The 1,153,433-nt window shown below is 43.5% G+C and overlaps 4 protein-coding genes, 2 long non-coding RNA genes and 1 pseudogene across 7 annotated transcripts in view; 4 read left to right on the top strand and 3 right to left on the bottom strand.

Annotated features, from left to right (window-relative positions):
• The window catches only part of zgc:63972 (protein CutA homolog), a gene marked incomplete at its 5' end in the record, with an annotated part of 90,347 nt that extends 57,189 nt beyond the window's left edge, over positions 1-33,158 (bottom strand). The window contains 2 exons of the mRNA XM_060912625.1: positions 9,528-9,676; positions 33,006-33,158. Coding sequence (XP_060768608.1) covers positions 9,528-9,676; positions 33,006-33,158 — 302 coding nt within the window. The remainder of the gene's footprint in view (positions 1-9,527; positions 9,677-33,005) is intronic.
• A 78,180-nt stretch (positions 33,159-111,338) lies between these two features.
• Positions 111,339-111,447, top strand: LOC132876180 (5S ribosomal RNA; annotated as a pseudogene).
• Positions 111,448-202,291: 90,844 nt separating this feature from the next.
• Positions 202,292-203,800, bottom strand: LOC132875674 (protein FAM200A-like). Its single transcript, XM_060912624.1, has one exon. The coding sequence runs from the start codon at positions 203,798-203,800 to the stop codon at positions 202,292-202,294; it is 1,509 nt and encodes a 502-aa protein (XP_060768607.1).
• Positions 203,801-541,872: 338,072 nt separating this feature from the next.
• Positions 541,873-1,138,283, bottom strand: fibcd1b (fibrinogen C domain containing 1b). Of its 2 annotated transcripts, XM_060912640.1 has the most exons (8): positions 1,138,022-1,138,283; positions 833,088-833,171; positions 794,235-794,714; positions 742,647-742,806; positions 736,945-737,081; positions 691,013-691,109; positions 550,512-550,691; positions 541,873-542,860 (listed from the first exon to the last, which is right to left on the bottom strand). In XM_060912640.1, exons 1-8 carry the CDS (start codon positions 1,138,100-1,138,102, stop codon positions 542,592-542,594), a joined length of 1,488 nt encoding a protein of 495 aa, XP_060768623.1. In that variant the 5' UTR covers positions 1,138,103-1,138,283; the 3' UTR covers positions 541,873-542,591. The 2 variants fall into 2 exon arrangements, with proteins under 2 accessions (XP_060768623.1, XP_060768622.1); XM_060912639.1 differs by lacking the exons at positions 541,873-542,860; positions 550,512-550,691; positions 691,013-691,109; ... (2 more) ...; positions 833,088-833,171; positions 1,138,022-1,138,283 and adding an exon at positions 731,097-735,848 and having other exon boundaries at positions 736,945-737,027.
• Positions 671,284-672,865, top strand: LOC132875695 (uncharacterized). The gene is made up of 3 exons (XR_009651869.1): positions 671,284-671,369; positions 672,021-672,188; positions 672,290-672,865. It is a non-coding gene; the product is annotated as an uncharacterized LOC132875695 (long non-coding RNA).
• On the top strand, positions 983,651-985,245 carry LOC132875572 (uncharacterized). Its single transcript, XR_009651844.1, has 5 exons — positions 983,651-983,792; positions 983,863-983,947; positions 984,307-984,710; positions 984,833-984,944; positions 985,122-985,245. It is a non-coding gene; the product is annotated as an uncharacterized LOC132875572 (long non-coding RNA).
• Positions 1,126,064-1,127,280, top strand: LOC132875393 (E3 SUMO-protein ligase ZBED1-like). The gene is made up of 2 exons (XM_060912166.1): positions 1,126,064-1,126,692; positions 1,126,873-1,127,280. The coding sequence occupies exons 1-2, from the start codon at positions 1,126,069-1,126,071 to the stop codon at positions 1,127,278-1,127,280; spliced, it is 1,032 nt and encodes a 343-aa protein (XP_060768149.1). The 5' UTR covers positions 1,126,064-1,126,068.
• Positions 1,138,284-1,153,433: the final 15,150 nt, after the last annotated feature.

Genomic DNA, 1,153,433 nt, shown 5'->3' with positions numbered 1-1,153,433 from the left:
TTAAAGCACTAAATGGTTTCGCACCACAGTACCTGAGTGAACTTCTGCTCCTCTATGACCCGCCACGCCTACTTAGATCAAAAGGTGCAGGCTATCTGCTGGTACCTCGTATAGTGAAGGCTACATCAGGGGGCAGAGCCTTTTCTTACAAAGCCCCAAAGTTATGGAACAGCCTTCCAAGTAATGTTCGGGAATCAGACACAGTCTCAGCATTTAAGTCTAGGCTGAAAACATATCTGTTTAGTCAAGCCTTTTGTTAATGGTGTTTATGAGGTAAAGGAGTAGATCTGGAGGGTCCTCAGACATAGAGTGTTTTGGTAAACTGGGATGTATGGATGCTGTCAGTCCCCACTCGCTTGCTCACTCGAGTTTGTTGACGGTGTAGTGGCTGGCTGCTTTATGTCCCGGGGCTCCCTCATGCCTGTGTTACCTTCTGGCTCTCTCCTTTTAGTTATGCTGTCATAGTTAGTTGCCGGAGTCCCTGCTTGTACTCGGTGCAATATGTATACTGCTCCTACTTATTCAGGTGACATTGGGCATACCCAACAACCTGTTTTTTCTTTCCCTCCCCCCCACACCCCAAATCTGTCCCTCTGAGTTACATGGAGTCAACAGGAAATCTTTTGGTGGAGAGGGTGGAGACCTCGACTGGCTATCGTAGCCTGCAGGGAATCGGCCGTCAGACATTCTGTCGCATGTCCCAGACCCGGTGAAATGTAACTGAATTGTCTTGGCCAGCCCTAAGGGTCCCATCTGCATCTCATCATTGCTGAGGAGTGTGCTCCCATCACCCAATCAAGCATCCAGCCAGAGCAGGTCATGATATATTTTACCATATTAACATGCCATTGTTGTGTGTTATGCCTGATGTAAAGACTCTCGTCTCTGCGAGCCTACCACACAGATTTAATACTTGTCATTTTTAGGGCATACCTAACAACCTGTGTTTTCTTTCTCTCCCCCCAATCTGTCCCTCTGAATTACATGTTGATCCTGGGATTGAGATGCTGGCCTCTTCTGCCCCTCGGACCTGCTTGATCCATCCTGGTGCCCTGTGTCTGGTCGGAGTTTTATCGCACCGCTCCTGTGAAGGACGGCCCCATGAGGACAGTTGAGGGTTATACCTGTTAAAAATGTTAATATTATAGTCAGGCTGTCTGTTGTTGCCCAAATGAGGATGGGTTCCCTTTTGAGTCTGGTTCCTCTCGAGGTTTCTTCCTCATGTCGTCTGAGGGAGTTTTTCCTTGCCACCGTCGCCACAGGCTTGCTCATTGGGGATAGATTAGGGATAAAATTAGCTCATGTTTTAAGTCGTTCAAATTCTGTAAAGCTGCTTTGCGGCAATGTTTATTGTTAAAAGCGCTATACAAATAAACTTGATTTGATTTGATTTGATGTCTCAAAAAAAAATCCTAAACGGTGCATCGTCTTGCCTTATTAAAATAATCAAAAACTAAAGACCCAGAACACCAATAATACAAAGGAATAGCATGCACAAATCATATACCCTCATATAACACCCTGATGTTTACATCTGTATGCACTGTTGCATGTGGCACAGCCTGTACTAATGAGATTTTCCACTGAAACAATGCCAGTCTCGGCCAGTCATTCCTGAGAATGAACACGATGCAATATAAATTGGATAATGGTTTAAAATGCAATTTCTGTTCCTGTGGTCACATTACTGTTTTCAGTCCAAGTTGTGTGGGTTGCTTCAAGCCGATGGCAACTCGTATTCATAATTAGATTCTTACTGGTATCAATAGATGCAGCGTTGATTTTGTCACCAAAAATTAACATTATTGTTGTTGTTATGTCATTTAAGAATTTTTTCTGACATTTTTTTCCTCTTGCTACGTAAATCAAGTTCTGCAGGAAAATATTTGGTACAGGTGATGGTCAAGGCTATCAAAGTTCCAATCCAAAACCAATAATTTGCCATGTGCTTATATCAGATTTCCTTTTACCCCCACAGAAACTGAAGTGACTTATTTCCTGCTCACTTGGCCTTTTTGTGCTTGAGAGTTTGCAAAACTGCATTTAGTTAGAATTATTACCATTTTAGTGTTTGTGTGGAAACTGTGAATAATGTTTGATGGTGAAAGGAATCAGAAGTAGCAAAAAATGAAGATTCACCAACATTGAGAGAATCACGATCTATACCTTGTTCTGCAACAATAAATAAAAAGTAGGCAATATAATTTTATCATGCACATTACTTACACATAGACACATTTGAAAAGCTACATGACCTGAAAATGTATTTTGTGTTTCTATAATAAAATCTCACTATGTTATAACTAGAATAATTACAACAGTTAATGTGATCTTGTCAAACTTCAGCGGAAAAAAGTCATAACCCTATATGACTAATAAGGTGCTTGGCATTACATGAGAAGGTAGCAAAACTCATTTTAGTGCAAAATGTGCATTGCTTTTGTACGCTTGGGCTATGGTCATACTACAGTTTGTGAAGCTTTGTAATGGGTAATCGATGAAAATGAGGCGTTTGGTGGCGATGCTTCCCCGAGCTTCAGGAAGTATTCCCAAACCCATCTGCGAGTATTTTCTGCTTAGTTTGCTGATGAAAACATCACCAAATTTCAGTACATGCACTGAAATTTTTCGAAACGTTTTTGGCCACTCATGAGGCGGAGGCACAACAAAAAAACAACTCATGAATCTCAGAGAATATTCGCCGTGCATTGCACAATTGGTGGCATTGTTACTAATTTTTCATCACCAAGTATTCGCAAACCCATTGTGAGCTGTGGTGTGATCGTAGCCTTAAATGCCATGCTCTTCAATTAATGTAGCTTTTCAAACTTTTTAAGCTAGCTAGTGCAAACATGTGCTGCCAAAAATACCCTGACACACCACTCAACATTGTTGGCATGTCTCACATGTAAAAAATAATTGCACTGTGAAACCCCCAAGCTGTTGCTCCTATAGTACCATCACTGTAACACTTCTCAAGTTCTTTATATTTTCTGGTAGGCACCACTGTCAATCATGATGCAATCTGACATGTTCATGTGATTCTGATCAGGTTTTTGTAACTTTTATAAGGTTCTGAGTTCAATGTTTCTTTATTATTACCAGCATGTACATGTACACAGTGAGATGAGACAGCGCTTCTCCGTGTACCACAACGAAACACATAGCAACATACAATAAAGTAGAACATGCAGAAAAACAATGTGCAAATAGTGCAACTGAATATTGCAGTTAGGGATAATTAAATTAGAGTTAGGGATTTAGATTTACCATTGCAAATACTTATTTAATTACAGACTGCTAGTCTTATAATGTTTTGCTGCTGTTTACATGTTAAACATTTGAAATTGCTTTATCAAACCATAAGGCAATATGAATTTTGTTGCCAAATTAAGTTTCTTTTGTAAGTAACTTAAGTTTCTTAAACTGCTGGTGTACCGTACATGAACATTAAAATGGCTGACAGGACTTTTGAACAATATTAATGAAAATCAGTGCTACTTTTAATTTTTACTTGAAGATTTAACTCTAAAGAGTTATAAAGAAAATAAAGAATATGTTTTGCGTTTTACAACAGCATAAAAAGCAACAACTACAGTACTGTGCAAATGTCTTAGCCACATGTGGAAAAAAAAATGCTGTAGACCAAAAATGGCTTAAAAATAATCAAATTAAATGTTTCAACATTAATAATAATAATAATAATAATAATAATAATAAACAGCAGTAAGCAATGATAAATGAAACAAAGTCAATATTTGGTGTGAGACGACCCTTTGCTTTAAAAACATAGTAGTTTCAGGTACAATTAGTGCAGTTTTATAAGGAAATGACCTGTAGGTTTTACTGAGTATCTTGGAGAACTAGCCACAGTTCTTCTGGACACTTTGACTGTCACACTTACTTCTTAAATTTGCAGCAAAACCCAGTAGCCTTCATTATGTTTTCTTTTTTAATTTGAAAAGTAGTCTCTTATTTAATATGCTGCTCAGAGACATGTTTTTCTGTAACATATAATTTTGTGCTGGAAAATGAATGTTTGGAACTCTAAAATGCTTTTGTACTGATTCGATAATGTAGAAGTTACAAAATAGAAATCTATAATAATGTTTGTATGAAAAAAAATAGGGTGCCGAAGACTTTTGCACAGTACTGTATACAGTGTCTTGCAAAAGTATTCATCCCTCTTGGTGTTTGTCCTGTTTTGTTGCATTACAAGCGAGAATTAAAAAAGATTTTCAGGGGGTTAGCACCATTTGATTTACACAACACGCACGCTACTTTAAAGGTGCAAATTGTTGTTTTATTGTGACACAAACAATAATTAAGATGTAAAAACAGAAATCTGGAGTGTGCATAGGTATTCACCCCCCAAAAAAGTCAATACATTGTAGAGCCACCTTTTGCTGCAAGTCTCTTGGGGTATATCTCTATTAGCTTAGCACATCTAGCTACTGGGAGTTTTGCCCATTCCTCAAGGCTAAACTGCTCCAACTCCTTCAAGTTAGATGGGTTGCGTTGGTGGACAGCAATCTTTAAGTTATGCCACAGATTCTCAACTGGATTGAGGTCTGGGTTTTGATTAGGCCATTCTAAGACATTGAAATGTTTCCCTTTAAACCACCCCAGTGTAGCTTTAGCAGTATGTTTAGGGTCATTGTCCTGTTGGAATGCAAACCTTCGTCCCAGTCTCAAACCTCTGGCAGACTCAAACAGGTTTTCCTCCAGAATTGCCTTGTATAAAGTGCCATCCATCTTTCCTTCAGTCCTGACCAGCTTTCCTGTCCCTGCAGATAAAAAAAAATATCCTCACAGCTAGGGATGGCGAAAACTAAAAAAAATCTTGACCGACCACCGAGCCTCATTAGACGGTTAAAGTCGGTTAACCTATGAGTTTAAACAGGGATGCAAACGGCGTGCCTTTTTCACGGCTCGTGCAGATCCGATTTTTTTTTTTAGGGGGGGGCCGTTGGAGTGTCTGAATAATTTCATCAGAGTAAATTCTGTATTAAAATTACTACATAAGCAAATGCCGTTACAGTCCATGAAAAAGCCGTGAAAAAGTCGGCATCTGCGCCTTTAGTTTGTGTGGAGAGATATGATCTGCAATAACATGCATTGTTGGCTACAGACCGAAACATACTTTCAGAATGCACTGGCCAAGGCAGGACTAAACTCGATGTGCCTTCTAATAATAATAATAAAAAAAAAACAGAATAGTAATTTGTAAGCTAAAAAGCCTGTGTCTACACTTATCTTTCGCCGAGTGGCAGCGGGAGGGCGGGACATGACTGAATGGGTGTTTCTGATTTGTCAGCTGTCTTTAACTGGGGCGGGAGGGCGGGACATGACTGAATGGGTGTTTCTGATTTGTCAGCTGTCTTTAACTGGGGCGGGAGGGCGGGACATGACTGAATGGGTGTTTCTGATTTGTCAGCTGTCGTCCTTACACCGCATGGCATGCCCAAGCGTTTACAACACAGAATTCCAGGTTCTCCGCTCCAAAATCGGCAGCTTCAAAACGATTGATTTTTTTTTTTTCACCGACAACCAAAAAAAATTAACCGGTTGACGTTGATTCGGTCAACCACCGGTCAAACGGTCATCGGTTAACATCCCTACTCACAGCATGATGCTGCCACCACCATGCTTCACTGTAGGAATGGTGTTCTCAGGGTGTTGGGTTTGTGCCACACATGGCATTTCCCTTGATGACCAAAAAGATCAATTTTAGTCTCATTTGACCAGAGAATGTTCTTCCATGTGTTTTGGGGAGTCTGCCACATGCTATTGGGCAAACTCCAAATGCGTTTTCTTAAGCAATTACTTTTTTCTGGCCACTCTTCCATAAAGCCCCACTCTGTGGCGTGTATGACTTAAAGTAGTCCTATGGACAGATACTCCCATCTCCGCTGTGGATCTTTGCAGTTCCTTCAGTGTTATCTTAGGTGTCTTTGTCGGATCTCTGATTAATGCCCTCCTTACCCAGTCTGTGAGTTTAGGGCTAGAATTTCGTGAAAACTTGCAGGAATCTGTTTGGATTCTCGCAAAACCGTTTTGCGAGAATCCAATAAAATAATTTCAACAACTTTTGTGTTTGTTGTGACTGTGTGTACGAGTTTGAATTCTTTTCACAGGCAGTCAGTTGGCCTCCAACTCAGCCCTCAAACCACAAATACAGTACCAGTTACATTAATTAAAATACACATATTTATACACACTATCAAACTCTATCACTTTATTTCACTCCTTAATCATCAAGTCAACAACTGAAGAATGGAGCCGAGGACAACATCTTCAAAAGCCTGCCGCAAATACAGTAACTGTTACAGTAAACGTTACAATACACAGAGTTATTCACAGTAACAAACTCATCACTCTATTTCAATCCTTAATCATCAAAAACTGAACAACAGAGAACATCTGAATGTCAGAAACCTAACTGCACCAATGTGTCAGGGTCATGCCAAACTATCATTTAGTTTACTCTGCCTCATCACTGACAGCTGAGTCTGAATCATCATCATCACTACTAGCAACCACACTAGAGTCAGGGTCAGGATGCACAACGGTATACAAGTCAGTACTGGCAGAAGTAGAGCCTGCACTGTCTGAGTGACATTCTGGGGTCAAGCCATGGAGGATCTTGTTTATATCTTTTCTCATATCAGTAACCTGTATTTTTGTGTGTTTATTATTCATTTCATTGGTCTTGTCTTTCTGATTCCGAATGACTGCACTAGTGTGTGTGTGTGTGTGTGTGTGTGTGTCAGACTCCTGTATAGGCTATATATCATTATGCGTGACGATCATCGACCGTGAAACAGAATGCCCACTGTGCTTTGATTCTGTCATAGTGCAGGCTGCATGTCTTACACCTCGCCTTGACCGTGAAATCGTCTTCAAAGTCGAAGTCATAATTGTCTAGTAGGTCATCGCCCCATGCCTGTAAACCGCGCCGCGATATTCTTTTCGTTTTTTCAACGGATTTCGAGGTGTTTGGCTGACTATCACTTGAGCTGGAGTACGCCATCTTGTTATTCTTGACAACAAAAGCCACCTGGCGAGTACTCGGCGGACTAGGTGCAAGCGACCCCAAGCGAGTGAAACACACTTTGCACATGCGCAGAACGTTTGTTTATCGAAACCGAAACCGTTTGTGGAATTTTTGTGTGGAAGTGATTAATATTTTACGATAAAATTATGATATTTCTTGAATATTTTGCATGAATCCGTTGAGATTCGCCTGGGGAACAATTTACGCGAATACTCACATGAATCGATTCGCGGATTCACGCCAAAATTCTAGCCCTGCTTCTCGTCAGGTTTGTAGTGGTACCATATTCTTTCCATTTTGCTGTAATGGATTTAATGGTGCTCCCTAGGATATTCAAAGTTTGGAATATTTTTTATAACCCAACCCTGATCTATACTTCTTCAGAACTTTGTCTCTGACCTGTTTGGAGTGCTCCTTGGTTTTCATGTTGCTTGCTTAGTAGTGTAGCAGAGTCAGGGTCCCTCCAGAACAGGTTAATTTATACAGTACAGACATCATACAGTGGTGCTTGAAAGTTTGTGAACCCTTTAGAATTTTATTTCTGCATAAAAATGACCTAAAACATCAGATTTTCACACAAGTCCTAAAAGTAGATAAAGAGAACCCAGTTAAACAAATTAGACAAAATATTATACTTGGTCATTTATTTATTGTGGAAAATGATCCAATATTACATATCTGAGTGGCAAAAGTATGTGAACCTTTGCTTTCAGTATCTGGTGTGACTCCCTTGTGCATCAATAACTGCAACTAAACGTTTCCAGTAACTGTTGATCAGTCCTGCACACCGGCTTGGAGGAATTTTAGCCCATTCCTCCATACAGAACAGCTTCAACTCTGGGATGTTGGTGGGTTTCCTCACATGAACTGCTCGCTTCTGGTCCTTCCACAACATTTCGATTGGATTAAGGTCAGGACTTTGACTTGGCCATTCCAAAACATTATTCTTGTTTAACCATTCTTTGGTAGAACGACTTGTGTGTTTAGGGTCATTGTCTTGCTGCATGACCCACCTTCTCTTGAGATTCAGTTCATGGACAGATGTCCTGACATTTTCCTTTAGAATCCGCTGGTATAATTCAGAATTCATTGTTCCATCAATGATGGCAAGCCGTCCTGGCCCAGATGCAGCAAAACAGGCTCAAACCATGATACTACCACCACCATGTTTCACAGATGGGATAAGGTTCTCATGCTGGAATGCAGTGTTTTCCTTTCTCCAAACATAACACTTCTCATTTAAACCAAAAAGTTCTATTTTGGTCTCATCCGTCCACAAAACATTTTTCCAATAGCCTTCTGGCTTATCCACGTGATCTTTAGCAAACTGCAGACGAGCAGCAATGTTCTTTTTGGAGAGCAGTGGCTTTCTCCTTGCAACCCTGCCATGCACACCATTGTTGTTCAGTGTTCTCCTGATGGTGGACTCATGAATATTAACTAATGTGAGAGAGGCCTTGCTTAGAAGTTACCCTGGGGTCCTTTGTGACCTCACTGACTATTACATGCCTTGCTCTTGGAGTGATCTTTGTTGGTCGACCACTCCTTGGGAGGGTAACAATGGTCTTGAATTTCCATCATTTGTACACAATCTGTCTGACTGTGAGTTGGTGGAGTCCAAAATCTTTCGAAGTGGTTTTGTAACCTTTTCCAGCCTGATGAGCATCAAAAACGCTTTTTCTGAGGTCCTCAGAAATCTCCTTTGTTTGTGCCACGATACACTTCCACAAACATACGTTGTGAAGATCAGACTTTGATAGATCCCTGTTCGTAAAATAAAACAGGGTGCCCACTCATACCTGATTGTCATCCCATTGATTGAAAACACCTGACTCTAATGTCACCTTCAAATTAACTGCTAATCCTAGAGGTTCACATACTTTTGCCACTCACAGATATGTAATATTGGATCATTTCCCTCAAATAAGTAAATGACCAAGTATAATATTTTTGTCTCATTTATTTAACTGGGTTCTCTTTATCTACTTTTAGGACTTGTGTGAAAATCTGATGTTTTAGGTCATATTTATGCAGACATATAGAAAATTCTAAAGGGTTCACAAACTTTCAAACACCACTGTATGACAGATCATGTGACACCCTGATTGCACACAGGTGGATCTTAATCAACTAATTATGTGACTTATGAAGTGAATTGGTTGGACCAGCTCTTATTTAGGGGTTTCATATGAAAGGGGGTGAATACTGATTCACCCACCCTCCAGATTTCTGTTTTTTTCATCTTAATTATTGTTTGTGTCACAATCAAAAAACAATTTGCACCTGTAAAGTGGTAGGCATGTTCTGTAAATCAAATGGTGCTAACCGCCCCAAAATCCATTTTAATTCCAGCTTGTAATGCGACAAAACAGGACAAACACCAAGGGGGATGAATACTTTTGCAAGACACTGTATATTATAACATGGTCTCAGTATTTGATAATGCTCATTTGTGTGAATGTATGTGTACCTGCCAATATCTTTAGCAGTTTGCTCAGTAGGACAGTTGATGAGCAATACAGAATGATGTCCAGCAGCGTAACTGCCACTCAGGGCTGTGTACATCTGAATAGCTAACATTGACATCACTGGGTACAGGATCATGGTCAGGATCAGTGTCTAAAACGAATTATAGCAAAAGGTTACCAATGACTTTGTTCAGGACATAGAAATTCAAAAAAGAGCATTATTTAATAATTGATTAAAACATCCGACTTTAGTTGCAGCAACCAGTTTTTATTGTGTTTATGGCTTTGTTTATAGTAACAGTTCTTATGTACACAGGGGTTATTTCTTTCTTGTTTCCTGCAATTTTGTTTGATATGGGGTACTATAGTCCACAACACAAAGTTACTTCTTGAATGACAAATGAACATGGATTGTTCACACATAGTAATGTAAAAATTAATTTGTTTCTGACATTAAATATTGTAATAATAGTGAATTTTCTACTTATGGGTATATTTTCATGAAGAAATTTCTTCATGGTTTGCAGTTTTCACATGAATGTTTACATCTACGATCAGGTCCACTGATATTTGGGCATTGACAAAAGGATTGTAATTTTAACTGTCTTCCACATATTAGAGTGAATATGAGTTTTGTAATGAATATACAGTGGGGTAAAAAAGTATTTAGTCAGTCACCAATTGTGCAAGTTCTCCCACTTAAAAAGATGAGAGAGGCCTGTAATTTTCATCATAGGTATACGTCAACTATGAGAGACAAAATGAGAAAAAAAAAATCCAGAAAATCACGTCTGATTTTTAAAGAATTTATTTGCAAATTATGGTGGAAAATAAGTATTTGGTCAATAACAAAAGTTCATCTCAATACTTTGTTATATACCCTTTGTTGGCAATGACAGAGGTCAAACGTTTTCTGTAAGTCTTCACAAGGTTTTCACACACTGTTGCTGGTATTTTGGCCCATTCCTCCATGCAGATCTCCTCTAGAGCAGTGATGTTTTGGGGCTGTCGCTGGGCAACATGGACTTTCAACTCCCTCCAAAGATTTTCTATGGGGTTGAGATTTGGAGACTGGCTAGGCCACACCAGGACCTTGAAATGCTTCTTACGAAGCCACTCCTTCGTTGCCCGGGCGGTGTGTTTGGGATCACTGTCATGCTGAAAGACCCAGCCACGTTTCATCTTCAATGCCCTTGCTGATGGAAGGAGGTTTTCACTCAAAATCTCACGATACATGGCCCCATTCATTCTTTCCTTTACACGGATTAGTCGTCCTGGTCCCTTTGCAGAAAAACAGCCCCAAAGCATGATGTTTCCACCCCCATGCTTCACAGTAGGTATGGTGTTCTTTGGATGCAACTCAGCATTCTTTCTCCTCCAAATACGACAAGTTGAGTTTTTACCAAAAAGTTCTATTTTGGTTTCATCTGACCATATGACATTCTCCCAATCCTCTTCTGGATCATCCAAATGCCCTCTCGCAAACTTCAGACGGGCCTGGACATGTACTGGCTTAAGCAGGGGGACACGTCTGGCACTGCAGGATTTGAGTCCCTGGCGGCGTAGTGTGTTACTGATGGTAGCCTTTGTTACTTTGGTCCCAGCTCTCTGCAGGTCATTCACTAGGTCCCCCCGTGTGGTTCTGGGATTTCTGCTCACCGTTCTTGTGATCATTTTGACCCCACGGGGTGAGATCTTTTGTGGAGCCCCAGATCGAGGGAGATTATCAGTGGTCTTGTATGTCTTCCATTTTCTAATAATTGCTCCCACAGTTGATTTCTTCACACCAAGCTGCTTACCTATTGTAGATTCAGTCTTCCCAGCCTGGTGCAGGTCTACAATTTTGTTTCTGGTGTCCTTTGACAGCTCTTTGGTCTTGGCCATAGTGGAGTTTGGAGTGTGACTGTTTGAGGTTGTGGACAGGGTGTCTTTTATACTGATAACAAGTTCAAACAAGTGCCATTAATACAGGTAATGAGTGGAGGACAGAGGAGCCTCTTAAAGAAGAAGTTACAGGTCTGTGAGAGCCAGAAATCTTGCTTGTTTGTAGGTGACCAAATACTTATTTTACTGAGGAATTTACCAATTAATTCATGAAAAATCCTACAATGTGATTTCCTGGATTCTTTCCCCCATTCTGTCTCTCATAGTTGAAGTGTACCTATGATGAAAATTACAGGCCTCTCTCATCTTTTTAAGTGGGAGAACTTGCACAGTTGGTGGCTGACTAAATACTTTTTTGCCCCACTGTAAGTCAGGTTTTGAGATTAAATTTCCAAATTGGGTGAACGGTGAAGGAATTACAGCTTTTTCATATGTGATCCCCCAATTTGAGGGACCAAACGGAATTAGACAATTGTCTACCAAGCTGTTTCATGGCCAGGTGTACATATTTCCTCATTATTCCATGTACACATTAACAGTCTAGGCCTTTTATCTGCTTAAGGTAAACTACCTTTTACAGTTGCGGTCAGAAGTTTATATACAGTGACATGAATGTCATCTTGGATATGAATGTCATGGCAATATTTGGGCGTTCAATAATTTCTTTGAACTGTTCTTTTTCTGTGGCAGAATGTACAGCATACATCTTTAATTAAAAAAACGACAATTTGGTGCACAAGTTTTAATTTTCTTTGGGTTTTCTGAAATCAACACGGTCAGAATTATACATACAGGGTCAAAAATTTACATACGCTCACTTAGGCTACGTTTACATTACGTCGAATCAGCGGATCATCAGATTAACGTTCTTAAAACGATTCGCGTTTACACTAAAACCGTTAGCCGTGCACACAGCAACGCCAATACGCGGATACGCTAATCACATGACTTTAGACGGCGCATAACATGATCCCAGTGCATTTCAGACGGCGCGTAACATGATCCCAGTGCATTTAGGGCATGCGCAAGACTCACCACTTGCAAGTAGAAGGATGGCAAGCCGCGCAAGGCTCACCACTTGCAAGTAGAAGGATGGCAAGCCTAATACACGGATACGCTCGGCTCCGCAGGCATCCTGCGCTCCAAATCACTCCGCCCTGAACAGCGAGTGCCCTCTGGAGGGTGCGCACTCCGGCCCTGCGCAGCTCACACAGCGCGCGAGTGAAGTGCACAAGCCACGATTCGGGACTGAGCCGCTGTGTGTGTGATCCCAGCGCATATCACTTACTACTTGCAAGTGGAAGGATGGCAAGCCTAAAGACAATCATAACTACACAATGGGCAGTATTTGCATCAGTATTTGCAGCACACACGGACTGGCCAGCGGGAGTTTTCCCGGTGGGCCGGTGGTTCAGTGTGGGCCGGCGGAGAAAAAAAAAAAAAAACAGTTGCGCGCTGGCCTTTAATATGATAAGCAATGTTAACAGTTTCTTTAAGAAACTGTTAACATTGCTTATCATATTAAAGGCCAGCGCGCAACTGTAATAAGCAATGTTAACAGTTTCTTAAAGAAACTGTTAACATTGCTTATCATATTAAAGGCCAGCGCGCAACTGTAATAAGCAATTTTAACTGTAATAAGCAATGTTAACAGTTTCTTAAAGAAACTGTTAACATTGCTTATCAAATTAAAGGCCAGCGCGCAACTGTTTTTTTTTTCTCTGCCGGCCCACACTGAACCACCAGGAAAACTCCCGCTACTCCCGATGGCCAGTCCGTGTGTGATTTGCAGTATTTTCATACTTTTATACTCTTTAATGAAAGGTGATACAAGGCGGAAGTCCGCGCCGTTTTTCAGCAGTCGCCTCACATGACCAACGCCAGCGAATCAGGAAGGTGGATGTCACAGTGACGTTGTCCAATGAGACGCCAGCTAGAGCTCAGCGCAGCGTATTCGCGTATTCTGAATGTTTACACAGCACCGGAGCTGACACGATCTGGATTTAATACGTGGACGCTGGCGGATTCCCGTTTCCTGGCTTTTCCAGGGGGTTTAATGTAAACGGACAGTGCATCCGCGAAGAAAATGAGACAGATACGGTCTAATGTAAACGTAGCCTTAGATTATTAATTCAGAGGTGCTGAAACTTCCAAAATGTCTCTGAGGCTACGTTTACATTAGACCGTATCTGTCTCATTTTCTTCGCGGATGCACTGTCCGTTTACATTAAACCCCCTGGAAAAGCCAGGAAACGGGAATCCGCCAGCGTCCACGTATTCAATCCAGATCGTGTCAGCTCCGGTGCTGTGTAAACATTCAGAATACGCGAATACGCTGCGCTGAGCTCTAGCTGGCGTCTCATTGGACAACGTCACTGTGACATCCACCTTCCTGATTCGCTGGCGTTGGTCATGTGAGGCGACTGCTGAAAAACGGTGCGGACTTCCGTCTTGTATCACCTTTCATTAAAGAGTATAAAAGTATGAAAATACTGCAAATCACACACGGACTGGCCATCGGGAGTAGCGGGAGTTTTCCCGGTGGTTCAGTGTGGGCCGGCGGAGAAAAAAAAAAAAAAAACCAGTTGCACGCTGGCCTTTAATATGATAAGCAATGTTAACAGTTTCTTTAAGAAACTGATAACATTGCTTATTACAGTTAAAATTGCTTATTACAGTTGCGCGCTGGCCTTTAATATGATAAGCGATGTTAACAGTTTCTTTAAGAAACTGTTAACATTGCTTATTACAGTTGCGCGCTGGCCTTTAATATGATAAGCAATGTTAACAGTTTCTTAAAGAAACTGTTAACATTGCTTATCATATTAAAGGCCAGCGCGCAACTGTTTTTTTTTTTTTTCTCCGCCGGCCCACACTGAACCACCGGCCCACCGGGAAAACTCCCGCTGGCCAGTCCGTGTGTGCTGCAAATACTGATGCAAATACTGCCCATTGTGTAGTTATGATTGTCTTTAGGCTTGCCATCCTTCCACTTGCAAGTAGTAAGTGATATGCGCTGGGATCACACACACAGCGGCTCAGTCCCGAATCGTGGCTTGTGCACTTCACTCACGCGCTGTTTGAGCTGCGCAGGGCCGGAGTGCGCACCCTCCAGAGGGCACTTGCTGTTCAGGGCGGAGTGATTTGGAGCGCAGGATGCCTGCGGAGCCGAGCGTATCCGTGTATTAGGCTTGCCATCCTTCTACTTGCAAGTGGTGAGCCTTGCGCGGCTTGCCATCCTTCTACTTGCAAGTGGTGAGCCTTGCGCATGCCCTAAATGCACTGGGATCATGTTACGCGCCGTCTGAAATGCACTGGGATCATGTTACGCGCCGTCTAAAGTCATGTGATTAGCGTATCCGCGTATTGGCGTTGCTGTGTGCACGGCTAACGGTTTTAGTGTAAACGCGAATCGTTTTAAGAACGTTAATCTGATGATCCGCTGATTCGACGTAATGTAAACGTAGCCTTAGTTTGCCAAGACCAAGGTCTCTTAACTTCCTGTTAGTCATCATGATTGACTACAGCTGGTAGCTTCTCTGTGCCTTCATAAAAAGGGTTTGTTGACAGCACTCATTGGATTGACTAACACACAGTAAAATGGGAAAGTCCAAGGAGCTCAGTGCAGATCTGAGAAAGAGGATCGCACATATACACAACTTGGAATGTCTCTTGGAACCATGTCTGTGAAGATTCTCAGTCATCCAGGTCATAGTAAACTATGGGTGGTAAAAGAGAGCAACTGGGCTTGCTTGAAGATTCTTGAAGACGTTTCACCTCTCATCCAAAAGGCTTCTTCAGTTCTGTCTGACAAATAGGGAGTATCAGGTATTTATCCTCTCATGGATGAAAAGCAATCCTGAGGTGTCGTTGAGTCATCCTGTTGGTGTGGGTCACTGGGGGCTGGGTGTGAACGGCCTAGAGAGTCGTTGGGGTGATCAGTGGTTGTTGGTTCTCTCTGTCCTCCTATGAGTCACTGAAAACAGCTGGGTTTTGGTGTGCATTCAGTTGTCTGGGAAGTGTGCCAAGGACTGCATTGTAGGTGGCTGATAAATGATGTCTTAGACCACCACCTCTGTTCAGTGATTGCTGTTCCAGGTTGACAAAAATGGCTTCTTTAACTCCTTGCTCATACCAACGATCCTCTCTGGCTAAAATGCGTACAACTGAATCCCAGACAACTGAATGCACACGAAAACCCAGCTGTTTTCAGTGACTCGCAAGAGGATAGAGAGAACCAACAACCATTGATCACCCCAACGACTCTCTAGGCCATTCACACCCAGCCCCCAGTGACCCACACCAACAGGATGACTCAACGACACCTTAGGATTGCTTTTCATCCATGAGAGGATAAATACCTGATACTCCCTACTAGTCAGACAGAACTGAAGAAGCCTTTCGGATGAGAGGTGAAATGTCTTCAAGAATCTTCAAGCAAGTCCAGTTGCTCTCTTTTACCACCCACAGTCTCTTGGAACCATTTTTAAACAACTGCAAATTCCAAGATCAGTTCAAACAATTGTATCCAAGTTATTGTGAGGTGTAGTCACTTTGCCAAGCCACTTTGCTTCAAGAAAACCCAAATTGTCACCCTCAGCTAAATGGAAATTGGTTTGGATGGTCAGGAACAACCTGGGAACCACCATGGCACAGCCCTGCCATGAACTGAAAACTGATGGATCACTGTCTACAGTTCAGATCATCATGGACTAAGAGCCTGCTATCCAAGAAATAACCCCCTGATCCAAAATTGAAACTTTCAAGCTTAACTAAAGTTTGAAGCTGACCACACGGACAAAGGAAAAGCCTTCTGGAGGATAGCTGTATGGTCAGATGAGACAAAGATTGAGTCGTTTGGCCACAATGACCACCATGTACAGAGGGACACTGTACCAGCTGGTGGTGGTGGTAGGATCATCATGCTCTGGGGCAGTTTTGCTTCCAGTGGAACTGGTTCACTGCACAAAGTGGACGGAATAATGGAAAAGGAGGACTACCTCAGAATTCTTCGGCATAAACCATCAGAAACTTGAATACGACTTGGGACTTGGGCGTTACAACAGGACAATGAACCCAAACACACATCAGAGCTGGTTGTGGAGGATAAAGCAGGTTAACAGTAACCTTAAAAAAAACCTGACTTCAACTCTATTGAAAATATATGGACCATGCTTATAAGTTGAGTCCATGGCAAGAAAAAAAAAATTTAATTGAACTCTACCAATTCTACCATGAAGATTCATGAAATATCCAACCAGAATTCTGCCAGAAGCTTGTTTATGGTAAACAAAAATATTTGGTCAAGGTGAATCTTGCAAAGAGAAATTTTACCCATATATTAGGTGTGCTGAATGCATATTTTTGACCCAGTATGTATAATTCTGACCCTGTATTGATTTCAGAAAATCCAAGGAAAATTAAAACTTGTGCACCAAATTCGAGTGTTTTTTTTATTAAAGATGTATGCTGTACATTCTGCCACAGAAAAAGAACAGTTCAAAGCAATTACTGAAAGCCCAAATATTGCCATGACATTCATATCCAATATGACATTCATGTCACTGTATGTAAACTTCTGACCAAAATTGTAGATTTTTCAAGTGTAGGTCATAAAAAGAATTTTCCCAATTATTTTTGTTTAGTGGACTGAAAGCTACTGAATTTGAACCACAGACTTCCAATTTTATTAGGTTTTTTAAATAGAACAATTAATGAATTTAGGACCATGTGGCCCCAAATTCTCCACTATTTTTTCCTGTTTCAACACGACCCAATTCAAGATACTATGTCATGTATCACGTGGTGGGCTTTCCCTGTTCGTGCAAGGCATTGTGGGATACAAATTTGAAACAGGAGAGAAAAATGGAGGATGTGAGTATGCGAATGAAACATGAAAAAACCGATAACAGTAATAGAAAGCAAGAAGAAAAGATGTTATGTTGCGAAGGAAAGGAAACGCAGGACCAAACTAATAAATATTGGCGGTTAGTGAGCACCTTGGTGTGATCAGCTTTTCATTTAGCGACAAAATGATGTAACTGTCAGTGCACGGTCAAAGGTAAACCTGCGCATGCGCACACAGACTTCCTCTGTCTGCTTGACTGTGTGAAGCAAGTGATTTCACGCACATTATTTGCTAGGAAATCCCTTCAAATTACATAACTTTCCAGCCACAGAATGGCCTGATATTTTGTGAGATATTACAGAAATAAACATCCATTCATCCATTATCTGTAGCCACTTACTGCTGGGCTCGAACCCAGGAACTTCTTGCTGTGAGGCGACAGTGCTAACCACTACACCACCGTGCCGCCCCCAGAAATAAACATGCATCACAATAACCAGATTTCAAAGGGAACTAAATTTCACCGATTTTATGAAATTGAAAGGCAGTCTCACTTTAACTGCTGACTGCTAACTCTCCATATGAAGTCTAAAGAGCTATCACTGCTAGTGAAGCAAACCAGCATTAGGCTGAAAAAGCTAAACAAATCCATCGAAGAGATAGCAAAACACCATTAGATGTGGCCAAATCAACTATTTGGCACATTCTTGAAAAGAGAGAATGTATTGGTGATTTCAGCAACATCAAAAGACCTGGATTACCATGGAAATCAACTATGGCTGGGCTGCCAACTCTCACGCAATGAGCGTGAGACACATGCATTTGATTGTCTTCACACGCTCACACGCCATACCTCCGATTTCTCACGCTAGAAAAAAATCTAGTTTATCTATCTGATCTAGGCTACCCATTGTGTCGCGCCAACCACTTGCGATTGATCCTTATGCACGGCTAAACAGGCAGAGAGGTGTTCCCTTCTGTACACACTCCCCTATGGTAGGTGGCGCATCTAATGATGCTGCACTCGCCGGAAGTTGGATAATTGCCTACCGTCAATTTAGAGGAAGAGGAGAGAGAAGAAGGTATCCGAGTTGAAGACGGGTGTCTCAGACAGGTTTGTACATATGCACGCCAATGTGTGGTGTTACTGGCATAATTATGAACTTATATAAAGTTTCTGAATCGTTTTAGCTTATAAGTGTTGTGAGAATATTTAATGCCATATCGAGAGCTGTGTACTAGGCATGCTAAATCATTATAGGCCTACTGCCGTGCCACAGCCTCTATCTTCCCCAACAAGCAGCACGGGAGAGCACCTCCTTAGCACACGTTTATTAAGGCGCATTTTTAGTTTGTTTACTGTATGTTATCATACTTTATGACTTTATTTGAAGCCATACTGGAAATGTTGTAAAATAAAGCAAGTAAGAGATTATATTACAAATGCAAGAAGAGCCATTAGCCACCATACCTATTGTTTATTTACAGGGTATTTCTTTTTAATTATTTATGATGGATGTAATTGCTCAGTTAAAGTAAATAAAGCATGGTCACCTGTAATATCAAAGAACTTGAACTTGTGAATAATTAAAAAAAAAAAAGACAGAGAACAATATACTGAGGAGACAGGGTTTCAAAGAGGGCAAGACAGGTAGAGAATATTTGTCAGATAACAGGCCCTGACAAATGCTCTATTACGAATAAGAAACATAGATAAGAAATAAATTAATAAGAAATATATTAATATAGCTTATTTAAGTATGACCAAAATTTTTAAGCCCAACTTTGTGTGCACATTCCCACCTATGGCCAAGGTTCAGCTTTTTGTGTTTCAATACTGTTCAAACTTAATCATTTTAATGTTTCTTGTAGCACATGCACATTTTGCTTACTGTTTAAGTATTTGTTCTTTTGCTGTTGATATTTTTCCCCATGCCAATCTTCTGCTGAACCCAGTGGTGGGGAAAGCCCTTAAATGCATAATGAATAGTCAGTGAGGGACAATCTTATTTTTTGCAACAGTTATTAAAAACTTAACATTTAGTTTCAATTCAGAAGGTGTTTAGGCTTAGCTGATGAAATATTTTCAAACATGAACTTGCCTTTAAATCTGAAACACAGGTCTATAGAGCTACAGGAACATTGGCAGTCATCTGTAGTTTTCTAGTGTGGGGGCTTTTAAGCCAAAACTTGGTGCTTTTGTTGGCCACAAGCTGAAGGCCTGGCAAGTCAGGGTGTGTAAGAATGTAGGTATGGCACAGCAGGCCACTCCAAAAATCCACCAGAATGCAGGAACATCTACTAAATCCAAAATTCCCCCCCCCCCCCCCCCCCAATTGTCCATCTCCAGCTGGACGACCCACAAACAAAACACCAGAATGCAGGGGGACAAGTGAATATCAAACTGAATACAAAATTCCCACTTACTGCATGGTGTGTGGAAAAATTTTGCCGTCGAACCCCCCCCCCCCAAAAAAAAAAAATCTCACTCCAAGGAATTTTGAAAAGTTGGCAGCCCTGATATGGTGGATGACAAAAGAATTCTGTCCATGGTGAAAAAGGAAGAAAAAAAAAAACCTCTGACCAAATCAAGAAGATCCTACAGGAGTTAGGCACATGGGTGTCAAAGTCAACAACCAAAATAAGATTTTATCACAATAAATACAGAGGGTATACCACAAGCTGAAATTCTCAAAAAACAGGAAGACCAGCTTAGAGTTTGCAAAATTCTGAAGTGGAATGTTTTGCAATGCCCCGAGAATAATTAGGAACTGAAGATGCTAGAGTGAAGCCCTGGCAGAGCATTAGTCCAGCAGCCAGTACACCATACTTTGAATTCGCTTCCATACAGTGTTTTTTAGTGAATTCTTGTCAAAAACGTTTGCCAATAAAAATCAAATTGATGACAGCTTGGCAGCTTTGGGCATCTAGAGTAATGGGGGTACTACTAGATGACATCACTTTGGTAGAATTCACAAAGTCAGTATCTTTAACTTTTGTTCTATTAACAATGTTTTATGGAAATTGTTGATGAATAAAAGTGTTTTTTCATCAATATAAACTTAATTTGGTACTTTTGAATTTTTACATTGTAATGGGAGTATTTGATGACATCACATAAGTACATTTTTCTACAATACATCTTTACAGCTGATGTAATAATATCTCTGATATCATACTGGGGCGGCATGGTGGTGTAGTGGTTAGCACTGTTGCCTCACAGCAAGAAGGTCCTGGGTTTGAGCCCAGTGGCTGGCGAGGGCCTTTCTGTGTGGAGTTTGCATGTTCTCCCTGTGTCTGTATAGGTTTCCTCCGGGTGCTCTGGTTTCCTCCACAGTCCAAAGGCATGCAGGTTAGGTTAATTAGTGGCTCTAAATTGACCGTGAGTGTGAGTGGTTGTTTGTCTCTGTGTTAGCCCTGCAATAACCTGGCGACTTGTCTAGGGTGTACCTCGCCTCTCACCCATAGTCAGCTGGGATAGGCTCCAGCTTGCCTGTGACCCTGTAGAACAGGATAAGCGGCTACAGATAACGGATGGATGGATATCATTTTGATCGTCAGTCTACAACATAGTGTTCTGATCCTCTTATTTCATACTTTCTGCAACTGTCTTGGGGAGTTTATTTAAGCATTCGTAGCATCACAATTACAAAACAAAGTGCAAGGCAATTTTGGCCAGCTACAGCTGCACCTCATTGTTTTGCAAGGACCATCACCACTACAATTGCATTTTATTAATTTCATAATGCTCTCTGGGGCCAATGGAATGCCATCTGGTACTGTAATTGGAAGTAGTGTCTTTAAGGATTCGTCTCGGACATAGCCATACTCTTGAGGATCAAGAAGTGGTGGATCAAGTGAGGTAGCAGATTTCCATATCAATGTTTGCAGATGTGCTCGCTTCACATTTTCAACAAACGCTTCTGTTGATGGCGGAAGTGTTTGGATTTTGGGAGCAGTAGTGGCCAATTTCCAAATTTTGTAGCCCAAAGTTTGTAACAGATGGCGGACATGGTGTTTTCTTTGACCTTACTACCATAGCAGGCACCAATGAATTTTGTTGACTGGGCAATAGCATCACTCATTGGTGAATCTAGGCAACCCATCAAGGACAAAGAGTTAGGAAAAGCAATGAGATTCTTCAATACAGTTCCTTTCCCGATTCCAAAGTAACTTCCAGCAATATCACAGCCAGATAGAGCATGTGCAGCGGGCAAACTGGGGATGATTGGTTGGTGAGCTAGCACAGTGGCTTTGATGTCAATGACTGATCTTTGCTGAATTGGAGAAGTCATAAACAAAGGGCAAGTAAGTTTTTCTTGTAGGTAATGATAAAGGAGTAGAATGAAAACATCTGTCATCTGCAACAACCATAATGGTATCAGATTTCTCCTTTGCACACATGACAGGTTGCTGCACAATGATGTTGTCAGCTTCTTCGTGAGTGGTGAGGCAATATCCCGCCTTTCGTTGACAACTCCCTTGTAGATCTCAATAGGGGTATTACTGCTGGCAGTGATTACTAGCTTGTTTCTTGATGTATGCTTGAAGTGGAAAGATATGTCATTAATTATATTACAACCCCGATTCCAAAAAAGTTGGGACAAAGTACAAATTGTAAATAAAAACGGAATGCAATGATGTGGAAGTTTCAAAATTCCATATTTTATTCAGAATAGGACATAGATGACATATCAAATGTTTAAACTGAGAAAATGTATCATTTAAAGAGAAAAATTAGGTGATTTTAAATTTCATGACAACAACACATCTCAAAAAAGTTGGGACAAGGCCATGTTTACCACTGTGAGACATCCCCTTTTCTCTTTACAACAGTCTGTAAACGTCTGGGGACTGAGGAGACAAGTTGCTCAAGTTTAGGGATAGGAATGTGTAAAGCTCTTTGAAGTGTGGGTGGAGCACAGAGGACGGCAGGACAACGCTTCAGATATAACAAGGCTTTTTATTCCCAGACTTTTCAGTATTTTTGCCAGTTCTTAATCTGCTCGTGTTAGACACACACACTGTGTTCTTGTACCGGGATGAGCTCTCCTCTGCTCTCCCTCTGCCTCCTTAAATAGGGCGCGGTTACTGGGAAAACACACAAAACACAGGTTGATTACCATCAGGTGAAGTGATTCTGCCACTCACCTTCCCTGGCTCTGCCCTCCTGTCACAGACCGGCGCTTGACCACGCCCCCGCTGCCACAGAATGTTAATCCATTCTTGTCTAATGTAGGATTCTAGTTGCTCAACTGTCTTAGGTCTTTTTTGTCGTATCTTCCGTTTTATGATGCGCCAAATGTTTTCTATGGGTGAAAGATCTGGACTGCAGGCTGGCCAGTTCAGTACCTGGACCCTTCTTCTACGCAGCCATGATGCTGTAATTGATGCAGTATGTGGTTTGGCATTTGTCATGTTGGAAAATGCAAGGTCTTCCCTGAAAGACACGTCGTCTGGATGGGAGCATATGTTGCTCTAGAACCTGGATATACCTTTCAGCATTGATGGTGTCTTTCCAGATGTGTAAGCTGCCCATGCCACACGCACTAATACAACCCCATACCATCAAAGATGCAGGCTTCTGAACTGAGCGCTGATAACAACTTGGGTCGTCCTTTTCCTCTTTAGTCCAAACGACACGGCATCCCTGATTTCCATAAAGAGCTTCAGATTTTGATTCGTCTGACCACAGAACAGTTTTCCACTTTGCCACAATCCATTTTAAATGAGCCTTGGCCCAGAGAAGACACCGACGTTTCTGGATCATGTTTAGATACGGCTTCTTCTTTGAACTATAGAGTTTTAGCTGGCAACAGTGGATGGTATGGTGAATTGTGTTCACAGATAATGTTCTCTGGAAATATTCCTGAGCCCATTTTGTGATTTCCAATACAGAAGCATGCCTGTATGTGATGCAGTGCCGTCTAAGGGCCTGAAGATCACGGGCACCCAGTATGGTTTTCCGGCCTTGACCCTTACGCACAGAGATTCTTCCAGATTCTCTGAATCTTTTGATGATATTATGCACTGTAGATGATGATATGTTCAAACTCTTTGCAATTTTACACTGTCGAACTCCTTTCTGATATTGCGCCACTATTTGTCGGCGTAGAATTAGGGGGATTGGTGATCCTCTTCCCATCTTTACTTCTGAGAGCCGCTGCCACTCCAAGATGCTCTTTTTATACCCAGTCATGTTAATGACCTATTGCCAATTGACCTAATGAGTTGCACTTTGGTCCTCCAGCTGTTCCGTTTTTGTACCTTTAACTTTTCCAGCCTCTTATTGCCCCTGTCCCAACTTTTTTGAGATGTCATGCTGTCATGAAATTTCAAATGAGCCAATATTTGGCATGAAATTTCAAAATGTCTCACTTTCGACATTTGATATATTGTCTATGTTCTATTGTGAATACAATATCAGTTTTTGAGATCTGTAAATTATTGCATTCCATTTTTATTTACAATTTGTACTTTGTCCCAACTTTTTTGGAATCGGGGTTGTATTACAAACTAGAAAAGCACTCGGAGAGCGCAGACCTCAGCCAAGAATCCTTTAAAAAAATCCAGGATCCAGAAGGTGATCTGGATCACCGCCAAAATTTAATGGATTGTTACTTGTGCCCAGTCACACCTCTGGAAAAAATTTCAGTGCAATCCATTCATTACTTTTTCCGTAATGTTGCAAACAAACAAACAAACAAACAAACAAACAAACTAACAAACCAACGCTACCGAAAACATAACCTCTTTGGCGGAGGTAATAATAATAGCTAGAATGCATTTCCGGAGAAAATGCGAAAGTGTGCTTGCTCAGGTGCGCCGCCATGGCGACCCGGCAAGAGAGGTGACCGCATGCCCACACAACAAGTTTTGTGTCAACACGCGAAAGTTTGGCCAAGACACAAGGCAGATTCTCATACAGAGATGACAGGCTGGCAAGGTTCTTTACAGGGACATCCCAGAGCATCACTAACATGAAAATGTAGATGTAATTCTAAATCTGTAAAGAGATATGACCCAAAACACGTTTTTGCTCATTGTGGCGCCCCCTAGTGGCCAAATGACACCAAATTTGATGAGGATACATGAATTGGTGCCGAAAGTCATCTCAACAAATATGGTCTTGATATGTCAAAGCGTTTCTGAAATATGAGCCAAAATACGTTTTTGCTAATTGTGACGCCCCCTAGTGGCCAAATGACACCATATTTGATGAGGTTAGTTTGGATGGTGTTCAAAGTCATGCCCCTAAATATGGTCTTGATACATCAAAACATTTACGTGACGTGAGCTCACTTCCTGTTTGGTGGCTTCGCCATCGAATTTGATTGGCTGCCATGGGCGAACACTTCGACATATGAGAGCGAAACGAATATCATTCATTAGGCATGGACTGGAGATCATGTGTGCCAAGTTTCGTGATGATCGGACAAAACATGCGGCCAGGGTCACTCTACCTTCACTTTGGACAAAATTCAAAATGGCGGAAAATCTAATTAGGCGGAGAATGACGTCATAGGGTGCCGTTGGAATCGTCTAGCTCCAAGGATTCCAACGGCACCAGACTTATGAAAATTGGACATACGGATCAAAAGTTACGTGCATGAACGCATGTAAGACTGTGATCAGTTGGTGGCGCTACAGCGTGAGACGTACCAACATGAAACTTGATGAAATCAATCAGGGTCCACTCCTCTATCAGTGTACCAAGTTTCATGACTTTACACCTTATGGTTTGGCCTACAGAAGGAAAAATCTGTTTTTTGCGTTTCGCGCCCATTCATTTCAATGGGGAAAAAATTAATCCTTTAAAAAAATCCAGGATCCAGAAGGTGATCCGGATCACCGCCAAAATTTAATGGATTGTTACTTGTGCCCAGTCACACCTCTGGAAAAAATTTCAGAGCAATCCGTTCATTACTTTTTCCGTAATGTTGCTAACAGACAAACAAACCAACCAACCAAACAAACAAACGCTACCGAAAACATAACCTCCTTGGCGGAGGTAATTATGGACATCAGCTGTTGTTTATTGGCCATTACTATGAGGACTACTTTCTGTGAAGGAAGTGGCATGCTCTCGATCAACTAATATGGTTTACTGGCTTCACATTCTCTCGCTTGTCTGGTTACGCTCTTTGTGCTGCAATCTCGGAATCTGTCAAAAACTAGATAGATATCACCTTCTTGTAGCTTTCTTTCTAGGTACTTTTTAAAATTCTCAAAAAAAAATCTAAAATAACACCTCCATCATCAAGGAAGAAACCCAGGATTTGGTGATATCTGTGGATTCCAGAAACTTTAGGCAGTTATTAACTAATGGCATATTAAAAGCAACCATTTAATTTATGGATTTATGATTAGTTTAGTTTGCACAATTACTTTTGGTCCATTAAAAAGAGGGGGGCACAAAATATATTCATTATTTAATTTTAACTCCAGTGTACTGTGGTAGACAGCTAAAATAACCATATCTTTATCAATGTCCATATATTTATGGAGCTGACTATAGACATCAGGTTTTCAAATTGTTTATTGTAAGAGAAAACAGAGAGACATGTAGCATTGCACTACAGCATATACAACCTTGTTATTTATAAACAAGCTAATATTAGCTAGCTCATAAACACAGTACAAAGAACTAAATGACACCATTTTGGGGGTTCATGACTATAGCAATAATGTAATGGTTAAAAAAAAGTTACCATAAGTCTATGTTTTTATCTATAGATCTATCTAGCTGAAAAAGACAACCTATATGGCTCTCTGTTTAGTTTACAGTCAGGATAATGACATAAAATTCAAGAAGACTGGACCCATATAACCAATACACAGTATTGTGTGTGCCAACAAGTAAATGTGGGTTACAATGTAGCAGTAGCAGATTGCACAATAGCCCAACAGTTGCACTTTAGGAACGATTTGTGTCTGTATTAAATGTTCATGACAAAGATGGTCTGCGGGAGACAGACAGACAGACAAACAAATAAATAACTGTTCCTGTGTGTCACTGTTTTGCTACAGAGAGTGCACTGTAGTGCTTACAAAGACATCCTACCCCCAGTAAGCTATAATATTACAATTTCCCGTCACTGTCTGGAACTAAGGCTACGTTCAGACTGTCAGTCAAAATCTGATTTATGTACATATCCAGCTAGAATAGGATCGTATGTAGCAAAAAAATCATACGAACATAATCCATCAGTGACAAAGAGAAAATTAGAAGAAGAAACCTTTATTTGTCACATGCACACTTCAAGCACAGTGAAATTCATCCTCTGCATTTAACCCGTCTGAAGCAGTGAACACACACACACACACACACACACACACAGAGCAGTGGGAAGCCACACTAGAGTGCCCGGGGAGCAGTCAGGGGTTAAGTACCTTGCTCAAGGGCACTTCAGCCCAAGGCCGCCCCACGTTAACCTGACTGTTAGTAGTTAGGTACTGTAGTCTTTGAACTGTGGGGGAAACTGGAGCACCTGGAGAAAACCCACGCAGACACGGGGAGAACATGCAAACTCCACACAGAAAGGCCCTCGCCGGCCGCTGGGTTCGAACCCAGAACCTTTTTGCTGTGAGGCGACTGTGCTAACGACTGTGCTAGTAGTGGTTACTAGCAGTCGTCACAGTGACGAATGTATTTGTCATCTTTATCAGAAGTCGTCTTTTCTCTAAATCCCTCCACAGATCTCTCCGTTTGCCAAAATTCAACCCCAGTGAAGAGATGACGGGAAGCCAGAGTGTAAACAATGAGCACGTGCTTGTGACCAATAAAAACTGTCTACATTCAAGATTCAAGATTAATTTATTGTCATTCCTTATGCACTAGAGTACACAAAAGAGTGAAATAATGTCCCCCCAACTTGGTCAATACCACACATAAGTCACAAATAATCTAAGATTAAAAGAAGTTATACACAATAAATAACAATTAAAAACACAAGGACAAATAGGGTTAAAATATATGGTTAAAATATATGGTACATTTTAATATAGGGTTAAAATGTAATGGGCAAATCCAGTGCCGTGCCAGAATAAAGTGCAGGTGTAATCAGTCCATAATAATAAATAGAACATGTATAGTATGTTTTCAAAGTGGCAATGGAAGGGGGCATAAACCATTCACTATTGTCAATGCTTGAGGGAAAAAAAAAACTGTTGAGCATCCTACTGGTTCTAGAGGGGAGGCTCTTATACCTTTTCCCAGATGGCAAAAGAGTAGAGGTGATGGGAAGGGTGATGGAGGTCTCTGATGATACTGGTGGCCCTCCGGGCACACCGCAGCTTGTAGGTCTCTAGCAAAGAGGGAAGAGGGGCATTGATGATTTTACTTGCCGTCTTCACAATCCTGCTCAACTGTTTTTTTTTCCCTGAGCCTTACAGCTGCCAAACCATGAAATAAGGCCGTATGACAGGACAGATTCTACTGTACCTCTGTAGAAAGTAATAAGATGGGTGGTAGAAAGGCCTGCCTTTTTCAGACGGCGGAGAGAATGGAGCCGCTGGTAGACCTTTTTAATGATGGCAGAGGTGTTGGTTGAGAAGGTCAGGTCATCTGCCAGGTGAACACCCAGGAACCTCATCTTCTCAACTCTTTCCACAACACCACCATCAATGATCAGAGGTGTGTGGTGATGTGACGTCCTCCTGAAGTCTATCACCATCTCCCGTGTTTTACTGACATTCAAATGTAGATTATGTGAGCTGCACCATGATGTTAATTCCTCCACCTCCTTCCTATATGCAGACTCATCATCGCCTCTGACCAGGCCTACCACGGTCATGTCATCGGCAAACTTGATGATGTGGTTAGTATCTAAAAGCGCAGCACAGTCATGGATGAGCAGGCTGAACAACAGGGGGCTCAAGACACAGCCTTGGGGGAGCCTGTGCTCACATTGATGGTTTTTGAGATGTAGCTGCCCACCCTGACTCTCTGCTGTCTCTGCGAAAGGAAGTTGAGAACCCAATTACATATGCCAGAAACTAACCCCAGTGACCTCAGCTTCTCCACCAACTGTTGGGGGATGATAGTATTAAATGCAGAGCTGAAGTCAATGAAGAGTAGCCTGGCATATGAGTTTCTCTCCTCAAGGTGCGACAAGGTGAGGTGGAGAGCCATAGAAATAGCATCTTCTGTTGAGCGATTAGCCCTATACGCAAACTGCAAGGGATCTAAGTCTGCTGGCAGATGGTGTTTAATGTGCTGTAGGATGAGCCGCTCAAAACATTTCATAACTAATGGTGTCAGCGCCACAGGACGGTAGTCATTTAGACAGACTGGATTTAACTTTTTAGGCACAGGGATGATGATGGCACTCTTGAGGCAGGTGGGTACAACCCCTTGGCTCAGGGAAATGTTAAAAATGTCTGTAAAGACATCTTTAAGCTGCTCAGCGCATCCCTTCACCACCCGCCCAGATATGTTATCAGGCCCTACCGCCTTATGTGGGTTAACGCGGGCGAAGACCTTTTCTACCTGGGTAGCTGTCATCTGGAGTGCTTGCTCATTGACAGTTGGTAGCTGGTAGTTCTGTAACTTGCTACTATTCACCTCAAAGCGTGCATAAAAATTGTTAAGTCTGTCTGGTAATGATGGATCATCATGATCAATTTGTGGGGGCGTAGAGTAGTAGTCAGTGATTGTATTAAACCCTTGCCACAAACATCGTACATCCTTATTGTCCGTAAAGTGACTACTGAGCCTCTGCCCATACAGCCTCTTCGCCTCCCTTATGCCCCGGGACAAATTTTGTCTTGCCTGTCTAGATGCAGTTTCATCCCCAGACTTATAGGCAGCGTTTCGGGCCCACAATAGTGAACGGATGTCACCAGTCAACCAAGGTTTTTGGTTAACATGCTGCCTGATGAGTTTCGTTTCTGTAACATCATCTGTACATTTATTTATATAGCCAATTACAGAGTCTGTGTATTCTTGTAAATCAACTGTGTCATCCTTCGTTGCTGCCTCCCTGAATATCTCCCACTGTGTGCTCTCAAAACAGTCCTGCAGAGCAGATATTACCTCTGCAGGCCACACTCTGACTTCTCTTACCACAGGTTTATTCTGTTTAACCTTTGGCCTGTATGCAGGAATAAGCATGACCACTAGGTGGTCAGAGTTGCCGATGTGGGGGAGAGCCACTGCTTTGTTAGCCTGGGCCTGCCCATCCTAAGCGTGACGCAACACGAGGGCCTGTTGCGAGCTTAGTCTGGCCAGGCAGGCTATCTACAGCTCTTCCAAGCTCCCGAAAAATCGGGAGCCAATCAACTTTGAGCATCTCCAACGGCCCTGGGTAGAGGCGTGTTCAAGGCAGTGACGTAGTAGAACTGCGACCGGAAGCCATAGGTTGTTTACAGAATCTATGTCGGAAGCGCTTCATTCACTAGGAACATTACGAACATGGAGCAAGTTCTCATTAAAAACGGAGCAAAGAGCAGCCCTGGAGGTATTTATTGAAAGGAAGGACGTTTTCGCCTTGCTCCCGACCGGCTTTGGTAAGAGTTTAATCTACCAGTTAGCCCCGTCGCGTCGCATACGTCAGAGGAAAGAGTGATGTGATTGGTTTAAGCTTCGTCACAGCCTTTTCTGGCTTCGACCAGTAGCAAACTGAGGCATTTCAGGGAGGCGGGTCAACCACGCGCTCTGGGAAACGGTTGGGCTTAATATCTTGGCCAGACCAATAGCTCGGAGAGCTTTGCAGTCGCGTTAGCCAGACTACTGCTTTGTAGCAATTCTTAATGTTTGTGTACACATGGTCTAATGTGTTGTTCTCTCTAGTTACACAATCCACAATGCTGATAGAACTTTGGTAACACACCTTTAAGACTTGCTTGGTTGAAATCGCCGGCAACAGCAATGAGAGAGTCAGGATAGACTGTCTGGAGCTTACTGATGTTGTGATATAGCTCATTCATAGCTTCCTTTACATTAGCACTCGGTGCAACATAAGTTACATGTAATGATGAAATGAGTGACAAGCTTTTGACCAATCACAGTGCGTCTTAATCAGCCTGGTGTGGTGGTGTAATTATCTCTGCATGAACCAAACAGTGGCACAGTCTAAATTGGTGAAGTTTTTTGGGCAGGCTTCTTCAAGCCGTGAAGATGATTTAAGGGCTGAAACAGCCAGAGGGGAGGCACATTGAGAACCTCAACCACATTGGGCAGTGTCAGTAATACAGGGGTTGGTTAAAAAAAAAAAGAAAACCCCGCTAAAGCGAAAGTGCTGTCAGCCCGGCAAGTGACTGAAGGGACGAGCAGTGTTTCAGGCAATGCGGCGTGCTGAGGTCCTGTGGATAACGCAGTCACGTCGTCAGGCCCCATCACTTGAAGCCCTTGGGGTATTTTTGCCCTAAAAAAAAAAAAAAACTGAGAGATTAATAGAAAACAACTGACTTGGAGGTCATCTGGGATTTTGAATGTTGTAATATAATAATGTAGCTTAGAACTGGTGTCTTTGTTGTCCTAAAGGAGAGATATGTGAGTGAGAAATGAGATGTTTTTATGAAACTGATGATAAATTTTACTAGAGCGGCAGCTACAATTATCAACAGTCCATAATTATCAACACCTTTTCAGATTTCTCATCTCATCTCATTATCTCTAGCCGCTTTATCCTTCTTCAGGGTCGCAGGCAAGCTGGAGCCTATCCCAGCTGACTACGGGCAAAAGGTGGGGTACACCCTGGACAAGTCGCCAGGTCATCACAGGGCTGACACATAGACACAGACAACCATTCACACTCACATTCACACCTACGGTCAATTTAGAGTCACCAGTTAACCTAAGCTGCATGTCTTTGGACTGTGGGGGAAACCGGAGCACCTGGAGGAAACCCACGCGGACACGGGGAGAACATGCAAACTCCACACAGAAAGGCCCTCGCCGGCCACGGGGCTTGAACCCGGACCTTCTTGCTGTGAGGCGACAGCACTAACCACTACACCACCGTGCCGCCCCCCTTTTCAGATTTACCAATAAAAAATAAAATTTTACAAAAGGTAAGTTTCAGTTACAACAGTTATTATTGGTTAATTAATCAACCGGAAGACCCACCTTGCCCTTTGATCTTGTCGTCTGATGACAGAGTTCGTTACCCGAGAAGGAATTTTTTTTTTAGCACAATCAGCAATTTGAAGAAAACCTGGACGTTATCATCGCAGGTAAGCATGGTGTAAAGATCATGGACATGTTTTTACTTATCAAATTCACAGATATTTCATGATATCCTTGTCAAAACCTACTTTGTTTCTTACGCTTTTGTTTGACAGTTGCCATTTTGCCATTATCGACACCCTGTGAAATTAAGTGACATTTACAACTGTTATGTATCAATCTTTGTGTAACATTGTTGAAATAGATGAAGTACTTAAAAAAAAATAAAATTGCTGTGATTTATAATATTTTTTTCTGATTCATAACAGAATGGAATGTTTATAGAGTATTTTGAATCCTACTGCAATAAATATAATTGGACTAGAATTTAATTCCTAGTATATAAAAATTACATGCTTGAAATATTCAGATTTTTCTATTCCATTCAAAATATATAATATACATTGCAGTTTGCTGTAAATATCTACCACATATTACAATATCAATGGACATTTTATATTTTGCTTCGAGGAATGACCTGCAACCTCTGACCTGGATTTTCATGCAGTTACAATGTCAACTGCCTGTTGACATTTATTGGTAAACTACAAAACTAGAAATTAATACAAACAACAACGAATGATTAACAAAATGTGATCTATGAAAATACTTAGAAAGTAGGTAGAAAGTGGAACAAAAAGATTTTCTGACCCAGGTTAAACATTATCAGTTCATTTGTTTACAAACATTAGAATAACTTCCTCATTTACGTAAACACCGACATCCATATATTTATATAAAATATATTTTATACTGGGCGGCACGGTGGTGTAGTGGTTAGCGCTGTCGCCTCATAGCAAGAAGGTCCGGGTTCAAGCCCCGTGGCCAGTGAGGGCCTTTCTGTGCGGAGTTTGCATGTTCTCCCCGTGTCCGCGTGGGTTTCCTCCGGGTGCTCCGATTTCCCCCACAGTCCAAAGACATGCAGGTTAGGTTAACTGGTGACTCTAAATTGACCGTAGGTGTGAATGTGAGTGTGAATGGTTGTCTGTGTCTATGTGTCAGCCCTGTGATGACCTGGCGACTTGTCCAGGGTGTACCCCGCCTTTCGCCCGTAGTCAGCTGGGATAGGCTCCAGCTTGCCTGCGACCCTGTAGAACAGGATAAAGCGGCTAGAGATAATGAGATGGAATGAGATATTTTATACTGAATAAGTCTGTGTAAAACTAATTTTAAATAAAAAGTGTTTTGTTAACTTAATACCACATACAGATTTTTTTTTTAAATAAATAATCATCTGGGTGTCGATAATTGTGGACAAAGGTGTCTAATTGTGGAAGGGTGTCACGTGATCTGATACGCTAAGTAATCGGAAATCAAATAATTTTTTTTTTTCCAGTGGAAGTTTGAGTAATATCTGCATGATTTTATGCATTGCACTGCTGTCACAGGATTGGCTGATTAGATAACGGCATAAAACAGCAGGTGTATTGGTGTTCTTAATAAAGCAACCGGTGAGTATATATTGGCCCAGTATGTCGACCCGGTGTCAATATATCGGGCCTGACATCTCATCTCGTCTATCAATAATTTTTTTTTTCAACTACTGAGCATTTAAATAAAAAAGGTAAAAATGTTTACCTCCAATCTTCTCCTTTTTGCTTGAGTGTTGCTGGTCCGTTTCTTCTCTGACTGCTTGATTTTGTGCTCGAATTTTGTCGGAACAGCGTCAGGTTTGAGCTTCTCTGTCCGACACGGACACCTCAACTCTCTAACAGATGGGGATTCTTCAAAAATGAATCGTCGTCAAAGTGATCGGAGCACAGAGTGGCATATTTACCCGGCTGCCAACCCTCTCGCTTCTCTGCCTCTTCCGGAAAAAGGCAACCCTCTCGCTTCACGCGCACAATCCACTCTCTCCGCCTCTTCCGGAAAAAGCCAACCCTCTCGCTTCATGCGCACAATCCACTCTCTCCGCCTCTTCTCCTCTCTCGGAAAAAGGTAAAAACTTCTTCCTGAACTGGTCCCGTTGTTACAGTTCACTGCACAACAATAAGGCATGTTTTTTCTTTGAAAATTCCTGAACGGCAATGCAAGTAAACGGAAGTTGACTCAACTTTTTTTTTTTAATAACATGGAGTATACACACAAATGAGTACAGTAAGTATATAGTATAAGTGTATACAACATTAATACAGAAACATACATTCATCATAAACATAAACACGCCGGGGATCACAGCAAAACAGAAAGGATAAAAAGAAAAAACTCTTATTCAATGAATATTTTGTAAAGCTTACAAAGATCGTATGTTTTAACAGCTTTTTTTTATTTTCACAATCAGATATTGAGGAGACATATTGTTTAGAAGTTGACTCAACTCAAGCGGTTTGTTTGTCTTGAATGATGTCACGCGCCGAGTGGTCACGAAAATCGCCGAACAGAAATTCGCTGTGATCCGCGCTAACTTATTTTAATTATTACTTATTAATAGGGCTGTCGAAGTTAACGCGTTATTAGTGCGTTAACGCAATTTAATTTGATCGCGATTATAAAAAATGACGGCGTTATCACAGGGTATTTAAACAACAGTGAATTGGGCTCATCTTGGTAAGGAACAATGCAGGTGACTAGCATGCAAAATAAAGCTAGTTATAACATTAACTTTGTGGTAAAACGTAGCTCTACAACTTGTCAAATAAACCCACAACATGGTCAGTTAAATTGTAGTCTGCATATGTGATGCGGTGCGAGTTCCGTTTACTTTCACTTTACCGGGTGAAATGTGTTGATATCTGATGGGCTACGATCGGGAATGCGCACATTCCCTTATCTCCACCTGTAGATTGTAGGTATCCTAGCGATTTCCAAATAGCCTACTGCTTCACTTGAATGAACTTGCAGGAGTCAAACTACTTCCTCTTTGCTCTTCAAAGTGTAGCTTGCAGCCATTACAGTTGAGAAAAAAAATATATATACTCTGTTATTTCTCCAAATCGTATTTTGCACATAGCCTATGCCCAACAGGTGTCTGACAGACTACATTGGAAAGAATATGCTGCATGCCTAGATCTAATACCAAAACCCGAATGCCAAATATTTGTGCATTAGGCCTATATATTGTCTATCATAGAGAAGATGAGCCTTATAATTGACATGGAGCATCAGAGCATATATTCAAATGTTTGCTCTGATGTAGAAATGTATTTGAGTACATTTTAAACAGATGTTTAAAGATTTTTTTTCACGATTAATCGCGATTAACTACATAATTTTATGAGATTAATCGCGATTAAAAATTTTAATCGTTTGACAGCCCTACTTATTAACAATACTTCTCGGGACCAGAAGAAAATTACATAGGGTTTTTTAACATATAAAGTTTCAAATGTGCATAAATTGAAAACCGTTGCCTATGATCTTTAAAAGTTAAAATAATAATAATAATTAAAAAAAAACATTAAATAAAAATGCTGTTCTGGTGAGCTTAAAGCCCAGGGAATGTTTTAAAAGTGGTTAAAAAAATCTACACACATGTACAGGACAGGACAGTTCTCCCAAACAGTGACTCTAAAGAGCAGGGCAGAAAATACACCATCGATTATTGTTGATGCTGCATTAATAAGAAATGGAAAGCAATGCAAATATTCAGTATTGTCAAAAATTAAACTTCCATTTGTCAATTTCGAGGCATCGTGTCAAATGTCTGTAAGTTACTTACCCAGAAAATGACAAGAAATCGACTTCTGGTCATGTTGTGAGAAATTTGATCTGGGTGATACCGCGGACAAAACCAGTCCATTCCGTGTCCTTAAGCGACAGGACCTGTTCACTTCCCGTGCTGGATAAAATAAAGAGTCTAGCACATCCGTTCACATGGCATTTCCGCGAAAAGCAGTTAACTACAGCACCGACAGTTTCTTCACTGACAGATGCACGACAGGCGAGTCGAAGCTGATTGGCTTGTTCAAGAAACCGGAAGTGAAAGCGTAATACAATGGAGATATTATTTCAGCGCTGTGAATCTAACCTTTATCAGTGCGGACAAAACAAGTGTTTCTGAGGCACTCTGGAGTGTTCAATGAAATTATAATCTTAGGACAGAGGTTTTAGTGTAAACTGTGTCGTCACTGCATCATATTAGGCGCATTCACTCGATACATTCACACTTCTTTATGCACTCACCCGCCAGTTTATTAGGAACACGTGTCCACGTACCCTGCTCATTCAAGCAGCTGTGCAGTCATTCATGCAAATCCTGTATCTGCAGTGCAATGCATAAAATCATGCAGACACAGCTCAAGCGCTATAGTTAATCTTCACATCAGAAAGAGAAATGTGATCTCAGTGACTTTGACCTGGTGTGGCCATTGGTGAGGTGGAGTTTTTTGTGATCAAATACAACCCTGATTCCAAAAAAGTTGGGACAAAGTACAAATTGTAAATAAAAACGGAATACAATAATTTACAAATCTCAAAACCTGATATCGTATTCACAATAGAACATAGACTACATATCAAATGTCGAAAGTGAGACATTTCGAAATTTCATGCCAAATATCGGCTCATTTGAAATTTCATGACAGCAACACATCTCAAAAAAGTTGGGACAGGGGCAATAAGAGGCTGGAAAAGTTAAAGGTACAAGAAAGGAACAGCTGGAGGACCAAACTGCAACTCATTAGGTCAACTGGCAATAGGTCATTAATATGACTGGGTATAAAAAGAGCATCTTGGAGTGGCAGCGGCTCTCAGAAGTAAAGATGGGAAGAGAATCACCAATCCCCCTAATTCTGCGCCGACAAATAGTGGAGCAATATCAGAAAGGAGTTCGACAGTGTAAAATTGCAAAGAGTTTGAACATCCCAGATAGCAAAAGGGCGTTGATTCGACGGGGAATCATCGGCATGTTCTTCGACCATACGCCGTCGAATCATCGTGGATCACCGGCGTTGATTCAACACCGCTTTGCTCATACGAGTTTGCGTTGAAACGACGTTGAAAAGTGGATGGTGGCCGACAGAGAATAGACCCCCTTTCACCCTTTATTCAACTACGGATTTCGGTCGATTTATAGTTTAATTTTCGGCGATGATTCATCCAACTTTAGTTCCTGTTTTATGTACAACAGGAAGGCTACAAATTAAGCAAAACAGGCTAAATTAAACTAGCTAACAATAAAGCATCGGGGCTCTTGCCTAGGATGAACACACACACATGCATACTTCAACCATGAAAGTGAAACTTGATTTATATCAATGTGCGTAGGCTACGTCCTGTTTAATGTACAACAGGATATAAAAATGCATGCAACAATGCACCTCTCCTAATGTTTGTCAAGCTATCTAATGAGGCATAACTTTTAACATTTATAAGGAACAGAACACACTTGAACAAGTTCTTAGAAACATTTTATGATTTATTTATAATTTATAATTGTGGCTTCCTCCTGCGGCGCAGACACCTGTACATGGAAACAGAAAAACATAACCAAAATTAATTTGATGCAGCATTGATAAAGAAAGTGTTGACATATGTAATGTGAATGTGTATGACTGACAGATGTATTCTGTACAAATGTTTTGGTTCCACTCCACAAGGGGGAGCTATCGATTTTTCAATAAGAGGTCAAGTGTATTGGTGACGTCACTCCCAATATAAAAGACGGTTCCCTCTTGTGATCATTCTCTTCTCTTCTCTTGAACTCTTGGCTCTGTGCCTGATCTAGAGGACATGCAAGAAAGAGCAATGTTTAGTTTGCCAATTTAATAAATATGCCTCAACGGCTGAAGATGGACATTCGACTCGCCTACTTTTCTAACTTGCACTATTGATTCCTGCTGTGTGTTGGTATACTCTGCCAACAGGTTATGGGCCCAGTAACGACGAAATAGTTGCAACGGAAGGAAGTCCGGCGTCGAGCACGTTAGCTAGTAAGCTAAAAGTGTGGTAGCTAGTTAAGCGCGGTGAAACCGGGGAAGCTCAACTAAGCAAAGAAGATGGCAAACAACAAGACAAAGTGGCCAACGTTCGACGGCAGAGCCGAGGAATATGAACTCTGGGAGGAACGGATGCTGTGTTGCATGCACCGTGTCGGATTAAAAGAGATTATTCTGAACGAGCCAGGTGGACCACTGACTGTGGAGGAACAGGCCGAGTACGACAGGCTAAATGCTGATGCATACTGCGCGTTAGCTCCACTGCTGGACAACGTGAGTTTGGGGCTAATATTTCGAGAGACTAAAAACAAGGGACGCGAGAGTCTGGAAGTGCTGAGAGAGCACTACATTGGCAAAGGTAGGCCGAGAATTGTTTCCATGTACATAACTTTGACATCGCTAAAGAAAGCGGACACAGAGACTGTAACCGAGTACATTATACGGGCAGAGCAAATCATTACGGCACTGAAGGCAGCAGGTGAAGCGCCTAGTGAGGGACTAATGATGGCCATGATTATGAGAGGACTTCCAGAAAAATACAAGCCGTTTACGCTGATGGTAACGCATGGTTCAGCGGACGTGAAACTGGCGGAGTTTAAGGCAAAACTGTGCAACTTCGAGGCTTCGGAGGATGCAGAGCCAGTAGCCGAAGAGGCGGGAGAAAGGGTGCTAAAAGCCCGCGCGGCACCGAAGAAAAAGAACAGTGGATTTCCGAGCGACATGGCGTGTTGGCGATGCGGAGAAAGGGGACATCGAAAAGACGAATGCACAAGGAACGCTTGGTGCAATTCCTGCAAAAGCTCAAGTCACACGGACAAAGCATGCAGAAAGAAAGAGCGTGCACAAGGCTCCAGGTGCGCTCGCGCTCAAGATGGCAGCGGCGGCGGTCGTGCAGCCAGTCGTGGAGGACGGATCGAAGCGCGGGGACCAGTGAGAAGCGATGCGACGTTCTGGGTAGAGGCGGAGGACACCTGCGAACCGGCGCAGGTGCACCAGATCGACAGAGGAGGGCTGATCGTGGACACGGGCGCCTCATCCCACATCCTGAACGACAGGAGTAGGTTCAAGACATTCGACAGCGCATTCAAACCGGAGAGGCACAGCATGGAGCTGGCCGACGGGAAGCGAACTTTCGGGTTGGCGCAAGGCAGAGGAGACGCACAAGTGTGTCTCATTGACAGCGAAGGATGCCGACGTACAGTGACTCTTAAGAACGCCCTGTACATCCCTTCATTCCCTCAAGAGCTGTTCTCAGTAAAATGTGCCACTGCACATGGTGCCATGGTATTCTTCGAGGAAGGTAACAATGTTATTGTACAAAATGGGTTAAGGTTTAACATTGAAGTGTGTAACAGAATGTACTACTTACAAGTGGAACGTAATGACAATGATGTGTGCAATGTTAGCCATGATATCCAAACCTGGCACGAGATTATGGGTCATTGCAATTACGATGACATACTAAAACTACAGGATGTAACAACAGGCATGCACATTAAAGGTGCAAAGCGGAAGCCTGAGAAAGAGTGTCATGTGTGCATAGAAGGAAAGTTTACTCAGACGAGAAACAGAAATGCAACTGACAAGGTGAAAAAGCCACTTGAGATGGTAAATACCGATCTAGCGGGTCCAGTGACAAATGAGTCAATTGATGGTTACAAGTACATGCAGTCTTTTACAGATGTGTGCACAGGAGTAGTCTTCACTTACTTTCTCAAAGCAAAAAGCGATGCAGTACAAGCTACTGAAAAGTTTCTGGCTGATGTAGCGCCTTATGGCACTGTGAAGTGTATCAGGTCGGATAACGGGACCGAGTTTACTAACAGAGAATTTCTGACACTACTGAGGAAGAACAAAATCAGACACGAGACGTCCTGTCCTTACTCACCGCACCAGAACGGGATAGCTGAGAGGGAAGGGCGCACTCTCTTCGAGATGGCTAGGTGTAAACTCATTGACAGCAACTTGCCAAAGAGTCTATGGCATTATGCGGTTCAGGAAGCAGCCTACACTAGGAACAGATGCTTTAACAAGCACATTGGTACAACACTGTACACAGCACTGACAGGGAAGAAGTGTGATCTAGCCAAAATGCACAAATTCGGGTCAGAATGTTACGCATACTTGCAAGACAAGGGTAAACTGGATCCTAGGTGTGAGAAGGGGCTCTTTGTAGGGCATGACAAGGGCAGCCCAGCTTTCCTAGTTTACTATCCCAGTAAGGAAAAAGTGCAGAAGCACAGGTTAGTCAAGTTCATCACAAAGACCACAACTGAGAGCGAGACTCAGACACAGGGAGTAGGATTTAACCCCAGTGTAAATGACAAGACTGACGCATCACAACTCAGTGCTACTACTAGCACAGACGTAGCGACTGACCGTCCACAATCTCCTAGAGATGATGATGGCGAGGAGCACCACATGGTGATGCCACAGGCCCAAAGCAGTGGGAGATACCCCACGAGAGAGCGTAAGCCCCCGAGTTATCTTAACGACTATAATCAGGAAGACAGTGGTGAAGATGACAGCACGCTCACTACTGTAGACTATTGCTATCGAGCAGTGTGTGGAATGCCACTTACCTTTAAGGATGCGATGGCATCACCACAGTCCAGTAGATGGAAGAGGGCAATGGACGAAGAGATGCAGTCACTAGAGGAAAACCGGACATTTACCTTGACCAAATTGCCAGAAGGCAGAAAGACAGTGGGAGGTAGGTGGGTATACTCCATTAAGGAGGATAGTGATGGACAAGAACAGTACAAGGCCAGATTTGTGGCAAAAGGATATAGCTAGAGGGCGGGGATAGACTATGGTGAGACATTTTCTCCCACGGCCAATCTAACCAGTGTTCGCATAGTCATGCAGAAAGCAGCTCAGGAGAATTTGGTACTACACCAAATGGATGTAAAGACGGCGTATCTACACGCACCCATAGACAGAGACATCTATATGGATCAACCTGAGGGTTATGAAAAAGATGGAGAGAACTTAGTGTGTAAACTAGAGAAATCTCTCTATGGCCTGAAGCAGTCTGGACGAAATTGGAATGACATGCTACACCAATGTTTGATAAATGATGACTTTACACAGAACCCAGCGGACCATTGTGTCTACACGAAAGAGTCTAAGCAGGCAGGGAAAGTGATTATTGTGATTTGGGTGGATGATCTTATCATCGCAGCAAATAACATGACGAGTCTAAAGCAAGTGAAAGCAATGCTTTCAACAAGGTTTAAAATGAAGGACCTAGGCAGATTGAAAAATTTTCTAGGCATAGACTTCAGTCAACCTGATGAGTGTGTGACAATGTCACAAAAGAGGTATGTGGAGAAGATCCTCAACCGTTATGATATGCAGGAGTGCAGAACACGTGAGACACCATGTGAACAGAAGTTAGATTACTCTGAAGATGCACCAAAGATGACTGATGTGAGGAAGTACAGAGAAGCAGTAGGTAGCCTTATCTATTTAGCTACTTGTACTAGACCTGACTTATGTTTTGTAGTAGGCAAGCTATCACAACATTTTGCGAACCCCACAGATGAAAACTGGATGACAGTGAAACATGTATTGCGTTATTTAAGAGGTACTACAGACAAGCAGCTGACTTTTAGGAAAAGCAGCCATGGTTTAGGCCTACGGGCATACAGTGACGCAGATTGGGGGTCAGACACCAGCGACAGGCGGAGCACGTCTGGTTACTGTGTGAGCCTGAGCGAAAACAGCTCACTGGTATCTTGGAGGAGTAAAAAGCAACCAACGGTAGCTTTATCCACATGTGAAGCCGAATACATGGCTTTAGCTCTAACAATACAGGAGGGTATCTATTTGGAGCAGTTACTGAAGGGTATTGACAACTGTGAATATATTAAAACTGTTGTCTATGAGGATAACCAAGGAACGATTGCACTTGTTAAAAACCCGGTGTGCAGACAACGATGTAAACATGTGGATATCAAGTATCATTTCATCAGGTCAACCATTAAAGAAGGAAAAATGACACTTATGTACTGTCCGACAGATGAGATGATTGCAGATGCTATGACCAAACCTGTTACAAAGGTTAAACTGATGAGATTTTCAGGAAAGATGTTTGGTGTAAGTGTCTGATCGTCAAGTGTATATATGTTAGTACATAGGGATGTACTGAAATGTTTGACATCTGTCATTTACTTTTGAAGTTGTTTATTTTGATTGTTAAAAGCTGTACAGAATATAGTCATTCATAAGTGGGAGTGTTGACATATGTAATGTGAATGTGTATGACTGACAGATGTATTCTGTACAAATGTTTTGGTTCCACTCCACAAGGGGGAGCTATCGATTTTTCAATAAGAGGTCAAGTGTATTGGTGACGTCACTCCCAATATAAAAGACGGTTCCCTCTTGTGATCATTCTCTTCTCTTCTCTTGAACTCTTGGCTCTGTGCCTGATCTAGAGGACATGCAAGAAAGAGCAATGTTTAGTTTGCCAATTTAATAAATATGCCTCAACGGCTGAAGATGGACATTCGACTCGCCTACTTTTCTAACTTGCACTATTGATTCCTGCTGTGTGTTGGTATACTCTGCCAACAGAAAGTCAGCAGTAGGCTATGGGTTTCTAAATGCCACCCTACCTCATTATTTGGACATGGACAAACTATATTTAAAATCCAAAGAGGGATGGAGGGAGGAAAATTAAAACAAAAGAAAGAAATGAAATATAGAGTAGAGAATATCTGATAAAATTAAGGATGTTTTTATTCAGTAAACATTTAAAAAAATGTTCTACAACACTCTAGCCTAGTGACTTACCAGTAACAAAATAGACTTGAAGTATTCAGATCTGCTCTGCATAAAGCAGCTAAATCCTCTCTCTGTCTCCCGGCAGAAAGCTCCTTGGTTTGCTTGTTGTCTCAGTCACAGCTGGTATTCTGTAGAAAGACTTCTTTTCACCTTTCCCATCAGCTTTGTTAGAACCCTAACACAGCACAAAAGTTTACCATTGTAGGTTTTTGATGAACCAAGTGCCTCGTGGGTTCACATACCGCACGCTGCCGTTATTTCCCCCTAATCACGAGTTTGTTGGTCTTCCAATGTGGCGCAGGGTTTGTTTACTTCCGGTTTCGGGTGACGTCAGTGAAACGGGTCTAATGGGGGCATTACCGCCACCCACTGGATTGGGGTGTAAAGCAGTCTGAACAAAACGTGTAAACATAAACATAGGAGAAATGAACCCGTTTTTCTAACTCGTCCTCACTTAGTCTACTTTTCTTTTTTGATTAGTCTGGATTTGATATTGTAAATTTAAATGTGAATCAATGTATATTTATCGGACATGAACAAATGAATAAATCTTGAGTAATCTTGAGGGGCGTGTGTGTCCGGGGCGCGGTGTCGCGGGGGGGGGATCAAACGAGCCTGGCTACGGGCCAGAATTAGTTGCTCATCCTACCAATGTTGAAAACTGGCCGGCAGTTTTCGAAGTGACGATGGTTCAACATCGTATATTCGACCTTCTCTGACGGTCGACAGATCAACCTTTACCCACGGTGATTCAACATTGATAAATCGACCTTCTCCGACGGCGGAGAAATCGACGTTTCACGGCGCCGTTTCAGCGTTGATTTTCTGACTTACAACGGAAACCGACCATTCTGACCAAGAATCGGCGCCGTTTCAACGTCCCTCTGCTATCTGGGATATCATCATCTACAGTGCATAATATCATCAAAAGATTCAGAGAATCTGGAAGAATCTCTGTGCGTAAGGGTCAAGGCCGGAAAACCATACTGGGTGCCCGTGATCTTCGGGCCCTTAGACAGCACTGCATCACATACAGGCATGCTTCTCTATTGGAAATCACAAAATGGGCTCAGGAATATTTCCAGGGAACATTATCTGTGAACACAATTCACCGTGCCATCCGTCGTTGCCAGCTAAAACTCTATAGTTCAAAGAAGAAGCCGTATCTAAACATGATCCAGAGGCGCAGACGTCTTCTCTGGGCCAAGGCTCATTTAAAATGGACTGTGGCAAAGTGGAAAACTGTTCTGTGGTCAGACGAATCAAAATTTGAAGTTCTTTATGGAAATCAGGGACGCCGTGTCATTCGGACAAAAGATGAGAAGGACGACCCAAGTTGTTATCAGCGCTCAGTTCAGAAGCCTGCATCTCTGATGGTATGGGGTTGCATTAGTGCGTGTGGCATGGGCAGCTTACACATCTGGAAAGACACCATCAATGCTGAAAGGTATATCCAGGTTCTAGAGCAACATATGCTCCCATCCAGACAACGTCTCTTTCAGGGAAGACCTTGCATTTTCCAACATGACAATGCCAAACCACATACTGCATCAATTACAGCATCATGGCTGCGTAGAAGAAGGGTCCGGGTACTGAACTGGCCAGCTTGCAGTGCAGATCTTTCACCCATAGAAAACATTTGGCGCATCATAAAATGGAAGATACGACAAAAAAGACCTAAGACAGTTGAGCAAGTTGAATCCTACATTAGACAAGAATGGGTTAACATTCCTATCCCTAAACTTGAGCAACTTGTCTCCTCAGTCCCCAGACGTTTACAGACTGTTGTAAAGAGAAAAGGGGATGTCTCACAGTGGTAAACATGGCCTTGTCCCAACTTTTTTGAGATGTGTTGTTGTCATGAAATTTAAAATCACCTAATTTTTCTCTTTAAATGATACATCTTCTCAGTTTAAACATTTGATATGTCATCTATGTTCTATTCTGAATAAAATATGGAATTTTGAAACTTCCACATCATTGCATTCTGTTTTTATTTACAATTTGTACTTTGTCCCAACTTTTTTGGAATCAGGGTTGTATTTATTGTAAATGAGCAACCATTATGTAACAAAGATATGCTAAGATTTTACATATTAAAGGTCAAGAAACTAGTGTTGTAGTATTTGAGACCAGTCTTGGTCTCAAGACCACTTTCTGAAGGTCTCGGTTTTGTCTTGGACAAACTGCATTTTTACTGTCTTGTCTCAGAGTCGGGATTTTATTTCAAGGCTGGTCAAGACCACAACAGCGGGGGTTTCACTAAATTGCCGATGCATTGTCTGATTTATTTGTTAACATCATTACTGTGATTGGATGCAAAAGTTCCTGCTTCAAATGCAACCAATAATGTTGCAAATTCAAAATTTTCATTAACTGTTAACGGTGGTCACCCCTCCCCACCTCCCTTCACACACCCCGGTCTGGTCTTGATCTTGACTCGGTCTTGCCCTGCCTTGGTCTTGACTTGGTCTCAGCCCCTCAAAGTCTTGGTCTTGTCTCAGTCTTGACATACTCTGGTCTCGGTCATGACTTGGTCTCAGTTTAGGTGGCCTTGACTACAACACTACAAGGAACAAACAAAAAGAACTTAGAGACTGTGTACATGCATGCATGAAGAAAATATGAAGTCACTAATACACATCAAAACATTCCAATTTTTTTCTTGACACAAAACATCCATCCATTATCTGTAGCCTTCTAGCCCTGTTTTACAGGGTCACAGGCAAGCTGGAACCTATCCCAGCTGACTATGGGCAAGAGGCAGAGTACACCCTGGACAATTCACCAGGTCATCGCAGGGCTAACAAATAGACACAAACAACCATTCACACTCAATTTAGAGCCACCAATTAGCCTAACCTGCATGCCTTTGTACTGGGGGGGGGGGAACCGGAGCACCCGGAGGAAACCCACACGAACATGGGGAGAGCATGCAAACTCCACACAGAAAGGCCCTCGGCGGCGTCTGGGCTTGAACCCAGGACCGCCTTGCTGTGAGGCGACAGTGCTAACCACTACACCACCATGCCGCCACAAAACTTTATACCCAAACAGATATCCATACAAACATACACAAAATGCCATGGTTCAAAATGCATGATCAAATGCTGATGGTGGGGAAGGGGCAGATCTAAATAATTACAAAAGTCTCTTTTAGGCTTTTGTCTAACTACAAAAGTAGTTTTGTACTATAGCTGTTTAGTGACGATTGTCAGATGATTGCATATAGCAAAACACCCCCTCGATTTTGTACACATTTGGGCTGATATTTTTCACCCTGCTTTACTTACATATTATACCAATCAGCACGGATTGAAAATCTGCATGTGAAATACAGTGATGGGTGTAATAAACTGGAACAAAGTAGATATTTTTACTCTATCATTTATTAGCCAAAATGCCTTTGGAGGCAAAACAAAAATTAAATTGACTAACCTCACATTGTTCAATCAAATTACACAAAAAGACAGTTGTTGGAAAGGGTTTTTTTCTTTGCTTTTTTTAATGAAAGGGTTGTAGAATTTCTGTTAACCACAGTTATACAGGGGGCTGCAAAATTAGGTATACAGTAATGAAAAACATATTCTAGTATTAAATGAAACCTAGCACCACTATTATAATACTGGTAATACTGGAATAATCCTTACTGTATACCTAATTTTGCAGCCCTCTGTGTATAACACAGCATTAACTCAGTTGGGCTTTGTCTGCATACATGTGCAAACACTGACTGATGTTGGGTTTGAATGGCCAAGCACAATCCATTCAAGATGCTCCAGCTTATGGAACCAGTGTGAAGGGAAAGACAATAACACTAGTCCCTTTTCTGATGCTCTTCCAGTGCACCCAGGAGGTTCTTCAATCTCTCTCTTTTTTTAATGGACACAAACAGTGGATGCAGACTGTTCCCTGATGTATTTACAGCCAGTTCCATCCTGACAAGTGTGCCACATTCAAAGGAGGTCATGGCACCCACCTGCTGCTTTTGGTTGCTATGATCTTCTCTGGAGTCTGGACTGTCATTACACATGTCTCATCCTTATTCCAGACATACTGTACCATGCCTCTAGGCCATGCCCTAGAACTGTCACCACGTTGTCAAAAAGGTAGGAACAGGCAATGTCTATTAAAGCTGCTGAGACTGGTGGCCTAGGGACACCTGATGGCAAAATGTCTATTCAGGCCACTTGGGTCCTCCTCCAGGACTCCAAAACTGCAAGATGGAAAGACAGCTCCTAAACATTTTATGACAAAGTGATTTAAAAAAAAAAGTTACTTAGGTGACTTTTGTATCCTGTCTTCACAATTTAATCACTTCCTTTCTCTTTCAGAGATTTCCTTGATGAATAAAATCTATGTTATCTGGCATATGACATAGTCTTGGCAACACCACAGACTGATGTCCCCTGCCTTGAAATTATATTTAGAGCTTTCTTCAAGAACTCCACTGGCATGAAGCCTCTCTTTCATTCTGTATATCTTGGAATATATTATCTGAATAAAAGACCATTTTGAATTTTTCTCTTTTTTTATTTTGTTTATATCATCGTAACCATGGCAAAACTATGGTTTTAAACCATACAAACTGGTGCAACAGAAAAGCATTCCCTATAGGCCAAAGATTGTGAGTTTAATTTCTGATGATGGCACAGCCATCTGAGAGAGAAACATTGGCTGTGCTTTCATGGTGGGAGGGATGACATATACGGTCCAGGGGTGTCCAAACTGATCCATAAAGGGCCGTGTGGCTGCAGGTTTTCATTCCAGCCATGCAGCAGCACACCTGACTTGGCTCATTCAATCAACTGAACTGTCTTCACACAGTCAAATACTTGCAGCCACACCCACCCTTGATTAAAGGGTGGGTGTGTCAGTTGATTGAATGAGCCAAATCAGGTGTGCTGCTGCATGGCTGGAATGAAAACCTGCAGCCACACGGCCCTTTATGGATCAGTTTGGACACCCCTGCTATACTCTCTCCCCTTTCAATTGCAATGACACTAGCCAGTTGGGGGAGTCTGTGAGCTTGTGCATGCAGAAGTGCATATATAGCGTTTTCCTCTAAAAATCTTGCGTGAGCAACAGTAGGTCTTCTGATTGTAAGTTGCATGAGCAACAAGTGGCGTCTGTGTGATAAGGGAGAGTCGACTGAAAAATTGGAAAAAAAAAAGTTAGAATATCCATGTTTACCATAGGTGTGTGATGACATGAAAAGAAAAAAAATGGATAACATCATTATTATGTCTGCATCAATTCATCCTTGCATGCACAAAAATCAGTACACATCTTTTTTTTTTTGGCCCAGTGCCACCACCTTTTGCTAGTCTTAACAGTCTGAGATGCATTGGAATTTATTTAATCATAAATACAAAAGTAAAAGACGCAAATGGAACCCACAATTTCTTCTGATTTAGCTAAAGCTCTGAAAGCTATGATAGCAATTAATGTAGGCCAAAGTGTGTTCACTTTGTGAGTTTAATTTCTGATGATGGCACAGCCATCTGAGAGAGAAACATTGGCTGTGCTTTCATAGTGGGAGGGATGACATATACTCTCTGCATAAATTTTAGTTTTTAAACATGCAAAGGAAAAAAAAAACCCTTTTGTTCTATACTTGGTGTAATGTTTTAAACTCCTTCAAACTAATAATCATACTCTGCTTGGACAGTCATCACCATGCTTTTATTCCTGTTTTCGCGCTCACATACAATCACGTACTCCTGACGTCATTACGCATACACAACGTGTGTTGCCAGACACTACATCCCTCTCCTTCTAGATAATGACTTACATTATAATAATTCATTACACAACCATTAACACTAGTTAATTTGTTGACAACGTATCAACCTGTAACAACATATCAACGTATCAACCTGTAACACTGTTCTCTTAACATATCACACTCATAACAGACTCAATTATAACTTTACTGCAACACATCTTTGTGTTCAATACACTTGCATAGAAAACATAAATTCCACTTCATTTACAACCCCGATTCCAAAAAAGTTGGGACAAAGTACAAATTGTAAATAAAAACAGAATGCAATGATGTGGAAGTTTCAAAATTCCATATTTTATTCAGAATAGAACATAGATGACATATCAAATGTTTAAACTGAGAAAATGTATCATTTAAAGAGAAAAATTAGGTGATTTTAAATTTCATGACAACAACACATCTCAAAAAAGTTGGGACAAGGCCATGTTTACCACTGTGAGACATCCCCTTTTCTCTTTACAACAGTCTGTAAACGTCTGGGGACTGAGGAGACAAGTTGCTCAAGTTTAGGGATAGGAATGTTAACCCATTCTTGTCTAATGTAGGATTCTAGTTGCTCAACTGTCTTAGGTCTTTTTTGTCGTATCTTCCGTTTTATGATGCGCCAAATGTTTTCTATGGGTGAAAGATCTGGACTGCAGGCTGGCCAGTTCAGTACCCGGACCCTTCTTCTATGCAGCCATGATGCTGTAATTGATGCAGTATGTGGTTTGGCATTGTCATGTTGGAAAATGCAAGGTCTTCCCTGAAAGAGACGTTGTCTGGATGGGAGCATATGTTGCTCTAGAACCTGGATATACCTTTCAGCATTGATGGTGTCTTTCCAGATGTTTAAGGTGCCCATGCCACACGCACTAATGCAACCCCATACCATCAGAGATGCAGGCTTCTGAACTGAGCACTGATAACAACTCGGGTCGTCCTTCTCCTATTTAGTCCGAATGACACGGCGTCCCTGATTTCCATAAAGAACTTCAAATTGATTCGTCTGACCACAGAACAGTTTTCCACTTTGCCACAGTCCATTTTAAATGAGCCTTTGCCCAGAGAAGACGTCTGCGCTTCTGGATCATGTTTAGATATGGCTTCTTCTTTGAACTATAGAGTTTTAGCTGGCAATGGCGGGTAGCACGGTGAATTGTGTTCACAGAAAATGTTCTCTGGAAATATTCCTGAGCCAATTTTGTGATTTCCAATACAGAAGCATGCCTGTATGTGATGCAGTGCCATCTAAGGGCCCGAAGATCATGGGCACCCAGTATGGTTTTCCGGCCTTGACCCTTACGCACAGAGATTCTTCCAGATTCTCTGAATCTTTTGATGATATTATGCACTGTAGATGATGATATGTTCAAACTCTTTGCAATTTTACACTGTCAAACTCCTTTCTGATACTGCTCCACTATTTGTTGGCGCAGAATTAGGGGGATTGGTGATCCTCTTCCCATCTTTACTTCTGAGAGCCGCTGCCACTCCAAGATGCTCTTTTTATACCCAGTCATGTTAATGACCTATTGCCAGTTGACCTAATGAGTTGCAATTTGGTCCTCCAGCTGTTCCTTTTTTGTACCTTTAACTTTTCCAGCCTCTTATTGCCCCTGTCCCAACTTTTTTGAGATGTGTTGCTGTCATGAAATTTCAAATGAGCCAATATTTGGCATGAAATTTCAAAATGTCTCACTTTCGACATTTGATATGTTGTCTATGTTCTATTGTGAATACAATATCAGTTTTTGAGATTTGTAAATTATTGCATTCCATTTTTATTTACAATTTGTACTTTGTCCCAACTTTTTTGGAATCAGGGTTGTATAATGTAACCAAAATACTTTTGTTAAGGTTAGGGATGTATTCAAAAACTTATTAATTTAAACTACAGCCTTATTAAAACTATAAATTCAGTTTCACCAAAACTTCTTCAGCTTACTCAAAATATACCAAATATATCGACAAATTTTCTATTTAAAAACTTAAACTTCTTCCATTTACACACAAAATATATCAAAACAATAATCTTTAGCTTAGAATTCTTACTTTTCCAACTTTGCTTCAGATAGTGTATTTCAGTTTTTTTTCTTTTTTTCATGTTATAACAACCTGAATGGCGAGGGGTGGACTACCCTGCCATTAAAACATATGCCGGGGATTATTTTGCCCCTTTATGGCACTGTCTGTCTAAGTGACAAAGTGTGTGAGATAAGTTGGCAACCTCCTGGTTCTTTGAGGTCTACCATCCTGGTGGGGGATGTCATCAGGCACTATCTCAGCAGGTCCAGTTATACAATTCGGCTCAGCAGTGTCTTGTTCAGGCTCTACCCACAGCTTCACAAATGATATATGACGCATCATCTTCTTGCCATCCTTCTCAAGAATGACTGATTGACCTTTTCGATTTATCACTGTGTAGGGGTCACGTTCATATGGTGTTGAAAGTTTGTTTTGCTTCTGCTGCCGTAACAGTACTTTGTCACCCTGTTTCACCGTGCTTCCTTTTGCTCTTCTGACTCTATCTGCATTTACACATCCCTTCTCCTTTCTCACAGCATCAGCTGTATGAACAACAGCATCCTGTCTTGTAGGTTGCAGCTGGGATTCTGACAGTTCAGGAAGTTTGGTTCTGATCTGGTAGCTCGGCTGGACTGCGATCTGTGACACAGTGAGGAGTGCTGCGATAGGCCAGAAGAAAGACATCCAGCTCAGTGCGCCAGTCCTTCCCTTCAGCATGAGCTGCACGTATGGCCTTACAAAGTGTTCTGTTCTGCCTTTCAACTTCACCATTTGCCTGAGGCCAGTATGGCGTGACACGGTGATGTGTGATTCCATGTTCTTGTAGATATGTTTTGAATTCCTTTGACAGAAATGGAGTGCCATTGTCTGTCACTATGCATTCTGGGAGCCTGTGTGTTGCAAATAAGTGTCTCAGACGATTTATTATGTTCACAGAGGTGGGGTTCTGAAGGATATCAACACTCACCCACCTGGAGTAATAGTCAGTCAGTACCAGCAGATGGTGTCCTGACGGAAATGGCACACAAGTCCATAGCAAGCATCTGCCATGGTTTTGCTGGGAGCTCTGTCCAAGTGGTAGGGACCTCCTGTGAAGTTGAATTATTGATTTGGCATGCATGACATGACCTCACTAGCTCCTCTGCTTCTCGGTCAATTCCAGGCCACCACACTTTTGTTCTCAGTCTCTGCTTCATTTTTACTATTCCTTGATGACCTTCATGTGCTAACATCAGTGTTTGTTGTCGTGCAGCCTGAGGAATTACAATTCTGGAACCTCTCAACACTATTTTCCCCTCAGTGGAGAGCTCAGATTTAACCGTCTGATAAACAGGTTCACATTTACTCCAGTCACCAGTTTTGATACAGCTCCGTAAAGTAACTAGAGTAGGGTCTGTTGCTGACAATTCCTCCATTTATCGTGGTGTGAAAGCATGCGGCACTGCATGTTGAGCCACCCAGTAAACGTGGTCCTCCAAAGTTCCCTTCTGTACTGGCTGGTTGACTGTGAGGTGTGACAGCGAATCAGCTGCATTCTGTGGGCCTGGCTTATACACAACTTTAAAATGATAGGGCTGCAGCTGCAACGCCCACCTTTCGATCCTGGCTGGCGGTTTGGACTTTGGTGAATAGATCGTTTCCAGCGGTTTATGGTCAGTGACCAACACAAAGTCTTTTCCATAGAGAAATACATGAAATTTCTCACACGCCCACACAATAGTTAAAACTTCTCTTTCAGTTCGGGAATAGCGACGCTCTACATCAGACAAACTCGGCTAGCATAGTAAACAGGCTTGTGTGTTCCATCACTTTGTTTTTGGCTCAGTATTGCTCCTAATCTCACTGGACTAGCATCCACAACCACATGTGTCTCTGCATCTTGTTTGAAATATGCCATTACATGTGAACTGGCCAGCTGTCTCTTTAACTCTACAAATGCTGTTTCCTTCCTTGATCCCCATGTCCATTTACAGGATTGCCTTGTGAGCCTCCTAAGTGGTTCTGATGTTGTGGCTAAATTAGGGATGAACCTGCCACAATAGTTCACAAGTCCCAAAAAACTCCTCACCTCAGCAGCATTCATTGGTCGACATGTATTCTCCACCGCCTCAATCTTAGACTGAGCTGCTCCTATTCCATTTTTGGATAACACGTGCCCCATAAATTCCAGTTGTGGCATTCGGAATTGGCACTTTTTGCTATTGACTGTCAGTTGCCTCTCTTGCAGTCATTGCATGACTTGGTGTAGCCTCTCATCATGTTGCTGTATGGTTTCTCCTGATACAATGATGTCATCTGATATGTTGTGCACTCCAGGAATGCCTTGTAGTACTTGTCCGATGATGTGTTGACATATCTCAGGTGCAGATGAGATACCAAACATCAGTCTCTTATAATGCTATAGCCCTGTGTGTGTTACAAAAGTGGTGAGCGACCTGGACTCTGGTTCTAGCTCTATTTGATGGTATCCCCACTTCAGATCGAGCTTTGAGAATACTGTGGCTCCTGTCATGTCCTCCAGTATTTCGTCTATGACGGGGATCGGGTGCCTTTCTTGCACTATGGCCTCATTTGCTCTGCGCATGTCCACACACAGTCTTGGCTCTTTCTTACCATGCACCACAACTAGAGGTGATGCCCATGGTGTTGGTCCGTTTACTCTCTCAATGACATCAGCTTCCTCAAGTTGTTTCAATTTCTCCTCCACTTGTTTTCTCACGCTAAAAGGTATTCTGCAAACAGGCTGTGCAACTGGCTGTACACTGTCATCCGCATGCAGCTTCAGCTGAAAGTCTTTTAGTTTTCCTAAGCCTTGAAAACAGTCCTTGTACTTGTCCTCTAGCTCAGCTGTGAAAGCTGTTATGTCTTGTGGCTGGACTGTGTTCACTTGTTCAATAGGGCTAATATGTAGAAGTCCCAATTTAACAGCAGTGCGTCTGCCGAACACACAGATTTGTGCCTCTTCAATAACTTGGATTGTTGCTGTGACTGTTTCTGATGTTTCATTAGCTTTGAATTCAGCAATGAAAACACCTATTACATGGAGAGGTGTTGTAGAGCTGAATGGATAGACTCTCTTCTCTGAACACTATAGCTTGATGTCACTCTTTGACTTCAACTGTTTAAACTTGGATTCTGTCACAATATTACATAAAGCCCCTGAATCTATCAACATCTCTACTGGTTGGTCATTTATTAATATGGACAGTGTTCCCTCAGCAGCACAATCATTAACTGTAAATACATGGTCATCTTCACTGTCGCTGGGTCCTTGGTGTGTTGCTGTGGTCGTGACTCTGTTTACTTTATGTTCTCTTCATTTTACATATCTTTGCGAAATGTCCTTCTTTTCCACAGTTATTACACTTTTTGTTCTTTGTCACTGTGCACTCACGGCTCATGTCCTGCACGCCCATATCTGTAACACTTGATGCTGTGCTCATCACGTGGTGACTGACTTTGACTTTGAGTTGTGGAGAATCTGGATCTTACAGATTTATTTCTACTTTTGTCGTGTTTCTTTTCCACAGCATTAACTGTTATTTTTTCCATCCTTTCAGCCCGATAATCTGCTGTCTCCATCACTCTTGCAATTTCTTGTAGCCCTGGGAGTTTTAAATCTTTTTCTCGCAGCAACCGTTTGCTCAATCAGTACGTTTACATGCACATCCAAATCGAGCTACTGTCGGTAATCGAGCAAAGGGTCCCAGCAGGGGTGCCAGAGAAATCCAATCCTACATGCACAAGTGAAATCGGGCTATTGTGCAAGGTGCATTGTGCACCCGAGCCACACGTGGCGCTACACGCCCCATCGTGTTGGTACACTTCCGGTTGTCGTCATGAAGAAGAGCTATAGTGTTGCCAGATACTGCTGACGTATTCCAGCTCAAAACATGTTCAAATCCCCCAAAATGCACTTAACCCCCCCCCCCCCCCCCCCAATCTGGCAACACTGGTAGTTCCGTGTTCAAGCTGTTAGGCTTGCTCTAACAGACTGTATGGCTACAAACTGTCCGGCGCAGACCACTGTTTTGTAAGACAACTTATTTTGCACAATAATATTTTTCTAAAGTCCATTTTTTGCTTACCAAAATTTTTTTTTTTGCTTACAATTTAACTTATGTCTTAATAAACACACAAAAAGTTCAATTGTTTTGTTTTTATTGACATTCTTCAGATGTTGGACATTATATATATATACACACACACACACACACACACACACACACACACACATATATTGAAATACAATGACTTGTTTATGTACACAATTCACAGCTATGCAACAGCTGTACAGATGTATTTGGTGATACAGTAAGTGAGCTAAATTTTAACAGTGCAAACAATGCCACAAAAAGAAAAGATTCATGCCGTTGTCATGCCGACTGAGGCTGTTGTTTTTCCCGCTTTTGGTCTCGTCACTCGTCACTTCCGGAAGGGGCAGCGTTGAAGTAAGCGGCTCGACTACGTAGCTCGATAGGGTTTACATGCACTAAGTAGCTCGGCTACAATCGCATAATCTAGGTCGCGTAGCTCGATTGCGAGAAATCAAGTTCGGTTCAATTTCAGCCTAGCTAAGGTGTTTACATGCCATTTAGAGCTTCGATTTCAGTCGAGCAACGGCAGAAATTCGATTTTCTCTATGTGCATGTAAACGCACTGAATGTGTTTGATGAGCACTTGTCAATCACTTGATCACGTATGAAATCATCTCTGTTGTCCCTGAACTCACATGTAGCTGCTAGCTTCTTTAATCTACACACAAAATTGTCTATGGACTCTCCTTGTATTTGTTCTGCTTGTCTAAACACATCTCTCATAGGGGATATTTTTCTGCAGTGTAAAATAGGCATTCAGCTTGTTTACTGCACCATCATAGTTACCGTCATTTGCAGTTTCATCCAAAGTAAAGATGATGTCTTGGACTTCAGCTCCTGCTAAGTGTAGCAGTAAAGCCCTTTTCCATGCATCGTCGTGGATTCCCAATGCAACTAAATAGAGTTGAAAACTATTTAGCCATTTTTGCCAGCGGACGCCGACATTAGCCGAGTCACTTGACACATCAAAAGGAGTTACCGTCGGTAGTGCCATGCCCACTCCGTTAACGTCTCTTCTTCCTCCTCGTCAGATTCAACTTCATGCAGTAACTTTTTTTTCTTTCTCCGCGTACCGTTTTAGATCCTTGTCGCCATTTGTAATGTTTTAAACTCCTTCTTAACACTAATAACCATATTCCGCTTGGACAGTCATCACCATGCTTTTATTCCCGTTTTCGCGCTCACATACAATCATGTACTCCTGACGTCATTACGCATACACAACATGTGTTGCTAGACACTACACTTGGCTCCAGAAAATGTTAAAGAAAATACTTCTGAAATAATGTATCAAGGGACTGAGATGTTCATGTTATTACAGATGCCAAGATAAAGGTGGGTTGACAAACAAGCTGAGTTTATTAAATGTAAAATAATAATAATAATAATAATAATAATAATAATAATCTTTTTCTTCTTTTGGCTGCTCCCGATTAGGGGTCGCCACAGCGAATCTTTCGTCTCCATTGCTTCCTGTCTTCCGCATCCTTCTTTACCACACCTGCCACTTTCATGTCCTCTCTCACCACATCCATGTATCTCCTCTTTGGCCTTCCTCGTTTTCATGTGCCTGGCATCTCCATCCTCAACGTTCTCCTTCCAACATGCTCTGCATCTCTTCTCAGGATGTGCCTATACCATCTCAGTCTCATCTCTCTTAGCTTAATTCCCAAGCTCTCCACATGTGCTGTCCCTCTGATGTGCTCGTTCCTTATCCTGTCCAACCTTGTCACTTCCATCGCAAACCTTAACATCCTCAACTTCGCCACCTCCAACTCCTGTCTCTTCATTAAGGGTACGGTCTCCAATCCATACATCACAGCTGGTCTCACTACTGTCTTATACATCTTACCTTTCACTTTTGCTGGGACTCTCCTATCACAAATGACTCCTGAAATCCTTCTCTAACTGCTCCACCCTGCCTGCAGTCTCTCACCTCACTATCGCAGCCCCCATTTTCCTGCACCCTTGACCCCAGGTACTTGAATTCACCAACTTTCTTTACGTCTGCTCCTTGCATCTTCACTACACTCTCATCCCCATTCTCATTGATGCACATGTATTCTGTTTTGCTACTGCTCACCTTCATTCCTCTTCGTTCCAATGCATACCGCCATCTCTCCAAACCCAACTCAACCTCCTTTCTACTTTCACCACATACCACAATATCATCCGCAAACATCATGTTCCATGGTGACTCTTGCCTCACTTCGTCCGTCAAGCCATCCATCACTATGGCAAACAAGAAAGGACTCAAAGCAGATCCTTGATGGAGTCCCACCTTCACCTTGAACCATTCAGTTGTTCCAACTGCACACCTCACTACTGTTTCACTATTCTCATACATGTCTTGCACCACTCTAATATACTTCTCATTCATTCCACTCTTTCTCATACAATACCATAACTCATCTCTCGGCACTCTATCATATGCCTTCTCCAGGTCTACAAACACACAATGTAGCTTTCTCTGGCCTTCTCTCTACTTCTCCATTAATATTCTTAAAGCAAAAATTGCATCTGACATGCTCTTCCTTGGCATAAACCTGTACTGCTGTTCACAGATTGCTACCGCTCTTCTCAATCTCGCCTCCAATACCCTTTCCCATAGGTTCATGGTGTGGCTCATCAATTTTATTCCTCTGTAATTACTGCAGCTCTGTACATCTCCCTTATTCTTGTATATTGGGATTAGCACACTCTCCCTTCATTTGGCATTTTCTCATTCTCTAGGATCTTATTAAACAATCTCATTAGGAACTCCACAGCCGTCTCACCCAAACATCTCCAAGCCTCAATCGGGATACCATCTGGTCCGACTGCTTTCCCAGTCTTCATTCTTTTCATGGCTGCCCTCACCTCATCCTTACTAACCAATTCTGCTTCCTGATTTGCTGTCTCCAATGAATCTGACCTTTTCTCTCTTGGATTCTCCTCATTTGATAAATCCTCAAAGTACTCTTTCCACCTTCTTAATACACTCTCTTTGTTTGTCAGCACATTTCCATTTCCATCTTTCATCACTCTTACCTGCTGTACTTCCCTCACTTCCCTGTTTCTCTGCCTAGCTAGTCTGTACAGGTCTTTCTCTCCTTCTTTGGTCTCCAGTCTTTCGTACAACTCCTGGTATGCATCTGCTTTCGCCTTCGCTACCACTCTTTTTGCCTTCTGTCTCATCTCTTTGAATAACCACCTGCTTTCTTCATTTCTCTGATCGTCCCAATTCTTCTTTGCTAGCCTCTTCTCTTTTATAATTTCTGGCACTTCTTTGTTCCACCACCATGTCTCCTTGTCTTCTTTCCTCCTTCCCGATGCCCACCCTAGCACCTTCCTTGCTGCCTCTCTTACTAGTACAGCAGTAGTATTCCAATCTTCTGGCAGACTTCCATGACCACTCAATACTTGTCTCATTTCTTTCCTAAACTCCTTCTGATGTTCAACCTCCTTTTAGTTTCCACCACTTAATCTTCAGCTCCACTATTTCACACTTCCTCTTTTTCACTTTCAAGCTCATCCTGCACACGACCACTTGGTGTTGTCTAGCTACACTCTCCCCTGCCATCACTTTACAGTCTCCAATCTCCTTCAGGTTACCCCTTCTGCAGAGTATGTAGTTCACCTGTGTAGCTCTTCCTCCACTCTTAAACGTCACCCTGCGCTGCTCTTTCTTCTCAAAGTATGTATGGACTATTACCAAATTCATCCTCTTTGAAAAATCAACCACCATTTGCCCTTCCACATTTCTCTCTCTTATACCATATCTGCCCATCATGTCCTCATCTTCTCTGTTTCCCTCACCAACATGTCTGTTGAAACCTGCTCCTATCAGCACGCGCTCCTCCCTCGGTATACTTTCTACCACTTCATCCATCTTTTCCCAGAAAAACTCTTTCTCTTCATTCTCACATCCAACCTGTGGGGCGTACGCACACACAACACTGATTACCACTCCTTGAATCTCCAACTTCATGCCTATCACTCTATCTAACACCCTCTTCACAGCAATCACACTGTTGACCAACTCTCCCCTCAAAACAGTACCAACACCATTTCTCTTTCCATCGACTCCATAATAAAACAACTTGCATCCATCTCCAATGTTCTTGGCCTTGCTTCCTTTCTACCTTGTCTCCTGCACACACAAAATGTCCAACTTCCTTCTTTCCGTCATACCTGCTAACTCTTTCGCTCTGCCAGTCAATGTTCCCACATTCAGTGTTCCTACCCTCAATTCTAAGCTCCTTCCCTTCCATCTTTCATGCTCTCTCCTAACACGCCTTTCCCCTTTTGTTAATGGTGCTTATGAGGTAAAGGTGTAGATCTGGAAGGTCCTCAAACATAGAGTGTTTTGGTAAACTGGGATGTATGGATGCTGTCAGTCCCCCACTTGCTTGCTCACTCGAGTTTGTTGACAATGTAGTGGCTGGCTGCTTTCTGTCCCAGGGCGCTCTCATGCCTGTGTTACCTTCTAGCTCTCCCCTTTTAGTTATGATGTCATAGTTAGTTTTGCCAGAGTCATTACTTGTACTCAGCGCAAAATGTATACTGTACCTACTTATTCAGGTGACATTGGGCATACCTAACAACCTGTATTTTTTTCTCTCTTCTCTCCCCCCCAATCTGTCCCTCTGAGTTACATGTCAATCCTGGGATCAAGGTGCTGACCTCTTCTGCTCCTTGAACCTGCCTGATCCATCCTGATGCCCTATGTCTGGTTGGAGTCTCATCACATCACTCCTGTGGAAGACGGCCCCATACAGATAATTCAAAGTCACACTTGGAAGACACTCTGGACACTTAAAGTAATGCTTTTGTGGCTGAGGACTACAGCTGGATTGCTAACTTTGGGACTGCAGTTGTCATGAACAGTTTTGCACTCAAGTTTCCATTAATGAAGAGTTATAACATCAACAAAACTGACTTCATGTTAAAACTGTTAATGTTATAGTCATGTTGTCTGTTGTTGTCCGGGTGAGGATTGGTTCCCTTTTGGGTCTGGTTCCTCTCGAGGTTTCTTCCTCGTGTCGTCTGGGGGAGTTTTTCCTTGCCACCGTCCCCATGAGCTTGCTCATTGGGGATAGAGTAGGGATAAAATTGACTCATGTCTTGGGTCATTCAGATTCTGTAAAGCTGCTTTGGGACAATGTCAATCGTTAAAAGCACTATACAAACAAACTTGACTTGATATTAAATGCAGGGGTGCCAATAATAGTAGCACGTGTTTTTGTTGAAAATAATTATTTATTGATGAGGAATTTGTTTTTCTCTGAATAAATGTATTTCAATTAAAGGTTGGATTATTCTCATTTTTTCAGTGTAAGATGAAGCTACTTCACCAAAAGGTGGATTTTTTTGGTGGATTGATTTCCAAAAAGAATTTCAAATTTCAATTAATCATACCACAAGACAGCTTTCCACTTCACCTCAGTCCATTGTAAATGACCTCTGGCCAGAGAAGGCAGTGATGTTTTTGGATATTGTTTATATATGGTTTTAACTTCGTGGCACGGTGGTGTAGTGGTTAGCACTGTCGCCTCACAGCAAGAAGGTCCTGGGTTTGAACCCAGCAGCCGACGTGGGCTTTTCTGTGTGGAGTTTGCATTTTCTCCCTGTGTCTGCATGGGTTTCCTCTGGGTGCTCCAGTTTCCCAGTCCAAAGACATGCAGGTTAGGCTAATTGGTGGCTCTAAATTGACCATAGGTGTGAATGGTTGTTTGTCTCTATGTGTTAGTCCTGCAATGACCTGGCGACTTGTCCAGGGTGTATCCTGCCTCTCGCCCATAGTCAGCTGGGATAGTCGCCAGCTTGCCTGTGACCCTGCACAGGATAAGCTGTTAGGGTTTTGCTGGGATTCAAACCTGGGTCGCTGATGTGATAATCCAGCAAACCCCCACTAAGCCACCAGGGGGATGACTCAAGTGCAGAGGTGTGAGGCGAAAGTAGAGTATCAAAACCAGTTTATTTACAATATGTACAATCCAAGGGAAAAAACAAAAAGAATAACCCAAAGCTCAGAAGATAAACAAAAATAAAATATCCCAAGGTTCAAAGTCCAAAATCCAAATAAGAAAAGAAGAGGCAAAAACTCAAACGCTCAGAAGATAAAAAGGTCAAAACAAAATCCACAAAGTCCAAAAGAAAGAAGCAGAAAACCAAGAATACAAAGACACAGGCAAGGTACATAGGACAGAGGGAACTAGCACTAACAGCATAGCAAAGGAAAAAGACTCCGTGACAAGGGAACAAACAGAGGGGTATTTATACACACACTAATTAAGGAACAGGGCGGGGCAGGAAACAGGCAATGAAGACAAACACAAAAAACATAGTGGCGGCCTCTAGAGGCCAAAACAAACATGACAAGATGGAAATAACAGCGGCCTCTAGAGGCCAAAACAGTCCCAGTCCTAACAGGACCCCCTCCTCTAGGAGCGTCTCCTGACGTTCCCAGGGCGATCCGGATGGGCCGAATGGAAGTCCCGGCATAGTCCTTTATCTAGAATGTCCCGGGCAGGGACCCAACAGCATTCCTCAGGGCCATAGCCCTCCCAATCAACTAGATATTGAAGCCCGCCGCGGACCCGGCAGGAGTCAAGCAGGCGATGCACGGTGAACACAGTCTGAACCTGGAAGATGCAGGGGGGTGGGGGGTTCCTAGGGGCAGGGGCATACGTGGACGTCAGTACGGGCCACAACAGGGAAACATGGAATGTGGGGTTGATCCTCAGAGTCCGGGGCAACTGGAGCTGGTAGGCGACAGGGTTCACCCTGTGCACCACCTTGAAGGGGCCAATGTAGTGAGGAGCAAGCTTGCAGTTCTCCACCTGCAGTGGAAGGTCCTTAGTGGACAGCCAAACCCGCTGCCCAGGGCGGAAAGCGTGGGCAGGTCTTCTATGGCGGTTGGCCTGAGTCTGGTTGGTTCTGGAGGTCTGGATGAGGGTCTTCCTGACCTTGCTCCAGGTCTTGCGACACCATCTCACATATTGGTTGACTGAGGGCACCCCAGCATCCTCCTCCTGGTCCGGGAACAGAGGTGGCTGGAACCCGAATTGGCACTGGAATGGCGACAGCTTGGTGGCTGATGACTGCAGGGTGTTGTGGGCGTACTCTGCCCATGGCAGGCAGGTGCTCCACGATGTCGGGTTATCCATAGCCAGGCCTCGCAGGGTGGTTTCCAGGTCCTGGTTGAGCCTCTCCGTCTGGCCATTGGACTGTGGGTGAAACCCAGAGGAGAGGCTGGCAGTGGCTCCGATGACCTTGCAGAACCCGTGCCACACTCGGGAGGAGAACTGGGGCCCTCGGTCTGAGACGATGTCCTGCGGGAGACCAAAAACTCGGAAGACATGAGTGAATAATAGTTTAGCAGTTTCAAGAGCAGAAGGGAGCTTGCACAGTGGTAAAAAGCGGCAGGCCTTGGAGAATCTGTCAACTATGACCAATATGACAGTGTTACCTTGTGACTCAGGGAGACCCGTGATGAAGTCGACTGCCACGTGGGACCAGGGACGCCGGGGAATGGTCAGAGGATGCAGGAGACCCTGGGGACGCTGTCGCGGGTTCTTGGTTCTGGTGCAGACCTCACAGGACAGGACAAATGACCTTACTTCCTTCTCCATGTTAGGCCACCAGAAGCGTCTTTTCAGGAAGTCCAGGGTCCTCCGAGCTCCCGGGTGGGCGGTGAGAGGGGAAGAGTGACCCCACTGGAGAACCTTGGCCCGGGCTTGATGTGGGACGTACAAGAGGCCCGGTGGCCCCGTCCCAGGACCAGGGTCCTGGCGTTGGGCTCGTCGGACGGCCTCCTCAATACCCCAGCGGACAGGGGCCACAATCCGGGACACAGGGATAATAGGCCCGACTTCACTCTCCCTGTTAGTGGCAGAGAACAGCCTGGACAGTGCGTCAGGTTTGGTGTTCTTGGAGCCAGGGCGGTACGAGAGGGTGAAGTCAAACCGACTGAAAAACAGGGCCCGCCTAGCCTGTCGTGGGTTCAGTCTCTTGGCTTGCTGGAGGTACTCCAGGTTCTTGTGGTCCGTCCAAACCAGGAATGGATGTTGCGCTCCCTCCAGCCAGTGCCTCCACTCCTCAAGGGCCAGTTTGACCGCTAGCAGTTCTCGATCCCCCACATCGTACCGGGACTCCGCAGGACTCAGGCGGTGGGAGAAGTAAGCGCAGGGGTGCAGCTTTCCTTCCGAACGCTGAGAGAGCACCGCACCGACACCACTGTCTGAGGCGTCCACCTCCACTATGAATGGTTGGGAGGTGTCCAGGAGGACCAGAATGGGTGCCATGCAGAAGCGGTGCTTGAGGTCTTTGAACGCCTTTTCCGCCTGAGGAGACCAGACATAAGATCCACCTGTCCCTTTGGTGAGGTCCGACATGGGTGCTGCTACAGAACTAAAGTTCCTGATAAACTTGCGGTAGAAGTTAGCAAATCCTAAGAACCGCTGAACCTCTTTGACGGACTTGGGAGTGGGCCAGTCCCGGACGGCCAGGGTCTTGGCTGGGTCCATTTGGAGTTGGCCTGTCCGTACAATAAAACCCAGAAAGGAGACCTCGGGAACATGAAATTCGCATTTCTGGGCCTTGGCGAACAGATTGTTCTGTAGCAGCCTCTGGAGAACCTGGCGGACATGGTGGCAGTGCTCCTGCACGGTCTTGGAAAAGATAAGGATGTCGTCGAGGTAGACAAAAACGTACAGGTTAATCATGTCCCTCAAGACGTTGTTGATTAGGGCCTGAAAAACAGCTGGTGCGTTGGTGAGTCCGAAGGTCATCACCTGGTATTCGTAGTGCCCAGACGGGGTGTTAAAGGCAGTCTTCCACTCATCTCCCTGTCGGATACGGATGAAGTGGTATGCGTTCCGTAGGTCCAACTTGGTGAAGACGGTGGCGCCTTGGAGCAGGTCGAATGCTGTGGACATCAGCGGAAGGGGATATCGGTTGCACACAGTGATCTTGTTCAGGCCCCTGTAGTCAATACATGGTCGGAGCCCCCCATCCTTCTTGCCGACAAAGAAGAAGCCGGCACCAGCAGGTGAGGTGGAGGTTCGAATAAACCCAGAGACCAGGGCATCTTTGAGGTATTCCTCCATGGCCTTGCGTTCTGGCTGAGAGAGGGAAAACAGTCTGCCACGAGGAGGGGTAGTCCCAGGGAGCAAGTCGATGGCACAGTCGTAGGCCCGGTGCGGAGGAAGAACGGCGGCCCTGCTCTTGCTGAATACCTCCTTCAAATCCCAGTACTCTGTGGGAACTTGAGATAGCTCGGTGAGATCAGGGGGCTTGGCAGGAGACACAGGAGGGCTAGAGAGCAGACAAGAGGCATGGCATGCAGGACCCCATTCCACAACCTGGCTTGTTACCCAGTCTATATGAGGGTTGTGGTGGGGAAGCCAAGGAAGACCTAGAATAACTGGGAACTCAGGTGAAGGAATCAGGTGCAGGGATATTTCTTCCTTGTGACCTTGAGACTGGAGGAAGACTGGAGAAGTAACTTGGATGACTCTTCAATCACCTAACGCTTGGCCATCGAGGGCAGACACAGACAGTGGGACTTCAAGAGGCGCAGTCGGGACATTGATGCTTTGGGCGAAGTGGATATCCATAAAGTTTCCAGCCGCCCCTGAGTCTAACAAGGCTTGACAAGAGTGGACGGACTCACCCCAGGAGATGGAGACCGGGATGTAGATTCCTTGGCCAGAGAGTCCGGGAGAGAGGGTAGGCCCCGTCACAACCCTCCCTCAGCTGGACGGGGTGGTCCTTTTCCCAAGAGCTCGGGACATGATGCTTGGAAGTGACCAGGCTTGCCACAGTAGATGCAGCACTTGTCCCTCCTTCTGCGCTCCCTCTCGGCTATGGAGAGACGAGTACGGCCAACTTGCATGGGCTCTGGACAGTCCCTGGAGGAGGTAGACGGGCTCCAGGTAGAGGCAGGGAGGCCGGGGAGGCTCAGGACTTGGCGGCGTTCTCTAATCCTGTTGTCAAGGCGAGTAGAATGTGAGATCAGAGTTTCAAGGTCACTTGGGCATCCGATAGAAGCCAGACCATCTTTGATGGGGTCAGACAGACCATGGTGGAAGGCTGACACCAGGGCAGTCTCGTTCCATCCACTTACTGCTGCGAGGGTCCGGAACGAGATGGCGTAGTCTACAACGCTTCCCTCCTGTCGGACAGACATGAGCTTCCTGGCTGCATCTTTACTGATGTCTGCCTGATCGAAGACCCAAAGCATCTCCTCCGTAAATAGCTTGAAGTCAGAACACTCGGGTCCCTGTCTTTGCCAGATAGCTGTTGCCCAAGCTCGTGCCTTACCAGCTAACAAGGTTATCACAAAGGCGATCTTACGGCAATCCGTAGTGTAGGTGGTAGGCTGGAGCTCAAAGGTGAGTTGGCACTGAGTAAGGAACTCCCGGCACTCACCGTGCTTGCCGTCATACCTCTGTGGTGCAGGAAGGCTGGGTTCGCGAGGTGAAGGAGACAGTGTGGCAGGATCAGGAGATGCAGGCAGAGGTGTCAGCTGTGCCAGGGTTTTCCCAATTTGCTGAAGCAGTACCTCGTGGCGAGCAAGGGCCTCACGTTGGCTTGTGAGCGTTCGTCCATGGTCGCTCCGAAGCGTAATTCCCTGAAGGTTGGCCAGGTAGACAGTTGAAGCAGCCTCTGCTGAGTCGGTCATGACGGAGTCTTTCTGTTAGGGTTTTGCTGGGATTCGAACCCGGGTCGCTGGTGTGATAATCCAGCAAACCCCCACTAGGCCACCAGGTGCAGAGGTGTGAGGCGAAAGTAGAGTATCAAAAACAGTTTATTTACAATATGTACAATCCAAGGGAAAAAAACAAAAAGAATAATCCAAAGCTCAGAAGATAAACAAAAATAAAATATCCCAAGGTTCAAAGTCCAAAATCCAAATAAGAAAAAAAAGAGGCAAAAACTCAAACGCTCAGAAGATAAAAAGGTCAAAACAAAATCCACAAAGTCCAAAAGAAAGAAGCAAAAAACCAAGAATACAAAGACAGGCAAGGTACATGGGACAGAGGGAACTAGCACTAACAGCATAGCAAAGGAAAAAGACTCCGTGACAAGGGAACAAACAGAGGGGTATTTATACACACACTAATTAAGGAACAGGGCGGGGCAGGAAACAGGCAATGAAGACAAACACAAAAAACACAGTGGCGGCCTCTAGAGGCCAAAACAAACATGACAAGATGGAAATAACAGTGGCCTCTAGAGGCCAAAACAGTCCCAGTCCTAACATAAGCGGCTACAGATAATGGATGGATGGTTTTAACTTGCATTTGTGGATGCAGTAATAAACTGTTTTCACAGATGACGCTTTTCAAAGTGTTCCTGAGCCCATACAAGTGATTTCCACTACAGAATCATGTCTGTTTTTAATGCAGTGTTTCCTGAGGGTGTGAAGATCACATGCACCCAGTGTTGGTTTTCAGCCCTGTCCCTTGTGTACAGAGATTCTCTGAATATTTTAATGATATTATGTACCACAGGTGATGTCTCATTCATCTCATTATCTCTAGCCGCTTTATCCTTCTACAGGGTCGCAGGCAAACTGGAGCCTATCCCAGCTGACTACAGGCGAAAGGCGGGGTACACCCTGGACAAGTCGCCAGGTCATCACAGGGCTGACACATAGACACAGACAACCATTCACACTCACATTCACACCTACGGTCAATTTAGAGTCACTAGTTAACCTAACCTGCATGTCTTTGGACTGTGGGGGAAACTGGAGCACCCGGAGGAAACCCACATGGACACTGGGAGAACATGCAAACTCCGCACAGAAAGGCCCTCGTCGGCCACGGGGCTCGAACCCGGACCTTCTTACTGTGAGGCGACAGCGCTAACCACTACACCACCGTGCCGCCCCCACAGGTGATGTGATCCACAAATTCTTTGCAATTTTACATTGAGGGGTGTTATTCTTAAATTGTTGCACTATTTGCCCATGCAGTCTTTCACAAAGTGGTGAACTCCTTCCCATCTTTGCTTCTGAGAGACTCAGCCTCTCTGGGATGCTTTTTTTTATACACATTCATGTTACTGACCTGTTGCCAATTAACCTAATTAGTGTTTTTTTTTTTTAAATAAGCATTACACAACTTTTTTTTTAATGTGTTGCTGGTTTCAAATTGTCAGAGAAGGTTGGAGATGAATGTATGTGCAGAAGGTGTTTATTATAAAAACAGGAATTAGGCAAACAATCCAAAACGGCAGACAAAATCGTAAACGGTGAAACAAGCAAGGTCGGGCGAGGCACAAACAGAGCATCACAGGCAAGAGGAGAATCGAAGACAAGGGACAGGAATCAGGGATCAGGAAACCAGGAAAACAATATACAAGCACAACTCGGTAATGTGTGAACAACTCAGTACTTCGCAAACTGTGAGTGCATTCAAAGTCCTTATATAGGCACGCTGATTGCGCCTTAATCCCGTGCAGGTGTGATTCATTAGCAGCGCACGCATGTAAATCAGTTTGCAGCATGCGTCCAGAGTGCGTACGAGAGTCAGCCAATGCGCGCGGGTGTGACACAAATTCAGAATGAGCATATATTTTTCAAAAGCAATAAAATTTCTCAGTTTCAACATTTGATATATCTTTTTACTATTTTCAATAAAATATAGGGTTTCCATGATTTACAAATTAACACATTCTATTTTTATTTACAATTTCCACGGCGTTCCAATGTTTTTATCCCCTGCTGGCCGAAAGGCCCGAAGGGGGATTATGTCATGGTGATTTTCTGTCCGTCTGTCCGTCCCAGGAATGGTGCTCACCTTCTGAAATCAACTCCTCTCTCAATTTTTGGAGTAATTTCATGAAACTTGGCAGGATTATTTGTGATATGTCGGTAGTATGCATATTGTAATTTTGTTAAATTCGGTCACATTTTACCAGAGTTACAGCCCTTGATTAACAAAATTATAATTTGACAATTTCATGAGAGTATGTGAAAGGTTATTTCACCTCCTGGTTACCCTCTCGAGATCAATGCCCTCGTGCCACCTGCAGAATTCTGGGGTGAAGAACCGCGAAAGCAGACAGGGACCCAGGGATTGGTTTCACCGTCATTTATTCACAGTTATTCGCCAAAGATGAAACATCCACAAAAAACTTTTTATACTTTTTGTTTATCTGTGTCTGCACTGGACCTTGGACTGTGTGTGTGCGCAGAAATGTGGGTGTGTGTTTGACGTCAGTGCGTAGAAATGTGTATGTGTAGGTGTGTGTATGCTATGTGTGTGCATAAAGAGGGGTGTGTGTGTGTGTGATGTGTGTGTGTGTTATGTGTGTGTGTGTTGCGTGCGTAATGTGGCGTGGGAATGTGTGTGCCTGTGTGGGATATCAGACTATGATGTCAGACATGTCTGTCTCCTCACTTGTGTGCAATTGAGGGGACCTTGATCTGGGGCAGGTCACACAATCTCCATCAGTGTGTGTGTGTGTGTGTGTGTGTGTGTGTGTGTGTGTGTCAATCTTGAATCAATCATAAACAGATATAAAATAAACAATATTTCTGATGATATGACATGATAGCAAGGTACAGACAGATTGTAAAGGCCATTGTTTACGCACACTCTTAGGTCACAGGGCAATATGTACTTACGACAGCAATAGAATGTCTAAACACAGAATGTTTATTCTACGAAGTCTAGTCTAGAAAGGTCAACTGCATCAGAAATTAATGCCAAGTTACACAGAAATAGTTTAAAATAATAAAAGGATCTAAAACTAATGAAAATGAAAAGCTAAAATATTAAAATAATAAATTATTAACAAATGATTCCTTGTGCAGTAATAAGGCTAACATAAATCACATTCTGCAGCTATAAAACTAACATGAATCACTTAATGCAGCTTTAAATCTAACATTAAATCGAACAATTCAACACTGAAGAGACTGATTAAATCTAACAGTATGTTTTCCTTCTGAAATCAACTCCTTTCACAATTTTGGGAGGAATTTCATGAAACTTGACAAGAGGGATTGTTATATGTCACACTGAAAAAAATGGCCTGTTAAATTAACACAAAAAAAATCTTGTACATTGGTTGCACTTATTAAAATCATATCCACTAAGACCAATTAAGTCATGTTCAGTCAAACAGAACATGACTTAATTGGTCTTAGTGGATATGATTTTAATAAGTGCAACCGATGTACAAGATTTTTTTGTGTTAATTTAACAGGCCATTTTTTTCAGTGCAGTAGTATGCATATTGTTATTTTGTTCAATTCAGCTGCATTTTACCAGAGTTACAGCCCTTGATTAACAAAATTATACTTTGACAATTTCATGAGTGTGTTTTTTCCTTCTGACATCAACTCCTCTCATAATTTTTTGGACGAATTTCTTGAAGCTTGGCAAAAGGCCTTGTTATATGACGGTAATACACATTGAGATTTAATTTTGTTTGTGAACATTTTACCAGAGTTTTGACCCTTGATTAAATAACTTGTACTTTGACAATTTCATGAGGGTGTATGTTCTTCTGAAATCAACTCCTCTCACAATTTGAGGAGGAATTTCACCAAACTTGGCAGAAGGCTTTATTATATGACAATTATACGCATATTGAAATTTAATTTAATTTGGACAAATTTTCCCAGAGTTATGCCCTTGATTATTAACAAACTTGTACTTTGGCAATTTCATCAAGGTGTGCTTGCTTTCTGAAATCAACTTCCCTCACAATTTTTATTATCCCTCGCTGGCTGAAAGGCCCGAAGGGGGATTATGTTGTGGCGATGTCCGCCCGTCCATCTGTCCCAAGAAGGGTACTCACCTTCTGAAATCAACTCCTCTCACAATTTTTGGAGGAATTTCATGAAACTTGACAGGATTCTTTGTCAGTAATATGCATATTGCAATTTTGTTCAATTCAGTCACATTTTACCAGAGTTATGGCATAGTTGCCAGCAGGGGATATTGTGCTCTCAGAGCACTCTTGTTTGGAATTGGGGTTGTAAAAAACTACTGTATTTACTATTCCCAAAACAGTGCTGAGAATCTCAAACATATTCTTAAAAGAAAGTTGGGACTAGATCTGTAGAGGGCAAGAGGGGAGTTTCATTAAAACCACGAAAGTATGAAGTGGGTAACAGACCATTAAATGAAGCAGAGCACAAGTGGGAGGTTGGACACTTTATCTAATGCTAAGTAATTAGTTTTGGAGGCAGATCCATTAGTAGTTACTGAAAGGGGGTTTAAAAAATGATAGTTTCTATAGATTTATAATTTTAAAAATAATTCTAGGATTATTTGCATTGTAATAATGCTGCATTCTTTCAGATTCTTTCACCTTTATTATAAATTGATGTACAGTTCTTCAGAATTTCAGTATTAACTAAAACATGAGGCAGGTTTGTTTAGTAGCCATCTGGTTGTTAAGTAGCCATCTGGTTAAACTGTTTCAGAATATAATCACTTTTAATAAGTATAACTACAGATGAATAATAATGTGTTTTATATCATATATTGTTTGGATGATGCTTGCTTTACTACAACTTAATGTTGGCCACTATTTCTATAACAGCAGTAAATATAACCATAATAACCACTTTTTCATGAATCCCTCTCCTGGGAACATTGGCAGAAATACACTGTGGATGGAATGTCTTATTTATTTATTTATTTATTTATTTATAATAATAATAATAATAATAATAATAATAATAGGTTCAATTTATATAGTGCCTTTCTAAAAACCCAAGGTCGCTTTACAATTATAGACAGAAGAAAAAAAAAAGTCCACCAAATAGGGGTCAGGATGTCATTCCAGTGGTGTAGCAGCCACAGTCCCACCAAAAGGTGCATGAAAACAAGTCCCACACCACCAGCACAGCCACCTTGACGCCGCCAGCAACATCGTTCGAACAATACGCCATGGATCCACAAAGCAAGCACAGAAGCACCACCACGCAGAGCGCTGGTATGTCCCAAACCACCTGCACAGCCGTGCGATGCCACCGAGCAACATCGCTCAGAACATCACGCCAAGCATTAAAGCACAGAGCGCTGGACAACCATGATGTTAAAATGAGCAACGAGCTCACTGCAGTCCATAGCTGGGAGCGCAGGCATCACCCACGGCGAACCAAGGCCTGTAGGGAACTGACGCCCAAAACTGGGTCCGGAGCTACACCACAACCGGCGGACAAAAACACTCAAATAAACATCAAACTACACAAACACACAGAAAAAAAATAAATAAATAAAAAGTAAAAATTAAAAAGAAGAGAAAAAAACAGCTTATTTATTTAATAATAAATAATTTATTTATTTAAATTACGTGATCTAAAACAGTGTTTTCAAACCAAAGCCTTGGGAGTCTTGGGGATGGTCTTAATCTGTACTAGTGTTCTCACTTGCTGGATTTGGGTATATTAACTGTCCAGAACAGAAAACCTGGAATGGACTGATTTAGGAAAGACTGATCTAAAGAGTGGATGTTTGTGTATGCAAGGGTACCAGTCTTATAAAGAATTTGTCTGCCATCTGGCCTGAAAAATGAAGTAGCACATTCGAAAGACTTTTGAATGACCTAACAGGTTAAAAAATAAATAAAAATGCCTTGTTCACATTATCATGTACTCGGAAAAGGCCAAACACCACTTCAGCCAGCTGCACTGAACATTCCAAAAGTTCCAAACCACAGGCTCCGTCCTAGATTTGCAAAAATGGAACCTCATACCTCAACATGTTGCCTTTTGAGAATGTGTCATCTCCTGTCAGGAAATCTTCTGCTAGCATCCAATCAGTAAAAAGTGAAGATGTTCTCAATTTCCCTGTAAGAAGAACAGTAAAATGTACATAGATGTGGGCATGGCAAGCTGGTATCATTGATTCATCCCACACTTATCTTAATGTGTGGCGCTACTGAGTGCACTTTAGTAGTGGGATGCAATGGGGGATTACACCATTGAGAGTCAGTCAGCACTTAAGGATCTTAAGGATGCATTACAGAAAGCTGCTGTAATGCTTCTTCCTGACATTAGTCACCATTTCAGCAAAATGCCAGTAAAATAGAATTGGGAGTTCTCACACTAATGAGCTACATACTGAATCTATCTGCGACACAGAACTGAGGACATAATGCTTAGTTATAGGAAATTGATAGTTTAAGCATTTTAACCAACAATGCAGTTCTAACTTAGAATGTTTCCAATAATATTTGCAGATGATGAAATGGATAATTAGACTATAAAGTTAAGATTTTTTAAAAAAAATCAGTTCAATTCCATTTTTATGTGTACAGTGCTTTTAACACAGTGCTTTACACAAATACAAAGGTAGGTTTAGATCTCTAATGAGTGAGTCAGAAGTGACAATTGCAAGGAAAAGCATGCTGAGATGACACGAGGAAGAAACCTTGAGAGGAAGCAAACTCAAACAGGGGACTATTCTTGGTGATATATCATTGCTCTTCACAACTGTATACTATAAAATCATCTGAATAAGTTTTTGAGAGGACGTTCAATATAGCATCGCAGTCTTTATAATAACAGCAGCAGCTCTTGGGTACAAGTCTACAGTATCTACAGTGGTGCTTGAAAGTTTGTGAACCCTATAAAATTTTCTATATTTCTGCATAAATATGACCTAAAACATCATCAGATTTTCACACAAGTCCGAAAAGTAGATAAAGAGAACCCAGTTAAACAAATGAGACAAAAATATTGTACTTGGTCATTTATTTATTGAGGAAAATGATCCAATATGACATATCTGTGAGTGTCAAAAGTATGTGAACCTTTGCATTCAGTATCTGGTGTGACCCCCTTGTGCAGCAATAACTGCAACTAAACGTTTCCGGTAACTGTTGATCAGTCTTGCACACCAGCTTGGAGGAATTTTAGCCCATTCCTCTGTACAGAACAGCTTCAACTCTGTTGGTGGATTTCCTCACATGAACTGCTTGCTTCAGGTCCTTCCACAACATTTTGATTGGATTAGGGTCAGGACTTTGACTTGGCCATTACAAAACATTAACTTTATTCTTCTTTAACCATTCTTTGGTAGAACAACTTGTGTGCTTAGGGTCGCTGTCCTGCTGCATGACCCACCTTCTCTTGAGATTCAGTTCATGGACAGATGTCCTGATATTTTCTTTCAGAATTCGCTGGTATAATTCAGAATTCATTGTTCCATCAATGATGGCAAGCTGTCCTGGCCCAGATGCAGCAAAACAGGCCCAAACCATGATACTACCACCACCACCACGTTTCATAGATGGGATACAGTTCTTATGCTGGAATGCAGTGTTTTCCTTTCTCCAAACATAACACTTCTCATTTAAACCAAAAAGTTCTATTTTGGTCTCATCCGTCCACAAAACATTTTTCTAATAGCCTTCTGGCTCGTCCATGTGATCTTTAGCAAACTGCAGACAAGCAGCAATGCTCTTTTTGGAGAGCAGTGGCTTTCTCCTTGCAACCCTGCCATGCACACCATTGTTGTTCAGTGTTCTCCTGATGGTGGACTCATGAACATTAGCCAATGTGAGAGAGGCCTTCAGTTGCTTAGAAGTTACCCTGGGGTCCTTTGTGACCTCGCCAACTATTACACGCCTTGCTCTTGGAGTGATCTTTGTTGGTCGACCACTCCTGGGGAGGGTAACAATGGTCTTGAATTTCCTCCATTTGTACACAATCTGTCTGACTGTGGATTGGTAGAGTCCAAACTCTTTAGAGATGGTTTTATAACCTTTTCCAGCCTGATGAGCATCAACAATACTTTTCCTGAGTTCCTCAGAAATCTCCCTTGTTCATGCCATGATACACTTCCACAAACATGTGTTGTGAAGATCAGACATTGATTGATAGATCCCTGTTCTTTAAATAAAACAGGGTGCCCACTCACACCTGATTGTCATCCCACTGATTGAAAACACTTGACTCTAATTTCACCTTCAAATTAACTGCTAATCCTAGAGGTTCACATACTTTTGCCACTCACAGATATGTAATATTGGATCATTTTCCTCAATAAATAAATGACCAAATATAATATTTGTCTCATTTGTTTAACTGGGTTCTCTTTATCTACTTGTAGGACTTGTGTGAAAATCTGATGATGTTTTAGGTCATATTTATGCAGAAATATATAACATTTTAAAGGGTTCACAAACTTTTGAGCACCACTTTTGGTGACATTAGGTTCGAAATAAAGGGTGAAATCTGGGCATGACCTTTTTGGAAAGTGCAATCAATTGTGGCATGGGCTATCTCAAAGGCCAGTGCAAAGCACTGTATGATGCTGTAGACCAGTAAAGCAAAGAAACAGATACTAGCTACTGTATACTGACATGCAGTCTACACAGGTATTGAGTATTCTTTGGGCTTCATACATATTCTTTCTTGCCGCAACATTAATTATATATCAGTTTTCCACTTTCAATAGCCTTCACAAAGGTCAGTGAAGTATGCAAGTAACCAAAATCTGACAAAGTCTGCATACTGACTTTAAAAATTAAATGTGACTTAAATTAAATTGAATTAAATGTGACTTTAAAATTTACTATGTGGGTAAAATGGCAGCTTATATTGTCTGTGATGGTATTTTCCATTAATACTTATTTAACCTGATAGGAGTCATAGTTCCAGCTATGTAGTCCAAACATTTCCATCCTTATTTTTTTGTTTGTTGGTTTATATACTTTTAAATAATACAATTTTATTTAAACATTTCATTTTAATGCACCAGCGAAACATCCATCCATTATCTGTAGCCGCTTATCCTGTCCTAGAGGGTTGCAGGCAAGCTGGAGCCTATCCCAGCTGACTATGGGCAAGAGGCAGGGTACACCCTGGACAAGTCGCCAGGTCATCACAAGGCTGACACATATGGCCCTTTTCCACTGCCCTTTTTCAGCTCACTTCAGCCCGACACGGCTCGCGTTTCGACGACCTCAGAACAGCACGACTCAGCTCGCTTCAGCCCTGCTTAGCACCCAAAACTCGTACGGTTTTGGAGTGGGGCTGAAGCGAGCCAAACCGAGCTGAGTGAGGCTGGGGGCGTGAGGAGACACTCCCCTGTGCACTGATTGGTGAGGAGGAGTGTCCTCACATGCCCACACACGCCCCGCGAGCACGCTGGGATCTGTAAACACCGTAATCCCGGAAGAAGAAGAATTACGAGAATTTCTGAAGCCTTATGCGGCTCGCCTCATCTATACGCTCTTGCCAGTATCTGTTGGCGTTGTTGGTGACAACAAGCCACAGCACCAAGATCAGCAACACTAACGACTCCATGTCCTCCATGTTTATTGTTTACTATCCGGGTCGTGAGACTACCGCTTAAAAGATCACTGATGTCACTGTTTGCGCCGCTTAACGACATCACGTGACGTCCACCCACTTTCGCTAACTCCACCCAATGTGTCCACCCACTTCCAGCCAGCACGGTTCAGCGCAGTTGTAGTCGAAATGCAACTCCAATAGCCCTGCTCAGCTCGACTCAGCCCAACTCGGCACGGCACGGCTCAGCCGCGTTTGTAGTGGAAAAGCGACAATAGACACAGACAACCATTCACACTCACATTCACACCTATGGTCAATTTAGAGCCACCAATTAGCCTAACCTGCATGCCTTTGGACTGTGGGGGAAACCGGAGCACCCGGAGGAAACCCATGCGGACATGGGGAGAACATGCAAACTCCACACAGAAAGGCCCTTGCCGGCTGCTGGGCTCGAACCTTCTTGCTGTGAGGCGATAGTGCTAACCACTACACCACCATGCCGCCCCCCAGTGAAACGTTTCCATATTAAATGTTTATATTTTTCAATGTTTTATCAAATCAAATTATACAAAAACTCACTAAAATATTGCATTATTTGTTCATTGTTCATACACTACCGTTCAAAAGTTTGGGGTCACTTTGAAATTTCCTTATTTTTGAAAGAAAAGCACTGTTCTTTTCAATGAAGATCACTTTAAACTAATCAGAAATACACTCTATACATTGCTAATGTGGTAAATGACTATTCTAGCTAAATTCTACTAAATGTCTGGTTTTTGGTGCAATATCTACATAGGTGTATAGAGGCCCATTTCCAGCAACTATCACTCCAGTGTTCTAATGGTACAATGTGTTTGCTCATTGCCTCAGAAGGCTAATGGATGATTAGAAACCCCTTGTACAATCATGTTAGCACAGCTGAAAACAGTTTAGCTCTTTAGAGAAGCTATAAAACTGACCTTCCTTTGAGCAGATTGAGTTTCTGGAGCATCACATTTGTGGGGTCGATTAAATGCTCAAAATGGCCAGAAAAATGTCTTGACTATATTTTCTATTCATTTTACAACTTATGGTGGTAAATAAAAGTGTGACTTTTCATGGAAAACACAAAATTGTCTGGGTGACCCCAAACTTTTGAACGGTAGTGTATATTGCATCAACTCCAATAGAAACACAGTGTTGCATGGCTTCTATTGCAGATTTAAGTATACTCTATTTTAGTGGGAACAAAGTTTATCACTCACTGGAGAGCTAAATTTAATGTGTCATTCTGGGTCTGGCCCTCTGGTCTGGATGCACAATTCCTCTGGCAGTGCTGTGCAATGTTTATTGGGCAGTGCATTCTTTGCTTGTCTTGTCCAGATGCACAACTTCTGAAGATGATGGGTGGGAACTCTCTCATAGGGGTTGAACCTTGTGCCCAACTGCTAATTATTGAAATGGTAATGAACATGACTGACATCTCAAACTTAAACACATCAGTACCAGTCAGACTCGCAGAGTGCATGGAGCTGTAGCAGTAAGTCCGTATAGTCCAGTATCCAAATCCATAACAGTTTAACACAACTATCATATCTTGTTAGTTTGTCATTGTAATTGGTAAACATTATTGTAGCAAGCGTTCTAGGTGGGTGGAGCACAGAAGCACAGCAGGACAGTACTGAGTTCTCAATAACGCCTTTATTGTCAGCTTTTCAGCTTCTATACGTTTATTCATATACAGACACACACGCGACACACACGTGTTCTGGTCGGGAGAGAGCCCGCTCTGCTCTCGCTCTCTTCCTTAAATAGGGCGTGGCTGCTGGGAAGACACACAAACACAGGTTAATTCACATCAGGTGTAGTGATTCTGCCACTTACCTTCGCTGACTCCGTCCCCCCAGTCACAGACTGATGCTTGACCACGCCCCAACTGCCCGACTCAGGCCGGGCAGCTGTCCGGCCAACAGCCGACTCCCCCCCCCCCCCGACAGGAGAGGAAGTCCGCCACGACCATCTGCGCCCCCGGCCTGTGGACCACCTTGAAGTTAAAGGGTTGGAGTGCCAGATACCAACGGGTGATCTGCGCTTTGGCATCCTTCATGCGGTGGAGCCACTGGAGGGGCGCGTGGTCCGAACAGAGGGTGAAAGGGCGTCCCAGCAGGTAGTAATGGAGGGCGAGGACCGCCCACTTGATGGCCAGGCACTCCTTCTCTATGGTGTTGTAGCACCCCTCATGCACTGACAGCTTCCGACTTATATACAGCACTGGGCGATCCTCCCCCTCCACCTCCTTGGACAAAACAGCCCCCAGCCCTCTGTCCGACACATCTGTCTGCAATAGAAAAGGGAGAGAAAAGTCAGGGGAGTGTAACAGTGGCCCCCCACACAGTGCAGCCTTTACCTCAGAAAAAGCCCGCTGGCATTGCTCCGTCCACTGGACCGGATCTGGTGCCCCCTTTTTAGTCAGATCAGTCAGCGGGCTGGTGACGTCCGAATAATTAGGTATAAACCTACGATAATAGCCAGCCAGCCCTAGGAACTGTCTCACCCCCTTTTTGGTCTTGGGCCTCAGGCAGGCTGCAATTGCCACTGTCTTGTTAATTTGGGGACGCACCTGCCCATTGCCCAAGTGGAAGCGCAGATACCATACTTCCACCCACCCAATCGCACACTTCTTCGGGTTGGCTGTGAGACCCGCCCGCCTCAGCGACCTAAGGACGGCCCTCAGATGTTGGAGGTGCCTCGGCCAGTCATTACTATAGATAATGATATCGTCGAGATAGGCGGCCGCATAGGTGGCGTGGGGGCGAAGGACCCTATCCATCAGCCGCTGAAATGTCACGGGCGCCCCAAACAGCCCAAAAGGAAGTGTGACAAACTGGTGTAAGCTGAACGGTGTGGAAAAGGCCGGTTTTTCTCGGGATAATGGAGTCAAGGGGATCTGCCAATAACCCTTTGTTAAATCCAGTGTCAAGTAAAAGCGAGCCGTGCCTAGTCAATCGAGCAACTCATCAATATGAGGCATTGGGTACGCGTCGAATTTAGACACCATGTTGACTTTTCTATAGTCCACACAGAACCGGACCGACCCGTCGGCCTTGGGTACCAAGACCACCGGGCTGCTCCAGTCACTGTGGGACTCCTCGACGATGCCCATTTCGAGCATGGCCTCGAGTTCTTCCCGAACCACTTTTTTCTTGTGTTCAGGTAGCCTGTAAGGGCGGCTACGCACTACCACCCCCGGGGGCATCTCAATGTGGTGTTCTATGAGGTTGGTGCGGCCGGGCAGAGGCGAGAATAGGTCTGAAAACTCGGTCTGCAACTGGGCAACCTCCGCGAGTTGGGTCGGGGAGAGGTGGTCTCCACAGGGGACCGGAGAGGTACGCGATGCCAATGTTCCCTTTTGAATCTCCGGCCCCAGCTCCACCTTCTCTGGAACCACCGACACCAACACCACGGGGACCTCCTCGTTCCAGAGTTTGAGCAGGTTGAGGTGGTAAACTTGTAACGCCCCACCCCTGTCCGTTCGCCTCACCTCATAGTCAACGTCCCCGACTCGCCGTGTGACCTCAAAGGGTCCTTGCCACTTGGTGACTAATTTAGAGCTCGATGTGGGCAACAGTACGAGAACTTTATCTCTCAGTGCGAACTCCCTGAGGTGCGTACCCTTGTCATACAGGCGGGTTTGTCATTCTTGGGCCTGCCGCAAATTCTCCTGAGTTAGGTCGGTGAGTGTGTGGAGTTTTGCACGCAGGTCAATAACGTATTGGATTTCATTTTTACTTTGTGAAGGTCCCTCCTCCCAATTTTCTAGAATGCCGCGTGGCTGTCGCCCATATAACAATTCAAATGGGGAGAACCCTGTGGAGGCTTGGGGGACCTCTCGCACTGAAAACAACAAGGGTTCGAGCCACTTATCCCAATTACGTGCGTCCTCACTTATTAATTTTTTAATTATGTTTTTGAGGGTGCGATTGAACTGTTCAACGAAACCGTCCGTTTGTGGGTGATACACGCTGGTGCGGATCAGCTTAATACCTAATAACCCATACAGTTCCTTTAGTGTACATGACATAAACGCTGTACCTTGATCAGTCAGAATCTTTCGGGATTCCAACTCGGGAGATAACGCGGAAGAGTGCCTCTGCAATACTGCGTGCTGAGATATTGCGAAGAGGCACTGCTTCCAGGTATCGCGTTGCATAGTCCACCAGAACTAATATAAAGCGGTACCCTCGTGCTGACCGATCTAATGGCCCGATGAGATCCATCCCAATTCTTTCAAACGGGGTCTCGATTAATGGGAGAGGGCGCAAAGGCGCTTTTGGAATGGCCGCTGGGTTTACTAACTTGCATTCGCAGCACGCCGTACACCACCTACGGACATTGCCGCGAATCCCCGGCCAATAGAATTGGGCCATTATTCGGGCTAGTGTTTTATCCTGCCCTAAGTGTCCAGTCATGGAATTAAAGTGAGCCGCCTGGAATACCAATTCCCGGCGGCTTTTCGGAATCAAAAGCTGCGTGACTCGCTCTTTAGTTTGAGTGTCCTGCGTCACTCTGTATAATTATCCTTCATAATCGCGAAGTAAGGGAAGGATGGGGTGCCGTTTGGCTGGAGCGTTTGACCATCGATTACTCTCACTTGGTCAAACGCATGCCGCAGAGTCTCGTCTTGCGACTGCTCTAACGGGAAATCCGTGAGGGATTCCCCAATAGAGAAAGGAGGAGCCGGCGGCTCCTCACTCTGTTGCGGAGCTGATGTAGACGGCTCTGTGACAGCTGCTCCCGCCAATGCGACACCGGGACCTCCCCTTATTAAACTATGGCAGGACCCACTCTTTACTAGGTGCCTCATTAATTCCCCAAATTCCGGCCAATTAGTCCCCAAAATTATAGAGTGGGTAAGGAAAGGATTAACCGCCGCCTTTACTATAAATTTTTCCCCTCGGAAAAAAATGTGGACCGACACTAAAGGGTAGCTGTGAACATCCCCGTGCACACACAACACCTTCACCAATTGTGCTCCCCCCAATGCCTCGTCTTGCACCAGGTTTTGGTGGATTGAGGTCTGATTACAACCAGAATCCACCAACGCCTGATATGTATCCCCTTGGATACTTACCAGTATACGATACGCTCCAGCCCGATCGAGGGCGGCTCCTGGCACATCGGGGATCCGAACCACCGCGCCCACTTCCATCACCAAGCACTGCTGTTGGAGGTGGCCCGGCTCCCCGCAGCGCCAGCAAACCGGCCCGGGCTTCCTCTCTGCACTGGTGCTCTGGGGCTCACTCACCTGAGGGGGGAGAGAGACAGACACAGAAGGGAGAAACGGGAGGGCACCACGGGTGCGGCGGGCCGGCTGGGGTGGGGCCGGCCCCCGCCTCCACGGTGGGGGAACGGGGCGAGGACGAGACATGGGAGGAGAGGGAGAGAGAGAGGAGAGGGGAGAAGAGGTTGTCTGCTGTCCTGCCGTCGGGACAGCCACCAAATGGTCCTCCGCCAGCTCGATTGCCTGATCCAGCGACGCCGGTCGGTGGCACTGGACCCACTCTGCAGCTCCGGCTGGTAGACGTGTGATGAACAGCTCCAGCGCCACCTGGTCGATGATCTCCTCGGCGTCGCGGTTGTCGGCCCTCAACCACCGCCCGCAGGCGTCCCGGAGTTGCTGGCCAAATGCAAACGGCCGACCGACTTCCTCCAAGTGCAAAGTGCGGAAGCGCTGCCGTTGTTGCTCAGGGGTGCGCCCCACACGCTGGAGGACGGCCCGGCGAAGGTCTGCGTAGGCCAGCTGGCGGTCGGCGGGGAGCTGTAGCGTGGCCAGCTGTGCCTCTCCCGTTAGCAGGGGGAGGAGGCGCGCCGCACGCTATTCCATCAGCCACCCCGAGGTCTCTGCCACCTGCTCAAAGAATGTGAGGAAGGCCTCGGGGTTGTCCTGTGGGCCCATCTTCATCAGGGTGAAGGGGGACGGCCCCACGGCGGTGGACCCCGCCGATGCGAGGAGGTGGCGGAACGCCTGTCGTTCTTCCTGCTGAGCCAGCACCAGGGCCTCGAACCGCTGTTCTTGTTCCTTCCGGAGGGCGACTAGTGCCTGGTGCTGGCTTTGCTGGGCTGTGGCGATGGCGTGGACCAGCTCGGCGAAAGGGGAGGACTCCATGGGGCTGTTCTGCTTTGGCGCTCCAATCCCGGGTTTCGGCACCACTGTAGCAAGCGTTCTAGGTGGGTGGAGCACAGAAGCACGGCAGGACAGTACTGAGTTCTCAATGACTCCTTTATTGTCAGCTTTTCAGCTTCTATACGTTTATGTATACAGACACACACACACCACACACACGTGTTCTGGTCGGGAGAGAGCCCGCTCTGCTCTCGCTCTCTTCCTTAAATAGGGTGCGGCTGCTGGGAAGCAGACATGTGGACTCGAGTCATGTGACTTGGACTCGAGTCAGACTCGAGTCACCATTTTGATGACTTGAGACTTGAAATCCCTAGATGAGGAATGACTTGCAACTCGACTCGGACTTGCAGGCTGTTGACTCGAGACTTGACTTGGACTTGACAGTTTTAGCTTGCAATGACTTGGCGTATCAGGTATAAATATTCTCCCCCCCCCGATTTTGAATCCACGTACACTCGTTATTATTTGAATGCGGTGTAGCTCCTTGTCCTAGGCTACGGCAGCTCAATCCACTAGCACTAGGTGTCACTCAAGCACAATGCCGGGGTGGCCCTATATTTAGCCGGGACCATCCCCGGCCCAAACCATCAATGGTGGCCTGCTTGGAGCATGGGGAAAATAATTTTCACTAATTTTGGTCACTGATCTTATTCTTGCATTAATCATCAATTCAACTGCACTCTGCATTTTCACATGGCAGCCCAGATGCCGACAGCATCGCAGCAGATTAAATAGGCGCTACCAAATAAGGAAATTCTCCCCTCCCCTCTATTGCAGTTGGTTTGGTCCAAGACTCCTCCTCTGTATTGCGGGGAACTTAAACAACATTGGCGCGAAACAGCGCGCGTCAGTGATGGAGGGCAGAAAGAGGCCAGGTGGAACCGAAAGGGCGAAGCTTAAAAAAGGTGGCAGCAAAATGTGCCAAATTGACAGATATGTTCTCAAGACCAGCTGGTAGGTTACGAAAGATATGGAGTATGATAACCCTGTTTGTCGATTTTATCAGTCTATGCTAGGCCTATAATGTGTCGATAGTTTGCGATGTCAATTCAGCTTTTTGATGTCATGTGAAATCTTGCAATTTACACGGTATAGACCTGGTGTATGTCTTAATTCTAAGAAGAACCGGACATTGCTTTACATCCCAGTTATTAACAATTTTAGATGAACAGGTCCCAAATGTGCTGTTGCGCGTTATTTCCTCATCCAGCCTATTTCATCTCGCTGTCACACCGTGCATTTCCACAGGCGTGCGCACATTGTGGTTATGAACACATAGGCCTAGAAGTCATAAATTTGATGTTAAATAATTGTTGTTAAATATATAACTTAGAAGAGGTGTATGCCAATATTCTAAGCAGAATCGAACACTTGCTTTAGCCTACATTTCATTTAACCATTTTTGAGTTGCCTAATGTGCCCTCACGCTTTATCTGCCGGTTGCTGAGCATTGTTGATTTGCCATTATTTTCGAGGCGTATGCGGCATGTAATGCACAAGCATTGGTTCAAATGCACGCGAGATGGGTGCTTTCGTTATTTTAAGACTATGTGACTAAAATGTGTTGTGTAATTCGTCTTAAATAACGCGAAACAATCAGCCATACTCGCTGCTTTGCTATTTGGAGTGGCAGTCAGCTGGATTTCGCCCCCGACGTAAAAGTTCATTCCCACACCCGGGCCGAAGATGCGGATTTCTGAAGATGCATGTCCTTTGGATGTGTTTTCAAATATTTTCACTAAGGAACTTTGGGACATGTTGATGGTGACACAGATAAATGTATATGCGGATTAGACACGCGGCCACACACCATCCAATTTTAAGTGGAGCCCCGTCTCATACTAGATGAAATCGTTTGTCGGTCTCTGCATTACGTTTGTGGTCATTAAACTACCGCGTAATGGAAGTTTTATTAACCCTAAAGTAATGCAGAGAACGACGAACAACATACATTGTCACTACCTGAATTTAAACCAAATAAAAAGCATTGTGAAAGAACAGTTATTTGTTTTATCTTTTTTAATGTACTCAAATTCTTCCTCCATTTCAAAGTGGCCTGAATGTGAATTAAACTCCCGGAGTGAAAACAGGGCCTACTCCAGCCCTGCTCAAGCACTTCAACTGGTTCAAATGAAAAACCAAACGGTGATGGGCAACGAGGACGCTGAATGATGAACGGACGGATAAAAACATGATTCCCCGCGTAATTTCCTTTGGATTTAAAGAATACTCCAATACAGATGGCAAACGCATTGCTACGTGCAGAACATGTGGAGCCACAATTTCGGACAGCCAGTCAACCACATCAAACTTCGCTTGTCACCTGAGGCTGCATAAGGACAAGTAAGTAACAAAGCCAGGTAGCAAGAATCTGTACAGGCTAGTTGGTGGCTAGAAGTGGAATGTGTTAATGTATTAACACTGTCAAGGATTTGTTTTGCTTTGCTGAATATAAAATAGTGAAGTAGATTTTTTTTTTTATTGGATTGCTTTTGTGTTCAGTCTAGTGTTAGATTATGTGGGCTAGACTACCAGTTAACACACATTGGGAAGGCATAGCCAGAAGGTGGTGATTTGGTCAGAGCAGAGAACGTTTACAAGATTGTTATAAAGGCTCTGGTCAGAACGACACAGACTTATGATAAGAACCGGACAGCAAAGGATAAAACTTAAATCAAATAAACAGTTACCCAGGCTGCAAACTAAGTATGTAAAACAGAAGTTCGCTCTTTGCAATGGGAAAGTCAGTGCTTGTCATGAAAGGCATTTAAACCACTGAGACGAGATGACTAGCAATGCAAGTTAAACCAGGCGTTTAACTGTTTGCTACGTACTGCACCAAGTCATGGACGCTGTGCGATGTGTGTTATTAGTGCTGGGATTACGCATCATCAGAGACATTCAATTCTATTCTCTTCCTCTCTCTGGTGTCATGTAGGCAATGTGAATAATGGGCCATTTGGGCTATGTAAAATGTAAGCTCAGCTGACGTTTTATAGCGCAGTACATCCCGACAGATTGGAGTGTAGCCTACTCTGACGCGAAGCATTATCCCACAGTCTTACCCAAACGACAGGGCACACAATGCCTCTACATAGCGTGGCTTTACCAGTGCATTTATTAGTCTCTGGCGAGAAACCAAATTCGCCAAAAGCACGCAACTTGGATCTGGAGGATTCCGCTGAACATTCTGAAATTCACAACAACTGTTTATTCTACTTTATTATACGGCTCTCTAGAATGTTGCCAGGGCTTCATTCTCACATTCTGGCCAGAGCCCTAGAGGACTCTGATTCTGGCTACATCGTCACAACGTTCTGTGTTTACTGAGGCTACCGGTATTTTAGCGAGTGTTTAGTGAATGCATTGTGGTCTAGCTAAACTGCTTAAGGGAACATCCTGGCTGGCTTGTATTAAACATTATACTGTGTATAAACAAATATGTTCGGATTAAATGAACTCAGACTTTGATATTGAAAATGATAAAAACATGTTAATGTCTACATGATTAAAAACAGAAAACAAGTAGGCCTACTAATTTTACTTTTTTTTTCCTTGTTTAGATTTGCAGAATATCTGAAGAACAAGATCATCCCAAGTGAGACAGAGCAGCCGTCCATTTCTGGATTCCTTACTGCAAAAGATACACAGTACAATGCTACCCACCCACAACAAAAAGCCATCACAAATTCAATACTAACAGATTTGGTCATTGGATGCAACATCCCTCTCTCAGTAGTGGAGAACAGATATTTCCGGAATTTTTTGTCAGTTAGTTGGTCTCTCTCACACACACAAACGTACTCAAGTCACGTTGTATTGTGTTAAAGGCACGTCATGTTGTATGTTGGGACAGTGCCTAACTTCAGAAGGAAAACCATTCTTTGATTCTAAAAGTACACAGATCATCTGTTAGCTTGGACTTTGAATTTCATGTCTTAAAATGCACATGAAAAGCATTTTTATGTGAAAAATGACATGAATGAAATGAAAAGAAAATGATTTTTGTTACACAGTACCAGTACTAGTTTTGTTTAGAATTTTGTTTTAATTTCTCACTAATTTTCCAATAAAAAATTTAAGGAAATGGTCATACTTTCACTCATTCTCACACCCTTAGCCTCAGATGTACACTGACTCACTCAAACTAAACTCACTGAAAATTTAGGATGCTTTACTAACGTTAACTAACTAATCATTGTCTCCTCTGAGATTCTTTGATTGTCTTGGGGCACAAGCTCTAAAACATTTTAAAATGGAAAAGAATGGGTGTACTGTAGTTACTTGTGCTGCCTCTATGAATCATTGACATTACATTACATTTAGCAGACATTTTTATCCAAGGTGACTGGCAAAGGAGGACATACACTGCAGTGTGGAGAGGTAATACATTTGTGATAAAAAATGTGTTGATTGCCTGTAGAATAAATGGTGACTTGTTAGGGACTTGGAAAAAAATGAGACTTGGACTTGGACTCGACTTGGCTTGGGTAGGACTTGGACTTGGACTTGACTTGGTCAAAAGTGCCTTGACTTGTGACTTGACTCGGACTTGAGTGGTAGGACTTGAGACTTACTTGTGACTTGCACATTAGTGACTTTGTCCCACCTCTGCTGGGAAGACACACAAACACAGGTTAATTCACATCAGGTGTAGTGATTCTGCCACTTACCTTCCCTGACTCCGCCCTCCGGTCACAGACCGACGCTTGACCACGCCCCCACTAACACAATTATATTAAAAAAGAGACATATTTGACACTACTAATTTTGTTGACCTGATTTTGGGTCTTACTTAAGAGGAGAGACTGTGAAATAAACAGGAATCTCAACTAACAGATGAAACACATAATAAAAGAACACAAACAGTTGTTATACACATTCACCGGCCACTTTATTAGGTACGCCCAAACACCTGCTGTTTTATGCTGTTGTCTAATCAGCCATTCCCTTGGCAGCAGCACAATGCATAAAATCATGCAGATACAAATCAAGAGCTTCAGTTAATGTTAACTTCAAACATTAGAATGGGAAAAATTGTGATCTCTGTGACTTTGATTGTGGCATGGGTGTTGGTGTCAGATGGACTGGTTTGAGTATTTCAGAAGCTGCTGATCTCCTGGGGTTTTCACACACAACAGTCTCTAGACTTTACACAGAATGGTGTGAAAAAACAACACTGATTGACAGTTCTGTGGGTGGAAATGCCTTGTTGATAAGAGAGGTCAGAGGAAAATGGCCAGATTTGTTTGAGCTGCCTGGGAGGATATAGCAACTCATAGCAACTTTTTACAACCATGGTGAGCAGCAAAGCATCTCAGCATGCAACAGCAGAAGACTACATTGGGTTCCACTCCTGTCAGCCAAGAACAGGAATCTTAGAATCAAGAACAAGTTCCTATTAACGTGGCTGGTGAGTGTAGGTGTTGAAATGTGTAGTTAACAGGTTGACCACATGATGGCACTGTGGCATCAGTACCATCAAAAAAAGGGAGGGGGGGCAAACAAAAAAAAAAAAACCCTTCAAATATTTCCTGTCTCGGGGCCACCACCCTCCAATACACAAGAAAGCTCTGTTTTAGTTGTCTGATGTTTATCCTTTCCATGGAAATAAACAATTGAGAGTGGAAAACTTGCTTGTCCAGATGGAGTACACTGAAAATGAGTGGTCACTCAGACTGAACTTCCCAGACATTTTGAACAGAATCCATAAGCACACTATTCTTAAGCTCAGACCATTGCCAGAGCACCGTAGCTGTTTAGGAAGCTGTTTAAGAAACACATCCTTTATTATCATTCTCTTCTTTCTACATATTATATGTCTGCTATGTGAAAGAAAATAGCCAGAGTAAAGGATATATAAACTCTAGAATGTAATGGAAAAGAAAGAAAATTAAATAGAAACAGACCGATAGAGACAGAAAGAGGTGGGATTTTAAACCACCTTCTAACAAACTTTACAAGTTGGAAGATTTAAAAGTGCATTTCTGAGGGTCAGCAACCTTAGAAAGGAAAGGTGCATTCATTTTCAGTTCAGGTATAAATCATTTCTTTTTATTTCCCCTTGTTCTTTTAAAAAATTCTGGAACATAGGGAGCATGTGTAAAATAGTGGAGTCAGAGAAAGGGCAAAAAGAAAGAAGTGCCAGAGGAGATGGTTATTAGGAGAAGAGATTCTTATTAGAGATAATCAGAGTGCAGGAGAGGTTTGTTGATATATTTGATTCCATAGCTGTGTTTGACACTTAAAGTGTTCGTTTAATGAACAGCCATTATAATGTTAAAATGTGCATATTTGAAAATACTTCTTAAAAATGACAGATATGCTAGTATATTTAACCTGAGTCACATTTACTGAATGAAACTCACAGTGCTTGAAAGAAAGAAAGACAGAAAAGGATGATGGGAGAGAGAGAGAGAGGAGAAAGAGAAGGTGGCATTAGCAACAAAAGAATGTTGGAGAAACAGTTGATACAAGTACCAATGTCAATCCAAAGTATCAATATATTTCAGCAAGACAATCTCAAACTTTACACTTAAACCTATTTTAGAAGTAGAAATTATATGAAAACTAATAATAGATACCTTCAGCCTTGCTAAAAAAAGATTTTCAAAATGCATGTTAAGTGGTGCTGCTGTGCTTAGCGCTGTTGCCTCACAGCAAGAAGGTTCTGGGTTCAACCTTGTGGCCAACTGGAGCCTTTCTGTCTGGAGCTTGTATGTACTTTCCATGCCTGCATGGGTGTCCTCCCAAAGTCCAAAGACAAGCAGATTAGGTAAACTGCCTACTCTAAATAGGCAGTCACTGGGGACAGCCATGGCCCGAAGATTAGAGAAACAGCCTTGGGCCCAAAGGGTCGCTGGTTCGACTGGCAGGAAAAATATGAGGGGAGCACTTTCTCCTCCCTCTCTATAGAAGAAGAAGCCTTTATTTATCACACATACAATCAAGCACAGACTTCAGCACACAGTGAAATTTCTCCTCTGCATTTAACCCATCTGAAGCAGTGAACACACACAAGTGAGCAATGAGCACACACACATACCCAAAGCAGTGGGCAATTATGCAACAGTGCCCAGGGAACAGTTGGGGGTTAAGTGCCTTCCTCAAGAGCACTTCAGCCCAACCTCAGGCCATGGTTGCCCCCTAACTGCATGTCTTTGAACTGTGGGGGAAACTGGAGCACCCAGAGGAAACCCATGCAGACATGGGGAGAACATGCAAACTTCACACAGAAAGGCCCCAGTCGGCCGCTGGGCTGAAACCCAGAACCTTCTTGCTGTGAGGTGACAGTGCTAACCACTACACCACCATGCTGCCATGGATGTATCATGGATGAAGTGCCCTTGAGCAAGGCACCTAACCCCCACCAGCATACCTTATAGATGGATGGATGGATGGATGGATTTTACTCATCCCAAAGGGGAGATTTAAGGAAAAAATAATCATGGTCTACACAGTCTTGAACCCCTGACTTTGGCACTATAAGGCTGCAACCTTACTACTATACCATCTGTTTTGTGCTTAACTCTCACATATAGTATGTATGCCTAATAATGCATTTTGACATATGTGAAAAATAAGTTGTAGAGCATTAATGAGATCAGGCACAGCTGTTGAGTGAGGAAGTCTGAGGCACAATCAGCATTCTAATTCATCCCAAAGGTGTTCAGTGGAGTTGAGGACAGGGCTCTGTGCAGGCAACTCAAATTCTTTCACAACAACCTTGGCAAACCATGTCTTCATGGACATTTCTTTGTGCACAGGGACATTGTCATCCTGGAACATGTTTAGGCCTCTTAGTTCTAGTGAATGGAAATTGCAATACTACAGTATACAAAGACATTCCATACAATTGTGTGCTACAACTGTATGGCAATAGTTTGGGGAAGGCCTACTTATGGGTATGATGGTCATGTATCCACAAACTTTAGGCCATATAATGTATATACTAGGTACTAGGAGTACTAGATAGTAACAAGTGGTGGTGATTATCAGTGGTCAGTGTCAGAACTGAGTATTCTGGAGAGTTTGAGTGCAGCTATATAGATAGCTGGAAAACTATTTTATACTCAAACCATACTGACATGTCTGCCTATGCTGAGTTCCATTTGTCAAACAGGCATAGTCATTACGACTCTACATACAGCTGACACTATAGTGTTCATTAGGAAATGAGGGCACACGAAAGAACAGTGAAAATCACTATGTACCTACAAGTATGATTATTGACAAGCCACTGCTGAGTAAGAAACAAAGGAACACAAAGAACAAAATAATACAATCAAGGACCAAATTATGTCATCCTAATAACCCCACGACATCTTGACTCCTTTTTCTCTATACCACTTGAACCAACCAACATTAAATTCTTCTTCATGTCATCCAATGTCCACCCCTGCCCTTTATCTTCCAGACTAAGAAAGTCTTCTCGCCTTGCTCCTTGCCTGCCAGATATGTTATACAGCAAAGGGCAGCCAATGTGAAGTCAGTGTGAATATGAAGGAAATCATAACTTTGGGCTAATCTCCAATTATACCACTCTCATCTTTCAAAGTTCTTCTCTAAGGTGACTTCTCTCAGACATCCTACAACAGAAAGATGGAAAGATCTGAGCAACATTATTTCCATAACTTTTCTTTTCTTCACCTCTCAACATGTGCTCCTCCTTCACTCTCCTGAGTGCTGACTTTTTTCATTGATGAGTAGATTAACAAAATCTGCCAATCTTTCCTTCCTACCTATATGTGGACATTGCACAAGTCCTTTCCCCCGATCTCACTAACACATTTTCCTCTTCTTTTTACAGAAGAGATCCTGAATTCAACCCTTCCACAAAACTTCAGGCCATTTTGCAAGACCTTCTCCCCTTTATTACTCCCCTTTTACCTCCAAGATCCTAAACATTCTTCAAAGGTGCACAATCCACAGAAATTGCTGTCATAACTACAATCAGTCACCATCTTCCTTTTTACTCTTAGCAACGTTTGACATGGCCAATCACAAGGCTCTCTTGTCCTTCCCCAAAAACCGGAAAAAGGAAAGCGAAAGTGAAACTTTTCACTTTCGCTTTCCTTCTTTTTTTCGGAAGAACACCGAGACCGGAAGCTTTCTTTTTCTCTCCTCCTGTGTAAAGACCACAAGCGGAGGCCATCTACATCGGATCTGCTTTAATATCAACAGATCTTCGATTAAGGTACGTGAATCTTTTCATGATGGCACACCTTCAGTCTGTTCAGTGTGCTGAGTGCAGGATGTTTAGTCATTCTTCCTCCGTCGCTAGCGATAGCTTTATTAGCTTTATTTGTGATAAGTGCAGATTAGTTAGCTCTCTGACGGAGAAGATTACAGTGCTAGAAGCGCGTGTCCAGGCTTTAGAGAAGGTTAGTGAGCGTGAGAACAGTGTAGTTTCTGTAGGGGAAAGTCTGGATGCCCTAGGTGGAGTTAGTAATCCCCCAACTCCGGCATTAGAGCCCTTACAGCGGGGCGAAAGGGTGACGACTCGGCGGCATAAGCGTAGAGCAGGGCTATTCAAATAATTTGGAATTGGGGCCAATTCATGAATCCGAGGCAAAATAAGGGACCGGAGAATATAAGTAATCACAGTAACAAATAAAGAAATTACAACAATATACTGAAGGAGTTAATATATTTTATAAATGCAGAACAACATGTGCACATAAATCCACACATGGACTGCTACTGTAATAACTTTTGTCCATTTTGAACATAAATCAGACATCATAACAGTCTATCAGTCTAGGTCAGCCATATCACAGATACTTAAGATTGCACTCGTTTAAGTGAGAGGCACCATCGAATTTATCTCCACCAACAAAAATAAAACCAAAAGTGCATACTGTAGTATGGTACAGAAAAGAATTATAACAACATAACAGTGCGTGGTATTTTATCAAGGCAATAATTGCACCCAGTTTAGGTGAGCCATATCAGTCGTTTACATTTTCATTAATTTAACTGACAACTTAAACAACTTAAATTCCAAGTGTATCAACAAATAGCAAACCAAACTGCATAGTATGCTTCTAATTATAACAATGTAACAGTGCATGGCACTTTATCAAGGCAAAACATTTCAATGCTTTCAACAATAACCACCTCACCCATTTTAGCCCTGCTAACATGAGAAAAAAACACAGTCCCTTAGCTGACCTCTCTTTATTTTTTTTCTTATCTGCCTGTATTAAAATTGCATAAGACACCTCAATATTCAGTTCAGTACATAATATGAGGTGAATAACATGTTAACTGCATCATACTGTTCAAAAATCAATCCTCATTACTTGTTTGACTAACATGCCTGTATCTTGCATGTAGTTTGCCAGCATTTGCCATCTAATGAGAGAAATGGCATTTTTTTGACTTAGCAAGAGCAGTGAAGTCAGGTGTATATGTTGTCAGGGCAATGTGCAAGCAGTGTTGCAGATGCTGGTCAGTCAGGGATATATGATTGTGTGTTTTAATGGCATTCATGTGTGAGAATGATGACTCACAAGTGTATGTTGAGCCAAACATTGTCAGAAGAAAAAGTGCAAGAGCCCCTGAGTGTGGAAATTTCTCTCGACTGACTACATGGGTCCAGAATTTTTCAAAACCTGCCTGCCGCAATGACTGTCGCAAGTCATCTGATGACTGAATATCAATGAGTTCCAGCTGTAAAAAACCCTCATCCAATGATGGTACTAGCTCCTTTCCTTTCAATGCAAAGTCTGCCTCAACATTCACACAGAAAGGGTCCTTAACAAATCTCATCACTTCACTGGAGATGCTGAAATCATCAAACTTGGTGGCAAAGTTGTTTTTCAGTGAGTCAATAAAGCCTGACATCACCTCTGTAATTTGCAGGCCAGATTTCCTTAATGTGGGGAAGTGGAGCATTTTCCCAGGATCAGCAGAGAAGAGTGAGAGTTTTCTTTGAAAAGCATGAAGTTTCTCCACAAGTTCTGAAACTGTTTTATCTCTGCCCTGCAACGCCACGTTGAGCTGGTTCAAATGATGGAAAACGTCACTCAAAAAGCAAACAGTGGCATTAAACTCATCATTTTCCATCAGAGACAGAAACTTGCCAGCTTTTTTCAGTTTTGAAGACCGGAGAAACAGCAGAATCTCCTCTCTTAGTTCACAAAAACGTTTCAATGCGTTTCCTTTGCTAAGCCATCTAATGTCATTGTGAATGAGCAAATCTTTGTATTCAGCAGACATGTCAGTCAACAGCTTGCGGAAAAGCTGGTGCTGTAAACTGGAGGTGCAACGGATAAAGTTTATAGTTGCCATGACAGAGTCCATGGTCTCTTTTAACTCACCACTGAGTTTGGCACACAGGAGGCTTTGGTGGATAAGGCAATGTAGCGATCTCATCTGCAGAGCCGTGGCTGCTATCCTCGCGGCCAGCCCCTGATCCCTGCCCACCATGGAGGGTGCACCATCCGTCACCAGCATGTTGACGCGCGCCAAAACCAAGTTATTCTCCTCAAAGAATGCAGAAATTTTGGTGTATAAAATCTCATTGGTGATCTGCCCCTCCAGGGGAATTAAACCAAGCAGATCCTCGCAAAAACATTCTCCATCAAAAAATCGCACATAGAGACACAGCTGCGCAACATCACTGTTATCTGTCGACTCATCCACGGCCAAAGACATCACTTCAGCCTTCCTCAACTTGTCCAAAAGCGTCTCGAAAACATCCGATGCAAGGGACTCTCCTCTCCTTATATTTGAGGTGTCAGCTATTGGAATTTGCTTGATCGACTCTGTAACGCTTTTTCGTGTTTTCTCATCTGTTACCACCTCATCAATGGATGCCAGCATACACTCCTTGACTGTCTCCGAGTCTGTAAATGGCTTTTTCTTTTTTCCCAATATCCATGGCACTCGTAACGATGCCGCCGTTGCTCTCTCTTGATCCGTACAAGTCCAGAACAATAGCCGACGTCTTTGCTCATAACAAAATGTAAGCCCCGATATCTTCTGCTTCCGAGCGGCAGAGCACGACGGGAAAGTAGTGTTAAAGTTAGTATGCGTTGTGTTGAAATGTCTTCTCAAATTATACTCTTTACACACAGCGAGGCACTCGTTGCAGATTAAGCACATAGGCTTCGCATTGACAGCAATAAACACGTATTTCTCCGTCCATTCATTGTTGAAGTGCCTGTTCTCTGAGTCAATTTTTCTTTTCTTTGAGGTAGAGAGAGACATTTTGTCTCGTTAGCTTGTCATCTTGCTTGAAAGAAAGTCAGGGTGGTCAGAGCGTTGCACTAGACCGCGCCGCGAATGGCAATTTTTGATTGGTCATTTAAATGACCAATCAAAAATAGCCATTCGCGGAAGTCGTGAGGTCCCCCAAAATATATGTCCAGCTAAAACAGCTATATTTTACCTGTTTTTCCACCGTGACCTAAACGTGTGCGCATACCGCATGTGCTATATGAGACTATCCATTTAGATCATACTGACTGTACAGCTGCTGCTAGCACCTTTGATCTGAAGGTGGGGCTATTAAATATTAGATCTCTTACATCTAAAGCGCTAATGGTTAATGAACTCATTACTGATCAGGAGTTTAATGTACTTTGTTTAACTGAAACATGGATTAAACCAAATGAATATATAGCATTAAATGAAGTGAGTCCTCCTGGATACAGTTATATACACCAGCCTTGTCAAACTGGCAGAGGAGGAGGCATTGCGGTTATTTATAATGATTATCTAGGTGTAACACAAAAACCTGGTTATAATTTTAACACATTTGAAGTTCTTCATACTCATATAATGCATGTAGCCTCGAAAAGTAAGTCTACCCAGTTAATTCCATTGCTTATTATTTACAGGCCCCCGGGGCCATATTCTGAGTTTCTTTCTGAATTTGCAGATTTTATCTCAGATCTGGTTATTTCCTTAGACAAAGCTTTAATTGTTGGAGATTTTAATATTCACTTCGATAACCTAGAAGACCCTTTAAAAACAGCGTTTGTGTCCATTTTAGATTCAGTAGGGATTAATCAGAATGTTATAGGACCGACCCATAAATGGTGGTCACACCTTTGATCTAATACTAACATTCAGGTTAAACATAGACAATATAGTCATACTTCCACAGTCTGAAGTTATCTCAGATCATTATCTCATCTCATTCAAACTATGTCTGAGTAATAATATATGCACCTCACCACGCTACTGTATTAAATGTACATTCACGTCAACTACTGCACAGAGCTTTATAAATGATCTCCCAGAGTTATCAACTTTGATTGGGTCACTGTCAGCCCCTGCAGAACTTGATCAGGCAACTGAATGCTTAGAGTCAACATTCCACCATACCTTAGATAATGTAGCTCCTCTAAAAAGGAAAATGGTCAGAGACAAAAAATTAGCACCCTGGTATAATGATGACACTTGCACATTAAAACAGACCACTTGAAAATTGGAATGTAAATGGCGTCAAACAAAATTGGTAGTGTTCAAATTAGCGTGGAAGGAGAGCTTCCTGAAGTATAGAAAAGCTCTTAGTGCTGCGAGATCAACATATCTCTCCTCCCTAATAGAAGATAACAAAAATAATCCTAGATTCCTATTTAATACTGTAGCAAAATTAACCAGGAATAAGTCCACTATAGACACATGCACACCTGCAGTATATAATAGTAACGATTTCATGAATTTTTTAAATGACAAAATTGAGAATATCCGACAAAAAATTCAAACTACTAATTTAAGGTCAGACAATGAACGTGACCTTGTAGTTAACCATATAACTGTATCAGATCATCAATTAGAATGTTTTACTCCCCTTAAAGAAACTGAATTACTTTCATTAATCTCGGCATCAAAAGCCTCAACTTGCGTACTAGATCCCTTACCTACACGTCTATTCAAACAGATAATACCTGAAGTAATTGAACCGCTTCTAAAAATAATAAATTATTCTCTCACAATTGGCTATGTACCCAAATCCTTTAAACTAGCAGTTATCAAACCCCTGATTAAAAAACCTGACCTTGATCCCTGTCAGCTGTCCAATTATAGGCCAATATCAAACCTCCCCTTTATCTCCAAGATCCTTGAAAAAGCTGTGGCACAGCAGTTATGCTCATATTTACATAGGAATAACATCCATGAAATGTATCAGTCAGGATTTAGACCTAATCATAGCACAGAGACAGCTTTGGTTAAAGTAGTAAATGACCTACTGTTGGCGTCTGATTAGGGCTGTGTCTCGCTGCTTGTGTTGCTTGACCTTAGGCTGCTGGGCCATAGAAGGTTCACGCTGCACGCTAGGGTTGGGCGGTATTACGGTAAGAAGGTATCCCGAGGTATCCAAAAGTACCAACGGTATCGGTCTCATTACCGTCATTTTAAAAAAATATATAATATCTAAATAAATATGGAGTACATGAGGTCATAATATAAAATAATAAATTGAAGATCATCCCGAATAACTGTGTGATCGTATTTTCACTAATTCTATCAATTTCCTAAAGAAGTTTTCATCGCGTGCAGGGTTGTTTATGTCGTTACCATGGCAACCCTGCGTGACATTTTGGAGTCTGACAGAAAGCTTCGCAAGAGACTGAGACCGTGGGTGTCATGGCTCAGATGGCTAAGGCACCGTACCATAAATCCGGGGACCCGGGTAAGATTCCGACCCGAGGTTATTTCCCGATCCCGTCTCTCTCTCTCCCCCGCTCATTTCCTGTCTCTCTATACTGTCCTATCTAAAAAAAAAAAAAAAAAAAAAAAAAAAAAAAGAGACTGAGACCGCGGTTGAAAGATGGCAAGTCAAGATAACGAGTTAGTGGCAAAAAAAATACAACATCGGCAGTGTGGCAGTATTTTGGTTTCAAACCAAACGAAAAATCTAATATGTCCCCTAAGGCACACCATAGCCTGGGGTACTCCACTTCCACGAGATCTCTCCAATGAGTTGTGTTTTGAGTAGGTTACATGAGTAACAACAAGGTAAAATAATATAACGTATGACATTTGGGATGTGGGTAATAAACGTTTGAAATGTCATCTACTGAAGAAACGGAAGAAAACATCGTAGCGTAAACTGTTAGGTTTCTGGTGGGAATTAGCAATGCGCTTGCTATCTTTGTTGGGTGTGTTAAACCGTATGGATTTAAGTGGAATAATTGTAAGGAGTTATGTGATCAAGACAACGTTTTAAGCAAGGTAAGGCCATTTGATTATTAATTTCCCCGCCATGGCATGACGTGGGCCCATATGATTTTGCCTTGTGCAGCTATCACGCATTTGAATTAGGTTCGCCTCATTTGCGCTGAAGAATATGGTTTATCGCGCAGTCTAAACGGACTTGGGTGTTGGTTGATTCTTTTTCTTTTCTTTTTTTTATTTCCCATGCTTGAAAGGGTATGATCCTGCTCATCGTGTACTTTTTTTTGATGGAGTAGGTGAAATAGTGCTGCAAATGGCGTTTCAACGCAGACATGTGTAAACGACAGTTGAATGCTATTTTCAAGATGAAGGAAGATTTGCGTGATGCTTTGAAATATCTCTTAATGCTAGTGTTGCCACACGTCCAGGTTTTTCCGGGATTGTCCCGGATTTTTGTGGAAAATGGAAAATGTCCAGGAAAATGGAATAACCTTCCCGGGACACGTTTTGTCCCGGTTTTTTACTTCCTCACATTATCCCCATTGAAATAAACACAAATCATTAATGTTTCTCGCAGCCACTTAACATATTAATAGTTTTCACGTAAGCGGGCATATTGTAGGCAGCTACTTGTGTGGCCTCACCGAATGTTTGCGCACGCAGCCAGTCGCCGTTGCTAGGTGATCGTGGTCAATACAACGGCGGCTGCGCGAAATCAAAGATACTGGAATACCGTAATACCAAACAATAGGTGAGAGTTCCCTTGGTCGGTGCGCGAGTAGGCTGGCTGTCTACTTCCTATGTTCTGATTCTGATAAAGGCTGGTTCTAAAGCCTGGGCCAATTTCATCAATAAATGAATCATTAAATAAATCATTAAATATATCAAAAAAGAATGCCTGAACACTGGCGTGAGAAATGAATAAATCAGTTGTCCCAATAACATAGCACCTCTCTCTTGTGATTAAAACAAAGGATTAGGGCTATTTGGTATGATACGGTAGTTTAACTTTTAAAGTTCAGTTCTCCAGAGAAAAGGCTAAAACAACAACAAAGCAGACTGAGAGAAATTATATTGACTATATTTGTATTATTTTGATTTGGAAACGGAATGGGAGGAGAGACTCTTCAGAGGGCTGTTAGCCTACTATTAAATATTTGTTTTAAAAAAAATTGGCGTCCAAATAAGATCATTCCTATATGAATTTATTTTTTGTAATAATATTTGTGGTAGTGCCCATTTAAGGGTTAAGAAGACAAAATTAATTTTAACTAAACGCCTAACTGCACCAGTTGAACTGTTTTATTTTTAAACGTGAACATTCACATAAGGCATAAGGCATCGTAGATGTGCGTGTCCGCAGCCCTCAACCCCTGCGCTCGTACGTGCGCGCAGGCGCGACCGCCGACCGATGTGTCCCGGTTTTTTACAACTCAGATGTGGCAACCCTACTTAATGCACAAAATTCGCTTTGCTGCTTAATCCATACCACAGTGCACACAATTCGCTATGCTGCTTTTAAATAGTACATTTGAGGCATAGGCGCACGTTACACAGTAGGCCGAAACAAAATATTATTTTTTTCTCGGTAATACCGTATACCCCGGGAAAACACAGAGACGGTTTAAAGGTATCAAAATTTGGATACCGCCCAACCCTACTGCACGCTGCATGCTGCACGCTACACGTTCACGTGAAGAACCGGACCCTGGGCCATTAAACTTCATGCTTGGATGTTCACGTGTTGCGTCTGTTCTACTTTGACCGAGTAACCAACAATATGGACTCTTCGGATGACGACGATTGCCTCATTCTGCTTTTACTGAGACAGAGGAAGAGAAAAAGGAACAGAATTTGGAGCCGAGAACACTTCCTTCTGAGAGAAACCCGCGGTGAATTTCACCGAACATTCTATAATCTGCTTGACAATCCCGATGAAGAACTATTTTTCAATTATACCATTCAATTATATTTTTTCTGAAGTTTTCCCCTGAAAGCATAGAGTTATCTCCCTAGACCCGTTCTGATTGGCTGGCGCGGCGGTGACCGCATGCATTGACTGGAATTTCCATCTTCACGCCTAGAAAAAAGTGTGCATGTTCATTTCTCGCTTCACGCGTGAAGTGTGCAGCGTGCAACGTGAATGCCGTTCTATGGCCCAGAGCAAGTCATGCTACGTTTGTCCACTTTTCTTTACACGCGTGTAGCGTGCAGCGTGCAGCATGCAGCATGAACCTTCTATGGCCCAGCAGCCTTAGTGCAGCATTTGATACCATTGATCATTCCATTCTTCTGGATAGACTAGAAAATGTTGTGGGAGTTAAGGGAACGGCCCTCTCCTGGCTCAGCTCTTATTTAACTGATCGTTATCAGTATGTTGATATAAATGGTGATATTTCTAGATGTACTGAGGTAAAGTTTGGTGTTCCAAAAGGTTCTGTCTTGGGTCCACTGCTTTTTTCTCTATATATGTTACCTCTGGGTGATATTATTCTTAAATATTGTATAAGTTTCCACTGTTATGCTGATGACACAGTTGTATGTTTCTGCAAAACCTGATGAGAGACACCAGCTTTATAGAATTGAGGAATGTGTTAAGGACATTAGACACTGGATGCTTATTAATTTCCTTCTGCTTAACTCCGACAAGACTAAAGTATTTGTACTAAGACCACATACAGCTAGAAGTAAGTTTTCTGATTACACAGTGACTCTGGATGGCCTTTCTGTTTCTTCACGTGCAGCAGTAAAAGACATCGGGGTGATTATTGACCCCAGTCTTTCATTTGAAACTCACACTGATAACATTACCCAGATAGCTTTCTTTCATCTCAGAAATATTGCTAAGATAAGAAATTTAATGTCACTACATGATGCGGAAAAACTAGTTCATGCTTTCGTTACCTCCAGGTTTGATTATTGTAATGCCTTACTGTCTGGATGTTCCAATAAGTGCATAAACAAGCTCCAGTTAATTCAAAATGCAGAAGCAGGAGTCCTTACTAGAACTAGAAAATATGACCACATCATGCCTGTCTTATCCACACTGCATTGGCTCCCAATCACATTTCGTATTGATTATAAAATACTACTATTGACCTTTAAAGCACTAAATGGTCTCGCACAACAGTACCTGAGTGAACTTCTGGTCCTCTATGACCCGCCACGCCTACTTAGATCAAAAGGTGCAGGCTATCTGCTGGTACCCGTACCTCGTATAGTGAAGGCTACATCAGGGGGCAGAGCCTTTTCTTACAAAGCCCCACAGTTATGGAACAGCCTTCCAAGTAATGTTCGGGAATCAGACACAGTCTTAGCATTTAAGTCTAGGCTGAAAACATATCTGTTTAGTCAAGCCTTTTGTTAATGGTGTTTATGAGGTAAAGGTGTAGATCTGGAGGGTCCTCAGACATAGTGTTTTGGTAAACTGGGATGTATGGATGCTGTCAGTCCCCACTCGCTTGCTCACTCGAGTTTGCTGATGGTGTAGTGGCTGGCTGCTTTATGTCCCGGGGCTCCCTCATGCCTGTGTTACCTTCTGGCTCTCCCCTTTTAGTTATGCTGTCATAGTTAGTTGCCGGAGTCCCTGCTTGTACTCAGTGCAATATGTATACTGTTCCTACTTATTCAGGTGACATTGGGCATACCTAACAACCCGTGTTTTCTTTCCCTCTCTCTCTCCCCCCCTCCCCCCAAATCTGGCCCTCTGAGTTACATGGAGTCAACAGGAAATCTTTTGGTGGAGAGGGTGGAGACCTCGACTGGCTATCGTAGCCTGCAGGGAATCAGCCATCAGACATTCTGTCACATGTCCCAGACCCGGTGAAATGTAATTGAATTGTCTTGGCCAGCCCTAAGGGTCCTATCTGCATCCCATCATTGCTGAGGAGTGTGCTCCCATGACCCAATCAAGCATCCAGCCAGAGCAGGTCATGATATTTTTTAACCATATTAACATGCCATTGTTGTGTATTATGCCTGTCATCTGAAGGAGTTTTTCCTTGCCACCGTCGCCGCAGGCTTGCTCAATGGGGATAGATCTCGGTCCTGGGATCGAGATGCTGACCTCTTCTGCCCCTCGGACCTGCTTGATCCATCCTGGTGCTTTGTGTCTGGTTGGAGTCTTATTGCATTGCTCCTGTGGAGGATGGCCCCATGAGGACAGTTGAAAGTTACACCTGGAGGACGCTCTGGACTCTTACAGTAATGCTTTTATGGCTGAGGACTACACTTGACTTGCTAACTTTAGGACTGCAGTTGTCATGAACAGTTTTGCAGTCAAGTTTCCATCAATGAAGAGTTACAACATCAACGAAACTGTCTTCATGTTAAAACTGTTAATGTTATATGGTAGTCATGCTGTCTGTTGTTGCCCAAATGAGGATGGGTTCCTTTCTGAGTCTGGTTCCTCTCGAGGTTTCTTCCTCATGTCGTCTGAGGGAGTTTTTCCTTGCCACTGTCACCGCAGGCTTGCTCATTGGGGATAGATTAGGGATAAAATTAGCTCATGTTTTAAGTCGTTCAAATTCTGTAAAGCTGCTTTGCAACAATGTTTATTGTTAAAAGCGCTATACAAATAAACTTGACTTGACTTCCTCCCAATCCTTATAATTAGTGGCACAGCATGGTGGTGGCTTGCTTCTTACCTGGTGGGATGGTCCTAGCTGATATCCCACAAGACCCAGTGCTTAGTCCTCTTCTATATTCCCTCCATACTTGCTTTTTTCAGCGAGGTACAGTAATATTCTCACATAGGTTTTATTATTATTATTATTATTATTATTGCTATATGCTGATGATGCTCAACTTGCCTCTAGCATGGCTCAACTTGACCCACCATTACTTAATGTACAAGGAAGTCTTGTTTCAAGATTCTTCTTTGTAGTGGCACCCAGGTGATGGAATAAATTTCTTCTGGATGATTTCAAACAAAGACCAAAGGCCTACCTCTTTAGCAAACACTTAAATAAGCAGCAATGTAACTTTTAAAATAAAAAGATTCCTTGATTTATATGCTTTCTTGATGCACTTCTTTCTAACAGGATTTTATCTTGATGGTATCCTATTAAACTAGCATGGAGATATGTTGTTGATAGAGATTACAACGCATTGTAAGTCATTCTGAATAAAGGCATCTGCTAAACAATGTAATGTAAATTGATAAGCTATAGATAGATTACAGATGAAAGGAAATAAAAAATAAAATGCCATAGTAAGTGCCAGGGGTCAGTAACAACACTGAAAGTCATAGTTCGGCGCAGCATCCAAACATAGCCACTCTGGACTACATCTCCCAAATGCCACTGTACCCAGCCTCTCCTGAATATTAGAAACACCTGTGCTTCATTATACGCATGTGACAGTTCGTATGGGTGGGTGGAGCACAGAAGGACGGCAGGCCAGAACTGAGTTCACAAAACTATTTTTATTGTTACACTTTTCAGTGTTACACTCTCCCAGACACTCAGACACATGCACACACATCAGTCATCTGGTTGGGGAGAGAGCTCCCTCTGCTCTCGCTCTCTCTCCTTAAATAGGGCGCGGTCACTGGGGAAGACACAAACACATTAATTAACCTCAGGTGCAGTGATTCTGCCACTTACCTTCCCAGACTCCGCCCTCCGGTCACAGACCGACGCTTGACCACACCCCCACCGCCACATACCCCCACCGCCCGACTCAGGCTGGGCAGCCGTCCGGCCTGCAGCCGACTCCCCCCCCCCCCGACAGGAGAGGAAGTCCGCCACGACCATCTGCGCCCCCGGCCTGAGGATCACCTTGAAGTTAAAGGGTTGGAGTGCCAGATACCAATGGGTGATCCGTGCATTGGCATCCTTCATGCGGTGGAGCCACTGGAGGGGCGCGTGGTCCGAACAGAGGGTGAAAGGGCGTCCCAGCAGGTAGTAATGGAGGGCGAGGACCGCCCACTTGATGGCCAGGCACTCCTTCTCGATGTTGCTGTAGCGCCCCTCATGCACTGACAGCTTTCGACTTATATACAGCACTGGGCGATCCTCCCCCTCCACCTCCTGGGACAAAACAGCCCCCAGCCCTCTGTCCGATGCGTCCGTCTGCAATATAAAAGGGAGAGAAAAGTCAGGGGAGTGTAACAGTGGCCCCCCACACAGTGCAGCCTTTACCTCAGAAAAAGCCCGCTGGCATTGCTCCGTCCACTGGACCGGATCTGGTGCCCCCTTTTAAGTCAGATCAGTAAGCAGGCTGGTAACGTCCGAATAATTAGGTATAAACCTACGATAATAGCCAGCCAGCCCCAGGAACTGTCTCACCCCCTTTTTGGTCTTAGGCCTCGGGCAGGCTGCAATTGATGCTGTCTTGTTAATTTGGGGACGCACCTGCCCGTTGCCCAAGTGGAAGCCCAGATACCGTACTTCCACCCGCCCAATCACACACTTCTTCGGGTTGGCTGTGAGACCCGCTCGCCTCAGCGACCTAAGGATGGCCCTCAGATGTTCGAGGTGCCTCAGCCAGTCATTACTATAGATAATAATGTCATCGAGGTAGTCGGCCGCATAGGTGGCATGGAGGCGGAGGACCCTATTCATCAGCCGCTGAAATGTAGCGGGTGCCCCAAACAGCCCAAAAGGAAGTGTGACAAATTGGCGTAAGCCGAACAGTGTGGAAAAGGCCGTTTTTTCTCGGGATAATGGAGTCAAGGGGATCTACCAATAACCCTTTGTTAAATCCAGAAATCCAGTGTCGAGTAAAAATGAGCCGTGCCTAGCCAATCGAGCAACTCACCAATACGAGGCATTGGGTACGCGTCGAAGTTAGACACCATGTTGACTTTTCTATAGTCCACACAGAACCGGACCGACCCGTCGGCCTTGGGTACCAAGACCACCGGGCTGCTCCAGTCGCTGTGGGACTCCTCGACAATGCCCATTTCGAGCATGGCCTCAAGTTCTTCCCGAACCACTTTTTTCTTGTGCTCGGGTAACCTGTAAGGGCGGCTACGCACTACCACTCCCGGGGGCGTCTCAATGTGGTGCTCTATGAGGTTAGTGCGGCCGGGCAGGGGCGAGAACACATCCAAAAACTCGGTCTGCAACTGGGCAACCTCCGCGAGTTGGGTCAGGGAGAGGTGGTCTCCACAGGGGACCGGAGAGGTACGTGATGCCAATGTTCCCTTTTGAACCTCCGGCCCCAGCTCCGCCTTCTCCGGAACCACCGACACCAACGCCACGGGGACCTCCTCATTCCAGAGTTTGAGCAGATTGAGGTGGTAAATCTGTAGTGCCCCACCCCTATCCGTTTGCCTCACCTCATAGTCAACGTCCCCGACTCGCCGTGTGACCTCAAAGGGTCCTTGCCACTTGGCGACCAATTTGGAGCTCGATGTGGGCAACAGTACGAGTACTTTATCTCCCGGTGCGAACTCCCTAAGGCGCGTACCCTTGTCGTACAGGCGGGTTTGTCGTTCTTGGGCCTGCCGCAAATTCTCCTGAGTTAGGTGCGTGAGTGTGTGGAGTTTTGCGCGCAGATCAATAACGTATTGGATTTCATTTTTACTTGGTGAAGGTCCCTCCTCCCAATTTTTCCGCAGTACATCTAGAATGCCGCGCGGCTTACGCCCGTATAACAATTCAAACAGGGAGAACCCCGTGGAGGCTTGGGGGACCTCTCGCACTGCAAATAGCAAGGGTTCGAACCATTTATCCCAATTACATGAGTCCTCACTTACGAATTTTTTAATTATATTCTTGAGGGTGCGATTGAACCGTTCAGCTAAACTGTCCATTTGTGGGTGATACATGCTGGTGCGGATCAGCTTAATACCCAACAACCCATACAGTTCGTTTAGTGTATGTGACATAAACGAGGTGCCTTGGTCAGTCAGAATCTCTTTCGGGATTACAACTCGGGAGATAATGTGGAAGAGTGCTTCTGCAATACTGCATGCTGAGATATTGCGAATAGGCACTGCTTCCGGGTATCGCGTTGCATAGTCCACCAGAACTAATATAAAGTGGTACCCTCGTGCTGACTGATCTAATGGCCCGACGAGATCCATCCCAATTCTTTTGAATGGGGTCTCGATTAATGGCAGAGGGCGCAAAGGTGCTTTTGGAATGGCCGCTGGATTTACTAACTGGCATTCGCGGCACACCGTACACCACCTACGGACATCGCCGCGAATCCCTGGCCAATAGAACCGGGCCATTTTTCAGGCTAGTGTTTTATCCTGACCTAAGTGTCCAGCCATGGGATTAAAGTGAGCCGCCTGGAATACCAATTCCCGGCGGCTCTTCGGAATCAAAAGCTGCGTGACTCACTCTTTAGTCTGAGTGTCCTGCGTCACTCGGTATAATCTATCCTTCATAATCGCGAAGTAGGGGAAGGATGGGGTGGCGTTTGGCTGGAGCGTTTGACCATCGATTACTCTCACTTGGTCAAATGCATGCCGCAGAGTCTTGTCTCGTGACTGCTCTAATGGAAAATCCGTGAGGGATTCCCCAATAGAGAGAGGAGGAGCCGGCGGCTCCTCACTCTGACGCGGAGCTGACGTAGACAGCTCTGTGACAGCTGCTCCCACCAAAGCGACACCGGGACCTCCCCCTGTTAAACTATGGCAGGACCCACTCTTCACTAGATGACTCATTAATTCCCAAAATCCTGGCCAATCAGTCCCCAAAATTATCAAGTGGGTAAGGCGAGGATTAACCGCCGCCTTTACTATAAATTTTTCCCCTCGAAAAAGAATGTGGACCGACACTAGAGGGTAGTTGTGAATATCCCCGTGCACACACAACACCTTCACCAATTGTGCTCCCCCCAATGCCTCGTCTTGCACCAGGCTTTGGTGGATTGAGGTCTGATTACAACCAGAATCCACCAATGCCTGATATGTATCCCCTTGGACACTCACCGGTATGCGATACGCTCTGGCCCGATCGAGGGCGGCTCCTGGCACGTCGGGGATCCGAACCACCGCGCCCACCTCCATCACCGAGCACTGCTGTTGGAGGTGGCCCGGCTCCCCGCAGCGCCAGCAAACCGGCCCCGGCTTCCTCTCTGCACTAGTGCTCTGGGGCTCACTCACCTGAAGGGGGGGGGAGAGACAGACACAGAAGGGAGAAACGGGAGGGCACCACGGGTGCGGTGGGCTGGCTGAGGTGTCGCCGGCCCCCGCCTCCGCGGTGGGGGAATGGGGCGAGGAGGAGACACAGGAGGAGGGGAAGAGAGAGAGAGAAGAGGTTGTCTGCTGTCCTGCCATCGGGACTGCCGCCAAATGGTCCTCTGCCAGCTCGATTGCCTGATCCAACGACGCCGGGCGGTGGCACTGGACCCACTCTGCGGTTCCTGCTGGTAAACGCGTGATGAACTGCTCCAGTACCACCTGGTTGATGAGTCCCTCGGCATCGCGGTTGTCGGCCCTCAACCACTGCCAGCAGGCACCCCGGAGTTGCTGGCCGAACGCGAACGGTCGGCTGACTTCCTCCAAGCGCAAAGCGCGGAAGTGCTGACATTGTTGCTCAGGGGTGCGCCCCACACGCTGGAGGATGGCCCAGCAAAGGTCCGCGTAGGCCAGCCGGCGGTCGGCGGGGAGCTGTAGCGCAGCCAGCTGCGCCTCTCCCATTAGCAGGGGGAGGAGGCGCGCCGTGCGCTGTTCCACCGGCCACCCCGAGGTCTCGGCTAGCTGCTCAAAGAGAGTGAGGAAGGCCTCAGGGTCGTCCTGCGGGCCCATCTTCGTTAGGGTGAGGGGGAAATGGCTCGCGGCGGTGGAGTTGGTGGACCCCGCCGACACGAGGAGGTGCCGGAACGCCCGACGATCTTCCTGTTGCGCCAGCATCAGGGCCTTGAACCATTGTTCTTGCTCTTTTCGGAGTGTGAGCAGCGCCTGGCACTGGCTCTGTTGGGCCGTGGTGAGGGCGTGGATCAGGTCGGCGAAAGGGGAGGACTCCATGGGGCTGTTCTCTTCTGTGCTCATTTCCCGGGTTTCGGCACCACTGTGACAGTTCATATGGGTGGGTGTAGCACAGAAGGACGGCAGGCCAGAACTGAGTTCACAAAACTATTTTTATTGTTACACTTTTCAGCGTTACACTGTCCCAGACACTCAGACACACGCACACACATCAGTCGTCTGGTTGGGGAGAGAGCTCCCTCTGCTCTCGCTCTCTCTCCTTAAATAGGGCGTGGTCACTGGGGAAGACACAAACACATTAATTAACCTCAGGTGCAGTGATTCTGCCACTTACCTTCCCTGACTCCACCCTCCGGTCACAGGCCGATGCTTGACCACGTCCCCACTGCCACAACACCTAATCACCACTCTACATAAGCCCTTCATTCACACTCCTTCAGTGTGAAGGACTTCAGTTCTGTGTCCCCATGCCTAATCATACCGAGCCTTTCACAGCCTTTTCTGACTTATCGTGTTTCTGACTTTGTTTGCGTTTATTCCTGACCTCGGCTTCTCGCCCACTTTCTAACATTCAGTTTGTACATCGACTGACCCTAGCCTGAGCCTGACGACATACTCTGCCTCTCAATTTGGATTTGGTTTGCAGTTAGTGACACACCCACTCTCCCCTGTGCCTGCATTCAGTAAAGCCTGCATACTTTGCCACCTCAATGGATGCAGCAGAGGAGGTGAAACAAACTGTTCTCAATGCACAGGGATGTGTGTTAGAAGAACATCAACAGATGTTGAGTGAGTTGAATACCAGAATGTCTCAACTAACAGCTGTTGTCTCTCAGGCCCTCCTGAGAAGCCCCATGTCTTCCATGAATGCAGCCGTAATGGTACCATGACCAGAGAAATATTCCGGAGAAGTTTCTGAGTGCAAGGGCCTCCTTTTTCAGTGCTCTTTGTATTTCTTAACCCTCACCCATATCACTGAGGAACAGAAGGTGGCGCAATTCATCAGCATCCTCACCGGCAAGGCCATGAAATGGATGAGGGCCATTTGGGAACATGGTGGTGAGTATACTGCCTTCTATGATCATTTTGTTGAGATGTTTAAATGTGTGTTTGATCATCAGCCTGAGAGTGTTGAAGTTGGGGAAAAGTTGTTAACTATCTGACAGGGAGAAAGCAGAGTATGCGCTGGAATTCTGCACGCTAGGAGCAGGAAGCGAATGGAACGAGCCAGCATTAAAAGCAGCCTTCCGGCAGGGATTAAATCCTGAAGTACTCACTGAGTTAGCATGTCGAGATGAGCAGTTCACCCTCGACTCCCTCATCGACATGGCCATAAAAATTGGATCATCTGCTCTGGAACCAACCCTTTATTCGACACCCTTCAGCCATTGTTCAACCTTCACAGTCCCCGGCAGCAATAGAAATTTCCCATGCCCACACTCCATGTTCGGAGAGGGACAAAAGATGCAGAGAGGGTTTGTGTTTTTACTGTGGGGAGCAAGGTCACCTGCTTGCAGCATACCCAATCAGGCTGCCAAAGCCCAGACGGAAGGGTTCCCATCAGGATGAAGCCAGCTCCTCCAGCCTGATGAGTCATGAACCCACTCCCACTCATTCATTTAAGATACAAGTGTTGCTGAAACTTTGAGACTTGGCCCATGGTCTTTCTGCACTCATAGACTCAGGGGCAGAAAGCAATTTCAGCAGTCTTGAGATTGTCCAGAAACTTCATCTGCCCACAGAGGAGCTCCACCAACCTGTGAGACATCAGGCCATCAATGATGGTCCCACTGTGGAGGGGCTGATCACCACTCGCACTCTACCTCTGAACATTCAGGTCTGTGCCCTTCATGTAGAGAGTATTGCCCTGTTTGTCACTCATACAGCTAATCATGCCCTAGTTTTGGGATTTCCCTGGTTTCAAACCAAGACATTCTATAATGGTCACCATCTTGTTTTCAGCAGTGTCTTCAGTTCCCACACATTTCCCTGGCGTCTACATCTGTAGAGAGTCCTGCACTTGGTGGCATCAAACAAGTCCCTGCCTGCTACCATGACCTTATAGAGGTGTTCAGCAAAGGTAAAGCCAGTGGCCTCTGTTCTCACAGACCCTCTGATTGTGCAGTTGAGCTCCTCTCAGGCACCTCGCCTCCACGCAACCACATTTACCCTCTGTCCATTGCAGAACAAGCAACAATGAAGGAATATATTCAAGAAGCTCTCCAACAAGGCTACATTCATCCTTCCACCTCCCCAGCTTCAGCAAGCTTCTTCTTTGGGGGGCGGGGGCTCAGCCCTTGCATAGATTACAGGGGCTTAAACCAGATCACGGTTAAGTACCCTTTAGTACCCTCTGCCCTAGAACAACTCAGGTCTGCATGGGTATTCACAAAGCTAGACCAGTGCCTACAACCTGGTAAGGATCTGTGAAGGCAATGAATGGAAGACTGCATTTCGCAGAACGGCAGGTCACTTTGAGTACTGTGTAATGCCTTATGGCCTCTCTTGCACTCCAAGTGTCTTCCAGTGCCTAATTAATGACGTCCTGAGGGACATGCTGGGTCGATACATCATCACATATATAGATGATATTCTGATTTACTCCCCTAACCAAACCATTCACCATGACCATGTCCGAACAGTGCTAAAACTGCTCCTTGACAACCACTTATACGTCAAACCCAAAAAGTGTGAATTCCACACCAATCAGATTTCCTTTCTTGGTTACATGATTAGTGCAGAGGGAGTCAGTATGGATGAGAACAAGGTTTCTGCAGTTACCTCCTGGCCCACTCCCACAACAGTCAAAGAATTACAGCGTTTCCTAGGCTTCGCCAATTTCTATCATCGTTTCATCAGGAATTTCAGCACCATCTCTCACAACTCTACTAAAGAAAGGATCTAAGTGCCTACAGTGGAACCAGGCTGCTGAGGAAGCCTTTAACCATCTCAAAGCTGCCTTCACTTCAGCCCCATTCTCCAACATCTGGACCCAAGCATCCCTTTCATTGTAGAAGTTGATGCATCTGAAACAGGAGTAGGGGCAGTACTGTCTCAATGCTCAGGGGAAAAGCCCAAACTCCACCCTGTAGCCTTCTTCTCAAAGAAAATGACTTCCGCCAAACAAAGTTATGACATTGCCAACTGAGAACTCATTGCCATGAAGCTGGCACTGGAAGAATGGAGGCACTGGTTGGAGGGGGCTACAAATCCATTCACCATACTAACAGACCATAAGAACCAAAAATACCTGAAACCTGCTAAGAGACTTAATCCTCATCAGGTGAGGTGGGTGTTATTCTTTACCCATTTCCAGTTCACCATCTTGTACCGTCCTGGCTCCAAGAACTCCAAGGCTGATGCCCTTTCTCATATCCACACTACCTCCTATCCTAGTCCAGAACCAACTCCTATCCTGCCACAAGAATGTTTCATCCAGACTATCACATGGGAAGTGGACAAGGAGATAACCCAAACTCAGTCCTGTAACCCTCCTGCAGCCTGTCCTCCTGGTCTCATGCATGTTCCGGGCCAACTGCAAGGTAAACACTTGGGCACACGCTTCCCTGGCCACAGGACACCCCAGTAGTCAATGTATTTACTAGCTCCTTAAGAACAAGTACTGGTGGGAAAACATGGTCTCCAGGATCAATGACTTTGTGTCCTCCTGCTCCATTTGCACTCAAGCTAAGGTGCCTCAGGCCCTCTCAGCTGGCAAACTTTGTCCACTATGCACACCACAGTGACCCCAGACCCATTTGGTCATCGACTTCATAATGTATCTACCCAAATCACAAGGTAACACTGTCATCCTAGTGATCATCGACAGATTCTCTAAAGTGCTTAAACTCATTCCCCTGCCAGGCCTGCCTACAGCTTTCAAGACAGTAGAGCTTCTGTTCACACACATTTTTCACAACTATGGTCTTCCAGAGGACATCATCAGTGACCAGGATCCACAGTTCATCTCCAGAGTCTGGGCCAAGTTTATGGACATGTTGGGGGTATCAGTCAGCCTAACATCAGGGTCCCACCCTCAATCAAACGGTCAAGTTGAGCACGCCAAACAAGAGATCAGGTGTTTCCTCAGTGTTCTGAATGGAAAATCCCAAAGATTGGGCGTGATACCTTCCCTGGGCTGAATATGCATAGAATTCCCTCAAACACTCAGCTACTCAACTAACCCCCTTCCAATGTATCCTCAGATACCAGCCAACTCTGTTTTCCTGGGACGACACACCCTCTCAGATCCCAGCAGTAGACTCATGGTACAAGAGGAGTGAACAAGTATGGGAAGGGGTACACCAGCAACTAGAACAAGTAGCCCTCAAGTACAAACAGTACACAGACAGACCCATAGTAGAAACACCCATCTACTCTCCCGGTGACTGAGTCTGGGTCTCTACCAGGTCTCTACGAAACCCCAGCGTATGTTGCAAGCTCCATGCCAGACACACAGGCCCATTCAAAGTCCTCTGTAGAATTAACAAAGTCATCTACAAACTTGAACTCCTACCTCATTCCTGAAAGTCCTCCACATTTCATGTGTCCTGCCTGAAGCTGGCGATTAAAGGACCCCTGGTAGATAGTGCACCCACCAGTGAACCTTCCTCACATCTAGAAATGGAAGGGGACCCTAATACATCAAGCCCACAAAATCCTTAACTCCCGCCGCAGGCAGGGTCACTTGGAATATCTCGTGAACTGGGAGGGTTATGGTCCGGAAGAGTGCAGCTGGGTCAATCCCAAGGACATACCAGACCCCCTACTCACCCAGGAATTCCATGCTAAACATCCAGACAAGCCAGCACCCAGGGGTAGAATGCACCCCAGAAAGGAACCCACTCCCAGAGTGAGTGCCTCAGGGTGGGGGTTCTGTCAGTAACAATGCTGAAAGTTATAGTTTGGTGTGGCATCCAAACATGGCCTCTCCAGACTACATCTCTCAAATGCCACTGCGCCCATCCTCTCCTGAATATTAGAAATACTTGTGCCTCATTATCCACCTAATCATCGCTCTACATAAGCCCTGCATTCACACTTCTTCAGTGTGAGATATCGTTCTGTGTCCCCATGCCTAATCATACCGAGCCTTTCACATTACTGCCTGACTTATTGTGTTTCCGACTTTGTTTACGTTTATAACTGACCTCGACTTCTCGCCTGCTTTCCGACATTCAATTTGTATGTTGATCAACCCTAGCCTGACTCTGACTACATAGTCTGCCTCTCAATTTGGTTTGCAGTTTGCGATGCACCCACTCTCCCCTGTGCCTGCATTCAGTAAGTGCATGCACTCTGACAACTGGGCCACAATAACACCTTCAATGCAACTTTTCCATGGATGCTACAAGTTTCTGAAAATGTACTAAGAAACAAATTCCATTCTTTCAAAAGAAGTTTGAAAACCCTTCAGCAGGTGGTCTCAGTTTGGTTCACTTCAAATCCGTGTTGTGGTTTGCTTAACCTGTGTATTGTGAATGCAAAACACTCCAGGTTTACTTTGTCTTTTGCTATTGTATTTTATCCCTCGAGACATGTCATAGTCATACCACATGCTTTTGCACTGGAAAACTCATAAAAAAAAAACAAAAGTTGCACCCGACTTAATCCAGTGCTGCACAGCACTGACTTAATATGATGTATGCTGGACTTAAAACAATGCATGCTGGTAAGAGCTTTTGTCCAACTTTCACCAGGGCTGCAGAACATCATTATGTCAGATGACATTAAAACATCACAGGAGCAAGGTGGCTGCAGATGCTGCAGTTGCTCTCCATCCACTGCACCAGATAGAACACACCTTTGTGACATCAGAACATCACCATCAGTAACTGGAATCTCTGATAACAAACATGACGTATGTTTCCTAATTCTAGAACACACATGAGGTGTGTTTCCTCATGCTTACGGCCAAACCACTCTGACAACGTCTGATCTCAGAAGCTAAACAGAGTTGGGCCTGGTTAGTACTTGAGTGAGAGACTGCCTAGGAATACCAGGTACTGTAAGCACTTTTTTTAATTTCTCTGAGGGAACCCTCCCAAAGGGATCAATAAAGTTTTATCTAATCTAACCTAATCTAGAATACATGAATAGTTTTACATTTTAAGAAATATGTACCCGGATCTGATATGTGATTTCTGCAATAGTGGCTCTGAAAAACCATGTATTACTCTCTATTATTTGATGATATAGTGTAGGCTGGTGCTAAAAATGTGCAGAAAACACTCACCACTGAATTTATGTGAATGTATCCCAACAATGATTTATTAAATGATAATTTGATAATTTATTTAGTTAGTTGTCATGTTCAATTTAATGAAAAGGAAAGAGGAATTTCAACTCTAAAAACAACAATAAGGAACACAGATCTGCCATTAGTCATGTCATTTGCAAACTACAAAAAAAAAAAATGCACATTTTAATATTTCATTGGCCCGCCTTCCGCATTAATTATGGTGCGCATTCACTATGGCATTGTTTCAACAACCTTATGCAATGTCACAACATTTATTTCCATCTAGAGTTGCAAAAGGATTTTTTTTTTTTGCCAAGATCTTGTCTTGATGACAGGAGAGTCAAACCACTCTGTAAAGTCTTTTCCAGCACATCCCAAAGACGTTCATTTGGGTTAAGGTCAAGAATTCATGTGTAAAAATGGATTCCTTATGCTTTCTGAACCACTCTTTCACAATTTGAGCCCTAATTTTATGCTCATGCCATTAAGGAAAAAAAAATCCATTGATATGATAATCTGTTCATTCAATACATTCAGGTCATCAGCTGACTTCACTTTATTGCCCCATAATGCTGCTGAGCCTCGACCTGACCAACTGAAGCAGTCACAGATCATAACACTGCCTCCAGAGGCTGGTACAGTGGCCACTATGCTTGATGGGTGCATTGCTTCATGGGGTTCGTTTCTTACCCTGATGTGCCCATCACTCTTGAAGAGGGTAAATTTGGACTCATCAGGCCATACAACCTTTTTCCATTGCTCCAGGGACCGATCTTTATGCTCCCTAGCAAATTGAAGCCTTTTCCTCTGATTAGCCTCACAACCAAATGGTTTTCTTACAGCTACACATTTGCTTAGTTCCTATCCTTTGAATTCTCATCGCATTGTACATGTGCTCAATACTTTCAGTACTATTACTTTAACTACTAAACACAAACATGAGTTCTACTGTCAATTTTTTTATGATTCAACTTCACCAAGCATTTAAGTGATCTCTGATCATGGTCAGTCAAGATTTTTTTTCTGACTACATTTCTTCCGTGAAGCTAACAGTTCATCACTATCCTTTTAAGTTTTAATAATGTGTTGTCAGTTCTTAACCCAATTCCAGTAATTTCAGCAGTCTCCTTAGTTGTATTATTTGCTTGATGCAGGCCAATAATTTGACCCTTCTGAAACACAGTAACATCTTTTCCACGACCATGCGATACATCTTCCAAAATGGTTGTTTAAGAAATGAGAAGCTAATAGCAATTATCCAATCAAAGGCTCTTAAGTATTTGCTTATTTAAATCCATATGGTAACTTTATTTTGGCTGGGCAGTGTATGAAGCAAACATACTAATACAACACATGCACATCTCTGTTACCCCACCCTCCAATATGACCAGGTATAGATCATAAATGCCTCAGGTGAAAAGTCAGCTATGTCTTGAGCAGACAATGTGAGGTCATATCTGCTGTGAAACCCTGGTCATGGGAGCAGAAACTCCAGATAGACCTGTCTGCTTGGCAGATGTCACATCAAAGAATACCATGGAAACACAGATCCCAAGTAGTTCATCCAGCTTGTCCACAGCATATCAGTATGATTCAAGACAGAGAAAATGAAGGCAGTGGGAGGACCTTTATAATAACACATACAGTGGTGCTTGAAAGTTTGTGAACCCTTTAGAATTTTCTATATTTCTGCATAAATATGACCTAAAACAACATCAGATTTTCACACAAGTCCTAAAAGTAGATAAAGAGAACCCAGTTAAACAAATGAGACAAAAATATTAGACTTGGTCATTTATTTATTGAGGAAAATGATCCAATATTACATATCTGTGAGTGGCAAAAGTATGTGAACCTTTGCTTTCAGTATCTGGTCTGACCCCCTTGTACAGCAATAACTGTAACTAAACATTTCTGGTAACTGTTGATCAGTCCTGCACACTGGCTTGGAGGAATTTTAGCCCATTCCTCCATACAGAACAGCTTCAACTCTGGGATGTTGGTGGGTTTCCTCACATGAACTGCTGACTTCAGGTCCTTCCACAACATTTCGATTGGATGAAGGTCAGGACTTTGACTTGGCCATTCCAAAACATTAACTTTATTCTTCTTTAACCATTCTTTGGTAGAATGACTTGTGTGCTTAGGGTTGTTGTCTTGCTGCATGACCCACCTTCTTTTGAAATTCAGTTCATGGACAGATGTCCTGACATTTTCCTTTAGAATTCACTGGTATAATTCAGAATTCATTGTTCCATCAATGACGGCAAACCGTCCTGGCCCAGATGCAGCAAAACAGGCCCAAACCATGATGCTACCACCACCATGTTTCACAGACGGGATAAGGTTCTTATGCTGGAATGCACTGTTTTCCTTTCTCCAAACATAACACTTCTCATTTAAATAAAAAAGTTCTATTTTGGTCTCATCCATCCACAAAACATTTTTCCAATAGCCTTCTGGCTTGTCCACATGATCTTTAGCAAACTGCAGACGAGCAGCAATGTTCTTTTTGGAGAGCAGTGGCTTTCTCCTTGCAACCCTGCCAAGCACACTATTGTTGTTCAGTGTTCTCCTGATGGTGGACTCATGAACATTAACATGAGCCAACGTGAGAGAGGCCTTCAGTTGCTTAGAAGCAGTGGTGGGCCGTCAGGGCCTGCAAGGCCTTCTCTGCTGGCCTGAAAATACAACCCCAATTCCAAAAAAGTTGGGACAAAGTACAAATTGTAAATAAAAACGGAATGCAATGATGTGGAAGTTTCAAAATTCCATATTTTATTCAAAATAGAACATAGATGACATATCAAATGTTTAAACTGAGAAAATGTATCATTTAAAGAGAAAAATGAGGTGATTTTAAATTTCATGACAACAACACATCTCAAAAAAGTTGGGACAAGGCCATGTTTACCACTGTGAGACTTCCCCTTTTCTCTTTACAACAGTCTGTAAACGTCTGGGGACTGAGGAGACAAGTTGCTCAAGTTTAGGGATAGGAATGTTAACCCATTCTTGTCTAATGTAGGATTCTAGTTGCTCAACTGTCTTAGGTCTTTTTTGTCGTATCTTCCGTTTTATGATGCACCAAATGTTTTCTATGGATGAAAGATCTGGACTGCAGGCTGGCCAGTTCAGTACCCAGACCCTTCTTCTACGCAGCCATGATGCTGTAATTGATGCAGTATGTGGTTTGGCATTGTCATGTTGGAAAATGCAAGGTCTTCCCTGAAAGAGACGTCGTCTGGATGGGAGCATATGTTGCTCTAGAACCTGGATATACCTTTCAGCATTGATGGTGTCTTTCCAGATGTGTAAGCTGCCCATGCCACACGCACTAATGCAATCCCATACCATCAGAGATGCAGGCTTCTGAACTGAGCGCTGATAACAACTTGGGTCGTCCTTCTCCTCTTTAGTCCGAATGACACGGCGTCCCTGATTTCCATAAAGAACTTCAAATTTTGATTTGTCTGGCCACAGAACAGTTTTCCACTTTGCCACAGTCCATTTTAAATGAGCCTTGGCCCAGAGATGACGTCTGTGCTTCTGGATCATGTTTAGATATGGCTTCTTCTTTGAACTATAGAGTTTTAGCTGGCAACGGCGGATGGCACGGTGAATTGTGTTCACAGATAATGTTTTCTGGAAATATTCCTGAGCCCATTTTGTGATTTCCAATACAGAAGCATGCCTGTATGTGATGCAGTGCCGTCTAAGGGCCCGAAGATCACAGGCACCCAGTATGGTTTTCCAGCCTTGACCCTTACGCACAGAGATTCTTCCAGATTCTCTGAATCTTTTGATGATATTACGCAAGGTAGATGATGATATGTTCAAACTCTTTGCAATTTTACACTGTCGAACTCCTTTCTGATATTGCTCCACTATTTGTCGGCGCAGAATTAGGGGGATTGGTGATCCTCTTCCCATCTTTACTTCTGAGAGCCGCTGCCACTCCAAGATGCTCTTTTTATACCCAGTCATGTTAATGACCTATTGCCAATTGACGTAATGAGTTGCAATTTGGTCCTCCAGCTGTTCCTTTTTTGTACCTTTAACTTTTCCAGCCTCTTATTGCCCCTGTCCCAACTTTGAGATGTGTTGCTGTCATGAAATTTCAAATGAGCCAATATTTGGCACGGAATTTCAAAATGTCTCATTTTCGACATTTGATATGTTGTCTATGTTCTATTGTGAATACAACATCAGTTTTTGAGATTTGTAAATGATTGCATTCCGTTTTTATTTACAATTTGCACTTTGTCCCAACTTTTTTGGAATTGGGGTTGTATCTAAAAAAAAAAAAAAAAAAAATCACAGACAGACTGATTGATGTTAATTTTTTGTTTATTATTTTTATTTCATTTCATAACTATTAAATAATTCCAAATGGTCTGGCCGTTTCCTTTCCCATGGCTGCGCTGCTGCCAGACGTGTATTTTTCACGTTGAGGCATTTTTAACCAATCACATTTCAACCATCATTTGTTGCCAGGCAAATAAATCTGCCTGGAGGCCAGTACAATCAGTTCTGCTGGCCTGTCTGTGTCATAGACTGTAGATTCTAGTTAGCGAGCCCAGAACCAGTCGTATTAGGCCGTCTCTGATGAGCCCCAACAGCCCATTGCAGGCGTATATGCTCTGATTGGCTCAAAGCATGCATAAGGAAACGTCATTGTATTCTCACCATTTGATTGGGTAGATTTCCACTGGAGTTGCGATGACGCAAATGCTACAAAAAGTAATTGAGTGCTAGTCAAATTAGCAATTTTTAACTGCATTAACGAGCTTCAATTTTTAATAGTTAAATAATATAAATATCTGTTTTATCAACCCAAAATGGCCAAAGGAGGGGGAGAAGTTGATATGGTGGCAAATTTATTGTCACAACCATTTTCCCGGAGGACTTTTCCAGAAAAGCTGGACATCGTTCAGAAAGGGCGGTCAACGCCAAAGCTAGCCAACCTGACACAGCCTGGAAAAGGATTTGTTCACCACTTTCAGCCCGCTAATTATGAGCGGTACTCCTGGCTCACGGGCTCCGAGGAACACTGCAAACTGTATTGTTGGGAGTGTTTATTTGCTACTGATCGCCATGGTGTCTGGAGCCATAGTGGATTTGCTAATTTGGCTTGCCTAACCAAGGCGGCAGCGAGACACTAAAGCACATCTGGATGATTTTGAGTTTTGTTTCTTGCTTCACACCTTTAACGGCATTTTCGAGTATTCAGACATGCTCTTTTCAATACTGCAAGACAAAAAACTGGATGTACAGTTTTGTCTGGCAAGGGTGAAGGAGTTCTGTACCACCGTTGAGCGAGAGAGGAGCCGATACAATGACATTTACGAGGCCACTGAACACACCGCAGGTGCTCCGAGCGCACAAAGAGGCCCAGCGCAAGATCCTCGCGCGCACTACCACCAACTCCACGGCAGGATTCTGGATAACATTATTTGCCAGACACAGAGCAGATTTCAAGACCACGAAAAACTGTTGTTTGCCACTCTCCTCGACCCCTAGAAGTTTAAAGACTACCAGAAGGATTTCCCACATGCAGCCTTCTCCAGCTTGACACAGAGTCACGGAACACTTTTCGACCTTTACCGGTGAAGAACAGAACTGACCGTCATGTATGGCATGGATGATTTCGCCGGAAAATCCCCCACTGATCTGCTTGACTTTCTTCAGCAGAAACAGCTGAGTGAGAGCATGGGGCAGCTGTACAAACTGGTGTGTTTGGCTGTGACCATCCCCGTATCCACTGCTTCTGTCGAATGGACATTTTCAGCCCTCAAGAGAATCAAAACGTATGCGAGAAACATGACAGGACAGGCTCGACTGTCTGCATTGGCCTCGATGGCCATCAAATGGGACTTTTTGATGGGACTGAAAAGAACAAACGACTTCTACGACAGAGTTATTGACGTTGTCTTGAGGAAAGAAAGGAGGATGGATTTTCAGTTCAGATAATCTCCGTATTGGTGAGTGATGTCATCTACTTCGCCTATACTGACTGAACTCATTCGCATACATGCACACAAGGTCTCATAAGGCACATAAACACACACATCGACAAAATAAAATGTTGCTATTTTGCGAAATAACATTGCAATATGAGGTTGTTATTGATGTTTTTATGAACGTCGCAGCTGTAGCTGCAGTAGAAGTTTTATAGGCATTATTGAGGGGTGGATTTAATTCAGACAGAGCAGTACTAGGCCCATGTGTGAAATGCACGGCCCGCCACTGCTTAGAAGTTACCCTGGGGTCCTTTGTGACCTCGCCGACTATTACATGCCTTGATCTTGGAGTGATCTTTGTTGGTCGACCACTCCTGGGGAGGGTAACAATGGTCTTGAATTTCCTCCATTTGTATAAAGTCTGTCTGACTGTGGATTGATGGAGTCCAAACTCTTTAGAGATGGTTTTGTAACCATTTCCAGCCTGATGAGCATCAACAACGCTTTTTCTGAGGTCCTCATAAATCTCCTTTGTTCGTGCCATGATACACTTCCACAAACATGTGTTGTGAAGCTCAGACTTTGATAGATCCCTGTTATTTAAATAAAACAGGGTGCCCACTCTCACCTGATTGTCATCCCATTGAGTATAAACACCTGACTCAAATTTCATCTTCAAATTAACTGCTAATCCTAGAGGTTCACATACTTTTGCCACTCACAGAGTTGTAATATTGGATCATTTTCCTCAGTAAATAAATGACCAAGTCTAATATTTTTGTCTCATTTTTTTAACTGGGTTCTCTTTATCTACTTTTAGGACTTGTGTGAAAATCTGATGATATTTTAGGTCATATTTATGCAGAAATATAGAAAATTCTAAAAGGTTCACAAACTTTCAAGCACCACTGTATTCTTGGATCCAGATGGAATTTTAATTTAGACTTGGGCAATATGCTATGTTAATTTGCAGTGGAAAAGGGAATTCACTGTTAAAAATGAGTTACATCATGTATATGAAGCAAAACAATGGACGTTGTAATGTGAATGGAGTGTAAAGAAATGAAAAAATAGAAAGTTTCATTCTCACAATATAATATATGGAAAACAGCATTGCTCTATTGAGGTATTTCACCTGACATCACAGGGTCACGTGACGCCCCGGTGTCCGCCATTTTGGACGGCAAGCTAGCTAATGTCAACATCATAGTACCTAGTATGTTGCTGTAGCAACGTTTACGTTCAGTCATTTGGATGACTGTTAAAACCTTTCAGTCTCAAGTTTTTCCTTTACTGTATTTACTAGTTTACTGAGCCAGCCAGCCCCGGAGCACTAGCTAGCGCCGGCCAGCCCCGGAGCGCCGGCCAGCGTCGGAGCGCTAGCTAGCGCCGGCCAGCCCCGGAGCGCCAGCTAGCCCCGGAGCGCCAGCTAGCCCCGGCCAGCCCCGGAGCGCCAGCTAGCCCCGGCCAGCCCCGGAGCGCCAGCTAGCCCCGGCCAGCCCCGGAGCGCCAGCTAGCCCCGGAGCGCTAGCTAGCCCCGGCCAGCCCCGGAGCGCTAGCTAGCCCCGGCCAGCCCCGGAGCGCCAGCTAGCCCCGGCCAGCCCCGGAGCGCCAGCTAGCCCCGGAGCGCTAGCTAGCCCCGGCCAGCCCCGGAGCGCCAGCTAGCCCCGGAGCGCTAGCTAGCCCCGGCCAGCCCCGGAGCGCCAGCTAGCCCTGGCCAGCGCTAGCTAGCCCCGGCCAGCGCTAGCTAGCCCCGGCCAGCGCCGGAGCGCTAGCTAGCCCCGGCCAGCCCCGGAGCGCCAGCTAGCCCCGGAGCGCTAGCTAGCCCCGGCCAGCCCCGGAGCGCCAGCTAGCCCCGGAGCGCTAGCTAGCCCCGGCCAGCCCCGGAGCGCCAGCTAGCCCCGGAGCGCTAGCTAGCCCCGGCCAGCCCCGGAGCGCTAGCTAGCCCCGGCCAGCCCCGGAGCGCCAGCTAGCCCCGGCCAGCCCGGAGCGCCAGCTAGCCCCGGCCAGCGCTAGCTAGCCCCGGCCAGCGCCGGAGCGCTAGCTAGCCCCGGCCAGCCCCGGAGCGCTAGCTAGCCCCGGCCAGCCCCGGAGCGCTAGCTAGCCCCGGCCAGCCCCGGAGCGCTAGCTAGCCCCGGCCAGCCCCGGAGCGCTAGCTAGCCCCGGCCAGCTAGCTAGCCCCGGCCAGCCCCGGAGCGCTAGCTAGCCCCGGCCAGCTAGCTAGCCCCGGCCAGCCCCGGCCAGCTAGCTAGCCCCGGCCAGCCCCGGCCAGCTAGCTAGCCCCGGCCAGCCCCGGCCAGCTAGCTAGCCCCGGCCAGCCCCGGCCAGCTAGCTAGCCCCGGCCAGCCCCGGAGCGCTAGCTAGCCCCGGCCAGCCCCGGAGCGCTAGCTAGCCCCGGCCAGCCCCGGAGCGCTAGCTAGCCCCGGCCAGCCCCGGAGCGCTAGCTAGCCCCGGCCAGCCCCGGAGCGCTAGCTAGCCCCGGAGCGCTAGCTAGCCCCGGCCAGCCCCGGAGCGCCGGCCAGCCCCGGAGCGCTAGCTAGCACCAGCTAGCCCCGGAGCGCTAGCTAGCCCCGGCCAGCCCCGGAGCGCTAGCTAGCCGCGGCCAGCCCCGGAGCGCTAGCTAGCCCCGGCCAGCCCCGGAGCGCTAGCTAGCCCCGGCCAGCCCCGGAGCGCGCTCAGTAAACTAGTAAATACAGTAAAGGAAAAACTTATAACGGGCCATGTCTCAACAGACTAAGAAGTTATTTCAATGACATTTAATAACATTTTGTTTATCCTGAGGACCGAAAGTAAATGAAAATGTGAACAAATCTTAGCTGTCAGTGAACAGTCCTGGTGGAAGCAGGTAAACGTCATTCTCTAAGCCTGCTAACCTCAATTTTTGCAAATACCTCTCCCTCTGCTCGCCCTGTAAATGCCCTACGTCGCTGGATAGTGAAGGTGTTTTCTGCATCTCGCTCCTTTTTCTTTTATGTTTTTCGTTTGTCGCCTTCCTCGCATTCAAACTGATTCGAGCCGTGCCGTCCAAAATGGCAGCATCACATGACTTAGTCACGTGAGTGAAATACCTCAATAGGCTTGCATTGCACACACACACACACACACACACTTGCATACTCATTCACACCTATTTTGGGGGTGAATTTACATTTTGGGGATGAGGGAGAAATCCTGGAGGAAACCCAGACAGACAGGGGCTCAACTCAGCTATGAGGCAGCAATGATGACTCCTGTGCCCCCATTCTGCCCTCAGATAAAAACTCATTCTATCAAATCAACCAGACCAGTTTGCCAGTTATCTAAAATACATGATGTCCCAGCAGATAATGTGAGTATAAGCTGTTGTTTTTATCCTGAAAAAACAAAACAACAACTTTTAAATACAAACAGGTTACACATATGTGACCATATGGAATGAAACCATGTGAAATGGCACAAGAAATGCAATTAAAAATGAAAACTCCTTTCAGTTGTATAGGTAACCGACTGGTACATGAATTGGTAGTTTGCTTGGTCTACTTCTTATGGCCATATACTGTATTATAATCAGTGTCATGCTTCTATTGCCAGATGCATGGAAAATTGTCAGAGGTATGTCAGACATCTGATAATGTGGATGATATTAAACTTCTCATCTCTTTTACTAGGGTTGGGGATGGAGAATAAACTGAAAGAAAAAAACTTCATTTTTGGATAGGCTGCAAATAAATGTGCGACTGCACGAGGATGATGAAATTCCATGTTTTCCCATGCAATCTTAAATGTCTGTATGTTGGGTTGGTTTCTTACTTGTTTCCTTTCCTCAGTATTAAGCTTCCTTTCGAGGTCATGTAAAAGTAAAATGTGGTGTTCTGTATTTTATCAGTTGTGATTTTGCTGCTGATATTACTACTTGAATAGTGATGTTAGCCCTGATCAGGCTAAGAAGATTCCTACATCTCTGTCACTTCTTAATTTTTGATGGTAATTCTGTATTTGTCAATGCTATTTGCTATCTATTTGATATCAAAACTGTTGAGCATGGGGTGATGAATTTCAATGTAATCAAAATTTGAAATAAATAAAGAAATACACAGTTTGAAGTTGTGGTAGTAGTAGAGCTCAAGTGAGAAGTGAACAAGTGTTAACAGAATTAATTTTGGATTAAAGCAATGCAAGCAAATAAAAAAATAAATAAATAAGACGGCATGCTGGTGCGGCAGGTAGTGTCCAGCTTCAGGGTCCCTGTTTAAATAAAGAAGTAAGTAAATATATTCACACAGAGTTCTGCTGGGGGGGCATGGTGGTGTAGTGGTTAGCACTGTTGCCTCACAGCAAGAAGGTCCTGGGTTCGAGCCCAGTGGCTGAAGAGGGCCTTTCTGTGTGGAGTTTGCATGTTCTCCCCATGTCTGCATGGGTTTCCTGTGGTTGCTCCGTTTTCCCCCTCATTCCAAAGACATGCAGGTTAGGTTAATTAGTGGCTCTAAATTGACCGTAGGTGTGAATGTGAGTGCAAATGAATGATTGTCTGTGTGTGTATATAGGAACAGGGGCGTAGCACCAAATTCTGGGCCCTATGCACAAGCAGTGGCCATGGGCCCCCCCCCCAAAAAAAAAGCTCAGCAGTTAACAATGCTGAAAGTATCTAACAGCAAGGGCATACTACCAGTCCAGTCAGTTATGTAGCCACACATTAATCTAACAATTCTTAAATGAATAAAAAATCCTAATCACACAATACTTCACTGAATCTTTGTTTTATTTGCAGAATGATTAAAAGTTGTAACAGTAAATGCCACCAAAGGTCACCAAACATAATAGGCCTGCATGAAGTTTTGCCTCTGAATGGAAGATTTCTTGATGCTAAATGAAGGGTCACATCCAAAAGCCTCTCAAGAATCATTCTATTCTTTTCTATTTCTGTCTGTATTTGTTTCTGAATGTGGCTGTCAACTCCTGTTCCAGACAATAATGAATGCTGAAGACTTTTCCATTTCAAATAGCATTCCTTATGAGGCATGTTTGTCTCGTGTTCTGGTAATTTTCTGTACATTTTTTGCCATTTAATGTGTGATAATTTCACACCATCCAAGCTGTTGAGAGCACTTTTAGATGGCTTTTTCAGCTCATGAGGAAAAAGAAGGCATGGGATGCAATACAGAGCCTCTGCACTTTCGCTATAGATTAGCCAATCTCTTTTGATTTTCTCACAGCCATAGAGATCTTGCATGTGACGTCACAGCCGATCCAGATTGTGACAGACGCCATCGTGTCGGTCAAACGCCATATTCCGCCTTCTACTTCTGCTTTTACTTCTACCTTTTCTTCTGGAAAACCCTACTATATACAATTCTACTACAACGGCTGCGGCTACAAGCTCTCCCTACCTGTGCACGTTTTTTATGTTTTTTGTGTGTATTCCGCGTGTTGTTCGTCTGTACCGGACTTCAATATCCACTACAACCGCATGGACTTACTGGACATTGGTTTCCAGTAGAAAATGACGGTTTGTAGCGATTTCCATCGCATGCACAACATTCCGGACGAGAAAAAAAAAAAAACATTCCGGACGAGACCAGATTGTGAGACCAGCGGGGTCTCCGTGGATTGTTATCGGAAGCAAAGCGAAGGAGGCAGCGCCGGGACCCAAAGCAAAAGCGAGGCTACAGGCAGAGCCGGCCTGTTGACTAAGCTCAGAAAACTGCTACTCAAACCTCCACTGCCAAGCCTCTACCTCTCCAACGCCAGATCCATGTAAACAACACGGACGATTTGGAATTACCTTATTCTATAATCAGCTGGTCAGTGCTATACTCAATACTTAAGTGACTTACCCATCCAGTGAGGATCATTTTCTTGCTTACAAGATGCCACATCTGAGTCGCTGACAAATCCTGAATTTCTGTAAAGAAAACTGTCCAGAGATTTATAAGCACGCAGTGCTTCACCACTGAACAGCGAGGGAAAGTTGATGAGGTAATCATACACGTCCGGGTATTCCGCTGGCAGTTCAAAATCCGGTCGTGAAAACTCCGTCCGGAAAGCCATAAGGGTCACAAATCTGTAGCTCGTTTATTTTAGACATATATCTAGTTATCTGTTCATTAGAAAAATGAGCCGTGTAGTCCGTTGGTTGAAACTGATCCATTCTGTACACGAGTGCAGCAGTATTCAGCGGTGTTTTTGACCGACACGATGGCGGTTGTGTACTTTCCGGTCACGTGACTGCAAGATCTCTATTGGCCGACTTTGCAAATTGAAGGTAGTTAGGAAATGGTTTCCCTTCCTTGTCTTTTGCTGTAATTTGATTAATCTTTTCTTTGCTTGCCAATCGGCGTACTATTGTGTCTCTCCACTGGTCAACTTCTCTGGCCATAGTGCTGGATCTTCTGGCTTGCACTCCTTGGCACTACCCTGGCTACTCTCTTCATCCCTTTCACTTTTCTCAGAACCTTCTCTCCTTTCACTTCCTTCACTTGCATCATCCTCTATCACATCTCTGTCTACCTGGACAGATCCCTCTACAAGCATGAAGCATATGATACCGTATTAGCAGGCAATGTAGCCTAACTGATGTGATTGAACATGCTTAATATATTTTGTGTAAAACTTCCTCAAATTTGATATATTCATTTGCATCATAAAAAACTATGTGGCATTTTATTTTTCTTACGGATGTGACAAAAATGTAAACTTTTAGTCTCTTATTCTAATTAGGCTATAGCCAAACATAGGCTTCAGTAAAACACAGAGCATGACTTTAGTGTTACTTAACACATTACAGTAAAAATAGCTAAAATTATGTGCTTTCATTTTAAACTAAAGGCTCACCTTGTCTCAAATCCACAGTATCAGAGGATGAGGGGTCTGTTGCTGCATCACCCTCTGTAACAGTCTCTGAAACTGAGTACCATGCGTTTCACAAGTTAGCTTTGCTACTACTTTGACAGTCTACCCTTATGAACCTACAGTATGACATTGAGACTAAATTAGGCTATTAGCCTAATTATGTTATGGCCCAATAATAAATATTAATTTAATTTTTGATTAGTATACTATTGCAATGCAAACAAAAAAGGCATCATGTTATTTCGAATTTTGTGTTGTGCAGTTTTTAGCACTGACAATCGTGGTGGTATTGAAGCATTTATAACCACGGGTATTCATTTAATGTAGGCTATTTGCTTTCACATTTGGGCTCACCTTTCTTGGGAAAGAAGTTTGTGAGCAGTTGCTTTCCCTCATTTCTTGTCTCTTTCCTGCCTCTCTTTTCGTTTCTGAAAACCGGATTTTGTTTTCTTGTGCATCATCTTCGATAGCACAGATAGCCTACTGTACAATGTGCAGTGCTGCTTCAGCAGCATGAACGCTACGTTAAATGCGCCTAGTTAAAAAGCCTGGTGAAAGCTGACTAAACCATTTCGTGCAAAGGGTGGGGGGCTGTCCCCAGACACGAAATGTAGGCTAGGGGACACAATTAATCAAACGAATTATTTGCCCAAAACATTTACATTAGTTAGCAACATATATTGTGATCTTTAAATGGTATTGATATTTAAAGGAAAATAAAATTACAGACTCCTCAAGGGCCCTCCCCCCCACTTGGGGCCCTGGTAACTCAGTCCCCCTTCCCCCCCCCACTACGACACCCTTGTGTAGGAAACAACTAGAACCAAGAAGTAAAGTTGATCTACACATATGACCGCCTCTGAATTTGGACCATCTCTTATATTAGACCACAGATTTTCCCAAATTACAGTGGGACTTGTCGACGACAAGATTAATCCAATTTACACACACAGCTCTGAGGAATACTAATAGACCCAGCCAGAAGTTTACATGGAAACTTTATAAAAAAAAAATTATTCTAAACAAATTTAGAAGATGTACAAGATGTCCAAAGTTAAATTCATAGCAGAGCCGATCAACCTGGTAATGCATCGACCTGATTTTTGATGGCTTTTGCAACCAAAGAGAACCCAATTGTAAGTGTAACGCATTTACTGTCTCAAACACCTGACAACAAAATTTGTACCTTTATTTACATAAGATAGCTTTTTATCCAGCACTTGTTTTTTAATTTGCTCTTTTAAAAAAAAGCCATAACATAGGATTATTTACAAACATTTTACACACAGCGGTAGCACCACTTTTTGGCAGTACCTAAATACACAGCTCTGGAAAAAAAAAATTAACTGACCCCTGCAAAATGATCAGTTTACATTGTGTACTACTCAATTCCTCAATAATAAAATAAGTTGTTTTTTTTTGCTATCAGTGAAGGTTTTGAATACTCTAGTGTTGGAAACACAAGTATTCATTGCTCAAGCTGTGCTCCAGTTCAATATTCAACTCCTCTACCTGTCAGCTCCATCCCCACCTTCAATCTTAAAGCTTACTCTTCAGTTATGTTTTTCTCCATCACAAGGGGAGTTATGGCTGAGGCAAGTGTCTTGTGGGCCAAATGGATAAATGCAAGTAGCCACATTGAAAGGGAACATATTATGGAAAAACTCACTTTTCACTGCTTGTAGACAGACATTTAGGTATCTGGAGAGCTTACCAACCCACAAATTCTGAAATGAGACAACCCAGTCAGTTTCTTTTGGGCTGCCTATTTTAGAAAACGTGTTTCAACAAGTCATTCAGATTTGACTCCCCTTTTTATGTCACAAGGGCAGTTCATTAAACTTATGCTGCCCCATCATCTAAGTATCTACAACCCAGATTCCAAAAAAGTTGGGACAAAGTACAAATTGTAAATAAAAACGGAATGCAATGATGTGGAAGTTTCAAAATTCCATATTTTATTCAGAATAGAACATGACATATCAAATGTTTACACTGAGAAAATGTATCATTTAAATAAAAAAATGAGGTGATTTTAAATTTCATGACAACAACACATCTCAAAAAAGTTGGGACAAGGCCATGTTTACCACCGTGAGACATGCCCTTTTCTCTTTACAACAGTCTGTAAACGTCTGGGGACTGAGGAGACAAGTTGCTCAAGTTTAGGGATAGGAATGTTAACCCATTCTTGTCTAATGTAGGATTCAACTTGCTCAACTGTCTTGGGTCTTTTTTGTCGTATCTTCCATTTTATGATGCGCCAAATGTTTCTATGGGTGAAAGATCTGGACTGCAGGCTGGCCAGTTCAGTACCCGGACCCTTCTTCTATGCAGCCATGATGCTGTAATTGACGCAGTATGTGGTTTGGCATTGTCATGTTGGAAAATGCAAGGTCTTCCCTGAAAGAGATGTTGTCTGGATGGGAGCATATGTTGCTCTAGAACCTGGATATACCTTTCAGCATTGATGGTGTCTTTCCAGATGTGTAAACTGCCCATGCCACATGCACTAATGCAACCCCATACCATCAGAGATGCAGGCTTCTGAACTGAGCGCCGATAACAACTTGGGTCGTCCTTCTCCTCTTTAGTCCGAATGACACGGCGTCCCTGATTTCCATAAAGAACTTCAAATTTTGATTCGTCTGACCACAGAACAGTTTTCCACTTTGCCACAGTCCATTTTAAATGAGCCTTGGCCCAGAGAAGACATCTGCGCTTCTGGATCATGTTTAGATACGGCTTCTTCTTTGAACTATAGAGTTTTAGCTGGCAACGGCGGATGGCACGGTGAATTGTGTTCACAGATAATGTTCTCTGGAAATATTCCTGAGCCCATTTTGTGATTTCCAATACAGAAGCATGCCTGTATGTGATGCAGTGCTGTCTAAGGGCCCGAAGATCATGGGCACCCAGTATGGTTTTCCGGCCTTGACCCTTACGCACAGAGATTCTTCCAGATTCTCTGAATCTTTTGATGATATTATGCACTGTAGATGATGATATGTTCAAACTCTTTGCAATTTTACACTGTCAGACTCCTTTCTGATATTGATCCACTATTTGTCGGCGCAGAATTAGGGGGATTGGTGATCCTCTTCCCATCTTTACTTCTGGGAGCCGCTGCCACTCCAAGATGCTCTTTTTATACCCAGTCATGTTAATGACCTATTGCCAATTGACCTAATGAGTTGCAATTTGGTCCTCCAGCTGTTCCTTTTTTGTACCTTTAACTTTTCCAGCCTCTTATTGCCCCTGTCCCAACTTTTTTGAGATATGTTGTTGTCATGAAATTTCACATGAGCCAATATTTGGCATGAAATTTCAAAATGTCTCACTTTCGACATTTGATATGTTGTCTATGTTCTATTGTGAATACAATATCAGTTTTTGAGATTTGTAAATTATTGCATTCCGTTTTTATTTACAATTTGTACTTTGTCCCAACTTTTTTGGAATCGGGGTTGTACACTTCTGTCAGAACAACTTTCATCAAGGAACATTATTTACATTTCAGTATTTGCAATAAGTTGTATTTGGCAGGTGGCTCTGTTCTGGGACCTCCCTGCCCTTCCGTGTGCCTACATGGAAAGGCTAAGGAAGGGAGATCTACAGCAAACCCCCCCCCCCCCCCCCAACCACCATGCCAGGCAGACCTCCCTGGCTTTCCATGCTTTCATGGAAGAGCCAGCAGGAGGAACTCGCTGAACTATTAAGTCGGAAGCAAGTTAAACCAAGATGAAATATGGTGAGGTGAGTTGAAGCTTCACAGATTACTAGCTGGGGTAACATAGCTAATACGTTTATACAGAGAGCGTGAGCAGGTATGCAATAACATTTATTGTTTAATCTAGTGCAGTTTGAATGAACAGGGCAGGTCATGCTGGATGGCGCTGCCTCCAGGCACAGTTGGCGAAATTCTGAAATTCAAAGCAGAACAAGAATCGGCCATTGTTGTCCAAGCCTGGAATATGGGCTGTTCACATGATGAAATTATCCATTGCAGAGGACCATGTCAGGTGCATCATGAATCTATTAATAACGGAACTGAGGAGTGCCCTTGTTAATTATGTTTATAGCTGCTGCCTCATTGTCAAAAAAACAGGATTTGCTTCTTCACCAGTGTTTACACCACAGAAAACAAGCTACATGATTGGGTAGATTCTGTTAGAGCAGTGGAAGAAGTGTCAGCTGACAAGGATGACAATTCTTTTGGCCATGCATCAGCAAACCACTGATTATTGAAAACCCCCCCCCACCACCACCACCACCAATGGAAGGGGTTGCATCAGTGAACAACTTAATTGCTAATGGAGATTCCAGGATTTCATTATAGAAGAATGAGATACCGTACCATTCCATTTACCCAACAGAAAGAGACCTGAACCGGCATTCAGATCTGCAGCCTATATCCAAGCTCATCCTATCATGGAGTTTCTACAGATTTAGAGAGTTCAAAAGCCTGGATACAAAGGAGTGTCCCTGGGGAATAATACACATTAAGTAATTAAGATACCCAAACATAGAAATAATTCCCTTTTGAAATTGCTATTGCCTCCTGCGCCTCTAATGACCTCTCTGAAACGATTTGATTTTTCCGAGAGGCAGTGAAGCTTGCATCTGGTTGCTGTCTAAAGCTGGGCATACAATGTGCGATTTTTGGCCCGATTTTGACACGATTTTCACTCGTGCAACTATTTTGGAGATCGGGCCGAGTTTTGGCTCAATCATATCTGTGAAGATACTCAGTCATCCAGGTACATAGTAATCTGTGGTTGGTAGAAGAGAGCAACTGGACTTGCTTGAAAAGTCTTGAAGAACTGAGGATGCCTTTCGGACGAGAGGCGAAACGTCTTCAAGACTTTTCAAGCAAGTCCAGTTGCTCTCTTCTACCAACCACAGATTACTATGTACCTGGATGACTGAGTATCTTCACAGATATGTTTCTACGCACTTTGGGATGAGTTCCCTTCGACTGGTGTGGGAGTATGAGAGGACTTCCAGAAAACTGGCAGACATCTTAGCCAGAGAGGATCGTTCATTTTTGTCAACCTGGAACAACCATCACTGAACAGAGGTGGGTGTCTATGACATCTATCAGCAACCTACAATGCAGCCATCAGCATTCTGATTCGGATTCTATGATGATCCATGAGAGGATAAATACTTGATACTCCCTATTAGACAGACAGAACTGAGGATGCCTTTCGGACGAGAGGCGAAACATCTTCAAGACTTTTCAAGCAAGTCCAGTTGCTCTCTTCTACCAACCACAGATTACTATGTACCTGGATGACTGAGTATCTTCACAGATATGTTTCTACGCACTTTGGGATGAGTTCCCTTCGACTGGTGCAGGAGTATGAGAGGATTTTGGCTCAATCGTGCGTCTCGGATCGTGTAGTATACATGGGGTAACGACAAGTGATTAACACCTCACGACCTCCTCCCGATCGATCGGATGAAAATCAAACCTGTTTGAAATCCTAAGCATCGCATCCGAGCATCGCATCCGAGCATCGGATCGTATAGTGTGAGAACAGGAATCGTAAGCTGCGTGCTGTTTACCCCTGCGATTCACTCATGCAGTGTGAGCAGCAGCTGAATACCGTGATTGAAAAAATCGCACAGTGTATGCCCAGCTTAAGGTGATGCTTAAAATTTCTATAGACAAGTTTATTTGTATAGTGTTTTTAACAACAGACATCATCACAAAGCAGCTTTACATAAAATTAAAGGCTTTAAACATGAGCTAATTTTATCCCTAATTTTATCCCTAATTTATCTCTGATAAATGAGCCTATGGCGACGGTGACAAGGAAAAATTCTCTCAGACGACATGAGGAAGAAACCTTGAGAGGAACCAGACTCAAAAGGGAACCCATCCTCATTTGGGTGATAACAGATAGCATGATTATAAATAATTTGCTTCTATAATGGTGTCCTATATAATCACAAAGTATAACTACCGTACATTTCATGGATGTTATTCCTATGTAAATATGAGCATAACTGCTGTGCCACAGCTTTTTCAAGGATCTTGGAAATAAAGGGGAGGTTTGATATTGGCCTATAATTGGACAGCTGACAGGGATCAAGGTCAGGTTTTTTAATCAGGGGTTTGATAACTGCTAGTTTAAAGGATTTGGGTACATAGCCACGCATGAGAGACGAATTTATTATTTTTAGAAGCGGTTCAATTACTTCAGGTATTATCTGTTTGAATAGACGTGTAAGTAAGGGATCTAGTACACAAGTTGAGGCTTTTTATGCCGAGATTAATGAAAGTAATTCAGTTTTTTTAAGGGGAGTAAAACATACTAATTGATGATCTGATACAGTTATATGGTTAACTACAAGGTCACTTACATTGTCTGACCTTAAATTAGTAGTTTGAATTTTTAGTCGGATAGTCTCAATTTTGTCATTAAAAAAATTCATGAAATCATTACTATTATATACTGCAGGTGTGCATGTGTCTATAGTGGACTTATTCCTGGTTAATTTTGCTACAGTATTAAATAGGAATCTAGGATTATTTTTGTTATCTTCTATTAGGGAGGAGAGATATGTTGATCACTAAGAGCTTTTGGTTACATAGCCAATGCACTAAGATATGTTGAGCACTAAGAGCTTTTTTATACTTCAGGAAGCTCTCCTTCCACGCTAATTTGAACACTACCAATTTTGTTTGACGCCATTTACGTTCCAATTTTTGAGTGGTCTGTTTTAATGTGCGAGTATCATTATACCAGGGTGCTAATTTTTTGTCTCTGACCATTTTCCTTTTTAGAGGAGCTACATTATCTAAGGTATGGCGGAATGTTGACTCTAAGCATTCAGTTGCCTGATCAAGTTCTGCAGGGGCTGACAGTGACCCAGTCAAAGTTGATAACTCTGGGAGATCATTTATAAAGCTCTGTGCAGTAGTTGACGCTAATGTACGTTTAATACAGTAGCATGGTGAGGTGCATATATTATTACTCAGACATCGTTTGAATGAGATGAGATAATGATCTGATATAACTTCAGACTGTGGAAGTATGACTACATTGTCTACGTTTAACCTGAATGTTAGTATTAGATCAAGGGTGTGACCACCATTATGGGTCGGTCCTATGACATTCTGATTAATCCCTACTTAATCTAAAATGGACACAAATGCTGTTTTTAAAGGGTCTTCTGGGTTATCGAAGTGAATCTTAAAATTTCCGACAACTAAAGCTATGTCTAAGGAAATAACCAGATCTGAGATAAAATCTGCAAATTCAGAAAGAAACTCAGAATATGGCCTCGGGGGCCTGTAAATAATAAGCAATGGAATTAACTGGGTAGACTTATTTTTCGAGGCTACATACATGATATAAGTATAAAGAACTTCAAATGTATTAAGTTTATAACCAGGTTTTTGTGTTACACCTAGATAATCATTATAAATAACTGCAACGCCTCCTCCTCTGCCAGTTTGACGAGGCTGGTGTATATAACTATATCCAGGAGGACTCGCTTCATTTAATGCTATATATTCTTTTGGCTTAATCCATGTTTCAGTTAAACAAAGTACATTAAACTTCTGATCAGTAATGAGTTCATTAACCATTAGCGCTTTAGATGTAAGAGATCTAATATTTAATAGCCCCACCTTTAGATCAAAGGTGCTGGCAGCAGCTGTACAGTCAGTATGATCTAATTTGTATTTGTAAATTACTGCATTCCATTTTTATTTACAATTTGTACTTTGTCCCAACTTTTTTGGAATCGGGGTTGTAGATGGCCTCCGCTTGTGGTCTTTACACAGGAGAAGAGAAAAAAAAGAAAAAGAAAGCTTCCGGTCTCGGTGTTCTTCCGAAAAAAGAGAGAGAAAAAAACAGAAAAAGGAAAGCGAAAGTGGAAAGTACAAAAAGGAAAGCAACAGTACAATGTGTCTGTATTATAATAATAATAATAATAATAATAATAATAATAATGGCTTTTTTCATGGTATATCAAAAATATTCCATTCAGCTAACATGATATTAAATGAGTCAAAGACGAGTTCAATATCATGCTAGCTGAATGGAATATATCTGATATACCACTCAAAGCCAGCCAATCTTATTTAATTATGTCACTCAGATCCATAATGTATTTCATATGAAAAATGTGAGTTTTTCAACAGGAGAAGATAAACTTCACATATTCAAGCCAATGTATGATTTTCTTTTTATTATATAGGCACATTCACAAAGTACCCAAATTTATCAAAACAATTCCTCAATTTTCTCACGAGTGACATATAGAGATTTGTGTCATGGTTTTGAATCTCCATGTCCTGGATGTAGTTTGTATGAAAAATGCAAGTGGTATATTTCCCAGTAAAACACATGTCCATATAATCTATACAAATACATATTTTCATATTTACACAAACATATTTATGCTAGTGTTTGTATTCATGTTTGTGTTTTTGTTGGAATGGTGTTCGGTTTTGCAGTAGTATTTGTGAACACCGCATGGTGATACCAAACCCAAGTCAACATTCCTTTCAGCAGTTGAAAGACAAACTGCTCCAGTACCACTTGGTCGATGATGTAATCAGCGTTGCACTCTTCTGTCAGCAGCCACTATCTTGTGGCTATCAGTGTCTTGGAACTATTTGGTGAAGGTGAATGGGTGGCCGATCTCACTGTATGCCAGCAAGTGGAAGCATTAATGATGTTGTTGTGGGGTGCAGCTGACCCACTGCAAAATAGCCCACCTCAGGTCTGGATACTTCAGCAGGTTCAAGGCTCATCGCTGGGCTTCCCCCAACATAAGTGGAAATAGGAGGACTGCCCACTGTGAGGTTGGCCATGAGTTCACTTCAGTGACATGTTCAAACAGCTCCATGAAGGCCTCAGGGTCGTCCTGAGCAACAGAACTTGTGAGTTGGCCACAGCATCTACAGGAGTTGCTGCAGGAGTACCCACTAGCTGGACCAGGCTCTGGATCACCTACCAGTCCTCTGCCTAGGCCTGTGAGAACATCTCATCTCATTATCTCTAGCTGCTTTATCCTGTTCTACAGGGTCGTAGGCAAGCTGGAGCCTATTCCAGCTGACTATGGGCGAAAGGTGAGGTACACCCTGGACAAGTCGCCAGGTCATCACAGGGCTGACACATAGACACAAACAACCATTCACACTCACACCTACGGTCAATTTAGAGTCATCAGTTAACCTAACCTGCATGTCTTTGGACTGTGGGGGAAACTGGAGCACCCGGAGGAAACCCACGCAAACACGGGGAGAACATGCAAACTCCACACAGAAAGGCCCTCGCCAACCACGGGGCTCGAACCCAGACCTTCTTGCTGTGAGGTGACAGCGCTAACCACTACACCACCGTGTCGCCTGTGAGAACATGTGAGAAAATAATTGAAATGTTTAAAAACAATGTTCTTCAAAGAATGATAGGAAGACATTTGGATATTTCACCTTCTGCAGTGCATAATATCTTTAAATGATTCAAGGAATCTGGAGGAATTTCGGCATGTCAAGGGCAAGGGCACAAGCCTAAGCTGAACACCCGTGATGTCCAATCCCTCAGACGGTATTACATCAAGAACCATCATTCATCTATAGCTGATAGAACCACATGGGCTCAGGATTACTTTGGCAAACCTTTGTTAAGCTACAATATGGAGTTACAGCCACAAATGTCAGTTAAAACTTTACTGTGCAAAAAGGAAGCCTTATGTTAACTGTGTCCAGAAGTGCTGTCGACTTCTCTGGGCTCGGAGGCATCTGGGATGGACCATCACATAGTGGAAATGTGTATTGTGGTCAGAAGAATCAGTATTCCAGGTCTTTTTTGTAAGAAATGGATGCCATGAGCGCAGGGCCAAAGAGGAAAAGAACCATCCAGACTGTTACCAGGAACAAGTCCAAAAGCCAGTGTCTGTCATGGTATAGGGTTGTGCCAGTGCCCTTGGCAAAGGTAACTTACACATCTGTGATGAAGCATTCATGCAGAAAAGTACATTGAGACATTGAGGCATATTCTGCCTTCAAGACAACATCTTTTCCAGGGAGATTTCAACAAGACAATGCAAAACCACATTCTGCACACATTACAAAGGCATGGCTATGGAAGAAGGTGCATCCCCTCTGTCCTCAAGAAAGAATGCATGACAAATTCTAAAAGGAAAAATATCACAGTGATGACCCTGGACTGGTGCACGCCTTAAGACCTGTTTGCAGGAAGAATGGGACAAAATACGGGTAACACCTGAAACACTTTATCACTTGGTGTCTTCAGTCCCTAAACATCTTTTAAGTGTTGTGAAAAGGAACGGCAACAGTATAAAGTTGTAAATACTTCATGGTCCCAACTTTTTTGAAAAGTGTTGCAAGAATCAAAATTGAAATGTTTGAAAATTGAAAATTGAAATGAATTTTGAAAAAAGAATTCATCTCATCTCATCATCTCTAGCCGCTTTATCCTGTTCTACAGGGTCGCAGTCGGGCTGGAGCCTATCCCAGCTGACTACAGGCAAAAGGCGGGGTACACCCTGGACAAGTCGCCAGGTCATCACAGGACTGACACAGACACAGACAACCATTCACACCTACGGTCAATTTAGAGTCACCAGTTAACCTAACCTGCATGTCTTTGGACTGTGGGGGAAACCGGAGCACCCAGAGGAAACCCACGTGGACACGGGGAGAACATGCAAACTCCGCACAGAAAGGCCCTCGCCGGCCACGGGGCTCGAACCCGGACCTTCTTGCTGTGAGGCGACAGCGCTAACCACTACACCACCTTGCCACCCCGATTTTATATATACTAGTGCATCTCAAAAAATTAGAATACCATGAAAAAGTTCCTTTCTTTCATAATTTAATTCAAAAAGGTAAACTTTCATATCTTCTATATTCATTACATGTAAAGTGAAATATTTAAAGCCTTTTTTGTTTTAATTTTGATGATTATGGCTTATAGCTCATGAAAATCAGAAATCCAGTATCTCAAATTATTAGAATATTCCCTATGATCAATTAAAAAAAGGATTTACAAAACAGAAATGTCCAACTTCTGAAAAGTATATTCATTTATACACTCAATACTTGGTTGGGGCTCCTTTACCATGAATTACTGTATCAATTCGGTGTGGCATGGAGGTGATCAGTCTGTGGCACTGCTGAGGTGTTATTGAAGCCCAGGTTGCTTTGATAGCAACCTTCAGCGCATCTGTATTTTTGGGTTGGGTGTTTCTCATCTTCCTCTTGACAATACCCCATAGATTCTCTATGGGGTTCAGGTCAGGCAAGTTGGCTGGCCAATCAAACACAGTAATATCATGGTCAGTAAACCATTTGGTAGTAGTTTTGGCACTGTGGGTAGGTGCTAAGTCCTGCTGGAAAAGGAAATCAGCATCTCCAAAAAGCTCGTCAGCAGATGGAAGCATGAAGTGTTCTAAAATCTCCTGGTAGATGGCTGTGTTGACTTTGGACTTGATAAAATACAGTGGACCAACACCAGCAGATGACATGGCACCCCAAATCATCACAGACTGTGGAAACTTCACACTGGGCTTCAAACACCTTGGATTCTGTGCCTCTCCACTCTTCCTCCAGACTCTAGAACCGTGATTTCCAAATTAAATGCAAAATGTACTTTCATCTGAAAAGAGGACTTTGGACCACTGAGCAACAGTCCATTTCTTTCTCTCCTTAGGCCAGATAAGACACTTCTGACATTGTCTCTGGCTCAGGAGAAGCTTGATATTAGGAATGCAAAAGTTGTATCCCCTTTCTTGAAGATGTCTGTTCGTGATGGGTCTTGATACACTGACACCAGCCTCAGTCCACTCCTTGTGAAGCTCTCCCAAGTTCTTGAATCAACTTTTCTTGACAATCCTCTCAAGACTGTGGCCATCCCTGTTGCGTGTGCACCTTTTCCAGCCACCCTTTTCAGCAATGACCTTTTGTGGCTTACCCTCCTTGTGGAGGGCATCAGTGATCATCTTCTGGACAACAGTCAAGTCAGCAGTCTTCCTCATGATTGTGGTTGTGTGTACTGAACTAGACCGAGCGATACACTGTGTTCATACTGTTTTACTCAAACTCGAAATTAAATATTCTAATATTTTGAGATGGTGTTTTTTTATGTTTTTGTACTGTATGCCATACTGATTAAAATTAAAATAGAAAAATGCTTGAAACATTTTAGTCTATGTGTAACGAGTCTATAATATATAACATTTTCACTTTCTTAAATAACTGATGGAAAATATTCAACTTTTTCACAATATTCTAATTTTTTGAGATGCACTAGTATCTCATCTCATCTCATTATCTCTAGCTGCTTTATCCTGTTCTACAGGGTCGCAGGCAAGCTGGAGCCTATCCCAGCTGACTACAGGCGAAAGGCGAGGTACACCCTGGACAAGTTGCCAGGTCATCACAGGGCTGACATATAGACAACCATTCACACTCACAGTCAATTTAGAGTCACCAGTTAACCTAACCTGCATGTCTTTGGACTGTGGGGGAAACCGGAGCACCCGGAGGAAACCCATGCGGACACGGGGAGAACATGCAAACTCCGCACAGAAAGGCCCTCACCGGCCACGAACCCGGACCTTCTTACTGCGAGGCGGCAGCACTAACCATTACACCACTGTGCCGCCCAGATGCACTAATATATATATATATATATATATATATATATATATATATATATATATAGTGCTCAGCATAAATGAGTACACCCCCTTTGAAAAGTAACATTTTAACAATATCTCAATGAACACAAACAATTTCCAAAATATTGACAAGACAAAGTTTAATATAACATCTGTTTAACTTATAATGGGAAAGTATATAACTTAGATTACACATTTTTCAGTTTTACTCAAATTAGGGTGGTGCAAAAATGAGTACACCCCACAACAAAAACTACTACATCTAGTACTTTGTATGGCCTCCATGATTTTTAATGACAGCACCAAGTCTTCTAGGCATGGAATGAACAAGTTGGCGACATTTTGCAACATCAATCTTTTTCCATTCTTCAACAATGACCTCTTTTAGTGACTGGATGCTGGATGGAGAGTGATGCTCAACTTGTCTCTTCAGAATTCACCAAAGAAAATAATTTCTTTACACCACAAAGGTGAAGGCTACAAAAAGATCAGCAAAGCTTTACTTATCAGTCAGAATACTGTAGCAAAAGTGGTACAAAAATTTAAGAAAGATGGAACTGCAACCATCTCACAGGGACGTCCAGGTCATCCACGGAAGTTGACACCTCGACAGGAGCATCTTCTGATGAGAAGAGTTGAAGAAAATCAGCATGCAAGTTCACTGCAGTTATCTAAAGAAGTAGAAAGCCAAACTGGGGTGACTATTTCCCGTGACACAATACGGCGTACACTGCAGAGGAATGGCATGCATGGATGCCGTCCACAAAAGAAGCTCTCCTAAAGCCCAGGCACAAAAAAGCCCGCCTAGAGTTTGCCAGGGCCCATGCTGACAAAGATGAAGACTACTGGGACTTTATACTCTGGAGTGATGAGACCAAGATAAATGTTTTTGGAACTGATGGCTTCAAAACTATGGCATCGCAAAGGTGAGGAATACAAAGAAAAATGCATGGAGCCTACAGTGAAACATGGTGGTGGCAGTGTCCTTCTGTGGGGCTGCATGAGTGCTGCTGGTGTCGGGGAGCTGCATTTCATTGATGGCATCATGAATTCACAGATGTATTGCTCTATACTGAAAGAGAAGATGCTACCATCACCCTGTCCCCTTGGTCATTGTGCACTTTTCCAACATGACTAAACACACATCTAAGGCCACTGTTGGATTTCTGAAGAAGAACAGGGTGAAAGTGATTCAGTGGCCAAGTATGTCTTCTGATCTGACCCCAATCGAACACCTATGGGGAATTCTGAAGAGACAAGTTGAGCATCACTCTCCATCCAGCATCCAGTTGAGCATCAGAAATGTAATGATTTCTAAAATTTCTAAAATGATTTTACCTAACGAAATTTTCTGCTTTAATCCACATTTGCTGGTGTTGAGCGTTTTTTTTTTTTTGCAAAATCATCTCATCACAGATCACTCGCTGCTGGAGTGTGCGAGCTTCCCTGCCCCCTATTTGTTGAAAATCTTCTGTAGATGTTGGGGTTTTATATTGATTTATTATTATTATAATTGTTAATAATTAAACGTGATAAATCTGGTTATTAGGAACAAAGGAGGGCATAGTGGGAAATGATACAGTAACTGTCTCTTGTCGGTTCAAATACGATACTGTTTTGTGATTACACTGTACCGGTACATTTTAATAAAAATAGACAAATGGTATGAACCTCTCTACTGTCTCTTATTACAGTAAAGAAAGGGCCTGACCGAGTCATGGCGTATTACTGAAAAAAAGAAAGAACGAATGATACACAGATTGTGTATTATTTGTTCTTTCCAGTTTTAATTGGCAATCAAAAAATGACTTTCATTTGAATTTTAGGCTCATATAAAAAAAAAATATGAAAAACCAGTCATTTTTTCATTTTTTGTGTTAAAATAAAAACAAATAACAAAATAACCAGTCACTTTTTCATTGCCATTTTTGATCGCGGTGGCGGTTTGGGACACACCAGCGCTCTGCGTGGCAGAGCTTCTCTGCTCGCTGTGTGGATCCACGGCGTGGTGTTCGAGCGATGTTGCTGGCGGCGTCACGGCGGCGGTGCTGGAGATGTGGGACTTGTTTTCATGCGCCTTTTGGTGGGACTGTGGCTGCTACACCATGGGAATTACATCCTGACCCCTACTTGGTGGACTTTTTACTTTTTATTTTTTATTATATTTTTATTTATTTTTTCTTTCCTTGTCTATAATTGTAAAGCGTCCTTGGGTTTTTTGAAAGGCGCTATATAAATTTAACTTATTATTATTATTATTATTATTATTATTATTTGAAAATAGAAAGAACGAATGATACACTGATTCAAACAATTAAGCTATACGGTACTTTCATCACAAGCATGTTGTTTAGCGTGCCCTATAAGGCCTACTTCATGAAACAGTAATCAGTGGCTACATTCAACTTGTAATAGATTTCAGTAGTTGTAAAGTCTTATAAGCAAAAAAAAAAAAAGTCTGTTTTCGGTCATCTCAACATTGCCACTATTTAATATTGTCTAGCCTATTTGAAAGCAGGACCTACATGTAACACTAAAAAGTGCACAGTGCTTAATTGTAAGAGCCACTTTTTTAAAATATTTATTTTTGAGCGAGTTTGCCTTTGTTTAACAGTAGCTGGTATAGAGGTTGGCAGAAAACAGGAGTGAGGGTGAAAAACCCAAGGCAAGAATCGAACCATGTTTCAGGAGTTACCGGTACAAGACATGTGCAGTAACCACCAGACTACCAAAACCCGCAGTTTCGCCTGCTCCTGCACTGAAAAAAGTAACCTACCGTATAGAATTTACCCAATAAATCTGAGGTAACAATTTGCATTGACTTGTTTGGGGTAGATTTAATTACATATATTGAGTATAAAATAACTGAAATAAAAAGCTATGAAATACTTAAACTGGGTAAAATTTACCTCACATTTATGTATCTATTCAACAGCTACTTTCTCATTGAAATTGGGTAAAATTATCTCGTTTGCTAGTAGGTAATACCTGATAATTACTAATCAAAGGTAATTAATATCACTTACGGTAGTAACCATTACTTATTCGGAGAAGGTAAGATGTACCCCCCCCCCCCCCCAAAAAAAAAAAAAAGACTTTCAGATGGTTCATCATCTCAATGTTTTTAATCCATAAAATCATCAAAAAAAAAACCCCACAGAATAAAGTGCAGTACAACAGCTTCACACAACATTTCAAGTAATGAACCTGTTTTATAACTCACTAACTAACAGCTTCAAATGTTGTTTCTGGACTGACCAAATCTGCAGTCCAGGTGCATTTATACAACAAATAACTGAACCGCCTTGTTTATATGCAGCAATGATGCACCAAATGATCAAAAAACACAAAATAAAGTGCAGTACAACAGCTTCACACAACATTTCAAGTAATGAACCTGTTTTACGGTATACCGTAGCTCACTAAACTATCGTAACAGCCGGAGAGAGGAAGATGGCAGTCCGAGAGTTCCCTGGCTGACTGCAATAATTCCTAAATATTCCTTGGCTGACTGCAATAATCGAGTAAATTTTATCTGGTTTGCTTAGATTATATTTACCACTCTCCAAAATCACTTCTTACAGTGCACACTGAAAAAAGTAACCTACGGTATAGAATTTGCCCAATAAATCTGAGGTAACAATTTGCATTGACTTGTTTAGGGTAGATTTCATTCCATATATTGAGTATAAAATAACTGAAATAAAAAGCTATGAAATACTTAAATTGGGTAAAATTTACCTCACATTTATGTATCTATTCAACAGCTATTTTCTCACTGAAATTGGGTAAAGTTATCTCTTGTTTGTTAGTAGGTAATACCTGATAATTACTAATCAAAGGTAATTAAATTCACTTAGTAACCATTACTTATTCGGAGAAGGCAAGATGTACCCCCCAAAAAAAGACTTTCAGATGGCTCATCATCTCAATGTTTTTAATCCATAAGATCATAAAAAAACAGAATAAAGTGCAGTACAACAGCTTCACACATTTCAAGTAATGTTTTTTTTTAATGAGAGAAGCGCCATCTAATGGCGACACCGTGGAATCGAATGAATGGGCGTGTTTAGAATTAAAATAGGAGAAGGAGGGGGTCTGAGCCATCCATGGCAGCCTCTTGGCGTTCAGCTGGGAACTGCACGGCAGTCGCATGGCAGTCGCATGGCGTGCGGCTGGAACGGGAAAAATTCAATAGATGCTACCGTATGTAACCAGGAAAATCATAATAGTTTTAACATGAGGTCTGTTTTGTTAAAGTTATAAACTGTTCATTGATGCTTTGAGCTTCAACATTACGAAGAGCAGATAAATTGACTATTAGGCTATTTTTTCTCTCCCCCCAGAATATTTACAGGGAGCTATACCTAACGGGTTAACACAAGTTATCCGATTGAGTAGCTGGGTGGTGACGTCATCATTCTGTGATGCATGGAGGATGTCTGTTGCCGGGAAACACAAACTTGCAGAGGGAGCCGACCGGACTCCAGGGCTTGGATTCTGGAGTTCATGGTGGCAAGTGATGCTGGATGCTGGACAAGGCTGACAAGGAGTTATTCGGGTCTGCAGGTGCGGCTGCTTGGCTTAGACTTGCACCCTCTTTGGGCGGCAGAGCAGCCAGAGCTGGGACCGCACGGAGGTGCGGGCCATGTTTTCATTTCCAGTGGCTTCCCTAGGAGCAGAGGAGCTGAAAAGATCTGCAGCTGGGGGCTCGATGCAGATGTCCCCTGTGACAACGCAAACAGTTCCTCGAGGGAAGCTCCGATTGGAGCTGCAGTGCTATTTATTAACATGATTTCCAGGAGCCTAGGCCTGCCATTTGTTAATCTTGGGAGCAGAAGACTTCTACTTGCCAAACGAGAGCTCCAATGAATGGAAATGGTGCTCTCTTACAAAATGGCTTGCAGAGGAAGCAGCAAAGGTAGGCAGGTGAAAGCAGCTTAAATAAGGTGCTCGATGAGAGATTTGCCAATAGAATGCATAGAAGGGAATCAGCTGAGCTGATAGCTGATATGGGCTGGCTTGAGATCCGCTGCAGTGGGCTGTTGTACAGTGGTGCCTGAAAGTTTGTGAACCCTTTAGAATTTTCTATATTTCTGCATAAATATGACCTAAAACAGGGGTCATCAAACTACGGCCTGCGGGCCAACTACGGCCCGCCACCCCCCTTTGACCGGCCCCCCAGCCCCCCCCCACCACCACCACTTGAACCAGCCCTATGAGGCAATCCCCAAAAGTGGTCATGGCCTATTTTTTTAAATTGCTTTTTGGCAAATAATAACGTCTGCATCTTGTATTTTGTTGATTTTATCAATTAAAATTGATAGTTATAAAATGAACTATTTATTTTCCAAATTTTCGTCATATGCTCGCGATCAAGCAGTGACAGGCAGCGCATGCGCAGAGAACTGTCAGTGTTCAGGACAGCTAAATGGCTAGCAGTAAGTGAAAAGTTGACAGAGAGTGCAGAGTTTTTAAAGAACAGTGGACCATCGATTATTTTTTCGTTCAGTGTAAGGACCGTGCAGTTTGTCTTGTATGTAAAGAAAGTGTGTCGGTTTTCAAAGAATATAATCTGCGTCGTCACTACGAAACCCGCCACAAAGAGTATGCTAGTTTGCGAGGGCAAACAAGAGAAGACAGGATTCGGAGGATGCAATGCGGACTGGCTGCACAACAGAATGTATTCCTTCGCCAAACCCAGATCAACCAGGCTGCTGTCCGAGCTAGCAATAAGGTAGCTCACGTACTAGCTACCCATGGAAAGCCGTTTACTGATGGGGACTTTGTTAAAGTATGCATGCTTGCTGTGGCTGAGGAGGTGTGTCCCGACAAGAAGGATGCGCTCAACGCGGTGAGTCTCTCCGCACCTACTATGACCAGGCAAACCGAAGATTTGGGGGACAACGTGTATGACCAACTGAATGAGAAAGCGTCAGAATTCGAGTTTTTTGCTTTGGCCATGGATGAGAGCAATGACGTGCAGGACAGAGCACAACTGCTGTGATCTATTGATCATATTATTATAATTTCACTGTTTTTTTATGTATTTATTTTATAGGCCTATTTATTTGACCTTTATTAAGTGCTGCACAATAATTATTGATATTATTAATAATATCAACAGGCCTACCTACAATTTATAATTTTCCACTCACCTTTGCCAGTGTAAATCACCTCAACTAGGCAGATGTTTCTTACCTTGACAGCTTTGATGTTATTTTTATTAGAAAATAAATAAATGGAATATCTGTGGTATTTCAAATTAAAACAAAGTGTGAAGACTTGATTACTACTTTTGCAAACCACTAGTAAAGATAAACAAATATGTGCCAGGAATCAAGTGTTGATATAGTAGTGGGGATATAGTAGTGGGGATGGCTGTGCCAGGCTAGTAATCTCTACTACACAATGAGGCCTGCTGGTGGTCATATTTGTCCGGGTCATACAATTCTATGTTATATAGCTGACCCAACCCCGGCCCCCCATCCCAGTCAGGAACGACAATGTGGCCCCCAGAGAAAAAAGTTTGGTGACCCCTGACCTAAAACATCATCAGATTTTCACACAAGTCCTAAAAGTAGATAAAGAAAACCCAGTTAAACAAATGAGACAAAAATATTATACTTGGTCATTTATTTACTTAGGAAAATGATCCAATATTACATATCTGTGAGTGATAAAAGTATGTGAACCTCTAGGATTAGCAGTTAATTTGAAGGTGAAATTAGAGTCAGGCGTTTTCAATCAGTGGGATGACAATCAGGTGTGAGTGGGCACCCTGTTTTATTTAAAGAATAGGGATCTATCAAAGTCTGATCTTCACAACACATGTTTGTGGAAGTGTATCATGGCACTAACAAAGGAGACTTCTGAGGACCTCAGAAAAAGTGTTGTTGATGCTCATCAGGCAGGAAAAGGTTACAAAACCATCTCTAAAGAGTTTGGACTCCATCAATCCATAGTCAGACAGATTGTGTACAAATGGAGGAAATTCAAGACCATTGTTACCTTCCCCAGGAGTAGTCAACCAACAAAGATCACTCCAAGAGCAAGGCATGTAATAGTCGGCGAGGTCACAAAGGACCCCAGGGTAACTTCTAAGCAACTGAAGGCCTCTCTCACATTGGCTAATGTTATTGTTCATGAGTCCACCATCAGGAGAACACTGAACAACAATGGTGTGCATGGCAGGGTTGCAAGGAGAAAGCCACTGCTCTCCAAAAAGAACATTGCTGCTCGTCTGCAGTTTGCTAAAGATCACATGGACAAGCCAGAAGGCTATTGGAAAAATGTTTTGTGGATGGATGAGACCAAAATAGAACTTTTTGGCTTAAATGAGAAGCGTTATGTTTGGAGAAAGCAAAACACTGCATTCCAGCATAAGGACCTTATCCCATCTGTGAAACGTGGTGGTAGTGTCATGGTTTGGGCTTATTTTGCTGCATCTGGGCCAGGACAGCTCGCCATCATTGATGGAACAATGAATTCTGAATTATACCAGTGAATTCTAAAGGAAAATGTCAGGACATCTGTCCATGAACTGAATCTTAAGAGAAGGTGGGTCATGCAGCAAGACAATGACCCTAAGCACACAAGTCATTCTACCAAAGAATGGTTAAAGAAGAATAAAGTTAATGTTTTTGAATGGCCCAGTCAAAGTCCTGACCTTAATCCAATCAAAATGTTGTGGAAGGATGTGAAGCAAGCAGTTCATATGAGGAAACCCACCAACATCCCAGAGTTGAAGCTGTTCTGTATGGAGGAATGGGCTAAATTCCTCCAAGCCTGTGTGCAGGACTGATCAATAGTTACCGGAAACATTTAGTTGCAGTTATTGCTGCACAAGGGGGTCACACCAGATACTGAAAGCAAAGGTTCACATTAGGGTTGCCACCATTCAGAAATGAAAATAAGGGATGCCCACCACGGCTCCTTGGGGCCATGACCACCACAGGCACGACTCCCATGGGGTGGGGTGCCCGCAGCAGTGGTATGTTTTATTTTGTAGGTGTATTTAGTAAAGGGGTGATCAAGAAAGCAATTACTCATACTTAAAGCTTGAAATGCTTTATTGCCAATGCTGTAAAAATGTATAATGTGCCTCTTCCCACTCACGTCTGTATTTTTGTAAGCATTTACGCTTTTGAGGACGTGGTGGAGTCCTGGGTGCAGGAGACATTTTTAAAAGGCCCGGGTTTTTTGAGCAGCACTGGTGTGTGTTGTCTGTCTCTAGGCAACCGTGACAGCACCACACGCAGTGATGCAGGCAGCCAGGCACAGACGCACAGAGCGTGACACAGAGTGGAGGGGTTTGTGTCTTGGGTATATCCCACAACGTAGTATTTCCTGTTTTATTTTGTTCATTATTGTTAGATTTAGTGTTGATATGTGTGAGACAGACGTGTATTGGACATTTATGAAAATACGGAACAAATTGCGTCCCGTATCGGTTCAATACGGGACACAAGATTTAATTGCCAAATAAAGGATGATTCCGTATTTTACGGGACGGGTGGCAACCCTAGTTCACAGATACGTAATATTGGCTCATTTTCCTCAATAAATAAATGACCAAGTATAATAGTTTTGCCTCATTTGTTTAACTGGGTTCTCTTTATCTACTTTTAGGACTTGTGTGAAAATCTGATGTTGTTTTAGGTCATATTTATGCAGAAATATAGAACATTCTAAAGGATTCACAAACTTTCAAGCACCACTGTAGCTGGGATTGAGGGCTGAACTTGACTTCGTGGCCTGCCAGAACTACACTATGCTCGATTCATTGCTTGAAAACTGCTTTTGTGAATGAATATTCATGAGGAAAGTGCTACTTGATTGGCTGGCAAGAAGAGGGGGGTGCGTGAGCAGTGGTTCATTATCATATAAAGGAACAGGCACTCTAATCAGCAATTTTGAACAGTACTGTTTAGACAAGGTGAGTGCTGTGATGCTTTATCCTTGTGATATTTTGACCAAAGCATGTCACAGGCATTTCAATAAGGCCTCAGGAAACTGTGTAAACATGAGGAAAAGGATGACCATATGTCAACTTTAAGGGTATCATAGCATTTGTAATCTGGGTCAACTGATCAGCCATTAAAGTGCAACCAATACAGTCGTTTATCCATCATTTCAATTTTGGGCCAAAAGTGGCCAGGCTGTAAGATCTAATTCATATAATTACTTAAGCTCTACCAACCTAGCTTTCCTTACAATTTTATTTGTATGAAATCCATTGAAATTGGTCTAAATCTCCTATGGCTATTGTGAGATGAATTTCTGTTTGTCTGTCCTCCACTCTTAAATAACATTATTATTATCTCATCTCATCTCATTATCTCTAGCCGCTTTATCCTTCTACAGGGTCGCAGGCAAGCTGGAGCCTATCCCAGCTGACTACGGGCGAAAGGCGGGGTACACCCTGGACAAGTCGCCAGGTCATCACAGGACTGACACATAGACACAGACAACCATTCACACTCACATTCACACCTACGGTCAATTTAGAGTCACCAGTTAACCTAATCTGCATGTCTTTGGACTGTGGGGGAAACCGGAGCACCCGGAGGAAACCCACGCGGACACGGGGAGAACATGCAAACTCCACACAGAAAGGCCCTCGCCAGCCCCGGGGCTCGAACCCAGGACCTTCTTGCTGTGAGGCGACAGCACTAACCACTACACCACCGTGCCGCCTATTATTATTATTATGCAAAAGATAATTCACAGCAAGCTAAGAATAAACCGAGCAAGCTGGTGGTCTTATTAATAATAATAATAATAATAATAATAATAATAAAAACTATTACTACTACTAGTAATAGTAATATTGCAAAGACAGAGAGAGAAATGTGTTGATTCTCTACTAAAATGCCTCACTGCAACCATCCAGCATTCCACCTGTGAAGATGTGCTCAGGATGACTGCAATGGCTGAATTTAGCATCCACCTGGGGAACAGACAATCTCTCTCTCTCTCTCTCTCACACACACACACACACACACACACACACACACACACACACACACACAAATGTTTAATTAATGCCAATTTAAGCGTGAAAGTTAAATAGTATAATCATTAATTAATAGCAGATTTTTTAATACTTAATTATTTCATGTTTGTATTGAATATGTTAATAATTAATTAGCCACAATAGATAATTAAGCAATAAAATACAGTTTATACATGGTCACACAGGGTCTTTTGTGGCTAAGATTCCTTACCTGTCAGGATGTTAATGTTTGGTGGGAGTTGTATGTACAAAAACAAATCATTGTTGTCAAATCTTTAACATTTACCGTGAGATTTTAAGATAGCATACAGCCAATCTGCTATTGTCAGGTGAAAGCTGTTGTTGTTGGTTATTTAGAGAATGTCTGTGAAATTGATTTAGCTGATCCCAGGCATATATAGTTCACCTTCTCCCTACAGACAAATAGTCCTCAGAGAATTCTTCTTCTGATTCCATCTGCTGTGGCTAGCATAATTCCATGAACTAACAGATAAATCTCTGCAGTTCATGGTGACAAAGGTGGCAAAGATCATGAACACTCACCTCTGAGTGTGGAATCACTGCATGTTTAACAAACCAGCAAATGTGGTAAGAGAATGACAGACTTCTCACACCCTGTGCCTTGACGCACATGACTCATTCCAGCTGCTGCTCTCAGGTAGACGATTCAGATCACATGTATAAAAACCTCACAACTACACACAACTGATAATGCACAAATACCTCCTGACATATGAAATGTGTCCTGTATTATCTTATGACAATTATTCTTTTTCAACATATGCCTTTATTAATATGTGTGCTACCCATGGTTGTCATTAATTGTTGCTCGCCAGACAGTGGCAGACAAAACCTTTTCCTTGTTAAGTCCCTTTTAACATCAACATCAGAATTGACATCCAAGGCCCATGCAAAATTTGATAACTTGCAATCTGATGGGTGAGCCAAAATCCACTTACAGGCACTGGTTTCTGACAAGAAAAAACAAAACAAACAAGACAACATGGTCATCACTATCCCCTGCCATGAGCATCTTATGAAGACCTCTTAACACTTATACCCTTATAAGCCCATTGCTTTAATATAGACTTGTGATGTCGCAAGTGCTATGACAGCTTCATAAAACACTACCCAGCTTTATTCAGTAGTATGGGAATGCAATGTTTCATTGATGTAGCTTATGTAGTTTTTGAGAAAACTTGTCCAGATTGAGTCCACTTGTGCAAAGTCCAATAACAAAAATCAAGGGCCATAACTCTGAAAATAATAATTTCTTGTAAATAATTTTTCAAACTCAACTTAGATCATGAATAGTAATATGAGCACACAAAGTTTCAATGATGTAGCCTATGTAGTTTCTGAGAAAACTTGTCCAGATTGAAAAGGACGGACATACTCCATTCCTACCGTATATCCCCCTGCACACTTCGTGGCGGGGGATAATAATTTCTCATAAATGATTTTCGAAATCAACTTAGATCATGAATAGTAATATGAGCACACAAAGTTTCATTGATGTGTCTTATCTAGTTTCTGAGAAATCTTGTCCAGATTGAAATGGATGGACGGAGGGACGGACTCCATTCCTATAGCCCCCTGCACACTTCATGGCAGGGTAGGGGAAAAAAAAAAAACCTTAATGGAACATTTAAAAGCTAAAAAGTTTTGTCTAAAACTGAGATATTCAGAAATATCTGAACTAATTGTCTGAGTCAAGTTGCAAGAATTTAAATTTGAACTTGAGGTCAGAGTGACCTAATTAGGTATAGGCCTATTATTTCACATAAAAGCACTCTTTGAGAGGTTCAGTGAAAGATGGTACAGTGTACAGGCACAGTGTCTTGCAAAAGTATTCATCCCCCTTGGTGTTTGTCCTGTTTTGTTGCATGACAAGCTGGAATTAAAATAGATTTTTGGGGGGTTAGCACCATTTGATTTACACAACATGCCTACCACTTTAAAGATGCAAATTATTTTTATTTATTTTTTAAATTGTGATACAAGCAATAATTAAGATGAAAAAACAGAAATCTGGAGTATGCATAGGTATTCACTCCCCCCAAAGTCAATACTTCATAGAGAACTGTGGGTGGTAAAAGAGAGCAACTGGACTTGCTTGAAGATTCTTGAAGACGTTTCACCTCTCATCCAAAAGGCTTCTTCAGTTCTGTCTGACGGATAGGGAGTATCAGGTATTTATCCTCTCATGGATGAAAAGCAACCTCTGTTCAGTGATGGCCGTTCCAGGTTGACAAAAATGGCTTCTTTAACTCCTCTCTCATACCAACGATCCTCTCTGGTCTGAAATGTACCGGAATGTTGTGTTTGTAGAAGATCCTCCTGAGTTTCTCAGATAGACCAGAAATGTAGGGAATGACAATGTTCTGGGTTTTTACATTTCAGACCCAGTAACACCCTGAAGCAGAAACTAGTCCACCCTAAGGACAGAATACCCAGACACAAACAGGACAATGTAGTGTATGCAATTCAGTGCAGTGAGGAATGCCCAGACTCGTATATTGGGGAAACAAAACAACCACTTCACAGGCGCATGGCTCAACACAAGAGACTCTGCTGTCTATCTTCATCTTAACAGCAAAGGACACTCATTTCAGGATTGCAACGTACACATTTTAGCCAGAGAGGATCGTTGGTATGAGCGAGGAGTTAAAGAAGCCATTTTTGTTAACCTGGAACGGCCATCACTGAACAGAGGTGGTGGTCTAAGACACCATTTATCAGCCACTTGCAATGCAGTCCTTGGCACACTTCCTGGACAACTGAATGCACACCAAAACCCAGCTGTCTTCAGTGACTCACAGGAGGACAGAAAGAACCAACAACCCATTGATCACCCCAACAGCTCTCTAGGCCATTCACACCCAGCCCCCAGTGACCCACACCAACAGGATGACTCAACAACACCTTAGGATTGCTTTTCATCCATGAGAGGATAAATACCTGATACTCCCTATTAGTCAGACAGAACTGAAGAAGCCTTTTGGATGAGAGGTGAAACGTCTTCAAGAATCTTCAAGCAAGTCCAGTTGCTCTCTTTTACCACCCATAGTTTACTATGACCTGGATGACTGAGAATCTTCACAGACATACTTCATAGAGCTACCTTTTGATGCAATTACAGCTGCAAATCTCTTGGGATGTGTCTCTATTAGCTTAGCACATCTAGCCACTGGGATTTTTGCTCATTCCTCAAGGCAAAACTGCTCCAATTCCTTTCAGTTAGTTGGGTTGTGTTGGTATACAGCAATCTTCAAGTTATGCCACAGATTCTGAATTGGATTGGGGTGTGGGCTTTGATTAGGGCATTCCAAGACATTTAAATGTTTCCCTTTAAACCACTCCAGTGTAGCTTTAGCAGTATGTTTTGTCATTGTCCTGCTGGAATGTGAACTTTTGTCCCAGTCTCAAACCTCTGGCCGACTCAAACAGGTTTTCCTTCAGAATTGCCCTGTATTTAGTGCCATTCATCTTTCCTTCAATCCTGACCAGCTTTCTTGTCCCTGCAAATGAAAAATATCCCCACAGAATGATGCTGCCACCACCATACTTCACTGTAGGAATGGTGTTCTCAGGGTGATAGGAAGTGTTGAGTTTGCACCACACATGGCGTTTCCTGTGATAGCCAAAAAGTTCAGTTTTAGTCTCACCTGACCAGAGAATCATCATCTATGTGTTTGGACAGTCTGCCACATGCCACTGGGCAAGCTCAAAACATGTTTTCTTATTTTTTTTCTTTCAGCAATGTCTTTTTTCTGGCCAATCTTCCTTAAAGCCCCGCTCTGTGGAGTGTACAGCTTAAAGTGGTCCTATGCACAGATACTCCCATCTCCACTATGGATTTTTGCAGCTCCTTCAGTGTTATCTTTGGTGTCTTTGTTGCATCTCTGATTAATGCCCTCCTTGCCCGGTCTGTGAGTTTTGGTTCATATTCTTTACCTTTGGCTATAATGGATTTAATGGTGCTCAGTGGGATATTCAAAGTTTAGGATTTTTTTTTTTAATAACCCAAGCCTGATCAATACTTCTCCACAACTTTGACCTGTTTGGAATGCTCCTTGGTATTCATATTGCTTGCTTAGTAATGTTGCAGAGTCAAGGTCCTTCCACAACAGGTTGATTTATACAGACATTATGTGACAGATCATGTGACACTAAGATCCATCTGTGTGCAATCAAAATTAACCAATTATGTGACTTATGTTACACCTTGGCATTTGGGGAAACCTGAGTGTAGCATAAAAAATGACTTCCCCTTTCCCCACTCCCAAGGACGACCAGTGCCAGTCAATTGCAGTCCAAAATACAACTTGTTTATTTCAGTAAAGATAAATTAGTGTTAGGGTGAGCATGGTCCAAAATAACAAACTATGTTGAATGTCCTCTAACTCACCTGGACAACAAAGGAAAACAAAAGAAAATCCAGGGATCTTACCTGACCCCCTAAAATAAACAGGAGAAAAGTAGAGTGCAACCAAAAGGGCTTCTCACCCCTACAGTTACCTGGATTGCTTTAGGAAAGTAGTTACAATGTTTACAACTTAAGCACTGTAATCAGTTAATACACAAGGCATGGTCCTGTTGGGAATCAGGAGAAAGTGAAGTGCATCCATCCTCTCCAGAGAGCATTTTAAACCCAGTGCAATCAACCATGGTCGAATCAGCTGCCACCACCTATGAACAGCACCCCTCTCAGGCAAGGAGGGAAAACAGCAAAAAGTAAGCAAACAATAGTACACATTATGACCCATGGTCATAACAACCCCCCCCCCACACACACACCTACGGTAAAATCAAACATTTCTTCCCCCCAAGAAATGTTTGATACTTAAGAACCTGCACAGGACAATGCATCAGCCATAATATTCTCAGTTCCTTTTAGATGGTGAATCTCAATGTTGAAATCCTGCAGCGATAATGACCAGCGCATAAGATGCTGATTATGGCTACGCATGCGGGATAGGAAAACGAGAGGACTATGTTCTGAATATACAAGAACTGGGGTAGAGCTTGAACCAACATACACTTCAAAATGCTGTAAAGCCGAAAGCAATGCCAAGGCTTCCTCCTCAATGGTGCTATAATTAACTTGGTATTTATTGAATTTTTTTGAATAGTAACACATGGGATGATCAATTCCATGACCATCCTCCTGCAAAAGAACAGTGCCCGCACTGTAAGCACTAACATCTGCCTCTACCTTCAAGGGACGCGTAAAGTCAGATGCAGCCAACACAGGCACACTGCAAAGAAGAACCTTGACAGAATCAAAGGAGTCCTAGAAAAATCTTGTCCAGACAAATGGACTGGAAGGGCTCACCAAACCAGTCAGTATTGCAATTACACTCACACTCACACTCACTCACTATCCGGAAATTAGCGTCCGTGTATCCACTTCAGAGTGGGTCGGACGTCGCATGGAGAACAGCAGCATGCCATCGAGCTCTGTCTTGGGTGTCGCTGGCAGACAGACCAGCAGCCTTCAGATCATTTTTCACGCATTCCTGCCAGGACTTCTGGGGCCTGCCAGGACGTTTACGCCCGGCGACTTCGAGGTGGCATGCGCGATTGATGATGGAGTTGCTACGCAGCACGTGGCCAAACCAGCGAAGTCGCCGACGCCTGAGGGTAGACTCCAGGTCTGTCAGACCGAGCCTCCTTCTCAAGATAGATGTGCTCGATCTATCGTCAGGCTTGGTATGCAAAATCCAACGCAGCATGGCCCTCTCGTTTCTTCCTAATCTTCCGAGCTCACAACTTTTCAGGGGCCAACACTCGCTAGCATAAAGCATAGCACTCCTTACGCAGCTTTCGTACACTTTCCCACGTGTTGATAGAGACAAACACCTGCATGTCAGGACTGGGAGAAGTTCTCTGAACTTGCCCCATGCACATCTAGTTCTTGTAATAGTAGCAGCCTCACAGCCACCACCTGATGTGATGGTGTCACCCAGATAGCAAAAGGAGTCAACGACTCCAAGCGTCTGACCGTCAACAGTGACATGTTCGCATGGCCTGTTGTCAATTGGGCGGGCTGTTCCTAGACACCTTCTACATCTGAAGCATGGGTCAGCAGTGAGCCTTCCTTTGATGTCGCTACACCTTTTATGGATCCAATGAGAACAGCCTGTGCAGAAGATAGAGTTGCTACCCACGCCACTCCGGCAAACACCACACGGGAACTTTCCCGAGTCTTTTAGGGGGTTTAGATTGGGGCCAAGAAACATCACCTTTGTCTTGTCCACATTCACTCGCAGGCCCTTGGACTCGAGCCCTGCCTTCCAACGTTGGAATTTATTGAGCACATCCTCGAGAGATTCAGATATCAGAACCAGGTCGTCTGCATAGAGTAGCTCCCAGGGGCAGCCCGTACGGAAGTCTCTTGAAAGAGCCTCAAGGACGATGATGAACAGAAGAGGACTGAGGACAGAGCCTTGGTGAACTCCAACCCGAACATTAAACTCCTCGCTGTACGAGTTGTTAATACGTACTCTACTTCTGGCATGAGCATACATGGCCTGCACTGTTCCAACTAACCATTCAGGCAGTCCTAGCCACCTCATGGCCCACCACAATACCTCACGGGGGACACGGTCGAATGCCTTCTCGAGATCCACAAAGATGAGGTAAAGCCTTCGGTCTCTCGCAAGATATTTCTCTTGTAGCTGACGAACGACGACAACAGCATCAGTTGTACTTCTGCCACTCACAAATCCTAACTGCATTTCATTGATGTCAACAATGCCACGGCATATTTCCTCAATGACTCTTTCGATGACTTTAAGACAGTGTTCGGTGAGTTTAAGACCTCTATAACTACCTCTCTCTGCAGCATCGCCTTTCCCCTTATACAAGTTGACAATATAGCTATCATCCCAGTCAGCTGGTATTTTCCTTTCTGCTATGATCGAGTTGGCAAGATTACTTAACACTTGGCATGTAACTTCAGAAGAAGATTTTAGCATTTCAGTGGCAATGCCAGAAGGTCCGGGGGCTTTGCCAGTTTTCATCTTTGTCAGGCTCTCAGCTATCATTACAGGTGTCACCTGCACTGGAGGTCCTGCAACAGGCTCAGCAGTTGGTAAATCCTCTACAGACCATGGAAATTCTATGTTAAGGAGACGCTCATAGTGCTCCTTCCAGGCTTCCTTCTTAGCATCGTCATCTACTGCCAGACAGCCAAGGTCATTTCTCACAGCACTTTCACCAACAATATCCCGATTCACTCTTCTCATTTGCTTAGCAATGCGGTAGATGTCCATCTCATTTTTCTCCACATTCTGAAACCTTTGATTCTCGGCACGTTTCTTAGCGTCAACGACCACACGCCTAGCGTTACGCTTAGCTGCGAGATATTCCTCTTTACTGCCACCCTCTTTACGCCATCTTTTCCATAACCGCCTCTTTTCGTCCACTGCAGAGCTCACTGTCTCGTCCCACCACCATGTTTCCTTTCTCCAGCCACTGGCTTTCTTGGTCGAACCACATAGACTTTCCGCTACCTTCAACAGGCCACCTTTTAGGGCATGCCACGTTCCTTCCACTGACGGGGCCTCTGCAGATGAATTTAGTAATTCATGCAGCTCCTTCTCAACCTCCTCTTGATATTTCGCCTGGGTTTCAGGGTCACGAAGCTTCCAAACACGGAGCTTGGGTTTAAAGGTTGATCTTTTGCACTTAATTGGACTAACTGCCAAGTCACATAACAGAAGTCTGTGTTGTGGGGCACATTCCTCATTAGGTAGTATCTTTACATTAGTCACAAATCTGCGGTGACTATGCCTAGTCAAGATGTAATCCACCTGGGTAGAACACTCGCTAGACTTGTAGGTGACCAAATGAGTGCTTCTCTTCTTGAAAAGAGAGTTGCAGATAATAAGCTCATTTGCCACAGAGAACTCTAAGATCCTTTCACCTTCAAGATTGCGCTCCCCATAACCAAAACCACCATGTATCCCCTCGTACCCGGAGGATGAGGCCCCAATGTGACCGTTGAAGTCACCACAGATGAGGAGGGTTTCATTTGTGCCAATTTTGATGACTAAATTCTGAAGTTCGTCATAGAAGGCATCCTTTGCAGCTTCGCACAGCCCAACTTGGGGAGCATAGATTGTAAATATTGATAAGATATTTGACCCCACAATGATCTTAATAAGACAGATTCTGTCAGAGATCCGGTTGATATCCAACACATGCTCAACCCACTTTTCAGCCAGGAGAATACCCACTCCTCCTGTACCCTTATCATTGCCGACCCAAAAGAATTTATATTTTGAGTCCTTGCCCGTAATCATTCGAGCTGATCCACCTCGCCACCTTGTCTCTTGCAGACAACATAAATCAATCTTCCTTCTCGAAACAGTCTCTACAACCTCACTTCCTCTACCTCTCATAGTGCCCACATTCAAAGTTGCAAGTCGAAATTTCTGACATTTCTTGCATTTCTTGCGTGGTCGCAGGATGTCGATCTGGTGTTGCCCACGCATAACACCCACCCTACCATTCACGACACTCCTGGTACATCCAGGAGTCCCGTCTACTTCTAAACTACTACTGTGAACCTCCATGACTTGAATTGAAGCAAAATTTTACGGCTGGATGCCCTTCCTACCACCAACCTGGATCTACAGCAACCAGGAACTGGGTTCTAAGGGTTATCTAGAAATTAGGCATTATAGGAGATGAGTAGATGACATTAAACTCTAAAGGAACAGGAACAACTGGTTTTAAGGCGCCAGTGACCCGCCTTGCACCCCTTCTCCTGTTGGTTTTTAACAGTTCAGCCACGTGAAGGCCAGGAGCTGGACTTTGGTTGTCAGAGGCTATATTTTGCACTAAGCCATTGGGGCATTTTATAGGCTGAGAAGGCAAAACCTTGACAACCACCCCGGCGATAACAACCTTAGAACCAAAATCACACTGGCAAAATTTTTACAAAACCCATGGTAATAACCACACATTCCCAGAAACCAGTGGGGTTGCCGCTGAGTTTCTGGCACCAGAAAATCCAGAATGGCCTGGACCTTGGTCATCAGAGGACGCACCTTCCCCTGACCCACTTACTTTCCCAGGTATGTGACCACAGCCTTACCAAAATCACATTTAGCCAGATTCAAAGTCAAAGAATTTGGGGGGGGGGGGAAGAGAGAGAAAAAACACGGGTTGTTAGGTATGCCCAATGTCACCTGAATAAGTAGGAACAGTATACATATTGCACTGAGTACAAGCAGGGACTCCGGTAACTAACTATGACAGCATAACTAAAAGGGGAGAGCCAGAAGAAGGTAACACAGGCACGAGGGAGCCCCGGGACATAAAGCAGCCAGCCACTACACTGTCAACAAACTCGAGTGAGCAAGCGAGTGGGGACTGACAGCATCCATACATTCCAGTTTACCAAAACACTATGTCTGAGGACCCTCCAGATCTACACCTTTACCTCATAAAACACCATTAACAAAAGGCTTGACTAAACAGATATGTTTTCAGCCTAGACTTAAATGCTGAGACTGTGTCCGATTCCCGAACATTACTTAGAAGGCTGTTCCATAACTGTGGGGCTTTGTAAGAAAAGGCTCTGCCCCCTGATGTAGCCTTCACTATATGAGGTACCAGCAAGTAGCCTGCACCTTTTGATCCAAGTAGGCGTGGCGGGTCATAGAGGACCAGAATTTCACTCAGGTACTGTGGTGCGAGACCATTTAGTGCTTTAAAGGTCAATAGTAGTATTTTATAATCAATATGAAATTTGATTGGGAGCCAAAGCAGTTCCGAGTCAACTATGACATGCTCAAAGGGTTCACCATTTACTGGGATTGGGTGTAATGGAGCAGGAGGAATAACCTGGTTTGGTTTTCCAGTTATTTGGCAAACATGATGACCGACAAAACAACATTGGATTTTAACCCTGGTCAAAAAAAAGTACCGGAGGACCTGGTGGTATGTTTTTTTAATTCCTAAATGTCAGGGCAGACTGTGATCATGGGCTAAACTTAACACTTGGAAACAGAACTCCTTTGGTACAACTATGAGAAACCACATCACACTCCATCCCAGATACTGGGAACCATTTCCGCATCAAAAAACACTTTTTCTCTCTGTGCTTTCACGGAAGGCAGTCGCATTTTTCTCTGCTCTCCCTCTCCCTTTTTTCCCTGCTTTTGCTCCTTTGTCTCCTCTCGTCTGTCTATACTTTTGAGAGACTCTCTCCGCACTGCTCTCCAAACTAAAAAAAAAAAATCAATCATGGAATTGATAAACTGGTCTCATAACGAAATTGACAGTTTTCTCAACGAGAAGCCTGGGTTCGGGGGAACCCGCCTGTCCTGCCAGAACATTTTCTGTGGAGGACATTGAAGACATTTACCTATTTGGAACCATGATTACAGGACTCTTGCTGATTGGATTAGGCATTGCCCTGGTTTATCGAGGAAATCAGACAACGGTGACAGCTATTCAAAGCCCCATAAAGCTGCCCGATATGATTGAAGCAGTGGGCAGAGCTGTCGGCACTCAGACTGTGGCTATTCAGAACTTGAACCGCAACATGGATGACATCATGGAGAAGCTTTTGGCTTTGCAAAGAAAATGGATTGATTCGGAGACCAAATTGGACAAAATGGACAGACAGAGTGGACGTGCAAAAAATGCATCTGCTCGCCCCAAGACCAAACAATCCCAATCTTATCTGCTGTCAGCTCCCTGAGACAGCACCGGCCTCAGCCAAGGCCGTTGCTGGGACAACATCTCCCCCTGAAGGTCACTGCTGTGAGACGCTCTCGTATTCCTCGCATTCCTTCCCCCACTTCCCGTGGTCACCGCTTTCACCCCCAGTGTGACAAGCGGGTGCGTGACCAGCACCCTCATGGTTGCAGGAGTGGATGGCTGCTTGCTTGCGCTGGGTTACCTCTACCTCCTCACCTCCCCCTCCTTACCCCCCACCCCTGATCACCCCCCCTTCCCCCCAAGTCCCATGTTTTCATGTTGTAAAGTGTACTTGTGTTATTTTGTGCTTAGTGCTGAGGTGTTTTTTTTAATGTTCCCACACTGTACTCCTCACAGGAGCATAGTGTGGGGGTTGCTTTTTTTCTCCTCCCCTTTCCCCGTGTTACTCTGTATTTTTTTCTTTTCATCCCTGTCTTCCTGTCCTGTCTACTATGTAAGGACAGATTGATGGTCAATGTCGCTGGTACTTGCAACCATGGATAATAAAGGGTTCATTCATTCATAAGTAAATCACAGGCCATGTACCATTTCCCTGTTTCTGAGCAGCAGACAGACATGTGGCTATTGAGCTATCAGATTGCTGTGCCTTGATAAGCTGATCTTTATTTATTGCTAAGCACAAATCTGCTTCATATGGTAACACATCAACATAAACAGGCAAACTTTTTAATTCTTTTACTTCAGAAGAGAGGCTGTCTGAGTTCAGATGCAACAAAATAATCAGAAAGAGCTGCTAAATCACCAAGCTTACGAGCCTGGGCACATATCATGATGCATACCGGAAAAACAGGTGTAGGGACAGTCCCAGTCCCCATCTAGAACTACAAATCCCATCAACTAACTTCCGCGATGACCTACGTCACGGCGTCCATGATTACGTCACGTCATGTGATCAACCCTATAAGTGACCCGGTCATCCTCAACTCCTCCTCTCTCACTCTGGGACCGTCGTGTCATACAGACATAAAGAGATACCCACTTTCATCAGAACATCCAAAATCAAGACGTCTGCCTTGCAAGAAAAAGGACTCAGCGTGCTTTCGTATTTACTACTGGCCACGGTAAAAAGTACCTAAGTTGCGCCGTCTCACTCAATTGAGTTACAACCATTTTATTTGTTTATTATAAGTAACGTTACGACTGCAGCCCAAGCAGTTAATTAAAAGTTAGAAGCGACCGGATTCCTTCTGACTTAATCGCTGTGCACATTATTGATCAGAGACTTTTCCTCACGAACGACGGAGCTTCGGATCAAGAATTCTCTGCCCTTTACAGAAGCAAACCACGAGCTTTCTGTGAAACTCCGCGAAACTTTGGGACATCTCTGCATATCCTGCATAGAGACATCGATACTGGAAGTAAGGCTGGCATTTGGGCAAACTAGTCTTAGGAATTAGCTTTATGAAGTAGTGTGAATTTAAACTCAGAAACTGTTTAATTGTGCGCACTGTAGACAGAGTGTCGAGTTGATCATTGTGTTCTACAATTGTTCTCTCTCCGTTGTTTTAATAGATAGGCTGTTGCATGCTCTTTCTCTATCTTCACTAACATCCCTTAATTTCATTATTACACACATTTTGACCTCATCAAGATTTCAGTGGATTTGGTAATGTTATAGTGTAGTGGATTAGCAACCACGATGAATTCCTTTGTCTCAAGAAACCACGAGGTGATTTTCACCTCCCCCCAACACCTTAGATAACAGTCCAATCTCTGATTCATTCTACTGTGCACCTTCCGCGCGCATATTCAAACTCTCTTTGTCTCCTCCTCTCTGCCTCGCACCCCTCCCTCTCTCTCTCTCTCTCCCCTCGCTCACACACACACACACGCTCTCACACACATACACACCTCGCTGTTTTGTGCCTTGTCTATATATTGCTGCTGACCATATTGAATGTATTCAACTGCTATTACTCATTTAGTACCATTGTTATAATAAATGCAATTATTCTGTTAAACTGTGCTTGTCTGTTTGCTGCTGTATTCTTGAAGTCACACAATCTCAAAGAACTCCAAATTGCCTTCACCCAAGTGTATATGAGTGCTATTGGCTGTAGTGTCTATGTAATACAGTAATACATTATTGCTGCATCAGTAGTGATCATAATAATTTGGAATATAGCATAATTTAGCTGTTTGGTAATTTATTATTAAACACCAAAATGAATGGTATTATTAATGAGACTGATTTAATGAGACTGATTTAATGAGACTGATCACTTAAGACCAATTGCACCCACACAGGAGGCGAGGCAAGCGTAACAGGGGCAATGCATACCTGCACAATAAGATTTTCTATTACCTTGGAAATAGCAGGAAACACTTTCCCCAGCCAAGTCATTCCTGAGAATGAGATCAACACCCACAACAGGCAGCTGATCTCACACAGCCACTCGCACTGTGCCAGACATTAAAGGGGAGGAGAGTGTGAGTGTGTGAAGCGGCACACATAAAACACTTAGTTTAATTCCCCATACCAATAGGTCAGAACCACAGTACGACTGGGCAGAAAAAGGCACAATGCCATGTCGAGCCATGGAATACTTCGCACTGGTATCTCTCAGAATAATAGTATTTTTCGGACTATAAGTCGCACTTTTTTTTATAAGTCGCCTCTGATTTGATGAAATAAAATTCGACAAAAATGAAGAATGACACTCCTCGATGATGACTACAGCTTTAATAACAAAGATGAAAGAGCCATGGGGCGATAATAAGCCCTACCGGTAAAAATATTCTAAAAGCAAACTGATTAATGCATCAGTAATAGGCTACTAATATTAGCTATAATAATAATATAGGCAATTAGTAATACTATCACTATCGTTATTAAAGATAATAGTAGATATTTAAAATAATCAGACTAGGCTACTTACAGGGCAAAGGGCGCGTTATCACTGCTCAGCTGTTCGTTTATTAAATAAACAATGCAGTCGCTCAGTAACCACGCGCCGCTTATCAGATAGAATCACAGATTCTATGGATAGAATAACCCTTCAAAAAAGTGCGACTTGTAGTCCGGTGCAACGTATATATGTTTTTTTCGTCTTCATAATGCATTTTTTGGCTGATGCGACTTAAACTCTGGAGCGACGTATAGTCCGGAAAATACGGTAATTGGAACCCGGTCCGCCTCACTGCCAGTCAGAGGAAGGAAACTGTGTGAAATGAAAGGCTTAAACTTGTCATCAATTTTTCATTGTGGCAATTCATCCATCAAAATTTCCTGCTGGCTAGAGACTGACTCACACTAAATTAGTCCTATGACAGATGGATCTTTACTGTTTCTTTTTTAACACAGGGCAGGCCTCAGTGAGGCGACTAGGCTCACGACAGTAAAAACAAACATGGTTCTCACCAGCTGCAGAGGACATGTGCCAGGATAATTTAGGTGATGGAATTATTGTACTCTCAGCAGGTACCAGGAATCCATGATGTACAGAAGACAAAAATACAGTCTTGTGTGTTAAAGCAAACTCATCTACAAAAACAGCAGCTTCGGCAAGAGGTGCAACCTTTTGCTCATTCAAATAAACTACAATACATTCCGGCAGACACTTTTAAAATTCTTCCAAGACTACAAGCTCTCACAGTTGTGCAAAATCTATTACTTTACTGGCGTGACACCATTTATCAAAAAGCGCACTTTTTTCACATGCAAATTCCACATAAGTCTGGTTGACATTTTTTTCTCCAGTTTCTAAATTTCTGTTGATATGCTTCAGGCAGGCGGCACGGTGGTGTAGTGGTTAACACTGTCACCTCACAGCAAGAAGGTCCGGATTCGAGCCCTGTGGCTGGCGAGGGCCTTTCTGTGCAGAGTTTGCATGTTCTCCCCGTGTCCGCGTGGGTTTCCTCCAGGTGCTCCGGTTTCCCCCACAGTCCAAAGACATGCAAGTTAGATTAACTGGTGACTCTAAATTGACCGTAGGTGTGAATGTGAGTGTGAATGGTTGTCTGTGTCTATGTGTCAGCCCTGTGATGACCTGGTGACTTGTCCAGGGTGTACCCCGCCTTTCGCCCGTAGTCAGCTGGGATAGGCTCCAGCTTGCCTGCGACCCTGTAGAACAGGATAAACTGGCTAGAGATAATGAGATGAGATGCTTCAGGCACTAATTCATAAGCACATAACACAGTGACCTTAACAACATCATAGTCCCAACTCTGTTCAATTGTGAGGGTAGCACACACCTCCTGAGCCTTCCCCACCAATTTACACTGAAGCAATTAAGTCCAAATATCCTCTGGCCAGTTCAAAGTGGCTGCAATGAGCTCAAATGCATTAAAGTATGAATCCACCTCAGACTCCCTGAACAGTGGTACCAGTGTGATGTGCCTGCTCACATTGAAACTTTCTTGGGGAGAGTGCAGGGTTTGCGGTTTGACAGGTGAATGAGAAGCAACACTAGGCTGCTGTTCCACCTTGAAGGCTCTCACACTAAGTTGCATAGCTTCCACCTCTAATTCCTGATTTCTTACCTCCATTTCCTTAATGCGGAGTGTCAGCTGGAGCTCCTCAGCTGACATCCCCTGCTTAATGAGAGGATCTGTGAGAGTGGTTGTGACGGATACCACAGGATCTCGGAGCTCCACATCAACTTTCCTCACTCCTTCTGATGTAGCTTGGCCCACAAACAGACCCCTCTCCCCCACCTTCCCAACCAGGAGTTGTCTCAGATCTGCTTTCCTTATATTTAATGGGACTTGCACATCATGTAGGTTAGCAATGAGCATCAAATCTATTTTCTTACATTTGTTTATTTATTTGTTGTAATGTGGGATTTCTTGAAAAAAAAAAACCCTCTCCAAATCAAACTCCATAGTGCTACTGCAGAAAAACTGCCAACCAGATATGTAATAAATAAATAAATAAATAAATAAATAAACTTACTGCACTTACAAAACATGAAAAAAAGCAGATAAGCCCCCAATTTTATGTCACGCTTCAGCCTAGGGGAAACCTGAGCATAGCATAAAAAATTAAAACATTAAAAAAAAAAAAAAGACTTCCCCTTTCCCTACTCCCAAAGACGATCAATGCCACAGTCAATTGCAGTCCAAAATACAACTTATTTCAGTAAAGGTAAATTAGCATCAGGGTGAGCATGGCCTAAAATAACAAACAAAAACTGTTAACTGTCCTCTAATTCACCTGAACAACAAAGGAAAACAAAATAAAATACAGAAATCTTACCTGACTCCCTGACATAAACAGGAGAAAAAATAGAGTGCAACCAAAAGAACTTCTCACCCCTACAGTTACCTGGACTGCTTTAGGAAAGTCGTTACAATGTTTATTAAAACATTTAAAAACAAAGTTATTAAAACCAAGAAGTACACTCAGAAGAAGTGGATATAGAAACCACTCAATGGGATCGATCCTTACATGCTAACAAAGAAGGATTTTTCCTGTGAAAGAAAAATGTACTCGCTAAATTTGACATTAGTCGAATAAATTTTGATCCTATTGTAGTCATAATGAAATACAAAGACAATAGTTATGCATACTATTAATTAACTTGTGAAGATAATTAACAGATAATCAACAGATTTTAAGTTTTTTTTAAAGACTGTGTATATTTTTAGTATTTTGTCTTTGAAATTATTTATATCTGTACACAACTCCGCCAGCTCTGCTGATCAACTTCTCATCTCATTATCTCTAGCTGCTTTATCCTGTTCTACAGGGTCACAGGCAAGCTGGAGCCTATCCCAGCTGACTACGGGCGAAAGGCAGGGTACACCCTGGACAAGTCACCAGGTCATCACAGGGCTGACACATAGACACAGACAACCATTCATACTCACAATCAGTTTATAGTCACCAGTTAGCCTAACCTGCATGTTTTTGGACTGTGGGGGAAACCGGAGCACCCGGAGGAAACCCACGTGGACACGGGGAGAACATGCAAACTCCACACAGAAAGGCCCTCGCCGGCCACAGGGCTTGAACCTGGACCTTCTTGCTGTGAGGCGACAGCGCTAACCACTACACCACCGTGCCGCCGCTGATCAACTTATCGTGTTTAAATAAAGTCATTCAAAGTCATTCATTAACTTTAGTTTTTTAATGTTCAGTCTCAGTTCCCTTCTCACAGTTTCATATTTTGGACAGTAAATTATAACATGCCCCCCCCCCCCACATGGCGAAATTGCAAACAAACAAATTAGAAAGCTTGTGGCATATAGGCCTATTCAGGCTATATCTAACAAAAATTAGCTTTTAAGAACCTAGCCTTTGGATCTAGCCATGGCAAAATTGCAAACAAACAGAAGGCCTGCGGCATATAATCAGGCTATATTAGAACAGAACTTGCTCAAAGTTTTTTTTTTTTAATTATTATTATTTTATTTTATTTTTTTTTATAGGCCTACATAGCCTGTCTTTTCCATTCATTTTTATTATGTTCCAAATAGACACTAAACAACAACAACAAAAAAAATCCAGCAATCATGAATGATACACCCTCATTGTGTAAGCACGTCTTCAACTACAAAGCCAACACGGAAACCTGCATTTGTCATTAAAAAGGCATTCGACGCGCCTTGCGCTCCACAAAGTCATCGACTATTTGAGGGATGTTAAGCGCTCTTGCTCGCTCATTCTCAATTGATAAAATGGCCAATCCACAGAGACTCTCTTGACCCATTGCGCTCCTGAAATCATTTTTTATCAATTTTAATTTGGAGAAAGAGTGCTCTGCTGTCGCAACTGAGACGGGGAGAGTGCGAAAAAGCAAGAAGCCCGTGCACACCTCACTAAATGTAGAAGTTACTGCTGGATGATCTACTACCAGCAACCTGGCCAGGCTAAGCACAGATGTGTGTCTCGCTATCTGCTCCTTGAAACAAGCCCTAAATGACACTAGTTGACTAGGAAAGCTGGAGTCAATATCCCGACTATAGTGATCACAGTCGATGGGCCACTTCGTATAGCTCCTTGTCCTTGGCATGCTGGAGCGTATTTGGATGAATAGCCTCAAACAACTGAGCAGTCCAATTTAAACTGACAAACCTTTGTGACAGCTGCTGAATGATTACATCAAGGCATGCATAGAACACATTCACCCGAAAATAATGTTCTGCATCGGAAAGCCGACTGTCTTCGCTAAGGTGATCAAAGTGGCGCTTCACTTTTTTCAACCTGGTGGCTACAAATTGTGTTTGACTGCCCCATTTCACAGCCAATGCCAGAGTGGAAGCCCTTGCCTCATCAAACTGCTCCCTGTACTCCTGTAGAGTTCGTACAGCATTCTGCAATAATGCAGACGCTTTGAGGAGATCAATGGTCTTCTCCTGCAGTAACTTTGAGATGGCATTAGTGCACTCCAAAATCTTTGTCTGAAGGCTGATTAAAAATATGAACTGAAATTTAGTAATGGCCTTTTTAAGTGCATCTGCCTCATCTCGTTCATTCTTTTTCTCGCTTGTAAGTGAGAGCTTGTCGAGAGCTTTAATGACGTCTCCATATCTGTACTTTAACGCAACAAGCACATCGTAGTGGGAGGACCAGCGGGTTGGGCAGAGGCGTTTCAAGTTTATGTCCCTGCTCTCTGGGCTCAATAAGTCGCCAAGTAATGCCCATCTCTTAACACTGTTGGCAAATAAGTTGTACAGTTGTTCAACCACATCATAAAACTGTCTAATCTCTGGGATAGTTTTGACAGAATCATTCAGTACCAAATTCAGACAATGAGCCGCACAATGCACGTACAAAGCAAGGGGCTCCCGCTCCGCTATTCTCGCTTGAACACCAGAATAAATTCCGCTCATGTTCGCTGCGCCGTCATAACCCTGTCCATGGCATCTGGAGAGATCTAAGCCATTCCCTTCAATGCAGCTAATAATTCGGCCCTCCAGTTCAGAAGCGGATGCGTTCACAGTTATCTCGAATCCAAGAAAAGCCTCAACTATCCTGATATCTGTAGCAACACCCATTTCGTCTCGACCAATTAAAACATACCTGAAGACCTGGCTCAGATGATCGCGCTTTGCTACATCTTGAGTGGTGTCCATAATGATGAAATAAAATGGAAATGCATTTATTTCATGGACTATATTGCTCTTGACTCTCTGTGATTATATATAAATGATCTCATCCTGAATAGCATGGCTCAGATATTTAACTGATCCCTTGGGCCAGCTGATTAGTTCTTTCAGGACAGGGTCGTAGCGGGCCAACAGTTCAATGATGGACAAAAAGTTTCCTGTGTTCCCCTGCCCAATGGACTCTCGGTGTTCCCTAAACGCCATGTTACATGACGCTAAGGTCAGTGTGACATTCACAATGCGCTCTAACACTTGCCTCCAAAAGTTAGCCGCATTATGAACATCCCTCTCTATATCAGCATCTATTGTACCATGGAGTTTCCACTGCTCATAGACTACACACATACTGAGATGGATCTGGGTAGATTCATGCACTGCAATTTTGGAGGAGATATGTTTCCAATCTTTAACTCCGTTTACCCAGGCATTATTGTAGGAGGGGGCTTGACGATTGGCAAAAAGCCAGCAAGGCTCGCAATATGCACAACAAAGCTTGGGCAAGTAACATAACCAGCTTTGTGGAAGTTTAATACCAGCTTTAGTGACAGATGTGTAGTAATGGGTTGAAAAACTGCGATTGCCAGTGATGGGAAAGGGACCATTTGGCTTACATGGGCCAGTTTGAAGGATATACCTCTTCACATTAGCATCTGCAATGTTTTCAGGGAAATTACCACGGTCAGTTGGAAAATTAGCTGGGTTTGATGATTCCATGCTGGGAATCATGCTGCTCACTTCAGCTAACTCAGCTAACTCTCGACGTTCCCTACCCTCCTGATTCTGGTTGCTCATCTCAGCTAACCCCTCTCCACTTTCCCCACCCTCCTCTATATGACTTTGGCCGGAGCTACTGCTAAGCACCACCATGCTACTGCTGCTAGTGCTTACACAGGGCAATGCTTGTTCACTACTAGCAAATTCAGGGACAGGAGAAGGCAAAGTAAAAAAATGAATCCAACTTTGGAAGTTTAGAGTTTGCCTCCTCTTTATTTTTCTTTTCCTTCCTCTTTTGTGCCCCACTTTTAGTTTTAAACATGCTGAATTCGTTTCTAGTAGACAACCAACAACCGCAACCAGGCATGCACCTCTTGTTGTATGTCATCAGACGGATGAGGACGTGAGGCAGCCTTTAGATCCTACCCATCATGCATTGCAGTTGTTGTTTTTTACAAATTCCTCAAATGAAAAACAATTAAATACAAAAGGAACAGCTTAGTTTAGCTTGAAAACATTACAATTTATTATATTTTAAGTTTGTTTAGAGATTTTACAGGGTTTTTTAATTTAATTTTTTTTAACCATGATAAGAATGTGTAGCAAAAATGATAGGTATATAGGTCAACTCGTCTGTAATCATGTGAAAACTTGTAAGTGTCAAGGAATTTCCAATGAAATCGCGTAAGGCACATTTATTGGGAGGGCCTGAATGTCAAAGGGTGGGGCCCTGTATGACTAGGGGGAGGGCCCAAGGCCCAGGGGCAATGGCCCCGCCCACCCCCTTTAGCTCCGCCCCTGACTGTAGGACTCATGCTTAATTCTATTGTTTCTAGTTCTTTTGCTGTCTGCTCAACTGTCCATCCAATACTTTTTGTTTTTCTCCTCTCCTTTTCCCAACATGGTTTCAATGCACAGTTAGGTCCATAAATATTTGGACAGAGGCAACATTTTTCTAATTTTGGTTCTGTACATTACCACAATGAATTGTGAACAAAACAATTCAGATGCAGTTGAAGTTCAGACTTTCAGCTTTAATTCAGTGGGTTGAACAAATGATTGCATAAAAATGTGAGGAACTAAAGCATTTTTTTAAACACAATCCCTTCATTTCAAGGGCTCAAAAGTAATTGGACAAATTAAATAATTGTAAATAAAATGTTCATTTCTAATACTTGGTTGAAAACCCTTTGTTGGCAATGATTGCCTGAAGTCTTGAACTCATGGACATCACCAGACACCGTATTTCCTCCTTTTTAATGCTCTGCCAGGCCTTTACTGCAGCAGTTTTCAGTTGCTGTTTGTTTGTGGGCCTTTCTGTCTGAAGTTTAGTCTTTAACAAGTGAAATGCATGCTAAATTGGGTTGAGATCAGGTGACTGACTTGGCCATTCAAGAATATTCCACTTCTTTGCTTTAATAAACTCCTGGGTTGCTTTGGCTTTATGTTTTGGGTCATTGTCCATCTGTATTATGAAATGCCGACCAATCAGTTTGGCTGGATTTGAGCACACAGTATGTCTCTGAATACCTCAGAATTCATCCGGCTGCTTCTGTCCTGTGTCACATCATCAATAAACACTAGTGACCCAGTGCCACTGGCATCCATGCATGCCCAAGCCATCACACTGCCTCCGCCATGTTTTACAGATGATGTGGTATGCTTTGGATCATGAGCTGTACCACACCTTCACCATACTTTTTTCTTTCCATCATTCTGGTAGAGGTTGATCTTGGTTTCATCTGTCCAAAGAATGTTCTTCCAGAACTGTGCTGGCTTTTTTAGATGTTTTTTTAGCAAAGTCCAATCTAGCCTTTTTATTCTTGAGGCTTATAAGTGGCTTGCACCGTGCAATGAACCTTCTGTATTTACTTTCATGCAGTCTTCTCTTTATGGTAGATTTGGATATTGATACACCTACCTCCTGGAGAGTGTTGTTCACTTGGTTGGCTGTTGTGAAGGGGTTTCTCTTCACCATGGAAATTATTCTGTGATCATCCACTACTTTTGTCTTCTGTGAGTGTCAAGGTCTTTTTGCATTGATGAGTTCACCAGTGCTTTCTTTCTTTCTTTCTTTCTTTCTTTCTTTCTTTCTTTCTTTCTTTCTTTCTTTCTTTCTCAGGATGTACCAAGCTGTAGATTTTGCCACTCCTAATATTGTAGCAATTTCTCGGATGGTTTTTTTCTGTTTTCGCAGCTTAAGGATGGCTTGTTTCACCTGCATGGAGAGCTCCTTTGACCGCATGTTTTCTTCACAGCAAAATCTTCTAAATGCAAGCACCACACCTCAAATCAACTCCAGGCCTTTTATCTACTTAATTGAGAATGACATAACGAAGGAATTTCCCACACCTGCCCATGAAATAGCCTTTGAGTCAATTGTCCAATTACTTTTGGTCCCTTTAAAAACAGGGTGTCACATGTTAAGGAGCTGAAACTCCTAAACCCTTCATCCAATTTTAATGTGGATACCCTCAAATGAAAGCTGAAAGTCTGGACTTTATGTCCATGTCCATTATATAACTATAACTTGAATATGTTTCAGTAAACAGGTAAAAAAAAAAACAAAATTTGTGTCAGTGTCCAAATATATATGGACCTAACTAAGATGTTCTTCATTATGTCCTTTTAGATTAACCCAGTAACTTAAAGTCAGCTGTATTCATCTTAACTCCAGTGGCATTTCTCCCATTTCGACATGTGATGCTGATGTTGGGGTTGTTCTGATGGCACATAGTCTTAAAGCTTGATATTGAATCTTGTCTAACTTTTTTAGGGATGTATTTGCTGCAGAACCAAATGGTACACATCCGTAGGCTAATACTGATCTTATTAATCCTATGTAAATAGTTTTCAATGCCATTCTCTCTGCTCCCCATTCACTCCCTACCAAACATCTCATTATATTTAATGTTTTTTTAAACATTTGTCAATTATTTTCGGAATATGTACTGCCCATATTATTCTTTAATCTAACCATAATCCTAAAAACTTAAATTGTTTCACTTTCTCCAATTCTTGATTATATAATTTCAGTTTTAAATTACTGCCAACTCTTTTCCTTGTAAAGAACATTGTTTTTTTCTCATCTCATCTCATTATCTCTAGCTACTTTATCCTGTTCTACAGGGTCGCAGGCAAGCCGGAGCCTATCCCAGCTGACTATGGGCGAAAGGCGGGGTACACCCTGGACAAGTTGCCAGGTCATCACAGGGCCATTGTTTTTTTCAACTGAAAATTTAAATCCCCAGTTAAATGACCATTCTTCTATTTTAGCAATAGCTTCTTGTAGTTTCTTTACAATAAATTCCAGATTCTTACCCCCTTCCAGATTGCCCCATTATCCGCAAAAAGAGAGAATCCCATTCCTTTCTCTAAACTCAAAAAGCATAATTTATCATGATAGAAAATAGCAAAGGACTCACTATACTTCCTTGAGGCGTTCCATTTTTAACAATATACAGTGGTGCTTGAAAGTTTGTGAACCCTTTAGAAGTTTCTATATTTCTGCATAAATATGACCTAAAACATCATCAGATTTTCACACAAGTCCTAAAAGTACATAAAGAAAACCCAGTTAAACAAATGAGACAAAAATATTATACCTGGTCAATTATTTATTGAGGAAAATGATCCAGTATTACATATCTGTGAGTGGCAAAAGTATGTGAACCTTTGCTTTCAGTATCTGGTGTGACCCCCTTGTGCAGCAATAACTGCAACTAAATGTTTCCAGTAACTGTTGATCAGTCCTGCACACCGGCTTGGAGGAATTTTAGCTCATTCCTCTGGACAGAACAGCTTCAACTCTGGGATGTTGGTGCGTTTCCTCACATGAACTGCTCGCTTCAGGTCCTTCCACAACATTTCGATTGGATTAAGGTCAGGACTTTGACTTGGCCATTCCAAAACATTAACTTTATTCTTCTTTAACCATTCTTTGGTAGAACGACTTGTATGCTTAGGGTCGTCGTCTTGCTGCATGACCCACCTTCTCTTGAGATTCAGTTCATGAACAGATGTCCTGACATTTTCCTTTAGAATTTGCTGGTATAATTCAGAATTCATTGTTCCATCAATGATGGCAAGCCGTCCTGGCCCAGATGCAGCAAAACAGGCCCAAACCATGATACTACCACCACTATGTTTCACAGATGGGATAAGGTTCTTGTGCTGGAATGCAGTGTTTTCCTTTCTCCAAACATAACACTTCTCATTTAAACCAAAAAGTTCTATTTTGGTCTCATCCGTCCACAAAACATTTTCCAATAGCCTTCTGGCTTGTCCACGTGATCTTTAGCAAACTGCAGATGAACAGCAATGTTCTTTTTGGAGAGCAGTGGTTTTCTCCTTGCAACCCTGCCATGCACACCATTGTTGTTCAGTGTTGTCCTGATGGTGGACTCATGAACATTAACATTAGCCAATGTGAAAGAGGCCTTCAGTTGCTTAGAAGTTGCCCTGGGGTCCTTTCTAACCTCGCCGACTATTACACGCCTTGCTCTTGGAGTGATCTTTGTTGGTCGACCACTCCTGGGGAGGGTAACAATGGTCTTGAATTTCCTCCATGTGTATGCAATCTGCCTGACTATGGATTGGTGGAGTCCAAACTCTTTAGATATGGTTTTGTTACCTTTTCCAGTCGGATGAGCATCAACAACGCTTTTTCTGAGGTCCTCAGAAATCTCCTTTGTTCGTGCCATGATACATTTCCACAAACATGTGTTGTGAAGATCAGACTTTGATAGATCCCTGTTCTTTAAATAAAACAGGGTGCCCACTCACACCTGATTGTCATCCCATTGATTGAAAACACCTGACTCTAATTTCACCTTCAAATTAACTGCTAATCCTAGAGGTTCACATACTTTTGCCACTCACAGATATGTAATATTGGATCATTTTCCTCAATCAATAAATGACCAAGTATAATATTTTTGTCTCATTTGTTTAACTGGGTTCTCTTTATCTACTTTTAGGACTTGTGTGAAAATCTGATGATGTTTTAGGTCATATTTATACAGAAATATAGAAAATTCTAAAGGGTTCACAAACTTTCAAGCACCACTGTAATTTCCTGAGTAGCACCTGTAGGTTACACACCATCCTACTCTTACTTGAATTGATCTTCCATATAAAATTATTTTATCCATTGATACATTGGTTGTTTAATCCCTAATTTACTTAGTTTAATTAATAATCCTTCTCTCCACATCATTATTATAAGCCTTCTCTATATCGAAAAAGATGACCACCACCTATTAATCCGTGCTTTCCTTACTTCATGTTCTAAACATATAACTGGGTCCACAGTGTTTCTGCCTATTCTGAATCCACTTTGATAAATATCTTTTGTTCTCTACATAATATGTTAATCTTTTTGTGGCAGCAGGGGTGTGGCCAAGCATCAGTTTGTGAATGGAGGGTGAGGTCGGGGAAGGTGAGTGGTCAAGTCGTTACACCTGTTGTCAATTAATGTGTGTGTGTGTGTGTGTGTGTGTGTGTGTGTGTGTGTGTGTTTGTTGCAGTGATAGTGGAGCATAAAAGGAGGGGGAGCACAGAGAAGAGAATTGCATCCGACGTGCTCTTCCTTGGCATAAACCCGTACTGCTGTTCACAGATTGCTACCTCTCTTCTCAATCTCGCCTCCAATACCCTTTCCCATTGGTTCATGGTGTGGCTCATCAATTTTATTCCTCTGTAGTTACTGCAGCTCTGTACATCTCCCTTATTCTTGTATATTGGGACTAGCACACTCTTTCTCCATTCATTTGGCATTTTCTCATTCTCTAGGATCAACATCCTGACTAACATCCACTTTTTGCATTTCTTTATCACTAATCTGTTTGAATATTTCCCAATCAGCACTGTTGAAAATCCTCCTATCTAATCGTCCAGTATCATATTCTTATAGACTCAGGCCTACCTCAATTATTATATGATAATGGTCACTTCCTACTGTTGTTTCCTTTATAATTTCCCAAGTGCAAATACCTGCCATAGATTCTGATACTAAGGTAAGATCTATGGCAGACTCCTTACCACTTCTAACATCAATTCGTGCCATTTTCATCATACTAGGTTTTTGATATCCATTTGCTCTTCAATCACCTCTCCGTTACCATCATTATAACCATCCCATAATATACTATGTGCATTAAAATCTCCACAACATATACTTTTTCCATCTAGGTTTACAGATAGTTCCTGTAGTGATTCCAATGAAAGCTTCTTACAAGGGCTGTAAAAATTAAGTACTTTAATGATACCATCTTTTGTCCAAACTTCAATTGATATCATCATGTTTACCTTTCTTCAAAATGCTATACTGCATTTCTTGTTTATACAGCCACCTCCATTTCCCTCCACTCTATCTCTACGTATACTCATATACTGTATTTTAACTATAAAATCTAATTCTGGTTTAAGCCAAGTTTCCTGAATACATACAGTGCTCAGTGTAAATGAGTGCACCCCCTTTGAAAAGTAACATTTTAAATAATATCTCAATGAACACAATTTCCAAAATGTTGAAAAGACAAAGTTTAATATAACGTCTGTTTAACTTATAATGTGAAAGTAAGGTTAATAATATAACTTAGATTACACATTTTTCAGTTTTACTCAGATTAGGGTGGTGCAAAAATGAGTACAGCCCACAACAAAAACTACTACATATAGTACTTTGTATGGCCTCCATGATTTTTAATGACATCACCAAGTCTTCTAGGCATGGAATGAACAAGTTGGCGACATTTTGCAACATCAATCTTTTTCCATTCTTCAGCAATAACCTCTTTTAGTGACTGGATGCTGGATGGAGAGCGATGCTCAACTTGTCTCTTCAGAATTCCCCATAGGTGTTCGATTGGGTTCAGATCAGGAGACATACTTGGCCACTGAATCACTTTCACCCTGTTCTTCTTCAGAAATCCAACAGTGGCCTTAGATGTGTGTTTAGGATTATTATCATGTTGGAAAAGTGCACGATGACCAAGGGCACAGAGTGATGGTAGCCTCTTCTCTTTCAGTATAGAGCAATACATCTGTGAATTCATGATGCCATCAATGAAATGCAGCTCCCCGACACCAGCAGCACTCATGCAGCCCCACATAAGGACACTGCCACCACCATGTTTGACTATAGGCACCATGCATTTGTCTTTGTATTCCTCACCTTTGTGATGCCATACAGTTTTGAAGCCATCAGTTCCAAAAACATTTATCTTGGTCTCATCACTCCAGAGTATAGAGTCCCAGTAGTCTTCATCTTTGTCAGCATGGGCCCTGGCAAACTCTAGGTGGGCTTTTTTGTGCCTGGGCTTTAGGAGAGGCTTCTTTCGTGGACGGCATCCATGCATGCCATTCCTCTACAGTGTACGCCGTATCGTGTCACGGGAAATAGTCACCCCAGTTTGGCTTTCTATTTGTTTAGATAACTGCAGTGAACTTGCATGCCGATTTTCTTCAACCCTTCTCATCAGAAGACGTTCCTGTCGAGGTGTTAACTTCCGTGGACGACCTGGACGTCTCTGTGAGATGGTTGCAGTTCCATCTTTCTTAAATTTTTGTACCACTTTTGCTACAGTATTCTGACTGATAAATAAAGCTTTGCTGATCTTCTTGTAGCCTTCACCTTTGTGGTGTAAAGAAATTATTTTCTTTGGGGAATTCTGAAGAGACAAGTTGAGCATCACTCTCCATCCAGCATCCAGTCACTAAAAGAGGTTATTGTTGAAGAATGGAAAAAGATTGATGTTGCAAAATGTCGCCAACTTGTTCATTCCATGCCTAGAAGACTTGGTGCTGTCATTAAAAATCATGGAGGCCATACAAAGTACTAGATGCAGTAGTTTTTGTTGTGGGGTGTACTCATTTTTGCACCACCCTAATTTGAGTAAAACTGAAAAATGTGTAATCTAAATTTATATTATTAACCTTACTTTAATGTTATAAGTCAAACAGATGTTATATTAAACTTTGTCTTTTCAACATTTTAGAAATTGTTTGTGTTCATTGAGATATTGTTTAAAATGTTACTTTTCAAAGGGGGTGTACTCATTTACACTGAGCACTGTATAATCTCTGGTTTATTTCTGAAACTGTTAATAAAGCCTTTAAATTCCTGACCATTTGCTGTTAAACTCCTTGCATTCCACTGAAGAATAATCATCCAATCTTTTCTCCACAGGCTGCTGGTTTCCCATCTGCCTCACGTCTTCTGTTGATTTGTTCCCAGAATAGATCTTTCACATCCAAGAATTTTTCAGCTCCCTTCACAATTATCCTAATTTTCTCTGTTTTATATTTAACTTTGGGGCGGCACGGTGGTGTAGTGGTTAGCGCTGTCGCCTCACAGCAAGAAGGTCCGGGTTCGAGCCCCGGGGCCGGCGAGGGCCCTTCTGTGTGGAGTTTGCATGTTCTCCCCGTGTCCGCGTGGGTTTCCTCCGGGTGCTCCGGTTTCCCCCACAGTCCAAAGACATGCAGGTTAGGTTAACTGGTGACTCTAAATTGACCGTAGGTGTGAATGTGAGTGTGAATGGTTGTCTGTGTCTATGTGTCAGCCCTGTGATGACCTGGCGACTTGTCCAGGGTGTACCCCGCCTTTCGCCCGTAGTCAGCTGGGATAGGCTCCAGCTTGCCTGCGACCCTGTAGAAGGATAAAGCGGCTTGAGATAATGAGATGAGATGAGATATTTAACTTCATCTGTACAACTGATAACATAGGCAATTAACAAAATTAGCTTATTCATGTCCAGTTCTGCTGGCCTATTAGCTTCCTCTCTTTGTCATTCTCCTGATCTTCAACTTTTATCTGTTGCCTTCATTCCCTTTTGTCCTTGCACTCTCTTCACTGCTTCAGCATAACTAATGTTGTTAGCCATTTTTACTTGCTGAATCTCCACTGCTCTTTTCTTAACTTCACAACCCCCATATGTCACACTGTGATGGCCACCACAATTACAACATTTAGTCTGTGCATGTCCTTCACAATCCTCAAATCTATGTTCATCTCCGCATTTGGGACATCTTTGCTTTCCTTTGCAGGCCACTGCTATGTGCCCATACCTCTGGCATTTGTAACACTGCAACAGAGGAGGAATATAAGGCCTGACTGGGAAACTCATACAGCCTATCTTTACTTTATCCGGGAGTATCAAGTCCTGAAACTCTAGTAGCACTGACAGACTTTCCTCTCTCTCTCGCCATTCACCGTTCTCAACAATCTCTTCAATCTCCTCACCTCACCTCCTTGAATGCTTTGCTTTATTTCCTCCAGATCTTCATGAACGGGAATGCCAGTTATAACTCCATAGGTCACTTTATTCTCAGCCAGAACTCTTCTTTCACATTCTGCCTTTTTACAAATACTTTCAATATGCAATGCTTTATTTCTCTGTTCTTCATTTCTGCATTTTACCAACAGGTTCCCATCTCAAAGAATCTTGGCCATTTTCACTTTCCCTAGCCTTTTTTTTTCTGACTTAGTCACCTGTTCATCTTCCTTCTTGAATTTAAGTATTATTTTAAATTCCTCCCTCTCCACCTTCCTGTGAACAACCTGGTCACTTTCTTCTGAATCTCATCCAGGCTTCTTTTATAGCCCTGATTAGCAGACACCCTTACATCCCTACCCTGCCTTGCGTTTGTTTTACCTTGCCCCCTCCTACTAGGAACTGGTGTCCAGTCATTAAAGTCCATGTTGTCATCTTCATCTGCTGCCTATGTTGTCATCCCAATCCAGTCACAAACCAGTTTATGCCAACTGCCAGAGTCCGAAGAGCATTTTCCCTATCAACCCTCCGACCTCACCCGAGCATGTTCCATCACAATCCCTTTGCTAGCAACAAAAACAACAAGCTCAAAAGGGAACTTCCAACGGAAGCACATTCATCTTCTCAAGAGAGCATTTTAAAGCTGGTGCAATCAACCATGGTCCAATTAAATGCCGCCACTTACAACTGAAAATCCTTAAAGAAAAAAACACAGGAACATATGAACAGCATCCCCCTCAGACAGGGAGGGAAAACAGCAACAACAAAAAGCAATCAAACAATAGTACACATTATGACCTAGAGTCATAACTCTTATGAAGTTAATTGGTTGGACCAGCTCTTATTTAGGTGTTTAATATGAAAGAGGATGAATACCTATGCACACTCCAGATGTCTGTTTTTTCACCTTAATTACTGTTTGTGTCACAAAAATCAAACAAACAAAAAACAACAATTTGCACCTTTATAGTGGTTGGCATGTTATGTAAATCAAATGGTGCTACCCCCCTCAAAATCCACTTTAATTCAAGTCAAGTCAAGTTTATTTGTATAGCGCTTTTAACAATAAACATTGTCGCAAAGCAGCTTTACAGAATTTGAACGACTTGAAACATGAGCTAATTTTATCCATAATCTATCCCCAATGAGCAAGCCTGTGGCAATGATGGCAAGGAAAAACTCCCTCAGATGGCATGAGGAAGAAACCTTGAGAGGAACCAGACTCAAAAGGGAACCCATCCTCATTTGGGCAACAACAGACAACATGACTATAACATTAACATGAAGTCAGTTTCGTTGATGTTATAAACTCTTCATTGATGGAAACTTGAATACAAAACTGTTCATGACAACTGCAGTCCTAAAGTTAGCAAGTCAACTGTAGTCCTCAGCCATAAAAGCATGACTGTAAGTGTCCAGAGCGTCCTCTAAGTGTGACTTTCAACTGTCCACATGGGGCCATCCTCCACAGGAGCGATGTGATGAGACTCCAACCAGACACAGGGCACCAGGATGGATCAGGCAGGTCCGAGGAGCAGAGGTCAGCATCTCAATCCCAGGACTGACATATAACTCAGAGGGACAGATTTGGGTGGGTGGGGGGGGAGAAAACACAGGTTGTTAGGTATGCCCAATGTCACCTGAATAAGTAGGAACAGTATACATATTGCACTGAGTACAAGCAGGGACTCCGGCAAAACTAACTATGACAGCATAACTAAAAGGGGAGAGCCAGAAGGTAACACAGGCATGAGGGAGCCCCGAGACATAAAGCAACCAGCCACTACACCATCAACAAACTTGAGTGAGCAAGCGAGTGGGGGACTGACAGCATCCATACATCCCAGTTTACCAAAACACTCTATGTCTGAGGACCCTCCAGATCTACTCCTTTACCTCATAAACACCATTAACAAAAGGCTTGACTAAACAGATATGTTTTCAGCCTAGACTTAAACGCTGAGACTGTGTCTGATTCTCGAACATTACTAAACTGTGGGGCTTTGTAAGAAAAGGCTCTGCCCCCTGATGTAGCCCTCACTATACAAGGTACCAGCAGATAGCCTGCACCTTTTGATCTAAGTAGACCTTTAATTCCAGCTTGTAATGCGACAAAACAGGACAAACAATAAGGGGGATAAATACTTTTGCAAGACACTGTAAGTTGAATGGAGGCTGATGTAAATGCAGAATTATTTTATTCAAGAAACTGCACACAAAACAATCAATGTGGGAATGAGAAGCATGACCATGAACTGACCCAAAACACTACATGGGATAAATGCAACAATAGCTTGACCAAGAAACACACAAAAAATGGAACTTAAATAGTGTGACTGTAATTGTGCAATTGTCCAATGTACAGCAGGTGTGCATGATCAGGAATCTGATGAACATGAATGTGAGAGAGTTTGTGGTGCTAGGTGCTGGACAGTGGCGGCTGGTAGTCTTTCAAACAGGGGATGCTGGTCGGTTACGATATTTCCAGATTTTAAAAGAAAAAACATCAATTTTGCCCATACTCTTGCCTCTGATCTGGCTGATTGTTGGCAGCGTCACAAACTGTGAAATAACAGGTTCTTTTGGCCCATTAGCCTACTGTCCAATATACATGATGGTGGTGTTGGGGGGGGGGGTATATTTTAACATTTTATATTTCAAAATTGTGGCATGTTGTTTAAAAATTGATCATTATTGAAAGCAGCTCTTTGTCAGGAACCTCAGCAGTAGAGCTGGGTGCCACATATTTCATTCAATGACACTTTCCCTATATTTTACTTATTTTGACTGAGAAATATTTTATTGACAATTTTGATAACCCTTCACTTTTAATCCAGGTCTGTAGTGTGAAATGTTCTCGGCTGTGTTTTTGTTTAAAAATGTTTTCCAAATTGTAGCTGTGTTTAATTCATATCCAGAAAAATATATATTCCAATATAATATACTCAGCATAAACATTTTAAATAGATTCTATATTTTTGGTCCATCCATGACATATTACTAAAGTAGCCTATTTACTCTTGTTGATGTGGGTCACTTGCTGTTAGACAATTCACTTTCTCGTACCAGGAGAGCTGAAAGGAACAAGTATTATTCCCTACCTTTTTCACCAAGTCAATTTGAGGCATTGGTCTACCCTGTTCTTTAATTTTAATTTTTTCCTCGAAAGGAAGACTGGCAAATGGCTTCGCCAAAATTAAATCAGCAATGCTTGGCATCCGTGTGCAGCTTTCTTGCTAGCTGACTAGCCCCCTCAAGTTCAAGTTCAGTCACTCAAATAAACAAAATTTCTGGAACTAAGATAGCAAACTTGACAACACTATATTTACACTTTATTTACAATGAAAATATATACAAACTAAAAAAGCTGGTAGAAACCGTATGTAATGAATGAAATCGAAATGTAAGCTGATCTCTTACAATACACCACAGCACTTGCGAATCCGCATGGGACTGAACTGAAATTCACCGCTGCCTGTCTATATTTGAAAAGAGCTGTCAATCAAAGAAAATATCCGGTCGCTTTCACCAATCATCAGTCTCCTCGCGGAAAGTGCCATGTCCCTCCCATGTGAGGCTGGGAGTCCGTGGGCGGGCATTTTCGCAGTATTTGTCCAATAACCATCTTGCATTTTGAGATTGAAAAGCGCATCGCTCCCAAATGCCATTGAAGTCCACTGAGGCTGGGAGTCCGTGAGACTCCGTGAGCGGGCGTTTTCGCAGTATTTGTCCAATAATCGTCTTGCATTTTGAGATTGAAAAGCGCATCACTCCCAAATGCCATTGAAGTCCACTGAGGCTGGGAGTCCGTGAGACTCCGTGGGCGGGCGTTTTCGCAGTATTTGTCCAATAACCGTCTTGCATTTTGAGATTGAAAAGCGCAGAGCTCCCAAATGCCATTGAAGTCCACTGAGGCTGGGCTGCATCGCGCTGTCACGAGGGGGAAAAACTCACGCACACATTAGGCGAACTGGGGAAAGTTATAACGGAATGATTTTGCACTGTAGTTGGGTTAAGCACATATATTTCTATGATTCTGGATCTGAAATAGCAATGTTATAAGGTCCGCTATAACATAAGCCGAGTGCAATTCATCCTACACGATGTTCGTCATTTTTAGAGGAGGCTGAGCCTCCCTCGTTGTCTTAGAGCAATCGCCCATGGTGCTGGAGTCTACTGTGGCTGTGTTTGTAGGCTGTGGTGTGTTCTGTGAAGCATAGTTCGGAATGAGGACAATGGGCCAAGCAGGATGCAACACACAGCTATGACTGAATGAAAATGGGTAATGAGATAAAGAACTATCAGAAGTGTAGATGTGGATGGGAAAAGGTGACCACATTTAGGGGGCTAGGAATCCAGCAGGGTAGTGTGTGGCAAGTGTGCTAAGAGAGACCAAGAGCACCCATGCATTGCATAGCAGATCAGACCAGACAAGACAGATCCAAAGCCAGGGAGAAACCCACAGTGCTAAAGGACCTGATTATGCTGAAAGTAGCCAGATGGAAGCGATAAAGAGCTTGGTGCCAGTGAATACCCTCCCCCACCACGTGTGTACACGAAAAAACAAAACAAAACACTGGACAGCCTTCCAACAATGAAGCCACATGATCAGGCTGAAAGGAAGAAGGAGAAGCAATAACAAGTGGAAAAAAAGAGTGCAAATGAAGGGAGAACATGCTATCAGCAGGCCACCATACCAGGAGGTTGTTGTTGAAGCATGACCTCCAGAATTCTTCTGGAAAGAAGCAAAATGGTACGGTCTCTGAGAAAGAGAAAAGGCCATGGCATGAGAAGAGGTGTTCGACATAAGCCAGACTCCAGTTTTTCATCAAAGCACCTAGAACCCTCTGGCACCGGACCACTGCCCCCTCTGTCAGGATCCAAAATTGTGCTGGCCCAAATAATCTACAGATGGTGGCATGACCAAGTCTTGAAGACCGACAGAGATGGGGGAAAGTAAGTCAGCTTTCCACAGCAGGGAAACTCCAGTTGGTCAGGCCTTGAGGGGGAATTGAAAACACCTGTGCAAGTCCCCCCCAAAGACTACTCCCCCGCAGAGCATTGAACTCATTAGACAGCTGCAGTTCCCCACAGAGATTATTACCACGTCCCTCCATTCAAAAGTAATGTGGTGTGTGTGTGTCTCTCTCTCTCTCTCTCTCTCTCTCTCTCTCTCTCTCTCTATATATATATATATATATATATATATATATATATATATATATATGACACACACACACACACACACACACACAGAGAAACAGATTTTGGTTCGAAAACACTCTAAATCCCCTGGAATTAACTTGAGAAAAAAAAATTTCTTTACCAAAAAAATGGTAGCATGAAATCTACTACTTTCTGTTTGAAACTTTAATATAGCACTATGATGTTGTAATAAAATTACAAATGAAAAATCTGAATTTTGATTTTTAAAAATTTATTTTTAAAAACTGATTTTTTTTTAAAAACGTGATATATCCATAACATGTTTTTCCCCAAAATGCTATAAATCCACTACATCAATAAAAATGATTTTTCGTGTGTGTGTGTGTGTGTGTGTGTGTGTGTGTGTGTGTGTGTGTGAAATATAAATAGAAACAAGAAGTAAAGTTGATCGACACATAAGATAGCCTCTGTACTTGGACCATTTCTTATATTTGACCACAGATTTTCCCAAATTACATTAATCTTGTCATCTACAAGCCCTGATTTATTTTATAAACAAAGCTCTGAGAAATGTTGATCGACCCAGACAGATGTTCATATGGAAACTTAATTAAAAAAAAAAGTTTTATTATGAACAATAGATTTAGAAGTTTGGACATCTTGTACAGCATGCACAGTTAAATTCCTAAGTGGCATCACTAGAGCCCAGGAGGAATCTAATGCGCTCAAAGTGGAAAATAACATTGGACCAGATTCTCTATGATATCGAACATTAAGTAAATAAATGTTTGATTCCAGGCTGTATGGTGGTCTAGTGGTTAGCACTGTCACCTCACAGCAAGAAGGTCCTGGGTTTGATGAGGGCCTTTCTGTGCGGAGTTTGCATGTTCTCCCCGTGTCTGCGTGGGTTTCCTCCAGGTGCTTCGGTTTCCCCCACAGTCCAAGGACATGCAGGTTAGGTTAATTGGTGGCTCTAAATTGACCGTGTGAGTGTGAATGGCTGTTTGTCTCTATGTGTCAGCCCTGCGATGACCTGCCGACTTGTCCAGGGTGTACTCCGCCTCTCGCCCATAGTCAGCTGGGATAGGCTCCAGCTTGCCTGTGACCTTGTACAGGATAAGTGGCTACAGATAATGGATGGATATTTGATTCCATCAAAATTATTCATTTATTTCGTCCAAAATCTCACTAAAAGATGGGGATTCTCTGTGATGTTGACAGTCAGTGGGAGCTGCTATTACTGTTTACATATTTGAATGGTGTGCTGTGATTGGTCAAGAGGAGATATCAGCTTCTGCTGAAAATCAGTAGTAGACTGGTACCAAAATTCAAAAAAGTGCTTATTTAAGGAGTTAAAGGCATTTTTGAGACAAAGTCGGCAAACAGTCTTATTTTGTCAATTTGGGTGTGCCGAATTCAAATCTGCAATATGCCGAGCTCTATCTGACCTCTGTTGACCTCTAGAGGTCATTGAACTTTGGGCCTGTAAACGTCTCAGCTGAACCCAGTTTCTCAGCTTTCTAAGGAATGAAATGTACTAAAATGATTAATGAAGTTAGCAAATGGCCTTGTTTGTTAAATGTTTGGGTGCTGAATTCATTTTTCATTTGTAAAACGACATATGACCTCTGATAACCTCAAGGTCATTAAACTTGGCCTATAGGCCTATGCATTTAACGGCATTTTTAAACTGACTTTACTCCCCCAAAAAGAATATGAACAGGCAAAAAACAAATAGAAAGGAACAAATACAACATTAAATGCCAGTCCATGTACATGTGACTTACTTTTCACAATGAGAATGCCTAGGCGATCACCTTACATAACATTGCATTACATTTAGCGGTTATTGTTTATACAAAGCTACTGAAAAAAGGACAGATTCAGCAGCATACAAAATGTGGGGGCATACAGGGTATACAGGTTAATCAGGGTTAGTATATATGAGAGTTTTTTTCTTTGTTGTTTGTTTTTTGTAAAGGCTTTACCCCGTTTAAAACAAAACAAAAAACAAACAACAAAGAAAAAAACTCTCATATATACTAACCCTGATTAACCTGGATACCCTGTATGCCCCCACATTTTGTATGCTGCTGAATCTGTCCTTTTTTCAGTAGCTTTGTATAAACAATAACCGCTAAATGCAGTGTTATGTAAGGTGATCGCCTAGGCATTCTCATTGTGAAAAGTAAGTCACATGTACATGGACTGGCATTTAATGTTGTATTTGTTCCTTTCTATTTGTTTTTTGTCTGTTCATATTCTTTTTGGGGGAGTAAAGTCAGTTTAAAAATGCCGTTAAATGCATAGGCCTATAGGCCAAGTTTAATGACCTTGAGGTTATCAGAGGTCATATGTCGTTTTACAAATGAAAAATGAATTCAGCACCCAAACATTTAACAAACAAGGCCATTTGCTAACTTCATTAATCATTTTAGTACATTTCATTCCTTAGAAAGCTGAGAAACTGGGTTCAGCTGAGACATTTACAGGCCCAAAGTTCAATGACCTCTAGAGGTCAACAGAGGTCAGATAGAGCTTGGCATATTGCAGATTTGAATTCGGCACACCCAAATTGACAAAATAAGACTGTTTGCCGACTTTATCTCAAAAATGCCTTTGGGTGTCACAATTCTGGATTTTGGTACCAGTCTATAGTTGCATTTGTTGCATTTGAAAAAAAAAAAAATCCACCTTTTGCTGAAGTAGCTTTATCTCACATTGGAAAATAGAGAGAAATCCAACCTTTAACTGAAATAAATTTATTCAGAGAAACACAAATCCCTCATCAAGAAATAATTATTTTCAACAAAAACACATGTGCCACTATTGGCACCCCTGTATTTAATACTTAATACAACCTCCCTTTGCCAGTAAAACAGCACTGAGTCTTCTCCTACAACATTTTATAAGGTTGGAGATACAGAGCTGGGCATCTGAGACCATTCCTCTTTACAGAATCTCTCCAGATCATCCAGGGTCCAAGGCCCTCTCTTGTGCACTCTCTTCTTCAGCTCACCCCATAGGTTTTCAATGGGGTTCAGGTCAGAGGACTGAGATGGCTATGGCAGAAGCTTGATTCTGTACTCAGCAAACCATTTTTGTGTTGATTAGGACATATGCCTTGGATCATTGTCCTGCTGGAACATCCAGTGATGACCCAATCTTAATTTCCTGGCAGAGGCAGCCAGATTTTGATTTAAAATATCCTGGTATTTCATGGAGTTCATGATGCCATGGACCCTACCAAGGTTTGGATAAAAAAACCCTCCCAAAACATCACAGAATTTCCACCATATTTTCCAGTTCTGACCAGGTTTGTTTCATTATAGCAATCCTTCTTTTGACGCCACACCCACTTTGAGTGTTCTTTTTACGCCAAACCCACTTTGAGTGTTCATTGCCAAAAAAAAAAATTATTTTTTTTACACCAGACAATAAAACACAGTTCCAGTCAAAGTTGAAGTAACGTTTCACAAACTTCAGGCGCTTATGACTGTGGTTAACTAACAGAAAAGGCTTTTTTTTTCTTTTTCTGGCAGACCTTCCAAATAATCTGTTTGCATGGGGGTGGCATCTGATGGTGGTTTTGGAGACATGGAAACCCCAAGATTTCACTTTTTCTTGTAATTCACCAACAGTGATCCTTGGGGATTTTTTTTTATTGCCTCTCTTACCATCCTCCTCACTGTACATGGGGCAAAATAAACTTGGGTCCTCTTCCAGGCAAGTTTGTAACAGTTCCAGTTGGTGCCCACTTTTTTTTTTATTATTGTTTTAACAATAGAAATTGGCATTTTCAGATGAGTAGCTTTTTTATAACCATTCCACGAACACACTTCTCCCTCATTTGGTTTGTGTGCACTCTTATCTTTCCCATGTTGATAAATGACGAAGGGAATTTGGCCTCTGTGTCACCTCATATTTGTACCCTAGTTAATCAGGAAGTCATGAATTACAGATTGAAATGTCCTCCAATCAACTTATATGTGTGTTCACTATAATTTCCTGTGGTGCCAATAAGAGTGGCACATGTGTTTTTGTTGAAAATAATAATTTCTTGATGAGGGATTTGTTTTTCTCTGAATATGTTTTTTTTTTTTTCAATTAAAGTTTGGATTTCTGTCATTTTTTCAGAGTGAGATGAAGCTACGTCACCAAAAGGTGGATTTTTTTCTAAACCCTTTGACTTCTCTTTAGAAGGGATGCCAATAATCATATACAGTGTGTGTGTATATATATATATATATATATATATATATATATATATATATATATATATATATATATATAAACACGGCGGCATGGTGGTGTAGTGGTTAGCGCTGTCGCCTCACAGCAAGAAGGTCCGGCTTCGAGCCCCGTGGCCGGCGAGGGCCTTTCTGTGTGGAGTTTGCATGTTCTCCCCGTGTCCACGTGGGTTTCCTCTGGGTGCTCCGGTTTCCCCCACAGTCCAAAGACATGCAGGTTAGGTTAACTGGTGACTCTAAATTGACCGTAGGTGTGAGTGTGAATGGTTGTCTGTGTCTATTGCCGCTTTTCCACTACAAACGCGGCTGAGCCGTGCCGTGCCGAGTCGAGCTGAGTCGAGCTGAGCGGGGCTGTTGGAGTTGCATTTCGACTACAACCGCGCTGAACCGTGCTGGCTGGAAGTGGGTGGACACATTGGGTGGAGTTAGCGAAAGTGGGTGGACGTCATGTGATGTCGTTAAGCAGCGCAAACAGTGACATCAGTGACAGTGGCGGAACAAGTCAGAGCCGGGCCGGGGGCGGGGCAAATGACCGGGCCCTTTATTAAAGCTTATCATAACATCATTTTAGGCTACAAAATGTCCGCAACTGCGGTGTTTACCAATTTCAACACTACCGGGTGCAACTATGTTATTTAGTACATCAAGTCCTTCAAACGAACATGTAACTCAGAAACAAAAAACATTAGGATACTGTACATGGCTCATAATAAAACATCAATAGCCTATACTGCGCACATTATTTGAAGGGCATACGAATGAGCGCTCAGAGGTTGCAACGGTGACAGGAAGAGTCAGAAATAAAAGGAGGGCGGTGCAAACCTCACTGAATGCACTGTGTTTACCAATTTCAACACTACAGGGTGCAACTATGTTATTTTGTACATTAAGTCCTTCAAACGAACATGTAACTCAGAAACAAAAAAACATTAGGCGACATACTGTACATGGCTCATAATAAAACATCAATAGCCTACTGCGCGCATTATTTGAAGGGCATACGACGAGCCTTGCGCTCCGCGAACTCGTCCACGATGCTCTGTATGTCACTGATTCAGTGAGCTTTTAAGCGGTAGTCTCACGACCCGGATAGTAAACAATAAACATGGAGGACATGGAGTCGTTAGTGTTGCTGGTCTTGGTGCTGTGGCTTGTTGTCACCGACAACGCCAACAGATACTGGCAAGAGTGTATAGATGAGGCGAGGCGCATAAGGCTTCAGAAATTCTCGTAATTCGTAATTCTTCTCCTTCCGGGTTTGCGGTGTTTACAGATCCCAGCGTGCTCGCGGGGCGTGTGTGGGCATGTGAGGACACTCCTCCTCACCAATCAGTGCACAGGGGAGTGTCTGCTCACGCCCCCAACCTCACTCGGCACGGTTTGGCTCGCTTCAGCCCCACTCCAAAACGGTGCGAGTTTTAGGGGCTAAGCAGGGCTGAAGCGAGCTGAGTCGTGCTGGTTTTTGGTAGTCGAAACGCGAGCCGTGTCGGGCTGAAGTGAGCTGAAGCGAGCTGAAGTGAGCTGAAAAAGGGTAGTGGAAAAGGGCCATAAGTGTCAGCCCTGTGATGACCTGGCGACTTGTCCAGGGTGTACCCCGCCTTTCGCCCGTAGTCAGCTGGGATAGGCTCCAGCTTGCCTGCGACCCTGTAGAAGGATAAAGCGGCTAGAGATAATGAGATGAGATGAGATATAAAACAAACACACACACACACATTTCTCTCTCTTGTCATGCACACCTAGGGGCCATTCAACATTGCCAATCCACTTTTATTTGGACATTTTTTTGGGGGGGGGGGGGGGGGCAGGACAATATGGAGAATATGTAAACAAACATTGGAAGAATGTCTGACTTCAGGTGTGAATCAGTGACTGTACATCACTGATTACTAAGTGCAATCAAGTCAACCAAATCAAGCTCTTAACTCAAGTCCACCTCTCTGTTTAAAACAGGGTGAGTAACATGATTGTTAGTTAAATGCCTCTTCCTTCTGTGCCACAATAAGTGGTTTTTGACCACACCCAAGCTGTCCCCTCTGTATCATTGCAAACTTATGAATTACATTTGTGTAATGGAAACAGGATAGCATGACTTGTTACAGTACATTATTGACCTGCTTTCAAAATATCATGTCAACCTCTTGTCACTCGCTAAAGGTTTCATCTGTAAAAGGCATACATACACTCAGAATTCCTTTGGGGTTGTGTAACTAAATGATCACATAGACAATGTCTAATGAATCATTCAAAATGGAAATAGGCTGATCTTTAAAATAAGTTTAAATAGTAAAGAAAAATGACATTAGATATTGTCTCTAATAACAAAGAAGATTTACAATGAACTTGGAAAAATGGGCACCTAAATTAAACTAGGCAGTTACTTTTAATCCTGAAGACTGTAAGTATCTATGAGTGAAGAACAAAAAGGAACAGAAATATGCAGGGTTAATTATATACAACCCCATTTCCAAAAATGTTGGAATGCTGTGTAAGCTTTAAATAAAGACAGAATATGAAGATTTGTAAATCATGGAAACCCTATATTTCATTGAAAATAGTACAAAGACAACATATCAAATGTAGAAAATGGGAAATTTTTTTTATCGTTTTTTGAAAAAATATATAAGCTTGTTTTGAATTTGATGCCAGCAACATCAAAAAAGTTGGGACAGGGACATATTTACCACTGTGTTGCATCAACTTTATTTTAAACAACTCTGTAGATATTTGTGAACTGAGCAGACCAATTGCTGTAGTTTTGAAAGTGAAATGTTGTCCCATTCTTGCCTGATACAATTTCAGTTCCTCAACAGTTCGAGGTCTCCTTTATTGTATTATGTGTTTCACAATGTGCCCAATGTTTTCAATGAGAGACAGATCTGGACTGCAGGCAGGTCAGTTTAGCACCCAAACTCTTTTACTACAGAGCCGTGCAGTTGTAATACATGCAGAATTGTGATTTAGCATTGTCTTGCTGAAATAAGCAAGGCCTTCCCTGGAAAAGATGTCATCTGGATGGCAGCATGTTGCTCCAAAACCTGTATCATTCGGCATTAATGGTGCCTTCCTAGATCTGAAAGCTACCTATGCCATGTGCACTAATGCATCCCCATACCATCACAGATGCAGTCTTTTTAACTGTGTGCTGATAAGTTGGATGGGCTCCTCTTCTCTTTAGCCCGGAGGACACTGTGTCCATGATTTCCAAAAAGAATTTCAAATTTCAATTCATCAGAGCACAGGACAGTTTTCCACTTTGCCTCAGTCCATTTTAAATGAACTTGGGCCCAGAGAAGGTGGTGGTGTTTCTAGATATTGCTCATATGGTTTTAACTTGCATTTACTGTATGGATGCAATGATGAACTGTTTTCACAGATGATGACTTTTGGAAGTGTTCCTGAGCCCATGCAGTGATTTCCACTCCAGAATCATGTCTGTTTATAATACAGTGATGCCTGAGGGAACGAAGATCATGGGTTGGTTTTCAGCCTTGTCCCTTGCATACAGAGATTTCCCTGGATTCTGTGAATCTTTTAAGGATATTATGTACCATTGATGATGTGAGCCCCAACGTCTTTGCAATTTTACATTGAGGACCAGAACCCAATCTTTACTTCTGAGAGACTCTTTTTATACCTAATCATGTTACTGACCTGTTTCCAATGAACCTAGTTATTTTTTATTTTTTAAAAAAGCATTACACAATTTTCCTTGTGTAATTTCACCTCATTTCATTTCAACAGTTTTGAAATGTGTTGCTGGCATCAAATTCAAAATGAGCATATATTTTCAAAAACAATAAAATGTCTTAGTTTCAACATTTGATATGTTGTATTTTTATAATTTTAAATAAAATATAGGGTTTCCATGATTTGCAAATCACAGCATTCTGTTTTTATTTACAGTTTACACAGTGCCCCAACATTTTTGGAAATGGGGTTATAGATGAGAAATAAAGAACAAGCATTTTCTTAACACTTGTTTATTTACTATTGTCCCTTGTGTGTAGCATTGCACTACCAACATTTGCCCTTGGCCTTCGTCAACAGGTAATGAGGATTCTATTGTTATAAGCAACATCTGTATAACCTTCAAACTATGATGTGTGTTGGCCTGACAAAAACAGCCTAGAGGGAGTTTAAGCTTCATCCTGTCATTTTATCAAACTGTGCTCAAAGCATTCCAAAGTGTACAGATACTGTATTTCCAAGCTAATGAGAGGGAGAGAGAGAGAGGCAGTAAGTGAAAGATTAGTTGTGATTAATAAACTATAAATGGAATCTAAAGCTCTTGAAAAAACAAACAAACAAGAAGAAACCTGCTTAAAATGCTTCTAATTTTAATTTGAAAAACATCACTCCTCTGCAGTTTGTCTGAAAAAGGTATTTTGCTTGTAATCAGGATTCCTTTTACCGCCTTGCATAATAGACTCATTTTTGACTTACATAAACAAGAATCATCAAGAATCTGTCATCTATTACACGCATATCAGTAAAATTCTATCAACAGTTTCAGTCTCTCTCACTCACACCCACACACACCCATACACATGCAGACACAAACAAAAGCCACACTGCACATCTTTCTCATGGCCTCAGGGAAGAAATTGAGTTATTGGGCAACCTCTTGGTGACCATATGAATAGTTTTATGGACCCCTTCGCAGTAAACGTCATTCATACGTAAGAGGAAACTGCGCGCGCAGCCTGGACTCAAAAAAGACTCAGCGATGCCTAGTTGTTGTGTTGTCGGGTGTCAGAATCGTAGCAGTGATGGGGTTAAAATGTACAGAATTCCAGCAGAATCTCACCCATTCCAAAAAAATCGCCGACGTCTATGGCTACAAGCCATCAAACGTGTAGACTGGGATGAAAGCACCATCAAAAATGCGCGGGTTTGCAGCGCCCACTTCATCACAGGTAAGATCAGGCTATTTTATTAAATCTTTCTTTTTTATTCTTTCTAGTCTTCGTTTATTGATGTAGCAAAATACTTTGGTAACGTTTGTCTGATTAGCTGGGTCATAGTTACACAATGTAATGAATATTGTTAGCATGTTAACTTAGCTTTGCATGCAATTTTGTTTGTAGGAGAGGTCTCGCTTGAGTCAAGCAGTCCAGATTTTGTGCCATCATTATTTGTGTATGCCGAAAATCACAATTTTAAAGCAAGGATGGAAAGGTAAAATTGTGTGCCCTCACTCTAAATGCCAACTTACGTTGACTGCTCTAACCTAGCTCCCGCCCCGTTCAGTTTAATTTCTGGTTTCTGCCTCTCGCTTTTTACGCAGCTCTGATTTCTCTTAGCTGCACTCTTTACACTATCATTCCTTTCATGCCATTACCTCCTGCAAATTGCTGTTTAGTGTTGGTATTTGCTGTTGTAGCTAAAGCCACATTGCCATCACATCACTGGCATAATTTGATTAAAACAAAATGAATATGAATGTCCCATTGTTAATCAAGTTGTACATGCCCGCACATAACATAATCATATGCGTCTGAAGATTTGTAGGCACGAAGTTTTTCGTGGGTGTACACTGAAGTCTTGTCAATAAGGTACGAGTATATATCTGGGCCCTGTACTACGAACGGAGGTCAACCTACCCAGAAGTAACCCAGGGTTCCCCCGCTAAACCGGGGTTGACAAAACCTGGTTATCTTGTTTGGGGTTAAACGGTACTACGACGCCAGTTATGAAGTTGATTTGTTGAACCTGTGTTAACCTAATCAGGGTTAATGCGCGTTCACGTTAAAGGGGAGGTTATCAGCGCAAATCACCACTGTTCACAATGGCACGGTCGCCGTACTTCACGGAGGAAGAATGCGCTGTCATAATGCAAAGCTACGAGGAGTTCAAAACAACATTAAGCGCAAAATCTAACACAGCGACTGCCAATAAGGAGCGGCAAGCATGTTGGCAACGAATTGCCGATCGGGTAAATGCGTAAGTACATTCTCCCTTCTACATGTTCCAGAACAGAAGTATAGGATGAGAGAAAGCTTCATGATCAATCACAAGTCACAGAAAATGGTCCTTCGACGTGGCCCCAGTCATATATATCTTGTTTAATGTCCGAAAAATCCTGAATAAAATTTGGTATGGTAAATTCATGGAGTAGCCTACTTAAGCTGATATGTGCACAGAGTCACATGAATTAGGATGACTGACTGTTCAAATCAAATCAAATCAAATCAAATCAAATCAAATCAAGTTTATTTGTACAGCGCTTTTAACAATAAACATTGTCGCAAAGCAGCTTTACAGAATTTGAACGACTTAAAACATGAGCTAATTTTATCCCTAATCTATCCCCAATGAGCAAGCCTGTGGCGACGGTGGCAAGGAAAAACTCCCCCAGACGACATGAGGAAGAAACCTCGAGAGGAACCAGACTCAGTCCCTTTGACTAAGTTGGTGTATGTCCTTTGAACATTTCAGAGGCAACAGCAGTGCCAAACGCACCTGGCAACAGGTGAAAATGAAATATAAAAACATCATTCATAATGGTGTGTGTGTGTGTGTGTGTGTGTGTGTGCGTGCAAGCAAGCATTCATTTGCCTTTTATTTATTCAAGTTTTATCTGTTTGCCTAATAGTTCAAATTGTTTTGTATATAGTTTATAATGTTGTGTGATATTAATGATAATATTGTGGGAAAACTACTTTGTTTGGACGTTCATTTAATTTATTCTATCGTCATTTTGTTTGTTCTATTTTTGTGTATTTTATTTATTTATCTGTTTGTCTAGTTGTATCTATTTTTCTAATAATAATATATTTTTTGCATTAATAGTTTGTTTTTTCCTATTAAAATAATCTTGTGTTCTTGTTATAACTTTATTTATCTGACTGTTTAGTTGTATCTATTTTTGTTACAATTTCAATATTTTTAATATAGAAAGTTTTTTTCTATTAAAATGTTCTTGTGTGATAACTAATTCTCGTGTTATATTTATTGTAGTTGTATCTATTTTGTATCTCAGACTTAAATATTTTTGTAAAACAAGTGTTTTTCTATAAAATATTCTTGCGTTCTTGATAACTATGTTCTTGAGTGGGTTCTTTTTTTTTTTTACAGAAAAGCCGTTCTGCATGGACATTCATTGAAGCCCTCATTGTTTTTTAATGGTTATTTATGAGCGTTTAGGGGTTACAATAATGTAAGTCTAGGTTGCTTTATATAAAAGGTATTTCCAGAAATATTGATGTCACTGTCTAAGCAGAGGGATCTGGCTTCTTTAGACGCTGTCTTCTTAAAACTGAATAAATATTTAAAAAGAGCCAAATGAGCCAGTCTTTTGAACGGCTCTTTTCAAAGAACGGATCACAAGGATGCGGATCCCATCAAAGAGCCATAAATCCCATCTCTAATCTGCGCTCCGATATCGCACGGGTCATCCAGGTACTCTGGCATTGTCTCTAGAGGAAATGTCGGTGGAGAGGTGGTGTTTAAAAAGGGTGTGGTTAATCGGAAACCTCGGGTTAACCAAGAACATAACCTGAGATGAGCAGGTTTGAGATGCAGCGTAAGTTGCCATGGCAGCATACCTCGGTTTGAACATAGCCAACTTTCGTAGTATGGGTTAATCGGGAAGTTACGCTGCACGTGATCAAGTTACTCTCGAAGTTACCCTGGTAAGCCAGAAAACCCGCTTCGTAGTACAGGGCCCAGGTACGCTGGCATTGTCTCTAGAGGAAATGTCGGTGGAGAGGTGGTGTTTAAAAAGGGTGTGGTTAATCGGAAACCTCGGGTTAACCAAGAACATAACCTGAGACGAGCAGGTTTGAGATGCAGCGTAAGTTGCCATGGCAGCATACCTCGGTTTGAACATAGCCAACTTTTGTAGTATGGGTTAATCGGGAAGTTACGCTGCACGTGATCAAGTTACTCTCGAAGTGACCCTGGTAAGCCAGAAAACCCGCTTCTTAGTACAGGGCCCTGATATATGAGCCGTAAACATGATATAATGACATGCTTTCTCTCTTTCTTTCTCTCACACAGACAAGCACAACCTTTTTGGATTGCAGTCATCCAGGCAAAGGTGAGGATACAGTACATTCCTACACAATCCAATGTTTCTAATTAATGTAATTATTGCATCTATGTGGTGTAACTAATTTCATCTCATTTTTACATGCACTGTAACTGTCGCTTTTTATATTAACTGTCAATAAACCTCTGAACCCTTACATTCCAGTTTAAATATACTGGCTATATGAGGCAAATCTGATGAGATAAAATGAAGTGTGGGACAACAACAACAACAACAACAAAAAATAATAATTAAAGCCGCAAGCGGCCTCGACGGGCCCTCGCGCCAGCGGCCAGGGGGGGCGGGGGCATGCGTCCCCGCGAAATACCGTAAAGAGTTTGCTTGCCAAGTTTGACAAATCAGAAGCTGCAATATCATTTGTGCCATAACCAGCACCCCCAGGGGCGAAAGTGCACAAAATTTGGCGTATATGTCAGGTGAGCTATGAAGAGTTTGCGTATGAAGTTTGATGACAATTGAGTAAATAGAAGATGAGATATAGATTTTTGAAGAATAAATTTTTTGGTTTTTCCCATGTCAGTAGGTGGCGCTATGCTGTACATGAGCGATTATGAGTTGGAGAAATAAGTGTCTACAACAGCAACGCACTATCACAAGGTAGTGGTGTGAAGGAAAAGCATTTTGGAATTATTTACCAAAAATCCGTTTTGGAGCAATTGCGTCGGCCAAAAACAGCGCCCCCCATGGACGAAAATTCCCAAAATGTGGTATACATGACATGGGAGGTAGTAAGAGGGTGGCCGTGAAGCTTGACCAAATTTGCGGAAAGATTGGATTTTTTGCCCAAAAATAGCGCCCCCAGTGGCGAAATATCACAGAAATTGGGTAACATGTCCGAAGCCCAATGAGGGATTTGCGTGTGAAGTATGAGCAGTTTTGAGCAATTAGAAGATTTGTTACGAATTTTTTAGCATGTAAAATTTTGCATTGAAAATTGATTGACGTATAACTTCTGAACGGTTTACGCTACGTGAAACTTATTTAGGAGCTTTTGTCAGCCATGTCTGTAGATGATGTGGATCAATTTTGGTGACATTCCTATGAACGGTCTAGGAGGAGTTGCGCCGTAATCGTGGCCATGCATTTCGCACAAAAGTGAAATTACCTCACTTCCTGTTGGGCGTGGCTAATGCATTGGCATTACATTTTTGTCCGGCTTAGTGAGATACATATGCGTACCAAATGGCATGCCACTACTACAAACTACATGGCAACCAGGCACCTTAAAGCGGGAGGCCAAAATCACAACGAGTTAGGGGGCGCTATAGAGGCCCTGAGGCCCGCCTGGTTCTGGGCTTTTGGTTCTCAGTAGCGGTGGCAGTCTAAGAAAAAGGAGCCAAATTTCGTGCGTTGTCGACCATGGCAAGCGCCCCAATAAGGGTCTTGAAAAGAGTTTGTTTGCCAAGTTTGACAAATCAGAAGCTGCAATATCATTTCCGCCATAACCAGCACCCCCAGGGGCGAAAGTGCACAAAATTTGGCGTACATGTCAGGTGAGCTATGAAGAGTTTGCGTATGAAGTTTGATGACAATTGAGTAAATAGAAGATGAGATATAGATTTTTGAAGAATAAATTTTTTGGTTTTTCCCATGTCAGAAGGTGGCGCTATGCTGTACATGAGCGATTATGAGTTGGAAAAATAAGTGTCTACAACAGGAACGCACTATCACAAGGTAGTGGTGTGAAGGAAAAGCATTATGGAATTATTTACCAAAAACCCGTTTTGGAGCAATTGCGTCGGCCAAAAACAGCGCCCCCCATGGACGAAAATTCCCAAAATGCGGTATACATGACATGGGAGGTAGTAAGAGGGTGGCCGTGAAGTTTGACCAAATTTGAGGAAAGATTGGATTTTTTGCCCAAAAATAGCGCCCCCAGTGGCGAAATATCACAGAAATTGGGTAACATGTCAGAAGCCCAATGAGTGATTTGCTTGTGAAGTATGAGCAGTTTTGAGCAATTAGAAGATTTGTTATGAATTTTTTAGCATGTAAAATTTTGAAGTGAAAATTGATTGACGCATAACTTCTGAACGGTTTATCCTACGTGAAACGTATTTAGTAACTTTTGTCAGCCATGTCTGTAGATGATGTGTATCAATTTTGGTGACATTCCCATGAACGGTCTAGGAGGAGTTGCGCCGTCTTCGTGGCCATGCATTTCGCACAAAAGTGAAATTACCTCACTTCCTGTTGGGCGTGGCTAATGCATTGGCATTACATTTTTGTCCGGCTTAGTGAGATACATATGCATACCAAATGGCATGCCACTACTACAAACTATATGGCAACCAGGCACCTTAATGCGGGAGGCCAAAATCACAACGACTTAGGGGGCGCTATAGAGGCCCTGAGCCCCGGCCAAGTTTGGGCTTTTGGTTCTGAGTAGCGGTGGCAATTCTCGGAACTGGTGCCAAATTTCGTGCGTTTTCGCCCATGGCAAGCGCCCCGAAAATGGCCCAACAGCGGAGAAAAATAAAGAAGAAGAAGAAGAAGAAGAAGAAGACGGAATAATAATTAAAGCCGCAAGCGGCCTCGACGGGCCCTCGCGCCAGCGGCCAAGGGGGGCGGGGGCATGCGTCCCCGCGAAATACCTTCCACAGCTTCTTCCCACAATGGCGACAAAGCACAGAATTGGACACATGGCAACAATAGGGTCTCACACTGTACGGTGCTCGGGGGGCGCTATAGAGGCCCTGAGGTCCGCCTGGATCTGGGCTTCTGGTTCTCAGTAGCGGTGGCAGTCTAAGAAAAAGGAGCCAAATTTCGTGCGTTGTCGACCATGGCAAGCGCCCCAATAAGGGTCTTGTAAAGAGTTTGCTTGCCAAGGTTGACAAATCAGAAGCTGCAATATCATTTTTGCCATAACCAGCACCCCCAGGGGCGAAAGTGCACAAAATTTGGCGTATATGTCAGGTGAGCTATGAAGAGTTTGCGTATGAAGTTTGATGACAATTGAGTAAATAGAAGATGAGATATAGATTTTTGAAGAATAAATTTTTTGGTTTTTCCCATGTCAGTAGGTGGCGCTATGCTGTACATGAGCGATTATGAGTTGGAGAAATAAGTGTCTACAACAGCAACGCACTATCACAAGGTAGTGGTGTGAAGGAAAAGCATTTTGGAATTATTTACCAAAAATCCGTTTTGGAGCAATTGCGTCGGCCAAAAACAGCGCCCCCCATGGACGAAAATTCCCAAAATGTGGTATACATGACATGGGAGGTAGTAAGAGGGTGGCCGTGAAGCTTGACCAAATTTGCGGAAAGATTGGATTTTTTGCCCAAAAATAGCGCCCCCAGTGGCGAAATATCACAGAAATTGGGTAACATGTCCGAAGCCCAATGAGGGATTTGCGTGTGAAGTATGAGCAGTTTTGAGCAATTAGAAGATTTGTTACGAATTTTTTAGCATGTAAAATTTTGCATTGAAAATTGATTGACGTATAACTTCTGAACGGTTTACGCTACGTGAAACTTATTTAGGAGCTTTTGTCAGCCATGTCTGTAGATGATGTGGATCAATTTTGGTGACATTCCTATGAACGGTCTAGGAGGAGTTGCGCCGTAATCGTGGCCATGCATTTCGCACAAAAGTGAAATTACCTCACTTCCTGTTGGGCGTGGCTAATGCATTGGCATTACATTTTTGTCCGGCTTAGTGAGATACATATGCGTACCAAATGGCATGCCACTACTACAAACTACATGGCAACCAGGCACCTTAAAGCGGGAGGCCAAAATCACAACGAGTTAGGGGGCGCTATAGAGGCCCTGAGGCCCGCCTGGTTCTGGGCTTTTGGTTCTCAGTAGCGGTGGCAGTCTAAGAAAAAGGAGCCAAATTTCGTGCGTTGTCGACCATGGCAAGCGCCCCAATAAGGGTCTTGAAAAGAGTTTGTTTGCCAAGTTTGACAAATCAGAAGCTGCAATATCATTTCCGCCATAACCAGCACCCCCAGGGGCGAAAGTGCACAAAATTTGGCGTACATGTCAGGTGAGCTATGAAGAGTTTGCGTATGAAGTTTGATGACAATTGAGTAAATAGAAGATGAGATATAGATTTTTGAAGAATAAATTTTTTGGTTTTTCCCATGTCAGAAGGTGGCGCTATGCTGTACATGAGCGATTATGAGTTGGAAAAATAAGTGTCTACAACAGGAACGCACTATCACAAGGTAGTGGTGTGAAGGAAAAGCATTATGGAATTATTTACCAAAAACCCGTTTTGGAGCAATTGCGTCGGCCAAAAACAGCGCCCCCCATGGACGAAAATTCCCAAAATGCGGTATACATGACATGGGAGGTAGTAAGAGGGTGGCCGTGAAGTTTGACCAAATTTGAGGAAAGATTGGATTTTTTGCCCAAAAATAGCGCCCCCAGTGGCGAAATATCACAGAAATTGGGTAACATGTCAGAAGCCCAATGAGTGATTTGCTTGTGAAGTATGAGCAGTTTTGAGCAATTAGAAGATTTGTTATGAATTTTTTAGCATGTAAAATTTTGAAGTGAAAATTGATTGACGCATAACTTCTGAACGGTTTATCCTACGTGAAACGTATTTAGTAACTTTTGTCAGCCATGTCTGTAGATGATGTGTATCAATTTTGGTGACATTCCCATGAACGGTCTAGGAGGAGTTGCGCCGTCTTCGTGGCCATGCATTTCGCACAAAAGTGAAATTACCTCACTTCCTGTTGGGCGTGGCTAATGCATTGGCATTACATTTTTGTCCGGCTTAGTGAGATACATATGCATACCAAATGGCATGCCACTACTACAAACTATATGGCAACCAGGCACCTTAATGCGGGAGGCCAAAATCACAACGACTTAGGGGGCGCTATAGAGGCCCTGAGCCCCGGCCAAGTTTGGGCTTTTGGTTCTGAGTAGCGGTGGCAATTCTCGGAACTGGTGCCAAATTTCGTGCGTTTTCGCCCATGGCAAGCGCCCCGAAAATGGCCCAACAGCGGAGAAAAATAAAGAAGAAGAAGAAGAAGAAGAAGAAGACGGAATAATAATTAAAGCCGCAAGCGGCCTCGACGGGCCCTCGCGCCAGCGGCCAAGGGGGGCGGGGGCATGCGTCCCCGCGAAATACCTTCCACAGCTTCTTCCCACAATGGCGACAAAGCACAGAATTGGACACATGGCAACAATAGGGTCTCACACTGTACGGTGCTCGGGGGGCGCTATAGAGGCCCTGAGGTCCGCCTGGATCTGGGCTTCTGGTTCTCAGTAGCGGTGGCAGTCTAAGAAAAAGGAGCCAAATTTCGTGCGTTGTCGACCATGGCAAGCGCCCCAATAAGGGTCTTGTAAAGAGTTTGCTTGCCAAGGTTGACAAATCAGAAGCTGCAATATCATTTTTGCCATAACCAGCACCCCCAGGGGCGAAAGTGCACAAAATTTGGCGTATATGTCAGGTGAGCTATGAAGAGTTTGTGTATGAAGTTTGATGACAATTGAGTAAATAGAAGATGAGATATAGATTTTTGAAGAATAAATTTTTTGGTTTTTCCCATGTCAGTAGGTGGCGCTATGCTGTACATGAGCGATTATGAGTTGGAAAAATAAGTGTCTGCAACAGCAACGTACTATCACAAGGTAGTGGTGTGAAGGAAAAGCATTATGGAATTATTTACCAAAAACCCGTTTTGGAGCAATTGCGTCGGCCAAAAACAGCGCCCCCCATGGACGAAAATTCCCAAAATGTGGTATACATGACAGGGGAGGTGGTAAGAGGGTGGCCGTGGAGTTTGACCAAATTTGAGGAAAGATTGGATTTTTTGCCCAAAAATAGCGCCCCCAGTGGCGAAAGTGCACAAAATTTGGCGTAGATGTCAGGTGAGCTATGAAGAGTTTGCGTATGAAGTTTGATGACAATTGAGTAAATAGAAGATGAGATATAGATTTTTGAAGAATAAATTTTCTGGTTTTTCCCATGTCAGTAGGTGGCGCTATGCTGTACATGAGCGATTATGAGTTGGAAAAATAAGTGTCTACAACAGCAACCAACTACCGCAAGGTAGTGGTGTGAAGGAAAAGCATTATGGAATTATTTACCAAAAACCCGTTTTGGAGCAAATGCGTCGGCCAAAAACAGCGCCCCCCATGGACGAAAACTCCCAAAATGTGGTATACATGACATGGGAGGTAGTAAGAGGGTGGCCGTGAAGTTTGACCAAATTTGAGGAAAGATTGGATTTTTTGCCCAAAAATAGCGCCCCCAGTGGCGAAATATCACAGAAATTGGGTAACATGTCAGAAGCCCAAGGAGTGATTTGCGTGTGAAGTATGAGCAGTTTTGAGCAATCAGAAGATTTGTTATGAATTTTTAAGCATGTAAAATTTTGCATCGAAAATTGATTGACGTATAACTTCTGAACGGTTAATGCTACGTGAAACGTATCTAGTAACTTTTGTCAGCCATGTCTGTAGATGATGTGTATCAATTTTGGTGACATTCCTATGAACGGTCTAGGAGGAGTTGCGCCGTTTCCGTGGCCATGCATTTCGCACAAAAGTGAAAGTACCTCACTTCCTGTTGGGCGTGGCTAATGCATTGGCATTAAATTTTTGTCCGGCTTAGTGAGATACATATGCGTACCAAATGGCATGCCACTACTACAAACTACACGGCACCCAGGCACCTTAATGCGGGAGGCCAAAATCACAACGACTTAGGGGGCGCTATAGAGGCCCTGAGCCCCGGCCAAGTTTGGGCTTTTGGTTCTGAGTAGCGGTGGCAATTCTCGGAACTGCTGCCAAATTTGGTGCGTTTTCGCCCATGGCAAGCGCCCCGAAAATGGCCCAACAGCGGAGAAAAATAAAGAAGAAGAAGAAGAAGAAGACGGAAGAATAATAATAGTGAACTCTTACAAGAACAATAGGGCCTTCGCCCTATAGGGCTCGGGCCCTAATTAAAGCCGCAAGCGGCCTCGACGGGCCCTCGCGCCAGCGGCCAAGGGGGGCGGGGGCATGCGTCCCCGCGAAATACCTTCCACAGCTTCTTCGGCAAGAGACATTACTCCCACAATGGCGACAAAGCACAGAATTGGACAGAGAGTACATGGTGCGCTGAGATGTTCTCATGGACAGAACATTGTATGCCATGGCTTCCCAACCAAATTAATGTATTTACCTCATCAGTCACCAAGCTATTGCTACATAGGATTGTCTTCTGTTAGACATCTATTAGTCTGTATGTAACGCTACAACACTTGCTCCCGACTGCCTACCCATTCCCCACAAGTCATGTGTGTTTAAGGCAACCAAAACAACATACTCCGGGTGCCTCATGATTGTAAACACCTCTCCTGCAACTGCTACAGCGCAATGAGCGCCCCCAGTGGTGAAAGTTCACCAAATTTGGTAGACATGTCAAGGGACCTATGAAGAGTTGTTTTGTCAAGTTTGATCAAGGTTGAACAATCAGAAGCCGAGATATAAATTGTTGCCTGAAAACAGCGCCCCCAGGGGCAAAAGTTCACAAAATTTGGCACATATGTCAGGTGACCTGTTACGAGTGTGCGTATCAAGTTTGATCAAGATTGAGAAAATAGAAGATGAGATATTGATTTTTGAATAATAAATTTTTTGGTTTTTCCCATGTCAGTAGGTGGCGCTATGCTGTACATGAGCGATTATGAGTTGGAAAAATAAGTGTCTACAACAGCAACGTACTATCACAAGGTAGTGGTGTGAAGGAGAAGCATAATGGAATTATTTACCAAAAACCTGTTTTGGAGCAATTGCGTTGGCCAAAAACAGCGCCCCCCATGGACGAAAATTCCCAAAATGTGGTGTACATGACACGGGAGGTAGTAAGAGGGTGGCCGTGAAGTTTGACCAAATTTGAGGAAAGATTGGATTTTTTGCCCAAAAATAGCGCCCCCAGTGGCGAAATATCACAGAAATTGGGTAACATGTCAGATGACCAATGTGTGATTTGCGTGTGAAGTATGAGCAGTTTTGAGCAATTTGAAGATTTGTTATGAATTTTTAAGCATGTAAAATTTTGCATTGAAAATTGATTGACGTATAACTTCTGAACGGTTTATGCTACGTGAAACGTCTTTAGGAACTTTTGTCAGCCGTGTCTGTAGATGATGTGTATCAATTTTGGTGACATTCCTATGAACGGTCTAGGACAGTGGTCTCCAATTAGTTTTCATGGAGGGCCAAATTATGAACAGTAAGTGAGGCCAAGGGCCGCAGCCACCCCCCCACCCCAAACCCACCCACCCCACATGGCCATGCAAGACACAGAAGGTGGTACTAAAAAAATAGTAATTTTTATTAGGCCTACTCACAGTAGCAAACATTTTGCAATATGAAAAAAAAAACAAATATTAAGTGTCCAGAAGGGCTGTGTATTACAAAGTATGGACAACTAACAACCATCCTCCACACACACACACACACACACACACAGGGAGGGAGGGAGACAGTGCACAGAATTATCACTTTCTTTAAAAATGTAAAATAAAACATCAGCTTTCTTTACAAATGTAAAATAAAACATCAGCTTTCTTTAAAAATGTAAAATAAAACATCAGCTGCCACACAACTATATCTGCTGCCACACTAGTGCCAGGAAAAGCAGTATACATGGGCAATGGACAAACTATACACAACTAACCACCTTCCTAGCCGGGGAGAGAGAGAGAGAGAGAGAGAGGTGCAGGATTCTACAAGACCGCATCAGCCACATCAGTCACTGAAGAGAGATAGAGGATTCTGCAGGACAATATCAGCCACGTCAGTCACTGAAGAGAGAGATAGAGAGAGATAGAGAGAGAGCAAACAGACCAGATATTAAATGTCTGGGATAATAAAATGCTTACTGAGTAATAGGCCTACTACTGATAGACACAAATATTTTACTCACCAATCAGTGTGAGAGATGGCAGTGACTGGATGAGGAGGCAACCTTCATGAAGTCTGGTTTGTATTCTGTTGTGGCAATCTTCAAACAATCGCCAAGGTGTGCGTCAGACAATCTGTTTCTTGCGTCATTTTTGAGACAGTTCATTGCCGAAAATGAGGCTTCACATATGTATGTGGAGGGGAAACTTGTCAAAAGGAGCATTGCAACTGATCTGGTGTTTCTGAATCGATCACGGTCGACATTGATCCAGAATTCAGCCAACTCGCTCTCCTGGTGGTGCGCTTTAAGCGTGTCGGATGTTGCCATTTCCGAGACCTCCATCTGAAGCGATGCTTCATCTATAGAAGGCAGCAGTTTCTTGGCCTCCGATGTCCACTGGCCATCAGGCGTCACAGAGAACGGCTGTCTCAGAAAAAGGAGGATGTCACGGGAGAGCTTGCGGTTGCTTTCAAATCGCTCCTTGAAGTTCTCCGCCAGTTTGGTCACGAAGTGCACCATTGCTGGATCTTCGCGCATGCCGTTCTTTTCACAGTGCTGTTGCAAACGAGGAAAGTGCAACTTTCTCCCTCGAATGTCTCTCTCGAAAATGTTCAGCTTTCCCTGGAATGCTTCAATAGCTTCGTACATGTCTGCAACAGTGTGATTCTTGCCTTGTAGTTTAAGGTTAAGGTGATTCAGATGAGACATTATGTCGCTTAAAAAACACACGTATGCCATCTCCTTCCGATCGGTCAAAAAAGTCTGGAACTGTTGCGCTTTTTGACTCTGCAGGCTGGAGAGGAACGAAACAAGCTCGGCGTGCAGGTCACACACACGCTCCAACACACGGCCTTTGCTCAGCCAGCGCACGTCGTTCTGCAGCAAAAGGTCTCTGTGCTCAGCTGACATTTCTTCCAAGAAGGCTCGGAAAACCCGGTGTTGCAGACTTGAATTCGCTCGAATGAAATTCACTAGCCTGGTCACAAAATCCATGACATCTTTCATTTTGTTGTCGAGTTTCGTGCACAGCACTGACTGGTGAATGATGCAGTGAAATGTCAACATCTTTGGGTTAATTGCGGACAGCCTGCTCGCCAATCCCTGTCGAAGTCCCACCATGGACGGGGCTCCATCAGTGACAACTGACACAATTTTGTCCACGTCCAAGCCAGCCTTCTCAAAGAACCGTGTCAGCTCGTTAAAGATAATCTCCCCCGTTGAGCGCCCAGGTAGAGGAAGCAAACATAGCAGCTCTTCCCTGAATGCATTCCCATCAAAAAATCTGACAAAAACAGACAGTTGCTCCATATCCGTTCGGTCACACGACGAGTCTATTGCCAGGGACATGGCATCTGCTTTAACGAGATCCGCCTTCAGTTTGGATGTACAATCCTCGGCTAAAACTTCGACTCGTCTTGCGGTAGTGTTGGCTGACAACGGTACCTGCTTTAATAGCTCCACGACAGTTTGCTGGGTTTTCATATCGTGGCATAAAACCTCTTCCACCATACCAATCGCACACTCTTTAACCATGGCTGCGTCTGTGAAAGGTTTCTTTGCTTTTCCGAGACTCCACGAAACACGTAAAGACGCTGCTCTTGCCCTTTGATGTGCCGTGTTACACGTTTCAATTCTAAAAACTGAGCGCTTTAAAGAAGACTGCATGGTGGTTATTTTTTGTCTGCGTTGATCAGAATGTTCTGGGAAGTTGGAATTAAAGCTAGCATGCATAGTTCTGAAGTGCCTCTTGATGTTGTCAACCTTGCAGACTGCGACAGTTTGCATGCATATCAGGCATGTTGGCTTAGCGTTCTGATATGCCGGTAAAATGAAACAAAACTCATCCGTCCATTCCGGTTTAAACTGGCGATTTTCGCGGTCAACTTTACGTTTCTTTGAAGTGGTAGCCATTGTCTGTTGTTAGTATTTCATCTGTCAATGATATATTGTTTTACTCACTCTGTGATTAGCGGAAGGCACCCAGGGATGTGGAGGGATCGCATTGCGCATGCCTGACCTTTGTTTAGACGTCACTTGGCGGGCCATAAAGTCGCTGCCCGCGGGCCGTAGTTGGCTCGCGGGCCGTGGTTTGGAGACCACAGGTCTAGGAGGAGCTGCGCCGTCTTCGTGGCCATGCATTTCGCACAAAAGTGAAATTACCTCACTTCCTGTTGGGCGTGGCTAATGCATTGGCATTACATTTTTGTCCGGCTTAGTGAGATACATATGCGTACCAAATGGCATGACACTACTACAAACTACATGGCAACCAGGCACCTTAATGCGGGAGGCCAAAATCACAATGAGTTAGGGGGCGCTATAGAGGCCCTGAGGCCCGCCTGGATCTGGGCTTCTGGTTCTCAGTAGCGGTGGGAGTCTAAGAAAAAGGAGCCAAATTTCGTGCGATGTCGACCATGGCAAGCGCCCCAAAAAGGGTCTTGTAAAGAGTTTGCTTGCCAAGGTTGACAAATCAGAAGCTGCAATATCATTTCTGCCATAACCCGCACCCCCAGGGGCGAAAGTGCACAAAATTTGGCGTACATGTCAGGTGAGCTATGAAGAGTTTGCGTATGAAGTTTGATGACAATTGAGTAAACAGAAGATGAGATATAGATTTTTGAAGAATACATTTTTTGGTTTTTCCCATGTCAGTAGGTGGCGCTATGCTGTACATGAGTGATTATGAGATGGAAAAATAAGTGTCCACAACAGCAACGCACTATCACAAGGTAGTGGTGTGAAGGAAAAGCATTATGGAAAAATTTACCAAAAACCCGTTTTGGAGAAATTGCGTCGGCCAAAAACAGCGCCCCCCATGGACGAAAATTCCCAAAATGTGGTATACATGACATGGGAGGTAGTAAGAGGGTGGCCGTGAAGTTTGACAAAATTTGAGGAAAGATTGGATTTTTTGCCCAAAAATAGCGCCCCCAGTGGCGAAATATCACAGAAATTGGGTAACATGTCAGAAGCCCAATGAGTGATTAGCGTGTGAAGTATGAGCAGTGTTGAGCAATTAGAAGATTTGTTATGAATTTTTTAGCATGTAAAATTTTGAAGTGAAAATTGATTGACGTATAACTTCTGAACGGTTTATCCTACGTGAAACGTATTTAGTAAATTTTGTCAGCCATGTCTGTAGATGATGTGTATCAATTTTGGTGACATTCCAATGAACGGTCTAGGAGGAGTTGCGCCGTCTTCGTGGCCATGCATTTCACACAAAAGTGAAATTACCTCACTTCCTGTTGGGCGTGGCTAATGCATTGGCATTACATTTTTGTCCGGCTTAGTCAGATACATATGCATACCAAATGGCATGCCACTACTACAAACTACATGGCAACCAGGCACCTTAATGCGGGAGACCAAAATCACAACGACTTAGGGGGCGCTATAGAGGCCCTGAGCCCCGGCCAAGTTTGGGCTTTTGGTTCTGAGTAGCGGTGGCAATTCTCGGAACTGGTGCCAAATTTCGTGCGTTTTCGCCCATGGCAAGCGCCCCGAAAATGGCCCAACAGCGGAGAAAAATAAAGAAGAAGAAGAAGACGGAAGAATAATAATAGTGAACTCTTACAAGAACAATAGGGCCTTCGCCCATAGGGCTCGGGCCCTAATTAAAGCCGCAAGCGGCCTCGACGGGCCCTCGCGCCAGCGGCCAAGGGGGGCGGGGGCATGCGTCCCCGCGAAATACCTTCCACAGCTTCTTTGGCAAGAGACATTACTCCCACAATGGTGACAAAGCACAGAATTGGACACAGAGTACACGGTGCGCTGAGATGTTGTCATGGACAGAACATTTTATGCCATGGCTTCCCAACCAAATTAATGAATTTACCTCATCAGTCACCAAGCTATAGCTACATAGGATTGTCTTCTGTTAGACATCTATTAGTCTGTATGTAACGCTACAACACTTGCTCCCGACTGCCTACCCATTCCCCACAAGTCATGTGTGTTTAAGGCAACCAAAACAACATACTCCTGGTGCCTCATGATTGTAAACACCTCTCCTGCAACTGCTACAGCGCAATGAGCGCCCCCAGTGGTCCACAAGTCATGTGTGTTTAAGGCAACCAAAACAACATACTCCTGGTGCCTCATGATTGTAAACACCTCTCCTGCAACTGCTACAGCGCAATGAGCGCCCCCAGTGGTGAAAGTTCACCAAATTTGGTATACATGTCAAGGGACCTATGAAGAGTTGTTTTGTAAAGTTTGATCAAGTTTGACCAATCAGAAGCCGAGATAAAAATTGTTGCCTGAAAACAGCGCCCCCAGTGGCAAAAGTTCACAAAATTTGGCACATATGTCAGGTGACCTGTTAAGAGTGTGCGTATCAAGTTTGATCAAGATTGAGAAAATAGAAGATGAGATATTGATTTTTGAAGAATAAATTTTTTGGTTTCTCCCATGTCAGAAGGTGGCGCTATGCTGCACATGAGCGATTATGAGTTGGAAAAATAAGTGTCTACAACAGCAACGTACTATCAGAAGGTAGTGGTGTGAAGGAGAAGCATTATGGAATTATTTACCAAAAACCTGTTTCGGAGCAATTGCGTTGGCCCAAAACAGCGCCCCCCCATGGACGAAAATTCCCAAAAGTCTGTAGATGATGTGTATCAACTTTGGTGACATTCCTATGAACGGTCTAGGAGGAGTTGCGCCGTCTTCGTGGCCATGCATTTCGCACAAAAGTGAAATTACCTCACTTCCTGTTGGGCGTGGCTAATGCATTGGCATTACATTTTTGTCCGGCTTAGTGAGATACATATGCGTACCAAATGGCATGACACTACTACAAACTACATGGCAACCAGGCACCTTAATGCGGGAGGCCAAAATCACAATGAGTTAGGGGGCGCTATAGAGGCCCTGAGGCCCGCCTGGATCTGGGCTTCTGGTTCTCAGTAGCGGTGGGAGTCTAAGAAAAAGGAGCCAAATTTCGTGCGATGTCGACCATGGCAAGCGCCCCAAAAAGGGTCTTGTAAAGAGTTTGCTTGCCAAGGTTGACAAATCAGAAGCTGCAATATCATTTCTGCCATAACCCGCACCCCCAGGGGCGAAAGTGCACAAAATTTGGCGTACATGTCAGGTGAGCTATGAAGAGTTTGCGTATGAAGTTTGATGACAATTGAGTAAACAGAAGATGAGATATAGATTTTTGAAGAATACATTTTTTGGTTTTTCCCATGTCAGTAGGTGGCGCTATGCTGTACATGAGTGATTATGAGATGGAAAAATAAGTGTCCACAACAGCAACGCACTATCACAAGGTAGTGGTGTGAAGGAAAAGCATTATGGAAAAATTTACCAAAAACCCGTTTTGGAGAAATTGCGTCGGCCAAAAACAGCGCCCCCCATGGACGAAAATTCCCACAATGTGGTATACATGACATGGGAGGTAGTAAGAGGGTGGCCGTGAAGTTTGACAAAATTTGAGGAAAGATTGGATTTTTTGCCCAAAAATAGCGCCCCCAGTGGCGAAATATCACAGAAATTGGGTAACATGTCAGAAGCCCAATGAGTGATTAGCGTGTGAAGTATGAGCAGTGTTGAGCAATTAGAAGATTTGTTATGAATTTTTTAGCATGTAAAATTTTGAAGTGAAAATTGATTGACGTATAACTTCTGAACGGTTTATCCTACGTGAAACGTATTTAGTAAATTTTGTCAGCCATGTCTGTAGATGATGTGTATCAATTTTGGTGACATTCCAATGAACGGTCTAGGAGGAGTTGCGCCGTCTTCGTGGCCATGCATTTCACACAAAAGTGAAATTACCTCACTTCCTGTTGGGCGTGGCTAATGCATTGGCATTACATTTTTGTCCGGCTTAGTCAGATACATATGCATACCAAATGGCATGCCACTACTACAAACTACATGGCAACCAGGCACCTTAATGCGGGAGACCAAAATCACAACGACTTAGGGGGCGCTATAGAGGCCCTGAGCCCCGGCCAAGTTTGGGCTTTTGGTTCTGAGTAGCGGTGGCAATTCTCGGAACTGGTGCCAAATTTCGTGCGTTTTCGCCCATGGCAAGCGCCCCGAAAATGGCCCAACAGCGGAGAAAAATAAAGAAGAAGAAGAAGACGGAAGAATAATAATAGTGAACTCTTACAAGAACAATAGGGCCTTCGCCCATAGGGCTCGGGCCCTAATTAAAGCCGCAAGCGGCCTCGACGGGCCCTCGCGCCAGCGGCCAAGGGGGGCGGGGGCATGCGTCCCCGCGAAATACCTTCCACAGCTTCTTTGGCAAGAGACATTACTCCCACAATGGTGACAAAGCACAGAATTGGACACAGAGTACACGGTGCGCTGAGATGTTGTCATGGACAGAACATTTTATGCCATGGCTTCCCAACCAAATTAATGAATTTACCTCATCAGTCACCAAGCTATAGCTACATAGGATTGTCTTCTGTTAGACATCTATTAGTCTGTATGTAACGCTACAACACTTGCTCCCGACTGCCTACCCATTCCCCACAAGTCATGTGTGTTTAAGGCAACCAAAACAACATACTCCTGGTGCCTCATGATTGTAAACACCTCTCCTGCAACTGCTACAGCGCAATGAGCGCCCCCAGTGGTCCACAAGTCATGTGTGTTTAAGGCAACCAAAACAACATACTCCTGGTGCCTCATGATTGTAAACACCTCTCCTGCAACTGCTACAGCGCAATGAGCGCCCCCAGTGGTGAAAGTTCACCAAATTTGGTATACATGTCAAGGGACCTATGAAGAGTTGTTTTGTAAAGTTTGATCAAGTTTGACCAATCAGAAGCCGAGATAAAAATTGTTGCCTGAAAACAGCGCCCCCAGTGGCAAAAGTTCACAAAATTTGGCACATATGTCAGGTGACCTGTTAAGAGTGTGCGTATCAAGTTTGATCAAGATTGAGAAAATAGAAGATGAGATATTGATTTTTGAAGAATAAATTTTTTGGTTTCTCCCATGTCAGAAGGTGGCGCTATGCTGCACATGAGCGATTATGAGTTGGAAAAATAAGTGTCTACAACAGCAACGTACTATCAGAAGGTAGTGGTGTGAAGGAGAAGCATTATGGAATTATTTACCAAAAACCTGTTTCGGAGCAATTGCGTTGGCCCAAAACAGCGCCCCCCCATGGACGAAAATTCCCAAAAGTCTGTAGATGATGTGTATCAACTTTGGTGACATTCCTATGAACGGTCTAGGAGGAGTTGCGCCGTCTTCGTGGCCATGCATTTCGCACAAAAGTGAAATTACCTCACTTCCTGTTGGGCGTGGCTAATGCATTGGCATTACATTTTTGTCCGGCTTAGTGAGATACATATGCGTACCAAATGGCATGACACTACTACAAACTACATGGCAACCAGGCACCTTAATGCGGGAGGCCAAAATCACAATGAGTTAGGGGGCGCTATAGAGGCCCTGAGGCCCGCCTGGATCTGGGCTTCTGGTTCTCAGTAGCGGTGGGAGTCTAAGAAAAAGGAGCCAAATTTCGTGCGATGTCGACCATGGCAAGCGCCCCAAAAAGGGTCTTGTAAAGAGTTTGCTTGCCAAGGTTGACAAATCAGAAGCTGCAATATCATTTCTGCCATAACCCGCACCCCCAGGGGCGAAAGTGCACAAAATTTGGCGTACATGTCAGGTGAGCTATGAAGAGTTTGCGTATGAAGTTTGATGACAATTGAGTAAACAGAAGATGAGATATAGATTTTTGAAGAATACATTTTTTGGTTTTTCCCATGTCAGTAGGTGGCGCTATGCTGTACATGAGTGATTATGAGATGGAAAAATAAGTGTCCACAACAGCAACGCACTATCACAAGGTAGTGGTGTGAAGGAAAAGCATTATGGAAAAATTTACCAAAAACCCGTTTTGGAGAAATTGCGTCGGCCAAAAACAGCGCCCCCCATGGACGAAAATTCCCACAATGTGGTATACATGACATGGGAGGTAGTAAGAGGGTGGCCGTGAAGTTTGACAAAATTTGAGGAAAGATTGGATTTTTTGCCCAAAAATAGCGCCCCCAGTGGCGAAATATCACAGAAATTGGGTAACATGTCAGAAGCCCAATGAGTGATTAGCGTGTGAAGTATGAGCAGTGTTGAGCAATTAGAAGATTTGTTATGAATTTTTTAGCATGTAAAATTTTGAAGTGAAAATTGATTGACGTATAACTTCTGAACGGTTTATCCTACGTGAAACGTATTTAGTAAATTTTGTCAGCCATGTCTGTAGATGATGTGTATCAATTTTGGTGACATTCCAATGAACGGTCTAGGAGGAGTTGCGCCGTCTTCGTGGCCATGCATTTCACACAAAAGTGAAATTACCTCACTTCCTGTTGGGCGTGGCTAATGCATTGGCATTACATTTTTGTCCGGCTTAGTCAGATACATATGCATACCAAATGGCATGCCACTACTACAAACTATATGGCAACCAGGCACCTTAATGCGGGAGGCCAAAATCACAACGACTTAGGGGGCGCTATAGAGGCCCTGAGCCCCGGCCAAGTGTGGGCTTTTGGTTCTGAGTAGCGGTGGCAATTCTCGGAAGTGGCGCCAAATTTCGCGCGTTTTCGCCCATGGCAAGCGCCCCGAAAATGGCCCAACAGCGGAGAAAAATAAAGAAGAAGAATAATTAAAGACGCAAGCGGCCTCGACGGGCCCTCGCGCCAGCGGCCAAGGGGGGCGGGGGCATGCGTCCCCGCGAAATACCTTCCACAGCGTCCTCGGCAAGAGACATTACTCCCACAATGGCGACAAAGCACAGAATTGGACACATGGCAACAATAGGGTCTCGCACTGTACGGTGCTCGGGGCCTAATAATAATAGCGAAAGTGCACAAAATTTGGCGTAAATGTCAGGTGAGCTATGAAGAGTTTGCGTATGAAGTTTGATGACAATTGAGTAAATAGAAGATGAGATATAGATTTTTGAAGAATAAATTTTTTGGTTTTTCCCATGTCAGTAGGTGGCGCTATGCTGTACATGAGCGATAATGAGTTGGAGAAATAAGTGTCTACAACAGCAACGTACTATCACAAGGTAGTGGTGTGAAGGAAAAGCATTATGGAACTATTTCCCAAAAACCCGTTTTGGAGCAATTGCGTCGGCCAAAAACAGCGCCCCCAATGGACGAAAATTCCCAAAATGTGGTATACATGACATGGGAGGTAGTAAGAGGGTGGCCGTGAAGTTTGACCAAATTTGAGGAAAGATTGGATTTTTTGCCCAAAAAATAGCGCCCCCAGTGGCGAAAGTGCACAAAATTTGGCGTATATGTCAGGTGAGATATGAAGAGTTTGCGTATGAAGTTTGATGACAATTGAGTAAATAGAAGATGAGATATAGATTTTTGAAGAATAAATTTTTTGGTTTTTCCCATGTCAGTAGGTGGCGCTATGCTGTACATGAGCGATTATGAGTTGGAAAAGTAAGTGCCTACAACAGCAACGTACTATCACAAGGTAGTGGTGTGAAGGAAAAGCATCATGCAATTATTAACCAAAAACCCGTTCTGGAGCAATTGCGTCGGCCAAAAACAGCGCCCCCCATGGACGAAAATTTCCAAAATGTGGTATACATGACATGGGAGGTAGAAAGAGGGTGGCCATGAAGTTTGACCAAATTTGAGGAAAGATTGGAATTTTTGCCCAAAAATAGCGCCCCCAGTGGCGAAATATCACAGAAATTGGGTAACATGTCAGAAGCCCAATGAGTGATTTGCGTGTGAAGTATGAGCAGTTTTGAGCAATCAGAAGAATTGTTATGAATTTTTAAGCATGTAAAATTTTGCATCGAAAATTGACTGACGTATAACTTCTGAACGCTTTATCCTACATGAAACGTATTTAGTAACTTTTGTCAGCCATGTCTGTAGATGATGTGTATCAATTTTGGTGACATTCCTATGAACGGTCTAGGAGGAGTTGCGCCGTCTTCGTGGCCATGCATTTCGCACAAAAGTGAAATTACCTCACTTCCTGTTGGGCGTGGCTAATGCATTGGCATTACATTTTTGTCCGGCTTAGTGAGACACATATGCGTACCAAATGGCATGCCACTACTACAAACTACATGGCACCCAGGCACCTTAAAGCGGGAGGCCAAAATCACAACGACTTAGGGGGCGCTATAGAGGCCCTGAGCCCCGGCCAAGTTTGGGCTTCTGGTTCTGAGTAGCGGTGGCAATTCTCGGAAGTGGCGCCAAATTTCGTGCGTTTTCGCCCATGGCAAGTGCCCCGAAAATGGCCCAACAGCGGAGAAAAATAAAGAAGAAGAAGAAGAGGACGGAAGAATAATAATAGTGAACTCTTACAAGAACAATAGGGCCTTCGCCCATAGGGCTCGGGCCCTAATTAAAGCCGCAAGCGGCCTCGACGGGCCCTCGCGCCAGCGGCCAAGGGGGGCGGGGGCATGCGTCCCCGCGAAACACCTTCCACAGCTTCTTCGGCAAGAGACATAACTCCCACAATGGCGACAAAGCACAGAATTGGACACATGGCAACAATAGGGTCTCGCACTGTACGGTGCTCGGGGGGCGCTATAGAGGCCCTGAGGCCCGCCTGGATCTGGGCTTCTGGTTCTCAGTAGCGGTGGCAGTCTAAGAAGAAGGAGCCAAATTTCATGCGTTGTCGACCATGGCAAGCGCCCCAATAAGGGTCTTGTAAAGAGTTTGCTTGCCAAGTTTGACAAATCAGAAGCTGCAATATCATTTTTGCCATAACCAGCACCCCCAGCGGCGAAAGTGCACAAAATTTGGCGTATATGTCAGTTGAGCTATGAAGAGTTTTCGTATGAAGTTTGATGACAATTGAGTAAATAGAAGATGAGATATAGATTTTTGAAGAATAAATTTTTGGGTTTTCCCATGACAGTAGGTGGCGCTATGCTGTACATGAGCGATTATGAGTTGGAAAAATAAGTGTCTACAACAGCAACGTACTATCGCAAGGCAGTGGTGTGAAGGAAAAGCGTTATGGAATTATTTACCAAAAACCCGTTCTGGAGCAATTGCGTCGGCCAAGAACAGCGCCCCCCATGGACGAAAATTCCCAAAATGTGGTATACATGACATGGGAGGTAGTAAGAGGGTGGCCGTGAAGTTTGACCGAATTTGAGGAAAGATTGGAATTTTTGCCCAAAAATAGCGCCCCCAGTGGCAAAATATCACAGAAATTGGGTAACATGTCAGAAGCCCAATGAGTGATTTGCTTGTGAAGTATGAGCAGTTTTGAGCAATCAGAAGATTTGTTATGAATTTTTAAGAATGTAAAATTTTGCATTGAGAATTGATTGACGTATAACTTCTGAACGGTTTATCCTACGTGAAACAAATTCAGAAACTTTTGTCAGCCATGTCTGTAGATGATGTGTATCAATTTTGGTGACATTCCTATGAACGGGCTAGGAGGAGTTGCGCCGTCTTCGTGGCAATGCATTTCGCACAAAAGTGAAATTACCTCACTTCCTGTTGGGCGTGGCTAATGCATTGGCATTACATTTTTGTCCAGCTTAGTGAGATACATATGCGTACCAAATGGCATGCCACTACTACAAACTACACGGCACCCAGGCACCTTAATGCGGGAGGCCAAAATCACAACGACTTAGGGGGCGCTATAGAGGCCCTGAGGCCCGCCTGGATCTGGGCTTCTGGTTCTCAGTAGCGGTGGCAGTCTAAGGAAAAGGAGCCAAATTTCGTGCGTTGTCGACCATGGCAAGCGCCCCAATAAGGGTCTTGTAAAGAGTTTGCTTGCCAATTTTGACAAATCAGAAGCTGCAATATCTTTTTTGCCATAACCAGCACCCCCAGGGGCGAAAGTGCACAAAATTTGGCGTACATGTCAGGAGAGCTATGAAGAGTTTGGTATGAAGTTTGATGACAATTGAGTAAATAGAAGATGAGATATAGATTTTTGAAGAATAAATTTTTTGGTTTTTCCCATGTCAGTAGGTGGCGCTATGCTGTACATGAGCAATTATGAGTTGGAAAAGTAAGTGTCTACAACAGCAACGTACTATCACAAGGTAGTGGTGTGAAGGAAAAGCATTATGGAATAATTTACCAAAAACCCATTTTGGAGCAATTGCGTCGGCCAAAAACAGCGCCCCCCATGGACGAAAATACCCAAAACGTGGTATACATGACATGGGAGGTAGTAAGAGGGTGGCCGTGAAGTTTGACCAAATTTGAGGAAAGATTGGATTTTTTGCCCAAAAATAGCGCCCCCAGTGGCGAAATATCACAGAAATTGGGTAACATGTCAGAAGCCCAATGAGTGATTTGCGAGTGAAGTATGAGCAGTTTTGAGCAATCAGAAGATTTGTTATGAATTTTTAAGCATGTAAAATTTTGCATCGAAAATTGATTGACGTATAACTTCTGAACGGTTTATCCTACGTGAAACGTATTTAGTAACTTTTGTCAGCCATGTCTGTAGATGATGTGTATCAATTTTGGTGACATTCCTATGAACGGTCTAGGAGGAGTTGCGCCGTCTTCGTGACCATGCATGTCGCACAAAAGTGAAATTACCTCACTTCCTGTTGGGCGTGGCTAATGCATTGGCAATACATTTTTGTCCGGCTTAGTGAGATACATATGCGTACCAAATGGCATGCCACTACTACAAACTACACGGCACCCAGGCACCTTAAAGCGGGAGGCCAAAATCACAACGTCTTAGGGGGCGCTATAGAGGCCCTGAGCCCCGGCCAAGTTTGGGCTTTTGGTTCTGAGTAGCGGTGGCAATTCTCGGAACTGGTGCCAAATTTGGTGCGTTTTCGCCCATGGCAAGCGCCCCGAAAATGGCCCAACAGCGGAGAAAAATAAAGAAGAAGAAGAAGAAGACGGAAGAATAATAATAGTGAACTCTTACAAGAACAATAGGGCCTTCGCCCTATAGGGCTCGGGCCCTAATTAAAGCCGCAAGCGGCCTCGACGGGCCCTCGCGCCAGCGGCCAAGGGGGGCGGGGGCATGCGTCCCTGCGAAAAACCTGCCACAGCTTCTGCGGCAAGAGACATTACTCCCAAAATGGTGACAAAGCACAGAATTGGACACATGGCAACAAGAGGGTCTCGCACTTCGTGCGTTGTCGACCATGGCAAGCGCCTCAATAAGGGTCTTGAAAAGAGTTTGCTTGCCAAGTGTGACAAATCAGAAGCTGCAATATCATTTTTGCCATAATCAGCACCCCCAGGGGCGAAAGTGCACAAAATTTGGCGTATATGTCAGGTGAGCTATGAAGAGTTTGCGTATGAAGTTTGATGACAATTGAGTAAATAGAAGATGAGATATAGATTTTTGAAGAATAAATTTTTTGTTTTTTCCCATGTCAGTAGGTGGCGCTATGCTGTACATGAGCGATTATGAGTTGGAAAAATAAGTGTCTACAACAGCAACGTACAATCACGAGGTAGTGGTGTGAAGGAAAAGCATTATGGAATTATTTACCAAAAACCCGTTTTGGAGCAATTGCGTGGGCCAAAAACAGCGCCCCCCATGGACGAAAATTCCCAAAAAGTTGTATACATGACATGGGAGGTAGTAAGAGGGTGGCCGTGAAGCTTGACCAAATTTGAGGAAAGATTGGATTTTTTGCCCAAAAATAGCGCCCCCAGTGGCGAAACATCACAGAAATTGGGTCACATGTCAGAAGCCCAATGAGTGATTTGCGTGTGAAGTATGAGCAGTGATGAGCAATTAGAAGATTTGTTATGAATTTTTAAGCATGTAAAATTCTGCATTGAAAAATGATTGACGTATAACTTCTGAACGGTTAATCCTACGTGAAACGTATTTAGCAACTTTTGTCAGTCATGTCTGTAGATGATGTGTATCAATTTTGGTGACGTTCCCATGAACGGTCTAGGAGGAGTTGCGCCGTCTTCGTGGCCATGCATTTCGCACAAAAGTGAAATAACCTCACTTCCTGTAGGGCGTGGCTAATGCATTGGCATTACATTTTTGTCCGGCCTGGTGAGATACATATGCCTACCAAAGGGCATGCCACTACTACAAACTACATGGCAACCAGGCACCTTAATGCGAGAGGCAAAAATCACAACACGTTGGGGGGCGCTATAGAGGCCCTGAGGCCCGCCTGGATCTGGGCTTCAGGTTCTCAGTAGCGGTGGCAGTCTATGAAAAAGGAGCCAAATTTCGAGCATTGTCGACCATGGCAAGCGCCCCAATAAGGGTCTTGTAAAGAGTTTGCTTGCCAAGGTTGACAAATCAGAAGCTGCAATATCATTTCTGCCATAACCAGCACCCCCAGGGGCGAATGTGCACAAAATTTGGCGTATATGTCAGGTGAGCTATGAAGAGTTTGCGTATGAAGTGTGATGAAAATTGAGTAAATAGAAGATGAGATATAGATTTTTGAAGAATAAATTTTTTGGTTTTTCCCATGTCAGTAGGTGGCGCTATGCTGTACATGAGCGATTATGAGTTGGAAAAATAAGTGTCTACAACAGCAACGTACTATCACAAGGTAGTGGTGTGAAGAAAAAGCATTATGGAATTATTAACCAAAAACCCATTTTGGAGAAATTGCGTCGGCCAAAAACAGCGCCCCCCATGGACGAAAATTCCCAAAATGTGGTATACATGACATGGGAGGTAGTAAGAGGGTGGCCGTGAAGTTTGACCAAATTTGAGGAAAGATTGGATTTTTTGCCCAAAAATAGCGCCCCCAGTGGCGAAATGTCACAGAAACTGGGAAACATGTCAGAAGCCCAATGATTGATTAGCGTGTGAAGTATGAGCAGTTTTGAGCAATTAGAAGATTTGTTATGAATTTTTTAGCATGTAAAATTTTGAAGTGAAAATTGATTGACGTATAACTTCTGAACGGTTAATCCTACGTGAAACGTATTTAGTACCTTTTGTCAGCCATGTCTGTAGATGATGTGTATCAATTTTGGTGACATTCCTATGAACGGTCTAGGAGGAGTTGCGCCGTCTTCGTGGCCATGCATTTCGCACAAAAGTGAAATTACCTCACTTCCTGTTGGGCGTGGCTAATGCATTGGCAATAGATTTTTGTCCGGCTTAGTGAGATACATATGCATACCAAATGGCATGCCAGTACTACAAACTATATGGCAACCAGGCACCTTAATGCGGGAGGCCAAAATCACAACGACTTAGGGGGCGCTATAGAGGCCCTGAGCCCCGGCCAAGTTTGGGCTTTTGGTTCTGAGTAGCGGTGGCAATTCTCGGAAGTGGTGCCAAATTTCGTGCGTTTTCGCCCATGGCAAGCGCCCCGAAAATGGCCCAACAGCGGAGAAAAATAAAGAAGAAGAAGAAGAAGAAGACGGAAGAATAATAATAGTGAACTCTTACAAGAACAATAGGGCCTTCGCCCATAGGGCTCGGGCCCTAATTAAAGCCGCAAGCGGCCTCGACGGGCCCTCGCGCCAGCGGCCAAGGGGGGCGGGGGCATGCGTCCCCGCGAAATACCTTCCACAGCTTCTTCGGCAAGAGACATTACTCCCACAATGGCGACAAAGCACAGAATCGGACACAGAGTACACGGTGCGCTGAGATGCTGTCATGGACAGAAAATTTTATGCCATGGCTTCCCAACCAAATTAATGTATTTACCTCATCAGTCACCAAGCTATAGCTACATAGGATTGTCTTCTGTTAGACATCTATTAGTCTGTATGTAACGCTACAACACTTGCTCCCGACTGCCTACCCATTCCCCACAAGTCATGTGTGTTTAAGGCAACCAAAACAACATACTCCTGGTGCCTCATGATTGTAAACACCTCTCCTGCAACTGATACAGCGCAATGAGCGCCCCCAGTGGTGAAAGTTCACCAAATTTGGTATACATGTCAAGGGACCTATGAAGAGTTTTTATGTCAAGTTTGATCAAGTTTGACCAATCAGAAGCCGAGATATAAAATGTTGCCTGAAAACAGCGCCCCCAGTGGCAAAAGTTTACAAAATTTGGGAGATATGTCAGGTGACCTGTTAAGAGTGTGCGTATCAAGTTTGATCAAGAGTGAGTAAATAGAAGATGAGATATTGATTTTTGAAGAAAAAATGTTTTGGTTTCTCCCATGTCAGTAGGTGGCGCTATGCTGTACATGAGCGATTATGAGTTGGAAAAACAAGTGTCTACAACAGCAACGTACTATCACAAGGTAGTGGTGTGAAGGAAAAGCATTAAGGAATTATTTACCAAGAACCCGTTTTGGAGCAATTGCTTCGGCCAAAAACAGCGCCCCCCATGGACAAAAATTCCCAAAATGTGGTAGACATGACATGGGAGGTAGTAAGAGGGTGGCCGTGAAGTTTGACCAAATTTGAGGAAAGATTGGATTTTTTGCCCAAAAATAGCGCCCCCAGTGGCGAAATATCACAGAATTTGGGTAGCATGTCAGAAGCCCAATGAGTGATTCGGGTGTGAAGTATGAGCAGTTTTGAGCAATTAGAAGATTTGTTATGAATTTTTAAGCATGTAAAATTTTGCATTGAAAATTGATTGACGTATAACTTCTGAACGGCTTATCCTACGTGAAACGGATTTAGGACCTTTTGTCAGCCATGTCTGTAGATGATGTCTATCAATTTTGGTGATATTCCTATGAACGGCCTAGGAGGAGTTGTGCCGTCTTCGTGGCCATGCATTTCGCACAAAAGTGAAATTACCTCACTTCCTGTTGGGCGTGGCTAATGCATTGGCATTACATTTTTGTCCGGCTTAGTGAGATACATATGCCTACCAAAGGGCATGCCACTCCTACAAACTACATGGCAAACAGGCACCTTTATGCGGGAGGCCAAAATCACAATGACTTAGGGGGCGCTAAAGAGGCCCTGAGGCCCGCCTGGATGTGGGCTTCTGGTTCTCAGTAGCGGTGGCAGTCTAAGAAAAAGGAGCCAAATTTCGTGCATTTTCGCCCATGGCAAGTGCCCCAAAAAGGGTCTTGTAAAGAGTTTGCTTGCCAAGTTTGACAAATCAGAAGCTGCAATATCATTTGTGCCATAACCAGCACCCCCAGGGGCGAAAGTGCACAAAATTTGGCGTATATGTCAGGTGAGCTATGAAGAGTATGCGTATGAAGTTTGATGACAATTGAGTAAATAGAAGATGAGATATAGATTTTTGAAGAATAAATTTTTTGGTTTTTCCCATGTCAGTAGGTGGCGCTATGCTGTACATGAGCGATTATGAGTTGGAAAAATAAGGGTCTACAACAGCAACGTACTATCACAAGGTAGTGGTGTGAAGGAAAAGCATTATGGAATTATTTACCAAAAACCCGTTTTGGAGCAATTGCGTCGGCCAAAAACAGCGCCCCCCATGGACGAAAATACCCAAAACGTGGTATACATGACATGGGAGGTAGTAAGAGGGTGGCCGTGAAGTTTGACCAAATTTGAGGAAAGATTGGATTTTTTGCCGAAAAATAGCGCCCCCAGTGGCGAAATATCACAGAAATTGGGTACCATGTCAGAAGCCCAATGAGTGATTTGCGTGTGAAGTATGAGCAGTTTTGAGCAATCAGAAGATTTGTTATGAATTTTTAAGCATGTAAAATTTTGCATCGAAAATTGATTGACGTATAACTTCTGAAGGGTTTATCCTACGTGAAACGTATTTAGTAACTTTTGTCAGCCATGTCTGTAGATGATGTGTATCAATTTTGGTGACATTCCTATGAACGGTCTAGGAGGAGTTGCGCCGTCTTCGTGGCCATGCATTTCGCACAAAAGTGAAATTACCTCACTTCCTGTTGGGCGTGGCTAATGCATTGGCATTACATTTTTGTCCGGCTTAGTGAGATACATATGCGTACCAAATGGCATGCCACTACTACAAACTACACGGCACCCAGGCACCTTAATGCGGGAGGCCAAAATCACAACGACTTAGGGGGCGCTATAGAGGCCCTGAGCCCCGGCCAAGTTTGGGCTTTTGGTTCTGAGTAGCGGTGGCAATTCTCGGAACTGGTGCCAAATTTGGTGCGTTTTCGCCCATGGCAAGCGCCCCGAAAATGGCCCAACAGCGGAGAAAAATAAAGAAGAAGAAGAAGAAGACGGAAGAATAATAATAGTGAACTCTTACAAGAACAATAGGGCCTTCGCCCTATAGGGCTCGGGCCCTAATTAAAGCCGCAAGCGGCCTCGACGGGCCCTCGCGCCAGCGGCCAAGGGGGGCGGGGGCATGCGTCCCCGAGAAATACCTTCCACAGCTTCCTCGGCAAGAGACATTACTCCCACAATGGCGACAAAGCACAGAATTGGACACAGAGTACACGGTGCGCTGAGATGTTGTCATGGACAGAACATTATATGCCATGGCTTCCCAACCAAATTAATGTATTTACCTCATCAGTCACCAAGCTAAAGCTACATAGGATTGTCTTCTGTTAGACATCTATTAGTCTGTATGTAACGCTACAACACTTGCTCCCGACTGCCTACCCATTCCCCACAAGTCATGTGTGTTTAAGGCAACCAAAACAACATACTCCTGGTGCCTCATGATTGTGAACACCTCTCCTGCAACTGCTACAGCGCAATGAGCGCCCCCAGTGGTGAAAGTTCACCAAATTTGGAATACATGTCAAGGGACCTATGAAGAGTTGTTGTGTCAAGTTTGATCAAGTTTGACCAATCAGAAGCCGAGATATAAATTGTTGCCTGAAAACAGCGCCCCCAGTGGCAAAAGTTCACAAAATTTGGCAGATATGTCAGGTGACCTGTTAAGAGTGTGCGTATCAAGTTTGATCAAGATTGAGTAAATAGAAGATGAGATATTGATTTTTGAAGAAAAAATGTTTTGGTTTTTCCCATGTCAGTAGGTGGCGCTATGCTGTACATGAGCGATTATGAGTTGGAAAAATAAGAGTCTACAACAGCAACGTACTGTCACAAGGTAGTGGTGTGAAGGAAAAGCATTATGGAATTATTTACCAAAAACCCGTTGTGGAGCAATAGCGTCGGCCAAAAACAGCACCCCCCATGGACGAAAATTCCCAAAATGTGGTATACATGACATGGGAGGTAGTAAGAGGGTGGCCGTGAAGCTTGACCAAATTTGAGGAAAGACTGGATTTTTTGCCCAAAAATAGCGCCCCCAGTGGCGAAATATCACAGAAATTGGGTAGCATGTCAGAAGCCCAATGAGTGATTTGCGTGTGAAGTATGAGCAGTTTTGAGCAATGAGAAGATTTGTTATGAATTTTTAAGCATGTAAAATTTTGCATTGAAAATTGATTGACGTATAACTTCTGAACGGCTTATCCTATGTGAAACGTATTTAGGAACTTTTGTCAGCCATGTCTGTAGATGATGTCTATCAATTTTGGTGACATTCCTATGAACGGCCTAGGAGGAGTTGCGCCATCTTCGTGGCCATGCATTTCGCACAAAAGTGAAATTACCTCACTTCCTGTTGGGCGTGGCTAAAGCATTGGCATTACATTTTTGTCCGGCTTAGTGAGATACATATGCATACCAAATGGCATGCCACTACTACAAACTACATGGCAACCAGGCACCCTTATGCGGGAGGCCAAAATCACAACGACTTAGGGGGCGCTATAGAGGCCCTGAGGCCCGCCTGGATCCGGGCTTCTGGTTCTCAGTAGCGGTGGCAGTCTAAGAAAAAGGAGCCAAATTTCGTGCGTTGTCGACCATGGCAAGCGCCCCAATAAGGGTCTTGTAAAGAGTATGCTTGCAAAGTTTGACAAATCAGAAGCTGCAATATCATTTTTGCCATAACCAGTACTCCCAGGGGCGAAAGTGCACAAAATTTGGCCTATATGTCAGGTGAGCTATGAAGAGTTTGCGTATGAAGTTTGATGACAATTGAGAAAATAGAAGATGAGATATAGATTTTTGAAGAATAAATTTTCTGGTTTTTCCCATGTCAGTAGGTGGCGCTATGCTGTACATGAGCGATTATGAGTTGGAAAAATAACTGTCTTCAACAGCAACGTACTATCACAAGGCAGTGGTGTGAAGGGAAAGCATTATGGAATTATTTACCAAAAACCCGTTTTGGAGCAATTGCGTCGGCCAGAAACAGCGCCCCCCATGGACGAAAATTCACAAAATGTGGTATACATGACATGGGAGGTAGCAAGAGGGTGGCCGTGAAGTTTGACCAAATTTGAGGAAAGATTGGATTCTTTGCCCAAAAATAGCGCCCCCAGTGGCGAAATTTCACAGAAATTGGGTAACATGTCAGAAGCCCAATGACTGATTTGCGTGTGAAGTATGAGCAGTTTTGAGCAATCAGAAGATTTGTTATGAATTTTTAAGCATGTAAAATTTTGCATCGAAAATTGATTGACGTATAACTTCTGAACGGTTTATCCTACGTGAAAGGTATTTAGTAACTTTTGTCAGCCATGTCTGTAGATGATGTGTATCAATTTTGGTGACATTCCTATGAACGGTCTAGGAGGAGTTGCGCCATCTTCGTGGCCATGCATTTCGCACAAAAGTGAAATTACCTCACTTCCTGTTGGGCGTGGCTAATGCATTGGCATTACATTTTTGTCCGGCTTAGTGAGATACATGAGCGTACCAAATGGCATGCCACTACTACAAACTACATGGCACCCAGGCACCTTAATGCGGGAGGCCAAAATCACAACGACTTAGGGGGCGCTATAGAGGCCCTGAGCCCCGGCCAAGTTTGGGCTTTTGGTTCTGAGTAGCGGTGGCAATTCTCGGAACTGGCGCCAAATTTCGTGCGTTTTCGCCCATGGCAAGCGCCCCGAAAATGGCCCAACAGCGGAGAAAAATAAAGAAGAAGAAGAAGACGGAAGAATAATTAAAGCCGCAAGCGGCCTCGACGGGCCCTCGCGCCAGCGGCCAAGGGGGGCGGGGGCATGCGTCCCCGCGAAAGACCTTCCACAGCTTCCTCGGCAAGAGACATTACTCCCACAATGGCGACAAAGCACAGAATTGGACACATGGCAACAATAGGTTCTCACACTGTACGGTGCTCGGGGCCTAATAATAAAAATAATAATAATAATCCTTCAAAAACAATAGGGTCTTGCACTGGACGGTGCTCGGGCCCTAATAATAATAATAATAACTAGAAACTATATGCCAAGCAGGCACCTTAATGCGAGAGGCAAAAATCACAACACGTTAGGGGGCGCTATAGAGGCCCTGAGGCCCGCCTGGATCTGGGCTTCTGGTTCTCAGTAGCGGTGGCAGTCTAAGAAAAAGGAGCCAAATCTCGTGCTTTGTCGACCATGGCAAGCGCCCCAATAAGGGTCTTGTAAAGAGTTTGCATGCCAAGTTTGACAAATCAGAAGCTGCAATATCATTTTTGCCATAACCAGCACCCCCAGGGGCGAAAGTGCACAAAATTTGGCGTATATGTCAGGTGAGCTATGAAGAGTTTGCGTATGAAGTTTGATGACAAGTGAGTAAATAGAAGATGAGATATAGATTTTTCAAGAATAAATATTTTGGTTTTTCCCATGTCAGTAGGTGGCGCTATGCTGTACATGAGCGATTATGAGTTGGAAAAATAAGTGTCTACAACAGCAACGTACTATCACAAGGTAGTGGTGTGAAGGAAAAGAGGAAAGATTGGATTTTTTGCCCAAAAATAGCGCCCCCAGTGGCGAAATATCACAGAAATTGGGTAACATGTCAAAAGCCCAATGAGGGATTTGCGTGTGAAGTATGAGCAGTTTTGAGCAATTAGAAGATTTGTTATGAATTGTTAAGCATGTAAAATTTTGCATTGAAAATTGATTGACGTATAACTTCTGAACGGTTTATGCTACGTGAAACCTATTAAGTACCTTTTGGCAGCCATGTCTGTAGATGATGTGTATCAATTTTGGTGACATTCCTATGAACGGTCTAGGAGGAGTTGCGCCGTCTTCGTGGCCATGCATTTCGCACAAAAGTGAAATTACCTCACTTCCTGTTGGGCGTGGCTAATGCATTGGCATTACATTTTTGTCCGGCTTAGTGAGATACATAAGTGTACCAAATGGCATGCCACTACTACAAACTACATGGCAACCAGGCACCTTAATGCGGGAGGCCAAAATCACAACGAGTTAGGGGGTGCTATAGAGGCCCTGAGGCCCGCCTGGATCTGGGCTTCTGGTTCTCAGTAGCGGTGGCAGTCTAAGAAAAAGGAGCCAAATTTCGTGCGTTGTCGACCATGGCAAGCGCCCCAATAAGGGTCTTGTAAAGAGTTTGCTTGCCAAGTTTGACAAATCAGAAGCTGCAATATCATTTCTGCCATAACCAGCACCCCCAGGGGCGAAAGTGCACAAAATTTGGCGTACATGTCAGGTGACCTATGAAGAGTTTGCGTATGAAGTTTGATGACAATTGAGTAAATAGAAGATGAGATATAGACTTTTGAAGAATAAATGTTTTGGTTTTTCCCATGTCAGTAGGTGGCGCTATGCTGTACATGAGCGATTATGAGTTGGAAAAATAAGTGTCCACAACAGCAACGTACTATCACAAGGTAGTGGTGTGAAGGAAAAGCATTATGGAATTATTTACCAAAAACCCGTTTTGGAGCAATTGCGTCGGCCAAAAACAGCGCCCCCCATGGACGAAAATTCCCAAAATGTGGTATACATGAGATGGGAGGTAGTACGAGGGTGGCCGTGAAGTTTGACCAAATTTGAGGAAAGATTGGATTTTTTGCCCAAAAATAGCGCCCCCAGTGGCGAAATATCACAGAAATTGGGTAGCATGTCAGAAGCCCAATGAGTGATTTGCCTGTGAAGTATGAGCAGTTTTGAGCAATTAGAAGATTTGTTATGAATTTTTAAGCATGTAAAATTTTGCATTGAAAATTGATTGACGTATAACTTCTGAACGGCTAATCCTACGTGAAACGTGTTTAGGAACTTTTGTCAGCCATGTCTGTAGATGATGTCTATCAATTTTGGTGACATTCCTATGAACGGCCTAGGAGGAGTTGCGCCGTCTTCGTGGCCATGCATTTCGCACAAAAGTGAAATTACCTCACTTCCTGGTGGGCGTGGCTAATGCATTGGCATTACATTTTTGTCCGGATTAGTGAGATACATATGCGTACCAAATGGCATGCCACGACTACAAACTACATGGCAACCAGGCACCTTTATGCGGGAGGCCAAAATCACAACGACTTAGGGGGCGCTATAGAGGCCCTGAGGCCCGGCTGGATCTGGGCTTCTGGTTCTCAGTAGGGGTGGCAGTCGAAGAAAAAGGAGCCAAATTTCGTGCGTTGTCGACCATGGCAAGCGCCCCAATAAGGGTCTTGTAAAGAGTTTGCTTGCCAAGTTTGACAAATCAGAAGCTGCAATATCATTTTTGCCATAACCAGCACCCCCAGGGGCGAAAGTGCACAAAATTTGGCGTACTTGTCAGGTGAGCTATGAAGAGTTTGCGTATGAAGTTTGATGACAATTGAGTAAATAGAAGATGAGATATAGATTTTTGAAGAATAAATTTTCTGGTTTTTCCCATGTCAGTAGGTGGCGCTATGCTGTACATGAGTGATTATGAGTTGGAAAAATAAGTGTCTACAACAGCAACGTACTATCACAAGGTAGTGGTGTGAAGGGAAAGCATTATGGAATTATTTACCAAAAACCCGTTTTGGAGCAATTGCGTCGGCCAAAAACAGCGCCCCCCATGGACGAAAATACCCAAAACGTGGTATACATGACATGGGAGGTAGTAAGAGGGTGGACGTGAAGTTTGACCAAATTTGAGGAAAGATTGGATTTTTTGCCGAAAAAAAGCGCCCCCAGTGGCGAAATATCACAGAAATTGGGTAACATGTCAGAAGCCCAATGAGTGATTTGCGTGTGAAGTATGAGCAGTTTTGAGCAATCAGAAGATTTGTTATGAATTTTTAAGCATGTAAAATTTTGCATCGAAAATTGATTGACGTATAACTTCTGAACAGTTCATCCTACGTGAAACGTATTTAGTAACTTTTGTCAGCCATGTCTGTAGATGATGTGTATCAATTCTGGTGACATTCCTATGAACGGTCTAGGAGGAGTTGCGCCGTCTTCGTGGCCATGCATTTCGCACAAAAGTGAAATTACCTCACTTCCTGTTGGGCGTGGCTAATGCATTGGCATTACATTTTTGTCCGGCTTAGTGAGATACATATGCGTACCAAATAGCATGCCACTACTACAAACTACACGGCACCCAGGCACCTTAAAGCGGGAGGCCAAAATCACAACGACTTAGGGGGCGCTATAGAGGCCCTGAGCCCCGGCCAAGTTTGTGCTTTTGGTTCTGAGTAGCGGTGGCAATTCTCGGAACTGGTGCCAAATTTGGTGCGTTTTCGCCCATGGCAAGCGCCCCGAAAATGGCCCAACAGCGGAGAAAAATAAAGAAGAAGAAGAAGACGGAAGAATAATAATAGTGAACTCTTACAAGAACAATAGGGCCTTCGCCCTATAGGGCTCGGGCCCTAATTAAAGCCGCAAGCGGCCTCGACGGGCCCTCGCGCCAGTGGCCAGGGGGGGCGGGGGCATGCGTCCCCGCGAAATATCGTAAAGAGTTTGCTTGCCAAGTTTGACAAATCAGAAGCTGCAATATCATTTTTGCCATAACCAGCACCCCCAGGGGCGAAAGTGCACAAAATTTGGCGTATATGTCAGGTGACCTATGAAGAGTTTGCGTATGAAGTTTGATGACAATTGAGTAAATAGAAGATGAGATATAGACTTTTGAAGAATAAATTTTCTGGTTTTTCCCATGTCAGTAGGTGGCGCTATGCTGTACATGAGCGATTATGAGTTGGAGAAATAAGTGACTACAACAGCAACGCACTATCACAAGGTAGTGGTGTGAAGGAAAAGCATTATGGAATTATTTACCAAAAACCCGTTTTGGAGCAATTGCGTCGGCCAAAAACAGCGCCCCCCATGGACGAAAATTCCCAAAATGTGGTATACATGACATGGGAGGTAGGAAGAGGGTGGCCGTGAAGTTTGACCAAATTTGAGATAAGATTGGAGTTTTTGCCCAAAAATAGCGCCCCCAGTGGCGAAATATCACAGAAATTGGGTAACATGTCAGAAGCCCAATGAGTGATTTACGTGTGAAGTATGAGCAGTTTTGAGCAATTAGAAGATTTGTAATGAATTTTTAAGCATGTAAAATTTTGCATTGAAAATTGATTGACGTATAACTTCTGAACGGTTTACGCGACGTGAAACTTGTTTAGTAACTTTTGTCAGCCATGTCTGTAGATGATGTGTATCAATTTTCGTGACATTCCTCTGAACGGTTTAGGAGGAGTTGCGCCGTCTTCGTGGCCATGCATTTCGCACAAAAGTGAAATTAACTCACTTCCTGTTGGGCGTGGCTAATGCATTGGCATTACATTTTTGTCCGGCTTAGTGAGATACATAAGTGTACCAAATGGCATGCCACTACTACAAACTACATGGCAACCAGGCACCTTAATGCGGGAGGCCAAAATCACAACGAGTTAGGGGGCGCTATAGAGACCCTGAGGCCCGCCTGGATCTGGGCTTCTGGTTCTCAGTAGCGGTGGCAGTCTAAGAAAAAGGAGCCAAATTTCGTGCGTTGTCGACTATGGCAAGCGCCCCAATAAGAGTCTTGTAAAGAGTTTGCTTGCCAAGTCTGACAAATCAGAAGCTGCAATATCATTTCTGCCATAACCAGCACCCGCAGGGGCGAAAGTGCACAAAATTTGGCGTACATGTCAGGTGAACTATGAAGAGTTTGCGTCTGAAGTTTGATGACAATTGAGTAAATAGAAGATGAGATATAGATTTTTGAAGAATAAATTTTTTGGTTTTTCCCATGTCAGTAGGTGGCGCAATGCTGTACATGAGCGATTATGAGTTGGAAAAGTAAGTGTCTACAACAGCAACGCACTATCACAAGGTAGTGGTGTGAAGGAAAAGCATTATGGAATTATTTACCAAAAACCCGTTTTGGAGCAATTGCGTCGGCCAAAAACAGCGCCCCCCATGGACGAAAATTCCCAAAATGTGGTATACATGACATGGGAGGTAGTAAGAGGGTGGCCGTGAAGTTTGACCAAATTTGAGGAAAGATTGGATTTTTTGCCCAAAAATAGCGCCCCCAGTGGCGAAATATCACAGAAATTGGGTAGCATGTCAGAAGCCCAATGAGTGATTTGCCTGTGAAGTATGAGCAGTTTTGAGCAATTAGAAGATTTGTTATGAATTTTTAAGCATGTAAAATTTTGCATTGAAAATTGATTGACGTATAACTTCTGAACGGCTAATCCTACGTGAAACGTGTTTAGGAACTTTTGTCAGCCATGTCTGTAGATGATGTCTATCAATTTTGGTGACATTCCTATGAACGGCCTAGGAGGAGTTGCGCCGTCTTCGTGGCCATGCATTTCGCACAAAAGTGAAATTACCTCACTTCCTGGTGGGCGTGGCTAATGCATTGGCATTACATTTTTGTCCGGATTAGTGAGATACATATGCGTACCAAATGGCATGCCACGACTACAAACTACATGGCAACCAGGCACCTTTATGCGGGAGGCCAAAATCACAACGACTTAGGGGGCGCTATAGAGGCCCTGAGGCCCGGCTGGATCTGGGCTTCTGGTTCTCAGTAGGGGTGGCAGTCGAAGAAAAAGGAGCCAAATTTCGTGCGTTGTCGACCATGGCAAGCGCCCCAATAAGGGTCTTGTAAAGAGTTTGCTTGCCAAGTTTGACAAATCAGAAGCTGCAATATCATTTTTGCCATAACCAGCACCCCCAGGGGCGAAAGTGCACAAAATTTGGCGTACTTGTCAGGTGAGCTATGAAGAGTTTGCGTATGAAGTTTGATGACAATTGAGTAAATAGAAGATGAGATATAGATTTTTGAAGAATAAATTTTCTGGTTTTTCCCATGTCAGTAGGTGGCGCTATGCTGTACATGAGTGATTATGAGTTGGAAAAATAAGTGTCTACAACAGCAACGTACTATCACAAGGTAGTGGTGTGAAGGGAAAGCATTATGGAATTATTTACCAAAAACCCGTTTTGGAGCAATTGCGTCGGCCAAAAACAGCGCCCCCCATGGACGAAAATACCCAAAACGTGGTATACATGACATGGGAGGTAGTAAGAGGGTGGACGTGAAGTTTGACCAAATTTGAGGAAAGATTGGATTTTTTGCCGAAAAAAAGCGCCCCCAGTGGCGAAATATCACAGAAATTGGGTAACATGTCAGAAGCCCAATGAGTGATTTGCCTGTGAAGTATGAGCAGTTTTGAGCAATCAGAAGATTTGTTATGAATTTTTAAGCATGTAAAATTTTGCATCGAAAATTGATTGACGTATAACTTCTGAACAGTTCATCCTACGTGAAACGTATTTAGTAACTTTTGTCAGCCATGTCTGTAGATGATGTGTATCAATTCTGGTGACATTCCTATGAACGGTCTAGGAGGAGTTGCGCCGTCTTCGTGGCCATGCATTTCGCACAAAAGTGAAATTACCTCACTTCCTGTTGGGCGTGGCTAATGCATTGGCATTACATTTTTGTCCGGCTTAGTGAGATACATATGCGTAAAAAATAGCATGCCACTACTACAAACTACACGGCACCCAGGCACCTTAAAGCGGGAGGCCAAAATCACAACGACTTAGGGGGCGCTATAGAGGCCCTGAGCCCCGGCCAAGTTTGTGCTTTTGGTTCTGAGTAGCGGTGGCAATTCTCGGAACTGGTGCCAAATTTGGTGCGTTTTCGCCCATGGCAAGCGCCCCGAAAATGGCCCAACAGCGGAGAAAAATAAAGAAGAAGAAGAAGACGGAAGAATAATAATAGTGAACTCTTACAAGAACAATAGGGCCTTCGCCCTATAGGGCTCGGGCCCTAATTAAAGCCGCAAGCGGCCTCGACGGGCCCTCGCGCCAGTGGCCAGGGGGGGCGGGGGCATGCGTCCCCGCGAAATATCGTAAAGAGTTTGCTTGCCAAGTTTGACAAATCAGAAGCTGCAATATCATTTTTGCCATAACCAGCACCCCCAGGGGCGAAAGTGCACAAAATTTGGCGTATATGTCAGGTGAGCTATGAAGAGTTTGCGTATGAAGTTTGATGACAATTGAGTAAATAGAAGATGAGATATAGACTTTTGAAGAATAAATTTTCTGGTTTTTCCCATGTCAGTAGGTGGCGCTATGCTGTACATGAGCGATTATGAGTTGGAGAAATAAGTGACTACAACAGCAACGCACTATCACAAGGTAGTGGTGTGAAGGAAAAGCATTATGGAATTATTTACCAAAAACCCGTTTTGGAGCAATTGCGTCGGCCAAAAACAGTGCCCCCCATGGACGAAAATTCCCAAAATGTGGTATACATGACATGGGAGGTAGGAAGAGGGTGGCCGTGAAGTTTGACCAAATTTGAGATAAGATTGGAGTTTTTGCCCAAAAATAGCGCCCCCAGTGGCGAAATATCACAGAAATTGGGTAACATGTCAGAAGCCCAATGTGTGATTTACGTGTGAAGTATGAGCAGTTTTGAGCAATTAGAAGATTTGTAATGAATTTTTAAGCATGTAAAATTTTGCATTGAAAATTGATTGACGTATAACTTCTGAACGGTTTACGCGACGTGAAACTTGTTTAGTAACTTTTGTCAGCCATGTCTGTAGATGATGTGTATCAATTTTCGTGACATTCCTCTGAACGGTTTAGGAGGAGTTGCGCCGTCTTCGTGGCCATGCATTTCGCACAAAAGTGAAATTAACTCACTTCCTGTTGGGCGTGGCTAATGCATTGGCATTACATTTTTGTCCGGCTTAGTGAGATACATAAGTGTACCAAATGGCATGCCACTACTACAAACTACATGGCAACCAGGCACCTTAATGCGGGAGGCCAAAATCACAACGAGTTAGGGGGCGCTATAGAGACCCTGAGGCCCGCCTGGATCTGGGCTTCTGGTTCTCAGTAGCGGTGGCAGTCTAAGAAAAAGGAGCCAAATTTCGTGCGTTGTCGACTATGGCAAGCACCCCAATAAGAGTCTTGTAAAGAGTTTGCTTGCCAAGTCTGACAAATCAGAAGCTGCAATATCATTTCTGCCATAACCAGCACCCGCAGGGGCGAAAGTGCACAAAATTTGGCGTACATGTCAGGTGAACTATGAAGAGTTTGCGTCTGAAGTTTGATGACAATTGAGTAAATAGAAGATGAGATATAGATTTTTGAAGAATAAATTTTTTGGTTTTTCCCATGTCAGTAGGTGGCGCAATGCTGTACATGAGCGATTATGAGTTGGAAAAGTAAGTGTCTACAACAGCAACGCACTATCACAAGGTAGTGGTGTGAAGGAAAAGCATTATGGAATTATTTACCAAAAACCCGTTTTGGAGCAATTGCGTCGGCCAAAAACAGCGCCCCCCATGGACGAAAATTCCCAAAATGTGGTATACATGACATGGGAGGTAGTAAGAGGGTGGCCGTGAAGTTTGACCAAATTTGAGGAAAGATTGGATTTTTTGCCCAAAAATAGCGCCCCCAGTGGCGAAATATCACAGAAATTGGGTAACATGTCAGAAGCCCAAGGAGTGATTTGCGTGTGAAGTGTGAGCAGTTTTGAGCAATCAGAAGATTTGTTATGAATTTTTAAGCATGTAAAATTTTGCATCGAAAATTGATTGACGTATAACTTCTGAAAGGTTAATCCTACGTGAAACGTATTTAGTAACTTTTGTCAGCCATGTCTGTAGATGATGTATATCAATTTTGGTGACATTCCTATGAACAGTCTAGGAGGAGTTGCGCCGTCTTCGTGGCCATGCATTTCGCACAAAAGTGAAATTACCTCACTTCCTGTTGGGCGTGGCTAATGCATTGGCATTACATTTTTGTCCGGCTTACTGAGATACATATGCGTACCAAATGGCATGCCACTACTACAAACTACATGGCAACCAGGCACCTTAATGCGGGAGACCAAAATCACAACGACTTAGGGGGCGCTATAGAGGCCCTGAGCCCCGGCCAAGTTTGGGCTTTTGGGTCTGAGTAGCGGTGGCAATTCTCGGAACTGGTGCCAAATTTCGTGCGTTTTCGCCCATGGCAAGTGCCCCGAAAATGGCCCAACAGCGGAGAAAAATAAAGAAGAAGACGGAAGAATAATAATAGTGAACTCTTACAAGAACAATAGGGCCTTCGCCCATAGGGCTCGGGCCCTAATTAAAGCCGCAAGCGGCCTCGACGGGCCCTCGCGCCAGCGGCCAAGGGGGGCGGGGGCATGCGTCCCCGCGAAATACCTTCCACAGCTTCTTCGGCAAGAGACATTACTCCCACAATGGCGACAAAGCACAGAATCGGACACAGAGTACACGGTGCGCTGAGATGTTGTCATGGACAGAACATTTAATGCCATGGCTTCCCAACCAAAGTAATGTATTTACCTCATCAGTCACCAAGCTATAGCTACATAGGATTGTCTTCTGTTAGACATCTATTAGTCTGTATGTAACGCAACAACACTTGCTCCCGACTGCCTACCCATTCCCCACAAGTCATGTGTGTTTAAGGCAACCAAAAAACATACTCCTGGTGCCTCATGATTGTAAACACCTCTCCTGCAACTGATACAGCGCAATGAGCGCCCCCAGTGGTGAAAGTTCACCAAATTTGGTATACATGTCAAGGGACCTATGAAGAGTTGTTGTGTCAAGTTTGATCAAGTTTGACCAATCAGAAGCCGAGATATAAAATGTTGCCTGAAAACAGCGCCCCCAGTGGCAAAAGTTCACAAAATTTGGGAGATATGTCAGGTGACCTGTTAAGAGTGTGCGTATCAAGTTTGATCAAGATTGAGTAAATAGAAGATGAGATATTGATTTTTGAAGAAAAAATGTTTTGGTTTTTCCCATGTCAGTAGGTGGCGCTATCTACAACAGCAACGTACTATCACAAGGTAGTGGTGTGAAGGAAAAGCATTATGGAATTATTTACCAAAAACCCGGTTTGGAGCAATTGCGTCGGCCAAAAACAGCGCCCCCCATGGACAAAAATTCCCAAAATGTGGTATACATGACATGGGAGGTAGTAAGAGGGTGGCCGTGAAGTTTGACCAAATTTGAGGAAAGATTGGATTTTTTGCCCAAAAATAGCGCCCCCAGTGGCGAAATATAACAGAATTTGGGTAGCATGTCAGAAGCCCAATGAGTGATTTGCTTGTGAAGTATGAGCAGTTTTGAGCAATTAGAAGATTTGTTATGAATTTTTAAGCATGTAAAATTTTGCATCGAAAATTGATTGACGTATAACTTCTGAACGGCTTATCCTACGTGAAACGTATTTAGGAACTTTTGTCAGCCATGTCTCTAGATGATGTCTATCAATTTTGGTGACATTCCTATGAACGGCCTAGGAGGAGTTGCGCCGTCTTCGTGGCCATGCATTTCGCACAAAAGTGAAATTACCTCACTTCCTGTTGGGCGTGGCTAATGCATTGGCATTACATTTTTGTCCGGCTTAGAGAGATACATATGGGTACCAAATGGCATGCCACTACCACAAACTTCATGGAAACCAGGCACCTTTATGCTGGAGGCCAAAATCACAACGACTTAGGGGGCGCTAAAGAGGCCCTGAGGCCCGCCTGGATCTGGGCTTCTGGTTCTCAGTAGCGGTGGCAGTCTAAGAAAAAGGAGCCAAATTTCGTGCGTTGTCGACCATGGCAAGCGCCCCAAAAAGGGTCTTGTATAGAGTTTGCTTGCCAAGTTTGACAAATCAGAAGCTGCAAGATCATTTTTGCCATAACCAGCACCCCCAGTGGCGAAAGTGCACAAAATTTGGCATATATGTCAGGTGAGCTATGAAGAGTTTGCGTATGAAGTTTGATGACAATTGAGTAAATAGAAGATGAGATATAGATTTTTGAAGAATAAATTTTTTGGTTTTTCCCATGTCAGTAGGTGGCGCTATGCTGTACATGAGCGATTATGAGATGGAAAAATAAGTGTCCACAACAGCAATGTACTATCACAAGGTAGTGGTGTGAAGGAAAAGCATAATGGAATTATTTACCAAAAACCCGTTTTGGAGAAATTGCGTCGGCCAAAAACAGCGCCCCCCATGGACGAAAATTCCCAAAATGTGGTATACATGACATGGGAGGTAGTAAGAGGGTGGCCGTGAAGTTTGACCAAATTTGAGGAAAGATTGGATTTTTTGCCCAAAAATAGCGCCCCCAGTGGCGAAATATCACAGAATTTGGGTAACATGTCAGAAGCCCAATGAGTGATTTGCGTGTGAAGAATGAGCAGTTTTGAGCAATTAGAAGATTTGTTATGAATTTTTTAGCATGTAAAATTTTGAAGTGAAAATTGATTGACGTATAACTTCTGAACGGTTAATCCTACGTGAAACGTATTTAGTAACTTTTGTCAGCGATGTCCGTAGATGATGTGTATCAATTTTGGTGACATTCCTACGAACGGTCTAGGAGGAGTTGCGCCGTCTTCGTGGCCATGCATTTCGCACAAAAGTGAAATCACCTCACTTCCTGTTGGGCGTGGCTAATGCATTGGCATTACATTTTTGTCCGGCTTAGTGAGATACATATGCATACCAAATGGCATGGCACTACTACAAACTATATGGCAACCAGGCACCTTAATGCGGGAGGCCAAAATCACAACGACTTAGGGGGCGCTATAGAGGCCCTGAGCCCCAGCCAAGTTTGGGCTTTTGGTTCTGAGTAGCGGTGGCAATTCTCGGAACTGGTGCCAAATTTCGTGCATTTTCGCCCATGGCAAGCGCCCCGAAATTGGCCCAACAGCGGAGAAAAATAAAGAAGAAGAAGAAGACGGAAGAATAATAATAGTGAACTCTTACAAGAACAATAGGGCCTTCGCCCATAGGGCTCGGGCCCTAATTAAAGCCGCAAGCGGCCTCGACGGGCCCTCGCGACAGCGGCCAAGGGGGGCGGGGGCATGCGTCCCCGCGAAATACCTTCCACAGCTTCTTCGGCAAGAGACATTACTCCCACAATGGCGACAAAGCACAGAATTGGACACAGAGTACACGGTGCGCTGAGATGTTGTCATGGACAGAACATTTTATGCCATGGCTTCCCAACCAAATTAATGTATTTACCTCATCAGTCACCAAGCTATAGCTACATTGGATTGTCTTCTGTTAGACATCTATTAGTCTGTATGTAACGCTACAACACTTGCTCCCGACTGCCTACCCATTCCCCACAAGTCATGTGTGTTTAAGGCAACCAAAACAACATACTCCTGGTGCCTCATGATTGTAAACACCTCTCCTGGAACTGCTACAGCGCAATGAGCGCCCCCAGTGGTGAAAGTTCACCAAATTTGGTATACATGTCAAGGGACCTATGAAGAGTTGTTGTGTCAAGATTGATCAAGTTTGACCAATCAGAAGCCGAGATATAAATTGTTGCCTGAAAACAGCGCCCCCAGTGGCAAAAGTTCACAAAATTTGGGAGATATGTCAGGTGACCTGTTAAGAGTGTGCCTATCAAGTTTGATCAAGATTGAGTAAATAGAAGATGAGATATTGATTTTTGAAGAATAAATGTTTTGGTTTTTCCCATGTCAGTAGGTGGCGCTATGCTGTACATGAGCGATTATGAGTTGGAAAAATAAGTGTCCACAACAGCAACGTACTATCACAAGGTAGTGGTGTGAAGGAAAAGCATTATGGAATTATTTACCAAAAACCCGTTTTGGAGCAATTGCGTCGGCCAAAAACAGCGCCCCCCATGGACGAAAATTCCCAAAATGTGGTATACATGAGATGGGAGGTAGTAAGAGGGTGGCCGTGAAGTTTGACCAAATTTGAGGAAAGATTGGATTTTTTGCCCAAAAATAGCGCCCCCAGTGGCGAAATATCACAGAAATTGGGTAGCATGTCAGAAGCCCAATGAGTGATTTGCCTGTGAAGTATGAGCAGTTTTGAGCAATTAGAAGATTTGTTATGAATTTTTAAGCATGTAAAATTTTGCATTGAAAATTGATTGACGTATAACTTCTGAACGGCTAATCCTACGTGAAACGTGTTTAGGAACTTTTGTCAGCCATGTCTGTAGATGATGTCTATCAATTTTGGTGACATTCCTATGAACGGCCTAGGAGGAGTTGCGCCGTCTTCGTGGCCATGCATTTCGCACAAAAGTGAAATTACCTCACTTCCTGGTGGGCGTGGCTAATGCATTGGCATTACATTTTTGTCCGGATTAGTGAGATACATATGCGTACCAAATGGCATGCCACGACTACAAACTACATGGCAACCAGGCACCTTTATGCGGGAGGCCAAAATCACAACGACTTAGGGGGCGCTATAGAGGCCCTGAGGCCCGGCTGGATCTGGGCTTCTGGTTCTCAGTAGGGGTGGCAGTCGAAGAAAAAGGAGCCAAATTTCGTGCGTTGTCGACCATGGCAAGCGCCCCAATAAGGGTCTTGTAAAGAGTTTGCTTGCCAAGTTTGACAAATCAGAAGCTGCAATATCATTTTTGCCATAACCAGCACCCCCAGGGGCGAAAGTGCACAAAATTTGGCGTACTTGTCAGGTGAGCTATGAAGAGTTTGCGTATGAAGTTTGATGACAATTGAGTAAATAGAAGATGAGATATAGATTTTTGAAGAATAAATTTTCTGGTTTTTCCCATGTCAGTAGGTGGCGCTATGCTGTACATGAGTGATTATGAGTTGGAAAAATAAGTGTCTACAACAGCAACGTACTATCACAAGGTAGTGGTGTGAAGGGAAAGCATTATGGAATTATTTACCAAAAACCCGTTTTGGAGCAATTGCGTCGGCCAAAAACAGCGCCCCCCATGGACGAAAATACCCAAAACGTGGTATACATGACATGGGAGGTAGTAAGAGGGTGGACGTGAAGTTTGACCAAATTTGAGGAAAGATTGGATTTTTTGCCGAAAAAAAGCGCCCCCAGTGGCGAAATATCACAGAAATTGGGTAACATGTCAGAAGCCCAATGAGTGATTTGCGTGTGAAGTATGAGCAGTTTTGAGCAATCAGAAGATTTGTTATGAATTTTTAAGCATGTAAAATTTTGCATCGAAAATTGATTGACGTATAACTTCTGAACAGTTCATCCTACGTGAAACGTATTTAGTAACTTTTGTCAGCCATGTCTGTAGATGATGTGTATCAATTCTGGTGACATTCCTATGAACGGTCTAGGAGGAGTTGCGCCGTCTTCGTGGCCATGCATTTCGCACAAAAGTGAAATTACCTCACTTCCTGTTGGGCGTGGCTAATGCATTGGCATTACATTTTTGTCCGGCTTAGTGAGATACATATGCGTACCAAATAGCATGCCTCTACTACAAACTACACGGCACCCAGGCACCTTAAAGCGGGAGGCCAAAATCACAACGACTTAGGGGGCGCTATAGAGGCCCTGAGCCCCGGCCAAGTTTGTGCTTTTGGTTCTGAGTAGCGGTGGCAATTCTCGGAACTGCTGCCAAATTTGGTGCGTTTTCGCCCATGGCAAGCGCCCCGAAAATGGCCCAACAGCGGAGAAAAATAAAGAAGAAGAAGAAGACGGAAGAATAATAATAGTGAACTCTTACAAGAACAATAGGGCCTTCGCCCTATAGGGCTCGGGCCCTAATTAAAGCCGCAAGCGGCCTCGACGGGCCCTCGCGCCAGTGGCCAGGGGGGGCGGGGGCATGCGTCCCCGCGAAATATCGTAAAGAGTTTGCTTGCCAAGTTTGACAAATCAGAAGCTGCAATATCATTTTTGCCATAACCAGCACCCCCAGGGGCGAAAGTGCACAAAATTTGGCGTATATGTCAGGTGAGCTATGAAGAGTTTGCCTATGAAGTTTGATGACAATTGAGTAAATAGAAGATGAGATATAGACTTTTGAAGAATAAATTTTCTGGTTTTTCCCATGTCAGTAGGTGGCGCTATGCTGTACATGAGCGATTATGAGTTGGAGAAATAAGTGACTACAACAGCAACGCACTATCACAAGGTAGTGGTGTGAAGGAAAAGCATTATGGAATTATTTACCAAAAACCCGTTTTGGAGCAATTGCGTCGGCCAAAAACAGCGCCCCCCATGGACGAAAATTCCCAAAATGTGGTATACATGACATGGGAGGTAGGAAGAGGGTGGCCGTGAAGTTTGACCAAATTTGAGATAAGATTGGAGTTTTTGCCCAAAAATAGCGCCCCCAGTGGCGAAATATCACAGAAATTGGGTAACATGTCAGAAGCCCAAGGAGTGATTTGCGTGTGAAGTGTGAGCAGTTTTGAGCAATCAGAAGATTTGTTATGAATTTTTAAGCATGTAAAATTTTGCATCGAAAATTGATTGACGTATAACTTCTGAACGGTTAATCCTACGTGAAACGTATTTAGTAACTTTTGTCAGCCATGTCTGTAGATGATGTATATCAATTTTGGGGACATTCCTATGAACGGTCTAGGAGGAGTTGCGCCGTCTTCGTGGCCATGCATTTCGCACAAAAGTGAAATTACCTCACTTCCTGTTGGGCGTGGCTAATGCATTGGCATTACATTTTTGTCCGGCTTAGTGAGATACATATGCGTACCAAATGGCATGCCACTACTACAAACTACATGGCAACCAGGCACCTTAATGCGGGAGACCAAAATCACAACGACTTAGGGGGCGCTATAGAGGCCCTGAGCCCCGGCCAAGTTTGTGCTTTTGGTTCTGAGTAGCGGTGGCAATTCTCGGAACTGGTGCCAAATTTCGTGCGTTTTCGCCCATGGCAAGTGCCCCGAAAATGGCCCAACAGCGGAGAAAAATAAAGAAGAAGACGGAAGAATAATAATAGTGAACTCTTACAAGAACAATAGGGCCTTCGCCCATAGGGCTCGGGCCCTAATTAAAGCCGCAAGCGGCCTCGACGGGCCCTCGCGCCAGCGGCCAAGGGGGGCGGGGGCATGCGTCCCCGTGAAATACCTTCCACAGCTTCTGCGGCAAGAGACATTACTCCCACAATGGCGACAGTATGCCAAGCAGGCACCTTAATGCGAGAGGCAAAAATCACAACACGTTAGGGGGCGCTATAGAGGCCCTGAGGCCCGCCTGGATCTGGGCTTCTGGTTCTCAGTAGCGGTGGTAGTCTAAGAAAAAGGAGCCAAATTTCGTGCGATGTCGACCATGGCAAGCGCCCCAATAAGGGTCTTGTAAAGAGTTTGCTTGCCAAGATTGACAAATCAGAAGCTGCAATATCATTTTTGCCAAAACCAGCACCCCAGGGGCGAAAGTGCACAAAATTTGGCGTATATGTCAGGTGAGCTATGAAGAGTTTGCGTATGAAGTTTGATGACAATTGAGTAAATAGAAGATGAGATGTAGATTTTTGAAGAATAATTTTTTTGGTTTTTCCCATGTCAGTAGGTGGCGCTATGCTGTACATGAGCGATTATGAGGTGGAGAAATAAGTGTCTACAACAGCAGTGCACTATCACAAGGTAGTGGTGTGAAGGAAAAGCATTATGGAATTATTTACCAAAAACCCGTTTTGGAGCAATTGCGTCGGCCAAAAACAGCGCCCCCCATGGACGAAAATTCCCAAAATGTGGTATACATGACATGGGAGGTAGTAAGAGGGTGGGCGTGAAGTTTGACCAAATTTGAGGAAAGATTGGATTTTTTGCCCAAAAATAGCGCCCCCAGTGGCGAAACATCACAGAAATTGGGTAACATGTCAGAAGCCCAATGAGTGATTTGCATTTGAAGTATGAGCAGTTTTGAGCAATTAGAAGATTTGTTATGAATTTTTAAGCATGTAAAATTCTGCATTGAAAATTGATTGACGTATAACTTCTGAACGGTTTACCCTACGTGAAACGTTTTTAGCACCTTTTGTCAGCCATGTCTGTAGATGATGTGTATCAATTTTGGCGACGTTCCTATGAACGGTCTAGGAGGAGTTGCGCCGTCTTCGTGGCCATGCATTTCGCACAAAAGTGAAATTACCTCACTTCCTGTTGGGCGTGGCTAATGCATTGGCATTACATTTTTGTCCGGCTGAGTGAGATACATATGCTTACCAAAGGGCATGCCACTACTACAAACTACATGGCAACCAGGCACCTTAATGCGAGAGGCAAAAATCACAACACGTTAGGGGGCGCTATAGAGGCCCTGAAGCCCGCCTGGATCTGGGCTTCTGGTTCTCTGTCGCGGTGGCAGTCCAAGAAAAAGGGGCAAAATTTCGAGCGTTGTCGACCATGGCAAGCACCGCAATAAGGGTCTTGTAAAGAGTTTGCTTGCCAAGCTTGACAAATCAGAAGCTGCAATATCATTTCTGCCATAACCAGCACCCCCAGGGGCGAAAGTGCACAAAATTTGGCGTAAATGTCAGGTGAGCTACGAAGAGTTTTCGTATGAAGTTTGATGACAATTGAGTAAATAGAAGATGAGATATAGATTTTTGAAGAATAAATTTTTTGGTTTTTCCCATGTCAGTAGGTGGCGCTATGCTGTACATGAGCGATTATGAGATGGAAAAATAAGTGTCTACAACAGCAACGTACTATCACAAGGTAGTGGTGTGAAGGAAAAGCATTATGGAATTATTTACCAAAAACCCGTTTTGGAGAAATTGCGTCGGCCAAAAACAGCGCCCCCCATGGACGAAAATTCCCAAAATGTGGTATACATGACATGGGAGGTAGTAAGAGGGTGGCCGTGAAGTTTGACCAAATTTGAGGAAAGATTGGATTTTTTGCCCAAAAATAGCGCCCCCAGTGGCGGAATATCACAGAAATTGGGTAACATGTCAGATGCCCAATGAGTGATTTGCATGTGAAGTATGAGCAGTTTTGAGCAATTAGAAGATTTGTTATGAATTTTTTAGCATGTAAAATTTTGAAGTGAAAATTGATTGACGTATAACATCGGAACGGTTTATCCAACGTGAAACGTATTTAGTTACTTTTGTCAGCCATGTCTGTAGATGATGTCTATCAATTTTGGTGACATTCCTATGAACGGTCGAGGAGGAGTTGCGCCGTCTTCGTGGCCATGCATTTCGCACAAAAGTGAAATTACCTCACTTCCTGTTGGGCGTGGCTAATGCATTGGCATTACATTTTTGTCCGGCTTAGTGAGATACATATGCGTACCAAATGGCATGCCACTACTACAAACTATATGGCAACCAGGCACCTTAATGCGGGAGGCCAAAATCACAACGACTTAGGGGGCGCTATAGAGGCCCTGAGCCCCGGCCAAGTTTGGGCCTTTGGTTCTGAGTAGCGGTGGCAATTCTCGGAAGTGGCGCCAAATTTCGTGCGTTTTCGCCCATGGCAAGCGCCCCGAAAATGGCCCAACAGCGGAGAAAAATAAAGAAGAAGACGGAAGAATAATAATAATAGTGAACTCTTACAAGAACAATAGGGCCTTCGCCCAGTAGGGCTCGGGCCCTAATTAAAGCCGCAAGCGGCCTCGACGGGCCCTCGCGCCAGCGGCCAAGGGGGGCGGGGGCATGCGTCCCTGCGAAAAACCTTCCACAGCTTCTGCGGCAAGAGACATTACTCTCACAATGGCGACAAAGCACAGAATTGGACACATGGCAACAATAGGGTCTCGCACTTCGTGCGACGTCGACGATGGCAAGCACCTCAATAAGGGTCTTGAAAAGAGTTTGCTTGCCAAGTTTGACAAATCAGAAGCTGCAATATCATTTTTGCCATAATCAGCACCCCCAGGGGCGAAAGTGCACAAAATTTGGCGTATATGTCAGGTGAGCTATGAAGAGTTTGCGTATGAAGTTTGATGACAATTGAGTAAATAGAAGATGAGATATAGATTTTTGAAGAATAAATTTTTTGGTTTTTCCCATGTCAGTAGGTGGCGCTATGCTGTACATGAGCGATTATGAGTTGGAAAAATAAGTGTCTACAACAGCAACGTACAAACACAAGTTAGTGGTGTGAAGGAAAAGCATTATGGAATTATTTACCAAAAACCCGTTTTGGAGCAATTGCGTCGGCCAAAAACAGCGCCCCCCATGGACGAAAATTCCCAAAATGTGGTATACATGACATGGGAGGTAGTAAGAGGGTGGCCGTGAAGTTTGACCAAATTTGAGGAAAGATTGGAGTTTTAGCCCAAAAATAGCGCCCCCAGTGGCGAAACATCACAGAAATTGGGTCACATGTCAGAAGCCCAATGACTGATTAGTGTGTGAAGTTTGAGCAGTGTTGAGCAATTAGAAGATTTGTTATGAATTTTTAAGCATGTAAAATTCTGCATTGAAAAATGATAGACGTATAACGTCTGAACGGTTTACGCTACGTGAAACGTATTTAGCTGCTTTTGTCAGCCATGTCTGTAGATGATGTGTATCAATTTTGGTGACATTCCAATGAACGGTCTAGGAGGAGTTGCGCCGTCTTCGTGGCCATGCATTTCGCACAAAAGTGAAATTACCTCACTTCCTGTAGGGCGTGGCTAATGCATTGGCATTACATTTTTGTCCGGCTTGGTGAGATACATATGCGTACCAAAGGGCAGGCCACTACTACAAACTACATGGCAACCAGGCACCTTAATGCGAGAGGCAAAAATCACAACACGTTAGGGGGCGCTATAGAGGCCCTGAGGCCCGCCTGGATCTGGGCTTCTGGTTCTCAGAAGCGGTGGCAGTCTAAGAAAAAGGAGCCAAATTTCGAGCGTTGTCGACCAAGGCAAGCGCCCCAATAAGGGTCTTGTAAAGAGTTTGCTTGCCAAGGTTGACAAATCAGAAGCTGCAATATCATTTCTACCATAACCAGCACCCCCAGGGGCGAAAGTGCACAAAATTTGGCGTATATGTCAGGTGAGCTATGAAGAGTTTGCGTATGAAGTGTGATGAAAATTGAGTAAATAGAAGATGAGATATAGATTTTTGATGAATAAATTTTTTGGTTTTTCCCATGTCAGTAGGTGGCGCTATGCTGTACATGAGCGATTATGAGTTGGAAAAATAAGTGTCTACAACAGCAACGTACTTTCACAAGGTAGTGGTGTGAAGGAAAAGCATTATGGAATTATTAACCAAAAACCCATTTTGGAGAAATTGCGTCGGCCAAAAACAGCGCCCCCCATGTACAAAAATTCCCAAAATGTGGTATACATGACATGGGAGGTAGTAAGAGGGTGGCCATGAAGTTTGACCGAATTTGAGGAAAGATTGGATTTTTTGCCCAAAAATAGCGCCCCCAGTTGCGAAATATCACAGAAATTGGGTAACATGTCAGAAGCCCAATGAGTGATTTGCGTGTGAAGTATGAGCAGTTTTGATCAATCAGAAGAGTTGTTATGAATTTTTAAGCATGTAAAATTTTGCATCGAAAATTGATTGACGTATAACTTCTGAACGGTTAATCCTACGTGAAACGTATTTAGTAACTTTTGTCAGCCATGTCTGTAGACGATGTGTTTCAATTTTGGTGACATTCCTATGAACGGTCTAGGAGGAGTTGCGCCGTCTTCGTGGCCATGCATTTCGCACAAAAGCGAAATTACCTCACTTCCTGTTGGGCGTGGCTAATGCATTGGCAATAAATTTTTGTCCGGCTTAGTGAGATACATATGCGTACCAAATTGCATGCCACTACTACAAACTATGTGGCAATCAGGCACCTTAATGCGGGAGGCCAAAATCACAACGACTTAGGGTGCGCTATAGAGGCCCTGAGGCCCGCCTGGATCTGGGCTTCTGGTTCTCAGTAGCGGTGGCAGTCTAAGAAAAAGGAGCCAAATTTCGTGCGTTGTCGACCATGGCAAGTGCCCCAATAAGGGTCTTGTAAAGAGTTTGCTTGGCAAGTTTGACAAATCAGAAGCTGCAATATCATTTTTGCCATAACCAGCACCCCCAGGGGCGAAAGTGCACAAAATTTGGCGTAGACGTCAGGTGAGCTATGAAGAGTTTGCGTATGAAGTTTGATGACAATTGAGTAAATAGAAGATGAGATATAGATTTTTGAAGAATAAATTTTTTGGTTTTTCCCATGTCAGTAGGAGGCGCTATGCTGTACATGAGCGATTATGAGTTGGAAAAAGAAGTGTCTACAACAGCAACGTACTATCACAAGGAAGTGGTGTGAAGGAAAAGCATTATGGAATTATTTACCAAAAACCCGTTTTGGAGCAATTGCGTCGGCCAAAAACAGCGCCCCCCATGGACGAAAATTTCCAAAACGTGGTATACATGACATGGGAGGTAGTAAGAGGGTAGCCGTGAAGTTTGACCAGATTTGAGGAAAGATTGGATTTTTTGCCCAAAAATAGCGCCCCCAGTGGCGAAATATCACAGAAATTGGGTAGCATGTCAGAAGCCCAATGAGTGATTTGCCTGTGAAGTATGAGCAGTTTTGAGCAATTAGAAGATTTGTTATGAATTTTTAAGCATGTAAAATTTTGCACTGAAAATTGATTGACGTATAACTTCTGAACGGCTTATCCTACGTGAAACGTATTTAGGAACTTTTGTCAGCCATGTCTGTAGATGATGTCTATCAATTTTGGTGACATTCCTATGAACGGCCTAGGAGGAGTTGCGCCGTCTTCGTGGCCATGCATTTCGCACAAAAGTGAAATTACCTCACTTCCTGTTGGGCGTGGCTAATGCATTGGCATTACATTTTTGTCCGGCTTAGTGAGACACATATGCCTACCAAATGGCATGCCACTACTACAAACTACATGGCAACCAGGCACCTTTATGCGGGAGGCCAAAATCACAACGACTTAGGGGGCGCTATAGAGGCCTTGAGGCCCGCCTGGATCTGGGCTTCTGGTTCTCAGTAGCGGTGGCAGTCTAAGAAAAAGGAGCCAAATTTCGTGCGTTGTCGACCATGGCAAGCGCCCCAATAAGGGTCTTGTAAAGAGTTTACTTGCCAAGTTTGACAAATCAGAAGCTGCAATATCATTTGTGCCATAACCAGCACCCCCAGGGGCGAAAGTGCACAAAATTTGGCGTATATGTCAGGTGAGCTATGAAGAGTTTGCGTATGAAGTTTGATGACAATTGAGTAAATAGAAGATGAGATATAGATTTTTGAAGAATAAATTTTTTGGTTTTTCCCATGTCAGTAGGTGGCGCTATGCTGTACATGAGCGATTATGAGTTGGAAAAATAAGTGTCTACAACAGCAACGTACTATCACAAGGTAGTGGTGTGAAGGGAAAGCATTATGGAATTATTGACCAAAAACCCGTTTTGGAGCAATTGCGTCGGCCAAAAACAGCGCCCCCCCATGGACGAAAATTCCCAAAATGTGGTACACATGACATGGGGGGTAGTAAGAGGGTGGCCGTGAAGTTTGACCAAATTTGAGGAAAGATTGGATTTTTTGCCCAAAAATAGCGCCCCCAGAAGCCCAATGATTGATTTGCCTGTGAAGTATGAGCAGTTTTGAGCAATCAGAAGATTTGTTATGAATTTTTAAGCATGTAAAATTTTGCATCGAAAATTGATTGACGTATAACTTCTGAACGGTTTATCCTACGTGAAACGTATTTAGGAACTTTTGTCAGCCATGTCTGTAGATGATGTGTATCAATTTTGGTGACATTCCTATGAACGGTCTAGGAGGAGTTGCGCCGTCTTCGTCGCCATGCATTTCGCACAAAAGTGAAATTACCTCACTTCCTGTTGGGCGTGGCTAATGCATTGGCATTACATTTTTGTCCGGATTAGTGAGTTACATAAGCGTACCAAATGGCATGCCACTACTACAAACTACATGGCACCCAGGCACCTTAATGCGGGAGGCCAAAATCACAACGACTTAGGGGGCGCTATAGAGGCCCTGAGCCCCGGCCAAGTTTGGGCTTTTGGTTCTGAGTAGCGGTGGCAATTCTCGGAACTGGTGCCAAATTTCGTGCGTTTTCGCCCATGGCAAGTGCCCCGAAAATGGCCCAACAGCGGAGAAAAATAAAGAAGAAGACGGAAGAAGAATAATAATAGTGAACTCTTACAAGAACAATAGGGCCTTCGCCCTATAGGGCTCGGGCCCTAATTAAAGCCGCAAGCGGCCTCGACGGGCCCTCGCGCCAGCGGCCAAGGGGGGCGGGGGCATGCGTCCCCGCGAAATAACTTCCACAGCTTCTTCGGCAAGAGACATTACTCCCACAATGGCGACAAAGCACAGAATTGGACACATGGCAACAATAGGGTCTCGCACTGTACGGTGCTCGGGGGGCGCTATAGAGGCCCTGAGGCCCGCCTGGATCTGGGCTTCTGGTTCTCAGTAGCGGTGGCAGTCTAAGAAGAAGGAGCCAAATTTCGTGCGTTGTCGACCATGGCAAGCGCCCCAATAAGGGTCTTGTAAAGAGTTTGCTTGCCAAGTTTGACAAATCAGAAGCTGCAATATCATTTTTGCCATAACCAGCACCCCCAAGGGCGAAAGTGCACAAAATTTGGCGTATATGTCAGGTGAGCTATGAAGAGTTTGCGTATGAAGTTTGATGACAATTGAGTAAATAGAAGATGAGATATAGATTTTTGAAGAATAAATTTAAGGGTTTTCCCATGTCAGTAGGCGGCGCTATGCTGTACATGAGCGATTATGAGTTGGAAAAACAAGTGCCTACAACAACAATGCACTATCACAAGGTAGTGGTGTGAAGGAAAAGCATTATGGAATAATTTACCAAAAACCCGTTTTGGAGCAATTGCGTCGGCCAAAAACAGCGCCCCCCATGGACGAAAATTTCCAAAATGTGGTATACATGACAAGGGAGGTAGTAAGAGGGTGGCCCTGAAGTTTGCCCAAATTTGAGGAAAGATTGGATTTTTTGCCCAAAAATAGCGCCCCCAGTGGCGAAAAATCACAGAAATTGGGTAACATGTCAGAAGCCCAATGAGTGATTTGCGTGTGAAGAATGAGCAGTTTTGAGCAATCAGAAGATTTGTTATGAATTTTTAAGCATGTAAAATTTTGAAGTGAAAATTGATTGACGTATAACTTATGAATGGTTTAACCTACGTGAAACTTATTTAGCAACATTTGTCAGCCATGTCTGTAGATGATGTGTATCAATTTTGGTGATGTTCCTATGAACGGTCTAGGAGGAGTTGCGCCGTCTTCGTGGCCATGCATTTCGCACAAAAGTGAAATTACCTCACTTCCTGTTGGGCGTGGCTATTGCATTGGCATTACATTTTTGTCCGGCTTAGTGAGCTACATATGCGTACCAAAGGGCATGCCACTACTACAAACTACATGGCAACCAGGCACCTTAAAGCGAGAGGCAAAAATCACAACACGTTAGGGGGCGCTATAGAGGCCCCGAGGCCCGCCTGGATCTGGGCTTCTGGTTCTCAGTAGCGGTGGCAGTCCAAGAAAAAGGGGCAAAATTTCGAGCGTTGTCGACCATGGCAAGCGCCCCAATAAGGGTCTTGTAAAGAGTTTGCCTGCCAAGTTTGACAAATCAGAAGCTGCAATATCATTTTTGCCATAACCAGCACCCCCAGGGGCGAAAGTGCACAAAATTTGGCATATATGTCAGATGAGCTATGAAGAGTTTGCGTATGAAGTTTGATGACAATTGAGCAAATAGAAGATGAGATATAGATTTTTGAAGATTAAAATTTTTGGTTTTTCCCATGTCAGTAGGTGGCGCTATGCTGTACATGAGCGATTATGAGATGGAAAAATAAGTGTTCACAACAGCAACGTACTATCACAAGGTAGTGGTGTGAAGGAAAAGCATTATGGAATTATTTACCAAAAACCCGTTTTGGAGAAATAGCGTCGGCCAAAAACAGCGCCCCCCATGGACGAAAATTCCCAAAATGTGGTATACATGACATGGGAGGTAGTAAGATGGTGGCCGTGAAGTTTGACCAAATTTGAGGAAAGATTGGATTTTTTGCCCAAAAATAGCGCCCCCAGTGGCGAAATATCACAGAAATTGGGTAACATGTCAGAAGCCCAATGAGTGATTAGCGTATGAAGTATGAGCAGTGTTGAGCAATTAGAAGATTTGTTATGAATTTTTTAGCATGTAAAATTTTGAAGTGAAAATTGATTGACGTATAACTTCTGAACGGTTAATCCTACGTGAAACGTATTTAGTAACTTTTGTCAGCCATGTCTGTAGATGATGTGTATCAATTTTGGTGACATTCCCATGAACGGTCTAGGAGGAGTTGCGCCATCTTCGTGGCCATGCATTTCGCACAAAAGTGAAATTACCTCACTTCCTGTTGGGCGTGGCTAATGCATTGGCATTACATTTTTGTCCGGCTTAGTGAGATACATATGCCTACCAAAGGGCATGCCACTACTACAAACTATATGGCAACCAGGCACCTTAATGCGGGAGGCCAAAATCACAATGACTTAGGGGGCGCTATAGAGGCCCTGAGCCCCGGCCAAGTTTGGGCTTGTGGTTCTGAGTAGCGGTGGCAATTCTCGGAACTGGCACCAAATTTCGTGCGTTTTCGCCCATGGCAAGCGCCCCGAAAATGGCCCAACAGCGGAGAAAAATAAAGAAGAAGAAGAAGACGGAAGAATAATAATAGTGAACTCTTACAAGAACAATAGGGCCTTCGCCCTATAGGGCTCGGGCCCTAATTAAAGCCGCAAGCGGCCTCGACGGGCCCTCGCGACAGCGGCCAAGGGGGGCGGGGGCATGCGTCCCCGCGAAATACCTTCCACAGCTTCCTCGGCAAGAGACATTACTCCCACAATGGCGACAAAGCACAGAATTGGACACATGGCAACAATAGGGTCTCGCACTGTACGGTGCTCGGGCCCTAATAATAATAGTGCCCCAAAAAGGGTCTTGTGAAGAGTTTGCTTGCCAAGTTTGACAAATCAGAAGCTGCAATATCATTTCTGCCATAACCAGCACCCCCAGGGGCGAAAGTGCACAAAATTTGGCGTACATGTCAGGTGAGCTATGAAGAGTTTGCGTATGAAGTTTGATGACAATTGAGTAAATAGAAGTTGAGATACAGATTTTTGGAGAATAAAATTTTTGGTTTTTCCCATGTCAGTAGGTGGCGCTATGCTGTACATGAGCGATAATGAGTTGGAAAAATAAGTGTCTACAACAGCAACATACTATCACAAGGTAGTGGTGTGAAGGAAAAGCATTATGGAATTATTTAACAAAAACCCGTTTTGGAGCAATTGCGTCGGCCAAAAACTGCGCCCCCCATGGACGAAAATTCCCCAAATGTGGTATACATGACATGGGAGGTAGTAAGAGGGTGGCCGTGAAGTTTGACCAAATTTGAGGAAAGATTGGAATTTTTGCCCAAAAAATAGCGCCCCCAGTGGCAAAATATCACAGAAAGTGGGTAACATGTCAGAAGCCCAATGAGTGATCTGCGTGTGAAGTATGAGCAGTTTTGAGCAAGTAGAAGATTTGTTATGAATTTTTAAGCATGTAAAATCTTGCATTGAAAATTGATTGATGTATAACTTCTGAACGGTTTACGCTACATGAAACGTATGTAGTACCTTTTGTCAGCCATGTCTGTAGATGATGTGGATCAATTTTGGTGACATTCCTATGAACGGTCTAGGAGGAGTTGCGCCGTCTTCGTGGCCATGCATTTCGCACAAAAGTGAAATTACCTCACTTCCTGTTGGGCGTGGCTAATGCCTTGGCATTACATTTTTGTCCGGCTTAGTGAGATACATATGCCTACCAAATGGCATGCCACTACTACAAACTACATGGCAACCAGGCACCTTAATGCGGGAGGCCAAAATCACAACGAGTTAGGGGGCGCTATAGAGGCCCTGAGGCCCGCCTGGATCTGGGCTTCTGGTTCTCAGTAGCGGTGCCAGTCTAAGAAAAAGGAGCCAAATTTCGTGCGTTGTCGACCATGGCAAGCGCCCCAATAAGGGTCATGTAAAGAGTTTGCTTGGCAAGTTTGACAAATCAGAAGCTGCAATATCATTTCTGCCATAACCAGCACGCCCAGGGGCGAAAGTGCACAAAATTTGGCGTACATGCCAGGTGAGCTATGAAGAGTTTGCGTATGAAGTTTGATGACAATTGAGTAAATAGAAGATGAGATATAGATTTTTGAAGAATAAATTTTTTGGTTTTTCCCATGTCAGAAGGTGGCGCTATGCTGTACATGAGCGATTATGAGTTGGAAAAATAAGCGTCTACAACAGCAACATACTATCACAAGGTAGTGGTGTGAAGGAAAAGCATTATGGAATTATTTACCAAAAACCCGTTTTGGAACAATTGCGTCGGCCAAAAACAGCGCCCCCCATGGACGAAAATTCCCAAAATGTGGTATACATGACATGGGAGGTAGTAAGAGGGTGGCCCTGAAGTTTGACCAATTTTGAGGAAAGATTGGATTTTTTGCCCAAAAATAGCGCCCCCAGTGGCGAAATATCACAGAAATTGGGTAACATGTCAGAAGCCCAATGCGTGATTTGCGTGTGAAGTATGAGCAGTTTTGAGCAATCAGAAGATTTGTTATGAATTTTTAAGCATGTAAAATTTTGCATCGAAAATTGATTGACGTATAACTTCTGAACGGTTTATCCTACGTGAAACGTATTTAGTAACTTTTGTCAGCCATGTCTGTAGATGATGTGTATCCATTTTGGTGACATTCCTATGAACGGTCTAGGAGGAGTTGCGCCGTCTTCGTGGCCATGAATTTCGCACAAAAGTGAAATTGCCTCACTTCCTGTTGGGCGTGGCTAATGCATTGGCATTACATTTTTGTCCGGTTTAGTGAGATACATATGCGTACCAAATGGCATGCCACTACTACTAACTACATGGCAACCAGGCACCTTAATGCGGGAGACCAAAATCACAACGACTTAGGGGGCGCTATAGAGGCCCTGAGCCCCGCCCAAGTTTGGGCTTTTGGGTCTGAGTAGCGGTGGCAATTCTCGGAACTGGTGCCAAATTTCGTGCGTTTTCGCCCATGGCAAGTGCCCCGAAAATGGCCCAACAGCGGAGAAAAATAAAGAAGACGGAAGAATAATTAAAGCCGCAAGCGGCCTCGACGGGCCCTCGCGCCAGCGGCCAAGGGGGGCGGGGGCATGCGTCCCCGCGAAATACCTTCCACAGCTTCTTCGGCAAGAGACATTACTCCCACAATGGCGACAACCCACAGAAATGGACACATGGCAACAATAGGGTCTCGCACTGAACGGTGCTCGGGGGGCGCTATAGAGGCCCTGAGGCCGGCCAGGATCTGGGCTTCTGGTTCTCAGTAGCGGTGGCAGTCTAAGAAAAAGGAGCCAAATTTCGTGCGTTGTCGACCATGGCAAGCGCCCCAATAAGGGTCTTGTAAAGAGTTTGCTTGCCAAGTTTGACAAATCAGAAGCTGCAATATCATTTTTGCCATAACCAGCACCCCCAGGGGCGAAAGTGCACAAAATTTGGCGTATATGTCAGGTGAGCTATGAAGAGTTTGCGTATGAAGTTTGATGACAATTGAGTAAATAGAAGATGAGATATAGATTTTTGAAGAATAAATTTTTTGGTTTTTCCCATGTCAGTAGGTGGTGCTATGCTGTACATGAGTGATTATGAGTTGGAAAAATAAGTGTCTACAACAGCAACGTACTTTCACAAGGTAGTGGTGTGAAGGAAAAGCATTATGGAATTATTTACCAAAAACCCGTTTTGGAGCAATTGCGTCGGCCAAAAACAGCGCCCCCCATGGACGAAAATTCCCAAAATGTGGTATACATGACATGGGAGGTAGGAAGAGGGTGGCCGTGAAGTTTGACCAAATTTGAGGAAAGATTGGATTTTTTGCCCAAAAATAGCGCCCCCAGTGGCGAAAGTGCACAAAATTTGGCGTATAAGTCAGGTGAGCTATGAAGAGTATGCGTATGAAGTTTGATGACAATTGAGTGAATAGAAGATGAGATATAGATTTTTGAAGAATAAATTTTTTGGTTTTTCCCATGTCAGTAGGTGGCGCTATGCTGTACATGAGCGATGAGGAGTTGGAAAAATAAGTGTCTACAACAGCAACGTACTTTCACAAGGTAGTGGTGTGAAGGAAAAGCATTATGGAATTATTTACCAAAAACCCGTTTTGGAGCAATTGCGTCGGCCAAAAACAGCGCCCCCCATGGACGAAAATTTCCAAAACGTGGTATACATGACATGGGAGGTAGTAAGAGGGTGGCCGTGAAGTTTGACCAAATTTGAGGAAAGATTGGAATTTTTGCCCAAAAATAGCGCCCCCAGTGGCGAAATATCACAGAAATTGGGTAACATGCCAGAAGCCCAAAGAGTGATTTGCGTGTGAAGTCTGAGCAGTTTTGAGCAATCAGAAGATTTGTTATGAATTTTTAAGCATGTAAAAATTTGCATCGAAAATTGATTGACATATAACTTCTGAACGGTTTATCCTACGTGAAACGTATTTAGTAACTTTTGTCAGCCATGTCTGTAGATGATGTGTATCAATTTTGGTGACATTCCTATGAACGGTCTAGGAGGAGTTGCGCCGTCTTCGTGGCCATGCATTTTGCACAAAAGTGAAATTACCTCACTTCCTGTTGGGCGTGGCTAATGCATTGGCATTACATTTTTGTCCGGCTTAGTGAGATACATATGCGTACCAAATGGCATGCCACTACTACAAACTACATGGCACCCAGGCACCTTAATGCGGGAGGCCAAAATCACAACGACTTAGGGGGCGCTATAGAGGCCCTGAGCCCCGGCCAAGTTTGGGCTTCTGGTTCTGAGTAGCGGTGGCAATTCTCGGAACTGGTGCCAAATTTCGTGCGTTTTCGCCCATGGCAAGCGCCCCGAAAATGGCCCAACAGCGGAGAAAAATAAAGAAGAAGAAGAAGACGGAAGAAGAAGACGGAAGAAGAAGAAGAAGAAGAATAGTGAACTCTTACAAGAACAATAGGGCCTTCGCCCATAGGGCTCGGGCCCTAATAATACTGAACTCTTACAAGAACAATAGGGCCTTCGCCCATAGGGCTCGGGCCCTAATAATAGTGAACTCTTACAAGAACAATAGGGCCTTCGCCCTATAGGGCTCGGGCCCTAATAATAGTGAACTCTTACAAGAACAATAGGGCCTTCGCCCTATAGGGCTCGGGCCCTAATAATAGTGAACTCTTACAAGAACAATAGGGCCTTCGCCCTATAGGGCTCGGGCCCTAATAATAAATCAGATGGTTGCATAAACCTTGTTTTAAAGATTTTTTTATAAACAGATCTTGAATGACCAGAAGTGATAGTGTACACATGTATTTAGTCATGCGTGCTGGGGCACAATAAGCTGTTTTTGAAGGCAATATGCAAGCTTTAACTCTGGACCCCTTTACAATTTTTTCATCTGTATATGAAACATTATTTTATAAAGGTGCATAACAGTGATTTTAACATATGAGGTGAAACTATTATGTCTTTCTACTCCTGTAATAACCCATAGTCAATTGGTTTGTATTAATGTTCAGTACATGTATTTAATTTCTTATCCATATATGACAAACATTTCCAACAAAATTTTGCCAACAAATAGTGTTTCTTAGGTTTAAAAATAAGTTAATTTTACTTAACATAGTTATTGGTCTCTTCCTGCCATTGTGAATCCAGGAAAGGTCATCTATTTGTTTTTATAATCCCTCTAAATAGAATGTGCTGGAATGTGAATTACTGTTTTAATGTACTGAGAATGCTTTATGCATTTATCCATTGCATTGTCTGAGGATGTACTGTGTGTGTTGATGTATAGTATATGTGGATGTGCAGTAACACTGAATGCCAGCTTACACTTCTCACAGTCGGTGTGTGCCATGTACCTCAAAGCCCTTTGGGATGTGATCAGGGATATTTCTGACATTTGTATTGTGAATGGTATTTTCAATTTATCCACAGCAATCTATCATATTCAAATTCCAATCATGCAGGATGCTTAAATGCTTTAAATGTACATTAAGGCCAAAGGGAAAATAGCTTTATATTCACTAAATATGATATAATATACAGTATGACACTCTAGGACCTGTGAAGTGCACTAATGGCCCTTTTCCACTACCCTTTTTCAGCTCACTTCAGCTCGCTTCAGCTCACTTCAGCCCGACACGGCTCGCGTTTCGACTACCAAAAAACAGCACGACTCAGCTCGCTTCAGCCCTGCTTAGCCCCTAAAACTCGCACCGTTTTGGAGTGGGGCTGAAGCGAGCCAAAGCGAGCCAAGTGAGGCTGGGGGCGTGAGGAGACACTCCCCTGTGCACTGATTGGTGAGGAGGAGTGTCCTCACATGCCCACACACGCCCTGCGAGCATGCTGGGATCTGTAAACACCGTAAACCCGGAAGAAGAAGAATTACGAATTCCGAGAATTTCTGAAGCCTTATGCGCCTCGCCTCATCTATACGCTCTTGCCAGTATCTGTTGGCGTTGTCGGTGACAACAAGCCACAGAACCAAGACCAGCAACACTAACGACTCCATGTCCATGTTTATTGTTTACTATTCGGGTCGTGAGACTACCGCTTAAAAGCTCACTGATGTCACTGTTTGCGCTGCTTAACGACATCACGTGACGTCCACCCACTTTCGCTAACTCCACCCAAAGTGTCCACCCACTTCCAGCCAGCACGGTTCAGCACGGTTGTAGTCGAAATGCAACTCCAACAGCCCCACTCAGCTCGACTCAGCACGGCACGGCTCAGCCCGACTCAGCCGCGTTTGTAGTGGAAAAGCGGCATATCTATACTCAGCCAGCTTAATTACATTTATAATGCCAAACCAATATAATGTAAAGATTATTTATTCCCACTAGAAATCTAAAATCTGAATACTGCTATTACAAGTGCCATTTCTTTAAAAATCACTTTGTTGAATTTTCCTTTTACATTTACCAGATGATGTTTATAGCATAAAGACATAGTGGCTTACAAAACTGCTTTGGACTCTCTATGTCCTCATGCCATTTCAATAGGTCATGGTCTAAGAATATCATTTGGCTTAAACCATGTTAGAAGGAAGTTAATACAGAATGAAAAGAATAAAACGTCAAGAGATTTGTGTATAAATTAAATAAGTACTAATTTAAGTGCTTAGTGAAGAAGACAGTCAGTGAGTCAGCTCTTGGGACAGTCAACAGAAGTTCATTCCATCACCTGGGTTCCAGGATATGGTATGAAAAACCATTAACATTTATTAATGTATGAACATTTGTTAATATGATATCATTGTAGGGCGGCACAGTGGTGTAGTGGTTAGCGCTGTCGCCTCACAGCAAGAAGGTCCGGGTTCGAGCCTCGTGGCCGGCGAGGGCCTTTCTGTGTGGAGTTTGCATGTTCTCCCCGTGTCTGCGTGGGTTTCCTCCGGGTGCTCCGGTTTCCCCCACAGTCCAAAGACATGCAGGTTAGGTTAACTGGTGGCTCTAAATTGACCGTTGGTGTGAATGTGAGTGTGAATGGTTGTCTGTGTCTTTGTGTCAGCCCTGTGATGACCTGGCGACTTGTCCAGGGTGTACCCCGCCTTTCGCCCGTAGTCAGCTGGGATAGGCTCCAGCTTGCCTGCGACCCTGTAGAACAGGATAAAGCGGCTACAGATAATGAGATGAGATATCATTGTAGCTGAAAAGATGAGACTGCCATTTTTATGCGTTTCTAGTGACCACTTATGATTTCTTAATTAGGCCTGATACCACATGTCAAATGTTATCAGGCCTAATTAAGAAATCATAGGTGGTCACTAGAAACACATAAAATTAGCAGCCTTAGCTTTCCAGCTATAATGATATCATATTAACAAATGTTAATACAGGGACTGAACTAGGTCTTAGTTTTTTAACCCTAATATTGCTCACAATGCATTTGCTTAACCCTTTGATGCAAAACATGGGTCAAAAGTGACCCGGCTGAGTTTTTATCTATATCTTTGCAATAAATTAATTCCATCATTCAGTATTCAAGGTATTCCTCAATTAACTTGTTTTTGATCATCATACATCCTTATTTTATTTTTTCCTTTCTTACTTTTTGAATAAAAAACCCTTTTTGTATCACTACCCTTCTAATGTGCAACATGGGTCAAAAACGACCTGCATTCATTTTCCAGGTTATTTCATGTATGGCTGAGTGTTTCTATGATATACTTTTGAAATAAATTCATTTTGTCATTTACTTTTCCAAATATGCAGTAAATATCTTGTTTTTGTTTAGCACAAATCATCATTTTTATTTTTCCTTTCTTAAGTTATGAACAAGCACGGCTTTTGTAATTCTACATCAAGTTTACACACATGGGTCAGAAACGACCCGCATGCATTTACTACAGCGTTTGGTGGGAACTGTGAATTGTGCTTGTGTCAGACATTTCACAGCTCAGCACAGCACCCTTTGCCCATCTAATACATGTAAGTAATGTTTTTCAATTGTTCTAACATTGCCTTAGAAAAAAAAATTGATTATGTTTAGGTTACCCTGAGAGTGAGTAGATTACTTGTCAGAAAAAGTTACAAGTAATTACTATTAGCTACCTAGCTGTTGACATATTCTACTTTAGTTAGCTAATTTTATTGTAGTTGGCTTAGCTAACTACATAGTTAATAAATAAATAACTGGCCCCATTCACTGCTAAAGTAATTACTTGAAACAAATTATTATTATAGTATTAAGACATTTAATTTTAAATCACACTTGGATGACCCATGTGTAGTAATATAAAAAGTATTTTTGTTCATAAAGTAGGAAAGAAAAAAAATTAAATTAATGATTTGTGGTAATTAAAAACAAGATATTTAAAGAATACTTAGAATATTCAATCATAAAATAAATTGATTTCAAAAGATGGAGCAAAGAAAAACTCAGTCAGCATGAAATAACCTGGAAAATGAATGCGGGTCATTTTTGACCCATGTTGTGCATTAGAAGGGGTGTGCATATGTTTTGCATCAAAGGGTTAAATGTGTATAAAGCACAAACTTTATCCAAACAAGTTTTGGTTAAATACTAAATACTCTTCTCCACCGGGTGGATTCACAGCTGATAAAACCTTAATATACTGGCCTGCCTACAGGGCTTATGGTACATCTTTCTTATAGCTGGGCTTACTGTAAGTAATTTTTTACCTTTATCTCTGGCACCTGATCTTATCTGAGAATCAGTATATCAAGTCAGTAAAAACAGTAAACATGTAAATCAAGTAATTTACAATCCCCTCTGAAAGTATTGGAATGGCATGGCCATAAATCTCAGTAAAATTGTTAGTAAAACCATTTGGAATGTCCTGAGAAAGAAACAAGCCACTGGTCAGGCAAGGAAAACAACAGAGGTTGATGACAGAAACATTGTGAGATCTGTGAAAAAGCAAAAAACAAACAAACAAAAAAAGCAACAGTCGGTGACATCACTAACAACCTCCACAGGGCAGGGGTGAAGGTATCTTAATCCAACTTTCGAAGAAGATTTCAAGAACTTTCAAGCAAAAATATAGAGGCCATACCACAAGATGCAAACCATTCATCAGTAGTAAGAATCGTGAGGCCAGATTGGAATTTGCAAAGAAATACAGAGATGAGCCACAAAAAAAATACTGGAGCCAAGATGAACCTCTGCCAAAGTAATGGAAAATCCAAAGTCTGGAGAAAGAAAGGATCTACTCATGATCCAAAACATACAAGCTCATCAGTCAAGCATAGTGGAGGTCATGTCACGGCTTGGCCTTGCATGGATGCTTCGGGAATGGACTCACTAATCTTTATTGATGATGTAATTCATGATGGTAGCAGTAGAGTGAATTCAAAAGTCTACAGAAACATGAAACAACAACCGTCAATTTACAGAGAAATGTCTCCAATCTAATTAAGAGGAACTTCATCAAGCAGCAAGACAATGACCCAAAACACACTGCCAACATCCCAAATAACTTCCTCAGAGGGAAAAAAAAGTGGAAAGTTTTAGACTGGCCAAGTCAGTCACCAGACCAGCACCCAATTGAGAGCATGTATTTCACCTTCTGAAGAGAAAACTAAAGGGAGAACCCCCATCACCCCAAAAAACCCCACAAACAAACAAACAAACAAACAAAACCACAATAACAACTATAAAAAGCTGTAGTACAAGCCTGGAAAAGCATTGTGAAAAAAGAACACAACAGTGTGTTGATGTCAGTGGGTTGCTGACTTGATTCAGTTATTGTAAGCAAGTGATATGCAACCAAATATTAACTATTATTTACTTTAAGACTCTCTATTCCCATAACTTTGCTCACCTAAAAATTGGGTGGTCTGCCATCAAAGGTGCCATGTTCTAACTTGCTTAACACATCTTGATGCAAAAATCCAGAAATTAAAGCTGAAATTCTGATCTATTGTCTCATGTTCATCTTTTGATCTCAAGCCCAAATGTCTTTTGTGTACAGTAAAAACAATAGAATTGGTTTTGCCATTCCAATACTTGTGGAGGGAACTGTAAAGCACAGTACTACTTCTCAAATTGCTTGCATACAGCCACGAGGTTTATAACCTGCGATAAATATACTAATCATTGTGCTTTATATACAAAAGTAGGATGACCTTTCCTCAGTGTAGGAAAAGAGCTCCACTCAAACTTGTTTATTTATAAAGCCATTTTCCATAAACTGCCTTCATATATCACAACTCTATTACACTGGAAGGCCAGTAATGCCCATAATCCTCAAACAGTCCAATAGCTTGTGTCAATATACCACGATTTCATTTTGATCTTCAGGTATCCTTAGAAAAACCTAAACCTGAATGTGCTTACAGTATTCACTGAAGGATGAAATATGTCATCAATATCCATTTTTATATGACCAATTATTTTTAATAATTTTTGTCCCCTGTTTTATTTGAATAAATACCAATTCAAATGAGGTGAAGAAGAATCCATTTCTTGGATTTTTTGTGCCCTGAGAAATAAAACAATTAAAACATGTATCTGATGACACAGATCACAGACTAATGATTAGATTATATATAATGATTTTCATAAGTTTTCAGCAAATTTGTTTTAGTCAATGCATTTTTGAGCCACACAAGCTCATAAATATTAAAAGGTCTTTTATCGAAGAGGGTTTAGAAACAATAAAAAATGTCTGCTGCCGTATTTTAAAGGTAGACTAGAACAACAACTCAGAATAAAGGTGAACTTCATTAACCTGAAATGCAGTTTGCATGTATTTACTGACTCTGAACAACAAAATACCTGAGCAAATAAAAAACTTTGTTATGCCACTATATCTCAAGCTCAGGGGATGGGGATGTATTGTACTTGCATGTTATGATCTTATGTCAAATAACTTCACCATAATTAAATGCTTTAACAGTTCATTCTTCAGTCTACATGCACTCTATCTGTCTGTCTGTCTGTCTGTCTGTCTGTCTGTCTGTCTGTCTGTCTATCTATCTATTCAACTTCTTGAAAACATTTTCAATCTTTGCCTCTTTGCCGTCACAAGTTTTCTCCTGTTTCCTTTTTGTGTGAGATACCTGTAAGTCTTAGGCCCAATCCCAATTCTAATTTCTACCCCTCCCCCTCCCCCTTCCCCTTGGCCCTTCCCCTTGAAACTGAGCTACAAGGGATAGGGCTTGAAATTCAACCCCTACGTATTGGGATAGCCCTTCAACGATCGCATACGTCATCGCGTACCTCCGTCAGCGTTTACGTTAGCAAAACGCGGCCAAATGCGTCATTGGCTGTGACCAGCCGCTACAGTCAGAGCCAGAGGCAGAACCAGAAATCTCTGCTGGCAGGGTGTGATTTGTTAACTAACACCACTGAATGGGATATCTTTGGCGCTTCGTGCACCACATCCGACAGAATGAGGTGTCAGAACACTCATGTAAACAATAAAAGCGAGAATAACAGAACAAAACATACGCAGTCAAGCAACCGAAAACAATACTCACTCCCAAAGCTTTTTAGCAGCAGCTTGGATTTCAGAAATCGCTGCTCATTCTCAGCTCGAAAGCGAATCAAGCGGCGTGTTTCCTCTGGATAACAACTTAAAACACGTAAATAATGGAGAAAATACATTTATGACAATCTTTCGCCGCGGGAACCGCCATCTTTCTGAAATCCGCATGAAATCTCGCTGAAATCCGCATGGCATTGTGGGAAATCACTCAAACCCCTTCGTTCGGAGTCACCAAAATCTCCGTTTGGAGGGGTACAGAAGCCCTACCCCTCCCCCTACCCCTCCGCGTTAACTGGGATTGGGATACCCCTACCCCTTCACGTGAACGCGCAAAATGGAGGGGAAGGGCCAAGGGGTTGGTCCAAGGGGTGAAATGGGATTCGGCCTTAGTCAGTCTTAAATCTCTTGATACATTTTTCACATAATGACAGTATGCATGACAATGTTTTGATAAATCATGACATTTTTATGAGCTCATTTTTTTCTTTGCCTTCTTCCTCCATTTAATCCACTGTGCTTTTATATTAATTGTGCTTAATCTATTACGTAAAAAGCCTCCATATGGAACACAAAGGGGCTTGCCTAGATTTCCAAACAGTCTATTTCATCAGGCATAATTGGTTCAATTAGCAGTGTCCTTCACTACATCTTTCACTCCAGCTGTAAAGGAATCATGCTGAGAAGCAATTGTGTGACATGAGAATTAATCAAACCTCAGAAGTATACATTTAATTACTGTGCTAATGATTGTTAATTACTGTGCTGAAAGATTCACTCAGAAGACTGGAGTGCTTATAACATTGGGACAGACAAAAATAAAGGACTTGAATATAAAATGCCTTAGTCCCAAGATGTATACTGGACAGCTCATAACCCTCCCTGCAGCCGAATATAGGGATTTGGTGTATTGCATTTATAAATAGAAAATGCCATTGAGTGGGACAGTGGGGCTATTTTTATTTTTTTTTAGAGTGTACACACTCATCCCCACTAGGGGTGTGCAAAAATATCGATACGGCGATATATCGCGATACTTTGTCTTCCGATTCAATATCGATACTCAAAATTTGAATATCGATATTTTTTCAAATAATAAATCATGTTTCAGACGGGTTGTAAATCCAGTACGACTTCCGCACCTCTGCTCCGCGAGGTGTCGCTGTGCCGCTCCCTCACTGCAAGGCACTCTTCGTCTTCTCTTTTTTTCCCCGGCGGTTGCAGTGAGGAAAAAAAAAAACAAGCAAGCATGGCTGTTAACGTAAACCTAGAGACGCCGCCGAACTTTAAGGCAGATGTTTGGAGGCACTTTGGATTCCAAAGGAAAGGAGAAAAAACAGTGAGCTGGACAAAGAGTGCGCACTCTGCAAAACTTGTTTCACTCCAATTAGATATTCAGGGAACACAACAAACTTGCGAACTTACTTAGCACGACATCACCCTGACATATTAGCTCAGCCGGAGCCACTGAAACCTGACCCGAAGCAAACTACACTGGCCAGCGCCAAAGTCCTCCCGTCTACTTCAGTGATGTGTGACTTACTGTAACTGTGAACTTAATTTTGTCATTTAAGGCCAAAGGCAAGAAGCTGCACTTTATCTTGCATTTTCAATTTTAGTGTGTGTGAGACACTGCATTTTATTTTGAGTATTTACTCAAAGTTCAGAAGAAACGTGATTCACTGAGGTTTCAATTCAGTTTCAGTGTGTGGACACTGACCCACACTGCACTTTGTTTCATAATTGTGCTCAGGGAGACTAAGATGCCCACTGCACTTTTCAATGTGTTTCAGACAGTGTGTTGTTCCTGCAAAATAAGCACAAGTTAAATGTTCTCCGGTATATGTTCTCAAGTTTACAAAGAACAAATTGATATTAGTGTTAGCACTGAAATGTATGTGCAGTCTGCAGTGCAAGTTTTAAGTTTTCATAAAACAATTTGATTCTGCTTGTTAAGCAGCACTGATGTGTCCATGCTTACAGAAAAGTTGATAATACTAGCACAGAAATGGGAATTTTCTGTATGTTGTAGTGAAGCAACTCTTGGTTTTGCCAGCAGTAGAATAGAGACAAATATATGTCTGGCAAGAGTGTGTAGTTATGTATGTGAAATGTAATTTTACAGTGGTCAATAAATTCTGATTTTCTTCAGTGACACAGATATCGTGATGTGGTTGAAATTTCTTGCAATATATCGATTATCGCAGAATCGCTGTACCGTGATATTATCATTATCGTGGGCAAAATATCGCCATAGTATCGTATCGTGAGGTATCTGGTGATACCCAGCCCTAATCCCCACATGTGTTTATTACATGTTCTATTTGTCATGCTGAAAAATCTCTCCTTTTCCCTTGTATTATTTATTTATTTATTTGTTTGGTTGGTTTTCGTTTTTAACCAGAGATGCTTTTCTGTGTATAAATGTGATGTTCACAGTTATTTCCAATTCGGCTATCTCTGAACAATAATGACTATAGGTATTACCCCTTTCAGCACACTTTTGCACATTCAGTGTTAAGGTTAGACAATTTGCTGGTACAATTCTGGTTTGTGCCAAGTTGCTGTTGTCATGATCAGAAACACATCTTTGCTGACATGGGTAGAATGGTGTAAGATGAAGTGAGAGCCCAAAATTAGATGGTGCGGTGCTGTTTTACAAAAAGTTCAGTTATAGATACTAAATGTGAATCAGTCATCTTGTTTGCCATTACTCATAAAACAAAATGTAACAAATGGACAATATTTTCCAATCATTTCTTCAGGGATTATAACCTTAATTTTCTCAGTTTAACCTAAACAGAGCTTAAACAATATGATTTTAGTAGTAAAAATGAGTGCACTCCACCTGGGTATAGTTATACACACAACATTAATGCACACGGATGAGGTGGATATGTCAGCTTTTCTATTACTGTTCATTCACAATTCACACATACATACATATATATATATATATATATATATATATATATATATATATATATAATATACACATACACACAGTGGGGCAAAAAAGTATTTAGTCAGTCACCAATTGTGCAAGTTCTCCCACTTAAAAAGATAAGAGAGGCCTGTAATTTTCATCATAGGTACACTTCAACTATGAGAGACAAAATCAGAAAAAAAATCCAGAAAATCACATTGTCTGATTTTTAAAGAATTTATTTGCAAATTATGGTGGAAAATAAGTATTTGGTCAATAACAAAAGTTCATCTCAATACTTTGTTATATACCCTTTGTTGGCAGTGACAGAGGTCAAACGTTTTCTGTAAGTCTTCACAAGGTTTTCACACACTGTTGCTGGTATTTTGGCCCATTCCTCCATGCAGATCTTCTCTAGAGCAGTGATGTTTTGGGGCTGTTGCTGGGCAACACGGACTTTCAACTCCCTCCAAAGATTTTCTATGGGGTTGAGATCTGGAGACTGGCTAGGCCACTCCAGGACCTTGAAATGCTTCTTACGAAGCCACTCCTTCGTTGCCCGGGCGGTGTGTTTGGGATCATTGTCATGCTGAAAGACCCAGCCACGTTTCATCTTCAATGCCCTTGCTGATGGAAGGAGGTTTTCACTCAAAATCTCACGATACATGGTCCCATTCATTCTTTCCTTTACACGGATCAGTCGTCCTGGTCCCTTTGCAGAAAAACAGCCCCAAAGCATGATGTTTCCACCCCCATGCTTCACAGTAGGTATGGTGTTCTTTGGATGCAACTCAGCATTCTTTCTCCTCCAAACACGACAAGTTGAGTTTTTACCAAAAAGTTCTATTTTGGTTTCATCTGACCATATGACATTCTCCCAATCCTCTTCTGGATCATCCAAATGCTCTCTAGCAAACTTCAGACGGGCCTGGACATGTACTGGCTTAAGCAGGGGGACACGTCTGGCACTGCAGGATTTGAGTCCCTGGCGGTGTAGTGTGTTACTGATGGTAGCCTTTGTTACTTTGGTCCCAGCTCTCTGCAGGTCATTCACTAGGTCCCCCCCTGTGGTTCTGGGATTTTTGCTCACCGTTCTTGTGATCATTTTGACCCCACGGGGTGAGATCTTGCGTGGAGCCCCAGATCGAGGGAGATTATCAGTGGTCTTGTATGTCTTCCATTTTCTAATAATTGCTCCCACAGTTGATTTCTTCAGACCAAGCTGCTTACCTATTGCAGATTCAGTCTTCCCAGCCTGGTGCAGGTCTACAATTTTGTTTCTGGTGTCCTTTGACGGCTCTTTGGTCTTGGCCATAGTGGAGTTTGGAGTGTGACTGTTTGAGGTTGTGGACAGGTGTCTTTTATATTGATAACGAGTTCAAACAGGTGCCATTAATACAGGTAACGAGTGGAGGACAGAGGAGCCTCTTAAAGTTGTTGTTACAGGTCTGTGAGAGCCAGAAATCTTGCTTGTTTGTAGGTGACCAAATACTTATTTTACCGAGGAATTTACCAATTAATTCATTAAAAATCCTACAATGTGATTTCCTGGATTCTTTCCCCCCATTCTGTCTCTCATAGTTGAAGTGTACCTATGATGAAAATTACAGGCCTCTCTTATCTTTTTAAGTGGGAGAACTTGCACAATTGGTGGCTGACTAAATACTTTTTTGCCCCACTGTATATACAGTGGTGCTTGAAAGTTTGTGAACCCTTTAGAATTTTCTATATTTCTGCATAAATATGATCAAAAACATCATCAGATTTTCACACAAGTCCTAAAAGTAGATAAAGAGAACCCAGTTAAACAAATGATACCAAAATATTATACTTGGTCATTTATTTATTGAGAAAAATGATCCAATATTACATATCTGTGAGTGGCAAAAGTATGTGAACCTTTGCTTTCAGTGTCTGGTGTGACCCCCTTGTGCAGCAATAACTGCAACTCAACGTTCCCGGTAACTGTCGATCAGTCCTGCACACCGGCTTGGAGGAATTTTAGCCCATTCCTCTGTACAGAACAGCTTCAACTCTGGGATGTTGGTGGGTTTCCTCACATAAACTGCTCACTTCAGGTCCTTCCACAACATTTCGATTGGATTAGGGTCAGGACTTTGACTTGGCCATTCCAAAACATTACCTTTATTCTTCTTTAACCATTCTTTGGTAGAATGACTTGTGTGCTTTGGGTCATTGTCTTGCTGCATGACTCATCTTCTCTTGAGATTCAGTTCATGGACAGATGTCCTGACATTTTCCTTTAGAATTCACTGGTATAATTCAGAATTTATTGTTCCATCAATGATGGCAAGCCGTCCTGGCCCAGATGCAGCAAAACAGGCCCAAACCATGATACTACCACCACCATGTTTCACAGATGGGATAAGGTTCTTATGCTGGAATGCAGTGTTTTCCTTTCTCCAAATATAATGCTTCTCATTTAAACCAAAATTTTTTATTTTGATCTCATCCATCCACAAAACATTTTTCTAATAGCCTTCTGGCTTGTCCACATGATCTTTAGCAAACTGCAGATGAGCAACAATGTTCTTTTGGAGAGCAGTGGCTTTCTCCTTGCAACCCTGCCATGCACACCATTGTTGTTCAGTGTTCTCCTGATGATGGACTCATGAACATTAACCTTAGCCAATGTGAGAGAGGCCTTCAGTTGCTTAGAAGTTACCCTGGGGTCCTTTGTGACCTCGCTGACTATTACACACCTTGCTCTTGGAGTGATCTTTGTTGGTTGACCACTCCTGGGGAGGGTAACAGTGGTCTTTAATCTCCTCCATTTGTACACAATCTGTCTGACTGTGGATTGGTGGAGTCCAAACTCTTTAGAGATGGTTTTGTAACCTTTTCCAGCCTGATGAGCATCAACAATGCTTTTTCTGAGGTCCTCAGAAATCTCCTTTGTTCATGCCATGATACACTTCCACAAACATGTGTTGTGAAGATCATACTTTGATAGATCCCTGTTCTTTAAATAAAACAGGGTGCCCACTCACACCTGATTGTCATCCCATTGATTGAAAACACCGGACTCTAATTTCACCTTCAAATTAACGGCTAATCCTAGAGGTTCACATACTTTTGCCACTCACAGATATGTAATATTGGATCCTTTTCCTCAATAAATAAATGACCAAGTATAATATTTTTGTCTCATTTGTTTAACTGGGTTCTCTTTATCTACTTTTAGGACTTGTGTGAAAATCTGATATTGTTTTGGGTCATATTTATGTAGAAATATAGAAAATTCTAAAGGGTTCACAAACTTTCAAGCACCACTGTATATACATATATACACACACCTTCTCACCTATAAGTCACTCCTGGATACAGAGCTGCCAACTGGTATGAAACTTCTGTATTTGTTATGAAATTTAATCACAAAATATGGTGGTACGGAACTATTTAAAATGATACGAAAATAAACTGAAAACATGACCAAAAATAAAATGATGATGAATTCATAAAACTCATAAAAATTGTGATTACACACAATAAAATATTAAAAACAAAGCATTTTTTGTTGTTTATGGTTTAGTACTTACCGAGTTCAAACAACCAACTTCAAAATTAGCCTTGTGCTGTCATACTGCACATGCACTGATGATCAAAGTCATAATATTTTCTGATTCACGTGTTTGAAAACTCCAATCTCCATCCAAAACATAACCAGTGATTAGCATAATTTTAGGATTATCATTGTATTTTTACTGGATAATTCGTTTGTTTTACAAATGGCTGACGCTGAGCCAGCGTCTCATGATTCTGAAAAAAAAGAAGAAAATAAACCACAAACTAAAAAGACAAAATGCATGCAACTGTTTTTACCACAATATTCTCAAAAATGTCCATGTATTACCAAGTGTGACAAGGGACAGCAGTACACTCGCTGCACTGTGTGCTCATCAGAGTTCTCAGTTGCCACATCTGGCATTTATGACATTGCTACTCATGTTGAAGGGATCAGAGCCTAAAAATGAGCAAAAGTGAAATCTGAGTGCTCAGTTACGAGGTATTTCTCTACTACAACTACTGACCATCAAATCATCTCAGCCAAACTTTTATTTGCAAGATTGTTGGTTGAGCACAACATCCCAATATTTGTGCCATTAGTTGTATAACTCAGTATTTTCATTTTACAAGCCATTATGTTTTTCATGGCATTTATTTTAACACAGTTGAGTTCAGTTGAGTGACCTCAAGCTCCTTCCGGAAGCAAGATGGCACCAGTGTGTCTGTCGGCCTGCCGTCAGCTCCGTGAGCTGCTACCTGTCCGATTTGCACTATGTCTGTTTATGCTGCTACTCATGCTATGCTGCCACTGCTCTGCTGGCCCTATCTGGATTTATGATCGTCAGACTCTGCTACATCTTAGAAGCACACTGGTGACCACTGATGGGTCTCATATTCCATATATCGAATGTCATCCTCCATTTGTTTACCCCACCCTGGATTGTGTCCTTCACCTACCTTGTTGTAGCTCTCAATGGAAGAAGTGCCGCAGGCGCCGAGGCAAGCGTGGAAGCGTCCGAGTGGCAATGAGGAAAATCGCAAGTGTTTCTCTCGCCCAGCCTGGGCCTCGTCAGCTCTCTGCAGTCCATCTAGGCCAGACAGATCTCTTCATGGCCCGTCATTCGTGGGACCACTGGTACTCCTGCCATGTTCCCATCACTCTGGAGGACCAACCTCAAACACCTGTCTGCTCTGCTTGCCCGAGACTGCGGATACGTAGCGGTGGGGTGAATTCCTTGAACATTCGCCCTCTGGAATATTCCCCTTGCCCTCAGGCTATGGTCCACTCCACTGCAAAAGTCACCCTGGTCAACAGCAGGTCTGTGTTTAACAAAACATTTGTTCTAAATGACTTTTTCTCCCGTCACAATCTGGATTTCCTGTTTTTAACTAAGACCTGGATTAGCGCTGGAGTTGGCCAGTCTTCTGTCTTTAGTGAACTCTGCCCGCCTCAGTGCTCGTTCATTAGCACACCGAGGTGCGCTGGAAGAGGAGGCGGGGTAGCTCTCGTTTTTAAAAACAGTCTTAATTTACCGACACTCTCTGTGGGGAGTTTTGTCACATTTGAACTGCGTAATTGTAGAATGTGCTATGTCACCGTTGGTATGTGTACTCGTCTACAGGCCTCCTAAGCACAACAAAGACTTTATAACAGAATTCTCCGACCTTCTCTCCCACCTCCTGTTATCGCACGATCGACTTCTTATACTTGGCGACTTTAATATCCATGTCTGCTGTCCCGACAGACCTATGGTTAACGAATCCTGTGGTGTAATAGATGCCTTTGGTCTTACTCAACATATAAACAAAGGTACTCATATCCTGGGACATACACTCGACCTTGTTCTATCATATGTTTTTTCTGTGGATAACATTGTGATTGAGGATGCTATTTTCTCTGATCATAAACCTATTATGTTTAATGTTAGTCTATCAAATGCTCTGGGAACTGCCAAAATTCAAGGTCGTCACTCTCGCCACATTAACACTCAAACTGCATCTCAGTTTTCAGACAGTTTCATCAGTAATTCCGTTGCAGTTACCATTGCAACAGCGGCATCATCCTCTTCTGGGCCAGATGAATTAGTCAGCCTTTTTCAATCTTCTTGCTCTTCCATACTTAACTCTGTAGCTCCTCTCACGTTCACCCGTCCCAAGCTAAAGTCTCAATATTGGTTGGATGAGGCCACCCGCTCGCTCAGGCAAGCCTGCCATAAAGCCGAAAGGAAATGGAAAAAGGACCATCTCACTGTTTCCTTTGAAATTTTCCAATCGATTTTAGCTTCCTTCCAGACAGCGGCTAAAAAAGCTAGAACTAAGCACCTCTCTGACCTGATCAGTACACACTCCAACAGACCCAACATTCTGTTTAGCACTATTAATTCCTTTCTCAACCCTCCTAACTCTCCAGTTGCTGACGTATCTACTGAGACCTGTGAAAAATTCCTCAAGTTTTTCACTGATAAAATAGAGAACATCAGATCAGTGTTTACGCCCTCTTTATCAACTGTTCCACCTGTTCACTCTCGTGCACCAGCTATTTCTACTTTTAACCAATTTCAGCCTATTTCTCTCAGTGAATTGCGGGAACTAGTTTTACATATGAAACCTACTGGATCCCCCTATGATGCCATTCCTTCCTGTATTATAAAGGATGTTTTTGATGCTGTTGGGCCATCGATTCAAATAATTCTAAATTCATGTCTCACATCCGGCACTATCCCTACCTTTTTTAAGCAAGCATTTGTTCAACCCCTGCTTAAAAAACCCAACCTCGATGCCCAATGTTTGAAAAATTATCGCCCCATCTCCAAGCTCCCTTTTTTTTCAAAAGTTCTAGAAAAAGCTATACTGTCACAGCTGATTCCTTTTCTGACCACCCACAACATGCTTGAACCTTTTCAGTCAGGATTCAGATCCCTTCACAGCACCGAAACAGCCCTGCTTAAAGTAACCAATGATCTGCTCCTCACTTTAGATTCTGGTGACAATGCCATTTTGGTTTTACTCGACCTTAGCGCTGCATTTGATACTGTTGACCACAACATTCTTCTCAGCCGTCTAGACCAGCAGGTGGGCATCAGGGACACTGCTCTTCTCTGGTTCAGGTCCTACCTTAAACATAGGACCTTTTCTGTTTCCATTGGCCATTTCTCCTCATCAACTGCCTCTGTCTCCTATGGGGTCCCCCAGGGGTCCATCTTGGGTCCCATGCTTTTCAGTCTGTACATGCTCCCACTTGGTGACATCATTAGAAAGCACAACATTTCCTTTCACCTTTATGCAGATGACTCTCAATTGTATCTGCCCTTAAAATCTAGGGACTCCATCCAATCTCTCCTTGTCTGTCTTGAAGACATCAGAAATTGGATGGCTAACAACTTCCTCCAGCTAAATGGTGACAAGACTGAAGTAATTATTTTTGGTCCCTCCAAGGCAAGATGCACTATAGTGAACGATTTAGGTCACCTCACTCCTCATGTCACACCCTCTGCCAGAAACCTGGGTATCTTCCTTGACTCCGATCTCTGTTTTGACAAACAGATTAGCACTGTGGTCAAAAATAGTTTTTACCAACTCAGAGTGATCTCCCGCCTTAAATCCTTCCTATCTCATAACGACCTTGAAATAGTCATCCATGCTTTTATCTCATCACGACTGGATTACTGCAATTCCCTTTATCTTGGCCTCCCTCAAACCTCACTTAGACGTTTACAGCTGGTCCAAAACGCAGCTGCACATCTTTTAACTGGTACCAGGAGACATGAGCACATTACTCCCATTCTGGCCTCCTTGCACTGGCTCCCAGTTTTTTTTAGAATACAATTTAAAGTCTTATTATTTGTTTTTAAATCACTTAATGGGCTGGCCCCAGCCTACATCAATGACCTTTTACAGCCCCATTCAGTCCAAAGGTCCCTAAGATCCTCTAACGTAGGGCTTCTTTATGTACCTCGCTCGCGGCTGAAGCAGAGAGGTGACAGAGCTTTCTCTGTTACTGCTCCACGCCTCTGGAATCAGCTCCCACCGGACATCAGATCTGCCCCCTCCATCTCTGCCTTTAAATCTAGGCTAAAAACCCATCTCTACTCCTTGGCTTTTCTCTAACCATCAGCTTATTGTTATTGTTGTTATTATTATAGTTTTATTTTTTCTTTTTATTTGATCATTTGTCTTTTAATACTGACTCTGTACAGCACTTTGGTCAGTGCATGCTGTGTTTAAATGTGCTATACAAATTAAATTTACTTACTTACTTACAGTATTATTATTAATATATTTTTTCTAATTCATGATGACGATGTTATTACATTCGTAGATTACAAATAAAAGTTCAGTTAAAAAAATTGTCAGTGTTTAATTTAATTATTAATTATATAATAAGTATGCTTCTATTTCGACACGACCAAAAAACATTACACGTATATCATATTGATTATATCTATTGTCAATACATTAACAATATTTAGCCTTGCATTATTTTTATCTGTACATTCACATAATACCAATAGTAATAAAAACTTTATGCCAATAAGAAGGATTTTTCTACATCCGAGTACAAAACTTTCTGAATTAGGGTTGACAACTCTATGGATATATTATCGTTGATTGTACAGCCCTTACTAAACACAACAAATTTATTTTAGTCAATGCACTTTTGAGCCACACAAGCTCATAAATATTAAAAGTCTTTTATCGAAGAGGGTTTAGAAACAATAAAAAATGTCTGCTGCCATATTTTAAAGGTAGACTAGAACAACAACTCAGAATAAAGGTGAACTTCATTAACCTCGTGTTTTTTTTTTTTTTTAAAGACAGCGATTGTTAACAGACTCCTTAAGAAGCCACATCTTTACTCATCCAATCTCTTGAAACTATATCTAAGAGTTTGAAGAAACTGGTCAGAGTAGGATGATGTATTACATTTAGGTTTCTGGATGTAAATTAAAACAGGATCTCTGCTGGCTAAGTGATCAGTGACATACTGTTTGACTCAGGTTGTGAATATGTTTTTTTTTTAATTCTACTTTAATAGAGCCTTTGGCACAAATGACCGTATTTTAATGGACGGGCTTAAAAACGTAATCAGTTAGATAGAAAAGTGACAGATTTTTACCAGTTTGTAGATATTTCAGAGCCTACAAGAAGTACAATGCAATGCCCCAATGTTCTCTCTTTATATCCAGTTGCCTGGCTATATATTTCGCAAATGTGATGGTTTTCTTGTCTCGCCTGATATTTCTCATGTAGGCATGAGTCAGCAGCACAGTAACACAAAATGTAAGCCTATGTAAAAGATAAAGGAAGAAGGGGAAAAAAAGCCTTTATTTGTCATATGTACACTTGAGCACAGTAAAATTCCTCCTCTGCATTTAACCAATCTGAAGCAGTGAACATACATGTGCACACAAGTGAGCAATGAGCGCACACATATACCCAGAGCAGTGGGCAGCTATGCTACATCACCTGCAGTTGCATTTGGGAGTTAGGTGTCTTGCTCAAGGCTATGGATACAGAAGAAGGGGAAAGTGCTGTTCATTCACTTCCCCTACATTTTTTCTGCCGGGCCAGGGAATCGAATCAGCAACCCTTTGGGCTGAAGGCTGCTTCTCTAACCTTGAGGCCATAGTTGTCCCCATGATTGCATCTGCTTGCAGTAAGATTGATGATTTCTGACCTGCTCATACTCAAGGTACACCATGTATATAGATGACAAAATAAAGAAAATAAAAATTCAAGATTCAAGACTTTGTCATTGAGAAGTTGCCTGAACAATGAAATTTAGCCAGCATGGCCACAAAAGTGCAAGAGAACATATAAAAAAAAATCATAATAAATACAACATGAAAAGTAATACTAGTAATAATAATAAAATAAAGAAAGGGAAGAAGCTGTTCTTGAATCTGTTGGTTTTACATCTGAAGGAACTAAACCTTTTCCCAGAGGGCAGCATGCTAAACAGGTGATGGTTGGGATGAAAGTGGTCTTTTATGATCGCCTTAGCTCTGGTAAGACACCTGGAGCTGGCGATTGCGTCCAGGGAGGGGAGTGGACAGCCAATCACCCTCTCTGCAGTTCTGGTGACCCTCTGTAGCCTCTTTCTGTCGGCCACTGGGCAGCCAGCGTACCACACTGGGATGGCGTGCACCAGCACGCTCTCAATCGTCAATGTCAAAAATGCCAAAAAGTGTCTTAGTAAGGTGTTGGACTACAATTTGAACGCAGCTTGGCACAGATTCTACAAGTATCAGGAAGTGTACTGGAGATAAACACTGTGTATTTCAAAAGATATTCAATCAATTGCTGTTTAATGCTGGTGGAAAGTGTCTAACACGTCAGTCCAAAATCTTTTATATGCATTCAACTGGGTTGGTATCTGGTGAAACTGATGAGATCATTATGGGTAGACACCTGGATGAGACCACTCCCATCAGGACAGAAATTTATCATCATAGCATAAAGATGAGATCAATCTGAATAAATTAGTTGCAACCCTTCCTCTAAAAGTCTAAAAATGGACCCAAACCTTGCTAGTAAAATGCGTGGCTTTAATTGTACTGAAAGTGTATTATGGCATGGATAATCTACCCATCAGTGTCAAGTCTTTTTAAATAAAACAACTAATAGAATGACCAACTCAGCCCTCTCACTGCAGCAGGATGGAGCAAATAAAGGCATGTCTTGCTTGAAATTCCAATTATTTTAATACTAGTTGATGCTGGACATTTTATTAAAATCTCACTGCTTTGCTATTTACATATTCTATTCAACAGATAGCCTGCTGTTGAACATGTACTGTACATGTATATGTGTATATAAAGAAATACAGTACATGTCAGTATGGAGACTTAAGCACAAAGCAAAATCCCAGTGTACATGTGAGCACTGCAAAAGCCTAACATTGGTCACTTAGGTGTAAATGTGTCTATTTTAGCCTGTGTGGTTGTAGAGGTTGGCAGATGAAGTGGGTGAAAAACTGAATCCATGCAGGGCATCAAAAAGCAGTTTGCAGGTGAAAGAGCACAATGTGGATCAGTGAGCAAACTGGAGGAATTAAAGTGAAGGTGACAACCACGGTCCTCTTATCTTTACTTAGATTGGGCACATGCAGGGCACCATCTGCACAACACAATCACCACTTAAGCTGCACCTGAGTGTATCAGTTTTTCCAGTCATGGGGGAAAAAAACAAAACAGAACAAACAAACAAAGCAATTTCCCAATTGCTCTTTGTTATTCAGAATACCAACATCTAGTTTGTTCTTTGCTGGTCTGTTGAACATTTACTGCTAATGTGTAAATGCAGTTTGACAGAAACTTAGAAATTGTCTTTTTTTGTCTGTTTATTTTATATGTTTTTTTTTTCACATGCTGGTGCATATATTATACCTACACAGCTGGACCAGCTATTTAAAGAGAACAGCCAGAATATAGAAAGTTATTTTAAGGCTCAGCAATTTTACAATCTACCTTTCTGTACTGATCCCTTCTTCTATGTAGTCAAGGATTTAGATCTTGTGTCAAAGACCAGACAGGAGAGGAGATCAAATGCACCCAAACCACAGTTTATTAATAACAGGGGAAAAGGGAGTTGGGAGAATGTGTGTGTGTGAAGTTCAGTGGCAGGAGGACTGAGAGGCAGGGATGGCTGGTGGGAGCATGGTGGTGACGTCTGAAATCCCCCATCCAAGTACTGACCAGGCCCGACCCTGCTTAGCTTCTGAGATCAGACAGGATCAGGTGTAGTCAGAGAGGTGTGGCTGTAGGCTGACAGCTCTTGGGTTTCAGGCAGTCTCCCAGCAAGCAGTCCCTCAGCAGGCAGGAGATAGAGAGCAGGCTGGAACACAGAGTCACAAATCAGGTAGCAAGAAAGGGGACAGAAATGCAGGGTCAGGTTACCAGGGCAGAAGAGTAGGGCTCCAGGCAGGGCTGCTCACACCAGGCAGATGGAGAGGCAGGCGAGCAGCAGGGCTGGGCGAGCTGGAGATCAGGCGAAGGTACAGGAGAGGCAGGCAAGAGGCAGAGTCGACAGGACAGAAGGCAGATCAGGTTACCGGGGCTGGAGAGCAGACAGAGTCAGACGGAACAGAATATCTTCAGGAGTCAGAGTAGTAGGAACACAGAGCAGGTTATCACGCTGAGAGTTGCAGATGATCTGACAAAGAAGCTTGGGAGAACTGCAGTATAAATACACACAGGGGGAAAGCAGGTGATCGGCAACAGCCAATGACAGTCACTGAAAGTAAATAAGAGGAAGTGAGTGCGGGCGTAGCCGGTAATGCTGAGTGGAGATGTTACCTGAAGAGAGAAGCCTACAGGTAGGACCATGACAGAACCCCCCCCCCCCCAAGGGACGGCTCCAGAAGTCCCTAGCCACAGATCCACAAAGACGGGCAGGAGGAGGGGGAATACCGGTGGAGGGTCAGAACTCCTCTGACCGGTCAGTGTCCAAGGCCTCAGGATCTGGTTCAGAATCGGACTCGGGGACAGTAGCGGCTGGCGCATCGTCATTCTGATAAGGACCCTTCGGTCGACCCTTCCGGTTGGCCGGCTGGTCCGGATGCAGGCGATGAAAGGTGCTGATGAGGGTACGGTCTACGATTCTCCCAGCAGGGACCCACATCCTCTCCTCAGGACCATAGCCCTCCCAATCCACCAGGTATTGGAGGCCCCTGCCCCTGTGCCGTGACTTCAGCAGTCGCCGGACGGAGTAGACCGGGCCACCATCGATGAGACGAGGAGGAGGAGGAGAAGGTGCAGCTGGGACCAGCGGGCTTTCGTGCACTGGCTTAATCTTCGAGACGTGGAAGGTGGGGTGCAGTCTCATTGACTTGGGCAGTCGGAGCCGGACAGCAGACTGGCTGATTATCCTCTGGATCGGGAATGGTCCGACGAACCGAGGTGCCAGCTTACGAGACTCCACCTGGAGGGGCAGGTCCTTGGCTGATAACCACACCTTCTGGCCCACCCGGTAGGTGGGCGCAGGCGTCCTCCGCCGGTTGGCTCCAGTAGAGTAGCTGGTGACTGACTTGAGGAGTGCAGCGCGGGCTTGAGACCAGGTGCGGCGGCATCGGCGTGCATAGGTGAGGGCGGCCGGGCAGGTGACCTCTCCCTCCTGGCTGGGGAACAGGGGGGGTTGGTAGCCATACATGCAGTGGAATGGGGACAGCCCAGTGGCTGAGCTGGTGAGGGAGTTGAGAGAGTATTCCACCCACAGCAGGCGCTCGCACCAGGCCCTAGGGTTGCGTGACGCCATGCACCGAAGTGCCTTCTCCAACTCCTGGTTAGTCCGCTCTGACTGGCCATTGAACTGGGGTCGGAATCCGGAGGTGAGGCTGGCGGTGGCCCCGAGTAGGTGACAGAACTCCTTCCAGAAAGAGGAGGCGAATTGCGGCCCCCGGTCCGAAACAATGTCCTTGGGCAGCCCATGGATGTGGAAGACATGCTGCAGGACAATCTGGGCGGTCTCTTTGGCTGACGGTAGTTTTGGGAGGGGAACAAAGTGTGCCATCTTGCTAAAGCGGTCCACGATGGTGAGTATGACCGTTATCCCGTTAGAAGGGGGCAGACCCCTTAACAAAATTCAGGGAAATGTGGGACCAGGGTCGCATAGGCACGGGCAGAGGCTGGAGCAAACCGGCAGGAGGCCGGCTGGATGACTTATTTTGATTACAGGTAGGGCAGGCTCGGACGAAGTCTCGCACATCCCTGCTCATAGTAGGCCACCAGAACCGTTGGGCGAGCAGGTGGTAGGTGCGAGTGGAACCAGGGTGGCAGGCTAGACGGGAGTCGTGTCCCCATTGTATAACCTGGGATCGCAGTTCTTCAGGAACAAAGAGGCGACTAGCGGGGCATGCACTGGGGCTGGGTTGGTCACGGAGGGCCTGTCTGGGGTTGAGTCGTTTGGCGGTGCGGATGTATTCCAGATTCTTATGGTCTGTCCAGACCAGGAATGGGACTACGCACCCCTCCAGCCAGTGACACCATTCCTCCAGGGTGAGCTTGACCACCAGCAGTTCCCGGTTGCCTATGTCGTAATTGCGTTCGGCTGGCGATAGCCGGCGGGAGAAGAACACACGGGGTGGAGTTTGTTGTCATCTGCTGACCTCTGTGAGAGCACTGCCCAGACCCCCACATCCGAGGCGTCCACCTCTACAATGAATTGCCGCTCCACATCTGGCATCCGGAGGACGGGAGCAGTGGTGAACCGAGCCTTGAGGGTGGCAAAGGCTTCGTTGGCAGCCGGGGTCCAGGCGAAGGGCTGTTTGGTGCTGGTCAAGGCGGTGAGGGGTGATGCAATGGTGCTGTAATTACGAATGAATTTCCTGTAGAAATTTGCAAAGCCCAGGAACTGCTGAAGCTTCTTCCTGCTCTCTGGTACTGGCCATGAAGTCACTGCTGAGACTTTGGCAGGGTCCATCTGGATGCTCCCCTCTGCCATGATGTACCCCAGGAACCCCACAGACTTGGCATGAAACACATTTCTCCGCCTTGACGAAGAGGGAGTTTTCAAGGAGACGACGGAGCACTTGCTGGACATGCTGGGTGTGTTCGGACAGGGTTTGGGAGAAGATCAGGATGTCGTCGAGGAAAACAAACACGAACTTGTTCAACATATCTCGCAGGACATCATTCACCAGAGCCTGGAATACCGCTGGCGCGTTGGTAAGGCCAAACGGCATCACCCGGTATTCATAATGACCGGTGGGGGTGTTGAACGCGGTCTTCCACTCGTCTCCCTCCCTTATCCGAACCAGGTGGTAGACATTCCAGAGATCAAGTTTGGTGAAGACCGTGGCTCCCTGGAGCAGCTCGAAGGTGAAGGTGAGCAGTGGGAGAGGGTATCGGTTCTTGACAGTGATGTCGTTGAGACCCCTGTAATCGATGCAGGGGCGCAGGGATCCAGCCTTCTTTCCCACGAAGAAGAACCCAGCGCCGGCGGGAGAGGAGGATGGACAGATGAGGCTGGCAGCCAGAGAGTCACTGATGTAGTCCTCCATCGCCTTCCTTTCCAGGGCGGACAGAGAGTAGAGACGGCCCTTGGGTGGTGCAGTGCCTGGGAGAAGATCAGTGGCACAGTCGTAGGGCTGGTGAGGAGGCAGGGATGGCTGGTGGGAGCGTCTGAAGTCTCCCATCCAAGTACTGACCAGGCCAGACCCTGCTTAGCTTCTGAGATCAGACAGGATCAGGCGTAGTCAGAGAGGTGTGGCTGTAGGCTGACAGCTCTTGGGTTTCAGGCAGTCTCCCAGCAAGCAGTCCCTCAGCAGGCAGGAGATAGAAAGCAGGCTGGAACACAGAGTCACAAATCAGGTAGCAAGAAAGGGGACAGAAATGCAGGGTCAGGTTACCAGGGCAGAAGAGTAGGGCTCCAAGCAGGGCTGCTCACACCAGGCAGATGGAGAGGCAGGCGAGCAGCAGGGCTGGGCGAGCTGGAGATCAGGCAAAGGTACAGGAGAGGCAGGCAAGAGGCAGAGTCGATAGGACAGAAGGCAGATCAGGTTACCGGGGCTGGAGAGCAGACAGAGTCAGACAGAACAGAATATCTTCAGGAGTCAGAGTAGTAGGAACACAGAGCAGGTTATCACGCTGAGAGTTGCAGACGATCTGACAAAGAAGCTTGGGAGAACTGCAGTATAAATACACACAGGGGGAAAGCAGGTGATCGGCAACAGCCAATGACAGTCACTGAAAGTAAATAAGAGGAAGTGAGTGCGGGCGTGGCCGGTAATGCTGAGTGGAGATGTTACCTGAAGAGAGAAGCCCACAGGTAGGACCATGACATCTTGTAAAGAGAAGCAATTCCAGCTTTGAGATGATTAATTTAGTTAAATTAATTAAAATTAAACACAATGAGATGTTCATTGTGCTGCTCACTCTACCATTTAACGATTATCTTTTTGCTACAATGCTTTTGGGAAACTGCACTGTTTTGTCTAGTCAGGTTTTGGGTAAACTGACATTTTTCTACCATTGTATCAGCATTGTGTGTTCATACAGTTCATATGTTACAAGTTTTGATAATAAATAAAAATTAAACATGTAGGCCTAGGTATTTTATGAATGTGACACTACCATACATGTCAACCTTTGGTCAATCAAACCTGTATAACCAACCTCCAAACTCCTTATTTCCCTTATAAAATCCTTATAAGATGCAAATTAAAATAATTTACCTAAATCTTGAATGATAATTAACAATGATATATCCCAGTTACTTTTTATTCAATATTAATAACAATAAACCTTCAGAATGAATACAAAGCTCCAATGTTTGACAAAAACACAAAGTGTCACTCTAATGTTCTGAATTGTACTCCATGACAGCTTTTTTAGCATTCTGCACCAATACCTCACTAGGCTGCATGTCACAGCAAGTGTCTAGCTGTGTTGATCTTACACATCGTGTCAGTTTTGTTTGGTTATTTCTGTGCAATTTCCCCAACTTGAATAAAGGATTGTGGCATCTGGTGGAGGTTTAGGGTAACTGGACTTCGCTCAAAGGATTTGACAAGACAACTGTTTCTGTTTCCTCTTTTTATTAAAGTTCAAGGCACATCCATAAAATTGCAATGGCAGGTAGATGGTAGAAACAGTTAACAGGTCTTTAGCTCTTTAAGGGTGTATTCAGACCAGGATAGTTCGATAGTTCACTTGCTTTGGTCCGAACCAAATGTTTTTTTTATTTTTTCATTTTGGTGCAGTTCGCTTTCACATTGTACATTTTAGTAAGCGGACCAAAATCTGTCAACAAAGCCACGCGCCCTGAGGTCGTTCAGCTATTGGTCAGAGACGACACGCGCACAAAGCTTTAAGTTCAAAAGTAGTCATGGAGGCTTTCCGTGCTGTTATTCTTTTTAATGTCATCAAAGCTATATGTTTTTTCCAGTTTTTACTGTTTTCACAATTGTGCGATTACTATGCTGTTGTACAAGTAATTTATCAACGACGACGACAAAGGGCAAGGCGGCTATGGAGGATAGCGCTGATGAGCGCACATCATGTTGTGACAGTTCTGGCTCTTCACGCAATAGATGAATTTCTTTTTTGCGTCGCTAGTACTGCCACGTTTTGAAAGAATGTCCCTGATTTTAATGTAGGTCTGACGGAGTTTCTTCACTTTTAGCTGACATTGTTCTGGGGAGCGCGTGAACCCCTTGTCCTTCATTTGCTCACTGAATACAGCAAACACGTCGGCATTTTTGTGTGTTCTCTCCAAAAGCTCAGATATGTGGACATCTGCCCATATATCCACAAGGGTACGCGTTTCTTCCTCGGCCCATGTTTGCCCCCTACTCATTTTTTGTACTCACCTACCACTGGTGACTGAACGACCCTTGACAACCGAAACAGTGTTTGCACTTTGCGGTGGAGTGTCAAGACTCTGTTTCCCATAATGCTCGACAAACGACGGAAGCTCCCGAGGTACAAAAAAGCAAAACTGTCAGATTAGGTCCAGTCTGTTTTCACACCTCCAAAAGATCCGCACCAGGGTTCCTTTGGTCCGGACCAAGCCCGACCTTGCAGCTCGGTCCGCTTGTTTGGTCCGGACCAGAGTTCGGTGGTTTGTATTCAGACCAACCCAAAAGGTCCGGACCAAGGGAAATTTGGTTCGTTTGGTCGTTTGGTCCGGACCAAACAACATAGGTGTGAATACGCCCTGTCTTTAGTTCTCTCTTTAGCTCTTAACACTTTTCCTTTAGCTTTGTCTTTAATTTTCTCTTTAGGTGAAAAACCTTTGAAAATAGAAAAATAGAAAAACCACAACAATTATTAACAGTTAAAATGCAAAAATGCAATGCTTCTATGCAAAATACGCATGTAGAAATGTACTATGCAAATATGCCTTAAATACTTATGCAAAATAGACATATGAGAATAAATATTTTAAACTACAAACCAGATAACACTTAAATATGACTGTAGAAAAATAAGATTTAACTACTTAGTATACACATTAAAATCACAAGGAAATAAACTACCAGAAGAACCAATACAACCACACAAGCCATAGCAGTACGCTCAATTTGGCCATTCACAGCTGCTTTAAGTAGCCCACAAATCCACTGCAACTACCAATACCATATAATGCAGATAAATATTGCAATGGAGGAATCTGTGCCCAGGTTTATACTTAACCACACAAAAATAAGACACCAACAATGGAGTACAAACACTACACTGCGTGCATTCAAATAGAAAGCCCAACACCCAACACTGTTGCACGGCCACGCATTGTCAAAGCAAATACCAAACACAGAGATGCAGCACAATAAATTTCAACATTAAATAAAGCAGAACAAAATATAAATGCTTACCGGCTGCCTCTCCAGTTTCCCAAATGCCACATTTGCACAGTGTTAGCTCAAGTAGGTCAGAAGCACAACAGTTTTAAAGTAACTCTTACTAGTCACCCACCACCCCACAACTAATCAGCTGATTAACACACCTATGAGCCTTCAGTTTGCAGCTCACACTCAGCTGCAACGAGCCCAGCTGCAATTGATAATCAGCTAACTAGCAATGCTCGTTCCAGTCAATCAACTGAGTTGCAGTGATCTCACTTTCAAACACACTTTTTTTTTTCCAGTTTTCTAAACACATTTTTCCCCTGTGTTTCCCAAATGTAAACAAACACCATTAAAAACCAATTTGACTTTACACAGGGAGAAACCTACCACTGTATTATGTTTTGAATTTCTTTGCCAGAGTGCCCATTCAGAATCGTTTCAGTCGCTACTGAAAGTTGCTCAGGTGGAAATACGCTTTTCAAACAAAATGTTACTTCACGGTTGGCGGGATTCTCGCAATGCGGTGTGCGCATGATCAAAAGTGGAATGAAGTCTCACTACCACAAGATAACACGCGATTTCATAAGACTCTTTACTGGCTGTCTGTGCTTTCTGTGGTGTACAGTACATTTGTAAATGTTATGCGCTCTTTTATCATCATGGGAATTGATTATAGCTCTAAATAAATATTGAAGTTTTTTTAAAGAATCCGTATAACTTTATTTGTACGCCCGTATACTACGTTTATTGAATCAAATCCGTATAAAATACGGACATTCTGTATAGGTTGACATGTATGAGCTACCTGCAAAGAATTTCACACAATCTACAAAAGCTGGAAACTTGTCCCAAGACTCCCTGCTTTCCCCTATAGATACAGACTCCTCTATAGATTTTGATTACATGTTTATTTCAGCATTCACCTTCTTTTATGACATACATAAAGTATGTCATGCTCCGCCCCGGACTTCCACTCCAGAGATTACTTATCTCCCAGGTCAGCGTTAATCTGGATCCAGGATGGGAATTCCATCTAGCCTGCATTTCACTTCCTGGTTCTCTCTGCTGTGTATAAATAAGCCGTTCTCAGACCCTGACTTTGCCAGAACATCTCGTTTCGCTATTCTAGCCGTTTCTGTGCCTTCATTGCCTTTCATGGTTTTTGCTCAAGTTATTTTTCTAGTTCATGGTTTTTGCACTTAGGGTTTTTTCTTTTTTTTTTTTTGCTCTAGCGTTTTTGTCCTTGTCTGTCTCGTGTTTTTGTCAAGTTTTTGTCTCTTTTTACCTGGACTATTTTTGCCATTTGTTTTTGTCCTGTTTTTGCCATGCCCTTTTCCCTGGATTAAAGCACCTTATTTATTGGATTACTGTCTGTGTTCTGCTTGTGGATCCTTATCTCACCACACCTCCACCTCCGCTAACAGTACGTTCTGGCCAACATGGATCCAGCGGAACTCACCCGTCTGAGATCGGCCATCCAGCAGCAAGGGACTCTCCTCAGGACCCATCAACAAGACCTCCAGCAGATCACCCAGAACCTCGCCACCCTGTCCAACTCACTCAATCTCCTCACCACACAGATGCAGTGCTATCAAGCCGTGCCTACCCCTGCCCAGCCGTCTCCTACTTCAGCTCCTCTCTGGGAACCCAGACTTCCAGCGCCTCAGCCCTATGATGGAGAACTTGTAGATCGTTCCTATATCAATGCTCTTTGATCCTAGAGCTGCAACCTCTGGCCTTCCCCACAGAATGCTCCCGGGTAGCATATACAATCACGCTCCTCACCGGCAAGGCCAGAGAGTGGGGAACAGCGGTCTGGGACACCGATGCACCCTTTTGTTCTTGTTTCAAGGATTTCTCTGAGGAGATGAGGCGAACTTTTGACCGCTCTCTGTTAGGCTGGGAGGCGGCTAGAGAGCTCATGGAGCTGCAGCAGAGGTCCCGGTCTACCTCAGACTACACCATCGAGTTCCGGATGTTGGTGGCATCGTGCGGTTGGAACGAGAGCGCCCAGGTCGATGCATTCCTGAATGGCTTGTCCAACACCATTAAGGATGAACTGGTATTGCGGGAACTGCTGTCGGACCTTTCCAGTCTCATGGACCTCGCCAACTGTATCGACGCCCAGTTCCAGCAACGGAGAAGGGAGAAGACCCGCTCTAGCTTCACCTTCTCTCCACCTCCTGTCTCATCCATCGGACCCATGCAGGTAGACCGGGTATGGGTGTCAGCAGAGGAACGACAGCGCCGGCAGAGCACAGGGGCCTGTTTCTACTGCAGTCAACGAGGACACATCTGATAAGCCTGCCCGCTAAAGGGAACAAGACCACTAGTTAATCAATGGGCCCTGGTGGGCAACACTCGGAACCAGCCCCCCGCTGATCGACCGTTACTCCCTGTCATCATCATCCATGACAACCAGCATCACCATCTCCAGGCCCTCGTTGACTCGGGGCGGACAGGAACCTGATCTGCTCTGCCACTGCCAAGCGTCTGGGAATTCCGCTACTCGCCCTCGATGTCCCTCTCACAGTCCTGACACTCAATGACACCGGCTTGACCACCATCACCCACCTTACCGCTCACCCTGAGGATTTCCGGCAACCACTCTGAAACCATCCAACTCCCCGTCATGAACAACCCCCATGTACCCATCATCCTAGGATTACCCTGGTTAATGCAGCACAACCCCCACCTAAACTAGGCCAATAATACCATCCTAGGCTGGAGCCATTCCTGCCTAGCTTCCTGCCTGGACTCTGCTCTGCCTCCCGCCAAACCACTGCAGCCTTCAGCCAGCGAGTTTCCCGAGCTCTCTCATGTGCCTCTGGAATACCTGGACTTAAGACTTGTTTTCAGCAAGACCCAAGCAGTGTCCCTTCCTCCTCACAGACTCTATAACTGTGGAATCGACCTCCTGCCTGGGACAGCGCCACCCAAAGGGCGACTCTACTCTCTTTCTCCCATTGAAAGGCAAGCCATGGAGAAGTACATCTCTGAGTCTCTGGTAGCTGGGATCATCTGCCCTTCCTCCTCTCCAGCAGGGGCGGGATTTTTCTTCATGGAAAAGGACAAGTTGCTCCACCCCTGCATTGACTATCAAGGTTTCAACACCATCACAGTCAAGAACCAATACCCCCTAGTGCTCATGACTATGGCCTTTGAACTACTCCAGGGAGCCAAGATATTCACCAAGTTGGACTTATGCAATGCCTACCATCTCATCAGGATCAGGGAGGGGGATGAGTGGAAGATGGCCTTTAACACCACCACTGGCCACTACAAGTACCTTGTGGTCCCTTTCGGCCTGACCAACACACCCGCAGTCTTCCAGGCACTTGTCAACAATGTCCTAAGGGACTTTCTTAACATCTTCATTTTCATGTACCTGGATGACATCCTGATCTTCTCTCGCTCCCTGGAGGAACATCAGGGCCATGTCCGGCAGGTTCTCCATCACCTGCTAGAAAACAAGCTGTTTGTCAAGGTGGAAAAGAGCGAATTCCACCAGAGCTCTGTCTCATTTCTGGGTTCCTCATCTCCCCAGCTAGGATCCAGATGGACCCCCTCAAGCTTGAGGCAGTCACAGACTGGCCTATCCCATCCTCACGACAAGAGCTCCAGCGTTTCTTGGGATTTGCTAATTTTTACAGGCACTTCATCTGCGACTTCAGCATGGTTGCCAGACCTCTCTCATCCCTGACCTCGACCAAGACCTTGTTCAAGTGGGGGGAGGAAGCAGAGAAAGCCTTCTCCATGCTCAAGTGCAAGTTCACCACAGCACCCATTCTCACCATACCCGACCCGACCAAACAGTTCATTGTGGAGGTTGATGCTTCCGAGTCTGGGGTCGGAGCCATTCTCTCCCAGAGGGCCAGCGATAACAAGGTCCACCCCTGCTCCTTCTTCTCTTGCCGGCTGTCCCCTGCTGAACGTAATTACGACATCGGTGACAGAGTTGTTGGCCATCGAGCTAGCCTTGGAGGAGTGGAGGCACTGGCTTGAGGGGTCGGATCTCCCCTTCCTAGTCTGGACCAACCATAAAAACCTGGAGTACCTCAAGTCTGCCAAACGTCTCAATTCCCGTCAAGCCCATTGGTCTCTCTTCTTCTCCCGGTTCAACTTCACGCTCTTCTACCGCCCAGGCTCCAAGAACGGCAAACCCGATGCCCTGTCCAGGATGTTCTCCTCCCACCAAGAGGAGTCCAAGCCACCCGAGACCATCCTTCTTTCATGCTGCCTGATGGGAGCCGCCATTCTAGAGGTTGAGACAATCGTGCAGAAGGCCCTGGAGCAGGACCCGGGTGAAGGTAACTCAAGCAACATACCACCTAATCATCTGTTTGTTCCCTGTTCTGTGCAAACCCAGTTGCTGCAGTGGGGACATGGCTCCAAGTTGGCTTGTCACCCAGGAGCTGCTTGAACCCTGGCACTCATCCAGCAGCACTTTTGGTGGCCATCCATCAAGGAGAATGCCCAGGAGTTCGTGGCAGCCTGCGACACATGCTCCCGGAACAAGACAGCCAATTGACCCCCTGCCAGCTTGCTAAGACCCCTCCTGACTCCATATCGACCTTGGTCTCACATCGCCCTGGACTTCGTCATAAGACTCCCCAACTCAGGTGGCAACACATGCATCCTCACTGTTATTGACCATTTTTCTAAGACCGTTCATTTCATTCCTCTGCCCAAGCTCCCCTCAGCCAAAGAGACTATAGAACTACTCATCCACCACGTTTTCTGCCTACATGGTCTGCCTACCAACATAGTTTCTGACCACGGTCCTCAGTTCACTGCACAGTTCTGGAGAGCCTTCTGCTAACTTGGGGGTCGGCAACCCGCGGCTCCAGAGCCGCATGCGGCTCTTTAGCACTCCCCTAGTGGCTCCCTGGAGCTTTTTCAAAAATGTGTGAAAATGGAAAAAGAATGATTTTTTTTTAAAAATATGGTTTCTTAGGGAGAAAACCTGACGCAAACATTCTTATGCTGTAAAAATGTATGTAATATATTTAAAATACCGAATTTCAGAATTGCGCCAAATAGCAGAATTGCGTCATAGCCCTGCGACACACAGTGCAGCACGGTGACAGGCGAGTGGCTGTTGTAAACAAACGGTTGTGCCTGATGGGCAATGGATCCAAAAGGCAAAAAGAGAAACATTGCTGATGAGAACAGAGGATTTAAGGAAGAATGGACAGAAATGTTTGCTTTCATTGCCAATGCTGAAGGATTGCCTGCATGTTTGATTTGCAATGAGAAGTTGTCAAATAACAAGAAGAGCAATTTGGAGCGACATTTCCAGCTAAAACATGCTAAATTTGCTGCCGAGCACCCAGTTGGGACTGAGAGAAAAAGTGCAATTGTAGTGCTTGTGGAGAAATTAGAGGACCGCAAAAACAGTTTGAAGAAGTGGATTGCATCTCCAAACTCTACTACTGCTGCAAGTTTTGTTGCAGCCCGGGAGATAATAAAGCGCGGAAAACCATTCACCGATGGCGAGTACATGAAGGATTCATTCATGAAAATATCAGAGTGCCTATTTTCGGACTTCAAAAACAAAACCGAGATAATCCAGAAAATTAAAGACATGCCTCTCTCCGCAAAGGCAGTGAAGGAAAGGGCCATTAAAATGGCAAACAACATCACCGATCAGCAAATCAAGGACATCAGTTCAGCTCCAGCTTGCAGTCCTGCGTGAAGATTAACGTTACATCTTACATGCCCGATGTTGAGAAGCTGTCCAGTGATGTCCGAAAACAGAAGTCACATTGAACAGGTGAGAACACAATCCCGTCATAGGCGCATATTTAGTAACAAAGTGGCTGTTTTTATGAATGGATTTCTGATTTTTGTCAGTATATATTTGGAAAGACACAATTATTGTGTTTTATCACTCAGGTCACTCATTGTGCGTGTCTGTTGCTGAGATAAGAGGGGGAAAAGAGAAGAGGATGCTGCTGCGTTTGACCCTTGCACTGACTTAGGCTACTTGGCATTTGCAGTAAACGAAAGAGAAGAGGATAATGCACAGAAATTGAACTTTAACTGTCTTATTTTAATTTTATTAATTTCGCTGTTCTACTGTGTTGTATTTTTTAAGCACGCTGCCTTTTAATTGCAGGCTGTTTTATTACTCGTTTGCGATTGTAGCCTATGTATTTGTGTCTGACGCCGCGTAAGGGGGAGAATTAAAAAGGATTGTTTTATTTACTCATTTGCACTGACTTTGGCTACTTACTGTAACTTGGCATTTGCGGAAAACTAAAGAAAATAGGATAATGCACAGAAATTGAAATTAAACTGGCTTATTTTCATTTTATATAGTCTACTTACCTTTTCAAAAGACTGCTGTTTTATTTTTATAATTGCAGGCTGCGTTTTAACAGCAGGCTGCGTGTTATTGCACTCTGTTGCCCAGATAAGGGGGAAGAGAGGAGTTGTATTGAGGTTTGAAGAGGACTGCATTTCATTTCCATACTAAGGTCTGAAATTACAGGAGGCCTATGCACATCCCATTGTGTTTTTTTTTCTCGAATCCTCAAAATAAAAAAAAAGACACCAAAAATCTGTATTTCTATTTCTTGTATTTCTATAATTTAATCAATGCAACAAAAAAGCAGCGTAGTCACGTGGTGCGTCATTCTCTCCAGGATGCGCTGCAGGGAAAATAAACATTTAATCATGAATGCTCATTTTGTATTTGTAGCCTACTTAGTCATTTTAATAGTAGGCTTATATAGCTAATATACTGACAGCCTATGTTGCCTTCATATTAGGCTTAAGGCTTTTAATTTTTTGCGGCTCCAGACAGGTATGGTTTTTGTTTTCTTGGGCCAATATGGCTCTTTGAACATTTTGGGTTGCCGACCCCTGTGCTAACTCATCGGGACCACCTGTAGTCTCTCCTCAGGCTTCCACCCACAGACCAATGGCCAGGCAGAATGGGCTAACCAGGCTTTGGAGGTTGCACTCAGGTGCATGGCGTCCAGGGATGCCAGTTCTTGAAGCAAGTACCTACCTTGGATCGAATATGCACATAACACTCTCCCTTCCTCTGCCACAGGTCTCTCTCCATTCTAGTGCTCACTAGGGTACCAACCACCACCGTTCCCCAGCCAGGAGGAGGAGGTCACCGTACCCTCAGCCCAGATCTTCATACGCCGCTGCAGGAGGATGTGGGCAATGACCTGGAGAATACTCATTCACACCACCCTAGCATCCAAGAGGCAGGCCGACAAACGCCGCTCTAAGGCGCCCACCTACCAGGTGGGGCAACGAGTCATGCTCTCCACACGCTACCTGCCACTCAGAACCGTCTCTCGCAAGCTGGCTCCCAGGTACCTAGGCCCTTTCCTCATCAGCAAGGTAATCAATCCTCTCTGGGGGGGGGTAACAGGAGGACAGAGGACGGGAAGGAGCAGTAGCCTAGCCTAACAACAAGCAATACTGGACAATGTGCAATATAATGTGCAATATCTTTCCTGCTCCCCCCCACACACTTACCCTAACCCCACTTCTCTCCCCCTTTCTCCCCTCCCTCTCTTCCCCATATCTTATTCTTTTATATTTGTATACGTAAATACTTAATTTATTTTAATTAATTTATCTAGAAGTTTTTCTCTATTTCTTTTCTCTGTTTATCTGTAATGATGCTGCTGGAATCTTAATTTCCCTGAGGGAACCCTCCCAAAGGGATCAATAAAGTCTAATCTAATCTAATCTAATCTAACCCATGTTCCGTTAGACTGGCTTTACCACTCACCATGAGACATGTTCACCCCACCTTTCAGGTATCACAGTTTAAACCCCTGGTCTCCAGTTATACGGTTTCCCCGTATTTTGTATGGGAAAATGCAATTTTTGGGCTAATACGGCATACACTGGTTTTCATACAGGAAAATTACGCTTTGTATCAGATTTTTTTCCGTTATTCCGAGAATTTTCTTAGCATCCACCATTTATTTTTTCAAACATGCGTGCCCAATGAAACGGAACTATTTTCGATTTATGTGGTTTTATAGTTGCACGTGGTTTTCTCGGTCCTTTAAAGTTCATAGACAACAGTTTTAATTTTATGCACATTTGACACTATATGTTAAACCCTCTGTAATTTTCTTCTGGTCCCAATAAGTATTGTTAATAAGTAATAATTAAAATAAGTTAGTGCGGATCACGGCGAAATTCTGTTTGGCTATTTTTGGGACCACTCAGCAGGTGACGTCATTTAAGCCAAACAAACCGCTTGAGTTGAGTCCACTTCCGTTTACTTACCGTTTGGCTTGAGTGCAGACATGCGTTCAGGAATTTCCAAAGAAAAACCATGCCTTATTGTTGTGCAGTGAACTGTAACAACAGGACCGGTTCAGGAAGAAGTTTTTACCTTTTTCCGAGAGAGGAGAAGAGGCAGAGAGAGTGGATTGGCTTTTTCTGGAAGAGGAGAAGAGGCGGAGTTAGAGGATTGGCTTTTTCCAAAAGAGGAGACAAGGCGGAGAGAGTGGATTGTGTGCGTGAAGCCAGATGGTTGTTTTTTTCTGGAAAAGGAGATGAGGCAGAGAGAGAGTGGATCGTGCGCGTGAAGCCAGAGGGTTGTTTTTTTCCAGAAGAGGAGACGAGGCGGAGAGAATGGATTGTGCGTGTGAAGCCAGAGGGTTGGCCTTTTCTGGAAGAGGAGAAGAGGCGGAGAGAGTGGATTGTGCGCATGAAACAAAATCAAGCAGTCAAAGAAGAAATGGACCAGCAATGCTCAAGCAAAAAGGAGAAGATTGGAGGTAAACATGTTTCCTTTTGCTTCCAATTGACAAGTCAAGAATCCTGAGGGATCCTGTACAATCATGGTGGAAATGAGACAAAGGGATATTTCCTCGCTTAGAGTAGGCTATAAATAGTATAATACCATGGATGGCAGGCTAATGTGGCCTACCGGTGCACTGTCAAGTAATTGTTACCTATATCCACTAGGGAGGGCGATTTAATTATTCTTCAAAAGGGCTCTTATTTAGTATTACGGCGAAAGTAAGAATTTATCATAACTACCAGGATAAATCATTTGGGCGCGAGTCTTGTTGAGGTCCGGGGTCACCGTGATCAGAGCCAGCTGAGTCGCTGTCCGATTCCGAGGCTGCACAGTCAAACCAGTGAGCCACATTCACCGATTGCTTTGCAATGGCCATAGGTTCATACTTATATGGTTTCACCTCTTGATGTTTAATTTGGAGAGTTCCTACTTCAAAATTGCTATCGCTTTCAGACATTTTACACAACCTCTCATGACCAAAGTCTGTACACGTGTGCTTGGTTGAGGGTAAACACAGAGCTGCTCCCAGTCTGTTTGGCTTAAATGACATTACGACGACTGTCCACTGGCGGTGAAAGTGCGCATAAATGAGATGTAAACAAACCTTTGGAAATTGGGCAAAACAGTATATTTTAACCGTTTTATTCAATTTTAGGGTGCAAATTAAACACTAGGAAAATTGAATTCGCTTTTTGGGTCGTTCTTCTAGACAATAAAGTCGATATTCTATGGATCATTGCCTATGACCTTTAAGTACATCGGCTCAGACTGCCCAGACTTCTGTGACGCTGCAGAAGTTATGTTCTGCCAATTTCTCATGGAACACAACATCCCCCCCCCTGACTGTGGCAGACCATTTTTCGCAACTAGTGAAAGGAAAAAAAAAAGTTTCTCGATTCAAAGACTGCACAGGTAAGCATTTGTGGGTTTTTATTTTTTTAAAGTTTTTACCATTTGCATGTAGGAAAGCTTCCTCCATTATCATGATAATTAGGGAGGCAATACTGGGAGTCACCTTTTATACAACGGTAACTGTAGTTTCGGCGATTTTCTGGTTTCGCTTCCCTAAACATTTTAATTGCTGATAGACATTATATGTAGACACAGATGATCAACATTCGTTACTACCATCAATTGTCAGTAAACTGGAAAAGTATTGAATGAAGAGTTATGGTGGTAACGACCATTGGTAACCTGTCTCTAAAATGTGTAATCGGGGATAGAAGCAATTTAACACCATCTACATGTTTGCCGTGCATTTTATTGACCAGGAAAATAATAGATGTATATTGGGGAAAGGTCTTTAATGTAAAAACTGCTCTGGGTGTTGCCAGGTTTCCAATGCTGAAACAACTTTTTACTGCTTTGCTGTGCCTCCCATATAGCAATGCAGATAGTGAGAGGGCTTTTTCATTGGTTAGGAAAATTCATACTGACTACATAAAAAATGAACTGTGATGAGGAGTGCTACAACTGCTACCCAAGCAGTGATATTATAGCTAGTGCCAAATCTGCAACATCTTTGTACAACAAAGAACACTCCAAAAAGAAATAATATTTAAATTCTTGTTATAAATTACTGGGAAGATTTTCAATTAACTTCATAATTGATTAATATTTTCACTTATCCTTGTTTACATAAAATATTTGATGTGGTTCAGTCATCTTTAGTTGGATCTACCACTGCTTGTGGTGTCAACACTTTTTTCTCAAATGGAACTTTTTATTAACTTTCATTTACTGTTTGACATGATTATATATAATTTATTACATGTAACCTACTATTTTAATTAACATACCTACTTAGTACCGCTGTTATATTTCAAGTAATTTTCTTTGGTGGAATGTAATATTGTAGGTGATATCAACACTTGTCAAATAGAACTTTGTGTAATTTTTATTAACTATTTAATATTAATACATTTTATTTGCAAAATTTACATTAATAATTCTGGTATTACTGATACAATGTATATTAAATAAGTTTACAGTTCAGTCATTCTCTTTAGTAGATAATTGTTTATTTGACGATACATATAGTCCTTTTTAATTCAGTTGTTTTCTCTGGGATCTAAAATTTATTTTTATTCAGTACATGCTTATTTGATCCCTTTAACTTGATGCAATGTGATAATGCCTATTACAATAGGAGTGTATAATGTGGAATAAAACAATCGGTGCTTTGGATTATATATTGGAATTTTTTCTTATGTATAAGGGCTCATGGGTGTATGTAAGGGAAAAGTACAGATTAAGGGCATGGGTAACTAAAGGTTGACATGCAGTTGACCTAATATGCATGTCCTTGGGAGGAAACCAGAGCACTCAGAGGGTGCAGGGTTCCCTGCAGAGGAAACCAATGCTGCACAGGGAGAACATGCAAACTCCACACAGAAAGACCTTGGTCAACTGGCAGGTTCGAACTCAGGACCTTCTTGCTGTGAGGTGACAGCGCTAACCAGTACCTCCATGCTGCCTTTCATTTTTTAAAATGTATTTTCAATCTTGCATTTATGTTACATCATATTGTATTTGGTAGCAAAGAAAAAGCCCTGATGTCTGATTCTTCAGTCCACATTTTCTTTGATTTATTTTCCAGACTTAAATGCAAGAGCTTGCATTTAAATGTGGTGGTCTAGACACTATTAAAAAAAAAACAAACAAACACCTTAGACACCTTCACCAAAGAAAGATCTGACAAGACCTTCCCCATGTACATATCAACTTTTGGACTAAAGTCACCAACTAAAGTTTTCAAAACTGAACAGAAGATTTAGAAGATTAAATGTGCCATGGTAATGATACAGAAAAGAACCAATCCACAAAAATAAAGACCCAATAATGATTAATAGGTCAAGCTAAACAATGTTGCTTTAATATAGATTTAAAATACCTAATCTTTTTTGGAATATTATTCCAGAAATTACGAATGAAAACATCTTCCAACATTTTTATCTATATGCCAAAATTATCAATTTTACTGTTGTAGATCAGCAAAATATCCTTGAACTGAACCATTTCAAACTTTAAATTTTAAATATAATATGCAATACAGTATAGTCAAAGCCACAAAACATAGCTTGAATTAGAATAGTGTAATATTCTCTGACTTATTTTCCACATAAAAACACAGACTGATACTTTTCTGAACTAGCTGTAACTTATATAAACAGAAAGCAGGGAAGTGAGCCAGAGATTGGAAAAGTTTGTTGTAGCTCTCTGTATTATACAGTGTTAGAATATGTTTTATTTTGGCTACGTTTCTCGAATGATATTTCATTTTACAAATGTTATTTTCTAAAATCAAATTATAAACCAGGGTCGCAGGCAAGCTGGAGCCTATCCCAGCTGACTACGGGCGAAAGGCGGGGTACACCTTGGACACGTTGCCAGGTCATCACAGGGCTGACACATAGACACAGACAATCATTCACACTCACATTCACACCTGCCTGTGAGCCTGTAGAACAGGATAAAGCGGCTAGAGATGATGAGATGAGATGAGAAATTATAAACCAGCGTATAAACCAGGGTGTCAGTAAATCTGCTGAGAACACACAAACTACAAACATGGACACTCAGAACTACAATCCCCAAGAACCACAGTGCCCTCTGTCACCAGAGTATTAATTACAGCTGCCACGCATCTCCCTAATTAGCTCTCCCCCTACTGAAGCCACTCTCTCACACCACTCCAATGCGAAGTATAATTCTGTTTAATCCAGGCCATACCAAGCCTTGCATTTTCTGACCTTTGTCTTGCCTAGTCTACATTGTTTGCTGATCGCCTGACCCTCGCTTGTTTCCTGACCTCGCCTCCAGTTCCTTGTTTTGGCTTTGTCTATAGTCTCCTTCCCAACTCTCCCCTGCACATAATCTGTAAGTGCTTGCACTCTGACACAGGGTTACCCCAAGAGTTAAGGGTTTCCTTCCTCTGGTTATATGAAAATTCATATTTGATATGAATTTTATTGCACTAGCTGGCACTGTTTACACTGGTTCTGATGTAACTTCTATAATGAGCTTTTCTGGTGGTTTATAAAGGAAAAAGCTGACTCAAATAATTTACTGTCTCATCTCTTCCAATTCACATTATGGAAATTTTAAATACATGCACACCTCTGCTTGCAAAAAAAAAAAAAAACTTGTTTGGGGTACAATTTTTAAAACTTTCTTAGACTTTTATATATCGCTTTGAATACTTGACCTTGAATTTAAATAATTCTGGGTTTAATGGTATCAATTTTTCCACTGAAAAATATATGCTATGACAGGAACTGATATGGAATAGTAAGCACTACTCCAAGATGCAGTATCAAATATGTATATTTGGGGTTTTTTTTGATGAAATTATTAACTTTCAGTAGCAAAAAATGTGGTGTGGCAGTGGGGGCATAATGGAGTGTCAGCTGTGGGCGGCGAGGAATCAGGTAGAACTGGCAGGTAGTATAATGAGTTTTACCTGTGTCTGATTACTGGAAATGTATCTCTCTTGTGTTCTTGTAGAGAAGAAGCTGGTAACTAGAGAAAGAGAGAGAGAGTGAGCAACCCACCATTGTGTGTGCGTGTGTATGCCTAAAGAGCAGAGAGCAAAATAAAGTTGCTGAAAAGTGAACTTTAAACTAAAAATAAAATTCACCTTGAGTTTTCAAGCCTGTCTCCTACTTCCTCATTCTCTAAGCTGCTAGAGTGCTACACTGGTGCCAATAACTGGGAGTGAGGAGAAAGTACCATCATGGAATCCATGCCAGTCACCGATATCCTCCAGACCCTTGTCAGCAACCACCAAACCCAATATCAGGCCCTCCTTGTGTTGTGCGCAGAGCAGGAGCAGCACTTCCCAGCTCTGCTCCAGCCCTAGGTAGAGGACCAGCAAGGCTACGTTCACACTGCAGGCTGAAGTGACTCAAATCCGATCTTTTCGCCCATATGTGACCTGTATCCGATCTTTTATTGACAATATGAACAACACACATCCGATTTTTTCAAATCCGACCCAGGCCGTTTGGATATGTGGTCCTAATTCCGATTCATATCCGCTCTTTTCATATGCGACTTCAGTCTGAACCGCCAGGTCGCATTCATCCGACTTACACGTCATCAACAAGCCACAAACGTCACTATTCTGCGCTGAAGTAGTCGGCGGGTCTCTCAAAAAAAGTTACAACAACATGGCGCATAATCACGGGTGCAGATAGAGGGTGGGACTCGTCCCACCCAGATTTAAATTCACCTCGTTCGGTCCCCCCCACTTATAGGGAGGAAAAAATGTCTATGCTGTCTTTCTTTGCATAAGGCAAACCTCACGGAAAAATCAAAAGACTAATTACCATTCGGTTTATTGAGGTGCACAGCAGTGTATACATAGTTGCAACAACTCGCATAAAACAAAGACTGATATTCGGTTGGTTGAGCTGTGCAGACTGCACAGGTTGCGAGCTCGAGCTTGGTTGCTATGGTAACCCACAACAAGTTTGACAGGCATATCGGGGTTGGGGTTGGTTTGCTGGCAGCTTTGTCCCCCCCAGTTCAAAAAACGTATCTGTGCCCCTGTGCATGACATCAATGCGAGGGACGCTTCGGGCTGTGAAGGTTCTGAATCTTCTCAATGGAAGGACGCAGAGGTTAGGGAGCTGATTTCCATTTGGGGGGATACAGCTATTCAAGCTAGATTGGATGGGTCATACCGCAACCGGGCGGTTTTACTTCCGTAAACACTGGCCATGCTCACTGCATGTGACGTCGTCGTATCCTGCAATGCGCATGCGGAACACTTTTAGGTCGCTTTTCATTCATACTGAGGATCACATACAAGTCGCATATATTTGTTAATGTGAACGACCTCAGAAAAAAATCGGATTTCACAAAAAAATCGGAATTGAGCATTAAGCCTTGCAGTGTGAACATAGCGCAAGTCACCCAGAGCCTGGTCCAGCTAATGGGTATTCCAGCAGCTATACATAGTTTGCACATGACGTCACAGAGTCAGGGATTCCCTAGTGGCGGCCATCTTGTGGGTCAAGCTTACCGTACGGGTCACTGAGCACACATTGTAACGCGCGAGTACAACGTTTTCAAAAGAACCCAAGCAGGCTATTTAAAGCTAGCAATGGTGCACACCTGTTGTATTCACGGCTGTCGTAGGTCAGATGATGACGTCAAGCAGAGCTTTTATGGAATTCCCACTGTACGGGAGCACGAAGGCGAGCAAACAAAGAAACTCAGCATACAAAGGAGAAATCTATGGCTTGCAAGAATCAACCGCAAGGATTCAGCCTTCCAAACACAGCAAAGTCTGCTCCGATCATTTTATAAGTGGCAAGTTGTTTAAATAAACAATCGTGTTTAAGTTTTGTTTTTGGAAACCAAAACATCATGTAAACAATCTCTGGAGAATGCCTAACTGGAACCGCTGAGTGTACGTTTACATTGTAATGTACACTTAATATCGCTCGTTTGTCACGTTTCTATTTGACACTTGTCACTTCACTCATGCAAGGGTCATTTTTGAAAAACATTTTAGGTCTATTCTGTATGATTTGATTTGTGTTTAATCAACTTATTACGGTTGCATAACATTCAACAGTCTATTTAATGCTAGAATATATAAAGTTGTATATATCAGACAGCCTTTAAAGTTTGATGAAGTCAGTTTCAGGCTTTGGAGCAGGCTTTGGCAGTTTCAGGCTTTGGCAGCCCTGCATAGTCACTTGAAAATGCATCTTTGTCCACTTCGTAGGGGTCAATTCCCCCAATCAAGGCCAGTTTGGCTGCATACCGTTGTCGTGAGATGTCATCTAATGTATCTATATACTTCTGTTTGCTTGATTTTGCTGACATTGATCTTTATTTTAGAAAACTGACTATATAACTTCATAAATTCGTCCGAGATAACGTAGCCGGTAATGGCGATGGTCTGTTTTGTTTGACCCACAAGATGGTGGCTGGAGGGCTTTCCCCGGAATGCCGTGACATCAGTGAAAACTATGTATACTCCACCAAACCCCATGTTTTGCTGCTCAGGATGGGTCCACAGTACCCGTCATGGAGCTGTTTGAGTGTGGACAGTCCGTCTGTTGCTGCTCCTGTCTGGGGAAGCCCAGCTCTTAGCTTAACAGATCCCAGATGCCAACCTGCTGGAGTATCTAGGCCTGAAGCAGGCTATTCTGCAGCATGTTGGCTACACCCTGGAACAACATTGCCAATGCTTCTTCAGGCTAGCATACAATGAGATCACCACCTATTCATCTTTGCCCAGCGGGTCCAAGACATCTGCTGATGGTGGCCACTAACAGAAGAGTGTGATGCAGTTCATTAACTGAGTGGTACCGGAAGAATTCATAATTCAGCTGCTGGAAAGAACATTGGCCTGGGTTCAGTGCCACCGTGCAGCATCATTGGAGGAGGCGGTCCAACTAGCGGAGGGCCATCTGGCGGTGTTTCTGGGAGCAGGTGCTCCCCTTTTCTCTTTCTGCTCCTGTGTTTCCTTGCCCCTCCCCTATCCCTACACTGCATAAACAGGGCCCAATTCTGTCAAAGCCCACTCTGCCAAACCCATGTCCCTCCCTGATTTCCTTCACCCTTTCTTTGCCTCTGTGCCAATGGTGCCACTAACTTCCTCTCTCTCTCCACAGGTGGAATTGTCCATCCCCACCAGGATTGGGACAAAGCCTGGCCAGGTCTGCAGGTGTGGTGGGAAAGCCAGGCATTTCCAGGAATGCAGATCAGGTGGGAATTCTGATCCTCAGGCCTTCCTGATCAAGCAGGACCATACAGAGTGGCAGTGAATATTCAAAGGGAAGTGCATAAGGCCTTTGTGGACTCGGGGTGTAATCAAACCACAGTTATACCACTTCTTTTGTCTCTTACTAAATTCCTTTATTTTATCGTAACTGTACATGCACCAATCACCAAAGCAAATTCATTGTCTGTGAGCACAAACACGGCAATAAACTTGATTCTGATTCAGTTCATCAATGCCTGATTCAATAAGGGGCATTGGGTGAAGGTGAGGTGTGTACATGGGGATGTTCACAAGTATCCACTAGTGTTCGTCACTATCCAATTTAGGGAAAAAAAGCATAGCATGAAGGAGGCAGTTAGTCCTCACCTCACCTATCCACTAATTTTTGCAAGCAACTGGCCGGAGTTTCAAGTTATACGGTAGTTAAGCACTTATTTGTTAATGGGTCCTGTTGCAGCGAAACTAGGGTGGATTTCAGTGCAACATGACCTGTGGAGGCAGTCCCAGAACTGTGTGCATCAGTTCTACAAAAGGGGGATACAGAGGGTGGGGAGGGCTCCACCCCTCCACTCTCCACAGGGATTTCCCTTTGGGATTTTCCGTTGGAGGACTTTTGAGACAAAACCCTGAAGCATGCCTTTGACCAAGTGAGAGTAATGGATTGTCAAAACCTCCAGCCTAATTTTGCATTCTCCTACCGGTACCTGTATTTTTCTGGGATTAAAGATGGGTTATATCGAGTGATGCAGGACACTCTCACAGGAGAAGAAACAACCCAGTTGTTGGTCTGAAAGAACAATAATTAATGGTTAATGAACTCATTACTGATCAGGAGTTTAATGTACTTTGTTTAACTGAAACATGGATTAAGCCAAATGAATATATAGCATTAAATGAAGCGAGTCCTCCTGGATACAGTTATATACACCAGCCTCGTCTAACTGGCAGAGGAGGAGGCGTTGCGGTTATTTATAACGATTATCTAGGTGTAACACAAAAACCTGGTTATAAATTTTTAATACATTTGAAGTTCTTCATACTCATATAATGTATGTAGCCTCAGAAACTAAGTATACCCAGTTAATTCCATTGCTTATTATTTACGGGCCCCCGGGGCCGTATTCTGAGTTTCTTTCTGAATTTGCAGATTTTATCTCAGATCTGGTTATTTCCTTGGACAAAGCTTTAGTTGTCGGAGATTTTAATATCCACTTTGATAACCCAGAAGACCCTTTAAAAACAGCGTTTGTGTCCATCTTAGATATAGTCGGGATTAAGCAGAATGTCATAGGACCGACCCATAATGGTGGTCACACCCTTGATCTAATACTAACATTCAGGTTAAACATAGACAATATAGTCATACTTCCACAGTCTGAAGTTATCTCAGATCATTATCTCATCTCATTCAAACTATGTCTGAGTAATAATATATGCACCTCACCACGCTACTGTATTAAACGTACTTTCACGTCAACTACTGCACAGAGCTTTATAAATGATCTCCCAGAGTTGTCAACTTTGATTGGGTCACTGTCAGCCCCTGCAGAACTTGATCAGGCAACTGAATGCTTAGAGTCAACATTCCGCCATACTTTAGATAATGTAGCTCCTCTAAAAAGGAAAATGGTCAGAGACAAAAAATTAGCACCCTGGTATAATGACGACACTCGCACATTAAAACAGACCACTCAAAAATTGGAACGTAAATGGCGTCAAACAAAATTGGTAGTGTTCAAATTAGCTTGGAAGGAGAGCTTCCTGAAGTATAGAAAAGCTCTTAGTGCTGCAAGATCAACATGTATCTCCTCCCTAATAGAAGATAAAAATAATCCTAGATTCCTATTTAATACTGTAGCAAAATTAACCAGGAATAAGTCCACTATCGACACATGCACACCTGCAGTATGTAGTAGCAACGACTTCATGAATTTTTTTTTAATGACAAAATTGAGAATATCTGACAAAAAATTCAAACTACTAATTTAAGGTCAGACAATGAAAGTGACCTTGTAGTTAACTATATAACTGTATCAGATCATCAGTTAGAATGTTTTACTCCCCTTAGAGAAACTGAATTACTTTCATTAATTTCTACATCAAAAGCCTCAACTTGTGTACTAGATCCCTTACCTACACATCTATTCAAACAGATAATGCCTGGAGTAATTGAACTGCTTCTAAAAATAATAAATTCTTCTCTTACGATTGGCTATGTACCCAAATCCTTTAAACTAGCAGTTATCAAACCCCTGATTAAAAAACCTGACCTTGATCCCTGTCAGCTGTCCAATTATCGGCCAATATCAAACCTCCCCTTTATCTCCAAGATCCTTGAAAAAGCTGTGGCACAGCAGTTATGCTCATATTTACATAGGAATAACATCCATGAAATGTATCAGTCAGGATTTAGACCTCATCATAGCACAGAGACAGCACTGGTTAAAGTAGTAAACGACCTACTGTTGGCGTCTGATCAGGGCTGTGTCTCGCTAATTGTGTTGCTTGACCTTAGTGCAGCATTTGATACCATTGATCATTCCATTCTTCTGGATAGACTAGAAAATGTTGTGGGAGTTAAGGGAATGGCCCTCTCCTGGCTCAGCTCTTATTTAACTGATCGTTATCAATATGTTGATATAAATGGTGATATTTCTAGACGTACTGAGGTAAAGTTTGGTGTTCCACAAGGTTCTGTCTTGGGTCCACTGCTTTTTTCTCTATATATGTTACCTCTGGGTGATATTATTATTATTATTATTATTATTATTATTATTAAACATTGTATTAGTTTCCACTGTTATGCTGATGACACACAGTTGTATGTCTCTGCAAAACCTGATGAGAGACACCAGCTTAATCGAATTGAGGAATGTGTAAAGGACATTAGACACTGGATGCTTATTAATTTCCTTCTGCTTAACTCTGACAAGACTGAAGTACTTGTGCTAGGACCACATGCAGCTAGAAGTAAGTTTTCTGATTACACAGTGACTCTGGATGGCCTTTCTGTTTCTTCACGTGCAGCAGTAAAAGACCTTGGAGTGATTATTGACCCCAGTCTTTCATTTGAAACTCACATTGATAACATCACCCGGATAGCTTTCTTTCATCTCAGAAATATTGCAAAGATAAGAAATTTAATGTCATTGCATGACGCAGAAAAACTAGTCCATGCTTTCGTTACCTCCAGGTTGGATTATTGTAATGCCTTACTGTCTGGATGTTCCAATAAGTGCATAAATAAGCTCCAGTTAGTTCAAAATGCAGCAGCAAGAGTCCTTACTAGAACTAAAAAATATGACCACATCACACCTGTCTTATCCACACTGCATTGGCTCCCAATCAAATTTCGTATTGATTATAAAATACTACTATTGACCTCTAAAGCACTGAATGGTCTCGCACCACAGTACCTGAGTGAGCTTCTGCTCCTCTATGACCTGCCACGCCTACTTAGATCAAAAGGTGCAGGCTATCTGCTGGTACCTCGTATAGTGAAGGCTACATCAGGGGGCGGAGCCTTTTCTTACAAAGCCCCACAGTTATGGAACAGCCTTCCAAGTAATGTTCGGGAATCAGACACAGTCTCAGCATTTAAGTCTAGGCTGAAAACATATCTGTTTAGTCAAGCCTTTTGTTAATGGTGTTTATGAGGTAAAGGTGTAGATCTCGAGGGTCCTCAGACAGTGTTTTGGTAAACTGGGATGTATGGATGCTGTCAGTCCCCACTCGCTTGCTCACTCGAGTTTGTTGACGGTGTAGTGGCTGGCTGCTTTATGTCCCGCGGCTCCCTCATGCCTGTGTTACCTTCTGGCTCTCTCCTTTTAGTTATGCTGTCATAGTTAGTTGCCGGAGTCCCTGCTTGTACTCGGTGCAATATGTATACTGCTCCTACTTATTCAGGTGACATTGGGCATACCTAACAATCTGCGTTTTCTTCCCCCACCCCAAATCTGTCCCTCTGAGTTACATGGAGTCAACAGGAAATCTTTTGGTGGAGACCTCGACTGGCTATCGTAGCCTGCAGGGAATCGGCCGTCAGACTTCTGTCGCATGTCCCAGACCCGGTGAAATGTAACTGAATTGTCTTGGCCAGCCCTAAGGGTCCCATCTGCAACTCGTCATTGCTGAGGAGTGTGCTCTCATCACCCAATCAAGCATCCAGCCAGAGCAGGTCATGATATATTTTTTACCATGGTAACATGCCATTGTTGTGTGTTATGCCTGATGTCAAGACTCTCGTCTCTGTGAGCCTACCACACAGACTTAATACTTGTCATTTTTAGGGCATACCTAGCATGTGTTTTCTTTCTCTCCCCCCCCCCCCCCCCCCCCCCCCCAATCTGTCCCTCTGAGTTACATGTTGGTCCTGGGATTGAGATGCTGGCCTCTTCTGCCCCTCGGGCCTGCTTGGTCCATCCTGGTGCCCTGTGTCTGGTTGGAGTTTTATCGCATTGCTCCTGTGGAGAATGTCCCCATGTGGACAGTTGAAAGTCACACCTGGAGGACGCTCTGGACTCTTACAGTCATGCTTTTATGGCTGAGGACTACAGTTGACTTGCTAACTTTAGGACTGCAGTTATCATGAACAGTTTTGCACTCAAGTTTCCATCAATGAACAGCTATAACATCAACGAAATTGTCCTCATGTTAAAACTGTTAATATTATAGTCAGGCTGTCTGTTGTTGCCCAAATGAGGATGGGTTCCCTTTTGAGTCTGGTTCCTCTCAAGGTTTCTTCCTCATGTCGTCTGAGGGAGTTTTTCCTTGCCACCGTCGCCACAGGCTTGCTCATTGGGGATAGATTAGGGATAAAATTAGCTCATGTTTTAAGTTGTTAAAATTCTGTAAAGCCGCTTTGCGACAATGTTTATTGTTAAAAGCGCTATACAAATAAACTTGACTTGACAATAGGGTACTTTTATTCTCTGTGGCTCTTCATAATCCCATGGCAGGGCATTGAGGTCAGGATAAAACAGTGAACCAAATCATTTCCCATTCCTACTGGCTGGGCATTCATGGCGATGTTTGCAGCTGGTGTGTGGCATGTCACAAATGTCAGCTGGTGAATCCACTGGCCACCCCAAAAGTGCCATTGTGCCCCTTATTAGATTAGAATAGAATATCTTTGTCATTGTAACATGTACAACGAAACTGGAGTGCAATCCTCATCAGTGTAAAACAAACTAATAAAAGGATTTAAATTACGCTAAAAACTTAAACTATATAAAAATTATAAAAACAGTCAAACTCACAGAAACAACAGTAAACTAATGAATGAACAAACTAATATAAAAAAAAACTTAAACACTGTAAAAATTATAAAAACAGTCAAACACGCACACAACTACATTCAACCGGAAACATTGCACAGGTCCCTTATTGCACAGTATAAAAAGACATGGACACTAAGAGCAGGTTAGTGAACCCTGACCTGGGGCCTCATTTATAAACGATGCGTACGCACAAAAGAATGCGTACGCCACATTCTACGCAAGCTTCGGTATTTATAAAAAGTGAACTTGATGGTAAAATGTGCGCACCTCCACGCAAGCTCTGACCCATGCGTAAGCACACAAAAGGGGAAATGCGGAAAATGCAACCTCAGGAGGAAACGGGGAGAACGACCCGAAATTGGTTCAATAATCGAAGTTTAACACAAACATAACATCGCGCATCAAAGACGTGACTGACTTAACATTTTATAATCCTTTACTTTGTGCACTTGTCTGGGTGCGGGCGATTAATACGTAAATCCTGAAAGTATTTGTAACCATTCTTGGACCATTTCTAAATATTCAACCCTTTACTCATTGTTATGTTGTAGGTGACAGTGGGTATCCGCTGAAACGGTGGCTGCTCACGCCATTTATGAACCCCCAAACGCCTGAGGAGACCACTTACAACCTGCTCCCCAGCCAGGCGCGCGCTGTTGTGGAGCGCACCATCGGGCTCCTGAAGGGCAGATGGCGTTGTCTGGATGCCACAGGGGGAGCGCTATGTTACAGACCCGCAAAGGTCTGTAGGATTGTTAGGGCCTGTGCTGTGCTACACAATGTGGCACAGCTACAAAACGTGCCTTTGCAAGCTGAAGAGGTCAACCTTGATCTCGACCCCGATCCCTATCCCCAGGCATTCCACCCAAACGCAGGAGCCGTGCACCAGCGCGAGGAGGTGATGCGCCACTTGTAAATAATTCGGTATAGAAACAAATGGTTACTTTTTAAGAAATTCTTTAATCCTGGCATTTAATGCAGACAACTCATGTTTTATTTCTTTTAACTCCCGGGCGACCTCGCGGACGGCATCCACATGTTCCCGCTGCACCTGCAGCACTGCATCTGTTAGGACACGGGCGCTGGTGGCTGGTTTTGGCATGGATGCACATGCATCGGAGGCCGTGGATGTCCTTGGGACCTCCGCTGCCGCAGCCGACACACTGCTGGCCTCACTGGCACACCCAGCAACTGCGAGGGAATTTTTTTTGTTAATAAAATACTTTTTCTGGATGAACACTCATTTCAATTAATTTCACACCCATTTCAAATAAGGGGGCACACATGCAATGTGAGGTGGTTCCTTGATACACAACCAAAAAAAAAATTACATACCCGAGTCCTCGGCTGGTTCATGTGGCCCAGCATCGGTGTCACCCTCCTCACGCACAACTCCACTCAGGAGGGTTTCCCCTATAATGCCAGCCAGTTTTTGATCCAGTGGGGTGAGCTCCAGCTCCCCCTTCCCCCCGCCCATTGCACGAACGCTTTGGCAGTGTGCCGCGATCCTCTTCTTGGCGTCCACCTTTGTCGGACCATTTTTTTTTTTTTTAATACAACCTCTGCCATAGTACGGCCTTGTGAAGCTACAGAATTGACCGCATCGGCCACATGCTGCCATTCACACGTTTTTTTCGCATTTGTAACTCCCGTATTATAGCCTCCAAACAAAACAGCTCGACGCTGCTCCACTTCATCTACTAGCACTTCAACTTCACAGTTGGTGAAGTTGCGCTTCTTTGTCTTTCCTTCTGTTTTGGGCATGTTGTCCACAGATATCAATATTCATTAAGGGCGTTTCGCTGAATATAGGCAATTGTGGGTGCATCTTGAGGTACGCACAGGTGCCGCAAACTTAGTGGATTGTGATTTATAAAGGGAAATTGGCATGGAACGTGCATGCGCACGGTTTTATAAATCAGAATATTTCTGTGCGCACGCACATTCTGAGTTTCGTGCGCACGCCATCTTCTGGCGTAAATCCTGTGCAAAGTTTTATAAATGAGGCCCCTGATGTTTGGAATTTAGAGCTTGTATGACAGTTGGGTAGAAGCTGTTTTTGAGTCTTTGTTCTAGCTTTGATGGCCCTATACCTTCTGCCTGACAGTAGTAGCTCAGAGTGACAGGGGTGAGATGTGTCCATTAGGATGTTATCGACTCTCCTGAGGCAGCGGGAACTGTGTAGCTCCTCCAGAGTGGGTAGAGGGCACCCGATGATTTTCTTGGCCATTTGGATGACCCTCTGGAGCTCCCTCTTGTTTGCCACAGTGCAGCTGGCATACCTCACACAGAAGCGGTAAGTGAGGATGCTCTCTATGGTGGCGTGGGAGAAGGACACTAGCAGTCTCTGGTTGATGTTGTTCTTTGAGGACCCTCAGATAGTAGAGTCTCTGCTGTGCCTTCTTTACCAGCACTGTGGTATTCACACCTCAGGTCAGTTTCTCCTCAATGTGAACTCCCAGGAAGTGGAAGTCCATGACCCTTTCCACACAGACCCCACCAATGATTATGGGTTGTATGTCCGTTTTGTTCTTACTGAAGTTGATGACAATCTCCTTTTAGTAGTGTTTAAGAGCAGGTTGTTGTCTCTGCACCACACTGTCAGCCACGCCACCTCATCCCGGTAGGTGGACTCGTCTCCCCCTGAGATGCTCCCCACCACTGTGGTGTCATCGCCAAATTTGACTGTGTTGCTAGAGTGAACAGGAGTGCAGTCAGATATATAGTGTGTGTAAAGCAGAGGGCTCAGCACACAGCCCTGAGGGGAGCCAGTGCTGAGGCTGAGAGATGTGGGGGCCTACTCTGACCCTCTGTGTGTGCTCTGACAAGAAGTTCTTGATCCAGAGACAGATTGAGTTAGGTAGTCCCATGTTTAGCAGTTTGCACATTAGTCTATGGGGGAGGATGGTGTTAAACACTGAGCTGTAGTCCACAAAAAGAATTTGAGCGTAGCTCTCCTGCTGGTCCAGGTGGGTCAGCGCCGTGTGTAGAACTGTGGCTACAGCATCCTCTATAGACCTATTGGCCTTGTATGCATATTGATGTGGATCAGAGGTAGGTGTGGGGGGGTGTAGAAATGTCATAATGTGACTCCTTACCAGTTTTTTTTTTTCAAAACACTTCATCACCACCAGCATAAGTGCTACTGGCTGGTAGTCATTGAGGCTGGTGATGAAGGGTTTTTTGGGTAAAGGGACTATGGTGGAGGTCTTCAGGCAGGGTGGGACAGTAGATTGGGACATGAATTTATTGAAAATTTTAGTGAAGATCCCAGCACAGTCTGCAGTCTTTCAGCACGCACCCAGACATGCCATCAGGGCCTGCTGCCTTCCTTGAGTTAACCACCCTCAGCGTGTGCTTCACCTCATACTCTTCCACTGTGAGGGTTATGTTGCTGGTAGTGGCATGGCTGCTTCTGATGACTCCACCTCAAAATGAGCAAAGAAAAGATTCAGCTTCTCTGCCAGTGATGCATCACCCTCAGCAGCCCTGAGGCCTGGCCTATAATTGGTGGGGTCTAGGACTGCCTGCCACACTTGCTTGCTGTTGTTACTGTCCAGGTGGTTGTCAGTTCTCCTCCTGTAGTCCTCCTTGGCCTTCCTGATGCCTCTCTTCAGGTTGGCTCGGGCTGTGCTGTAGAGAGCTGTCTCCAGACCTGAAGCTGGTGTTTCTCTCCTTTAGCAGCTGCTGTACCTCCCTGGTCATCCAGGGTTTCTGATTGGGATAGACTCAGATGCGTTTGTCCACTGTGACCATGTCTACACAGTTCTTTATATAGCACAGGACAGTGTCTGTGAACACCTCCACTGTCTCAATTATTGATTGAGATTCCCTTTGAAAGAATTTGCATGAATGTTGCCGAACCATTAGATTAATCTGCATGAGGGTATCACTTTGTGTTAGTCTAGTGGACTATGTGATACCCAGAAGTAGTGCCTCTATGCAACATTTTTGCATGCAGTGTTGCAGAAACACTCTTCCATGTTTTCTCCCAAGTCAGGATTCCAAAAGAGATCCTGACTGATCAAGGCATTCATGTCATGCACACTTCACAAACTGTATGAAATACTGAGGATTAAATCTATTTGTACCAGCACATGTCATTCGCAAATGAATGGGCTGGTCGAATGATTTAATCAGACACTTAAACATGATTCATAAGTTCATTCATGAGGATGCTGGAAATTTGGGACAAGCTACAGGAATTTGCACCAGGATTTAAAGAGCTTGTTTTACTGCCAATGTTGAGCTCTAAATTACACGCAAAGTGACAAAGACCCTTTGAGGTCACACAGGGAGTCAGAGAAGTTGACAATGAGGTGAGCAAATAGAGGCAATGCATGTTAGATTTACTACCTCAGGGGGGTCACATGATGACGGCCTAGGAGACGGTCGGTTTCGCAGGAACTCCGCCAACACCCTTCATATATTTCGTATTCTCTCTTAAACTATGTTTTCTTTTTATAATGCCAGTGCAGTAGTATGACACTCGAACAATTCTGGACAAAACAATGCCAAAGGGAAAGACTAAGTCGCGACAGCCAACTGACAACACGGCTACGGAGCTAGCCCAACATGGCAGCAAGCATGATGAAGACGATGAGAAGGCAGAACTTGAACCTGGACTCGCCAAAGCACTGGATTTGATGACTAATAAGTTAATGATGGCTATTAACGACAAACTTGAGCCTTTGGCTAAAACAGTCCTCTCTCATACTACTGAGCTGAAGAGGGCTAATGACCGCTTGGATGAAGCAGAGGCTAGGATGCTACAGCTTGAGACTGTTAACGAGCTGCAAGCTAATCGTATAGCAGCCTTGGAAAGAAAAGTTGAATCCCTCCATGACCATATAGACGAACTGGAAAACGGAGGGCGGCGAAAAAATATCCGTATCTTCAACCTGCCTGAGAATATGGAGGGGAGAAATGCTTTGGACTTCTTTGAAAACTGGCTACCGGACATTCTCGGCATGGATACTAAAAGGGGCCAAGTTAAGCTAGAGCGGGCTCACCGCTCTCTAATGCCCAAGCCCGGGTCTGACCAGCGACCATGCCCTGTCATCATCCGGTTCCACATGTTCCCGGACAAGTGGAGAGTGATTGCAGCAGTACGGAGAAAAGCAGAGGACGGGAATATTACTCTGGAGGAAAGGAAAATATCGTTCTACCATGACCTGTCCACTGCAGTACTTCATAAAGAGTTTAATGAAGCTAAACAACATCTCAGACAAATCGGTGCTGATTACTCTATGCTCTTCCCTGCAAAGTTACAAGTATCACTGAATGGCACCAAGAAAACCTTCCTCTCCCCGACAGAGGCTCTGACCTTTGCAGCCAGTGCAGCACGTCAGGAATGACGGATTCTCCGACCATATGAGAGCTAAGTTTGGACACTCGTATACTGGTGATTTATACTCCTTATGATACATCTTATATACATGTGAATGATTACTCATCATAATATGTATTAAGGTGCCCTCCTTGCTTAATTATACACCAGTATTCATTCAGTGGAAGTCCAGCTGGTTTAAGAATAGATGACGATTCACATTTAGAGGCTTATAAGTTAAACTTTTATCATGTAATAATTGGGTGTTGCTGTGAGCCCCAGTCAACTGGGTTATGTCACTTGCTTTTTTTTTTTTTCTGTTTACATGGTGTGAGAAACACATTCGGCCCTAGTGGAGGTGCCTTATAGAACAGCAATCCCCCTGCAACCTGGGGAAGGACCCCCATTATCCATTTTCTTTTCTTTCAACATTTCCCTTTTTTGACATGCATACTTTTTTTTTCTGGTTTTTTTTTTTGGTTACTTGTAGTTCATGCTCAGTACTGGTCTCCCACATTTCAGTGTATCATGTCGACATATTTGGATAAACTGCCTAAATTATATTTGCCAATAGAATGATGCCACCTTATGAGTTAAAACTCTGTTCATGGAATATAAGGGGTTTAAGAGGTAATGTGAAGCGAAGAAAGGTCTATTCTTTGTTGAAAAGGGAGGGGGTAGATGTGTCTCTATTACAGGGGTCCCACTTAAAGGACAATGAGCATCTTAAATACAGTTGGGTTGGCCAGGTGTACTTTTCCTCTTTTACCACCAGTAGCAGAGGGGTTATTATATTGATGCACAAGAATCTACCATTCCAACTAATGTGTATAAAAGATAAGTATGGAAGATTTGTGATTATAAATGGTGTCTTACACGGCAAAGAAATTACTATTATGAATCTTTATTGCCCACCTAACTATTCCCTAGATTTATTAACTAAAGCATTCTCAGAATTTGCAGAAGTATCTTCGCCACTGGCCTTGGTGGGAGGTGACTTTAATTGTTTAATCCTCGACTTGATCGACATCCCCCACAAAATTCTCCTCTGTCAAACCAGGCTAAGGCCCTCTTGTCGACTTGTGGGGAAATCAACCTGGTTGATACATGGAGAGTATTGCATCCATCTGATAGAGAATTCACCTTTTACTCCCCTCCACACACTGATTATTTTTTCGTACCCCAGTCTGTGATGCAATTTGTGTCTTCCTGCTCAATAGACAATATTGTGGTTAGTGATCATGCAATTCTGCTCCTTGAATTGTCTCTTGACATAGAATCTGCAAAAAGTAAATGCTGGAGATTCGATACGCGTCTCCTGAAAGATGACACATTTATCTCTCATCTGAAAAGTGAATTTAGGATATTCCTGTCTATTAATTCACAATCTATTAGTAACCCATCCTTACTGTGGGAAACTGCCAAAGCATACGTCAGGGGTTTAATTATAGCCTACTAAGCCTTGAAAAAGAAAAAACAATTGGAACAGCAACTAAAAGTTGAAAAAGAACTGGCAGATATTAAAGGTGCACTTTGCTTAACATCAGACCTATTACTGTTGCAGATGTACGGTAGCACCTTTAGTCCTGACTTTGAGGTTAAAGAGATACATCACTCTAGGTCCGGTAGGAGTTGCACCAGGAAGTGACTCACAAAAAGGAGTGGGTGTTGGCATTTGAACAGGTGATATTTTAATATAAATGCAAAACAAATAATAAACATCAACAGCTTGGCTGTATTTTTATTTACCAAAATAAGGTGCCACAAAATAAAACAAACCAAAACAGAGTCCACAGAACTCAAACTCTCCTGCTCGATATTCTGGTAGGTTCAGTTCAAGAAGAAAGATCCAATGTATGTGTATATGTATCAATGTACATTCAGTTTCTATGCCCTCAATTCCTATAAACTACTACCCGGGTAGGCGAGGAGTGTGTGTCTCTCTTTCTGTTCTCAGAGTGTGAGATTCAGATGATCTGGAGTTGTCAAGGTAGGTTCTGCAGCTGGCCACACTGCATCTCCCACACTCTCTCTCAGGCTACAGCCACACGGCAACGAGATGTTATTTAAAAAAATATCGCGTCCACATGGGCAACGGATCAGTAAAATATCAGGTCCATATGGCAACACAACGCTTGCTGAAAACGATGCAATACACATGCCACACCTCTAGGGGTGCTGTAAGCTGGTCCCTTCAGAGACACCAGACCAATAGAAGTAAGGACGCATGCGCATAAACTATGCGCGAGCCTTCATATTAGCCACAAAGTCAGAAAAATCTGTTCGTAAAATGACATTATAATGACCAAATACAATAAGTATTTTTCCAGTCTCACCTGTGAAAGGTAATCCCATGTGATCTCGTTTGGACGGCAAACCTGTTGGTACAGTTAAACGCAGCACATGAATGAGGCATCTTTATTCTCTGCTTTGACCTATCCAATATGGCGGCGAGGATGACTTATGATTCTACACGGAAGGCGTCGTCTTTTAATGGTCCGGAATAAATTGAATGCTACACGTTGATGGATTAATTTGTTCTTCTACGCCCTTTTTGAGGAATGTATTGTAGGACTTAAACCAACATCTGAAGAGGTGAGATCGCTCCTTTTTTTTCCTTATTTTTGCTGGCGGGATTGACTCTGCCCTAAGGGCTATTCTCTCTCTCTCTCTCTCTCTCTCTCTCTCTCTCTCTCTCTCTCTCTCACACACACTTTGCACCATTACACAATATTCACAGTGAAAATATTTTGTAAGCGTGTTTCATGAACCAAGTTATAGGATTTGTTGACAACTCGCATCGAGTTTGTTACACTTCTACCCGGCGTGAAGCACTCAGTCATGTGGTTGTGACGTCATCGTAAACAAATCCGTTCTACTCATCCAGACGACTTCGCAACAGCAATGTTGCCAGATCTTTCCACTCTGGAACCCGTTCTCAAAAGATTGCGTTGTGGGGCACCCAAAACGCCGGTGCCGTGTGGACCACAGGCCGAAATGATAAACAATTGTATCGGATTTACCTGAATCCGTTGCAGTGTGGACAGGGCCTCAGAATCGCTGGGCTGGGCTCACCGTCTTAATCGTTTCTCTCTATTTCTTGGACAGTAGATAAGGGGCCGTATTCACAAAGAATTTTATCTTAACGTTAGGAGTACTCCTAAATCGCACTAAAAGTTATGTAGTAGTTTCTTAAAAGTAATTCACAAGGCCACTGAGACCTACTTTTAGTTAAGAAAACTGAACTCAAACTAAGTAACTCTTTGTTGCTATGGATGATGTCAATTCACATGCATGAGCTTACACAATGACAACGGTGATTGGTTGTTGAGTGACAGGGCGGCTCATTGGAAAGTCATATGTAATGCATCAAGTGAAAATAAGGAAATAGTCTTCAAAGCTGGATGAGAGAGAGCCTATGAAAAGATAATGGATAGAGAAATACAAGTATGGAGAGAATTAAGTGTAAACCCCAAAATGATGCTTTTGACAAATAAGATTGCGGTGCGTAAATTGTCAAGGGAATAAAAGCGCCTTTTGCCTTGTTAGTTGTTCACATAGGCCACTTATTCAATAGGACAATTATCCAATTTAGGACAATATGTTGCATACTTTTAAATGTCAGCACGCACGTAATCCAAATTTGTTTTCCGTAATGGATGAAACACCTAGACGGAAACGAAAGCCCAATTGGTCCCAGGACCAGTTGCTGCTCCTGGCCCAGTTGGTGCTTGAACTCAAAACAATAGTAAAAGGAAAATTTGGCTCCGGGGTAACAAGCAAAACTAAGAGGGATGCATGGGGAAAGTGTCTCGTTCAATATGAATGCTGCATTCCCCAGAGTCTCCCGCACAGCAGATGACTGTGAAAAGAGATGGTATTCGCTGCAATCTCATTCGAGGACTGAGATTGTAGCCTATAAACGAGCCATCAGTAAAACAAGTAGGAATTAACATTGCTTATTTAGCCTACCATGCAATTTACAAAAGCTAAAATGCAACATAAATATTATGTTTAGGTTCTTGGTAGACTCTTTTATCTAAAGTGCTATAGTGATATAAAGATGTTTGTGAGGTAGCCTGCTTTGCCTCGTCTCGTCTCGTCTTCTTCCGCTTATCCGGGACTGGGTCGCGGAGGCAGCAGTCTAAGCATGGAAGCCCAAACTTCCCTTTCCCCAGACACCTCGGCCAGCTCCTCGGGAAGAACACCGAGGCGTTCCCAGGCCAGCCGAGAGACATAGTCCCTCCAGCGTGTCCTGGGTCTTCCCCGGGGCCTCCTCCCGGGGGGACATGCCTGGAACACCTCCCCAGGGAGGCATCCAGGAGGCATCCGAAAAAGATGCCCGAGCCACCTCAGCTGGTTCCTCTCGATGTGGAGGAGCAGCGGCTCTACTCCGAGCTCCTCCCGAGTGACTGTGCTTCTCACCCTATCTCTAAGGGAGCGCCCAGCCACCCTGCGAAGGAAACTCATTTCAGCCGCTTGTATCCGCGATCTTGTTCTTTCTGTCATTACCCAAAGCTCATGACCATAGGTGAGAGTCGGAACGCAGATCGACCGGTAAATTGAGAGCTTCGCCTTTTGGCTCAGCTCCTTCTTCACCACGACAGACCGGTAAAGTGACCGCATCACTGCGGAGGCTGCACCGATCCGCCTGTCGATCTCACGCTCCATCCTTCCCTCACTCGTGAACAAGATCCCGAGATACTTAAACTCCTCCACTTGAGGCAGGATTTCTCCACCAACCTGGAGAGGGCAAGCCACCCTTTTCCGGTCAAGAACCATGGCCTCGGACTTGGAGGTGCTGATTCTCATCCCAGCCGCTTCACACTCGACTGCAAACCGCCCCAGTGCATGCTGAAGGTCCTGGTTTGAAGAAGCCAACAGGACAACATCATCCACAAAAAGCAGAGATGAAATCCTGTGGTTCCCAAACAGGATTCCTTCTGGCCCCTGGCTGCGCCTAGAAATTCTGTCCATAAAAATTATGAACAGAACCGGTGACAAAGGGCAGCCCTGCCGGAGTCCAACATGCACTGGGAACAGGTCTGACTTACTGCCGGCAATGCGAACCAGACTCCTGCTCCGTTCGTACAGGGACCGGACAGCCCTTAGCAAAGAGCCCCGAACCCCATACTCCCAAAGCACCCCCCACAGAATACCATGGGGGACACGGTCGAATGCCTTCTCCAGATCCGCAAAACACATGTGGACTGGTTGGGCAAACTCCCATGAACCCTCGAGCACCCTATGAAGGGTATAGAGCTGGTCCAGTGTTCTGCGACCAGGACGAAAACCGCATTGTTCCTCCTGGATCCGAGGTTCGACTATTGGTCGAATTCTCCTCTCCAGTACCCTGGAGTAAACTTTCCCTGGGAGGCTGAGAAGTGTGATTCCCCTATAATTGGAGCACACTCTCCGGTCCCCTTTCTTAAAAAGAGGGACCACCACCCCAGTCTGCCACTCCAGAGGCACTGTCCCCGACCGCCACGCGATGTTGCAGAGGCGTGTCAACCAAGACAGCCCCACAACATCCAGAGACTTCAGATACTCAGGGCGGATCTCATCCACCCCCGGTGCCTTGCCACCGAGGAGCTTGCAAACCACCTCAGTGACTTCGGCTTGGGTAATGGACGAGTCCACCTCTGAGTCATCAGCCTCAGTCTCCTCAGTGGAAGACATGACGGTGGGATTGAGGAGATCCTCAAAGTATTCCTTCCACCGCCTGACAATGTCCCCAGTCGAGGTCAACAGCTCCCCACCCGCACTGTAAACAGTGTTGGCAGAGTACTGCTTCCCCCTCCTGAGGCGCCGGACGGTTTGCCAGAATTTCTTCGAGGCCGACCGATAGTCCTTCTCCATGGCCTCCCCGAACTCCTCCCAGTTCCGAGTTTTTGCCTCCGCAACTGCCCGAGCTGCAGCACGCCTGGCCTGCCGATACCCGTCGGCTGCCTCAGGAGTCCCGGAGGTCAACATGGCCCGATAGGACTCCTTCTTCAGCTTGACGGCATCCCTTACTTCTGGTGTCCACCACCGGGTTCGGGGATTGCCGCCACGACAGGCACCGGAGACCTTGCGGCCACAGCTCCGAACAGCTGCGTCCACAATGGAGGTAGAGAACATGGTCCACTCAGACTCAATGTCCCCCACCTCCCTCGGAAGCTGGGAAAAGCTCTCCCGGAGGTGGGAGTTAAAGACCTCCCCGACAGAGTGCTCGGCCAGACGTTCCCAGCAGACCCTCACCATACGTTTAGGCCTGCCAGGTCTGTCCAGCTTCCTCCTCCGCCAGCGGATCCAACTCACCACCAGGTGGTGATCAGTTGACAGCTCAGCCCCTCTCTTCACCCGAGTGTCCAAGACATAGGGCCGGAGATCAGATGAAACGACTACAAAGTCGATCATCGACCTCCGACCTAAGGTGTCCTGGTGCCACGTGCACTTATGGACACCCCTATGCTCGAACATGGTGTTCGTTATGGACAAACCGTGACTAGCACAGAAGTCCAATAACAAAACACCACTCGGGTTCAGATCGGGGAGGCCGTTCCTCCCAACCACGCCCCTCCAGGTGTCACTGTCGTCGCCCACGTGAGCATTGAAGTCCCCCAGTAGCACAATGGAGTCCCCAGTCTGAGCACCCCTCAGTACCTCTCCCAGGGACTCCAAGAAGGCCGGATACTCTATACTGCTATTTGGCCCGTAGGCACAAACAACAGCAAGAGCCCTCTCCCCAATCCGAAGGCGCAGAGAGGTGACCCTCTCGTTCACTGGGGTAAACTCCAACACATGGCGGCTGAGCTGGGGAGCTATAAGCAAGCCCACACCAGCCCGCCGCCGCTCACCACGGGCGACTCCAGAGAAGTGGAAAGTCCAGCCCCTCTCGAGGAGCTGGGTTCCAGAGCCCAAGCTATGCGTGGAGGTGAGCCCGACTATCTTTAGCCGGTACCTCTCAACCTCCCGCACAAGCTCAGGCTCCTTCCCCCCCAGCGAAGTGACATTCCATGTCCCAACAGCCAGCCGCTGTGTCCGGGGATCAGGTCGTCGAGGCCCCTGCCTTCGACTGCCACCCAATCCACATTGCACCAAACCCCTACTGCTACCTCTGTGGGTGGTGAACCCACAGGAGGTCGGGCCCACGTCACCTCTTCGGGCTGAGCCCGGCCAGGCCCCATGGGCAAAGGCCCGGCCACCAAGCGCTCGCATACGAGCCCCAACCCCGGGCCTGGCTCCAGGGTGGGGCCCCGGCTGTGTCCTACCGGGCGATGTCACGGTCCTGGATTTTTTCTCCATAGGGGGTTTTTGGTGAACTGCTCTTGGTCTGGCCTGTCACCTAGGACCTGTCTGCCTTGGGAAACCCTACCAGGGGCATAATGCCCCCGACAACATAGCTCCTAGGATCATTCAAGCACACAAACCCCTCCACCACAATAAGGTGGCAGTTCTAGGAGCCTGCTTTGCATGTCATTGAAATATTCTATGCATATTTTAGGAGAAGGCTCAGCACCAAAGCCTCTGTCCCCAGTTACATCAGTGGTGTACAGCGTGCTGGGGTCAGATACAAGCAATCACTGGTATTGAGGGTGCTGCTGACCCAACAATGCAGTTATTGTTACAGATAGAGGCGTAAGCATTGTGCAATAATCAGACACTGAAATGCATGCATAGTGATATTTAATGAAAGAGTAAACACCCAGCTCCCAAAAATGTGCTCACAAAGTTATCCTAATAATATCTCCTTCCTAGGGCACAGGAGGATCAACACCCAGAAGATCCTCCTCTCCTATGACCTCCTCCTCGTCTCCCACGACCTCTTCCATCTCCTTCATGCACTCTTCCAGCTGCAGCGTCTCCCTCCAGTGGGCCTCTGTCTCCTCCTGCCACCCCTCTCCTTCCTGCTGCAGGTGCCAGTTCCTCACCCCTGATGGGAAAAAAAAATAAAGATGGAAATACGCGTGCTTAGAAGGCAAAAGAAGGTTTTGAAGGAAAAAGAGAGGCTCTTGAAATTAAAGAGTGAATATTACATTGTTAATAGACAAAATGAAAAATGACACCCAATAAATGACCCAGGATGAAATGTTTTGGGTTTTTTTTCTTACCAGTGTGTATTCACAAAGTGATCCCTGTATGCTAGTCTACTTTATTCTACTTTATTCTACTTCATCCAAGTTGATCACATTTTCATTGCCATCATCATCATTGTTGTCATCATCACTGTCCTCCGGCTGTGGGATATTCCTTTGCCGACAGAGGTTGTGAAGAATACCACACACAGTGATAACTCTGCTGGCTGTCTCTGGGCTGAGTCTTATTTCACTGTGTAGTACATGAAATCTGCGTTTCATTTGGCCTATTCCTCTCTCCACAACACTGCATGTCCTTTTGTGTGCTCTAACATACACCAAGAAAACAGTAAACATTTAACAATGTGTGTGCAGTCTTTAAGTCATGATATGGAATTGTATGAATTGTAAATAGCCTTAATACTGTACAGCCATGACAACCTTACCTGTTATAACTTAACTGTGGTCCTGGATGTGGATCGAGGTAAGGAGTCAGTAGCCACCTTTTTCATGGATATCCACTGTCCCCCAGCAAATGACATCCAGCTAGTATGTGGTGCCCCTTGAAAAGCTGCCTCAAACCACTCTCCATCCATATTCTTGAATCATATGTTGATCCGGGCCATTTCGCAACAATGTCCAGTATGGTGTAACATGAGTCAAAGACAATGTGTATTTATTGAATGGAATTTTTTGCGATTGACAAAGACATTCATCCTGAGAGGGCACAATTATTCTTATATGCGTCCCATCAATGGCACCGATCACACCAGGCATACCTGCGATCCCCATAAAGTTGCCTTTGATCCTTTGTTGATGACGATGGTTTAAAGGGAACCGGATAAACTGACTGATTATATGGGGTCTACAGAGCGCGTTGATGATTTGATTGATGGAACGGCTTACTGATGGCTGTGATAGTCCTAAATTGTCCACATTACAGAGCTGCATTTTCCCTGTAGCGTTGACAAACACTTCAACTCCGGCGTTATCGGGTTGTTTCGGTTGGTTGGGGACGCTATTGCATTCCTCACCAACTTCTATCCCTTCACAATACATTCGGTATCTTTTTAATAATTCTCTATCATCAAACATCTCAAACATTGCGTCATGGAATGACAGCAGCCATTTTAGGACTTTTTGTGAATAGGTCTTAGTGAGTTAGGAGTCCTCTGGACTACTTCTAAGCTCTCCCAGACTTAAGTGCTATTTTTAGGCCTAAAATGTTTTGTGAATAACTTATTTTTAAAAATTAGGAGTCGTAAAGTTATAACTGACATGCCCATTATTTTTAGGAGTTTCTCCTAAATTCACCTGTTAGGAGCTACTTTTAGCCTTAAGATTCTTTGTGAATATGGCGCCAGACTAGCAAAAAAAAAAAAACAACCTACACAGAAGGTGCATAGTTGTAAGGAACTTCATCTGATTCTGTCTCAGCTTCTTATCAGTTTCTTATGAAATCTCATTTTCTCAGTTCAAAGCATGAAATATACCACCAAAAATCAAGGAAATACATAAACAATAAATGAATTATGAATTAAAACTTAGTTTTAACCATAAATGTACTCAATTATTCATGAATTATCACAACAAAAATACTATTTAACAGACACAATGTATGCATCCTTTTTTAACACCTCTATCAATTTTTAACTATTTTAATTCACCTTTTTAATATTTAACTCTTTAACATTAGATGAATTAGTTTTATACACTAAAATGCAACTACTTAATCAAAAATGAAATATACCACACCTTAAATGGTACTGTTACCCATTGCAGTGGCTAATAACACAAAATGAGCAGTTCAAATGCCATAAAAAAATAAACTGCATCTTCCCAATGCAAAATGCATGTAACTTAGTTTTAGCTTAGCGGTTAGCATAGCGATTAGCATGAGTTAAGCATAAACAATAGAGAAATTAGCATTTTGGCCTAACGATTAGCATATTGTGGTCGCTATTAGCATTAACATTAGTGATCTTTTTTCAAACAAACTACTGTATAAAGTGCACAAAAGTCACAGAAAAAACATTGGAAAGCATCTTATGGCATATTTTAAGCACCATAGACCAACTTAAACCAAGTTACTGTAATAGCACAATAAATGCATTTTTTCCTTCTGAGCAGCTATTGAATGACCGGCTACTGTGTACTAACTCACTGGAGTCTCAAGCATTTACTCTCACAAAGGGGGTTTTTCTCCTTGGCTCACAGCTTATCAGGATGAAACCTGGATTCGCCTGTGACCACCGGGTCTGCCTGCGGACTTCTCTGCCTTTATCCACAGCTGTCTGCTACATTTTGCCTCGTGTTTTCTTTGGGGTTTTTTTTGTTTGTTTTTTTCTGCTACCGACTCTCTCGGTATGGTCTGGTCTGCTCTGCTGCTGTCTGCCTCGTGTCTGAGAGAAAAAAATGGTATCTGCTCGCAGGTGCAGACTACTACCTCTGTCGATTTATTGGCGGTTAACAATCGATGTGTATTACCGCCATCTACCGGGCTGAGGTGTGATCTCAAGGGATATTAATCGTTGCAAATGCTTGCATGAGAATAAATCAAAACTGAGCCTGTAGTCAGACCTTGAGCAGGTCACGTCCTGATAGAATGTTCAAAAAGATATCAATATTATGTCTCGAGCAATGTGTCATCACAACAATACAGTACACAGTGAGACACAAGGTCACAGAAGAATTCTAGCCTTCTCGCTGAAATAGTAAAAGAGAATGGAGTAGAATATTAACAATATTAAGAGATGTATGCTCGAGTTAATCCTTGCTCTTCTTGACGAGTATTGGTGCTCGGAGGACGGGCATGCCCTATCAGCCCTTGTCCCACCTCACCGGAGCTTAGAGAAACTCCAGCTAAATTGTCCCATGAACCAAACAAAATCTTCCCGTAAACCAATTACGAGGATAACCAAACAAAAATCTTCCCGTAAACCAATTACGAGGATAACCAAACAAAAATCTTCCCGTAAACCAATTACGAGGATAACCAAACAAAAATCTTCCCGTAAACCAATTACGAGACCAAACAAAATCTTCCCGTAAACCAATTACGAGGATAACCAAACAAAATCTTCCCGTAAACCAATTACGAGGATAACCAAACAAAATCTTCCCGTAAACCAATTACGAGGATAACCAAACAAAAAATCTTACCGTAAACCAATTATGAGGATAACCAAACAAAATCTTCCCGTAAACCAATTACGAGGATACTGATATATATATATATATATATATATATATATATATATATATATATATATATAAACTAAATTCTATTTGCTAGTTGAGTGTCCTTTAAATACTGTGTTAGAGCTGTTACTGCTGATTGTGTGAATGGCTGACTTAATAAGTTGTCTATAGTTACAGATTTTCTTAATGTTCTCCCCATCTTCTCTCTTTCACTGGAATACTGTGTACAGTGTATAAGAACATGCTGAACCTTTTCTACTTCTCCACAGTGTGCACAGGCCCCAGAATGATGTTTCCCTATTGTATACAACCCACTATTTAGACTTGCGTGTCCTACCCTCAGCCTCGTCAACCAAACCTCCTCCTGTCATTTCAGTTCACCACCCCTTCTAAACACCACCTCCTTTTGTAAATTATATAGATGCCTTCCTTTCTCCTCTGTATTCCATCTCTCCTGCCACTTTGTTGATGTTGTCTTTAATTATTACTTTAATTTCTGCCTTGCTTAATGGGACTTCTAACTCAACCTCATTTGCGTTGATGGCCTCTTTGGCCATTTTATCCACTTTCTCATTACTCTCAACCCCCTTATGAGCTGGAACCCATGTGAACTGAATAAAAGTTTTATGTTGATTAATCTTAAATACGAGATGGTTAATTTCATCTAAGAGATCTTGTCGGCATGTAGATTTCCCACTCTGGATACTATTTAAGGAAGACATAGAATCTGAGCAAATAACTGCTTTACTAGGCTTCACCTCCTCCACCCACTGCAGGGCCAGTATAATAGCCATCATTTCTGCTGAAAAAATTGACAAGTGATCTGACGTCCTTTTCCCAATACTTATATTGTAGCTGGGGATGAATACTGCTGCTCCTGTCTTACCAGTTTCGTCTTTAGAAGCATCTGTATATATCTGTGTCGTGTCATCATACATTACTTCTAAATACTGCTGTACATTCTGGTTTGCCATCTCCTTAGTTTTCAAATTTACAATAGGGAAATAAAATAACCAAGGGGGAATGATTGACCTTGTAATTGTTTTGCAAAGAGGAATGTCACTGATCCCCAATTGATCTGCCTGCTGATTACCATCCCACCCAAAACTGCGTACGGGTCGACCATACTCCCAGCATTCCCTTAGTACCTGTTTGGTTGGGTGATTGTCTTCATGACCCTGTAGGTTTAGCCAATATGATACTGATAATTTCAGTCGCCTGAGGTCCAGTGGCATCTCCCCTACTTCCACCTGAAGTGCTGGGACTGGAGAGGTCCTGAAGGCACCACAACATATACGGAGGGCTTTGGCTTGTATCTTGTTTAGCTCTAACAGGGAAGTCTTGGCTGCTGAATTATATGCTATACATCCATAATCCGGGCGGCACGGTGGTGTAGTGGTTAGCGCTGTCGCCTCACAGCAAGAAGGTCCTGGGTTCGAGCCCCGGGGCCGGCGAGGGCCTTTCTGTGTGGAGTTTGCATGTTCTCCCCGTGTCCGCGTGGGTTTCCTCCGGGTGCTCCGGTTTCCCCCACAGTCCAAAGACATGCAGGTTAGGTTAACTGGTGACTCTAAATCGACCGTAGGTGTGAATGTGAGTGTGAATGGTTGTCTGTGTCTATGTGTCAGCCCTGTGATGACCTGGCGACTTGTCCAGGGTGTACCCCGCCTTTCGCCCGTAGTCAGCTGGGATAGGCTCCAGCTTGCCTGCGACCCTGTAGAAGGATAAAGCGGCTAGAGATAATGAGATGAGATGAGACATCCATAATCCAATACTGGTCGGATTAGGGTACTATAAATTCTTTTCAAGGATGTGCTTGATGCCCCCCAGTCATTCCCTGCTAAGCATTTCAGAATATTAATTCCCTTTTTACATTTGTCTATAACCTTTTGAATATGATTTTTAAAAGAAAGTTTATCAAACCATACACCAAGGTATCTTAAATTATCCGTTTGCTTGAGTGGCTGCCCATACAACCTGAGGTCCACTGTAGGGTTAACCCTTTTTTTTGAGAAACATATAACTTGTGTCTTTTCAACAGATAAATGAAACCCCCACTCATGTGACCATCTTTCAACCTCGTTTATAGCTATTTGCATTCTGTTCCTTAGACTATCAGAATTTCGGCCTCTCACCCACAGTGCTCCATCATCTGCATAAAGTGCTCTACTGATTCTGGAATCAATATTGTTAAAAACATCATTAATCATTATATTAAATAGAATTGGGCTGCAGACGCTACCCTGTGGGGTACCATTTTCTATAGCGTAGATTTTTGAATGGCTCGCTCCAACTCTTACCTCTGTGGTTCTATTCCTTAAAAAATCTCTAATCCAATTGAACATTTTGCCTTCTATACCCATTTTATTCAATTTAAGTAAAAGACCCTCTTTCCAGAGCATATCATATGCTTTTTCAATATCAAAGAATGTTGCCAAGACTGACTCCTTATTTGCTTGAGCTTTCCTAATTTCATTTTCTAGGCAGATTATTGGATCCATAGTAGTACGGCCATTTCTAAACCCACTTTGATGTGGAGAGAAAAGACTTCTTTTTTCAATCTCGTATACTAACCTCTTAGTTATCATCCTTTCCATTAACTTACGAAGATTAGATGTTAGTGCTATAGGCCTATAGCTTTTGACCTCTGCTTTATCCTTACCTGGTTTAGCTATAGGTACCACTACTGAATGTTTCCAGCTAGAGGGCAGCTTACCTTGCTCCCAAATTTTATTATATAACTTTAAAATCACACTTTTAGCCACATCAGATAATTGTTCAATCATTTTGTAACAAATTCTATCTTTACCTGGAGACGTATTTTTAACATCCACTAATGCTCTTTTCAGTTCAAATAATGTAAAATTATTATCAAGTGCGCCCTCACATATCTTTCTTTCCTAATACGTTTCCATTATCTTCAATCATTTTTGTTCTCCATAATAACTCTTCATTTGTTAAGTTTTTAGAGCTATGCACTTTAACAAAGGCCCTAGCAAGCATCTCTGCTTTTTCATCATTATTTACTGCTTCACCATCACTATCTTTAATTACTGGTAAAGAGAAATCCCTTCTTATTCCTCCCATCTTTCTGATCATTCCCCATATCTCGGAGACCTTGACTTCTGATCCAATATTATTACAGAAACTCCTCCAGTAATTCCTCTTAGTTTCCCTTATTACTCTTTTAGCTTGAGACTGTGCCTTTTTATATAGAATTAAATTATTGAAGGAATGATTAGACTTCACCATTCTAAATGCTTTATTTCTGGCTTTGACCACTTTTTTACATTCATCTGACCACCATGGCACCATTTTCTTTTCCCTCATCTCAGAAGACTCACCCAGAACCTCCTCTGCTGACTCATATAATATATTTGTGATTATGGAATTTACTAATTCAACATCATTTAAGTTTGACATATTCTCCATAAGTTTGCCACTTGCCTTCATGCTATATAGCCCCCAGTTAGCCTCTCTCATTTTCCATCTTGGGTACCAGTTTTCTTCCAAATTAACATTCTGCTCTTGTATCTTGGTCCAAATTGGGTAATGATCACTTCCTAATGGGTTATTATTAAGAACTTCCCACTGACTGACTCCTGCTAATCGTTCTGAAAGTAAGGTAAGGTCAAGTGCTGATTCTGTTCCATGTACTAGATCAAACCTAGTGCCTGTTCCATCATTTAAACAGACTAGATTGTGGTCATCCATAAACTCCTCAACAGTACTCCCATTATCATCTGTTCTTTTGCTTCCCCATAATGTGTTATAAGCATTGAAGTCTCCACATAAAATATTTCTACAATTTCCCTCCACACAAAAACTATCTAAAAAATCTCTTCTAATCTTTTGACAAGGGTTAAAGAAGTTAATTATTTTAAACTTAGTTCTACCCACCCATACTTCCACTGATATTACTTCAATTTCTTCATTTATATTTTGTGCTTTATAATTAAGTCCCTGTTGAATAAATGTGGCTACTCCCCCACCTGTTCCTAGGCTTCTATCTTTGCGTACTGCTACATATCCATAGATTATAAAGTCAAGTGATGGCTTTAACCATGTTTCTTGAATACAAATGATATTAGGTTTAACCTGCTGTTCTTCAATAAACTGTTTAAATTCTTGCCCATTTGCAATTAGACTCCTGGCATTCCACTGTAATATGGACAGTAGGGGAGAGCGGGGTAAGATGAGCCAGGGGGTAAGATGAGCCACCCCCTGTTTCTAAGAAACAGTACACAAATGTGACCATGTGACCACATTCAAAGGGGGGCGGGACCATTTACTTACACTTGTGGAGAGGAGCACCACATGTCAAACTAGGTGAGGGAGATATTTATAAAAATGTGTTTTTGTGCTTTCTAAGTCAATTCCATGTTTGTCCACAGTGAAGATGATTTAGAGAAGACAAAAGTAGAATAATATTTAGACACATTAGGGTTAAGTTAGTGGCTTTCTAAGCTATGATATGAATGCTAATAAAAATAATTTTGATTAGCCTAATCCCCTTTATTAGCATTTTTCTACAAAATGGTGGCCACGGGGTAAGATGAGCCATTAGATGTGGGGCAAGTTGAGCCACTGGCTCAACTTACCCCATTGGTGGCTGAGCTTACCCAATATGGATGACACTTAAGTTTTCACATTTACTGGTCATATATGACAACATATATATATATATATATATATGTGTGTGTGTGTGTGTGTGTATATATATATATATATATATATATATATATATATACACACACACATATATATATATATATATATATATATATATATATATATATATATATATATATATATGACATCAGATGAGGAAGACCAGTTGTTAGATGTGGGGGATTATGTTGTGGCAAAATTCACAGGGAAGAAGAAAGTGCATTTCTTCATTGGCCAGATAATCAAATTGGATGTCTTCGAAATAGAGGCAAGATTTCTCAAAAGAAGCCGGTCATGCCATGGCTCTGCAAGAAAGCCAACCTTTGTCTTCAAAGAGAAAGATGAGGCTGTCCTGTCAAGACAGGATATTGTGAAAAAATTGCCCCGCCCCTTTACTGTTGGGGGGGACAGCACGGAGGGAGAGGCAAATGGTGTTCCCTTGCAATTTGAACGCTTGGAACATTGAATAATGATGAAATTATTATGGATGGAATGATTGCTGCATGTTTTAACTTACTGAAAGAAATAAGATTTTTTGGCACTGTTCTACTGTTTTAGTAATTTCTATAATATAGTACATCTCTCATTCCCTCTCTAACCATCCCTCTTTCTATCTATCTACGCATATCTCTCTCTCTATCCATCTATCTATCCCTCCCTATCCCATCTCGTTCTATCACCTCTCTCTTCATCTCCCCTTCTCTATGCAACGGCCCTATCCCCCACTTGATTGAATTGACTTGATTCACTGATTGCATTTCTAATAATAAAAGTTGTTTACTTTGTTAACCTAACATGTTTTGTGTTGGCTCAATTTACCCCACACAGTGGCTCATCTTACCCCGTGCATGGGGTAAGTTGAGCCACTTGACATTTTTTTTTTCAAGAGGTAATATCACTCTAACCATAAGAGCTTATCAATTATTTTTTGCTCAGATAGTAACAGTACACTTTGAAATTTGGTATGGTGTGTAGACTGGAAGCAAAAATGACTTTAACATGTAGTTATGATGAAAAATGTAAAAAGTGGCTCATCTTACCCCGCTCTCCCCTACCATTATAAAACACCACCACATGACTGCTGACTTTCAGACTCTCTGGTCGCTAATACTGCATTTACAGACTCAACGGATAATTCCCCTATATCCAGATACTTTTCTGCTGCTCTTGTGATAATCTTTATTCTCTCTGTTCTGCTATCTGTCTGAGCTGAGCAATTGATAACTTCCACTATGAAGGCAACAAACTTTTTCTTCTCCACAATCAAGGTGTCTTCAGAAACTTTATAATTCAAAGATTGTGCAGCTCTTTGAGTAGGAGGTTGAGACAGGTTGAGACACAGACACTGCTTTAGCATCAGATCGTACTTTGCTATCTATCTTTTTGATTGCATCAGCATAGGTAAGTTTCTCCTTCACCCTTATGTTTTGAATCTGTACTGCTCTTTTATGGGCCTCACATCCTTTAAAAGCAGCGCTGTGCTCCCCTCCACAGTTACAACACTTTATTTTAGTTCCTACAGCACACTTGCCATATTCATGTTCCCCCCCCACACTTGGCACACCTGGCTTTAGCCCTACAGGCTACAGCAATATGCCCAAACCTTTGGCATTTAAAGCACCTTGTTGGTGGAGGAATGTATGCTCGTACTGCATAACTGACATACCCAATCTTAACTCTTTCCGATAATCGCTCTTCGTCCAGAGCTATCATAACTGACAAACTAGGACTTGTAACTCCATCTCTTGTAATAGGCAAATGTTTCACCTTGGTTACTTTAACCCCTTTCATGTTAACTCGGATCTGTTCCTCTGTCAACTCAGTAGATACTCCAGATATCACACCCATACACTTCCCCTTTTCCTCCCACACTTGCGGCTTTATCACTTTCCCCAATAGTGTTTTACACTTCATTAACCCCTGCTGCTGGTCTCTATCTCTACACACAATCATCAAATTGCCATCTCTTAAAGTTTTGACTGTTTGTACTTCACCTACTAACTTGTATACTGCCTCACTAACTTTTAAAGGATTTAAAGTACACGGGGATTGGAATCTAAGGATAACTTTAATTTCATTTCTTTTACCTTCCTCTCTCCATCGGGTTCTAGTTCTTTCCTTTTCTTACTTCCTCGATTGACCCTCTGCCATTCTCCTGAGTATATATTTCTCTCATTGTAGTCGCTTGACGCTAGATCACCACCTTCATCTGCCTCTTCAATCCCCTCCATCTCACTCACTTCCTGCAAATCCCGGATCACACCTCCAGCCCCCCAAAAATCCACTCAGCCGAAATCTTGAAGATTTAAATTGGAAGGAGTTCCGTTCAATCACTGTTGAAGCAAGAACCTCTCCCCGTTCTTTCACAGTGAAACCTGCGCGTCCGCTCCTTACGGGCTCCCCCAGGTGCAGACTTCACGCGATACCGGACCTAGGTTCACTGGGAAAACAACACTAGCGGGGGAACACTGCCCCCTACTGGAGGTTTATTGTAACTGTCTAAATGACAAATATAGGATGAGTGACTTGATTTTTCATGCTGGTTACACAGAGGAAATGCGCAATACAGGCTGCTCTGGGGGGCGGCACGGTGGTGTAGTGGTTAGCGCTGTTGCCTCACAGCAAGAAGGTCCTGGGTTCGAGCCCCGGGGCCGGCGAGGGCCTTTCTGTGTGGAGTTTGCATGTTCTCCCTGTGTCCGCGTGGGTTTCCTCCGGGTGCTCCGGTTTCCCCCACAGTCCAAAGACATGCAGGTTAGGTTAACTGGTGACTCTAAATTGACCGTAGGTGTGAATGTGAGTGTGAATGGTTGTCTGTGTCTGTGTCAGCCCTGTGATGACCTGGCGACTTGTCCAGGGTGTACCCCGCCTTTCGCCCGTAGTCAGCTGGGATAGGCTCCAGCTTGCCTGCGACCCTGTAGAAGGATAAAGCGGCTAGAGATAATGAGATGAGATGAGGCTGCTCTGGACACTTTACTAACCCAACAGGCTAAGAGTGCTCTCCTCTTCTCAAAGCAAAGGCTATATGAGTATGGGGATAAGCTCAGTAAGTATTTATCTCATTTGACCAAAATTAAAAGGGACCCTCAAGTTATTCCTTCAATTTTAGATGGGAATAGCATCTACCACTTTAACAACAAAAACATTAACACTTTCAGGCAATTTTACACTAGGTTGTATGAATCGGATCAACCACAGGGAGTCTTGGATAGGATGGAATCCTTTTTAGGGAGACTAACCCTTCCAACCATCTCTGATTCTCAAAAACATGAATTAAATGCTCCCATCTCCAGGGACGAGGCCCTGTTAGCACTTAAAGGCCTGCAGTCAGGCAAGGCACCAGAGCCTCATGGCCTGAGCAGTGAATTTTATCGAGAATTTCAAGGTGTGCTTATAGACCCCTACTTAGAAATGTTGGAACATTCTTTCATCACTGGTAGCCTCCCCCAGTCACTAAAAGAAGCCGATATCACCTTAATTTAAAAAAAAGGAAAGTCCCCTGAGGACTGTTCAGGATACAGGCCTATTGCTCTTCGAAACCAGGACATCAAAATACTATCCAAAATATTTGCAGTATGTCTCGAGAAAGTTCTACCTTTTCTTATTAGAGAGGATCAGACAGGCTTTATCAAAGGTAGAAGTTCTAGTTACAATGTTAGGAGGCTCCTACATATTATCAATATTTGTCAGACTCAGGAAATTGATAGTATGGTCATTTCATTGGATGCAGAAAAAGCATTCGATCGTGTCGAATGGTCATACCTGTTTAATGTCCTACATAAATTTAACTTGGGAGACAATTTTATTAGATTGGTCAAATTATTATATAAAAATCCCATGGCCGCAGTCATCAGCATTGGCTATAGATCTGACAACTTCCCACTTCATTGCTCAACACGTCAGGGCTGCCCTCTTAGTCCTGCTCTTTTTGCCCTTGCAATAGAACCTCTCGCTGAGGCCATAAGGCAAAACTCTGACATAATTGGCATAAAGGTGGGTGGGATCCACCATAAAATTTCTCTTTACGCGGACGACGTTTTGCTTTATGTGCTGGCGCCTGAAACTTCTGTTTCATGTCTTGTTGATGTAATCACTTTGTTTGGATGTTTTTCGGGTTACAAAATCCATTTCTCAAAATCTTTAGCTATGCCAATGGGAAGTCTTAGAGGTAGAACTGACACACTACCCTCATTCCCATTTAAATGGTCCGTAACAGGTTTTGTCTACCTGGGTATTCATATCACACCTTTGTTTCATGGAATGTTTAGGGCCAATTTTAACCCCCTCCTAGACTCCATAAGGAAGGACATGGACAGATGGGCTCCACTCCCCTTGTCATTGCTTGGTAGAGTTTCTATTATTAAAATGAATATTTTGCCAAGATTGTTATACCCCCTACAGATGATCCCATTACTCTTGTCAGGCAAGGTACTGAAGCTGCTTAATGGCTGGCTGAGTGACTTAATTTGGAACAAGAGAAAGCCCAGGCTAAAAGTAGCAAAACTACAACTTCCCAGTTCGGAGGGTGGTCTAGAGCTTCCCAACATCAGATGGTATCAGCTGGCATCCCATTTACAACCCCAATTTCAAAAAAGTTGGGACAAAGAACAAACTGTAAATAAAAACGGAATGCAATGATGTGGAAGTTTCAAAATTCCATATTTTATTCAGAATAGAACATAGATGACATATCAAATGTTTAAACTGAGAAAATGTATCATTTAAAGAGAAAAATTAGGTGATTTTACATTTCATGACAACACATCTCAAAGAAGTTGGGACAAGGCCATGTTTACCACTGTGAGACATCCCCTTTTCTCTTTACAACAGTCTGTAAACGTCTGGGGACTGAGGAGACAAGTTGCTCAAGTTTAGGGATAGGAATGTTAACCCATTCTTGTCTAATGTAGGATTCTAGTTGCTCAACTGTCTTAGGTCTTTTTTTACATATTTTCCGTTTTATGACGCGCCAAATGTTTTCTATGGGTGAAAGAGCTCGAGTGCAGGCTGGCCAGTTCAGTACCCGGACCCTTCTTCTATGCAGCCATGATGCTGTAATTGATGCAGTATATGGTTTGGCATTGTCATGTTGGAAAATGCAAGGTCTTCCCTGAAAGAGACGTCGTCTGGATGGGAGCATATGTTGCTCTAGACCCTGGATATACCTTTCAGCATTGATGGTGTCTTTCCAGATGTGTAAGCTGCCCATGCCACACGCACTAATGCAACCCCATACCATCAGAGATGCAGGCTTCTGAACTGAGCGCTGATAACAACTTGGGTCGTCCTTCTCCTCTTTAGTCTGAATGACACGGCGTCCCTGATTTCCATAAAAAACTTCAAATTTTGATTCGTCTGACCACAGAACAGTTTTCCACCTTGCGACAGTCCATTTTAAATGAGCCTTGGCCCAGAGAAGACATCTGCACTTCTGGATCATGTTTAGATATGGCTTCTTCTTTGAACTATAGAGTTTTAGCTGGCAATGGTGGATGGCACGGTAAATTGTGTTCACAGATAATGTTCTCTGGAAATATTCCTGAGCCCATTTTGTGATTTCCAATACAGAAGCATGCCTGTATGTGATGCAGTGCCGTCTAAGGGCCCGAAGATCACGGGCACCCGGTATGGTTTTCCGGCCTTGCCCCTAACGCACAGAGATTCTTCCAGATTCTCTGAATCTTTTGATGATATTATGCACTGTAGATGATGATATGTTCAAACCCTTTGCAATTTTACACTGTCAAACTCCTTTCTGATATTGCTCCACTATTTGTCGGCGCAGAATTAGGGGGATTAATGATCCTCTTCCCATCTTTACTTCTGAGAGCCACTGCCACTCCAGGATGCTCTTTTTATACCCAGTCATGCTAATGACCTATTGCCAATTGACCTAATGAGTTACAATTTGGTCCTCCAGCTGTTCCTTTTTTGTACCTTTAACTTTTCCAGCCTCTTATTGCCCCTATCCCAACTTTTTTGAGATGTGTTGCTGTCATGAAATTTCAAATGAGCCAATACTTGGCATGAAATTTCAAAATGTCTCACTTTCGACATTTGATATGTTGTCTATGTTCTATTGTGAATACAATATCAGTTTTTGAGATTTATAAATTATTGCATTCCATTTTTATTTACAATTTGTACTTTGTCCCAACTTTTTTGGAATCAGGGTTGTAAGATTTATAGCAGAATGGGTCAAGGAGGAACCTATTTCTGATCTGCTGAGTTTAGAGAAGTCACAGACCTCAGGCTCCCTGTTAGGCCTTTTGGCCTTCAAAGACTTAAAGTCAGCCAGGAGCCATTATAAAAATAACTCTATAATCTCTAATACTTTAAAAGCATGGTTTATTACACAAAAGCTTGAAGGGAGGTCTGGTCTAACATCTTCATTGGTTCCAATTCAGGGCAATCCTAACTTCTTACCAGGCATGGTGGATGGTGGGTATAGCACTTGGACATCTCTAAGGATAAAAAGAATATGTGATTTATTTCAGGGTGCATCCATGCTATCATTTGCACAACTTCAAGAAAAGTATAATCTTCCCAGGCATCACTTTTTCAAATACCTGCAGATTCAGGACTTCATATACAGGGAAACTACTCTTAATATTGATGCCACTACGTCTGCAGTTGAACAAGTACTCCTCCTTGGCCCAGCTAAGAAATCCATTACTCGTTTTTACAATGTCTTAAGCCAGACTGATGTGATAAATGTACAGGATGTTCTGCAGATGTGGCAAGGTGAACTTGGTATAGATATTGATGGGGATAAATGGACTAAGATATGGACTCAAACAAAGAAAATATGTGTCTAACCATGCCAGATTGCTGCAATTTAAGATTGTGCACCGTTTATAAATCTCTCCCAACAAAAGACATAAAATGAACTCTCAACTCTCACCTGCATGTTTAAAATGTAAAATCTCAGTGGGCACCTATACTCATTGTATCTGGTCATGTCCTAAAATTCAAGCATATTGGATGGATGTTTTGCAAGATTTGGAAAATATATTTGGTGTTGTGTTGCACATGGACCCTCCTTCCTTAATCCTGGGTTACCCCAGTCAGGATACTATTGGGGATGCTAACTCTACCAGACTGTATAATATCCTCACATATGCAGCAAGGGAGAACATCTTTTTGTCTTGGATAAGTGACAACCCCCCCACTAAATCAAACTGGCATAAGATAATTATGGAATGTTTTCCCCTTGAATACCTGACCTGCAGGGGCGCAGATAGGATTTTTGAACTGGGGGGGACTGAGCTGTCAGCAAATGATTCCATCATTTTGTGTATATGTGTGTGTGTGTGTATATATATATATATATATATATATATATATATATATATATATATATACTACCGTTCAAAAGTTTGGGGTGACTTTGAAATGTCCTTATTTTTGAAAGAAAAGCACTGTTCTTTTCAATGAAGATCACTTTAAACTAATCAGAAATACACTCTATACATTGCTAATGTGGTAAATGATTATTCTAGCTGCAAATGTCTGGTTGTTGGTGCAATATCTCCATAGGTGTATAGAGGCCTATTTCCAGCAACTATCACCCCAGTGTTCTAATGGTACAATGTGTTTGCTCATTGCCTCAGAAGGCTAATGGATGATTAGAAAACCCTTGTACAATCATGTTAGCACAGCTGAAAACAGTTTAGCTCTTTAGAGAAGCTATAAAACTGACCTTCCTTTGAGCAGATTGAGTTTCTGGAGCATCACATTTGTGGGGTCGATTAAATGCTCAAAATGGCCAGAAAAATGTCTTGACTATATTTTCTATTCATTTTACAACTTATGGTGGTAAATAAAAGTGTGACTTTTCATGGAAAACACAAAATTGTCTGGGTGACCCCAAACTTTTGAACGGTAGTGTGTATACATGTTATTTCACCTCCCTCACTGCCATCACCACCCCGATAGCAGAGGGTCGTTGAAACGACGTAGAGTTTTGGTCAGAATGGTCGGTTTCTGTCGTACGTCAGAAAATCAACGTTGAAACGGCGCCGTGAAACGTCGATTTCTCCGCCGTCTGAGAGGGTCGATTTATCACCGTTGAATCAACGTGGGTAAAGGTTGATCTGTCGACCGTCAGAGAAGGTTGAATATACGACGTTGAACCATCGTCACTTTTGCCGGCCAGTTTTCAACATTGGTAGGATGAGCAACTGGCCCGTAGCCAGGGGGGATCGGAGGGTTCGTTCGATCCCCCCCCGCGACACCGCGCCCCGGACACACACGCCTCAAGATTACTCAAGATTTATTCATTTGTTCATGTCCGATGAATATACATTGATTCACATTTAAATTTACAATATCAAATCCAGACTAATCAAAAAAGAAAAGTAGACTAAGTGAGGACGAGTTAGAAAAACGGGTTCATTTCTCCTATGTTTATGTTTACACGTTTTGTTCAGACTGCTTTACACCCCAATCCAGTGGGTGGCGGTAATGCCCCCATTAGACCCGTTTCACTGACGTCACCCGAAACCGGAAGTAAACAAACCCTGCGCCACATTGGAAGACCAACAAACTCGTGATTAGGGGGAAATAAAGGCAGCGCGCGGTATGTGAACCCACGAGGCACTTAGTTCATCAAAAACCTACAATGGTAAACTTTTGTGCTGTGTTAGGGTTCTAACAAAGCTGATGGGAAAGGTGAAAAGAAGTCTTTCTACAGAATACCAGCTGTGATTGAGACACAAGCAAACCAAGGAGCTTTCTGCCGGGAGACAGAGAGCGGATTTAGCTGCTTTATGCAGAGCGGATCTGAATACTTCAAGTCTATTTTGTTACTGGTAAGTCACTAGGCTAGAGTGTTGTAGAACATTTTTTTAAATGTTTACTGAATAAAAACATCCTTAATTTTATCAAATATTCTCTAGTCTATATTTCATTTCTTTCTTTTGTTTTAATTTTCCTCCCTCCATCCCTCTTTGGATTTTAAATATAGTTTTTCCCCATGTCCAAATAATGAGGTAGGGTGGCATTTAGAAACCCATAGCCTACTGCTGACTTTCTTTATCAATGCTGCATCAAATTAATTTTGGTTATGTTTTTCTGTTTCCATGTACAGGTCTGCGCCGCAGGAGGAATAGGCCACAATTATAAATAAATCATAAAATGTTTTTAAGAACTTGTTCAAGTGTGTTCTGTTCCTTATAAATGTTAAAAGTTATGCCTCATTAGATAGCTTGACAAACATTAGGAGAGGTGCATTGTTGCATGCATTTTTATATCCTGTTGTACATTAAACAGGACGTAGCCTACGCACATTGATATAAATTAAGTTTCACTTTCATGGTTGAAGTATGCATGTGTGTGTTCATCCTAGGCAAGAGCCCCGATGCTTTATTGTTAGCTAGTTTAATTTAGCCTGTTTTGCTTAATTTGTAGCCTTCCTGTTGTACATAAAACAGGAAGTAAAGTTGGATGAATCATCGCCGAAAATTCAACTATAAATCGACCGAAATCCGTAGTTGAATAAAGGGTGAAAGGGGGTCTATTCTCCGTCGACCACCAGCCACTTTTCAACGTCGTTTCAATGGAAACTCGTATGAGCAAAGCGGTGTTGAATCAACGTCGGTGATCGACGGTGATTCGACGGCGTATAGGTCGAAGAACATGCCGATGATTCCACGTCGAATCAACGACCCTCTGCTATCTGGGCAGGAACTACCTGCAGGCCAGGACAATGATAACATTTTAACATAGCCTATGGAAATCCAAAGTTTACACATTATCATCACGCACAGAAATTGCAAAACTGCAAAACTAGTTTTAAAACCGCTAAGTTCCAACTGTTAAACATAGCAAGAGGCTGGCCTACGTGTGTGTGTGTAACGTGTAAACAAGTGCATCCTGACTTTCTAACTATGCCTGTGTGTTGCGTGAGTGGCAGTCAGTCAACAACTCTTCGCAAAGTTTCCTTATGAAACAATATGCTCGCTGAAATTATGGCAGGGAACGCCAGATTAAACATTAAAACTGCCTTCTGAGCACTGTATCTACAGGCTACCACCGAAAGAAGGAGGCTACCAGAAAGGCATCTCTACTCCGTACGATTTTACTTTCACTACGACATTACTTTGAACAGACTATCAAAAAATTGCAAGGTGATATGATAAAGTAAGGCACAGTTAACTTACAGTCGTTTTTTTTTTTTTGAAAAAATGATGCAATCGTTTTCTGCCTTTTGGCACCCTTCATCATGCCGTGTTGGGGTCCTGAACGAGGAGGAGCTGTCCCCGATATGCCTGTCAAACTTGTTGTGGGTAACCATAGCAACCAAGCTCGAGCTCGCAACCCGTGCAGTCTGCGCAGTTGCAACTATGTATGTACTGCTGTGCAGGGGCGCCGCTAGAAATCTTGGGCCCTATGAAAGATTACAATTTAGGGCCCCCCCGGTAAAATTTTCAAGCTCAAGCAACTGAATTTGAAGTCTGTTTTTGGCTGGCACTTTTACTTTACTATGCATGTGATCAGCTACCTAGCAAGTTTAAGTGATACAATTATTTGGTATATGAACATTTTAAATGCAGAACTGTCAGAATTAGACTGAATAGACTGTTGCCTTCAAATGAAAATTCCATGATATATATGGAAGATATATTTTTTTCTTTTATGAGCAACTATTATTAGGCCACTCAGTAGCCTATGGAGTTCATTCAATCCAAATGTTTGTGTTGAGAGAAATTGCATGCATCACTGTATCAGTATGGATTTATAACATTCTGTATGCATATTATGGATACTCCAGAGCCCTCCAGCAAACATCATCAATCATCAGGATTACAAAATGTATTCCTTTGTTTCCTCCATTTATTGACTTATTGTATGTGATCAAATGTATGCCTTGATGAATAACTACACTAGTTTTTTGATATAATTACATAGTGCACTGCAAGAAATCCACTAAGTGTTTTTGGTTTCTTTTAGGCATCACACATTTATTAGAAAACACAGCAAATGTTCAAATATTCAAGTTAAATACTTAGCAACGGTATCAATAAATCCACACATGAACAATAGCAATGATATCTATGACCACAGCTAATGTGCAAAATATTAAAGTTAAATACTTAACAATATCAACAAATCCACACATGAACAATGGCAAAACATCTAGACTTAATTATACAATAAAGATACCTATGAAAAAAAGTGATTTTTTTTTTCCACACACGGTGTGATATCCGGACTTCATAATTCATCACACCTGCTCCTGCTTAGCAACTTCTAGAATGTTCACCTCTGTTGCGCATATAGAAAAACTGCCAGCTGCTCTAAGCTGCGCTAATAGCTTTGCGCATGCACGGAACTACACATTTCACGTGTCCCGCGCCCAGAATCAGACTGTACCATTAGTAAAAAGGGTGGAGGGGTGAAATGACAATATCATAAATAATTCAAGAAAAATGTTATAGCAAATCATAACAATGTATAATTTGCATATTTTAACAGATGAAATGAAATATTTTATTTCAAAAACTTACACAAGGCAATACTATTAAAATAATATTAATATCCCTCACAGGCCCCCCTGTCAGTGCCAGGCCCTTAGAATCGTCCTAACTCCCCCCCCCCCCCCCCCCCCCCAGTGGCGCCCCTGCTGCTGTGCACCTCAATAAACCGAATGGTAATTAGCCTTTTGATTTTTCCGTGAGATTTGCCTTATGCAAAGAAAGACAGCATAGACGTTTTTTCCTCCCTATAAGTGGGGGGGGCCGAACGAGGTGAATTTAAATCTGGGTGGGACGAATCCCCCCTGTCCCCCCCTCTATCTGCGCCCGTGCTGACCTATCTGCTTCACTCTTCAGAGGGACGGTTTATGAATATTTGGACTCCATATCTTAACTTTTCCAACTCTACAGTGGCTTCAGTGCTCTAGAGTGTTGTCCTTGGCTAGCCTTTGGCTCTTTATCTGTGTCTTGTTGTCATTGCACTGCTTGGGTGCATGTGAGTTGTAAGTATGTATAGACTGTCTAGACCAATGTTGCACTGAGTGTTGTTGTTGTTTTGTTATGTTAATATATAGAAAGCTCAATAAACATATTGAAGAAAAAAAAGATTTACCACCTCAGTCTCTTGAAACTGTGGAGAAAAGAGGTTCCTGTGGTTCCAGAGAGGGAGGAGCTGGGACCAGAGGTATGTCTAAAAAGAGAAGCCCAATTCACCCCAGTCTCCTGTGGAGACCACCTCTCGCCATCTAAGAGAGCACAGGTTGTGAGGTTGCAGGAAGATTTCTCCATTGTGTTTTCACCTCTATCTGGGCACACTAATCTCATACAACACCACATTGAGATTCCTCCAGGGGTGGTGGTACATGGCTGCCTGTATTGGCTTCCTGAACACAAAAAACATAGTTTGGGATGAACTCAAGACGATGCTCGACATGGGGGTAATTGAAGAGTCACACAGCAATTGGAGCAGCCCAGTGGTTTTGGTTTCCAAAACTGATGGGTCAGTCCAGTTCTGTGTAGACTTTAGAAAAGTTAATGCGGTGTCTAAATTCGATGCATATTCAATGCCTCACATTGATGAACTGCTTGGTTGTTTAGGCGCAACTCACTTTTATTCCACACTCGATTTGATTAAGGTATATTGGCAGATACCCTTAACTCCAATAGCCTATATAAAATGGCTTTTTCCACTCTGGTTGGGTTACAACAGTTTGTTGTGCTTCCATTTGGGTTGTATGGAGCCCCAGCAACATTTCAATGACTCATGAACAGAATCCTCCACCCAAACAATGCATATGCCACTTATGTGTGTGGGGTCACTATATATGGACATGTCATTTTAATTGGAGCATATTTTTATGCCAGATGCCCATCCTGCTGCAACCCTCCCAATTCTGGGCTTGGGAAACAACCATTCACACCTATGGACAATTTAGAGTAGCCAGTTAACTAGGGCAAACCAGAGCACCCAGAAGAAACCCACACAGACACAGGGAGAACATGCAAACTCCACACAGAAAGGCCCCCGCCAACCACTGGGCTTGAACTCAGAACCTTGCTGTGAGGTGACAGTGCTAACCACTGCATCACCCCATCACCTTTCCTTTTAATAACACTTTTTAATTATATGCAAACTGAGGATCATAATTGTTGCAGTTTTGCAATTGGAATTTTTGTCCATTCTTGCTTGAAAAAAGACTTCAGCTAATCAACACTCCATGGTTGCTGTTGTCTGAGTCTCCTCTTCATGATGTGTCATACATTGTCAATAGGAGACAGATCTGGACTGACAGCAAGCCAGTCAAGCACACACACTCTGTGTCTATGAAGCTACGCTGTTGTAGCCCAAGCAGAGTGAGACCTGGCATTGTCCTGCTGAAATAAGCATGGACTTCCTGTGAAGAGATGTTGCCTTGATGGCAACACATAACAGAGTCCTTACTAGAACTAGAAAATATGATCACATCACCCCTGTCTTATCCACACTGCATTGACTCCCAATCAAATTTTGTATTGATTATAAAATACTACCATTTGACCTTTAAAGCACTGAATGGTCTCGCGCCACAGTATCTGAGCAAACTTTTGGTCCTTTATGACCCGTCATGCCTACTTGGGTCAAAAGGTGCAGGCTATATACTGGTACCTCGTATAGTGAAGGCTATATCATGGGGCATAACCTTTCTTACAAAGCCCCACAGTTATGGAACAGCTTATTTAAGGCTGTTCCAAATTAAGGATTTCACACCTTTAGCCTCCAAGAACAATGGTCATTCACAAATGGCCTCATGTGACTTCAGCAACTCTAAATGACCCCAATGACAGTCGTTACAACAGAATAGAGCACTAACGAAGTTGACTCCAAAGACTTTCTCACACCCTGGAGCACTAAAGAAACAATGACATCAGTGGCTTTGAGAATGACGCCACAGAGGTTAAATACCTGAGTGCTCACACCAGCTGGTCAAACAAGCTGATGAAGTGAATTGATGAAGCCTCTTAAATGAGAGGTGAAACATCTTCAAAGACTTAAAACCAAGTCCAGTTGCGTTCAATTCAATTTCCTTGAGATAATAAAATTTCCTAGTTTCAACATTTGATATGTTATCTGTACTATTTCAATGAAATACAGGGTTTCCATGATTTGCAAATCTTCACATTCTGTTATTTAAGTTTTACCCAGTGTCCCAACTTTTTTTGAATTGGGGTTGTACACTGCTTATTTATCAGGTTCCACTCTTCTGGGAAGGCTTTCCAATAGATTTTGGAGCATAGCTGTGGGGATTTGCTCATTCAGCCACAAGAGTGAGGCTGGACATTGAAGTTGGTTTAGTAGGCCTGGGGCATGTTGGCATTCCAGTTCATCCCAAAGGTGTTCAGTGTGGTTGAGTTCAGGGCTTTGTGCAGGCAGGGTGTGGTATATTTAAATATAATATACATGGCTGAATACTCAATACTGTCTCTTACATGTAATCAGTAACATATCCAGTTACATTACCTAAAAAGGGTAACTTACATTGGTGGCACAGGAGAATTGATTAACTTATTTAGACTACTTTTAGAATACATATTTTAAAGGCACAGTTGGAAGAACTATGATGTGTGTTAGGTAATCTTGGTTTTATTTTGCTTCTTATTGATCAGCATTTTGGGTTGGTTATTTGTGTATAAGTATTGAGTTTGTTAATTACTTGTTCATTGTATACAGATAAAACCAACAAAAATAGATTGACAACACCAGACAACCCTTTCACATCAGTTTGGTTAGCAATATCTATGGGAATAATCTGTCTATGTTCTGATGAGGCACATGGGAAGATGCTTGAAGCAAGGGGGATGCAAATTGAAAAAAACTGTAAAAGTGTGATTTCTTTCATTTATTTATTTATTTATTGCAGCATCCAGACAATCGGTCTTAAAACACTCCACTCATTCACTACATTTGCCCCCTTTCCCAAATGCATGTGCACACATGGGCACACACACATACACATGCAGGGACTGAAAGAAATAGCTTAAAATAGCACTACCTGCATGGCAGCAGTGTTATAATCTCATGCCTTACTTGAAATTACAGGGCACCAAATTATGACAAATTACTTCTGCTTTGACTAATCTGAAAATCTTTTTTGCTGCTTATTCACCATTTTTTTTGCCAAATGTATGGCTAACATTTTGGCTTTAGAGGTCTTAGCACATCCTTGATTGGCCATTAGGCGGTGCTCTGAAAGTAGTGTTTTCTAAATAGCAAAGAATTTCTTTCTTTCAGCTCTGCCTTTTTGTGTTCACGAGGAGAGATGTGTTCTTATAATCCTAACAATTTTTTTTATAAAGTAACTGTAATCTAAATATAGGTGTTTCAAAATGTAATAAGGGCTAAATTTGTACATTCATTACCCATCCCCCTGGGTCACAGGGGAAGCTGGAACAAACCCTAGGTGACTTTGGGTGACTTTGAGGTACTTTGAGGTACACTCTGGGTAGGTTGCCATGAACAATCATTCACATTCACACCTATAGGCAATTTAGAGTAGACAGTTCAGTACCTGATAGCCACCTAAGCTACATGTCTTTGGGCTGTGAGATGAAACTGGAGCACCTGGAGGAAACCCACACATAAAGACCCCGAGATTTGTTCCTAGAACCCTCTTGCTGTGAGGTGATAATGCTAACTACTGCACCACTGTGCTGCCCTACTTGCATTCCATTACAACCCAAATCTGTGCAGGTCACTTCAGTTCTTGCAATGAATAGCCAATAACTCAATGGCAGCAATGGGTGATTCACAATTACCATAAGCGTTCATAGTGAAGTACATATGAAGGACAAATGCCTTGTTGGTTTAATAAACTCCAGAACTGGTACAAAAGTAAGATTCTTAACAATGGTCATGAAAACTTCTAAATGATGGTCTTGAAAGCTCGTGAAAAGCAGATGTCCTTTTATCAGCAAATGGCTCTTGGTTGAGCTATTTTCCATTGGAGCCAACATTCTGTGGCTTGACTCCTTTGTACAGTGGAAGATGTCCAATAGTGAGATTTCTTAGGTGGTTGATCATTTCTAAATAAACTTTAATGAACCTTCTGTAATGTCCGGATAATTCAATGAACATTCTGAATTCTTTGACGTTTCAAAGCTTTGGCCAGATTTTAATGACTTATTAATTCAGGGTCAGTTTCAACTGCATGTTGGGAAATCACATGCCCCAACTAGTAGACAGATGACTGGAAATCAGTACACTTGTATAACTCCAGGCAATACTTTTTGAGACCCAGTAAGACCTTCATGAGGTAGCACAGTGCTACAGTGGTTAGCACTGTTGCCTCATAGCAAGAAGTTTCTGCGTTTGAGCCCAGTGGCTGATGGGGGCCTTTCTGTGTGGAGTTTGCATGTTTTCCCTGTATCTGCGTGGGTTTCCCCTGGGTGCTCTGGTTTTCCCCCACCATCCAAAGACATGCAGTTAGGCTAACTGGCTACTCTAAATTGTTCATTGATCAAGCTTGGAGAGGGATGTGCTCTGCCAAGTTTAAATGTCCGAGACACACCAGTGATAGACTGTTAATGTCATCAGTGGTGCCCCTCTAGCTCTTGCCGGCTATGGGACGAAGAAGACTTTCATGTGCTGTCAAGGAAAACTAGCATATCTTTCTAATTTAAATCTCACATACACTTTTGGAAAGTGTTTATTACATTCATGACAACTTGTACCGGCGGCACGGTGGTGTAGTGGTTAGCGCTGTCGCCTCACAGCAAGAAGGTCCTGGGTTCGAGCCCCGGGGCCGGCGAGGGCCTTTCTGTGCGGAGTTTGCATGTTCTCCCTGTGTCCGCGTGGGTTTCCTCCGGGTGCTCCGGTTTCCCCCACAGTCCAAAGACATGCAGGTTAGGTTAACTGGTGACTCTAAATTGACCGTAGGTGTGAATGTGAGTGTGAATGGTTGTCTGTGTCTATGTGTCAGCCCTGTGATGACCTGGCGACTTGTCCAGGGTGTACCCCGCCTTTCGCCCATAGTCAGCTGGGATAGGCTCCAGCTTGCCTGCAACCCTGTAGAAGGATAAAGCGGCTAGAGATAATGAGATGAGATGAACTTGTACCATCCTGTTAAATTTTCAGAAGCACAGTGGACAAACAAATGCAACTCTGTGCATCACACTCTGGTAGAGCCTCAATTTAAACTCAAGCACTGAGAACCACTTTGATCCATTTTGGGCAGAGGAAAGTTCAAACAAAAATTGTTTAAAAGCATATAAATATTTGACATTCTGGAGATTAAGCTTGGATAATCAATGCAGAGCCTCATAGTACCATCTTTGTTTAGTACCACAGCAATGGGAGAGGAAAAAGACAACTTATTCATTGGTCCCACCAAATGTTGTAGATGTGTTCCTAATGCTTCTATGTCTTGTTGTTGAGGTTGTATATGCAACCAAATTCTAGTCATTAAGCTTAGATATTCAGAGAGATACTTCACCTTGGACTATAAGTCATGGTACAGAGGTATAGAGTTAATTTTCAGTGATTCTCTCCTTCCATTCTGCAAGCATTGGGCACACTCCAAAAACAAAAAGTGAGGTTGGTCTAAAAACTGATTTCTGCTGAATTTACAGGACAAGTTGTTCTTTCTTGTGACTGCATCAACAGTGGTCTTGCAGAAATAACTGTTTATTACTTTCTACACAATCTCACCAGACCTAGAGAGCTCTTTGTCCTCTGCCTATGACTGAACTAAAGTGTTTTCAACACTGTACAAATATATATATAGGTAGGTGAATAATTCCTAGATGGTTGACTCTTCATACAATGCATCTAATTTATTTATCTCTACGCATGCCTGTGGTGTGCTGTTCAGGGAAAAAAAATCAGGAACAATAGTCTTGGTTGAAATATTTTTTTTCTTTTTAAGTTACGAGCTATGCTATTTCTTCCTCAGCTCTTTTTAGTTCCACTCTACTAGCTTGATATCGTATGTATTGCTGCACACAGTAGCAATGTGTCTATCTACTCCACACCTGAAATGATACCAGGGCCTTGGTTTACTCTTCATAGACACAAGACAGATAGAACTTTTGCAGGGGCTGAAAAATATTCTGCTTTGTTCTCAGCTTTTCTCTTTTGAATTTTGCTACATAGAAGCTACCTGGGGCGGCACGGTGGTGTAGTGGTTAGCGCTGTCACCTCACAGCAAGAAGGTCCTGGGTTCGAGCCCCGGGGCTGGCGAGGGCCTTTCTGTGTGGAGTTTGCATGTTCTCCCCGTGTCCGCGTGGGTTTCCTCCGGGTGCTCCGGTTTCCCCCACAGTCCAAAGACATGCAGGTTAGGTTAACTGGTGACTCTAAATTGACCGTAGGTGTGAATGTGAGTGTGAATGGTTGTCTGTGTCTATGTGTCAGCCCTGTGATGACCTGGCGATTTGTCCAGGGTGTACCCCGCCTTTCGCCCGTAGTCAGCTGGGATAGGCTCCAGCTTGCCTGCGACCCTGTAGAAGGATAAAGTGGCTAGAGATAATGAGATGAGATGAGAAGCTACCTGTGCTTTAAGCTTGGTGGTCTGTCAGAGAGTTAATTTGTGAATAAAAAAAGAGGAATCATATTGCCTCATCTTGAAATAAGACCCTACCTTGACATTAGATAAAGCTCTCTGCTTTGATAGCCCATGTTTTTCTTCTTTAATATGGAGCAACAGTAAATGCTCTGTGAATCTATTGGATTCTGATGAATGGATACCAGCTCTCCTGAAAATGTTCAATGTTCATATTCAATGTTCCTTGCCATCTATGTAAATAGCTGGACGGTTACTCACCTGCATTTTGGAAGGTGTTGTTAGATCATATGGTCTTGGTGTCATATGTAGATCTAATGTCTTGACTCATGTGATGACTGGGCTATGTTCATGCTACAAGGTTTAGAGGTCTGGAAAACTATAATGACCTCTATTTCTTGGTCAACCTACATTTCAGGATGAGAGCACTTTTCTTCCTCCTTGCTACATTTTCCACTCTGTTTTGGCAAAGTGTGAGTGATATGTGGCACAGCTTTTCCTGCAGAACTCTCCTCATTGTGTTATATACTTCAGCACTTTCAGGTGATTCAGGGCTCAACTACACAGGCCATATGAGTAGTATGTTAAATGCAATGAGAGCATTCACAAGTAGGATGGATAATGTGCCACCATAAAATGCCAGACTTGCCCTCAAAACTTGCCCAATAATTAACAAACCCCACAATATTTTCAGAGCGCCACTTGGCCATTTATCATGTCAGTACCCAGAACCTGCTGTTAAAGTGTGATAGCAATGCTTACATAACCATACCACATTGTGATGGAGCCAGAGCATATTAAAGCCTCACTCACAACCCTCTGTAAGTGTTTTGGACATGCATGGGTCACAGGGTTTGGTAGCTTGCAGCCATGCCGCAGGGTCACGGTGAACCCGGGGGAAAGTTTGGGGGAGGAGTATGGGCAAAGTACTTGTCAAGTACAGGTTGCACACCTGACTTCCTTGAGGCGTGGGAGAAATTGTGCTGTTTGCCTGTGGAAAGTGGATATCTGACGCACGTGATCAGTGTGTGTTCAGTGAGTGTGGAGGGTGTGAGACTTGCATTTTACCAGTTTCCTGCACCACGAGTTCAGGCTGCACTTGTGAAACATGTGTGACGCGTGTGATTAGCAGGTTACAATCACTCATAACTTGCGTGTGATGCAAGCCAGGAGTGGGTATAAAACCAGCATGTCTGCAGCATTCTGCATCTGTCTTTTGATGGAAGAACATTGGATATTTTGTGGGAAAAATTTTCAGTTTAAAGTTTAGAAAATGGGACCCAAGAAGACGCGAACAAAAGTGAAGTAACCCAGCCTGAAACAGCAGAAGGGGAGGAGGAGGAGGAGGAGGAGGAAGAATTTGATGATGATGGTAGCAGCACCGGCAAGCCCTGCATGCACAGGGAGAAGTATGCCTTCAAGCTGGCAGAAGGCACAGCACCCCGCCAGAGATATTTTCACAGGTAAATACACATGCTTTAAACATTAATTTCAGTATCTATATGCTTATGTAATTAATATTATATATGCTGATTTTCATGTACGTTTCAGCTAATGACACCCAGAAGTGAGGACATTGCAATCTCATCATCGCTGTCAGGCCATTGTGCCATGCTCAGTGCTAAGGACAAGGACATCCCGACACCCCGTCCCACCACTCAGCAGGAGCAGGACAGTAGCTCGGAGTCATAGTCAAAGTGTGTTTCAGTGCTCAAACTGTTGGGCTATTTAGTTGGGATTTTTTTACAATGTAATAAAATGTGTTATTCCCTTATACTCATGTTTTATTATTTGATGTTTGCATGGTAAATTAACATATACTCAAATAAAAGCAGCAAATGAGGTGGTCTTCTTCCCTTCTACAATGCTACATGCTACATAATCGGTTCCTTGGTTCCTCCCCAATATACAGCGGTGCGTGAAAGTTTGTGAACCCTGTAGAATTTTCTGTATTTCCGCATAAATATGACCTAAAACATCATCAGATTTTCACACAAGTCATAAAAGTAGATAAAGAGAACCCAGTTAATCAAATCAGACAAAAATATTATACTTGGTCATTTATTTATTGAGGAAAATGATCCAATATTACATATCTGTGAGTGGCAAAAGTATGTGAACATTTGCTTTCAGTATCTGTTGTGACTCCCTTGTGCAGCAATAACTGCAACTAAACGTTTCCGGTAACTGTTGATCAGTCCTGCACACCAGCTTGGAGGAATTTTAGCCCATTCCTCCATACAGAACAGTTTCAACTCTGGGATGTTGGTGGGTTTCCTCACATGAACTGCTCGCTTCAGGTCCTTCCACAACATTTGGATTGGATTAAGGTCAGGACTTTGACTTGGCCATTCCAAAACATTAACTTTATTCTTCTTTAACCATTCTCTAATAGAACAACTTGTGTGCTTAGGGTCATTGTCTTGCTGCATGACCCACCTTCTCTTGAGATCAGTACCAGTTCACCCAATATGCACACTACACATGTTGCGTAGGGCCCCGCAAACTCATAGAGGCCTCGTGGGAAAAAACAAAACAAAATGTGATGACATGACCGTCTGTCGCGCTGCTCGCGCACGTCAGATTCCCAGTGCATGTGCATCAACCTAGCAAGATGAAGCAGAGTTATCCCTCGGGGAGTGAAAAAAGGAAAAAGAAACTGCATGAAAATGAACAGTGGGAACAGCAGTCAGGTAACTCTCCTCTCCGGGTGGGAGGGATGGGGCTAGTCAGTGTTTGACCTACATAACAGGGCGGTGAGTCCTGGGTGAACCCCGGACGGTCTCCATGTGCGTCTTGCTGGCTTCTACAATTTAAGTGTTATATCAATCGTTCTGAGTGTAGTTACAACTGTACTTATACAAAATGGAAAATAATGGATAAATGTTTACTAAGATTGAATTTTGTTTGCTTGGATAGCCCACAGGCAAATATAGATGCAGATATATTAGTGAATAAATAAAACTCATGAAATATTATGACAATGGTGCTAAATAGGCTAAATAATAATCTAAATCACCTACAACTTTTAAGTACAGTATCTGAAGGTAAAACAAGTGCAGCCAATTTGATGGAGCTGAATTAATAGTAGCCTTATCTATATTTTACTTCTTCAACATTGTGGTTGACTCCACAATAGCATCCATTGATGAGCGATTTGAAATTCTGAACCAGGTGAAACAGAGCATTTTTTAACATAGTTACTGGGAGACCAAATGATTTACCTGACCTACCATCAGCTAATATGACTGCCTTTGAGCTGCTTTCTTTCCTTTGTGAGAAAAATCTGGAGGAACTCTATCCTAACCCTTGGACAGCCCTGAGAATTGCTGTCACTCTGCCTGTGACAGTTGCCTCAGCTGAGAGGAGCTTCACCAAATGGTCTCCCAGTGGCCAGATTTGGTCTCCTAGTCAATGCCAAACCAGCTTCACTGGGAGACCAAATTTTAAACCAAGTTATGTCTTATCATTTGGTTCAATCAGTTGCAATTAATTAACCAAGTACCATGTAAGTATACATTTAACAAGGAAAACGAAGATCTATGTTATAAGATATACAGTACACACAAGATCATGTTAGTTAAGAAAAACAAAACTAAAATTTGGTTACTGAGATGGGTGATGTCAGAATCCGATGTCATTACTGTGTAACTTTGAGTGTCTTTGACAGAACATTTGAGCTTGGTAATTGCTCTTGATAGCTGTGTAGTCACTGTAGTGTGTTTGTCTGTATGGTGATTGGTGAACCATTTTGCATCACAGAATATGCCGCAGCAGTGCAGCCGCATGGACTCTGGGGCCTGTGATTGTATTGCCCAGACTAGTTGGTCTCCTAGTGGAAAATCCTTAAAAAATGCTCTGAGGTGAAGACTAAATATGGAGTAGTGCTGAACTTCAGCACTGCATGTCAGGTGTCCAGTGACTCCTTAAAGGCTCAGTGTATGGAACTTGAGAAAACTCTGACCTTCAACCAAGACTGTGACATCAGTGGAGTTGATCTGGCAAACGAAATTAAGAATTTACCTGACCTACCATCAGCTAATATGACTGCCTTTGAGCTGCTTTCTTTCCTTTGTGAGAAAAATCTGGAGGAACTCTATCCTAACCCTTGGATAGCCCTGAGAATTGCTGTCACTCTGCCTGTGACAGTTGCCTCAGCTGAGAGGAGCTTCAGCAAGTTAAAAATTATCAAAAACTATCTGAGATCTTCCATGTCCCAGGAACGTCTGAGTGGTTTGGCCATCATGAGCATCAACCATGATGTGGGGAAGCAAATATCATATGATGACATTATTGATGATTTTGCATCCAGAAAGTGCAGAAAGGGACATTTTTAATGGTGAGTAATTTGTTACACATTTAGTTCGATTTGATTTGGTCTGATTTGGTCTGTATTTATTTGGAGTTAGACCAACAGGTGGTGACACTAGTGCAATATGTTTAAAGGGGGGATGAGTGGAAGCACTGGGTGTCAGGTGTGACTGTTGAACATTTTGGGGTTCAGTTAAGAGGGCCCCTTAGCAGAATTTTGCCTAGGGCCCCATGGAGGTCTGAACCGGCTCTGCTTGAGATTCAGTTTATGGATAGATGTCCTGACATTTTCCTTTAGGATTTGCTAGTATAATTCAGAATTCATTGTCCCATCAATGATGGCAAGCCGTCCTGGTCCAAATGCAGCAAAACAGGCCCAAACCATGATACTACCACCATCATGTTTCACAGATGGGATAAGGTTCTTATGCTGGAATGCAGTGTTTTCCTTTCTCCAAACATAACGCTTCTCATTGAAACCAAAATGTTCTATGTTGGTCTCATCCATCCACAAAACATTTTTCCAATAGCCACCTGGCTTGTCCATGTGCTTTTTTTCAAACTGCAGATGAGCAGCAATGTTGTTTTTGGAGAGCAGTGGCTTTCTCCTTGCAACCCTGCCATGCATACCATTGTTGTTCAGTGTTCTTCTGATGGTGGACTCATGAACATTAATATTAGCCAGTGTGAGAGAGGTCTTCAGTTGCTTAGAAGTTACCCTGGGGTCCTTTGTGACCTCGCCAACTATTACACGCCTTGCTCTTGGAGTGATTTTTGTTGGTTGACCACTCCTGGGGAGGGTAACAATGGTTTTGAATTTCCTCCATTTGTAAACAATCTGTCTGACTGTGGATTGGTGGAGTCCAAACTCTTTCGAGATGGTTTTGTAACCTTTTCCAGCCTGATGAGCATGAACAATGCTTTTTCTGAGGTCCTCAGAAATCTCCTTTGTTCATGCCATGATACACTTCCACAAACATGTGTTGTGAAGCTCAGACTTTGATAGATCCCTGTTCTTTAAATAAAACAGGGTGCCCACTCACACCTGATTGTATTGATTGAAAACACCTGACTCTAATTTCACCTTCAAATTAACTGCTAATCCTAGAGGTTCACATACTTTTGCCACTCACAAATATGTAATATTGGATCATTTTCCTCAATAAATAAATGACCAAGTCTAATATTTTTGTCTCATTTTTTTAAACTGGGTTCTCTTTATCTACTTTTAGGACTTGTGTGAAAATCTGATGATGTTTTTAGGTCATATTTATGTAGAAATATAGAAAATTCTAAAGGGTTCACAAACTTTCAAGCACCACTGTATGTACCCAGAGTCTTGCCCCTCGTGTTGCGTGCAGGTCGCATGTGCTGCATGTGGGTCGCGTGCACTGCATGCACACCACACATAGGGGTAGAAAGTGAGATGCACTTTTGTCTTGAGGGCTGCACAAATAGCAAGTGTGGAATACTTGTATAGCACTTCTGAGGCACGTCACTCATACAATGACCATGCATCACTCATGCGTCTTACTGTCATCGCAAAAAGCCCCTACTAGCCACACTGCTGACTTGGTTCAGGCATACAAAAGGAGTATAGGTATGTACGTAGTGTATGCGTTCTTGATTTGTTGCAAGACCCGTAGAATTTGCATGTGCAGGACCAAAAGTCTCCACAGGCAGTCTGTGACCTTCTCCAGCGCTGAACACACACAAGTGTCGCACAAGTCTCAAGCACGGTTTTGCCAAATTTTTTACCATAGACCGCCCATAGCAGCACATACAGCGGGTTGTGAGTGAGGCTTAAGGAATTAGCTATCATTTTCTTTAATTGATGATATGATGCTCGTGTCATTAATGCAGGCGACAGATGAATGTAAATATGGCAGCGAAATGATTAAAGCAAACTTGTAAACAAATCCAAATCATGAAGAAATGTCAGCATCAAATAACAGGCAACAGTCAGGCAAGGCAGAAACAGTATCAGAGGCACAGACAAAGAGCAAAAATCCAAAGTACAAAATAAAATCAGAAAACCAATGCAAGCAACAAACAGGGCAGGGTTTCCCAAAAGCCTCTTAACGCTAAGAACACCTTAACTAGTATTTAACGATGATCTTTGTGCTATGATGCTTTTGGAAAACCCACCCCAGCTTGGTAAGGTCAGATGCAAGGTACTGACTGAGCATATACATTGCACTGTGTGTGTATGTTGAGAATCCTTATATACTGTACAGTATTAAGGCTGTGATATGGAACAGGTGTGTGTGTGTGAGAGAGAGAGAGAGAGAGAGAGAGAGTGAATCAGTATTCCTGAGAATGAGAGTGGTGTGTGGTGGCCATGCTTGAAGGCCGCTGCAAACTCTGGACAACAGAGTTTTGAGTGCAAGCAGGTGCAGATGTGACAGCTAGTGCCAGATCCTGAAACAAATCACCTGCTGTGGCTCCTCCAAACCTCCAGGATTGCCTGATTCAATGGAGGCTAGAATAGTTCAATTAGAGTTACCATTACCTGGGACTGTTATATCACTTACAAGAGACAAGGTAGTCTGTTTATTAACAGTACTGCTTGCAAAGAATGAGCCTTTGGTGCATCTTCCTTTTAAACCCGATCATGATATCCTCACCTGTTACCAATTAACCTGCTTATTGTGGAATCTTCCAAAATGGTGTTTCTTGAATATCCCATAAACTGTTCAGTCTTATTTTGCCTCTGTCCCAACGGTTTTTTTTTTTTGAATGTGTTGCAGGCATCAAATTCTGCCTTCATTTATATTTACAAAATACAATTAAGCTGTCAGTAAAATTATGGAAAAGCTTTTCTTTGTATTTTTGTAGTTAAATAAAGGTTCACATGAATTAACAAAACATAGATTTTTGTTTTCACTGCATTCTGGAAAATATCCCAACTTTTCTAGAAATGGGGTTCATATTTAGAAGGGATTGATGAACTTGGCACTGAGCTTTTTGTAGGTTTGAGGATCTCGGAAGTCTTTGTAGACAGCCACACTCTGTTGCATGAGTTATACTGGAGGATTTCTCCTCTATGATGGTCAGCGAAGTGCTTATATATTTGCATCACTTTCTCTATGCACTGGTGTACACTCACCCACACCTGTTCACTGCATTTATACCAATCATTGACTGTGGATATGTCAGTGGGAGAGTCGTCAAATGGGAAGACGGAAGGTTGATAGCTAAGCATGCATTGGAATGGTGTGAGTTGGGTGGAAGAGTGTCTTAGTGAGTTCTGGGCATATTTGGTCCATGGCAGAAACTGAGTCAAGTCCTTCTGTTTCTCAAAGCACAACACACTGAGTAAGCATTCAATCTTCTGGTTGTCTCTTTCCACCTGGCCATTTGACTGAGGGTGGTAGCCTGAAGCTAAGCTCACTGACACTCTCAATTTGGCCCAGAATTGTGATGTGAACTGGGGCCCCTAATCCCTGACAGTGTCCTCAGGGATGCCAAAGTACCAGAACACATGAGTAAAGAGGAGTTCAGCTGTTTCAAAGGCTATGGGGAGACCTGGTAAGGGGATAAGTCTTAAGGATTTGGAGAAGTGGTTAATGATGACCATGATAACAGTGTTTGCGATTTGGGAAGGTCAATGATGTAGGACCATGGATTCTGGGGGTGTAGGTAATGGCATGAGCTTATCCACTGGGAGTGCTCGGGGCACTTTAGCCTGTGCACACACTGAACATGAGGAGATGAATTGGTTGATGTCCATGAGCATGTTAGGCCACTAGTACTTTGCTTTGAACAACTGGTAAGTTCTTTGGCAGTCTAAGTGTCCAGTCATGGGGGTAGTGTGTGTCCAAGTGATGTCAGCGTTGAAGATGTGAGGGAACCTATTTGAGATCAGGAGGGCAGCTTTCAGGAATAAGATATGGTAGGGTCTGGGAAAGCTCTTGATTTATGTATTTTTGGAGCCAGGTCTGTATGTGATGCTGAATTGGAATTGGGTGAAGAATAGTGCCCTGTGAGCTTGACAGGGTTTTAATCTTTTGGCTGCTTTGAGATATTCCAGGTTCTTCTGGTCAGTATATCTGGTGAATGGACAAGTAGCTCCTTCCAGTCAGTTTTACCAGTTTTCTAATGCCGACTCGACTGCCAAAATTTACAGTTACCAATGTCATAGTTCTGTTCTGTAGGTGTGTTTTTTTCAAAAATAATTCCATGGGGTATAACTTTAGTTTCTTGTCAAAAGATTGTGATAGTACTACACAGACATGTGGACTCGAGTCATGTGACTTGGACTCGAGTCAGACTCGAGTCACCATTTTGATGACTTGAGACTTGAAATCCCTAGATGAGGAATGACTTGCAACTTGACTCGGACTTGCACGCTGTTGACTCGAGACTTGACTTGGACTTGACAGTTTTAGCTTGCAATGACTTGGCGTATCAGGTATAAATATTCTTCCCCCCCGATTTTGAATCCAAGTACACTCGTTATTATTTGAATGCGGTGTAGCTCCTTGTCCTAGGCTACGGCAGCTCAATCCACTAGCACTAGGTGTCACTCAAGCACAATGCCGGGGTGGCCCTATATTTAGCCGGGACCATCCCCGGCCCAAACCATCAATGGTGGCCTGCTTGGAGCATGGGGAAAATAATTTTCACTAATTTTGGTCACTGATCTTATTCTTGCATTAATCATCAATTCAACTGCGCTCTGCATTTTCACATGGCAGCCCAGACGCCGACAGCATCGCAGCAGATTAAATAGGCGCTACCAAATAAGGAACTTCTCCCCTCCCCTCTATTGCAGTTGGTTTGGTCCAAGACTCCTCCTCTGTATTGCGGGGAACTTAAACAACATTGGCGCGAAACAGCGCGCGTCAGTGATGGAGGGCAGAAAGAGGCCAGGGGGAACCGAAAGGGCGAAGCTTAAAAAAGGTGGCAGCAAAATGTGCCAAACTGACAGATATGTTCTCAAGACCAGCTGGTAGGTTACGAAAGATATGGAGTATGATAACCCTGTTTGTCGATTTTATCAGTCTATGCTAGGCCTATAATGTGTCGATAGTTTGCGATGTCAATTCAGCTTTTTGATGTCATGTGAAATCTCGCAATTTACACGGTATAGATGTGGTGTATGTCTTAATTCTAAGAAGAACCGGACATTGCTTTACATCCCAGTTATTAACAATTTTAGATGAACAGGTCCCAAATGTGCTGTTGCGCGTTATTTCCTCATCCAGCCTATTTCATCTCGCTGTCACACCGTGCATTTCCACAGGCGTGCGCACATTGTGGTTATGAACACACAGGCCTAGAAGTCATAAATTTGATGTTAAATAATTGTTGTTAAATATATAACTTAGAAGAGGTGTATGCCAATATTCTAAGCAGAATCGAACACTTGCTTTAGCCTACATTTCATTTAACCATTTCTGAGTTGCCTAATGCGCCCTCGCGCTTTATCTGCCTGTTGCTGAGTACCCAGCATTGTTGATTTGCCATTATTTTCGAGGCGTATGCGGCATGTAATGCACAAGCATTGGTTCAAATGCACGCGAGATGGGTGCTTTCGTTGTTTTAAGACTATGTGACTAAAAATGTGTTGTGTAATTCGTCTTAAATAACGCGAAACAATCAGCCATACTCGCTGCTTTGCTATTTGGAGTGGCAGTCAGCTGGATTTCGCCCCCGACGTAAAAGTTCATTCCCACACCCGGGCCGAAGATGCCGATTTCTGAAGATGCATGTCCTTTGGATGTGTTTTCAAATATTTTCACTAAGGAACTTTGGGACATGTTGGTGACAGATAAATGTATCTGCGGATTAGACACGCGGCCACACACCATCCAATTTTAAGTGGAGCCCCGTCTCATACTAGATGAAATCGTTCGTCGGTCTCTGCATTACGTTTGTGGTCATTAAACTACCGCGTAATGGAAGTTTTATTAACCCTAAAGTAATGCAGAGAACGACGAACAACATACATTGTCACTACCTGAATTTAAACCAAATAAAAAGCATTGTGAAAGAACAGTTATTTGTTTTATCTTTTTTAATGTACTCAAATTCCTCCTCCATTTCAAAGTGGCCTGAATGTGAATTAAACTCCCGGAGTGAAAACAGGGCCCACTCCAGCCCTGCTCAAGCACTTCAACTGGTTCAAATGAAAAACCAAACGGTGATGGACAACGAGGACGCTGAATGATGAACGGACGGATAAAAACATGATTCCCCGCGTAATTTCCTTTGGATTTAAAGAATACTCCAATACAGAGGGCAAACGCATTGCTACGTGCAGAACATGTGGAGCCACAATTTCGGACAGCCAGTCAACCACATCAAACTTCGCTCGTCACCTGAGGCTGCATAAGGACAAGTAAGTAACAAAGCCAGGTAGCAAGAATCTGTACAGGCTAGTTGGTGGCTAGAAGTGGAATGTGTTAATGTATTAACGCTGTCAAGGATTTGTTTTGCTTTGCTGAATATAAAATAGTGAAGTAGATTTTTTTTTTTTTATTGGATTGCTTTTGTGTTCAGTCTAGTGTTAGATTATGTGGGCTAGGCTACCAGTTAACACACATTGGGAAGGCATAGCCAGAAGGTGGTGATTTGGTCAGAGCAGAGAACGTTTACAAGATTGTTATAAAGGCTCTGGTCAGAACGACACAGACTTATGATAAGAACCGGACAGCAAAGGATAAAACGTGAATCAAATAAACAGTTACCCAGGCTGCAAACTAAGTATGTAAAACAGAAGTTCGCTCTTTGCAGTGGGAAAGTCAGTGCTCGTCATGAAAGGCATTTAAACCACTGAGACGAGATGACTAGCAATGCAAGTTAAACCAGGCGTTTAACTGTTTGCTACATACTGCACCAAGTCATGGACGCTGTGCGATGTGTGTTATTAGTGCTGGGATTACGTGTCATCAGAGACATTCAATTCTATTCTCTTCCTCTCTCTGGTGTCATGTAGGCAATGTGAATAATGGGCCATTTGGGCTATGTAAAATGTAAGCTCAGCTGACGTTTTATAGCGCAGTACATCCCGACAGATTGGAGTGTAGCCTACTCCGACGCAAAGCATTATCCCACAGTCTTACCCAAACGACAGGACACACAATGCCTCTACATAGCGTGGCTTTACCAGTGCATTTATTAGTCTCTGGCGAGAAACCAAATTCGCCAAAAGCACGCAACTTGGATCTGGAGGATTCCGCTGAACGTTCTGAAATTCACAACAACTGTTTATTCTACTTTATTATACGGCTCTCTAGAATGTTGCCAGGGCTTCATTCTCACATTCTGGCCAGAGCCCTAGAGGACTCTGATTCTGGCTACATCGTCACAACGTTCTGTGTTTACTGAGGCTACCGGTATTTTAGCGAGTGTTTAGTGAATGCATTGTGATCTAGCTAAACTGCTTAAGGGAACATCCTGGCTGGCTTGTATTAAACATTATACTGTGTATAAACAAATATGTTCGGATTAAATGAACTCAGACTTTGATATTGAAAATGATAAAAACATGTTAATGTCTACATGATTAAAAACAGAAAACAAGTAGGCCTACTAATTTTACATTTTTTTTCTTGTTTAGATTTGCAGAATATCTGAAGAACAAGATCATCCCAAGTGAGACAGAGCAGCCGTCCATTTCTGGATTCCTTACTGCAAAAGATAGACAGTACAATGCTACCCACCCACAACAAAAAGCCATCACAAATTCAATACTAACAGATTTGGTCATTGGATGCAACATCCCTCTCTCAGTAGTGGAGAACAGATATTTCTGGAATTTTGTCAGTTAGTTGGTCTCTCTCACACACACAAACGTACTCAAGTCACATTGTATTGTGTTAAAGGCATGTCATGTTGTATGTTGGGACAGTGCCTAACTTCAGAAGGAAAACCATTCTTTGATTCTAAAAGTACACAGATCATCTGTTAGCTTGGACTTTGAGTTTCATGTCTTAAAATGCACATGAAAAGCATTTTTATGTGAAAAATGACATGAATGAAATGAAAAGAAAATGATTTTTGTTACACAGTACTAGTTTTGTTTAGAATTTTGTTTTAATTTCTCACTAATTTTCCAATAAAAAATTTAAGGAAATGGTCATACTTTCACTCATTCTCACACCCTTAGCCTCAGATGTACACTGACTCACTCAAACTAAACTCACTGAAAATTTAGGATGCTTTACTAACGTTAACTAACTAATCATTGTCTCCTCTGAGATTCTTTGATTGTCTTGGGGCACAAGCTCTAAAACATTTTAAAATGGAAAAGAATGGGTGTACTGTAGTTACTTGTGCTGCCTCTATGAATCATTGACATTACATTACATTTAGCAGACATTTTTATCCAAGGTGACTGGCAAAGGAGGACATACACTGCAGTGTGGAGAGGTAATACATTTGTGATAAAAAATGTGTTGATTGCCTGTAGAATAAATGGTGACTTGTTAGGGACTTGGAAAAAAATGAGACTTGGACTCGACTTGGCTTGGGTAGGACTTGGACTTGGACTTGACTTGGTCAAAAGTGCCTTGACTTGTGACTTGACTCGGACTTGAGTGGTAGGACTTGAGACTTACTTGTGACTTGCACATTAGTGACTTTGTCCCACCTCTGGTACTACACCTGCCCTCAACTCAGAGATGTCCACTTGAACAGTTAAGGGTTTCCTGGGATCAGTGTGTTTCAGGATGGGAGCAGAAGGCTGTTTTGAGCTGGCTACAAGTTTTGTCAGCTTCGGAGTTCCATTATGAGCATTTTGGGCCTTTTCTCAGTCGAGAGTGGGGAGGTAATGGAGCTGAAGCCTCTGTTGAATCGACAATAGAAATTGACAAATCCCATGAAACACTAGAGTTCCTTAACAGTGGTAGGGATTGGCCATGGAGTGACTTCTGTGATCTTGTCTTGGTCCATGGTGGCTCCTTGTGCACTGATGATGTAGCCCAGGAAAGAGATTTGAGTGATGTGAAACTCACACTTTTCTGCTTGACAAACAGGTGATTGTCCAATAGTTTGGCTAAGACCTCCTTGACATGGGCCTCATGACTTTCTAAGTCCAGAGAATAAATGAGGATATTGTTGATATATGTAATGACAAACTTGCTGAGCATATCCCTCAGCACATCATTGATTAGGCAGTGGAACATATTTGGCACACAAGATAGCCCACATAGCATGATGCAGTATTCATTGTGGCCAAAGGTGTTGCTAAATGATGTCTTCCAATCATTGCCCTCACATATGCGTACCAGGCAGTATATGCTACAAAGGTCCAACTTGGTGAATATCTTGGCAAAACAAAGTTGTTCTAAGGCTGATGGAACTAGAGGCAAGGAGTATGGGTATTTCACCATGATCTGATTAACAAACAAAGGGCAAAAATCCAAAGTAAAAAATAAAGTCTCAAAACCAGAAAAACAAGTGTTGGCAGGCAAAACAAACCTCACCCGGCAGCACTTATTTTGTACCTATATGTTGATAATGGTAACATTTCTCAATTATCAGCTGTCAGGTTATAGTCCTATGAAAACCCATGACCTTGAGATTGACATTTCAAAGTCATTCAAGGTCAAAGGTCATGGTGGCAACTGAAAGCCCATATGGGACTTCTTATATGTTGATAATGGCAAACATCTGGCTATCATGAACCATTTTAAAGTTATAACCCTTTGAAAATCTATGACCTTCAGTTTGACCTTTCAAGGTCAAAGATCATGGTGCCAAATGAAAGCCCATATGGCACTTCCTGTAAGTTGATAATGGTCAACTGTTTTCAAGTTACAGCCCTCTGAAAATCCGTGACTTTGAGTTTGACCTTTCAAATTCACTCAAGGTCAAAGATCATGGTGCCAAATGAAAGGCCATATGGGAGTTCCTATATGCTCATTATAGTAAACACCTGTCTATCGGCAATCGTTTTTGAGTTATAATGGAAAATATGTTATTTTGACCAAAAGGTTGACCTTTCCGGTTACCTTGATCTTCACCTTGACCCAATTACCCCCAGTCAGGTAATCTACAGTACAGACCCTGAAAATTTGAAGTCAATCGGTGCAACTGTCTAGATGCTAGATTGTTAAGACACACACACACACACACACACACACACACACACACACACACAAACAACCCGCAATGATTACAATACCTCACCCTGCTTTGTCGTGGGGGAGATAAGATTGCAAACAACATATGGCTTGGTAAGGTCAGATACAAGGTACTGAGTGTATACTTTGATCGGTGCGTCTGTATTGAGAGTCCTAATATACTGTACAGTAATGAAGCTGTGACGTGGAACAGTTGTGTCAGATAATTAGTACAACCCCGATTCAAAAAAAAAGTTGGGACAAAGTACAAATTGTAAATAAAAACGGAATTCAATAATTTACAAATCTCAAAAACTGATATTGTATTCACAATAGAACATAGACAACATATCAAATGTCAAAAGTGAGACATTTTGAAATTTCATGCCAAATATTGTCTCATTTGAAATTTCATGACAGCAACACATTTCAAAAAAGTTGGGACAGGGGCAATAAGAGGCTGGAAAAGTTAAAGGTACAAAAAAGGAACAGCTGGAGGACCAAATTGCAACTCATTAGGTCAATTGGCAATAGGTCATTAACATGACTGGGTATAAAAAGAGCATCTTGGAGTGGCAGCGGCTCTCAGAAGTAAAGATGGGAAGAGGATCACTAATCCCCCTAATTCTGCGCTGACAAATAGTGGAGCAATATCAGAAAGGAGTTCGACAGTGTAAAATTGCAAAGAGTTTGAACATCTACAGTGCATAATATCATCAAAAGATTCAGAGAATCTGGAAGAATCTCTGTGCGTAAGGGTCAAGGCCGGAAAACCATACTGGGTGCCCGTGGTCTTCGGGCCCTTAGACGGCATTGCATCACATACAGGCATGCTTCTGTATTGGAAATCACAAAATGGGCTCAGGAATATTTCCAAAGAACATTATCTGTGAACACAAGTCACCGTGCCATCCACCGTTGCCAGCTAAAACTCTATAGTTCAAAGAAGAAGCCGTATCTAAACATGATCCAGAAGCACAGATGTCTTCTCTGGGCCAAGGCTCATTTAAAATGGACTGTGGCAAAGTGGAAAACTGTTCTGTGGTCAGACGAATCAAAATTTGAAGTTCTTTATGGAAATCAGGGATGCCGTGTCATTCGGACTAAAGAGGAGAAGGACGACCCAAGTTGTTATCAGTGCTCAGTTCAGAAGCCTGCATCTCTGATGGTATGGGGTTGCATTAGTGCATGTGGCATGGGCAGCTTACACATCTGGAAAGACACCATCAATGCTGAAAGGTATATCCAGGTTCTAGAGCAACATATGCTCCCATCCAGACAACGTCTCTTTCAGGGAAGACCTTGCATTTTCCAACATGACAATGCCAAACCACATACTGCATCAATTACAGCCTCATGGCTGCATAGAAGAAGGGTCCAGGTACTGAACTGGCCAGCCTGCAGTCCAGATCTTTCACCCATAGAAAACATTTGGCGTATCATAAAACGGATGATACGACAAAAAAGACCTAAGACAGTTGAGCAACTAGAATCCTACATTAGACAAGAATGGGTTAACATTCCTATCCCTAAACTTGAGCAACTTGTCTCCTCAGTCCCCAGACATTTTCAGACTGTTGTAAAGAGAAAAGGGGATGTCTCACAGTGGTAAACATGGCCTTGTCCCAACTTTTTTGAGATGTGGTGTTGTCATGAAATTTAAAATCACCTAATTTTTCTCTTTAAATGATACATTTTCTCAGTTTAAACATTTGATATGCCATCTATGTTCTATTCTGAATAAAATATGGAATTTTGAAACTTCCACATCATTGCATTCTGTTTTTATTTACAATTTGTACTTTGTCCTAACTTTTTTGGAATCGGGGTTGTATGTCAGAGACTGACAGCAGTGTGTGGTGGCCATGCTTGAAGGCCGCTGTGAACTTTCGGAAGTGGAGTCTTGAGAGCAAACAGGTGCAGATGTGAGTGCTAGTGCCAGATCCTGAAACAAATCACCTGCTGTGACTCCTCCAAACCTCCAGTACTGCCTGATTCAGTCAAGGCTAGAATAGTTTACTTAGAGTTACCATTACCAAGGACTGTTATATCACTTATTCCAAGATGGCAGCGCGCACATGCAGCGGCTCCTCTCTGTCCCGACAGAATGGTGTTTTCGTGTTTTTTGTGTTTTAAAAGTGTGTATCTGTTCGTCTTTGTTGCATCCATCAGTCTCAAGGCGCACATAATCCCGTGAGTTTCTGCTTGACATCCGCAGAACTATATTCACGGATATAAATCCAGTGCTATGCAACTACGGTTTGCTCTGGAGGCCTGCTCAACCACCGACCCCCACTCCTGCATCCAGCCCACAGTGGAAGCGCCACAGGTGGAACATGCGGAAGCAGAAGAGGGGCAAGTGCGGAGGTATCCGAGCTAGGCTAGTGTCTAACCCTCACCGGCCGGCTATCCCTACCATCACTCTGGCCAACGTACGCTCGCTGGGCAACAAGCTGGATTATGTCCGCCTGCTCCGCTCATCTTTTAAGTCTCTGAGTGAGTGCTGTGTCCTTGTGTTTGTGGAAACATGGCTTAACAACAGCGTCCCGGACTGTACCATTCAGCTAGCCCGGCTAACATGCTACCGGTCAGACAGAGCGCTAGTCGAGGGGGGGAAGACTCACGGCAGAGGACTCTGTGTTTATATCAGTGATGCCTGGTGCCGTGATGCTGTTGTGGTCTGCAAACACTGCTCACCACTGGTGGAGTTTATAATTATTAAGTGCCGGCCATGCTATCTGCATGAATTTACAGCCATATTGCTGGTAGCATTATACATCCCTCCCGGCTCCAGTAACAACAGGAGTGAAGCACTGAATGAACTCTATCAGCACATCAGTGAGCAGCAGACAGCCCACCCAGATGCTTTCCTCATCCTGGCTGGGGATTTCAATCATGCAAACCCCAAGAGCGTGTTTCCAAAACTCTATGGACATATCAACTTTCCCACACGTGGAAACAATACTCTGGACAATGTTTACACCATGCATAAAGATGCCTACAAAGCCCTACTCCTCCCCCACCTTGGGGCCTCAGATCATTCCACTGTTATATTAATGCCAGCATACAGGCCACTGGTTAAAGTCACCAAACCAGCTACAAAACAGATACGTGTGTGGCCAGAGGGGTCCTCAGAGGCACTCCAGGACTGTTTTTCTACCACTGACTGGAGCATGTTGAGACAGGCGGCCACCTACAGCAACATCACAGATCTCCAGGAGTACACGGAGACCGTCACTGCCTACATGAGGAAGTGCATGGACGACGTTACAGTCACCAGAACCATTTCCATTCGGGCCAGTCAGAAGCCATGGCTGACAGGGGAAGTCCACAGGCTCCTGTGGGCTCGGAACACCGCCTTCAGAGCTGGGGACGAGGTGGGCCTGAGGACAGCTAGGGCCAATCTGTCACAAGGCATCAGGGTGGCCAAGAGACAGTATTCCAGGTACATTGCTGACCATTTCAACAACAGCAGAGACACCAGGAACCTGTGGCAGGGGATTCAGACTATCACAGACTACATGCCCTCGCCGCAGACCTGTAACAACTCCACGTCTCTGCTGAATCAGTTGAATGACTTCTTTGCTCGCTTTGAGGCAGACAACAGCACCACAGCACAGAAGACCCCACCACCTCCCAGCTACCAGGTGTTGACGCTGTCCCCAGGCAGTGTGAGGAGAGCTCTCAGGATGACAAATGCATGAAAAGCCTCCGGTCCTGATAACATTCCTGGTCGTGTCCTGAGAGACTGTGCTGAGGAGCTCACAGATGTCTTTACAGACATCTTCAACATCTCGTTGTGCCAGGCTGTTGTCCGCACGTGCCTCAAAACCACCACCATCATCCCGGTCCCAAAGAAGCCGTCTCCCTCCTGCTTCAATGACTACCGCCCTGTCGCACTCACTCCCATCCTCGTGAAGTGCTTCGAGCAGCTAGTCATGCGGCATATCAAGTCTGCCCTCCCCCCTGCCCTGGACCCTTTCCAGTTTGCATATCAGTCCAACCGTTCGACCGATGACGCCATCTCCACTGCCCTCCACTCAGCCCTCACCCACCTGTAGACAAAAGACTCGTATGTCAGAATGCTGTTCATAGACTTTAGCTCAGCATTCAACGCAATCATTCCTCAGCAGCTCATTCATAAACTGGACCAACTGGGACTCAACACCTCCCTGTGCAACTGGCTGCTGGACTTCCTGACAGGGAGACCACAGACTGTACGGGTCGGCAGCAACTCCTCCAGCACCATCACATTGAACACAGGGGCCCCCAAGGATGTGTGCTAAGCCCCCTCCTCTTCACTCTGCTGACCCACAACTGCACACCAACATCCAACTCTAATCTCTTCATTAAGTTTGCAGATGACACGACTGTGGTGGGTCTCATCAACAATGGTGATGAGACAATTTACAGGAGTGAGGCGAGCCACTTGGCCATGTGGTGCAAGGACAACAATCTCCGTCTGAATGTGGAGAAGACAAAGGAGATTGTTGTGAACTTCAGGAGAGAGCACACCCAGCATGCTCCACTATCTATTGACGGTGCTGCAGTGGAGAGGGTGAACAGCACCAAGTTTCTGGGTGTACACATCTCTGAAGACCTGTCCTGGAGCAACAACACCGCATCACTGGCCAAAAAAGCCCAACAGCGTCTGTACTTCCTCCGCAAACTGAGGAGAGCAAGCGCCCCGGCCCCCATCATGCACACTTTCTACAGAGGCACCATCGAGAACATCCTGACCAGCTGCATCACTGTGTGGTACGGCGCCTGCACCGTGTCCTGCTGCAAGACTCTGCAGCACATCGTGAGAGCAGCTGAGAGGATCATTGGTGTCTCTCTCCCTTCTCTAATGGATATTTATAACTCCCGCCTCACCCGCAAAGCCATCAGATTTGCAGGTGACCCCACCCACCCATCTCACAACCTCTACAGTCTGCTGCTATTGGGGAGGAGACTGCGGAGTCTCTGGGCCAAAACCAGCAGGCTCAAAAACAGTTTCTTTCACCAGGTGGTCAGGAGGCTCAACTCCCTCCCTGTTCTGCCCCTCCTCCCCCCTCTGCCCCCTGCCACAGATTCTGCCTGTACACCCCCCTGCCCCCCCTTCAGCATCTGACATGTCATCCTCACAGTCCCCCCCCAAACACACACACACACACACACACACACACACACAGTGGTGCTTGAAAGTTTGTGAACCCTTTAGAATTTTCTATATTTCTGCATAAATATGACCTAAAACATCATCAGATTTTCACACAAGTCCTAAAAGTAGATAAAGAGAACCCAGTTAAACAAATGAGACAAAAATATTATACTTTGGCATTTATTTATTGAGGAAAATGATCCAATATTACATATCTGTGAGTGGCAAAAGTATGTGAACCTCTAGGATTAGCAGTTAATTTGAAGGTGAAATTAGAGTCAGGTGTTTTCAATCAATGGGATGACAATCAGGTGAGTGGGCACCCTGTTTTATTTAAAGAACAGGGATCTATCAAAGTCTGATCTTCACAACACATGTTTGTGGAAGTGTATCATGGCACGAAAAAAGGAGATTTCTGAGGACCTCAGAAAAAGCATTGTTGCTGCTCATCAGGCTGGACAAGGTTACAAAACCATCTCTAAAGAGTTTGGACTCCACCAATCCACAGTCAGACAGATGGGTGTACAAATGGAGGAAATTCAAGACCATTGTTACCCTCCCTAGGAGTGGTCGACCAACAAAGATCACTCCAAGAGCAAGGTGTATAATAGTCGGCGAGGTCACAAAGGACCCCAGGGTAACTTCTAAGCAACTGAAGGCCTCTCTCACATTGGCTAATGTTAATGTTCATGAGTCCATCATCAGGAGAACACTGAACAACAATGGTGTGCATGGCAGGGTTGCAAGGAGAAAGCCACTGCTCTCCAAAAAGAACATTGCTGCTCTTCTGCAGTTTGCTAAAGATCACGTGGACAAGCCAGAAGGCTATTGGAAAAATGTTTTGTGGATGGATGAGACCAAAATAGAACATTTTGGTTTCAATGAGAAGCGTTATGTTTGGAGAAAGGAAAACTGCATTCCAGCATAAGAACCTTATCCCATCTGTGAAACATGGTGGTGGTAGTATCATGGTTTGGGCCTGTTTTGCTGCATCTGGGCCAGGATGGCTTGCCATCATTGATGGAACAATGAATTCTGAATTACACCAGCGAATTCTAAAGGAAAATGTCAGGACATCTGTCCATGAACTGAATCTCAAGAGAAGGTGGGTCATGCAGCAAGACAACAACCCTAAGCACACAAGTCGTTGTACCAAAGAATGGTTAAAGAAGAATAAAGTTAATGTTTTGGAATGGCCAAGTCAAAGCCCTGACCTTAATCCAATCGAAATGTTGTGGAAGGACCTGAAGCGAGCAGTTCATGTGAGGAAACCCACCAACATCCCAGGATTAAAGCTGTTCTGTATGGAAGAATGGGCTAAAATTCCTCCAAGCCGGTGTGCAGGACTGATCAACAGTTACCGGAAACGTTTAGTTGCAATTATTGCTGCACAAGGGGGTCACACCAGATACTGAAAGCAAAGGTTCACATACTTTTGCCACTCACAGATATGTAATATTGGATCATTTTCCTCAATAAATAAATGACCAAGTATAATATTTTTGTGTCATTTGTTTAACTGGGTTCTCTTTATCTACTTTTAGGACTCGTGTGAAAATCTGATGATGTTTTAGGTCATATTTATGCAGAAATATAGAAAATTCTAAAGGGTTCACAAACTTTCAAGCACCACTGTACATCTCATCGTTCATTAACACACTGAACTCAGGGATCGCACATCTCACTTTACCTCGCTCATTTGCACTATTCCGCACTACCTCACCTTAACAGCTGCTAGTTTGTTTATACTGCTTATTTCATATTTACCTGCTATACCTCAAGTGCCCTTGACTGTTTGTTTATTTGCACCAATTTGCATGTGTGTGTGTGTGTGTGTGTGTGTATGTATATATAAGTGTTTAGTCTATGTCTAGTTCTTATCTAGAGTGTTTATACTGTTTATATTGTTTGTTTGAGTGTTTAGTCTGTCTAGTTCTTATCTAGTGTTTATACTGTATGTTGTTTGTTTGAGTGTTTAGTCTATGTCTAGTTCTTATCTAGAGTGTTTATACTGTTCATATTGTTTGTTTTTTCAATTATTCTATTTTTATTTTTATTTATTGCATTGCCTGATTGCACTGTGGGTCAGAGAGGACTGAAATTTCATCTGTGCTGTATGTCGAGCATGTATAGCATATCTGACAATAAAGTTGACTTGACTTGACTTGACTTACAAGTGACAAGGTAGTCTATTTATTAATGGTATTGCTTAATATAGTTTAAGATGATAAAGGTGCCGAACATTTGTTGCACCAGATAAGTGAAGAAAAATATTTCTCAGAAGTAGATCTGAGGTTACTAGTCAGTCTGAGGTTACTAAGAGTAACTTTGTAGAGGTGTTTAAATTAGCGAAGGCAATGTCCGATGCTGTAGTATGCTCTGGCCCCATCCCAAGTCGGCGTGACGATGTAGCTTACAGCAGGTTATGGTCGCTGAACTGCTGGTTATCCAAGTGGTGCTCTGAAAACAGTGTGGGCTTTATAGATAATTGGGCTAATTTTGAGGGCACTGCTGGCCTGTTAGGGCGGGACGGTATCCATCCCACTCGGGAAGGTGCTGCTCTCATTTCCTGCAGCATAGGTCATAGTCTCAGAACAGGCCTAGTTAATTTCTGACAATCCAGAGCCAAGGCCAGGGAGCAGACGAACAGGTTAAACTGACTGTCTGCTAGCTGTACAGAGTCGTCACTCAGGGTCCACTACATCGAAACTGTGTCTGTTCCCCGAGCTCAACAAAAAAGTAGAAATATTCAGAGAGTTTGTTCCAGTAACCTAATCAATATAAAATTAGATCATACTGACTGTACAGCCACTGCCAGCACCTTTGATCTAAAGGTGGGGCTATTAAATATTAGATCTCTTACATCTAAAGCAGGGTGGCACGGTGGTGTAGTGGTTAGCGCTGTCGCCTCACAGCAAGAAGGTCCTGGGTTCGAGCCCCGGGGCCGGCGAGGGCCTCTCTGTGCGGAGTTTGCATGTTCTCCCCGTGTCCGCGTGGGTTTCCTCCGGGTGCTCCGGTTTCCCCCACAGTCCAAAGACATGCAGGTTAGGTTAACTGGTGACTCTAGATTGACCGTAGGTGTGAGTGTGAATGGTTGTCTGTGTCTATGTGTCAGCCCTGTGATGACCTGGCGACTTGTCCAGGGTGTACCCTGCCTTTCGCCCGTAGTCAGCTGGGATAGGCTCCAGCTTGCCTGTGACCCTGTAGAAGGATAAAGCGGCTAGAGATAATGAGATGAGACATCTAAAGCACTAATGGGTAATGAACTCATTACTGATCAGGAGTTTAATGGACTTTGTTTAACTGAAACATGGATGAAGCCAAATGAATATATAGCATTAAATGAAGCTAGTCCTCCTGGATACAGTTATATACACCAGCCTCATCTAACTGGCAGAGGAGGAGGCGTCGCGGTTATTTATCATGATTATGTAGGTGTAACACAAAAACCAGGGTTGGCACGGTGGTGTAGTGGTTAGCGCTGTCGCCTCACAGCAAGAAGGTCCTGGGTTCGAGCCCCGGGGCCGGCGAGGGCCTTTCTGTGCGGAGTTTGCATGTTCTCCCCGTGTCCGCGTGGGTTTCCTCCAGGTGCTCTGGTTTCCCCCACAGTCCAAAGACATGCAGGTTAGGTTAACTGGTGACTCTGAATTGACCGTAGGTGTGAATGGTTGTCTGTGTCAGCCCTGTGATGACCTTGCGGCTTGTCCAGGGTGTACCCTGCCTTTTGCCCGTAGTCAGCTGGGATAGGCTCCAGCTTGCCTGCGACCCTGTAGAACAGGATAAAGTGGCTACAGATAATGAGATGAGATGAGAACACAAAAACCTGGTTATAAATTTCATACATTTGAAGTTCTTCATACTCATATAATGTATGTAGCCTCGAAAAATAAGTCTGCCCAGTTAATTCCATTACTTGTTATTTACAGGCCCCCGGGGCCATATTCTGTGTTTCTTTCTGAATTTGCAGATTTTATCTCAGATCTGGTTATTTCCTTAGACCAGTGCTTCTCAATTATTTTCTGTTACGCCCCCCCCAGGAAGAAGAAAACATTTTGGGCCCCTCCACTCTCCGCTGCGACTATAAATAGTATAATTTTTCTATAAAATTGTTATAAGGCATAACAATGGTGTTAGGTGTACTTATAATATAAATACACCTCTGCATAACATTGTATCCTTATTAACATGAAAGAAAACAAAAAAGAAAAAATAAGGAAATATAAATCAACTTACAACAAATAATAACATTATTAACATTGTTTTTTAGTCTGTAACAGAAAATATTTAAAGTCCATCAAAGTGCTTGCAATTTGCAAAATTTAAAAAAAAAAAACTTATTTAAACTATAAACATTTTTTAACCGACTAATTCGGTCCTTTTGAAATAGTGGGGCACGCCCCATGTGATACTGAAAAATAAAATAAAATAAAATAAATAATAATAATAAATTCAAATTGATCAGCAACATTAACTCAGGAGCACAGTTTATAAAACACTTTAACCTCCAAAACTAAAATTAATAAAACTATTTGTGCTGATTTTTTTATCAAAATGAGGAAGTCAGGATTAATGGCTACAATGAGCACGTTTTGCAGTGCACAGTTTTTCGAAGCGGGGTTTGAAGCATGATACTGCAACTCTCAACTCCTGCTCAATGTTTAGCTGGGACCTGTACTTGGTCTTCAGTGCAGCAACAGCAGAGAAGCCAGTCTCACAAAGATAAGATGTTGCAAAGGGAAGAAGAATCATATTCTTCTTCGTCATATTTCCTCGTCTTAGCTTTCGGGAGACTGTCGTTTGTCTCATTATCTCTGTCTCTCTCCGCCTTTATTTTCATCCCTGTTAAATATTTTTCCATGGTGTCTCTTCACGGTTTGTTCACTGCACTTCATATCTCCTGTTTTGTGCTGTGTGTACGCAAAAAAAAAAACTACCCCATAGCGCTAATACTCCCCGCGCACACCCTGACAATGAGAGCACCACTGCCACCTACTGTAGTGGATGTGCAATTTCACTTTATTCTTGTACGGCAAAAGCATGTTCCCTGGGGTCACACGCGCCCCCCCGGCATCGTACCGTGCCCCCCCCAGGGGGCGCGCCCCACTATTTGAGAAGGACTGCGGCTTAGACAAAGCTTTAGTTGTCAGAGATTTTAATATTCACTTTGATAACCCAGAAGACCCTTTGAAAATAGTGTTTGTGTCCATTTTAGGTTCAGTAGGGATTAATCAGAATGTCATAGGACTGACCCATAATGGTGGTCACACCCTCGATGTAATACTAACACTCGGGTTAAACGTAGAAAATATAGTCATACTTCCACAGTCTGAAGTTATCTCAGATCTTTATGTCATCTCATTCAAAATATGTCTGAGTAATAATATATGCATCTCACTATGCTACTGTATTAAATGTACATTCACGTCAACTTCTGCACAGAGCTTTATAAATTATTTCCCAGAGTTGTCAACTTTGATTGGGTCACTGTCAGCCCCTGCAGAACTTGATCAGGCAACTGAATGCTTAGAGTCAATGTTCCACCATACTTTAAATAATGTAGCTCCTCTTAAATGGAAAATGGTCAGAGACAAAAAATTAGCACCCTGGTATAATGATGACACTCGCACTTTAAAACAGACCACTCGAAAATTGGAACATAAATGGCATCAAACAAAATTGGTAGTGTTCAAATTAGCATGGAAGGAGAGCTTCCTGAAGTATAGAAATGCTCTTAGTGTTGCTAGATCAACATATCTCTCCTCCCTAATAGAAGATAACAAAAATAATCCTAGATTCCTATTTAATGCTGTAGCAAAATTAACCAGGAATAAGTCCACTATAGATACATGCACACCTGCAGTATGTAGTAGCAACAACTTCATGATTTTTTTAATGACAAAATTGAGAATATCCGATAAAAAATTCAAATGACTAATTTAAGGTCAGACAATGTAAGTGACCCTGCAGTTAACAATATAACTGTATTAGATCAGCAATTAGAATGTTTTACTTCCCTTAGAGAAACTGAATTACTTTCATTAATCTTGGCATCAAAAGTCTCAACTTGTGTACCAGATCCCTTACCTACACGTCTATTCAAACAGATAATACCTGAAGTAATTGAACCGCTTCTAAAAATAATAAATTTTTCTCTTATGATTGGCTATGTACCCAAATCCTTTAAACTAGCAGTTATCAAACCCCTGATTAAAAAACCTGACTTTAATCCCTGTCAGCTGTCCAATTATCAGCCAATATCAAACCTTCCCTTTATCTCCAAGATCCTTGAAAAAGCTGTGGCATAGCAGTTATGCTTATATTTACATAGAAATAACATCCATGAAATGTATCAGTCAGGATTTAGACCTCATCATAGCACAGAGGCAGCTCTGGTTAAAGGAATAAATGACCTACTGTTGGTGTCTGATCAGGGCTGTGTCTCGTTGCTTGTGTTACTTGACCTTAGTGCAGCATTTGATACCATTGATCATTCCATTCTTCTGGATAGACTAGAAAATGTTGTGGGAGTTAAGGGAACATCCCTCATCTGGCTCAGGTCTTATTTAACTGATCGCTATCAGTATGTTGATGTAAATGGTGATTTTTCTAGACATACTGAGGCTACGTTTACATTACGTCGAATCAGCGGATCATCAGATTAATGTTCTTAAAATGATTCGCGTTTACACTAAAACCGTTAGCCGTGCACACAGCAACACCAATACGCGGATACGCTCAGCTCCGCAGGCATCCTGCGCTCCAAATCACTCCGCCCTGAACAGCGAGTGCCCTCTGGAGGGTGCGCACTCCAGCCCTGCGCAGCTCACAGAGCGCGCGAGTGAAGTGAACAAGCCACGATTCGGGACTGAGCCGCTGTGTGTGTGATCCCAGCGCATATCACTTATTACTTGCAAGTGGAAGGATGGCAAGCCTAAAGACAATCATAACTACACAATGGGCAGTATTTGCATCAGTATTTGCAGTATTTTCATACTTTTATACTCTTTAATGAAAGGTGATACAAGGCGGAAGTCTGCGCCGTTTTTCAGCAGTCGCGTCACATGACCAACGCCAGCGAATCAGGAAGGTGGATGTCACAGTGACGTTGTCCAATGAGACGCCAGCTAGAGCTCAGCACAGCGTATTCGCGTATTCTCAATGTTTACACAGCACCAGAGCTGATACGATCTAGATTGAATACGTGGACGCTGGCGGATTCCCGTTTCCCCGCTTTTTCAGGGGGGTTAATGTAAACGGACAGTGCATCCGCGAAGAAAACGAGACAGATACGGTCTAGTGTAAACGTAGCCTGAGGTAAAGTTTGGTGTTACACAAGGTTCTGTCTTGGGTCCACTGCTTTTTTTCTTTATCTGTGTTACCTCTGGGTGATATTATTCTGGGTGATACATTGTATTAGTTTCCACTGTTATGCTGATGACACACAGTTGTATGTTTCTGCAAAACCTAATAAAATACACCAGCTTAATAGAATTGAGGAATGTGTGAAGGACATTAGACACTGGATGCTTATTAACTTCCTTCTGCTTAACTCTGACAAGACTGAAGTACTTGTACTAGGACCACATGCAGCTAGAAGTAAGTTTTCTGATTACACAGTAACTCTGGATGGCCTTTCTGTTTCTTCATGTGCAGCAGTAAAAGACCTCAGAGTGATTATTGACCCCAGTCTTTCATTTGAAACTCACATTGATAACATCACCCAGATAGCTTTCTTTCATCTCAGAAATATTGCTAAGATAAGAAATTTAATGTAACTACATGATGCGGAAAAACAAGTTTATGCTTTCGTTACCTCCAGGTTGGATTATTGTAATGCCTTACTGTCTGGATGTTCCAATAAGTGCATAAACAAGCTCCAGTTAGTTCAAAATGCATCAGCAAGAGTCCTTACTAGAACAAGAAAATATGACCACATCACCCCTGTCTTATCCACACTGCATTGGCTCCCAATCAAACTTTGTATTGATTATAAAATACTACTATTGACCTTTAAAGCACTGAATGGTCTCGCACCACAGTACCTGAGTGAACTTCTGGTCCTCTATGACCTGCCATGTGTACTTAGATCAAAAGGTGCAGGCTATCTGCTTGTACCTCGTATAGTGAAGGCTATATCATGGGGCAGAGCCTTTTCTTACAAAGCCCCACAGTTATGGAACAGCCTTCCAAGTAATGTTCGGGAATCAGACACAGTCTCAGCATTTAAGTCTAGGCTGAAAACATATCTGTTTCATCAAGCCTTTTGTTAATGGTGTTTGAGGTAAAAGTGTAGATCTGGAGGGTCCTCAGACATAGTGTTTTGGTAAACTGGGATGTATGGATGCTGTCAGTCCCCCACTCACTTGCTCACTCGAGTTTGTTGAGGGTGTAGTAGCTGGCTGCTTTATGTCCCGGGGCTCCCTCATGCCTGTGTTACCTTCTGGCTCTCCCCTTTTAGTTATGCTGTCATAGTTAGTTGCCGGAGACCCTGCTTGTACTCAGTGAAATATGTATACTGTTCCTACTTATTCAGGTGACATTGGGCATACCTAACAACCTCTGTTCCTCCCCCCCCCCAAATCTGTCCCTCTGAGTTACATGTCGGTCCTGGGATCAAGATGCTGACCTCTTCTGCTCCTCGGACCTGCCTGATCCATCCTGGTGCCCTGTGTCTGGTTGGAGTCTCATTGCATCGCTCCTGTGGAGGACGGCCTCATGAGGACACTTGGAGGATGCTCTGGACTCTTACAGTAATGCTTTTATGGCTGAGGACTACAGTTGACTTGCTAACTTTAGGACTGCAGTTGTCATGAACAGTTTAGCACTCAAGTTTCCATCAATGAAGAGTTTATAACATCAATGAAACTGACTTCATGTTAAAACTGTTAATGTTATAATCATCTTGTCTGTTGTTGCCCAAATGAGGATGGGTTCCCTTATGAGTCTGGTTCCTCTTGAGGTTTCTTCCTCATGTCACCTGAGGGAGTGTTTCTGTGAGGGAATTTTTAATGGATGAACATTATTATTCTCTGTGTTTCTGTGTGTTGAGCTCAAGTGGCCTATACTGAGAAAGATGTTTTTTCCTATGTTGTAATCGCTTTTCTGTGGCCTTGGTGGTAATGAGCAGGGTGCTTGAGTTCATCCTAGCTTACATTTTCTCATGATGTAACCACCTTTCCTGACCTTGGTGGTGATAAGCGGGGTGCCTGAGTTCTCATAACTACGCATCCGCTCGCGCGCCAGGTGCACGCTCTAACAGAGCTTCATAGAAAATCTTGAGCCAATCACGTGAAGATGCAAGCAGTAAACAAATGCCTTTAGAGTATAATAGATAGCAGCCACTAAAACACAACTCAGAGAGCGCGCGCGTACTCTCACATCACTAGAGGTGATGTTCTGCTTTAATTTTCTTTCTTTCTTATATACCTTTGTATGATTTACTTTAATAAATGACTGAAAAGACGACTGTTAAGCGTTCTGAAGTGTTTATTAGAAATTTCCATTACAATTTGGCGTCCCCTGGGTGGGCCCTATGCGTCTGATCCTCGGACGACGGAACACTCCCAAGGCTACGGTGCGGAGCTGAGAACTCGGACGAGAGACCAGACCGTCAGGGCTCACCGAACCAGTAAATGATAACTTTGCATTCTTGTGTAAAGAAATTAGTGGAAACAGTATTTAAAGAATGATACAAGAAATGGACAGAGATTTGTCCTAGTATTTAAAGAATGATATAAGAGATGGACAGAGATTGTCCCAGTCAAGGAAGACTGATATAAGAGACGGACAGAAGTTTGTCCGAGCCCAGGAGGACTGCTAAGCTGTGGTACCATCAATATGTTTGCTGAAACGGATAAACACAATTTTGAGACAATAAACCGCGAGTAGTTTATTGGGTTGTGTAAGAGAATTATCCGCCCAAGTGATGACTGGGTAACGGCTCACCTACTTGAGCGAAGGAAGTACGGGTGTGTGTCTCGACGGACTCACATTCAGCGATTCGTAACTGGGAAAGAATTGAATCTTGCTCCCTTTGTTCTGTGTGAACAACTGGCCCGTCGGAGGAACGGGATAGAGAGGTTCAATCACGAAGTCGCAAAGACACACCGGTGTGCATGCAAAATATTGATGAATTAACAGAGTACTGTCCTCCTCCAAATTCTGAAACAGAGAAACAGCTTTTGTACACATGCGCGAGTTGTCTTTGAGGTTGTTGTGTTAAATGATACCTACTTTGGTTTAAGGCAAATGTCAGATAAATTGTTTACTAATAAGAACACACCTAAAGGATTATTGTGTCGCATTTTTGGACATTTTGGACTACACCAGACTGGAGCACGGCTGGCAATAGTGAGTATAGCGATACCATCACTGCTCTCTGTGCTCGTCTGGATAGTGCTTTTCCTTTGAACATAGACATGACTAAGATCAGTATGTGTAAGCAAGAAGATGGAGAAGGGGTGTCAGCATTTCTCACCCGTCTCACTGCCGTGCATGAGAAACACAGTGGCCTGACCAGACCCGCGACCCTGGCTGGAGTGGAAGGCACTCCTGAGGTCTGGGAAGCGCACCTGCGGAACAGTTTCATGAGCAGTATGGATCCAGCAGTGGCCAAGTTAGTAAAGCAGCTCTGTCTCCTGTGGGAAACCACCAGTCTCACCAAGATCGAGCAGTACGCTGTGCATGCAGAAAAGCTGCTGAAGGAGAAGGAGAAGACAAAGTCGACACAAAGAGACCAAGATCTACACGCCGCCACTCTCACTCTTTTCCAGACTGTTCAGCCTGGAGAAAAAGGAACAAGAAGAGGAAGAGGTCGAAGTAGGGGCCGAGACAGGACGACCTGGAGTAACTCGTCCTGGATAAAGGATGCAACCTGCTACAACTGCAATCAGAAGGGACACATTGCTCGAAATTGTCTCCACAGAAGCAGCCAGAAGCCCTGTGAGGAGTACAGCAAAGCAGACTGATGGGCGGACTCCGGGAACGGGCCCCACACAGAGAACAGGGGAGGTAACACACACACACACCTGATGATGCACATACACATAGACAGGAGCATTCACATAACGTTAAACACATTAGTAGCAGCACCTGCATGCAACAGCAAGACTACACAGAAACGCCCGATATACCAGTCCAAATAAATACACCTGAAGTTGCATTAAGTTTGTTAAAATACACAACTACTCCTTTTTCTAAACTCCCTTGTATGCCCTTCACTGTGTGTGGGCATGTGTTAACCTTTTTAGTAGATTCTGGAGCAGCACACTCAGTGATACAACATGGGGTACTTCCAGTAGACCCACCGCTCAGCTCAAATTCTATTCAGACGATGGGCATCTCAGGACGACCTATAACCGAAACTTTCTCAGTCAACCTCCCGTGTGAAAGCGAGGGAGGAATAGTTACGTCCCACTCATTTCTCATCTCACATACATGTCCAGTGAATTTGTTAGCACGTGATTTAATGTGCAAATTAGGAGTAAATCTCATGTCCACTCCAGATGGGCTAACCATTGAAGTAAGTGAAATGTGCGGTGTGCAGTATGGGTTTGGAAGCCCCCTGTATGTGTATGTCTGGCGGCTGTGCTCAGATCAGCTCACACAAACTCCAAAACACCTTGTACAGCTCTCATGCTTGAACACCTCATCAGTTGACACAGATTATATGAAAGAGGAAGATTTGCATTGTACAGCACATGTTCACCAAGGGCAAGATGTAGAGTTTGAAAAGACTTGGTTTGCAGACCCCCACACACGTGAAAGATTGACCCTCAAAACTACATATTGGTCTAAACATTATTGTGCTGTGCAGGTCCATTTTACTCGTTGTCCAAACAGCTGCATCAATGCTAATCGCAGTGTTCTCAAACATGTTATGCACGGCCTCAGAACAGAGGACTCTGAGGTTGACTGCTGCCAACATGATTTCTTTGACATCATTGATTCTATACCCCATGTCTCATTAGCAAAACCGCGAGCCGCCCATTGGAAAGACGTGGGGAAGTGGGTCAAGAAGTGTGCAGCCAATGACAATGAATGGTCCCGAACAGAGGACCTTAGTGTGTTGTTTTGTCAAAGGCTTGGGGTCTACAAGCAAAGTCAGGCTGTGTGTGTGCATGTTAAGCACAGCGTAATACTAGCCACTGATGACCAGGGTCCTGGGGACCCCAGCCATAGTGGCCTGTTTGTCTCTGTTTCCACAGGCATAACTCCAGCAGAGGTGCACCCCAAATTGGCGGGAGTTCCAAATTCTGTTTGGGCAAAGGGTAAACATGATGTGGGCCTAATAAAGAATGCTGAACCAGTGGTGATCACCCCCAAATCGGATTTCAGGCCTAGGCAGACCCAGTATCCACTCAAACCAGAAGCAATTGCAGGTATAAAACCAGTCTTTGATTCGTTGCTGAAGGCAGGTGTAATTGTCCCTTGCCCGGACTCTCCAGTGCGCACTCCTATTTTTCCAGTTAAGAAGGCAAGAAAATCGTCTCAGCCCGATGAGTGGAGGTTTGTCCAAGATCTGCAAGCAGTCAATGCTGCGGTTGTTCCGCGCGCACCTGACGTCCCTAACCTATACACCATTTTGGGCCAGGTGCCCACTGACAGTAAGTGGTTTTCAGTGGTGGATCTAGCAAATGCGTTCTTTTCTATTCCTATACATAAAGACAGCCAGTATTGGTTTGCCTTTATGTATGATGGTCGTCCATACACTTTCACTCGTTTGTGCCAGGGTTACTGTGAGTCCCCAACCATATACAACCAGTGCCTCAGAGACAGCCTCGCTTCGTTAACTTTGTCACCAAGATCAGCTTTGCTGCAGTATGTTGACGATTTAATGATTTGTGCCCCAACTAAAGCTCAATGTGAGGATGACACCATAACGCTACTGCGACACCTCACTAAGGAAGGTCATAAGGCTAGCCTCACAAAATTACAGTTTGCAAAACAGAAGGTGCATTTCTTGGGGCATGATATCACAGGGGAGGGAAAAGACGCTGTCTGCGGACAGAGTCTCAGCTATTCAGAAAATTCCCAAGCCGATCACTGTGAAACAAGTTTTGTCATTTTTGGGTATGTGTTCCTATTGCAGAGCATTCATTCCGAATTATTCCATCCTGGAAAGTCCAGTGAGGGAGCTCGTGCACGGTTCGTCCCTCACCACTTCATCACCTGTCGTATGGACACCAGAAGCTGAAGAAGCATTCCTGGCCCTAAAAGGCGCCCTGCAGACCACACCCACACTGGGACTGCCTGATCCCAATAAACCATTTGTTCAAACTGTAGATGAAAAGAAGGGTTTTATGACCTCTGTTCTTTTTCAGAAACACGGGGATAGATTGAGACCTGTAGCTTACTTCTCCAGCAGGCTGGATCCAGTGGCGGCTGGACTTCCTGTTTGCCTGCGTGCAGTTGCTGCAGCTGAAAAGGCGGTAACTGCCTCCAGAAATATTGTGGGGTATTCTAACCTCACCCTTTTGGTCCCACATGCTGTCTCCCTGCTTCTGTTGGAGAAAAAGACGTCACATTTGTCAGCACAGAGATGGTTGAAGTATAACACAGTCATACTTGATATGCCTAACATCACTGTGAAACGTTGTACTGTTCTGAATCCTGCCTCTCTTCTCCCTACAGAGGACGATGGAGAGCCACATAACTGTGTTGCTCTCACTAACGATTTTTGTTCCCCCGGGCAGATTTAAAGAGCGACCCTTTGGAAAATCCAGACATGATCCTCTATGTGGACGGTTCAGCCTCCAGAGACCCAGAGACGGGAAAGAACAAAGTAGGTTTTGCCGTAGTCTCAGATCACGAGGTCCTCAAGGCGTCACATCTGCCCTCAAACCTGTCGGCGCAGGCTGCAGAGCTCTGTGTCCTCATTGAGGCATGCAAATTGGCGGCAGGGCAATCTGTCAATATTTTTACGGACAGTAGGTATGCATTTGGTGTTGTGCACAATTTTGGCACCATTTGGAAACATAGAAATTTTCTCACTAGCACAGGATCTCCCATTGCACATCATAAACTGGTCTCTGAGTTGTTGGATGCTGTTCTACTCCCTAGAGCTATTGCTGTGTGTAAGTGTGCTGCCCATACTAACAATACTGATCTTGTGTCTCAAGGGAATGCCAGGGCGGACACGGCAGCTAAGTGTGCAGCCTCGGCTTCCAGATCACCCTCTAACCTTGCTTTTCCTCAGGTTTCTACCCCTTGTTTACAGCTAGCGGACCTTCAGAGCACTGCCACCCAGGACGAGAGACGAGTCTGGAAACAGGCAGGCTGTATCCTTGCAAACTCGGTCTGGGTTTGTCCCTCGGGCCGTCCCTGTCTACCAAAATACATGTTCTCTTTCTATGCAAAATTGGCACATGGGCTCACCCATGTGTCAAAAGGGGGGATGGTAGCAGAAGTAACAAAGAGATGGTTCACAAAGGGGTTTTCAAATTATGCTGCAAAATTTTGCAAGCAATGCTTAATATGTGCACAACATACTGTAATGCAGGTCAAGGTATCAGACTAACTCAAGCAGCACACCCAATACCAGACAAACCATTTGATCACCTCCAAATGGACTTTATTGAACTGAAACCTAGTGAAGGGAAAAGGTACTGCCTGGTAATAGTTGACATGTTTTCAAAATGGGTAGAAGTATTCCCCACAGCTAAACAAGACTCAGAGGCGGTAGTCAAAGCACTCCTGAGAGATGTAATTCCTAGGTGGGGTATACTTAGCAAAATCTCAAGTGACAATGGAACACCCTTTGTTAATGCAGCCCTAAAGAAAATAGGAGCATTCCTAGGGATAGACCTGAAACAGTATTGTGCCTATCATCCTGCCAGTGCGGGAGCAGTAGAGAGGGACAATGGGTCACTTAAAAATAAACTAAGCAAAGCTTGTGCAGAAACAGGGCTAGGATGGACAAAGGTCCTCCCTGTAGCACTCACACAAATGAGGATGCAAACTAGGCCTAAACATGGGTTAAGCCCATTTGAAATTCTGTTTGGACGAGTACCCAACACGGGGATAGGGCTAGCTCAAGGAACACTGCCGGACACCACACTGTGTGATGATGCAATGTTGAATTACTGTGCAACGTTGTCCTCTGCTTTGAAATCTATCCACAAACAGGTAAAAGAAGCACTTCCCAAACCCGCTGAGGGACCTCTGCACGATCTACAACCAGGGGATTGGATTGTGGTGAAGGACTTCCGACGAACCAAGTGGAACAAGCCACGGTGGAACGGCCCATTCCAGGTCCTGCTCACGACCCCAACGGCAGTGAAAGTCACAGGCAGAGTGACGTGGATCCACGCTAGCCACTGCAGGAGGGTTCCTGAACCGGCTGAGCAGGAGGGAAAAGAAGGCCTAAGTAAGTGACCCAGACGCTGACTAAAGCTCATGAGGAAGAAAGGCATCACTGCATGGAACAGTGCAAGTATCACATCAATCACGCACGCACCCTCAATAGGGAAGAGTATTTCAGTGTCTAGCTGATAGATAAGCCTTAGGGTCCCGAGTTTCTCCAAGCTCCGGTGAGGTGGGACGAGGGCTGATAGGGCATGCTCGCCCTCTGAGCACCAATACACGTCAAGAAGGGCAAGGGTTAACTCGGAGACCTAGTTAACACAAAATGAAGGGGGTAAATCATTATAAACTAGGTCCAGTCGTGGGCCTGAGCATCTTGATCCTAATGGGGCTCATGGGAGGATTCGTGTGGTGGTCGATACAGGGAACCCAGACTGACACAGAATCGAGACAAGGGAGACATCCAACTCATAATTTGTATTGGCAGTATGCTAATTTTACAGCTAAACAAGCTAACAGGTCAAATTGTCTAGTTTGCTCAACTCTGCCACACACCATTACACAACCATTCGTGTTCGAGATCGCCAACACAACGGATGAAGACACTGCGCAAGCATGGCGAGCTGTGATGGAAGCTGTCTGCAATGATGTAGAAGACTGTAGTGTCACGTATCAAGGTGGGGGAGACGACCCAAGGGTAGAAATTAGTGTAAATGAATTAGGAAAGGGGATAAATTATACCTTATGTGCAGGGCGAAAGGGTGATCCAAACTCAAACCTCGTAGGGAAGGTCAAGGAAACTAGGTGTTCAACCATTTGCACTGTGCAGGGTTCAGTCCCAAATCCAAATGTGACTTGCACGGGACGAAGTGGCACTCTGTACAAGCAAGGCAGAAAAGCGATAACAGGAAGTGACTTAGGACCAGGAGGGAATCTAACTCAGTTAGCGAGTCCAACCTTCTATTACCCAGGCTGGCAGTGGAAGTGTGGTCACTATGTGTATAACTTTCTTCTGGTAGATTGGAAAGGCATGTGTGCCCTGATCCAATTAGATGACCACCTAATAATAGCAACCCCTGAGACAAGTGGCAGACGACGCAGAAGTGTCGACGATGATTTTCCTCCTCCGGAACATCAGCTGCAACCCAAGATGAAGAAATTCTTTCAGGCACTGTTTCCACAGTACAGGATAACACAACTCTGGAATGAACTTGAGGTGGTGCATTATAGGCTGGCGCAGTTTGTGAATTCAACCATAGAGGCCATGGAGGGCGTGAGAACTGAATTGACCGCACTCAGATTAACGACGACACAGAATCGCATGGCCCTCGACATCCTTTTGGCAAAGGAAGGTTGAGTGTGTGTCATGATAGGAGAACACTGTTGTACGTACATTCCTGAAAACGACGGAAATCACGGTAACATCACTGAGGCACTGAACAAGATGCGCAAGGTTGCTGAACAATTACGAGCAGACGAACATGGAGGAGATAGAGACAGCTGGTGGCGTTGGTTTAGTGGATGGAAGACTCTAATTCTATCCACCATACCGGTCCTGGGCTTAGTGATTGTGATGTTATGTTTGCTCCCTGTTCTCTGTCAATGTTGTATGTCTGTGTTTCAGATGCAGCTGACAAATATCGGTTACCAGATGGTGAAAATAGACTCCGATGACTTGCCTGACTGGCCTCCAAACCCACACGAAGACTATAACCCACCGTTCCATGACATCAGCACAGTTGACATGAAATTAGTCCTGACTTAAAACACTTTCATTATGATTGTTTCCTGTTCTATTATTCCTGATCTATGTATATGGCTTGCTAGCATTTATTTAAGATGTCTATGTCTTATAAAAACAGCCTTAGCATTATCCCTGTACACTCAATGATGTGTTAAGTCGAATCTCTCTGAGAACTCTTATCACTGAAACTGTGTACAGTTCCTTTCTTTCCTTTTAGCAATTTATCCTATAGGATAAAAAGGGGGGAATGTGAGGGAATTTTTAATGGATGAACATTATTATTCTCTGTGTTTCTGTGTGTTGAGCTGAAGTGGCCTATACTGAGAAAGATGTTTTTTCCTATGTTGTAATCGCTTTTCTGTGGCCTTGGTGGTAATGAGCAGGGTGCTTGAGTTCATCCTAGCTTGCATTTTCTCATGATGTGACCACCTTTCCTGACCTTGGTGGTGATAAGCGGGGTGCCTGAGTTCTCATAACTACGCATCCGCCCGCGCGCCAGGTGCACGCTCTAACAGAGCTTCATAGAAAATCTTGAGCCAATCACGTGAAGATGCAAGCAGTAAACAAATGCCTTTAGAGTATAATAGATAGCAGCCACTAAAACACAACTCAGAGAGCGTGCGCGTACTCTCACATCACTAGAGGTGATGTTCTGCTTTAATTTTCTTTCTTTCTTATATACCTTTGTATGATTTACTTTAATAAATGACTGAAAAGATGACTGTTAAGCGTTCTGAAGTGTTTATTAGAAATTTCCATTACAGTTTCCTTGCCACCTTCACCACAGGCTTGCTCATTGGGGATAGATTAGGGATAAAATTGGCTCATGTTTTAAGTCATTCAAATTCTGTAAAGTTGGGGGCGCCGTGGCTCAGGTAGATAAGGCACCCTACCATGAATCCAGGGACCCGGGTTCGATTCCGATCTGAGGTTATTTCCCGATCCATCTCTCTCTCCTGCTCATTTCCTGTCTCTACACTGTCCTATCCAATAAAGGTGAAAAAAGCCCCAAAAATAAATAAAAATTCTGTAAAGCTGCTTTGCAACAATGTTTATTTTTAAAAGTGCTATACAACTAAACTTGACTTGATAACAGCAAATCTGTTTAAAGTTATTTTAGACAGTGTTTGATGTTCAATATAAAAATGTGTTCCTATAGATGTGTGCAACGAATCCTGATGTGGGTGGAGCACCGAAGCATGTCAGGTGGGAGTTGGTGTTCACACAGACTCTTTATTTCACTTATTTCTTTAGCTTTTCAGCTTTGCTCATTCACACAGTCACACACACACCACACATGTGTTCTGGTCGGGAGAGACTCTTCTCTGCTCTCCCCCTCCTTTTATGCTCCATCCCTGCAACACACACACACACACACACACACACACACACACACAGAAACAGACACACACACACACATACATACATGAATTGACACCAGGTGTAATAACTTAGCCACTTACCATCTCCGACCCCACTGTCCATTCACATATTGCCACTTGGCCACGCCCCTGCTGCCACATACCCCCACTGTCTGACTCAGGCTGGGGAGCCATCCGGCCTGAAGCAGACTCTCTCCCCCCCACCACCACCACCATCTGTGCCCCCGGCCTGTGGACCACCTTGAACTTAAACGGCTGGAGGGTGAGATACTAACAGGTGATCCGTGCACTGATGTCGTTCATGCAGTGGAGCCACTGGAGGGGTGCATGGTCCAAACAGAGGGTGAAAGGGCATCCTAGCAGGTAGTATCAGAGGGCGAGGACTGTCCACTTGATGGCAAGGCACTCTTTTTCGATGGTGCTGTACTTGCTTTCATGCATCGAGAGTTTACAGCTGATGTACAGCACGGGGCACTCCTCACCCTCCATCTTCTGGAACAAAATGGCCCCCAGCCCTCTGTCCGATGCATCAATCTGCAAAATAAAGGAGAGAGAGAAGTCAGGGGAATGCAAAAGTGGCCCCCACACAGTGCAGCTTTTACCTTAGAGAACGCCTGTTGGTACTCCTCTGTCCACTGGACCAGATCTGGAGCCCCCTTTTTAGTGAGATCGGTTAACGGGCTGGTGACATCCGAATAATTAGGTATAAACCTACGATAATAGCCAGCCAGCCCCAGGAAGTGTCTCACCCCCTTTTTGGTCTTGGGCCTCAGGCAGGCCACAATCGCTGCAGTCTTGTTAATTTGAGGACGCACCTGCCCATGGCCCAAGTGGAACCCCAGATACTGTACTTCCACCTGCCCAATTGCACACTTTTTTGGTTTAGCTGTGAGGCCCGCATGCCTCAGTGACTTTAGAACAGCCCTCAGATGTTCCAGGTGCCACGGCCAATCATTGCTATAGATAATGATATCATCGAAGTAGGTGGCAGCGTAGGCAGCGTGAGGGTGGAGGATCCTATCCATGAGCCACTGGAACGCAGCAGGAGCCCCAAACAACCCAAAAGGAAGTGTGACAAATTGGTGTAACCCAAACAGTGTGGAAAAGGCCATTTTTTTCTCAGGATAGAGGAGTCAAGGGGATCTGCCAATTTGTTAAATCCAGTGTCGAATAAAAGCGAGTAGAGCCTAACCAATCGAGCAACTCATTAATGTGAGGCATTGGATATGTGTCAAATTTAGACACTGTGTTGACCTTTCTATAGTCCACACAGAACTGAACTGACCCATCGGTCTTGGGAACCAGGACCACTGGGCTGCTCCAGTCACTGTGGGACTCCTCAATTATGCACATCTCGAGCATGGCCTTGAGTTTGTCCTGAACCACTTTTTTTTGTGTCCGGGCAGGTGGTAAGGGCTGCTACACACCACCACCCCCGGGGGTGTCTCAATGTGGTGTTCTATGAGGTGGGTGTGGCCGGGTAGGGGCGAGAACATGTTGGAAAATTCCTCCTGCAACTTGGGTACCTCTGTGAGTTGGGTCATTGAGAGGTGGTCTCCATAAGGGACCGGAGAGGTTCGAGATGTTACTTTGGTTACCTCCAGCCCCACCTCCGCCTTCTCCGGGACTACCAACACCAACGCCATGGGGACCCCCTCGTTCCAATGTTTTAACAGGTTGAGGTGGTAAATTTGCAATGCCCCACCCCATCCGTTTGCCTCACCTCATAGTCGATGTCCCTGACTCACCTTGTGACCTCGAAGGGCCCTTGCCACTTGGCGATTAATTTGGAGCTCGATGTGGGCAATAATACAAGTACTTTGTCTCCTGGTGTGAACTCTCTAAGGCGTGTGCCCTGTCATACAGCCGGACTTGATGTTCTTGTGCCTGCCATAAATTCTCTTGGGTTAAGTGTATGAGTGTGTGGAGTTTTGCACGCAGGTCGAGAACAGATTGAATTTCATTCTTGCTCTGCGAAGGTCCCTCCTCCCAATTTTCCCATAGCATGTCCAAGATGCCACGCGGCTTACACCTGTATAATAATTCAAATGATGAGAAACCTGTGGAGGAATGTGGGACCTCTCGTACTGGGGCTTGAGCCATTTATCCCAATTACATGCATCCTCACTTACAAATTTCTGAATTATGTTTTTGAGTGTTTGATTAAAACGCTCCACTAAACCATCTGTTTGTGGGTGATAGACACTGGTGCAGATAGACTTAATTCCCAATAATCCATACAGTTTGCACAGTGTGCGTGACATAAATGCAGTGCCTTGGTCTATCAGGATTTCTTTCAGAATCCCAACCTGGGAGATAATACGGAAGAGCGCTTCCACAATACTGCATGCAGAAATATTGCAGAGAGGCACTGCTTCTGGATATCGCATTGCATAGTCCACCAGCACTAAAATAAATTGATATCCCCATGCTGACCGATCTAATGGCCCGACGAGATCCATACCAATCCTCTCAAATGGGGTCTCGATTAGAGGGAGAGGGCACAAAGGCATTTTTGGAGTGCCCGTGGGATTTACTAATTGTCATTCGCGGCACGCTGCACACCACCGACGGACATCCCCGCAAATCCCTGGCCAATAGAACCGGGCCATTATTCGGGTGAGTGTTTTATCTTGCCCTAAGTGTCCAGGCATGGGATTTAAGTGAGCCACATGAACTACGAGTTCCCTACAGCTCTTTGGGATCAACAATTGAGTTATCTGTTCTCCGGTTTGAGTATCCTGTGTCACTCGGTACAATCTATCCTTAATGATAGCGAAATAATGGAAGGCCGGTGTTGCGCCTGGCTGGAGAGTTTGACCTTTGGTTACTCTCACTTGGTCAAACGCATGCCGCAGAGTCTCGTCTTACGATTGCTCTAATCGGGAATCCCCAAGGGAATCCCCAAGAGAGGGAGGAGAGGCGGGGTGCTCCTCACTCCTAGTAAAGCCCTGATGCATTACTGACATAGACAGCCCTGTGACAGCTTCCCCAGTGAATGCCACACTAGGATCTTCCCTTGACTTATTTATGCAGGACCCACCTTGCATTATGTGTTCCATCAATTCTTTAAACCCTGGCCAATCAGTTCCCAGAATTAACAAGTGGATGAGACAAGGGTTAACCGCCATCTTAATTCTATGCATTTGGCCTCAGAATAGAATATGGACAGACACTAGAGGGTAATTGTGAACATCCCCATGCATGCACAACACCTTCACTGCTTGTGCTCTCCCCAATCCCTCACCTTGCACCAGGCTTTGGTGGATTGAGGTCTGGTTACAACTGGAATCCACCAACGCGTGATATGTATCCCCTTGAAGACTTACTGGTATGCGATAAGTTCCAGCCCGATCTGGGGCAGTATCTGGTGCGTCGGGGATCTGGATCACAGCTCCTACCTCCCTTGCAGAGCTCCGACTCTTGAGATGCTCCAACTCCCCGCCGTGCCAGCACACCGGCCCAGGCTTTCCCTCTGCACCGGCATTATGGGAGTCACTCACCTGAGGAGGAGACAACACAGACACGGAAGAGGGAGATGGAAGAAGGTTTGAAGAAGGTTACTTGTGAATGCAACAGACTTAAAAATGGTCTAATTTAAATAATTGTCAAATAAATAAAAATTATAATGAATGTATATTTAATTATAGTTATACACTTTAATTATCCACCTGTTAGACTCATGCCATGACAGTTGTCAGATTAATGTTGTGGCCAACCACCACATGAATTCATAGTCAGTACCAGGAGGATGTTACAGTCTTATGTGGACCAAGATAACTTGGCGACAACAGTCAACAGTGCTGTTAAGCAGCATATAGCCAGATTTTTTTTTCATTCTATGCTGCTGTGTATGGAAAATCAGGGTCAAGAGTTTCAACAAAACACAGAAGAAACAAGTTAAAAAGAAGAAACTATAAAATGTCAGATTAAAAAGCAGCTTCTCATTGTGACTAACTTTCAGTTCTAAGAGTGGAATAACCATATCACAAAATATGTGTTGGATTTAAATAAATATATTCAATATTTCAGCCAAGTGAATGTAGTAACCTTCATGCAAGCATAACAGAGAGAGAAAAAAATATTACTGGACTTGTATAGAAACACAGCTTTCTTTCTTTAAGGTGAGCTAAGATTAGATTAGGGATAAAATTAACTCATGTTTAAAGTCTTTAATTTTCTGCAAAGCTGCTTTACGACAATGTCTAAAGTGCTATAAAAATAAACTTGACTGAGCATCAGGGCAATCAATGATGAAATGCCTGCTTAGTAACAGAAAAGAACTGACACTACAGTTCTTGCTTAGACTTCCAAGACCACCACAAAGGAAAAAAAAAGGGTTGGAGAGAGAGAGAGAGAATGAGTTAAAAAAGTGTTGAAATGTGAACCTGCAACTCTTTCCTTTTCCTGATTGCACCTGCTTATTGTTTGCCTCCACCACACCCACCCCTGGTATAACAACAACACTAATAGAAGTGAGAGAAAGGGGTATTAGTAAAACTGTTAAATAAATGCAGCAATTATAAATGAATATGCTAATAATATGAAAAGTCAACCACTATATATTGCATAATACATGAAGTTTAACATATCACAGGCTATAAGAGGCCCTGTAGGCCATAATTTATACTTGGTTTCCAGAGGTGGAAAGTAACGAATTACATTACTCGTGTTACTGTACTTGAGTAGCTTTTTTGTGTACTTATACTTTTTCAAGTAATTTTTAAAGAGTGTACTTTTACTTAAGTATGTTTTCTTTTAAGTAGTGTACTTCGGTACATTTTACATCACAACCGTTACTGAGTAAAAAAAAAATAAATAAAAAATAAAAAAAGGCTAAAATGGAGAAGGGGAAATGCATTCTGGAAATGAATCACGGGAAGGACAGTTGTCGCTCGCGCGAGTCTCACACAGACGATGGCGGACATGCACCGGCGCTTTAAGGGGGGGGGCTTCGGGGGGCTCACGCCCCTGGGCCACAGCCAATCAGGGGCCTTGTAATATTAATAAAATAATAAACTGTCGGAATCGTGGGCCTACATTAATGTACGGATAGAAATAAGGTTAGAAATAAATGAGCGCACAGTAGCCTGCTGTAAGAGACATGGTGGATGTGGTTCGCGAAACGAACACCCACAACTGTACCAGAATAAAATGTAACAAAATGTAATGTCACGCACAAAAGCACGCCAAAGACTGCAGACTACTGAGACACAAATTTAGAGGCTTTGAAAGATGAAGCGTTCACATGTTAGCGGGGCGCATAAAAGGAAAAAAAAAGAGAGATGCAGGTAATGATAGAATCGTTGCCTAAAGTCACAGACTTTTTTAAGGTAAGGATCACCAATCTGTTCAGAATATCAGCTACTTATCAGTTATCAGCCTACCAGCAGCTAGGCTATGTGCAGCTAGGCTAGATATGCTATGATCTGTCCAACAGTAAAATAAATCAGTTGTGATTTGAATACATGTCGTGTGATTTGAGTTATAATCCTGTTAGTATAATAGCATATTTCGATGGGGATAATAAAATGTCTAAAACGGCATCTACTGAAGAAATTGATGAAAAGATTGTAGCCTATAATGTTCACAGCTCGGGCAGCAGACAGAGTAAGCATACTGAGGGGAATAGCAATACAAAGGTAGCGCATATCCACATTTCTCACTAGCTGTGTTGGGTGTGTTGTTAACCCGTGTGGATTTAAGTGAAATACTTGAGAAGTTCTGTGGTCAAGACAATGTTTTAAGGTAAGGACGCTTGATTATTAATGTTTGCCCGCCGTGGCTTGTTGTTGACGAAAGACCCACATGATTTTGCCTTATGCAGCTACTGCTAGCGTCATGCTTTGAACTAGGTTAAGCTCATTTGCGCTAAAGGATGAGTTTATTGAAGGACTTTGATGTAGCTAGTTTCTTTTTAAAAAATCGTATGCTCAAAACAGTATGCCCGTGTTCATCATGTTTAACTTTTTTCTTGACGGAGTGCGTGAAATAGGGCTGTGCGATGTCCCCTTAATTGGCATCGACGATGTTTACAGTGCAAACATCATGATGGACGATCATATCGTGGGGGGGGATTTTAATACCACATTATTAAATATATTATTATTATTATTATTATTATTATTAAAAGTATTAGATACTCATCCAAGGCTTTGGCACGTTAAGAAAAAAAACCGCTAGGTGATGTGGAATATATGGCCTTGATAACGGATATGTGGTCCAGCTGCAACATGATGCCCTATATGTCAGCTACCGTACATTATGTGGACCGAGAGTGGGCAATGCAGTCCAAATGCCTGCAGAAGAGTTTCATGCCAGAGACACATTCAGTGGACAATTTAGAAGACGCATTGCGCGAGACACTTGCCGAATGGAAAATAGAGGAGAAAAAGATCGCCTGTACAGTATAACAACGGGGCGAATATTGTCACAGCCATCAGGCAATTGAAATGGCCGTGGTTAAGTTGTTTTGGGCACAATTTGAACCTGGCCACACTGTAAAAAAAGAATAGTTGAGAATACTTGAAATTTCAAGGCAACAGTCTGCATTAAGAATTTTATGTTTTGCCAATGATGTGCCCATGATAATCCAAACTATGATAAAACTGTTATCTTTATTAAGAATTCTTAATTAAGTCAATTTTCAATTCCTCATTCTGCCAACATAGATTTCTCTTTTTGCTGAACAGTGGCATTCACAGTAGTACAAAAAGGCAATTGAGGTTATCAGACTTTTTTGGGGGGCTTTTTTCACCTTTATTTGGATAGGACAGTGTAGAGACAGGAAATGAGCAGGACGGGGAGGGATCAGGAAATGACCTGCGGGTCGGAATCAAACCTGGGTCCCCGGATTTATGGTATGGCGCCTTATCCACCTGAGCCACACCCATGATGTGGGTTTTAAAAATTTTTGTAATTGTGTAGAACAATGAAAAAAGGCATGTATAGTTTAATAATAAATTGCAATAACCTCAGGGGCGTCGTGGCTCAGGTGGATAAGGCGCCATACCACAAATCCGGGGACCCGGGTTCGGTTCCGACCCGAGGTCATTTCCTGATCCCTCTCCCGCTCATTTCCTGTCTCTACACTGTCCTATCCAAATAGAGGTGAAAAAAGCCCCCCCAAAATTGTGATAACCTCAATTGCCTTTTTGCACTACTGTGAATGCCACTGTTCAGCAAAAAGAGAAATCTATGTTGGCAGAATGAGGAATTGAAAATTGACTTAATTAAGAATTCTTAATAAAGATAACAGTTTTATCATAGTTTGGATTATCATGGGCACATCGTTGGCAAAACATAAAATTCTTAATGCAGACTGTTGCCTTGAAATTTCAAGTATTCTCAACTATTTTTTTTTACAGTGCATAACCAACTCGCTTGCGCAACAGAGGGCCAGTACAGACCGAGCGTTTGGAGTTTGCCGAGCAGTCAACACTGCGTTTGCGCACAGCTGGCTTCGGAGAAATGAGCTGCGCAAAGCGCATGTGGAAATGAACCTCCCCGAGCACTCACTGATCACGGTAAGATATTAATCTGCTCTAACAATGAAAGACTAGTATTCAAACTATGAGAAGAAACTACACTTAAGCTATTACTCATTGTTTATTTACACCATATCAATTGAAGATGTGTTTCGGCCTTTAGTGTGCACTTGAACACGCTAATTTTTCCAATTTATTAGTGTTTGAATTATTGCACCAGCTTTTAAAATCATGATTTAATATTGGTTTTTTTTTTTTACTGTCTTTACATTTGTCAGAATCGCCTTCATTCTTCCATTTGGTTTGACATTATAGCTTAGAGTGGACCATTTTGTGTCTGAAAGTAGGCCTATTTACCAGATTAAAGTTATTTGACTTCTGCCGAAGTCTGCGCTTCACTGCCGTTTGATAAGGTGAAATATTTCCCGACTGTTAATAGTGGCTATTTGTTTGAACAACATGACAAATTTTACATTAAAAGTATAGTGTAGGCTAAAAAATGAAGTCAAAATTTATTATTAGTAGCATACTCTATTTGTGTAAACACATGTTATGTTCACTAGCACGTCCCTGCACCATAGCCTACGTGAACAAGCGGTAATAGGATATTACTTTATAATGATTTATAGAATTATGTATTTATAATATGTTATATTTATATATTAAACAAAACTAACTAACTAAACTAACAAAAAACTAACTTTTTAGGTTAAATAGGCCCAGATGATACCGTATATATGCATGATTATGACAGGAGGGGGCGTGGTATCACGATGGTGGCTCTCCATCGTGATGGATGACCACCATCGTCGATGGACGATGGCATCGTCTATCGGCACAGCCCTAGCGTGAAATATTGTTGCAAGTGGTATTTTGATGCAGTCATGTCAAAAAGGCAGTTGAATGCACGGTCTCATTCAAGGAGAAGGAAGACTTGCATGATGCTTGAACATAGATCGGTAAAATAGACCCTAATAGGACTTGGTTTCGTGTATTTCGGTCTGTAGAGTTATGAGTTTGGCCGCTGTCCATGGTGTTTACGTTTCATGTGGCCGCCGAGCCAAGTACCTTGACTTGCAGTGAATGTTTGTTTTCATGCCGCCGAGCTATTTTTATGTATTTTATTTTTTTAAAGGACTTGTCTGTGTGTGTGTTTTATGTTTACAACACATAGGTCTACATTATAGCGCACGCAGGCTTGTGTGGTTATCTCTGGCCATGCCCCTGCGTGAAAGTTATGCAGTATCACTGTCCTGTCCGTGGTAATAATCAGAACCGGCTCTGTAATGATAATGCGCGCGTTCTTCTCTCCCTCTGTGGTCGGATGTGTTGAGCGATGTGAGCGTGGGCCTTGCGCAGCTACGCTGAGCCAAACGTAACCTATCGTAGGCTTCTAGGCTAATTACGCACTTACACTGTAAATGCTTGACACGTATTGCAAATAAAATAAGAGTGTTTTCCTGGCCAACGGTAAGGGTAGGGTTGACAGGTAGCCTATGAGGGGCCTAGCCCCTGGGCCACGGGTGTTGATAAAGCGCCCCTGCGGACATGGAGGAGACCGAGGAACCTGTGGTGGACGACCCTGCAGAAAACGCAATTTCTTCCAGTAATGAAGTGCACCCCTGGCCCTACATACGTGATCACTTCAGCTTCGTAGAGAAAAGGGGTGACAGTTTCAGTATGCAATGCAGATTATGTGTGCCCAAGAAGACAACCATTGCGGCATACAAAAATTCGACGACTAATCTGCGCAAGCATGTTGAGGTAAGTATTGTCATTGGCATCATAATCACGGGCGCAGATAGAGGGTGGGACAGGTGGGATTCGTCCCACCCAGATTTAAATTCACCTCGTTCGGTCCCCCCCCACTTATAGGGAGGAAAAAACGTCTATGCTGTCTTTCTTTGCATAAGGCAAACCTCACGGAAAAATCAAAAGACTAATTACCATTCGGTTTATTGAGGTGCACAGCAGTGTATACATAGTTGCAACAACTCACATAAAACAAAACAAAGACTGATATTCGGTTGGTTGAGCTGCGCAGACTGCACAGGTTGCGAGCTCGAGCTTGGTTGCTATGGTTACCCACAGCAAGTTTGACAGGCATATCGGGGTTGGGGTTGGTTTGCTGGCAGCTTTGTCCCCCCCAGTTTTTTGTCCCCCCCAGTTTTTTGTCCCCCCCAGTTCAAAAAACGTATCTGCGCCCCTGATCATAATGTTTCCTTTCCATAGTAAAACCGACAATAGGCTGGTTATATTCCAAAAATAGTAGATGGCATTGCTAATGTTGAAGTAGCAACCTGTTGGTACTGTAACATAACAGTAACTAGTCTGTTATTTGGTTGGCTAATCATGCAAACAAGTTAGCTCGCCAACCTGACGTGATCAGTCCTCCTACCATTCTACATCCAACAGGCCAGAAAAGAATACTAAGCAAAACAAATAATGTTTGAATTGGATTGTTCAATAACACACAGTGCACACAGGCAAGCTACGAGATTTCGGTGCAACATTTCACTTTCATATTTCGTGTACAATGCTTTGTGTGTGGTCAGGGCGATGTAAACGACATGACTGTGTGTATTGACCTTTTTTGTTTGTCTCAGTTTTAATGCAGCATTATCCTAAGCATTCAATTTGATACACTTCCTTTAAATAAAACATCTGGGTTGAGATGTACATATATCCTTGTTTCCTCTTCTTTTTCATTTTTGCACAACACAGTGGAGGCAGAAAACACCCATTGTTAAAAGTAACGTTTTACTTTTACTCAAAGTACATTTTAAATGATCTACTTTTTACTTTTACTTGAGTAGATTTTTTTTGTCTGGTAACTTTACTTGTACTTAATTAAAATTTCATCAGAGTAACAGTACTTGTACTTGAGTATAATATTTTAGTACTCTTTCCACCTCTGTTGGTTTCACACATTACATCATAATTTCACATGTACACCAGTATACTTTTACACAAGCAAAACTATACCCTTTGATATACACACTATCATACTCTCATACACACATCATAGTTCTCTCTTGCACAGAGAACTATACTTATATTATGCTTGTACGGTTGTCTGTTTAACAGTGGATAATAAGTATGGTAGTATATACAAATGAGCTTAACAGAAAATGTGAAACAAAGGTCTAAAATAAATATGAGAGAATAATATATTTGAAACAGAACAAGTGTTGCCAGGCAAAAGAAACCTTGCCCGGCAGCACTTATTTTATACCTATATGTTGATAATGGTAATATTTCTCAATCATCAGCTGTCAGGTTATAGTCCTATGAAAATCCATGACCTTGAGTTTGACATTTCAAAATCATTCAAGGTCAAAGGTCATGGTGGCAACTGAAAGCCCATATGGGAATTCTTATATGTTGATAATGACAAACATCTGGCTATCATGAACCATTTTAAAGTTATAACCCTTTGAAAACCCATGACCTTCAGTTTGACCTTTCAAGCCCACTCAAGGTCAAAGATCATGGTGCCAAATGAAAGCCCATATGGCACTTCCTATAAGTTGATAATGGTAAATATCTATCTATCATCAACTGTTTTCAAGTTACAGCCCTCTGAAAATCTGTGACCTTGAGTTTGACCTTTCAAGGTCACTCAAGGTCAAAGATCATGGTGCCAAATGAAAGGCCATATGGGAGTTCCTATATATTCATAATAGTAAATATCTGTCTATTGGCAACCGTTTTTGAGTTATAATAGAAAATATGTTATTTTGACTGAAAGGTTGACCTTTCCAGTGACCTTGACCTTCACCTTGACCCGATTACCCCCAAAATTTAATCAGGTAATAAATGGATTATTGCCCATCTACCCTGCAAATTTGAAGTCAATCGGTGCAACCATCTAGATGCTAGATTGTTAACAGACAGACACACAAACAAACCAACAAACAAGCCGCAGTGATTACAATACCTCGCCCCACTTACTCCATCACGGGTGAGGTAATAATAGCATATGTAATAGAAATAAACAGTAGGCTACATGTGCATGAAAATAATAATGTTTAAGGAAAAAAATAAGAGTGAATGTAAGACAGAATGATAGGGTATGTGAATGAGAATAGTTGTTTGTGTGATAGTTTGACTGAAATGGAAACAAGTTTGACTGAAATAGAAATAGTTCTAAATTCTCAGGTCATGATGGGCTATCTTTGATGATGGGGATAGCTCGCCTTGCCAATTATGATCCATTTGAGAAGATGGTGGACTGGGACCAACTCACTGAAGCCATTGGCCTCTTAAATAACATTTTAAATGCTCCAACCTTTGTCACAACAATGTTGGAAATGTTAGATAAAAGTCGACAGGCATCCAAATGGGCCTCTTCTAATGTGGTAGTTGAGGTGGAAATGTGGTGGCTCTTCAGATCAGGTGCATCAGGAACCACCAGTGGCACTTCATGTGGAGCTAGCTTTAATGTGAGCCAAGTGATGCCCCCTCAATATTAAAGGGCTGATGACACGAACATGACTCTATGCAATTTCTTAAATAAACTATACAATTGTCATGGTCCTACCTGTGGGTTTCCTCTCTTCAGGTAACATCTCCACTCCTCTCCACTCAGCATTACCGGCCACGCCCACATACACTTCCTCTTATTAACTCTCAGTGGCTGTCATTGTCTGTTGCCTATCACCTGCTCCTCCTCTGTGTGTATTTAAGCTGCTGTCCTCCCAAGCTTCAGTGTCAGATCATCTTCTAGGTGTCGACTCTGTCAACTCTTCAGTCCTGGTAACCTGACCCTGCATTTCTGTCCCTTATCTTGCTACCTGATCTGTGACTCTGTGTTCCAGCCTGTTCCCCACTCCTGCCTGTTGTGCTGTCCTGTCTGTCTGCTGAGGGACTGCTCGCTGGGAGACTGCCTGAACACCTAGTGCCATCAGTTTACAGCCTCCCTACTCTGACAACACCTGATCCCATCTGATCTCTAAAGCTAAGCAGGGTCAAGCCTGGGCAGTGCTTGGATGGGAGACTGCAGACATCACCAGCCATCCCTGCCTCTCAGTCCTCCTGCCACTGAACTTCACACATGCACCAACTCCCTTTCCCCTGTTATCAATAAAACTCAACATTTAACTTGTGCTCTTGGGTCCTCGTCTGTTTCCCCTGACAACAACATGGCAAACATGTTAGATTTCTGTTATAATTACGTGAAAAGAAGCTGTTGTTACACGAATATCCAACTTTTAATTGCACAGCATAAGAAAACTGGGTCCGTGGCTCGCGGCCATGTTGTGACGTCAGCAGAAGAACACGCTGTGGTTCACTGGCTGTTCTACTCAATGGAAATGGTGCATGAAAACACCGGTGAACTCTCTAGCTCTTCCTCTTCTGGGAGTCTAGAATTGTGTTGTGAGTGGGATAGATCGGAAGAATCAAGTGATGACGAGCACGGGTGCATCCAACCGTACAGGTTTGAACCTGTTACTGTGCAATCTGAGAGCGACTCCGAGATAGACAGCGGACAGGCAGACAGCCCAGCATTGAACAGCAAGGTTGGATAACAAGGATTGGTAGGTCAACCCGTATTTGTTCAAAATGTTACGGAATCAATATTTTAATATTGTGTATTGTTGTCTTGCATGTGTAAACACTGCTTATATCATGTAAGCCATATGCTACACTGAATACATAGTTCCTAATGGAGCATGCAAATGGCTAACATAAGCTTACGACTATGCCTGATCCGTGATACATTTAGGGTAATATTGGCAGGCACGTCTTCTAGTTTATGGCTTCTTAGTTTTATCCTTGAATGAAGCAAAATATTTGATAACCTACATCAGCGTAAGCAAATGACAATCTGTAGCCTACTTGTCTGGCTAAGTTAGCTTTCCCTCAGTGTTTGCTTTGAGAAACAAATTCTTTCAACTTGGCAATAAGAGACCACAATGCAAAGGCAAAAGACTACAACTGCTACTACAAATCTGTCACATCAACAAACCAGCAAGTGAGGAGGAAGACTAGGCGATATGATGCCCATACCCATAGATCAGTTTTTTTTTGTATTAGTACTAAGAAGACGTAAACAAACCATCCAACACCATCGATGACAGTGCAAGCTTTCACAAGCAAATATATGACTGAAATCACGCCGACTTTATGATTACATTTATGATTATCATGAATGTGTACTCTATGATGTGTACTCTATGAGAGCTCTGGAGCGAGTTACTTCCAAGATGGCCGCGCAGACCGCATGGTTACTATTTTTAGCATCATGTCGGAGCACTCTATAGCTCTACGTACCTTTATCTTATGTCGTTTCTCAACACATGTTCTGACAGGAGGACTGCCTTTGGAGGAGTCGCCTTGTCCCAGGCGACTGCTGGATCCTGCATAACTACTAGTAGACCCCCTCTGGAATACTGTAGGCACTGCTGATGGTAGCAACACACGTTTGTGCTGAACTGAACACCCAAGAGATTCCTTTAAGCTGGGAAGGGTGTCAAAACAATCCAAATCAAAGTGTTCAGAGCACAGGACGGATGTTGGTGAGGGCTCCCACTTGTCACGAGTGCGCCTGACTTACTTCACCCACTTCGCATGCAGCTCGGGATCTCTGAGAAACTTGAATAAACTTACCCCATCCTTGTGGGTTTTGGAGCAAAAGCCGGCAACACAACGCGAAGGCATAATAACTATATAACTATATAACTATATATATATATATATATATATATATATATATATATATATATATATATATAATGTATAATAATGTATAATAATGATAAACTGAACATCTCTCGCATCAACAACAAACTGGTAAGTTAGGAGGAAGATTCTTTCGCTGCCGTCATATAGCCCCTCCTCCTCTTTCATCTCCTGGGTGCTGCAGCCCTGTCAAATTTGCCCAAATTGCTGCGTTTTTTATCATAACTTGTAAAATAGGCGCCTTCGTGAATTAATATATGGATCATCAGGAATTACTTTTTATGTTATAAAACATCGCCAAAGATGTCAAAAACGTGTCATCAGCCCTTTAAACTCAACATATATATTTCAGTGGATGGACTTTAAAGTCCAGGAAGAGGTGGGTTCATTGACTAAAGTTGAACGTAAGAAAAATGTGGTTCGGGATGAACTTCAGACTATGCTTAAAATGGGCATAATTGAGGAGTTGCACAGCAACTGGAGCAGCCCGGTGGTCTTGGCTCCCAAGTCCGACGGGTCAGTCCGGTTCTGTGTGGACTATAGAAAAGTCAACACGGTGTCTAAATTTGATGCATATCCAATGACCCACAATGTTGAACTGCTCGATTGGGTTAGCTGCGGCTTGCTTTTGCTCGACACTGGATTTGACAAAGGGATATTGGCAGATCCCCTTGACTCTATTATCCTGTGAGAAAACGGCTTTTTCCACTCCATTTGGTTTACACCAATTTGTCACCCTTCCTTTCAGGTTGCTTGGGGCTCTGGTGACATTTCAGTGTTTCATGGACCAAATCCTCCGCCCCCACAATGTGTATGCGGCTGCATACTTAGATGACACTCATTTACAGTAATGATTGGGAGCGTCACTGTGGCATCAGTTTAATAACGGAGGGCGGGGCTAGGGAAGGTGAGTGGCAAAGTCAATGCACCTGTGCTTAATTAATGTTGTGTGTCTGTGTTGCAGTGACAGAGGATAGAAAAGGAGGGAGAGAGAAGGAAGAGGGATGTTCTCCTGACCACAAAACGTGTGTGTGTGTTGCATGTGTGACTGTGTGAGTGAGTGAAGCTGAAAAGCTAAAAATAAGCAAAATAAAGAGTGTGTGTGAACATCAACTCCTGCCTGTTGTGCTTCTGTACTCCACCCACATCAGGGACTGTTACAGTGGTGCCGAAACCTGGGACAACATTGCCAGTGCTTCTGGATGCTGACGTTAGAGGAGGTTGGCCAGCCGTTCGCATTCAGCCAGCAACTCCAGGATGCCTGCTGGTGGTGGCTGAGGGCAGAAGACTGTGACCCCGACCGGATCATTGATCTGGTGGCATTGGAAAAAGTTCACCTCTTGACTTCCAGAAGGAATGGTGGAGTGGGTCCAGTGTCATCGCCTGGCCAAGTGCATAGAATTAAGGAGGCGGTTAATCCTCATCTCACCCACTCACTGATTTTGGGGACTGATTGGCCAGGGTTTCGGACCTTAATGGAATACATAGTAGGGAGTGGGTCCTGCCATAAAACGTCATGGGGGATCCTGGTGTGGCATTGACTGGAGAAGCTGTCACAGAGCCATCCACGTCATCACCACGTCAGAACAATATGAGGAATGAGGAATAGCCCTCCCCTCCTCCTGCTCTCGGGGATTCCTTCGAAGATTTCCCTTTAGAGCAGTCACGAGACGAGACTCTGCAGCATGCAATTGACCAAGTGAGAGTCATCGATGGTCAAACTTTCCAGCCAAATGTCTTCCTGTCTTCCCGTATTTCACAATTATTAAAGATAGACTGTATCGAGTGATGCAGGACACTCAAACCAGGGAACAAATAACCCAGTTGTTAATCCCTAAGAGCCGTAGGGAACTCGTATTCCATACAGCTCACTTTAATCCCATGGCTAGACACTTAGGGCAGAATTTCGAATGGGCTTAACCCATGTTTAGGCCTAGTTTGCATCCTCATTTGTGTGAGTACTACAGGGAGGACCTTTTGTCCATCCTAGCCCTGTTTCTGCACAAGCTTTGCTTAGTTTATTTTTTTAAGGGATCCATTTTCCCTCTCTACTGCTCCCACACTGGCAGGATGGTAGGCACAATGTTGTTTCAGGTCTATCCCTAGGAATGCTCCTATTTTCTTTAGGGCTGCATTAACAAAGGGTGTTCCATTGTCACTTGAGATTTTGCTAGGTATACCCCACCTAGGAATTATATCTCCCAGGAGTGCTTTGACTACCGCCTCTGAGTCCTGCTTAGCTGTGGGAAATACTTCAACCCATTTTGAAAACATTAACTATTACCAGGCAATACCGTTTCCCTTCACTCGGTGTCAGTTCAATGAAGTCCATTTGGAGATGATCAAATGGTTTGTCTGGTATTGGGTGTGCTGCTTGAGTTAGTCTGATACCTTGACCTGCATTATGTTGTGCACATATCAAGCATTGCTTGCAAAATTTCACAGCATAATTTGAAAACCCCTTTGTGAACCATCTCTTTGTTACTTCTGCTACCATCCCCCCTTTTGACACATGGGTGATCCCATGTGCCAATTTTGCATAGAAAGAGAACATGTATTTTGGTAGACAGGGACGGCCCGAGGGACAAACCTAGACCAAGTTTGCAAAGATACAGCCTGCCTGTTTCCAGACTCATCTCTCGTCCTGGGTGGCAGTGCTCTGAAGGTCTGCCAGCTGTAAACAGGGGGTAGAAACCTGAGGAAAAGCAAGGTTAGAGGGTGAACTGGAAGCTGAGGCTGCACACTTAGATGCCGCGTCTGCCCTGGCATTCCCTTGAGACACAAGATCAGTATTGTTAGTATGGGCAGCGCACTTACACACAGCAATGGCTCTAGGGAGTAGAATAGCATCCAACAACTCAGAGACCAGTTTGTGATGTGCAATGGGAGATCCTGTGCTAGTGAGAAAATTTCTGTTTCTCCAAATGGTGCCAAAATCGTGCACAACGCCAAATGCATACCTGCTGTCTGTAAAAATATTGACAGATTGCCCTGCAGCCAATTTGCATGCCTCAATGAGGGCACAGAGCTCTGTGGCCTGCGCCAACAGGTTCAAGGGCAGACACGATGCCTTGAGGACCTCATGATCTGAGACTATGGCAAAACCTAATTTCTTCTTTCCCGTCTCTGGGTCTCTGGAGGCTGAACCATCCACATAGAGGACCATGTCTGGATTTTCCAAAGGGTCGCTCTTTAAGTCTGCCCTGGGGGAACAAAAATCGTTAGTGAGAGCAACACAGTCATGTGGTTCTCCATCGTCCTCTGTAGGGAGAAGAGAGGCAGAATTCAGAACAGAACAATGTTTCACAATGATGTTAGGCATATCAAGTATGACAGTGTTATACTTCAACCATCTCTGTGGTGACAAATGTGACGTCTTTTTCTCCAACAGAAGCAGGGAGACAGCATGTGGGACCAAAAGGGTGAGGTTAGAATACCCCACAATATTTCTGGAGGCAGTTACCGCCTTTTCAGCTGCAGCAACTGCATGCAGGCAAACAGGAAGTCCAGCTGCCACTGGGTCCAGCCTGCTGGAGAAGTAGGCTACAGGTCTCAATCTATCCCTGTGTTTCTGCAAAAGAACAGAGGTCATTAAAACCCTTCTTTTCATCTACACTTTGAACAAAATGGTTTATTGGGGTCAGGCAGTCCCAGAGTGCTTGTGGTCTGCAGAGTGCTCTTTACGGACGTCAGGTGTGCGCGGGACAGCTGCAGCATTGACTGCTTGCAGATCTTGGACAAACCTCCACTCATTGGGCTGGGACAGTTTTCTTGCCTTCTTAACTGGAAAAAATAGGAGTGCACACTGGAAAGTCCTGGCAAGGGACAATTACATCTGCCTTCAGCAACGAATCAAAGACCGGTTTTATACCTGGGATTGCTTCTGGTTTGAGTGGGTACTGGGTCTGTCTAGGCCTGAAATCTGATTTGGGGGTGATCACCACTGGTTCAGAATTCTTTATTAGGCCTACATCATGTTTACCCTTCGCCCAAACGGAATTTGGAACTCCCGCCAATTTGGGGTGCACCTCTGCTGGAGTTATGCCTGTGGAAACAGAGACAAACAGGCCACTATGGCCGAAGTCCCCAGGATCTCGGTCATCAGTAGCTAATATTACGCTGCGCTTAACATACACACACGTAGCATGACTTTGTTTGTAGACCCCAAGCTTTGGCAAAACAACACACTAGGGTCCTCCGTTTGGGACCATTCATTGCCATTGACTGCACACTTCTTGACCCACTTCCCCATGTCTTTCCAATGGGCGGCTCATGGCCTTGCTAATGAGACATGGGATATAGAATTAATGATGTCAAAGAAATCATGTTGGCAGCAGCCGACCTCAGAGTCCTCTGACACTAGGCCGCGTATAACATGTTTTGAGAACACTGCGATGAACAATGATGCAGCTGTTTGGACAACGAGTAAAGTGGACCTGCACAGCGCAATAATGTTTAGACCAATACATAGTTTGAGGGTCAATCTTTCACATGCATGGGGGTCTGCAAACCAAGTCTTTTCAAACTCTACATCTTGCCCTTGGTGAACATGTGCTGTACAATGCAAATCTTCCTCTTTCATATAATCTGTGTCAACTGATGAGGTGTTCAAGTATGCAAGCTGTACAAGATGTTTGGGAGTTTGTGTGAGTTGATCTGAGCAGAGCCGCCAGACATACACATACAGGGGGCTTCCAAACCCATACTGCACACCGCACATTTCACTGACTTCAATAGTTAGTCCATCTGGAGTGGACGTGATATTTACTCCTAATTTGCACATTAAATCATCTCATCTCTCATCTCATTATCTCTAGCCGCTTTATCCTTCTACAGGGTCGCAGGCAAGCTGGAGCCTATCCCAGCTGACTATGGGCGAAAGGCGGGGTACACCCTGGACAAGTCGCCAGGTCATCACAGGGCTGACACATAGACACAGACAACCATTCACACTCACATTCACACCTACGGTCAATTTAGAGCCACCAGTTAACCTAACCTGCATGTCTTTGGACTGTGGGGGAAACCGGAGCACCCGGAGGAAACCCACGCGGACACGGGGAGAACATGCAAACTCCGCACAGAAAGGCCCTCGCCGGCCCCGGGGCTCGAACCCAGGACCTTCTTGCTGTGAGGCGACAGCGCTAACCACTACACCACCGTGCCGCCCACATTAAATCATGTGCTAACAAATTTATTGGACATGTATGTGAGATGAGAAATGAGTGGGACGTAACTATTCCTCCCTCGCTTTCACACGGGAGGTTGACTGAGAAAGTTTCGGTTAAAGGTCGTCCTGAGATGCACATTGTCTGAATAGAATTTGAGCTGAGTGGTGGGTCTACTGGAAGTACCCTATGTTGTATCACTGAGTGTCCTGCTCCAGAATCTACTAAAAAGGTTAACACATGCCCACACACAGTGAGGGGCATACAAGGGAGTTTGGAGAAGGGGGTAGTTGTGTATTTTAACAAACTTAATGCAACTTCAGGTGTATCTATCTGGACTGGTGTATCGGGCGTTTCTGTGTAGTCTTGCTGTTGCATGCAGGTGCTGCTACTAATGTGTTTAACGTTATGTGAATGCTCCTGTCTATGTGTATGTGTATCATCAGGTGTGTGTGTATTACCTCTCCTGTTCTCTGTGCGGGGCCCGTTCCCGGAGTCCGCCCATCAGTCTGCTTTGCTGTACTCCTCACAGGGCCTCTGGCTGCTACTGTGGAGACAATCTCGAGCAATGTGTCCCTTCTGATTGCAGTTGTAGCAGGTTGCACCTTTTATCCAGGACGAGTCACCCCAGGTTGTCCTGCCTCGGCCCCTACCTCGACCTCTTCCTCTAGGTCCAGGCTGAGTAGTCTGGAGAAGAGTGAGATTGGTGGTGTGTAGGTCTTGGTCTCTTTGTGTTGACTTTGTCTTCTCCTTTCCTTTCAGCAGCTTTTCTGCATGCACAGCGTACTGCTCGATCTTGGTGAGGCTCAGGAGTGCCCTCCACTGCAGCCAGGTTCACGGGTCTGGTCAGGCCACTGTGTTTTTTTTTTCATGCGCAGCGGTGAGACGGACGAGAAATGCTGACACACCTTCTCCATCTTCTTGCTTACACATACTGATCTTAGTAATATCTATGTTCAAGGGAAAAGCACTTTCCAGACAAGCACAGAGAGCAGTGATGGTATCTCTATACTCACCATTGCCAGCCACGTTCCAGTCTGGTATAGTCATTCGCTGGTCAGCTTCCGGCCACTCTTTGGAAACTTTGTTCCAATCTGTACTAGGGCTGTCAAACGATTAAAAAATTTAATCACAATTAATCTCAGGATTTCACATAGTTAATCGCGATTAATCGCATTTTAAAAAAAAATCTATGTAAATGAATAAGGCTTTTAAAGTTAAATGTTACAATTAAAATGGTGAACACATTTTATGCTAAAAGTACTTGTTAAACTGCTGGGACAAGAGAAAATGGTAAGGGAGTTTATTCACTCATATACTAGGCAGTACTGAACATAAAATCCAATTTTGTGTTTTGTGTGATGGATTAGGGAGCTGTAGTCTCAAATATAAAACATGTAGTCACATACTACTGTGTTTCAGTTCAGACATGTGTGACAAAAGAAAATAAGTGCTACCGCATACTGAAATCTCACTTTACAAAACTATTTTAGAACTGCAAAGTGCATACCAAAACCAACTCAATCACACTCTTCTTTTGAAATGAAACTTCCCGTTTAACAGACCTTTCTCCATAGACATATAAACATAGACACCGCATTGAGCTGGTGGCCCGTTGCTGGGATACGTCAGAGTCACGGACGTTTGCTCTAAGACAACGAGGGAGGCTCAGCCTCCTCTAAAAATGACGAACATCGTGTAGGATGAATTGCGCTAGGCTTATGTTATAGCCGACCTTATAACATTGCTATTACAGATCCAGAATCATAGAAATATATGTGCTCAACCCACTACAGTGCGAAATCATTCCGTTATAACTTTCCCCAGTTCGCCTAATGTGTGCGTGAGTTTTTCCCCCTCGTGACAGCGCGATGCAGCCCAGCCTCAGTGGATTGGGAGCTATGTGTTTGTCAATCTCAAAATGCAAGACGATTATTGGACAAATACTGCGAAAATGCACGCCCACGGACTCCGAGCCTCACATGGGAGGGACATGGCAGTTTCTGCGAGGAGACTGATGATTGGTGAAAGCGGCCGGATATTTTCTTTGATTGACAGCTCGTTTCAACTATAGACAGGCAGCGGACAGTGTTGCCAGATTGGGCGATTTACCGCCCAATTGGGTGGTTTTAAGTGCATGGTTTTGAACATATTTTGGGCTGGATAACATCAGCAGTATCTGGCAACATCAGTTCAGTCCCATGCGGATTCGCAAGTGCTGTGGTGTATTGTAAGAGATCGGCTTACATTTCAATTTCATTCATTACATACGGTTTCTACCAACTTTTTTAGTTTGTATATATTTTCATTGTAAATAAAGTGTAAATATAGTGTTGTCAAGTTTGCTATCTTAGTTCCAGAAATTTTGTTTATTTGAGTGACTGAACTTGAACTTGAGGGGGCTAGTCAGCTAGCGAGAAAGCTGCACACGGAGGCCAAGCATTGCTGATTTAATTTTGGCGAAGCCATTTGCCAGTCTTCCTTTCGAGGAAAAAATTAAAATTAAAGAGCAGGGTAGACCAACGCCTCAAATTGACTTGGTGAAAAAGGTAGGGAATAATACTCGTTCCTTTCAGCTCTCCTGGTACGAGAAAGTGAATTGGCTAACAGCAAGTGACCCACATCAACAACAGTAAATAGGCTACTTTAGTAATATGTCATGGATGGACCAAAAATATAGAATCTATTTAAAATGTTTATGCTGAGTATATTATATTGGAAAATATGTTTTTTCTGGATATGAATTAAACACCGCTACAATTTGGAAAACATTTTTAAACAAAAACACAGCCGAGGTCAATTTTTAAACAACACGTGACAATATTAAAATATAAAATGTTAAAATATACCCCCCCCAACACCACCATCATGTATATTGGACAGTAGGCTAATGGGCCAAAAGAACCTGTTATTTCACAGTTTGTGACGCTACCAACAATCAGCCAGATCAGAGGCAAGAGTATGGGCAAAATTGATGTGTTTTTTCTTTTAAAATCTGGAAATATCGTAACCGACCAGCCTCCCCTGTTTGAAAGACTACCAGCCGCCACTGGTCAGAGTGTCCGCCATATTTGATGTGGCAAATCTTCCCTGTAAACCAATGCAAGTAAATGGACTGAACTTCATAAAGCCCCTTTCTACAATAATATTTAACTCGATGCCTTTTATTCACCCATTAAGACACACGTATATATTTGGGAAACAAACAGGCATCAAAACAACTTTTAATGTGATGGTTATAAATAGTGTGCGAAATACCCTGTACACTGCAAACTAGTGACAGATAGGTGATAGATAGCTCAGGTAAGCTAATCAGTCAGCATACCATAGCAAGCTACCAAAACCTGAGGCCACAATAACCAATCTACAAGACTGAATGATAAATGATGGAAATAGTGGAAAAACTGGAAATAGTAAATGAAAATAAAAATTTACTGTTTTATTTACTGAGTCACCACACAGACCTACTCTAGTTGAATAAAGTGAGCTGAATGACCGCCAAACTGAGTTCGGCCAGGTCCTAACGTCATACCAAAACAAAATACATCACTGATTCCTTCACATTCAGAAAGGTTAAAAACATTCATCATACGTTCAAAAACGTTCATCATAGTGTGGCACTGTATTATCTAATTCTCACTGCTTATAACTATACACCTACCCGGTGGAGATGAGCTGGGAAACTGAAGACTGAAGGAACAGTATTGAAAAGTATTTTTCCAGTCTCACCTGTGAAAGGTAATCCCATGTGATCTCGTTTGAATGGTAAACCTGTTGGTACAGTTAAACGCAGCACATGAATGAGGCATCTTTATTCTCAGCTACTGTCCAGAGACAGTTGAAGAATCTCCACTTTGCCACATCCAATATGGCGGTGAGGATGACGTATGATTCTACGCAGAAGGCGGTGTCTATGTTTATATGTCTATGCCTTTCTCCATCACTCACACTTACTCTTATTGAAGCAGCACGCAACAAGCCTCAACAGGAACTATGGGTGACTCGCAGGGCCAAATTAGAATTTGCGTTAACGGCACTATTTTTTTTAATCTCGATAAATTGAGATCGTATTAACGCATTATTATCGCGTTAACTTCGACAGCCCTAATCTATACCCATCTTGATCATGAGTAGGCGGCGAAGTTCATGGGTGGTTGGTCAGAATTCTCTGCAAAATATCAACAGCTCATTACCAAATCTCTTTCCTACTACCTCTCTCACATTGGGAAGAGAAGCCATGCTTTCCTTCTTGTCAGCTGTTGTCCAGGGTCTGTGGACTAAAAGCACGCCGTCAGCTCCAGTCACTTCCATCATTGGAAGATGAAGGACTTCAGACTTTAGGTCACGGCCTTGTGGACCCACTGGTGAGCACGTGGTCAGGTCCAGGAGGGTGTCTTTGCCATCGCCATATGCAAGACCGGATCTCGTGTGTGATGGAGAAGCGCTGAGAGGCGCTGATGCTGGAGGCGGCTGGTAGGCTGGGAGAGATTCCAGAGGCTCAGTATTTTTTTTCTTCTTTGTCTCGGCTTCTTCCCCTTTCTGTGGGTGAAGCGCTTGTGGGAATGATGTTCCGCCTTGCTGAGGAGGCGGTGTGTGTCGGGGTGGTGGGGCAGACTCCAGGTCAGGGTCCATCTGAAATTTCAAACACTGAGAAGAGGGTGAGAGTCTTGCCTGTCGTTTCACTCTTTTGTACTCTCTCTTAAGTGTTTCTTCTTTCCATGCAGAAAACGCCCTCCAGTCCCCTAAGAACTTAACATTATCTGCAGACTCTTCTTTTTCCTTCCATTTCAACTTTTCTTCTAACTGTCCTATCTGCCTGGGACTAAAACTGCCCTTCTCAGGGAATCCTAAGTCCTTTACCCATATGTCAAACTGTGCCAAATAATCCTCGCCATATGAGGTTTTCATGAACTGGATGTTTGGGCTGTCATAGGAACACTCAATTCTTATTATAGCACATGTAGCCTCACACTTACTTGCTTTTCCTTTTCTTTCCCTAACTTACTGTTTCTGTTCCTCATTGTACACTGGTATATCAATAGGTTATGACAACAATGGCTGAGTTTTTTTTCAGGATCACAAGAAGAGCAAGTTGGACTATGTCCAAAAATGTGACACAATAATCCTTTAGGTGTGTTCTTATTAGTAAATAATTTATCTGACATTTGCCTTCTTAAACTAAAGTAGGTATCATTTAGCACAACAACCTCAAAGACAACTCACGCATGTATACAAAAGCTGTTTCTCTGTTTCAGAATTTGGAGGAGGACAGTACTCTGTTAATTCATCAATATTTTGCGTGCACACCGGTGTGTCTTTGCGTTTTCACGATCGAACCTCTCTATCCCATTCCTCTGACGGGCCAGTTGTTCACACAGAACAAAGGGAGCAAGATTCAATTCCTATGAATCGCTGAACGTGAATCCGTCAAAACACACACCTGTACTTCCCCTCCTCAAGTAGGCGAGCGATTACCCAGTCGTCACTTAGGCGGATAATTCTCTTACACAACCCAATAAACTACTCGCGGTTTATTGTCTCAAAATTGTGTTTTATCCATTGTCTGCAAACATATTGATGGTACCACAGCTTAGCAGTCCTCCTGGGCTCAGACAAACTTCTGTCCGTCTCTTATATCAGTCTTCCTTGACTGGGACAATCTCTGTCCATTTCTTATATCAGTCTTTATTGACTAGGACAAATCTCTGTCCGTCTCTCTTATATCATTTTTTAAATACTAGGACAAATCTCTGTCCATTTCTTGTATCATTCTTTAAATACTGTTTCCACTAATTTCTTTACACAAGAATGCAAAGTTATCATTTACTGGTTCGGTGAGCCCTGATGGCCTGGTCTCTCATCCGAGTTCTCAGCTCTGCACTGTAGCTTTGGGAGTGTTCCGTCGTCCGAGGATCAGACACATAGGGCCCACCTAGGGACACCAAATTGTAATGGAAATTTCTAATAAACACTTCAGAATGCTTAGCAGTCGTCTTTTCAGTTATTTATTATAGTAGATCATATAAACAGATATATAAAATAGGAAGGGAAAGAAGAAAAGAAGAGAAGACACCGCTTCTGATGCCAAGAGTACGCACACTCTGAGTTGTGTTTTAGTGGCTGTTATCTATTATACTCTAAAGGCATTCGCTTACTGCTTGCATCTTCACATGATTGGCTCAAGATTTTCTATGAAGCTTTGTTAAAGCATGCACCTGGCGTGCTCTGGTATGTGCAGGCGGATGCGTAGTTATGGAGAACTCAGGCACCCTGCTTATCACCAAGGCCACAGAAAGGCGATTACAACATGGGAAAAACATCTTTCTCAGTAACTAAGCCACTTTAGTTCAACATCCAGAAACACAGAGAATAATAATGTTCGTCCATTAAACTTCCCTCACACAGGATAAAACACTAGCCCAAATAATGGCCCAGTTCTATTGGCCAGGGATTCATGGGGATGTTCATCGGTGGTGTGCGGCGTGCCACAAATGCCAATTAGTAAATCCCGCGACCACTCCAAAAGTGCCTTTGTGCCCTCTCCCTCTAATCGAGACACCTTCGAAAGAATTTGTATGGATCTCATCGGGCCATTAGATCGGTCAGCATGAGGATATCACTTAATTTTAGTTCTGGTGGACTATGCAATGTAATATCCAGAAGCAGTGCCTCTCCGCAATATTTCAGCACACAGTATTGCGGAAGCACTCTTCCATTTTATCTCCTGGCTCGGGATTCTGAAAGAAATCCTGACAGACCAAGGCACTTCATTTATGTCACACACACTGCACAAGCTGCATGGGTTGTTTAGAATTAAATCCATCTGCACCAGCATTTATCACCCACAAACAGATGGTTTGGTAGAGAGGTTTAATCAAACTCTTAAAAATCTCATTAGGAAATTTGTAAGTGAAGACACATGTAATTGGGACAGATGGCTCGAGCATCTGTTATTTGCAGTACAAGAGGTCCCGCAAGCCTCCACGGGATTTTCCCCATTTGAATTATTATATGGGCGAAAGCCACGTGGCATCTTGGACGTGCTGTGGGAAAATTGGGAGGAGAGACCTTCATCTAGTAAGAACAAAATTCAATACATTCTTGATCTGCATGCAGAGCTCCACACCCTCATGTACTTAACCCAGGAGAATTTGTGGCAGGCACAAGAACATCAAGCCCAGCTATACGACAGGGGCATGCGCCTTAGAGAGTTCACTCTGGGAGACAAAGTACTTGCATTATTGCCCATGTCAAGTTCCAAATTAGTTGCCAAGTGGCAAGAGCCCTTCGAGGTCACACGGCGAGTCGGGGATGTTGACTATGAGGTGAGTTGAATGGATGGGGTGGGTCTTTACAAATATACCACCTCAACCTATTAAAGTATTGGAATGAGGGGGACCCTGTGGTGTTGGCGTCAGTAGTTCCGGAGAAGGAGGAACTGGGGCCGGAGATAAAAACAACCAAAACCACAACCCGAACCGCTCTGGTCCCTTATGGAGACCACCTCTCACTGGCCCAACTCACAGAGGTATCCAAGTTGCAGGGGGAAGTTCTGATGTGTTCTCACCCCTTCCCGGCCATACCCACCTCATAGAACACCACACTGAAATGCCCCCTGGGGGTGGTGGTGTGTAGCAGCCCTTACCGCTTGCCCGAACACAAAAAAAAGGTAGTTCAGGACAAACTCAAGGCCATGCTTGGCATGGGCATAATCGAGGAGTCACACAGTGACTGGAGCAACCTGGTGGTCCTAGTACCCAAGGCCAATGGGTCGGTCCGGTTCTGTGTGGACTATGGAAAAGTCAATGCGGTGTCTAAATTCAACACATACCCAATGCCTCGCATTGATGAGTTGCTCGATCAGTTAGGTGTTGCTCGCTTTTATTTGACACTGGATTTGATGAAGGGATATTGGCAGATCCCCTTGACTCCTCTATCCCAAGAGAAAATGGCTTTTTCCACACCGTTTGGATTACACCAGTTTTTCATGCTTCCTTTTGGGTTGTTTGGGGCTCCCGCTATGTTCCAGCAGCTCATGGACAAGATCCTCCACCCCCATGCCACCTATGCGGCAGCCTACTTAGATGATATAATTATATACAGCAGTGACTGGCCTCGGCACATAGAACACCTTAGGGCCATCCTAGAGTTGCTGAGGTGGGCGGGTCTCACAGCAAACCCAAAAAAAGTGTGCAATTGGGCAGGTGGAAGTATGGTATCTGGGTTTCCACTTGGGTCATGGGCAGGTGCGTCCCCAAATTGACAAGACAGCAGCGATTGCAGCCTGCCCATGGCCTAAGACCAAAAAGGGGGTGAGACAGTTCCTGGGGCTTGCTGGCTACTATTGTAGGTTTATACCTAATTATTCAGACATCACCAGCCCACTGACTGATCTCACTAAAAAGGGAGCACCAGATCCAGTCCAGTGGATGGAGCAGTGCCAACAGGCTTTCACCAGGGTAAAGGCTGCACTGTGTGTGTGGGGGCCACTCTTACACTCCCCTGACTTTTCTCTCCTCTTTATTTTGCAGACAGATGCATTGGACAGAGGGCTGGGGGCCGTTTTGTCCCAGAAGGTGGAGGGTGAGGAATGCCCTGTGCTATACATCAGCCGCAAGCTCTCAATGTGCTAGAGTAAGTACAGCACCACTGAGAAAGAGTGCTTGGCCATCAAGTAGGCGGTCCTCACCCTTGATTGTACCTCATTGGTACTACCTGCTGGGGCACCCTTTCACCCTCTGTCCGGACCATGCGCCCCTCCTGTGGCTCCACCGCATGAAAGATACCAATGTGCAGATCACCCATTGGTATCTCACCCTCCAGCCATTTAAATTCAAGATGGTCCACAGGCCGGGGGCACAGATGGTAGTGGCAGACTTCCTGTCCCATTAGGGGGGAGCCTGCTGCAGGCCGGACAGCTCCCCAGCCTGAGTCGGGTGATGGGGGTATGTGGCAGCGAGGGTGTGGCCTAGCATCAGTTTGTGAGTGGAGGGCAGGGCCAGGGAAGGTGAGTGGCAAAGTCAATGCACCTGTGCTTAATTAATGTTGTGTGTCTGTGTTACAGTGATAGAGGATAGAAAAGGAGGGAGAGAGCAGAAAGAGGGAAGCTCTCCCAACCACAGCATATATGTGTGTTGCATGTGTGACTGTGTGAGTGAGTGAAGCTGAAAAGCTAAAAATAAGTAAAATAAAGAGTGTGTTTGTGAACATCAACCCCCACCTGCTGTTCTTCTGTATGCCACCCACATCAGCGACTGTTACAGTCACCTACGACATCTGAGGGCAGTTCTGAGATTGCTAAGGCGTGCTGGGCTCACAGCAAACCCGAAGAAGTGTGCAATTGGTACAGGTGAAAGTATGGTATCTGGGCTTCCACTTGGGTCATGGGCAGGTGCGTCCCCAAATTGATAAGACTGCAGTGATTGCGGCCTGCCCACGACCTAAGTCCAAAAAAGGGGGTGAAGCAGTTCTGGGGGCTAGCTGGCTATTATAGGTGGTTTGTGCCTAACTTTTCAGACATCACCAGCCCACTGACTGACCTCACTAATAAGGGGGTGCCAGATCTGGTCTAGTGGACAGAGCCATGCGAATGGGCTTTTGCTCAGGTAAAGGCGGTTTTGTGTGGAGGCCCGTTGTTGCATTCTCCTGACTTTTCTCTCCCTTTTGTTTTACAGACTGATGTGTTTGACAGAGAACTGGGGGCCATTTTGTCCCAGGTGGTGGAGGAGGAGGAGTGTCCAGTGCTGTACATCAGCCACAAGCTCTCCATGTGAGAGTCAAATTATAGCACAATTAAGAAGGAGTGTCTGGCCATCAAGTGGGTGGTCCTCACTCTCTGCTACTACCTGCTAGGATGCCCATTCACCCTCTGTTCAGACCATGCCCCGTTCCAGTGGCTCCACTGCATGAAGGATGCCAACACTCAGATTACTCATTGGTATCTGGCCCTTCAGCCCTTTAAATTTGAAGTGGTCCACAGGCCAGGTGTGCAGATGGTGGTGGCGGATTACCTCTCCTGATGGGGGGGTGGTCAGCTGCAGGCCAGATGGCTCCCTGGCCTGAGTCAGGCGGTGGGGGTATGTGGTAGTAGAGGCGTGGTCGAGCGTTGGCTGTGAACAGTGAGGAGGCAGGTTGAACCAGGAGGTAACATGTGATGAGGTGCACCTGTATCAAATTACTGGCTGTCTATTAATCTGTGTCTCTGTGTGTCTTGCAGGCAGTCAGGAATGAGAGAGGGAGTTGTGCTACCCTGTCACGTGTGTGTCACTGAAAATATAAAAAAACTTACTTGTTTTGAAGGCTGCTTCCCTTTCTTGTGTTTCCTGCAATTAAAAAGTTGTTACAGAAACATTTAAATGTCTTGGAATGGCCAAGTCAAAGCCCAGACCTCAATCTAATTGAGAATCTGTGGCATATCTTGAAGATTGCTGTACACCAATGCAACCCATCTAACTTGAAGGAGTTGGAGCAGTTTTGCCTTGAGGAATGGACAAAAATCCCAGTGGCTAGATGTGCTAAATTAATAGAGAGATACCCCAAGAGACTTGCAGCTGTAATTGCAGCAACAGGTGGCTCTACAAAGTATTGACTTTGTGGGGGTGTTTGAATACCTATGCACACTCCATATTTATGTTTTTTCATCTTAATTATTGTTTGTCACTGTAAAACAACAATTTTCACCTTTAAAGTGGTAGGCATGTTGTGTAAATAAAATTTTGTTAACCCCCCAAAAATCCATTTTACTTCCAGCTTGTTGTCAGGTATGCTCTCTCTCTCTCTCTTTCATATATCATCAGATGGCCAACTCAGTGTCGTGCAGCCATGCCCTCATCTCTGGTCCTAAGTCGAATAGGCCAGCTTCTGAGGGTGGGCTGTATGGGGGCAGCTGATGATTATGTGCTTGACAGTCTGTTCAGGTTCGCCACACTCACATGCTGCACTGTCCGATAGGCCCCACTTCTTCAGTGATGACTTGAAGCGGCCAACCTCAGTGTGTAGATGGTTCAGCGAGGTCCACAGGTGGCGTGGCAGGTCTTCTCCTTTTACACCACCTCTTGGGTCCCTGATGTATCATTGGATGTGGGAGGGCCAAGCCGTCTCCCACGTCTGTTTCCAGGATGCTGCCAGCCAGGCATCTCTGGACAAGTCCTCAGGGATAGACTGTAGCATCTCTTGTGCTGGCTTGTTTTAGGAATGGTAAGACTTGAGCCTGCCTGGTGGAGCTGGTGTTATTGTGGCTTTGTGCAGGATGTGCCAGTCGTACTTCCGGGCTTTTCTTGCCAGGGTGAGGGTAGCTGCATCCCATCGGAGACTGGCCGGGGCGATTCCAGCAAGTCAAGTCAAGTTTATTTGTATAGTGCTTCTAACAATAAACATTGTTGCAAAGCAGCTTTACAGAATTTGAACGATTTAAAACATGAGCTAATTTTATCCCCAATAAGCAAGCCTGGGGCGACGTTGGCAAGGAAAAACTCCCTCAGACGACATGAGGAAGAAACCTCAAGAGGAACCAGATTCAAAAGGGAACCCATCCTCATTTGGACAACAACAGACAAGATGACTATAACGTTAACAGTTTTAACATGAAGTCAGTTTCATTGATGTTATAAACTCTTCATTGATGGAAACTTGAGTGCAAAACTGTTCATGACAACTGCAGTCCTAAAGTTAGCAGGTCAACTGTAGTCCTCAGCCATAAAAGCATTACTGTAAGAGTCCAGAGCGTCCTCCAGGTGTGACTTTCAGCTGTCCACATGGGGCCGTCCTCCACAGGAGCGATGCGATGAGACTCCAATCAGACACAGGGCACCAAGATGGATCAGGCAGGTCCGAGGAGCAGAAGAGGTCAGCATCTCGATCCCAGGACCGGCATGTAACTCAATGGGAAAGATTTGGGGGGGAGAGAGAAAACACAGGTTGTTAGGTATGCCCAATGTCACCTGAATAAGTAGGAACAGTATACATATTGCACTGAGTACAAGCAGGGACTCCGGCAACTAACTATGACAGCATAACTAAAAGGAGAGAGCCAGAAGGTAACACAGGCATGGGGGAGCTCCGGGACATAATGCAGCCAGCCACTACACCATCAACAAACTTGTGTGAGCAAGCGAGTGGGGGACTGACAGCATCCATACATCCCAGTTTACCAAAACACTCTATGTTTGAGGACCCTCCAGATCTACACCTTTACCTCATAAGCACCATTAACAAAAGGCTTGACTAAACAGATATGTCTTCAGCCTAGACTTAAATGCTGAGACTGTATCTGATTCCCGAACATTACTTGGAAGGCTGTTCCATAACTGTGGGGCTTTGTAAGAAAAAGCTCTGCCCCATGATGTAGCCTTCACTATACGAGGTACAAGCAGATAGCCTGCACCTTTTGATCTAAGTAAGCGTGGCAGGTCACAGAGGACCAGAAGTTCACTCATGTACTGTGGTGTGAGACCATTCAGTGCTTTAAAGGTCAATAGTAGTATTTTATAATCAATACGAAATTTTATTGGGAGCCAATGCATTGTGGATAAGACAGGAGTGATGTGGTCATATTTTCTTGTTCTAGTAAGGACTCTTGCTGCTGCATTTTGAACTAATTGGAGCTTGTTTATGCACTTATTGGAACATCCAGACAGTAAGGCATTACAATAATCCAACCTGGATGTAACGAAAGCATGAACTAGTTTTTCTGCGTCATGTAGTGACATTAAATTTCTTATCTTGGCAATATTTCTGAGATGAAAGAAAGCTATCCGGGTGATGTTATCAATGTGAGTTTCGAATGAAAGACCGGGGTCAATAATCACTCTGAGGTCTTTTACTGCTGCACATGAAGAAACAGAAAGGCCATCCAGAGTTACTGTGTAATCAGAAAACTTACTTCTAGCTGCATGTGGTCCTAGTACAAGTACTTCAGTCTTGTCAGAATTAAGCAGAAGGAAGTTAATAAGCATCCAGTGTCTAATGTCCTTCACACATTCCTCAATTCTATTAAGCTGGTGTCTTTCATCAGGTTTTGCAGAGACATATAACTGTGTGTCATCAGCATAACAGTGGAAACTAATACAATGTATCACCCAGAATAATATCACCCAGAGGTAACACGTATAAAGAAAAAAGCAGTGGACCCAAGACAGAACCTTTTGGAACACCAAACTTTATCTCAGTATGTCTAGAAAAATCGCCATTTACATCAACATACTGATAGCGATCAGTTAAATAAGACCTGAGTCAGGAGAGGGATGTTCCCTTAACTCCCACAACATTTTCTAGTCTATCTAGAATAATGGAATGATTAATGGTATCAAATGCTGTACTAAGGTCAAGCAACACAAGCAGCGAGACACAGCCCTGATCAGACGCCAACAGTGGGTCGTTTACTACTTTAACCAGAGCTGTCTCTGTGCTATGATGAGGTCTAAATTCTGACTGATACATTTCATGGATGTTATTCCTATGTAAATATAAGCATAACTGCTGTGCCATAGCTTTTTCAAGGATCTTGGAGATAAAGGGGAGTATTGTTAGTTTTTTCTTTTTTATCAGACATCTAATTTTTTAGGTTTGTTTACCTGACATGTTTCGACGTACGACTGTCGTCTTCCTCAGAGTGTCACCGGATGTTATTGGTGACGCATCTTTTATCAGCTGATGTTTCCGAAGGCGTGGCCTTCCTGTCTGGATTGACAGGTCGGTCACGCCTTCTACTGTCAGTTCGTCCCCTGCAAGATGGCACTCCAGGTATGGGAGAGCATGTATGCTCCCTCATCTCGGTTGATGGTCCTCGGACTTCGCTTACGGATCTCTATGGCCTCCCTGATCCAGCGCTGATGTTTATTATCTTCTGTGCAGATGACTCTGGCATTCCCCCAGTCCATAATATGATTTTCCCTTTTGCAATGATCTGTTATGGCTGACTTATAATTTTCCTGTTGTGCCTTTTCTTTTATTGTTCGGGTTTGTCTTGTAGCTGTCTCCTTTTCGCACTCTTTCTTATGTTCATTTTTTCTTGTGTTGAAACTCCTTCCTGTCTCCCCAATGTAAGTTTTATTGCATAATTGGCATGGAATCTCATATATGGTGTTGCATCTGTTGTCCGGATGTATTCTGTCTTTGGGATGAACCAGGATCTGATGGAGTGTTGTGTGTGGTTTGACAGGTGTGTTAATGTTGTATTTCCTCATTGCTCTTTGAATGCATTCCGTTATTCCTCTGATGTATAGCAATGTTACTTCTCCCCTGTGTTCTTGTTTGTTGGTTTGTTTTTTCTCTTTCTTCTGTCTTTTAGAAGGCGTGACTGACCTGTCAATCCAGACAGGAAGGCCACGCCTTCGGAAACATCAGCTGATAAAAGATGCGTCACCAATAACATCCGGTGACACTCTGAGGAAGACGACAGTCGTACGTCGAAACATGTCAGGTAAACAAACCTAAAAAATTAGATGTCTGATAAAAAAGAAAAAACTAACAATATTCAATATAAGACATAATGAATGTAATCAAAAGATTAAGAATAAGTTGTGGAGATAAAAGCATCAACGAGTTTCGCTGCCTTGAAAGATTGATGCGAAAACGGGCACGATACAGAAACCACCTGAGATTCAATCTGCGCTGCCGGGATGAAGAAGTCGTACCAGCCAGCCTGAACATCAAGAACCCGATTCCAACCAGAAACGCAGAGAAGATGATCAGGAAAGTGCGGATGACTCTGGTAAAAGAACGGATATGGTGCACAACTGACAAACTTAATAATATCAACAGCGAACTACTGTACATAGGGAGATGGAAACTTTCAAACGCCGGTTTCCCCAGAACAAGGAAATGGAATTAGCAATACACGGACACTTGGCAGACATACACGAGCAGGAATTTACCAAGACAAAAACCCGACAAATCCGAAAACTGGACAAACTCATTGCACAGAAAAAGAAGGCAGAACCGGAGCACGCACACATCAACAAAAAATGGATCCACAACATATCAAGGTACAAACTCTCACAAGCAGAATGCAGTATACTAGGAAAAGGACTCAACTACCCTGTCACACCACACAATATACCACACGATGAATTCATTCTGGCAACTGAATTAGCATGTGAGAAAATACAGGATCAGGCACAAAAAGCAGCACTAAGAAACGCAATAGCTGGTATACTGAAAACGGCCAAACCACCACCTAGCAACATCACCAAACAGGAAGCCAAAGCCATGAGAACATTAGCAAAAAATAAAGACATCACAATCCTCCCAGCAGATAAAGGCAGAACAGCAGTTATCATGGACACCGATGAATATGAACACAAAATGATGGAATTACTCAGTGACAATGCCTTCGAGATATTAAGGAAAGACCCAACAGAAGACAAGAAAAAGAAACTTAAAGCATTACTCAAACCGTTACTCGATGAAAATAAAATAGATAAACAGGCATATAATCATTTAGTACCCACAGCCAATGTCATCCCCAGGATTTACGGTACACCAAAAATACACAAACCAGGAACACCATTACGCCCCATAGTAGATAGCATTGGTTCAGTGACATACAACTTATCAAAAGCACTCACCGAAATAATTAAACCATTACTAGGACTCACAGACCAACACTGCAAAAACTCAAAACAACTGGCAGAAGAACTAAAAAACATAAAAATGCAACAAGACGAAGTTTTCATTTCACACGATGTCATATCTCTTTTCACCAGAACACCCACGGAAGCCACCATACAGGTAGTACAAGACAAATTAAAAACAGATAGGATGCTCAAGAAACGCACAAACCTCACTGTACAAGACATTACGCAACTCCTTCAATTCATCGCCACATCCACATACTTTCAGTTCAGGAACACAATTTACAGACAAAAGGAAGGTTTTGCCATGGGAGACCCACTATCAGCCATCATGTGCGGCTTTTTCATGGAAGACCTGGAGCAGAAAGCACTCACTACAATACCAGCGGAATACAGACCAACACTCTGGAAACGTTATGTGGACGACATATTGGAAAAAGTAAAGAGGGGATACACTCAACAATTACTGACCATCTCAACACCATAGACAATACTGGCAATATAAAATTCACACATGAAGAGGAAACGGAGCAGTCAATAGCATTTTTGGACTTAAAAATACATCACACAGAAGAGGGGGACATCAAAATACAAGTACACAGGAAACCCACACACACCGACCAATATTTAAACTGGACTTCCGAACACCCCATAATGCACAAAATATCTGTAGTTAGAACATTGCATGAACGCGCAGCAATAATTACAGATGCACAGGACAAAGAACAGGAAGAACAACATATACAACACGCACTGAAGGCATGTCAATATCCACAATGGGCAATATCCAAAGGGGCGGAACAGGTCAAAAACAATAAAACACAGAAGAAAGAGAAAAAACAAACCAACAGACTAGAACACAGGGGAGTAGTAACATTGCCATACATCAGAGGAATAACGGAATGCATTCAAAGAGCAATGAGGAAATACAACATTAACACACCTGTCAAACCACACACAACACTCCGTCAGATCCTGGTTCATCCCAAAGACAGAATACATCCGGACAACAGATGCAACACCATATACAGTATGAGATTCCATGCCAATTATGCAATAAAACTTACATTGGGGAGACAGGAAGGAGTTTCAACACAAGAAAAAATGAACATAAGAAAGAGTGCGAAAAGGAGACAGCTACAAGACAAACCCGAACAATAAAAGAAAAGGCACAACAGGAAAATTATAAGTCAGCCATAACAGATCATTGCAAAAGGGAAAATCATATTATGGACTGGGGGAATGCCAGAGTCATCCGCACAGAAGATAATAAACATCAGCGCTGGATCAGGGAGGCCATAGAGATCCGTAAGCGAAGTCCGAGGACCATCAACCGAGATGAGGGAGCATACATGCTCTCCCATACCTGGAGTGCCATCTTGCAGGGGACGAACTGACAGTAGAAGGCGTGACCGACCTGTCAATCCAGATAGGAAGGCCACGCCTTCGGAAACATCAGCTGATAAAAGATGCGTCACCAATAACATCCGGTGACACTCTGAGGAAGACGACAGTCGTACGTCGAAACATGTCAGGTAAACAAACCTAAAAAATTAGATGTCTGATAAAAAAGAAAAAACTAACAATATTCAATATAAGACATAATGAACGTAATCAAAAGATAAAGGGGAGGTTTGATATAGGCCGATAACTGGACAGCTGACAGGGATCAAGGTCAGTTTTTTTAATCAGGGGTTTGATAACTGCTAGTTTAAAGGATTTTAAACAAGCAAGGACTGGCAGGTGGGACACAGGGGTGGGTTTCAGACAACTTATTACTATCTGGAGGGCGCTGAGGAGCAGCACAAAGCAATATTGTTCTTCAGCCGAAAGGCAGATGCAGAATGCTGCAGACACATTGGTTTTATACTCACTCCTGGCTTGCGTCACACGCAAGTCATGAGTGATTGTCACGTGCTAATCACGTGCATCACACATGCTTCACAAGTGCTGCCCATACTCCTAACGCAGAAAACTGGTAAAATGCAAGGTCACATGCCCTCCGCACTCACTGAACCTGCACTGATCACGTGTGTCAGACATACACTTTCCACGGGCTAACAGCACAATTTTTCCCACGCCTCAAGGAAATCAGGCGTGCAACCTGTACTTGACAAGTACTTTGCCTGTACTCCTCCCCCAAACTTTCCCCCGGGTTCACCGCGACCCTGCGGCATGGCTGCGAGCTACCAAACCCTGTGACCCGTGCGTGTCCAAAACACTTATGGTGGGTTGTGAGTATGGCATTACTTAGTGACCAATATTTCACCCATCAACAACAAATAATGACACAATAATAATGACACAAGTCACTCATTGATAATGAGACCTAAGCAATGTGCAATAAACATAGATTTCCATAAAACACATTAATAAGTTGGCATTTAGCTCGATAGCTGGTAGGCATAGTTCGCTACTATTAGTGAGCTCACTGGATAGTTACATAAGCTAAGTCAATTCCTTAATTATTCCATAGCACTTTGTTCATTTTAGCTAGCTAGCTTTGTTCTTGGTCCACTTTTATTCGAGCTAACATGGATTCAAAGCAACACACTAAAGGTTGAACAGACTTCAGTAATGGCCCGGTCGCACAACACTGATAACTATACCTATACCTATAACTATACTGATACCTGAATTTAGTTCCAGTCCGGAGCAGTCACACCACAACTATAATCCCAACCCTCGGTTGTTGGTTTTCGTGGGAAAATGTAGTGGTTGTATGCTGTTTGTGTGCACACCCAGTGCACTCAGCAGCACACAATGGCTGACAGTGAGAGAGAGGAAGAGCTGCTTTTGATGCTCATTTTGCCTAGAAGGCAAAGCCAAAAGAAGAAGAAAAGGATAATCTGGGTGCATGAATTACTGCAGCACATAGATGACTCCTGGCACTCTTGCATGTAACAGACCCATTCGGACAGTCTGTGGCATGACAGACACAGCTATACACTGTGCATATATAAGACACATGCCTGTGTGTTTTGCATTGAGAGTGCTAATAAATGAACCTTTAACACAAACAGGTAGCCTAAACTGTGGCTGACATACTACAAATATGCCCAGGAAAAATAGAACATGCCCAGACAATGCCACATGAAAACAATTACCTGATTGGTCAGATGTTTTATCGGATCAGGTTCAGGTCTGGAAAAATCAGTCCAGAAGCAATTTCACCAATAAACCCAGGCCTGGGCTATAGGTATTGTTATCGATCTGGTGTGACCACCAACCACATAAACTGCAGGGGACTGATTTATTTATAGTTATAGTTATAGGTATAGTTCTTGGTGCTGTGGGAGTGGGCCCTGACACTGCAGTCATTTCAAGCACAGCTACAGTGGATATAAAAGTGTACACACCCCATTAAAATGATAGGTTTTTCTGATGTAAAAAAATGAGACCATGATAAATAATTTCAAAACTTTTCCTACCTTTAATGTGACCTATAACCTGTACAATTCAATTGAAAAACAAACAAATCTGTTAGGGAGAAAAACATCTCATCTCATTATCTCTAGCCGCTTCATCCTTCTACAGGGTCGCAAGCAAGCTGGAGCCTATCCCAGCTGACTACGGGTGAAAGGCGGGGTACACCCTGGACAAGTCGCCAGGTCATCACAGGGCTGACACATAGACACAGACAACCATTCACACTCACATTCACACCTACGGTCAATTTAGAGTCACCAGTTAACCTAACCTGCATGTCTTTGGACTGTGGGGGAAACCAGAGCACCCGAAGGAAACCCACGCAGACATGGGGAGAACATGCAAACTCCACACAGAAAGGCCCTCGCCGGCCACGGGGCTCGAGCCCTTGTTGTTCTCAGTGCGAGAGGTTCCCCAAGCCTCCACGGGGTTCTCCCCGTTCGAATTATTATATGGGCGTAAGCCGCGCGGCATCCTAGACGTGCTGCGGGAAAATTGGGAGGAGGGACCTTCACAAAGCAAGAACAAAATCCAATACGTTATGGACCTGCGCACAAAACTCCACACACTCCCAAAAGCATGTGGGAAAATGTGTTATGGCCTGATGAAACCAAGGTTGAACTTTCTGGCCACAATTCCAAAAGATATTGTAGCAGTTCGTATGGGTGGGTGGACCACAGAGAACGGCAGGACAGAGATTGGGTTCAAAAATAGCGTTTATTGCTCTACTTTTCAGTGTAACAATCTTTACTGTTATAGATGCACACACGACTGGCGTCTTGTTCGGGGATGAGCTCTCCTCTGCTCTCAGCTCTCCCTCTTTAAATAGGGCGCGGTCACTGGGAAGACACACACAAACACAGGTTAATTGATGTCAGGTGTAGTGATTCTGCCACTTACCTTCCCTGACTCTGCCCTCCTGTCACAGACCGACGCTTGACCACGCCCCCGCTGCCACATACCCCCACCGCCCAACTCAGGCCGGGCAGCCGTCCGGCCCGCAGCCGACTCCCCCCCCCCCCCCCCTTGACGGGAGAGGAAGTCCGCCACGACCATCTGCGCCCCCGGCCTGTGGACCACCTTAAAGTTGAAGGGTTGTAGTGCTAGATACCAATGGGTGATCCACGTGTTGGCATCCTTCATGCGGTGGAGCCACTGGAGGGGCGCGTGGTCCGAACAGAGGGTGAAAGGGCGCCCCAGCAGGTAGTAACGGAGGGCGAAGACCGCCCACTTGATCGCCAGACACTCCTTTTCAATGGTGCTGTAGCGCCCCTCACGCACTAACAGCTTCCTACTGATGTAGAGGACGGGCCGGTCCTCCCCCTCCACCTCCTGGGACAAAACTGCCCCCAGCCTTCTGTCCGACACATCGGTCTGCAACACAAAGGGGAGAGAAAAGTCAGGGGAGTGTAGGAGTGGCCCCCCACACAGTGCAGCCTTTACCTCTGAAAAAGCCCGCTGGCATTGCTCCGTCCACTGGACCGGATCTGGGGCCCCCTTTTTAGTGAGATCAGTCAGCGGGCTGGTGACGTCCGAATAATTAGGTATAAACCTACGGTAATAGCCAGCCAGCCCCAGGAACTGTCTCACCCCCTTTTTGGTCTTGAGCCTCGGGCAGGCCGCAATTGCTGCCGTCTTATTAATTTGGGGATGCACCTGCCCGTTGCCCAAGTGGAAGCCCAGATACCGTACTTCCACCTGCCCAATCGCACACTTCCTTGGGTTGGCTGTGCGCCCCGCTCGCCTCAGCGACCTAAGGACGGCCCTCAGATGTTCAAGGTGCCTCGGCCAGTCATTACTATAGATGATAATATCATCTAGATACTTGGCCGCATAAGTGGCGTGGGGGCGGAGGACTCTATCTTATCTGCAAACATAATCTTGATTTTTTGCTTCTAACTGAAACTTGGCTGGATCAAGCAAATAGTGCTACCACCTTTATTGAAGCAACTCCCCCAAATTTTAATTTTATGAATGTTACCCGACAGGGGAAAGGTGGAGGGATCGCAAATATATTCAAATTCTCTTTTCAATGTAAACAATCCTCACTTGGTGATTTTACATCCTTTGAACACTTATGTGCAATTGTTACATGCTCTCCTAACATATTATTATTAACTATTTACAGGCCTCTGAGACATTCAGCCAAAGTTTTTCTGGAAGAGTTTGGTGAACTGTTGTCAGTCATTTGCTTAGAGTTTGACTGTCTTATTATATCTGGGGATTTTAACTTGCATGTAGATGATCCTGAAAACACCTATGCCAATGAAGTACTTGCACTTATTGACAACTTCAACCTTGTACAACATGTACAGGGGCCGACCCACTCTCGTGGTCATACCCTTGACCTCGTCATCACAAAGGGTCTTACTGTTTCTACTACTGTTGTTGACCTGGCCTTATCTGATCATTTTTGTGTTTTCTCTGATGTTTCTATGTCTCCTCACATTCAGAACAGCTCAATGACTATGGGTAGGAGAGTCATAAACGACAACACGTGCTCTCTTTGAGCAAGCTCTCTCTCGGATCTCAACCAAAATGTCAGACTCTGTAGATGATTTACTGGAAATTTTTAATTTAAATATGACCCAAATTATGGATGATATTGCTCCATTCAAAATCAAAAGAGTCAATGATAAGCAGAAAGCACCATGGAAGCAATACCCAGCTGTTAAACTGTTAAAGAGAGAATGTAGAAAGACTGAAAGAAAATGGTGCAAAACTAAACTTCACATCCATTATCAAATCCATAAAGAGATGCTTTGTAAATATAATTATGAAATTCGTAAAGCAAGACAGTCTTTCTTCTCCAACATCATCAACAGGAATATGAACAATGCCCGTGTGCTATTTTCAACAGTAGAGAAGCTAACAAATCCCCCACCACAATTAGCACCTGAACTTCTCTCAGTTAATAAATGCAATGAGTTTGCATCCTTCTTTAAAGGTAAAATTGATAAAATATGACATAATATTGCTCATAATATATCTCAGTTGCAAATAATTGAAAAACTGCAATCACCAGTGACACAGACAGATAACTTCAACACAATGTCAGAATTTTGTTTAATTGATTATGAGACTCTTGAAAAAACTGTACAAAATCTCAGTTCCTCAACATCTGAATTGGACATTCTGCCCACCAACTTTTAAAACAAAAGAAATGGTTAAAAATCTTGGTGTTTTCATTGACAGCGAGCTAAACTTTGAGAGGCATATGAAAGCAATCACTAAAATGGCATTTTATCACCTAAAAAACATTTCCAAACTAAGAGGACTTATGTCAAAAAATGATCTGGAAAAACTTATACATGCCTTCATCTCTAGTAGGGTTGATTACTGCAATGGCCTTTTCACAGGCCTGCCAAAAAAAAACGTCAAACAACTTCAGCTGGTTCAAAATGCAGCAGCTAGGGTTCTCACACGAACAAAAAGAACAGAACACATTACTCCAATTCTAAGGTCCCTTCACTGGCTTCCAGTAAGCTACAGAATTGACTTTAAAGCATTGCTGCTGGTGTACAAATCTCTAAATGGTACAGGGCCCAATTATCTCTCTGATATGTTGCAGCGGCCTAACCCAATCAGATCTACCAGATCGCAGCAGAAAAATTTACTGTTAAAACCTGTTGTTAAAACAAAGTGTGGTGAAGCAGCTTTCAGCTACTATGCAGTACAGCTATGGAACCAACTCCCAGAGGACATCAAAAATGCTCCTGCTGTTGGCAGCTTCAAATCTAGACTAAAGACCAAGCTGTTTTCAGATGCTTTCTGCTAAATTATCAATATTGCCATCTCTACATGTTTTAAACTCTTTACTTTTATAGTCTCTCCATGTTTTAAATTTTACTTAACTTTTATTCTATTTTATTCTGCTGTTTTTTTTTTAAATTGAACTTTTATCTCATTTTATTATTTTATTTCTACTGTTTAATTCTTATTAATTTTCTTCCCCATTTATATTATGTAATTTTATTTTCTATTGTTTACTGTTTTGCTTTTACTTCTGTAAAGCACATTGAACTGCCACTGTGTATGAAATGTGCTATATAAATAAACTTGCCTTGCCTTGCCTTGCCTCTATCCATCAGCCGCTGAAACGTAGCGGGCGCCCCAAACAGCCCAAACAGAAGGGTGACGAATTGGTGTAAACCAAACGGTGTGGAAAAGGCCGTTTTTTCTCGGGATAGGGGAGTCAAGGGGATCTGCCAATATCCCTTCGTCAAATCCAGTGTCGAATAAAAGCGAGCCGTGCCGAGTCGATCGAGCAACTCATCAATACGAGGCATTGGGTACGCATCTAATTTAGACACCGCGTTGACTTTCCTGTAGTCCACACAGAACCGGACCAACCCGTCGGCCTTGGGTACCAAGACCACCGGGCTGCTCCAGTCACTGTGGGACTCCTCGACGATGCCCATTTCGAGCATGGTCTCAAGTTCCTCCCGAACCACTTTTTTTTGTGTTCGGGTAGTCTGTAAGGGCGGCTAAGCACTACTACCCCCGGGGGTGTCTCTATGTGGTGCTCTATGAGGTTAGTTCGACCGGGCAGGGGCGAGAACACATCCGAAAACTCAGTCTGCAACTGGGCGACCTCCGTGAGTTGGGTCAGGGAGAGGTGGTCTCCACAGGGGACCGGAGAGGTACGTGATGTCAATGCCCCTTTTTGAACCTCCGGCCCCAGCTCCGCCTTCTCCAGAACCACTGACACCAACGCCACGGGGACCTCCTCATTCCAGAGTTTAAGCAGATTGAGGTGGTAAATCTGTAGCGCCCCACCCCTGTCTGTTCGCCTTACCTCATAGTCGACATCCCCGACTCGCCGTGTGACCTCAAAGGGTCCTTGCCACTTGGCGATCAATTTGGAGCTCGACGTAGGCAACAGTATGAGTACCTTATCTCCGTGTGTGAACTCCCTAAGGCGCGTACCCTTGTTGTACAGGCGGGCTTGCCATTCCTGGGCCTGCCGCAAATTCTCCTGGGTTAGGTGGGGGAGCGTGTGGAGTTTTGTGCGCAGGTCCATAACGTATTGGATTTTGTTCTTGCTTTGTGAAGGTCCCTCCTCCCAATTTTCCCGCAGCACGTCTAGGATGCCGCGCGGCTTACGCCCATATAATAATTCGAATGGGGAGAACCCCGTGGAGGCTTGGGGAACCTCTCGCACTGAGAACAACAAGGGCTCGAGCCACTTATCCCAATTACGTGCGTCCTCACTTACAAATTTTTTAATGATATTTTTGAGGGTGTGGTTGAACCGTTCCACTAAACCGTCCGTTTGTGGGTGATACACACTGGTGCAGATCGGCTTAATCCCCAATAACCCATACAGTTCGCACAGTGTTCGTGACATAAATGTAGTGCCTTGATCAGTCAGAATCTCTTTTGGGATTCTGACTCGGGAGATGACGCGGAAGAGTGCCTCAGCAATACTGCGTGCTGAGATATTGCGCAGAGGCACTGCTTCCGGGTATCGCGTTGCATAGTCCACCAGAACTAATATAAAGCGGTACCCTCGTGCTGACCGATCTAATGGCCCGATGAGATCCATCCCAATTCTCTCAAACGGGGTCTCGATTAATGGAAGAGGGCGCAAAGGCGCTTTTGGAATGGCCACTGGATTTACTAACTGGCATTCGCGGCATGCCGTACACCACCTACGAACATCGCCGCGAATCCCCGGCCAATAGAATCGGGCTATTATTCAGGCTAGTGTCTTATCCTGCCCTAAGTGTCCATCCATGGGATTAAAGTGAGCCGCCTGGAATACCAATTCCCGGCGGCTCTTTGGAATTAAAAGCTGCGTGACTCACTCTTTAGTTTGAGTGTCCTGCGTCACTCTGTATAACCTATCCTTCATAATCATGAAGTAGGGGAAGGACAGGGTGGCGTTCGGCGTTTGACCATTGATTACTCTCACTTGGTCAAACGCATGTCGCAGAGTCTCGTCTCGCGATTGTTCTAATGGGAAATCCGCGAGGGATTCCCCAATAGAGAGAGGAGGAGCCGGCGGCTCCTCACTCTGGCGCGGAGATGACATAGACGGCTCTGTGACAGCTGCTCCCGCCAAAGCAACACCGGGACCTCCCCCTGTCAAATGGCAGGACCCACTCTTTCCTAAGCGTGTCATTAAATCCTGAAATCCCGGCCAATCAGTCCCCAAAATTATAGAGTAGGTAAGGCGAGGATTAACCGCCGCCTTCACTATAAATTTTTTCCCTTGGAAAAAAATGTGAACTGACACCAAAGGGTAGCTGTGAACATCCCCATGCACACACAACACCTTCACCCCCTGTGCTGCCCCCAATGCCTCATTTTGCACCAGGCTTTGGTGAATTGAGGTCTGGTTACAACCAGAATCCACCAACGCCTGATATGTATCCCCTTGGATACTCACCGGTATGCGATACGCTCCGGCCCGATCGAGGGCGGCCTCTGGCGCATCAGGGATCCGAACCACCGTGCCCACTTCCATCGCCGTGCACTGCTGTTGAATGTGGCCCGGCTCCCCGCAGCGCCAGCAAACCGGCCCGGGCTTTCCCTCTGCACCGGTGTTCTGGGGCTCACTCACCTGAGGTAGGGGAGAGACAGACACAGAAGGGAGAAATGGAAGGGCACCGCGGGTGCGGCGGGCCGGCTGGGGTGTGTCCCAGGCGCTGGAGGACGGCCCGGCGGAGGTCTGCGTAGGCCAGCCGGCGGTCGGTGGAGAGCTGTAGCGTGGCCAGCTGTGCCTCTCCCGTTAGCAGGAGGAGGAGGCGCGCCGCACGCTGCTCCATTGGCCACCCCGAGGCTTCGGCGACTTGCTCAAAGAGCGTGATGAATGCCTCGGGGTCGTCCTGTGGGCCCATCTTGGTGACGGTGAGGGGAGACAGGCCCGCGGTAGGAGCGCTGGTGGACCCCGCCGACGTGAGGAGGTGCCGGAACGCCTCGCGATCTTCTTGTTGGGCCAGCACCAGGGCCTCGAAGCACCGCTCTTGCTCCTTCCGGAGGGTGACGAGCGCCTGGTGCTGGCTTTGCTGGGCCGTGGCGAGGGCGTGGACCAGGTCGGCGAACGGGGAGGACTCCATGGGGCTGCCCGGCTGGTGCTCCACTGTCCCGGGTTTTGGCACCACTGTAGCAGTTCGTATGGGTGGGTGGAGCACAGAGGACAGCAGGACAGAGATCGGGTTCAAAAATAGCGTTTATTGCTCTACTTTTCAGTGTAACAATCTTTACTGCTATAGACGCACACACGACTAGCATCTTGTTCAGGGATGAGCTCTCCTCTGCTCTCAGCTCTCCCTCTTTAAATAGGGCGCGATCACTGGGAAGACACACACAAACACAGGTTAATTGATGTCAGGTGTAGTGATTCTGCCACTTACCTTCCCTGACTCCGCCCTCCTGTCACAGACTGGCTCTTGACCATGTCCCCGCTGCCACAGGTATGTTTGGTGCAAGAACAGCACTGTGCATCACCAAAAGACCACCATACCCATGGTGAAGCATGGTGGTGGCATCATCATGTTTTGGGGTTGTTTTTCTTTAGCTGGAACAGGGGCTTGAGTCAAGCTGGAGGGGATTATGAACAGTTCTAAATACCAGTCAAATTTGGCCCAAAACTTTCAGGTGTCTGCTAGAAAGCTGAAGATGAAGAGGAATTTCATCTTTCAGCATGACAATGACCCCAAGCATACATCAACAAAAGAATGGCTTCACCAGAAGAAAATTTAAGTTTTGGAATGGCCCAGCAAGAGCCCAGAACTAAATCCAATTGAAAATCTGTGGGGTGACCTTAAGAGGGCTGTGCACAAGAGATGCCCTCACAATCTGACAGATTTGGAGCACTTTTGCAAGGAAGAGTGGGCAAATATTGCCAAGTCTGGATGTGGCAGGCTGATAGACTCCTACCCCAAAAGACTGAATGCTGTAATTCAATCAAAAGGTGCTTCAACAAAGTATTATTTTAAGGGTGTGCACACTTATGCAACCAGCTTATTGTATGTTTTTAATTTGTATTTTTTATGTTTCCCCCCCATCAGATTTGTTTGTTTTTCAATTGAATTATACAGGTTATAGGTCACATTAAAGGTGGGAAAAGTTGTGAAATTATTTATTGTCGTCTCATTTTTTACATCAGAAAATCCTATCATTTTAATGGGGTGTGCACACTTTTTATATCCCCTGTACGTCAGCAATGACACTTCTAAGACCAGCTAGTCAGTTAACTTTCTGCCTAGAGTAACACGACTCCTGTTTGCTAGCAAGCCAAATAGTTATCTTGCTAGCCAAATTAACAATAGCAAACTTTTTTTTTTTGTTAATCAGTTCTCCAGTCTTGCTCTTAACTGAACCACTTGAGCAACCTCCTAATTCAGGTAGCTGAAATGTCCATCATGAATCTGTTATGATTTCTGAAGTCAGCACTCCTGATGTCATTGGACAATCACACCTGGTCGTCTTGCTGAAGATCCCCCCGGCATCTGCATAGTCTCTTGCAGTGATTCATTTTACTAATTTAATGTAACTGATGATCCCCCTAGACACATTCACCTGTGTTTTTGTGTGTGTGTGTGTGGGGGGGGGCATACTACATACTTGAAGTACTAATGGCAGATAGAAGATCTACTGTTATTCAGAGGCCACATCAAGATCATTGCCCAGTATGTTCAACATTGCTGTTTTTCTTGAAGAAAATGTAGTTACCGATAATTTAGGAGACTTCTCTGATGCCTTGATTATCATTTTTGGTTTGCTTAGGGTTTTCTAAGGTCCTTACAACATAAAAAGTGACATAAATTTAATCCACATGTCTCTATTATTCCGGTCTCCTACACTATGTTCACTAACAATCTAGTTTACTATGAATTGTGCAGTTTACCTAACCAAGATGTTTCACTTGCACTAACTTCTCAGTGAAAGATGTTTCATCTTTCATTAACTTCTCAAAAAGTGCACATTTCTGTAAAAAAAGGGAGAATGTTATTTAACTGTAGAATAATAATAAACAGTTGAATAGTAAGGTGTGACAGAATAATGATGAACAGTAGAAGAGAGAGGGACTGCCTGATAATGAAAAGTACACTAATAAGAATAATAATGAACAAATAGAATAATGAAAGGAACAAATATGAAGGTCTTTAATTATTCATAATATTTTATATTTCACACAGCTTTTATTAAGAAGTTGATCAAGCCAAAAGCTTAACAAGCTTTATTATTATTATTATTATTATTATTATTATTATTATTATTATTATTATTATTATTAACTGCCTGTTCCACCTAATGCCTAAATTTTGTACAATGAAGGCACATGTGACAATAATGGTTTTTATTATTATTATTACTACTACAGAGACATATACATAGTTAAAAATATTTTCAGAATCCGTTAGCAATAGTGTATATAATGGCTATTCATTATTTCCCAAGTGACTGTGCTTGGAGCTACAACCCCGATTCCAAAAAAGTTGGGACAAAGTACAAATTGTAAATAAAAATGGAATGCAATGATGTGGAAGTTTCAAAATTCCATATTTTATTCAGAATAGAACATAGATGACATATCAAATGCTTAAACTGAGAAAATGTATCATTTAAAGAGAAAAATTAGGTGATTTTAAATTTCATGACAACAACACATCTCAAAAAAGTTGGGACAAGGCCATGTTTACCACTGTGAGACATCCCCTTTTCTCTTTACAACAGTCTGTAAACGTCTGGGGACTGAGGAGACAAGTTGCTCAAGTTTAGGGATAGGAATGTTAACCCATTCTTGTCTAATGTAGGATTCTAGTTGCTCAACTGTTTTAGGTCTTTTTTGTCATATCTTCCATTTTATGATGCGCCAAATGTTTTCTATGGGTGAAAGACCTGGACTGCAGGCTGGCCAGTTCAGTACCTGGACCCTTCTTCTATGCAGCCATGATGCTGTAATTGATGCAGTATGTGGTTTGGCATTGTCATGTTGGAAAATGCAAGGTCTTCCCTGAAAGAGACGTCGTCTGGATGGGAGCATATGTTGCTCTAGAACCTGGATATACCTTTCAGCATTGATGGTGTCTTTCCAGATGTGTAAGCTGCCTGTTAGGTCAGAGATCAACCATCTCTCCCTCTTGCCCCCCAACTGGAGCAATTACCATCTTGCAGATCGGTCCCCCCATGTCACCCAGAGCCGCTCTGGGGTGAATCGCGAAGAAAGACAGGAACCCCTATAAGTTCACAATCTTTATTCACAAGTCCCCCAAAGATGAAAGGGTACAGAGATCTTTTATATGTCTGTGTGTGTGTATATGGGGGGTGTGAGTGAGTGTGACATTACTGTTTGATATCTGTGTCTATGTGTGTGTGTGAGTGAAGGTGTGTGTGAAGACCTTGGCGATGGTATGCAATAATATGTACAGCCTGTTCTTATGATATGATATGATATGATATGATATATGATATGATATGATATGATATATGATATGATATGATATGATATGATAGCAATGTTCAGACAGATATCAAAGGCCATTTCTTACGCACAACCTTAGGTCAGAGATAGCACAGGGCAATATGTTCTTATATGATAGTAATGGAATTTTAAGCAGAATACTGTTTCTAGCTGAGACAGAAGGTCACAGAATGAATTAATACATTCTTGGTCATTTTAAACAAAAATACTGAACAGAGGGTCACAGACTAAATCCTTTACAATTAAGAATAAATCCTTACAATTATTTATCCTTACAAAGGAATAAATGCTTACATTGCCCATGCCACATGCACTAATGCAACCCCACACCATCAGAGATGCAGGCTTCTGAACTGAGCGCCGATAACAACTTGGGTCGTCCTTCTCCTCTTTAGTCCGAATGACACGGCGTCCCTGATTTCCATAAAGAACTTCAAATTTTGATTCGTCTGACCACAGAACAGTTTTCCACTTTGTCACAGTCCATTTTAAATGAGCCTTGGCCCAGAGAAGACGTCTGCGCTTCTGGATCACGTTTAGATACGGCTTCTTCTTTGAACTATAGAGTTTTAGTTGGCAACGGTGGATGGCACGGTGAATTGTGTTCACAGATAATGTTCTCTGGAAATATTCCTGAGCCCATTTTGTGATTTCCAATACAGAAGCATGCCTGTATGTGATGCAGTGCCATCTAAGGGCCCGAAGATCACAGGCACCCACTATGGTTTTCCGGCCTTGACCCTTATGCACAGAGATTCTTACAGATTCTCTGAATCTTTTGATGATATTATGCACTGTAGATGATATGTTCAAACTCTTTGCAATTTTACACTGTCGAACTCCTTTCTGATATTGCTCCACTATTTGTCGGTGCAGAATTAGGGGGATTGGTGATCCTCTTCCCATCTTTACTTCTGAGAGCCGCTGCCACTCCAAGATGCTCTTTTTATACCCAGTCATGTAAATGACCTATTGCCAATTGACCTAATGAGTTGCAATTTGGTCCTCCAGCTGTTCCTTTTTTGTACCTTTAACTTTTCCAGCCTCTTATTGCCCCGTCCCAACTTTTTTGAGATGTGTTGCTGTCATGAAATTTCAAATGAGCCAATATTTGGCATGAAATTTCAAAATGTCTCACTTTCAACATTTGATATGTTGTCTATGTTCTATTGTGAATACAATATCAGTTTTTGAGATTTGTAAATTATTGCATTCCGTTTTTATTTACAATTTATACTTTGTCCCAACTTTTTTGGAATCGGGGTTGTAGAAGATAAGCATCAACAGAGGGCTACAATATTACTCTCCTCTCATTAGGTGTCAGTTTATTGTGCTAGGCAACTTATGACATACAATTACAAAGTACAACAATCCAGCACAACTATCCAGTGTCTAATTATTTTATCCAAGTACTCTTCTTGGTCCCCGCCGTTGGAATCATCACCTTATCGTGCTGGAGCGGTTTGCGTGCCCCAGTGACCCCTAGAGCTATGTCGGCTGGTGTCATGCACACCTGGTAGGGTCACCCATGCCAAACAGGTTGAAGGGTAGGGGCCAGACGAAAAGTGACTCCCTGGTCCTCCAGGTTGGGGGTTGGGCTGCAGGCTGATAACCCGCTCCCATAAGAAGCAGATTATTACAGAAACCAGAAATGGAATGATTTCACATAATGTGGGGGCTGCAGTGGTCACTCCTCACACCATGAGAGGTTCGATGATGCATGGGGGTGAAAGCCACACTGAAGCCCTTGAGCAGATGAGACAATTAGTCCACCCTAAGAACGTCATGAGGATAGGAAATTGGAACATAAGAACGCTGTACCAGAGTGGGAACATAGCACAGGCATCAAGAGAGATGAAGAAGAGAGGTATTGAAATCATGGGAATCAGTGAGACACATTGGACGGGACAAGGGAAGATAGTACTGGAAGAAGGAGAAACCATCATATACTCTGGCAGAGAAGATAATAACCACAGAGATGGAGTAGGAATACTGATGTCCAAATTTGCAACAGGAACACTCATAGATTGGACACCAGTAAATGAACAAATAATTGTAGCCAGGTTCTATTCCGAACATGTTAAACTGACCATCGTACATATATATATGCACCAACAGAGGATGTGGAGGAGTCGGTAAAGGACGAATTCTACAAGAGACTGCAGGATGTGTTGAATGCTAAGAAGGAGCATGATATGCTGGTTATCACAGGTGACATGAACGCAAAGGTCGGTGAGGAAAACTGGGGCTATGAGGGAATCATGGGTAGGCATGGAATTGGAAGACATAATGGCAATGGAGAGAGGCTTTGTGAATTCTGTGACATGAACGAGTTAGTCATAACAGGGACTTTGTTTCCACATAGAGATATACACAAAGCTACCTGGGTATCACCCAATGGGAAAACGAGAAATCAAATAGACCATGTGCTGATAAACAAGAAGTTCCACAACTCGGTAATTGATACCAGAGTTTATAGAGCTGCAGACAATGGAAGTAATCACTATCTTGTATGCGCGAAAGTGAAGCTAAGACTAAGAAAACAACCAAAAGAACAGGGAAGTATAAGAACCAAGTATGACACCAACAAGTTGAAACACGAAGCTGTTTTGAAAACATTTATTATCACCTTGCAGAATAGATATCAAGCATTGGAAGAAGAGACACCTAGTGTAGGAGAGGAGGACAAAATAGAAAGGGACTTCCAAGTAATGGAAGAGGCATACACAGGAGCAGCAGAAGAAGTATTAGGTCAGCCAAGGAAGAAAAGAAAGCCATGGATGACAGAAGAATCATGGGCGCTTGTAGATCAAAGAGAAGAGATAAATAAGAAGATTATAAGCACTCGCTCAGAGAGGGTCAAGAAACTGCTCAGAACAGAATATAAGGAAAAGAGTAGGGAGATGAAGAGGAGCATAAGGCGTGACAAAAGAAAGTGGATGGATAGCATCGCAAATAAGGCAGAGGAGGCTGCAAGGAAACAACACATGAGAACGTTATACAGGCTGACAAAAGGGCTATGCAACGAAAGAACTAGAAGCAGCAATCCTTGACAAGAGAGGTAATCTTATGAGTGGAAAGAAGGAAATACAGTCAAGGTGGACAGAGCACTTTAGGGAAGTACTGAACAGGGAAGAACTAACAGATCCAATAACAACGGAGGATGAATGCGAGTTTGAGCTCAGCGAAATAATTGAAGAAATTGCAGTCACTGAACCAACCCTGGGGGAAGTCAAAGCAGCAATTGAGTGATTGAAGAATGAGAAGTCTCCAGGAATTGACTCTATCACAGCTGAATTGTTGAAGGCACACAAAGAATTCTCAGCGGAGAAAGTGCATCAGCTACTGAAGAAAGTATGGAAACATGAAAAAATCCCTGACAAATGGAAAAAGGGGCTGATTATCAAATTGCCAAAGAAGGGAAACCTCAAAGAATGTAAGAACTGGAGAGGAATAACTCTGCTTTCAGTGGTAGGCAAGATACTTGGAAGGATTGTTATAGACTGCATTCGGAATGGAGTTGATAACAGGCTGAGAAGTGAGCAAGCAGGATATCAGAAGGGCAGAGGAACAACAGACCAGATTTTCATATTATGAAACATCATCGAGCAAGCCAATGAGTGGCAAGATAGCTTATATGTAAACTTCATAGACTTTGAGAAGGCATTCGATTCCATCCAACGTGAAAGCCTATGGTTAATCATGCAAAAATATGGAATCCCAGACAAGATTATAAGGATGGTGAGAGTGTTTTATGATGATTTTGAGTGTGCTGTAGAAGATCAGGCAGAAGCATGTGAGTGGTTCAACATCAAAACAGGCATCAAACAAGGGTGCAACATGTCGGGATTCTTGTTCTTGATAGTAATGGACTGGGTAATGAGAAGGACTGTGAGAAATGGAGAGAACGGAATAAGGTGGAGGTTTATATCTAAGCTCGATGATTTGGATTTCGCGGACGAAGTGGCGCTGCTCTCTTCAACTAAACAACATATCCAAAGCAAGACAACTAAAATGAATGAAGAGGCGAGACGGGTTGGGCTGAAAATCAACAAAGACAAGAACAAAGGTGGTGAGGATCAATGTGAAGAGTCAAGAAAGGGTTACAGTCGATGGGCAAGACATTGGTGAAGTTGAGGAGTTTAACTATCTGGGAGCTACCATTTGTAAAGAGGGAGTGTAACAGTTCATGTGGGCGGAGCACAGAAAGACGGCAGGCCAGAATTAAGTTCCACAAACTCTTTTATTGCTCTTTTCAGATGCAATATTTACTCTCTTCCAGGCACACACACACACACACACACACACACACACACACACACACACGTCGTCTGGTTCGGGGAAAGAGACCCCCTCCTCTGCTCTCTCTCTCCTCATATAGGGTGCAGTCACTTGGGAAGACACACAAACACAGATTAACCAACATCAGGTGCAGTGATTCTGCCACTTACCTTCCCTGACTCCACCCTCCGGTCACAGACCGATGCTTGACCACGCCCCTGCTGTCACATACCCCCGCCGCCCGACTAAGGCCGGGCAGCTGTCCGGCCTACAGCCGACCCCCCCCCCCCCTTGATGGGAGAGGAAGTCCGCCATGACCATCTGCGCCCCCGGCCTGTAGACCACCTTGAAATTAAAGGACTGGAGTGCCAGATACCAATGGGTGATCCGCACGTTGGCATCCTTCATGTGGTGGAGCCACTGGAGGGGTGCATGGTCCAAACAGAGGGTGAAAGAGCGCCCCAGGCGGTAGTAGCAGAGGACCGCCCACTTGATTGCCAGGCACTCCTTTTCGATGGTGCTGTAGCGCCCCTCACGCACTGACAGCTTCCTGCTTATGTACAGGATGGGGTGGTCCTCCCCCTCCACCTCCTGGGACAGAACGGCCCCCAGCCCTCTGTCTGATGCGTCCGTCTGCAACGTAAAGGGGAGAGAAAAGTCAGGGGAGTGTAACAGTGGCCCCCCGCAAAGTGCAGCCTTCACCTCAGAGAAAGCCTGCTGGCATTGCTCCATCCACTGGACCGGATCTGGTGCCCCCTTTTTAGTCAGATCAGTCAGCGGGCTGGTGCCATCCGAATAATTAGGTATAAACCTACAATAGTAGCCAGCCAGCCAGCCCCAGGAACTGTCTCACCCCCTTTTTGGTCTTGAGCCTCGGGCAGGCTGCAATCGCTGCTGTCTTATTGATTTGGGGACGCACCTGCCCATTGCCCAAGTGGAAGCCCAGATACTGTACTTCCACCCGCCCAATCGCACACTTCTTAGGGTTGGCTGTGAGACCCGCTCGCCTCAGCGATCTAAGGATGGCCCTCAGGTGTTGTAAATGCCACGGCCAGTCATTACTATAAATAATAATGTCGTCGAGGTATGCGGCCACGTAGGTGGCATGGGGGCGGAAGACCCTATCCATAAGCCGCTGGAATGTAGCGGGGGCCCCAAACAGCCCAAAAGGAAGTGTGACAAACTGGTGTAAGCCGAACGGTGTGGAAAAAGCCGTTTTTTCTCGGGATAATGGAGTCAAGGGGATCTGCCAATAACCCTTTGTCAAATCCAGTGTCGAGTAAAAGCAAGCCGTGCCTAGTCAATCGAGCAACTCATCAATACGAGGCATTGGGTACACATCGAATTTAGACACTGTGTTGACTTTTCTATAGTCTACACAGAACCGGACCGACCCGTCGGCCTTGGGTACCAAGACCACCGGGCTGCTCCAGTCACTGTGGGACTCCTCGACGATGCCCATTTCGAGCACGGCCTCAAATTCTTCCCGAACCACTTTTTTCTTGTGTTCGGGTAACCTGTAAGGGCGGCTGCGCACTACCACCCCCGGGGGCGTCTCAATGTGGTGCTCTATGAGGTCGGTGCAGCCGGGCAGGGGCAAGAACATGTCCGAAAACTAGGCCTGCAACTGGGCGACCTCCGTGAGTTGGGTCGGGGAGAGGTGGTCTCCACAGGGGACCGGAGAGGTATGCGATGCCAATGTTCCCTTTTGAACCTCCGGCCCCAGTTCCGCCTTCTCCAGAACCACCGACACCAATGCTATGGGCACCTCCTCATTCCAGAGTTTGCGCAGATTGAAGTGGTAAACCTGTAGCACCCCACCCCTATCCGTTCACCTCACTTCGTAGTCGACGTCCCCGACTCGCCGTGTGACCTCAAAGGGTCCTTGCCACTTGGCGATTAATTTGGATCTCGATGTGGGCAACAGTACGAGAACTTTATCTCCCGGTGCGAGCTCCCTAAGGCGCGTACCCCTGTCGTACAGGTGGGTTTGCCGTTCTTGGGCCTGACGCAAATTCTCCTGGGTTAGGTGTGTGAGTGTGTGGAGTTTTGCGTGCAGATCCATAATGTATTGAATTTGATTTTTACTGGGTGAAGGTCCCTCCTCCCAATTTTCTCGCAGCACATCTAGAATGCCGCATGGCTTACGCCCATATAACAATTCAAATGGGGAGAACCCCGTGGAGGCTTGGGGGACCTCTCACACTGCAAATAACAAGGGTTCGAGCCATTTATCCCAATTATGTGTGTCCTCACTTACGAATTTTTTAATTTTATTCTTGAGGGTGCGATTGAACCGTTCAACTAAACCGTCCATTTGTGGGTGATAAACGCTGGTGCGGATTGGTTTAATAGCCAATAACCCATACAGTTCGTTCAGTGTGCGTGACATAAACAAGGTGCCTTGGTCAGTCAGAATCTCTTTCGGGATTCCAACTTGGGAGATGATGCGGAAGAGCAGTTCCGCAATACTGCATGCTGAGATATTGCAAAGAGGCACTGCTTCCAGGTATCGCATTGCATAGTCCACCATAACTAAAATAAAGTGGTACCCTCATGTTGACCGATCTAATGGCCCGACGAGATCCATCCCAATTCTTTCGAACGGGGTCTCGATTAATGGGAGAGGGTGCAAAGGCGCTTTTGGAATGGCCGCTGGATTTACTAACTGGCATTCGCGGCATGCCGTACACCACGTACAGACATCGCTGCGAATCCCTGGTCAATAGAACTGGGCCATTATTTGGGCTAGTGTCTTATCCTGCCCTAAGTGTCCATCCATGGGATTAAAGTGAGCTGCCTGGAATACCAATTCCCGGCGGCTCTTTAGAATCAAAAGCTGCGTGACTTGCCCTTTAGTCTGAGTGTCCTGCGTCACTCGGTATAACCTATCTTTCATAATAGAAAAATAGGGGAAAGACGGGGTGGCGTTTGGCTGGAGCGTTGACCATCGATTACTCTCACTTGGTCAAACGCATGCCGCAGAGACTCATCTCACGATTGCTCTCATGGGAAATCCGCCAGGGATTCCCCAAGAGAGGGAGGAGGAGCCTGCTGCTCCTCACTCTGATGCAGAGATGACGTAGACAGCTCTGTGACAGCTGCTCCTGCCAAAGCAACACCGGGACCTCCCCTCGCTAAACTACGGCAGGACCCACTTTTCACTAGATGGCTCATTAACTCCTCGAATCCCGGCCAATCAGTCCCCAAAATTATTGAGTGGGTGAGGCAAGGATTAACTGCCGCCTTTACTCTAAATTTTTCCCCTCAAAAAAGAATGTGGACTGACACTAAAGGGTAGCTGTGAACATCCCCGTGCACACACAACACCTTCACCAATTGTGCTCCCCCCAATGCCTCGTCTTGCACCAGGCTTTGGTGAATTGAGGTCTGATTACAGCCAGAGTCCACCAAAGCCTGGTATGTATCCCCTTGGATACTCACCGGTATGCGATACGCTCCGGCCCGATCGAGGGCGGCTCCTGGCACGTCGGGGATCTGAACCACCGCGCCCACTTCCATTGCCGAGCACTGCTGTTGGAGGTGGCCCGGCTCCCCGCAGTGCCAGCAAACTGGCCCGGGCTTCCTCTCTGCACCGGCGCTCTGTGGCTCACTCACCTGAAGGGGGGGAGACACAGACATGGAAGCAGGAAATGGTAGGGCACCGTGGGTGCGGCGGGCCGGCTGGGGTGGAGCCGGCCCCCGCCTCTGCGGTGGGGGAATGGGGTGAGGACGAGAAACAGAAGAGGGGAAAGAGGGAGAAGAGGAGACACGCTGTCCTGCCATCGGAACAGCCGCCATATGGTCCTCCGCCAGCTTGATGGCCTGATCCAGCGACGCCAGGCGATGGCACTGGACCCACTCTGCTGCTCCTTCTGGAGGGTTACTAGCACCTGGTGCTGGCTCTGCTGGGCCGTGGCGAGGGCGTGGACCAGGTCCGTGAAGGGGAAGGACTCCATGGGGCTGTTCTTTTTCCTGTGCTCAATTCCCGGGTTTCAGCACCACTGTAACAGTTCGTGTGGGTGGAGCACAGAAAGACGGCAGGCCAGAATTAAGTTCCACAAACTCTTTTATTGCTCTTTTCAGATGCAATATTTACTCTCTTCCAGGCACACACACACACGTCGTCTGGTTCGGGGAGAGAGACCCCCTCCTCTGTTCTCTCTCTCCTCATATAGGGTGCGGTCACTGGGGAAGACACACAAACACAGATTAACTAACATCAGGTGCAGTGATTCTGCCACTTACCTTCCCTGACTCCACCCTCCGGTCACAGACCGACGCTTGACCACGCCCCCGCTGCCACAGGGAGGAGTGATGAAGGATCTGAAGAATAGGCCCTCCAAGGCAAGAGGCACATTTGCCAAACTCAAAAGAACATGGAACTCCAAGAGCATCACAAAGAGAACCAAGTTTAGATTGTTCAAAACCCTAGTGGTGCCAGTGCTACTCTACGGGTGTGAAACATGGAAAATTAACAAGGGAGATGACAAGCAGATCGATGTCTCTCATCTCATCTCATCTCATTATCTGTAGCCGCTTTATCCTGTTCTACAGGGTCGCAGGCAAGCTGGAGCCTATCCCAGCTGACTACAGGCGAAAGGCGGGGTACACCCTGGACAAGTCGCCAGGTCATCACAGGGCTGACACATAGACACAGACAACCATTCACACTCACATTCACACCTACGGTCAATTTAGAGTCACCAGTTAACCTAACCTGCATGTCTTTGGACTGTGGGGGAAACCGGAGCACCCGGAGGAAACCCACGCGGACACGGGGAGAACATGCAAACTCCGCACAGAAAGGCCCTCGCCGGCCACGGGGCTCGAACCCAGACGGAAGGATCATGTCACTACCAAAGAACTACTGGAGAAAGCAGACATGAAGCCTTTGAGCAAAGAGGTAAAGAGGCGCAGATGGAAGATGATCAGCCATATTCCACGGCAAGACAGAAGGAGAGATTCCAACACTGCCCTCACATGGATGCCTGAAGGAAAATAGAAGAGAGGGAGGCCTAAGACGACCTGGCGAAGAATGGTGGAAAGAGAGAGGAAAGAGGCAGGTTGGCAGTATGGGAAGAGGCAAGGGCTGCTGCAGCCAACAGGGAAAGGTGGAGGCATTCTGTGGAGGCCTTATGTGCCCCTAGGCATGAAGAAGATAGGTAACAGGTAACTCTTCTTGGTGTTTGCCAGAACAGGCATCAAACTCCTGCATCTCTTATGTGTGGGCTGTTAGCATTTTATCTAGATGTCAGTAACGGCACTGAAATCATGAGTTTGGAGCAGCATCCAAACATGGCTGCTCTGGACTACAATCCCCAAAAGTCACAGTGCCCTCTATCACCTGACTTCTAATTACATTACCTGTCACTCATTCACCAGTAATCACCTTGCCTATGTATACTCAGCTCTCACAGACAGCTGGCGTGAAGTATTGTTTGGTGGTCTGTGACTAACTTTGCTGAGCCGTTTGACTTCTGCCCAATTACCTGTGTTGACTAGTGTTTATGTTTCGTCCTGACTTCATCTTCCTGTTTCCCCTACATTGTACTGTTTGCTGATTGACTGACCTCCGCCCGTCCATGACGATGATTCATGCTCTTCATTTTGGCTCTGACTGCAATTTGCGAAGCCCCCATTCTCTCCTGTGCTTGCATTCATAAGTCATTCTGACACTAGATCTGTGATTTTGTCCACTAGACCATTCAACTGCTTGATAGCCAATTTCTAACACAATAGCAAATAGTTGGCGGTGTATGAGTTTATCTAGTATTAGATAATTTTGAAGGTGGTTCACCCCACACATAATCCACCCAGACCAATATGTGTCATATATCCCAAAAATGGATTAAATAGATCTTTTCAAATGGCTTGCAATTAACTGGGTAACAGTATTTGGTGTAAGGCTAATTTCTCTTTTATTCTGAGCTAGCCTACTTGCTAGGCTACTGGTGATATAAACTTAAGCAATTAAAAGCAATGGGTAAGCTAACTGATTTGCAAAATGATAATCTAGATGCTTATTCAGTCACCTATTTAAACCAGAGCTTTGGCAGTCATCAAATCTTGGCAATGGCACATCTGGCTCTGTTAGAGACCTCCACACATCTGTAAGATGCGAGAGAGGTTTTTCTTTGGGGAGCACAGGGAATATTTATGGAGAAAAATGAACTATTAAGTTGCTTTCATCTTCCAAGGCATCCTGGGTCATTCTGTGCCAGCATGTTTGGGAACTGAAGAGACCACTTGCTGTAGTTTTGAAAGTGAAATGTTGTCCCATTCTTTCTTTATATGTAGTTTTGGTTGCTCAACAATTCATATTTGGTGTCTTATAATGTGCCAAATGTCTTCAGTGGGAGACAGGTCTGGATTGTAGGCAGGCCAGTTTAGCACCTATACTCTTATTATGGAGCCAAGCAGTTGTAATATGTGTCAAATTCGGTTTGGCATTGTCTTGCTGAAATAAGCAAGGCTTCCCTGGGAAAAAAAAATGTCTGGATGGCAGCTGTTTGCTCCAAAACCTGTATATGTTTTCAGCAATTAATGGTGCCTTCCCAGATGTGAAAGTTACCCATGCCATCATAAATGCTGGCTTTTGAACTGTGCCCTGATAACAAGCCAGACGGTCCCTCTCCTCTTTCATCCTAAGGATGCAGTGTCCGTGATTTTGAAAAAGAATTTCGATTTGTCAGACCACAGGACAGTTTTCCACTTCCCCTCAGTCCACTGTAAGTGAGCTTGGGTTGAGGGAAGGTGGCGGTGTTTCTGGAAATTGGTTATAAAAGTTTTAACTTGCATTTGTGGATGCAGTGATAATGTGTTCACAGAAGATGTTTTTTGGAAGTGTTCCTGAGCCCATGCAGTGAGTTCCACTACAGAATCATGTCTATTTTTTAATGCAGTGCTATCTAAGGGCCCAAACATCACTGCCATCCAGTGTTGGTTTTCAGCCTTGTCCTTTCCATACACAGATTTTTTTTCCACATTTGCTGAATCTCTTAATGGTATTATGTACCATAGATGATGTGAGTTACAAATTCTTTGCAGTTTTACACTGAAGAATATTATTCTTAAATTGTTAAGAGAAGATAAGACCTTTATTATCCCACAATGGGGAAATTTCCTGTTTGCAGCAGCACAGTGGATAGCAGCAGAAGAGGACATATCAAGCCACACAAGTAAAAAAAAAAAAAAATGTGTGTGTATAAGAAAAAAAATATATACCTAAGATAAACACAATGCAACAAGTATTGATAGACATGCAGATGTGTGTCTACTGTGAGCAGTGCTGGTTGTAGAGTCTAACAGCTGCAGGAAGGAATGATCTGCGGTAATGCTCCTTCACACACTTTTAGGATGGAGCAACCTCCCGCTGAAGGAGCTCTGCAGTCCAGTGAATAAGTCCTGTAGGGTGTGGGAGTCGTTCTCCATCATAGATGACTCTTGCACTATTTGACCACACAGTCTTTCACAGAATAGTGAAACCCTCCTCATCTTTGCTTCTGAGAGACTCAGCCTCCCTGGGATCCTCTTTGTATACCCAATCGTGTTACTGACCTGTTGCCAATTTAACTTTATAGTTTTTTTTAACATTACACAATTTTACCAATCATTTGTTGCCCCTGTCCCAACTTTTTGGAAAAAAGTTGCTAGCACTAAATTAAAAATGGGCAAATATTTAAAAAAAATCTGTTTCAACATTAGATATGTTGTCCTTGTTCTATTTTCAATGAAACAGAGGGTTTATATAAATTGCAAATCATAACATTTTGTTTTCAGTGACATTTTACACAGCATCACAACTTTTTTTTGGAATTGGGCTTGTATTTTATACAATATATCAGCCATACATATCATAATGTAGAAAACAAGTATTCAAACATCACCTGGAGTTTGACTGTCGAAAGGCAATGCTGTTGACTGAATGCTGTTGATTTTGTTTCCATACTTCGTTTTTCTGACTACACATGATACCACTTTTCAGGGTGCCAAATAGAAATACTTCATTCAATTTGATTTGCAACATTAGAACTTCTATTTCTAGAAGTTTCTCTTCTTGGCTGTATTATGCATCTCCATCATGAAATTCAAGGGGCGTGGCATCTAAACCAAAAATACTTATGGGCATGATATTTCAATAACAATAATTTTCAGCCTCCACATTTATCAATGTGTGATTCATATGCCGTGATTGGCGAGATACAAATGTTTCATGAATCACATGTGAACCCTATTGTATGATGATTTATGTACTCTGATCTATGCTGGTTTCTACATTAGACTGAAAAAAAAAAGAAAAAAAAAAAAGATGGCCATTATAATTGCCCAAATGGAGATTTCCATTGACTGGTCCAGATATTAGTAGCAGGTATTGGCAGCTCTACTAAACTCTAAGTTTTGCACTTCACACCACTGCATTATTGCTAAAAACTCTTGCATTTGTCTCTTGCACTTGACCTGCTGCCAACTCATTCACTCTGCATTCCAATACAGCTGTTTGCTTTACTCCCTGTTGTGAAAAGGTACAATTATGGAATTGTGAAATTACTTATACTTGTCAAAAGGAAGAGGCTATGTTTCTATTCTAACAGTCAAACATGGTTAAAATAGTAATAAATCAAACACTAGAATGACCCCCACCCACTTCTTTGGTGCTCCAGAATAAGCAGTAACAAAATTAGTGTGGCAAGAAACCAAAGGTTTAGAAAGCTATATTTTAGCATTTTGAATATACTTCCTGAACTCCTGAGGAAAACTAGGATGGGAAATAGGATAAACATTACCTTAAATATACCTACCAGTCAGGTATGGCAAATATTGTTAATGAAAGTGAAGTTAACAAATGTTGCATCTGTTTGAAAATTTTCATTTGATAATACTGGAAGACTATCCATTTACTATTTCATAGTCAAATACGTACTTTAATTTTATTACTTCTTTTTAGCTAAGATGGTCTGGTTCCTGGGCAGCATGGTGGTGTAGTGGTTAGCACTGTCGCCTCACAGCAAGAAGGTCCTGGGTTCGAGCAGACATGTTCTCCCCGTGTCTGCGTGGGTTTCCTCTGGGTGCTCTGGTTTCCCCCACAGTCTAAAGACATGCAGATTAGGTTAACTGGTGGCTCTAAATTGACCGTAGGTGTGAGTGTGGATGGTTGTTTGTCTCTGTGTCAGCCCTGCGATAACCTGGCAAGTTGTCCAGGGTGTACCCCACCTCTCGTCCATAGTCAGCTGGGATAGGCTCCAGCTTGCCTACGACCCTGTAGAACAGGATAAGCGGCTATAGATGATGGATGGATGGATGGTCTTGTTCCCATCAATAGCACAAAACTTTGTGTTGCTGGGTAAGAAACAGGATTAGGACATTTAAAGAAAGATGATGGGGTTGCTTAGATAAGACAATATTCTTCATTTTAATTATATTTTGCAAGCTTAATCATTACTAAAAAAGATTAAAATGCTGCATACAATGCCTGCAAATTACAGCATTACTCATGCTAATGTAAGCATTCTTTGGCCAACTTACTTCAATAAAGTAGCATTTATACAACAGATAAACAACAGCTAAGAGTAAGTGTCTCTGTTACATTTCCACATGAGACTAAGTTCGAGGGTACAGTAGATATAAAAAGTGTACACACCCCGTTAAAATGATAGGTTGTTCTAATGTAAAAAAAAAAATGAGACCACTATAAATAATTTCAAAACTTTTCCAACCTTTAATGTGACCTATTACCTGTACAATTCAATTGAAAAACAAACAAATCTGTTGGGGGGAAATACATAAAAAATATGTACAATAAGCTGGTTGCATAAGTGTGCACACCCTGAAACTAATACTTTGTTGAAGCACCTTTTGATTTAATTACAGCATTCAGTCATTTTGGGTACACACTTGCCATCAATTAAAATGACTCTGATTAACCCCAAATAAAGTTCAGCTGTCCAAGTAGAATTTTCCTGACATTTACTCAGTTGCATCCTCCAGCAAAAGCCATGGTTTGCAGAGAGCTTACAATGCATCAAAGGGATCTCATTGTTGAAAGGTATCAGTCAGGAGAAGGGTACAAAAAAATTTCCACAGCATTACATATACCATGGAGCACAGTGAAGACAGACATCAAGAAGTGGAGAAAAAAATGGGACAACAGTGACATTACCGAGAACTGGATGTCCCTCCAAAATTGATGAAAAGACAAGACAAAAAACTGGTCAGGGAGGCTGCCAAGAGGACTACAGCAACACTGAAGGAGCTTCTGGAAAGTACTGGTTGTCATGGTCCTACCTGTGGGCTTCTCTCTTCAGGTAACATCTCCACTCAGCATTACCGGTCATGCCCACTCTCACTTCCTCTTATTAACTTTCAGTGACTGTCATTGGCTGTTGCCGATCACCTGCTTCCCCCCGTGTGCATTTAAGCTGCAGTTCTTCCTAGCCTCAGTGTCAGATCGTCTGCAACTTCCAGCGTGATAACCTGCTCTGTATTCCTACTACTCTGACTCCTGATGATATTCTGTTCCGTCTGACTCTGTCTGCTCTCCAGCCCTGGTAACCTGATCTGCCTTCTGTCCTGTCAACTCTGCCTCTCCTGTACCTTCACCTGATCTCCAGCTTGCCTAGCCCTGCTGCTCACTTGCCTCTCCATCAGCCAGGTGTGAGCAGCCCTGCCTGGAGCCCTACTCTTCAGCCCTGGTAACCTGACCCTGCATTTCTGTCCCCTATCTTGCTATCTGATCTGTGACTCTGTGTTCCAGCCTGCTCACTAACTCCAGCCTGCTGAGGGACAACTGCTGGAAGACTGCCTGAAACCCAAGTGCTATCAGCCTACAGCCACACCTCTCTGACAACGCCTGATCCTGTCTGATCTCAGCTGCTAAGCAGGGTCAGGCCTGGTCAGTACTTGGATGGGAGATGTCGCTCCCACCAGCCATCCCTGCCTCTCAGTCCTCCTGCCACTGAACTTCACACACGTACTCCCTTTTCCCCTGTTATTATTAAACTGTGGTTTGAGTGCATTTGATCTCCTCTCCTGTCTGGTCCTTGACACTGGTTGTGTACTACATGTGACAACAATCTCCTGTATTCTCCATATGTCTGGACTATGAGGTAGGGTTGCCTTTTCTTACAAAGAAAAACATCCAGGCCCAGCTAAATTTTGCAAAAAAAAAAAACTACATCAACTCTCCCAAAAGCATGTGGGAAAATGTGTTATGGTCTGATGAAACCAAGGTTGAACTTTCTGGCCACAATTCCAAAAGGTATGTTTGGTAGAAAAACACTGCACATCACCAAAAGAACACCATATCCACAGTGAAGCATGGCAATGGAAGCATCATGTTTTGGGGTTGTTTTTCTTCAGCTGGAACAGGGGCAAGGTGGAGGGAATTATGAACAGTTCTAAATACCAGTCAATTTTGGCTGAAAACCTTTAGGTGTCTACTAGAAAGCTGAAAATGAAGAATTTCATCTTTCAGCATGACAGTGACCCCAAGCATACATCAAAATCAACAAAAGAATGGCTTCATCAGAAGAAAATTAAAATTTTGAAATGGCCCAGCCAGAGCCCAGAACTAAATCCAATTGAAAATCTGTGGGGGGACCTGAAGAGGGCTGTGCACAAGAGATGCCCTCGCAAACTGACAGATTTGGAACGCTTTTGAAAGGAAGAGTGGGCAAATATTGCCAAGTCTGGATTTGGCAGGCTGATAGACTCCTACCCAAAAACACTGAATGCTATAATTAAATCAAAAGGTGCTTCAACAAAGTATTAGTTTAAGGGTGTGCACACTTATGCAACCAGCTTATTGTACATTTTTTTTTATGTATTTCCCCCTGACAGATTTGTTTGTTTTTCAATTGAATTATACAGGTTATAGGTCACATTAAAGGTGGGAAAAGTTTTGAAGTTATTTATTGTGGTCTCTTTTTTTTTTTTACATCAGAAAAGCCTGGGCGGCATGGTGGTGTAGTGGTTAGTGCTGTCGCCTCACAGCAAGGAGGTCTGGGCTCGAGCCCCGTGGCCAGTGAGGGCCTTTCTGTGTGGAGTTTGCATGTTCTCCCCATGTCCGTGTGGGTTTCCTCCGGGTGCTCCGGTTTCCCCCACAGTCCAAAGGCATGCAGGCTAGGTTAACTGGTGACTCTAAATTGACCATAGGTGTGAGTGTGAATGGTTGTCTGTGTCTATGTGTCAGCCCTGTGATGACCTGGCGACTTGTCCAGGGTGTACCCCGCCTTTCGCCCGTAGTCAGCTGGGATAGGCTCCAGCTTGCCTGTGACCCTGTAGAACAGGATAAAGTGGCTAGAGATGATGAGATGAGATCAGAAAAAACTATCATTTTAACAGGGCGTGTACACTTTTTATATCCACTGTAAGTGCAAGAACAGATGGATGGATGGTAGTGGTGATGGTGCAGGGTACAAAACAGACAGGAAGTTATAGATGAAGATTTTGTTACAGGAAGTAGCACTAAGTCTCACATTCACAGAAAACAAGACTTGGAGAATCATACGCAGACAACAGGAAAGCTTGTCTCAACTACCAATGAAAACATGGATGATGCCAAATAAATGAAAATAAGGAAAACAGGACTACACTCAGCTGTATTTTAAGTATGGTAACTAAGCTGTCTGAGACTAGGATAAAACTAACAAAATCTATATTTCCCAATACCTGTATGTTGATATTTAGATTTGCCCACAGCCTTACCTGTTCTCAATCCAGTAGTGCTGTTATGATAATCCAGTATGAAACCATACATCTGAAGCATGTTTTGAGTAGGTAGAGGAAATGAAGCTTCATATTGAGGCTTGTATCATTTTCAGAGAATCACATGATCAATTAAAAAAACCCCACAAGGCCATGATTTCTGCCCAATCACAAAACTACTTGGTTTTTCCATGTCAGAAGGTTCAAAATCCCACTTTACTTCATTTTGCTGAGCTGTACCAGTAGTTTTATTGAGCATTATTTGATTGAATCACATTGACAATAATATTGACACATCTTTGGTATTTATAGTCACACGTTAATAAGTAAATGAGATTATCAGATGATAGTCAACATATAGCATTGTAAAGCTTCTATCAGAAGCGGCTTAATTAATACTCATGAGGTTATTGTTGCTATCATTTTTGCACACCGCAAGGCGTCACAGTTTTTGATACTCTGAGTCATCAGTGCATTAGCTTGCACAATCAGGGAAAAGCCTCAAAGCACTGTGATGCTTCATCCACCTATCCCTACAAACTAGAAGAGCTAGTATAAAAAGGGAAGAAACTAGCACGCAGTTGCTAAACAAACTGGATCTCAAACAACCTTGTGGTAGTTTTAGTGAGAAAATTTGACAGAAACACCTTAGCAGAAAAAAAAAACCACACAAACACGTGGTGTCTTCCTTCCACTGACATATGACTCAGGAATCATATGATCACCTTGACAAGTCACTGTCATTCTGTCACTCATAGTCTCAGTGGACTCTATTTTTGTGATTTGCTGGCTAATGCCTATGTGTTGCACTGGATGGGTGCAAGTCAGCTGTTATGTTTACATACTGATGCTATTCTTGTGATATTCTTGTGTCATAAGTGGATGCTCTGTATTTAAGTAGGTGGAGTGGCACAAAAGGGGATGTGAAATTCAAAATGCACCATCTCATCTCATCTCATCTCATTATCTGTAGCCGCTTTATCCTTCTACAGGGTCGCAGGCAAGCTGGAGCCTATCCCAGCTGACTACGGGCGAAAGGCGGGGTACACCCTGGACAAGTCGCCAGGTCATCACAGGGCTGACACATAGACACAGACAACCATTCACACTCACATTCACACCTACGGTCAATTTAGAGTCACCAGTTAACCTAACCTGCATGTCTTTGGACGGTGGGAGAAACCGGAGCACCCGGAGGAAACCCACGCGGACACGGGGAGAACATGCAAACTCCGCACAGAAAGGCCCTCGCCGGCCCCGGGGCTCGAACCCAGGACCTTCTTGCTGTGAGGCGACAGCGCTAACCACTACACCACCGTGCCGCCCCAAAATGCACCAATGAAGCAGAATTTTAGAACTTGGTGCAGATGCAGGAATAAAACTGCAATTTTCTGACCTTGTTTCTTACAGCCTGCTTTTATGGATGTTCACGATTTATGCCATTTTGCTCTACCCAAATGCTAAGTAAATATGTAATTAATTATATTTTATCTATAACAAATAAGAATAAACTACTCAGGTGTCGCTATTGAAGGTCAAATCACAATGAAAGCATGTCGTTTAGTTGTGCTCAAGCTTGTACATGAACCAGCACTTAAATACACACCAGCTTTTTTTGTTTGCAAAAGTGGAAACTACACAAAAATACATTTCAAAATAACATCACTCATAAGTTTTTTTTAGGCGGCATGGTGGTGTAGTGGTTAGCACTATTGCCTCACAGCAAGAAGGTCTGGGTTCGAGCCCCGTGGCCGGTGAGGGCCTTTCTGTGTGGAGTTTGCATGTTCTCCCTGTGTCTCCGTGAGTTTCCTCTGGGTGCTCCAGTTTCCCCCACAGTCCAAAGACATGCAGGTTAGGTTAACTGGTGACTCTAAAGTGAGTGTGAATGGTTGTGTGTCTATATGTCAGCCCTGTGATGACCTGTGATTTTTTGCAAATTGTCTCGTTTTTGTCAGGACTGTAGCCTGCTGGGGTGTGTGGGTAAATTACCATATGGGCCATTCACATGATGATTTAAGTCATTTTTTTTTTCCGCGAATCAGCTGTATGATCCGAGTTGAGCGCATGGCTACTTAACTGCATACAGGCGTGTGATTTCACTATGGAATGAGTTACTAAACAGAGCACAGAGGAGGTGACACACCGCGAAGCAAACAGACACTCAGTATTTACATCGGAGATCACCATTTCTAGCAAAAAAACCTGCAACCTCATTTTCCAGATTGAATGGAATACTTGAATGATTGGATGAATCACGGACCGTTCTAGGATTACATTCCATCGGAGGCATTGGTGTGTGCAAGGCGACGTTTCTCTTTCTGATGGGGTAAGTTTATTAATCTAAGGCTGTGTGGTTATTTTTGCATGTAACGGAGAGTGTTGTGGTTTGGTTAAGCCTAGGTCACAACCGGACGTACGATTTTTTGGCCGTGTGATTTTTGGCGTTTCCCAAATCGCTGCGTTTTTTTTTTGTTCACGGAGAAAGACGCGCGTTGGCCGTAAGTTTGTCTTGCAACCTGAAAAAAACGTAAGCGCCCGTAGAGTTTGTTTGACATGACAAAGAACCTCTGCGGCCGGTCTGCGGCTCGAAAATCAGCACGTCACACGCGCGCTCTCATGCTTTTCACACGCGCACTCTCGTGCGTTTCATGGGCGCTCTCCATGTGTTTCTTGTGTTTTTTGCATGTAGACCAGCTGTAGGAGCACATACGGCCGGTTGTGACCGAGGCTTTACATGAAACTAGTGTTGTGTTAGTTGTGTCATCATCGTGCTATCTTTCTTTCTTACGGTGTGAGTAATTTTTCTACCACAAAACGTTAAAGCATACTTTAGGACTTATTTTTGTACTTCATAATTGTGTTGGGCATACTTTGCATGGAAGGAAAATTGACGTGGTGATCTTTGTTTACATGAAAGTAGTATCGTGCTAGCTCGTAGGGGGCAGGGCTTTCCTTAATGTCATGCAAATGAGCACCATTATGTGCCCGCCCTACACCCAGAGTAGCTGAGATGGAAAACTTTGAGGGCGATTTTCTCCCTTTTCTGTTTTAAGAAGTATACACTTTCAAAAGGCCACACATTCTTCAAATATTGTCAGATATCCACATGGAAGGCATCATTGGAAAGCTTAGAAACTGTACTTTCTGAATCTGTCAATAACTCAAAATGCCTCCGGGCTGACATGTGTCCCTGGATTCTGTGATCTGCCACATATAGTATATGCCCAACCCAGGCACTAATTCAGTTACACAAGGTTCTTGTGGGCCTTGTGGAAAGTCGCATTGTCAGATTTGTAGTAATATTCCTTCACAAACTTCAATCACTGTACAACTACTTCGGCGACTTTTGCCCTTGTCAGTAGTGGGGCCAACTGCGCCTCTACCAACTGTATCTACGTTATCACTTGTACCCTGTGTAAGGCCCAGTATATTGGCCAGACAAAAACTTTTAGACTTTGTGTGAATAATCATAAAAGTGCTATTAGAAACACTAGGGTAAATTTGGGTAACGATGGACATTCTCAATCTAATTTCTCCTTCACCATTGTACAGGTGTGTTCCAAAACCCAGGATTTACTGGAGGTAGAAAGAAATTGGATTTGGAAACTAAAAGCAGTGCACCCTTCAGGTCTAAATGTTAATGACTGTTTCTGTAGTCAGCTTAGAGGCCCACGTGCCACTCGTTCTTAATCCTTTTCTGATTTTGGCCTTTGGCTCGCTGTTCTTTTTTGGTCAGTTTCCCATTGTAAATTTTTTTTAGCTATTTTTAATTGGATGAATTTGAATTTTTCATAATTATTTGTTTAAAACCCTTTGGTGACTGACCCCTTGAAAATGGTTCCTCCAGGAACCATGACGTTTCAGTTGTCAAGACAACGGAAAAACTAAAATACAAATACAAGAGCATTTTGTTTTGTGCACAAGAGCATTGTGACGTATCTTTCTGTTTTTGTATTTTAGTTTTTCCGTTGTCTTGACAACTGAAATGTCATCGTTCCTGGAGGAACCATTTTCAAGGGGTCAGTCACCAAAGGGTTAATGTCATTCGTGCCACTTCGCTCATGTTTTGACACTGATGGCTTTCCATTATGTGTGTATATATACCCCTCATTTCCTGTCTTTTCTCATTCATTCCGTGTACTGCTGTTTGTATGTTTAAATACAGTGCCCGAAGATGATCCCCATGTGGGATGGAAAATTTGCTATCGGAAACCGGCTTTTTGTTAGTTTATATTTAGTGCCATTCCTGATGCCGTTTCAGTGTTATATTGTGTGCATCCACTGTATTTTAGCTTGTACAGCATGCCACATTTCTTTTTCACTCTTCTTGCTGCGGAGAAGTCTCTCCAACGTCTGCTTCACCATGAAAGCTTCCTCCGTTCTTGTAAGTATGAGGGGTTTTTTTGCTCATGGACTTTCTTTACATTGTGCTCCTAATGTTACTCCAGACTTTCAGTCGCCTAACTTCATATACGATTGGAATCGTGTTCTCTCAGATTCATCTAGTGCTCTACAGGACTTGCTTATCACTAACGCTTCTTTTGCCCAACGTAAAGCGCGTGAATGCATTGAGCATATTACTAACACAATTATTGATGCCGTGGGACTCCACGAGTATCTTAGGATTCGATTGGACGTGAGCCATGTTCTCGCCAAATTCACCACCTTGCTCGTTAGAACGGAAAAGAAGAAACTCCATGATCTTAAGGTGCAACGATCACTGTCACCACCAAAGCAATCTCCTGTGGACTACTGGAATTTTGACCTTCTGGTGTGGACTGGATGGACGTCTCCTCTAAGAAGGAACTTGGAGCCACGTCTTCCCATTCGTCCTCATCCACTAGTCCGCTCGGTACCTTCCAGCTGGATACCCGCTTTGTGACCTTTAGACCGCGCTCCATGAATTTCATGACAGAAGGCATTGAGTCTGTTGGATGTGACTATATGGACACTGCATCGGACTCTGACCCTTTGACACCTTTGTCACCATCGCTGTCTGTACATCATTCAACGCCACTGCGTACATTATCACCAACCATGGAGAATAGAGACATGGAGAACCTGCAACAACCTGGCTTTCTTGTACCGACAATGGACAATGTTCAGCTATGCACGGACCAGTATGCCTCGGTCATTAATCTGTCCTCGACTCCCCTTTCCAACAAGGAACTCGCTATTCTTGCTAAAGGACTGTCATTCTGTCTGGTCCCGAAGCAGATAAACAAACTTAAGGTTAAGTCAGATCTCTTTGCCTTTTTTCGTCATCTCCGGTTATGAGAATTCTTCCATCGTACCCCGTTTTCTACATCTCTGGCGGATGCTACACAAGAGGATATGGTTTTTAAACCGAAATCTACATTCATGCCGCCAGTTAACCGAGACAAATATTTGGAGTCCTTTATCAGCGTTGTTGAAAACGAGGTTCTGGAACAGGTGAGGTCAGTCACAAAGTTCCATCATAACCTTTCTAGGTTGGACTCGGTAGCTTTACGTGAACTAAAATCTAATTCAGAGATCATTATCAAGGATGCAGATAAAGGTTCGGGTGTAGTAGTCATGGATATGGCTTGCTATATTGCTGAAGGACTCCGTCAACTGTCAGACACTTCTACATATCGCCCATCTCTGACCCTATGCAAGAACTCGTAATACAACTTACGTCCCTACTCTGCAGGCTTCGTGAAAATGACACCATTACGGAAGATATGTACACGTTTGCTCTCCCAGAAGATCCGCATCCAGCTCGCTTCTATCTTCTGCCAAAAGTCCACAAAGCCGGAGTTCCAGGTCGTCCAGTGATTTCTGGCTGTGGCTTGTTTACGGAGAAAGCTTCCCAGCTTGTGGACTGGTTTTTGAAACCTCTTATGCCTTGTGTTACTACTTATCTCAAAGACTTCTTTGAATTTTTGAATAAGCTGAGAAACTTAGGTTCTGTACCACCCGGCTCACTTCTCGTCACTTTAGATGTTATAGCTCTGTACCTTAGGGGTCATCCATAATTTATCATTATCATGAGCATACAAACCGTATGCGGGGGAGGGGGTTAATGACCAGGCGTACACTTTTTTAAAAATGAAAAAAATGATGATCCCTCAATTTCGCGCCACATCGGTGTTGCCAGCTAGCTCTACAATTTCTTTCTTCAATACAACAGCAATGGCTGACCCAGATTTTGACCGCGTTTACAAATTTGCGAATAGCAGAAATACCGCTATTCACAAGACTCCTTCAAATGAGTATGAGCAGTTTTTAAATGTTTATTGTTTCCTGCATTCATCTGAGAAGCGGCAGGAGGCAGTTAGGGCAGGACAGGCTGCTTGGAAAGAAGCAAAAATGAACGTTTCAAAGCAAACTGAGCTGTGCCGGCAAGCAATCGTCTGGATGGAAAAAATCAAGTCGACTTTGACAATTCGGGATTATTTCTCTCGTAAAACGGTACGTAGTATATCATTTTTATTTTATTTCTTTTTTTTCTGTGTGTTTGTCTAGTTTGATGTTTGAGTGTTTTGTCCGCCAGTGGTGGTGTAGCAGCTCCGGGCCTAGTTTTAGCCGTTGGTTCCCTCCAGGCCTTGGTTCGCCATGGGCGATGCCTGCGCTTCCAGCTATGGACTGCAGTGAGCTCATTGCTAATTTTACAACGTGGTTGTCCAGCGCTCTGCACTTTAATGCTTGGTGTGATATTCCGAGCGATATTGCTCGGTGGTGTCGCGGTGGCTGTGCAGGCGGTTTGGACATACCAGCGCTCTGCGTGGCAGAGCTTCTCTGCTCGCTTTGTGGATCCATGGCGTGGTGTTTGAACAATGTTGCTGACGGTGGCGGTGCTGGAGATGTGGGACTTGTTTTCGTGCACCTTTTGGTGGGACTGTGGCTGCTACACCACGGGAATTACATCCTGACCCCTACTTGGTGGTCTTTTTACCTTTTTTTATTTATTTTTTTTTTATTTATTTATTTTTTCTTTCTTTGTCTATAATTGTAAAGTGTCCTTGGGTTTTTTGAAAGGCGCTATATAAATTTAACATTATTATTATTATTATTATTATTATTATACAGGCGGCACGGTGGTGTAGTGGTTAGTGCTGTCGCCTCACAGCAAGAAGGTCCTGGGTTCGAGCCCCAGGGCCGGTGAGGGCCTTTCTGTGCGGAGTTTGCATGTTCTCCCTGTGTCTGCGTAGGTTTCCTCTGGGTGCTCCAGTTTCCCCCACAGTCCAAAGACATGCAGGTTAGGTTAACTGGTGACCCTAAATTGACCGTAGGTGTGAATGGTTGTCTGTGTCTATGTGTCAGCCCTGTGATGACCTGGCGACTTGTCCAGGGTGTACCCTGCCTTTTGCCCGTAGTCAGCTGGGATAGGCTCCAGCTTGCCTGCGACCCTGTAGAAGGATAAAGCGGCTTGAGGAGATGAGATGAGATTATTATTATTATTATACAGTCAGTCTTCTTTTCTTCCATTTCAGAATGAAAGTCCTGCACGACCAGCCCCAGCCCCAGCTCCAAAACTGGTCAGTGTGTCTACCTTGGTTACAACACCAGAGGCCATGGCTGATGAACCTGCTAGAGAGAAGCATTTGACAGAAAACGAAGTAAACACCAGTTCACTTTTGTGCGCTGCATTGGGAATTTCGTGTGCAAAACTGCTGTCTGAAGATGTCAAGAGTCATCCAGAATTTATGAGGGCTTTATCGACAGTTTCCTCATCACACCTGAAATTCTCCACTTTGTTGAAGCAGTGGGAAGGATCTGGTTCATTTACAAAAGCTGGATCTAAAGTAAGCACTGCAGTGTCTGCAGCTAAAGTTGAGATAAACCAATTGAAACAGAAACTGATTGAACTCTCTGATTTGAAAGTGGTTACTACAAACCTTGCTGTCCAGCTTCAATCTTGTCAGCAAAAAATGACTAAAATGCTTTCAATGTTGCCTGTACTTTTCGAAGTGAAAGATGCGATGGAGACGGCTATTCCATTTCTGCAGGCATGTGTACGGGCTCAAAAGGCAAGGAAATTCAACAAGTTAACAGGCCAAACTTCATATAAACTGATAGCCTCAAATAGCCTTGGAATGTCTTGGGTTGATCCGATGGCAAAATTGATTGACACTGAGGAAAGTGGTGGGAAATTCTTTCCATTATCTGCAGCTCAAGTCAAGTTGTTCCCTTTTATCAAAGAGACCTGTCACCACCAGGGTATGTGCGGTATACCATCACAAGTATTATTGAGACACTATTCACTTGATGCAGACGTTGTGAAGGATGCTGTCTTTCAACTTTTAGAGTTTTTTTTCCTCTTCTCTGTGTTGTTAAAGGGAGGCAGTACGTTCTTGTGGATTACACGGAGATGGTTTTTTACCCTGGTTTGGTACATGACCTTCTGACTCTTGATCGGGATGTTGATAGCAGCAGCACTGAATGCCTTGAGGTAAAGCTTGAACCCAATGAGGGAAGTTTTATTTACAGAAAAACAGGCCCTGTACCCCTGCAGAAACAGTTCCCAGAACTTTTGACGGTCATGATGGAATTCATACGTCTTCACGGATTTGCTGCTCATGTTCGCAGGAGAGAGGGCACAGGTACATCTTGTGGAATCACCTTGGAAGATATTTGCAGTCATGTTGTGAAGCATGTTGAGGGACTGACCACTATATCATGTTCAAAAGTGTATAATCTTCTGAAACCATCCAGGCAGAATACTGCAGAAGCAGCTAGGCACACTGATTGCCTAGATGTCAGGGTAGGTGTAAAGTCATGCGACCTCAGCAATGAACATGAAAATGCCCATGAGTACTTTGCATCAGTCTGAAATGTGAGAGAGATGTGTGCCATGTATCCTGATGAATGTGCTTTGCTGTCTTGTGACAGCAAAGCCAAGATTCACATCGGTGGACAAGCTGTTTCTAGATACCATCAACTGCGCCGTTTCTTTCCAGATGAGGATCAAGCTCATTTTAAGGACCATGATTTCCCTATCAGTGGATATTGATAGAGCCAGATGGTTACTTGGTGGTGCAGCAACAGGCATCAGACTCCCAATTAGAGACAAGTATTAAAGACAAGTTTGGCAGAGAAACTTGCAAACTACCTGGGACAGGGCCTCTATTTGTGTATAATCGTTGTGTCAAAAACACATCCACTTCAATTGAGGATCATGTCAATAACATCAGTGACATCTTTCGGAAAAAAACCCATCTGAAAAAGCCTGTGTTAGCCTTCATAATAGATGGAGGTCCAGATTGGACCCCCAAGTCCAACATTAATGAGTTCTTTCTTGGCAGGCTGTGGAGAGACTTGAAATTGGACTTATTGGTGTGTGTTTGCAATGCTCCCGGACTTTCTCGATACAACCCGATTGAACATTTGTGGTCATCATGTTCCCGTTGGCTGGCCGGTGTATCTCTACCTGATCACTTGCCTGGTGAAAAGCCTCCTCCACAGCTTTTCCCCAATACACTAATCACTCATTTTGTTATGGTAATGAGGCTGTTAGTGGCAGTGTGTGGGGTGAGGAGGTCACATTTCACACACTTCACACTTCAGTGGTGAAGTCATGTTGGCTACTTCTGTGTGAATGTGAGAATGAGGAATAAAAACACATTCTATTCTAAAATGTGAACATGTGAATGTCCCATGTGACCATAACGACTCATGTGACTGCAACCAGACAATTGTTTGATGGATAAATACCTCAGTGCACATGGACTATCGCTTCAGTTCCCTCAAGAATTTTGTGGTGAAAGAAGCTCCTCTCCAAGGAACGAAGATGCAGAGATTCAACATTCAACAGCTTCTGTGTGAATGTGAGAATGAGGAATAAAAACACATTCTATTCTAAAATGTGAACATGTGAATGTCCCATGTGACCATAACGACTCATGTGACTGCAACCAGACAATTGTTTGATGGATAAATACCTCAGTGCACATGGACTATCGCTTCAGTTCCCTCAAGAATTTTGTGGTGAAAGAAGCTCCTCTCCAAGGAACGAAGATGCAGAGATTCAACATTCAACAGGCATTGTAAGATTTCATTTCTAAGCTGTAAGGTAACTAACAGCCACATTTCCATAACAAAATGAATGTCTACAGGGAGGACTTGGGGCCAATTGGCCCTCTTGTGGGTTTTCTAGGTAAAAAGGCCAAATGGCCCCTGTCTGGGACTTCTAGTGTTAAGTCAAGAAGAAAGGCTGGAAAAAGAACAGCAGGTATTTGACAATGCCCTGGACAGACTTGACATGTACTGGGAGAGCAAGTTACACGATGGCTTCAGAGTGACCTCAGTAGGAATGACGTCCAAACTGCCTGGATACGAAAAGACATACAGATTATGACATGGTGAAACAGATGTTTGACTCAAGCCTTTGCACGATTCAGAACTCTGATGATTTATCCAAGATTCGTGATGAATGGCGTCACATGGTGAAACACATGGATCGTCGGCATGGAGTTCTGGTGTTCAGGAAGCTTTCCTGTGAGGATGCTAGCTGTTCCTGCAGGTAATATTTTTCTCAAATATACTACAGGGTGGCCAAATAAGTGTCCCAAAAGATCAGTAATCAGTCACTGATAGTACATTATGGTGTTTACCACTTTTTTTAATAGCCCTCAAATTCTTTCCAATCTTTCAGTGACCAAGGTGTCATCACTGCCAGAAATGTGTGGAAGATCCCCAATTCCAAGGATTTTCTGTTGCCACTCATCACTCCTGATCCTAATAACCCAGGGCATTATATGACCATGCAACAACTCCTTACCAGTGACAAATTCAGCAAACCTGATGAGCATCTGTCTGGAGGAGGAAAGGAGCGCTGCTCAAAATGCAGGTACGGTAGGTATCAGGCTTCAGCCCATTCTTGGCTGATTATAACTACAAGATATATGGTCAAATTGAATTTTACTCCCAGCCCAAAGAATATATTACACTGAGTAATAAATAATAAGTCTCAAATTTTTCTTCCACAGATATGTCTACACTTTAAAGGTCGACAAAAATCGCCACATGCTTCAAGTACATGGAGGCAAGAGGGCACTGGCTCAGGAAGAGCAGGATAAAGACTTGCGCAAGAACTGTTGTAAAATATGTCACCAGAATTTCCCAACTCGTTACCAGCTTCAGCATCATCAGGATTCTACAGGACATAAGCTGAAAAAAGGAAGACCAACACAGTGATTGACAGTTATGTTGCATGTGAAACTGAGTCCTGTGTAGCATTCTGTTTTTGTTTTTTTTTATCTGGACATGTTTTAATAAAAAGTAATACAAGACATGGTTTTATTTTGAATTCCTATTCCATGTAGATCCATCATTTTTTTTTTTTTGTCCGCTAATGTACACTTTTTTTGGGGGGGAGGGGGTTGCTCAAAAGTCTACTTTTTGTAGACTCGTGATAATGATGAAAATTATGGATGACCCCTTAGCATCCCACATGAGGATGGCTTACAAGCTCTGTCTGACTTTTTAAATACGCATGGTTTTTCTGATACTAGACGCACTGACATTGTAGAACTTGCTTGTTTTGTTCTTACTAATATTTTTTTTAGTTTAACAACCAGTTATTTTTTACAGATTTTAGGTACTGCCATCAGTATGAGGATGGCACCCTCCTATGCTATTATCTTTATGCATGTAGGAGCCATTTCTTTAGGCTGCTGGGCCATAGAAGGTTCACGCTGCACGCTGCATGCTGCACGCTGCACGCTACACGTTCACATGAAGAACCGGACCCTGGGCCATTAAACTTCATGCTTGGATGTTCACGTGTTGCGTCTGTTCTACTTTGATCGAGTAACCAACAATATGGACTCTTCGGATGACGACGATTGCCTCATTCTGCTTTTACTGAGACAGAGGAAGAGAAAAAGGAACAGAATTTGGAGCCGAGAACACTTCCTTCTGAGAGAAACCCGTGGTGAATTTCACCGAACATTCTATAATCTGCTTGACAATCCCGATGAAGAACTATTTTTCAATTATACCATTCAATTATATTTTTTCTGAAGTTTTCCCCTGAAAGCATAGAGTTATCTCCCTAGACCCGTTCTGATTGGCTGGCGCAGTGGTGACCGCATGCATTGACTGGAATTTCCATCTTCACGCCTAGAAAAAAGTGTGCATGTTCATTTCTCGCTTCACGCGTGAAGTGTGCAGCGTGCAGCGTGCAACGTGAACGCCGTTCTATGGCCCAGAGCAAGTCATGCTACGTTTGTCCACTTTTCTTTACACGCGTGTAGCGTGCAGCATGCAGCGTGCAGCGTGAACCTTCTATGGCCCAGCAGCCTAACTTTCTGTTTTACACCTGCTGGCCAAAAGGTAGAATACATGTTGGAACTATGGCTTGGCCTTGATTAGATTAGATTAGATTCAACTTTATTGTCATTACTCAGTATAAATACAGGGTAACGAAATGCAGTTAGCATCTAATCAGAAGTGCAAATAGCAGAAGTGCAGTAAATACAGATAAATACAGTATGTACAGATAAGCAATATGTACAGATGAATGCAGTTATGTACAGCTAGTGCAAATGAGATGGTTATAGTGAGTAGAGAATGTACAGATAAATAAATAGGATGTTCAATATTTCTGTGCAGTATATGTACGGTAGTTAAAGGAGAAGTAACTACAGGTAGGGCTATAAAAAAGGGTGGTTATACAACCCCGATTCCAAAAAAGTTGGGACAAAGTACAAATTGTAAATAAAAATGGAATGCAATGATGTGGAAGTTTCAAAATTCCATATTTTATTCAGAATAGAACATAGATGACATATCAAATGTTTAAACTGAGAAAATGTATAATTTAAAGACAAAAATTAGGTGATTTTAAATTTCATGACAACAACACATCTCAAAAAAGTTGGGACAAGGCCATGTTTACCACTGTGAGACATCCCCTTTTCTCTTTACAACAGTCTGTAAATGTCTGGGGACTGAGGAGACAAGTTGCTCAAGTTTAGGGATAGGAATGTTAACCCATTCTTGTCTAATGTAGGATTCTAGTTGCTCAACTGTCTTAGGTCTCATTTGTCGTATCTTCCATTTTATGATGCGCCAAATGTTTTCTATGGGTGAAAGATCTGGACTGCAGGCTGGCCAGTTCAGTACCCGGACCCTTCTTCTATGCAGCCATGATGCTGTAATTGATGCAGTATGTGGTTTGGCATTGTCATGTTGGAAAATGCAAGGTCTTCCCTGAAAGAGACGTTGTCTGGATGGGAGCATATGTTGCTCTAGAACCTGGATATACCTTTCAGCATTGATGGTGTCTTTCCAGATGTGTAAGCTGCCCATGCCACACGCACTAATGCAACCCCATACCATCAGAGATGCAGGCTTCTGAACTGAGCACTGATAACAACTTGGGTCGTCCTTCTCCTCTTTAGTCCGAATGACACAGCGTCCCTGATTTCCATAAAGAACTTCACATTTTGATTTGTCTGACCACAGAACAGTTTTCCACTTTGCCACAGTCCATTTTAAATGAGCCTTGGCCCAGAGAAGGCGTCTGAGCTTCTGGATCGTGTTTAGATACAGCTTCTTCTTTGAACTATAGAGTTTTAGCTGGCAACGGCGGATGGCACGGTGAACTGTGTTCACAGATAATGTTCTCTGGAAATATTCCTGAGCCCATTTTGTGATTTCCAATACAGAAGCATGCCTGTATGTGATGCAGTGCCGTCTAAGGGCCCGAAGATCACGGGCACCCAGTATGGTTTTCCGGCCTTGACCCTTACGCACAGAGATTCTTCTAGATTCTCTGAATCTTTTGATGATATTATGCACTGTAGATAATGATATGTTCAAACTCTTTGCAATTTTACACTGTCAAACTCCTTTCTGATATTGCTCCACTATTTGTCGGCGCAGAATTAGGGGGATTGGTGATCCTCTTCCCATCTTTACTTCTGAGAGCCACTGCCACTCCAAGATCCTCTTTTTATACCCAGTCATGTTAATGACCTATTGCCAATTGACCTAATGAGTTACAATTTGGTCCTCCAGCTGTTCCTTTTTTGTACCTTTAACTTTACCAGCCTCTTATTGCCCCTGTCCCAACTTTTTTGAGATGTGTTGCTGTCATGAAATTTCAAATGAGCCAATATTTGGCATGAAATTTCAAAATGTCTCACTTTCGACATTTGATATGTTGTCTATGTTCTATTGTGAATACAATATCAGGTTTTGAGATTTGTAAATTTTTGCATTCCGTTTTTATTTACAATTTGTACTTTGTCCCAACTTTTTTGGAATTGGGGTTGTAATTATAATTATCCTTAAGGCTATATGCAGAAGTAGTTAACTTGCTATGCAGATGTCTTGTGAATATAAAAAAATAAGAGTTAAATAAGCATACAGAATATACACATATACATCTGTGCAGTATATGTACAAAGTTATGGAGAAGTATGTACAGGTAGGGCTATAAAAAAGGGGTGGTTATAATTATCCTTAAGGCTATATACAGAAGAACTAACTTGCAATACAGATGTCTAGTGAATATACAAACAATAAGAGTTAAATAGGCATTCAGAATATACACATATACATATATACACCTACACATGCACACCTAAACTCAAGTGTGGATGTAAGCATATACATATATACACACACATGCAAGACTGGCTATGTAAATAGATCCAACAGTAGAGAATATTGATGAATATGTACAGCTATGGAACCAGATGTGCAGTTATCAAATGCAACAAGAGGCAACACAGGTAGAAGGAGGATATGGGATCATCTGCTGGCAGAGTTCAGTAGGGTGACGGCTGTGGGGAAGAAGCTGTTCCTGTATCTGCTTGTTTTGGTCTGCAGACTCCTGAATCACCTCCTGGACGGGAGGAGCTGAAAGAGTCTGTTGGCTGGGTGGGAAGAGTCTCTGAGGATGCTACGTGCCCGGCGCACGCATCTCTTCTTGTAGACTCCCTCAATGTCCTGAAGTGGAGCACCTATAATGCGTTGGGCAGTTTTCACCACCCTCTGGAGTGCTTTGCGGTCAGCAGCAGAGCAGTTTCTATACCACACTGTAACACAGTTAGTCAGGATACTCTCTACTGCGCAGCGGTAGAAGTTGCCCAGGATGACAGCAGACAGGTGGTTTCTCTTCAGTATTCTTAGGAAGAAGAGACACTGATGGGCCTTCTTGGTGAGGTGGGAGGTGTTGGTAGACCAGGTCAGGTTCTCTGAGATGTGGATCCCCAGGAATTTGAAGCTGGAGACACGTTCCACCTCCATGCCATTGATGTGGAGGGGGTTGTGGGTGCCTCCCTTCTCCTTCCTGAAGTCCACAATGATTTCTTTTGTTTTACTGGTGTTAAGGAGCAGGTTGTTGTCCGCACACCAAGCAGCAAGGTGTTTAGCCTCTGACCTGTACGCCGACTCGTCGTTGTTGCTGATTTAGTCCAATCACTGTGGTGTCGTCTGCAAACTTTATGATGGAGTTGGATCCATACATAGGTCTGCAGTCGTGGGTGAAGAGGGAGTAGATGAAGGGGCTCATCACACATCCTTGTGGAGTTCCTGTGCTGAGTGTGAGGGTGGAGAATGTGATGTGGTCTGACCTAACATGCTGTGGTCTGTTGGTCAGAAAGTCCATGATCCAGTTGCAGAGGGAGGTGCTGATTCCAAGGTCTGTGAGTTTTGTGATTAGCTTGGCGGGGATGGCAGTATTGAATGCTGAGCTGAAATCCACAAACAGCATTCTTGCATAAGTGTTTTTATTGTCCAGGTGTGAGAGTACACAGTGCAGCGCTGTGGAGACTGCATCCTCTGTACTCCTGTTACTGCGGTAGGCGTATTGGTGTGGGTCGAGTGTGGGGGGCAGACAGTCTTTGAGGTGTGCCAGGACCAGTCGTTCGAAGCACTTCATCACTATAGGAGTAAGTGCCACTGGGCGGTAGTCATTTAGGCACTTTGGGGAGGAGTGTTTCGGCACTGGCACAATGGATGTTGATTTAAAGCACGCCGGTACTACTGCTTGGGCCAGGGAGAGGTTGAAGATGTCCGTGAATACTCCTGAAAGCTGCTCAGCACAAGCTCTGAGCACATGTCCTGGAATACCATCAGGGCCCGCAGCCTTGCGTGCGTTGATGCGACTCAGTGCGTTTTGGATGTCTGTGTGTGAAAGAATGAGTAGCTGAGGGTTAACAGAGGGTGTGATCTTTATGGCCTTTTTTTTGTTGTCCTTATCGAAACGGGCATAGAAATCATTGAGCTCGTTTAGGAAGGACACATCTATGGTGGCTGATGAAGTGTTGCTGTTCTTGTAATTTGTGTTGGCCTGGATGCCCTCCCACATGCACCAGGGGTCGTTGTTCGCAAAGTGTTCCTCCACCTTGAGCTTGTGTTCGTGCTTGGCCTTCTTGATGCCCCTCTTCAGTTCTGCTCTGGATGTACTGTAGGCGAGTGCATCTCCCGATCTGAATGCATTGTTATGTGCTTTCAGCAGGAGCCGCACTTCCCTGTTCATCCAAGGCTTCTGATTGGGGTATGTGGTGATCTGTTTTTCTGTGGTAACACTGTCAATAGAGATCTTGCAGTCACGTGACCGGAAAGTACACAGCCGCCATCTTGTCTGTAAAAAACACAGCTGAATACTGCTGCACTCGTGTACAGAATGGATCAATTTCAACCGACGGACTACACGGCTCATTTTTCTAATGAACAGATAACTAGATATATGTCTAAAATAAACGATCTACAGATTAGTGACCCTTATGGCTTACCGGACGTATTTTTCACGACTGTGTCAGTGGATGTTGAACTGCCAGCAGAATACCCAGACGTGTATAATTACCTCATTAACTTTCCCTCACTGTTCAGTGGTGAAGCACTGCGTGCTTATAAATCTCTGGACAGTTATCTTTACAGAAATTCAGGATTTGTCAGCGACTCAGATGTGGCATCTTGTAAACAAGAAAATAATCCTCATTGGACGGGTAAGTCACTTAAATATTGAGTATAGCACTGACCAGCCGATTATAGAATAGAATAAGGTAATTCCAGCTGTAATTTCAAATCGTCCGTCTTGTTTACCATGGATCTGGCATTGGAGAGGTAGAGGCTTGGCAGTGGAGATTTGAGTGGCTGTTTTCTGAGCTTAGTCAACAGGCCGGCTCTGCCTGCAGCCTCGCTTTTGCTTCCGCTCCCGGCGCCGCCTCCTTCGCTTTGCTTCTGATAACAATCCACGGAGACCCCGCTGGTCTCGCTATCTCGTCCGGAATGTTGTGCATGCGATGGAAATCGCTACAAACCATAATTTTCTGCTGGAAACCAATGTCCAGTAAGTCCATATGGTTGTAGTGGATATTGAAGTCCGGTACAGACGAACAACACGCAAAAATACACACAAAAAACATAAAAAACGTGCAGAGGTAGGGCGAGCTTGTAGCCGCAGCCGTTGTAGTAGAAGTGTATATAGTAGGGTTTTCCAGAAGAAAAGGTAGAAGCAGAAGTAGAACCAGAAGTAGAAGGCGGAAAATGGCGTTTGACCGACAAGATGGCGTCTGTCACAATCTGGATCGGCTGTGACGTCACATGCAAGTGCTCCATAGTGGTGTTGATATGCTCCACTACTGCGTGAGTGTAAGAGTCAATGTCTATCTGGGAGCCACAGGTAGCCTGGGAGGCAAACACACTCCAATCTGTGTTGTTAAACCTGTCCTGGAGTACCGAATCTACCCCCGCTGGCCATACCTTAATGGTCTTCACAGTTGGTTTCACACGTTTGATGAGTGGTGAATAGGTGGGGGTGAGGAACAAAGAGAGATGGTCAGACTGTCCGAGGTGGGGAAGGGGGGTAACCTTGTAGGCTCCAGGTATGTTGGTATACACATGATCCAAGGTTTTGTTGTCTCTGGTGTGGCATGAGACATGTTGATTAAATTTGGGAAGTACAGTCTTTAGATTGGTGTGGTTGAAATCGCCAGCTACGATTAATGCAGCCTCCGGGTGTGCAGTTTGTTGTTTACTGATGGCTGTGTGGAGTTCAGACATTGCTTGTTTGCCATCGGCATCCGGGGGTATATATGCAGCTGTAATGATAGTAGATGTAAACTCTCTCGGCAAATAAAAAGGTCTACATTTAACCAAGAGAAACTCTAGGTTCGCTGAGCAGTGGCTTTCAACAATGACAGAGTCTGTGCACCAAGCCTTGTTGACATAAATACACAATCCACCGCCTCTTGTCTTACCGGAGCCGTCAGCTGATCTATCTGCTTGGAGAGTGTGCCGCCCGATTAGCTGGATAGCATTGTCGGGTATCTCGCTGTGTAGCCACGTTTCCGTGAATATCATGACATTACAGTCCATAATCCGTCTATTGCTTGTAATCCGAAGTCGTAGTTCATCCATTTTGTTTGCCAGGGACTACACATTTGCAAGGAAAATGCTGGGTAAGGAGAGTCGATGTGGTGTTAGCTTTAGCTTAGCTTTCACCCCTCCGCATCTTCCCTGCCTTTGTTTACGGTCCCTGCGCCGCCTACAAATACTTCCTGTCGGCTTGGTAGTCCCCGGAGTGTCCGGTGATCTCCGTAGCTCAGGGAAGAGATGAAGATTGCTGATAAAACTGTCTGATGGTTGAAATCTGATGTCCAGAAGCTCTTGTCGGGTGTACGATGTTAGAGAGATGCTGTTCTGTACGAACAGACCCGAACAGAGTATGAGAAAAACTACTAATTTGCAGAATCTGAAGAGACGCTGAGCCTCGCTCTGCAATACGAGCGCCGCCATCTTGAGTGGAGCCCGGTGCAGGAAGGGTGTAATTAACGCACCTGTGCTTAATTAGGAGCACAGGTTTAGACAAGGCACTTGCTGGAAATGGTGGACTGTGGAACGTGGAGACGCCAGCAAGCACAAAGGTTTTTAAACCAGAAAGAGCAAAAATAACAACTTGATGGTTAATGTTTGTTTTGGTTATTCAAGGACTTATTATTTGACTTTATGTTGATTTGTGACAACGTTAAATGAAGAACTGCCTTTGTTTATGTTATTGGAATAAACCGTCAGCTTTATTTAAAAACACCTACGGTGTCAAAGAACTGTCTTATAAGAAGACAGTATAAAGTTAAAAACCTTGTCTGCAAAAGGTAAAACCCTTTCTGCAAGTTAAAATCGCCTGGAAAGAAAATCCGCCTGAGCCAGAAGCAAGCCTGAAGTCCGGAAAACACCTGCAAATTGGAAGATTGGAACACTTCGAAGTCGTGGAAGATTGGAACACTTCGAAGTCGTGGAAGATTGGGACACCTCGAAGTTGGGAAGCGACGCAAGTGCCATTGCGCATGGGAGCCTGGAAAGTTTGAAGCTCCGTCGTTGCTTGTTCGCGGACAGCCTACCTGTTGTGGATTAAGCTACCTGTTGGGAGTTTGTGGATTTACTGGACTTGCTTGTGGATTTACCCTCGTGTGGATTTACTGACTTCTTGGTTCGTGAGACTGAGTAACCTACTTCTGGTTCGTGAGTATGAGACTTATCTGTCATGGAGCCGCCGTGCTCACATTTGAATTGGAGCCGCCGTGCTCACGTTAGAAACTGAACTGAACTGTGCTAGTTTGGCCTTTCCTACTGCTGATACTGCATTGTGTTGAACTTTTATGTTAAGAGACGAACTTTGTGTTGAATATTTTTGAAATTAAGCGTGCAAAATGGCCGATGAAGGGACTGAAGATGATTTCTCAAACGAGCGAGAATTAAGTTGATTGCATCTCGCAGAGGAAAGCTTGGCATCCTAACGCGCAAATGAAATGAAATCAACAGCCTTATTGAATCTGGCCAGGACAAACGCATTGTTGATAATCAACTTCAGTTATTCGATAAGTGTTTAGTTGAATTCTGTAATATACATGCATCAGCGCAGAGTTTGATGACAGATGAATACGAAAAGGAGGCAGATCAGAGAGACTGGTACGAACCGAAATATCAGTTATATAAGGACTTTATTGATGGCATTTTAAAATGGATTAGGAGCGAGCAGTGTGAGGAGAATGAGGAAGAGGATGACGACGAGGACGAGAAACAGAGTGAATCCCCCAATGTTAAACCACAAGATAGCGTGTCACAAACAGCCAAAAGCGTTAAAGCAGGAAGTGCTGTCAGTCACGCGTCTTGGACCTCTAGCGCGCAATTGGAAGCCGAAGCTCAGTGTGCTGCTGAGAAAGCAAAGATGCAAGCGATGAGTCAAAAACTCGAACTTGACGTAGAGGAAGCCACTGTAATGGCAAAATTTAAAGCGCGCAGAGAAAAACTCGCTTTGGATTCCGAGCTCGCCGTTGCTGAAGCAAAGTTGCAAGTTCATAAAAATGCTGAAGAGCAGCGCTCATTGTCTGGATTACATAAATTCGCACGCCAACCGAATATAATGCTCCCGCTACAGTACAAAGACCAAAGAGGCCACAAGCCACTCCGCAAAGTCAAACTGTGCCACAAAATACTGCTCATAGAGCTCAAATAGCCAGAGTAGATAATGCATTTGCAAATGATAATGACACAAGTGTCACAGAAGTATTGAAGAGACATACAGAGATCACCACCTTGCTAGCGAAGCAACAAGCACTTGCTCTGCTGCCCGATAGACAAATTCCTGTATTCGATGGTGACCCTCTTCAGTACAGAACATTCATTAAAGCATTCGAGCAGTTCGTGGAGAGAAAGACTGACAGCATGGATGACCGACTGTACTACTTACAACAGTACACTAAAAATGAGCCCAGAAGTCTTGTCACCAGCTTTATGCACATGGACCCCACTGTCACATACAAACAAGCCAAAGAACAGTTGGAGTACAATTTTGGGAATGGATACAAAATAGCTGCAGCCTATATGAATAAGGCTTTGAGCTGGTCAGCTATCAAGCCAGAAAATGGCAATGACCTGCGGTCAAATGCGCTATTTTTGTGCAGCTGTTATAACACCATGTCAGACATTGCTGCACTAAAAGAGTTCGAAAACTCTAGCAATTTAAGGCTAATCATGTCAAAACTTCCATTTAAGCTCCGCGATAAATGGCGTGCAAATGTGTGCAACATGGAAGAAACCAAGAACCACAGGGCAACTTTCAAGGATTTGGTAGAGTTTATTGAAAGGCAAGCTAGGGCTCTGCTCGATCTAGTTTTCGGTGACATACAGAACCCTACTGACACCAAAGTAGCATCCAAATCTAAGCTACCAAGGAAAGCCAAGCCTAGTGGTAGCTCCAGCTTTGCCACCACAGTTACAGTACCTGTAGCTCAAGGGAATGGTCTGCAGCCTGCACATAAACAGAAACCATCTGCTAATGACAACTCCTGCATATTCTGCAAAGGCAATCACAAACTGGAAAATTGTGAAACATTTAAGACTAAGGCCAATGCAGAGAAGATACAATACCTGAAAGCCCAGGGTATGTGCTTTGGTTGCCTTATGAGGGGCCATATGGGAAAAACCTGCAAAACCAGATTGAAATGCGAGACCTGTTCTTTGCCTCATCCAACAGTCCTTCACATCCATACTGCAAAGGGCAAAGATGATGTTACAACTGACACCAGTTTGAGTAATGCCATGGTGTCTGTGAACGAGAGTGACCCAATGGGGGCAGGTGAATCAGGCCAATGTACTCTCGCTATTGTACCTGTGAAGGTAAAGATGTCAACTAGTGACCAAGTGATATCAACTCATGCATTCTTAGACCCCGGTAGCTCAGCTACATTTTGTACAGACTCGCTGAAAAGAAAGTTGAACATCCCTGGCAAAAACACCACGATCATGCTCTGTACAATGGGACAGGAGAAAAGAGTGCACAGCAGTGTAGTCTCTGGCCTGGAAGTAAGCAACATGGAAGGAGTGCAATACCACCAACTTCCACCGGTCTATACACAAACATAGTACCTACCTGTCGCAAAATACCACATACCAACACAAGAATCTCTGGACAAATGGACATACTTACGTGACGTGAAGATTCCACATTTGGATGCTGATATAGAGTTGCTAATAGGCACAAATGCTGCACAGCTAATGGAGCCCTGGGAGGTTATAAACAGTAGAGGCAATGGGCCATATGCTGTTAGAACACCCCTAGGGTGGGTCGTGAATGGCCTTATGCAAGAAGCAACTTGTCAAAGGCAAGGAACTCACTCATGTATATCAGCGAACCGCATATCCATAAGGGATGTGAATGACTTGTTAATAAAACAATATCACCTTGATTTCCCAGAACTGGCAGCTGAGGAGAGATCAGAAATGTCAGTTGAAGACAAACAGTTTATGGCAACAATGGAAAAGTCAAAGGAACTTAGAAATGGACATTATTACTTACCCTTGCCATTCAAAGAAAATGATGTAACAATGCCAAACAACTATGAACAGGCCCATCAGCGCGTTATGTCTCTGAAAAGAAAATTTGAAAAGAATGAACAATACCACATAGAATACACAGCCTTCTTGGAGGGGATGTTGGAAAAGAACCATGCAGAGGTGGTCCCAACCAACGAACTGGTTACCGAAAGTGGAAAGGTGTGGTATATTCCACACCATGGAGTACATCACCTGAAGGAAGGCTCCCTGAGGGTAGTATTTGACTGTTCAGCATCCTTCCAGGGAACATCCTTGAACAACAAGCTGATTCAAGGCCCAAACCTCACCAGTAACCTGGTAGGCGTCTTGTTGCACTTTCGACAAGAGCAAATTGCCTTTATGGCAGACATAGAAAGCATGTTTCACCAGGTGAAAGTAATGGAGAATCATGTGGACTTTCTGAGGTTCCTATGGTGGCCGAACGGTGACCTGAGCCAACCATTAAAGGAACACAGGATGACTGTGCATCTGTTTGGAGCATCATCTTCACCCAGGTGTGCATCATTTGCTCTCAGACAATGTGCTGAAGATTTCAAAGAACTCTTTATGCCTGAAACCGTTGACACAATCAAGTCTAACTACTACGTAGATGACTGCTTAAAATCGGTGCCTACAGAAGCTGATGCCGTGAAATTGTGCAAAGAGCTTGAAGTAGCTTGCTCAATGGGAGGCTTTCGATTGCATAAATGGATTAGTAACAATAGAGCAGTCCTGATGTCCATTCCACAAGCAGATAGGGCTAAAGAGGTCAAAGATCTGGACTTGGATTCCAGTGAGCTGCCAACGGAAAGAACTCTTGGCATACAGTGGCAAATTCAGAGTGACAAACTTACCTTCTCAGTTAGCCTGAAATATCAGCCATATACTCGCAGGGGAATACTCTCCATCATCTCTTCAGTGTACGACCCTCTTGGATTCATCTGTCCCTTCATTCTCACTGCCAAAAACATCCTTCAGGATCTTTGCAAGCATAACTATGCCTGGGACAAAGAATTGCCAGACTACTACATCCAATCATGGCAAGAATAGATGACCGGATTAAGCTCCATTGGAGAGCTCATTGTTGACAGGTGCCTCAAGCCCCAGAACTTTGGTGCACTAACATCTGCTCAGCTTCATCATTTTAGCGATGCTTCAGAAAGTGGCTATGGATGTGTCACATACCTCCGTCTCACTAATGCAAAACATGAAGTACACACCTCATTCGTGATGGCAAAGTCGAGAGTTGCACCTTTAAAACAAACCACAATGCCGAGAATGGATCTTACTGCAGCAGTCCTCGCAGTACGCATGGACAGACTGCTCAAAGCAGAACTGCAAATTCAACTGGAAAGTTCCACATTTTGGACTGATAGTACATCAACATTGAAGTACATTCAGAATGAGAACAAAAGGTTCAAAACATTCGTAGCCAACTGAGTGAACACAATCTGAGAGATGACTAGCATCAAACAATGGAGATATATAAACACAAAGCAGAATCCAGCAGGGGCGGCACGGTGGTGTAGTGGTTAGCGCTGTCACCTCACAGCAAGAAGGTCCTGGGTTCGAGCCCCGGGGCCGGCAAGGGCCTTTCTGTGTGGAGTTTGCATGTTCTCCCCGTGTCCACGTGGGTTTCCTCCGGGTGCTCCGGTTTCCCCCACAGTCCAAAGACATGCAGGTTAGGTTAACTGGTGACTCTAAATTGACCGTAGGTGTGAATGTGAGTGTGAATGGTTGTCTGTGTCTATGTGTCAGCCCTGTGATGACCTGGCGACTTGTCCAGGGTGTACCCCGCCTTTTGCCCGTAGTCAGCTGGGATAGGCTCCAGCTTGCCTGTGACCCTGTAGAAGGATAAAGCAGCTAGAGATAATGAGATGAGATGAGAATCCAGCAGATTGTGCATCTCGTGGTCTTAAGGCAAGTCCGAACTTGTCTTACAGAAAGAAGATGAAGAGGATGATGTGGAAGTGAAAAGGGATGTCCTGGTCATGAACACACTGGTGAAGGAGCAAACCAATCCTACTTGTGAATTCATTTACCATCATTCAAATTGGAACAAACTTACCAGAGCGGTGGCATGGCTTCTTAAGCTGAAAGACTTACTCCTAAACCTAAGTCAAAAAAGAAAAGAAATACTTACCAACCTCACCATGAAGAGCCCCGCACCTGAAAGGGAATATCTGTTGGAAAGGAAAATGAAAACGGCTAGGAAATGCATGACTGTACAACCTATAACACTGAATGACCTCAAAGGATCAGAAAAGGCAATTGTACATTATACCCAATTGGAAGCGTTTCCTGATGAAATGGAAACCCTACAAATGGAAAATGCTCATGTGAGTCGTCAAAGCCACATTCGCAAGCTAGATCCAATGCTGCAAGATGGGCTTCTTCTTACAGGGGGAAGGTTACACAGAATGGCCATGCCAGAGTGTCAGAAACACCCTGTGATCCTCCCAAAGAACCACCATGTGTCCAAGGTGTTGTTAAAACACATTCATGAACATTTAGGGCACTGTGGAAGAAACCACATGTTAGCCAAACTAAGACAGCAGTACTGGATACCATCAGCAAACTCTCTGGCCAGAAGGATCAGATCAGAATGTGTGTTCTGTAGACGACAACATTCACACCTAGGAGAGCAAAAGATGGCAGACCTGCCAAAGGAAAGGGTAACTCCAGATTCACCACCCTTTACCTATGCTGGAGTAGATTACTTCAGCCCAATAATAGTGAAAAAGGGATGCAGTGAAGTAAAAAGATACGGTGTTATTTTCACATGCCTCACAACCAGAGCAGTTCATTTAGAAATAGCCAATTCACTTGACACTGACTCATGTATCAATGCAGTCCGTAGGTTTGTGAGCAGAAGAGGTCAGGTGCAACAGATAAGGTCAGACAATGGAAGCAACCTGATTTCAGCTGACCGTGAACTTAAGACCGCCATAAAAGAATGGAACAAAAGTCACCAACTTCACGTCGCTCTACAGCAGAAGGGCATAGAATGGATTTATAACCCACCTGCTGCCTCACACCATGGAGGGGTCTGGGAAAGGTTAATAAAACAGGTGAAACAAACACTTCTAGCCTTGACCAAAGATCAAACACTAGATGATGAATCCCTTCACACATTCCTTTGTGAAGTAGAAGCCATCCTTAATAGTCATCCACTTACCACCGTCTCAGACAGTCATAATGACCTTGAACCTTTAACACCAAACCACCTCTTACTTCTCAAAGGTCAACCCACACTACCTCCTGGTGTGTTTCAGAAATCGGATACCTACAGTAAACGCAGATGGAAACAAGTACAATACTTGTCAGATATATTCTGGAAACGATGGGTTAGGGAATATCTTCCTACCTTACAAGAAAGGCAGAAATGGTTGAAAAAGAAACGCAATTACATGTGTGGTGATGTTGTGTTAGTTGCTGACCCTATTGCCCCTAGGGCATCTTGGATGTTGGGGAGGGTTATTGACACAAAGAAAGATTCAAAGGGGGTGGTACGTAGCATGACCCTGAAAACAAAAACAAAAGTCATTGAAAGACCTATCACAAAGATTTGTTTGTTGTTTGAGAATGACATGTAAACATGACTAATGTGACATGTGAATAACATGAATGTAAAATAATTGACCAAGTACTTGGAATCATTGTATGGACTGACACGTATACTGATGGCTCCAGTTTTCACAAGCGCACATGGACTGATCTGTGGATCTATTCGTGCACACATGAGTGTCGTATACATACACAGACACATGCAGAACATACACAATGGACTCTTGTTACCATGCCTCTTATGGCACATGAACTGTGTTCAAATGCTTTACAAGAAGTACTCTCATGTATATGAGCTCTTGAAAGGACATTGCAATCATGGACATTTGAAATGAATTTTTGTAAAAAAAAAAAAAAAAGGGGGGCACAAAAGGTGTTGTTGGAGAGAAACTGATGTTTGTTGTGCAATATGATGATTGAGTTGATGAATTCTTCTGTGGTATGGCTCCATGTTTTGTTTTGTTGTTATTGTACCTTTGCCCGGTACCAATAAGAGGGCCGGTATGTAGGAGCCATTTCTTTACTTTCTGTTTTACACCTGCTGGCCAAAAGGTAGAATACATGTTGGAACCATGGCTTGGCCTTGAGTGGAGCCCGGTGCAGGAAGGGTGTAATTAACGCACCTGTGCTTAATTAGGAGCACAGGTTTAGACAAGGCACTTGCTGGAAATGGTGGACTGTGGAACATGGAGACGCCAGCAGGCACAAAGGTTTTTAAACCAGAAAGAGCAAAAATAACAACTTGATGGTTAATGTTTGTTTTGGTTATTCAAGGACTTATTATTTGACTTTATGTTGATTTGTGACAACGGTAAATGAAGAACCGCCTTTATGTTATTGGAATAAACCGTCAGCTTTATTTAAAAACACCTACGGCATCAAATAACTGCCTTATAAGAAGACAGTATAATGCATGCAGTTGAGACACTTATTCTTCAGAATCCTGTTTCCCCATTAATTTGGTGGCATTTTATTGATTACATCTTTTGTGTTTGGACCCATGGTGAGGAGGCCCTTTTAGCCTTCCTTGATTTTGTAAATCAGATCCACCTATCTATCAGGTTTACTGTGGATTATTCTCCTGTTGGAGTTAATTTTCTGGATATTTATGTTAAACTTGATAGTGAAGGTATTTTCCATACTGATCTGTTCATCAAACCAACTGACACCTGACAATTTCTGCTGGCGTCATCTTGTCACCCTGGTCATGTCAAATGTAGTCTACTGTACAGCCAGGCTCTTTGTATTTTACGCATATGCTCGAATGCCTATACTGCGTTAGATCGTCTCTGCGAACTTGAGCAGTCTTTTTGTAGACGTGGTTATAGCAAACACAAATTTAAAACTCAGATTGTGTGATATAATATTTTTCTCAGATGATTCTCCTAAAATGAAGAAAAGTGAGAATCGTGTACTGTGCATTTTCGACTATCACCCTGGCCTTCCAGACGTTAATGGTATTTTGTCATGCTACCTCCCTATTCTCCATGGCTCCAGCAGCATGAAAGAGTGTGTACCTGAGAAGCCTTTGATCTGCTTCTGATGTCCCCATAATTTATGTAATTTGCTGGTATGGGCGAAGCTGCCCAACCCAGACACTAATTCAGTTACACAAGATTCTTGTGGGCCTTGTGGAAAGTCGCGTTGTCAGATTTGTAGTATTCTTCCTTCACAAACTTCAATCACTAGTACAACTACTTCGGCTACTTTTGCCCTTGTCAGTAGTGGGGCCAACTGCACCTCTACCAACTGTATCTACATTATCACTTGTACCCTGTGTAAGGCCCAGTATGTTGGTCAGACAAAAACTTTTAGACTTCATGTGAATAATCATAAAACTGCTATTAGAAACACTAGGGTAAAATTTGGGTAACAATTGTACGCAGTTATATGAACATTTTACTTAGGGTGACCAGATTTCCCTAGTCTGAAACCGGGATACTTTTGCATGTGACCATGCTCGTGCACGCACACCTTTTTTTTTAACGTAAACGTGACACTCAGAGAGGTGCTCTTATCATTTTGCTGAAGCTCACATTTATCAACATCTCACATGAAATAAAACAAACAGGCATTTTGTTATCTAGTAGCATGGTGGTATACAGATCAGTTAAATTATGGTCAGACAACAGATTTTGTAATGGCTGAGAATATGTCAGACTATGTCCATAGGCCAAATTTAAACTGATTTATTTCACCTGTTTGTGAGAACACCAAGAAGAATGCATATGCACATGTAGGCTATATCTCTAAAATTGTATGCACTATAGCATGAACTTAAAAAGTAGATATGTGACCTCAACATAGTCTAGGTCAGAATCAACCTTGCTAACCATTCCCCACAACTGAATGAATAAAGCAAGAAGATGTGTACAAAAATGAACACTTTAATGGAAGGTGCAACAAGCTGTTCAACACAGCAATAAACTCAGAATGGTATGTTAAACAGAAACAAAAAAGAGACAAGTGACTGGAGAATATATACTATGGAAGCCGAGAGAGGCCCTTCATATAATCCTTTTTTTTAATTCACCTTGTTATCCCGAGATAACGACATAATTAATTCAGGATCTCGAGAAAACAACACAACTAATTCGAGATCTCGAGAAAACAAAGCAATTATTTCATGATCTCGAGTAAACAGCTGAGAAATGGTTAATTCAGGTGCGCCAAGAGACTTGTGATAAGCTGACTTTGGGGCTATTTCTCATTCTGTATAGACGCAACTTTGGTCATTAGAATGTCTGGAATAATCAATCACCTAATAAGGCAATATTTTGATCAGGCGTTGACACAGGGAGAGATTGCATTAAGCCTTTTAATAAGGGATAATTTCAAAATTAGTCCACGGCACCTCCGCAGAAGACTGGCCCGGCTTCGTCTCTACCGACGGAGATACAGTGATCCAGCTGAGATCATGAAATAATTGTTTTGTTTTCTCGAGATCTCGAATTAATTATGTCGTTATCTCGGGATAACAAGGTGAATAAAAAAAAAAGATTATATGAAGGGCCTCTAGTGGCTTCCATAAATATACACTCAAACAAAACAGCAGTAAAGGAGAGGGACGACAGCCCAAGGAAAGCCCCCACAGGAGCGCACAGCATTTGCAGCATAGGCTACCCAACTCAGTACAAGAACAAAGCACAGGAACAAAGCTAAGGCGACTGTCAGTCCACCCACCCTAATCAAAATGCATTAGCCTACGTATATTTACAAGAAGAGTGAATCTTTTCCAGTAGGGTTTTAATGTGATCCTGTATATCGGCGTTACCACCGTGGGCTACGGAGAAGGAACACTTACAGTGTGTGCAATAGGCTTCGTGCGCATTGTTCTGCACCTCTCGGAGGAAGGAACATTTTCTTTTCGGCATAATTGCTGCGGCATTACTGCTGCTAGCTGCTAGACCAGTGGTTCTCAACCGGGGGGCGCGCCCCCCTGGTGGGGCGCGGAGGTACTCCAGGGGGGTCGCGAGTAGGCTTCATGTATGGAGGAAAAAAAAAATCTGGGGCTAACAGGCTATAGTAGCTAAGCAGATGCAACACATTTACCCATGTCAAAATGCAGGACATTGGACTATTACATACAAATCAATACTATTATAAAATCTATCATCAATCTATCATAAAATCTTGTGTGTAGGTTATTTTAAGCCCGTGACGCGAACATGACGCAACATCACGTGAGTGAGTCTGCATACCGTGGCCACCGTGTGAGTGCTTGCCACACACACACTAGTCTGGTTTCTTGCCGAGTTAACTCGTGCCGACTCTCGCTAGTCTACTATCATCAATCCATCGATACAGCGCAAAACCCAAACAGTCTTTTTAAAGACTACTACCCCACACTGTATTTTTGCTGTCCCCATTTCAGCTCTACCCAAATAATTTGTTGTTTTTGTTGTTTTCTTACTGCTAGTCTACTATGGATAATGCTACTACTGCTGCTACTGCTACTACTACTAATAATAATAATAATAATGATAATAATAATAATAATAATAATAATAATAATCTAGCCCAGGGCTATCTATCTATCTATCTATCTATCTATCTATCTATCTATCTATCTATCTATCGGTCAATATAAGGTGCTGTAGGTCGGGTGGCGTCACTGCGGGTGAGTGTGTTTGGGGGGGGATGGGGGCGGGGCGAGAAGAGGGGCCCCCAACTGCAATGAACCAGCTTTGGTGGGGCCCAGGTTGCAAAAGGTTGAGAACCCCTGTGCTAGACAAAGAACATTCGCGCCAGTTAATGTTTATTTTATTGTTGCATGGCAACCCATTCTGTTGTCTGGAATAATGTGGCTAAATAAACACCCATGCCACAGGGCCAGGGGGCAGTAACCAGGAGTTTTCGATTCCCATTCCTATACAAGACGGTGTTAGTGTGCTTGTGTTTGTGCGTAATAAACATCAGTAAAACGGAACCTCGACTTTGCCTGTTGACGGCATAGTAGAACACTTCTGCTTCGGTGAAGATGGGGACAAGGCGATTGTCTACACCTGCGGTCTGAAGTCGGCAAGAGACTTTTGTTTCGTGGGAAGTGGTGACTATTCGCGTTTTGAACTACTTTGCCCGAAGGACAGAAACAGCAAGTGGGTAATTACGGCGCCAACAAGCAAGCAAGTTGTATTCGCTTCTTTGAAGTGACGCGAGTATTTGATCTACTCCAAGGTAAAAACAAGGCCGTTTTTCTCTTCTTATGCACTTGGATAATCGTGGACATTTCATTAAACAACGCATACTGGATACAAAGGTGACTTTAAAGACAGACAAAGCAAACTAAAAGGAAATGAAACAATGGACATGCACTTTTCTTAAATGGTTTGATTGCTGAAGTTTCTTTGTTTGATATGATAATTACTTTGTATCAAATGCCTATATTTGCACAAAGAGTTTAAGGTCACCAAACAATGTTTTAAAGGTTGAATTTATTAACAATGTTTGAAAATTGATGATTTGATGTTTACTGTTGTTGCAAGCACTTCATTTTAAATGAATCTCTTTTACACTGAAAAAAAAAGTCATTGGATTTACTCTATTTTAATGCGTACATCGGTCCCACACAATCAAATTGTATAAGCTTAAAGTGATTTCATCCCCATGATTTTATTGTGCAAGTTTTAAGTGATTTTATCACCTAAATCAGACGTGAAGAAATCACTTCAACCTTACACAATGCATTTGAGTTCCAGTACATTTAAAATGTGTTGGAACAACGTGTTTTTTATAAGTAGTCCGAAAATGTTTACTTCACCTTAATCCTAGGTGATAAAATCACTTCAACCTTACACAATGCATTGATGTTCCAGTAACAATAAAACGTGTTGGAACTATGTGATTTTTATAGTCTGAAAGTGTTTATTTCACCTTAATCAAAGGTGATGAAACCACTTTAACTTTACTGAATTGGATTGTGTGGGACCGATGTACACATTAAAATGGAGTAAATTGAAGGTTATGGAATGACTTGAATTACATACATTTCAGTGACATTCAAATGTTCTCATACTCGTTCTAAACAAATGTGTTGTAGATTCCAATTAGATGTTGAAGCATGTGCAAACACAAAAGATAACAAAATGGCAGCCAGAATTCTGTAAGAAAATGTATTGTATTTCACAAAATGTAAAACTGTATTCAGTAACACAATTTCAAAAAAAAGGCATTTTTTTTTCCTTTTCCTTAAAAAAGTACACTTATATTTTCTCTTTATATATATAATCTTACCTTTTTTCTCAAATACTTACCAATTATCAAATTCTATATTAGTTTATTAGTTACTAAACATTAACCAAAAAAGATTGAATTTGGCAAGAGGCAGCATAGTTGCAAACTTACTCAAGCCACCATCATACCCAGTGCTTTGTGAGCAACATAAAACATAGACTGTGGAACACAACATGGGACTGGGACACCCAATGGGGAGAGACCCAAAAAGTCACAGTAATACAATCTGAGGCACTGAAAACCTGAGAGTTCTCTAATCCAGCTGGTACTGATGCCAACACTTCCAAGGTTCTATTGTTAATGGTACTGGAGCCTGCTCTTCAGAGCCTGGGCTTTCTTAGACAGTCTTCCAGGGTCCAATTCCATGAAAATCTTCTGGATAACCTCGAAGGTGTATCGCAGGTTAGCTGGGTAGCTCAAATTGATGGCATACATTAGGCCAAACAGCAGGGCTACAGCCAAAGCCACACTTTCCAGCCCTTCCACTGCCTTGTTTCCTTCGATCACAACTGCAACGTCAGATTGGGATGCCCGGTCTTCTTTTCGCACACAAATGCCAATTGTGATGCCCTCAATGGCTTCTTCCACTTCCAGTTCATCCATGCCCTATTCGAAACAAACACAAGTAAATAAACAAAACATGTTCAGAGCAAATACGCACACACCTCACACTCTGGAATGTGTGAACACCTCAAGTAATTCACACCAGCCCTGTGATCTTGTTAAAATCCTGCGGGCTGAACTGAATGTTTTTTTTTTTTTTAATTAAAAAAGGCTACTGTACATGCACACACTTAATACCCAAAAAGCAAATGTCCAACATTCATGACAGCTTAAATGTGCCTGAACATATTCTGTTGTATGAGTGGGAGTTACATTGGCCTCAGCCTAGGGGTGGGCGATATGGCAAAAATGTCATATCACGATTTTTTAACATGAAATCTTGATTTCGATTTTTAATCACGATCCATCCAATGGGGAAATAACATGCATTTTAGGGCTGTAAATGTCAACACACTGATAAAGTGCTCTATTGGAATAAAAAAATAAATAAATAAAAGTGAGGACAACAACAGTAGGTAAGTAGGTAAGTAAACATCACTCTGATAAACTAAGGATCTACATGATCTATACGATTTCTCCACTTAGGCAGATTGTCGTCAATCTTCTACAACCCCGATTCCAAAAAAGTTGGGACAAAGTACGAATTGTAAATAAAAACGGAATGCAATGATGTGGAAGTTTCAAAATTCCATATTTTATTCAGAATAGAACATAGATGACATATCAAATGTTTAAACTGAGAAAATGTATCATTTAAAGAGAAAAATTAGGTGATTTTAAATTTCATGACAACAACACATCTCAAAAAAGTTGGGACAAGGCCATGTTTACCACTGTGAGACATCCCCTTTTCTCTTTACAACAGTCTGCAAACGTCTGGGGACTGAGGAGACAAGTTGCTCAAGTTTAGGGATAGGAATGTTAACCCATTCTTGTCTAATGCAGGATTCTAGTTGCTCAACTGTCTTAGGTCTTTTTTGTCATATCTTCCGTTTTATGATGCGCCAAATGTTTTCTATGGGTGAAAGATCTGGACTGCAGGCTGGCCAGTTCAGTACCCGGACCCTTCTTCTACGCAGCCATGATGCTGTAATTGATGCAGTATGTGGTTTGGTATTGTCATGTTGGAAAATGCAAGGTCTTCCCTGAAAGAGACGTCGTCTGGATGGGAGCATATGTTGCTCTAGAACCTGGATATACCTTTCAGCATTGATGGTGTCTTTCCAGATGTGTAAGCTGCCCATGCCACATGCACTAATGCAACCCCATACCATCAGAGACGCAGGCTTCTGAACTGAGCGCTGATAACAACTTGGGTCGTCCTTCTCCTGTTTAGTCCAAATGACACGGCGTCCCTGATTTCCATAAAGAACTTCAAATTTTGATTCGTCTGACCACAGAACAGTTTTCCACTTTGCCACAGTCCATTTTAAATGAGCCTTGGCCCAGAGAAGACGTCTGCACTTCTGGATCATGTTTAGATACGGCTTCTTCTTTGAACTATAGAGTTTTAGCTGGCAACAGCGGATAGCACGGTGAATTGTGTTCACAGATAATGTTCTCTGGAAATATTCCTGAGCCCATTTTGTGATTTCCAATACAGAAGCATGCCTGTATGTGATGCAGTGCCGTCTAAGTGCCCGAAGATCACAGGCACCAAGTATGGTTTTCTGGCCTTGACCCTTACGCACAGAGATTCTTCCAGATTCTCTGAATCTTTTGATATTATGCACTGTAGATGATGATATGTTCAAACTCTTTGCAATTTTACACTGTCGAACTCCTTTCTGATATTGCTCCACTATTTGTCGGCGCAGAATTAGGGGGATTGGTGATCCTCTTCCCATCTTTACTTCTGAGAGCCGCTGCCACTCCAAGATGCTCTTTTTATACCCAGTCATGTTAATGACCTATTGCCAATTGACCTAATGAGTTGCAATTTGGTCCTCCAGCTGTTCCTTTTTTGTACCTTTAACTTTTCCAGCCTCTTATTGTCCCTGTCCCAACTTTTTTGAGATGTGTTGCTGTCATAAAATTTCAAATGAGCCAATATTTGGCATGAAATTTCAAATTGTCTCACTTTCGACATTTGATATGTTGTCTATGTTCTATTGTGAATACAATATCAGTTTTTGAGATTTGTAAATTATTGCATTCCGTTTTTATTTACAATTTGTACTTTGTCCCAACTTTTTTGGAATCGGGGTTGTACTTGTTCTTATTCTTCATGGTTTTATATCGTCATATCGCACACCCCTACCTCAGCCCATACTCGTAACACTGTTTAGCATAGTAACAAAATGTAGTAACACATGACAACATGACCCTCTTCCAGTATCCTGGTGTACTCAAACTGATCCATAATCCCTGGTATGCAGTTAACAGGACCAGCACAAAAAAATATTACGAAAAACATCCCCATATCTCAATGCTTACACCACCATGCTTAACTGTCTCAACTGTGTACTATGGCTTGAATTCTGTGTTTGCAGGATGACTGACAAACTGTCTGTGACCCTTAGAGCCAAAAAGACCAATTTTGCGTACACAATGGTGGTGCAAGCATCATGATATGTGGATGTTTTTCGTACCATTGTGTTGGTCCTACTTTCTGTTGGCTGTTGCCATGATGAGGAGCTCAGGAATCAGAAGCACTGTCACCGCACTACGTGCTTTATTGGCTTTGGCGAGTTTATAAAAAAAAATATTGAAGAATGACACATCGTCAAAACAGCTTTCGCAATGATATCGCAGACCATGTATATCACCCACCCCTAATTTGCACAAACTACTGTACTTTTATATTAATCAATGAATCATCTCTGCCCAGGTTATCAAATAAGAGAACAATAGAACAGTTGAAGATGAAAAAAATGAACACTGAATCAAGAACATACCATATATTCATGTATGAGGTTTTCTGGATCTTCACCCATGTAGATACAGAGTCCCTTGATGATGCACTCCCGTCCAGCATCGACATCATCACACTGAAAGACATTTTCTTGATTATTGCTTTTATTGAGTCATTGTACTTTACTTTAAAGCAATACCCCACCATGTCTGGAAATAAGCTCATTTTACACCTCCCCTTGAGTTAACTACTACTTTACTTTGTGCAACTGCACGTGGATCGTTTAGCTAGTCGTGCAAGCGTGTTTAATTAGGGAACACGTGGAAACGCTTGGTCACTTTTAACTTAAAAACAAAATGAACCCGTAGCCAAAGCTGAGCCCTGCTACTGCTAACGTTACGGCGCGCCTGACTGACCTGCGCACAGCCAGAAGACAACGCATCTCAGATCAGTGAAGAACATACTTTATTATGGAAACACTGTTCCTTTAAGAGGTGCACTGTGTAGGCCAGAGTAGGTATTGTTACTATGTTGCTCATTGAAACTGCGCTGCCTATTGCCAAATTTGATCTTTTCATGGATGTTCATGCATGGATGATGTCCATTTCTGGAAAGTCAAAATGGCATACATGGACAAGATCCATCGTTTCATGTATGAAAAGTGCAATTTTCCCAGTCATAATGAATACTTTGAATTTAGAATTTGATGGTTGTGGTAAGTACTCACGAAAAAGTCACATTTCTGAATGGCCAGTATGAATTCTGGACATAAACTACTAATAATATATTACACAGTCCACCTTTAAGTATGCATTGTTTCTTTAAATCTCACAATACTGTATACAATGACAATAAATGCTTTATATTTTATTCTAATGGCACATCTCTCGCTTTTAGCTCAGGAACCATCAAGACAGATACTTACATCAGCTAATTCAGCTATGATAGCCTTCAGCCTCTCCCCGAGCTGTCCTCCTCTTTTTTGGAACAGCTTCGCAAGGTTGCCCGAGTAGAAATCCAGCTGGGAGAAGAATTTTGATTGTAGCGGTACTGTTGTTATTCATTTGAATTCAGCATTGATCTGAAAACAAATAAAAAGCACAAAAGGATTGAAAATCAAATAAACATCAGAGGCAAATCCATCACACAAAGTCAACCAGAAGAGTCCATGAAGTAGATAAAAACTATTCATTGAATGCCTTACCTCACTGGCTTCAAACAGGGCAGGCCACCGTGCCATTAGAGTCTCTACGGAGGGGGCGTCTCGTACCACTTCGAGTCGTCTATGTGCGAATGTTCTGTCCATTTTCACTTTAACGTTCTCCTTGTTCCTCTTCTTTACGTCCAGGAGGAGTGCTGTCCCGCATAGCTTCCATGCTGTCCTCACTTTCTGTGGGTGGATAAACTGGGCAAAAGTTCACCTCGGCTCTCTTGGCTTTCTTGACCCCAAAAGCTGCGTTGCGCCTGTCTGCGGGTTTGTTGTGTAGTGAATTCACGGTAACTTCAGGACATCCCAGTTTCCTGAGGTGTGTACGGTAGTTGGACAATTTGTACTTCAAACTATTCTTCCAGCCAGCACATCCATTGGGGGATGCCTTCTCTGTTAGGCATGGATGCTTGTGGATGAGAGACCGGGCGACCTGTTCCACTTCTTTATCAGTGACGTACACTTTGTACTGTATGATTTCCTGCAGTAATCCTTCAAGGATGGTGGATTTCAATTTGGGATCTGGAAACAGCACAGTGCCATCCATTTGGTAAGCTAAGTTGGCCCGCTGAAGTTTTATTTCTGCGTCGTAGGAGAACTTTGGTACATGAAACATGGCAGGCCACAAGGACTTTGAGCTTGTAGACTCGGGGCTGGATGACAGTATATCTGTATCCACAGTAGAACCTGACAGGGACGATGAGTCGCTGTGGACTGAGAAGGGACTGAGTACTTGGGGGTCCAGTCCAACAGCAGAACTCCCTTCATACTGTGAAGTGGTGGGCCTGAGCAGCTCAGTGACTCTTAATGTTCCTTTGTCTTTCACCTCTGACATTGAAGTAAGGTTAAGGAATTCGTTTCCGAACAAGGAATCCATGAATTCAAGTTTAAAGTCACTCCGAAGTCCACACTGTTTCTTTACTTCAACCCTGAGATCATCGATTGATGCAGGGAGTCCGTAGGAGAGGGTTAACCTCTGAGAGCTGCCATCAGGCATGACGATTTTGAGAATCATAGGAGTCCCCATCTTCTGAACGGTTTACTCTACACAGGAAAAAAATACACAGAAAACAAGTGTGAATTTAATTTTTGAAATTGAGCTTTAAAACACTTGTAAAACAGTGTGATCTTAACAAGAGTTAATAATCTGATCTTAATACCAGTTAATAACTTAATATTACTGAATATAAGTTTGAAAAGATTATTAAAACATGCTTGTTTAAGTACATTAGTTTAGTACATCTTTCCCATATGAGACAGACCAACACTTCTCTCTTCTCAGATATTGTAGTGAGCGTCTCCACTTCCATGCCCACCACAGCTCACCACAATATCTGATAAGAGGACCCTGAGCAGACTGGACTCCATACTGGACAACGACAGTCACCACCTGCACCCGTTTTTTTGACAACCAGAGGAGCCTATTCAGCTACAGACTCTGTGCCATCCCATGCCGGACAGACAGACTACAAAAGTCATTTGTCCCCAGGGCAATCCAGCTCTTCAACACCACAAAGAAAGGTACAGAAAGATACACAAAAAGAGATCATCATTGGTGACTGCCCCACCCCACACCCTTCTGGACTGGACTGCATGAACCTACAACCCCTTACCCCTCTCAGTTGCATGAACCTACCACCCCCCACCCTTCTCAGATACACACTGATCTACCTGCAGCTGAAGGACTCCTTCAAATTAGAACAATCTCCCAGAATCTCTTCACGGAGTACAAGATATACAAGAATACAAGATAACAACTACCTCCACTACTAGTGTGTGTGTGTGTGTGTGTCTGTGTGCGCGCGCGCACGTGCGTGCATAGGTGTATGTCTCGGTGTATGTGTGTGTTTTACTATGGATGCTGCCTATACCTCTCTGTCTGTGTCACTATGGATGCTGACCCCAGCTCTACTATGGACCCTAGGTAGGGAACTTGCTTTTTGGACTAAGTTGAGTACACTACAATCACATTTTCAACCACGGGATAGTAAACCAGCAGGCAATTATTGGAAATGCTCAACGGGACCAAATGCCTCAATAGATTCATAATAAATGCTCAAAAATCAATAATATTGAGGAGATGGCATGCAAATGACGACAAGACTGTGACAACAGTGCGTATCCTTCCATTTTTGTTCTTTCACAGAGATGTTTTAATTCCGTCTGAATCGGTCATTTCTATTACCAACGTTCTGAGATGAAAATCACATTATCCTACATCTATACATGAAACTAGTCCCGTCCAAATAGGGCTTTAGAGTGTAAAGCAATAGTTTGGCGTTTTAACGTACCTTCTTTTACAATGTATCTTTTCAAAGTAACCATGCGGGCTGATCCAATCTCGTACGCAGCAAGTGGGTAAGTATCAAGGAGTTCACTGAGTGCTACAAGTGTGTGTGTTCTTGTGGGTGCTGGGCTGAGTTCAAATGCTCTATAATGTTCTCTGTACCATCCACAGAGCTCTTTGACAATGTAGAATACACTGTCACGTGCAATGCAGATTTGGTAAATTTCACTGAAATCAGGTAATCCACCAGATGTCCTGTGGGCCAGTATCATGCCCTTCTTATAGGTTATACCCGTGGTTGTGACACACTCTGCAAGGTGAACCTCTGAAATGTCTGCGAACCTTTGCCTGATAACTTGCGATATCTCCTCTTTAAGTAAGTCTACTGGTAGAGTCGATATAGTTGAAACCTCAAGATCAGACTTGCTCAGATGTGGAGAGCTCACATGGTAAGCAATCATCATCTGATGCTTTGAGGCTAATGAGAGAGGCAAATTCTTGAAGCAACTGGTATGTCTGACAACTTTCTTAAAAAAGCTATGCTTAGCTTCAAAACGCATGGTCCACTGCCCGACAAGTGGACCAAAACGCCTAATCATCTGGGGATAATGCTCCAAATAATGATGTTTTGGTCGCAGCTGAATATCAGGGAACAACTCTTTTAATCTCTGTCTGTGTTCGACGATTTTACTTTCTAAAAAAGCCAGTGACTCTTCACTATGCACAGGGGAAACTACAAGCTCTGTGATGTCCTTAAGGTCCATAAGAACGAGCCAAGCAGGCTCATTTTCAGGTACAAGAGATCCAATCAAAAAAGGTAAGAAACGGAGCAAGCTCCAATTCTCGTGAGCGTTTCCCCCCACTGTTCTCCTGGAAGCGAAATTTTGCACCACTACGTGTGGTTTGTTGGTCTTATCAGCCCATTTGTAAGGGAACTTCAGAATGGAATTGTTCAGATCCACCAATGTGAAGAACTTTCTTGAAATGAGAACTGACAGGCAAAGAGCTAGTTCTACTGGGATTATACCCTCTAAAACATCATGGACAAGATCAGGTGGATAGCCAAAAATGACATGAAAATGTGACAGATTTTTTGTGAAGATGCATTCCTTTTTCACTCCGCAACAAGCTGAACCTGTATCTTGGGCTTGTTTGACATGGGCCTTGTGAAGCTCCTTGTTTCTCAAACTGAAAGCACCAGATGCAACCGAATATAGCTGTATATTCCCTTTGTTTCCTGTGCAAAACCTGCAATAGTTTTCCCCTGAAAAACTCTCCAAAAATCGTGCAACACTATGTGCCCCCAGGTTATCAGCCACTACACTAAACACTGTACCCTTCACTGACTCACCCAACAATGGGACATAGACACCCTGGTCTTCCAAAGTTTTCAAATCCTGTACAAGAGGTTTAAAGATTTCATCAAACCCATAGGTTTTAACATCATTCGTTTTGCATAAAACTGATAGATAGATGGATGACAATGAGGAAGTAAGCCCCGGTGCCAAGTTAGCCAACACCCAATAAACTGCACAACGTTTATGTATCTTTCTTGATGTCCCAAGGGGGTTACATGTTTCAAAATCAACATAAAAGTTTAAAATGATCCTGGGCTTTTCGCCAACAAGGAAAGCATTGTCTTTAAAAAGAGAGCCATCTCTTAAGGATTGGTATGTGCCCTTGTGTGCTTGGTGGCTCTCTAACACTTGATCAAGGACATCTTTTCTATTCAACAATTGTTGCAAGGACTTCAGTATTGGGACATACTGGAAACTGTGGCGTTTTTTTGCATTAAGAATGTATTCAACTGGTTCTACAACACTGAAATTATCTTTATAATATTGCTTACGCAGATGCACAGTGCTAAGAGGGCCCCCTTTTTGTATGGATCTTTGCACCGGATTACCAGAGCAAATTGCAGCAACCGTTTCCCTAATTACAGATTCATGAACAGGGAGGTTTCTCTTTTGAAAAATGTCACTAACAACATCAAAGGACAAAGGGACAGGTGCATCAGAAATCAAGTGATGGAGTTCACCTAAAAACACATCTACAGCTGTGCTTGGTACATGAACCAAATGCTCCAGTTTGAGCAGAGCAGCTGCAAATCTCTGCTCTATGGATTTCTTCAAGTCCTCAGTATGGGAGTTACAATTGACAGGAATATGAGTGTCTAACTGCTCTTCAAACTCTGAACTAGCTTCACATTCACTCTGAAAAGATGTCTTGGTAGTTAAAACGACTCCAGGTTTAAAATCAAAGTGTGACTGCAATGTTTTCGATTTTTATGCGATTTAAATGTACAATAAATGTTGGTCTTAAAATTGCAGCCTAAAAACATACACGTGACAGTCTCATTTCTTTTGAGATGGGAATTAATATGCGAAAAATAATCCCTTTCTGATGTTAAAGAATTTACATTCACAAAGGTGGCAAGTGAATATCGCATTCTGTTTTTGAGTGATCCCTGTGGAGTGTACTTTACTCTGGTGAACAATAAGTGCGTTCCATGTCTTAAACGTGCATGGGCAGTGATCATATGTGCACGGAAATTTTGAAGTACGTCCAAAATGAGGATGTTTTAATTTATAGTGATTTAAAAGGTCAGACCTACTTCCTAACGATTTCTGGCACCCTTTACAGGTCCACATTCCCCGCAAAAAACCTGTAACAAACACAAAGTTTATCATTAATTACAGTATGAAAACTCCATACTGTAATCGACACAAGAGTAAATATTGAATCATCTTTAGAGGCACTACTACATAGACTTTAAAACAACCATCCATTAAGAAATGTATTCTGTTTAGTTCATCTAAAATAGCAGGTCTACATTCAATAAGGTAAGGTAAATGAAACCGCACTTACCTCTGTAATGTCTTTCAATGTTCTACAAGTAGGGTGATAGTTCTACATAAGAAAAAAAAAAAGTGTAGACTTAGTGAACATTTAAGTAGATTGTTTTAGCCATATACAAACACACATTCCCATCTTTTGAAAACGCTGAACACATGTATTCATATAATTGGGTAGTGTTAAAATCAGCTGGATATTTGGACGTCGTTAACACACACTGTACTTCACTAAATGAACACCCTCTGCAAGAAAATGAGATTATGTTACTCTAATCTTGAAGCAATAGTCACATCTGAATGGACAGATTGTTATAACAATCTATATTGTTATATATTTGGGCTTTTCAGCCCAAAGGGAGTGGAGGAGACGATGCAGCTCCATGACATTTAAAACACAGCAGAGAAAGCTGTTGGTTACTGTGGGAGACAGACCTGACAGCACCACTGCTTCATGGCTGCACATACACGTGGCTTCGTCATGGTAAACCCCCCCCCAAAAAAAAAAACGTTTTTTTAATCTCTCCTCTTCAGACGAAATTAACACTAGTCTCTGTGCCCGACTTTGCCAAGGCATGACTACTTCGGATTTATTTTTTTTCCTGAGAGGGTCTTTTTGTTGTTGGGTTGGCAAGGAGGTAACCCGTGTTTGCTGCCACCTAATAGCTACAATGCACTGCGATAAACACTTTTGACTAAGCTCCGGTATAAAAAAATAAAATAAAATAAAGCAAACGAAACGTGGATGTGTGCATTAAATACTTGAGGTGAGTCAGAAGTGAGCATTTGGCTTCATCAGCACACACAGAACTACGGAAAACGACACCATCCCACTGCGATGGAACCATTGTCAACGGATGGAACCCATGCAAGGCGTGCACTGTCTGGGCATGCCCCCCACCCCTTCCCCATAGCGAGGAAAGACCTTCCCGCCTTCACACAAAAAAGTTAGTTGTTGCTCTAACAGACATAAAGAACGGCTGGTATGGTATATAAACAGTATCTCTACTAAAACAAGCTAGCCAGCCGTCCGTTAGTAGGCTTACATGTGCAATTTTTCGAAATTCACCTGATACCCCTACCACGTTGTAACGGTCCTGATTGTTAGCGTTAACGTCAATGCAAGGGTAAAATGCAATGCGTTGTTAAATGTAGTGATAACGGGCCTAACTTCATATTTCACACAAATTTCCACACAATTAAGTCATACGTACAGTGCGCGCATGCCACCAAGAATAACATACTTGAATTACTTACTTAATTTCGTGTCAGTCTTCTCGTGAAATCCATGCGACGACAGAGTTGAGGAGAATGGCTTCAGGCAAAAGTCTCTATGGCTTCTTCTCGTCTTTTTAGTGGCGCACTAGCGCCACTAGAGGCCACCCTCAGACACGACTTAATCACATTCATTCAAGGCGTGAGAAACATGTAAATTCAGTGTTCTCCATGAACAAATTATCCTGATGTGATGAAATCACGTTTACTCAAGGAATGTTATTGAATTGTTTTGCATCTATTTACTTTTCACGGGTAAATTCAAAGACCCGCCATTTCCCATTTTTTCAGTGTAGAAGGTTAAATGCGTCTAGATTGCTAAAAAAGGTACCTTAGTATACTGCCATCACCTATTGTAGTCTATCTTGTCAGACTCAAATGAAAGTACATTGCTTTCCACAAGGGTTAGTAATACAAGTCCTAATACAGTAGAGCAAACTGAATTATATGAACAAGATGAGGGGGCTATACAAGGTCAACCTCAATCTCTAGTGGGTGCAAATATCCCAGCCATAAGAAGAAGTGGGCGCACACAAACTCTTACTGAAAAGGGGAAAGTGTTGCAAGATGCTAAGTTAAATCAATTGTTCAAAGCCTTTGAGCGAATTTACAGGCATTGGAAATATCATATGAATGGTCTAAAAAGGTCTCTCAAAAACAAAGAAGATGCAGATTTTATTAAATAAATTGTGAATGCCATAAATGCTAGTCAAGCAGATGTAAGCAACACTTATGAGAAAGTTAGGTCAATTGCAATTCCTGAACATGAGATATGCAAGAAAAATGATTTATGTCATGCAATCACTCAAACAGCTAACGAAAAAGCTCAATGCTTTATCAATTCAGGTGATATGGAAGCAGTGTTGTATAGTAACAAAGTAAAAATACTTCACTACTGTACTTAAGTACATTTTGGGAGATTTTGTACTTTACTTGAGTTTTCAAATTTTTGAGAACTTTTACTTCACTATATTTTTTAACTTAATTGCATACTTTTACTCCGATACATTTTCAATGAGCCGTTTAGGTACTCGTTACAAAAAAGAAAGGGAAAAAAAAAACATGTTTTAACCCCACTGACTGCAACGAAGTCAGGACGTGCCTGGGCTTGTTCACCACTTGCGCATGACAACCAATAGGCTACACCTGTTAGCTTCACGCAGTAAGCAGAAAGCTAGCTTCGCAATCAACAGCCCTGATGGAAGAGGAGATGGAGACAGCAGCTACTTCGGCTACAAATGAAGAGGAACCTGATGATGAGCACCCCTGGCCGTATTTGAACGCAATGTTCTCTTACGTTGATGTGAAGGATTCGTCCTATTGAATGAAGTGCCTCTTATGCCTTCCAAAAAACGTGGAAATTCTATCTTATAGAAACTCCCCGTCCAATCTAAAGAAACACATCGAGGTAAGTTCTAGGTTTATGAAATTGTTACAGTATATTCCCATTTCAGCAACCATAATATGAATATTCTAGACACAATTGTGAAACCTTGAGCATTCCTGTACAAACGAACTTTGTTCTTCGGTTCCACGCGGTTTTGGCATTTGTTGGCTGTAGCAGGCTACCTAGCTGCGAGCCTTTTCGGCTCAAGGAAAGGCATAGATATAAGTGTAAGAAGGACGAATAGGGAAAACTGGCATACAAGTTCAAAATGGAAAAAAAAAAAACATTAACACAATTGAAACGAGCTTTGTGTGTGCTTCTGCTATCTAAGTAACAAAGCAAGGGTTAGCAAAGCTTGCAATTCTGTCTTGGTGAACTGCTACACTGTCGAATTTCAGTGCTAGCTGGTGCAATGCCCATGGCGACATAACCTACAGTTTGGTTTTGAATATTTGACATTCAAATACATTTAAGCTGTGATGTAAATCACAGATTCTTCAAACAATTTTTACTGTCTTCATGATAATCCAGACTATACTGCAAGACAGTAAATTAAACAAAATCATACTATGATTTTCTCATCCCATTCTCATTATCTCTAGCCGCTTTATCCTTCTACAGGGTCGCAGGCAAGCTGGAGCCTATCCCAGCTGACTACGGGCGAAAGGCGGGGTACACCCTGGACAAGTCGCCAGGTCATCACAGGGCTGACACATAGACACAGACAACCATTCACACTCACATTCACACCTACGGTCAATTTAGAGTCACCAGTTAACCTAACCCGCATGTCTTTGGACTGTGGGGGAAACCGGAGCACCTGGAGGAAACCCACATGGACACGGGGAGAACATGCAAACTCCACACAGAAAGGCCCTCGCCGGCCACGGGGCTCGAACCCAGGACCTTCTTGCTGTGAGGCGACAGCACTAACCACTACACCACCATGCCGCATTATGATTTTCTACTATCCTAAATATTACTATATCACAAGTTAAATGCTCTTTTTAAATAAGTCCAATTTTAAATATTCAATTCCAACCAATTCATCATTGGTACTAAATGTAAGCCTATGTTTTATGTGTACAGCATGTTTTATTTAGCAGCTTAAGCAAATTGGCAAATGTGATGCACTGTTTGTAAGTAATGTGTGGGTGAGTTAATTTGTGTTCAGTTTGACTAAATATAAATGTGTCCTTTTTTTGTCTGTTTCAGAGAAAGCATCCGCACCATGTTCAAAAATACATCGAGCTGACCACAGCAAAGCGGAAAAGGGTCAGTGGAGCATCCACCACCAGCAAGCAGGCTACGTTAACACAGTCCTTGACCATGACACCTCAGAAGAGAATTGACAAGGCCGTCGTTAAATACGTTGTACATGGGCTTCGGCCATTTTCTGTAGTTGAGCAGGAACCTTTCAGAGAATTAGTTAAGGACCTTGTCCCTAATGCCAAAATGATGTCCTGGGTGACTCTCACCTCCATGATTGATGATGGCTTCAAACAAATGAAAACGGCTCTGACTGAGGCAATGAAGGGGGTCGACCACATTGCCACTACTACCGACTGTTGGTCTGTCAGAAGGCGAGGCTTCATCAGTGTTACTGCACACTGGATTGACCCTGAGACTCTTCAAAGATGTTCAGCAGCCTTAGCTTGCAGACAGTTGAGGGGTTCACACACATTTGACCTGCTAGCCAATGCTCTGAATGACATACACGCGGAATTTGAGATTCGAGGCAAGATTGTGAGGACGACCACTGATAATGGTTCGAACTTTATCAAGGCTTTCCGAGTGTTTGGGGAAGATGAGAACAACAATGCGGAGGGAGTTGAGGAAGCTGAAGAGTCTGCACAGTCTGAAGAGGAAGACGATGGTGGAGTGGATGAGGACAAAGATGTACAGTACGTTGATACGGCAGCTCTTCTAAATGAAGATGATGGCTTTGAATTTCAACTACCGAGACACCAACGCTGTGCTTGTCATATCTTAAATCTAATCGCTAGTGAAGATTCCACAAATGCAACCTCCAATGATGCATACAAAAAGCTGCACCATGCAACGTTTGGCAAGTGTTACAGCCTATGGAACAAATGTGGAAGATCCACACTTGCAGCTGAGATGATTGAAGATGTCTGTTCCATTCAGCTTCTAAGACCAAATAAAACAAGGTGGAATTCCTGGTTCATGGCCATGGAACGCCTACTCTGGATTAATAAAGAGAAGGGAGAGGGGGCCCTAAGAGCTATTGCCACCGACCTGAAGGTCCCAATGTAAGTAGACCTAAGAATTGTATGTTTTTTATTAAAGTAAATGTGGAATAAAACAGTGATTCTCAAACTGTGGTACGCAGGCTCCATTCTAGTAGTACGCCAAAGAATCTGTTAGGGTTTTGCTGGGATTCGGACCTGGTTCGTTGGTGTGATAATCCAGCAAACCCCCACTAGGCCACCAGGGAGATGACTCAAATGCAGAGGCATGAGGCAGAAGTAGAAAAAAGTATCAAAAGGTTTATTTACAATATATACACAAGAAAAATCCAAAAAGTAATAATCCAAAAACGCTCAGAAGATATAAGGGAAAAAATAAAAAATCCAAAAGTACAAAAACAAAAGCCAAAAAACCAGAAAAGAAAAGGCAAAAATACCAAAGCTCAGAAAATCCAAAAACACAGTAACTACTAGGTCCAAAAGAAAAGCAAAGTGCAAAACAAAGGACACGGTACAGAGGAAACTGGAGATAAACATAACAGCTCAAAGACTCCGTGACAAGAGGACTGAACTCAGGGGGTATAAATACACAAACTAAATTGAACACAGGTGAAGATAATCAGGACTAAACAGGCAATTAACACAAACACAAAACACAGGAACAGTGGCGGCCTCTAGAGGCCAAAATAAACATGACACGAAAAGGAAATAACAGCGGCCCCTAGAGGCCAAAACAGTCCTAGTCCTAACAGGACCCCCCCCCCCCAGGAGCGTCTCCTGACGTTCCCAGGGCGATCCAGATGGGCCGAATGGAAGTCCCGACACAGTTCTTTATCTAGGACATCCCGAGCAGGAACCCAGCAGCGCTCCTCAGGACCATAGCCCTCCCAGTCCACCAGATATTCCAACCCGCCGCGGACCCGGCGGGAGTCAAGCAGGCGATGCACAGTGAACACAGTCTGACCCTGGAAGATGCGGGGGGGTGGGGGGGTTCCTAGGGGCAGGGGCATACGTAGACGTCAGTACGGGCCGCAACAGGGAAACATGGAAAGTGGGGTTGATCCTCAGAGTCTGGGGCAACTGGAGCTGGTAGGAGACAGGGTTCACCCTGCGCACCACCTTGAAGGGGCCAATGTAGCGAGGAGCAAGTTTGCGGTTCTCCACCCGCAGCGGAAGGTCCTTAGTGGACAGCCAAACCCACTGCCCAGGGCGGAAAGCGTGTGCAGGTCTTCTATGGCGGTTGGCCTGAGTCTGGTTGGTTCTGGAAGTCTGTATGAGGGTCTTCCTGACCTTGCTCCAGGTCTTGCGACACTGTCTCACATATTGGTTGACCGAGGGCACCCCCGCGTCCTCCTCCTGGTCCGGGAACAGAGGTGGCTGGAACCCGAATTGGCACTGGGATGGCGACAGCTTGGTGGCCAATGACTGCAGGGTGTTGTGGGCGTACTCCGCCCATGGCAGCCAGGTGCTCCACGATGTCGGGTTATCCATAGCCAGGCCTCGCAGGGTGGTTTCCAGGTCCTGGTTGAGCCTCTCCATCTGACCATTGGACTGTGGGTGAAACCCAGAGGAGAGGCTGGCAGTGGCTCCGATGACCTTGCAGAACCCGTGCCACACTCGGGAGGAGAACTGGGGCCCTCGGTCTGAGACGATGTCCTGTGGAAGACCAAAGACTCGGAAGACATGATTAAACATAAGTTTCGCTGTTTCAAGAGCAGAGGGGAGTTTGCACAGTGGTATGAAGCGGCAGGCCTTGGAGAATCTGTCAACTATGACCAAAATGACCGTGTTACCTTGTGACTCAGGGAGACCCGTGATGAAGTCGACTGCCACGTGGGACCAGGGACGCCGGGGAATGGTCAGAGGATGCAGGAGACCCTGGGGACGCTGTCGTGGGTTCTTGGTTCTGGTGCAAACCTCACAGGACAGGACAAATGACCTTACTTCCTTCTCCATGTTAGGCCACCAGAAGCGTCTTTTCAGGAAGTCCAGGGTCCTCCGAGCTCCTGGGTGGGCGGTGAGAGGGGAAGAGTGACCCCACTGGAGAACCTTGGCCCGGGCTTGATGTGGGACGTACAAGAGGCCCGGTGGCCCCGTCCCAGGACCGGGGTCCTGGTGTTGGGCTCGTCGGACAGCCTCCTCAATACCCCAGCGGACAGGGGCCACAATCCGGGACACAGGGATAATAGGCCCGACTTCATTCTCCCTGTTAGTGGCAGAGAACAGCCTGGACAGTGCGTCAGGTTTGGTGTTCTTGGAGCCGGGGCGGTACGAGAGGGTGAAGTCAAACCGACTGAAAAACAGGGCCCACCTAGCCTGTCGAGGGTTCAGTCTCTTGGCTTGCTGGAAGTACTCCAGGTTCTTGTGGTCAGTCCAAACCAGGAATGGATGTTGCGCTCCCTCCAGCCAGCGCCTCCTCTCCTCAAGGGCCAGTTTGACCGCTAGCAGTTCTCGATCCCCCACATCGTACCGGGACTCCGCAGGACTCAGGCGGTGGGAGAAGTAAGCGCAGGGGTGCAGCTTTCCTTCCGAACGTTGAGAGAGCACCGCGCCGACACCACTGTCCGAGGCGTCCACCTCCACGATGAATGGTTGGGAGGTGTCCGGGAGGACCAGAATGGGTGCCGTGCAGAAGCGGTCCTTGAGGTCTTTGAACGCCTTTTCCGCCTGAGGAGACCAGACATAAGATCCACCTGTCCCTTTGGTGAGGTCCGACATGGGTGCTGCTACAGAACTGAAGTTCCTCATGAACTTGCGGTAGAAGTTAGCGAATCCTAAGAACCGCTGAACCTCCTTAACGGACTTGGGAGTAGGCCAGTCCCGGACGGCCAAGGTCTTGGCAGGGTCCATTTGGAGTTGGCCTGTCCGTACAATAAATCCCAGAAAGGAGACCTCGGGAACATGAAATTCGCATTTCTGGGCCTGGGCGAACAGATTGTTCTGTAGCAGCCTCTGGAGAACCTGGCGGACATGGTGGCAGTGCTCCTGCACGGTCTTGGAAAAAAGGATGTCGTCAAGGTAGACAAAAATGTACAGGTTAATCATGTTCCTTAAGACGTCGTTGATTAGGGCCTGAAAAACAGCTGGTGCGTTGGTGAGTCCGAAGGGCATCACCTGGTATTCGTAGTGCCCAGACGGGGTGTTAAAGGCAGTCTTCCACTCGTCTCCCTGTCGGATATGGATGAGGTGGTATGCGTTCCGTAGGTCCAACTTGGTGAAGACGGTGGCGCCTTGGAGCAGGTCGAAAGCAGTGGACATCAGCGGAAGGGGATATCGGTTGCGCACAGTGATCTTGTTCAGGCCCCTGTAGTCAATACATGGTCGGAGCCCCCCATCCTTCTTGCCGACAAAGAAGAAGCCGGCACCAGCAGGTGAGGTGGAGGGTCGAATGAACCTAGAGACCAGGGCATCTTTGAGGTATTCCTCCATGGCCTTGTGTTCTGGCTGAGAGAGGGAAAACAGTCTGCCACGAGGAGGGGTAGTCCCAGGGAGCAAGTCGATGGCACAGTCGTAGGCCCGGTGCGGAGGAAGAACGGCGGCCCTGCTCTTGCTGAATACCTCCTTGAGATCCCAGTACTCTGTGGGAACTTGAGATAACTTGGTGAGATCAGGGGGCTCGGCAGGAGACACAGGAGAGCTAGAGAGCAGACAAGAGGCATGGCATGCAGGGCCCCATTCCACAACCTGGCTTGTTACCCAGTCTATGCGAGGGTTGTGGTGAGTAAGCCAAGGAAGGCCTAGAATAACTGGGAACTCAGGTGCAGGGATATTTCTTCCTTGTGATCTTGAGACTGGAGGAAGACTGGAGAAGTGACTTGGGTGACTCTTCCATCACCTAACGCTTGGCCATCGAGGGCAGACAGACAGTGGGACTTCAAGAGGTGCAGTCGGAATATTGATGCTTTGGGTGAAGTGAATATCCATAAAGTTCCCAGCCGCCCCTGAGTCTAACAAAGCTTGACAAGAATGGACAGACTCACCCCAGGAGATGGAGACCGGGATGTAGATTCCTTGGCCAGGGAGTCCGGGAGAGAGGGTAGGCCCCGTCACAACCCTACCTCGGCTGGACGGGGCGGTCCTTTTCCCAAGAGTTCGGGACATGATGCTCGGAAGTGACCAGGCTTGCCACAGTAGATGCAACACTTGTTCCTCCTTCTGCGCTCCCTCTCAGATGCGGAGAGGCGAGTACGACCCACTTGCATGGGTTCTGGACAGTCACAGAAGGAGGTAGACGGTGTCCAGGTAGAGGTAGGGAGGCTGAGGGGGGGGGGCTCAAGGCTTGGTGGTGTTCTCTCATCCTGTTGTCCAGACGAATAGCATGTGAGATGAGGGTTTCGAGGTCACTTGGGCATCCAATAGAGGCCAGACCGTCCTTGATGGGGTCAGACAGACCATGGTGGAAGGCTGACACCAGGGCAGTCTCGTTCCATCCACTTACTGCTGCGAGCGTCTGGAACGAGTTGGCGTAATCTGCGATGCTTCCTCCTTGCCGGATGGACATGAGCTTTCGTGCTGCATCGGTACTGATGTCCGCCTGATCAAAGACCCGAAGCATCTCTTCAGAAAACAGCTCGAAATCAAGGCACTCAGGTCCCTGTTTTTGCCAGATAGCAGTAGCCCAGGCTCGTGCCTTACCAGCTAATAAGGTGATCACAAAGGCAATCTTGCGGCGACCCATAGTGTAGGTGGTAGGCTGAAGCTCAGAGGTGAGTTGACACTGGGTAAGGAACTCTCGGCACTCACTGTGCTTGCTGTCATACCTCTGTGGTGCAGGAAGGCTGGGTTCGCGAGGTGAAGAAGGCGGCATGGCAGGAGGCACAGGAGCGGGAGCTGGATCAGGATGAGGAGATGCAGGCAGAGATGTCAGCTGTGCCAGGGTTTTCCCAATTTGCTGAAGCAGTTCCTCGTGGCGAGCAAGGACCTCACGTTGGCTGGTGAGCGTACGTCCATGAGCGTCCATGGTCGCTCCGAAGCGTGTCAAAGCTGCCATAATTCCCTGAAGGTTGGCCGGGTAGACAGTTGAAGCAGCCTTTGCTGAGTCGGTCATGACGGAGTCTTTCTGTTAGGGTCTTGCTGGGATTCGAACCTGGTTCGTTGGTGTGATAATCCAGCAAACCCCCACTAGGCCACCAGGGGGATGATTCAAATGCAGAGGCGTGAGGCAGAAATAGAAAAAAAGTATCAAAAGGTTTATTTACAATATATACACAAGAAAAATCCAAAAAGTAATAATCCAAAAACGCTCAGAAGATATAAGGGAAAAAATAAAAAATCCAAAAGTACAAAAACAAAAGCCAAAAAACCAGAAAAGAAAAGGCAAAAATACCAAAGCTCAGAAGATCCAAAAACACAGTAACTACTAGGTCCAAAAGAAAAGCAAAGTGCAAAACAAAGAACACGGTACAGAGGAAACTGGAGATAAACATAACAGCACAAAGACTCCGTGACAAGAGGACTGAACTCAGGGAGTATAAATACACAAACTAAATTGAACACAGGTGAAGATAATCAGGACTAAACAGGCAATTAACACAAACACAAAACACAGGAACAGTGGCGGCCTCTAGAGGCCAAAATAAACATGACACGAAAAGGAAATAACAGCGGCCTCTAGAGGCCAAAACAGTCCTAGTCCTAACAGAATCACTTAATTAAATATAAATGAAATTTAAAAAATAAAATAAAACCTGAAATACTATCCATAATATCCGAATGGATGAAAATATCTTATCAACCGATGACAAGAAAATGAAAGGAGATACAAATTAAGTTAATAATTTTAAAAAGTTTGCAAGTGTTTCTGGGTAGCCATATGTAGCGTACGTACGCATTCCCGCCAGTTCCGCTGACAGACGGTTATCCGCCATTGGTAGACTAGGCTGTGATGGGAAAAGGTGGAGGTGGCTTTGCTAATTATGACGAGTACGACAAAATTACTGTTGTGGCTTAAATCTGCGAATGGGAGCGTGGATCAGGAGTGAGGGAGAACTGAAGAGGACGTGTGTGAGCCGAGTGCAGATGCTAACGACAGTGGCAAAACCAGCCCCAGAACTGCTAGCAAACGGCAGAAACCAGTGAAGAGGAAGTATGACGAAAAATACATAAAACTGGGATTCATTTGGAGCAGGACAGGAGCTGCCCAGGCCGCAGTGTGTTGTATGCGGGGACGTTCTGAGCAATGAGTCCATGAAACCATCACATCTCAAACGGCATCTTACAACCAAACACACAGCACTAAAGGACAAACCAATGGATTTTTTTTTTACGAAAATGTGATGAACTGAAGCAGTCCAAGTCCACCATTCTGTCCTATGGTACACCCGTAGCACACCCATCACATTAAGCTCAGTAAGTTGTCAATCAATAGTCAATAGTCTGTGTATATTTAACATTATAAGCTGTTATTCTTAATGCTTTTCCTCACTTTTGTTTTATTCTTAATCTTATTGTTCTTCCTCTGTTTGTGGGTGTGTGTTTCTGTTTCAGAAAGCAGTCACTGGAGTTAAGAAACGGCAAGAACTGCAGCTATGCATAGCCTGTTTTGATTTTTTTCAAGTACAGTACTTTTTTTTACTTAAGATTTAAGTACAGTACAGTTACTTAACTTTTAAGTACATTTTCATTTAATCTTTAAGAACTGTCTTTTAATATTTATTTTAGTACAATGTTTATTTCATTTTTATGTGCAATTAATTTTATTTGATTCATTATTTAAGTACAGTGTTTTATTTTCCTATATTTAAACAGTGTTACTGTTCAAAGTACTGTGCGTAATGTTACAGTGGCCAACAATATTAAATATACTTGTTAAATAAAACCTCCGCCTTGTTTTTAATGAACACTTAGGCCTACGACGCTACTGTATTTTAATGTTGGTCATTATAGTGGTACTTGTAGAGCCAAGTATTTTCTGAGGTGGTACTTGGTGAAAGAAGTTTGAGAACCACTGGAATAACAGATACAGATAAACAAAACAGATTTCCAGTGTTTTTTGTTTTTCATCATAGGTGCTATTTTTTTCACATTGTATCAGAACTGTGAAATTTCTATTTAGTGTTCATGTATAATTCTTGGTTCCATCTAACAAATATCCGGGTGTCGTGTGTGTTCTTTTTTTGTCAACACAGGTTCAACCCAGCGGAACTTGCATTTCTCACTGAATATGCTGCTGTAATGAGCCCTGTCGCCCAAGCAACCAACATACTGCAAGCAGAGACCAACGCACAAATGGGGTGGCTACTTCCTACAATCCACCTGCTGACGGTCTAACTCAACAAGGTCAAGTTGCAGCTGAAGTACTGCAGGCCTCTTGTTGATGCTCTACAGTCTGGAATTCAGAACCGTTTTGGGCACATGTTCAGGGATGCTGAGCTGGTTGCAGCTGCAATTCTTCTTCCCAAATTCCGAACGACATGGACGAAGGACGACGCTACCATCAAAATGGGTAAGGCATGCATATAGTTAAATGTGTGTTTGTGTCTTGAAACTTTGTAATATTAACAGTTTTGCATATTTGTTGTAGGTGCATGAAATTGGACAATGAATGAGTGCAAAAAAATAAATTAAAATACTTTAATGTGTCACTTCCTTAGGCTGATATCACAACATGGTAGAAGGTTGCATTGCATCATTTAAGTACTGTAACTTTCTATATTTCAGGAATGGATTACATCAAGCAGCATATAGAGGATCCCTCCCTCCAGCCGGGTGCGACCAGGTTGAGTTCATCAGATGAGGATGACTTCTTCTCGTCCCTGCAGGTGTCGAAGACCCAAGATGGTGCCAAACAGTTGGATGCCTACCTGTCCTGCTCAGCTGACCACATGGACTTGCTGAAGTCCTTCCCTTCTGTTTGCAAGCTGTCTGTCAAGCTCAACACGCCACTGCCAGCATCAGCAGCATGCGAAAGGCTGTTCAGTATAGCAGGGCTTGTTTTCAGCCCACGAAGAGTACGGCTAAATTCTAGGCATTTTGAAAGCCAGCTGCTTTTGAAGATGAACAGAAAGTTTTACAGTTTCAAGTGATGGCAGGGGTTATGTGCAAGGATGACCTCAAAGGAGGTTTAAGTTAGAGGGGAAGAATAAAAAGGTCAAGGGCAAAAGTGTGTATTGGGGATGGGGAAGTGGTAGCCTGGGCCCGCCCATCCTAAGCGTGACGCAACACGAGGGCCTGTTGCGAGCTTAGTCTGGCCAGGCAAGCTATCTACAGCTCTTCCAAGCTCCCGAAAAATCGGGAACCAATCAACTTTGAGCATCTCCAACGGCCCTGGGTAAAGGCGTGTTCAAGGCACTGATGTAGTAGAACTGCGACCGGAAGCCATAGATTGTTTACAGAATCTATGCCGGAAGCGCTTCATTCACGCTTCCACATCTATTATGCATAGATGCTGTATTGAAAGCATTCAACGGGAAGTTCTCATTGAAAACGGAGCAAAGAGCAGCCCTGGAGGTATTTATTGAAAGGAAGGACATTTTCGCCTTGCTCCCGACCGGCTTCGGTAAGAGTTTAATCTACCAGTTAGCCCCGTCGCGTCGCATGCATCAGAGGAAAGAGTGATGTGATTGGTTTAAGCTTCGTCACAGTCTTTTCTGGCTTCGACCAGTAGTAAACTGAGGCATTTCAGGGAGGCGGGTCAACCACGGGCTCTGGGAAACGGTTGGGCTTAATATCTTGGCCAGACCAATAGCTCGGAGAGCTTTGAAGTCGCGTTAGCCAGGCTAGGGAAGTGGGGCTTGAATGTGCAAAAAGAAAATCTGTTGGTGCTATGTTACATGTTAAGATTTAGTTTATAAAGTGCAATAACGGTAGCAGCTCTTTTTTGTTTTATATTTTGTCTTGATGGTGTGATGTACGCCTCATTTTCAGTACTATTTTATTTTTCAAAAAAAGGTTTCAAACTGTGGTCACCCTCTTCAGATGCCAGATAAGCTTCAGTTTTCTCCAAATTATTTTTTTCTTTTGATTATTATGACAGCAATTGGTCATGTATGCACCTCCATAGTTTATAAAGTGCAATATCAATAGCAGCTTTTTTTATGGTTTTTTTTTTTTAAATGGTGTGATATATGCCTAATTTTCAGTACTTTCTCTTAGTTTAAAAAAACAAAGGAAAAAAATGAGAAAAAAAGTGTCAAAACTGTGGTCTCCATCTTCAGATGCCAGATAGGCAGCTTCATTTTTCTCCCAATTTATTTTTTTCTTGTTTATAATGGTTGTGTGTGCACCTCTATTTTCAGCAGTGTAATTGTTTGTCATGAACCATTGGTGACAAATTACCTTCAGTTTACAAAAATATTAAAAATATTACAAATTCAGATTGCCTTTGCTTGTTTACTTTTACGTGTACTTTTAATTACATTACTTGAGTACATTTATTTTTGCATTACTTGTCATACTTAAGTGCAAGAAATGTCAGATACTTTAAGACTTTAACTCAAGTAACATTTCAGTCAGTGACTGACTTTTACCAAAGTCATTTTTTGGAAGGGTACCAATACTTTTACTTGAGTGTGATTTCCCAGTACTTTATACAACACTGTATGGAAGGCATCCTTTGGCCTGACTCAAATTTTGTGTTTGACGCTATTGAATCCAGTGTTGCCTCTGTGCCATCAATGTCTACTTCAAGGACATTAGGAAGATCGTCATGCAAGTCGTCACTGAGAAAACAACAAGCAGCAGCTGAAGTAGCGGCAACACAAGAAGTGCTCAAAATAATGAAGACACGGCATCAGTATGAGGAGGAGATACGAGAGCTTGAGGCAGAGGAGAAGAGAAAGACTGCTGAAAGAGAGGTTGAAGAAAAGGAACTGGAAGCAGAGATTGCAAGAAAAAGAGCTCAGTTTGTGTTAGGAAGTGCAGCAAGGAAAATTAAAATCCAGGAGAAAGAAAAGGAAGTGGAACAATTGGAGGGATTGAAAGAACATAATGCAGCACAAGCTAAGCTAAAAGTTTATAATAAGAGCATCAGTGGTGGTGAAGCTACTACCACTCCTCAAGAAAACCAAAGCAGTCATGATCCTCATTTAAGTTTCCCTATCTCTCTTACCCAGCCTTTAATTTACACTCAGGGCAAAGCCTCTTTAAACAGCTCTCCTTCCTCTCCTCAACAAATGCAGACTGTTCAAGCCAGTGTACCTCAAGTAGATGCAGCAATGTCTTCTTATGGAGCTGCTAACAATCTCATGAAAACTCTCGCTGAAGCAGTAACTGCCAATAGGATTCCAATCCCAGAGCCTGCTGTTTTCTTTGGAGATCCCCTGCAGTACACAGATTGGAAGTTGTCTTTTCAGACCTTGATTGACTGTAAGAATCTCCCAGTTCAAGAAGAACTTTTCTTTCTATGCAAATATGTACAGTAGGGGGCTCAGTGAAGAAGGCCATTGAAGGGTATTCTTTACTTGGAACTGAAAGTGCTTACTATGCTGCCTGGGAGATATTGGAAGACCGCTTTGGAAATGCCTTTGTTGTGGGCAAAGCATATCGTGACAAAATACAGTCATGGCACAAGATTGCTACCAAAGACAGCAAAGACCTCCATGAATTTGTGGACTTCCTGAGCAGTGTTGAGACAGCCATGCCACATGTGCAAGGCTTACAAGCTTTAAATGACTGCATTGAAAATGAAAGAATAGTGGCCAAGTTGCCAGAGTGGCTGAGTTCACGTTGGAACAGAGAAGTCACCATGTTCTAAGAAAAGCATAAGGCTTTCCCTGATTTTAAATATTTTGTTCAGTTTTTAAACAAGGAGGCTAGAATTGCCTGCAACCCTATCACATCACTCCAAGCAATAAAGCCAATAGAACATGAGCAATCCAAGCAGTATGACCACAGTCATAAGATCCAAAGAAGTCATAGCTCAACTGCCAAGATATTCACTACTAGCTCTAGTGAAAGTTCTACCAACACCTGTGCATTCTGTAAAAGGTATGGCCATACTCTTCATAAGTGCCGGAAGATTATGGAAAAGGCAGTTGAAGAAAGAGTGAAGTTTGTGCAGTCTGAGAAGTTGTGCTTTGGTTGCCTCAAGCCTGGCCATAATTCCAGAAATTGTAATCCTAGGAGTGTCTGCAATAAGTGTGGAAAACATCATCCAACTTGTTTGCATGCAGATCGTGCAAAGAAAGATCAAGGGTATAAAGGTAACCAAGTACAGCCACAGATCACACAAGTCGTTGACAAGTTGGCTCCATCCAAGACACGGCAAGAGGCAGCAGAGGTTACGTCTAATAGGGTCATCCAAGAAGGGAGAAGCAGTCGTACATCATCCATCCTTCCAGTGTTTGTCTCCACTCAAGCTAATCCGCATGAAGAGATTCTGGTGTATGCTTTACTTGACACTCAAAGCGACACCACTTTTATTTTAAAGGATATAGTGGATGGACTGCATATTAACCAAGAACCAGTCAGACTTAATCTCCACAATAACATCAAAAACAAAGGTCGTCTCCAGCTTCAAGTTGCAAGGTTTGCAAATAAGAGGTATGATGTCCAGAGAAAGAGTTAAACTCCCCATAACATACATCAGAGAGTACATACCTGCTAATAGATCTCATATACAGTGGTGCTTGAAAGTTTGTGAACCCTTTAGAATTTTCTATATTTCTGCATAAATATGACCTAAAACATCATCAGATTTTCACACAAGTCTGAAAAGTAGATAAAGAGAACCCAGTTAAACAAATGAGACAAAAATATTATATTTGGTCATTTATTTATTGAGGAAAATGACCCAATATTACATATCTGTGAGTGGCAAAAGTATGTGAACCTTTGCTTTCAGTATCTGGTGTGACCCCCTTGTGCAGCAATAACTGCAACTAAACGTTTCCGGTAACTGCTGATCAGTCCTGCACACCAGCCTGGAGGAATTTTAGCCCATTCCTCTGAACAAAACAGCTTCAGCTCTGGGATGTTGGTGGGTTTCCTAACATGAACTGCTCACTTCAGGTCCTTCCACAACATTTGGATTGGATTAAGGTCAGGACTTTGACTTGGCCATTCCAAAACATTAACTTTATTCTTCTTTAACCATTCTTTGGTAGAACAACTTGTGTGCTTAGGGTCGTTGTCTTGCTGCATGACCCACCTTCTCTTGAGATTCAGTTCATGGACAGATGTCCTGACATTTTCCTTTAGAATTCACTGGTATAATTCAGGATTCATTGTTCCATCAATGATGGCAAGCTGTCCTGGCCCAGATGCAGCAAAACAGGCCCAAACCATGATACTACCACCACCATGTTTCACAGCTGGGATAAGGTTCTTATGCTGTAATGCAGTGGTTTCCTTTCTGCAAACATAATGCTTATCATTTAAACCAAAATTCTATTTTGGTCTCATCCATCCACAGAACATTTTTCCAATAGCCTTCTGGCTTGTCCACATGATCTTTAGCAAACTACAGACAAGCAGCAATGTTCTTTTTGGAGAGCAGTGGCTTTCTCCTTGCAACTCTGCCATGCAGACCACTGTTGTTCAGTGTTCTCCTGATGGTGGACTCATAAACATTAACATTAGCCAATGTGAGAGAGGCCTTCAGTTGCTTAGAAGTTACCCTGGGGTCCTTTGTGACCTCGCCAACTATTACACGCCTTGCTCTTGGAGTGATCGTTGTTGGTTGACCACTCCTGGGGAGGGTAACAATGGTCTTGAATTTCCTCCATTTGTACACAATCTGTCTGACTGTGGATTGGTGGAGTCCAAACTCTTTACAGATGGTTTTGTAACCTTTTCCAGCCTGATGAGCATTAACAACGCTTTTTCTGAGGTCCTCAGAAACCTCCTTTGTTTGTGCCATGATACATTTCCACAAACATGTGTTGTGAAGATCAGACTTTGATCGATCCCTGTTCTTTAAATAAAACAGGGTGCCCACTCACACCTGATTGCCATCCCAATTGATTGAAAACACCTGACTCTAATTTCACCTTCAAATTAACTGCTAATCCGAGAGGTTCACATACTTTTGCCACTCAGAGATATGTAATATTGGATTATTTTCCTCAGTAGATAAATGACCAAGTATAATATTTTTGTCTCATTTGTTTAACTGGGTTCTCTTTATCTACTTTTAGGACTTGTGTGAAAATCTGATGATGTTTTAAGTCATATTTATTCAGAAATATAGAAAATTCTAAAGGGTTCACAAACTTTCAAGCACCACTGTACCTACCTGTGCAACTGCAAGGAATTGGCCTTATTTACAACACCTGGCTGATGAAATGCCTCCTCACTTAGACTGTGAAGTGGGATTGTTAATTGGCTATAACTGCCCTCAGGTTTTGCTCCCTAGAGATGTGCTGAGTGGTGAAGAAGGCCAGCCATTCGCGCAGAAGTCTGTCTTGGGTTGGCGCATCATTGGCTACAACAACCTTGCCATGGACTTTGAGGATGAGATTGGTGTTCGTCATCGCATCTTCACCAAGCAAGTGCTACCTGTCATTAAACCCACTCATGGTTCCCTGACCATGAATTTCAAGTCTGAACTCAAGTCTGAAGTCCACTATGTGCACAGGTGCAAGGTAAAGGAGATTCTTAGCCCGGTGGACATAGTGAAGGTGTTCGAGTCTGATTTTGCAGAGAGGACCGATGGAGAAGACCCTATGTCACAAGAAGATGTGATGTTTCTGATTAGGCTGAAGGAGGGCATCAAGCAAAACAAAGATGGACATTATGAGATGCCACTGCCATTCAAGGTGAAGAGGCCAATGCTGCCAGATAATAAGGCATGTGCAGAACATAGACTCAACTGTCTTAAGAAATGCTTTAAGAAAGATGAATGTTTATTACAAGGACTACATGACCTTTGAGTGATATTATTGAAAGAGGCAATGCAGTAAGGGTTCCTAAGCAAGATCTCAGCAAACAGCCAGCCTGGTATATCCCTCATCATAGGGTTTATCATCCCCACAAGCCCGGAAGGATCAGGGTAGTCTTTGATTGTTCTGCAAGATTCCAAGGAACTTACCTGAATGAACATCTCTTGACAGGACCCGACCTCACAAATACTCTTGTAGGTGTCTTGTGCCGGTTCCAGAAGGGTCAAGTAGCAATCATGTGTGATGTGGAGCGTATGTTCCATCAGTTTCATGTCGCACGGGAAGACCAAGACTACCTCCGCTTCTTGTGGTGGACAGATGGTGAATTGGACACTCCACCAGCTGTGTACTGAATGAGAGTCCATTTGTTTGGAGCTGCTTCCTCTCCAGGATGTGCAAACTTTGGCTTGAAACATCTGGCTGCCCAAGGTCAAGACAAGTTCAGTCAAGCTGCGGTAAACTTTGTTCAGCGCAACTTCTATGTAGACGATGGGTTGACGAGTGTGAAGACAGAAGCAGAAGCTATCAAGCTTGTGAGAGAGGCCAGAGACCTCTGCCTTTCTGGGAAGCTACACTTGCACAAGTTCATCTTGAACAATAAGAAGGTAGTTGCTACTATTCCAAAGACTGAATGTGCAGAAGGTGCAGCTGACTTTGACCTTGTGTTAGGAGAGCCGAAAATCGAACGTGCCCTGGGGATACAGTGGTGTATTATCTCTGATACGTTCCAATTCAGAATGATTGTGAAGCAGAATCTCTTTACCAGAAGAGGAATTTTGTCAACAGTGGCTTCAATTTTTGATCCTCTTGGGTTTGTGTCACCCTTCATCTTAGTTGGGAAGAAGATACTGCAAACGATTCACTTCCCGATGAACTCAGGCCACATTGGGAAGCTTGGCTTCGAGACCTCCCAGACCTGTCTGCCATGAAGGTACCCCGTTGCTATCTGCCATCATCATTTCAAGAGGTCCAGCAATATGAGCTGCACAATTTTTCTGATGCGAGCCTAACGGGCTATGGCGTATGCTCATACTTGAGAGCCATGTCCATGTCAGGTGAAGTACACTGCATTCTCATTATGGGAAAAGCTAGGGTTGCCCCGACTAAAGTCACAACAATTCCAAGATTGGAGCTCTCTACTGTGGTTGTGGCCACAAGAATTGGAAATCTGATGAAAAAAAGAGTTGGCGGTGGAAGAGATCTGTGAATACTATTGGACCAACTCCAAGGTTGTGCTTGGTTACATTAATAATGAAGCGAGATGGTTCCATGTATTCATGGCAAATCGAATTCAGCAGATAAAGTCAAGTACTCAGACTAATCAGTGGAGATATGTTGCGTCAGAGCACAACCCAGCTGATCATGCTTCTTGGGGGCTCACTGCAAAAGAGCTTGTAGAATCCAACTGGTTTGCAGGACCAAGTTTCTTATGGCAGCAAGAGCTTCCAGAAGAAGATGAAGTTATGGTGGGAGAAATTGACAAAGATCCAGAGGTCAGAAGGGCACAAGTCCACACAACCAAGGTCAAGGAGCAAAGATCTCTCTGAGACCGCTTGGAGAAGTTCTCTGATTGGAGCAGAGCTCTGCAGGCCATAGCAAGACTCAAACGTTGTGCAAGGACTGCCAAAGGTCTGGAGAAAACATCCAATGACTCTACAACACTTGAGGAGAGAAAGGATGTTGAGATGTTCATCGTTCAGAAGGTGCAGGAAGAAGTCTTCAAGGAGGAAATAAAGTCTCTAAAACAAAATAAAGAGGTTAAAGCCAAATGATCGTCCAGGTTATATAAGCTCAGTCCATTTGTTGATGCTCATAGTACCTTGAGGGTGGGAGGTAGACTCACACAAGCAACACTGCATCCTCATGTCAAATATCCTGCCATCCTTCCAAAGGGCCATCATGTATCTCGCTTACTTGTAAGGCACTTTCATGAAGGGGTGTGTCATCAAGGTCGAGGTATGACCATGAATGCAATTCGCTCTAATGGCTTTTGGATTGTAGGATGCAGTTCAGAAGTATCTTCCACCATCTACAGATGTGTCAAGTGCCGCAGGTGTCGTAAGAGTCCCCAAGACCAAAGAATGGCTGACCTACCACCTGAGAGACTAGAGGCCACACCCCCATTCATTTACGTCAGAATGGATTGTTTTGGCCCCTTCTATGTGAAGGAGGGATGGAAGGAGTTGAAGAAATATGGACTCTTGTTCACTTGCATGTGTTCACGGGCAGTTCATCTGGAAGCGTTGGATGATTTAAGCTCAGACGCCTTCATTAATGCACTGCGGTGCTTAATTGCAATTCGTGGTAATGTGAGACAGCTTTACAGCGACCAAGGTACCAACTTTGTTGGCGCAAAGAATGAGTTCGCAGAATTAGTGAAGGGGCTGGAGCCTGAATGTGTGAAGAAGTTAGGCTGCAACTTTGTGATGAATCCACCTGCTTCAAGTCACATGGGTGGGGTCTGGGAGAGGCAGATCCGAAGTGTACGGAATGTTCTGACATCAATTCTGGATCAGTCTGCGAAGAGGTTGGACAGTGCCTCTTTAAGGACATGCATGTATGAAGCAATGGCCATTGTCAACAGCAGGCCTCTGTCAGTTGAATATCTCAATGATCCAGTGGGGCCAGAACCATTAACACCCAGCCATATACTTACCATGAAATCGACCATCATTGCGCCTCCACCTGGTGAGTTTAGGCAAGATGACCTCTACCTGCAAAAGAGATGGAAAAGAGTTAAATTCCTGGTGAATGAGTTCTGGGCCAGATGGAAAAAGGAATATCTCATGAATCTGCAACAGAGGAGAAAGTGGAATAAGAACCGACGAGATGCCAAGATTAATGACATTGTATTACTCCAAGATGATCTGGCACCCTGTGGTCAGTGGAAGCTTGCCAAGGTGGTAGAAGTCTTCCCAGGAGCTGATGACAGAGTTAGAAAGGTCAAACTCTTGGTTAGTGATACAACACTGGACAGTAAAGGCACACGCACAAATAAGCCAGTTTTCCTAGAAAGACCCATACATAAGACGGTATTATTACTTGAAAGTGATTAAGTGATGAGAGTTTTAATTAAATAAATTAAGTGTAGGTTTTAATATGAAAGGATTTAAGTGTATCTTTAATGTGTGTGAATGAATGGGTATTGGAGATTACTATACTGTATGGATGAGATGTTTTGGGTTCATTAATCACACATTGTGTGATTGGTGGGAGTGTGTTTGTATTCACAAAGGGTTATGGTCAAAGCAGGTGAATAAAGTAAAACATTTATTTTGTACACTTAGTCATATTTAACATTTAATTGCATAAAGAGTTTATATTTTTGTACTGTATTTAATATTTATGTATACATTTCCTGTCACGACATTCATTGATCGTGCAATTATTTTGACATGGTCCTGTCTTTTGTGTTACGTCTTGTCATATGTCACTTCCTGTTTTGTAAGAAAAGTTTGTGAATGGAAGCGGTATTCTACAAGTGAGTTAGCCCACACGAGCTTACGAAGCGTTACGATTGTCACATTTCTAAGTATCCAGACTAAAGTTGGAAGGTTTTAGTTAAGACAACTATAACATTGTAACATTAAGACGGGTGACCTCAACCAAGTCAGCGAACCCTTCCTTAGTCAACAAGCGGGAAAAGTGGTATGTGTTATGTTTTTGTGGAATTATGATTTTGTTTACATTTTAAGATTTTTGTGTGTGAGAGTATATGATTTAGCCTATTGTTTCTTTATTTGTTTCTTTAGTTCTACGGTCTTTACGGTGTCTACATGACGGTGTTGGTGTGCTTGTGTTTGTGCGTAATAAACATCAGTAAAACGGAACCTCGACTTTGACTGGGGACGGCATACTCCTCATTTCCTGTCTTTTGTCGTTCACTCCATGTACTGCTGTTTGTATGTTTAAATATAGTGCCTGAAGATGATCCCCATGTGGGATGGAAAATTTGCTATCGGAAACCAGCTTTTTGTTAATTTATATTTAGTGCCATTCCTGATGCCGTTTTGGTGTTTATATATCTCATCTCATTATCTCTAGCCACTTTATCCTGTTCTACAGGGTCGCAGGCAAGCTGGAGCCTATCCCAGCTGACTACGGGCGAAAGGCAGGGTACACCCTGGACAAGTCGCCAGGTCATCACAGGGCTGACACATAAACACAGACAACCATTCACACTCACATTCACACCTACAGTCAATTTAGAGTCACCAGTTAACCTAACCTGCATGTCTTTGGACTGTGGGGGAAACCGGAGCACCCGGAGGAAACCCACACGTACACGGGGAGAACATGCAAACTCCACACAGAAAGGCCCTCACCGGCCACGGGGCTCGAACCCGGACCTTCTTGCTGTGAGGCGACAGTGCTAACCACTACACCACCGTGACGCCCCGTGTTTATATATATATCACATATATAAACATACATGTAATATTGGTTTAATGTCCCTTAGCAAGTTTCACCATGACCAGATGCTTTTGTTTTTTAGCAATAAACAAGCTTCTGCCAGAATTCTGGTTGGATATTTAACAACTCTTCTTGGCAGAATTGGTACTCTTCAATTCAATTAGTTGGTATCCTGGCACAGAACAACTTTTAAACACAGTCTGTATATTGTTGATAGGGTTGAGGTCAGGACTTTGGGAAGGCCATTCCTAAAGCTTAACAGTAGCCTGCTTTATCCATTCCACAACTGGTTTTGATGTGTATTTAGGAGCGTTGTCCTGCTGGAACACCCAACTGTGTCCAAAATAATGCTACCACTACCATGCTTAACAGTTAGTACAGTGTCCTGTTGGACTCTGGAGTGAGCATGGCACCAGAGGCCACACCATTGGCCTGTGGCACAAGCGCTTCATGGAGGCCACCCTGTCAGCCTCTGGGATAGGAACTTCATTGGAGACCACCCTGTTGGTCTCTGGCTTGAGCTTGGCTGGGGAGGCCGTCTCATAGGCCTCAGACTTGAACTTAACTGGAAAGGCCTCCTTGTGGGCCTCAGATTTGAGTTTGGCTGGGGTTCCTTGAGATATGCTATGGTGGGCGATGCGACGTCTTGGTCTACCAGAGTAGCTAATCAGTACAGTTCCGGCCATGTACACCAATGCTTCAAGTAGAGTCAGAGTCAACAACTCTTTCAGTGACAACTTCAAGGTTCAAGAAGGTGTTCATCAAGGCTCAGCATTGAGTCCCCTACTTTATCATCATGATGGAGGCTTTGTCATGTGAATTCTGCACTGGATGTCCATGGGAGCTGTTGTATGCTGACAACTTAGTTATCTCATCTGACTCGCTAGAAGAACTCCTGGAGAAGCTGTATAGATGGAAGTTTGGATTGGAGTCAAAAGATCTTCTTTTAAATGTGAGCAAGACTAAAATAATGATGCCTGGCCCCAACTTGGATTCGCTGAGAGACTCAGGCAAGCGTCCATGTGCCGTGTGTAGGAAAGGCGTTGGTAGTAATTCCATCTACTGCAGTGGGTGTTCGCACTGGGTTCATAAGAAATGTGAACCCAGGCTGATCTCTGACCCATTGTTCAGATGCAGCAGATGCCTAGGAACAGCTTGCCTCATCGATAGCAGGCCATGCGACCACATCATGGTTGGTGAACACTGTCTGGATGTGGTGGATTCCTTTTGCTATCTAGGAGATACTATCTGTGCTGGTGGTGGCTGTGAGGCTGCCACAATCACTAGGGTGAGAACCTCGGTGGAAAGCCCTCAACCTAATTCCCTTGACAACGTCCCTGAATGCTACCTGGACATCAAGGAAGTGTTTAGCAAGGGAAAAGCCTGTGGGTTACCATCTCATTGTCCATATGACTGCACAATCGACTTGCTGCCAGGTATGTCACCACTACGGGGCTGCATTTACCCACTCTCCCAGAAGGAACACACAGCTATGGAAGAATATATTCAGGAGGCTCTCAAACAAGGCTACATCTGACCTTCCAGATCTCCAGCCTTGGCAGGATTCTTCTTTGTGGAGAAACGGGGTAGCAGTCTCTGGCCCTGCATTGACTATAGAGGGCTTAATCAAGTCTCAGTAAAGTATCCATATCCTCTTCCACTGGTTCTGGCAGCTTTGGAACAACTCAGGTCTGCGAAAATCTTTTCCAAGCTCGACTTACACAGCACTTATTCTCATAAGAATCAAAAGGGGCGATGAGTGGAAGACTGCCTTCAGCATGACTGCCGGTCACTTTGAATACTGGGTAATGCTGTATGGCCTTTCTTCAGCGCTTAGCATGTTCCATTGTCTAATAAATGATGTTCTATGGGACATGCTAGGTAAATACGCCATCGCATATATTGATGATATTCTCATCTACTCTCCAGACGAAACAGCCCACAATGCAGTCCTTGGCACACTTCCCAGACAACTGAATGCACACCAAAACCCAGCTGTTTTCAGTGACTCACAGGAGGACAGAGAGAACCAATGATGCTTTGATCACCCCAATGACTCTCTAGGCCATTCACACCCAGTCCCCAGTGACCCACACCAACAGGATGACTTAACAACACCTTAGGATTACTTTTCATCCATGAAAGAATAAATACCTGATACTCCCTATTAGTCAGACAGAACTGAAGAAGCCTTTTGGATGAGAGGTGAAACATCTTCAAGAATCTTCAAGCAAGTCCAGTTGCTCTCTTTTACCACCCACAGTTTACTATGACCTGGATGACTGAGAATCTTCGCAGACAACCCACATGGATCACATTCGAGCTGTTCTCACTCGCCTGCTCAAGAACCACCTGTACATCAAAGTGGAGAAATGTGAATTCCATCTGAGACATATCTCTTTTTAGGATATGTCATCAGTGCTGAAGGGGTTAGCATGGACTCATCCAAGGTTTCAGTGGTCACATCCTGGCCCACTCCCAAGCACATCAAGGACCTCCAACATTTCCTGGGCTTCGCCAACTTCTATCGCTGCTTCATTAGGGGTTTCAGCATAGTCAGCACTCCCTTAATCACCTTGTTCAAGAAGGGTCCCAAGTGGCTCCAGTGGAACCCTGCAGCAGAAGAGGCCTTCAAACGTTTGAAGCAAGCTTTCACTCCGATATTGCAGCACCCCGACCCACCAAAACCTTTCATCCTTGAGGTTGACACATCAAATACTGGGGTAGATGCCATCTTATCTCAACATCTTGGGGAGAAATTGAGAACTCATCCTGTAGCCTTCTTTTCCAGGAAACTCTCATCTGCTGAAAGGAATTATGATGTGGGGAACAGAGAGTTGCTTGCCATAAAATTAGCCCTTGAAGAATGGCAACACTGGTTAGAGGGAGCTACTCCTCCATTTATCATCCTCACAGACCATAAAAACCTGGAATACCTCAGAAAAGCAAAGAGATTAAAACCGTGCCAGGCCAGGTGGGCCCTTTTTTTCACGCATTTTGATTTCACCATATCTTTCCGCCCAGGTGCCAAGAACACTAAGGCTGATGCACTATCTTGAGTCTTTGCCATGCCTCATCAGGACACTGTCATGCAGTCCATTCTTCCTCAGCAGTGCTTTGTACAGTCCATCACCTGGGACCTAGATAAGGAGATAAGGAACTCACAACCTCTCACCCTACCCCACAGCCTCCCCCCAGGACTATTGTATGTACCAAAGTGCCTCAGAGATAAACTTATCACCTGGGGTCATGCATCTCCCACCACTGGACACCCTGGCAGCCAATGCACCCACCAGTTGTTAAAGAACAATTATTGGTGGGAGAGCATGATCACTGATATCAACCACTTCATTGCTTCATGCTTCATGTGTGCTCAAGCCAAAGTTCCCAGAACTCCGCCAGCAGGCAAACTCTGTCCACTCCCTGCACCCCAGAGACCTTGGTCACACATAGCCATTGACTTCATCACCGACCCCCCCCCCCCCCCAGGGTAGCACCACCATAATGGTGATCATCGACTGCTTCTCAAAGGATCTAAAACTCATCCCATTACCTGACATCCCCAAAGCATGGCAAACCGCAGAACTACTATTTCAGCACATCTTCAGATACTATGGCCTACCTGAGGACATCATCAGTGATCGGGGCCCTCAGTTCATCTCTCACTTCTGGACATGTTTCATGGAGAGACTGGGGGTATTTGTGAGTCTCACATCCAGATATCATCTTCAATCTAACGGTCAAGTGGAAAGAGCCAATCAAGAAATTGGCTGCTTCTTAAGGATTTTCTGCATGTGTAACCAGGGGGACTGGGCATGAGTCCTCCCATGGGCTGAGTATGCATAAAATTGCCTTAAACACACTGCAATGCAATTGACTCCATTCCAGTGCATACTCGGCTACCAGCCACCTTTGTTCCCCTGGGATGACATGCCCAGCCAAGTACAATCACTAGAGGATTGGTTTTCTCACAGCCAGACAATATGAGAAGAGGTCCACCAACAAGGTACCTAAGGGAACCCAACACTTGTAGAAATCTCCAGCTATGATACATCAGACAATTCAAGGTCCTTCGTCTGGGTAATGAGGTCTCGTACCATTTGGAACTCCCCCCTCACAGCAGGTTTGCACCCACATTTCACGTCTCCAGTCTAAAACCTGCCATCCCAGGGCTCCTTGCTGAGAACACACTGGTTCAGGAGCACCCAGCTCTTGACATTGAGGGAGAACCCGTCTATCAGGTAAATAAGATCCTCAACTCCAGACGAAGAAAAAGACAAATTGAGTACCTGGTAGATTGGGAGGGCTACGGCCCTGAACAGAGCTAGATTGCCGCCAAAGACACCCTTGCTAGTCTCCGACCACAATTTCTGTCTCTCGTTTTGGCTTTGTTTACAGTTTGTTTCTCGTCATCTTCTGCACATACATCTGTAAGTGCCCGCATTCTGACAAAATTTAGAAGTTTGGACACCTTGTACAGCATATACAGTTAAATTCATAGTGGAGCCCAAAGTGAAGCTTCATATCAAGAGAATATGGTAAAGCATCTACCTGATTTTTTAATTTTCTTTTTTTAAAAATAACATGGGATTATTTACTAACACATTTTATACTCATCAGGGGCTTTGCTTTTAGGCAGTTTTATATATATTCAACCAATCACAGTGCACCATTCAAATATGGAAACAGTAATAGTAGCTCCCACTAACTGTTAATATCACAGAGAATCCCCATCTTTTAGTGAGATTTTATATACAAAATTTTATCTATAAAATCTCACTAAAAGCTGGAGATTCTCTGTGATGTTAGCAGTCAGTGGGAGCTGCTATTACTGTTTCCATATTTGAATGGTGCACTGTGATTGGTTGAGCGGAGAAATCACGCTTTGCGGAAAATCAGTAGTGGCATTTATTGCATTTAAGAAAGAAAGGGTATATACAATGCAGAGAAATGTGCTGGAAATCAGGTTTTGCATAAAATTGATTTTGGAACTTTGAATAGCGATCAAATGCCAAACTTCTTTTGGCAGGTACTTTGATTTTGAAAATAGCACTTATCGCATTTTGGAACCAAACTCTTCATATCGACTGTATATTAAGTATTATTTCGGCCACTGTTCTGGACATGTCAGTGAAAGCAGAAGATTGTTCCATGAAATCTGTCATCCATTTTAAACTCTCATCCTCTCAGTACTTTAACTCTTCCCATCTCAAGCAGTGCAAAAATTCCATTCCTCATCTTCAGCTTGTCAGGGTGCAGGCACTTATGCCCAGGTCAGATGGCAGGCTGCAACTACTTTATAACTACTTGTGTGTATTCGCAGTAACAAAATCTTAGGTAGATGGAAGACTGGTCTTGCGTCAACACACGACGATGCAGATAATGGCAGAGTGTTGCAGAGTGTCTTCAGCAGAGGCAGATTGACACAAGTGGATCATGATCTGTTCGTATTTCAGCTGCGATTCACTTCCAATCAGTGCAAATAGCAGGTTGATGTATGTAGAGGCAGGTGGTCATGCAACGCTTGAGCGACCAATCGCAGGTTGAAGCAGGTAGTGGCAGTTAGATGCAGGCTGATGCAAGGGAAGACAAGTCTTTAGAGATGGCTGCGATGCATCACAGATGCAGACTGCACCTGCAAATAGTTTACAACCTTTTGAGCAGTCTTATGGCCTTATTTTTTTTAAAGGTTTTCTGTGCGCTGCATCAACCTGCGTCTAGCTGTGTCTGCTTCCGACTGGTTGCATCCTGTCATAACAGCTTAAAAACTCTGCGTCTTGCAATGCATCTGACCACAATGAAGAATTTGACGCAAAACGCTTGCGTCCACCTGCGATCAGTCGCCACCTGACCGATCGCAGATCGCAGCATGCATCTTTCTGCTGTCTGACCTGGGCATTATGGATGCAGGCACAGGGGAGAGTGGGTGCGTCACAAACTGGAAACCAAATCCAAATCGGCAAACTAAAGATGCAGTCAGGGTCGGGCAACGGTTGGTCAATGTGCAAACGGTATTTCAGAGGTCAGGCGAGAATACAAAGTCAAATAAACAATGGAAAGCAGGGTCAAAATCACCGGGAGTCAGGATCAATAAACAAGGCTTGGTATGATCAGGCATGAGGACCCAGAACGATACTTCACAACTGGCTTGAGTGTTTCGTGAGCTTATATTTGCCCCTTTCACATATCCCACGATCCATTGCGTGGTTGGGAACTTACGGTGGCTAGACCCAGGCTGCTGATAATGGTACAAAAACCAATATTGGGCTATATAATCAGTTTCGATGTTCAAATATTGGATGTTCAAATATCATTACAGGTTTACATGGTCTCACCAATTTTTTCAAGATTAATACAACTCGAAATGATTGCACATTTACAATTTGTCATCACTGTAAATGTACAGTTAATGGTGTTGGCCAGAGTTTTAGTGCTGAGTAGTTGGAACATGTATTTCATTTAAAGAATGCAGAGAGCGAAAGTGAAAGGTCTGTATGGACGATAATATAAGGATGACCGATTAAAAGCTTCTGTGCTGACAAAAAATACCATGAAACCAGTAACTAGACATAAAAGCAATCTAATAACATCACATTTCAGCTTACATCTGATATTTGAACATCAAAACTGATTATATAGCCCAATATTGGTTTTTGTACTATTATCAGCAGCCTGGGCCTGGCAACCAGAAATTTCCAACCACACAGTGGATTGTGGGATATGTGAAAGTGGCGAATAGAGGGGTGATTTACTGAGGCGGTGTCCGAAATCACTCATTCACTACTCCCTATTCACTATATAGGGAATTCTACATAGAGAACTATATGGTAAAATGAAAAAAAAAAAATTATTTCGGACACTACTCCGCCATGCCATTATTTACGTCATTACTGCCGCACAATTAAAATGTGCCAGATCAGTCGGCTGGTGGGTTTTCAAAATAATAAATACATGCATGTATTTTTGTGATAAATACATATTATACTGAGCATATTTCCCACAGGCGGCACGGTGGTGTAGTGGTTAGCGCTGTCGCCTCACAGCAAGAAGGTCCGGGTTTGAGCCCCGTGGCCGGTGAGGACCTTTCTGTGTGGAGTTTGCATGTTCTCCCCGTGTCCGCGTGGGTTTCCTCCGGGTGCTCCAGTTTCCCCCACAGTCCAAAGACATGCAGGTTAGGTTAACTGGTGACTTTAAATTGACCGTAGGTGTGAATGGTTGTCTATGTGTCAGCCCTGTGATTACCTGGCAACTTGTCCAGGGTGTATCCCGCCTTTCGCCCGTAATCAGCTGGGATAGGTTCCAGCTTGCCTGTGACCCTGTAGGACAGGATAAAGTGGCTAGAGATAATGAGATGAGAGATGAGATATTTCCCACACGAATAAATACAAAGTACTTTGTGTCTGCTGCATCTTTTAAATCAAGGCTGAATACTTTCTTCTTTGCTGGGTGCCTTTTATTAAATCAAATTCAAGGCTTTTGATTAATTCCTCACTCTGCACTGTAACTTTTGTTCTTGTATTTTATATGTCTTATTCTACTTTAGCTTTTTCTATTCTCTTACTGTGTTAATTGTACTTGAATGTCCATTTATAATGTTTCTTCCTCTGTCCATTCACCCAGCATACTTTTTTTTTTCCAGCATGACAGCAATGCATGATGGTATATACTATTGCTTGGTTAGTGACCATCAGTTGTACACTACTTTTCATGGTGCATTGTGAAATATTATGAGTCCACTATATAGGGTGTAATAATTCTCACTATACATTTTGACAGCACTACAAAATGGCAAACTCACTCTGTAGTCCACTATATAGTGAGTGATTTCGGACACAGGGTGAGATAATGGGAAACAGGTGCACTTCCTAGTATTGCTGGGTTTCATGTGACGTTACATCCAAAAGTTATTTAAAACTTTAGCTGGTGGTCTACCAAAGCTCAGTTGACAAAGCGTTTGTACAGGGAAGCTGCATTGCTCGCATGAAAAATGCCTTACACTTGTGTTGTTTTAGGTTGTTTGAATTGATCAAACTGTGAAACTGATAAAAGTTTCTTCAGGGTTCCCCGTGAACTAATAAAAAAGGGTGAACAAACAGGGTTTTACAAAAAGATGTCAAGAAAGGTGGCTTTTGAATCTCTCACTGAAATCGAAGGGAGGCGAGTCGAAGCATGCTTGAGTTTGCAGCGATCACTTTGTGAAAGGTTTATATATCCCTCTCAGCTATGTTGTTAGTGTTTTCCAAATACTTTTCTTGCAATGTGCCATTATTTTACGGTACTTTCTTTAGTCACAAAGCGCTAAGGTCCCCAGCTGTTTCTTCATTTACTCCTCACAGAGTCTATATGCATGAAGGTCGCAACAAAATTCTTACCCAACCATACACTCACAATGCCCCATGATCACTTCTCTGTCTTGTTTAACTAAGATCCAGGTCTTTAAAGGGGTTTCTGATGATTTTTGTGAATGATTTACCTGAGAGATAATAGTGAACACAAGTCAGAATCAAGCAAACTGTTTACATTTCAACTTGCAGTGCTTTGTTGTAAAGACGCAAACAAAAAGCTTTAAAAATCATATTTACACAGGCAAAAACAATACAGGAATCATTCAGCAGTGACTTGATACCGAGGTCCTTTACCCAGCTACATACAAAAAAGTTGTAAGCCTCCATACTCTTTCATGCTTTCATCTATTTTGCGATGTAGAAGGATGCCTGAAACACTAGATAGTTTGAGATGTTGGGGAACTCGACTGAGGGGTAGTTTTTGAGATCATATGACAAATCCTTCACTCCCAGACTGTAGAGGTCTATTCCATTGCACATAGCAATCTTCTGAATATATCTAAAGCGAGCAGTGGCTTCTAGATTACGAGCATACTCTAAGTTAACGCTGGTTATATGCACTATGGCAGCCGCTTTGGTTTGCTAGACCACCAGCTGTTTTACCAGAAGTGAAATCGCTAAGAAAAGTCATGTGACTGAAACCCAAGAATTCGGGAGATGAGGGGGTGCTGTGGCACTTGGGAGATGTAGTCTGGAGCACCCATGTTTGGAGGTGGCTCCGAACTTGGATTTTCAGCACCATTACTAACACAGCTAATATGACAAATGCATTTCCAGTGAAAATAAAGAATTTTTCCAAAAAGTGAGCAAATGTTTGATTACATATAAAGTCAGCTATCTCTCTTTGTATTGCTAGTTGGTAGTTGTTGTTATGTGAGCAATTGAGTGAGAAAATGTAGACAGAGAGTTCATCTGCACTCTGAAATTTGTTTTGGTGTAACAGCTGTGGGTGCAATTGGTCTAAAGTGATCAGTCTCATTAAATCAGTCTCATAAATCAGTCTCATTAATAATACCATTAATTTTGGTGTTTAATAATAAATTACCAAACAGCTAAATTATGGTATATTCCAAATTATTATGATCACTACTGATGCAGCAATAATGTATTACTTACCGTATTACATAGACACTACAGCCAATAGCACTCATATACACTTGGGTGAAGGCAATTTGGAGTTCTTTGAGATTGTGTGACTTCAAGTACGTATATAGTAGCAAGACAGACAAGCACAGTTTAACAGAATAATTGAATTTATTATAACAATGATACTAAATGGGTAATAGCAGTTGAATACATTCAATATGGTCAGCAGCAAAACAGTGAGGTAGTATATGTGTGTGTGCGTGTGTGTGTGTGTGTGTGTGTGTGTGTGTGTGTGTGTGAGAGCAAGGGGAGAGAGAGAGGGAGGGGTGCGAGGGAGAGAGGAGAAGACAAAGAGAGTTTGAATGTGCGCACGGGAGGATGCGCTGTAAAGTTTCAATCAGAGATTGGAATGTTATCTAAGGTGTTGGGGGGAGGTGAAAATCACCTCATGGTTTCTTGAGACAAAGGAATTCGTCATGGTTGCTAATCCACTCCCTATAACATTACCAAATCCACTGAAATCTTGATGAGGTCAAAATGTGTGTAATAAGGAAATTAAAGGATGTTAGAGAAGATAGCAAAGAGCATGCAACAGCCTATCTATTAAACAATGGAGAGAGAACAGTTGTAGAACACAAGGATCAGTGTGCACAATTAAACAGTTTCTGAGTTTAAATTCACACTACTTCATAAAGCTAATTCCTTAGACTAGTTTGCCCAAATGCCAGCCTTACTTCCAGTATCGATGTCTCTATGCAGGATATGCAGAGATGTCCCGAAGTTTCGCGGAGTTTCACAGAAAGCTTGTGGAGGCTTCTGTAAAAGGACAGAGAATTCTTGAGCCGAAGCTTCGTCGTTCGTGAGGAAGAGTCTCTGATCAATAATGTGCACAGTGATTAAGTCAGAAGGAATCCGGTCGCTTCTAACTTTTAACTGCTTGGGCTGCAGTCGTAACATTACTTATAATAAACAAATAAAACCAGTTGTAACTCAATTGAGTGAGACAGCGCGACTTGGATACTATTTACTGTGGCCAGTGGTATATACGAAAGCGCGCTGAGTCCTTTTTCTTGCAAGGCAGACGTCTTGATTTTGGATGTTCTAATGAAAGTGGGTGTCTCTTTATGTCTGTATGATGCGACGGTCCACGACGAGAGAGGCAGTATGGAGTGTGATGGGGTCACTTATAGAGTCGGTCACGTGACGTGACGTAGGTCATCGCGGAAGTTAGTAGATGGGATTTGTAGTTCTAGACGGGGGACTGTGGCTGTCCCTACATTCCCCCTTTTGGTCTCAGGGGTATGACGGAGCTGTAGCACTGAGAACACAGTACGGTACAGTCCACATGTCCATAGTCCCTGATGTAGCATCCTCTGTACAGTCCATGGTGTCCTGTGAAACCTGTGTAAACTCATGAGTCCTAGTAAGACAGTTGGAGACATAGGCATTTGGGTCAATATCAGGCTGTAAGCATTTGGGCATATAATCACTATCTAACTAGGTCAAAATCACATCTATAAAAAAAAAAAACATTAAACACTACATAGTTACTTCATTTCCTATGCATAAAAACAAGAAAAGAGAAGGAATGAAGGAAAGAAAAGAAGTATTAGTGTTTGGGTTAGTAAGCCTAATCTTCTGGAAAGATAATAGCAGTGGGTGGTCTGGCCAGAAAGTGTGCGCTACTGCGGCTAAAGCTGTCAGGGACGCAGACCATCTTATCCAGCTTGGCGTGTAGTGTTCTATGTATTTGTGTAGCATGTATGTGATGCCAGTGGTTAAGACCCAGCCACTGAGGAGAAGTCCCAAAGCAATCAGACTTATAGTAGATCCTAGATCAGATGACTCTCTGACCTGGTATCGGGAGACCATAGTCGAAATTCCAGTCTGGCCTAAACTAAATTTCACCGTTTTGGTCCCTTCAACCAGTAGTTGCTGTTGGAGGGTGTTATTGATCTCAAGATCATAACCTTGAAATGTGTCTATCATTTCAATCTCATAATCATACCTGTCAGTACTAAGATGGCGTAGGGTGATATCACCTACGTGAATGGTGGCTCCCTGTGGTACACTAAGGAACACCATTTGGTTTGGGATTTTCATTCTGGTGGCTGTGTCGTGCTGATCGTATGACATCAAAACTTCAGTTTTTGGAGTGTTAACAACCCACCAATTACCAGCTCTCTCTACTCTAGTTTCCATATCCTCGTCCTTTGCGGACATTTGACCTACACACTTTTGTTTGGGTGCTTTTGCCCTCAAACCACACAGGCGATCTGTAGTGTCTCTAATGAATGGGTTGCTTGGGCAGACCCAGTGGATGTCTTTAGTGGAGGTGCACATCTCTAGGTTGGGAATAAAGTAGACAGAGGGGCTGTCATCATGGAATGCTACCATGGGTGGTGTTTGTATGAGTATACGGACATTGTTTTTCCAGAAACCCATGTTGAGGACAGACTTGAGTCTATATATGTTGCAGTGGCGGCTGGTAGTCTTTCAAACAGGGGAGGCTGGTCGGTTACGATATTTCCAGATTTTAAAAGAAAAAAGAAAAAAAACATCAATTTTGCCCATACTCTTGCCTCTGATCTGGCTGATTGTTGGCAGGGTCACAAACTGTGAAATAACAGGTTCGTTTGGCCCATTAGCCTACTGTCCAATATACATGATGGTGGTGTTGGGGGGTATATTTTAACATTTTATATTTTAAAATTGTGGCACATTGTTTAAAAATTGATCATTATTGAAAGCAGCTCTTTGTCAGGAACCTCAGCAGTAACAGCAGAGTGTTCTGGAATAGGCACAAGCACTGACCTTGGGGAGCCAAACATAGAGCTGGGTGCCACACATTTCATTCAATGACACTTTCCCTATATTTTACTTATTTTGACTGAGAAATGTTTTATTGACAATTTTGATAACCCTTCACTTTTAATCCAGGTCTGTAGTGTGAAATGTTCTTGGCTGTGTTTTTGTTTAAAAATGTTTTCCAAATTGTAGCTGTGTTTAATTCATATCCAGAGAAATATATATTCCAATATAATATACTCAGCATAAACATTTTAAATAGATTCTATATTTTTGGTCCATCCATGACATATTACTAAAGTAGCCTATTTACTGTTGTTGATGTGGGTCACTTGCTGTTAGCCAATTCAGTTTCTCATACCAGGAGTGCTGAAAGGAACGAGTATTATTCCCTACCCTTTTCACCAAGTCAATTTGAGGCGTTGGTCTACCCTGCTCTTTAATTTTAATTTTTTCCTCGAAAGGAAGACTGGCAAATGGCTTCGCCAAAATTAAATCAGCAATGCTTGCCATCCGTGTGCAGCTTTCTTGCTAGCTGACTAGCCCCCTCAAGTTCAGTCACTCAAATAAACAAAATTTCTGGAACTAAGATAGCAAACTTGACAACACTATATTTACACTTTATTTACAATGAAAATATATACAAACTAAAAAAGCTGGTAGAAACTGTATGTAATGAATGAAATCGAAATGTAAGCTGATCTTTTACAATACACCACAGCACTTGCGAATCCGCATGGGACTGAACTGAAATTCACCGCTGCCTGTCTATATTTGAAACGAGCTGTCAATCAAAGAAAATATCTGGCCGCTTTCACCAATCACCAGTCTCCTCGCGGAAAGCTTTGCCATGTCCCTCCCACTGTGAGGCTGGGAGTCCATGGGCGGGCATTTTCGGAGTATTTGTCCAATAATCGTCTTACATTTTGATATTGAAAAGCGCATAGCTCCCAAATGCCATTGAAGTCCACTGAGGCTGGGCTGCATCGCATTGTCACAAGGGGGAAAAACTCACACACACATTAGGCAAACTGGGGAAAGTTATAACGGAATGATTTCGCACTGTAGTTGGGTTGAGCACATATATTTCTATGATTCTGGATCTGAAATAGCAATGTTATAAGGTCGGCTATAACATAAGCCTAGCGCAATTCATCCTACACGATGCTCGTCATTTTTAGAGGAGGCTGAGCCTCCCTCGTTGTCTTAGAGCAATTGCCCGTGATATGTTGTTTTTCTCAATGATGGGTAGGTTCAGCATGAATCCTATCTGTAAGTCTTGTGGATTCACAAAAATGGGGATAGCACTGCCAAGACTATAGGCCAGGTGTATTTGCGATGAATACACATTAGTAGTAGTAGCGGATTTTAGTATTTTATCCACCATGCTAAGGGGTATCAGATACGGTGGGATTTTACCACTACTCAGGGTACTGATTGAGCTGCTAATTTCCCTAAGCAGGTCTTGCATCAAATCCCTGACTACCCGGACGTATTTGATCTCGCTCTTGATTATTTCGGCCAACTTGTCTACAGCATACACAGTGTTATTGTGGTAAATGTGACTGGGAATGTTAGTGTACGCTTATGGGTGAGTGAGGCATACAAGCTAGGTGGACAGGATGGGCCGAACTATCGTCCACCCCCTTTTTGGAGTGAGGACTGTTCAAAAGGCTTGATTTGATTGCTATGGACCCATCAATATGAGGGCGTTTGATTAGGCCTGGATGTCCTAATGCGATACGCGATGGGGAACAGTTTTCCCACGATCGAAAGGTCCCGACCAGTGTGGTAGGAACTTCTTTGAGACTCCTACCGGCTTGGTAAAGTTGAAGTATAGGACTTTGTTGCCTATTTGATATTCGTGATGGGAGGCTTTTCGGTCACAGTAGGCCTTTTGTCCTTTTACGCTCGTTTCGAGATTCTTTTGGGCCCATGCAAAGGTTGACTGTAGGTGGCGTTGTAGATCGGCGACATATTGATGTGTGGTGTATGCAGTTGCAATGCTCATGTCCTCTGGTCTGTACAGGAGATGCAGTGGGAGAACCATCTCCCTCCCAGTCATCATCTCAAAGGGTGTGACTCCAGTGGTGCGATGAGGGGTGGACCTAATGGCCATTAGCACCAAGGGATGTTTCACATCCCAATCTTTACCATGGTGGGTGACATACTTCTGCAGCATGCTCACAATGATTTGATTGGCTCATTCAACCTGACCAGAGGATTGAGGGTGGTAAGCGATATGGAATTTCGCCTCAACGCCTAACATGTTCCACAGCGCAGCCATTACACCAGCAGTTAAATGGGTGCCTTTGAGTCGATGGATAGAGGGAGGCTTTTCTGCACTAATAGGGGGCAGGAGTGGCTTTGACACAGTGTGTCAAACAAAGTCTGGCTGATGGCTGACTTCTCAGACCAAAGCGTCATAGCTGCATTGAGGACCGTGGTCCCATTGACTCGCACTTCACCTGATAGGATAGGGCAGTACATAGCTGAGGTTGAGTTACTCAAGGAACAAAGGAAAGAGGCGTGGTTTTCCAAAGAATTGTGGCCACTAGGGGGAATCGCGATGTCGGGTGTTTCGGCACCGGACTCGGTGTACAAAGACATGAACTGAAGTTCATCGGAAATTTGGTCTCCCGTGGTGCTTGGTTGGTCGGTGCCTGCACTAATCTCATCGCAACGGGCTTGTGCATGTTGTGTGGGATCCAACGGCTGTGGGGTCGTGATTTGGGCCCACAATTGACTGCGATGACAATCAATGAGTGGCGCCAACCTGTCGAGTAGGTCTTGGCCAATCAGTAGTTTTTCCGTACCCACAGAGTGGATGTAAGTGGGATGTATGATTGACATGCCTTGGAATGTGGGTTCCAACCATGCCATTTGTGTTACTGGGGCTTTGTTTTGCGTGAAGCTGACCAAGTTTATGTTGCAGGGCTTGGTTGGGATTGGGTCACCTTGTGAGAGCCATGTCTGACAGATGGTGGCGAAGACTTTAGCGCACATGAGCGTGATCTCCGATCCAGTATCTAGAAGGGCTTGGAGGGTGATTGTACCCTCGACCACCACAGGGGTGTAAATGCGCTTAGCATTGCCCCTTTTAACTAGATCGCCTAAGAACTGCATCAGAGGTGCGTTTTGTGTGTTTGCCTTCATCACCAGGGGGGGCCCTACATCCTGACCATCGCCTGCTGTTTCACAGGGATCTCCTCCCCATTTCACGAGATATACTCGTGGTTCCTGGCCTAGTCATGCCAGCGGGTGGCCTTTGTCATCTTTCTTGGGCTCTTTTGTTTTATCTGTTGAGGGGTCTGACCTCTTCTGTAACAGTCCTTTAACCTCAGCCAACTGGGCTTTCAAAGAATCCAGCTCTGAGCGGAACTTACCAGGTTGGTCTGAGTCACTGTGTCGGTCACCTCTACCCCTACGTGTAGAGCTACGGTCGGAGCGCTCCTGCCATCTCTGGCCAGAGCAGGGATGACGATCTTGCTGCCAACCGCCTTGTTCCTTAGGACCCTTTTCATATGATGAGCGGTTCCCATGATCACTGTGGCCTTGCCCACGGCCTTTCCTGGCCTCACCTTGCCGATTCTTCCACTCACCCTGGTGATGGCTCGGCAAGGGGCGGTTCAGACCGGGATTTCTCCAGGTGGGTCCCCCTTTTGGAACTTCACCTCCTTCTAAGGCCAGCGGGGGCCTGTCTGCACCCTGGAGACGAAGGACCCTGGGTTCATCATCGTTTCTGTCTGTGGTTTTGACAATGGTCTACCAGGTCTTTGGGCTAGTTGCCTAATTTCCCTCATCAAGTAGAAACCTTGTCGACACGTCAGTGTGACTTGAGTCCACATGCTTGGGTGGAGGTTATGTAAGAAGAGGTATTTGAAGCCTCTATTTTCTTCCAAGCCTGGTGCGCTACTACCGTGGAAATAGGCAGTACGTAGCCATCTATAATATTCACGAGGCGCCTCAGACCGTCTCTGTTTAATTTGTATTGGACACAATGTCGTTGAGGTTTCATCCGTGTATGGCGCATATTCTTCCCTCATGTAATTGCGAAGTTTCGAATAGCTATCGCGAACGTCTGGGGGTAGCGTCTCTAAAAAGACACGAACGCTGCTACTGGAGGTCTTCCAGATCAGTTTAAGTTTCTCTCGCGTTGTGGCTTTCGGCAGGTCCATCAGGCATCGGTCAATTTCTCACAAATAATCATTTACATTTGTTCTTTTATTGTCAGGATCGAATCGTTCAACATCTTTGGCAAGTAGGTCAATTTGCCGTATGCGAAGAGCTTGGTGCATGTCCTTGTGTGGCCTCCTTCGCTCTCCTGAGTACTCACTATCTGAGCTACTCTGGTATCGCTCCCATTTTGCACTAGATTCGTAGTCTGATTCATCCGAAGATGGATCAGGGATACTGTAGCGCACTGACCTGGGTGTGCTATGGGCCTGGGCTCGGAATGAGCGCAGTATGGCTCCACCCTGGCTAAACGACAAAGGAGTCATGTAGCGAGTTGATGGAGTTTGGCGGGATGTCTGGTCCTCGACCAGGTAATCCACGGTGTCCGGCTCAGACGCCTCTTCCCGCTCTGAGCTTCGGCGCATTACTGTGGGTCTTTCAAGCCCCTCGTGCCCTTCTTGGGGGGTCTGCTCCTTGGCAGCCCTCTTGGCAGCCTTTTCGGCTTTCTCTAGCCTTTTGGCACAATCATCAAGGGAGTTTTTCAAGAGCTCACGCTCCCTATATAAATCATTCTTATCGGCTGCCAGCTCGACGTTGCTGGTGGTCAGCCTGTCAACCTCTCCACGGAGGTATCTGATTTCCAAATCAGTATCTTGGAAGTGTAACAGGAATAGCCTACCTAGTACCTCTTGGACACTAATAGTTGTTCTTTTTGGATCTCTCATATGTTTTATTGAGTTATCTATGTTATTTTGACATTCACCCTTACTCATGTTCCTAATGTTTGCTCTTTCAGAGACAGAGCAGTGAATGAGGTCTGCGATGACATCAAAGAGAGAAACGTCTTGAACGTTGTCTTCAGCCTCTGAGACATGAGGGGATGCCATTTTACTTAGGTTGGATATTAGGTAATTAATTAATCAATGAGTTAATTAATTAATTAATTATTATTAATTAATATTAACTATGTAATTAATTAATCAATTAATAAAGTTTGTTTTTGTTTGGAAATGCTATCTCTTATCCTAAGTTATTAATAGGTTATTAGTATTTTGTGATATGGTTATCACGCTACTGTTAACCGTTTAACACACCATGGGGATATACCTTGGCAGTTGCTTAATCAAATTGATAATTTATCTGTTGTTGCAACAAGATTCAAGAAGTCAACAAACCAATCACCTCACACGGGGCACCAATAAATATGTGGGTGCAATTGGTCTTAAGTGATCAGTCTCATTAAATCAGTCTCATTAAATCAGTCTCATTAATAATACCATTAATTTTGGTGTTTAATAATAAATTACCAAACAGCTAAATTATGGTATATTCCAAATTATTATGATCACTACTGATGCAGCAATAATGTATTACTTACCGTATTACATAGACACTACAGCCAATAGCACTCATATACACTTGGGTGAAGGCAATTTGGAGTTCTTTGAGATTGTGTGACTTCAAGTACGTATATAGTAGCAAGACAGACAAGCACAGTTTAACAGAATAATTGAATTTATTATAACAATGATACTAAATGGGTAATAGCAGTTGAATACATTCAATATGGTCAGCAGCAAAACAGTGAGGTAGTATATGTGTGTGTGCGTGTGTGTATGTGTGTGTGTGTGTGTGTGTGTGTGTGTGTGTGTGTGTGTGTGAGAGCAAGGGGAGAGAGAGAGGGAGGGGTGCGAGGGAGAGAGGAGAGGACAAAGAGAGTTTGAATGTGCGCACGGGAGGATGCGCTGTAAAGTTTGAATCAGAGATTGGAATGTTATCTAAGGTGTTGGGGGGAGGTGAAAATCACCTCATGGTTTCTCGAGACAAAGGAATTCGTCGTGGCTGCTAATCCACTCCCTATAACATTACCAAATCCACTGAAATCTTGATGAGGTCAAAATGTGTGTAATAAGGAAATTAAAGGATGTTAGAGAAGATAGCAAAGAGCATGCAACAGCCTATCTATTAAACAATGGAGAGAGAACAGTTGTAGAACACAAGGATCAGTGTGCACAATTAAACAGTTTCTGAGTTTAAATTCACACTACTTTATAAAGCTAATTCCTAAGACTAGTTTGCCCAAATGCCAGCCTTACTTCCAGTATCGATGTCTCTATGCAGGATATGCAGAGATGTCCCGAAGTTTCGCGGAATTTCACAGAAAGCTTGTGGAGGCGTCTGTAAAAGGACAGAGAATTCTTGATCCGAAGCTTCGTCGTTCGTGAGGAAGAGTCTCTGATCAATAATGTGCACAGCGATTAAGTCAGAAGGAATCCGGTCGCTTCTAACTTTTAATTAACTGCTTGGGCTGCAGTCGTAACGTTACTTATAAACAAATAAAACCGGTTGTAACTCAATTGAGTGAGACGGCGCAACTTAGGTAATATTTACCGTGGCCAGTGGTATACCTGTATACAAAAGTGCGCCGAGTCCTTTTTCTTGCAAGGCAGACGTCTTGATTTTGGATGTTCTGATGAAAGTGGGTGTCTCTTTATGTCTGTATGATGCGACGGTCCACGACGAGAGAGGCAGTATGGAGTGTGACGGGGTCACTTATAGAGTCGGTCACTTGACGTGACGTAGGTGATCATGGCTGCCGTGACGTAGGTCATCGTGGAAGTTAATTGATGGGATTTGTAGTTCTACAGTAGATGGGGGACTGTGGCTGTCCCTACACAGCTATTGCATCATCAACCATTTTGAGTAAATTTAGACAATCTTCTTAGTACCGCATTTAGTGAATGAAGGCACAGTGACTACTGAAACATCTGCTAAATACACACATACACAAAATGGCAGTTGAAATGGGCTGTTCAGTCATTATGCCTAGTTGAGTTATAATTGCACTCATCATATCAACACAGATTGTGTGTAATGCCAAACAATCTTCATGTGTGTGTTAAACAGCAGTGTTTTCTAGGACAGTTCTTATTCAAATCAATTTTAACCAATGCACTTTTGTTGTTACCTTGTTTTTTTTTCCATGACATGGATTATGGACTATCTATTCAGACTGTAGTCCATCATAAAGACTATTCAATAGAAAACATCATGCAAACATTTTAGCCAGTTTAGTAGCTAGCTAATAGAATGCAAGCTAGAATAGTAGGCAGTGGGATCCTCACCCTTCAGTGAGTTTTATTTTCATTACCAAACCAGTAGCCTCTATGCTAATGTACTAACAGACTGTAACAAGTAATCTTGCTGCTGTCAGGTTCTGTGGACATTTTCAGCCTGCTGTTCATTTACCTGGCCACTAGAGGTCACCTGTCAGCAGGTTATTTTCTTTTTGTTTTTCTTGGGTTACACTTGGCTCCATGCTATTGGCTTATTGACTCATGGATGGCAAGTTGTTGATTGGTTGGCCTATATATAGGAGTCTGTTTTCTTTTCACTCTGCTGAGTTCTCCTGTGAGCCACCATAGGATTGGTTTGCTCTGGACTTTCTCAATTGGACATTAACTTTGAACTCTGTCTTATTTTTTGGACACTTAAAAGCCGGTGATTTTTTCTGTTGGATTTTGTAACCTGGGACTTGATCTTTAGATTCCACGGTCTGCTGATTATATATGATTTTTGAACTTTGAACTGTTGTGCCAAGTACTGTTTTGCTATTTTGATTTTCTAATTTTTTTTGTGCATTTTAATGACTGGCCTTTTGCCTATTTGGAACTGGAATATACATGCTAAAGATTTATTTTGATTTTTTTGATCTGTTGCTCTCAGACTTCCTTTTTTTGAAAACGCTAATTCTCTGCATCTCTGTCCTGAATCTCTGTCTCCTTCCGAGGGTGGCCTTGAGGTTTAAGATGTTTAATCCCCATCTCAACCCAAACCCTGACAGAAGAACTCAGCCAGCAATGGATAGAGCAGAGAATATACCACTTCCTGAACCCGATTCCGTGCCAGTGCCTAGCCCCTTACCTGCAACTGCCCCCGCATACGACCCGGCACTCACCCTCCAGCACCTGGTAGCAGCCGTCACCAGCCGAGAGGACACCATGCGTCATCATGAAGAGGTCTTAGCCCAGTGGGGGGCTGAAATGGGAAGACAAGCTGGCATGCTGACCAAGATCCACCAGGCCCTCCAACTTCGTCAACCTACACAACCTGCCCTTTCAGCCTTTTCAGCTCCTCCAGCCTCTACAGCCACGTCTTCCAACGAGCCAACAGCGTCTCTTCCTGTGCACAGCCGTGAGCCCCGCCTGCCTGCCCCAGAGAGGTACAGTGGAGACCCTAAAGGTTGCAGGGGCTTTCTAACCCAGTGCCATCTGTCCTTCGACCTCCAGCCTGCTGCCTACCCAACCGAGCATTCCCGAGTGGCCTACGTCATCACACTCTTGACTGGAAGAGCCCTGGCCTGGGCCACAGCCCTCTATGAAAGCAACAGCCCTGTTTGCACTTCATTCCTGTCCTTCTCCAAGGAGATGTTGAAGGTCTTCTCCCCAGAAGTCAGCGGTCGCACTGCAGCCAACAAACTTCTTCAGCTTTGCCAAGGCCGTCAGTCGGCAGCGGACTATGCCATTCAGTTCTGCACCCTAGCAGCGGAAAGCGGCTGGGGGGAGCAGGCCTTGCTCGCTACCCTCTACAGTGGATTGGCTGACCGCATCAAGGATGGGCTAGCTTTGTGGGAGGAGGCTGAAGACCTCGAGTCGTTGATCTCTCAAGTCATCTGGTTGGACAATCGGCTGCAGGAACGAAACAAAGCCCCGAAAAGCTCCGTTTACCAAGCAGTTCCAGTCCATAGCAGCCCAGCAGTCGACTCCTCTGATGGAGGACCGGAGCCCTGGCAGCGGGGGGGAACTCGACTGTCTCAGGCAGAACGTGATAGGCGAATGAGGGAGCGTTGCTGCATTTACTGCGGAAAGCCTGGGCATTTTCGCAGCACCTGCCCAGAACTCCCGGGAAAAGGCCAAACCCTGTCCAGCCCCAGGAGATCTGCGACGGGGGTGACATCGTCTCCTGATCTCCTGTCCACCGGCTTCTTCGTTCCTGTAACGCTCTCCTGGGATCACCAGCTACACTCTCTCCAGGCCTTCATTGACTCTGGTGCTGCCGGCAATTTCATGGACCTCTCTCTAGCACAGCATCTTGGGATTCCCACATCTAGCCTTGATCCCCGTCTGTCAGTGACTGCCTTAGATGGACAACCTTTGGCTGGGGGTCTTGTAGATCTAATGACCTCTACTGTTCATGTATGGATTGACAGTCACCAGGAGGAACTGTCATTCCATGTAATCCAGTCCCCAGAATTTCCCATAGTCCTTGGATTCCCCTGGCTGACTCGTCACAACCCTCATCTAGACTGGGGCTCACGCACGATCCTCCAGTGGAGCCCCACTTGCCATGCCAGCTGTCTTGTCTCAAGTACCTGTCCCGAGTTTCTCAAGCCTCTTGAGTTGTCCCAAGCCCCTCCCAAGTTGTCCCGAGTGCCTCCCGAGTATGCCTTGAGAGAAGTGTTCTGCAAAGGAAAAGCAGCGGCCCTACCACCTCACAGACCCTATGATTGTGCCATTGACCTGCTGCCCAGCACTTGTCCACCTAGGGGTCGCATCTTCTCACTCTCTGCGCCAGAACGCCTAGCCATGGAACAATATATCAAGGAGTCACTGTCCTCAGGCTTCATTCGACCCTCCTCTTCTCCAGCCGGAACTGGCTTCTTCTTTGTGGGCAAGAAGGATGGAGGCCTGAGGCCTTGCATCGATTACAGAGGACTCAACAAGATTACTATCCGTAACCGTTACCCCCTGCCACTAATGTCATCAGTTTTCGAACTCCTGCAAAACACCACCATCTTTACCAAATTGGACCTTCGCAACGCCTACCATCTGGTCCAAATTCGTGAAGGAGATGAGTGGAAGACTGCATTTAACACCCCAACTGGCCACTATGAATACCAGGTCATGCCCTTTGGGTTCACAAACGCCCCTGCTGTGTTCCAGGCCCTTATTAATGATGTCCTTCATGACATGCTGAACAGATTTGTTTTGTTTACTTAGATGATATTTTGATTTTTTCTAAGACCCCCTCCGAGCACATCCAGCAGGTCCGACAGGTTCTCAGTCGCCTCCTCAAGAACAACCTTTTTGTCAAAACTGAGAAATGTGAATTTCATGTTCCCAAGGTGTCCTTTCTTGGCTATGTCATCTCTGAGGGGAGGATTCTCATGGACCCTAAGAAGTTGAAAGCAGTACAGGATTGGCCTGTCCCCAACACAATCAAGGAGACGCAGAGATTCTTGGGCTTCGCAAATTTCTACCGGAGGTTCATCCGTAACTTCAGCTCCATTGCTGCCCCCATCTCTGCGCTCACTCAAAAATGTCACTCCCCCTTCTCATGGACTCTTGAGGCTGGCCAGGCATTCAGGGCTCTCAAGCAGCGCTTCACCTCCGCTCCCATCCTCCGTCATCCTGACCCCACTCGACCATTCATTGTGCAGGTGGATGCCTCTAATGTAGGGGTTGGAGCAGTCTTATCCCAGAGATCCTCTGATGGCAAAGTCCACCCTTGTGCCTTTTTCTCTTGCAAATTGTCCCAGTCAGAGGAGAACTATGACATTGGCAACCGGGAACTCCTGGCAGTTAAGCTGGCATTGGAAGAGTGGAGACAGTGGCTAGAGGGGGCTCATCATCCCTTCCTAGTGTGGACTGACCATAAGAATCTGCAATATATCCAGCAGGCTAAGTGGCTGAACCCTTGCCAGGCAAGATGGGCCCTCTTCTTCAACAGATTCGACTTCACGCTGTCCTACAGACCAGGCTCTAAGAATATCAAACCTGATGCACTTTCACGTCAATTCCAGCCAGGCAGTCTAGAGAGCCCCCCAGAGACAATCATCCCAAGTTCACGGCTCATTGCACCCGTCCGCTGGGGCATAACATCTATAGTTCAGCAAGCACTGCGCAATGACCCTGGCCCTGATAATGTTACTGCAGGTCTCTTGTTTGTTCCCAGGTCTGCACGTGGTCAAGTTCTCCAGTGGGGTCACTCCTCCCAACTGGCAGTCCATCCTGGGTCATCTTGAACACTGGAGTTCCTTCAGTGTCGCTTCTGGTGGCCAGATATGAAGGAGGATGTGCAGATCTTCGTGGCCAGCTGTCCCAACTGCGTCCAGGGAAAGGATCCATGCCAGAGGACCCAGGGCCTGCTCCACCCCTTGCCCATTCCTCGCAGACCATGGTCGCACATCTCCCTTGACTTTATCACTGGCCTGCCTACCTCTGAAGGTAACACCACCATTCTTGTTATTATTGATAGATTCTCTAAAGCCTGTCGCTTCTTGCCTTTGCCCAAATTGCCCTCTGCCTCTGAAACTGCCAGACTAATATGTGACCATGTGTTCTGAGTCTTTGGTCTTCCCCAAGATGTCGTCTCGGACCGTGGACCCCAGTTTACCTCCTGCTTCTGGCGAGCCTTCTGCAAGCTAATCGGGGTGACTGCGAGCCTCTCATCTGGCTTCCATCCCCAGTCTAATGGGCAGACAGAGAGACTGAATCAAGACCTTGAAGCCGCCTTGAGATGCATGGTCTCGACCAATCCCACCTCCTGGTGCTCCCAACTCCCATGGGCTGAATACGCTCACAACACGCTGAAGTGCTCAGCTATAGGTGTGTCGCCCTTTGAGTGTCAGTTTGGCTACCAACCGCCTTTGTTCCCTGAACAGGAGGTGGATGCTGGGGTCCTGTCTGCCCAGCAGTTTGTGCGGCGGTGTCAGCGTACGTGGGGTAGAGCCAGACTTGCCTTGCTGAAAGCCTCCCGACAGTACCAGCAGCAGTCCAATCGCCGTCGGAGGTTGGTCACCTTCCGATCTAGCCAGAGGGTCTGGCTTTCGGCTCGGGATCTTCCTCTGAGGGTGGAGAACCGGAAGCTGGTGCCGCGGTTCGTTGGTCCCTTCAAGGTGCTCTGCCGGGTCAACCCCGTGGCCTATACTCTACAGCTGCCCCACTCCATGAGGGTCCAACCGACTTTCCATGTTTCCCGTCTCCGCCCAGTGGTCACTTCACCGCTGTCTCCTGCTCCTCGGCCACCGCCTCCTCCTCGGCTCATCGATGGCCGGGCCACGTACACGGTCAACCGGCTCCTGGATTCCCGCCGTGTCCGTGGGTCTCTTCAGTATCTGGTGGACTGGGAGGGGTATGGGCCGGAGGAGCACTCCTGGGTGCCGTCCAGAGACATACTCGACCACTCCTTGGTTAGAGACTTCCATCGCTTACGTCCTGATCGGCCTGGGATCGTCAGGAGACGATCTTAGGGGGGAGGTTCTGTCAGGTTCTGTGGATATTTTCAGCCTGCTGTTCATTTACCTGGCCACTAGAGGTCACCTGTCAGCAGGTTATTTTCTTTTTGTTTTTCTTGGGTTACACTTGGCTCCATGCTATTGGCTTATTGACTCATGGATGGCAAGTTGTTGATTGGTTGGCCTATATATAGGAGTCTGTTTTCTTTTCACTCTGCTGAGTTCTCCTGTGAGCCACCATAGGATTGGTTTGCTCTGGACTTTCTCGATTGGACATTAACTTTGAACTCTGTCTTATTTTTTGGACACTTAAAAGCCGGTGATTTTTTCTGTTGGATTTTGTAACCTGGGACTTGATCTTTAGATTCCACGGTCTGCTGATTATATATGATTTTTGAACTTTGAACTGTTGTGCCAAGTACTGTTTTGCTATTTTGATTTTCTAATTTTTTTGTGCATTTTAATGACTGGCCTTTCGCCTATTTGGAACTGGAGTATACATGCTAAAGATTTATTTTGATTTTTTTGATCTGTTGCTCTCAGTAAAGACTTCCTTTTTTTGAAAACGCTAATTCTCTGCATCTCTGTCCTGAATCTCTGTCTCCTTCCAAGGGTGACCTTGAGGTTTAAGATGTTTAATCCCCATCTCAAACCAAACCCTGAGAGCTGCTTCATTATAAAAGCACTTCTTTTATTGGTTATTGCAAGCAAACACAGAATGGACTGAAATCTCTCAACTGATTCTCATAAAAATGTATTCCATTTCGCCCAGACCTCACCCTCAGTATAATTTGTTTATTGAGATGTCATTGATTTTAAATTCTTCAAGCATCATATATAGTCAAACTCATTCACAAAAACAAACAAAACAACAACTTACCTTTACACACATATTTGTTCCTCTCTCTCTCTCTCTCTCTCTCTCTCTCTCATTACATTATAAAACTATTTTGTGCCACAGAGTCTGGTAAATTTAATTGACAGATGATTTGGGACAAGAGAGGTGGCTTTAAAGCCAAAGATTATGCAAAGAAAAACAAACAATGGATATATAATCAGAGAGAGAGAGGAAAAGAGCAGAGAAACTCTTGCAGCCTCAGCAGCATGGAGACAAAGGCAACAAGCAGAAATAAAATATTTCTTGGAGATTTTACAGTCTGTGGTTACAATGTCCCATGAATGCAGCTCCCCTGTTTCTTTAAATCACTTAAATCAAGAAAAAAGAAACACTGGTGAAATATAGTTTGGGGAACGTTAGTGTGTTTCTGAATGTGTCTCATGCTCAAACTCTCCTTTGGTCCCAAATACTCTTAATCTGTACAATCCCATCGCAAGCAGCTCAGGTCTCAGGTTTCGCACAAAGTGACAGAATATGGGAGTATAAGTTTTACATATGTTCATCAAAATTGCTGTGCTTTTTGTGCTTTCATATGTACAAAAAGCATTGTACATGCATCAAAACTTTCTCAAATGCCATGTACAGAATATCTACACAATAAAGCTGTCAGTACATTAAAGAAGAGACTTGCTTCACGTCCCACAGTTGACCTTAAATCAAAATAAAAGGATTTAGCCCTACTTTGTAATTTTATTTCTCAGACATCAATTTCAGTGACTGACTGGTTAACTACAAGACCGACCTTAAAAAGCTACAGGGAACAGAACACATTTTTCAGCTCTCACTTTACTGATGCACATCTTGGGTATGGACTTGACATAGGCTATGTCAAAACTGACTTCATTGTGCTATCTACTAGAAGCCATATGTGAAATTTGAAATGTTTTCACATGGAAATTTATTATATAGACATCAGTGTTTTACTGGGAAATATGCCACTTGTATTTTTCATATGAACTACATCCAGGACATTGAGTAACATATTTTCCAATAGACTCACTTGTGAGGAAATCAATGACTTGTTTTGATAAATTTGGGTACTTTTTGTTTGTGAACGTGTCTCTATAATAAAGGAAAATGACATGTTAGCTTGATGTTATGAAGTTTATCTTCTCGTGTTGAAAAACTTGTATTTTTCATACAAAATACATCCTGGACTTGACTGACATATTTACCAATATTTTACTCTGATGACGTCACTTCCAGTGTTTTCCCACTGACTTGATGCACATTGTCAAAATGGCGAACTGGTTCAAAATTAAATTTCTTTTGATTAAGTTGCATATATTTTGTGGATGTGTCTATATAATACAAAAAAGAATATTACACTGTAGTGCAAAGATATGAAGTTTATCTTTTCATGTTGAAAAATATTTCACTTGTTTGCTCCTTCGTGAAATACATTCACCAATTGAAGATAAACTTCATATCTTTGCGCCACCGTGTAATATCCTCTATGAACATTGTATGGTTCCAACAATGTTCCATATCTCCATTGATATGAAAAGGCTAGATTTGATGGACTTAGTATGTTTTAAGTCGATAACTTTTCTGAAATTGAACAGCATTGCCCTTGTTGTTTTGAATTAGCGTGATATATATCTACACACACACACACACACACACACACACACACACACACACACACACACACACCAGTTTCACAGTACCAGTCAAAAGTTTGGACACACCAACTCATTCACAGGTTTTTCTGTATTTTGACTATTTTCTACATTGTAGATCAATACTGAACAGTGGAGGCTGGTAGTCTTTCAAACAGGGGAGGCTGGTCGGTTACGATATTTCCAGATTTTAAAAGAAAAAACACATCAATTTTGCCCATACTCTTGCCTCTGATCTGGCTGATTGTTGGCAGGGTCACAAACTGTGAAATAACAGGTTCTTTTGGCCCATTAGCCTACTGTCCAATATACATGATGGTGGTGTTGGGGGGGGGTTATATTTTAACATTTTATATTTTAAAATTGTGGCATGTTGTTTAAAAATTGACCTCGGTTGTGTTTTTGTTTAAAAATGTTTTCCAAATTGTAGCGGTGTTTAATTCATATCCAGAAAAACATATATTCCAATATAATATACTCAGCATAAACATTTTAAATAGATTCTATATTTTTGGTCCATCCATGACATATTACTAAAGTAGCCTATTTACTGTTGTTGATGTGGGTCACTTGCTGTTAGCCAATTCACTTTCTCGTACCAGGAGAGCTGAAAGGAACGAGTATTATTCCCTACCTTTTTCACCAAGTCAATTTGAGGCATTGGTCTACCCTGCTCTTTAATTTTAATTTTTTCCTCGAAAGGAAGACTGGCAAATGGCTTCGCCAAAATTAAATCAGCAATGCTTGGCATCCGTGCGCAGCTTTCTTGCTAGCTGACTAGCCCCCTCAAGTTCAAGTTCAGTCACTCAAATAAAGTAAATTTCTGGAACTAAGATAGCAAACTTGACAACACTATATTTACACTTTATTTACAATGAAAGTATATACAAACTAAAAATGCTGGTAGAAACCATATGTAATGAATGAAATCAAAATGTAAGCTGATCTCTTACAATACACCACAGCACTTGCGAATCCGCATGGGACTGAACTGATGTTGCCAGATACTGCTGACGTTATCCAGCCCAAAATATGTTCAAAACCCGCCAAAATGCACTTAAAACCGCCCAATTGGGCGGGAAACCGCCCAGTCTGGCAACACTGTACCGCTGCCTGTCTATACTTGAAACAAGCTGTCAATCAAAGAAAATATCCGGCCGCTTTCACCAATCACCAGTCTCCTCGCGGAAACTGCCATGTCCCTCCCATGTGAGGCTCGGAGCCCGTGGGCGGGCGTTTTCGCAGTATTTGTCTAATAACCGTCTTGCATTTTGAGATTGAAAAGCGCATAGCTCCCAAATGCCGTTGAAGTCCATTGAGGCTGGGAGTCCGTGAGACTCCGTGGGCGGGCATTTTCGCAGTATTTGTCCAATAATCGTCTTGCATTTTGAGATTGACAAACACATAGCTCCCAATCCACTGAGGCTGGGCTGCATCACGCTGTCACAAGGGGGAAAAACTCACGCACACATTAGGCAAACTGGGGAAAGTTATAACGGAATGATTTCGCACTGTAGTTGGGTTGAGCACATCTATTTCTATGATTCTGGATCTGAAATAGCAATGTTATAAGGTCGGCTATAACATAAGCCTAGCGCAATTCATCCTACACGATGTTCGTCATTTTTAGAGGAGGCTGAGCCTCCTTCGTTGTCTTAGAGCAATCGCTCATGATACTGAAGACATCAAAACTATGAAATGACATATAGAACATATATGGAATTATGTCTTTAAACAAAAAATGAGTTAGAGGTTCATAATTTAGATTCTTCAAAGTAGCCAATGTTTACCTTGATGACGCTTTGCACACTATTGGCATTATCTTAACCAGCTTCATAAGGTAGTCACCTGGAATGCTTTTCAATTAACAGGTCTGTCTCATTAAATGTTAATTAGTGGAATTTCTTGAGATTGATGAGACCTGCTGCAGGTCTCAAGACATTGAGAGGAAAACAGATAGAGACAAAGGGACAGCAGGACAGACAGGTGGTGTAGTGGAGAGTCACAATGCAATCTGAAATAGTCCTGCATTCTAATACTGATTTTAATATAGCCTCCACCCACTGAAGTCCACCCTCTCCCCACCCTCATGTGTCTGAGGAGCATTGTCATCTCAATAATATTTTGTTAGCGCAAGTGAAATGTGTCAGATAAGCACCTCTGGAAGGCTCAAGGGATTGAATCAGCATGAGTATAGCATTCCCTAAATGAATTAAAATCTGATGCAAGTTCCTTTCTCGACACAGTAAAAAAGTTCAAGAAAATAGCACAGGAAGGTATACACAGTACCGTGCAAAAGTCTTAAGGCTCATTTATGCTCAATTTTAAATATGTATATGCATACAGGCGGAGCCTTCTGTCTGTAGTCTGCCTTCATCTCATCCATATTTTTGTGCACATTTTCTGAAAGCTTACGGAAATGGACGACACACAGCAGTACCACCGGATATCATGGGGGCAATGTAGTCAATAGTTGAAGCAAGACATGACAAAGGAATTTTAAAAATGGCTGGACTTTTTGAGGAGAGGTTATGTGTTTTATAAGAAAATTTAAACATCTACTATGATCTACAAAGCTGCATTATTATGACCTCCTCTACATGTCGCCATGTAACCTTTGACTCTGGGGGCGTCATGGCTCAAGTGGATAAGGCGCCATACCATAAATCCGGGGACTCGGGTTCGATTCCGACCCGAGGTCGTTTCCCGATTCCTCCCCCTCTCTCTCTCCTGCTCATTTCCTGTCTCTACACTGTCCTATCCAATAAAAGGTGAAAAAAGCCCCAAAAAATCTAAAAAAAAAAGAAACATTTGACTCTGAACTGTCCTCTAGTGAATGTATTGCTTAATATCCATGCCAACATATAAAACACATGGAAGTATGTGAGCAGCGATGGTTCCATTATTTGATATGGGCATATTTATTTTCATACATAAATGGAGCATAAATGAGCTCTTACGTAGGTGCATGTAAAGGACTCTTATAAAGCTAACATGCCTTCTAAAATAATTAAATTAAACTTTTTTTTAAACCATTACAGTTAGTATAAACTGCAGCGGACAGCACTAAACTAAAGAAAGGGGTGTTTTTGATCTGGTGTGATCAAATTGTCTTTAAAAGTGTGTCAGTAGTCGAAGGTGCATTTTGTGCATTTTTATGAGGAAATTAGATGGTAAGTTTTTCTATGCATCTTGGAGAATTGGTCACAGTTCTTCTAGACACTTTGTCACATTAGCCTTTTATTCCCTTCAGGTAATCCCTGACAGCCAGCATTTTTTTTTCTTTTTTTTGTCTGAAAAGTGGTCCGTTACATATTTTTACTGATGATTTTCTTTATTGACATTTTCTGGAACATTTAACTTTGGTTGAAAATGTAATATTTGTAAATGTTATTTTTAGTTTAACAACCCAATAACACAGAAGTCATAACATAAATGTCTGAAACAATATTAATATAAAAATAGTATAAGACTTTTGCACAGTAATGTACAATAAAGTATTACAGGATACATTAATTAACCAACCAATCAAATCAATCCATTAAAAAGAAATTGTAATCACAACTATATACAGCAGCTTCTGTAACTTATGCATCTTCATGCTGATAACCCCCTAACCCACTACTTCGTTAGCAAGCCATATCTAGCATGTTCCACAGGTGATAGCTATCCAGTTATGAAGTTAATATTAATCTGTGCATTCCTGTTCTCAATTCCCTTTGTGTTACAAGTGGATAGTTGCATGAAGTTGCGATAATTGTTCCAATCAATATAGTAATATACATTTTAAAATCAATATCAGATTGATGTACTATGCTTATAAGATGTCTTGAGACATATGAAGTGACCTAAATTTGAATTTTACATTGTTATTTAACATCTTCCTTTGTTGATTGTGCTTGCTTCTATTTCTCTAACTCCCCTTCCCATACCCCCCCCCCCCCCCCCACATACTTTATCTTTGTGGGGACACTTACAACTGTATTCCCTCGCCCTTTACCCTAACCATCATAACTAAATGTCTAACCCCAACCCTTACCCTACTCTTAACCTGAACCCTAAAACTAAGTCTTAACCCTCAACTTCCCAAAAATGTTCTAACTCAGTTGTAGCAAGTACACACACACACACACACACACACACACACACACACACACACACTTACTTCTGTGGGGGAAGAAGGTGGAAATCTTGCTCATCATCAGTAGGTAATGTTGATAAGTAAACGTTCAATAATGCCCTGCCAAAGAGGATAACTCAATGTGCTTTAATATACCATCAACAATTTTCCAGTCTTCTTTTCCATATGTTCTTCCACTAATAATTAACTTTTGACAAATAGTTCAATTTTTGTGACATTCTTCATATTCTTCTTCTTGCTTTCTTGCAAGGAAAAACCAAAACACCTTCCCCTCACTAGAAAAGACTGCATTAGAAGCTATAAAAGAAGCTATAAAATGAACTGAGAAAAACATTAGAATTATTACAGAGTATTTTTAAGTTTCTCAAGGTTCACTGCACACTTCTGGATTCATCAAGATGCTCTGCATCTTTGAACGGTCAATCCAGTGGAGTTGACATTACACTCTAAATGGGACTTCTCTTCAAATGAGACAACAAACAGAACGAAACAAGAAAACAAATGTGACCAAAAGGATCTCTCCTTGTCACAATCACAGTCAGCAATGATAGGTAATTTCAGTGTCTTATACATTTTATGCATTATTTTCTATATGCTCCCAATATTTTCTCTTCAATTTCCATGATTGTTTCTGAAGAATCATTTGCTCTCCCTTTCCTCACGTGTAGGTCGTATCTTCATTTCAGTAAATTTAAGTGAATACTGCCAACCAGTCCAGGACGACCACTCAATTCCATCGGCATAAGAGGTGTGTTGGCCATGCAAGTACTGGCCATTCAAGTTGGACATGTGGCAGCTGTTATACCACCATGCGCCATGGTAGAATGACGCACAGTTGTTCTCGGAATGATCGTTGTCACGGTCCTTGGTTGTAAACTTCATACCGTTGTGTTTCAGCAAGGAGTCACCTGAGTGGGATAACACACACGGAGGAAAAGAGAAGGATGGTAAAACAAGGCATGTGGGAGAAAAAAAACAACACAACTGAGAGGATTTTCATCTGTCTTATGCTGACACACACACACACACACACACACACACACTTAGCAAACATATACAATATGTCACCTTTCTTATCAATTTAACCAAGTATCATGTGCCATTTGAAAGTGATTAATGTTGCATAAGTCAATAATATAAATGCAGAGGCCTAAGAGAAGCGATGACCTCAGTCTGTGTTCTTCCAGGGTTTAGGAAAGGATGGATCACTTTGTTAAGGATTTATTAAAAGCTCAAATGTGACCTTCTTATCTTTTCATACAAGCACCTTTCTCTGTCATACACATGCGCACACAATGTGATGACCAGACAAGCTCCAGTAATATAGACTGGAGCATAACGAATCAAGCGTTAAGATGTTTTGAAAACCAATGACTGCAAACAAGGTGGGAAAGGAAATGCCTTGCAACTCATTAAAATGTATTGCTTTCATTACCATCCAGTGTGTGATTAAAATAGCATTGTCAAAAATGGAAACCAATACAAACACAGATTCTTTATACAATTTTGGTAGCCAATTAACTAAATCATTAAATGCTGAAGTACCAACACATGCAGATACCAGGAGTACTTTTTTTTGGCCACTTTAATGGCCATTGATTTTTATTTGAAACATGGGTGTGACATTCCTGTGGTCTGGTTTAAAATGGGCTTACGAGGTGTTCCAAATTAAATGAAAGCTAATGAAATGTTCATATTATTATTATTATTATTATTTATTATTAATTTGCACTAGCAGTGGTAGCACAAATTGTTACTCTCACTCAGGATCTTACGACTTTATTATTAATTTGCGTTAGCAGCAGAAGTGCAAATTGTTACTCTCATTCAGGATCTTTCTTCTTCTTCTCATAATGATTTTTAGGACACTATTTCTCCCTCAGTTTTCAACCAATCATGACCAAATTTCACATCAAGAATACCTCTGTCTGGGCTGAATTAAGTTGCTCTGACTTTTGGTGCTGATCCAGATCACTGAACCAGAATGATCCATGAAAACCGGGGGGGGGGGGTGTTTCAATCACTTATTTCTCCCTCAGTTTTCAACCAATCATCACCAAATTTCTCATGAAGAATACTTCTGGACTGAAATAAGTTGCTATGACTTTTGGTGCTGATCCAAATCACCGAACCAGAATGATCCATGAAAAATGGGCTTTTTTCCTCACTAAGCATCATTCTCAATCTCTTACCGTTCCGTATCTATAGGGTATGGTGACCAGACGTCCTGGTTTGTAAGAGCTAGTGCAAATCACTGTGACTTTAGTCACAGTATCTATCTAGTTATCCTTATTATTATTATTATTGTCCTAACACTTTTAGGATCATATTTCTCCCTCGCTTTTCAACAAATCATCACCAAATTTTACAGGAAGAATACTTCTGGGCTGATTTACATTGCTATGACTCTTGGTGCTAATCTGGATCACTGATCCGGAATGAGCCATAAAAAAAATGGATTTTTTTCAATCACTTATAACTCTGTGAAGTTACATGATTCTTTTTCAATCAGATTAATTAATTTATTTATTTATTTATTTATACATACTTTGTTCAGGGTAAAACTTGTCCTTGACCTTCAATTGACAAAGGTCAGCTAGTGCAAATTACTGACTTTAGTGACATTTTCTATCTAGTTATTATTATTATTATTATTATTATTAGTAGTAGTAGTAGTAGTAGTAGTAGTAGTAGTAGTAATTATAATATAGTAACACTATTACTACTACTACTACTACTACTACTACTGATAATGATCTCACCATCTGATCAAATTATTATTAAATATTCCATAAATCAAGTCTATCGACATAGAACTACATTTTAAATAACAGTTTGTAAAAATTGGTGACCCCATCAACATCTCAGTAGTGCATGAGGTGAAACATTGTTCTGCTGCCTGTCCATGAATTTTGTGTTTCCATCTCATAAAGTAAGTGAGAACCACTACTATTTCAGGATTACTGGTAATGGTGATGTCTAAACTAGCATAATAATGTCTGTTGACTGAACAACAATATGTGGCCTGGCATACAATAATAAGCGCCAGAATATGACATCAATTATGGTTGTAATTTGAGTCCATACATCTAATTCTACTATATCAAAGATATCTTTGATTATTCCTTAATTCCTTAAATGTTGAGTTCTTTTTTGTGCAACTTTCTCTTTATTTGCTGCTGTATGGTCGACCCTACTGCTTTGAGATAAAAGCAGCAGGCACTAAAATTTCTCTCACTGGCTTTTGTAGAAGCTCTTCCAATCAATGTATCCCAAGGGCCACTGCAGTAATTTTGGCTTTCTGGGTCATAAGCACTGAAGAATTTATGGCAACCAGGGACCTGACATTTATTATAGCCATGTCTGCTGTGTGATCAAGACCTCTTCTGAGAGATGAGCAGCACCATTTATAACTGAATTTGCTCAACACCAATTATTCCTTTCCACTTGTTTCTCACATGGGATGAAAAAAAAATATATATATATTTATCTCATCTCATTATCTCTAGCTGCTTTATCCTGTTCTGCAGGGTTGCAGGCAAGCTGGAGCCTATCCCAGCTGACTACGGGCGAAAGGCGGGGTACACCCTGGACAAGTCGCCAGGTCATCACAGGGCTGACACATAGACACAGACAACCATTCACACTCACATTCACACCTACGGTCAATTTAGAGTCACCAGATAACCTAACCTGCATGTCTTTGGACTGTGGGGGAAACCGGAGCACCTGGAGGAAACCCACGCGAACACGGGGAGAACATCCAAACTTTGCACAGAAAGGCCCTCGCTGGCTATGGGGCTCGAACCCGGACCTTCTTGCTGTGAGGCTACCTGACTGGCTCACACTTGTGATTTCTTGTGTCATGTAGTGCTTTTTCATTGTGTTACTGTACCTTACAAATTAAGAATGAATGGATGGATGTGTTATATTAAGAGCATTTCTTGTCTTTGCTTGACCAGAAATTAGTTTTCAGAAAAACTGAAAGGCATTTAAAAAAAAACCCCACCAGTGTAATCCATTTTTCATTTAAGTTGTCCAAGAGCTTGTAAATGATTGTACTGGCTCCAGGAATTGTCTAGATATGCCAGGCTATGTAAGCATTCCTATGATTTTGACAATTTCTTCCATCAAGATCTGTTAAGACAACTTTTGTTATACATTTAATAATAAAAGCTAGCAATATCATAAACTGACGTTTCAACGTCACTGATATCATCATCAGAGTAAAGTGTTTAAAAACACTTAATTTTCCTCTGATGATGATGTCAGTGATGTTGAAACATCAGTTTATGATATCGTTAGCTTTTATTATTAGTTTGTTTGGTTTTTTATGTCACTGTTTGCTTCAGGTTTCTGTAGCAGAATATATTTGATTATCTCAGGACACGATTCCTGAATATTTTGGCTTGCTGAGTTGACTATTCTTTGTCACATTTTGGGAAAATTAATTTACCAGCACATGATTTTTCAGGGGTATCATTGTGGTGCAGTGGTTAGTACTAGGGGTCGACCGATAATCGGCCTGGCCGATATATCAGGCCGATATTCTGCATTTTTAGGGTTATCGGTATCAGCCATAATTTCCACCGATATGCCGATAACATGCCTTTTTGCAGCCATTTCGTTCCTAACATGACTGTCACTGCACGTCCTTTCCTGCACTCGCCTCTCTGAGTTCAAGAACACGGTCCCGCCCACCACAACATCTGATTTGTTTGGCACAAGAGATATAGCCAATCGACACATGTAGCTAAACGCTGTGAACTGTTTCAAGGCGGCCGTATGGGCACTCGGGCAGAAGCAGATCCCACTTCAAGGTAAGGACACACTGCTTTTGCCGCAATAAGTCACAAACACACAAGTTGCAAAAGCACAACATCATTATATGTTTACATTCTTCATCTACTACTTGTTAAAATTGTCCATTTGCATCTGTGTAGCCAGGCAAACTTAGCTTACGGAAGGAAGTACTTGAATTAGCCTACAACCAATTAGTCTCACTGAAACTACATGTAATGCTTCCTTCACTACAATATAATCCTCCTAAATTGGGAATATTAGGCTTGGGCATTAAAAGCATTAGAATGTAGATGGTTACTTGTTAAGTTGTTACATAATAGGGAGTGATAGCCTACTGTATGTTTGATTTTACTTTTTAAAAAATGCTGCAGGCAGCTCCCTACACTTGATTTGTTATTTAAAAACTATTTGAAGTTGGTAAGTCTTATTTAATTCTTAGTGTAAAAGAATCCAGAGTGTATTTTCATTTATTTTCCACTGAAAATGGTGAGCTGTAATATAGTAGGGAGTGATTTATTTTGTTTATTGGTGAATATTTATTTTATTATTATTTTATTTCTCATTTTATTCTAACTAATGTTTGACTTTATTGTACAAATGCTGCTGGCATCTCCCTGCACAAAATTTCATGTTCAATTTTACAATTAAACATACATTTCATGGATATGAAGGTCTGTGTCAGTGTGTGCTATGTTTAATTTCATGTGAATTATAATGTTTACATTTATCGGTTGCACATATCGGTTATCGGCATCCCAATTCCATAATAATCGGTATCAGTATCAGCCCTGAAAAAAAAAAAACATATCGGTCAATCCCTAGTTAGTACTGTCACCTCACAGCAAGAAGATTCTGATATTGAAATTTGCATTCTGCCTACATGGGTGTTAGGGTTTTGCTAGGATTTGAACCTGGTTCGTTGGTGTGATAATCCAGCAAACCCCCACTAGGCCACCAGGGGGATGACTCAAATGCAGAGGCGTGAGGCGGAAGTAGAATAAGTATCAAAAAACAGTTTATTTACACTATGTACAATATTTACAATCCGATGAAAAAACAAAAAAAAAAGAAAATCCAAAAGCTCAGAAGATAATAAAAATAAAAATATCCAAAGGTACAAAACAAAAGCCAAAAAAAACAAAAAAGAAAAGGCAAAAATACCAAAGCTCAGAAAATCCAAAAAAACACAGAAACTACTAGGTCCAAAAGAAAAGCAAAATGCAAAATAAAGAACACGGTACAGAGGAAACTGGAGATAAACATAACAGCACAAAGACTCCGTGATAAGAGGACTGAACTCAGGGGGTATAAATACACAAACTAAATAGAACACAGGTGAAGATAATCAGGACTAAACAGGCAATTAACACAAACACAAAACACAGGAACAGTGGCGGCCTCTAGAGGCCAAACTAAACATGACACGAAAAGGAAATAACAGCGGCCTCTAGAGGCCAAAACAGTCCTAGTCCTAACAGTGGGTTTCCTCAGGTTTCCTCCCACAGTCCAAAGCCATGCGGATTAGGTTAACTGGCTACTCTAAATTGCACATAGGTGTGAATGTGATTGTGAATGGCTGTTTGTCTCTGTGCTAGTCCTGTGATAGATTGGAAACTGCCCATGGTATACCTCAACACTCATCAAAAGTCAGCTGAGATTGGCTCCATCTCACCTGCGACCCTATTGGATAAGTGGTATAGCTTTGTGGATGGATGGTTTCTCAGGATCATCATGAAAGTTGAGCTTTCCAGAAGTCACCACTGCTTGATTAATAAATCCCACTACATCACCAGATTTCAAATATCGCACCATAAGCCTAGGTCACAACCGGACGTACGATTTTTTTGGCCGTGCGATTTTTGGCGTTTCCCAAATTGCTGCATTTTTTTTTGTTCATGGAGAAAGATGCACGTTGGCCGTAAGTTTGTCTTGCAACCTGAAAAAAATGTAAGCGCCTGTAGAGTTTGTTTGACATGACAAAGAACCTCTGCGGCCGGTCTGCTGGAGTCTAATGCCGCTTTTCCACTACAAACGCGGCTGAGCCGTGCCGTGCCGAGTCGAGCTGAGTCGAGCTGAGCGGGGCTGTTGGAGTTGCATTTCGACTACAACCGCGCTGAACCGTGCTGGCTGGAAGTGGGTGGACACATTGGGTGGAGTTAGCGAAAGTGGGTGGACGTCATGTGATGTCGTTAAGCAGCGCAAACAGTGACATCAGTGACAGTGGCGGAACAAGTCAGAGCCGGGCCGGGGGCGGGGCAAATGACCGGGCCCTTTATTAAAGCTTATCATAACATCATTTTAGGCTACAAAATGTCCGCAACTGCGGTGTTTACCAATTTCAACACTACCGGGTGCAACTATGTTATTTAGTACATCAAGTCCTTCAAACGAACATGTAACTCAGAAACAAAAAACATTAGGATACTGTACATGGCTCATAATAAAACATCAACAGCCTATACTGCGCACATTATTTGAAGGGCATACGAATGAGCGCTCAGAGGTTGCAACGGTGACAGGAAGAGTCAGAAATAAAAGGAGGGCGGTGCAAACCTCACTGAATGCACTGTGTTTACCAATTTCAACACTACGGGGTGCAACTATGTTATTTTGTACATTAAGTCCTTCAAACGAACATGTAACTCAGAAACAAAAAAACATTAGGCGACATACTGTACATGGCTCATAATAAAACATCAATAGCCTACTGCGCGCATTATTTGAAGGGCATACGGCGAGCCTTGCGCTCCGCGAACTCGTCCACGATGCTCTGTATGTCACTGATTCAGTGAGCTTTTAAGTGGTAGTCTCACGACCCGAATAGTAAACAATAAACATGGAGGACATGGAGTCGTTAGTGTTGCTGGTCTTGGTGCTGTGGCTTGTTGTCACCGACAACGCCAACAGATACTGGCAAGAGCGTATAGATGAGGCGAGGTGCATAAGGCTTCAGAAATTCTCGTAATTCGTAATTATTCTTCTTCCGGGTTTGCGGTGTTTACAGATCCCAGCGTGCTCGCGGGGCGTGTGTGGGCATGTGAGGACACTCCTCCTCACCAATCAGTGCACAGGGGAGTGTCTGCTCACGCCCCCAGCCTCAGTTGGCACGGCTTGGCTCGCTTCAGCCCCACTCCAAAACGGTGCGAGTTTTAGGGGCTAAGCAGGGCTGAAACGAGCTGAGTCGTGCTGGTTTTTGGTAGTCGAAATGCGAGCCGTGTCGGGCTGAAGTGAGCTGAAGTGAGCTGAAAAAGGGTAGTGGAAAAGGGCCATAAGGCTCGAAAATCAGCACGTTACACGCGCGCCCTCCGTGCGTTTCACGTGCGCCCCCCGTGCGTTTCTTGCGTTTTTCGCACGTAGACCGGCTGTAGGAGGACGTACGGCCGGTTGTGACCGAGGCTATAGTTTTATGTTGCTCCACCCATGTCAGTGCAGACAACTACAAACTGAAAATAGCACGCTACTACACTAATGTGAAATGTTTCTCTTTGTCTCCATCAGGAACCTCCTCAAAGTACATGTAGAGCAAGTATCCTCATGTGTCCACTATCTAAGAAATTTTAAATCATTCCAGTCAGGTGACTCTAATTAGACTTAATCACACTTTTAAATGCTTTTATTCCTTTTACATATCTGTTTATGTTTTCATGAGAATAAATTTTTATTACAGGAAAGTTAAGCAGTTTCCCCCCTATATTTTATTGGAAAATTTTAATCATGTGTTATGTTTATTGTACACAACCGTTTATAAATACATACCTGCAGTGCCAGTATAGTCACCAATGGTCAGTGGGTAGCCATCATCCTCAGGGTCTACAGAGAACAGTCCAACTCCAAACATGCTGTACTGAGCGAATGCTGTACTGTTCTCGAAATCTTCCAGATCTATCCTCAACTCATAATTCGCCTGGATAGACAAAGCGTGTATCTGCCTTAAACCTATAGAATGTAATAAAAGTAATGTCAGTCATTCAAGGCAATGATAAATGCGATCAAATACAAGTAAAATGGTATAGCCCAAACCCTCACATCCTTGGTACAGCCCAAAAAACTCACGTCCTGAATTAATTCTAATGTAGGGTGAACCTGCTTCTTAGAATTTTCATATATCTGTATTTTTATTTATTTATGCATTTATTTATTTTAATACACACTGATGGTCACAGATAGATTTCAGTTTGTGTGGCTTATTCATCTTGATTTCCAGTTACATTTGGATCTGCGGCATCCATGAGCTGACATCTAACTTTTCTTCTTCTGATGTAGGAGGACTTCTCCAGAAGTGTGAATGTGAATAACCTGAATATAATTGGCCTGCCTCTGTGCAGCTCAGTCAGATTTCCCTTTAATCATTTCCATACTGAAGCTTCAGCAAATCTCAAACCAATTCCATCCATAATTTGACAGAATTCTCAGTGACTCTGTTAAATGAGAAATAAGTCAGAAAAAATCTATACCTCTGACCCTACCCTATTTTTTTATTCTTACTGATTTTTATTCTTCACATTATTTCCCCAGGACTCAGTCATAATCAAAACTACAAGATACAGTGGTGCTTGAAAGTGTGTGAACCCTTTAGAATTTTCTATATTTCTGCATAAATATGACCTAAAACATCATCAGATTTTCACGCAAGCCCTAAAAGTAGATAAAAAGAACCCAGTTAAACAAATGAGACAAAAATATTTTACTTGGTCATTTATTTATTGTGGAAAAAGATCCAATATTACATATCTGTGAGTGGCAAAAGTATGTGAACCTCTAGGATTAGTAATTAATTTGAAGGTGAAATTAGAGCCAGGTGTTTTCAATCAATGGGATGACAATCAGGTGTGAGTGGGCACCCTGTTTTATTTAAAGAACAGGGATCTATCAAAGTCTGATCTTCACAACACGTTTGTGGAAGTGTATCATGCACGAACAAAGGAGAAAAGGTTGCAAAACCATCTTGAAAGAGTTTGGACTCCACCAATCCACAGTCAGACAGATTGTGCACAAATGGAGGAAATTCAAGACCATTGTTACCCTCCCCAGGAGGGGTTGACCAACAAAGATCACTGCAAAAGCAAGGTGTGTAATAGTCGGCGAGGTCACAAAGGACCCCAGGGTAACTTCTAAGCAACTGAAGGCCTCTCTTACATTGGCTAATGTTCATGAGTCCACCATCAGGAGAACACTGAACAACAATGGTGTGCATGGCAGGGTTGCAAGGAGAAAGCCACTGCTCTCCAAAAAGAGCATTGCTGCTCGTCTGCAGTTTGCTAAAGTGGACAAGCCAGAAAGCAATTGGAAAAATGTTTTGTGGATGGAGGAGACCAAAATAGAACTTTTGGGTTTCAATGAGAAGCGTTATGGTTGGAGAAAGGAAAACACTGCATTCCAGCATAAGAACCTTATCCCATCTGTGAAACATGGTTGTGGTAGTATCATGGTTTGGTCTGTTGTGTTGCATCTGGGCCAGGATGGCTTGCCATCATTGATGGAACAATGAATTCTGAATTATACCAGCAAATTCTAAAGGAAAAAGTCAGGACATCTGTCCATGAACTGAATCTCAAGAGAAGGTGGGTCATGTAGCAAGACAACGACCCTAAGCAGGGCTCGAAATTCACGGTGGTCCGGTCACCCGAGGCAACTTAATTTGTAATTTGGTGGGTAATTCCTGTCACTAGGCAGCCCGGCTGGCTAGTTGAAAATAAAAAATATATATGAAGCGAAGATTCAGACTAGGGCTGTGCGATATATCGAATATACTTGATATATCTCCGAAAATTCTGTGTGAGATACATAAAATTATTATATCGTAACTATTGAGTATTTTATGGTCATCTGCCGACTTGCGTTTGTTTCGTGTTTGTTGCGTTTGTTTAAAACATTTTCTGGTGGTTTTCTCCCTGTCCCTCAGGCAGTAACGTGAGAGGCTGCCTAAGGGTAAAAAAAAACAATGACGTCACACACTCGCCAACCAATCCCAGGCGACATCTCGGTGCTGAAAGGAGCTTGCGGGAAGATTTTCTAGTTTTGGTCAGTGTTGCCAGATTGGGCGGTTTTGAATTCTACTTTGCGGGCAAAAAATGGCTTGGGCTGGTTGACAAAAATTGGGCAAGTTTGACGTTAGTTCAGCGGGTTTTTATCAGATGTTTATATAGTTTCACTACCACTAGAAAGCAGAGATGGGAGAGAATGTAAACACCTAAGCCAAATGATGTTCTTGAATATGCGAAGGAAATCAGGAAAAACAGCTATCTTTGGTCAACTGAGGCAAGTCATAGACCTAGTTTACCCAGTACCCCTTAGGTATTTTAAACAACCAAAATCAAGCATTGGCCTAAATTAATCATTAACAATAAACATTAATCTCATTAAGTATTATTTAAACAAAAAAATGTCAATGTAACTGTAAGACTAATATGAATGTGTGTAATGTAGTGCAGAAACTGAACTCATAAACTAGTAAATAAGAATGATGCAATCCATCCTCCATTTTCTCTTCTCATGTTACATTCAGCCATGCATCGTAGCCTAACTTTTTTTTTTAAATTGAAGTATATAAAACAGGTACAATCTAACAAATCCACAAAAATCAGGATAACAGATGAAGAAAATACATGGATGTCGACAAAAATAAATTAAGCAGAATAACTAGGCTTATAAAATTAATAAAACAAACAGGATAAATAAAAAGATAAATAAATAAAAGACAAATAAAAAAATAAATAACCTCAGCAATGCAGATGTTAGATATGCATAGTAGCCTAACATAGCCTACATCAGGGGTGGCCAACCAGTTGGAGACCAAGAGCCACATTTTTTACTGTATTACCGCAAAGAGCCACATCATACACATGGGCACACAAACATCACCCATCTCTTCCTCTCTCTCTCTCTCTCACACACACACACACACACACACACACACACACCTCTGCTCAGCCAGATTAATAGTAAATGTCACACACCAACATATTTACTCCTACAGTACTAAGACCACAGGCTGAGGCCAGTCATTTTTAACAATGAACATTGTGTGCACTTACTATGCATGCTGCTTAGTGGGACTCATGGCATTACCAAAAAAAAGCCACACCATACACATGACCGCACATGAACATCGCCCCCCCTCGCTCTCTCTCTCTCTCTCACAGACACACACGCACATGCTCACGCACCTCTGCTCAGCCAGATTAATAGTAAATGTCATACGCCAACATGAGAGAAATTTACTCCTTCAGTCAGTACTAATACCACAGGCCAGTCATTTACAGCAATCAATATTGTGTGCACTTACTATGCATGTTGCTTAGTGGGACTTCTGACATTCCTTGCCTTGAACAATCCTCTTCAAATCTGGCTTGTATTCCGTCGTTGCCACTCGAAGCAGTTCTTTCACATGTGTGTCAGTCAGAACAGAACGATGCTTTGACTTCACATGTTTCATGGTAGAGAACACAGACTCGCAGACGTATGTTGACCCAAACATTGACAGTATCTTAAGCGCAGCCCGTTTCACATTCGGGTATTTTTCCAATGGCACACTTTTCCAAAACTCAATGGTGCCTTCCCTCAAAACAGGTTTCAGTTGGTCTTCCTCACGAAGATCGATCATCTCCAACTCAGCCGCAGCCTCATCTGTGACAAGCAGGGCTTTCAAACAGTCCATCTCTGCATTGAATGGGTCGACGAGGAACGTAACATGTGGCCTTTTCAGTTGTATATCACGGAACCGGGTTACAAAGCTTTCGTGCAGGTTTTCAATTAGTGTTGCATATCTGGCTCCTTGCTTATTCAGGGAGGCGGGAAGCTTTGAAATGAGCTAATGACAACTGACATATAAGGCAGAATGGCTTGCCATTATGTTCAACAAAAAAGTATAAACTCTCCCACTCTGTTAAAAATGTCCTATGTTCGTCTTCATATTTTCGTTTTGCTGTGCATTTTTTCATTGCCATTTTGAGAGGCTACTTGACACAAGATACACCTTGCCCAAAAACTTAACGATTATCTCACGCACATGCGCATTTGACATGACCTGAAAATACCGTAATATACCGAAGCAAAGCGAAGATGCATTTGATGAAAATACCATACTGAACTCAAGCAAAGCGCACACACATAAAAAAAAACCCACAAACACAAACTTCGATATGAACGTAAGAGCCGCATGACACCGGGCAAAGAGCCGCATGCGGCTCGCGAGCCGCGGGATGGCCACCCAAGGCCTACATAATATTATGCATGTGCATCACCTACTGGTGCATGTAGGATTCAGAACACAGCAGATGATTGCAAAGTTATAATCTGATTCAACCATACGTAGCCTAGTACCAGACAGCAGATTTTTCACCTCCAGCACTGATGGTCTCATGTTGCCATTTAGAAGTTGTTTGCATTGTTGTTCGATTTACAAAAAGTATACTGGTCTTTAGCTGCATATTTTTACTTTACAAGATAGGCATCAAGTACATTTTACATTTTGGGCGGTTTTAAGTGCGTTTTGGTGGGTTTTGAACATATTTTGGGCTGGAAAATGTCAGCAGTATCTGGCAACACTGGTTTCAGTTTACAGCGCTGACTCAGTTCGTGCAATTGCTGGTGTTGCATAGGCTACTGTGTAAGCTCTGTCAATTTCAGCGACAAATTAAAAATGGAAGCAGACGAATTGGTTCCTAAAAGAACGAGTAAGGGGTCAGTCATCTGGCATTTTTTGGATATCGCGAGGATGACATGGAACAGCAAATGCCAATTTGTAAAGTGTGCAAAAAAAAAACACGTATCAAAATACTCGGGTCTTGAAATAAATGCACATTAGTCATGAACAATGATAACTACTCTCTTTTGTGTTATTTTTGACAGAAGTAAAATTCATACATGAACAAATTTTGGCAAGTTGATTTTCTGTTTAGCTAGTTACTTTGGAAAGTAACTAGTCCGGCTGGCTGGTGAAAAAAATATATGAATTTCGAGCTCTGCTCAGCACACAAGTCATTCTACCAAAGAATGGTTAAAGAAGAATAAAGTTAATTTTTGGAATGGCCAAGTGGGAGGTGTGGTGGTGTAAGTGGTTAGCACGGTCGCCTCACAGCAAGAAGGTTCTGGGTTCAAGCCCAGTGACCAGCGGGGGCCTTTCTGTGTCGAGTTTGCATGTTCTCCCCATGTTTCCTCCAGGTGCTCCAGTTTCCCCCACAGTCCAAAGACATGCAGTTAGGTTAATATGGGATGGCCTTGGGCTGAGGTGCCCTTGAGCGAGGCACCTAACTCCCGGGTGCTGTTAGAATGGCTGCCCACTGCTCTGGGTAGATGTGTGTGTGCTCATTGCTCACATGTGTGTGCATGTGTTTGTTTACTGCTTCAGATGGGTTAAATGCAAAGAGGAATTTCACAAGTGTGTGATGAATAACATTGTGCTTTCTTTCTTTCAAAATCCTGACCTTAATCCAATCAAAATGTTGTGGAAGGACCTGAAGCGAGCAGTTCATGTGAGGAAATCAAACCAACATCCCAGAGTTGAAGCTGTTCTGTATGGAGGAATGGGCTAAATTTCGTCCAAGCCCGTGTGCAGGACTGATCAACAGTTACCGGAAACATTTAGTTGCAGTTATTGCTGCACAAGGGGGTCACACCAGATACTGTACTGAAAGCAAATGTTAACATACTTTTGCCACTCACAGATATGTAATATTGGATCATTTTCCTCAATAAATAAATGACCAAGTATAATATTTTTGTCTCATTTGTTTAACTGGGCTCTCTTTATCTACTTTTAGAACTTGTGTGAAAGTCTGATGATGTTTTAGGTCATATGGGCGCTGTGTGAGATGGCTGCCTCTCCAGTAGCTCTGTAGTTTTTAGCTCTTTAAACCTCTTTTTTCCACCTTTTTTACTTTTCTGCTCTTCTTACGAAGACATAGTGTGTTTTACTATATAACATGGATATATTTAAATTTAACACGCAACCAGGAGCCAGTTTTCTCACTTTTTCGAGAGAGGAGCTGCTGGCCCTGAAAACAATGGAACGAGCCAGGATACGACACCCCATCCTGGCCGAGCTGAGGAGGAAACCCAGGGGCTGCAAGGTTGGAGCTAAGCTCAAGGCTAGGCTAGCGGACAACCGGCGGCACTACAAACCATCTATTCCCTCCGTTATCATGGGGAATGTGAACTCACTGCCGAATAAAGTCGACAAGCTTTCTGCTCTGAACAACCAGCGGATTTACCAGGAGAGCAGCTTATTTATCTTTACGGAGACATGGCTAACACACCTTGTACTGGATGCTAACGTGGACCTGCGGGGATTCACTGCTGTGAGAGCTGACAGAGACACTAACACGTGGGAAAAGCAAAGGTGGGGAACTCATCATTGATGTTAACAACCGCTGGTGTAACCTGGGACATATCTCCGTAAAGACAGTTTTATATTGCCCGGACTTGGAGCTGCTAGCCCTTAGCCTGTGGCCATATTATCTGCCGAGGGAGTTCAGTCACGTGATCACCATCTGTGTTTACATCCCTCCGAGGGCAGACGCAGCCGCTGCATGTGAGAGGATTCACTTTGTCACAGCAAGGCTGCAGACACAGCACCCTGAGGCATTTATGATAATTTCTGGGGACTTTAATCATGCTACTTTGGACTCTACTTTGGCTGCTTTTTACGAGGCTGTGGATTGTCCAACAAGGAACAACAGGACAATTGACTTGCTGTATGCTAATGTGAGGGATGCATACAGAGTCACACCCGTCACACCCCTCCCCCCACTAGGGAAGTCTGACCACAACCTGGTTCTTCTACAGCCGAAGTACACCCCCCTGGTTCAAAGGCAGCCTGCAACAACTAGCTCCATTAGGAGGTGGTCCCCTGAAATAGAAGATGCCTTCAGGGACTGTTATGACATCACGGACTGGGATGTGCTGCTTAGCCCACACTGTGAGGACAGAGAGGGGCTGACACACTGTCTGACGGATTACCTCAACTTCTGTGCAGACGTGGTCTCCCTCGCTAAGACTGTACGGTGTTACCCTAATAACAAGCCATGGGTAACACAGGAAGTCAAAGCTGTCCTCAACAGGAAGAAGGCCGCCTTCAGGAGCAGGGATAGGGAGGCAATGAAAGCAGCACAGCAGGAGGTAAAACGCTGTGTGAGGGAAGCTAAGGAGAAAGGTGGAGCAGAAGCTGAAGGAGAACAGCATGAGGGAGGTCTGGGAAGGTGTGAAAACCATCACAGGCCACAATACAAAGACCAGAGTTGTTGAGGGGACAGTGGAGAGGGCGAATGAGTTGAATGACTTCTTCAATCGGTTCAGCCAGCCCACGTCCCCCCCACCCTCTCCCTCACTGCAGCCATCTCTCCTTCTTCCCTCAACACACCTCCCCCCAGTCATCACAGCAGCCCCCTCTTCCCCCATCTCAACACAGACTCCTCCATGCATTATTGCAGACCAGATCAGAGGTCAACTAAGGAAGCTTCACCCCAGGAAAGCAGCAGGCCCGGACAAGGTGTGTCCCTGACTACTGAAAACCTGTGGTGCTGAACTGGGTGAACCACTCCAACACATCTTCAACCTTAGCCTGCAGCTAGGGAGAGTGCCCACCCTCTGGAAGACATCATGTATTGTTCCAGTTCCCAAAATGAATCGGCCCAGTGAGCTGAATGACTTCCGACCAGTGGCACTCACTTCACATCTGATGAAGACGTTGGAGCGGCTCTTCCTCAGCCTCCTCAGACCCCAGGTGCAACATGCCCAGGAGTGTCTGCAGTTTGCGTACCAGGCAGGTGTTGGTGTGGAAGATGCTATCCTCTACCTGCGACACCGAGCCCACTCGCATCTGGATAAGGGAAATGGCACAGTGAGAATCCTCTTCTTGGACTTCTCAAGTGCTTTCAACACCATCCAGCCTCTATTGCTTCAGGACAAACTGAACAGGATGCGAGTGGACCCCTGCCTGGTCACTTGGATTTCCAGCTACCTCACTGACAGGCCACAGTATGTCAGGCTGAAGGACATCATGTCTGACACTGTGATTAGCAGCACCGGAGCACCCCAGGGCACGGTGCTGGCCCCTCTTCTCTTCACCCTGTACACCATGGACTTCTGCTACAACTCGGAGCTGTGTCACATTCAGAAGTTTGCCGATGACACAGCCATCGTTGGGTGTATCAGTGATGACAGAGAGGAGGAGTGTTGGAGCCTGGTGAGGGACTTTGCTGTGTGGTGCAACAGGAACCATCTGCAGCTCAACACCTCGAAGACCAAGGAGCTGGTCATTGACTTTGGGAGGTCCAGACCAAGGTCACGACCAGTTCTGATTGAGGGAGTTGAGGTGGAGGCTGTGGATTCCTACAATCAGAATCAGAATCAGAAGCACTTTATTGCTTACAATTACAAGTACCTTGGGCTGTGGCTGGACAGCAAGCTGGACTGGACTTGCAACACCAAACACTTATACAGGAACGGACAGAGCAGGCTATACTTCCTTAGGAGGCTGCGGTCCTTTAACATCTGCAGGAAACTCCTGTGGATGTTCTATCAGTCTGTGGTTGCCAATGTCCTGTTTTACACGGTGGTGTGCTGGGGGGGGGCAGCACATCCAAGAAGGACACATCCAGGCTGGACAAACTGATCAGGCAGGCCGGCTCTGTGGTCGGCATGAAGCTGGACTCTCTGGTGACAGTGGCAGAGAAGAGGTCTATGGACAAACTATTGAACATCATGGACGATGCCAGTCACCCTCTACACACCGTCATCAGCAACCAGAGGAGCCTGTTCAGTGACAGAATGCTCCTTCCCAAGTGCAGGATGAACATACTTAAAAACTCCTTTGTCCCTCATGCCATCAGACTGTGCAACTCCTCTCTGGGGGGGAGGAGGGGTAACAGGAGGACAGAGGATGGGAAGGAGCAGTAGCCTAGCCTAACAATAAGTAATACCGGACAATGTGCAATATAATGTGCAATATCTCTCCTGTCGCCGCCCCCCTCCCCACCTATTTTCCCCCCTTCCCTACCTCCCCCTTCCTCTCTTCCCCATATCTTATTCTTTTTATTTTTGTATATGTAAATACTTAATTTATTTTAATTTATCTAGAAGTTTTCTCTGTTTCTTTTCTCTGCTTATCTGTAATGATCCTGCTAGAATCTTAATTTCCCTGAGGGAACCCACCCAAAGGGATCAATAATGTTTTATCTAATCTAATCTAATCTAATCTAATCTAATCTAATATTTATGCAAAAATATAGAAAATTCTAAAGGGTTCACAAACTTTCAAGCACCACTGTAATTAACTGAACTGAGACACAAAAGACCCTATTTAAATATAATTTCCCCATTGTGCAAATGATTTTTTTTACAACAGTGTTTCTTCTCTGTGGGCAATTAAACTGTTAACAGTTTATTATCTGTGGGGCCAAAAGTCCAAAAGGTACAGTGCCTTGCAAAAGTATTCATCGTCCTTGGTGTTTGTCCTGTTTTGTTGCATTACAAACTGGAATTAAAAGGGGGGGGGGGGGGGGGGTTAGCACCATTTGAGTTACACAACATGCCTCCCACTTTCAAGATGCAAATTATTATTTTTTATTATTATTTTTAATTGTGACACAAACAATAATTGAGATGAAAAAAACAGAAATCTGGAGTGTGCATATGTATTTAACCCCCCCCCCCCCAATCAATACTTTATAGAGCCACCTTTTGCTACAATTACAGCTGTAAATCTCTTGGGATATGTCTCTCTTAGTTTAGCACATCTAGCCACTGGGATTTTTGCCCATTCCTTAAGGCAAAACTGCTCCAACTCCTTCAAGTTAGATGGGTTGTGTTGGTGTACAGCAATCTTCAAGTTATACCACAGATTCTCAATTGGATTGAGGTCTGGGCTTTGATTAGGCCATTCCAAGACATTTAAAATGTTTCCCTTTAAACCACTCCAGTGTAGCTTTAGCAGTATGTTTAGGGTAATTGTCCTGCTAGACCGTGAACCTTCATTCCAGTCTCAAACCTTTGGCTGAATCAAACAGTTTTTCCTCCAGAATTGCCCTGCATTTAGTGCCATCCATCTTTCCTTCAGTCATGACCAGCTCTCCTGTCCCTGCAGGTGATAACCATCTCGACAGCATGATACTGCCACCACCATGCTTCACTGTAGGGATAGTGTTCTCAGGGTGTTGGGTTTGCACCACACATGGCATTTCTCAAGATCAGGGCTTTGAACCGGTTCAAGGAACGAAAATGAAAACCGGGAACTTTTTCTATTTCACATGGAACAGAAACGAAACCAGAAACTTTATTATTTTTTATGTCACGGAACAGAAACGCTTATTAAAAATAATGGTAACCGGTTAATACCGGTTTTTATTTCGTTCCTCAAAGTTTCCGTAGCCTACAAATAAAAGTCATTCTTCTCCTGCGCAAGTTTCTATGACCCGCTGGGGTTCACTTCCTGTGTGACGTTCGCTGACTGAATGGAGAGAGCGGGAGGGTGGACTACTATCACGTCTCCACATCTTAAATAAGAGGTAAATATTGCAGTCTATCGTTATTCAAAAACATCAATTTCAAACACGATATCAATATATTTGTTCACGTTAATGAGAGGCTCGCGAACATTAAATGACGTTAACCTCTGTTAGCCTATCAATGCATAGGGCCTGACTAGCCTTTGGTAACACACTAAACGAATTATCTTTCATTTTTGGCACTTTTTCTGTTTGTGTAGATGGGAAGACATACTGAGAATCCAAATCGCCAACATTTGAAATAATAATTGTTTTGAATTATTTCTTGTCTTATTTAATGAAGGTTGTAATAGAATTAGCCTACATTTGGCTTAAGCTGGATGAGACAGAGACATAATTTTATAGCCATTTGTTAAACAGCTGACAGGGAACGTAATTAACCGTTCCGGGAACGAAATTTTTTTGTTCTAACCGGTTTGGGAACGTCTATTTAATGGTGGAACCCAAAACCAGAAACGTTAAAATTCTGTTTCTGTTCGGAACGAACCAATAGGAAAAAAATTCTGGTTCAAAGCCCTGCTCAAGATGGCCAAAAAGTTCAATTTTTGTCTCATTTGACCAGAGAATCTTCTTCACTGTGTTTGGGGAGTCTGCCACATGCTGTTGGGCAAACTCCAAACCTGATTTTTTTCAGCAATTACTTTTTTTCTGGTGACTCTTCCGTAAAGCCCCACTCTGTGGAGTGTATGACTTAAAGTGGTCCTATGGACAGATACTCCCATCTCCACTGTGGATCTTTGCAGCTCCCTCAGTGTTATTGTTGGTGTCTTTCTTGCATCTCTGATTAATGCCCTCATTGCCTGATCTGTGAGTTTTGGTAGGTGGCCTTCTCTTGTCAGGTTTATAGTGATGCCATATTCTTTCCATTTTTCTCTAATGGATTTAATGGTACTCTATGGGATATTCAAAGTTTGGGATTTTTTTATGACCCAACTATACTTCTCCACAACTTTGTCTCTGACCGGTTTGGAGTGCTCCTTGGTTTTCATGTTGCTTGCTTAGTAGTGTTGCAGAGTCAGGGTCCTTCCAGAACAGGTTGATTTATCCAGACGTCATGTGACAAATCATGTGACACTTTGATTGGACACAAGTGGATCTTAATCAACTAATTATGTGACTTATGAAGTGAATTGTTTGGACCAGCTCTTATTTAGGGGTTTCATATGAAAGGGTGTGAATACTTATGCACACTCCAGATTTCTGTTTTTTCATCTTAATTATTTTTTGTGTCACAATTAAAAAAAAAATTGTACCTTTAAAGTGGTAGGCATGTTATGTAAATCAAATGGTGCTTAACCCCCCCCCCCCCCCCCATCCATTTTAATTCCAGTTTGTAATGCAACAAAACAGGACAAACACCAAGGGGGATGAATACTTTTGAAAGGCACTGTATGTCAATATTTATGCAGAGAAATTTGAATGAATTCAGAAATACGTTGGACACCTTTTAAAGTTGCTTTACTGGGATCCCATTCAGATTATACAAATCAAATGTTGCTCAATTTTTCTTGAGTAGAAATATCCAAGGTGTGTTTTTTCACTGGCATTGAGCTCACTGCCTTCAAACACAAGTGCTTACATTTAAACTCCAAATAAATTAGCCTCAAGAAGGAAACAGCATTTTCTTTCTTTGCTTTCAGATGTAATATGATACAACATAAAAGCAAGAAATTTAAAGATGAAAATACAGTGATACATCACTGAGAAGATGGAAACCATTGAAAAAAAACATTGAACAGGAATCTGGGTTTGCTAGTATATTGCTACAAAAAATTGTCATGATCACATTTATCATGGTTAATTTGTTTTACTCTTAACTATGTAGCTTCCAGCCTCATTTTTCAGCAGCTTATAAAATAGAACTTGCACATACTTACACATCTTGCTTCAACCATTACAGTTTAGAATGCAATACAAGTAAGGTCGTGAAATCAGAATGTGTACATGGAAAATCATTTATTTTATGACACTTTTGATTATTTTATTTTTTGACAAATCAAAATAGCTAATGTCAGTTGTGGCAGCGGGGGAGTGGCCAAGTGTCATTTTGTGAATGGAGGCGGGGTCGGGGAAGGTGAGTGGCCAAGTCGTTACACTTGTTGTCAATTAATGTGTGTGTTTGTTGTAGTGTCAGAGGAGCATAAAAGGAGTAGGAGAGCAGAGAAAAGTGCCTGGGACCAGAGCACAACTGTGTGTATGTGTGTACATGTGCGTGTATATGTATGTGCATGTCCTAGAGTGAGCCGAGTGAAGCTGAAAAGCTGTCAGTAAACGTGTGTGAACATTATCTCCTGCCTGCCATACTTCTGCACTCCACCCACATCAGGGAAAGTATTACAGTGCTGCCAAAACCCGAGAGTACTGAAGGGAGCCATCTCGTGGAGTCCCCGCCGTTCAAGGACCTTATCCATGCCCTCGCTACCACTCAGCAGAACCAGCATCAAACACTGACTGCCCTCTAGAAGGAGCAGAAACAATGCTTTGAAACCTTGGTGCTGGCCCAGCAGGAAGATCACCAGGTGTTCTGGCACCTGCTCGCATCAGTGGGGTCCTTGGCCACCACCGCAGTGGACCCTCCCCACCTCACCCTAATGAAGATGGGCCCGTGTGACGATCCGGAAGCCTTCCTAGCATTCTTCGAGCAAGCAGCTGAAGCGTGGGGGTGGCTGGTCAAGCAGCGCGCCTACTTCCACTGTTGACTGGCAAGGTGCAGCTCACTCCGCTGCAGCTCCCAGCCTACAGCTGGCTAATATATGCCAACTTGAAGCAAGCCATCCTACAGTGTGTCGGCCACTCCCCGGAACAACAGTGTCAGCGCTTCCAGACACTGAAGTTGGAGGAGGTCGGCCGGCCGTTCGCATTTGGCCAACAGCTCCGGGATGCCTGTGGGCGGTGGCTAAGGGCAGATGACCATGATGCCGAGGGACTCATCGACCTGGTGACACTGGAGCAGTTCATTGCGCGACTTCTGGGAGGAATGGCAGAGTGGGTCCAGTGTCATCACCCGCTGTCACTGGAACAAGCCATCAAACTGGCAGAGGACCACCTGGCAGTGGTTCCGATGGCAAGAGGATGTGTCACCTCTTTTCCTTTTTTCTCTCCTTCCCCCTTCCTCTCTTCCCTGCCCTGTTCCTCCACCGCAGCAGCGTGGGCCGGCTCCCCCCCGGCCAGCCCGACGCACCCGTGGTGTCCTCCCATTTTCTCTTTCTGTATCTGTGTCGTCTCCCCCTCAGGTGAGCAATGCCCATAATACCAGTGCAGAGGGAGAGCCTGGGCTGGTGTGCTGGTGCTGCGGGGAGCCAGGACATCTTCAGAGTCAGCGCTCAGTGATGGAGGTGAGAGCTGTAGTCCGGCTCCTCGATGCGCCAGAGGCCACCCTCAATTGAGTGTATCGTATACCAGTAAGTGTCCAAGGGGATACATATCATGCCTTGGTGGATTCCGGCCGTAACCAGACCTCAAGCCACCAAAGCCTGGTGCAAGGTGAAGCATTGGGGAAAGCACAAGTGGTGAAGGTGCTGTGTGTGCACGGGGATGTTCACAACTACCCATTAGTGTCTATCCACATTCTGTTTTGGGGAGAAGAGCATAGAATAAAGGTGGGGGTTAATCCTCATCTCACCCACTCACTAATTTTGGGGACTGATTGGCCAGGGTTTAAAGAACTGATGGAACACATAGTAAGAGGTGAGTCCTGCATTAGTACGTCACGGGAAGATCCTGATGTGGCATTGACTGGGGAAACTGTTAGGGTGGGTGGAGGTATGGTGAAGTTAGGATCCACAAGCAGAACACAGACAGTAATCCAATAAATAATATAATTTAATTCAGAGAAAAAGGGCATGGCAAAAAGGTAAACAAACAGGACAAAAACAAATGGCAAAAATAGTCTGGACAAAATAAGACAAACAACTTGACAAAAACATGAGACAGGCAGAGACAAAAATGCTGGTGCAAAAAACCATGAACAAGAAAAGACCCTTAGTGCAAGAAACCATGAATCTGAAATAACCCTTAGTGAAAAAAAACACCATGAACCAGAAGAATGCTAGTGCAAAAACCACGAACAAGAAAAAGTCACTAGAGAGAATAACCATGAACAGTAAGAGAGACACAGAAATGGCTAAAGAAGCAAATGAGACGTTCTAGCAAAGTCTGAAAACAGCTTATTTATACACAGCAGTGAAAACCAGGAAGTGAATACGGGTGAGAGGGAATTCCTGTCCCAGATCCAGATCGGCGCTGGCGTGAGAGATCCGTAATCTCCGGAGTGGATATCTGGGGCAGAGCATGACAGAAGCTGTCACAGAGCCGTCTATGTCAGCACCATGTCAGGGTGATATGAGGAGTGAGGAGCAGCCCACCCCTCCTCCCTCTCTCAGGGATTCCCTTGAGGATTTCCTGTTCAAGCAGTCACGAGATGAGACTCTGCGTCATGTGTTTGACCAAGTGAGAGTAATCGATGGTCAAACTCTCCAGCCACGTGCGACACCTCCCTTCCCTTATTTCACTATCATTAAGGATAGGTTGTACCGAGTGATGCAGGACACTCAAACTGGTGAACAAATAACCCAGTTGTTAATCCCAAAGAGCCGTAGGGAACTCATATTCCATGCGGCTCACTTTAATCCCATGGCCGGACACTTAGGGCAGGATAAAACACTAGCCTGAATAATGGCCTGGTTCTATTGGCCAGCGATTCATGGGGATGTCCGTCGGTGGTGTGCCGCATGCCGCGAATGCCAATTAGTAAATTCTTCGGCCACTCCAAAAGCTCCTTTGCACCCTCTCCCTCTAACCAAGACCCCTTTTGAGAGAATTGATATGGATCTCGTTGGGCCATTAGATTGGTCAGCACGGGGATATTGCTTTATTTTAGTTCTGGTGGACTATGCAATGTGATATCCGTAAAAAATGCCTCTCAGCACACAGTATCGCGGAAGCACGCTTCCGTATTATCTCCCAGGTCAGGATTCCGAAAGAAATCCTGATGGACCAAGGCACTACATTTATGTCATGCACACTGCGCGAACTGTATGGGTCATTGGGAATTAAGTCTATCCGCACCAGTGTCTATCACCCACAAATTAATGGCTGAGTGGAACGGTTTAATTAAACACTCAAAAACTTAATTTGGAAATTTGTAAGTGAGGATGCATGTAACTGGAATAAATGGCTCGAGCCCCTGTTATTTGCAGAATGAGAGGTCCCACAAGCCTCCACAGGTTTTTCATTGTTTGAATTATTATATGGGTGTAAGCCACATGGCATTTTGGATGTGCTATGAGAAAATTGGGAGGAGGGACCTTCGCCGAGCAAGAACAAAATTCAATATATTCTCAACCTGCATGCAAAACTCCACACACTCACTCACTTAACCCAGGATAATTTATGGAAGGCACAAGAATATTAAGTCCGGCTGTACGACAGGGGCACGAGCCTTCGAGAGTTCACACTGGGAGACAAAATGCTCGTATTATTGCCCATGTTGAGCTCCAAATTAATCGGCAAGTGGCAAGGGCCCTTCGAGGTCACATGGCGAGTCGGGGATGTCGACTATGAGGTGAGGCGTACAGATAGGGGTGGGGCATTGCAAATTGACCACCTCAACCTGTTAAAATGTTGGAATGAGGGGGTCCCTGTGGCGTTGGCATTGGTAGTTCTGGAGAATGCGGAGCTGGGGTTGGAGGTCAAAAAAAAAAAAAAAAAACACCTCACAGTGGTGGCCAAGTTGCAGAAAGAATTTTCTGATGTGTTCTTGCCCTTGCCTGGACGCACCCACCTCATAGAACACCACACTGATATACCCCCGGGGTTGGTGGTGCGTAGCTGCCCTTACCGCTTGCCCGAACACAATAAAAAGGTGGTTTGGGATGAACTCAAGGCCATGCTCAAAATGGGCATAATCAAGGAGCCACACAATGACTGGATCAGCCTGGTGGTCCTGTTTCCCAAGACTGATGGGTCGGTCTGGTTCTGTGTGGACTATAAAAAGGTCAGCACAGTGTCCAAATTTGATGCATACCCAATGCCTTGCATTGATGAGATGCTTGATCGGTTAGGCACCGCTCGCTTTTATTCGACATTGGATCTAACAAAGGGATATTGGCAGATCCCCTTGACGCCTCTATCCCAGGAGAAAACAGCCTTTTCCACACCATTTGGGTTACACCAGCTTGTCACACTTCCGTTTAGGTTATTTGGGGCTCCTGCTATGTTCCAGTGGCTCATGGACAAGATCCTCTGCCCTCCCGCCACCTACGTGGCAGTGTACCTCAACGATATCATTATTTATAGCAATGATTGGCCGCGGCACCTGGAACACCTTAGGGCCATCCTAAAATCACTGAGGCATGCAGGTCTCACAGCTAACCTGAAAAATTGTGCAATTGGGTGGGTGGAAGTACAATATCTGGGTTTCCACTTGGGTCATGAGCAGGTGCATCCCCAAATTAACAAAACTGCAGCGATTGTGGCCTGCCCGAGGCCCAAGACCAAAAAGGGGGGTGAGACAGTTCCTGGGGCTGGCTGGGTATTATCATAGGTTCATACCTAATTATTCAGATGTCACCAGCCCACTAACTGATCTCACTAAAAAGGGAGCACCAGATCCAGTCCAGTGGATGGAGCAGTGCCAACAGGCTTTCTCTAAGGTAAAAGCTGCACTGTGTGGGGGGCCACTTTTACACTCCCCTGACTTCTCTCTTCCCTTTGTTTTACAGATGCATCAGACAGGGGGCTGGGGGCCATTCTGTCCCAGAAGATGGAGGGCGAGGAATGTCCTGTGCTGTACATCAGCCACAAGCTCTTGATGCGTGGAAGCAAGTACAGCACTATCGAAAAGGAGTGTCTGGGCATCAAGTGGGCAGTCCTCACCCTACGATACTACCTGTTGGGATGCCCTTTCATTCTCTGTTCGGACCATGCATCCCTCCAGTGACTCCACCGCATGAACAATGCCAACACGCAGATCACCTGTTGGTATCTCAGCCTCCAGCCATTTAAATTTGAGGTGGTCCACAGGCTGGGGGCACAGATGGTGGTGGCAGACTTCCTGTCCTGTTGGGGGGGGGGAGTGTCTGCTGCAGGCCGGGTGGCTCCCCGGCCTGAGTCGGGTGGTGGGGGTATATGGCAGCAGGGCTGTGGCCAAGCATCAGTTTGTGAATGGGGGTCGGGGAAGGTGAGTAGCCAAGTCATTACACCTGTTGTCAATTAATGTGTGTATGTGTGTGTCAGTATCAATACAGCGAAGACTGAAGTCATGAGTCAAAGAGCATCCCACACAGCCCCAACAAACTTCCAGATCAAGAACACCACACTAAAGAACATGCACTCCACCTACCTTGGATCAATGCTGAATGCCAACTGCGACATAACAGATGAGGTACAATGGCGTATAGAACTAGCATCTGCCTCCTTTGGTAAACTTGCAAGTAAAGTCTTCCTGAACAGAAACCTGACAATCAAGACCAAGGTTGCTGTCTACAGGGCGGTCTGCCTCTCAGTCTTCCTGTATGCCAGTGAAACGTGGACTCCATACAGACACCACATTTGCACCCTTGAACACTTCCATACCCGTTGCCTCCAGAGAATACTGGGCCTCAAGTGGTGGCACAAGGTCCCTCATATAGAGATACGACATAGGGCCAACATTGAGCTGCTAGAGACCATACACAGGCAGCTCAGATGGGTCGCACAGGCAGCTCAGATGGGTCGGACACACCATCTGCATGCCCTCCAATCATTTACCAAGACATGTGTTGTATGGTGAACTTTCCAAAGGTAAATGCTCTGTGGGAGGGCAACAGAAGAGGTACAAGGACCATCTAAAGGCCAACCTGAAGGACTGCGGCATTGAGCCACAAAAGCTGGAAGAATTAGCAGCAAACAGGTGCAGGTAGAGACAGCTGTGTTCGACAAAAACTGCCTCCTACACAACTAGCTACAACCAGAAGGCGGAGGCCAGAAGAGTAAAATGCCATCAGCCAGTCCAACCACAGGGCGAGCATGTATGTGACGTGTGTGGCCGAGTCCTTGCCGCCCGAATTGGACTGATCAGTCATCAAAGAACTCACCAAGAGAGAGACGGCATGGAGTGACGTCATCATCGATATCGATGGACAGCCTTAAGCAAGTAAGCAAGCAAAGTGTGTGTGTCTGTGTGTTGCAGTGATGGTGGAGCATAAAAGGAGTAGGAGAGCATAGAAGAGTGTCTGGGACCAGAGCACGACCGTGTGTGTGTACATGTGTGTCCTAGAGTGAGCCGAGTGAAGCTGAAAAGCTGTCAATAAACGTGTGTGTGAACATTATCTCCTGCCTGCCGTACTTCTCTACTCCACCCACATCAGGGAAAGTATTACATCAATATTTTTATATCTTTGATGCAAAAGAAAACACACTATCAGAGTATGGAGGTGGATACAGGTGTAGTTTAAAGTTTATTAACAAGCCAGCAAATAGTTCCAAAATCATGAAACAGGATTGTGGTGAAAACAACGAAGAACAGACAATGGCAAGGACATGTGTATAATTCAAACAAATAGTCAAAAAGTGGAATATCAAGATGTGAAACAAAACAGCTTGGTCATGGTAGACACGGGTGCACTAAACAAATACCTCAAACTTGAACTTGTGTGGATTGAGTACTTAAATACTGAGTGGCTGTGATATGAAACAGGTGTGCGTAGTTAAAAGTCCAGTGACTGTGAATGTGACTGTGGTGCTGGGTGCTCTAGTTCATGGCAGCCATGTTTATATGCCATAGTGCACTCTTTAAAATATAGTCCAGAAGGAGGATCCTCCACCAAATTTCACAGTGGGTGCAAGACACTGTGGCTTGTAGGCCTCTCCAGGTCTCTGTCTAACGATTAGATGACCAACTGATGGGAAAAGATGAATATTGAACTCATCAGAGAAAAATACCTTAAACCTTTGGTCCAGGTGAGCTAAAAATTAAAATTTTTCACATTTGTTAGTATCGAAAGGCACATATACATTACTTAAATCAACACATATACCAACTTTCAAGACCATACCACTCAAGTTTTCAAGTTCTGCTCCGGAAATAAAACCTACCCCTAAGACTAACCTGAGAGAATAAGTGTGAAATTGTTTCCATGGAAACATGAAAAATTAAAATTTTCAAAATTTCTTTGTATGAAAAGGCACATCTACATCACCTTGTTAACATGTATACCAAGTTTCAAATCTGTATCATGAATAGTTTTGGATATATGCTCTGGAAACGAACATTGCTCTTAGAAACTAAGTCAAAATCTATTTTTTATGTAAAAATTTGAAAAATACTTTTTTTCAAAAATCCAAAACGGTAAAAGGCAGCAGTTCACATGTTGCTTGATATGTTTACAAAGTTTCATGTAAATATTTTCAGTAGGTTTAAAGATATGGCCCGGAAATGAAAACATGACCGGACGGACAGCCAGATAGATGGACGGACAGCTGGCCGGCTGGCCGGAAACCATTTCTATATCCCCCGCCCAAACGAAGTTTGGCAGGGGATATAAAAAAGTAAACTTTACTGGTAACCCTTAGCATGGTTGCTTAGTAACCTAGTAACTATTCAAGAGGAAATCAGAAATGACTGCAGTACTTCTTTGATTTATTCCCATGCCCATCCTAGCAACCATTCACAGTTGCTATTACTTTTCTTTTCACAACACCTACATAAGTTCAGAATCCTTTCCCAGGTTGTTACATGTGTGTGTGCATGCGTGTGTGCATACACACACACACACAGAGAAAACACGTGTGCGCATACACACACTCTCTGTGTGTATATATATATATATATATATATATATATATATATATATATACACACACACACACACACACACACGTATATAATCATCTCTAATCTCTAGCCGCTTTATCCTTCTACAGGGACGCAGGCAAGCTGGAGCCTATCCCAGCTGACTACGGGCGAAAGGCGGGGTACACCCTGGACAAGTCATCACAGGGCTGACACATAGACACACACAACCATTCACACTTACGGTCAATTTAGAGTCACCAGTTAACCTAACCTGCATGTCTTTGGACTGTGGGGGAAACCAGAGCACCCGGAGGAAACCCACGCGGACACGGAGAGAACATGCAAACTCCGCACAGAAAGGCCCTCGCCAGCCACAGGGCTTGAACCTGGACCTTCTTGCTGTGAGGCAACAGCGCTAACCACTACACCACCGTGCCGCCCCATCTATCTATCTATCTATCTATCTATCTATCTATCTATCTATCTATCTATCTATCTATCTATCTATATATATGAAATGAGAGAGCGAGAGACAGAGGATATTATATGGTTGCACAAAGAAGTTTATCTTCGAGTGATGAATATATTCAGGAGTGAGTGAAGCAAATGAGTGAAAATATTTTTCATCACAAGAAGCTTAACTTCATGTCTTTACACAACCATATAATGTTCTTTTTATTATATAGAAACATCCACTAAAAAAATAAATTAAAAAAACCCTGCAAGTTAATCAAAATTATTTTAATTTTGAACTGTGTGTGTGGTCAAGCGTCAGTCTGTGACCAGAGGGCGGAGTCAGGGAAGGTAAGTGGCAGAATCACTACACCTGATGTCAATTAACCTGTGTTTGTGTGTCTTCCCAGCAACCACACCCTATGTAAGGAGAGAGAGAGCAGAGGAAGTGAGCTCTCTCCCACACCAGATGACTTGTGTGTGTATGCGTGTGTGGCTGAGATATTGTGCTTGGCAACTGAAAAGTGCAAATAAAAAGAGTTTTTAGAACTCAGTTCTGGCCTGCCGTGCTTCTGTGCTCCACCCACCCACTCTGATTACTACAAACTGGTTCACCATTTTGACAACGCACATCTAGTCAGTGCAAAAACACTGGGAGTGATGTTATCAGAGTGAAATATTGGAAAATGTGTCACTCAGTCTCAGAAGAGACGACTGTAAAATTCAGTTTCTCTGGTTTTACTATTTATAGGTATGTGTTTGATGAACATTTTTGTTTTATTCCATAAACTACTGACTACATTTCCCCTAAATTCCATGTAAAAAATATTGCTTTGAGCACTTAATTGCAGAAAATGACAAATGGTGGGCAGCACGGTGGTGTAGTGATTAGCGCTGTCGCCTCACAGCAAGAAGGTCCGGGTTCGAGCCCCGTGGCCGGCGAGGGCCTTTCTGTGTGGAGTTTGCATGTTCTCCCTGTGCCCGCGTGGGTTTCCTCCGGGTGCTCCGGTTTCCCCCACAGTCCAAAGACATGCAGGTTAGGTTAACTGGTGACTCTAAATTGACCGTAGGTGTGAATGTGAGTGTGAATGGTTGTCTGTGTCTATGTGTCAGCCCTGTGATGACCTGGTGACTTGTCCAGGGTGTACCCCGCCTTTCGCCTGTAGTCAGCTGGGATAGGCTCCAGCTTGCCTGCGGCCCTGTAGAAGGATAAAGCGGCTAGAGATAATGAGATGAGATGAGATGACAAATGGTCAAAATGACAAAAAGATGAAATGATTTCAGACCGGGGCGGCACGGTGGTGTAGTGGTTAGCGCTGTCGCCTCACAGCAAGAAGGTCCGGGTTCGAGCGCCGTGGCCGGCGAGGGCCTTTCTGTATGGAGTTTGCATGTTCTCCCTGTGTCCACATGGGTTTCCTCCGGGTGCTCTGGTTTCCCCCACAGTCCAAAGACATGCAGGTTAGGTTAACTGGTGACTCTAAATTGACCGTAGGTGTGAGTGTGAATGGTTGTCTGTGTCTATGTGTCAGCCCTGTGATGACCTGGCGACTTGTCCAGGGTGTACCCCGCCTTTCGCCCGTAATCAGCTGGGATAGGCTCCAGCTTGCCTGCGACCCTGTAGAACAGGATAAAGCGGCTAGAGATAATGAGATGAGATGAGATGAGATGAGACAATAGTAATGTTTGAACTTAGGATGAGTTCAGAAACCAATATTTGGTGGAATAACCCTGACAGTCAATCACAATTTTCATATGTCTTGGCATGCTCTCCACCAGTTTTTCACATTGCTCTTTGGTGATTTTATGCCACTCCTGGCATGACAATTCAATCAGCTCAGTTTTGTTTCATGGCTTGTGACCATCTATCTTCCTCTTGATCACATTCCAGAGGTTTTCAATGGAGTTCAGGTCCGGAGATTGGGCTGGCCATGACAGGGTCTTGATCTTGTGGTCCTCCATCCACACTTTGATTGCCCTGGCTGTGTGGCATGCAGCATTGTCCTGCTGGAAAACACAATCCTCAAAGTTAGGGAACATTGTCAGAGCAGAAGGAAGCAAGTTTTCTTCCAGGATAACCTTGTACATGGCTTGATTCATGTGTCCTTCACAAAGAAAAATCTGCCCCATTCCAGCCTTGCTGAAGAACCCCCAGATCATCCACAATCCTCCACCAAATTTCACAGTGGGTGCAAGACACTGTGGCTTGCAGGCCTCTCCAGGTCTCCGTCTAACCATTAGATGACCAAATGATGGGAAAAGATGAAAATTGAACTCATCAGAGAAGATGACCTTAATCCAATCCTCAACAGTTCGGTCATTATGGTCTTTAGCAAACCTCAGTCTTGCACTTCTTTGCTTCTCATAGATGAAGGGCTTTTCTTTCTAATTTTGCATGACTTCACCTCTGCCTGGAGGAGCCTGTTTCAAACCATCCTTGCTGTGTACTTAACCCCAGCTGCCATTTGCCATTCTTTTTGGAGGTCACTTGATGTCATCCTACGGTTGTTGAGTGACATTCAAAGGAGCTGACGATCATCCCAGTCAGTCAAAAGTCATTTTTGCTTTCTGCCAGTCTGTACTTTTGTTGTTCCCAATGTCTGCCGCTTGACCTTGTTCTTATGCACTGCCATCTTTGAAAATTTGAGGATGGAAGCAACCTGACACTCACTGTATCCCTCTGCCAGTAAAGCCAGAATTGAACCCTTCTTTTTCTCAAATCAAAACTTTTCTTTTTAACTCTTTGGCATGATGAATAGATATTTTTATATTCCAATAAAATTTAAGGTATTACTAGCACTGTTTTTGCCATCCAAACTAGTCCTAATACAAGAGGATAGTGGTGACCACAGAAGTTGGTTTTATGCTTTTCCTTGTTAAATAAGATTTGGTTCAGGTGATCATCTGATACACACACACACACACACACACACACACACACACACACGTGTGTGTGTGTGTGTACATACACACTGAACGTTCAGCTGCGATTTAAAATTGAAATGATTATTTTATTAATATAAGCTATAGAAACACACTATGCAACAATTACTGTATATGTGAAAATAATGGCTTTGTTCATACACTTTCAACTTTGCAATATGGGTAGTTCTTGATACAGGACCTTCTGCTTTGCATAATTAAAATAGGACCTGCATTCTAATTTTTGATGTTGCTTAAGTTGTTGCTGCATTTTGTGTTGGTGCCATGCCTTAAATCTCTAGAATTGTATATCTATAAAGAACTTAAATTTGTGTCTATGGAAAGTATAAGCGGCCCTGCGATGACCTGGCGACTTGTCCAGGGTGTACCCCGCCTCTCGCCCATAGTCAGCTGGGATAGGCTCCAGCTTGCCTGTGACCCTGTACAGGATAAGCAGCTACAGATAATGGATGGATGGAAAGTATAAGCATGAATAAATATATAATGAGTATTTGTGGAAGTGGTGGTTTTATGAGTAAATTCCCTGAAGTGTGTTTCAAAAAGAGTTCCTAAAAGGGGTCCAAGTGCATGACACACACAGACATTTACAACTGACATGAGTGTTATGTATTTTCAGAGAGAGAGATTCCATTAGTGTTACCAAAGCAACTGGCTGTTGAAACATCCTTCCATTATCTGTAACTGCTTAGCCTGTGCAGGGTCGCAGGCAAGCTAAGAGCCTATCCCAGCTGACTATGGGCGAGAGGCAGGGTACACCCTGGACAAGTCACCAAATCATTGCAGGGCTGACACATAGAGAAAAACAACAATCCACACCTACGGTCAGTGTAGAACCAGCAATTAACCTCACCTGCCTGTCTTTGGACTGTGGGGGGAAACTGGAGCACATGGAGGAAACCCATGCAGACACAGGAAGAACATGCAAACTGCACACAGAAAGGACCCCATTGGCCACTGAGCTCAAACCCAGAACCATCTTGCTGTGAGGCGACAGTGGTAACCACTACACCACCGTGCCACCCTTCTTGCAGCTAGAGATCCCTTTTACTGTCAAATAAATTCCACACACCCCCATCCCCACCCCATCCCCCCAGTAGCAATGTATTTTATAATACTACAATTCAACTACGACTATAGGCTCATTAATAAAATGTGTACAGTATCAATTTGGCTATTTACTGCAGCCACATAATTGTTTTTTATTCCTATACAGCAGGGGTGTCAAACCTGATCCATAAAGGGCCGTGTGGCTGCAGGTTTTCATTCCAGCCATGCAGCAGCACCCTGATTTGGCTTATTCAATCAACTGACACACCCACCCTTTAATCAAGGGTGGGTGTGGCTGCAAGTATTTGACTGTGTGAAGACAGTTCAGTTGATTGAATGAGCCAAGTCAGGTGTGCTGCTGCATGGCTGGAATGAAAACCTGCAGCCACAAGGCCCTTTATGGATCAGGTTTGACACCCCTGCTATACAGAATACGCTAGGTCCAAATTATCATTATTTATTGGTTCACTTGTTTTGTGTTTGAACTCAGTGTTGAAACAGACATTCATTAATTTACTAACTATGGGAACAACGACTGGGAACAACTTACACAGACAATACTACAAAGTAGATATGCAAATAAGCCCATTGTAATGCCATATAAATAGGACACTAAAATGAGGCGCAGTGCATACATGGTAATCAAATTGTAAACTGTATTCACAGCATGACAAAACAAGAAATAATAGTCATACATATGTTCTATACACGTTTCAATACATGGTAAAGTTTTAACAACTATCGCTTTGCAGGACATAACCAAATTTACACAATGCATACACTTAAAAGTAAGCCCTTGTAAGTTTTGAAAACATATAGCCTCCATTTTCTGGTCATCATGAGTTTCAGACTGTCGAGAATTTGAGCGAAGTGTTTTTTGGGTAAAAAAAAAATTAAATAGGTAAAAATTTTCACCATTCTTTTGTGTTGCTCCTCACTCTACCACTCCAGTGGTGCTGAAAGGCCAGTGCCATTTCAGCATCCATGTTTTGGACCACAGAAACCAGCATGGCCATGGGGCAGAGCCAACCAACAGTACACACATGAAGCAGATTAAGTGCCATCTCTCTCTACCCTGGCTCCTCTGATCTCTGGAGAAGCACAACTCACCTACTACATGCTCTTACCAGCCCCGGCAAAAGAGCACCCATGCCTGAAAGAGCAAATTCTGGCCTGATGTGGGTTCTCTCTATGTGAAGCTGCTGCTGAGTTCCATAGCTGGACATATCAAACCAGACACAGCCTTTGCAGCCAAATGGAATCCTTATTGAGGACAATGAAGAGGTGGCTGCAAGCTGAACAATACTATGCCAACTAGGTTGCAGAGCAGTTCACCATGAACAGGTTCCTGTGTGAGTGTATAGCTATTGAAATAATGGCTCCCCAGACACCTGCGGGCTTGGTCAAGGCCCTGGAGCATGCGCTATCCTTGCTAGAGTTCAGCAAACCCCAGGCCTTACTGTCCCAATCCATGAGGCACCCTGCCTGACCAGCCCAGTCCCCCTCTCCACTGGAAGAGCCCATGCTTACTGCTCCTGATCTGTCATCACTGATCCCTGTCTGAAAGCCCTGGCTCACTGGCTGTGTGATGTATACACCATAGAGCCTCCAGTTCTTGAGCATCCTGGTGCAGGTGCACATTAGTGTGTGCTCTACTTGACTCAGGAAGTACCATCACCCTGGCTCAAACCCTCCTTCCTGCCCAGTGCTCTCAGGCCCAGCTGTACTGTCAAAGTCATGTGAACACATGAGAGGTGGCCACCACCAACATTTGAATCGGCGATGAATGAGGTGAGTGGGTCTTGACAATTGGGTTGGTTTTTGACCTTCCTGTCCCTCTTCTCCTAGGCAGAGATTGGCCCAGCTTCCCACATGAGCTACCTACTGTAAGGAGGAAGACGAGATAGTGGCAGATCTGGAGGTTGGGATCCAGCTCCAAGCTATTTTGCAAAGTGTGCCTAACTGGTGACTGTGAGGACAATGCTGACAGAGCCACCAAAGGTGAGTCACACACCTCTTCTTTTTTTTTAAATATTTGTTTTTTGGCTTTTTTCACCTTTATTGGATAGGACAGTGTAGAGACAGGAAATGAGTGGGAGAGAGAGATGGGGAGGGATCGGGAAATGACCTCGGGTCAGAATTGAACCTGGGTCCCTGGATTTATGGTATGGCGCCTTATCCACCTGAGCCACGATGCCCCCCCTCCACTCTTGTGTGTATATTAACAGGTGACCAGGGAAGGGAACTTTGGGCAAAAACAAAAGGAGGATGAGCATCTGAAGCATTGCTGGACGCAGGTGCCCGTCATTGAGGACGAAGTCCAACAACCGGGGCAGCAACTCCTGACTTCACATTTTCTCTTTTGCCAGGGGCTTTTGTACCACCACACCATGTGGTGGGGTCAGCCAACAGATCTGCTAGTGGTATCATGCTCCAAGATTGATGTAGTGATGCATTTAGCCCATTATCATCCATTGGGGCATCACCTGGCAGCCGGGAACACCACTGAATAAAATGCGGCAATGCTTCTTTTGGCTGGCAATGAATGTCAAGATCATGATGTTTATGAAGTTTCCTTCTGATCCGAGTCAGTGAATGCAGAAAGCACATGGGTTGAATCTGGCAGCTTTAGTAACACCCGCACTTGAAAAGAGTGTGAGTTGCGAGTAGTTTCTGAACTCACCGGGTTAAGTGGGCTGGTAGCTTTGCTGGGCTGGTTGTCCCGTGGGGGTTGAATGGGGCATTTAGAGATCTGATGGCCAGCATCTCCACAGTAAAAACAGAGGCCCTCCTGTCTTCTTCTTTCTCTTTCAGAATGTTGTAGTCTTGTACAAGAGACTTCCATAGGAGTTACTGGGCTCATGCTGTGAGAGGGAACAAGAGGTGGCTGTAATGAAGGCTGCTTACAAATTAAATGATCTAGTCAGATGGCCAGGTTGATAAGAGAGTCCAGAGAAAGATGTTCATCATGGCAGGCCAGCTTGCTGAGAACTTCTGGATGCAAACTCTAGTGAAACGTGGCTTTCAGTGCTGGCTCATTCCAGCCTCTGCCAGCGGCTAGGGTGGGGAAGTACAGTGCATACTCTGCAACACTCCTCTCTCCCTGTCAAATCAATAAATAGGCTCTCTCCGACCTCTGTTCCCTCGAGCTGGTGGTCAAAAACTCTCGTGAACAGCTCCAGAAAATGGTTGTAAGATATGGTGTGTTCACCCCATGCCTCCACATTGTGCTTGCCCACTGATAAGCTTTACCTGTGAGAAGGCTGATGAACTGAGCAATCCTGTGTTTGTTGGTCACCCCTGTGAGAGATGAAAAATACAGTGAACACTGAAGGAGGAATCCCTTGCAGTTGAAAACCTCTCCGGAAAACTTCTCTGGCAGAGGAATGCTTTGGGATGCACCAGCAGGGGACTAGGGCATGTGACCACAGCCTGCAACACTACAGCAGTGAGCTGCGACATCCTGGTGTTGATATTGCTGATCATCTGCTGGTGCTCTCCTAACAAACACCCCTGCATGTTGATCGCATTCTGCTGAGCCAAATTGTGGAGCAGGACTCTTAGTCAGAAAATGGGAGGAGGTCGATCGATCAGCAAACAGCTTAGTACAGAGTAGACATGGAGATGAGGTTGGGAAAGAATGTAAACAGTGGTCTTAAACAGGAAGTCAGTCACAAAACAAATGGCTTAGTAAAGTCAGGCACAGGACACAGAACAATACTTTGCAGTGAGTGAGTGTTTGAGCGGGAGTTAAGCAGGCGAGGTAATTGACAGGTGAATTGATGACAGGTGATGTAATCAGTACTCTGGTGATGAGGGGCGCTGTAACTCATGGGGAGTGTAGTCCAGAGCAGCCATGTTTGGCAGCTGCTCCGAACTCAGACTTTCAGCATCGTTACTGACAAATATCTTACACTGCTTGCACATAGCACAGTGTGTATCTTTGTCAATTATATACAGTGTGCCTCATAATTGTTGTTTGAGAACAAGAAACAACTTGCAATTGGACTCTGGGGTGACTCCTGTAAGAAATAATGTTTTCAGCCAATGAACCCCTGCCCTGCAAAGAGAAAGAGGAGGTGCCACAGAGGGAGAAAGAGCAAGCTAAGGCAAGAGAGACAGAAAAAGAACTACTATCGGAAACATATTTTGTTGAAGACATAGATAGCCTAGCTGAGAGGAAACCTCTAAAAAGAGTGGCTACATCAGCAGCTCAATTGTATACTGTAGTCACTGCTGGAAATCTGGCTAAGCAGCAGTGAGTGTATATCTGCACACCGAATGTATGAAGAAGTGTGAAATGTGGATTTATGCAAACCACTGTTTCAGGATTAAATGTAGATTTGCAAACCACACGGATGAGGAAATATGCATTACAACACATATTTGTGTGTTTTTGTTTGCTTGCTCTTACTTATATAAAGAATAGAATGTTAATGCACTGTGTTAATGCATTGATGTCTTGACGCTTTAGTTAGCTCTAGTCTTTGTATTAACCATAGATTAGCTTCACACTGTCTCTACTGATAATACGAAGATTGTGGCCCATCTTTAAGCTTTATTATTATTATTATTATTATTATTATTATTATTATTATCCTGAAGGAATTTTAGTCTGCAGCAGGTATCAAGACACATCAAGATACAATAAAAACAGAGAGTTTGAAAAATATAAAGGAAGTATAAAAACATAAAGGAGATAAACAGACATATTCCACAACATGCACAAACAAATGTAGTCCTACCACACTGAACTCCTACCAAAAACTAAAACATTAAAAACAGCACAACAAATAAATACATTGTCAAGTCAAGTGCTGTACAATGACAACAGATAAAATAATAATAATAATCCAGGTATGTAAAATCAAAAATCCAAAGCTATCGAAGCAAGCTACGCATAAAAGAAACAAGTTAGTCAAGTAAATTAAGCTGCATAATGGCCACAGGAATAAAAGAAGCTCTGGCATGCCTTGAATTTGTTCTAAGCATTCTAAAACAGCAGCCAGAGAGAAGGAGATGAAACTCCTTAAATAGTGGATGGTCAGGGCAATTAAGTATTTGTTGGGCCTTATTGGTAACATGCTTACTACAGATATCCTGCAGCTGGGCTTGCTGCACTCTGGTCACCTTACTTGCCACTTTCACCAAGTTTGCTAGCTTATAAAAATAACTGGACATTGTGAGACTCAGTGTTGTATAGTAACGAAGTAAAAATACTTCACTACTGTACTTAAGTACATTTTGGGAGATTTTGTACTTTACTTGAGTCTTCAAATTTTTGAGAACTTTCACTTTTACTTCACTATATTTTTTAACTTAATTGCATACTTTTACTCCGATACATTTTCAAAGAGCCATTTAGTTACTCGTTACAAAAAAGAAAGGGAAAAAAAAACGTGTTTTAACCCCACTGACTGCAATGAAGTCAGGACGTGCCTGGGCTTGTTCACCACTTGTGCATGACAACCAATAGGCTACAGCTGTTGGCTTCACGCAGTAAGCAGAAAGCTAGCTTCGCAATCAACAGCCCTGATGGAAGAGGAGATGGAGACAGCAGCTACTTCGGCTACAAATGAAGAGGAACCTGATGATGAGCACCCCTGGCCGTATTTGAACGCAATGTTCTCTTACGTTGATGTGAAGGATTCGTCCTATCGAATGAAGTGCCTCTTATGCCTTCCAAAAAACGTGGAAATTCTATCTTATAGAAACTCCCCGTCCAATCTAAAGAAACACATCGAGGTAAGTTCTAGGTTTATGAAATTGTTACAGTATATTCCCATTTCAGCAACCATAGTATGAATATTCTAGACACAATTGTGAAACCTTGAGCATTCCTGTACAAACGAACTTTGTTCTTTGGTTCCACGCGGTTTTGGCATTTGTTGGCTGTAGCAGGCTACCTAGCTGCTAGCCTTTTCGGCTCAAGGAAAGGCATAGCTGTAAGTGTAAGAAGGATGAATAGGGAAAACTGGCATACAAGTTCAAAATGGAAAAAAAAACCATTAACACAATTGAAACGAGCTTTGTGTGTGCTTCTGCTATCTAAGTAACAAAGCAAGGGTTAGCAAAGCTTGCAATTCTGTCTTGGTGAACTGCTACACTGTCGAATTTCAGTGCTAGCTGGTGCGATGCCCATGGCGACATAACCTACAGTTTGGTTTTGAATATTTGACATTCAAATACATTTAAGCTGTGATGTAAATCACAGATTCTTCAAACAATTTTTACTGTCTTCATGATAATCCAGACTATACTGCAAGACAGTAAATTAAACAAAATCATACTATGATTTTCTACTATTCTAAATACTACTATATCACAAGTTAAATGCTCTTTTTAAATAAGTCCAATTTTAAATATTCAATTCCAACCAATTCATCATTGGCACTAAATGTAAGCCTATGTTTTATGTGTACAGCATGTTTTATTTAGCAACTTAAGCAAATTGGTAAATGTGATGCACTGTTTGTAAGTAATGTGTGGGTGAGTTAATTTGTGTTCAGTTTGACTAAATATAGTGTGTGTCTTTTTTTGTCTGTTTCAGAGAAAGCATCCGCACCATGTTCAAAAATACATCGAGCTGACCACAGCAAAGCGGAAAAGGGTCAGTGGAGCATCCACCACCAGCAAGCAGGCTATGTTAACACAGTCCTTGACCATGACACCTCAGAAGAGAATTGACAAGGCCGTCGTTAAATACGTTGTACATGGGCTTCGGCCATTTTCTGTAGTTGAGCAGGAACCTTTCAGATAATTAGTTAAGGACCTTGTCCCTAATGCCAAAATGATGTCCCGGGTGACTCTCACCTCCATGATTGATGATGGCTTCAAACAAATGAAAACGGCTCTGACTGAGGCAATGAAGGGGGTCGACCACATTGCCACGACTACCGACTGTTGGTCTGTCAGAAGGCGAGGCTTCATCGGTGTTACTGCACACTGGATTGACCCTGAGACTCTTCAAAGATGTTCAGCAGCCTTAGCTTGCAGACAGTTGAGGGGTTCACACACATTTGACCTGCTAGCCAATGCTCTGAATGACATACACGCGGAATTTGAGATTCGAGGCAAGATTGTGAGGACGACCACTGATAATGGTTCGAACTTTGTCAAGGCTTTCCGAGTGTTTGGGGAAGATGAGAACAACAATGCGGAGGGAGTTGAGGAAGCTGAAGAGTCTGCATAGTCTGAAGAGGAAGACAATGGTGGAGTGGATGAGGACAAAAATGTACAGTACGTTAATACGGCAGCTCTTCTAAATGAAGATGATGGCTTTGAATTTCAACTACCGAGACACCAACACTGTGCTTGTCATATCTTAAATCTAATCGCTAGTGAAGATTCCACAAATGCAACCTCCAATGATGCATACAAAAAGCTGCACCATGCAACATTTGGCAAGTGTTATGGCCTATGGAACAAATGTGGAAGATCCACACTTGCAGCTGAGATGATTGAAGATGTCTGTTCCATTCAGCTTCTAAGACCAAATAAAACAAGGTGGAATTCCTTGTTCATGGCCGTGGAATGCCTACTCCGGATTAATAAAGAGAAGGGAGAGGGGGCCCTAAGAGCTATTGCCACCGACCTGAAGGTCCCAATGTAAGTAGACCTAAGAATTGTATGTTTTTTATTAAAGTAAATATGGAATAACAGATACAGATAAACAAAACAGATTTCCAGTATTTTTTGTTTTTCATCATAGGTGCTATTTTTTTCACATTGTATCAGAACTGTGAAATTTCTATTTAGTGTTCATGTATAATTCTTGGTTCCATCTAACAAATATCTGGGTGTCGTGTGTGTTCTTTTTTTGTCAACACAGGTTCAACCCAGCGGAACTTGCATTTCTCACTGAATATGCTGCTGTAATGAGCCCTGTCGCCCAAGCAACCAACATACTGCAAGCAGAGACCAACGCACAAATAGGGTGACTACTTCCTACAATCCACCTGCTGACGGTCAAACTCAACAAGGTCAAGTTGCAGCTGAAGTACTGCAGGCCTCTTGTTGATGCTCTACAGTCTGGAATTCAGAACCGTTTTGGGCACATGTTCAGGGATGCTGAGCTGGTTGCAGCTGCAATTCTTCTTCCCAAATTCCGAACGACATGGACGAAGGACGACGCTACCATCAAAATGGGTAAGGCATGCATATAGTTAAGTGTGTTTGTGTCTCGACACTTTGTAATAACAGTTTTGCATGTTTGTTGTAGGTGCATGAAATTGGACAACGAATGAGTGCAAAAAAATAAATTAAAATAATACTTTAATGTGTCACTTCCTTAGGCTGATATCACAACATGGTAGAAGGTTGCATTGCATCATTTAAGTACTGTAACTTTCTATATTTCAGGAATGGATTACATCAAGCAGCATATAGAGGATCCCTCCCTCCAGCCGGGTGCGACCAGGTCGAGTTCATCAGATGAGGATGACTTCTTCTCGTCCCTGCAGGTGTCGAAGACCCAAGATGGTGCCAAACAGTTGGATGCCTACCTGTCCTGCTCAGCTGACCACATGGACTTGCTGAAGTCCTTCCCTTCTGTTTGCAAGCTGTCTGTCAAGCTCAACACGCCACTGCCAGCATCAGCAGCATGCGAAAGGCTGTTCAGCATAGCAGGGCTTGTTTTCAGCCCATGAAGAGTACGGCTAAATTCTAGGCATTTTGAAAGCCAGCTGCTTTTGAAGATGAACAGAAAGTTTTACAGTTTCAAGTGATGGCAGGGGTTATGTGCAAGGATGACCTCAAAGGAGGTTTAAGTTAGAGGGGAAGAATAAAAAGGTCAAGGGCAAAAGTGTGTATTGGGGATGGGGAAGTGGGGCTTGAATGTGCAAAAAGAAAATCTGTTGGTGCTATGTTAAATGTTAAGATTTAGTTTATAAAGTGCAATAATGGTAGCAGCTCTTTTGTTTTATATTTTGTCTTGATGGTGTGATGTACGCCTCATTTTCAGTACTATTTTATTTTTCAAAAAAAGGTTTCAAACTGTGGTCACCCTCTTCAGATGCCAGATAAGCTTCAGTTTTCTCCAAATTACTTTTTTCTTTTGATTATTATGACAGCAATTGGTCATGTATGCACCTCCATAGTTTATAAAGTGCAATATCAGTAGCAGCTTTTTAAATGTTTTTTTTTTCTTAATGGTGTGATGTATGCCTAATTTTCAGTACTTTCTCTTAGTTTAAAAAACAAAGGAAAAAAATGAGAAAAAAAGTTTCAAAACTGTGGTCTCCATCTTCAGATGCCAGATAGGCAGCTTCATTTTTCTCCCAATTTATTTTTTCTTGTTTATAATGGTTGTGTGTGCACCTCTATTTTCAGCAGTGTAATTGCTTGTCATGAACCATTGGTGACAAATTACCTTCAGTTTACCAAAATATTAAAAATATTACAAATTCAGATTGCCTTTGCTTGTTTACTTTTACGTGTACTTTTAATTACATTACTTGAGTACATTTATTTTTGCATTACTTGTCATACTTAAGTGCAAGAAATGTCAGATACTTTAAGACTTTAACTCAAGTAACATTTCAGTCAGTGACTTTGACCAAAGTCATTTTTTGGAAGGGTACCAATACTTTTACTTGAGTGTGATTTCCCAGTACTTTATACAACACTGGTGAGACTATTGCACCAAGCCACTATCCCAAACATGAGGACAGATTCAATCAAACAAAGCCATTAAAACATCACACACATTAAACAACTTCATTTTTCTTAGAAAGAAAAATTGCTGCCGCTGGACCTTTTTACAAAGAGCGTCAGTGTTGGGTTCAAAACATAATGTATTGTTGATAATAATTCCCAAATATTTATAATGAGAAACAATCTCAACATCCTTCTCCTGAATGACCAGATGTGTAACACTAGGCTGTGACCTGCAAAAATCGATAATCATGTCTTTAGTCTTGGACACATTTATAAATAGCTAAAAATCTTTGCACCAAGCTATGAAGTCATCAACTACAGGACCATGCCCACGCTCATCATTGTTTAAAAGACTCACAATGACTGTATCATCAGCACATTTCATGAAGTGCCTGTAATAAGTACTCTGACGGTCATTAGTGTATAAGATAAAAAGCAGTGGTGAAAGGACACAGCCCTGTGGGAAACCAGTGGAAGAGAATAGTTTAGAGGATAAAACACCATTCAACCTAACACACTGTGACCTGTTTGACAAGAACTCCACTATATAGCCAACAAGATTAAAGTTCAAATTAAAATGATACAAAAGTTTCTCAGCAAGTAGGCAAGGCCGGATAGTATTAATTGCGGATGAAAAGTCAATAAATAGAAGCCTAGCATGAGTTTTAGAGGCCTCCAAATGTTGAGCAAGGACATTTAGCCGAGTTAATATTGCATCCTCAACACCTCTGCCTGCTCTATAGGCAGACTGAAATGGGTCTAACTGGTCTTCCACTTGCTTAAGTATCTGCTGCTTAACCAGTTTCTCAAAGGTTTTCATCACCAGTGAGGTGAGAGCTACTGGTCTGAAGTCATGAATTTGCCAGCTGCACATTTGAAGTAAAACCATTTAAAAATACAGTATTACTGCCTTTACGTAGACCTGTCATTAATTTCATGCCATTCCAAACTGATCTAAGGTTGGACTTGTTAAATTTAGATTCAATTTCAGTGTTATATTTGACTGTTACCTTTGCAATTTCTGCCTAAACTACTTTTCTAATTCCACCATCAGCAATTTTATCCCCACTTCTAAAAATAGCGCTTTTTTTCCCCTGAGCAGATTTTCCAGTTCTTTGGTGATCCAAGGCTTGTTATTAGGAGAGAAAACAACTATTTTTGTTGAGATCAAACTCTCCACACAAAAACAGATATAGCTGCATACTACAGCTGTCAGTTCACTGATACTGTTAGATGATAAAGATGATACCTCTTTAATAGCTTTTGATATGCTATTGTGCTTTTGTTTTATGTTTATTTCTTGTAACTCTTATTATTATCTTGGAAAATCTTAATTAAATAAACCAAAACCCCGAGAGAGGGTGATTCGTATACCTTGTTTTTCATGGAAGAAAGTTCTCACGGGCTTTACATAGGACCACCAAGGGTAATTGGGCACCTATGCTTGTAATTCTGTAGCAAAGCTTCTCTACTGTGTTGTAGCTAATTCAAAGCCATTAATAAATCTTAAATTAAGAGTAATTTAGGGTTTTACAACTCACTCCTGTTTGCTGACCCTTTGCATTTTAGATTGTCATAGGCTATTACAGCCTTATTTGGTGCACCTGGCCTAGCCAATGTGTGCTCTACACTGGAATAAATAAACAAAACCTAACTTAGCACTTGTTTTGTCAGTAATAAATAAGAACAAAATATGCTCTCTGTCTCTCAAGCCCATCCTAACTGTGCTTTTAAAGGACTTGGCTTTATTTCAGTCAGCATGAACTTCCTGTGATAAAAACATTAGTTTTCTTTATTAATAGGAAAATGATTATGTTCACTTCACACATTTGGCACAAACCAAATCCAGAACATTTCACATTCAGCACAATATTTAAGTAGGATGAGCTGGAAAGCTTGTTTAATTAGAAGGACAAGTAGAGTGAGTAGTAACAAATATTTTCAGTCTGCAAAACTGTACAAGATCTGTAGACATGATCTGAATTCCACTGAGAATGCTGTCCATCACCTTTGACTAAGCAAAATTGAGTATGCTCAGAGAGATTGAGGTCGAGAAAAGGAATGGAACAAAAATCAGCATGCCATTGTTGTGTTAAATCATTCTTTTTAAAAAAACTCAATTTATGCATTTGAAAAAGAACTATATTTTAAAAAGAAAATACTAAATGCGGAGCGGCACGGTGGTGTAGTGGTTAGCGCTGTCGCCTCACAGCAAGAAGGTCCAGGTTCGAGCCCAGTTGCTGACGAGGGCCTTTCTGTATGGAGTTTGCATGTTGTCCGCGTGGGTGTGCTCCGGTTTCCCCCACAGTCCAAAGACATGCAGGTTAGGTTAACTGGTGACTCTAAATTGAGTGTGAATGGTTGTCTGTGTCTATGTGTCAGCCCTGTGATGACCTGGCGACTTGTCCAGGGTGTACCCCACCTTTCGCCTGTAGTCAGCTGAGATAGGCTCCAGCTTGCCTGTGACCCTGTAGAACAGGATAAAGCGGCTACAGATGATGAGATGAGATGAATACTAAATGCACTCTTCATGAGGCATGCACTGATGTTTAAGAGCCTATGGAAATTGGTGATAATGGTCGAGCTGTAAAAAGCTAAAGATTATAGAGGAAGGAAGGAAATGTGTTAATCAAATTGTTGTGAAAGTCTGTCTCATTGTTATTAAAATGTATGAACATGTCTTAAATGCCAATAGATTCCCAATTTGCTTTACCTTTTAAAAAATTGCTGAGTGTAAAATAATCATGTTTGTCCTGGATAACCATGAGAGTCATGAAATATTCCAGGACTTTACAGTACATCTACCATGCAAACTTGTGCAAATTTGGACCAAGCAGCTACTAACAGCACTGAACACTCAGCAGACTCAGAACACATATGAACTACATCTATATAACAAAGAGCCAAATTGTATTATTATGTATATTAGTAGACAGTAAAGCTTTTCTTATCCATTACTGGCAATGTTGGATCTGTTTCCATTTACCACTAATTAAAACGAGATACTTCAGTTCTTGACCAGATGTTCATTATCCAACCAGAATAGCTACAAATGAAGACAATCACAAATGTCACTTGATGGTTTAATCTCAGGTACAGTAAGTGGTTATAAAATGATCTTGATGATGCTGTTTTTATCAATATGTTTTCTAACGAACTCTGTGGCTTCCCAGAAACAGGTCAATTTATGCTGAGATTATATGGCACTTTAACTGCACATATGTGACTCCATTCAACTAATAATGTGGCTACTGATTGCAACTGGTTGCACCAGAACTATTATTGTTTCACAGCACCATAAATGAATACCATTTCAGTTCCAGGTTGTGCTTCTACAAAATGTGGAAAAGTTGTGCAGTTTTGCACCGCAGTCATGTTACACAACAAACAGTAAATGCTGCACTTTGCCCGATAACACTACAGAGACAGTTCTACAAAACCATGATTACACTTGGGTTTAGTTAGGTACATACAGGCTATGTAAAGAGATTAGTTAAATGTAATTAAATAAAAATATCATCTCCTTAATATGATGTCATTCATATGCACTGATGATTTGATAACACGTTTGTTATGAGATCATTTTGATTTTTGTATTTGTATGTAACACTTAACATATGGTATGACATTGTGTTACTCTAATATGACATAGTGCATTGATTTCATGAATGCATTTACAATATAAAAGCTTTCATTTATGATTTATGAGCAGCCCCCCAGTGCATTACTAATGATGGTCAATATGCATTCATGAAACACAACCACACAAACATCTGTAAAACAAACACCTAGTAAAACATTTATTGGTAATATAAGATTCTTCATGCAAGACTGCATGATTAGCAATGGAGCCTTCAATTTATTTGTTTGTTTTTCAGGGTGCTGCTACTTTCATAAATTGAATGATCTTATTTCAGAACTGCCCATAGCATGTTAATTTGACCAGATTAGATAATCCAGATTTCTAATCAACCAGAACACACTTATTAGTCAGTGACCTCTGCTAGTTGCTGTCACTTGTCCTAATTCATTCAATTTGATTTATGGCACAGTAGCTGAAAGTGTCTGACCTTTGAGTGGCACAGCAAGAACTGTATGCAGAAATTAGTGTTAAATTTAGATACATGCAAAATGATCTGGATAAGGTGAAATATAATGCTGTGATATTTTGAAAGGTCCCCCCCAAAACCTCATCTAGAGTTAATCTGGGTTTCAGTATTATTTATGTTTGAACTACTGTAGAGTGTTTTAAGATAAACTGATCTGAGTTACCATATATTCCGGTGACTGAAAGTAACTGAAATATACTTCATCTAAAGAGTACCTGGCCGAATGTACAGTATTGCTGAAGATTAGTCACCAGTCTCCATGCATTTTCATGTGCTATAAATCTGTGCATCAGTATTGTCTGTTAAAAACAGATCTTTAAAAAAAAAAAAGCAACATGTCGGCTGTGCACAGTACTACACATGCATGATGCTTGGGACACCAATATATGATATATTCCTGCAATCAGCTTGTTACAAACTGTGTCAGAGAAATTTTGAGTTTAAGACACACCCACACACACAAAAGGACTTTTGAATTAGTGTATCATGGAGCAAAGCCAAAAAAAAAAACTGGGTGGCATGGTGGTGTAGTGGTTAGCATTGTTGCCTCACAGCAAGAAGGTTCTGGGTTTGAACCCAGTGGCCGACAGGGGCCTTTCTGTGTAGAGTTTGCATGTTCTCCCTGTGTCTGCGTGGGTTTCCTCTGGGTGCTCCGGTTTCCCCCACAGTCCAAAGACATGCGGTTAGGTTAACAGGAGGCGGCCTTGGGCTGAAGTGCACTTGAGCAAGGCACCTAACCCCCAACTGCTCCCTGGGTGTTGTAGTATAGCTGCCCACTGTTCTGGGTATGTGTGCTCATTGCTTCAGATAGGTTAAATGCAGAGGATTAATTTCACTGTGCATGTGACAAATAAAGGCTTCTTCTCCTTAAAACAAAATCTCAGCATGTCTCAACTGGCACAAATGTTCAAGATACGACATAGATTTCATTCTACTTAGCCAAGGTAATGATGTCGAGCTCCACCTTTTCTGTGCTAGGAAAACAAAAGACAAAGTTCTGATGTCAATTCATGCAGCAAAATCATAGCTTTCTGTTTATCACATACTGTTGTGTCTAATGAGGCTGACATCATCATCTGTGATATTAAAAATTAATGCATTTACTCAGTAGGTGGCTTTGCTTTTATGCCATTATGCTAAAAGTTAATACTAATGCTTTATTTGATTTGATTGGTGAAGTCTGTTGTATTGGTTGTAGGGGGGGATGTAGAAAATTCCTTTAAGATGCCCTGAGAAGTCTCACATGTGGTTTTAAAAGCCACCCGGAACAGATGAAGGGAAATGGGAACAGAAGGCATGTACTCAGTTGAGAAAAGATAGAACTATTTTACCTCATCTTCTTTGTGATATTTTTGTGAGATTAAGTATTTATAGTGCTCCCTGTGTGAGTTGGCTAGAAGGAAAGGAAGTGTAACTGAAGAAGGAGAGAGACAGCAAGATGGAGTAGAAGTTAGAGAGGGATTTCTTTGTACAGTGCTCAGCATAAATGAGTACACCCCCTTTGAAAAGTAACGTTTTAAACAATATCTCAATGAACACAATTTCCAAAATGTTGACAAGACAAAGTTTAATATAACATCTGTTTAACTTATAACATGAAAGTAAGGTTAATAATATAACTTAGATTACACATTTTTTTTTTCAGTTTTACTCAAATTAAAAAGCATGGAGGCCATACAAAGTACTAGATGTAGTAGTTTTTGTTGTGGGGTGTACTAATTTTTGCACCACCCTAATTTGAGTAAAACTGAAAAAAATGTATAATCTAAGTTATATTATTAACCTTACTTTCACATTATATGTTAAACAGATGTTATATTAAACTTCGTCTTGTCAACATTTTGGAAATTGTGTTCATTGAGATATTGTTTAAAATGTTACTTTTCAAAGGGGGTGTACTCATTTACGCTGAGCACTGTATGTGTGGCTCTCAAGAGAAGTGCATGGGGCAAAAGCAGCAGGTGTGAAAGTATGTGAAGCAACTAAGGAATGCAAGTGATCAAAACCTAGCTCAGGTGGTCTACAACTTCATTACCATTTTTTTCAACATCCCACTGAGGCAAGTGTATGAAGCTGAGAGAAGCTGCTGAACTTTTCACACTTTCTGACTCCAGACTATACAAATAATTTCATTATAGGCTATTCCAGCTTCTACGAAATCAGTGGTAGTGTATACTGTATGTGAGCTAGTTTATGTATGAATGTACATGGTTGGAAGATTCTATTCTATGTTTCCTTCAGATACACTTAGAACTTGATCCTTTACATGAAGTTTTCTGCATGTCAGCTTACCATCCCTCATTTTTATCAAGTACAAATATATTTTAACCCACCAGCATCTGAACTACAACCACACATACACACACATACACACGAAAAAAAAAAAAAAAGGTTGAGATGGTATGGAAATGCAAATTTAAACAAAAGCAAAAAAAAAAAAAAAAAAAAGTGATTTTCTAAATCTACTTTGACTTGTATTTCATTGCAAATAGTATGAACTGGAAATATTTCAAGTTAATTTCTGGTCTGGTCAAGCTAATTTCATTTGTTAATATACACCCATTTCTGCATTTCAGGCCTGCAACACATTAAAAAAAAATTGGGATGAGGCAAGTTAGGGCTAGTAATAATTAAATAATTATGTGATTTGAAACAGGTGAATGTGATCATGATTTGGCACAAAATCAGTATCCAGGAAAGGCCTAGTCTTGAAGGAGCAAAGATGGGCCGAGCATCTCCAGTTTATCAACAAATGCATGAGAAAATTATTGAAATGTTTAAAAATAATGTTCTTCAAAGTAAAATACAAAGGAATTTGAATATTTCATCATGTACAGTGTGTGCTTGAAAGTTTGTGAAACTTCTAGAATTTTTTATATTTCTGCATAAATATGACCTAAAACATCATCAGATTTTCACACAAGTCCTAAAAGTAGGTAAAGAGAACCCAGTTAAACAAATGAGACAAAAATATTGTACTTGGTCATTTATTTATTGAGGAAAATGATCCAATATTACATATCTGCGAGTGGCAAAAGTATGTGAACCTCTAGGATTTGCAGTTAATTTGAAGGTGAAATTAGAGTCAGGTGTTTACAATCAATGGGATGACAATCAGGTGAGAGTAGGCACCCTATTTTATTTAAAGAACAGGGATCTATCAAAGTCTGATCTTCACAACACATGTTTGTGGAAGTGTATCATGGCACAAACAAAGGAGATTTCTGAGGACCTCAGAAAAAGCATTGTTGATGCTAATCAGGCTGGAAAAGGCTACAAAACCATCTCTAAAGAGTTTGGACTCCACTAATCCACAGTCAGAAAGATTGTGTACAAATGGAGGAAATTCAAGACCATTGTTACCCTCCCCAGGAGTGGTTGACCAACAAAGATCACTCCAAGAGCAAGGCGTGTAATAGTAAGCCAGGGCACAAAGGACGCCAGGGTAACTTCTAAGCAACTGAAGGCCTCTCTCACATTGACTAATGTTCATGAGTCCACCATCAGGAGAACACTGAACAACAATGGTGTGCATGGCAGGGTTGCAAGGAGAAAGCCACTGCTCTGCAAAAAGAACATTGCTGCTCGTCTGCAGTTTGCTAAAGATAACATGGACAAGCCAGAAGGCTATTGGAAAAATGTTTTGTGGATGGATGAGACCAAAATAGAACTTTTTGGCTAAAATGAGAAGTGTTATATTTAGAGAAACCAAAACACTGCATTCCAGCATAAGAACCTTGCCCCATCTGTGAAACATGGTGGTGGTAGTATCATGGTTTGGGCCTGTTTTGCTGCATCTGGGCCAGGACAGCTTGCCATCAGTGATGGAACAATGAATTCTGAATTATACCTGCAAATTCTGAAGGAAAATGTCAGGACATCTGTCCATGAACTGAATCTCAAGTGAAGGTGGGTCATGCAGCAAGACAATGAACCTAAGCACACAAGTCATTCTACCAAAGAACGGTTAAAGAAGAATAAAGTTAATGTTTTGGAATGGCCAAGTCAAAGTCCTGACCTTAATCCAGTCGAAATGTTGTGGAAGGACCTGAAGCGAGCAGTGCATGTGAGGAAACCCACCAACATCCCAGAACTGGAGCTGTTCTGTATGGAGGAATGGGCTAAAATTCCTCCAAGCCAATGTGCAGGACTGATCAACAGTTACCGGAAACGTTTAGTTGCAGTTATTGCTGCACAAGCGGGTCACACCAGATACTGAAAGCAAAGGTTCATACTTTTGCCACTCAGAGATATGTAATATTGGATCATTTTTCTCAATAAATAAATGACCAAGTATAATATTTTGTCTCGTTTGTTTAACTGGGTTCTCTTTATCTACTTTTAGGACTTGTGTGAAAATCTGATTATGTTTTAGGTCATATTTATGCAGAAATATAGAAAATTCTAAAGGGTTGACAAACTTTCAAGCACCACTGTATGGTGCATAATATCATTAAACTATTCAAGGAATCTGGAGGAATTTCAATGCATAAAGGACAAGGGCACAAGCATAAGCTAAACACCTGTGATCTGTGATCCCTCAGATGGCACTGCATCAAGAACCATGATTCATCTATAGCTGATATAACCATATGGGCTTGGGGGTACTTTGACAAATCTTTGTCAAGCACAACAATATGGAGTTACCGCCACAAATACCAGTTAAAACTTTACTTTGCAGAAAAGAAGCCTTATGTTAACTGTGTCCAGAAGCACCATCAACTTCTCTGGGCTTGGAGGCATCTGGGATGGACCATTACACAGTGCAAATGTGTATTGTGGGCAGATGAATCAATATTCCAGATCTTTTTTTTTGAAGAAATGGATGCCGTGTGCTCTAGACTAGCGGTTCCCAAACTTATTTTTCCACGCACCACCTTTTTCATCTTGACTTTGTTTGCATACCCCCAATGCCCAACATGTAAAAAAGTGCAACACATTCTATTTATATAAGGCACCGAGTTTAATGAAATTAGAATACCAAAGTCAAAACGCATAACAGGTCTATGAGCTCTCTCCTTCAGAAGTATGGAAAACAATAAAACACGAAGAACAAGGACAAACAGGCTCACAGTTTGACAAAAATAGGGGATTTTCAAATTCAGCGCAGGCGCAGTGCTCTGGGACAGTCTGAGAAAGAAAGAGAGAGAGAGTGTGTTACGTTATTATGCGGCAATTTTCAATTAGTTTTGGGGAGGTTGTGTTTGGAGGTTAAATGGGCTACTTACCCATATTAATGTGACGGGTGGGCCTGCACATCTTTTAAAAGCTCTCCAATGTCTGGTGGGATTGTTGACAGGTTAATGCGCAAGTCCTTCTCAACAGCATCCAGTCTTTGACAATATTTTGTCTTCACTGCTGTAAAAGCAGAGAAACCTGACTCACACAGGTAGGTGGTGGCGAAGGGGGATCAAAACCCTCAGGGTTTTTTTTTTGCCAGTGCTGGATATGCGCTCATTGCCTTGGCCCAAAAATCCACAAGAGGTTGCCATTTGAACTGCAGCTGGAGCGCTCAGTCAGATGACAGGCCAATCAGCTGTTCCTGCTCTTGAAGTGACAGATGTGGTACGGGGAGCGACAATTCAAATGGGTAGCAAATCCAGGACTTGGATGTATCCGTAGCAGGGAAATATTTCTGTAGCTGCTTGGCGAGTTGGGTGAGATGTTCAATTATTTGACGTTTAGCATTTTTGTCCATGACGACCTCATTTGCATCCAAGAATGCATGCAATGTAGGGAAACACAGAATCATGTTCTCACTCACACAGCATACCCAGAATCGCAGCTTTTTGATCATGGCCTCCATCTCGTCTTGTGTCTCAAACAGGGTAACACTGACTCCTTGCAGCCCCAAATTCAGTTCATTCATCACCGAAAATATGTCAGCCAAGTAGGCGAGCTTTTGCAGAAACACCTCATCATGCAGGCTGGAGGCCAAATGAAACGGATGGTCTTCAAAGAATTGCTGGAGTTCATGTCGCAGTTCAAAAAGCCTTGTTAACACCTTGCCCTGTGACAACCAGTGCACTTCAGTGTGCAAGAGCAGCGCAGTGTGCTCGCTGCCCATTTCATTGCACAACACTGTGAACAGCCTTGAATGTAGCTGACGAGCCTTGGTGAAGTTCACCAGTTTCACCGCATCATTGAGGACGGAAAGTAGACCTCCTGGCATGTTTTTGGCTGCAAGGGCCTCCCTGTGAACACTGCAGTGTAACCAGACAATGGATGGACAGACTTTCCTGATGTGCGCTATAACCCCTGTGTGCTTCCCTGTCATGGCCTTGGCACCGTCGGTGCATATTCCCACACATTGTATCCAGTCAATTTTGTTTGACTTCATGAATTCATCAAGCAAATTAAATATTTCTTCTCCCGTTGTCTGTGTCGCAAGGGGCCGACAGAACAAAAAAAATCTTCCTTCACTGTGCCATCAAAAAGGTAATGAATGTACACCAATAGATTGGCTAGATTTGCCACATTTGTAGATTCATCTACTTGGAGATAATAAAACTAGCTCTCTTTTACGCGAGTAACTAACGCAGCCAGAATGTGTTTGGACATCCTGTCGATGCGGCATGACACAGTGTTGTTGGACACTGGAATCAAGTCCAACCTTTTTGCTTCTTTCTCTCCAATCATACATTCAACCATGTCTTTGGCAATCGGTAAGCACACGTCTTCAACGAGTGTGTAAAGGAGCCCCTTTTTTGTGATTCTGTAACTGGCCAGATAAGATGCCCGTAATGCGTTTTTAGTCGATCCACTTGAATGAAACTGTAGTTGTTTCTGGCTGTTTTTTAAACTCATCCAATTTTGTTGGAAAAAATGTAAGGAGTTTTGTACTAAAATTGGGGTGTTTGGTGTTAAGGTGGCGACGTAGGTGAGAGGGCTTAAGTGTGCTGTTAGACAGGACCTCACTGCACACCACGCACTGAGGCTTTGGACAGTCTGCATCGCCAATCCACGTGAAGCCCAGCCCCAGATATGACTCATTGTACTTGCATTTTCTTCTCCACGTCTGCCCTGTCTCATTCACTCTTTTGCCACTCTGTGCTCCACCTCCGCCTTCCTCCACTTCATTCTCCCGCATTCCATCATTACTACCTGTCTCCTGCTCGACTGCCTCTCTCTCTGTTTCTGTCGCATCTCTCTTCCTCGATTGCCTCTTCTGTCACCAGTTTTCCATCTTAGCATTATCTTCCACAAAAGACAAAATTATGCTAGGTGCTGGCGCCAAATATTTGACAGGAAATTACATGGATATACGTTGGGCAGCCTGTATTTATTTTTCAATTAAAACTTACATCCACAATTGAAAAGTGACAAATGGTTTCTTGTCTAACATAATAAAAAACCCAATTTAAAATGATGTATGACTTGTTTATTTATTAGTTAGCAAGTTAACTTTTTTAAAACCATAGAGCTGCCATTGCCATTTTAATCTCTCGTACCCCCTAGCGGCAGCTCGAGTACCACCAGTGGTGCGCGTACCACAGTTTGGGAATCCCTGCTCTAGACTAAAAATGAAAAGAACCATCCAGAATATTACCAGCAACAAGTCTAAAAGCCAGGGTCTGTCATAGGATGGGGCTGTGTCAGTGCCCTTGGCAAAGGTAACTTACACTTCTGTGATGGCAGCATTAATGCAGAAAAGTACATTGAGATTTTGGAGCAACATATGCTGCCTTCAAAACAACATCTTTTCCAGGGATATTTCAACAAGACAATGCAAAACCACATTCTGCACACATGATCTGCTGTGGTGACCCCTAATGGGAACTAATAGGAACCAGAAGAAGAAGATTGTCAGATATAACATTAAATGCCCACAATGATCAAAAAGAACTATCAGCTGACTAGATCGAGGGTTATGTATATAACCGCGGTTCTATGAGTTTCGGATGACCGCCAGAGGCGGTGCTTTCAGCACATGGATATCCATCACACGAACGTGCAGGTCGAGTAATAGTAACAACAAAGTCACGTGTGACCTGGGTGACGTCACCCCGTGACCCCGGCATAAAAGACCGGTAAACCCAGGAAGTGACCTCTTGGCAAATCTTCTCATGTACACTCCGAGTGACTGCCAAGCTCTGGCGGTCATCCGAAACTCATAGAACCGCGGTTATATACATAACCCTCGTTCTATTTCGTTTCTACTGACCGCCAGAGGCGGTGCTTTCAGCACATGGATGACTAATACCAACCAGGTCATGAGGAGTGCCTACCCGTACTCAGTGCTGCTGCGACGGGCCTGGAATGACAGCCGTCGCCACAGGATTATGTGGGATGACATTAAGACGGTAAAACCTGGTGAAGGTGCAGCTGGAAGCCCAGGAGGCTGCGCTGCATATGTCTGAAAGGGGCACGCCCTTCAGTGATGCCCATGAGGCCACCACGCCCCGTGCAGAGTGCGCCCTGACAGCCGGAGGAATCGGGGAGCCACTGTGCCTGTAGGCATGTAATATGGCCTCGACTATCCACTTGGATAGCCTCTGCTTAGAGAGCGCCAGACCCCTCCTCGGCCCTGTGTGGCACAGAAACAGGGCGTCACTCCTACGGAAGCCCTCTGTACGCGACACGTACACCCTGAGGGCGCGAACTGGGCACAAAAGTTCCGACCTCTCACCATGGCCCGCCTCGAACGCCGCAAGGCTAAGGGGCTGGTTGACGAAGGTAGCAGAGAGGGTCTTCGGGAGGAAAGAGGGGTTAGGCCACAGGGTGACCCCACTGTCGCCGGAGTGCCACTGCAGGCACTCCCCACTGACTGACAGCGCGTGTAGTTCCCCGACGCGCCTCGTCGATGTAATGGCCAGAAGAAAAGCAGTCTTCAGGGAGAGCCATGAAATGTCTGCCGTGAGCAGGGGCTCAGAACGGTGCGTCGCAGAGAGCCTGCAGCACCAATGAAGGTCCCATGTGGGTACCCGGCTCCGTCGGGGGGGTCTCAACCGGAGAGCACCCCTTCAAGAAACGTGCCACCAAGGGGTGGGACCCCACAGTCCTTCCCCCAACTCCGGCATGCTGAGCAGAGATGGCAGCTGCATAAACCTTGATGGTGGCAGGGGTAAGACCCTTATCAACAGAGACTGGTGGAACAGTAGAATGGTCGGCAGGGGGCAGCATGTAGGCTCCTCCCCCTGAGTTAAGCACCAGTTGGAGAAAAGCCTCCATCTGTTGGCGTAGAGGGCACTGGTGGGGGGTGCCCGAGAGCTTGCAATGGTGTTGACCACTGCCGGCTCACAAGGACCTAGCAGGGGGTCCGGCCCCTCAGTGGCCACACCCAGAGCTGCAGACGGGCTGGATCCGGGTGCCAGATCTGCCCTCCCAGCTGTGATAGCAGGTTCGTCCTCACTGGCAGGCACCAGGGGTCGCCTTCCAGAAGTTGCAGCAACTTGGGAACCACACCCGGCCCGGCCACCGGGGGCGACAAGCAGCAGCCCGTGGTGGTCCATCGCAACCCTGTGTAGGGTTGGCACGATCAGTGGCAGAGGGGGGGAGGCATACAGCAGTTGCCTCGGCCAAGCATGCGCCAGCGCATCCTGGCCCAGGGAGCTGGGGCCGTGGAGGCTGAACCACAGAGGGCAGTGTGTCATCTCCTGGCGGGCAAAGAGGTCCACCTCTGCCCTGCCAAAACGTTCCCAGATGGCGAGAACCACCGCTGGGTTGAGTCTCCATTCCCCGGGATAGGGGTCCTGGCGGGACAGCAGATCCGCTGCCCTGTTGGCAGTGCCTGGCAAGTACATGGCACGCAGGCTCAAGAGATGTCGATGGGCCCACCGCAGAAGTTGGCCGGCCACTTCCAAGCACTGGAGGGACTTGGTGCCTCCCTAGTGGTTGATGTAGTAGACTGCCATAGCGTTGTCCGTCCGCACCAGAACGTGTCTGCCGGCCAGGCCTGGGAGGAAGTGCTGTAGGCCGAGGAACACAGCCCGCAGTTCCAGCACGTTGATGTGCTGCTGTCGCTGCCCTGGACTCCAGTAGCCTCTGACGGTCCGGCATTGCCAGATTGCACCCCAGCCTCCCAGGGAAGCATCCGTGGTGATGACCTCCCTCCGGGAGGGGATAGCCGCCAGCGGAACACCCCGCAGAAGGTAAGCCCTCCTCCTCCATGGACGGAGGAGCCTGAAAAAAGTATCCGTTGCCTTCACGAGCCTGTGCCCGTGCAGCACCGGGTGGAGGTGGAAACCGTTGAGCCACCTCTGAGGCGGCGTAAGTCCAGGAGTCCCAGCGGGACCAGAGAGGAGGCTGCCGTAAGCATGCCCAGCAGGCGCTGAAAGGTCTTCAGGGCGAGTGACCTGCCCCGTCCGAAGCGGCCAAGCAGTAGGCGGATGTTGTGGATCCTGGTCTGGGAGGGGGTTACCATCAATGACCTCGAATCCAGGTGCATGCCCAAGAAAGTCGTCTCCTGGCTGGGCACCAGCGAGCTCTTCTTGTAATTCACCCTGAGCCCCAGCTCCGCGACATGCGAGAGCACAGTCGCGATGTCAGTGCGGGCCTGAGCTGCTGACCGTGAACAGACGAGCCAGTCGTCCAGGTAAGGCGGGACATGCAAACCCCTTGCCTGAAGTGGTGCCAATGCCGCTGCCACACACCTGGTGAACACACGGGGTGCCAGCGATATCCCAAAGGGCAGAACATCGATCTCGAGCCTGGTCCTCGAAGGCAAACCGCAGGAACTGCCTGTGGTGTGGCGCAATGGGAACATGGAAGTAGGCGTCTTTCAGGTCGATGGTGGCAAACCAGTCGCCCGCCTGGATGTGGTGTAAGACATCCACTGTACGCAGCATGCGGAATCTCATGGTCTTCAAGTGGGAGTTAAGGGACCTCAGGTCGAGGATCGGGCGGATACCGCCGTCCTTCTTTGGAACCAGAAAATACCTGGAGTAGAACCCACCTTGCTGTCTCTGCCTGTCAACGGGAGAGATTGCTCCTTTCTCCAGGAGGGTGGAGATTTCCTGCCGGAGGACGAGGGACTTCCCCGGATGGCTCACGGTGGTGTGTTTGACCCCATGAAAACGCGGCGGTCGGCGGCAGAACTGGATGCGGTAACCCTCGGTGAGGGTCACCAGCACCCAGGGGTCTGGGGTCAACGCTTTCCAGCTTTGGAGCTGTTCGCTGGAAAAGCGGCCGACCGCTGGCGCACTGATGTCAGCGCCGTCCAGAGCGCCCCCGTCGGTCACCATGGGGGCGACGAGGAGCGGACTGGGTGTAGGGGGCGGCACCGCGGGTCCGGGAGGTGGTGGGGCGACGAAAGTCATCAACCCGTCTGGTCTCCTGGCGGGTGCGTGGCCGAGACAGAGTCGGTGTGGGCCCCCTGGAGGACTGGGCAGTATTGCCATGGCGGTGGACCTGGCGGAGGCCAGTGAACTGCTGTCGCGCCTGGACGACCTGGGCACTCCGGTCCAGGGCTTGCTGAGCGGCCTCGCCAAACAGCTCCCCGGGGACAACAGGGAGAGAGTGCAGCACACGCCGGTCGGGCTCGGCCAGAGGGGACTGTGCCAGCCATATCTGCCGGCGGGCGAGGGTGAGATACGACATCAGCCGGCCCAGTTCCCGCGACGAGTAGGCAAAGGCCTGGAGCCGCGTCACACAGCTCCCGTGATGCCGCGCTCATCCCCTCCAGCATCTGGGGGTCCATGACACCTGGCTGGCAGAAGGGAACTTTAAAAAATAGGGCGAGAACGCCCCAAGTAAGTAGCCCAAAATAAACAATCAGGCGGTAATGAAAAACGACCGGGCGAACACACCCGTGGTTGGGAATATTAACAAGGATAGGCGCCGTGCGCCACAGAACTGATAAACAGCGGCGAGAAACACCGCTTTAATTTAAATGAATGAAAACCGCTTACCTGAGCGACAACAAGCCGGCCTCCAGCGGCGAGGACACGCCTCGGAGGGCTAATCAGCTAACTCCACCGAGCGAGAGCGCTCAGCTTAACGGAGTAACAAACAATACGAATACAACACACAAGACAGCCGGCCCGTGAGCAGGCCGGAGGCAAGGCTACACAAAACAAGGCAGTCGATAATATTAACAAGGATAGGCGCCGAGCGCCACAGAACTGATAAACAGCGGCGAGAAACACCGCTTTAATTTAAATAAATGAAAACCGCTTACCTGAACGAAAGCAAGCCGGCCTCCAGCGGTGAAGGCTAGTCAGCTAACTCCACCGAGCGAGAGCGCTCGGCTTAACGGAGTAACAATACGAATACAACACACAAGACAGCCGGCCCGTGAGCAGGCCGGAGACAAGGCTACACAAAACAAGCGGTTGATAATATTAACAAGGATAGGCACCGTGCGCCACAGAACTGATAAACAGCGGCGAGAAACACCGCTTTAATTTAAATGAATGAAAGCCGCTTCTCAATGTTGGGCATCTGCTGGAGGCCATAGGTAGGGGTGTCCTGCATTGCCGCCAGGGCCCTGCAGTCACTAGGGAGGTGGGAAAGGCGTCTAGAGTCCGCCCAACACCTCTGTAACTCCTCGATGTATGGGGCCGAGGGCAGAACGGACAACGAGGAAGGCTATGCGGGACTTCTGAAGAAGCGCTCTGATGCTGGGCCACCGGGGGCATGTCCAACCCCAGATGGCCCAATGCAGCCCTCAGTGTTGGCTGGACGGATGAGCATCTGCCTTCCGACGCTGCCACGGTGCCATGGCTGGTGGCCTGGGAACCGGCCGGAGAGGTGGAGTCGTGACCGTCAGACCCACTGCAGTCAAAGCTCTCCAACATGCAGTCTGCGCAGGCCATGTCCGTCAGCCCCTGCCGCAGGTGATCAATACTCAGGCACGAGGGGCACTCACGGTGGCCGTCCTCCAGTTCGAGGGGGCCCGGCAGTTGGCGCAGCGAGGGAATAGGTCCGTGACACCTGGCTGGCAGAAGGGAACTTAAAAAATAGGGCGAGAACACCCCAAGTAAGTAGCCCAAAATAAACAATCAGGCGGTAATGAAAAACGACCGGGCGAACACACCCGTGGTCGGGAATATTAACAAGGATAGGCGCCGTGCGCCGCAGAACTGATAAACAGCGGCGAGAAACACCGCTTTAATTTAAATGAATGAAAACCGCTTACCTGAGCGACAACAAGCCGGCCTCCAGCGGTGAGGACACTGCCCCGGAGGGCTAGTCAGCTAACTCCACCGAGCGAGAGCGCTCAGCTTAACGGAGTAACAAACAATACGAATACAACACACAAGACAGCCGGCCCGTGAGCAGGCCGGAGGCAAGGCTACACAAAACAAGGCAGTCGATAATATCAACAAGGATAGGCGCCGAGCGCCACAGAACTGATAAACAGCGGCGAGAAACACCGCTTTAATTTAAATAAAATAAAAACTGCTTACCTGAACGAAAGCAAGCCGGCCTCCAGCGGTGAAGGCTAGTCAGCTAACTCCACCGAGCGAGAGCGCTCGGCTTAACGGAGTAACAAACAATATGAATACAACACACAAGACAGACGGCCTGTGAGCAGGCCGGAGGCAAGGCTACACAAAACAAGGTGGTTAATAATATTAACAAGAATAGGCGCTGTGCGCCACAGAACTGATAAACAGCGGCGAGAACACCGCCTTAATTCAAATGAATGAAAACCGCTTACCTGAACGAAAACAAGCCGGCCTCCAGCGGTGAGGACACGGCCCCGGAGGGCTAATCAGCTAGCTCCACCGAGCGAGAGCGCTCAGCTTAACGGAGTAACAAACAATACGAATACAACACACAAGACAGCCGGCCTGTGAACAGGCCGGAGGCAAGGCTACACAAAACAAGGTGGTTAATAATATTAACAAGGATAGGCGCCGAGCGCCACAGAACTGATAAACAGCGGCGAGAGAAACGCCGCTTTAATTTAAATAAATGAAAACCGCTTACCTGAAGCGAAAACAAGCCGGCCTCCAGCGGTGAGGACACCGCCCCGGAGGGCTAATCAGCTAACTCCACCGAGCGAGAGCGCTCAGCTTACGGAGTAATAAATCAATATGAATATAACGACAAGAAGAAAAGAGTTGGTGGACTTAGCGCAGTTTCTTGGAGGATGCATAAGCACAGCCCCAACCCTACGGGTAACGAAACTACCACAGCGCTTTGTCCAAATTTCAATCCAACTCGCAACCTGCAAACGCGAGAAGATGTAAGAGGTCACTTCCTGGGTTTACCGGTCTTTTATGCCGGGGTCACGGGGTGACATCACCCAGGTCACACGTGACTTTGTTGTTACTATTACTCGACCTGCACGTTCGTGTGATGGATATCCATGTGCTGAAAGCACCGCCTCTGGCGGTCAGTAGAAACGAAATAGAACAATTGTTCCTGGCAAAATTTAGAAATGAGGGGGAATAGCAAGGTTAAATATTTATACCTAGAGACTAGAGTTGTGAAAAAAATCCAGAGTTCATCAAGAAAATTGTTTTTCTTGCCTCTTGGAATGATTTTTTTTTCTTTGCATTGACTGTTACAGTAATGATTAGTATGTAAATAGAATACTTCTAGAAATTAAAAAAAAATAGCATGTTATGACTTAAGAATATCTGTTTACATTATTAAAATTAAATATGACCTTATTTAATCTGGCTTTATAAGATTTAACATAATTTACTGCATAACTCATAGGACAAAGTGCTCACACTGTACTGGTGCCTCCTGACATATGTAGGCATTCAGGAATTTTCAGTAAATGTGAATTACCCCTCTAGTCCCTCAGACTGAAAAAAGTTTTGACAACCAAGCATTTTTATTTCCTTATAGAAAAGGAAGATGCTGAAAAATACCAGTGAGCATGGAAATGGTATGAGAAACATGGCCAATATGATTTGTCCTTTGTTCAGAAAGAGTTGAACATATTCAGTCAATGACATATTTCCATTGAATTCAAGTTTCCATTAGATTCAAACTCTACAGCCAATGAATATAGTTATTGTTCAACACCATACTGCAGATAAAAAGTCAGATTAGCTTTAACTGGTGCTATTGAAGCGCCATGTGAAATAAACAGCTGTAAGCTATGCTAAGCTTATATGCAAATCAGATTTCTCAGACCATAACATCTGATTCAGTATTCAACCCAATGAATATGAACTGCTACAAAATCTTGTGAAAAATTCTTGAATTCTACATACATTATTAAAATGCATGGATGTAAAAAAAAAAGTTATTTCTATCAGTTAGCACCACTACCCAGGGCTTTGAACTGGTTCAAGGAACGAAAACGAAAACCGGGAACTTTTTCTATTTCACATGGAACAGAAACGAAACCAGAAACTTTATTATTTTTTATGTTCCGGAACAGAAACGATTATTAAAAATAATGGTAACCGGTTAATACCGGTTTTTATTTCGTTCCTCAAAGTTTCTGTAGCCTACAAATAGTCATTCTTCTCCTGTGCAAGTTTCTATGACCCGCTGGGGTTCACTTCCTGTGTGACGTTCGCTGACCGAATGGAGAGAGCGGGAAGGTGGACTGCCATCACGTCTCCATTACTGAGTGTCTGAGCAAAGAAGAGCCTGAACGTTGCAACCTCCCTATTGGCTGTTTGTAAAAATGTATCAGTTGTTGCCCTTCCCACGGGAATCATCGCGGGCTCGAGAGACGAGACCTGACGAGTTAGTTCGTTGGTAGCAGAACAAAATGTCTGGACACAAATCGGGTTTTCAGAAAAGGAAAGAAAATAAACGGAGGGTCGAAAATACAAAACGAGTTTTAAGGTAGGACAAATGGTTAGTTTTCTGAGGCAGCCCGCCGTGGCTGCAGGCTTTCAGTTGCGTCATTGAATGGTTAGTTTTCTGAGGCAGCCCGCCGTGGCTGCCTGCAGGCTTATTGATTATAGCCCATTTAGTTAAAATAGTTGATATAAAATGTTTATAGTTATAGTTATGTGATGGTTGTCCTGATTTAGACTGGTGGTTTTTTTTGGGGGGGGGGGGGTTGCGCGATGTTGCACCCGGGTCCAGATTAGGGCAGAACCGGCCCTGGCTACATTTCAGCTGTAGTTTATGAATGTATGTACTTGCATAGATGTGTACTTCCAATATGGCGCCTAACAAAATCTCGCGGCGCGGTGACGTCATGCGGTAGCCCTGTATAGGGCCTGACTAGCCTTTGGTAACACACTAAACGAATTCTCTTTCATTTTTGGCACTTTTTCTGTTTGTGTAGATGGGAAGACATACTGAGAATCCAAATCGCCAACATTTGAAATAATAATTGTTTTGAATTATTTCTTGTCTTATTTAATGAAGGTTGTAATAGAATTAGCCTACATTTGGCTTAAGCTGGATGAGACAGAGACATAATTTTATAGCCATTTGTTAAACAGCTGACAGGGAACGTAATTAACCGTTCCGGGAACGAAATTTTTTTGTTCTAACCGGTTCGGGAACGTCTATTTAATGGTGGAACCCAAAACCGGAAACGTTAAAATTCCGTTTCTGTTCGGAACGAACCAATAGGAAAAAAATTCCGGTTCAAAGCCCTGCCACTACCAACTACAAACAAGCAGGGCAGTCCCAAGAAAGCATGCTCTAGGTAATGGTATGGTCACTGCAAACAAAAGGTGAATATAGAGATTGGATGGCCTCACACTGATGATCACCAGGGTCATGTTTACAAGGAGAGAGAGAGAGAGAGAGCACACATCAGTGCTAGAAAATGACAAATGGGATTTCTACACTAATGGAAGCTATTCAGTTGATTTGACATACAGAGGGGAAGAGGCAGAGAGTAAACTTGAAAGATATTAACATCACCTGCTGTCATAAATGATGGCCAGAACAAATATTTCAAGTTGTTCAATGATTCAGCATCTTTTGCAAAACCCAGAACAGACTGCTTATATATAGCTTCTTATTTTGGCTGTTGGCGGCATGGTGGTGTAGTGGTTAGTGCTGTTGCCTCACAGCAAGAAGGTCTGGGTTTGAGCCCCATGGCTGGCGAGGGCCATTCTGTGCAGAGTTTGCATGTTCTCCCTGTGTCCGTTTCCTCCGGGTGCTCCGGTTTCCCCTACAGTCCAAAGACATGCAGGTTAGGTTAACTGGTAACTCTAAATTGACCGTGAGTGTGAATGGTTGTCTGTGTTTATGTGTCAGCCCTGTGATGACCTGGCGACTTGTCCAGGAGTGTACCCCGCCTTTTGCCCGTAGTCAGCTGGGATAGGCTCCAGCTTGCCTGCGACCCTGTAGAACAGGATAAAGTGGCTAGAGATAATGAGAATGAGATTTTGGCTGTTCCTGTTAGGGGTCACCACAACGGATAATGCTCCTTAATCTTTTCCCCATCCTCGGTATCTTTTTCTGTCACATGAACTGTCCTCATATTCAACCTTCATCATATAAATAAATCTCATCTTTGGTCTTCCTCTTTTCCTTCTACCTGGCAACTCCATCTCCAGCATCCTTTTCCCAATCTACCATGGATCTCTCCTCTGTACATGTCCAAACCATTTCAATCTTGCCTCTCTCACTTTGTCTCTAAGCCGTCCTACATGTGCTATCCCTCTAATATACTCATTTCTAATCATGTCCAACTTTGTCACTCCCAGTGAGAATCTCAACATCTTCAACTCTGCTACCTCCAGTTCAACCTCCTGTCTTTTTGAAAGTGCCACTCTCTCCAAACCATACAACATAACTGGTCTTACAACTGTCTTGTACATTTTCCCTTTCACTCTTGCTGGCAACCTTCTGTCACAAATCACTCCTGACACTCTCCATTCCAACTTGCTTGCACACTGTTCTTCTCTTCTCTTCTCTTCTCTTCTCTTCTCTTCTCTTCTCTTCTCTTCTCTTCTCTTCTCTTCTCTTCTCTTCTCTTCTCTTCTCTTCTCTTCTCTTCTCTTCTCTTCTCTTCTCTTCTCTTCTCTTCTCTTCTCTTCTCTTCTCTTCTCTTCTCTTCTCTTCTCTTCTCTTCTCTTCTCTTCTGCACTTGCCATTACTTTGTACAGTTGACCCCAGATATTTGAACTCTGTTTTGACTACCTCTATTCCTTGTAGCTGTACCATTCCACTGTCCTCACCCTTATTCACACACATGTACTCCATCTTGCTTCTGACTTTCATTCCCCTTCTCTCTAGTGCATATCTCCATGTCTCAAGTTTTCTTCCACCTACTCCCTGTTCTCACTACATATCAAAAGATCATCTGCAAACATCATTGTTTATGGGGCCTCTTGCCTGATGTCATCTGTCAACCTGTCCAATTACTATTGCAAACAAGAAAGGACTTGGAGCTGAGCCCTGGTGCAATCCAACATCCACCTTAAATGCTGCCATCATTCCCACTGCACATCTCACTACTGTCACACTGTCCTCATACATATCCTGCACCAATCTCACATACTTCTCCGCCACTCCTTATTTCCTCATACACTACCACAACTCCTCTCTCAGCACCCTGTCATTTGCCTTCTCTAAATCCAAAAACACACAATGCAGCTCCTTCTGGCCTTCTCTATGCTTTTTCATCAGTGTTCTCAAAGCAAATATCGCATCTGTAGTACTCTTTCTTGGCATGAAGCCATATTGCTGCTCACATACTGTATCTCCACTTCTCCTCTTAGCCTAACTTCAGCTATTTTTTTCCCATAATTTCATGCTGTGGCTGGTCAACTTCATGCCTCTGTTACTGCAGCACTGAACATTGCCCTTGTTCTTGAATATTGGCACCAGTGTACTACTACTTCACTCCTCAGGCATCCTTTCACTTTCCAAGATCTTGTTAAACAATGTAGTCAAAAAGTCAATTGCCATTCCCCCTAAGCACCTCCATGCCTCCACCGGTATATCATCTGGGCTGACTGCCTTACCATTTTTTCCATTCTCTTCATAGCTCTCCTTACTTCTTCCTTGCTAATCTGTTGTACTTCCTGATTCACTATTGCCACCTTAGCCAACCTCCCCCTTTCATTTTCTTCATTCATCAGCTTCTCAAAGTCCTCCATCCACCTTCTCAACACACACTTCACTTTTCAGCACATTTCCATCTGCATCCTTTATCAGCCTAACCTGCTGCACATCCTTCCCAGTTTGATCTCGTTGTCATGCGAATCGGTACAGGTCCTTTTCTCCATCCTTAGTGCCTAACCTTTCATAACCTTTCACAATCTAGCCACTGAAATGCACAAGCCAGTGCATTCTTAGTGCTGGTCCCAAGCCTGGATAAATGGGGAGGGTTCCATCAGGAAGGGCATCCAGTGCAAAACTCATGCCAAAGCAACTATGCAGAAGATGAAAAGGACTTTCATACTGGATCAGTCAAGGCCTGGGTTAACAAGGACTGCCACTGTAACTGTTTCCCAACAGGGTACCAGTGGAAACTATGCTACAGATGGGAAAAGGAGGAAAAAAGAGAGGTGGAAGGTGAATTTGGAAGAAACATGAGAGTAGAAAAGGCAGGAGAGTGGAATTGAAAGTTGGAACTTTAAATGTTGGCACGATGACTGGTAAAGGAAGACAACTGGTTGATATGATGGAGAGGAAAAAGACTGACATCCTGTGTGTACAGGTCAGGAACATTGGAGGTGGTTTCAAGCTTTTCTATCATGGTGTGGATGGGAGGAGAAATGGTGTAGGGGTAATCCTGAATGAAGACTATGTTTAGAGTGTCTTGGGGTAAAGAGAGTTAGTGACAGAGTGATGAGTGTGAAGCTGGAAATCGAAGGGGTGATGAACATTGTCAGCATACATGTCCCTCAAGTGGGCTGCAAAATGGAGGAGAAAGAAGAATTCTGGAGTGAGTTGGATTAAGTGACTGAAAGTATACCAAACAAAAAAGGAAAGATTACTGATTGGATCAGGCCTAAACGGGCACTTTGGAGAAGGGAACAGGGGTGATGAGGAGGTGATGCGTAAGTACAGAGAAAGCAAAGAAATGTGAAAGGGCAGATGGTGGTGGATTTCACAAAGAGGATGGAAATGGCTGTGGTGAATACATACTTTAAGAATAAAGAAGAGCATAGAGTAACATAAGAGTGGAAGAAGGTGTTCTCAAGTGGACTATATTTTATGTCGAAGATGCAATCTGAAGGAGATTGAAAACTGCAAAGTGATAGTAGGGGAGAGTGTAGGAGAGTAGGAGATTGTTGTGGACTTCAGGAGAGCACACACCCAGCATGCTCCACTATCTATCGATGGTGCTGCAGTGGAGAGGGTGAGCAGCACCAAGTTTCTGGGTGTGCACATCTCTGAAGACCTGTCCTGGAGCAACAACACCGCATCACTGGCCAAAAAAGCCCAACAGCGTCTGTACTTCCTCCGCAAACTGAGGAGAGCAAGAGTCCCAGCCCCCATCATGCACACATTCTACAGCGGCACCATCGAGAACATCCTGACCAGCTGCATCACCGTGTGGTATGGCGCCTGCACCGTGTCCTGCTGCAAGACTCTGCAGCGCATCGTGAGAGCAACTGAGAGGATCATTGGTGTCTCTCTCCCTTCTCTAATGGATATCTATAACTCCTGCCTCACCCGCAAAGCCATCAGGATTGCAGGTGACCCCACCCACCCATCTCACAGTCTCTTCAGTCTGCTGCCGTCAGGGAGGAGACTGCAGAGTCTCTGGGCCAAAACCAGCAGGCTCAAGGACAGTTTCTTTCACCAGGCAGTCAGGAGGCTCATCTCCCTCCCTGTTCTGCCCCTCCCCCTGCCCCCTGCCACAGATTCTGCTCGCACACCCCCTGCCCCCCTTCAGCATCTGACATGTCACCCTCACAGTTTCCCCCCCCCCAACACACACACACACACACACACACACACACACACTCAACGCTCAATAACACACTGAACTCAGGGACTGCACATTTCACTTTACCTCGCTCATTTGCACTATTCCGCACTACCTCACCTTAACAACTATTAGTTTATTGTTTATGCTGCTTATTTCATGTTTACCTGCTATACCTCAAGTGCCCTTGACTGTTTATTTGCTCCAATTTATGTGTGTGTGTGTGTGTGTGTGTGTGTGTGTGTGTGTGTGTATATATATATATATATATATATATATATATATATGACTTCAGTATTAATTTACAATGTAGGAAAAAAATAAATAAATTGAATTTGAAGGGGTTTCCAAACTTTTGACTGGTACTATATATATATATATATATATATATATATATATATATATATATATATATATATATATATATACACACACACAGTACCAGTCAAAAGTTTGCAAACACCTTCAAATTTGATGTTTTTATTTATTTATTTTTCCTATATTGTAAATTAATACTGAAGTCATCCAGACTATGCAGCAACACGTTAGGAATCATTTAGTAAACTTTAAAATGTTAATCAAACCAAAATATGTTTTAGATTTTAGATTCTTCAAAGTAGGCACCTTTTGCTTTGATAACAGCTTTGCACACTCCTGACATTCTCTCAATCAGCTTCATGAGGTAATCACTCGAAATGGTTTTCCAACAGTCTTGAAGAAGTTCCCAGAGGTGCTGAGCACTCGTTGGCTGCTTTGCCTTCACTCTGCGGTCCAACTCATCCCAAACTTTTTCGGACTGACTGACCTTCATTTCTTAAAGTAATGATGGACTGTCATTTTTCTTTACTGAGTTGAGTAGTTCTTGGCATAATATGGATTAGAACAGTACTCAAATAGGGCCATTCACTGTAGACCAACTCTACCTCTTCACAACACAACTGATGGTCTCAAACACATTAAGAGGTCAAGAAATTCAAGAAATTAACTCTTGACAAGGCACAGCTGCAAACTGAAAGCCATTCCAGGTGACTACCTCATAAAGCTGACTGAGAAAATGCCAAGATGTGCAAAGCTGTCATCTAAGCAAAAGGTGCCTACTTTGAAGAATCTAAAATATAAAACATATTCTGGTTTGATTAACACTTTTTTGTTTACCAAATAATTCCATATATATTTCTTCATAATGTCGATGACTTTAGTATTAATCTACAATTCAGAAAATTTTAAAATAATGAAAAAACACTAAATTAGAGGCGTTTCCAAACTTTTGACTGGTACTGTATGAGTGTTTAGTCTATGTCTAGTTCTTATCTAGAGTGTTTATACTGTTTGTATTGTTTATTTCAATTATTCTATTTTTATTTATTGCATTGCCTGTTTGCACCGTGGGTCAGAGAGGACTGTAATTTCATCTGTGCTGTATGTCGAGCATGTATAGCATATTTGACAATAAAGTTGACTTGACTTGAGTGTAGTGAAGCAGCATCAGATGGTGGGTGGGAGGATAACCTTAGAGGTAACAAAAAAGAGGAAGAAAGAGAAAGCGAAACAAAAAAAACAGATGGTGGAAGTTGAAGGATGAAGATTGTAAGTCAGAATCTAGGGCTATGGTGAGACAGACATTGGGTGAAGAGGTATTAGATGATTGGACAACTATGGCAGAAGTGGTGAAGGAGACAGCTAGGAAGGTTCTGGGAATGACATCAGGACAAAGAAAGGAAGACAAGGAGACTTTATGGTGGAATGAGGAAGTCCAGCAAAGTATAAGGAGGAAGAAGTTGGCAAAGCAAAACTGGGATAAAAAGAGATCAAGAAAGCAGTCAAGAATACCAGGAGATGTGAGGGAAAGCAAAGAGAGCAGTGGCAAAGGTGAAAGAAAAGGCATATGATGACTTATATGAAAGGTTAGACACTAAGGATGGAGAAAAGGATCTAAAGGATGCAGATGGAAATGTGCTGAAAAGTGAAGAGTGTGTGTTGAGAAGGTGGATGGAGTACTGTCACTGACTCTCTTTACTGCCAACACACCCTTAACATACTCTTCATTCAGGATTACCCATACACCATTTCTCCTCCTGTTCACATCGTGTGTGCCACGATCCATCTTTGCTTGCAAAGACTAAGCCTTTGTTGAATGTTCCTTTTATACCCAATCATGTTACCAATTAACCTGGTATTGTGGAATCTTCCAAAATGGTGTTACTTGAATATCTATACATTTTTCACTCTTATTTTGCCTCTGTGCCATTTTTTTTAGTGTGTTGCAGGCATCAAATTCTAACTTTGTTTATATTTACAAAATATAGTTAAGTTGGTAAGTAAAACTATTGAAAATCATTTCTTTGTACTTTTGTCAATTAAATAAAGGTCCACATGAATTAATAAAATCACAGCTTTTTGTTTTTATTTGATTTTGGAAAATATCCAAACTTTTCTGGAAATGGGGTTAGTAGAATTGATGTAGGCTGATATTTTGGTGTGAGTGAGCATCCTAGTTGAAGAGTTAGTGAGGACTTCAGCAGGAAGACCAATCAAAAGAGTGTTATAGTAGTCAAGGCAGGTGCTAGTGTACATGCATCTTTGATGCGGAGTATAGGGTAAGGTTTGGCAACATTGTGACTGTTTAGGAAAAGCATCTTTATAAATGAGGAACAACCCCGATTCCAAAAAAGTTGGGACAAAGTACAAATTGTAACTAAAAATGGAATGCAATGATGTGGAAGTTTCACAATTCCATATTTTATTCAGAATAGAACATAGATGACATATCAAATGTTTAAACTGAGAAAATGTATAATTTAAAGAGAAAAATTAGGTGATTTTAAATTTCATGACAACACCACATCTCAAAGAAGTTGGGACAAAGCCATGTTTACCACTGTGAGACATCCCCTTTTCTCTTTACAACAGTCTGTAAACATCTGGGGACTGAGGAGACAAGTTGATCAAGTTTAGGGATAGGAATGTTAATCCATTCTTGTCTAATGTAGGATTCTAGTTGCTCAACTGTCTTAGGTCTTTTTTGTTGTATCTTCCGTTTTATGATGCACCAAATGTTTTCTATGGGTGAAAGATCTGGACTGCAGGCTGGCCAGTTCAGTACCCGGACCCTTCTTTTACACAGCCATGATGATGTAATTGATGCAGTATGTGGTTTGGCATTGTCATGTTGGAAAATGCAAGGTCTTCCCTGAAAGAGACGTCGTCTGGATGGGAGCATATGTTGCTCTAGAACCTGGATATACCTTTCAGCATTGATGGTGTCTTTCCAGATGTGTAAGCTGCCCATGCCACACGCACTAATGCAACCCCATACCATCAGAGATGCAGGCTTCTGAACGGAGCGCTGATAACAACTTGGGTCGTCCTTCTCCTCTTTAGTCCGAATGACACGGCATCCCCGATTTCCATAAAGAACTTCAAATTTTGATTCGTCTGACCACAGAACAGTTTTCCACTTTGCCACAGTCCATTTTAAATGAGCCTTGGCCCAGAGAAGACGTCTGCGCTTCTGGATCATGTTTAGATACGGCTTCTTCTTTGAACTATAGAGTCTTAGCTGGCAGCGGTGGATGGCACGGTGAATTGTGTTCACAGATAATGTTCTCTGGAAATATTTCTGAGCCCATTTTGTGATTTCCAATACAGAAGCATGCCTATATGTGATGCAGTGCCGTCTAAGGGCCCAAAGATCACGGGCACCCAATATGGTTTTCCGGCCTTGACCCTTACGCACAGAGATTCTTCCATATTCTCTGAATCTTTTGATGATATTATGCACTGTAGATGATGATATGTTCAAACTCTTTGCAATTTTACACTGTCGAACTCCTTTCTGATATTGCTCCACTATTTGTTGGTGCAGAATTGGGGGATTGGCGATCCTCTTTCCATCTTTACTTCTGAGAGCCGCTGCCACTCCAAGATGCTCTTTTTATACCCAGTCATGTTAATGACCTATTGCCAATTGACCTAATGAGTTGCAATTTGGTCCTCCAGCTGTTTCTTTTTTGTACCTTTAACTTTTCCAGCCTCTTATTGCCCCTGTCCCAACTTTTTTGAGATGTGTTGCTGTCATGAAATTTCAAATGAGCCAATATTTGGCATGAAATTGCAAAATGTCTCACTTTCGACATTTGATATGTTGTCTATGTTTGATTGTGAATGCAATATCAGTTTTTGAGATTTGTAGATTATTGCATTCTGTTTTTATTTACAATTTGTACTTTGTCCCAACTTTTTTGGAATCAGGGTTGTAATATGAAACCCAAAATGGAATTATGAGTCAAAAATGGCAGCAAGATGCTTAAGTTGAGGGGATTTAACCTTGATGTCAAAACACAGGTTAGAAAGGCCACTAGCAAGAAATTTGGGACCAATATACAGGACTTGATTGAATGTTTTGACATTGTGGCAGCGGGGGCATGGCCAAGGAGCAGTTTGTGAATGGAGGGCAGTCAGGGAAGGGGCATGGTCAAATTGCTACACCTGTTGTCAATTAATGCGTGTTTGTGTGTCTCTTGCAGTGACAGCACTCCATAAAAAGAGTGAGAGAAGTAAAGGAAGACAAATTGGGACCAGAACACGATGGTGTGTGTCTGAGTGTCTGTCCCAAATGCAAAGATTTGTGCTGAAAAGCCGAATAAACTGAACTTGACGCTAACAACAGCCTGCTCTACTTCTGTGCTCCACCCACATCCGGGCAGTTTCTACAGTGGTGCCGAAACCCAGGAGTGCAGAAGGGAACCGCCACCATGTAGTCCTCTGCCAGCTCGATGGCTTGATCCAGCAACGCTGGGCGATGACACTGGACCCACTCTGCCGTTCCTTCTGGAAGTCACGCGATGAAGTGTTCCAGTGTCACTAGGTCGATAATTCCCTCGGTGTCATGGTCATCTGCCTTCAGCCACCACCGGCAGGTGTCCTGGAGTTGTTGGCTGAACACGAATGACCATCCAACCTCCTCAAAGCACAGCGAGCAGAAGTGCTGCCGCTGTTGCTCCGGGGAGTGGCCGACAGGGAAGACATGCTTCTCCTTCTCCTCTTGCCTCCGCTCTCTCCCTCTCCCTCCTGTCCTCACCCCATTCCCCCACCATGGAGGCAGGGGCCAGCTCCCCCACTGCTGGCCCGACGCACCCGTCGTGTCCTCCCGTTTCCCCTTCCTTGTCTGTGTCTTCTCCCTCCCAGGCAGGTGATGTCCATAACACCAGTGCAGAGGGAGAGCCTGGGCCAGTGTGCTGGCACTGCAGGGAGCCGGGACATCTCCAAAATCAGTGCTTCACGATGGAGGTGGGCACAGTGGTCCAGGTTCCCAGCACACCAGAAACCGCCCTCAATCGGGCCAGAGCATATTGTATATGCGGACCTCAGAAAGGCCATCCTCCAGCATGTCAGCCACTCCCCGGAGCAACAGCGGCAGTGCTTCCACTCGCTGTGCCTGGAGGAGTTTGGCCAACAACTCCGGGACGCCTGCCAGTGGTGGCTGAGGGCAGACGACCGCAATGCCGAAGGAATTATCAACCTGGTGACATTGGAACAGTTCATCGCATGACTTTCAGAAGGACCAGCGGAGTGGGTCCAGTGTAATCACCCAGCATCGCTGGATCAAGCCATCAAGCTGGCAGAGGACTACATTGTGGAGGTTCCCTTCTGCACTCCCAGGTTTCGGCACCACTGTAGAAACTGCCCGGATGTGGGTGGAGCACAGAAGTACAGCAAGCTGTTGTTAGCATCAAGTTCAGTTTATTCAGCTTTTCAGCACAAATCTTTGCATTTGGGACAGACACTCAGAGACACACCATTGTGTTCTGGTCTCAATCTCTCTTCCTCTACTTCTCTCACTCCTTTTATGAAGTGCCGTCACTGCAAGAGACACGCAAACACATTAATTGACAACAGGTGTAGCGATTTGACCACCCCCTTTCCCTGACTCCACCCTCCATTCACAAACTGTTGCTTGGCCACGCACCCACTGCCACAGTCATCTATAACCTGAAGGTCATTCCAAACTTGGTATTGTAGCTATAGGTGGTAATTTAGGGTGGATTATCATCAGCATACGATTGAAAACTGAGCCTGTGATTGATTATACTATGGACATGTTGAGGGGGTTTTGCATCCTTGCATGGGCAAATCAGTAGAGTTTTATGCTGTTGGATAGCAATGAAGTGTTGTCTTTCTTTAAGGTATGACCTAAACTATAATAGGACAGTACCAATAGCAGAGAGGTGAGCAGTAACTATATAATGTGAGAGCTAAGATCAAGAAAAAGAAGAATACTAAAGCTCTCAGAGTTAGAAGCACTGATAAAGTCAATAATGACACTCAGGAGATCAGTCTCAGTGCTGTGGAGGAGACAGAACCCAGAATTATTCTAAAAGATTGTTTCTCAGTGGGATTTTAATTGGTAGGCAACAACTATTTCAACTCCTCGTTTCACAACAAAGGGCTGATTAGAGATTGGCTGGTAGCTAATTAGGTATCATTTACACCAAGTTTATTAAGAACTGATGTGACTGCAATAGTTTTCACACTGAATGCTACTGTTCCTGAGGCAAGAGTTTCTATGAATAAGTAAGGAATAGCAGAAACAGACATTCTCTAAGCAGAACAGTGGGGACCGTATCAAGCTGGCATGATGTTAAATTACATTGCCTAATTAACTCATTGATGAGTGATAGAGAGGTGGGGGTAAAATTATTAAGGCATTTAAATTAACAGGGAACTCAAAGAGAAAATCCTAGTGAAGGAAAGATTCACATAACTGGATAGGGCCTAAGGCAGCAGCAGAGAAAGGAGAGATTATTAGTATATTTAGAGTAGAAAAATAATGTCTTCTATACCTGCAATTCACTCTGTTAGTTATGAAGGAAAAATAGGAAATACAAGCAGCACTGAAAGCTGACCTGTAACTTTACATGTGGTGTAGTTCATAATATAATCAGTGAGAGACTTTTGTAGAGCCTCTCAAGGCACCAAACCTATTGTTTCAAAATCTGGAGCACAACAGTAACCGAGGAGAGGAGTGAAAGGAAGGTGCATTCCTAGATTTCAATGCAGCATGTGCATCAAAAGCTTTAGAGATAGTTTGGTTGTATGTAGAAATCAGAATAGTATATTAGTGTCAGAAAGTGATAAAGTTCATATAGAATCAAAGAAAGACGTTATTTCTTTTTTTCAGCTAAGGGGAAACAAAAAATTAGTTAAATAACTTTAACAAGTAAAGCCAATTTAAGAACCATAATTTGTGACATTGCTTAGATTATTAGAGGAACAGACCAGATGGCCATGACAGTGAGTAGAAAAATCAACATGTTTAACATGGAGTTCAGTTGGTCAGGTTCAATGCCCAAACTGATGATCACATCATCAGTTTTTCTTTTAGCTAATCAGACACAAGGTATGCCACCACTCTTGCCAGAGCAGTTGGGTGCCTTGCTTAAGGGCACTTAAGTCAATCCTGCTAGTCTGGGGAATCGAACCAGCAACCTTTTGGCCCCAAAGCTGTTTCTCTAACCATTAGGCCATGACTTCCCCACTTAAACATGGAAGAAAAAAAAAGTAATGGACATGAAATGTTACTGGGGAGGCATTGGGGTTGTCGCTGTGACTGATCACAAAACTTAAAGGCTTTTATGAAGATTTGTCATTTATATCTCCATCAATTTATAGGAGCAGAGCTCATTGTCGATTGTGAGTGACAGACAGTAAAAGTGTTAGAGCAGCCAGAACAATGTACCAAGGTGATTGTCCTATCTGTTACACTGTTAAAAACTTATACCCAAATTAGCTACATAAACATTGAACGAATCTTATAAAATTATTTTTATATATGTTTTTAAACCATTAAGCATTTGTATATCTCCCATTTAAGCATTGCAATTTTAATTATGTTAGTTCTCCTCTTTACATTTTCTAAATCAGGAAATTGCACCAGATCACAATGCATAAGGAAATTCTGCTAAAACAGTCCACATTCACATTGAATTGATGCCTTGGGACTTTAAGGCCCCATCTGTAAGACATCACTTGATCTATTAAAGAGAATGTTAAACTTAATAAATAAATAAATAAATAAATAAATAAAGCCTTTTATTGCAAAGATTGTGTAGTTTCATGGTAGATTAAACAAAAAGAATGTGAGTCATAAAGCCATGTAGTAAGTGAGAAGTTTCAGTTCCTTTAATGATGTCTCCAAATGCATCACTGCTCAGAGAGTATGCATCACAGGTGCATTTACTGAGACAAAAAAAAAAAATTAGGGAAAAACACACAAAAATCCAATCTAATGGCACATTCCTGCTTAGCCCATGCTTTAAAAGCTTGCATTTTGAACAAGGTCAACACAGTGTGTTTGTTCCCTTCCCAATGATACTATTCTTCAGTTTGCCGAGAGTACTTTAGGATGCTTAATAATTGATTGATTAAATAAAAACTCTCATAACTTCACAAAGTCTCTCAGGAAGAAAAAAAGAGTGTGGGAGAGAGTAAAATATAGAGAAGATAAAAAGCATTAGGGCATGTTGTGTGGTGTGTGTCAATTATTAATGCAGTGGGATGCAGTATACTGTATGTTGCCTACAGTGTCAAAATAAATCACATTGTGAGAGTTAACATCTGTTTGTGTAGTCCCAGCTAAATAGCCATTGAGAAGCAGCTGATATTACCTACAGTGGTGCTTGAAAGTTTGTGAACCCTTTAGAATTTTCTATATTTCTGCATAAATATGAATTGGAGAGGGTTGCGTCAGGAAGGGCATCTGGCGTAAAACCGCGTCAAATCTAACATATGGATTGAAAAGAGAAATACCATACCAGATCGGTCGGGGCCTGGGTTAACAACGGCTGCCTCTGGTACTGTTGGTCAACAGGGTGCCGGTGGAAAGTATGCAACTGTTGCGTCAAAACAGAGAAGGAGAAAGAGAGGGGGGAGGCGTGTTAGGAGAGAGCATGAAAGATGGAAGGAAAGGAGCTTATAATTGAGGGTAGGAACACTGAATGTGGGAACACTGACTGGCAGAGCGAGAGAGTTAGCAGGTATGATGGAAAGAAGGAAGTTAGACATTTTGTGTGTGCAGGAGACAAGGTGGAAGGGAAGCAAGGCCAAGAACACTGGAGGTGGACGCAAGCTGTTTTATGATGGCGTCAATGGAAAGAGAAATGGTGTTAGTATTGTTTTGAGGGGAGAGTTGGTCAACAGTGTGATTGATGTGAAGAGGGTGTCAGATAGAGTGATACGCATCAAGTTGGAGAGTCAAGGAGTGGTAATCAATGTTGTGTGCGCGTACATGGACAAGCCAGAAGGCTACTGGACAAATGTTTTGTGGACGGATGAGACCAAAATAGAAATTTTTGGTTTAAATGAGAAGTGTTTTGTTTAGAGAAGGCAGAACACTGCATTCCAGCATAAGAACCTTATCCCATCTGTGAAACATGGTGGTGGTAGTATCATGGTTTGGGCCTGTTTTGCTGCATCTGGGCCAGGACAGCTTGCCATCAGTGATGGAACAATGAATTCTGAATTATACCAGCAAATTCTAAAGGAAAATGTGAGGACATCTGTCCATGAACTGAATCTCAAGAGAAGGTGGGTCATGCAGCAAGACAACAACCCTAAGCACACAAGTCGTTTACCAAAGAATGGTTAAAGAAGAATAAAGTGAATGTTTTGGAATGGCCAAGTTAAAGTCCTGACCTTAATCCAATCGAAATGTTGTGGAAGGTCCTGAAGCGAGCAGTTCATCTGAGGAAACCCACCAACATCCCAGAGTTGAAGTTATTCTGTACGGAGGAATAGGCTAAAATTCCTCCAAGGCGGTGTGCAGGACTGATCAACAGTTACCAGAAATGTTTAGCTGCAGTTATTGCTGCACAAGGGGGTCACACCAGATACTGAAAGCAAAGGTTCACATACTTTTGCCAGTCACAGATATGTAATATTGGATTATCTCATCTCATCTCATTATCTCTAGCCACTTTATCCTGTTCTACAGGGTCGCAGGCAAGCTGGAGCCTATCCCAGCTGACTACGGGCGAAAGGCGGGGTACACCCTGGACAAGTCGCCAGGTCATCACAGGGCTGACACATAGACACAGACAACCATTCACACTCACATTCACACCTACAGTCAATTTAGAGTCACCAGTTAACCTAACCTGCATGTCTTTGGCCTGTGGGGGAAACCGGAGCACCCGGAGGAAACCCACGCGGACACGGGGAGAACATGCAAACTCCGCACAGAAAGGCCCTCGCTGGCCATGGGGCTCAAACCCGGACCTTCTTTCTGTGAGGCGACAGCGCTAACCACTACACCACCGTTCCGCCCTATTGGATTATTTATCAATAAATAAATGACCAAGTATAATATTTTTGTCTCATTTGTTTAACTGGGTTCTCTTAATCTACTTTTAGGACTTGTGTGAAAATCTGATGTTTTAGCTCATATTTATGCAGAAATTTAGAAAATTCTAAAGGGTTCACAAACTTTCAAGTACCACTGTATACAGTAATGCACTTTCATCCAAATTTTCACTTTCTAAAAAGATTGTGTAAATGATAAAGTAAATTATTATCTATCATTATGTGCATATTCTTAAGAGATGCAACAAGATTGCATCAAAAATAGTGCCTTCCAAACACAGTAGTAAGTTATTATTCACCTAATTAGTACATCAAAATGCACACTATTTTGACAAACAGTTAATAGTATCGTAGAAGGGTTTTTATTTATTTATTTATTAAACATATACTTGTTTCCAAAATGTATTTGTATCTGGACATTTATTACATCATTATGTCAAAGTTCAAAAGTTAATACATAAAAATGGGTGACTTGAAATCACTCAGACTTCTTAATTCTGTTTTGCTTCTGCTTCAAAGTATCACCATATATTTTACAGTTTCCACTTATTTGGTGTTTTAGAGTAAGCTTAGGGGGGAAAAAGGTGAGCTACAAATGCAGACATGGAAAGTGAAACAAAGAACTGCAGGGATTTTCATGTTTCAGATCTCATATACTGCAATTATTCCCTGGATTGATGGCTGAATGGAGAAAGAAAGAGAGAGAGAGCAAGCACAGAGTTGAACAGTGACCTTTTCTGAAATGCCCTGCAAAATTTTATTTGACAGGGTAACATCAACCTCAGAGGTGATGCTGAAAAGATAGCCAGCTGTGAATGTTGACTTCTGGAATTACACACCAGGTTTCACCAGGATGTCTCACACCCTGTCTGGATTTTATCTGGATTTTGTATTAATCTGGCTAGTTTTAAGAGAGCTCTCCTTGACATTTTACAATTTGGGTTAAAATAAAATAAAAAAAAAATTACCTACAGTAGTGCTTAAAAGTTTGTTAACCCTTTAGAATTTTCTATATTTCTGCATAAATATGACCTAAAACATAATCAGATTTTCACACAAGTTCTAAAAGTAGATAAAGAGAACCCAGTTAAACAAATGAGAAAAAAATATTATACTTGGTCATTTATTTATTGAGGAAAATGATCCAATATTACATATCTGTGAGTGGCAAAAGTATGTGAACCTCAAGGATTAGCAGTTAATTTGAAGGTGAAATTAGAGCCAGGTGTTTTCAATCAATGGGATGACAATCAGGTGTGAGTGGGCACCCTGTTTTATTTAAAGAACAGGGATCTATCAAAGTCTGATCTTCACAACACGTTTGTGGAAGTGTATCATGGCGTGAACAAAGGAGATTTCTGAGGACCTCAGAAAAAGCGTTGTTGATACTCATCAGGCTGGAAAAGGCTACAAAGCCATCTCTAAAGAGTTTGGACTCCACCAATCCACAGTCAGACATGTTGTGTACAAATGGAGTAAATTCAAGGCCATTGTTACCCTCCCCAGGAGTGGTCGACCAACAAAGATCACTCCAAGAGCAAGGCGTGTAATAGTCGGCGAGGTCACAAAGGACCCCAGAGTAACTTCTAAGCAACTAAAGGCCTCTTTCACATTGGCTAAATGTTAATGTTCATGAGTCCACCATCAGGAGAACACTGAACAACAATGGTGTGCATGGCAGGGTTGCAAGGAGAAAGCCACTGGTCTCCAAAAAGAACATTGCTGCACATCTGCAGTTTGCTAAAGATCACATGGACAAGCCAGAAGGCTATTGGAAAAATGTTTTGTGGACGGATGAGACCAAAATAGAACTTTTTGATTTAAATGAGAAGCATTTTGTTTAGAGAAGGCAAAACACTGCATTCCAGCATAAGAACCTTATCCCATCTGTGAAACATGGTGGTGGTAGTATCATGGTTTGGGCCTGTTTTGCTGCATCTGGGCCAGGACAGATTGCCATCAGTGATGAAACAATGAATTCTGAATTATACCTGCAAATTCTGAAGGAAAATGTCAGGACATCTGTCCGTGAACTGCATCTCAAGAGAAGGTGGGTCATGCAGCAAGACAACGACCCTAAGCACACAAGTTGTTCTACCAAAGAATGGTTAAAGAATAATGAAGTTAATGTTTTGGAATGCCCAAGTCAAAGTCCTGACCTTAATCCAATGGAAATGTTGTGGAAGGACCTGAAGTGAGCAGTTCATCTGAGGAAACCCACCAACATCCCAGAGTTGAAGTTATTCTGTACAGAGGAATGGGCTAAAATTCCTCCAAGGTGGTGTGCAGGACTGATCAAGTGTTACCAGAAACGTTTAGTTGCAGTTTTTGCTGCACAAGGGGGTCACACCAGATACTGCAAAGGTTCACATACTTTTGCCACTCACAGATATGTAATATTGGCTCATTTTCATCAATAAATAAATGACCAAGTATCATATTTTTGTTTCATTTGTTTAACTGGGTTCTCTTTACCTACTTTTAGGACTTGTGTGAAAATCTGATGTTGTTTTAGGTCATATTTATGCAGAAATATAGACAATTCTAAAGGGTTCACAAACTTTCAAGCACCACTGTATCAAACAAATGGTCAAGAAAACAGTACTTTTTTCTGTCTGTATGCCTCTCTGATAAACTAGAAGGACACTTGATACCTCAGCCAAGCCACATAACATCAAAATCGAATCACTTGAACCTCGGATAATACTAAAGCTGTACACCAAATTTCATCAAAATCCATTCACTCCTTTTCAGTGGCAAAAATTACTATTAAAGCTGGGACTTCAGCTCAGCCAAAACTTAGCCAGACACACCAAAAAAGCAATAGGGCAAAGGATTTTGCAAGGGATTAGCGACAGATTGCCAGGTAGCTCCGTTGTGTGTAGTTGTCGATGTTGATTTTAAAAGTAACTGAATAAATTACAGAGGGAAATGAATGTATTTTTCTGAGTGAAAAATACTGGGGCGAGTGTGTGTAACTGATTATAACCAGTCAGTTACTCTAATAATAACTAAAAGTCTGTGTGGCTAATAGATGATGCAGAGGAGGCGAAGAGTTCATCTGTCAGCATTTATTCTGGAAAACAATGAATGACCAGGCTATCAACACACAGAGACAGGAGAAAGAATTCTGGCTTCCCCCTTTCCAGACATCCCAAACTTAATCACTCAATCAATAAACATTTACATACTGTAGGCTTCATACTGTTCAGTAGGCTAGCTACATTACATTGTGTGAAATAAAACAGACTATAATAGTCGTGCACTTAATCGTATAGTGTCGTTTACAATGCACAATAAGAGAAATAAACCATACAGTAATGAATAAAATATTTGACCGATCTTAAAGATGCCCTTCCACCAAAAACGTTTAATACTGGCTCTTTTTGAAATACCATAGTTCACTCCGAGTTGCAATGCATGCTGCATGTGAAAATGTAATTCTATTCCCATTCCCTGTATTAGCTTATGAAAGAAAATAGTCGGAAAAACGAGCGGATCAGAAAAAGCCATACGAAGTGACGTCATTTCGAAAATTAGTATTCGTGGCCTTGCCCACCTTGGCTTGCGACCGCCCATGGGAAGAAAGCAGAGCCCATCTCGTCAGTAGCTCATGAAGAGCACCTAACAGGAAGTTGAAAACATGTCTGAACAAGTTCGTGCCTGTGTTATTTAACGAAGAGGACCTGTAACAGCAAGCTGAAAACATGTCTGGACAAGTTCGTGCCTGTGTTATTTAACAAAGAGGACCTAACAGCAAGCTGAAAACATGTCTGAACATGGTTGGAATTTATCTTTGGAACACCACCAGCGAAGTACGGTATAATGCAACGTTAGTACTGTGTTCTGATCATTTCAGCCACAGTGACTTTTCAAACTCTGGTGCCTTCAGTAGTAGTTTTGCTTTGAGGTTGTTTTTAATACCTGGAGTCAAGAGGATCGACCACCAGCTCACAAGCTGTAAGTAAAACATGAACTTTTTGTTACAAAATAGCATGTTCATATTCTCCACGTTAGCATGCATGACATGGTCACAAGCTAGGCAGGGATGAGAGTTTTCCGCTTTTTGGCGGATTTCCGCTTTTTCCGAGTAAAAAACAACCTTTCTATATTATGCCAAATCCGTTGAGAATTTTTTTTAAATTAATTTTGTGGGGTTGGGGTATGTTCCTTCATGCTGTTCAAACTTCATTAACTCCAACGATGTTTACACATTATTTGTAAGTCGCCATCTTTAGTGTCGTTTAAATCTCGTCGAATGTGATGTAAAATTCGTGTTATCTACTGTCGGAAGACTCTGTGGTGGGCGGAGCACAGAAGCACGGCAGGCCAGAACTGAGTTCTCAAAAACTCTTTATTTTAGCTTTTCGGCTTTTACTTAACACTCTCTCAGTCACACATGCGCACACCTACAAGCGTTCTGGTTGGGGAGAGAGCTCCCTTCCTCTGCTCTCCCTCTCCTCTTATAGGGCACGGTCACTGTGGAAGACACACAAACACACGTTAATTCCCGTCAGGTGCAGTGATTCTGCCACTTACCTTCCCTGACTCCGCCATCCATTCACAAACCACCGCTCGACCACGCCCCTGCTGCCACATCTACATTGTTATTGGTCAAAACATCAATGTCAAGACCATAATAGCCAATCGAAATAGTTTTCACAAAGACACCCACATCCGCTTGTTCTGACCCACTGAAGGTAACGTCACAGTGCTGTTAGCCAATCAGAGGTAACACGTTTACATGTCATGAATATTAATGAGTAAGAGCTGAAATCCTGTCGTTCTCTCCCCACCCACTCCTCCACCAAACTAGAACAGCCTGAAACAGGAGAACCACAGCATTTTTTTCACCAAAACCGGCTCACAGGGCATTCATTCATACTAAAGACCACCGCACAATTAATGAAAAAACGATGCAAGGGGACCTTTAAGAGTTTTCTGAACATACTCGGTCAAACATACCTGGAAAACAATGAATGGCAGGACTATCAACACATGGAGACAGGGGAAAGCATTCTGGCATCTCTACAACATAATGCACCAGTTAGCATCCAGCCAAATAACTACTCAGATAAACACTTGATTTTTCACGCTGAATTTTACGACACTAATTTACATATTTGATTTGATACAAACAGTGGATGTGTGTCAAAACATTCTTACATCCAAAAATAAATATATCTTGAGAATTTTTTTTTAAATACTGCATTAATGAATATTGTTCATGCAGGATTCACGAAGCCACTTTACCCCTTTCCAAACATCCCAAGCACAATCATGTCCACAGGTGTGTTACACTAATTAATGCCCCATCAGAAACAATAGTGGAAACATTAACAGAACCCAACAAATTTAATATATTTTACAATCGAGGGATTTAGGGAAGTTCACAAAAAAGAAAAGAGAACTTTATTCATATGAAATTATGACATTGCTACATGTGTGTGGAAGAAGAGTCTGGAGACAAAAATCCTTGTTTCTCAGTCATTAGCTTGTGCTACTTGCTCTCCAACTTGCGGTTAAAGGGCTGATGACACGTTTTTGACATCTTTGGCAATGTTTTATAACATAAAAAGTAATTCCCGATGATCCATATATTAATTCACGAAGGCGCCTATTTTTACAAGTTATGATAAAAAACGCGGCTATTTGGGCAAATTTGACGGGGCTGCAGCACCCAGGAGATGAAAGAGGAGGAGGGGCTATATGACGTCAGCGAAAGAATCTTCCTCCTAACTTACCAGTTTGTTGTTGATGCGACAGGTGTTCAGTTTGTCATTATTAGTATTATTATTATACATTATTATATATATATATATATATATATATATATATATATATATATATATATATATATATTATGCCTTTGCGTTGTGCTGCCGGCTTTTGCTCCAAAACCCATAAGGATGGGGTAAGTTTATTCAAGTTTCCCAGAGATCCCGAGCTGCATGCGAAGTGGGTGAAGCAAGTCAGGCGCACTCGTGACAAGTGGGAGCCCTCACCAACATCCGTCCTGTGCTCTGAACACTTCGATTTGGATTGTTTTGACACCCTTCCCAGCTTAAAGGAATCTCTTGGGTGTTCAGTTCAGCACAAACGTGTGCTGCTACCATCAGCAGTGCCTACAGTATTCCGGAGGGGGTCTACTAGTAGCTATACTGGATCCAGCAGTCGCCTGGGACAAGGCGACTCCTCCAAAAACAGTCCAACTGTCAGAACATGTGTTGAGAAACGACATAAGATAAAGGTACATAGAGCTATAGAGTGCTCCGACATGATGCTAAAAATAGTAACCATGCGGTCTGCGCGGCCATCTTGGAAGTGACTCGCTCCAGAGCGCTCATAGAGTACACATCATAGAGTACACATTCATGATAATCATAAATGTAATCATAAAGTCGGCATGATATCAGTCATGTATTTGCTTGTGAAAGCTTGCGGCTTTCATGTAACCGTTTGCATGCTCCATTAGGAACTATGTATTCAGTGTAGCATACGGCTTACATGATATAAGCAGTGTTTACACATGCAAGACAACAATACACAATATTAAAATATTGATTCCATAACATTTTGAACAAATACGGGTTGACCTACCAATCCTTGTTATCCAACCTTTTTTTTGATACATATGTTTATTGGAGATATTTATCAATTACAGTAATAAAATGATACATTTCGGCTTTTTTCTTTTGTTTTCCTCAATACATATACAACCACAAAGATACAAACATAGACACTAAATGGCTAACAAAAAGAAAAACATAAGCAAAAAAAAAAACAAAAAACTGGGCCTCAAAGTGAAATACAAATTACAAAATCAAAGCCAAAAATAAATAAATAGACAAATAAATAATAATACTGCCTACCCATTGTACAAATGATATACACCCCTAAGAAAACAAGTTGGCAGAGGGGAACTGGATTGATTTCAAATGTTCAAGAAAGGGGCTCCATATCTTATAAAATTTAACTGTGGACCCATGTAGTGTAGCCCTCATTTTCTCTAATTTGGAGAAGGACAGAAGATCTCTCAGCCAGTGGTAAACTGTGGGAGGAGCAGAGGATTTCCACTTTAACAAGATCAATCTCCTAGCTAGTAGGGTGGCAAAAGCTACAAAATCAGCTTTGTATTTAGGCACCACTTGAGTAAGCGGCAACACCCCAAATAGGACTGTTACTGGGATTGGGTCACAGGGCACATTTAATACAGTTGAAAGGATATTGAAAATTTCAGCCCAGAAATTATGGAGAGTTGGACATGATAGAAACATATGAATTAGGGAGGCTGGAGACTGTTGACATCGGTCACATAGGGGGCTTATATGGGGATAAATCCTAGAAAGTCTCTCTTTAGTCCAGTGGGTGCGATGAAGGATTTTAAATTGTATTAAGCCATGTTTGGCACAAAAGGATGAAGAGTGTACACGGTGCAGGATTATCTCCCAGATATCCTCACCCAACACCTCCCCAAGATCCTGTTCCCAGAGTGTCTGAATGGAAGAAAGGGAGTGATTGTATTCAGAAAAGATTTTGCTATACATGTATGAAATGAAACCTTTCTCTCTGAAAACTGGCTGTAGAAATGTGATTTGTTTGTCTGGTGGTTTTGAGGGGAAATTAGGGATTTCAGTTTGAACAAAGCTGCGTATCTGCAAGTATTGGAAAAAAATTATTTGTACCCAAGGGGAATCGTTCGGTCAGCTGCTGGAATGAGGCAAAGGTGTCATCTATGAACAGGCCATTGAAAGAGGAGATACCTGCTTGCACCCATGAGGAGAAGGCCTTGCCCATCAATGATGGTGGAAATGAATGATTCTGATCAATAGGGGCATGAAGCAGAGGTGGAGTAATGTTAAAGTGAAGTTTAATCTGTTTCCAAATTTTAAGAGTGGTCCTCACAATTATGTTTTTTGTGTATCGCAGAGTAGAACAGGTTTTAGGAGAGTACAGTAGTGCTGGGAGGGAAGATGGTTTACAGGAAGTGGCTTCAATATTGACCCAGGCGGCAGTATGTTCTTGATTTTTGTACTGTAGCCAGTAATGAAACACGCGTAGATTGGCAGCCCAATAGTAAAATTGGAAGTTTGGTAGAGCAAGGCCACCAAGGACCCTTGGTCTTTCCAAATAAACTTTAAGTCTTGAAGGCCGACCATTCCATAGGAAATCAGATATCAAGCTATCTAGCATGTGGAAGAATTTTTTTGTTAGATATACTGGCAAACACTGAAAGAGGTAAGAGAATTTTGGTAAAATATTCATCTTGACAGAGTTAACACGCCCAGCCATAGACAGGGGGAGTAGGGACCAGCGTTTTAGATCTTGTTTATTTCTAGTTAGCAAAGGATCAAAGTTTGCTTTGAAGAGATTTTCAAATCTATCTGTTATTTGAATACCTAGATATGTGAATTTATTAGAAACTATTTTAAATTGAATGTTTGTTTTTGAGGTAAATTTACATCCATCTGCATTCAAAGGGAAAATCTCACTTTTGTCGTAGTTGACCTTGTAGCCTGAAATAGCCCCAAATGCGCAGAGTGTGGAGAATACATTTGGCATCGAAAGACTCAGATCAGAAATAAAGAGAAGCAAATCATCGGCGTACAGAGATATCCTTTGCTCAACTTCACCCCTGAGTATTCCAGAGATCTGTGGATGAGAGCGTAAAGCTATGGAGAGAGGCTCAATAGCAATTGCAAAAAGCAAAGGAGATAGCGGGCATCCCTGTCTAGTACCACGTTGAAGATGAAAGTGTTCTGAATTTATATTATTGGTTCTAACTGAAGCAGAGGGGAGATGGTACAAGAGCTTAAGCCAGGAAATGAATTTATCACATATACCAAATTTCTTTAGAGTGTAGAAAAGGTAATTCCACTCCACGCGGTCAAAGGCCTTCGCCGTGTCCAACGCAACAACGGCCTCCGAACAGCGCGAAGGGGGAGAATATATTATATTAAATAATCGTCTAACATTGAAAAAGGAATGTCTATTTATAATAAATCCTGTTTGGTCATGAGATATCACTGAAGGTAGAATGTTGTCTAAACGCATAGCTAACACCTTAGCCAACAGCTTAGCATCTACGTTGATCAATGAAATGGGTCTATAAGAGCTGCAGAGAAGTGGGTCTTTGGTTTTTTTTTAATATTAAGGAGATGGAAGTTTGCCGTAGAGACGGTGGTAAACAGGTGGAAGCGTATGATTCGTTAAACATTTCAAGCAAAAGAGGGGTCAATTGAGTCAAAAATTTTTTATAGAATTCGACAGGGAAGCCATCTGGGCCAGGACATGTACCGCTTTGCATTGCACAGATTGCTCTTGAGAGCTTGCCTAATGTGATGGGTTGTTCCAAGTCTGATGTTGAGGTTGCATCTAAGCTGGGTATATTAAGATTCTGAAAAAAAAATCTAATTCTGATAGTCCACCTTGGGCCTCAGAAGTATATAGGTGAGAGTAGTAATTTTTGAATTGATTATTTATTTGTTGTGGATCAGTTGTATTGCCTGTTGGTGTATTTATTTTAAGAATTTGATGTGCTGAGGATTTGCTACGCAATTGATGGGCTAACAGTTTGCTGGATTTATCACCTTGCTCATATAGAGTGTATCTACATTTAAAAAGTAGGTCTTCAGCAAGAGTGCTTGATAAGTTATTAAATTCGGCTTGTAATATCAGTTTCTGTTTATAAGCATCTGGGGAAAGAGAAGAGGCGTACATTTGGTCAAGTTGTGAGATCTGAGATAGCAGCTCAGCGATTCTTTTCTCTCTCTGTCTTTTCTCAAAACTTGCATAAGAGATGATTACACCCCTGGCAAATGCCTTAAATGTTTCCCATAGGATAGAAGGAGAAGTATCTGGAGTTTTATTGACCTTAATAAACACATCAATATTGGTGGACATGAATTGTACAAAATTATCATCTGATAGTAGACGAGTGTTTAAGCGCCACGGTGGGCGTGGCTTTGTGTAACCTTTCCAGTTAAGTTCCAAAGTCACAGGACTATGATCAGAAATAACTATGGGGTTATATGTGCATGAGCGCACAGCAGGAAGGAGACGATTATCTAATAGAAAATAGTCTATGCGTGTAAACGTGTGGTGCATATTTGAGAAAAAGGAATAAGCTCTGCTAGTCGGATTCAGAAACCGCCAGACATCAGATACATGAAATTCCTTTAAAAAGGACTTGATTAGTTTAGCTGACTTTGTTTGAGGCTTCATATTCATAGAGGAGCGGTCTAAGGAAGGATTTAATCAACAGTTGAAATCACCACCTAAGATGAGGCATTGAGACTGCATATCTTGGAAAAAAGACAAAAAAGACTGGAAAAAACATTCGTCATCCCAATTAGGGGCATAAACATTAGCTAAAATTACAGGGATATTATGAAGTGTTCCTGTTACTATGACATATCTTCCATTTTTATCTATTTTGGTTTTTGATAAAGTGAATGGCACAGACCTGTGAATGAGAATGGCAGTTCCCCTTGCCTTACAGCTGTATTGTGAGTGATACACCTGGCCAACCCATCGTTTATGCAACAAAGAGTGTTTTTCTATTTTCAGGTGTGTTTCCTGTAGGAACGCTATATGGGTCCCAAGAGTCTGAAGGTGATGAAGAACTTTGCTTCTCTTGACTGGTTGATTCAGTCCCTTTACATTCCAGCTTGTAAATTTGAGTGCACATCCCCCATGTTGGGGAGTGGAATTAGAAGTCTTTTGGGGGGTCATATTACATCAAAAATGGAGGCAGAAAATGTGTGATACAGTAGTAAGTGTATCATAATAAGAATAATATCTGGCGCCGTAACTGCACAAACCAATAGGCCCATACACATACAAAAATTAAAAAGGGGACAAAACAAATGATAAACATAGACAAAGACACAAACCAAAAACTGCTGAAGCGTCAATCTGAACTTGACGCACACACCTATTCTCCCTAGAGAACACATTAAACTCTTAACCAAACTGTAATCACTCCCTTGTCCACTGGGCCAAGTACTCTATACAAGTAGAATGCTAAATTTACAAAAAAGACAAAAAAAGTAAAAAAAGGACTCAGTACCATTGTTTTTTCTCCCTTTCCTCCTTTAAAAAAAAACACTGAAACTCGTTAGAGTAAGCAAACAATAACAACCAAAAAAAGGAGTGCATGTCTCTGCACTGTAAAAAGGCAAGTAGATGAGGGCTACTGAGAAAGAAATCGACTGACATTTTAATGTTAACTGGGATTGTAAGTAGTAAATTGGCACCCAACCTAACAAATAGCCTACATAGACATTGTCTATGGATATTCCATCTACTCTATGTTTTCACTCACTGTTGTTGACACAAAGGCCATTGCTTTGTCAGGGTCGGTGAATTTGTGAACTGCACCTGTTGCCAGTGTGATTTTTAGCTCAGCAGGAAAGAACAGGCCGAATTTGATTGAAGGGTAATCATGTAGAATCTTCTTTACTGGGTTGAATGCCTTGCGTTTCTTTGATACCTCCGCCGTGAAGTCCGGGAAGATGGACAGTCTATTACCGTTGCGTGATAGTGGAGATGCCTCAGCTGCTCGTCAGAGAATCTGATCACGGACCTCGTAGTAATGCACTCTGATTACAAACGCACGCGGGCACGGTGTAGTCTTCCCAATCTTCTTTGGTTTTTCACGGGGAGAGCGATGTGCCCTGTCTAGCAAGGGCTTTTCATCCAGCCCCAGTGTGTCTTGAAGAAGCTGAGCAACGAATTGTGTAGGATGAGTAGCCCTTTCATCTCCCTCCGGTATTCCCAGTATGCGGAGATTATGCCTCCTTTGCCTGCCCTCGAGGTCGTCGCATTTCGTTTTTAGTGCACATACTTCCACGGATAACTCCTCAAGTTTAGACTCCATGGTAGCGACTATGTCGCTATGCGTTGAGGCAAAAGTTTCTAGTTCTTGGATAGTGGAGGCATAGCCACAGTAGCTTGTAAGCCCGACAATGAGTTTTTCAACTCCTCCTTCACGGCAGATATTTCACTACGGAGGCTATTGGATAACAAGTCCACTTTAGAATCAATTTTGCCACATATGTCCACTTTTAAAGCTTGCAGGGCTTCTGTGAATTTTGTTGCACTCAATAAGTCTGACTCAATGCTAGTCACCTCACCAACGTTAGCAATCCCTTTAGCAGAGCTTTTCGGAGAATCTGGCTTGCTGCGTGTTGTGGTGTTCTTTGAAGCCTCGCGTTTCGGTCGAGAATCCATGTTTTCAGGCAGGAGACGACGTAGGAGACAACTTAAACTTATTAAATATCCAAATGGGAGAGTATCTTGTGAAATATATATAATATACTGAGTTTTATAAGAAAATAAATGTTGTACTTGGCAGGAGCCCACGGAAAACACGTCTACTCCATTGCTTGCACACTAGCGCCCCTTGTTATCCAACCTTGTGGTGTTCAATGCTGAGCTGTCTGCCTGTCCGCTGTCCATGTCAGAGTCAGAGTCACTCTCAGATTGCACAGTAACAGGTTCAAACCTGTACGGTTGTATGCACCCGTGTTCGTCATCACTTGATTCTTCCGATCTATCCCACTCACAACACAATTCTAGACTCCCAGAAGAGGAAGAGCTAGAGAGTTCACTGGCGTTTTCATGCGCCATTTCCATTGAGTAGACAGCCAGTGAACTGCAGCGTGTTCTTCCGCTGACGTCACAACATGGCCGCGAGCCACGGACCCAGTTTTCTTGCGCTGTGCAATTAAAAGTTGGATATTCACGTAACAACAGCTTCTTTTCACGTAATTATAACAGAAATCTAACATGTTTGCCATGTTGTATAGTTTATTTAAGAAATTGCATAGAGTCATGTTCGTGTCATCAGCCCTTTAAGCAAGCACTGGCCTTCCAGAAGGACTTGGATGGGAAATTTTTGGTCCCGCCCCCAATAAATCAAAATCTGATTGGTTAATTCATCTGCCACTTCCTACATAAACATACATTGCCATGGCCTTCTGTCCTGGCAATGAAGTCCTAACCAATGAGTGAGCCAGCTCTAAACCCTTCTCTGCCTAGAGGCAACAAACAAAGACATCTCATTGGATAACTCTATTTTAATGTTTTCAGGACAGTAACCCTTTCATTTCTGAAGCAAATTTGATAGAAAATAAGGTCAAATTAAAATTAGAAGAGAATAATTATCATTAAATTATGAAAGCAATTAAAGAATGAAAGAAATTAAATATAAAACATTTGAAATGCTGATATGTTTGGGCCTTCTCTGAAGGCCTCAAAGGCCCTGATGGTTCCCCTTTGCTGCTTTTTGAGTTACACTGGGAAAAGGCAAAATAAAATCCTAGATCCACATACATATCTGGATTTGCATCAAAATCTAATCAATTATTCCTTGGCCCATGGCTCACCTTTCCTCAAAATTTCATCAAAATTTGTTCACTACTTTCTGAATTATGTTGGGAATAGGCAGACAAACAAACTGAGATGAAAATATAACCTCCAACACAGCTGGCGGAGATTAAAAAAAAAACAGCACCAGGTTGCATATATTAGATTTCAGAATAATCATTCTTTACGACCAGGGTGAGCAGTAAAGCATCTGAAAAAGCACAACACATTGAAAATTGAGGTGAATTGGTCAACAGAGTCATAATTTTGATTCTATATTTAACCACCTGAAATATTAAATGATTGTGTACCTTAGTGGTTAATCACATTTTATTGGCTACAAGTGTCTATGGAGAAAAACAGAATTAACCAATCAGAGCCATGCTTTTTTCCATGGCTGTCTGAAAACTGGCTAGTTACGGTACATGTGTAGCATAGAGATATCGAGGTGACAGTACTTGAGGTTTACTGTAGGAGGAGAAAAGGAAGTACATATCCAGTTTTGTCAAATGCCCATCCATCCCATTATCTGTAGCCACGTATCCAGTACAGGGTCGCAGGCAAGCTGGAGCCTATCCCAGCTGACTATGGGCAAGAGGCAGGGTACACCCTGGACAAGTCACCAGGTCATCGCAGGGCTGACACATAGAGACAAACAACCATTCACACCTATGATCAATTTAGAGTCACCAATTAGCCTAACCTGCATGTCTTTGGACTGTGGGGGGAAACTGGAGCACCTGGAGGAAATCCACGCAGACACAGGGAGAACATGTAAACTCCACACAGAAAGGCCCTCATCGGCCACTGGGCTCAAACCCAGGACCTTTTTGCTGTGAGGCGACAGTGCTGACCACTACACCACCATGCCACCCTTTGTCAAGTGTCATTTTTTTGTTATGACTAGAATCTTATTTTATTTACTGTGGAACTGACATAAAGACATATTATGGCAACTTTATTAATATGGTTGACATATTGGGCCTTTAATGATTCATTAACAAATTAAGCCCATGATCACTTATAATGACATTTGGCAAGTGCTTCACTGCAAAAAGTAAAATCTAACCAAGATTAAATATCTTAAATCAAGACAAAATATGCTTGTTATTTGTCTGCCAAGATAATTCTCCTTTCCAGGCAGGTTTTGTGTAAGAGTATTTCACTTACTTTAAGCATTTTTTCCCTCAATTATCTTAATAAGGTATTATAACTTGTTATTGAGATTTTATTACTGGTTATGAGTAAGTTCTGTCTTAAAATGAGAATTACCATAATTTCATCGGTGTTATATTAACCATGACAAGTTTGTCCAAGTCAGAATTTCTTATTTCAAGCATCTTATCCTTTCTTTTAATCTCTTAACACAAAACAGATAACTAAATTAAATGAATTGTTGTATTGTCAATCTGGCAACAAAAATAGGCGACAAAATGGATTGGTTTGTTGTTTTGATTTTGATTTATTTGGCGGTCTCAGTTGGTATAAACACTTACTTAAACAGAGCACACCAATATGCCCAGATGAAATAGTCAAACTGTTGGTTGGGGGACAAAGTATCTAGCATGTTAAAATGAGTAGTACAACTTCTTGTTTTTTAGTATAAATACACTAGTTTTAAGACATCTGTGGGGTTTCTAAAGCTATATATACTTGTTTTTAAAAATCTTGCCAAGTCAAATTTTCTTGTTCTGTTGGCAGATAATTTTGCTTATTTTAAGTAAAATATTCCTAATTTTATTACTTTTTTTTCTTGTTTTTGTAAGCCGGGTTTTTGGGTGATTTTGTCAAACATATTTCCTCATCTTCTCCAAACTGTTTCCCCCTGTGTCGTACACTTTTAAATTTTACTCTTCTGGCTGATTGAGAGAGGATAGAATTCAGCAGTTGAGAGAGTAAGAGCCATAAAGGGCCCTATCGTAGTACCTTGGCAATGCTGAGGTTTGAGTTCACAACCCAGTAGCCCACCACCTGAACAAGTAAGCTACCTCTGAGCCATTTTTATGTCTATTTGGATGTGCTATTGTAGAGCTCTCTGAAGTGTGGGTGGAGCACAGAGGACGGCAGGACAAAGCTTCAGGTATTAATAGGCTTTTTATTGCCAGACTTTTCAGTATAACAGCCTACTTTTGTTCTTTAGAGAGAAACACACACACACACACACGCTGTGTTCTAGTCCCGGGATGAGCTCTCCTCTGCTCTCCCTCTGCCTCCTGAAATAGGGCGCGGTTACTGGGAAGACACACAAACACAGGTTAATTACCGTCAGGTGTAGTGATTCTGCCACTCACCTTCCCTGGCTCCGCCCTCCTGTCACAGACCGGCGCTTGACCACGCCCCCATACCCCCACATACGCCACATACCCCCACCGCCCGACTCAGGCCGGGCGCCTGTCCGGCCTGCAGCCGACCCCCCCCCCCCCCCCCCCCCCTTAACGGGAGAGGAAGTCCGCCACGACCATCTGCGCCCCCGGCCTGTGGACCACCTTGAAATTGAAGGGTTGGAGTGCCAGATACCAACGGGTGATCCGCGCGTTGGCATCTTTCATGCGGTGGAGCCACTGGAGGGGCGCGTGGTCCGAACAGAGGGTGAAAGGGTGCCCCAGCAGGTAGTAACGGAGGGCGAGGACCGCCCACTTGATCGCCAGGCATTCCTTTTCAATAGTGCTGTAGCACCCCTCACGCACCGACAGCTTCCTACTAATTTACAGGATGGGGCGGTCCTCCCCCTCCACCTCCTGGGACAACACTGCCCCCAGCCCTCTGTCCGACGCGTCGGTCTGCAACACAAAAGGGAGAGAGAGGTCAGGGGAGTGTAATAGTGGCCCCCCACACAGTGCAGGCTTTACCTCAGAGAAAGCCCGCTGGCACTGCTCCGTCCACTGGACCGGATCTGGCGCCCCCTTTTTAGTGAGGTCAGTCAGCGGGCTGGTGACGTCTGAATAATTAGGTATAAACCTACGATAGTAGCCAGCCAGCCCCAGGAACTGTCTCACCCCCTTTTTGGTCTTGGGCCTCGGGCAGGTCACAATCGCTGCTGTCTTATTAATTTGGGGACGCACCTGCCCGTTGCCCAAGTGGAAGCCCAGATACCGTACTTCCACCCGCCCAATCGCACACTTCTTCGGGTTGGCAGTGAGACCCGCCTGCCTCAGCGACCTACGGACGGCCCTCAGGTGTTGCAGGTGCTGCTGCCAGTCGTTACTATAAATAATAATGTCATCGAGATATGCGGCCGCATAGGTGGCATGGGGTCGGAGGACCCTGTCCATCAGCCGCTGAAACGTAGCGGGCGCCCCAAACAGCCCAAAAGAAAGTGTGACAAATTGGTGTAAGCCGAACAGTGTGGAAAAGGCCGTTTTTTCCTGGGATAATGGAGTCAAGGGGATCTGCCAATATCCCTTCGTCAAATCCAGTGTCGAGTAAAAGCGAGCCGTGCCTAGTCGATCAAGCAGCTCGTCAATACGAGGCATTGGGTACGCGTCGAATTTAGACACCGCGTTGACTTTTCTATAGTCCACACAGAACCGGACCGACTCGTCGGCCTTGGGTACCAAGACCACTGGGCTGCTCCAGTCACTGTGGGACTCCTCGACGATGCCCATTTCGAGCATGGCCTGAAGTTCTTCCTGAACCACCTTTTTTTTTGTGTTCGGGTAGCCTGTAAGGGCGGCTACGCACTACCACCCCCGGGGGTGTCTCTATGTGGTGTTATATGAGGTTAGTGCGACCGGGCAGGGGCGAGAACACATCCGAAAACTCGGCCTGCAACTGGACAACCTCCGTGAGTTGGGTCGGGGAGAGGTGGTCTCCACAGGGGACCGGAGAGGTACGTGATGCCAATGTCCCTTTTTGAACCTCCGGCCCCAGCTCCGCCTTCTCCGGAACTACCGACACCAACGCCACGGGGACCTCCTCGTTCCAGAGTTTAAGCAGATTGAGGTGGTAGATCTGTAGCGCCCCCTCCCTGTCTGTTCGCCTTACCTCATAGTCAACGTCCCCGACTCGCCATGTGACCTCAAAGGGTCCTTGCCACTTGGCGATTAATTTGGAGCTCGACGTGGGCAACAGTACGAGTACCTTCTCTCCCGGAGTGAACTCTCTAAGGCGCATGCCCTTGTTGTACAGGCGGGCTTGCCGTTCCTGGGCCTGCCGCAAATTCTCCTGAGTTAGGTGTGTGAGCGTGTGGAGTTTTGCGCGCAAGTCCATAACGTACTGAATTTCGTTTTTACTTTGTGAAGGTCCCTCCTCCCAATTTTCTCGCAGCACATCTAAAATGCCGTGCGGCTTACGCCCATTATAACATTCAAAAAAAAAAAAAAAAATAAAAATAAAAAAAATAAAAAGAAAACGGGAGAACCCCGTGGAGGCTTGGGGGACCTCTTGCACTGCAAATAACAAGGGTTCGAGCCATTTATCGCAGTTACGTGCGTCCTCACTTACGAATTTTTTAATTATATTCTTGAGGGTGCGATTGAACCGTTCGACTAAACCATCCGTTTGTGGGTGATAAACGCTGGTGCGGATCGGCTTAATACCTAATAGCCCATACAGTTCGCTCAGTGTTCGTGACATAAACGAGGTGCCTTGGTCAGTCAGAATCTCTTTCGGGATTCCAACCTGGGAGATGACGTGGAAGAGTGCCTCCGCAATACTGCGTGCTGAGATATTGCGAAGAGACACCGCTTCCGGGTATCGCGTTGCATAGTCCACCAGAACCAATATAAAGCAGTACCCTCGTGTTGACCGATCTAATGGCCCGACGAGATCCATCCCAATTCTTTCGAACAGGGTCTTGATTAATGGTAGGCGGTGCAAAAGCGCTTTTGGAATGGCCGCTGGATTTACTAACTGGCATTCGCGGCACGCCGTACACCACTTATGGACATCGCCACGAATCCCCGGCCAATAGAATCGGGCCATTATCCAGGCTAGTGTCTTATCCTGCCCTAGGTGTCCAGCCATGGGATTAAAGTGAGCCGCCTGAAATACCAATTCCCGGCAGCTCTTTGGAATTAACAGCTGTGTGACTCGCTCTTTCGTCTGAGTGTCCTGCGTCACTCGGTATAATCTATCCTTCATAATAGAAAAATAGGGGAAGGATGGGGTGGCGTTCAGCTGGAGCGTTTGACCATCGATTACTCTCACTTGGTCAAACGCATGTCGCAGAGTCTCGTCTCACGATTGTTCTAATGGGAAATCCGCGAGGGATTCCCCAACAGAAAGAGGAGGAGCCGGCGGCTCCTCACTCTGTTGTGGAGATGACGTAGACGGCTCTGCGACAGCAGCTCCAGCCAAAGCGACACCGGGACCTCCCCCTGTCAACTGGCAGGACCCACTCTTTACTAGGCACGTCATTAAACCCCAAAATCCCGGCCAATCAGTCCCCAAAATTAAAGAGTGGGTAAGGCGAGGATTAACCGCTGCCTTCACTATAGATTTTTCCCCTCTGAAATGTATGTGGACCGACACCAAAGGGTAGCTGTGAACATCCCCGTGCACACACGACACCTTCACCCCCTGTGCTCCCCCCAATGCCTCGTCTTGCACCAGGCTTTGGCGGATCGAGCCTGATTGCAACCAGAATCCACCAATGCCTGATATGTAGCCCCTTGGACACTCACCGGTATGCGATACGCTCCGGCCCGATCGAGGGCAGCTTCTGGCGCGTCGGGGATCCATACCACCACGCCCACCTCCATTACTGCGCACTGTTGTTGCAGGTGGCCCGGCTCCCCACAGCGCCAGCAAACCGGCCCGGGCTTTCCCTCTGCACCTGTGCTCTGGGGCTCACTCACCTGAGGGGGGGGGGAGAGACAGACACAGAAGGGAGAAACGGGAGGGCACCACGGGTGCGGCGGACCGGCTGGGGTGGAGCTGGCCCCCGCCTCCGTGGTGGGGGAATGGGGCAAGGACGGGACACAGAAGGGAGGGGAGAAAGAGAGAGAGAGAGAGAGAGAGGAGAGAAGAGAAGACGCCGTCGGTTGTTCTGCCGCCGGAACAGCCGCCAAATGATCCTCCGCCAGTCCTACTGCCTGATCCAGCGACGCCGGGTGGTGGCGCTGGACCCACTCCGCGGTTCCGGCTGGTAAGCGCGCGATGAACTGCTCCAGCACCACCTGATCGATGATTCCCTTGGTGTCGCGGTCGTCGGCCCTCAGCCACCGCCAGCAGGCGTCCCGGAGCTGCTGGCCGAACGCGAACGGCCGGCCGACTTCCTCCAACCGCAGCACGCGGAAGCGCTGGCGCTGTTGTTCTGGTGTGCGCCCCACGCGCTGGAGGACAGCCCGGCGAAGGTCCGCGTAGGCCAGCCGGCGGTCGGCGGGGAACTGTAGCGTGGCCAGCTGCGCCTCTCCCGTCAGGAGGGGGAGGAGGCGCGCCGCGCGCTGCTCCATCGGCCACCCCAAGGCTTCGGCGACCTGTTCGAACAATGTGAGGAACGCCTCGGGGTCATCCTGCGGGCCCATCTTGGTCACGGTGAGGGGAGACGGGCCCGCGGCTGGGGCGCTGGTGGACCCCGCCGACGCGAGGAGATGCCAGAACGCCTCGCGATCTTCCTGCTGGGCCAGCACCAGGGCTTCGAAGCGCCGCTCTTGCTCCTTTCGGAGCGTGACGAGTGCCTGGTGCTGGCTTTGCTGAGCCGTGGCGAGGGCGTGGACCAGGTCCGCAAACAGGGAGGATTCCATGGGGCTGCGAGGTTGGTGCTCCACCTTTTCCCGGGTTTCGGCACCACTGTAGAGCTCTCTGAAGTGTGGGTGGAGCACAGAGGACGGCAGGACAAAGCTTCAGGTATTAATAGGCTTTTTATTGCCAGACTTTTCAGTATAACAGCCTACTTTTGTTCTTTAGAGAGAAACACACACACACACACACACACACACACACGCTGTGTTCTAGTCCTGGGATGAGCTCTCCTCTGCCTCCTTAAATAGGGCGCGGTTACTGGGAAGACACACAAACACAGGTTAATTACCGTCAGGTGTAGTGATTCTGCCACTCACCTTCCCTGGCTCCGCCCTCCTGTCATAGACCGGCGCTTGACCACGCCCCTGCTGCCACAGCTATATAACAAAATTAAAACTATTTTCTAACTATTATAACTAATTGTCATATGCACCAATAGATGGGTAGCTGGATGAACACTTTAAAGCCAAAAGTATGTGGAGCCCAAACCATTCTGGTGTGCTTGCTGAACATCCCATTCCAAAGTTGGTCCCCACATTGTTGTTAACAGCCTCCACTTTTATGGGAAGGCTGGGAATGGAGATTGCATTGCACAAAGCTGCATTGTCATGCTGGAACAGATTTGGCTTTGAGCCCTTAATTCCAGTGAAGGGAAATCTCAAGCTACAGCATACAAAATGATTCTAGACAAATTGTGTGCTTCCAAATTTGTGGCAACAGTCTGGGGGAAGGGCCACATGCAGCCGGGATGGTCAAGTGTCCACATACTTTTGTCTATATGGTGTACTTTATTGATCCCTGAGGGTAAATTTAATTTACTCATTAAAAGTATATTCTGTTTGGTACATTAGGGCATTAATCACCCACAAAAGGCATACTTTTCCTATTTCCTCTAGACTATTTTTTTTTTAAATAAATTTATTTTTGTTCTATGCAAGTAGTTTAAGAACTGAGTCTAGATCAAGAAACTAAGCTATTCTGATTGTAGGATTAGTGAAGTGTGCAAGTCTAATCAAAGCAAATAACAGTCTCAATTCAATACTGGCAGACATTTAGGTATTTTATTGTGCTAAGCTAATGATGTTCACTATAAAATTACAGTTTAAGGACATACCCATTTTTTGGAGGGGGACAATTTATACCAGAAAAAAGCAAAAATAATTTCTGCTCAAGCAGCACAGAAAGTCAGAATCACATTTCAAGCCTCTCAAATATCTCAGGTCTCCCAGCTATGAAATGAAACACTGATGATCACTCTTGTATTATACCTTTCTGACTGCTTCCATTTCAGCTGCACCCTTGATTTTGTCAGGCTGTTCTCAGGCTGCATTGTCAGAGACATTAGAACAAAAGCTATTGGTTGAATCCAAGCTTTCTTGAGAGAGAGAGAGAGAGAGATGTATCAATAACCTCTATGGTAATCATATTCTTATCTACTTCATATCCCATTCATTTATAACCCAACCTTATATGAGCTGAATATGCACACACAAATTAATTGACATTGATTGGGCATATAGATAGACTGTGTTGAAATATGTAGCTTCAGACTGCAGAGACTTTTTTTTTTTTCACGGAGAGATCCAGTGTCCATGTAACTCATAACAAGTGTGACAATAAAGGTTATTTCTAAAAGGTATCTCTTCAGTTGAGACAAGGTGGGGTGAAAATTTGTACATACACTGCATAGCCCCCCCAAAAAAAAAGTTGCAACAAAAGTTGGACCACCTTTAGCTTTGATTATTCCATGCATTCACCATGGAATTCTTTCAACAATCTTATGCAATGTTACAGCATTTCTTTCCATCCAGAGTTGCATTAATTTTTTGCTGAGATCTTGTCTTGATGATGGGAGAGTTGAACCACTGTGTAAAGTCTCTAGCACATCCCAAAGCCTTTTAGTGGGGTTAAGTTCAGGACTCTGTGGTGGCTAATTCATGTGTCAAAATGATTCCTCATGCTTCCTGAACCACTCTTTCACAATTTGAGCCTTAATTTTATTTCTGTGCTATCAGGGAGGAAAGAAAATCCATTGATGGATAACCTGGTCATTCAGTACATTCAGGTAATCAGTTGACTTCATTGTATTGACACAACATTTTTGAGCCTCGACCTGACCAATTGAAGCAACCCCAGATCATAACGTTGCCTCTAGAGGCTTGCACAGTGGCTACTATGCATGATGGATGCATTGCTTCATGCGCTTCCCTTCTTACCCTGATGTGCCCATCACTCAGTGCGTTTACATGCACATAGAGAAAATCGAATTTCTGCTGTAGCTCGACTGAAATCGAAGTTCTAAATGCCATGGATACACCTTAGCTCGGCTGAAATCGAAACGAACTGGATTTCTCGTAATCGAGCTACGCGACCTAGATTATGCGATTGTAGCCGAGCTACTTAGTGCATGTAACCCTATCGAGCTACGTAGTCGAGCTACTTACTTCTCTTCCGGAAGTAATGAGTGACGAGACCACAAGCGGGAAACACAACAGCCTCGGTCGGCATGACAACAGTAGTAGTAGCGAGCAGCAGAAGAGGTCAGGAGGAACAAGGAGACAAAAAACAAAAACAATTGAACTTTTTGTGTGTTTATTAAGACATAAGTTAAATTGTAAGCAAAAAATGGACTTTAGAAAAATATACAATTGTGCAAAATAAGTTGTCTTACAAAGCAGTGGTCTGCGCAGGACAGTTTGTAGCCAACAGATGGCAATGACATGTGGTGTGAATGTAAAGTGGAAATCACTCCTCTTCTTCATGACGACAACCGGAAGTGTACCAACACGATGGGGCGTGTAGCGCCACCTGTGGCTCGGGTGCACAATGTACACTTGTGTTCAAAATAATAGCAGTCCAACACGACTAACCAGATCAATCACTGCTTTTGGTGGAAATTATATTACTACATGGCAAATAATTTACCAGTAGGTGTAGTAGAGTCATAGAAAACCAACAGACCCAACATTCATGATATGCATGCTCCTGAGTCTGTGTAATCGAATAATTAAGTGAAAGGGACGTGTTCAAAATAATAGCAGTGTGGAGTTTAATTAGTGAGATCATTCATTCTGTGAAAAAACAGATGTCAGTCAGGTGGCCCTAATTTAAGGATGAAGCCAGCACATGTTGTACATCCATTTCTCTCTGAAAACCTGAGAAACATGGGTCGTTCCAGACATTGTTCAGAAGAACAGCGTGCTTTGATTAAAATGTTGATTGGAGAGGTAAAACGTATACTGTAAAGACGTGCAGAAAATGATGGGCTGCTCAGCTAAAATGATCTCCAGTGCTTTAAAATGGACAGCAAAGCCAGAGAGACGTGGAAGAAAACAGAAGACTACCATTTGAATGGATCGAATAGCCAGAATGGCAAAGACTCAGCCAATGATCAGCTCCAGGGTGATCAAAGACGGTCTGAAGTTACCTGTGAGTACTGTGACAATTAGAAGATGCCTGTGTGAAGCTAATCTATTGGCAAGAAGCTCTCGCAAAGTTCTACTGTTAAAAAAAAAGACGTGCTGAAGAGGATACAATTTGCCAAAGAACACATCGACTGGCCTAAAGAGAAATGGAAAAACATTTTGTGGACTGATGAAAGTAAAATTGTTCTTTTTGGGTCCAAGAGCCGCAGACAGTTTTTCAGACGACCCCCAAACACTGAATTCAAGCCACAGTACACTCTGAAGACAGTGAAGCATGGTGGTGCAAGCATCATGATATGGGAATGTTTCTCTTACTATGATGTTGGGCCCATTTATCACATACCAGGGATCATGGATCAGTTTGCATATATCAAAATACTTGAGGAGGTCATGTTGCCTTATGCTGAAGAGGAAATGCCCTTGAAATGGGTGTTTCAACAAGACAACGACCCCAAACACACCAGTAAGTGAGCAGCATCAGGGTTCAAGACCAACAAAATGAAAGTTATGGAGTGACCAGCCCAATCCCCGGTCCTTAATCTGATAGAAAACTTGTGGGGTGACATCAAAAATGCTGTTTCTGAGGCAAAACCAAGAAATGCAGAGGAATTGTGGAATGCTGTCAAATCATCCTGGGCTGGAATACCTGTTAACAGGTGCCAGAAGTTCTCAGAAACCGTGGTTATACAACTAAATATTAGTTTAGCAGGCTTTCGTCTAAACAGGGGAACAGGGGCGCTGCGCCCTCTTACTCTCGGCGTGCGCCCCCTTACCGACTCCATGAAAACATCCCAGCAACACCACGTGACGATGTGTCTGATCATTAAATACGTTATAATTGCTCCAAAAATATTCCAATCATAGTAGATACACCGCCAGACGGTGCAAAAACAATCCGAATTGGCGTTTTCCAGACTGAGGCGCCATGTTGTTTAGTTGTTTACTTGTCGCGGCTGCTCTCGCGAGATTTGACATGGGTTACATACAAGGTCAGCTGACTCGTCAAGCGAGATTTCGAGACTGAATAACCTTTCACCCACCGGCGCGGGAGCTTTTGACAGAAGTAGTTCGCGAGTTGTTTTTGTTGACACTTGGGCATTTAAAGATGTCATCCTGCGGCACAAAGCGGAAGAAAGCCAAAGACTGTCCGGGGCAGAAGATGATTACTTCTTTCTTTTTCAATGTTGACAGACAATTTGTTATAATTTCCCTCTCAGATAGCCTCAGAATGTCCCATTGGAGCATTTTTCAAAGGCTTTGCACGGCGGGGGGGGACAACCGGCACCATCTCCCCCCCCCCGCTTCGCTCCCTCGCCATGGTGAGCGCCCTCATACTAAATTTTTCTAGAAAAAACCCTGGTTTAGTGATTTCACAGGAATACTAAATCCTTAAGATTTTTTCAGTTTATACAGTAAATATTTGGAGTTTGTAATGAAAAATGCAGACACTGCTATTTTTTTGAACAGCCCAATGTTCTTTTTTTTTTCATTTTCTGTAAAGTAATTAAAATATTGATACATTTTTCTTCATGTTTTGATGTAGAATATAATGTGCATTGTTTCCAATGCATGGAAATAAAAACTATTATAAGGATTTTGAGTTTTACTCACGTTTTTAAACACACTGCTATCATTTTGAACACAACTGTACCTCACACAATAGCTCGATTTCCTTGTGTGCATGTAGGATTGGATTTCTCTGGCACCCCTGCTGGGACCCTTAGCTCGATTACCAACAGTAGCTCGATTTGGATGTGCATGTAAATGCACTGACTGTGAAATAGGGTAAATCTGGAATCATCAGACCACATAACCTTTTTCCATTGCTCCAGAGTCCAATCTTTATGCCCTCTAGCAAACTGAAGCCTTTTATTCCAACAAGCCTCACTAACAAGTGATTTTCTTAAGGCCACACAGCATTTACTTTCACAATGAGTTTCACATAGCTGTGAATTCTACCACCAATTTTTATGATTCGATTTCATGAAGCATTTACGTGATCCCCGATCAGGGTCAGTCAAGATTTTTTTTTTTTTCTGACCACATTTCCACGAAATTGATTTCACCACTAGCCTTCCAGGTTTTAATAATGCGCTGGACAATTCCTAACCCAGTTTGACCCTTCTGAAATCCAGTAACATCTTTTCTATGATTGTGGGATACATCTTCAGACATGGTTGGTTAAGAAATGAGAAGCTGCTCACTCCATCAGTTAGGGTTAAAAGAATTGTTGCTGACTGAAAATAATAATCACTCAGTAATTATCCAATCAAAGGCTCCAACATATTTACGTCTTTAAATCCAAATGATTCATGAGATGCACAAAAGAACCACATCATTATACATGGATGGTTCTATAAATCTGATTTTAGTGTTAAATCTACAATAACTTTTATACATGAGTCTTCAGGACAGTGCCCTCCATGATTACTGGAACCCCTTGTAAAAAATGGTTAACCCCCCCCCACACACACACACGTTTTCATGAAGTAGCGTCATCTCACACTGAAAAAATGACAAAAAAAAAAGCCAACCTTTATTTGAAATAAATTTATTCATAGAAAAAAAAATCCCTGAACAAGAAATAATTATTTTTAACAAAAACATGCCACAATTGCACAAATGCACCCCGGCATTTAATACTTTGTACAACCTCCCTTTGCCAGGAAAACAGCAATGAGTCTTCTCCTATAACATTTTATAAGGTTGGAGAAACAGACCAGGGCATCTGAGACCATTTCTCTTTACACAATCTCTCCAGATCATCCAGGGTCCTAGGCCCTCTCACTCTCCTCTTCAGCTCACCCCACAGGTTTTTAATTGGGTTCAGGTCAGGGGACTGAGATGGCCATGGCAGAAGCTTGATTCTGTGGGCAGCTAATCATCTCATCTCATCAGGGTCATTAGACAGGGTCGCAGGCAAGCTGGAGCCTATCCCAGCTGACTACGGGCGAAAGGCGGGGTACACCCTGGACAAGTCACCAGGTCATCACACGGCTGACACATAGACACAGACAACCATTCACATTTACACCTACGGTCAATTTAGAGTCACCAGTTAACCTAACCTGCATGTCTTTGGACTGTGGGGGAAACCGGAGCACCCGGAGGAAACCCACACCAGGGCTCTACACTAACTTTTTTTTTCAGGAGCACACGTGCTCCTAAGTTAAAAATTTTAGGAGCACAGGGAAAAAAAATGGGGGCACAAGCACGAGTAGGTTTTCATTTTAAAGGTTTATTGCAGCGCAAACCTTAGACACACCAACACATAAAACGCAAAATTCAATTGAGACTGAATGAATGAACGAATGAATGAACAAACAAATGAATAATGAACAACTGAATGAATGAACAAACAGTAGCTAAACAGAGAGCAGAGCTCAGCAGAGCTAACAACATCATCAAGGACAGCTCCCACCCTGGCTCTGAGTTCTTTGACTTGCTGCCCTCAGGCAGGCGTTACAGGTGCATCAAAGCAAGGACCAACAGACTCAAAAACATTTTTTTCCCACAGGCTATAACCACCTTGAACAATTAGCCTTTTTCACATTACATCACTTGCAGGGGAACTCATATCCGTTTTCAGCCTTTTGAATGTTAGAAGAGGTATACGGCGGCAACATATGTTAACAAAACTGTCATTCACAGATAAGATTGATAATAATATTGTGCATTGTTGTTTGTCATTACGTATTGTTAGCGACCATTCCAGTCACCTATCTGCCTTGTTTTGGAAAGGAAGTTTACTGACTTTCTATGGTTGCTACTTGTTAGCCAGCAGATTAGCATGCCGCCTCTTCTTCCATTCAAAAGGCTGAAAATGAATGTGAGGTTCTTCTACAAGTGACATAATGTGAAAAATGCTAATTACATGCACTGACTGATGCCACTTCTGGCAGGTGCAACAATGCACCAACAAGGACCTAAAAGGACAATATTCTCACACTTACCTGATACAGTGCAATACTTATTACAGTGCAACCTCACAGAGCAACTTTTTAGTTTTTATAGCTTTTCTATATTTTATATGTATATTTCTACACTTTTACATCCATACCCAATACAATGCAATACCAAATACAGTGCAATATCCTGAGTTTTGTAGCTAAACTGAGTTTCTGTAACTAATGTGCAATTAACATCTGCAACTCAACACACCCAGTTGTATATATATATTCTTTGTTTTTCTGCTGTGTTGTGACATGCACCATTTTGTATATACTGTATATTATTTGTTTTTCTGCTGTGTTGTATGTTCCCATCTAAATGTTTGCACTGGGGTGTGTGCTTTCCATCTCATTATATAATTTTCCCGCACTTTCTCCTGTCGTTCTAGCTTTCTTCACTACACTTTCTTCCTCATCCGTTCTTTTATTCTTGTTTCCACCATCATTACTTTTAAAAAACGCCGTTATTCTCTGCATAGCGAATATATTTCTCAGCTCGGTCCGAACCAGCTCTCAGTTATCTCTCAGTTGAATGATCTGATGAATCACTAAAAAGCACTTTTCCCACCTAATGCCACACCCACAACAGACAACCATGGGAAATTGGTATTCCAGGCGGCTCACTTTAATCCCATGGCTGGACACTTAGGGCAGGATAAAACACTAGCCCGAATAATGGCCCGATTCTATTGGCCGGGGATTCGCGACGATGTTTGTAGGTGGTGTACAGCATGCCGCGAATGCCAGTTAGTAAATCCAGCGGCCATTCCAAAAGCACCTTTGCGCCCGCTTCCATTAATGGAGACCCCGTTTGAGAGAATTGGGATGGATCTCGTCGGGCCATTAGATCGGTCAGCATGAGGGTACCGCTTTATATTAGTTCTGGTGGACTATGCAACGCGATACCCGGAAGCAGTGCCTCTGTGCAATATCTCAGCACGCAGTATTGCAGAGGCGCTCTTCCGCGTCATCTCCCGAGTTGGAATCCCGAAAGAGATTCTGACTGATCAAGGCACTACATTTATGTCACGGACACTGCGCGAACTGTATAGGTTATTGGGGATTAAGCCGATCCGCACTAGCGTGTATCACCCACAAATGGACGGTTTAGTAGAACGGTTCAACCGCACCCTCAAAAATCTCATCTCATCTCATTATCTCTAGCCGCTTTATCCTTCTACAGGGTCGCAGGCAAGCTGGAGCCTATCCCAGCTGACTACGGGCGAAAGGCAGGGTACACCCTGGACAAGTTGCCAGGTCATCACAGGGCTGACACATAGACAACCATTTACACTCACATTCACACCTATGGTCAATTCAGAGTCACCAGTTAACCTAACCTGCATGTCTTTGGGGGAAACCGGAGCACCCGGAGGAAACCCACGCGGACACGGGGAGAACATGCAAACTCCGCACAGAAAGGCCCTCGCCGGCCCCGGGGCTCGAACCCAGGACCTTCTTGCTGTGAGGCGACAGCGCTAACCACTACACCACCGTGCCGCCCACCCTCAAATATATTATTAAAAAATTCGTAAGTGAGGACGCACGTAATTGGGATAAGTGGCTTGAACCCTTGCTGTTCTCAGTGCGAGAGGTCCCCCAAGCCTCCACGGGGTTCTCCCCGTTCAAATTATTATATGGGCGTAAGCCATGCGGCATCCTAGATGTGCTGTGGGAAAATTGGGAGGAGGGACCTTCACAAAGCAAAAACGAAATTCAGTACGTTATGGACCTGCGCACAAAACTCCACATGCTCACCCACCTAACTCAGGAGAATTTGTGGCAGGCCCAGGAACGGCAAGCCCGCCTGTACAACAAGGGTACACGCCTTAGAGAGTTCACTCCGGGAGTTAAGGTACTCGTACTGTTGCCCACATCGAGCTCCAAATTGATCGCCATGTGGCAAGGACCCTTTGAGGTCACACGGCGAGTCAGGGACGTCGACTATGAGGTGAGGCGAACGGACAGGGGTGGGGCGCTACAGATTTACCACCTCAATCTGCTTAAACTCTGGAACGAGGAGGTCCCCGTGGCGTTGGTGTCAGTGGTTCCAGAGAAGGCGGAGCTGGGGCCGGAGGTTCAAAAAGGGACATTGGCATCACGTACCTCTCCGGTCCCCTCTGGAGACCACCTCTCCCTGACCCAACTCACGGAGGTCGCCCAGTTGCAGACCGAGTTTTCGGATATGTTCTCGCCCCTGCCCGGTCACACTAACCTCATATAACACCACATAGAGACACCCCCGGGGGTGGTAGTGCGTAGCCGCCCTTACAGGCTACCCGAACACAAAAAAAAAGGTGGTTCGGGAAGAACTTCAGGCCATGCTCGAAATGGGCATCGTCGAGGAGTCCCACAGTGACTGGAGCAGCCCGGTGGTCTTGGTACCCAAGGCCGACGAGTCGGTCCGGTTCTGTGTGGACTATAGAAAAGTCAACGCGGTGTCTAAATTCGACGCGTACCCAATGCCTCGTATTGACGAGCTGCTTGATCGACTAGGCACGGCTCGCTTTTACTCGACACTGGATTTGACGAAGGGATATTGGCAGACCCCCTTGACTCCACTATCCCGAGAAAAAACGGCCTTTTCCACATCGTTTGGGTTACACCAATTCGTCACACTTCCGTTTGGGCTGTTTGGGGCGCCCGCTACGTTTCAGCGGCTGATGGACCGGGTCCTCCGCCCCCACGCCACCTATGCGGCCGCCTATCTTGATGACATCATCATATATAGTAATGACTGGCCGAGGCACTTGGAACACCTAAGGGCCGTCCTTAGGTCGCTGAGGCGAGCGGGTCTCACAGCCAACCCAAAGAAGTGTGCGATTGGGCGGGTGAAAGTACGGTATCTGGGCTTCCACTTGGGCAACGGGCAGGTGCGTCCCCAAATTAACAAGACCACAGCAATTGTGGCCTGCCCGAGGCCCAAGACCAAAAAAGGGGGTGAGACAGTTCCTGGGGCTGGCTGGCTATTATCGTAGGTTTATACCTAATTATTCGGACGTCACCAGCCCGCTGACTGATCTCACTAAAAAGGGGGCACCAGATCCGGTCCAGTGGACGGAGCAATGCCAACGGGCTTTTTCGGAGGTAAAGGCTGCACTGTGTGGGGGGCCACTTCTACACTCCCCTGACTTTTCTCTCCCCTTTATGTTGCAGACCGATGCGTCGGACAGAGGGCTGGGGGTGGTTTTGTCCCAGGAGGTGGAGGGGGAGGACCGCCCCGTCCTGTATATCAGCAGGAAGCTGTCGGTGCGTGAGGGGCGCTACAGCACCATAGAGAAAGAGTGTCTGGCCATCAAGTGGGCGGTCCTCACCCTCCGGTACTACCTGCTGGGGCGCCCTTTCACCCTCTGTTCGGACCACGCGCCCCTCCAGTGGCTCCACCGCATGAAAGATGCCAACGCACGGATCACCCGTTGGTATCTGGCACTCCAACCCTTTAATTTCAAGGTGGTCCACAGGCCGGGGGCGCAGATGGTCATGGCGGACTTCCTCTCCCGTCAAGGGGGGGGGGGGGGGGGGGAGTCGGCTGCAGACCGGATGGCCGCCCGGCCTGAGTCAGGCGGTGGGGGTATGTGGCAGTGGGGGTGTGGTCAAGCGCCAGTCTGTGACAGGAGGGCGGAGTCAGGGAAGGTGAGTAGCAGAATCACTACACCAGAGAGCAATTAACCTGTGTTTGTGTGTCTTCCCAGTGACCGCGCCCTATATAAGGAGGGAGAGCAGAGAGCAGAGGGGGTCGTTGCTGAACAGACATCCGTCGTGTGAGTGTGTCTGAGTGACTGTTATACTGAAAAGTGTGACAATAAATGCTAATTTTGACCCTGATCTCTGTCCTGCCGTCCTCTGTGCTCCACCCACCTGCTCCGAACTGCCACAGTAGGCTATCCAGCGCTGGATTTACATACTTTGCAGTTTAACGTTTGATACATTTTAGAATGTTAAACTCGTCACGTCTGTACTCAGTGCTTTCCTAAATTGTCGGCCGCAAGAAGCCCTCGCACGAATGCGCATTTTTTTTCGTCGTTCGCATGCCGAAAAATTTGCTTGCAAATGCGAGTGAAATGTGCGCACTGTAGAGCCCTGACCCACACGGACATGGGGAGAACATGCAAACTCTGCACAGAAAGGCCCTCACTGGCCACGGGGCTTGAACCCGGACCTTCTTGCTGTGAGGCGACAGCGCTAACCACTACACCACCATGCCGCCCCTTCATGCCTCCAAGCATGGCCGCTCCAGACTACAAGTCCCAAGAGTCACAGCGTCCTCTGTCACCTGACTATTAGTACACCTGTCTCTCATCCGGCAATGACCTTGAACATCTATATATACTCAGCTCTCACTTCCACACTTTGTGAAGTATTGTCGAGTTCCACTCTGTCTAACTTCACCATGCCATTTGTTTTCTGCCTGACTTCCAGTTTATGACCCGTGTTCACATTTATCCTCGACTTTGTCTTCTGTGTACTCTCCGTTGCATTGTATGCTGATTGACTGAACTGCACTTGTTTCCTGACTATGATTCCTGCTCTACAATTTGGCTCAGTGTGCTGTTTGCGAAGCCCCTGGTCTCCCCTGCACCTGCATCCTTAAGTGCCTGCACTCTGATACTTGCATAATTTGTATTCAGAGTGCAAAATCTGAAATTCAGAGTTGTTTTGTTTGTTTTTCTTTTAAACAAAATCTGGACACAGTATACAGGTACAAATATGAATTAAAGCCGCAAGCGGCCTCGACGGGCCCTCGCGCCAGTGGCCAAGGGGGGCGGGGGCATGCGTCCCCGCGAAAGACCTTCCACAGCTTCTTCGGCAAGAGACATTACTCCCACAATGGCGACAAAGCACAGAATTGGACACATGGCAACAATAGGGTCTCGCACTGTAAGGTGCTCGGGCCCTAATAATAATAATAATAATAATAATAATAATAAACCTTCAAAAACAATAGGGTCTCGCACTGTACGGTGCTCGGGCCCTAATAATAATAATAATAACTAGAAACTATACGCCAAGCAGACACCTTAATGCGAGAGGCAAAAATCACAACACGTTAGGGGGTGCTATAGAGGCCCTGAGGCCCGCCTGGATCTGGGCTTCTGGTTCTCAGTAGCGGTGGCAGTCTAAGAAAAAGGAGCCAAATTTCGTGCGTTGTCGACCATGGCAAGCGCCCCAATAAGGGTCTTGTAAAGAGTTTGCTTGCCAAGTTTGACAAATCAGAAGCTGCAATATCATTTTTGCCATAACCAGCACCCCCAGGGGCGAAAGTGCACAAAATTTGGTGTAGATGTCAGGTGAGCTATGAAGAGTTTGCGTATGAAGTTTGATGACAATTGAGTAAATAGAAGATGAGATATAGATTTTTGAAGAATAAATATTTTGGTTTTTCCCATGTCAGTAGGTGGCGCTATGCTGTACATGAGCGATTATGAGTTGGAAAAATAAGTGTCTACAACAGCAACGTACTATCACAAGGTAGTGGTGTGAAGGAAAAGAGGAAAGATTGGATTTTTTGCCCAAAAATAGCGCCCCCAGTGGCGAAATATCACAGAAATTGGGTAACATGTCAGAAGCCCAATGAGTGATTTGCGTGTGAAGTATGAGCAGTTTTGCGCAATTAGAAGATTTGTTATGAATTTTTAAGCATGTAAAAGTTTGCATTAAAAATTGATTGACGTATAACTTCTGAACGGTTAATGCTACGTGAAACGTATTTAGTAACTTTTGTCAGCCATGTCTGTAGATGATGTGTATCAATTTTGGTGACATTCCTATGAACGGTCTAGGAGGAGTTGCGCCGTCTTCGTGGCCATGCATTTCGCACAAAAGTGAAATTACCTCACTTCCTGTTGGGCGTGGCTAATGCATTGGCATAACATTTTTGTCCGGCTTAGTGAGATACATATGCGTACCAAATGGCATGCCACTACTACAAACTACATGGCACCCAGGCACCTTAATGCGGGAGGCCAAAATCACAACGACTTAGGGGGCGCTATAGAGGCCCGGAGCCCCGGCCAAGTTTGGGCTTCTGGTTCTGAGTAGCGGTGGCAATTCTCGGAACTGGTGCCAAATTTGGTGCGTTTTCGCCCATGGCAAGCGCCCCGAAAATGGCCCAACAGCGGAGAAAAATAAAGAAGAAGAAGACGGAAGAAGAAGAAGAAGAAGAAGACGGAAGAAGAATAATTAAAGCCGCAAGCGGCCTCGACGGGCCCTCGCGCCAGCGGCCAAGGGGGGCGGGGGCATGCGTCCCCACGAAATACCTTCCACAGCTTCTGCGGCAAGAGACATTACTCCCACAATGGCGACAAAGCACAGAATTGGACACATGGCAACAATAGGGTCTCGCACTGTACGGTGCTCGGGGCCTAATAATAATAATGCCATGACTGCCTGACGGATGAGAGACAGACAGACAAACATTAATGTGTGTGTGTGTGTGTGTGTGTGTGTGTGTGTGTTTCTCTGGTGTGAAAATGTACATTTATATATGTACAAAACTATACATATGTCTCCCCCTTATCTCCATCTCACGCTGTAATCTTAAGTCATCTTAGCTTCCCTGTGTCTGCAGTGTGTGTGTGTGTGTGTGGCTAGGACAACTATCATGATTCATGTCATTTTTGTACTGATCTAAGGGTTCTGAGTAAGGTTCTGGCCATAAGTTCTGAAGAGTTTTGTTTCAATTAGGGGGCGCTATGAAGTCCCTGGGCCACGCCCGGGCCAAACGTCTGTGGCTGAGAAGCGGTTACAATGACTGATGTGTGTATCAAATTTCATGAGTTTTCGTGCATGGGGAAATGCCTCAAATAAGGTAAAATGCGACAGAAAAATAATAATAATAACCCCCAGGGGCAAAAGTGCACAAAATTTGGCGTACATGTCAGGTGAGCTATGAAGAGTTTGCGTATGAAGTTTGATGACAATTGAGTAAATAGAAGATGAGATATAGATTTTTGAAGAATAAATTTTTTGGTTTTTCCCATGTCAGTAGGTGGCGCTATGCTGTACATGAGCGATTATGAGTTGGAGAAATAAGTGTCTACAACAGCAACGCACTATCACAAGGTAGTGGTGTGAAGGAAAAGCGTTATGGAATTATTTACCAAAAACCCGTTTTGGAGCAATTGCGTCGGCCAAAAACAGCGCCCCCCATGGACAAAAATTCCCAAAATGTGGTATACATGACATGGGAGGCAGCAAGAGGGTGGCCGTGAAGTTTGACCAAATTTGAGGAAAGATTGGATTTTTTGCCCAAAAATAGCGCCCCCAGTGGCGAAATATCACAGAATTTGGGTAACATGTCAGAAGCCCAATGAGTGATTGGCGTGTGAAGTATGAGCAGTTTTGAGCAATTAGAAGATTTCTTATGAATTTTTAAGCATGTAAAATTTCACATTGAAAATTGATTGACGTAAAAGTTCTGAACGGTATAGGCTACGTGAAACGTATTGAGTACCTTTTGTCAGCCATGTCTGTAGATGATGTGTATCAATTTTGGCGACATTCCTATGAACGGTCTAGGAGGAGTTGCGCCGTCCTCGTGGCCATGCATTTCGCACAAAAGTGAAAGTACCTCACTTCCTGTTGGGCGTGGCTAATGCATTGGCATAACATTTTTGTCCGGCATAGAGAGATACATATGCGTACCAAATGGCATGCCACGACTACAAACTACATGGCAACCAGGCACCTTAATGCGGGAGGCCAAAATCACAACGAGTTAGGGGGCGCTAAAGAGGCCCTGAGGCCCGCCTGGATCTGGGCTTCTGGTTCTCAGTAGCGGTGGCAGTCTAAGAAAAAGGAGCCAAATTTCGTGCATAGTCGACCATGGCAAGCGCCCCAATAAGGGTCTTGTAAAGAGTTTGCTTGCCAAGTTTGACAAATCAGAAGCTGCAATATCATTTCTGCCATAACCAGCACCCCCAGGGGCGAAAGTGCACAAAATTTGGCGTACATGTCAGGTGAGCTATGAAGAGTGTGCGTATGAAGTTTGATGACAATTGAGTAAATAGAAGATGAGATATAGATTTTTGAAGAATAAATTTTTTGGTTTTTCCCATGTCAGTAGGTGGCGCTATGCTGTACATGAGCGATTATGAGTTGGAAAAATAAGTGTCTACAACAGCAACGCACTATCACAAGGTAGTGGTGTGAAGGAAAAGCATTATGGAATTATTGACCAAAAACCCGTTTTGGAGAAATTGCGTCGGCCAAAAACAGCGCCCCCCATGGACGAAAATTCCCAAAATGTGGTATACATGACATGGGAGGTAGTAAGAGGGTGGCCGTGAAGTTTGACCAAATTTGAGGAAAGATTGGATTTTTTGCCCAAAAATAGCGCCCCCAGTGGCGAAATATCACAGAAATAGGGTAACATGTCAGAAGCCCAATGAGTGATTTGCGTGTGAAGTATGAGCAGTTTTGAGCAATCAGAAGATTTGTTATGCATTTTTAAGCATGTAAAATTTTGAAGTGAAAATTGATTGACGTATAACTTCTGAATGGTTGATCCTACGTGAAACGTATTTAGTAACTTTTGTCAGCCATGTCTGTAGATGATGTGTATCAATTTTGGTGACATTCCTATGAACGGTCTAGGAGGAGTTGCGCCCTCTTTGTGGCCATGCATTTCACACAAAAGTGAAATTACCTCACTTCCTGTTGGGCGTGGCTAATGCATTGGCATGACATTTTTGTCCGGCTCAGTGAGATACATATGCGTACCAAATGGCATGCCACTACTACAAACTATATGGCAACCAGGCACCTTAACGCGGGAGACCAAAATCACAACGACTTAGGGGGCGCTATAGAGGCCCTGAGCCCCGGCCAAGTTTGGGCTTTTGGTTCTGAGTAGGGGTGGCAATTTTCGGAACTGGTGCCAAATTTCGTGCGTTTTCGCCCATGGCAAGCGCCCCGAAAATGGCCCAACAGCGGAGAAAAATAAAGAAGAAGAAGAAGACGGAAGAAGAAGAATAATAATAGTGAACTCTTACAAGAACAATAGGGCCTTCGCCCATAGGGCTCGGGCCCTAATTAAAGCCGCAAGCGGCCTCGACGGGCCCTCGCGCCAGCGGCCAAGGGGGGCGGGGGCATGCGTCCCCGCGAAAAACCTTCCACAGCTTCTTCGGCAAGAGACATTACTCCCACAATGGCGACAAAGAACAGAATTGGACACATGGCAACGATAGGGTCTCGCACTGTACGGTGCTCGGGCCCTAATAATAATAGCGCCCTAATAAGGGTCTTGTAAAGAGTTTGCTTGCCAAGTTTGACAAATCAGAAGCTGCAATATCATTTTTGCCATAACCAGCACCCCCAGCGGCGAAAGTGCACAAAATTAGGCGAACATGTCAGGTGAGCTATGAAGAGTTTGCGTATGAAGTTTGATGACAATTGAGTAAATAGAAGATGAGATATAGATTTTTGAAGAATAAAATTTTTGGTTTTTCCCATGTCAGTAGGTGGCGCTATGCTGTACATGAGCGATTATGAGTTGGAAAAATAAGTGTCTACAACAGCAACGCACTATCACAAGGTAGTGGTGTGAAGGAAAAGCATTATGGAATTATTTACCAAAAACCCGTTTTGGAGCAATTGCGTCGGCCAAAAACAGCGCCCCCCATGGACGAAAATTCCCAAAATGTGGTATACATGACATGGGAGGTAGGAAGAGGGTGGCCGTGAAGTTTGACCAAATTTGAGGAAAGACTGGAATTTTTGCCCAAAAATAGCGCCCCCAGTGGCGAAATATCACAGAAAGTGGGTAACATGTCAGAAGCCCAATGAGTGATTTGCGTGTGAAGTATGAGCAGTTTTGAGCAAGTAGAAGATTTGTTATGAATTTTTAAGCATGTAAAATGTTGCATTGAAAAATGATTGACGTATAACTTCTGAACGGTTTATGCTACGTGAAACCTATTTAGTAACTTTTGTCAGCCATGTCTGTAGATGATGTGTATCAATTTTGGTGACATTCCTATGAACGGTCTAGGAGGAGTTGCGCCGTCTTCGTGGCCATGCATTTCGCACAAAAGTGAAATTACCTCACTTCCTGTTGGGCGTGGCTAATGCACTGGCATTACATTTTTGTCCGGCTTAGTGAGATACATATGCGTACCAAATGGCATGCCACTACTACAAACTACATGGCAACCAGGCACCTTAATGCGGGAGGCCAAAATCACAATGAGTTAGGGGGCGCTATAGAGGCCCTGAGGCCCGCCTGGATCTGGGCTTCTGGTTCTCAGTAGCGGTGGCAGTCTAAGAAAAAGGAGCCAAATTTCGTGCGTTGTCGACCATGGCAAGCGCCCCAATAAGGGTCTTGTAAAGAGTTTGCTTGCCAAGTGTGACAAATCAGAAGCTGCAATATCATTTTTGCCATAACCAGCACCCCCAGGGGCGAAAGTGCACAAAATTTGGCGTAGACGTCAGGTGAGCTATGAAGAGTTTGCGTATGAAGTTTGATGACAATTGAGTAAATAGAAGATGAGATATAGATTTTTGAAGAATAAATTTTTTGGTTTTTCCCCATGTCAGTAGGTGGCGCTATGCTGTACATGAGCGATTATGAGTTGGAAAAATAAGTGTCTACAACAGCAATGTACTATCACAAGGAAGTGGTGTGAAGGAAAAGCATTATGGAATTATTGACCAAAAACCCGTTTTGGAGAAATTGCGTCGGCCAAAAACAGCGCCCCCCATGGACGAAAATTTCCAAAACGTGGTATACATGACATGGGAGGTAGTAAGAGGGTGGCCGTGAAGTTTGACCAAAATTGAGGAAAGATTGGAATTTTTGCCCAAAAATAGCGCCCCCAGTGGCGAAATATCACAGAAATTGGGTAACATGTCAGAAGCCCAATGAGTGATTTGCGTGTGAAGTATGAGCAGTTTTGAGCAATCAGAAGATTTGTTATGAATTTTTAAGCATGTAAAATTTTGCATAGAAAATTGATTGACGTATAACTTCTGAACGGTTAATCCTACGTGAAATGTATTTAGTAACTTTTGTCAGCCATGTCTGTAGACGATGTGTATCAATTTTGGTGACATTCCTATGAACGGTCTAGGAGGAGTTGCGCCGTCTTCGTGGCCATGCATTTCGCACAAAAGTGAAATTACCTCACTTCCTGTTGGGCGTGGCTAATGCATTGGCATTACATTTTTGTCCGGCTTAGTGAGATACATATGCCTACCAAATTGCATGCCACTACTACAAACTATATGGCAACCAGGCACCGTAATGCGGGAGGCCAAAATCACAACGACTTAGGGGGCGCTATGGAGGCCCTCAGCCCCGGCCAAGTTTGGGCTTCTGGTTCTGAGTAGCGGTGGCAATTCTCGGAACTGGTGCCAAATTTCGTGCGTTTTCGCCCATGGCAAGCGCCCCGAAAATGGCCCAACAGCGGAGAAAAATAAAGAAGAAGAAGACGACGGAAGAAGAAGAAGAAGAAGACGGAAGAATAATAATAGTGAACTCTTACAAGAACAATAGGGCCTTCGCCCATAGGGCTCGGGCCCTAATTAAAGCCGCAAGCGGCCTCAACGGGCCCTCGCGCCAGCGGCCAAGGGGGGCGGGGGCATGCGTCCCCGCGAAATACCTTCCACAGCTTCTTCGGCAAGAGACATTACTCCCACAATGGCGACAAAGCACAGAAATGGACACATGGCAACAATAGGGTCTCGCACTGTACGGTGCTCGGGGGGCGCTATAGAGGCCCTGAGGCCCGCCTGGATCTGGGCTTCTGGTTCTCAGTAGCGGTGGCAGTCTAAGAAAAAGGAGCCAAATTTCGTGCGTTGTCGACCATGGCAAGCGCCCCAATAAGGGTCTTGTAAAGAGTTTGCTTGCCAAGTTTGACAAATCAGAAGCTGCAATATCATTTCCGCCATAACCAGCACCCCCAGGGGCGAAAGTGCACAAAATTTGGCGTACATGTCAGGTGAGCTATGAAGAGTTTGCGTATGAAGTTTGATGACAATTGAGTAAATAGAAGATGAGATATAGATTTTTGAAGAATAAATTTTTTGGTTTTTCCCATGTCAGTAGGTGGCGCTATGCTGTACATGAGCGATTATGAGTTGGAAAAATAAGTGTCTACAACAGCAATGTACTATCACAAGGTAGTGGTGTGAAGGAAAAGCATTATGGAATTATTTACCAAAAACCCGTTTTGGAGCAATTGCGTCGGCCAAAAACAGCACCCCCCATGGACGAAAATTCCCAAAATGTGGTATACATGACAGGGGAGGTAGTAAGAGGGTGGCCGTGGAGTTTGACCAAATTTGAGGAAAGAGTGGATTTTTTGCCCAAAAATAGTGCCCCCAGTGGCGAAAGTGCACAAAATTTGGCGTATATGTCAAGTGAACTATGAAGAGTTTGCGTATGAAGTTTGATGACAATTGAGTAAATAGAAGATGAGATATAGATTTTTGAAGAATAAATTTTTTGGTTTTTCCCATTTCAGAAGGTGGCGCTATGCTGTACATGAGCGATTATGAGTTGGAAAAATAAGTGTCTACAACAGCAACGTACTATGACAAGGTAGTGGTGTGAAGGAAAAGCATTATGGAATTATTTACCAAAAACCCGTTTTGGAGCAATTGCGTCGGCCAAAAACAGCGCCCCCCATGGACGAAAAGTCCCAAAATGTGGTATACATGACATGGGAGGTAGGAAGAGGGTGGCCGTGAAGTTTGACCAAATTTGAGGAAAGAGTGGATTTTTTGCCCAAAAAGAGCGCCCCCAGTGGCGAAATATCACAGAAATTGGGTAACATGTCAGAAGCCCAATGAGTGATTTGCGTGTGAAGTATGAGCAGTTTTGAGCAATCAGAAGATTTATGAATTTTTAAGCATGTAAAATTTTGCATTGAAAATTGATTGACGTATAACTTCTGAACGGTTTGTCCTACGTGAAACGTATTTAGTAACTTTTGTCAGCCATGTCTGTAGATGATGTGTATCAATTTTGGTGACATTCCTATGAACGGTCTAGGAGGAGTTGCGCCGTCTTCGTGGCCATGCATTTCGCACAAAAGTGAAATTACCTCACTTCCTGTTGGGCGTGGCTAATGCATTGGCATTACATTTTTGTCCGGCCTAGTGAGATACATATGCGTACCAAATGGCATGCCACTACTACAAACTACACGGCACCCAGGCACCTTAATGCGGGAGGCCAAAATCACAACGACTTAGGGGGCGCTATAGAGGCCCTGAGCCCCGGCCAAGTTTGGGCTTTTGGTTCTGAGTAGCGGTGGCAATTCTTGGAACTGGTGCCAAATTTGGTGCGTTTTCGCCCACGGCAAGCGCCCCGAAAATGGCCCAACAGCGGAGAAAAATAAAGAAGAAGAAGAAGAAGACGGAAGAATAATAATAGTGAACTCTTACAAGAACAATAGGGCCTTCGCCCTATAGGGCTCGGGCCCTAATAATAGTGAACTCTTACAAGAACAATAGGGCCTTCGCCCATAGGGCTCGGGCCCTAACAAGTGAACACTCAAACATGCCTTGTATGGATATTATCTCAGTATAAATTGTTAGGACTGGGACTGTTTTGGCCTCTAGAGGCCGCTGTTATTCCCTTTTTCTTGTCATGTTTGTTTTGGCCTCTAGAGGTCACCACTGTGTTCTGTGTTTTGTGTTTGTCTTGATTGCCTGTTTCCTGCCCCGCCCTGTTCCTTAATTAGTTTGTGTACTTATACCCCCTCAGTTCAGTCCTCTTGTCACGGAGTCTTTGTGCTGTTATGTTTAACTCCAGTTACCTCTGTTCCGTGTTCCTTGCCTTTGTGGTTTGTACTTTGCTTTTCTTTTTGGACTTGGACTACTGTTTTTTGGATCTTCTGAGCGTTGGTATTTTTGCCTCTTCTTTTCTGTTTTTTTGGCTTTTGTATTGACTTTGAACTTTTGGATTTTTTTATTTTTTCCCTTATATCTTCTGAGCGTTTTTGGACTACACCTTTTGGATTGTACATATTGTAAATAAACTGTTTTTTGCTACTCTACTTTTGCCTCACACCTCTGCACTTGAGTCATCCCCCCTGGTGGCCTAGTGGGGGTTTGCTGGATTATCATACCAGCAAACTAGGTTTGAATCCTAGCAAAACCCTAACAATAAATAAGTTTATTTTGGGTTTTTTTGGCTTTAAACACTGACAAAACTGAAGTCCTGCTGGTTGGTCCCGAATCCATACTGTCTGAATCATCCAACTTTTCTATTAGTACTATTGGTGTGCTGTTAAGCCTGCTCCTGTTGCCAGAAGTCTTGGAGTCCTATTTAATACATCACTCAGTTTTGATTTTCATATTAAGTCACTGTCCAAACTGGCATTCTTTCACCTCTAATATTGCTTGTCTGTCCCCTTCTGACCTAGTAGTGTACAAACTCTGGTTCATGCTTTCATTAGGTCTTGTTTAGATTACTGTAATCCACTCTTCATAGGCCTTCATGCAAAGGCTTTACACTATAAAGCTACACTATATTCAGAACTCTGCAGCTAGAGTTCTAACTCGCTAAACACTCTGCTCACATTACCCCATCATCTCCCCTACACTGGCTACTGGTTCTTTCCTTTCCTGTATTAAATTTTAAAGTCTGTCTTGTCATTTTCAAAGCTCTGCATAATGTTACTCCAACCTACCTTGGGGAACTACTAACTCCCTACACCCCCACTCACTAAGGTCTTCTAGCAGTAACTTACTTGCTGCCCCACACTCCACATGTTCCACCATGGGGGGCTAGTACTTCAGTGCCATTGCCCCCAAACTCTGGAATGCTCTTCCTCAATCTCTCTATGACTGCACTTCTTTCTCTACTTTCATATCTCAGTTGAAGGTTTCTTTTCCATGTATTTCCCTTCCTCTCTTACTGCTTAGTATTTTTTTTCCTCGCTCCTCCCTCCTGTAAAGCAATCTTGGAATTGTGAAAGGCACTTAATAATAATAATAATAATAATAATAATATAGGTGGGACACCAAGAAAAGATGGAGTCAAACAGGGGCTCCAGGCCAATAATTCCTAGACTGTGAAGTGAACATGGACCATGCGAGTGCTTTGTGTCGAGGTGCAATACCACTTCATAAACTGCAATGTCTATTGTGGTTTGAGTATCTCTGCCAGATCCAAAATAGGATACATCTTTCTCTAACCAGGCTGATTCAATAGGGTTTTTTAGACCTAGTTTTTAGTAGAAAAACAATTTCAGTGCAAACCATATACAAGTACAAGAAGTCCAATTTATGATTCATTGTCAATTTCAAGTATTCCAGGCAAATATGGGTTGGGGTAAGGCAAAAAGGCAAAAATTGTCCAGGGACTTAACACAGAACACATACACAAATGGCTAGGAAAGCCAGCTGGCAAGTGACTGGTGAGAATTCTCAAAAGGAGTAGGTAAGAGTAGCATTTAAATAGACAGTGAGTTCATAGGCTGCAGGTAAACCTGCTTAGGTGCCATAAAAAACTAGAATTCTGATGACTGGGATCGCTGGTGGATAGGAGGGTAATGGGCAGTCCCCCCCAGGATTTCGCGGGCCTTTTTTGTGATTGTTGCAGGCTAAAATGTCTTTCGGGTTTTTTTCCAAAAAAATTGCGATGAAAGTTGCGGTGTTTTTTAGGTTTTTGTTGCGATTACATTGCAGGAGGAAGTGAAAGTTGTGAGGAATTGTTGTGATTTTCTCTTTTTGTGATTAAAATTGAGTGATATGTTAAATATTAAGTTATTACTGGAAAACTATTGATTAAAAAAACAAAGACACTGAGAAATGGTCCTATAAACATCTTTACCAATATAAAAGATTACCAGGACTACAAAAATGCAGAAAAATAGGCTTTACTTATCCAAATGCACATGTTGTTTCAAAAGTTAAAGTGCATTGGACCTCACAGCACAACATGAAGTTACCTTAAAATATAATATAAATGCCTCAGCTTTCATGTAAAAAACCTATTAATACTAGTACTGTGTGCAGGCAGTCTCTCCTGAAGACTAAATTAAACAATAATTATAAACTAATTGGCTCAGGCTTCATAGAAGAAAAAAAAACAATTTGAACAGAATCTCACAGTATGATGCTGAAGCTGCCTAAACAATCGAAAATAAAATACCATTTTGGCAAAAATGTTGGCATCCATTAATTTCTTGTCTTAAGTAAAAAAAATAATGTAAAGTGCACACAGTCCATCACTGTAAACATAACACACTTTCAGTAACAGAATTTAAGCCTGTATAAACACTGACTCACATATGCTGCTTCTCTTGAACATATACACGGAAGTAAGCAGTGTTGCCAGATACTGCTGACATTTTCCAGCCCAAAATATGTTCAAAACCCACCAAAATGCACTTGAAACCGCCCAATCTGGCAACACTGGGAGTAAGGCGGAAGGTAGTTTGTCGACATCACCTCAAGACAACGCCAATGATTGGTCAAATTTGCGGGAAAGTTGCGGTGATTGGATATAATTGCAACACCACCCTGAATTCGCGGGGATTGGTTGAATTTGCGTTGAAGTGGCAAATCGCAACATCGCGAAATCCTGGAGGGTCTGAATGGGGTGTATGAAAAATGTACTCCAATATGAAAAAGAAAAAAGTCTCCTAATGTCAGTTCTTCCCTTGCTGTAAAACTAGAAAAAAGGAAGGTGGGATTCAACAAAACATGTTGGAAAGTTACAGTACTCATAATTACATTGAGCATCATAGCCAACACTCCAAAAAGAGACATAATCGGGACCACCACTGTTAATTACTGCTGTACACAGCATGTAGTAGTCATCTAATGCTGTTTTCACACATAGGGCAACTGCTAATTATGTCATTTTTCCATCTGTTCACAACTGTCCCGCAACTTTGTGCAACCTGCAGTTGCATACAAATCCTAACATTTTTGGAGATGAATTTAAATAAAATTACAGCATTTAGAAAGTGGGTGTAGTAGTGGGGGTGTGATCAACTGTTGCCTGTGGGCAGTGAGGAGTCTGGTAGAACCAGCAGGTAACTTGTGCGGAGTTTCACCTGTGTCTGGTTGTCTGTTGTTGCAAGCCTGTCTTACTTCCCAAAAACCATAAGAATGTTACACTGGTGCCAAAACACAGGAAAAACTGAGGAGAAATGTTGTCATGGAGTCCATGCCAGATGCAGAGACCTCTGAGATTCTCATCATCAGGCCCTCTTCTCGTTGTGAACAGAACAGGAGCAGCACTTCTGGGCTCTGCTCCAGGGCTACGCAGAGGACCAGTAGGTGATCCAGAGCCTGATCAGCTAGTGGGCACTCCAGCAGCCACTCCTGTAGATGCTGCACCCAAACAACTGCTCAAGATGGATTCTCGGGATTGTCCAGAGGCTTTTGTGGAGCTTGTTGAGCATGTTACTGAAGCGTGTGCCTCAGCAACCTCACCATGGGTGGAATGCCTGTTGCCACTCCTGTCAGGGATAACCCAGCTGCCAACTTGCTAGAGTATTCTGACCTGAAATGGCTGCCAGTTTGCCTTCACTCAACAGCTTCAATATACTTGTTGACCATGGCAGCTGACAGAGGAGTGACATTGACATCATTGACTGAGTGGTGCTGGAGCAGTTTGTCATTCAGCTACTGGAAGAAACTTTGTCCTGAGTTCAGTGCCACATGGCTTCACTGTAGGAGGTGGTTTTGCTGGCAGCACACCATCTGGCAATGTTTCTGGGTACAGGCACCCATGTTCCTTCTCTCCCTTTGTGTCTCAATGCCCCTCTCTTATCCCTACACCATGGAAGCAGAGGCAAATTCCCCTGAAGCCTGTTCCCTAAACCAGTGTCCCTGCCTAGTTTCCCTCACCCCCTCGTGCCTCCATGTCAATGCTGCTATTAACTCTCTCTACAGGTGGAACCATCTGAACTCTCCAAAAGGCAGGTCTGCAGGCTTGGTGGGAAAGCCAGGCATTTCTGGGATCAGTGTCACTGATAATACAAAAAGAAATTTTGGTAATTTACTGTTCTTTTAACAGAACTATACTGTTTCCCTAAAATACAGCACTTTACCGCTAATCATTCCTACAAACCATCTAAATCATGGTATCATGTTGTTGTATTTTTTGCATTGTGGGAAATTTAACCTGAACTATACATGGGAAGCTGGATCTGTTCCTCTCTTTATCCATCCCCATCTAGCAAATTGTTTGGTGAGTAGCATTTTTATTACATTCATAAATTGGTGCAAAGTATATTGGCAATGTTTTCAGTTTGTTTTCATCAGCCTACTGAATATGTGCATGTCATGACAGAATGATTCAGTAGCTAGCTAAATTTTCAGATGATTCCTACATGTCTAAGGTAACCTGTGGGGGCACATATTTTACCAGTGAATTCATGAAGCATAATAATGATGCCTTAATGGTGTAAATACACCACACACCACAACATAAAACTTCTGTTCATGCTGATTATTGGGTGGTATTCCAGATTAAAAGTTTTAGTTCAGAAATTGAGTGCTGAAGAGGATTTCCTTTACTGTAACTTACTACTGTTTCTAGTCGGTATATGATTGTTTTTCTATTGCAGTTTATTGTTAATTACCATTGTTGTTACCATGTTTGCCATTTAATTAATGAATCTATGGCAGCCCGTGCATTATTTGATCTATGCAGTGTTTGAGTGTTTTGGGCATCGTTTTAGTTGGACTGTATGATTTTTGACACATTTCTTTGACATTACAGGTACTGCAGACTATTTGCTGCTGCGCTACTGATCACAGTAAGTGCTTGCCGTTCAGGTGAACTAGTGAAAGTTGTTCATGCTGCACAGTGCTTCACAGTGCAGTTTACTGTTTAATGAATCATAACAGTCAAGTTTGCAATAATGTTTTCTTGTCAGATATGTGCACATCAGTGTAACGACTCAGTTGCCTATGTGAGACACATGAAAATTCACAGCAATATGCCCAATTTAAAACTGTGGTGTTGTATGCCTAATTGCAAAAGGACCTTTTGAAAATGTGCAGGTCTGAAAGCACATCTATACAAAGATCATAAGAAACGTGATACTGAGCCCAGCTTGAGTATGCCAGTGGACCTGACCTGCCATGTTGACTTCTGTAGTGACAAATCTGATTCCCTGACTGATTTTTACTCTCACCTTAAAGTTCACATTAAAGAAGGACGAGCAGTTGCATGTCCTTTTATGCATTGTGGTAATACATTTACTGTGGTATCAACTTTTACATCTCATTTGTCCAGAAAACATAAACAAAGTGCAGAGGGAAATCTAATGGTATCTATCATTGACCCAGCAGGTGCAAGTGGAACAAGTGGCACTCATAATGATAGTGACTTACAGGGTGACATGCAGATTGATGCAGCTGACAATACTGAGCATTTAGAGGTTACCCCAGAAAATATTGATGATACATTGTTCTTGAGGAATCTTGCTCTCTTTCATCTTAAACTACAAGCAAAGTTGCTGCTTCCGTCATCCACTGTTCAATCATTGAAGATTTGCAGTCAATACATGACATCAGCCAGTCACAATTCCTTTTTAAACTGAATGAGAAATCGCATGTGCTTGGGATTCCAGATGATGTCATTAGGATTCTTATTGATGATCTGAAAACAGAAGATCTTTTCCAGACTCACAATACCAACACACTGAAAACAGATCAACGGAGAAAGACTGTGTTCAAGAATCAGTTTCATTATATTGAACCAGTGCCTATATGTCTGGGACAAAATGAAGCAGGGAAAGAGTGCTTTGCTCAGTACATCCCCATAAAACAAACACTTGAAGCTCTTTTTCAGTGCAAATCTGTAAGAGAACAGTACAATCAAGTACACACCCAAGTCCAAACTAAGGATGTTTTTCAAGATGTATGGGATGGGGACAACATTACTGAGAAATTACTTTATACAGAGAGGTCTTCTTTGGGCTTGATTCTTTATCAGGATGTATTTGAAGTAGTAAACCCACTTGGGTCAGGAAAAAAAAAAAAAAATACTGGCAGTGTATCTCACACTGGCAGACCTATTACCACACCACAGGTCAAGTATTGATCAGATGCAACTAGCTCTTCTCTGCAGAGAACAAGATTTCAAGTATTTTGGTCAGGATTTGGTCCTGGGCCATCTGGTAAAATATCTGAAAGACCTTGAGAACAATGGTATAAATGTTACCTGATGGACAGGTCTATAAAGGAATACTGCATGCTATTGTGGGTGACAACTTTCGGTCACACAGCATTGGAGGTTTTCTTGAGAATTTCAGTCTGAGTGTTAATTTCTGCAGATACTGTGAAATTGACAGGAACACATTTCAGGCAGATCCTCTTTGCAGGGCCACTACTCGCACAGTACAGTCATACAGAGTGCATGTTCAGAGACTTGAAGAGGGTTCAGTCCACAGTGGAGGTGTAAAATTTGACTCCTTGTTTAATGAGCTGTCCTTCTTCCACGTGTGTCAGCCTAGATTGCCTCCATGTATTGGCCATGATTTGTTTGAAGGCATTGTAGCCTCTGATCTTGCATTTATACATTCAGCATCTGGTGAAGGGAGACAAACAGTTTACTTATCTTGACTTGAACCAAAGAATAAGTCAGTTTAAGTATCTGGGGAACGATGCTAATGATAAACCTTGTGAGGTGACTCCAGGAAGTGATGAGCTGAATGGGCATGCTGTCCAAAACTGGTGTTTGCTGAGGATGTTACCAGTGCTGATTGGAGAAAAAATTGAATCTCCAGGTGAAAATCAAGCTTGGCAATTGGTTTTACAATTAAGATAAATGGTTTCTCTTATTTGTGCACCAGCCATTTCAACTGGCCAAATAGCATACCTGAGAGTGCTTATTGATAAATATTTGTACTTCAGAAAGCAAGCATTTCCTGATAAACCACTGACGCCAAAGCATCATTATGTCAGCCACTATCCAGAGCTCATAATCCACTTCGGACCACTTATTCGTTTGTGGACATTGAGATTTGAGAGCAAACACACTTACTTTAAAGAGTGTGCGAGAAAACTGCACAATTTTAAAAACTTGTGCTTAACTCTTCCAGAGAGGCATCAGCTCCTCCAGGCATATCTTATGGCTGGAGATCTCTTCCCACCAACTATTGTTGTGGAAAAGGCGGCTGCATTTTTTTCCAAACGACTACAATAATACCATCAGGCAATCAGTATCGAGCTATGATTTTGGCCCTGAAAATACTTTGATTGCTCATGAGGCAACTGTGAAAGGAACAAAATACAAGAAAAACATGCATGTCATTATAGCTGAGAGTTCTAGGGGCCATATGATTGGAAAGATCATTGTTGTACTTATCCACAATAATTCAGAGGTCTATTTTATCACTGAAAAATGTGAGGCCTTGCTTCTCCATGATTTAGGGGTTTATGGCTTCATGCCAATTCAGGGATGTTACTGTTGTGTTAAGCAGGACAATCTGGTTGATTATTACCCATTACCAGAGTACATTTTGTGTGACCTGCCAATAATTGTTCCACACCATTCTTTCCTCTCCATAGAGAGCAATGAAAACCTTGGAGGAGCTGAAGGATATCCTCTCCAGTGCCTTGCCAACCATTTCTGAAGCTGTTCAACAGCTTGTGATTGACAAACTGATAAACTGTGGTTTAGACTCAAAAGAAGACCTCAAGTATGTAAAACAAGAGGACATTGAAGACTTACTTCCTGTTATTCAACAGCGTAAACTTTTGGATCCGTTCAAAATGGGTACGTTTGTTTACTTTCACAGTATCACTATTTCACTACATATTATGCACTGATTCATTTTTAAAAGCTATATGGCCTCATTTCTCATATCTCATATCATTTGTCAATTTTAGAGACAGAGACAGTCACATTAGACCTCCAATTCCTCCCTTCTCCCACCGCTGCAAACAACAGCAACTCTACATCATTCTCCAGTCCATCCAGCTCATCTTTGCTCCCCTGCTTGACATCCAGTGGAAATGAAGACAGCCAGCCCTCCTCCCACGCAAAGAAGTTATGGCCAGAATCCTTTCAGGTACCATGGGACCGCATGCCTGTGGAGATTCATTCAGCCATCTCAGATGGTAAGAGGCCTTCACCTGCCGCATGACGACAGATGGTGAGAGTGCTAGCAGATGAGATGAGGAAGCATGAACCAAACCCGACATGCTCACAGTGCCTCACAGTTTGCCGGAACCTTGTTCATCAATACCCAAATAGTTTTCCCAATCAACTTGACAATGGTCAACTTCTGGGTAGTGGATACACATCACTCCTAATTCAAGTAAAAAATCGGATCGAAAACTTGAACCACACCAGCAGCTTTCGACAGCACCGTTCATCTGGCCATGGACAAAAGAGAGGACCTACAGACATGTATGGCTGTTCCAGATTCCAGCCCAGCCTCCCGTCAGATGAGACTGAAGACACAGTGGAGAGCAAATGTCAAAAACTGGAAGCTATTTACAGTCGGGATGGTATAAATGGGGCTGAGAGAGCAGAGGTTAAGCAGCTAATGGAAAAAACTTTCTATGTGCAGCGGTGCCACAAATGCTCTACCAGCACCAAGCATTTTGGATACAAGATACAAATGGCCATACCTGTTCACCCAGAAAGGGCTTAATTCTCACTTTGAGCTTCTCACTGATATCCCTCTGCTGCATACACTTGAGCTTGCCATGGAGGGGTGTGGTAGAGCCATTGTGGAACTCTTCAAGACTAAACCCACCAATGCAGGAGTCAAGGAAGGTCTCTCTCTGGGTGAAGATGTCAAGCTGTCCTTTTTTGTCACCCAGCTTCTGATGGCTCATTTCTCAGAACATTATAGGACTAGTTCTTCTTGTAAATGCAAGTTTCCATTGAAAAAAAAATACACTTTACACACACACACACACACACACACATATTTTGCTTTCTTTGTCCTAGGAATCTGCCACTACAGCTGACATTGAGAGGATAATCTCCATTCCTGCAACTCCTCGTCTGATACTGCTTGGTATGTTTACATTGCTGAATAGGAAAGCATTCTCTGATTTCTTTTGTTATATGAATGCATTGTTGGTGTTCAAATGTTTACACTTTCTCTTGGTTGGAGGAATAGTCAATATATCTTAACATTTGCTAAAAAACGTTACATTTAGAGACATATTTAGAGAAATTAGCACAATTGGAGATACCCATTGTTTTATCAAAAGCACCTCTGACTGTAACATGGTTGTAGGGCCATAAAAATCAAAGCAGTTTATCCTTTTGACAAAAGACAAACAAAATGCACACATCACAATTACTATTTTGTAACAATAAAAACTGTGCTACTGTTGGTTGATATTAGGGGCAGTTTAAATCAGAGGCAGTAACTGTAACTAATCCACTATGAATAGAATGTTCATAGAGATTAAAAGGATTTTTTTTTTAATCCAGTACTACATATGGTAAAATTAATTTCAAATCATTTCAAACATGGACTGAAAATCTGTAAAAAAAAATTGACAGGACAATTCTTTGTCAAGTTTCAGGTGAAACAGCAGGAAGCTGTATTCAATGTTGGATGGTCAGCCTTGAGGGCCATGTTATATGTGAGGGAATCCAACCCACCTTCTTGACAGGGCTTGCTGCCTTATCTTAAATACCAAGACGAGGCCTCATGCACTCTTGAGTTCATCCAAAGGTTAGGTATTTTCACTAAAACATGTGTTTCTTATCTTTTCAATGGCATGCTATTGTGAACAAAACATTTGCTGCTTTTTCAGAATCAGAAACACTTTTATTGCCAGGTATGTGGACACACACGAGGAATTTGACTCCAGTTTCACTTAGCTCTCATAGTACAAAAACAGATAAAAAGTGTATACACACAAAAAAAAAAAGGTGCAATAGGTGCATAGTGCAAACTAATCCAGGCAAGTAAAGTATGAAATGGATAGATAAATAAATATAAAGTATACAGTGTGCACAGAATGACTGTATGAGTGTGCAGATATTTTACAAGTGATATTACTGATATATGAATCTGGATTTTAGCTGTTCATCACAGAAAGGATTTTCCCTTTTGGTGCAATATGGTGCATAGTGCAAAGATGAAATAGTAAATATAAAGAAGTATAAATATAAGTAACAGTGAGCACAGAATGACAGTATGAGTGTGCAGATATTTTGCAAGTGATATTACTGATGTATGAATCTGGATTTTAGCTGTTCATCACAGAGACAGCCTGAGGGAAGAAACTATTCTTGTATCTGGTTGTTTTTGTTGTGTTAATGTAAGTGAGTTACACAACTTGATTTTTACACTGTCTGAAGAGATACTATTATTTTTCAGGCGCTTCATTGGTATAAACCCTGAGGGAGGCACCAAGGCTGGACGGGGCAAAGTCTTGTAAAAAAAAAAAAAAACCTGGCAAAGCCACCAGCAAAAAGATGGTCAACCCGCATGTATCCACTCTGCTGAGAAGACTCATGGACTTTCAGTGGGACATCATTTAAAATGGTGAGATTATTCAGTCCCATTACACACAAAGACACCAGCTTGTCTCATTGCTTTAATTCTTTCTCCCTCTCAATCTCACCCTCTTTCTCTCTCCCTTACAGGGGTAGAAAGTCTGAATCCCTGTTATTCTCGCCAAGTTATTTGTATCCTGTTTCTGAACATACACATACCACTGTTTGACTGTTTCATGCTGGCATGTTTTGACTGTCTGAGGGGTTAGGTCAGGACTTTGGATAATTTTTCAGGGCTTGTGATACTTTTGTTTGGATTTTTATGTTCATTGACCACATTACAGTATATAGCAGATTACAAGAGGATACTAAGGGCACACACAAAGTTTGTAACTTTGATTTATCTATTGCTCAACTGTCTGTAACTGTCAGTACTCCACAAAGAAAGCAAGTTTGCCGGGTGCTATAATTTCTGTGAACTGTCTGTGTCATATTTTGAACCTGAATTGTGAAATCATATCTGCAGAATTTATTCAGTTTATGTTTATTTGTTTTTTAAACACACTACCATGATAATGCAAAATGTGTACACTTACCTGGCTAACTTTTAATCTGCTTTGTGGAACAGTCTCTTAGAGGTTTCATTATCTGAACGTTGTTGTGGTCAGTTTCAAGTCAATATTTCCAAGTCTGAATGCCTTGTTCTTTTATTGCACTATTCAGCAAAAAGCCAAAGTGTGTGTGTGTGTGTGTGTGTGTGTGTGTGTATATATTATATTATATATATACACACACACACACACACACACACACATATACATACATACACACACACACACAACCCCAATTCCAAAAAAGTTGGGACAAAGTACAAATTGTAAATAAAAACGGAATGCAATGATGTGGAAGTTTCAAAATTCCATATTTTATTCAGAATAGAACATAGATGACATATCAAATGTTTAAACTGAGAAAATGTCTCATTTAAAGAGAAAAATTAGGTGATTTTAAATTTCATGACAACAACACATCTCAAAGTTGGGACAAGGCCATGTTTACCACTGTGAGACATCACCTTTTCTCTTTACAACAGTCTGTAAATGTCTGGGGACTGAGGAGACAAGTTGCTCAAGTTTAGGGACAGGAATGTTAATCCATTCTTGTCTAATATAGGATTCTAGTTGCTCAACTGTCTTAGGTCTTTTTTGTCGTATCTTCCGTTTTATGATGCGGCAAATGTTTTCTATGGGTGAAAGATCTGGACTGCAGGCTGGCCAGTTCAGTACCCGGACCCTTCTTCTACGCAGCCATGATGCTGTAATTGATGCAGTATGTGGTTTGGCATTGTCATGTTGGAAAATGCAAGGTCTTCCCTGAAAGAGACGTTGTCTGGATGGGAGCATATGTTGCTCTCCAACCTGGATATACCTTTCAGCATTGATGGTGTCTTTCCAGATGTGTAAGCTGCCCATGCCATATGCACTAATGTAACCCCATACCATCAGAGATGCAGGCTTCTGAACTGAGTGCTGATAACAACTTGGGTTGTCCTTCTCCTCTTTAGTCCGAATGACACGGCGTCCCTGATTTCCATAAAGAACTTCAAATTTTGATTCGTCTGACCACAGAACAGTTTTCCACTTTGCCACAGTCCATTTTAAATGAGCCTTGGCCCAGAGAAGACGTCTGCACTTCTGGATCATGTTTAGATACGGCTTCTTCTTTGAACTATAGAGTTTTAGCTGGCAACGGCGGATGGCATGGTGAATTGTGTTCACAGATAATGTTCTCTGGAAATATTCCTGAGCCCATTTTGTGATTTCCAATACAGAAGCATGCCTGTATATAATGCAGTGCCGTCTAAGGGCCCGAAGATCACGGGCACCCAGTATGGTTTTCCGGCCTTGACCCTTACGCACAGAGATTCTTCCAGATTCTCTGAATCTTTTGATGATATTATGCACTGTAGATGATGATATGTTCAAACTCTTTGCAATTTCACACTGTCGAACTCCTTTCTGATATTGCTCCACTATTTGTTGGTGCAGAATTAGGGGGCTTGGTGATCCTCTTCCCATCTTTACTTCTGAGAGCCGCTGCCACTCCAAGATGCTCTTTTTATACCCAGTCATGTTAATGACCTATTGCCAGTTGACCTAATGGGTTGCAATTTGGTCCTCTAGCTGTTCCTTTTTTGTACCTTTAACTTTTCCAGCCTTTTATTGCCCCGTCCCAACTTTTTTGAGATGTGTTGCTGTCATGAAATTTCAAATGAGCCAATATTTGGCATGAAATTTCAAAATGTCTCACTTTCAACATTTGATATGTTGTCTATATTCTATTGTAAACACAATATAAGTTTTTGAGATTTGTAAATTATTGCATTCCATTTTTATTTACAATTTGTACTTTGTCCCAACTTTTTTGGAATCGGGGTTGTATACACACACACACACACACACACACACACTAAATAAATATTAGTATGTATGGCACAGTCTGAATGTGAAGATTCTAAATTCATGTTAAAATAAGTCAAAGTGCATTAAGAAGCTGTGGTTTTTTTCACGTTACAATTACATGCTGATCTGTTTTAAATTCACAAAGCACATTTTGTTGTTTGTAGATTTTGTGAAGATTGTGTTTTTAAATAAATTAGTTGACTGTAAAGTATTGCAAAAGTAATAAAAAAAAACAGTGCACACTGTATTTTTCAATAACAGTACAAAACTGTACATTTTAGTGACAGTAAAAATGTTAAATTTACAGTAACATATTAGCAAATCTGCTGCAGTTGTTTACTGTTTTTATACAGGAAAGTAATAAAGCCCCATACTGTATTTTTCATTAACAGTATAAAACCTTAAATTTTAGTGACAGTAAAAAAAATGTTAATTTTACAGTAACATAATGGCAACCCTGCTGCCAGTTCTTTACTGTTATTTTACAGGAAAATATTTAACAGTGTGGACTCGGGTTGTAATCAGTCCACATTTCATCAAAGCCTGATTCAATGCAGGGCATTGAGAAATGCACAACTAGTGCAATTTGTGCAGTTCCAAAAGATTCTGACTGATCACGGCAGAATATTCATGTCAGGCAGACTTCACAAACCATACAAATTGTTGGGTATTAAATCAGTTCATACTAGTGTTTACCATCCACAAACAGACGGCTTAGTTGACATGCTTAAAGTGCTAGTCTAACAAATTACATTACAAAATTCCAGGGTCTGTGTGTGATATGCTCAAGTAGGTTATAAAGTTCACTGATAAAGTTTTTTTTTATTTATTTTTTGCTTCTGAATTCTGTTCCAAAAATCACTAAAAGCTTGCCCGCCATCATTAGATTGTAGCAATTCACAGGTCAGCAACATTGCATGTGTCATGTCATACAGTGGTGTTTGAAAGTTTGTGACCCCTTTAGAATTTTCTAAATTTCTGCATAAATATGACCTAAAACATCAGATTTTCAAAGTCCTAAAAGTAGATAAAGAGAACCCAGTTAAACAAATGAGACAAATATTATACTTGGTCACTTATTTACTGAGGAAAATGATCCAAGATTACATACTGTATCTGTGAGTGGCAAAAGTATGTGAACCTCTAGGATTAGAAGTTAAATTGAAGGTGAAATTGGTCGTGTTGTCAATCAATAGGATGACAATCGGGTGTAAGTGGGCACCCTGTTTTATTTAAAGAACAGGGATCTATCAAAATCTGATCTTCACAACACATGTTTGTGGAAGTGGATCATGGCACGAACAAAGGAGATTTCTGAGGACCTCAGAAAAAGCACTGTTGATGCCCCTCAGGCTGGAAAAGGTTACAAAGCCATCTCTAAAGAGTTTAGATTCCACCAATCCAGTCAGACAGATTAGTGTACAAATGGAGGAAATTCAAGACCATTGTTACCCTCCCCAGGAGGGGTCAACCAACAAACATCACTCCAAGAGCAAGGTGTGTAATAGTCAGCCAGGGCACAAAGGTAACTTCTAAGCAACTGAAGGCCTCTCTCACATTGGCTAATGTTCATGAGTCCACCATCAGAACATTGAACAACAATGGTGTACATGGCAGGGTTGCAAGGAGAAAGCCACTGCTCTCCAAAAAGAACATTGCTGTATGTCTGCAGTTTGCTAAAGATCACATGGACAAGCCAGAAGGCTATTGGGGAAAATATTTTGTGGATGGATGAGACCAAAATGGAACTTTTTGGTTTAAATAAGAAGCGTTATGTTTGGAGAAATGAAGACACTGCATTCCAGCATAAGAACCTTATCCCATCTGTGAAACATGGTGGTAGTATCATGGTTTGGGCCTGTTTTGCTGCATCTGGGTCAGGACAGCTTGCCATCATTGATGGAACAATGAATTCTGAATTATACCAGCAAATTTTAAAGGAAAATATTAGGAGATCTGTCCAAGAACTTAATCTCAAGAGAAGGTGGGTCATGCAGCAAGACAACGACCCTAAGCACACAAGTTGTTCTACCAAAGAATGGTTAAAGAAGAATAAAGTTAATGTTTTGGAATGGCCAAGTCAAAGTCTTGACCTTAATCCAAACGAAATGTTGTGGAAGGACCTGAAGCGAGCAGTTCATGTGAGGAATCCCACCAACATCCCAGAGTTGAAGCTGTTCTGTATGGAGGAATGGGCTAAAATTCCTCCAAGGCGGTGTGCAGGACTGATCAACAGTTACTGGAAATGTTTAGTTGCAGTTATTGCTGCACAAGGGGGTCATACCAGATACTGAAAGCAAAGGTTCACATACTTTTGCCACTCCAATATATAATATTGGATATTTTTTCCTCAATAAATAAATGACCAAGTCTAATATTTCTCATTTGTTTAACTGGGTTCTCTTTATTTACTTTTAGGACTTGTTTGAAAATCTGATGTTTTAGGTAATTTATGCAGAAATGTATAGAAAATTCTAAAGGGTTCACAAACTTTCAAGCACCACTGTATGCGCAACTGCCGCTTTTTGTGTCCACACACTCTACTCTTCTCTGCAATGGCGTGTGTTCTTAATATGATCTTGCGGTGTCCCTTTACAGAGCGCCAACTTTGTGAATTGAATCTGTTAATTTCAAAGGCAACGTCCCTACAATAATCATGGAATTGGTGCAAAGGAAAAGGCCATTACGAGATAAATGTAATTTAATCACTGTGATAAACTTCCCTGTGTATGTCTGAATTTTCTCGTTGCCTTTTTGTCCAGTGAAACGTGCGCGGTTATATTGCATCTAACATGATTTCAATATCAAATGAATGGACACGCAATCCTGTTATCTCTCTCAACTAACTCATCAGGTTTTTTGTATTTGTAGGCTCTGAAAGATTCTCTCAATGTGAGCAAAATGCCCACCGTTCAATTAATACGGTGTCTTCAGCTACTATTAACACATCCATCTTCCGTCAAATACTGCCGAAAACAAAAACTCATCTCATCTCATTATCTCTAGCCGCTTTATCCTGTTCTACAGGGTCGCAGGCAAGCTGGAGCCTATCCCAGCTGACTATGGGCGAAAGGCGGGGTACACCCTGGACAAGTCGCCAGGTCATCACAGGGCTGACACATAGACAACCATTCACACTCACATTCACACCTACAGTCAATTTAGAGTCACCAGTTAACCTAACCTGCATGTCTTTGGACTGTGGGGGAAACCAGAGCACCCAGAGGAAACCCACGCGGACACGGGGAGAACATGCAAACTCCGCACAGAAAGGCCCTCGCTGGCCACGGGGCTCGAACCCGGACCTTCTTGCTGTGAGGCGACAGCGCTAACCACTACACCACCGTGCCGCCCCGAAAACAAAAACTGTCTCACAAATTGATATTCAAAATGTATGGAACAGATGCCAAACCGTCCTGTCGGCTTGCCGTTACCTCTTTGTCCATACAAACTGAACCCATTCATTATTCCATAAGTGTCCTGCCAACTTTGGGCTATAATGAATCAAGTGTGTGTGTGTGTGTGTGTGTGTGTGTGTGTGTGTGGTGTTTTTTTTTTTTTTTTATCTGCTACACTTGAACAGCCTTGAACAACGCACCTCTTAGGAGGCATGCTTTGGTTTTAGTTTTGTTGTGGAATTAAATAAATCATTAAACGTGCTACACTTTGCAAAGCAGACAAAGCCACAAATGACATGATCCTTCAAGCATTTCGCATATGACATCACTTCCTTTGAATTAACAGTAAATTACCAGGAATGCATTCATGTAATGGCGGACTCAGAGCCAAACTTTACCAATTAGATAGAACATGTTCCCGGTCTTTTTTTAAAATACAATTTAGACAGTAAACTTTAACATGTCTAGTTTTATAAGGTACAATTTCCAGGGGTGATGTCATTTTCAAAAGACTCGCACTTTAAAAACATCATTTATAAGTCCATGTAGGACAACACCAAAAATTGGGACAAATGGTTCAAGCCCCTCTTATTTGCTTTGTGAGAGGTCCCGCAAGCCTCCATAGCTTTCTCCTCATTTGAATTATTGTATGGTCGCAAGCCACATGGCCCCTTGGATATCATTTGGGAAAATTGAGGTGAGACCCTCTATAGTAGTGCTTGAAAGTTTGTGAACCCTTCAGAATTTTCTAGATTTCTGCATAAATATGACCTAAAACATCAGATTTTCACAAATCTTAGAAGTAGATAAAGCAAACCCAGTTAAACAAATGAGACAAATATTATACTTGGTCATTTATTTATTGAGAAATTATCCACTATTATCTGTGCGTGGCAAAAGTATGTGAACCTTTGCTTTCAGTATCTGGCGCGACCCCCTTGTGCAGCAATAACTGCAATTAAACGTTTCTGGTAACTGTTGATCAGTCCTGCACACTGGCTTGGAGGAATTTTAGCCTATTCCTCTGGACAGAACAGCTTCAACTCTGGGATGTTGGTGGGTTTCCTCACATGAACTGCTCACTTCAGGTCCTTCCACAACATTTCGATTGGATTAAGGTCAGGACTTTAACTTGGCCATTCCAAAACATTAACTTTATTCTTCTTTAACCATTCTTTGGTAGAACGACTTGTGTGCTTAGGGTCATTGTCTTGCTGCATGACCCACCTTCTCTTGAGATTCAGTTCATGGACAGATGTCCTGACATTTTCCTTTAGAATTTGCTGGTATAATTTAGAATTCATTGTTCCATCAATTTTGGCAAGCTGTCCTGACCCAGATGCAGCAAAACAGGCCCAAACAATGATAGTACCACCACCATGTTTCGCAGATGGGATAAGATTCTTATGCTGAAATGCACTGTTTTCCTTTCTCCAGACATAGCACTTCTCATTTAAACCAAAATGTTCTATTTTGGTCTCCTCTGTCCACAAAACAATAGCCTTCTGGCTTGTCCACATGATCTTTAGCAAACTGCAGCTGAGCGGCAATGTTCTTTTTGGAGAGCAGTGGCTTTCTCCTTGCAACCCTGCCATGCACACCATTGTTGTCCAGTGTTCTCCTGATGGTGGACTCATGAACATTAACATTAGCCAATGTGAGAGAGGCCTTCAGTTGCTTAGAAGTTACCCTGGGGTCCTTTGTAACCTCACTGACTATTACACACCTTGCTCTTGGAGTGATCTTTGTTGGTCGGCCACTCCTGGGGAGGGTAACAATGGTCTTGAATTTCCTCCATTTATACACAATCTGTCTGACTGTGGATTGGTGGAGTCCAAACTCTTTAGAAATGGTTTTGTAACCTTTTCCAGCCTGATGAGTATCAACATTTTTTCTAAGGTCCTCAGAAATCTTTGTTCATGCCATGATAAACTTCCACCAACACATGTTGTGAAGATCAGACTATGATAGATGTAGAGTAAACTTTTTAGTTTAAATGAGAAGTGTTATGTTTCTCATCGGTCCTGGTGTTACTGGACCTCAGTGTAGCTTTTGACACTGTTGATCACAACACTGCTATATCGACTTGAACACTGCGTTGGGTTGACTGGTAAAGTTATCACTTGGTTAAAATCATACTTAAGAGATAGAAGCTTCTTTGTTACCATGGGAAATTGTACCTCAACATCAATGTCCTTGACCTGTGGTGTCCCCCAGAGGTCAATCCTTGGACCATTACAATTCAACCTTTATATGCTCCCACTTGGACAAATTATCAAGAACAACTCAATTTTGTATCACTGCTATGCAGATGACACCCAAATTTATTTTGCTGTATCACCTAATGATTATGCCCCCCCTTGAATGTCTCTACCAGTGTATCGACCAAATCAACAACTGGATGTCACAAAATTTTCTTCAGCTGAACACAGATAAAACAGAAGTAATTCTATTTGGGGAAAAAAAATGAAAGACTCAGGATTACCACTATTCTTGACACAAAGGGGATTAAAACAAAAGATATGGTTAAAAATCTTGGTGTTTTCATTGACAACGAGCTAAACTTTGACAGTCACATGAAAGCAATCACTAAATCGGCATTTTATCACCTAAAAAACATTTCCAAACTAAGAGGACTTATGTCAAAAAATGATCTGGAAAAACTTGTACATGCCTTCATCTCTAGTAGGGATGACTACTGCAATGGCCTTTTCACAGGCCTGCCAAAAAAGACCATAAAACAACTTCAGGTGATTCAAAATGCAGCAGCTAGGGTGCTCACATGAACAAAAAGAACAGAGCATGTTACTCCAATTCTAAGGTCCCTTCACTGGCTTCCAGTAAGCTACAGAATTGACTTTAAAGCATTGCTGCTGGTGTACAAATCTCTAAATGGTACAGGGCCCAATTACCTCTCTGATATGTTGCAGCGGCCTAACCCAATCAGATCTACCAGATTGCAGCAGCAAAATTTACTGGTAAAACCTGTTGTTAAAACAAAGTGTGGTGAAGCAGCTTTTAGCTACTATGCAGCACAGCTATGGAACCAACTCCCACAGGACATCAAAAATGCTCCTGCTGTTGGCAGCTTCAAATCTAGACTAAAGACCAAGCTGTTTTCAGATGCTTTCTGCTAACTGATAAATATCATCATCTTTACATGTTTTAAACTTTACTTAACTTTTACAGTCTCTGCATGTTTTAAACTTAACTTTTATTCCATTTTATTCTGCTGTTTTTTACTGAACTTTTACTTCATTTTATTATTTTATTTCTACTATTGTTTAATTCTTATATTTTTATTTTTCTCTCTTCTTCCCCTTTATTTTATGTAATTGTATTTTCTATTCTTTACTGTTTTGCCTTTACCTCTGTAAAGCACATTGAACTGCCACTGTGTATGAAATGCACTATAAATAAACTTGCCTTGGAGAAAGGAAAACACTGCATTTCAGCATAAGAACCTGTAGAGACTTTGTTAATATTTTAGTGTTTTAGTTTTTTTTTTTGTAATTTTCGTCTTTTGAGTGTTGCCTCTTCAAGGACTGACTAGAGAACATTCTGCACTGAAACATGTCTATCTTATCATGCTCCTTACGTGTGTAGCAGATGTACGTAGCACGTAGCAGATGTGCGTAGCACGTAGCAGATGTGCGTACGAGACAGTGATTAGACGAGATCCAATCCGCTTTAGAGCTGATCACACTCCCAGCGCGTGATCAGGGCATGCAATTGCAATGATGTAATGCGAAGATGTAATGTCTCCTTTTTATCTAGTAAAGTTTGTGTGTGTGTGATATATATTAGTGTGAGAGGTGTGGCAAACCCTCATCACTTGTCCATTTCTGCAAGAAACCTTTCTCTTGCAAAAGGACAAGACTGGTGTTGGTGTTTTTGTCATTTTTTTTTCCACGACAAATCTTGGTGCCCCCTGGGTGGGCTGCACGACTTCTGTGGTCTTCTGGGTGGCTAACGGACCAAAGGATGCTCGTGGAGAAACATCCATCCTCAAACCTCATTCTTCAGAGAAGAGGCGGTGCACCCTTTGCTGTCCAGAGGTGGGAAACTCTGCAGTCCACCATTAAATAGGTAGGAACCACAAATTATGTTTGACCTTCTTTAAAGTTTACAAAATTGCAAGGTTGTGTGTGAGAGAGCATGTGCAACAGAGATCTCTTGCACGCATGCACGTGTGTATATTTCTATTTTTAATGCAGTGTGGGTAGTGCAAGTTTTATATACCGTGAATCTAAGTTTTATTTCATTATTCTATGCATACAGTTGTAATGAGTTTTCCCTCTGTCACAAAGAGTTAAGTAAGTTTGAAGTAAAATGGGTTTGCGCCATAACAAAGGCACCGAAGACACAACACAGCACACGATAAGGCACTCTGGTTGTTCATATTATAGTCCTAACATAACATTCATGAGAGTTAGCTATAGGGAAGACTCTCTAGCACAGTTTGATATCTGGGTAAAAGAATGCAGGTTTCCTGAAAAGGGAAGTTTTAGTATGAGGCAGTTGGAAGGCTTAAAAAAAAAAAAAAAAAAAAGGCTTGACAAGAAAAGGATGAATTAGACAAAAAAAAAGTGAGGTATTTTTAGCTAACTGGAAAGCGTTTGGAGAGTGTCAGAGTGAGGCACATAAGAGAGAAAAACGGCAGGCAGGATCTTCATCTGTTTCTCAGTGTTAAGTTGCAGGCTGATCCTGACCTCAACTCTGTCCTGCCGAGACGACAGCTATCACAACCAGATGAGAATGACCCAACACTTCCTGTTACAACACCACCAGTAGTAGAGGGAGGAGCCCCAGTCCGCACAGCGCCCACTCTAGCCAAACCTGTCAGAGGTCACAGGTCCACCACCCAGATACAAGGACTGCCCCACAACACCTCGTCAGAGCAAGCCATCGCCACTGATGACAAGGAAATGCAGAAAAGCTAAAGAACACGCAGCAGGCTCACATCCAGAGGATGATGGCGAGGAGGCATTGAACATGCCGATGGTGGAATTGGCAGGGACAGATGGGCCTATGCTGGTTCACCATCCATGGACTCCTGACAGATATCAAAGAAAGTATGACACACCTCCCTAATGTCCGTGAAGTGGGAGGAAGGAAGTTTGGGGAACAGCTGTTGATCTTTTGCAGAGTATTCAGACCTACTACACATGCACTGAGACTTATGGCCAAGATGGGCCTAGACTGTAAACCTGATAGAGGAACAGGCAAAAGAAGAGTTAACAGATCTGATCTGGTGTGTTACAACTGTGGGAAGATGGGACACTTTGTGAGAGGGTGTATGGCAAAGCTGACTGATGGGCAGGGGAGAGGGATGGAGAAGCAGCTGAGAACAGAGGAGGTAACACAAAACCAATCAGGCAGTTCACATTATACAGGAACATGCACCCCAGCCTAATCGCGCAGACAACATTAGACAGCTACATGACCTGCAAACGCAGCAAGGTGATAAATTTATCTTTCCTTAAATATTCAGCCTTCCCATTCACCAAGCTTCCGTGCATACCATTGACAATATGGGGAAAGAAATTTAATTTCCTGGTAGATTCAGGAGCTACCCATTCAGTCATTAAACAGGGAGAATTTCATTTACCATTTGAACCAAGTTCTCGATCAATTTGCACAATTGGGGCAACAGGCCATTCAGTTGTAGAAAAGATCTCAACCTGTCATGTCAGGATGAAGATGGACAGGAAGTAGAGCACTCATTCATGATCTCCTCTTCCTGCCCAGTTAATTTACTTGGGCAAGATTTAATGTGCAAGTTTGGCTTGGTTCTTACATCATCCCCAGAGGGCATTACAGTGAAAATACCACTTTGATGTCTGTTTTACATGAACAAAAACTCCCTGTTTATGTATGAGTGGAAGCTCTGTCCAGACACTTTAACTAAACTCAATACCTTGTGCAGCAAGCACATGAGTTGTAGCACATGTTGACTATGGAGCATATGCTGCATATGAGGGAGTATGGTTTAAAGACACCTGTGAGCAAGAACATATTCACCTTAGAGTTATACTGGTCAAAAGAATATTGTGCATGTTCTGTTGAATTACAGCACTGCACAGACATTTGTGGCTGGATTCAATTGGAGGGCACAACCAAATTCCCTAGGTGCTGCCAAAAGGAGCTGTTTGATGTCCCATCATCCACACCCCACATTTCTTTAGCCAAACCAAAGTCAGTCCCATGGAAGGAGTTGGGAGGTTGGCTTCAAGGGTGTGTGAGTAAGAAAGCCTCTGATTGGGTTAGGACAACAGATCCTTCTGTATTTTATAATCCAGAAAAGGATGTCTTTTAAACAACCTCTCTATGCTAGTACATGTACAGCACAGTGTAGAGCTCTCCATGTGCTTAGTGGGGGCTTTTGCAAGTGTTTCAGGAGACATCTCCCCAGCCCAAGTCCATCCTAGGCTGGTAGAGGTTCCACCAGCGTTCTGGGCCACAGGTAAACACGATGTGGGTTTAATGAAGCATGCTGAACCGGTTGTGATAATGCCCAAGTCAGATTTTAGACCTAGACAGACACCGTACCCACTAAAGCCAGAGACCATAGAAGGTGTTAGGCCTGTCTTTGAGTCTCTGTTGCAGGCAGGAGTAATTGTACCTTGCCCGGACTCACCAGTGCACAGTCCTGTAAAGTCAGAAAACCTCCCCAACCTGATGAGTGCCATTTTGTACAAGACTTACAAGCAGTAAACGCAGCTGTCAGACAGCATGCACAAGATGTTCCGAACCCCTACATTATTCTAGGTCAAGTGCCACCTGATAGCAGATGGTTTTCAGTAGTGGACCCAGTGAATGCATTTTTCAGCATGCCAGTACAGTCAATACTGGTTTGCATTTACATTTGATGGCAAGCCCTACACCTTCACACGTTTGTGCCAAGGGTATTGAGTCACCCACCATTTATAACCAAATGCTCAAACAGGGCCTGGACTCATTTGTACTCACTCCAGGCTCCGCCTTACTCCAAGATGTTGACTATTTGATGGTTTGTGCACCATCTAGAGACCAATGTGAAAATGACATCATAGCACTGCTTCAACACCTAGCCAAGGAAGGTCATAAAGCATGGTTTGTCCAAATTGCAGTTTGTTAAACAAGAGGTTCACTTCTTAGGCCATGACATCTCAGCTGAAGGAAAGAAACTGTCCACGGACAGTCTATGGACTGGAAATGGCCTTTTCCAATCTGTTTGGGTTTCACCAGTTTGTCACACTTCTGTTTGGGGCCCTAGCAATAATTTCAGTGTATCATGGACAGAATCCTTCACCTGCACAATGCTTATTCCACTCCTTATTTAGATTATATAATCATTTACAGTAATGATTGGCAGCAGCATGTGCAACATCTGAGGACTGACCTCAGATTGATGAGGTGTGCGGGACTCGCAGTAAACCCAAAGAAATGTGCAATTAGGCAGGTGGAATTACAGTATCTGGACTTCCACTTGGGTCATGGGCAGGTACGTCCCCAAATTGACAAGATGGCAACAACTGCGACCTGCCCAAGACAGGTAGTGGGGATATGTGACAGTTGGGGTGTGACCAAGTGTCAGTTGTGGGTGGTAAAGAGTCAGGTACAACCAGCAGGTAATGTGATGAGTTTCACCGGTGTCTGATTACTGGCATTTTGTGTGTTTCCTGTGTACTTGCAGGGAAGCCAGTAAGCAGAGAGAGAGCTGGGCAATCCAGCACCATGTGTGTGCAAAGTGAATTAGTCACATAAAACTGAAGTTCAATGAAAAGATAAATCCACCTTCTGTTGCAAGCATGTCTCCCATCCCCTCATTTCCCAAGAGCCTCGAGAGTGTTACAATGGGAGTTCAATTGGGGCAACATGGTGATGACACGGTTGACCCGGTCACCTCACAGCAAGAAGGTTCTGGGTTCAAACCTCTTGGCCAACTGGAGCCTTTCTGTGTGGACTTTGCATGCTCTCCCAGTGTCTGCATGGGTTTGCTACGGTTTCCTCACACAGTCCCAAGACATGCAGATTAGGTCAACTGGTTACTCTAAATTGCCCAGAGGTGTGAATTGTTTGTCTGTCAGTGCGTTTACATGCACATAGAGAAAATAAAATTTCTGCCGTAGCTCGACTGAAATCGAAGTTCTAAATGCCATGGAAACACCTTAGCTCGGCTGAAATCGAACCGAACTGGATTTCTCGTAATCGAGCTACGCGACCTAGATTATGCGATTGTAGCCGAGCTACTTAGTGCATGTAAACCCTATCGAGCTACGTAGTCGAGCTACTTACTTCAGCACTGCCCCTTCCGGAAGTGACGAGTGACGAGACCACAAGCAGGAAACACAACAGCCTCAGTCGGCATGACAACAGTAGTAGAAACGTGCACTTCTGGAGCAATGAGGAGATAGAGTTCATGCTCATTCAGCTTAAGGAATTGAAATATATATATATATATATATATATATATATATATATATATATATATATATATATCTCGATGTTGCTGTCCTCGTCGTCGTTCTTCTTGTGAAACGGAACTGATAACTTTGTTTATACTCTTGAATAGCTCTTCATGATGACAACTGGAAGTGTACCAACACGATGGGGCATGTAGCGCCACCTGTGGCTCAGGTGCACAATGTACCTCACACAATAGCTCGATTTCCTTGTGTGCATGTAGGATTGGATTTCTCTGGCACCCCTGCTGGGACCCTTAGCTCGATTACCGACAGTAGCTCGATTTGGATGTGCATGTAAACGCACTGTGTGTTAGCCCTGCAATAGATTTGCAATTTGTCCAGAGTGTACCCCACCTTTCACCTGAAGTCAGCTGGGGTTGGTTCCAACTTTCCCCATGACTCTGAATAAGTGGTATAGATAATAGATGGAGGGATTTTGAGTGGTTGGTTTTTGAATGGAGTTTGTAGCTTACTTGGCAAAGCATTACTACCACCACTGCCCACTTCTACTGATCAGAGATAGGAAAAATAATTCCTATGTATTTGAGCTATTGCAAAGAAAAGAAATATGTGCATTGAGCTATACTCACTGTCCACTTTAATAGGAACACTTGGATACTTGGTCATTTATGCGGGTATTCAATCAGCCAATCATGTGACAACAGCGGAATGCATAAAATGCAGATCAAGAGCTGATGTTCACATCGGAATGAAGCCAAGAACAGGAATCTGAGGCTATTATGGGCACAGACACCCAAACTCTTTCAATTACGTTCATTATGTCATATATTAAATATAGTTAGGTTTTTTTTTCTTTTTTTTTTATCAGACATCTAGTTTTTAGGTTTGTTTACCTGACATGTTTCGACATACGACTGTTGTCTTCCTCAGAGTGTCACCGGATGTTATTGGTGACGCATCTTTTATCAGCTGATGTTTCCGAAGGCGTGGCCTTCCTGTCTGGTTTGACAGGTCAGTCACGCCTTCTACTGTCTGTTCGTCCCCTGCAAGATGGCACTCCAGGTATGGGAGAGCATGTATGCTCCCTTATCCCGGTTGATGGTCCTCGGACTTTGCTTACGGATCTCCATGGCCTCCCTGATCCAGCGCTGATGTTTATTATCTTCTGTGCGGATGACTCTGGCATTCCCCCAGTCCATAATGTGATTTTCCCTTTTGCAGTGATCTGTTATGGCTGACTTATCATTTTCCTGTTGTGCCTATATACAACACGCACTGAAGGCATGTCAATATCCACAATGGGCAATATCAAAAGGGGCGGAACAGGTTAAGAACAATAAAACACAGAAGAAAGAGAAAAAACAAACCAACAAACAAGAACACAGGGGAGTAGTGACATTACCATACATCAGGGGAATAACGGAATGCATTCAAAGAGCAATGAGGAAACACAACATTAACACACCTGTCAAACCATACACAACACTCCGTCAGATCCTAGTTCATCCCAAAGACAGAATACATCCGGAAAACAAATGCAACACCATATATGAGATTCCATGCCAATTACGCAATAAAACTTACATCGGGGAGACAGGAAGGAGGTTCAACACAAGAAAAAATGAACATAAGAAAGAGTGCGAAAAGGAGACAGCTACAAGACAAACCCGAACAATAAAAGAAAAGGCACAACAGGAAAATTATAAGTCAGCCATAACAGATCACTGCAAAAGGGAAAATCACATTATGGACTGGGGGAGTGCCAGAGTCATCCACACAGAAGATAATAAACATCAGCGCTGGATCAGGGAGGCCATGGAGATCCGTAAGCGAAGTCCGAGGACCATCAACCGGGATGAGGGAGCATACATGCTCTCCCATACCTGGAGTGCCATCTTGCAGGGGACGAACAGACAGTAGAAGGCGTGACCGACCTGTCAAACCAGACAGGAAGGCCACGCCTTCGGAAACATCAGCTGATAAAAGATGTGTCACCAATAACATCCAGTGACACTCTGAGGAAGACAACAGTCGTACGTCGAAACATGTCAGGTAAACAAACCTAAAAACTAGATGTCTGATAAAAAAGAAAAAAAACAAACAATAACTATACAACACCCAAACTGGTCAGCTGAGAGAAGGAAAAACAAAAACAAACAAACAAACAAAACAAAAACAAAACAAAAACAAAACAAACAATTCCCCCCCAACCAGTTTCTGTGAATCCATGCCCATGATGATCTCATATTCCTGTTTGGGCTGACAGGAGTGGAAACTGATGTGGTCCTCTCCTGCTGTAGCTCATTTACTTCAAGGTTTGCTGTGTGTTCAAAGCCTTTTTTTTTTTGGCTTACCACAGTTGTGCTTACAGTATGAGTCTAGTCATTCTCTTTAGATCTGTCATCAACAAGGTGTTTCAGCCTGCAGTCCCTCTGCAGGATGCTCTGTTTTTTGTACCATGCTGTGCAAAGTCAAGAGACTTGTGTGTCAAAATCCCAGGAGATCAGCAATTTCTGAAACCCTCAAACCAGCCCATCTGGCACCAACAACCATGCTACAGAGATCATATTTTCTCTGATTCTGATGTTTATGTACATTAATTGATGCTCTTGACCTATATCTGCATGGTTTAATACATTGTACTGCTGATCCCTATACAAAATTATTTAATCTTTGTACTCAAAGTCCAGTTATATAATTTATGAAGGCAGTTATCTCAACGAAGCAATACTCAATCATGTTCAGAAAGCCATAAATAATAAAACTGAATCATTCTGAACCAAATCCTTTAGCTTATTATGCCCTCTGAACCCTCAGTAAGCTGAGAAACCTTTTCCCTTTCTTCACTGTCATACCACCATATCTTTCTGCCATTCTTCACTGAGTTTATGCCAGTACAGTATAAAGGTTTACCATTTTTCACTCATGCACGAACACACATTCACATACACAAAGACATGAGTTCAAGGATCCTGTTTAAATTTCTCAGCAAGGTTAAGAGCTTGATTACAGCACTTCAACTGCAAAGTTCAGGTTATGCGCACGCAACCCCAATTCCAAAAAAGTTCATTTGCTGTGTAACCTATAAATAAAAGCAATGATTTGCGAATCATGGAAACCTTATATTTCATTGAAAAATTGTACAAAGGCAACTTTTTTTTGGGGGGGGTGGAATATATGCTCCTTTTGAATTTGATGTCAGCAACACTTCAGAAAAGTTGGGACAGAGGCATACCGTATGTACCACTATGTTGCATCACCTCTACTTTTAACAACTCTTTAAACATGTGGCACCGGGGAGACTAATTGCTATAGTTTTGAAAGAGAAATGTTGCCCCATTCTTACTTGAGCTACACTTTCAGTTGCTCAACAGTTTGGGGTCTCCTTTGTCGTATAGTATTTTGCACTTCATAATGCACCAAATGTTTTAAATGGGAGACAGGTTTGGACTGCAAGCAAGCCAGTTTAGCATCCAGCCTCTCTTACTATGTGCAGAAAGGCCTTGTCTTGCTGAAAGAAGGAAGGCATTCCCTGAAAGACTTTGTCTGGCTGGCATCATGTGTGTAATCATTCAGCACTAATGATGCCTTCCCAAATGTATAAGCTATCATGTTACGTGCACTAATGCACCCTCATACCATCACAGATGCTAGCTTTTGAACTGTGCACCGATAACAAGCTGGATGGTCCCTCTCCTTTTTAGCCTGGAGGACATGGTGTCCATGATTTCTAAAGAATTTCTACTTTTGATTTGTCAGACCTCGGGACAATTTTCCACTTTGCTTCAGTCCATCTTAAAAGAGCTCAGGCCCAGAGAAGGTGGCGGTGTTTTCTGGATATTGTTTATATATGGTTGTGTCACCTGATGGCCTGAAGATCACAGGCATCCAATTGCAGTTTTCAGCCTTGTCTCTTGCATACAGAGATTTATCCAGATTCTCTGAATCTTTTAATGATATGTACCATAGATGATGTGGTCCCCAAATTCTTTGTAATTTTTAAATTGAAATACAATTCTTAAATTGTTGCACTGTTTGCCCATGCAGTCTTTCATAGAGCAGTGAACCCCTCCCCATCTTTGTCTGAGAGACTCAGCCTCTCTGGGATGCTTGCTTTATACCCGATCATCTGACTGACCTGCTGCCAATTAACCAAATTAGTTTTCTTTTAGTATAACTTTTTCAGTTTTTTATTTTCGCTGTCCCAACCTTTTTGAAACGTGTGGCTGGTATCAAATTCAAAATAAGCATATATTTTAAAAAATATCAGTTTTATTATTTGATATGTTGTCTTTGTACTATTTTCAATGACATATAGGGTGAATAAAGCAGCGAAACAAGTGGAACACAGACAGAAAGGAATGAACTGAGGAAACAAAGTGAAAGAGCACTCCACTTTTTTTCTATGGTTTCCACTGGCAATGATGAATTGGTAATTCATAATTGGTAAAGTAATGAACCCTTTCATCCAATTCATATGTGAGTCATTCACCACAAACACTAACTCAAAAGTAAAGAGAAGAGTTCTGCTCAGAGATTTTCTTTTCTTTTTTTATTACAATGTGAAAGTGTGTGTACACACACAATAACTCACACACTTACCAAGCCAGTGTTCTCCTGTGATCTTGCCAAATCCCTCTTTGTAAGAGTCCCAGTCCCTAAAAAAATTCACAGATCCATCCTCTCTGCGCTGAATCACCTGGGGGGTGGAGGACAGATCAGGCTTGATAAGTTACCGTACAAATTAGTGTAACTAGCCAACACTTTTTAACAACTGAACTTTTGTAAATTAATATAGCAAATAGTTAAGTTTATTAATATGTAACTCAACCATTAAAATACAGTAGTTTTGTAAGCTTAACTGAACAAAAAGACCTAATGTGTGAATGGTATAGACCAGGCATAAATAGAATTACTCAGGTCTTGTGTGCTCCATGAACCAAAAGTCCAGATGTGAGAGAAAAATGTAGTTTTTCTTATCTCCAGGTGCAAGACAGTACACAGAGGCCAAGTCTGATGCCTTCGTGAACTCTAAAGTGTTAAGGATAGTAAGGGTTTGGCTTAGTGACGACTTCTTGCAAATTATATTTACCAAATTTAGAACTGACTATTTTGATTCCTATATTTGTACATATTTCATTCACCCGAACCCTGCCTTCCACCTTGTATCAGAATTTAGCAAAGTTTAGTCAGTTTCATCCATCTATCCTTCATTAAAAGCTCTGAAATTGCTGAGATCACTTGCTTAACCAGAGATTTTTAACCAAAAGTCCCCAGCCACATGACCTGTAAATTCTTCTTGGAACAAGAGACATCTCTCATTGACATGAAATTGCACAGGTATCAATTTATGTACCGGATTAGAAGGAAACAAGAGACCAATTAAAACCAGCTCTCAAAATTGGAACAGACTAAAAACTATGCTAATAATCTTGAAAAGAACATGCACTTTATTTCTTTGCTCATATGAGTCCCAAAGCAGTTAAATAATGGAGCTACTTAAGTGCAATAGTCTTTTGAGAATATTAGCATTAAAAAGGGCATAATACTTATATTTGGTCCAAATATAGTGAAATGTACTTTACACAAATTAGATCTCATATCATCTCTAACCGCTTTATCCTGTTCTACAGGGTCGCAGGCAAGCTGGAGCCTATCCCAGCTAACTACAGGCAAAAGGCGGGGTACACCCTGGACAAGTCGCCAGGTCATCACAGGGCTGACACAGACACAGACAACCATTCACACCTACAGTCAATTTAGAGTCACCAGTTAACCTAACCTGCATGTCTTTGGACTGTGGGGGAAACCCACATGGACACAGGGAGAATATGCAAACTCCACAGAGAAAGGCCCTCGCCGGCCACGGGACTTGAACCCGGATCTCTTTGCTAACAGCGCTAACCACTACACCAACGTGCCACCCCACAAATTAGATGTAATGTATAAATTATGGATATTTTTCTATTAATTCACTTCTTTTGAGGGCACTGTTATTCCTCTCAAGATCGTTGCTTTATAAGTTTACGCACACAATATACAGTGTATATTATACAGACAATAAATGCAGCAATAAAACTATTACAATCATATATAAAAGCAACACTATCAGCTATAACAAAACCAAAGAGCCATCTTATTTCTGCCATTCCAGCAGTAATGGATAAAATCTGTTCGTGATAACATGTGCTAAGATGTGAGATTATGACACAAAAAACGATATCTTAGCAATTGAAAATGTTGAATATAGTCACAATTATCTAGAATTTCCTATAAGATAAGAAAACACTTTATTATACTTATTTCTAGACATTTTTGGGCAAATTTTAAGCTTGAAATAGTCTTGTACTATTGACATTTCTATTTAAAAAATACTTAGCTTTAGAAGGAAGAAAAATTATTTGCTCATAAAATAAGCAAATTTAATGCTTGAAGTGTCAAAACAGGCTGAACAATATTACATTTTACTGATAACCTCATCTCATCTCATTATCTCTAGCCACTTTATCCTTCTACAGGGTCGCAGGCAAGCTGGAGCCTATCCCAGCTGACTACGGGTGAAAGGCGGGGTACACCCTGGACAAGTCGCCAGGTCATCACAGGGCTGACACAGACACAGACAACCATTCACACTCACATCTATGGTCAATTTAGAGTCACCAGTCAACCTAACCTGCATGTCTTTGGACTGTGGGGGAAACCGGAGCACCCGGAGGAAACCCACGCGGACACAGGGAGAACATGCAAACTCCACACAGAAAGGCCCTCGCCGGCCCCGGGGCTCGAACCCAGGACCTTATTGCTGTGAGGCGACAGCGCTAACCACTACACCACCGTGCCGCCCTACTGATAACCTCATAAGAAATATTAGATAAATTGGCCTCTGTTTAACATATTTTCACTTGCAATTTTCACCTATATTGTGGGAGGATACAGTCAAAGTAAAAAGTATGTGAACCCTTTGAAATGATCTGGTTTTCTGCATGAATTGGTAATAAGTGATCTGATCTTCATCCAAGTCACAGGTACTGGTATACACAATGAGCTTAAAGGTCCCCTTGCATCGTTTTTTTCATTAATTGTGCGGTGGTCTCTAGTATGAATGAATGCCCTGTGAGCCGGTTTTGGTGAAAAAAAATGCTGTGGTTCTCCTGTTTCAGGCTGTTCTAGTTTGGTGGAGGAGTGGGTGGGGAGAGAACGACAGGATTAATCATTAATATTCATAACATGTAAACGTGTTACCTCTGATTGGTTAACAGCACTGTGACGCTACCTCCAGTGGGTCAGAACAAGTGGATGTGGGTGTCTGTAAAAACTGTTTCGATTGGCTATTATGGTCTCGACATCGATGTTTTGACCAATAACAATGTAGATGTGGCAGCAGGGGCATGGCTGAGCGGCGGTCTGTGAATGGAGGGCAGAGTCAGGGAAGGTAAGTGGCAGAATCACTGCACCTGACGGGAATTAACGTGCGTTTGTGTCTTCCCCAATGACCGTGCCCTATAAGAGGAGAGGGAGAGCAGAGGAAGGGAGCTCTCTCCCCAACCAGAATGCTTGTGTGCGCGCGCGTGTGACTGGGAGAGTGTTAAGTAAAATCTGAAAAGCTAAAATAAAGAGTTTTTGAGAACTCAGTTCTGGCCTGCCGTGCTTCTGTGCTCCACCCACCACAGAGTCTTCCTACAGTAGATAACACGAATTTTATATCATTCAACAAGATTTAAACGAGACTAAAGATGGCGACTTACAAATAATGTGTAAACATCATTGGAGTTAATAAAGTTTGAACAGCATGAAGGAACATACCCCAACCCCCCGAAATTAATTAAAAAAAAAAAAATTCTCAACGGATTTGGCATAATATAAAAAGGCTGTTTTTTACTCAGAAAAAGCGGAAATCCGCCGAAAAGCGGAAAACTCTCATCCCTGCCTAGCTTGTGACCATGTCATGCATGCTAACGTGGAGAATATGAACATGCTATTTTGTAACAAAAACCTTCGAACAAAAAGTTCATGTTTTACTTACAGCTTGTGAGCTGGTGGTCGATCATCTTGACTACAGATCCAGGTATTAAAAACAACCTCGAAGCAAAACCACTACTGAAGGCACCGACGTTTGAAAAGTCACTGTGGTTGAAATGATCAGAACACAGTACTAATGTTGCATTATACTTCGCTAGTGGTGTTCCAAAGATAAATTCCAACCATGTCCAGACATGGTTTCAGCTTGCTGTTAGGTCCTCTTCGTTAAATAACACAGGCAAGAACTTGTTCAGACATGTTTTCAACTTGCTGTTAGGTGCTCTTCATAAGCTACTGATGAGATGGGCTCTACTATCTCTCCTCGCGCTTTCTTCCCGTGGGCGGTCGCAAGCCAAGGTGGGCGAGACCATGAATACTAATTTTCGAAGTGACACTTCGTATGGCTTTTTCTGATCCGCTCGTTTTTCCGACTATTTTCTTTCATAAGCTAATACAGGGAATGGGAGTAGAATTACATTTTCACATGCAGCATGCATATGCAACTCAGTGAACTACGGTATTTCAAAAAGAGACAGTATTAAACGTTTTTGGTGGAAGGGCACCTTTAAGCCAATAACATAAAAAAAAAAAAAAATTCTACTTTTTCATGACTTTATTAGACAAATGCATTCAACATTCACAATAGTGGTGGAAAAAGTAAGTGAACCTTTGGATTTAATAACTGGTTGACCCTCCTTTTGCAGCAGTAACCTCAACCAGGCACTTCCTGTAACTGCAGATCAGACCTGCACATCGTGCAGGGGGAATTTTAGCCCATTCTTCCCTGCAGAACTGCCTTAACTCTTCCATATTCTTGGGTTGTCTTCTGTGTATGGCTGTCTTCAAGTCATTCCACAGCATCTCAATAGGATTGAGATCTGGGCTCTGACTAGGCCACTCCAAAAGGCGGATTTTGTTCTTCTGAAACCATTGTGCTGTGGATTTGCTGCAATGTTTGGGGTGATTGTCCTGTTGCATCACCCAGCCTCTTCTGAGCTTCAGTTGACGGACAGACACCCTCACATTATCCTGGAGAATTTGTTGATAAATTTTGGAATTAATTTTCCCCTCAAATATGGCAAGCTGTCCAGGCCCTGATGCAGCAAAGCAGGCCCAAATCATGATGTTCCCTCCACCATACTTTACTGTTGGGATAATGTTTTGATGTTGATATGCAGTGTCCTTTTAATGCCAAATGGAGTTCTGCTTGTTCCTCCCAAATAGTTCAATTTTGGTTTCATCACTCCACAAACCATTTTCCCAGTACCATTGTGGAGTGTCCAGGTGCTCTTTTGCAAAATTCAGGCATGCAGCAGTGTTCTTTTTTGACAGCAGTGGCTTCCTTCTTGGTGTCCTGCCATGGACTCCTTTCTTGTTCAATGTTTTGCATATTCATGAATCATGAACAGAGATGTTAGCCAGTTCTAATGACCTCTTCAAGTCTTTCGCTGTCTCACCAGGGTTCTTCTTTACCTCATTAATAATTTTGCATTGTGCTCTTGGGGTCATCTTGGTGGGGCGCCCCCTTCTAGGCAGAATAGCCACAATACCTAATCGTCTCAATTTATAGACAGCTTGCCTGACAGTAGACTAATGAATACCTAAAACCTTTGAGATGACTTTATAACCCTTTCCAGCCTAATGTAAGTTAACAATTCTTGATCTTAGGTCTTCAGATAGCTCTTCTGTGCGAGGCATGATTCCCATCTGGATATGCTTCCTGTCAAAAGTTCAAACTCAAACTTTTCAGTTTTTTATCAATCAAAGTAATTCTAGGCCACACCCCTGAACTTGTTTCATTAAATGGAACCCAGGTATGCTAAATTCTGACTGCAATGAGCTTTTTAAAAAGTCATTAGCTTAGGGTTCACTTTTTCCAACCTTCAGTTTCACAGTTTGAATGATTTATTCAATATGGTCAAACATTCTTTGAAAATCTGTGCATCTTTAGTTGTAGGAGACTGTCTTTGTTCATTATTGTGACTTAGATGAAGATATGACCATGTTTTATATGGGAATTAGACATAAGTGTAGAAAATTCCAAGGGGTTCACAAACTTTTTACTTTGACTGTAAGTGGATATGTATAAACTTCATTGCAGCTCCTAAATCCTAATCAATAGGTAATGGAACTTGGCCATCCTTACTAACTGGTTCTGATGCTTATTCTAATGCATATGTGATCATAAAATTGTTAGTAACTGGAACTATTATCCAGCCATTATCTGTAGCCACTTATCCTGTACAGGGTCAAAGGCAAACTGGAGCATTTCCTAGCTGACTATGAGCAAGAGGCACAGGGTACACCCTGGACAAGTCACCAGGTCATTGCAGGGCTGACACAAACAGCCATTCACACTTAAGGTCAATTTAGCACCACCAATTTGCCTAACCTGCATGTCTTTGAACTGTGGAGGAAACTGGAGCACCTAGAGGAAACCCACACAGGGAGAACATGCAAACTCCACACAGAAAAGCCCTCACTGGCCACTGGGCTTGAACCCAGGACCTTCTTGCTGTGAGCCAACAGTGCTAACCACTATACCACCGTGCCGCCCTGGAACTGTTAAGTAAAATAAATTAATGTGAATCTATAATATATCTTGGGCAGCATGGTGGCACAGTTGACAGTGTTGCTGCCTCACAGTACCAGGGTCCCAGGTTGAGTCTTTAGCTTGGGTTATTGTTGGTGAGGTGTTTCACAAGTACTCTCCATATCTGTGTGTTTTTTCTGGGTTCTTAGTTTTCCTACTACTGTCCAAAAGCATGCATGTAGGGGAATTGGTCACTCTAAATTGCCCATAGGTGAATTTTCCAGTTTTGTGACCCATGCATTACTCAAGTTGGATATTCCATGAGCATACCAAAAATAAAGTGATTACTGAAGATCAATTTGATGATGATTATTAATACAACTCTCTACTGGCAGTTGTGGGAAATAACCATTGGTTCTCAAAATGCTTGCAGCCATCTATCCATTACCACTTAACCTGTGCAGGGTTGCAGGCAAGCTGGAGCCTATCCCAGCTGACTATGGGCAAGATACACCCTGGATAAGTCGCCAAATAATGGCCGGGCTGACACAGAGACAAACAACCATTAACACTCACACCTACAGTTAATTTAGAGCCACCAGTTAGCCTGCATGTCTTTGGACTGTGGGGGAAACCAGAGCACCCAGAGGAAACCCATGCAGACACAGGGAGAACATGCAAACTCCACACAGAAAGGCGCCTTCTTTTTTTATTATTCCTAAACAGAATACACTAGGTCCAAATTGGCATTTGTTGGTTCACTTGTAGGGTGGCATGGTGGTGTAGTGGTTAGCACTGTCACATTACAGCAAGAAGGTCCTGGGTTTGAACCCAGTGGCCAATGAGGGCCTTTCTGTATGGAATTTGCATGTTCTCCCTGTGCCTGTGTGGGTTTCCTCTGGGTGCTCTGGTTTCCCCCACAGTCCAAAGACATGCAGCCATTAATTCAAATGATCCAAGTCTATTTAACAACTTCAAGGACTCACTTGAATCAATAAATCATTTAATTTGTCCCACAACCCTGATTCCAAAAAAGTTGGGACAAAGTACAAATTGTAAATAAAAATGGAATGCAATGATGTGAAAGTTTCAAAATTCCATATTTTATTCAGAATAGAACATAGATGATATATCAAATGTTTAAACTGAGGAAATGCATCATTTAAAGAGAAAAATTAGGTGATTTTAAAATTTCATGACAACACCACATCTCAAAAAAGTTGTGACAAGGCCATGTTTACCACTGTGAGACATCCCCTTTTCTCTTTACAACAGCCTATAAACATCTGGGGACTGAGGAGACAAGTTGCTCGAGTTTAGGGATAGGAATGTTAACCCATTCTTGTTTAATGTAGGATTCTAGTTGCTCAACTGTCTTAGGTCTTTTTTGTCGTATCTTCCATTTTATGATGCGCCAAATGTTTTCTATGGGTGAAAAGATCTGGACTGCAGGCTGGCCAGTTCAGTACCTGGACCCTTCTTCTACGCAGCCATGATGCTGTAATTGATGCAGTATGTGGTTTGGCATTGTCATGTTGGAAAATGCAAGGTCTTTCCTGAAAAGAGATGTCATCTGGATGGGAGCATATGTTGCTTTAGAACCTGGATATACCTTTCAGCATTGATGGTGTCTTTCCAGATGTGTAAGCTGCCCATGCCACACGCACTAATGCAACCCCATACCATCAGAGATGCAGGCTTCTGAACTGAGTGCTGATTACAACTTGGGTCGTCCTTCTCCTCTTTAGTCCGAATGACACGGCGTCCCTGATTTCCATAAAGAACTTCAAATTTTGATTCGTCTGACCACAGAACAGTTTTCCACTTTGCCACAGTCCATTTTAAATGAGCCTTGGCCCAGAGAAGATGTCTGTGCTTCTGGATCATGTTTAGGTACGGCTTCTTCTTTGAACTATAGAGTTTTAGCTGGCAACGGTGGATGGCATGGTGAATTGTGTTCACAGATAATGTTCTCTGGAAATATTCAATAAACAATTTGTACCTTGTCCCAACTTTTTTGGAATGGGCGTTGTATACAAGTTTAGTAACTACAACCCCGATTCCAAAAAAGTTGGGACAAAGTACAAATTGTAAATAAAAATGGAATGCAATAATTTACAAGTCTCAAAAACTGATATTGTATTCACAATAGAACAGACAACATATCAAATGTCGAAAGTGAGACATTTTGAAATTTCATGCCAAATATTGGCTCATTTGAAATTCCATGACAGCAACACATCTCAAAAAAGTTGGGACAGGGGCAATAAGAGGCTGGAAAAGTTAAAGGTACTGTGATATCATGAGAGGCTGGCCGGCTCTCGGCAGGACCCTTCAATCAGTGCAAGGACACAAAGGTTAAAATAAATCAAGGTTTTTAATGTTATGCCAGGAAATTAAACAGAAAAGGTAACTCAAAGTCCAATGTTCAAACGAAGAGGGATTCCCAGAAGTCAACTCAAACAATATCTCTGGCTTTAGAACAACAAAATTATAGGCAAGTTTCCTTCAGTCCAATATCCCATTCTCAGAACAAACAAAATCTTCTGCCTTACTTTGAGTCCAGTCAACAATCCCTGTAGTCTTTAGCCCGGTGGCAGCCCAGTTGCAGGCATTCATAACACAGGTAAGTCCTTCAGTGCAAAATCCTTCAGGTAAGAGTTCCAGATATGCTTTTCAACAAATACTCCGCCCAGCAGGTTCCACTCAGCAACGGGAGTCCATGAACCTCTCTCCTCCACATTCACACTGGGAGTTTTGAGCTCTCACAAAACCCTCTTACTCATTAGGCCCTCATTGGCCACAGGTGTGTTGTCGTTTTGGGTGCTGAGGGTGAAGTTCCCAACTCCACCACCAGATGGAGTTATAGCTGCCAGAAGTTGGAGCCATCTGCGTGTGACATAGCGCCCCTCGATGACGCAGCCTCTCAGGATATCACAGTACAAAAAAGGAACAGCTGGAGGACCAAATTGCAACTCATTAGGTCAATTGGCAATAGGTCATTAACATGACTGGGTATAAAAAGAGCATCTTGGAATGGCAGCGGCTCTCAGAAGTAAAGATGGGAAGAGGATCACCAATCCCCCTAATTCTGCGCCGACAAATAGTGGAGCAATATCAGAAAGGAGTTTGACAGTGTAAAATTGCAAAGAGTTTGAACATATCATCATCTACAGTGCATATCATCATCAAAAGATTCAGAGAATCTGGAAGAATCTCTGTGTGTAAGGGTCAAGGCTGGAAAACCGTACTGGGTGCCCATGATCTTCGGGCCCTTAGATGGCACTGCATCACATACAGGCATGCTTCTGTATTGGAAATCACAAAATGGGCTCAGGAATATTTCCAGAGAACATTATCTGTGAACACAATTCACCGTGCCATCCGCCGTTGCCAGCTAAAACTCTATAGTTCAAAGAAGAAGCCATATCTAAACATGATCCAGAAGCGCAGACATCTTCTCTGGGCCAAGGCTTATTTAAAATGGACTGTGGCAAAGTGGAAAACTGTTCTGTGGTCAGACGAATCAAAATTTGAAGTTCTTTATGGAAATCAGGGACGCCGTGTCATTCGGACTAAAGAGGAGAAGGACGACCCAAGTTGTTATCAGCGCTCAGTTCAGAAGCCTGCATCTCTGATGGTATGGGGTTGCATTAGTGTGTGTGGCATGGGCAGCTTACACATCTGGAAAGACACCATCAATGCTGAAAGGTATATCTAGGTTCTAGAGCAGGCATCACCAAATGGCGGACCTTGGTCTGGATCCGGACCCAGTGATGGTTCTGTCCGGACCCGTGACCAATGGTAAATTCACGAGATTAAGTAATTTTCATGGAGCATTATTTTGGATGGTCGTGGCTATTGACAGCAGGCACTGCTACTCCAGTTAATACGACAACAGCTTCACTCAGTTGAGCCAATAAAATCGTTAGTTTACCCAGCGCACCACAGCACAGCAACAAGCAGAGAGGAAGAGAGTTAAGTTCAGAGACAACTGACCGAGACAACATGGCTTGCTCCAAAAGGTGGCGGAAAGTAGACAAGGAAAATCGTTGTTTTGAAGATGAATGGATGGAAAATATGTTCATTCTTCTGGCAAGCAGTTCAAAACCAGTGTGCCTCATATGCTCCGAAAACGTGGCATTAATTAAAAGCGGCAACGTGAAGCGCCACTACAAAACGAAGCACAGTTCTTTTGAGCAAAGTTGTCCCCTGAAGTCCGAGCTGAGGGCACGCAAAATAACCGAACTGCAAGCACAGTATGACAGGTCTACCCGACTCATCACACATACATTTACAGCCCAGCAACGTGCAAACGAATGTTCCTTAAAAGTAGCGTGGATTTTGGGGCAACATAAAAAAACATTTAGTGATGGGACAGTTGTGAAGAAGTGCTTAAACGCCGTTGCTGAGACATTGATCTGCTCATTGATCTGCAAGGAAATGCTGCATTAAGAGAGCATTTTGAGACAACTGACCCTGCTACTTTCTGGTTACAGACTGTTTCTGAGAGTGTGTTCCCTGGTCTAACCAAAGGAGCACTGCACACCTTGACTTTGTTTGGATCGACTTACAGCTGTGAGTCAGCTTTTTCCACTATGAACATTGTCAAAACCAAGTACCATTCTAGGCTCAACAATGAACACCTACATATCTGCATGAGAATGGCACTAACTCCATTCCAACCAAGATTTAAATTACTGGCAGGTCAGCCACATGCCCATTTTTCTCATTAAGAAAAGTAAAAGAAGAATAATTAAAAGAGAAAAGTTCAAAGAAAAATCTTCTGTTTGCATTCCCCCCCCAAAAAGCCACTTGTTTTCTGAAAATGTGGACTTTTTTTTCTTGAAAAGTAGGCCATCATTTTTTTTAGGCTGGGACCTCCTTATTTTAAGAACAAAGAAGAGAAAATGTGAAGTCATTGCTCTGTTTGCACTTTTTAGTTAATGTTTTCTGAGTTGACTTTTTTACTTGAAGTGTAGGCCTTCAATTCTTCAGGAATTTCTTCAGGAACCTCTTTAATTTAAGAGAAAAAGGAGTTATTCCACTTTGTTTGCACTTTTTAAATTTATTTTATTCTGAGGTTTCTGTTTTCTTTAATCTGAAATAAAGGCCTTGAATTTATTTTCCTGGGACTACTTTTATTTATGGTAAAAGAGATAGTTGTGTACTCAGTTCATTTCCTGCATTGGAAATTAACAATAAATATTGTTGAAACCATATGAAAATGTGGACATAGGGGAAGGCTATAAGACACAAGCTGGACTTCGGGTCGGACCTTCTACTTGGACAAAATTTAATAACTGGACCTCAGTGACTTTTAATTGAATACCCCTGTTCTAGAGCAACATATGCTCCCATCCAGATGACGTCTCTTTCAGGGAAAATCTTGCATTTTCCAACATGACAATGCCAAACCACATACTGCATCAATTACAGCATCATGGCTGCATAGAAGAAGGGTCCGGGTACTGAACTGGCCAGCCTGCAGTCCAGATCTTTCACCCATAGAAAACATTTGGTGCATCATAAAATGGAAGATATGACAAAAAAGACCTAAGACAGTTGAACAACTAGAATCCTACATTAGACAAGAATGGGTTAACATTCTTATCCCTAAACTTGAGCAACTTGTCTCCTCAGTCCCCAGACGTTTACAGACTGTTGTAAAGAGAAAAGGGGATGTCTCACAGTGGGAAACATGGCCTTGTCCCAACTTTTTTGAGATGTGTTGTCATGACATTTAAAATCACCTAATTTTTCTCTTTAAATGATACATTTTCTCAGTCTAAACATTTGATATATCATCTATGTTCTATTCTGAATAAAATATGGAATTTTGAAACTTCCACATCATTGCATTCCGTTTTTATTTACAATTTGTACTTTGTCCCAACTTTTTTGGAATCAGGGTTGTGGGACAAATTAAATTATTTTCTAAGTTTAAACTAGGAGGTATCCTGCGAGAGTGCAGGCACTTACTGATGTATGCATGGAGTAAGCAGATAAGCAGACTGTCAACAAAGCCAAAACGTGTGACTGAAATCAGTGTCGGTAAACTAGCAGGGGTCAGGCGATTGGCGAACAACGTGATGTGGAAAAGACAAAGAGTGAAAATGGAGAGGAAATAGCAAAAGGTCAGGAAATGCTAGAGACAGTCAGAAAAGATATAAGGCTCGGTATGTACTGAAATGGCAGGATGATACTTCACACTGGAGTGGTGTGAATGAGTGGCTTAAATAGTAGAAGCGGTGATTAAGGAAATGTGTGACAGCTGTAGTTCAGTAGGCTGGGGACAAAGGGCACTGTGTGTCATGAGAGTTGTAGTCCTGAGTGTTTGTAGTCTGCTCCTTCACACCGGGATTACTGACAGTCTGATTACAGACAGTCTGAGAAGCTGTGGGGATACCGGGTAAAGGGATGAGTTTTAGAGCTTTTGAGAATCGATCGATAGTTGCCATTATGGTGGTATTTCCTTGAGAGGGTGGGAGATCTGTGATAGCATTTGGTGAGTCCATCAGCTGTTGGGATGTCTAGTGGTGGGAGATGAGTGAGCCCAGGTGATTAGTTGACTGCGTAGGTGCTTGGGCACATAGAGAAGACCAGGTGGGAGATGAATGGGGTGGAGACTTGCTTATTTCTTTGTCCAGTTCCCAGGTGATGGATAATGCATCTGCCTTGGTGTTTTTGGAACCTGGATGGAGAGAAATTGAACTGGGTGAAGAACAATGCCCACCTGACCTGGCTGAGGTTTAGCCTCTTGGCCTTTCGGAGATACTTGAGGTTCTTGTGGTCCGTGAGGATGATGAAGGGATGTGTGGCTCCCTTTAACCAGTGCCACCATTCTTTGAGGGCTAATTTAATAGTGAGGAGCTTTCTGTTCCCCACATGATAATTCCTTTCTGCTGAAGTTCATTTTTTAGAAAAAAAGGCTACGGGGTGTAGCTTCAGTTTCTCCCCAAAGCATTGTGACAGGATGACCCTTACCCCGGTGTCTGATGCATCTATTTCCACTATGAAAGGCTTAGTGGGGTCAGGGTGTTGGAGTATGGGGACCGAGGTGAATGCAAGCTTAAGTCGACCGAAGGCTTTCTCGGCCACAGAGTTCCACTGTAGGCACTTGGGGCCCTTCTTCAATAGTGGTTAGGGGAGCTGCTAGAGAGCTGAAACCTTGAATGAACTGGCGATAAAAGTTCGCAAAGCCTAGGAATCATTGAAGCTCCTTTACAGACTTGGGTGTAGGCCAGGATGTGATGGCTGCTACCTTAGAGGAGTCCACGCATACTCCTTTGGTGCTAATGATATAGCCAAGGAAGGAAATCTTGTTTTGATGAAACTCACACTTCTTGGCCTTTACGTAAAGGTTGTTCTCTAACAGTCGCTTGAGAATGGTTCTGATGTGTTCCTGGTGACTCTGGACATCTGAATAGTAAATCAGGATATCTTCAATATAGGTGACATATTTGCCCAGCATGTCCCATAGCACATCATTGATGAAGCACTAGAACATGCTGGGTGCCAAAGAAAGGCCATACAGCATGACCCGGTACTCGAAGTGCCCCGCAGTCATGCTGAAGGCTGTCTTCTATTTGTCACCCCTCCTTATTCGGATCAGGCTGTATGCACTTCATAGATCGAGGTTTGAAAATATCTTGGAGGATCAAAGCTGTTCAAGAGCTGCTGAAACCAGGGGAAGAGGATAAGGATACTTTACGGCGACCTGGTTAAAGCCTCTGTAGTCGATACAAGGCCTCGGTCCACCTCCTCGTTTCTCAACAAAAAAAGAAACCAGCCAATGCGGGTGACTTGAAAGGCCAGATGTATCCCTGTTTGAGAGCCTCCTGAATGTATTCCTCCATGGCTGCCTGTTCCTTTTGGGACAAGGGATAAATACGACCATGTGGAGGAGATATACTGTACCTGGCAGTAAGTCGATTGAGCAATCGTATGGCCTGTGAGGAGGTAACCTGCAGGCCTTCCCCTTACTGAAGACTTCTGCAAGGTCTAAGTAACAATCCGGAATATTGCCTATGGAGTCGGATTGGGGGCTCTCTATGGAGGTAGAAGCTACTCTGATCTGAGGGAGAGAGGCAGTTCTGGAAGCATGTGGGTGACCATTGAAGAATTTCCTTGTTTTGTCATGAAATCAATGCATCATGTTGTTAGGGTTTTGCTGGGATTCGAACCTGGTTCGTTGGTGTGATAATCCAGCAAACCCCCACTAGGCCACCAGGGGGATGACTCAAATGCAGAGGCGTGAGGCGGAAGTAGAAAAAGAATCAAAAGGTTTATTTAAACTATATACACTATATACAGGGCAAAACAAAAGACAAAAAAAAACCAAAGAGTATAATCCAAAAGAAAAGCAAAGTGCAAAAATACAAAAGCTAAGAAGATCAAAAAACACAGTACAAAGGAAACTGGAGATAAACATAACAGCACAAAGACTCCGTGACAAGAGGACTGAACTCAGGGGTATAAATAGACAAACTAATTAAGGACACAGGTGAAGATAATTAGGCAATTAACACAAACATAAAACACAGGAACAGTGGCGGCCTCTAGAGGCCAAAATGAACACGACATGAAAAGGAAATAACAGCGGCCTCTAGAGGCCAAAACAGTCCTAGTCCTAACAGGACCCCCCCCTCTAGGAGCGTCTCCTGACGTTCCCAGGGCGATCCGGATGGGCCGAATGGAAGTCCCGACATAGTTCTTTATCAAGGACATCCCGAGCAGGAACCCAGCAGCGCTCCTCAGGACCATAGCCCTCCCAGTCCACCAGATATTGCAACCCGCCGCGGACCCGGCGGGAGTCAAGCAGGCGATTCACAGTGAACACAGTCTGCCCCTGGAAGATGCGGGGGGGTGGGGGGTTCCTAGGGGCAGGGGCGTACGTAGACGTCAGTACGGGCCGTAACAGGGAAACATGGAAAGTGGGGTTGATCCTCAGAGTCCGGGGCAACTGGAGCCGGTAGGAGACAGGGTTCACCCTGCGCACCACCTTGAAGGGGCCAATGTAGCGAGGAGCAAGCTTGCGGTTCTCCACCCGCAGTGGAAGGTCCTTAGTGGACAGCCAAACACGCTGCCCAGGGCGGAAAGCGTGTGCAGGTCTTCTATGGCGGTTGGCCTGAGTCTGGTTGGTTCTGGAGGTCTGTATGAGGGTCTTCCTGACCTTGCTCCAGGTCTTGCGACACCGTCTCACATATTGGTTGACCGAGGGCACCCCCGCGTCCTCCTCCTGGTCCGGGAACAGAGGTGGCTGGAACCCGAATTGGCACTGGAATGGCGACAGCTTGGTGGCCGATGACTGCAGGGTGTTGTGGGCGTACTCCGCCCATGGCAGCCAGGTGCTCCACGATGTCGGGTTATCCATAGCCAGGCCTCGCAGGGTGGTTTCCAGGTCCTGGTTGAGCCTCTCCGTCTGACCATTGGACTGTGGGTGAAACCCAGAGGAGAGGCTGGCAGTGGCTCCGATGACCTTGCAGAACCCGTGCCACACTCGGGAGGAGAACTGGGGCCCTCGGTCTGAGACGATGTCCTGTGGAAGACCAAAGACTCGGAAGACATGATTAAACAAAAGTTTTGCAGTTTCAAGAGCAGAGGGGAGTTTGCACAGTGGTATGAAGCGGCAGGCCTTGGAGAATCTGTCAACTAAGACCAAAATGACCGTGTTACCTTGTGACTCAGGGAGACCCGTGATAAAGTCGACTGCTACGTGGGACCAGGGACGCCGGGGAATGGTCAGAGGATGCAGGAGACCCTGGGGACGCTGTCGTGGGTTCTTGGTTCTGGTGCAAACCTCACAGGACAGGACAAATGACCTTACTTCCTTCTCCATGTTAGGCCACCAGAAGCGTCTTTTCAGGAAGTCCAGGGTCCTCCGAGCTCCCGGGTGGGCGGTGAGAGGGGAAGAGTGACCCCACTGGAGAACCTTGGCCCGGGCTTGATGTGGGACGTACAAGAGGCCTGGTGGCCCCGTCCCAGGACCGGGGTCCTGGCGTTGGGCTCGTCGGACAGCCTCCTCAATACCCCAGCGGACAGGGGCCACAATCCGGGACACAGGGATAATAGGCCCGACTTCATTCTCCCTGTTAGTGGCAGAGAACAGTCTGGACAGTGCGTCAGGTTTGGTGTTCTTGGAGCCGGGGCGGTATGAGAGGGTGAAGTCAAACCGACTGAAAAACAGGGCCCACCTAGCCTGTCGAGGGTTCAGTCTCTTGGCTTGCTGGAGGTACTCCAGGTTCTTGTGGTCAGTCCAAACCAGGAATGGATGTTGTGCTCCCTCCAGCCAGTGCCTCCACTCCTCAAGGGCCAGTTTGACCGCTAGCAGTTCTCGATCCCCCACATCGTACTGGGACTCAGCAGGACTCAGGCGGTGGGAGAAGTAAGCGCAGGGGTGCAGCTTTCCTTCCGAACGTTGAGAGAGCACCGCGCCGACACCACTGTCCGAGGCGTCCACCTCCACGATGAATGGTTGGGAGGTGTCCGGGAGAACCAGAATGGGTGCCGTGCAGAAGCGGTCCTTGAGGTCTTTGAACGCCTTTTCTGCCTGAGGAGACCAGCCATAAGATCCACCTGTCCCTTTGGTGAGGTCTGACATGGGTGCTGCCACAGAACTGAAGTTCCTGATGAACTTGCGGTAGAAGTTAGCGAATCCTAAGAACCGCTGAACCTCCTTAACGGACTTGGGAGTAGGCCAATCCCGGACGGCCAGGGTCTTGGCAGGGTCCATTTGGAGTTGGCCTGTCCGTACAATAAATCCCAGAAAGGAGACCTCGGGAACATGAAATTCGCATTTCTGGGCCTTGGCGAACAGATTGTTCTGTAGCAGCCTCTGGAGAACCTGGCGGACATGGTGGCGGTGCTCCTGCACGGTCTTGGAAAAGATAAGGATGTCGTCGAGGTAGACAAAAACGTATAGGTTAATCATGTCCCTTAAGACGTCGTTGATTAGGGCCTGAAAAACAGCTGGTGCGTTGGTGAGTCCGAAGGGCATCACCTGGTATTCGTAGTGCCCAGACGGGGTGTTAAAGGCAGTCTTCCACTCGTCTCCCTGTCGGATACGGATGAGGTGGTATGCGTTCCGTAGGTCCAACTTGGTGAAGACGGTGGCGCCTTGGAGCAGGTCGAAAGCTGTGGACATCAGCGGAAGGGGATATCGGTTGCGCACAGTGATCTTATTCAGGCCCCTGTAATCAATACATGGTCGGAGCCCCCCATCCTTCTTGCCGACAAAGAAGAAGCCGGCTCCTGCAGGTGAAGTGGAGGGTCGAATAAACCCAGAGACCAGGGCATCTTTGAGGTATTCCTCCATGGCCTTGCGTTCTGGCTGAGAGAGTGAAAACAGTCTGCCACGAGGAGGGGTAGTCCCAGGGAGCAAGTCGATGGCACAGTCGTAGGCCCGGTGCGGAGGAAGAACGGCGGCCCTGCTCTTGCTGAATACCTCCTTGAGATCCCAGTACTCTGTGGGAACTTGAGATAACTCGGTGAGATCAGGGGGCTCGGCAGGAGACACAGGAGAGCTAGAGAGCAGACAAGAGGCATGGCATGCAGGGCCCCATTCCACAACCTGGCTTGTTACCCAGTCTATGCAAGGGTTGTGGCGAGTAAGCCAAGGAAGGTCTAGAATAACTGGGAACTCAGGTGAAGGAATCAGGTGCAGGGATATTTCTTCCTTGTGACCTTGAGACTGGAGGAAAACTGGAGAAGTAACTTGGGTGACTCTTCCATCACCTAACGCTTGGCCATCGAGGGCAGACACAGACAGTGGGACTTCAAGAGGTGCAGTCGGAATATTGATGCTTTGGGCGAAGTGAATATCCATAAAGTTCCCAGCCGCCCCTGAGTCTATCAAAGCTTGACAAGAGTGGACAGACTCACCCCAGGAGATGGAGACCGGGATGTAGATTCCTTGGCCAGGGAGTCCGGGAGAGAGGGTAGGCCCCGTCACAACCCTCCCTCGGCTGGACGGGGCGGTCCTTTTCCCAAGAGTTCGGGACATGATGCTCGGAAGTGACCAGGCTTGCCACAGTAGATGCAGCACTTGTCCCTCCTTCTGCGCTCCCTCTCAGATGCGGAGAGGCGAGTACGACCCACTTGCATGGGTTCTGGACAGTCACTGAAGGAGGTAGACGGTCTCCAGGTAGAGGTAGGGAGGCTGGGGGGGCTCAAGGCTTGGTGGCGTTCTCTCATCCTGTTGTCCAGACGAATAGCATGTGAGATGAGGGTTTCGAGGTCACTTGGGCATCCAATAGAGGCCAGACCGTCCTTGATGGGGTCAGACAGACCATGGTGGAAGGCTGACACCAGGGCAGTCTCGTTCCATCCACTTACTGCTGCGAGTGTTCGGAACGAGATGGCGTAATCTGCGACGCTTCCTCCTTGCCGGATGGACATGAGCTTTCGGGCTGCGTCGGTACTGATGTCTGCCTGATCGAAGACCCGAAGCATCTCTTCAGAAAACAGCTGGAAATCAAAGCACTCAGGTCCCTGTCTTTGCCAGATAGCAGTAGCCCAGGCTCGCGCCTTACCAGCTAATAAGGTGATCACAAAGGCAATCTTGCGGCGATCCGTAGTGTAGGTGGTAGGCTGAAGCTCAAAGGTGAGTTGACACTGGGTAAGGAACTCTCGGCACTCACTGTGCTTGCCGTCATACCTCTGTGGTGCAGGAAGGCTGGGTTCGCGAGGTGAAGAAGGCAGCATTGCAGGAGGCACTGGAGCAGGAGTGGGAGCTGGATCAGGAGCAGGAGATGCAGGCAGAGATGTCAGCTGTGCCAGGGTTTTCCCAATTTGCTGAAGCAGTTCCTCGTGGCGAGCGAGGGCCTCACGTTGGCTGGTGAGCGTACGTCCATGAGCGTCCATGGTCGCTCCGAAGCGTGTCAAAGCTGCCATAATTCCCTGAAGGTTGGCCGGGTAGACAGTTGAAGCAGCCTCTGCTGAGTCGGTCATGACGGAGTCTTTCTGTTAGGGTTTTGCTGGGATTCGAACCTGGTTCGTTGGTGTGATAATCCAGCAAACCCCCACTAGGCCACCAGGGGGATGACTCAAATGCAGAGGCGTGAGGCGGAAGTAGAAAAAGAATCAAAAGGTTTATTTAAACTATATACACTATATACAGGGCAAAACAAAAGACAAAAAAAAACCAAAGAGTATAATCCAAAAGAAAAGCAAAGTGCAAAAATACAAAAGCTAAGAAGATCAAAAAACACAGTACAAAGGAAACTGGAGATAAACATAACAGCACAAAGACTCCGTGACAAGAGGACTGAACTCAGGGGTATAAATAGACAAACTAATTAAGGACACAGGTGAAGATAATTAGGCAATTAACACAAACACAAAACACAGGAACAGTGGCGGCCTCTAGAGGCCAAAATGAACACGACATGAAAAGGAAATAACAGCGGCCTCTAGAGGCCAAAACAGTCCTAGTCCTAACACATGTAGCCAGGGATAGCCAATGATGATGTCATGATCGATGGTGGTGGTTACATAGAGTGATATGAATTCTTTGTGTAAAGCCCCTATTTGAATCTGTAGTGGTTGTGTGCGAGTGGTGACCAGTCCATCACCTATGGGTCCTCCATCAGTGGTCTTGATACTGAGTGCTCTGTGCAGGGGGATGGTAGGCAGGTCAAGGTTCTGCATGATGGCACTACTGATAAAGCTCCCCTCTGCCCCTGAATCAACAAAAGCAGATAAGACATGAGTGGAGGGCCCTACCCTGAGTAGGACTGGGATGGTAAAGGATTTAGAACTGAATTTCCTCACCAGACTTGTGGAGCTTACAGGCCTTTCTGTTGGGGTCTCTCGGGCTGGTCGTACGGGATATTGCCGGATGCTATGCTCAGGGCTCCTACAATAGAAGCATAACCCCTCCTTGCACCACCTAGCACATTCAGCATGGGTTAGATGGGTGCATGAGACCTCCATGGGTGAGCCATCCTCCATAGACTGGACAGATTTGGTGTTAAAGTGGATAGATGGTCGGTGCTTTAACAATAGGTTGAGTTGAATCGCTAGGTCAATGAGGGAGTCCAGAGTGAGGTTCTCATCTCTACAAGCTAGCTCACTAATGATCTCTGGACGTAGGCCTTGGTGAAAGACCGCTTTCAATGCAGGATCGTTCCACCCACTGGCAGCTGCTAGTGTCCTGAATTCCAAGGCATATTCAGCAACACTTCTGGAACCTTGGGAACTGGCGAGAAGACTTTCTCCAACCTCTATCCCTTCTGGTTCATGATCAAACACCCTTTTAAAGATGGTGAGGAATTGTTCATAGGACTTGGTTTGCTCATGCCCCTTATTCCAAACTGCGGTGGCCCAGCGAAGTGCTTTGCCCAAGAGAAAATATATAAATTTTGCGATCTTGTGCTCCTCCGATAAATGCGGCATGGTGGAAAAATACATAGACCATTGCAGTAAAAAAAAAACTTACATGCAATGACTTCTCCAGCAAACTTCTCTGGAGTGGGGCGTTGAAGCGCTGGGCTAGGAGGAGGCTCAGAGCATGCTAGGAGGGCCTGTGATATCACAGATGTGAGCTGCATCATTTGAGTGAGGTCGGTGAGCATCTGTTGATGTTCTCCTAGCAAACGCCCCTGCGCATTTAGAGCATTCTTTTTAGGACCCTCTGCTACATCCATTATGGCGAAGTATCCTCTGAGAGTGCAGGCACTTATTGATGTATGTGCGGAGGAAGCAGATAAGCAGACTGTCAACAAAGCCAAAACATGTGACTGAAATCAGTGTCAGTAAACTAGCGAGGGTCAGGCGATCGGCGAACAACGTGATGTGGAAAAGACAAAGAGCAAAAATGGAGAGGAAATAGCAAAAGGTCAGGAAATACTAGAGACAGTCGGAAAAGATACAAGGCTCAGTATGTACTGAGATGGCACTTCGCACTGGAGTGGTGTGAATGAGCTGCTTAAATAGCAGAAGCGGTGATTAAGGAAATGCATGACAACTGTAGTTTAGTAGGCTGGGGACAGAGGGCTCTGTGTGTCATGGGCGTTGTCGTCCTGCGTGTTTGTAGTCTGCTCCTTCACACCGGGATTACTGACAGTATGAATTGACCCACTTTGACCGTAGTATTTTAATATTCTGCCTAAGTGAAGACAGAATGCCAGATGGAAAAAATAAATAAATAAATAAATAACGAATAATAACTGCCTGCTGACAAGGTATCTCACAAGTTGAATAGACAGCTAGTTAGGAAACAAAGTCTGTCACACATGAGGTAGTTATGATAGTTTTCTTGATATTTAAAAGGTAGTAGAGTGTAGAAATCAAGGAATTCTTTTCAACAGAATTATCCTTGCTAATTTCACCTTACATGTTCGAGCTACAGCTGATGAGAAATTTTCTAATGGTTATTTTTTTTAATAGCTGTTGCAATGCAGATAACAGGTGTGTGTTGGATAGAAATGGTATCTGAATCTAGTTATTACAATACCTAAATCCTTTGAAGAAATATAGCATATCATACACATTAAAATTCATAATACATATAAATTATTTTAGGGATACACTTTGACATTTTTAATTGAGAGATATGTGTAATAGAATGCCTTTACTTTGTATCTTAATGAGCTTATGTATAGCCCGAGGGTCTGTTTCTCATCCAATAACACAAGCTCAGCATGCACTCTATTGTTACTATAATTAACGGCAATATTTTTCTCAATTTTATTTTTATCACTATACCATAAAGTTGTGACTACAGCATCTTTTTTTCCTGTTCAGTTACAACTTAGTAAGCTACTGTATGTAGGTGCAATTGCACTCCTCACACGAGGCACCAAAATTGTGGGTACAATTGCATTATTAAATCAGTCTCATAAAATCTCATCTCATTATCTCTAGCCGCTTTATCCTGTTCTACAGGGTCGCAGGCAAGCTGGAGCCTATCCCAGCTGACTACAGGCGAAAGGTGGGGTACACCCTAGACAAGTCGCCAGGTCATCACAGGGCTGACACATAGACACAGATAACCATTCACACTCACATTCACACCTACGGTCAATTTAGAGTCACCAGTTAACCTAACCTGCATGTCTTTGGACTGTGGGGGAAAACGGAGCACCCGGAGGAAACCCACATGGACACGGGGAGAACATGCAAACTCCACACAGAAAGGCCCTCATTGGCCACGGGGCTCGAACCCGGACCTTCTTGCTGTGAGGCGACAGTGCTAACCACTACACCACCGTGCCGCCTCCTCTCATAAAATCAGTTCATTAATTTTACTAATCAATATTTCTAATTATTAAATTAATGAATGAATTACTCTAGTGATATGCTAGATCAGTGAAGACAGTGTGAATTATTTGATGGCAGAGGATGGCTTCAAGTAATAATGCAGCAAAACAGACAAGACTGTTTCTTGTAAATATTTAATTTGTTAAAATGACAATCAAGTGAGGATAATACTGTTTAGGTACATTCAATCATACTAGCAATAGTTTATCTATAGATAGTTTTCACTGACGTCACGGCATTCCGGGGAACGCCCTCCAGCCGCCATCTTGTGGGGCTAACAAAACGGACCATCGTTATTACTGGCTACATTATCTCAGACGAATTTATAAAGTTATATAGTCAGTTTTCTAAAATAAAGATCAATGTCAGCAAAATCAAGCAAACGGAAGTATATGGATACATTGGACGACATCTCATGACAATGGTATGCAGCCAAACTGGCCTTGATTGGGGGAATTGACCCCTACGAAGTGGACAAAGATGCATTTTCAAGTGACTATGCAGGGCTGCCATCCATATCGTACCCTGATATTGTGAACTATTTCGTGAATAGTAAAGGTGCCTACACACTTGACGACCTCAAAGCATACAAGTCGCTGGAGTCATACAATTATTTTGTCTGTGGCTGGGTCCGTGAAGTCCACCATATAAAACCAAGTGACAGTCGTGTCCTAATTACAGCCAAGGTATGTAAACATTGGAATTTTAGAGCTCTCAACACTGCATATAAATATATGCGTGTGTATAATATCGAGTTGATTTAAGACAAATTTTACATCCATTAGTGGTATTACAGTACCATGTCAGTTCCAGTTAGGCATCCTCCAGAGATTGTTTACACGATGTTTTGGTTTTCAAAAACAAACTGAAACACAATTGATTGTTTATTTAAACAACTTACCACTTATAAAATGATCGGATCAGACTTTGCTGTGTTTGGAAGGCTGATAATCCTTGCGGTTGATTCTTGCAAGCCATAGATTTCTCCTTTGTATGCTGAGTTTCTTTGTTTGCTCGCCTTCGTGCTCCCGTACAGTGGGAATTCCATAAAAGCTCCGCTTGACGTCATCATCTGACCTATTACGACAGCCGTGAATACAACAGGTGTGCACCATTGCTAGCTTTAAATAAATAGCCTGCTTGGGTTCTTTTGAAGACTTTGTACTCACGCGTTACAATGTGTGCTCAGTGACCCGTACGGTAAGCTTGACCCGCAAGATGGCCGCCACAAGGGAATCCCCGACTCTGTGACGTCATGTGAAAACTATCTATACACACACACATATATAGAGTGTGTGTGTGTGTGTGTGTGTGTGTGTGTTTGCAGGTCAGTGAAAACATGTGAAAAATGCGGGGGAGGGGGCTGTAGGCACTCTGTGTGACTGATAAGACAAAGGAGAATAAATAATTGTTGGCCCATGCAGGGATCAAATCCGCAAGCTTGGCATTATAAATGCCTCATTCTAACCAACTGAGGTAATCAGCCCTTAGTTTGTTAAAGTCTGAACGTTGAGATGTGTATAATAGTGCATGGTAAGACAATAAGAGATAAGGCATACAAAATCTATCTACCAGGGTCAAACTGAGAAATACAATAAAATATGATCAAACCAAAGCTATGTGATTATTGTGCACACACTTGAAACAACCTTAGGTTTAAATGGCACTTTTCACATAAACTAATCAAACTAAGACTAATGTTGCCCAAATGCCAGCCTTACTTGGGACCACTCTCATGTGGCAGCATGAAGGAGTTCATCAGTGATCCTCCGTTTTGGCATATTTTTCTGAAAAGAGTGGAGCACCGTAGCCAGTGATTCGTACAACATGTGCTCATCCCTTTGTTTCTTCGCTTCCGCCTGCAGGCCGTTCTGTCTCTTTTTAATACCAATAGTGCGTCGATCAGAGGGAGCACACTGGTCAGAGAGTGAGCGAGGCAGAGAGTGACGCATGTCTGGTTTTGGGAAGACGGAGTTGCAGGGCACTGGCAGCCACCTGCATCTGTGGCCTTGGCAAGGCATTTGCATGGCGTTCGCACAGTGGGACACGGGAAACTCGTGTTGGGAGGTTGGGCAGAGAGAGTCCGAGCATGCCAGTCAGGGAGAGAGATGCTTCTTAGTGCAACTGGTCTGAGAGAAAGCGAGGCAGAGAGCAAGGCATGTCTGGTTTTGGAAGGGAGGAGTTGCAGGGCACAGGCAGCCACGCATGTCTGCAGCTGTGGTGAGGCATTCGTGCAGCAGGACGCGGGAGACTCGTGTCGGGAGGTCAAGCAGAGAGGCACTCAGTCCATTCAATTTATGGATGAACTTGCGTCACGAGGTACAGTAGAGCTCTATCCAATCATGGCGCAGTGAAAGATGAGATGAAGCAGATATCGTCCAGGGCAAGAACTGAGGGAATTATGGGAAATGTAATTGCAGAGATGTGCTGTACCTACATCTATATGTTTTTATTTTTTTTAGCTGTATTTCTTCTTCTGCATGCACTCTTCCGCTTATACATTTTAGCACTTTTCTCCTAAGACACAACCCTTACAGAAAAACCACATGAACTTCACATGTGATTTCTCACATGTGAAATATGTGGAAAATGTGTATTTCATATGGGAAACATGTTATTTGTACATGGGAAACATGGTTTTGGCCCAATTTTATGTGAACCACATGTGGGAATGTTTTACACATGTGGTAACATGTTTTCCACATGTATTCCACATGTTACCACGTGGTAACATGTGATCACATGCGGTAACATGTGATCACGTGAAATACATGGGAAATTCATGTGTTTTTTTCTGTAAGGGAAACTAAAGCCAAGATTCAAATTTATATAGATTGAATATAAAGAATTTATTGTTCAGCTTCACCCTCTTTGGAGAGAGAATGTAAAGTACAACAAAAACAATAACTCCCCTTTAACTGATGTTAACTATTAGCAGAGTTGGAGTATATTCATCCGAAACTAATTTTCATTGCTTCTTGGAAACTCACAGCTTCATATTATGCCCCCAGTTTCATGGCTCAGTTGAATATCAGGTAACTTTCTTCACATACCTATCCTCTCATGACAGCTGCAGATCTAGAGGTCTTTGAACAAACTGCTACTCATAAAACATCATTAAGAGGATAAATGCTCATGATAACACTTGAAGATAGATTTCTGTTTGTGAGATTTGCTTTTATGCAAACTCTCAAGTTGTGCTTCAAACACCAGTCTGAAAACCTGGATATTCAAAAACTACTCAATAATCAGGCAAATCATTTTGAGATGAAAAAGATGAACTTGCCACATTGATAAAAGATCAAATGAAAAAGGTGACATATATTTTCAAAAAAAGGCTGGGTTTTGCACCTGGTCTTTTGCTTGCTTTTTTTTAGTTTAATTGGCCCAAATACAGTAATTTGCATTTTCTTTTGCTGATGTTTTGGACACATCTACCAATTCAGTGACTGAATGTACACAACTGAACAATGGTAACTCTGAACAACCTCTGAATTTGCAAACTATTTGGATGCGCACAGGTTCATCACAAACAATCTGAATTCAGAGGTGAATTCACAAATAAAATGCAACAAGAATACAACTCTGACACAGGAACTACACATACATATGGAAACAAATAATAAATTCAGGGTTTACAAATTTGGCTCTGTATCGCTAATGAAAAAAAATGGTGTCAAAGAGAAAAAGCAGACTGTGGATTGATAATTGATCAAGTTAATTTTTGAGTAATTCTGTGACCAGTACAGACAACAAGGGCTTCTGTCTCTCTCTCTCTCTCTCTCTCTATCACACACACACCCCTGTTACCAAACCACAGCATGCAAAAGCAGCTTGAGGTGTGACTTCCATATCTGGCTTGAGAAAAATTGAGCAGCTTTTCATAGCATGCAGCAATTAGCAATCAGTATCTAATCTATTACTGGCAAAGAGGGAACTGGCATGTTTCAAAAATGTCACATGTAACTGGCACTGATTATTGACACTTAAGGCTCATGCAGTACAAAGAGTGAGGAGCAAAATCATTGAGAGAGGGGGAAAAAGAGGGAGCGAGAAGGCCAGATCAAGCAAGAGAGGAAGGTGAATAGAATGGCAGAGAAATATTTAGACAGCCGTTTAATAGTTTTCTGACATGACCATGTCCTCATCAATGTTTATTCTTGAAGCCAAGAGGGGCTTGAGAACATGTTCCTTTAGCTTAGTTTTAAATCTAACAAGGGCATTTTTTACTTGACTTGTATTGATCATGTGCTGTGCTTTGTCTTGTAAATGACTGAATGGCTTACAAATGCAACTGTAACCCTCTCAGATATTTTTGTACAAATAAGTGTCTGCTATATTATATGAATTGTAAGTAGAATAAAACATTGCTATAACTTTGCCTGGGCTTGTGTTATCTGAGTACTTGAGGTTCAGTAGTGAAATATTCAGTTAAAAAAAACAAAAAATGGGCATGGTGGTGTCATTTCTTGTTTACAGTTCCAGGGTTCTAGTTTGATCATATGCTTGGGTTACTGAATATGTACAGTTTCATGGTTTCCCTGTGTTCAAAGAGGTTCCTCTGAGTTTTCATGATTTCCTTCAAAAACATGCAGGTAGGTGAATTAGTCACATTAAATTCACTACTTGTATTCACTACAGTCACTAGGTGTGACTGTGCCCTCAGATGGACTGGCGACAGGGCTTAATTTGAGCCGGAACATGACGGAACAAGATCCGGAACCTCAGTCGTCGGATCCGGCAGCTATTTTCATTTCATTCGGTGTTCCGGCAGCTATTTAAATGGATCAGATCACCTCCGTGACCATCACAAAGGGAAAAAAAATCAAACAATAAATTAAATAAGTAAATAAAAATTTGTTTAGTGTTCGGTTTTGATTTTGATATCTGTTGTTGATTTCTCTCCTATGACATCCACAAAATCTATGCCGGGGGGGGATAGGGTGTATACTTCTGCTCAATAGAACACTGGGTTTTTTGTAGCCCTTAGCTTGCGCTGTGGAAAAAATGGCAAAAAACAAAACAAAACAAGAAAACTTACTAAAATTTTTTAAAATGAATTCTCCAACTTGTTTTGTAAACCCTTTATTTCTTAACTATTACTTGAATTGATTGCACTTATGTTTGCTGGCACTGCTTTTAAACTTGAAATATGCTTGAAATCCTAGGCTATGCTTTTAAATACCCTACTTAAATCCTTAAAATGAGTCATTTAACTCATGTCTTGTGTGATCCAATGGTGAAATAAACCGGTTGTGATATGAGTACAGGCTGTTATTTTAGAAGATAAATTTAATATATAATTTTATATATTATTAAATTTTAATAAAGATATTTAAAAATATCTTTAAAAAATATATATAGCCTAATAAAAAAACAATATTTTATAACATAATATCACGGCATATTACTGTCTGTAACTGTTCGTCACTAAAGCATTTTCTAAGATCATAATGTCTGATATTATTTTTTTTTTTTTGCCAAGCGGGGCCACTGCCGGGTCGGTTGACACGTGGTAGGTCTATTGTTCAAATGCGTTCTATGGTCTATGGGGCTGCGTTGTGGGTGCAAGTGCCAGGACTGTTTTATTTATTTACTTTGTTTATAATCTCAGTCAGATACACAAGCAAGATTAAGTCTTTACTCTGCTGTGTTTTATTATGGCCATCAATATATTGTAACCTGTGTTTGATTTGTTAATTGTTGATCCAGTTGTTGCCTTAACGCAGGGGTCTGCAATGGCTTGGGAGCCAGATGTGGCTCTTTTGGTGACTGCATCTGGCTCGCAGATTAATCAGCTCACATTGAGATCAAGAAGTACACCTCCATTTAATGAAAAAGTCAGTTAGCTGTCCGCAAAGCAAAGCCTTTTGACAAAGAACATGGCGAAAAGGGAAAAAAGGTGACTGGTAGGCTACTGTACATTTCAACAGGAATGGACAGAGGAATTCACCTTTGTAGGGTGAGAGGGTTCTGCTTTGTGTCCAATAGGCCTATACAATGACAAGATTGCATCGATGAAACAATGAAATAAAGCGTCACTTCGAAACACGCCAAGCTATGTTTGCGTCAAAATATTCAGCAGGGGACAGGAGGAAGACGGCATGTCAAGAGCCTCTTCATTATGCAAAAGAATATATTACACTCAAATTGTTGGTCATACATAAAAATGCATTTTAGTTGTATTCAGCGTCACTTTTTATATATGGCTCTCACGAAAATGTATTTGAAAATATGTGGTTTCATGGCTTTCTCAGCCAAAAGGTTCCCGACCCCTGCCTTAACGTATGTGTGGAGACCGAGAGTGAACTTGAGTGCCTGTTTGGAGAACATTCTGAGCATTGTCCATTGTTGTCCAGGATTTGATAACTGGTGCTGTTGCAATACATGTCATGCAATAGGCGTGTGTGCGTAAAGTTATAGTAAACCGCCCTCCACCTTTTTTTTTTCTTTTGAGTCGCCAGACCCACCCACCTCCTGCGTTCCGGGACCTCCCACTTCACAAATTAAGCACTGACTGGCGACCCACCCAAACTGAATTCTTCTACTTTGCACTGAGTTGATTTGATGAAACATCAGCTATGCAAGATGAATTACAACACCAAATCAGAAAAAGTTGGGATGGTATAGAAAATGCAAATAAAATAAAGTAAGCAGTGATTTCAAAAAAATATTTATTTTGACTTGTATTTCATTGCAGACTGTCTCATCTCATTGTCTCTAGCCACTTTATCCTGTTCTACAGGGTCACAGGCAAGCTGGAGCCTATCCCAGCTGACTACAGGCGAAAGGCAGGGTACACCCTGGACAAGTTGCCGGGTCATCACAGGGCTAAAACATAGACACAGACAACCATTCACACTCACACCTACGGTCAATTTCGAGTCACCAGTTAACCTAACCTGCATGTCTTTGGACTGTGGGAGAAACTGGAGCACCTGGAGGAAACCCACATGGACAGAGGGAGAACATGCAAACTCTGCACAGAAAGGCCCTCGCCGGCCATGGGGCTCGAACCCAGGACCTTGCTGTGAGGTGACAGCGCTAACCACTACACCACTGTGCCGCCCATTGCAGACTGTATAAACCCAAAATATTTCATGTTTTGTCCGGTCAACTTTATTTCATTTATTAATATACATCCGTTTGTGCATTTCAGGCCTGCAACACAGTCCAACAAAAAGGTGGCAATTTAGGGCTAATAATGAGGTAAAACTATTAAATAATGGTGTTATTTGAAACAAGGGATGTTAACAGGTGATTGTAATCATGATTTGGTATAAAATCAGTATCCAGGAAACATGGGCTGAAGATCTCCAATTTGTCAACAAATGCATGAGAAAATTATTGAACTTTTCAAAAACAATGTTCCTTAAAGAAAGATACAAAGGAATTTAGATATTTTCACCCTCTATGGTGCATAATATCATTAAACAATTCATGGAATCTGGAGGAATTATCATGCATAAAGGGCAAGGGCACAAGCCTAATCTGAACACCATGATCTCTGATCCCTCAGATGGCACTGCATCAAGAACCATTATGTGTCTATAGTGGATATAACTACATGGGATTACTTTGGCAAACCTTTGTCAAGCACTACAGTAGAGTTGCATCCACAAATGGCAGTTAAAATTTTACTGTGAAAAATGGAAACTTCATGTTAACAGTGTCCAGAAATGCTGTAGTCTCCTTTGGGGTTGGAGGCATGGACCATCACACAGTGGAATCATGTATTGTGGTCAGACAAGTCAGTATTCCAGGTCTTATTTATTTTGATTTATTTATTTGGTAACAAGTGGATACTGTGTGTTCCATACCAAAGATGAAAAGGACCATCCAGACTGTTACGAGCATCAAGTCCATAAGCCGGGGTCTGTCATGGTATGGGGTTGTGTCAGTAACCTTGGCAAAGGTAACTGTGGCAGTGGGGGCATGGTCGAGTATCGGCTGTGAACGGTGAGGAGGCAGGTTGACCCAGTAGGTAACATGTAATGAGGTGCAATTGTGTCTAATTACTGGCTGTCTATTAACCTGTGTCTTTTGTGCCTTTCAGACAGCCAGGAACGAGAGACAGCTGTGACACCCCATGGTGACACCCCTTTAACAAAGTTTCATAGAAAATCTTGAGCCAATCACATGAAGATGCAAGCAGTAAGCGAATGCCTTAAGAGTATAATAGATAACAGCCACTGAAACACAACTCAGAGTGCAGGTACTCTCAGCATCATTGAAGTGGTGTCTTCTTCTCTTGTCTTCCTCTTTCCTTTCCTATTTTATATATCGGTTTTATATGATCTACTATAAGAAATAACTGAAAAGACAACTGCTAAGCATTCTGAAGTGTTTATTAGAAGTTTCCATTACACTATTCAATTATGAATATGAAAGTCTAACCTGCTTTTCTTATCATTGGTAATAACTGTGATTTCTTAGGGTAAAATAAAAGGAAAGCACACTAGAGTGGCAGACATGAAAGACAATAGACATGGACAAAAATAATCCATCCATTATCCGTAACTACTTATCCTGTGCAGGGTCATGGGCAAGCTGGAGCCAATCCCAGCAGACTATGGGTGAGAGGCAGGGTACACCATAGACAAGTTGCCAGGTCATCACGAGGCTCAAATAAATAAATAAATAAATAATGGGTGGCATGGTGGTGTAGTGGTTAGCGCTGTCGCCTCACAGCAAGAAGGTCCAGGTTTGAGCCCCGTGGCCGGCGAGGGCCTTTCTGTGCAGAGTTTGCATGTTCTCCCTGTGTCCACGTGGGTTTCCTCTGGGTGCTCCGGTTTCCCCCACAGTCCAAAGACATGCAGGTTCGGTTAACTGGTGACTCTAAATTGACCGTAGGTGTGAATGTGAGTGTGAATGGTTATCTGTGTCTATGTGTCAGCCCTGTGATGACCTGGCAACTTGTCCAGGGTGTACCCCGCCTTTCGCCTGTAGTCAGCTGGGATAGGCTCCAGCTTGCCTGCGACCCTGTAGAAGGATAAAGCGGCTAGAGATAATGAGATGAGATGAGATGAGATGAGATGAGATAATAATAATTTACTTGCAAGTCCAATAGGAGAGAATACAGTTTTCCTTCAGCAGTTGTAATGGCTGTCTACAATAATCTGTCATCTGTAGATTTATCTCTTTCTCAGTTACTCTCATAATTGTAAGGTAAGGATCATTACATCCTCTTCTTTTAAAATGTTTGGCAGATAACTCACCTAAACTTGGAAGGCTCATGATGTTCTCTTTTCATGAAGATGAGTTTGGGTTTTAGTCACCACTCTTGAATTTTTTTTTTACCCATTTTTCTTTTTACCCATTACTTTGGTCTTGGCCAATTCCCACCCACCATCTATCTCTGCCCTATCATCCCTCAAGGATGGTGAGGGCTAACACAAGCTTCCTTCATGACATGTGAAGCCAGCCAAATGCATCTGTTCAAACTGCCTCCCATGCAGTATTACCAGGCAGTGTAACACACTTGGAGGAAAAGCGATATCTGCCCTCTTCTGATACTATACTATATGAATAATCATATGAGCTCACAGATGCCCATAATTCGCTAGTGTCACTGTGATCGAAAGGCAAGAGAGAAAGTATGACACCTCTACATTTTGGACTGTTGGACTCCCAGTCACAGTGGTGTAGTGGTTAGCACAGTCGCCTCACAGCAAGAAGGTTCTGGGTTCGAACCCAGCGGCTGGTGAGGGCCTTTCTGTGTAGAGTTTGCATGTTCTCCTTGTGTCTGTGTGGGTTTCCTCCGGGTGCTTCGGTTTCCCCCACAATCCAAAGACATGCAGTTAGGTTGATGTGGGGCGGCCTTGGGCTGAGATGCCCTTGAGCAAGGTACTGAACCCCTCACTGCTCCCCGGGTGCTCTGGTGTGGCTGCCCACTGCTCTGGGTGTGTGCTCACTACTTCAGATGGGTTAAATGCAGAGGATGAATTTCACTGTGCTTGAAGTGTGCATGTGACAAATAAAGGTTTCTTCTTTCTTCTTTTCTTCTTAGCCAGGACTCAAACTTGCAATCCACAGACGACAGAGTGAATGCTTTTCTGTTGCACCACTTGTGAACACCTGGCTTGAGTTTTAAGCTTGTTTTGTGAAATACACACCACAGTGATTCCTGTTTCTGGAAGATGGACAACAAGAGCAATTTCATTCGCTAGACTGTGTCTTTATATTGTGCATTGCCTTGTACGTTTTCTAAGATGTCATACTTTTGTGCCTTTGTTAAAGTCCTTCCTCTATTATTCTATGCTGTATTCCAAGCTTCAATGCAGTAGCTATTGTGAGGGAAATTTAGTGGATGAACATTCCTATTCTCTTTGTTTCTGTGTGTTGAGCTCAAGTGGCCTAGTGTACTGAGAAAGATGTTTTTCCCATATTCATATAATGGGTTCATTATAAAGGAAAAAAAGAGATACTGTGTATATGTCTGGCCCACTCTGATGGAGATAAAGCACAATATTCTCTCTTAAGATTCTTTTTTCTTCTTTTATAATGTTCCATACATTTAATGTTATCAAATTTTGTGGTTGAGTATGCATTATCAATGGCTAAAATATACTATACATTGCATCATTGTGGAAAATCTATATAATTGTAAATTGAAGACTGTTCTTGATCAATTCACTGTGACTGATGGTCAAGTTATGATTCACATTGATGACACTTATTTTGCAGCAAACGCAAACTGGTCTATCCAATGGTAACCCAAAACATGCTCTTCCCCTCATAAAGATCTCCTTCGTGTGCAGAAGTAAAAGACCTCGAAGTGATCATTGACTCTCGTCTTTGATTTGAGGCTCATGTCAATAATATTATGAGGATATTCTTTCATCTCAGAAGTATTGCTAAAATAAGAAATATAATGTCACTACATGACACAGAAAAACTAATTCACACCTTTGTTATCTCTAGGTTGGATTATTGTCATGCTTTACTCTCTGGATGTTCCAATAGGTGTATAAACAAGCTCCAGTTAGTCCAAAATGCAGCAGCAAGAGTCCTTACTAGAATTAGAAGATATGACCATATCACTCCTATCTTATTCACACTGCACTGGCTCCCAATCAAATTTCGCATTGATTATAAAATCCTATTGTTCACCTCTAAAGCACTGAATGGTCTCACATCACAGTACCTGAGCAAACTTCTGGTCCTTTATGACCAACCACGCCTACTTAGATCAAAAGGTTCAGGCTATCTGTTGGTACTTCAAATAGTGAAAGCTACATCGGGGGCAGAGCCTTTTCTTACAAAGCCCCAAAGTTATGGAACAGCCTTCCATGTAGTGTTCAGAATTCAGACACAGTGTCAGTGTTTATCTCTAGACTGAAAACATATATTTTTAGTCAAGTCTTTTGTTAATAGCTTTCTCTTAGGTAAAGGAATAGATCTGGAGGGTCCTCAGGCATAGAGTGTTTTGGTAAACTGGGATGTATGGATGCTGTTGCCCCACCCCACACACAGACTCTCACATGTTCATTCAGGTTTGTTAAAGCAGCTAGCCACTCCACTGTTATGTCCCAGGGCTCCCTCATATCTGTGTTACTTTCTGGCTCTCCTTTTTAGTTATGCTGTCAGAGTTAGTCTTGTCAGAGTCCCTGCTTTCACTGAGTGCACAATGTACATTGTGCACAACCATTAGGTGACAACAGGCATACCGAACAACCTGCATTTTCTTTCTGTCTCTCCCTTTGTCAAGTTACACATCCATCCTGAGATACCAGTAATGCTGGCCTCTCCTGCTCTTTGGACCTGCCTGATCCATCCTGATGCTCTACTTCTAGCTGGAGTCTCATCACATTGCTCCTGTGGAGGATGACCCCATATGGATAGTTGAAAGATACACTTAGAAAATGGCTCTGGAAGCTTACAATTTTGCTATGATGGTTTAGGATGACAGTTGTCATGATGACTTTCAGACTGCAGTTGTCATGAACAGTCTTGCACTCAAGTTTCCATCAATGAACAGTTGATAACTTCAACAAAATAGACATCATGCTAAAACTATAATGAAGTTCCTGGTTACACAATTATACTTTATGACTCTATAGGACACAGTTATAGAATCAAGTTATTTATAATCATGCTGTCTTATCACCCAAATGAGGATGGGTTCCCTTTTGAGTCTGGTTCCTCTCAAGGTTTCTTCGTGTCATCTGAGGGGAGTTTTTCCTTGCCACTGTTGCTTATGCTTGCTCATGAGGCATAAATAAATTTATTAGGGATAAAATTAGTTCATATGTTTAAGGTCTTAATTTTTCTGTAAAGCTGTTTTGTGATAATGTCTGTTGTAAAAAGTGCTATACAAATAAACTGACTTGACTTTTAAAGACATGGTATTGTTCCCATTGGGCCATAAGACTGGGAATATCACTAAGTCATCATGGTCTATGTTAAATAGTGTATCTAAGCAGATGATCTCAGTGAAGAGCCAAGAAACTGTTATGAGTTAGGATCCTGAAAAATGTCCATGTACTTGTCCAAACTGTACAAAATGCTGGGAATTAAATCCAAACAGATGGGTTAGTGGACCCTCTTTTAACATTTAAAAATATTCCTAAATTCATACACTGATATTTAACAGAATTAGTTTCACTCAAATCCTCATTATTTGCCATCTGAGAGGTGTTCATGGCCTTCACATGGGTTTCTCCTTTTGATTTATTATATGTCTGGAAAGCCAGGGGGTGTTTGATATAATTAAACAACAAGTTATGGAATTTAACTATAAAGGTGAATGAACAGTAAAAAAGACATGACAGATTTGCCACCTCAGTCTCCTGTAGAGAGTGGTGACCCCTATAGCGCTGGAAAAAGAGGCAGAGAGAGGTCATTTGGAACCGGAATGCTCAAAAAATCTCAAATTCCACTCCAATCCCACCATTTCCCAATGTCCCAGAGAGCACAGGGTGTGAGGCTGAATTTTGGAAATATTTTCTCTCTGGCTCAGTGGACTGACCTAACAGAACACCACACTGACACTCTGCTCAGTGTGTATCCAGGCATATCACTTGCTTGAACACACGAAACATGGTTCAAGACAAATTGATTGAAAGTGGTAAAGATGGGGGATAATAGAGGAGTGTGACTGGAACAGCCCTGTGCCCAATGTGGAGAGGACAATCTATTTATGTGTGGATGTTCACAATCTGAATGCAGTTTAAAATTTTAATGCCTATCCAATGTCTCATATTGACAAGCTCCTGGACCACCTATGTGCATCTCGGTTATATTTTACCCTGAATTATGTATTAGCAGATTGACAAAAATGGTTTTCTCCATTTAACATGCTACCATTCCAGGTTTATTGAGTGGCAGCTAAATTTCAGTCAACTGCATGCTACAAGCCAAATGTGTCAATGCAGCATGATAGAGGCAGTCCACAAGTTCTTGAGAAAAGGCAAGTCTCTTACCGAGGTTGGTATCTGAGCTTCCAGTGTGTCATGGGCAGGGATGTCACCAAACAGACTGTGTTTTTGTGTGGTCATGAGCTGGGTAGAACATGAGCTGCAAACACTTTACAAAAAAGCTTTACATTACTATCTGACTATGCGTCAAGAGAATGAGGACAAAATAAAAACCCTGGGTTTGCAGGATTCTCTCAGTGGTATTCTAATTCTGAAATTAATGCAAAAAGTATTAATAGGGTTATTAACCAAGTAGTTAACTATCATTTGATGAATTGAATTTATTGCCACAGCATAGCCATTTACCAAATATTCTTATTAAATAATATGCAAACAAATGCAGTTCATTATATTCATTATATGAGATTGCTCTTTTGAAAATTGTAAACTGCAAAACAAAAATTCAAAGGCAGTTTTAATAGTCAAGTCACATTAATGTCAAATTGGCAATTTCTATGCATTGATTTAAAAAATCTGGCAAGGTAACCTCAATTTCAACACATTTGCTGTTACTGACATGCTGTTATAATTACTGACATAATTATAAACCAGGGCGGCACGGTGGTGTAGTGGTTAGCGCTGTCGCCTCACAGCAAGAAGGTCCGGGTTCGAGCCCAGCGGCCGACGAGGGCCTTTCTGTGTGGAGTTTGCATGTTCTCCCCTTGTCCGCGTGGGTTTCCTCCGGGTGCTCCGGTTTCCCCCACAGTCCAAAGACAAGCAGGTTAGGTTAACTGGTGACTCTAAATTGACCGTAGGTGTGAATGTGAATGGTTGTCTGTGTCTATGTGTCAGCCCTGTGATGACCTGGCGACTTGTCCAGGGTGTACCCCGCCTTTCGCCCGTAGTCAGCTGGGATAGGCTCCAGCTTGCCTGCGACCCTGTAGAACAGGATAAAGCGGCTAGAGATAATGAGATGAGATGAATTATAAACCATTGACAAAAAAAAGGGGGAAAAAAAACAAACACTTTTGGATCCCATGATCTTTTCCTGAATCTATTTGATTTAATTTCTAAGGGAACATTTTTTCCCCCTGATATTTTCTGGTCCATGTATGAAAGCAAATGAAATACACTCAAAACTGAGGATCACAAAAATTGCTTAGAAAAATGAAAGCAGCTAAACTAATGTCAGTCTTATGACTTGTTAAAAGTAGACTGCAATGTCCAACATACAGTACTATGCAAAATACTTAGGCCACCATTAGATTTGTTGTTTTGGCAGAGTTGTGATGACCATATATAATTATTCCTCAGTCTTTTTATTAGAATACAACTAGAAAATACAGGAAATGTGTATGCAGTATCAAAAAAAAAAAAAAAATCAGAAAAAAAAACCTTCTACAGGCTAAAGTGGCAAGTATTTATTATGACCTCCCTTTACACTTGAGCAATAGCAGGAACCTGGCTCTCTTAAATCTAAATGGAATAGAACCCTAATAAATGTATTTGCTAACACCTGTATTTGTCCTACTATTTCATGTCAAAATTACTGCTGTGTAAAAGGTCTGTTACACTAGGTTTGTGCAAGACATGCTTGAGCATTACATCCACATGTTGTATGAGTTTAACTCATTGGAAACTTGCGAATACATAATAAGACCAGCTTTCAATCACATCATTCCACTCAAAATGCCAAAGATCACAGAATTTGACAGACATAAAATCATAATTTTGCATCAGCAAGGCCACTGTCAAAGGGAAATCAGCAAACTAGATACCCAATATGTGGTATTGAAGCTGTTATAAAGAAATTTGAAGAATCAGGAGAGGCCAAGGACAAAAAAGGACTGGAAAGCTAAGAAAACTTTCAAAATCTGATGGGAAGTTTCTCAGAGTTTCTTCTTTGAGAGACCAGAAGTCGTCCAGCAAGGACCTGGCTCAGCATCTGGCAGCTTCTTTAGGATGCCAAGTTGACTCTTCTACAGTCCAAAGAAGCTTGATCAGGAATGGTCTTTGTGTAAGGGTAGCAGCCAAGAAATCACTTTTTTCTGAAGGAGAACAGCATAAAAAGCTAAGATATGCTAAAGCTCACAAAGATTGGAATGAAGATTAGTGGAGAAGAGTATTATGGAGCAACAAATCCAAGCTGGAAATTTTGGGGTCCAGTCATCGAGAATATTTGAGAAAAAAGATTTGGAGAGAGACAGAAGAATGAATACATGCAGCCTTCAGTGAAACACGGTGGAGGGTCTGTCCTGGTTTGGGGCTGCATTTCTGCCATTGGTCTTGGTGATATTGTCAGAATTGATGGGATCATGAATGTTGAAAAGTACAGACAGGTTTTAATTCATAATGCCATTCCTTCTGGAAAGTGCCTGTTTAGGAATTGTTAATTCACTGCTAATTCAGTGATATCATATTTGGAGAGAAAAACAGCTGATAAAACACTGACAATAATGGACTTCACAGACTCCAAACCTGAATATTATAGAGGCAGTATGGGATCACTTGGACAGAGAAAGAGGTAAAAGACAGCCTGAATCGAAAGAAGAACTCTGGGAAGTGCTGAAAGAAGCCTGGTATAATATACTAGAAGATTAATTACTTCAGAAAATTTCAGGACAGTCTACCCAAAAGAGTTTAAGATGTGCTTAATGCCAAGTGACGTCACCCTAAATACTGACTTTTGCCTATAGAAGCCATTTTATTCTGAAAATAGTTTATTATTATTATTATTATTATTATTATTATTTTGTTTTGTGTGCATATTTCCTGTATTTTCTGTTTGTATCTTAATAAAAAGACTGGAAAATAAATATGGATGGTCATTAAAACTTTGCTAAAACAACAAAGCTAGTGGCAGCCTAAGACTTTTGCACATTATGAAACATACATACCGTACAATATAACAAATACAGTACAACAAGAAAATTCTCACTAAATAAGGGTGCCAACCAGGCTTGTAGCACTCGAGTCCAAGACTCAGACTCGAGTCTGACTCGTGCCCTAATTTTAAGGACTCGTGACTTGACTTGGACTTGAGCACTGATGCCTTGGACTTGGACTCAGACTCGTGCATTAATTGCATTTGGACTCGTAAATTGGAGATGAGGTCTCAGATTTTTTCTTTATTTTTTGTAACATGCCATAATAATTTGGCGTAAGATATTTATATCTACATTAATTTTTGTACTAATTTCGTGCAAGAGTATCACACCTGAGCACCTTAGCATGTGCATCAGATAGACTCTCAGGCGCACTCTGGACAGCGCGTACACCAAGCGGACTCTCGCACCCGCGCTGTAAACTACTCACACCTGCACAAGATTAAGGCACAATCAGCGCGCCTATATAAAAACTGTGAAAATGCACTTACTTTCTGAAGTATTGAGTTGCATTGCTGACACATTACCGAGCCTTATTTCCTTGTTTGGTTTCCTGATCCCTGATTTCCTGTTTCTTGTCTTTGATTCTGCCTAGTCCATGATGGTCTGTTTGTGCCTCGGTCAACCTACTGCCTGTTTCACTGTTTTACGATTTTGCTTGCCATTCTGGATTGTTTACCTGTCTTCACTTGTATTAATAAACACACCTTTTGCACTTACATCCATCTCCCAACCATCTCTGACAGAACACTTTGCACTCCCTGACAAAGAGAATGCACATTCACCTGTTCATACGTCATGTTCAGGAACAAACTAATGTTAATGGCGCTAAAACAGCCACCGTCAAATGGAAGAAAAGAAGAAGAAACCTTTATTCATCACATGCACACTTCAAGCACAGTGAAATTCATCCTCTGCATTTAACCCATCTGAAGAAGTGAACACACATGCACACACTCAGAGCAGTGGGCAGCCACACCAGAGTGCCCAGGGAGCAGTCAGGGGTCAGGTACCTTGCTCAAGGGCACCTCAGCCCAAGGCCGCCCCACGTCAACCTAACTGCATGTCTTTGGATTGTGGGGGAAACCGGAGCACCCGGAGGAAACCCACGCAGACACGGGGAGAACATGCAAACTCCACACAGAAAGGCCCTCGCCAGCCGCTGGGTTCAAACCCGGAACCTTCTTGCTGTGAGGCAACCGTGCTAACCACTACACCACCGTGCCGCCATGGTCTTTGTAGCGGTCAGAGCAGGTGGGTGGAGCACAGAAGTACAGCAGGACAGAACTGAGTTCCAAAAACTATTTATTATTTCACTTTTCAGTCAAACACACTCTCAGTTACCCAGACACACACACACACACACACAAGTCGTCTGGTGCGGGAGAGCGCTCACTTCCTCTGCTCTCTCTCTCCTTATATAGGGCGTGGTTGCTGGGAAGACACACAAACACAGGTTAATTGCTCTCAGGTGAAGTGATTCTGCCACTTACCTTCCCTGACTCCGCCCTCCTGTCACAGACCGGTGCTTGACCACGCCCCCGTTGCCACATACCCCCACTGCCCGACTCAGGCCGGGCGCCCATCCGGCCTGCAGCCGACTCCCCCCCCCCCCTTGATGGGAGAGGAAGTCCGCCACGACCATCTGCACCCCCGGCCTGTGGACCACCTTGAAGTTGAAGGGTTGGAGTGCCAGATACCAACGGGTGATCCACGCGTTGGCATCCTTCATGCGGTGGAGCCACTGGAGGGGCGCGTGGTCCGAACAGAGAGTGAAAGGGCGCCCCAGCAGGTAGTAACGGAGGGCGAGGACCGCCCACTTGATCGCCAGGCACTCCTTGTCAATCATGCTGTAGCGCCCCTCACGCACTGACAGCTTCCGACTAATGTACAGGACCGGGCGGGCCTCCCCCTCCACCTGCTGGGACAAAACGGCCCCCAGCCCTCTGTCCGACGCATCCGTCTGTAATGTAAAAGGGAGAGAGAAGTCAGGGGAGTGTAAAAGTGGCCCCCCACACAGTGCAGCCTTTACCTCAGAGAAAGCCCGCTGACACTGCTCCGTCCACTGGACCGGGTCTGGCGCCCCCTTTTTAGTGAGGTCAGTCAGCGGGCTGGTGACGTCCGAATAATTAGGTATAAACCTACGATAGTAGCCAGCCAGCCCCAGGAACTGTCTCACCCCCTTTTTGGTCTTGGGCCTCGGGCAGGCCGCAATCGCTGCTGTCTTATTAATTTGGGGACGCACCTGCCCGTTGCCCAAGTGGAAGCCCAGATACCGTACTTCCACCCGCCCAATTGCACACTTCTTTGGGTTGGCAGTGAGTCCCGCCCGCCTCAGCGACCTAAGGACGGCCCTCAGGTGTTGCAGGTGCCGCTGCCAGTCATTACTATAAATGATAATATTATCTAAATATGCGGCCGCATAGGTGGCGTGGGGCCGGAGGACCCTGTCCATCAGCCGCTGAAACGTAGCAGGCGCCCCAAACAGCCCAAATGGAAGTGTGACGAATTGGTGTAAGCCGAACGGTGTGGAAAAGGCCGTTTTCTCCCGGGATAATGGAGTCAAGGGGATCTGCCAATATCCCTTTGTCAAATCCAGTGTCGAGTAAAAGCGAGCCGTGCCTAGTCGATCGAGCAGCTCATCAATACGAGGCATTGGGTACGCGTCGAATTTAGACACCACGTTGACTTTTCTATAGTCCACACAGAACCGGACCGAGCCGTCGGCCTTGGGAACCAGGACCACCGGGCTGCTCCAGTCACTGTGGGACTCCTCGACGATGCCCATTTCGAGCATGGCCTGAAGTTCTTCCCGAACCACCTTTTTTTTGTGTTCGGGTAGCCTGTAAGGGCGGCTACGCACTACCACCCCCGGGGGCGTCTCTATGTGGTGTTCTATGAGGTTAGTGCGACCGGGCAGGGGCGAGAACACATCCGAAAACTCGGCCTGCAACTGGGCGACCTCCGTGAGTTGGGTCGGGGAGAGGTGGTCTCCACAGGGGACCGGAGAGGTACGTGATGCCAATGTCCCTTTTTGAACCTCCGGCCCCAGATTCCGCCTTCTCCGGAACTACCGACACCAACGCCATGGGGACCTCCTCATTCCAGAGTTTCAGCAGATTGAGGTGGTAGATCTGTAGCGCCCCACCCCTGTCTGTTCGCCTCACCTCATAGTCGACGTCCCCGACTCGCCGTGTGACCTCAAAGGGCCCTTGCCACTTGGCGATCAATTTGGAGCTCGATGTGGGCAACAGTACGAGTACTTTATCTCCTGGTGTGAACTCTCTAAGGCGCGTACCCTTGTTGTACAGGCGGGTTTGCCGTTCCTGGGCCTGCCGCAAATTCTCCTGAGTTAGGTGGGTGAGCGTGTGGAGTTTTGCGCGCAGGTCCATAACGTACTGAATTTTGTTTTTACTTTGCGAAGGTCCCTCCTCCCAATTTTCCCGCAGCACGTCCAGGATGCCGCGTGGCTTACGCCCATATAATAATTAGAACGGGGAGAACCCCGTGGAGGCTTGGGGGACCTCTCGCACTGAGAACAGCAAGGGTTCGAGCCACTTATCCCAATTACGTGCGTCCTCACTTACGAATTTCTTAATAATATTTTTGAGGGTGCGGTTGAACCGTTCCACTAAACTGTCCGTTTGTGGGTGATATACGCTGGTGCGGATCGGCTTAATCCCCAATAACCCATACAGTTCGCGCAGTGTTCGTGACATAAACGTAGTGCCTTGGTCAGTCAGAATCTCTTTCGGGATTCCGACTCGGGAGATGACATGGAAGAGTGCCTCTGCAATACTGCGTGCTGAGATATTGCGCAGAGGCACTGCTTCCGGGTATCGCGTTGCATAGTCCACCAGAACTAATATAAAGCGGTACCCTCGTGCTGACTGATCTAATGGCCCGACGAGATCCATCCCAATTCTCTCAAACGGGGTCTCGATTAACGGTAGAGGGCGCAAAGGCGCTTTTGGAATGGCCACTGGATTTACTAACTGGCATTCGCGGCATGCCGTACACCACCTACGAACATCGCCGCGAATCCCCGGCCAATAGAATCAGGCCATTATTCGGGCTAGTGTTTTATCCTGCCCTAAGTGTCCAGCCATGGGATTAAAGTGAGCCGCCTGGAATACCAATTCCCGGCGGCTCTTTGGAATTAAAAGCTGCGTAACTCGCTCTTTAGTTTGAGTGTCCTGCGTCACTCGGTATAATATATCCTTCATAATCGCGAAGTAGGGGAAGGACGGGGTGGCGTTCGGCAGGAGCGTTTGACCATCGATTACTCTCACTTGGTCAAACGCATGCCGCAGAGTCTCGTCTCGCGACTGCTCTAATGGGAAATCCGCGAGGGATTCCCCAATAGAGAGAGGAGGGGCCGGCGGCTCCTCACTCTGATGCGGAGATGACGTAGACGGCTCTGTGACAGCTGCTCCCGCCAAAGCAACACCGGGACCTCCCCCTGTCAAATGGCAGGACCCACTCTCTACTAGGCGCGTCATTAAACCCCGAAATCCCGGCCAATCAGTCCCCAAAATTAAAGAGTGGGTAAGGCGAGGATTAACCGCCGCCTTCACTATAAATTTTTCCCCTCTGAAAATAATGTGGACCGGCACCAAAGGGTAGCGGTGAACATCCCCGTGCACACACAACACCCTCACCCCTTGTGCTCCCCCCAATGCCTCGTTTTGAACCAGGCTTTGGCGAATTGAGGTCTGATTACAACCAGAATCCACCAACGCCTGATATGTAGCCCCTTGGATACTCACCGGTATGCGATACGCTCCGGCCCGATCGAGGGCGGCCTCTGGCGCGTCAGGGATCCGAACCACCGCGCCCACTTCCATTGTCGTGCCCTGCTGTTGAAGGTGGCCCGGCTCCCCGCAGCGCCAGCCAACCGGCCCGGGCTTTCCCTCTGCACCGGTGATCTGGGTTTCACTCACCTGAGGTGGGGGAGAGACAGACACAGAAGGGAGAAACGGGAGGGCACCGCGGGTGCGGCGGGCCGGCTGGGGTGGGGCCGGCCCCCGCCTCCGCGGTGGGGGAATGGGGTGAGGACGGGACACAGGAGGAGGGGGAGAGAGAGAGAGAGAAGAGGAGAGAAGAGAAGATGTCCTCTGCTGTCCTGCCGCTGGGACAGCCACCAAATGGTCCTCCGCCAGCTCGACTGCCTGATCCAGCGACGCCGGGCGGTGGCACCGGACCCACTCCACAGTTCCTGCTGGCAAGTGAGCGACGAACTGTTCCAGTGCCACCTGGTCGAGGATTCCTTCGGCGTCGTGGTTGTTGGCCCTCAGCCACCGCCAGCAGGCGTCCCGGAGCTGCTGGCCAAACGCGAACGGCTGGCCAACTTCCTCCAAGCGCAGCGCGCGGAAGCGCTGGCGCTGCTGTTCTGGAGTGCACCCCATGCGCTGGAGGACGGCCCAGCGGAGGTCCGCATAGGCCAGCCGGCGATCGGCAGGGAGCTGTAGCGCGGCCAGCTGTGCTTCTCCCGTGAGCAGGGGGAGGAGGCGCGCCGCGCGCTGCTCCATCGGCCACCCCGAGGCTTCGGCGACTTGCTCAAAGAGCGTGATGAACGCCTCGGGGTCATCCTGCGGGCCCATCTTGGTGACAGTGAGGGGAGACGGGCCCGCAGTAGGAGCGCTGGTGGACCCCGCCGACGCGAGGAGGTGCCTCAACGCCTGTCGATCTTCTTGTTGGGCCAACACCAGGGCCTCGAACCGCTCTTCTTGCTCCTTTTGGAGGGTGAGTAGCGCCTGGTGCTGGCTTTGCTGGGCCGTGGCAAGGGCGTGGACTAGTTCAGCAAACGGGGAGGACTCCATGGGGCTGTGAGGCTGCTGTGCTCCAGTTCCCGGGTTTCGGCACCACTGTAGTGGTCAGAGCAGGTGGGTGGAGCACAGAAGTACGGCAGGACAGAACTGAGTTCCAAAAACTATTTATTGTTTCACTTTTCAGTCAAACACACTCTCAGTCACCCAGACACACACACACACACAAGTCGTCTGGTGCGGGAGAGCGCTCACTTCCTCTGCTCTCTCTCTCCTTATATAGGGCGTGGTTGCTGGGAAGACACACAAACACAGGTTAATTGCTCGAAGTGATTCTGCCACTTACCTTCCCTGACTCCGCCCTCCTGTCACAGACCGGCGCTTGACCACGCCCCCGCTGCCACAGTCTTGTTCTTGGACTCAACTTGGCTCAATAGTGGACTTGACTCGGACTCGACTCAACATTTTTTGCAATGACTTGGACTTGACTCAGACTTGAACACTGGGGACTCAAGACTGGACTCAGACTCGAGGTTTAGTGACTTGACTACAACACTGGTGCCAACTCATGTTGTTGCCATCCATCTTTTGTAGACTTTTGAGATCAATATGCTGTAAGTAAATGTACATGGGGTGTTTGCTGGCAACTTTCTAGTTGAAAAATATTAACCATATAGCAATATCCTCAATATAATAACTGTAATTTAAATTTTGTTTACAGTATTTTTAAAAATAGAACCAGGTACGTTAGTGCACCTGCTCTGAAATCCCTTTCTGCCATATTTACACAAATGATATTCAAATGCCAATAGGACATTATTAACCAACAGCAATATCCAAGTATATTAAAGCATAATAATAATAATAATAATAATAATAATAATAATAATAATAATTTATTAAGTTTATATAGTGCCTTTCTCAAACTCAAGGTCGCTTTACATAGGTCAGAGAAAACACCACATAAAATAAAAAATAGCATGTCACTATAATAGTCTAGAAAACTTTTAACTGTGAAAATTTCCCATTTCAGTAGATGATGTGATTCCCAGTGCAACAAGCACTGCTTGTGATCTGTTTCGTTCATGTCATCTGCTTTTGTTTATGTTTTGACTTGTGCCCATTTTGTTTTGAGTCTCATCGCCTCCCCTTTCCAGTAATTGGTCCGTTACCTAATGTGTGTACCTGTTCTGAGCTTAGCCTTTAATGAGTTTGTCTATTTATCCTGCTGTTTATGTCTTATTACATTTTTGCTTTGTTAAGGGTAATCCTTGTTTCCCTAGTGCTTTGTTTTCTGTATTCTGTGTTGCACATTCAACTATCTTACAATAAATGGATTTCTATTTAAAGGTTGTAGCACCTGAAGAGGCAAAAATGTCATTAACATTCAAAGCTCTTTGTGTTTGTTGTTAACCCTTGTCCTTAGTCTGATCTCTCTCTCTCTCTCTCTCTCTCCCCATCAGAACCTATGATTGTGTAATCACAGCCCTTGAATAACAGTTTCTGATTGCTCATAAACCCAGATTGATTGCTTTGCAGATTTTTGGTTGGCCAAATGACTCACTTTGGTGTGCGTGTGTGGGGGCCATGGGCCTAAAAAGGGGTGGGGGTGGGAGGTATGGGGGACTTAGAAATAGGTTGTGAAAATGAACTATGGTGGGTTCTAGTGTATGTCAGTAGGTGCAATGCTTGTATGTCTGAGACTCACAGTCCAGCCCCCTCCATCCGTGCTCATATCACAGTAGACCTGAAACCCTGCGGGGTAATGAGTGGGAAACACCGAATATACACCATCTTCCCGCTGACCACTTCCATGTATATCACTACAGTCACGAGGACGGGAGCCTAACAGAGAGAGAGAGAGAGAGAGAGAGAGAGAGAGAGGTACAAAAAACAAGGATATTTAGGGCCAGTTTCACTTTAGAAATTTGGATTTTTTGAGTCTCCTTTAAATGTTTTACTCATGGTTTTTAAATGACAATGCAGCTCACATGTCATGTGTAGCTGTCTTTTGAAATTATGCATTTTGGAAGAAAAATTTTTAATTTACACATAATGTCCATCATCAAACTCTACATTACTGGAAAGGGCACCTTCATCAAGTCTTCTTCAAATTATGGAAATAAAAAACAGATCTCTGACCCCCTCCAGAAAACAAAACAAAACAAAACAAAACATAAAACTAGAAGGGTACTAAGCAGAGTACATACCTCTGCCAAGGCACATATCAACATCAAAATCAAATCACTTGAACCTAGGATAATACTAAAGCTGTACATCAAATTTCATCAAAATCAAATCAGTACTTTTTGAGTTATGTTGGGAAGAGACAAAAATAAATAAATCCTGGATATACAGTGGTGCTTGAAAGTTTGTGAACCCTTTAGAATTTTCTATATTTCTGCATAAATATGACCTAAAACAACATCAGATTTTCACACAAGTCCTAAAAGTAGATAAGGAGAACCCAGAGAACAAATCAGACAAAAATATTATACTTGGTCATTTATTTATTGAGGAAAATGATCCAATATTATATCTGTGAGTGGCAAAAGTATGTGAACCTTTGCTTTCAGTATCTGGTGTGACCCCCTTGTGCAGCAATAACTGCAACTAAACTTTTCCGGTAAATGTTGATCAGTCCTGCACACCGCCTTGGAGGAATTTTAGCTCATTTCTCTGTACAGAATAGCTTCAATTCAGGGATGCTGGTGGGTTTCCTCACATTAACTGCTTGCTTCAAGGTCCTTCCACAACATTTTGATTGGATTAAGGTCAGGACTTTGACTTGGCCATTCCAAAACATTAACTTTATTCTTCTTTAACCGTTCTTTGGTAGAATGACTTGTGTGCTTAGGGTCGTTGTCTTGCTGCATGAACCACCTTCTCTTGAGATTCAGTTCATGGACAGATGTCCTGATATTTTCCATTAGATTTCGCTGGTATAATTCAGAATTCATTCATTGTTCCATCAATGATAGCAAGCCATCCTGGCCCAGATGCAGCAAAACAGGCCCAAACCATGATACTACCACCAATATGTTTCACAGATGGGATAAGGTTCTTATGCTGGAATGCAGTGTTTTCCTTTCTCCAAACATAACACTTCTCATTTGAACCAAAAAGTTCTACTTTGGTCTCATCCATCCACAAAACATTTTTTCAATAGTCTTCTGGCTAGTCCACATGATCTTTAGCAAACTGCAGATGAGCAGCAATGTTCCTTTTGGAGAGCAGTGGCTTTCTCCTTGCAACCCTGCCATGCACACCATTGTTGTTCAGTGTTCTCCTGATGGTGGGCTCATGAACATTAATATTAGCCAATGTGAGCGAGACCTTCAGTTGCTTAGAAGTTACCCTGGGGTCCTTTGTGACCTCGCCGAATATTACACTCCTTGCTCTTGGAGTGATCTTTGTTGGTCGACCACTCCTGGAGAGGGTAACAATGGTCTTGAATTTCCTCCATTTGTACACAATCTGTCTGACTGTGGACTGGTGGAGTCCAAACTCTTTAGAGATGGTTTTGTAAGCTTTTCCAGCCTGATGAGCATCAGCAACACTTTTTCTGAGGTCCTCAGAAACCTCCTTTGTCCATGCCATGATATACTTCCACGACCGTGTTGTGAAGATCAGACTTTGATAGATCCCTGTTCTTTAAATAAAACAGGGTGCCCACTCACACCTGATTGTCATCCAGTTGATGGAAAACACCTGACTAATTTCACCTTCAATTTAACTGCTAATCCTAGAGGTTCACATACTTTTGCCACTCACAGATATGTAATATTGGATAATTTTCCTCAATAAATAAATGACCAAGTATAATATTTTTGTCTCATTTGTTTAACTGGGTTCTTTTTGTCTACTTTTAAGACTTGTGAAAATCTGATGTTTTTGGTCATATTTATGCAGAAATATATAAAATTCTAAAGGGTTCACAAACTTTCAAGCACCACTGTACATACATCTTTGGATTTTAATCAAAATCTAATTGATTGTTCCTTGACCCATGGCCCGGCAGCACAGTGGTGTAGTGGTTAGCACTATCGCCTCATAGCAAGAAGGTTCTGGGTTCAAGCCCAGTGGCTGACAGGGGCCTTTCTGTGTGGAGTTTGCATGTTCTCCCCGTGTCTGCATGGGTTTCCTCCGGGTGCTCCGGTTTCCCCCACAATCCAAAGACATGCAGTTAGGTTGACGTGGGGCGGCCTTGGGCTGAGGTGCCCTTGAGCAAGGTACCTGACCCCTGACTGCTCCCTGGGCACTCTGGTGTGGCTGCCCACTGCTCTGAGTGTGTGCGTGTGTGTTCACTTCTTCAGATGGGTTCTGGGTTCAAGCCCAGTGGCTGACAGGGGCCTTTCTGTGTGGAATGTCCATCTTCTCACAACACAGGAAGGTGGATTAAACATTATGGAAGGAATTAATGGAAACCTTATAAAAACACTTATGAATGTGATGCGTGAAAGATACAAGCTGCTTTACTCATATGGATGGTTGTAGGCATGCAACAGTTCTGCTGTGGAATTGATTAATTCTGCATAACAACCTCAGGGTATCAGGTTCTTTAGTTTGAGTTCGTGTCTGTGCAGGGTTTTGTCTGTGTTCTACATGTTCTTCTCAAGAGAGTTTCCTCTGTGTTCTACCACTTCCTCTCATTTCCCAAAATCATGCTGGTAGGTTGTTTTGATATTAAGTTGCCCTAATAGCGAAGGTACTGGTGTCCAATACTTGGTTTACTGATGCCACATGGCCAGTGATCCTGGGATAGGCTCTGGGTGCATGATGATGAATTAAGCATTCACTAAAGATACATCGGGATGCTAAATGTGGTTGATTTGGGTTCTGTCTGAGTTTTTGTACAGTAGAGCCACAAAGTCGATGAAGATTTGTTTCATGAAGTATATACAGACATCTACCAATGTGGCACTTAATTAAAAATTTAAAAAAATATTATTATTTTCAATATATGCTTGATATAAATGGTAACAACATTATACTTGAAGTAACAGTGTTAATTAAATATTGATTACATTACGTATGTCAGATGCGTGAGGGAGGCAGATGTATATGCAGAAGTGTTTATTATAATACAGTGCGACCTATACAAAAGGTGCATGAAACACACACAAAGAAAACAGTCCAAATCGGCAGGCAAGGTCATGAACAAGCAAACAGGCAAAGGGTCGATTGAGGTGCAAACAGAATGTCGTACAACCCTGATTCCAAAAATGTTGGGACAAAGTACAAATTGTAAATAAAAACGGAATGCAATGATGTGGAAGTTTCAAAATTCCATATTTTATTCAGAATAGAACATAGATGACATATCAAATGTTTAAACTGAGAAAATGTATCATTTAAAGAGAAAAATTAGGTGATTTTTAAATTTCATGACAACAACACATCTCAAAAAAGTTGGGACAAGGCCATGTTTACCACTGTGAGACATCCCCTTTTCTCTTTACAACAGTCTGTAAACGTCTGGGGACTGAGGAGACAAGTTGCTCAAGTTTAGGGATAGGAATGTTAACCCATTCTTGTCTAATGTAGGATTCTAGTTGCTCAACTGTCTTAGGTCTTTTTTGTTGTATCTTCTGTTTTATGGTGCGCCAAATGTTTTCTATGGGTGAAAGATCTGGACTGCAGGCTAGCCAGTTCAGTACCCGGACCCTTCTTCTACGCAGCCATGATGCTGTAATTGATGCAGTATGTGGTTTGGCATTGTCGTGTTGGAAAATGCAAGGTCTTCCCTGAAAGAGACGTCGTCTGGATGGGAGCATATGTTGCTCTAGAACCTGGATATACCTTTCAGCATTGATGGTGTCTTTCCAGATGTGTAAGCTGCCCATGCCACACGCACTAATGCAACCCCATACCATCAGAGATGCAGGCTTCTGAATTGAGCGCTGATAACAACTTGGGTTGTCCTTCTCCTCTTTAGTCCGAATGACACGGCGTCCCTGATTTCCATAAAGAACTTCAAATTTTGATTCGTCTGACCACAGAACAGTTTTCCACAGACCATTTTAAATGAGCCTTGGCCCAGAGAAGACGTCTGCGCTTCTGGATCATGTTTAGATACGGCTTCTTCTTTGAACTATAGAGTTTTAGCTGGCAACGGCGGATGGCACGGTGAATTGTGTTCACAGATAATGTTCTCTGGAAATATTCCTGAGCCCATTTTGTGATTTCCAATACAGAAGCATGCCTGTATGTGATGCAGTGTCGTCTAAGGGCCCGAAGATCACGGGCACCCAGTATTGTTTTCCAGCCTTGACCCTTACGCACAGAGATTCTTCCAGATTCTCTGAATCTTTTGATGATATTATGCACTGTAGATGATGATATGTTCAAACTCTTTGCAATTTTACACTGTCGAACTCCTTTTTGATATTGCTCCACTATTTGTTGGTGCAGAATTAGGGGGATTGGTGATCCTCTTCCCATCTTTACTTCTGAGAGCTGCTGCCACTCCAAGATGCTCTTTTTATACCCAGTCATGTTAATGACCTATTGCCAATTGACCTAATGAGTTGCAATTTGGTCCTCCAGCTGTTCCTTTTTTGTACCTTTAACTTTTCCAGCCTCTTATTGCCCCTGTCCCAACTTTTTTGAGACGTGTTGCTGTCATGAAATTTCAAATGAGCCAATATTTGGCACGAAATTTCAAAATGTCTCACTTTCGACATTTGATATGTTGTCTATGTTCTATTGTGAATACAATATCAGTTTTTGAGATTTGTAAATTATTGCATTCCATTTTTATTTACAATTTGTATTTTGTCCCAACTTTTTTGGAATCGGGGTTGTAGGCAAAACGAGGACGAGAACTAGGAACAGGAGTTGAGAAACCAGGAAAACCACAAACACGGGAAACAAGGCTCAGTAATGCGCACTGAACATTGTGTAATACTCCGCATGGTCCTTGCATCAGCGCAAGGACCATGCAAATTGGCCTTAAATAGCCCAACACTTAGTTCATTAATTGAGAACAGGTGCATCTTGTTCACGGGGTGCGTGCTGGAGCTCACTCGGCGCGCCTTTTGGTGCACACGCCACAGCACCCAGGACTGACACATTACAATTATATAAAGAATTACAACAATAACAATAATTACAGAATTATAAAATAATTATCATTGACTTATTTAGTATAGCCCTTTTGGTTTTCTGCACTAGTTTTCTTTTGTATTAAATGTACCAAAATATTTATTATTATTATTATTATCATTAATATAGATGAAAGTATATTTCCATAATGTCTTATGGGTACATTTCTCAGAAATAAAACTGATAAGTACATTAAAAAATACATAGATGAATAAACAATAAACAAACAAATCAAAAGCTAATGATGAAATATCAGTGCAATGGCTGTAATGGACAAAAATATCTGAAACAAAAAGCTTTTACCATTAGCACAGCCTTTGAAACGAGATCCTCTGACTGGAGCTCTCTGCAGGTCAGCTTTCACACGAGTCTTCAAGCCTCCATTCTCCTTCTGCATGGAGTTCAAAGCATCACTGACCGAGTTCACCACCTTCACCATGTTAAGCTGGCTCTCTGAGAGCAGCTGTAAAATACACGCAGACAAACACACAAGATCAGTTTAGACTGTGAGATCAAATTTTATTGGTTTATCACAAGAATATTTTTCTCTGATTGTTTGTACCTTTAATGTATAATAAGTGAATGCAGGACAATACAAATGCTTTAGAATGCTCATGAATGGATGAGTTTATATAAGATTACAAAGCCATATGTCTTGTTTTCACAGCTTTCTGCATTTTAACATTCTGATCATGTTAGACTGCTATGCTACACCCATGAATGAAAATATAGGGTGTTTCAAAAAAAATTTGACATCATTTCACAATCTAATAACTTTGCCAAATCTCGTTTAATTGACCTCAAATTTTAACAGCATGTGTGGAAACAGGTCAAAATTTTATGTTTAATGTTTTTTGTTTTTATCTTTTTCGGTATAGAAATGCCATTCACTGGAAAAGAAAAGGCATTTTGTGTGTTAGAGTACGCTCAAACACAGTCGAACAAAACTGTGCTGTCTCATTTATGAGAGAATTCTCTAAAAATGCACCAACTGCAATGCAGATTTGGACATGGCACAAAAAGTTCAAAGAGGAAGGCTGTCTGTGTGTGTCTGTGTGTCTGTGTCTCAGGCGGTGCGCATATTGAAAATTTGTGAAATCGTTTGTGGAATCCACAAACCTTTGATTTCTCATTCAACTTTTGAGGAATAAATATTATATTGCTCAACATTAAGCCTGTTCAGTTTCATTTGCCTGGACTATGTAATTTCTGGGATATTTACATCTCAAATAATATCACATTTTTGAAACTGTACTTTCTGTTAACTCAGTGTGTAATATTAAGTACGAGCTTAAGTATCATTTTGGTTAAGCTAAAACACTGTTGAACTTATGTGGGCTGTTTGTACTATGTTAATAAAACGCTCAACCACTGTAAACCCTGATAAGTTGAGTTTACTCAAACAGTGTTTGGAAACTGGTTGCCTTGAAATTTATAGTACATTAAACTTCAGATGTCTTGTAAATGTAAATTGCTTTACCATGCAGCATGAACTAACCATTTTAAGTTTTTTGTACTTAAAAGCCTGATAAGTTGTATTTACTCAAACAGTGTTGGGAAACGGGTTGCCTTGAAATTTATAGTACATTAAACTGAAATATGTTTATTTGATTGAACTTAATATTTAAACTTTCCTAGAATTCATCTTTAGTGATTATACTTTACATTTTAACTTAACAAGAATTCGATTTACCTGTTAAAGCAATAAAACAAATGACAGTGTATAAAGTTTTTCCATTGCATTTGTATTTTATTAACAAGAAGTGCACAATAAACATTGAAACATGAAACATGTTTTTTCTTTAACCAGATATGTGCTAACATTAATACGTAGCCCCTTAACATTCCCCGTACTGCCAGCGGGACGCTGTATACTTACATTATCCGAAAAGTTTTCAAAAAAAAAAAAGTGTCTCATTCCAAATCCAGAGAGCTCTCCACAGTGACAAAAGCAACTTAGCCAACAGATGAAAATGACGTGAAATTGGTAAAATACCACCTGTAACTATCAAACTGTAAAACACGCGATTTCCACTGCTCTTAAAGTTAAAACAAACATTCCCACCGACAGTCAGGATCCAAAATACTAAGTTCAGAGAAGAAACGTTGGCTGAAGCTCACTCTGAATTTTACCAAACCTCACGTAACTGCTGCTGATCTGTGAAAGTTAAAATGGCGGCTTCACAACTCTGCGCAGATTAAAAAAAGAGGCGTGGTCATGACTAAAACTTAGAATTTTAAGGCCATTCAACTTAAACTTATTAACACTTTTGACTATGTGTACAAATTAGTAGAATATACTTAATATTTTTTAGTAATGCAATCAAACTTAATTTTTTACGTACATTGTAATTAAAACATTTAATTAAATACAAAGTCCGGGCTTACAGTGTATCATTCCTGATTCCCCATCTTTACATAGCAGTCTTCAACATACAGATGGATACAGTGAGCAAATCTGATGTACCTATGGAACTCAATGGAGAGCCACTCTTGGGCTTTACAAGAGTGTTTTTAATCAATGTTGAATATTTGTAGAACATTAATGCCAATTAAGCCGGTATGTCTAGGCTTTTAGCTGCACTGGTGGTGCACTGGTAAGCCCTGGTGGTACAGTGGTAAATGCAAGTGGGGTTTGCATTTTCTCTCCATGCCTGCATGGGTTTCCTCCAGGTTTCCTCCAATTTCCACCCACAGTCTAAAGACATGCAGATTAGATCAACTGACTACTCTAAATTGCCCATAGGTGCAAGTGTGAATGGTTGTTTGTCTCTGTGTTAGCCCTGCATTAGAGGACTTTCACTGACATCACAGATTTTTGTTTATCATGTAGCATCTGCCATATAGACTGGCAAACAAAGAAACAGCAATGACAATTAATAATGAAAATTGAGTCAACTGCAGTCAGTACAATCTCTCTGAAATTATTAAAAATTTATTTTATACCAACAGATCGCATTACATCCAAAAGCTGAAACATACAGACATCACAGATCCATATAATTTACCCACAAATGTATTTATTTATAATTTATTCTGCATATTGCTCTCTCTCTCTCTCTCTCTCTCTCTCTCTCTCTCTGTGCGTACATGTTCACTGCTTCAGATGAGTTAAATGCAGAGGAGGAATTTTGCTGTGCTTGAGTTGACATGTGACAAAAATAAAGGCAGCTTCCTTTTCTTAATTTACCCACAAATGTATTTATTCCACTTGAAAAGCATTCGGCAAACCAGCTACCAGATTTGAGGCAGTACGATATCCTGAAGGATTTAATATTTGGATTTCTAAATACACCGGAGATGCGAAAGGCATACAAAAGTACAGATGGTGGTGCACCTAGACGCAGTGGCTTTGTGCTCTCCAACTCAGAGTTTGTTTTTTCCATCCTGTCTGGTTAAAAACACCTATAGCCGGCTGGATATTTTATCGATAGGACAAAAGATCGAGGGAAGCTTGTCATACGACTTTCTCCGGATCCACAACATTCTGGATGACATCGCACAGACACCGGGCTCTCTGTGGATTACAATCCCAGCTTCAAGGAGCCGGCGGCTGCGCAGAGAACATAAACAAAAGAGGGTGTGCTGAGGCGATGTGCTAGTGAGGCTAAGGAAGCAGCCGCACAAACCACCGCTTCCAAGCATTTTCCTCTCTAATGTGAGGTCTCTTGTGAACAAGCTGGATGAGTGAAAGCTGCGGATTGCAACCGATAATCTTATTCGGGGCTGCTGCATTCTGCTGATCACGGAGACGTGGTTGAATCCACTCATACCGGGCACGGCTATTGAGCTAGCAGGCTACACACCACACTGGCAAGACAGGTCAGAAAGCTCCAGTAAGAAAAGAGGAGGGGGGCTATGCATTTATGTAAATAACAGCTGGTGCATGAATTTCACAGTAGTCACTAGACACTTCTCTCCGGATGTGGAGTTCATGACAATTAAATGCAGACCCTTGTACCTCCCCCATGAGATTAATGCTGTACTACTCACTGCTGTGTATATAGCACCAGATGCTAATGCTAGCTGGGCTCTGGGGCTTTTGCACAACACCATCAGCAACAAACAGAACAAGTATCCCGAGGCTGCTCACATCATTTCCGGGGACTTTAATCATTCTGATCTGAAAGCAGTCTTCCCCAAATTCCATCAACACAAAGTGTACAACCAGGGGAGAAAAAACACTGGACAAGTTGTACACAAACATCAGACAGGCCTACAGGGCTAAACCCCTAGCACACCTTGGCCAGTCTGATCACATGTCCCTGCTTCTGATCCCTGCATACACCACCCTCCGGAAACAAGCTCCCATTACGACCCGGACTGTTAGCACATGGCCTGAGGATGCCTCCCTCCAGCTACAGGACTGCTTCCAAAGAACCGACTGGGAGATTTTTTCTCACCAGGACCTGGAGAACCACACTACAGCAGTCCTGGATTACATCAGGTTCTGCACAGACAATGTCACCAGGGACAAACGTATAAGGATTTATCCCAACAGGAAGCCCTGGATGACAAAGGAGGTCCGGAGCCTGTTGAAAGCCAGGAACACTGCTTTCAGGTCAGGGGATAAGGCACTCTACAGTGCAGCTAGAGCCAACCTGAAAAGAGGCATCCGTGAGGCCAAGGCAACATACAGAAGGAGGATAGAGGACCAGCTCAGGAGCAACAACACCAGGCAGGTGTGGCAGGGTGTCCAGCACATCACCAGTTACAGATCCAGCAACCCCCCGCCCATGGAGGGAGACTCTTCTCTGGTAGAGGAGCTGAATATCTTCTTTGCCCGCTTTGAGGTGACACCAACAGCAGCTCCATCACAGCCGCCTGTCCACAGCAGCCTCACACTCACAGTAGAGCAGTGTGAAGTGAGGCGGGTGATGAGGAAGGTGAACCCAAGGAAGGCTGCGGGACACGATGGTGTGATGGGATGGGTGCTGAAAGACTGTGCGGCTCAACTGGCTGGAGTCTTCACAAGGATTTTTAACCAGTCCCTGTCTCAGGCCATTGTCCCATCCTGCCTTAAGTCCTCAACCATTGTACCGCTGCCAAAAAAAACTTAACATCAACACCCTGAATGACTACCGCCAGTGGCACTTGCACCTGTCATCATGAAGTGCTTTGAGAAACTGGTGCGGAGTCATATCCTTGCCTGCCTGCCTGCTGAGCTGGACCCTCTTCAATTTGCTTATAAAGCAAAGAGATCCACAGAGGATGCTGTATTCACAGCACTTCACGCTGCACTGACCCACTTGGAGCAGCAGGGGAGCTATGCCAGAATGCTCTTTGTGGACTTCAGCTTGGCGTTTAACACCATCCTTCCACAATGACTGGTGTCCAAGCTGGTGGACCTTGGGCTTCCAACACTCACCTGCAGCTGGATATTGGACTTTCTGTCAGGCCACTCCCAGAGGGTCAGGCTGGGTTCCCACACCTCCACTGCTCTCAGCCTGAACACCAGCTCGCCACAGGGTTGTGTACTTAGCCCACTCCTTTACACCCTCTACATGTATGACTGTGTCTCCACCCACCTTAGCAACAAGATTGTAAAGTTTGTAGATGACATGACCATGGTCGGACTCATCTCAGGCAAGGAGGGTGAACTAGCATACAGGGACGAGGTGGAGTGGCTGTCAGAGTGGTGCGAAGTCAACAATCTGCTCCTCAATACCACCAAAACAAAGGAGCTGGTTATTGAGTTTAGGAAAAACAAAGCTGACATCCAGCCACTCATCATCAATGGGGCCTGTGTGGAGAGGGTCCCGGTGTTCAGGTTTCTCGGCATTGAGCTGGAGAACGACCTAACCTGGAGTGCCAACACCAAGGAGCTGCTGAAGAAGGCGCAGCAGAGACTATACTTTCTGAGAATCCTCAGAAAGAACTGTCTCCCCCAAAATCTGCTCTGGGCCTTCTATCACTGCTCCATAGAGAGTATGCTCATGTACAGACTTTGTGTACGGTGTGGCAGCTGCACATCCTCAGAGAAGAAGGCGCTCCACAGGGTCGTTAGGGCAGCAGAGAAAACAATAGGCTGCCCCATCCCCACCCTGGAACAGATTTACACCTCTAGATGCCGCAGGAAAGCAATGGACATTTCAAAAGACTCTTCACACCCCAGTCATTGTCTCTTCCAGCTTTTGCCATCAGGCAAGAGATACAGAGCAATGAAAACCAGGACAAACCGTCTAAAAAGCAGTTTTTATCCCAAAGCAATCATGGCTTTAAACTCAAATATGCAATAGAACTATTCTTGGCCAATGTGCAATATATGTATGTATGTATGTATGTGTGTGTGTGTGTGTGTGTGTGTGTGTGTGTGTGTGTACAACCCCGATTCCAAAAAAGTTGGGACAAAGTACAAATTGTAAATAAAAACGGAATGCGATGATGTGGAAGTTTCAAAATTCCATATTTTATTCAGAATAGAACATAGATGACATATCAAATGTTTAAACTGAGAAAATGTATCATTTAAAGAGACAAATTAGGTGATTTTAAATTTCATGACAACAACACATCTCAAAAAAGTTGGAACAAGGCCATGTTTACCACTGTTACCCCTTTTCCACCAAATCAGTTCCAGGGCTGGTTTGGAGCCAGTGCTGGTGCTGGTTCACAACTCGTTCAACTTGCGAGCCAGCTGAGAACCAGTTTGCTTTTCCATAGCTCGCGGGGTTAAGCGGAGCCACGTCATTACGTCGCTGCATACGTCATTACGTCGCTGTATATGGAAGTTACGGCACTGCGTTTGCATAAACCTTGGCGCGAATATCAAAGCAAAAACAACACGGAAGAAGCAGCAGCGGCAACAACAACAATAATAATAAATTACTTTGCGTTTGTACAGCTGCTGCTTCTCGTCGCTTAAAAATGGCGATCTTTTGTGGTCTTGTTATTGTTGTTGGTCTTAACAACTCCGCCCCCCCGCTGACGTAAGCGGTTCTTTCCTCTGGCTGAGCAGAGAGTTGGTGCTAGCCTGGAACTGGTTTTTCTGGCCCCAGAGCCAGTTCTTTGTCAGTGGAAACAGAAAACCCGGTTCCAAACTAAGCACTGGCCCCGAACCAACCCTGGAACTGCTTTGGTGGAAAAGGGGCATGTGAGACATCCCCTTTTCTCTTTACAACAGTCTGTAAACGTCTGGGGACTGAGGAGACAAGTTACTCAAGTTTAGGGATAGGAATGTTAACCCATTCTTGACTAATGTAGGATTCTAGTTGCTCAACTGTCTTAGGTCTTTTTTGTCGTATATTCCATTTTATGATGCGCTAAATGTTTTCTATGGGTGAAAGATCTGGACTGCAGGCTGGCCAGTTCAGTACCCAGACCCTTCTTCTATGCAGCCATGATGCTGTAATTGATGCAGTATGTGGTTTGGCATTGTCATGTTGGAAAATGTAAGGTCTTCCCTGAAAGAGATGTCGTCTGGATGGGAGCATATGTTGCTCTAGAACCTGGATATACCTTTCAGCATTGATGGTGTCTTTCCAGATGTGTAAGCTGCCCATGCCACACGCACTAATGTAACCCCATACCATCAGAGATGCAGGCTTCTGAATTGAGCGCTGATAACAACTTGGGTCATCCTTCTCCTCTTTAGTCCGAATGACACGGCGTCCCTGAGTTCCATAAAGAACTTCAAATTTTGATTCGTCTGACCACAGAACAGTTTTCCACTTTGCCACAGTCTATTTTAGATGAGCCTTGGCCCAGAGAAGACGTCTGCACTTCTGGATCATGTTTAGATACGGCTTCTTCTTTGAACTATAGAGTTTTAGCTGGCAACAGCGGATGGCACGGTGAATTGTGTTCACAGATAATGTTCTCTGGAAATATTCCTGAGCAAATTGGAAATATTTGTGATTTCCAATACAGAAGCATTGCATTGTGATGCAGTGCCGTCTAAGGGCCCGAAGATCACGGGCACCCAGTATGGTTTTCCGGCCTTGACCCTTACACACAGAGATTCTTCCAGATTCTCTGAATCTTTTGATGATATTATGCACTGTAGATGATGATATGTTCAAACTCTTTGCAATTTTACACTGTCGAACTCCTTTCTGATATTGCTCCACTATTTGTTGGTGCAGAATTACGGGGATTGGTGATCCTCTTCCCATCTTTACTTCTGAGAGCCGCTGCCACTCCAAGATGCTCTTTTTATAACCCAGTCATGTTAATGTCAAAGTCAAAGTCCTTCCCATGCCTTACAGTACCTGGTATTCCTAGGCAGTCTCCCACTCAAGTACTAACCAGGCCCAACCTGTATGGTGGCGCATCGGGCGGCGCCGATCTCCGTTTCCATAGCCCTTGGCCTCTCGCCTATTACATAGCTAGGGTTACAGTGGGGGGCTAGTCCTCTGGTAACCACGAGAGTTTAACTCCCCATGCACATCTGTATTGCAGCGTGCCTTGCCAGATGGTAGTAGGTACCATTTTTATGATGGTCTTTGGTATGACCCGACCGTGAATAGAACTCACGATCTCCCGATCGAGAGGCGGACACGCTACCACTAGGCCACTAGTCGGTAGTCATGTTAATGACCTATTGCCAATTGACCTAATGAGTTGCAATTTGGTCCTCCAGCTGTTCCTTTTTTGTACCTTTAACTTTTCCAGCCTCTTATTGCCCCTGTCCCAACTTTTTTGAGATGTGTTGCTGTCATGAAATTTCAAATGAGCCAATATTTGGCATGAAATTGCAAAATGTCTCACTTTTGACATTTGACATGTTGTCTATGTTCTATTGTGAATACAATATCAGTTTTTGAGATTTGTAAATTATTGCATTCCGTTTTTATTTACAATTTGTACTTTGTCCCAACTTTTTTGGAATCGGGGTTGTATATATTTTCTTATCAGTGCAATCCATGTACATATAGAACCATGCAATAGATTTCTGTTTATATTCTGTTTATATCATTTTACCAGTGCAAGTCTGTATACTTTACTATTTATTTTTATACTTTATTTGTTTGGGCGTGTTACGGCGCCCCCTAGGGTCCAAAGGACCAGAGCGCCAACATTTATACAATAGACTTAAGTGAGAAAAACAGACTCACATAAACAACAATTTTAAGGTGCAGATTAAATTTTATTAGTGCTACACCAACAAAAGCAACCATAGGCGGAAAATGAAGGGTTTACAAATCTAAATGGCGACACCAAATCAAAAGAAAAAACAACCAAAAAAACCACCACCAATAACAGGTGCTCACAAAAGCACCTCAAATTACAAAATAGGGGGTGGTGTCACCATTAAACTAAACATAGGGCAATGTGGCTAACAGAAAAACTAATGTGTGCCAAAAAAAATGTACACCCCAGGGCAGATCTACGTAAACCTCACCCAACGCCCCCCCCAGGAGCTTAAAACAAGATAAACTAAAAATAACAATATACACAACTCAACTAAAGTAAGGCAAAAATAACGACTGGTCAGAAAAAGAATCACAACACATCAAAAGGATACAACATAACTAAAAATTTCTAAACCTAACACAAGACAACCAAAAACAAACCACAAACAAGGGCGCTGCCACCACCCTAGCCAAAAACGCAATGAACAAAGAAACATGGGGACTTAAATAGTGCTAGCAATTGGAAGGGGACTGGTTGCTGGGTAAACAGACATAAGTGGAAAACTGGATCCAGGTGCACTGACCTGTAAGGAAAATGGTAAGTAGAACCTGAGGGGGGAGACAAAGCACAACACACACATAACAAAACACAAAATAGCAGGCCTGCATACACAAACAGAAAAAGAAACAGACAAAGTCGTAACAGGGCGGCACGGTGGTGTCGTGGTTAGCGCTGTTGCCTCACAGCAAGAAGGTCTGGGTTCGAGCCCCATGGCCGGCGAGGGCCTTTCTGTCCGGAGTTTGCATGTTCTCCCTGTGTCCGCGTGGGTTTCCTCTGGGTGCTCCGGTTTCCCCCACAGTCCAAAGACATGCAGGTTAGGTTAATTGGTGACTCTAAATTGACCGTAGGTGTGAGTGTGAATGGTTATCTGTGTCTATGTGTCAGCCCTGTGATGACCTGGCGACTTGTCCTGGGTGTACCCTGCCTTTCGCCTGTAGTAAGCTGGGATAGGCTCCAGCTTGCCTGCAACCCTGTAGAACAGGATAAAGTGGCTAGAGATAATGAGATGAGATGAGACTATTTGTTCTCCCCCTTTTTTCTTTCTATAACTCATAATGAGTCAACAGCACCTTCAATTTCGTTGTACCTTTGGAAAAGTGACAATGACAATAAAGACTTTACCTTATCTTATCTTAATATTTCAAGGCATGCTGGAATGTTATGGGAAATTCCAGATAAAGGAAAATATCTTATTATGAAAAAGGGAAGCTCAAATGTGGATGTATAATGGTAATAAACAAGCCAGGGCCTAGATCTAGCATATTTTATGGTGTTTAGCCTCTTTTACATTATCAGTACAGAACAAACATGCTGCTCGTCGAGCCGAGCATTAGGTCTAATGAAATATATCATGTCCAAAGTCCACATCCAGATATACATTTTAACATTGCACAGAGCTTTCAGAATAACCTGATATAAAATGTTCTCCACACTCACAGGAATGGGTTTGTCATCCATTCTTCCTGTTTAACTGCAGCTTGTGATTTCTGGGTTTTCACTTTTCTGGGTTCTCCAGGAAGGGGTGAAAAGTTAAACCAGGCTTATCTCCACTTCTGTTATTACATCCGAAAGCACTACAGGTCTCTGGAATTGTTCTTTTAGATGTAACTTCTAGAAGTTTATCTGTAGATGTTTACTGAATCGGGCTTAGAACCACTCGTGTACACTTGTGCCGGTCATTGACAAACACAAAGCTTGCCCGGCAATATGGCTGCATAAACAATTCCGCAGTTGTGATGACATCATGTGAAAGTCCTCTATAGATTGGCATCCTCCCCAGAGTATATCCCACCTTCCATCCAAAGTCAGCTGGGATTATCTCCATCTTTTCCCATGACTCTGATGGATAAGCAGTATTGATAATGTATTGATTTTGATTGATTTCTATGGATTTATATGCTTGTCTCTGCAAATGATAATGAATAGATGGATGAATAGATGTATGTATGGATGCCTAAGATTCAGTATGAAAGAGATTGTTTACTTACTACAGCAGCCCTACTGCAATAACTGGAAAAGCCAAACACCAGTGAGAGTGACATTCTCCTGGCATACCAGTGATGCCAGGTGATGACACTGGACCCACTCTGCCGTTCCTTTCGGAAGATGTGCAATGAACTGCTCCAGTGTCACCAGATCAATAATCTCCTTGGCATCGCAGATGTCCAATGCTTTGAGCACTTTCTCAAAGCTCTTAAACTTCTGCTGGCTCAAGTACCAGATAAAATAGCTTCACACTCACGGTCCTTTACTCATCAATCTAGTGCCTTCAAAACAGACATTTCCGAATGCACCACTGTGGCAGTGGGGACGTGGCCAAGCATCAGTTTGTGAATGGAGGTCGGAGTCAGGGAAGGCGAGTGGCAAAGTCAATGCACCTGTTGTCAATTAATGTTGTGTGTGTGTGTCAGGGCTTTACATTAACTTTTTTGCTCACCCACCACTGTGGTTAGTGGTTTTCCCGAGTCGCTAGCCATTCAGCCTTTTCACTAGCCACAGTTTTGTTGCCAGGAAATCACAGTTTTTTCTTCACCATGATACGTTAAAGTTTGCAAGCTCTAGATTTAATTAAGAATGGCAGCGTATCATGTAAGGGCGGCACGGTGGTGTAGTGGTTAGCGCTGTCGCCTCACAGCAAGAAGGTCCTGGGTTCGAGCCCCGGGGCCGGCGAGGGCCTTTCTGTGCGGAGTTTGCATGTTCTCCCCGTGTCCGCGTGGGTTTCCTCCGGGTGCTCCGGTTTCCCCCACAGTCCAAAGACATGCAGGTTAGGTTAACTGGTGACTCTAAATTGACCGTAGGTGTGAATGTGAGTGTGAATGGTTGTCTGTGTCTATGTGTCAGCCCTGTGATGACCTGGCGACTTGTCCAGGGTGTACCCCGCCTTTCGCCCATAGTCAGCTGGGATAGGCTCCAGCTTGCCTGCGACCCTGTAGAAGGATAAAGCGGCTAGAGATAATGAGATGAGAATGAGCGTATCATGTATCTCTACAGTAGCACTCAAGTATTCAGTGCTGTTAAGGTAGCTCCCTATATGAAATCATGCAACCAATTCAGACAAAAATATAAACAGAGTATTCTGTTTATTGAACTCTGTAAGACTCCCTACGTGTGGGTGGAGCACAGAGGACGGCAGGACAGAGATCAGGTTTTATAATCTGGCTTTATTGCCACACTTTTCAGTTTAGCATTAGTCACTCGCACAGACACACACACAACCGGCGTCTGGTTCAGGGATGAGCTCCTTTCGCTCTCGCTCTCCATCCTGATATAGGGTGCGGTCACTGGGAAGACACAGAAACACAGGTTAATTGCTCTCAGGTGTCATGATTCTGCCACTTACCTTCCCTGACTCCGCCCTCCTGTCACAGACCGGCACTTGACCACGCCCCCGCTGCCACATACCCCCACGGCCCGACTCAGGCTGGGTGGCCGTCCGGCCTGCAGCCGACTCCCCCCCCCTTGACGGGAGAGGAAGTCCGCCACGACCATCTGCGCCCCCGGCCTGTGGACCACCTTGAAATTAAAGGGTTGGAGCGCCAGATACCAACGGGTGATCCGCGCGTTGGCATCTTTCATGCGGTGGAGCCACTGGAGGGGCGCATGGTCCGAACAGAGGGTGAAAGGGCGCCCCAGCAGGTAGTACCGGAGGGCGAGAACCACCCACTTGATGGCCAGACACTCTTTCTCTATGGTGCTGTAGCACCCCTCACGCACCAACAGCTTCCTGCTGATATACAGGACAGAGCGGTCCTCCCCCTCCACCTCCTGGGACAAAACCGCCCCCAGCCCTCTGTCCGACGCATCGGTCTGCAACATAAAGGGGAGAGAAAAGTCAGGGGAGTGTAACAGTGGCCCCCCACACAGTGCAGTCTTTACCTCAGAGAAAGCCCACTGGCACTGCTCCGTCCACTGGACCGGATCTGGTGCCCCCTTTTTAGTGAGATCAGTCAGCGGGCTGGTGACGTCCGAATAATTAGGTATAAACCTACGATAATAGCCAGCCAGCCCCAGGAACTGTCTCACCCCCTTTTTGGTCTTGGGCCTCGGGCAGGCCGCAATTGCTGCCGTCTTATTAATTTGGGGACGCACCTGCCTGTTGCCCAAGTGGAAGCCCAGGTACCGTACTTCCACCTGCCCAATCGCACACTTCTTTGGGTTGGCTGTGAGCCCCGCTCGCCTCAGCGACCTAAGGACGGCCCTCAGATGTTCGAGGTGCCGCTGCCAATCATTGCTATAGATGATTATGTCATCTAAATACGCTGCCGCATACGTGGTGTGAGGGCGGAGGACTCTGTCCATCAGCCGCTGAAGTGTCGTGGGCGCCCCAAACAGCCCAAACGGACGGGTGACGAATTGGTGTAAACCAAACGGTGTGGAAAAGGCCGTTTTTTCTCGGGATAGTGGAGTCAAGGGGATCTGCCAATATCCCTTTGTCAAATCCAGTGTCGAATAAAAGCGAGCAGTGCCGAGTCGATCGAGCAACTCATCAATACGAGGCATTGGGTACGCGTCGAATTTAGACACCGCGTTGACTTTCCTATAGTCCACACAGAACCGGACCGACCTGTCGGCCTTGGGTACCAAGACCACCGGGCTGCTCCAGTCACTGTGGGACTCCTCAACGATGCCCATTTCGAGCATGGTCTGAAGTTCTTCCCGAACCACCTTTTTTTTGTGTTCGGGTACCCTGTAAGAGCGGCTACGCACTACCACCCCAGGGGCGTCTCTATGTGGTGCTCTATGAGGTTAGTGCGACCGGGCAGGGGCGAAAACACATCCGAAAACTCGGTCTGCAACTGGGCAACCTCCGTGAGTTGGGTCAGGGAGAGGTGGTCTCCACAGGGGACCGGAGAGGTACGTGATGCCAATGTTCCTTTTTGAACCTCCGGCCCCAGCTCCGCCTTCTCCGGAACTACCGACACCAATGCCACGGGGACCTCCTCGTTCCAGAGTTTAAGCAGATTGAGGTGGTAAATCTGTAGCACCCCACCCCTGTCCGTTCGCCTCACCTCATAGTCGACATCCCTGACTTGCCGTGTGACCTCAAAGGGTCCTTGCCACTTGGCGATCAATTTGGAGCTTGACGTGGGCAACAGTATGAGTACCTTATCTCCCGGAGTGAACTCTCTAAGGCGCGTACCCTTGTTGTACAGGCAGGCTTGCCGTTCCTGGGCCTGCCGCAAATTCTCCTGAGTTAGGTGGGTGAGCGTGTGGAGTTTTGCACGCAGGTCCATAACGTGCTGAATTTCATTCTTACTTTGTGAAGGTCCCTCCTCCCAATTTTCCCGCAGCACATCCAGGATGCCGCGCGGCTTACGCCCATATAATAATTCGAATGGGGAGAACCCCGTGGAGGCTTGGGGGACCTCTCGCACTGAGAACAGCAAGGGTTCGAGCCACTTATCCCAATTACGTGCGTCCTCACTTACGAATTTCTTAATAATATTTTTGAGGGTGCGGTTGAATCGTTCTACCAAACCGTCCGTTTGTGGGTGATACATGCTGGTGCGGATTGGCTTAATCCCCAGTAACCCATACAGTTCGCGCAGTGTTCGTGACATAAACATAGTGCCTTGATCAGTCAGAATCTCTTTCGGGATTCTGACTTGGGAGATGACGCGGAAGAGTGCCTCTGCAATACTGCGTGCTGAGATATTGCGCAGAGGCACGGCTTCCGGGTATCGCGTTGCATAGTCCACCAGAACTAATATAAAGCAGTACCCTCGTGCTGACCGATCTAATGGCCCGACGAGATCCATCCCAATTCTCTCAAACGGGGTCTCGATTAACGGTAGAGGGCGCAAAGGCGCTTTTGGAATGGCCGCTGGGTTTACTAACTGGCATTCGCGGCATGCCGTACACCACCTACGGACATCGCCGCGAATCCCCGGCCAATAGAATCGGGCCATTATTCGGGCTAGTGTTTTATCCTGCCCCAAGTGTCCAGCCATGGGATTAAAGTGAGCCGCCTGGAATACCAATTCCCGGCGGCTCTTTGGAATTAAAAGCTGCGTGACTCGCTCTTTCGTTTGAGTGTCCTGCGTCACTCGGTATAATCTATCCTTCATAATCACGAAGTAGGGGAAGGACGGGGTGGTGTTCGGCTGGAGCGTTTGACCATCGATTACTCTCACTTGGTCAAACGCATGCCGCAGAGTTTCGTCTCGCGACTGCTCTAATGGGAAATCCGCGAGGGATTCCCCAATAGAGAGAGGAGGAGCCGGCGGCTCCTCACTCTGACACGGAGATGACGTAGACGGCTCTGTGACAGCTGCTCCCGCCAAAGTGACACCGGGACCTCCCCCTGTCAAATGGCAGGACCCACTCTCTACTAGGCGCGTCATTAAACCCCGAAATCCTGGCCAATCAGTCCCCAAAATTAACGAGTGGGTAAGGCGAGGATTAACCGCCGCCTTCACTATAAATTTTTCCCCTCTGAAAATAATGTGGACCGACACCAAAGGGTAGCTGTGAACATCCCCGTGCACACACGACACCTTCACCCCTTGTGCTCCCCCCAATGCCTCGTTTTGAACCAGGCTTTGGCGAATTGAGGTCTGATTACAACCAGAATCCTCCAACACCTGATATGTAGCCCCTTGGATACTCACCGGTATGCGATACGCTCCGGCCCGATCGAGGGCGGCCTCTGGCGTGTCGGGGATCCGAACCACCGCGCCCACTTCCATTGCTGTGCACTGCTGCTGAAGGTGGCCCGGCTCCCTGCAGTGCCAGCAAACCGGCCCGGGCTTTCCCTCTGCACCGGTGATCTGGGGCTCACTCACCTGAGGTGGGGGAGAGACAGACACAGAAGGGAGAAACGGGAGGGCACCACGGGTACGGCGGGCCGGCTGGGGTGGTGCCGGCCCCCGCCTCCGCGGTGGGGGAATGGGGTGAGGACGGGACACAGGAGGAGAGGGAGAGAGAGAGAGAGAGAGAGAAGAGGAGAGAAGAGACGATGCCATCTGCTGTCCTGCCGCCGGGACAGCCGCCAGATGATCCTCCGCCAGCTCGACTGCCTGATCCAGCGACGCCGGGCGGTGGCACTGGACCCACTCCGCGGTTCCGGCTGGTAAGCGGGCGACGAACTGTTCCAGTACCACCTGGTCGACGATTCCCTCGGCGTCGCGATTGTTGGCCCTCAGCCACCGCCAGCAGGCGTCCCGGAGCTGCTGGCCGAACGCGAACGGCCGGCCGGCCGACTTCCTCCAGTCGCAGCGTGCGGAAGCGCTGGCGCTGTTGCTCCGGTGTGCGCCCCATGCACTGGAGGACGGCCGGCAGAGGTCCGCGTAGGCCAGCCGGCGGTCGGCGGGGAGCTGTAGCGCGGCCAGCTGTGCCTCTCCCGTGAGCAGGGGGAGGAGGTGCGCCGTGCGCTGCTCCATCGGCCACCCCGAGGCTTCGGCGACCTGTTCAAACAACGTGATGAATGCCTCGGGGTCGTCCTGCAGGCCCATCTTGGTGACAACGAGGGGAGACGGGCCCGCTGCCGGAGCGCTGGTGGACCCCGCCGACGCGAGGAGATCCCGGAATGCCTCGCGATCTTCCTGCTGGGCCAGCACCAGGGCTTCGAAGCTCTGCTCCTGCTCCTTTCGGAGCGTGACGAGTGCCTGGTGCTGGCTTTGCTGAGCCGTGGCGAGGGCGTGGACCAGATCAGCGAACGGGGAGGATTCCATGGGGCTGCTGGTTTGGTGCTCCACTGTCCCGGGTTTCGGCACCACTGTAAGACTCCCTACGTGTGGGTGGAGCACAGAGGACGGCAGGACAGAGATCAGGTTTTATAATCTGGCTTTATTGCCACACTTTTCAGTTTAGCATTAGTCACTCGCACAGACACAACCAGCGTCTGGTTCAGGGATGAGCTCCTTTCGCTCTCGCTCTCCCTCCTGATATAGGGCGCGGTCACTGGGAAGACACACAAACACAGGTTAATTGCTCTCAGGTGTCATGATTCTGCCACTTACCTTCCCTGACTCCGCCCTCCTGTCACAGACCGGCACTTGACCACGCCCCCGCTGCCACAAACTCAAATTCAAACCCCTTACAATATGAAATATCGTATAATATAAAAAATAATATTCAGTACAACTGAACTGATTCTAATGTCACTTTTCCACTACCAACGCGGCTGAGCCGTGCCGTGCTGAGTTGGGCTGAGTCGAGCTGAGTGGGGCTGTTGGAGTTGCATTTCGACTACAACCGCGCTGAACCGTGCTGGCTGGAAGTGGGTGGACACATTGGGTGGAGTTAGCGAAAGTGGGTGGACGTCAGGTGATGTTGTTTGGCGGCGCAAACAGTGACATCAGTGAGCTTTTAAGCGGTAGTCTCACAACCTGGAGAGTAAACAATAAACATGGAGGACATGGAGTCGTTAGTGTTGCTGGTCTTGGTGCTGTGGCTTGTTGTCACTGATAACACCAACAGATACTGGCAAGAGCGTATAGATGAGGCGAGGCGCATAAGGCTTCATAATTCTCGTAATTCGTAATTCTCCTTCTTCCGGGTTTGCGGTGTTTACAGATCCCAGCGTGCTCGCGGGGCGTGTGTGGGCATGTGAGGACACTCCTCCTCACCAATCAGTGCACAGGGGAGTGTCTCCTCACGCCCCTAGCCTCACTCAGCTCGGTTTGGCTCGCTTCAGCCCCACTCCAAAACGGTGCGAGTTTTGGGGGCTAAGCAGGGCTGAAGCGAGCTGAGTCGTGCTGTTTTTGGATAGTCGAAACGCGAGCTGTGTCGGGCTGAAGTGAGCTGAAGCGAGCTGAAGTGAGCTGAAAAAGGGTAGTGGAAAAGGGCCATAAGAGTCCAATTCAAAACAATTATCATTGAAAATCATTTGATGTTTTGATATGCAAGTATTATGTGTACTATCAAGTATTATTATGTATATTATGTATTATCTATTAATAGTGTGTGTGTGTGTGTGTGTGTGTGTGTGTGTGTGTGTGTGTGTGAACATGTGTAGAGAGAGACATTAAATGTCCTCATTACATTCATCATCAGATGAGTCTGAATGGTCCATGAAAAATGGTCTTCGTACCTGAGGCTTCTAGCAGGCCATAAGTTGATAGCTGGGGCGAGATCAACTTCTTTCCAATTGTGTGAACGTTTCTAAACAGCAGCTCCATCCTCTCCAGCTCAGCCGACTTCATGACAGCCAGGGACTGAAAGCAATGCTGTCCTGTAGTGAACCAGCCATCTTCGCCGGTTTTGATGTTATAGTACTGATGTGTGCATTTGACTTTTCGTGATCCTTTATAGTTTCGAGTTTAAAATTGCTGGTGCCTGTCTTTGCCAGACTTTCTACAGTCTTTGCAGTACATGGTATTTTCAGTATTGCTATGAACTAGCCAATCTCACCCGAACTTCCATTTGTCATTGAACTGTCTTATCTTCCTATTAGCGTCTTGTTCATCTCCATGGCCGCAGCCAGCTCTGAGGCCCCCGCGGTCCGGACCTTGGTCATTTTTAAGAGCTGAAAATACATTTGTACGTTAAATATTCAACTGGATAAAAAAAATAAAGAATAACATTAAAACATCTCCGTAAAAAGTGCATTGTTAATGATGTTAAACATTGATTCTGTTTTCTGTGTATGTTTGGTGCGCACGGCTCTGAGACCAAGAACATAAAAACGAATGAGCGCACGACTCGGCGGAGGAATGCAATGCAGCAGACATGGGGTTTCCATGGTAACCATCAGTGCACTTTCATTAAGCTGTTAAATTGACATTTTTGAAGCAGCGCAGTTGTAGCCTACCTTGTTTGTGATTTTAAAAATAAATCATTCGATAAGCCAAAGCAATAGAGTGGAAAGTTTCAACTTATGTTTGCCTTGGACAACTTTGCCTAAAACATGGCGGTGTATACTGATTTTTTTTTCCCAGAATTTTTTTTTTGTGTGTAGGTGTAACGGATACCAGATTGTTAATGTATCTTAGTTCCATAGGCTACATGGTTAGGGTATCTTTTGTCCTCATTGCTTAGGCCAGATCAAACCATTAAACAAGCTTAAATTATTCATACTCTTGCCACATACATGATTTTTTTCAAAACTGACGATATTCAGTTCAAACACCATTAAAAGTAATTTCAGGAATAGAGCTCTTGTGTGGCGTGTAATTCACCCCGCTCATTTAAATATGTCAAATTTTTCAGCACATGCTTTGCGCATCACGGACCTCAGGGATTTTAAAATGCTGCTCTGGCCCTGCTCATCTCTGCCCCTTTTTTCCTGAGCAGCAGGGTTTGAAACTCCAGCCATATGTTGCCACATAATGCGCTTGTCAGTCGTCAGCAACTTTGTTGCTTCATTCATTAACCACAGGTTACCGTATCATTGATTTTATCGGAGACGTTAACGAACATTCGAAAAATTCTAACATGTGTCAGATTGTTTATGCAGGTGCTCATGGGAGTTGTAGGCGCATAATATTACATTGTAATGTGTTTATTATATCAGATGCCTTCAGAGAAAACTCCAATTAAAATATATTGTCATACCACAGAATAAACCACCCGCCAAAGTGGCTAGTGAGACTAAAGTTATTACCCACCAAAGCCGAACTTTACCCGCATTTGGCGGGTGGGTGGGTGCTAATGTAAAGCCCTGGTGCGTGTGTGTGTGTGTGTTTGTTGCAGTGATGGCGGTGGATAGAAAAGGAAGGAGAGAGCGAAGAGAAGGGAGCTCTCCCAACCGGAACACGTGTGTGTGTGTGTTTGTTTGTGTCTGAGTAGTGAGCGAGTGAGTGAATGAATGAAGCTGAAAAGTGAAATCTTAAAAATAAAAATTCTCATTCTATTCTTTTAAGTTCGTTTCTTAAGACACGTATTTTTAAGTATGTTACCTCGCTTGTTGACAGTTTCGGCGAACACTTCCGCCTTCTTCAAAACAGTCCACACAGTACATATTAAACAGTACATATTAAAAATAAAAAGTTTGTGTGTGTGAACATCATCTCCTGCCATGCCATGCTTCAGTACTCCACCCACATCAGGGCTTACTACAGTGGTGCCGAAACCCAAAACTACTGAAGGGAACCATCCATGGAATCCTCCTCATTCAAGGACCTCATTTATGCCCTTGATACCACCCAGCAAAACCTGCACCAAGCACCGACCGCCCTCTGAAAGGAGCAGGAACAACACTTTGAAGCCTTGATGCTGGCCCAGCAGGAAGATCACCAGGCGTTCCGGCACCTGCTCATGTCAGTGGGGTCCTTGACCGCCACTGCAGCGGACCCTCCCCACGTGACCCTCACGAAGATGGGGCCTCACAATGATCCAAAAATCTTCATTGCTTTCTTTGAGCAAGTGGCTGAAGCATGGGGGTGGCTGGTCAAGCAATGGGTGGTGCACCTACTTCTGCTTCTGACTGGCAAGCTCACCGCACAGCAGCTCCCCACTAACAGCTGGCTCATGCACACAGACCTGAAGGGAGCCATCCTGCACCATGTTGGCCGCTCCCCGGAACAACATCATCAGTGCTTCCGGATGCTGACATTGGAGGAGGTTGGCTGGCTGTTTGCATTTGGTCAACAGCTCCGGGAGGTCTGCGATGGTGGCTGACGGTGGACAACCATGATGCTGAGGGGATCATCGATCTGGTGACACTGGAGCAGTTCATCATGCATCTTCTAGAAGGAATGACAGAGTGGGTCCAGTGTCATCACCTGGCATTGCTGGATCAAGCCATAGAGTTGGCAGAGAACCATCTGGCAGAGGTTCCAGTGGCAGGTGGACATATTGCCTCTTCTCTTTTTCTCTCTCCTCCCCACCTTCCTGCCCCTGCCTCATTCCCCCACCACAGAGATGGGGGTTGGCTCCCCCCCAGCCGGCCTGACGTACCCGTGGTGTCCTCCTGTCTTCTCCTTCTGTGTCTGTGTCATCTTCCCCCCAGGTGACTGATGCCCATAATGCCAAGGCAGAGGTGAAGCCTCTGCACTGGCATGCTGGCGCTGCGGGGAGCCGGGGCATCTCCAGGGTCAGTGTTCCATGATGAAGGTGGGAGCTGTGGTCCAGCTCCCCAATGTGCCAGAGACCGCCCCCGATCGGGGCTGAGTGTATTGTATACCGATAAGTGTTCAAGATCATACATATCATGTGTTGGTGGATTCCGGCTGTAATCATACCTCAATCCACCAAAGCCTGGTTCAAGGTGAGGCATTGGGGGAGCACAAGTGGTGAAGGTTGTGTGTGCATGGGGATGTTCACAATTATCCATTAGTGTCCATCTATTTCAGGGAGAAAAACATCGCGTAAAGATGGTGGTTAATCCATGTCTTACCCACCTGCTGATTTTGGGGACTGATCGGCCAGGGTTCAGAGGATTAATGGAGCATATAGTAGGGGGTGGGTCCTGCAATAATGTGTCATGATGAGTTCCTGGTGTGGAATTGACTGGGGAAGCTGTCACAGAGCCACCTACATCAGCACTGCATCAGAGCAATACGAGAAGTGAGGAGCAGCTCGCTGCTCCTCCTGCCCTTGGGGATTCCCTTGAGGATTTCCCATTAGAGCAGTCATGAGATGAAACTCTGCGTCATGCATTTGACCAAGTGAGAATAATCAATGGTCAGTCTCTCCAGCCAAACGTGACACCCTCCTTCCCGTATTTCGCTATTATTAAAGATAGGGTGTATCGAGTGATGGAGGACACTCAAACTGGCAAACAGATAATCCAGCTGTTAATCCCAAAGAGTCATAGGGAACTCATATTCTACATGGCTCACTTTCATCCAATGGCCGGACACTTAGGACAGGATAAAACACTAGCCCAAATAATGGCCGGGTTCTACTGGCCAGGGATTCGCAGGGATGTCCGTCAGTGGTGTGTGGCATGCTGCAAATGCCAATTAGTAAATTCCTCAGCCACTCCAAAAGCACTTTTGCCCCCTCCCTCTAATTGAGACCCCCTTTGAGATAACTGGTATGGATCTTGTCAGGCCATTAGATCAGTCAGCATTGAGGATATTGCTTTATTTTATTTCTTTTGGACAATGCAACGCGATATCCGGAAGCGGTGCCTCTCCGCAATATTTCAGCATGCAGTATTGCCAAAGCACTCTTCTGTATTATCTCCCAGGTCAGGATTCTGAAAGAAATCCTGATGGACCAAGGCACTATGCTTATGTCATGCACACTGTGGACTGTATGGATTATTGGGGACCAAATCTATCCACACCAGCGTCTATCACCCACAAACCGATGACTTAGTGGAATGATTTAATCAAACCCTTAAAAATTAAATTCAGAAGTTTGTAAGTGAAGATGCATGTAATTAGGATAAATGACTCGAGCCCCTGTTATTCACAGTACAAGAGGTCCCCATTCGAATTATTATATGGGCCAAAGCCTCGTGGGATTTTGGATGTGCTGTGGGAAAATTGGGAGGAGGGACTTTCACCTAGTCAGAATGAAATTCAATACATTCTCAACCTGCGTGCAAAGCTCCATACCCTCATGAACTTAACCCAGGAGAATTTCCGGCAGACACGAGAACGTCAAGCCTAGCTGGATGACAGGGGCACGTGCCTTAGAGAGTTCACTCTGGGAGACAAAGTACTCGTATTATCGCCCAAGTTGAGCTCCAAATTAGTCGCCAAGTGGCAAGGGCCCTTCAAGGTCACATGGTGAGTCAGAGACGTTGACTGTGAGGTGAACCAAATGGATAGGGGTGGGGCACTGCAAATATACCACCTCAACCTGCTAAAACATTGGAATGAGGGGGTCCCTGTGGTTTTGGCAGTTCTGGAGAAGGTGGAGCTGAGGCCAGAGGTAAAAATAAAAATCATGACTCAAACCGCTCCGGTCCCTTGTGAAGACCACCTCTCACCGACACAACTCACTGAGGTGGCCAAGTTGCAAGAGGAATTTTCTGACATGTTTTCGCCTATCCCTGGTCGCACCCACCACTTAGAACACCACATTGAGATGCCCCAAGGAGTGGTGGTGCGTAGCTGCCTTTACCGCTTACCCAAACACACACAAAAAAGGTGTTTTGGGATAAACTCAAGGCCATGGCATAATCAAGGAGTCACACAGTGATGGGAACCAAGACCACTGGGCTGCTCCAAAGACCGACAGGCCAGTCCATTTCCTACAGAAAAATCAACACGGTGTCTAAATTTGACGCATACCCAATGCCTCGTATTGATGAGTTGCTCAATTGGTTAGGTGCTGCCCGCTTTTATTCGACACTGGATTTGACAAAGGGATATTGGCAGATCCTCTTGACTCCGCTATCCTGAGACAAAATGGCCTTTTCCACACTGTTTGATTTGCACAATTTGTCACGCTTCCTTTTGGGTTATCTGGGGTTCCTGCTACATTCCAGTGGCTCATGGACAAGATCCTCCACCCCCACACCACTTATGCGGCAACCTACATTGATGACAAATACACACATAGGAGCATGGTGGTGTAGTGGTTAGTGCTGTCACCTCACAGCAAGAAGGTCCAGGTTCGAGCCCCGTGGCCGGCGAGGGCCTTTCTGTGCAGGGTTTGCATGTTCTCCCCGTGTCCGCATGGGTTTCCTCTGGGTGCTCCGGTTTCCCCCACAGTCCAAAGATATGCAGGTTAGGTTAACTGATGACTCTAAATTGACCGTAGGTGTGAGTGTGAATGGTTGTCTGTGTCTATGTGTCAGCCCTGTGATGACCGGGCGACTTGTCCAGGGTGTACCCCGCCTTTCACCTGTAGTCAGCTGGGATAGGCTCCAGCTTGCCTGCGACCCTGTAGAACAGGATAAAGCGGCTAGAGATAATGAGATGAGATGAGATATATACACACAACCCCAATTCCAAAAAGGTTGGGACAAAGTACAAATTGTAAATAAAAACTGAATGCAATAATTTACAAATCTCAAAAACTGATATTGTATTCACAGTAGAACACAGACAACACATCAAATGTCGAAAGTGAGATTTTGAAATTTCATGCCAAATATTGGCTCATTTGAAATTTCATGACAGCAACACATCTCATAAAAGTTGGGACAGGGGCAAGAAGAGGCTGGAAAAGTTAAAGGTACAAAAAAGGAACAGCTAGAGGACCAAATTGCAACTCATTAGGTCAATTGGCAATAGGTCATTAACATGACTGGGTATAAAAATAGCATCTTGGAGGGGCAGCGGCTCTCAGAAGTAAATATGGGAAGAGGATCACCAATCCCCCTAATTCTGTGCCAACAAATAGTGGAGCAATATCAGAAAGGAGTTTGACAGTGTAAAATTGCAAAGAGTTTGAACATATCATCATCTACAGTGCATAATATCATCAAAAGATTCAGAGAATCTGGAAGAATCTCTGTGCATAAGGGTCAAGGCCGGAAAACCATACTGGGTGCCCGTGATCTTCAGGCCCTTAGACGGCACTGCATCACATACAGGCATGCTTCTGTATTGGAAATCACAAAATGGGCTCAGGAATATTTCCAGAGAACATTATCTGTGAACACAATTCACTGTACCATCCGCCGTTGCCAGCTAAAACTCCATAGTTCAAAGAAGAAGCCGTATCTATACATGATCCAGAAGCGCAGATGTCTTCTCTGGGCCAAGGCTCATTTAAAATGGACTGTGGCAAAGTGGAAAACTGTTCTGTGGTCAGATGAATCAAAATTTGAAGTTCTTTATGGAAATCAGGGATGCCGTGTCATTCGGACTAAAGAGGAGAAGGACGACCCAAGTTGTTATCAGCGCTTAGTTCAGAAGCCTGCATCTCTGATGGTATGGGGTTGCATTAGTGCATGTGGCATGGGCAGCTTACACATCTGGAAAGACACCATCAATGCTGAAAGGTATAACCAGGTTCTAGAGCAACATATGCTCCCATCCAGACGACGTCTCTTTCAGGGAAGACCTTGCATTTTCCAACATGACAATGCCAAACCACATACTGCATCAATTACAGCATCATGGCTGCGTAAAAGAAGGGTCCGGGTACTGAACTGGCCAGCCTGCAGTCCAGATCTTTCACCCATAGAAAACATTTGGCGCATCATAAAATGGAAGATACGACAAAAAAGACCTAAAACAGTTGAGAAACTAGAATCCTACATTAGTCAAGAATGGGTTAACATTCCTATTCACAGCTAATCTGAAAAAGTGTGCAATTGGGTAGTTGGAAGTATGGTATCTGGGGTTCCCTTTCGGTCATGGGCAGGTGCATCCCCAAATTGACAAGTCTGCAGTGATTGTGGGCTGCCCAAGGCCCAAGACCAAAAAGGGGGTGAGATGGTACCTGGGACTGGCTGGCTACTATCACGGGTTCATACCTAATTATTCGGACATCACTAGCCCACTGACTGATCTCACTAAAAAGGGAGAACCAGATCCAGTCCAGTGGATAGGGCAGTGACAACAGGCCTTCACCAAGGTAAAAGCTGCACTATGTGGGGGCCACTTCTACACTCCCCTGACTTCTCCCTCCCCTTGATTTTGCAGATGGATGCATCAGATAGAGAGCTGAGGGCCATTCTGTCCCAGAAGGTGAAGGTTGAGGAACATCCAGTGTTGTACATCAACTGCAAGCTCTCAATGCATGAAAGTAAGTACAGCACCATTGAGAAGGTGTGCCTGGCCATCAAGTGGGTGGTCCTCACCCACCGATATTATGCGCTGGGTCATCCTTTCACCCTCTGTTCGGACCAGGCACCCCTCCAATTGCTCCACCGCATAAAGGATGCCAATGCGTGGATCATCCATTGGTATCTCACCCTCCAGCCGTTTAACCCTTTGGTGACTGACCCCTTGAAAATGGTTCCTCCAGGAACGATGACGTTTCAGTTGTCAAGACAACGGAAAAACTAAAATACAAAAACAGAAAGATACGTCACAATGCTCTTGTGCACAAAACAAAATGCTCTTGTATTTGTATTTTAGTTTTTCCGTTGTCTTGACAACTGAAACGTCATGGTTCCTGGAGGAACCATTTTCAAGGGGTCAGTCACCAAAGGGTTAAAGTCGAGGTGGTCCACAGGCTGGGGCCACAGATGGTGGTGGCGGACTTCCTGTCCCATTGTGTGTGTGTGGGGGGGGGAGTCCACTGCAGGCCGGATGGCTCCCCGGCCTGAGTCAGGTGGTGGGGGTATGTGGCTGCAGGGGCGTGGCCAAGCATTAGTTTGTGAATGGAGGGCGGAGTCAGGGAAGGTGACTCAGGCAAAGTCAATGCACCTGTTGTCAGTTAATGTTGTGTGTGTGTGTGTTTGTTGCAGTGATGGCGGTGGGAAGAAAAGGACAGAGAGGGCAAAGACAAGGAAGCTCTCCTGACCAGAACACACGTGTGTGTATTTGTGTCTGAGTAGCGATTGAGTCAGTGAATGAATGAATCTGAAAAGCGAAAGTCTTAAAGTGTGTGTGAACATCATCTCCCACCTGCCGTGCTTCAGTACTCCACCCACATCAGGGCTTACTATAACCACAATCATCTTTTTACTCTGTAAGAGCATTACAATGAATGATAAGGTACAAGAAAGGTAGACTTTTCATTTACAGTCGTGTTTGATCATCTAAGTAGCAAGAAAAGCAGTAACTGGTCACTTAGCTGGTGTCAAAAGCAACATATTTCACAGAAGTTGCTCTAAGTACCATTTATGAACAATCTAGCATTAAATAACTTGTATGCAAACTGTCAGTGGACTCACAGAACTGTCCATTAATCTAGACAGCATACAGTCAGTCAATCCCACAATTATTGGCCCATAAAAATGAGCAAAAATATTTCTAACACACACACACACACACACACACACACACACACACACACACACACACACTTTAAACTTTCCACTCAAGAAAAAATGATGAGCATAAATAATTCTAAGAAAACAGTGAGCAAACAGTGAGCTCAGCTGACCATCATTTCATGTCTTGCATACCTAATGAGGCAGATGTGATCTCAGATGCAACAACTGCAAGATGCAATTGAATCTGACTAAAAATTAGCTTCAACTTCAAAAAAAATCACTGGTATAGAATACACTATATGCAATAAAAACACTAAATATGCAGGATGCTAGGCATAAACCTACTGTAAATAGAAGTCCTGAAATATACACAAATATTTTCAACGAGGCACATCTGCATATTTGGAGAATCAGCATCTGGGATAATGTTTCCAATGCCAGAACAGAACAAAATAAAGCAAACAAACAAAGCAAACAAAACCAAAAAACTTTGTCACATGGAACGGTCATTAGCAATAAATGTATCCTGCATCCCAACAGGGTATGGTTTAAAAGGTATGTGCATTTATTAGATCATGCACAGATTTCTGCTTGCTAAACTTGTAATGAGTGAGTGATTTTTAAGATAAATAAAGGGTGTTGACATTTCAAAAGAACACAAGCCAAAGCTGTGTCTTTATATGAAATATGTAGAACAATCTTCTGCTGTGGGTTTTCTGCTGTAGGTGTGTGTGTGTGTGTGTGTGTGTGTGTGTGTGTGTGTGTGTGTGTGTGTGTGTAGTTTCACTGGTAACGTGATTGAGTATAAAAGGAACATGCACCAAAGTCTCAGTGTTTACAAGCAAGGATGGGTCATGGCTCACCCCTTTGTGCCAAAATTCATGAGAGAATTGCTAGTCAATTCAAAAAGAACATTTCTCAATGCAAGACTGCAGAGAATTTAGGTCTTTCAAAATCTACACCACATAATGTTATGCAAAGATTCAGGGAATTCAGAGACATCTCTGTGTAAAGGGCAAGGTCGCAAACCACTGTTGAATGTGTGTGACATGAGCCCTCAGGTGGCACTGCCTGGGAAACTGTCATGCTAATGTGACAAATATAGCCACATGGGCTCAGGAGCTTGGACATACTTCAGAAAACCATTGTCACGTAACACAATCTGCCGCTGCATCCAGAAATGCAACCTGAAACTGTATTATGCAAGGAGGAAGCCATTCATCAATTCTCTGCAGAAACACCACCTATGTCTCTGTGCCTGAACTTATCTCAAATGGACTGAAAGTCAGTGGAAGTGTGTGCTGTGGTCAGAGGAGTCCACATTTCAGCTTGTTTTCAGGAAAACCATACATTGAGTTCTCTGTGCCAAAGATGAACCATCCAGTTTGTTTTCAGAGAAAGGTGCAAAAACCAGTATCCGTGATGGTATGGAGGGCATCAGTGCCCATGGCATGGGTGAGTTGCATGTGTGTGAAGGTACCATTGACAAGGAAGCATATATTGGGATTTTAGAAAGACATATGTTGCCATCAAGGCAACCTCTCTTCCCAGGAAGTCCATGCTTATTTCAGCAGGACAATAACAGACCTCATTCTGCATGGGCTACAAGAAGCCAAACCAAGAAGCCTTTATTTGTCACACGTAAACTCAAGCACATACTTCAGCACACAGTGAAATTTAACTTCTGCATTTAACCCATCTGAAGCAGTGAACACACGCACATACAAGGGAGCAGTGAGTGTGTGCGTGCACACACACACACACACACACACACACACACACACACACACACACACAGCAGTGGGCAGCAATGCTACAGCACCTGCGGAGCAGTTGTGGGTTAAGTGCCCTTGCTCAAGGCCACTTCAGCCCAACCTCAGGCCATGGCTGCCCCATGTTAACCTAACCTAACCTAACTGCATGGACACACCTATTCATTCATAGTTTTTTCTATATTTTGACCATTTTAAAAATCGTAGAACAATACTGAAGACATCAAAACTATAAAATAACATAATGAACGTGTAAAGAATCATGTGGTAAAAAAAAAGTGTTAAAACATCAGAGAGACTGTCAGACAGTAAATAATAAAAGTATAATAAATAGCCCTATGGGGGAAACCAAAGCACCCAGAGGAAACCCACGCAGACAAGGAAAGAACATGCATACTCCAAACAGAAAGGCCCCCTTCAGTCACTGGGCTCAAACCCAGAACCTTCTTGCCATGAGGTGACAGTGCTAATCACTACACCACCATGCCGCCCAACAGCATTGCTTCAAAGACAGAGTGCATGTGCTTGACTGGCCTGCTGACAGTCAAGATCTGTCTCCTTTTAAGAATGTATGGAGCATCATGAAGAAGAGAATCAGACAATGGCAACCATGGACTGTTGAGCAGCTGAAGTCTCATATCAAGCAAAAATGAACAAAAATTCCAATTGAAAAACTGCAACAATTAGTGTCCTCAGTTCCCATATGATTAAAAATTATTATTAAAAGGAAAAGTGATGTAACACAATGGTAATAATGCCTCTGTTCCAACTTTGAGTGTGTTGCAAACATCAAATTCTAAATTTGTTTATATTTACAAAATACAATTAAGTTGCTCAGTAAAACTACTGAAAATCTCTTTTTTTGTACTTTTGTCAGTTAAATAAAGGTTCATGTGAATTTAAAAAAATTGCAGATTTTTGGTTTTAATTTTGAAATATTAAAATATCTATTATAAAATATTTTATATTTTAAAATATAAAATATAAAAATCTCAGCTTTTCGGGGAATGGGGTTTGTACTTGTGTAGGCATATGTTCAGTTGTATTGGGTGTGTCTTATTTAATACAGTCAATGATATTGTATTGAATTTTGTTTGCCCAGTGTAGTTTTAGTCAGTCAATCTCTATTCATTGCTTTTAGCTATGGTTGCATTTCAAAGAGAAATAGGAGATGGTAGTGGCATTTCCCAACCAATGAGGAGTTTAGTAATGACACATCGTAACCTTCATTCATATCACTCACACTGGAATTCATTCCAATTCCAAAAAAACATCAGTGGAAATGACAGCAAACATGACAAGTTGTCATGCCATTGCAAAGTTGTTAAATGTAACTGGGGAAATAGAATGCACACACATACTCCAGTCAAAAGTTTGGACACACCTACTCATTCATAGGTTTTTCTATATTTTGACCATTTTCAAAATTGTAGAACAATACTGAAGACATCAAAACTATAAAATAACATTCTGAACATGTAAAGAATCATGTAGTAAACAAAAAAAGTGTTAAAAACATCAGAGAGACCATCAGACAGTAAATAATACATCATAGAAATACCCCTATTTGACATCTGCAGTGATCCATATTATGTGTAGAACTGTTCAGTTAAGTAAATAGAAATGGCAGCCCGCCATTACTTTAAAACATGAAGTGTCTGAATTAAAAACAATAAAGAAAAAACACTGAATCAGAAGATATTTCCAAACTAAGCTTGGGCATATTCAAATGATTGGCTGGTACTGTGTGTGTAATATTGTCAGGGTGCAGGCACTTACAGATGTATTTGCAGGGGAGAGTGGGGAGCAAAACAAAAAACAAAACAAACAAACAAAAAAAAATCACAAAGCCAAATCGTGAAGCAAAGTCGTGGGCAGAAGGCAGGCAAGGGTTGGTTGATCAGTGAACAGGGCAAAGTAGAAAAGACAAGAAGCATAGTCAAAAGGAGATAGTGGGAGTCAAAACAAGAAGATGCAAACAGAGAGATAAAGATTTGGTACAGTGGTGCTTGAAAGTTTGTGAACCCTTTAGACTTTTCTATATTTCTGCATAAATATGACCGAAAACATCGTCAGATTTTCACACAAGTCCTAAAAGTAGAGAAACAGAACCCACTTAAACAAATGAGACAAAAATATTATAGTTGGTCATTTATTTACTGAGGAAAATGATCCAATATTAAATATCTGTGAGTGGCAAAAGTATGTGAACCTCTAAGATTAGCAGTTAATTTGAAGGTGAAATTAGAGTCAGGTGTTTTCATTCAAAGGGATGACAATCAGGTGTGAGTGGGCACCCTGTTTTATTTAAAGAACAGGGATCTATCAAAGTCTGATCTTCACAACACATGCTTGTGGAAGTGTATCATGGCGTGAACAAAGGAGATTTCTGAGGACCTCAGAAAAAGTGTTGTTGATGCTCATCAGGCTGGAAAAGGTTACAAAATCATCTCTAAAGAGTTTGGACTCCACCAATCCACAGTCAGACAGATTGTGCACAAATGGAGGAAATTCAAGACCATTGTTACGCTCCCCAGGAGTGGTCGACCAACAAAGATCACGCCAAGAGCAAGGTGTGTAATAGTCGGTGAGGTCACAAAGGACCCCAGGGTAACTTCTAAGCAACTGAAGGCCTCTCTCACATTGGCTAATGTTCATGAGTCCACCATCAGGAGAACACTGAACAACAAATGGTGTGCATGGCAGGGTTGCAAGGAGAAAGCCCCTGCTCCCCAAAAAGAACATTACTGCTCATCTGCAGTTTGTTAAAGATCACATGGACAAGCAAGAAGGCTATTGGAAAAATGTTTTGTGGGCAGATGAGAACAAAATAGAACTTTTTGGTTTAAATGAGAAGCTTTATGTTTGGAGCAAGGAAAACACTGCATTCCAGCATAAGAACCTTATCCCATCTGTGAAACATGGTGGTGGCAGTATCATGGTTTGGGCCTGTTTTGCTGCATCTGGGCCAGAATAGCTTGCCATCATTGATGGAACAATGAATTCTGAATTATACCAGCTAATTCTGAAGGAAAATGTCAGGACATCTGTCCATGAACTGAATCTCAAGAGAAGGTGGGTCATGCAGCAAGACAACAACCCTAAGCACACAAGTCATTCTATCCAAACGAAATGTTGTGGAAGGACCTGAAGCAAGCAGTTCATATGAGGAAACCCACCAACATCCCTGAATTGAAGCTGTTCTGTATGGAGGAATGGGCTAAAATTCCTCTAAGCCAGTGTGCAGGACTGATCAACAGTTACCGGAAATGTTTATTTGCAGTTATTGCTGCACAAGGGGGTCACACCAGATACTGAAAGCAAAGATTCACATACTTTTGCCACTCACAAATATGTAATATTGAATCATTTTCCTCAATAAATAAATGATCAAGTATCATATTTTTGTCTCATTTGTTTAAGTAGGTTCTCTTTATTTACTTTTAGGACATGTGTGAAAATCTGATGTTGTTTTAGGTCATATTTATGCAGAAATATAGAAAATTCTAAAGGGTTCACAAATTTTCAAGCACCACTGGGTCATGCTCTGCCCTGGACATCCACTCTGGAGATTACGGATCTCTCACACCAGTGCCAATCCGGGACAGGAATTCCTTCTCTCCTGAACTCACTTCCTGTTTTTTTACTGCTGCTTATTTAAAGGCTGTTCTCAGACTCTGACTTTGCCTGAACATCTCGTTTGCTTCTCTAGCCATTTCTTTGCTTCTCATGGTTTTTCTCTCTAGTGACTTTTTCTTGTTCATGGTTTTTGCACTAGAATTCTTCTGGTTCATGTTTTTTTGCACTAAGGGTTATTTCTGGTTCATGGTTTTTTTGCACTAAAGGGTGTATCTCACCGGACATGAAACTAGTTCGCGACTACAGATTTTGCTAGTTGCAGAGACGTCTCCGCGACGTCTCAGAGATGCCTCCTGAAAATTACGGAGTTTCCGAGGAGTCGCAAGAAATTTGAACATGTTCAATTTTTTGGGAGACTTTTTCCAGTCTCCGCGACGTCTCCGCGACGTCCCCGAGACGTTTCCATCAGTTGTGGCGACGTCGCGGAGATTTATTATTTTAGTGACTGCTGAGACGTCTCCGCGACGTCGCGGAGACCTGCTGGAGACCAGAAAGACTGATGACACGTTGCGGAGATGTCGTGGAGACGTCGCGGAGACTACTTCACGCTGTTTGACCCACTACAGAAACCATGTGGCTGAACACGTATTGACATCCCTCCTGGTCCAAGTGAGGTGCAGAAGCCTGCAAAAGTCTCCATCGGATTTAGAAACTTGTTGCAGCCACTACTACCAACATGCCACCCAAGGGCAGTGGGGGCCGCAAGAAGAAGGATGCTTTAGCTGTTGAAGCAGCTGTGGCTGCTGAGGCAACCGATGCCAACATGGCCAAAGACACCAAACAATTTGACTGGAAACAGGAACATCAGCAGATAATGGTGGAGTTTGGGGAGGATCATCCTGAATTTTACGATAAATCCCACGAAAAATTTAAAGATAATATGTACAAGAAAGCAGCTGTTGAATCCTTCCTTTGTGATCAGAAAACTATCTTTGAAGAACAGAAGCCGCTACCCACTTGTGAGTGTACACTTTAAATTCCATATATTCTACTGCATTAGAATAAATATTTGACATATAAGGGTTTTTATATAGAAAAATATATTTTTATGCATTCATTCTATGAATTATTGCATATATTTCAATACCATGTGTGGCAGCGGGGGCGTGGTCAAGCATCGGTCTGTGACAGGAGGGTGGAGCCGGGGAAGGTGAGTGGCAGATTCGCTACACCTGACTGTAATTAACCTGTGTTTTGTGTGTTTCCCCAGTAAACCGCTCCCTATTTTAGGAGGCTGAGAGAGAGCAGAGGGAGCGCGACCCGGGATTGGAGGCTGAGTGTGTGTCTGTGTGCTGCGAATATTTAGACTGAAAAGTTTACTAATAAATACGTTGTCACTACCTCCAAACGTTGTCCTGCCGTCCTCTGTGCTCCACCCACTCATTGTCCGCGCTACAGTGGTGCTGAAACCCGGGAAAAGGTGGAGCACCAGTGCTGCAGCTCCATGGAATCCTCCCCGTTCGCGGACTTGGTCCACGCCCTCGCCACGGCTCAGCAGAGCCAGCACCAGGCACTCGTCACGCTCCGAAAGGAGCAGGAGCACCGCTTCGAAGCCCTGGTGCTGGCTCAACAGGAAGATCGAGAGGCGTTCCGGCGGCTCCTCGCGTCGGCGGGGTCCACCAGCGCCCCGGCCGCGGGCCCGTCTCCCCTCACTGTGACCAAGATGGGCCTGCAGGACGACCCCGAGGCTTTCATCACCTTGTTCGAGCAGGTCGCCGAAGCCTCGGGGTGGCCGATGGAGCAGCGCGCGGCGCGCCTCCTCCCCCTCCTGACTGGAGAGGCGCAGCTGGCCGCATTACAGCTCCCCGCCGACCGCCGGCTGGCCTACGCTGACCTTCGCCGGGCCGTCCTCCAGCGCGTGGGGCGCACGCCGGAGCAGCAGCGCCAGCGCTTCCGCGCGCTGCGGATGGAGGAAGCAGGCAGCCCGTTCGCGTTCGGCCAGCAGCTCCGGGACGCCTGCTGGCGGTGGCTGAGGGCCGAAGATCGCGACGCCGAGGGAATCATCGACCAGGTGGCACTGGAACAGTTCGTTGCCCGCTTACCAGCCGGAACCGCGGAGTGGGTCCAGTGCCACCGCCCGGCGTCGCTGGATCAGGCCATAGGACTGGCAGAGGATCATCTGGCGGCTGTACCGGCGGCAGGACAACGGATGACATCGTCTTCTGTCTCCTCTTCTCTCTCTCTGTCTTCCCCCCCTCCTCCCGTGTCCCGTCCCCGCCCCATTCCCCCACCACGGAGGCGGGGGCCGGCTCCACCCCAGCCGGTCCGCCGCACCCGTGGTGCCCTCCCGTTTCTCCCTTCTGTGTCTGTCTCTCCCCCCCCTCAGGTGAGTGAGCCCCAGAACACAGCTGCAGAGGGGAGGCCCGGGCCGGTTTGCTGGCGCTGCGGGGAACCGGGCCACCTGCAGCAACAATGTGCAGCGATGGAGGTGGGGGCGGTGGTGCGGATCCCCGACGCGCCAGAGGCTGCCCTCGATCGGGCCGGAGCGTATCGCATACCGGTAAGTGTACAAGGGGCTACATATCAGGCCTTGGTGGATTCAGGCTGCAATCAGACCTCGATCCGCCAAAGCCTGGTGCAAGACGAGGCATTGGGGGGAGCACAAGGGGTGAAGGTGTTGTGTGTGCACGGGGATATTCACAGCTACCCGTTGGTGTCGGTCCACATATATTTTAGAGGGGAAAAATCTATAGTGAAGGCGGCGGTTAATCCTCGCCTTACCCACTCTTTAATCTTGGGGACCGATTGGCCGGGATTTCGGGGTTTAATGGCACGCCTAGTAAAGAGTGGGTCCTGCCGGTTGACGGGGGAGGGTCCCGGTGTCGCTTTGGCTGGAGCGGCGGTCACAGAGCTGTCTACGTCATCTCCGTGACAGGGGGAGGAGCCGCCGGCCCCTCCTCTTTCTATTGGGGAATCCCTCGTGGATTTCCCACTGGAACAATCGCGAGACGAGACTCTGCAACACGCGTTTGACCAAGTGAGAGTAATCGATGGTCAAACGCTCCAGCCGAACGCCACCCCGTCCTTCCCCTATTTTTCCATTTTGAAGGATAGATTATACCGAGTGACGCAGGACACTCAGACGAAAGAGCGAGTCACCCAGTTATTAATTCCAAAGAGCCGCCGGGAATTGGTATTCCAGGCGGCCCACTTTAATCCCATGGCTGGACACCTCGGGCAGGATAAGACACTCGCCCGGATAATGGCCCGATTCTATTGGCCGGGGATTCGCGGCGACGTTCGTAAGTGGTGTACGGCGTGCCGCGAATGCCAGTTAGTAAATCCAGCGGCCATTCCAAAAGCGCCCTTGCGCCCCCTACCATTAATCGAGACCCCGTTCGAAAGAATTGGGATGGATCTCGTCGGGCCATTAGATTGGTCAACACGAGGGTACCGCTTTATATTAGTTCTGGTGGACTATGCAACGCGATACCCGGAAGCGGTGCCTCTTCGCAATATCTCAGCACGCAGTATTGCAGAGGCCCTCTTCCACGTCATCTCCCGGGTTGGAATCCCGAAAGAGATTCTGACTGACCAAGGCACCTCGTTTATGTCACGAACACTGAGCGAACTGTATGGGCTACTAGGTATTAAGCCGATCCGCACCAGCGTTTATCACCCACAGACGGACGGTTTAGTTGAACGGTTCAATCGCACCCTCAAGAATATTATTAAAAAATTCGTAAGTGAGGACGCACGTAACTGGGATAAGTGGCTCGAACCCTTGTTGTTTGCAGTGCGAGAGGTCCCCCAAGCCTCCACGGGGTTTTCCCCATTTGAATTATTATACGGGCGTAAGCCGCGCGGCATCTTAGATGTACTGCGGGAGAATTGGGAGGAGGGACCTTCACAGAGCAAAAACGAAATTCAGTACATTATGGATCTGTGCGCAAAACTCCACACGCTCACCCACCTAACTCAGGAGAATTTGCGGCAGGCCCAGGAACGGCAAGCCCTCCTGTACAACAAGGGCACGCGCCTTAGAGAGTTCACTCCGGGAGATAAGGTACTCGTCCTGTTGCCCACGTCGAGCTCCAAATTAATCGCCAAGTGGCAAGGACCCTTTGAGGTCACACGGCGAGTCGGGGACGTCGACTATGAGGTTAGGCGAACGGACAGGTAGGGGGCGCTACAGATCTACCACCTCAATCTGCTGAAACTCTGGAATGAGGAGGTCCCCGTGGCGTTGGTGTCGGTAGTTCCGGAGAAGGCGGAGCTGGGGCCGGAGGTCCCTAAAGGGTCATTGGCATCACGTACCTCTCCGGTCCCCTGTGGAGACCACCTCTCCCCGACCCAACTCGCGGAGGTCGCCCAGTTGCAGGCCGAGTTTTCGGATGTGTTTTCGCCCCTGCCCGGTCGCACGAACCTCATAGAACACCACATAGAGACGCCCCCGGGGGTGGTAGTGCGTAGCCGCCCTTATAGATTACCCGAACACAAAAAAAAGGTGGTTTGGGAAGAACTTCAGGCCATGCTCGAAATGGGCATCGTCGAGGAGTCCCACAGTGACTGGAGCAGCCCGGTGGTCTTGGTTCCCAAGGCCGACGGGTCGGTCCGGTTCTGTGTGGACTATAGGAAAGTCAACGTGGTGTCTAAATTCGACGCGTACCCAATGCCTCGTATTGATGAGTTGCTCGATCGACTAGCCACGGCTCGCTTTTACTCGACACTGGATTTGACGAAGGGATATTGGCAGATCCCCTTGACTCCATTATCCCGAGAGAAAACGGCCTTTTCCACACCGTTCGGCTTACACCAGTTCGTCACACTTCCGTTTGGGCTGTTTGGGGCGCCCGCTACGTTTCAGCGGCTGATGGACAGGGTCCTCCGGCCGCACGCTACCTATGCGGCCGCGTACCTAGACGACATCATCATTTATAGCAATGACTGGCAGCGGCACCTGCAACACCTGAGGGCCGTCCTTAGGTCACTGAGGCGGGCGGGGCTCACTGCCAACCCGAAGAAGTGTGCGATTGGGTGGGTGGAAGTACGGTATCTGGGCTTCCACTTGGGCAACGGGCAGGTGCGTCCCCAAATTAATAAGACAGCAGCGATTGCGGCCTGCCTGAGGCCCAAGACCAAAAAGGGGGTGAGACAGTTCCTGGGGCTGGCTGGCTACTATCGTAGGTTTATACCTAATTATTCGGACGTCACCAGCCCGCTGACTGACCTCACTAAAAAGGGGGCGCCAGATCCGGTCCAGTGGACGGAGCAGTGCCAGCGGGCTTTCTCTGAGGTAAAGGCTGCACTGTGTGGGGGGCCACTCTTACACTCCCCTGACTTCTCTCTCCCTTTTTTGTTGCAGACGGATGCGTCGGACAGAGGGCTGGGGGCCGTTTTGTCCCAGCAGGTGGAGGGGGAGGACCGCCCAGTCCTATACATCAGCCGCAAGCTGTCAGTGCGTGAGGGGCACTACAGCACCATTGAGAAAGAGTGCCTGGCGGTCAAGTGGGCGGTCCTCGCCCTCCGTTACTACCTGCTGGGGCGCTCTTTCACCCTCTGTTCGGACCACGCGCCCCTCCAGTGGCTCCACCGCATGAAGGATGCCAACGCGCGGATCACCCGTTGGTATCTGGCACTCCAACCCTTCAACTTCAAGGTGGTCCACAGGCCGGGGGCGCAGATGGTCGTGGCGGACTTCCTCTCCCGTCAAGGGGGGGGGGGGGGAGTCGGCTGTGGGCCGGACGGGCGCCCGGCCTGAGTCGGGCGGTGGGGGTATGTGGCAGCGGGGGCGTGGTCAAGCATCGGTCTGTGACAGGAGGGTGGAGCCGGGGAAGGTGAGTGGCAGATTCGCTACACCTGACTGTAATTAACCTGTGTTTTGTGTGTTTCCCCAGTAAACCGCTCCCTATTTTAGGAGGCTGAGAGAGAGCAGAGGGAGCGCGACCCGGGATTGGAGGCTGAGTGTGTGTCTGTGTGCTGCGAATATTTAGACTGAAAAGTTTACTAATAAATACGTTGTCACTACCTCCAAACGTTGTCCTGCCGTCCTCTGTGCTCCACCCACTCATTGTCCGCGCTACACCATGTATATTCAACAAATTTCCATGTTATGTAATGAGGACAATAAACGCATCTTATGAACCTTATGAAGTGAGTAGTTCGATAGAATTATTGTAATATTACTATTTCCAGATACACAGTTCATAGGACATCTTCGCAACATGCGTACAAGGTTCAACAGATGCATGAAAAAAAAGTCAGGACAGCCAGCACACACCTACACTGCAAAGGAAACCTTCATCGTAAACAGGTATACCTTTCTGCGGAAGCATATTGAGGGACACAGGCATCTTGGGCATGAGACTCATTCAGTAAGTACTCTCTTCTTGTACCATATATTGAGACATCTCCTTGGTGAGAGCGCAAGCCATTTTTGTGTTGGAAACGTCTCCGTGACTGCTGCGACTGGTATGTTGGAGACGTCGCGGCGATGTCTCCGTTGGTGAGATACACCCTTAAGGGTCATTTCTGGTTCATGGTTTCTTGCACTAAGGGTCTTTTCTTGTTCATGGTTTCTTGCACTAGCGTTTTTGTCTTTGCCTGTCTCATGTTTTTGTCAAGTTGTCTGTCTCATTTTGTCCAGACAATTTTTGCCATTTGTTTTTTGTCCTGTTTGTTTGCCTTTTTGCCATGCCCTTTCTTCCCTGAATTAAATCATTATTGGATTACTGTCTGTATTTGGCTCTTGGATCGTAACTTCACCACACCTCCATCAATCCTAACACCACTGTATGAGCTGGAAAACACAGATTGATACTTTGCACTGAAGGTGTGTGAGGGAGAGGTTTAAGTAGTGTGGTTGCTGATTGTGAATGAGCAACAACTGAGTTCAATATTCTGGTGACGGGGACGCTGTGACTTTTTGGACATTGTAGTTGAGCGGCCATGTTTGTATTTCAGTTAGCACTGCTGGCCTCAGTGCCTTTACTGACAGAACCCCCCCCCAAGGAGCTCCCACTGGGAGCTACATTCTTCCTGGGGTGCCTGCTCCCCCTAGGTGTGGGTTTGTCAGGGTGTTGAGCATGGAACTCCTGTTTTAACAGAGGGTCCAGGACATCCTTGGCTCCCACCCAGCTTCGTTCTTCTGGCCTATAGCCCTCCCAGTCTACCAGATACTCAATTTGACCTCCTCTGCATCTGGAGTCAAGTAACCTATTTATCTGGTAGATGGGCTCACCTTCTAGGCTTAAAGATGGGTGCTCCTGGACGAGAGTGTTCTCAGCAAGTGGGCCTGGAATGGCAGGTTTTAAACAGGAAACGTGAAATGTTGGGGATATCCGACTGTGAGGAGGGAGTTCTAACCTGTATGAGACATCATTGTTACATTGAAGTACCTTGAATGGACTGATGTATCATGCCTGTAGCTTTCAGCATGTGTTGGGTACTCTGAAGTTCCTAGTGGAGACCCATACTCTGTCACCAGGAGAGAAATCTGGGTTGCTACTTCTGTGCTTGTCAGCATATTCCTTGTGCTTGGCGTTCACCAACTCAATATGCTGATGTACCTCTTCCCAGATAGTCTGGCTGTGAGAAAACCAGTCTTCAACAACTTGACCTTGTGCTGGTGTGTTGTCCCAGGGGAACAGGGGTGGTTGGTAACTGAGTATGCACTGAAAGAGAGTTAGTTGTGTTGCGGAGTGCTTAAGTGAGTTTTGTGCACATTCGGCCCATGGGATGAAACGTGACCAGTCCCCATGATTCCTCATGCAGAAAATTTGTAGAAAGCATCCAATCTATTGGTTGGCCCATTCCACTTGGCCATTGGATTGGGGATGATAACTGGATGTGAGACTTACTAAGACTCCTAGCCACTCCATGAAGCAGGTTCATAAGTGTGAAATGAACTGGGGGCCTCTGTCGCTGACTATGTCCTCAGGGATACCAAAGTATCTGAATACTTGTTGAAACAGTAGTTCTGCTGTCTGGAGTGCTGTAGGGATGCCTGGTAGTGGAAAGAGTTTCAGTGCCTTGGAAAACCTGTCGACTATCACCATGATGGTGTTGCCTTGGGGGGGACAGTAAATCTATGATGTAATCAATGGCTATGTGTGACCAAGGTCTTTGAGGTACCGGGAGGGGACAAAGCTTACCAGCTGGAGGTGTTCATGGAACCTTCATCTGGGCACACTTGGAGCATGATGTGATGAACTGGTTGATCTCCATGAGCATGTTCTCCCACCTTGCCCTTTCTACACACCGCCTGTCACTACTATCATGGCAGCATGGTGGTGTAAGTGGTTGGCACTGTTGCCTCACAGCAAGAAGGTTCTGGATTTGAGTCCAGTGGTTGATGGGGGCCTTTCTATGTGGAGTTTGCGTTTTCTCCCTGTGTCTGTGTGGGTTTGCTCCGGTTTCCCCCACAATTCAAAGACATGCAGTTAGGTTAACATGGGATGGCCTTGGGTTAAAGTTCCCAAGAATGGCAGTGCATAAGTATGCAGTGGCTTTGCTCTCCTGTGATGAACTAAATTTCGTTGTACCTTTGTGCAGTGACAAAGGCATTCTTCAGTACTTGTTACTCAATATCTGATGAGTTTGATGGATGTCATGTGGTGTGAGTCCAGGTGATGAGTCACCCTTGGAGAGGATTTGGGATGTAGAGAAAGCCAGGCGGAAGGCTGACTGGAACTGTCCTTGGTTGGGAGTTCCTTATCTCTTGATCTAGGTCTTATCCGTGCTCTCGTGTAAGGCGGTCGCATTTCTCTGCCTCTCCCCTCCCTTATCTTTCCTGCTTCTGCTGTCTCATCTGTCTAGTGTCTATACTTTTGAGAGACTCTCTCCACACTGCTCTCCAAACTAAAAACCATGGAATTGATAAACTGGTCTCTTCACACAATTGACACAATCTTCTCGACAAGAAGCCTGGGTTCGGGGGAACCAACCTGTCCTGCTGGAACGTTCGCAGCTGGCTACACAATGGATGCGTGGGAGCAGTGGTGGGTCATGTGCCTGGCGGTTCTTTCTGTGGAGGACATTGAAGACATCTACCTATTCGGAACCATGATCACAGGACTTTTGCTGATTGGATTAGGCATTGCCCTGGTTTATCGAGGAAATCAGAAAATGGTGACAGCTATTCAAAGCCCCATAAAGCTGCCCAACATGATTGAAGTGGTGGGCAGAGCTGTCGGCACTCAGACTGTGGCTATTCAGAACTTGAACCGCAACATGGATAACATCATAGAGAAGCTTTTGGCTTTGCAGAGGAAAATGGATTCGAGAGACCAGAATGGACAATCAGAGTAGTCGTGTAAAGGAATGCGTCTGCTTGACCCAAGACCAAACAAGCCCAATCTTATCTGCTTTCGGCTCCCTCAGACAGCACTGGCCTTGGCCAAGGCCGTTGCTGGGACAACAATTCCCCCCCAGAGGTCACTGCTGTTAGACTTTCTCGTATTCCTCCCCCCTCTTCCCACGGTCGCTGCTTTTACCCCCAGTATGACAAGTCGGTAAGCATCGTCTGGCTGCAGGACCGGACTGCTTGTTTGCACTGGGTTACCTATACCTCTGCCCTCTCCCTCACCCCCTTCCCCCTCAAGTCCCGAGTCATGTGTAAAGTGTACTGTGTAATATTTGTGCTTATGTGCTGAGGTGTTTTTTTTTTAATGTTCCCACACTGTACTCCCCCCAGGAACATAGTGTGGGGGTTGCTTTTTTCTCCTCCCCTCTCCTCATGTTATTACTGTATTTTTCATCCCTGTCTTCCTGTCCTGTCTACTCCCCCTGTGTTAATTGTATGTATGTATGTGTATATGGATGGATGGGTTGACGGCTAATTTCACTGGTACTTGTGACTAGTGACAATAAAGGGTCATTCATCATCATCATTCATCAAGTGATGGACTGAATGAAGCAGTTGGATGGGAGAATTGAGTGGGTAGTGGAATCCTGGTGTGATGAGACACAGGTGTGAGACAGGGCATCTGCCTTAGTGTTCTTTGACTCTGGGTGGAACGAGATTGTGAAATTAAAATGTGTGAAGAAGAGTGCCAAAGGCTTGGCTTGGATTTACTCTCTTGGCTTTCTTGAGATACTCTAGGTTCTTATGGTTGGTGAGTATTATGAAAGGAGGAGTGGATCCCCCCAGCCAGTGTCTCCACTCCTCAAGAGCGAGCTTGATGGCAAGCAGTCCAAGGTTCCCAACATCATAGTTTCTCTCTGCAGACATGAGCTTCCTGGAAAAGAAAGCCACAGGGTGAAGTTTTTGTCTTTTGCCAAAATGTTGAGATAAGACTCCTCCTACTCCTGTGTCAGATGCATCAACATCGACTGTGAAAGACTTGGTCGGGTTGGGATGTTGCAGAACTGTGGCGGAGGTGAACATGCTTTTGAGCTGATTAAAGGTTTCCTTAGATGAAGGGTTCCACTAAAGTCATTTGGGTCCCTTCTTGAGCAGGGCCATTAGGGGAGCTGAAATTGTGCTGATGAAACAACGGGAGAAGTTAGCAAAGCCCAGGAATCATTGAAGCTCCTTTATGGATGTGGGTACTGGCCACAACATGACTGCAGAAACCTTGGAGGAATCCATGCTGACTCCTTCTGCACTTATAATGTACCCCAAAAAGGAGATTTGGTGAAGAAGGAATTCACACTTCTCTGCCTTTACATAGAGATGGTTAGCTAGTAAGCATTGGAGGACAGCTCTGACATGTTCCTGATGACTTCTCTTGTCAGGGGAGTAGATCAAAATATCATCAATATATGCAATAACATTTTCCTAGCATGTCCCTTATTATATATCATTGATAAGGCACTGAAATACACTAGGAGCTGAAGAAAGGCCATATAATATTACCCGGTACTCAAAATGACCAGTGGTTCTGCTGAAAGCAGTCTTCCATTCATCTCCTTTCTTGATTCTTATCAGATTGTAGGCATTGCACACGTCAAGTTTGGAGAATATTTTAGTGGAATGAACTTGTTCTAGGACAGACAGAATGAGAGGAAGAGGATAGGGATACTTAACTGTGACCTGGTTAAGCCCTCTGTAATCTATGCAAGGTCAAAGGCCACCATCTCGTTTCTCCATGAAGAAAAAGCCCGTTGAGACTGGTGATTTGGATTGATGAATGTATCCCTGGTTGAGGGCTTCCTGGATATATTCCTCCATGGCAGCTTGTTCCTTCTGGGAAAGGGGATATATTTGACCCCGCGGAGGTGACATACCTGGTAGAAGGTTGCTGGCACAGTCGTATGGTCTGTGAGGTGGTAGCCCACAGGCTTTCCCCTTGCTGAAGACCTCCTGTAGGTCTAGATAACACTTAGGGACATTCTCCATAGAGTCTGGCTGCAGGCTCTCCACTGACTTTGAGGAGATACAGAGTTGGAGACATAAAAGACAGTTTTGAAAACATGTGGGGGACCATTGGAGAATTTCCTTGCTCTGCCAAGAAATCAGTGGATCATGAAGTTGTAACCAAGGATACCCAAGAATGATGTCGTGATGGACAGTGGTGGTCACATAGAGAGAGATGTGTTCTGAATGGAGTGCTCCCACCTGAATGTGAATGGGAGTGGTTTGAGTAGTGACAAGGCCATCACCTATGGGTCCTCCATCAATGGTTCAAATGCTGAGTGGACTCTGCAGAGGGGTTGTGGGTAGGTTGGACTTCTGGACAATCATGCTGTTCATGAAATTCCCCTCCACCCCTGAGTCTACAAAGACAGATAGAACGTGTGTGGAGGACACCAACTTTAACAATACAGGCACCTTAAACAATTGTGCATTCAATTTTCTCTCAGGACTCACCGCATGAATTGTGGCTTCCGCTGGGTTACAGCAAGATGGGCGGATGGGACACTGGTTGATTTGATGCTCTGAACTCCTGCAATAAAAGCAGAGACCCTCTCTCTTCCTCCTTTCACATTCTGAACATCTCAGATGAGTATTGGAAACTTCCATTGGTGCGGTTTCCTTAGATGGTTGAACGGGTTCAGAAATCTCCTTGAGAGAGAGCCAGCTGGTAAGCAAATGATTCAACTGGATCGCCAAGTCAATAAGGGAGTCTAATGTTAATTGTTCATCCCTGCATGCCATTTCACTGAACCTCGGGACAAAGACCTTGGCAGAACACTGCCTTTAGTGCCAGTTCATTCCATCCACTGGCTGCTGCCAGAGTTCTGAAGTCCAAAGCATATTCAGCGACTCTTCTTGAACCTTGTTTCATGGTGAGAAGACTTTCTCTGACTTCGATTCCCTCAGGTTCATGATCAAAAACTTGTTTGAAAAGCTTGAGAAAACGCTCATATGAAGTCGTGTGGTCTCCTCCACTCAGTACTTGCCCACTGCAATGCCTTGCCAGTGAGAAATGATAGAAAATTAGTGATCTTGTGTTTGTCCAAGAGATTGGGCATAGTAGAGAAATACATGGAGCACTGAAGCAGGAATCCCTTACAGGCATGAGCATCCCTGGCATACTTTTTCTGGAACGGGAAGCCATAATGTGGGACTGGGAGATGCCCCAGTGTGTGTAAGGAGGGCCTGTGGCATCACAACTGCAAGCTGTGCCATCTGTGTGTTGAGGTCTGCAGTTTGCTTCACCTCCTCAACTACATCCGTTGTAGGCAAAGTATCCTGTCAGGGCGTAGGCACTTACGGATGTATTTGCAGGGGAGAGTGGGGAGCAAACAATAACAAAGCCAAATCATGAAGCAAAGTCATGGTCAGAAGGCAGGTAAGGGTCAGTTGATCAGCAAACAAGGCAAAGTAGAAAAGACAAGAAGCATAGTCAAAAGGAGATAGCGAGAGCCAAAACTACAAGAGGCAAACAGAGAGATAAAGGTCTGGTATGAACTCAAAACTAGATAGATACTTCACACTGAAGGTGTGTGAGGGAAAGGTTTAAGTAACGTGGTTGCTGATTGTGAATGAGCAACAGCTGAGTTCAATATTCAGGTGATGGGGCGCTATGACTCTTGGGAATTGTAGTCTTGAACGGCCATGTTTGTAGTTCGGTTGTGCTGCTGGTCTCAATCCCTTTACTGACTGACACACACACACACACACACACACACACACACACACACACGTTGGCTTCTGGCACATACATAAGTTTTAAATACAATATCTACAATTAAAAAGAGTTTGTTTTTATTGCATTTATTTAATTCCTGGGCTCCAGTCTGTAACAGGGAGCGATGTTGCATCCCATTAAAACATTTTACAACAGATTATTAGATTCTGATAGAATAGAATAGCCAAAATAATTGGGGATCTTTTTAATGGGCCTCGACTTGTTACAAATATGAATAGGTAGGCCTTACAGGAGAAAAGATCGAGAAGCCCTGAATTACAGTGGTACTTGAAAGTTTGAAAGAACCCTTTAGAATTTTCTATATTTTTGCATAAATATGACCTAAAACATCATCAGATTTTCACACAAGTCCTAAAAGTAGATAAAGAGAACCCAGTTAAACAAATTAGACAAAAAATATTATACTTGGCCATTTATTTATTGAGGAAAATGATCCAATATTACATATCTGTGAGTGGCAAAAGTATGTGAACCTTTGCTTTCAGTATCTGGTGTGACCTCCTTGAGCAGCAATAAATGTCACTAAACATTTCCGGTAACTGTTGATCAGTCCTGCACACCGGCTTGGAGGAATTTTAGCCCATTCCTCCGTACTGAACAGCTTCGACTCTGGGATGTTGGTGGGTTTCCTCACATGAACTGTTCGCTTCCAGTCCTTCCACAACATTTCGATTGGATTAAGGTCAGGACTTTGACTTGGCCATTCCAAAACATTAACTTTATTCTTCTTTAACCATTCTTTGGTAGAACAACTTGTGTGCTTAGGGTTGTTGTCTTGCTGCATGACCCACCTTTTCTTGAGATTCAGTTCATGGACAGATGTCCTGACATTTTCCTTTAGAATTTGCTGGTATAATTCAGAATTCATTGTTCCATCAATGATGGCAAGCTGTCCTGGCCCAGATGCAGCAAAACAGGCCCAAACAATGATACTACCACTACCATGTTTCACAGATGGGATAAGGTTCTTATGCTGGAATGCAGTGTTTTCCTTGCTCCAAACATAATGCTTCTCATTTAAACCAAAAAGTTCTATTTTGTTCTCATCCATCCACAAAACATTTTTCCAATAGCCTTCTGGCTTGTCCACATGATCTTTAGCAAACTGCAGACAAGCAGCAATGTTCTTTTTGGAGAGCAGTGGCTTTCTCCTTGCAACCCTGCCATGGACACCATTGTTGTTCAGTGTTCTCCTGATGGTGGACTTATGAACATTAGCCAATGTGAGAGAGGCCTTCAGTTGCTTAGAAGTTACCCTGGGGTCCTTTGTGACCTCACCAACTATTACACGCCTTGCTCTTGGAGTGATCTTTGTTGGTTGACCACTCCTGGGGAGGGTAACAATGGTCTTGAATTTCCTCCATTTGTACACAATCTGTTTGATTGTGGATTGGTGGAGTCCAAACTCTTTAGAGATGGTTTTGTAACCTTTTCCAGCCTGATGAGCATCAACAACATTTTTTCTGAGGTCCTCAGAAATCTCCTTTGTTTGCGCCATGATACACTTCCACAAACATGTGTTGTGAAGATCAGACTTTGATAGATCCCTGTTCTTTAAATAAAACAGGGTGCCCACTCACATCTGATTGTCATCCCATTGATTGAAAACACCTGACTCTAATTTCACCTTCAAATTAACTGCTGATCCTAGAGGTTCACATACTTTTGCCACTCACGGACATGTAATATTGGATCATTTTCATCAGTAAATAAATGACCAACTATTATATATTTTTCTCATTTGTTTAAGTGGGTTCTGTTTCTCTACTTTTAGGACTTGTGAAAATCTGACGATGTTTTCGGTCATATTTATGCAGAAATATAGAAAATTCTAAAGGGTTCATAAACTTTCAAGCACCACTATAAGACTTCTCAATGGTCAGAAGAAGTTGTTCAGATTTTAGGCAGTTGTTCAACTTCTGGGCTTTACACAGAAGTGGAGGCTATAATGATTGTGGGACACAGTTTATATACACTAGACAGCCAACGGTTTGTGAACATCTGATCATCACATCCATACAGTCCCTGCCACAATTATTAGCACCCCTTATAAAGAAAAAAAAAAGCGTTAGAGAAAACTTTTGGTGAAGTAACTTCATCTCACACAGAGAAAAAAAAAGAAAGAAAAATCCATCCTTTAATTGAAAAATGTATTCAGAGAAAAATAAATCCCTCATCAAAAATAATAATTTTTTTTTAACAAAAACACACGTGCCACTACTTTTGGCACCCCTGCATGTATAATACTTTGTACAACCTCTTTTTTTTTTTTTTACAGTAGAACAATGCTGAGTCTTCTTATAACATTTTAAGGTTGGAGAAAACAGAGCAGGGCATCTGAGACCATTCCTCTTTATAGACTCTCACCAGATCATCCAGGGTTCTCAGCCCCCTCTTGTGCACTCTCCTCTTCAGCATATCCCACAGGTTTTCAATGCAGGTTCATTTAATTTCATTACAGCCATCCTTCTTTTTATGCCAAACCCACCTTGAGTATTTATTGTCAAAAAGCTCCAGTTTTGTTTCATCAGACCATATAACATGATTCTAGTCAAAGTTGTAGTCGTGTTTTGAAACTCCAGGTGCTAACATTTGTGGTTAACTGACAGAAAAGGCTTTTTTCTGGCAGAGCATCCAAATAGTCTGTTGGTATGGAGGTGGCATCTGATGGTGGCTTTGGAGACTTGGGAATCTTTAGATTATACTTTTTTTCCTTGTAATCCACCAACAGTGATCCTCCTCACTGTACATGTGGGCAAAATAAACTTGGGTCCTCTTCCAGGCACATTTATAACAGTTCCAGTTGGTGTCCACATTTTTATTATTATACTAACAGTAGAAATAGGCCTTTTCAGGTGAGTAGCTTTTTTTTTTTTAACCATTCCCTGACTTATGAAGGTCAACATACTTCTCCATATTTCAGTTTGCGTGTTCCCTTCTCTTTCCCATGTTGATGGATGTTTAAGGGAATTTGGTCTTTGTGTCATCTTATATCTATATCCCAGTTAATCAGGAAGTTATGGATTACAGCTTGAAATTTCCTACACACTCCAATCAACTCAAAAATGTACAATTTCAAGGAGAAACATGCTTCAGTTATACTGTGTTCATTATCATTTTCAGGTGTGGTAATAATTGTGGTACATGTGTTTTTGTTGAAATAATTATTTATTTATGATGGATTTGTTTTTCTCTGAATAAATTGATTTCAATTAAATGTTGGGATTTTTCCCCCTTTTTTCAGTGTGAGATGAAGCTCTTTCACCAGAAAGTGGATTTTTTTTTCTAACCCCTATTAATCTTTACAAGGGTTGCCAATAATTGTGGAGGGCACTGTATATGGGCCTTGCCCAAACTGTTGTTACAAAGTTGGAAGCACACAATTGTATAATATGTCTTTATATGCTTCCTTTCACTGAAACTAATGCCGCTTTTCCACTACAAACGCGGCTGAGCCGTGCCGTGCCGAGTCGAGCTGAGTCGAGCTGAGCGGGGCTGTTGGGGTTGCATTTCGACTACAACCGCGCTGAACCGTGCTGGCTGGAAGTGGGTGGACACATTGGGCGGAGTTAGCGAAAGTGGGTGGACGTCAGGTGATGTCGTTAAGCAGCGCAAACAGTGACATCAGTGACAGTGGCGGAACAAGTCAGAGCCGGGCCGGGGGCGGGGCAAATGACCGGGCCCTTTATTAAAGCTTATCATAACATCATTTTAGGCTACAAAATGTCCGCAACTGCGGTGTTTACCAATTTCAACACTACCGGGTGCAACTATGTTATTTAGTACATCAAGTCCTTCAAACGAACATGTAACTCAGAAACAAAAAACATTAGGATACTGTACATGGCTCATAATAAAACATCAATAGCCTATACTGCGCACATTATTTGAAGGGCATACGAATGAGCGCTCAGAGGTTGCAACGGTGACAGGAAGAGTCAGAAATAAAAGGAGGGCGGTGCAAACCTCACTGAATGCACTGTGTTTACCAATTTCAACACTACGGGGTGCAACTATGTTATTTTGTACATTAAGTCCTTCAAACGAACATGTAACTCAGAAACAAAAAAACATTCGGCGACATACTGTACATGGCTCATAATAAAACATCAATAGCCTACTGCGCGCATTATTTGAAGGGCATACGGCGAGCCTTGCGCTCCGCGAACTCATCCACGATGCTCTGTATGTCACTGATTCAGTGATCTTTTAAGCGGTAGTCTCACGACCCGGATAGTAAACAATAAACATGGAGGACATGGAGTCGTTAGTGTTGCTGGTCTTGGTGCTGTGGCTTGTTGTCACCGACAACGCCAACAGATACTGGCAAGAGCGTATAGATGAGGCGAGGCGCATAAGGCTTCAGAAATTCTCGTAATTCGTAATTCTTCTCCTTCCGGGTTTGCGGTGTTTACAGATCCCAGCGCGCTTGCGGGGCGTGTGTGGGCATGTGAGGACACTCCTCCTCACCAATCAGTGCACAGGGGAGTGTCTGCTCACGCCCCCAAACTCACTCGGCACGGTTTGGCTCGCTTCAGCCCTACTCCAAAACGGTGCGAGTTTTAGGGGCTAAGCAGGGCTGAAGCGAGCTCAGTCGTGCTGTTTTTTGGTAGTCGAAACGTGAGCCGTGTCGGGCTGAAGCGAGCTGAAGCGAGCTGAAGTGAGCTGAAAAAGGGTAGTGGAAAAGGGCCATAAGTGGCCCAAAAATGTTCCAGCATGAAAATGCCCCATGCACAAAGCAAGGTCCATTAAGACATGGTTTGCCAAGGCTGGAGAGGAAGAACTCAAGTGGTCTGCACAGAGACTTGACCTCAACCCCACTTGAAGACCTTTGGAATGAATTGGAGCACTGTCTATACCGTAGGACTTCTTGCCTGAACTCAGTAATGCTGTTGTGACTGAACAGACAAATCCCACCACCATACTCCAAAATCTAGTGGAAAGCCTTCACAGAGCAGTGGACGTTATTATAACAGCAAAGGCGGGCTAACTTTGCAATGGAATGTCCACAAACCTTTGGCTATATAGTGCATAATATGACATTGGGCAGATTCATCCCTGATCTCATGTTCCTATTCTTGAAATTTTGATAGTATGAATTTGAAGCCAAGGTAATTCTAAAACAAACAGTGAATTGAGCATCCCATTAATGCCACTGAGTTCTATGAAGTTCTCAGCCACTTCAGTGTTGATGTGTGCTAAAAGTGTCTGAATGAAGTGCCTCCACAGTAGAAACATAGGCACCTGACATTCCTAGCGATCAGAAGTTGTTAAATTGGTGTTGCCTTGCATAGATTCTGGAGCTTGGTTTTCCTCCAGTTGGAAATGAGACAAGAGCAAAGGCAGATTTTCTCCTTTCAATCAATATTTTATCAAGATGGATAGATAAATAGGTTAAAAAGTGACTGTCTCCAAAATCTAATTCAGTAAGTACATCTTTCCTGTGTCCATAACAGGAAGCCAGAATGAGAGATGGCATGATCCATCCACTTCTTGCAGCCAAGTTAATTCTGCTATGATGCCAAATTCAGAATTAAGAAGCCATACAGAATGGTAAAAACTAGGCAAATCCAACATTTTGTAAACAAAACAGAGAATGATTCTGGGGCAACACTTTGTCATGATGAACAATTCTGAGTTTACAGTAAATAAACACATTCTAATGATGGTCAGGTGTATGTAATTCAATACACCCAACAGAGAGCATAGATAAGCTAGTGGTGAGTATGTTCACCAATCATGTGATGGGTCATGGAGTCCATCAGCTGTCATGGATGCCAGCAGGGGATAATAGGAAATGTAATTGAGAAGTTCAGAAAGTGTAATGGAAGTGAGCACTGGAGGCAAGGTGAAATACTTGTCATATATAATGGTATCATGACATTAACCAGACATGAAAAAAAAAACACAAGCATGGCAATTTGGTCTGTTTTTGGAAGAAAACTTTCACTGAAGTTACTATCTCAGGTCTGAAATATTGAACTGTTAATCTGAAATATTTTCAAGTACATCTAACCATTTTCATTATGTTGCATGTCTTGCATTTACCATTGTCTTTATTGTCTAATATTATTGCTATGCACTTGAATTTGCATCTGTAAATGTAGATATAAGCATTTTTAGCCAAAAGGCTAAATATACTATACATCTGAGTGTGAATAATCATGGTATAGTTGAATATAATTGAATCATGGTATAGCTGAGTTTAATTTAACCTCAAAGTAAGAGGTTATGTACTAGAATAAGTAATGGCTTTAATTAGGTAATTTAGGATTCTTTGCCGAATTAATATGTATTGGGCTAAAACAGAAAAAAAAAGTGCTAGCAGCATAAATGCCCCTCTGTAATGTTCTGCCCTCCTTCCTCTTGCTCTCTTGTTGTCCTATTTGTAGTCTTTTTTCTCCCAAACCTGTATAAAACAGTCCTATACAAACTGTATCAAAGAAACTGTGCATTAAGAGATGCATAAACTCCAACACAGACACACTTATATACAGTATATTAAGGTTTGTTAATTAACCACAACAACATTTTGTCATGATCCTTTTTACCCATCTTTACCAAGGGTGCTAGTGATATGCCAGTGATACTGAGCTGACTGTATGTGAACACAGTTAGAACTATATACCTGTATAAGCTTTCCTTGTTCAGTTTGCAACGTGTTAAGGTCCTGTCCCAAGTTGCTTTGCCCTCTCCTCAGAGACTCATAGTCCATTTTCAATTGGCCGGCATGTGCTGAGAGCTTTGCAACCTCTTCAGCAAGGTTGACCAATAGAGCATGGTCCTGGCCTTTGACTGACTTCAGGTCTGAGTCGTGATCTGTTAGCGAGTGTAGTAGGGATGTCTGCACGCCTTCCAGGCGCAGGAAATTGCTGTTGTAGTCAGGGCAGTTTGGGTCAATAAAAATGTTGATGCGTGAGCCATCACCCTGCTCGACTGTTACCAGAGCGTTGGCCTCATCCTGATTGGTGGTGATATGTGGCGGGCTGTCCGAAATAGGCGGAGACTGGGAATGGTTCAGGAATAGAATGGTTCCTGTTACTGTAATGGCAAGCAGGACAGCCACGAAAAGAAGAATAGTGCAGAGCAGATAACTGCAGCTCATCCTCTGCAGAGAGAGAAAGCGTGAGAGAAAGTGTCAGAAAAACCTGGCCAATATACACATGTAACCACTTACACAGTCCTCATTCTGTATAAAGAGGAAGTTATTATTTCCATTATGCCTCACATAATATAAGCCATGTTTTATGATGAATATTCCACTTTATTATGCAGTCTGGTGAATTATTTTTTTTCTGTACCTAGATGTTTTGAATCAAGAGCCCTGCCTTGAACAATACAATGCAATATTGTTACACCCTTAATAAATGACATATTATGCAACCTCTAACATTTAATGAGATACAAAAGAGTGAAATAAAAAAAGTGCAGCAGAATTGTAAAATGATACTGAGGTATAGGCCTATTGCACATTATAAGTAAGTCAACCTGTTGTAATTAACCACATGTATCAGTGTGCATATGCCTCCTCTTGTTAGACAGAATAAATATTAAATGAGGCAGATGAAAAAATTTAAATATGTAGTGATAGAAACAATGAAGGAAAGTCAGAGGAGAGAAAGTAAAAGAAAAAGGGAGCTATGGAAAGCAGAAACCATATGGGAAGTTCAGGGGTGAGTTGGAGTTGGGAAAGGCAGGGAGGAGAGAAGAAGCAGGGCTGAGGAATGAGACCTAACATGAGACCTAACATAAAAACCTTTATTATAATCACCATAACCATTTCCCTAGTCCTGAGTGACTTATAAACCTCCTGCAGGCAATTAACTTTCGTGCAGCTTGACAGGAGAAGAAAGAGAAAAATATAGATACAAGTGCACCAAACATCAGTCCATCCTATTTTCTACTTCCTATTCCAGATACTATTCAGCAACTTTTGCCACTTTTCCACTACAAACGCGGCTGAGTCGGGCTGAGCCGTGCCGTGCTGAGTTGGGCTGAGTCGAGCTGAGCGGGGCTATTGGAGTTGCATTTCGACTACAACCGCGCTGAACCGTGCTGGCTGGAAGTGGGTGGACACATTGGGTGGAGTTAGCGAAAGTGGGTGGACGTCACGTGATGTCGTTAAGCGGCGCAAACAGTGACATCAGTGACCTTTTAAGCGGTAGTCTCACGACCCGGATAGTAAACAATAAACATGGAGGACATGGAGTCGTTAGTGTTGCTGGTCTTGGTTCTGTGGCTTGTTGTCACCGACAACGCCAACAGATACTGGCAAGAGCGTATAGATGAGGCGAGGCGCATAAGGCTTCAGAGATTCTCGTAATTCGTAATTCTTCTTCTTCCGGGTTTACGGTGTTTACAGATCCCAGCGTGCTCGCGGGGCGTGTGTGGGCATGTGAGGACACTCCTCCTCACCAATCAGTGCACAGGGGAGTGTCTCCTCACGCCCCCAGCCTCACTCAGCTCGGTTTGGCTCGCTTCAGCCCTACTCCAAAACCGTGCGAGTTTTGGGTGCTAAGCAGGGCTGAAGCGAGCTGAGTTGTGCTGTTCTGAGGTAGTCAAAACGCGAGCCGTGTCGGGCTGAAGTGAGCTGGATGGACATTTTTCAGACACTTTAATAGGAACACCTGTGCACCTGTCCATCCATGAACTTATCTAATCAGCCAATCATGTGGCAGCAACAGAATGCAGAAAATCATGCAGATATAGGCAAGCTAATGTTCACATCAAACATCAGAATAGGGACAAAATGTGATCTCAGTGGGTGATTGACTGTACTAGCTGGGCTGGTTTGAATATTTCAGAAACTGATCTCCTGGGATTTTGAGACACAACAATCTAAATAATTTACATAGAATGGTAAAAGTGAGCAGCAGGCAGAAACACCTTTTAAAAAATAATCTCAGAATGCATAACACAGAACATGATAACAGGAAACTGCATCAGGATCCAGTCCTATTAGCTAAGAACAAGAATCGGAAGCCATAGTGGGCACAGGCCCTCCAAAAAAAAAAATTTGAAGATTGGAAAAAATCAGGTCTTTTTCCAAATATTCAACTGTCCAAAATGGATAACTACATGAATGAGAAGGTGCACAGGTGTTCCTATTACAATGCCCCATAAGTGTATATCTATATAGTGCTTTGAAAAAGTATTCAACCTTCCTGGAATGATCAGATTTGTCTGAAAAACAAATGATAAGTACACATTCTTCCTGTTAGTATTGCAGTGAAGTCAAATTAATTAGTTCAGTTTTATTTGTCATATGTATGCAAAAGTTGACCCTGTGTTAACAATGAAATGCGCCAGACGACATAAGAACCAGAAACAAGTCTCTCAGCATTGGTGCCCTATAGGAGTTTAACAGTATAACATATAAAATTCAAAGTCCTAAATATAAAATAGAAGTAAAATTAAAGTAAAAATAGAAATACAGTGGTGTGTGGAAGTTTGTGAACCCTTTAGAATTTTCTATATTTCTGCATAAATCTGACCTAAAACATCATCAGATCTTCACACAAGTCCTAAAAGTAGATAAAGAGAACCCAGTTAAACAAATTAGACAAAAAATATTATACTTGGTTATTTATTTATTGAGGAAAATGATCCAATATTACATATCTGTGAGTGGCAAGAGTATGTGAACCTTTGCTTTCAGTATCTGGTGTGACCCCCCTTGCGCAACAATAACTGTAACTAAACGTTTCCAGTAACAGTTGATCAGTCCTGCACACCGGCTTGGAGGATGTGGCAGCGGGGGCATGGTCAAGTGTCGGTCTGTGAATGGAGGGCGGAGTCAGGGAAGGTAAGTGGCGGAATCACTGCACCTGACGGGAATTAACCTGTGTTTGTGTGTCTTCCCCAGTGACCATGCCCTATAAGAGGAGAGGGAGAGCGGAGGAAGCTAGCTACTCCCCAACCTGGAGACTTGTGTGCATGCGTGTGTGTATGTGTGTAGTTAAGGCTGAAAAGCTATAATAACTGGGCTTTTGAGAACTCAGTTCTGGCCTGCAGTGCTTCTGTGCTCCACCCACCTAGAACACTTGCCACAGAGGAATTTTAGCCCATTCCTCCATACAGAACAGCTTCAATTCTGGGATATTGGTGGGTTTCCTCACATGAACTGCTCGCTTCAGGTCCTTCCACAACATTTTGATTGGATTAAGGTCAGGACTTTGACTTGGCCATTCCAAAGCATTAACTTTATTCTTCTTTAACCATTCTTTGGTAGAACGACTTGTGTGCTTAGGGTCGTTGTCTTGCTGCATGGCCCACTTTCTCTTGAGATTCAGTTCATGGACAGATGTCCTGACATTTTCCTTTAGAATTCACTGGTATAATTCAGAATTCATTGTTCCATCAATGATGGCAAGCTGTCCTTGCCCAGATGCAGCAAAACAGGCCCAAACAATGATACTAACACCACCATGTTTCACAGATGGGATAAAGTTCTTATGCTCGAATGCAGTGTTTTCCTTTCTCCAAATATAATGGTTCTCATTTAAACCAAAAAGTTCTATTTTGGTCTCATCCATCCACAAAACATTTTTCCAATAGCCTTCTGGCTTGTCCATGTGATCTGTAGCAAACTGCAGATGAGCAGCAATGTTCTTTTTGGAGACCAGTGGTTTTCTCCTTGCAACCCTTCCATGCACACCATTGTTGTTCAGTGTTCTCCTGATAGTGGACTCATGAACATTAACATTAGCCAATGTGAAAGAGGCCAGTTGCTTAGAAGTTACCCTGGGGTCCTTTGTGACCTCGCCGACTATCACACGCCTTGCTCTTGGAGTGATATTTGTTGGTCGACCACTCCTGGGGAGGGTAACAATGGTCTTGAATTTCCTCCATTTGTACACAATCTGTCTGATTGTGGATTGGTGGAGTCCAAACTCTTTAGAGATGGTTTTGTAACCTTTTCCAGCCCGATGAGCGTCAACAACGCTTTTTCTGAGGTCCTCAGAAATCTCCTATGTTCGTGCCATGTTACACTTCCACAAGCATGTGTTGTGAAGATCAGACTTTGATAGATCCCTGTTCTTTAAATAAAACAGGGTGCCCACTCACACCTGATTGTCATCCCATTGATTGAAAACACCTGACTCTAATGTCACCTTCAAATTAACTGCTGATCCTTGAAGTTCACATACTTTTGCCACTCACAGATATGTAATATTGGATCATTTTCCTCAATAAATAAATGACCAAGGATAATATTTTTGTCTCATTTGTTTAATTGTGTTCTCTTTATCTACTTTTAGGACTTGTGTGAATATCTGATGATGTTTTCGGTCATATTTATGCAGAAACATAGAAAATTCTAAAGTGTTCACAAACTTTCAAGCACCACTGTAGAAATAATTAACTCATTTGGGAAAGCATGTGTATGATCCAATATACTAAATACTGGATCATTTTCCTCAATAAATAAATGACCAAGGATAATATTTTTGTCTCATTTGTTTAAGTGAATTTTCTTTATCTACTTTTAGGACTTGTGTGGTTCTCCCCGTGTCCGCATGGGTTTCCTCCGGGTGCTCCGGTTTCCCCCACAGTCCAAAGACATGCAGGTTAGGTTAACTGGTGACTCTAAATTGACCGTAGGTGTGAATGTGAGTGTGAATGGTTGTCTGTGTCTATGTTTCAGCCCTGTGATGACCTGGCAACTTGTCCAGGGTGTACCCCACCTTTCGCCCATAGTCAGCTGGGATAGGCTCCAGCTTGCCTGCAAGCCTGTAGAACAGGATAAAGCGGCTAGAGATAATGAGATGAGATGAGGACTTGTGTGAAAATCTAATGATGTTTTAAGTCATATTTATGCAGAAACAGAAAATTCTAAAGAATCAGAATCACTTTTATTGCCAGGTATGTGGACACACACAAGGAATTTGACTCCAGTTTCACTTAGCTCTCATAGTACAAAACACATAAAAAGCATATACACAAAACAAACAAACAAACAAAAAATGGTGCAATAGGTGCATAGTGCAAAGTAATCCAAGTAAGTCAAGTATGAAATAGATAATTATAAAGTATACAGTGTGCACAGAATGACGGTATGAGTGTGCAGATATTTTACAAGTGATATTACTGACATATGAATCTGGATTTTAGCTGTTCATCACAGAAAGGATTTTCCCTTTTGGTGCAATATGGTGCATAGTGCAAAGATGAAATAGTAAATATAAATAAGTATAATTATAAGTAACAGTGAGCACAGAATGATAGTATGAGTGTGCAGATATTTTGCAAGTGATATTACTGATATATGAATCTGGATTTTAGCTGTTCATCACAGAGACAGCCTGAGGGGGAAAAAAAAAATTCTTGTGTCTGGTTGTTTTTGCATACAGTGATCTATATCGCCTCCCTGAGGGCAGAAGATTAAACAGATTGTGACCAGCGTGTGATGGGTCTGCAGAGATGTTACCTGCCCATTTCCTGACTCTGGACAAGTATAGGTCTTGGATGGAGGGCAGGTTGACACCAATAATTTTCTCTGCAGACCTTATTGTCCGTTGCAGTCTGTTTTTCTCCTGTTTGGTGACCGATCCAAACCAAACAGTGATGGAAGAGCAAAGAACAGACTGAATGATGGCAGAGTAGAATTGTGTCAGCAGCTCCTTAGGCAGGTTGAGCTTCCTGAGCTGGCACAGAAAGTACAACCTCTGCTGAGCCTTTTGATGATAGTGACTGGGTTGGTCTCCCACTTCAAGTCCCGAGAGATTGTGTAACCCAGAAACCTGAAGCTTTCAACAGCAGTCACAGTGTTGTTGGTGATGGGCAGCAGAGTGGGGGGGCTCCTCCTAAAGTCCACTGTCATCTCCACAGTTTTGAGCGTTTTCAGTTCCAGATTGTTCTGACCTCATCACCAGACCAGCCGTTCAACCTCCCGTCTGTATGCAGACTCATCGCCACCTCAGATGAGGCCGATGACCGTTGTATCGTCCGCAAATTTCAGGAGTTTAACAGACGGGTCTCTTGAGGTGTACAGTAGTCGTTGGTATAAAGGGAGAAGAGCAGTGGGGAGAGCACACACCCTTGGGGGGTGCCAGTGCTGATAGTCCGAGTGCTGGATATGATGCTCCCCGTCCTCACCTGCTGCTTCCTGTCAGTCAGGAAGTTTGTAATCCACTGACAGGTGGAGGAGGGCACAGTGAGCTGGGTGAGCTTTGTGTGGAGGATGTCTGGAACAATGGTGTTGAATGCCGAACTGAAGTCCACGAACAGCATCCTGGCATACGTCCCTGCAGTGTCAAGGTGTTGCAGGATGTAGTGTAGACCCATATTTATTGCATAAAGGGTTCACAAACTTTCAAGCACCACTGTAGAAATAATTAACTCATTTGGGAAAGCATGTGCATGCATTATCTCAGAGGATAGTGTGTGTGTGGGGGGGAGGGGTTAGTGCAAGCACCATTTTTGCACATTGGGAAAGTGATGCATGCAAGTACCAATAATTGCACATTGTTGAAAGACAATTTTAAGTACTGACCGTGTAAACAGAAAATGTGATCTGTTAGTAAACATGTGATATCTTGGTAAACAGTAAACAGTGTCGGTGAGACAGTGCAGTGTGGAATATACAGTGCAGCGTGGAAGGTCTTAGAGTTAAGAACTCTGATGGCCTTATAATGAAAACTGTTCTTGAGTCTGGTAGTCTGTGAAGCAGTAAACAGTGTAAACAGTCAGCGTAGGCAATACAGTGCAGTGTGGAATATAAAACAGTGCAGTGTTTTGAAAAAACTGTACAAAATCTCAGTTTCTCAGCATCTGAATTGGACATTCTGCCCACCAACTTTTTTAAGTCTGTTCTTCACCTCATAATTACAGATGTACTTCAGATCATAAATATATCCCTAGAGACTGGCATTGTACCTGTGTCCCTGAAAAAAGCTGTTGTAAAGCCCCTACTTAAAAAAGAATAATCTGGATGCTTCAGTATTAAACAACTACAGGCCAATATCAAATCTACCATTCATCAGGAAAATCCTTGAAAAAATTGTCTTCAATCAATTAACTGCCTTCTTGATATCAAACAGCTGTTTTGATAACTTTCAGTCAGGATTTCGTGGCAATCATAGCACTGAAACAGCGCTGATTAAAGTTATAAATGACATACGTCTTAATACTGATGCAGGCAAAACATCGGTCCTGGTGTTACTGGACCTCAGTGCAGCTTTTGATACTGTTGATCACAACATACTGCTATATCGACTTGAACACTGGGTTGGGTTGACTGGTAAAGTTATCAATTGGTTAAAATCATACTTAAAAGATAGAAGCTTCTCTGTTACCATGGGAAATTGTACCTCAACATCAATGTCCTTGACCTGTGGTGTCCCCCAGGGGTCGATCCTTGGACCATTACTATTCAACCTTTATATGCTCCCACTTGGACAAATTATCAAGAACAACTCAATTTTGTATCACTGCTATGCAGATGACACCCAAATTTATTTTGCTCTATCACCTAATGATTATGCCCCCCTTGAATGTCTCTACCAGTGTATCGACCAAATCAACAACTGGATGTCACAAAATTTTCTTCAGCTGAACACAGATAAAACAGAAGTAATTCTATTTGGGAAAAAAGATGAAAGACTCAGGATTACCACTATTCTTGACACAAAGGGGATTAAAACAAAAGATATGGTTAAAAATCTTGGTGTTTTCATTGACAGCGAGCTAAACTTTGACAGTCACATGAAAGCAATCACTAAAGTGGCATTTTATCACCTAAAAACATTTCCAAACTAAGAGGACTTATGTCAAAAGATGATCTGGAAAAACTTATACATGCCTTCATCTCTAGTAGGGTTGACTAATGCAATGTCCTTTTCACAGGCCTGCCAAAAAAGACCATCAAACGACTTCAGGTGATTCAAAATGCAGCAGCTAGGGTTCTCACATGAACAAAAAGAACGGAGCACATTACTCCAATTCTAAGGTCCCTTCACTGGCTTCCAGTAAGCTACAGAATTGACTTTAAAGCATTGCTGCTGGTGTACAAATCTCTAAATGGTACAGGGCCCAATTACCTCTCTGATATGTTGCAGCGGCCTAACCCAATTGGATCTACCAGATTGCAGCAGTAAAATTTACTGGTAAAACCTGTTGTTAAAACAAAGTGTGGTGAAGCAGCTTTTAGCTACTATGCAGTACAGCTATGGAACCAACTCCCAGAGGACATCAAAAATGCTCCTGCTGTTGGCAGCTTCAAATCTAGACTAAAGACCAAGCTGTTTTCAGATGCTTTCTGCTAACTGATTATATTGTCATCTTTACGTTTTAAACTTTACTTAACTTTTACAGTCTCTGCATGTTTTAAACTTTACTTAACTTTTATTCTATTTTATTCTGCTGTGTTTTTTAACTGAACTTTTACTTCATTTTATTATTTTATTTCTACTATTGTTTAATTTTTATTATTTTTTTACCATTTTTACCATTTATTTTATGTAATTTTATTTTCTATTGTTTACTGTTTTGCTTTTACTTCTGTAAAGCACATTGAACTGCCACTGTGTATGAAATGTGCTATATAAATAAACTTGCCTTGCCTTGCCTATACAGTGCAGTTTGGAATGTTTAGGTGTTTGAATTGAGAACTTTGATGGCCTGATAATAAAACCTGTTCTTGAGTCTGGTAGTCTGTGCAGCCATGCTTCCGTATCACCTGCTCGACAGTAACAAGGAAAACAGCGGTTGTGCTGGGTGACCATAGTCCTTAATGATGCTGTGTGCCTTCTGCAGGTAATGTTGAAGGTCGATGTTTTGCCAATGATATGCTGTGCTACCTTCACTACTCTCTGTAATGATTTCTGACTGTAGGCAAGGGAGCTTCCATACCATACTATAATGCAGCCTGTCAGCAAGCCCTCAGTTGTGCACCTGTAGAAGTTTGAGGTGATGTTGGTGTTCATGCCGAACTTCTTCAGTCTCCTCAGGAAGTAGAGCTGCTGACGAGCTTTCCTGACCACAGTGTACATGTGTGTTGTCTAAGAGAGGTTCTCTGTGATATTCACACCAAGGAACTTGAAGCTGCTGATCCTTTCAACCTCAGCTTTGTTGATGGAGATGGGCTAGTGTGTCCTCCCTTGCTGTCTCCTGTAGTCTACTAGAATCTCCTTAGTTTTCCTGATGTTGAGAGAGAGGTTGTTGTCCCAGAACCAGCTGGTGAATGTCTTCACTTCCTCTCTGTATGCTGTCTCATCATTGTCCGTAATGAGACCCAAGATGGTTGTGTTGTCAGCAAACTTATTGGTGATGTTGGAGCTGTGTTTAGCAGTACAGTCATGTGTGAACAAGGAGTACAAGAGTGGACTGAGCGCACAGCCCTGTAGTCTGCACATGTTCAGGATCAGTGAAGAAGAAGTGTGGCTACTGAGTCTCACTACCTGGTGGTAAAACAACTCCCAATTTAAGGACAAAAACCACCACAGTTGAATTGTCATTAAAGCGTGTCAGTCTGTAGGAAAATAGTGAAAATTGAGCAACATTTTAAGGAAGATAAAGATAAGGTAATGGAATTTCATAACTTAGGAATAGGGTGTTGGATTATATCTAGATGGACATCCCAGTAAGCACTATTGGATCAATAGTGAGGAAGTGGAAGCTGCATAGATAGATAGATAGATAGATAGATAGATAGATAGATAGATAGATAGATAGATAGATAGATCTTTATTGATCCCTTTGGGAGGGTTCCCTCAGGGAAATTAAAACTCCAGCAGCATCATAACAGGATAAACAGAGAACAGAAAATAGAGAAAACTTCTAGAAAAATTAAATTAAGTATTTACATATACAAATATAAAAAAGAATAAGATATGGGAAAAGAAGAAAGAAAAAAAAAGTCCAGCAGGAGAGGCATTGCACATTATATTGCACATTGTCCAGGATTGCTTTTTGTCACGCTAGGCCAGACTACTGCTCCTTCCCATCCTCTGTCCTCCTGTTACCCTTCCTCCCCCCAGAGAGGAGTTGTACAGTCTGATGGCGTGAGGGACAAAGGAGTTTTTAAGTCTGTTAGTCCTGCACTTTGGAAGGAGCATTCTGTCACTGAACAGGCTCCTCTGGTTGCTGATGACGGTGTGCAGAGGGTGACTGGCATCGTCCATGATGTTCAGTAGTTTGTCCATAGTCCTCTTCTCTGCCACCATCACCAGACAGTCCAGCTTCATGCTGACCACAGAACTGGCTCGCCTGATCAGTTTGTTCAGCCTGGATGTGTCCTTCTTGGATGTGCTGCCCCCCCAGCACACCACGGTGTAAAACAGGACACTGGCAACCACGGACAGATAGAACATCCACAGGAGTTTCCTGCAGATGTTAAAGGACCGCAGCCTCCTCAGTAAGTATAGCCTGCTCTGTCCCTTCCTCTACAAGTGGTTGGTGTTGCAAGTCCAGTCTAGCTTGCTGTCCAGCCACAGCCCGAGGTATTTGTAGGAATCCAGAGCCTCCACCTCGACTCCCTCAATCAGAACTGTTCATGACCTTGGTCTGGACCTCCCAAAGTCAATGACCAGCTCCTTGGTCTTTGAGGTGTTGAGCTGCAGATGGTTCCTGTTGCACCATACAGCAAAGTCCCTCACCAGGCTCCTATACTCTTCTCTGTCATCACTGATACACCCCACGATGGCTGTGTCATCGGCGAACTTCTGAATGTGACACAGCTTTGAGTTGTAGTAGAAGTCTGCGGTGTACAAGGTGAAGAGAAGAGGGGCCAGCACCGTGCCCTGGGGTGCTCCGGTGCTGCTAATCACAGTGTCAGACATGATGTCCTGACGTACTGCAGCCTGTTGATGAGGTAGCTGGAGATCCAGGTGACCAGGCAGGGGTCCACTCACATCCTGTTCAGTTTGTCCTGAAGCATAAGGGGCTGGATGGTGTTGAAGGCACTCAAGAAGTCCAAGAAGAGGATCCTCACTGTGCCATTTTCCTTATCCAGATGCAAGTGGGCTCAGTGTAGCAGGGAGAGGATGGTGTCTTCCACACCAACACCTGCCTGGTACGCAAACTGCAGACAGTCCTGGGCATGTTGCACCTGGGGTCTGAGGAGGCTGAGGAAGAGCCGCTCCAACATCTTCATCAGATGTGAAGTGAGTGCCACTGGTTGGAAGTCGTTCAGCTCGCTGGGCCGGTTCTTCTTGGGAACTGGAATGATGCATGATGTCTTCCAGAGGGTGGGTACTCTCCCCAGCTGCAGGCTGAGGTTGAAAATGTGTTGGAGTGGTTCACTCAGTTTGACAGTGTAGGTCTCCAGTTGTCGGGGACACACCTTGTCCAGGCCTGCTGCTTTCCTGGGGTGAAGCTTCCTCAGTTGACCTCTGACCTGGTCTGCAGTAATGTATGGAGGAGTCTGTGTTGAGGTGGGGGAGGAGGGGGCTGCTGTGATGACTGGGGGGAGGTGTGTTGAGGGAAGAAGGAGAGATGGTTGCAGTGAGGGGGAGGGTGGGGGTGTGTGGGCTGGTTGAACCAGTTGAAGAAGTCATTCAGCTCGTTCTCCCTCTCCACTGTCCCCTCAATGACTCTGGTCTTTGTGTTGTGGCCTGTGATGGTTTTCACACCTTCCCAGACCTCCCTCATGCTGTTCTCCTTCAGCTTCTGCTCCACCTTTCTCCTGTAGCTGTCCTTAGCTTCCCTCACGCAGCGTTTCACCTCCTGCTGTGCTGCTTTCATTGCCTCCCTGTCCCTGCTCCTGAAGGTGGCCTTCTTCCTGTTGAGGACAGCTTTGACTTCCTGTGTTACCCATGGCTTGTTATTAGGGTAACACCATACAGTCTTAGTGGGGGAGACCACATCTGCACAGAAGTTGAGGTAATCCATCAGACAGTGTGTCAGCCCCTCTGTGTCCTCACAGTGTGGGCTAAGCAGCACATCCCAGTCCATGGTGTCATAACAGTCCCTGAGGGCATCTTCCATTTCGGGGGATCACCTCCTGATGGAGCTAGTTGTTGCAGACTGCCTTTGGACCAGGGGGGTGTACTTTGTCTGTAGACAAACCAGGTTGTGGTCAGACTTCCCTAGTGGGGGGAGGGGTGTGACTCTGTATGCATCCCTCACTTTAGCATACAGCAAGTCAATTGTCCTGTTGTTCCTTGTTGGACAGTCCACAACCTGGTAAAAAGCAGCGAAAGTAGAGTCCAAAGTAGCATGATTAAAGTCCCCAGAAATGATCATAAATGCCTCAGGGTGCTGTGTCTGCAGCCTTGCTGTGACAGAGTGAATCCTCTCACATGCAGCAGCTGAGTCTGCCCTTGGAGGGATGTACAGTAAACACAGATGTGATCATGTGACTGAACTCCTTTGGCAGATAATATGGCCACAGGCTTATGGCTAGCAGCTCCAAGTCTGGGCAACATAAAACTATCTTTATGGAGATATGTCCTGGGTTACACCAGCAGTTGTTCATGTAAATGAGGAGTCCCCCACCTTTGCCTTTCCCGCATGCTTTAGTGTCTCTGTCGGCTCTCACAGCAGTGAATCCCCGCAGGTCCATATTAGCATCCAGTACGAGGTGTGTTAGCCATGTCTCCGTAAAGATAAACAAGCTGCTCTCCCGGTAAATCTGCTGGTTGTTCAGTGCGGATAGCTCATCGACCTTGTTCGGCAGCAAGTTCACATTCCCCATAATAATGGAGGGAATGGATGGTTTGCAGCGCCACTGGTTGTCCACTAGCCTAGCCTTTAGCTTAGCCCCAGCTTTGCAGCCCCGGGTCTCCTCCTCAGCTCCACTGGGATGGGGTGTCGTATCCCGGCTTGTCCCATTGTTTTCAGGGCCAGCAGCTCCTCTCTCAAATAAGCGAGGAAACTGGCTCCTGATTGCGTGTTAAAGTTAAAAATATCCATGTGACATGAAGAAAAACACACTATGTCTTCGTAAGAAGAGCAGAAAAGTAAAAAGGTGGAAAAAAAGAGGTTTAAAGAGCTAAAAACTACAGAGCTACTGGAGAGGCAGCTGTCTCCTACAGTGCCACACTCAGGGCCAGCAGCTCCTCTCTCAAATAAGCGAGAAAACTGGCTCCTGATTGCGTGTTAAAGTTAAAAATATCCATGTGACATGAAGAAAAACACACTATGTCTTCGTAAGAAGAGCAGAAAAGTAAAAAGGTGGAAAAAAGAGGTTTAAAGAGATAAAAACTACAGAGCTACTGGAGAGGCAGCCGTCTCCTACAGTGCCACACTACTATCACACCACCTAAGCACTATCTAGGCCAGGCCAACTTTCATTTCCGGAAAACTGATTCACTCCAAGTGATGTGTTGTTCAGGTAATAAAGTGACTTTTTGAGTTGGCTCTTTTAGATGAATTTTAAATTGAAAAAGCAAACAATGATTTGCATCTCCCCACAACTGGATGAGAGTAAGAACAACTTCTTTAGTCCAGTTATCACTGTGATTGGCTTGGGAATCACTTGATTCATTTAAAGGCAGATAAGTTTGACAAGGAAATGCACTCAAGAAGAACTGACCATTGAATTTGCTGCGGAGTGGTCCAGATGATAAATGACCCTGATGAATGCTACTGCGCATGCATAAGTCCTCCTACTTGTTATTGATGGTGTTTACATGGTAAGCAGGAATAAGTTGCACCTGGAACAAGATGTTCCAGAACAAGTTGTTCCACCTCGAAAAGGAGAGCAAGTTGCTCTCACCAGTGTCAACTTGTTCCGGAACAAATCGTGTTTAGATGGGCAGTTGCACCGGGCATCTTGTTCCAAGAGCAATTGTTCCAACACAAGTGCCCATGTACAGTAAAAGCAGCTTTAGAGTACAGTGGCTGAGAGTGGTGTGAAGGTTCACCAGACAATGACTTCAAGATCTATTTGAGGACTGTATGAGAAAGTGGCTTGGAAGAAACCATTGCTCAAAAAGAGTCACATGAAAGCATGAGAATGGACTTTTGGCTTAGCATTTTGTCAGAACTGAAGGGGGAAAGAATCTAGCAAAATATAGGGCGATATTACAAGAGAATTTTCTTCAGTCTGTTAAAAAAAAAAAAAAAAACCTTCAAGGCTAAAGTAACAAAGGAATGGTTAAATGGTGAATAACAAAAGCCAAAATCCAGATCTAAATCCTACTGTGGCACTGTTTGAAATTTGCACTCAACCGATAACATCCAACAAATCTGAGGAACCTGGAGCAAATCCGCCAGGAAGAATGTGTAAAAATCACTCCCAAATAGCACACAAACTGCTAGGAACTTAGCACAACACACTTAAAGCTGAATACTTGTGCAATCAGCATTTTTCATTTTTTGTTGTTATTTGTTTGTTTGTTTGTTATTGTTGTTTTGTTCATTTAAAGATCTGCTGACAAACAATGAATTTTTAATTCTGAAAAATAAACATATTGGTTTGCAATAGAAATACTGGTCTCATGACAAAATATCATTTCTGATCCGGGTTTGTAATTGGGTTGAATGCTTTTACAAAACACTGTATATATTTGAATATTCTAACCACATTCAGTGGATATGAGCAATCACATGCTCTGATTGGCTACTCTACTACTAGGATATCAGCTCATATACTGTGAGCAGAGAAAAACAAAATGGTGGAACATGTGCTGAACCAACCTAGGACAAAATAAAAACTCTATTCAAAAACAAAATCCCCAAAAATACAAAAAAAAAAGCAACAAAATATGGAATGAAAGTATTTAATGGTAAGAACATTTTTTTTCAAGAGTTATCACATTTTTCACAAATTACTACTGCAATTTTGCCAGTTTTTTTACATTCTAAGTAGAAATGATTTTGTCGGTGTTAGTCCTGCGCACTGTGGCGTGTGCGCCTGAAGGTGCGCCTCGGGCTGCGCACGTGTCGAGCAGACTCCAGCACGCGCGCTGTTAATGATGCACACCTGAACTCTATTAAGGAGCTATGTGCACACCTATTTAAGGACTGTGCTGATGCACAATCAATGCAAAGTATTATGATACATCTGTACTCATTACCGAGCCTTTCTACTCGTGTTCTTGATTTCTGGTTTCTTGATTCCTGTGCCTGTTTCTCGTTCTCGTTCTCAATTTGCCTCTGATATCCTGTTTGCGCCTCGCCTGACCTTTTTGCCTGTTTCCCGATTTGGATTCAACCTGCCATCTGGGACTGTTTGCCTTTGTGTGTGTTTAAGCATGTGTACAGTATATAGATTGCACTGTTATTAATAAACTGATTTACTTCTGCACTTACATCCACCTCCCTCGCGTATCTGACAGTCAGACATTTTGTATAAAGTTTTTATTTATTGAATTTGCAAAAAATAAAAATGCTATGTTTCTCAAAATCCAGTGAATGTGGATATAATAAAACAGTTATTCCATGAAATCTCGTCGTACATGGCTTATAATCAACTCAGTGCTATGCACCTTGCTGGCTATCAGCTCATGTACAACTCAATTTCGTGGAATAACTGTTAAATAATCTTAACTACAAAATATTACTTACCAATACAATTCTATGTACTGTATACAGCTGTATTAAATGCATTTGAAATTTCAACCATGACCTGCAACTGAAATTCTATTCATTAATTTGATGTAACAATTTGATCAGTTAATTAATGTTTTGTTTTTTTTTATTTATTTTTATTTATTTTTTTTTTACTGTCTCCTACTTTTGGCAATGTTGAATAAGCAACTAACTTGCAATGTAAGTACTGATTCCTTTTGGTACCATCTGAGATACTCTGATATACCTACATCTGTCAGATTGTAAAAGCAGCAGTAACACTTTAAATTACAGCCTAATTACAGTGTAAGAACCTGTTAAGCAAGGCAAATATAACTTAGTGCCCTCTACTTTCCTGTAACTTTCTGATAGGTACAATATACAGTGGATATAAAAAGTGTACACACCCTGTTAAAATGATAGGTTGTTCTGATATAAAAAAAAAACCCAAGATAAATAATTTCAAAACTTTCCCCTCCTTTAATGTGGCTTATAACCTGTACAATTCAATTGAAAAACAAACAATTCTGTTAGGGGAAAAACATAAAAAAAAAAACATACAATAAGCTGGTTGCATAAGTGTGCACACCCTTAAACTAATACTTTGTTGACGCACCTTTTGATTTATTTACAGCATTCAGGTTTTTTTTGGGTACACACCTGCCATCAATTAAAATGACTCTGATTAACCCCAATAAAGTTCAGCTATCCTAGTAGGATTTTCCTGACATTTACTTAGTTGCATCCTCCAGCAAAAGCCATGGTTCACAGAGAGCTTACAAAGCATCAAAGGGATCTCATTGTTGAAAGGTATCAGTCAGGTGACATGTACAAAAAATTTTCCATGGCATTAGATATACCGTGGAGCACAGTGAAGACAGTCATCAAGAAGTGGAGAAAATATGGGACAATGGTGACATTACCGAGAACTGGACGTCCCTCCAAAATTGATGAAAAGACGACGAAAACTGGTCAGGGAGGCTGCCAAGAGGCCTACAGCAACACTGAAGGAGCTGCAGGAGTTTCTGGCAAGTACTGGTTGTGTACTACATGTGACAACAATCTCCTGTATTCTCCATATGTCTGGACTATGGGGTAGGGTTGCAAGACGGAAGCCTTTTCTTACAAAGAAAAACATCCAGGCCCGGCTAAATTTTGAAAAAAAATAAAAATACATCAACTCTCCCAAAAGCATGTGGGAAAATGTGTTATGGTCTGATGAAACCAAGGTTGAACTTTTTGGCTACAATTCCAAAAGGTATGTTTGGCGCAAAAACAACACTGTGCTTTACCAAAAGAACACCATACCTATGGTGAAGAATGGTGGTGGAAGCATCATGTTTTGGGGTTGTTTTTCTTCAGCTGGAACAGGGGCTTTAGTCAAGGTGGAGGGAATTATGAACAGTTCTAAATACGAGTCAATTTTGGTCCAAAACCTTCAGGTGTCTGCTAGAAAGCTGAAGATGAAGAGGAATTTCATCTTTCAGCATGGCAATGACCCCAAGCATACATCAAAATCAACAAAAGAATGGCTTCACCAGAAGAAAATTAAAGTTTTGGAATAGCCCAGCCAGAGCTTAGACCAAAATCCAATTGAAAATCTGTGGGGTGACCTGAAGAGGGCTCTGCACAAGAGATGCCCTCACAATCTGACAGAGTTGGAGCACTTTTGCAAGGAAGAGTGGGTAAATATTGCCAAGTCTAGATGTGGCAGGAGCCCTGTGATGACCTGGTAACTTGTCCAGGGTGTACCCTGCCTTTCGCCTGTAGTCAGCTGGGATAGGCTCCAGCTTGCCTGCGACCCTGTAGAACAGGATAAAGCGGCTAGATATAATGAATGAATGAATGAATGAATGAATGAATGAATGTTTTTCCCCCTCACAGATTTGTTTGTTTTTCATTTGAATTGTACAGGTTATTGGTCACATTAAAAGTGGAAAAAGTTTTGAAATTATTTATTGTGTCTCTTTTTTAACATCAGAACAACCTATCATTTTAACAGGATGTGTACACTTTTTATATCCATTGTAATATACAGTTATGCAGGCTGTAAATTTAAGTGTAGCTTAGTACTCTCTACTTTCCTAAAACTAACTGCTAAGTATGGTGTAAGTATAGGACCCAAATATATCTACAATAGCTAATTACCATATACATCTACAAGCATATCCTGTACATGATATTTCTGCCTGAAGTGAGTGACTAAACTCAGACAGGGAATCAAGACATCAATATCAAGACTCAGGACATCAAGGCAGATGTCTTGCCTTTTTTATTTTATTTTATTTTTTGACAAAAAGGAACCAATGACCAAACAAGGAAAGTAGGAAACAAAGGGTCATTTGTCTGCAGTAAAAGGGGTAAGAAACAGTGTGGATGCAAATCAATCAATCACATGTGCAATTCTTTTATAGTATAATGTTTTGCGTGCTTTTTAAATAGACAACAGTAGGGTGCAATATCTGCCATTAAATGCTACACACAATTAACATACTCTTCTGTTCCATGTCCCTCACCATTTTAGTTAACAGGCAACAAATTATAACCACACTATCATCACATTTCAAATCAGCATATAAGTTTAAGTGCCACAGTGCTTTTTTCCCCCCCTCTGGCCTCCAAATATTATCCTAGTTGCATAATGTTAATTAAATATATGTGGGTGTGAATGAAGTGCAAGTGCACAAGTTAAGCTTACACACAAGTTCATACCAATGAATATCAATTAGCTACACTGACCAGTTGGTCCATGCTAATGACAAAGCTTTTTTTATTTTGCAATTTGATTGGCTTTTATGGCCAGCACTGAAAAATGAGCAGTGGTTCTGGGAAGCACTTTTGAAAGAACACTATGTAAAGCCATTAAAAAAGTAATTTCCTTCTTTGCAGTTTCATATATAGTTATTTCATCATGTCAATCGAGTGATTGACATTGAAGGGAATTTTGAACATTTAGCTTGTCATTAAGAGAAATTACTTTATAATTTCCATCACTGGCATTCCATCTAAAAATCTTTTCACAAACTGTTTTTAACATAAACTCAGATGACAGATTACATTTTCAGTGTCACATGACAAGGGTGCTTAACTTAAATTACTAGCCTGCAAAGTCAGAATATTAAAATAACCTGTTCATGTCTCTGCAGTTTCCAGATTTTTCATGTCCAGTGATGTTAATTTGTGATCACATTATGGCTACCATGTTTTAAAATAGCAATAAATACAGTGTAATAAAAAACACAGTGCATTTTATTTCCCATGATGAACTAGATATAGCCTTGCCTAGTATTGTGTACTGACAGCTGTTTTCTGCTGTTTGGATTCACAGAATAAGTGTCTGACCTTTTTATTTCATCATCAGTTGTATGCACATTGATGAAACAAAGCGATACAAAATTGAGGCATTGTGACCACACAGTTTACTTTTTCCATTGTAAATATGTTAAACATTATGGAATTCAATTCATTATTCTATTCTGAGTTTAATAAATAACGCATGGTGTCAATGTCTTGTGCATTTTGTACTTTTGCCTAAAAAAATGCAAGGTGGTCCGAAAGTTTAACTGAAATGCTGATTAAGCAGTTGTGTGTTCAAAAAAAAAACAAAAAAAAAACAAAACAAAACTGGTCTTTACAGAAATAAGATTCATTTATATTTTCAGAATGTCATAGCTATATAAATAACATCCTTGAGTGTCTATCCTCAATATTGTAATGCATTTTGAAAAATTTCACATTGAATGAATCTCATTACAATCAATTGCCACACAGTGGTGCTGGACTTAGTACTGCTCCTCATTGAAGTCAATATTGCATGAGGTGAACCTGCTTAAGTTCAGAGTCAGATGGTTGCATAACTGAGACACATCATGCACTGAGTAACACGCAAGTCTGTAGTTACGGTATGTCTGAATCCAGGTGACCATAAATTCTGTATTAACTGTGCTCAATTATCTCTAAATAGATATCCCATTTCCACAAATGTTGGAATATTTTCTAAAATGCAATAAAAACAAAAATCTGTGATTTGTTAATTCATGTGAACCTTTATTTAATTGACAAAAGTACAAAGAAAATATTTTCAATAGTTTTACTGACCAAATTAATTGCATTTTTTTTTAAATATAAATGAATTTAGAATTTGATGCCTGCAACACACACAAATCATAGACCTGTGCAGGTCTGAGCTCAGCCTTTTATCTCGATGCTAGGATTCGAAATTGTTATGGGTGGCGAGATAGGATCCAATAGCAGAACACAAACCAGAAAATCCAATGAATTAAAAAAAAAAAGATTTAAAGTCCAAGAAGAGTCAATGAACAAAAATAGCAAAATAATCCAGACAACAATGAGGTAGACAAAGTGCTAATAAAAAAAAAAAAACGTGAAAAATAGTTCTGACAAAAACTGGAGACAAAAAACGTAGCGCAAAAAACATGAAAAACTGATAAAACATGAGTGCAAAAAACTGTGGCTGAGACTAGGCAAAACATAGAGCAAAAATCCAGAAAGCAAAAATGGCACGGAGACAACATGAGAAACAGACAAGACGTTTTGGCAATGTCCCCTTTTGAGAACGGCCTATAGACGAGTTCACAAACACGGCAACGCACAAGGAGTTGTGGGAAAGGTCAAAGGTTAAGGCCCCATAAACGAGCAGAAGTAGAGCACGTCAACAATGGCGGAGGCTACAGGCTCGCTGTGGGGACACTGTTGTGTTGTCGATTGCCACAATGGATGTCGACTGCTTGAACAGTGGATGCGAGAAGACTGTAGTGTACATTTAAGTGAGTGTATACAGAAAAAATTATGTGAATCCAAGCACACAGTTTAACACAAAAGTTCGTTTATATCCCGACCTTGTCAGCTGTCAGATTCATGTTCATGGACCCGCCTTGATTTTCACTCTCGCCGATAATCATTGTCTGTATATACAACAGTATTATCTTGATTTTTATGTGCCTTAAAATGTAAAATGTTGGTTGTAATAAAAATCTGACAAGTTTCTGTGACTGTAGTTCTTACACCAGCAATGACTACTACTAGTCCCAAAATGATGGAAGCCTTGTAATTTATATTAAATTTTATTTTTTAAATTTCACAGATTTCACAAAATGAAAAGTAAATGGACACAAAAATGAAACATCCTTGTCTACTATTAAATATACTAAGCAAAGAATAATGCATTTCACATATTCCCACTACCTTTTGGTTAACAGGAGTAGATGTTGATCAATTATATTTTTGTTTTAATGAATTAAAAATTTTGCAAGTAATATTTTTACTACAGTTTACTACATATAATACACGGTTAAATACATAAAACACTAACACTACTAGTACAGCTTAATACATGATAAAGTAATACTAAATGGTATAAAAACACTGAAGTTCTGATGAACTATTGATAAGTATTAACAAAAGACCTGCATGCGAGAAGTTCACCAGTAACATTACAATTTAACAATCTGAGCAATTTGAACATAACCAGTCATTATCAAGACAGCAAACATCAAAGCCCACACACCCCCAATGATACCACTTATAGCACTGATCACATCCTACGCTATTGTCATCATTTTCTGTTATGTCCCCACTGTCCTTTCGGGTCATTCTTCGCCTGGTCTTTTTGGCTGCTGGTTTGTTCCTGCCTTTCGGTGGATAGTCAGGTTTGGACAAAGTTGATATAGCAAGGTCAGCTGTTGAGGCAGCAGGCTGAGGGTCAGATGTACCTGAAGTACATGACTGATGAGTATAGCAAGTGATACTAGTACTGATACAATAAAACAGGTGACTGTAATCTGGTAGGCAGCACGACTTATATTATTTCTCCGTGTCAGATATAGAACTATAACTATGAGTCGTTGACTTGTCAAAAACTGCAGTGGGCGTGGCAATATCACCGGGTACATACTTCGATTTTTCTTCGTCTTCCTTGGACGGTACAGGCTGGATTTTCAAAATATCTGTGGCATATGCAAGCGCCCTTAACTCTTCTACCCCCATGGTAGTTGGCAATCCCCGTTCTCTCATATGCCTCTGCAATTCTGCCTTCTTCCATAAGGCGTATTTGCTAAGGTTTGGCTTGTTTGCCGCCATGTTTTCATCTCCGATGAGGCCTCGACCTTTGACCCCTGCGCATGCGCGGCGATATGTGTGAACTGGTCTATTACACAGCAGAGCAGACCAGGAAGTGAATGCCTGCAAGATGGAAGTCCCGTCCAGGATCCGGATTGTGCTGAACTGGGAGCACGGGCGATTGCTCTAAGACAACGAGGGAGGCTCAGCCTCCTCTAAAAATGACAAACATCGAATCATAGAAATATATGTGCTCAACCCAACTACAGTGCGAAATCATTCCATTATAACTTTCCCCAGTTCGCCTAATGTGTGCGTGAGTTTTTCCCCCTCGTGACAGCGCGATGCAGCCCAGACTCAGTGCACTTCAATGGCATTGGGAGCTATGCGCTTTCAATCTCAAAAGGCAAGATGGTTATTGGACAAATACTGCGAAAATGCCCGCCCACGGAGTCTCACGGACTCCCAGCCTCAGTAGATTTCAACGGCATTTGAGAGCGATGCGCTTTTCAATCTCAAAATGCAAGACGGTTATTGGACAAATACTGCAAAAATGCCCGCCTACGGACTCCGAGCCTCACATGGGAGGGACATGGCAGTTTCCGTGAGGAGACTGGTGATTGGTGAAAGCGGCCGGATATTTTCTTTGATTGACAGCTCGTTTCAAATATAGACAGGCAGCGGTGAATTTCAGTTCAGTCCCATGCGGAATCGGAAGTGCTGTGGTGTATTGTAAGAGATCAGCTTACATTTCGATTTCATTCATTACATACGGTTTCTACCAGCTTTTTTAGTTTGTATATATTTTCATTGTAAATAAAGTGTAAATATAGTGTTGTCAAGTTTGCTATCTTAGTTCCAGAAATTTACTTTATTTGAGTGACTGAACTTGAACTTGAGGGGGCTAGTCAGCTAGCAAGAAAGCTGCGCACGGATGCCAAGCATTGCTGATTTAATTTTGGCGAAGCCATTTGCCAGTCTTCCTTTCGAGGAAAAAATTTAAATTAAAGAGCAGGGTAGACCAACGCCTCAAATTGACTTGGTGAAAAAGGTAGGGAATAATACTCGTTCCTTTCAGCTCTCCTGGTACGAGAAAGTGAATTGGCTAACAGCAAGTGACCCACATCAACAACAGTAAATAGGCTACTTTAGTAATATGTCATGGATGGACCAAAAATATAGAATCTATTTAAAATGTTTATGCTGAGTATATTATATTGGAATATATATTTCTCTGGATATGAATTAAACACAGCTACAATTTGGAAAACATTTTAAACAAAAACACAGCCGAGAACATTTCACACTACAGACCTGGATTAAAAGTGAAGGGTTATCAAAATTGTCAATAAAACATTTCTCAGTCAAAACAAGTAAAATATAGGGAAAGTGTCATTGAATGCTGAGGTTCCTGACAAACAGCTGCTTTCAGTAATCACTTTTTAAACAACATGCCACAATTTTAAAATATAAAATGTTAAAATATCCCCCCCCCCACACCACCATCATGTATATTGGACAGTAGGCTAATGGGCCGAAAGAACCTGTTATTTCACAGTTTGTGACCCTGCCAACAATCAGCCAGGTCAGAGGCAAGAGTATGGGCAAAACTGATGTGTTTTTTCTTTTTTCTTTTAAAATCTGGAAATATCATAACCAACCAGCCTCCCCTGTTTGAAAGACTACCAGCCGCCACTGACTGGGAGATTGTAAATCTCTGGAGTGGAAGTCCGGGGCGGATCATGACAGAAATGACATTGCAAAATCTGGTCCTTTCCTGAACAGCACTCTAGATCACTCAGCCATTACATTGCAAACTGAGGTTATGTAACATGGCACCTGCGTAGTCAGTACGCAGTGGTGCCACACCATGATTGTGGAATTGCTACCTGAGTCTGGCATGCCAATTACATTCTTAAACGCGCTGGAACTCATTTAAACATACAGACAGGTTCCTCTATAGGCTTCAGCCAAAGGCTGAGCCAAAAGAAATTGGGACAGAGGCAAAATAAGACTGAAAAGTTTATAGGATACTTAAGTCTCACCATTTTGGAAGATTCCACAATAAGCAGGTTAATTGGTAATAGTTAAGGGTATCATGATTGGGTATAAAAGGAGCATGCACCAAAGGCTCAGTCTTTGCAAGCAGGGATGGCTCGTGGCTCACTCTTTTGTGTCAAAATTTGTGAGAGAATTGTTAGTCAGTTCAAAAAGAACATTTCTCAACACAAGATTGCAGAAAATTTAGGTCTTTCAAAATCTACAGTACATACTATTGTGAAAAAATTCAGGGAATTCAGAGATATCCTTGATATTCAGAGTGCATAAAGGGCAAGGTCCGAAACCACATTGAATGTGCGTGATCTTCAAGCCCTCAGGTGGCACTACCTGAGAAACCATCATGCTAATGTAGCCCTTTAGTTGGTTTCCTAATACAACCCGGCTTGCCCCTGAGTTCACTCTATACCACATGCATGGTTTCAAATACACTACCCGGTAACTTGGAGTGAGTAGAGAACATGAGGCATTTACAATTATTTTAATTAATTTATTTAAACAAAGGGTTATAAGTATTTAGTGGAGTAACCATTCACTATGAACCAATAAGGACATTCATATGGTTTTAGCTCCTATATATAAGCTGCTTATGGACCTCTATCACAGAGTAGCAAAAAGGGAAAAAAAAAGAAGAAAATAAAACATACATTACTAAGGCACTCTCTTAGGCCTATATGGAAATTCACCCGATGACTAACTTAACAGACTGTCCGAACATAGCCTTCACCCTTCAAAATGGGCAGCAGAAATATCATTAATGGCATTGATAAGCCAGAAACCCCAATATGTTTTCTTTGATCAACTATCCTTCATATGAAACTTACACTCCGTGTATCTTTTTTGTTCTTCTAGCAAGACATTAAAGACAACTATTATCCTTTCTCAAATTGTTACAGTCAGCCTTTGCAGCAAAGACATACACAAAGGTATAACAGAAAATACAACAGCCGGCATAGAAAATAAACATAAAAGTCATAACCCCCATTGCAGGCCTGATAACAGATCTTCTACTGCGCCCAATGAGTGCTACTCACAACCACCATGTTTGTGCACGCTCTCTGTCACTTGTTGCAGTATTTCTGTCCCACTATGCAGTCCCTCGAATACAGCACGGTACTCGTCTCGCAGCAAACTGGCCGCCTCTCTCCCTCGTAGCTGAATTGAACTGCTAGTGTCCCAGTAGTAGGGGCGGAGCTACAGGGGTGGCTGGGGGGGCACTTGCCTCCCCTGGAATCTGACTGGCTACCCCAGGTGCCCCCCCAGATGATTGACATGTTACGGCACTGCACGAGAAAAGCCAGTTGCATTGAAGTCTGTGACTGCTAGGTTCCTCCTGTACAGTAGATGGCACAATGCAAGCTACCACAAGGCGTTGCAATCCAATTTACAATAGAAGACATGGGAAAGAAGAAAAAGAAGAAGAAGGAACCACTGAACAGAAAAGGCAGCTGCTCCTCAGCCAGATAGATTTTAAGACTGACCTATATCGGTGAGTACACGACCGCAGTTTATCCCAAAATAAGTTCACAAGTTCAATAAGATCAGTCAGTGGATCTTCTGGCCAATCGATTTTCGTTTCATAAATCAGAATGATTTGGCAATTCTTCTATTTGGCAATAGAAAAGGTGAAAACGCAGATGTAGTCAAAACTAGGTGTGTGATGTGAAGTGACCTTTAGCAGTATGAACAATGTTCAGAATTAAGTAAATCATGGCATATTTTGAAGACTAGACCCTCTTTTGAAGGAAGTACAGGGAGTGTGTTTATTACCGTGGCACTCAACCTTCTTGTTGTAAGTGCAAAAAATGCCCATTCTGCTAGGGAAAGAGTGTACGGAGCACTGTGCTACTGCTAGAAGCTAGATGCCTTCTGCACGTTCTTAATAAACAGTGGCATCTTTTGCGTCATTTGTAGAGGCTAGCCGCGGATTACAGAGAGACGGTAGATATCTGTGTGATGATTTGGGTTCTTAGTTTATTGACTTTAAGTTGGACCTACTTGACGTTGCTGGTATGGTAGCTTATGGTCACGCATTAAGGGGGTGTGGAATTGGCGGACAGAAAAGATGTAGGCAGTGAGTGTAATTTTAACCCTTGTAATGTAATATCTATGTTGGACATGAAAATATTGCATTTTGTTTTCATAAGGGAAGTCATGCTAGGAGTAACAAAGACAGTTTTTTTTCAGTTGAGAATGAAAAGACAGGGAGGCAAGATTTACAACTACTTTAAGAGAAACAAATCAGGCTCAGAGCAGATCAGCAGCACTGGCAGCCCTCATCCTGGGACTAGTCAGGAGAGTCAGGCACAATCCATCCCGCCATCACCACCAGGTTTGAATATATACAGAAGCAGTCATATGTTCACTTCAGTCATTTTAAGTTATGTTTAACATTATTTTGAAATGTTGGTTATGTTTATGGGGGCGGCACGGTGGTGTAGTGGTTAGCGCTGTCGCCTCACAGCAAGAAGGTCCTAGGTTCGAGCCCCGGGGCTGGCGAGGGCCTTTCTGTGTGGAGTTTGCATGTTCTCCCCGTGTCCGCGTGGGTTTCCTCCGGGTGCTCCGGTTTCCCCCACAGTCCAAAGACATGCAGGTTAGGTTAACTGGTGACTCTAAATTGACCATAGGTGTGAATGTGAGTGTGAATGGTTGTCTGTGTCTATGTGTCAGCCCTGTGATGACCTGGCGACTTGTCCAGGGTGTACCCCGCCTTTCGCCCATAGTCAGCTGGGATAGGCTCCAGCTTGCCTGCGACCCTGTAGAAGGATAAAGCGGCTAGAGATAATGAGATGAGATGAGATGAGGTTATGTTTATTTTTAGATAATGATTGCATTTTTTTATCATGTTATTATACAAATATTTTTGTACAATGTAGGTTCATCGAGAGAGGACAAAGAAAATGTAGATGGCAGGTCCCAACCTGGAACTGGTACTGAGGAGAGTCAGGCACAACACAGCCCACCATCACCAGGTCAGAGCATCTAAGCAGTCACACATGCTACGTTCAGTCAGTGTGAGATTATTTTAAAATAGGTTACTGATAATATGTGTTGTTTTTAATGGTGGTTTATTTAGATTACACATATATATATATTTTTTTTACAATGTAGTTCCATTCAAAATGACATCTTCTGTGTGCTTAATACATAGCTACTTAAACATGATTGTAAATTGAAAGTATTGTTTATAAGTTTATTTATTTAAGAAGGATCAATGTGTATTAATTAACATGTAAATGCACTAGAAATAATCACTGACTAGTTTTCTTTCATCTGTAGTCCCTGGAATTTTAATGTTGAAAGAAAGAAAGGTGTGTATGTATATATAACAAAAAGACAAAAATAATTAGAAGTCATGACATGGCCAAGAACACAAGACAAGAACAGGTGCAACACCATGTAAGAATAAATAATAATAATAACAATAATGCATAATTTAAACACATAAGATAAAAAACAGATATACAGCACACAATCGCTAACATTAATTGTGAGTGCTCGTGCATATTTGTGTGTGTAGTAGTAGGAACCATTAACCCCCCTGAAATAGTCCTGGCCACCCCCTTGCCCCCCCCAAGGAAAAAAGTCTAGTTCTGCCACTGCCCAGTAGCTAGCAGCACTATTCAGTAGCATTGTTCCCACGTGGGCTGACTCAAAGGAACCACAAGTGCCCCGGTTACTCGCAGCGCTATTTGAGCAGCGCAGTCTTTCTCCTCTTAATGTTGCCCAACCGGAACAAGCTAGCCACTTCCAAGATTGGCTAAAGGCACTGATATCTCACTGAGCGAGCTAGCAGGCAGTAACAAACCGAACATAAAAGTATGTTGTCTATCATTGGCTAACAAACATAAAGAAACCTTTGTGGGCACTAGAAATAAAATTTGTTCACAATCATGTAAACACTGCAGCAGCCCTTATCTTTGGCTACGTTCACACTGCAGGCTGAAGTGACTCAAATCCGATCTTTTCGCCCATATGTGACCTGTATCCGATCTTTTATTGACAATATGAACGACACAGATCCGATTTTTTCAAATCCAACCAAGGCCGTTTGGATATGTGGTCCTAATTCCGATTCCTATCCGCTCTTTTCATATGCGACTTCAGTCTGAACCGCCAGGTCGCATTCATCCGACTTACACGTCATCAACAAGCCACAAACGTCACTATTCTGCGCTGAAGTAGTTGGCGGGTCTCTCAAAAAAAGTTACAACAACATGGCGCATAATCACGGACGCAGATAGAGGGTGGGACTCGTCCCACCCAGATTTAAATTCACCTCGTTCAGTCCCCCCCACTTATAGGGAGGAAAAAACGTCTATGCTGTCTTTCTTTGCATAAGGCAAACCCCACGGAAAAATCAAAAGACTAATTACCATTCGGTTTATTGAGGTGCACAGCAGTATATACATAGTTGCAACAACTCACATAAAACAAAACAAAGACTGATATTCGGTTGGTTGAGCTGCGCAGACTGTACAGGTTGCAAGCTCGAGCTTGGTTGCTAGGGTAACCCACAACAAGTTTGACAGGCATATCGGGGTTGGGGTTGGTTTGCTGGCAGCTTTGTCCCCCCCAGTTTTCTGTCCCCCCCCAGTTCAAAAAACGTATCTGCGCCCCTGCGCATGACATCAATGCGAGGGACGCTTCGGGCTGTGAAGGTTCTGAATCTTCTCAATGGAAGGATGCAGAGGCTAGGGAGCTGATTTCCATTTGGGGGGATACAGCTTTTCAAGCTAGATTGGATGGGTCATACCACAACCGGGCGGTTTTACTTCCGTAAACACTGGCCATGCTCACTGCGTGTGACGTCGTCGTATCCTGCAATGCGCATGTGGAACACTTTTAGGTCGCTTTTCGTTCATACTGAGGATCACATACAAGTCGCATATATTTGTTAATGTGAATGACCTCACAAAAAAATCGGATTTCACAAAAAAATCGGAATTGAGCATTAAGCCTTGCAGTGTGACCGTAGCGTTTGACTCACTCTTTTTTGGCATGAAAGTTCACCATTCCACCTGAAACGTGGTCTGCCTTTTCCTTCTCTCTGCTCCCTCAACCAATGAGAAAGTCAGTGTGACTGAGTGATGGTCAGTACTTCCAACTGAGGATTGTTTCACCTAACATACTAGGTTGACTACCTAAGAATGCAGTCAAACTAGTTTAACTGAGAAATCCAGCAAGAATTTCTGATTACCTACAAGTGGCAAACCACAACCTGTTGCCTTTATTAGTTATCTACTTTACCCCTGTACACTTTAGTTAACATGTCCTACATGTTAAAGTAACTTGTTTAATCCTTCTGTGAGTGCCAATTACATCATAACCACAGGTAACATACTAAGTGTAATTATATCATTGTTATGGAACACTAATAGCCTTGTGGTATACCCGGGCTTCACTAACATGACAAATATAGCCTCATGGGCTTGGGTGTACTTCGGAAAACCATTGCCACTTAACACAGTTGGCTACTGCCAACCATCTGCCATCCAGAAATGCAACCTGAAATTGTATTATGCACTGAGGAAGCCATGGACCAATTATTTGCAGAAATGCAGCTGATTTCTCTGGGCCCGAACTCACCTCAGATGGACTGAAAGACAGTGGAAACGTTTGCTGTGGTCAGATGAATCCACATTTCAGCTTGTTTTTTGGGAAAACCAGACATTGAGTTCTCCATACCAAAGGTGAACATGACCATCCAGTTTGGTATCAGAGAAAGATGCAAAAGCCAGCATCTGTGATGGTATGGAAGTGGATCAGTACCCATGGCATGGATGAGTTGCATGTGTGTGAAGGATACCATTGACATGGAGGTGTATATTGGGATTTTAGAGAGACCCACGTTGCCATCAAGGCAATGTCTCTTCCTGGGAGGTCCATGCTTATTTCAGCAGGACAATGCCAGGTCTCATTCTGCATGGGCTATGACAGCGAGGCTTCAAAGACACAGAGTGCGTGTGTTTGACTAGCCTACTGCCAGTTCAGATCTGTCTGCTATTGAGAATGTATGGTGCATCATAAGAAGGAGAATCAGACAATGGCAACCATGGACTGCTCAGCAGCTGAAGTCTTGTATCAAGCAAGAATGGACAAAAATTCCAACAATTAGTATCCTCAGTTCCCATACAATTAAAAATGTTATTAAAAGAAAAGGTGACGTAACACAATGGAAATAATGCCTCTGCCCCAGCTTTTTTTGAGTGTGTTGGAGGCATCAAATTCTAACTTTGTTTATACAGTATTTACAAAATAAAATTAAGTTGGTCAGTAAAACTACTGAAAATCTTTTTGTACTTTTCTCATCTCATTATCTCTAGCCGCTTTATCCTTCTACAGGGTCGCAGGCAAGCTGGAGCCTATCCCAGCTGACTACAGGCGAAAGGCGGGGTACACCCTGGACAAGTTGCCAGGTCATCACAGGGCTGACACATAGACACAGACAACCATTCACACTCACATTCACACCTATGGTCAATTTAGAGTCACCAGTTAACCTAACCTGCATGTCTTTGGACTGTGGGGGAAACCGGAGCACCCAGAGGAAACCCACGCGGACACGGGGAGAACATGCAAACTCCGCACAGAAAGGCCCTCGTCGGCCATGGGGCTTGAACCCGGACCTTCTTGCTGTGAGGCGACAGTGCTAACCACTACACCACCGTGCCGCTGGATTTGTATTATATACTAAGGAAAAAAAAAAACCAAAAGAAAGACAATCCTGCTGTTGCTATTGTTTTTTTACTTGTTAATTCAACATGAGTACTTCATTTTTTAAAAAATTCGTTTCTTAAGACAAGGATTTTTTAAGATGTTACCTTGACAGTTTCGGCGATAAACTTCCGCCTTCTTCAAAACAGTCCAGGACTGTTTTGAAGAAGGCGGAAGTTTATCGCCGAAACTGTCAAGGTAACATCTTAAAAAATCCTTGTCTTAAGAAAGAATTTAAAGAATAGTTTCAATAGGTAGACATAATGAACTTTCACTACATATGAGTACTTCATCATTATAGAAGCTGTAAAAAGCACAGCATAAGCACTCCACTAAATATTTTCAGTGGTGCTTGAAAGTTTGTGAACCCTTTAGAATTTTCTATATTTCTGTATAAATATGACCTAAAACTTCATCAGATTTTCACACAAGTCCTAAAAGTGGATAAAGAGAACCCAGTTAAACAAATGAGACAAAAATATTATACTTGGTCATTTATTTATTGAGGAAAATGACCCAATATTACATATCTGTGAGTGGCAAAAGTATGTGAACCTTTGCTTTCAGTATCTGGTGTGACCCCCCTTGTGCAGCAATAACTGCCACTAAATGTTTCCGGGAACTGTTGATCAGTCCTGCACACCAGCTGGAAGGAATTTTAGCCCATTCCTCCATACAGAAGAGCTTCAACTCTGGGATGTTGGTGGGTTTCCTCACATGAACTGCTCGCTTCAGGTCCTTCCACAACATTTCGATTGGACTAAGGTCAGGGCTTTGACTTGGCCATTCCAAAATATTAACTTTATTCTTCTTTAACCATTCTTTGGTAGAACAACTTGTGTGCTTAGGGTCGTTGTCTTGCTGCATGGCCCACCTTCTCTTGAGATTCAGTTCATGGACAGATGTCCTGACATTTTCCTTTAGAATTCACTGGTATAATTCAGAATTAATTGTTAAATTGATGATGGCAAGCGGGCGGCACGGTGGTGTAGTGGTTAGCGCTGTCGCCTCACAGCAAGAAGGTCCTGGGTTCGAGCCCCGGGCCGGCGAGGGCCTTTCTGTGTGGAGTTTGCATGTTCTCCCCGTGTCCGCGTGGGTTTCCTCCGGGTGCTCTGGTTTCCCCCACAGTCCAAAGACATGCAGGTTAGGTTAACTGGTGACTCTAAATTGACCGTAGGTGTGAGTGTGAATGGTTGTCTGTGTCTATGTGTCAGCCCTGTGATGACCTGGCGACTTGTCCAGGGTGTACCCCGCCTTTCGCCCGTAGTCAGCTGGGATAGGCTCCAGCTTGCCTGCGACCCTGTAGAAGGATAAAGCGGCTAGAGATAATGAGATGAGATGATGGCAAGCCGTCCTGGCCCAGATGCAGCAAAACAGGCCCAAACCATGATACTACCACCACCATGTTTCACAGATGGGTTAAGGTTCTTATGCTGGAATGCAGTGCTTTGCCTTCTCTAAACATAACGCTTCTCATTTAAACCAAAAAGTTCTATTTTGGTCTCATCCATCCACAAAATATTTTTCTCCAATAGCCTTCTGGCTTGTCCACGTGATCTTTAGCAAACTGCAGATGAGCAGCAATGTTCTTTTTGGACAGCAGTGGCTTTCTCCTTGCAACCCTGCCATGCACACCATTGTTGTTCTGTGTTCTCCTGATAGTGGACTCATGAACATTAACATTAGCCAATGTGAAAGAGGCCTTCAGTTGCTTAGAAGTTACCCTGGGGTCCTTTGTGACCTTGCCGACTATTACACACCTTGCTCTTGGAGTGATCTTTGTTGGTCGACCACTCCTGGGGAGGGTAACAGTGGTCTTGAATTTCCTCTATTTGTACACAATCTGTCTGACTGTGGACTGGTGGAGTCCAAACTCTTTAGAGATGGTTTTGTAACCTTTTCCAGCCTGATGAGCATCAACAACACTTTTTCTGAGGTCCTCAGAAATCTCCTTTGTTCGCTCCATGATACACTTCCACAAACATGTGTTGTGAAGATCAGACTTTGATAGATCCATGTTCTTTAAATAAAACAGGATGCCCACTCACACCTGATTGTCATCCCATTGATTGGAAACACTTGACTCTAATTTCACCTTCAAATTACGGAAACTGCTAATCCTAGAGGTTCACATACTTTTGCCATTCACAGATATGTAATATTGGATCATTTTTCCTCAATAAATAAATGACCAAGTATAATATTTTTGTCTCATTTAATTGTGTTCTCTTTATCTACTTTTAGGACTTGTGTGAAAATCTGATGATGTTTTAGGTTCATATTTATGCAGAAATATAGAAAATTCTAACGGGTTCACAAACTTCAAGCACCACTGTAATATAACTAATGAGAATGTATCATGTTAGAAAGGCTTATTTTTGAAACATGAATAATCTTGTGTATACCTCGGGGTACCTTGTTAAAGAGCAGCTGTTTCATTCTTGTCAATGTACAACAACAGTTCCAGAATAATTTTTTAATCTTGTCCAAGAAGCAACAGGGAGTCTGTGAGCTTTTTGTCTGGACTATGACAGTGACTAAGGCAGTTGCTACTTCATATTTTGCTGGGGGTTTTGTTTGTTTGTTTGTTTGTTTTTTGTTTGTTTTTTAAATAATTTACTATTGCTGTCTATCTCAAGGTGATATGTATTGGAACATTTTAAATGGGACAGCCTTGGCTACTGTCAGTAAACCCGCTGAGAAAGAACAAACTACAAACATGGACGCTCTGAACTACAGCTCCCAAAACACACAGCGCCCTCTGTCTCCAGCCTCCTGAAACTCAGCTGTCTCTCATTCCCTTAATCACCTGTCCCTCTATTTAAGCTCCCCAAACAAACACTCCAGTGTGAAGTATTGTTCTGCCTGCTCAGTACATACTAAGCCTTGGGTTTTCTGGCTGCTTTTTGTATTTCTGACCCTTTTGCTTTTTCTCTCATGTTTTCGCTCTTTGCCTTATCTTCCCTGTGTTGTTTGCCGATTGCCCGACCCTCGCTTGTTTATTGACTTTTTGATTCTAGTCTCTCATCTTGGCTTTGATTGTCAGTCTGCACCCGCTCTTCTCTGCGCATACATCTGTAAGTGCCTGCATTCTAACAGGATACTTTTCTGAACATGGATGTAGCGGAGGATATTAAACAGACTGCTTTTAACATGCAGGGGCGTTTGCTTGGAGAACATCAACAGATGCTCACCAACCTCAATACTTGGATGACACAACTTGCAACTGTGATGTTGCAGGCCCTCTTAGCATGCCCCGAGTCTCCTCCTAGCCCTGCGCTACAACTTCCCATGACAGAGAAGTTCGCCGGAGATGCCATTGCATGTAAAGGCTTTTTATTTCAATGTTCTATCTATTTTGCCACCATGCCGAATCTGTCTGATGAGCACAAAATTGCTAAGTTTCTGTCTTTTCTCACTGGCAAAGCGCTTCGCTGGGCAACTGCCATTTGGAACAAGGGCGGTGAGCAAACTAAGTCATATGAGCAGTTCGTCTCCCTATTCAAGAGAGTTTTTGACCATGAATCAGAGGGGATTGAGGTTGGGGAGAGTCTACTCACCAGCTCTCAAGATTCCTGAAGTGTTGCTGAATACTCCCTGGACTTCAGGACACTAGCAGCTGCCAGGGGATGGAATGATCCAGCCCTGAAAGCAGTCTTTCGCTAAGGTTTGCACCCTGAGATCATTAGTGAACTGGCCTGTAGAGATGAGAACCTCACTCTGGACTCCCTCATTGACTTAGCTATTCACCTCGACCAACTGTTAAAGCACCGACCCTCTATCCATGAAAGTACCAGGTCTGTTCAGTCATTGAAGGACAGCTCACCCATGGACGTTTCACGCACTATGTTAACCCATGCTGAGCATGCTAGATGACGCAAGGAGGGGTTATGCTTCTACTGTGGGAGCCCTGAACATAACATCCAGCATTTTCTGGTCTGACCAGCCCATGTGACCCCAGCAGAAACACCAGCAGGATCTACGAGTCCGGTGAGAGAATTCAACTCAAAATCCTTTAAGATACCAGTTTTACTAAAGGTGGCATCCTCCACATACATGCTATCTGCTTTTGTAGATTCAGGGGCAGAGGGGAACTTTATCAGCAGTACCATTGTGCAGAAGCTCAACCTGCCTACCACCCCTCTGCACAGTGCACTCAGCATTAGGACCATCGATTGGAGGACCCATAGGCAATGGGCTTGTCATCATTTCACCATGTCCCAACCAGTTCAGATTCAAGTAGGAGCATTGCACAAAGAACTCATTTCACTGTACATGACCCAAACCGTTGATCATGACCTCATCCTTGGATATCCCTGCCTACAGCTACACGACCCTCTGATCTCATGACAAAGTAAAGAAATTCTTCAGTGGTCACCCACTTGCTTCCAGAGCTGTCTCTCTCATCCTCAGGTCAATGTATCTTCCACCTCAGTGGAAAGTCCTCAACCAGACTCCATGGACAACGTTCCTGACTGTTATCGGGACCTTTCGGCGGTCTTCAGTAAGGGGAAGGCCTGCGAGCTACCACCACACTGGCCATATGACTGTGTGATTGGCCTACTGCCAGGTATGTCACCTCCATGTGGTCATATTTATCCTCTATCCCAGAAGGAACATGTTACCATGGAGGAGTATATTCAGGAGGCCCTCAAACAGGGATATATCTGCCCTTCCAAGTCTCCCACATCTGCTGGTTTCTTTTTTGTGGAAAAATGAGGAGCTGGACTAAGGCCTTGTATCGATTACAGATGTTTAAACCAGGTCACCGAAAAATACCCTCCTCCTCTTTCCCTGGTTCCAGCAGCTCTGGAGCAACTCAGATCTGCAAGGATCTTTTCTAAGCTTGACCTGTGCAGTGCATATAATCTGATCAGGATAAAGAAGGGCAATAAATGGAAAACAGTCTTCAGCACTACCGCTGGACACTTCGAGTACCAGGTCATGCCTTATGGCCTTTCTTCGGTGCCCAGCATGTTCTTATGCCTTATCAATGACGTGCTACAGGACAGGCAAATATGCCATTGCTTATATTGACGACATCCTGATATACTCCTCAGATATCCAAAATATCAGCCCCAATGTCCAGGGGGCATTTCACTCTGTGTAATGGCCTGACATGATATTTTGATAAGCTGTATGGATATACAGTTTGAGCCAGAAGAAAATCAGCCCCAGCCTCACTTCTTCATACCACTCTTTGTAATTTTCTTATGACCATTGATGTTAATGTTCTGGTTGTTTCCACAAAAGTCTGAAATAATCTGTTTTAAAATTTTTGCCTTCTGTCAAAATTCTGTATTGCACCCTAATTCATTGGTGAGACAGAATATTTCCCTTTGAGTCATTTTGAATCTTGTATGGAAAAAAAAATCATGTAGTTTATAATATGTGGTGTATGTGGAGAATTATAGTAGGATAGCATAATTATAAAATTAAGTTACTGTAGATATTAAGCAACACAGGAGGTATATCAGTTATTTGGTCACTATTAACACTGAGTTAGTCACATACGTATTACCTACTGAATATGGTAGCAATATTAAACATAGGAAAATACATTTAAAAAAGTATAATTCCGTATATATGTCAGTGTCATCAGGTGGAATTTCACTTACAAGCAACATTTTCTCAAATAGTTAAAACAATGATTTCTTCACTTTTTAACTCATTAGGATTTCTTTTTGTGTTAGTTTTGGATAACTGGAAAAAAAAAACAGACAATAAAACAGCTAGTCTTAATGTACGTAGACTTATTATCAACCCTATTATTATAATGGAAGATGTTGGATCAATGCATAATTACTAACAGCAATGTTAAGGGTGAAATCATACCTAATCTGTTGACAACACTTTACATCAAGGTTGTGTGCATAAGACAACCATAGCTTTTCTATATAATACTATATGTATTATGTAATGTTTAATACAAGTAATGTGAGCAAAATGCACTATGCTGTTTCATTCTACTTAATTTTTTGGGGGAAAAAAATCCCAAAAAACAAACCGAATTGTTTGCTTAATGAATCTGTTTTGGTGAGCCTGAATGGTGGGTGATAGTAATTGACCCTATCCTGACCTGATTTATTAGCAGGAACATGTCTCTTGAGCAAACATACACAATAAAGCAATTATAAAACTACCCAAATAATTGATGCACTGAGGATATGAACATTTACTCATATGCACACTGTGATGCACATACTGCAGCAGGGTTAGGATTAAATTAGTGATCAGCCCACTGTTGGGCTCTTAAGCAGGACTGTCATATCTCAAATAGCATTGGTTGACAGCATCTGCCAAAAACAAAACATAATAAATGAAAGTAGTTAGCTATTGTCTTGGCTTTTTTTTTTATTAGAAATTTGTGAAGGGAGAACCATTGTCTACTTTTAAATTGTGTTATTTTATACGTGGCACACCTGGCATGTAGCTTTTGTAAATACAGTGTAAAATGAAACTGAAACTTTAAAAGGTCTGGCGACATAATTGTACTTGCCAATATTATTTCCTTGGGGCTGAAAAGAGAGGAGCACATCATCCAAACTTTTCAGTTTACCAAACCACTCTATGCCCATGGACCTTTCAGATCTGCTCCTTTACCTAATAAAAAGCTACAATCTCAAATCAGAAAAAAGTTGGGACAGTATGGAACATGCAACTAAAAAAAAAAAAGAAAGCAATGATTTCTAACTTTACTTTGAATTGTACTTCATTACAGACAGTATGAACTCATTATATTTCATGTTCTATCTGATCAATTTAATTTTCTTTGGTAATATACATCCATTCCTGCATTTCAGGCCTGCAACACATTCCAAGAAAAAAAAAGTAGGATGAGGTAATTTGGGGCTAGTAATGAGGTAAATAATGATGTGATCTGAACCAGTTGATTGTTATCATGATTTGGTACAAAATCAGTATCCAGGAAAGGCCTAGTCTTTGGGAAGCAAAGATGGGCCGAGGATCTCCAGTTTGTCAACAAATGCGGAAGAAAATTATTGAAATGTTTAAAAACAATGTTCCTCAAAGAAAGATATGGAGGGATTTGCATATTTCACCCGCTACAGTGCATAATATCATTAAATGATTCAAGGAATATGGAGGAATTAAGGTGCATAAAGGGCAAGGGCACAAGCCTAAGCTGAACAACTGTGATCTCTGATCCTTCAGAAGACATTGCTCAGGATAACTTTGGCAAACTTTTGTCAAGCACTACAGCATGGAGTTACATCAACAAATGCTAGTTAAAACTTTATTGTGCAAAAAGGAATCTTTACGCTAACTGTGTCTAGAAGCACCATCAATTTTTCTGTGTTTGGGGCATCTGTGATGGACCATCACACAGTGGAAATGTGTATTGTGTTCAGATGAATAAGTATTCCAGGTTTTTTTTTTTTTGTAAGAAATGTGCTCTGGACCAAAGACAAAAAGGGCCACCCATACTGTTATCAGCAACAAATCCAAAAGCCAGGGTCTGTCATGGTATGAGATCATGTCAGTGCCCTTGGCAAAGGTAACTTACACTTCTGTGATGGCAGTATTAAATTAATGCAGAAATGTACACTGAGATTTTGGAGCAACCTGTGCTGCCTTCAAGAAGAAACCTTTTCCAGGGATCTTTCAAAAAGACAATTCAAAACCACATTCTGCACACGTTACAAAGAAATGGCTGGGAGGAAGACAGTGCCTGTTCTGCCTGTCCCTATTAGAGAACGTGTGGCAAATTTTGCAACTAAAATATGACAATGTTGTCATATTTTAGTTGCAAAATGTGTACTGTTGCACACCTTAAGACCTGTTTGCAGGAAGAATGGGATAAAAAAACCCACCTGAAACACTTCATTATTTGTTATCTTCAGAGCCTAAACATCTTTTAAGTGTTGTGAGAAGGAATGGCAACATTATAAAGTGGTAAATGCTTCACTGTCCAATTTTTTTTAAATATGCTGCAAGAATCAAAATAGAAATGTGCTTATTTTGAAGAAGAAAAAAACATCAAATAATGTGCAGATGTATTTTTTTGAGTGCAATACAGGTCAAAGATTATTTACAAATTATTGTTTTCAGTTTAATTTCAATTTCAACATGTCCTAAATTTTTCTGATTTGGGGTTCTATTCTATTCTATTATGTCTCTGAGAGTGTGTTTGCCTTTGTGTCCAAAACCTTACCTTGGGAGCTGTTTGCCTGACTGTGTCTGAGCCAGACCAGCGGTGTTTGAGCTGTGACGAGCTGGGTACACACTCACAGAAGGTCTGCATCAAACAAACAAATTGGGTACAAAATTAGAGAAATGTATGCTTCAGTTTGACAAAGTTACAGAAATGCTTCTATAAAATCAAAATATTGAGGAAAAAAGCCATTTTTTGGTCCACTCAAATGTACACTTTTGTTTAAAGGTAATAGCACAGAAACAGCAGATATTTATACGCCTATTATTTTGCCCTGTGGCCCTTCCCGTAGCTTTAAACACTTCTCTCTGAGCGATGTGCATGCCCTTTATACTATACACCCCCACACATGGTCAGCTTACACTGCTTCCCTAAGCATATCCGATCTGATTTGCCTCTTCATGTTCTAGCCAATAAAGGCTGAAACTATTCCGTTGGCATTAAAGCTTAATGGCACGAGAATCCGATCAAAGAAACATTAATCCGCATGTCTGGGGAGGTGTTTCCATGTGTTTGTGTCTTAGAGGTAGAGTCAGAGTGGAGAGAGAGAGAGTGGGTATTTGAAGGGGATGTGTCCTTTAGGTGACTGTGAGCACTGTGTGTAGAAAGAGCTTAACACCACCATGTGTGTCTGTGGTAAGGGCATGTGTAAGCTGGTTAATCAGAGAAAAGAGGCTTTTGACACATTCCCTCCCCTGAGAGGTGCAAAATAGAAAGATCCAGTATAAACAGTATTTATCCCAAATGCCCATAGTGGTGGACAAGGCATTGTGCACTTGCTGTGATCCAATTTCACACGTATGAACTCACACACAACATAAGTGGGTCTGTGAAAGTTTTTGATTCAGAGCAGGTTAGACTCACATAGTTTGCAAGGCAGGTGGCAATCCTTATATCAATGTTTCTATGCCACTCCAGCATGAAATTAATCTTATTATATTCCACGATATACACGTTGCTCTACACTACATGTTTGCGTGCGCACACACACTGACCACTTTATTAGGAACACCTGTGCACCTGCTAATTCATGAAATTTATACGGTCAGCCATATCAGGTGGCAGCAGCACAATGCATGAAAATCACACAGATACATGCCAGTAGCTTCTGTCATTTTCCACATCAAGTATCAGAAATGTGGGGAAAAAATGCAATCTCAGTGACTTTGTGGCATAGTTGTTAGTACTAGATGGGCTGCTTTGAGTATTTCATAAACTGCTGATCTCCTACAATTTTCACAAACAACAGTCTCATGAGTTTACATAGAATAATATGAGAAACAAACAAACAAAAATCATCCTGTGAGTGACAATTAATGTCTTACTGATGAGAGAGTATTTCCAGACTGGTTCAAGTTAACAAGATTAATATGCTAATTCAAATAACTACATGTTACAACCATGATGTGCAGAAAAGCAACTCAAAACTCAAACTGAGATGGATGGACTACAACAGCAGAAGACCACATCGGATTCCATTTCTGTCAGCCAAGAACACAAAGCAAACATACATTAACCAGTATTTTTGTGCCAACTGACTAGTTACCCTCATTACATTTTTTAAATGTGAAAATGAGAAATCAGTTGATGAAGGGACCGAATTTGTTAGAAAATAAACTAATGGCAAGCCACCATTAAAAGCCATTTGTGCGGTGTGACTTTTGTGTTAATGCCAAGTGCTAAGTTCATGTGGCAGCGGGGGTGTGATCAAGTGTCAGCTGTGGGCAGCAAGGAGTCAGGTAGAACCGTCAGGTAAAGTGATGACTTTCACCTGTGCCTGATTACTGGCAGTTTATTTTTGCATGTCTCTTGTGTTCTTCCAGAAAGAGGCTGGTAACCCGAGAAAGTAAGAGCTGAGCAGCCCAGCACTCTCTCTCTCTCTCTCTCTCTCTCTGTGCACGCGCGTGTCTACACATGTGTAGAATATTAAAGATTGCTGAAGAGCTCGATATTCTAATCATAAACTCATCCCAACTTGTCACAAGCCAGTTTCACAGTTCCTCACTTCCACACAAACCATGAGAGTGCTACAATTCAACATGCAGTTTATAGGACACTATAAACTGTCTTGTCTTTAATTAACATTAACATAGCCTACATTAAATTAGCTGTTGTCTTGGGCCGGGTTTAAATTTAGTGGCTAATTACTGTAATTGGTTAAATCGGTCTTGTTTTGAGCCAGCGAAGAGCATTCCCATTTAAAAAAAAGCATTCTTGAGCAAAAATGTTGCCTATAGTGTTGCAAACACGGACACATCATAAATAATGGGAAAACCTGTCACCGCAATTATTATTTTCCCCTCCATTGTACTTGGAAATGGTTTTAACAAAACCAAAATTTACAAAACTGTCTTCTCTAGTATTCAAGTTCAAGTCAACTTTATTGTCAATAATGCCATATGTGCAGGACATACAGAGAATTGAAATTGTGTTTCCTTCTTATCCGTGGTGCAAACAGTAATAAACATGAAATATAATATAGGTACAAGATATAAACTTTAAATAATAAATAAATAAATAAAATTAATTTTAAAAATAAATAAATAAATAAATAAATAATAAAAGGGGGGGGGGCATTTACACACACAAGCTAAAGCTATCTAAGAAAAGACAGTGGCAATCCAGAACGTGCAAATGTGGCAGTGTGAATAGAATTAACAGTATAAATTTAAATGTGACGACTGACAATATAAACAGAATGAACAATGTAAACCGGAACAGCAGTCTGACAGTATAGTAGGGCAATATAGCACGATATAAACAGAATTATCAGTATAAATATAAATAAATAAATATGGCAGTATGAGCAGAATTTTCAGCGTAAGTATAAATATGGCAGATATGACAGTATAAACAGTGTAGCAGTGAAGCCTATCAACAATAAAAGATGTATAAAATGTAAACAGTGTGTAAACAGTTTTTATATAGTGCAAATAACTAAAAAAAAAACGTGTAGACAGTATTGTAAACAGTTTTTACATTCTTTAGAGTGGAGCACTTTTAAATTCCGATTGGTTGCCGTTGAACTGCGTCATAGCTTATTACCATAAAGTTGTCTGGATTTCAACTTTATTCTGATGTTCCCACCACCCAAAGATGCTGACTCACATAGAAAATGAACGACTTCTGGTTGCTTTGATGCGCTCGCTGTATTTGGTCTGAATGTACCATTAAGCAGCATGAGCTTTACAGTTACTTACAGGCTCTAACATAACTAAATACCATCTCTTCATTCCAGTTGCGGGAACCTCACAATCTATACATTTATGGAAGAATTATTAGGATAAACCTCTATGTGGGGCGGCATGGTGGTGTAAGTGGTTAGCGCTGTCGCCTCACAGCAAGAAGGTCCGAGTTAGAGCCCCATGGCCGGCGAGGGCCTTTCTGTGTGGAGTTTGCATGTTCTCCCCGTGTCCGCGTGGGTTTCATCCGGGTGCTCCAGTTTCCCCCACAGTCCAAAGACATGCAGGTTAGGTTAACTGGTGACTCTAAATTGACCGTAGGTGTGAGTGTGAATGGTTGTCTGTGTCTATGTGTCAGCCCTGTGATGACCTGGCGACTTGTCCAGGGTGTACCCCGCCTTTCGCCCGTAGTCAGCTGGGATAGGCTCCAGCTTGCCTGCGACCCTGTAGAACAGGATAAAGCAGCTAGAGATAATGAGATGAGATGAGATGAGATGAGAACCTCTATGTATAATGTGATGCCCACCTGTGCCCCCTTCAGGTTTGGCCCTGCCAGTGCACGGGCATGGGCTGAACCTGAGCCTAAGTGCTTTATTGTCTGCACCTGTATTTAGGGTGGGGCTATAAAAGGGTTTCTGTCTCTCTCTCAGGAGGACTGGAAGCACTTCTTTTTGGTTTTTGTAGGCACTATTTTTGATATTCTCTCTGACACAGGCACTTTGACTTCTTTCTCAATCTGTCCCTCTTTACATTTCTTCCCAGCTAGCACCAAACGTTAAACTAACGTTCCACAGAAGTTCTATTTTGTTAAATGTAAACATTCCGCAAACGTTCTTTGAAGGTTCTTAGAAATGTTTACCATAAACGTTTAGAGAACATTGCGCATGAACGTCAGGGGAACGTGGAAAGAACATTTGGAGTTTCCAACCGATTAGGTCAAGGCCATGCGCATGTGTACTGCATATCTCCTGCTGTGTGCAAGGAGGGATTTGAATCATCGAAGAGTTATCAAGAAAAATCCATCTGTTTTGCGGGTCATCGTTCCATCACCAACCAAACATAAGTAAAGGCCCGGTCCCACTGCACTTACGGATGCAAAGAGGATGTAAAACGTAAAAAAATCTTTGCCATCTGTTGGAAAACGCTATGCATCCGTTGTGTACTCATTGCATACGTGCTTCATACGCTCTATCCATCGAGCATCCGTCCACTGTGATTTCATCCGCGCAAAAAGTTTTGAGCTGCACAAAACTTTTAGAACGGATGAACTTTCCGCCGTGTACGATGTAAATCCGCGACATATACGAGCAACAAACGTTCTATGTCCGTTATCATCCGTTAAACATCTGCTGTATCCTCTCTGCATCCTCTGGGCATCCTCGCAACTCACATCCGCTGCAGCTGAAAACGGAAAGAGGGAGGAAAGATAAGGTACATGAAACGTCTATTCATCGTTAGTAGCACGGAAATAGAAAGGATGTAAGCGTATGCATCTCGTATATAAAGTATTCAAAACGGACAAAGCGTTTATATCTGGGATGTATCTCGTATATTTAGGATGTCTGGAGTATGTCTAGAGTATGTAGAAGGACACCTAGCGGACAATCGATATTTTGTATAAAAAGGGGGAGAAAATCATCTGGATCTCTCGATGTAGCCGCCAGCACGTCTTTCCGCTTTATGCTGACGGCGTGCATGCTGCATCCCTTTATATCCGCGGAGCAGACGCAATTCATACCCCCCGCATGTGCAGTGAACGGTCTGCATCCGATATACATCCGCGCAACATCCCCTTTGTTTCCGTTAGGCGTACGTGATGCATCCCCTTCATCCGCTATGCATCCACTCTTTCTGCTATGCGTCCGCTTCTCAGTTATCACCGGTAACCCCTTTGGAGCTGTCATCCACTTCCATCCGCTTTCATCCGCTAGGCTTCCTATGAACATGCGTTTAACATCCCCGCTATATACTACCCACGCCCGTTCTTTTCCGTTCTGTTTTCGCAAATTTTCGCCAATTTTGTCCATTTCTGGAGCGGATGAAAACGGATAGAGCCACCCCTGAAATTTTGCTCGTCCGCTGTGTCCTTTTTGCATATGTTTTGTGTCCATCGGCCAGTGGGACCGGGCCTTAAGGTGGAATAAGGAAGTACGAGGAACATTTCTGCACAGAAAATATTTCTGCACAGTTTCTAAGTCTTTAGAAACTGGTCCTGTAGAGAGCACATGGGGCCTGGTATTCGCAAAAAGCCTTAAGCGCGCTTTCAGGCTTTTTCTAGACCAGTCTAAATTAGACCCAGAACATTCCCATAACGTAAATGTGCCTGGTAAAATTTGTCCAGGAGGGCACAGATGGAAGTTTCAGGATGTAGGCATTATATTTATGTAGTGTATGTGTTTTTTATCATCAATTACTGGTCTCCTCCCATGGCTAGAGATATGGCAGCATGTTTATGCTGCAAAAATACCCAATTTGCACTTTTAAACACTATTAATTTACAGAAAATGTAAAACAAATTGTATTTTCACTGGGAACAGACTTAATAAAATATATGAATCTAGACTAGATTCATACTTCTACTCAACCACTATAACAATTCACACCAGTCAGTTAAAATAATATTTTATGATATTTTATTGCGTTTGACTTTGTTCCCAGTGAAAATATGCAATTTTTTTACATTTTCCATTTCCAAATACTGTTTAAAAAGTTTAAAACGGGTATTTTTGCAGCATAAACATGCTGCCATATCTCGTCATGGGAGGAGACCAGTAATTGATGATAAAAATCACATACACTACATAAATATATGCCTACATCTTGAAACGTCCATCCGCAACCCTACAGGGGGTAGGGGGTAAGAAACATCAATATTTAAACATGTTCCCCCACCTATATTTCTTTAGATTTTTTTTCTGGAGTACTAGGCTATATATAGATACCAGTCATGCAAAAATAATTTTTTTTCTAGGTCCGCCCATTTTAGTGCTAGATTCCCTAGGCTAGATCTCTGAAAATATTTATTCATGTTTAATTTTTAATAAAGACTAATATATATAGAAATCTCTGGACCTTCAGTTGCATCCATATCTAAACTAGATTAAAATACTGACCAGTCTTGAACAGTCAAGGTTCTAAAATACATATTTGCATGGTACAGGTGCATGTCTGCATGCTATACTGTGTATATATATATATATATATATATATATATATATATATATATATATATATATATTTTTTTTTTTTTCATTGATTGCTTTCCAGAGAATACTAGTTCCATCCACCATAAAGAAAATTCAACAGCAGGAATACAAATGTAGGTGGGCTGCAGCCACTAGAACTTTGAAGAAGCCATGCAGAGACACATTTGTGGAAACTGACTAAAGTGACAAATCGTCTGACAAAGAGTGCATAGACCTGCATAATAATGGAGCATCACGTCCACCACTACCAGCATTACAAGTACAGGCAGAAACCAGGACAACAACTGCAAATGAAGCTTCTACGGCTACCAATGAATCAGAATTTGAAGATGCTGCTTCCAATGGTTACCCTGAGCTTCCAGATCATGATGATCATTCTGATGGTGGATGGGACTACATTGACGAACATGAAACAGTGTCATCAGATGCAGATTCAGAAAGCGAAAGTGATAGTTTTGAGGACAAATTATCATCCTGGGTGACAGAGTACCAAGTCAAACAAAATGCTGTGGACAGTCTTCTAAAAGTACTCAAGACATCTGGCCATCCTGATCTACCGAGTACAGCTCATACTTTGCTGCACACTGCTACCCAGGTGGAAACTGAAGTCAAATCTGGAATGGACTATTATTATTTTGGATTGGCTAGTGAGCTGGTGAAACATTTGAAGATGTATCCACTGCATAAAAGAGCAGAAGTGGATAGAGTAGAACTTTCATTGAACATTGATGGCCTGCCATTGTTTAGAAGCTCAACTGTGTCATTGTGGCCAGTACTGTGTGCTATAGTGAACATAAAGCCAACGACAGTCTTCCCTGTAGCCTTGACCTACGGAAAATCCAAGCCCACTGATTTGGATTTCTTAAATGATACCATTCAAGATCTGAAGATTATTCTTCAGCATGGTCTGCAAGATGGCAAGGAAACCATTCATGTCACCCTCAGATGCATAGTCTGTGATGCACCTGCAAGGGCCATGGTTAAAATGACGAAGTCATTTACTGGGTATTTTGGATGTGACAAATGTGCTCAGCGAGGTCAGTGGTTCGGACGGATAACCTACCCAGAAGTAGAAAACCTAGATCTTTGTACAGATTCATAATTTCGGAACCACTCGAACGAAGAACATCACCATGGGGAATCTCTCCTATGTTTGCTACCCATTGATATGGTGAAGGCGGCACGGTGGTGTAGTGGTTAGCGCTGTCGCCTCACAGCAAGAAGGTCCTGGGTTCGAGCCCCGGGGCCGGCGAGGGCCTTTCTGTGCGGAGTTTGCATGTTCTCCCCGTGTCCGCGTGGGTTTCCTCCGGGTGCTCCGGTTTCCCCCACAGTCCAAAGACATGCAGGTTAGGTTAACTGGCGACTCTAAATTGACGTAGGTGTGAATGTGAGTGTGAATGGTTGTCTGTGTCTATGTGTCAGCCCTGTGATGACCTGGCGACTTGTCCAGGGTGTACCCCGCCTTTCGCCCGTAGTCAGCTGGGATAGGCTCCAGCTTGCCTGCGACCCTGTAGAAGGATAAAGCGGCTAGAGATAATGAATGAATGAATGAATGAATGAATGATATGGTGAAGGGCGGCACGGTGGTGTAGTGGTTAGCACTGTCGCCTCACAGCAAGAAGGTCCTGGGTTCAAGCCCCGTGGCTGGCGAGGGCCTTTCTGTGTGGAGTTTGCATGTTCTCCCCGTGTCCGTGTGGGTTTCCTCCGGGTGCTCCGGTTTCCCCCACAGTCCAAAGACATGCACGTTAGGTTAACTGGTGACTCTAAATTGACCGTAGGTGTGAATGTGAGTGTGAATGGTTGTCTGTGTCTATGTGTCAGCCCTGTGATGACCTGGCGACTTGTCCAGGGTGTACCCCGCCTTTCGCCCGTAGTCAGCTGGGATAGGCTCCAGCTTGCCTGCGACCCTGTAGAAGGATAAAGCGTCTAGAGATAATGAGATGAGATGAGATGAGATGATATGGTGAAATCGTTCCCTATAGACTATATGCATCAAGTGTGTTTGGGTTGCATGAAGAGGCTGTTACTTATATAGATGCGAGGTAGACGAGATGTGAGGCATTCAGCAGACCAGATCCATCAGATAAGTCTCCAGCTGGAGATAATGAAAAAATTTATCCCCTCTACCTTCGCATGGAAACCATGCCCCTTGACAGATGTGGACTGGTGGAAAGCCACAGAATATAGACAATTCCTGCTCTATACAGGGAAAATAGCCTTGCATCGAATTCTTAGGCAGGACTTGTATGATCATTTCATGACTCTGAGTGTTGCCCTTTCCATCCTTGTGAGTCCTGAGCTTGCTCAAATGCACAGGGGCTATGCCAATGAACTGCTTGTGCACTTCGTTTCACAGGGCCGCAAGTTATACGGCAACGAGTTCCTTGTATACAATGTGCACTCTCTGCTTCATCTAGCTGATGAAGTGAAGGAGCATGGATATTTAGATGCCTGTTCAGCTTTTCCATTTGAAAACTACATGCATGAACTCAAAAAGCTTGTAAGATCAGGAAGAAAGCCAATGGCACAAATTGTCAAAAGACTAAGTGAAAGGAGTACAAAGCCAGAACTAGCAGTGAAGGGCAACCCAACAGTATCAACAAAGTCACCAAACAATGCCTTTGTACTGCCTAATTATTCATGCTGCGAGGTGATTCATGCTGTCAACATGCCTGAGGACTCTTTCATGTGTCGAGCGTACGAACATTCTGAAGCCGTCTTCACTGAGCCATGTGATTCTCGCATCATTGGGGTGTATAGTGTGCATAGGAGAAATGCACACATGAGAGTTGTTTCTGTAGAATGCTTGACCATGCGTGCTATCAGAGTAGAGCATGATGACACAGGAAAATCAACATTCATGAGGCTCTTGCATGAATAGGCATATACTAGTAGGTCTGTTTGAAAATAGCAGTGTAGCATTAATTATGCAAATAGTAAACTAGACTACTAGCTGATTAATGCATGACATAGATACAAAGTGACTTGGACAAATGTTTGTGGGTCTCTTAATTATTGCATTAATAACCTTAATTTGTGAACCTCTCACAAATGTTTGTGGGTCTCTTAATTATTGCATTAATAACCTTAATTTGTGAACCTCTCAACTCCATTTTTGTAATATGCTTTTGTTTTTCAAGATGTATGTTGTGGTGGAGTTCCTGAGCGAACGTGGTGCAGTTTCTGTTGTGCCAGTGATCTGGACAGGCACAGAAGCTGAGGTATGCAGGAAAGATTTGTTATGGATTTTAACCTAAAGTACTGGTAGCAATAACCAATGACTGTCACTACTTCCCTTACTCAAGACAAACCTAAGAGCTGTGATCCCTTTTTGTTTTTGTACCTAGGGTCATTTCTGCTACTGTCCACCCGGCTCAGTAGCAAGCTGCTCGAGTAGAGTCCGGCAATGTGAGGAACCTGACAAGCAATGCTGGAAAAGGGTGCCAAGTCAGGATCTTTGTGAACACCTTTACTGGTAAGGAGTCTCTCCTTTTATGACTAATGTAATGGACTGGAGTAATTTGCTGCTGTACATACATGTACAGATGGAATAACATTAATTTTCTCTGCAAGAACATTCAATTTTGTGAACATTTTATTCAGTATATCATTCTGGCTACTTTATTGTAGAGAGCTATGAGAAAGCCCTCTGGTTTGAGCAACAGGCTGAGGATACCTCAAACATCGAGTCTGATCCTGAGACTGGCCCAGGCAAGAGGACACGCCGGACACCAGAATGTTTCCGAACTCGAGAGACAGACCATGAATCAGTAGATGCCGATGGTGAGTACTGGTCAAATGCTTTTCATCTTTTTTCATGATATTTGTGTTTCATTACAAGGCATGTGTATTGAAGACTGGACAATACTAAAATGAACTAGAATTATTTTTTGTAAACAAAAACTGAAAACATATCCCCCCCTTGACAGCAGCAAGTCTTGCAATTCAACACAATTCAGTTGTTTTGGAAATGTCTGAATTTTGTGATGTTCGGCTGATTTTTAGATGAAGATGATGAGCTACCAACACCAAGGAAGAGAATGAAAGAGGACTATGTTGTGCCCATGCCCAATCCTCCTGCTTTTGATGGGGCAACCACTTCTTCCCGCCGCTCATCTGCCAACAGGATCAGGCAGAGCACATCGGGGTCACAGAGGACCAGGCAGTCGCGCTCACCAACCCCCCCCGAGGCAGAGCACATCAGGGACCAGGTAGGGCCAATGATTTTCCATTTCAAAAATTGATGTTTTCCGTTTCAGAAAAGTGTAATTCCATTTCATTTAGTACATTTGCATATAAAAATTCTGTTTCGGGCACTTTCGGGTATTTTCACCCAAAATCTGAAGCAGATACATCTTAGTAATGGGACCTTGTAGTGTTGCCAAAACATATTAAACACATTAAATACTGAGTATAAGTTACTTTAAGAAGTCAAAATTACTGTAGAGACAGCAGAAGGCTTTGAAATATGAAATTGATTATTTGCTTCCAAAACCCCAAATTCCGTTAATTCCGTTTCATCACTGGTAATAACAGAACATCATTGGCCCTAACCAGGCAGTCATGCTCAACAACCCCCCCGAGGCAGAGCACATCAGGGACCAGGCAGTCTCGCTCAACAACCCCCCCGAGGCAGAGCACATCAGGGACCAGGCAGTCGCGCTCAACCCCTCTGAGGCAGAGCACATCAGGGACCAGGCAGTCACGCTCAACAACCCCCCCGAGGCAGAGCACATCAGGGACCAGGCAGCCGCGCTAAACAACCCCCCCGAGGCAGAGCACATCAGGGACCAGGCAGTCGCGCTCAACCCCTCTGAGGCAGAGCACATCAGGGACCAGGCAGTCCCGCTCAACAACCCCCCCGAGGCAGAGCACATCAGGGACCAGGCAGCCACGCTCACCAACCTCCCCAAGGCAGAGCACATCAGGGACCAGGCAGCCGCGCTCACCAACCCCCTGGAGGCAAAGCCCATCGATGGAGACACCTAAGAGAAGCACTCCTGCCTCAAGATAGCAGAGGCTTGAGAATGAAAGTGAGTCATATTTTGCATATCCAAATCATTAAGGTTGATGTTATTGATCATGACCATAGTGCTATTTGCTTGTGAACAACACGTCTATTTCACATGGTGGCCTGTCATATTTTTTATCTTTTATCTTTTATCCAGCTGAAAATCAAGGTTCAAACTCTACTTGAAAACCAAGGAGAAATCCTGCACCTTCTCAGGAGGATGTCGGCCAACTCTCTTGATGGCGGTGAGCCTGTAGATATTGAGGACCTCATCCCCCAGCCACTGCATACCAAACACAAGCTCCAGGAGCTCTGTGACAAGTTGGAACAGGACGACACATACAGGGGCAAAATGGTAACTATACTTGTAAATGGTAAATCTATCCACTATAATTGACGAGTCCTCTAGATGGATCTAATCTGCTGGTATTATTTATTATATTTTTAGCTGTGTACTGTGTACTCACTTCACTCTAAAATGACTTCTATGAAATGAATGGCAAACTAATGGGTAAATAAGTAGAGATGAAAAATTCTTTAAAATAATTGACTAATGTTTATTTTCTTGTTTTATTTCACATACATAAAGGCCCTGGCTGCCTTGGGAGGACGTGACATACCAGAAGGGATAAGATTGATGTGCCGGCACATTGCAGAAAAAAGGCTGTGGGAGCAGTACAGCATGAAGGGGAGGAAAGGCAAAGTGCCTTTTCAGAACCTGTGGTTATGCAGGGTATTAGTCAGTAAGTATTTTTTGATATTGTCAGGACACACATAGGCTGAATAAACTTTTAGATACTGACAATAAGAAGATGCCTACTGTCCTTAATCATTTAATTTTGTTTACATTATTTCAGAGGCTGCAACTTTTGCATACAAAAAAAAAAGAATCTGAAAAAAGAAGATGTGCTTCAAGAAGTCGCCGATGTCATGAAGTACGCAGCCCACAGGCCTGGAGGGTCTAAGTACAAGCCGCCAAAGGTGAATAACAAACCCCCAAAATAAATTAATAATATAAAAGGAAAGAAAAGGACACATACATACCATGGGCGATTGCTCTAAGACAACGAGGGAGGCTCAGCCTCCTCTAAAAATGACGAACATCAAATCATAGAAATATATGTGCTCAACCCAACTACAGTGCGAAATCATTCCGTTATAACTTTCCCCAGTTCGCCTAATGTGTGCGTGAGTTTTTCCCCCTCGTGACAGCACGATGCAGCCCAGACTCAGTGCACTTCAATGGCATTGGGAGCTATGCGCTTTCAATCTCAAAAGGCAAGACGGTTATTGGACAAATACTGCGAAAATGCCCGCCCACGGAGTCTCACGGACTCCCAGCCTCAGTGGACTTCAACGGCATTTGGGAGCGATGCGCTTTTCAATCTCAAAATGCAAGACGGTTATTGGACAAATACTGCGAAAATGCCCGCCTACGGACTCCGAGCCTCACATGGGAGGGACATGGCAGTTTCCGCGAGGAGACTGGTGATTGGTGAAAGCGGCCGGATATTTTCTTTGATTGACAGCTCGTTTCAAATATAGACAGGCAGCGGTGAATTTCAGTTCAGTCCCATGCGGAATCGGAAGTGCTGTGGTGTATTGTAAGAGATCAGCTTACATTTCGATTTCATTCATTACATACGGTTTCTACCAGCTTTTTTAGTTTGTATATATTTTCATTGTAAATAAAGTGTAAATATAGTGTTGTCAAGTTTGCTATCTTAGTTCCAGAAATTTCATTTATTTGAGTGACTGAACTTGAACTTGAGGGGGCTAGTCAGCTAGCAAGAAAGCTGCGCATGGATGCCAAGCATTGCTGATTTAATTTTGGTGAAGCCATTTGCCAGTCTTCCTTTCGAGGAAAAAATTAAAATTAAAGAGCAGGGTAGACCAACGCCTCAAATTGACTTGGTGAAAAAGGTAGGGAATAATACTCATTCCTTTCAGCTCTCCTGGTACGAGAAAGTGAATTGGCTAACAGCAAGTGACCCACATCAACAACAGTAAATAGGCTACTTTAGTAATATGTCATGGATGGACCGAAAATATAGAATCTATTTAAAATGTTTATGCTGAGTATATTATATTGGAATATATATTTCTCTGGATATGAATTAAACACAGCTACAATTTGGAAAACATTTTTAAACAAAAACACAGCCGAGAACATTTCACACTACAGACCTGGATTAAAAGTGAAGGGTTATCAAAATTGTCAATAAAACATTTCTCAGTCAAAATAAGTAAAATATAGGGAAAGTGTCATTGAATGCTGAGGTTCCTGACAAAGAGCTGCTTTCAATAATCACTTTTTAAACAACATGCCACAATTTTAAAATATAAAATGTTAAAATATCCCCCCCCCAACACCACCATCATGTATATTGGACAGTAGGCTAATGGGCCAAAAGAACCTGTTATTTCACAGTTTGTGACCCTGCCAACAATCAGCCAGATCAGAGGCAAGAGTGTGGGCAAAACTGATGTGTTTTTTTCTTTTAAAATCTGGAAATATCATAACCAACCAGCCTCCCCTGTTTGAAAGACTACCAGCCGCCACTGATACATACAAACATGCATACCTTGTGGTGTAACATTTTAAAATCAGTTGTCAACTCGTATATTATTTGGTTATAAATTGGTGTGTTATTCAGTTATTTTTTCATTGGTTTATTACAGAATAAAACCCAGAATGGAGGACCTCAACTAGATGACAGCAACACTGAGAATGATGCCTAGACAGCAGTTGACTAGACAGCAATTGACTAATGAACATGCAGGGACTAATTTGTTTAAAATGAACATAATGGCTTAATTTCTGGTAGATCAGATTAATGTGACACTGTCTTTGCTTACTGTTGTAGTGAATATATAATAAAGGACAATTAGGCCAAACCCTAATTATAATTATGATTATTTATTTCCATTAAACAGAAATCAAAAGCTGGTTCCTAAATAATGTTCTAAAGAGGTTCTCAGTATGTCCTGTTCTAACGTTCTGGCCAAACGTTCTGCAAACCAAACAAAAACTCCACACCCTAACATTCAGGGGTGTAGTGGGCGTGGTACGCGGGGGTACGCCGTCCACCCACTTCTCCCGAGGTGAGATTAAAAAAAAAAAAAAAAACTGTCATTCAATGGCCTGAGTTTATACGCTCTACAGTAAGTGACACGTGCCTTTGTGCTCATCATCAATACCCGCCCCCCCCCAATCGAACGTTACGTAAAACGTAGCGACGCAAAGTAGAATGCATTCTAAACGCAGGCGAGATATTAGAATTATGTAAACGGTTGACTCCGCCATCTGTCGGTTTAATGCTTCATGATCTTTGAAGTTCTAATGCGATTTTTGCTCAGTATAGGCCTATGATTTTGAATAGCCTAATAATAACAGTAGGGTCTCTGTGTGTGTGTGTGTGTGTGATTTCCGGGTGTTCATGGTAGCAGCACCGAGAGGGCAACAGAACTGATATAATCGCCTGCCTGGTCATCCTTACGCGGATAATTTCACCACATACTGTATTATATATATGATTTGAAATTCATAATCTTTGTGGCCTTCCTGTTTAGTGTTTTGTTGTACATCCAAAAATGTGAAATGACAATCAATTTAAAGAAATACTCAAGTCTTTAAGAAGGAGTGCATGGTAGGGCTTAACCCAATGGCTGCATGTCATGTATTTTGTATACGCAGGTGCCTCAATCGCGCCAGACTAAATGCTTGATTTTTTCGATTGGTGCCTTTTATAATAAATTTCAGCCCATTGCTGGTTTGTATGCGATGTGAGTGAGTGACGTGACTTTTTTTGAACTTCTGGACACATGCTGTAGCTGTTGCCACGGCAGTAAGTAGGCTAGTAAAAATATCGAATTCCGAATGCAGCTCGGCTCAAATGAACATGAATCGAACATGAACAAAGGTGTTTGTGTATCATAATTTCCAATATTTTGGCTTCACGCCTGATAGTCCATGTTAAACCTATGCAAGGTTTATGTTGAGTTCCAGCAGCAGAGTGGTGCTGTCTACGACGATGCATTCGGAAGGAGAAGGCGAATTTGTTCCTCTTTAGCCATTTCGGCATATTTATTGGAGACAAAATAAACCGCGGCTTTTCGCCATAACAGTTGGGCTGTACTGACAAACATGAATGAAAATTGCACACATAAAAATGTCTGGAAAAAAAGTGTCTTCTTGTGCCCTCTTGTGTTGTTAAAAGAACGTAACATTTATACAAATCATTCATACCAAACATAGGCGACCAAACAAAGGCTACCGCTTCTGACATGATATCAAATCGATGACGTCACGAATCGCGTACCCCCACTTTAAAAATCTCCACTACACCACTGCTAACATTCCCTGAACGCTTCAGGGTAATGTTCTCGCAACTTAATAGCAACATTCTCCTAACGTTCTTAAAACATTAAATTTAGCTCTCACTTTCTCATTTATTTACCTAACATACTGATGCATTCATTCACCCACTCATGCACGACATCGACTATTATCTTTTTCATACTCCTATTTGATTGATTATTAATACTGGTAATAATAAATTTTTATTATTGACTTGAACCATTTTGTGTCTTGTCCCTCATTGTGTGATGGTAAACGAGTCTGCCGTTACATAATTTGGGGGCTTGTCCGGGAGGCCTGTTGAAAATCCGGATCATAGACTTTCGTGGGTTCAGGTGAGAACGTCTGTTGTTTGCATTGGCTATTAGTTAATTTTGTGCAGTCTCTGGCTAAGGAAGAGTGCTCCAGCTGGGCCTTGCCTTTCCTTCGGAGCACTGTTTATTGTTTTTGATTGTTATTTTGAGGCAATCCTGGTCTGAAGTTGTTAACTTCTGTCAGGGGCACGCTTCATGCAGCTTGTCTGTAGCGAGTTCAGCGTTATCCAGTCGCCTCAAGGCCGGCATGTCTCAGAAGAGCTAGCTAGGACAGTTAGCTTTTTCTTTGTTTAGGTATTTAGGATGACAGTGGACTGCCTTATAGGATACACTGGCAATCAATGGATGATTTCACCTGGATGCATGGGAGTATTTTGGTTTGTGCTTGCAGATGTGGTGAGTGTTCTTTTTTTTTTTGTTTGTTTATAAATTAGTTTACTGCTGTCTGTGTTCGCTGTGCAAGTTGTTTAACTTTGTTAAACAAGTGCACGTTTGTAGAACGTGAACTGGTCTATTTTTAGACTGACTGATGTTCATTGTGATTTGCATAGCCTATCTTTGCTATTTTTAGGCTGCGCGTGTAAACAGGTATGCAGGTTATTTAAAGTTACTGTGTTATGGAGGTATTGTCTCCGTTGGCTTATTTGTTTGTTCTCAGTAACTTAGCCTTTTGGGAAGTAGTTTAAAACTGAGTGAGTGCTTGTTGCTTGTTTGAACTTTAACGTTCTTGGTGTTTAGTTAAGCTAAATATTGGTAAACAATTAGCTGTTTGTAGATTTTTGTCTACTTGGTTCTGGTTATTAGTTACCAGTTCATTTGTGTGGTGCATTGTCTTGTGTATCACAGTTTGTTTGCCATTGTGTGTAGCCTGCATGTGTGAAAGAGAGCTAGTGGCCTAGCCTGTAATTTTCTTTGTGCCTCAAATTTTGACTTTGTTGTAGCTGCTTGTGGCCGCTTGGTAGCCCTTTGCTGTGTATGGTATCCTAGCTTGTGTTTCTTTAAACCCCTATTGTGGCAGAATAGCTATACTTTTGTGTGAACTGGGCATAGTGTTTGTACTGGTTTGTGAGTTTGAGTGAGTTAAAATGGCAACCCCTGAAGGTTTTATTGCCAAGCCGTCTGAGGAAGCGTTGTCTAGTTTAACCAAGGTGCAACTCTGTGCACTGGCTGAGCATTATCAACTGGCCGAGCATTATCAACTGGCCTTAACTACTCAAGAGAAAAGCTTGAGAGAGACATTGTTTCAGTCTATAAGAAGTCAGCTTATACTTAAAGAAGTGTTGGAATCAGAGGCTCCTCCTTCAGACCAGTTACAATTTGAGAAATTGAAGGCCGAGAGGGAGGCTAGGGTTCTTAGAGAGAAAGAGATTGACTCAAAGAGGGCTTTAGAGGTTCGCAAACTTGAGCATGAGCTCAAGTTGAAGCGTATGGAGAATGAGGAGCGAGAACATTCTTTGACCTTGAAGAAGCTTGAGCTTGAACTGAAACAACCCATTCCTCCTGCCCGTCCGCAACCTGGTTTTGATGTCACTAATGCCGCTTTTCCACTACCAACGCGGCTGAGCCGTGCCGTGCTGAGTTGGGCTGAGTCGAGCTGAGCAGGGCTGTTGGAGTTGCATTTCGACTACAACCGCGCTGAACCGTGCTGGCTGGAAGTGGGTGGACAAATTGGGTGGAGTTAGCGAAAGTGGGTGGACGTCACGTGATGTCGTTAGGCGGCACAAACAGTGACATCAGTGACCTTTTAAGCGGTAGTCTCACGACCCGGAGAGTAAACAATAAACATGGAGGACATGGAGTTGTTAGTGTTGCTGGTCTTGGTGCTGTGGCTTGTTGTCACCGACAACGCCAACAGATACTGGCAAGAGCGTATAGATGAGGCGAGGCGCATAAGGCTTCAGAAATTCTCGTAATTCGTAATTCTTCTTCCGGGTTTACGGTGTTTACAGATCCCAGCATGCTCGCGGGGCGTGTGTGGGCATGTGAGGACACTCCTCCTCACCAATCAGTGCACAGGGGAGTGTCTCCTCACGCCCCTAGCCCCACTCGGCTCGGTTTGGCTCGCTTCAGCCCCACTCCAAAACCATGCGAGTTTTGGGGGCTGAGCAGGGCTGAAGCGAGCTGAGTCGTGCTGTTCTTAGATAGTCGAAACGCGAGCCGTGTCGGGCTAAAGTGAGCTGAAGTGAGATGAAAAAGGGTAGTGGAAAAGGGCCATAAGAATACTCACCTTGTTCCATCTTTCATAGAGAAAGATGTCGAGAAATATTTCTCACTTTGAGAGAGTAGCAACCACTTTTAAATGGCCTGAGGAGGTGTGGCCTCTGTTGCTTCAATGTGTTTTTATAGGGAAGGCGCAGGAGGTGTTATCTGCTCTAAGTTTAGAACAGGCTATGAAATATGAAGATGTGAAAACGGCCATCCTCCACGCTTATGAGCTTGTCCCTGAGGCTTATCGCCAAAGGTTTAGGAAGACCAGGAAGACAGAACAGCAAACATTTGTAGAATTTGCACGTGAGAAAGAGAGTCTGTTTGACCGGTGGTGCTGTTCACAAAAAGCGGATTCCAGGGAAGACCTACGACAGCTTGTCCTCGTAGAGCAGGGGTGTCCAAACTGATCCATAAAGGGCCGTGTGGCTGCAGGTTTTCATTCCAGCCATGCAGCAGCACACCTGACTTGGCTCATTCAATCAACTGAACTGTCTTCACACAGTCAAATACTTGCAGCCACACCCACCCTTGATTAAAGGGTGGGTGTGTCAGTTGACTGAATAAGCCAAATTAGGTGTGCTGCTGCATGGCTGGAATGAAAACCTGCAGCCACACGGCCCTTTATGGATCAGTTTGGACACCCCTGTCGTAGAGGATTTCATGAATTGTCTCCGAGGCTGTGGCTGTCCACCTGTCTGAACAGGAAGGCTAAAATTGAATGAGGCTGCTGTTCTTGCTGATAAGTTTGTTCTTGCGCATAAGAGTGTACCTGGTAGTAGCTGGGTAAGCCATCAGAACAGAACATGACCCCCTCCTAAGAGTCAGCAACAGTCTGGAGGTGGAAATGATGCTCTGCACTCCTCTCGCCCTGCTAATGCTAGCCATCCTACTCAGTGGCGCAAAAATGGGGTATGCTCTATATGCGGTGCATATGGGCACTCTGCCAGGGGGGGCGCCAAAACAAGGGAGGGACAAAAAATTATAATGCTATGTTTTAAAACTACTCGTGTGCTTTTAACTCTTGGCTATGCTCAAAATATTCTGCTTAAAATAGTAAAGAAACGTCCAACGTCCCTTTACTTTCCACAGCTTAGGCTACTCACCGTGGAAGGAGGGAGAGGGGAGGGGGAGGAGATGGGGGGGGCGCGCTGCTGAGCGCTCCATACAGTAGCTGTCGCCCATAGACTGGGTGATTGTTTAAGGCAGGATGGAGAAAGTGAAAAAGTTATCAGGTGCCCAAGTTAGGAAGAGAAAGAAAGAAAAGGAGAAGGCATGTGAGGGGATGCGCCAAAAAATGTTGACGTGGATGAAAGATAGTAGAGGGTATGGACTATGATGGAAACAGATCTTGTGTTCAGGGTCAGGGATTAGGCTATGAAGTTCACAGAAGACTAGCTAGTGCTGTGCTGGCCTGGCTAGCTGAAATTGTATAATGATTTAGCATATTGCATAGCTGAGCCTGATGCACACACAGGCTATGGGCAAGGATTTAGTACCCGTTTGTCAAATTGATTGAAATGTGGTGCCTGCATGAATGCAACGATCGTTAATGTCGGTTGGACAAGCAACTGATTATGCAATCACCATTCATGGATAGCTAGCTAACTCTGGCTTGTGTAACAGAAAGTCAGATTAGTTCATTTCCATAATAAATTCAGATATGATAAATAGCATTTCTATCTTGGAGTCACGAGTCCGACACCGTTGCAAGGTCATACTATTTTCACGCATTTGTGAATTCGGTGGACGTTTCTGTATCCACGTAAGGTCATAGCCTGGCTTCTGTCAGTGCTCCCTCTGTAGGGATATTGAGGACTGTTCTAAACACACATCTGAATCTCTGCGAGTTTTTATCTTAGAGACATATAACTGACAGCATTAGAAACCTTGAAGCTTGCATTGCAAATATGTTTTCAAATATAGCCTGTATTAAAAAAAGATGGCTCTTTGTAAATAACAGATTTCTTATGATTAGGCTACTAATGGTAAGACTGCATCAGAAATGTGTAATTCATATGTCTGCAAGGAAACTAAGGCTGGTTGTTTGACATGGGCTAGGGGACAAGAACAGAGACAAGACAGAGTAACGGAGGAAGAAAGAGAGGAGACAGAGATGAACATGGAGATACCAACTGGTAGAGAGGAGGACAGCCATGATATCAGGTGAACTGTAAAATGTGCATTTATATATATATATATATATATATATATATATATATATATATATATATAAAATTGTGTGTGCGTGGGGGGTGCCAAAATTGTTGCTGCATACCCCCCAAAAAGTGGGTAGTTGCGCCCCTGGTCCTACTACTAACAACACAGAGGTCATTTGCAACTATTGCAAGAAGGTAGGCCGTATGAAATATGATTGTGTAGAACTTCGTAAGAGGAAAGAGAAGGCCAAGAGTTTTGGCCTGGTGGCTTCCTGTGGAAGTGCCCTGTCTTCTTTAAATAATACTGAGTGTTGGGCCTATGGTTGCTTCTAAGCAAGATAAATGTGAAGTTGACGCAGAGTACACTCCCTTTGTCACCAAAGGCTCTGTGTCTTTGCCTGATGGGCATTGTAGTGTGCCAGTATGTATACTAAGACACTGGGGCAGCTCAGTCTTTTATGCTGTCTGGGGTTTTGCCTTTGTCTGACAGTACTTCCACCAGAACACATGTTCTAGTCAGGGGTTTTGAAATGACTCCTGTTCAGGTGCCGTTACATTAAGTTTGTCTCTCTTCAAAACTGGTCAAAGGTGATGTGGTGGTGGGAGTTCGTCAATGTCTCCCTGTACCAGGTATTTCATTTATCTTGGGCAATGATCTAGCTGGGGGGAAGGTTTGGGGTAACACCGAGGCCGTCTCGCCACCTGTTGTCTTTGATTCGGTGCCTGAAGTACCACCAAAGCCTGATCAGTGCTCACGGTGGCATCCTGATGTGTTTCCAAGTTGTGCTGTCACTCGTGCTATGGTACAACTTGGCCTTGATTCTGATTTGGTGTCTCTAAATGACACTTTCCTTACTAAACCTGATGTTGTGTGTAGTGGTTCTTCACAATCACCTGTAGGGGAGCTAGAGACTACCAACACTAACTTGGATGACTCCACTGGAGGTGGTGATGACTCAGATGTTGAGAGTAAGTCTGTGAAAGTAGCCCCTCCTTTGGGAGTGATTGATGGTGAGTCAGAAGTCACAACTTTTGAGTTTGAATGAGCTTGAGCGCTGTTCTTTGCCTGACTTGTTCAAGGTTTCACGTGAAGATTTGATTAGAGAGCAGTTGATTGGCTCTTCTCTTAAACCTTTATTTGTTTTAGCATCTCAAGAGAAACCTGAGGATGAATCCTCCTACTTTGTACAAGATGGCTTGTTGTGTAGAAGGTATGTGTTCCAGAAAGAGACTTTTACCAACTCTTTTGTACAGGTAGTAATTCCTTGTAAGTTAAGGAAAGTGGTGCTAGATCTAGCTCACAACTAAGTAGCTGGGGACACTGGAGTGCGGAAGACATATGACAGGATTGTGCGTCAGTTTTATTGGCAAAGGTTGAGGAAAGATGCCTCCTATGTAAAATCATGTCATGTGTGCCAGTTAACCGGCAAACCTAATCAGATTCCTGTCGCGCCATTGCAGCCCATTCCTGCAGTGTCCAATCCTTTTGAACACCTCATAGTTGATTGTGTGGGTCCATTCCCTTGCTCTAAGGCTGGACATCGTTATCTATTGACAGTAATGTGTCAATCTACGTGCTATCCTGTAGCATATCCACTTAGGTCAATGACGACTAAGTCTGTGTTGAAGGCGCTTACCAATTTCATGTCAACTTTTGGTATTCCAAAAGTCCTTCAAAGTGACAGAGGGTCTAATTTCATGTCAAAACAGTTTGCTAGGGCATTATGTCAATTGAAAGCCAAACATAACATCTCAAGTGCTTACCATCCCCAAAGTCAGGGTGCTCTCGAATGTTTCCATCAGACGCTTGAGTCTCTCTTATGGTCTTACTGTGTAGAACTTGGGTCTGATTGGGAGGAGGGTCTCCCTTGGCTTCTCCTAGCAATTAGGGAGGTTGTTCAGGGGAGCACGGGCTTTAGCCCTAATGAACTAGTATTTGGACATGCTGTGAGAGGGCCAACCACTGTCTTAGCTGAGGAGTGGTGTACAGCTGAGACACCCATGAACATGTTGGATTATGTTAGTGGATTTCGCTACCATTTGTACGAAGCTAGAGCTGCTGCTAGACGTAAACTGGGTAAAACTCAGTCCAAGATGCAACGTCTTTATAACCGCAGGGCGAAACAATGTAGTTTTAACCTTGGGGGGAAAACGTTTTAGCTTTGTTGCCTCTTTTGAATAGTCCCTTTCAGGCTAAATTCAGTGGCCCGTACAAAATTGTGAAATGTTTCAATGATCACAATTATGTTCTTAATACGCCAGCTCGGCGAAAAAAGGTGCAGGTTTGTCATATTAATCTTTTGAAACGTTATTTTTCTCCCTTACCAGTTGCACCTGTTGGATTAATTGCCATTACGCCTCTAGTGATCCAGATCATGTGATATCTTTGGTGGATAATGGTTCTGAAAGTCTTGATTTTGTCAGTGAGGGCGTGAGAGGTCCATCACAGGCGATCGTGGAGGGTCGTCTGCGAAATTGAGTTCCTGGCACAGTTAACTTTACATCTTTCCCATTTGAATGATGTGGAGAAAACAGATATCATTGGGTTGATTGAGTCTGTTCCTGCTCTGTTCTTTGATGTTCCGACCTGTACATCTGTGATTGAACATGATATTGATGTTGGTGGAGCTTTGCCAATTAAACAGCATGCCTATCGTATCAATCCTAGGAAGACGGAATTGTTGCAGAAAGAAGTAGACAAACTGTTAGCCCATAATCTTGCTGAAGCTAGTTTTAGTGCATGGAGTTTACCCTGCTTGTTAGTGAACAAACCAGATGGGACCTTTCATTTTTGCACTGACTATCATAGACTGAATTCATTTACAAAGCCAGACTGTTATCCATTACCCCGATGTGATGATTGCATAGACTGTGTTGGCCCAGCCAAATTTGTGAGCAAATTTGACCTTCTAAAAGGATATTGGCAGGTCCCTTTAACAGCCAAGGCTAAAGAATTATCTGCTTTTGTAACATCTGATAATTTCCTGCAGTATCGTGTTATGCCATTTGGGGTCAGAAATGCTCCAGCCACTTTTCAAAGGCTCGTCAACCGGGTCTTGGCAGGTATGCAGGGTTGTGATAAATACCTTGATGATGTGGCTCTTTACAGTACCAACTGGACTCATCATTTAGACCAGATCAATTAACTTTTTACTCGTCTTGCTACCGCTAACCTAATCATAAACCTTGCCAAATGTGAGTTTGGTAAGGCTAGTGTTACTTATCTTGGTAAGATAGTTGGTGGAGGACAAGTTCAACCTGTAGGAGCGAAGATTGAAGCCATATGTAATTTTACTATACCTGAGAACCACCGGGAACTCCAGAGGTTTCTTGGTATGGCAGGTTACTATAGGGCCTTCTGCAAGAATTTTTCTTCTGTCATTACACCTTTGACAAACCTTCTTAGTCCTAAAGTTCAATTTTATTGGTCTTCCAGATGTCAAGAAGCATTTGATAATGTTAAGCTTTTGCTTGCTTCTTCCCCTGTGCTATCTGCTCCAAATTTTGACCGTCTTTTCAGTGTTGCTGTTGATGCCAGTGAGAGTGGTGCCGGAGCAGTTCTGTTAAAGGTAGGATTAGATGGGGTAGAACACCCGGTAGGATACTTTTCAAAGAAATTTAATCGCCATCAGCAAGTCTACTCCACAGTGGAGAGAGAAGCGTTAGCTTTAATCCTTGTGGTACAACATTTTGAGGTCTATTTGGGCTCATCTTTGAGTCCAATAGACATTTTCACTGACCATAACCCATTGGTCTTCATTGATCATATGCAGAACCAGAATCAGCGCATTATGCATTGGAGCTTAATTTTACAACATTATCTGTTAATTCAGCATATCAGAGGCAAGGACAACATTGTGGCAGATGTGTTGTCCAGAGTCTAAAATCATATGTTTATGTTTTTTTTTTTTTAAATTTCCACTATGGTTATGTAAAGTTCCATAGTATGGGTGTTGGTTAGTATGGGTACTGATGTGTTGCATTTCCCTAGTCCTAGGGGGCCTCAGGATTTAAGATGATGTGGCACAGGAGGTCTTTTTTTGTTTTGTTTATTTGTTTGAGGTTTATTTATAGCAAACCTCTTAGGGAGGGAGGTGTGACGCCCACCTGTGCCTCCTTCAGGTTTGGCCCTGCCAGTGCATGGGCATGGGCTGAACCTGAGCCTAAGTGCTTTATTGTCTGCGCCTGTATTTAGGTTGGGGCTATAAAAGGGTTTCTGTCTCTCTCTCAGGAGGACTGGAAGTATTTCTCTTCGGTTTTTGTAGGCACTATTTTTGATATTCTCTCTGACACAGGCACTTTGACTCCTTTCTCAATCTGTCCCTCTTTACATTTCTTTAGCTCTCACTTTCTTATTTATTTACCTAACATACTGATGCATTCATTCACCCACTCATGCACGACATCGACCATTATCTTTTTCATACCCCTATTTGATTATTAATACTGGTAATAATACATTTTTATTATTGATTTGAACCATTGTGTGTCTTGTCCCTCATTATGTAATGGTAAACGAGTCTGCCGTTACAATAAGGACATGCGCATGTAAATGATTTGATGAACACCACAATATTGTGCTCATCAAATCATTTGCATGCGCATTTGTGCCATGCAAAACAAATCATTTACATGCACAGTGCCAGAAAACAACTTACACTATCCATCCATTATCTGTAGCCACTTAACCTATACAGGGTCGCAGGCAAGCTGGAGCCTATCCCAGTTGAGGCAGGGTACACCCTGGACAAGTTGCCAGATCATCACAGGCATCACTAACACATAGAGACAAACAACCATTCACACCTACAGTCAATTTAGAGCCACCAATTAGCTTATCCTGCATGTCGTTGGACTGTAGGGGAAACTAGAGCGCCTGGAGGAAACCCACACAGACAGGGAGAACATGCAAACTCCACACAGAAAGACCCTGTCATGAGCCGCCCCGGACTTCCATTCCGGAGATTTACTATCTCCCAGTTCAGTGCAATCCGGATCTGGAACGGGACTTCCATCTTGCCAGCATTCACTTCCTGGTCTACTCTGCTGTGTATAAATAGGCTGGTCTCAGACTAGGAACTTGCCAGAACGTTTTGTCTGTTTCTCATGTTGTCTGTGTGACATTTTTTGCTTCCTGGATTTTTGCTCTGTTTTGTGTAGTCTTAGCCACAGTTTTTTGCACTCATGTTTTATCAGGTTTTTTTTTGTTTGTTTGTTTTGTTTTTTGCAGTATGTTTTGTTTTTGTCAACCATTTTTCATGTTTTTTTTTTCATATTAGCACTCTTCCACACCAACAGGAAGACTCAACAACAGCTTAGAATTGCTTTTCATCCATGAAAGGATAAATACCTGATAATCCCTATTAGTCAGACAGAACTGAAAAAGCCTTTAGGATGAGAGGTGAAACGTCTTCAAGAATCTTCAAGCAAGTCCAGTTGCACTCTTACCACCCATAGTTTACTATGACCTGAATGACTGAGAATCTTCAGACATAGCTCTTTGTCTACGTTGTTGTTGTCTGGATTATTTTTACTATTTTTGTTCATTGACTCTTTTTGGACTTTAAATCTTTTTTTTTTTTTTTTATTCATTGGATTTTCTAGTTTGTGTTCTGCTATTGGATCCTAACTCGCCACCCTTAACAGACCCTTGTCGGCTGCTGGGCTCAAACCCAGGACCTTCTTGCTCTGAGGCGACAGTGCTAAGCACTACACCACTGTGCCATCCCAATTTACACTAATGTGAAGCAATAAAGAATCTCTTTTCGTACAAGTTGCTTTGGTTCTTGTCTTCTGTGCAGTTACATGCCCTCAGTGCAACTGCATATAAAATGTGCTATTATTCCAAAACAATAAGTGTTGAAAATAAAGTTGTTGTTTTTTTTCCCTTAGGCTCGCATCTATTTGTTATTCTTTGAGTCAGCCTTTACCAGTATGCAATAAAATAATAGCTTCACTGTATATTGCAGATCACATTTGGCTGTGGAAATTGAGTTATAAATAAGTTATAATTTCCATAAATGTTAAAACAATCAGATAATTTAAGAAAATATAAATGAACATCCTGTGCAGATATTTTTCTGGTTAAAAAAAAAAAATTACTTGTTTGTGCGATTATACTTAATTTTTGTGTATGACACAAGTATATTTTGCTTTTAAAGAAAAAAAAACATAGACTGACACTTTTTTTTTAATCTACTAAATTTCAAACATTTTGCTCATCAATTTATTCTTCCTCAGGTTTAAAAAAAACTACCTTCCCTTTTCATAGAACAAGTAATCCATCACCCTGTCTGTTGGTATTTTTCTCCAATTTTTTGCTCATTGTGCATTTTACCACACACTTGTACGTCGTCATAAAGAATGTCTACAGTGCCCTCCACTAGTATTAGCACCCCTTGTGAAGATTTAGTAAAAAGGGTTAGAAAAAAAAACACATTTTGGTGAAGTAGCATCATCTCGCACTGAAACAAATGTGAAAAAAATTCAACCTTTGATTAAAATACATTTATTCAGAGAAAAACAAATCCCTCATCAAGAATTTTTCAACAAAGACATGTCATTATTATTGGCACCCTTGGAAATGATAGTGAACACAATGTTACCGAAGCATGTTCCCCATTTAAATTGTATATTTTTTTAGTTGGTTGGAGTGTATACGAACTTTCAAGCTGTAATCAATGACTTCCTGATGAACTGGGGTACAAATACGAGGTGGCACAGAGGCCAAATCCCCTTAGTCATTCATCAACATGGGAAAGATAAGAGAACACACAAACAAAATGAGGGAGAAGTGTGTTGATCTTCATAAATCAGGGAATGGTTATTTAAAAAAAAAATAGCTAGTCACCTGACCCTGCGATGACCTGCCAACTTGTCCAGGGTGTACCTCGCCTCTCACCCATAATCAGCTGAGATAGGCTCCGGCTTGCCTGCAACGCTGCACAGGATAAGTGGTTATGGATAATGGATGGATGGATAGTCACATGAAAATGCCAATTTCTACTGTTAGGGCAAAAGTAAAAAAAAAAAAAAGTGGACACCAACTGGAACTGTTACAATCTTGCCTGGGAAAGGACACACACACACACACACACACACACACACACACACACACACACACACATGTCCAGTGAGGAGAATGATAATAGAGGCCAAAAAAGAAAAGAAAAAAATCCCAAAGATCACTATTGCAGAATTACAAGAAAAAAGGTCAAATCTTGGGGTTTCCAAATCTCAAAAACCACCATCAGATGCCACATCCATGCCAACAGATTATTTGGAAGGTATGGCAGAAAAAAAGCCTTTTCTGTCAGTTAACCACAAATCTAAGTGCCTAAAGTTTGCAAAATGCTACAACAACTTTGACTGGAACTGTTTTCTAGGGTCTGATGTAACAATAATGGAGCTTTTTGGCAATAAACATTCAAAGTGGGTTTGGCATAAAAAGAAGGATGGTTGTAATGAAAAGAACCCAACTGTAAAATATGATGGACGTTCTGTGATGTTTTGGTGCTGTTTTTCCTCCAAAGGCCCTGGAAACATTTTTTAAGGTACATGGCACCATGGACTCCAGGACATTTTAAATCAAAATCTGGCTGCCTCTGCCAGGAAACTAAAACTGGGTCATCATTGGATCTTCTAGCAGGACGATGATCCAAAGCATATGTCCAAATCAACACAAAAATGGTTAGCTGCGCACAGAATCAAGCTTCTGCCACGGCCATCTCAGTCCCCTGACCTGAACCCCACTGAAAACCTGTGGGGTGAGCTGAAGAGGAGAGTGCACAAGAGAGGTCCGAGGACCCTGGATGATCTGGAGAGATTCTGTAAAGAGGGAAGTTCTCAGATGCCCTTCTCTGTATCTCTAACCTTATAAAATGTTATAGGAGAAGACTCAGTGCTGTTTTACTGGCAAAGGGAGGTTGTACAAAGTATTAAATGCAGGTGTGCCAATAATAGTGGTACTGTACATGTGTTTTTGTTGAAAATGATTATTTCTTGATTAGGGATTTGGTTTTCTCTGAATAAATTTATTTCATTTAAAGGTTGGATTTTTCTCATTTTTTCAGTGAGATGAAGCTACTTCACCAAAAGGTGCATTTTTTTTCTAGCCCTTGTTACCGAGGGCACTGTATGGGTGTAATGATGAATTATCCATAAAACTTTGGCTGTATAGTGCATATACACTGTGTTTAACCATAGCCTCCACTTCTGTGTAAAACTCCAAGGTTGAGCAACTGTTTAAAATCTGATCATCTTGTTCTGACCATTGAGAATTCTTAAGTAATACTTGAGTATGTCCTCTGCCTCTATTGTTGGCTTTGTAGGCAAGCTTCAGTGTGTTAAATCTGACATGGGCAGCTACAGGAAGCTATTAGAGGGAACACAGCAATGGAGTGGTGTGGAAAAATTTTGAAAATTTCATTAACAGGGGTTAGAGGACACTCAGGGGAAGACCTGCCAGGACTGAGGTGCAGTAGTGCTGTTTATTGGCAAAGGGAGGTTGTACAAAGTATTAAATGCAGGGGTGCCAAAAACAGTGGCACGTGTTTTTGTTGAAAAATAATTATTTCTTGATGAAGGATTTGTTTTTCTCTGAATAAATTTATTTCATTTAAATGTTGGATTTTTCTATTTTTTTTTCAGTGTGAGATGAAGCGAATTCACCAAAAAGTGGATTTTTTTCTAACCCTTTTTGTAACCCATTTTACCAATCTTTACAAGGAGTACCAATAATCATGGAGGACACTGTATATAGTTTTTGAAGACATAATTGAATGGTATGAGTTTTGTTTCCACTTTGACCTTATCAGTTAAATGGAAACCCATGATGTGGATTGAGCAATAAAACTCATCTTAAAATAAAACTCAGAGCATTGTCAAACTGGTTCGTCCTAAAGGTTCAAGACTAGCCCTTCTTTATGGTCCTCCCAAGATGCACAAAATGGAGTTAGCAATGCGTCCAATCCTTTCTGCCACTGGTACGTATAACTATGCCTTGGCTAAATGGCTGGAAAATAAAATCAAAGTTCTGTCTGTAAATGACTACATGATCACAGACACATTTACTTTTGCTGGAGACCTACACAATATTTGTATCAATAAGAATGACATACTGGTCTCCTATGATGTTTGCTCCCTTTTTACAAATGTACCTTTAGAAGAAACCATTAACACCCTTGATGATAATGCCTTCTCCAACAGTTGGTTCAATAAGACACACGACTTGAACATCACAAAGTCTGAGCTTATCAAATTATTAAAAGTAGCTACTAAAGATCAACTTTTCATTTCAATGGTGTGTTATACAAGCCAGTAGACAGTGTAGCAATGGGCTCATCTTTGGGTTCACTTCTGGCCAGTACGTTTTTATGTTGCATAGAAGAGAGCTTGGAATGAAATGACAACTTCCTCTGTTATACAATAGATATTTCGATGACACTGGCAATAATGGACAGTGTCTCTCCAGCTGAGACATTTCTCCAAACTTTGAATGAATGCCATCCATCTTTGAGGTTTACCATGGAGTTGGCATCCAATAACAAGCTGCCCTTCCTCGGCTTTGAAATCATCAAGAATGGCTATAAACTTGATACAAAGGTTTACAGAAAGTCCACCAACACTGGGCTCTTGCTGCATTATCAAAGCCATGTGGATCACAGGTATGAGAGATCCTTGTTAAAAACCATGCTTCATCGCATCTATCGTCTATCATCAACATAAGAGTACTTGGAGTGTCATCATTTGAGAGAAGTTTTTCAAGCCCTAAAATACCCAGAAAAGCTCATTGGTTCAACCATTAACCAGTTCTGCTCTAGGATGGCACGGGAGTTAGGATTATCAGCTGCTGCCTATCAAGCTTCTGATAACATGAAGACTATCCATTTTTCCTTGCCTTTTAAAGACCAGAAGTCGTCTGACATGGTGAAAAGACAGCTTGGAACTTTGAGTGCAAGATTTAACATCACTTTACTTCCTGTTTACATGAGTTGTAAAATTCAGGAGAAAGTCAAGTTATGTGAAGCCAAACCACTGCTGGGCCCTGTACTACGAACGGAGGTCAACCTACCCAGAAGTAACCCAGGGTTCCCCCGCTAAACCGGGGTTGACAAAACCTGGTTATCTTGTTTGGGGTTAAACGGTACTACGACGCCAGTTATGAAGTTGATTTGTTGAACCTGTGTTAACCTAATCAGGGTTAATGCGCGTTCACATTAAAGGGGAGGTTATCAGCGCAAATCACCACTGTTCGCAATGGCACGGTCACCGTACTTCACGGAGGAAGAATGCGCTGTCATAATGCAAAGCTATGAGGAGTTCAAAACAACATTAAGAGCAAAATCTAACACAGCGGCTGCCAATAAGGAGCGGCAAGCATGTTGGCAACGAATTGCCGATCGGGTAAATGCATAAGTACATTCTCCCTTCTACATGTTCCAGAACAGAAGTATAGGATGAGAGAAAGCTTCATGATCAATCACAAGTCACAGAAAATGGTCCTTCGACGTGGCCCCAGTCATATATAGCTTGTTTAATGTCCGAAAAATCCTGAATAAAATTTGGTAGGGTAAATTCATGGAGTAGCCTACTTAAGCTGATATGTGCACAGAGTCACATGAATTAGGATGACTGACTGTTCAGTCCCTTTGACTAAGTTGGTGTATGTCCTGTGAACATTTCAGAGGCAACAGCAGTGCCAAACGCACCTGGCAACAGGTGAAAATGAAATATAAAAACATCATTCATAATGGTGTGTGTGTGTGTGCGTGCGCGTGCAAGCAAGCATTCATTTGCCTTTTATTTATTCAAGTTTTATCTGTTTGCCTAATAGTTCAAATTGTTTTGTATGTAGTTTATAATGTTGTTGTGTGATATTAATGTTAATATTGTGGGAAAACTACTTTGCATGGACGTTCATTTAATTTATTCTATCGTCATTTTGTTTGTTCTATTTTTGTGTATTTTATTTATTTATCTGTTTGTCTAGTTGTATCTATTTTTCTAATAATAATATATGTTTTGCATTAATAGTTTGTTTTTTTCCTATTAAAATAATCTTGTGTTCTTGTTATAACTTTATCTATTTATCTGACTGTTTAGTTGTATCTATTTTTGTTACAATTTCAATATTTTTAATATAGAAAGTTTGTTTTTTTTCTATTAAAATGTTCTTGTGTGATAACTAGTTCTTGTGTTATATTTATTGTAGTTGTATCTATTTTGTATCTCAGACTTAAATATTTTTGTAAAACAAGTGTTTTTCTATAAAATATTCTTGCGTTCTTGATAACTATGTTCTTGAGTGGGTTCTTTTTTTTTTACAGAAAAGCCGTTCTGCATGGACATTCATTGAAGCCCTCATTGTTTTTTAATGGTTATTTATGAGCGTTTAGGGGTTACAATCAGGGCTCGAAATTAACTTTTTTTCTTTGTGTCCCCCAGTGGTCCCGAATTCTGTGTTGTATTGTCCCGAATGGAAGCAATAGTGTCCCCATTTTTTTCCTCTCTGAAATAACCAGTGGTTAATATTATCATATGAAGTTACTATTATATTTGTAACTATGCGATTTTGAACCCTTTATATCATTTTTACAATAAGTCACAAGACACAAGCGACACATGTCCTATACATCATCTACTTCAAAATTACAGTTATTGGATTTTCAGTTTATTAAACTTTGGCGATCTCACTGTATGAATAGATACCCGTTTATTTAAAGGGGCCAACTAGCTCATTCAGAAAATATTTCAACTCCCTACATCTGCAGTACACTTTAGTTGAAAATAAGACCCCTTTTATGTTCATTTCATCTACTTATACCTTGAATCTTTGTTGGCACTTATAAGGCCAACTTATAATTTTCACCATTACCGTTATCCATTTTTATGAACTTTCCGTTATCCATTACTGTTATCCATTTTTTATGAACTTTCCGTTATCCATTTTATGAACTTTCGCTGCCGGGTGCAAATGTTAGCAACATCAGCATAGTGCCAGCAGGTCCGAGCCTAGTTGTGCTGCTGACTGACTAAACTTTCTGAACTAGAAAGACACCAAGAAAACTCACTTATTCTGTTGAACGGTATCTTCCGTCAATATCATCCACATCATTCCTGTTGTATTTTATAACGTGTCTAACAGTGTTCATTAAGTTCATTCAGTTGCTAGCGTTGCCTGCAGACCAGGCGATGACACTTTGGATCCTGAAGGTCCCGGAGACGTTATGTCTGGGCTTTCAGTTTCTTCCCCGCGGTCGGTCCGCTTCAACCACTTCAGCATTTTTGTTCTGGCAAGAGTCGGCGCAGCGTGTGCGGTAGCAATTCCATTCCAAGTCCATATAATGCGGACTCCGGCCGAAGATTCTAGAACAGAATGCGCTGCTCTGTAGCCTACGGATGCAGGTGCATCGAAAGTGTAGCTACTATGTATTTTTCGCTGTTAACGTTTTAAAATTAAAATTGACAAATTAGGTGAATGTCTACGTATGTGTTACGGCTTTGTAAATAATATTAATGTAGAACTTTTTTTCTAGATCTATTTTTTTCCATTGTCCCGGGATTGTCCCAGATATGATAATTTTGTGTCCCGATGACATTTTTTATGGTCCCCGGGACATCGGGACACCGTTAGTTTCGAGCACTGGTTACAATAATGTAAGTCTAGATTGCTTTATATAAAAGGTATGTCCAGAAATATTGATGTCACTGTCTAAGCAGAGGGATCTGGCTTCTTTAGACGCTGTCTTCTTAAAACTGAATAAATATTTAAAAAGAGCCAAATGAGCCAGTCTTTTGAACGGCTCTTTTCAAAGAACGGATCACAAAGATGCGGATCCCATCAAAGAGCCATAAATCCCATCTCTAATCTGCGCTCCGATATCGCACGGGTCATCCAGGTACGCTGGCATTGTCTCTAGAGGAAATGTCGGTGGAGAGGTGGTGTTTAAAAAGGGTGTGGTTAATCGGAAACCTCGGGTTAACCAAGAACATAACCTGAGATGAGCAGGTTTGAGATGCAGTGTAAATTGCCATGGCAGCATACCTCAGTTTGAACATAGCCAACTTTCGTAGTATGGGTTAATCGGGAAGTTACGCTGCACGTGATCAAGTTACTCTCGAAGTTACCCTGGTAAGCCAGAAAACCCGCTTCGTAGTACAGGGCCCTGGTTAGCCAACAGAATGTTGTTTATTTATTTATTTAATCTAAGGCTACATCCACACGACAACGGCAACGAGATGTTATTTATATCGCGTCCAAATGGGCAACGATCAGTAAAATATCAGGTCCATATGGCAACGCAACGCTTGCTGAAAACGATGCAATACACATGCCACACCTCTAGGGGCGCTGTAAGACGGTCCCTTCGGAGACACCACAACAATAGAAGTAAGGATGCATGCGCATAAACTATTATGCGCGAGACTTCATATTAGCCACAAAGTCAGGAAAATCTGTTTGTAAAATTACATTATAATGACCAAATACAATGAAAAGTATTTTTCCAGTCTCACCTGTGAAAGGTAATCCCATGTGATCTCGTTTGGACGGCAAACCTGTTGGTACAGTTAAACGCAGCTAATCTTTATTCTCCATTTTGACCTACCCAATATGGCGGCGAGGATGACGTATGATTCTACGCGGAAGGCAGCATCTTTAATGGTCCGGAATAAATTGAATGCTACACGTTGATGGATTAATTTGCTCTTCTACGCCCTTTTTGAGGAATGTATTGTAGGACTTAAATCAACATCTGAAGAGGTGAGATCACTCCTTTTTTTCCCTATTTTTGCTGGCGGGATTGACTCTGCCTTAAGGGCAGAGTCTCTCTCTCTCTCTCTCTCTCTCTCACTTTGCACCATTACACAATAAATATTCACAGTGAAAATATTTTGTAAGCACGTTTCATGAACCAAGTTATAGGATTTGTTGACAACTCGCATTGAGTTCGTTACACTTCTACCCGGCGTGAAGCACTCACAGTCATGTAGTTGTGACGTCATCGTAAATAAATCCGTTCTACTCATCCAGATGACTTCACAACGGCAACGTTGCCAGATCTTTCCACTCTGGAACCTGTTCTCAAAAAGATTGCGTTTTGGGCACCCAAAACGCCGGTGCCGTGTGGACGCCAGGCCTAAACGGTAAGCAATTGTATCGGAGTCACCTGAATCCGTTGCCGTGTGGACAGGGCCTAAGTGTGGTCTGTGTGATGCAGACTATTGGCTATACCTGCAGACATCTGTACCAACAAATTGAAGAACATTGCCACTCAACTATTGGTAAACACCTTGAGATTGAGCATGGCCTCCTAGATGTTCCTGATTTGAGCAATCAACTTATTATTCTGTGAAAATGCATTGGGAAGCTGAACTGTTTGATTTATGAAATGTTGCTCATCTTAGCATAAAAGCCAAAATTAAACATCCAATCTGATTCTGTACATGCCACAGTTTTTACTTAATGACCTTTATAAAAAACTTGACCAGATTTTTAATTGCTTTAAACACTTTATTTTACTCTGATGATGAGGTCAGTGATGTTGAAACATCAGTTTATGATATGGCTAGCTTTTATTACTAAATGAAGAGAAAAAAGTTGATTTTTTTAGAAAAAGATGTAGACATTTCTTTCTTTTGCAAACAGTAAATTTACCAAATTTGTCAAGGCTTTAAAACAAACCAGATACTCATGTTCTAAAGTTGTGCATTTAACATTTCTTGCAAAAAGTACTTGTGTATTTAAACACTTACTTAAGTGGACTCCCAAGTGGGCCATTGTGAGATTGTAAATTTGAATCATGACTATGCCACAGCCATCCCTCTCTCCCCTGTCAACTGAGGTTTTTCACCCACGTGACCAAGTCATGTGAGGCTGCCATTTTGGACGTCACGGCTCGAATCAGTTTGAATGCGAGGAAGGCGACAAACTAAAAACATAAAAGAAAAAGGAGCGAGATGCAGAAAACACCTTCACTATCCAGCGACGTAGGGCATTTACAGGGCAAGCAGAGGGAGAGGTATTTGCAAAAAATTGAGGTTAGCAGGCTTAGAGAACGATGTTTACCTGCTTCCACCAGGATTGTTCACTGACGTACGGAAGTACACGAAGCCCTCGTCTTTACCTGACTTCGGCCCACATGATCTGTATACCTATGTCGTTAAAAACCCATCGCCATACACAGGTATTGATCTGAAAACGTATAAGAGTTTGGATGCCTACAAATATTTTGTGTCAGGCTGGGTAACATGCCTACATCAGTGGGTCGTCCCTGGAGCCGGTGGTCGCCATCTTATTACAGCTAAGGTTTGTTCACATTTTCATTTACTTTCGGTCCTCAGGATAAACAAAATGTTATTAAATGTCATTGAAATAACTTCTTAGTCTGTTGAGACATGGCCCGTTATAAATTTGCTGTTACCAGGCAATGACCAAGAACTGTATTATTAGGGTCGGTGTCTGTGTTGTAGCAGTGTACTAGCAGCTAGCTGTTAGCACTAGCTAATGTCAACAACATAGCTAGTATGTTACTGTAGCAATGTTTACGTTCAGTCATTTGGATGACTGTTAAAACCTTTCAGTCTCAAGTTTTTCCTTTATTGTATTTACTAGTTTACTGTAATTATGATCCGGCAGCTATTTACACCGGATCCAGTGTAAATAGCTGCCGGAGCGCGCTCCAGAACCTCGGCCGGAGCACTCCGGGAGCAAGCCGGAGTGTGCTGCTAAATTTGAGAGGGAGCAAGCCAGAGCGCGCTGCTTAATTTGAGGGGGAGCAAGCCGGAGCGCGCTGCTGAATTTGAGGGGGAGCAAGCCGGAGCGCGCTCCGGCAGCTATTTACACTGGATCCGGTGTCTGTAACACGCTTTTTTTTCAAGCTGGTTCTCCCTCTCTGTCTGCAGCGTTAGTATGTAGCTTGACCTTCAAAATGGAGGACACCGGGGCATCACGTGACCCTGTGACATCAGGTGAAAAACCTCAATTACAAAGACACTAACCAATCATGGCTACTATGGCCCTGTCCACACGGCAACGGATTCAGGTGAATCTGATAAAATTGTTTATCGTTTCGGCCTGGCGTCCACACGGCACCGGCGTTTTGGGTGCCCCAAAACGAAATATTTTGAGAACGGGTTCCAGAGTGGAAAGATCTGGCAATGGCGCCGTTGCGAAGTCGTCTGGATGAGTAGAACGGATTTGTTTACGATGACGTCACAACCACATGTACTTCACGCCGGGTAGAAGTGTAACGAACTCGATGCGAGTTGTCAACAAATCCTATAACTTGGTTCATGAAACGCGCTTACAAAATATTTTCACTGTGAATATTTATTGTGTAATGGTGCAAAGTGAGAGAGAGAGAGAGAGAGAGAGAGAGAGAGAGAGAGTCAATCCCGCCAGCAAAAATAGGCAAGGCAAGGCAAGTTTATTTATATAGCACATTTCATACACAATGGCAGTTCAATGTGCTTTACAGAAGCAAAAACAAAAACAGTAAACAATAGAGAAATAAAATTACATATAATAATTTTATTTTTAATCTAAAACAATTAATTAAAAGAATTAAAAGAAAATAATAAGAATTAAACAACAGTAGAACTAAAATAATAAAATGCCAAAAAGAAAAAAGGAGAAAAAGAAAAAGAAACCAGCGGAATAAAATAGAATAAAATTAAAGTAAATTTAAAACATGCAGAGAAAGTAAAGGTTATAAAAAATGTAAAAATATTAATTATTTAACAGAAAGCATCTGAAAACAGCTTGGTCTTTAACCTAGATTTGAAGCTGCCAACAGCAGGAGCATTTTTAATGTCCTCTGGCAGTTGGTTCCATAGATGTACTGCATAGTAGCTAAAAGCTGTTTTAACAACTGGTTTTAATAGTAAATTTTTCTGTTGCGATCTGGTAGATCTGATTGGGTTAGGCCGCTGCAACATATCAGAGAGGTAATTGGGCCCTGTACCATTTAGAGATTTATACACCAGCAGCAATGCTTTAAAGTCAATTCTGTAGCTTACTGGAAGCCAGTGAAGGGACCTTAGAATTGGGGTAATGTGCTCTGTTCTTTTTGTTCGTGTGAGAACCCTCGCCGCTGCATTTTGAACCAGCTGAAGTCGTTTGATGGTCTTTTTTGGCAGGCCTGTGAAAAGGCCATTGCAGTAATCAACCCTACTAGAGATGAAGGCATGTATTAGTTTTTCCAGATCATTTTTTGACATAAGTCCTCTTAGTTTTGAAATGTTTTTTAGGTGATAAAATGCCGTTTTAGTGATTGCTTTCATGTGACCTGTCAAAGTTTAGCTCGCTGTCAATGAAAACACCAAGATTTTTAACCATTTCTTTAGTTTTAATCCCTTTTGTGTCAAGAATAGTGGTAATCCTGAGTCTTTCATCTTTTTTTTCCAAATAGAATTACTTCTGTTTTATCTGTGTTCAACTGAAGAAAATTTTGTGACCTCCAGCTATTGATTTGATCAATGCACTGGTAGAGACATTCAAGGGGGGCATAGTCATTTGGTGATAGAGCAAAATAAATTTGGGTATCATCTGCATAGCAGTGATACAAAATTGAATTTTTATTGATAATTTGCCCAAGTGGGAGCATATAAAGGTTGAAAAGTAATGGTCCAAGAATCGACCCCTGGGGGACACCACAGGTCAAGGGCATTGACATTGAGGAACAATTTCCCAGGGTAACAAAGAAGCTTCTATCTTTTAAGTATGATTTTAACCAATTGATAACTTTACCAGTCAATCCAACCCAGTGTTCAAGTCGATATAGCAGTATGTTGTGATCAACAGTATCAAAAGCTGCACTGAGGTCCAGTAATACCAGGACCGATGTTTTGCCTGCATCAGTATTAAGACGTATGTCATTTATAACTTTAATCAACGCTGTTTCAGTGCTATGATTGGCACGAAATCCTGACTGAAAATTATCAAAACGGCTGTTTGATATCAAGAAGGCAGTTAATTGATTGAAGACAATTTTTTCCAGGATTTTCCCGATGAATGGTAGATTTGATATTGGCCTGTAGTTATTTAACACTGAAGGATCCAGATTATTTTTTTTAAGAAGGGGCTTTACAACAGCTTTTTTTAGGGACACAGGAACAACGCCAGTCTCCAAGGATGTATTTATAATTTGAAGCACATCTGTAATTATAAGATGAAGAACAGACTTAAAAAAGTTGGTGGGCAGAATGTCCAATTCAGATGTTGAAGAACTGAGATTTTGTACAGTTTTTTCAAGAGTCTCATAATCAGTTAAACAAAATTCTGACATCATGTTAAAGTTATCTATCTGTGTCATTGGTGATTGCAGTTTTTCAATTTTTTGCAACTGAGATATATTATGAGAAATGTTCTGCCTTATTTTATCAATTTTACCTTTGAAAAAAGATGCAAACTCATTGCATTTATTAACTGATAGAAGTTCAGGTGCTAATTGTGGTGGGGCATTAGTTAGCTTCTCTACTGTTGAAAATAGCACACGGGTATTGTTCATATTCCTGCTGATGATGTTGGAGAAGAAAGACTGTCTTGCTTTACGAATTTCATAATTATAATTACAAAGCATCTCTTTATGGATTTGATAATGGATGTGAAGTTTAGATTTGCGCCATTTTCTTTCAGTCTTTCTACATTCTCTCTTTAGCAGTTTAACAGCCGGGTACTGCTTCCATGGTGCTTTCTGCTTATCATTGACTCTTTTTATTTTGAATGGAGCAATATCATCCATAATTTGGGTCATATTTAAATTAAAAAATTCCAGTAAATCATCTACAGAGTCTGACATTTTGGTTGAGTTCTGTAAGAGAGCTTGCTCAAAAAGAACACATGTGTTGTTGTTTATGACTCTCCTACCTATAGTCGTTGAGCTATTCTGAATGTGAGGAGACATAGAAACTTCAAAGAAAACACAGAAATGATCAGATAATGCCAGGTCAACAACAGTATAAGAAACAGTAAGACCCTTTGTGATGACGAGGTCAAGAGTATGACCACGAGAGTGGGTCGGTCCCTGTACATGTTGTACCAGGTTAAAGTTATCAATAATTGCAAATAGTTCTTTGGCATAAATGTTATCAGTATTATCTACATGCAAGTTAAAATCCCCAGATATAATAAGACAATCAAACTCTAAGCAAATGACTGATAACAGTTCACCAAACTCTTCAAGAAAGACTTTGGCTGAATGTCTCGGAGGCCTATAAATAGTTAATAATAATATGTTAGGAGAGCATGTAACAAGTGCACATAAGTGTTCAAAGGACGTAAAATCACCAAGTGAGGATTGTTTACATTGAAAAGAGACTTTGAATATATTTGCGATCCCTCCACCTTTCCCTTGTCGGGTAACATTCAAAAAATTAAAATTTGGGGGAGCTGCTTCGATAAGGGTGGTAGCACTATTTGCTTGATCCAGCCAGGTTTCAGTTAGAAGCAAAAAATCAAGATTGTGTTTACAAATAAGATCATTAATTAAAAATGACTTGTTTAAAAGTGATCTAATGTTCAGAAGAGCTAGCTTTACAGAAATTCTAGAAGCTATATTTGGTTGTGCACTTTGATGCTGTTTTAAAACAGGAAGGAGATTAGATTGGTTCACCCCCAGGGTTAAATGTGCTCTATGTTTTCTGTTTCTTATCAACACAGGAATAGTGTCAACATCGGGTCCCAACCTTTTTCAACATTACATCCATTTGCAGGGACCCAGACTACATCAAACAAGACTTTCTAAATGTTCAATTTGGTTTGAGGGTGAAAGGACTGGAGATGACATGTATCTTTTGGATGGTGAAAAAGATTTGTAGCCAGCTGAAAGTCCTGGACAAACACAATTTTGATGTACTGGATACACTGCTTGTCGCGACAGATTTGGGCTGGAAAAGGAAAGTGTAGCCATTGGGAGCAGTTTTTTCATGCTATTTGGGAAATCCATCCGAGGAGAAGTGGAGTCGTCTGTCCTTGAATGTTGGGAGGCCTGCAAGTCAGATGTTTGTGTGTCCTTGATGATGACTTGCAAAGATGATTGTTTAGGCTTTGTAACTATGTCAGTCTGCGACATCTTATCAACTGTTTTCCTCGGTGCTGGCTGAGAAAAGATTGCAAGTTTGTAGTGGTCTGCTAAGACTTTGGCTCCAATCCAGCTGAGTTCAGTGCTATTTGGCTTGTAAAATTCTTTGCGATTCCAAAAAAGGTTAAAATTGTCTATGAAATTCATACCAAATGAAGAACAAGTTTTTCCAAGCCAGGTGTTAAGACTGAAGAGTCGAGAAAAAGCAAAACTTCCTCTCGCTGGGAGTGGGCCACTGATAAAAGATTGAATTCCAGTCTTATAGAGCTCAGAAAAAAGTTTTCTGAAATCATCTTGGACAAACAGCTGTTCTCTGAAAACATCGTTCGCTCCCACATGCACAACGATACGTTTAATAGTTTTATGCTCGGACATGAGTTTCAAAATGCTGTCTTTGGTGTCAGAGATGGATGCATTTGGAAGACAACAAATAATCATCTCATAACCTTTTAATTGTCTTACAGTGGAATCACCAAGAACAAGGGTTGTGGGATCAGGTGGTGTTACGAGCTGCTTTTTGCCTCTTCTCACAGCTCTTCGATCTTGGTGTGATCTCTTTTTACTATGTGTTTGTCCGCTTGACAAATCCTCTTCCACATCCCTGAGGCATTCAAATTTGTTCTGAAGCCTTATAGGCTGTGGATTTTCCATAGGATTGTAGATCCTATTGTAATTTGTAGAACGAGCTGGTGTTGAAGTAATTACTCTTCTGTTTTTGTTTTTTGGCTTAGCACCCATCATTTGCCAGTTTTCAGTACTTACAGGTTGAGTTATGAATTCTTCCACTTGGTCTGCAATGTCCTCAGTCTGTCGGAGCGCAATCTCTGCATTCTCAGCCACTGTTTCAGTACTCCTTTCCTGATATATCGCTTTTAATTCGTCCGTCTTTGGCAGAGCATTAATCTTTGATTCCAGAATAGAAATCCTCTGTTCTAATTCCATGCATTTTCTGCAGGATTTTTTGCTTCCTGGCATTTAAAAAAAAAAAGTGGAAATTAAATTAAAATTAAATTAAAAGCTTATAAAGATAAAAAATTTAAAAAAAGAATAAAATAGTGGAAAGTCAATGAGAAAGTATAGAAATAAAGATTAAGAAAGCAGGAGCAAAGCAAAGAAGCGTCCTACTCGCTTGAGTAGGAGGAGCAGAGTAGGGAAAAAAGGGAAAAAAAGAAGCGATCTTACCTTTTCAGATGTTGGTTTAAGTCCTACAATACATTCCTCAAAAAGGGCGTAGAAGAACAAATTAATCCATCAACGTGTAGCATTCAATTTATTCCAGACCATTAAAGACGCTGCCTTCCGCGTAGAATCATACGTCATCCTCGCCGCCATATTGGATGGGTCAAAGCGGAGAATAAAGATGCCTCATTCATGTGCTGCATTTAACTGTACCAATAGGTTTGCCGTCCAAACGAGATCACATGGGATTACCTTTCACAGGTGAGACTGGAAAAATACTTTTCATTGTATTTGGTCATTATAACGTAATTTTACGAACAGATTTTTCTGACTTTGTGGCTAATATGAAGTCTCGCGCATAATAGTTTATGCGCATGCATCCTTACTTCTTCTATTGTTGTGGTGTCTCCGATGGGACCGTCTTACAGCGCACCTAGAGGTGTGGCATGTGTATCGCATCGTTTTCAGCAAGCGTTGCATTGCCATATGTAGCTGATATTTTACTGATCCGTTGCTCATGTTAACGCGATATTTTTTTTTTAAATCTCGTTGCCCTTGTCGTGTGGATGTAGCCTATGATTTACATCTGGAAGAGGTTAGATAATGTGTTATGCTGCCCAGTGACTATAGCTGGCTGGTTTCATGTGTCTCAGAGGAAGGACATCTTAGCACAGGTAAGAAAATGGGGAGTGGGGGGTCCCATGTAATGGGGACACTTGTAATGTGCAAGGAGGTTAAATAGAAATTATTTTTCTACCAGTAAATAGAAACCTTAATATATAAAACTGAGCAGCTGTTTGGTTATACTTGTGCTTTACTTATTTGACCAAATTGTTTTTGGGCTCTGTGCTATCAGTATACTTGTACTATAGCTGCAACAAAATAAGTATGCTCTATTGTCTGTTGCAATAAAAATAACCAACTTAAATTATTCTGTGTAGACCTTGCTTTACCATTAATCTAAATAAGACAAAAGTGGGGCAGCACGGTGGTGTAGTGGTTAGCGCTGTCGCCTCACAGCAAGAAGGTCCTGGGTTCGAGCCCCGTGGCCGGCGAGGGCCTTTCTGTGTGGAGTTTGCATGTTCTCCCCGTGTCCGTGTGGGTTTCCTCCGGGTGCTCCGGTTTCCCCCACAGTCCAAAGACATGCAGGTTAGGTTAACTGGTGACTCTAAATTGACCGTGAGTGTGAATGGTTGTCTGTGTCTATGTGTCAGCCCTGTGATGACCTGGCGACTTGTCCAGGGTGTACCCCGCCTTTTGCCCATAGTCAGCTGGGATAGGCTCCAGCTTGCCTGCGACCCTGTAGAAGGATAAAGTGGCTAGAGATAATGAGATGAGAAGACAAAAGTGAAATGTACAAAATGTTATATATTAGAGTATCATTATTCATGACCATGAGCTGGCCTAGTGGTTAGCATATCTGCCTCTCAACCGGGAGATCAAGAGTTCTACTTGTAGTCGGGTCATACGAAAGACCATCATAAAAATGGTACCTACTGCCATCTGGCAAGGCATGCTGCAATACAGATGTGAGTAGGGAAGTCAAACTCTCGTGGTTACCAGAGGACTAGCCCCCCACTGTAACCCTAGCTATATAGGCAAGAGGCTGAGGGTTATGGAAATGGAGATCTGAGTCGCACCCATGCACCTCAAAGAGCTGGGACAAGAGACTGCCTGGAAAGACCAGATCCTGGCATAGAAGGGACTTTGACTTTGAACATTATTCATAAACATAGTAATAGGTTCCATTGCTATACAGATGCTAGGAGAGACATCAGTTTCATAATGCTGAGGAATACAGTGTCTTGCAAAAGTATTAATCCCCCTTGGTGTTTGTCCTTTGCATTACAAGATGGAATTAAAATGGATATTGGGGGTATTAGCCCCATTTGAGTTACACAACATGCCTACCACTTTAAAGGTGCAAGGATTTTTTTTTTTAAATTGTGACACAATCGATCATTAAGATGAAAAAAAAAACAGAAGTCTGCGGTGTGCATAGGTAATCACCCATTTTGTATGAAACCCCTAAATAAGAGCTGGTCCAAACAATTCACTTCATAAGTCACACAATTAGTTGATTTAAGATCCACCTGTGTGCAATCAAAGTGTCACATGATCTGTCACATGGTGTCTGTATAAATCAACCTGTTCTGGAAGGACCCTGACACTGCAACACTACAAAGCAAGCAACATGAAAAGCAAGGTGCAATCCAAACATGTCAGAGACAAAGTTGTGAAGAAGTATGGATCAGGGTTGGGTTATAAAAAAAATCCCAAACTTTGAATATCTCATGGAGCACCATTAAATCCATTATAGCAAAATGGAAAGAATATGGCACCACTACAAACTTGACAAGAGAAGGCCACCCCACCAAAACTCACAGACTGGGCAAGGAGGTCATTAATCAGAAATGCAACAATGACACCAAAGATAACAGTGAAGGAGCTGTAAAGATCCACAGCGGAGACAGGAGTATCTGTCCATAGGACCACTTCAAGTCATACACTCCACAGAGTAGGGCTTAATGGAAGAGTGGCCAGAAAAAAAAGTCACTGCTTAAGAAAACACATTTGGAGTTTGCCCAACAGCATATGGCAGACTCCCCAAACACATGGAAGAAGATTCTTTGGTCAAATGAGACTAAAATTGATCTTTTTGGCCATCTTGGGAAATGCTATTTGTGGCACAAACCCAACACCCTGAGAACACCATTCCTAGAGTGAAGCATAGTGGTGGTGGGATCATGCTGTGGGGATATTTTTCATCTGCAGGGACAGGAAATCTGGTGAGGACTGAAGGAAAGATGGATGGCACTAAATACAGGGCAATTCTGGAGGAAAACCTGTTTGAGTCAGCCAGAAGACTGATAACTTGAAAATTGCTGTACACCAATGCAACCCATCTATCTTGAAGGAACTGGAGCAGTTTTGCCTTGAGGAATGGGCAAAAATCCCAGTGGCTCAATGTGCTAAGCTAATAGAGGCATACCCCCAAGATACTTGTAGCTGTAATTGCAGCAAAATGTGGCTCTACAAAGTATTGACTTGGGGGGTGAATACCTATGCACACTCCAGATTTCTGTTTTTTCATTTTAATTATTGTTTGTGTTACAATAAAACAACAATTTTCACCTTTAAAGTAGTAGGCATATTGTGTAAATCAAATGGTGCTAACCCCCCAAAAAATCTATTTTAATTCCAGCTTGTAATGCAACAAAACAGGACAAACACCGAAGGGGATGAATACTTTTGCAAGACACTGTATGGAAAGGACATTGGAGGCTGAGTAACTTTCCCCTACTCCATTCTCACGAGACATAAGTGCTTCTACTAGGACCACAGGGAGCTAGATGTAAGCTTTCTGATTCTATAGTCTTGAAAGTCTTAAGGGTTCCATCAGCAGTGCAAGACCCTGTTGTGATTGTTGATGTTAGTCTCTCCTTAAGAGACTAAAATATTGTAAATAACATTGCTTCTTCCATCTTAGAAACCTTGCTAAGCTAAGAAATAAATATATTTTGATGTGTGTGTGTATGTATACACACACACACACATTTATGGCATGCCGTTCAGAAAATTAATCTTTGAATATATGGAATGAAACCCTGAATATATGGAATGAAACTCTGTATATGGAATGACTCCCCGAATATACTGAATGAAACTTTGAATATATTGAATGAATCCCCGAATATATTGTTAGGACTGGGGACTGTCTTGGCCTCTAGAGACCGCTGTTATGTTTTTCTTGTCATGTTCGTTTTGGCCTCTAGAGGCCGCCTCTGCTTCTGTGTTCTGTGTTTGTTTTGACTACCATGTGCCTTTTGTTTTCATGTGCCTTGTGCCCCACCTAGTCCTCATTATCGTCACCTGTGTTCAATTTATTTTGTGTATATATACTCCCTCAGTTCAGTCCCTAGTCACGGAGTCTTTATGCTATGCTGTCTAGTGCTAGTTCCTCTGTCCCATGTACCTTGCCTGTGCCCTTGTGTTTTTGATATTTTTTGCTTTCTTTGTACTTTCTTTGTAATCAATAGTCCAATAAATAAGGCAAAAGAAGCTAGAAATATTTATTGTTTAGCAAGTCTATTGATCCATTGCTGTAATTCTCAAATTTACCTTTGGTTCAACTAGAATATACATTATATTATGAAGACAGATTTATATGAGGAAATTCTCTCAATTTTGTACAATAGTAAATACAATATGATCCATCCTGGACATGATGCATTTATCTAATGTTCCCATATACAGTATATTATTTGAACATTATACACTGATTATGTGTCTTTGGGACATTTACCAAGAGCAGAGGTAACACAACAAAGCATTGCAAATGTATTGGATAGCTTCAGTACCAGTTAAATCTAATAAACGGACTTGGGTACATTAAACTGCCTCTGCCATTCTTTGTAGCTGGTTTAGTACCCTGAACTATACACTTTTCAATTAGTTTGTATCTTTTACCTAGAAAAGTGCATTTATACCTTTTAAATCTTTACTATTAAAGGTCATTACAGGCAAACTACGTACCTTGAATATTTTAAAGGTACATTATATCCACATTTCCAGGTGAAAACATTAAAGGCACAAAAGGTAAGAGGACCACACGAGTAACAAGGAAAAGTACAAATTAATCTTCCTTATATGGTAGTCTAAAATTATGCTGCAAAAGATTTTGTACCAAGTTTGTTGTTAATTTATGGCAAGTGTACATGGCTTTACTTCCTGTTCATTTTATTTACTCCCTACCTACTTGTCCACTGACACCAAAAGGCTTCTTTGAAGGTAAAGTCCTGAGAACAAGTACCAAGATTTGAATGAGTATGCACAAGTGATATTCCAAAATTTGTTTGTCGGTCAAATCTGGTACCACATTACAGAAACATTTCAAAAATGGGGGGCCCACAAAACAACAACAAAAAAAATGATATTTGAAGGACCTTGTTCTGAGCTTGTCTGATAATTGAAGAATCATTATGGTTGCATAACTATGTAGAAGCAGTGATATGACAGAGATTTCCTTTAAATTGAAGATGGTACAATGGCAAATAATCTTTTTGAAACATTGAAGGTGGGTTCCAGGACTCAGGACATGAGCTCACAAATTTACAAGAAGAATGAAAAGTGTTGAAAGAACAAGAGAGTTTCCAGCTTGAGTTGAAGTTGGATTTTCATGGTTTAGATCCCATGGCACTTGACCTACGAAAACATAGTGTGGTTGAATGATAGAAGTGCCCTGAAAAGGGAGCAAGCCTTTAAAAGTCATGAGCAAAAGTTTTCTATTTGATGCGGGTTGATTCTGGTAGCTAGTTTAGTTATCGTGATGCAAGATGATATTTTAATGAGTAAAAACTCGGTGGGTTTCATATACACTCATGATGTTGTAAAGCAGGGGTCATCAAACTACAGCCCGCGGACTGACTACGGCCCGCCACCCCCCTTTGACCGGCCCCCCAGCCCCCCACCACTTGAACCGGCCCTATGAGGCAATCCCCAAAAGTGTTCATGGCCTATTTTTTTAAATTGCTTTTTGGCAAATAATAACATGTCTGCATCTTGTATTTTGTTGATTTTTATCAATTAAAATTGATATTTAGTTATAAAATGAACTATTCATATTTTCCAAATTTTCGTCATATGCTCGCGATCAAGCAGTGACAGGCAGCGCATGCGCAGAGAACTGTCAGTGTTCAGGACAGCAAAATGGCTAGCGGTCAGCGAAAAGCTGAGAGAGAGTGCAGAATTTTTAAAGAACAGTGGACCACCGATTATTTTTTTGTTCAGTGTAAGGACCGTGCAGTTTGTCTTGTATGTAAAGAAAGTGTGTCGGTTTTCAAAGAATATAATCTGCATCGTCACTACGAAACCTGCCATAAAGAGTATGCTAGTTTGCGAGGGCAAACAAGAGAAGACAGGATTCGGAGGATGAAATGCGGACTGGCTGCACAACAGAATGTATTCCTTCACCAAACCCAGATCAACCAGGCTGCTGTCCGAGCTAGCTATAAGGTAGCTCACCTACTAGCTACCCATGGAAAGCCGTTTACTGATGGGGACTTTGTTAAAGTATACATGCTTGCTGTGGCCGAGGAGGTGTGTCCCGACAAGAAGGATGCGCTCAACGCGGCGAGTCTCTCCGCACCTACTATGAACAAGCAAACCGAAGATTTGGGGAACAACGTGTATGACCAGCTGAATGAGAAAGCATCAGAATTCGAGTTTTTTGCTTTGGCCATGGATGAGAGCAATGACGTGCAGGACGCAACACAACTGCTGTGATCTATTGATCTATTGCTCATATTATTATAATTTCACTGTTTTTTTATGTATTTATTTTATAGGCCTATTTATTTGACCTTTATTAAGTGCTGCACACAATTATTATTAATATTATTAATAATATCAACAGGCCTACCTACAATTTATAATTTTCCACTCACCTTTACCAGTGTCAATCACTTCAACTAGGCAGATGTTTCTTACCTTGACAGCTTTGATGTTATTTTTATTAGAAAATAAATAAATGGAATATCTGTGGTATTTCAAATTAAAATAAAGTGTGAAGACTCGATTACTACTTTTGCAAACCACTAGTAAAAATAAACAAATTATGTGCCAGGAATCAAGTGTTGATATAGTAGTGGGGATGGCTGTGCCAGGCTAGTAATCTCTACGACACAATGAGGCCTGCTGGTGGTCATATTTGTCTGGGTCATACAATTCTATGTTATATAGCTGACCCGACCCCGGCCCCCCATCACAGTCAGGAACGACAATGTGGCCCCCAGAGAAAAAAGTTTGGTAACCCCTGTTGTAAAGCTTTAGCTAATAATTCCAATGAAAGAAATTACCATAATCCTGGCAATTAGTTATAAAGGACACAGCATTTTGATCATTTTTGTCAGTGCATGGTGTGACACAAATATGTCAACATCCTGCTGGCAAAGAAAAGACAAAGGTGAACCCCAGTGAAAGTTCAGACAACTTTGGACCTCATCCCTTTAGTACCACCTGGATCAGAGTATATTTTGGCTCAGATGCAACTAAACAGCCGAGGAAGTGTATTACATAAGAAATAAAATTGTCCTTATTTTGTTCAGGCAGCAGTGTTGCCCTGTGTTTGAACTCAGCCAGGAATTACCACCAGGCATATCTTGTAAAACAGTAGAACTCCCACTCACAGTGTTTCCTACCTCCTCCAATACTTTTTGTAGAATGTGCATAAATAGCTTGTGTTTCCTGGTGTGGACCCACCTTTTAAGCACAGTCCACAAACTATCGATTGGGTTGAGATCAGGACCTGTTTTAAGCTTAATGTTAGCCTACTTTTTCCATTCCACAACCAGGCCTTGATCAATGTTTGGGGCCATAGTCATGTTAGAACAGAAAATTACACCCAAGTGTCTGATTGTTTGAAGTTAAGCTGAAGAATTCTGAGGTAGTCCTCCCTTCATTATTCTAACCACTTTGTACAATGCGCCAGTTCCATTGGCAGCAAAACAGCCCCAGAGCATGATGCTACCATCACCATGCTTAACAGTTGGTATAGTGTTAGTCTTTACCTCTGGTCACTGTGGCCAAACAACAGCAACACCTGAAAAAACTTTCTTCCAGAAGACTGTTTCTTTGTCCATGTGATTTGTCAGCTGCAAACTTTATTTGAAACTGAATGTGGCAGCGGGGGCATGGCCAAGCAGCAGTCTGTGAATGGAGGGCGGGGTCGGGGAAGGTAAGTGGCTAAGTCATTCCACCTGCTGTCAATTAATGTGTGTGTATGTGTGTTTGTTACAGGGATGGTGCATAAAAGGAGAGAGAGCAGAGCAAAGGAGCTCTCTCCCTGACCACAATGCATGTGTGAGTGAGTGAGTAAGTGAAAGCAGGAAAGCTGAAAAGCTGAATAAAGTGCTTGGCTTTAAACTTCAACTCTCGCCTGCCGTGCTTCTGTGCTCCACCCACATCAGGAAGTGCTACACTGAAGATGTAAATTTTGGTGTAGGGGCTTCTTTCTAAGATAGCCTCTCAGTCCATGGTGATTTAAAACTTGCTTGACTGTAGACAGTGTTCCAGCAGCTTCCAGTTCATGGCAGCTTCCAGTTCATGGGTGTGAGTATAATATTTCTTTTAATGACCTTAACCATGAAATAAGACAGAACATAGAAAGCAAGACTCAAAAGCATAGGCTAGCACAAATACAAGAGCAAAATAAACATGACACAAAAGAACATGAACACAACAAGATGCAGCATCGAACAGATACTTGACAATAAACTGAATAAAAACCAGAACTTAAAAATAGTATGTCCGTTAGTGTGTGACTGTAGTCATGTGACTGGATGTAGAGGTTGATGAGACAGGTAGTCATTAGGCACTGATGTAACAGAGCTCCCCTTCCAAGGGGTCATCCCCGGCAAGATCAACGGCAGAAACAGTAATGAGGTGATGGGGGAGTGCAAGATTGGAGTGACAGCCACAGCAGAGCTTGAAGAAGGAGTGAAGCCCAAGGTGGAGCCTGAGGGGGGAGCAACATCATCCATAGGGCTATAGGGGGAAGCGATGATGACAGCAAGGTCTGGGGGGAGAGGGAAGTGATGCTCTCTGTGAAGCATGGTGGGTATGACATCAACTGCATAACAAGAGGGTGGAGTGATGTACCCTATGAAGCAAGAGGGATGACTGACATCTGAGAAGGTGCAGGGAAGCAGATCAAGGAGGCAGAGGGAGCCAAGCAAGGAAGAGGAGTGACATCTGAGGTGGAGCAAGGAGGTGGCACTTCATCTGCAACAGCGCAAGGAGGCGGAGCAAAGTCTGAAGTGGAAATGGGTGGCACAGTGACATCCAGGGTGGAGCAGACAAAGTGATGCCCATGGTGATGCCAAGCTCTGTCTTCCTAATGGTGGCTTTCACTGGTTTGAGAGTCTCCTTCTTAACATACCCACAGAGGTAGTGCATTGCATTGAACCATTCCTCCTGAGCCCTCACTTGACTTTCCTGGCAAATAGAGCAGTTTTTCTCCAGAAAGTATTCCTGAAACTTGTAAAATTCTGCTACATTCATTTTGTAGTCAAGGCTTCTGTCATAGGAACATGGAGATAATGGATGTAAGTGCAGAACTTCCTTTATTGAACTTAACCAAGTAACAAGGCAGAACACAGAAAGCGAGAATCAAGAGCATAGGCTAGTACAAATGCAAGAGCAAAGCAAACATGACGCATGACAAATTTAGACAATATGCTGATGTATTTGATCTAAAATAGATCATAAAGTTTTGCACAAACTTGTAGCAGCTACAGTGTCTTGCAAAAGTATTCATCCCCCTTGGTGTTTGTCCTGTTTTGTCGCATTACAAGATGGACTTAAAATTGATTTTTGGGGGATTATCACCATTTGATTTACACAAAATGCCTACAACTTTCAAGGTGATTTTTTTGTTTTATTGTGACATAAATAATAATTACGATGAAAAAAAAAAGAAATCTGGAGTGTGCATAGGTATTCATGCCCTATCATATGAAACCCCTAAATAAGAGCTGGTCCAACCAATTAACTTCATAACTCACATAATTATTTGATTAAGTCCACCTGTGTGTAATCAAAAGTGTCTCATGGTCTGTTACATGATGTCTGTATAAAGCAACCTGTTCTGGAAGGGCCTTGACTCAGCATACTACTAGGCAAGCAACATGAAAAGCAAGGAGCCTTCAAAATGTCAGAGACAAAATTGTGAAGTATGGATCAGGATTGGGTTATAAAAAATATCCCAAACTTTGAATATCCCACAGAGCACCATTCAATCCATTACAACAAAATGGAAAGAATATTGCACCACTACAAACCTGACAAGAGAAGGCCACTCACCAAAACTCACAGACCGGGCAAGGAGGGCATTAATCAGAGATGCAACAAAGATGCCAAAGGTAATGCTGAAGGAGCTGCAAAGATCCGCAGCAGAAATGGGTGTATCTGTCCATAGGACCACTTTAAGCCGTACACTCCACAGAGTGGGGCTTTATGGAAGAGTGGCCAGAAAAAAGGTCACTGCTAAAGAAAACACGTTCGGAGTTTGCCCAACAGCATGTGACAGACTTCCCAAATACATGGAAGAAGATTCTCTGGTCAAATTAGACTAAAATTTTATCTTTTTGGCCATTTTGGGAAATGCCCTGTGTAGCACAAACCCAACATCCTGAGAACACCATTCCTACAGTGTGATGGTGGCAGCATCATGCTGTGGGGATAGTTTTCATCTGCAGGGACAGGAAAGCTGGTCAGGACTGAAGGAAGGATGGATGGCACTAAATACAGGGCAATTCTGGAGGAAAACCTGTTTGATTCAGCCAGAGGTTTGAGACTGGAACGAAGGTTCACGTTCCAGCAGGACAATCACCCTAAACATACTGCTAAAGCTACAATGGAGTGGTTTAAGGGGAAACAGTTAAATGTCTTGGAATGGCCTAATCAAAGCCCAGACCTCAATCCAATTGAGAATCTGTGGCATAACCTGAAGATTGCTGTACACCAATGCAACCCATCTAACTTGAAGGAATTGGAGCAGTTTTGCCTTGAGGAATGGACAAAAATCCCAGTGGTTAGATGTGCTAAGCTAATAGAGACATACCCCAAGAGACTTGCAGCTGTAATTGCAGCAAAAGGTGGCTCTACAAAGTATTGCTTTTTTTTTTTGGGGGGGGGGAATATGATTCACACTCCAGATTTATTTATTTTTTTTGGTCTTAATTATTGTTTGTGTCACAATAAAACAACAATTTTCACCTTAAATGTTGTAGGCATATTGTGTAAATCAAATGGTGCTAACCCCCAAAAAATACATTTTAATTCCATCTTGTAATGTGACAAAACAGGACAAACACTAAGGAGGATGAATACTTTCGCAAGACACTGTATGCCAACTAAAGTGTACACTATCATTAAGACAAAAAAGAGGACATACCAAATACTCAAACTCAAAAAATTCAGATAAATATTTTAAAGATTCTAATTTTCACTCAAGTTGTTGTGAATAATATAAATTTTTGTATTAAATTAGAAAAGAATCCAACATAGAAGCATTTTCAATCGTGCTCTCAGACTTTGACACCATTATACATTAAAAACATTGAGTATAAATACACAAGTGATTATAGAAAATCATGCACACTGATTGGTTGAAAAATTCTGACTATTTCTCTATAATCACCTCGAGCAACTTGGCAAAACAACAGCCAATCGCTTTGTCACCGTAAGTAAGGAAGAACTACAAATTATGAAAGAAAATGGTGTTTCTAAAAGATGCTATGAAGTTTGGTCTAAAACTATTCAAAGGTAAGGTGGAATTGTGATTTATTTTATCTATTTCAAAACCAAGTATTTTATGTGTGCCAGCATAGATAAGTGTGTGAGGATGTATGTGTGGCAGCAGACAGCTTTCAAAGAGTAAACCAAGCCAAAACGAGGGACTGAAATCGTTGTCGGTAGGCTAGCTTGGGTTGGGTGATCGGCAAACAGTGTAACGGGGGTGAGACAAAGAGCAAGAAAACGAGGAAGAACTAGCAAGGGTCAGTAGTCAGAAAGATACAAGGCTTGGTATGAACTGGGAAAATCAGGATGATACTTCAGGATTGTACTGTCGCTTTCCTTTTTGTACTTTTCACTTTACTTTTTCCGTGTTTTTCTCTCTCTCTCTTTTCAGAAGAACGCCGAGACTGGAAGCTTTCTTTTTCTCTCCTCCTGTGTAAAGACCACAAGCGGAGGCCATCCACATAAGATCTGCCTTAATATAAACAGATCTTCGATTAAGGTACGTGAATCTTTTCATCATGGCACACCTTCAGCCTGTGCAGTGTGCTGAGTGCAGGATGTTTAGTCATTCTTCCTCCGTCGCTAGCGATAGCTTTATGAGCTTTATTTGTGATAAGTGCAGATTAGTTAGCTCTCTGACGAAGAAGATTACAGTGCTAGAAGCGCGTGTCCAGGCTTTAGAGAAGGTTAGTGAGCGTGAGAACAGTGTAGTTTCTGTAGGGGAAAGTCTGGATGCCCTAGGTGGAGTTAGTAATCCCCCAACTCTGGCATTAGAGCCCTTACAGTGGGGCGAATGGGTGACAGCTCGGCGGCATAAGTGTAGAGCCAAAGCTACCGCTGAGGCTCGCCCACAGGAGCACCACTCCTCTCCGCGTCATGTGTCGAACAGGTTTGCTCTCCTTAGTGATGCACCCGCTGAGAAACCTGAAAGAACTCTGGTTATAGGGGACTCTGTCATATGGCACGTGAAATTAGCTCAGCCTTTAGGGGCACCAGCAGCTTTAGTCAGGTGTATACCGGGAGCCAGGGTGCCGGACATAGCAGGTAATCTTAGGGTCCTAGGCAAGCACAGGTTCTCAAAGATAGTTATCCATGCAGGAGCTAATGATATACGCCTTCGTCAATCTGAGGTTACTAAGAGTAACTTTGTAGAGGTGTTTAAATTAGCAAAGGCAATGTCCGATGCTGTAGTATGCTCTGGCCCCATCCCAATGCGGCGTGGCGATGTAGCTTACAGCAGGTTATGGTTGCTGAACTGCTGGCTGTCCAGGTGGTGCTCTGAAAACAGTGTGGGCTTTATAGATAATTGGGCTAATTTTGAGGGCACTGCTGGCCTGTTAGGGCGGGACGGTATCCATCCCACTCGGGAAGGTGCTGCTCTCATTTCCTGCAGCATAGGTCATAGTCTCAGAACAGGCCTAGTTAATTTCTGACAATCCAGAGCCAAGGCTAGGGAGCAGACGAACAGGCTAAACTGACTGTCTGCTAGCTGCACAGAGTCGTCACTCAGGGTCCACTACATCGAGACTGTGTCTGTTCCCTGAGCTCAACAAAAAGGTAGAAATTCAGAGATTTTGCTCCAGTAACCTAATCAATATAAAATTAGATCATACTGACTGTACAGCTGCTGCTAGCACCTTTGATCTAAAGGTGGGGCTATTAAATATTAGATCTCTTACATCTAAAGCGCTAATGGTTAATGAACTCATTACTGATCAGAAGTTTAATGTACTTTGTTTAACTGAAACATGGATTAAGCCAAATGAATATAGCATTAAATGAAGCGAGTCCTCCTGGATACAGTTATATGCACCAGCCTCATCAAACTGGCAGAGGAGGAGGCGTTGCGGTTATTTATAATGATTATCTAGGTGTAACACAAAAACCTGGTTATAAATTTAATACATTTGAAGTTCTTCATACTCATATAATGTATGTAGCCTCAAAAAATAAGTCTACCCAGTTAATTCCATTGCTTATTATTTACAGGCCCCGGGGCCATATTCTGAGTTTCTTTCTGAATTTGCAGATTTTATCTCAGATCTGGTTATTTCCTGAGACAAAGCTTTAGTTGTCGGAGATTTTAATATTCACTTCGATAACCCAGAAGACCCTTTAAAAACAGTGTTTGTGTCCATTTTAGATTCAGTAGGGATTAATCAGAATGTCATAGGACCGACCCATAATGGTGGTCACACCCTTGATCTAATACTAATGCCGCTTTTCCACTACAAACGCGGCTGAGTCGGGCTGAGCCGTGCCGTGCTGAGTCGGGCTGAGCGGGGCTGTTGGAGTTGCATTTCGACTACAACCGCGCTGAACCGTGCTGGCTGGAAGTGGGTGGACACATTGGGTGGAGTTAGCGAAAGTGGGTGGACGTCACGTGATGTCGTTAAGCAGCGCAAACAGTGACATCAGTGAGCTTTTAAGCGGTAGTCTCACGACCCGAATAGTAAACCATAAACATGGAGGACATGGAGTCGTTAGTGTTGCTGGTCTTGGTGCTGTGGCTTGTTGTCACCGACAACGCGGACAGATACTGGCAAGAGCTTATAGATGAGGCGAGGCGCATAAGGCTTCAGAATTCTCGTAATTCGTAATTATTCTTCTTACGGGTTTGCGGTGTTTACAGATCCCAGCGCGCTCACGGGGCGTGTGTGGGCATGTGAGGACACTCCTCCTCACCAATCAGTGCACAGGGGAGTGTCTGCTCACGCCCCCAGCCTCACTCGGCTCAGTTTGGCTCGCTTCAGCCCCACTCCAAAACGGTGCGAGTTTTAGGGGCTAAGCAGGGCTGAAGCGAGCTGAGTCGTGTTGGTTTTTGGTAGTCGAAACGCGAGCCGTGTCAGGCTGAAGTGAGCTGAAAAAGGGTAGTGGAAAAGGGCCATAACATTCAGGTTAAACATAGACAATATAGTCATACTTCCACAGTCTGAAGTTATCTCAGATCATTATCTCATCTCATTCAAACTATGTCTGAGTAATAATATATGCACCTCACCACGCTACTGTATTAAACGTACATTCATGTCAACTACTGCACAGAGCTTTATAAATGATCTCCCAGAGTTATCAACTTTGACTGGGTCACTGTCAGCCCCTGTAGAACTTGATCAGGCAACTGAATGCTTAGAATCAACATTCCGCCATACCTTAGATAATGTAGCTCCTCGAAAAAGGAAAATGGTCAGAGACAAAAAATTAGCACCCTGGTATAATGATGACACTCGCACATTAAAACAGACCACTCAAAAATTGGAATGTAAATGGCGTCAAACAAAATTGGTAGTGTTCAAATTAGCATGGAAGGAGAGCTTCCTGAAGTATAGAAAAGCTCTTAGTGCTGTTAGATCAACATATCTCTCCTCCCTAATAGAAGATAACAAAAATAATCCTAGATTCCTATTTAATAGTGTAGCAAAATTAACCAGGAATAAGTCCACTATAGACACATGCACACCTGCAGTATATAATAGTAACGATTTCATGATTTTTTTAATGACAAAATTGAGAATATCCGTCAAAAAATTCAAACTAATAATTTAAGGTCAGACAATGAAAGTGACCTTGTAGTTAACTATATAACTCTATTGAATCATCAGTTAGAATGTTTTACTCCCCTTAAAGAAATTGAATTACTTTCATTAATCTCGGCATCAAAAGTCTCAACTAGCGTACTAGATCCCTTACCTACACGTCTATTCAAACAGATGATACCTGAAGTAATTAAACCGCTTCTAAAAATAAATTCTTCTCTTACGATTGGCTATGTACCCAAATCCTTTAAACTAGCAGTTATCAAACCCCTGATTAAAAAACCTGACCTTGATCCCTGTCAGCTGTCCAATTATCGGCCAATATCAAACCTCCCCTTTATCTCCAAGATCCTTGAAAAAGCTGTGGCACAACAGTTATGCTCATATTTACATAGGAATAACATCCATGAAATGTATCAGTCAGGATTTAGACCTAATCACAGCACAGAAACAGCTCTGGTTAAAGTAGTAAACGACCTACTGTTGGCGTCTGATCAGGGCTGTGTCTCGCTACTTGTGTTGCTTGACCTTAGTGCAGCATTTGATACCATTGATCATTCCATTCTTCTGGATAGACTAGAAAATGTTGTGGGAGTTAAGGGAACGGCCCTCTCCTGGCTCAGCTCTTATTTAACTGATCGTTATCAGTATGTTGATATAAATGGTGGTATTTCTAGACGTACTGAGGTAAAGTTTGGTGTTCCACAAGGTTCTGTCTTGGGTCCACTGCTTTTTTTCTCTATATATGTTACCTCTGGGTGATATTATTCATAAACATTGTATTAGTTTCCACTGTTATGCTGATGACACACAGTTGTATGTTTCTGCAAAACCTGATGAGAGACTCCAGCTTTATAGAATTGAGGAATGTGTTAAGGACATTAGACACTGCATGCTTATTATTTTCCTTCTGCTTAACTCTGACAAGACTGAAGTACTTGTACTAGGACCACATACAGCTAGAAGTAAATTTTCTGATTACACAGTGACTCTGGATGGCCTTTCTGTTTCTTCACGTGCAGCAGTAAAAGACCTCTGAGTGATTATTGACCCCAGTCTTTCATTCGAAACTCACATTGATAACATCACCCGGATAGCTTTCTTTCATCTCAGAAATATTGCTAAGATAAGAAATTTAATGTCATTACATGACGCGGAAAAACTAGTTCATGCTTTCGTTACCTCCAGGTTGGATTATTGTAATGCCTTACTGTCTGGATGTTCCAATAAGTGCATAAACAAGCTCCAATTAGTTCAAAATTCAGCAGCAAGAGTCCTTACTAGAACTAGAAAATATGACCACATCACGCCTGTCTTATCCACACTGCATTGGCTCCCAATCAAATTTCGTATTGATTATAAATTACTACTATTGACCTTTAAAGCATTAAATGGTCTCGCACCACAGTACCTGAGTGAACTTCTGCTCCTCTATGACCCGCCACGCCTACTTAGATCAAAAGGTGCAGGCTATCTGCTGGTACCTCATATAGTGAAGGCTACATCAGGGGGCAGAGCCTTTTCTTACAAAGCTCCACAGTTGTGGAACAGCCTTCCAAGTAATGTTCAGGAATCAGACACAGTCTCAGCATTTAAGTCTAGGCTGAAAACATATCTGTTTAGTCAATCCTTTTGTTAATGGTGTTTATGAGGTAAAGGTGTAGATCGAGAGGGTCCTCAGACATAGAGTGTTTTGGTAAACTGGGATGTATGGATGCTGTCAGTCCCCACTCGCTTGCTCACTCGAGTTTGTTGATGGTGTAGTGGCTGGCTGCTTTATGTCCCGGGGCTCCCTCATGCCTGTGTTACCTTCTGGCTCTCCCCTTTTAGTTATGCTGTCATAGTTAGTTGCCGTAGTCCCTGCTTGTACTCAGTGCAATATGTATACTGTTCCTACTTATTCAGGTGACATTGGGCATACCTAACAACCCGTTTTCTTTCCCTCTCTTCCCCCCCCCCCCCAAATCTGTCCCTCTGAGTTACATGGAGTCAACAGGAAATCTTTTGGTGGAGAGGGTGGAGACCTCGACTGGCTATCATAGCCTGCAGGGAATTGGCCGTCAGACATTCTGTCGCATGTCCCAGACCCGGTGAAATGTAACTGAATTGTCTTGGCCAGCCCTAAGGGTCCCATCTGCATCCCACCATTGCTGAGGAGTGTGCTCCCCATCACCCAATCAAGCATCCAGCCAGAGCAGGTCATGATATATTTTTTTAACCATATTAACATGCCATTGTTGTGTATTATGCCTGATGTCAAGACTCTCGTCTCTGCGAGCCTACCACACAGATTTAATACTTGTGTCATTTTTAGGGCATACCTAACAACCTGTGTTTTCTCCCCCCCAGCCTGTCCCTCTGAGTTACATGTTTGTCCTGGGATTGAGATGCTGGCCTCTTTTGCCCCTCGGACCTGCTTGATCCATCCTGGTGCCCTGTGTCTGGTTGGAGTTTTAGGCAGCTGGGCCATAGAAGGTTCACGCTGCATGCTGCACGCTACACGTTCATGTGAAGAACCGGACCCTGGGCCATTAAACTTCAACTTTTCTCGGTAGTCGTCCATTTTATCTCCCTAGACCCGTTCTGATTGGCTGGCGCGGCGGTGACCTTGGGGTCGTGCATGCATTGACTGGAATTTCCATCTTCACGCCTAGAAAAAAGTGTGCATGTTCATTTCTCGCTTCACGCGTGAAGTGTGCAGCGTGCAATGTGAACGCCGTTCTATGGCCCAGAGCAAGTCATGCTACGTTTGTCCACTTTTCTTTACACGCGTGTAGCGTGCAGCATGCAGCGTGCAGCGTGCAGCGTGAACCTTCTATGGCCCATCTGCCTTATCGCATTGCTCCTGTGGAGGACGGCCCCATGAGGACAGTTGAGGGTTATACCTGGAGGATGCTCTGGATTCTTACAGTAATGCTTTTATGGCTGAGGACTACAGTTAACTTGCTAACTTTAGGACTGCAGTTGTCATGAACAGTTTTGCACTCAAGTTTCCATCAATGAAGAGTTACAACATCAACGAAACTCTCTTCATGTTAAAACTGTTAATGTTATAGTCATGCTGTCTGTTTTTGCCCAAATGAGGATGGGTTCCCTTTTGAGTCTGGTTCCTCTCAAGGTTTCTTCCTCATGTCGTCTGAGGGAGTTTTTCCTTGCCACTGTCGCCACAGGCTTGCTCATTGGGGATAGATTAGGGATAAAATTAGCTCATGTTTTAAGTCATTCAAATTCTGTAAAGCTGCTTTGTGACAATGTTTATTGTTAAAAGCGCTATACAAATAAAATAAACTTGACTTGATACTTCGCAATGGTGTGATAGTGACTGGGGCTTATATGGAGGGACAGGTAATTGTGGAAATGTGAGCCAGCTGTGATTCAGTAGGCGGGAGACAGAGGGCGCTGTGTGAACTGGGAGTTGTAGTCCGAGTTGTCCATGTTTGTAGTTTGCTCACTCTCAGCAGGTTTACTGATAAAGTCCCCCCATGGAGCTAGCTCCGGGAGCTACACTCTGGGTGCTACGCCCTCTACCTCTGGGTGCTGGCTTTCTGGGGTGCTGGGCATGGAATTCCTGCTTCAGAAGGGGGTCAAGGATGTCTTTAGACTTGACCCAGCTTTGTTCCTCAGGCCCGTACCCCTCCCAATCTACCAGGTACTCAATTTGGCCTCCTCTTCGTCTTGAGTCGAGGAGCTTGTTGACCTGGTAGATGGGTTCTCCCTCTAGATTCAATGAAGGGTGTTCTTGGCTTGGCACATTGTTGGCAAGGGGCACTAGGATGGCAGATTTGAGGTTCGAGATGTGGGAGATACTCCACTGTGAGGGGGACGTTCCAGGTGGTAAGAGACTTCATTGCTGTGGCAGAGAACTTTGAATGGCCCAATGTAGCATGGCTGGAGTTTTCTACAGGTGTTGGTCTCGCTTAGATTTTTGGTGGCCACCCATACTCTGTCGCCAGGAAGGAAGTTGGGAGTCTCTCCTCTATGCCTCTTGGCATATGTCTTATACTTGGTGCAGACGGATTCTAGCCGCTGATGAACATCCTCCCAAATAGCTTGACTGTGCTTGAACCAGTCATCAATGGCCAGTACCTGGCTAGGTGCATCGTCCCAGGGGAATCCAGTTGGGTGGCAAAATGTTTTAGCAAGTTCTGTGCATACGCGGCCCAGGGCAAGAAGTGTGCCCAGTCCCCCGGTTGCGTATACAATAGATCCTTAGGAAGCAGCAGATTTCTTGGTTCACTCTTTCCACTTGTCCATTGGACTGAGGGTGATAGCTGGAGGTGAGGCTCATGGATCCTCCCAACCTCTCCATAAAGCTTGACCAGAACTTGGAGATGAATTGAGGTCCTCTATCACTGACAGTATCTTCTGGAATGCCATAATACCCGAAGACCTGCTGGAATAATAACTCTGCCATCTGAGAGGCCGTGGGGATACCTGGCAGAGGAATGAGCTTCCAGGCTTTCGAGAATTGATTGATGGTTACCATGATGGTGGTATTTTTCTGTGAGGAAGGGAGGTCTGTGATGAAATCAATGGCAAGGTGTGACCAGGGTCATTGTGGGATAGGTAGCGGACATAGTTTGCCAGCGGGAGGAGATCGCGGAACTTTGGCCTGAGCACATTTGTAACAGGAAGAGATGAACTGGTTTATTTCTGAGAGCATATCTTCCCACCAGTACCTATTTCTTAACATCTGGTGGGTGCATTGACTATTCGGGTGACCCATGATGGGAGATGTGTGCGCCCAAGTGATGAATCTACTGTGTAGATGCGTTGGCACATAAAGAAGACCAGGTGAGAGGTGACTTGGCAGAGTTCGTGGTTGTGACTTGCGGATTTTGTTGTCTGGATCCCACATGATGGATTGCACAAAGTGCTGTGATGGAATGATGGGCTGTGATTCTGTGTCTTTGTGGGATGGCTTGAATGCATGGGACAAAGCGTCCGCCTTGGTGTTCTTGGATCCTGGATGGAAGGAAATGGAGAAATCAAATCGGGTGAAGAATAATGCCCACCTGACCTGACGTGGATTCAACATTTTGGCCTTTTTGAGATATTCTAAGTTTTACTGGTCAGTGAGGATTACAAACAGGTAAGAGGTGCCCTCCAACCAGTGCCGCCATTCTTCAAGGGCTAGTTTGATGGCCAGCAGCTCATGATTTCCCATGTCATGGTTTCTTTTGGTGGACATCAATTTCTTTGAGAAGAAGGCCACCAGGTGTAGCTTAGGTCTCTCACCAAACCGCTGGGACAAGACAGCCCCTACTCCAGTTTCCGAGGCATCTACCTCCACGACAAATGGTTTCGTAGGGTCAGGGTGCTGGAGTATCGGGGCTGAAGTGAAAGTTAGCTTTTGCTGGTTGAAGGCTTCCTCAGCCATTGGATTCCACCGAAGACATTTGGGACCCTTCTTCAATAATGTGGTTAGAGGAGCTGCTAAGGTGCTGAAGTTCCTAATGAAATGGTGATAAAAGTTTGCAAAGCCTAGGAATCTCTGAAGATCCTTGACTGACTTGGGGGTTGGCCAGGAGATCACTGCTGAGACTTTGGTTGAGTCCATACTCACTCCTTCCGCACTGATTATGTAACCCAGGAAGGAGATCTTGCATCAATGGAACTCCCATTTCTTGGCCTTTACGTAGAGGTGGTTCTCCAATAAGTGCTTGAGAACTGCTCTGATGTGCTTCTGGTGACTGTGGAAGTTTGAAAAATATATCAAAATGCCATCAATGTGGGTGATGACATATTTGCCCAGCATGTCCCGCAGCATGTCACTGATGAAGCTTTGGAACATGCTGGGTGCTGAAGAAAGGCCATATGGCATGACCCATTATTTGAAGTGACCTGTGGCCATGCTGAAGGTGGTTTTCCATTCATCACCCTGTTTAATCTGGATCAGATTATACGCACTGTGTAGATCAAGCTTGGAAAAAACCTTGGCGGAATGGAGTTGCTCCAGAGCTGCCAGAACCAGAGGGAGAGGATACAGGTACTTGATGGTGACTTCGTTACGTCCTCTGTAATCAATACAGGGTCACAGCCCGCCCCCTTGTTTCTCCATGAAGAAGAAGCCAGCAGACACAGGAGATTTCGACAGGCAGATGTAACCCTGCTTGAGAGCCTCCTAAATGTATTCTTCCATGGCAGCATGTTCCTTTTGGGACAGATGCGACCTTGGGGCAGAGCCATACCTGGCAGTAGATCTATGGCACAATCATATGGCCGGTGTGGCGGTAACCCGCAGGCCTTCCCCTTACTGAAGGCTTCGGAAAGATCCTGGTACAGTAGCACTCAGGAATGTTGTCCATAGAGTCAGGTAGACGACTCTCTACAGAAGTGGAGGACACCTGGAATTGAGGACGAGAAAGGCAGCTCTGAAAACATGTGGGTGACCACTGGAGAATTTCTTTGTTTTGCCAAGAGATGAGAGGGTCATGGAGTTGTAGCCAGGGATATCCTAAGGTGATATTGTATCCTAAGTTGTCATGATGTAGAGTGAGATTAGCTCCTTATGCAATGCTTCCACCTATGTCTATTTGGGTTGAGTTTGGGATGTGACCAGTCCATCACCTATGGGTCCTCCATCGATTGTCCTGATGCTAAGAGTGCTGTGCAAAGGGGTGACAGGCAGGTTGAGCTTCTGCATGAGGGTCTTACTGATAAAGTTCCCCTCTGCTCCTGAATCAATGAAAGCAGATAGGACATGAGTGGAGGACGCCATCTTTAGCAACACTGGAATTTGGAAGGATTTAGAGTGGCGCTCTCTCACCGGACTCGTAGCTTGGACAGGTTTATCTGCTGGAGCTCCCTGGGCTGGTCGGACTGGACAATGCTGAATGCTGTGTTCAGAATTCCCACAGTAGAAGCACAGACCCTCCTTGCGTTGTCTGGCATGCTCCGCACGGGTCAACCTTGTGCGTGAAACCTCCATAGGTGAGTTGTCCTCTGGTGGTGGAGCAGGCTTGGTGCCATCGTGGAGAGAGGACCAGTGCTTTAAGAGCTGGTATAAGTGAGTTGCCAGGTCGATGAAAGCATCCAACGAAAGGTTCTCATCCCTACACACCAGTTCACTGATAATCTCAGGACGTAGACCTTGGCGACAAACTGCCTTCAGGGCAGGGTCATTCCATCCACTGGCAGCTGCTAGCATCCTGAAGTCCATGGCATACTCTGCGACACTTTGAGTACCCTGCAAACTGGCAAGTAGACTTTCACCAACCTCGATCCCCTCTGGTTCATGATCAAACACCCTCTTAAATAGGGAGAGAAACTGCTCGTAGGATTTTGTTTGTCCTCCTCCCCTGTTCCAGACAGCTGTAGCCCAGCGGAGCGCTTTGCCCATGAGGAGAGACAGAAACTTAGCGATTTTGTGCTTATCGGGTAAGTTTGGCATTGTGGTGAAATATAAATAGCACTGCAGTAAAAAACCTTTACATGCAGTGGTGTCTCCAGCGAACTTCTCAGGTGTGGGGAGTTGCAATGCTGGACGAAGAGGAGACTCGGGGCATGCTAGGGCCTGCGACATCACATTTGCAAGCTGTGTCATTCTGGTGTTCAAATCGGCAAGCATCTGTTGATGTTCTCCTAGCAAATGTCCCTGCGTGTTGAGAGCCGTCTGTTTTGAATCCTCTGCTACATCCATGCAGGCAAAGTATCGTGTGAGGATGCAGGCACTTACAGATGTATGTGCGGCAGCAGACAGCTTTCAAAGAGTAAACCAAGCCAAAACGAGGGACTGGAATCATAGTCTGTAGGCTAATGTGGGTCAGGCGATCAGCAAACAACGTAATGGGGGCAAGACAAAGAGTGAGAAAACGAGGAAGAACTAGCAAGGGTCAATAGTCAGAAAAGCAGTCAGAAAGATACAAGACTTGGTATGAACTGGGAAAATCAGGACAATACTTCGCAATGGTGTGATAGTGACTGGGCTTATATGGAGGGACAGGTAATTGCGGACATGCAAGCCAGCTGTGATTCAGTAGTTGGGAGATAGAGGGCACTGTGTGCACTGGGAGTTGTAGTCCGAGTTGTCAGTGTTTGTAGTTTGCTCACTCTCAGCGGGTTTAGTGACAAAGTGATACAAGTCTGCACGCATGCCACAAGCCTGTGTGCATGACATTTGCATGCCGGTTTTGAAGTTTGAAATATATATATTTTTAAATTTGTTTTAAATAATCACCTGCGTATTTATACGAAAACAATTATCCACCTCAGGCTCAGTGAATATTAATGAATAATAATGTTGATTTCGTCTCATTTGTTATTCACCGATATTCACTTCGCCTTTGGCGAATAATTGTTAGATAATTATTGATGTGGTGCAGTTTTCTGTTAGAAGATATACATGTATGGTTTATGAAAGGAGTCTCCAATGTCAGCACTTTGTAAAAGTCAGTGTAAGCTTTGACTTCGCAATTTCTCAGTAACATGACAAGCTACATTTTTGTCTTATTAACCTTAAAACAGAGAAAAAAAGAGGTGAGGAAAACAAGTGTTCACAGTTACTACTGTATAATGGATGACAGGTGCCAATTTGTCTTCCATAACATTAAATATAACCATTCATTCATTAATAAATTAAAATTGTAATGGTTGGAAAATCACTGTGGTAGAAGAAGGCAAAAGAAAAACTCTGAGATGCGCTGTTATAGGCAAAGGACTATAACTCTGCTTTGCAAAAAGCTACATTGCACCACATTGGTGTAGACTGATTTACTATAACAGCACCCCCAAGTGTTTTATTCCATTTCCTAAGAAGTTACCTACCACAACCCCGAGGACTGTAATGATAGCACTTGCGGTTAATGATAGTACTTGCTGAGTATTTTTTTTTAAATATGCCATTTTATACAAAACTTTGAAGTGTGCTGCAAGGGTTAAAATAAGGAATTATGACAGAGAAGTTAAATGAAAGAGATTATTTTCCTCATCCATACAAATAAACTCTTTTCTGTCACAGACAGTAAGTGAGCTTAGTTCTCTAGACATGAACTACTATTAATCACAACTGTTCATGATGGTAAGAAGGATGACTTGACAGAAATATTGATGGGGCAATTTACCCTTTAATGAGATATCTGCAAAACTTGCAAATTACTCAGTGTAGTTAATGTTCACATTGCCGTTTGACTTTATTTATTCCCCTAATTACTGCCATCTGACAGCTTATCATTAAACACATGTTTCATCCAATATTCAGTTTCCTGAAACATCTTTATTGCATAATACATATTTACAGTATGTAATAGAATGCGGGGATCCATCAAATTATCTTTTGGTTCAAAAACCTCTGTGAGACCATGTAGGCAAAAGCAAACTACTACTTTCTAATGCCAAGTACATAAAAGAAAAAAAATATATTGTTTGTTCATTCCGATTTTCCCCAAATAAACTTAAAGGTCTGAGCATTCCGCTATCTATAATTAGAGTGAGAGACCGATATTCTGAAATGAATGTTGAGATTAAATTCTCAGTAGCAAAACAGCTAATTAGAACTCTAAGAAATGTTTTTAGAAACAATAATTTAAGTAATTTTAATTTAACCACTAATCACTCATGAGTGTACTTCACCAGATGACAAATAAAACAATGAAGTGTACTTGTTGTTTTGCTTATCAGTAACACCGTTGAAAACCTGAGTTCGGAGCAGCCTCCAAACATGGCCGCTCCGGACTACACTTCCCAAGTGCCACAGCGCCACTCATCACCAGAATTCTAACCTCAACACCTGTCTCTAATTTACTGGCAATCACCTTCCCTATCTAAGCTCAGCTTTCAAACTCTAACTTTGTGAAGTATCATTTTGTGTCCCTGTCTTTACAGAGCCGTTTGACTAGCTGTCTGGCTTCCCATGACTGACCTCTGTTTATGTTTATTTCTGACTTTGCTGTCTTGCCTGATCTCTGACATTCTGCTTGCTGATTGACTGACCCTTGCCTGTCCCTGACTACATCTCCAGTTTCCTGATTTGGTGTTGTTTACAGTTTGCTATGCACCTGCTCTCCCTTGTGTTTGCATCCATAAGTGCCTGCACCCTGAGATTGCTTAGCTGGAGAAAGATTATGATGGCTGGTGAGGGGAAGCATGTAGATCTTAAATGAAAGGGGATTTTTTTTTTCCAGTTGTAGTAACACCTATAGAGTCCTTGGTAAATATTTCCAGCAATTCACATCACTAAATATTTAAAATAATTGCTTAATTTGCTATGCTGTCATGTAGCTTACAGTCAACTCGAGAATTGTTGATATGCTGGGTAACATCCATCCATTATCTATAGACCCCTTGCGCATGACATCACACTGCAAAAAATTATCACTTAGCAAGTGAAAATATCTTAAACAGTTGAAACGATCTATCCATCCATTCATCATCTATAGCTGCTTATCCTGTTCTACAGGGTTGCAGGTAAGCTGGAGCCTATCCCAGCTGGCAATGGGCAAGAGGCAGGGTACACCATGGACAAGTCACCAGGTTATCACAGGGCTGACACAGAGACAAACAACCATTCACACCTATGGTCATAGAGCCACCAATTAACCTAACTTGCATGGCTTTGGACTGTGGGGGAAACCCACACAGACACGGGGAGAACATGCAAACTCCACACAGAAAGGCCCTCATTGGCCATTAGGCTCAAACCCAGAACCTTCTTGCTGTGAGGTGACAGTGCTAATCACTACACCACCGTGCCACCCTTGAAACAATCTAGCATTTCCTATTAGAAGAATACAAGACACCAATTCTGAGATTAGTAAACCTAGTTCTAGATTGCAACCAATTTATTCTGTCTTATCAAGTAAAAATATCGGTCCATGCAGTAAGATAATTTCACTAGTATTAAGTAATTTTCTCCTCAAATTCAGTTTTACATTTTTTGCAGTGCACACATCACATGATAATTTCACCTGGGGACAGACAGACACTGTTTTTGTGTAAGCAAGGCTTAATCTGTCTTATGATTCATTTTTGCACTGATTTTGGTTGTTCAAATAGAGAAATAGATAAAATATATGATCATGCCCTTGCTATCAAGAAAAATGTTAACAAAGAAGCAACTGCTTCAAGAACAATGAAGAAATGAGTGGTTGAAAAGAATACAATGAGAGGAGCTAAACCTGAAAACTCCAGAGAAAATTGCGAATACCTGCATTTGTAGTAATCATTTTGTTTCAGGTAAGAACTTGTATTTTAAAAAATAGAAAGTGGTGTGTATGGAAGAGTTTGCTTAAGTATCTTGTTTTATTTCTGTTCACATTCGAGTTAGCTTCTTCATGAATGTGTTTGATTTTCTTACAGATGAACCAGCCTCATTATTTGACATGGAAAACCCAAATTGGGCACCAAGCAAGTCAAGTCAAGTGTATTTGTATAGCGCTTTTAACAATAAACATTGTCGCAAAGCAGCTTTACAGAATTTGAACGACTTAAAATATGAGCTAATTTTATCCCTAATCTATCCCCAATGAGCACACCTGTGGCGACGGTGGCAAGGAAAAACTCCCTCAGATGACATGAGGAAGAAACCTTGAGAGGAACCAGACTCAAAAGGGAACCCATCCGGGCAACAACAGACAACATGACTATAACATTAACAGTCCTAACATAAAGTCAGCTTCGTTGATGCTATAAACCCACCGACGGAAACCCAAGCGCAAAACCGTTTACAACAACCATAGTCCCAAAGTCAGCAAGTCAACTGCAGTCCCCAGCCACAAAAGCACCACTGCAAGAGTCCAGAGCGTCCTCCAGGGGTGACCCCCAACTGTCCACATGGGGCCGCCCTCCACAGGAGTGATGCGATGAGACTCCAACCAGACACAGGGCACCAGGATGGATCAGGCAGGTCTGAGGAGCAGAAGAGGTCAGCATCTCGATCCCAGGACCGACATGTAACTCAGAGGGACAGATTTGGGGGGGGAAGAGAGAGAAAACACAGGTTGTTAGGTATGCCCAATGTCACCTGAATAAGTAGGAACAGTATACATATTACACTCAGTACAAGCAGGGACTCCGGCAACTAACTATGACAGCATAACTAAAAGGGGAGAGCCAGAAGGTAACACGGGCATGAGGGAGCCCCGGGACATAAAGCAGCCAGCCACTACACCGTCAACAAACTCGAGTGAGCAAGCGAGTGGGGACTAACAGCATCCATACATCCCAGTTTGCCAAAACACTCTGTCTGCGCAGGGGGGCCGCCAGAAATTTTGGGCCCCATGAAAGATTAGACTTTTGGGCCCCCCAACTTTGCCCACCCTCGTCACAATTGCACTATTGTCATTATTTGACTTTTGATGGACCTTGAGTTTGTGACTTTATTACATTTTATGTATTAACCTACCAGGGGGTGGCACGGTGGTGTAGTGGTTAGCGCTGTCGCCTCACAGCAAGAAGGTCCTGGGTTCGAGCCCCGGGGCCGGCGAGGGCCTTTCTGTGTGGAGTTTGCATGTTCTCCCCGTGTCCGCGTGGGTTTCCTCCGGGTGCTCCGGTTTCCCCCACAGTCCAAAGACATGCAGGTTAGGTTAACTGGTGACTCTAAATTGACCATAGGTGTGAATGTGAGTGTGAATAGTTGTCTGTGTCTATGTGTCAGCCCTGTGATGACCTGGCGACTTGTCCAGGGTGTACCCCACCTTTCGCCCATAGTCAGCTGGGATAGGCTCCAGCTTGCCTGCGACCCTGTAGAAGGATAAAGCGGCTTGAGATAATGAGATGAGATGAATGAACCTACCAGGGACTAGATGAAAACTGGTCAGTGACTAATTCTGGTGCATTTACAATCAAAAATGAAAATTCAAGATTTTGCCACATGCCTTCTTGTGCTAGGAGAATTGGTAGTGAAATGTGTGATGTGACTGCTAATAAATCATAGAAAAAGTTTTCAAATGTTACCCATAAAAGACAGGAAACATCTTATTATAAATTTATTTCAAAGTGACACGGAGTGACATTTCAATTTGATCAATTACGTACATATTTCTTCATATGTTGTAACCTCTATACCTCTTTTATATGTGCTGCGCTTTCTCCAGCTCCTCAATTTGAAACCAATGGTTTAGAACGTGTGAACATTCCACACACATAACCATGTCAAACACTTGACTGGTGTCCATTATTAGCAACACTTTAATCTAGCAAACTGTATATGGCGCTCGCTCATTAAAAACTTCAATCCTAAAGCATTTATGGGTTGTATTGCTGCTTACCTCCTTCTCCAAAGGGGGGTTCAGTGGTTTGGTAGGGCAGCGGTCCCCCTGAGGCTGAATCTGTGCATATTTAGGGCACCCCATTAGTTATGAAACTGGTTATTAGCACTAGTTATTAGCACCAGCATAACGTAATATTTCATCTTGTTTATCACACAAGTCAGTTCAGTTATTAAAATGGAAAAAATGTCACTGTACAAACTGTAAAAGTGTTCTCTCGATAGGCTAATCCAACCACGTTCATACTGTTCATTTACCATTTGCTAATATTTTGAACACACGTGAGTGATAGCTACCTTTCTTTGGGAAAAACTGAGTGACCAGTTGCCTGCCTCTCCAATCCCTCTCAGCTTTCAGCTGCCTTTCTTTACGTTTTTGACAGCCACTCTTCATATTTAGCGATCATAGACTGTACGCACTCCACTGCTGGCTGGCTGGCTGCTGCACCGCGACACAGCAGCAAGTAGTGTTGCACTGATCAGCACACAGATTTAACGCATGGCGCTTCTACCAGAACTGGACCGTACCATTTCGCAAAAGGGGGAGGGTTAAATGACAATATGTTGAAGAACTCAAGAAATAGACAACCTTGTTCAATTAGCTCATTTTACCAGATGGAATATTGCATTGTTGTTATTTCAAAAGTCTTATTAAATTCATTAAAAGCATATCAGCCCCTTAAAGGGCCCCATGGCAGTGCTGGGCCCCTAGAATTGTTCTAACCTTTCCCCCCCTGGCAGCGCCCATGTGTCTGCGGACCCTCCAGATCCACACCTTTACCTCATAAACACCATTAACAAAAGGATTGACTAAACAGATATGTTTTCAGCCTAGAGTTAAACACTGAGACTGTGTCTAATTCCCGAAAACTACTTGTAAGGCTGTTCCATAACTGTGGGGCTTTGTAAGAAAAGGCTCTGCCCCATGATATAGCCTTCACTATACGAGGTACCAGCAGATAGCCTGCACCTTTTGATCAAAGTAGGCGTGGCAGGTCATAGAGGAGCAGAAGTTTACTTAGGTACTGTGGTGCGAGACCATTCAGTGCTTTAAAGGTCAATAGTAGTATTTTATAATCAATACGAAATTTGATTGGGAGCCAATGCAGTGTGGATAAGACAGGGGTGATGTGGTCATATTTTCTAGTTCTAGTAAGGACTCTTGCTGCTGCATTTTGAACTAATTGGAGCTTGTTTATGCACTTATTGGAACATCCAGACAGTAAGGCATTACAATAATCCAACCTGGAGGTAACGAAAGCATGAACTAGTTTTTTTTTTTCCGCGTCACGTAGTGACATTAAATTTCATATCTTACCAATATTTCTGAGATGAAAGAAAGCTATCTGGGTAATGTTATCAATATGAGTTTTGAATGAAAGACTGGGGTCAATAATCACTCAGAGGTCTTTTACTGCTGCACGTAAAGAAACAGAAAGGCCATCCAGAGTTACTGTGTAATCAAAAAACTTATTTCTAGCTGTATGTGGTCCTAGTACAAGTACATCAGTCTTGTCAGAGTTAAGCAGAAGGAAATTAATAAGCATCCAGTGTCTAATGTCCTTTACACATTCCTCAATTCGATTAAGCTGGTGTCTCTCATCAAGTTTTGCAGAAACATACAACTGTGTGTCATCAGCATAACAGTGGAAACTAATACAATGTTTATGAATAATATCACCCAGAGGTAACATATATAAAGAAAAAAAGCAGTGGACCCAAGACAGAACCTTGTGGAACACCAAACTTGACCTCAGTACGTCTAGAAATATCACCATTTATATCAACATTCTGATAGCAATCAGTTAAATAAGACCTGAGCCAGGAGAGGGATGTTCCCTTAACTCCCACAACATTTTCTAGTCTATCCAGAAGAATGGAATGATCAATGGTATCAAATGCTGCACTAAGGTCAAGCAACACAAGCAGCGAGACACAGCCAACAGTAGGTCGTTTACTACTTTAACCAAAGCTGTCTCTGTGCTATGATTAGGTCTAAATCCTGACTGATACAATTCATGGATGTTATTCCTATGTAAATATGAGCATAACTGCTGTGCCACCACTTTCTCAAGGATCTTGGAGATAAAGGGGAGGTTTGATATTGGCCGACAGGGATCAAGGTCAGGTTTTTTAATCAGGGGTTTGATAACTGCTAGTTTAAAGGATTTGGGTACATAGCCAATCGTAAGAGAAGAATTTATTATTTTTAGAAGCGATTCATTTACTTCAGGTATCATCTGTTTGAATAGACATGTAGGTAAGGGATCTAGTACGCAAGTTGAGGCTTTTGATGCCAAGATTAATGAAAGTAATTCAGTTTATTTTATGGGAGTAAAATTTTCTAATTGATAATCTGATACAGTTATATTGTTAACTACAGGGTCACTTACATTGTCTAATCTTAAATTAGTCATTTGAATTTTTTGTCGGATATTCTCAATTTTTGTCATTAAAAAAATCATGAAATCATTGCTACTACATACTACAGGTATGCATGTGTCTATAGTGGACTTATTCCTGGTTAATTTTGCAACACTATTAAATAGGAATCTAGGATTATTTTTGTTATCTTCTATTAGGGAGGAGAGATATGTTGATCTAGCAGCACTAAGAGCTTTTCGATACTTCAGGAAGCTCTCCTTCCATGCTAATTTGAACACTACCAATTTTGTTTGATACCATTTACGTTCTAATTTTTGAGTGGTCTGTTTTAATGTGCGAGTGTCATCATTATACCAGGGTGCTAATTTTTTGTCTCTGACCATTTTCCTTTTAAGAGGAGCTACATTATCTAAGGTATGGCAGAATGTTGATTCTAAGCATTCAGTTGCCTGATCAAGTTCTGCAGGGGCTGACAGTGACCCAGTCAAAGTTGATAACTCTGGGAGATCATTTATAAAGCTCTGTGCAGTAGTTGACGTGAATGTACGTTTAATACAGTAGCGTGGTGAGGTGCATATATTATTACTCAGACATAGTTTGAATGAAATGAGATAATGATCTGAGATAACTTCAGACTGTGGAAGTATGACTGTATTTTCTACGTTTAACCCAAATGTTAGTATTAGATCGAGGGTGTGACCACCATTATGGGTCGGTCCTATGACATTCTGATTAATCCCTACTGAATCTAAAATGGACACAAATGCTGTTTTCAAAGGGTCTTCTGGGTTATCGAAGTGAATATTAAAATCTCCAACAACTAAAGCTTTATCTAAGGAAATAACCAGATCTGAGATAAAATCTGCAAATTCAGAAAAAAACTCAGAATATGGCCCCGGGGGCCTGTAAATAATAAGTAACGGAATTAACTGGGTAGACTTATTTTTCGAGGCTACATACATTATATGAGTATGAAGAACTTCAAATGTATTAAATTTATAACCAGGTTTTTGTGTTACACCTAGATAATCATTACAAATAACCGCAACGCCTCCTCCTCTGCCAGTTAGACGAGGCTGGTGTATATAACTGTATCCAGGAGGACTCGCTTCATTTAATGCTATATATTCATTTGGCTTAATCCATGTTTCAGTTAAACAAAATACATTAAACTCCTAATCAGTAATGACTTCATTAACCATTAGCACTTTAGATGTAAGAGATCTAATATTTAATAGCCCCACCTTTAGCTCAATGGTGCTGGCAGCAGCTGTACAGCCAGTATGATCTAATTTTATATTGATTAGGTTACTGGAACAAACTCTCTGAATATTTCTACCTTTATTGTTGAGCTCGGGCAACAGACACAGTCTCGATGTAGTGGACCCTGAGTGACGACTCTGTGCAGCTAGCAGACAGTCGGTTTAGCCTGTTCGTCTGCTCCCTGGCCTTGGCTCTGGATTATCAGAAATTGTCTAGGCCTGTTCTGAGACTATGACCTATGCTGCAGGAAATGAGAGCAGCACCTTCCCGAGTGGGATGGATACCGTCCCGCCCTAACAGGCCAGCAGTGCCCTCAAAATTAGCCCAATTATCTATAAAGCCCACACTGTTTTCAGAACACCACCTGGACAACCAGCAGTTCAGTGACCATAACCTGCTGTCAGCTACAGCGCCACGCCGCATTGGGATGGGGCCAGAGCATGCTACAGCATCGGACATCGTCTTCGCTAATTTAAACACCTCTACAAAGTTACTCTTAGTAACCTCAGACTGACAAAGGCATATATCATTAGCTCCTGCATGCATAACTATCTTTGAGAGCCTGTGCTTGCCTAGGACCCTAAGATTACCTGCTTTCTCCGGCACCCTGGCTCCCGGTATACACCTGACTAAAGCTGCTGGTGCCCCTAAAGGCTGAGCTAATTTCACGTGCCATATGACAGAGTCCCCTATAACCAGAGCTCTTTCAGGTTTCTCAGTGGGTGCATCACTAAGGAGAGCAAACCTGTTCGACACGTGACGTGGAGAGGAGTGGTGCTCCCGTGGGCGAGCCTCAGCAGTAGCTTTGGCTCTACGCTTATGCCGCCGAGTCGTCACCCATTTGCCCCACTGTAAGGGCTCTAATGCCGGAGTTGGGGGATTGCTAACTCCACCTAGGGCATCCAGACTTTCCCTTACAGAAACTACAGTGGGGCAAAAAAGTATTTAGTCAGCCACCAATTGTGCAAGTTCTCCCACTTAAAAAGATGAGAGAGGCCTGTAATTTTCATCATAGGTACACTTCAACTATGAGAGACCGAATGGGGGGAAAGAATCCAGGAAATCACATTGTAGGATTTTTAATGAATTAATTGGTAAATTCCTCTGTAAAATAAGTATTTGGTCACCTACAAACAAGCAAGATTTCTGGCTCTCACAGACCTGTAACAACTTCTTTAAGAGGCTCCTCTGTCCTCCACTCGTTACCTGTATTAATAGCACCTGTTTGAACTTGTTATCAGTATAAAAGACACGTGTCCACAACCTCAAACAGTCACACTCCAAACTCCACTATGGCCAAGACCAAAGAGCTGTCAAAGGACACCAGAAACAAAATTGTAGACCTGCACCAGGCTGGGAAGAATGAATCTGCAATAGGTAAGCAGCTTGGTGTGAAGAAATCAACTGTGGGAGCAATTATTAGAAAATGGAAGACATACAAGACCACTGATAATCTCCCTCGATCTGGGGCTCCATGCAAGATCTCACGCTTTGGGGTCAAAATGATCACAAGAATGGTGAGCAAAAATCCCAGAACCACACGGGGGGACCTAGTGAATGACCTGCAGAGAGCTGGGACCAAAGTAACAAAGGCTACCATCAGTAACACACTACGCCGCCAGGGACTCAAATCCTGCAGTGCCGGACGTGTCCCCCTGCTTGAGCCAGTACATGTCCAGGCCCGTCTGAAGTTTGCTAGAGAAAGAATGCTGAGTTGCATCCAAAGAACACCATACTTACTGTGAGGCATGGGGGTGGAAACATCATGCTGTTTTTCTGCAAAGGGACCAGGACGACTGATCCGTGTAAAGGAAAGAATGAATGGGGCCATGTATCATGAGATTTTGAGTGAAAACTTCCTTCCATCAGCAAGGGCATTGAAGATGAAACGTGGCTGGGTCTTTCAGCATGACAATGATCCCAAACACACCGCCCGGGCAACGAAGGAGTGGCTTCGTAAGAAGCATTTCAAGGTCCTGGTGTGGCCTAGCCAGTCTCCAGATCTCAACCCAATAGAAAATCTTTGGAGGGAGTTGAAAGTCCGTGTTGCCCAGTGACCGCCCCAAAACATCACTGCTCTAGAGGAGATCTGCATGGAGGAATGGGCCAAAATACTAGCAACAGTGTGTGAAAACCTTGTGAAGACTTACAGAAAACGTTTGACCTTTGTCATTGCCAACAAAGGGTATATAACAAAGTATTGAGATGAACTTTTGTTATTGACCAAATCCTTATTTTCCACCATAATTTGCAAATAAATTATTTAAAAATCAGACAATGTGATTTTCTGGATTTTTCTCATTTTGTCTCTCACAGTTGAAGTGTACCTATGATGAAAATTACAGGCCTCTCTCATCTTTTTAAGTGGGAGAACTTGCACAATTGGTGACTGACTAAATACTTTTTTGCCCCACTGTATATAAAGTTAACTATAACAATATTTACAATATATACAAATATTTATAATAATATGCTATTAGTATCAACTAGTATGATGCCAACAGGCCTGGTGAGTGTTATGATGTCCTTAGCTGCCTGACTCGAGTCAGTTGGTGAGTCCAGAGAGGTGATGACAAGGTGAATCCATGATGTAATCCAGAGGGATTATTCCTGACATGTATCAGGGTGTGTAACTCCTACAGCAGATTGCGTAATGATGAAATGCGTGTTGCATCAGCTTCTAAAATGGTCACCGGCCATGCGTGCGAGCTACAGGAACAAGAGATGAGCAGCGGCAGCGCGAGACCGCAGATCAACTTGATAAACGTGTATTCCAAAGGCATCTGGCTGAAATTAATTCGTGTTTGCTCGCTCGCGAGACCACGATGTAGAAGAAGAAGGAGACGCCAAAATGGCGCGTGCAATCCGTGTCCCAACCGGAAACCAGTCTCAAAACCAGAAACCAGTCTCTTTCCTCACTCTACTACAACTGGCCCCCTAGTGTTTGACTCTATCACATCTAATAAATACTAAACAAAACAACTATACATACACAGATTACACAATGACACACTGCAGATAATATGAAATTGTCTGTTTATAATAAAATATAAGTAACAAACCCCCCCGCCTAGCAAAAAGTTGGGGGTCTTGAATCAACAACTTTTCCCAATTTATACATATATACACACACACTATGTAACTACATTCAAGTTCAATTAGTCTTAAGTACAACAACACTATTATGTATACATACATTGACATAACTGTATATCATGTATACAAAATGCATTACTAGGGAGTAATTAATTACATTCTTGACAAAGTATCTGCTAACACATTGTCTTTACCTTTGATATGTTTGACATCCAAATTATACTCTTGTAAAATCAAACTTCATCTCAAGAGTCTTTGATTTTTACACTTCATCTTTTGAACAAAAGTCAGTGGATTATGATCCGAGTACACAAGAGTAGGCTCACAGCTTGTAGATATATACACATTAAAGTGTTGCAAGGCCAGCAGTAAAGCCAACGCTTCCTTCTCAATAGTGGAATAATTGCATTGATGTTGATTGAACTTCTTTGAGAAGTAAGCTACAGGGTGATCTATGCCTAAGTTATCTTCTTGCAACAACACTGATCCACAGCCCAAATCACTAGCATCAACTGCCAATTTGAACGGTTTGTGAAAATCTGGAGCTAGCAACACTGGATAACATTGACTTAACCGACTCAAAAGCCTTCTGACAATGGTCATCCCAAATAAACTTAGCCTTCTTGGAAGTCAGGGCAGTGAGGGGAAGCACAATCTCTGAGAAATTATTGCATAACTTCCGATAAAATCCAGCCATACCAAGAAAGCGTAGAAGCGATTTCCTGTCCAACGGGACTGGAAAGTTCACTATGGCTTCAACTTTGGCCTCTCTGGGACGAACTGCACCATGTCCGACTACATGACCCAGATAGGTAACACTTCCCTCACCAATTTCACTTTTGGCCAGGTTAACTGTCAAACCAGCTTTGCTTAGTCTATTGAACAGATCTCTGAGATCCTGAATATGCTCCTCCTATGTGGCGCTACTCAAAAAAATGTCATCAATGTAGACACTGCACCTGGGAAGACCTTGTAAAACCCGATTCATTAGTCATTGGAATGTGGCAGTTGCGTTCTTCATTCCAAATGGCATGACACAATATTGATAGAGTCCATCGGGTGTCACAAATGCTGATACTCTTTCACCCCTCTCAGTCAGCGGTACTTGCCAGTAGCCTTTCAGCAGGTCGAATTTGCTGATGTATTTAGCTCATCCCACACGATCAATGCAATCATCTATTTGTGGGATGGGGTAAGTGTCTGCTACAGTACACGAGTTGACTTTGCGATAGTCAGTGACAAAACGTACAGAACCATCTGGCTTCGGTACCAAGATACATGGAGAACTCCAATCACTCTGACTGGGCTTAATAAGTTGATTATCGAGCATGTACTGAACTTCAGTCCGCATCAACTCTAGCTTGTGAGGACTAACTCGGTATGGGTGCTGCTTAACTGCGGCATGGTCACCAACATCAACATCATGAAATAGTACAGTTGTCCTGGAAGGAACATCAGGAAACAAACAAGAAAAAAACAGTCAAACAACTCCTTCACGTCAGCACATTGCTGGGGTGTCAGATGAGACAATTTTCTATCAAGATCTGCCAGAATTGCTGAGTTGCACAGCTTGAAAGATGATCTTGATGTCGGGATGCTGAAATCTTTTTCTGCTTCCTCTTCTTGCGGCTTCTCCAGACTGACAACAGCAGTCATTTTGGCCTCTTTATCACACTCATAGTAGGGCTTCAGCATGTTAACATGGCAGACTCGTCTCTTCTTCCCCCGGTCAGGTGTCCTGATGACATAGTCGGTGTCACTGATGCGCCTTTCTATGACGTACGGTCCACTGGACTTTGCACTGAGGACATTTCCAGGGATGGGCAGCAACACAAGGACTCTCTCACCTGGCTGGAATTTTCTAGCCCTGGATGTATGGTCGTACCACGTCTTCATGTTCTGCTGAGCCATCTTCAGGTGTTCACTGGCAGCAGCACACACCATCTTCAGTCTCCCCTTGAAGTTAGAGACATAGTCAAGAAGATTGTACGTGACTGTGTCATTTAGCCACTTCTCCTTCAGCATTTTCAGGGCACCTCTGACATCATGGCCGAACACCAGCTCGAACGGGCTAAATCCTAGGGAATCCTGCACTGTCTCACGATAAGCGAACAACAAGAGAGGCACTCCCATCATCCCAGTCTCTCTCATTGGCCATACAGTATGTCTTCAGCATGATCTTGAAAGTCTGGTGGAACCTCTCAAGCGCTCCTTGGGATTCCGGATGATAGGCACTGGAGCGTAACTGTTTGATCTGCAGCTGATGCATAACTTGTTGGAATAGGCCAGACATGAAGTTGCTTCCTTGATCACTCTGGACAGACTTCGGCAATCCAACAAGTGTGAAAAACTTGATGAGAGCCTTCACAATGACTGGAGCAGTTATCTTCCATAGTGGAACGGCTTCTGGAAATCTTGTGGCAGCACACATGATCGTCAGCAGGTATTGGTTGCCAGACTTCGTCTTAGGGAGCAGTCCAACACAGTCTATGATTACATGACTGAATGTTTCCTCAAACGCAGGAATAGGTTTCAGCGGTGCCTTTGGGATGGTCTGATTTGGCTTTCCAACAACCTGACACAAATGACAAGTGCGACAGAACTGAACCACATCCCGCCTAACACCCGGCCAATAGAAATGTCTGGTAACATGACTCAGAGTCTTGTTAACTCCAAAATGACCAGCCATAGGCTGCTCATGGGCAAGACTTAGAACATCAGACCTGTGTTTCTCAGGAACAACAACCTGAATTAGAGTACACCATTCATCTTCAGGTGATTTATCAGGTGGACGCCACTTCCGCAGTAGTAGACTAGACTTGAGAAAGTAGCCACAAGGCACTTTGGAGATCTCTTCCTCAGTCAGGGCTTGATCCAATAATGGGACCAATGTAGGGTCAGGCTTTTGATCCTCAATCAATTTAGAACGTAACAATGGATCATGGGATCCATCAAGCAACAAACTACCAGTCACATTTGACTCATGACCGGAGTCAGAATCAGTCTTAAACTGATCATGGAGAAATGTCTCAGATAAGTCAACTTCATCAACAGTGGAGACATCCTTTTGAACCAACTTGTCAGTACCAGACATGTTGGTAGAACTCTGAGCCTTCCTACGAGCCATTGCCCAAGTCACAGCACACGAAGGAAACAGAGTCGACAAATCAGGACTGAGCATATCCAGCTCCTGATCAAGAATGGGCTCTTTAACCATCTTTGGTCGGACATTAACTTTCTCATCTACCAAGTCATTTCCGAGCAACAACTGAACGCCATTCATAGGCAACTCAGAAACCACACCAAGAACAACAGGTCCTGATACCCAGTTACAGTGAAGAACCACACGATGCAAGGGTACACTAAAATGGCCACCACCTACCCCCCTAATGGGAACATATTCCCCAGTAAACGAATGCTCAGTCACAGGGGCAGATCCCCTCAACAGAAGTGACTGGGCGGGACCAGTATCACGCACGATACAAACAGGGACAGGTGAAGCACCATCAATGCTAACAAACCCCTTAGCAGAATATGGTCGGAAAACCTCATCAACAGGTTCGGAACAAACACTGGAAATAACAGGCTTCCTGTCAAGAACATGGTCATCTGCAGTGTTAACCTCCTCTGGTAGCACACTACAGCGTGACTTTGGCAGAATAAGAGCCACGGATTTGGATTTTTCTTCCTTCTTCATCAACTTGAAACACTCAGACACTGTGTGACCTAGAGTCTTGCAATAATTGCAAGTTATAGAAGAACTACCATCATTTGACTTGCTACTTGAACTGCTGCTGCTTATCTTAACACTAGAACCTTGACCAGATTTCTGACTCTGTGAACCCTCAGTATTTGTGTTCTTGTTTGTATCCCTATTGCCTTTTGACCTAAAATGCCGATCGTCTGACTTGGACTTGGACTCCTTGTGGATAAGAACATAGTCATCAGCAAATACAGCTGTCTCATGAAGGGTAGTCAACTTCCTCTCATTGAGATACACTCGAATGGGCTCACCAACACGGTTCTTAAACTGCTCAATGAGAATCATCTCTCTAAAACGATCATAATCACCTTTGCAGTCCATTGCATTGACCCATTTATCAAACCAAACGGTTTGATCCCTACTGAATTCTACATGAGTCTGCTTCTCCTGCTTTGTCCAACTCCTAAACTTCATTCTATAAGCTTCTGGAGTCAGCTCATATGCTTGCAGAATAGCTGCTTTCAGAGACTCATAATCATGGGCTTTTTCCATTGGCATGGAAGCGTAGACTTTCTGGGCCTTGCCACAGAGAACACACTGTAACATAATGGCCCATTTGTCTTTTGGCCATTCAAGACTCACTGCTACTCTTTCAAAACACAGAAAGTATTGATCTACATCTTTCTCATTGAAAGGAGGCACTAATCTATTTTGCCTGGCAATGTCAAATCTGGAAAATGACCCATCAGGCTGGTGCATAGCACTATTAGCATTAGTAGCTTTGAGTTTCTCCAATTCTATCTGCTGCATTTCCTTTTCATGCTGCAGCTCAGCTTGTCTTAGCTGCAGCTCAGCTTGTCTTAGTTCAGCTTCTAGTTCTTTCTGTCTCTGCTCAACTTCTAGTTCTTTTTTCTTAATTTCAGCCTCCAATTCCTTTTGTTTAATTTCAGCCTCCAATCTCAATTTTTTGATTCCTACAGCTGAAGCACCTGTACTCACTGACTCTTGTTCTAGTTTTACCAATGCAGCTGGAGGTAAAATCTGATCATCAACTAAATGATAGACAGTAATCTCTTTAATCTCATCCTTTCTCATGGCATTCCTAACCACAAGGTCAAGATGCTTGCCTAAAGCTAGCAAGCTAGACTTTTTAAGGTTATCTAAACTCTCAAGCTTTGGATCCTCAGTAAACAATGTACTGTATAGAATTTAGCTGCATTGAATTCAGCCATGTCTGTTGGTTATTGATGTTGACAATTTGCAATATATGTAAATTCAGCAAAATTTGGAAGAAAGTTAGAATAATACAATGTAATTAACAAATTTCAATCCTGGACGAGCCCCCAATTTCTGTTACTAAGCTGTGAGTTTCCTATTTCTACGAAAAGCTTAAATAATTACCAGTACGTAACACACACCTATGAGTGAAAACATAACCAAAGCAACAAGACTCTACAGGACTTCTGAAGTTGCTCTGTGGTATCTGGCACCAAGATGTTAGCAGCAGATAATTTAAGTCATGTAAGTTGACAGTGGTGCCACTATGGATCAGATTTATTCAGGTACATTCCACAGATGCTTGATTGGATCGAGATCTGGGGAATTTGGAGGCTAAAGCAACACTCTTGGTCATTGGCATGGGCAGCCTGACTGGTGTGTGGCTACACAGCCCCATACACAGTAGAGTATGCACTGTATGTTTTGACACATTCCTCTCATAAACATAATTGAAATTTACTGTTACACAGTACCCTTTCTATTGGTTTGGCCCAGACAGAATAGCATTTATTGCCCTTATGTATCAGTGAGCCTTGTTGCCAGTTCATGGTTTGTCTCTCCTCGGACCACTGTTGTTAGATATTCAACACTGCTGACCAGGAGGACCCCACAAGCCTCATCATATCAGAAATGCTCCAGCCCAGTTGTCTGGTGGAGAGGAAAATTTATTCTTATGCTTTTAATGATCTTTAGAAAGGTCAGCTTTAAAGACACAAGGGGATAAATATAATTTTTAGAGAACTCGTGCCTCTTAGATACTTAGAAGGTCAGACACTGTGTCTCATGTTTATATAAGATAAAGAATGTTGTTTATGTTCTATTTTCTAGGTTAGTAAAACATGCATACATGCAGAGACAGTGTCTTGTGATAGAGAGGGTGCTGAGGCTGGGCACCCTGACAGTAAGAAGATATCTGTTGTGCTATTGTTTATTTTGACAAGTATATAATGATGGGTGTGGAAAGGCAGGGTACTCTTCTTTGGGTGAAATTATTGGCCAGCAAGTCTGACAAGCTCTCTGGAGACAGACTGATTCTTTAGAGGACGGGATCCCCCATTGCTGCTGACATCCAATGAATTCGTGGTGAGGAAAAGTTTTTTTTTGTTCTCATAAATTGATGATAAATGATTGTGTGTTGCAGAGATCTGTAGTAAGATGTGTGCAGGTGGCAAGTAATTGACCATCTGGGTGCACATTTGTGGAAGGTTGAATATGTGCCAGGTTGAGAAAAAAAAAAAAGAGGACAAGCCCTTTCTGCTTTTTTCAAGTAAGGTTTTGGGCGGATTAGAAACCTACCTATCTATTGATGAATAGCAGTAAATCGTGATCATGACACATTTTGGGGGAGGAACATGAGAGTAAAACAGGGTCTTTGCAGTTTAACTCCGATATTAACAATGGGGCGAACAGGAAAGAAACAAGCAGAAATTGAAAAAAACTCTTGAAACCTATCCTTCCTGTCCAAACGTTCAATATATAATAACTAATTATGGACCAGACTCATGTAAGCAACTTAAGATGTGGGTAGAACAATGCAGACTTCCAGAGGGAGGTAGTTTAAGTGTATGACAAATACAGAATCTTGAGGAGAGTTTGAAATGGGTAGGGGAAGATAATGGAAAAAAGAAGAAGAAAAATAGAATACAGGTTGATTGGGGTGCACTTAAAATGTGGTTAACAGAAGCTGTGATAAGAGATAAACGGGCAAATTCACATACACGCCAGGATCAGGTAGAAGGGCAGGGAACTAATCAGAATTTTAGTGTCACAGGCAGCTTTTGCAGCTTCAGTGTCCCCATATATGTCCAGAACTTTGCAGAAGAAGTTGGACATGATGTCTGCTGGCATTCATCCAAAACTCAACCCGATGCAGGATTTGTTTCTCCCCCTCTCCCTCCATCATCTTCTCTGCCTCCAGAAACAGTGCCTGTGACACTTTCTGCTGGTCAACAAATGCAGGACCATAATCAAGCCATCGAGGAAACTGAACAAGGTGAAAGCTCCACATAGGTAGTAACATCTACTCCAGTGTCATCGCACACAAGGTCCCACACAGTAAAGAAGGGAACTGAAGGCTCCCCAGTGTATGCTGATAAAGATGGGGAGGTTTGCACAGTCATCCATATGCTAGTGACTGCTGTAGAAGGTCCAGCTATGGCCTTCCATCCTTGGAGCCCAGAGGAGATTATGCAGATTGCTGCTGAAATAAAGGACCCTAGGCAGCATGGACTTTGATGTGCTGAGCAGCTTGACAACTTCTGTAAAATATTCCTCCTCACCAGCCATGAATTACGCTGAGTGTTCATAGAGAAACTGGGTTTGGACTTCAGCAAGATCCAGGACAAGTTTCCTGAAGAAGAGGAGCATGCAAATAATCCACAGTGGATGCACGTCAGTAACGGGGCCTACCCAGAGTTCGTTACTGGATTGCAGGATGCTGTCAGAACAAGGTTTCCAGTTCAAATGGACTGTAAGCAGCAAGATGATGAAACAGGAGCACAATATCTGCAAAGACATGCAATACAGAAATATCTGCAGAGCCAGCAGAAACACAGAAAAAAAGGACAACACTCTTCACAAGGCCATGCTTACAATGGTTTTGGAGGTGCAAGTTATGTGAGTAAAACAGCAGCGTGGAGAATGTAGGAGAGGTCGTGGGAGAGGAGGAGATCAACAGCGCCGAGATGGCTGCTTCATCTGTGGCTCACTTAATCACTGGCATGACCAATGTCCACATTATCAAAGGGCGGTCCCAAGACCACAGAGAAAGCAGACTGACTGACAGTCCTAGTTGCTCAAGCTTTTTGCAATGAAGACTCTGCTTTGCACTCAACGCTTGCTGCTGCTCACACAGAGGCTAGGGAAAGAGCTCCAAAATAAATGAGGTAGATATGCATTATACACTGATGAATTATGTTTGAAAATGCCAATGTTTTCTCTGACTATCTCTAACAAGCCTTTAGATTTTTTAGTAGATTCAGGAGTGGGATGTTCTGTCATTAGAGCCTTAGAGTTTTCTACACAGCCAAAAATCAGCACCCTATCTCAGGTCATGGTGGGGGCATCTGGACAACAGGTCCTCGAGAAAATTTACTGAGCCACTCCTCTATAGTCTGGGTGGGTCTGAAAAGTTTGAGTTTTCATTCTTATTGTCTCATTGCTGCCCAGTGAATATACTGGGGAGAGATTTGATGCACAGGTTAGGCGTAAGTCTTTTAAGTACCCCAGAGGGGTTACAGGTAGTGCGTGTCCCAGATGAGGAGAGCACAGTTATGGAAATGGTTAAATTAAACCCATTAATTTAATTTATTATATTATATAAAGGTTCGAATGTATTCATTACGAGTCTTCGGCTCACTGTACATATCGACATTAAATAAAGTTATCTATCTATCTATCTATCTATCTATCTATCTATCTATCTATCTATCTATCTATCTATCTATCTATCTATCTATCTATCTATCTATCTCCACCTCTTTATGTGTATGAGTGGAGGCGGATGCCCCCAGATGTTCTGAATAGGGAGCTGATTGAGATGGCAAAAACATGCACTAGCCCAATTAATACCAATTATATGTAACCAGAAAGCTTACATTGCACTGATCACATTAGCCAAAGGTACCCAGATGTTAAGTGCGAGCAGAACTGGTTCAAGGAAGGTAAAAAACACCCTAATCAACCTGGGGAACTGTTGTTGAAGTTATTTTGGGATAATCACAGGTGTGCTGCATTTGTGCAACAACCAAGCAATTACCAACTGACATTTAGTTCACACACACGTGTCTTTGGAAAAAACGGCAGGGGGACAGGTGGAAGGATTTGGGCCCATAGGTGTTAAAGTGTGTAAATGCAAATGATTGGCAACATAACACAGATCAGAAATTCATCTCATCTCATTATCTCTAGCTGCTTTATCCTGTTCTACTGGGTCGCAGGCAAGCTGGATCCTATCCCAGCTGACTACGGACGAAAGGCGAGGTACACCCTGGACAAGTCGCCAGGTCATCACAGGGCTGACACAGACACCCATTCACACTCACATACACACCTACAGTCAATTTAGAGTCACCAGTTAACCTAACTTGCATGTCTTTGGACTGTGGGGGAAACTGGAGCACCCGGAGGAAACCCACGCAGACACGGGGAGAACATGCAAACTCCACACAGAAAGGCCCTCGTCGGCCACGAGGCTCGAACCTGGACCGTCTTGCTGTGAGGCAACAGCGCTAACCACTACACCACCGTGCCGCCCAGATCAGAAACGACTGTACAGTAAAACCATGAATGCATTTCAAATGAATTTGAATTTTACTGTCTCTGTAGAGAGACCTGTATTGGTAACTGATGAGAAACCTGTGCTAGAGACCGAATGGCAATTTTCTAAACTTTCAATTGATTTGCCATGTTTAGCAGAGGTCCCCAAACAATTTTGAGCTCAAGGTAAACATGATGTGGGACTGATAAAGGATACTGAGCCAGTGGTGATCACCCCAAAATTTGAATTTAGACCGTAAGTCCCAGTATTCCCTGAAACCTGAAGCTATAGAAGGCATGAGGCCTGTGTTCAATTCCTTGAAAGCAGCAGGGGTAATTGTAGATTGCCCTAATTCCCTGTGCACAATCCTATTTTCCCACTTAAGAAACACAGTGAAAATTTGTACAAGACCGGCAGGCTGTAAGCTCTCGAGCTCCCAATGTTCCTAACCCGCATATTTGTTTTTCACAAATACTATTAAATAGAACACCTAGTAAGTGCAATGGAAAGTTTTAAGTGTAAAATAAGATTTTAAACATCTAAGTTTACAGTGGGGCGGCACGGTGGTGTAGTGGTTAGCGCTGTCGCCTCACAGCAAGAAGGTCCGGGTTCGAGCCCCGTGGCCGGCGAGGGTCTTTCTGTGTGGAGTTTGCATGTTCTCCCCGTGTCCGCGTGGGTTTCCTCCGGGTGCTCCGGTTTCCCCCACAGTCCAAAGACATGCAGGTTAGGTTAACTGGTGACTCTAAATTGACCGTAGGTGTGAATGTGAGTGTGAATGGTTGTCTGTGTCTATGTGTCAGCCCTGTGATGACCTGGCGACTTGTCCAGGGTGTACCCCGCCTTTCGCCCGTAGTCAGCTGGGATAGGCTCCAGCTCGCCTGCGACCCTGTAGAATAGGATAAAGTGGCTACAGATAATGAGATGAGATGAAGTTTACAGTGGTGCTTGAAAGTTTGTGAACCCTTTAGAATTTTCTATATTTCTGCATAAATCTGACCTAAAACATCATCAGATTTTCACACAAGTCCTAAAAGTAGATAAAGAGAACCCAGTTAAACAAATGAGACAAAAATATTATACTTGGTCATTTATTTATTGAAGAAAATGATCCAATATTACATATCTGTGAGTGGCAAAAGTATGTGAACCTCTAGGATTAGCAGTTAATTTGAAGGTGAAATTAGAGTCAGGTGTTTTCAATCAATGGGATGACAATCAGGTGTGAGTGGGCACCCTGTGTTATTTAAAGAACAGGGATCTATCAAAGTCTGATCTTAACAACACATGTTTGTGGAAGTGTATCATGGCACGAACAAAGGAGATTTCTGAGGACCTCAGAAAAAGCATTGTTGATGCTCATCAGGCTGGAAAAGGTTACAAAACCATCTCTAAAGAGTTTGGACTCCACCAATCCACAGTCAGACAGATTGTGTGCAAATGGAGGAAATTCAAGACCACTGTTACCCTCCCCAGGAGTGGTCAACCAACAAAGATCACTCCAAGAGCAAGGTGTGTAATAGTCGGTGAGGTCACAAAGGACCCCAGGGTAACTTCTAAGCAACTGAAAGCCTCTCTCACATTGGCTAATGTTAATGTTCATGAGTCCACCATCAGGAGAACACTGAACAACAATGGTGTGCATGGTAGGGTTGCAAGGAGAAAGCCACTGCTGTCCAAAAAGAACATTGCTGCTCGTCTGCAGTTTGCTAAAGATCATGTGGACAAGCCAGAAGGCTATTGGAAAAATGTTTTGTGGACAGATGAGACCAAAATAGAACTTTTTGGTTTAAATGAGAAGCGTTATATTTGCAGAAAGGAAAACACTGCATTCCAGCATAAGAACCTTATCCCATCTGTGAAACATGGTGGTGGTAGTGTCATGGTTTGAGCCTGTTTTGCTGCATCTGGGCCAGGACGGCTTGCCATCATTGATGGAACAATGAATTCTGAATTATACCAGCAAATTCTAAAGGAAAATGTCAGGACATCTGTCCATGAACTGAATCTCAAGAGAAGGTGGGTCATGCAGCAAGACAACGACCCGAAGCACACAAGTTGTTCTACCAAAGAATGGCTAAAGAAGAATAAAGTTAATGTTTTGGAATGGCCAAGTCAAAGTTCTGACCTTAATCCAATGGAAATGTTGTGGAAGGACCTGAAGCGAGCAGTTCATGTGAAGAAACCCACCAACATCCCAGAGTTGAAGCTGTTCTGTATGGAGGAACGGGCTAAAATTCCTCCAAGCCGGTGTGCAGGACTGATCAACAGTTACCGCAAACGTTTAGTTGCAGTTATTGCTGCACAAGGGGGTCACACCAGATACTGAAAGCAAAGGTTCACATACTTTTGCCACTCACAGTTATGTAATATTGGATCATTTTCCTCAATAAATAAATGACCAAGTATAATATTTTTGTCTCATTTGTTTAACTGGGTTCTCTTTATCTACTTTTAGGATTTGTGTGAAAATCTGATGATGTTTTAGGTCAGATTTATGCAGAAATATAGAAAATTCTAAAGGGTTCACAAACTTTCAAGCACCACTGTAAATGCACAATTTCTACTACCTAAGCAAGAAGATTTTTGTTTTCAAAAGTGTGTGTGTGTGTGTGTGTGTGTGTGTGTGTGTGTGTGTGTGTGTTTCAATATGGCATGCTTCTCAGTTCCAAGGTTTCAATGTTTAGGCTATAAAGGAGTGCGGAAAAGGGAAGGTGTGCCGGAGAGAGGTCTATCATGCAAGATTGCATTTCACATCATGCATTTATTCTTAATCATGCTATTCTTGAGTCTCCCCTCAGTTACTGATTCACGGTAAGGGAGCACTCCTACACTGGGGATCTCAGACCCTCACTTGCCATTTCGTCCAGACAGTTGATGAGAATTCAGAGGACGTATGATGTCAGGATTATTACAACAGTATTGAGGTATTTCACCTGACCTCACAGGGTCACATGACGCCCCGGTGTCCGCCATTTTGGACGGCAAGCTACATACTAACGCTGCAGACAGAGAGGGAGAACCAGCTTGGAAAAAAACATGTTACAGACACCTAGAATAGATTAATTTGTCAGTAAGCACTCTATAAATAACCATGGTGTTTGCTTGTTGTGCTGTGGGCTGCCACAACAGACAGGGACAGCATGCAGGACTCTCCTTTTACCGGTTTCCTACTGACCCAGACAAGAGGGCCAAATGGATTGCAGCTGTGAAGAGACAGGATTGGGAGCCAACAGAGTACTCCAGACTTTGCAGTGATCATTTAATTTCAGGTTAGTTTATCAGTCAACGCAATTTTGATAAAATATATAGCAAAAAGTAAATGGGTCAGTGTTTGTTAACCCATCTGAGCAGTGAAACAAGGCAGTGTTAATTTGTCTAGGGTTGCATGTAGCAGACATTTTTTTCTCCTGTTTGTCATGTATTATTTTCCTTTTGATGAATAAAGTTTATAAATACTACTTATATCGTCATAGACGGAGCTCGCTAGCGCGCCGGGGAGCTCGCTAGCGCGCCGGGGAGCTCGCTAGCGCGCTCAGGCGCCAGAGCTCGCTAGCGCGCCGGGGAGCTCGCTAGCGCGCTCAGGCGCCGGAGAGCTCGCTGGCGCGCCGGGGGAGCTCGCTAGCGCGCTCCGGCTATGACATGATATAAGTAGTATTTATAAACTTTATTCATCAAAAGGAAAATAATATTCTATTCAATATTCTATTCTAATCGCCCAAACCTGTGTATGGCGATGGGTCAGTGAACAATCCTGGTGGAAGCAGGTAAACGTCGTTCTCTAAGCCTGCTAACCTCAATTTTTGCAAATACCTCTCCCTCTGCTCGCCCTGTAAATGCCCTACGTCGCTGGATAGTGAAGGTGTTTTCTGCATCTCGCTCCTTTTTCTTTTATGTTTTTCGTTTGTCGCCTTCCTCACATTCAAACTGATTCGAGCCGTGCCGTCCAAAATGGCAGCATCACATGACTTGGTCACGTGGGTGAAATGCCTCAATTAACAGTATGGAGGTAAGTTACGACTAGTTTCATATTATTGTCCTGTGGCAGCGAGATTACCGTGATATCTCAGAACTGTTGTCACAGTTGAAAAGGCCATAGTAGCCTCATGAGACATAGTGGGCTATTCAGAATTAATGCTTCACATGCTGTTTCTGCTTTTCTTCTAGAACAAAAATATCTCATTTGTCAGCAGCTTGCTAGCTCAGACACAATGCTGTGTTACTTGAAATGACTAATATCACAGTGAAACTGTTTTATCTTAAACTCTGCGATGCTGTTACCCACTGAGGATGACCGTGAACCTCACTGTTGCATATCTACTGTACAGTATTTCCAGGTGTGTTAGCCTCACTTTGATCTCAGAAAGGTTCCTTTGCAAAGCCCAGATTTAGTGCTTTTCGTGGATGGCTCTGCTTTGAAAAAACCCAGACTCAGGTAAACCATTGTTTCAGGGTTGCTTCCAAGTCACCTTTCAGCACTTCCAAGTCACTTAGTTCAGCTGCTGAACTAATGCACTCACAGAGGCCTGCAAAATCACAGAAGGTAAGACAGTGATTATATACACAGAGAGTGGGTATGCTTTTGGAGTAGCACATGATTTGGGTATGTTGTGGAACCATCATGGATTTCTAACAGAACTGTTAGATGCCATTTTACTCCCTAAGCAGGTTGCCATTTGTAAATGCCCTACTAAAGCCTAGGTCACAACTGGATGTATGATTTTTTGGCCGTGTGATTTTTGGCGTTTCCCAAATCGCTGCATTTTTTTTTGTTCATGGAGAAAGATGCACGTTGGCCGTAAGTTTGTCTTGCAACCTGAAAAAAACGTAAGCACCCGTAGAGTTTGTTTGACATGACAAAGAACCTCTGCGGCCGGTCTGTGGCCAGTCTACGGCTCGAAAATCAGCACGTCACATGCGCGCCCTCCGTGCGTTTCTTGCGTTTTTTGCACGTAGACTGGCCATAGGAGCACGTACGGCCGGTTGTGACCGAGGCTTAACTAACTAACCAACTAACTGACTAACTTGACTGATCTTGTCCCTGCAGGAAACACAGCTGCTTCCAAGTTTTCCCCATTTTGCACTTGCGTTAATCCTAACTGTGTCTCAGAATCTTCTTTTCAGGTTTGCTACACTGGAGCAGGTCCAGTCACCAGCCACATTATAGGAGATAGCATGCTGGGAAAAGACCAGTTGTGTAAACCATAATGGGGTGTGGCACGGTCCTGATACTAGGTCAGGTCATGAGGGAATGCCCTACCTCTCTAGTTATTATTTCCCCATGGTTGCTAAGTTAATACATGGGTGGGACCATGTACCGGTATCAAAAGGGGGAATGATGAGTTATATGGCTAAGTATTTGTTTACAAAGGAGTTTTTAGTTTTTTTCTCAAAAATTTTGTGAAAAGTGTCCCATCTGTGCTGTACACAATATAGGGAAAGGTCAGACTATGCCTATACCCGTAGCTGCACACCCAACACCAGTCATGCCGTTTGATCATTTGAAGATGGATTTCATTGAGCTCTCGCCCAATAAGAAAAAATACTGTCTAGTGATTGTTGATATATTGTCTAAGTGGGTTTCCAACCTCCAAACAAGATGCAGGTGCAGTAGCAAAGGCCCTGATGACTGAAATTATTCCATGTTGGGGCATGCCAAAGAAAATTAGCAGTCATAATTGTACTTCGTTTGTTAATCAGAGATTGAAACAGGTAAGTGAGGTGATGGGCTTTGACTTAAGACACCACTGTGCCTATCACCCAGCAAGTACCAGTACAGTAGAGAAAGAAAATGGCACATTGAAGAATAAACTGGCCAAATGTTGTGAAGGTACGGGCCTGAATTGGGTGAAGGCCCTCCCTATTGTGTTGCTTCGTATAAGAACATGCAACACGAGGAGAACATGCAAACTCCACACAGAAAGGCCCTCGCCGGCCACAGGGCTCGAACCCGGACCTTCTTGCTGTGAGGCGACAGCGCTAACCACTACACCACCGTGCTGCCCCTGGCACCTATCATTGTTTCTTTATCTGATGCTGTGATATCGATCACTCCGCACCTGGTTTTGGAAGTTGCTGGGGCACATGCCTAATTGTAGTAAGTGTTTACCTGAGGGCGAAGCACAACCATTAGTAGTTAATACAACTGATACGACACTGCTAAAGACCCAAAAAGTTAAGAATGAATTCTGTGGCGATTATAAATCTATTTCTAAGCTTAACCCTACTCCTTATAGTAATAAACCAGGTGACAGCAGTAACTGAGTCATTGGCTAAGTGTCACGGAAACGCAGCATGCACCTTGGCTGTAGTTGCAAAGAATTTATCAATTAGTGGCTCATGCATTCAAACTGGGCCAATGTGCCAGTAGATAATGAGATGGCTGAGGAGCTCAACAAGGATAAGACTAAATGCTGGGTAGGTGAGAGTAGGCAATTAGTTATTTTTTTTTAGGACAACTACTTCATAATATAAATATGTCCAAAGGTATACATCAGACAGCAGATGGCTTAATCTCCAGTTGTTCTAGACCTCCTGAACTAGTGCAGCACATGATTTCATATCCAGTTTTATGTGCCCAAGGAGACACATGCATATGTTCTGACGACTCCACTGCCCACTGATGATTCCTGGTATTCCTGGTTTCTCCAATGGGGTAATGGATGGGGACATTGGTTATTGACTATACTCACACCGGTAATATGTGTATTGCTTTTGACATATTTGATTGTACTGTATGTTCTACAATGTATGAGAGAAATGATGATGGAAATGATACATGCTGTCATGAAAAATTACTGGATGGTGAAGATGTATTCAGAAGAGCTCATGGTTTGGCCCCAGAGGCCTTGTGAGAGTAATGAGCCCCCTTTTTCGAATGTGCATGATTATGAACTGTAGAGATTTTTTACTTATGCTAATTGTTGGCTGAATAGTGATGTTTGTTATGAAATGAAATGTTTATAATGATAGTTATGTTTTATTTATATAATGTGATTATGCATATTTTCTTATCTGTTAATTTGCCATTTGTGTAGAGATGCCTATGTCTCACAAAAGCAGCAGTATAACCAGTTCTATTTTCCCTGTAAATTATGTGCCTGTTAGAAAGCCTGTATAGGAGGGACAGGAGACAGAAAATTGCATGCGGGAAAGTCTTTTGATGTATTATAGTTATCAAAGAATTGATTAAAGGGGGAATGTGTAGAGGAAAATCTAATTTTTAGATTTATTCTTATGCTTTTAGTGATCTTTAGAAAGAGAAGCTTTAAAGAGAAATATAATTTTTAGAAAATTCTTAGATACTTAGAAGGTCAGACACTGTGTCTCATGTTTATATAAGATGAAGAATGTTGTTTATGTTCTATTTTCTAGGTTAGTAAAACATGCGTACGCACAGAGACAGTGTCTTGTGATAGAGAGGGTGCCGAGGCTGGACACCCTGACAGTAAGAAGATATCTGTTGTGCTATTTTTATTTTGACAAGTATATAACGATGGGTGTGGAAAGGCAGGGTGCTCTTCTTTGGGTGAAATTCTTTCATTTGAGAAAGCCCCCTTACAAGTGGTATACTTTGAATTCATCTTTTCAATAAATTCATATTTCTGTTTGTTTCTTCCTAACAGCTTGGAGTTTATTACACTTTTCTACCACACTAGTCATAATGATTTGGCCCTTGACAAAGTTGGTCAGGTAGGTGAGGCAAAGTTGGTCAGGTCTTCATGCTTGTCCATAAGATAACTGACTGTTCTCTTATTGTCTAATATATCTCAGATGTTGACGTGCCAGTGTTATGAGATAATGTTATTTACTTCATCTCTGAGTGGCCATTAAGTTTTGGCTAGGGTGACCAGATTTCCCTAGTCTGAAACCGGGACACTTTTGCGCGCGACCATGCTTATGCATGCACACCTTTTTTTTTACGTAAATGTGACACTCAGAGAGGTGCTCTTATCATTTTGTTGAAGCTCACATTTATCAACATCTCGCATGAAATAAAACAAACAGACATTTTGTTATCTAGTAGCATAGTGGTATACAGATCAGTTAAATTATGGTCAGACAACAGATTTTGTAATGGCTGAGAATAGGCCAGGCTATGTCCATAGGCCAAATTTAAACTGATTTATTTCACCTGTTTGTGAGAACACCAAGAAGAATGCATATGCACATGTAGGCTATATCTCTAAAATTGTATGCACTATAGCATGAACTTAAAAAGTAGATATGTGACCTCAACATAGCCTAGGTCAGAATCAACCTTACTAACTATTCCCCACAACTGAATGAATAAAGCAAGAAGATGTGTACAAAAGTGAACACTTTAATGGAAGGTGCAACAAGTTGTTCAACACAGCAATATGGCCAAACTGTCAGAATGGTATGTTAAACAGAAACAAAAAAGAGACAAGTGATTTGAGAATATATACTACGGAAGCCGAGAGAGGCCCTTCATATTATCCTTTTTTTTATTCACCTTGTTATCCCGAGATAACGACATAATTAATTCAGGATCTCGAGAAAACGACATAACTAATTCGAGATCTCGAGAAAACAAAACAATTATTCCGTGATCTCGAGATAAAGCAATTATTTCATGATCTCGAGTAAACAGCTGAGAAATGGTTCATTCAGGTGCGCCAAGAGACTTGTGATATGCTGACTTTGGGGCTATTTCTCATTCTGTATAGATGCAACTTTGGTCATTAGAATGTCTGGAATAATCGATCACCTAATAAGGCAATATTTTGATCAGGGGTTGACACAGGGAGAGATTGCATTAAGTCTTTTAATAAGGGATAATTTCAAAATTAGTCCGCGGCACCTCCGTAGAAGACTGGCCCGGCTTCGTCTCTACCGACAGAGATACAGTGATCCAGCTGAGATCATGAAATAATTGTTTTGTTTTCTCGAGATCTCGGAATAACGGTTTTGTTTTCTCGAGATCTCGAATTAGTTGTGTTGTTTTCTAGAGATCCTGAATTAATTATGTCGTTATCTCGGGATAACAAGGTGAATAAAAAAAGATTATATGAAGGGCCTCTCGCGGCTTCCCTAAATATACACTCAAACAAAACAGCACTAAAGGAGGAGAGGGGCGACAGCCCGAGGAAAGCCCCCACAGGAGCGCACAGCATTTGCAACATAGGCTACCCAACTCAGTACAAGAACAAAGCACTTACAGTGTGTGCAGTAGGCTTCGTGCACATTGTTCTGCACCTCTCGGAGGAAGGGGTAGATGCCCTGTAAATCTTTGGAAAAGTTACATTTTCTTTTTGGCATAATTGCTGCAGCGTTACTGCTACTAGCTGCTTGACAAAGAACATTCGCGCCAGTTAATGTTTATTTTATTGTTGCATGGCAACCTGTTCTGTTGTCTGGAATAATGTGGCTAAATAAACACCCATGCCACAGGGCCAGGGGGCAGTAACCAGGGAAGTTTGCGATTCCTGTCAATTCATCAAAATAGTAAATGCAGACGTTTCTCCGCTAATGATTCCCACGCTGCTCAGTCGCAAACGTCGCGAGTGGTGAAAACCGGGACATATCCGTGTCCCGACAGACTTTTGTCGGGACTCAGGACACACAACCACAAATCGGGATTGTCCCGGTAAAACCGGGACGTCTGGTCACCCTAGTTTTGGCTTATCTGTGTTTATATCTCATCTGAATTGACTGGTAATGATTCCATTATATCTTGTGGGAAAAAAGGCTTTGCACTTTGCCTTCAGCATAAAGAGTTAAATCAAGTCTATTTATTTGTATCATGCTTGTTAACAACAGACATTGTCACAAAGCAGCTTTACAGAAAAATCTCATCTCATCTCATTATCTCTAGCCGCTTTATCCTGTTCTACAGGGTTGCAGGCAAGCTGGAGCCTATCCCAGCTGACTACAGGCGAAAGGCGGGGTACACCCTGGACAAGTCGCCAGGTCATCACAGGGCCAACACATAGACACAGACAACCATTCACACTCACACCTACGGTCAATTTAGAATCACCAGTTAACCTAACCTGCATGTCTTTGGACTGTGGGGGGAAACCAGAGCACCTGGAGGAAACCCATGCAGACACGGGGAGAACATGCAAACTCTGCACAGAAAGGCCCTCGCCGGCCACGAGGCTCGAACCCGGACCTTCTTGCTGTGAGGCGACAGCGCTAACCACTACACCACCATGCCGCCCCGCTTTACAGAAAAATTAAGATTGTAAACATATGAACTAACACATTTATCATTAATACATTTATTTATCCCTAATGAGTAAGCCTGAGGTGATGGTGATGAGGAAAAACTCCCTGAGCCAACATGAGGAAGAAACCTTGAGAGGAACCAGACTCAAAAGACTCACCCATCCTCATTTGGGTGATAACAGATAGCGTTATTTCTAAATAACTCACTTCTATAAGTGTGTCCTATATGGTCAAAAAGCTCAACTGTATAACCAGGAAGTTCATTATATTTTTAACATGAAGTCTATTTTGTTGAAGTTTTCAGCTGTTTGTTGATGGTGACCTGAGTGCAAGACTGTACATGACAACTGCAGTCCTAAAGTTATCATGGAAATTGGAGTGCTAAGCCATCGTGGCAAAACTAGAAGCAAAGACACTCCAGGAAGAGGTCATTTTTATCGTATCATATCCTATTGCAAACAAAACCAAATTTGGTCAAATTTAAAATGCAGAACAATAAAATGTAGACAACACTGAAAAGGAATTGTCAGAGATGAGATACTTCTGGGGGTTTTAGGTCAGGTATTGAGTTCCTAGTACAAGTATAGTCTAAATATACATTATTATTACAATGTGACCTACTTGCAACTTGTGTAACACAAGCTAATACAAGTCAAAACAATCAGTGTGTATTAAAATGAGGTGCACAGGGTATAGTATGCATGGAACTTTTAGTGTGATGAAAAAGACTTCTCCTTTTACAAGAGGAGAAGTCACATAGAATTTGTGAAGAAGTCTATTTCCAAAGTAATACCTGAATATTTAGTACAAAAATATGAATGAGTGTCTGGCAGTTGGGAAAGGATCCCTTGTGTAAACATCAGAAAACAGCCCCTGTGCAATAATCAACTACAGGCACTGAATGGTGTGCTACGTCAGAGACAGGAAAAAGAGAAAGGTAAAACAAAACAGTTTCTACAGTTATTGACGTAAAGAAACACACATGTATCTCTGTAGAGATCCTTCCATGTTGTCAGACACTTATGTCATAATCAATCAAAATAACATTATGAGCTTGTCAGTGGCAAAACGTTTTCATTTACTTAGATGCGGATGTACCAACTCTGCTTCTGTGTTGTCTCCATTGCCACTTACCTCTTTATTACCTCATACGTTTTGTCTGGGGCGGCACGGTGGTATAGTGGTTAGCACTGTCACCTCACAACAAGAAGGTCCTGGGTTCGAGCCCAGCAGCTGACGGGGGCCTTTCTGTGTGGAGTTTGCATATTCTCCGCATGTCTGTGTGGGTTTGCTCTGGTTTTTCCCCCCACAGTCCAAAGACATACAGGTTAGGCTAAGTGGTAGCTCTAAATTGACCGTGGGTGTGAATGTGAATGGTTGTTTGTCTCTATGTATCAGCCCTGTGATGACCTGGCAACTTGTCCAGGGTGCACCCTGCCTCTTGTCCATAGTCAGCTGGGATAGGTTCCAGCTTGCCCGTGACCCTGCACAGGATAAGCAGTTATGGATAATGGATGGAAACCTGAACTCGACAATTAGTCACAGAACAAGGAAGGCTGCTTGATGATTATCAGAAGTTCCAAAATTTCGAAATGCAAGTAAGTAGCAGATATTTTCTCTACTTTAAAAGGAGGAATATTGTTGACCTTGTCAGAGGTCAATACCAAGTGCTGTTCTTCTAAAACAGGTTAGTTTTATTTACTTTTTAATGTATTAAAAAAAAAAGATCCCTACCCAGATAGCAGAGGGACATTGAAACGGCGCCGATTCTTGGTCAGAATGGTCGGTTTCCGTCGTAAGTCAGAAAATCAACGCTGAAACAGCGCCGTGAAACGTCGATTTCTCCGCTGTCGGAGAAGGCCGATTTATCACTGTTGAATCACCATGGGTAAAGGTTGATCTGTCGACCGTCAGAGAAGGTCGAATATACGATGTTGAACCATCGTCACTTTTGCCGGCCAGTTTTCAACATTGGTAGGATGAGCAACTAATTTTTCAGAATATAAATTCTGGCCCGTAGCCAGGGGGGATCGGAGGGTTCGTTCGATCCCCCCCCGGACACACACGCCCCTCAAGATTACTCAAGATTTATTCATTTGTTCATGTCCGATGAATATACATTGATTCACATTTAAATTTACAATATCAAATCCAGACTAATCAAAAAAGAAAAGTAGACTAAGTGAGGACGAGTTAGAAAAACAGGTTCATTTCTCCGATGTTTATGTTTACACGTTTTGTTCAGACTGCTTTACACCCCAATCCAGTGGGTGGCGGTAATGCCCCCATTAGACCCCTTTCACTGACGTCACCCGAAACCGGAAGTAAACAAACTCTGCGCCATATTGGAAGACCAACAAACTCGTGATTAGGGGGAAATAACGGCAGCGTGCGGTATGTGAACCCACGAGGCACTTGGTTCATCAAAAACCTACAATGGTAAACTTTTGTGCTGTGTTAGGGTGTTCTAACAAAGCTGATGGGAAAGGTGAAAAGAAGTCTTTCTACAGAATACCAGCTGTGATTGAGACACAAGCAAACCAAGGAGCTTTCTGCCAGGAGACAGAGAGAGGATTTAGCTGCTTTATGCAGAGCGGATCTGAATACTTCAAGTCTATTTTGTTACTGGTAAGTCACTAGGCTAGAGTGTTGTAGAACATTTTTTTAAATGTCTAAATTAGAAGATTTGAAGTGTGCTCGTGTATTTGGGGGGTACGGGAGTAGGGGGCCAGATGAAGTCCACCTTTGGGAAAAAAAGATTCCCCCCCCCACAATGCTGGCTACGGGCCTGAAATTGCCACTGTTTGTCTTATCCTGCTTACACATAGATACGAGTAAATGATATAAGTATAAATGATAATAAGTAAATGATAAAAAAAGAACAAAAACCAGTTTACTTTCTTAACTCAGCAATGGATTTGACCTTCTATCTTTGAAAGTTTTTTTGCAAATAACTTAACATTTCCAAGATGATCATAAATTAATTCTAAGAAGATTGAAAGTGTTACAAAACCTGCATCTTATACCTAACTGGTGGGAATGGTGGTGTTACAACTTATCCTGGTGTTACTTTCATACCCGGTGTCTCTCATCTCTGTTGTATTGACTTTCATTTCAAGGCATGATATAAAAAAGGGCCAGTACGTATACGTAGCGATATGTCGTTGGATGTCCCACGCTGTCCCATAATGCAGTGCGATTACCACTGCTGTTTACTGGATGACGTCATTTTCGTTATATACCTGGGTGCACGTGGTGGTGTAGTGGTTAGCGCTGTCGCCTCACAGCAAGAAGGTCCTGGGTTCGAGCCCCGGGGCCGGCGAGGGCCTTTCTGTGTGGAGTTTGCATGTTCTCCCCGTGTCCGCGTGGGTTTCCTCCGGGTGCTCCGGTTTCCCCCACAGTCCAAAGACATGCAGGTTAGGTTAACTGGTGACTCTAAATTGACCATAGGTGTGAATGTGAGTGTGAATGGTTGTCTGTGTCTATGTGTCAGCCCTGTGATGACCTGGCGACTTGTCCAGGGTGTACCCCGCCTTTCGCCCATAGTCAGCTGGGATAGGCTCCAGCTTGCCTGCGACCCTGTAGAAGGATAAAGCGGCTAGAGATAATGAGATGAGATATGAGACCTGGGTGCACGTGAAACTCCCACACCACTCGGTTGGATCGCGACTCTCTTGTGGATCGGCCTGCTGTTACGCTTGGACCATTGAAACAACATTGAGAAAAACACTGGACCACGCTACATTTTCATTCATCCCTGGACATCTGGTACATACCATTATTCAGTCACTATTAATAAAGGGAATTTCGAATACAATTTCAAGCAGTTTAAGAAGTTATGATGAACTTCAGTCATATCACGCGTTGGAGAAATTTCCCTCAACTAGTATCCATTTGAAACAACAACAATGCAGATGCATTATTCAATCGAAAAACGAGTCGAAGTAGTTGTCTTGTTGGAGTGAAAACTTAGCGTTGGTGTGAAAACTTAGCGTGTAAATCGAGCATGTAGGCCTAGGTCGCATGTCGTTTTTAGCTGACCTGTTCTTTTGTGTAGCCTCATTATTGTCTTCATGCTACATTTTATTCTATCAGGTGTCTACCTTAGCCCTTTGTGGAGGAACCGACGTAGGGGTCACAGTGAGGCGGATGCTGCGTAGCCTCCTGGTCAACAGCTTGGCCAGCCAATTTAACTGGGCTGGAAAGGGGGAAAAACTGTGTTTAAGGACACCAAGATCCATGATGTCCTGTTTGGTAGGTTATGCATGTGCACAAAGCTGTAAAAGAGGGTAAAATAGTAAGCTGTCGCAAGTACTTGCACACTACTTCTAAACGTTCTTTGATAACTCCTTCACTAACTGTAACATTACGATTATAACGACAACGACAAACATATTGTGAAAGATGCAAAGGATTAAAAAGGATTAAGAAACTCACCAGGCGCCTTACTCAGAAAAAGCAGGTGTGCAGGCAAGTCCAGGGAGGCTGACTGAGTGACGAACGGTCCGGTAGTGGCATTTCTATTTCTGCTTTGTGTCAATGGGGAAATTAAAATTTTTTTTTTTTTTAATCCCGTTTAAATTGTCACAAGATTCATATCTATGGTTTCTGATTTTTACATATATTTTCTGTACTAGTACCATTACTTGCCACCTACCACTAGAGTGTGACGTGCATAGTCTTAACAACTCAAACTTTAACAATTATCACCATGCAAAGTCTCAATGTTGTTTTGTTCTTTTTCTTTCAGATGCTCTACAAAAGCAGCTGCCAGGGAGCACACACGCTACTTTTAGTGACGCAATCAAGAAGTGGCTTAAGTATGCGCCAGAGAGAGAGGGAGGGATGAGGAGACGTGAGGTAGGGTGGCATTTAGAAACCCATAGCCTACTGCTGACTTTCTTTATCAATGCTGCATCAAATTAATTTTGGTAATGTTTTTCTGTTTCCATGTACAGGTGTCTGCGCCGCAGGAGGAATAGGCCACAATTATAAATTATAAATAAATCATAAAATGTTTCTAAGAACTTGTTCAAGTGTGTTCTGTTCCTTATAAATGTTAAAAGTTATGCCTCATTAGATAGCTTGACAAACATTAGGAGAGGTGCATTGTTGCATGCATTTTTATATCCTGTTGTACATAAAACAGGACGTAGCCTACGCACATTGATATAAATTAAGTTTCACTTTCATGGTTGAAGTATGCATGTGTGTGTTCATCCTAGGCAAGAGCCCCGATGCTTTATTGTTAGCTAGTTTAATTTAGCCTGTTTTGCTTAATTTGTAGCCTTCCTGTTGTACATAAAACAGGAAGTAAAGTTGGATGAATCATCGCCGAAAATTAAACTATAAATCGACTGAAATCCGTAGTTGAATAAAGGGTGAAAGGGGGTCTATTCTCTGTCGGCCACCATCCACTTTTCAACGTCGTTTCAATGCAAACTCGTATGAGCAAAGCGGTGTTGAATCAACGCTGGTGATCCACGATGATTTGACGGCGTATGGTCGAAGAACATGCCGATGATTCCCCGTCGAATCAACGCCCTTTTGCTATCTGGGTAAAGTGAGGTGTGGAATGGGATGAAATGCATGACAGGATGCAGTCTGCCTTCACTTGGAGTGCAGGGAGATCAAACATTTGCATTTGAACTCAATCCATTTTTCAATAGGTTTGAAACAAACCCACCTCTGTGTCCCCAGACAGTGAGGCTAGGTCTCCACTCAACACCCCTGTCCCCATTAACACCTGGAGCACCTGCTCCCCTTCCCATTGACACCTTTGCTACCCCCCAGCAGACTTCTGACCCCCAGAGCACAGCCCATCCTCACCCATCAGCCCCCTTACAAACAATTTTACCATAACAGTGGACCAGGACACCTCATCACTTCCCTCACCCCCTCCTATTACTACTCACTCACAGCCAAGAACTCACAGCTTCCTGCAAACCCCCTCACCACCCAGCCCCACCCTCACCACCATCCAGGTACAGAGGGAGCTCTCCAGAGGAACAAAGCCAGTGGACCTGATGACATTAACACCAGCATGCTGAAAGTGTGTGCTGGGCAACTGGCAGCGCCTCTTCAAGCTCTCTCTGAGGTTGAAGAAAGTGCCCACACTCTGGAAGACCTATATTGTTCCAGTGCTGAAGAAGAGTCTTCCTAGCACTCTTAATGACTATAAACCTGTGGCTCTGACATCACACATCATTAAGACATTTGAAAGGCTGGTTCTGCGGCACCTGAAGTCCCAGTTTACAGCTTTCCTGGACCCACTGCAGTTTGCTTACCAACCACATATCAGGGTGGAGGATGTTATCATTTACCAGACACACAATGTCCTTTCTCACCTGGAGAAGCAGAGAAGCACTGTGAGAATCATATTCTTTGACTTCTCCAGTGCTTTGAATGCCATCCAGCCTGGAGAAGCTGCTGGAGATGCATCTGGACCCTGACACCACTTCCTGGATCATGGACTACCTCACAGGCCGGTCACAGTATGTCAGGGTGGATGGCTGTGGCTTTTTGCATTTTAACTCAACATTGACTGTCATCATGCTGACATACACACACTTTCTTCTGCACTGGACTCAGAGGGAATATTGCACTCTCTCTCTCTTTCCTTCACTGGACTCATGTGGAACATTGCACACAGTGCACATATCTTATTTTTTCCTTCTCTATAGCCACTATTATCATGTATCTAATCACATGTTGCACTACTATTGTTACAGTTCCACCATACCTATGCCTACCTCACTTCAGTGTGTCACTTAATATGGCTCTACGCCACTAGTTTATGCACACCATTAGTGGATGTAGTGCCACTACCAATTCTTGTTGTTTGTTGCTATCTTTTGTGAGCAATTGTTCTTATTTAGCTCTGTCTTTATTTTATTATATTTTATTCTATTCTATATTATTTTTTTTATATTATCATCAATGCTGCTCAACACAAGCATGGTAGCCTCTGAAAGACTACTCAGGCATCTGCCCAGGAGGTTGTGCCAGTTTTAGGGCTTGAGCAACTTTTCCTCTCTTGCGTCTCTTGTCCTCCACTTTCCATCTATTGGTTTCAAAGGTATTAACTCCATTGCAGGCCATACTCCTCCAGAGCAGTCTATCAGTTGGTGCTGTAGCCCAATCAACAATCCCACACTCTTTAAAGGTTCTTTTTAAGGCATACTTGTATCTCTTCTTAGAAGCACCAGCGCTTCTCATTCCTGTGGATAGCTGACTGAAGAGAAGCTGTTTAGGAAGTCATTTTGCATCCATTCTAACAACATGTCCATACCACTTCAGCCTATTTTGCTGTAGCATAGCCTTGATACTCGTTAAGGAGGCTCTATCAAGAATTGCAGCATTGGCAACATGATCATACCATTGGACATTCATGATGGACTGTGGGTATCTTTGGTGAAATTTATCAAGTTGCTCAAACTTGATATTGGTATGTAGTCCATTTTTCTGACCCATATAGGAGTGTTGGTATTACAGTGGCTTAATAGACTCTTATTTTGATTTCGAACTTAAGCTTGTGAGTGTCAAAAACATGCTTACGTAGCTTGACAAAAGTTGTTGCTGCAGCACTGATCCTGTTATGAATTTCACAGTCTAGGAAAACATTACTTGACACATAGCTGCCAAGATACTTAAAGTGTGAGACTACCTTAAGAACAGTTCCATGCACAGAAATTTCAGGTTGGGTGGTGATTGGGATAATGGTGTCAGAGACAGGTTGACACATAATCTCTGTTTTAGTGCAGTTCAGTGATAGCCTATGTCTTTTGTAGACTTTTACAAAGGCATCTGTGATTCTCTGCAAGCCAGTTTCTGAGTATGAACATCAGCATCATCAGCATACTGAAGTTCCACAATTGAGGCTGTAAACACCTTAGTTTTAGCCTGCAGATGATGTAGGTTATACATGTTACCATCATATCGATAAACTATCTGTATTCCATGATTATGCAGATTCAGCTCAGCCACTTGCAGGACAGCACCCATGAAGAGCGCAGACAATGTAGGGGCTATTACACAGCCTCATTTTACACCAACTTTCACAGGAAAAGGTTCCAGTTCTTCACCTTCACAGAGAACAGAAACAGTCATCCCATCATGGAGAAGACGTATCATAGTGATCAGTTTAGCTGGACACCCATATTTACCATGAATTCTCCAAAGGGCATCTCTGTTGACAGTCAAAAGCCTTAGACAGGTAAAAGAAGGCCATGTTTAGAGAGGTCCATTGTTCTGTACACTTTTCTTGCACTTGTCACAGTGCAAAAATCATGCCGATGGTACCTCTTCCAGGATGGAAACCAAACTGTATATCTGGTAGGGCATCCTCTGCAATTTGTGTGTCTATTTAATAAAATCTTTGCAAACAGTTTACCAACAGTTGAGCTTAGTGAGATACCTCTGTAGTTGCCACAAACAGCCTTATCACCTTTCTTATGGATGGTAACTATCAGTGCATCTTTGAGATCAGTTAGTGCTTGCTCCTTGATCCAAATGCCCTGTATGAATAGCCACAGATATTGAGCTAATTCTGGCCCACCATACTTCAGTACTTCAGTTGGAATTCTGTCAGGACCAGTTGCTTTACTATTTTTTAGAAATGTCTTAGCTAGCTGGACTTCACAATGTGTTGGTGGATCAGCAAGTTCATGTTTAATTGGAAACTGTCTCAGCTTGTTTATTACTGTCAGGTTAAATTCAGCTTCACGGTTCAGCAGGTTATAGAAATGCTCCCTCCAGTGTGCCTGAACAGATGCATGATCCTTAACCAGAGGTCGATCTGCATTTCGAAGTGGAGTAGGCCCATGTGTGCTAGGACCATAAACAGCCTTCACTGCAGTGAAGAATGCCTTTAAGTTCCGCTTATTGGCTAGCTCCTGGAGTTCTTGTTCTTCCACCACTGATTCTTTAATTCATGAGTATGTCATTGCAGTTCATTTCTTGCTTTCAATAATTTGCTTTTAAATTATCTTTTTCTGGGGTTCCTCTGCTACTTAATAAATGCATTTCTTCTACGCTTAACAAGTGATTTAATTTCGGCATCATTTTCATCGAACCAGTCTTGATTAACCTTATTTTTTTGACCCAATTACTTTCAGACAAGAGTTGGGGATCGCATTCTTCATACAGTCCTATGACTCCATAATGGGCTTTTCATCTGTGAACTGAGAGGAGCTATCGGCCAGTGTTGTCTGAAGTTTTTGTTGAACAGCTTGATTTTGTAGGGAAGCAACATTAAATGTCTTCATTTTGGCTTGTGATCTTATTTTCTTTCTGGGTTTAATCATAATCTCAATTTTCATGAGGCAGTGGTCAGTTAAACAATTATCAGAACCAATGATAGCCTGAGCTATCAAATACAAATTATGAAGTCAATTTGTTGCCAGTGTTTTGACCTCAGGTGGCATGGTGGTGTAGTGGTTAGCACTGTCACCTCACAGCAAGAAGGTCCTGAGTTCAAGCCCAGTGGCTGATGGGGGCCTTTCTGTGTGGAGTTTGCATGTTCTCTGTGTGGGTTTCCTCTGGGTGCTCCGGTTTACCCCACAGTCCAAAGATATGCAGGTTAGGTTAATTGGTGGCTCTAAATTGATCGTGAATGGTTGTTTGTCTCTATGTGCCAGCCTTGTGATGACCTGGCAACTTGTCCAGGGTGCACCCTGCCTCTTTCCCATAGTCAGCTGGGATATGCTCTAGCTTGCCCATGACTCTGAACAGGATAAGCGGTTACAGAAAATGGATGGATGTTTTGACCTCAGGTGTTGCCTTTATATCTGTTGTTCATTTGAAACAGTGTGTTAGCAATTATGAGATTGTGCTCCACGCATTTGGTAAGTAGCATTTGTCCATTTTGATTGATCTTTCCTATTCCATTGTGTCCAACTGGTGTCCTGGTTTCATAATCAGAACCAATATAAGTATTAAAGTCACCAAGAGTCAGAAGAGGTCACTCACAGCATCCCCCTCTGACCATCAATGGTGCTGAAGTGGAGAGGGTGAGCAGCACCAAATTCCTAGGGGTGCATATCGCTGAGGATCTCTCCTGGTCCAACAACACCTGCATGGCTGGTCAAGAAGGCTCAAATTTGCCTCTACTTCCTCCACAAACTGAGGAGTGCATGAGTCCCACCCCCCATCATGTGCTCATTCTACAGGGGCACCATTGAGAGTGTCCTCACTGGCTGCATCACTGTGTGGTAAGGAGGCTGCAGTGCCTTCTGCCAGAAGACTCTGCAATGCATAGTGAACACGGCCAGCAAGATCATTGGTACCCCTCAGCCCTCCCTTACAGACATCTATCACTCCCGTCTCACCCGCAGAGCCATCAGCATCGCTGGTGACACCTTCCACCCTTCACACTCACTCTTCAACCTCCTGCCCTCAGGGAAAAGGTACCGGAGCCTCTGGGCCCGCTCCACAAGACTGCTTAACAGCTTCATCCACCAGGCTGTCAGGATGCTGAACTCTGTCCACTACCTATCCCCTACCCCTGGTCTGTAACACATTCATTCACACAAGAAACTCTATCTCATCCATTTGCACATCACACTACAACCAATTGTATTACTGCTGTATCTGCTGCTATTGCTCATATGCACTACTGTTCATATACACCTCATAAGCTACTCTTCTAGCACCTTCTCCATTACAGATATTGTACTGTATTTGCACTACTGCTATTTTGTACATTGTTTGATTTTAGAGTGTATTTTTATCTATATTATCTATATTTATATACTTTTATATATATAAAATGTATATTTTTTTTTTGGGGGGGGGGGTAATCTTTATCTATTTTTACAAGTAAGGTGAGAGAGAAATGGCATTTTGATTCTCCTATATGTCCTGGATATATAGTGAATTGACAATAAAAAAAAATCTTTGAATCTTTGAAGTATTAGCAGACAATCTCAGTCCAGTGTGTGAACAATTACACAATAAAGATCAGCATCAAAATTTTCCTTCACAGTATCATTTGCATCCAAGGTAGGTGTGTAAGCACTAGGAGTCATAATCCACTTACTCAGTCCAGTTGGCAATTCCTTGAGATGTACAACAAGATTTGTCTTGATAGCTAATCCAATGCCATAGATGTGTTTATTATCTTTGGGTAGACCTTTCCAAAAGAATGTGTAACCAGATGCCAACTCCTTGATCTACCCCTCTACTGAAAGTCTGGTTTCCTGTAAGGCTGCAACCTCAATATCCAATCTCTTCAGTTTGTATCTAACCAATGCCGTACGTCACTCAGGCCTAATATCTGAGTCCATCAAGGTATGTACATTCCAGGGAGCAAACTTCATAACATGGGTATGACAAGTGTTTCCCAGTCTTTGCATATTTGTCACCACTGCCAGATGGGGTGGCATGTTGATGTTCCTGTACATGGAAGAGCTTCTTGGTGTTCGCATATTTTTCACTGCTGCCAAAGGGGGTGGTTCGTTGGTTGCCCCGAACACAGAAACATCATCCATAGCCAAATAACTGAGCATTTCATTCAGAAGACAGTGTGTGCAAGTGTTATACGGTTCCGGGTGCACAGTCTGTCATCACTTGGCTGCTCCAGCACCTTGGTTCCATGGCAAGATATGAGTCAAGATGGAGGAGCTGGAGAGTTACAGTCTGGTAGATGGCCGTTGGTTCACAAGGAGCTCACCCACCCTTTGCAGAGATTATTTTTAGTTCTGCAGGGAGTCTACCCTCCTGCCTACACAGATTACAAAACAAAATGGGCAGGTTGAGCCAATTTAGACACCGGCCACTCGACCATGAACAGGTAGTACAGGATTACATATTTACCGGTAGTGGACAGACTGAACTGACACTAAAATATTATATTATATTATATTATATTATATTATATTATATTATATTATATTGGGGCGGCACGGTGGTGTAGTGGTTAGCGCTGTCACCTCACAATAAGAAGGTCCGGGTTCGAGCCCCGTGGCCGGCGAGGGCCTTTCTGTGCGGAGTTTGCATGTTCTCCCCGTGTCCGCATGGGTTTCCTCCGGGTGCTCCGGTTTCCCCCACAGTCCAAAGACATGCAGGTTAGGTTAACTGGTGACTCTAAATTGACCGTAGGTGTGAATGTGAGTGTGAATGGTTGTCTGTGTCTATGTGTCAGCCCTGTGATGACCTGGCGACTTGTCCAGGGTGTACCCCACCTTTCGCCCGTAGTCAGCTGGGATAGGCTCCAGCTTGCCTGCGACCCTGTAGAAGGATAAAGCAGCTAGAGATGATGAGATGAGAATGAGATATTATATAATATTATATTATATTATATTATATTATATTATATTATATTATATTATATTATATTATATTGGGGCGGCACGGTGGTGTAGTGGTTAGCGCTGTCACCTCACAATAAGAAGGTCCGGGTTCGAGCCCCGTGGCCGGCGAGGGCCTTTCTGTGCGGAGTTTGCATGTTCTCCCCGTGTCCGCAAGGGTTTCCTCCGGGTGCTCCGGTTTCCCCCACAGTCCAAAGACATGCAGGTTAGGTTAACTGGTGACTCTAAATTGACCGTAGGTGTGAATGTGAGTGTGAATGGTTGTCTGTGTCTATGTGTCAGCCCTGTGATGACCTGGCGACTTGTCCAGGGTGTACCCCACCTTTTGCCTGTAGTCAGCTGGGATAGGCTCCAGCTTGCCTGCGACCCTGTAGAAGGATAAAGCGGCTAGAGATGATGAGATTATATTATCTCATCTCATCTCATTATCTCTAGCCGCTTTATCCTTCTACAGGGTCGCAGGCAAGCTGGAGCCTATCCCAGCTGACTACGGGCGAGAGGCGGGGTACACCCTGGACAAGTCGCCAGGTTATCACAGGGCTGACACATAGACACAGACAACCATTCACACTCACATTCATTATATTATATTATATTATATTATATTATATTATATTATATTATTATCTCTAGCCACTTTATCCTTTTACAGGGTCGCAGGCAAGCTGGAGCCTATCCCAGCTGACTACAGGCGAAAGGCGGGGTACACCCTGGACAAGTCGCCAGGTTATCACAGGGCTGACACATAGACACAGACAACCATTCACACTCACATTCATTATATTATATTATATTATATTATATTATATTATATTATATTATATTATATTATATTATATTATATTATATTATATTATATTATATTATATTATACAACCCCAATTCCAAAAAGTTGGGACAAAGTACAAATTGTAAATAAAAACGGAATACAATGATGTGAAAATTTCAAAATTCCATATTTTATTCAGAATAGAACATAGATGACATATCAAATGTTTAAACTGAGAAAATGTATCATTTAAAGAGAAAAAATAGGTGATTTTAAATTTCATGACAACAACACATCTCAAAAAAGTTGGGACAAGGCCATGTTTACCACTGTGAGACATCCCCTTTTCTCTTTACAACAGTCTGTAAACGTCTGGGGACTGAGGAGACAAGTTGCTCAAGTTTAGGGATAGGAATGTTAACCCATTCTTGTCTAATGTAGGATTCTAGTTGCTCAACTGTCTTAGGTCTTTTTTGTCGTATCTTCCGTTTTATGATGCACCAAATGTTTTCTCTGGGTGAAAGATCTGGACTGCAGGCTGGCCAGTTCAGTACCCGGACCCTTCTTCTACGCAGCCATGATGCTGTAATTGATGCGGTATGTGGTTTGGCATTGTCATGTTGGAAAATGCAAGGTCTTCCCTGAAAGAGATGTCGTCTGGATGGGAGCAAATGTTGCTCTAGAACCTGGATATACCTTTCAGCATTGATGGTGTCTTTCCAGATGTGTAAGCTGCCCATGCCACACGCACTAATGCAACCCCATACCATCAGAGATGCAGGCTTCTGAACTGAGTGCTGAAAACAACTTGGATCGTCCTTCTCCTCTTTAGTCCAAATGACACGGTGTCCCTGATTTCCATAAAGAACTTCAAATTTTGATTCGTCCGACCACAGAACAGTTTTCCACTTTGCCACAGTCTATTTTAAATGAGCCTTGGCCCAGAGATGATGTCTGCGCTTCTGGATCATGTTTAGATATGGCTTCTTCTTTGAACTATAGAGTTTTAGCTGGCAACGGCGGATGGCACAGTGAATTGTGTTCACAGATAATGTTCTCTGGAAATATTCCTGAGCCCATTTTGTGATTTCCAATACAGAAGCATGCCTGTATGTGATGCAGTGCCGTCTAAGGGCCTGAAGATCATGGGCACCCAGTATGGTTTTCCGGCCTTGACCCTTACGCACAGAGATTTTTCCAGATTCTCTGAATCTTTTGATGATATTATGCACTGTAGATGATGATATGGTCAAACTCTGCAATTTTACACTGTCAAACTCCTTTCTGATATTGCTCCACTATTTGTCGGTGCAGAATTAGGGGGGTTGGTGATCCTCTTCCCATCTTTACTTCTGAGAGCCACTGCCACTCCAAGATGCTCTTTTTATACCCAGTCATGTTCATGACCTATTGCCAATTGACCTAACAAGTTGCAATTTGGTCCTCCAGCTGTTCCTTTTTTGTACCTTTAACTTTTCCAGCCTCTTATTGCCCCTGTCCCAACTTTTTTGAGATGTGTGGCTGTCATGAAATTTCAAATGAGCCAATATTTGGCATGAAATTTCAAAATGTCTCACTTTCGACATTTGACATGTTGTCTATGTTCTATTGTGAATACAATATCAGTTTTTGAGATTTGTAAATTATTGCATTCCATTTTTATTTACAATTTGTACTTTGTCCCATTTTTTTTGGAATCAGTGTTGTATCATCTCATCTCATCTCATCTCATCTCATCTCATTATCTGCAACCGCTTTATCCTGTTCTACAGGGTTGCAGGCAAGCTGGAGCCTATCCCAGCTGACTACGGGCGAAAGGTGGGGTACACCCTGGACAAGTCACCAGGTCATCACAGGGCTGACACATAGACACAGACAACCATTCACACTCACATTCACACCTATGGTCAATTTAGAGTCACCAGTTAACCTAATCTGCATGTCTTTGGACTGTGGGGGAAACCGGAGCACCCGGAGGAAACCCACGCGGACACGGGGAGAACATGCAAACTCCGCACAGAAAGGCCCTCGCCGGCCACGGGGCTTGAACCCGGACCTTCTTGCTGTGAGGCGACAGCGCTAACCACTGCACCACCGTGCCACCCGGGTTGTATTATATATAATAATAATAATAATAATATGAGCAGTGGGGTATGGCCTAGTTGGACTACGCCTGCTACAGGATGATTTAAAATGCTCCTCCCCTCCACAAGTTTGGGGTGGCACCTTGAACAAGTGACAGTAACTCTATGCCCCCCTTGTCAGGGTTACGACATCTATTTCCTAAAAAAATTATGAGAACTTCAAAGAGCAGGATACTGGCTCAGTTGTCACCTGGGTTATCAAGGATTGTGTAAGGTGTTGGCATTGCTGGGCACCTGTCAAAAAATGGGCTACAGGATGTAGGACCTTTGGCTGGGCTTCCAGGGCTGGGGGCTGCAGAGCCACTGGAGCAACAACCACAGAGGCGAAAGGCATGGACACTATCAGAAAACAAAGATGTGATGAGGTATTATTTTGAGGCCAATCCTTCAGCACAAGGGTACCAGAAGTGGATGTACCAGCTATGGCTTAGCAAGTTTCCAGATTCCACAATGACTAAACAGAGACTTGCAGATCAGCATCAAGTAATTGTAAGAAACAACTTGCTGATATCATTAGAACTAGAAGAGCTTAAGGGTGCTGTGTTTGGTTCAGAAAATGATTCCCAAGCTGACACAGAAATACCAGAATTGTCTGCAACAAGGGAACCCTCAGTACCACCTAACAATCCTGAGATGCATTCCACACAAACAGATGAATTCACCCCACTACAAGTGGAATTGAAAAGAAAGATTCTGCATCACATGCAGGAATCTGAATGGATGAGTTTGCCTAGCCTCAAACAAGCCCCAAGAAAGTTGCTAAGCTTGTGGGAGAGGTTAATCAGGTTATTGGCACAATTTCAACAGCAACCATTAGGGAAACCAACCAGCTGATGTACACTGCTGCCACAGTAATTACAGAAGAGCTCAGCTATGAAGTGCGAAAACCAAATGTACACAACCAGAATACAGAATGTATCAAGGATGTGGAATCTGAGTTGGGTTGAAATGAAATGCCTAACCTAAAGATTACAACTGAGATGCTGAAGAAGCAGGTGAAGAAGGTAAAAAACTGGACAGCGCCGGGCAAGGACAAGGTACATAGATACTGGTTAAAACATCTCACCAGCCTGCATGAGTGACTGACACAGCAGATGAATTCTCTTCTTCAGAGTGGCACCATTGAGGACTGAATGACAACAGGCAAGACTATACTGTTAATGAAGAACAAGAACAAAGGTGCCAGACCAAGCAACTATTGTCCAATAACATGCTTGCCCACAACCTTTAAGCTTATGAGAGACATCATTGCCAATGGTCTCCAAAGTTACCTAGAAGAAAATGGGTTGATTCCTTGGGAGCAGAAAGGCAACCATAGAAATTCCCAAGACACCACAGATCAGCTTCTCATCAACAAAATCATACTACGAAACACCAAGCAGAGGAAGACAAACCTATGAGTAACTTGGATAGATTACAAGAAGGCCTTCAACTCCCTTCCACACAGCTGGATAGCAAAATGCCTTGAAATGTTGTGTGTTAGTAGCAACATCAGACAGTTCCTGAAGGTAGCAATGCAGTCATGGAACACACTACTGACAGTCAATAAACAATCAGTAGGCCAGGTTCACATTCGTAGGGGGATATCCAAGGGGACTCACTGTCACCGCTGATATTCATACTATACATAATATCCATGTCGATCATCTTGAGAAACACGTGCCTGGGAAACCAGACTTCAAACTCATCTACAAAGATCTCACACTTGTTGTATATGGATGACCTGAAACTCTATGCCAAGACCAAAGCAGAATTGGATTCACTCACAAACACAGTCAGAATATTCAGCAACAATATCTACATGGAATTTGGCCTGGAAAAATGTGCGATCCTTACAATCCATCGGGGATGAGTCTTTGAGACTCAAGGCATAAACCTGCCAAACAGGTAGACTATCAAGAGCTTGAGATTGGAGGAAAGCTACAAATATCTTGGCATCCTCCAAGCTGAAGGCATCAAGCATGAGAAAGGAAAGAAAAACACCTGTGCTGAATATGTGAAGAGAGTAACAAAGATCTTGAAATCCAAGCTCAGTGGTGGGAACACCATTCAGGCCATCAACAGTTGGGCAGTACCGGTGATCAGATCTATTGCTGCGATAGTGGACTGGACACAAGAAGAACTGAACATCATAAACTGTAAGACCAGGAAAATTATGACAGCCAACTGAGCCCTCCACTCACAGAGTGATGTGGACCAACTCTATTTGCCTAGAAAAGAAGATGGAAGAGGACTTCTGCAGGTGAGACAGACAGTTGAAGAGGAGAAGCTATCTCTCAGTGAATACTTAAGTCACAGCTCAGAAAGTGTCATGAAAGATGTAACCAAAGAATTACCACTCAGAACAGAGGGCACAAAGAATGACTACTGGAAGAAGGAACTGATGAACCACAGAGAAAATATCAGAACAGGATTTTGCATGGGCAGTATCCGAGAGATACAAAAGGTAAAGTGGATGAGGCAAGGACCCAGAGCTGGCTGAAGGATGGAGATTTGAAGAAAGAAACTGAAGGCTTGATACTTGCCGCTCATGATCAAGCTCTCAGAACAAATGCTATCAAGGCTTCGATTCAGCACAGCAAGTGCCGATTGTGCAAGGAGAAAGAGGAAACAGTGGACCACCTGATTAGCTCATGTAACAAGATTGTACAGACAGACTACTTGGAAAGGCACAATAAGGTAGCATCACCCACTACGTTTACATGCACGTCCAAATCGAGCTGCTGTTGGTAATCGAGCAAAGGGTCCCAGCAGGGGTGCCAGAGAAATCCAATCCTACATGCACAAGTGAAATCGGGCTATTGTGCAAGGTGCATTGTGCACCCGAGCCACACGTGCCGCTACACGCCCCATCGTGTTGGTACACTTCCGGTTGTCGTCATGAAGAAGAGCTATAGTGTTGCCAGATACTGCTGACGTTTTCCAGCCCAAAACATGTTCAAATCCGCTAAAATGCACTTAAAACCCCCAATCTGGCAACACTAGCAGTTCCGTGCTCAAGCTGTTAGGCTTGCTCTAACAGACTATGGCTACAAACTGTCCGGCGCAGACCACTGTTTTGTAAGACAACTTATTTTGCACAATAATATTTTTCTAAAGTCCATTTTTTGCTTACAAAAAAATTTTTTTTTTGCTTACAATTTAACTTATGTCTTAATAAACACACAAAAAGTTCAATTATTTTGTTTTTATTGACATTCTTCAGATGTTGGACATATATACACACACACACACACACACACACAAATACAATGACTTGTTTATGTACACAATTCACAGCTATGCAACAGCTGTACAGATGTATTTGGTGATACAGTAAGTGAGCTAAATTTTAACAGTGCAAACAATGCCACAAAAAGAAAAGATTCATGCCGTTGTCATGATTCGTTGTCATGCCGACCGAGGCTGTTGTGTTTCCCGCTTGTGGTCTCGTCACTCGTCACTTCCGGAAGTAGCTCGACAACTAGCTCGATAGGGTATACATGCACAAAGTAGCTCGGCAGAAATCGCATAAACTAGGTCGTGTAGCTCGATTCCGAGAAATCAAGTTCGGTTCAATTTCAGCCGAATTAAGGTGTATACATGGCATTTTGAACTTCGATTTCAGTCGAGCAACGGCAGAAATTCGATTCTCTCTATGTGCATGTAAACGTAGTGACTGTTACACTGGAATCTATGCATGAAGCATAACATCCCAGTAACAGAGAAATAGTGGGAGCACAAAGTCGAAAAGGTCCTTCAAACAAATGACATCAAAATTCTATGGGACTTCAAGATCCAAACTGACAAGCACTTGACATCCAACATGTCTGACATCGCTGTTATTGAAAAAAGCAGGTGTGGTTTGTGGATGTGGCAATACCAGGAGATAGTAGAATTGAACTGAAATAAATAGAGAAGATCACTAAATACCAAGATCTGAGAGTGGAGATTGAGAGACCATGGGAAAAGAAAGCCACAGCAATGCCAGCTGTGGTCGGAGTGCTGGGAGCAATACCCAAAGACCTTGAAAAACATCTGAGGAAATGGAGCTCAACAAGATCACGCCATGAGAATTTCAGAAAGCAGCACTACTCTTCAAAGCTCTTCATGGCCTGACCCCCAACTACTTAGCTGCTGCTATTCATCCCCCCAAGGCTCCCATGTCTCTTAGATCTTCCAGCAGAGGTCTCCTCCATGTCCCCCGAACTCGCCTTAAGCTAAAAGGTGACAGAGCTTTTGCGGTCGCTGGTCCTCAGCTGTGGAACCTTCTGCCTCCTGACATCAGAAATGCTCCCTCTATTACTGTTTTTAAATCCAAGCTCAAGACACACCTTTTCACATTAGCATTCCCTACATTTTAACTGTTTTTGTTTTGTCATGTTAGTAATTAAGTGTTTGTCTTTTGTTGCTGATGTTTAAATCAATTGTTTTTGTTTCTTTATACATTTTGTACCTATTTATTTTACACTCTGTACAGCACTTTGGTCAGTGTAAACTGTGTTTAAATGTGCTTTAGAAATAATTTTTACTTACTTACTAGGAACTGCACACATCTTGCACAAGTACCTCCAAAATGCATAGGTCCTTGGATAGGACTCGAACTTGGGGGTCCAAAACTGCAAGTCCAAGACACCTGGTGGACTGAGTTTAGTGGATAATACTATAATAATAGTAATAATAATAATAATTTTGGGGCAGCATGGTGGTGTAGTGGTTAGCGCTGTCTCCTCACAGCAAGAAGGTCCGGGTTCAAGCCCCGTGGCCGGCGAGGGCCTTTCTGTGTGGAGTTTGCATGTTGTCTGCGTGGGTTTCCTCCGGGTGCTCCGGTTTCCCCCACAGTCCAAAGACATGCAGGTTAGGTTAACTGGTGACTCTAAATTGACCGTGAGTGTGAATGGGTGTCTGTGTCAGCCCTGTGATGACTTGTCCAGGGTGTACCCTGCCTTTTGCCTGTAGTCAGCTGGGATAGGCTCCAGCTTGCCTGCGACCCTGTAAAACAGGATAAAGTGGCTAGAGATAATGAGATGAGATATGAGAATATTTTTTTATTATTATTTATTTATTTTAGGTGGCACGGTGGTGTAGTGGTTAGCACTGTTGCCTCACAGCAGGAAGGTGCTGGGTTCGAGCCCAGTGGCCAACAGGGGCCTTTCTGTGTGGAGTTTGCATATTCTCCCCATGTCTACAGTGGGGCAAAAAAGTATTTAGTCAGCCACCAATTGTGCAAGTTCTCCCACTTAAAAAGATGAGAGAGGCCTGTAATTTTCATCATAGGTACACTTCAACTAGAGACAGAATGGGGGGGAAAGAATCCAGGAAATCACATTGTAGGATTTTTAATGACTTAATTGGTAAATTCCTCTGTAAAATAAGTATTTGGTCACCTACAAACAAACAAGATTTCTGGCTCTCACAGACCTGTAACAACTTCTTTAAGAGGCTCCTCTGTCCTCCACTCGTTACCTGTATTAATGGCACCTGCTTGAACTCGTTATCAGTATAAAAGACACCTGTCCACAACCTCAAACAGTCACACTCCAAACTCCACTAAGGCCAAGACCAAAGAGCTGTCAAAGGATACCAGAAACAAAATTGTAGACCTGCACCAGGCTGGGAAGACTGAATCTGCAATAGGTAAGCAGCTTGGTGTGAAGAAATCAACTGTGGGAGCAATTATTAGAAAATGGAAGACATACAAGACCACTGATAATCTCCCTCAATCTGGGGCTCCATGCAAGATCTCACCCCGTGGGGTCAAAATGATCACAAGAACGGTGAGCAAAAATCCCAGAACCACACAGGGGGACCTAGTGAATGACCTGCAGAGAGCTGGGACCAAAGTAACAAAGGCTACCATCAGTAACACACTACACCGCCAGGGACTCAAATCCTGCAGTGCCAGACGTGTCCCCCTGCTTGAGCCAGTACATGTCCAGGCCCATCTGAAGTTTGCTAGAGAGCATTTGGATGATCCAGAAGAGGATTGGGAGAATGTCATATGGTCAGATGAAACCAAAATAGCACTTTTTGGTAAAAACTCAACTTGTCGTGTTTGGAGGAGAAAGAATGCTGAGTTGCATCCAAAGAACACCATACCTACTGTGAAGCATGGGGGTGGAAACATCATGCTTTGGGGCTGTTTTTCTGCAAAGGGACCAGGACGACTGATCCGTGTAAAGGAAAGAATGAATAGGGCCATGTATCATGAGATTTTGAGTGAAAACCTCCTTCCATCAGCAAGGGCATTGAAGATGAAACATGGCTGGGTCTTTCAGCATGACAGTGATCCCAAACACACCGCCCGGGCAATGAAGGAGTGGCTTCGTAAGAAGCATTTCAAGGTCTTGGAGTGGCCTAGCCAGTCTCCAGATCTCAACCCCATAGAAAATCTTTGGAGGGAGTTGAAAGTCCGTGTTGCCCAGTGACAGCCCCAAAACATCACTGCTCTAGAGGAAATCTGCATGGAGGAATGGGCCAAAATACCAGCAACAGTGTGTGAAAACCTTGTGAAGACTTACAGAAAACGTTTGACCTCTGTCATTGCCAACAAAGGGTATATAACAAAGTATTGAGATGAACTTTTGTTATTGACCAAATACTTATTTTCCACCATAATTTGCAAATAAATTATTTAAAAATCAGACAATGTGATTTTCTGGATTTTTTTTTCTCATTTTGTCTCTCATAGTTAAGGTATACCTATGATGAAAATTACAGGCCTCTCTCATCTTTTTAAGTGGGAGAACTTGCAGAATTGGTGACTGACTAAATACTTTTTTGCCCCACTGTATGTGGATTGCCTCTGGGTGCTCTGGTTTCCCCTGCAGTCCAACGATATGCAGGTTAGGCTAACTGGTGGCTCTAAATTGGCCGTAGATGTGGATGTGAGTGTGAATGGTGGTTTGTCTCTGTTTGTCAGCCCTGCAATTATCTGGGGACTTGTCCAGGGTGTACCCCACCTCTCACCCATAGTCAGCTGAGATAGGCTCCAGCTTGCCCGCGACCCTGCACAGGATAAGCAGTTATGGATGATGGATGGATGGATGATTTATTTTAACTTAACCTACATTTATCTGTGTTTTACTCTGTACTTCAGCTGCTGCAACACCTGAATTTCCCCTCATGGGGATCAGTAAAGGAACATCATCTTATCGCTTGGATAATTAATAATTTTTACCTTTTCAAGTCTTGTCCTTCATAAAATATTTCTCAGAAGGATGAGTGATCATAGTCAGTATCCTCAGCATGTACACATATAGGAATCTACAGAGAGGGCATGTAAGATCTTCTTGATGAGCATAAATAGCAGAAAAATGAACAGGTGTTGCTTAGCTGAACATCTGTGAACAGGCCTCAGCGTTGTTCCCATTACTATCAGTCCTGACTGTCATAAATGATAATATAGCCACTCAATGTTCACCATCAAATTTTTAATTTTTAATTTTTTTTGGCTTAGCTACTGTGTCTGAGGCAAAAAAGAAAAGAAAAAATGACAGTGGCTGACCAAATGGATTTGTTCTCCTCTTTTGGTCTTTTACATGCCATGAACAATGAGTACTGAAAAGGGTTTTAGGATTTGGCATGATTTGCTCAGCATGGATGCAATCTTTCAGAAACACCTGTTGGGCCAAGTCATAATTTCCCTTCAGTGTCCTTTCTTTTGTTTGCTCTCTAGAAAATTTTAGACTCCCCTCTTCCTGGTCATAAGCAGCAATAACAGTGTTTGAAAAAAAGGTTGACACATCTGTATATCATCTCATTATCTCTAGCCGCTTTATCCTGTTCTACAGGGTCGCAGGCAAGCTGGAGCCTATCCCAGCTGACTATGGGCGAAAGGCGGGGTACACCCTGGACAAGTCGCCAGGTCATCACAGGGCTGACACATAGACACCCATTCACACCTTTGTGTGTCTTTGTGTCTTTGAACTGTGGGGGAAACCGGAGCAAACCCAAGCGGACAACATGCAAACTCCGCACAGAAAGGGCCTCGTCGGCCACGGGGCTCGAACCCGGACCTTCTTGCTGTTAGGCAACAGCGCTAACCACTACACCACTGTGCCGCCTCTGTATATCATATGTGTATAATATATATAGTGGTGCTTAAAAGTTTGTGAACCCTTTTGAATTTTCTACGTTTCTGCATAATTATGACCTAAAACAACATCAGATTTTCACACAAGTCCTAAAAGTAGATAAAGAGAACCCAGTTAAACAAATGAGACAAAAATATTACACTTGGTCATTTATTTGTAGAGGAAAATTATCCAATATTACATATCTGTGAGTGGCAAAAGTATGTGAGCCTCTAGGATTAGCAGTTAATTTGAAGGTGAAATTAGAGTCAGGTATTTTCAAATCAATGGGATGACAATCAGGTGTGAGTGGGCACCCTGTGTTATTTAAAGAACAGGGACCTATCAAAGTCTGATCTTCACAACACATGTTTGTGGAAGTGTATCATAGCATGAACAAAGGAGATTTCTGAGGACCTCAGAAAAAGCATTGCTGATGCTTATCAGGCTGGAAAAGATTACAAAACCATCTCTAAAGAGTTTGGACTCCACTAATCCACAGTCCGACAGATTGTGTACAAATGGAGGAAATTCAAGACCATTGTTACCCTCCTCAGGAGTGGTAGACCAACAAAGATCACTCCAAGAGCAAGGTGTGTAATAGTCGGTGAGGTCACAAAGAACCCCAGGGTAACTTCTAAGCAACTGAAGGCCTCTTTCACATTGGCTAATGTTAATGTTCACGAGTCCACCATCAGGAGAACACTGAACAACAATGGTGTGCATGGCAGGGTTGCAAGGAGAAAGCCACTGCTCTCCAAAAAGAACATTGCTGCTCATCTGCAGTTTGCTAAAGATCACATGGACAAGTCAGAAGGCTACTGGAAAAATGTTTTGTGGATGGATGAGACCAAAATAGAACTTTTTTTAGTTTAAATGAGAAGCGTTATGCTTGCAGAAAGGAAAACACTGCATTCCAGCATAAGAACCTTGTCCCATCTGTGAAACATGGTGGTGGTGGTGGTTGTATCAAGGTTTGGGCCTGTTTTGCTGCATCTGGGCCAGAATGGCTTGCCATCATTGATGGAACAATGAATTCTGAATTATACCAGCAAATTCTAAAAGAAAATGTCAGGACATCTGTCCATGAACTGAATCTCAAGAGAAGGTGGGTAATGCAGCAAGACAATGACCCTAAACACGCAAGTCGTTCTACCAAAGAATGGTTAAAGAAGAATAAAGTTAATGTTTTGGAATGACCAAGTCAAAGTCCTGACCTTAATCCAGTCAAAATGTTGTGGAAGGACCTGAAGTGAGCAGTTCGTGTGAGGAAACCCACCAGCATCCCAGAGTTGATGCTGTTCTGTACAGAAGAATGGGCTAAAATTCCTCCAAGCCGGTGTGCAGGACTGATCAAAAGTTACCAGAAATGTTTCGTTGCAGTTATTGCTGCATAAGGGAGTCACACCAGATATTGAAAGCAAAGGTTCACATACTTTTGCCACTCACAAATATGTAAAATTGGATCATTTTTCTTAATAAATAAATGACCAAGTATAATATTTTTGTCTCATTTGTTTAACTGGGTTCTCTTTATCTACTTTTAAGACTTGTGTGAAAATCTGATGATGTTTTAGGTTATATTTATGCAGAAATGTAGAAAATTCTAAAGGGTTCACAAACTTTCAAGCACCATTGTACACACACACACACACATATATATATATATATATATATATATATATATATATATATATATATATATATATATAATATATATAGTGTGTGTGTGTGTGTGTGTGTAAAATATTAAGAGACCACTGCAAAATTATCAGTTTCTCAGATTTTACTATTTGTAGGCATGTGTTTGAGAAACATGGATATTTTTGTATTTTTGTTTTATTCCATAAACTAATGATAACATTTCTCCCAAATTCCACATAAAAATATTATTTAGAGCATTTAATTGCAGAAAACAACAACTGATCAAAATAAAAAAAAGAAGTGATTCAGACCTTGAATAATGCATAGAAATCAAGATCATATTCAATTTTAAAACAACACAATACTTACTTTTGAACATAGGGTGAGTTCATAAGTCAATATTTGTTGGAATAACCCTGACATTTAATCACAGCTTTTCATGCATCTTAGCATGCTCTCCACCAGTCTTTCATATTGCCCTTTCGTGACTTTATGCCACTCCTAGTGAAAAATTCAATCAGTTCAGCTTTCTTTGATGGCTTGTGACCATCTTCCTTTTGATCACATTCCAGAGGTTTTCAATGGGCTTCAGGTCTGGAGATTGAGTTGGCCATGACAGAGTCTTGACCTTGTGGTCCTCCTTCCATCCGTTGATTGCCCTGGCTATGTGGCATGGAGCACTATCCTGCTGGAAAATCCAATCCTTGGAGTTAGGGAACATTGCCAGAGCAGAAGGAAGCAAGTTTTCTTCCAGGATAACCTTGTACATGGCTTGATTCATGTGTCCTTTTATTTCTAAAGGACACATGAATCAAGCCATGTACAAGGTTACAACCTGATTGGTTGAAATTAATTTATGGGAATCAAACTGTCCCAAGTCTCCCTCATCTCAAGTCTCCATGCTTTCCCCTATTGATTTTGTACCAAATCATGATTACAATCACCTGCTGATGTCACCTGTCTAGCCCTGCGATGATCTGGCGACTTGTCTAAGGTGTACAGTATACAGTACTCTTGCCCAGAGTCAGCTGGGATAGGGTCCAGCTTGCCTGCAACTGTGCACAGGATAAGCAGCTACATATAATGAATGGATGTCACCTGTCTCAAATCCCATCATTATTTAATTGTTAAATATTCCCTGTCACAACGTTTTTTGGAATGTGTTGCAGGCCTGAAGCACAGGAATGGATGTTTAATAACAAATGAAATTTGACCAGACAAAAGATGAAATATCTTGGGTTCATACTGTCTGCAATGAAATACAAGTAAAAGTAAATTTAGAAATCATTGCTTTCTTTTTTATTTGCATTTTTCATACTGTGTCAACTCTGATTTGGGGTTGTAGTATTTGTCAGGAAACATAAGAATATGCCACTCCAGAATCATTCCCAATTCATTTCTTTTGCATTTTGTTCCACATCAACATGTGCTGCCCCAAACTGTCTCCTAGTGGTAACACACAGTTACAGAGGATGTTCCATAAAAAGTGCAACTCTGCTGAATATTATAATGATGAATGGGGCATAATTTTAATGAATTGTCATGCTTTGGTGCCTCTTGTCAAAAGCATTTTTTTAAACACTATTCAGGGCTGGCTACATTTAAAAATGGTGATTTTATGATCAATAATTGAAAGAAAGGATCTGTTGAATTTCTTGTGTCATGCACAGTTGTGATAGTTTGTGTGACTTTTGCTATGGAGTAAGGATCATATGCACAAGGTTTATTTGGACAAAATACAAAGTCAAAACAGGCACCATCATTACCAGGAAAATTACCAGAAATATGTCCAAATCCAGCGGCACGGTGGTGTAGTGGTTAGCGCTGTCGCCTCACAGCAAGAAGGTCCTGGGTTCGAGCCCCGTGGCCGGCGAGGGCCTTTCTGTGCGGAGTTTGCATGTTCTCCCCGTGTCCGCGTGGGTTTCCTCCGGGTGCTCCGGTTTCCCCCACAGTCCAAAGACATGCAGGTTAGGTTAACTGGTGACTCTAAATTGACCGTAGGTGAGAATGTGAGTGTGAATGGTTGTCTGTGTCTACGTGTCAGCCCTGTGATGACCTGGCGACTTGTCCAGGGTGTACCCTGCCTTTCGCCCATAGTCAGCTGGGATAGGCTCCAGCTTGCCTGCGACCCTGTAGAACAGGATAAAGCGGCTAGAGATAATGAGATGAGATGAGATGAGATGTCCAAATCCAAAACAATGCCCCAGGTTGTGCCAGGCAAAGTCTCATCTCATCTCATTATCTCAAGCCGCTTTATCCTGTTCTACAGGGTCGCAGGCAAGCTGGAGCCTATCCCAGCTGACTACGGGCGAAAGGCGGGGTACACCCTGGACAAGTCGCCAGGTCATCACAGGGCTGACACATAGACACAGACAACCATTCACACTCACACCTACGGTCAATTTAGAGTCACCAGTTAACCTAACCTGCATGTCTTTGGACTGTGGGGGAAACCGGAGCACCCGGAGGAAACCCACGCGGACACGGGGAGAACATGCAAACTCCGCACAGAAAGGCCCCGGGGCTCGAACCCAGGACCTTCTTGCTGTGAGGCGACAGCGCTAACCACTACACCACTGTGCCGCCCACCAGGCAAAGTCAAAATACCAAAATAGCATCAAAACAGAAGGGTAAATGAAAAGGCAAAAACAAGGCAAGACAAGACAGGGTCAAACACAAGGACTCTATCTACAAACATATAGCTGAGAACTCACAATATTGTCTGCTTCTGGAAGGCTTCACATTATTTTTGGTTCATGTGGTTTTTAAAAAAGCATTTATTTATTTATTTATTTATGTATTGCAGTTCAACAGGAAAACACAACCTAAAATGTGAGTTAATCTTCATGATAGGGAGCCCTCCTCATGGTGTGGAGGGGAAAAGTCTGATCTACGCTTACACATCCAGCTGATTTGTAATACTGCTTTATGACCAAGAGAGAACAGGTACTTGAACCGGTTCCATTCAGGATTCTTTGAACTTTGGTGCCAGCTAATGAACCAGCCTGCATTCCCACCAGTTTTGAGCAGAACCACTGGAATCAAAGATATGTCATCAATAGAGGGCATTGCACAATGTACAATGGAGGTAGACAGTAGCAATATGATGGATAACATTAATTCCCTGGGCTTTTGTTCCGTTATTGCAGATATTTGTTTTCATCCAAAAACAAGCATTACTTGACCAACTACTAATGCTCAGAAGACACAGACAACAACACACCCACTGATGTCATCACTGTTCACACTGGAAAATCTAGCTTGTGAGCCAACTTTTCAGGTTCTGGACCAAGGGCGCAGATAGCACGGGGGACGGGGGGGACATGTCCCCCCCAGATTTATAGTGACCCCCATCTGTCCCCCCCACCCACCATCCCTACGTAAGGCGCCACACATAGGTAGAAAAAGTGAGGATTAATGTTCCGTTAGTTAGACTAACTTACACTGCAGCACAAAGTTGAAATGGCAGCAGCAGCAGCCTTGTCAGTGATCAATCCACATTTTCCCCTTCTTGAATCGGTGTAGGCTGGAGCAGATCCTTGCAGAGTTGGGAAAGCACGGTGTTCATTTTCCACATGATTCTGGGTTAATAACACTGCACAGCTCATCCATTTGATAGCAGCGGTGTTTCTGCTGCTACTAATGGTGTGTTCAGTTGTACTCGTAAGTTGGAAGTTTGAAGTCAGAAAAGCATTGAAATCCAGCATATCCCAGCATAAACATTGGGGTTTTCATTTCATTTCATTAACTGGCCATTTTTTTCGAATTCCATGTTCCATGATGTCCCAGTTTTTAAACTGGGAAGCGCTCAGTTCTGAGGTTATGTTGCTCGGAGCTCCAAGTTCCGACTTCCAATGTAAATGTAACGCACCATCTCGACCCCGGGGTCCTAAGGGGAGCTGGGGACTTTGCCTGTCGCGGTAACCATAGTGATCATAAACAACTGTCTAATGACCGAGCTGGTGATCTTTCTGCCACATTAAGCCAGAGAAGAGGGGAAAAAAAATCACAGCATTTGTTTCAAGAACCAAAAGATGTAAATATCCTACGCCTGTTGCCTGTTGCCTTTCCCAGATGTGACAAATACTTGTTTTGTAATGTTGAGTAGCTAGTCTGATAATAATAAGAAGGAATTTGGACTTACCTGAAGTAGGCTAAATGTAAAATAACAGCATTCTAGGCTGTAGGTGAATATCTTTTAATGTTATTTTTATGTATAATGTTATTTTAGTAAGCAGCAACTGTTAACTGAAATTATGAGATTCAAGATGTTAACATTGTCCTCCTAGCCTGCAGGCAATCCCTGGTGGGATCAACAATGAAAAAACAAAAAACATCTCTCTCATTATCTCTAGCCGCTTTATCCTGTTCTACAGGGTTGCAGGCAAGCTGGAGCCTATCCCAGCTGACTACGGGCGAAAGGCGGGGTACACCCTGGACAAGTCGCCAGGTCATCACAGGGCTGACACATAGACACAGACAACCATTCACACTCACATTCACACCTATGGTCAATTTAGAGTCACCAGTTAGCCGAACCTGCATGTCTTTGGACTGTGGGGGAAACCGGAGCACCCGGAGGAAACCCACGCGGACACGGGGAGAACATGCAAACTCCAAACAGAAAGGCCCTCGCCGGCCACGGGGCTCGAACCCGGACCTTCTTGCTGTGAGGCGACAACGCTAACCACTACACCACCGTGCCACCAAAACAATTACAGCTTTTTTTCAAAAACCGAGCAATGTTGACCAGGTAGGCCTTTGTCTACCAATGTTCATTCAGTTAGAAAACTCACAATTCGAATGTATATTGAAGCTTCAGTACACACACACACATTATATATCTCCTTCTCACCCCCGGCGGGGGGGGGGGGGGGGGGGGGGTATCCATGTCATCCTCAAGCTCGGGTCCTCTACCAGAGGCCTGGGAGTTTGAGGGTTCTGCGCAGTATCTTCGATGTTCCTAGTACTGCGCTCTTCTGGACTGAGGCTTCAGATGTTGTTCCTGGGATTTGCTGGAGCCACTCTCCCAGTTTGGGGGTTACTGCCCCAAGTGCCCCCACTACCACGGGGACCACGCAACCCTTGACCTTCCACATCCGTTCCAGCTGCTCTTTCAACCCTTGATACTTCTCAAGTTTCTCATGTTCCTTCTTCCTGATGTTGGCGTCAGCTGGGATCGCCACATCTATCACCACCACCCTCTTCTGCTCTTTGTCCACCACCACTATGTCCGGTTGGTTAGCCAGGATCTGTTTGTCAGTCTGGAAGCTGAAGTCCCACAGAACCTTGGCCCTGTTGTTCTCAGCCACCTTCTGTGGTATGGCCAGCGCTCGAAACTAACGGTGTCCTGACGTCCCGGGGACCATAAAAAATGTCATCGGGACACAAAATTATCATATCTGGGACAATCCCAGGACAATGGAAAAAAATAGATCTAGAAAAAAAGTTCTACATTAATATTATTTACAAAGCCGTAACACATACGTAGACATTCACCTAATTTGTCAATTTTAATTTTAAAACGTTAACAGCGAAAAATACATAGTAGCTACACTTTCGATGCACCTGCATCAGTAGGCTACAGAGCAGCGCATTCTGTTCTAGAATCTTCGGCCGGAGTCCGCATTATATGGACTTGGAATGGAATTGCTACCGCACACGCTGCACCAACTCTTGCCAGAACAAAAATGCTTAAGTGGTTGAAGCGGACCGACCGCGGGGAAGAAACTGAAAGCCCAGACATAATGTCTCCGGGACCTTCAGGATCCAAAGTGTCATCGCCTGGTCTGCAGGCAACGTTAGCAACTGAATGAACTTAATGAACACTGTTAGACACGTTATAACATACAACAGGAATGATGTGGATGATATTGATGGAAGATACCGTTCAACAGAATAAGTGAGTTTTCTTGGTGTCTTTCGAGTTCAGAAAGTTTAGTCAGTCAGCAGCACAACTAGGCTAGGACCTGGCACTATGTTGATGTTGCTAACATTTGCACCCACGTTTCGGCAGCGAAAGTTCATAAAATGGATAACGGAAAGTTCATAAAAATGGATAACAGAAAGTTCATAAAAATGGATAACGGTCTCATCTCATATCATTATCTCTAGCCGCTTTATCCTGTTCTACAGGGTCGCAGGCAAGCTGGAGCCTATCCCAGCTGACTACGGGCGAAAGGCGGGGTACACCCTGGACAAGTCACCAGGTCATCACAGGGCTATGGATAATGGTAATGGTGAAAATTATAAGTTGGCCTTGTAAGTGCCAACATATATTCAAGGTATAAGTAGATGAAATGAACATAAAAGGGGTCTTATTTTCAACTAAAGTGTACTGCAGATGTAGGGAGTTGAAACATTTTCTGAATGAGCTAGTTGGCCCCTTTAAATAAACGGGTATCTATTCATACAGTGAGATCGCCAAAGTTTAATAAACTGAAAATGCAATAACTGTAATTTTGAAGTAGATGATGTATAGGACATGTGTTGCTTGTGTCTTGTGACTTATTGTAAAAATGATATAAAGGGTTCAAAATCGCATAGTTACAAATATAATAGTAACTTCATATGATGATATTAACCACTGGTTATTTCAGAGAGGAAAAAAATGGGGACACTATTGCTTCCATTCAGGACAATACAACACAGAATTCGGGACCACTGGGGGACACAAAGAAAAAAAGTTAATTTTGAGCCCTGGGTATGGCCCATTGGGACTTGGGACTTCCATAGTGGTTGCAGATGTTCCTGTATACTATCCCAGCCACTTGGTTGTGCCTCTCCATGTATGCTGATCCAGCTAGCATCTTACACCCTGCTACTATGTGCTGGACTGTTTCAGGGGCTTCTTTGCACAGTCTGCATCTTGGGTCTGATCTACTCTGGTAGATCCTGGCCTCTATGGCTCTTGTGCTTATGGCCTGTTCTTGTGCTGCCATGATTAGTGCCTCTGTGCTGTCTGTCAGTCCTGCATTATCCAGCCACTGGTAGGATTTCTTGATATCAGCCACTTCCTCTATCTGACGGTGGTACATGCCATGTAGGGGTTTGTCCCTCCAGGTTGTCTGTTCCTCCTCCTCCTCTGCGCTCTCATCAGGGTTCTGCTGCCTGAGACATTCACTTAGCAGTTCATCCTTTGGGGCCATTTTTCTGATGTATTCTCGGATTTTCGATGTTTCATCCTGGACCGTGGTCTTGACGCTCACTAGCCCTCAGCCTCCCTCTTTCCGCTTAGTGTATAGTCTCTGGGTGCTGGACTTGGGGTGGAACCCTCCATGCATGGTGAGGAGCTTTCTAGTCTGGATATCTGTGGCTTCTATCTCCTCCTTTGGCCAGTTTATGATACCAGTGGGGTATCTGATGACTGGTAGTGCATACATGTTGATGGCTTGGACTTTGTTCTTACCATTCAGCTGACTTTTCAGGACCTGCCTTACTCTCTGGAGGTATTTGGCTCTGGTTGACTTACTTGTGGCCTCTTCATGGTTTCCATTAGCCTGTGGGATGCCAAGGTACTTGTAGCTGTCTTGGATATCACCTATGTTGCCCTCTGGTAGGTCAATCCCCTCAGTCCGGATCATCTTGCCTCTCTTTGAGACCATCCGGCCACACTTGTCCAATCTGAATGACATCCCTATGTCATCGCTGTAGATCCAGGTGGTGTGGATCAGCGAGTCTATTTCTCGCTCGTTCCTGGCATACAGCTTGATGTCATCCATGTACAGCAGGTGGCTGATTGTTGCCCCACTATGGAATCGGTACCCGTAGCCGCTCTTCGTGATGATCCGACTGAGGGGGTTCAGGCCTATGCAGAACAGCAGTAGTGATAGCGCATCTCCTTGGTATATGCCGCACTTGATGTTGACTTGGGCAATGGTTTTTTTTGAGTTGGTTCATTCAGTTAGAAAACTCACAATTCGAATGTATATTGAAGCTTCAGTACACACACACACACACACACACATATATATATATGCATTTACACAAAATTGAATCATTTGCTGACAGCTCAGTCCCCCCCAGTTCAAAAATCCTATCTGCGCCCCTGTTCTGGACCATTTATTTTTGGTCAAAATGCTCCAAACGGTTCAAAATTTGGTGTGTGAACCAGAACAGAACCTGTTCCTTGTTGGTGAAAAAGGGGTAATATTGTGCTGATTATTTATATGCTACTCATAGTGTTTTAACTCAAGGTATGTAGATATCAAATAATACCTTTTTTCAAATTATATAATGTAAAAGGAGTGTTTATGTACTACATCAAAATATTTATAATGTGTTATTAATAAAACATTGTAAATCATATCTTGAGTCATATGAGTCATATTAACCTAACACACGTTTAATACATTTGGTACACTATATGTCTAAATAGTTGTTTTGACTATGTAGTTATACAACCCCGATTCCAAAAAAGTTGGGACAAAGTACAAATTGTAAATAAAAATGGAATGCAATAATTTACAAATCTCAAAAACTGATATTGTATTCACAATAGAACATAGACAACATATCAAATGTCGAAAGTGAGACATTTTGAAATTTCATGCCAAATATTGGCTCATTTGAAATTTCATGCCAGCAACACATCTCAGAAAAATTGGGACAGGGGCAATAAGAGGCTGGAAAAGTTAAAGGTACAAAAAAGGAAAAGCTGGAGGACCAAATTGCAACTCATTAGGTCAATTGGCAATAGGTCATTAACATGACTGGGTATAAAAAGAGCATCTTGGAGTGGCAGCGGCTCTCAGAAGTAAAGATGGGAAGAGGATCACCAATCCCCCTAATTCTGCACCGACAAATAGTGGAGCAATATCAGAAAGGAGTTCGACAGTGTAAAATTGCAAAGAGTGTGAACATATCATCATCTACAGTGCATAATATCATCAAAAGATTCAGAGAATCTGGAAGAATCTCTGTGCGTAAGGGTCAAGGCCGGAAAACCATACTGGGTGCCCATGATCTTCGGGCCCTTAGATGGCACTGCATCACATACAGGCATGCTTCTGTATTGGAAATCACAAAATGGGCTCAGGAATATTTCCAGAGAACATTATCTGTGAACACAATTCACTGTGCCATCCGCCGTTGCCAGCTAAAACTCTATAGTTCAAAGAAGAAGCCGTATCTAAACATGATCCAGAAGCGCAGACGTCTTCTCTGGGCCAAAGCTCATTTAAAATGGACTGTGGCAAAGTGGAAAACTGTTCTGTGGTCAGACGAATCAAAATTTGGAGTTCTTTATGGAAATCAGGGACGCCGTGTCATTCGGATTAAAGAGGAGAAGGACAACCCAAGTTGTTATCAGCGCTCAGTTCACAAGCCTGCATCTCTGATGGTATGGGGTTGCATTAGTGCGTGTGGCATGGGCAGCTTACACATCTGGAAAGACAACATCAATGCTGAAAGGTATATCCAGGTTCTAGAGCAACATATGCTCCCATCCAGACAACGTCTCTTTCAGGGAAGACCTTGCATTTTCCAACATGACAATGCCAAACCACATACTGCATCAATTACAGCATCATGGCTGCGTAGAAGAAGGGTCCGGGTACTGAACTGGCCAGCCTGCAGTCCAGATCTTTCACCCAGAGAAAACATTTGGCGCATCATAAAACGGAAGATACGACAAAAAAGACCTAAGACAGTTGAGCAACTAGAATCCTACATTAGACAAGAATGGGTTAACATTCCTATCCCTAAACTTGAGCAACTTGTCTCCTCAGTCCCCAGACATTTACAGACTGTGGTAAAGAGAAAAGGAGATATCTCACGGTGGTAAACATGGCCTTGTCCCAACTTTTTTGAGACGTGTTGTTGTCATGAAATTTAAAAATCACCTAATTTTTCTCTTTAAATGATACACTTTCTCAGTTTAAACATTTGATATGTCATCTGTGTTCTATTCTGAATAAAATCTGGAATTTTGAAACTTCCACATCATTGCATTCCGTTTTTATTTACAATTTGTACTTTGTCCCAACTTTTTTGGAATCGGGGTTGTAGTACATGTTAAATATTTTGTTATTTTAATTAAAATTAATAATTACTGGTGGAATATTAAGTGTGGTGCACTTGAATTCTTAATTCTTAATTAATTCTCAGCGTTCAATTTGTTTATTTATTTTAGCGGAGCACCATACCTAAGAAAAAATGGTAAACCCATTGAGTCGATTTTTTGTGGTTTGTACGTGTACCACCACTCATACACACCGCCTTGTGGTCAGTGTTAGTAAATACCAGTCATACACACCGGCTAGTGGCCAGTGTTAGTAATTACCAGTCATACACACCGCCTAGTGGTCAGTGTTAGTAATTACCAGTCATACACACCACCTCATGGCCAGTATTAGTAATTACCAGTCATACACACCGCCTAGTGGCCAGTGCTAGCCAGTAAAGAAATAAAACAAAAGAGACTGCCTATGATCTAAGAAAATTCTACAACCCAGAAACAAATGGGAGCTCCACTTTTAGGCAGTGCCTAAATCTATATATTACAATAAAAGATGAATGCCATACAGTGTCTTGCAAAAGTATTTATCCCCCTTGGTGTTTCTCCTGTTTTGTTGCATTACAAGCTGGAATTAAAAGGGATTTTTGGAGGGTTAGCACCATTTGATTTACACAACATGCCTACCACTTTAAAGGTGCAAATTGTTGTTTTATTGTGACATGAGCAATAATTAAGATGAAAAAAAAAACCAGAAATCTGGAGTGTGCATAGGTATTCACCCCCTTTTGTATAAACCCCCTAAATCAGAGCTGGTTCAACCAATTCACTTCATCCATCCATCCATCCATCCATGATCTGTAGCCGCTTATCCTGTCCTACAGGGTCTCAGGCAAGCTGGAGCCTAACCCAGCTGACTATGGGCGAGAGGCGGGGTACACCCTGGACAAGTCACCAGATCATCGCAGGGCTGACACATAGACAAACAACCATTCACACTCACATTCACACCTACAGTCAATTTAGAGCCACCAATTAGCGTAACTTGCATGTCTTTGGACTGTGGGGGAAACCAGAGCACCCGGTGGAAACCCACGCTGGGGAGAACATGCAAACTCCACACAGAAAGACCCTCGCCAGCCGTTGGGCTCAAACCCAGGCCCTTCTTGCTGTGAAGCGACATTGCTAACCACTACACCACCGTGCCGCCCATCAATCCACTTCATAAGTCACATACCGTAATTAGTTGATTAAGATCCACCTGTGTGCAATCAAAGTGTCACATGATCTGTCACATGATGTCTGTATAAATCCACCTATTCTGGAAGAACCCTGACTCTGCAACGCTACTAAGCAAGCAACATGAAAACCAAGGAGCCTCCAAACAGGTCAGAGACAAAGTTGTGGAGAAGTATAGATCAGGGTTGGGTTATAAAAAATATCCCAAACTTTGAATATCCCACAGAGCACCATTAAATCCATTATAGCAAACTGGAAAGAATATGGTACCACTACAAATCTGACAAGAGAAGGCCCCGCTCACCAAAACTCACAGACTGGGGAAGGAGGGAATTAATCAGAGATGCAGTAAAGACACCAAAGATAACTCTGAAGGAACTGCAAAGATCCATAGCAGAGATGGGAGAATTTGTCCATAGGACCACTTTAAGCCATACACTCCACAGAGTGGGGCTTTATGGAAGAGTGGCCAGAAAAAAGCCATTTCTTCAGAAAGCACGTTTGGAGTTTGCCCAACAGCATGTGGCAGACTCCCCAAACACATGGAAGAAGATTCTCTGGTCAGATGAGACTAAAATTTATCTTTTTGGCCCTCATGGGAAGTGCCATGTGTGGTGCAAACCCAGTACCCTGAGAACACCATTCCTACAGAAGCATGGTAATGGCAGCGTTATGCTGTGGGGATGTTTTTCTTCTGCAGGGACAAGAAAGCTGGTCAGGACTGAAGGAAAGATGGATGGCACTAAATACAGGGCAATTCTGGAGGAAAACCTGTTTGAGTCAGCCAGAGGTTTGAGACTGGCACGAAGGTTCACTTTCCAGCAGGACAATCACCCTAAACATACTGCTAAAGCTACACTGGAGTGGTTTAAAGGGAAACATTTAAATGTCTTGGAATGGCCTAGTCAATGCCCAGACCTCAATACAATTGAAACTATGTGGCATAACTTGATGATTGCTGTACATCAACGCAACCCATCTAACTTGAAGGAGTTGGATCAGTTTTGCCTTGAGGAATGGGCAAAAATCCCAGTGGCTAGATGTGCTAAGCTAATAAAAGCACACCCCCAAGAGACTTGCAGCTGGAATTGCAGGAAAAGGTAGCTCTACAAAGTATTGACTTTCGGGGGGGGGGATATCTATGCACACTCCAGATTTCTGTTTTTTTCATCTTAATTATTGTTTGTGTCACAATAAAACAACAATTTTCACCTTTAAAGTAGTAGGCATGTTGTGTAAATCAAATGGTGCTAACCCCCCAAAATTCCATTTTAATTCCAGATTGTAATGCGACAAAACAGGACAAACACCAAGGGGAATGAATACTTTTGCAAGACACTGTATCTGATCTGAAACCTCCCTATCCTACCTAAAATACTAAAATATACAAATATGATCAAACACTTTTTATTGAACCCATAGGTAAAAACTATCTTGTCTATGCCTTGGCACAAATACAGTAGGATATGGGAATCAGTGTTACTGGGTGTTATTCCTATCTGATTCATCCTCCATGAACAGATAACCAGAATGCCTCCTCACTTTGTGCTGAAGTATAAAACCCACCAAGTTGGTTATGGACTACAATTTTGTCCACATACATACCCTTCTTTAGTTTTTGATTTCCCTCAAAAATATATTGAATACAACGGTCTACAAGAGCAAGCTCAATGAGGAACTGTTATAATCTTGTATCTTCATTTTCATTGATCAATATATCAACCCTGGCTCTTTCTATTTCAGACATAGGCACGCCGCTTAACCATGACAATTCTCTCATTGTTCAAAAAGGTCAGAGCCTCTCCACCCAACCCAATAATACTACCCTGGACAAGTATTGATGTCAGTCGTCACTGGAAAGACAAGTGGCAGTTGGATCATGGAAGTCTTTCAACATGTAGCCTTTCTTGGCGTGGGTGTAAATGTTTGAGTTGCACTTCAATGTTCAAGTGTTTTCTGAATTATTAATACATTTTAGCACATTCCCAATCAGGTTGTCATGCCAAAGGATATTCCATGCCAGATAGGAACAAATCCTAACAATTAGCTGCAGCTGAACTGCATTCAAATAATGAATGAATGAATGAATGAATGAGAATTTAGTGTGAACCTTTGGATAATAATGACACATTTTAATCTTTAATTATGATACATATCATGATGAAAGCAGGTGTCATGGTGGTGTAGTGGTTAGCACTGTTGCCTCACAGCAAGAAGGTTCTGGGTTCGAGCCCAGTGGCCACCGGGGGCCTTTCTGTGTGGAGTTTGCATGTTCTCCCTGTGTCTGCATGGGTTTCCTCCAGGTGCACAAGTTTCCCCCACAGTCCAAAGACATGCAGGTTAGGTTAAATGGTGGCTCTAAATTGACCATAGGTGTGAATGGTTGTTTGTCTCTATGTGTCAGCCCTGTGATGACCTGGCGACTTGTCCAGGATGTACCCCACCTCTTGCCCATAGTCAGCTGGGATAGGCTCCAGCTTGCCTGTGACCCTGTAGGACAGGATAAGCAGTTACAGATAATGAATGGATGGATGGGCAATGTTGAAAGCATATAGATAGAAAGAGTAAAGATAAATAGGAAATGGATGAAAACACTAAGAAATGTGTTTTACTAAGAATTTACTGTTGGAATTTAAAGATGGCGCTGCAGACGGTTGCCTCAGTACTTCGCTCTTTCATACTTTCTACATTTTTTTGTGTATTTGTTGTGTTTCTTGCGCTTCTTCTCTGGTCACATACTCCAGAGAAGAACTCATAAACATTGGAATAACCACCAGTAAAGTTTTTTCATCGGTTTTCATCGATCTGGAAAGTTTTCCAGAGCTACTTGTTGGAGGAGCAGCAGCTCTCTATGGTCTCCGCCGAGGACACTGGAGACACCGGGGAAAGCGAGCTGGAGCGCTTGTCAGGCTGAGGCAGTGGGGGTTTCGCACTGCGCTCCCGTCGATTCACCTGGCTAACATCCGCTCTCTGGCCAACAAGATGGACAAACTGCTGCTCCTCAACACAATCAACACGGATTTTAACAGATCTGCTGCCTTGTGCTTCACCGAAACCTCCCGGACACTTCTCTCCACCTGCCTGGATTTCACCTGCACCGAGCGGACCGCTCTGTTTTAAAGGACTCTTACCACTCTGTCCCCCGTGCAGCCTTGGGCCTATCTGATCACTGCATTGTTCATCTTATCCTGACTTACAGGCAGAAGCTGAAATCTGCTAAGCCTGTAGTCAAGACGGTGAGGAGATGGTCCGATGAGGCCAAAGTGGAACTACAAGCCTGCTTTGACTGCACTGATTGGAGTGTTTTTGAGGCTGCAGCTTCAGACCTGCATGAACTCACTGATACTGTGACATCTTCCATCAGTTTTTGTGAGGATATGTGTGTGCCCACCAAGACCTTCCGCACATACAACAACAACAAACCCTGGTTCACTACAAAACTCAGGCAGCTGCGCCAGGCCAAGGAGGAGGCCTACAGAAGTGGGGACAGAGTCCTGTACAAACAGGCCAGAAACACACTCAGCGCGTTTACACGCACATAGAGAAAATCGAATTTCTGCCATAGCTCGACTGAAATCGAAGTTCTAAATGCCATGAAAACACCTTAGCTTGGCTGAAATCGAACCAAACTGGATTTCTCGTAATCAAGCTATGCGGCCTAGATTATGCGATTGTAGCCGAGCTACTTAGTGCATGTAAACCCTATCGAGCTACGTAGTCAAGCTACTTACTTCAGCACTGCCTCTTCTGGAAGTGACAAGTGACGAGACCACAAGTGGGAAACACAACAGCCTCGGTCGGCATGACAACAGTAGTAGTAGCGAGCAGCAGAAGAGGTCAGGAGGAACAAGGAGAACTTTGTTTATACTCTTGAATAGCTCTTCTTCATGACAACAACCGGAAGTGTACCAACACGATGGGGCATGTAGCACCACCTGTGGCTCGGGTGCACAATGTACCTCACACAATAGCTCAATTTCCTTGTGTGCATGTAGGATTGGATTTCTCTGGCACCCCTGCTGGGACCCTTAGCTCGATTACCGACAGTAGCTCAATTTGGATGTGCATGTAAATGCACTGACTGACAAAAGAGGTGAAAGCAGCTAAGAGGAGCTACGCTGAAAGGATCAAAAACAGCCTTTCAGCCAACGATCCAGCATCAGTGTAGAGAGGCCTGAAGAATATCACCAGCTACAGGAGACCATCCCCCAACACTGCAATGAGCCATCAACTGGCTGACAAGTTGAATGTGTTCTACTGCAGATTTGACACATTCACACCTCTCCCCCAGTGGCGCCTCCAGAAATATTTCATAGGGGTGGCCAGATGGGGACACTTAAAATCTTGGCGTGGCACACCAAAACTAAAAGCCATAATTTCAGGATATCATTATACTGTTGTAGTAAACCGGCCAGTAGAAAACTATCAGAAAGACACGTTACGACACATACTTCCCCCTCTTCTTTTACTAAAGAATATTTTGACTTGGCGGCACGGTGGTGTAGTGGTTAGCGCTGTCGCCTCACAGCAAGAAGGTCCTGGGTTCGAGCCCCGGGGCCGGCGAGGGCCTTTCTGTGTGGAGTTTGCATGTTCTCCCCGTGTCCGCGTGGGTTTCCTCTGGGTGCTCCGGTTTCCCCCACAGTCCAAAGACATGCAGGTTAGGTTAACTGGTGACTCTAAATTGACCGTAGGTGTGAATGTGAGTGTGAATGGTTGTCTGTGTCTATGTGTCAGCCCTGTGATGACCTGGCGACTTGTCCAGGGTGTACCCCGCCTTTCGCCCGTAGTCAGCTGGGATAGGCTCCAGCTTGCCTGCGACCCTGTAGAAGGATAAAGCGGCTAGAGATAATGAGATGAGAAATGAGATATTTTGACTTATTTACTTACTGGTAGTCTTCTCCGTCTTCTCTCTTAACTCCTTTTGAGGACATTATTTACCTGTGTAGGTACAAGCGGCGGTCACGCGCACACGCTGAGCCGTTGCTGTAGGAGCACGCAAAAGTAGCGGGGGGGAGGGGAGGGGCTGCTGTGAGTGAGGGAAGATGATCTTCCCTCATTCACTGAAGATCAAGAGCGTCTTGCCTGGCTGGCTGTGCATTTGGGATGAACTGCATAACTGAGGCTACTACAATCTATACTGGCCAGTGGGGTGGCCAGTAAATTTGTAGGGGTGGCCACAGCCCCCCCTGGCCACCCCCTGGTGGCGCCACTGCTCTCCCCCCCCCAGACATTAAAGACCCATTTATACCCCCTGCTATTCTGCCTCCTCTCACCTCTGACCCCACACCAGCACTCAAGATTTTTGAAGAGGATGTTTGTCAGCTTTTTCGCAGACAGAAGATCAGGAAGGCACCCAGCCCAGACGGTGTGTCACCCTCCTGTCTGAAGGTCTGTGCTGATCAGCTGGCCCCCATCTTCACCCAGATTTTTAATAGATCCCTGAAGCTGTGTGAAGTCCCCTCATGCTTCAAACGCTCCACAACAATCCCGGTTCCCAAGAAAACCACCATCACGGGACTGAATGACTACAGGCCTGTAGCCCTCACATCTGTCGTCATGAAGTCCTTCGAGAGACTGGTGTTGTCACACCTGAAGGACATCACAGACCCCCTGCTGGACCCCCTGCAGTTTGCCTACCGGGCAAACAGGTCAGCGGATGATGCAATCAATATGGGACTGCATTACATCCTGCAACACCTTGACTCTGCAGGGACATACGCCAGGATCCTGTTTGTGGACTTCAGTTCGGCGTTCAACACCATCGTTCCAGACATCCTCCACACCAAGCTCACCCAGCTCACTGTGCCCTCCTCCACCTGTCAGTGGATTATAAACTTCCTGACTGGCAGGAAGCAGCAGGTGAGGCTGGGGAGCATCACATCCTGCACCCGGACTATCAGCACTGGTGCCCCCCAGGGGTGTGTGCTCTTCCCACTGCTCTTCTCCCTTTACACCAACGACTACACCTCAAGAGACCCGTCTGTTAAACTCCTGAAATTTGCAGACGACACAATGGTCATCGGCCTCATCCGAGACGGTGACAAGTCTGCATACAGACAGGAGGTTGAATGGCTGGTCTGTTGGTGTGGTCGGAACAATCTGGAGCTGAACACGCTCAAAACTGTGGAGATAACAGTGGACTTTAGGAGGAGCCCCCCACCCTGCCGCCCATCACCAACAACACTGTGACTGCTGTTGAAAGCTTCAGGTTTCTGGGCTCCACAATCTCCCGGGACCTGAAGTGGGAGACTAACACAGTCACCATCATCAAAAAGGCCCAGCAGAGGTTGTACTTTCTGCGCCAGCTCAGGAAGCTCAACCTGTCTAAGGAGCTGCTGACACAATTCTACTCTGCCATCATTCAGTCTGTTCTCTGCTCTTCCATCACTGTTTGTCTTGGATTGGTCACCAAGCAGGAAAAGAACAGACTGCAATGGACAATAGGGTCTGCAGAGAAAATTATTGGTTTCAGCCTGCCCTCCATCCAAGACCTGTTCCTGTCCAGAGTCAGGAAACAGGCAGGTAACATCTCTGCAGACCCATCACACCCTGGTCACAAATTGTTTAAACTTCTCCCCTCTGGGAGATGCTACAGATCACTGTATGCAAAAACAACCAGACACAAGAACATTTTTTCCCTCAGGCTGTCTCTGTGATTAACAGCTAAAACCGGACTCAAATATCAGTAACATCAGCTGTGAAATATCTGCACACTCATACCGTCATTCTGTGCACAGTGTATATTTATATTTACTAAGTCATCCTTGCACTATGCACCATTTTGCACCAAAAGATTCTACATGTACATAGCTTTTTTGTTTTGTTTTTTTTTGTCTACGCTTATTTTATCTGTTTGTACTAAGAGAGCTAAGTGAAACTGGAGTCAAATTCCTTGTGTATGTTCACATACCTGGCAATAAAAGTGATTCTGATTCTGAAATGCATAATGTTGAATTGGCAAAATCATGCAAAGTCTGAACAGAGTGGCAGAGTCTTCATGAATGCAATGAGGAACAGGTGTTAGTCAGTAGGATGGTGAGTGGGAGCATTGCAATGGATTAGGAACAAATTCTGTAGTTGCACTGGCTCCTCAAATGCTGGAGTGAAAGTGTTGAAAAGCCCCCCCCCCAAAAAAAAAGTTTTGAAACATCCTTTTGCTAGACAGCTACAACAGAGAATTTAGCAATTTTCATTACCTCATCTCATCTCATTATCTCTAGCCGCTTAATCCTTCTACAGGGTCGCAGGCAAGCTGGAGCCTATCCCAGCTGACTATGGGCGAAAGGCGGGGTACACCCTGGACAAGTCACCAGGTCATCACAGGGCTGACACATAGACACAGACAACCATTCACACTCATACCTACGGTCAATTTAGAGTCACCAGTTAACCTAACCTGCATGTCTTTGGACTGTGGGGGAAACCGGAGCACCCAGAGGAAACCCACGCGGACATGGGGAGAACATGCAAACTCCGCACAGAAAGGCCCTCGCCGGCCCCGGGGCTCGAACCCAGGACCTTCTTACTGTGAGGCGACAGCGCTAACCACTACACCACCGTGCCGCCCACATTTTCATTACCTTATTTATTTATTTATTTTCTGGGGCATTCTTAACTAAACCAGTATAAATTAGGGTTCATGTTTACTGGGAAAGTTTACACAGTAACAGAGTATGACATCAAGCAAAATTGAAATAAAATAAAATAATAACGATCAGAAATGAAGAAGAATATTTAAAATACTGCTTAAAGAAGCTGATTTAGCTAATATAGCCTGTCTGAGAATTGTCTAGGCATGGTCATAGCCTTTGTTTCAGACTCCCAACTCAATACACTACCCTAACAAAACCATACACAAAGATGCACAAGGAATGAATCAGCGTGGTATAATGCTAGAAGTATGAACCAAATGAATTATATAATTCTCAGAGTAGCTTATGCATGCTAGGTTAGCCTTTGTGTTCTTGATTTATGGAAGAGTAGAAACAGAAAAGAAATTCTGGTGATCACATATATGTAGAGATTAGAAAGTCACTTGTTAGTCATATTTTTGTCCATGCTTATTTTGTGTTTGCAACCTTAACATAATTTCAAACAACAAGATATTTAGATTCTGTTACACTTTAATATCTGCTATGGAAAATGTTAATATGAGGCAAAAAATTTATACATCATCCTTGGAGTCACAAAATAAACTAAATAGTTTTTCCTTTGAAGTTTTATGAAAGCAACATAGAGGCAAATGGTCTAGTCATCTATGTGCAGTTTTATTTCTTATAAGTGCTCATCATTGTGTTTCTTCTTTTAAGATTTGTTTTGGCCACCTTATGAGACTCCTTTATCATGCTCTATTGGCTGCTGCACATTGTAGCAAACTTCTAAAGATACTTTTTTCATTGTGTAAAATCCCAGGATATTCAGCATCATCAGGTCTTTCCTTACATTCCTCACTCTCATAACATGAGTACCTTTCTTCTTAATTCCCCTCAACAATTCCCCTGAACTGGACTTGCAACACCAAACACTTATATAGGAAGGGACAGAGCAGGCTATACTTCCTTAGGAGGCTGCGGTCCTTTAACATCTGCAGGAAACTCCTGTGGATGTTCTATCAGTCTGTGGTCGCCAGTGTCCTGTTTTACACCGTGGTGTGCTGGGGGGCAGCACATCCAAGAAGGACACATCCAGGCTGGACAAACTGATCAGGTGGGCTGGCTCTGTGGTCGGCATGAAGCTGGACTCTCTGGTGATGGTGGCAGAGAAGAGGTCTATGGACAAGCTATTGAACATCATGGATGATGCTAGTCACCCTCTGCACATCGTCATCAGCAACCAGAGGAGCCTGTTCAGTGACAGAATGCTCCTTCCCAAGTGCAGGACGAACAGACTCAAAAACTCCTTTGTCCCTCATGCCATCAGATTGTACAACTCCTCTCTTGGGGGAGGAGGGGTAACAGGAGGACAGAGGACGGGAAGGAGCAGTAGCCTAGCCTAACAATAAGCAATACCAGACAATGTGCAATATAAAGTGCAATATCTCTCCTGCAGTTCTCACCCCCCCTTTTTCCCCCTCCTTCCCCCCTTCCTCTCTTCTCCATGTCTTATTCTTTTTATATTTGTATATGTAAAAACTTAATTTATTTTAATTTATCTAGAAGTTTTCCTCTATTTCTTTGTTCTGTTTATCTGTAATGATGCTGCTGGAATCTTAATTTCCCTAAGGGAACCCTCCCAAAGGGATCAATAAAGTTTTATCTAATCTAATCAATTAATCGTACACTCTTTGAAAAAAAAGTTTTTCGAAGCGTACTTACTTTAATATGAATAACTGAATAACAAGATGCAAGTTAAAGCAGTTAAAGATGCTCTGTGAATGCCTGGAATGCAGATATTTTAAGTTTTCAAAAACAACCTCAGGATAGGTTAGATGTTCATTCATTCATTTTGGGTAAGCGGAGCTCATCAGCCTGGGAAGGCAGTCCACTTAGGAGAAGGAAAACTCTGATCTCAAACCTCTGCTGCCTTGCAGCATACCCATTCATGGGAAAGGCTTCGGGAGTCAACCCTGAGGAAAAATCCAGAGCTGGAACCCCTAAGGCGGTTTGCAGCTGTTTTTACCTACACTCCAGTAACTCCTGCGATGACACCGTTGCCAAGCTTTATCAGTAATTGACTTTCCCTTGGATCACATCAGTGTCGTGGAGAGGGGGGACCTACTGCATGGGTAACAGTTGATTCTCCATACAATATGCCCAGGCTTGTGCCCTGGAGAGGACACTCCAGCGTCGCTTGACAGTGTTGACACAACACGGGAAGCGGCAGTTACCAGTTCTAAGCCTATTACTTGATTGGCATAGAGTGAGGCGCTAGGGGTCGCTTCAGATGGTGCAAGAAATCTTAGGATTTCATTGGACAGCTACTGCTTGCCTCAAGCTGGGCAGCCCACAGCCAATAAGGTGATGTCCCACCATGGTCCACTTGCTTTACTGGGTGACTGGGGCATAGGGCAAACCTGACAGGCAGATTGTCAACTGTGCACCAGACAAAAATAAGCAAAAACAAAACAGCCCAGTTTTCAGACTGGGCATCTGAAATGTGAGGATCATGACAACTGGCCTCTCAGAAGATCTTCAGGAAGTGAGCGATGCTCGTAAGACCACTGAGATTAACAACAAACTGAGCAGTCTCAAGATGGACACTGTCACCCTTCAGGAGACAAGACTTTCCTCATCTAGCAGCATCAGGGAAAAGGACTTTACTTTTTTCTGGCAAGGCAAACCACCTGAAGAGACCAGGGAACATGGCATTGGCTTTGCCATCAGGAACAGACTGCTTGGTTCCATTGTACCACCCACAGAGGGCTCTGAAAGGATCTTCAAGATCCGGCTCCAAACAGCAACAGAAATGGCCAGTGCCTATGCACCAACTCTGACCTCCTCAGCAGAAGCAAGGGACAAATTTTATGATGATCTCAGTTCCGTCATCAGCAAAGTTCCCCAGCAAGAGCCGGTGTTTCTCCTTGGAGACTTCAATGCCAGGGTTGGTCCCGACCACAGCCCTTGGCCCTCTTGCCTGGGTCAGTTTGGGGTTGGGAAGATGAACGAAAATGTCACTCACATGAAGGACGGCTGTATCCCCAAGGACCTCCTTTATGGAGAGTTGGCAGCAGGGAAAAGGTTAACAGGAAGACCCCAGCTGTGCTTCAAAGACAATTGTAAATGTGACCTCAAGGCACTTGGTATCAACACCAACACCTGGGAGGCAGTTGCTGCAGACAGACATGCCTGGAAGCGTGAAGTGCAAAAGGGGCTTGCACAGTTCGAAACTGAGCTGATGCAGCAAGCTGAGAAGAAATGACAACCAGAGAAAGGCCCTGCCACCAGTGGAGATACCTGCCTCAGCCTTCACCTGCACCCACTATGGCAGGGACTGTCACTCCCGCATTGGACTCCATAGTCACAGCAGACGCTGTTCCTGGATAGATACACAACTCCATAATCCCCCAGGATTGATGGATGCCTACTACTGTACTAGTGCATCTCAAAAAATTAGAATACCATGAAAAAGTTCCTTTTTTCATAATTTAATTCAAAAAGGTAAACTTTCATATATTCTATATTCATTACATGTAAAGTGAAATATTTAAAGCCTTTTTTGTTTTAATTTTGATGATTATGGCTTATAGCTCATGAAAATCAGAAATCCAGTATCTCAAATTATTAGAATATTCCCTAAGATCAATCAAAAAAAGGATTTACAATACAGAAATCTCCAACTTCTGAAAAGTATATTCATTTATACACTCAATACTTGGTTGGGGCTCCTTTACCATGAATTACTGTATCAATGTGGTGTGGCATGGAGGTGATCAGTCTGTGGCACTGCTGAGGTGTTATTGAAGCCCAGGTTGCTTTGATAGTGGCCTTCAGCGTATCTGTATTTTTGGGTCGGGTGTTTCTCATCTTCCTCTTGACAATACCCCATAGATTCTCTATGGGGTTCAGGTCAGGCAAGTTGGCTGGCCAATCAAATACAGTAATATCATGGTCAGCAAACCATTTGGTAGTAGTTTTGGCACTGTGGGTAGGTGCTAAGTCCTGCTGGAAAAGGAAATCAGCATCTCCAAAAAGCTCGTCAGCAAATGGAAGCATGAAGTGCTCTAAAATCTCCTGGTAGATGGCTGTGTTGACTTTGGACTTGATAAAATACAGTGGACCAACACCAGCAGATGACATGGCACCCCAAATCATCACAGACTGTGGAAACTTCACACTGGGCTTCAAACACCTTGAATTCTGTGCCTCTCCACTCTTCCTCCAGACTCTAGAACTGTGATTTCCAAATTAAATGCAAAATATACTTTCATCTGAAAAGAGGACTTTGGACCATTGAGCAACAGTCCATTTCTTTCTCTCCTTAGCCCAGACACTTCTGACATTGTTTCTGGCTCAGGAGTAGCTTGATATTAGGAATGCAAAAGTTGTATCCCCTTTCTTGAAGATGTCTGTTCATGATGGGTCTTGATACACCGACACCATTCTCAGTCCACTCCTTGTGAAGCTCTCCCAAGTTCTTGAATCAACTTTTCTTGACAATCCTCTCAAGACTGTGGCCATCAGTCTTGTGCACCTTTTCCAGCCACCCTTTTCAGCAATGACCTTTTGTGGCTTACCCTCCTTGTGGAGGGCATCAGTGATCATCTTCTGGACAACAGTCAAGTCAGCAGTCTTCCCCATGATTGTGGTTGTGTGTACTGAACTAGACCGAGAGATACACTGTGTTCATACTGTTTTACTCAAACTCGAAATGAAATATTCTAATATTTTGAGATGTTTTTTTTGTTTTGTTTTTGTACTGTATGTCATACTGATTAAAATTAAAATAGAAAAATGCTTGAAACATTTTTGTTTATGTGTAACGAGTCTATAATATATAACATTTTCACTTTCTTCAATAACTAATGGAAAATATTGAACTTTTTCACAATATTCTAATTTTTTGAGATGCACTAGTACTCATTCATTCATTCATCTTCAGCAGCAGCTTTATCCTGGTCAGGGTCATGGTGGATCTAGAGGAAAACAGAGAATCTTCAGGAAAAAAAAAAACACTTTGACAAGGGGAAACCATGTACAGACACTCTACACAGACAGAAACACATATTTACCGGTAGAATCAATCCACAGACCCTGGAGCAATGAGGTGGCAATGCTACATCCTGCTCCAAGATAGGTGAATTAGCCATGATTAAAAAAAAGGCTGCCATTTGTTTCTTAATACATCCTTGATATAAATCAAATGGGAAACAAATAGCTCTGTTAGACTTTGGATGGCATTTTGTTTGGCATGGTTTGTGTCCACTTGTTCCCTTATAAGGAAGAATCACTGAAAATCGATATAAAGTTATTCTGACATGTATGAAACTTTTCAATGATGAAACCCAAGCACAAAGTTGAAATAAATGGTTTCATGAGTATCAAAATGATGTAAATCATATGGCTTCCACACGTACCAGACCTCAAACCAATTAAACAATTTTTTTTAAGATAGAACTCTTCACCACTATCATTAAGAGAACAAATAAAGTAATACCTTTTAAAAGAACAGTGATCATCCCTCCAGTAATCTTCAGTACTTGTGGGATCTATGCCAACACACACTGAAGCTGTTGTGGTGGCTGGTTACTAATCATCTTCTTTCAGCTGCTCCCATTAGGGGTCACCACAGTGGATCTTGTTTCCATACATTTGATTTGGCATAGGTTTTACACTGGATGCCCTTCCTGACACAACCCTCCCCAATCTATCCAGGTTTGGGACCGGCACTAAGTATACACTGGCTTGTGCAACCCTAGTGGCTGGGTATTTTACCTAATTTGCATATCTTTGAACTGTGGGGGGGGGGCGGCACGGTGGTGTAGTGGTTAGCGCTGTCGCCTCACAGCAAGAAGGTCCGGGTTCGAGCCCCGTGGCTGGCGAGGGCCTTTCTGTGCGGAGTTTGCATGTTCTCCCCGTGTCCGCGTGGGTTTCCTCCGGGTGCTCCGGTTTCCCCCACAGTCCAAAGACATGCAGGTTAGGTTAACTGGTGACTCTAAATTGACCGTAGGTGTGAATGTGAGTGTGAATGGTTGTCTGTGTCTATGTGTCAGCCCTGTGATGACCTGGCGACTTGTCCAGGGTGTACCCCGCCTTTCGCCCGTAGTCAGCTGGGATAGGCTCCAGCTTGCCTGCGACCCTGTAGAACAGGATAAAGCGGCTAGAGATAATGAGATGAGATGAACTGTGGGGGAAACCAGAGCACCTTGAAGAAATCCACACACGGGGAGAACATGCAAACTCCACACAGCAGTGTTGCCAGATTGGGCGTTTTTCCGCCCAATTGGGTTACTTTTGATTACATCTGGCAGGGAAAAAATGCATTGGGCAGGTATATACAATTCGGGCTGCTTTTGCCAACAACTGGCGGTTTTTTAATATTGTGAAAACTGCACAACAAACCGTTATTTTATGGTTTAAAAACAATACAAATACAAAATTCAGTATACATCACTCACTCGTATTATGGTCATTGCAGTGAGTTATTCAGTCGCTATAACAACGTGACATCACATCAACAAACTAGCGTAGTGCGCCGACGCAGAAGCCTGAGGCAGATGCCCGCGCGACCGCTACCTTCAAACCTCCCCGGCAGTTGTTGGGGAGATTTGATTCATCCATGTATTAGCCAGCTGACCTGGCTTCAAGTAACTGTGCATAGTTCTAAAAGTTCTTCAAATCAAATCAAGTTCTTCAAATGAAAGACGCTGATTCTGCGTAAAGGTAAGATGATTTTTATTATTTACGCCATGACCTTTGTTAATTGCGTCCACTGTTTTAATGCATTTACTGACTGGCTTAAAATAACTTTTCACGGCGTTGTGTGCTCTTGATCCATGTTAGCTGTCATACTGTAGACTAACAGCTGTAGCGCCATGCGTCTTTCAGCACCCTGGTGGAGAGTGACTGTTCATGTAAATATGGTCTCCATATGTCCATAGTAATCTTTTTATGTGTAAATAGCAGGTGGTTACTGCTGCTGTGTTAACTTGGGCCTGGCACTGGGATACACGAGGTGTATTTGGCAAGTTCTGTGATTGTTTTATTATGCTCTTTTTGGTTGTGATTTGCTATCTGTAACAGTCTAGATATTTCTGCAGTGTCGAGTAAGGCCACAAGAGGGTGGCGCCTACTTTTTTGTATCGTGTATGCACTATCTTGTTCTCCCCTGCCACACGGACTTCCATTCTCTTTCTTATGCTTATATTCTCTTGTAAGTGGTGATAGCATATCAGCCTATGCGATCCTACGCATGTATGACTAATAAACGCAAATACCATTGAGATCTGGCAACTTAAGCCTTTGGGCGGGATTTTATTGGATTGGGCGGGTTTCAAACTGTGATTGGGCTGGAAACTGTCACTCTCATTTGGCAACACTGCCACACAGAAAGGCCCCCATCAGCCGTGAAGTTCGAACATGGAATCATCTTGCTGTGAGGTGGCAGGGCTAACCACTGCACCTCCATGCTGCCTCAGTGGCTGGTTACTAATATTATTAGTTATTTTATTATACAGTTATTTTATGGATTTATGGATGCTTCTGATGATACTGTAAACAACTGATGTGTGTCCACTACCTTGGGAATAAGGAGGGTCATATTCACTTCATATCACTTCATATTGGCTATTTTTGCAATTGTAGTGTTAAATACCATCATTGAAGAATGAGTAATGCTTTATTTGCATGTGTTTTCAGAGGAAACTGCTATTGTTTTAATGTAAATGAATGAGATAAACTAAATGTGTATAGATTTCATTTTTTTAAGAGACCCCACACATTGCTAAGATACTTTAAAAAAAAAAATCTTATTTTGTCAGTTGTCTGTAGTTGATTGGGAAGGTTCATGAACAGGCCACAACCCTGATTCCCCAATTGTTTCTGGTTCCATCAAAGAGTGACTGTGCTTAAACAATGTCTCCTTAGCAAGCAGAGTATCACAAGGTATTGAAAGTTGCATACCTTTTCAGTGCTACCACATAGTGACCATTTTTTTTTATTTTATCAAGGCTGCCAAGTCTCACGCACCGAGAGTGAGACACACGCTTTTGGTCATCTTCACACGCTCTCACATCATACTTCCGATTTCACACGCTGAAAATCTATTTTTTTTTAATCTGGTCTTCAAAACACCAGGCAGTGCGTTCCCACTCCCATAGAGTAGGTGGCGGCGGCGCACCTAGCAGCTGAGATCAGAAGTGGTAGTATTCGATGCACCCATTTGAGGAAGAAGACTCCAGAACTCCATCTTCTTTGACTCCAGTCGCAGACGAAACGTTCTCTGAAGGTGTCCGAGAAGTATCCCCATCAGGTTTGTAAGTTATGCACTGCATGCGTATTTGTTGTTTATGCTGTCAAACTTGAGATAAGGTCGTCGTTTTTAGCTTAGTGTTCTTATTTTGTCTATTTATTTTTAGTGCCATGTCTAGAGAGCTAAACTGCCATTGCTACTGCCCATTTCTCCAGCTAACATCACAGAATGGCCTTGGCCACGTTACATTTATTTTTATTTATAATGATTGATAAACTAGCTCTTCATTTATGCCTTTGTCTGAAGACATGCTACAAAAATAAAGTAAGAGGCTAAATGCAAAACCTTAAAAAAAACATTGACAGCAGGATTTGTATTATGTACAGTACATACATTGCCAGAGAGCAAGATTCAGAATAAGAAAAACATATCCCCCAGGAAAATGCATGTTGTTGTGACTGAGTAGGTTTATGACAAAAACATGACTATTTGAATTCTTTCAGAAAGGTAAGATGTCTCGAAAGGGGAAACCAATTGCCGGACAAAAGAGGGGCATTCTTTTTTATCTTACTGACCAACCCAGCCAAAAAAGGCAAACGGACACAGAGCAGCAACAACAGATAGGGAAGACAGGACAGAGAGTACAACAGCAAAGAGAAGAGCAGAAAGAAGATTTGGAGACAGCAGAGCAAGAAACAGCAGAGCAGCAGAGCAGGAAACAGCAGAGCAGCAGACAGCAGAGCAAGAAATAGCACAGCAGAAAACAGCAGAGCAGCAGACAGCAGAGCAGGAAACAGCAGAGCAGCAGACAGCAGAGCAGGAAACAGCAGAGCAGCAGAGCAAGAAACAGCAGAGCAGCAGACAGCAGAGCAAGAAACAGCAGAGGCGTCATCCCTCCCAGACCAGCAGCCCAGACATGGCCAAAAGAATCGGGCTTTATGTGGAGCAGCATCTTACCGCTGCTTTTTTAAAAATGAATTGACCACTATGTGGCCATTCATAACTAAAGGCAGCCTGAATACACACTACTGGTGCTCAGTATGCTGGGTTGAGAACACCTGTTGCCACCAGGGTGTGGCTGATGTGGTGCACCACATTAAAACTAAAAGCTACCAGGACAAGCAAAGAGCCCTACAGTCCACTGCCTCAATAACAAATTATGCTGTGTCTGCTCCCCTTGTTGGGGGGATGTCTGAACAAGAGGTCAAGGTATGATATGTGTCATGGTCCTGTGTCCTGTTTCAAGATTTTTCTTTTTTTCTGGTGCCTCTTTAAACCTAACTGTTATTCTAGGAGTGCTAATAGAATAGAATATGTTCATCTCATCTCATCTCATCTCATCTCATTATCTCTAGCCGCTTTATCCTTCTACAGGGTTGCAGGCAAGCTGGAGCCTATCCCAGCTGACTATGGGCGAAAGGCGGGGTACACCCTGGACAAGTCGCCAGGTCATCACAGGGCTGACACATAGACACAGACAACCATTCACACTCACGGTCAATTTAGAGTCGCCAGTTAACCTAACCTGCATGTCTTTGGACTGTGGGGGAAACCAGAGCACCCGGAGGAAACCCACGCGGACACGGGGAGAACATGCAAACTCCACACAGAAAGGCCCTCGCTGGCCCCGGGGCTCGAACCCAGGACCTTCTTGCTGTGAGGCGACAGCGCTAACCACTACACCACCGTGCCGCCATAGAATATGTTTTTATTGTTATTGTCATGGGTTCAACAAAATTTCTTCTCTTACAGACAAGGAGGACTGAAGTGAAACTGACTGCCACATTAATTCAGCACAACATTCCCCTTGCTTTTGCTGATCACCTGGCACAGACACTGCGGGAGTGCTTCAAAGACTCCAAAACAGTACAAGACTACAAGTGTGCTTGGACTAAATCGTCATGTATCATGAATGGCGCATTGGCCCCATATTTCATGGACGAGCTGGTGGAAAAAATGAAAATGGCACCTTACACACTAATTACCGATGGCTCTAATGATACAGGTATTTCCCAAACTGTTGGCTCTGATAATTCTCCTCCATTCTAATCTTTTAAGCTTTACCTTTTAAATATCTATACACTATGAAGATGCAAGCCTTTTATGCTTCCATGTTGTTATTACAGGATCAGAGAAGATGAACCCACTAACTGTCCGTATATTTCTGGGAAGCAAAGTTGTCCATTGGTTTCTTGGGATGTGCACCACCAGTGGCACAACATGTGGGACAGCGGAGGTCTCATCTCATCTCATCTCATTATCTCTAGCCGCTTTATCCTTCTACAGGGTCGCAGGCAAGCCGGAGCCTATCCCAGCTGACTACGGGCGAAAGGCGGGGTACACCCTGGACAAGTCGCCAGGTCATCACAGGGCTGACACATAGACACAGACAACCATTCACACCTACGGTCAATTTAGAGTCACCAGTTAACCTAACCTGCATGTCTTTGGACTGTGGGGGAAACCGGAGCACCCGGAGGAAACCCACGCGGACACGGGGAGAACATGCAAACTCCACACAGAAAGGCCCTCACCGGCCCCGGGGCTCGAACCCAGGACCTTCTTGCTGTGAGGCGACAGCGCTAACCACTACACCACCGTGCCACCCGACAGCGGAGGTCATCTTTGCAAAAATAAATGCCACCCTGGAAGAAAAGGGTATTCCTTGGAGTTGTTGTGTGGGTCGGTCAGTGGACAATGCTGCTGTAAATGCTGGTTCACGCAACTCCATTGCCTCTAGAGTCCGGGAGAAGCACCCAAATGTCTACGTCCATGGCTGCCCATGTCATGTGGTTCACAACACTGCAAAATCTGCCGGGGCAGCTTTTTGTGATGTGAGTATTGGCCTGATGGAACTTTTCAGATTACATGCATTGTTTTTACAGTTTAGTTTGTGTTTTGCAGGTGTTCAGTTTTGATTGGGAGGACTTCGCAACTGATGTTGGCCTATGGTTCAAGGGCAGCACAAACCGAAAAGGGTACTTGACAGGTATGTAATTTGATGGTATAAAATTGTAAGGGCAAACTACAGATCATTATATATCAGAGTTTCCCCCAGCACTTTACAGTTAAGGCGGTCGACTTGACAACAACCACCTACTACCTTTACTAGGTCCCCTGAAAAGATAAAGATTTTATATTGTGAATGTAATTTCTGAAGTTGCTTTACAGAAAATTGTATAAGATATTTATTTAGGGGGTTCCATATCATATTTCATATAAAACTGCACAATATAGCCTTTCCAATGATGATGTGTCTGATACCGGCCAACTCCTGCACCTACCTTGACTAACAAATGTTCTGCGGTAAACACTGAATATGATTTTATAATTGAATGTCTGTTACAGAGTTTTGTGAGCTCCATGAATTGCAGTACATGGAGGTCCTCATGCATGTTGCGGTTCGTTGGTTGAGTCTTGAGGTCTGTGTAACTCGGATCCTGAGACTGTACAACCCTCTGGCCAGCTACTTCAAATCTGCTGGTATGGCACCTGAAATCATTTTTAATATGCAAATGCTAAAAATGGCACTGGACAGTTAACTGTGCACTTCTGTTACTGACGACCTTGTTTGTTTGTTTTTGTTTTTTCAAGATGAAAGTCACCCGAGGTTCAGGAGGCTTCGGGCAGCATTTAGTGACCCCATGACTGAGGTTTACCTACTGTTCCTCCAGGCGTGCTTACCAACATTCACCACCTTCAATCTCCTCCTTCAGTGGGATCAGCCCTCAATTCATTTGTTACATGATGAGGTACAATAGGAGAGCAGAATGTAATTCTGTTGTCTTTTTTCATTCTGGTTTATGTTGCTGCTGTTGAGAGCTTGTGGAGCAAGTTTTTCCCACTGTTTTACGTGTAAATGTATGTGTTGTAGATGCAGAAATTCATTCGCAAGCTGTGTTCAAAATTCATGGTACCAACAGCACTGCAGGACTGTGAGCAGGCTTTGGAAATTTCCTTCAAAGAAAAGGCAACCCATTTACCAGGTCAGTGTTTGATTATGAACCATTATAACCAAACTATATTGGAACTGTGGATGATGCTTTGTCTTGCTCCTTTGCTTTTGGTTAGCCCAAAGTCACTGTGGGCTTTGCCCAATATGTCTTGTAGATCATCAGAATAACTCAGCTTAACTAATAACTAATTTGTTGTGTGTTTGGCAGGAAGAAAGCTGAACATTGGCCTCACCACCAGGGGAAAGGTCAACAAGCTATTGGAAGAAGGCAACATCACCCCACAACATGTGGAGAAATTTCATGAGGCGGCATTGGCGTTTCTGACTACTGCTGTGGCCTATGCCTTGCAGAAACTTCCTTTCAAGGAGCCCCTACTGCAGCATGCCAAATTTGTGGATGTTCGTCAGAGGTCCGAATGTGACATCCAAGATGTCCATTACTTTGTTGAGAGGTAAGGACCTTTCAGCCATTGCGACTTCTTATTTTTAATAAAATGTTCTCAATTTTATGAAAAGGTAGTCTAGTAACAAACCGACCCACTGATGTTTTTAAAGATTTCAGGTGTCCTTGACTGGTAGGCTGCCTTGACTAATTGCATCTTTGCTCAGCTTTTTAACTCCTCCCTTCCACTGGAGACAACAAGCTCAATTTAATTATTCCAATTAGCACTGTCGGGAGATGAGTATTCAGTGACATGGGCAGGCTAGTGAAGAGCATTTTAAACCTAGAATTTAGCTTTTGCATGGACTAACAGCACATTCATGGCAGTAATTGAAATATCCAGTGACAAGGGCAGGCCAAGACAGACTGGAGCCAATTCTTGTTGCAACGACTGACTGGAAGATAGGTATGTTTATCACCACTCTTGGGGAAGTGCCTGTCACCGTGCACCAACTAACAATGGTCCACCACAGACCTTAAGACGGATATTTTATTTTATTCTGCCAAAATGTCCAGTCTCACCCTCCACATCTAGTATGTAGCCTAGATGGGGTTGCCGGTTTAGTCGCCGGCGGCCCGACCCATGTCATATAAGAAGAAGTGTTGTCCAATCACTGAAATGGTGAAGATGTTTATTGAACATTTATGGAAGTCAAGGTTGTAATGGTCAATTGGTTTTCTGCCAAAAGAAAATCTTCAAACACTGAAGTGAAAGAACATTGGTGAATAGCTGTGGTATTAGAGGAGCAACACACTTCAGACTGTTCTGTTATAGGAAAATAATCCAGTTTGGGATGGTATTATTGTCATACCACCAACTTTCACTCCAACCTGGCATCGAGTATTTTCCTATCTCAGCACAGCTCATTGTGTGTCATTACTTACTGTATGTATTTGTTCAGGGAATCGGAACAATATTTTTAGACATTTCAAAAAATTATTTTTTTATTTAAAGGTATTAACCTATGATATTAACACAATGTTGAAATATTTGCAATTTTTTGTCACTATTCTTTTTTAATCACATGGAGTACATGTCCCTTTCAATGCCACATCCTAAACTGAGATTAAGTATGAAATAACCTTAGCTGCATATCTCCTTTTTTCAGTCTTTCTTTCTTTCACCATTTCTTTTTTGCTGCTTGGCAGGGCATAACAGTAAATAAACATTTGTTCCTAATGACATACTTGACTGTCAGAATGCAGGCACTTACGGATGTAAATGCAGAGGAGAGTGGGGAAGCAGACTGTTGACTATGCCAAAATGACAGACTAGAAGCGAGGTCAGGAAGTAAGCAAGGTTTGTGCAATCAGCAAACTACGTAGAATAGATGAGACAAAGAGCATAAACGAAATAAGGCTAGCAAAAGTCAGAAAATTGAGAGGTAGATAGAGAATAGCAAGGCTTGGTATAGACTGGATGAAACAGAACGATACTTCGCATGGGAGTGGTGTTTGAGAGTGGCTTAAGTAGGGGAAGTGCTAATTAGGGACATGAGTGTCCCTAAGTGTCTGATTCGGGAATCAGACACAGTCTCAGCGTTTAAGTCTAGGCTGAAAACATATCTGTTTAGTCAAGCCTTTTGTTAATGGTGTTTATGAGGTAAAGGAGTAGATCTGGAGGGTCCTCAGGCATAGAGTGTTTTGGTAAACTGGGATGTATGGATGCTGTCAGTCCCCACTCAATTGCTCACTCGAGTTTGTTGATGGTGTAGTGGCTGGCTGCTTTATGTCCCGGGGCTCCCTCATGCCTGTGTTACCTTCTGGCTGTCTCCTTTTAGTTATGCTGTCATAGTTAGTTGCCGGAGTCCCTGCTTGTACTCGGTGCAATATGTATACTGTTCCTACTTATTCAGGTGACATTGGGCATACCTAACCACCTGTGTTTTCTTTCCCTCCCCCCCACCCCAAATCTGTCCCTCTGAGTTACATGGAGTCAACAGGAAATCTTTTGGTGGAGAGGGTGGAGACCTCGACTGGCTATCGTAGCCTGCAGGAAATCGTCCGTCAGACATTCTGTCGCATGTCCCAGACCCGGTGAAATGTAACTGAATTGTCTTGGCCAGCCCTAAGGGTCCCATCTGCATCTCATCATTGCTGAGGAGTGTGCTCCCATCACCCAATCAAGCATCCAGCCAGAGCAGGTCATGATATATTTTACCATATTAACATGCCATTGTTGTGTGTTATGCCTGATGTAAAGACTCTCGTCTCTGCGAGCCTACCACACAGATTTAATACTTGTCATTTTTAGGGCATACCTAACAATGTGTTTTCTTTCTCTCTCTCTCCCCCCCCCCCCCCCCAATCTGTCCCTCTGAGTTACATGTTGATCCTAGGATTGAGATGCTGGCCTCTTCTGCCCCTCGGACCTGCTTGATCCATCCTGGTGCCCTGTGTCTGGTCGGAGTTTTATTGCACCGCTCCTGTGAAGGACGGCCCCATGAGGACAGTTGAGGGTTATACCTGTTAAAACTGTTAATATTATAGTCAGGCTGTCTGTTGTTGCCCAAATGAGGATGGGTTCCCTTTTGAGTCTGGTTCCTCTCGAGGTTTCTTCCTCGTGTCGTCTGAGGGAGTTTTTCCTTGCCACCGTCGCCACAGGCTTGCTCATTGGGGATAGATTAGGAATAAAATTAGCTCATGTTTTAAGTCGTTCAAATTCTGTAAAGCTGCTTTGCGACAATGCTTATTGTTAAAAGCGCTATACAAATAAACTTGATTTGATTTGATGAGTGTCAGCTGTGATTCATACTCTGGTGACAGAGAGCGCTGTGGATCTTGGGGCTTGTAGTTCTGAGTGTCCATTATTTGTAGTTTGTCTTTGGCAGGTTTACTGACAGAGCCCCCCGAGGAGCTCCTGCTGGGAGCTGAAGTTTTTTGAGGACGCCCCCTACCTTGAGGTACTGGTTTGTGTGGATGTTGGGCATGGAATTCTTGCCTGAGGAGAGGGTCTAGGATGTCTTTGGCAGGAACCCAGCTTCATTCTTCTGGTCCATAACCTTCCCAATCTACCAGGTATTCGACCTGTCCTCTTCTATGTCTGGAGTTGAGGATCTTATTTACCTGGTAGATGGGTTCTCCCTCTAGAAGGTGTTCAAGGTGTTCTTGGATTGGAGTGTTTTCAGCAAGAGGGCTCAGGATAGCTGGTTTAAGGTTGGAGACATGAAATGTGGGGGATAATCTGCTGTGAGGGGGGAGTTCTAGGCAGTAGGAAACTTTGCTAATGCACTGTAATACCTTGAATGGCCCAATGTAGCATGGATGAAGCTTTCTGCAGGTGTTGGGCTCTCTAAGATTTCTAGTGGCCACACATACTCTGTTGCCTGAGGAAAAGTCTAGATTTTCTCCTCTGTTTGTCCACATATTCTTTATACTTCGCATTGATTGTTTTGAGACATTGGTGAACCTACTCCCATATCATTTGGCTGCGAGTGAACCAATCCTCCACGGCCTGTACTTGGCTTGGTGCATCGTCCCAGGGGAACAGGGGTGGTTGATAGCTGAATATGCACTGAAATGGTGTTAATTATGTTGCAGAGTGTCTGAGGGAGTTTTATGCATACTTGGCCTATAGGAGAAAGTGTGCCCAGTCCCCCTGGTTGTGCATGCAGAAGATTCTCAGGAAGCAGCTGATTTCCTGGTTGGCTCTCTCAACCTGGCCATTGGATTGTGGGTGGTAGCCTGATGTAAGACTCACTATGACCCCTAACCTCTCCATAAAGCAGGTCCAGAAGTGAGAAATGAATTGTGAGCCCTGGTCACTGACTATATCCTCTGGGATACCACAGTACCTAAACACATACTGGAAGAGGAGTTCTGCTGTCTGAGATGCTGCTGGGATGCCCGGTAATGGGATGAGCTTAAGAGCCTTTGAGAAGCAGTCAATGGTTACCATAATGGTAGTGTTCTCTTCTGAGGGAGGGAGGTCTGTGATGAAGTCAATGGCTTTATGGGACCAGAGTCTCTGAGTTATGGGGAAGGGGCACAATTTGCCAGCAAGAGGGGTTCTAGGAACTTTAGCCTGAGCACATGTAGAACAAGAAGCTATGAACTGTTTAATTTCAGTAAGCATGTTTTCCCACCAATACTTATTCTTTAGTATTAGATAGGTGCAATGACTGCTAGGATGACCTGTGGCAGGTGACGAATGGGCCCATGTGATTAGTCGACCTCAAAATCACTTGGGCACATAGAGTAGACCAGGTGGGAGGTTATTTGGAAGAGTTTGTGGTTAAGCATTCCTTAGCTCTTGGTCCAGGTCCCAGGTGATGGATTGTACAAAACATTGAGTGGGAAGAATGGGGTGGCTTACGGAATCCTGGTGCATGGAACCAAATCTGCAAGATAGAGCATTGGCCTTGGTGTTCTTGGAGCCAGGGTGAAATGAAATGGTGAAGTTGAACCTTGTGAAGAACAGTGCCCACCTGGCCTGGCAAGGGTTTAGCCTCTTGGCTTTCTTGAGGTATTCCAGATTCTTGTGGTCCGTGAGAATGATAAAAGGGTGAGTGGACTCTTTGAGCCAATGCCGCCACTCTTCGAGAGCTAGCTTAATGGCAAGCAGTTCCCTGTTGCCGACATCATAGTTCCTCTCTGCAGAAGAAAGTTTTTTCAAGAAGAAAGCTATGGGATGTAGTCTCTGTTTCTCACCAAACCACTGAGAGAGAATCACGCCTACTTCTGTGTCAGATGCATCCACTATTGCTGTAAATGGTTTAGTGGGATCTGCATGCTGGAGGACCAGAGCAGATGTGAAGGCCTGCTTGAGATGCTGAAATGCTTCTTGGGGTCCCACTGGAGGCGCTTTGGTCCCTTCTTCAGCAAAGTCATTAAGGGGGTAGCTATAGTGCTGAAGCCCCTGATGAACCAGCGATAGAAACTCACAAACCCCAAAAAGTGCTGAAGCTCTCTCACAGAACTAGGTGTGGGCCAGGATGTAACCATGAAGACCTTGGAGGAGTCCATGTTAACTCCTTCATCGCTTATAATATATCCTACGAATGAGATTCAAACCTGATGAAGCTCACATTTCTCAGCTTTGACATAGAGGTGATTTTCTAGCAGGCAGTTCAGGACAGTTCTGATGTGTTTCTTGTGACTTTCTTCATCTGGGGAGCAGATCAGGATGTCATCAATGTATGCGATGGCATATCTACCTAGCATATCCTGTAGTGTGTCGTTAATGAAGCACTGGAACACACTAGGCACCGAAGAAAGACCATACAGCATCACCTGGTACTCAAAATGGCCGGCGGTCATGCTAAAGGCAGTCTTCCATTCATCGTCCTTTCTGATCCTGATCAAGTTGTATGCACTGCGGAGATCCAAGTTAGAAAAGATCATAGCTGATCTAAGTTGTTCTAGTGCTGCAGGAACTAGTGGAAGAGGGTAAGAGTATTTTACCGATAATCAATACATGGTCAGAGTCTGCTGCCTTGTTTCTCCACAAAAAAGAAGCCTGCAGAAGTGAGAGATTTGGACAGGCAGATGTATCCTTGCTTAAGGGCCTCTTAGATGTACTCCTCCATGGCAGTGTGTTCCTTCTGGGACAGGGGGTAGATACGCCCCTGTGGTGGTGACATGCCTGGCAGTAGGTCAATAGCGCAGTCATAGGGCTGATGTGGTGGTAGCCTGCATGCCTTTTCCTTGCTAAAGACCTCCTGCAGGTCTATGTAACACTCTGGGATGCCATCCAGGGAGTCAGGTTGAGGACTGTCCACAGTAGTGGATGAAAGATTGACTTGGAGATGAGAGATACAGTTCTGAAAACAAGTTGGAGACCATTGGATAATCTCCTTGTTCTGCTTTGAAATCAAGAGATTGTGAAGCTGCAACCATGGATAGCCAAGAATAAGATCATGACTTACAGTGTTAGTGACATAGAGTGAGATGTGTTCAGAATGCCCATTGGGATGTGGAGCGGCGTGGCCCATGAAGTGACAAAGCCATCTCCTATTGGTCCTCCATCAATGGTCCTAATGCTGAGTGCGCTCTGCAGGGGGACCGTGGGAAGGTTGAATTTCTGCATGATAGAGTGGCTGATGAAGTTCCCTTCTACCCCTGAATCAATAAAAGCACCCAGGATGTGTGGAGTCAGTCAGCTTCAGTAATACTGGCACTTTAAAAGACTTGGAATTAAATTTTATCACCAGACTCACAGTGTGCGTAGAACCTTCTGCTGGAGCTGTAAGGGATGGACAAATGGGACAGTGGTTGAGCTGATGCTCGGAGCACCCGCAGTAGAAGCACAAACCCTCCCTTCTCCTTCTCTCGTGTTCAGAGTGGGACAGCCAGGTACGTGAGACCTCCATGGGCGAACTGTCCTCAGAAGTTATGATGGGCTTAGCGCTTTCCTGAATGGAGGGGCAGTGTGCCAACAGATGATTGAGTCTAATGGCTAAATCGATAAGAGTCCAGTATGAGTTGATCATCCCAGCAAGCTAGTTCACTTAGAATTGTGGGACATGGACCTTGGCGAAAGACAGCTTTCAAGGCAGGTTCATTCCATCCACTGAATACTGCTAGTGTTCTTAAGTCTAGAGCAGGGGTCTTCAATCCTATCCACAAAGGGCCAGTGTGGCTGCAGGCTTTCATTCCAACCAAGCAGGAGCTACACCTGATTTCACTTGTTTAATCATTTCACCCTCGTCTCCAATCAACAATCAAGTGAGCCTCCAATTTGGCTGTAACGAAAGCCTGCAGCTACACCGGCCCTTTGCGGATAGGATTGAAGACCCCTGGTCTAGAGCATATTCTGCCATGCTTCGGAGACCTTGTGAAATGGAGAGCAGACTTTCACCAATTTCGACACCCTCCGGTTCATGGTCAAAAACTCTCTTAAACATACAGAGGAATTGTTCATAAGAAGTGGCTTGCTCTTGGTTCTTGTTCCACACTGCACTTGCTCAGTGTAGCGCTTTACCAGTGAGGAAAGAAAGGAATTTGGCGATCTTATGTTTATTGGAGAGGTTTGGCATGGTAGCGAAATACATGGAGCATTGAAGCAAGAAATCCTCGCAGTCGAGAGCATTTCCGGCGAATTTCTCAGGTGCAGGAAGTTGTAGTGTGGGGCTGGGAAGAGACTCAGGGCACAGTAGGAAGGCCTGCGACATCATGGTTGCTAGTTGCGTCATATGGGTGTTGAGATCCACTAGCATCTGTTGATGTTCTCCCAATAAGCATCCCTGAGCGTTCAAAGCAGTCTGCTTTGTCTCTTCTGTTACATCCATGGTGGCGAAGTATCCTGTCAGAATGCAGGCACTTACGGATGTAAATGCAGAGAAGAGCGGGGAAGCAGACTATCGGCTATGCCAAAACGATAGACTAGAAGCAAGGTCAGGAAGCAAGTGAGGGTAGATAAATCAGCAAACCATGTAGAATAGATGAGACAAAGAGCGTAAATGAAATAAGGCTAGCAAAGGTCAGAAAATCAAGAGGCAGATAGAGAATAGCAAGGCTTGGTATGGACTGGATGAAACAGAACAATACTTCACATGGGAGTGGTGTTTGAAAGTGGCTTAAGTAGGGGAAGAGTTAATTAGGGAGATGAGTGTCAGCTGTGATTCATACTCTGGTGACAGAGGGCACTGTGGATCTCAGGGCTTGTAGTTTTGAGTGTCCATGTTTGTAGTTTGTGTGTCTTTGGCAGGTTCACTGACATTGATTAAATTAAAAACATGAATATCAAAGAAAGTTTAAAAAAAAAAGCAAATAATATTGCCACCAAAAACAATACATTTAACTAATTACAGAAACAAAATAATACCATACTCAAGTACTTATTCTTGCTTAGCCTCTAATGTGTGTGTGTGTGTGTGTGTGTGTGTGTGCCCGAGAATCAGTGTGAGGTTCTCTAAGAGAACTAAGCACTATAGGACAGAGTGGGAAAAGCAGATGGATGGGAAGTATGGAGAAAATAAAAGAAGAAAGAATAACCTCCCTAGGCCAGTATTGACAAAACTGTCAGAGCTTGAACACATGAAGAAAAGACTGAGATGTATAGAGAATTGAGGAGAGAGATAAAAGGGAAGAAAATAAACTGAAAAAGTGAGAACGCTTCCCTAGTTTTATACCTTTAAGGGAATTATGTTTTGGAGAGAGCTAGAGCTTTAAGAAGAAGAAGAAAAGAAGAAGAAACCTTTATTCGTCACATGCACACTTCAAGCACAGTGAAATTCATCCTCTGCATTTAACCCATCTGAAGCAGTGAACACACGCACACACTCAGAGCAGTGGGCAGCCACACCAGAGCACCCGGGGAGCAGTCAGGGGTCAGGCACCTTGCTCAAGGGCACCTCAGCTCAAGGCCGCCCCACGTCAACCTAACTGCATGTCTTTGGATTGTGGGGGAAACCGGAGCACCCAGAGGCAGAGGTGGAAAAACTGGATTGACAAAGTAAAAGTCCTGCTTAGGTTTTCCTTCTGCCTGTGCTCTCAACACAGGTGATTTCACCAATTAGCTCATCAACCTGGCTTAGGGGATGTGGTAATTAGGATCAGCTGGTTCATTGAATTGGCTGGAGCAAAAATGTGGCAGGGTTTTTACTTTCTGCACCCAGGTTTTTCCACCTCTGCCCGGAGGAAACCCACGCAGACACAGGGAGAACATGATCAAATCCTCCAAATGAGGAAGTGTTACCCCACTTTGCAGGGACTCTTGCACAACATCTCAGTTTCATAACTTTTTAATATTTATAGTGCAAATGTAGTGTATCATGGCCCTGATTTACACAAATCCCAAGCAACCACTCGGTCTGTCTGTTGCCATCCTCACAGTTGAGGGTCTGCGATCCAGGAACCTATTAACTAGCTTCCCTGAATTCTCTTGGGTGATTATAGCACACCAGAGGGACCCAAACCCTCATCTAGTGGTGGGTACATATACACAACTATGGGGAATTTAGAGTAGCCAATCGACCTAATCCACGTGTCTTTGTGAGGAACCCAGAGCACCCGGAGGAAACCCACGCAGACATGGGGAGAACATGCAAACTTCACACAGAAAGGCCCCCATCGACCACTGGGCTTGAACCCAGAACCTTCTTGCTATGAGGCGACAGTGCTAACCACTACACCACTGTGCCACCCCAAATAACCACTAACCACACTAATTTATGTGGGCGATTTACAAAGAGTAATTGTATGAATTATATCACATGTACAATATGCAATATGTAACTTTTGTTTTATGTGGTAAGTGCAGATGTCTTTGAGACTCTAAACTAAATTTAATGACTTTCAGTTTTAGCAAATTACACGAATCTCTTTGCACTGACTGTCCTATTTTTATTTTGAGAAGGCTCAAACTGTACCTTCATTAAGGCAAATGCTCCACCAAACGATGCATTCTATTTTGCTGATTTGAGAGACAAAATACTCTTTAGACCCTGTAGGTAAGTCAGCATGCATATTTTTGTGAGTGCCATCATGTTATGTTTTCATGTGGGTTTTTTTTGACACAACTCATTCGCAAATGATGGCCCATATTCCCGGCAGGAAGAATTTTGGGATTCAACATTTGTCTGTGTTCTCAATGGTTTAATTATTGTGTAAAGTGTAAATTGTTTAGTTACAGTAGATGACAGTATGACAGTGCTATATTAATATACGAGATTAGCGCATTGTCCAAAAATTAATAAATAAATAGTTTAAAAAGCTAACAATATCCTATATGTGTAAAGTTTTCTTATATAAAATAAACATGTTATTTCTTTAATAAATCTCCTCACCCCTTGATTTTCTCTCCAGCATGCCAAGTATGCAGTTGAACATAAAAGAGCAAGTTCCTGATATTAGCTTTGGGAGCACTGAAACACAATTGGTACTGGAAAATTGTTCTATAATTTTGGGACAATGACTCAAATGATCAGAGTTGGGAGGTGAGGAGTCTCACAGCTCCTTATGGGCTTCAGTTAATAGGTCATCACACAGCATTACTAGAGCAGGAGGTGCAATAAAACTTTTGTGAACCCTTTGGGATTACCTAGATTTCTGCATTAGTTACAAATTTAATGTTATCAAATCTATTTCCAAGTCTCATCTCATCTCATTATCTCTAGCCGCTTTATCCTTCTACAGGGTCGCAGGCAAGCTGGAGCCTATCCCAGCTGACTATGGGCGAAAGGTGGGGTACACCCTGGACAAGTCGCCAGGTCATCACAGGGCTGACACATAGACACAGACAATCATTCACACTCACATTCACACCTATGGTCAATTTAGAGTCACCAGTTAACCTAACCTGCATGTCTTTGGACTGTGGGGGAAACCGGAGCATCCGGAGGAAACCCACGCGGACACGGGGAGAACATGCAAACTCCACACAGAAAGGCCCTCGCCAGCCCCGGGGCTCGAACCCAGGACCTTCTTGCTGTGAGGCGACAGCGCTAACCACTACACCACCGTGCCGCCCCTATTTCCAAGTCATAATAGATAAATATATTTTAATAATACAAACTATACACAGGTTAACAATATACTTGTTCCTGTTAATACTGAATACACCATTTAAATAAGCCTGGTCAGCTTATAGATGAAAATTTATATAGATACTTAGGCAGTGCCTAAAAGTGGCGCTCCTGATGAGTGCATGAGCAAAATATTTGAAAAGGCACAAAATCAAACTGAATACAATAATAATATTACAGCATATGAAACATCGAATTGTGTATTGTAGTGTATTTTGTGTCAATAAATTGCTGCATTGTCTTGTGACAGTGATACCAATAATGAGATATGCATCATAGTTATGAATCCATATTTATTCCTTTCTTTCACACCACATGCCATGCGCCAGAAACAATATACACACCTCTCAAAAACCCGCAGACGGGTAAAGTCACAGATCTCTTTTCTTCCTTCTAATCAACCTCCTCCTCTCATATTTGGCTGTCCTCTTTCTGTGCAAACTTTCGCACACTGTTGTGGTTAGTTTCTGCCACTTTGTCCTGTTGCTGACGCAGGCCTGAGAGTTGCTGAGGACACCCCCACATTTCAATACCAATTTACATGTGTCCTTGTACCTAAGCAGCAGATGACTGACCAGATGTGAGCCATGAACAAGTTCACCAAACAAGAGCTGCTTTTGAGGCCTGTGTGAGAATGCAGGCACTTACAGATGTATGCATGGAGGAAGACAGATTGCTGAAGGTCAACAAAGCCAAATCGAAGGACTAGAATCTGTGTTGGTAAACTAGCAAGGGTCGGGCGATCAGCAAACAACGTAACATGGGAAAGACAAAGAGCAATAAACGAGAAGAAGGTAGCAAGGGTCAGGAATGTAATAGGCAGTCAGAAAAGATACAAGGTTTGGTATGAACTGAGAGCAGAACGATACTTGCAAAGATGTGTTTGTGAGGGGAGCTTATATGGAGGGACAAGTGATTGAGGAAATGGAAGCCAGCTGTGATTCAGTAGTCGGGAGACAGAGGGCACTGTGTGTTCTGGGAATTGTAGTTCGGAGGGTCCATGTCTGTAGTTTGCTGAAACCTCAGCAGGTTTACTGACAGCCTGTTGTCGTCCATCCGACAGATATGGCCAAACCAGCGTAGGCGCCTGCTGTCTAGAATGGTTTCGATGTCCTCAGCTCCCGCACGCTTTAGGATCGCTTCATTGCTGACAAAGTGATCCCATTTCACGTTTAAAATGAAATGGAGATAGCGCTGTTGAAATGTGCGGAGTTGTTTGATCTTGTATTGATGGAGTGTCCATGTTTCGCTACAGTACAATAAAAGTGGCAGTAAGCATTAACATAATTAACTTAACAATACCACAATATTTATTATGGTGTGACTCTGCTGGGTGCCTGGTGGACAACAGTGTACCAGCACTTTCACTTTACATCATTATTATATAGCTACGATCAAATATCAAACTTAATATGTCAAACAGTTGTCCAGATACATTTTTCACATCCACGAGCAGTGGAGCTTAGAGCACGCAATTGCAGACTTTAAAGCGTGCGCAAGCCATTAGGAGTAAATAACATGCACCTGTTACTGATTGGAGTGCAATCACAGTGCATACATATAAGGTCTCTCAGTAACACAGACTTTGAGAAAGCCTTGTATTTTGTGTCACTTTTCTGGGTTTGTGGTTTTGAACTGTGAGTATTGTATTACCTCTATCCTCTCTGTGCCTCACTCAACAACTGCCTGTTATTTGACTCTGCCTTTGTCTATGTTTTGAATCTGTTTCTGAGTGTGTTTTCAATAAAACTCTTCCTGTGATTGCATCTATCTGCCACCCTTATATGATAGAAACTGTCAATTGTCTAACAAGCTAGTGGACTAATAAAATAATCATAGTCAATAATCTCATGTTATTTTTTAAAAAGCAAGTTAAAAATAAGCACTGGATAAAAACCCATCTAAGTTATGTGAATAAAGATATAAATTCCATTGTCCATTGGTCAAGTGTTTGAGATACATTGCCTTGTACAGTGGTGCTTGAAAGTTTGTGAACCCTTTAGAATTTTCTATATTTCTGCATAAATATGACCCAAAACATCATCAGATTTTCACACAAGTCCTAAAAGTAGATAAAGAGAACCCAGTTAAACAAATGAGACACAAATATTATACTTGGTCATTTATTTATTGAGGAAAATGATCCAATGTTACATATCTGTGAGTGGCAAAAGTATGTGAATCTTTGCTTTCAGTATCTGGTGTAACCCCCTTGTGCAGCAATAACTGCAAATAAACATTTCCGGTAAGTGTTGATCAATCCTGCACACTGGCTTGGAGGAATTTTAGCCCATTCCTCCATACAGAACAGCTTCAAATCTGGGATGTTGGTGGGTTTCCTCACATGAACTGCTCACTTCAGGTCCTTCCACAACATTTCAATTGGATTAAGGTCAGGACTTTGACTTGGCCATTCCAAAACATTAACTTTATTCTTCTTTAACCATTCTTTGGTAGAACAACTTGTGTGCTTAGGGTCATTGTCTTGCTGCATGAACTACCTTCTCTTGAGATTCAGTTCATGGACAGATGTCCTGATATTTTCCTTTAGAATTTGCTGGTATAATTCAGAATTAATTGTTCCATCAATGATGGCAAGCTGCCCTGGCCCAGATGCAGCAAAACAGGCCCATGATACTACCACCACCATGTTTCACAGATGGGATAAGGTTCTTATGCTGGAATGCAGTGTTTTCCATTCTCCAAACATAATGCTTCTCATTTAACCAAAAAGTTGTATTTTGGTCTCATCTGTCCACAAAACATTTTTCCAATAGCCTTCTGGCTTGTCCACGAGATCTTTAGCAAACTGCAGATGAGCAGCAATGTTCATTTTGGAGAGCAGTGGCTTTCTTCTTGCAGCCCTGCCATGCACACCATTGTTGTTCAGTGTTCTCCTGATGGTGGACTCATGAACATTCATATTAACCAATGTGAAAGAGGCCTTCAGTTGCTTAGAAGTTACCCTTGGGTCCTTTGTGACCTCGCCGACTATTACACGCCTTGCTCTTGGAGTGATCTTTGTTGGTTGACCACTCCTTGGGAGGGTAACAATGGTCTTGAATTTCCTCCATTTGTACACAATCTGTCTGACTGTGGATTGGTGGAGTCCAAACTCTTTAGAGATGGTTTTGTAACCTTTTCCAGCCTGATGAGCATCAACAATGCTTTTTCTGAGGTCCTCAGAAATCTCCTTTGTTCGTGCCATGATACACTTCCACAAACATGTGTTGTGAAGATCAGACTTTGATAGATCCCTGTTCTTTAAATAAAACAGGGTGCCCACTCACACCTGATTGTCATCCCATTGATTGAAAGCACCTGACTCTAATTTCACCTTCAAATTAGCAAAACCTCTGCTAATCCTAGAGGTTCACATGCTTTTGCCACTCACAGATATGTAATATTGGATCATTTTCTTCAATAAATAAATGACCAAGTATAATATTTTTGTCTCGTGTTCTCTTTATCTATTATTAGGACTTGTGTGAAAATCTGATGATGTTTTAGGTCATATTTATGCAGAAATATAGAAAATTCTCAAGGGTTCACAAACTTTCAAGCACCACTGTACTTAGTCAGGTTTCCTGTGGTGGTGCACGTTTGTAGATACGTACGTATGGACATAATATGGTCAAAGCCATTAAAAATCAGGTTAATGCATTTTTCTTAAAGATGGGGCTCTACTCTGCTGTTACTAAAACTGTATTAGGACATTTTACAAGTGAGTACTAATTTTACAAGTGAATTTTACAAGTGAACCTAATAGGCACAACAATGACACCTCCCCCCTTTTTATTTCCAAATTGTCTCTAGTAAGTCAGTGAATATAATCTAAATTTTTAAAAAATATTTTTCTCCCTGTTACTGCATAATTATGCATTAAACAAACAAACAAAAAAATGACAATATGACAATAAGGTATTAATTGGCTTGGGGTGGGTGCGATTCTAGGATCAGACCTTTAGGGGGGCTCAGTCTCCACTCAGAATGCATACAGTGCCTTGCAATTAGTACATTAATAAAACAATTATAATGAATTAATTTTAGTAACATGAGTTTTATACTGTGACGACCCTCTCCGTCTCTGTCAGTCTGGGCTACCGTGGAGTTTTGGCTGGCAGGAATGGCAGAGTGGTTGATTGGAATTAGCCGCACTTGGCAGCCGGCTTTAAAAGCCGGGAACAACTTGCCCCTAGATGGACTCAGTCGTGCCTCCACAGTTGGAGCCTGACACTCACTCACTCTCCTCCATGACAGACATGCACTCACTGTATCTTTCATACACTCCCTTGCTACACCACAATCATTTTTCCCATTCTCACTCTGATCCCTGCCGGCATTCCACTCACTTATTACATTCACAACCAGAAGCCCACATCCCCTAGACATATCTTTTATTCTGATACAAAAAAATTTATTTTATTTTGTTAACTTCATTTTGGTGTTCGACTCCATTCATGTTTGCAGCCCATGTGAGCCTGGGTTGTAACAATACATATATATATATATATATATATATATATATATATATATATATATTAGTGCTGTCAAAAATGTCGCGTTATTAACGCGTTAACTTGACTCAATTTTAACGGCGATAATTTTTTTATCGCGAGATTAACGCTCTGTGACATGATGTAGGTTTTTCATAAGCTTTTGAAACTGCCAGGAACTTGGAACAGAGACTTTGCTTAGAAAACCGATAGCAGCTAGACTGTAATGCCCCGCACAACCAGAGTCCTCTGCCCTCCTCCCCCAAAGAACCAGCGCGGGCAGGGCACGCTAGTAGAGATGGGATTTATGGCTCTTTGATGGGATCCACATCTTTGTGATCCGTTCTTTGAAAAGAGCCGTTCAAAAGACTGGCTCATTTGGCTCTTTTAAAATATCTATTCAGTTTTAAGAAGACAGCGTCTAAAGAAGCCAGATCCCTCTGAACTGTAAACTCAATGCTATCCCAGAAATCCTTCCTGTAATATGCAAATTTGGCCGCCTCTGATTGGACAGCGCGACGCATCAACAGGCAGAAAGTGTAAAAGTACAAAATGTGTTAAGTGAGCTGAAACAGTAAAGATCAGATTCAATGCAATATTTATCAACGAACAACTTAAAGTTAATATAATAGTGTACTTTATATTATAATCAAGCATGTCAAGCCTACCGTCACTGTGTAACCTGTCTCTCTGATTACAGTTGTAGACTAACTCAAGCAGTAGATCACTTCACTCATGGTTCTCTTGCTAGCTTTGGGACGAAGAGCCACGGTGCTCAGCTTAGGTTTCACTTTGCAGTGGCTGTGTCAAGACGTGTTATGCTTTGCAATAAAAAAACCATTGGTATAAAACAAGCCCATTCACTTTTTTATGCTGGTAAGAGAATTACAATGGTTTTTCATGTGACAAAAATGTGCGATTAAATTGCGATTAATCGCGAGTTAACTATGACAGTCGTGACATTAATCGCGATTAAATATTTTAATCGCTTGACAGCACTTTTATTTATTTATATATATATATATATATATATTTTTTTTTTATTAATAATGGAATATATGAATATGGAATATTGCTTGCAAATGTCAACCCTTTTCACCTCTGCAAACCTCAGTGCAATTAGGGACACATAATGTTACTTTCAAAAGCAACCTCATGAGTTGGATGGTCTATTGTAGTGTCTAAGAATAATTCAGAATAAATAATCGCAGATTTCAATGTAAGACGTGTGTTAGGGCAGACCCTTTAGTTAGTTCATGAAACTTGAGGCAAATACTCCATCATGATGGCCAGGATTTTCCAAAGTTCCACCAGTTTTGTTGGGACTCTCTTTTTTTGTATGCCAAACTGATCCTGTGGGTGCTGAGACAGCTTTGACTGTTTAGGACAAGTGTCCTTGTTCCCTAAATCAAAAGAAACATTCTGAAACCCTGCTGCTTGGGCTTGATCATCAGTATGCTGCTCTCTCTCTCTCTTTCGCTCTCTCTTGCTCACACACACACACACACACACACACACACCTCAGCAACTCTCACTTCTTTTCTGCTTTGTACTGTGAATTTAAACAAATAGAGTGGTGGCTACAATTATCAACACCTTAACAATCTTTTGGCCATTGCAAAAGTAGAAAAGACTTTCAATACGGAAACGGTGCATGAATAATTACTCAAACTTCCACTGGAAAAAAATTAAAAATAAATAAATAAAAAGTTGATTCCCGATTACTTAGCATATCAGATCATGTGACACCGTGCCACAATTATCAACACCTTTGTCCACAGTTATCGACACCGTTCCACAATTATCAATATCCATCCATCCATTATCTGTAGCGGCTTATACTGTTCTACAGGGTCACAGGCAAGCTGGAGCCTATCCCACCTGACTATGGGTGAGAGGCGGGGTACACCCTGGACAAGTCACAGGGCTGACACAGAGACAAACAACCATTCACACTCACATTCACACCTACGGTCAATTTAGAACCACCAATAAACCTAACCTGCATGTCTTTGGACTGTGGGGGAAACCAGAGCACTCAGAGGAAACCCACACAGACACAGGAAGAACATGCAGACTTCACACAGAAAGGCCCTCGCCAGCCATTGGGCTCGAACCCAGGACCTTCTTGCTGTGAGGCAACAGTGCTAACCACTACACCAAAATATATTTTATATAAATATACTGTAAAACAGTTCTCTGATGTGGGTGGAGTACAGAAGCATGGCAGGTGGGGAGATGATATTTAAATGCATGGTTATTTAGGCTTTTCAGCTTAACTTGCTCACTTTTCACACACACACACACACACACACACGCAGTCATGTTCTGGTCTGGGGAGCTCCCTTCTCTCTGCTCTCTCCTTCCTTTTCTCTGTTCCACCATCACTGCAACAAACACATGTGCGTGCGCACACACACAACATTAATTGACAGCAGGTATATTGACACTACCACTCACCTTCCCCGACCCCACCCTCCATTCACAAACTGATGCTTGGCCTTGTCCCCACTGCCACTTACCCCCACCGCCTGACTCAGGCCAGGGAGCCATCTGGCCTGCAGCGGACTCCCCATCCCCGATGGGACAGGAAGTCTGCCACCACCATCTGTGCCCCCAGCCTGTGGACCACCTCAAATTTAAATGGCTAGAGAGCAAGATACCAACAGGTGATCTGCGCATTGACATCCTTCATGTGGTGGCATCACTGGAGGGGCGCGTGGTCCAAACAGAGGGTGAAAGGTGCCCCAGCAGGTAGTATCAGAGAGTGAGGACCGCCCACTTGATGGCCAGGCACTTCTTTTCAATGGTGATGTACTTATTTTCATGCATCGAGAGCTTGTGGCTGATGTCCAGCATGGGACGTTCCTCACCCTGCACCTCCTGGGACAAAACGGACCCCAGCCCTCTGTCCGATATGTCCTTCTGTAAAATAAAGTGGAGAGGGAAGTCAGGGGAGTGTAGAAGTGGCCTCCCACACAGTGCAGCTTTTACCTGAGTGAAAGCCTGTTGGCACTGCTCCTTCCACTGGACCGGATTTGGTGCTCCCTTTTTAGTGAGGTCAGTCAGCGGTCTGTTGACGTGCGAATAAATAGGTATGAACCTACAATAGTAGCCAGCCAGCCAGCCCCAGGAACTGTCTCACCCCCTTTTTGGTCTTGGGCCTCAGGCAGGCTGCAATCTCTGCAGTCTTGTCAATTTGGGGATGCACCTGCCCGTGACTCAAGTGGAAACCCAGATACCGTACTTCCACCTGCCCAATCGCACACTTTTTTGGGTTAGCTGTGAGACCCGCATGCCTCAGCGACTCGAGGATGGCCCTAAGGTGTTCAAGGTGCTGTGGCCAATCGTTGCTATCAATAATGATGTCGTTGAGGTAAGCTGCCGCATAGGCGGTGTGAGGGCAGAGGATCTTGTCCATTAGCCACTAGAATGTAGCGGGAGCCCCAAATAACCCAAAAGGAAGCGTGACAAATTGGTGTCATCCAAATGGTGTGGAAAAGGCCACTTTCTTTTGGGATAGAGGAGTCAAGGGGATCTGCCAATGTCCCGTCGTTAAATCCAGTGTTGAATAAAAATGAGCAGCACCTAACTGATCAAGCAACTCATCAATGCGAGGCATTGGGTATGTGTCAAAATTAGACACCATGCTGACTTTTTTATAGTTCACACAGAACCGGACCTACCCGTTGGTCTTGGGAACCAGGACCACCGGGCTGGTCCAGTCACTGTGACTCCTCGATTATGCCCATGTCAAGCATGGCCTCGAGTTCATCGTGAGCCACTTTTTTTTTGCATTCGGGTAAGTGGTAAGGGTGGTTAGGCACCACCACTCCCGGGGGCGTTTCAGTGTGGTGTCCTCTGAAGTGGGTGCAGCCAGGAAGGGGCAAAAACATGTTGGAAAATTCCTCTTGCAACTTAGCAACGTCTGTGAGTTGGGCCAGTGAGAGGTGGTTTCCACAAGGGAGCATTTTGAGTTGTTGATTTTGTTGTTTTTACCTCTGGCCCCAGCTCCACCCTCTCCAGAACTACTGACGCCAATGCCACAGGGACCCCCTCGTTCCAATGTTTAAACAGATTGAGGTGGTATATTTGCAGAGCCCCACCCCTATCCGTTCACCTCACCTCATGGCCAATGTCCCCAATTCGCCCTGTGACCTTGAAGGGCCCTTGCCATTGGCAACTAATTTGGAGCTCAACATGGGCAGTAACGAGTACTTTGTCTCCAGGAGTGAACTCCCAAAGGCACACACCCCTGTCGTATAACCGGGCTTGACATTCTTGTGCCTGCCGTAAATTCTCTTGGTTTAAGTGCATGAGGGTGTGGAACTTTGCGTGCAGATCGAGAACGTATTGAATTTCGTTCTTACTAGGTGAAGGTCCCTCCTCCCAATTTTCCCACAGCACATCTAAAATACCACGCAGCTTTCACCCATATAATAATTCAAATGGGGAAAATCCCATGGAGGCTTGCGGAACCTCTCATACTGTGAATAACAGGGTCTCAAGCCATTTATCCCAATTACATGCATCTTCATTTACAAATTAAGTTTTGGAGTGTCTGATTGAATCGTTCCACTAAGTCATCTGTTTGTGGGTGACAGACGCTGGTGCAGATAGATTTAATTCCAAATAACCTATACAGTTCACGCAGTGTGTGACATAAACATAGTGCTTTGGTCCGTCAGGATTTTTTCCGGAATCCCAGCCCTGGAGATAACACAGAAGAGTGCCTCTGCAATACTGCATGCTGAGATATTGCAGAGAGGCACTGCTTCTGGATATCGCGGTGCATCGTCCACCATAACTAAAATAAAGTGATATCCCCGTATTGACCAATCTAATGGCCCGACAAGATCCATGCCAATTCTCTCAAAAGGGGTCTTGATTAGAGGGAGACAGCGCAAAGGCGTTTTTGGAGTGGCCGTGGGATTTACTAATTGGCATTCGCGGCACGCCGCACACCACTGATGAACGTCCCTGTGAATACCTGGCCAATAGAACCAGGCCATTATTCGCTTGACGCTTAGCCACGCCCCTGCTGCCACATATACATAAATAAGCAAGTAATTATCATGTTTGTAAACAATGTTTAATGTTTAACCTGTGTCAGGAAATCATTTTGTTCCACTTTCTACCCACTTTCTAAGTATTTTCGTAGATCACATTTTGTTAATCATTCATTGTTGTTTATATTCATTTCTCGTTTTTTATTTTACCAATAAATGTCAACAGGCAATTGACATTGTAACCACATGAAAATCCAGGTCACATGTCATTCCTTGAACCAAAACTTTATATTTTTACATCTAAAAATATAAAATGTCTACTGATATTGTAATATGTGGCAGATATTTACAATGAACTGCAAAAAAAAAAATTCTGAATGGAATAGAAAAATCTGAATATTTCAAGCATGTAATTTTTTATATGCCAGGAATTTAATTCTGGTCTAATTCTATTTATTGCAATAAGATTCCAAATAATCTATAAGCATTCCATTCTGTTATGAATCAGAAATAAAATTAGTATAAATCACAGCACTTTGTTTTTTTAAGTACTTCATCTACTTCAACAATGTTACACAAAGATCGATATATAACCATTGTAAAGGTCACTTAATTCCACAGGATGTCGATAATGGTGGACACCAGTGAAAGTGCTTACTATTATTGACACCTCATGTGACTTCTCAAACACACGTTTAGATACAAAATGGCGACTGTCAAATGAAAGAGTAAAGGCCTCTGCATGCTCTTGCGACAAGGCTTTCGCAGATAGCTTTTCGCAGACAGTTGTAATTTATCGTTGAGCAGGGAGTAATAGGCGTGCGCGATGTTATTCACCACCACAATGCAAGGGGGTGCGAAGTCGCGAAATCGCTAGGAGTAGTTGGTGGGTGTGGTTAGTGGAGTGTTTATCCTCCGGTTACTTATAATGACTAGAACTGGAGTCGTATAGATGTACGTACTTCCTCACTTCCTCGATCAACCGCTCTTCGTGCTGCTCCATCTTCGCTCGTGTTTTTAAAAATGGCGGTCGTGAAAACAAACCAAACCGGGAAAGTAGGGAAGCGGAAGTGCGTGTACAGCGGATGTAGAGAGGACCAATCAGAGCCCTCTTGTCTGCGACGCTGTCTGCGAGGCTTCTGCTGTGGTCACAATTTTTGGGAGGTGCGCGCAGAGCGTCTGCGAAGGTGGGGGGGCTACACAGACACTGTCTGCGACGCTATCTGCGAGGACTGGGTTGTCAGCATAAATTGGCCTTAAGAAACAAAGTAGGTTTTGACAAGGATATCATGAAACGTCAGTGAATTTGATAAGTAAAAACATGTCCATGATCTTTCCACCATGCTTACCTGCGATGATAATGTCCGGGTTTTCCTCAAATTTCTGATCGTGATAAAATAAAAATAAAAAAATCCATCTCAGGTAACAAGCTCTGTCATCAGACGACAAGATCAAAGGGTGAAGGGGGTCTTCCGGCTGATTAATTAACCAATAATAACTGTTATAACTGAAACTCACCTTTGTAAAATTGTTTTTTATTGGTAAATCTGAAAAGGTTTTGATAATTCTAAACTGTCAATAATTGTAGCCATTGCTCTCACATATTTGGTTATCTAGAAAAGTATTTTAATAATAATAAGATGAGATAATGAGATGAGATGTTTTAAGTGTGTTCCTGGAAAGCATACATAGCATCCATGAAATGTATGGAAAATTAATGGTTTTTTTTGGCTAAACGATTATTGTTTTCCCACTTAATTTCACTATCTGCCCATTTGCTCCCCTGGTTCTTCCTGCTGTTGTATAATCTCTCTGTTCTCTCTCTCCATTCTCCTCACTCCCTCTTTACACCAACTATCACACACAAACAAATTATTCAACTAGAAAATAATAAATAACCTGATGCTAAATAAGGCAAATAAACAGAGTATTTGTGATGTAAGTAAATATAAGAAGGGGTTGGGGAATATCCACATTTGATAACAGTATAACACACTGCTTAGTTATGTGAAATCGTTGTGGAGTCCACCACAAAGAATGTGGGCAAAACAGAAGCTACCTTGGCATTATAACTATCATCTTGACTTTAACTACATGTCTACTCTTACTTGGTTCTTTTTGTGCTCTCTCTCCCTCTCTTCTGTCTTCATTCTGTTCTCTCTCTCCTTCTCTCCCTCTCTATTGTCCTCTCCCAATCTTTGTGCTGTCATCCAAAAGGTAACCATAACAACCAAACAGAATTTACTACCCAGTAAAAGACATAAATTGATCCATATGAATTTATAACAATATTCTAGTTGAATATTGGGCTGCTGCTGGCCATCGACATAAGAGGTAACATCATTTTGACTTTCTCTCACCTGGATCTGGCTGTTTTTTTTTTTAAATTTAATTTATTTTTTAAAGAAAAATGCGTATACCCATCTATGGAAAAAAAAGTCAGGGTTTCTTTCAGTACTTCAATTTCCTGTCCATAAATGTGCTGTAAACAAACCATGAAACCCAATTCAATCAGAATAGGAAACTTTCACTTCCTAAAATAATAAAGGACATCATAAAGACAACTAGCAATATGTCAGCAGACTAAAAGTTCATAAGGCTAACATTAACTAATAATCTCTAGTGAACTAGCCTACACCAGCTAATGTTTTTGACCCTATTTAGAGAACAAATATACATAAGCAGACACTTTTTAAGCCACAGCAACAATCCCGTGTTATCAGAAAAATTCGGCAATTTTGCTTGCTAACATTTCAGGTAATGTGTGTTTTAAATCTGCATCACTGATTTGTGTCATGAAATTACCTCTTCATCTACTGGTACTTTCTGCCACAAGCAATGCAAATCTTATTTGTTAATGACAAGCTTCAGTTGAAGCATACAATAATTACTTGTGAGTGCACCGTAACATCATGACATTAAGAACATGAGCACTTGTATCTTAGATGGCAATGATGGCGAGTACAGAGAACTGACAAGGAACTTTGTGGACTGGTGCCAACGGAACTCCCTCCAGATCAATACAAGTAAAACCAAGGAACTGGTGGTGGATTTCTGCAGGACAAGGTTCTCTTCACCTACCCCAGTGAACATTCAGGGAAAGGACATTGAGGTCATTAGGAGCTACAAGTACCTGGGTGTTCATCTGAACAATAAACTGGACTGGACTGATTACACGCATGCCCTATACAAGAAAGGGTGTCTTGGGCATGACATTAAACTGCATCCCGTCTTGGGCAGGATGTTAAACTGCATCCAAGGAGCGCTGGCAGCAAGGCATTCTTAGTGCGCTGTGGCAGAGGAACCAAGCTTGGTCAATAGCACATCACCTGGTGGTATGTGGAGGAACTGGTCCAGAACTGGTCAATGGATAGCATCAATTGGCTAGTGAGCAGCCACTGTGGGGCAACCTCTTTGTCTGCCAAGTCTGTTGCACACTTGTGCACCACTTGTCCACAGATCTTGAGGTCCAGAGAGATAGACTGGTGGGGGCACAACGTAATCTATCTTAACCACTGTGCAAGGCGTGTTGTTAGGAGAGGTGGAGGAAAGACCAGTAGCGATGGGACGAATGTGACGGCAGCAGGCTTGAGGGGCTGGAAGCTGCTAGCAGGAATCCTACACACTGGCAGCTCATATCAGATGGTCGGAGTCTTGCTGAAAACACCTTAGGCAACAGCTGACTGAGGCAGCAATATGAGTGTCCAGGCAGCCCTGTTCAGGGAGAGCACTGCCTGCCCAAGCAAAGAGAAGCCCCTAGAAAAGGTGGGGTAAACAAAGCTCGCCTGGGATCAACCTGACTGGTTCACCATGGCCAGCGGGTCTTCATCACAGCATTAGATTAGATTAGATTAGATAAAACTTTATTGATCCCATTGGGTGGGCTCCCTCAGGGAAATTAAGATTCCAGCAGCATCATTACAGATAAACAGAAAAGAAATAGAGACAACTTCTAGATAAATTAAAATAATTTAAGTATTTGCATATACAAATAAAAAGAATAATGTATGGGGAAGAGAGGAAGGAGGGGGAAGGGAAAAAAGGTGGGGAGAAGGGGGGCAGCGGTAGGAGAGATATTGCACTTTATATTGCACATTGTCCAGTATTGCTTATTGTTAGGCTAGGCTACTGCTCCTTCCCATCCTCTGTCCTCCTGTTACCCCTCCTCCCCCCCAGAGAGGAGTTGTACAGTCTGATGTCGTGAGGGACAAAGGAGTTTTTGAGTCTTTTCGTCCTGCACTTGGGAAGGAGCATTCTGTCACTGAACAGGCTCCTCTGGTTGCTGATGACGGTGTGCAGAGGGTGACTGGCATCATCCATGATGTTCAATAGCTTGTCCATAGACCTCTTCTCTGACACCGTCACCAGAGAGTCCAGCTTCATGCCGACCACAGAGCTGGCCCACCTGATCAGTTTGTCCAGCCTGGATGTGTCCTCCTTGGATGTGCTGCCCCCCCCCAGCACACCACGGTGTAAAACAGGACACTGGCGACCACAGACTGATAGAACATCCACAGGAGTTTCCTGCAGATGTTAAAGGACCACAGCCTCCTAAGGAAGTATAGCCTGCAATGTCCCTTCCTGTATAAATGTTTGGTGTTGCAAGTCCAGTCCAGCTTGCTGTCCAGCCACAGCCTGAGGTACTTGTAGGAATCCACAGCCTCCACCTCGACTCCCTCAATCAGAACTGGTCGTGACCTTGGTCTGGACCTCCCAAAGTCAATGACCAGCTCCTTGGTCTTTGAGGTGGTGAGCTGCAGATGGTTCCTGTTGCACCACACAGCAAAGTCCCTCACCAGGCTCCTATACTCCTCCTCTCTGTCATCACTGATACACCCAACGATGGCTGTGTTATCGGTAAACTTCTGGATGTGACACAGCTCCAAGTTATAGCAGAAGTTTACGGTGTACAGGGTGAAGAGAAGAGGGGCCAGCACCGTGCCCTGGGTTGCTCCGGTGCTGCTAATCACAGTGTCAGACGTGATGTCCTTCAGCCTGACGTACTGCGGCCTGTCAGTGAGGTAGCTGGAGATCCAGGTGACCAGGCACAGGTCCACTCGCATCCTGTTCAGTTTGTCCTGAAGCAATAGGCGCTGGATGGTGTTGAAGGCACTCGAGAAGTCCAAGAAGAGGATCGTTACTGTGCCATATCCCTTATCCAGATGCGAGTGGGCTCGGTGTAGCAGGTAGAGGATGGCGTCTTCCACACCGACACCTGCCCAGTACGCAAACTGCAGACAGTCCTGGGCATGTTGTACATGGGGTCTGAGGAGGATGAGGAAGAGCTGCTCCATCTTCATCAGATGTGAAGTGAGTGCCACCGGTCAGAAGTCGTTCAGCTCGCTGGGCCGATTCTTTTTGGGAGCTGGAACGATACATGATGTCTTTCAGAGGGTGGGCACTCTCCCCAGCTGCAGGCTAAGGTTGAAGATACATTGAAGTGGTTCACCCAGTTCAGCAGCATAGGTCTTCAGTAGTCGGGGACACACCTTGTCCGGGCCTGCTGTTTTCCTGGGGTGAAGCTTCCTCAGTTGACCTCTGACCTGGTCTGCAGTAATGCATGGAGGAGTCTGTGTTGAGGTGGGGGAGGAGGGGGCTGCTGTGATGACTGGGGGGAGGTGTGTTGAAGGAAGAAGGAGAGATGGCTGCAGTGAGGGAGAGGGTGGGGGGGACGTGGGCTGGTTGAACCGATTGAAGAAGTCATTCAACTCGTTCACCCTCTCCACTGTCCCCTCAACGACTCTGGTCTTTGTATTGTGGCCTGTGATGGTTTTCACACCTTCCCAGACCTCCCTCATGCTGTTCTCCTTCAGCTTCTGCTCCACCTTCCTCCTGTAGCTGTCCTTAGCTTCCCTCACACAGCGTTTTACCTCCTGCTGTGCTGCTTTCATCGCCTCCCTATCCCTGCTCCTGAAGGTGGCCTTCTTCCTGTTGAGGACAGCTTTGACTTCCTGTGTTACCCATGGCTTGTTATTAGGGTAACACCGTACAGTCTTAGCAGGGGAGACCACGTCTGCACAGAAATTAATGTAATCTGTCAGACAGTGTGTCAGGCCCTCTATGTCCTCACAGTGTGGGCTAAGCAGCACATCCCAGTCCGTGATGTTATAACAGTCCCTGAGGGCATCTTCCATTTCAGGGGACCACCTCCTGATGGAGCTCGATGTTGCAGGCTGCCTTTGAACGAGGGGGGTGTACTTCGGCTGTAGAAGAACCAGGTTGTGGTCAGCCTTCCCTAGTGGGGGAGGAGTGTGACTCTGTATGCATCCCTCACATTAGCATACAGCAAGCCAATTGTCCTGTTGTTCCTTGTTGGACAATCCACAGCCTGGTAAAAGCAGCCAAATTAGAGTCCAAAGTAGCGTGATTAAAGTCCCCAGAAATGATCATAAATGCCTCAAGGTGCTGTGTCTGCAGGTAGAAAGAAGAAGAAGAACGTGAAACTGACGGTTGCAACATGGAATGTTTGCACTATGCTTGACGGCGAGACAAGGCCTGAGAGACGGACTGCAATGATTGCCAAGGAACTTGAACGCTACAAGATCAACTTTGCTGCGCTTCAAGAAACAAGACTGGCGGCACAAGGCCAGATCAAAGAGAATGGGTACACTTTCTTTTGGATTGGCAAGTCTGATGGCAGGAGAGATGCTGGGAAACTGGCATCACTTCCCACTGGCCATTCAGAGAGGATCATGAGTCTGCATGCTCTGCTTGACAATGACCGACACCTGACCCTGATCAATGTCTATGACGTATTCCGATGAGGAGAAAGAGGCTTTCTATCAAGAGTTAGCTGGAGTTGCTGACAGGGTTCCTCAAGAGGACAAGTTTGTGATTCTTGGGGATTTCAATGCTAGAGTGGGCAAAAATTATGGACTATATGAAGACACAGTTGGAAAGTTCAGAAAAGGGAACATGAATTCAAATGGTGAATTGATGGTGAACTTTTGCACTGAGTGGCAGTTATGTGTTACAAACACATTCTTCAGACAACCTGCTAAAAACTACTTCACTTGGAGGCACCCCAGGTCTCAGCACCTGCATCTACTTGACTATGTCATTACTTGAAAGAGCTACAGTGGTGCTTGAAAGTTTGTGAACTCTTTAGAATTTTCTATATTTCTGCATAAATATGACCCAAAACATCATCAGATTTTCACACAAGTCCTAAAAGTAGATAAAGAGAACCCAGTTAAACAAATGAGACAAAAATATTATACTTGGTCATTTATTTATTGAGGAAAATGACCCAATATTACATATCTGTGAGTGGCAAAAGTATGTGAACCTCCAGGATTAGCAGTTAATTTGAAGGTGAAATTAGATTCAGGTGTTTTCAATCAATGGGATGACAATCAGGTGTGAGTGGGCACCGTTTTATTTAAAGAACAGGGATCTATCAAAGCCTGAGCTTCACAACACGTTTGTGGAAGTGTATCATGGCACGAACAAAGGAGATTTCTGAGGACCTCAGAAAAAGCGTTGTTGATGCTCATCAGGCTGGAAAAGGTTACAAAACCATCTCTAAAGAGTTTGGGCTCCACCAATCCACAGTCAGACAGATTGTGTACAAATGGAGGAAATTCAAGACCATTGTTACCCTCCCCAGGAGTGGTCGACCAGCAAAGATCACTCCAAGAGCAAGGCGTGTAATAGTCGGCGAGGTCACAAAGGACCCCAGGGTAACTTCTAAGCAACTGAAGGCCTCTCTCACATTGGCTAATCTTAATGTTCATGAGTCCACCATCAGGAGAACACTGAACAACAATGGTGTGCATGGTAGGGTTGCAAGGAGAAAGCCACTGCTCTCCAAAAAGAACATTGCTGCTCGTCTGCAGTTTGCTAAAGATCATGTGGATGAGCCAGAAGGCTATTGGAAAAATGTTTTGTGGACGGATGAGACCAAAATGGAACTTTTTGGTTTAAATGAGAAGCGTTATGTTTGGAGAAATGAAGACACTGCATTCCAGCATAAGAACCTTATCCCATCTGTGAAACATGGTGGTGGTAGTAGTATCATGGTTTGGGCCTGTTTTGCTGCATCTGGGCCAGGACAGATTGCCATCATTGATGAAACAATGAATTCTGAATTATACCAGTGAATTCTAAAGGAAAATGTCAGGACATCTGTCCATGAACTGAATCTCAAGAGAAGGTGGGTCATGCAGCAAGACAACGACCCTAAGCACACAAGTCGTTCTACCAAAGAATGGTTAAAGAAGAATCAAGTTAATGTTTTGGAATGGCCAAGTCAAAGTCCTGACCTTAATCCAATGGAAATGTTGTGGAAGGACCTGAAGCGAGCAGTTCATGTGAGGAAACCCACCAACATCCCAGAGTTGAAGCTGTTCTGTACGGAGGAACGGGCTAAAATTCCTCCAAGCCGGTGTGCAGGACTGATCAACAGTTACCGGAAACGTTTAGTTGCAGTTATTGCTGCACAAGGGGGTCACACCAGATACTGAAAGCAAAGGTTCACATACTTTTGCCACTCACAGATATGTAATATTGGATCATTTTCCTCAATAAATAAATGACAAAGCACAATATTTTTGTCTCATTTGTTTAACTGGGTTCTCTTTATCTACTTTTAGGACTTGTGTGAAAATCTGATGATGTTTTAGGTCATATTTATGCAGAAATGTAGAAAATTCTAACGGGTTCACAAACTTTCAAGCACCACTGTACCTGTCGGAAGTTCTGTCCACCAAAGCGATGCAGGGAGCTGAATGCTCAACAGACCATTACATGGTTCGCTCTCATCTCAGGCTCAAGCTGTCACTACCAAGAAGGAAAACACCAAGCAGCACCACTGCCAAGAAACTCAATGTGCAAAAGCTCAGAAAAGAAGAGGTCCAGACAAAGTTATCCTCAGCAATAACATCAGCCCTGGAATAGGAATCCTCTGCCCCACAAGATATTGAAGGAAAATGGCAATGGTTGAAAGATACCATGTACACAGCTGCTTCTGAGATGGTAGGAAAGCCAGAGAGAAATTCGCCTGACTGGTTCCTGGAGAATGAGGACAGGATCCAAGAGTTGCTGGAGGAGAAACGGAAACTGCTCAACCTGCACCAAAAAGAAGGCACCGAAAGGAGCAGAACAGCCCTGAAAGAGATTAAAGCTAAAGTGCAGCGTGAGAAAAGAGCTATGAAAAATGATTGGTGGTGTAGGAAGGTAGAGGAGCTGCAAAAAATGGCAGCAAGAAATGACTCAAGGGCTTTTCAAACCCCTGAGAAGCTTGTATGGACCAAAGAGCAATGCTGTGGCTCGAGTTAAAAGTGCTGATGGCACCAAACTCCATACAAATCTGGATGAAATACAAGGGAGATGGAAAGAGCACTTCCAAAAGCTGCTCATCCAGGAAGGGACAGCACATCCAAATGCCATCAATGGCTGAATAGAAGACCAACGAGGGACAAACTCTGCAAACCCATCACAGTGGATGAGCTTGAGAAAGCCATGCGGAGCACAAGGAATGGCAAGGCACCTGGCCAGGATGGCATTGCTGCCAAAGTGCTACACTGTAAAATATGTAACTTGCAAAATTGTTGAGTGAAAAAAGGATTATAAGTTGAATGAACAAATTTCCCTTCTAATTGTTCAAGTAACTAAAAAAAAATAGTTGAGACACCTTTCCTCCGCCACAACTTCATAGGAATTGGAAAATTAAGTTAAGTGAACTTGTATATTCAAGTGCTGATTGATGCTAGCCTGGGCCTGCCCATCCTAAGTGTGACGCAACACGGGGGGCTGTTGCGAACTTAGTCTGGCAAGGCAAGCTATCTCGAGCTCTTCCAAGCTCCCGAAAAATCGGGAGCCAATCAACTTTGAGCATCTCCAACGGCCCTGGGTAGAGGCGTGTTCAAGGCAGTGACATAGTAGAACTGTGACCGGAAGCCATAGATTGTTTACAGAATCTATGCCGGAAGCGCTTCATTCACTAGAAACATTACGAACATGGAGCAGCGGCAAGCCTTTGACACAGTGGTGGATGCTGTATTGAAAGCATTCAACGGGAAGTTCTCATTGAAAACGGAGCAAAGAGCAGCCCTGGAGGTATTTATCTTCTTCCTGTTACTCAAGCAGTTTCCGTCGCGTCACATACATCAGAGGAAAGAGTGATGTGATTGGTTTAAGCTTCGTCACAGGCTTTTCTGGCTTCGACCAGTAGCAAACGGAGGCATTTCAGGGAGGCGGGTCAACCACGCGCTTTGGGAAACGGTTGGGCTTAATATCTATGCCAGACCAATGCTCGCAGAGCTTTGAAGTTGCGTTAGCCAGACTAGATTGACGCCCCTTAACCAATGCCACTGCGCATGCGCACTTCACAAGTTCGAAAGTTTCAACGGTCGGGTGGAGTGAGAAGTCCGTGGAAACTGACACGAGACGTTGGATAGGCGTATAGACTAAGCTTTCCTCAACAGAGGCCAGGGAATTCCCTCCTTGTATGCCGGTATTTGTTTCTGTTTGTGTAATAATAGGCAAAGTGAAGTAGAACTTAAGTGTTGAGAGGTTTGTGTTAACTAAAAAATGTAATGCACACTAAATCATTGTAAAAAAAATAGTCAAGCCAACTTAAAAATGTAACACAACCGGCTGCCAAAGGATTTTGAGTAAACAACTTAGAACCACGATGTGCCAACTTGTTCTTCTAAGTTAATTGGCATTATTATTTCAATTTATTTCAACTAAACAATTTGTTGGACTGAACTTCTAAAGGCAAGTCAACTCAACATAAAATACTCTTCTATGTGAACTTAAAAGAACATTTTGGGGCATCGTGGTTAAAAAAAAAGAATAATTTAGGATAACTTAATGTTTTTTGTGACAACTTGCTTTTCCAAGTTAATTGGAATGATTATTTCAATTTATTTCAACATCACAATTTGAATGCACTGAACTTTGCTAAATAAAGTAAGGTCAACATAAAATACTCATCTGTGTCGACTTAAAAGAGCAAGTCAGCACAACTATTTGGCCCAGAGTTGAGTTTACTCAAAATCCTTTGGCAGCAGGTTGCGTTACATTTTTAAGTCGGCTTGACTAATTTTTTTTTACAGTGTAAAACATAGTGGTCCAAGCCTGAGAGCGAAGCTTCTCGAGCTGTACAATGCATGCCTGGAGGAGATGGCCCTTCAACAATATTTCAAAGATGCCCTCATTATGACAATCTACAAGAAGAAGGGAGAGAGGAGTGAATGTGGGAACCATCGTGGAATATCCCTCTTATCCATTGCTGGCAAAATTTTGGCAAAGATTGTGTTGAATCGCATCAAGTCCATTTCAGAAGACGTGTTGCCAGAGAGTCAATGTGGGTTTTGAGCTGAAAGATCAACTACTGACATGATCTTTACCCTAAGACAGTTGCAGGAGAAGGCCATTGAGCAATGTCAGCCCCTGTATGTGGTCTTCATTGATTTCTCAAAGGCCTTTGATGAAGTGGATCAGCAGACTCTCTGGAAAGTGTTGAATCTGTAAGGTTGTCCTGAGAGACTTGTGAACATCATCAGGATGTTCCACAATGGCATGGCAGGACAGGTCACCATTGGAGGAGGTACAAGTGAGGCTTTTTCAATTAACCATGGTGTTAAGCAAGGGTTTGTCCTTGGCCCCACTCTCTTCACCTTGTACCTTGGGGCAGTGTTAGAAACCATGTCCATCAACCTCAACAAAGAAGTGTATATCAGGACTCAGTCAGATGGCAAGCTCTTCAACCTTGGAAGACTGAAGGCGCCTACAAAAACAAGAGAAATCTGCGTTCGTGAGTTGCTCTATGCTGATGACTCTGCGCTGGTGGCTACTGATCAAGGTGATCTTCAGGAAATTGTGGACAGATTCAGTGCAGTGGCAACCCTCTTTGGACTGAAGATCAATGTGTCCAAAACAGAGCTCTTGATCCAGCCTGCCCCAGTGCATGAGCTACATCCATGTGACATTCTTGTGAAAGGTGAAGCCTTAAACTGTGAATCCTTCACTTACTTAGGCAGCTCAGTCATGAAGAATAACTCCTCGGATCTGGAAGTTGAGTGCAGGGTGCAGGCTGCAACCAAGTTCTTTGGAGCCCTCCAAAAGAGACTCTGGTCTCGCCATGAGATAAGCCAATCCACAAAAGTGAAGGTGTACAATACTGCAGTACTCCCAGCATTGCTGTACTCCACAGAGTGCATGACACTGTACAGACACCACATACGGAAACTGACCAGTATACAGCTGAGACACCTGCACCAGATTCTTGGCATCAAATGGCAGGACAAGATTCCTGATGTGGAAGTGCTCAAGAGAGCCAAGACTGTCAGTGTTGAAGCCCTTATTACTGCCTCTCAACTGCGCTGGGGTGGTCATGTATGGTGAATGGCTGACTACCGACTCCCCAAAGCAGTCCTGTATGGAGAACTGAGTACTGGCAAGAGGAAATGTGGAGGTCAGAAACTGAGATACAAAGATGTCCTCAAAAGACACATGAAGAGTGCTGGAGTGGATGACTTCACCTGGGAAAGGCAGGCCCTTGACCGAGGAAAATGGTGTTGCACCATCAAAAAGGCAAAGAATGCAGTGGAAGAGAAAAGAAGAAAAGACTACATCCGGGCTCATGAGAGACAGCATACCGTTGTGACTAATTCAGACTAAATCTGCCCCTGTTGCCAGAGGCCATGCAGATCAAAGGCAGGTCTCAAGGCCCACATGCGTTCCTGCATCACCTAACAACTAGTCATCATCGAAATGATGGACGGCCGAAGATACAAGAAAGGCCAGAGCAGACTTCACCTGCTGAGTTGGCTGAGGGCCTTTGGAGTTCAGGGTCCACTTCTGAACTCTTTTTATGACTCTGTGGTGGCATCAGCCATATTCTATGGAGTTGTCTGTTGGGGAAGTACTATCACAACAGCAGAGAGGAAAAAACTTAACAAGCTGATTAGGAAGGCAGGATCTGTCCTGGGCTGTGCACTGGACTCAGTGGACGTAGTGGGGGAGAGGAGGATGTTGGCCAAGTTGTCATCCTTAATGGTGAACACCTCCCATCCACTGCAGGAGTCAGTAGCAGCACTGGGCAGCTCCTTGAGTGACAGGCTCCTCCATCTGCGGTGTGTTAAGGAGAGATATAGCAGCTCCTTCCTCCCTACTGCTGTGAGACTGTACAACCAGCACCTCACCAAGCACAGCACCAAACACTCCACACAATACTGAAAACTACTGTCCAGATCACTTCTACATCCATAGAAACCCCTCTGAACTGTGTACTGTGTGCACTGACTATCAGCATCAGTACTTTACAGTGAACTGCTAACTACACATGGTTAAAATGGCTCTTGTGCAATATACCTACTTACTTGTGTAATACTACCTGGGTAATACTACCTGTGCAATACGTGCAACTCCACCTTTGTAATACACTTATGTTAACTGTATATCTGCAAACCTGTTAATTTATGCAAATTTGTAATTTTTAATCTCTAAATTTGTAGTTTATTTCTTTTATATACATACAGTAGTGCTTAAAAGTTTGTGAACCCTTTAGAATTTTCTATGTTTCTGCACAAATATGACCTAAAACATCAGATTTTCACACACATCCTAAAAGTAGATAAAGAGAGCCCAGTTAAACAAATGAGACAAAAATATTATACTTGGTCATTTATTTACTGAGGAAAAGGATCCAATATTACATATCTGTGAGTGGCAAAAGTATGTGAACCTCGAGGATTAGCAGTTAATTTGAAGGTGAAATTAGAGTCAGGTGTTTTCAATCAATGGGATGACAATCAGGTGTGAGTGGGCACCCTATTTTATTGAAAGAACAGGGATCTATCAAAGTCTGATCTTCACATGTTTGTGGAAGTGTATCACAGCACGAACAAAGGAGATTTCTGAGGACCTCAGAAAAAGCGTTGCTGATGCTCATCAGGCTGGAAAAGGTTACAAAACCATCTCTAAAGAGTTTGGACTCAACCAATCCACAGTCAGACAGATTGTGTACAAATGGAGGAAATTCAAGACCATTGTTACCCTCCTCAGGAGTGGTCGACCAACAAAGATCACTCCAAGAGCAATGCGTGTAATATTTGGCAAGGTCACAAAGGACCCCAGGGTAACTTCTAAGCAACTGAAGGCCTCTTTCACATTGGCTAATGTTAATGTTCATGAATCCACCATCAGGAGAACACTGAGCAACAATGGTGTGCATGGCAGGGTTGCATGGAGAAAGCCACTGCTCTCCAAAAAGAACATTGTTGGTAGTCTGCACTCTGCTAAAGATCACATGGACAAGCCAGAAGGCTATTGGAAAAATATTTTGTGGAAGGATGAGACCAAAATAGAACTTTTTGGTTTAAATGAGAAACATTATGTTTGGAGAAAGGAAAACACTGCATTCCAGCATAAGAACCATATCCCATCTGTGAAACATGGTGGTGGTAGTATCATGGTCTGAGCCTGTTTTGCTGCATCTGGGCCAGGACGGCTTGCCATGATTGATGGAACAATGAATTCTGAATTATACCAGCGAATTCTAAAAGAAAATGTCAGGACATCTGCCCATGAACTGAATCTCAAGAGAAGGTGGGTCATGCAGAAAGACAATGACCCTAAGCACACAAGTCATTCTACCAAAGAATGGCTAAAGAAGAATAAAGTTAATGTTTTGGAATGGCCAAGTCCTGACCTTAATCCAATCGAAATGTTGTGGAAGAACCTGAAGCAAGCAGTTCATGTGAGGAAACCCACCAACATCCCAGAGTTGAAGCTGTTCTGTACGGAGGAATGAACTAAAATTCCTCCAAGCCGGTGTGCAGGACTGATCAACAGTTACCGGAAATGTTTAGTTGCAGTTATTGCTGCACAAGGGGTCACACCAGATACTGAAAGCAAAGGTTCACATACTTTTGCCACTCACAGATATGTAATATTGGATCATTTTCCTCAATAAATAAATGACCAAGTATAATATTTTTGTCTCATTTGTTTAACTGGGTTCTCTTATCCAAGATGGTGCCGCAGACGGTTGCCTCGGTACTTCGCTCTCTTGTACTTTTTACATTTTTGTGTATTTGTGGTGTTTTTTGAGCTTCTTCTCTGGTCACATACTCCAGAGAAGAACTCAAAAACATTGGAATAACCACCAGTAAACTTTTTTCATCGGTTTTCATCGATCCGGAAAATTTTCCAGAGCTACTTGTTGGAGGAGCAGCAGCTCTCTATGGTCTCCGGCGAGGCAGCGGGGGTTTCACACTGTGCTCCCGTCTATTCACCTGGCTAACATCCACTCTCTGGCCAACAAAATGGACGAACTGCTGCTCCTCAACACAATCAACATGGATTTTAACAGATCTGCTGCCTTGTGCTAGAGCCCTGCACTCCCGCGGGAGTCCCGCGGGACTCGCGGGACCCGCCGCAAAGCAGTGCGGCGCGGGGCAAATTTTGAAAGCTCATTGCAGGCGCGGGCGGGACCGGAAGTGCACATATGCGCCCGCGGGCGGGAGCGGGAGTGCACACATGCGGCACGGGTGGGAGCGGTGATAAGCTGCAGTCCCGCTAACTAAAAACGTGCTTGAAATAAAATTTATAAATTATTAATTTATGTCTATCATATATAATATATGCTGGATATTTTATTTGGCATTAATAAAAACATTTTAAGATGCCTAAATTTGCAGAGAAAGTCAGATTGCCAGATTGAGTGAGAAATAGCGTCTTAAACTTGTCATTGATCACCCTAATGACTCGCAGTTCACACCCAGCTAGTAAGAGAACCATGAATGAATTGATTTACTTGTTGCGTTAGTCTACAACTTTAACCAGAGAGACAGGTTACACAGTGACGGTAGGCTTGACTCAATGCTATCCCAGAAATCCCTCCTGTAATATGCAAATTTGGCTGTCCAATCAGAGGCAGCCAAATTTGCATATTACAGGAAGGATTTCTGGGATAGCATTGAGTCAAGCCTACCGTCACTGTGTAACATGTCTCTCTGATTAAATCTGTAGACTAACGCAAGCAGGAAATCAATTCATTTCTTTTACTAGCTTTGCTTTGCAATAAAAAAAAAAAAACATTGGTACAAAGCAAGCCCATTCACTTTTTTTATGCTGATCAGAGAATTACAATGGTTTCTCATGTGATAAAAATGTGTGATTTGCGATTAAATGTTTTAATCGTTTGACAGCACTAATTATTATTATTATAGATACTACATGCTGAATTCAGAAAGAAGGTAAACAAGAACAAACATGAGCTGTAGATATTTATGCTCAAATCCACTCAAAGTACGGGGCGGGGCACCATCACGCTGTGTCAAGACAAGAACTTTCCTGAGAAATAACGCGAAGGTCTGCAGTCTGCATCATGCGGGATTTGCGGGCGGGAGCGGGACAAAATATGGCAGGCGCGGGCGGGAGCGGGACTGAAAATCATAATTTTTTTGTGGGTGCGGGCGGGGGCGGGACTGAAAATCATAATTCATTGCGGGCGCGGGCGGGAGTGGGACTGCACAATGCGGGCGCGAGCGGGAGTGGGACTGAAAAATCCGACCCACGCAGACCTCTACCTTGTGCTTCACCGAAACCTGGCTTGGTGAGCACATCCCGGACACTTCTCTCCACCTCTCCACGGAGCTCACGGGGAAAACGAGGGGAGGCGGAGTGTGCTTTTACATTAACGAAGGTTGGTGTACTGATGTTACGGTTCTAAACAAATCATGCAGTCCTCATCTGGAGACATTATTCATAAACTTTAAACCGTTTGATGCTCTGTGAGAGTTTTCCTTGTTTATTCTGGTTGTAGTCTACATCCCTCCTCAGGCTTGTGTTACTGAGGCATTACAACACCTGGCTGACCAGATAAACAACATGGAGAAAAAACACCCGGAGTCTTTGCTCATTGTTTTGGGGGACTTTAACAGAGCAAATCTCAGCCATGAACTGCCAAAATATAAACAGCACATTAAGTGTCCCACCAGGGACACTAACACTCTGGACCACTGTTACACTGTTTTAAAGGACTCATACCACTCTGTCCCCCGTGCAGCCTTGGGACTATCTGATCACTGCATTGTTCATCTTATCCCGACCCACAGGCAGAAGCAGAAATCTGCTAAGCCTGTGGTAAAGACGGTGAGGAGATGGTCCGATGAGGCCAAAATGGAACTACAAGCCTGCTTTGACTGCACTGATTGGAGTGTTTTTGAGGCTGCAGCTTCAGACCTGCATGAACTGACTGATACCGTGACATCTTCCATCAGTTTTTGTGAGGATGTGTGTGTGCCCACCAAGACCTTCCGCACATACAACAACAACAACAACAAACCCTGGTTCACTGCAAAACTCAGGCAGCTTCAGAAAAGAGGAGCTACTCTGAAAGGATCAAAAACAGCCTTTCAGCCAACAATCCGGCATCAGTGTGGAGAGGCCTGAAGAACATCACTAACGACAGGAGACCATCCCCCAACACTGCAATGAACCATCAACTGGCTGATGAGTTGAATGTGTTTTACTGCAGATTTGACACATTCACACCTCCCCCGCCCCCAGACATTAAAGACCCATTTGCACTCCCTACTATTCTGCCTCCTCTCGCCTCTGACCCCACACCAGCACTCAAGCTCTGTGAAGAGGATGTTTGTCAGCTTTTTTGCAGACAAAAGATCAGGAAGGCACCCGGCCCAGACAGTGTGTCACCCTCCTGTCTGAAGGTCTGTGCTGATCAGCTGGCCCCCATCTTCACCCAGATTTTTAACCCTTTGATGCAAAACATATGCACACCCCTTCTAATGTACAAAATGGGTCAAAAATGACCCGCATTCATTTTCCACGTTATTTCATGCTGACTGAGTTTTTCTTTGCTCTATCTCATCTCATCATCTCTAGCCGCTTTATCCTGTTCTACAGGGTCGCAGGCAAGCTGGAGCCTATCCCAGCTGACTACAGGCGAGAGGCAGGGTACACCCTGGACAAGTCGCCAAGTCATCACAGGGCTGACACATAGACACAGACAACCATTCACACTCACGGTCAATTTAGAGTCACCAGTTAACCTAACCTGCATGTCTTTGGACTGTGGGGGAAACCGGAGCACACCCACGCGGACATGGGAAGAACATGCAAACTCCACACAGAAAGGCCCTCGCCGGCCACGGAGCTCTAACCCAGACCTTCTTGCTGTGAAGCAACAGCACTAACCACTACACCACCGTGCCGCCCTTGCTCTATCTTTTGAAATCAGTTTATTTTATGATTGAATATTCTAAGTATTCTTTAAATATCTTGTTTTTAATTACCACAAATCATTAATTTATTTTTTTTCTTTCCTACTTTATGAACAAAAATACTTTTTATATTACTACACATGGGTCATCCAAGTGTGATTTAAAATTAAATGTCTTAATACTATAATAATAATTTGTTTCAAGTAATTACTTTAGCAGTGAATGGGGCCAGTTATTTATTTATTAACTATGTAGTGAGCGAAGCCAACTACAATAAAATTAGCTAACTAAAGTAGAATATGTCAACAGCTAGGTAGCTAATAGTAATTACTTGTAACTTTCTGACAAGTAATCTACTCACTCTCAAGGTAACCTAAACATAATCAATTTTTTCTAAGGTAATGTTAGAACAATTGAAAAACATTACTTACATGTATTAGATGGGCAAAGGGCACTGTGCTGAGCTGTGAAATGTCTGACACAAGCACAATTCACAGTTCCCACCAAACGCTGTAGTAAATGCATGCGGGTCGTTTCTGATCCATGTGTGTAAACTTCATGTAGAATTACAAAAGCTGTACTTGTTCATAACTTAAGGAAAAATAAAAATGATGATTTGTGATAAACAAAAACAAGATATTTACTGCATATTTGGAAAAGTAAATGACAAATTTATTTCAAAAGTATATCATAGAAACACTCAGCCATTCATGAAATAACCTGGAAAATGAATGCAGGTCGTTTTTGACCCATGTTGTGCATTAGAAGGGTAGTGATACAAAAAGGGTTTTTATTCAAAAAGTAAGAAAGGAAAAAATAAAATAAGGATGTATGATGATCAAAAACAAGTTAATTGAGGAATACCTTGAATACTGAATGATAGAATTAATTTATTGCAAAGATATAGAAGATAAAAACTCAGCCGGGTCACTTTTGACACATGTTTTGCATCAAAGGGTTAATAGATCCCTGGAGCTGTGTGAAGTCCCCTCATGCTTCAAATGCTACACAATAATCCCGGTTCCCAAGAAAACCACCATCACAGGACTGAATGACTACAGGCCTGTAGCCCTCACATCTGTCGTCATGAAGTCCTTCAAGAGACTGGTGTTGTCACACCTGAAGGACATCACAGACCCCCTGCTGGACCCCCTGCAGTTTGCCTACCGGGCAAACAGGTCAGCAGATGATGCAATCAATATGGGACTGCACTACATCCTGCAACACCTTGACTCTGCAGGAACGTATGCCAGGATCCTGTTCATGGACTTCAGTTCGGCGTTCAACACCATCGTTCCAGATATCCTTCACACCAAGCTCACCCAGCTCACTGTGCCCTCCTCCACCTTTCAGTGGATTATAAACTTCCTGACTGACAGGAAGCAGCAGGTGAGGCTGGGGAGCATCACATCCTGCACCCGGACTATCAGCACTGGCATCCCCCAGGGGTGTGTGCTCTCCCCACTGCTCTTCTCCCTTTACACGAATGACTGCACCTCAAGAGACCCATCTGTTAAACTCCTGAAATTTGCAGATGACACAACAGTCATCGGCCTCATCCGAGACGGTGACGAGTCTGCATACAGATGGGAGGTTGAACGGCTGGTCTGTTGGTGCGGTCAGAACAATCTGGAGCTGAACACGCTCAAAACTGTGGAGATGACAGTGGACTTTAGGAGGAGCCCCCCCACCCTGCCGCCCATCACCATCACCAACAACATTGTGACTGCTGTTGAAAGCTTCAGGTTTCTGGGTTCCACAATCTCCTGGGACCTGAAGTGGGAGACCAACACGGTCACCATAATTAAAAAGGCCCAGCAGAGGTTGTACTTTCTGTGCCAGCTCAGGAAGCTCAACCTGTCTAAGGAGCTGCTGACACAATTCTACTCTGCCATCATTCAGTCTGTTCTCTGCTCTTCCATCACTGTTTGGTTTGGATCGGTCACCAAACAGGACAAGAACAGACTGCAATGGACAATAAGGTCTGCAGAGAACATTATTGGTGTCAGCCTGCCCTCCATCCAAGACCTGTACCTGTCCAGAGTCAGGAAACGGGCAGGTAACATCTCTGCAGACCCATCACACCCTGGTCACAAATTGTTTAAACTTCTCCCCTCTGGGAGACGCTACAGAACACTGTACGCAAAAACAACCAGACACAAGAACAGGTTTTTTTCCCTCAGGCTGTCTCTGTGATGAACAGCTAAAACCGGACTCTAATATCAGTAACATCAACTGTGAAATATCTGCACACTCATACCGTCATTCTGTGCACACTGGATATTTATATTTACTAATTCATCCTTGCATGATGCTGTCTATACATATATTTACCCTTCTACATGTACATAGCTTTTTGTTTTTGTCTACGCTTTTTATGTTTGTCCTAAGAGAGCTAAGTGAAACCGGAGTCAAATTCCTCATGTGTGTTCACATACCTGGCAAATAAAGTTTATTATTATTATTATTATTGTTATTAATCTACTTTTAGGACTTGTGTGAAAATTTGATGATGTTTTAGGTCATATTTATGCAGAAATACAGAAAATTCTCAAGGGTTCACAAACTTTCAAGCACCACTGTGTGTGTGTGTGTATCACATTCTGTATGGACATGTTGTCAGAAAACAATGTTATTGATAAGCAGTAGCCACATGTACCCATAGGGTAGGGGAGAATGGGGTAAGATGAGCCAGGGGGTAAGATGAGCCACCCCCTGTTTCTAAGAAACAGTAAACAAATGTGACCATGTGACCACATTCAAAGGGGGGGGGGCGGGACCATTTACTTACACTTGTGGAGAGGCGCACCACATGTCAAACTAGGTGAGGGACATATTTATAAAAATGTGTTTTTGTGCTTTCTAAGTCAATTCCATGTTTGTCCACAGTGAAGATGATTGAGAGAAGACAAAAGTAGAATAATATTTAGACACATTAGGGTTAAGTTAGTGGCTTTCTAAGCTATGATATGAATGCTAATAAAAATAATTTTGATTAGCCTAATCCCCTTTATTAGCATTTTTCTACAAAATGGTGGCCACGGGGTAAGATGAGCCATTAGATGTGGGGCAAGTTGAGCCACTGGCTCAACTTACCCCATTGGTGGCTGAGCTTACCCAATATGGATGACACTTAAGTTTTCACATTTACTGGTCATATATGACAACAACATATATATATCAGCTGGATAGTACAGTGGTAATGCTCACTGACTACGACGCAGGAGATCGGGGTTCGAATCCCGGTCGGGGATTCCAGTAAGGGTCCTTAGGCAAAACCCCTCATGATATATCAGCCTACCTCAGGAATGAGTGAAAACATAACTGATAGAGTCATACCGGCTCAGACATTGCCCGGGTCAACAAGGTCTGCATCAGTTGCTAGGGAACCAGGGCAAACTGATGAGAAATGGGCTACTGGAACAAGACATCGATGGACGAGGACAGAAAATACGGATTTGCTGGAATGCTACTATACAAGCAATCCCAGAGAGAGGGGATACATGCAGAGAATGTGGGACCATTGGATACTTCGAAACCCACAATCAAGGCTAACAAAGAAACAGCTATTAGCCCAGTGTTCCAACATCCATAATCGAAATCTGCTATCACAACTAGAGATTAATGAAATACAACAACGATGCTACGGCAAGGGGGAGCCAGGAAGACAGGTCAGCGATGTCATCATCCCCACAACCAGAGATTGGGTACCAAGCCCCAACAGCTAACAGCCTCAACACAAGAGCTGCTGACCTGAGAAGGAAGATCGTGACCCAACTGGAAACCTGGAGCCCCTGACGAATACCGAAGCTGAGTTGCCAAGTACCTTCAGAAGATCTACTAGTAGATGTGAATGCTGCTCTGAAGACAATCTCCACAAGAACCATCACTGAGACCAACAAGCTGATACACAGTACAGCAACAGTAATCATGGAGATGCTTGGACACAAGGTGGGCTCGGGACATAACAAACAGTATCCACCATGGAAGAGACGATTAGAGGCCAAGATAAAGGCAGCAAGGAGAGAAGTTAGCCAGCTAGCTGAACTACAGAAAGGGAACATGGTGAATAAAGGGGCACCCAGGAAGTACAACTCACTCTCCATACCAGAGGCACTCGAAACTGCCAAACAGCGACTAACAGCTCTGGCCACCCGGTTGAGGAGATACACCAAGGAAGGAGAGGCCAGGAGAATAAACAAGCTGTTCTCCACTGAACCAGCCAAGGTGTACTCTCAATGGCAGGGGAACATCAACCGGTCAGACCCACCAAGAGCTGAGGTGGAAAAATACTGGAAAGACATATGGGAAAGAAAGGCATCACACAACACCGATGCCCAATGGTTAGTGGACCTAAGAGCTGACCACAGCAACCTCCCAGAACAAGAACCAGTAACCATCTCAATGGCAGACGTCCAAGAAAGAGTGTCAAAGATGAAGAGCTGGACAGCACCAGGCCCCGATATTATCCATACGTACTGGCTGAAGAAGCTAACTGCACTCCATGAACGTCTAGCAGCACAGATGAACCAGCTGCTGAGGGATGGAACCCACCCAGAATGGCTAACCCAAGGCAGGAAAGTCCTAATCATGAAGGACCCCCAGAAGGGACCCATCCCATCCAACTACCGGCCAATTACCTGTCTCTGCACAACATGGAAGGCCCTGTCAGGCATCATTGCGGCAAAAATGAGTAAGCATGTGGCTCAATACATGAGCGAGGCACAGAAAGGAATTGGCAGTAACACCAGAGGAGCCAAGCACCAGCTACTGGCCGATAGAACAGTCGCCCAAGAATGTAAGAAGAGACAGACCAACCTGTGCACTGCCTGGATTGACTACAAGAAAGCCTACGACTCAATGCCACACACATGGATACTGGAATGTCTGGAACTGTATAAGATCAACAGGAACCTAAGGACCTTCATCCAGAACTCAATGGAAATGTGGAAGACAACCCTAGAGGCCAACTCAAAACCCATTGCCCAAGTCAACATCAAGTGCGGCATATACCAAGGAGATGCGCTATCACCACTGCTGTTCTGCATAGGCCTGAACCCCCTCAGTCAGATCATCACGAAGAGCGGCTACGGGTACCGATTCCGTAGTGGGGCAACAATCAGCCACCTGCTCTACATGGATGACATCAAGCTGTATGCCAGGAACGAGCGAGAAATAGACTCGCTGATCCACACCACCCGGATCTACAGCGATGACATAGGGATGTCATTCGGATTGGACAAGTGTGGCCGGATGGTCTCAAAGAGAGGCAAGATGATCCGGACTGAAGGGATTGACCTAACAGAGGGCAACATAGGTGATATCCAAGACAGCTACAAGTACCTTGGCATCCCACAGGCTAATGGAAACCATGAAGAGGCCACAAGGAAGTCAACCACAGCCAAATACCTCCAGAGAGTAAGGCAGGTCCTGAAAAGTCAGCTGAATGGTAAAAACAAGGTCCGAGCCATCAACATGTACGCACTACCAGTCATCAGATACCCCGCTGGTATCATAAACTGGCCAAAGGAGGAGATAGAAGCCACAGATATCAAGACTAGAAAGCCCCTCACCATGCATGGAGGGTTCCACCCCAAGTCCAGCACCCTGAGACTATACACTAAGCGGAAAGAGGGAGGCCGAGGGCTAGTGAGCATCAAGACCACGGTCCAGGATGAAACATCGAAAATCCGAGAATACATCAGAAAAATGGCCCCAAAGGATGAACTGCTAAGTGAATGTCTCAGGCAGCAGAACCCTGATGAGAGTGCAGAGGAGGAGGAACAGACAACCTGGAGAGACAAACCCCTACATGGCATGTACCACCATCAGATAGAGGAAGTGGCTGATATCAAGAAATCCTACCAGTGGCTGGATAATGCAGGACTGACAGACAGCACAGAGGCACTAATCATGGCAGCACAAGAACAGGCCATAAGCACAAGAGCCATAGAGGCCAGGATCTACCAGAGTAGATCAGACCCAAGATGCAGACTGTGCAAAGAAGCCCCTGAAACAGTCCAGCACATAGTAGCAGGGTGTAAGATGCTAGCTGGATCAGCGTACATGGAGAGGCACAACCAAGTGGCTGGGATAGTATACAGGAACATCTGCAACCAGTATGGAATAGAAATACCCAAGTCCCAATGGGCCATACCACAGAAGGTGGCTGAGAATAACAGGGCCAAGATTCTGTGGGACTTCAGCTTCCAGACTGACAAACAGATCCTGGCTAACCAACCGGACATAGTGGTGGTGGACAAAGAGCAGAAGATGGTGGTGGTGATAGATGTGGCAATCCCAGCTGACGCCAACATCAGGAAGAAGGAACATGAGAAACTTGAGAAGTATCAAGGGTTGAAAGAGCAGCTGGAACGGATGTGGAAGGTCAAGGGTTGCGTGGTCCCCGTGGTAGTGGGGGCACTTGGGGCAGTAACCCCCAAACTGGGAGAGTGGCTCCAGCAAATCCCAGGAACAACATCTGAAGCCTCAGTCCAGAAGAGCGCAGTCCTAGGAACATCGAAGATACTGCGCAGAACCCTCAAACTCCCAGGCCTCTGGTAGAGGACCCGAGCTTGAGGATGACATGGATACCACCCCCCCCGCCGGGGGTGAGAAGGAGATATATATATATATGACATCAGATGAGGAAGACCAGTTGTTAGATGTGGGGGATTATGTTGTGGCAAAATACACAGGGAAGAAGAAAGTGCATTTCTTCATTGGCCAGATAATCAAATTGGATGTCTTCGAAATAGAGGCAAGATTTCTCAAAAGAAGCCGGTCATGCCATGGCTCTGCAAGAAAGCCAACCTTTGTCTTCAAAGAGAAAGATAAGGCTGTCCTGTCAAGACAGGATATTGTGAAAAAATTGCCCCGCCCCTTTACTGTTGGGGGGACAGCACGGAGGGAGAGGCAAATGGTGTTCCCTTGCAATTTGAACACTTGGAACATTGAATAATGATGAAATGATTGAATGATTGATGGAATGATTGCTGCATGTTTTAGCAATGTTTTAACCTACTGAAAGAAATAAGATTTTTTAGCACTGTTCTACTGTTTTAGTAATTTCTATAATATAGTATATCTCTCATTCCCTCTCTAACCATCCCTCTTTCTATCTATCTACGCATCTCTCTCTCTCTCTATCCATCTATCTATCCCTCCCTATCCCATCTCGTTATATCACCTCTCTCTTCATCTCCCCTTCTCTATGCAACGGCCCTATCCCCCACTTGATTGACTTGACTTGATTCATTGATTGCATTTCTAATAATAAAAGTTGTTTACTTTGTTAACCTAACATGTTTTGTGTTGGCTCAATTTACCCCACACAGTGGCTCATCTTACCCCGTGCATGGGGTAAGTTGAGCCACTTGACATTTTTTTTTCAAGAGGTAATATCACTCTAACCATAAGAGCTTATCAATTATGTTTTGCTCAGATAGTAACAGTACACTTTGAAATTTGGTATGGTGTGTAGACTGGAAGCAAAAATGGCTTTAACATGTAGTTATGATGAAAAATGTAAAAAGTGGCTCATCTTACCCCACTCTCCCCTACCTATTTTTTTTTCACGATATCTTCCTTCATATTCATCACAAGTGCTACCGGGCGAGGCTTGTTTCGACTGGCAATACTTATTCTGTTTGCATCCGCACCACCAGTAGGAACACTGAAATGTTGTAACCTGGCTTCCTCGTGTGATGTTTTCAGGAAGTACAAGCAAAGATTTTTATATTTTGCCTAGACATGTCAAAATCACACTGTATTTCCTCAGTTGCATATACGATCAATAAAGCCTAGATTTCTCTTTTGGTCCATTTGTCTATTACCCCTCCCATTTTTAATGCTCATATTAAGAGCTGTTGTCTCCATGGCTAAAATTATATGTATATTTTTAAAAATAGTGGATGCCTGTGCTGAATTGACTCATGTTCGACCAATCTACATGCACTTATGTCTGGACGATATCACTGTACAATCACTCATGGTTTCTCTTGTGCTGAGAGAGGACCTACAGTACTCTGAAGTAACAGCTAAAAAAGTCCCTCAAAATGGCATTCTAAGAACTACAAGCATTCTCCATTCCTTCAGTGCAGACACAAAAAGGGGGAACTTCCTCCAGCAGTTAGAAGAAAAATGAAAATTTTCCCTGGTCCAAAAGAGCCTATGTTCCCGCTATGGTGGGGGAGGGGAATCTATTCTGGTTCAGAGTGCTTTGCCCTGAATTTCTTTTCAATCAAGCCTACTTTGCCAGGTAATGCCAAAGCTAATATCCCCAAGCCACTGGTGAGTTTAGACCCGTTATAGGGTCTAAGATAAGATGAGATAAGATAAGATAGGATAAGATTTATTATCCCACAAGGGGAAATTTACATTGTTACAGCAGCAAAATATATAAAGAGAAAAAAGATAAGGCAGTGAAGGAGTAGTGCAAAAGTACTAAGTATACAAAAAAGGAGATTATATATATATATATATATATATATATATATATATATATATATATATATATATATATACCACCTGGGCGCTGTGTGAGACGGCTGCCTCTCCAGTAGCTCTGTAGTTTTTAGCTCTTTAAACCTCTTTTTTCCACCTTTTTTTTTTACTTTTTTGCTCTTCTTACGAAGACATAGTGTGTTTTACTATATACCGTAACGTGGATATATTTAACTTAAACACACAACCAGGAGCCAGTTTTCTCACTTATTCGAGAGAGGAGCTGCTGGCCCTGAAAACAATGGGACGAGCCGGGATACGACACCCCATCCCGGCCGAGCTGAGGAGGAAACCCAGGGGCTGCAAAGCTGGAGGTAAGCTAAAGGCTAGGCTAGTGGACAACCGGTGGCGCTACAAACCATCCATTCCCTCTGTTATCATGGGGAATGTGAACTTGCTGCCAAATAAAGTCGATGAGCTTTCCACTCTGAACAACCAGCGGATTTACCAGGAGAGCAGCTTATTTATCTTTACGGAGACGTGGCTAACACACCTTGTACCGGATGCTAACGTGGACCTGCAGGGATTCACTGTTGTGAGAGCCGACAGAGACACTAACACATGCGGGAAAAGCAAAGGTGGGGGACTCATCATTTATGTTAACAACCGCTGGTGTAACCCGGGACATATCTCCGTAAAGACAGTTTTATTTTGCCAGGACTTGGAGCTGCTAGCTGTTAGCCTGTGGCCATATTATCTGCCGAGGGAGTTCAGTCACGTGATCACCATCTGTGTTTACATCCCTCCAAGGGCAGATGCAGCTGCTGCATGTGATTCACTCTGTCACAGCAAGGCTGCAGAGACAGCACCCTGAGGCATTTATGATCATTTCTGGGGACTTTAATCATGTTACTTTGGACTCTACTTTGGCTGCTTTTTACCAGGCTGTGGACTGTCCAACAAGGAACAACAGGACAATTGACTTGCTGTATGCTAATGTGAGGGATACATACAGAGTCACACTCCTCCCCCACTAGGGAAGTCTGACCACAACCTGGTTCTTCTACAGCCGAAGTACACCCCCCTGGTTCAAAGGCAGCCTGCAACATCTAGCTACATCAGGAGGTGGTCCCCTGAAATGGAAGATGCCTTCAGAGACTGCTATGACATCACGGACTGGGATGTGCTGCTTAGCCCACACTGTGCGGACATAGAGGGGTTGACACATTGTCTGACAGATGACCTCAACTTCAGTGCAGATGTGGTCTGCCCCGCTAAGACTGTACGGTGTTACCCTAATAAAAAGCCATGGGTAACACAGGAAGTCAAAGCTGTCCTCAACAGGAAGAAGGCTGCCTTCAGGAGCAGGGATAGGGAGGCAATGAAAGCAGCACAGTAGGAGGTGAAACGCTGCATGAGGGAAGATAAGGACAGCTACAGGAGAAAGGTGGAGCAGAAGCTGAAAGAGAACAGCATGAGGGAGGTCTGGGAAGGTGTGACAACCATCACAGGCCACAATACAAAGACCAGAGTTGTTGAGGGGACAGTGGAGAGGGCGAACGAGTTGAATGACTTATTCAATCGGTTCAACCAGCCCACATCCCCCCCACCCTCTCCCTCACTGCAGCCATCTCTCCTTCTTCCCTCAACTCACCTCCCCCCAGTCATCACAGCAGCCCCCTTCTCCCCCACCTCAACACAGACTCCTCTATGCGTTACTGCAGACCAGGTCAGAGGTCAACTGAGGAAGCTTCACCCCAGGAAAGCAGCAGGCCCAGACAAGGTGTGTCCACAACTACTGAAGACCTGCACTGCTGAACTGGGTGAACCACTCCAATGCATCTTCAACCTCAGCCTGCAGCTGGGAAGAGTGCCCACCCTCTGGAAGACATCATGTATTGTTCCAGTTCCCTAAAAGAATCAGTCCAGCGAGATGAACAACCTCCGACTGGTGGCACTCACTTCACATCTGATGAAGATGTTGGAGCGGCTCTTCCTCATCCTCCTCAGACCCCATGTACAACATGCCCAGGACTGTCAGCAGTTTGTATATGGGGCAGGTGTCAGGGTGGAAGACGCCATCCTCTACCTGCTACACCGAGCCCACTCGCATCAGGATAAGGGAAATGGCACAGTGAGGATCCTCTTCTTCGACTTCGAGTGCCTTCAACACCATCCAGCCCCTATTGCTTCAGGACAAACTGAACAGGATGCGAGTGGACCCCTGCCTGGTCACCTGGATCTCCAGCTACCTCACTGACAGGCCGCAGTACGTCAGGCTGAAGGACATCACGTCTGACACTGTAATTAGCATCACCGGAGCAACCCTAGGGCATGGTGCTGGCCCCTCTTCTCTTCACCCTGTACACTGCGGACTTCTGCTACAACTTGGAGCTGTGTCACATTCAGAAGTTTGCCGATGACACAGCCATCGTTGGGTGTATCAGTGATGACAGAGAGGAGGAGTATAGGAGCCTGGTGAGGGACTTTGTTGTGTGGTGCAACAGGAACCATCTGCAGCTCAACACCTCGAAGACCAAGGAGCTGGTCATTGACTTTGGGAGGTCCAGACCAAGGTCACGACCAGTTCTGATTGAGGGAGTCGAGGTGGAGGCTATGGATTCCTACAAGTACCTCGGGCTGTGGCTGGACAGCAAGCTGGACTGGACTTGCAACACCAAACACATACAGGAAGGGACAGAGCAGGTTATACTTCCTTAGGAGGCTGCGGTACTTTAACATCTGCAGGAAACTCCTGTGGATGTTCTATCAGTCTGTGGTTGCCAGTGTCCTGTTTTATACTGTGGTGTGCTGGGGGGGGGCAGCACATCCAAGAAGGACACATCCAGGCTGGACAAACTGATCAGGTGGGCCAGCTCTGTGGTCGGCATGAAGCTGGACTCTCTGGTGATGGTGTCAGAGAAGAGGTCTATGGACAAACTATTGAACATCATGGACGATGCCAGTCACCCTCTGCACACTGTCATCAGCAACCAGAGGAGCCTGTTCAGTGACAGAATGCTCCTTCCCAAGTGCAGGACGAACAGACTCAAAAACTCCTTTGTCCCTCATGCCATCAGACTGTACAACTCCTCTCTGGGGGGGAGGGGGGTAACAGGAGGACAGAGGACGGGAAGGAGCAGTAACCTAGCCTAACAATAAACAGTACTGGACAATGTGCAATATAATGTGCAATATAAAGTGCAATATCTTTCCTGCTCCCCCAACACACAAACACACACACACTTACCCTAACCCCACTTCTTTCCCCCCTCCCCCCTCCTCATATCTTATTCTTTTATATTTGTATATGTAAATACTTAATTTATTTTAATTTATCTAGAAGTTTTTCTCTATTTCTTTTCTCTGTTTATCTGTAATGATGCTGCTGGAATCTTAATTTCCCTGAGGGAACCCTCCCAAAGAGATCAATAAAGTTTTATCTAATCTAATCTAATCTAATCTAATCTAATCTAATCTAATCTATATACACAGTAGTGCTTGAAAGTTTGTGAACCCTTTGGAATTTTCTCTATATATATATATATATATATATATATATATATATATATATATATATATATATATATATAATTGTATAAATATGACCTAAAACCTCATCAAATTTTCACATAAGTCCTAAAAGTAGATAACGAGAACCCAATTAAACAAACGAGACAAAAATATTATACTTGGTCATTTATTTATTGAGGAAAATGATTCAATATTACATATCTGTGAGTGGCAAAAAGATGTGACCCACTAGGATTAGCAGTTAATTTGAAGGTGTGGGTGCAATTGGTCTTAAGTGATCAGTCTCATTAAATCAGTCTCATTAAATCAGTCTCATTAATAATACCATTAATTTTGGTGTTTAATAATAAATTACCAACCAGCTAAATTATGGTATATTCCAAATTATTATGATCACTACTGATGCAGCAATAATGTATTACTTACCGTATTAAATAGACACTACAGCCAATAGCACTCATATACACTTGGGTAAAGGCAATTTGGAGTTCTTTGAGATTGTGTGACTTCAAGAATACAGTAGCAAAAATGGACAGACAAGCACAGTTTAACAGAATAATTGAAATTATTATAACAATGATACTAAATGGGTAATGGCAGTTGAATACATTCAATATGGTCAGCGGCAATATGTACAAGGCATAAACAGTGAGGTGGTGTGTGTGTGTGTGTGTGTGTGTGTGTGTGTGTGTGTGTGTGTGTGTGTGTGTGTGAGAGAGGGAAGAGCAAGGTGTGTGTGTGTGTGTGTGTATGTGTGTGTTGTAAATAACTCAGAGATTGGAATGTTATCTAAGGTGTTGGGGGGAGGTGAAAATCACCTCGTGGTCTTCTTGAGACAAAGGAATTCGTCGTGGTTGCTAATCCACTACACTATAACATTAACAAATCCACTGAAATCTTGATGAGGTCAAAATGTGTGTAATAGTGAAATTAAGGGATGTTAGAGAAGATAGCAAAGAGCATGCAACAGCCTATCTATTAAACAACGGAGAGAGAACAATTGTAGAACACAATGATCAGTGTGCACAATTAAACAGTTTCTGAGTTTAAATTCACATTACTTCATAAAGCTAATTCCTAAGACTAGTTTGCCCAAATGCCAGCCTTACTTCCAGTATTGATGCTTCTATGCAGGATATGCAGAGATGTCCCGAAGTTTCACGGAGTTTCACAGAGCTCGTGGAGGCTTCTGTAAAAGGGCAGAGAATTCTTGATCCGAAGCTTCGTCGTTCATGAGGAAAAGTCTCTGACAATAATGTGCACAGCGATTAAGTCAGAAGGAATCCGGTCGCTTCTAACTTTTAATTAACTGCTTGGGCTGCAGTCATAACGTTACTTATAATAAACAAAATAAAACCGGTCGTAACTCAATTGAGTGAGACAGCACAACTTAGGTACTATTTACCGTGGCCAGTGGTATATACGATAGCGCGCTGAGTCTTTTTTCCTTGCAAGGCAGACGTCTTGATTTTGGATGTTGTGATGCGAGGGTATCTCTTTATGTCTGTATGACACGAAGTCCACAGAGCGAGAGAGAAAGAATGGAGGGTGACCGAGTCACTTATAGAGTTGGTCACATGATGTGACGTAATCATGGACGCCGTGACGTAGGTCATTGCGGAAGTTAGTTGATGGGATTTGTAGTTCTAGATGGGACTGTGGCTGTCCCTACATCCCCCCTTTTGGTCTCAGGGGTATGACGGAGTTGTAGCACTGAGAGCACAGCACAGTACAGTACAGTCCACATGTCCATAGTCCTTGAGGTAGCATCCTCTGTACAGTCCATGGTGTCCTGTGAAACCTGTGTAAACTCATGAGTCCTAGTATGACAGTTGGAGGCATAGGCATTTGGGCCAATATCAGGCTGTAAGCATTTGGGCATATAATCACTCTCTATCTAACTAGGTCAAAATCAAATCTATAAAAAAAAAAAACATTAAACATTAAACACTACATAGCTACTTCATTTCCTATGCATAAAAACAAGAAAAGAGAAGGAATGAGGGAAAGAAAAGAAGTATTAGTGCTTGGGTTAGTAAGCCTAATCTTCTGGAAAGGTAATAGCAGCGGGTGGTCTGGCCAGAAAGCGTGCGCTACTGTGGCTAAAGCTGTCAGGGACGCAGACTATCTTATCCAGCTTGGCGTGTAGTGTTCTTATGTATTTGTGTAGCATGTATGCGATGCCAGCGGTTAAGACCCAGCCACTGAGGAGAAGTCCCAAAGCAATCAGACTTATAGTAGATCCTAGATCAGATGACTCTCTGACCTGGTAGCGGGAGACCATAGTCTAAATTCCAGTCTGGCCTAAACTAAATTTCACCGTTTTGGTCCCTCCAATCAGTAGTTGCTGTTGGAGGGTGTTATTGATCTCAAGATCATAACCTTGAAATGTGTCTATCATTTCAATCTCAGAATTGTACCTGTCAGTACTAAGATGGTGTTGGGTCAAATTTTATTATGTGTAGATTATGATCAGAATATGAATCAGAATCAGTAGGTTAAATCAGGATATATGTAGGTATATGTAAGTTTAGTGAAATAGTAATTCTTAGCTTATTCTGTGTCAAAATTTAGTTTGAAATGACCTTAGGTCCGGCTGGACATTGTTTGGGAACATTTTGTTTATGAATGTGTATTTTGAACAGAGAAGTGTCTGAAGGTCTGTTTTAGTGTCAGATCGACCCATACACACTCTGAAATGGTAGAATTAAAGTTCATGATCATGTTAATTCATTCAGTTGAACCTTAGGTCATAGCTTCATAAAAGCTATGAAATATACTGAAATATATTGAAATATACTATGGTAATGATTAATGTTAGTTTAATAGGTCCCGTAATTAATGAATGCATTCTGTGATTAATGTTAGTTTTATAGTTCTAGATTAGTTCCATAATGACATTATAATTATAATTAAGATCTTATGATTCTAAGGATTTTTAGTTTAAAAGCATTAACCTAATTTAGTTATGAGTTTAATCCTGTTAGTTGTTTAATTGTTCTCTCTCTTTCAGACATATTCTCATTGTTCTTGTGGTTAAGTTGTTCTTATTTTTTTATGTTTATTCTCTTATAACATTCCTTGTTTTAGCATTACTAAAGACATACTGTTATTTATTTTACTTATGATGATGGAATCAAGATGTAATTTACTGACTTAACACACATTCATGTGTTAAGAATTATTCCTGTTAATTAGTAAGATCCTTTCTGTGCAAACTAGTGTTTTTTGACCTTCTTCGTAGGCAAGACATTATCTATGTTTAACATTCCAAACTATTCCACGAAAAATCAGACATAATATTGATTATAAGCCAAAACTCTGATATCTATCTGTACCTTACTGTCAGCGAATATGTTTTTATATTATGATCGATTCAAGATCATTACACACTTACACATAGACGCACACCCATTACACACACACACACACTCATGAAGACAAAACATAAACACAGAAACACTATAAGACGCTTCCAAAAATGTTTTCATTTGGACGAAGTGACTGAGCGAATAAACTGGCATGTGAACAACTCTCACGTGTCCCCTTGTCTGTGTTCGAGCTGTTGATTCGTCCACCTCGGGCCCGAGGGAAAGGCATTCACGAAGGAATCCAGGGTCTCTTTCTGGGTGAACCCAACAGATGGTGTAGGGTGATATCACCTACGTGAATGGTGGCTCCCTGTGGTACACTAAGGAACACCGTTTGGTTTGGGATTTTCATTTTGGTGGCTGTGTCATGCTGATCATATGACATCAAGACTTCAGTTTTTGGAGTGTTAATGGCCCACCGATTACCAGCTCTCTCTACTCTAGTTTCCATATCCTCGTCCTTTGCGGACATTTGACCTACACACTTTTGTTCGGGCCCTTTTGCCCTCAAACCACACAGGCGATCTGTAGTGTCTCTAATGAATGGGTTGCTTGGGCAGACCCAGTGGATGTCTTTAGTGGAGGTGCACATCTCTAGGTTGGGAATAAAGTAGACAGAGGGGCTGTCATCATGGAATGCTACCATGGGTGGTGTCTGTATGCATATATGGACATTGTTTTTCCAGAAACCCACGTTGAGGACAGACTTGAGTCTATATATGTTGTTTTTCTCAATAACGGGTAGGTTCAGTATGAATCATATCTCTAAGTCTTGTGGATTCACAAAAATGGGAATAGCACTGCCAAGACTATAGGCCAGGTGTATTTGCAATGAATACACATTAGTAGTAGTAGCAGATTTTAGTATTTTATCTACCATGCTAAGGGGTATCAGATACGGTGGGATTTTACCACTACTCAGGGTACTGATTGAGCTGCTAAATTCCCTAAGCAGGTCTTGCATCAAATCCCTTACTACCCGGACGTATTTGATCTCGTTCTTGATTATTTCAGCCAACTTGTCTACGGCATGCACAGTGTTACTGATTAGAGCAGAATGCATGTTAACGGTTAGTATAATTCCCTGCAGGGTTTTGCCTAAGCCCTGCAGCTCCTCCTGTTGAGAAAGCAGTTTCTCTCGGATCTCTGGCATTTCCTCTTTCAGAATGCTAACTTCTCTTTTCACCGCACTCAGACTGACTGAGTTGGCTGCAGAGAAACCAACAGAGAACAAGGACCCAATGGCAGATGCAGCAGTAAGTAAACCCCCGAGGAACCTTTTCTGATGTGTTTTGTCACTCAGCTCTTCCTTGGTGACTAAGAATTTTTGTAACTGCTCCAGCATGTGGATAGTTGTGCGTTTAGCGTGTTCAACTGTATTCCAGATCTCGCCATTTGGTCCGCTATCATTGGTCGATTGTGGTAGTGACTTGAGGTGTTTACGGTATACATCCCATGGGTCTAGTCAGGCGTATACTCTGAGTGTGAATGCGGCAGTTCATAAGAAGGAGCCCAGGAGCCTCCTGCAGGATGATGCCAGCTGGGGGGCAAGGCTCCACCACCTCACTTGACTGACTCAGTTGTAGGGTGAGGAGGATGTACAGGATCCTGAGGGAGTCCATTCTGTAAGGTACAGAAGGGTTATTACTTTATTGGGTTGGTAAATGTGACTGGGAATGTTAGTGTACGCTTATGGGTGAGTGAGGCGTACAAGCTAGGTGGACAGGATGGGCCTAACTATTGCCCACCCCCTTTTTGGAGTGAGGACTGTTCAAAAGGCTTGATTTGATTGCTATGGACCCATCGATATGAGGGCGTTTGATTAGGCCTGGATGTCCAAATGCGATACGTGACAGGGGACAGTTTTCCCACGAACTCGAAAGGTCCCGACCAGTGTGGTAGGAACTTCTTTAAGATTCCTACCAGCTTGGTAAAGCTGAAGTATAGGACTTTGTCGCCTATTTGATATTCGTGATGGGAGGCTTTTCGGTTGTAGTAGGCCTTTTGTCCTTTTACGCTCGTTTCGAGATTCTTTTGGGCTCATGCAAAGGTTGACTGTAGGTGGCGTTGTAGGTCGGTGACATATTGATGTGCAGTGTATGCAGTTGCGACGCTCATGTCCTCTGGTCTGTACAGGAGATGCAGTGGGAGAACCATCTCCCGCCCAGTCATCATCTCAAAGGGTGTGACTCCAGTGGTGCGATGAGGGGTGGACCTAATGGCCATAAGCACCAAGGGAAGTTTCACATCCCAATCTTTACCATGGTGGGTGACATACTTCCGCAGCATGCTCACAATGGTTTGATTGGCTCGTTCAACCTGACCAGAGGATTGAGAGTGGTACACGATATGGAATTTCACCTCAACGCCTAACATGTTCCACAGCGCAGCCATTACACCAGCAGTGAAATGGGTGCCTTTGTCTGAGTCGATGGATAGAGGGAGGCTTTTCTGCACGAATGCGGGGCAGGAATGGCTTTGACACAGCGTGTCAAACAAAGTCTGGCTGATGGCTGACTTCTCAGACCAAAGCATCATAGCTGCATTGAGGACCGTGGTCCCATTGACTCGCACTTCACCTGATAGGATAGGGCAGTACATAGCTGAGGTTGAGTTACTCAAGGAACAAAGGAAAGAGGTGTGGTTTTCCAAAGAATTGTGGCCACTGGGGGAATCGCGATGTCGGGTGTTTCGACACCAGACTCGGTGTACAAAGACATGAACTGAAGTTCATCGGAAATTTGGTCTCCCGTGGCGCTTGGTTGGTCGGTGTCTGCACTAATCTCATCGCAACGGGCTTGTGCATGTTTTGTGGGATCCAACGGCTGCGGGGTCGTGATTTGGGCCCATAATTGACTGCGACGACAATCAATGAGTAGCGCCAACCTGTCGAGTAGGTCTTGGCCAATCAGTAGTTTTTCTATACTCACAGAGCAGATGTAAGTGGGATGTATGATTGACATGTCTTGGAATGTGAGTTCCAACCATGCCATTTGTGTTACTGGGGCTTTGTTTTGCATGAAGCTGACCAAGTTTATGTTGCAGGGCTTGGTTGGGATTGGGTCACCTTGTGAGAGCCGTGTCTGAGAGATGGTGGCGAAGACTTTAGCACACATGAGCGTGAGCTCCGATCCAGGATCTAGAAGGGCTTGGAGGGTGATTGTACCCTCGACCACCACGGGGGTGTAAATGCGCTTAGCATTGCCCCTTCTAACTAGATCGCCCAAGAACTGCATCAGAGGTGCGTTTTGTGTGTTTGCCTTCACCGCCGGGGGGGCCCTACATCCTGACCATTGCCTGCTGTTTCACAGGGATCTCCTCCCCATTTCACGAGATATACTCGTGGTTCCTGGCCTAGTCATGCCTGCAGGTGGCCCTTGTCATCTTTCTTGGGTTCTTTTGTTTTATCTGTTGAGGGGTCTGACCTCTTCTGTAACAGTCCTTTAACCTCAGCCAACTGGCCTTTCAAAGAATCCAGCTCTGAGCAGAACTTACCAGGTTGGTCTGAGTCACTGTGTCAGTCACCTCTACCCCTATGTGTAGAGCTACGGTCGGAGCGCTCCTGCCATCTCTGGCCAGAGTGGGGATGACGATCTTGCTGCCAACTGCCTTGGTCCTTATGACCCTTTTCATATGATGAGCGGTTGCCATGGTCACTGTGGCCTTGCCCTCAGTTGCTCCTGGCCTTACCTTGCTGATTCTTCCACTCACCCTGGTGATGGCTCGGCAAGGGGCGGTTCGGACCAGGATTTTTCCAGGTGGGTCCCCCTTTTGGAGCTTCACCTCCTTCTAAGGCTAGCGGGGGCCTGTCTGCACCCTGGAGACTAAGGACCCTGGGTTCATCATCGTTTCTGTCTGTGGTTTTGACAATGGTCTCCCAGGTCATTTGGACTAGTTGCCTAATTTCCCTCATCGAGAAGAAACCTTGTCGACACGTCAGTGTGACTTGAGTCCGCACGCTTGGGTGGAGGTTATGTAAGAAGAGGGATTTGAAGCCTCTATCTTCTTCCAAGCCTGGTGCGCTACTACCCTGGAAATAGGCAGTATGTAGCTGTCTATAATATTCATGAGGCACCTCAGACCGTTTCTGTTTAATCTGTATTGCACACAGTGTCGTGGAGGTTTCATCCGTGTACGGCGCATATTCTTCCCTCATGTAATTGCGAAGTTTCAAATAGCTATCGCGAACATCTGGGGGTAGCATCTCTAAAAAGGCACGGACACTGCTACTGGAGGTCTTCCAGATCAGTTTAAGTTTCTCTCGCATTGTGGCTTTCGGCAGGTCCATCAGGCATCGGTCAATTTCTTGCATATAATCATTTACACTTGTTCTTTTATTATCAGGATTGAATCACTCAACATCTTTGGCAAGTAGGTTAATTTGCCATATGCAAAGGGCTTGGTGCATGTCCTTGTGCGGCCTCCTTCGCTCTCCTGAGTACTCACTGTAGTCTGATTCATCCAAAGATGGATCAGGGATCCTGTAGCACACTGACCTGGGTGTGCTATGGGCCTGGGCTCGGGATGAGCGCAGTATGGCTCCACCCTGGCTAAACGATGAAGGAGTCATGTAGCGAGTTGACGGAGTTTGGCGGGATGTCTGGTCCTCGACCAGGTAATCCACGGTGTCCGGCTCGGACGCCTCTTCCCGCTCTGAGCTTCGGCGCATTGCTGGGGGTCTTTCATGCCCCTCGTGCCCTTCTTGGGGGGCCTGCTCCTTGGCAGCCCTCTTGGCAGCCTTTTTGGCTTTCTCTAGCCTTTTGGCGCAATCATCAAGGGAGTTTTTCAAGAGCTCACGCTCCCTATATAAATCATTGTTATCAGCTGCCAGCTCGGTGTTGCTGGTGGTCAGCCTGTCAACCTCTCCGCGGAGGTATCTGATTTCTAAATCAGTATCTTGGAAGTGTAACAGGAATAGCCTACCTAGTGCCTCTTGGACACTAATAGTTGTTCTTTTTGGATCTCTCATATGTGTCAGATAACGGAATCCAGGGACACATGTCCGCCCGGGGGCATTTTGAGTTATTGACAGATTCAGAAAGTACAGTTTCTAAGCTTTCCAATGATGCCTTCCATGTGGAGATCTGACAATATTTGAAGAATGTGTGGCCTTTTGAAAGTGCATACCTCTTAAAGGATATGGGACATGAAACATAAATGCACGCTATATCAGTTTCTTTCCATTAAAAATATGAATTAATTGCATCAACAAATACAAAATCATCTATTAAATTCAGCAAAATCGTTATATTCGTGATGATTATATGGGATTTCTGCTCGACTTCCGATATGCATTTTCTACAACCGGAAGAGCCGCTGTCACATGATCATACGTCACAAAAACTTTCGGGCACAGAACAAGCGGGTAGATGAATGGAGAAGTGGATGACAAAAAAATTGTTTTTATAGTCTTTAAAGTACATTGGACATCATACATTGGACATCATGGTGTATTGTGCTGCTTATGGTTGCAATAATTCCAATGAGAAATGCCCTGGAGTAAGTTTTTTTGCATTCCCCAAGGACCCGAAGCTGAGGAAAGTGTGGGCTCACTACTGCCGTAGAAAAAACTTTGCACCTACTGTTTCGCACAAACTGTGTTCGGACCATTTCACAGAGGATTCTTTCAACTTTAATACTCAGGTACTGAACGAAATTAATTGCCAAGCCAAATTTACCTTCACTCGGAGTTGTACCATTATTTTTTAGACAGGGCGGACGAACCAGGGCATTCGCCTGCCTGGCCGTGCCCGACGAGGAGCGCTCTCGGCCGGCTTGGGAGGCAGACGGCAGCCCCTCCTGGAAGTGTGGTTTTACCATGGGCCTCATGCGGAAAAATGACGAGGTGCATTCACTAAGCGACTGAAAGCCGAGGTAAGGATTAGTATTATAATTTTGGGTGTATCAATTATTGATTATCATAATTCTGATTCGTTTCGCCATTTTGAATGTTTTCATCTCGGACTCTGGAAGCATTGTATCTCAATCAATCTCGAAAAATATCAGCAAAAAAAATAGCTTGCAACGGACTTTAGCTAGATCTATGATGAACTTTCAATGTATGATACAAAAATAATACTTCTTTCAACAGATAATTAGCCTTTGAGCAGAATTGTTTTTAACTTACCAGGAAGTGTTATCGAGCCGACCGCTTTCAGTTTCATGGGGACTGAATGAACTCTCACTCTCAGAATCATCTGACCCGTCAGAGTAAATACAAGATCCATGTTCATGTGAATTTCCAGCTATCGGTTCGAAGTGATAAGGTCTAACTTCACATCTCTGTGAAACATCGGGAATATCACTGTCGATGGTGTCCATTTCGGTAACCTGTTTACATTAGATTCCCAAGCGCTGGCTCCTTAGAAAGTTTTTGTTACGTCACGGGTCACGTGACCACCTAGCTCATTAACGAATCCTTGTTTTACGCTGATGTATAAAAAAACTTGAATAATGTGATGATTTTCACATTTTTGACACCCTGCAGTGATTTAGATGGCATTTCTTATGTCCTTTATACATAATTATGCCCAGAAAAAAATCCATGTCCCATATCCTTTAAAACAGAAAAGGGAGAAAATCGCCCTCAAAGTTTTCCATCTCAGCTACTCTGGGTGTAGGGTGGGCACATAATGGTGCTCATCTGCATGACATTAAGGAAAGCCCTACCCCCTACGAGCTAGCACGATACTACTTTCATGTAAACAAAGATCACCATGTCAATTTTCCTTCCATGCAAAGTATGCCCAAAACAATTATGAAGTGCAAAAATAAGTCCTAAAGTATACTTTAACGTTTTGTGGTTGAAAAATTACTCACACTGTAAGAAAGATAGCACGATGATGACACAACTAACACAACGCTAGTTTCATGTAAAGCCTCGGTCACAACCGGCCGTACGTGCTCCTACGGCCGGTCTACATGCAAAAAACGCAAGAAACGCACAGAGGGCACGCGTGTGATGTGCTGATTTTCGAGCCGCAGACCGGCCGCAGAGGTTCTTTGTCATGTCAAACAAACTCTACAGGCGCTTACGGTTTTTTCAGGTTGCAAAACAAACTTACGGCCAACGCGTGTCTTTCTCCATGAACAAAAAAACCCGCAGCGAATTGGGAAACGCCAAAAATCGCACGGCCAAAAAATCGTACGTCCAGTTGTGACCTAGGCTTAACCAAACCACAATACTCTCTGTTACATGCAAAAATAACCACACATGTATTAGCCTTGCGATGACCTGGTGACTTGTTCAGGGTGTACCCTGCCTCTTGCCCATAGGCAGCTGGGATAGACTCCAGCTTGCCTGCGACCCTGTTCAGGATAAGTGGCTTCAGATAATGGATGGATGGAAGTTTTTGGAAGATCCATCCATTATCTATACCACTTATCTCTCAGGGTCATAGGGGAAGCTGGAGCCAGTCCCAGATAAATTATGGATTGTTGATGGTGAAATCCATAATTTGCTTTCAAACCTATGTTGAGAAACATTTTCTTAAAGGTAGACTGGCTTTCAGATTTTTCAGGTGTAGGTCATCAAAAGAATTTTCCCTGACACCCAATTATTTTTGTTTTGTGGATCGAATGCTACTGAATTTGAATCACAGACTTCCAATTTTATTAGTTTATTGTTGTTGTTTTTTATAATAGAACAATTGATTACCTTAGGGCCACATGGCTCTAAATTCTCTGCTATTTTTACCTGCTTCAATTCAAGATACTACGTCATGCATCATGTGGTTTTCCCTGTTCGAGCAAAGCATTGTAGGATACAAATTTGAAACAGGAGAGAAAAATGGAGGACGTGAGTGTGTGAATGAAATGTTGAAGACCAACTACAGTAATGGAAAGTGAGAAGAAAAGATGTTTTGTTGCAAAGGAAAGGAAACGCAGGACCAAACTAATAAATATTGGCGGTCAGCAAGCACCTTGGTGTGATCAGCTGTTTGTTTAGACACAAAATGATGTAACTGTCAGTGCACGGTCAAAGGTAAACCTGTACTGTAAATGGGCACATGGACATCCTCTGTCTGCTTGACTGCACGAAGCGAGTGATTTCATGCACATTATTTGCTAGGGAATTCCCTCAAATTAAATAACTTCCCAGCCACAGAATGGCCTGATTTTGTGAGATATTACAGAAATAAACATATATCACAATGACCAAATTTCAGAGGGAACTAAATTTCACAGATTTTATGAAATTGAAAGGCCGTCTCGCTTTAAACTGTTGGAAGATTTGCTCATTCAATTTTTCACAAAGTGGTGAACCTCTCTCTGTCCTTCCTTGTGATTAACTGAGCCTTTCCAATTACCAGTTAAGCTGTTTACCTATAGAATCTTCCAAACAGGTGTTTTTTGAGCATCCCACAAATTTCCCAGTCTTTTGTTGCCCCTGTCATGACTTTCTTGGAACATGTTGCAAGCATGAAATTCAGAATGAATGTGAGGACTTTCATCGCAAAATGCTATATATCCAGTTTTGCTAATTTGAGAAAAAGCCTTTTTTTAATTGTTTATTGAAAAATGAAACTGATATAATGTCATTTGAAAAGTTGATTATAAACTACTCGAAATCATATGACATGTTCTGATAAAATTCTTAACTCATGCAAAATGAAAAAATATATATTTTTTCTCAAAATGCTATATATCCAAGTTATTTAATAATGACAAAGGTCTGTAAGTTTTGCATGCACTTGTTTCTTAAATAAAAAAAAAAGTCTTCCCAAGCATCATAAATGTGAAACTTTACACTTAATTGTAGCATTTACCCTTTGTGACAGGAATGCTCTGAATAGTTATGTGGTAAAAGCACTATGATGGTTTCACCCCGATGCTCAAAATTTTTTACAGCTAGCAACAGGACTAAAATACATATATGTGCACAAATCAGTTTACAAGAAAACCCTGCATGCCTCATCTAAAATAATAGTTCGTTCTTTTAATCTTTTGTCCCATTTTATGTCCTGACCTGCATCTCTCCAGCATTAAAAGCTAAATCATCATTGGAAATTTTGTCCGCATGACAAAGAGATCGATTGTCCCGTGCATTGTGAGTACACCCAATTTGTGGCACCTTTCCACCAGCAGAATACCTTTGCTTCTTTATTTCACACTCATTATATTCTACAGTCCTCCTTCTTTTTCTTCGCTTCAGTGAAACCAGAATTTTATCCTCTAATCTGTCAAAATCATTCATTTTTAGCAGAGAATAGTTCTCGATTCAGCGTCACTTCAAACGATCATGGGTGCCACCATGTTGGACAAATTGAGAGCACTGATTGGCTGAGTGGATATCGCGCGATTCGGAGGAAAATTAGAGTGGCGGATATCACAGTTTGATAAAAAATAAAGTTCAATTTATATAGTGCCTTTCTCAAAACCCAAGGTTGCCTTAAATTATAGGGAGAAAAAAAAAGTAGTACACCAAATAGAGGTCAGGATGTCATTCAAACAGTGTAGCAGCCACAGTCCCACCAAAAGGTGCACAAAAACAAGTCCCACACTGCCAGCACAGCCACCACGATGCCGCCGGACAACATCACTCAGAACACCACACCATGGATCCACAAAGCGAGCACAGACGCACCGCCACGCAGAGCACTGGTATGTCCCAAACTGCCTGCACAGCCGCCGCAACGCCACTGAGCAACATCGCTCGGAACATCATGCCAAGCACTAAAGCACTGCTGCACAGAGCGCTGGACAACCACGATGTTAAATTGAGCAACGAGCTCACTGCAGTCCATAGCTAGGAACACAGGCATCACCCACGGTAAACCAAGGCCTGGAGAGAACTAATGCCCAAAACTGGGTCCGGAGCTACACCACAACACATAGATAATTGGGATAATTTTGAGGGCACTGCTGGCCTGTTAGGGCGGGACAGTATCCATCCCACTCAGGAAGGTGCTGCTCTCATTTCTTGCAGCATAGGTCATAGTCTCAGAACAGGTCTAGTTAATTTCCGACAATCCAGAGCCAAGGCCAGGGAGCAGACGAACAGGCTAAACTGACTGTCCGCTAGCTGCACAGAGTAGTCACTCAGGGTCCACTACATTGAGACTGTGTCTGTTCTCTGAGCTCAATAAAAAGTAGAAATACTCAGAGTTTGTTCCAGTCACCTAATCAATATAAAATTAGGTCATACTAACTGTACAGCCACTGCCAGCACCTTTGATCTAAAGGTGGACCTATTAAATATTAGATCTCTTACATCTAAAGCGCTAATGGTGAATGAACTTATTACCGATCAGGAGTTTAATGTATTTTGTGAACTGAAACATGGATTAAGCCAAATGAATATATAGCATTAAATGAAGCTAGTCCTCCTGGATACAGTTATATACAGTACACCAGCCTAGTCTAACTGGCAGAGGAGGAGGCATCGCGGTTATTTGTAATGATTATCCAGGTGTAACACACAAACCTAGTTATAAATTTAATACATTTGAAGTTCTTCAAACTAATATAATGTATGTAGCCTCGAAAAATAAGTCTACCCAGTTAATTCCGTTACTTATTATTTACAGGCCCCCGGGGCCATATTCTGAGTTTCTTTCTGAATTTGCAGATTTTATCTCAGACCTGGTTATTTCCTCCGACAAAGCTTTAGTTGTCGGAGATTTTAATATTCACTTCGATAACCCAGAAGACCCTTTGAAAACAGCGTTTGTGTCCATTTTAGATTCAGTAGGGATTAATCAGAATGTCATAGGGCTGACCCATAACGGTGGTCACACCCTCGATGTACAACCCCGATTCCAAAAAAGTTGGGACAAAGTACAAATTGTAAATAAAAACGGAATGCAATAATTTACAAATCTCAAAAACTGATATTGTATTCACAATAGAACATAGACAACATATCAAATGTCGAAAGTGAGACATTTTGAAATTTCATGCCAAATATTGGCTCATTTGAAATTTCATGACAGCAACACATCTCAAAAAAGTTGGGACAGGGGCAATAAGAGGCTGGAAAAGTTAAAGGAAAGGTACAAAAAAGGAACAGCTGGAGGACCAAATTGCAACTCATTAGGTCAACTGGCAATAGGTCATTAACATGACTGGGTATAAAAAGAGCATCTTGGAGTGGCAGCGGCTCTCAGAAGTGAAGATGGGAAGAGGATCACCAGTCCCCCTAATTCTGCACCGACAAATAGTGGAAAAGTATCAGAAAGGAGTTTGACAGTGTAAAATTGCAAAGAGTTTGAACATATCATCATCTACAGTGCATAATATCATCAAAAGATTCAGAGAATCTGGAAGAATCTCTGGCCATAAGGGTCAAGGCTGGAAAACCATACTGGGTGCCCGTGATCTTCGGGCCCTTAGATGACACTGCATCACATACAGGCATGCTTCTGTATTGGAAATCACAAAATGGGCTCAGGAATATTTCCAGAGAACATTATCTGTGAACACAATTCACCGTGCCATCTGCCGTTGCCAGCTAAAACTCTATAGTTCAAAGAAGAAGCCGTATCTAAACATGATCCAGAAGCGCAGACGTCTTCTCTGGGCCAAGGCTCATTTAAAATGGACTGTGGCAAAGTGGAAAACTGTTCTGTGGTCAGACGAATCAAAATTTGAAGTTCTTTATGGAAATCAGGGATGCTGTGTCATTTGGACTAAAGAGGAGAAGGACGACCCAAGTTGTTATCAGCGCTCAGTTCAGAAGCCTGCATCTCTGATGGTATGGGGTTGCATTAGTGCGTGTGGCATGGGTAGCTTACACATCTGGAAAGACACCATCAATGCTGAAAGGTATATCCAGGTTCTAGAGCAACATATGCTCCCATCCAGACAACGTCTCTTTCAGGGAAGACCTTGCATTTTCCAACATGACAATGCCAAACCACATACTGCATCAATTACAGCATCATGGCTGCATAGAAGAAGGGTCCGGGTACTGAACTGGCCAGCCTGCAGTCCAGATCTTTCACCCATAGAAAACATTTGGCGCATCATAAAATGGAAGATACGACAAAAAAGACCTAAGACAGTTGAGCAACTAGAATCCTACATTAGACAAGAATGGGTTAACATTCCTATCCCTAAACTTGAGCAACTTGTCTCCTCAGTCCCCAGATGTTTACAGACTGTTGTAAAGAGAAAAGGGGATGTCTCACAGTGGGAAACATGGCCTTGTCCCAACTTTTTTGAGATGTGTTGTTGTCATGAAATTTAAAATTACCTAATTTTTCTCTTTCAATGATACATTTTCTCAGTTTAAACATTTGATATGTCATCTATGTACTATTCTGAATAAAATATGGAATTTTGAAACATCCACATCATTGCATTCCGTTTTTATTTACAATTTGTACTTTGTCCCAACTTTTTTGGAATCAGGGTTGTAATACTAACATTCGAGACGTAGAAAATATAGTCACACTTCCACAGTCTGAAGTTATCTCAGATAATTATCTCATCTCATTCAAAATATGTTTGAGTAATAATATATACACCTCACCACGCTACTGTATTAAACATACATTCACATCAACTACTGCACAGATCTTTATAAATGATCTCCCAGAGTTATCAACTTTGATTGGGTCACTGTCAGCCCCTGCAGAACTTGATCAGGCAACTGAATCCTTAGAGTCAACGTTCCGCTATACTTTAGATAATGTAGCTCCTCTAAAAAGGAAAATGATCAGAGAGAAAAAATTAGCACCCTGGTATGATGATGACACTCGCACTTTAAAACAGACCACTCGAAAATTGGAACGTAAATGGCGTCAAACAAAATTGGTAGCGTTCAAATTAGCATGGAAGGAGAGCTTCCTGAAGTATCGAAAAGCTCTTAGTGCTGCTAGATCAACATATCTCTCCTCCCTAATAGAAGATAACAAAAATAATCCTAGATTCCTATTTAATACTGTAGCAAAATTAACCAGGAATAAGTCCACTATAGACACATGCACACTTGCAGCATGTAGTAGCAACAACTTCATGAATTTTTTTTAATGACAAAACTGAAAATATCCGACAAAAAATTCAAACTACTAATTTAAGGTCAGACAATGTAGGTGACCCTGCAGTTAGCAATATAACTATCAGATCATCAATTAGAAGGTTTTACTCCGCTAAAATAAACTGAATTACTTTCATTAATCTCGGCATCAAAAGCCTCAACTTGTGTACTAGATCCCTTACCTACACGTCTATTCAAACAGATAATACCTGAAGTAATTGAACCACTTCTAAAAATAATAAATTCTTCTCTTACGATTGGCTATGTACCCAAATCCTTTAAAATAGCAGTTATCAAACCCCTGATTAAAAAACCTGACCTTGATCCCTGTCAGCTGTCCAATTATCGGACAATATCAAACCTCCCCTTTATCTCCAAGATCCTTGAAAAAGCTGTGGCACAGCAGTTATGCTCATATTTACATAGGAATAACATCCATGAACTGTATCAGTCAGGATTTAGACCTCATCATAGCACAGAGACAGCTTTGGTTAAAGTAGTAAATTACCTACTTTTGGCATCTGATCAGGGCTGTGTCTCGCTGCTTGTGTTGCTTGATCTTAGTGCAGCATTTGATACCACTGATTAGGGCTGCACGATATCAGAAAAATATGCGATATTCGATAACATGACTGAATATCTTGATATCGATATGTATCACGATAATTAAATATATAATGTTTTTCTTACCTCTACTCGCCGTTCTGCCCTGTATCTAGCATTTAAAAAAAAAAGAAACACCCAATGCATCACTTCCATTCCAACATTATTTTTTATTGGAAAAACATGGCTACACCTGCAATGGTGTCCATCAATCATCTTTAAATCTCTTAATTTTTGTGAGCGCAGCAGAAAATGTCTTAAGTTGAAGTAAACAAAAAACTGAAAACTACATTACATAAAGCATTCAAAATGGCAATTTCAGTGGCTCCCGGGAGATGAAGGTGAGCGACACAGATTCACCATAAACTCAAACACAATCTGTTAATAACACATGCGGGTGAGAGAGCAGTGGTGTGTGTGTGTGTGTGTGTGTGTGAGAGAGAGAGAGAGAGAGCGGTAGCGTGTGAGTGAGCGAGCAGTAGTGTGTGTGTGTGTGAGAGAGTGAGAGCGGTAGTGTGTGTGTGTGTGTGTGTGTGTGTGTGTGTGAGAGAGAGCGCGGTTTTATGTTTTTATGCTTCTGTACAGCAGTGTTTGTCCCAGTGAGCCGCCCCACCACTGTTTTACAGGTACATGTCTTGCAAAGTACCTGAGTTTGCAGTACATCACCCCTCCTGAATCCAAAGTACTTCCAAATAGCAGACGTGCATTTTTTTTTTTTGGAAACCAGTTCCTCCTCACACAAGTTTGTCTCACCACACTTGCTCCCGCCTTCCGCCATCACCACGAGGCTTTTTTTTTTTTGCAATAGGGGGCGGAGTTATCCCGCGGCGCTTGTTGACATTCAAATGTGATTGGACGGCACAGAAAAATGTGCCTTTTATCGAAATTTAAGTAATTTTTGCGGTATGTGTATCGCAAACTATGATATCGCGATATCGATACTTTTTCAATATATTGTGCAGCCCTACCACTGATCATTCCATTCTTCTGGATAGACTAGAAAATGTTGTGGGAGTTAAGGGAACGGCCCTCTCCTGGCTCAGTTCTTATTTAACTGATTGCTATCAGTATGTTGATGTAAATGGTGATTTTTCTAGACATACTGAGGTAAAGTTTGGTGTTCCACTGCTTTTTTCTTTATATATGTTACCTCTGGGTGATATTATTTGTAAACATTGTATTTAGTTTCCACTGTTATGCTGATGACACAGTTGTATGTTTCTGCAAAACCAGATGACAGACACCAGCTTAATATAATTGAGGAATGTGTAAAGGACATTAGACACTGGATGCTTATTAATTTCCTTCTGCTTAACTCTGACAAGACTGAAGTACTTGTACTAGGACCACATGCAGCTAGAAGTAATTTTTCTGATTACATCGTAACTCTGGATGGCCTTTCTCTTTCTTCACGTGCAGCAGTAAAAGACCTCGGAGTGATTATTGACCCCAGTCTTTCATTCGAAACTCACATTGATAACATCACCCGGATAGCTTTCTTTCATCTCAGAAATATTGCTAAGATAAGAAATTTAATGTCACTACATGATGCAGAAAAACTAGTTCATGCTTTCGTTACCTCCAGGTTGGATTATTGTAATGCCTTACTGTCTGGATGTTCCAATAAGTGCATTAACAAGCTCCAATTAGTTCAAAATGCAGCAGCAAGAGTCATTACTAGAACTAGAAAATATGACCACATCACCCCTGTCTTATCCACACTGCATTGGCTCCCAATCAAATTTTGTATTGCTTATAAAGTACTGCTATTGACCTTTAAAGCACTGAATGGTCTCACACCACAGTACCTGAGCGAACTTCTGGTCCTTTATGACCCGCCACACCTACTTAGATCAAAAGGTGCAGGCTATCTGCTGGTACCTCGTATAGTGAAGGCTACATCAGGGGGCAGAGCCTTTTCTTACAAAGCCCCACAGTTATGGAACAGCCTTCCAAGTAGTGTTCGGGAATCAGACACAGTCTCAGTGTTTAAGTCTAGGCTGAAAACATATCTGTTTAGTCAAGCCTTTTGTTAATGGTGTTTATGAGGTAAAGGTGTAGATCTGGAGGGTCCTCAGACATACTGTTTTGGTAAACTGGGATGTATGGATGCTGTCACTCTCCCACTCGCTTGCTCACTCGAGTTTGTTGACGGTGTAGTGGCTGCTGCTTTATGTCCCGGGGCGCCCTCATGCCTGTGTTACCTTCTGGCTCTCCCCTTTAGTTATGCTGTCATAGTTAGTTTTGCCGGAGTCCCTGCTTATACTCAGTGCAAAATGTATACTGTTCCTACTTATTCAGGTGACATTGGGCATACCCAACAACCTATGTCCCCCCCCAAAAAAAAAAAAAAAATCTGTCCCTCTGAGTTACATGTCAATCCTGAGATTGAGATGCTGATCTCTTCTGCTCCTCGTATCTGCCTGATCCATCCTGATGCCCTGTCTGGTTGGAGTCTCGTCACATTGCTCCTGTGGAGGATGGCCCCATATGGACAGTTGAAAGTCACACTTTGGAAGACACTCTGGCCACTTACAGTAATGCTTTTATGGCTGAGGACTACAGTTGACTTGCTAACTTTAGGACTGCAGTTGTCATGAATATTTTTGTACTCAAGGTTTCCATTTATGAAGAGTTATAACATCATCAAAACTGACTTCATGTTAAAACTCTTAATGTTATAGTCATATTGTCTGTTGTTGCCCAAATGAGGACGGGTTCCCTTTTGAGTCTGGTTCCTCTCGAGGTTTCTTCCTCGTGTCGTCTGAGGGAGTTTTTCCTTGCCACCATCGCCACAAGCTTGCTCATTGGGGATAGATTAGGGATAAAACTGGCTCATGTCTTGGGTCATTCAGATTCTGTAAAGCTGCTTTGGGACAACGTCTATTGTTAAAAGCGTTATACAGATAAACTTGACTTGACTTAACAACCGGCGGACAAAAACACTCAAACAAAAACAAACATCAAACTACAAAAACACACAATAAACAAATAAATAAATAAAAGAGAAAATAAAATAAAAAGATCTGGTGAGAAGCAGCAGCCAGAATGTGCATGACGTACTCTCAACCGGAAAAAAAGTGGACCTTCATGCAGTAAAAGCAATGGGATGTGTCGCATTTTGACAAAAAACAATTTGAGATATGAATAGAACTCACTATTAACAATCTCCTATGTATATTGGTTCCAAAATTTCGTATATGGCGCTTATCACATTTTGCGATGAAAGTCTTCATGTATATTTACAAAAAACAAAGTTTATCAGTTTGAAAATCAAATACCTTTTCTTTGTATGTCTTTGTATTATATTCAGTTGCAGAGGAGAAGGGTGCTCCAGGCCAGCCCAAAGACCTAGACAGTGTTGCTGCACAGCGAAGAGGGCACTGCTCATCCAAGAGTCAGAGAACAGAGTGGACACCACAGCTGATGGTGAGTCACCCCCGCCACCACTACCCCTATTTCTCTCATGTTCCAACAGGTTACTTGCGATGGGAATTCTTGCTGGGAGCAGAAGCAGGAATACCTCCTGAAACACTGTTGGGGTCAAGTGCATCTGGTGGAAGGTGAGGACCAGCAGCCCAGGCACCCAATTACCCCAGTACATTTCCTCATCCAGGTAGAACTTTTGTATTACTATGTGGATCACTGTGGCCAACTGTGTGAGCTGCTTGTGGCTCTTCATAGCAAGATCAACATGGTTATGTACCTAGTGCACTCACATCCACTCAGGGGCCACCTAGGAGGCCATTACACCTTCACCAAATTGAGGGACTGCTTTCAGTGGCCTGGGAGGCTGAAGACTGGAATTTTTGCCAATGGGGCCCTCAGTGCCAGCACACCACTTCAACAAAGCCAGCTCCTGGCACCACTTATACCCCTTCACATTATCGAAGAGCCTTTTGAGATAGTAGGGATGGACCTGGTGGATCTGCTCCCAAAGTCAGGATGGGGTCATGAGTATATCCTTCACCCACAGACTGTTGCCCTCAGGAAAGCTACATCCACTTTGCAAAAATGCAAAGGAACTGGTCCAGTTCTTCTCCCTAAAGACCTCCACTTTGTCTCAAAACTCATGCTGGATGTGTGTTGGCTGTTGCAGGTGAAGCACCTAAGGACTAGTAAGGATTGAGATATCATCCCCAGATCGATAGGCTTGTCGAGTGCTTCAACCAAACACTGAAGAGGGCTTCCGGTCTGTGCGAATATGGAGTACATGCACATTTTCATGCTCCCACCTAATAAGCAATTTTCAACAATTTAGCCCCCTTATTTTACTACCCTATGAACATTCATTTATAGTTTTTAACTCCCAACGACCAACCTCTTCAAAAAATGTCAAAGAAAGCCGACAGAAGACAGGAAGACACCAAGGATAACTCTGCACCTAGCCAGACTGACATGGATGCCCTAGCCACCATGCTGGAAAAGCATAGAGAGGCCCTTTCAACCGAGTTCAGAACTGCATTCTCTGCATTTGAAACAAAACTGGAGGTGATTCATTTAAAAGTCGAGGGTCATGACAAATGTCTGTTGTCCCTTGAGTCCAATGCCAATACAGTCAGCGATAGCATCAGGGCCTTAGAGACGAACTGCTCAGCCCTAGTCAACGACAGTGCTAAGCTAAAAACAAAGGTCATGGATCTGGAAGGACTGAGTTGGAGGAATAACATTCATATCATAGGCCTACCAGAGTCTGTCGAAAGTGCTCGTCCAACAGAATTCTTTTCTGGGTTCCTGGTGGAGGTACTGGGGGAGCCTATCCTTTCTTCTCTTCTGGAACTAGACCGTGCACATCGCGTCCTCTCCTCCAGGCCAAAATCAGGTGAGAAACCTCGATCGGTCATTATCTGCTTCCATAAATTTCAAGTTCATGACCTGGTGATTCATGAGTCCCACAAAATGAGAGGTAAACTTCGGTATCGAGGTGATCCAATACACATTTTTGAGGATTATAGTCCTGACATTTTGGAACAATGATCCGAATACCGAGATGTCACGAAGGCGCTCTACAATCTCGGCCTCAAACCTGTTCTCCACTACCCAGCTAAGTTGTTTGTCACGCTTGAAAAGGAAAGCAAGAAGTGGCTGTTTTCTCCCAAGGAGGCTCAGGAGCTGGTGTCTTCTTATCACAGTTCAGAGACTAGCAACGAGTAGGCATGGACCATATGCCACAGGTGCTAACTCAGCCTCATTCTCTGTGTTGATGATGGACACCTTTTCCAGCCATTTGTGCACAATCGTTCATAACTTAGCTAGCCTTTGCTTGATACTCCCGGAGGCTGTGGACTTGATGTGCAGTGAGTTTGTATTTGAGTAATTGCTGTTTTGTTTATCATGTGATGTTGTTTATTCACACATTTAGTGGGCTAGGTTGAGTCACCAGGCGGACACTTTCATTTAACATGTGGCCTAGATTACTTTAATTAATTAATCCGTTTCAAATGTTTTAATCTTGAGTTATAACACAGTTCCATTTCAGTGGCGACATAGCCCTTTCCTACATTGCCTCCAATTGTGTGTTTTTTTTAAACTTATTTTTATTTCTCTCTCTTCTCTTAGTATTAAATAGCCTACAGCATTACTGACCCCAGCTAGACCGCTAATACCACGTACTCCTAGTTCTAGTGGGAGTTGACTTAAACCTGTTACTTGGATTGTTCAAGGGACTCCCCCCCCCAGGGGGGCATACTTATAGTCTTGTGGGTTGTGTGTTTTAGACCTGAGTGCCCAAGTTATGCATAGGAGCAGTGGTTGCTACCTTCTGGGTAGCCTCCTGGCGATGAGGGGTGGGGGGAGGGTTTGGATGATGGGCTGGGATGTGGTCTGTGTGTTTTTTTTTATTATTACTATTTCCTTTGTTTTTCAGCCAGCAGCTACACACCTTTTTTCCCTTTTGACAGTAAACACACTTTATAAAGCTAGACATTGTCATAGCACACTTCTACAATTCAAATGCAGGGACAGGGATATAAATTTGTGAGTTGGAATGTAAGAGGCCTTGGTCATGTTATAAAACGAGCTAAAGTACTGGCACATCTTAAGTCCGTGTCAGCTGACATAATGTTTCTGCAGGAAACACACATTAAGCAAAGTACTAAAGGGAAATTCAAGGTTAGCTGGGTGGACCAAATATATCAAGCTAATTTCACCACTAAAACTAGGGGAGTGGCGATTTTAATTACGAAAAACATCCTTGTCATTCAGTCCTCTACAGTTAGTGACCCCAATAGTAGGTTCTTAATCGTTGCTGGAACCTTGAATTCTATTCCAGTAACGCTTGTCAATCTCTATGCACCTAATTTTGACAACCCAGACTTTTTTCAAAAGGTCTTTAATGTGATTCCAGACATTTCTAACACTAGTATCATAATTGGAGGGGACTTAAATTGTGTTTTGGATCCACTCTTGGATAAACAGTTCTCCAAATCTCTCCATCAGTCAAACTCAAGCATTCGTTTGAACACTTTGATTGACAACCTCAACTTAGTTGACATATGGAGGCTTAAGCATCCAACTGTAAGAGACTATTCTTTCTTTTCCCCAGTGCATAAGTCCTATTCACGTATTGATTATTTCTTATTGGATTCCAAATTATTGTCAACAGTGGGCACTGTATCATATCATCCCATTGTTATATCAGATCACGCCACACTGTCCATGGTTCTTAAAATTGGTGAAGGTAGACCTAATGGCAGTCAGGTGCTTCGAGTCGACATTATTAAGTGATGAACTCTTCACTAATTATCTACAAGAACAGATTTCTCACTTTATCACTGAGGATGATACAGGTGATATCAATGATTCCATCCTCTGGGAATCCCTGAAGGCTGTCATCAGGGGCCATATCATAGCCTATGTCTCCAGCAAAAGAAAAAGTGAAGGCAGTAGGCTAAAAGACATAGAACGTGACCTGCGTGCCCAAGAAGATTTATTTAAGACTAACCCTAATGATGCCACTCTTGACTATCACCAGTTTGAAATTTCAATATAACACCATTGTTTCTCAAAGAGTTGGCTCATTGCTTGCTAAAACGCAACAAAAATACTCTGAGCTTGGAGACAAGCTGCACAGACTGCTTGCAAGGCAACTGCATCACTCTCAGGCCTCATGTGCCATTCATAAAATTAGGGACAGACAAGGCAATATTATTACAGATCCTTCTAAGATCAACAATTCTTTTGCATCATTTTATGAAGATCTATATCAATCTAAAGTCAAAACCATTGATGCACAGAAAATAAATAATTTCCTGGAGAGCAGTAAACTCTCTACTTTAGATGAAACAGCAGCTAAAGCAATGGATGCTGTTATAACTCTAGAGGAGCTGCAAACTGCTATTTCTCAGTTCCCTAACAATAAAGCCCCTGGCCCTGACGGGTTTACTATTGAGTTCTATAAAAAGTACCTACCAAGTCTTGCACCGTTACTTTTGCATATGTTTGCCCATTCTAAAGAAGTTGCAGAACTGCCTCCCTCCCTTTACAATGCAAACATTGCCTTGATCCTTAAAAAGGACAGAGATTCCTTGGAAATGTCATCTTATCATCCAATTTCTCTCCTTCAGATGGAAACTAAAATACTCAGTAAGGTTTTGGCTAATAGACTCTGTAAATATATAGCTAGGTTAATACACCCCAATCAAACTGGCTTCGTTCCAGGGCAACATATCTACGACGCCTTTTCAACATTATGTACCAGAAGCAGAGGGAAGAGTGTGTAGTAATTGCCTTAGACACTGAAAAGGCTTTTGATTATATTGAATGGAAGTACAGGTCCTTCTCAAAAAATTAGCATATTGTGATAAAGTTCATTATTTTCCATAATGTAATGATAAAAATTAAACTTTCATATATTTTAGATTCATTGCACACCAACTGAAATATTTCAGGTCTTTTATTGTTTTAATACTGATTATTTTGGCATACAGCTCATGAAAACCCAAAATTCCTATCTCAAAAAATTAGCATATCATGAAAAGGTACTCTAAACGAGCTATTAACCTAATCATCTGAATCAACGACTTAACTCTAAACACCTGCAAAAGATTCCTGAGGCTTTTAAAAACTCCCAGTCTGGTTCATTACTCAAAACCGCAATCATGGGTAAGACTGCCGACCTGACTGCTGTCCAGAAGGTCATCATTGACACCCTCAAGCAAGAGGGTAAGACACAAAGAAATCTCTGAGCGAATAGGCTGTTCCCAGAGTGCTGTATCAAGGCACCTCAGTGGGACGTCTGTGGGAAGGAAAAAGTGTGGCAGAAAACGCTGCACAACCAGAAGAGGTGACCGGACCCTGAGGAAGATTGTGGAGAATGGCCGATTCCAGACCTTGGGGGACCTGTGGAAGCAGTGGACTGAGTCTGGAGTAGAAACATCCAGAGCCACCGTGCACAGGCGTGTGCAGGAAATGGGCTACAGAGAAGCAGCACTGGACTGTTGCTCAGTGGTCCAAAGTACTTTTTTTGGATGAAAGCAAATTTTGCATGTCATTCAGAAATCAAGGTGCCAGAGTCTGGAGGAAGACTGGGGAGAAGGAAATGCCAAAATGCCTGAAGTCCAATGTCAAGTACCCACAGTCAGTGATGGTCTGGGGTGCCATGTCAGCTGCTGGTGTTGGTCCACTGTGTTTTATCAAAGGCAGGGTCAATGCAGCTAGCTATCAGGAGATTTTGGAGCACTTCATGCTTCCATCTGCTGAAAAGCTTTATGGAGATGAAGATTTCATTTTTCAGCACGACCTGGCACCTGCTCACAGTGCCAAAACCACTGGTAAATGGTTTACTGACCATGGTATTACTGTGTTCAATTGGCCTGCCAACTCTCCTGACCTCAACCCCATAGAGAATCTGTGGGGTATTGTGAAGAGGAAGTTGAGAGACACCAGACCCAACACTGTGGATGAGCTTAAGGCCACTATCGAAGCATCCTGGGCCTCCATAACACCTCAGCAGTGCCACAGGCTGATCGCCTCCATGCCACGTCACATTGAAGCAGTCATTTCTGCCAAAGGATTCCCGACCAAGTATTGAGTGCATAACTGAACATAATTATTTGAAGGTTGACTTTTTTTGTATTAAAAACACTTTTTTTATTGGTCAGATGAAATATGCTAATTTTTTGAGATAGGGATTTTTGGTTTTCCTTTACTTTTTTGCCAAAATCATCAATATTAAAACAATAAAAGGCTTGAACTACTTCAGTTGTGTGTAATGAATCTAAAATATATTAAAGTCTAATGTTTATGAGTACATTACAGAAAATAATGAACTTTATCACAATATGCTAATTTTTTGAGAAGGACCTGTATATGCATGTTCTCCCCGTGTCCGCGTGGGTTTCCTCCGGGTGCTCCGGTTTCCCCCACAGTCCAAAGACATGCAGGTTAGGTTAACTGGTGACTCTAAATTGACCGTAGGTGTGAATGTGAGTGTGAATGGTTGTCTGTATCTATGTGTCAGTCCTGTGATGACCTGGCGACTTGTCCAGGGTGTACTGTACCCTGCCTTTCGCCCGTAGTCAGCTGGGATGGGCTCCAGCTTGCCTGCGACCCTGTAGAACAGGATAAAGCAGCTACAGATAATGAGATGAGATGAGAAGTATGTGTTAACCACCCTGAAACACTTTGGCTTTGGGCCAGACTTTGTCAAATGGATTGAGATAATCTATGCTCACTCCTGAGCTTCGATTATTACTAATGGTGACCTCTCACAACCATTCTCTCTCCACAGAGGTGTTTGCCAGGGATGTTCCTGCTCACCTTATCTATTCAACCTTGCCATTGAGACTCTGGCTAGTCATATTAGATTAAACCAGGAGATTGCTCCAATCCAAATGTATGGCATAGAGAATAAAATATCTCTATTTGCAGATGACATCATAATATTCTTGTCACATCCCAGGTCCTCTATCCCTCCACTTCTTCAATTGATTGATTCTTTTGGCAGCTTTTCTGGCTACAAGATCAACTGGGGAAAGAGCGAACTGATGCCCATATCAGAGCAGGTAGACATACATTTTCTACATTCCACACCCTTTAAAATTGCGAAGGACCAATTCAAAACCTTGGGTGTTATTGCAACCAAGGAGCATGGTAAACTCCTCATTAGCAACTGGGAATCTAAGATACAACAGCCTAAGCAAAATATACAATTTTGGAACACTTTGCCCATATCTATGGTTGGTCATATCAATGCCATAAAAATGGTTGTCCTTCCTAGATTCCTCTATATTTTCCAAAACGTCCCTGTCTTTATTCCTCTTTATTATTTTAAAAAGTTGGACTCTATCATAGCCTCCTTCATCTGGAATAACAAAATGGCCAGAATATCTAAAAAACATCTGTGGAAGTGTAGGGCAGAAGGAGGCTTTAGGTTACCACACTTTAAGATGTACTACTGGGCTGCTAACTTAAATGTACTATCTTACTGGCGTAAGGGCTTGCCCTCAGCCCAAAATCAGATGGATTTACCCTCCTGGCTTCTAATAGAATTAAATTCATGTGGTGCCACCTCCCTCTTGGCCCTTCTTGACCCCACCAAGATAAAAACTCCTTCCTATGTTAAAAACCCAACTGTAATTCATTCATTAAAAATATGGAAACAAATTCAGTCAATCCTAGACATACCCAAAGTCTACTAGATAGTCCACTTTGCCACAACCATGCTTTTACCCCTGCTTTAATGGATCCAGCTTTTTCTATGTGGAGGTCTAAAAACATTGTTTCAATTCAGGATCTTTACTCCAATGGAAACCTAATGTCATTCCAACAAATACAACAGACTTATGGTACACCACCTACTCATTTCTTTAGGTACCTTCAGATCAGGAATTACATTAGGACCCATATACCAAGTTACGAGAGACTTCCCAAACACAACGCATTGGACAACTTTAGAAGTCTTACAGCTGGAACCAGAGGCATAGTTTCTGCTTTATACCGTATCCTACTAGCTCATGTAGCAGTGTCTGTTGAAAGGCTGAAAAATGACTGGGAACAGGAACTTGATATGGAAATCAATGCTACAGTCTGGGAGGGGATTTTAGATAGAATACACAGCAGTTCTATAAATTCCAGGCATTCCTTTATTCAATTTAAAGTAGTCCATAGACTTCATTATTCCAAAGCCAAACTCCATGGCATATACCCTAATGTCTCTCCTTTATGCGATAAATGTAAACAACACACTGGTACTCTTACACATCAATATTGGGCTTGTCCAAAGCTAGCTCTTTTCTGGTCTCTTGTATTTGATTACATTTCAAAAGCCTTTCATAAAACCATCACCCCAGACCCACTGCTTGCCACTTTTGGTTCTGTGAGGTATAGTCCTACCATTACCAACTACGAAGGGTAGGGTATTTCCTTATGTACTCTGTTAGCCAGGTGCGCCATCCTGCAACAGTGGAAATCAGAGGCGGGCCCCTCGTTTCAGCAGTGGCTTGTGGAGCTGGACAATGTTCTGCATTTGGAACGTCTACGTTATAAGATTAGTAACAAGGATAGACTTTTCCAAAAAGCATGGCAACCTTTGCTGGACAAGTGGTCTGCTGACCAGGTGAAATCAGCTCATGGTGATGCTCATACCCCTTGAATCCATGTCACCCTATTACTTTTTATCTGTACATAGTCTCAAAATTATTACTGGTGTGTTGACTCTTCTCTCTTGCTGGATCCTTTTTTTTTTTTGCTGGGGGGGGTTAAGGTTTGTTGCTGTCTTTTTTTGTTTCCTTTTTGGTGCTTATTTCTCTGAAAAATTGAGGGCAAATGTATTTTACTTCCACTTGATTGCTTGTATTACCTTACTGAGTCCTTTAATAAATATACATTGAAAAAAAGTGACTGAAGAGAATGCTTTGGAGGGTGGTCGAAGAGGATGGCCAAAATTGGGACCTCCTGCTCACCTACATCCTCTTCGCAATCAGAGAAACACCTCAAGATTCCACCGGGTTTACCCCCTTCAAACTTCTCTTTAGGAGGCGTCCCAGAGGTGTACTTGATGTGGCCCACAAGGCATGGGAGGAACAGCTTTGCCCATTCCGGATGGTGAAAGACTATGTACAAGAGATGTAAGACTAAATTAACAAAGTAACTTCTTAGTCCATGGTGATCTGAACTGTAGACAGTGATCCATCAGCTTCTAGTTCATGGCAGGGCTGTGCCATTGTGGTTCCCAGGTTGTTCCTGACCATCATCCAAACCAATTTCCTTTCAGCTGAGGGTGACAGTTTGGGTTTTCTTGAAGCAAAGTGGCTTGGCAAAGTGACTACACCTCACAATAACTTGGATATAATTGTTTGAACTGATATTGGAATTTGCAGTTGTTTAGAAGTTGCTCCAAGAGACATTCTGGAGTTGTGTATATCTGCAATCCTCTTTCTCAGATCTGCACTGAGCTCCTTGGACTTTCTCATTTTACTGTGTTTTGGTCAATCCAATGAGTGCTGTAAACAAACCCTTTTTATAAAGGCACAGAGAAGCTACCAGCTGTAGTCAATCATGATCACTAACAGGAAGTTAAGAGACCTCGGCCTTGGAAAGATAAAATACATTTTGGAAGTTTCAGCACCTCTGAATTAATAATCTAAGTGAGTGTATGTAAATTTTTGACCCTGTATGTAATTTTTTGACCCTGTGTTGATTTCAGACAACCCAAAGAAAATTAAAACTTGTGCACCAAATTCTAGTGATTTTTTTTTTAATTAAAGATGTATGCTGTACAACCATTCTGCTACAGAAAAAGAACAGTTCAAAGAAATTACTGAAAGCCCAAATACTGCCATGACATTCATGTCACTGTATGTAAACATCTGACTACAACTGTATTAGCAACATCAAAACCTAATCATTTGACCCTCAGACAATACTCAAGTTGTCCACACAATTTCATCCAAATCCGTTCACTACTTTTTGAGCAATGTTGGAAACAGATAAAAAAAAAAAAAATCCTGGATTCACATACATATCCGGATTTGCACCAAAATGCAAGCAATTGGCCAATGGCCCACCTTTCCTCAAAATTTCACCAAAATCTGTTCACTACTTTTTTGAGTTATGTTGGTGACAAGCAAATAAGTGGAGGCAAAAACATAACCTTCTTCAAAAATGTTGGCTAAGGTCATCCTAATTTATTTGATGTAGCTAAGCAGTTTAAGGACAGTTTCCCCCATGTCCCCATGATGAAGCAATCAGCCAGGATGTTTTTCTATCTGACACTTGAAGAAACTGATTTGAATTAAAATGTCTGCAAAGGGAATAAATCTTAATTAATATAATGGTACAGATATTTGGACAGATAATGAGAAAAGGCATCATGATTTCAGTTATGTGTTAACATTTTTCCTAAATCTTTGTTTTTTAAAATTGCATTTTATATGCACTAATATTTACCTCTGAAAACTTTTTTCACCTCCATTTGTTTGTTTGTTCCCAACGTAACTCAAAAAGGGGTGAATGGATTTTGATGACATTTTGAGGAAAGGTGAGCCATGGGCCAAGGAACAATTGATTAGATTTTGATACAAATCCGGATATATGTGGATCCAGGTTATTGTAATATGTGGTGTGGCAGAGGTAAGCACTCTACTGAGTTCCCTTCTATCTATTAGCTCACATGGCCATATGTCGAGGAGCTATTGCCATTGCGCATTGTCTGCCATCTGTCCATCCGTCGTCCGTCCATTCACAATTCACAAAAATTGCTACTCCTCCCTGAGTTTTCAATGGATTTTGATTCTGATTGTTTTGTTTGGAAGATCTAATCAGTCTGCACAATCAGTTATTCCCTGGTTTTGTGATTTCTCATTAATAAGTTGCTAATTAGGGGTGGCACAGTGGTGTAGTGGTGAGCACTGTCGCCTCACAGCAAGAAGGTTCTGGTTTTGAGCCCAGTGGCTGATGAGGCCTTTCTGTGTGGAGTTTGCATGTTCTCCCAATGCCTGCGTAGCTTTCTCTGGGTGCGCAGATTTCCCCCACAGTCCAAAGACATGCAGATTAGGCTAATTGGTGGCTCTAAATTGACCATAGGTGTGAATGGTTGTTTGTCTTTATGTGTCAGCCCTGTGTGTCACAAGTGGTGAGTTGAGGTGAAGCGAGGACCCAAGAGCAGACTCAGAAAACAGGCAGTGTAAGGAGAAAACTTTAACAAAGCAGATGGCAGAAAGGCAAAGGTATAGTAGGGCTCAGGCTGTTAGGACTAGGACTGTTTTGGCCTCTAGAGGCCGCTGTTATTTCCTTTTCATGTCATGTTTATTTTGGCCTCTAGAGGCCGCCACTGTTCCTGTGTTTTGTGTTTGTGTTAATTGCCTGTTTAGTCCTGATTATCTTCACCTGTGTTCAATTTAGTTTGTGTATTTATACCCCCTGAGTTCAGTCCTCTTGTCACGGAGTCTTTGTGCTGTTATGTTTATCTCCAGTTTCCTCTGTACTGTGTTCTTTGTTTTGCACTTTGCTTTTCTTTTGGATTTAGTAGTAACTGTGTTTTTGGATCTTCTGAGCTTTTGCATTTTTGCCTTTTCCTTTTTGGACTTTGAACTTTTGGATATTTTATTTTTCCCTTTGTCTTCCCAGTGTTGGATTATACTCTTTTTTTTTTTTTGCCCTGGATTGTATATAGTGTATATAGTATAAATAAACCTTTTGATACTTTTTCTACTTCCGCCTCACGCCTCTGCATTTGAGTCATCCCCCTGGTGGCCTAGTGGGGGTTTGCTGGATTATCACACCAACGAACCAGGTTCGAATCCCAGCAAAACCCAAACAGAAAGACTCCATCATGACCGACTCAGCAGAGGCTGCTTCAACTGTCTACCCGGCCAACCTTCAGGGAATTACGGCAGCTTTGACACGCTTCGGAGCGACCATGGACGACCATGGACGCTCATGGACGTATGCCCACCAGCCAACGTGAGGCCCTTGCTCGCCACGAGGAACTGCTTCAGCAAATCGGGAAAACCCTGGCACAGCTGACATCTCTGCCTGCATCTCCTGATCCAGCTCCTGTGCCTCCTGCCATGCTGCCTTCTTCACCTCGCGAACCCAGCCTTCCTGCACCGCAGAGGTACGACGGCAAGCACAGTGAGTGCCGAGAGTTCCTTACCCAGTGTCAACTCACCTTTGAGCTTCAGCCTACCACCTACACTACGGATCGCCGCAAGATTGCCTTTGTGATCACCTTATTAGCTGGTAAGGCGCGAGCCTGGGCTACTGCTATCTGGCAAAGACAGGGACCTGAGTGCCTTGATTTCCAGCTGTTTTCTGAAGAGATGCTTTGGGTCTTCGATCAGGCGGACATCAGTACCGACGCAGCCCGAAAGCTCATGTCCATCCGGCAAGGAGGAAGCGTCGCAGATTACGCCATCTCGTTCCGAACGCTCGCAGCAGTAAGTGGATGGAATGAGACTGCCCTAGTGTCAGCCTTCCACCATGGTCTGTCTGACCCCATCAAGGACGGTCTGGTCTCTATTGGATGCCCAAGTGACCTCGAAACCCTCATCTCACATGCTATTCGTCTGGACAACAGGATGAGAGAACGCCACCAAGCCTTGAGCCCCCCCAGCCTCCCTACCTCTACCTGGAAACCGTCTACCTCCTTCAGTGACTGTCCAGAACCCATGCAAGTGGGTCGTACTCGCCTCTCCGCATCTGAGAGGGAGCGCAGAAGGAGGGACAAGTGCTGCATCTACTGTGGCAAGCCTGGTCACTTCCGAGCATCATGTCCCGAACTCTTGGGAAAAGGACCGCCCCGTCCAGCCGAGGGAGGGTTGTGACGGGGCCTACCCTCTCTCCCGGACTCCCTGGCCAAGGAATCTACATCCCGGTCTCCATCTCCTGGGGTGAGTCTGGCCACTCTTGTCAAGCTTTGTTAGACTCAGGGGTGGCTGGGAACTTTATGGATATTCACTTCGCCCAAAGCATCAATATTCCGACTGCACCTCTTGAAGTCCCACTGTCTGTGTCTGCCCTCGATGGCCAAGCGTTAGGTGATGGAAGAGTCACCCAAGTTACTTCTCCAGTCTTCCTCCAGTCTCAAGGTCACAAGGAAGAAATATCCCTGCACCTGATTCCTTCACCTGAGTTCCCAGTTATTCTAGGCCTTCCTTGGCTTACTCGCCACAACCCTTGCAAAGACTGGGTAACAAGCAAGGTTGTGGAATGGGGCCCTGCATGCCATGCCTCTTGTCTGCTCTCTAGCTCTCCTGTGTCTCCTGCCGAGCCCCCTGATCTCACCGAGTTATCTCAAATTCCCACAGAGTACTGGGATCTCAAGGAGGTATTCAGCAAGAGCAGGGTCGCCGTTCTTCCTCCGCACCGGGCCTACGACTGTGCCATCGACTTGCTCCCTGGGACTACCCCTCCTCGTGGCAGACTGTTTTCCCTCTCTCAGCCAGAACACAAGGCCATGGAGGAATACCTCAAAGACGCCCTGGTCTCTGGGTTCATTCGACCCTCCACCTCACCTGCTGGTGCCGACTTCTTCTTTGTCGGCAAGAAGGATGGGGGGCTCCGACCATGTATTGACTACAGGGGCTTGAACAAGATCACTGTGCGCAACCGATATCCCCTTCCGCTGATGTCCACTGCTTTCGACCTGCTCCAAGGTGCCACCGTCTTCACCAAGTTGGACCTACGGAACGCATACCACCTCATCCGTATCCGACAGGGAGACGAGTGGAAGACTGCCTTTAACACCCCGTCTGGGCACTACGAATACCAGGTGATGCCCTTCGGACTCACCAACACACCAGCTGTTTTTCAGGCCCTAATCAACGACGTCTTAAGGGACATGATTAACCTGTACGTTTTTGTCTACCTCGACGACATCCTTATCTTTTCCAAGACCGTGCAGGAGCACCGTCACCATGTCCGCCAGGTTCTCCAGAGGCTGCTACAGAACAATCTGTTCGCCAAGGCCCAGAAATGCGAATTTCATGTTCCCGAGGTCTCCTTTCTGGGATTTATTGTACGGACAGGCCAACTCCAAATGGACCCTGCCAAGACCCTGGCCGTCCGGGACTGGCCTACTCCCAAGTCCGTTAAGGAGGTTCAGCGGTTCTTAGGATTCGCTAACTTCTACCACAAGTTCATCAGGAACTTCAGTTCTGTAGCAGCACCCATGTCAGACCTCACCAAAGGGACAGGTGGATCTTATGGCTGGTCTCCTCAGGCGGAAAAGGCGTTCAAAGACCTCAAGGACCGCTTCTGCATGGCACCCATTCTGGTCCTCCCGGACACCTCCCAACCATTCATCGTGCAGGTGGACGCCTCAGACAGTGGTGTCGGCGCGGTGCTCTCTCAACGTTCGGAAGGAAAGCTGCACCCCTGCGCTGACTTCTCCCACCACCTGAGTCCTGCGGAGTCCCGGTACGATGTGGGGGATCGAGAACTGCTAGCGGTCAAACTGGCCCTTGAGGAGTGGAGGCACTGGCTGGAGGGAGCGCAACATCCATTCCTGGTTTGGACTGACCACAAGAACCTGGAGTACCTCCAGCAAGCCAAGAGACTGAACCCTCGACAGGCTAGGTGGGCCCTGTTTTTCAGTCGGTTTGACTTCACCCTCTCGTACCGCCCCGGCTCCAAGAACACCAAACCTGACGCACTGTCCAGGCTGTTCTCTGCCACTAACAGGGAGAATGAAGTCGGGCCTATTATCCCTGTTTCCCGGATTGTGGCCCCTGTCCGCTGGGGTATTGAGGAGGCTGTCCGACGAGCCCAACGCCAGGACCCCGGTCCTGGGACGGGGCCACCGGGCCTCTTGTACGTCCCACATCAAGCCCGGGCCAAGGTTCTCCAGTGGGGTCACTCTTCCCCTCTCACCGCCCACCCGGGAGCTCGGAGGACCCTGGACTTCCTGAAAAGACACTTCTGGTGGCCTAACATGGAGAAGGAAGTAAGGTCATTTGTCCTGTCCTGTGAGGTTTGCACCAGAACCAAGAACCCACGACAGCATCCCCAGGGTCTCCTGCATCCTCTGACCATTCCCCGGCGTCCCTGGTCCCACGTGGCAGTCGACTTCATCACGGGTCTCCCTGAGTCACAAGGTAACATGGTCATTTTGGTCATAGTTGACAGATTCTCCAAGGCCTGCCGCTTCATACCACTGTGCAAACTCCCCTCTGCTCTTGAAACAGCGAAACTTATGTTTAATCATGTCTTCCGAGTCTTTGGTCTTCCACAGGACATCGTCTCAGACCGAGGGCCCCAGTTCTCCTCCCAAGTGTGGCACGGGTTCTGCAAGGTCATCGGAGCCACTGCCAGCCTCTCCTCTGGGTTTCACCCACAGTCCAATGGTCAGACGGAGAGGCTCAACCAGGACCTGGAAACCACCCTGCGAGGCCTGGCTATGGATAACCCGACATTGTGGAGCACCTGGCTGCCATGGGTGGAGTACGCCCACAACACCCTGCAGTCATCAGCCACCAAGCTGTCGCCATTCCAGTGCCAATTCGGGTTCCAGCCACCTCTGTTCCCGGACCAGGAGGAGGACGCGGGGGTGCCCTCGGTCAACCAATATGTGAGACAGTGTCACAAGACCTGGAGCAAGGTCAGGAAGACCCTCATACAGACCTCCAGAACCAACCAGACTCAGGCCAACCGCCATAGAAGACCTGCACACGCTTTCCGCCGTGGGCAGCGGGTTTGGCTGTCCACTAAGGACCTTCCGCTGTGGGTGGAGAACCGCAAGCTTGCTCCTCGCTACATTGGCCCCTTCAAGGTGGTGCGCAGAGTTAACCCTGTCTCCTACCGGCTCCAGTTGCCCCGGACTCTGAGGATCAACCCCACTTTCCATGTTTCCCTGTTGCGGCCCGTACTGACGTCTACGTATGCCCCTGCCCCTAGGAACCCCCCGCATCTTCCAGGGGCAGACCGTGTTCACTGTGCATCGCCTGCTTGACTCCCACCGGGTCCGCGGCGGGTTGCAATATCTGGTGGACTGGGAGGGCTATGGTCCTGAGGAGCGCTGCTGGGTTCCTGCTCGGGATGTCCTAGATAAAGAACTGTGTCGGGACTTCCATTCGGCCCATCCGGATCGCCCTGGGAACGTCAGGAGACGTTCCTAGAGGGGGGGGGGTCCTGTTAAGACTAGGACTGTTTTGGCCTCTAGAGGCCGCTGTTATTTCCTTTTCGTGTCATGTTTATTTTGGCCTCTAGAGGCCGCCACTGTTCCTGTGTTTTGTGTTTGTGTTAATTGCCTGTTTAGTCCTGATTATCTTCACCTGTGTTCAATTTAGTTTGTGTATTTATACCCCCTGAGTTCAGTCCTCTTGTCACGGAGTCTTTGTGCTGTTATGTTTATCTCCAGTTTCCTCTGTACTGTGTTCTTTGTTTTGCACTTTGCTTTTCTTTTGGATTTAGTAGTGACTGTGTTTTTGGATCTTCTGAGCTTTTGCATTTTTGCCTTTTCCTTTTTGGACTTTGAACTTTTGGATATTTTATTTTTCCCTTTGTCTTCCCAGTGTTGGATTATACTCTTTTTTTTTTTTTGCCCTGGATTGTATATAGTGTATATAGTATAAATAAACCTTTTGATACTTTTTCTACTTCCGCCTCACGCCTCTGCATTTGAGTCATCCCCCTGGTGGCCTAGTGGGGGTTTGCTGGATTATCACACCAACGAACCAGGTTCGAATCCCAGCAAAACACAGGCAAAAATCGGTCATCAAAAAAAAGAAACAGGCCAGGAGGTAAAAAAACATAGAGGAGCAGGTAGATAAACAAAGGGACAAACAACAGGGCAGAAAAAGCTTCACAAAAACTGATGAACACAGGGACAAGGGAAATCCAGGCAGAGGTAGCAAAAGACACAATCCAAAAGAACAGGCAGGTGAAGACGGAAAAAAACTGGACAGAAAAACTTGACCAAAAAAACAAGGAAAAATTCAGGCAGGGGGAATCAAGAAGCTACAATACCACTGAGCTGTAGCGAGGTGAGGAAAGTCTACAAGAGACAGTCTGGCAAATAGAGTAGCTCCAAACAGTTCTTAAAAAGCCCTGGCTGATGGGAGAGGAGTGGTAGCAGGTGTGGGAGTGCCGCATAGAGTAGCTCCAAACAGTTCTTAAAAAGCCCTGGCTGATGGGAGAGGAGTGGTAGCAGGTGTATGAGTGCCGCATAGAGTAGCTCCAAACAGTTTTTAAAAAGCCCTGGCTGATGGGAGAGGAGTGGTAGCAGGTGTGGGAGTGCCGCTTCAGGAAATGGCCTTCAGCAAGGCAGGACTGAATTCCTGTTCTGAATCCGGCCTGGAAGTCCCACAATCTAAAGCATGGATGGACTGGCCCGGACTGTGACACTGTGATGATTTGGCAACTTTTCCAGGGTGTAACCCGCCTCTCACCTATAGTCAGGTGGGATAGGCTCCAGCTTGCTCACAACCCTGCACAGGATAAGCGGTTACGGATAATGGATGGAAGTTGCTAATTAGGCTGGTTAACAAACTTTGTGGAAAATCGCTACTCCTCCCTCAGTTTTCAATGGATTTTGATTCTGACTGTTTTGTTTTGAAGATCAAATTGTTCTAATTGTTCTCATGAAGAACAATTTAGCTACAGTAATTATTAACAAGTCTGGTTTCTCATGGTACACCTATGTGAGCTACTGCATTGCTGACACACTGGTTTATTTATTTATTTAGATGCATTTACCTTTGGTACATTAGTAACTATGTCACAGTCAAAAATCACTCTGTAAAACATTTGTTGTAAAATTATTATGTTTATGAAATATATTATGAAAATGAGAGAACAACATATTCAAAAATGAATCCCTTGAAGATCCTCATCCGGTCTCCCTGAAAATGAAATTATAAGCATTTGAAATTAATTGCAGGAAATTTTGTGCTCCTTTTCTTGATCATGGGCTAATTATTGCACTCACTGATCTCTATGTAAAAAATCTGGGTAGCTCATTGGCTAGTCAGAGTGAAGCAATCTGACTGCCATATTACCACTCACATTGGATCAGTATGATCATATCTCTGCCTAGGAAGCTACACAAAATTGGACATGATACTTATCAAATTGTTGAGAAATAAAAACCACAGTCTGGGCATTTTATTTATACGTGCGTGTGTGTGTGTGTGTGTGTCAGTGTTTGAATGGTTGAATTTTGTGGGGGTGTTTGATTTTATCATAATGTACAGTATTCAATATATTTTATTGTCATGGATGCATTCAGGAAGATTAGTGCAGATTTGATTATTATTATTATTATTAATTCAACCAAATCGAAAATACATAGACAGTACATACATAACAGAGGAGAAAACAAAGCGTACATTACAATGACAGAACAGTTCTGGTTTACACAGAGATGAAGACAGCATGTGGGTCATGGTCCATAAAAGTAAAGTAATTTTCTTTTGCCCGGAGAAGACATGTGAACCCTCATATGCTGTTCCAGATCAGCTATATATATATGTGGCATGGTGGTGTAGTGGTTAGCGCTGTCGCCTTACAGCAAGGTCTGGGTTCAAGCCCCGTTGCCGGCGAGGGCCGTTCTGTGAGGAGTTTGCATGTTCTCCCCGTGTCCGCGTGGGTTTGCTCCGGTTTCCCCCACAGTCCAAAGACATGCAGGTTAGGATAACTGGTGACTCTAAATTGACTGTGAGTGTGAATGGTTGTCTGTGTCTATGTGTCAGCCCTGTGATGACCTGGTGACTTGTCCAGGGTGTACCCTGCCTTTCACCCGTAGTCAGCTGGGATAGGCTCCAGCTTGCCTGCAACCCTGTAGAGCAGGATAAAGCGGCTAGAGATGATGAGATTATGTATATATATATATATATATATATATATATATATATAAAATAACAAATACATTCTATTGCACAGAATTAAAAATGAAATGAAACTAATCATGCAAACAATGGATGGAACAGTGTTCATTATCCGTAACCACTTTTCCTGTGCAGGGTCACGGGCAAGCTGGAGCCTATCCCAGCTGACTATGGGCAAGAGGCCAGGTACACCCTGGACAAGTCACCAGAACATCGCAGGGCTGATACATAGAGATAAAAAACCATTCACACTCACGGTCAATTTGGAGCCACCAATTACCCTAACCTGCATGTCTTTAGACTGGGAGAAACCAGAGCACCCAGAGGAAACCCCCACAGACACAGAAAGAACATGCAAACTCCACACAGAAAGGCCCCGGTTGGCTACTGGGCTCAAACCCAGGACCTTCTTGCTGTGAGGCGACAGTGCTAACCACTACACCACCGTGCCATCCTGGAACAGAGAGTTACATGTAGATATTACAAATTAACTATTTAGAAACAGATTGATACCAATCTGTAGCTATAATTACAAATTATGCATAATTAATCAAGGATTTTTTTTACATAGAGATCAGTGTGGGTTAGGAGCTCAACAAACTCGTTCCCTCATAAAGCAATGTGGTGAAACAAAAAGCCTTCACTGACCAATCAGGTGGCATGTCTCATCTCATCTCATTATCTCTAGCTGCTTTATCTTGTTCTACAGGGTCACAGGCAAGCTGGAGCCTATCCCAGCTGACTACGGGCAAAAGGCAGGGTACACCCTGGACAAGTCGCCAGGTCATCACAGGGCTGACACATAGACACAGACAACCATTCACACTCACATTCACACCTACAGTCAATTTAGAGTCACCAGTTAACCTAACCTGTATGTCTTTGGACTGTGGGGGAAACCGGAGCACCTGGAGGAAACCCACGCGGCAGGTGGCATGTTCCTCCTGAGTATTAATGATTTCCCTGCCCACCCTGTGAAAAAGGGAATTCGTTGCCAGGCTTTGAACTGTTTGCGTTTAAATCTTTGGAATGTGTGGCAGCGGGGGCGTGGTCTAGCATCGGTCTGTGACAGGAGGGCGGAGTCGGGGAAGTTAAGTGGCAGAATCATTACACCTGTTGTTAATTGATGTGTTTGTGTGTCTTCCCAGTGACCGCGCCCTTCTTAAGGAGAGAGAGTGAGAGCAGAGGGGGTCTCTCCACAGCAGATAGCTGATGTGTGCACGTGTGTGTATTGACAGCTGAAAAGCTGAATAAAGAGTTTTTTTGTACTCTCAGTTCTGTCCTTCCGTCCTTCTGTGCTCCACCCATTTACACGAACTGCCACAGTGGTGCCGAAACCTGGGAAATGAGCACAGAAGACAACAGCCCCATGGAGTCCTCCACCTTCGCCGACCTGATCCACGCCCTCGCCACGGCCCAACAGAGCCAGCACCAGGGGCTGCTCGCCCTCCGAAAGGAGCAAGAACAACGGTTCGAGGTCCTGGTGCTGGCGCAACAGGAAGATCGTCGGGCTTTCCGGCACCTCCTCGTGTCGGCGGGGTCCACCAACTCCACCGCCGCGGGCCCTTCCCCCCTCACCCTCACGAAGATGGGCCCGCAGGATGACCCCGAGGCATTCTTCATGCTCTTTGAGCAGGTAGCAGAGACCTCGGGGTGGCCGGTGGAACAGCGCGCGGCGCGCCTCCTCCCCCTGCTAACGGGAGAGGCGCAGGTGGCCGCGCTACAGCTCCCCGCCGACCGCCGGCTGGCCTACGCGGACCTTCGCCGGGCCGTCCTCCAGCGGGTGGGACGCACCCCGGAGCAACATCATCAGCGTTTCCGCGCTCTACGCTTGGAGGAAGTCGGCCGGCCATTCGCGTTTGGCCAGCAACTCCGGGACGCCTGCTGGCAGTGGTTGAGGGCCGACAGCTGCGACGCCGAGGGACTCATCGACCAGGTGGTACTGGAACAGTTTGTCGCGCGTCTACCAGCAGGAACCGCAGAGTGGGTCCAGTGCCACCGCCCGGCGTCGCTGGATCAGGCAATCGAGCTGGCGGAGGATCATCTGGCGGCTGTCCCAACGGCAGGACAGCAGACGACCTCTTCTCTTCTCTCCTCTCTCTCTCTCTCCCCTCCTCCTGTGTCTTCTCCTCGCCCCATTCCCCCACCGCGGAGACGGGGGCCGGCGCCACCTCAACCGGCCCGCCGCACCCGTGGTGCCCTTTCGTGTCTCCCTTCTGTGTCTGTCTCTCCCCCCCCTCAGGTGAGTGAGCCCCAGAGCACTAGTGCAGAGAGGAAGCCCGGGCCGGTTTGCTGGCGCTGCGGGGAACCGGGCCACCTCCAACAGCAGTGGTTCGGATCCCCAACGCGCCAGGAGCCGCCCTCGATCGGGCCGGAGCGTATCGCATACCGGTGAGTATCCAAGGGGATACATATCAGGCGTTGGTGGATTCGGGCTGTAATCAGACCTCAATCCACCAAAACCTGGTGCAAGACGAGGCATTGGGGGGAGCACAATTGGTGAAGGTGTTATGTGTGCACGGGGATGTTCACAACTACCCTTTAGTGTCGGTCCACATTATTTTCAGAGGGGAAAAATTTATAGTAAAGGCGGCGGTTAATCCTCGCCTTACCCACTCTTTAATTTTGGGGACGGATTGGCCGGGATTTCGGGGTTTAATGACACACTTAGTCAAGAGTGGGTCCTGCCATTTGACAGGGGGAGGTCCCAGTGTCTCTTTGGCGGGAGCAGCTGTCACAGAGCCGTCTACGTCATCTCCGCGCCAGAGTGAGGAGCCGCCGGCTCCTCCTCTCTCTATTGGGGAATCCCTCGCGGATTTCCCGTTAGAGCAATCGCGAGACGAGACTCTGCGGCATGCTTTTGACCAAGTGAGAGTAATCGATGGTCAAACGCTCCAGCCGAACGCCACCCCGTCCTTCCCCTACTTCGCGATTATGAAGGATAGATTATACCGAGTGACGCAGGACACTCAAACGAAAGAGCGAGTCACGCAGCTTTTAATTCCGAAGAGCCGCCGGGAATTGGTATTCCAGGTGGCTCACTTTAATCCAATGGCTGGACACTTAGGGCAGGATAAAACACTAGCCCGAATAATGGCCCGATTCTATTGGCCGGGGATTCGCGGCGATGTCCGTAGGTGGTGTACGGCATGCCGCGAATGCCAGTTAGTAAACCCAGCGGCCATTCCAAAAGCGCCTTTGCGCCCTCTACCGTTAATCGAGACCCCGTTCGAAAGAATTGGCATGGATCTCGTCGGGCCATTAGATCGGTCAACACGAGGGTACCGCTTTATATTAGTTCTGGTGGACTATGCAACGCGATACCCGGAAGCGGTGCCTCTTCGCAATATCTCAGCACGCAGTATTGCGGAGGCACTCTTCCGCGTCATCTCCAGAGTTGGAATCCCGAAAGAGATTCTGACTGACCAAGGCACCTCGTTTATGTCACGAACACTGAAGGAACTGTATGGGTTATTAGGTATTAAGCCGATCCGCACCAGCGTTTATCACCCACAAACGGACGGCTTAGTGGAACGGTTTAATCGCACCCTTAAAAACATAATTAAGAAATTTGTAAGTGAGGACGCGCGTAACTGGGATAAATGGCTCAAACCCTTGCTCTTTGCAGTGCGAGAAGTCCCCCAAGCCTCCACGGGGTTCTTCCCGTTTGAATTACTATATGGGCGTAAGCCGCGCGGCATTTTAGATGTGCTGCGAGAAAATTGGGAGGAGGGACTTTCACCAAGCAAAAATGAAATTCAATATGTTATTGACCTGCGTGCAAAACTCCACACACTCACACAACTAACCCAGGAGAATTTGCGGCAGGCCCAAGAACGGCAAACCCGCCTGTACGACAAGGGTACGCGCCTTAGAGAGTTTGCACCGGGAGAGAAGGTACTCGTACTCTTGCCCACATCGAGCTCTAAATTAGTCGCCAAGTGGCAAGGACCCTTTGAGGTCACACGGCGAGTCGGGGACGTCGACTATGAGGTGAAACGAACGGCCAGGGGTGGGGCGCTACAGATTTACCACCTCAACCTACTCAAACTCTGGAACGAGGAGGTCCCCGTGGCGTTGGTGTCGGTGGTTCCAGAGAAGGCGGAGCTGGGGCCGGAGGTTCAAAAAGGAACATTGGCATCACGTCCCTCTCCGGTCCCCTGTGGAGACCACCTCTCCCCGACCCAACTCGCGGAGGTTGCCCAGTTGCAGACCGAGTTTTTGGACGTGTTCTCACCCCTGCCCGGCCGCACTAACCTCATAGAGCACCACATTGAGACGCCCCCGGGGGTGGTAGTGCGTAGCCGCCCTTACAGGTTACCCGAACACAAGAAAAAGGTGGTTCGGGAAGAACTCGAGGCCATGCTCGAAATGGGCCTCGTCGAGGAGTCCCACAGTGACTGGAGCAGCCCGGTGGTCTTGGTACCCAAGGCCGACGGGTCGGTCCGGTTCTGTGTGGACTATAGAAAAGTCAACGCGGTGTCTAAATTCGATGCGTACCCAATGCCTCGTATTGATGAGTTGCTCGATCGGCTAGGCACGGCTCGTTTTTACTCGACACTGGATTTAACAAAGGGTTATTGGCAGATCCCCTTGACTCCATTATCCCGTGAAAAAACGGCCTTTTCCACACCGTTCGGCTTACACCAATTCGTCACACTTCCTTTTGGGCTGTTTGGGGCGCCTGCTACGTTTCAGCGGCTGATGGACAGGGTCCTCCGCCCCCATGCCACCTATTTGGCCGTGTACTTGGATGATATTATTATTTATAGTAATGACTGGACGCGGCACCTCCAACACCTGAGGGCCGTCCTTAGGTCGCTGAGGCGGGCGGGTCTCACGGCCAACCCGAAGAAGTGTGCGATTGGGCGGGTGGAAGTACGGTATCTGGGCTTCCACTTGGGCAACGGGCAGGTGCGTCCCCAAATTAACAAGACTGCAGCGATTGCGGCCTGCCCGAGGCCCAAGACCAAAAAGGGGGTGAGACAGTTCCTGGGGCTGGCTGGCTATTATCGTAGGTTTATACCTAATTATTCGGACGTCACCAGCCCGCTGACTGATCTGACTAAAAAGGGGGCACCAGATCCGGTCCAGTGGACGGAGCAATGCCAGCGGGCTTTTTCTAAGGTTAAGGCTGCACTGTGTGGGGGGCCACTTTTACACTCCCCTGACTTTTCTCTCCCTTTTATGTTGCAGACGGATGCGTCGGACAGAGGGCTGGGGGCCGTTTTGTCCCAGCAGGTGGAGGGGGAGGATCGCCCTGTCTTGTACATTAGCCGCAAGCTGTCGGTGCGTGAGGGGCGCTACAGTACCATCGAAAAGGAGTGCCTGGCAATCAAGTGGGCGGTCCTCGCCCTCCGGTACTACCTGCTGGGACGCCCTTTCACCCTCTGTTCAGACCATGCGCCCCTCCAGTGGCTCCACCGCATGAAGGATGCCAATGCGCGGATCACCCGTTGGTATCTGGCACTCCAACCCTTTAACTTCAAGGTGATCCACAGGCCGGGGGCACAGATGGTCGTGGCGGACTTCCTCTCCCGTCAAGGGGGGGGAGTCGGCTGCGGGCCGGACGGCTGCCCGGCCTGAGTCGGGCGGTGGGGGTATGTGGCAGCAGGGGCGTGGTCTAGCATCGGTCTGTGACAGGAGGGCGGAGTCGGGGAAGTTAAGTGGCAGAATCATTACACCTGTTGTTAATTGATGTGTTTGTGTGTCTTCCCAGTGACCGCGCCCTTCTTAAGGAGAGAGAGTGAGAGCAGAGGGGGTCTCTCCACAGCAGATAGCTGATGTGTGCGCGTGTGTGTATTGACAGCTGAAAAGCTGAATAAAGAGGTTTTTTGTACTCTCAGTTCTGTCCTGCCGTCCTTCTGTGCTCCACCCATTTACATGAACTGCCACAGAATGTTTGTGCTTGAATGTTTGGAATGTCTCATCTCATCTCATCTCATCTCATCTCATTATCTCTAGGGGCTTTATCCTGTACTACAGGGTCGCAGGCAAGCTGGAGCCTATCCCAGCTGACTACGGGCGAAAGGCGGGGTACACCCTGGACAAGTCACCAGGTCATCACAGGGCTGACACATAGACAACCATTCACACTCACGGTCAATTTAGAGTCACCAGTTAACCTAACCTGCATGTCTTTGGACTGTGGGGGAAACCGGAGCACCTGGAGGAAACCCACGTGGTAGGTGGCATGTTCCTCATGAGTATTAATGATTTCCCTGCCCACCCTGTGAAAAAGGGAATTTGTTGCCAGGCTTTGAACTGTTTGTGTTTAAATCTTTGGAATGTTTGTGCTTGAATGTTTGGAATGTTTAATTTCAAATCCATTCATTTGTGAAACTGGCAAGCTCAGGATCACACAAATGACTCTGACACTGCGATTATTCCTGCTATACCACTGGATACACCTCTGTATTTATTCCCACAACAGCTCTGCATTTATTTAAGCACTGCTTCGAGATTTAGCTCATGCATTGTTAGTGATGAGTTTCTGGATAGAAGACCTGCTGAAGCCACTGGAGGAAGAGCCTCAGCCTGGATGGAGCGGACTGACCGACCCCGGAACAGTGACTTACTCGTCTCACTTTCAGTTCAGCAATAAGTTTTAAACACCGTGTTATTACAAAAGAGGATCAAAATAGCATGAAATAAATGTAAATGCTATCAGGTATATATTTAACAGGGTTAAGAGGGTTTTTGGTCAAAGTGACCCATTCCTTATTGTTTGGCTAATCAGTTTACATCTATGATGATAAGCTTAAAGTTAGCAGCTAGTCAGAAAAGTTGGATCGAGTTGGCTGTAATCATTAGCATTTGCTATTTGAGTATTATAGCTGGAATGGTTACAAACACAGCAGACAATTTTATGATTGTTAAAAACAGACAGACATGCATATGAATGTCATTAAATGGGGACAGCTCCACTTTCACGACAGAACGGCGTCATATTTATTGATGAGATCTCCCAAGAGTATTGCTCTTATACATATAAGAAGTGTGTGAGAAAATCACAAAATTGCATTAAATGGCTAGCCTAGTAAACTAGACCCAACCGCCTAGCGGCCAAAAATATTTTTTGCCTAGCGAATGGGTCTAGCCTCGCACCATATAAACAAAAACACCCCGGGCATCAAATCGTGCCCGCCAATAACAACGCAAGGTTTTTGTTTGGATTCTTTGGGCGGGCTTTTGCAGGAGTGACGACAAAGCTGCGCGACGCTGGAGAAAGCGCAACAGGAAAGATGGCTTCGGGCTAGTGAACAGCGCGCGTTTGACTCCGCCTTGGAATCAGTTTTAGAAGAATTAGACTTGGAGTTTTCGTTGCAACATGAGCAGGAAGAGGCTCTCCGCTCAGTCCTTTTCAAGAAGGACGTTTTTGCTGTTTTGCCGACCGGCTATGGCAAAAGTCTGATCTACCAGCTGGCTCCGCTGGTAGCCAAAAGGATGGGCTAGTTTGTGCAGTACGAAGAATTAATAAACAGCTTTGAAACATTACTTTTTGATTGTTTCTTATTTTCCCGTTATTTTAAATTTAAGGGAAATTATTTCACCAAACACCACTAAATAAAAACTCTCAAAAACAGTTTAAGCAAACCCTTGAAAAACACTTGGAAAAAAATGTGTATGTGGTACAGACTCCAAACTTGTGGTCATTATCTCCAAACTTCTTAATATCTAGAACCTGTTTATTAATTAATATGCATTTTGAAAAATTATTTAATTTCAAGGCCTCCCCCACTGCTTTCTGTCGCTCTGACTACGTCACAGTCACTGTTGCACTGATTGGTCAGAGCGTTGGCCTATACGCACAGAGACAGTTTGAAAGACAGCTGTTTGTTCCTCCTACCCGCTTCGGAAATGTCTACGGATCGAGGCCAGACTAAATATTTACATTTATTCTGGCTTGCCAGGCTATTAAATGGCTTCAAATCACCAAAAATAACCACAAAATAATAACCTAGCATGTTATTGTCGCTAAAGTGCAAACAACCCCAGAAATGCCAATATTAGCAGAAATGAACCACTCAGCTAATAGTTTAAGATATATGATAATTTCTGTACCCTAACATTACTTTCTGTAGGCTAATATGTTAGAAAAGTCTGATAGTTTACTTAACGTTTACTAAAAGTCAAATAGTTACTCTGAGGAGGAATATTAGTGAAGCTAAGATAAGCTAGCTGGCTCGTTAGCATAGTTAATGTCACTAAATTATTGTTTTTCAGTGTTCAGGGTTTTATTTGTATTTTTATTGTAAAACAGTAAATAGATCTCATCTCATCTCATTATCTCTAGCCGCTTTATCCTTCTACAGGGTCGCAGGCAAGCTGGAGCCTATCCTAGCTGACTACGGGCGAAAGGCGGGGTACACCCTGGACAAGTCACCAGGTCATCACAGGGCTGACACATAGACACAGACAACCATTCACACTCACACCTATGGTCAATTTAGAGTCACCAGTTAACCTAACCTGCATATCTTTGGACTGTGGGGGAAACCGGAACACCCAGAGGAAACCCACGCAGACATGGGGAGAACATGCAAACTCCACACAGAAAGGCCCTCGCCGGCCCCGAGGCTCGAACCTAGGACCTTCTTGCTGTGAGGCGACAGCGCTAACCACTACACCACCGTGCCGCCCCCAGTAAATAGATACTATGGAAAATAATAACCGTGTTAAAACAGATAAAATGCTTTCTGTAACATGAAATGTGTCTGAGTTTATTACTAAGGTGTTCATTGGTGTGGTTCAGCAAACTGCTGTACAGCTAATAGGAAAGAAAACTGTGTGTGAATGTAACGGACTCATTTGGTGTCAAGGACTGTTTGTTTACAGTGAGCATTTCATGCTGTACAAAACAGATGCTCTGTTATAAAAAGAAGGGTTTCTAATTCATTTGACGAGATGTGCAGATGTGTCTCACTGTCTTTTCATCTCTTTGTATACAGGAAGGACATTTCCTGCTCGCAAGCTGTATGAAAGCACAGAGGACAGAGATAAAGACGATGAAGACCCCACCCCTTATCAACATGAGGAAGGTGGTGATAGGTGTGAGGTGTTTTTGAGGAACCCCTCTCTTTTGAGGATCCCATCTCCTTTGAGGAACCCATCCCTTTTGACAACCCCCTCCACTTTATGGAACCCGCCCCCTTCAAGGATCCCATCCCCCTTATGAAACCCGTCCCTTTTAGGACCCTGTATCCTTTATAGAACCCATCCCCTTTGAGAAGCCCATTCCCCCTTATGGAGCCCATCCCCTTTGAGGAACTCATCCCCTTTAAGGAACCCATCCCCCCATTTGGATCCCATCCCCTTTGAGATGCCCGTCCCCTTTGAGGACCCTGACCCCCTGCTGTACCCTGACCCCTTTGAGGAACCCGACCCCCATTTGGATCCCATCCCCTTTGAGGAACCTGACCCCCTGCTGTACCCTGACTCCTTTGAGGAACCTGACCCCCTGCTGTACCCTAACCCCTCTGAGGAACCCAACCCCCATTATGATCCCATTCCCTTTGAGGAACCCGACCCCCTGCTGTACCCCGACCCACTGCTGTACCCTGACCCCTATAAGGATCCCATCCCCTTTGAGGACCCTGGCCTTTTTGATGACCCTGTTCCCTTCAAGGAACCCCTGTATGATCCCTGTAGACTGTATCCCTGTAGACTATATTCCTGTTCCTCACCAGGGGATAAGGAGGAGAGACAAAGAAGATCACAATAAAGAAGCACCTCCTAGTAGAAGGCAGTGTTTGAATCCTGATGAAGAGCCTGAGGGGGCTTCATGAGGCCCATCCCAATTCCAGTGAAAATTGTTCTGTTATTTATGAGCAGGATTTAACCCTCGACACCTCATATACAATCCTGATTCCAAAAAAGTTGGGACAAAGTACAAATTGTAAATAAAAATGGAATGCAATGATGTGGAAGTTTCAAAATTCCATATTTTATTCAGAAAAGGACATAGATGACATATCAAATGTTTAAACTGAGAAAATGTATCATTTAAAGAGAGAAATTAGGTGATTTTAAATTTCATGACAACAACACATCTCAAAAAAGTTGGGACAAGGCCATGTTTACCACTGTGAGACATCCCCTTTTCTCTTTACAACAGTCTGCAAACGTCTGGGGATTGAGGAGACAAGTTGCTCAAGTTAAGGGATAGGAATGTTAACCCATTCTTGTCTAATGTAGGATTCTAGTTGCTCAACTGTCTTAGGTCTTTTTTGTCGTATCTTCCGTTTTATGATGCGCCAAATGTTTTCTATGGGTGAAAGATCTGGACTGCAGGCTGGACAGTTCAGTACCCGGACCCTTCTTCTACGCAGCCATGATGCTGTAATTGATGCAGTATGTGGTTTGGCATTGTCATGTTGGAAAATGCAAGGTCTTCCCTGAAAGAGACGTCGTCTGGATGGGAGCATATGTTGCTCTAGAATCTGGATATACCTTTCAGCATTGATGGTGTCTTTCCAGATGTGTAAGCTGCCCATGCCACACGTACTAATGCAACCCCATACCATCAGAGATGCAGGCTTCTGAACTGAGCGCTGATAACAACTTGGGTCGTCCTTCTCCTCTTTAGTCCAAATGGCACGGTGTCCCTGATTTCCATAAAGAACTTCAAATTTTGATTCGCCTGACCACAGACCAGTTTTCCACTTTGCCACAGTCCATTTTAAATGAGCCTTGGCCCAGAGAAGACGTCTGCGCTTCTGGATCATGTTTAGATACGGCTTCTTCTTTGAACTATAGAGTTTTAGCTGGCGAGGCGGATGGCACGGTGAACTGTGTTCACAGATAATGTTCTCTGGAAATATTCCTGAGCCCATTTTGTGATTTCCAATACAGAAGCATGCCTGTATGTGATGCAGTGCCGTCTAAGGGCCCGAAGATCACGGGCACCCAGTATGGTTTTCTGGCCTTGACCCTTACGCACAGAGATTCTTTCAGATTCTCTGAATCTTTTGATGATATTATGCACTGTAGATGATGATATGTTCAAACTCTTTGCAATTTTACACTGTCGAACTCCTTTCTGATATTGCTCCACTATTTGTCAGCGCAGAATTAGGGGGATTGGTGATCCTCTTCCCATCTTTACTTCTGAGAGCCGCTACCACTCCAAGATGCTCTTTTTATACCCAGTCATGTTAATGACCTATTGCCAATCGACCTAATGAGTTGCAATTTGGTCCTTCAGCTGTTCCTTTTTTGTCCCTTTAACTTTTCCAGCCTCTTATTGCCCCTGTCCCAACTTTTTTGAGATGTGTTGCTGTCATGAAATTTCAAATGAGCCAATATTTGGCATGAAATTTCAAAATGTCTCACTTTCGACATTTGATATGTTGTCTATGTTCTATTGTGAATACAATATCAGTTTTTGAGATTTGTATATTATTGAATTCCATTTTTATTTACAATTTGTACTTTGTCCCAACTTTTTTGGAATCAGGGTTGTACATCATCATAAAATGTATGGTAAGTATCTGTGGTGGTAAGTATTTTACACTGAGGCTCCAGGACTTTTTTTTCTATTTTTCCTTTTTTTTAATTTGTGGTAAGTATTTCAACCCTTTAAAACATGAGGTGCAGTGTGAATCACGTTCTTCTATATTTTTATATTTTATATTGTCATGAGGTCATTGTTAATTGGTGATTTTGTCTTTAATAATAATAATAATAATAATAATAATAATAATAATAATAATCCCTCCGTGGACTAACACCTTGTTGTGGTGGATGGCCTTGTGTGTCTTGATGATCCTGAGAGCTATGCTGGCAGAAGCCTTTGCTCCTGGTAGGGCCACCCAAGCCAGACAGGTTGAAGGGAAGAGGCTAGATGAAGAGTAGTCCAATCTTATCTGCAATGAGTCTCTGAAATACCAAGTTGGGATCTGGCATGGGATAACTCACCCTTGAGGAGGGCCGGAAGAGCTCTCTGAGCTTTGGTTGGCAGTCTTCCTAGTGATAGTATCACGATAAATATACTAGGCGAAGGAAAGCGTCTACATCTAACCAATCTCATTTACATGATGGAAAAGTTAAGTAATTTGACAGATCAGGGGAGACCCAAACTTCCTACGTGAAGTGTGATGGTGTCCAAGCCCCCCGGTACAGGGGGCATAATGGGCATAATTCTGCTCCTGGAGAAATCAAGTTGTCCAATATGGAAATGAACCGAATGCAAACAAAAACAAGAGCTGTTTGGACAAAGGATGATAACAAACTGTTGGTTGAGTGTTATGTCAGTAATGAACCAGAGAAACTTGGATATAGAAAGAGGTTACTGGAGTTATGGAGAATGAAGGGAGTGCAGTATGAACTGAGGAACATTAGTGAGCAGAGGCTGGATCACCAGGTACAGCATATATGGCAGAAGAAGCGGGTAGAAGAGTTTGAGCAGAATGAGATTAGGGAACGTGTGTTGAGATTGGTGGCAGGCATTGCAAGGGATGATGAACACTGTGAAAAAGGGGAGACACTGGCAAATGATGTAACCATAGAGGAAGAGGAGGCTGGTGTGCAAGTCAAGACAGGGCCTGTTGAAGATAGGGCAAAACAGCAGAACAAGGTGAATTAGCTGGACTGGATGCTGGTAGTGTGGAAGTGAGTGCAGAAGTAGAGAAGTTGAGGGACCGGATATTCAAGGTAACGTGAAGTGGTACACAAGAAATGTTACTGTCACTGAAATCATGTGAAAGGTGAAGTTTGAAGATGCAGGTAAACAAGATCAATGAAGCTGTGAGCTTAATACCAACATCAAGTCAAGAGACCAGTGATCTGATGTATGTGCGGCATTTGTCACCACCGAAATGCTTGGAAAGAGGCCTAAGAAGAAGGCAGGAAGCAAGAAGGCTGACCTTTTCTGGAAGAGAAGAATAAAGAATAACATAGCAGCATGGAGGAAAGACTTAAGCAAAAAAGAGGTCAGAAGTGGAAAGATGAAGCTTGGCAGTGACCAGAGACAAATGGACCAGAAGTACCAACTCACAGAAAGAGGAATGCTCTATGTGAGCAACATCTCATCTCATCTCATTATCTCTAGCCGCTTTATCCTTCTACAGGGTCGCAGGCAAGCTGGAGCCTATCCCAGCTGACTACGGGCGAAAGGCGGGGTACACCCTGGACAAGTCGCCAGGTCATCACAGGGCTGACACATAGACACAGACAACCATTCACACTCACATTCACACCTACGGTCAATTTAGAGTCACCAGTTAACCTAACCTGCATGTCTTTGGACTGTGGGGGAAACCGGAGCACCCGGAGGAAACCCACGCGGACACAGGGAGAACATGCAAACTCCACACAGAAAGGCCCTCGCCAGCCCCGGGGCTCGAACCCAGGACCTTCTTGCTGTGAGGCAACAGCGCTAACCACTACACCACCGTGCCACCTGTGAGCAACATGCTGAAGCAAAAAATTAGAGCAGGCGGGGTAAAGGTAAAGCAGTATGCCTCCAATTTCACCAAAACACTCTGTTTAGAAAAAAAAAACAGAAGTTGTTTTATGATGAGTTGATGGTGTAAAGGATGGACAGATGGAAACACCTGACCCCAGTGCTTCCACTCAGTTTTGGAGTAAAAGCTGGTCGGAGGGTGTTGTCCACAATGAAGGTCCTATATGGATTGGTGATGTTGAGAAAGAGTGGGGTGGGAAGGAGAAGCAGAATGAGCTAGACCTCACAGAGAAGGGCGTGAAGGTGGCACTGGATAAACTGCCAAATTGGAAAGCCCCAGGGCCAGACTTTGTACAAGGTTTCTGGTTTTAAAAGCTGAATGAATAAGATTCAAGGTTGCAGTCACAACTATAGGATTGTTTAAGGCAAGGTGATGTACCTGAATGGATGGTAAAAGGAAGAATGGTGTTGGTGTAGAAAGACCCTAAAAAGGGGGTGGAGGTCAGTAATTACCACCCAACAGCATGCCCGCCAATGATGTGGAAGCTTTTGATAGGGATGATTGCAGAGAAGATTTATGAGTATTTGGAAAAAAATATCTTTTGGCAGATGAACAAAAAGGATGCAGAAAGGCATCTAGAGGAACCAAGGATAAATTATTGATTGACAATAAACAGCTCCATCAATGGACAGTTTATAATGTCAACAAAAGAGACTTCATGTTAAAATTATAATGATTTTCTTGTTTTCACAGTTATACTTTGTGACTCCAGTGGTGTAGTCTACGTGATACGCAGGTCTACGCCGTATGCCCGCTGGAAAAGCTCAGCGATTTCCGTATACTCACTGAAGAGCTCAGTGATTTGCGCATGCGTCTACCGAAAAATATATTCGTTATTTGAACTGGCCAAACCAACGTCAACATTGTCAGATGAATGTTCCACAGTTCCATTCCTAAATGCCTGTGTCCACCAAACGCGCTTTAGCGCTACAAGCGCCTATTCAATTCAAATCCTATGGGCTTCATTTATTAGACGCTGACAGAGCCCGACTCAGCACTCAAGGCGTTGCGAGTTGATCCAAGAGCAGAGAATTGACCCTTCCGGGAGCTCCGCCCCCCATAGCAACTGTTGCTACATATGTCAGTCAAGCCAGCCGTCCCCCTTCGCATTAAACGTCATTCATACGTAAGAGGAAATTGCGCGCGCAGCCTGGACCCAAAAAAGACTCAGCGACGGTAGAGATGAGAAGAAATATTTGGAAGAAATGCCTAGTTGTTGTGTTGTCGGGTGTCAGAATCGTAGCAGTGATGGGGTTAAAATGTTCAGAATTCCAGCAGGATCTCACCCATTCCGAAAAAATCGCCGACGTCTATGGCTACAAGCCATCAAACCAGTGGCGGCTCCTGAATTTTTTTTCAGGGGGGGCAATTTTCCCCCGTTATGTCTACACGGACCGTAAATGTCCACAGGACTGAAGTAAATTGACCTAGGTAGCAAATCAATTGGCCGAACTTGTTTTTGCCTGGTAAATTCAGATATCAATATAGACAATATCTCTTCTCTCCACTAGGTGGCAACACTAAACAAGTTAAAGGTGGCAAACTAAGGTAGCCTAGTAAACTAGACCCACCCGCCTAGCGGCCAAAAATATTTTTGCCTACGAGTGGCAAATATTCACATTTAGTCTGGCTTGCCAGGCTAAAACTAAGGAAGATTCATTGTGAAGCCTTCAAAGCAAAACATTTGGCATCACAATCAATTAATATTACATTACTCATTTATTTTCTCATATTATTCCAGTATTCTATAATAAGTAGACACAAATTCTTAATTATAAACATATTCTAATTTCTTCAATTCTAAAGAATGCAATTAAAGTGGCAGGATATAAATCCAAAACAAGTGTTTAAGTTTTGAAAAAGATGAAGAAAAGCATAACCATCAAACAAACATGTGCAGCTTAATTATGTTTTTTTTTTTAATATGGAATTGCACCATTTTAACAACAAATAATTCTGCAGTTTTTTTTCCCCAAGAATTCCTCCAGAAAGCCATGCCTTAAAAGGAAATTTAAAGTATTACAAGCATGTCAATGAACACAAAAGGCTTTAGTTATTTAGCTATATACACACAAGGTTACACAAGGTTTTGTAGTCCGTGCAACTTGGCTTAACAAGCTGGAAAAAAGGTGCTGCTGGCTCCAATGAACACATACTGTACAATATATATAAAAACTGAAAATATGCTTAATTTACACCAAGTCAGAGAGAACTTGAGGCTACTGAAATATTCCAAGCATGGCAATGTTAAACTGCCATTGGTAAAACACACACACACACACACACACACACACACACAAAAACAACTTTTGCCTAGTAAATTCAAATATCAGATATCACTGTACCGTCTGCTGTGCTACTTCCAGGGTGGAAGAGAACGCAAGGGTAGCAAAAAAGAGCACTGACTACATCACAGCCAGCTAGCCAAGTTTTCCGGTGGTACCAGTTCTTGTTAAAACCTCTTGAGTAGGTCTTCTCCCCCTTCGTAGACACTTGCTTGATGTTTAAATTCGGTCTAGGAGGTCCTAGCTGTTTGATTGCCGTTTTCTCCTCATTGGTACGACGACTAAAGGGAACTTCTTTCAGAGACGCTATCGTATTGTTGCACTCAACACTCGCCATCTTCATAGAATGTTCACACATTTCCCGCGCAAGTTGCGTTTTCCAGCCCAAAATTATGTTCAAAACCCGCCAAAATGCACTTAAAACCAATCTGGCAACACTTGCGCGGCGCAACAGGCGTATGACGTAAGCACGCTGCTTGTGCGAGCACATAAAACCCAATAGAAAATGCATTGGGAGCAGGATTTTCAAAAAAAACGTACGTACCATTAGTGTCAATGGGAGATTTTGGGGCAAATCTGAACCTGACAGAAATCGCCCCAAAAGGGCGTGGCTACACCAGGCGCGACCTTAGCCTGATTGGACAATGACATTACTGTTGGTAGTAGGAGTAGATTAAAAAAAAATAAAAAAATCTCCCTCCCTGTTTGGGAGTGCGTCGCCCAAATCGCCCCTATTAACGAGCCGCCAGTGCATCAAACGTGTAGACTGGGATGAAAGCACCATCAAAAATGCGCGGGTTTGCAGCGCCCACTTCATCACAGGTAAGATCAGGCTATTTATTAAATCTTTCTTTTTTATTCTTTCTAGTCTTCGTTTATTGATGTAGCAAAATACTTTGGTAACGTTTGTCGGATTAGCTGGTCATAGTTACACAATGTAATGAATGTTGTTAGCATGTTAACTTAGCTTTGCATGCAATTCTGTTTGTAGGAGAGGTCTCGCTTGACTCAACCAGACCAGATTTTGTGCCATCATTATTTGTGTCTACCGAAAATCACAATTTTAAAGCAAGGATGGAAAGGTAAAATTGTGTGCCCTCACTCTAAATGCCAACTTACGTTGACTGCTCTAACCTAGCTCCCGCCCCGTTCAGTTTCATTTCTGCTCTCTGCCTCTCGCTTTTTACGCAGCTCTGATTTCTCTTAGCTGCACTCTTTACACTATCATTGTGGATATGTTGGATGATGTAGGCACGAAGTTTTTCGTGGGTGTACACTGAAGTCTCGTCAATAAGGTACGAGTATATATCTGGCCATTGTATACCAGGGAACTTACTAACATCGTCCGTCCACTCTTTAATTAAATGCGGATCCGGTAGGCGATGTCCACTTGTTAGAGTTAACTTATTTATGTAGCATTCTCGATCTTGTAACGACAATTGTTTGGGATAATCTGACAGCTCATAATGCCGGTCCATGGACAGCGCCATTGTTTCTGAGTCCAGGCTGCGCGCGCATCCTAGCAACGGTCGGTTTGTTTACAAACATGCGAAGGGGTCTGCCTTTGACTTGTTGCTAAGCAACAGTGCTTATTCAGTCATGACAGACCACGCGGCATTATCTAGCATTCAATCAAGCTTGCGAAATCATGAAACAAAAACAAACGACACTATTTCAGTGTTTTCAGAAGTGTCCTCAGCCATCACTCTGCAACATAACCAAGGAGGCAATGCAGACCTCAAATGCCAGAATATAAAAACACCTGGAAAGTCCTGTAGACCTTTTTTGCAGGGCTTGTGGACTAACACACTGAAGGGCATTGCGTATTTGTTAATTAAATAAATTTTTTCTTCTCTGAAGCAAACATTTGTTTTAGCACATCTAGGATGTTTTCTTGTTCATTTAAGCTGATGTGCTGAATAGATAAGAAATAAGAAATGCATTTAATATGTTAAAAATATATTATTGTGTGATGTGTTTAATTTGCATGTCAATATGTCAAATTTTCTTGATACATGAAAAATAAAAAAACAGTGATGGAAAAGCCCACTTATCTTAAGTTGAACGGTGAATCAAAATTTTTATAAATTTTGTACATTTAAACCACATTTGTTTTGCATACAGTAGATCTGTACACAAAACCAGTTTCAAGATGCATATTACTATGCATTAGGCAGTGATGGTGCTCATGAGGTGTTGCTTTCAGGTTATCGGACAGTTACAAGATGGATGAGTACAAGTATAACAGTATAGCCACAACACACGTGTGTGTGTGTGTATGTGTGTGTATGTGTGTGTATATATATATATATATATATATATATATATATATATATATATATATATATATGTATATATATATATATGTATGTGTGTGTGTGTGTGTGTGTGTGAGAGAGAGAGTATAAATTTTTTCCCGGGGGGGCGTTGCATGGCAAGCACTGAGTATACCCACTGCAAAAAAGTAGACTACACCACTGTGTGACTCTATACGACACAGTCATAGAAGTGAGTTATTAATAATCACACTATCTGTTATCATCCAAATGAGGATGGGTTCCCTTTTGAATCTGGTTCCTCTCAAGATTTCTTCCTCCTGTCATCTGATGGAGTTTTTTCTTGCCACCATCGCCACAGGCTTGCTCATCAGGGAAAAATTAGGGATAAAATTAGTTCATGTTTAAAGTCTTTAATTTTCTGTAAAGCTGCTTTGCGACAATGTCCATTGTTAAAACTGCTATACAAATAAACTTGACTTGACAAGGCAATTCTGAAGAATTGTAGGAGGAGAACAACAAACCTATCAATGGCCTGGATTGATTATTGGAAAGCTTACAATATGGGGCCAAATTTGTGCATGGATATGATAGGCATTAGCAATGTGGTAAATATCTTCAGGAATATCATTGCAAAGTGGAAGACAGTCCTGATATCAGGTGGGAAAGAGCTGGGAGAAGTTGTGATAAAACATGATATAGTTCAAGGTGACTCATTATTTCCATTGTTGTTTGTGGTCATTATGTTGCCATTGACAGTGATACTGAAGATGAGAACTGGTGAGCTGAGGAAAGAGAGTGACCCCATCAATCATTTGTTGTTCATGGATGATCTTAAGTTATATGGTGTGAATAAGGACCAAATGGATTCTCTGATACAGACAGTGAGAACCTTCTCACAATATATCAGAATGGCCTTCGGGTTAGATACAGTATGTGTGCTGTGTTGAAGATGAGGAAGGGACAGCAGCATGACAGCATGGGAATAGATCTTCCAGATGGTACTAAGATGTGGGAGGTAGAGGATGGAGGATATAAGTACCTTGGGATAATGCAACTAGATGGAAAATTGAATATAAAAATGAAGACAAAGATCAGGGAGGAGTATGTTATACAAGTTAAGAAGTTATGCTGATCCAAACTTAATGGAGGGAATCTGGTAAGAGGTATAAATTCTTGGGCAGTGGTGAGGTATGGTGCGGGTACTGTGGAGTGGACAAAGGAAGAGCTGGCGAATTTGGATAGGAAGACGTGGAAAATTCTGTCGATGAATGGGAGTCTCCACACAAGGAGCAATGTAGCAAGGTTATACTTACCAAGGAAGGAGGGAGGAAGGGGGTTAATACGTGTGGTAGAGTGTGTGGAGCACGAGACTAAATCTTTGTATGGTTACCTACAGGAAAGTGAGGTTTCGATGGTACAGGCTGAGCATGCAGAGAAGATGTTTGTGGAAACTGAGTCATTGTTGGAGTATAAGAATAGGGTGTATGAAGCAAAGACCAAAGACTGGAAGGAGAAGTCACTGAATGGGGCATTTGTGTGGGACATAGAGGAGATTACAGTGGACAAATCGTGGAGGTGGTTGCAGAACAGATTCCTGAAAAAGGAATGATCTGTGCAGGCCTTGAGGACTTAGTCAGGTGCATCATTGACGAAACAGCTGAATCTCCCTTGTGTAGGGTGTGTGGAGCAACTTTGGAGAGTGTGCAGCACTTAGTCAGTGGTTGCACTAAGCTTGCACAAAAGGAATACCGACAACACAATGACAAGGTTGCGTTTAGGGTGCACTGGGAGCTATGTAGGAAGTATGGACTGGAGTGTGGGGAGAAGTGGTATGAGTATAAGCCCATGGCTCTGGTTGAGCAGGTTAAGTTGATGTGGGATAGTACTATCATCACTGACAGACGTGTGTCACACAACTGCCCAGACATCACGCTGGTGCTGAAAGAGCAGCACAAATGGATTATGGTTGATGTGGCAGTGCTGGATGATAAGAATGTAGCCAGAACTTGATATTTGAAGTAAGAAGGATACACCAGGTAGAGGTAGTGGTTGTGCCGATAGTGATTGGTGCTCTTGGGACTGTGTCAAAAGATCTGAAGAAATGGCAAAAATACTTGGAAATACCTGACATTATTGGTAGTGCACAGATGTTGTCCTCGTGAGGAACAGCACACATCCTCAGGAAGGTTTTGCGTCTCTAAGCTGCAGGTAGGAGTTGAGACATAAAATGAAAATGACAGTGGTGTTTGAAAGTTAGTGAACCATTTAGAATTTTCTATATTTCTGCATATGATCTAAAACAACATCAGATTTTTACACAAGTCCTAAAAGTAGATAAAGAGAACCCAGTTAAACAAATGAGACAAAAATATTATACTTGGTAATTTATTTATTGAGGAAAATGATCCAATATTACATATCTGTGAGTGGCAAAAGTATGTGAACCTTTGCTTTCAGTATCTGGTGTGACCCCCTTGTGCAGGAATAACTGCAACTAAACATTTCCGGTAACAATTCTGGGATGCTGGTGGGTGGGTTTCCTCACATTAACTGCTCGCTTCAGGTCCTTCCACAACATTTTGATTGGATTAAGGTCAGGACTTTGACTTGGACATTCCAAAACATTAACTTTATTCTTCTTTAACCATTCTTTGTTAGAACAGCTTGTGTGCTTAGGGTCATTGTGTTAGGGGTCATAGAGGTGTGGTGAGATAAGGATCCACAAGCAGAACACAGACAGTAATCAAATAAATATAGAGATTTAATCCAAGGAAAAGGGCGTGGCAAACAAATGGGACAAAAACAAATGGCAAAAATAATCCAGATAACAAGAGACAGAAAACTAGGCAAAAACACAAAACAGGTAAGGACAAAAAATGCTAGGACAAAAAAACAAAAACAAGAAAAAAACCCTAGTGCAAAAAAACATGAACTAGAATAAACCCTTCGTGCAAAAACCATGAACTAGAAATAAACCCTTCGTGCAAAAACCATGAAATAGAAAAATTAGCTTGAACAAACAACCATGAAACATAACAGAGGCACAGAAACGGCTAGAAGCAAAGCGAGACATTCTGGTAAAGTTCCTGTCTGAGACGGCATTTTATAACAGCAGAGAAAACCAGGAAGTGAATGCAGGCATGAAGGAATTCCTGTTCCAGATTCGGATCAGTGCTGGCATGAGAGATTCGTAATCTCCGGAGTGGATGTCCGGAGTGGAGCATGACATGTTGTCTTGCTGCATAACCCACCTTCTCTTGAGATTCAGTTCATGGACAGATGTCCTGACATTTTCCTTTAGAATTTGCTGGTATAATTCAGGATTCATTGTTCCATCAATCATGGCAAGCCATCCTGGCCCAGATGCAGCAAAACAGGCCCAAACCATGATACTACCACCACCATATTTCACAGATGGGATAAGGTTCTTATGCTGGAATGCAGTGTTTTCCTTTCTCCAAACATAACGCTTCTCAGTTAAACCAAAAAGTTCTATTTTGGTCTCATCCGTCCACAAAACATTTTTCCAATAGCCTTCTGGCTTGTCCACGTGATCTTTAACAAACTGCAGATAGGCAGCAATGTTCTTTTTGGAGAGCAGTGGCTTTCTCCTTGTAACCCTGCCATGCACATCATTGTTATTAAGTGTTCTCCTGATGGTGGACTCATGAACATTAACATTAGCCAATGTGAGAGAGGCCTTCAGTTGCTTAGAAGTTACCCTGAGGTCCTTTGTGACCTCGCTAACTAGTACACGCCTTGCTCTTGGAGTGATCTTTGTTCACAGCAAATTCCCCAGTGTTGAATTAACACCCAGAGTGTTTATATTGGTCCAACTGGACCAATATAAACACTCTGGGTGTTAATTCAACACTGGGGAATTTGCTGTGTTGGACCACTCCTAGGGAGGGTAACAATGGTCTTGAAATTCCTCCATTTGTACACAATTTGTCTGACTATGGATTGGTGGAGTCCAAAATCTTTAGAGATGGTTTTGTAACCTTTTCCAGCCTGATGAGCATCAAGAACGCTTTTTCTGAGGTCCTCAGAAATCTCCTTTGTTCGTGCCATGATACACTTCCACAAACATGTGTTGTGAAGATCAGACTTTGATAGATCCCTGTTCTTTAAATAAAACAGGGTACCCACTCACACCTGATTGTCATTGCATTGATTGAAAACACCTGACTCTAATTTCACCTTCAAATTAATCCTCGAGGTTCACATACTTTTGCCACTCACGTAAATGTATTATTGGATCATTTTCCTCAATCAATAAATGACCAAGTATCATACTTTTGTCTTATTTGTTTAACTGGGTTCTCTTTATCTGTTAGGACTTGTGTGAAAATCTGATGATGTTTTCGGTCATATTTATGCAGAAATATAGAAAATTCTAAAGGGTTCACAAACTTTCAAACACCAGTGTAGAACACCAAAGAGCTGGAGAGAAATAATAATAATAATAATAATAATAATAATTAAAGCCGCAAGCGGCCTCGACGGGCCCTCGCGCCAGCGGCCAAGGGGGGGCGGGGGCATGCGTCCCCGCGAAATACCTTCCACAGCTTCCTCGGCAAGAGACATTACTCCCACAATGGCGACAAAGCACAGAATTGGACACATGGCAACAATAGGGTCTCGCACTGTACGGTGCTCGGGGCCTAATAATAATAATAATAATAATAATAATAATCCTTCAAAAACAATAGGGTCTCGCACTGGACGGTGCTCGGGCCCTAATAATAATAATAATAACTAGAAACTATATGCCAAGCAGGCACCTTAATGCGAGAGGCAAAAATCACAACACGTTAGGGGGCGCTATAGAGGCCCTGAGGCCCGCCTGGATCTGGGCTTCTGGTTCTCAGTAGCGGTGGCAGTCTAAGAAAAAGGAGCCAAATCTCGTGCGTTGTCGACCATGGCAAGCGCCCCAATAAGGGTCTTGTAAAGAGTTTGCTTGCCAAGATTGACAAATCAGAAGCTGCAATATCATTTTTGCCATAACCAGCACCCCCAGGGGTGAAAGTGCACAAAATTTGGCGTATATGTCAGGTGAGCTATGAAGAGTTTGCGTATGAAGTTTGATGACAATTGAGTAAATAGAAGATGAGATATTGATTTTTGAAGAATAAATGTTTTGGTTTTTCCCATGTCAGTAGGTGGCGCTATGCTGTACATGAGCGATTATGAGTTGGAAAAATAAGTGTCTACAACAGCAACGTACTATCACAAGGTAGTGGTGTGAAGGAAAAGAGGAAAGATTGGATTTCTTGCCCAAAAATAGCGCCCCCAGTGGCGAAATATCACAGAAATTGGGTCACATGTCAGAAGCCCAATGAGTGATTTGCGTGTGAAGTATGAGCAGTTTTGAGCAATTAGAAGATTTGCTATGAATTTTTAAGCATGTAAAATTTTGCATTGAAAATTGATTGACGTATAACTTCTGAACGGTTTATGCTACGTGAAACGTATTTAGTAACTTTTGTCAGCCATGTCTGTAGATGATGTGTATCAATTTTGGTGACATTCCTATGAACGGTCTAGGAGGAGTTGCGCCGTCTTCGTGGCCATGCATTTCACACAAAAGTGAAATTACCTCACTTCTTGTTGGGCGTGGCTAATGCATTGGCATTACATTTTTGTCCGGCTTAGTGAGATACATATGCATACCAAATGGCATGCCACTACTACAAACTACATGGCAACCAGGCACCTTAATGCGGGAGGCCAAAATCACAACGAGTTAGGGGGCGCTATAGAGGCCCTGAGGCCCGCCTGGATCTGGGCTTCTGGTTCTCAGTAGCGGAGGCAGTCTAAGAAAAAGGAGCCAAATTTCGTGCGTTGTCGACCATGGCAAGCGCCCCAATAAGGGTCTTGTAAAGAGTTTGCTTGCCAAGTTTGACAAATCAGAAGCTGCAATATCATTTCTGCCATAACGAGCACCCCCAGGGGCGAAAGTGCACAAAATTTGGCGTACATGTCAGGTGAGCTATGAAGAGTTTGCGTATGAAGTTTGATGACAATTGAGTAAATAGAAGATGAGATATAGATTTTTGAAGAATAAATTTTTTGGTTTTTCCCATGTCAGTAGGTGGCGCTATGCTGTACATGAGCAATTATGAGTTGGAAAAATAAGTGTCTACAACAGCAATGCACTATCACAAGGTAGTGGTGTGAAGGAAAAGCATTATGGAATTATTTACCAAAAACCCGTTTTGGAGCAAATGCGTCGTCCAAAAACAGCGCCTCCCATGGACGAAAATTCCCAAAATGTGGTATACATGACATGGGAGGTAGTAAGAGGGTGGCCGTGAAGTTTGACCAAATTTGAGGAAAGATTGGATTTTTTGCCCAAAAATAGCGCCCCCAGTGGCAAAATATCACAGAAATTGGGTAACATGTCAGAAGCCCAATGAGTGATTTGCGTGTGAACAACAACAACAATAATAATAATAATAATAATAATAATAATAATACATTAGAACAAGTGCCTTAATATTAACCTATCATTACAGCTGGAACTACATAAATTACACTAAAATTAAATTATAATAAATTTACATATTATAATTATACGAAAATATTGCAAAATGAATTCATAAAATAAATAATAAAAATAAAGGGATTAATGAATAAATTTTGAAATTATGTCATCATTACACATTAATACAAGATGTTCTAGACCAGTGTTTCTCAACCACTGAACCGTAGCCCATTAGTGGGCTGCAAAGCGCCATTGAGTGGGCCGCAAATGTTTTTTTCAAGTTGAAGTTAACTTTTTACTTGTAGTAGAGTACAGTTGCTGGGTTGCATCCAATGTCACATCTGCCTCATTAAGCTACGGTCACACTACAGCTTACGATGCTTTGTGATGGGTTATCGATGAAAATGAGGCATTTCGGTGGCGATATACATGTGAGCTAAAAGTTGTGGTCACACAGCAGATGAACACTTGACTGTCACGCCTTTGCCTGCTTGAGCCTGGTGCAGCTTGAGTGGCCATGCACGCTCATGGAGAGCATTGTGCATGTGCTTGGGACCCAGTCATTATGGGAAAAACCTAATACTGATTTGAGCGCAAATCAGCCGCGCAGATATGGAAGTTGTTTTCACAGAGGCTTTGCAAAGCATTATCATTGTCATGTTTGTTTCTAGCCATGTTTACAACTATTCTGCTTTCTGTTTTGCTTTTGGAAATATCACATCTACTAATAAACACTCTTCCTGCACTTAGATCCATCTACCTTGTAGTGTCCTGATCCCCAGAGCTTTACCCCAGCCATATAAAAAGTTGTACGCCTCCATGTTCTTCCAGGTTTTCATCTGTTTGTCCATGTAGAATGATGTCTGCAGCACCAGGTAGTTTGAGATATTGGGAAACTCAACGGATAGATAATTTTCCAACTCACTGGAAAAATCCTTCTTTGTTAACATGTAAGGATCTATCCCATTGAGTGGCTTCTATATTGACTTCTTTTGAGTGTACTATTTGGTTTTAATAACTTGCTTGTTTGCTGTACACAAACATTCCAATAAGTTCTTGTGTTAATCAGCCAGACTCCACTTTTGGATCATTAATCCCTTTTGACTGAGAATGCCCTGCATGCATGGTTTTATGTTGGCTTCTGGCACATCCATACAGTTTTAAATACAATACCTGCAATTAAAACAGTTTGTTTTTATTGCATTTATTTAATTCCTGGGCTCCCATCTGTAACAGGGACTGATGTTATATTCCATTGATACACTTTACAGTAGATGATTAGATTCTAATAGAATAGATGAGCCAAAATAATTTGGGATTTTTTTTAATGGGCCCTGACTCGTTACGAGTATGAATAGGTGGGCCTCAAAGCAGAAAAGGTTGAGAACCCTGTTCTAGATAAAAAAAATTAAGGAGACTTTAGCTAAAAAAAAAAAAATTAAAGTTGTGACATCAGTCCATTGGGCCATTTCGCGGGGTTTGTGGCTAATGGATTAGCCAGACACATGGATGTACAAGGAGACGAAAACGAGGGTGGCAATGCATGACGTAGGATTCCGCACATCTTTTTCATTCCATCTTGGATCCGCCATTGCATGCAGCCAAAGCTATTATCACCGTCCATTTTTTTTTCAAACATTATTTTGTTTGTGTATTATATTTTAAATAGTATAATTTTAGTAGTTTGTGAAGGAGTAGTGTCTTCATTTATATCATCACAAAGATAGGTAAATGCCCAGCCTACAAATGTGAAAACCATGATTCGGGACCCAAGAAAACACTGGGACTGTCATGGTATGGCTATCCTTTGAAGGAACAAGACGTTTGGCTGAGTGGCTTCATCAAGTAAAATGAGAGAACTTTACTCCTGGAAAAAGCAGCAAATTATGCAGTGAGCATTTTTTTTGTCATTTACTTTTTATTGGTTTTTGATTTTGTATGTAAATGAACAAACAAACAATCAACATGAAGACCTATAGACAAATACAGAAAATATCAAGGGAAAAGTAAAAGCATACAAAAGGGGATTGGAAAACACCTCCAGTCATGAAGGTGGAAAGAAAAAAAAGGTACAGAGAAATGAAAAAACATGAAAGTATTCTGATAGTCCAATCTGAGATTACCTGAAGTCTGGTCTTATGGCAGAGACATATGTAATCCATTTTTGCCAATTTTCAATAAATACCTCTTTTTGTGTTCTTAGATTGAAAATAATTATTTCCATTACAAAGATGCTGTACACAATATCAATCCATTCATCTACATTAGGTGCCTCCTTCTTCAGCCATTTCTTCGTTATTGATTTCTTATAGGCCACCAGTAATATTCTCAGTAAATATTTATCTTTGTTCCTCCACTCCAGTTCGTCTAGATCCACCAAATATAACACATTGAAACAAAAGTTATTTTTGTTGAAAACACAGTCTCTACAATTTGATGTACGCGCAACCAAAATGGGGTCACAATAGGGCAACACCAGAATATATGATAGTGATTCGCCTCTTTGCTTCCACAACATCTCCAACATTCTGTCTGATTGGAATATGATCTCTTTTGGTATAGAGTGCAGAAATAGCGAATTAGATTTTTCCATGAATATTCTCTCCAAAGTGGAGAATTTGTTGTTTTCCAGTGTTGTTTGAAAATTTCCTTCCAGTTCTCCTGTGAGATTGTGATGTTGCCTTCAGTTTCCTATCTTGATTTTACATGAGATATATTTTCTTTGTTAAGAGATTGAAGACTTGTGTATAATTTTGAAATTATCTTCTTAAAAGGTTCATCTTTATAAGCTTTTACAAATACCTGTAGAATATCGTTTTCAGATTCATAATTTTTTTTATAATGTTTTTCCTAATATAGTCTCTTATTTGTAGATATCTGAAGAGGTCCTGGTTCTGTAGACCAAAATTATCCTTGAGATCTTGGAAACTTCTAACCGTACCTTTACTTATTAGTGAATAGTATGTTGTAAGCCCTAAGGAGGTCCATTCCTTGAATCTATGGTCGTGTTGACTTGGTGTAAATTGTGGGTCATAAGCAAACCATTTCAAGATTTTGAATGCCTTTTTTAAATTGAACTGTTTTAATACATCGGTCAAAAGCTTTAATGAGTTAGTGATCCATGGATTATCTTGATCAGTACGGTATTTGTTTAATAATCAATCACCAATCAATGCAGTGACTGGAAGTCCTTTTCCCATAGTTTGTTCAATATTTTTCCATCTGGCCTTGTAGCTAGGAGTACACCAGCCTATTAAAGGCCTAAGTTGGGCTGCCTTGTAATAGTCTTTTAGAATAGGAAGAGCTAGTCCTCCTTTTTCTTTTGATAACTGGAGTATTTTATATCGTATCCTGTTTTTTTTTTCCCAGCCCATATATGTCTAGCAATTAATCTGTCCCAATCTTGAAATTATTTTTCTGGTGTTTCTAAGGGTAATGACTGAAAAAGGTATAAAACCCTTGGCAGAATGTTCATCTTGATGGATTCGATACGTGAGCTGAGGCTTAGATATGGTATCAGGCTCCATCTATGAATATCTTCCTTAATTTCCTTAATAACTGGTTTATAATTGATTTCTGCTATTCTTGACAGATCTTTAGGGATATGAATTCCTAAATATTTTATGGATTTTTCATTCCTGTTTAGCTGGTATTTCTGGCAGAGATCAATAGGAGGATTGTAGTCAAAACTAAGAATCTGTGTTTTTTGAATATTTAATTTATAACCTGAGAAACAGCCACATTCACTTAAACATGTCATTAATGCTGGCAAGGCTCGTGTTGGATTACTTAGATATATTAAAACGTCGTCTGCGAATAACGCCAGTTTCTGATCATCTACCATTTTTATCCCCTCAATTGCTTCATTTTGTCTTATTCTTTGAGCTAAAGGCTCAATAAAAATAGCAAAGAGAAGAGGGCTCAGTGGGCATCCTTGTCTTGTTGATCGTTCAAGTATAAATGACTCTGTGAGTTACGGTATCCATTAATCTTCAGCCGTGCTGATGGGTTTTTATATAGTGATTCTATTACTGTCTCATTAAAGTCAAATTTTTTCCATTACCTTGAATAGGAAGGTCCATCTTACAGAATCAAAAGGCTTTTTCTGCATCTAAGCTTACTATCATAGCCTGGAGGTTGTTTTGGGTGATATGTCTGATAATCTGTAGTGTGCGTCTTATACTGTCTTGGGTTTGTCTATTTTGAATGAATCCTGTTTGATCTAAATGTATGATCTGAGGCAGAATCTTGTCAATTCTTTTAGTAAGAATAGAAGCGAATAACTTGTAATCTAGGTTTAGTATGCTTATTGGCCTGTAATTAGTGCATTCTGATTTATCCTTTCCTGGTTTTGGAATAACCGATATTATCGCTTCCTTCCAGGAAATTGGAGTCTCTTTTGTCTGTAAAACCCAATTAAATGTTTTCACTAAAATAGGTGTCTATACCGGGCGGCACGGTGGTGTAGTGGTTAGCGCTGTCGCCTCACAGCAAGAAGGTCCTGGGTTCGAGCCCCGGGGCCGGCGAGGGCCTTTCTGTGTGGAGTTTGCATGTTCTCCCCGTGTTCGCGTGGGTTTTCTCTGGGTGCTCCGGTTTCCCCCACAGTCCAAAGACATGCAGGTTAGGTTAACTGGTGACTCTAAATTGACCGTAGGTGTGAATGTGAGTGTGAATGGTTGTCTGTGTCTATGTGTCAGCCCTGTGATGACCTGGTGACTTGTCCAGGGTGTACCCTGCCTTTCGCCCGTAGTCAGCTGGGATAGGCTCCAGCTTGCCTGCGACCCTGTAGAAGGATAAAGCGGCTAGAGATAATGAGATGAGATGAGGTGTCTATACCTCTCTTAGAGTTTTATACCATTGTGCTGTATATCCATCAGGACCTGGGGATTTATTTGTTTTCAGTCTTGTTATGGCATTTTTCACTTCTTCTGTTGTTATCGCTGACATTAATGTATTATTTTGAATTTCAGAAAGGACTGGCAGATTCACTGATTTCAAAAAATCGTCCATTTTGCTGTCGCTATCTACCTGTGGTTGAGTGTATAGTTTTTCATAAAAATTTTTAAAACAACTTTTGATATTATCAATGTCATGGTGCGTTTGTTTAGTCACAGGGTCCTTTATGGAATAAACAGTATTATCTGCTTCTTGTTTTCGCAATTTAAAGGCAAGGAGTTGAGCATGTTTACTGCCTCCTTCATAGTATTTTTGTTTGGTGTATATTATTTTGTTCTGAATTTCCTGTGCGTATATTTCTTTTTTTTTTCATTTTCATCTCTATTTTTATATTTGAGTTTAATGAATTTTTATGCTGTTGTTCTAATATTTCTAGTTCGTTATGGAGTTTATCCAGTTTTTCCTTCCTGCGTTTCTTAAGCAAGGATGTCATGGCGATTAATTTGCCTCTCATTACTGCCTTGCATGCGTCCCAAAGCACAGTCGGTGACACCTCTCCTTTATCATTAAATTTTAAATATTCCTCTATTTCGTTTGTTAAGTGTTCTGCTATGTCTTTATTTAAGATACTACAGTTCAGTTTCCAGAGAGTTCCTTTATATCTAGTTCCTATGTTTACTGACGTATAAACTGGGCAGTGGTCTGATACATCCATACATCCTATGTGACATTTTTCAACCCACTGTTTGTCCTTCTTAAACATCAGGAAGTAGTCGATTCTTGAGTATGTTGAGGAGAAGTAAGTATAGTCCTTAGTTGTTAAGCTATTTTCTCTCCATATATCAACTACCGGTATATCTTATTCTGCCATTAAGGTGTGTGTTTTTTTAGCGATATTATTGGGTTTGTGAATTCTTATGCCAGAAGAGTCCATGTTTGGGTTTAAAGTTAAATTAAAGTCTCCTCCACAAATTGTTATTCCCTCTGATTCCATCGTTATTTTGTCGAATATTTGTTGATAGAATTTCCACCCTGACCCTGGTGGTGCATATATATTATACAGAGTTAACACCATCAATCTTGCCCTTAATCATAATAAATGTACCTTCCTTGTTTGTTGTGTTAAATGTTCATAAACAATATTCCCTGAAATCAAAATGGCCACACCTCTGTTGTGTTTTGATCTATTCGAGGATGAGAATACATGCTTAAAACCTTTCTTTTTAAGTTTATTGTGTTCTATTTCTGTGAGATGTGTCTCCTGTAAAAAAGCTATATCTATTTTCTCTCTCTCTGTAATTTAGTTAAAATTTTGGTCCTCTTGATCGGTTTAAGAATCCCATTAACATTTAGAGTAATTGTTTTCACCATTTGTCTGATGTCGTAGAGTAACTTAAAACCTCCCCATGTACTGTACTTACTTGAATTATCATTGCAGATGTATTTAGGTCTTCAGAACAGAAACAAAAGGAATAGAACAATTTCCTAACAAAAATATGAACAAGAACAGCAAGAACAGTCTCTTCCGTGAGTAGGGAAAACATTATTCCCTTTGAGTCCCTGTTAGTGGGTAGGGGGATATTCCTTCCCCAAAGGATGGGGCCCCCCCTAGGGGTGGAGTGATCACTTCCATTCCTCCTAGACATGTCCAACAGTTAGTCTAAATGTAATCCAGCCAGTCGGATGCATTATTCTGTGCATTTAGCAGTGACCAAGCAGTTTTATAAGGTTACAGAGGGCTATATTTTAGAAGGGTCTGTAAGAAGGCAGAAGAAATTAAAAAAAATAAATAAATAAATAAATAAATAAATAAGTAGATAAAAAAAATTTAAGAATTAAAAAAAAAAATAAATAAATAAAATAAAAATAAATAAAATAAAATAAATAAATACATTAATAATAATAATAATAAATAATTAAAAAAGCAGACCCTGCATCTGAGAACTAAATGTATTATTGATTAATAAAATAAATGGAATATTGCTTTGTCTTTATGTTAATCAAAACTGAAAGTTTCTCTTTCCTGAGTATGTCTTTGTGTGTCTTTCACACCAGTCACTTCCTTCATCTCAACCTCTAGCCCTTTAGATTCAGTCCTGCATGGTCACTTATCTGTCTCTTCAGCATTGTTTCTCTCCTGAACTCCTGCAGCCTCTCCCTCACGCAAGTTGCCGTCTGGTTTCCATCATCTCTGGAAGCTATGCGCTGCCACGGAAACGCTTTCCGTATGCTTTCCTCCAGGTTCATGTCCGATGTGACCCTCGGAGTCTCCACTTCTATCCCGTGTGCCCCCAGAGCGAGTGCCGCCTCCCAGGCGCTCTCGTAGGTCTGGGACCCGCTGCACCAGTGGATGCGGATTTTTGCGAGAGGGGTCTGAAACCGTATTCCTTTTTCTTTTAATGCCTTCTTGATTTCTTTATAGGCTCGGCGCTTAATCATTACTTCGTTTGAGTAGTCATGGTCAAAAAAGATCTGTTTTTCACCCACACATACAGTACCTTCTTTTTCCATGCTGACTTTAGCACCATCACTTTGATTTCGAATCGTAGAAAGTTCACAATAACAGACCTGGGTGGTGAGTTCGGGTCGGGTTTTGCGACTAGTGCTCTGTGTGCTCTCTGGATCTCTAAGTTGACTCCGTCTGGCAGGCTGAGTTCGGTGGTGAGCAGATTGTTGACAAAATCCGCCATTGAAGTGCCTTCTGTGCTTTCTGGTATCCCGTAGAGCCGTATGTTATTTCTCCTGGATCTATTCTCTAAGTCGGTCAGTTTTTCTTGCATCTTACTGTGTTGAGTGAGAAGCAACAGGAGGGCGTCTTTAGCTACCGGGCCGCTTGCTTCCAAATCTGATATGCGCGCTTCAGCAACGCTGATAGCCTCGCCTTGGGCTTGTAGAGTAGTGGTGGTTTCGGCTAGCTTCAGGCTAATATCATGTTTGAATGTAATTAACTCTTCTCTTATGTCTCTTCTGAGGTCGGCCTGAAAATCTTTAAAGGACTTTTGCATCTCGTGTTTGAATTCCCGCAAGTCTTTCGTAACAGACGTTAATTCTTGAAGTATGTCACCAGCTTGAGTTTTCTCAGCTAGCATCGTCTTGTCGCCATTTTCTTCCATCTCGGAGTCCTCTGAGTCGGGTAAGGGTTGTAATGCCGGTTGCGTTATGTTCCCTGCTTTTTGTGCGCCTTTTCGTCCTTTGCTTGTCTTCGCTCCTTTCATGGTGACGAAACACAGCCTCTGAAGTGTTAATATCTCGAGTATTATTTAGTTTTGCAGCCGACTGGTGTGGAACTACTGTCTACTGCTGCATTCCACCATGCTGCCTTAACCGGAAGTCTGCAGTGAGCATTTTACGAAGCATTTTGTTTTGTGGAGGACTTGTATGAAAAATATCACTGGGAAGAAGCGAGACACGAGGCAGAAATGACAACTGAAGCCAGACGCGATCCCAACTTTGTTTCATCACAAAACACTGACACCGGCAGCATGACAGCATACTATGTCATGCATCAAACGGATGGAAGATAAGCAGGTAATTTCTTTTTTTAATAAAAAGGCAATAAACTAGCCACACTTTATTTTGATTACTTTTCTAATACTGCACTGCTATAATTTTTGTGGAGAAATGCAAACAAATAGACCAAGAAGCCATGCTAGACCATAATATTATACCATAGTTACTATAGCATGCACTTATACACGTCCGTTATGCTAGTGAAAAATGGCATCACACACGATGGAGTTATGATTGCTTCCCTGACAAAAAATAGTCTCGTCTATTTTCATCACTTTAGTGGTTATATCGTTAAGAATAAATTCAACATGCAGCTTTTTATAAAGGACAGACATACGGTAAAGACAGACTTTTTGCTCAATTTGTTTATTTGTGAGATATTTCATTATATAAAATAAATTATGCTAATATAATGCAAAATTTATCCAATGAGATTTGAGAATTTGCTGTAATATAAAATGGACTAATATCTAATAAATATATAGTTTATGGCTGTATTTTATCACTTGTAAATAATCAATAAATTATTTTTGTTCAACAATCATTTCTCAAGTGTCTTTTCTTATAACACACTATAAGCATTTCTCACTGGTATCACAGATAATTACAGGGTAGAAGAAATTCTTCTTCAGCTGAAACCTTGTGTTCAGAAATAATTCCACTGATTTCTTGTCAGTAAACCCGCTGAGGAAACTACAAACATGGATACCCTGAACTACAAGTCCCAAGACATGCCACGCCTTTTGTCTCCGGCATACTGAATTTCAGCTGTTTTCCATTTCCTCAATTATCGGTCCCTCTATTTAAACTCCCCAAACACACACATCTTTACGAAGTATCGTCCTGTTAGCTCAGTTCACACCAAGCCTTGTAGCTTTTCTGACTGCTTCTCATGTTAGGCTGATGTGGGGCAGCCTTGGGCTTAGGTGCCCTTGAGCAAGGTACTGAACCCCTGACTGCTCCCCAGGCGCTCTGGTGTGGCTGCCCACTTCTCTGAGTGTGTGTGTGTTCACTGCTTCAGATGGGTTAAATGCAGAGGATGAATTTCACTGTGCTTGAAGTGTGCATGTGATGAATAAAGGTTTCTTAGGTTTTTTTTTTCTCTTAGTGTTCCTGACCTTTTGCTATCTTTTCCTAGTTTTCGCTCTTTGTCTTTCCTTCACTAAGTTGTTCACCGATTGCCCGACCCTTGCTAGTTTTCTGACTCCGATTTCTGTGTATTGTTTTGGCTTTGTTGACAGTCTGCACTTCGCTCTCCTCCACGCATACACCTGTAAGTGCCTGCATTCTAACAGGATACTTCACCAGCATGGATGTAGCGGAGGATACAAAGCAGACTGCTCTGAATGTGCAGGGGTGGTTGCTGGGGGAACATCAACAGATGCTCGCCAATCTCAACACCAGGATGACACAGCTCGCAACTGTGATGTCGCAGGCCCTCCTAGCACGCTCCGAGTCTCCTCCTAGCCCAGCACTGCAACTCCCCGTTCCGGAGAAGTTTGCTGGAGATGCCATTGCATGTAAAGAATTCTTGCTACAATGTTCTGTGTATTTTGCAACCATGCTTAACTTATCTGATGAACATAAAATCGCCAAATTTCTATCCTTTCTCACGGGCAAAGCGCTCTGCTGGGCTACCGCTATTTGGAACAAGGGTGGTGAGCCTACTACTTCCTATGAGCACTTTCTCTCCTTGTTCAAATGAGTTTTTGACCATGAACCAGAGGGGATTGAGGTCGGTGAAAGTCTACTCACAAGTTATCAAGAAATGTGGCAGAATATGCTCTGGACTTCAGGACATTAGCGGCTGCGAGTGGGTGGAATGACCCAGCCCTTAAGGCAGTCTTTCGTCAAGGTCTGTGCCCTGAAGTCCTCAGTGAACTAGCCTGCAGAGATGACAATCTCACCTTGGACTCCCTCATTGACCTAGCTATCTGCATAGACCAACTGCTAAAATGCCGACCCTCTCTCCACGACTGCCCCAAGTCGTTGCAGCCTTCTGTGGGCAGCTGTTCCATGGAAATACGCACTAGGCTAACCCATGCCGAGCGTGTGAGGTGGCGTAGGGAAGGCTTGTGCTTCTACTGCGGGAGTGCCGAGCATAATGTCCAGCACCGTCCAGTCCGTGAATCTCCAGCAGAGACACCAGCAAAATCTACAGTTCCGGTGAGAGAAATTAGGTTTAAATCATTTAAGATTCCTGTAATGCTAAGGGTAGCATCCTCCACTAGGGCTGTGCGATATATCGAATATACTCGATATATGGCCGAAAATTCTGTGTAAGATACATAAAATTATTATATTGTAACTATCGAGTATTTTATGGTCATCTTCCGACTTGCATTTGTTTCGTGTTTGTTGCGTTTGTTTAAAACCTTTTCCGGTGGTTTTCTCCCTGTCCCTCAGGCAGTAACATGAGAGGCTGCCTAAGGGTAAAGAAAACAATAACGTCATGCAGTCGCCAACCAATCCCGGGCAACATCTCGGTGCTGAAAGGAACTTGCGGGAAGATTTCCTAGTTTCGGTTGTGCTGCCAGATTGGGCGGTTTTAAGTGCGTTTTGGCGGGTTTTGAACATATTTTGGGCTGGAAAACGTCAGCAGTATCTGGCAACACTGCTGGTGGGAAGATTTCCTAGTTTCGGTTTACAGCGCTGACTCAGTTCGTGCAATCGCTGGTGTTGCATAGGCTACCGTGTAAGCTCTGTCAATTTCAGCGACAAATTAAAAATGGAAGCGGACAAATTGGTTCCTAAAAGAACTAGTAAGGGGTCAGTCATCCGGCATTTTTTGGATATCGTGAGGAGGACGTGGAACAGTAAATGCCAATTTGTAAAGTGTGCAAAAAAAAATGTCATCACGAAAGGCAGCAGCACTACAAATATGTTCCATCACCTGAAAACTCACCCGGTACAGTATGAAGAGTCTCTTAAACTCTGAACTACTTGAGTTAAAAGATAAGAAATTTAATGTCATTGCATGATGCAGAAAAACTAGTCCATGCTTTTGTTACCTCCAGGTTGGATTATTGTAATGCCTTACTGTCTGGATGTTCCAATAAGTGCATAAACAAGCTCCAGTTAGTTCAAAATGCAGCAGCAAGAGTCCTTACTAGAACTAGAAAATATGACCGCATCACGCCTGTCTTGTCCACGCTGCATTGGCTCCCAATCAAATTTCGTAATGATTATAAAGTACTACTATTGACCTTTAAAGCACTAAATGGTCTCGCACCACAGTACCTGAGTGAACTTCTGCTCCTCTATGACCCGCCACGCCTACTTAGATCAAAAGGTGCAGGCTATCTGCTGGTACCTCGTATAGTGAAGGCTACATCAGGGGGCAGAGCCTTTTCTTACAAAGCCCCACAGTTATGGAACAGCCTTCCAAGTAATATTCGGGAATCAGACACAGTCTCAGCATTTAAGTCTAGGCTGAAAACATATCTGTTTAGTCAAGCCTTTTGTTAATGGTGTTTATGAGGTAAAGGAGTAGATCTGGAGGGTCCTCAGACATAGAGTGTTTTGGTAAACTGGGATGTATGGATGCTGTCAGTCCCCACTCGCTTGCTCACTCGAGTTTGTTGACGGTGTAGTGGCTGGCTGCTTTATGTCCCGGGGCTCCCTCATGCCTGTGTTACCTTCTGGCTCTCTCCTTTTAGTTATGCTATCATAGTTAGTTGCCGGAGTCCCTGCTTGTACTCGGTGCAATATGTATACTGCTCCTACTTATTCAGGTGACATTGGGCATACCTAACCACCTGTGTTTTCTTTCCCTCCCCCCCACCCCAAATCTGTCTCTCTGAGTTACATGGAGTCAACAGGAAATCTTTTGGTGGAGAGGGTGGAGACCTCGACTGGCTATCGTAGCCTGCAGGGAATCGGCCGTCAGACATTCTGTCGCATGTCCCAGACCCGGTGAAATGTAACTGAATTGTCTTGGCCAGCCCTAAGGGTCCCATCTGCATCTCATCATTGCTGAGGAGTGTGCTCCCATCACCCAATCAAGCATCCAGCCAGAGCAGGTCATGATATTTTTTTACCATATTAACATGCCATTGTTGTGTGTTATGCCTGATGTAAAGACTCTCGTCTCTGCGAGCCTACCACACAGATTTAATACTTGTCATTTTTAGGGCATACCTAACAACCTGTGTTTTCTTTCTCTCTCTCTTTCCCCCCAATCTGTCCCTCTGAGTTACATGTTGATCCTGGGATTGAGATGCTGGCCTCTTCTGCCCCTCGGACCTGCTTGATCCATCCTGGTGCCCTGTGTCTGGTCGGAGTTTTATCGCACCAATCCTGTGAAGGACGGCCCCATGAGGACAGTTGAGGGTTATACCTGTTAAAACTGTTAATATTATAGTCAGGCTGTCTGTTGTTGCCCAAATGAGGATGGGTTCCCTTTTGAGTCTGGTTCCTCTCGAGGTTTCTTCCTCATGTCGTCTGAGGGAGTTTTTCCATGCCACCGTCGCCACAGGCTTGCTCACTGGGGATAGATTAGGGATAAAATTAGCTCATGTTTTAAGTCGCTCAAATTCTGTAAAGCTGCTTTGCGACAATGTTTATTGTTAAAAGCGCTATACAAATAAACTTGATTTGATTTGATTTAAAGTATCGGCAGTAACAATTTGGCCGATCCAAAAATCCATTAAGGATCTTCAATGGTTCTTGGGCTTTGCGAACTTCTACCGCCGGTTCATTCAAGGTTTCAACTCTCTGGCAGCCCCTCTGACAGCTTTGCTGAAGAAGGGTCCCAAGCGCCTACGTTGGAACTCGGTGGCAGAGGAAGCCTTCAGCAAGCTTAAACTAGCCTTCACTTTGGCTCCCATACTCCAGCATCCAGACCCCACCAAGCCATTCATCATAGAAGTGGATGCGTCGGACACTGGAGTAGGGGCTATCCTCTCCAACGCCTTGGGGAGAAGCAGAAGTTACACCCAGTAGCTTTCTTTTCGAAGAAGTTATCTTCAGCAAAGAGGAATTATGATGTGGGTAACAGAGACCTGCTTGCCATTAAACCAGCCTTTGAGTGGAGGCACTGGCTAGAGGGAGCTACTCACCCCTTTGTCATCCTCACTGATCATAAGAACCTACAGTATCTCCAGAAAGCCAAGAGGTTAAATCCACGTCAGGCCAGGTGGGCATTGTCCTTTACTCGATTTAATTTCACCATTTAATTCTGCCCAGGTTCTAAGAATACCAATGCAGATGCCTTATCCAGAAGTTTCGGTCCATCACACCAAGACTCAGCTGCTCAGCCCGTTCTTCCACCACAATGCTTCATAGGGTCCATCACCTGGGAACTGGACAGAGAAATAAAGAATTCACAGCCTAAAGCCTGGCCCATTCATCTCCCACCTGGTCTCCTCTACGTACCCAAGCGTCTCCATAGCAAACTTATCACCTGGGCACACACATCTCCAGCCACAGGACATCCAGGCAGTCAACGCACAGACCAAATGTTAAAAAACAAGCATTGGTGGGAAGACATGCTCACAGAAATAAACCAGTTCATCACCTCATGTTCTGAATATGCCCAAGCAAAAGTTCCTAGACCACCCCCACTGGCAAGTTATGCCCCCTCCTGATTCTTCAAAGGCCCTGGTCACACTTAGCCATTGACTTTATCACCAACCTACCTCCCTCTCAAAGTAACACCACCATAATGGTGACCATCGACTGATTTTCTAAAGCACTTAAACTCATCCCATTGTCAGACATCCCCACTGCTTCTCAAACCGCTGAACTGTTGTTTCAACAAGTCTTTAGATACTATGGCATCCCTGAGGACATAGTCAGTGACCGGGGTCCCCAGTTCATTTCACGTTTCTGGTCAAGCTTTATGGAAAGGTTGGGAGTATCGGTAAGTCTCATCTCCAGCTATCACCCCCAGTCTAACGGCCAAGTAGAAAGAGCTAATCAGGAGATCGGTTGTTTCCTGAGAATCTACTGCATGCACGACCAGGGGGACTGGGCATGCTTCCTTCCTTGGGCCAAGTATGCATAGAACTTGCTCAAACACTCAGCTACCCAGTTAACACCTTTTCAGTGCATACTCGGCTACCAACCGTCCTTGTTCCCCTGGGATGACACACCCTGCCAAGTACAAGCAGTCAATGACTGGTTCTCATGCACTCAAACCGTCTGGGAGGAGGTCTATCAGCATCTTGAATCAGTGTGCGCCAAGTACAAGGAATATGCGGACAAGCATAGAGATGAGACTCTGAACTTTTCCCTGGGTGACAGAGTATAGGTGGCCACAAGGAACCTGAGAGAACCTAACACATGTAAAAAACTCCAACCACGCTACATTGGGCCATTCAAAGTTCTACGCCACATTAATGAGGTATCTTACCACCTGAAACTTCCTCCTCACAGCCGAGTATCTCTGACCTTCCATGTATCACAGCTAAAGCCAGCTATCCTGGGACCCCTTGCCAGCAACACAACAGTCCAGGAGCACACGACATTCGATCTGGAGGGAGAACCCATCTACCAGGTTAACAAGATTCTTGACTCAAGGCGAAGAGGAGGCCAAGTCAAATACCTGATAGACTGGGAAGGATATGGACCGGAGGAACAAAGTTGAGTCAGGGACAAGGACATTCTAGACCCTCTCCTAAAACAGGAATTTCATGCTCAATATCCCAACAAACCAGCACCCAGAGGCAGGGGCCGTACAAGAAAGAATGTAGCTCTCAGAGGTAGCTCCTCGGGGGGGGGGGTGTTCTGCCAGTAAACCTGCTGAGGAAACTACAAACATGGATACCCTGAACTACAAGTCCCAAGACACACAGCGCCCTCTGTCTCCGGCATACTGAATCTCAGCTGTTTTCCATTTCCTCAATTACTGGTCCCTCTATTTAAACTCCCCAAACACACACATCCTTGTGAAGTATCATCCCGCTAGCTCAGTTCGTACCAAGCCTTGTATTTTTTTTTTGACTGCTTCTCGTGTTCCTGACCTTTTGCCACCTTTTCCTAGTTTTCGCTCTTTGTCTTTCCTTCACTAAGTTGTTCGTTGATTGCCCGACTCTCGCTAGTTTTCCAACTCTGATTTCTGTCTATTGTTTTGGCTTTGTTGACAGTCTGTGCTTCGCTCTCTTCCGCACATACGGTACATCTGTAAGTGCCTGCATTCTAACATTTCACATGCAAATACACTCAAGCCAAGAACCTATAAAATCTGTATAATCTGGTGGTACTGTAATGGCAAAAAAAAAAAAAACAATAGATAAATAAATATATCTCAAGATGCACTTTTGCTGTTTAGAGTTCATTTTCACAAGTGACTGCAGCAAGTTGGCCAGTTTATTAGTTTACAGGTGAAACCTACAAACAACTTCACCACAAGGAAGAAACTGAATTCAGGATGGTTTAGATAACCTTTTTTCCATTTCCTTTCTCCAGCATTTCAAAATTTAGCAGGTGGTTTTCATACTTAGATTTTTTTTGTGGTACTATTGAAATCAAAGGCTAGACTTTTGCTGTAAAATTAACAACCAAACTTTTTTACATTAACAAATTAAAATCAAACTATTTTCTTTTATTATATTACCACTAAATATGTGATATTGCTATACATTAAAGATATTTGCATGGTGCATTTTGTAGTTAAATGCTGGCAGATGTGGTTGCCAGAGATGAACTGGATAAACAAAATGGTATTGCTGTTGCATGTATCATCAGCATTTTTTCTATAACTACAGCCATTTTACAACCATAAACTATTTTCTGGAAGTAAACAGCAATTAGAAACTAGCAAATTACTACAGTGACATTAAATACAATCAAAACATGTTACTTAGATTGACTGACTGTAAACTCAATTTAAATTCATATTTAACTCACACACCTCAATGGAAAATAACCTTGTATGCAGAAATAAAAATAAGAATGGAAGTTTTGATTTCTTTACAAACTATGTCACATGCATAAACAAACAAACAAACAAAAAACTGTATCATATTCATGTTATAATTCAATTCAGCTTGTGTTCTTGGTGTCAGAACAGCAGTAAAAACACCACCAGGAAGCTAATCAAGAAGGAGGTGAGACTGGTCCAAAAACCCAAACATCAGGTCTCAACAATCTATATTGAGGAATGCGCGCGCGCGCACACACACACACACACACTCCACCTATCTAACTTCACATAGTGTCATATAGTCAGCGGGGACATACAGTGAGAGTTGAACACACGCCTGCAACAAACATCAAGCATATGAGACAAAATGGAGGTGACTGGTGAAGACAAAGTGTATAGATAGGATGGATGGAGTCAAATGCTGATAATGTCATCTCACAAAGCAAGGAGAACATCTTCCATCTGGAATTAGTCAGTGCTGGATGACTGCAATGGAGAACAAAGAGGAACAAAAACAAAATATAACCGTTATAAAGAAAAGTGACCAGTGCAGTATGTGCACTGGTCACTTTTCACATGGTATACACATACAATCTATGGTTTTCTTGGTAAAAATGAAAAAGTTCTTATTCATTAGTATCACTTCATAATGGTAAAAATACAAAGTTTATTATTTATAATTCCAATAAACCAACCTTTTTTATATAAAGCAAATATTTTGGTTTAAAACAATACATAATTTACAGCCCCAAATCAGAAACAGTTGGGATGGAAAATGCTAATTAAGAAGAATAATTTTCAAGAGCCAAATAACAATTATCAAATTTTACCATTGTTAAGATTTTAGATTAAAAAAAAAATCAAAAAGACCTGCAAGAGTCACATGTGCAAGTTCCTGGAAACATAACATCAGCTGAGTGGAATCAGTTGCAGTTCCTGCTTGGTTGGAATGAAAACCTGCATCCAGAACCACCCATTATAGATTGGAATGTGGATAAGACACACACGGACAGACAGATACACAGCCCGGGTCTATCTGTGGAGGTAAGTGTTGCCTGTAGTAAGGAATAAACTTCTCCTCCAGACCCTCATTATCTCACACTTCAACTCAATGATGTTTGAATATCTGTCCACTGTCATGGACACCATGCATGAAAGGGTTAATTCTTTTCATGCTATATTGCCAAAATCAGCCAGTTCAGAGGAAAGTTAACTCTCTGCTTTGCCACCAAACACTTGGTTCAGAAAATGCAGTGTGTGTGTGTGTGTGTGCAGGCATGGGTGAGTGTATGCAAAAAACTATTTGGAAATCACAGCAGGCAAGCATTCCTTGAGGAAATCACTGAACCAATGAACCGAGAACCAACCTCCACCTCTACTTCAGGGGTACTGTGTGTGTGTGTGTGTGTGTGTGCATATGGTAAATGTTATTGAGTCCAGTGATTTTTGTAGAAATGTTCTGTATATGGAATTCCTTGTAGCTGTCAGGGAAAAAAAAAAAAAAATCCTACATAATGAAAGTATCATTGGTAGAGCTTGATAACTGATCTTTGAAATAATCCAAAGGATTATGTAAAACATTCAGGAACTTTCAAAAGATTTTCAAATGGATTAAGTGACACAATGCTCTTGTATAAAATCTGTAAAATCTTGCTTAAATAGCAAAATGAATGATGAAAATGAAATAGACTAAACCAGGATATGGATTTTTTCACGAGCTATCTAACTTGTGAGCTTGCTGCAGAATAGGCCTACTTCTTAAGAAGTAGGGTATTTCTGGTCAGTAATATCATTCATAAAATTGTTATTATTATCCATCCATTATCCGTAACTATTTATCCTGTGCAGGTTTGCAGGCAAGCTGGAGCCTATCCCAGCTGACTATGGGCGAGAGGCGACAGACACCCTGGACAAGTTACCAGATCATCGCAAGGCTGACACATAGAGACAAACAACAATTCACACCTACCGGTGTGGTCAGTTTAGAGCCACCAATTAACCTAACCTACCGGTACGTATCTCTGGGGGAAACCGGAGCACCCGGATGAAACCCAGGCAGTCCATGCAAACTCCACACAGAAAAGCCCCCGTCAGTGCCACTGGGCTCGAACCCAGAACGTTCTTGCATTGAGATGACAGCGTTAACCACTTCATCACCATGCCACATTATTATTATTATTATTATTATTATTATTATTATTATGCTGCATCATCCAAAATATAATGTTTCTTAAAATCACTGTGTAGACTGAAAGGTTTATAGGCTTTACTATATATGTATTTTTCTAGCGACCTACATTCATTTTCTAAGTAGATCCTCCTGGTGTACTTTAGATAAATTTTTTGCTTAACATAAAAATGCCTTGAGAGCATGTATGTAGCATTTATTTACACTATACTTCAGTTTTGTATAAAAAAATTAATACAAGTTCTTTCTCTACATTCAGAAACTACACCTACACTGAAACGAACCAATGGTAGATGATTAAATCTTTGTAAATGTGTGTGTATGTGTGTGTATATATATATAGTGCATCTCAAAAAATTAGAATATTGTGAAAAAGTTCAATATTTTCCATCAGTTATTTAAGAAAGTGAAAATGTTATACATTATAGACTCATTACACATAAACTAAAATGTTTCAAGCATTTTTCTATTTTAATTTTAATCAGTATGGCATACAGTACAAAAACAAAAAAAAATCTCAAAATATTAGAATATTTCATTTCAAGTTTGAGTAAAACAGTATGAACACAGTGTATCTCTCGGTCTAGTTCAGTACACACAACCACAATCATGGGGAAGACTGCTGACTTGACTGTTGTCCAGAAGATGATCACTGATGCCCTCCACAAGGAGGGTAAGCCACAAAAGGTCACTGCTGAAAAGGGTGGCTGGAAAAGGTGCACAAGCAACAGGGATGGCCACAGTCTTGAGAGGATTGTCAAGAAAAGTTGATTCAAGAGCTTGGGAGAGCTTCACAAGGAGTGGACTGAGAATGGTGTCAGTGTATCAAGACCCATCACAAACAGACATCTTCAAGAAAGGGGATACAACTTTCGCATTCCTAATATCAAGCTACTCCTGAGACAGAGACAATGTCAGAAGTGTCTTATCTGGGCTAAGGAGAGAAAGAAATGGACTGTTGCTCAATGGTCCAAAGTCCTCTTTTCAGATGAAAGTACATTTTGCATTTAATTTGGAAATCACGGTTCTAGAGTCTGGAGGAAGAGTGGAGAGGCACAGAATCCAAGGTGTTTGAAGCCCAGTGTGAAGTTTCCACAGTCTGTGATGATTTGGGGTGCCATGTCATCTGCTGGTGTTGGTCCACTGTATTTTATCAAGTCCAAAGTCAACACAGCCATCTACCAGGAGATTTTAGAGCACTTCATGCTTCCATCTGCTGATGAGCTTTTTGGAGATGCTGATTTCCTTTTCCAGCAGGACTTAGCACCTACCCACAGTGCCAAAACTACTACCGAATGGTTTGCTGACCATGATATTACTGTATTTGATTGGCCAGCCAACTTGCCTGACCTGAACCCCATAGAGAATCTATGGGGTATTGTCAAGAGGAAGATGAGAAACACCCGACCCAAAAATACAGATACGCTGAAGGCCACTATCAAAGCAACCTGGGCTTCAATAACACCTCAGCAGTGCCACAGACTGATCACCTCCATGCCACACCACATTGATACAGTAATTCATGGTAAAGGAGCCCCAACCAAGTATTGAGTGTATAAATGAATATACTTTTCAGAAGTTGGAGATTTCTGTATTGTAAATCCTTTTTTTGATTGATCTTAGGGAATATTCTAATAATTTGAGATACTGGATTTCTGATTTTCATGAGCTATAAGCCATAATCATCAAAATTAAAACAAAAAAGTCTTTAAATATTTCACTTTACATGTAATGAATATAGAATATATGAAAGTTTACTTTTTTGAATTAAATTATGAAAAAAAGGAACTTTTTCATGGTATTCTAATTTTTTGAGAAGCACTAGTGTGTGTGTGTGTGTGTGTGTGTGTGTGTGTGTGTATATATATATATATATATATATATTATAGCTGTGCAATATATCGTATTTAAATCGCGATAACGATATTGGCGTCAAACGATATGAAAATTAATAATACCGATTATAAACGATTTTTGTCATTTATCTGTACTGCCACGGCACCGGCGTGGCCGCGAATGGGTTAATCAAAACGCGGCGTGTGGTACGTCATTGACTTCAAAACTGCTCTGCAGTCTCGCGCGCTCTCTTCGGTCTCTGTGTTGAGTGAAGACATTAGCAAGCTAGAAATGGAAGATGCAGGAGAAGTATCAGTGCAGGCTCAGTTGGTCGCCAAAATAGGGAGAAGAAGTTCGGTAGTATGGGACCATTTCGGGTTTGAGGAGAAGGATGAAGACCAGAAAACAATTATATGCAGGATTTGCCGGCGAGTGGTGTCTGCGCCTTTTGCCAACACATCAAACTTATTCACACACCTCAAGGTAAACCACAGGGCAATTCACGATGACCTAGTAAAGAAAAAACAAAAAATGGACCAGGCCAACGTCGCTTCAACCAGCAAGACCACCCAGTCATCAATTCAAGGCACGCTGTACAACGCAACTCAGTACGCCACAAATTCAGAGAGGCACAAAGCATTGACCGAATCCATCGGCTATTTTCTAGCCAAAGATATGCAGGCTATCAATACAGTCGAGGGCGAGGGCTTTAAGAAAATGATCAGAGAGCTTGACAAACGCTATGCTCTGCCCTCTCGACATTATTTCACCAGAAATGTCCTGCCAGGGATGTACGAGAATTGCCGATAGAAAGTTTCAAAAGAAGTGTTGGAAGCGGATCACTTCGCAGCAACAACGGATCTATGGTCTAGCCGTACAAGCGAACCATATATTAGCCTCACTGTGCACTTCATCGACAACGAGCTCAACTTAAAAGTAAAGTGTCTGCAGACGGCTTTCATGCCAGAAGACCATACGGGGCAAAACATCGCGGACATATTGAGGGAATCTCTGGCGCAATGGGGATTAGACGAAAGCAAGTTGGTCTGCATCACCACTGATAACGCAGCGAACGTTAACCTGGCTACACAAATCAATGGATGGACGAGGCTCCAATGTTTCGGGCATCGACTGCACTTGGCCATAGGTGAGTACTGAGTAGCTATTATTCCTTTGTTAAATGGCATAAGTGATGGTACCTAACCTCTGTCAACTGGACAACCGCTTTCTCGTGGTTGCGTTTTCGACCGCATCATTGCTAATAACTATAACTAGTTGACAACTTGAAGGTAGCTAGCTAGGCTGAACTTGTCGTTCTCTTCAAAACAAGCAAACAAACAAAAAACACGGACATTATGATAAAACATTCAGTCGGCGAATTGGCTAAAATGTTCATAATGAAGTAAAGGAAGGCTTGTTTTGAAGACGAAACACTCTTTTGAATGAGCTACAGACAGCTGATTACCAAGTTGTTAACTGGTTATCAATTATGCTTTTGAGAAACGATGCACAGACTAACATTAAATGCATTGTGCTTTAATCTTATCTTTGCTTATCCTAATCTGAATGAGCTTTAAATCAGTTAGCTGTTAGGGTTTTGCTGGGATTCGAACCTGGTTCGTTGGTGTGATAATCCAGCAAACCCCCACTAGGCCACCAGGGGGATGACTCAAATGCAGAGGCGTGAGGCGGAAGTAGAAAAAGAATCAAAAGGTTTATTTAAACTATATACACTATATACAGGGCAAAACAAAAGACAAAAAAAAAACAAAGAGTATAATCCAAAAGAAAAGCAAAGTGCAAAAATTCAAAAGCTAAGAAGATCAAAAAACACAGTACAAAGGAAACTGGAGATAAACATAACAGCACAAAGACTCCGTGACAAGAGGACTGAACTCAGGGGTATAAATACACAAACTAATTAAGGACACAGGTGAAGATAATTAGGCAATTAACACAAACACAAAACACAGGAACAGTGGCGGCCTCTAGAGGCCAAAATAAACACAACATGAAAAGGAAATAACAGCGGCCTCTAGAGGCCAAAACAGTCCTAGTCCTAACAGGACCCCCCCCTCTAGGAGCGTCTCCTGACGTTCCCAGGGCGATCCGGATGGGCCGAATGGAAGTCCCGACATAGTTCTTTATCAAGGACATCCCGAGCAGGAACCCAGCAGCGCTCCTCAGGACCATAGCCCTCCCAGTCCACCAGATATTGCAACCCGCCGCGGACCCGGCGGGAGTCAAGCAGGCGATTCACAGTGAACACAGTCTGCCCCTGGAAGATGCGGGGGGGTGGGGGGTTCCTAGGGGCAGGGGCATACGTAGACGTCAGTACGGGCCGTAACAGGGAAACATGGAAAGTGGGGTTGATCCTCAGAGTCCGGGGCAACTGGAGCCGGTAGGAGACAGGGTTCACCCTGCGCACCACCTTGAAGGGGCCAATGTAGCGAGGAGCAAGCTTGCGGTTCTCCACCCGCAGTGGAAGGTCCTTAGTGGACAGCCAAACACGCTGCCCAGGGCGGAAAGCGTGTGCAGGTCTTCTATGGCGGTTGGCCTGAGTCTGGTTGGTTCTGGAGGTCTGTATGAGGGTCTTCCTGACCTTGCTCCAGGTCTTGCGACACCGTCTCACATATTGGTTGACCGAGGGCACCCCCGCGTCCTCCTCCTGGTCCGGGAACAGAGGTGGCTGGAACCCGAATTGGCACTGGAATGGCGACAGCTTGGTGGCCGATGACTGCAGGGTGTTGTGGGCGTACTCCGCCCATGGCAGCCAGGTGCTCCACGATGTCGGGTTATCCATAGCCAGGCCTCGCAGGGTGGTTTCCAGGTCCTGGTTGAGCCTCTCCGTCTGACCATTGGACTGTGGGTGAAACCCAGAGGAGAGGCTGGCAGTGGCTCCGATGACCTTGCAGAACCCGTGCCACACTCGGGAGGAGAACTGGGGCCCTCGGTCTGAGACGATGTCCTGTGGAAGACCAAAGACTCGGAAGACATGATTAAACAAAAGTTTCGCAGTTTCAAGAGCAGAGGGGAGTTTGCACAGTGGTATGAAGCGGCAGGCCTTGGAGAATCTGTCAACTAAGACCAAAATGACCGTGTTACCTTGTGACTCAGGGAGACCCGTGATGAAGTCGACTGCCACGTGGGACCAGGGACGCCGGGGAATGGTCAGAGGATGCAGGAGACCCTGGGGACGCTGTCGTGGGTTCTTGGTTCTGGTGCAAACCTCACAGGACAGGACAAATGACCTTACTTCCTTCTCCATGTTAGGCCACCAGAAGCGTCTTTTCAGGAAGTCCAGGGTCCTCCGAGCTCCCGGGTGGGCGGTGAGAGGGGAAGAGTGACCCCACTGGAGAACCTTGGCCCGGGCTTGATGTGGGACGTACAAGAGGCCTGGTGGCCCCGTCCCAGGACCGGGGTCCTGGCGTTGGGCTCGTCGGACAGCCTCCTCAATACCCCAGCGGACAGGGGCCACAATCCGGGACACAGGGATAATAGGCCCGACTTCATTCTCCCTGTTAGTGGCAGAGAACAGTCTGGACAGTGCGTCAGGTTTGGTGTTCTTGGAGCCGGGGCGGTATGAGAGGGTGAAGTCAAACCGACTGAAAAACAGGGCCCACCTAGCCTGTCGAGGGTTCAGTCTCTTGGCTTGCTGGAGGTACTCCAGGTTCTTGTGGTCAGTCCAAACCAGGAATGGATGTTGTGCTCCCTCCAGCCAGTGCCTCCACTCCTCAAGGGCCAGTTTGACCGCTAGCAGTTCTCGATCCCCCACATCGTACCGGGACTCAGCAGGACTCAGGCGGTGGGAGAAGTAAGCGCAGGGGTGCAGCTTTCCTTCCGAACGTTGAGAGAGCACCGCGCCGACACCACTGTCCGAGGCGTCCACCTCCACGATGAATGGTTGGGAGGTGTCCGGGAGAACCAGAATGGGTGCCGTGCAGAAGCGGTCCTTGAGGTCTTTGAACGCCTTTTCTGCCTGAGGAGACCAGCCATAAGATCCACCTGTCCCTTTGGTGAGGTCTGACATGGGTGCTGCCACAGAACTGAAGTTCCTGATGAACTTGCGGTAGAAGTTAGCGAATCCTAAGAACCGCTGAACCTCCTTAACGGACTTGGGAGTAGGCCAATCCCGGACGGCCAGGGTCTTGGCAGGGTCCATTTGGAGTTGGCCTGTCCGTACAATAAATCCCAGAAAGGAGACCTCGGGAACATGAAATTCGCATTTCTGGGCCTTGGCGAACAGATTGTTCTGTAGCAGCCTCTGGAGAACCTGGCGGACATGGTGGCGGTGCTCCTGCACGGTCTTGGAAAAGATAAGGATGTCGTCGAGGTAGACAAAAACGTATAGGTTAATCATGTCCCTTAAGACGTCGTTGATTAGGGCCTGAAAAACAGCTGGTGCGTTGGTGAGTCCGAAGGGCATCACCTGGTATTCGTAGTGCCCAGACGGGGTGTTAAAGGCAGTCTTCCACTCGTCTCCCTGTCGGATACGGATGAGGTGGTATGCGTTCCGTAGGTCCAACTTGGTGAAGACGGTGGCGCCTTGGAGCAGGTCGAAAGCTGTGGACATCAGCGGAAGGGGATATCGGTTGCGCACAGTGATCTTATTCAGGCCCCTGTAATCAATACATGGTCGGAGCCCCCCATCCTTCTTGCCGACAAAGAAGAAGCCGGCTCCAGCAGGTGAAGTGGAGGGTCGAATAAACCCAGAGACCAGGGCATCTTTGAGGTATTCCTCCATGGCCTTGCGTTCTGGCTGAGAGAGTGAAAACAGTCTGCCACGAGGAGGGGTAGTCCCAGGGAGCAAGTCGATGGCACAGTCGTAGGCCCGGTGCGGAGGAAGAACGGCGGCCCTGCTCTTGCTGAATACCTCCTTGAGATCCCAGTACTCTGTGGGAACTTGAGATAACTCGGTGAGATCAGGGGGCTCGGCAGGAGACACAGGAGAGCTAGAGAGCAGACAAGAGGCATGGCATGCAGGGCCCCATTCCACAACCTGGCTTGTTACCCAGTCTATGCGAGGGTTGTGGCGAGTAAGCCAAGGAAGGCCTAGAATAACTGGGAACTCAGGTGAAGGAATCAGGTGCAGGGATATTTCTTCCTTGTGACCTTGAGACTGGAGGAAAACTGGAGAAGTAACTTGGGTGACTCTTCCATCACCTAACGCTTGGCCATCGAGGGCAGACACAGACAGTGGGACTTCAAGAGGTGCAGTCGGAATATTGATGCTTTGGGCAAAGTGAATATCCATAAAGTTCCCAGCCGCCCCTGAGTCTATCAAAGCTTGACAAGAGTGGACAGACTCACCCCAGGAGATGGAGACCGGGATGTAGATTCCTTGACCAGGGAGTCCGGGAGAGAGGGTAGGCCCCGTCACAACCCTCCCTCGGCTGGACGGGGCGGTCCTTTTCCCAAGAGTTCGGGACATGATGCTCGGAAGTGACCAGGCTTGCCACAGTAGATGCAGCACTTGTCCCTCCTTCTGCGCTCCCTCTCAGATGCGGAGAGGCGAGTACGACCCACTTGCATGGGTTCTGGACAGTCACTGAAGGAGGTAGACGGTCTCCAGGTAGAGGTAGGGAGGCTGGGGGGGCTCAAGGCTTGGTGGCGTTCTCTCATCCTGTTGTCCAGACGAATAGCATGTGAGATGAGGGTTTCGAGGTCACTTGGGCATCCAATAGAGGCCAGACCGTCCTTGATGGGGTCAGACAGACCATGGTGGAAGGCTGACACCAGGGCAGTCTCGTTCCATCCACTTACTGCTGCGAGTGTTCGGAACGAGATGGCGTAATCTGCGACGCTTCCTCCTTGCCGGATGGACATGAGCTTTCGGGCTGCGTCGGTACTGATGTCTGCCTGATCGAAGACCCGAAGCATCTCTTCAGAAAACAGCTGGAAATCAAAGCACTCAGGTCCCTGTCTTTGCCAGATAGCAGTAGCCCAGGCTCGCGCCTTACCAGCTAATAAGGTGATCACAAAGGCAATCTTGCGGCGATCCGTAGTGTAGGTGGTAGGCTGAAGCTCAAAGGTGAGTTGACACTGGGTAAGGAACTCTCGGCACTCACTGTGCTTGCCGTCATACCTCTGTGGTGCAGGAAGGCTGGGTTCGCGAGGTGAAGAAGGCAGCATTGCAGGAGGCACTGGAGCAGGAGTGGGAGCTGGATCAGGAGCAGGAACTGGATCAGGAGCAGGAGATGCAGGCAGAGATGTCAGCTGTGCCAGGGTTTTCCCAATTTGCTGAAGCAGTTCCTCGTGGCGAGCGAGGGCCTCACGTTGGCTGGTGAGCGTACGTCCATGAGCGTCCATGGTCGCTCCGAAGCGTGTCAAAGCTGCCATAATTCCCTGAAGGTTGGCCGGGTAGACAGTTGAAGCAGCCTCTGCTGAGTCGGTCATGACGGAGTCTTTCTGTTAGGGTTTTGCTGGGATTCGAACCTGGTTCGTTGGTGTGATAATCCAGCAAACCCCCACTAGGCCACCAGGGGGATGACTCAAATGCAGAGGCGTGAGGCGGAAGTAGAAAAAGAATCAAAAGGTTTATTTAAACTATATACACTATATACAGGGCAAAACAAAAGACAAAAAAAAAACAAAGAGTATAATCCAAAAGAAAAGCAAAGTGCAAAAATTCAAAAGCTAAGAAGATCAAAAAACACAGTACAAAGGAAACTGGAGATAAACATAACAGCACAAAGACTCCGTGACAAGAGGACTGAACGCAGGGGTATAAATACACAAACTAATTAAGGACACAGGTGAAGATAATTAGGCAATTAACACAAACACAAAACACAGGAACAGTGGCGGCCTCTAGAGGCCAAAATAAACACAACATGAAAAGGAAATAACAGCGGCCTCTAGAGGCCAAAACAGTCCTAGTCCTAACATTAGCTCGCTGTGGTATAATTCATTATTAGTCCTAGGTTTCCTCCAGTTCAGTCGTGGGTGGCCTTACAAGGCAAATAATGTGAAATACAAACTATTTTACACCTTTGTGGTTTTTTTTCTTTAATCTTAGAAAATGCAATGAAGAATTCCGATGACAAGATCAGCCGTGCCATGGGAGTCTGTAAGAGGTTGGTCAGTAGCTTCAGCTACAGCTGGAAAAAGAAGAGGGAACTTGAAGAAGCCCAGAAGCAACTGAATCTGCCTCAGCACGCCCTCAAGACCGAATGCCCGACCAGATGGGGATCTAGACAGGCCATGGTCGGCAGAATCCTTGAGCAACAGAAGGCGATTGCCCAGGTCCTTTCCAATGACCGGAAACAACGACATCTATACCTCTCCTGGCAAGACATCGATGTACTGGAAGCTGTCAATAAGTCACTGGCCCCTCTGGTTGATTTCACAGACGCGCTGTCAGGAGAAAAATATGTGAGCATCTCTCTTGTGAAGCCAACACTGCATCTCTTCAATAACTCAGTCTTGAAAGATCAAGAAGATGACACACTGCTTGCCAAAACCATCAAGCATGACATACTGGGCTACCTCAATGAGAAATACAGTGGCAGTGAAACACAAGAGCTACTTGACATGGCGTCTGCCCTAGACCCAAGATTCAAGTTGAAGTATGTGGATGAAGACCAGAAGGAATCCATTGTGAGTCGAGTGAAACTGGAGCTGAGGGATGCCAGAGCTCCCAGTGCTATGGTAATAATAATTTAATTTATAACAATGCACTAATACAACATTATTGTTTAACTGTGTGGTATTATTATATGGTATATTATTATTACTATTATCATTACTGTTGTTGTTATTGCGTTGTATGTATTAATATATTAACACACATCTGTTGAATGTGTTTTTCTATGTGTTTTTGACTCTAAGGTGGAAGCCCCTTCAGTGACAACTGTGGCCCCTGCTGATACTGAGGATGCTGCTGGTACAGATGTTCCTAGCAAGAAGAGGAAGCTCCTGGCCAGCTTCTTCAAGGCCACTCCAGACCAGGGTGCAGGGCCTCACCTACAAGAAGACCAAGTAATTTCTCTCGAGGTCCAGTCTTACTTCCAGTCCGAAACAATAGATGCTGAGAAGGACCCGATGATATGGTGGAGAGATGCGAAGGCCATCTACCCACGTCTTTCAAAGCTTGCCAGAAAATACTTGTGTATACCTGCCACAAGTTCCTCTTCAGAGAGAGTTTTCAGCACTAGTGGGAACATTGTCACTTGCTTGCGAGCATCTTTGAAACCTGACCATGTCAACAGGCTGGTGTTTCTAGCAAAAAATCTTTAGCAGCATTTGCTAGTTCAGGACAGGTGCTCATTTCAAGTTCATTCCAAGTTCAATGGTGGGTGTTAACGAAAAAAATGTAACAAATACAAAAGTGGAACATTTTATTTTTGGATGCAGCATTTTTGGAAAAAAGTAGAACAAAGTCTATTTTTTATTTTCTTCATATAAATGTTTTTATATAAATATAGACATGTTTTGTATACATTGGAAACCTTACATTTTTTCTTAATATATTTATTTGTTTTGTTATAGTGAGAAATGCTTAATAAACCCCTTTAAGTGAGATAAACATGAGTTTTTTTTATTTCAAATTTGATTGTTTCAAAATGTGAGCTTATAGACCCTTTTTGTATGGCTATATCTAGGTGTTTTAGCAGGTATCATTTAGAAAATAATAAAATTTAGTCATAATACAAATATACTGTCTTCACAAAAAGGTCCCATAATATACACTAGGCTATGTGCTTAGCACTCAACAAGGTATAGAGGTAGACACAAGCCAGCAGAGGACGGTAGAATCAAAGCAAGTGCATGCCTAAATACTTTAATTTTGCAAACTAAATGGAAAAGCAAGAGATAAATTGGAGGAATTTGAGTCCATCCTCTTTGAGTTGGCGCAAGCTTTACACGAATCGGCAAAAAAAAAAAAATCGTTTAAAATATCGTGATATCAATATTGACTGAAAATATCGCAATATTGATATTTCCCAATATCGAGCAGCCCTAATATATATATATATATATATATATATATATATATATATATATATATATGAGTGATTCCACGCTTATGGGTACTGAAATGGGGACATGAACTTATTTTTAAAAATTCACCTAAAACCATTTCTTTTTTTACCATCAGGTCACAAAACATGTAATCTTTAATGAATGATATGTTAAAAGATAACTTTAATTTTCTGAGATGTAATAAAAACATATTTATATGCCAAAGTCAGAACGTAACAGAAGTGTTGTGGACATATATATTCTCAATTTTAACAATGTAGAATTACTTATTGAAACATAGGAAGGTGATGTTTTAGCAAATATAATTAATAAACATGTGTAGTAGAATAAACATACACATTCTTTCAATAAGATTAACATGGTATATAGCTAGATTGTAATTAATTTGTAACAGACGCGAGATGGACAATCGTAACAGAAGTAATGTAACAGACATCATTTTGGAACTCATAGGCTTGACTTTGGCATATAAATATGTTTTTATTACATTGAATATGTATTCAAGACATGAAAATACCAGGTGTAGATGGCTGTCTGTCTCGTCAGTCTACTTTGGTCATCGGTCAGTGCCCGATTACAAAGAGTATGAAGCTTTTTTTTTCTTCAAATTTACACTATTGGAACTACACTATAAGGCCAAAAGTATGTGGACACATGACCTTCACACACCCATATGTGGTTCTTCCACAAACTGCTGCCACAAAGTTGGAAGCACACAAATGTCTAGAATATCTTTGTATGATATGGCAATAAGATTTATCTTCACTGGAACTAAGAAGCCCAAGCCTGTTTCAGCATGAACATGCCCCTGTGCACTTTAAGACGTTTTGATATGGTTTGCCAACACTGGAGGGGAAGAGGGCAAAGAGCCCTGGCCTCAATCCCACTGAACACCTTTGGGATAAACTGATACACCACGCCTTCTTGCTCAACATTAGTGCATGACCTCACTGGTGCTCTTGTGGCTAAATGAGCCCAATCCCCCACAGCCATGCTCCAAAATCTAATGGAACAGAGGAGGCTATTCTAGAAGCAAAGCAGGGACCAACTCCATATCAATGCCCATATTTTTGGAATGGGATGTTCAACAAGCAAATAAGGGTGTGATAGTCAGGTGTCCAGATACTTTTGATGATACAGTGTATATAGACCCAATGCACAATCAGAGTATATTGGAGCTTGTGGCAGCGGGGGCGTGGTCAAGCGTCGGGCTGTGACCGGAGGGCGGAGTCAGGGAAGGTAAGTGGCAGAATCACTACACCTGATGTCAATTAACCTGTGTTTGTGTGTCTTCCCAGCGACCATGCCCTATATAAGGAGAGAGAGAGCAGAGGAAGAGAGCTCTCTCCCCAACCAGATGACTGATGTGTGTGTGTGTGAGTGTCTGGGAGAGTGAAACACTGAAAAGTGATGAAATAAAGAGTTTTTGGAAACTCAGTTCTGGCCTGCCGTACTTCTGTGCTCCACCCACCCACACAAAGCTTTACAGTGGTGCTGAAACCCGGGAGGAGCACAGAGGAGAACAGCCCCATGGAGTCCTCCCCCTTCGCAGACCTGATCCATGCCCTCACCACGGCCCAACAGAGCCAGCACCAGGCGCTGCTCGCCCTCTGAAAGGAGCAAGAAAAACGGTTCGAGGCCCTGATGCTGGCGCAACAGGAAGATTGTCAGGCGTTCTGGCACCTCCTTGCGTTGGCGGGGTCCACCACCTCCACTGCCGCGGGCCCACCCCACCTCACCCTAACGAAGATGGGCCCGCACGACGACCCTGAGGCCTTCCTAGCACTATTCGAACAAGCAGCAGAGGCCTTGGGCTGGCCGGTGGAACATTGCGCGGCATGCCTCCTCCCCCTGCTAACGGGCGAGGCGCAGCTGGCCACACTACAGCTCCCCACCGACAGCCAGCTGGTCTATGCAGACATGCGCCGGGCCGTCCTCCAGTGTGTGGGGCACACCCCAGAACAACATCGACAGCGCTTTCGCGCTCTACATCTGGAGGAGGTCAGCCAGCCGTTCGCGTTTGGTCAGCAACTCTGGGACGCCTGCCAGCGGTGGCTGAGGGCTGACAACCGTGACGCCGAGGGAACCATCGATCTGGTGGCACTGGAGCAGTTCATCGTCCAGCTTCCCGAAGGAACAGCGGAGTGGGTCCAGTGCCATCGCCCGGCGTCGCTGGATCAGGCCATCGAGTTGGCAGAGGATCATTTGGCGGCTGTTCCCATGGCAGGATCGCAGATCTCCTCTACTCCTCTCTCTCTCTCTCTCTCTCTCCCTCCCCCTCTGTGTCTCATCCTCACCCCGTTCCCCCACCGCGGAGGCGGGGGCCGGCTCCATCCCAGCTGGCCTGCCGCACTCGCGGTGCCCTCCTGTTTCCCGCTTCCGTGTCTGCCTCTCCCCTCCGCAGGTGAGTGAGCCCCAGAGCGCCGGTGCAGAAAGAAAGCCTGGGCCGGTTTGCTGGTGCTGTGGGGAGCCAGGGCACCTCCAGCATCAGTGCTCGGTAATGGAGGTGGGCGCGGTGGTCCGGATCCCCAACGCGCCAGGAACCGCCCTCGATCGGGCCGGAGCGTATCGCATACTGGTGAGTGTCCAAGGGGATACATATCAGGCTCTGGTGGACTCTGGCTGTAATCAGACCTCAATCCACCAAAGCCTGGTGCAAGATGAGGCATTGGGGGGAGCACAATTGGTGAAGGTGTTGTGTGTGCACGGGGATGTTTACAACTACCCTTTAGTGTTGGTCCACATTCTATTTTGAGGGGAGAAATTTAGTGTAAAGGCAGCAGCTAATCCTCGCCTTACCCACTCAATAATTTTGGGGACTGATTGGCCGGGATTTCAGGAGTTAATGACTCATTTAGTGAAGAGTGGGTCCTGCTGTAGTTCAGCAGGGGGAGGTCCCAGTGTGGCATTGGCGGGAGCAGCTGGCACAGAGCCGTCTACGTCATCTCCACGTCAGAGTGAGGAGCAGCAGGCTCCTCCTCCTTCTCTTGGGGAATCCCTCGCAGATTTCCCATTAGAGCAGTCGCAAGACGAGACTCTGCGGCATGTGTTTGACCAAGTGAGAGTAATCGATGGTCAAACGCTCCAGCCAAATGCCACCCCGTCCTTCCCCTATTTCTCCATTATGAGGGATAGATTATACCAAGTGACGCAGGACACTCTGACTAAGGGGACTGTCTCACAACTTTTGATTCCAAAGAGCCCCCGGGAATTGGTAGTCCAGGCGGCTCACTTTAATCCCATGGCTGGACACTTGAGGCAGGATAAGACACTAGCCCGAATAATGGGCCGGTTCTATTGGCCAGGGATTCGCAGCGATGTCCGTAGGTGGTGTACGGCATGCCGCGAATGCCAGTTAGTAAATGCAGCAGCCATTCCAAAAGCGCCTTTGCGCCCTCTACCATTAATCAAGACCCTGTTCGAAAGCATTGGGATGGATCTTGTCGGGCCATTAGATCGGTCAACACAATGGTATCACTTTATTTTAGTCCTGTTGGACTATGCAACGCGATACCCAGAAGCAGTGCCTCTTTGCAATATCTCAGCACGCAGTATTGCAGAAGCGCTCTTCCACGTCATCTCCCGAGTCAGAATCCCCAAAGAGATTCTGACTGATCAAGGCATTTCATTTATGTCACACACACTGAGCGAACTGTATGGGTTATTGGGAATTAAGCCAATCCGCACCAGCGTTTATCACCCACAAACAGACGGTTTAGTCGAATGGTTCGACTGCACACTCAATAATATAATTAAAAAATTCATAAGTGAGGACGCACACATTTGGGATAAATGGCTCAAACCCCTGTTATTCGCAGTGCGAGAGGTCCCACAAGCCTCCACGGGGTTCTCCCCGTTCGAATTATTATATGGGCGTAAGCCACGCGGCATTCTAGATGTACTGCGGGAAAATTGGGAGGAGGGACCTTCACCAAGCAAAAACAAAATTCAATACGTTATTGACGTGCGCGCAAAACTCCACGCACTCACACACCTAACCCAGGAGAATTTGCGGCAGGCCCAAGAACGGCAAATCCGCCTTTACGACAGGGGCACGCGCCTTAGGGAGTTCGCACCGGGAGATAAAGTACTCGTACTGTTGCCCACGTCGAGCTCCAAATTGGTCGCCAAGTGGCAAGGACCCTTTGAGGTCACACGGCGAGTCGGGGATGTTGACTATGAGGTGAAGTGAATGGACAGTGGTGGGGCGCTACAGATTTACCACATCAATCTGCTTAAACTCTGGAAAGAGGAGGTCGCCGTGGCATTGGTGTCGGTGGTTCTGGAGAACACGGAGCTGGGGCTGGAGGTTCAAAAAGAAACATTGACATCGCTTACCGCTCCGGTCCCCTGTGGAGACCACCTCTCCCCGACCCAACTCACGGAGGTTGCCCAGTTGCAGATTGAATTTTCGGATGTGTTTTCGCCTCTGCCCCGCCGCACCCGCCTCATAGAACACCACATTGAGACGCCCCCAAGGGTGGTAGTGCACAGCCGCCCTTACAGGCTACCCGAACACAAGAAAAAAGTGGTTTGGGAAGAACTCGAGGCCATGCTCGAAATGGGCACCGTCGAGGAGTCCCACAGTGACTGGAGCAGCCCGGTGGTCTTGGTTCCCAAGGCCGACGGGTCGGTCCGGTTCTGTGTGGACTTTCGAAAAGTCAACGCGGTGTCTAAATTCGATGCGTACCCAATGCCTCGCATTGACGAGTTGCTGGATCAACTAGGCATGGCTTGCTTTTATTCGACACTGGATTTGACAAAGGGTTATTGGCAGATCCCCATGACTCCATTATCCCGAGAAGAAACGGCCTTTTCCACACCATTTGGCTTACACCAATTTGTCACACTTCCTTTTGGGCTGTTTGGGGCGCCCGCTACGTTTCAGTGGCTTATGGACAGGGTCCTCCACCCCCACGCCACCTACGCGGCCGCATACTTGGACGATATAATAATCTATAGTAATGACTGGCCGCGGCATCTGCAACACCTGAGGGCCGTCCTTGGGTCGCTGAGGCGAGCGGGTCTCATGGCCAACCCGAAAAAGTGTGCGATTGGGCAGGTGGAAGTACGGTATCTGGGTTTCCACTTGGGCAATGGGCAGGTGCGTCCCCAAATTAATAAGACAGCAGCGATTGCGGCCTGCCTGAGGCTCAATACCAAAAAAGGGGTGAGACAGTTCCTGGGGCTGGCTGGCTACTATCGTAGATTTATACCTAATTATTCGGACGTCACCAGCCCGCTGACTGATCTCACTAAAAAGGGGCACCAGATCCGGTCCAGTGGATGGAGCAATGCCAGTGGGCTTTCTCTGAGGTGAAGGCTGCACTGTGTGGGGGGACACTGTTACACTCCCCTGACTTTTCTCTCCCCTTTATGTTGCAGACTGACGCGTCAGACAGGGGGCTGGGGGCGGTTTTGTCCCAGGAGGTAGAGGGGGAGGATCTCCCCGTGCTGTATATCAGCAGGAAGCTGTCAGTGCATGAGGGGCGCTTCAGCACAATCAAAAAGGAGTGCCTAGCCATCAAGTGGGCGGTCCTCGCCCTCCGCTACTACCTGCTGGGATCCCCTTTCACCCTCTGTTCAGACCACACGCCCCTCCAGTGGCTCCACCGCATGAAGGATGCCAACACGCGGATCACCCGTTGGAATCTGGCACTCCAGCCCTTTAATTTCAAGGTGATCCACAGGCCGGGGGCGCAGATGGTCATGGCGGACTTCCTCTCCCGTCGGGGGGGGGAGTCGGCTGCAGGCCGGATGGCTGCCCAGCCTGAGTCGGGAGGTGGGGGTATGTGGCAGCGGGGGCGTGGTCAAGTGTCAGGCTGTGACCGGAGGGCGGAGTCAGGGAAGGTAAGTGGCAGAATCACTACACCTGATGTCAATTAACCTGTGTTTGTGTGTCTTCCCAGCGACCACACCCTTTATAAGGAGAGAGAGAGCAGAGGAAGAGAGCTCTCTCCCCAACCAAATGACTGATGTGTGTGTGTGTGTGTGTGTGTGTGCGCATGTGTCTGAGTGTCTGGGAGAGTGAAACACTGAAAAGTGCTGAAATAAAGAGTTTTTGGAAACTCAGTTCTGGCCTGCCATACTTCTGCGCTCCACCCACCTGCGCAAAGTTTTACAGAGCTATATAGCCCATATACACTTTGGGAAATGGAAATACTGTGGCTGTTGACACAAAACTTTCCCTTAAATTGTGACTCACCTATGGATTTAGGATACACTCACTTTGATTACAAAAGCTCAAAAGTGACCTGGACAAATATTGTTAGTCACTACCTTCCCACTGTTGATAGCCATTATGTATGATCAAGTTACAAACATGCTAGGAGTGGCAAAAGAGGTAGCAATGTAGTGTTCATAAAAGCTGTTGATGTTTGAATGTAAATGGTTAAGGTTTACATGCAGTGAAACACATAAATTTTGTAGGCAGTGGACACTCATACTGCCATTTATTTATTTATATTTATACTGATAATTACTATACTATCAGACTGCTGTTCCCATTTACGTTGTTCATTCTGTTTATATTGTCATTCGTCACATTTAAATTTATACCGTTAATTTTGTTCACACTGCCACATTTGCACTTTCTGGATTGCCACTGTCTTGTCTTTTCTTAGATAGCTTTAGCTTGTGTGTGTAAACCCCCCACCCCCTACACTCGGGGTTCCCCCCCCCTTTTTTCCTTTTTATAGTTTATATCTTATATATATATCTTATATAGTTTATATTTCATGTTTATTACTGTTTGCACTGCGGATAAGAGAGAAACGCAATTTCAATTCTCTGTATGTCCTGCACATATATGGCATTATTGACAATAAAGTTGATTTGAACTTGAACACATGAACAGTGCAGTGGTGTCTCTCCTCTTCTGATCTAAGGTTCTTTTCTTCTCTTAATAAATCTCACACTGTTTAACCATTCCCTTTCTTATACATCTTTGTCAAGCAAAAAGACCAGGAAATATGGGAATTACCTTGAGCAGCAGAAAGTTTAATGATGTAATCTAATTTATTAATTTAATTATGTTAAATGAATCAATTAACATAGTTAAATTAACATAAGTTAACTATGTTAAGTTAATTGATTAATTTAACTATGTAATCAAATTGCTGTAGTATGATTTTGAGGGAGTGCAGGGGCATGAGGGTGGAAAATGTTTGGTCAAAGAGAGAAAACCTCTGGGGTAAAGAACCTGGGGGCAAAAAAAAATCAGATAGGCAGCAGTGAGGTAACCATCAGAAAACCGTTGCCAAATCTCTGCTTCACCCTATAGCTTAGCAAGAGAAATTACTATTGTGATTCCACCGCCATTCATATAGACTTCAAATGAAGGACTGACAGCTACTTCAGAGTTAAAAAAAAAAAAAAAAAGGTGATTCCCGATGCTGACTATGGGCAAGAGGCAAGGTACACCCTGGACAAGTCGCCAGGTCATCACAAGGCTGACACATAGACACAGACAACCATTCACACTCACACCTACGGTCAACTTAGAGCCACCAATTAGCCTAACCTGCATGCCTTTGGACTGTGGGGGAAACCGGAGCACCCGGAGGAAACCCACGCAGACTCCACACAGAAAGACCCTCATCGGCCGCTGGGCTCAAACCCAGGACCTGTTTGCTGTGAGGCGGCAGTGCTAACCACTACACCACCGTGCTACCCCTATTATTATTCATAATAATAATAATAATAATAATAAAGTACTGTTTGCTGTACATTATTGGAGAATCACCTAAGTATCCACCATCTAGATTAGATTTCATTATTTTCCACTGCTGGCATGCAGTTCCTGACTGCCCTCTGAAATGGTGAAAATGCTTGTTTTCCTGTCTTTTATTTGGCTCTGGGTGATTAAACTATTTATTATGGTTTTTTTTTTGGTTAATCATAAACAGAAAAAAAAAAATCAATATCACACAAGCCTACTGAATGTGCAACAATATACACCATTGTGGGATCTGCACAGACGGTAATAAGGTAGTGGGAACAAAAGAGAAACAAAGGTGGATAGAAAAAGCAAGGAAAGACTGGATGTCATATTGAGTGTTTAGTTAGGTTATCATGTGGATGTGTGCTCTTACAAAGTACTTGAGATGTGTGGCAGTTTTAATTATTAGTGGGCTGCTATCTAGTAGACAATATATTATGTAAGTGACAAAACAAAGTGCATTTTAAGTGGTGCATCAGTCTAAAAATTACAGGAGAGAATAAAAGAGATTGGCAATAATATGTTTGCATTTTTCATGAATAGACAAGAAATACATTACAGTTTAATGAACTGAAATGGCTATACATTAAAGGTAGACTTTCAGATTTTTCAAGTTTAGGTCATAAAAATAATTTTCCATGACACCCAATTATTTTTGTTTAGTGGACCAATAGCTACGGAATTCGAATCACCGAATCACAGACTTCCTATTTATTTATTTAATTTTTTTAAATAGAAAAATTAATGAATTTAGGGCCACGTGGCCCTAAATTCTCCTCTATTTTTCTTGCTTCACCGTGACCCAATTCAAGAAACTACGTCATGCATCAAGTGGTGGGCTTTCCCCATTTGCGCAAGGCATTGTGGGATACAAATTTGAAACGAGAGGAAAATGGAGGACATGAATGAAACGTGAAAGACCGACTACAGTAACAGAAAGCAAGAAGAAGAAAATCTGTTATGTTGCGAAGGAAAGGAAACGCAGGACCAAACTAATTAATATCGGCGGTCAGCGAGCACCTTGGTGTGATCAGCTGTTCATTTAGTGACGGAATGATGTAACTTGTCAATGCATGGTCAAGGTAAACCTATAGATGGCAGTAATGCAACACTGGATGCCAGTTGCCATAAAACCCAAAAGAAGAAAGAAAAGAAGAAGAAGAAGAGAGGCAGGTAAACCTGCGCATGTGCACACTGGACTTCCTCTGTCTGCTTGACTGTGCGAAGTGAGCGATTTCATACACATTATTTGCTACGGAATCTCCTCAAATTAAATAACTTCCAAGCCACATAATGGCCTGTTTTAGTGTTTCTTCTTAAGCCTCATCAGCACACACATCCACATATCTATGTCATGCCTTGCTGACTTGTCAAAAACGCATGCCCCTCAGGCGTAAACAGTGCATCGAGGAACAAAACCCACACCACAGCAGACCACTCTGTAGACCTACTGAGTGTGTTCCATGTAAATTCAGAGGTCACATTTCCTATAAACCTGGCTGCACCTTCTGGAACTTGCATCAACAGGGAACAAAGGGGCCAATTTAGACTCTTACTGATTTAAGGCTAAACTTACACAAGGTGACAGAAACAGGGTGCGCTCAGCCCTGTGTGATTTGCTGCCAAGCCTGAGACTGAGAGACCAAACACACACAAATGCACAACACACAACCCAAGTGTTTAATGTGCAAGTCAGTTGGTGCATATTTTTGAATTGATAATTTACACAAAACTCTCTCTCTTTAAATATACACAACCAACACATACACAGAACAAATACATATTTGCACCTATACTATTTTGAGGTTGACATCTCTCTCTCTCTCTCTCTCTCTCTCTCAGACACACACACGCATGTGTTCAATACAAGAGTGGAGTGATAAATGTGTGTTTTTTATGATGTTGGTCGATGTGAGAGGGTGAACAAATGAGCCAGCCCACAGCGAATGACACAATACAACACAGAGACACACCAACATCATGGTAATGTCTATGCAAGAGCCTATTTGAAACTACGGTCCAATATAAAAATACATTAAAAACGCAGAGTACCTACTTTCTGGGGTTAACAAAATAGTGAATTTTAGGATGTAGATGTGTGGCGTGTCATTCTGACATGTACGTATGTACGTGTGAATGTATGTATGTAGTTTAGGTCATATATTTCTCAAACAGAAAACCTTTCACATTAAACTTATTATCTTGGAATGTAAGAGTTGTGAGCCAAGATACACGCGCGCGCGCACACACACACACACACACACATGCACGCACCTGCGATTTAGCCCGCTGTCCATGTCCATCTTCGACTTCCGATGCGCTATTCATGTTCACTCCCCACTGATCACTCACCATTCTCCAACAAAGCAAAGCCGACACTGAACTGTCTGTCTATGATCAGCAGTAAAGATAGATTTTCCAGTTCAGTTATTCTACAAAAAAGGCAGAGACATGTGGTTAAGAGAGACGGAAAAAGGACGAGAAGACGCCGACATGTACCGGGACCGTTTGGAATAATGCTACTGCAGAGATGTCAGCGCCACACACATCACGATAACATCCTGTTCTTAGAAAACAAGAATGAGAGAGAGAGAGAGAGAGTCCAATATTTTCTCCTTCTTAAGTCTGTGCACTTTTCCCCTTATTCTCAAAATGCAATAGCGTCCTCTTCAGATGAGATTTTGTTAATTAGAAAGAAAGAAAGAAAGAAAAACCTCGCGCGCATGTGAGTAATCCGCCAAATCCACTGCATTCAAGAGCAAAAGCACGAGCGTCTGTGCCGTTTGCCGCTCAGATTTGAACTCGAAACGTTAGTTGTAAGAAGTTATCTACGAAAGAAAGACCATAATCCTTTCCCCTCCTCCGATTGCATCTGTCCGGAGTGAAACGCGAAGCTCGCGGCATCTCGTGTGGGCTCCTTTTCTCAGCGTGTCCTAGGTTACCGGTGCGAGAGAGGAGAGAGAGGCAGCCTTTCACGTAAAAGCCGCGCTTTAGATTAGAAACACAGCGCAGAGACCGATCGCACACAGCAGCTCCGCCCCACTGCCGCTACCACCGCACCGGCGTTCGGGTTGTTCCGAGCAGCGATTCACTCACTCACTCACTCACTCACTCGTTTGTTTATTTGTTTGTTTATTTATTTATTTGCTTGCTTTTTTTTCACACAACCGGTTCCGACTTCGACTCTTCCGCACCCGCGGTCTAGTCGAATAAGACCCACTGCAAGGGCCATTCTAGGGGGCTCAGTGCACTTTCCTAAACTGATTTTACACACACAAAATATATATATATATATATATATATATATATATATATATATATATATAAAATCTCATCTCATTATCTCTAGCCGCTTTATCCTGTTCTACAGGGTTGCAGGCAAGCTGGAGCCTATCCCAGCTGACTATGGGCGAAAGGCAGGGTACACCCTGGACAAGTCGCCAGGTCATCACAGGGCTGACACATAGACACAGACAACCATTCACATTCACACCTACGGTCAATTTAGAGTCACCAGTTAACCTAACCTGCATGTCTTTGGACTGTGGGGGAAACCGGAGCACCCGGAGGAAACCCACACGGACACGGGGAGAACATGCAAACTCCGCACAGAAAGGCCCTTGCCGGCCACGGGGCTCGAACCCGGACCTTCTTGCTGTGAGGCGACAGCGCTAACCACTACACCACTGTGCCTGCCATATGCTACGTAACTCTGTCTCTCTCTATCCTCCAATCTGTGTGCAATTATATAATTAGGAACAAAATTAAAAAAAAAATACAAAGGGGAAAGAAGGTGAACTTCTCAACTCCAAAATCACAGTTCAGTCCTGAATTCTGTCTGTATGGGTTTCCTCTAGGTTCTTTGGTTTCCTCCCACATTCAATTTTAGAGCAAGCCAATTAAGATGTTTTGTGCCTAGCTTATTTGTAAGACATTGTTGTTGTTGTTGTTGTTGTTTTCTTTTTATTCCCACAGAATCTGAAAATCACAGGCCAAATTACCACTGGATTTCTGCAAACTCAGTGGTCATTTGATAATTTTAGTCCTGTTCAGATAGACATGTCCATAATTTTCTGTGTAGATGTCATCTGATGGTGGTGGGGGTGGGGGGGTGTTTTTGACTGCTGCTACATGCTGAATTTGGTCTCATAGTCATGTATCAGTGACCTGTCCCCAGATATGGAATCCTGACTCACAAAATGCTGGAACCTTGGTTCATTCCAAAGTGAAATACAAGCCTGTGTCTCCACTGTACTCTAGTGCCTTGTTGACTGCTTGGATACCATGTTCTGAATGGAGTGTGATCAGATGATCATGTGACGCAAAGGGTTTGTCGAAAATATAACCCATTAGTAAATCATTCCTGCTGTGCTAATTTTTTGCTGTTCAGTTCAGGGGCGGAGCTAAAGGGGAGCAGGCGGGGCCATTGCCCCTGGGCCTTGGGCCCTCCCCCTAGCCGTACAGGGCCCCACCCTTTGACATTCAGGCCCTCCCAATAAATGTGCCTTACGCGATTTCACTGGAAATTCCTTGAAACCTACAAGTTTTCACATGATTACAGACTAGTTGACCTATATATCTCTCATTTTTGCTACACATTCTTATCATAGTTAAAAAAATAAAATAAAAAAACCTGTGAAATTCCTAAACAAATTTAAAATATAATAAATTGTAATGTTTTCAAGCAAAACTAAGCTGTTCCTTTTGTATTTAATTTTTTTTAGTTTGAGGAATTTGCAAAAAAAAACTGCAATGCATGATGGATAGGATCTAAAGGCTGCCTCACATCCTCATCCGTCTGACGACATACAACAAGACTAGGAAGGTGCATTCCTGGTTGCGGTTGTTGGTTGTCTACTAGAAACGAATTCAGCATGTTTAAAAGTAAAAGTGGGCCACAAAAGAGGAAGGAAAAGAAAAAGTATGTTTTAATTGACCCAGACGAAATGGGTGTTGCTACAGATATCAGGATAGTTGAGGCTTTTCTTGGATTCGAGATAACTGTGAATGCATCCGCTTCTGAACTGGAGGGCCGAATTATTAGCTGCATTGAAGGGAATGGCTTAGATCTCTCCAGATGCCGTGGACAGGGTTATGACAGCGCAGCGAACATGAGCGGAATTTATTCTGGTGTTCAAGTGAGAATAGCGGAGCGGGAACCCCTTGCACTGTACGGCTCATTGTCTGAATTTGGTACTGAATGATTCTGTCAAAACTATCCCAGAGATTAGACAGTTTTATGATGTGGTTGAACAACTGTACAACTTTTTTGCCAACAGTGTTAAGAGATGGGCATTACTTGGCAACTTATTGAGCCCAGAGAGCAGGGACATAACCTTGAAACGCCTCTGCCCAACCCGCTGGTCCTCCCGCTATGATGCGCTTGTTGCGTTAAAGTACAGATATGGAGACGTCATTAAAGCTCTCGACAAGCTCTCACTTACAAGCAAGAAAACGAATGAACGAGATGAGGCAGATGCACTTAAAAAGGCCATTACTAAATTTCAGTTCATATTTTTAATCAGCCTTCAGACAAAGATTTTGGAGTGCACTAATGCCATCTCAAAGTTACTGCAGGAGAAGACCATTGATCTCCTCAAAGCGTCTGCATTATTGCAGAATGCTGTACAAACTCTACAGGAGTACAGGGAGCAGTTTGATGAGGCAAAGGCTTCCACTCTGGCATTGGCTGTGAAATGGGGCAGTCAAACACAATTTGTAGCCACCAGGTTGAAAAAAGTGAAGTGCCACTTTGATCACCTTAGCGAAGACAGTCGGTTTTCCGATGCAGAACATTATTTTCAGGTGAATGTGTTCTATGCATGCCTTGATGTAATCATTCAGCAGCTGTCACAAAGGTTTGTCAGTTTAAATCGGACTGCTCATTTGTTTGAGGCTATTCATCCAAATACGCTCCAGTATGCCAAGGACGAGGAGCTATACGAAGTGGCCTGTCAACTGTGTGATCACTATAGTTGGGATATTGACTCCAGCTTTCCTGGTCAACTAGTGTCATTTAGGGCTTGTTTGAAGTAGCAGATAGTGAGACACACATCTGTGCTTAGCCTGGCCAGTTTGCTGGTAGTAGATCATCCAGCAGTAACTTTTACATTTAGTGAGGTGTGCATGGCCTTCTTGCTTTTTCTCACTCTCCCCATCTCAGTTGCGACAGCAGAGCGCTCTTTCTCCAAATTAAAACTGATTAAAAAAATGATCTCAGGAGCGCAATGGGGCAAGAGAGACTCTGTGGATTGGCCATTTTATCAATTGAGAATGAGCGAGCAAGAACACTTAACATCCCTCAAATAGTCAACGACTTTGCAGAGTGCAAGGCGCATCGAATGCCTTTTTAATGACGAACGCAGGTTTACGTGTCTGCTTTGTATTTGAAGACGTGCTTACACAATGAGGGTGTATCATTCATGATTGCTGGATTTTTTTGTTGCTGTTGTTTAGTGTCTATTTGGAACATAATAAAAAATGAATGGTAAATACAGGCTATGTAGGCCTATAAAAAAATAAATAATAAAATAATAATATAAAAAAAAACTTTGAGCAAGTTCTGTTCTTTTATAGCCTGATTATATGCCGCAGGCCTTCTGTTTGTTTGCAATTTCGCCATGGCTAGGTCCAAAGTTCTTAAAAACTGCTTTTTGTTAGATATAGCCTGAGTAGGCCTATATGCCGCAAGCCTTCTAATTTGTTTGTTTGCAATTTCGCCGTGGAGGGGCCCTGATTGGTGTTTTGCCTCGGAGCCTTGTGTACAGTTGTTCCACCACTGGTTCAGTTACGAGAGTTTTATCACCAAGGAGATGTGTAAAAAATGTATTACAGATATGCCCCTGATAAACAAATCCAGTCCGAATGGGGCGAGAGTCTGATGCAATGCTACAGATTTATAAATGACAGCAATATTAATTATGTATCGAGAATACTTTTTCAGATGTTTTCTGCCTAGCTTATTTGTAAGATATCAATTTTTAGCCAGTCAAATGGCACAAAGAAGAAGGCTTTTAATTCGCCATAATCAGATGCATGGAAATGCCATAGAAACATCTGCCAGGAGAGAGCAGAGAGACTGAGCAAATATGTCTCAAACTGACATTAAATTCATTGAAATAGATGGTTCAAAAGAATGTTGGGCATGTTGATTCAGTGGTAGCTTTGGTCCCTCATAGCTTTATGGACACTGGATCAAACCTGAGCTTATAGTTCCCTTGTATTTATGATTTTCTGGTTTCCTCACGGGCGGCACGGTGGTGTAGTGGTTAGCGCTGTCGCCTCACAGCAAGAAGGTCCTGGGTTCGAGCCCCGGGGCCGGCGAGGGCCTTTCTGTGTGGAGTTTGCATGTTCTCCCCGTGTCCGCGTGGGTTTCCTCCGGGTGCTCCGGTTTCCCCCACAGTCCAAAGACATGCAGGTTAGGTTAACTGGTGACTCTAAATTGACCGTAGGTGTGAATGTGAGTGTGAATGGTTGTCTGTGTCTATGTGTCAGCCTTGTGATGACCTGGCGACTTGTCCAGGGTGTACCCCACCTTTCGCCCGTAGTCAGCTGGGATAGGCTCCAGCTTGCCTGCGACCCTGTAGAAGGATAAAGCGGCTAGAGATAATGAGATGAGATGAGATGAGATGAGATGGTTTCCTCACATCTCTCAAAAAACATGCCCACTGAGTACTGTTTCTCAAAGTGTGGTCCACGACCCCTGGTGGTCCACGAGTTAATGTCGTAAAATATCACGTTTTATCAGTGTTTCTCAAATTGTCTATGTGACTCCAAAACCAAAGTTAGGAGTAGCACAGATGAGGTGTTTCCGAAATTGAATAAAATCCTATGTAAATTAAAATAGTAGCCTATCATTTGAAATTGTCTGACATTAAGCAAGCCAACAGTTTTGCAACACTGACTCTAGCTATGTCAGTTAGGTTACACTTTCATATCAACGTCAGCTCTGAATGTGGAGCGAATGTGGAATGGGGAGAAACTAGGAGTAACCAAGTTAGACTTAGCATCAAACTGCCAAAAAGATAATGGATCAGCGGCTGAAGACTAGGTCAGTCAAAAGAAAAGCACAAAAAATGTCTGACATGAGCAAGGACAAAGTGCAAAGGCATGTGTAGCAGTTCGTAGGGGTGGAGCACAGAAAAGACGGCAGGCAAGAATTAAGTTCCACAAGAAAAACTCTTTATTTAGTACTTTTCAGTAACTATATTCACTCTCTCAGCCACACACACATGAGTCATCAGGTCAGGGAGAGAGCTTCCTTCCTCTGCTCTCTCTCTCCTTATATAGGGCATGGTCACTGGGGAAGACACACAAACACAGATTAACCAACATCAGGTGTAGTGATTCTGCCACTTACCTTCCCTGACTCCGCCCTCTGGTCACAGACTGATGCTTGACCACGCCCCCGCTGCCACATACCCCCACCGCCCGACTCAGGCCGAGCAACCATCCGGCCTGCAGCCGACTCCTCCCCCCCTTGACGGGAGAGGAAGTCCGCCATGACAATCTGCGCCCCCGGCCTGTGGACCACCTTGAAATTAAAGGGCTGGAGTGCCAGATACCAATGGGTGATCCGCGCGTTGGCATCCTTCATGCGGTGGAGCCACTGGAGGGTCTGAACAGAGGGTGAAAGAGCGCCCCAGGAGGTAGTAGCGGAGGGCGAGGACCGCCCACTTGATCGCCAGGCACTCCTTTTCGATGGTGCTGTAGCACCCCTCACGCACCGACAGCTTCCTGCTTATGTACAGGATGGGGCAGTCCTCCCCCTCCACCTCCTGGGACAGAACGGCCCCCAGCCCTCTGTCCGACGAGTCTGTCTGCAACGTAAAGGGGAGAGAAAAGTTAGGGGAGTGTAACAATGGCCCCCCGCACAGTGCAGCCTTCACCTCAGAGAAAGCCCGCTGGCATTGCTCCATCCACTGGACCGGATCTGGTGCCCCCTTTTTAGTAAGATCAGTCAGCGGGCTGGTGACGTCCAAATAATTAGGTATAAACCTACGATAATAGCCAGCCAGCCCCAGGAACTGTCTCACCTCCTTTTTGGTCTTGGGCCTCGGGCAGGCCGCAATTGCTGCTGTCTTGTTAAATTGGGGACGCACCTACCCGTTGCCCAAGTGGAAGCCCAGATACCGTACTTCCACCCACCCAATCGCACACTTCTTCGGGTTGGCTGTGAGACCCGCTCGCCTCAGCGACCTAAGGACGGCCCTCAGGTGTTGTAGGTGCCGCGGCCAGTCATTACAATAAATAATGATATCATCTAGGTACGCAGCCGCATAGGTGGCGTGGGGGAGGAGGACCCTATCCATCAGTCGCTGGAACGTAGCGGGCGCCCCAAACAGCCCAAAAGGAAGTGTGACAAACTGGTGTAAGCCGAACGGTGTGGAAAAGGCCATTTTTTCTCAGGATAATGGAGTCAATCTGCCAATAACCCTTTGTCAAATCCAGTGTCGAGTAAAAGCGAGCCGTGCCTAGTCAATCAAGCAACTTATCAAAATGAGGCATTGGGTACGTGTCGAATTTAGACACCACGTTGACTTTTCTATAGTTAACACAGAACCGGACCAACCCATCGGTCTTGGGTACCAAGACCACCGGGCTGCTCCAGTCACTGTGGGACTCCTCGATGATGCCCATTTCGAGCATGGCCTCGAGTTCTTCCCAAACCACTTTTTTCTTGTGTTCAGGTAGCCTGTAAGGGTGGCTGCGCACTACCACCCCCGGGGGCATCTCAATGTGGTGCTCTATGAGGTTAGTGTGGCCGGGCAGGGGCGAGAACATGTCCAAAAACTCGGTCTGCAACTGGGCCCTTCCGACACCAATGCCACGGGGACCTCCTTGTTCCAGAGTTTGAGCAGATTGAGGTGGTAAACCTGTAGCGCCCCACCCCTGTCCGTTCGCCTCACCTCGTAGTCGATGTCCCCGATTCGCCGTGTGACCTCAAAGGGTCCTTGCTACCTGGTGATTAATTTGGAGCTCGATGTGGGCAACAGTACGAGAACTTTATCTCCCGGTGCGAACTCCCTAAGGCACGTACCCCTGTCGTAAAGGCGGGTTTGCCGTTCTTGGGCCTGCCGCAAATTCTCCTGGGTTAGGTGTGTGAGTGTGTGGAGTTTTGCGTGCAGGTCCATAACGTATTGAATTTGATTTTTACTGGGCGACGGTCCCTCCTCCCAATTTTCTCACAGCACATCTAGAATGCCGCGCGGCTTACGCCCATATAACAATTCGAACAGGGAGAACCCTGTGGAGGCTTGGGGGACCTCTTGCACTGCAAATAACAAGGGTTCGAGCCATTTATCCCAATTACGTGCGTCCTCACTTACGAATTTTTTAATTATATTTTTGAGGGTGCGATTAAACCGTTCAGCTAAACCATCCGTTTGTGTGTGATAAACACTGGTGCAGATCGGCTTAATACCTAATAACCCATACAGTTTGTTCAGTGTACGTGACATAAATGAGGTGCCTTGGACAGTCAGAATCTCTTTTGGGATTCCAACTCGGGAGATGACCCGGAAGAGCACTTCCGCAATACTGCGTGCTGAGATACTGCGAACAGGCACTGCTTCCGGGTATCGCGTTGCATAGTCCACCAGAACTAAAATAAAGCAGTACCCTCATGTTGACCAATCTAATGGCCCGATGAGATCCATCCCAATTCTTTCGAATGGGGTCTCGATTAATGGGAGAGGGCGCAAAGACGCTTTTGGAATGGCCATTGGATTTACTAACTGGCATTCGCAGCATGCCATACACCACCTACGGACATCACCGTGAATCCCTGGCCAATAGAACTGGGCCATTAGTCGGGCTAGTGTCTTATCCTGCCCTAAGTGTCCAGCCATGGGATTAAAGTGAGCCGCCTGGAATACCAATTCCCAGCAGCTCTTTGGAATCAAAAGCTGCGTGACTTGCTCTTTAGTCTGAGTGTCCTGCGTCACTTGGTATAACCTATCCTTCATAATAGAAAAATGGGGGAAGGATGGGGTGGCGTTTGGCTGGAGCGTTTGACCATCGATTACTCTCACTTGGTCAAACGCATGCTGCAGAGACTCGTCTCGCAATTGCTCTAACGGGAAATCCCCAAGGGATTCCCTGAGAGAGGGAGGAGGAGCCTGCTGCCCTCTGACACGGAGATGATGTAGACGGCTCTGTGACAGCTGCTCCCACCAAAGCGACACCGGGACCTCCCCCTGCTGAATTATGGTAGGACCCACTCTTCACTAGATGGCTCATTAACTCCCCGAATCCCGGCCAATCAGTCCCCAAAATTATAGAGTGGGTGAGGCGAGGATTAACTGCCGCCTTTACTCTAAATTTTTCCCCTCGGAAAAGAATGTGGACTGACACTAAAGGGTAGCTGTGAACATCCCCATGCACACACAACACCTTCACCCCCTGTGCTCCCCCCCTCATCTTGCAGCAGGCTTTGGTGAATTGAGGTCTGATTACAGCCAGAGTCCACCAAAGCCTGATATGTATCCCCTTGGATACTCACCGGTATGCGATATGCTCCAACCCGATCAAGGGTGGCTCCTGGCGTGTCGGGGATCCGAACCACTGCGCCCACTTCCATCGCCGAGCACTGCTGTTGGAGGTGGCCCGGCTCCCCGCAGCCCCAGCAAACTGGCCCAGGCTTTCTCTCTGCACTGGCACTCTGGGGCTCACTCACCTGGGGGGAAGAGAGACAGACACAGAAGGGAAGAACGGGAGGGCACCGTGGGTGCGATGGGCCGGCTGGGGTGGGGCTGGCCCCCACCTCCGTGGTGGGGGAATGGGGCGAGGACGAGACACAGGAGGAGAGAGGGGGAGAGAGAGAGAGAGAGAAGAGGGAAGAAGAGGATGTCCACTGTCCTGCCGTCAGAGCAGCCGCCAAATGGTCCTCCGCCAGCTCGATGGCCTGATCCAGCGACGCCGGGCGGTTGCACTGGACCCACTCTGCGGTTCCCTCTGGTAGGCGGACGATGAACTGCTCCAGTACCACCTGATCGATGATCCCCTCAGCATCACGGTTGTTGGCCCTCAAGCACCGCCAGCAGGCGTCCCGGAGCTGCTGGCCAAATGCGAACGGCCTGCCGACTTCCTCCAGACTCAGAGCGTGGAAGCGCTCTCGCTGTTGTTCAGGGGTGCACCCCACCCACCGGAGGACGACCCGGCGAAGGTCTGCGTAGACCAGCTGGCGATCGGCGGGGAGCTGTAGTGCGGCCAGCTGCGCCTAGCCCATTAGCAGGGGGAGGAGGCGTGCCGCGCGCTGTTCCACCGGCCAGCCCGAGGCCTCTGCTGCCTGCTCAAAGAGTGTGAGGAAGGCCTCGGGGTCATCATGTGGTTCCATCTTAATGAGGGTGAGGGGGGAAGGGCCCGCGGCAGTGGAGGTGATGGACCCCGCCGACGCTAGGAGGTGCCAGAACGCCTGTCGGTCTTCCTGCTGCTCCAGCACCAGGGCCTCGAACCGGTGCTCCTGCTCCTTTTGGAGGGTGATTAGCACCTGGTGCTGGCTCTGCTGGGCCGTGGCGAGGGCATGGACCAGGTCCGCGAAGGGGGAGGACTCCATGGGGCTGTTCTTCCTGTGCTCAAATTCCCGGGTTTTGGCATCACTGTAGCAGTTCATAGGGGTGGAACACAGAAAAGACGGCAGGCCAGAAGTAAGTTCCACAAGAAAAACTCTTTATTTAGTACTTTTCAGTAACTATATTCACTCTCTCAGCCACACACACACATGAGTCATCAGGTCAGGGAGAGAGCTTCCTTCCTCTGCTCTCTCTCTTTCTCCTTATATAGGGCATGGTCACTGGGGAAGACACACAAACACAGATTAACCAACATCAGGTGTAGTGATTCTGCCACTTACCTTCCCTGACTCCGCCCTCTGGTCACAGACCGACACTTGACCATGCCCACACTGCCACAGCATGATCATTCAGTTTGTACTAATATGGAGTCCCAGGATAGTTTTCTGCAGGAGCTACCTCAAAGTAGTAGTGAAGCTCAACATGACCATGGAAAATTGAGTGCTAAAGTGAAACAAAAATACCACAGAGGCTACATCAAATTTGGATTTTTTTGGACTGGGAATGCAGGGGAGCCAAAACCACATTGTGTTCTGTGCTATGAAACATTGGCCAATGAGGCAATGAAACCTGCCAAGTTCAAGTGCCACTTCAAAACTAAACACAAGGATTACATCAACAAACCTAATGTATTTTTTTGAGAAAAAAATGTGAAGAGCTTCAGTATCACATGAAAAAGGGAGCCTCACAGTTTTTTTTGTGCCTGCAGAAAATGCGAAAGCTACAGAAGTGTCATACAGGGTATCCCTATGAAAGCAGGAAACCTCATTCAATCGGTGAGACTGTAGTTAAGCCAGCTGCAAAGGTTATGGCTAACATAATGCTTGGGGGGAAAGCAAGTGATGAAATTAACAGGGTACCTCTATCCAAGGACACTGTCCAGCAGCACATAACATCCATGGCTGAAAATGTCCAAGAGCAGCTGGTGACACATTTACATCAAAGTCAGTTTTTCTCTCTGCAAATGGACGAATCCACTGATATTGAGAATGAAGCAAATCTCCTGTGTTTTATAGGGTATATATATGATGGTGCTGTGCATGAGGATTTTCTTTTTTGTCACTCCCTGCCAACCAACACCGCAGGAGAAGCGATTTTTGACTCACTTAATAATTTCATTGTGCAGAATAACATTGACTGGACAAGACGTGTTGGCATTTGCACAGACAGTGCAACTGCGGTGACAGCAAAATACAAGGGCCTCTCTGGGCATGTATGCGCAGTAGCACCATCTGCCACAGCAACACACTGTGGCATTCACAGAGAGCAACTGGCAGTGAAAAAAATGCCCCAGTGTCTTAAAACAGCCCTGGTCTTAAAACATTCCGTAAAAATAGTTAATGTGGATAAAAGCAAAGCACTAAACATGCATCTTTTTAAAGCTCTGTGTGAAGAAATGGGAAGCGAGCACACAAAACTTCTTTTTCATACTGAAGTTTGCTGGTTATCACATGGCAGAGTTCTCACCTGTCTACAGTGGTGCTTGAAAGTTTGTGAACCCTTTAGAATTTTCTATATTTCTGCATAAATATGACTTAAAACATCATCAGATTTTCACACATGTCCGAAAAGTAGATAAAGAGAACCCAGTTAAAGAAATTAGACAAACATATTATACTTGGTAATTTATTTATTGAGGAAAAAGACCCAATATTACAAATCTGTGAGTGGCAAAAGTATGTGAACCGCTAGGATTAGCAGTTAATTTGAAAGTGAAATTAGAGTCAGTTGTTTTCAATCAGTGGGATGACAATCAGGTGTGAGTGGGTACCCTGTTTTATTTAAAGAACAGGGATCTATCAAAGTCTGATCTTCACAACATATGTTTGTGGAAATGTATCATGGCACGAACAAAGGAGATTTCTGAGGACCTCAGAAAAAGCGTTGTTGATGCTCATCAGGCTACAGGTTACAAAACCACCTCTAAAGAGTTTAGACTCCACCAATCCACAGTCAGACAGATTGTGTACAAATGGAGGAAATGCAAGACCATTGTTACCCTTCCCAGGAGTGGTCGACAAACAAAGATCACTCCAAGAGCAAGGCGTGGAATAGTCGGCGAGGTCACAAAGGACCCCAGGGTAACTTCTAAGCAACTGAAGGCCTCTCTCACATTGGCCAATGTTAATGTTCATGAGTCCACCATCAGGAAAACACTGAACAACAGTGGTGTGCATGGCAGAGTTGCAAGGAGAAAGACACTGCTCTCCAAAAAGAACACTGCTGCTCATCTGTATTTTCCCAAGATGATGTGGACAAGCCAGAAGGCTATTGGAAAAATGTTTTGTGGATGGATGAGACCATAATAGAACTTTTTGGTTTCAATGAGAAGTGTTATGTTTGGAGAAAGGAAAAACACTGCATTCCAGCATAAGAACCTTAACCTATCCATGAAACATGGTGGTGGTAGTATCATGGTTTGGGTCGGTGTTGCTGCATCTGGGCCAGGATGGCTTACCATCATTGATGGAACAATGAATTCTGAATTATACCAGTGTAGGTATCATGCGCCATCTTGTGTCTAAGAACTACAACTCCCAGCCAACTTCTGCGTTGACTACGTCACGCCTGGGCAGGATCACGTACATCACATTCTTCAGGGTTCACATAAGAGACTTGGAAACTCCATTTTCTTCATCTCTGGTGTCTGAACTCAGCAGAGAACAGACCATAGAGGGACGCTCACCATCGGACCGTCCGAAACCACGACTCTTTCTTGCAAGAAACACGTTTTAGAGCGTTTCCCTCCTTCTGTCCACCCTTGATCACGGTGGACTCCGGAAACACGCGCGCTTTAACTCAAGCGAGTTATAAACCGGTTTTCAGTTATTCTTTCAGTACGTACTAGACTGCAACCAAATAGGCAGTTTTATTGGTGTTGGGAGCGGCTGGACCATCCTAACCCTGTCTGATCAGAGCTTTCTTCTCCACGAGCTACGAAGTCTCTTCAAAGAAAATCTCTCTCTCCCACCGAAGCGCAAACTTCTCCAGCCTGCCATTTCCATGGAGAGAGACTGTGTTTTCTACAGAAGATGAGACTTTTCACAGTAAGACTGGCATTGGGCAGAAGTTTAAGTCTTAGGAATTAGTTATTCACTTAATGTGAAGTTATATGAAGTTAAATGAAGTGTATACACTGAATTTTGGTTCTCTGTCATTTGTTTGTTGATTTAAAATTGGTTAATCCATAAGTTTGTGCATGTCTCTCTCTCTCTCTCTCTTGTTCCTTACTAAAATCCTCAGTTTCATTCTTCTTATACATTTTGACCTTAAGATTTCAGGGGGTTTGATAATGTTATGAGTGTGGAATTATTTTCTTTTTATTAAAATTTTTATTATCTTTGTTATAATAAACTCCATTATTATTGAAATTGTGTGTGGTGTCTATCTGCTGTTTCGATACTTTGAAGTTGCCCAATCTCCCGAAGAATTCAAAGAAAGGTGTAGACGATTTATGTAATATGGTAAGTGATCAATAATAACTTGGAAGATACCATTTTAGCTGTTTGGTAATTTATTGTTAAGTACCAGGATTAATGGTATGATTCACTAAATGATTCACTGATTCACTAAATGATTCACTGATTCGATTCACTGATTCGATTCGTTTGAATGATTCACTTCAAACGATTCAATGAGACTGATTTCATGTAATTATTAAAGATTGATCACTTATCCAATCCTAAATACACAAAATCATTAATTACACCTACATAATTGGTGCCCCGTGTGAGGCGATTGGTTTGTCGACTTCTTGAGTATTGTTGCAGCAGATCAACTATCAGTTTGATTCAGCAACTGCTAAGGTATATCCCCAGGTGTGTTAAAACGGTTAACAGGAGTGTGATAACCATATCACAAATTCTAACAACCTATTGATAACTTAGGATAAGAGAACATCTCCAAACAAATAAACCTTGTTAATTAATTAATTAATTAATTACATAGTTAATATTAATTAATCATAATTGATTAATAATTAACTCATTGATTGGTTAATTACCCAATACCCAATCTAAGTAAAATGGCATCCCCTCATGCCTAAGAGACTGAAGACAATGGCCAAGACGTGTCTCTTTTTGAGGTCATTGCAGACCTCATTCACTGCTCTGACTCCGAAAGGGCAACCATTAGGGGCATGAGTAGGCATGATTGGCAAGCTAACATAATCAACTCAATAGCACAAATGAGAGATCCAAAGAGAACAACAATCAGTGTCCAAGATGCACTAGGTAAACTATTCTTGTTACACTTCCAAGATGCTGATCAAGAGATCAGATCCCTGCGTGGAGAGGTTGACAGGCTGACCACCAGCAATGCCAAGCTGACAGCTGAGGTCAATGATTTATCTAGGGAGCGTAGCCTCTTGAAGGACTCCCTCGATGAGTGCGCCGAAAGGCTAGAGAAAGCCGAGAAAGGCGCCGGAAGGGCTGCCAAGGAGCAGAACCCTAAAGAAGGGCACGAGGGGCATGAGAGACCCCCAACCATGCGTGAAAGTTTAGAGCGGGAAGAGGCATCCGAACTGGACACCGAGGATTACCTGGTTGAGCACCAGGCGCCCTGCCAACCTCCATCAACTCGCTACATGACTCCGTCATCGTCTAGCCAGGGTGGAGTCGCCCTGCGCTCATCCCGAGCCCCGGCCCGTAGCACACCTAGGTCAGTGCGCTACAGCTTCCCTGATCCGCCTTCGGGTGAATCAGACTACGACTCTCGTGCGGAACGGGAGCAATTCCAGAGTAGCTCAGATAGTGAGCACTCAGGAGAGCGAAGGGGGTCATGTAAAGACATGCACCAAGCCCTCCGCATATGGCAAATTGACCTACTTGCCAAAGATATCAAGCGATTCAATCCCGATAATAAAAGAACCAACGTAAATGATTATTTACGAGAAATTGACCGATGCCTGATGGACCTACCAAGAGCCACAACGGGAGAGAAGCTTAAACTGGTCTGGAAGACCTCCAGTAGCAGCGTCTGTGCCTTTTTAGAGACACTACCACCAAACGTTCGCGATAGTTATTCGAAACTTTGCAATGACATGAGGGAAGAATATGCGCCATACAGGGATGAAACCTCTGCAACATTGTGTGCAATACAAATCAAACAGAAAT

The sequence above is a fragment of the Neoarius graeffei genome, chromosome 28, assembly GCF_027579695.1.
Source record: "Neoarius graeffei isolate fNeoGra1 chromosome 28, fNeoGra1.pri, whole genome shotgun sequence".
Lineage (NCBI taxonomy): Eukaryota > Metazoa > Chordata > Actinopteri > Siluriformes > Ariidae > Neoarius > Neoarius graeffei.
Note: the sequence above shows the minus strand (reverse complement) of the source record. Positions and strands in the feature narration are given on the sequence as shown.

Excerpts from the sequence above, each read along its gene's own strand:
- fibcd1b (XM_060912639.1), bottom strand. The coding sequence starts at position 735,290 with ATGGAGTCCTCCCCGTTTGCTGAACTAGTCCACGCCCTTGCCACGGCC.
- LOC132875393 (XM_060912166.1), top strand. The coding sequence starts at position 1,126,069 with ATGAAGAATTCCGATGACAAGATCAGCCGTGCCATGGGAGTCTGTAAG. Across the intron at positions 1,126,693-1,126,872 it reads CCAGAGCTCCCAGTGCTATG|GTGGAAGCCCCTTCAGTGAC; the intron begins GTAATAATAATT and ends TTTGACTCTAAG.
- LOC132875674 (XM_060912624.1), bottom strand. The coding sequence starts at position 203,800 with ATGGTTAAAGAGTGTGCGATTGGTATGGTGGAAGAGGTTTTATGCCAC.